Source organism: Podarcis erhardii (genome assembly GCF_964252035.2).
Source record: "Podarcis erhardii genome assembly, chromosome: 16".
NCBI lineage: Eukaryota > Metazoa > Chordata > Lepidosauria > Squamata > Lacertidae > Podarcis > Podarcis erhardii.
The window spans coordinates 22386896-23540328 of NC_138514.1; the positions used below are offsets into that span (position 1 = coordinate 22386896).

Consider the following 1153433-nt stretch of genomic DNA (forward strand, 5'->3'; position numbering starts at 1 on the left):
CAAATCCCTGCTCAGCCATGAAGCTCACTGGGTGACCTTGGGCCAGTCACTGCCTCTCAGTCTAACTTACCTCACAGGGTTTTTGTGAGGATAAAATGGGGAGGGGATAAATGTTAATGTGACGCTTGAGATCCTTAGATGAAAGGTGTGTCATAAATATTATAAATAACTTATTCACTGTGGTGGGGAAAGGGATGCTTGCTAGAAAATATGGGGGGGACTGGATATTTCCTGCACACTGTCAGACCGCGAGGGGGTCAGAGCACTTTTCTGAGAAAACAATGTGGTGAGTCATCCAAACCTATTTTGCTGGCACCTACAATCTTCAATTTCATCAAGGCTTTTCTGATATGTTATTGTCAGGGAACTGCCATCGGAGAGACAGGTGGTGGACAGGCTACAGGAGAATAGGAGAGAATCTGCAGTAGAAGAGGGAACCAGCAGGGGGAGTGCAGGAGTCACAGCGGAGGGGAGGCTCTGGGATGCTTCCAGTGAGAGTAGTGGAGAGGTAACGGGACCCCCGTTGGGAACGCCCACCCTTCGCCGGAAACTGTCACGCAGAGAGTCTCGAAAGCGCATGTCTGTCAAAGAGCTTTTATGTTGGCGTAAATTCCGTAGACGCCCACTGTCAGATTCTACCAGCGACTGACGGAGTCATGCTTTGGGGGCTCCGTTAGTGCATCGGTTTGGATGACCAGCCAAACCCCAGAGGGATCAAGCTTTTACGCACAAGCAGCTCACTATCCCATCACAGCAATCTGACAGTCTTTGAAAGCAGCTTGTGCAAGCAGAAGGCATCATGAGCGAACCATCCGGAACCGGAGGAGCAGGAGCGGGAGCTGGCGCAGATCCAAGCCTGGAACAAAGGTACAGGGCGTTGGAGGTCCAGCTGGCACTGCAAACGGCGAGGCTCGAGGAGAGGAGGGCTCAAGATGCAGATAAGGGGAAGACCACCCCACTTGCCAGACGGGTGCCTGGACTGGTGCAGAAATTTGGGGGGGATCCCCGGAACTATCAAGCCTTTAGGACAGAGATGCAATATGCTCTCAATCTACTGTTTGATGACTTCCCCGACGAGAACTCTAGAGTGGCGTACGTGATTGGCCATCTGGAGGGAGGGGCGAGGGACTGGGTTCGGCCCCTGATGGCAGCCAATAATGAAATCTTAAAGGACACAATGAAGTTTTTCCGCGCCATGGACTTGATGTTTTCCAGCGAGATCGAGCAGGGAGTGGTGCGCAGGCAGTTAATGGTGTGTAAACAGGGGAGCCGATCTGTACGTGAGTACTGGACTGAGTTCACCATGCTGATTCATAGACTTGGGTGGGACCTTGCTAGTGAACCTATTCAAATGCTGTTTGAAGAAGGTCTCTCTCCGGCAGTGAAAGATGAACTTTCCCGGGCGCCTAGGGCGGAGTCTATGGATCAGCTGACTAAACCAGCGCTGTCCATTGGGGCACGCCAGGAAGCTAGAGCTATGGAAAAGCGGGAAGGAAAGGGGGAACGTTGGAAGGACTTCCGCATTCCAGAGATTCCGGAGCAGCCTTTCCCGCCAGCAGAGCCGATGGAACTTGGAACAGCGCGCGCGCGCGCAGTTTCAAACACCAGTGAAGGGCGGAAGAAGGAGGGAAAGAGCGGCAAGAGATGCTATCTCTGCCAACAGCCAGGTCACTTTGCCAGAGTCTGTCCGCAAAGGAAGGAATGGCAAGGGATGGCGGGAACTGTTGGGGGGAAGGAGGAAGAAGAAATCACGGAGCCAGTAAAAGCCAACGCCTGGTTGCCAACATCAGGGCACAGCAGCCAGGCCAGGGAGTAATGAATGTGCCCACGCCGGAACCTCCAAGACCAGCGCTTGTGATAGAGGTGTTGCTGGAACTGGCAAACGGACACCCACTGAAGATAAAGGCGCTATTGGATTCAGGTAGCTCATGTAATTTCATGAGCAAAGAGTTTGCAGCTGCACACCAAATACAGACTATCCCATTGAGTAAGCCTTTGCAGGTTACCACGATTGATGGGAGGGAGCTGTTGGGAGGAGAAGTGAGCCAACAGACTGTACCAATGATAATGAGGGTGGCACGACACACCGAACTGATAGCGTTTAACGTAGCCACCTTGGGAGGAGCTCCTATTATCTTGGGTATGAGCTGGCTGGCGCTACACGATCCGCTAGTAGGCTGGCATCAGAGAGTGGTTTCCTTTGGATCAGCACATTGCCTAGAACACTGCAAGGAGGGAGAGGCTCAGGCAGGCGCCAGGGGCACTCTAGCAGGGATGGAAGTGATGGACAAAGGGAGGGTGCCACCACAATACGCTGACTTGCTTGACGTATTCAGCGAAAAAGAAGCAGATAAACTGCCCCCGCACAGACCCTTTGATTGTCAAATTACCTTACTCCCAGGAGCACAATTGCCAGTGGGCAAGCTGTATGCAATGTCAGACAGTGAGATGCAGGAGTTAAGGGAGTTCATTGACAAGAATCTCAAGCGAGGTTTCATCAGAGAGTCACGAGCGGTGGGGGGCAGCCCAGTGTTCTTTGTGGACAAAAAAAACACGGGCAAGCCCAGGCTTGTATGTGATTTCAGGGCCCTAAATGCAGTGTCAGAACCAGTGACTTTCCCTATGCCCAGAATTGATGACATTCTAACACGGGTGAGAAAAGGGAAAATTTTTACCAAGCTGGACCTTAGGGGGGCATATAACTTGATACGTGTGAGAAAGGGGGATGAGTGGAAGACCACTATGTTCACCCCCTTGGGGGCCTTTGAGTACACCGTTATGCCTTTCGGATTACAAGGGGGCTCCGCCTGTTTTCAATCATTCATGAATCACGTCCTGGGGCCACTGCTCTACAAGAACTGCGTAGCGTTCTTAGATGACGTTCTGGTGTACTCAGACAATGAGGAGCAGCATGTGCGAGATGTAAGAGAGGTACTGAGCAAGCTGCGAGAAAACCGGCTGTGGGTGAAACTGGAGAAGTGTCAGTTTCATACCAAGGAGGTGGAATTCCTGGGGTACCGGTTGTCTGACAAGGGATTGGCCATGGATCCCAGCAAGGTTCAAGCGGTACTGGAATGGAAAACACCAAAGACCAAGAAGGACGTGCAAAGGTTCCTGGGCTTCGGAAACTTCTATAGGAAGTTCATCAAAAACTTTGCCCATTTAACAGCGCCCATCACGGATTGTCTTAGTAGCAAAAAGAAATTTGTTTGGACGGGAGAAGCGCAACAAGCGTTCGAACGCTTAAAGCAGGCGTTTGCGTCGGAAGAGCAACTCTTGCACGTGGATCTACAACAACCAATGAGAGTGGAGACTGACGCGTCAGACCGAGCGGTGGGGGCCGTTCTTCTCCAGCCGGGAAAAGATACGTCTGAATGGAGACCGTGTGCATTCTTCTCGCGGAAGTTGAACAAATCAGAGAGGAACTACACAGTGTACGACCGAGAACTGCTCGCCATTCATGAAGCATTCCGGAAATGGCGGCACTTGCTGATTGGGGCGCAGCACAAGGTTCAAGTCCGAACTGACCACAAAAATCTGGAATACTGGAGAACAGCCCGAGTGCTGAACCAGAGACAAGTGAGATGGGCCCAGGAGTTCTCCAAATTCCACTTTGAGATTTGTTACGTGCCCGGCTCCGAGAACGTGAGGGCGGACGCTCTTTCCAGGAAACCTGAGTACTTAGAGGGGGAGGGAGCGCCTGAGGCAAGGCATGTAATCCCTGAAGACCGCTGGGTGTGTGGGGCGGCATTGGTGGGGCAGAGGGAACTGATAGAGGGTACGGAGAACGATGAATACGCCCAAGAGAAACTCAGAGAGCTCCGGAGGACAGAGGAGAACACAGGGGGGGTTCGAAGAAAAGAACGGGGCGTTGTATTACAAAAGGGCACTGTACATACCCGACGGGGAACTGAGGGGCAGAGTACTCAAGCAGTTGCATGACAGCCCCACAGCGGGACATTTTGGACAGCACAAAACCATGTGGTTGGTTACCAGGGAGTTTTGGTGGCCCAAGGTGAGGGAGGACGTACGGGAATATGTCAGGGGTTGCGACAGGTGCCAGCGAGCGAAAGGAGAGAGGGTGGCGCCAGCGGGGCTATTACAACCCTTACCCATGCCCGAAAGGCCATGGGAGGCAGTATCCATAGATTTTATGACGGACCTGCCAAAATCCAAAGGCAAAACAGCTGTCATGGTGGTGGTAGATCAATTAACCAAGATGTGTCATTTTATAGCTTGTTCACATGCAGTCACAGCGGAGGAAACCGCCAAGTTGTTTGTAGAACATATTTTCAAGTTGCATGGCGCCCCCTTGAGGGTGGTCAGCGACAGAGGGAAACAATTTACTTCCAGGTTCTGGAGGAAACTTATGAGCTTACTGCACGTAGAACTCAATTTCTCAACTGCCCGGCACCCAGAAACCAATGGGCAAGCGGAAAGGGCAAATGGGGTTTTACAACAATACCTGAGGTGTTATGTAAAAGACAGAGAAAATGATTGGGTGGATAAGTTACCTCTAGCAGAATTTGCCTACAACAACGCGGAGAACGTGTCCACAGGGATGAGTCCCTTCCTGGCAAATTATGGGTGTCACCCCCGGGCATTCCCAGGAGAGGGAGGGGAGAGGTGGAGCGTGCCGGCGGCGGAATATTTTTTTGAAGAGATGGAGGCGATCCACCGTCAGCTTCAACTTAACTTAGAGAAAGCCAAGGAAGAATATAAGAAGCAAGCAGACAGAAATAGGAGGGAAGGTGAAACTATAAGGGTGGGGGACCGGGTGTGGTTGTCCACCCAAGGGCTACCGTTCAAGGGCGGGAGTAAGAAATTGAGGCCCAAAAGATTGGGACCCTTTGAGGTCATACAGCAGGTCAACCCAGTGGCATTCAAACTCAGGCTGCCCAGTCACATGAAATTACACCCAGTATTTCACAGGTCATTACTGTCGCCGTACCGAGAGGGACGCGAGTGGGGGGAGCGTGAGAGAGAGGCCACCCAAACGCCCGTGATAGAAGAGAGAGAGCGCGACATGAACGTGGCAGGAATCATTGATTCCAGGTGGAAGGGGAATCAGGTGGAATATCTGGTAGAATGGGAGGGGGAAGCAGAGTCGGAAAACACTTGGGTACCAGCAGAGGTAGTCAATGACGAGGTTTTAATAGAAACATTTCATCAGCGTTTCCCAAGAAAACCGCAACCCGTGGCTCGATTTAGAAGGGAACACTTTGGGACCACCGATGAGGAAGGAGAGTTTGAAGGGTTCCCAGAGTCAGGGGTGGGTGAAGAAGCCGACTCCGACGAAGAAGAGGAAGACGGGGAGAGAGACGGTACGCCGTGGCTGGAAGTGTTAGAATCCTCGGACGACGAGGAGAGTTCCTTCAGGGGCTTTCCGCCCTCACCGCCAGTGGGAGAGGAGGCGGGAGGGGGTGAAGGGGGCCCTGGGGGGGAGGTGGATGTCAGGGAACTGCCATCGGAGAGACAGGTGGTGGACAGGCTACAGGAGAATAGGAGAGAATCTGCAGTAGAAGAGGGAACCAGCAGGGGGAGTGCAGGAGTCACAGCGGAGGGGAGGCTCTGGGATGCTTCCAGTGAGAGTAGTGGAGAGGTAACGGGACCCCCGTTGGGAATGCCCACCCTTCGCCGGAAACTGTCACGCAGAGAGTCTCGAAAGCGCATGTCTGTCAAAGAGCTTTTATGTTGGCGTAAATTCCGTAGACGCCCACTGTCAGATTCTACCAGCGACTGACGGAGTCATGCTTTGGGGGCTCCGTTAGTGCATCGGTTTGGATGACCAGCCAAACCCCAGAGGGATCAAGCTTTTACGCACAAGCAGCTCACTATCCCATCACAGTTATATTAAGTGATTAATGCATTAATACTCATCCTGATCCACACTCCCCACCTGTAGCACCTCAGAAGAGCACAGGGTTATCCCAGCGCCACATAAGGCTGTGACTAACCAGACTGTAGGCATGTCTCAAGAGGCACACGCACATCATGTGTACCAAGCCTGAAGATGCAGGGTTATACCTGGTGACGTAGACTATTATCATTTGAAAGCAAAGTTTTGCCATTGGCAAGAACCACAACAGATTCTGCATTACACAGAGCAATCAGTTAGGCATCTGACTCATTGACAATGCCAAATGATCAAGGAGGAAAAATGTAAGAAGAATCCTGCTGGGTCAGGCCAAAAGCAGACCCAGCACATCATTCTGCTCCCACAGTGTCAGACCAATAGTCCTAGGAAGGCTGTGAGGACATGAGCGCAAGTACCCCATTGCTCTCAATTAGGTATGTGAGAGAAACTTGATTCAGTTTGCATTTAGAGGAGAACTAAGTCACACTTTGCCAGGCTGTTTGAAAACCGAAGAAAGCCATCCTGTGAAATTCTCCACATTTTGCAATGCATTTCTCCAGCCAGGTAATGTGTTCAAAATTGTATATACTAGGCTGGAGCGCATATAACTGTGAAAATAACATAATGCTATGAGCAGTGGCGGAGGAACCCTCTCCGGCACCTGGGGTGGGATGCTGAGGGGTGGGGCGAATTGCCTGGCAGCACACACACAACATCAGTACGGACTGCGCACGCGTGGCAGCCCGTACAGTCACCATGCAAGAGGCAGCCCCTATGGAAGCTCTTATGGACAGCGCGTGAGAGCGGCAGCCCGTATGGATGCCACACAGGCGGTGCCCATACTAACTGTGCATGTGCCTTCAGCTGCTCTACAGCTGGGGGGGGGAGCCATCTTGTCACACCCCCCCGAGTGGTGCCTGGGGCATCACGCCCCCTCCCCCCCTTCGTACACCCCTGACTATGAGTTTTGGGGTGGGATGTCCTGTGCTCTTTCCAAACCTGTGATGGAGACATTGAATATATAAGAGCAAGCTGCCAAACTAGTTCCTTTGTCTAGGTAATGGTTTTGACTGGCTAGTTAAATACCACAATTTGCAAGTTCAAAGAGGTTGCCATAGAACAAATGGGTGCCCCCCCCCATCACAATAGGCAGAATTATTTCTTTGTGTGCGAGTAGAAGGAGTTCTATGTGAGAAGCTAGAGTCATAGAGACATGTTGTGCTCTCTGCTGAACTTTGAGGCTCCCCTGGAAACCTGAAGAGGAAGTAAGATCTATCTGGGTGTTAATGCTGTGAGCCCCTGTATCCTTTGCCCAGGCTAGGGACATGTATATGCAAGCAAAACCATACATCCTAAAGACACCACAGTCTCAAATGACCTTCATTCCAAGGAAATTGAACCCTGGGTAAGCACTTGGCTCCCCTGGAGTCTCTCACAACTTAGAGCCTGGGGTGACATGCAACAATATAAAAATGCATCATATTAGGAAAAATTGTACTGCAAAAATGTGTTAAGTTTGCTTACAATACTGAGAAAAAATTGGCACAAAAATGGAGCTGAATTTTCATGTGCACTTTTTTTTAAAAAATGCAAATAGATGTGGAAATATAGGATAACTTAAAATGTGGAAGAATGGGGAAAGGAAAGCAACCAAAATTGGCAGATTTGCCCATCCTTACTCTCAGCAACTCCCACCATCCGAATGGCTCCCTATCCAGTTTTCCAAAACCCCTTTCCCTCCCATGCAGCTCTCTCAGTTGCTTCCACCATCTGCACTTAACCCATTAACTAAACATTTCCATTTGTTCTCTACATAAGCCGTGCACTGCAATTTGTAGCAGGGACCGTATTGTGGCTTGCGCCATGCCATAACTCTGCAAAGCACTCTAAAGACTGCCAGCTCTATGAAAGGCATTATACAAAAACAGGCTTGTAGTGTATCGATTGTGCTGTTAGCAAGCATTCTCCGGTGCGATAGCCATGCACAAGCTGCTAAAAGCGATATTTCCAAATCAAGCCACTGGAAGAGAAAAAGGAACACAAAAGACTGAGATGCAGTGATCATATAACACCTATTTTGAAACATCTTCAACGGTTATCTTTCCACACACACACACCCAACCAAGCCAATTTAAAGGTGCTTGTTTCAACCTTCAGCTCTCTTAACATTCAAGCTCAATGCAATTGTAAATGTATTGTCACATTTAACTTACACTGCTCTTAAAAAGCAAGTGACAATGGGGCAGGGGGGTGGCGAGGCTGATCAGGATCATAGCAGGCCTGGAAGGTAGAATTTCTTTCCTGCCCTGACTAGATTGTTCTATGTTTAAATATACCAACAGCCTTAAAGCCAATATTCCATGAAACAAACAAACAAAAAAGTGCAGATTTGAAACCAGTGGCGAAAATCAGTGGAGTTCTGAAATGTTTAGTCTGCCATCTTGATTCAACATGGCATCCAACTGTAGCCAAGCACAGACAAAAACCAGCGCCTTGATCTCAGGAATGATCATGCAACATTTGGTTACAACATCTTAAGAGGTTTCCAAATGCATAGTGAACAGACAGCTTGTCGAGTCATATAGTTGATCAATGCTAGATAGCTAGATAGCTAGATAGCTAGATGGACTTGAGGAAAAACAGAAAATGTCACCCCTGCCTTTACTTCCTGTTCTTCAGCTGCCCCCTCCCCCCACGCTGAAGGCAATCAGAGAGTAGAAAGAGGCTAGAGAGGAGCAGGCAGTGGCAGCAGTGTGTGGTGAACTCCTCAGAGGCCAGATCTACTGCCTGATGCGACTGTCTCACTCCGCCTGGTGGGCTGGCCGGCCCTGGATTGAGGATAATCGGGTGGAGAAGATGCACTTCTGCCACTGACAATGGTGAGTCTTACCCGTGAGAAACTGCCACAGGATTGCTTTCTTCTTTAGAAATTTGGTGAAATTGTCCCCATCCCACCTCAATTTCTCTGCCCAGGGGCAGATTTTTGAGAGACCATTTGAACATAGCTCTATTACTTGTACAGTCATTTTGTGATGCTGATCTCATGCTTGGCCTTTGCATCTTTAAAAAAGGCCAGGTACCATTATCATGTGAACATCGCATGAGAGTGTGTTTTGCTATGTTTACATGGGGTTGGAAGCTGCCTTCAGTCAATGAGCCCCCTCTCCAGGATGGCATAGATTGATGCCATGACCTGTGTTGCCTTCATTGTGGTGTACAGTAAAATTTTAAAAAGCAGGGATGAAGACACAGGAGCCAGAATGACAAAAGAGAACTTGCAAGCAGTGGAAGTTAATATAGCTACATTCTCTGGGTCAGTGCAATTATACCTCATTAGCTGCATTGCTGTCTTTTGTATAAACATACTGTGTGGAAGAGGGAACCCGAGGCCAATCCTTAGTGGGTGTAAACCACCAGGCTGTGTGAAGAGTCAATGGGGTTAGGATGATTTATACCACCCGAGGAGCTGGCCCAGTGTTTTCAATATTACATTTTAAATATTAGATTAATGGAGTTATGACCCCAGAAGGGAGCTCAAAAAAGCTGAAAGCTGACAGCCGTTCGCATGTCAACTATGGTTTAATCAGATTTCCTTCTTCTGTTCTGCTTTCCCTGCTAAGGGACTCCGAAAACCATTTTTGTGGAAACTGGTTTTCAACCTCCCATGCACACAGCCACAACTCAAGGAGCCAAAAGCTGCGGCAAGGGCAATCCGCAGCCTTTGGCTAGGCTTGGTAGCCAACAAATTGTGTTCCCTTAGGGTGCATTCAGACATGGCAAATATTTTCATTGTTATTCTATGAGCACTACTGTCCCATTTTTTAACGTTCCTTCCACACTGCAGTAGCTCTTGTGTTATGGAACTGTGGCTTTTGGAGTGAAATACCGGCATGTCACAATAAATCTCATTCACACCGGTGGGCATGGTGTGACACAACAACGAACATCATTGGACAACATAGCTTTCCATACATGCTTGCTTCTGTTCCAAACCACCCCCCTCATGAAAATGGCAGGGAAAGATGGCGTCCCTGCATACTGCCCCACATTTTGTCTCTTCCACAATTTTTCTAGGTTAAGGGGACTTCAAAAAGATTTTATTTCTGGAATCAAACACTGGAATGAACACTCACACACTGCATTCCATTAGTTTTCCAGAAATGGCTTTTACAGTGTATGGAAGCTCAAATATAACACACATATTGATAGTTTGGAAAACATTGGGGAGGCGGAAGAAATGGCTGTGTGAATGCAGCCTCTATTGCCCTCTGCTTCTGTACCACAACACATCCCTGTCTGTGGGCAGGGCCATAGCTCAGTGGCATATGATTTGCATGCCTTGGGATCTGATTCCTGACATCTCAAGGTAGGGCTGGGAAAGGTCCCTGCCTGAATCTCAGTTACTTATTTTAGCAGTATTAAATTCACTTCTCCACATTTCCACAGAAATTTGTATTCTTAATAAAAAATAAAATAAAATAAAAATCCTTATGAAAATTCATTTCAGTATTAATTTCCTCTAATAAATGTGCTTTTCACAGTTTTGACAAATATACACATTTTGTTTGCAAACAATTCTCCCGAATAGAATGGATTTTTGTGTGTTATTTTAACTATTATATGCAAACAAAACATGAACTGAAGAACAGCCTTTGAAATTTGCACTTCTCCGAATTTTGCACTGTAATTCTCCAGCCAAGTAATGTGTACAAAAAATGCATATACTAGGATAAATTGTGCAAATAATATATACAAGCACATTATATAAGGGGAAATTGCTTTTCAAAAATTTGTAAATTACGGGGAAATGCTTTGCAAAAATGTATGTATATCCAGCAGAATGACATACAGAAATGTGTGTACTGTTTTAGGATAAAGTTCATATTACAATACCAGTGCAGTTTGATGAGGACTTTAAAACTTTGCAAGCTGATGTGTGGAACATTTGTGGAGGACTGAACTTAAGACTGGGAAAATGAGAAATTGAGAGATCTCGAAATAGATGAATTTGCCCATCCCTAGCCTACCCAATGCACAAGCAAAATCCCAAGCTGTACAAATAGGCATTTTCACTGTAAATCATCAACAGTTTTTCTCAGGCAGCATAAAAGGTCCAAGAAAAGGACAGCCACAGAGTACTATGAACCATTTTCTCCAATGGCCTTGTTATACCATTGTTATCATAAGAGCAAGGAAAGGTGGAGCAGAGGGAGACTGACATAACACTACAGGGAACCTAGATGCCTTATAATTCAAAAAGGTTGTCGAAAAGGGAAATATCTTCTTGCCAATGGGTGCAGGTGAGGGGACATTTGTGGCAGAACTTGCAGGGAATAGAAGGAGTAATAAATAATAATGTGGCTTATTTGAGGCTGTTCTCAGGAACATCAACAAGGACAGAATTGCAAATGCTGCAAAGGAGACAGGCTCAAAAGGCATTTAAGGTGGAAGAGTTGAATAATAGGAAGCTGGCAATGGCTAATGTTTACCAAGCCACAGAGCAATTCAGAAGAGCTTATTAAACATAGGAAGCTGCCTGCCATAGAGTCAGACTCGGTATCGTCTACCGAGAGCAGCAGCTCTCCAGGGTTTCAGGCATGAGTCTCTCCCAGCCTTACTGTGGTATGTCAAGGGTTGGACCTGGGACCTTCTGCATGCAAAGCAAATGCTCTCCTACTCGGCTAAAGCCATTTAGCGGAACAGTCCTATTTACTCCTTCTGAATTCAGGAGGAATGAAGCAAAGGGCTGAGCACAACAAAAGAATTCCTAAGGCAGAAATAACCTTGCGAGAAGCTGCCATGTATTGAGTCATAACACTGGTCCATCTAGCTCAGTACTGTCTGCACTGACTGGTAGCTGCACTTTGGGAATTCAGATGGCGGGGGTGGGGGGAGCATTCCCAGCCCAAGCTGGAGATGCCAGGGATTGGACCTGGAACCTTCTGCATGCAGAGCAGATGCCCTACACCTGAGCTACAGCCCTTCCCCTTATTAAGAAAAGTAGAAGTGGTTTTGTGAAAGAAAGAAAAGAGAGAAGCACTAGTTGGTGGGCAAACCTATATATCTGGTCATACGCCACTCAAAATTCATTTATTCTGCTCCCCGCCATCCCCATATTTGGAGTAAACTTACGAAGAATTGGAAAAAAAACAGGCTCCTGCTGTTAACTTGCAGTGTTTCTGGACAACTGCCTTCCACTAAAAAGGGGTAACAAAGATCATATTTTTTCTGTGTGCATGTCTGGCACATTCCTGGTTGTTACTTTTCACTCATGGCTATTATGGCTATTTAATTGCTTGCCATCCACACCAGTGAGTGAAGCTGGGCAGAATGTATCAGGTCTGTGCTTATAAGTAAATCCCTACCCCTCATTCACCCCAGCCTGGCTCTTCCAAGGCCCCACCCCAAAGTGATGCAACACTTTGGACCATGACCCTGTTCTGTTTGGTGTGTGTGCCTCATCTTGGAAGGGCTCACTCAGTCTGAACCCACGTGCTCACCTTGTTATTTGATTGAAGCCATTGCACAGATCTACCTTCCATTCTGGGTATGATATGGATATACATAGACATTTTTCTAAAAGGACCAGGGAGGGTGGATCCCAGGAACTGTGCAAGGGCAAACATTTGCAGACTTGTTGATCATCTTTCACAGTGGGCAAAATGGGGGCTTGCGTTTTTTGTGGGAGAAGATATCAGGTCAGAGCCCTACATGCATGCTAACTTCTTGGGTGTATCTGCACTAGAGGCTTAAACTGGTTTAACAATCATTCCAGAGTAGAATTTAGTTGGCTATAGCACCTTGACTCTGAACACATGAGTTTCTTTTTTCCTGAAAAAAACACACCCCTGTTTTATTGTGGGTGACAGACATTGATAGATCCATCCTACAAATTTGTCCAATTAATGCTGAAAGCCACGAAAGTTCCCAGTTATCACAACATCTTGTGGCAAGTGAATGTCAGTGATCCAATGAGCAAACACCAAATACTCTGCAGTCAGAGTTTGTGCGCGTGGAGAACAGAGGAAGTGTTATCTTGTCATTCATGGTAAATGGAGAAGAATGAAGAATGCTATTGATGTGGCTCAAACATGAGGAACCTCATTATGTGATGATCTGAGTCATACTGAATGACAATCAGTCCTAAACTGGCTTCCAGTTCATTTCCAGGCTCAGTTCAAGGTGCTTACATTAATGCCCAAAGCCCTAAATGGCTCAGGCCCCAAATATCTGTACCATTATCTACAGACCCTGCCAGGTTTCAAAATCAACAGAAGGGAGCCCTCTTGGTAGTTCCACCACCCTAAGGAGTTCAGGAGTGGTGGCGGCCAGGGAGAGGGCCTTCTCTGTGGCAGCCCCCAAGCTGTGGAACTCCCTACCCACAGAGGTACACCTAGCACCTTCACTATAAAGCTTACAGTGAGTGCTGAAGACGCTCCTCTTTGCCTTCGGCATCTGAGATGTGCCATTCAGGATGTAATGTATTCTTGTTAATGCAAAATATTTTAGCTGCTTTCAGTTCTGAATTTTAAATTGTTGTAACCCGCCCGGAAGCATGAAGCTGAAGGGCAGGAAATAAATGTAATACTATGATGACGACAACAATGACTACTAATATTCAACAGTCTTGCCACAGGCATGCTGGTCTCCTTGGCAAGTATGAGGTGGAATTACCATTAGACTCATTATTAGTGAGGTGAGTGTCACGTACACAAGAATATGACCTGACCACAAGAGTGGTAAGAACCAGTTAAAGAGGAAGTTAACACTGACTATTAAAGCAAAGAACAACAACAACAACTCCCTCCATATAAGATACAGGGAGGGTTCAGACACATTCAGTAAAAAAATGATTGAGTAGGGTTGCATTTCATGGACTGTGGCTGGATGAGAGGTGGTGAAGTTCTGGGGTGGTTGAAGATTATGTATAATTTGCCTATATATTGTGTGTCCTGATAGAAAGTTATCACAGACTCTTTGCTCTCTGCCTGGTAATGCATTACTGACTAAAGTCTGACTGACTGGGAATTGGGGGTGAGCCTCCATACTTGTAACCCCAAGGGGAATTCCCCCACAAATGCAACATACAGCTTGGCTTGCAGGGGCCTTGTAAGGAAAATGTCAGCCAAACTTAGTCTATTCCTTGCATTTTGTGCTATTCATGCTTCTATTCACATTCGCTCCTTCATAGGAAACATTTGGGTTAGCCAATGTGGTGACCTCCACCTGTTTTTGGACTACAACTCCCATCATTCCCAAGCACAATAAGCAACAGTCAGGGATTGATGGAAGCTGTAGTCCATAACTTCTGGAGGGGCACCACCATGGAGGCATTGAGTGGTGAGTCTTCCTGCTGCCCTCCACATGGCAAAAGCTATTGATGTAGATTGTTGATGAGGAATACCTCAGTGTGGTGCACCACATTGGCTACATTTGGTGATGGAAACGAAACATTGTCACTTAGCCAGTATTGGGAGGAAGATTTCCATTTGCAGTGTGCACTGAACACAGATTCTTTTATAACCTTTGCGCCTTCGCTATTGCTCACCCACTATAGCTAGAGGGAATGCCATTGCACTGCACTGATCAAAAGTCTATGACCTGCAATCAAGGACAAGATCAGGCAAGGAGGTTAACTGTCCCTTCTAGCACTAACATCTAAGCATCTATGGAGAGAAAGGACTGTAAAAAATACAATAAAATCCCAGTTGTAACCTTTATGTCTCTGTTTCCCAGACCTCATTACTTGCAATTCGCATCTTGCACTCCGTGGCATCCCTCCTGAAGGACACTCTTCTCTCCATTTAACTACTTCCCTACGTGATAAGCAGCAGTTCTTTCTTTTTGAGATGTCCCATGCAGCTTGTGGCCCACCAAATGCAGCTGATCGACACAGTGTATCATGGTCTGCTATGTGTGGTATCACCCATATGGTTGGTTTCGTAGCCCCAGGCCAGTAACCAAGGAAGGTGGTTTATTCAGGCTGTGGTGGGTGAACAAATAGGGCTGGCTGGTGGGCTGTGTCCATATTTGGAGGTCCTGGTCTAATCCAGGCCAGCAAATAAGAGGGCAGAATTACCATATTTTTCGCTCCATGGGACTCACTATTCCCCCTCCAAAAATTAAGGGGAAATGTGTGTGCATCCTATGGAGCGAATGCAGGCTCCTTGGCTTCAGCGATAGCAACGCAAAGCCTCCGAAGCACAGAGGGAGCGCTCCCTCCGCACTCCGGAGGCTTTGCGTTGCTTTCCCTGAAGCCTGGAGAGCGAGAGGGGTCGGTGCAAACCGACCCCTCTCGCTCTCCAGGCTTCAGGGATAGCCGCCTGAAGCCTTTGGAGAGCGGGAACTCGCACTGCACTCTGAAGGCTTCGGGTTCCTTTTGCTGAAGCCAGGCGAGCAAGACTCTTCTGGCTATCCCTGAAGCCTTTGGAGCACAGCAGGAACTCATGCTGCGCTCCGATGGCTTCGGGTTCCTTTTGCTGAAGCCGGGAGAGCAAGACTCTCTCGGCTTCAGCAGAGAGGGAGAGCTGCGCAGCGCCCCTTCAGCGAAGCAGGAGGAGAAATGGAAGGGCCTCTGTTTCTCCTGCCGCTTCTCTGAAGGGGCGCTGAGCAGAGAGGGGGATAATTTTTTTTTCTTGTTCTCCCCCTCTAAAACAAGGTGCGTCCTATGGTCAGGTGCATCCTATAGAGCGAAAAATACAGTACAATCATTTAGCCGTCCACATGGAACTGCTCTGATATCTTTTGATGAAGTACAGTGTATGTATGTATGTATAAGGCTGCAAAGGTTACAGAAGCTAACTAGTAGACAGGATGTTGCCTCTCGCTGGACCAAGATAGTCTTGTGAAGGAGAATGCGATCTATCAGACTTGCAGGCCTCTTGTAAGAAGGAAGACTTTGTGATCTTAAAATGATTGCTCGCTTTCTCCATCAGAACCCTGAACAAGAAAGAAAAAGGGAAAGGGAAAGAAAGAAGGCTTAGAACTGCCTCCCTCTGCATGTTATTCCTCAGAGGTTTTGGACTACAACTCCCATCTTCCTTGACTATTCACTATGATGACCAGGGATGATGGTAAATGTCATTTGGAACATCTGGAGGATAGTACAGGGTGAGTCTTTTAAAAGAGGCCCTGTGGAACATGTGCACTCTGTATCCATGGGGCCTCTTTTAAAGACTCACCATGTACTTGGTTAGGGAATGCTGGTCCAGAGTTTCTGATAACTAACTGATATGGGCATAGCCATTGCATGTACAACATCCATGTTGAGGCCAACGGTGAAGAGAAATCCAATATGAAAAGGTCTAGGTTAACCTTCTAGCTCAGGAAGCTGGAAGATCAGCCCAATGATAGATGAATGAGGAGTAAGGCTAGAGAAACAGAGGGCAAATATTCAAGGGAAGGGTGGTAGACAGGAGCCAAGGGGCATGAGATTCCCACCATGCAGCCAGTGCAAGCAAGGAAATCATGAATAACAAGGGGAAGAGGGATTAAGGAACCACAGGAGTCAAAAAAGCAGGAAAACAACATTGGGCTTGCTAGTTCAATAAGATATGTCATGTCACCTGCAGCGTGATTCTCATTTTTGTGGGACCATTTCATGAGACACCAACACACACACACACACACACAAATATACTGTTGAATATTAAAGTAACACTAACCCAAGTTGATTATCATATCCATTTATGTTCAGCCCAGTGGATTCAGAGATGTTTGGTTCCCCTCATTCCTGCCACATTGCATCAACATATCCTTTTCAATGCATTCTTTATCTACCATCAAGTTAATGGACACTGGGCAAAAAGACCCAACTAGGAACTCTTACTGAGACCTGCACACAGCAGGAGCAGCTAATTCGCTTGTGGTCTCCTACCCCAACCCCCTGCTAAGCTGGCATTGCACCCTGCCCTTCAAGATCTGTCCTATATCAGAGTTTAAGTTCAACATTTTATTGATGATTTGTTTTGCTGCATTAGCTATATATGCACATCTCTTCCACAACCAGCTTAATAATGAGGTATCACATCAGTCTGAAGAGGAACATGGAACATATTCTTTTTTCTTTTTAATGTAAAGTCAAATACAACCTCCACTTTTGACCTCCAAACAAATCAAGGACAAAGGAGGTCTCCATCTACTGAGCTATCCCCCAAAACCGTCTGTCATCAAGGTGCAACTCTCCAGTTCTATCCATTGAAAAGGAAAAGAGAGAACAAAACTGACGTGAGTCAATTTCTCTAGTAGACATGGGGTATGTGCATATGTGTGTGTTGGAGGGTTCTTTTTAAAAAGATGTACTATTCACTGAAACATCATTTATTTTTATTTTTCTCTATGTCCTTGTTGTGTTCCTATCCAAAGCTGTGTAGCACAGGGAAAATAAAGGTTGTGTGTTGGTTTTAATCACCACTGTTTTCCCCATTTATAGAAATCCAAATATGGAAAGAGACGCTGCAGAATTGTTATGTGTTTTTTCCATTCTTTCTTTTCTTTTTTCTTTTCTTTTTTTTTATATAAATGTCTTCAACATGTAAATAACCCACGGAAAGGCCGAAAAAGGAAAGAAAAAGAAAAAGAAAGAAAAACAAAAGAAAAAGCAGGAATTAATTACACAGTTACCAATAAAACTCTATCCTTGTGTCTGAAAAGACCAATACACAGCTAACTTCATATACAGCATGCAGTAATGTCAGCAGAAGGACCTGGCTGAGAAATAATGTGCTAGGATGCTAACAAAATAATAATTATTATAATATTTATATATATATGTATGTATATTTATATATACTATATATATATATATATATATATATATATATATATAGCTCATAAAAAGAATAAGCATATCCATCTAACTCAAGATACAGTGAGCATCAACCTTTGTACTTCCAAACAGTATGAAGACAGTGGAAAACCTTCTTGAGCTGAACACCAGAATAATGAATGAAAACTCGATAATGCTGGTGGAGGCATTACTTGCTTGTCCTCTCTCTCTCTCTCTCTCTTGCTTCTGCTGGACGGGTCAAATTGTATCCAGACCCATCTGATAAACAGCCAGACATTGACATTCCACCTCCTTGTAAGCCAGTTAATAATCCCATTAGCCAATTTAATAAACTTACTTTTCTCTCTCCCCCACCCCATTTTTCCTCCCTTTTTTTGTATTTTTGTGTTTTTGTTTTTTTTTATGAACTAACAGTTCTAGGCTCATATCAGAAAATATAATTAATAAAATTAATAATGACTCAGAATCCCTTATTATCCATGACATCCATGTCGTACAATGAATCAATGTCTTAACAATCATGTGATTTTGGGTCATCATCGTGTTTTCCCTTTTCCTTGAAGCTGCTTGTGGTGGCTGTTGCTTTATCAGAGTGGTTGTGGTCCTGTCATCATTTCGTCATAGTTTGCAATCAAAGAAGCAAACTGACAGCGCAGTCCGTGAAGAGGAGGGAAGAGGACCAGAGGTGTATGTGGGGTTGGGGGGGGGGCTGTGACGTATTTTGTGCACTGGGTAGTCGACACCATAATCCTCCAGAGTTGGGCAGATTTCAGAGAAAAGAAAAAACTGAGTCAGCTGCCTTGCTAGTGTGGGGATGGGCAGATGGGAATCAATGGTCACTCAGCCAAATGCACTGGTTGGTCTCCAACAGCTGCATTCCTTGTCCATGGTGAGGGAGGGAGTGGATGAGAAAAATAAAACCCAAAAGAAAGAAAACAAAACACTCAGTTGTGTTGAAACATCAGCAGAACAATTTGGACTCTTCTTCTTTTTTCAGATTCCCTTTCTCTCTCCCCAATATTTCCTCATAATATACTCTTACTATTATGATTATTTTTTAAAAAATTGTAATATTCTTCTTCTCTTCATCTTCTTTATCTTCTTCTTCTCCGTCGTCATCTTATCGCCATGGTTGACAGGGTCAAAACTTGGGCAGCAGTTGCAACAGAAGGAAGGGGAGCAGCCAGATGCAGCCAGCTCTTCTTGATCCGCCACTGTTCCCATCATGCACTGCTCCAGGGCCTGTGGAAAGACAGGAGGCACCATGTCAGTGAATGGAATAATAAGCAATGGAATGAAGAAGCAAACAGGCCAGAGGCTATTATCAGCTATGGCGAAACTATGGTTATTGCCACGGCTGGTTCCAAACTAACCCCTGTCTACCCTAGTCAAATTTATTTATTTATTATGTAGGAGCACAACAAGAAAACAAGGACAAATGCTTGGTGGGGATGTGGGAGAGTGCCATCTCAGTGGCTGTCCACAGACTTTGGAACTCCCTTCGTAGAGAAGCGGGCTCCCTCCTTGTTGTCTTTTCATTCACAGGTGAAGACTGTTTTATTCTGACAGGTTTCTGGGAACTAATTGTCTTTTTTTTTTTTTAAGGAAAGGACTTTAATAGTGCTGTGCTGTTTTTATTTTCTGTATTTTAATAGATTTGGGTTTTTTATGTTGCTTTAATTTGTATTACTTTCTAACAATTATCTTTTAAATGTTTTTAGCTTTCTGTGTTTTACCTATTTCATTTTAATCTGTGTAAGCTGCCTTGCATTCCAGTCTGGAGAAAAGGCAAGATGGTGATATCATCATCATCATCAACAGCAGCAAACAGGGAACCAAAGCAATGACATTTTCCAGAGACTGTCCCCTTTCTTCATCAGTAACCATAGCTGATCAGCCAGTCTTCACAACACCCATGTCATAACACCTGAACCAAAGCTTATTAATTATAAGATTTCTTACCCACCTTTCACCATAAGGTCCCAGAGAGGGTTACAACAAGTGGATATGCAATTATTTAAAGAATACACACACACAAAATGAAAATTCCGTAACCAAAACCATTCCAGAGTGAACCAAACACCACAAATTCAGCAAAGGAGATGCATCCCCAAAAACAAAACTCTTTAGCTGTCAAAAGCCAAAGGAAATAGGGGGATCTTCAGAGCTCAGCCACATCACTGCTTTTCCTGTGCCTAGAACAGAGGGGTCTGTGGTTTTCTGCCTGTCCTGTCTTTTCTAGGCACGGGGCTGAGCAGTTTTGCCTTTGCCCTGCTGCTTTCTCCCAGAAAACCTGTTATTTAGCACTGAATCAGAACAAACAGCAATCCATAGAAAACTCAATTGTCTTTCGTTCTGACTCAGCATGAAACTGTGGGTTTTCCTGGGGGAAAGTGGAAGGGCAAATGGAAATGTAGATGAGCCCTTGGTGAAAGCTGCACAGTGAAGGTGACTGACACACCTTGTTGGGGAGGAAGTTCCACAATTTAGAGGCTGCTCCATGGAAATCTCTCTACTGGCCTGCTATTCTCTGTGGTGGAGCTGCCAAGAGATTTCCCCTTAGCAGATCTTAACACATGAAGAAAGCAAAAGAGATGGGGATGGTCTTTTATATATTTGAGTCCTAAGTCATTTAGTGTTTCAACACTAATGCGAGTAATGCAGGCTGAGGTTCATTCCTGCTTGCTCTGAAGTCCCCATATTATTAGACCTGCCATAGCACAAGTAACATATTCTGTATACTATCAGTCCTTTGTCTTTACTTTTCATTGTGAAAAATCAGAGTGCTCCAGCTTACAAATAAGCAGTTAGAAACCCTTAAGGAACATATGAAGGAAGCTGGCTTATACTGAGCCAGGCAATCAATCCATTTGGCTCAGTATCATTGAGACATTGACTGGCAGCAGATGTCCAAGATTTCAGGAGGGAGGTCACCCAGCCCTATCTGCAGAAGCCATATATCAAACATGGGACCTTTTGCATGCATAGCATGCGCTGAAGCATCACTGAGGTACAACCCGCCAAGGAATAAGATCAAATTTTCATGGCACAGTGAACCCTTGGAGCATCATACACTGGAAAACTAATGGCCAAACCACACAAAAATAATACCATGGGTGGAGAGACCCAGGATGAAAAGAAAGTCTGCCAGTTCTGTTGAGTCAAATGCTTCTTCCCTTGTCAGTCTTGCAAAGATTACTTCAATCTCTTTTATCTACTATGAGACATTTTAAATCCCGTCACAACATGTTATGTAAGGTGAAACTGAATGCTCAGAGGTCTGGAGCGTCTTGATGTGTGCTTCCGAACATGTGATTCATATGTTTGAATTCATTCGTATTCATTCAAAGAACCGTCTGCTCCCACATAATCCTGTTTGTCTGCTGAGCATCTCCAGGGAGGCCCTATTCTTAATCCCATCACTGTCTGATGTGTCTCTGGTAACAGCACTTGGTATATCTGTCCCCTTCCTTGTTAACCTTTCAATCTCTGGTGAAGACCACCTTCTTTAAATGTACCCCAATGTGCCTTTTGTACTGGTCAGATGTCCACCACACATGGTGTGGTTTTTACATGACTGTCTCCTGTTTCCATTTCTTCATTGCTCTGCTTTTTGGCAAATGACCTTTAAGTAGCCACCGCAGAGAAGCAGATTTCAAAGGGAGACTGTGCCATGAAACCTGCTGACTATATCAAGACTTTTGGATTGAAGCAAGACAAAGGATTTCGAGCACATTGTATGCAATAATTGGCTTACCCATGCCAGGATGCCTGTGTCTTCAAAAATGGTTTTATGAGCTGCCACTGTTAAACACTAAATTATCACTTTCTGTTTTTTTCCTGCATTTGAGTTCCCTTTGTCCTTTTTTTATAACAACATCCTCCCAACCATGTATATATGTACTTTCAGATCAGGGTAACACTTCATGCATCTGATGAAGGAGACCACAGTCCACAAATGCTTATGCCCCAAGACTCTTTGTTGCTTTTTGCACCTGCCCCGTTTCTTGGTATAGCATAGTTTTCCTTGCATAAATCCCAACTTTGTAAATTACTATTAAATCTGTACTGATGATTAAACACCTCCACCACAAATGATTTCTATCTCCATTAAATCAACTGGCGTTATCACACTGGAGCTGGACCAGAAGCCCTAGAAAGCCTCAGCTACCAGTTTCTTGAAAGCGAAGTTGGATCCTTTGAAATTTCATAACAAGCATTCAAGGGAGCCAAGCACAGAGCTGCATGGAAGGAGATAATGGAGCTCTTGCTGCCAAAACAGCCATCAATGACGGCAGAGTCAACAAAGGAGCCGAAGTGGCCCAGCCTGGCCTTGGCAATGGCTTCTCTCCAACATTAATTCCTTAGCGCTCATTAAGGAGGCATGTGATGTTCCAAAGTGGCCAACAAACAGGCCCGGTGGTATCCTAGGGAAAAAGCTATTAAGCATCAATTATCCGCCGAGAGCATCTGAGAACAAAGAAACAAATCATCTGAGAATGATTGGCCTGGAATACCCTGCTGAGTTTTCCATCCAGGTGCCAACTTTGGAGTGTTAAGGCACGCAGAGGGATGTTATTGGTGGCTTCTCCACACTGATGAGGATCCCTTTCCCCAGGGACTTCCAAATTTCAAGGGAGAACGTCCGCAGGCAAAGTTTCAAGGCTGGCTTATAGCAACCAGGTCTAAGCTGGTGTATAAATCAAAAGTAGACAATGTTCAGGGTGTTTTGGACTACAGTTCCCATCAGCCCTAGCCAACATGGCTAATTGTCAGGAATGATGGAGTTGTAGTCCAGCAATATCTGGAGCACACCACATTGTCTATACCTGGTGTAAATACTTGTTGAAAAAAAGTTCCATCCTGAGGGACACTCTGAGCGGGGGAGATATAGATGTCATTTGGTCAGAAACATAAAGATATTCTATTAGCTTCTTCTACCTCTCAAAAGTGCACACCCTACTTCAGAGAACAGCTGAAATACCTCCATACCTTTGGCTTTGTGAACTACAACTAAGACAATAAAACTGCAGTGGACATTTTGATCAGGATTTAGCAAATGTGGAAATAACATTATTTGACTGCTCTTCAAACTCATTACTGTACATTTTAAGGCCAGTACCTGACTGTATAAATGACTCTTCTCTTCTAGACAGTATTGCATAAAATGATGTGAGAAGATAAGGGCATTTAGGTGCTGTAGCTGTTCAGGCCCACTCACACATGCAGCAAACCATGTTTTGATATCACTGTCAATGCATGATGAAAATGTATGTATAAACCAGGCCTGAGATTCTGAATAAAGGTAGACTGGAAAACCATTGCAATGCTTCTCAGGTCACAAATATATAGAATGTGTTTTGGGGGTTTGGGAGAAAAAGGGATTAGGAGAAGTGGCAAAGCAAGGATAGCGGGTCACACAGCAATGGAAGCAAAAGCTGTGTAAAGAAGATCTTGAAATTAAGCTGAAAGAAATGAGGACTAGCCGCATTATTCTGCAGTAAGGATGACTGGTGACAGGTGAAGTCTTGCTACAAAGCAGATTGTTTGAAAGCAAGTGGCAGAAAGCCTTCAGGTATTCAGCAAAAAGAGGCAGAGGGTTGGACACGAAAGCTGACAAAAGATTCAACACGGCCAATGATGGGCCGTTCGATCCATTGATGTTAGCTTAGCCACAGGGGAAGGGAGAAGAAACAGAGAAAGTCGGAGAGGGGTGGCTGAGGTTCAAGGTCAAAAGTTGGGGGAGCAGCAGCACGTTTGTGGGTTGCTGTTGTTGTTTTACTGACCTTTCCAGGGTGTCTGAAGTGTGGTTGTCTCTTCTACAAAATTAAAGAAGAAGTTATCAATAAAGCAAACAAAAGGCCCTCGAGGTGTTCCACCCTGCTCTGAGACACCTTCAACCTACTGGTTTGCACTGCTGTGATTTCTTGCAAACTTCTGCTAAGGCTGTCTCTTTTTTTTATCTCTAAGCTGGTTTTATGCTTTTCCAGTCACAGACAGTTTACAGAGGGTTAAAAGATGCCAAATAAAACGCTCCAGGCATTGCAATTTTCATCATGTTGCTCATAACCGAGGCTCATAATCACCGTCTCTAGAAGATTTCTGACTCATTGTCATCTTTGATCTTGGTGCAACTGCAAATCGTTTGTAAAGGATTCGTAAAATAGCTACACTTTCCCTCATGAAATCAAGTTATCAATATGCTACTGCTGCCTATGGAGATAGATAGATAGATAGATAGATAGATAGATAGATAGATAGATAGCTGGGAGTAGAGGTCAAACACAGTTCCTTGGCTTGTGTACCTGGGATGCTATGCAAATCTGTGTTTGCTATGCACAAACCTTGGGTTGGATGCAAATGTGACAAATACAGGGCAGAATGGAAAGCAATGCCTATTTACATCCCCACACCTGATTAACCTGTGTGTCATTTGTTCTTGAATACGGTACTTTGAACAGCTGTATATTAAAATACAGTGCCTATAGTATAAATTATCTTACAGAAACATGCCTTTCACATGGAGTGTTTGCTTTAACATCTGTATATTTTGATATTTGCATCAAATATATTTTTTAACCAAAAAAATTTGTACCCACTGCCTTGTGGGACATCTTTAGGTGAAGAAAAGGCTAAGGAGTGGCATCCCTAAGATTTTGTTCATTTCACATTTGAATGTGCATCCACCTAATTCATACTTCCTAAAACAGGAAGCAAACCAAAATGCAGCTATCCGTCAAAATCTGCACTTCTCTATTTTTATTTTTTAGCAATGCAGTTCTCCAACAACAACAACAAAATGTGTAAAAGAATGCATATATTGCAAGAAAGTTTAGTTGAGAATGCACTGATTCATGAACGTTAACAAACAAAATGTGTTATATTGGGGTAACTGCTTGCAAAAATAAGCATATTAGGCAAAATTGAATGCAAAAGATGTGTGTTAGGCAAAATGTGCACTGAAATGCTGATGTTTTGAAAGGGCTTTTTGAAAAATGCAACGTGGAGATGTTGTGAACTGTGCTTAATATTGGGAGGTGTGGGAGAGGAACACAGAGGAACCAAACCTTGCATATTAGTAGCCAGTGACACCAACAGTCATACTCTAAAGGATGGGAAAGTACAAAGTATGAGATCTGGACAAATAGATGGGTGCTGAAGAGATGAATCTGAGAAGCTGGTTTGCTGTAAAGAAAACTGATCACACTTCCACTTTTGTATTGCTTTGTGCTGATGTCACTTAGGAGAAGTAAGCAATCATGGTGGGGTGTAGGAAGCAACAAGATGCTTTGCAGGGACCATGAGCAATGGAGGAAATGCTGGCATCTGCTGCATCATACTTTCAGCTTGCTTCCATGGGACAAAATGTTTCCGGACACATTGAGATGACAGAAGACTCAGCTCTAATATCCACTGGCTTCCTCAATCTGGCAACTGAAGAAGCAACTCATGCCACAGACAACAATAAGATGGTCTAGGAACTTGCAAAGCCAGAGAGCTTAAAAGTTTGCCTCATGGGTAGAATCTGGTTAGGTGCTATATAAGTTTTGCAGCATGAGGTTTCTTTCTTTTTCTTTAAAAAGGAAAGTAGGTTTAACTTGTGGTTTTTGGCTGAAGAGAGAAACCTAAACCAATATGTAGAATAGGACACAAGTACAGACACATTCTCTGTGCACCCCTGGTTAAGGATGTTCTCACTCCAAATTCAGGTTAGAGAAGACTTTAGATCAGTTGTAAGGAGTAATGACTCATGGTACCCATGCTATGGGTTGACAGTGCACAGTCTGTATTATGAACTGTACACTACTCTTCAGTCTGTATGCAACAAACAAACAAACAAACAAACACACACACACACACACACACACACACACACACAAGCAGAGCTAAATAGGTGGTGCAGAAACACCTGGTCTGGGGGTGCCTAAGGAAACATAGGAGGAGTTCCCTGTTCAGTGTCACATGAACCACACGAAAGAGAAGAATGTAAAAGTTAAAATGGGGGGGGGGAGCAGGGGGCAAGGTTAAAATACTGTTCACTTAAACAAGGAAATCAATCCTTTGGCTCATAGCCAACACCAACTTTTTCTATTTGAAAAGATGAGATATTGTCATCCAAGTGCCCATGAACATACATACTCCACATGATCCAAATGATCCAGCTCATGTATCAAGGCCAAAGTGGTCTTTCAGGTAACCTAACCCTAGATCATTTATATCACATTAATATAGCTGGGTCATTTTCCAATTAGTTACAAAACCTCTTATGCCTACAGCTTCCAACCATTTCTGCTTTGGATCCTCCAAGTGATTCCCATAATGCTCCAGAAAATTAACTCCCATTTATCTTCTTAAAAACTATGCATAAACAAACAAACAAAAATGTACACACACCCCTTGCAAAGACCACCCTGTGCCCTGTTGCCCCACCCCGTAACACTCCTTTCATAGGAAAAATGCAAAATTGGCTAGAGCTGGTATATAAGCTTGTGGTACTTACATGGCAGAATGTAGGGAGGCATGAGGAGAAGACACACACAAGGAAGCCATGCAGGAAGAAGAAAAGAAAAAAAGAGAAAAAAAGGGGGAAATGGGGGGGAGAGAAAGAAAGAACAGATGAGTTAATAAATAAGTTTTGCTTCTTGGAATGTGGCAGCTACAAACCAGTGTTGATTCCGCAAGGTGGGAGGAAATGCAGATCGATAGAGACAAACCACATTCAAGTCCTAGTATCAGTGATGAAATCTAATGGAGGTCCGTGGACCAGGGACCAAAGTTAGCTCCATTCCTGGGATCATATCTCTCCAAATGAAGATGGGGAGGTAGGTTGGGGAGCTGGCCAAGCTAGGATTCTTCCCCCGCCTGCATTCTGTTAGCTGGTTTATTCCATCAGACCTATTTAAACACCTGGATTTGGGACATGCTTTCACCTCACAATCATTCCTCTTCATCTGCCAGATGGTGCAACTTGGGACCACTTTCTGCCAGTTCCACATCTCCTTCTGCTGAAATTCATCCCCCCCCCATGCCATCAATTAATTAACACTGCCGTTTCCTTGTTACATGTTATGCAGTGATTCCAAATGTACTGCCTTGTTTTGTTTTCGCTGCAAGAGTATCAATAAGGCAGCGGCTGATCATTTTGTCAGCCCAGTCGGCAGGCAGTGGCAAAAAGGACATTCATGCCATGCTACAGAATTATACAGAGATTAATTCCATGGCGGGGGAGCAGCTCTCTTGTGATCCTGCATTATATAGGACGGATTTGAGCCCTGATCAAGGATGGCCTACCCATACACTTTTAAGGGGAGCTGGGGGAACAGATCCCAACAATGAATCATAGATTTGGGAGGGACCCAAAAAGTTATCTGGTCCCATCACCTACAATGGATGCTTCTGCAAACCTCCACCATAACTATGGAACAGTGATGAAGGAGAGACTGGGCCCATTCTAATTCCATACACACAGTGGTGTAGCATGGGGAGGGGCAGTGACCCCTGGTGCAAAATTCTGAGGGGGTGCAATCAGGCACCCTGTTCTGCAGGGATCCCCACCCAAGCCCAGGTGGCAGAGCAACCCAGGCCAATGGTGAGTGGCTGCAGACAGAGGGAAGCTGGCAAACGGTGACCCCAGCACAGCATGACCCAGCGCTCCTCTCTGTGGGCATCAGGGAGATTTGGCCCCGCTTGGCTCTGTTGGGGAGGGAGCGCTCCAGTGCCTGCTGCAGACACACATCTACTCTGCAAACCTATATTGGTTTTATATTAATTTTCATTTTATGGCTCCTCAAAAGAATCCTGGGAAATGTAGTTTGGTGAGGGCACTCAGAATCATATGTTGCAGATCCCTGGCACCACCCATATAACTAGACCCACTTACTACAATTCCCATTAGCTCCAGTCAGCATGGCTAATACTCAGGGATGATGGCAGTAGTAGTTTAGCGACATCTGGAGGACAAAACAAGTTGGCAAACCATGACCTAGTGTGACACACTGAGTCCCAGATGTTGTTGAACTACAGCTCCTGTCAGCCCCAATCAGCATGCACAATGATGATAAGAGCTGGAGTCCAACAACATCTGGAAGGGTACCCTGCCATAGATTCTCTGTGAGGGACGTGAAATGCTCTGTTTGTTGGAGGGCTGGGAATTTTATTCTCTACCTCATTCTCCACCAGCAAAATTAAGGTCATTTTGCTAAATATTATCAAGGGTGATCCAAAATTCTCCAACCATTTCAGGACAGGAGGCTCTTAAAAAAATAAATACGTCCAGAACATTTCTCATAAAATTCTTGTTTTTAAGGATATTTGGCACTGCTCTAGTATAAGCCCTGAACTCAGAGACTTATGATGGGAATATTGAAGAGGTTATGTGCATTCTAGGTTTAAACTGATTTTAGGAAAGCTTGTGATCTGCACTTTTGTGAGTCGTTTCTTCAGATTATTATTCTCATGATTCTTTGGGTAGGAAAACTTGATGGTCAAAGTGGTTAGGGGATGGGGACAGGGATGGGGATGCTGTAGCCCTCCGTATGTTGAGTGGGCTACAACTCAAACCATCCTTGGCTCTCCAGATATTGAATGGGATGGAACTTCCATCACCCCTAACTCTCCATACATTGTTGGGCTAGAACTCCCACCATCCATAATTCTTGTCAGGATTGATGAGAGTCGTAGTTCAGCAAAAACTGGTGAGCCACAGGTTCCCCATCCCTGGTATAAAGGCAATATGAATGTTGCATGCAGATACACTTTTAGTTACTTGAGTCTAATCTGTGAGGGAGGAGAAGGAGATATGGAACTGGTTACTGAAGCTCTGAATCACTGAGTCAACAGATCAAACATGACATGATGGAGACAAGGAGACCAATCAGAGCCTGCAGTCTCTTGGGTGCTCATCAGGAAGTAGTACCGTCCTCCATGCAAATCGGACAAGGGAAACAGGCAATGTATAACGAAGGGTGGCGGCAGGTGGGGAGGTTGCAAATAAGGGAGCGGAAGGTGACATACAGCAAGAACAATACTGACCTTGGAACAAGGTTGAGCTTGTGGGCTCACTTATTTCTAAACCAGGTGAGGAAACAATGGAAGAGAAAAATGAAGATAAAATAAAAATAAATATATTGTTTCATAATTACCACTCCATGACCACAGCGCCGTGTAAATAAGAAATGGGATGGAGAAGGTGTGGGTAGCAGTGGGAGGGCTGTGAAGTAAATGGGCAAAACAGAGAACAGCAGACACTTTTTGAAAGTGAATGAAAGGAAGCATGAAGAAAAGGAGATGGAAAGGATGACATACTTTTTAATGCCAGCCTTGCAAAAGAGCCCATTTGGTCACCGGAGAGGCCGGGGATCACAACCTGTTCCTAGGCCTACACATCACTTTGTGCAATACAGTGCTACCTCAGGTAACATATGCTTCAGGTTACATATGCTTCAGGTTACAGACTCCGCTAACCCAGAAATAGTGCTTCAGGCTAAGAACTTTGCTTCAGGATGAGAACAGAAATCGTGCTCCGGCGGCATGGCAGCAGCAGGAGGCCCCATTAGCTAAAGTGGTGCTTCAGGTTAAGAACAGTTTCAGGTTAAGAACGGATCTCTGGAACGAATTAACTACTTAACCCGAGGTGCCACTGTACCTTGATTTCTTGATATTATTATCCCATATTATTGCCTGTTTTGAAGACTGCTACAGAAGAGGAGTATGTCCAGCCCATAAGACAGCTAACAATTTATCTTCAATGGTCAGGGAAGGGAATGTTTAACCCCATTTGTTGCTTTCCCTTTCCCACATCCCCTTAGCTGTATTTGTCAGCCAACTCCATGTTTCCTGTGTCACAAGGGAAAGTGCTAGGGCAAGGGCAAGGGTAGGAGAGTTTCAGGGAAGAAGTGATGGTTAGTTGATACCATGTCCACAAATTCTCTCCTGCAAATCACAGCCTCTTCTCACTACTTTACAGTTTTGGGTGGTCACTGACTGCCTTTTGTGGAGGGGAAGTTCTACTATGGAACCAAAAGGCAGATATTAAAAGCCTTAAATAAAATTAAAAACCAAGGAATAATTGGGCTTCCCAGTTTCCTAGTTCACACCTCACAGCTTTCAGCTCTCTGCCTGAGGGCCCCCTTTAATATAACAAACACAATAGGCAAACCCTGTAAAATCTCAGAGGATACTTTTCAATGGCCAAAGAGGTCAAATGGATGAGAGATATTCTCCTCAAACCACCCTACCTCTTCTTGAAAGTTCACTCATTAGATTCTTTTCCTGAAGAATTTGTGTGAGAAAACAGTTCCTTCACATCTCCATCCATGGAAGTGGATGGTAATAATCATTTGTGTGCTTAAATAGCACATCTCAAGTATTCAGAGCACTTTGCATAACTTATCTCAATCATCTTTACAATGGCCCTCGAAAGCAGCCCAGCATTTTATGTGGGTGTTGAGGCTGAGAGATTGGGGAATTAGGCAAAACTTGAATTAGGGCCTGCTCCGCACACAGCCTTCTCTCTTAGCTGCCAGCCTATACACCTCCTCTCACAACCACATTAGCTTGGCTGAGCTTATTCTTTTCTCCTTCAAATGTGGCACATCAGGTTGTTTATGGAGGAATGCATTGCCCTCCCTCTTCACCATTTAGGAGCACAACTGCTCTATCAATTAAGATTAATGAGGGAATCAGGATTCTGCACTTTTTGGTCAAAACTGCAGGTCACCTGTGATGGAATGACACCACAGGGACCTTGTCCTGCCTCTCCCCTATTGATTTTAGCGCAGCATACCCCCATATTCAAAACATGGAGTCTGCGGTTGCCCCTAACAACGGTTGGGCCTAGAATTCTGGCTCTCAACAGGAGACCTCTTATGAAATTAGCTTCCCACTAGATTAAGGCACTATGCGGAACCAAAGTGAAGTCCTGCAGAGTTTACAATGTAGTCACACAAAAGGTGTTGTGGGAGGGTGGTGCGGAGGGGAAGAAAGTGATTTGCTAAACTAAGATTAGTACAGGATGGTACAGTGGGACCCTGCTGTAGTTTAATTATCTGACGATCCCTCTGTGAACAGCAGACTGATTCTCTGCCCCTGCATTGAGCTCCTTTAAGGCTCTCTGTGGTTCGCGAGATGGTGGTTGTTCCTTTATTGCATCTTAGTGGTGGGGAAATTAAAACACCTGCCTCACCTAAGAAAGAATAACCACTCTACATCTTGGATTTGTTCAGGGAATAAATGTTCAACAAAGGGAAGAACGATTGCTGCTTTTGGCATGATTGTCTGAGAGTTAGTTTTTGCCAACTAGGGAGTCCAGTCTGACCAAGGCTGTGCACACACCATACATTTCAATCACATTTCAAGCACATGGCTTCCCCCAAATAATCCTGAGAACTGCAGCTGATGCCAACATAGCCGCAATTCCCATCCTCCTTAACAAACTACAGATTCCAGGATTCCCTTGAGGATGTTGTGCATTTTAAATATGCTTTAAATCATAGAATCATAGACACGTAGGGTTTGAAGAGACCCCCCCCCCCAAGGGTCATCTAGTCCAATCCCTTGCAATGCAGGTACCACATCTAAATAATCCATGACAGATGGCCATCCAAACTCTGTTTAAAAACCTTTAATAAAGGAGAGTCCCACCTTCCAAGGTAGCCTGTTCCACTGCTGAATAGCTCCTCCTGTTCTAAGCCATACAACAAAATTCAGTGGAATAAAACACCCACCACAATTTTGACATGGATTTCAGTGAAGAGCTGGGGCTCACTTATCAGAACCTTTCATAACGCCCATTGTACTAGGCTCCTCTAGAACTGTCCCAAGGTCTAGTGCAAGCCTGTGACAGCAGTGATGTGCACCAAAGCCTACAAAGGCTTCTGGGCCTGCTTCTACCTGCACGGTGCACATCTGAGGAACATACACGGAAGAGGACTGAAAGCCTTGGACACTGTTGTATTGCCTGTGGCATTGGGGAACTGTAATCAATGCAGTGCAGGCGACAGTAATCTCACAAGATCCCTGGGCTCAGATACTTATGCTTTTGGTGTGGCTTCTGGGGAGGCCTCATATCATCTGGAACAATGTGGGATCTGAGACACGTAGAACTCCCTGCCCTAAAATAGGTACTACCCATGCAAATTCACCACTGACCTCTGGTAGTCTCTAGAATTCAACTCCTAATACCAATTTAGGTCCAACTAAGAGCAAAACTACCTAATAATAATGCCAACTGCACCATAGTAGTCACTCCTTGTGGTATTTCCAACTACCAGTTTCACCTTGGGAAACTTGGGCTACGTAGAATGGGCTCAAGAGTACTCACAAGAAGAGCCTGTTGGATCAGGCCAATAGCCCCATCTAGTCCAGCATCCTGTGCTCATAGTGGCCAACCAGATGTCTGCAGGAAACCTTCCAACAGGACCCAAGTACAAGAACAATCAACCCACCCCACCCCCGTGGTTTCCAGCAACTGATATTCAGAATACTGCCTTAGACCATGGAGGCAGAGCACGACTAGCTGCCATTGATAGCCTTGTCCTCCATGAATTTGTCTCATCCTCTTTCAAAGCCATCTACGTTGGCGGTTATCACTGCCTCCTGCAGGAGTGAGTTCCAGAGTTTAACCATGTGCTGCATGAGGAAGTACTTTCTTTTCATCCACCCTGAATCATCCAACATTCAGCTTCATTGGCTGTCCACAAATTCTAGGGTTATGAGAAGGGGGTGGGGAATCTTCTCTACCTACTTGGCTGTGACATATAACTATGAAAGGCACAAACTAGCTTCATTTGACATTGAGTGTACATTTGGTAGCAGGTTTTTTTTTTGCAAGGCTGTATGACAGAACGTTGTGATGCATGTGATGGGAGAGATGTCATCAGGAATTAATCAATCAGCAGTATAAAACATTTTAGGCCCTGGTGTGGACACAAACACTTGCTGCCGCATTGCTTGGAAGGCTGCATGGGATCAGCCTCTCAAAGAGACTGCTTCTTCTCTTACACCCCCTCAAAATGCTTACCTCCCACCACATGAATCTCCCTTGTCTTTCTAGTTTCTTCATTGTATGACAGCAGCAATGACATTTATTCTGAGTGACAGGGATGGAAGGATCTGTCAATTTTTGTTCCCTTGGTTTCTCGTTTTGCCAGTCTTAACTTCCGTTTTCCACATTTTGCGGCAAGTCCCATTGTGTTTTTCTCCTAATTGACGCATATCGTTATGCAGTTTTGACTAATGCACACATTTTAGTTTTTAAAAAGAGTTGTTTATTTATTTAATCTATTTAACAGGGCTTATATGCCACGTAATCATCAAAAAACATTCAGGAAGTTTCCACAAAACAACATAAATTAGTCAATTAATAAAACTGATAAAATCAATGCTGAAGATAAGTGTTGAACTTCGATTCCTCTAAATTTAAGAAAAAGGAGCAGGTTTTTAAAAACGACATAATAAACTAAAATGACATGTTAAAACGGCATATCTGACTTTGCTTTCCTAAACATTTTTAAAAAGGAAATGCTGAAAACAGTATTCTCAGACCTGCTTAATATCAATAGGAAACAGTTCTAGAGTGTAGCTGCTGGCTAGTGTATGGGGTAGTACATGTGCTATCCCATTTGCAGCAGTTTCTAACATGCCATTTTATTTATTATTATTCAAATGGGGGGGAGGTGGGTTGTGCTTGTTTTTCAAGCCCTCTTGCCTATCCCAAGCCTTCAGGATGGGCTGGTGGAAATCTAACTCGATCAATCATTTAAATCATAAGTACTGTAACTAAAAGACTGGGACCCTAACTTCTCACCATCCCACTTGTGACATACACAGAGATAGGCAAGCTGAAGCCCATATAGGCAGGGATTCGGGTTTCTACATTTCTGTGACATCAGACTGCCACTTCAGATTTCAACAGGGCAAGAAAATGCTAATTCACTTGGGAGAGATTCTCAGCAGCATTTGAAGGCCCACTCTTAGCTAGATTAATTTTCCAAACATGCAAATCTACAGTTCTCCAGTGTCTGAAGAGAAATGAAAGGGAAGGGCTCCTTAACCATATTTCTGCTGAAATACAAAGTGGTGTATAAATTAGCTAAGCAAATAAAAATTCCACTTGAGCCATTTTCTCACTAAAAATAACCTTTCCCCAGTTGCTTTTCCACACAGAGAGAAAAGATGTGGGTAGCAGCAATGCTGTGCAGAGAGAGAAAGAGAAGGGTCAAGCAACTCCCTCCCCACTATCATATTTCCATTGAAACTCACAGCCTCCCACAGCTGCTTTTCATTTGAAACAAAGCAAAATAACACGGGTTTTTCAGGAGATGGCTACATGACTTACAGTACATCCTCTTGTTTGGCTATGAAGAATAATTATATGTGGTCTGAAACACTGGTGTTACCCCTGCCTGACATTTGGAGGGATTCCAGTGTGGACACCTAGAGATTCAGACAAAGGAATAAATTGAGATATTTAGCTTCTAATTCCAATCCAGTGGCCACTTTGACTTCCTCTGGGACTCAAGCAGTCCTAGGCTCCTATTTAATAGACTGAAGTAATATGGCACACAACACACAGGGGCAAAGGTTGCAACATGATGATCACCAGGCCAGGAGATGCCAGCCTCTCTTGTACTAACGGTAGGAGAATGCAAGAGCCCCAATTCTAGTGGATGAACTATGCATGTCTGTTGTGTCCAGAGGCCTAGGATTCTTTGATATAAGAACCTGGACTCAGGCTGTGCTTAGAAGATGAGCAGGTTTTGTTTTCAGTTTCTTGCTGACCCACAGATTAGCATTCTTCCTTCCATAATTCCCCTTCTGGTTACTATGGAAGTAATGGCAATGTATTTATGGGTACATCTTCAGGAAACCTACTGCTCTGTATTGGCCCTCCTGGCTTGCCATACAAGGGACTGCCTGAGTCATCTCTCAGAGACTGGGCTTTTGGGGCCACATCTGCACCACACATTTAAAGCAGTACTCAACCCGTTTAAGCAGTTGCTACTTCCTCCAGTTATCAAGGGAACTGTAGCTTGTGAAGGGGACAAAGAGCAGTTAGGAGACTCCTATTCCCATTACAGCTACAATTTCCAGAGTCGCTTGGGAAGAGCAATTGATAGTTAAATCACCCTAAGCATTGCAGCTTTGTTAGGGGAAGGGGTGTGTGTGTCTCCTAACAACTCTCATCACCCTTAACAAATGACAGCTCCTAGGATCCTTTGGGGGAAGCCATGACAGTTTAAAGCTGTGTCATAGTGCTTAAAATGGGTAGCGAGGATGTGATCTTAGCTCCTGTTCTGCATCAAAAGCAGTGGCTTCCTCCTACACAGACCATATTAATGTTGGTTTCATTGATGTACCCTCTGTGTGGCTTCCTCTTCATGTTGCTTTTCACCTACCTGTCTTGGGCTGGGTCACTCCATGCCCCATGGGACAGCACTTAAGCCATGGATAGGCAAACTAAGGCCCAGGGGCCAGATCCGGTTCAATCGCCTTCTAAATTTGGTCTGCAGACGGTCCGGGAATCAGCGTGTTTTCACATGAGTAGAATGTGGCTTTTATTTAAAATGCATCTCTGGGTTATTTGTGGGGCATAGGAATTCATTGATTTTTATTTTTATTTTCAAAATATAGTCCGGGCCCCCACAAGGTCTGAGGGACAGTGGACCAGTCCCCTGCTGAAAAAGTTTGCTGACCCCTGGCTTAAGCCCTCTTAAGAGTGTAGTATACAACAAGGAGGTTATGTTAAAATGCTTAATAGACATGGACTGGCATGGCTACTATCCCTACCACCCAGTAACAATCGGTTAAAGTGGGCATAGGAGGACAGGGAAAGTGGGGCACTCCAGGTTTTGCTCCTCACCTCAGCTCCCAACTGGCACAGAAAGGCAGCCAGAACAGCTCTGCCTGCCACAACGTTGGAGAAGCGTGACAAATAAGCCAAGCAATTACAGCTGTCCCTGGCTGTGAGTGGTGTCAGATGGATCCATCACTCTAATCAGAGCTCTGGCATGTGGAGAAAATAGCTTCCAGATAAGGGTACAGAGCTCTTCCCCGCCTCCCTTTGCGAAAGTCAATTTTTTATTTCATGTTGCAGTAATAGAAAATGCGACTTGGAAGCAAACCTGGGATCACCGAGCCGCTTGGGTTGTTTATTCTCAAAAGCCTCACCTAACAGACTGCACTCTGGGGTGGCGATGTCAGAGAAGGCTCTCTGAGATGGTGGTGGTGGTGGCTGTTTTGTATATGGAGAGGAAATTTGTCCTCACCACAACAAGTCCCCTCTCTGCTTGATTACTTGAAAGGTCAATACTCTGGAGGAGGAAATTTCTTAAGATGTATTTATAAAACATGAGTTGAGGAGGGGACCAATTATCTGATGGATCTACAGTGGGTATATCAAGACTTCCCCAAATGAGGATGTTGTAAAGGGGTTAGAAGTTGGTGTCCTATGGGGTTGGAATGGTTCCAGCTGCAAGTATTTAGTACTTCTTATCAGGCAACCATGGCACTTGAATGATCCCACCATGGGACTATTTGGCTTCTAAAAATCTCAGAGGGGGATTGTGTGTATTCACGTTGTTCAAGTGTGGGGTAGGGGAGCCTCTGGATAATTCAGCTTCTTGGATTTTTATATGTTCTGAAGAAAGAGCTGAAAGTCTAGAGCTACAGTAAATGTTTCCCTGATTTAAGGCAGGAAAGTGCTCTGTACTAGACAGTTCTGACAACACTTCTGGGAGACACTGAAACAGGTGTACGTCAGAACAGTTATGGGGAAAATTTCATCCCACACATTTCACTCAACTACAGCTCCCATCATCCCTGGGCATAGACCATGCTTTCTGGGGCTGATGGGAGTTGGACTCCAGCAAGACCTGGCAGGTCAATGGTTCCCCATACTGACTTCAGGTGGTGGAATGAAGAAGTTTGTTGGTGTAAGGTGCCAGAGAATCCCACAGAAAGCAGAATTCAAGGTGAATACTGGCATTCTTTTGGGGGGTGAAACTTCAATGCAGTTTCCAGGGAAGGTTATCTCAAGAAAAGTGGAATAGTGAAGCCCTTGCCCATTACAATTGAAGACAGCCGAAGTTGTAATGGAACCAGGAGAGTTGTAGAAAATCCTGGACTGACTTTTGCTTCATTAGGAAGTTATAACCTTCCCTAAGTGTCACCCAGGTGGCTTAGTCCACCTCATTTCTTGTCCCACACATTGAGAGTAGCATTTGACGGAAGCCCCACATCCTGAAAGCTGTTGACATCTGCAGATGCCAGGGAAAGATGTTCAGTGGTAGAGATACTGCATTGCAGGCAGAAGCTCCTGTGTTCAATCCCTGGCAAATTTGAGTAGGGCTAGTAATACCCCTTGTCTGAAGCCAAGGGAGAGCTGCTACCAGTCAACGTAGACATTTCTGAACCAGATGGACCAGTGATCTGACTCAGTAAAAGCTACTTCCTATGTTCCTAAACATTAGGAGTAAATATAATTTGTAAAGATTTGGTTGTCTGTCCAGTGGCATCCCGAGGATAAGAGGCTAAGGAGGGAGGCTAGTCTTTCATGACTCTAATAAATGTCATGGATGCAGCACTTGTTCAGCCCTTGTGGCAGAAAATATAAGAGCCCTGCTGGGTCAGACCAAAATCCACATTCACCCCATACATTTAAAGGTAAAGGGTAAAGGGACCCCTGACCATTAGGTCCAGTCGTGACCGACTCGGGTTGCGCGCTCATCTCGCTCTATAGGCCAAGGGAGCCAGCGTTTGTCCGCAGACAGCTTCTGAGTCATGTGGCCAGCATGACTAAGCCGCTTCTGGCGAACCAGAGCAGCACATGGAAATGTTGTTTACCTCCCTGCCAGAGTGGTACCTATTTATCTACTTGCACTTTGACATGCTTTCAAACTGCTAGGTGAGCAGGAGCAGGCACCGAGCAACGGGAGCTCACCCCGTCGCGGGGATTTGAACCGCCGACCTTCTGCTCGGCAAGTCCTAGGCTCTGTGGTTTAACCCACAGTGCCACCCGTGTCCCATACATTTAAAGCACCACAATACCACTTTAAAACAGTCCAGGCTTCCCCCAAAGAATTCTGGGACATGCAGTTTGTTAAGTTAAGGGTGCTGAGGGTTGTTACGAGACCCCTGTTCCAGAGCTACTATCCCCATAGATCCCTGGGAGGGGAAACAGATTGTTAAAACACTCTGGGCATTGCAGCTTTGGGGGTGGGGGATAGGGGTTGCCTGACAACTCTCAATGCTCTTAGTGAACTACAGCTCCCAGAATTATTTGGGGGAAGCCAGGACTCTTTAAAGTGGTTCCATGGTGCTTTAAATGTATGGGGTGTATGTTGCCCTAGTCTAGCAGTCTGTTACTACAGTGGCCAACTTGGTGCCAAAGGGAAGCCCATGTGTAGGACATGAGTCCAGTAGCCCCTCGCCCATCTTTCCCAGACTTGAAAAGAGAGGGTTTTTAAACTCACCTGTCCACCCCCCCCATCTCCTTGGCCATATACGATCCCACTGGAATACCAGGACATGCTTTACTTACCGTACAGAATGATGCTGGCGTTGGTGTTTCCTAGCTGGTTGTAGGCCACACAGGTATAGTTTCCATAGTCCTGCTCAGAGACATTGAAGAAAGTCAGGCGGGAGAAGAAGGCCTTGTTTTCCACTTTCAACCCTTTCTGTCCTTCAATGAGCCTGAAATAATAGGAGATAGCAAAGATAAAAAGAGGAAGACCAAGAAATGGTGACAAGTCCATGATGGAAGCTAACAGAGTTAGCTGGCATTGCTGCCTATAACTGACTGCATTCAAGCACCATAATTAGATCTGAGCATTCACCAGGGGCCAATGCTGATGCCATTTTTTGGGTCCACGTGATCCCTTCTATGGAGAGATTTCATCAAAAACATAAAATTGGAATGGGTTATCTAAGCCATTTATCTGGAGCTGAGAAGCACTTTCATGACGTGGGATCATTGGATTCAAGCATCCTTTCCTTCTCCACCTTGCAGATCCTGCCAGAACAAACAGCTCAAGGCAGAAGATTCATTTGCCAGCTGCCTTTTAAGGAGATTCCATTGATTTGTCCAGAGCACAGATAAACAATTCCAATGAAATGTGCACTGGCTCAGTGAATTCGAAAGGAGGAGACTGTGAATTCTAATGCTACACTAGAAAGGACCTTCAAATCAGATTGCAGTAGGAAGGGAGGGAAGAGGCCAGCGAGTTCCATAGTTTAACTATGTGCTGCATGAAGGACTTTCTTTAGTCTGACCTGGATCTTACAGGATTCAGCTTCCTTGAATGTCCATGTGTTCCAGTGTTATGAGAGAGGGAGAGAATCTTTTCTCTATCCACTCTCTCCATACCATGCCTTATTTTACACACAAGGAACAGACACTAGGCAAAGGAACAGGATGCAGCTGAAGAACTCTGCAAAGTGTCTGCTGGGGGAATGAAATGAGGTTGCTGAGCATATTTGGTAGATGTAAGACACTTTAGGTTTTTCCCCAAAGTTACGCCCCACCATAGCCTGTGTCTCCCCTCTTTGGTACCTCATTCCCCCACCCTGATACTCTTGTATGCTGCTTAAAAGAAAAAGACAATGTATGTGTCTCTTTGTTTGTGTGTGTGCTATGCTTAGCTACTCCCCCCCCCCCACAGCCTCTTGCTCTGTGTTATTGCCCTGGCTTTTGATCCTGACTGACAGCATATTGGAAGCTCACCATGCGATCCACAACTTAAAACAAATGCCTTAATCAAATGGACAATATCTCCAAATTTGTGTTTTCAATGGACCTCTGCACTGTGGAGATAATTAGCGGAGGAGAGCTCCAAGGTCTGGGGATTTCTGTGGGAATTACACAAGCAGAGAATGATTCTAATTTGATAAGTAAGTCTCACTCACAAACTGGGGTGGAATTGTTACAGTGGAGCTTTGCTGTACCAATGAACTTTGGCAATGAGGGCTGCTATTAAGCATAATTCCATGTTAGACATACAGATGAGGACATTGGGGTGAAGGGGCTGTGCCACATGCAGTAGATTACCACTTGCTTGCACTATTATTACTCTTAACTCAGTGCCATCAATCTACTTTGCTGAGCAGCGTGCAGGGAAAAGGTCCCTAACTTTAAGGAGCATACAATCTAAGACCCCATATGTGCCCTGCATTCCAGGCTTCCACCAAACATTCCAGGCTTCCACCAAAGAATCATGGGAACTGTAGTTTGTGAAGGGTGTTGAGAGTTGATATTCCCCTCTACATTACCCAGAGTTCCCTGGCAAGCGTGACTGATTGTTAAACCACTATGGAAACTGCAACTCTGCAAGGCAAATGGGACTCTTTTAACAATTGTCAGCACCCTTAAGAAACTATAGTTCCCATGATTCTTTGGGGAAGCTTTGACTGTTTAAAGTGGTACCATAGTGCTTTAAACATATAGTGCAGATGGTCTCAATGTTGACAATGGAGATAATAAGAAGTTGGGTGGAAGAAGCAAAAGTGGCAAGTGAGTGTAAAGACAGGAATTGAAGACAGCGGAGCTAAATGTAACATTGGACAAATGCTAGCAGATTCCCTTACAAGTTTGGAAGTTAATCACCCTGCTTTGAAACATAAATAGATGGTTGGGGGGGGGGTCATTCACTTTGCATTTCATTGTGATCCTGCTTAATTAACACTTTACAAACCAAAACATGAGCGAAACCTTCCAAAATGTGCCCTTTTTAAAATTTTGCACTGAAGTTCACTGAGAAAAGAGAGAGAGAGGAGAGAGAGAGAGAGAGTGTGTGTGTACAAAAGATATATAGTAGAGGAAATATATATAATAGTGACCATAGCCTCCCTGCCTCCAGGCACATATATGTTAACCGGAATTGCATTGAAAATACATACAGAAAGAGAAAAGAATACAGAAATGGGAATGGGTTTTGTTGTGCAAAGAGTTTTTTAGTAGAAAATATGTGCTACCATATTTATGGAAATGGGAGCAAACTGAATTTAATAAATTTGGGGAAATGAGAAACAGAGGAAAATTAAAAGTGAAATTCATCCTTCCATAGAATTAGCCCCAGTTCTTTATCCACACTCAGTCACTGAACGACTGCAGAGAAATGTGCTCATCTACCCCACCAGCACCATGCTGACTGTGCTTAGGGTGGAGCGGCTATCAGTTTTCTAAGAGAGCAAGTAAATTCTGATGCAGTGATGGTGAGGATAGGTCCTGCTGAAATATCCTAACATCAGTTACAACTAATCCTTCATGTACCTTTTGTCATCCTTGTACCACTGGAACTCGGCTGATGGAACTGCAGAGGCGTCACACTGGAGGATGCCTTTTTGTCCCACCGGCACCCCGGTGTTCTTAGTATCTGAGATGTATGGCGGATCTGTAGAGAAAGGGACAAATTGAGGGGTTGTTCTCTGTGGCTTTGGAAAATCACTTTGCTCTGCTGTTGCTTCAAGGTCCTTCCCCTCTCCAGAGTTTTGCTTGTGCCAAAAACAAACTGCCAACCGCAGAAGGTTCCTTGGCCAGATGCGCTTGAAGAGTCAGTGACCAGATCCTGGCAGTGAATACTCAAAGGCTATTTTACACGCATTCTCAAAGAAAACAGCTCCAAACTATCTCTTAGACACTACCACTGCCCACACAGTTCCACTTTCTAACTCCTGCCCACTTGATCAATGCATCCTCAACTCTCTGCCACTTTTCAAGTCCTGTTGGTGCAAGATGTGTGTTTTGAGAATGCTTGTGTGTGCAAATGCATGCGAGTCCATGCAGGAATGTGACAACAAACACATGTGTATGCCTAATTGACTATGGACTTACCTGTGTGTGAATGAGAAATGTGTGCACTTGTCTGAGTTCTGAAATGTGGGGTATGTGTGTAAATCAGTATGCAAGCATGCAGACAAGTGTGACGCATTCATTGGGTGAACTGGACATTTGGTCTAGGCAGCATCATTTCTGCTGGGATGTCACTAGAAAGAGATGCTCCCAATTTACCATGTTACTGTTCAGCCCCCTTTCGGAAGATTTACTGTGGTGCAACAAATGTCGGTTTGTAGCTCAAAGGCAAAGCATGCACTTTTCATGCAGGGCACCATATCCAACATTCTTTAGTGGATGGTTGAGTTTTAGTGTTCTGCAACAGAGGAATCCAACACAACCGTCGCACTAGCACAGGCATAGACAAACTCGGCCTTCCAGATGTTTTGAGACTACAATTCCCATCATCCCTGAGCACTGGTCCTGTTAGCTAGGGATGATGGGAGCTGTAGTCCCAAAACATCTGGAGGGCCGAGTTTGCCTATGCCTGCACTAGCAGAACTCATGCAACAGAATGGTCAATCCACAGCGCAATAAAGTGACCAGCAATCTGCTTATGCATTCTCATGCTCAATGACATTCTGCTAGCACAAAACCTTTTTTTTTTTTTTTTTTGCCAGTGAAACAAGTATACTGCTACATAACTTTAACTTAGCGCTACATTGGGTACGACTCAGAAGGTTTCAGGTTGGACCAGCTTCATGTAAGGTAGCTTCATATGTTCTTATTTTATCACTTGCAGGTATTTAATTTATCTCTTGCAGGTATTAAAAGGTGCAGAGAATATGCCAAGGAAACACAGAAAAGGCACCAAGAAAGACTGTGGAAATCCTTCCAGCAGCATCCCCCCCCCCCACTACTGCTAAGCTGCAGCAACCTACACCCTGCCCTGCAACAACCTACCCAATACTCACAGTTCACTGTGACTTTTACTCTCCGCACCACAGGAGTGGCAACATCGTTGGATGCACTGCATTCGTACTCTCCTGACTGCTCCCGAGTGATGCCGGTGATCTCCAAGTACTCGTCTTCGCTCATGAATCCCACAGCTGCAGAAGAAAGAAAAGGATCAACCTTGAGTATGCAGCAGGACAATGTGGCTGGTGAGATACCTAGAAACAGTGCACAACGTTCTCTGGGCATGCATCTTTCACCTGGCACTGCTGCTGTTGATGGGAGTTCTAGATACAGCCCTTAAAACGATCCTTTCCATTTGTTTGCCTGGGTATCTTGATGTGGAGGAAAGGAGCATTATATATAAATGAGGTGGTAGGCAGCCAAGCTTGGCAGGCTGCCATTGATAATCCATGTGTGGAAGACACCAAACCCGCTGCCTCCTTTGAAAATGTGTGTGGGGAGCAGGGAGTTCCCTTCACTGTCAAGAGGAGAAATCCCCGGTCCATGGCTTTCAAGCCGAATCAAAGTGCATACTTAGCCTCATTTAGCTTACGTTGATGACCCCCTTCAGCAGACTTGAGTCATGCATTTGTACACACATTACCAAAAGAAATAAGAGTGCTTTCCTGCAGTGGCGGGGGCAGTTGGTAAAAGGAGAGAGTCTCCATAGTACTAGAGATATGTTTAAGGTATAGACATAAACTGGTTTTGCCCCAGTTTCACTGCCATGGTTGCCACAGCCGCCTCAATAATATCAAGAACTGGAATGTCATGAAAGGGATAAGCAAAAAGGAATCCACCCCCTCCCCAATACAATTCCCAAGGCTCAAAGGTTGTGCACACAGCATACACTCAAAGCACATGGCTTTTTCCAAAGAATCCTGGGAACTGTAATTTACCCCCAAAGAGCTGCATTTCCCAGCACCCTTCACAGACTACAATTCCCTGCATTCTTTAGGGGAAGCTATGTGCTTTAAATGTATGGTGAGTATGCAGTCTTGGGATAAAGTAAAATGAGATAAATTAGTTTCAAACTGGATTGCATTTGCAGTTCAGACATTCCCTCAAAATGCAAAACCATTAGATTATATCAGCATTAAAATACCTTTGGTATAGTGAGTCATTTTTTTGCAAATTGGAAAGTTCAAGTTTGATTTTGAAATGTGGGGAAAGGAAGGAAGAAACTTTACCAATCCCTTTAAAGGATGGCAGAAGGGTGAGGAGGAAGAGAGACATAAATAGAGCTGTCTTATTTATTTCTCTTAAATCTCCCCATCTCCTTTTATCAAATCTTTTGCAGCCCGGGTATTGTAATTACTGAGCAGAGCATCTCTGAGACCGGTGTCACACTTAATATTCCTATTAATTTTAAATGTTAGTCCTTAGTACATATGTGTGGCAATTGGTGTCATATTTTAATTAGTCTTGCCCTACACCATCTGAAATTAATAATAGCTCGAATTACCAGTGTAATTTATAAATTAACATTGCTGCAGCATTAGGAAATAAATTAGCTGTGGACAGCTGTTTCTGGAACTGGACGACAATGGCAGTGAGAATGTTTTATTGGGGGGGGGGGGAGAGACACATTACACACATATAACGTGCCCCCCAAACAGGGACTGAGCTAGTTATACAGGAAGACAAAATGCCCTTCTGCGAATACCCAGGGGCATGCAAAATCTTGCAGTGAGAGCTGTACTTCTGCAGTCCTCTTGTAAATGACAGTACCCTTACAGCGCATGGGTGCATCTCAAATACATTCCTGGGAGGGTGCAGCAGTGTGAATGAGAGATAAGTATGCCAGCCAGGACACTACATAGGGACCATGATGGGAACTGAAATCCCTCTTTACCATTACATTCACCAGGGCCTTTCCATTACTGATTATTTCCTCCCCCTCACCCCAAACGGCAGACTGTACAGAGGCAGCTATGCCTTGAGGCTTCCTGGTTGCCACAAGAGCTCTGGGAACTCCTGCTACAGGCCAGCAGCACCCACTGGGGGCCTCCCCTCTGTTATCAGGGAAGGAGAGAGGGGGTCTGCAGTGCTCCCAGGGGAAAAAAGAAAACAGAAGCTGGAAATGTCAAGCAGTTACTGAACTATTTTCCCCCAAGTCCTTCCCCTGGAGAGACACAGAGCCAGCAGGAAGGAAAGTCCTCAGTGTCTCTGCTTTCCCTCCTTCCAAGGAAAACAAACTCTGGGAAAGTGCCTGGAACGCTTTGAATCTCTCATCACTCAGAAATTGGGGGGGTGGGGTGGCATGCAACAATACAAAAGCTGTCTTCCACATCTCTGATAAAGCAAAGGTTCCTACTGATCCCCAGAGGGTTGCTGCAACCCCAAATTATAACCTGTGCAAACATGTCTAGCAGTGCCTCTTTGACTCTATCTCTCCCATGGGGTGAGCCCCATGCACCAGACCACTCTCTCTTTCACACACGCCAGCAATATTATTAGAGCCCTTCTGTCAAAGAATGATGAATTTGGACAGGATTGCCAAGAAAACCACCTGTAGCCAATGGATGGCCCATGTTTATAACTGACAGGTCCTGATCTCCGACCCCTCCAAGTGTCCCTATTTTCCAGGGACAGTCCCAGATTTACAGAAGCCATTCCAGTTTCTGATTTGATTCTGGAATGCCCCACTTTTCCTTAGGACATCCCTATTTTCATTGGAGAAATGTTGGAGGGTATGGAGTTAAGTGACTCCTGAGCCAAGGAGGTAAGTAACTATACAACCTCCGGAAAACATCTGAAGGCATCTATTTAATGTTGTATTATATATATTGGAAGCTGCCCAGAGTAAATAGGCAACCCAGTCAGATGGGCAGGGTATTATTATTATTATTATTATTATTATTATTATTAACATCCCTATTTTCATCAGAAAAATGTTAGAGGGCTTGCGATCATATTTTCTCAAGGCTGCAGATTGAAAACAATGGTTTCTCAAGGCAACAGCCTACTATAAATGTGGGCAGCTTAAGCATGCTTTCTGAATATGTAGCTGTCCTTTACTAAACCCTCATGTCTTCCAAACATGATTTGTTCCTTACCTTGGAAGGAGAAAGGATTAAGAGCCCTTGTAACAGAAAGAGCCTTGCTTTGCTTTTCAGAGAATTGTTTTAAAAGAGGGTACTTAGTTAACTTCTCAGCCAAGTCTTTCACAGAAATGAATAAATTGGATGGAACTACTTAAGTCAGAAATAGTCGCTGCCCCCTGTGGCCTTCCATACAAAAACTCAGACCTTGTTCTTTTATTCCCTGCTAACCTTTGCTTAAAGTCAACTTTTTGGAATTTGGAAACTTTGGTGAAATTCTCATGGGTGAGTTTTCAGGGTTTTTGTTAAGACTGATTTACTTTTGAGGTGGCTGGTGGGTGTTTGTGGGTGTGTTTTCTTTAATGCTACCAATCATCTCCCCAGTGGCCTGCGCTCTGCAGCTTCCCTGGGTGTCCAGGCTTCAGTGAAAACGCAGAGAAAGGTATCATGAGGCAACTTCTCCCAAGAGGCTTTTTTTCAGATCAGGAAGCGCAAAAAGCCAGGGCACAAGAAGAGTCCCACTGGGTGAGGCCAAAGGCCTGTCAGTACTCCAGCATCCTGTTCTCGCAATGGCTAACCAGATGCCTGTGGGAAACATGCAAACAAGGCCTGAGGACAAGAGCATTCTCCCTGCCTCTGGTTTCCAGCAGCTGGCATTTAGAGGCATACTTCCTCTGACAGTGGAGGTAGAACATGGGGAGGCAAACTAAGACCCGGGGGCCAGATCCGGCCTAATTGCCTTCTAAATCTGGCCCATGGATGGTCCGGGAATCAGTGTGTTTTTACATGAGTAGAATGTGTCCTTTTATTTAAAATGCACCTCTGGATAATTTGTAGGGCATAGGAATTTGTTCATTTTTTTTCTTTCAAAATATAGTCCGGCCCCCGCACAAGGTCTGAGGGACAGTGGACCGGCCCCCTGCTGGAAAAGTTGCTGACCCCTGAGGTAGAACATAGCCATTGTGGCTAGTAGCCATTGATCACCTTTTCCTCCATGAATTTGCCTAATCTTTTTAACAACATCCAATTTGGGCAGCTTCTGGTGCAATGTTTCCTGGAAAGAGAGGAGAAAGCACACACCACCCTCAGGTTTTTTCGCCGCCACAAGGTAATTTCAAAACCACGCACCAAACTTCTGTGGAAATTATAACACACTCTGAGAACAAAGCAGAAAGATTGGAGCCTCTTTCACAGGGGAAGAACATTTTCAAGAAATTGGAAGGTGGGTTTGTTTTTTGTTTTTTTGACACAGCGTTCATTTTAATTCCTACTCAGGGGACTCACTCAATGAATTGAAAAGGAAGGTGGGGGTTGAAGTTCAAGGGGGGGGGGACAAGTCCAAGGAGTCCCACACATTCCAAATCTTCCACAAACACCCACACCTCCGCCTCAAAAATTCCTGAAGAGCAGCTGTGCTAGCTGGTTGTGGCAAAACAAAATGAGTCCTGTCACACCTTGAGGAATGACTAATAAATTGTGACAGCAGCTTTTGAAGGAAATAGCATATTTCCTCAGTCTGCCCCTCAGACTCTTCTACCTCACAGATGAACTTTTTAGAGCATCCCTTCCCAAGAAGCCTGAAAGGAGCTGAGACTTGTTGATGCATCATTATGCAACCTGTGCCTTCCCTATTGCCGCGATGATGAATTGTTAACATCCGGATGCCTCTGAGTTCCCAGTTCTGGGATTCCCTTAGCACCCTCCCTTAGCTTTGGGGGAGAAAATGCTGAGCTCATCAGTCTCCAGCATAACCGAAGGGCATGGTGTTGAAGGCATTATTCCAAAATCAATATCCTTTGGTTTGGGTGGAGGGGTTGCGGGTGGGAGAAAGGAAAAAAACACAACTGCAGTTTTGTGTTCCAAGAGCTGCCCTGAATACATTGAAATAAATACACATGAAAATGGGGGAAGGATCCCTTTATGGCTGACCTAGAATCAGCGTCCCAGTAGAACAGTGTGTTCTGCTGATAAAGTGCATATGCAGCCAAGAGCCTGAATACAGTCCATGCACAAATTTCACTTCTCTGTGTATTATATTATATATATATATATATATATATATATATATATATATATATGCAACAAAAAGCTTGCTGGCTTCCTAATTAACAAAGAACTGAATTTCTTCCCTCAAGTAGATGCAGGCCATTTAGTGAGCATAGCCCACACTGGGGCATGTGCCAAAAATCCCGAGCAGCTGGAAAAGCACCACACACCTCATTGCCGGTGTGTGGATTGCTCCTAATGTAAAAGGGAGTTGGGCATGATTTTGTCAACACACCACAGACTTCAAAGTAACTTTGTGAGCAGGGGTGGATAGATCACTCTGTTTCCAGCCTGTGTCACTTTTGCACAAGGACCTGCTGAAATTAATAAGACACAACCAGGCCTGGATTTAGGTTTGATGAGGTCCTAAGCTACTGAAGGTCATGGAGCCCTTTATATGTCCAGCTGTCCTTTGTCAACAACAAATAGTTGCTGTTTTTTTGTGTTGAATCTATGCTATATGGTAATTTATGGACCTAATAGGTATCTAAATCCCATAACAAAATATGTATTTTATCAAAGTAATTGTTGAACTGAAATACAATTAAGAAGAAGTATATTTGGGGGGCCCCCAAGAGAGTGGGGCCCTAAGCTATAGCTTGTTTAGCTATAAACACAACTAACTTAGGTCTGTTCATTTCCATGGGTCTACTCTAAGTAGAAGACAGCAGGATATGATTGTGCATGTACACACACGCACCAGTCATTGTTTTGGTTATTTTGGGAAACCTCTGGACAACTGTGTTCCAATTCCTACATTAGTTCAAGAGCAGGTCAGCTCATACTGGAATTCAAAAAGATGGAATCTGTCAAGCATCCCGATCATGTAGGTAATTAAAAAAAAAAAAAAATTCTCTGAATGTGAGGCAGGAAAATTCAGCACTAGAAGCTTCCCTTTTCTTTCTTTGTTCTTCCAGGATAGTGCAGATTAAGTTGAACATGGAATGAATGATGATCCCAGCAGGGAAAGCTAAAGGCACATGCTCAAGGTCACTTAAGATGGATTTGGTACCCTTTAGCACCCTTTAATCACTCTGCTGCGTTAGGAGTCAGGGTGGCTAAAGGGGGCAAAAGATGGATTGCCCACCACTATCACACTATCAATGAATGTTTATAGGTGAAGTAGGAAGCCGGATCCATGTTAATAGTTACATGAAGACAGAATGAACACCACATCATGTGCCAGCATCAAGAAAAGGCTAGTCTCCAGGTGTCCGGTTTCATGGCTTATGGAGAGTCAACTATCAGTCCAATGGGTAGTAGGACAGAGGTTAGAAGTGTTGTGATCTACTGTCAGTGATTCCATCCTATCTACAACAGAGGGTGTCCCCATTGGCTCAGCTGAGAGACCAGCAACTATTAGCTCCTCTCCTCCTTGAACTCTCTCCATTCCAGCTGTTCATTACTAAGAACTAGTGTATGAGCTTTCTTTTTTCTCTCCTCCTGCTTCCCCAGTCCATTTTCCTTTTGTGTCGTGTCATTTAGACTACAAGGCTGATGGCAAGGGCTGGCAGAACTGATATCTGGAAGCCACTCTGACACCCTTTCCATTTTCAGCTGAATAAATACTTTACTACAAATAGTTGAAAGGGACGTGGGTGGTGCTGTGGTCTAAACCACAGAGCCTAGGGCTTAACGATCCGAAGATTGGTGGTTCGAATCCCCACGACGGGGTGAGCTCCCATTGCTCGGTCCCTGCTCCTGCTAACCTAGCAGTTTGAAAGCATGTCAAAGTGCAAGTAGATAAATAGGTACCACTCCGGCGGGAAGGTAAATGGTTTTTCCATGCGCTGCTCTGGTTCGCCAGAAGCGGCTTAGTCATGCTGGCCACATGACCCGGAAGCTGTATGCCGGCTCCCTCGGCCAGTAAAGCGAGATGAGTGCCACAACCCCAGAGTGGGCCACGACTGGACCTAACAGTCAGGGGTACCTTTACCTTTACCAATAGTTGAAACAAAGCAAGAAACAATAACATTCTCCAGGTTATGCAGGGGTCACGTTGCAAAAGCAGCAAGTGAATGTCAGAATGGGGTAGAAGTGGAAATCAGAAGTCAAGGCAGATAGACAGGAAGATTGAGTTCTTCCCTTCTTCTATTTCTCCTTCTTCTGTTGCTGTCTGCACCTTCTTTCTTCTCTCCCCTATTTCTACTGCTGGATATGTACTGCTTGGCTCCTGCTTTCTCCCATGACACATGGTTAGTGGGCATACACAAACTCATTCTACCCTCCATGTTGCTGCCCTGGGCTGCTGTTGGCTTACTGGAAACCCAACAGGAGCAATGGCAGACTCTGGATGCACTGAAATGAGCACTGGGAAGCTGCTCACAGCAGGCCTCTGAACGCTTCCACAATTGGCCTCAGCATAAAGGGTGTTCACAAGTTACATTCAACAAGTGAACAATCTGTACACTCATTCAGCTGTACACTCATTCACTTATTCACAAGCAATGAGTGTATAGTCTGTGTACACCATAGTTGCACTGTACAAGAAGAGATGAAGGGTGCCATTGATTTCAATGCAGCGCCACTTCCATTCCGCTGCAGCTTGGCTTCTGACAAAAGCTCCGTTGTTCATCTCACTGTAGCAGAATTTTTACATACTTGATTATTTTATCCTTGTGGTATTCCACACCATTCATTTAAGTGCAGAGGAAGCACAAAGCAAATGGGGTTGGTGGTGATCAATTATGTAATGATTGCGTATAAACAAAAGCAACTGCATTGATTTCTGTTCCAGATATGGAGGGAATTAAAAGCACCAGCAATTTCCACTCTTTCAGTGTCCTTATCAAGTAGCATTCTGTCATCCACAAAAATACTTGCACAGTATTTGTGGAAAGACATCTTGTACATACCACCATTGTGTAGTGGTTAGAACTCTGGATGTAGACCTGGGAGACCAGGGTTCAAATCCTCTCTCAGCCATGAAATTAACAGGATAGCCTTGGACTAGTCACTACCTCTCAGCCTAACCAACCTCACAGGGTTGTTGTGAGAATGAAATGGAAAAGATGAGAACGATGGACAGTTCCTCGAGCTCCTTGGAGGAAAAGTGGAATATAAATGAGACAGATAAACAAACAGCATGCATCTAATTTTCCAAAACCATCTCTCTCTCTCTCTCTTTCTCTCTGGTATTCGTCTCCCCCCTCCTTTTATTATTATTATATTATGTATGTTGTGTTTTATGTGGTAAACTGGCCTGTGGTCTCTTGATGAATGGCAGAATATAAATTTAATAAATTCAAAAATGAAATTAAGACTCTCATCTGGGAAAAACCCTGTATGAAAGTACGTGGAATAGGGATTTCCTTACAAGTTTTGTGATGTTATTGTTCCATTAAATAAAATAAAATAAAAACCCAAAACACTTTAAAGTAAAGCTGTATTTTGATGGACACAAGAGCAGTAAATAAAATCTAAAGCCATAAAGCTTTTTAAAATCCCAATCCAGCTGAGACCATTTAAGTGCACCGCCTAGCAAATAAAACACAGATCCCGTTCCAAGCCGGATGTTTATTTGCCAGATTCCAGCCTGCGGAATACATTATTATCTTTTCCCAACACCTCTTTGCCCCTATAAAATGAGATTTAATATAGTCTTTTCTGCAGCATCCCCTGCTGGATGCTACCAGCCATTTTATCTCTCCACTGAGGAAGGCACAGATTGAGAGTAATTGCTGAACCACAACGCTCCATGAGCCCTGTCCCTTTACTTTCTTCTTTTTGCCTGTTTATAATGGGAAGCCTTGTTGAGAGACTCGGAGACAAATTTTGTGCATTAGCGACCACCAGGAATGGAGGAAACAAATAGACTGGACCCAGGGAGTGGGGCAGGGGTTAAGTCAACACAATCTGTAAATAACAGCATGCACTCTGGCAAAAAAGCAAGAGAACACAGAGGAGGTTATGGTTTCCAAGGTCCCAGGGCAGCTGGCACATAGAAGATGCATTTATTTATGGTACCTATAAGATAGAAGGGAGAGAGTTTGGGGAGGTAGCATAGGAGCATCTCAAGGTACTTGAAGACAGGGCCAGATTAAGACCTTTAGGGGGCCTAAGCACTTGAAAGATTTTGGGGCCCCCATAATTCAAAATATAAAAAACCAATAAACCGTATATCATTAATCTGTATTATTACGTTGTTGCTGTTGTTTGTGTGTGTGTGTGTGTGTGTGTGTGTGTGTGTGTGTGTGTACACACATGTATTCCCCCCCCCCCATTTATCCTGGGAGCATTTTTTATGCAACCTAGTTCAGCTGCACCATATGGTCCTGGTAAATCCGGCAATGGAAAATTTATGTCATGCCCTCCTTCCCTTGACACCCTAAGCATGTGCTTATTTTGCTTAATGGTTAATCCAGCCCTGCCTGCAGACATCCTGCTTATTCAGTGTTCATCCTGATTCACTTGCACAAAGCTTATGGGGTGCTTAGACTTTGTCTGGTCTTTACAGAATCATAGAAATGTATGGTTGGAACAGACCCTACAGGTCATCTGGTACAACACCCTGCTATGCAAGTATCACAACTGAATCATTTACATTGGGGATGGGGAATAATGTGGCCAGGTGAGCAGTGTGACTGCTTGCCTAGTCAGCTGCCTGCGTAGTAACAAAAAGAGCCCCATTTTTCCCCCTTCAAAGGGATCTTTTAAATTGGCTTTGGACTGAACCAGTAGAGGACGGTCTTCTGTGAAGGGTCATCTGGGTTAGGCACAATTCAGTTGCTCAGTCCCACTCATGTGTCTCAGAGAGTCAGCACTGATCTGTTTATGGGGGAGTAATATGACAGTGAGCACTCATCATCTCATTAATCCTTCATCCCATCCTTTTCACTGCATTTTCCCACCAGTTTGCAAACCATAAGGAAATCTGTTTCTTTGTTTATAATTTTAAAAAGTGGATTTGTTATGCTAGATCAGAAGAGTACTATAATCCACTTTAATTGGGTGAGTTTCAAGATGCTCTTGGATCCTTCCCACAAAACAGTGATGGTCTAGAAGTCTCCTTAGTATACACAGGCATACCTTGTATTACGAATAAAATTGGCAAGATTGCAATGCTGTTATACATAATGCTATCATACAAGCCTATGTACAGGTAGGTAGCGGTGTTGGTCTGCTGTAGTCAAAACAAAATAAAAAAAGTTCCTCCCAGTAGCACCTTAGAAACCAACTAAGTTTGTTATTGGTATGAGCTTTCGTGTCCATGCATACTTGGTATCTGAAGAAGTGTGCATGCACACAAAAGCTCATACCAATAACAAACTTAGTTGGTCTCTAAGGTGCTACTGGATTGAATTTTTAAATTTTGTTTCGCATACAAGCCTATGGTGTGACCACATCTGGAATACTCTATAGAGTTCTGGTTGCCTCACCTCAAAAAGGATATTGCAGAGTTGGAAACGGTCCAGGAAAGGGCCACCAAAATGTTCAAGGGGATGGAACAACTCCCCTATGAGGAATGGTTGCAGCATTTTTGACTTTTTAGATTATAAAAAAGTTGAGTGAGACGCATTGTGATAGAAGTTTTTTTTAAAAAAAAAATCTGCATGGCTTGGAGAAAGTGGATGGAGAAAAGTTTTCCTCACTCTCGTAATGCTGTAACTCATGAACATCCAATGAAGCTGAAAGTTGGGAGAGCAAGAACAGAGAAAAGAAAGCACTTCTTCAGACACTTCTTCACAGTGGACTTTGCTACCACAAGATGCAGCAATGGCTAAATGTAATCACGATCATCTTCAATACCTTTTGGCCTGTAAAAATAAACTTCATCCTTGCCTTAACAGATTGCCAGGGTGGATGAGTCACCGTCTCCGCTGGCCGCTTTACACACATCACTGTTATATATTAAGCACCAGAACATATGCCGGAAGCAGAGCCATATAGATATCAACTGGCATTCAAATACCACAAGCGCCCTGAGACATCGCTTTTAAATGCCCCAATACATTCAGGAAGCCTGCATCCACTAGACCTCCTGCCCGTTCCTCCTTGAGCCCACTCGACAACCTTTCCTATATGCAGCCAGGCTGTAATTTTGCTCTGCAGGCAGAAGGGAAAGGAGAGCATGAGAAATAAGAATGTAAGAAAAGCTTTGCTGGATCAAGTCTAGCAAACTGTTCTAAAGAAGGCAACCACAAGTCCATGGGACGCCCACAAGCAGGATCTGAACACAACAGCACTCTCCCCACTTGTGATCCCTTGAAGTATGCTGCCTTTGACAGTGGAGTCAGAGCATAGACAACATGGCTATTAGCCATTGGTAGCCTTATCCTATGCCTAGAATTTTAGCAGCTGTTGGATCTCCAGCTGTTTTTGGACTACAACTCCCATAATCCCTAGCTAGCAAGACCACTAGGCTGGGATGATGGGGATTGTAATCCAAAAGCAGCTGCAGACTCAAGTTTGGGAAACACTGATTTAAAGTTTGATAGTTGGGGGGTGAAGTGGGGAGAAAAGCAGCAAGGAACAAGAGTGAATAAGCATGATTTGGGTTTAATGCAAACAACATACAAACAAAAGAGTCCTTCTGGATCAGACCAGATTCCTGATCTTGCCCAGAATCCTACTTCCTGCAGTGGTCAGCCTCTGGGAAACCCACAGCCATCACTGAAAGACAAACAGCCTTTTCCTGTACTTGGGCCCCAGAGTAACTGGTGTTCATATTAGTGCAGGAATGGGAGAGAAGGGGAGGCAGTTGTAGGCTCCCTCGACATCTCAAAGGCTGTCACATGGAATATGAAACAACCTTGTTTTCTGCTCTTAATTCTGGGACTGTCCCTGGAAAACTGGGACACTTGGAAGATATATGATTTTGTTATTCTGAGCTTTGGAGTCTTTGCATGAGGCCATGGCAAGGCAATCCGTACTGTTCATTCCTTCAAATTCACATTTATTTTCAGTGCAAAATGTACATACACCACTTTCCTATATCCTTGAATCTAGCAAACTGCCGTTAAATGGTTCCAAAGACTCTTCTCTCTTACCACCGGAGGCAAAGCATTCTGTTGGAGACTTTAATAGCTGCAGCTCGCTAGACTCTCCTGAGAGCTCCCTGCTGTCATGATCAGGCCTCATTCAATTTCTCCTCGTTGAAACAGCTTTTGTGAACTTTTAAAAGGATCCCTCTAAAAGGGCACAATTAGGGGCTGAAATACAGCAGGCATTAATATTAAGATCACTCATTCCTCGGGGCTGTGAAGGCCAGCTCTGGCAGCTGATGTTATTATTACTATTAATAATAATAGTAGTATAATACAAGCTGGAAAATTGAACAGGCAAGAGCCAGTTTTCATCAAATACACATTCCCTATTCATAGGCTAATTGCACAAAAAGGACTATTGATTCACCCACAGGAATGAGATCCCACCTCTGCTCTGCTGCAGCTGATTTGGGTGGCTGGGTGTGCAGCTTGTTCTGATTGGCTTTGCAAAGAAGGAGAAGGCGCCAGACAAAAACGTTCCTTTTTACGCAGGCCTTTGGCTGATCATATTTGTTAAGTTGTGGGTGAACATATCAGACGACACAGTGATTCTTCAAACAGCTCTTGTTTATTCACAGGCCAGAACAGAACTGAACTGAAGGGTTCAGTCAGCCTGCTTATATAGAGCTCCGGTACAACGTAACTGTAACAATTTTCTAAAACTATCCAATCACTGAACATCACTTTCGATCCCTTATTTGCATAACTATCTACAGTATCCCCCTGCTGGCCCAGGGTGAGAACTTCAGTACATAACGGTATTGACATCCAGCACCCTTTTAGAATGTGGCTCTTTTTTGTTTTGTTTTTACTGGGTTATTGTTTTTGGTTTGATTTTATATGTTGTGGTTTTGTTTGTGAACCACCCTGGGACCTCTGGATATAGGGCGGTATATAAATTGAATAAATAAATAATAATAAATAAGTGGAAATGGTGCTTTGGGGCAGGGGTTATTCTTCTCAAGCAAAGCCCATATCACAGGTGCGGCTTTTGCTAGACTGAGCCATTTTGGACTGCTGAGGGCAGGGGTTGGGCTTGGCTTTGGGAAGTAGGTGAGAGGCTTTGGCAGGGTCCTAGAGCCCTCCTACTTCCTTCCTGAAGCCCAGTAAGTATTTGCCCAGCTTTGAGAAGGATGGTGGAGGACTCTAGGACCCTAGGACCCTGTTCGAGCCTTCATGCCCCTTTTCTGAATCTTTGAGAAAGTGTCCTTTTTGGTTGCATCCCCAGTCTGACCACACTGCTTGCAGTGCCCTAAATTTGCCCCTGCTGGGCAGGGCTTTTTTCCAGCTGGAATTTGCCAGAACTCAGTTCCGGCACCTCTCTGGTGGGCACCATTACCATTATAAGAAAACAAGGTGAGTTCCAGCACCCTTTTTTCTAGAAAAATGGCATTGCTGCTTTGGGTGTGGGTGGGTGTATCACATGTTTGAAGGTAACCCCATGTGTTTTTTTTTTAAAAAAATCTATCCACATGCAAAACCAGCCTGTCAGGAATTCCAATCCAGCAACCATGAACTGGGGGCGAAATTTGATTCAGTTTGCATGTAAATATGAACCTACCTGTTTTGCACTTTCTGAAACAATACCGGAAAAGCAACACTGACTACATATATCTTACTCTTTTCCTGTTTTATTACAGGGCTAAGCCAGAAATGTCACTGGCTGGCTAAGAAGTCAAATAATTGACAGGTGCTTCTGAAAGTTTTGGAACTTAAAATCCTAATTGAATCAACAAGGAATTTCTTACAAAGTGTATTACAAACTTGCATATAAATATGAATTTAGTCATTTTTATATGGCATACTATCGAATAGTAATAATGCATTACATGACACCAATGCTAAACATTTAATTACAGCCTAGTGAATACTCTTTATGCTGCTATATAGAAAATGTAAATTGGATCCATGGAACTAGAGGTGTTTGCTTTATTTATAACTGTCCACAACTATTTGCAGCCACCATTTTTCATATTAGGAAAATAGGAAGGTATCCAATGGAGCTTCTTGGGGTATCAGTTCTATGCACTGAGTTTCATGCTTTATCATGAAGTGCACCATTTAATTTGTTCTGAGCTGCTGCACTAACTATTCCCTTTCCTCTTTTGGATATGAATGCAGATTTAATCAATAAATGAATCACGTGATCAACTAGAACATGTGCAACTAATTTAGGCCTGCCATATTTTGAAGAGCAAAAAAGAGGACACATTTGCCGACTTCTACTTTTAACTATGGATCACTATGACGACTCTGCCCATGAAAAAGAGGGTGTGTCCTGGAAAAAGAGGCCATATGGCAACCCTACTATGGGTGCAGTCCTAAAGTTCTTGGGAGGATTTCCCAGGGGTCGCAGGATACATTGCTGCTTACTTCCGGAGATTGGAGACAAAGCTCTGATATCCAAGAGGGGGACGTGAAGTCGTATCCCCAGATCCTCTCCAGCACTGCAACAACTTCCACAACCTGGACCAACCAGGTTTGCAGCTCTGTTGTGAGTTGAGCCCCAAAGGTGACTTGTTAGGGCAGTGTGGAGGCATGCCAGGGAAGATGGGGAAATGGATTGGTTCTGAGCTCCTCCAAAGCCACACAAGCACCCCATTACACCTTCAAATGGGGGTGAAAATTAGACCAGCACAGGAACCGATCTAGCTCTCTTTCTCTTCTTTCACTCCCATTGTTTCCAATATAAGGGAAACCATTTTTTAAAAAAAGACTTCAGAACAAACAGAGGAGAGCAAGAGTACTCTGCCAACAGCACATCTGCCCTGTTGTTAGATGCCTTCAGGGCAGTGGATGGCATTGAGATTTTCTCCATACATCATTGTACCCTAAGATTTTTTTCTTTGGGCACCAGCCCTGAAAACTACTGTATTTTTCACCCCATAGGGCGCACCGGCCCATGGGACACACCTAGTTTTTTTGGGGGGGAAATAAAGAGAAAAAAATTATTTCCCCCCCAGGTGCGGGGCTGGGGGGGGGAGCCCGAGCTTCCCCCGACCCCCGACCCCAGCCCCCAGAACAGGCTGCTATCCGCAAGCCGTGGGAAAGCTATGCGACTTCGTGCAGCTCTCCCATGGCTAGCCGAGAGCTGCGCGAAGGCCGAAGCCTGGGGCGTGCTGAGCTCAGCGCACCCCAAGCTTCTGGGTGCAGGCAAGCTCTCCACTAGCCGTGGGAGAGCTGTGCGAAGTTGCGGCTTGCGGATAGCTTCCTGAAGCCTGCATTCACCCCATAGGATGCACAGACATTTCCCCTTCATTTTTGGAGGGGAAAAAGTGCGTCCTATAGGGCGAAAAATACGGTAACTTTGCAAGAATCACCCCCCAGCCTCAGAGGTAGTGTCTGGAAAAAACAACAACATACCTACATAAATCGCATTGGGTTTGCCACTCAACCAACACCCTCCCACTTTCGAGAATAATGAGATTTGCTTTGTGGTTGAACCTTAAACAAGTTCCTCTTTTTTTTTCTTCTTATGCCACACACTCTCTAGAGGCAATGCCAGGGAAATGCCCAGTGCTTCTCCATGGGGATTAATTTTGTAAATCACTCAGACCTTACCTAATTAAAAGCAGCTTCTGAAATCCACAAACAAAAGCACTTGTTAGCCGAGACAACAGAGTGAGGTGTAAGGTTAATGAGCTGGTTTACTCAGCTGTGCTAATTTGCCATGCTCCTCTGGCCCACAGCCTGCGTGGATTCCACATACAGGTTGCCTGCAATCAAAGCCTGTGTCAAACCTCAGACAAAACTGAAGTCTTCCTTTCCTGGGGACACTTCCTTATCTTAAACTCACAAGCACACCTTCCAGAACAGTCGTTTATCCCCAGGGAGTTCTAGGGTTCCTTAGAAACCTCTTATGGATTTCTCAGGGGGATCAGTGATGGAGGGCAACCTTCATTTAGAGGCTGATAGACCACCACCATCTATGGAAACTGAAGGCAGGAAACTCTGTATCATGCTTGGATTCATGTCCCCGCTCTCCCTCTTCACACACAAATTCAGCATTCACATTGCCTTGTAAAGGGGTACTTTCTGGAATGGTGTGGCATTGAACACCAGATACATTTGAGAACTGATCACTGAGATGTGGCATGACAGCCATCTTCAAATATCTGAAGGGCTGGCACATGGAAGGTGGACCAAGATCGTTTTCTGCTGCTCCCGAGGGGAGGACCTGAAACAATGGATTCAAGGGAGATTCTGACTAAACATCTGAAAGAACTTTCTGGCAGTAAGAGCTGTTTAACAGTGGAATGGACCATCTCGAAAGGTGGTGGGCTCTCCTTCTTTGGAGGTTTTTAAACAGAATTTGGAATGGACATCTGCCAAGGATTATTTAATTATGATTCCTGCATTGAAGGGAGTTGGACTAGATGACCCTCAGGCTCCCTTCCAACCCTACAATTCTATGATTCTACCTTCATCTTTTTCTCTTCTCTCTCACTGTCACCAGATGTGCACACCAATAAGCCCATCTTGCCCAGTTTCTGCATTAATCCACAGCTAATAGTGTTACAAAAGTTGGGCGCCCCCCCCCACTCACTGCTGAGCAGTAGCAGGATTCTAGGGGGGTTCTAGGCACTCACCAAGGGTCTGGGTCTGTTTGATAATCAAAATGCAGCAGAAACTGCTGTAGCTTTAAGGAATTTGGTTTTTTCATGTACTGTCATACTTTGTGTTATGTCCGCTTCATGTTATGTTCTTTCAGGATACGTCCCGTGGCAACCCATAAGTACTTGAAAAGGTTACTTCTGGGTTTCGCCACTCGCGGATTCGCAGACACGCAAAATGACATCACACACATGCGCAAAAGCGGTGAATCGTGACCTACGCACGCGCAGACGCGGGTTGCATTCTGCTCATGTTGCGAACGGAGCTCCGGAACGGATCCCATTCGCAACCAGAGGTACCACTGTATTTACACCTGAGTTTGGATGGAGGGAGTCCAGTTCTTACACCATGGTCATCTCAAGAAGACTTGTTCCCCACAACAGTACAGCACAGGAGCAAGGCATCTCTCCCAGCCTCCCTTCAGCCAGCCTGTCCAAGATGGATCTGTCTTTTGTTCTCCCCCTTCTACTTCCCAGCATGCCTTGCTAAAGACACTCTTTTCCTGTTACCTCTCTCACACACCCAGCACTTTGGCAACCTCCATCAGCTGAGGCCCAAGGATTCCTCTTAGATGGGTCATCAACCACCAACAAAGAACTCTGAGACTTGTGGCTCTGGGAGGCGAACAGGGGTCTGAGCACCCTTAATGAACTACAGCTCCCAGAATCCTTCAGGAGAAACCATTACTGTTCAGAGTTTTATCATAGCACTTAAAAGGACAGCTGTGTATGTGGCCTGGCAATACTTTGTGTATGACTAACATACAGCCTTATGTACATTGTCATTTAAACATATACAGTAGAGCCACAACTTAAATGGGATGCACTTATACTATTGCAGCTTTTGTGGGTGGCAGGAAAATAAATAAATAAATAAATAAATAAATAAATAAATAAATAAATAAATGGAGAGCGGGGGAAACACTCAAGAGGAGCCACCAAGAGACCTTGTGAGATCTCAAGAAGGCTCCACAAGATATCACACAATCTTCCCAGAGCCCAATAAAGTAGGGATAATCACACAAGGGCAGTTCTAGGGGGTCTTCTGGACTTTTTTGCCTTTGTGTGTCAATCCCCAGAACAGTACCACCTTCATAAGTTGTGAGTCTACTGCATGCTAAAACCTTTTCTCCAATATACATATTTTCTCCACATGTTTTCTTGCAAAGCATGCATTTTATCTTGTATTTTAATGCTTAAAAAAAAAAAAAAAAGTTGAGAACTCCATGTGAACTTATGGGAACTGTGAAATTTGGTGGGAAGCTATGTTCCAATCTGCAAATGAAGTAATGCGGTTTGGATCAGGTCAGTTCACAAAGGCATTTGCAAAGATCAAATTCCTCCAGCATCCCCTACTCTTCTGCTCAAAGAATGCTGGAGGCCCAACAACAGTGCCCTTCCTGAACTGTGTATATATCTGACAGCATTCTCCCATAATCCTCTGCAACATGCAGGGTTCCTTTAGCAGACATTCCAGTGGTTCCTCAGCAAAGACGTTAACGTGCGAAGAGTTCCCTAGGGGGTGGAGAGCTTGAAGAAAATCTCGCAAAGGAATAAAGCAGATCTGACAGCAAGCCTTTGCCCCGAGAGTTGCCCTGGTAGGCAGTTTTGCAACATAAAAAGGACTTCAACAAAACTCAGCAAAATTTAACAGCTCACACGGCTAAAGAATCAGCTCAGCTGCCCCCACCCGCTCCACTCCACTGGTGGTTCTGAGCTGACATGAGCAATCATCTTTTTAAAACCTCTCCAGCAAGTCCAGGATCTGTTCCTCCCCCACCTCCTACAGCCAGCCCAGCCCTCCACCTGTATAGCCCCGGGATGCTTTGCTTCCATCCATATTGCTAATGGCCTCCCTGAACGGAGGGGGATTGGCAGGTTCAGGAGACGGCTGCCCCAGTGCATTCTGGGGGAGGAGCGGCTGTAACCTGGCAGTGCACCATCAACAGCTGGTGAGAGCAGCCCAGCCTCTGAGAGAGCAGATGATAACTTGTGCTGTCAGGCGAAGAAGCCAAGCAGAACGCAAGTGACTGCAGCAGAGCAATTAGCAAGCAACTTAAGTAAATCAGCAAAAAGCTTGCTCCTGACCACCCCCTCCACCCCGCTCTGGTGCCCTTTTGACAGGAAACACATTCATTACAAAACCCTTTCTTTTATACACATGGAAATTCACTGAACATAAGAATACAAGAAGAGCCTGTTGGGTCAGGGCAGTGGCCCATCTAGTGCAGCATTGCATGGCCAAGCAGATGCCTGTAGGGAAACCATAAGCAGGATTCAAGTACAAGAGCCCTCACCCCTCCTGTGGTTTCCAGCAACTGGTATTCAGGAAGACTGCTGCCTCCAATTGTGGAGGTAGAGCAGAGCCATCATGGCTCATCACCATTGATAGCTTTCTCCTTCATGAATTTGAAATCCATCCAAGTTGGTAACCATCACTGCCTCCTATAGGAGTGAGTTCCATAGTTTAACTATGTATCATGTGAAGAAGTCCTTTCTTTTATCTGGCATTTAGACTCCTCCCGCCCTGCCTGCAACAACTGTGCCCTGCCTGAACCACGCTGAGCTCTTCACATGAAGGGTGGTATACAAAGAAGGAGGAGGAGGAGGAGAAGGAGAAGGAGAAGGAGTAGTCAATGCCTGCAAGAGTAACTTTGTGGCTATCAATGATAGATGATCCCATCCAACAGCATCCTCCCCACTGCATTGGGGCATCAACAGTCAATAAGGTACTTGTTCACCTGGAAATTTACCCAGAATTTAATCATGTATCACATCTCCAGATGTTGCTGGCGTACAGCTCATATCATCTCTGGAAACTGACCATGTTGGCTGAGGCTGATGGGAAACGAAGTCCAGCTACATCTGCTTCTATGTTTTCTCTTTGATTATGTTTCTAATACACTTATTTAATTTTATTAGTGTAATTTGTTTTTGGTGTACACCACTTCGGGATGTTTTGTTGTGGGAGGCTGTTCACAGATACAACCACTTATGCCGAACAAACTAACTCTACTGTACAAGCACCTGGTGCAGCCTCTGTGCTTCATCCATGGGCACCCCTGATGTGGATTAAAAACAACAACAACCTCATTATCAGTGAGGCCCATGTCATGTACACAAGAAGGCAACCTGACCACAAAACTGGTAAGGAGGAATCTAACAGCTGTATGTTAAAGTGAAAAACATATCCATATAAGGTACAAAAAGGATTCTATTGCATACAGTGAAAAATGGGTTGAATAAGGGTTTTCAGGGATTGTGGTTGGATGAGAGATGGTTGCGTGCTGGAATGGCAGAAGGTGGCTGAGTAGATGATGATCAGCTAAGATTATGTGTCCCAACAGAAGTGCTCTTGCAGAGTCTTTGAACTCTGTCCAGTGATGCATTACAAAATAAAGCATGACCAGTTGGGAATTTGGTGTAAGTCCCTGTACTTGAACCCCCAATGTGTATTTCTCCCACACACCCGCCAGACCTGTCCTAAATGAAAGAAGCAATGAGAAGAAGCAATGAAGGAATAGTGAAGCAGGGGAAATAAAATAAAAAGGGAAAAGTGGAGGTGCTTTGTGAGAATTGAAGAAGTAATCAAATGACTCTGTATTAAATATTAGGATAAGGTTATGAAGACTGAAAGGTATTTCATCTGCAGTATCTTCTTTCTGCCTTCTTTGTTTTCCCTCATCTCCTGTTAAACTCTGTACACCCAACTGCAGAAAAACTTTACGTCTCCACTACACAATTCTCCCCACTTCCTGCTGCACAGGCAGTGACTAGCCGCAGATTATAACAAACTCTGCCAGGAAATATCTGTAAACTGATCTGCGGAGGAAAAACAAGATACACTCAATAAATAATCGTCTGAACAACTAGGATACCTTCAAGGCAAAGCAGCAGCTGGTTCCTTCCTTCCAAAAGTCCCCTCAACAGAATTCTCGGCAGATCAATGCAATAATGTGGATTTTCATTTTTATTGTAGTTTTGTGTAGTTTAAAAATAAATAATCCAAGGTATCTGCCAGTCACCTTCATTTGCATTTCTCATACAGAAAGATACAGCTGAGGGCCCTGTGTACTTCAGTTCCCATCATCCTTCTGGGCTTGTCTACTGTCTCTCACTCCAAAGCACCGTACATAGTTTTGCATGCATAAATCCCTAGGTTCCCTTTCCAGCATCTCCAGTGAAGGGATCCCAGGGGTGCCAGAATCAAGAAGGGATAATGAGGCAGGCATGAGGCCGATATTACTAACACGACTCAAAGGAACCCAGCAGAGTTTGCTAGTAGCACTGGCATGTCAACAAGGTCCCCATGTCCTCTCTAGAGGCAGGCAAGAGGCGGTGGCGATGGCAGCATCCGCAGCAGCAGTGGGCCCGAAACAGAAAGGTATAAATAACAGAGTGATGTGTCTCCCGTGGAGCAGTGGAGATAAGCCAGAGCGGGTACATTAAAGAGATTGCCATCTACAAGCTGGAGGACAGTGTCTCGCTTTGTAAGGCCCCTGGCTGATGGGGACTCATCTGTCAGAACGGGGGAGGGGGGGGTGTCAGCAGGCCAGTCGGGAAATGGCAACACTCGAAGACAGGGTGCAGGAAGGGTAGGCTTGGCACAAAGGGGGGAAAGAGGTGAGAATGGGCAGACTCCCATTGCTACCTCAAGCAGGGAGGGAAGAGAGAGGGAGGGAAAGGATACAGCTCAGTTGCAGAGTGCCTGCAGTGCCTGCTGAAGGTCTCCATCACCTCTGGGTAAGGCTGGGAAAAGCCAAAGTCTGCAGAGCTGCAGGTCACTGGGTGACCTTGGGCCAAGCACTGTCCCTCTCAGCCTAGCCTATCTCACGTGGCTGTTGGGTGGATTAAATGAGGGGGGAAGCCAAGTATGCCACCTTGAGCTCTTCAGAGAGAAAAAAAAGGTGGAATATAAATGCAAAAAATAAGAAAAATAAAAAAAATCTACCTCTCCTTATAGGAACAGACCAGAGAGTTGTGGTCCGAGAAATGCTCTCCCCAGGGAGGCTTGCCTGGTGCCTTTTTTACACCTCTGTAGATTCCAGGCAAAAGCATTCCTCTTCTTCCATGCTTATGGCTAATTAAACAATCAATGGCCTTTTAAACTCTCTCTCTCTCTCTCTCTCTCTCTCTCTCTCTCTCTCTCTCTCTGTGTGTGTGTGTGTGTGTGTGAGAGAGAGAGAGAGAGAGAGAGAGAGAGAGAGAGAGAGGGATGGGTTTATTATTTATGTTTGCTACTATGTTATGTATTTTTGTGTCTTTATATTGTAAACCACTCTGTGATCCTTGGATGAAGGGTGGTGTTATAGAAAAACAAACAAACAAATGCCCACATCTTGCAGCTGTGGTGGGATCCTGGTTTTCTACCCCAGTGGTTCTGGGGTACAAAAAAGGCACCCAGAGCAGTAGGCTCATGGCAACTCTGAGTGTGACCAACACCCAACAGCTCTCCCGTGTGAATCAGGACTCAGACTAACAGTGGGCTTGCTTCAGAAGGAGAATATTTTATGGAGATAATTTTATTAAAATGTTTACAACAATACAGCCATTGGCATTCAGTTTTAATCAATAGCACAATTTATCGTCCTTCAAGGTGAACATTAAGGCAGGCTTCCCAATGGTCAATACTTACCCCTAAGGTCTATAAATCTTTACACTACCTCAGCTGAGGTTGACAGCGGCTGATTTGAGATAAGTAAAAGTAAGGGCATGAAAGATTGCTTCTTTTTTGGAGGCGAAAGACTAACTATTTAATTACAATCCCTACAGCAATTCAGAGCCAATTTACGGCTGCCTCCTGGTAATAAAAATTAACACTGCAAGAACTTGTTGCTCCGAGTGACATCCTAAAATGAAGGGTCATTCGTTTCACATGGCACTCTCCTTTTGCCCTCCGTCTAAATGTGAATCATAAATGTGGACATTAAACAACACTAATAAAGAGAAGATTGTAAACAGAAGCCAGGGGAAGGGGGAGAGAAAATGTGCTGCCAACAATCACTAATGGACCATATTGCAACAGTCCCTGATAGTAATTTGTTTTGCATGGAGTTATATAACTGCTTCCAGAGCACCCCAGAAACTCTAGCATACGCCCTAGTGGACATGGGGACTGGGGCAGCTGAATTATCATTCTGTTCCACTGCAGCATTTGCACCTAGACTGGAAAGAAGTGGTTGGGTTGGCTTTCTCTTAATAGTTCCCATGACTGGAAGATCTGAAAGCTTTATGGATGAAATCAGTACAGCATCCCAAAATGGGTCTACAGATCTGAAGCAGGAAAAGCACAACAGGGTGCTAAGATACATGGCTAGGATCAGGTACAAAGTTCATCCAACTCTTGACACCCCACCTGCACTTTCCTGTTCAAGAGTGGGGCAAGCACAACTTCTTTGCACAGATGATGTCCCAAGCCTTGGGACTGGGCAAACAAATCCAAACTCATTCGCAGAGGGTGGGCATGCACGGTCTGCTCACCCTGTCGCTTGTGGGCCCTTAGTGACAGATGTAGATTCAATGTAGTTGGCTTGCAGTTGGTCTTATTGCATTCAGACTAGGACCCGGGAGACCAGGGGGTTCAAATCCCCACTTGGCCATGAAGCTCAATGGGTGACTTTTGGGGCCAGTCACTGCCTCTCAGCCTTATCAACCCCACAGGGTTAACAAAGGAGACAGAGAACCATGTACACTACCTTGAGCTTCTTGGAGAAAGTGGGATTTCAATGCAATAAAGAAGCAAAGGAAGTGACGTTATGTGGATCAGCTCAGTTTGCATGCTGTACATGGGCCATAAAAAGGTAAAGGGACCCCTGACCATTAGGTCCAGTTGTGGCCGACTCTGGGGTTGTGGCGCTCATCTCACTTTATTGGCTGAGGGAGCCGGCATACAGCTTCCGGGTCATGTGGCCAGCATGACTAAGCTGCTTCTGGCGAACCAGAGCAGTGCATGGAAATGCCGTTTACCTTCCCGCCAGAGCGGTACCTATTTATCTACTTGCACTTTGACGTGCTTTCAAACTGCTAGGTTGGCAGGAGCAGGGACTGAACAATGGGAGCTCACCCCGTTGTGGGGATTCAAACTGCCAACCTTCTGATCGGCAAGTCCTAGGCTCTGTGGTTTAACCCAGAGCAAATGCATTTTTTCTTACCTCGGAAAATGGATCGTCTCATCACAGATTTGTATTGTATTTTTAATAGGGAGTGATGGAGTAAAAATGGCAGGCCAGTGACCATATGCTCATGACTTTAAAACAGTAACAGCATTGGGGTTTTATCACAGACTTTGTGAAGTCTATCATTCCCTCCCCCCCATACCCCCCCTCTCTTGCTTCCCCATGGCTGTGGGGCATTTCCTGTTGCATGGTTACAATCTATGCCTTCAAAGGTACTTGAAGGTCATTACCTTAAAACCAGCTATGAAATGAATTATGATTTTGTACCGGTAGCTGCCACATTACATTTGTTATTATTATGTGTGATTTATACATCATCAACTGTTTGCATGGCACTTTACAGAGAAACATGAACAGAAAATCCTGGCCTGAGGACCTTTGCAATCTAAATTATAAGCACTTGGAGTGGGAGAACAAGGGAGGGAGGGAGGGAGGGAGAATAGTAGGGCGTAGGAAGGAGGAACCTCCTTGCTTGACCTAAAGCTGGTGTTGCATCACTCCCTTTATTGCCAATGTCCAGACTGTGAGTGAAGTTGCTTTTGTAACCAAATGATGCCAGTCATGTATAGCGTATCAGCAGTTTGGGGGCGAGCATGAGGTTTGCAGAAATATCCCAAAATAAAATTTGGCCTCACAGGTCAAATTTGACCCTTCCACCCCCACAGTGGGCCAAGATTGGCCCACAGGCCAGAGGATTTCCACCCCTGGATGAGACAATAATAATTTATTAATAATAATCATTTATTATTTCTATTCCACCCATCTGGCTGGATTTCCCCAGCCACTCTGAGACAATGTTCTGTAAGGTCAGTTCCAATTGTTATTCGATGATTGTATAATTATGTAAGGGATACATCACTAAGGGGCTGTGTGGGCTCTTCCACACTTCCACTTGTTCCATGATTTCTATTTACAAGTCTGAAAATTTCTTTTTTTGTCCTGCTGTTTTCCCCAGGAAACCTCACTGTTTCCTGCTGAATCAGAATAAACATCAATCAGGTTGTCTGCTGATTGTCCTTTGTTCCAATTCAGCAGTAAGCAGTGCTCCCCCCCCCCCAAGTAATGTGGTGGGACAAAAAAGGAACCTCTTGGATTCACAACTAGAAATCATAGGACAGACGAAATCACAGGACAAAAAGACATGTGGATGAGCTCTGTGTGTATAGTCGTACCTCGGGTTAAGTACTTAATTCGTTTTGGAGGTCCGTTCTTAACCTGAAACTGTTCTTAACCTGAAGCACCACTTTAGCTAATGGGACCTCCCGCTGCTGCTGCACCGCGGGAGGACGATTTCTGTTCTCATCCTGAAGCAAAGTTCTTAACCCAAGGTACTATTTCTGGGTTAGCAGAGTCTGTAACTTGAAGCGTATGCAACCTGAAGCATCTGTAACCCGAGGTACCACTGTATATGTGTGTGCATATGAGGGAGGGAGGGGGAGAGAGAAGTCCTGCAGAAAGAGCAAGTTGGCACTGTGGTTGGCACAATGTGAAGATCCTGGTATTACAATCTAAATCTGGCAATTAGCTAAACAATATGATATTTCCAAATTCTCTCTCATTCTCATCCACCGGAGAGATACTTACACAGTCAGGTAAGGATAGAGGGTAGGATTTGAGGATTAGCCTTCAGGAACACAGGGCATTTGATATTCACTACTTATCCTAAATTCTTCTCTGCTCTGTCTGCCAATCATGGCTACTCGCTTGATTGATTGGAAACAATGTTCTCTCTTCCCTCTGTCCCTCCCTCCTTGCCTCACAAACACCCAGCCACTCATACAGTTCATTAAATTGGCTCGCCCTCCCTCCCTCCCTCCCTCTCTCTCCCCCTTCATTCCTTCTGATATTGCTCTCAGCTGTTTCATTAGAGTTTCCTCTCAAAGATTTCGGTATGGACAGTTCTTGGTCATATGTCCAAGACCCTTATATAAGGGTTCATAGGTGACATGTGCACCTCATAATCAATCACATCAGGTATATACCATGAAAAATTCTGGCTTTCCCCCATTACTCCTGTTTGAATAGATTTGTGGATATTTAAAACCCATTGCAGGGCCTGCACAGATCTCTCATAGAAAATGTTTCCTCCCTGTCTCATAGAATTATAGAGTTGGAAGGGACCCCCAGGATCATTTGGTCCAGCCTTCTGCAATGCAGGACTATGGAGCTGTCCCTTATGGGGATAAAACCTGCAACCTTGGTATTATTAGCACCATGCTCTAAACAACTGAGATATCCAGGCTAAAATAAAGAAACAAGCATAGAACCATAGTCCAGTTGCCTACAATGCAGGAATCCTGCTCACAGCTGTCCCTGGGTGGTCTCAAACTGGCAACCTTGGTGTTAATAGCCAGATGCACTGACCCATTGTGTCTACAACAGCCTTCCCTGACCTGATGTCCTCTGGGTGATTTGGACAACAACTGCAATCACCCCTGACCATCCTGGCATGGGCTGATGTGAGTTTTGATCCAGCTCCCCTATGAATGTATATATTGAGGGTAGACACACCAGACATCTGCTCAGGGCTATTCCATTTCTGACAGCAAGAGCACAGGGAGTCGCATGCTTGGTGATAGACTTCCACTTTCAGAACTCCTTCCTTCCTTTTGGAGGCTCACCAAAGTCAGAGCTTGAGGATTTTCTCCCCCAAAAGCATGGTTCACTAAGACCTCTGTCTTTGAACTGATTCTATGGGACCATGGTTACATGAACATAAGGAGTACCCTTCTGGATTAGGCCAATGAGCCACCTAGTTCAGCATCCTATTCTCACAGGGGCAAACCACATCATGTCTATCATGTCTTAAACTGCAGTTCTCTGCACGTTTATTCAATGCATACGATACTCAGTTTCAATAGTGTGTTCTGCAATTCTGTACACATTTGGAGCAAGTACCACCGAATGCACTTGGACTAACTTCTGAGTAGTTGTGCATAGGATTATGCTGCAACCGCAGCTCTGCTTGACACAGCATGCCACGTTGTTCCATTCTATTTATTCTCTCCGTTTATTGTTACCTGCTCAGAACCTTCAGGGTGTCTCTTGAATGCTGCAGGGTAAATTGCCCATTAATATTTTGGTGGTGTGAAGGTTGGTTTTCCCCCCACCTCTCTCTCTCCCTCTTTTTTGTAAACTTCAAAGTCCTTGGAAGTTTCCCGCTGTGCCTAGTCAAACAAGATATTTCTTTGCTTTATGTCTCGTCTCAGCTAAGAAATATTTATGCTCATTTCTCGTATTGAAATCCATCTGCTGCCTGTTCTGTTAGAACTGACTGATTGACAGCTCCCTTCCTTTTGCATCCTGCAGCTCATCTATTCTCTAGACAATGAGGTACAAGCTTGCTCTCTTTCCTTTGTCCTTCCCCAGTCTTTGGCTCTCAAATCTTCAATCACGTCAGAGAGATGCCTCCATCTGCAAACTAACCCTGCCTTGGCACTACCTGCTTTGGCGGGAGGCGCAGTGGTACAGCACAGCCTGGGCATGCAAAAGGTCCCAGTTTCAATCCTCAGCATCTCCAGGTAAGGCTAGCAAAAGCCACTTTCTGAAACCAGAGCTGATGCCAGCCAGAAAATGCTGAGGAAGGTGGACCATTGATCTGACTCTGTATAAAGGAGAATCCTAGCTTTGTTCTCCTTTTGGCCACACCAGCCTTTAACTCTGCATCTTTTATGTGTGCAGTGGGACTGCAGAAACCCCATCTCAGACCCCAGAGGCATTATTATTATTATTATTATTATTATTATTATTATTATTATTTCTGGGCAGAATTTGATACAGTTTGCAGGCATAGATATTTCTGAATGGTTGAACTCTCCCAAATTTCAGAATGATCACTGCAGCAGTTCTCCCACAAAGGCAGACTTTGCAAACTTTTGGGATGGGTAAAATAGGAACCACTTAAGCTTCCCAAGTGTTTTGCGGGCAACCGGTCTGTAAAGAGCAGGCATAAGAGAGGTGTCCCTGGGTGATAAGCCTGCCAAACTGCAGACCAATAGACCGATAGGGTTTTTTGTGCTAGGAAAATCAAAGGATATACCTTCCCCCTGTCTCTGTTTTTGCTTGTGGTTTCCCAGGGATGCTTCTTGTAAGCTTGGTTTCACTTTTTGCATTTTTAAAAAACTCTTCTGTATGGAGTATTTTGGTGTTTTCCTTATGACCAAGCCAACAGAGCGCTTCATGGCTTTTGGCAGGTATCCATTTGAATGTTTTTGTGTGGAGAGGTGTTCAACTCCTGTAGATCTCACCTAGTGCTGGGCAAGCCCCCAAACACCCCAAGGTGCCTCAGTTCAACCCAAGGGATTATACAAAGCTGCTGCAAACCTCTAGAAGAGATCATTGTCTTTTCTGAGGTTGGAATTTAGCTTTCCGTAGAAAGGTAAGAGGCACACCTGTTGCCTTGTCTGGATTCATCTCTGGTCACACCCACTACTGGCCTGCAGATTCTAGAAGATTGTTCATGAGTAAACATGCCCTTGGACTGGAAAGAGTTCTCCAAACCCTGCTCCGGGGCTTTCCCCCCCGCCAGAACTCATGGGAACTCAGTTCTGGTACCTCTCAAGTGGGCGCTGTTGCCATTATAAGAGAAGAAGGGAGGTGTTCATGGTGAGTTCCAGCACCTCTTTTTCTAGAAAAAAATGGCACTGCTCTGCTCCAACCATCAGACCACATTGGCTTATCACTGCCAATGTTCTCTTTGGAGAATCCCAAAGATGCTCTCAAGGAACCTCAATATTCTGCAGGACACTGAAGACTGTTGCTTAAAGAGATTAGGAATTGGGGAGTCAGTGATCTTGCTGGGAAGCAGATTTGGGAAGGCTGAGCTGGTGTATTATTATTATTATTATTATTATTATTATTATTATTATTACCCAAACTTCACCAGCAGGTTGCAAGGAGGGTTACAACAATTCAGAATTAAAATTCAGAATTAATTCAGAATTAAAAACAGTTTAAACTTATTAAATTCATGAGAATCGGGTGGCTCCTGAAAACACATGTCTCCATTGTTGAAGGCCAGGGTGAAGAGGTGCATCTTCAGATTTTGCCAAATGTTGTATTGTGATGAAGCCAGACATAGCTCTGAGAGAATTCCACAATTTAGGGGCTGCCACGGAGAAGGCCCTCTCCTGGAGCACACTTACAGCAAACTTTTTTTAGGTATTTCCAATCTCTCCAACATCTGATTTAATGGTTGGACGCATTGAGTTCATTGGTTATTACTCCAGAATCTCCAAAGATACAGAAATGAATCTTGATTCAGGTACCTTGGAACTTCAGCTCCAGATTGCCAAAACCACCACACCCCCCCCCCCAGGTTCACATTTTGGAGTGCTGCACTGCCACCAAGAGGAATCCCACTCCTATCACTGGTGCAACTGTAGCAAAACCAAACTGCCACAACACTTTAGTCACTATAGTTCCTATTTCCAGAGCAAGCTGACCTCTTGATTCCCACCACTCTGGGGAAAAAAAAAAAAAAAAAGATCAGGCTGGGATTTGTTCAAACATTTGCTAAAATGGTTCAACACTTTCCTAACTAGCACACAGAGCTGGTTGCTGTGGATGCCTACTTGACAACACAGCTTATTAATGGAAATTTGTGCAAAGGGATGCAGCTTGTTACAGTATGGAATTTCTCACTCACTTGTTAACAACTCTCTCCCCTCTCCCCCACTTCGCCCAGCAGCGTTTGGTTATTTGCATGTGTACACACACACACACACACACACACACACATACACACACATTCTGTTCAGAAATGCAAGGGCTGAACAAGAAGCTCGTGTTCACAAACTTCCTTTGCATGCATCTCTTATAAGCAAATTAATTGAATAAATTCTGACTATTTGGTTGTTTGTATTGTATGTTGTGCTTATTGTATTTCTGTATTGGAGGGGTGGGGAGGTTTATGTTATGTTGTAAATAAAATTTCCAATAAAAATTATTTTGTTTTTTAAAAAGGAATAAATTCTGGCTCTCTCCCTTTCTCTAAATGTAAGGGAGTGGATGGATTAAAGGAAGAATGCTGGCATTAGACTTTTCAGTCTGTGCTGCAGCAGGAGAGAGAAGCGAAAAGCCACAGCGAAAGGGCAACATCAATTCAGCATCCTGAAAACATATGAGATTGAGCTCCAGCCTCCAGGGAAAGATCTAGGCAGCCATCCTCTTGATCCCACTATGCAGCAAATCTATGAAGTGCAAGAGTGAGCTACACTACAGGAGAAAAGAAAGGACAGTGGCAGAGAAGATAACTTACTTAGGAGGGGGACCAGAGACTATAACAAAGGATGATAAAACGAATCAGCCAAAGAGAATGGCTTGCTCCAGAAGCATGGGTGGCCCAATAGTGGATGGTCCCCGTTGGGATTGGTAGGGCAGAAGCCAGGGAGACCAACAGCAGGGGGAGCCAGAGGCAATGGCTTCAGTGACAGGAGGAGCCAACTCATTTTTTCAATTTTAGATTTAGTTCTCCACATTTCTGCAACAATTTGAGATTAAAAAAAGAAGAAGAAAATCCTCAGGAAAATTTACCAACATTTTGGTGCAGATTTCTCCTAATATTTTTATACACATTTTTGATTAATGCACACATTTCCACAAGCAACTTCCCTAATATAATGCATTTTTGTAACTTTTTTAATGGACACGTCTTCCTAATATGTAAGTGATGGCTTGTTGGAGAACTGCAACACAAAATCTGGATAAGTGTGAATTTCGAAGGATGCCGGTGTTTTGCTTCTCGTATAGTTTCAGAAGGTGCAAATGTGATCGATTAAATGTGAACAAAATTGAATTTCTCCCCCATCCCTATCAGTGAGAGGGCAAATGGAAATACCGTATTTTTCTGTTTTTAGACTAGGTTTCCCCCCTAAAAAATAATGTTCAAAATTATACATGGATAGTGCCAAGGGTGGATTTTCTTAAATCTGAGTCCCCAAAAATAGGGGGTGTCTCATACGTGGGGGTGTCTTATAGACGAAAAAATACGGTAATTGGTCTATTGGCTACTAATGTCACAATTGCCCTAAACTTTGCATTGAGGGATCTTTTCTCTTACCACTGTTCGAGCGTAATTGAGGCTTTTGCAGAAGATTTCTCCATTAGATACAATTCCATATGTTGCTCAAACCCACCGTGCTACTTTCTTATTCCTCTCAGCATTCTGATGGTACCTCTCCCACCTGTGCCAATATCTCAATCCAAGAGAAGCAAGTTGGATGGACAGAACCACTTGCAGACCCAGTAAGTTATTACGGTGATTGCTATGCATTATTTACAAAATTGTGGCGTCTCATTTGCACTGTAAAGTACTCAATACAATGTACAAAATGGCAATAAATCCCCATTATGTGGCACATAAATGCCCTTTATTGCTTCAGCGTTCGGCTTGTTACTGAAGTGAAACCCCAGGAAAGGCAAGTTTGAACTCTGCACTGAACAAAGACAAGGGAGGGCTCCGATTTGTGAAGGTTACTGCTTGCCTGGTCCATTCTTAATGCCAGCTCCGTCATTAAAATTGTTCTAACTCCTGCTTAATGCTGTCCAAGTATTTTTAACAACATCGCTTTTGCTCCCTTCTTTCCCCCTTGCCCTGCTGTGATGACTCTCAGGCTTTCAAACCCTTTGCCGGGGATCAAATCTTATGCGCTATTAAATTGACTGGGAGGGAGGCATGGCAGCAAGTCAATTTCTGGCCCTACCGATATTCTGCAGCCAGTACCAGGAAGAGATAATGTTCCCTATGGAAGTCACAATACAGAGTTCAATGGCACCACACAATCTTCATTGGGCTCAGGCAGAGAATGACAGCAGCTACTTAATCTCCCATATAACTCCCCGGGTTTGTTAGCCGGTGAAGCTTGGAAGGACATGAACTTTTATCGGACAAGACAGGCACTGACTTTGCAAAGGGTTCGCTTGCGCTTTGAGACCGGCCTCTTGGGGATGTTCCCTGGATGGATTTTGCCTTTATGATCAAGGTTAAACCAGGGCTGAGCCTGCTCTATGCTACACAATTTAAATGGAAATTCAGCACCAAGGAAACCCACATTCTACACAAGGAATGGCCAGATCCTGAGATCCATGTACACTGTTCACACACTAGTCAGGTGTAGGGTATTCATGGCTAGGGATAGGGGAACGTGCTCATTTTGGCTTCTCGTTTTTCCAGTGTTAAGTTCAATTCTCCACATTTCCACATCACGTTGCTATTTATTTATTTTAAAAAGCTAAGCCTGTTGGATCGGGCCAATGGCCCATCTAGTCCAGCATCCCTCCCCTTCACAAGTGTTACTTCCTCTATGGAGGCAGAGCTCATCCATTATGGCTAGTATACACCAATCACCTTCTCCTCCATGATTTGTCTAATCCTCTTTTAAAGCCATCTACTGAAGGGACGCGGGTGGCGCTGTGGGTTAAATCACAGAGCCTAGGACTTGCTGATCAGAAAGTCGGCAGTTTGAATCCCCACGACGGGGTGAGCTCCCGTTGCTCGGTCCCTGCTCCTGCCAACCTAGCAGTTTGAAAGCACGTCAAAGTGCAAGTAGATAAATAGGGACCACTCCGGCGGGAAGGTAAGCGGCGTTTCCGTGCACTGCTCTGGTTCGCCAGAACTGGCTTAGTCATGCTGGCCACATGACCCGGAAGCTGTACGCCGTCTCCCTCGGCCAATAAAGCGAGATGAGCGCCACAACCCCAGAGTCGGTCACGACTGGACCTAATGGTCAGGGGTCCCTTTACCTTTACTTTACTGTAGGTTGGTGGCCATGACTGCTTCCTGAAGGCATAATTCCATAGCTTAATTATCCCACATTATATTGCTTATCCCCTGCTTTTGATTGGAAAATATGGTGGGCAATTAATCCCATCACGGCTGATCAAGATGTATACTATGTGAAACAAGTGTTACACAGCTCAGGACCTCAAAACCTTAAGGACTGCTTCTCCCCTTACAAATGAACCCAGACCCTGTGCTTGTCATCTGAGGCCCGTCTCTATGTCCCTCCATCCCTGAGAGGTTCAGGGGGTTACAACACAAGAATGGGCATTTTCTGTGGTGGCTCCCTGCCTGTGGAATGCTCTCTCTAAAGAAGCTCACCTTGTGCCATCATTACATATATTTAGGTGCCAGGTGCTTTACCCAAGACCTTCAACCCAAAAGTAATATATGGCCTGTGAAATGGGGGGGGGGGAGGGCTGTTATCAGGCTAATTTTATTATTATGCTGTGTATTATATTTTTTATTATGCTGAATAAATTATGTTCTTAATGTTGTATACTGCCCTGGGATATTTAGATATATAAATTGAATAAATAATAATAAGGTTGCTGTTGGGCATTATAAAAATAGTTTTCTTTTTCTTTCAGGTAAGAGTCCTGAGCATGCAATGGCAGTCAGTGGAAAGACAGAAGCTTCTGAGCAAATCAAGAGAGAGGTAGTGCACATTCTTCCCCTGGAGCGAAATGTGCAATCTGTGTGCTTCTAGCACATGGGTGTATCCCCCACATACACACTTCCATTGTGCCTCTCCTCTGCTTGCATCCAGTTAAAATCTAACACCAAAAGCTCTACTCCCTTACAGATTTGGGTAAGTATGGCTCAGCATCTGGCAAACACACACACACACACACACAAACACCCCCCCCTTGCAAATTGCTTCTCTTTCATTGGTTGCTCCGCTTAATTTACTTCCAAAAGCCTCTCCTCGGTCTAGTTCCCTGCTCGGAGCTCTCCTTGCATGCCTCTCCAAGCATGCTTAAACACTTCCTTCTCTTGCCCCTCGCTGCAGGGATGCAGGAGCATCGCGGAGATTAGAGTCCTCTCTCCCAATGAGGAGTTCTTGTACTTGCTCAGTTCCCCGCCCCACTCGCAAGGTGAGAGAGGACAGCATTGCTGGAATGAAAGATTCCCCTCCCTGCCCTCTCGCAGCAGCAGCCCTAATTCATTTTTCATGGCCCCCTCACAGTGACAAAAGCCGCTGCTCCTCTCTTGTAAGCCTGTGCCATGCAATAAGTCAAAGCTGATGTGCATTTCCCCCGCTCCAGGCGCCGGAGCAATGCTTTGATTTAATTTGTCCTGTTGTTTGGCTCGCAGGCCTTTGCTGGGGACTCTTCTCCACTGAGCCCAGGATGCAGGAACACCATCAGGATGGTGGGGAAATGTGTGTGTGTGTGTGTGTGTGTGTGTGTGTGTGTGTGTCGAGGGGAGGTGCCGGCAACAGATGGGGTTTGCCGGGCACCACTTAAATGCCTTGCTGCAACGTGAAGATGTTTGAGAGTGACAGATGATCCAGCAGAAAATTACTCAAATGCAGAGAGAGAGGGAGAGTCATGTTTGAAGGAGCCTCTGGTCCGAAGGTACACCCTTTTGCCATGTGGGTTTATTTCCCTGTCCATTTCCCAGTCTCCTTCTCCAACTTCCTTTTGCCAACCCCCCAAAAAAGCAAAGCAAAAAGCCTCCATGTGCATATGGGGCCGCGGCGGGCGGGGAAGAAAAGGCACTTGGAAGAACATCCATTATCTTTTAAGGCAGAGGCTCAGCTGTGCTTTTGGGTAATACAATCAGTCTGAAAGCTCTTGATCTTTCATTGCTAGGCATTTTGCAAACCACACATACCCACCAAAATAAAATCCCTACTCTTTGATTTGCCAGAAGAGAGCAGGAGCCTCATTGTGCTCTGCCTGAAATAGGCACAATGAGGCAAGCATCAGGGTGAGTCTATGGGCAAAGGCAAAGGGAGAACCTGGAGAATGTTCTCTCCAGCTGAAGCTTGCTGAGGGCCATCAGTTGCTGGAACTCAGGACTTCAGCTGTAAATAGAAAAGCTTTATCTGGAAGGGAAGAAGCACTGTTCCATTAAACAGCCAAACCTGTCTTCCAACCTATCAGAGATGCTGTAGCAGCAGATTTTCAGTATCATCTAGGTGCCTTCCAACTCTATGGTTCTTTCACAGTTGAAAATGGTGACTTTTCTAGGTGTGTGCAGGAATGAGGGAGAAATTCAATTCAGTTTGCATGTACAGTTCAGGTTACATATGCTTCAGGTTACACACTCCACTAACCCAGAAATAGTACCTCAGGTTAAGAACTTTGCTTCAGGATGAGAACAGAAATCGTGTTGGAGCGGCGCGGAGGCAGCAGGAGGCCCCATTAGCTAAAGTGGTGCTTCAGGTTAAGAACAGTTTCAGGTTAAGTACGGACCTCCGTAACGAATTAAGTACTTAACCTGAGGTACCACTGTAAAAGCAAGCCTACTTAACTTGCCCATCCCGAAACAACTCGTGAACCAAAACAAAGCCATCATTTGATATACGCACTTTTCTGAATTTTGCAATGCAGTTCTCCAGGCAAGTAATTTGTACATAAATCCAAATACAAGGGTAATGCGAGCATATAAATGCATATACAGTATTGGTGAAAATAACATGCAAAAATTGCATACAAAGTTGAGAAATTCACAAAAAAATGCAGATGAATTCCCATGTGAACTTTTTTCAAAAAAAAAAAAAGTGTATTCATGTAGAAACTTGGAAAAACACTACAACCTACCCTCCAATTGTATGATTCTATGAAAGCCTTGGACTATGTTGGGGGAATGCAGCGAGTGGGAAATAAGGTATCAGTTCATAGCTGGGAGCTGAGTGAGTGGCACACGGTGTCTTTCAGACCTACTTAGTGCTCGAGTAGAGAGCTTGTCAGCTTTATTTAGCAGCCCAACTCAGCTAGTGGTTTGCCAAGCAGCATCCATGTGTCTGGAAGGAGGATGAGAGAAGGAGGAAGCAAACCTGAGATAGAAGCATATGGTATTACATGCATGCAGTAAGGAGAGAGGGAGAGGGGCACAAAGGAGAGCTGCAAAATCAAGAGCATTTTCCAAGAGGCGCATCTCAGTGGTAGAGCCTCTGCTTTGCATGCAGATGTTCCCAGGTTTAATCCCCAATGCCATCCCCAGGGAGGTCTGGAAAAAGCCATTGTCTGAAACCTTGGAGATATGCTGCCAATAGGTGTAGAGTTTCACAAACTTTCCAGGGATGGAGAACTTGTGTGCTCTTAATGGGGAAGGATTTGGGGAAGAATTGTAGCCCAGTGGTGGAGCAAAAGGTCTGCATGCAAAAGGTCCTAGGTTCAAACCCTGGGGAGGTCTGCCTCTAAGGCAGTGTTTTTCAACCTGTGCGTCCCCAGATGTTGTTGGACTACAACTCCCATCTTTCCTAGCCAGCATGACCAGTGGTCAGGGATGATGGGAGTTGTAGTCCAACAACATCTGGGGACCCACAGGTTGAGAAACAGTGCTCTAAGGGAATGCAGCATGTGGGCTGAAAAACATTCCCCATGCTCTATGCTTGGCTTCCCTGTCCTCCCATTAAGAAGCCCCAAACTCTCATTACATGAAATTTCCATGCCTCCTAGAAACAATGGCAGGATGGACAATGCAAGGGGTTGTTCTTTAACAACAGCAGAAGGCAGGTGTTTTTATTCTTTCCTACCCACCTCCAGGGCGTTGGGGAATACAGAAGCAGGAGATAAATGGTAGCAGCACATTCCTGCTTCTTTTTTCGTTTTGCTCTCCCCTACCATTCTTTCTTCTCCCTTTTTCTTTTTGCCTGCAGGATATATCTGGCTCGTCAAATTAGGAATTTGCTACATGGCGGCTGTCAGAAATAAATGAGAAGAAGGGAGGGAAGGGGGGAAGGGGGGCAGCCGGCTGGGAGGCGAGCGGGGGACTGATGGTAGATAAATTTCCAATTTATCATAAGACAAGGAACAAATGTTAAAATAAAAAAGACAGGGGGGAAAGCCTTGATAAAGTGTGCTGGTGGAGTGACCTGCTGTGTCTCAGAGGGAAAGGGATAGGGCAGGCACAGGCAAATGGGGGCTGGGGAGAGAGAGACTCTCCAGGTTGCTGCCAGACCAGAGGATGATTCTTAAAGCACTCCTGGTGTATTTTTCAGTGATTCTTCTGGAGTCATTGGATAGTTAACACTACCAGAAGTCTGAGGGGATTTGGGACAGCAGTGTAGAGGTACAAGGCCACCTTCACACCATACGTTTAAAGGACTATGTCACTTTAAATTGTCTTCCCACAAAGAATCTTGGGAAGTGTAATTTGTTAAGGGTGATGAGGGTTAGGAGATCCCTTGTGGAGCTAAAGTTCTCTGAGTGGTTATTGTTAAAGTCCCTCTTCACAGGGAACTCTGGGAATTGTAGTTCTGCAAGGGGTATAGTGATCTCCTAAGAGCTCTCAGCACCCTTAACAAATAGCAGCTCCCAGGATTATTGGGGGGAAGCCATGATTGTTTAAAGTTGTAGAGCTTTAAATGTATGGCGCGATTGTGGCCAAAGACCCAAACATCACTAGGTAAAGGTAAAGGGACCCCTGACCATTAGGTCCAGTTGTGACCGACTCTGGGGTTGCGGCGCTCATCTTGCTTTATTGGCCGAGGGAGCCAGCGTATAGCTTCTGGGTCATGTGGCCAGCATAGAATAGAATCATAGAATCATAGAGTTGGAAGAGACCACAAGGAAAGCAGGAAACACCATCAGAGCACTCCTGACATATGGTTGTCAAGCCTCTGCTTAAAGACCTCCAAAGAAGGAGACTCCACCACACTCCTTGGCAGCAAATTCCACTGTTGAACAGCTCTTACTGTCAGGAAGTTCTTCCTAATGTTTAGGTGGAATCTTCTTTCTTGTAGTTTGAATCCATTGCTCCGTGTCCGCTTCTCTGGAGCAGCAGAAAACAACCTTTCTCCCTCCTCTATGTGACATCCTTTTATATATTTGAACATGGCTATCATATCATGACTAAGCCGCTTCTGGTGAACCAGAGCAGTGCATGGAAACGTCATTTACCTTCCCGCCGGAGCGGTACCTATTTATCTACTTGCACTTTGAGATGCTTTCGAACTGCTAGATTGGCAGGAGCAGGGACCGAGCAACGGGAGCTCACCCTGTTGCGGGGATTCGAACCGCTGACCTTCTGATTGGCAAGTCCTAGGCTCTGTGGTTTAACCCACACCGCCACCCGCATCCCAAACATCACTAGGTATGGCTGAATCTGCTCACCCCCCCTCCTTCTTTTGAAGCTTAAATTCTGTTTTCCACATTTGTGCAGCAGTTTGTGGTTTATTTTAAGATCCTTTAAGCAGCCTGTACAGTGAGGAGTGGGGCCTCCCTAGTGCCCTGTTGTACTGAAGTTTCATTTGTCCACAGCAGGGAGGGGCCAATTTGTATTTTTTCCCCTACACCCTGGTTTGGATTCTAGAACTTGGCTCCCTCTAGTTGCTGTTGGGAGTCCAACTTCTAAGATCCCTGGCCAGTGACCATTCTGCTTAAAAAGGTAAAGGTAAAGGACCCCTGACCGTTAAGTCCAGTTGCGGACGACTCTGGGGTTGCAGCACTCATCTCACTTTACTGGCCGAGGCAGCCGATGTTTGTCCACAGACAGTTTTTCTGGATCATGTGGCCGCTTCTGGCAAAACCAGAGCAGCACACGGAAACACCGTTTACCTTCCCACCAGAGCGGTACCAATTTATCTACTTGCACTTTGATGTGCTTTCAAACTGCTAGGTTGGCAGGAGCAGGGACCGAATAATGGGAGCTCACCCCATCGTGAGGATTCGAACCTCCAACCTTCCAATCAGCAAGCCCTAGGCTCAGTGGTTTAGTCCACAGCACCATCTGCGTCCCACTACCATTCTCCTTACAAAAACCAAATGTGTGTGTTATGACTTGGAAAGGCTCCCTGTCTGAAACCCTGGAGAGACACTGCTGGTCAGTGCAAGCAACACTGAGCTAAATGGACCATTGGCTCAGTATCTGGCAGATTCCTATGTCCCCCTTTCAGTCTACTTTGCTGCATTTACACAGCACTCGACAAATGATCGGAATTCAGGCTGGGCTGGCAGCGATGATCTATGCCATCTCTCCATCATGTTCAGCTTTATTTTCTTTCACCCCTCCAGACACGCTATTTTCTAGCCCAGCAGCTTTTGCTGTGCCTCTCAGGTTTCACAGTGCTGATATCTCCATTTCTGGGCAAAACATCGAGGTGGTTGTGCTGCACATATGGAGGAAAGTGATTGGAGGGACAGAAGAAGGGCAGGTGGAGGAGGGCGTAGAATGGCAGTGCACAGCTGACCTACATATGCAGCATGGGGCAGGGTGATGGGGGGAGTGGTGGACAAAACTGTCACTCTCCATGTCTTGTGAGTTTCTCATTTCCCCTAACATTAAGTTCAGTTTGTCACATTTCTTCAATGCTTTTTTTTTTCTTTTCTTTTAGAAAGATCGTAAAGTCCTCACACACAAAAATGAAAGCATTTTGGTAAACTCCCCCCCCCCTTTTGGTAAGTGGTTTGCCCAAATATAAATGCATTTCTGCACACATTTTTTGTTTGTTTGTTTAGAGACCCGCACTACAAAATCTGGAGATGTGGATTTTTCAAAGGATAGCTTTGTTTTAGGTCATGTATTGTTTGGGGAAGAACAAATTAGGCAGGTTTGTGTTATGCAGACTGAACCAATGTCTCTCCTGCCTATAAGCATGGATGGTGAGCCAGTGGTTGTATAGGGGTTAGAGTGTTGGACCAGGACCTGGGAGACCAGGGTTCAAATCCCCACTCAACCATGAAGCTCACTGAGGCGATGTTGGGCCAGTCACTGCCTCTCAGTCTAACCTACCTCACAGGGTTGTTGCAAGGACTAGATGAAGGGGGCGGATATTGGAACCTAATCCCTCACAGGTCCTAGTCCATCCAGCCACTATACCACCACTGGCTCTTTGTGTATACCGGTGACTGGGCTTCTGGTGGTGTCAGCCAGACACCAAGGACCTAACTCATCCCCTATACATGCTAATTTTTATTCTCTGTTCTCAGCCCCACCTCACTTTGCACAGCCGAGGGCTGCATCCTGCCAACATCAGAGCCTACTCAGCTTTCTGCATTCCCTGGTGATGCTCGGGGTTACTGAGCACCAAGCAGGATGGCCCCAGCAGCAGCCATAACTCACAGACCATCTGAATCTAGAACAAAAGACTCAGGTGTATTCCCTCCCTTGCCTGCACTTTTGCAGAAGACAAAAACCCCGAGGGCATCTGGATAAGAAAAAGAGACAGAGGACAGTAAAATGAGAGGCTGCTGCCCAGCTGTGGAGATAATTCCCCCGCTTGCTAGCTTTGAAGATATTTCTCTCGCCTGACTCTTTCCCTGCTGATGCACACGGAAATGGATTCCGCCAATGTCCCACACATAGGTAGAGAGGGGTGAGGGGGGGGGGGAGAGATCCCATTCTTTTCAAGTCTTGTCACCATTGAGTCGAGATAATAATAGTCTTTTTCTGATCCCCTGAACTTTCCCATCTGCTTGGAAAAACAACAGCAATTCTTCTTCCTCCTGCTCTCTCCCACTTTCTCTCCCCGTTCCTCTCTCTTATTTTCATCCTCCTACTCTGTAATTTAAAGCCATGGCAATGCAGTAGCCCCTGGGTCCCTTCCCTTCTCTCCCCCTCCCGCTCCCCCACAACCTTTTTAATACACTGCAGTTATTTCAAATGGCCTTTCTTCCAGGGCTGGCCTCCTTTTGCCTGATGCCCCAGAGAAGCAGGATAAAATATCTCTCGTCTAGACAGGGGAGGGACCTGTCCAGTGGGCCTGGCATTCCTTAGCTCAGGAACCTCCTGCTTTGTGTGTTTTGTGATGGCCACTAACCTATATGGCTTTAAAAGAGGCTTGGGGAAATTCACAGAGAAGAGGGCTACCTCTAGCTACCAGCCACAATTGCTTTGCTCTGCCTCCACAGTTGTATAAAGCAATGCTTCTGAATACCACTTGCTGGAAAGTTCAGGAGGAGGGAGTGCTCTTGTGCTCAATTTTTGCTTTCGGGCTTTCTATACTCCTCTGTCTGGCCCCTTTGAAAACAGGATGCTGGACTACAAGAGCCATTGGTACCACTCCCTTGTTCCACAAGACGTCTGAATGTATTCAGAGTTTTATTGAAATATTCAGGATATTGGTAGTTATGCCAAGACAGAGACTAGTTATAATTTTGTAAAATGTTATCTGCACATGTGCAGTCAAAAGGAAGCCCTCTTACTTTAGAATGGGTCTATGTCAGGGACTGGCTGGATGAGGAAGAGTCGTGGGTACCGCCTGCCCTACAGCCCCCAAGGGATGACACAGAAGACGACTTAGACGACTTAGCAGGAGTCTTGAGCAATCGAGGGGGGTCAGAAGAAGGAGGCCCTTCCAGGACAGGGTTAGAGGCTGAGAGTCACAGTGTCAGTGCAAACTCAGACACAGAGAGGTCAGAGATTGCCCCTGCTTCTGAACAACTGGACACTCCCAGTCCTGCTGGCTCTGTTCCCTTCTGACACCCAGGTGGAGGAGAGTCCTGGGCCAAGCAGGTTTAGAGGAGGAGCCCACCCCTTTGTCACAGTTTCCATCTGCTAGGAAGGGATCCAGAGTGAGAGGCTAAAGGGAAAGGGCAGGGCCTGTGGTCAGTTTCAGCAACGTCCGAAGCTGAATGAGTCAAGATAGAGTAAATCTGCTGTGTTGTTACTTTCTGTGAATAAAAGCTAATTGCATTTCATGCCTGAAGTTTTTTCCTGCCCTGTGGATGACCTGTAAGGATGGCCTGACAGCTCCTTGACAGTCTAACTCTTATTCCTCAGTTTTAAAAGTGATTCCCGCTCTCCTTGTGTGTTTGTATCCAAGAAGAAAGAACCAGGTGGACCCCCTCTCCCAGCCTTCAAAATCTAGGCAAATACCCTAGCTTATGCTGGGGCATATTCACAAGGCCTTAGAGTGGTCTTGACCCAGCTCACAGGCCTTGAGAATGGCACAACACACCTTGGGAGCGTCTCCTCCCCCATCGTTCTGCCCGGACACTGAGGTCCAGCTCTGAGGGCCTTCTGGCGGTTCCCTCACTGCGAGAGGCCAAGTTACAGGGAACCAGGCAGAGGGCCTTCTCGGTAGTGGCGCCCGCCCTGTGGAACGCCCTCCCATCAGATGTCAAAGCGATAAACATCTACCTGATTCAGAAGACATCTGAAGGCAGCCCTGTTCAGGGAAGTTTTTAATATGTGACATTTTAGTGTATCTTTCATCTTTGTTGGAAGCCGCCCAGAGTGGCTGGGGAAACCCAACCAGATGGGCGGGGTACAAATAATAAATTATTATTATTATAATTATGATTGGGCTTTATCATGTGAGAGGGACAGGCAGAAGTTGTGCAAGAGCAGCTATGCATTAAGGTCCTGATCCTAAGCCCACTGAAGTCAATAGAAAGACTCACATTGTCCTCGAGGGGCTTTGGTTTAGGACCTAAGCAGGGCGATGAACCAAAGAGTATAAAGCATTCACAGTGTTCAAATGTTCACCTGCTATTTTCCACCTGCTCTTCTACCTGCAGATTCTAATCTACAGTGTCCAAGCAGTAAAAATGACTGCTTTTTAAGCACACAAATTTATTTTTCTTGCTTCACCTTTTTTCTCTTGTTCAGAGAATTTGGGGGATTTATTTTTCTGGCAGGAAGGGCACATAATAGCTCTGCCACTAACCTGCCCCCCTCTTAGGTCATGCTATGAAAACTGCCACAGAATGTCCTCCCTTCTTTCTTGCCCCAATCATGCTTGAAGTGCCGAGCTCTTTGGAAGAGCTTGTGTTATAGCTCTCCTCCAAAGCAATGTTGCCCTGAGGTCATGCTGGCATGGAGAGGGTGGGAGAGTAGAGCGTAGAAACTGCCTTCCACAGAATTGGACCATTTGTCCATCTTGCTCAGTGCTGTCTGCTTTGATGAGTGGTGGTCCTCCAGGGTCACATGAGGGCTTTTCCTTTGGGTTACTACTGTAGCATACCAGTACATCCGCAGTTGATCTACAAGGGTTTCTGACTTTCACTTGTCCGACAATAGCAACAACAAACACAGTGGTTCCTAAAGTAGGCAGTGAACCATGCCCTGGGGTGGGTAGGATTATCTAGACGCAAGGGGACAGCAGGGTGTGTGTGATGGAGGTGTCATTGACTATCAGACTTTAAAAAGCTGGTATCAATGGATCAAGTTCATCTATTTCGTTGAGTTAATTAAACTAAATAGTTTTAACTGGGTTTTGAATAAATGTGCCATTAACTGCTACTATTCTGAATTTTATTGTGTTATTATCTTCCTTAGTAGCTTGTGCAAACTGCTATCCTGAATAATGCTTTCTATAGGGTAGGGAAGGGGCACAGGGGATGAGTTTATGGAACGAAAGAGATGATGGCTCTAAGAGGGTTGGGAACCACTGAACTGGCACATCCCACTCACAGGGCCATCAACAGGGGACACACCAGGGGTGCATATGCACTAGGCTCATAAGTCAGTAGGGACCCTGGACTTTTAGCTTTCACCCCCTTCCCCAAACATCTAGATTTGCCTTGCCGCAACCTCTCACCACAAGCATTGAACTGCTTCCCCCGCCTCTCCGACCTACTGCAGCTTCCTAGTGGACCCCAAAGAGCTCCTTCAAGTTTTGCAATTGGCTACTTTCATCCTCTAATGCTTTTTTCATCACAGGGGAAGTCCCAAGATGACATACAAATTAGCCACACACAGAACAAAGCCCTTGCATTTCAAAGCCAACCAACCTCCACTATTTTAGAGCAATACCACACAGGAAGTTGGAGAGAAGGGGAGGCAAATCTATGCAAGGCTGGAATCATGCCAGGACGCTCAAGTAACCTCAACACTTCTATAAATACTTTAGGATTAAGACCTTCCTTGCAAAGCTTCTTTGTTGAACATAAAACAGAAGCTCAGGACATGCTAACAGAGACAGCTATTCAGAGATAATCATATATACTAAAAGAGAACTCAATTCTTCTAGTGGCAGTCCTTATGGAGGCAAAAGGAATCATCAGCACAAAAGAAGGAGGTGGGACTCCAAAGTTCCCAGGACCACAAAACTTTAGGTGGGATACCTACGGGTGGAAAACCTCACCAACACAGCCCAATGGGGACAGGAGTGATAGCTTGCAAATATTTAAAGATGCTACCCCTTTGAAGGGAAAGTCCATGAAGTGCATTATTATACTCAAGTTGGAAGGTGCAAGGACATCCATCATGTCATGGCAAACAAATCCTTATATTCTGGTAAGAGCAGAAACCAACATAAAGGTGATGCTGGAATAAGGTGTATGTGGGTACACAAGTTCACTAGCTGTGGTAGATGGGCTGTTGGCCTGATCCAGTGAGGTTATTCTCCATGACCCCTTCCAACAGCCACCTGCCCCCAGATCTACTGGACTGCCCACTCTCAACTTTCTGTTTTAACTGCATTGAGCTCCACCAAATTTTATTGCACCTAATGACTTCCCACTGTTTCACAGGATGGTATGGTTGGAAATGGCCAAGGTGCCACATGGTTTAACATGCTGCCTCATCCTTCAGAAGGTCTATGTAAGTCTAACCACAATCCAGGCATATCCATCTATCTATCTATCATCTATCTATCTATCTATCTATCTATCTATCTATCTATCTATCTATCTATCTCTATCTATCATCTCAAGGGAAGCCCTTCCTCCACAAGGGGAACCCAAGGCAGTAGACAACAATACAACTACATGAAACAATTCACAACAACATTGTGCTATATTACATGTTTCTTGGATGCAAGCAAAGAGGAGGCCTGTCAGATTTGATTTCCCTTAGCATTTTCAGAAAGCACATGGCCTGTGCAAGGACACTTGAGGGTTTCCCATGGGCATCTGGTTGACCACTGTGAGAACAGGATGCTGGACTAGATGGGCCATTGGTTTGAACCAGCAAGGCTCTTATTATGCTCTTATGTTCTTCACGGTATCAAAGTAGTAAGTATTTGCTGATGCCTGACTCCATTGAGCTGGGCACACACTGCAGGTCTTTCAGGGATACTAACTGTAATGGGAATTATGGTTGCTTGTGCGTAAGTAGCAACTGCTCCGGACAGCGTTGTCCGGCTAACCTTTCCCTGGCTGCACAGCCCTTACTCCGTGGCTGTGTCAGTCGCTGGCAGAATCCGTCAGTGGGCGTTTCCTGAACTTGATCCAACATAAAAGCTCCTTGACACCAAGTCTCTGCCTGGCTTTCTGCGCAGAGTGGGCGTGCCTAGCGGAGGTCCTGCGCTCTCCCCGCTGGTCTCGGTGCAAGAGTCTCAGAGCCCTCCCTCCGAAGCCCTCTCATGCTCCCCTTTCTTCCTGGTGTCACGCTGATTTCCTTCCCCAGAGGAAGTGCTCTCTCTCTCTCTCTCTCCCTCTGCTGGGCCCTTCTCCAGCATCGCTGGGGAGCCTTACCTCTGCTCTTGGCTCCGATGGCAGTTCCCTGACACTAACCATTCTTGACTTAGAATAGGCTTCCCTAAACTGGTGCCCTGCAGATGTTTCAGACTAAACCCATCTCTGACTATTGGCCATGTTCTGTGGGCTGCATGGGAATTATAGTTCAAAACCTCTGGAAGGCACCAAGTTAAGGAAGGCTGATTGGGTGGGGTAGGGATACTTTCACAACACCCAGTAAGATTTTCAGATTCTGACTATAAGAAAAGCCCACCCCCACCACCAGTCAACCAAAAAAAATGCCTGAGATGTTATGTTGAGATCAATGATCATACAAAGAACAGAAAGCTATGCAGCGAGAGGCAGGTTTCTGAAATCAACACAAGCAGACAGTGACCTGAATGTGACCCTGCATTGTAAGCCAAGGGGGGGGCAGTTAAAACACCTTGAAAGTCTTCCCCGTGGAGAGACAAGATAAATGAAAAAGGAGGTTAATGGGGCTGCAAGTTTTTGAAAGAAAAGGATACTGAAAGCACAGCTGTAAAACATGCCTCGCAGGAAACCAAATGGACACAGAGGGATCTTTTTAATGATCCCAAAAAAACTAAAATGGAAACTTTATATGGCCAAAAAAAGGCAATGGGTTTAAATTTTGGGGAGGCAGATTTGGGTTAAGCACCAACAAGATCTAAACTGAGCACCTTAGCTATGGAATAAGCAGACCTGGAAGTGAGATAATCATTACAGATGCTGGCAAAGCTCTCTGTATCTGGGCCACACTATATGTATTTGTGCATGGAGATGAGCATTAGAAACCCCACAATGTGCTTCCCAAAGCTGGGGAAAAAATCATAGGGGAGCCAGGAGTCCTATTTTGACAGACTTCTATTTGAAAGGGCTGTCAGAGGTCAGCTCCCTGCTTGAAGGTGTCCTCTATGTGGCAGCTGTCCAGCCCAGGTCTGGTTTAACAATAAGGAACCAAAAGAAGGGTGAACATCGGCCCTGAAATTTGCCCATCAACAGCAGCATCTGGACAACAGATAGAGCAGGGACACAAGTCACCTGCTGTCTTCCCCACTGAGGTGAAATTTGTTGCATGACATATATATGCATCAATAATCACATGCAAATTTCATGCAAACTGTTGAGCTCTTTGTGTGTGATGCAAATCCTCATTTTTTGGCAACACAAAACTGGGCATCCTTACAAATTATGGGCTTATCAGTCCTCTTCCTTTCACTTAGTTCCTGATCTTCTGATCTCCTAATCTCCTAATCCTATGCCCTCTTTCCTTCCCGACTCCCCATCTTTGGTGCCTGCAGCATTGCAGGACACCAGGACAAAAGGCACCATTTCCATTGTGAAGTGTAATTTTCCTAAGACAGTAGATTTGTGGGAAATTGCATTTCCCATGAGCCACCGGGGCTTTTCATCCTGGTGACTGGCTTGGAAATGGCTTGGTCTATTGCCAAGCAAATTTGACATGTGCCTATCTTTAGTCCTCTCCCTCCTTTCTTGATTTTTTTCCAATAAAATCTGAGGCAGGCATCTGTTGCTGTGATGCTTCAGCATATCCTGCCTGACACCTAGATTTCGCACTGAAATTTGGCTCAAAGCAACATTCAAAGTATGTTTGTGGGGGGAGGCTGCTCCTTTAGTAAAACATCTGAAGGATTTTAAGCGAAGACAGGACTTAATACTCAGTGTATTGCTACTGAGCAGCTAAATAACTGTTCAAAATCACCATGTCTGCAGACGGGATGGACAACAAATGAATTCCTATATATCTGTACAGCAGGAGCAAACCTTGCATTTCCCAGCATCATGCAATTGCCCAATCTAAAGCAGTATTTGGGGAAAACTCTAAATTTGTTTGCATTGTTTGCATTGCAAGATACAAATGAACCGACATTTTGACTATATAATAAACTTGGTTGCTGTTGTTGATTACACTTTCTTCAACCATATTCCCCCCGGATGTTTTGGATGCCAACTTTCATTGACCCCTACAAGTATAGCCAAAGGCCAGGAAAAATAGTTGTGGTTCACAGTACAGTACGCAACACATTGGCTATGCTTGACATAAAGTAAAAGATAAAATTAGGTGGTGGTTGTTTTCCCCTGTTCATTCAAAATACCAGAAGAATGTCTACGATGACAGAGGGCCTTCACGGTAGTGGCACCCGCCCTGTGGAATGCCCTCCCACCAGATGTCAAAGAAATGAACAACTATCTGACTTTCAGAAGACATCTGAAGGCAGCCCTGTTTAGGGAATCTTTTCATATTTGATGAATTATTGTATTTTAATATTTTGCTGGAAGCCGCCCAGAACAGCTGGGGAAACCCAGCCAGAAGGGTGGGGCATAAATAAAAAATGATGATGATGATGATGATGATGATGATGATGATGAAAAAAACATAACATTGTCATTTAAAGACTAGCAACATTTATCAGGAGAATTTTACACATCTGTTCATAGCCAGCAATGTGGTGTAGTGGTTAGAATGTTGGACTAGGTAGGACATGGGAGATCAGGGTTCAAATCCCCATTAGGCCATGAAGCTCATTTGGTGACACTGCCTCTCAGAGTAACCTACCTCGCAGGGTTGTTGTGATTTAAATGAGGAAGGGCTCCTCAGAGAAAAAGCTGGGATATAAATGCAATTAAATTAATGTCCCACCTTTCTCTAAAAGGAGCCCAGGGTGGCAAATGGCACATGATAAAATACCTTAAAAACAATTCCACTACAGATGCGGACCAGGAAATATATTACGTGTTGTGCTTATGAAATGGACCATCATGGGAAACCTCCCTGTTCTGATTCCCTGCTGGTGGGGAAAACAAGGACTGTTGACTGAGGATAACAAACCTGAGAATCGATAACTTCTGAAACTCTGACAAGTCAATCTAATTATACAAGCCAGGGCTCTGTGGCCAAGCACTTGACCAAGATTAACCCTGCTTAGCTTATGAAGCTTCACACAGCCTGCTGTGGCCTGGAGAGCTCAGAGCCTTCCCCTTGTCTCCTCCAGCTGGTTTTCAAATGCCACAGCATGCTGCAGCATCTGGCTGGATTTTATTTTTTTTAAGGATGGCAAAAAGTTAGGCCAATGTGCCTGGTGTTAGAAAATAATAGGCAGAGTGGCAGAGCTCAAGAGACAGGGCTTGGGCATTGCCCTACCAACTGTTCTGGTTGGCTTCCACAAATCTTAATACAGGAAAGTAGTAAAGAAATAGTCTTCCCTTTCCAACAGATCTTTCCCTGCCAGATGCAAAAAAACAACAACAATTCCACCCCTAAAAACCCAGAAGCAGATTGCAATTTGCTCTAAATTAATCTTATCCAAAATGTTTGACAAGTCTCGTGGCACATCCAATGGAATCTATAGAACCTAGGAGCTGTTCATTGGTCTAGTGAGCCAATCAAGTAGAGGCATCACATGACATAGTTTCCCTCCCTGCTTCCTGATTCATGTTAACTTTGGGACAATTTCATAGAATCCCAGAATCGTAGAATTAGAGTTGGATGGCAGCCTAAGGCCATCTACTGAATCTTCGAACCTTCAGCTTCATTGGGTCTCTGTGAGTTGCAACATTATGAGAGAGCAAGAAAACTTCTCTCTGTCCACTTTTTCTATGTTATACATGTTTTTACTCGGCCACTGAACTTCCTTTACTCTTTTACTTTTTGCTCTTTTTTTACTCTGCCAAACCTACTTTCTTCCTCTCCTTCCCACCATGCCTCACTTTCCACCTGGGTCCACTGCAGGCCTTTCTATTCTGCTTCCCTTTATGGCCTTATCAGCTCCTCACTGCTGCCACCCACTCTTCCCACCAAGGCAATCTGCCCCCCCCCCCCAGATTCCCAACGTAGCCGGGATTCCTCCCAGGTTAATCCTGCAGAAACCTCTCCCAGCACACTTAATATTCACGGCAGCGAGAACATTTCATGGTGAATTGGATGCACACTCAACTGGAAATGGAAATTTTATGACTGTTCTCACTCAGCGCTGCAAGATTACACCAGCTGAGAAAACATGGAAGCAAATGAACAACCTGTGAACTGGAAAGTATATTAATAATGAAACTGCAGCCCGAGAAATGAAGGCTTTATTCTGTTTATATTCTGCTCCATTAATGGAAGGCATCCTTAGCTGGCTCCGCCCCATTAGCCAACAATCTGTGCAACGAAAAAGCTTAAGGGTGTTATGGCTTGGGCAAGCTGAGCATGGGGAGAGAAGGCGCAAGACAGAACCTTCGTCCCAAAAAACTATTGTTTTCTCTTTTTTTGACAAGCAAGCTTGTTTGATGTTTAACAGTCTTGGCTACAAAGCATAATATAATATAATATAATATAATATAATATAATATAATATAATATAATATAATAATATAATATAATATAATATAATATAATATAATATAATATAATATAATATAATATAATATAATATAATATAATATAATATAATATAATATAATATAATATAATATAATATAATATAATATATAATAATATAATAGTGGGTTGCTTTCGAACTGCCAGGGGGGCAGGAGCTGGGACTGAAAGATGGGAGCTCACCCCGCCGCGGGTATTCGAACCGCCGACCATGCGGTCGGCAAGTCCTAGGCACTGAGGTTTTACCCACAGCGCCACCCGCGTCCCTTTAATATAATATAATATATTATAATATAATATAATAATTATTAGTGGGGGATAGGTGATCTCAAAATAGTTGGTCACTGCCTAATGGGGACTCCTCTGGAACAGATTGCCAAACTTTAAGCAGCAGAAACATTGGAAGGATCTTGAATGGATGCACTAAGGGCTACAATGCAGACAAAACAGGCTCCCTTAGTTCAAACCAGAATATTTATTTCACCTGCAGGTCAAACACCAAATGGAAAGTCAATTTCTGAATAACCTGTTGCAAGTACACACATTATGCAAACACCATTTCATTGTTTGAGCTACTCAATCACATTTATTTGCTTTGTTAGAGTTAAACTCTGTTTGGCAGAAGCAACAGTGAATTGGAGAGGTGGTTTGCCTGCTGAATTGCACAACGAGGTAATGGGATTCATTGCCATTATTTCTGGAGTGTTTCGGAGGAAAGCCAGGAGGCCCTTGCAGCTCAGTCGGAGAGCATCTGGTCTGCATGGAGAAGGTCTCAGGTTCAACACCCAATATCTTTAGTTAAGATTGGAAGAGACCCCTGCCAGTGGCCCTGACTCTCAGCTTCCTTCTGCTTAGCCTCAGTTTTGCATTTGTAGAATTCAACAGGGAGGTGGGATGAGGACAAAACTAGAATTAGTTGGTTCTACCTTTCATTAACTTAGACTGCAATCACACGACAATTTATTCCCTTTCCCTGATGTTTCCCTAACTATTAATTTCTGCATTCTGATTGAGATTTTATACAAATTAATAGCCACTTCTGGAAAGCTAGCAAGAATCTGTTGGAAATTTAGCATTCATTTCTGCATTAATTGGTTCCAGAAATAATCTGTTTGCAAACCGCTTAACCCAGAAAATCATGGTGAAGAAATTTGGTGTGGTATACCACCATACAGTTATTACTTGCTGTGTGGGGTTTTTTTTTGGGGGGGGGGGTGACATGGGGGAGTAGAGATGTTGTTCATTGGCATTCATTGTTATGTCACGCCACTGATGCAAATAAAATTTAGTGTGACATGCTAGCATATCACATCCCCTCCAACATGTTGTAGCGGAAAAACGGGATGCCTGTCTTCTGGGGCTTCACTCCTGCACAAGTCACATGACCCATGAGAGAACATGGCTTCCAAACATGTGTTTCCAGGTGCTGTGCTCTTGTGCAAAATCACAATCTTTCAGGGCTGTCCTGTTGTGTGTTTCGGGGTGCAGTGAGCTCACACAGTGTCTCAGTTTTATCAGGACAGTTGCAGGGTGTGATTTCAGTCAAAGCCCACATTCACACCATTCTTTTAAAACACCATGAATAACCACTTTTAATACCCATGGCTTCCCCCAAAGCATTCTGGGAGCTGAAGTCCATTAAAGGTGCTGAGACTCATCAGGAGACCCCTGTTTCCCGCCCAGAGCTACAGTTCCCAGAGTTCCCTGGGAAGATTTGCATGAAAAGGGAAGGGTGGGGGAGCGAGGGAGAGGAGGGAACAAGCAAAATCAGAAAACATTAAAAAAAAAAAAATAGGACCCACCTTATTTTTGTGATTGTAAGTTGTTTTAAACTGGTTTCAATACTGTCTTGTAACCCACCCAGGGACCTTGAGGTTAGGGTGGGTAATAAATGATAATGATAATAATATTACAGGTTACAGATTATATGTCTGAAATTCCTTAGCCTGGGAATTAGAAAATTAAGCAGTCTAATTAAGTCTGAATAGAAAACAGTAGTGCAGATAGGAGAGAACATGGCAGCTCTCCATATAATGAAACTAATGTTTTTGTGTTGGAAGCTAGGGAAAAAGAAAGAAGAGAAAAGGGGTGATTTGTCTTCTTTGACCTTTAGAAATCTTATCCTGAAAACTTCCCTATTTTCTGGTCAAAGAGGCAATAGAAGATATGGTTTTCAATATTGTTGCGCCTCCCCAACAGGACTAGAAACTTTCTCTAAAATCAATAACTTAATATATTCAAAAATCTGTCAGATACCACAGGAAGTGTGCTAACAGCCAGATCCTAATAATGTACAATATGGGTAGGCAAACTAAGGCCCGCAGGCCCAATTGCCTTCTGGATCTGGCCCATGGATGGTCCGGGAATCTCCGCATGAATCACCAGCACGCGTGTTCTTTCCTTCTCCCTCCCTCTCCCTCACACGGCGCCTCCTCCCTCCTTCCTCCTGCCTTCTCCCTGCCCTGCCTAGAGGAAGAAGGGGGCTGGGCTTTGTTGGTGCCAGCAGCAGCAGTGCTTGAGTGGCTGCTATTTTAAGCAGCCCCTCTCCAGAGCCCTTTTGCACACCACTCATCATCCCGCCACAACCGCCACCACCGCCACCAGCCCCTGCCACTCGCAAGACACAGGTAAGCAGCCACCAGGGCTCTTGCATCATCTTTTTCCCTTCAAAATATATATGGCCCCCACAAGGTCTGAGGGACAGTGGACTGGCCCCCTGCTGACAAAATTTGCAGACCCCTGATGTACAGTGTGATCATGAACAGGCAGCAACCTAGAATTTGCCTAGGACCTCTTGATATAGTTATATATCAATATTGATAGATTGATGGTAGGTAGGTAGGTAGGTAGGTAGGTAGGTAGGTAGGTAGATATAGCCACCCGTTGCCTTAGTGGCTAGTGCTGTGAATTTGCCACATCTGCTTTGCATGCCTGCGCCCAGGGCTGGTGTGCCAAACAGTGACAGTGTCACAGTCAGCGAGCTCAAAACAGCCTGCAGCCCGAGGAGTTGACAAATTGTTCCAAGCACCAGGCTGTCCCTCCACAGCATGGCAGGGGTCCTTCCCATTTCTTCTGTCGCTCCCTCGCCCGCAATGATTTACCGACCTGCAATGTAATTAGTGACAATTGGAAAGGATGCCAGTATCTGGGAAGCCAATCGCGGGCACCCATGAGACGGGATGCCAGATGGCAAGGAGGAAAATGAAACGCAAAGCCCTCTGGTAAGGGGTAGGCTTGCTCACCGATGCTTCTCTCTAGGAACTCAGAACTCTCACACCTGTGAGCTTGAGCCTAGGTATGCAACAAAACTATTTATTATTTTTTAAAATGTATATGCTTTCCCCAACCCCCAAACAAGTAGAGACAGATAGAGATGGAAAGGAGAAAACTGCAAAATTAGAACTGAATGCTTAATCAAAAGACCAATAATTGGATATAGATCTTGGGCTCAGACCGGCAATTTAATAATTGGATATAGCTGTCTGCCCCCCTTCCCAGCATCCCAGTTGAATATTCTCTTTAGCCTTCCTGCTAAAATAAATGTATTTAGGAGGAAAATCAACTGCACAAATCAGGGATATCCAACATAGTGCCCTCACAACTCACCATCCCTGACCATTGGCCATGTTGGCTGAGGCAGGTGGGAGTTGGGGCCCGACAATATCTGGAGGGCAGCACCTCTGGTTACCACTGACATAAATGACATTTTCTCCTTGAACGTTTAACCCTGAATTAAATAGGATTTCATTCTAGCACCACTGAGTTAATCTCTCTCTCTCTCAATTATGTTTCTATCTGTGAAGTCCACCCATTCAAGGAATAAAGAAAGGGCCGAAACAGAAATTCTGAATGCATTTGATATATGGAAGTATTTGCACAGCTGATCCCATCCTCTATCTACCCCAGTCTTTCAAAATTAGCACATAATTGAATTTTCACCCAACCTTTTGCCAGTATTTCCTCTTATTAGTTTATCAAATAGATATTTCAAGCACTACTCTGGCATAAATGTATGAGCCCTATTGCTGAAAAAAAAAAGTTCCAAAGGAGAATATGGTATCAGGCCAGCAGTGGAAAAGGTCATTGACACCATGTCTGGTACATATATGTATATATATCAGAGGTGGCTCCCTATGCTGAACTACAACTCCCACTGAGGATAACTCACAATATGGAAAACTGTTGCCCTGCTGCTGCTGTTGGATTCCAGCTCTCATCTATGTTAGCCAGCCTGGCCAGTGGCCACAGCTGATGAGCACTGGATCCTAACAACAGGCTCCCCCAGCCCTCACTAGAGGATGATCTGCATTGCCACCAGAAAGGTGGGCATAGTTTGGGTGCTCTTTGGCTGTACACCACTAGCTAGCATGGTGTAGTGGTTAAAGTGTTAGATTAGGACCTGGGAGACCAGGATTCAAATCCCTACTTGTTCATGAAAGTCACTGGGTGACTGTGGCTCAATCACTGACTCTCAGCCTAAATAGGGTTGTTGTAGGGATTAAATGAGGGAGAGAACCATGTACACCACCTTGAGCTCCCTGGAGAAATAGGTGAAATATAAATGCAATCAATCATTATCTGTCTACTGGACCACTTAATGGAAAACCCTAATACCAAACTGCCTCTATCCAGTGTGCTATGAATTCACATAGCAGGGAGTATTAATGTACAATGCTTTCTGCTATGGGATGTGGGATGACAGCCCTAGTGTGCCTCAGTTGTAAAAGAGGAAAAGAAAGCCAAAAAATTGGAAAGATCTAGTGGCAGATGATGAGGGGAGGCCTCTTTGGGCCTGAAACCTTAGAGAGATGGAGTCAATCATAGTAGATGATGGTAGGGCAGATGGGCAAATAGCCTGAGAGCCAAAGTGGTGTAGTGGTTAGAGTGTCAGACTCACTGGGCAACCTCACTGGGCAACCTCGGACCAGTCACTGCCTCTTAGCCTAACCTGCCTCACAGGGTTGTCCTGAGGATAAAATGGGGAGGAGAGAACCATGCACATCAGCTTGAGCTACTTGAAGGAAAGGTGGGATACAGATGAAACAAACTGCAGCTGCTTTTAAAAAGTTTTTCATTGAACTGGAAACTGTAACTGTTTCCAAAATGCGTTAAGTGTTTTAAAACGCATTAGAAAACATCATGAATATGTTTGCCACCATGGTCTCCTTCAGGGGGGAAGGGAGGTATATAAATTTATATATATATATATATATATATATATATATATATATATACACACACACACACACACACACACACACACACACGAAGCAAGCCATTTGGTACATCATGGCTACTTCCCAAGAGCAGTTGCCTGAGTGAGTTGCCACACTGTGTCTAATGATAGGTTGAAGTGCCATACTGCAGGAAATGATTGTTACCTTGAGGAGAATGTGGTAGTATCCAGCAATTGCTCCTCATGTGCCCAAGAAATCCTGTGGACCTGAGAGCCTTTATGTGGCTGACTCTGTTTATTCCATAAGCTTGGTAGTTCCTTCACACTTAGTTAGGCTGAGATGGCTCTGTGTGGGAATCTTTATCTTTAAGAGAAGGCTTCTGCTGACACCTGCTCTAGGAAGTACAGGCCAGTCTTAAAGGCTATCCATGTTAACTTTCTGCCAAGTATTAGTTAGCCTTACAATTGTTTATTGTAATGGCTGATACTGAATTTCTGTCTAATTATTATTATTTGTTGGCTTTTAATTTTATTGTGTGTTACTGTATTATAATGGGTTATTGAATATTGCCTTATTGTTTGTTTTATAGTTATGTTTCTATGATTCTTTGTATTGGATCAAATTTCTATAATGTGTGTATATATTTTTTCCTGCTTGTAAATTGCCTTGTGTATAGTATATATAGAAAGATAGTATACAAATTAAAAGTGGGGGAGGGGAGGAAAGGAAGAAAGTAAGTCTTTCACTTTAGTGAGAAACTGGCATGTCATCCAAACAAAGATGCTGCTGATGTAACCGCCTAGAGCAGCCTTTCTCAACCTGTGGGTCCCCAGATGTTGTTGAACTACAACTCCCATCACTCCTAGCTAGCAAGGCCAGAGCTCAGGGATGATGGGAGTTGTAGTCCAACAACATTCTGGGGACCCAAAGGTTGAGAACCACTGCCCTAGAGTATGAAGTAGCCTTTTACACTGGTGGGAACCCCAATACCAGAATGGGTGGTTAATGCCTTAATTATATAAACATAACAAAAAACATATAAGGTAATTAGGCTGACCCAATGCTGGCATGAGGGTTGCATCTTGGCTGCCATGAGTCTGTACCTGTTGCCATATGTATGGAGTTCTCCAGGCAACACAAGGGGGAATGGCATCATTGGCCTATGTTCTTTAATAAAATCTGCTAAATTGCAGATTTGGTGTTATAGACTGCCTACCTGAATTCTAAAGTACCACCGCCCCTTTGGCAATACATAGAGCTGTCCCTGAAAGGATGAGAGAGAGGGAGAAAGAGAGAGAGAGAGAGAGAGAGAGAGAGAGAGAGAGAGAGAGAGGTGCCAAGGAGATAGAAGAGGGTGAGAGAGAGATAAGGGGATGTCAGGGACGGACAGGAGTCACAGAGCTGTAGAATTGGAAGGTCCCCCAAGGGTCATCTAGTCCAATCACATACAATGCAGGGATCTATTGCCCAATGTGGGGTTCAAACCTGTGACCCTGAGATTAAGAGTCTCATTTGCTACCAAGTTAGCTATCCCAGATCTGAGGGGTGGCAGAGTTAGAAAGAGAAAGAGAGAGGAGGGGAGAGGCAGATGATCCTTCCTATTTTTATTTCTGCCCCCACTCACAGCTGACTTCAGCACCACCAACCAGCCTGCAGCCCCATACAGATTGCCCTTAACAAAATGCATCCTCCGGGTGGGGGGAATCCCACCCCCTGATCTAAGGTTCTTAAGACCACAGCAAATTGTTGGATTGAAATGATCCATACAGCAAGCCAATGACAAGCCATTAAATGAAACTACAATTAAACTCCAGTCCCTTTTAAGTTAGCTATGCCTTTCAAAATGCAACCACCACAGCTTATGAAATGCGCACTCACTCACACACAAACATACACACATCACAGAACGCAAAAATGAGCCAGAGCACAGTTTTCTGCAGCTGAAGCATCCTAGCATTGACAGAATGAGGACGCGCTTCACTTCTCCAGCTCAGAATTTTATAATAATACCTCGGGGGAGTCGCCGGCAAAGTTTGGCCAAAATATAATTAGTTTGCACATCTATTAGAGCCCGATAAAAGGTTTTAATTTGTGTGGAGATCTCCTGAATCTCAGATACTCTGTCCCCGGCTCTTCCTCTGCTGCCTCAGAGGCGGGCAAGCCAGGCAGAGGTACAGCGGTTTCTGTCTTTGTAGAAGGAATAAGGTTATTGTCCTGCAGCCATCTTTATTGCTAAAAAAGAATATGACAATATGGAGAGACCAGGCTACTCCCATTCCTCCCTCCCTCTCATCTCAAAACACACTCATGAACACACATGCACACACACAACTTTTTTCATGCCAGGAAACATAGCCCAGCAAACTCCAGCAGATTCCACTTTGGAGACTAAATTAACATCTCAAGCACAGTTTCCAAGCAAAGGGTCCCTGAGCAGAGCAGATAGGTAGAAGCTTGGGAGTTGGAATTTTTCATTCCTTTTTGCTCAAGGCACATGCCTCCTTCAATTGTGGCTCTTTGTTGGGGTGTGCAATTATCCCCAAAACACGACAGCTCAAGGCAATCCAAGTCACAGTAATTCCTTGTTGCACCCAAAGGCATACCGTGGAAATGAAAGAGACAGCCCTTGCTTCAAAGGCTGTGTGGCCTGAATTATCTAGGTATCGTAGCTATTTAAATATTCTGTCTAACTGCTGGGCTTTTAAAACACCAGTCAGAAAACTCAGAAAGGATTGTGCTCATAAACTTGTCCTTATAAGTCCTCCCTGTGCTCCCCACCCAGTAAATAGTCCACAGATACATTGGAATCAGGTCCATTGAGCTTCTCCAGCATGCTGAGCCATGATGTCTTACAACATCATTGCTCCCACATCTTTCTCTTCTACTTGCAGTTGGTAGTTTTTGGGCACAGATAATGGGCATGCAGATGCACAGACATGTTTGGTATTGGAAGGAACAGGTGCGCAAGAGAGGAGACAGCTCTTGGAGGTTGTAACTCTGACTTAGTGGCTGCACTGGGGCACCCTACAATTGAGTCAAAATATACAGCAATCACCCTTGTTTCATCCCAAAGATGGTCATTCTCAGCTGTTAACGCTACATTACTTAATCTCTTGGGATCCAAAAGTGAGAGTTAATGCCACGGAAATTAGAGGTGCATTTTTTTCCCAGCGATGCTTTCAAGAACAGCATTTACAATAATGTTGCTCTGAAACACCGGAGAGGTTGTAGAGGCATGGGAATATACTTTCACATATGGTGGCAATGTAATGTCTTCAACAGGTTTAGGAAGCAACTCTTTGCTGAAATTAATGTAATCACACCTTGTAGTTTTGCACCTAGAACTAACTTAAGACTGTGAAGTACTTTTTGGAGAAGAACTTCAAGATATTGTGTACAAGTCTAGAAATGACACACCAGAAGAAGGGTCAGCAAGATTATGGTCTTTCATTTTTATAGACAAACTTGAGGGCAAAAATAACTTAAGTCCTGTTATGACAGGATGGGGAACATATGGCCCTTGAGAGATGGTTGGACTCCATCACTCATTCTAATGATAAACTGGCTCTGTGTCAGTCCGAACGAGTTTCAGTTGTTATATATATATTCCCCATGTGTTATTCTTTTTCTTTCCTATAAAAATATGTGTAAACCCATTATAATTTATTTGCTTGTCAGTGCTTGACTAACCATTGCCCAGAGATGGAGGACTATCTTGGCTTTCCCCTTTGATACCTGGTTTAAGAAGGTCTTATTTATTGCAATATCTGGAAAACTCACTAATTCTTTACGAGTTTCCAGGGGTAAAGCCAAACCGACGGTCTATGCAGCTACATGGTAACCATTCATGACTTATGTCAGAAGACAAACTTATGACTTGCAAAGTTTGATTTTATGTGGATCTGATTGCAGTCCAGGAATTATTATTGACCCCTCCATTGTCTGTCTGTGGAATCACGATCTTATTATTCGAAGCATTGTTATCTCTCAGCAACAACCATTTACCTGCTCTGCATCATTTTCTTTGTTAAGTTGGGACATCAAACAGAAAGCCGTCGTTCGTTTCTGCATCTTTCAAACATTTGTATTGTTATATGTAATGATAATGAAAAATTGCGTGGAATGTTTTCCTTTGCAATAAAAAGCATTATTTTTTTTTAAAGGAATATTTTAAACAGGCTTGATATGGGGTTTCACTTTGCATCTTGCTCCCTTTATCCCTGCCTCATTCCTTCTAATGTATTTTTCCTAAACTCACTTGCTGTTTGAATGCAATGCAACAAACTCAAAGCTCTTGAGAAGAAATGCTCCTGGGTTGCAAGGAGTGTGGAGCTCGATGCAAAGAATCCCCTTGACATTGCCTGTGAGCCTCTCGCCACAGCTGCTGCCATGGAGACAGAAGACCTAGGCTCAGAATGACCTTTCCATTCCCCCACTACCACCACCACAAAGGGTTTTTGCTTGCCCTCCCTGATTAAGTGCACATCAGAAACCATGGCAGATTTACAGGTTAAAGCATGATTTAGTGGAGTGCACTGCAGTCAAATTAATGCGGGCTATAATATAGTTTACCTCATTAAACAATGCATGCCAAGATCCCGTCTGCTGTAAAACAATTGGTCTCCGAAGTCTAGTGTTCATCTTCCAGGGTTGCTGGGAGATAATAAATGGGTAATATCCCAGTGATAATGGTAATGGAGTCACGGCTCAGAGCTAATATTATGGCAAAGCAGTAATTATTTCAACAGTAAACAAGGAAACAGTTCAGCTGCCGACAGGATTAGAGCCCGTTGAAATGCTTCAGTTAATTTAGCTGGATTCCAAGATGGTGGATTGGCTCTTCAAAGGAAGGTGAAGTTCTCATCTGCCGAGCAATGGAGCCAAGTCTCTCTGTCATTGGCTGGCTTCCATGGAGCCAAGGCCCATCCTTCCCACCCAGAATGCAATGGAACATCTTGGCATATGGGCCACACGCACCACAGAATGGGGAATGATACAACATTTATGGAGATCTCTTCAAAGAGACAGGAACACCATGTCACCTAGATCAGTGTTTCCCAACCTTTTTTGGGCAAAGGCACACTTGTTTCATGAAAAAAATCTTGAGGCACACCACCATTAGAAAATGTTTAAAAAATTAACTCTGTGCCTATATTGACTATATATAAAGTAACTCTCTTTAATAGGAATCAAATAAACACAAAGAAAGTATTTTATAATTACTTTATTATGAAATAGTAAGTACCGTATTTTTCGTCCCATAGGACGCTCCGTCCCATAGGACGCACCTACTTTTTTGAGGGGGGAAATAAAGGAAATTTTTTTCCCCCTTTATTTCCCCCCCAAAAAAACCAGGTCGGGGAACAGTGGGATGGCGGTGCTGCGCCTCCCCGCTGTCCCCCGAGCTTGTGGGGCTGGCCCATGTCTGCCTGGCGCGAGGGGCGCTCTGCTTCAGGGCGCCCCGCGCGACCGGCGGCAGGCTACAGTCCGCAGCATGGGGAACCCTCTGTTTCAGGGCGCCCCATGCGCCCCCCGGGTGCGCAAGGCTTGCCAACACGAGCGCGGAGCACGGGGCGTCCACCGAAGGGCGCCCCGTGCTCCGCGCTGCCAGCTGCCGCCCGCAAGCCTTGCGCTCCTGGGGGGAGATCCCCCGGGTGCGCAAGGCTGGCCAACACCAGCGCGGAGCATGGGGCGTCCTCCGAAGGGTGCCCCGTGCTCCGCGCTGCCAGCTGCCGCCCGCAAGCCTTGCGCTCCCGGGGGGAGATCCCCCGGGTGCGCAAGGCTGGCCAACACCAGCGCGGAGCACAGGGCGTCCTCTGGAGGGCGCCCCGTGCTCCGCGCTGCAGGCTGCTGCCCGCAAGCCTTGCGCTCCCGGGGGGAGATCCCCCGGTGCGCAAGACTTGCCAACACCAGCGCGGAGCACGGGGTGGCCTCCGAAGGGCGCCCCGTGCTCCGCGCTGCCAGCTGACGCCCGCAAGCCTTGCGCTCCCGGGGGGAGATCCCCCGGGTGCGCAAGGCTTGCGGACACCTGCGTGGAGCACGGGGCGTCCTCCGAAGGGCGCCCCGTGCTCCGCGCTGCCAGCTGCCGCCCGCAAGCCTTGCGCTCCTGGGGGGAGATCCCCCGGGTGCGCAAGGCTGGCCAACACCAGCGCGGAGCATGGGGCGTCCTCCGAAGGGTGCCCCGTGCTCCGCGCTGCCAGCTGCCGCCCGCAAGCCTTGCGCTCCCGGGGGGAGATCCCCCGGGTGCGCAAGGCTGGCCAACACCAGCGCGGAGCACAGGGCGTCCTCTGGAGGGCGCCCCGTGCTCCGCGCTGCAGGCTGCTGCCCGCAAGCCTTGCGCTCCCGGGGGGAGATCCCCCGGTGCGCAAGACTTGCCAACACCAGCGCGGAGCACGGGGTGGCCTCCGAAGGGCGCCCCGTGCTCCGCGCTGCCAGCTGACGCCCGCAAGCCTTGCGCTCCCGGGGGGAGATCCCCCGGGTGCGCAAGGCTTGCGGACACCTGCGTGGAGCACGGGGCGTCCTCCGAAGGGCGCCCCGTGCTCCGCGCTGCCAGCTGACGCCCGCAAGCCTTGCGCTCCCGGGGAGAGATCCCCCGGGTGCGCAAGTCTGGCCGACACCAGCACGGAGCACGGGGCGTCCTCCGAAGGGCGCCCCATGCTCCGCGCTGCCAGCTGACGCCCGCAAGCCTTGCGCTCCCGGGGGGAGATCCCCCGGGTGCGCAAGGCTTGCGGACACCAGCGCGGAGCACGGGGCGTCCTCTGGAGGGCGCCCCGTGCTCCGCGCTGCAGGCTGCTGCCCGCAAGCCTTGCGCTCCCGGGGGGAGATCCCCCGGGTGCGCAAGGCTTGCGGACACCAGCGCGGAGCACGGGGCGTCCTCTGGAGGGCGCCCCGTGCTCCGCGCTGCAGGCTGCTGCCCGCAAGCCTTGCGCTCCCGGGGGGAGATCCCCCGGGTGCGCAAGACTTGCGGACACCAGCGCGGAGCACGGGGCGTCCTCTGGAGGGCGCCCCGTGCTCCGCGCTGCAGGCTGCTGCCCGCAAGCCTTGCGCTCCCGGGGGGAGATCCCCCGGGTGCGCAAGGCTGGCCGACACCAGCGCGGAGCACGGGGCGTCCTCTGGAGGGCGCCCCGTGCTCCGCGCTGCAGGCTGCTGCCCGCAAGCCTTGCGCTCCCGGGGGGAGATCCCCCGGGTGCGCAAGGCTTGCGGACACCAGCGCGGAGCACGGGGCGTCCTCTGGAGGGCGCCCCGTGCTCCGCGCTGCAGGCTGCTGCCCGCAAGCCTTGCGCTCCCGGGGGGAGATCCCCCGGGTGCGCAAGGCTGGCCGACACCAGCGCGGAGCACGGGGCGTCCTCTGGAGGGCGCCCCGTGCTCCGCGCTGCAGGCTGCTGCCCGCAAGCCTTGCGCTCCCGGGGGGAGATCCCCCGGGTGCGCAAGGCTTGCGGACACCAGCGCGGAGCACGGGGCGTCCTCTGGAGGGCGCCCCGTGCTCCGCGCTGCAGACTGCTGCCCGCAAGCCTTGCGCTCCCGGGGGGAGATCCCCCGGGTGCGCAAGGCTTGTGGACACCAGCGCAGAGCACGGGGCGATGGGATGTGGGAGGGAGCTCGCTCCCCGCCCCGCGTGTGCTCGCCGCCGCCGCCCCGCCTCTCGCCGCCCAACTCGCCCGCCTCCCTCCCACGGCACACCAGCCGTCGTCCCGCGGCACACTAGTGTGCCGCGGAACACCGGTTGGGAAACACTGACCTAGATTAAAGGGCACCACAGAAGCTAGGTGGGATGAAATTGAAAACACACACACAATGAACAATGAATGTGGGAGGGATAGCAAATGTATAGCAGCCACAAAGTTTCACCTAAATTGAAATTAGAAGGTTCTTGCTCAGATGTGGTGGGCTGGGTGGGAGCAGTGGAATTCCGTGTGAGAAGAGGAGGGAGGAGCTTCATGGCCCTAGCATTTTTTTTCTCGCAACATGTAGCAAAGATAGGAGAGGTATACTAATAAAGTTAACAGCCACGTTTATTTTTCTATTCTGTAAAATGTACCATATATACCGCTTGACTGCAAAACAAACCTACAAACCTCAAAGCGGTTTACAGATTAAAGGAATGGCATTATCTCTGAAAATAAATAAATAAACCAGTTTAAAAAAACACAATTGGAAACCTACAAAAATGAATAATATCACTGATTTAAAAAAGCAGAATAAAACACATGCCAACATTTTGCGTGTCTGGATAGGCTTGCATACACAAAAATGCTTTTAGCAGGCACCAATAAAAACACACACAAAGGTGCCCGCCTAATGTCAATAGGCAGGGAGTTCCAAAGTTTGGGTGCCGCCGCACTAAAAGGTTGATTCCTTACAAAGGCAGAATGGGCAGAATGTGGCACCTGAAACAATGCCAGTTCCTGAGATTAAAGCAGTCAAATGAATATATATGGGCTAAGGTGATCTCACAGGTCTCATATGTTTGTGTGAATTATTTACTCTTGCATATATTTTTGTGTGAGAGAGAAACTTCTAAACCAGAATGAGCACTGAAACCCCATTTTTTTCACGGCTAATGTCTGACACCTAGATTTTGAAATTCCCCCCAAAAGCAAATTCTGTTCTATTTAAATGTGGCATATATAAAATGGGCACAGACCTGACAAGAGTAATAAAACTGTAAGTTATTAATACTACGGGAATGTTCTTCTTCAGATTAGGCAATTATGCAGCTTCCCTCTTTTCCCCCCTTCCAGTATATTGCAGCTCCTCACATTCAGTACCTCTCTATTGCTTTAACCAAAAATGAAATGAAAACCTCTCCGTATTATCCTGCCCATCAATAATCAGATCCATCTGCAGACAATTCCCTCCAATCTTTCGCTGTCTATTTCCATGACTGTCTCAACGGAGCTCGTCATGCAGAACAGAATCACTGAATGTACTTCATGTGACAGGGAGCAGGAAAACTGCTGACTGTCAAGATTTTCCACATTTAGAAATGGAGTTTCCTGCAAAACCAGCCTGTTCCAAAAACTGCACTTTAAAGACTCCAACAAACTGGACTCTGTTTATCTAATGGAACTGGGGTTGTGAAGAGGGGAGGTATTATGAGTCTCCATTTCTACCTACCACTAATATATTTATGCATGTGCAGTAATGGGCAGACATTTGGTCCGATCCAGAAATACCATATTTTTTTTGCTCTGTGACTCACTTTTCCCTCCTAAAAAGTAAGTGGAAATGTGTGTGCATCTTATGGAGTGAATGCAGGCTGCGCAGCTATCCCAGAAGCCAGAACAGCAAGAAGGATCGCTGCTTTCACTGCGCAGCGATCCCTCTTGCTGTTCTGGCTTCTGAGATTCAGAATATTTTTTTTTTCTTGTTTACCTCCTCCAAAAACTAGATGCGTCTTGTGGTCTGGTGCGTCTTATAGAGCAAAAAAGACGGTAGCTCTTCTTATGTGGCACCTCACACAAACAGCTTGGGAAATCTTAGCACCGTGATCCCTTCCACCTATAATTATGTTTGTAGAGGCAATTCTGGTTCTGAGATGAGGCTAAGTAGGAAGGGAATTCTAGACCTAAAGATGGTGGCTTTTAGTGCGTACAGGAGTGAGGGTGCACAATTGCATTGTTAGATATTTTGGGCTATGGCTCTGTTAAGGAACAGGTGGCTACTATTTATTCAGGGCAGCCTTTTGCTTCCTCAAAGTAACACACCCAGACAACTGCTTGATTCTCAGAAAGATAAGAGAATTTTGTCAATTTTGGCTTCTTTTGTTTTCTCATTTTTCCAGCCTCAAGTCCAGTTCTCCACACTTCTGCAACAGTTTACATTAAAAAAACAAAAAGTTTCTCGTGAAAATTTGCCAGCATTTTAGTGCAAATTTCTCTTAATACACAGGATTCTGGATGCGATTTAGTCTAATGTACACATTTTTGCAGAGAATGACTCCCAATATGGTGAATTTTAAATGTTCTTTCTTATCACAAATGCATGCATTTATATGCATCTTTTTCTCTTTGCAAGCATTAGGTACAAAAACGATAAATGCAAGTACCACATTCAGAGAAATCTGGAATTTGAAGGATACCTTCATTTCAGTTCACATATTGTTGCAAAATGATTTAGGTAGATTTAGGTAGGCATGCATTAAAATTCTGAACCAGATTTCTTCCTCCTCCCTATGTTGCTGCAAACAGCTCACGGGGACATTTTAACCAAGAGGCCTACACAAGGTCAATGGACATACACTTGCCAACACCACCATCACCTTGACAACACAGAAGATTCCAATGAAAGGGAAAGCAGTAACCATGGAAACAAGCGATTGCTTGTATCTGGATTTCCTTAACCAGACTCTAGTGACCTTATTCCTGTAACTACAGTCGATATTGCAGGGTCAGAGAGGATGCAATATGCCAAAAAAGGAAAAAAAAACTTTCCTTAAGATAGTCCAGTGACTGATAACATGCACACCTGGTGGACCCCAAGCAGGCTTAAGTCGTAGCACTTTATCAACAGTTGGTGAGGTCCCCTCCCTATGACTCTATCACACTTCCTGAACACTCACACCCATGCATAAGGGCTGGTAGTCTGGTAATAAGGAGGTAGTGAAGAAGTATTCCACAAACAGCTCAGAATGTACTTGAGCAACTTAGCTGCTAAAACAGAGGAGCCAGGGCAAAAACAACATCTTTACAGGACATTAGTAGTGGTATTAGTAGTAGTAGTATTAATAGAAGGAGGAAGAAGAATCATTCTTTTAAAAAAATAAGAATAGACTAGAATAGTTTCCAGGCTATTTACAATCAGAATAAATGTAAAAGATAAAAACATAGCAAGAATCAATATGCTAGCAGAACATCAACCTCAAGAATCACATCACAACAACACAAGCAACATACAGTCACAATAATCCATCACAACACAACCAATGCCTGGGGAAAGAAGGAGGTCTTAATCTAGCGCTTAAAAAAAGGTTAGGGTCAGCTCCAGGCAGGCCTCGCTGGGGAGAACTTTCCACAGCCTGGGACCTCAGCCAAAAAGGGCCTTCTCTCATGCTGTCACCCTCCTGTCTTCCCTTGGAGGGGCTCACAGAGAAGGACCTCAAGTGATGGATGTAAGGTTTGGATAGGCCATGCTTTGCACATCACAAATCATGCAACTCAAATAAAGCAGGCATCCTAATGCATTCCATGCATAAGCCCCTATTTTGCCAAAGTCCTTCCTTCCTTTCTTCTTTGCTTCCTTCCTCCCTTGTAATATTTCTGCCTCCCACTGTCCTATTTCACAAGGCAAACCATGTTTACACAGTTTGCATTAAGGAGGCCTAAAGCGGCAAATCCAAAGGATAAGTCAACAACACGGACACAGCAGCAGACTGGAGCTCCCGAATTTTGCCTCAGGCTCGGATGCTCTGGAGTGTTCCAGCCACACAAACATCCAGTTCGAGGTTGGTTTGGCTTGGAAACCACGGAAGCTGGAGAAACAGAGTTCAGGCTAGCAACTCTGTATACTCCTCCTTTACAGTGTGGCGAACTCTTCAGACCTCCTTTGTCATTAGTAGACTTGAAAGGTCTGTGGCTGAAACCAATTAATTATATAGCAGCTTTGAAACTGCTCTGAGCAAGTGTTGCTCACTGGGACTGGCACAACCTGTGTGTGTGTGTGCAAGAAGAGAGGAGAGAGGGTCAGTACACTGTGCAGAGAAATTGTGTGACTGCTTCCCACACACTGTTCTAATTCCTGGCCTTTGGCATGCCACTCTCCTTCTGCCCACTCAGCTGGCACTACAGCTGATGGGTCTCTTACCTGCCATTGGAATCATCTCAGCCCTACACAGGACTCCAAAAATACATGCCGGGCTCTCAGCTGCTGGGCTGAACCTGTCCCCGCCAGGTGCTAGCACAGCCCACCCCGGTACCCTCCATGCTTCGTAGCATTTGATGCCACAGCATCTGCCAGCTCTGGGGGCACACATTCTGTCAGCTGGAGCATTTGGGTCTGCAGTATCAATGAGTCAAAAACTTGCTTCTTGACTGAGTCACAACTGCACTGAAAACTAATCCTGTGGCTGCAACTTTACATTTGGGGACTATCAACTGTGTGCCAGGAGCTGGACAGAAAATAACTCCTGCCGCAAGAGGAGCATACAAAGGACAGGGAGACAGACAGAACCCAAGGAATCCACCCATGCCTATGCTTCTTCATAAGCATTTGTTATGGGTTTGGTGGTTTCTTCTCCCACTCTCTTCCCTACTTGAAATATGAGAGGTTGGGAGCCCTTCAATGAAAACGATCAACAGCAGGCACGGGACAGACAAAGGATGCACTTCTTTGTATAATGTGAAATTAACCTAGAAATGTGATTGCAACAGAATGCTGCCATGGCCATTAGCTTAAGTGGCTTTTTAAAAAGATCAGAACAATCCAACAAACCTATCATTTCCAGTGGAGAAATGAGAGAAGCATGGCAATGTTGTGGGGGTGGGTATATATTTTTCTCCCCCTCCTGTATGTTTTGGCACTCCCAATAGCCCTCCCCTGATCTGCTTTTCATCTCATAAACAGAAAAGATAAAGGCACCTAAACGTTTTCTCCATTAGAAGCTAAGTATGGAGAATTGGCTAGGGATTAGCTGGGTGTTTATGGGTTTGCTAGGCAGAGCATCTCAGATATTTCTCTGGGGAGAAGGAAAAGAGCCTAAAAGGGGGCTGGAAGTGTTTTAATGGTTTAGTAGGAGAAACAGTGGCATGTGGTGAATTTTTTCCATAAGGGAACAGTTAGGGCCAGAGGCGCCAGCTCGCAAGAGTGATGGGGGGATGCTGCATGCGTGAGTATCACACCTTCCTCTTAAGCTGGGCAGAAGCATTCTGGACTTTGGGAAGGAGCTGCCAGAGACTCAGCTATACAGCTGCAAGTAAAATGTTTCAAATGTGTTGTAAAGTGCAATATACAAACGTGGCACTAGATGACGAAAGTGAGCTCTGCAAAATTCAATGTATTTTTCAAAACGTTTTTTTAAAAAAGCATTTTCACAGCATTTTTTAATATGTGTGTAGATTCCACCCAGGCCTCTGACAGGATGCTGGAGATCCCCTGCCTCCTTCCCTAAGCTGTGTGGAAGGGCTCTTGGATCCTGTCAGAGCATTGTGCCCCCCTCCCGAAACTGGGCAGAAGCTTCCTGGGCTTTGGGAAGGAGGCACCAGGATTCAATACTTTGGTAATCTAATTTATCGGGAACAGTTACAGATAGGTAGCCGTGTTGGTCTGCCATGGTCAAAACAAAATAAAAAAAATCCTTCCAGTAGCACCTTAAAGACCAACTGAGTTAGTTCTAGGTATGAGCTTTCGTGTGCATGCACACTTCTTCAGATACACATTTAGGGAACATTTAGGGAACTAGCCTAGTCCCCCTAGTCCACTGGCCAGATGCCACCGAGGAGAAACAGCCATTCTAGGGGCTCATCCTTGCCCCACCGCTTTCCCCCAAGGTAACCCAATCTTTACCACTGAATTGGAACAAATATCAATTGGGTTTCCTCTAGACTGATATTTGCTCTGATTTATTGCTAAAGAGCAGGTCTTCCCAGGAAAATTGGCCAGGCAAGGACAAAGCTACTTGGACCTGTGCCTAGGAAGTGTGGGAGAAGTGGAAGTGAGGACAAGCCCTACAACCAATCAGTTTAGTTAGAAACAACCTTAAAGTGGAAGTTCTAAGTAACATTTTTAATTATTTCCATAAAGGGTTTCTGCCTGAAACATAGTATTGTGCCTAGTTGGAATAGCCATTAAGCTTTAACCCTAATCAGATGTCTTTAAATAAGATTCTCATTTTGCTTCTATTGTGCCTCATCCTTTTCAGGGCAGATGGGGCCTGAAACACATGCAGATAATACATTGTCAACAATGATTCAGGCATCGATTGCACTACTTTTTGCCCAAGTGTTGGTAACTTTTTTCAAGAGCTGAATTCCATTGTAGGGTAATCTGTCAGAGGCTGCATGACCACAGTAAGTGGGTCTGAACTCAGGGGCTAGAGCAAATGTCGTTGCAAGCCGCCTATCTCTCACTTTCTCTTTCTCTCTTCTTCCCCACTTAGCAAACTGCTGGGGGCAGGGAACAGATCACTCTTGCCAAAGGGAGTGCAGTTTGCCCTCATAGAAAATAGCATGCATGAAATGCAAAGCCATAGTTTGGAATCACACAGTGAAAAATCAAAGGTCCTTATTGTTCCTGCAACGGCCTGCATGTGAGAAGGCAGGTGTGTGGTAGGCAGGGTTGCAGTTGGGCACATCTCTGGGAAGCCAACCTTTAAAATAATCTTTCTGCATACAGCATTTCACATCCCAGGAACTAAGTGGTGCCTGAATATGGGATTGGCCACTGTGGTGATGATGGGATGGTGGGCAATTTATTTGGGTCCTGCAGTTTCGTCTCTACTGTTTCAGATGGAATTTGCTGGAGGAGGCAGTTTGTCTCCTGGGGACTGTAGGTTTTGCAGGACTCTGATGACAATTACATTGAATTGTTCAGCAAATGCATTGCAAAGGAAGGAAACATTTTGCCATTCTCCCGGATGCCACCTCTGGATCCGGCAGGCTGAGTGGGAAAAGAGAAGCCTGTGTCGACCGATCTTTGAGGGTGACCAGGCTGCTAATGCAGAGCATGTAATCTGGACATGAAATCTGGCGAAAGCTGCTCCAGTAAATTACCTAACCCTGCAGGTAATTTCTGATTAGCTTGCTCCTCTCCCCTTGATGCTTCGGCTGTTTCCATAGCAGCTAAATCCTAAGTAAAATGGAGACATCTGGTTCAAACTCAGGTAAAGCTCCCTTGGGGGGAAAAGGAACTGGCTGGTTGACAGCAGAGAAATAAAACATCCTTGCAGAAAAGTGAGCAGCAGCAGAAGCAACACCTGACAGCATCACAGGCCAGCTGGAGCGAAACCCCGTGGGTGGCAGACGGGGCCTTGAACTGTTGATGAGGGTGGCAGAGGTAACAGGAAGCAGGCAGAGGGCCTGATTGGAGTTAGATGGGTTGACACAACAATAAGATGGGTAGTAAGCATCCTGTAAAATTGCAACAGTCTAATCAAAACTCTTTGGGCTTCGGTGGTGGCTGGTGCCTGCTGGAATTGGTAGGGTGGAAGACAGGGAACCTGGCAGCAGGTGGCACCAGAGGCAATGGCAGGCACAGCCAGCTAATTCTAAATTTGTTCCCATCCTGCTGAATTTCACAACAACGAGATTGAGGAAGAGGAAGTTGGCAGGCAGCATCACACCCAGGACTTGTACGTAGGAATGCAGGCAAGCAGGGGTGATTGAGGTTGGGTGGGGTGCAGGGCTCCATTTACCCTAAATAGCCAAGCTGCAGTATTTGGCTCCCTCTGGAATCCATGATGATGCCTCATCCAAGGAAGAACCTCCAGATTCACTCTGAAATTGGAGTTTAGGCAAAGATTGGTGGCAATTGTGTTGAAATCTATGCTTGTGGGTTATGTTGTTCAGACTTTGACCCAACACAGCTTTCTTTGGTCTTTATCCCTCCCTTGTTTGTGGGCATGCCAAACATGCCAAGCAGTTGGGGCATGCCAAGAAGCCCTGCCAGGTGTCTGTACAGACACATCTACAGCAAGGGAAACCTCAGCATCAATACAACCCAGAACCATGACCACACATAGTTCCATGTTACATTGATGTATTTGCATGTCCCCCTGCATGCCACAGAACTGGCCCAGCCATTAGTTAGGGTGATGCCACTGCTGAATTAAGAATAGAGAAAACACAACTAAGAAGCTTAAATCATATATATGACTCACACCCTTCTTTGGAAATTAAGCCCATGTCCAAACTTTAACATTCAAAAACTTTACTTGCAGAAACTTATAGAGGAATTAAAACATATTTATGGCCACATGCTACTCCAAGTCTTACAGTCTCTTCTTCTAACTTCCAAACAACTGTATTTTCCTCTTTCCAGAGCTCAGCACTCAGCCTTCCGTATCTCAATTAGGCCATGCCTTGCAGCTCCTATAAGGGATTTTCACTTTTATCTTCTCCTGCAGTTTCGCTGTCTTTCTTTCAAGCAGAGAAGAAACACTCCAACATTCTATTCAACTTAGCAGCGTTCACAGTGGATTCTAAAACACAGTCAACTTGTTTCACATAAAATGGATTCTCTCCTTCACTAGATGCCTCTATGTGACCAACGTTAGCCAACCATGAGAACTACTAGAATTCGGTTACCAGCCAATCAAATTTAAACACATAGTAATGCATACAAGCACTTACAATTTCAGTGAATTAAATTACTAAACAGCCACGGCCTCACACAGCAGAAGCCTTTGAGGCAGCACCCTTGAGGGTGCCCTCCTGACCCACAACCTCTGCTAATAGAGAAGAGGCAAGATTGTGTCCATTATGGGTGAGATCTCGCCTGAAGTCAAGTGAGATTCGAGATCTCCTCCCAAATCAGTATGATCTTACCCAAAATGAGCACCAATGGTGGTGTGGCTTCTCTGGCGGGGCACGCAGCCACAGAGCAGGCAGTGGAGGAGAAGGTGGCAGTGGCAGCAGCAGCAGCAGCAGCAGGTATGGGGGCAGTGGTAGGACATGGCGGCACTTCCTGTTTTGCATCAAGCAGCGAAATGGGATGCGCTGCCCCCACTCCTTCACTACTGATGTTTACACTGCACATAGAGATGCCAGGGGTGGAGCTATACATTAAATCCCTGTAACCAGGCAGAGCAGCATGAGAGCTAGTATGACTTGTGTGAGAGTGTTTTTAATTCCTCCTTCCTGGACTCAGAACTGATTCAAACAAACAGCAATAGGAGATGATGCAGCCATTCTCACACTGTACCACTTCAGACTGGAAGTTGAGTGAATGCATGCATCAATATTCCTCAAGTTAAAACAAACAAAAACAAACAAACAAACCTCTTGTGTCTGGAAAGTGGGTGGATCAGAGAGAAGGCTAGGCTAAAATTCCCAACATTTTAACTTTCCATAGGCAGAAATGCCTTTTTCGTGGAGCAGAATTCAACCACATGATCCACCATAAGAAAACGGATGCTGTTCCTTCCACGTATTTGAATCAGACACATCGAGCCTTTGCACAGTGTGTGCCCTAGGCAACATTAATCCATGTGGACAGTAGCCATTTCCAGGTCAGAGTGACTGTTTGCAGTTTGTTCTCAATCATCATCATCATCAAACGCAGAGCACTACATGCAGTGCCAAATCTAAGATCCCCACCAAAGTATGACATGTCTGACAAGGGGAATTCCCATCATCTATAACAGGGAGATACATCTTCTTATAGTATCTTACCTTTGGGTGAGATATGTCTCCAAGTGATTGTAGGGTCCGGCCTGCCCATAGCTATGCAGGTGAGACTGACATTGCCACCTTCATTGATGGAGATGTCCGAAGAGATCTCAACAATTTTGGGAGGTACTGCAATGACAAACAAGAAGATATGAAAGTCAAGTCTCAGTTTCTGAAAGCTCTTACAAATGGACCATTCTTTGTGAGTCTCTGTACAACTAGGTTAAGGATGATCACCACCAATCTGTGAACCTGATCTGGCTTTCAAAACAATTTAACCGCCCCCTGGAGGCCTCACGAAATTTCAGCTGAGGTGCAATAACTTTTTTTTGGCTCAGGTTTTCACCCATAATTCTTTCCAAAACATGTAACAGATATTGTTATTATTTGTTATTTCAACTTTCTCTAAAGGTTGTATGCAATTTTCTGGCCATGCCCAGGCATATGTGCTCAAAAAAATTATGAAGCTGTTATGTTTGCAGTAAGGATGGGTTTTAGTGTGAACCTACTAAATCTACACTTTCTAAAACAATATGTGAACCAAAACACAGCTATCCTTCAAAATTTGCATTTCTCTGAATGTTGTGATGCAAATCTCCAGTAGTGTCCAGTTGCATGAGCATATTAGTGAAAGTAATATTAAAAATGCATTATATTGGGTCAATTTGTTTGCAAATTTGGGTATATTAGGCAAAATCACATAAAAAATATGCATATTGCAGAAAATGTGCAGTAAAATGCTGATGGGTTTTCATGAGAATTTTTTTTTTAAATAAAAAATAAAAACCATTGCAACTTGATGCAGCAATTTGGCAAATTCAATTTAAGATTGGAAAATTGAGAAACTAGCAGATACCAAAGTTGCACCATCCCTCCATCGCTAGGTGCCAGTGACTTTATGATGTAGTTGGACCATCCACATCCACAAGAGGACTTCCAGTCTCTTCCAGACAAAACCAGTGTCTATAGACGTTGGCAACAGGAGTCAGTGATGGCCACTAGATAGCTTTAAAAGAGGATGAGACAAATTCATGGAAGGATGAATGGCTAGTAACTGTGATGACTTTGCTCTGCCTCCTCAGTTGGAGGCAGCGTGGCTTCTGAATACCAGTTGCTGGAAACCACAGGAGGGGAGTGGGCTCTTGTGCTTGGGCCCTGCCTGCAGATTTCCCATTGGACCATCTGGTTGACCACTCTGAGAACAGGATGCTGGACTAGAGGGGTCATTGTCCTGATGCAGCAGCCTTCTTCTGTTCTGTTTTCCTCCTCTCCTTTGGTGACCTAAATTGCATTTCAGTGAAACTGATTTGGAACAGAATGCGATCAGACCCACGCGTCTTAAGAAAAGCATCCTACAGTGGTACCTCATGTTACAGACGTTTCAGGTTACAGACTCCACTAACCCAGAAATAGTACCTCAGGTTAAGAACTTTGCTTCAGGATGAGAACAGAAATTGTGCGGCGGCGGCGGGAGGCCCCATTAGTTAAAGTGGTACCTCAGGTTAAAAACAGTTTCAGGTTAAGAATAGACCTCCAGAACGAATTAAATTCTTAACCTGAGGTACCACTGTACTTTAGTTTATATGTGTATTAATTAAGACACAAACTCTCTGTATGATATTTGTGCACCCGTTGTTGCACATACACGGAAAAAGTCGTAGCCAAGCAAGGTTGCCAAGCAACAATCCGAAACAGCAATTGAAACATAGTATGCAAAACTATTGGCCAAATAACTAATTAATCAAAAGAGCACTGGGCAGAAACAAAGAATGGGAAACCAGCAAAGACATTCAATAAAAGGGGAACTCAGCATAAGAACCCAAAAGGAAAAGACACTCTGTTCTCAGAGAGTGCCAAAACTGTACTGCTTTTGTCTGGACACTGGAGTCTTGAGCACTATGGAAAAAGTGCCTGGAAAGAACTGCCCTCCTGTTCCCATTTAGTCTGGAGGACAGATGATTAAGAGGTGGTCCGATAGGCATCTTCACATATTTGAAGAGGAGTTACAGAAGTGACGGAGCAAATTTGCTTTTCGTGGCTCCAGGCAGTTAAGACCCTAAGCAACGGGTTCAACTAACAAGGGAAGAAAGAACTTAGACAACACATTATAAATAACTTCCTGATGGCACAAGGTGGCTGTCAGTGGAACAGACTGCACTGGAAAGTGGTGGGCTCTTTGTCACTGGAGGTTTTTAAGCAGAGCCTGGATGGCTACCTATCAGGGATGCTGCAGCAGTGGTCTGGATGACATTTGAAGCCCCTTAGAACTATAGGATTCAATGATCCCTTGTTATCTCAGACTTCCATGCCCAATTTCATATGTAGAAAGAAATCCTATGTAATCACAGGGTGGTGCTATTTCATATTTAATTTTATCTAACAAGATTTACATACCACTTACTTTTAAAAAAGTGATTGGCATATAATAATATGAAATATTCATAAGGAAATAGTGATAAAATTTACAGGCTTTAAAAACCAGGAGGTATCACAAACATGTCAAAATATATAGTACTTTTCCATCAATAAGATGGGGGGACTCAAAATTTTGGGGGACTCAAATTTCAGAAAATGGGGGGAGATGGCACAGAGTTGTTGAGCTTGGATTGCCCAGGGTTGTTGAGCTATTATTGGGGGGGGGGTTTGCTCACCTGCAAAATCCACCTCCTGTCTGTCCCATTGCCAGCAGAAGCTGCCAATCCCCCATTCAACTGCTGGAGCGTCAGCCAATCAACACCACCCATTGACACAGCAACCAATAACATGCACAATAGTCGCTGACAGCCTCGGCAGCAACCGATCAAAGATCCACCCTGTGCAATACCCATGTATAAGACCACCCCCACTTTTTAGCATGATTTTTAAAGGAAAAAAACATAGTATTATACACGGAAAAGTACAGTAAATAGAACCAACAGGTTCTAAACCACAATTTATACATTTGGGAAGGCCTTTCTAAAGAAACAACAGGTTTTTTAAAAAGTGTTGAAAATGGTCCAACAAAGGCACCTCCCAATATTAATCAGCACACTAAAAGGATCGATTCCCTGCAACTGTGAAGCAAATGTTATATGGCACTTGTAAGAGTGCAAGTTGCGCAGACCAAAGTGGTCAAGTGGGCACAAATGGGCTAAGGTGATCCATCAAGCAAACTGGTCTCAAGTTGCTGAGGACTTTATATAATAATAGCAACACCCTGAAATTGGCTGAGTAGCAAATCAGCAACCAGTACAGATTTCTGAGCGGGAGAAGGGGGTTCTGACAGAGCTTCACTCCTTTGAGGAATCATGCTGCAGCATTCTGCACTAACTGCATTTTCCGGAACAAATACAAGGGAAACCCCACTTTAGATTGTATTGCAGTACTCCAGTTCTGAAATCACCAGTGCTTAACTAAAATGGTTTATTGTTTTATTGCTTTATTTATTTATTTATGCATCTATATCCCACCTTTTTCTCCAAGGGTTCTCCACCTCCTCATTTAACCCCCATAAGAACCCTGTGAAGTAGGATAGGCTGAGAGGCAGGGACTGGTCCAAGGAGCATCATATCTGAGTGGGGATTCAAACCCAGGTCCTAGCGCAATATTCTAACCACTACGCCACATTGGTTCTCCTGGTCCAAGAATGGCTGCAACTGTCATCATACCAGGTGACTGGTGTGTCAAAACACTGTGTAGTCGCTTTCACAGTTATTTTGCAGAAGATGAATGGGGGCTTTGAGCTGATATGATCAGGGCACCCATGGCTTTGAAAGCCTCTGCATGATGGAGCAAAAAAATCCCTTTGCTGGTCCTGCTCTGAGATCCACCCCTCTTTCCTTAGATTCCTCCTCCTCTAGGATTCCCTCCACGGTGTCTGGCGCAGACTCCAGCCTTTCCAAGTGAGCCATCTGAGTGCAGAGGAACTGCAGTGGCCTTGCATACATTGCCTCTGACGTGCGTAGGTAGGTAATTTATTGATCCGTAAAGCACTTCGAGACGCTCAGGAAGGGATTATGTCATGCCAACGCTGCGCGATAAAATAAAAAATGATGGACTTTTTGTGAACACGGGGGTGATTTAGGGTTTGTAGCTGGAAGTGTAGTTAAAGTACATTTTAAGTGGAAATCAAGGTAGGTAATGAATTACACCGCGTCCGGAAGGGCTGCTGGGAGTTCATTTTCCTGGCTTCTGAATCAAGAGCTAATATTCTAACTGTACACTAGAGGACAACAGAGGATTGAACACAAGCTAATGGAACAGGCCTTTGGCATTGGGTGAGGCAGGGAATGGGGCTGAATTTTCATCCAGGCATGGAGTTGTCCCAATGGCATGTTAGCCAAAGTAAGTCACTGAAGAAGACAAGTAAACGATAAAGCCGTTGTCTGAGTATAGTATAAAGGAACAGGTGCCATCAAACCATACAGATGTCATTAGATTCACTAGGCAAAGAAGTGAGAGAAATCTGAACTGAAATGGTGCCTCAAGCGAAGTCTGCCAAGGCTGGTTCATGTGACAACCAAGTTATGTGGATCTAATGTCTGCATATCTTATTCCAAACCATCTGGGTGGATCCAGCCATGGGACGGATCTGACCCAGGTGGACTGATGAGCAGATGAATGGACAGACAGCTGTTGTCCTCTTGACTGTTTATGCCTGGATCTGTTTCCATTGAGCTCCTGCTCGATGTTACAATGAGATGTCAGCCAGTGTGGTGTAATGGTTAGAGCACTGGGCTACCTACCTCACAGGGATGTTGTAAGGATTAAATAAGAAGTGAGAGAACCATGTATGTCACCTTGAGCTCTTTGGAGAAAAAAAGGTGTATAAAGGAAACAAATACAATTAATAATTGTCATAATTAGAATCTGAAGGAAATGATAATTTTATCATACAGATATTTGTATTATTATTATTATTATTAGTAGTAGTAGTAGTAGTAATAAACACCCTATGATCCTTAGAGTCAAATGACACTTTGGAGATATGGGCCCAGGTGCAGTGTAATCTACTTCACCCTTCTCCAACCCCCCCCCCCATTCATGCTCTCAAAACCAATAGCAGTTGGCAGGGGTGGGGGCGGGGGATGACAACTTACTGTCACCTCCCATCACCACCATCCCTGTGGCATATTAGGAATGGGCAAGGGTGGGGCAGCAAGGTCAGCGTGGGTGCAAATGCACTGGCAGAGCCAATCCAGCAATTCTGGACAGTATGTTTGCACTGCACTGACTTCACTGCTGGCTCACCCTTCTCCCTGCCAGTAAGCTGTGTGGATGGATGGATGGCTGTGATGGAATGTCAAACCCTGATGAAAAATTCAGTTTCATTAGCTGTACCTGATTGGGAACTTCAGAATCCCAATCAGAAATTACTCAAATTACAGAAAACATTTTTGATTGACAAATATTATGAAATTGTGTAACTCGCGTGGCCTCGTTTTCAGGGAGGGACAGAGTTCTGGCCTCCGTGTGAGGTTCCATGACAGAAGTGCTTAACACCCATTTCTCTTCCCTTCCCCGATCTTTGCTTGAAAAGGTTCTTTGGAAATGTCAGCTGTGATAATCAATTAATTATTATGAACTGGCCATCAATGGGCTCCCATTTGCACCTATCTCTGAAATGCAAAACTTGAAAAGGTTTGCATCAATCAGTATCAGGTGCTGAGAAGCAGCGATGACAGCCCCAGCCGGCATGGGAAGGAAGCTGGAATGACAGAGGCAAAGCCTGCCGTTAGTTACCCTTTTAATTCAAGCCCGCAAAGCTCGGATTTAACACGACAGTTATTATATGCTAATTAAATGTTTGAATAATTAATCAAATGAATTATTTAAAGTGCCTTTTCCTGCGACATAACAGGTATAATGGGAAGATTTCCCCCTCTACGCCGGGGAACAAAGACTTAATAAATAAGTGATAATAAATATAAACCCGGTATTATTTAACATTCAACGGCAATCTCAGCTCAGCTATATCAAAATATTTTATTAAGATGTCAGCGTATCTGGGCAAAACAAAATAAAATAAAAAAGAGAGGTTTGAAAGGCAGGTGGTGCAAGCAAGATTTCTAAAGCCCTATCGGAAAATGCAGATGGAAGCCCCTCCTGGATGGGGTTGGAGGCAAATAAATATATAAGTCCCAGTCTCCCTGCTTGGTGCTCCTGCTTGCCTTGCGGTCCCTGTTCTTGCCATATTACTCTTGCTTGGAGGTGATTAAACATGGCAGCACCATTGCTGGCCGCTCCAGTGACACAAGCACAGATTTCCCCAGAGCTGGGTCGGTGCTTTCGCAGATCTCATTTGCTTTGCCGCGAAGATGATCTTATTTCAAAGAAGTGTTTGTGCTGTTGAGAGCAGATGTGCTCCTTTATGTGAAGTCCCCAGAACATCAGTCAACAGATCAGCCTAACTCAGGATTCCCCAACCTGGTGCCCCACACCCCTCACCAGACGTTGTCAGACTAACATAGATAAGTTTTAATAGATAAGTAAGTCTGCGACCCTATAACCCCACTTAACTGTGAGGAAGCCCTACTGAATTCTCTGAGCTGCATCCAGTGTTAACCCTATGCACAGTAGACCCATTGAAAGTAATGGACACGACTAGTTGAGGTCCAATGAATTCCATACAGTAGGTGTGTTCTAAGAATAACATAGTTGGATTCAACCCTATAAGGGCTGACATCTGGTAGATGTGGTTAGGATCACACTGTAAGTAAGTAAATGATGCTAACTGCTGCTGATGTTGACCACAAATAGGCAACTCACAGCACAGGCTTCATCATGATATTTCAGACTTATAATCCATTCTCTTCTCCTAGTAAATATTGCAGAGTTATCCCCAAGTGACCTTGTAGATCTCATATGAGGTGGTTTGAGGGCCTGTCATCTCTTGCTGTTTTTTTGGGGGTTTTTTTAAGTATAGTGGTACCTCGGGTTACAGACGCTTCAGGTTACATACGCTTCAGGTTACAGACTCCACTAACCCAGAAATAATACCTTGGGTTAAGAACTTTGCTTCAGGATGAGAACAGAAATCGCACTGCAGTGGCGTGGCAGCAGCGGGAGGCCCCATTAACTAAAGTGGTACCTCAGGTTAAGAACAGTTTCAGGTTAAGAACGGACCTCCAGAACGAATTAAGTTCCTAACCTGAGGTACCACTGTAGCTACAGATGCCCCTACGAGACTACCTAGTGCAGCTGCTCTATGAGATCTCAAGACAGGGAAGGGTAATTTTTCCCATCAGCTGATATCTGATCCTGGGGCGGGGGGGGGGGAGGTGGATATGCCACAGATAGAACCTGAGACCTTCTGCATGCATGCTTTGCGGCTGAGCTATGAAACTTTCCTTAAAGCACAGGTCTTTAACTGATGGGTCTGGACTCACTAGTGCATTGGGGCCTGATCCAAGGTCAGTCACAACCCAAAATGGATGGCAAAAGATTAAGAATTCGGTCCCAAAATGCATGTTTGGGTTAAAAAAAAAAAAGGATCTGAAAAAATTTAAGATACCTGATCTGGCACACCCAGTTCCTGGTGCCATTCATGCTGAACACAAAGCAAGTCTCAGTGTGAGTGATAGCTCTTGATGGTGTAATGACATTATTAGGGAAAATTGTATGTTAAAAAAAAATAGGCAAAAGATACAGTATGTAACAACCTCCCACATGTTTAATGTACAATTCTTATTGAGAGGTACAGCATGTCATCAAGATCTGTCACTCCCAAGGGGACTTTCTTCTCTTTGTTTTTGATTCATGCAATGGTACCAGAAGTCCCATGTTCTACTTAGTCATTGGACAATGCACTAGACTTGTAGACTGATAATGGGTGGCGTTATGCAAAGGTTCATTTGGGGTTGAGTCCCACCAGAGTTGTGTTTTGAGAACCATTGTGGTATAAGGGTGTTGGACTAGGACCTGGGAGACCAGGGTTCAAATCCCTACTCAGCCATGAAGCTCACTGGGTGACCAAAGGCCAGTCGCTGCCTCTTAACCTAACCCACCTTACAGGGTTGTTCTGGGGATTAAATGAAGAGGGGGGAAGCCATGCATGACACCCTGAGCTCCTTGGAGAAAAAGGAGCAATATAAATACAATAAATCAAATCAATAATTACTTTTAAAAAGTAAACAATAGAAGGCCGAAGAGTATCCCTCAGACCACCTTGTATGTTTCATTAAAAAAAAGACTTTTCAAAAATGTGGATTTTTTTCAGGTTTTGTATGTATTCCTCCTAAAATATTTGCACAAGATTGGGGGGGGGGGCTTTCCACCAGACTTGTGCAGAACTGGGTCCAGTCACATATTGGTCCTGGATCCATCCATATCTAAACCTGGACTATTGTTGAGCACTGCATCCTCAACCAGCTTGCCTGTACAACAACTTTCTCATCTGGTTGCTGGGTTATTCAGCTGTATCCCCTACAAACCCAGAGATAACATTTGCACCCCTGGTACCAGTACAGGACCCTTACCCCCGAACAGTGAGGATGTGGGGGGTGGTTGTTTTTGATAAGGAGCAGGAAATCACTGATGTTAGCAGCGTCATTCCTTATGGGTCAGTCGATGGGGTGGAGGCCCAGTTAAGCCTCTGTGCTACTTTGTCAAGATGGATAAAATAAGGGTTGGAGGTTGCAGCAAAAGAAATTGCATGGCAGTGGCACGAAGGTAGTGGCTGTGAGTCAATAACTCAGCACGCCTAGTCCAAACGCTATGCTGATGGTAACAAACAACCTTTATGAAAGAACGCCGCAATATCTTGCAGCAAGAGTCTATTAAACTGCTACTCAGACACTGCCGTGCTAGACTGTCATTGGAGAATACCACTGGGATGTATCCTACACAAAAGCAGCACAGAACATGCATATTTCTGCCTAGCCGAGTTCTGTGTCAGATTAAGGCAAACAACAAATATAAAGTCCCCAAAGAGAAAGAGAGAGGAGTGCATTAATACTTTGTGTCTGATGTTGGAGCCATGCTTGGCAGCTTCCTGGCTTCCCGCTCGAAAACAGTCACCAGGATGTAGTTTTTGTAATCTGTTGGCTGGGTAGAAGGTTTTTGTTTGTTTGTTTTTCAAATGAAGGTCGGATGCTCCATTGCCTCCAACCAATGAAGAAAGAAAGTAATGAAGAAAAGGGGGGAAATGGTAGAACTTTGTAGTTAAGGATTAAATGCATAGGATTTTTTTAAAAAAAACCACCACACCAAAACACAAGTTCTACTGTTTTAAAAGCTTTGTTTATATTTTTCCAGCTGTTGACTTACCAATATTGAGAGTAGCCAGTCAGGTATCTCTGGGGTGCCCCTAAGCAGGGTGTAAATTCAACAGGCCCTTCTGAATCTACAGAGACTGGTCTTCAGTGGCATGCAATGCTTACAAACCAAGAGGTTCAACACAGCAATCATGAGAACTAATCATGAGAACTGAGAGTGTCGCCTGTGTCTTTCTGCACTAGAGTTATTGTCAAAGATGAATCCCCACTTGTTGAAAATGTTCAGACAATTTTGAGAAAAGCAGATTTGGTGTTTTTTGTTTTTTGTTTTACAGGACTAGTGAAATTTCCCAGGGAAGTGTGGAGTGCAAGCCCTGTTGTACTCAATGGCGTTTACTTCTGAGTAGGATTTTCCAGTAAACTGCCTCTAAGTTTTGCTTAAGCAATATTTCAAGACAATTGAGAGGTCTCTCTTAAGGTGTAATGAACCTGGAAATCCAAGGGAAGCAAAAGAAGTTTTGATAAAATTATCAACCTGTGTGTGTGTGTTCTTACAAGCAAATGTTCTCATTTCACACTCTCTTTTTTCACCACTGCAGTACACTGGGGAATGCAAAGTAATTATGCTTGCCATCCAATTCACAGATCAGCTCAAGGGATGGGTGGATCAGTTTATTTCTGGTCCGCATCACTTTTGCACATTTTCAGTCATGAGCCCATTCCATGCCATTTCTGTATTAATCCTCATTTTAAACAAAACATGCAAAATGAACTTTGTTTTGGTCAATTGTTAAAGTGTGTATATAACAAAGGATGGATGAAGGGTGAGGGTGACATTTGCTTGGTTCGTATTCTTCTCTTACCACCGGAATGAAGTTGTGCAAAATTTAACTGCAGGCTGCCACGTACTGCCAAGCAAGCTGCTAAATAAGCTGATTTTTTAAAAAAGCAAACCTTTTTAAAAAGCAATAACGTGCTGATATATTCTTGCAACTTTCACAATTTTTCAGTGTCTTTAAGTGACTCACGTGCTTGTTATGCGCTAACTACTGTATAAATATTTTGTACTTTGTACCATGTTCAGAGCACCCGTGGCACAGATGTGCCTCTCCTGTTATGTGTATCAGAAATAAAGGAATGCTCCTGGCACTTGTTTCAAAAGATTATCTCATGGTCTGGTTTCAAAAACAGATACAACTCAATACATGCCTTCCTTAACATGCTTTCTCTCACAATATGCATTCCTAAAGGCACTTTATCCAAGAACACACTTTTAAAAATACTTTTTTTAAAAGATGGAAACTTCACTGCACAGTTTAGAGAAATATGAGAGTTAATTATGTTCTGATATGCACATTAGTTCAGGAGATGCAGATAGGTCTTTTTTATTGGAATTCAAAAAAAGTGAATCTCTCAAGCATCCATGCATAGCACTGGGCCCAGAAGAGCCATGTAAGAAACGTCATATGGCAGAGGGCCACTTTGATGGGTGAGTGGAGCCACTCACCTGTCAACCACCTGGTGTCACGTGAAATTGCCTAATTGCAATTTCAATCTACCACTACGAAGCTCTAAGTGCTTAGAGCATGCTCTAAGTGTACTCTTCTTCTTTTTTGGTAAATAATTTTTTATTACTTTTTCACAGTTACATTTTTGCAAATAAAGACAAATACCTTTTCACAAACCTTCCCTTTGAGATTCTTTAAATCTCTGGACTTCCCTCCATACCCCCTTCTGGTTCCTTATATTAACAAATTTCTTCTGCATATCCATCCTTAAACCTTTTCCATTATTATTTCCCTTTATTTTATCTAATTTACTACTAGTTGCAATCATTATTTAAAAGCCTGTCAATGTATCAACCTGTTTACAGTAATTTGCACATAAACAAGAAATGATTCCCACTCTTTTTTTAAAATTTCTCGTTATCATAGTCATTAATTTTGCCATTTCTGGATAGTCAATTAGCTTGATCTGCCATTTCTTCCTTCCATCTTTGGGCTAACAGTATTCAAGTGGCTGTTGTAGCATACATAAACATTTTCTTATGTTCTTTAGGTAGTTCAGTTCCTATCAATCCTAATAAGAAAGCTTCTGGTATTTTAACAAAAGTTGTTTTAAACATTTTCTTCAGCTCATTATAGCTCATTTCCCAGAAGCTTTTAATAACCTTCCATTCCCACCACATATGATGAAACATACCCTCCTTTTCTAAGTGTACTCTTAATCCTTTACAGCCCCAGAGTGAATTCAAGTTGCATCTTCCTTTGCAGCTGTGGCTTGAACTGCAAAGGGTCACTATTCCTATTTGAAGGCGACACAGTTCTAAAAGGAAGAATTAGGAACACAAAGTGCAGTTCTGATTCTTCCTTTGCAGTAGCTGTGGCTTGGACTTTCCTGACTCTGACCTCATATATGATGTCAGGTTGTGGGAAGGTTGAGTATGGCTCACCAATAATGGTTTGGAAAGCTGCCTACAATATGTTTGCAAGCAACCTAAGAGACCGAGCTAGTCTTTTTAGAAGTGTTGTGTACTGGATTTGGCCAAAGGCTGAATCCCAAATTGAATTGGGTCAATTCAGATTCCTGGGTCACCCCAGGTTAGGTTGAGCTACCTGGAGCATTCTGGGGCTGTCAGGAGATGGGGACTCAGACAGAAAGACGGATAGGAAGGCAACCTCAAGGCAGCCATACACAGCCCTATTAATTAGGTCTATGGGCTAGAGATGCCCCACCATTGTCACAGATACATGACACATTAGATTTATTAATTTATATTAAAATGGTAGGTTTTGTCCAATGTCAGTCATGCTCAGAGTAGACTCACTGAAAGCAATAGACATGGCAAACTTATTGTTAGGATATAGTTCCGTTCCACCTTTAGAACAGGCATGTGGAGTTGTTGTGTGTCACATGTCTGTTTACTTCCAGCACAGTCTGCTGGGAACTTCCGTTGTATATAGCTTTTGCCTATGCTGTTTGCTTGGACACGAAGGGAAGCAGACATGTTTTCCTTTATCCTGATACTGAATAAACACTTGTAAATATGCTTACATATGCCTCTGTCTGCTACTTCTGTTGCAAATAGTTCTTATCTCTGCTGGCTTGCGTGCTCAGTCTCTAAAGGTCTCTGAGGCTTGAGTCACAGTTTTGATGCTGTTACGAGAACCAGAGTTTGCCCAGCTGCCAGCCAGTGGGCTGGAGCCATCTGGGGGCCTGCCAATTGCCCCTGTCTCCCTGGACACATCCCAACACTTATATCCATTCATTTCCATTGACTACTCTAAGTAAAAGTGAGTTGGGAAAAGTGGACAGAGAACTGTTCTTCTTCATCCCCCATAACAGCAGAACTTGTGGACATTCAGTGAAGCCGGATGTTGGAAAATTCAGGACAGATGAAAGGAAGTCCTTCCTGCAGTACATTGTTAAGCTATGGAACTTGCTTCAGCATGAAGCAGTGATGGCCACCAACCTAGATCACTTTAAAAGAGGATTAGACAAATTCATGGTGGAGAGGGCTATTGGTGGCTATTTGCAAGGATGACTATGCACTGCCTCTACAGTTGGAGGCAGCAATGCTTCCAAATCCAAGTTGCTGGAAACCACGGGAGGGGCTCTTATGCTCAGGTCCTGCTTGCAGGTTTCCCACAGGCATCTGGTTGGTCCCTGGGAGAACAGGATGCTGGACTAGATAGGCCATTGCTCATGTTCTTATGAGACAAGCATTGTGCCCCTCCTTTCCCGTAAAAGCTCTCAAGAGGACTAGCAACAATGGTCATAGCTAGGCTTAAGAAGCATCATTCAGTGTAGAAATTTGAGCTGTTTTTGACCACATCAATACAAACCACAGAAATCTCACGAACCTCCTTTTAGAGGGAGTTCTATATGTGTCTTTACAGGCAGAGGGCCTTCTCGGTAGTGGCACCCGCTCTGTGGAACGCCCTCCCTTCTGATGTCAAGGAAATAAACAACACAACTATCTGATTTTTAGAAGACATCTGAAGGTAACCCTGTTTAGGGAAGTTTTTAAGGACTGGTGCTTTTATTATGTTTTTAGATATGTTGTAAGCCAGCCAGATGGGCAGGGAAGAAGAAGAAGAAGAAGAAGAAGAAGAAGAAGAAGAAGAAGAAGAAGAAGAAGAAGAAGAAGAAGAATTACAGCAAAGCTTACATCAAGGTAATTGGGCACAGGATTGCAGCCTTAACCCATACCCTCCAACATGTCTCCGATGGAAATAGGGACATCCTAAGGAAAAGTGGGACATTCTGGGATCAAATCAGAAACTGGGACAGCTTCTCTAAATCAGGGATGTCCCTGGAAAATAGGGACACTTGGAGGGTCTGTTAACTTGCTTTCAAACAGATCAATTATGACTTCAAGAGCAGGTGAGGTGGGGTCGATAACAGGATGCTTGAGGAATTGGATCTTTGTGAATTCCAACATGAGTTGACCTGCTCTGCACCTTCCAGACTCATGTGCTAATTGGGACTGCATTAGCCACCAGATTTTGCACTTCCCAAATCCTCCAATGCAGTCCTCATCTAATAGAAAATGCACCCAAATCCATTTGGAAATGCTCCTTTTGTTTAAAAAATATTTAAAATATACCAATATGCATATAAAGGAAGGGGTTTGGTGGGTGGTTAGATGATGCTTACAAATTAATGCAAAAAATAAAAGCATGTGAATGTGACTAAGACCAAAAGCAGGCTGATGTGTTTAAAGGTAAAGGGACCCCTGACCATTAGGTCCAGTTGTGGCCGACTCTGGGGTTGCAGCGCTCATCTCACTTTATTAGCTGAGGGAACCGGCGGACAGCTTCCGGGTCATGTGGCCAGCATAACTAAGCTGCTTCTGACGAACCAGAGCAGCGCATGGAAACGCCGTTTACCTTCCCGCCTGAGTGGTACCTATTTATCTACTTGCACTTTGACGTGCTTTCGAACTGCTAGGGTGGCAGGAGCAGGGACCAAGCAACGGGAGCTCACCCCGTCACGGGGATTCGAACCGCCAACCTTCTGATCAGCAAGTCCTAGGCTCTGTGGTTTAACCCACAGCTCCACCCGTGTTCCTGATGTGTTTAGCCCTTGTCAAAATAAGGGAAAAGAAGACTATTCCTCTTCATTTTTCATTGGTTTTTCATGCACTGAAATGATTATAAGGAAACAGGAAGCCTGGGATGAGTGCAGTCTCCATGCACAGCAGCTGCATGAGATAAATTATATTCCCTCGCCCACCAGGTGTTAGGGCAGGGTGTGTTCCAGCCCATCCTATAATTTAACTGAACAACACTGCACTAGATTTTGAGCTTTCTCTAGGTTCAGTTATGGCTTAAAATATTATCATATTTCACTGGGGGTTGGGACAGAGATTAATATCCTAACAGTATCTTTGCAACCCCCATCCTGCTTGACAAAAAGCATCTGTGAGATCTGAGCCCTATATGTGGAATTCAGAACCCATCTGCAGAAATGACTTGAGAATCCTGGAAATGAAGGGGACATATGACACAGACTTAATAGGCAATTAATAAATAACTAATAGAAATTGCTCTCTTCAAAATGAGGCCTAATGAGATGTGTCATATGTTGCAGAGATGCTTCTAAATGATTTCCCCCCAAAAAACAAATAGCCTCTCTTGTTGCGGCAACAGAGCTTTCCTCTCTGTGCTGGAGGACACAACATTATTTACATGCATCTCGACAGCATGTTATATGATAAAGCATCACCATAATTCATTGCTCCGTGAGAAGGGGAAATTTTTAATCATGCATTAGGAAAGTATTTGTAAAAAGTGCAGTGTGTAACCAGCTCAGCACTCTAGGCAATGTATTAACAAAGCTCCAAGCTGGGAGCTGACTCTGATCTCCCTTTCACCAATGTGGGTATTCCCATTTGCATCATCATATACAGTTCCAGCCTTAGAACATGCAAAGCTTTAAAATAAATTGTATAACAACAACAACAACAACAACAACAACAACAACAACAACAACAACCCACTTTAATTTATTTCTCTTTGATTTAGATTTTCTAAAACAATATTGTGGAAATATTTATGCTTATAATGGAATATGTTTTTGTGACTTGTGTTGTTGTTTAACTGTTCATTCTTTGCAGAGATTCCTTGGAAGGAAAGGTTGTTCAGGAGTTCTGCAAATAAATTCATAATACCCAAGCTTGGGACCATCCAACGAAGCGAAATGTTGGCGGACCCAGGAGAGACAAAGTAAAGTTATTCTTCACACAGTGCATAGTTGAACTGGAGAATTTGCTCCCACAAGATTCAATGATGGCTTTGGATGGCTTTAAACATGAACTAGACATTTCCATGAAGGACAAGGCTATAAAGGAAAAGGACCCCTGACAGTTAAGTCCAGTCACAGGCGACTCATCTTGCTTTACAGGCCGAGGGAGCTGGCGTTTGTCCACAGACAGTTTTTCCAGGTCATGTGGCCAGCATGACTAAGCCACTTCTGGCACAATGGAACACTGAAACCAGAGCAGCGCATGGAAATGCCATTTACCTTCCCACCGGAGTAGTACCTATTTATCTACATGCACTTTTGGGCATGCTTTCAAACTGCTAGGTTGGCAGGAGCTGGGAACAAGCAATGGGAGCTCACCCTGTCACTATAAGTAGCTGCTATTCATGATATCTGTTCTGCATCTTCTTGTTCACTGTTAGAGGCAATATGTCTCTGAGTGCTGGTTGATGGGAATCACAAATGGGGGAGATGGCTGTTGCTCTCAGGTCCTGCTTGATGGTTTTGCATAGCCATCTCCCTCTATGAGAATGGGATGCTGGGCTAGATGGTCCTCTGGCCTCATCCAGCAGGCCTCTTTTTAGGTTCTTATGTGGGTGGTCATTAAATAGCAGTGGAGAACAAACAAGGCCGAGGGCAAAGAAGAAAGAAAACAGTGGTGATTGGAATGGCGTCAAGACCTCATGTTTGCACCAAGCGCTGAAATTGCTGAAGATGGGAGGTGCTTTGCAACACTCATGGAAATGAACATGGAAATGCAGGGATAAGTTTTGTCTCATCCCCAACCACCATCTCTCCAGCAGTTTTCGTTGCGCTTTTTGCAAGCAAACCTCAAGTGCTGTTGACAGCCGTTTGGAGTCCTAGCCAAAGCAGCTCTCTCCCACTCCTGCTGGGGTTAGCGCAAGGGCGTGGCACTTCTTGGCTGTGTCTGTTTCATCCTACAAGTCCTCAGAGCTGACAGTGGCTCTGTTAATCCCCTTGTGAAATGTCACCGTGCGGGAACGAGTCAGGAAGGGTGAGAGCAAAAGAGAGGAAGTTTGAACATGACTTCTTGTTAATACAAAGCTTGTCAAACCAGTCACCTAGAAATGCTGAATGTCTTTATTAGATTCCTTTATCTCCCCCCGAGATTGGAGGGACAAGGCTGCCTGATTCTCTACGGAGATGTCATCATCCAGAAACTAATTAAGGGCTGAAGAGGAAGTGGGGCGTTGGGCACTCTAGAGAACAAAATGTATTAGCAACCGGAGTCAACGAAGATATTACAAGTGAACTTCAGATCGGAAAGGGCAAGCTGGGAATTTGACAATAACTCTCTGTTCCCCCACTCCTACCACTTGCTCCCCACAATCATCCCCCCCCTTCCCTTATGTCTTGTTTTGCCTGAGGCACAAGCAAGTCCAGAGGGATTTTGGTGATTTCCTGGCATTTCAGCAAACAGTTTGCAATCTTTTTGCGAGAAGGAAGAACAAGGGAACATTTGACCACCCCTTTTTCAGAGCAGCGCTGCCACACGATTGGCAAAAGCACATCACACAACTCTTGCCTGACTGCGCTGTTTCATATTGCAGGTTGAATGAATTGATAAAAGGAGATAAAAGGAAACCAAGTTGCTTCAAAGTTAGAGGGTCTGCCCACTCCTTTGTGAACCTCATGGTGAGAAAGGTATATACCATAGATCAGGGGTCAGCAAACTTTTTCAGCAGGGGGCCGGTCCACTGTCCCTCAGAGCTTGTGGGGGGCCGGACTATATTTTGGAGAGAGAAAAATGAATGAATTCCTATGCCCCACAAATAACCCAGAGATGCATTTCTACTCATTTTCACACATTCTACTCATGTAAAAACATGCTGATTCCTGGACCGTCCACGGGCCAGATTTAGAAGGACTGATCCAGCCCCCGGGCCTTAGTTTGCCTACCCATGCCATACTGTAGATGATCATATCAGTTTCTCCAGGAGAGTAAGAGGAAGTTTTCAAGTTGCTGGATATCATCATTAGGGCAGGATGATGTATCAATATATCGTCCAAATCTGGTTCGAAGTTCATATCGTGATGTCGGTTTAATCATATAGTGTGGATCATGATGTGTGTGTGTGCGTGTTCACACATGCACTATGCAAAAATCACAATGTGGGAAAAGCCATGGAGCCAGCCAATGTCTCTACATAGCTCCATCCTTATTTCAGACATTGTGATATATCGGTATATCATGATGTTTAGCTGGTGATATATCACAAAGATGAAAATCAGATATCACCCAGCCCTAATCATCATTCTAGCAGCTAACAGCAGAAACTCCTTGTGAGAGAGGCTAGGACTTGTGAAAATGTGCAGATTTAACAAGATAAGATGAACCTGCTGGATCAGACCAAAGGTCCATCTGGTTCAACCAGATGCCCAAGGGAATAACAGGTATGGGTTTCTTCCATCCGCAGCCAGCTCCACACATGGCTCCCTTCATGCACTGTTATCTCTGATAACAAAAGGTGCTAAAGAAACACAATATCAGATGCTTCCGGGCTGCCTGCATAGCTGTGGATGTTGTATTCACAGCAAAGCTGAGGAACATGGGGTCATTGTGGATGGTCAAGAAGATGCATCATTGAATGCTTCTTAATGAAGGTTCCTCCTTCCCTTTCTACTGTTAGCATCTTTCCCCCTACTCACTCTCTCTTGCATCCTGCAGGAGGGCAATGCTACATAGTGGTGGCACAATGGTTCATTACCCCCCAGGCAGACTTAGCGGAGGAAAACCAGAAGTCTGTGGCAACATAATGAGTCCTTCAATTGACAGAGAATGAATAGATTAATTTGAGGCTATTAGAGTCTTTTTCTGTCACTGTTCTTAAAATATGCAGCAACAACCTTTTACAAGGGAGCATAAGATGTGTCATAACAGCATCTGTGGTCACAGGATTTAAACAGAGAAAAAAAGGAACAAATAGAGGTCAGTGTAGATACATAGGAAGCTGCCTTGCACTGAGCCACAGCATTGGTGAACTTTGTTTAGCATTGTCTACACTGACTAGCAGCAGCTCTCTGGAGTTTCAGGATGCTTCTGGACCACCACTGTTTTCAAGGGCAATTCAATCACATACTGGCAAATTCAGATTGTACAATTTGATTTGATTTTGGAGGCGTTGAGGACTTCCGGAGGCGGCGCAAAACGGCAATGGCGGTCCTCTTTACTCTGTGAAGAGGGGCTCCGCGAAAAAGGGTCGTCCGCTGCGGCAAAGCGGAGACCCACCAAGAAAAACCACAGGCAGAGCGAGCCTGTGGCCGTGGGACTCGGCGGGCGCCAAAAGCCCCCCCAGAAACGAAGAAGGAACCTCGTAAGGGGCTCCAGAACGTGAAAGGGGGAGCGGCGCTGTGAGTTCATCGCTCTTTTCGTGGATGCAACGCCGCGCTGCTGCTGCCGATGAGCGCTGACCTTTCTTCTTGAAAACATCGAATTTGACAGCTACATACCCATGAGTAAGGGGTACTAAATTTCGGACTAAATTTGTGGATTTTGACTGAAAACGGGAGGCGAGTAACAGGAAGTCCGTCTTCCGATCCTGCTAACTAGATCAAAGCAAGGGCTCTGAAGAGTGCTGTAGCGTCCAAAAAGGATCGTAAAAGCAGAACAAAGGCGCATTGATAGACTTTGTTTTTAGAAGTCAAAAGGGAAATCTTTGTTAAACCTGTGGATTCTATTTTCGGAACTTTCTTCCTATTTTTGAGCTATACGGAGTTAAAAGGGACAACCTAGTCGTCGGGCTGCCAGAGCGTAATAGAGAACTGTCAAACTGCTGATACTGTTGCTGAAGTTTAAACTGTTACATAGACTGAGATACTAACGTTTAAACATTGTTGCTGGGACCATTCTTGACACCTTGTGGCCTTTATTCTAGAAATAGAAAGCCTTGGAAACCTTCCTTTTGTACTCCGGAATTACAAAGACTTAATACGGGGAATATAGGAACTTTAATGGCGGAAAAGAGTTTTTTCCTTCCTTGAAACTCTGAAATACTCCCCCTAGAGGATTGTGGAGACATAGAGGCCTGGGAACTGTACTTTATTGAGACTTCTTGTGGTTTAATTGTTTATATTTTGGAGTTGTCTCTCTTATGGAATAAAAGACAATTTGACCTTGAACTGAGGCAGGTGTGGAATGAGCGGCTCAGGGAAAACAAGAGCAGCCAAAGCTAAAGAAAAAGAAAAAGAAAAGAAATCTGTGCAACTTGTTCAAACAACTTTAACTCATCAACGTAGATCATCTGTCCCAACTGTGCTAAAAGCACAGGAGGTGGAAATTGAGCAGCCTGCTATAGAAGATATGGCAACTGGAGGATCTGAAACAGTCCTGAAACAAATTTTGGAGCAACTGGCAATTTTAAACCAAAAGGTGGACAATCAATCATCAAAAATTGACCAAGCTACATCCTCTATTAGTAAATTATCTGATCAGGTTTCCCAGCATACTCAGGCAATTGAGAATTTGCAAGGAGCTACGGCTGAAAATTATAAATTAGCTGTGGAAGCCAATCAAAAAGCAGAGCAGGCAAACAAAAAAGTTGATGAGATTAAGGGGGAAGTAAGGCCTCTGAAAAGACAGGTAGGGGAACAACAAGCCTACCTGTCACTGGTTGAATTGAAAAGTAAGGAAAATAATCTCAGGTTAAGGGCCATCCCAGAATTGGAGGTAGGTAATTTAGAGGGATTCCTGACACTTCTATTTTCCAAATTCTGGGGAATTGAGGAAGACAAAGATTTTAAAATCGTGACGGCCTTTAGACTGGGAAGATCGGTAAAGAAAGATAAGGCCAGAGACTGTTTGGTTATTTTGAGAACAAGAGAGGAAAGAGATAAGATATTAGGCCTACATTTTAAAAAATCTTTGGAGATAGAAGGTAAAAAGGCTGAAATCTACAGAGATATACCCAAACATCTATTGGATGTTAGGACCACTTACACAGACCTGACCAAATTGTTAAGACACAATGCAATTCCTTATAGGTGGGAGTTCCCACAAGGACTATCATTTACCTATAAAGGAAGGAAAGTAAGAATCAAAACACCTGAGGATCAGCAGAAGTTCCTACACGACCATGAGGAGGACCTCCAAAAAGGAGCTGCAGCTTCTTGGCCACCACCACCATCGGGACCACCACCAAAACCTACACCGTCTGGATCTGGACCAGCACCACCACCTCCGGGATCGGAGGAAAACCTAGACACCCCATTGTAAGACCCACCAATTAAACCAGGATGTCTCTGCAGCTTCTCAGCTGGAATATAAATGGCGGAAACTCTCCGGAAAAAAGAAGAAAAGTATTTCATATTTTGAAAAAAGAACAATTGGACATTATTTGCTTGCAAGAAACACATGTGACAAGGCTCCACAGAAAAGTGTTAATTAATAAAAGATTAGGCCAAGAATTTATTTCTTCGGATAAAGTCAAGAAAAGAGGAGTGGTGATATATGCAAAGGAGAGCCTGTCACCGAAATTTTTATTTAAAGATGAACATGGCAGAATTTTGGCGATTGAAATTCAGACACAAGGAGAAAAATTTTTGATATTAGGAATATATGCTCCAAATGAAGGAAAATCGGAATTCTTTAGGAAGCTGCATGAGATTATGCTGGACTACTTAGACTATAACAACATCATTATGTTGGGTGATATGAATGGGGTCGTATCTGTAAACATGGATAAGTCGCAAAGTGCTAACATAACAAAAGATGGCAGACTACCTAAAACTTTTTTTGAAATGACTGACAACATGGACTTAATTGACATATGGAGGGTTAAGAACCCCCTAGGAAAAGAAGGAACTTTCTTTTCTGAAGCTCATCTGACATGGACACGAATTGACCAAATATGGATAACTAGAGGACTGGCACCTAAGACTAGAAAAGTGGAAATCTGCCCAAAAACCTGCTCCGACCATAATGCATTGAAAGTGGAACTGAGACTAAACATAACCGGATCCTTTAGATGGAAAATGAATGACACCCTATTAAGGGATCAGGAGATTGTTAAGAAGGCCCAAAAAACTTTAAAGGACTATTTTGAGATAAATTTAAATACCACTGTGGAAAAAAGAACAATCTGGGACGCAAGTAAAGCAGTTATGAGAGGGTTTCTAATACAACAAAATACGATTAAGAAAAAGTTCTGGAATGAAAAGAAGGAGAAGATATTGGAGAAAATAAGAGAAGGAGAGAAAAAATTAAGATCTAGGCCCAAGTCGAAGGAAGTGCTGAGAGAAGTGAATTTTTTCCAGGCACAATATTCAAAATTGATAAATCAAGAGGTGGAATGGAAAATTAAACAAATGAAACAAAGATCCTTTGAATCAGCAAACAAGTGTGGGAAACTGCTAGCATGGCAGTTGAAAAAGAGACAAAAACTTAATACAGTTACAAATCTAGAGATTGAAGGGAGAATGGTTCAGAAACCCGAGGAAATTAGAAAGTGTTTCCAGAGATATTTCAAAGAACTTTATTCACAAGGGCCACAGAAAGACTTTGAGGTGGATCAATTCCTTAAAACTAATGGATTACAAAAAATAACTCAGGAAATGAGAACTACCCTGAATAGTAATATTACTCAGCAAGAAATTGAAAGTGCCATTCAGAACCTTCAATTAGGCAAATCACCAGGCCCTGATGGACTTACCTCCAAATACTATAAGGTTTTGAAGGACTATTTGATACAACCTCTGTTGGAGGTTTGCAATCAGATTATGGAGGGGAGGAAGGCACCGGAGACGTGGAAAGAAGCTTTCATCACATTGATACCTAAACAAGAAACTGAAAAGACCCAGCTTAAGAACTACCGCCCCATCTCACTCCTAAACGTGGATTACAAAATTTTTGCGGATATTTTGGCAAGTAGGTTTTAAAAAGTACTTAATGAAGTGATCCATAAGGACCAGGCTGGCTTTCTCCCCGGTAGGCATTTGTTTGATAATACAAGAAACACTATTGACATTTTGGAACTTCTACAAACAAATCTTAATACTAGAGCGGTTTTAATCTTTATTGATGCGGAGAAAGCTTTTGACAACATTTCTTGGATGTTCATGAAGAAAAATTTGGAAGGGATGGGAGTGGGGCGGGGGTTTGAAAATGGAATAGAGGCAATTTACTCAGAACAAAAAGCTAAGCTGATAGTAAACAATGTGGTGACAGAGGGGTTTAAAATTGAAAAAGGGACACGACAGGGGTGCCCCCTATCCCCACTATTGTTCATTTCAGTTCTGGAGGTGCTATTGAACATGATTAGAAAGGACCGGTCTGTACAAGGAATTGAGGTCGGAGTGAAACAATATAATCTGAAAGCTTTTGCAGACGACTTGGTATTAACATTACAGGAGCCAGTCTCTAGTACTAAAAGAGTGTTAGAATTAATTTCTGACTTTGGTCGGGTGGCGGGATTTAAGCTGAACAAGCAAAAAACTAAGGTTCTAGCAAAAAATTTGACAACTACAGAAACAGATGAGTTCCTGAAAGAAACAGAATTAAATGTGGTTTAAAAAGTAAAATACCTAGGGGTGAATCTGACCTCCAAAAATTTGAATTTGTTTAAAGATAATTATGAGAAATGTTGGTCAGAAATCAAAAGAGACTTGGAAATATGGTCAAGATTGAAACTTTCCTTGTTGGGCCGAATAGCAGCTATAAAGATGAATGTATTGCCGAAAATGTTATTTCTGTTCCAGGCCCTACAGATCGTGGACAAAGTGGAATGTTTTGGAAAGTGGCAGAAGGATATTTCCAAGTTTGTTTGGCAGGGCAAAAAGCCCCGAATAAAGTTTAAAATACTAACTGATGCGAAAGAAAGAGGGGGATTTGCCCTGCCAGACTTGAGGTTATATTATGAATCTGCAGCCTTCTGCTGGTTGAAAGATTGGATCTTATTGGAAAACACTGATGTCCTAGATCTGGAAGGGTTTGATAATGCTTTTGGGTGGCATGCATATTTGTGGTATGACAAGGTTAAAGTTCACAAATTGTTTAAAAACCATATTGTCAGAATAACAATTTTGATGGTCTGGACAAAATATAAGGACTTATTGGAGAGTAAGACTCCGAGGTGGCTCTCACCGGTGGAGGCCAAGGCACGTAAGAGACTTAACATGGAAGCCTACTGGCCTAAATATTGGGAAATAATTGAAAAAATTGGAGACAATTGGAGGTTGCTGAGCTTGGAAAAATTAAAAAACAAGGTGCGAGATTGGTTGCACTATGCTCAAATCCAGGAGGTTTTTAAAGTGGACAAAAAGGTTGGATTCCAGGTGGAAAAATCGAAATTAGAGACAGAACTGTTAGAGCCAAAAAATAAACTACTTTCGAGAATGTATAACTTGCTGCTTAAATGGAATACACAGGACGAGACAGTCAAATCCGCCATGATAAAATGGGCGCAGGACTTGGGGCACAACATTATGTTTGAAGACTGGGAAAGGTTATGGAACACCGGAATGAAATTTACGGCATGTAGTGCCTTGAAGGAAAATATTATGAAAATGATATACCGGTGGTACATGACCCCAGTCAAACTTGCTAAGATATATCACCTGTCTGACAATAAATGTTGGAAATGTAAAGAGGCGGAAGGGACATTCTTTCACCTCTGGTGGACTTGCCCGAAAGTGAAGGCCTTTTGGGAGATGATTCATAATGAACTAAAAAAGGTACTTAGATTTACCTTACCTAAGAAACCGGAGGCCTTTCTTCTGGGCATTGTGGACCAGAGAGTACTTAAGAAAGATAGAACTTTTTTTATGTATGCTACCACAGCAGCAAGGATCCTGATTGCTAAGCATTGGAAGACACAAGATTTACCCACGCTGGAGGAATGGCAGACGCAGTTGATGGACTACATGGAACTGGCCGAAATGACTGGCAGAATCCGAGACTTGGGAGAAGAAACAATCGAGGAAGACTGGGAAAATTTTAAAGACTATTTGAAAAAACATTATAAGTTGTATGAATGTTAAAAAATGCACTTTTTAGGAAACTCTAGCTTCAGCAATTGTAAATTAATGAAATGGAAATTAAGGTACAAGAAGTCAGAGGTGGAATAATGAAATAACTTTATTATGTTTAAGCTAAAACGTATAAGATGTGGGTTACAACACTTTGGAAACTAGATAACATGATAAAATGAAAGATACAATAAGTTTTGAAATAAGTTAACAAATTGCTGATGTTTTGTATCACAGAGAACGCAGGGTTAGGAAGATGCGGGGAAGTCCATTGGATTTGCTGAAAAAAAGGATCATGGAAATTTGCAACTTCTCTATTTTATTTTCTATATCTGTTTTTTATTCTTTTTTTCTGTATTTCATAAACTTAATAAAAATATTATTTAAAAAAATGGTTTTGGAGGCGTTGAGCAGCAAATCTGCTTTTCCAAAATATCATTTTTATTTTATTTTTTTGCAATAAAGAAACAGGTGGGAAAATGCACTGGGAAGTGTAGAATAACACTGGCTTACAGCAGCCCTGTGTAACCACCCTACAAGCACATTGAAATAAATGCTCAGTAAGCAGCTAATGTCTAAACTCCCTGGAAACTAATCAGGATGAAGGATAAATAAACAGATTGCCTGGAAGCAACTTCAGGTAGGGGACATACCCAGTCCTACAGCAAGGTGCCAGGGATGGACCCTGGGACCATTTGTATGCAAAGCAAATTGGGCCACACCCCCTTCTCTTGGTCAAATTTAGCATGGTCTGGGCAAGGTGTTTGTTCAGCATCACAGCCAAGAGTGGGGGGAAATGCACCAGAGAGGTGTTGCTAAATGCCTCTTGTGCACTGTTTGCATAAAAGGCACATGGGTCTGGTGTCAGATATATCCTAATGTGACAACATTTGTTCAATTTCCAAAGCAAAATTAGAAATGACAAGATGCTGTCTGGAGATGGTTGTCAGAAAAGCAAGATCTCCGTTTATGCTCATATAGGCTTATCAATGAAAAATGTGTGCCAACAGATGTCTGTGTCTGATAGGAAAATGCTGCAGTTTACAGTCCTGATCTTATTGGGGTTACTATCTTGTGATGGGGCTCAATGCACAGAAATTTCCACTAACTGAGTCTAGTCCATCCCTCTGGAGGAAGAGAGAACATTTGCTCCATTGTCTATAGGATAGCCCTATAGATATTTGAAGTTACTATCCTATCTCCCCTTAAACTTTTCTCTTCTCCACGCTAAGTGTACTCAGATCTTGGGACTATTCCTTATAGGGCTGTTTCCAAACCACTCACTATCCAATATATCCTTCATTGGACACTTCCCAGGTTGTCAATGCCCATCTTAAATCGTAGTGACAAGAACCAAATACAATACAGTGGTACCTCGCAAGACAAAATTAATTCGTTCTGCGAGGTTTTTTTGTCTGGCGATTTTTTCATCTTGCGAAGCACGGACTTTGGAAAAGCTTCAAAAATCACCAAAGTCTTCAAAAACGTCAAAAAAGGCTACCACACCGCGTGCTATGAGTTGCTCCTCGAAGCCAAGTTGCAACTGCACCCCCTGAATGCACGGTTTTAAGAAAAAGGAAACAAACTTGCAAGACAAAGGAAACAAACTTTGCCCTCTTAAAAGACAAAGTCCAGCAACTGGAAGAACGTGTGTCTACGCTCCAAAGAATTAGAGAGCTGGAGCTCTTCTTGGAAGCAACAGAGCACACCGTCTCCACCAAGGAGGAGACAGGGGACTCCCCTGAGAAGGAGGCTAGTTCACCAACACAGGAGCCAGATATATGGAGAAACGTGACTCAAAGAAGTAGGAGGCCCAGGGTTCGCTCTGATTGTTTAGAAATACACAATCGCTTTGAGGTCCTCTCCCCTAGAATGGAAGACGAAGAGCAGACTCCATTTGAGGATCTCTCCCTCGTTACAGTCGATCAGGTATATGAAGACGAGCAACAAAGTCAGTCCTCAGAGAATGTGCAGGCGACCTTGGAACGGACAGATCACGGAAGAACCCCGACCAAACCTAAGAGGAGGCGTGTAGTGGTGATAGGGGATTCCCTACTGAGGGGAACAGAAGCAGTGATCTGTGGGCCTGACAAGATGTCTCGGGAAGTGTGCTGTCTCCCTGGGGCTAAGATCCAAGATGTAACTGAATGACTGCAAGGAATCATAAAACCCACTGACAAATACCCCTTCCTCTTGGTTCATGTGGGAACCAATGACACTGCAAGCAATAGCCTCCAGAAGATCAAAAGAGACTATGAGGCTCTGGGCAGGAAATTGAAGCAATTAAATGCACAAATTGTCATCTCATCTGTCCTCCCAGTTGAACGACGTGGCCCAGGGAGAGAGAGAAAAATAGTGGAAGTGAACAGCTGGCTTCGCAAATGGTGTAAACAGGAACGGTTTGGATTCTTAGATCACGGACTGCAGTTTCTTGAAGATGGACTTCTGGCAAGAGATGGGCTGCACCTCACAAAGGTTGGGAGGAATGTTTTTGCCAAAAATCTCAGAAACCTCATCAGGAGGGCTTTAAACTGACTAATGTGGGGGAGGAAGACAGTGCTCCTGAAGGTAGGAGTCTATCAATTGATGAAGATGATCATCCAAATGTCATAGACCAAATGGAGCAAACAGCACACAGACCTAGTGGTGGGAGGAAAAAATCCTTAAATAAGAGACACGGGGGAATGATTAATGGACTTCAATGTCTGTACACTAATGCACAAAGCATGGGTAATAAACAAGATGAGCTTGAGCTCTTGGTACAGCAAACTAAATATGACATAATAGGCATCACTGAAACCTGGTGGGATAAGTCCCACGACTGGAATGTAATAATGGAGGGTTACAATCTATTTCAGAGAAACAGACCAGACAAGAAAGGAGGAGGAGTGGCGTTATATGTCAGGGATGTGTATACCTGTGAAGAGATCCAAGATTTAGAACCTCAAAGCCAAAGTGAGAGCATTTGGGTCAAAATTAAGGGAGAAAAGAATAACAGGGACCTCATTGTGGGAGTTTACTATAGATCCCCAAGCCAAACGGAGGACATAGATGATGCCTTCCTGGAACAGATGGCCAAGCATGCAAAAGGAAGGGAGATAGTAGTAATGGGGGACTTCAATTACCCGGATATTTGCTGGATGTCAAACTCAGCCAAGAGCATAAGGTCAAACAGATTCCTCACTGGCCTTGCAGACAACTTCATTGTCCAGAAAGTGGGAGAAGCAACAAGAGGAACAGCCATTTTAGATCTGGTCCTAACCAATGTTGATGACCTGGTTAGTGGGGTAGAAGTGGAAGGATCATTAGGCGCGAGTGATCATGCTCTTCTGAAGTTTACTATACAGCGGAAAGGAGCAGCCAAGCATACTAGGACTCAATTTCTTGACTTTAGGAAAGCCGACTTTATAAAACTTAGGGAAGTGCTGGGTGAGATCCCATGGACAGTAATATTAAAAGGAAAGGGAGTTCATGATGGCTGGGAGTTTGTTAAGAGGGAGATAGTAAAAGCACAACTTCAGGCAATACCAATGAGACGGAAACATGGAAGGTGCCTAAAGAAGCCAGGGTGGCTATCTAAAGAACTTTTAACTGAGTTAAGATTAAAAAAGGATGTGTACAAAAAATGGAAAAGGGGGGAAACCACCAAAGAGGAATTCAAACAAATAGCCAGCACGTGTAGACACAAAGTCAGAAAAGCTAAAGCACAGAATGAACACAGGCTTGCTAGAGAGGTTAAAAGCAACAAAAAAGGCTTTTATGGGTATGTTCGTAGCAAAAGGAAGAACAAAGAAACAGTGAGGTCACTCAGAGGAGAAGATGGTGTAATGCAAACAGGGGACACAGAAAGGGCTGAACTCCTCAATGCCTTCTTTGCCTCAGTCTTCTCCGATAAAGAAAACAATGCCTGACCTGAAGAATTTGGAACAAATGATTCAGCAGAGGAAACACAGCCCAGAATAACTAAGGAGATAGTACAAGAATACTTGGCTAGTTTAGATGTATTCAAGTCTCCAGGGCCAGATGAGCTGCATCCAAGAGTATTAAAAGAACTGGCAGATGTGATCTCAGAACCACTGGCAGTCATCTTCGAGAATTCCTGGAGAACAGGCGAAGTCCCGGCAGACTGGAGGAGGGCAAATGTTGTCCCTATTTTCAAAAAGGGGAAAAGAGAGGACCCAAATAATTACCGCCCAGTCAGTCTGACATCAATACCAGGGAAGATTCTGGAGCAGATCATTAAGCAAACAGTCTGTGAGCACCTAGAAAGGAATGCTGTGATCACCAATAGTCAGCATGGATTTCTGAAAAATAAGTCATGTCAGACTAACCTGATCTCGTTTTTTGACAGAATTACAAGCCTGGTAGATGAAGAGAACGCAGTGGATGTAGTCTACCTTGATTTCAGCAAGGCATTTGACAAGGTGCCCCATGATATTCTTGTAAAGAAGCTGGTAAAATGTGGTCTTGACTATGCTACCACTCAGTGGATTTGTAACTGGCTGACTGACCGAACCCAAAGGGTGCTCATCAATGGTTCCTCTTCATCCTGGAGAAGAGTGACTAGTGGGGTGCCACAGGGTTCTGTCTTGGGCCCAGTCTTATTCAACATCTTTATCAACGACTTGGATGATGGACTCAAGGGCATCCTGATCAAATTTGCAGATGACACCAAACTGGGAGGGGTGGCTAACACCCCAGAGGACAGGATCACACTTCAAAACGACCTTGACAGATTAGAGAACTGGGCCAAAACAAACAAGATGAATTTTAACAGGGAGAAATGTAAAGTATTGCACTTGGGCAAAAAAAATGAGAGGCACAAATACAAGATGGGTGACACCTGGCTTGAGAGCAGTACATGTGAAAAGGATCTAGGAGTCTTGGTTGACCACAAACTTGACATGAGCCAACAGTGTGACGCGGCAGCTAAAAAAGCCAATGCAATTCTGGGCTGCATCAATAGGAGTATAGCATCTAGATCAAGGGAAGTAATAGTGCAACTGTATTCTGCTCTGGTCAGACCTCACCTGGAGTACTGTGTCCAGTTCTGGGCACCACAGTTCAAGAAGGACACTGACAAACTGGAACGTGTCCAGAGGAGGGCAACCAAAATGGTCAAAGGCCTGGAAACGATGCCTTATGAAGAACGGCTAAGGGAGCTGGGCATGTTTAGCCTGGAGAAGAGGAGGTTAAGGGGTGATATGATAGCCATGTTCAAATATATAAAAGGATATCACATAGAGGAGGGAGAAAGGTTGTTTTCTGCTGCTCCAGAGAAGCGGACACGGAGCAATGGTTCCAAACTACAAGAAAAAAGATTCCACCTAAACATTAGGAAGAACTTCCTGACAGTAAGAGCTGTTCAACAGTGGAATTTGCTGCCAAGGAGTGTGGTGGAGTCTCCTTCTTTGGAGGTCTTTAAGCAGAGGCTTGACAACCATATGTCAGGAGTGCTCTGATGGTGTTTCCTGCTTGGCAGGGGGTTGGACTCGATGGCCCTTGTGGTCTCTTCCAACTCTATGATTCTATGATTCTATGATTCTAAGATGTTTCCGTCTTGTGAAGCAAGCCCATAGGGAAATTCGTCTTGCGAAGCAACTCAAAAAACGAAAAACTCTTTCATCTTGCAAGTTTTTCGTCTTACGAGGCATTCGTCTTGTGAGGTACCACTGTATTCCAGAGGAGTTGTGCTACTTTCTCCCCACTCAACTTGAAGTGAGGGAGACTAGGACTGCAACCTGCAGTAAAAATGAAGCTTACTGGGTGACCTTGGACCAGGCATTCTCCCCTCCATCCAATCTATCTCACAGGGAAGTTGTGAGGATAAAATGGGATGATCTTGTGTGAACAATGCAACTTTAAAAAAAAATAATACTGAATAGGTCACTCATCCATTGATGACCTCCCCCCCCCCCCCCTCTGCTAACCAAATCAAATAAAGAGCATTGCAATGAAGGCCAGGGCACAGATCTATTCATCTTTTTCTTGTTCTTCAAACAAGACAACTCCACTCAGATTTAAACCTTGTTTCATTTCTATCATTTCACACTGAGACCAGGTCATGAACCAGAGACCTTCTGGGTGTCAGGCATTGCCTTATGATAATGAGCATTGTTCTGGGACTGTAGAGGTCTGGTTGTGACTTCTGTTTTGGCAATGTTGACATTGTTGTAACTCTTGTGTTTTAACCTATAACATGAGTACAGAAACTTTTAACTCAAGGTCTGCATTCCCTACTGGGAAGCCTTCCTCGAGCATCCTGCCAGTTGATTGATTATTTAATTTCTATATTGCTTAATATAGTAAAAATATCTCTAAGCAGTGTGCAAGAACCTGAAGCAGCAGCAGACAACTTAAACAAAATATTAGCAAAATTCACAGTTACATATAAAAATGTGACATTATTACAAAGTTACTAATATATAAAAATCAATATCAGTGCATTTTCCTTCTGGCACAGCCTAGTGGGTGGAACCAGAGGCAAATGTGGGCAGAGCAATCAATGCATCACTGTATAGTAGGCTAGTTTCTATGCATAATTCTACACACCCTCTTGTCCTGTATCCAGAAAGCCAAAAAGCATGATCAGAACACATTTCAGGCAAAACACTCAAAGAGGGTGGAAAACAGGATCTGTTAGGAGTGTGGTCTATGGAAAGAGGCTGTGTGGCTGGGAAGGTGATATTGCCCAGGGGAGAGTCCCAAGTGCCAGACAAAGAGGCCAGAATGACTGCATTTAATCTTTGGGCTTGAGGTTCCCTAACCCTGGCCTAGAGGCTTATTGTAGGAGTTTATGGCATACTGCTCACCCATCAGATTCTGGATTTCTATGGATATATGTTGCAACTCAAAACAAACCAGCCTACAATCCCAATTTAGTGATATTTATTCATTTGCTTTCATTGTATTTATTTGCAGAACGTGGGTGTATGTTTTCATATGTTTTTACTTTATTCATACCCACTGCCTTGTGGGACATCTTTGGGAGAAGAAAAGGCTAAGGAGTAAGCCCTACATAAATCCAGAGTGGAGTCCCTAAGGCACTTGGATGGCGTCTGTATGCCTCCTTCCGGCAACTCCAGAAGCCCATCTTGTGCCAAATTTATTGCTCTTCTTTTCTTTGGACCACATCAGGGAGGCTGAGAAGGAGGCTTTGTCATCAGGGCAGCCCAGGACCTCCATACACACTGCCCAGGTTTGTGTCCCAGAGATGTCACTTCAGTGTTCTAGCAGAGCAAAAACAATGCAGGACACAACTGTTATGAGTTACTGGAACATAACTCTACTTCAACTGGCCATGTATTGTATAATGCAAGCTGTGCCCCAGCCATTGCTTTCTCCATCCACTAACAGCCCTTCAGTGAATATGTTACCTTTACATCAAAGATACACAGTGGTGTTCTAGGGACCTTGGGAATCACAGGATCTTTCTATAGGAGGCAGGGAGGACTCTTCTCTCCATTGTGCTATGCCCAGGTGCTTCGTGGTGCACCAGACACAATGTGCTGCTGACTGAAGGGGAAGGGAGAGAAGAAAAAGTGCTCAGACCTGGTACTTCTGACTCACTCCTGCAGAAGTATAAGAGCATAAAGAGAGCCCTGCTGGAGAGCCAAAGGATCATCTAGCTAGCCCAGCATACTGTCAGTGGCCAGTCAGAAGCCTATGGGAAGTCTGCAGACAGGACCTAAGAATATCAGTGCTCTCCCCATTTGTGATTCCCAGCAAGTGGCATTCAGATGCTTACTGTCTCTGACAGTAAGGAGAAACTAGGAGGGAGAACCTAGCCATCACAGCTAGTAGCTGCTGATAGCCTTGTGAAATGGATTTGTTGCTGTTTTACAGTTACAGTTTGATGCTTCCACATCTTTTATTGTTAGCACACCCCAGTTAAAATATTACTTAGGCAGGGGGATAGCCAATGCAATTGCAAGTAAATATTCATTGAAAGAATGTACTCATGTTCTTAAATCTTTACCCTTCTCCCACATGTCACCCTTGGTTTGGGAATGTTACTTTCTATCAGCTGTGACATCTCCTCTTTGTTTCCTGCTAGTTGTTTGGGGAAAAAATTCATGCTGGCCTCCTTCTTACTATTGATCCTCCTGATCATTATGAAGATTGTTTACAGTGGGTTTCTTTCTGTTTTATTCCCCCCTTTAAAAAAGAAAGAAAGAAAGAAACTATGGGGTGTATAAATCATTATTGTTTTAACTTAGTTCCTGTACTTTTAATTAAGTTACTTTTCCAATTTTTTTTTATCTAGTTCATTTGTCTCTGTTCTCTTTATCCATCCTTTCTTTCCCCCCTCCCTTTCGTTGCTCTCTTCCCCCCTCCTTCCCCCCCAAGGCAGACTTGGGTGTGAAATTATACATTTCCATCCAGCTAACGATCACTTTGAATTTTTAAATGTTATTAAATTGGATTGCACTGCGGTCACTGGACTATAGTCATCTTGCTGAGATATTTACTTGCAGTATTGAAAATGAAATTGGATTGAAAGCCGGGTGATGGGGAAGGGAGGTCGGGATAAGGAGGCTCTGCTGTCTGTGGTGCTGAAACTAAAGAGACTCCCTCGAGATTTTATAGTGAGCAAGTTCAAAGGAACATCTTATGTCAAGCCGTGCACGTATTGTAATATCTTTAATAAATCAATTACTTTTTGGCAGGGAAGTGTCACAGCATCTCAAAGCCTGGTAATCACTTTGCTGTTGCTGCGTCTTAAATGCTGAAAAGCTATGGGAGCAGGAGGGGTGGAAGGAGCCTGGCGGAAAAACAAAAGGACAGAACTCAAGTGCTTTGGCCTTAAAAGGCAGTGATAAATAAGTAAGCAAAAATCACCCACTCTGGGGTGCAATTACATTTCGATCCTGACCAAATCCATCAGTGGCCTGTGAACTAGAGAGATCTCCAGCCCAATTTATCTTTCTCATTTCTCTTTGGATTAGAGAAGGAAATCACAAACACAGTGATCCCCTGATGCTGAAAGCAATTTTTTGTTTCACTAAGAAGTTTTTTTTTTTAAGAGAATTAATATGATTTAGCATTGGTCATTTCTTCTGCATTTCATGACTTTATAATGTTATGATGGTTTACTGATTTCATTGTACACCACCCTGATCTTATTATTATTTTGAATGAGCTTGTGGCATATAAATGCTCTTATAAATAAGTGAATGGATGACTAAAATATGCCATAAAAACAGAATCAACAACTGAAAGGAACTCAGTCCTCTCACACTCCTCAGTCTTCCCACACCCTTGAAGGAGAGGCTCAAATGATCTTAGCTATAGATCAGTCTTTGGTCTTGCATCCTGGTTTTGGAGTGGTGTTCTTGGGCATGTGGGTTAAAAGAGTGCCCCTGGCCACATACAGAGAGTGAACCCATTGCCACTGAGTCCATAGCAGGCACCACAAGTAGGAGCTTGCAGTTCAGAGAGGATGGCTGGAAGGAAGAATTAAGGCTGGCACCACTTGTTTTAGAAATTCAGCACTATTAATAGCTTGTGGGATGGATTCCCCACCACCACACACCTCCAAAGCTATTAAAAAAAAACAAAAAACAAAAAACCCATAGTAGACTGAGTAGCTGCACTGAATATTTCCTCAATTACTTAATCACAAAATAATAATAATAAAAATGTGTGTGGAATGAATCTGAAGATATTGTGTCCTATAAATGCAGAATTTATTACACCCATTTTTGCAAAGAAAGAAAGAAAGAAAGAAAGAAAGAAAGAAAGAAAGACAACTTTTAAAGTATCTGTCCACAGAAAAGCTTTCAATTGATTTTTGTGTTGTGGATTGTACAACTCTTCACCTATTTTGGCGACTTGTGAAATTATTCAGATGTTTTGATTTCATTGTCAAGTCTCTGCATTTGTTGCAATTTTACTTTACCAGAGGTTTTCTATGGTAGCTCTAGCATATAGTGAGCTAACAGGGCATACCCAAGACATTTTGCTTCCTGTGGTAAAGGCCTATTTGGTGCTTGCACACACAACCCCAAATATCATGCTCAGAAGCCAACTAGACAGGCAGTTGAATTTTACTTCAACGTTGGCAATGGGACAGCATCCTCAACTATACCTGCAGACAGCAGTCTAATTTGAGAACACAGGGCAAGTCTATAGAAACAGCTCTGTCTTCCAGAGACATACTCCTACTCCCCACCTCCAGCTTCTCTTGCCTAAGGTTACTGCCTCACTCTGTGCAATGGTGGGGACAGCCCTGCCTAACATTAAGGCTGGCCCATCCCTCCTATCCATTACTCTTACTCTCCAGAGATCAGAGTGCAAATATTACCGCATTACCACCAGGGTGTCAGGAGAAAACTTCCCCAGCAATCCACCACACTGCAAGCAATTAGCAGAACAATCTCTGCCCCTGGGCAGAACCCAAGTTATGCAGAGCAGAATTCAACAGAGCAAAACAGAAAGGCTCCTTTACAGTGAAGTATTTGTTTCCAAGAGAACTATGCAGAATTCCAGTGATCTCTAGACCAGTTCAGTTCAAGCTTTTGCCTTCCCTTTCTCTCTGCATCTGACAATAGTCTCCTTTCTCCCGAATAGCCATAATTTGAGCACAAACAGGCATGAAGCTTTTCAAGAAGTAATGAACTCTGTGCTGGAACCGCAGCAAGGGAGGTTTTAATGCTAGGCTCCGAGACTGTGGCAAGGCCATCAATTACACAGCCCCACAGCTGAAGGAGCAAAATATAACATTTCAGACAGGTGCTGCCAAATGGAGGGGGGGGGGTGCCGTGAGCAAAATAAAATAAACTCAAAACACCTGCAAGCAAAAGAGAAGACTGAAGGGTCAGATCATCCAGATCAAATTAGAGGAAGGAGAGAGGGACAAGTTGAGTGTAATGAACTGGCAGGATGACAGGGAGGAGGAGGAAGAGGAAGAGGATCACAGCAAAGGGTTTACCTGGGACTGGGACACACCAGGGCAAGCTGGGGGTGGGGAAGGAGAGGTTGGTGTAGGAAATACTCATGGGGTGATTTAGGATGGTGAGGGGATAGGGGTCTGTGCACAGGAACTAGAGCAGCAGGACTCATCACCAGAGCCAGAGGGGCGCCTGTCTCAATGAACACGGCAGACTCTGAGGCGTAGGGAAAAGCAAGAGGGGTGCTCTGGGAGGCTGAGGCAGGCAAGAGCCCACAGCTCAGCTCACTAGGTGCCCATGTAGGGCTCAGCAGCTCTGGGAGGAGGTGTGTGATTTTTCAGCTGCAGTAGGCTCAGAACAGGTGAGGGTCACATGCCTCATCAAGCTCAGATGCTGAAAACAGCATGCAAACTATAAAGGAGAAGCAGAGCTGTGGTACTGTGTCTGTTCCAGCTTCCCATGTTGGTTGGAGCATGGCTTGGATGTTCTTCGGGACTTTCTGTGTGTGGGACTGACCTCTAGGTGCCCTGACCCTTGGATCGGCTGCAGAGGTGAAAACCTGTCCTGACTTTGGATTAGTTGGCCTGCCAGACTGCACACTAGCATCTGCCATTGGAACTCCAGCAGGACTTACTGCCAGGTACCCCATGGTTTAGGACATAGGGAGGAAGTAGACCAGAACTGTCATGCAACCCAAGCATGCGGGGGGGGGGGTACAACAGAAGACTCTGCAACTGCCTTACATCTCTCTTTAGCACTTTGGATAATGTACTATACCAATTACTTGCCTGAAGAACAACTATAAAAGCATGCATGTTTAAGGTAAGTCAGAGGACTCTTACAGCTTAGCAGCCACAAATAATGCATGTTACACTTACTCAACTTAGCCCACAGTATCTTTGTTTCGAAACAAGGAGTAGGAAGATGTCAGACCTTCGGGGATGAACAGAGTCCTCCCTGTTCCCACTCTGCATTGTCTTCCACATGCCCTGAGTTCCAGTGCAACTAGGAAAATCTCAACAACTAATTTTGAACTCAGAGCATGTATGATCTGGCACAACCTCTAGTTCCTCGGTGTCTCCCTAGCCCCTGCCCTCCCAACATAGAAATGTGCACTGATAAGAGATTGTAAGAAACAGACAAAAGCCAATCTGAATGTGACTGTATTCTCTGTTGTATCAAGATTCTGCAATGTACAAGAGTGCAACATGCAGTAAAACATGCAGAGGACAGACAGAGAAAGGTATGAGGTCTAGGCAGCCAGAAGTCCCAAGAACATTAGAAGAGCCTGCTGGACCAGGGCAATGACCCATCCTAGTCCAGCATCCTGTTCTCACAGTGGCTGAACAGTTGCCCATGGGAACCAGCAAGCAGGATTCAAGCACAAGAGTAGTCTCCTCCCTGTGGTTTCCAGCAACTGGTATTCAGAAGCATTTCTGCCTCTGTTTGTGGAGGCAGAGCATAGCCATAATGGCTAGTAGCCATCCATAGCCCTCTCCTCCACAAATTTGTCAAGGTTTGCCTTTCATCAGTCATTCAAAGGCAGCTTGCAAACTTCCCCTCTCCCCCCCCCTCCCCTGATCAACGCTGCCAGGCGGCCTCTTCCTTTCTCCCCCTTTTTATTATAAAAATGACTTTAATCTGTGTTCATGCTCTCAGTTTGGCTCTGGAAGCATGTTCAGGCACCTGGCTCCTGGCAGTGCCAGTCCTCAGTGCAGGGAGCACATATGCAGCTTTCAGATAGGAAAGGGAGAGCAATCACAGCCCAGCCGAGAGAGGTCAGCTCAATCCACCTTGACTATCGTCCACATACCAGTCTCCATGTGTTCAAACTCTCCTCTCTCCCAGCCAATGGCAGGCAGAGAGCCAGCCAGTCTGTGGCTTCTCGCAGTTTCTCCCCACCTCTATTCCTTTTTTTTTTTTTTTTTGGCAACTCCCGAGTCTTGGCTTATTTTGGAAAAGGGGGTTGGGTATTTAAAAGTGCCTGCCACACCTGGTGTAGTACCAAGAGAAGCATTTAAGAGAAAACATCAAAGGCTAATTCATGTCTCTCTCTCTCCCCCCCCCCACAGTACTGTCTCCTACATCCCTTAATGTCCTTGAAACAAATGCAATATGACAGCCTAAATGCCAAGCTGTGTATTCTGAGCTGCAGACTGTGTGATGTTAGCTTGATGGGCCTTCAGGACTGTAAAATGAACATGGGAACCTGCCTTGCACTGAATCAAACCACTGGACCATCTAGCTCTAGTGATCTACACACCAACTGGCAGCAGCTCTACAGGGCCCACCTGGAGATGCCAGTGACTGAATATGGCACCATCTGCATGAAAGGTACCACTGAGCTTTGGGCCTTCCCTAGCAGCAGCGGTGTGTGTGTGTGTGGGGGGGGTTAGATAGGGGAAGTTCCCAGCCCCACCTGGAAATTCCAGGGATTGAACAAGGAACCTTTTATATGTGAAACTGATGTTCTGCCATTGAGGTATGGTCCTTCTTCCAGTCAGCCCTTCCCCTTGTCTGGACAGGGCAATTTGCAGAGGAAAAGAGACAATGTAGAGTGCTGAACTCTTCCTCTGAAAGCCAGTTTCCCCCCTGAAACCTATTCCCCAATTGCTTTCTCCCCCAATAGTTTTCTATACCCTGGCTTGCCTAGAACATACATATCCAACCTTTCAGCCAGTGAACTCCATTTCCTCCAAAGTGGTGAACATGGTTTCTGCCCTCTTTCCCTCCATATTTTCACAACAACTCTGAAAGGTAGGTTAAGAAATAGTGACAGGTGCCATGTCATCCTGTAAGCTTCATGGCTGAATGGGGATTTGAACTCTGGCCTTCCAGGTTTCATTCTGGCAGTCTAACCACTACAGCAGACCACTTGCATTGTATTAATACACCACTTTGGTGTATTAAATGAAAGAGAGAACACTGGACACCTTGTAAACTGTAAGCATTAGTAAGCACAGTACACGCACAGTGAGATGTTCAGATACACCCCTCTGATCTTTAGGGGGTGGTATTCACCCCAGCCTTCCAAAAGTGTTGACTAGGCCACACCTTCTGCCAAGCCTGAATTAAAACCAACAGTGTTTTTTATAATGATGATGATGATGATGATGATGATGATGATGATGATGCTTGGAAATGGACTGGCAGCCAATGGTTTGATGAAACATGTTATGTTCAGCCTGTTCTAGTAAACCATTTGGCAGCAATTCTGTTTTGGTCCAATTGTCATTTCAGAGTAGTCTGCAAAGGCATAACAAATTAATTTGTGAAGTGAACATACATCCAGAAAACAAGATATGGATAAAGGGTAAGATTTTTCAAGGAAAGGGTGAATTTCGTGCTCTCCAAACAGAGCTGATCCAAGACATTTTGCTGCCTGAGGAGACTGATGGTGCTTCTACATGCAGAAACTGACTAATTGTGACACACACAACTCTGTCCTTCACTAAGAGGAGAATGCTGCCCCCCCTTCCCAGCATCTGTTGCTGAGAAAGTTGCCTCAGTCTGGGGCCAAACCTATCTCCAAAATACACTGAAATGAAGAGGGAGCTATATGTGAATTTGGTGTTATGGGTAGCTTGGCCTTAAGCTAGCTGGGGAATTTTATTTGCTCGGTAAACTTCCTGCTGTTATTATGAATAATATATTCCCCCACAATGGATGGAGATGATGTAGCAGTTACTGATGTGGCAACTTCCACTGAAGATCCTGCTTTGTGAAAGAGCATCTGCCCTTCCTGCCACCTAAGAACCCAACAGGGGAAAAGCATGGGGAAAGCACATCTAAAGACCAGTAAGGGCAAGAGGGACGGGAAAAGAAGAGACGGATTAAAATAAAAGATTAGATTTATGCTCAAGACTTAAGGTTTAATAATGCAACAGAAAATCAATATTTAATAAAGCAAATGATGGAGAAAAACATTGAACGGCAGATGAGGCTGGTGCACCGTTTTCAAACATGTCGCTCCCAGAGGAGACAGAGTTGGCAGCACAGATCCGATACCAGACGGTCCTGAAGGGCTGGCACACAGCAGGAATTTGGGTCTCATTGATTCCAATTTTGGGTATCCAGAGATTTTTTTAAATTAAAGAACAGGCAGAGAATTGCAATCACAGAGCTTCTTTAATAGAAAGCTTCTGGACACTGTAATCAGTAATGATGGGTGCCTAGGAGAGTCCCATGAGTGAAACAGCAGGTCAGGATCAGAAGGCAATGGCAGGGCTGCTTTGATAGCCAGCACCAACCAGGCAGAGGTGCTTTAGATTGGTAACTTCAAGTGGGGAGAGGTGTTGTGGTTCTCAGGTCCTGCTTGCTGGCTTCCCACAGGCATCTGGTTGAACACTGTGAGATGTGGATGCTGGACTTGATGAACCTTTGACCTGATCCAACAGGGCTCTTTGTATGTCCTTATAGCAGGAAATGTCAGAAGACTGGGGCAGTCAGTGGTCAGGAGTCATAGAACTGGAGGAATAGCAATGGCCATCCAGTCTACTCAGCAGGATCTGGTGCCTACCAAGCTCTCCATGGGTCAGTTATCCAACTCAGACTGCACTGTGTCTCAAACAAGCTAGGTCTGGAACTCCTTATTTGCCTTAGGCATGTGTTGATCTGGAATGTTTGCTGCCAGTTCACTAGCATCATTCTCAAGGCACAAGCACTCTGAGATGGAGGCGTAGCTCTGTTTCTGTTGCTGTTGCTGTCCCTTTTCCCTCTGAGAGGTGGTGGCCACAGCAGAAAGGTCTCCCCGATTTGAGCTGTCTTGGCCCAGTAGCCAATTGGCATCCAGTGCAATGCCTTTAAAAAGGGTTATGATTTCTTTGTGGTAGGGAGCTGCACCTAGCAACCTAACCATGGCACTCTGCACAAGCTGCAGCTTCACAGGCAGCCCCACACAGAACATAATACAGTAATCTATTCTCCATCCCCAGGGCACCTGAAGCAATCTGCTTCACCCTGTTGCACGACAGGGCTGGCCTCACTTAGCAAACTTTAAGGAGCTGCCCGAGGCTCTGACGCATCATCACAAACTTTTGGAAACTCTATTAATCCACCCTTTTTGACTCATCTAGCTCACCATTATCAGCTATGAGTAGCATTAGCTCTCCTAAGTATTAGGCAGGTCTCTCCCAGCCATGTTACCTGTGATTCCTTTGTTAACAATAAAATAAATGGAGATTTGAGGACTTTTTGCATGTCACCATTTGCACTACCACCAAGCTCCAAGCCATTTTTCCATGCTGTGCCTCACCTCATGCTCTGGCTATGATTGAAGAAGAAAATCAGCAAATACCAGCCAGTGACGGTTAATAAAGGAGAGCAATATATATACAAACACACACAGAGGAAAAAAAAAACCCAGATGCTGGTGAGAGATTAGCAGCAGCAACAACTCCCTCCCCTGGAGGCTGCTGCAAACTGCATTTGACAAGGAGAACGGATGCGACTCAGCACTGGCAGCAGCACCATTACCCTTTGCTGCCAAAGTCTCCTCCATCCCACTGGTTTGTTATGTGTGACAAACTGTATTATGCAAGCACAAGGGGAAAATTCAGTAGTTTATGATTAAGTGAGCTTCTTCTACAGCTCAAGTGAGATGGAGGCTTGCGATTTTGTGCAGCAAGTCATTCCTCTGGCTTCAGCACTGATTCAGCGCAGTCGTGTTTTAAAACTGTTATTACTCAAGCTGCATTGACGCAGGGCACATGACGCAGGGCAGGTCCAAGCACACCGATGCATCCCTCCATCTATCACAGTGCCCAGGAGGACTTCCATGTTGGAATGGTGCAATCTCGCTGAAAGCATTCCCTCCAACATTCCTCTGATGAAAATGGGGGCATTTCCTAAGGAAAAGGATCATTCCAGGATCAAATCAGATCATTCCAGGATCAAATCAGAAACCAGGATGGCATCTCTAAATCAGGGACATCCCTGGAAAATAGGGACACTGTGAAAGAAGTGTCACCCCCCCCCACATACATACATTCATTCTAATAATCAAGATAATAACCATCCATATTATATAGTAATATTGCACAAGTATATTAAGAAACATTATTTTGCAAAATAGTATCTGAGTTATTAAGGTGTGTGATTGTTGCACAGAGAGAGAAAGGAAGTTGGAGAAGGCATTGCAATCCACTGACCCAAAGGTGGCCTTCTGGGAGTGGTTTGGTGTAGGGATACCAAAGAAGGATGTCTAAACACTGGAGTGATCAATCTATAGCTTTATTATAAGGAGGAGCAAACTTACAGTAAGTTATCCTGCTGGATCCCACTGCTGTTACAGACATGGCATGGACACTACAACAGGGAGAGGTCGTCATGCTGAGCAAACATTTGCACATTCTTTATACACAGAGCAGCATAAATCAGTTGGGCCAGACTCCCATCAGTTCACCAGTTCATCAATTCAAAGCTTACAGATAGCTTCCCATTCTGGGCCAAGAGACCAGCATCCCAAGGTCCACAGATAAGTGCAGCATCAAAGCAAGTCAATTAGCATATATCAAAGCAAGTGAATATAAACGTATATGAGTTCATTCTTGTAAAAACTTCCAATTAGTTTTGGGAAAAGATGGCACTTGCAGGCCTGCCAGAACATTTCATCTTTGGTTCAACACAGCTGGACAAAATATCCCCTTGCTTGTAATGTTGGGAGATTTAGGGCAGATAAAACATCGTACTTCTTCACACATCACATGTTTATATGTATTAAATTTGTATAACACCCTACATCTCAAATGATGGAATTTAGAATCATAGCATTGTAGAGTTGGAAGGGACCCTGAGGATCATGTAATCCAATGCAGAAATCTCAGCTAAAGCATCCATGGCAGATGGCCACCCAACCTCTCCTTAAAAACCTCCAAGGAAGGAGAGTCCACAACTTCCCGAGGGAGACCATTCCACTGTCCAACGGCTCTCACAGAATGTAGTGATGGCCATCAACCTGTGTGACTTTAAGGGAGGACTGGACAAACTGACTATATTTTGCCTCCACAGTTGGGGTCAGCAATGCTTCTCAATGCTGGGAACTGCAGGAGAGACTCCTGTGCTGGGTCCTGGTTGCAGGCTTCCCAGTTGGACATCTGGCTGGCCACTGGCCTGATTTGGCAGGATCTTCTAGTGACACTGCTTTGTGTATCTTGTCACAGCCATCTCTTGTCAGCCATAAGCAGTGTAATAAACCCTGTATATAATCTCTCTCTCTCTCTCTCTCTCTCTCTCTCTCTCTCTCTCTCTCACACACACACACACACACACACACACACACAAATGTCTTATCAGTATTCCAGGCCAGGAACACCACAGAATGGCCATTGCCACCCCAGCTTTCTGTACTTTCTGTCTCCTCCCTTCCCCAACCTCAGGCTAGGTAATTGCTAATTAATAATAACACTTAGCACTTTCCATTTTCAAAGCACTTTGCAGATATTAGATAATTAAACCTGCTGTGAGTCGGGCCAAGATTATTATCGCCAATGCACAGATGTTGATTGCCAGAGTGTAAAAGTGACTTGGATGTGTGTGTGTGTGTGTGTGTGTGTGTGGAATGGAGGGTCAACATTGAAGGCTGCCTGTGATGTCTGACCACCTAGTCCTGGGCTGGTGCCATACCACTTAGGCAAATCTTAGCAAAAAATGCAAAGGAATTTTAATTGCAAAACTTACACCACCACTCCCTGGCTCTCCTGCAGATCTTTTTCTGTTGAAGATCCTTAGTTAGTCTTAAAATTGATCAGGAAGAAATTCTACCATGTAGGATGAACACAGGAAGTAACAACTGGGTCGTGCAATTTCATCAGGAATTTAACAAGAATATCATGACATGGATGTCCCATTTGATGTCATTCTATGTGTCACAACCAGTTCTTCAGCAGTGGATGGCATGGGGGGATGACAGTGATCACTTGATCTCTGAGGTCCAGCTCCAAGGGCCTTCTGGTACTTCCCTTACCATGAGAAGTTAAGTTACCAGGAACCAGGCAGAGGGCCTTCTTGGCAGTGGTGCCCTCCCATCAGATGTCAAGGAGATAAAGAACTACATAGCTTTTAGACGACATCTGAAGGCAGCCTTGTAAAGGGAAATTTTAAATGTTTGATGTTTTATTATGTTTTTATGTGTTGGAACACGGGTGGCACTGTGGGTAAAACCTCAGTGCCTAGGACTTGCCGATCGCATGGTCGGCGGTTTGAATCCCTTGCGGCGGAGTGAGCACCCGTTGTTCGTTCCCAGCTCCTGCCCACCTAGCAGTTCGAAAGCACAATTAAGTGCAAGTAGATAAATAGGTACCGCTTTCTAGCGGGAAGGTAAACAACGTTCCGTGTGCTGCTCTGGTGCCGGTTCGCCGGAGCAGTTTCGTCACGCTGGCCACGTGACCCAGAAGTGTCTGCGGACAGCGCTGGCTCCCGGCCTCTAGAGTGAGATGAGCGCACAACCCTAGAGTCTGTCAAGACTGGCCCGTACGGGCAGGGGTACCTTTACCTTTACCTTTATGTGTTGGAAGCTGCCCAGAGTGGCTGGGGCAGGATATAAATATTTATTTGTTGTTGTTGTTAATATACCTCAGTGCTGAAGGAATAGCCACTTAGAGTGGCACATGGTTCATGAGGGCTGATGTTGACCTTTCCCCCTGACCCCTTCCACTAGCTTGCCTTTCACAACACATGACACATATCTTGGAGTTGCACAGCCAGACACATACCACAAACCCGTTAAGATGAAAGAATGAACAGAACAACAGCTTATACTCTACTAAGAAGTGTGATGTGCAAATCCAACAGAGGCAGCGTTATCAAAAGAGGCACACCCTCAGGATGCGCTCTGTCCTGCTACTGCAGGAGAAGACTGCTTAAATGAAAGGTAGCAGTTTAGTCTCCAGGGAGATTCTCAAATGTGGCAGCACCAGCATCAATGTATGTTATGTGCAGTGGGTGGTTTGAACGCATACCTAACAGCTCAGTGCCTTACAAGAAGAGAGCACCCAAAAATTGTTTTGATGGAAGATTCAGAACAGGGAAAATAAAGCACTACTTTTCATTTGGACTTCAGCTGCGATTCCTGTACTGCAGACTACAGTTCAATGATTTGTTCAGTGTATAGTTAAACTCTGGAACTCACTCCCACAAGGGGCAGTGATGGCCACCAATTTGGATGGTTTAAAAAGACAATTAGACACATTCATGGAAAAATAAGGGCATCAATGGCTACTAGTCACTTTGTTCTGTCTCCATGCCTGTAATTACCAGTTGTTGGGAGTCACAAGTAAGGGGAGCATGGGGCCAGCTTGTGGGATTCCCAGAGGCATCTGCTTGGGCATGGTAAGAAAAGGATGGGGCCTTTAGCCTGATCCAGCAGCCTATGCTTTGGGTGATCCTGTTGCTTCTTTTTTGGGGGGGGGTTAATGCGGTACTACAATGGGGTGAGCTCCTGTTGCTCAGTCCCTGCTCCTGCCACCCTAGCAGTTCGAAAGCACATCAAAGTGCAAGTAGATAAATAGGTACGGTTCCGGCGGGAAGGTAAATGGTATTTCTGTGCGCTGCTCTGGTTTGCCAGAAGTGGCTTAGTCATGCTGGCCACATGCTGGCCACATGACCCGGAAGCTGTACGCCGACTCTCTCGGCCAATAAAGCGAGATGAGCGCCGCACTGGACTAATGGTCAGAGGTCCCTTTACCTTTACCTTATGCCCTATGGTCAAGCATGAAGCTTGGAAGAGTCCTAGCCACTCCACAGAATGGAGGTACTTGTTAGGGTGCAAGTTGGAAACAGAAATTGCAGATGAATGGAGGTTGGGGAGAGCTAAGGGCAAGAAGACATGGGGCAGGAAAGCAGACCAGGCAAAATAATAATGTAAGAATTGCTTTCTGGAACAGGCCGATCACCCATCTAGTTGAGCCTCCTATCCTCACAGTGGCCAACCAGATGTCTGTAGAAAAACTGCTAGCCAGACCTGAGCACAAGAGCGCTCTCCACTCCTGTGGTTTCCAGCAATGGATATTCAAAGACATAATAAAAGACCCCATATGTGACAGATACTTATTTCCCCTTTGGCTTCTGTCATGCTTTCAGGGAGAGCTGCTTGCAGCATCTCCTGTTCAATGGATGCAAATTTTTTGCCCTCCCTCCCTCTCCCCAGCTTTGTATAGAGACACAGAGGGGGCTTCAAATAGCAGGAACAGCAGCAGGGGCTCACAAAGACAGAAGGATGAAGTCAGCAACTGCCAGGGACCCAGAAATTACATAGGTTAAGCTGAAAAGATGGGAGGCAGCAGGTGAAGGTGGCGCTGCTCAACATGGGGACATCTGTGGGAAGTCATTCAGAAAACTGACTTAGACAGCTGATACCGAATCTCTCTCGGAAGTGCACAAGCAGCCATCAGATGAAGGCACTTGGTTGTTACAACAGATAGTGGATTCAAAGATGCAAAGTGAGGAGAGGGAAGACAGTGAGGGGATACCCATTGCTAATTTCTGCAAATAATTAAATAAATATCCAACTGCCTCAGCAGAATTCATGGCAAATTGAAGATTCCTACTTAGGCAGAGCATCAAAGGAATTCTGAGGGTTGCCAAATTATAATTATAATTATTTTGTTTTTTTTTAAAAACCCCAAACCCAATAACTTAAAATCTTCCAAAATGCCAAAACCATCACCTTAAATCAGAGAGGAAATCCAAAAACCATAGCAAGCCACAAAGCCCAACAAGTTCCACAAATTCAAACAATCACATTTAAAAACAGCATAATGCTGACGTTAAAAGCACCAGGTTAAAAAAAATTATTATCTTTACCTGGTGCTGAAAATGCACTCCGTAGGTGGGAGGTGAGACTCTTTGGGGTAAAGCTTCCCCAAGCAGCACATTCCTTCAAAACCATGGTTTGAAAATTTTGCATTTTGTGGGAAGGGTGAGTAGTCTGAAGCAATACAGTCCAACCCCCTACCCAATTCTGTCGCGTGAGTATAATGCTGCTTTCAGCCAAGTTACACCACTGGTCCTTTCATGACAGTATTGCCTACTTTTTCACTGGAGATACAGGGATTTGAACTCAGGACCTCCTACATCCATGTGCCACATGATGATCCCACAGGAGCAAAGCATCACAAATGTTACGAAATGAAAATATATATTTAAAATTAACAGAGGTAACGAAAAGAGAAATTGACTCATCGTGTGCACCACAAGAAATCTGAAATACCTACAGAGCACACACCATGCCAGGGGAAGCCCCTCAGAGATGTGCAGCTAACTCTACCCTTCAGCAGCTGTGTCTGCTGCGCTGCACACAAGATGGAGCCTGCCTCTCGCTTGCTTCTGCTTCATCCTATTTCAGCAAGTGGCTAAGATTTTAGAGTTTTGTCTCTTCACCTGAGCGGCACAGTTGTGCCACCAAAGCAGACAGGTAATTAACTATCAAACAATGGCCAGGATTTAGAGATTAACTCAGGGCACAGAAGGAGTGGGAAAACTCATTTGGAGGAAACAAAAGGGGCGGGGTGATTAGTTTCCTCGGCCACAAAGGAAAGATCCAGATAGGGTCAGGGCCAGGGAAACCGATAAGAAGCCAGAAAGCACAAATATCCTCCCAGGTTCTTTTCTCCTTTTTTATGCACCCCTCCTCTTACCAGCATCTCATGCTAGAATTCCACAATTTTCTATCATGCAAATTCACGTGTCTAAGTGAGATTAAACTCCAGGGGGTGCCCAGAGTCCTTCACAAAGTCCATTTCCAGCCCTGAGATAAGGCGGACTTCCTTTAATGCATCTCACAAGGCACCGAGAATGTGTTGGGGAGCATTACAAATACAAATACAATCGTTTCTCCTTTTGTTTCTATTCTATTGACCCTGGGAACAGCCTTCCATGCATCCTAAACATTCTGCAGGTGGAGGGTGTGGGGAAACTACCCAAGAAGAGCGCGTACGCCTTTTTCAAGCTCAGAATCCAGTAACTTTGGTGGATTTGGGGGGACTCTGTATTTTGCTTATTCTCTGCTTTCTGGGCATTGGTTGTCTCAGCTACATCAGGGAAGCAGGATCGGGTCTAAGGATGCCAACACAGGCAAACTGTCAATAAGCAAATGTGCAAGTCAAGGAGGAGCCAATCATCATAGGATTGTAGGGCTGGAAGGGACTCCAAGGGTCATCTAGCCCAACTGCTTGCAATGTAGGAATGACAGCTAAAACATCCCTGACAGGTGGTCATCCAATGTCAGTTTAAAAATCTCCAACAAAGGAGAGCTCACCCACCTTCCAAGGTAGTCCATTCCACTGTCAAACAGCTCTTACTCTTATAAAATTCGGAATTTCCTTGCTTGTAATTTGAATCGATTGGTTCATTGAATCCACTTAAACAACAATCACTGCTCCAAGCAGTTTGTTTTGTTGGAGACCCTATTTGTCTATCTCAATAGCATTTGTGCCCCATTGGTTTTCTATACAACTCCCTCTCTCCCTCCCTGACTTTTCCCCCCTCCAAAAATCCCTTGGCTGCTCACTCCGCCTTCCTGTCAAAAAAGTACTACTTCACCCGTACTTAGGTTCTGTGTGGCACTTTTGCAAGACAAATTGACCTCCACACCCTTTGCAAAAGTTCCACTCTTTCAGACTTACATATATTACTGATGCAATATCATGGGGTTGTTGTAAATATTATGTGACATCACACATGAAGCACAGCCAATGGCTGCAGGGCATAGCCAGTTGCTATCCCTGAAATGGAACAACCTAAAAGGCAGAGTGTGCCAGCATGGGAGGGGGGTGCTTTGAGGGTCACCAATGTGGGGAAGGTACCACCCCCTGAGACCTTGCTTATGCCCCAAGCCTGGATGAATGCATGTTGTTTGATGGGTGAATATGGAATGGTGGTTATTGGCTGCTGGTGCCCCTGATAATGGAGGGCACCAGGGCCCTTTGGATGACAGCCAGGGTCTGCACTAGCCCAGGTGAGAGGTGGGCTGGGGTTCTTGGATGCTAGAATATTAAGCCTGCGTTCAGACAGCATTTTGTTCCATTTCCCCAACATTTCCTTACCTGATAATTTCTGCATTTTATGTGATCTTTCACAAGATTTAAAAGTTACTCCTGGAAATCTAGCAGAATCTAGTTTAGTGCTCATTTCCATGTTAATTCCTTTTAGAAACCCTCAATAATCCAGAAAGCTGGGGGAATCTTTGTGCTATAATTTCCCCAACATTTTCATGAATCATGCCATGTGATGAAATTTGGTCTCAAGACATTTGGGATAAGAAACAGCTAACTGGCTGGAAAGAATTTTATTGATGTAATATAGAGCCTTTTATTCTTGGTACTCCTTGGTACAAATTATTGCAGGAATAAATAATAATAATAATCACAGATTAGTGTGGAACAGGGCAGATAAGACTTGTGGATAGACACATGCAAAACTGACATGGACCAGAAAGAGACAAAAACTTCCTTCTACCTGTGCCCCAAGGTAACTGGATACAGGATTGCTGCCTTAGTGTCTTATAAGAGTTGAAAGGGTAAAATCATGTGACATGTTCACCCAGCTACATGGGCAGAATTTCTATCAGTCCTGCCATCACTGGGACTCTAAAGAAAATAGGATGGATACATATACAGGGGAAGAACTCCCTGTCCTTGGAGCCTCATCCCCAGAGGAAATGCTGCAAGCCCCAGGGCAGAATTTAATTGCTTGTTGAGGGTCCCCCTCATTATCTCACTTGCAGGAATTTGCCCAAAGGCCCTTTCCTATCCCTGAGGGAAGGATGCTACGGAGAGCTCTGTGGAATGGATCCCCATTACCTTTCTGCCTTTTGCTTTAGGTGTGTGACCACCTGGGCCCATAATTTGCCTTCAATGGCTCCACATATTATGCTGGAAGTCAATTCCATACAGACAGGTGGTTAACCTCAGCACTTTGCCCACCCCTAACAAATAAAATAAAATAAAAAGGCAAGAGGCAATGCAGAGATGAAAAAGCATTTCAATGATCAAAATGAGCTTGTAGAAGGTGAACAAAGCCTTGAAAAAGACATGGGCTGGTTGGATGAAGAAATGGGTGGGAGCTGGCCACAGCCTCAACTCTCCAAAACCAGGTGAATTACATCATGGATGGCCATCTGTCATGGATGCTTTAGCTGAGATTCCTGCAATGCAGGGGGTTGGACTAGATGACCCTTGGGGTCCCAACTCTACAATTCTGTGATTCTATGATTCTGTAGGGTGCTGAATCATCCTTCAGATGTTTCAAAGCCACTGACTGCAATCTTTGAGAATTCTTGGAAAATGGGTGAGATGGCAGACAACTACAGATGGGAATTTTGCCCCAGTTTTTAGAAGAGGGCAAAAGGCAGATTTGGGCAATGACAAGCTTCTCAGTCTGATGCCAATGCTGGACAAAATTCTGGATGAGATTTTTAAGCAGATAATCTGTGTCAGGAGCAACCGTCAGGACCGGGTACCTCCATGCAGCTGGATTGCTGGCAGTGGAAACCCCTTATAGACTTTTTGCATGGAATAAATCAGCTGATGATATCTGGGCTTAAGGACTGAAGATAAAGTGGATTTGTTGGATACCATCTTGGAGTGGGTGCATTAAATAATTTTCTACATATAGCTGACAGATGAAGAATATCAAGTTCTCTTTTTCTCTGGCTTGCTTGCTTGCTTTTCCCTTTCTCTCTCTCTTTTTATATTTGTGTTTTTATTTAGATTAGTTTTTCATACATGATAAAAAATTGATAATCTTTATATTCTTTTTCAGACTTTAATAAAATCTATCTAAAAATGGATTGCTGGCAGGGGTGGTGCTGCTAGTTACTAGGAGGAGTGGGAAAAGTTGACAGTGTGTGGGTTCAGTCAAACCCACATTTCTACTAGTGCACCAGCAGAGTGCTGAGCTCCCTGCTTCCCTGCCCTCTACCTCCCAGTAAGCAGCAGTGATGCTGCTGCTGCCAAGAGCCCAGACACACTGAGTCACCTCTCCCCCTCCATCACTCCTGACCTGTAGGCAAATGGGCATCTAGAAAACAATGCCTTGATTACTACATGCCAGCAGGTGTTTATAATGCCAGGGCAACTTTATCTCCTATTTGGCAGTTACTAGCCTGGAAAAGGGACGCGAGTGGTGCTGTGGTCTAAACCACAGAGCCTAGGGCTTGCCGATCAGAAGGTTGGCGGTTCGAATCCCCGCAATGGGGTGAGCTCCCGTTGATCGGTACCTGCTCCTGCCAACCTAGCAATTCAAAAGCACGTCAGAGTGCAAGTAGATAAATAGGTACTACTCCGGCGGGAAGGTAAACGATGTTTCCGTGCTGCTCTGGTTCGCCAGAAGTGGCTTAGTCATGCTGCCCACATGACCTGGAAGCTGTACACTGCCTCCCTCAGCCAATAAAGCGAGATGAGCGCCACAACCCCAGAGTCGTCCATGACTGGACCTAATGGTCAGGGGTCCCTTTACCTTTAGCCTGGAAAAGTTAATGGTCCAGGTAGTCAGGAACTCCATATATCTATTATATCTCTGTTTCAGAAACACGTTTTATCAGGTCTCCCATGGCAACTTGGTTGACAAGATGGTAAAATGTGGGCTGGACAACACTATTGTTAGATGGTCGAGCAACCACATCCAACAAATGCATCTTAATGGCTCTGAGTCAAACTGGAAGAAGGTCTGCAGTGGAGTGGTTGCTTCTCAAATCTGCAGAAGACACAAAGTCGGGAGGCATATCTAACAGACTAAATGATGGAATCAATATTAAGAATAATCTTCATGGGCTGGAACACTGGATAAATGTAATGTTCTGCATTTAGAGACGGACACACACACACACATGCGTCAATGACACAGCAAAGCACAGGCAGTGGGAAATCTGGCTTGACATTAGCCCATGTGAGCAGACTCTAAGTGTGGATTGCAAGCTGTGAGCAGCCAGCATGAGTGTTGCTGAGTTCTGTGACACTTCTCAAAAACTCAGCTCATAGCTGCAAATAGCTGGAGTGTCTCCCAAATTTGAAGACTCACAAATGGGTCTGTGGAATTTGGCGGGGGGGGGGGGGCAGTGGTGGTGGTGAGAATTTCAGCTCAGCCATAAATGCCCGCTCATAGACATTAGAGAATCATGCGGTGCACAGCCTGTCATTTCCTACACTGCAGATGGAGAGGTATATATTTGGAAAAAGTGAAAGCATATTATCAGACAATTTTGTTTCTCTTCTAGTATATCTTTAACTAAAAAGAACAAACACCATTATTTAGAAGTGATTGCAGGACAGACTACTGAAAAGTATGTTGCATCCATTTACAAGAGAACCAGGATGATGGAGTGAGTGGTTTGAGTGTCAGATGAGGATCTGGGAGTCCGGAGTTCAAATCCCTTCCTGGACATGAAGCTCACTGGGTGATTTTGGAGGCCAATAACTGCCTCTCAGCTTAACCTACCTCAAAGTGTTTCTGGGAATTAAGAGAGGAAAGGGAGGAAGAAACATGTACGCTATCTTGAGCTCCATGGAGGAAAAGATCAAAGATAAGTTCAATTTTAGAAAAAGACACAGAGCAAAAACTTCAGCAATCCATAAGAGGAGGTGGATGTGCTAGGGGTGATTTTTGAAATGAACCCTGGAGTATTTTACAAGCATAGTCCTATTTTCCTTTGTGAACTGTTGCAGCATGTGCTTTCTTCCATACCTGCCCACAGGCCACTACTGTGGCATTATTATTATTATTATTATTATTATTATTATTATTATTATTATTATCAATTCATAGAGTAATAACTTATTGCCTTCTTCCATATCTCCCTCAATCTGCTCAAGAGATGATAACAGTTCATTGACCAGCCTTTAAACACCCACAAACACTTGCAGAACTGCAAATACTCCAAATTCCAAATATTCACTTCCAAGACAGTTAAGAGAGACTTCCAGGTTGGATAGCAGGACACATCATCTCTTAACATAGCAATATCCTGTAAAGCAGAAGAACCTCAGGTGTGAGGCATGAATGTGACCCTTCAAGTCTCTCTATCTGGCCTTCAAGATACTTCCTAGCCACCCTCTCTCCCCAGGCCACACAACTCACTGGTGCTTCTTCACAGCCTCCTTCCCAATCTTTGAGAGATTTTGGGTCCTTGAACTCTGATCATTTTTCTTACTTGCTTGGATGGAGGATAGAGACCAGACTCCCCGTAGGTCCCTATTTTCCAGGGACAGAAGATTTACAGAAGCCATCCTGGTTTCTGATTTGGTCCCAGAATGTCCTGCTATTACTTAGGACATCCCTATTTTCATTGGAGAAATGTTGGAGGGTATGGAGTTATGCGACCCCTGAGCCAAGGAGATAAGTAGCTATACAGCGGTACCTCAGGTTAATAATAATAATAATAATAATAATAATAATAATAATAATAATAATAATAATAATTTATTATTTGTACCCCGCCCATCTGGCTGGGCCTCCCCAGCTACTCTGGGCAGCTTCCAAGAAACCAAAAATACACTAAAATATCACACATTAAAAACTTCCCGGAACAGGGCTGCCTTAAGATGTCTTCTGAATGTCAGGTAGTTATTTATCGCTTTGACATCTGGTGGGAGGGCGTTCCACAGGGCGGGCACCACTACCGAGAAGGCCCTCTGCCTGGTTCCCTGTAGCTTTGTTACAGGGACTTTATTCGTTCTGGAGGTCTGTTCTTAACTTGAAACTGTTCTTAACCTGAAGCACCACTTTAGCTAATGGGTCCTCCCGCTGCTGCTGCACCGCCGGAGCACAATTTCTATTCTCATCCTGAAGCAAAGTTCTTAACCCGAGTGTCAGAGTCACCCGTGGTCCCAGCTCACAAGAGACCAAAGTCCAGTCCGGCTTATGTACAAAAGTTTTTATTGAAGAACATTCTTAACTTCACAGCCGAGCTCCGTGACTCTACGTCTGTTACGCTTAGACCGCTGAAGTCCCCTCTGAGTCAGTCCCGCCTCTACACCAGTTTAAGAGGCTTGTACTGGTCCACCTCTTCCTCTCTTTCCTTTTCCACAGGGTCTTTCTGCCCCCCTGTGTTCTCTCCCTTCGGGACTCTCCAGAGGCTGAATCCTCTGGCGCCTCCTCCCCCCTCCTTCGGGCTTTGGGACCAGGCTCCTCCCCAGGACTCTCTTCACTTCCGCGCGCCTCCCATTTTGAACTTGGCGCGCGTACGTTGCTCCTGACCTTCCCTTCGACAGTTACACTGCCCTCGATACTACTTTCCTCCCCTTCCGGCAGGACGTCTTGCCCTGATCTCCTTCCCCTCTCTGCTTCCTGTTCTGCTCTTTCTGACACACTGGTCACTCCACCCCCTTCACTCCGTTCCGGCGGAGCAGCCGGTCCCGATCTCCAACTCCCACTGGGGGTTCCCCCTTTGTTTCCCTGCTCCTGACTGCTTCCCCCTCTAGCTCCCCTTGGCTTGACCAGAGGGGCTCCCTTTTGGGAGTCCTCCGATTCACTGGACGGACTCATGGACAATCTTGGGTCATTGTCGTCCTCTTCCTCGTCACCCTGGAATCCTTCCCCCTCGCTCTCTGTCTCCTCCCTCATCTGCGCCTCTCTCCCTGAACCCCTGACACCGAGGTACTATTTCTGGGTTAGTGGAGTCTGTAACCTGAAGCATCTGTAACCTGAGGTACCACTGTACAACCTTTAGAAGACATCTGAAGGCAACCCTGCATAGGTAAGTTTTTTAAAAATGTTTTCTTATGTTTTTATATATGTTGGTAGCCACCCAGAGTGGCTGGGGCAACCCAGTCAGATGGGTGGGGTATAAATAATACAATTACTACTACTACTACTACTACTACTACTATGGAATAAGATGTCCCTGTTTTCACTGGAGAAAAGTTGGAGGGTATGTAGAGAGGGTCATGTGAATTTTTGTAGAAAATATCGAACTGTACAAAAATAATAGTTACGTTAGTTTCTCCACCCACTTTTGCCTCTGGCCCTGTCCATGACTGGCAGGTATCCCAGAGAAGGTTGCCCAGAAGCAATACAGCCAGCGAAAGCTTCCCCATGCGAGCTGCAAATCTTTAGCTGCCATTATGTATTCCCTTCTTGAGGAAACCAGATGTCTTCCTTCCAGAAAACAGGATGAAATTAAGAGAAAACAACCACTGCAAACAGGCAAGATTGATTTTAAATACCAGAAGATATCAAGGGCTGGGGTCAGGAAACAAGGCACCAGCTTGAGGATGGATCCAATATAATTACACCTCCTCAGCTGCTTGATTGCAGCTTCAACATTTTCCCCCCTCCATGTGATTGACTTTGATTTAAGAAATCTGGACAGGTAATAAAAGTTTGCAAGATAAACAGAAAATGCATCCCTCTCTTTGATTTTGGGTTGTTTCATGGGCAGTGGAGATGGCGAAGGGAGGGGAGCGCCAGCTCTATTTATTTTTCCTTGATTGCTTTAAGAGGAAGAAAAAGAAGAGAAAAAGAGTCCTGGAATTTATTCTTTATTTTTTTTTTATTTTTGGTCTCCTATTCATTAGTCTGTCAATAACGCTCAGCCCCAACATATCGACAGCGGATTAGCTCAGGTCGGCTTGGTGTACAAGACCAATGCCTTTCTTAACCCAGCTTGTTTCCAAATCAATACACCCATCAGCATTTGAAAATTAGCCCAAGATGAGATTCCAATAGTCAAGCTACTGTGTCATGCTAAGATGGCTTCCAGCCAAATCCTAGAGAGATGGCTGATGGCAAATGGATTAGAATCCCCCGCAACATTAATTCTTGCCCAGAAGCCCCACTAGTGCACTAAGAGTGCAGCAATTCACAGACATCACACGTCCCCCTCACTCCCCAGCAAGGATGGGGGAGAAATGCAATTGAGTTGCCATTTAAAGGCGAACCAACCTAATTCACACTTTCTGAATCAATAGGTGAATTGAAAACCAGCCGCCCTTCAAAATTTGCACTTCAACAGATTTTGGCAATGCAGCAAACATGCATATCCTAGGGTAAGATGCGCATGCATTAGTGCAAATAACACATCAAAATGCACAATAATGGGTGAAATTGCTTTGCAGAAATGTGCATATATTAGGCAAAATTGTGTACTATTAGGAGTACATCTTAGGAGAAATTCGCACCAAAATGCTAATGGATTTTCACAAGGATTTCTATTTTTTTAAAAAATCACCAACTGATGTGTTAATGTGGAGAACTGAACCTACAATGGGAGAATAAGAAACTAAAATGGACAGATCCCCACACCCCCCTCTCACACACGCACTTTTTTTTTTCAGCCTGCACAATCCAAGCCACCATGCCCTTCAACTAGGCAAACAACTTTATATTTTGCACAGTCAAAATTAAGAGCAGCAAAACTAAGGAGCAGGGAAGTAAAACATGAAGGCTTCTGTTCTGGAGCGAAGATATTACATGGGTTGATTATTCTTCATGATTTTTATGCTTTCGCACCTTCAAGAACATGAGGACTAGAAACTCACTTTTCGCACAAAACTCTCAGGCTTCCCTGAGCCCCTACCTTGCACGATGAGATGGACCCGCGAAGTCTTGGGGTGATTGTCCGTCTGCACGGAGCAGGTGTAGGGCCCCTCATCATACACGTCCACCTCGTTTATCCGGATGGCATAGTCAGTCTTGGTGTTGGCGATTAGCTCCACTCGCGGATCCAAACACCACTTGTCATTGCCAGCATAGAGAATGCTGCTGCGGTTGAGCCAGGCTACCCGGGTCACTCGGTTATCCACAATGCACCTGGATTCAGAAAGAGAAAGGGGCAGAGATGGTCATCACCAGCATGTGGGCCTTTTGAGAGGCTGTTTTATATGATTTCCGACACTGTGCCTTTCCCCCCCTTCCCTTTTCTCCTTTTTTTAGCTTTGCTGTGAGAAGCATTTTCTCAGAGCCAGCACCTCCATTCTCCCAAGAGGGAGATGTCAGCACTTTACTTGGATCCAAGGGCTGCACTCTGGACATCTTCCTCCATCTAAAAATTTTAACCTTAACCCTCAGATCCATTCTGGCACTCCTCCAAAGGAAAGAATATCAATTATTTCAGAAGCACACACCTTCAAGCTCTTGTTAAGCTGCCCCTTTGGTACCCAGAAACCATTTTCAAGGAAGATCGCCCACCCTTCCCTGGCCATCTCAAAGCCTCCAGCCCATTCCCTTAATTTTCCCCATGCATGGTCACTGCCAGCATCCGCCACTAACTTCTCTGCAGTTCTTGCTTCTTCGAAAGTTCATGCAACTTTCCCCTGAACTTTCTGTTCTGTACAAATTAGGCTCCAAACATCTGAAAGAAAACCTCCATCCCCACCAACCCTCTCTGGTGCTAAGATCAGAAGGGAGGAGGGGTGCAATCTTGGTTGTTCCACCACCCTCAGAAGTGCAGGGAATGGTGGGTTGGGAGAGGGCTTTCTCTGTGACAACCCTCCCCCCAATTGTGGAACCTCCTCCCCACAGAGGTGCACCCAGATACCTCATTGTACAGCTGTTTCTGTATGTTAAAGATGTACCTTGGAGAGTTCTGTGGAAGCTACCTCTCATATTGGCTTTATACTGTTCTGTTCTGGTTAGGATAATTTTACTTGTGTATGTACTATGTACAGCGAACCTGCAATTTATCTATGTGATAGCAACCTTAGATGCACAGCTAATAAATAAATAAATGGAAACTAGAGAAAGCCTGCTGCAGAAAGAGCTTTTTGAGCCCTCCACCTTGCTTACAGGACTCTGAGGAGGTCATGCCAGGGCTTTCACGCAACCTTCTCAGAGCCCAGTAAGTGAGACAGAGGGTATGTCCTGCCCTGGACAGGAAGGGATGGTCAAACGGGGTGGAGATTCAGGGGTTTTCCACATGTTATTCATTTTTGCTTTTGCATGTGGACCCCTGGATTTGAACTGTTGTATAAACTGAAGACTGACTGCATTTAAAACTGTGTATTGACATGGGTGGTGCTGTGGGTTAAACCACAGAGCCTAGGACTTGCTGATCAGAAGGTCGGCGGTTCAGATCCCCGCGACGGGGTGAGCTCCTGTTGCTCGGTCCCTGCTCCTGCCAACCTAGCAGTTCGAAAGCACATCAAAGTGCAAGTAGATAAATAGGTACTGCTCGGGTGGGAAGGTAAACAGCGTTCCTGTGCACTGCTCTGGTTCACCAGAAGCCTCTTAGTCATGCTGGCCACATGACCCGGAAGCTATACGCCGGCTCCCTCGGCCAATAAAGTGAGATGAGCACCGCAACCCCAGAGTCGGCCATGACTGGACCTCATGGTCAGGGGTCCCTGTTAGGAAATCTGCCATATCAGGAGAAACTGGCCACTCTCCAGGCACCCGGCACGATCTCCTGGTGACCTCCCTGTCTGCATTCCCCGGCAGATGCAGGCTAGGTCGCGATCGGCGATCCTCCTCAACGTGAGAAGAACACACCGCTCTTCCCCCCCCCTCCCAGGTAGGGGGAAAGAGAGAGAGACAGAAATGTATTTACATGCCTTTATTTCTGTCTTTGCAGCATTACAGAGAAAACACGTCTGCTCTCATCAGAGTCCATCAGAAGAGAGTGAAAACTCCACCTCCTGTACTTCCTGTACAGGTCATATTACACTCTGAGCTAATTCCGGTGCTTTGCACTGAAAATAGACCCTCCCTCTGTTCCCACGGAACAGTTCCAACATTCCCATTATGTTTTGCTTCCAAGCCACCTGCTGCTCGCGGTCGCGTTGCATCCATATCATAACAGTCCCTTTAGCTTTTATTATACTCTTGTAACCAGGGGCGGGTGAATCTGCCAATTTCGGTCCCTCTCAGTTTCTCATTTTTCCAGACTTAGTTCAGTTCTCCACATTTCCACATCAGTTTGTGATTTAAGACAAAAAAACCCACACAATTCCTCGTGAAAATTTATCAGCTTGGTAGTGTGAATTTATCCTCACCTACACATTCCTGAATGCAATGTTGCCTAACACATAATTCTTTGCAAAGGCATTTTGTTTGTTACGTTCACTTATATATGAATTCATATATCCATATGCACGCTTCAGCCTAAGCATTTCTGTACACATTACTTGGCTGGAGAACTGCACTGCAAAATTCAGAGAAATGTGAATTTTAAAGAATGGCTGGATTTTGGTTCGCATACCCTGCTGGATAGTACAAATTAGATAGGTGCACTTTCAGATGTGAGCTGAACTGAATTTCTCAGACCATCCTTTGTTGTAACTCACCCTTGTATCTTATGGATCTTATGGTGAAGGATAGGTAATAAATCTCATAAATAGTTCAAAAAAATCTTCTATATATATTTGAAAAGTTTTCAAAACAGGTCTGCATTCTAATTACAGAAATCTAGGAAGTTACCTTATACCAGATTAGACCATTGGTCCATCTAGCTGTCTGCTCTGACTGGCAGCACCTATCCAGATTTCAGACAGAGTGTCATTCTCAGGTTTATCTGGAGATAAACCAGGGATTGAAACTGAGACCACCTGAATTTAAAGGAGATGCCCCACCACTGAGCAATTTCCCTTACCCATAAATCCACACTTACTAGGGAGATACCCTGCTGAACTTTGTGGGTTGTGCAACACAATCCTAAGTATGCTGGGTAGCTAAGGCTGACAGTTCCTCAACAGCAGGGATGAGGAAGCTGTGGCCCATCAGATGGTGTTGGGTTCCAGTTCCCACCAGCCCCTGCCAACATGGCCAAAGCTCAGGAATGATATGAGTAGATTGGATAGAATAAAGACTTATTTGAAACCACCATCCTCCTTTCCTCTGGCACTGTTAGATTCAGTGCATATCGCGTCAACATAAAATATACAGAAATCTCATTTCCATACAATCCAATTAAACAACAACAATAATAAAACATCCAGGACGTCAACATTTCCAGTGACAGTTTATTTCACGTCACTCCAAAGCACCGAGATCTGAATTGGAACTTTCATGTTCCCAATCAGAGGTGGGACTGGGGGATTTTTTTTTGTCAATTTCCAGCTGTTTCCAGTCACATTCAATGTACTGCAATCCCCAGCACATTTTTTTTCCAGATTTCCTCACTTGCATATCAACCACTTTGCAACCTCATTTCATGAGCGCTTTATCTGACGCATTTTGGATTTCTCACTTGTCCTTGATCCCAAATCTTGAATGGCACTATTAAACGGAGGCAGCGCATGCCGCCAAGGCATCTCATTTTGACAGCACCACCAACCCCCCTCCAGCAAGAAAGCTGGCCGAGAAGAGGCTCCCTTTAAAGCATGCTTTATGTTTAACAGCCCTCATAACTCAGAGGAAGAGCGATGTTAAAAGGCCAATGATGGGGGATAATGTCCAAACGTAAAACCTGCTCACGCTAAAGACAGAGTGTTTGTATTCCGTCCACTGCTTACTCCATTACGTCGTCGTCGACATCTTCTTTTTTTAACAGTGGTTGTGATACAAGCTGATTCCTGGGTTCCCAACTGATGGATCACCAAATATTATACAGATGTCACCCAACACAAGTAGAGCTAATGGACCGCACATCAGATTGCTGCAGTCAATGAACCAAGGCAAGTCCCCCACCATTTAGGAAAGAGGCACATCAACATTTCCAGGATACTACAAGGCCTTGCTTAATAGCGGTGCTTAATTGAGACTCAGCCTTGCACAGTTCCCATTCTTTTCAATAGGAATGGCACAGCACAGTGTCCTGGAAGATCACGAACCATGAACACCAAGTATGTATAAACAATACACAGATGCACAACTACCATGGATAGGAAGAGTGTGCATACACACACACACACACACACACACACACACACACACACATATACACACACACTGCCCATTCGACTGCGTTGCCCCAGCCACTCCGGGTGGCTTGCAACAAATTAAACACAGTACAGTATATAAACTCAAACATCACAAACTTCCCTATACAGGGCTGCTGGGGACTTGGCTAAGCAGACTCAGTGATTTCAACACAAATCCAGGGAAATGAGTTCATGTGTGGGGAGCCTCTGGGGATACAAGGAGAATATCATAGAATCATAGAGTTGGAAGCGACCACAAGGGCCATCAAGTCCAACCCCCTGCCAAGCAGGAAAATATAGCAAGGAGGTGCCCTCTCAAAGTAGCAGTGATAGGATTTTTTTATATATATATATATATATATATCCTTAAAATGCTTCTGGAAATGAATTGACAGCTAGCGCAACAATTTAAGAACAGGGTTTGTAGAGATGGAGAGATATGTCGTTACGATATATTTCTGACTGTGAAAGGAAAGAGGTGGGAAGTTTCTCATGCCAGTGAGAAGGATTTAAGAAAAAAATCTCTTTCGAGTTCCCCTTCTCTCTCCCCTTCTCCTCATGCCTGACCTTTGTGAAATGCTGAGGTCTGGGGACCTGTGGACAATAATGGAGGCAGACAGTGTGTAATCCAACCATTCCCTCCATCAAATGGGCATTTAAGTGCTTTTGAAAGGCAGCGGGGCACAGGCAACGCATGACGATGCAGTGAAATAAGTGTTTTCACCCTTCACAGCGTCTGGTCACACAATCTCCCCTTATCACATGGAGATGCTCCTCAAGGCCCCAAGATGCACAGAGCCAGGATGCCCACCCCACACCGGTCACAATCTCTTCTTAAAGCTCCAGAGTTAAGCACCAACACAAGGGTTAGTTTTTACTGTCCCCAGAAGGATAGTAGCCCAAGGTTTCAGTCACAGGGATCCTCTATGCTTCACTTTGAGCAAAAGACATGATGCCCAGTTTAGTTTGAATGGGGACTGAGTTGCTTGATATGTTTTCATTGTTGTCTTCCTTTTCCATTTTTTGGCAAACCACATAGAAATCCTGGACAAACCAAAAACAGTATGTAAATGCTTAAATTTATTTTATTTACTTATTTCGTAAAATGTACACACTGTTTGGTTGTAAAACAACAACAACAACAACAACAACAACAACAACAACAACAACAACAACAACAACAACAACAAAAACCACACCTCAAAGAGGTTTACAAAAAGATAAAACAATCAAATTATCAATAAAACAATTTAAAGTTTCAAAACATTAAAATAGCAATAGACTAAAAGCGAATTAAAACCCACATCAACTTTCTCAACATCTGGGTAGGCTTGCCAAAACAAGGATGTTTTTAGAAGGTAGTGAAAAGAGTATAGTGAAGGCACATGCCTGATATCAAGAGGCAGGGAGTTCCAAAGTGTAGGTGCTGCCAAACTAAAAGATGGAGCTCTTGCAAACGTGGAAGGGTTATTAGGTGGTACCTGTAACAGTGCCAGTTCTGCCAATCGAAGCAAAGGTGAATGCATAAATACACAGGTGACAAAGAACATCATTTGATTGGCCATAACTTCCTCTTAAGTCCTGGTATATGGAGACTCTCTCCAACAATGAAGAAAATACACTTTTCATATGCTCAGAGGAACAGTCATACATTTGCACTGTTTCAGTCTTTAGTTTCTTGACACTGAAAATATGCTGCCAAAGAGAGGTACTGAACAGCCTTTGATGGGTGTGACAGGAGCCCTTTTCCACACAAAGTTGCCCTAGGTATGCTTTAGACTATGATGTTCTGTACCTTGGCTACAACCAGACTGCAGAATTAGGGTCCTTGCTAGTTAACGGATCCACCTGCATTCACAAGACGCAATCTTTTACATATGCAAACACTTCCAATCATCAATCTCCGGTTGTGGCAACTGGCCAAAAGGATAACATTCAGGAAAAGACTGGTTGGTTTGCAATCACTGCTGTTTAAAAAGGGACAGGCAGGAAATGCATCAAGAACCCTGACATGTCGCAAACCCTCCTTGAGAACAATCATGCCTAATTTCAAGGGGAGGTGTCTTTCTTTGCATTTTGTGTGCTCCAAGTGGGGCCACAACACCAAATCAACCAGCTACAGAAGGTTGCAGGGTCTGCTTCCTTCTCTTTCTCTCCCCCCCCCCGTTTCCTCACCTCCCCCTTTTATTTTTGGCTCACTCCTGCCGGCTCAAATCCTGCTGTCAGCTTCCATGCAGCATACAAATCCCATTTCTTCCAGCAGGACTTAGCTGTGCATTAAACTGGGTGCAGGATTCCAGCTCCCCTTAACCACCTTATGCGCGCAAATCTTTCCAAGAGCTCTGTTGGCGCACCCGCTTGCGTTCCTCCGCTTCAAGGCTACCGCCGCCTGATCCTTGCCTTTCCTGACAGGATGAGCTCAAAACAGCTCAGCGAGTACTGTGCCTCTCGCCTCGCTCCCCAATCCCCTAGACCTCACTGCCTTTGGCAGCTGTGACGATGCAAACAACAGCAAGCTTAGAATCGGCCCTTGTTATGCTGAACTCTAGGAATCTCGAAGTCTTTTTACACACACACACACAGGGGGAGGCACACACTCACATGCACAGACAAAGATAGAGGTACAATCATAAAAAAAAAACATCCTTCTGCAGAGCCATGGCAACGAGGAGAAAGCGAGAGAAAGGCCAACAAGTAGTGTTTTGCGTCGGGAAATAAAAGGAGAAAAGTCACTCGCAAGAGAGTCAAGTCAGTCCAGGAAGAGGAACAAAGTGTTACAGAAGACGACTCTAACAGGTCTTGCTCATTCTTTAGAAATTTCTATAGAAAGCTTCCCTAACTGAACAACGGTTTTTAAGAACGAAACAATATGGTGTTACATGCTGCCCCAAACTCCAAAAAGCAAGAGACTCCAGGGATTCCAAGTACTTGCACGGGTTCAGGCTCCTGGTGTCTTAAGGATATGTGGCTTTATTTTCACATGTATACAACCTGAGCATGGGATGGAGGAAGGCCTCACAGCATTAGGTCCCCAACAGATCTTGCTTCTCCATTAGTTGCAGCCTTGGATCCAGCACAGAGCAAGCAGGTCTCTGTGTATCCAGCTTCCATTCTGCTCCTTAGCTCAGCTCTCACACACTGCATTGGCTATTGTCCTTTTATCTACCAGCCAGGTGATGGGGGCACCCATTAGCCTGGAGGGCACTGTCACTTAACTGTAGCTCTCTCAACCTGACTCCCTCGTTTGGGATGCTGCTGAGGACACTTAACTGGCCAGGTATGGTCACTATCTGACCAGTTCAACAACTGAACCCTCCATTAGATCTGAACATTCACTGGGTACCAAATACCAAGAACTGGAAGGGACTCAGGGCATCATCCAGAATAACCCCCGGGGGAAAAAAACTACAACAATACTGAAAGGCTTTGGAGGTAGCCACTCAGTTTGATCAGCCAGTTTAGATATAGGTCATTTGTTCTCCCATTCCATTGTGCCATTCTCCTTCTGCATTTCAGTGGATCAGATGGAGACAGTAAATGCATTCTTTTCTGTTGCTCAGTGAAGGCAGATCTGGGAATTTAGTCTAACTGGTTGTGATATCCATGTATGGCCTTAGCTAACAGGATATCAAGTGAGGGGCTCCTGTCAATCTGGGTCCTGCTAGACCTACAGATCCATCACACTTAGCAACTTCCACGCAGGCAGCAGTGGACCAGTTGGTACAGAATCCTACGTGGAACTTACTTATGAGTAAACATAATAAGATTGCACTGCTTTAACAAACAGCATTCACATACATTGTCTCGCCCATTTTTACAACAGCCTTGCAGGGGCAGGCCAGTATTATTAACCCCATGTTGCAGAAGGAGGGAACCAGTCTGAGGAAGTGATGGACATATAATCCCGGTAAGATCATTTTGTTTATTTTCTTACAGTGTTTTTATTCTGCCATTCAACATGCTTATATTGCACGGTGGCAGACACATTCAAAATAAAATGAAATGTACCAAAATTACCAAGAAACATAAATGTCATAAAAGCCTGACATTTCTTAAAAGCAAAAGAGTAAGCAGCAGTAGCAGAACAATAAACCACTAAAAGCAATTTGAGAACAAAACAAAACAACCCACTTTTGAAATGAAGCGGGTCAAATGAAATGGTTGTAGGCTGGCACATAAATTCACAGGATGAGGCATCAGGCCGTCAAGCCTAGAGCTGCGATATCACTACTGAGAAGGCCTGATCCAAGGTCACTGCCCACAGAGCCCTGGTCAGAGCAAGGTGAATGAACCTGTCTGATTCAGTTTCCCTTTCTCACTTTTCCAAACTTAAATTCAGCTATCCCCATTTCCACACTGGTTCGTCTTAAATCCTTATGAACATTCACCAGCAGGTTGAAGTTCTCCAATATGTTCATCTTTTTGCAAAACAATTTCCTTCATTATAATGTGTTTGTGTATGTTATTTTCAGCAGTATATGCATTTCATACAGATTTCAGCCTAGTATATGCATTTTTGGGACACATTGCATGGTGGGAGAACTGTGTTGCAAAATTCGGAGAACAGCAAACTTCAAAGGATGACTGGGTTTCAGTTAACATCTTGTTTCAGAAAGTGCCAGTGTGGTAGGAGCATATAGCACAGAAGCAATCCCTGAAATACCCTGTTCCAGGGAGTGAATAATCTCAGGCCCAGATAATGACTTTTGCCTCTCAAGCTTCTCTCTCTGGTACGTGGGATTCTCTACAACACACACACACCATTTACCCAGGGTGCAACCACTACTGGTGCCACTCAGTTCCCTTGTGAGGATTTTTTCAGGGATTTCTGCCTGGCTGGAATGTGTCCTTGAACTCTGATATTGTCTCTTGCTTCTCTGGATAGAGGGGTATATAAGTGCCATTGGCTGTGTGCCTCTGAACTGAGTGTGGTTTTAAATCTGGAAAGGCGACATACAAAGAAAATGATTGATAATGATTGATTGAATGCCTGTTGCTGGGAATCCCAAGTGGGTAGCATTCACTCAGATCCTGCATGTGAGACCATCAACAACCTACCAACCATCTTGCCCCTTGCAATAGACAAGTGAGGTCTTGTTGTTGGTACCATCACTAGAAGGCTGCCCAGTTGGCACTGACCCATGACAGGGCCTTTTCTGTGTTGGTTCCCGAGTTGTGGAATGCCATTCCTAGTGAGGTGTGCCTGTCTCCATCATTATTAACCGCAAGGCAGAATATGAAAACAAGCTTATTTATCCAGACGTTTCGTGGCTCAATTACACTGTTCCATGCAACCCAGGGATCATCAGGTAGAAGAATGTTTTTAAACATAATTGCCTTTTGAATGTTTTTAACTGAAACCGCTTTTAGATGTTTTTGATTGTAATGGTTTTAGAATGTTTTAAATGTTTTAGAGTGCTTTTGCTTCTAGATTGTGTATCTGTTTGCCACTCTGGGCTCCTTAACAATAAATAATAAATAAGTGGTTGGCCACTGTGTGAACAGGATACTGGACTAGATGGGTCACTAGCCCAGTCCAGCAGGTTCTTCTTCTGTTTATTATTATTTATACTGCCTACAAGACCAGTTGGTTAGAGCGTGGTGCTGATAATGCCAAGACTGCAGGTTCAATCCCCAGATGGGACAGCTGCATTGCAGGAGATTAGACTAGATGGTCCTCTGAATCCTTTCTACTGCAATTCTATGATTCTAAGACACACTGGCCCAAGCCATACGCTGTTATTCCCTTCCTCACCTGAAGATGACCCTGAGCCCTGAGCACACCTCATCTCCCTTAAGAGACCAAGTCAAACTCCAGATGCAGAATATGATCACAAGGCTCCCAGCCAAGCCTTAGCGCCTTTGACACAGAGTTCCTCAGCTCCTTTCCCCTTCCTGCATACGCCCCAATTTCCCCACAAATGAATGAAGTGAGGGGGAGGGGAAAGGGTGGGGCACCAAATGATCAAAGTGCAAGAGATGCTTCCTCCTGGTGTGCTGTTGCCTCTTATGCAAATCACCTGCAGAAGTTGGGCTATGGAACATGTTTCAAACCCAGCAGGACACAGAGGGAATGAATAATATTAATCAGGCCCGGGGAAAGAGCAAAGCAAAATTAGCCCTCTGATTGCTGTTCTCATTGCAATTCAGGAGAGGAGGTCAAAATCTTTTTTGGAGGGTGGGTGGGGAGATGACAAGCTTTCTTCAAATTGCACCCAAAAAAATGCCCCCCCTTCCTGCATCAAGTCCACAAGGCCTTCACCAGAGGTGAAATCCCAGCCCAGTTCCCATCATGCAATGAAAGAGAAGTTAATACGAGGCACCATCACTTCTGGGTAGCGAGCTGGGTGTTGTTTGTGCATCAATGGCTTCACTGGAATCTACAGACAATACTGAGCTAGATGGACTAATGGTCTGACATGGGATAAGACAGCTTCCGATGTTCCACTGTGCTGAATTGTTCCATCCATTCCCTCAACACAGCCAAGGTCTCGCTGACAGGTTCTGACTTTGGTTAAGTTGCTGTAATAGCCTGCCTGCCATCTCACAGTAACCAAAGCCTTGAGAAACGAAACTGGCCCATGGGCACAGGTGAGGGGGGGAATAGAGTCACCTGGCAGGGTGGAAGTGATCTTGCCTTTGCCCTTCACACGTCTCCTTGGTGAAAAGCTCATGGGATCTTCAACACAGCTCCCTCCTCTCCCTCTCCTGTCGTTAGACACCTCAGCACTCCCCTTTGTCCTTGCTGCAAACTTGGAAATTTAGATGAAGCTGTAAAATCCACTGACAGCTCTGCGTTGGCAGAGGCAGACGGTCCTCCAGCTGATACCTGGGTGATATACAGTGATGACCCTCAGGAGCAGGTAACCGCTTCAACGCCACATGTACAAAATGAAATGCAAAAGTGGAGAGAAATGGCACAGGGGGAATAGGGGAGGAAATGATTCAAAAAGAAAAGAAAAAGATGAGAGTGACTTATGAGTTTCCATTGCCACCCAAAGCAAACTTACAGGCAATTTCAAAGTTTTCTGTTTGGAATAATAGTAATAATAATAAAAATTCTGAGGATTGCTGTGGGACACTAGCATTATTCAGAAATGTTTTTTGGGAAGAGAGTTCATGCACCCCATATCCTGCTTGAGTTGCTGCTCAATCATGAAAATATTCAAGGAAAGCTAAGTCAGTTCCCAAAGACCTAATGAAGTTCATTTAGCTAGTGTGTCTTCAGGTTCAAGAATACTCCAAGATCCCAAACCTACAGATGGGGTTTCCTTAGCTCAGTGGCAAACCATAACCCTGGATGCAAAAGGTCACGGGTTCAATCCCTGGTACCTCCAGCTCAGGGATAGAGATTTGTCAATTTCATTTTTTTTCTCAGTTTCCCAGTCACAAGTTCTGTTCACACAATAAATTTGCACATCAGTTTGCAAACCGTTTTTATAGAACGTCACTAAACACCAGCATATTCGAATATACACATTTTGCAAGCAATTTCCCCAATATAATGTATTTTTGCTTGTCGTTTTCAGCTATGGATGTATTTTTTTGCACACTTCCCCTTAATATACCCATTTTTTTGTACATTTCATGTAGAATGTATCACAACATTGGAAGAATCCCAAATTACAAAAAAAAGCTAAAGCCCAGGTTCTGCATTGTTTTGAGAAGTTCGAATTTAATAGGTTTGCAAATCCAACCCAAAATTTATCCAATATGGTATTTTAGTGGAAATAATCTCAGGCAGCGTGTTATATGGAAAACCTATTTGCCACAGGAACAAACTTCATGTCTTCTTAATCATGTTAAGGCACATAATATACAGAAGTATTCAAAATCTAAATAGTAAATACTAAATAGTAACCAAAATCAAGATTGGGACAGTGATGCATGGGAAGGATGGGGTTAACACGTTCCCCCTTGCCACAGTCCAAATGAAAATCCTGCTCCCAAAACCATTATCAGTCCCAGGAGAAATGTTTCCACTGGTGACAATGGAAGCTTCCCAATCAGATCTGATAGCAGCTTCAGGTGTGGGTTTGCGGTGGTCAGTGGGACGATGCCACAAGCTGGGCATTACAGTTGCCATCCTGATCAGCCCTGGAGCTCATCATTTATACCAGCCAGTCAGAACAAGCAATACCAGATGGACAAAGTGTCTGATCTCCTTTAATGCAGCTTCCTCGGCTCCTAGGATTCCTCCACAGCCCCTAACTGAAGCTCAGACATCCAGCTTGTAAGAACCAAATCTCAGGTTGCATTTTTTTTTAAATGCAAATGTCTCATGCTTAAGGCTGTAAGGATCATGTTGCTGTAAGAATCAAAAGGCAGGAATCCTGGGTTTTAACAGCAACAACCATTCCTTTTTCTTCCTGGGAAGTGAATGGATGAAAGGGCAAACTTGGGGTTCAGCATGCAGTGGTACAGGGGAAAGCCCCCTTCCTGTCCTTTGCTGAGCAACTGCACTGCCTGCCTGCCCTGGATTTGCTCGATGCAAAGCCTGTAAAGCAGAGAGATGGGCAAAGGCTTTTGGTGCCGCAGGCAGAGGGAGCCTGGGACACCCACTCCTTGTGCTTGCCTTCCCATATAGTGCATGCACGACTGTGTGCGCTTGTGCGACATGCGGCATTAGGAATCTAATTCTGAGCTGCTTCTTGACAGGCCCTGAAATTGGAGAGCTTCTGAGCAGTGGGAGATTAAGTCCTTTCAAAAGAAGCACTGGCTAAGGAGCTCAACATATTCTCAACCTTGATGGATGAGTCATGGGAATCGGTGGCGGGAAATCAGTCAGAAGAGGGAGGGGGTGAGGAAGGTGGCACAGCTGGGTCGTGAGGCAGGGATCAGCCCATCTGGGCCAAGGAAAGTCCTCTCTGCACAGGCTTTTCCAGCTTCCCCCTCCTCCAAGGCATGTGGGCTCATGTCACTCCTTTCCCAACTCCTAGGGCCCCTCTACAGTTCCCCCCTAGGTTTATTCTGCAATGTGTCATTGGCCGCATTCACACCATACATTTAAAGCACAACAATGCCACTTTAAACATGACTTCTTCCCCCAAAGGATGCTGGGGCTGCAGCTTGTTAAGGGTGCTGAGAGTCATTAGGAGACCCCCCCATTCCCTTCCCAGAGCTGCAATTCCCATAATTCTCTGTGAAGAAGGATTGATTGTTAAAGTGCTCTGGAACATTGCTTCTGGAAAGCATGTGCAGACAGTGAAGGAGGAGTAAAGTAAAAAGTTCCTCTCAATTTTAAAATAATAACTCAACACTCCTCCCCATCCTGTGTCAACATCAGTCTCTCCCACAGCTGCTATTTCTTTCTTCTTATTGGATTAGTCAGTTTAACCCATCCAATCAGGATAGCACCACAATTTTATTTGATGGGTAAAGGAGGGCACTGGAGGAGGAGGGCAAGGTAAACAAAGTGGTGTATTGTTTGGTTTTCTTGTTAAGATGCAAGTATATGGGAAGGCCACTGAAATGGGGAGGTAGTTTCTGGCACTGACAAAAATGGAGTTTCATTTCATTTCCCTCCCAAAAAGTTTTTTTTTTGGGGGGGATCTCTCTAAAATGAAGTATTTTGGCACTAACAAAAATGTTATCTCCCTCACACACAAGTACACACCATATGAGTCATTTTGGCTCGACTCTAATTCTTAGAATATGATTTATTGGGGTTTCCACAGAAATCTTCCTGCTCCCCTGAATTTAACATGTAAAATCATTTTGCAGAACTCAAAAGGCTATTTTAACATATTATTGCATTGCATATACTGTAGTACCTGATACACACCAGCTCTCATCAGCATAACCTCTGATATGTCAAGGTTGTTGGCAATAAATGCTCATGTTTCATTCCTCTTAGCAGAAGGTAATGGTCCGTCTCCCTTCATGCTTTGTTTTCTGCAACCAATGTTTCAATGAGTGCCAAATTCTTTTTCAACCATGAACTGGGTACCCAAATACTTTCCATTTTTGCTTTGTTAACACTTAACACTTAATGGTTTGCAAATGAAATCAACCCACCTTATCTCAGAACATCCAGGGGTGGAGACTGTTTTTACTAGATACAGAGCTTGGTAACTGCCATGCTCAAGAGTGATGCATCCAATTTATTACATAGTGGGAAATCACCAGCCCAAATGGTGGGATTTCCCCTCCCACTCCCCAATAAATAAATCCTGAATAGATTTATTCAGAGCCAGAAAAGTAAGAATTATTGTATGTAAGGCTGGAAGAGCACTTTCAGAGCAAGATAGAAAGAAGGTATGTGTCAGCTGCATTCAGAAAAAAAGAATATTAGTATAGTTGTAAATCACCTGATCTACCTCACAGGGTTGTTGTGAAGATCAAGGAGGAATCAGCATGCATTCTGAGCAGGGATTCAAAGCTCAGTGGTTCAGGTTCAGTGCTCTATCTGCTATACTCCATCGGCTGTCACTTTATGCTGTTGGAGTTAAGATCCTGGCCCTAGAGATACTGTAGATGCCATGGAGAATAAACTCTACACATGCTTTAAATCACAGAACTGTAGAGTTGGAAGGGACCCTGAGCATCACCTAGTCCAACCCCCTGCAATGCAGGAATCTCAACTACATCTTACATGACAGATAGCCATCCAAATTCTGTTTAAAAAGCTCAAGGAAGGAGAGTCCACCTTCTCTCATGACAATCTGTTCCTCTATCTACCAGCTCATGCTGTCAGAAAGTTATTCCTGATCTTCAGTTAGAATCTTATTTCTTGTAATGTGAATCCATTGGTTTATGCCTTACCCTCCAGAGCAGGAGAAAACAAGCATGCTCCCTCTTCCATGTGACAGCCCTTTAAATATTTGAAGAGGGCTCTCACGTCTCCTCTCATTCTCCTCTTTTCAAGGCTGAACATACACAACTCTCTCAACCATTCCTCATAAAGCTTGGTTTCCAAACCCTTTATCATCTTGGTCACCCTTCTTTGCTCATGTTTCAGCTTGTCAATATCCTTCTTAAACTGTGGCATCCTGAACTGGACACAGTATTTCAGGTGTGGTCTGACCAAGGCAGAACAAAGCAATACTATTAATTCCCTTGATTATATATTTCTGTTGATACAGCCTAGAATAGCATTAGCTTTCTCTCTCTTTCTTTCTCTTTTTCTGTTGCTGCTGCATCACATTTTTGGCCCATATTAAGCTTGTGGTCTACTAAGACCCAAGATCCTTTTCACATGTACTACAACCAAGCCAGGTGTCGTCCCCCCCCCCCAAAAAAAAATCTGGTTTGTCCCTACTGAAATTCATTTTGTTAGTTTTGGCCCAGTACTCCAATCTGTTAAGGTCATATTGAATCCTGATTCTGTCTTTGATGGCATTAGTTACTCATCCCAGTTTGGTGTCACCTGCAAATTGGATCAGCATCCCTTCAATTCCTTCATCCAAGTCATTTGTAAAGATGTTGAAGAGCCATGGGCCCAGGATAGAACCCTGCGGCACCCCACTTTTTCCCAGGATGATGAACTGGCAGATGTGATCTCAGAACCACTGGCAGTCATCTTTGAGAATTCCTGGAGAACAGGCGAAGTCCCGGCAGACTGGAGGAGGGCAAATGTTGTCCCTATTTTCAAAAAGGGGAAAAGAGAGGACCCAAATAATTACCGCCCAGTCAGTCTGACATCAATACCAGGGAAGATTCTGGAGCAGGTCATTAAGCAAACAGTCTGTGAGCACCTAGAAAGGAATGCTGTGATCACCAATAGTCAGCATGGATTTCTGAAAAATAAGTCATGTCAGACTAACCTGATCTCGTTTTTTGACAGAATTACAAGCCTGGTAGATGAAGGGAACACAGTGGATGTAGCCTACCTTGATTTCAGCAAGGCATTTGACAAGGTGCCCCATGATATTCTTGTAAAGAAGCTGGTAAAATGCAGTCGACTATGCTACCACTCAGTGGATTTGTAACTGGCTGACTGACCGAACCCAAAGGGTGCTCATCAATGGTTCCTCTTCATCCTGGAGAAGAGTGACTAGTGGGGTGCCACAGGGTTCTGTCTTGGGCCCGGTCTTATTCAACATCTTTATCAACAACTTGGATGATGGACTCAAGGGCATCCTGATCAAATTTGCAGATGACACCAAACTGGGAGGTGTGGCTAACACCCCAGAGGACAGGATCACACTTCAGAATGACCTTGACAGATTAGAGAACTGGGCCAAAACAAACAAGATGAATTTTAACAGGGAGAAATGTAAAGTATTGCACTTGGGCAAAAAAAATGAGAGGCACAAATACAAGATGGGTGACACCTGGCTTGAGAGCAGTACATGTGAAAAGGATCTAGGAGTCTTGGTTGACCACAAACTTGACATGAGCCAACAGTGTGACGCAGCAGCTAAAAAAGCCAATGCAATTCTGGGCTGCATCAATAGGAGTATAGCATCTAGATCAAGGGAAGTAATAGTGCCACTGTATTCTGCTCTGGTCAGACCTCACCTGGAGTACTGTGTCCAGTTCTGGGCACCACAGTTCAAGAAGGACACTGACAAACTGGAACGTGTCCAGAGGAGGGCAACCAGAATGGTCAAAGGCCTGGAAACGATGCCTTATGAGGAACGGCTAAGGGAGCTGGGCATGTTTAGCCTGGAGAAGAGGAGGTTAAGGGGTGATATGATAGCCATGTTCAAATATATAAAAGGATGTCACATAGAGGAGGGAGAAAGGTTGTTTTCTGCTGCTCCAGAGAAGCGGACACGGAGCAATGGATCCAAACTACAAGAAGATTCCACCTAAACATTAGGAAGAACTTCCTGACAGTAAGAGCTGTTTGACAGTGGAATTTGCTGCCAAGGAATGTGGTGGAGTCTCCTTCTTTGGAGGTCTTTAAGCAGAGGCTTGACAACCATATGTCAGGAGTGCCCTGATGGTGTTTCCTGCTTGGCAGGGGATTGGACTCGATGACCCTTGTGGTCTCTTCCAACTCTATGATTCTATGATTCTAGGAACCATTAGTGAGAGACACTCCCCTTTATTATCATTTCACTGTAACTGTAGATCTCTGGAGCTCAAATCAAATTTCTGGGGGCTCAAATGAAGAAAAATACAGAGGCAAGGGAAGGGGGATTGGGGGCTGTACCCAATTCTGACTATACTCAAAGTAGACCCATTGAAAGCAATGAACTTACTTGTGCCTTTTGATTTCAATGGGTCTAAGCTGAGTAGCCCTGGATGTAATCTATACTGTTAGGCAACCAAAGAGAAAATCCTCATTTTAAGAGCTGGATATAGCAGAGAATGACTAACATAATCTTAGTTTGCTATTGGGTATAAAAGAAATTAAAAGAAAATAAATCTGGGCCACCTGAGTCCTGCACACATTCAGCCACCTCCACAGCTGCCCCGTTGTTTGATTGACTTCCCTTTTTTAATCCACTTATTTTGGATTCATGGCTGTGTGGCTCTCCAGGGACAGCGGAGAAACATCCCTGGTATCGTGCTAACAAAAGTAGCCTCAGAGAGATCCACCCAGGGACCTGAGTCCAGGTTGCACGGTCCATTATCTCTTATCACACATGCAGCTGGAACTAGTCAACACATGCGCAGTGGGAGAACATCAGCACAAAGTGTGCAAACAAAGGGAGTTATTATTTAAATCAGCGGGGTCTGCATTAATACCAATCTCTGGCATCCAAAAGAGCAGAGGGATGTAGGGATTTGAGATATAGCAGAGAGATCAGGTAGCAGATGGCTGAGTGCCAGGGACATCCGTCCCCTCAGGTCCCTCCTGTTTGATTTTGACTCCCGTGGTATCTGCCTGCGCATGTCCCATTAGTACCGATAATATTTATCGTGTGTGTTCTACACCTGAGCCTCCTCCCCAGTCAATGCTGATACATTTCTCCTTCTCTCCTTTGCCTTCCTCCAAATATTTGCATGCATCGGTTAATTCAGTCTCACCTTGACCCCGCTGTGAGGCTTACGCTCACCTGAGTTGCAAAAAAGAAAAAGAATTTGTGTTTGTAAACGCAGCAACTAGAGACGCAGCCCAATTGTGCCTGAAAGGCAATCAAATTTGGATGTTCCTGCTTTGGGGGTGGAGGGGGGCGGACATTGATTGACCAACCACCATGGAAATTTGAGGGAAGCAAATATTAGTGCAGAAGTTTGCAGCAGGGTGATTAGCAATCCCTACTTGGGATTCAGAGAATGAAATGCATCAGTCAAGCAGTGGGTGCTGTCTACCTCACTGGCTCTTCTGCTGGAAGTCCAGAACTGGCAAACTCTCCATGCAAGAGGTTGGTAAGACTAGGGAGAGGGAGTTTTAACCTTCTTCTAAAGGCCCTTTCTTGATGACCCTTCCCAGAAGGTGGGCATTCATTTCATTAGAAGAACCACACACATACTAGGGTGATATGTGTAAGTTTGCCTTAAATGGAAGAGGAGGAAGAGGAGGAGGAGGAGTAGTTTGGATTTGATATCTGGCTTCATCACTACCTGAAGGAGTCTCAAAGTAGCTCACATTCTCCTTTCCCTTCCTCCCCCACAACAAACACTCTGTGAGGTGAGTGGGGCTGAGAGACTTCAGAGAAGTGTGACTAGCCCAAGGTCGCCCAGCAGCTGAATGTGGAGGAGCAGAGACGTGAACCTGGTTCCCCAGATTACGAGTCCACCGCTCTTAACCACTACACCACACTGGCTGTAGCCCAATGGTAGATCATCTGCCTTGGTGCAGAAGCTCCCAGGTTCAATCCCCATCATCTCCAGGTACACAACATCTCTCCTGTGCCAAATGGCCAGGAGAGTCTCCCCACATTCCTTTAGCACCTGATGAGAAGTCTGGAGAATCAGGCGAGTGATATGATTCTCCTCACCCACTTGGTAGGGTGATACAAGCAAGTGGTGTTATATGCATACCATGGGATGTTACCACTTGGCAAAGACTCATGTTCATTCAACCACAGCAAAGGAAGTTCTACAACAGAACAGGTGGAGCAGGACACCAGCGTATACCAGCTGTGATGGTCAAGGCAGATCAAAGATTCCTTGGTATTAGTTTAAGAGGTTTAAACTATGGAACTAACTCCCACAGGAGGCAGTGATGGGCACCATGTTGAATGGCTTTAAAAGAGGATTGGACAAATTCATGGGCTATGTTCTGCCTCCACGTTTCTAGAAATTGCAGGAGGAAACAGTGTTCTTGTGCTTGAATTTTGCTTGCAGGTTTCCCATTAGCATCTCATTGACCAGGGCAGGGGTCAGCAAGGTTTATCTTGCCTGGGCCAGATCAGTCCTGTGGAGATCCCTCTGTGGGCCAGATTGCGTGCACACACACAATTTTCGGTGACACAGAAGCAAGTCCCTGTGCCACACTGCGCTGGTTTAGCAGAGTGCACGAGCGGGCAACTTGGTTCGGGGAGGGAATTGTGGGCTGGTCAAAAGACCTCTGTGGGCTGCTTCAGGCCCATGGGTCTTAGGTTGGTGACCCCTGGACCAGGGTGAGAACAGGCTGCAATACTAGATGAGCTGTTGGCCTGAAGCAGCTGGCTCTTCTTAGGTTCTCTTAGGGCAGGCATGGCCATGTTTTGGGACTACAATTCCCATCATCCCTGATCACTGGTCCTGTTAGCTAGGGATGATGGGAGTTGTAGTCCCAAAACAGCTGGAGGGTCATGTTTGGCCATGCCTGTCTTAGGGGCTTTTGCTGGCCTGTCTTCTTCCCAGCTACCCCTTGTTTAGAAATCAGTGCTAACGAAAGGTGAAGGGAGGGGGAATCCTCCACCCTCTGACATCTCTCCCTCCCCTCTCCCCTTGAGGACATCATCCTCAAAATATATTTCATTTCACAGCTGCATTATGGTACCACAAAATCCTGTGAATCCAATTTAAGAACAGATTACCTCCTCACTTACTTCATTTGAAGCAATTACATGTTAATTTTCATTGAGACCAGCCTAATGCATACCAATCTGAGGCTGCAATCTCATTTGAATACTTGAGGGAACGTTCCTTGGGCTTTGGGCTCTCGAGGCTCCCAGCTTAAAGGGCCACTTCACATTTCTGCCTCCCTCTGTTCTTCTCTGTTCTCTTTTTTTTTTTAACTCTCTCACGTTATTTATGTTCTGTTCACCCCTTATGTTTCCCAGCATGGGACTCAATGCTTTTCTCCCAGCAGCATTTCTAACCAGCTGGTACCACTCATGAGATTGCAGAAAGCAAAGGGGAGAGAGGAAGGGTGGGGGCGGGGAAGTTTCACTAGCAAAAGTTCATACAACCTGATTAATTGAGCATGAAGTTGTCACAAACTCGGTTGAGTTAGCCGAGAGGAAGGAAGTCTGGAGATGTTTTGGGAAGGGCTGCACAGTTAATTTAAAGAAGCCGCTTGTCAGTTTTGCATTGCCTTCCTTTGGGGATTGGGAGGGGGGATAAGTACCTTCCATTTGCATTCTGTGCAAATCTACTTAATTTGCACCTCCTGAACCAAAAAGGTGAACCAAAACATAGCTAGCTCTTTTGTAATTTTTTGTAAATTTGGCGGTGCTGCTCTCCAACCAAAAGGTGTGCATGAAGGTACATACATTACTGAACATTATGCACAAAACAACATCATGTTAAGGGAAATGGTTTGCAAATAAACAAATAAATAATACATATACATATGGGAGAAATGTACACAATAGGCAGACAAATTTTCCTGCAGGCTTCTAATAGTAATAAATTGCAAAGGGATACAGAAATAGGGTGAGTAGATGTCAATGTTTAGGCGAGGAGCCAATACTGAGAAATTAATCCATCCCTACTTACTACACAGTGATTAAGGCAGTGTCTGTTATCCCAAGAACTGTACTCCAGAAGTTAAAGACTCAGGGGCGAAAGCCAGGAGTTCAGAGCCTGGGGGACCACACCAAAACACTCCAAGCCCCATCAGCATTATAAATTTAAAACAGTATCAAACCACTTTAAAAAGTTGTGGCTTCCCTCAAAGAAAAATGGGAAGTGTAGTTTATTAAAGGTGCTGAGTGTTAGGAGACTCCCTTTTCCCTTCGCCAGATCTACAGTTCTCAGGCTGCCTTAACAACCAGTCCCTCTTTCCCAGGGAACTGACAGAATTGTACCTCCGTGAGGGGTCTGCTAAAAACATTCAGCACCCTTAACAAACTGCATTTCCCAGGATGCTTTGGGGGTAATCCAAGGCTGCTTAAAGTGGTAGGGTACTACTTTAACTGAATAGTGCAGTTGCAGCCTCAAGAGGCAGAAAAATTACCCTAGCTCCTGAAAGGCCGCCCTGCTATTCGTCGTTTTTAACACTGCACACTACGGAGTCCCAAGCTTTGTAGGGGAGTTGGCACATCTGGACTGTTGAGAAAGTGCTGTGGGAACCAGTCACTAAAAGAGGTGTTTTTGGGTGTGTGGCATGACCCTAAATGGGTGCCACATCTAAACGAGGAGAAAGGGGCATGGACCTGACGTCAAACACGACCACACTTGCTTACAGAGAGATGATTTCAGAATGAAACACCATCATGTTTCAAGGGGTATTGTTTAATGTAGGAGAGACTGAGTTAGTACGGAAAGGTCTCTTGTGCATTGTGGTGTTTTGATAGGATATTCCCTGATGCCTTTTGCAGGGTTTATTGAAGGGGCAGGGTTGGTGATCCCTGCCATACATCATGTGACTTTTTAAAAATTCTACTAAACTGATGGCAAAGCAAATGTTATTGTAGTTCCCTCTAAAGAAGGACAATTGCAGTATTTGTTTTAAGCAGAACAATAATAACTCTGCTGTGGGAAGCAACAGGTTTCTACCATCTTGGGAGCATGTTGTCAAAAAGACTTTGGTGGTCCATCTTCCACTGAATCAACTCAGCCCTTTGAAAATGTATCCTTTATAGCTATGGCTTTGAAGCTGTGTCTATAGGACGATACGGTGCTACCTTTTCTTTCCATTTCCTCTTTCTTTGAAAGAGAAGATGCTGGGGTGGGAACTCTGATGTTCGTGATCATTAAAAGAGAGAGGTTTTAGTTACTCTAGTGTAATATTTGGAGGGAGAGGAGGGTTTTTTTTTTCAAAAGCTTGGCCTGATTTAATATTTTATCTGAGGATGAGAGAGCAAGATTTGTTGGTGATCAAATACATTCAAATACATTAAAGATACCTCCAGTGATCAGAAACTTGTTAAGGAATGACATGAAAGTGGTGAGGGAAAACCAGGGGAAGTTGAGTCACTGTGAAAGGTGCCATAACTTATCAAGAAAACAAAACACAATGAGACCTTTTTCAGCTGTGGGGCTCTGTTGAAAGGACTGGAAGGTGGAGCCAATCCAGGAAAACTTGACAGGAGAACTAAGGATCCAGAATTACAGTCACAACAGATTATGACTATCACTAAGCATACAGGAGGAAGAGCCATAGATCAAATCTAAAGCACCTGCTTTGTATGTAGATGGACCCAGGTTCAAACCTCAGCATCTCCAAGTCAGGCTCGGAAAGGGTCCTAGCTAAGACCCTGGATTGCGCCTGCCAGTCAGTGTAGACAATATTGAGCTAGAGCAACCTTCCCCAATCTCATGTCCTCCAGATGTTGCTGGACTACAGTTCCCATAATCCCTGGCCATTGGCCATACCATCAGCCATATTGTTGGTTCCAAGGGGTTGCCTGAAGGTGCATGAGATCACCACTCTGCTGGAGCTAAGCAGGCAATGGGTCTGAGCAGTGGCTGGATGGGTGACCTCTTGGGAACCAAATGTATGCCGTTTCAGGTTGGAAGAAAGGTGGGATATAAATGTTTCCAAAAATCCAGGAGTTAAATAAATAACTGGCTGGAGCTAATGGGACCTGGTGTCCAAAACTTTGGGGGAGGCGGAGTTAGATGGACCAAGGATCTATCTCAGCAAAAAGCAGTTCCTGCACCAAGAAATATGGTCTGCTAGATGGACAACAGCCATTCAGTACAAGCAGCTACATGTGACAAAATGCATATCACAGCTGTAGCATGCCATTAACCCCTACCTCAAATTCAATGTAATAACTAACACAATGTATTAATTCTCTGTTTAAAATACTAGCCATGAATGTTGGCAATTGGTATGCTGCCATCAATGGACAGTATCTATCTATAATCTACAGTATCTATCTATCTATCATCTATCATCTATCATCTATCATCTATCTATCTATCTATCTATCTATCTATCTATCTATCTAATCTATCATCTATCATCTAGATATCTATAACACTGGGGGAGAAAAGTTCTAGCCTAGCCTGGATCAAGTAGCTACCATAGGCAGGGTCTGCCTGTCTGCCCCAAGCAGGAAACAAATGAAAGAGGGGAAAGAAGTTAATTAAAGGTAAATGCAAAAAATGACGTTAAGGTGAATCACAAACACACTATCTGTTTCAGTCCCTGCTTCCCAAGCTCTTCCCTGAAATGAAGAGAGGGGGGAGGGACCATTAGGAAATCAGATCCTCGTGTTCCTGGATGGCAAACCAGCTGGATTATCTCTGGAATCCTTTAAAGAGGCAAGCAGAAGAGCCATTTGTTTCCATGCACAATCAGCACTGAGCAATGCCCGAGGCTCACATCTGATTAGCCGCCCGCTCCTCTGGAGTCACAGAAAACTTTGATCGTTTCATATGTATGCATCCGGACTGGAGCACAGAGATCTTTAAACTCCGGCAAATGTCTTATTACTGCAGCACATGCATCATGTCCAGGCCTTGCTCCTTCAGGCCCCTGGGATACAGTTGTGATTGGAGAGACAAGACATTGTCCTTCTCTCCCCATCTTGCAGCAACCGCTTGCCAGGACCAGACTCAATTTGCTCCTGTTTGTTTTCCTCACTGCATGGCTGGGTGAAATAGGAGTTCATTAGCTTTGTTGGCGAGACAAACCTCACCAATCCGTTTATTATTCCATGTCCAAGTAAGCTGTGTATGGTTGTTTGGGTGGAGAGTCCATAAATCGACAGCATTTTTTTCCCAAGTTGCCCTGTGCTGGCTTTAGAATTTAGGGGTCCAGCCTATGTGCTGTGCATACTCAGTCCCACCCCCTTTAATCCAGAGGAGGCAACTTATGCTAATGAAGAATGATTCCATGCAGAGTCTGACCTACTTGTACACCCAGTCCAAAGTCAGAAACTTTGTGGCAAAAATTATCATAGAGGAATAGCAGGGAACCTCAGGCCCCGGGGGGAATAAATGTGCCCCTCCAGGCCTCACTATTCAGCTCCCAGGTCTCTGCTGAAGCCGTGTGCTCCCTGGCTCTGCTTTGTACCACCCCCTGCCAGTGATTTTACCTGGCTGAAATGTGTGATTGAACTGAAATAAGGCATGCCACTTCTTCTGGATGGTGGCTGGAGAGTGCTGTATGTCCAGCCACACAAACCACTGCATATGACCCCTTGAAGATTACCAGTTAGACAGCGGCAGAGCAGGTTTTCATGGTGCCTGGAGCACATGCATGTGTGTGGTGGGGGGCAGGTCGCAGGACTCGGAGGGCAAATGGCGAAGGGAGCCTGCCAGATGCCAGCCCAGCCGCAGCAGCCAGAGTGACAGCAGCCCCAAGCTGCTTTGTGAGGCTGGAAGGATCCCAGCCCTGCAAAGTGGCACAGGGGAGGGTGGTGTGAGAAGGATGCCATGTGCCCTTTGATCCCAGCCTCACCCTTGTTTCCCTGCCCCTGTGTTAAGAGGTTTGAAAGAGGACAGGCCCAACCCAATCCATTTTGCCAGAGGCAAAGGACCAGATAGCATCCGCTCCCTAGTCTATGGGCAGAAATCAGTGCTGCCCACAGCTGGATCTGATTTTGACACTAGTGACGGGATTGCATCCTCCACTCTGCTGCATTCCCTTTGGGAGGTGGCAGCTTCAGTGGGTGGCTCTGCCTCCAGCAACAACACATCCTGAGCTGGCCCTGGATTCCGTCACACACAGGCAAATTCAGGCTGTACAATTTAAGTAGACTTGGACTTCTTGAGCAACAAACCCGCTCCCCGCCCCCAAAAAGAGAGAACCCATCTGGGCTTTCTGTGATAAGGACATTGGTTAGCAAACACACTGTGAAATATGGGGTATCACTGGCTTGACACAATGCCATATAAACTTGCTGCAAACAAATCAGGATGAATGCTCAATAAACAGGCTGTCTGCAAGCTCCCTAAATCTACCCAAATCATGGGTGCCTGCCACTCCAGTTGTCTCTTAGGATCCCGTGCAAGAGGCGGGAGCTAATAATATGAATGATTTCTAACACGTATGCCATGGATTAAAATGTTTGAAGCATTTGTGGCAAGCCTCTGAAGTAAATCAGTACATTTAATGCCATACTGTGGATGGAAAGCTGAGGCTAAGAGTGGTGGCTTAGCTACGGCAACCTCGCAAGTTCATGCCAGAGGTGTGATTTGGACCAAGGGCTCCTTTGGCTTACGCACGGTGCACCAGGCAGAAGAATTGGGTGAAAAGTGGTCCCAGTAGTAGCACCAGTGACAGGATTCTGTTCTAGCAGTGGGGTAGATTTTGCTGCTTGACCCCTTGAGCTGTTCTTGCAGCAAAGCAGTTCCTAGAATTGGGCTGTTTGATGTGAAAACAAAGAGCATTCAATCCTCTACTTCCCTAAAAAAATGTTTTTTCTAAAGAGCTGGATGACTACAGGGAGAAAAAGACTCTCCACCTCCGCCATCAAAAACCACGGGGTTCTGAGTCTTTAAAAAGAGCTTTCTTTCTTTATATATATGAGACATACTATGTGGAGGGAATAAAGAAAATGTACACAGTGGCTATCTAGCCTGCGGAAAGAAAAAAGCTTGCTACCACAGAAGATTACTGAGGCAACTAGCTTAGCAAATTTAAAGAAAAAAAGGATTTGGCATTTGTCGGAATAAAAACAGCACCTGGAGTTATTCTGCCCACAATAAACCCCTATGGAAAGGCCGATGGGATTTAAGAGGAAGTGATATCCTTTTACACAGAACTCCTCCATCTGAATCTGGCTGCAAAATGCCAATGCAGGGATGGTATTTGGAAATGAATTCTGTAGGTATTAAACAGGGATTTCCATATACACTGATTCTTAACTGCGTGGGATGAGGGCGGGTAAGGAAGGGGAGAATGGAATATGCAGGCAAGGCATATGACTGCTCACCTAGATTTGAAATCTTAGAAAATTTGCAAGGAGCCACAGTGAAAACCTCCTCCCGTAGGCATTCTAAGCATAAATTTAAACACAGAGAATAAATGCCCTGGTGCACCTGTAGCAGCAAAACTGGATGCTTTCATCTGCCCCACCTGCAATATAACATGTCTCTCCTGTATCAGTCTCTACAGCCACAGCAGGCACTGCAACTCTCCAATGGTTTGACTTTACCCCTGAAGGCACACTCTTCCACTGCTAACAGAAAAAACAAATACCATTCTGCCACAATCCTGGAACCCCTGAACAATTTCTTACTGAAATGTTGGGAGCTAGGAATGGAGGAGAATTTCATCTCCTCCATTAAGCAAACCAACTAAATGTGCACCTCCCAGGATAATACAGGGGATCAGAACACATAGCCTTTGGATGGAGCACTTATCTGCATTCTGTGATGCAGTTCTCATTTTTTAAACACACACACACACACACACACACACACACACACACACACAATATGTGCTTTTGGTGCAAATGCATACAAAACGTGCTTTGGATACATTGGAAAATCTATATGCAATGTATATTCAGGGGAAATATGCCTGGAATGTATGTATGTATGTATTTTATATAATAATAATAATAATAATAATAATAATAATAATTTATTTGTACCCCGCCCAAGAGTGGATCATTGGTAACAGTCAGACAGAAGACAGCAAACAGAAGTTGTGGAACAAACCAGTACTGGTAGCACTGAATGAATGAATCGAGATCAGAGAGCAAACCTAATGGACATGATCTAGGACTGGGATTGTGAATTTGTGGTCCTTAGATGTTGATGGACTACAACTCCCAGCATCCCTAGTCACTAAGCATGCTATCTGGAGCTCATGGCAGTTGGAATAAAAAAAAAATCTGGAGGTCTACAGGATGCCCACTGCTGGTCCAGGAGCAAAATGCAGGACAAACAAGGAGGCAGGATTTAGGGGAAAGCTAGGAACAAAAATGAACCCACCAGAGTCCAGGAAGACCTTGTTTCCAGATGATAAGGAAAATTCTGGGTTGAGAGACTACTCAACAGCCCAGCTCATGGGGTACAAGTCCCCTGTGGGTCCATGCGGTCAGTAAAAGAAGGAAATTCCAGCCAAGCAATTTGGAGCAAAACAGCAGTCAGTAGACTTAGATCCTTTATTGTTGCACAACAGGTTCAAACAGCAGTGAGTGAACCCTGAGCATGGGGCGACATTGACTTTTAAAACTTTCCTACCATATCCTAGAATACAGTTCGTACAGCATCATCGATACATCATTGCTACATCAATAAAACATCAGAAAGGGGAGGGTTATACAAGGCAAACATGTCAGGGCAAGACCCAAGTATAAGATTAACATAGGCAACACCCCTTAAGTGTCCACCATCCAAAATACAATAGAACTTCCTTAGCATGTCTGGACCCCAAGGCAAGGCCTGTGATGAGTTTTGGCTTCCCTTGGCAATTGTCACTTCTGGGCATTTCCTGGGATGGAAGGAGTGTATGTGTCTGAGGGATTATGGTGGGAAGTGGCAGGGAAAAGAGTCATTTTTCCAAGGGCAAAATGGCATTGGAATGGAGGAAATTGGCAAAGGGGTTGATTTCATATGATTTATAAAGCTAGGTATCTTCCATAAGCTGTCAAGTCAAAAAGATACATTCTGGCATAATATTTTTAACATTTAACAACTGTAAAGATGTGCCCACCCCCCATTATTTCCGTAACAGAGAGCAACGTTAAGTTGGAATCATAGAGTTGTAGAGTTGGAGAAAACTCAAGGGGTCATCTAGTGTGATGCCCTGCAATGAAGAACTACAACTAAAGATTCCCTGACAGATGGCTATCCAATCTCTGCTTTGAAAACTCCAGTCCACCACCTTCGTAGGGAGTCCATTCCACTGTTGAACAGCTCTTACCATCAAGAAGTTCTTCTTAATTTTTATGCTCCTTTCTGTCCAGGAAAGCAATGACCAGCCTGAGAAGCTGAAGTCAGTCCAGGGCCTGGAGATTTATCACTAAAAAGGCTTCCACCTGCAGTTCAGTGGTTCTCCACACAGGGGAGCAACAGAGAGCCAACAGCTCCACACAGGTACAAGTGTTCAAGGTGATATGCTTCCTGCGCCAAATTTCTATGCCAACATCTTTTCAGTGCTTCCCTGTCTCCAATGCCTGAGTAAATGTGAGCAGAGATGGACAGCTAGGCACACAAGCCATGTGGTCTGCCAAGGCCACTTTGGGAAAGCTGACCAACCTGGGTACCTTCTGTTAGGTACTTTTGTTTACTAATCTTCAGCTCCTCTGGAGCAAGCCAAGCTGCCCAACCATAGCGAGCCATCTAACGGCTGCCAAAAGGGAGCTTAACCCTATTTATCCAGATGGTGCGAGCCTCCCAAGTGCTTGGGGCTCCTGACGTTTTCCAGGATAATGCCCAGCGGTCTCATTATATCCAAAAACCCTCCTTTTTCTCCTTTCAGCCACACCAGCAAAAAAAATTTCCCTGGACTCTCATTGCCCCCCATCCACACTTGGCAGAAACAAAAGTAGAACAAAAGAGAGGGAGAAGGGAATTGGTTTCTATTGTGATGTTAAAAGAAAAACCAACACTCACACAACCTGGAATATGAATGTGTTTATTTATAAATCGAAATTCAAACTAATTATTAGCTGGAGGCTTTCAAGTAAAAATGTAGGTCATGCAATATTATGTGGGATAATGGCAATTGTTTCAAGCTTCAGGAAGCGCATAAGTAATGGGGAACCATTTGTTCTCCAGCTCAGTTCAACACAAAGTTCCCTCACGGTGCCAGATGACTATGGAAATGTGTGCGGCTCCATCCTAACCCATCCAAATGCCAATGTGGGCTCTTTTAGGTGATTGATTATTTCTACCACCATCATCACTGCCCTGTGTTATTACAGCTTTTGGAAACTTTCATTTGACCTCTGTTGTCAAGACCTAGGTTGCAGAGTTAGAAACGCCTTCATAGGAAGAAGAGTTCTGGGACATCAAGGGCTCTGATATCTTCTCCTTGGACTGCTAGAAAGATTATACTGAAGAGTTTGTAGCAGAGGAGAAGAGCTTCTCCATAGAACAGGGGAAGCCAGATGCTGTTAGACCACAGTCCACATAATCACCTACCATTGTTTGTACTGGCTGGGGCTGATGGCTTGTGGCATTCTTTAGGTTATTTTTTCGGGGGGGGGGGTGCTGCTCTTATTGATACTGATTTTTGTATCCTTATTTTTGTGTCTTATTAAGATTCACATGAAAAATTTTTCTTCGTGTAAAGCAGGTGTTCTGCCACTAAACTACAGTCCAATGCATTGATAAGCAACTCAGTGGCGTAGTGGCGTTGGCTGGTGCCCGGGGCATGTGGAGGGTGAACAGAGCCCACCATCCCAGCCCATCTCTCACCACCAATACCAGCAGAGTGCCCCCTCACTGAAGCCAAGTGGGGCTGCATGGGGCTGCCTACCCAGGGGGCAGCCTGCCCGGTCAATGAGGCCCTTGGTGGGTGAATCCCCCTGACATCCATGGAGAGGAGCGCCAGACCAGGCCATGCTGGGGTCACCCCTTGCCTGCCTCCCTCCATCCATGCCTGCTCACCATTCTGGGAGCGCGCCAAGCAAGGAGCAATACCTGGCTAGGTTGCCAGTCAGTCAAGAGGCCAGGGGCACAGTGGCATGGCCAGGCCATGTCAGGCTCCATGTCCCAGAGACCCCCGGTGGCAGGTAAGGAAGGATGGGGAGCTGGGGTTGGGGCCTGCCAGGATGTGTCTGGCAGGGATGGGGATTCCTGTGGGAGCCGGCACCTGTGTGAGGGTTCCTGGTTTGCACATCCTTAAAATTGTGCTCCTGGGGTCATGCCCCCCCCCCCAAGCTACACCCTGAAAGCAATCTTAATCTTCTGCAGCATCATGTTTACTTTTGTGCCATATGAGAGTTGACATGAGCACATTTTTTCCACGGTTGACCCCAGGGACTTCCCAAGTTTAGCACTCATATTCGCCTCACCCTTGTGCAGATGACTGCAGATTCCACACTAGGTAAAAGGTAAAGGGACCCCTGAGCATTAGGTCCAGTCATGGCCGATTCTGGGGTTGTGGCGCTCATCTCGCTTTATTGGCCGAGGGAGCTGGCGTACAGCTTCTGGGTCATGTGGCCAGCATGACTAAGCCGCTTCTGGCGAACCAGAGCAGCGCATGGAAACACCGTTTACCTTCCTGCTGGAGTGGTACCTATTTGTCTACTTGCACTTTGATGTGCTTTCAAAGTGCTAGGTTGGCAGGAGCAGGGACTGAGCAACAGAAGCTCACCCCATCGCGGGGATTCGAAATGCCAACTTTCTGATCAGCAAGTCCTAGGCTCTGTGGTTTAACCCACAGCGCCACCTGTGTCTCCCACAGCGCCACACTAGTGTGATGCAATTAAGAAAGTTCTTTGCTTCCTATGTCCTCTAGGCCATGTCCTCCCACCATCTGACACTGAATTCCATTTGGAGCAGAATCTGACTGCAACTCTCATCTGCTTCCAGTACTACTGACTCCATTCACAATAAAAACGAACAGGCAATCTGCTAGAGGGAGGGAGTTTCACAGTCACATTCAACATTCAAGCATCAACTTTCAGCAGAATGACTCTGATTTACATCACACATAGCCCACAGTCTGCATTATTTATACTTAACAAATGCTTCTTTCCCTACAAAATCTAAGGATGCTGATCTTTCTTAGAGAATGGCAGTCTTAGAACAAAATCGACATTATAGTCATCACCACACAGCCGAAAGCTTGTTGGCACATTCATTGTTCCATAGCTGCCACTGAACTTCTGATTGCTGTTAATATCCAGTGTATTCTTTAATAAGCACGGTAGTATTGGAATCCTACATCATAAACCACCTTTGCCTCGATAATAAGGAGTGACATTTCTTTCTTTCAGGACATGAATCATTGCACTCCAGGCCTCTGTTTCCAGGGGGTTGGGTGGGCATCTGTCAGAGATCATTCATCCCTTCCTAGCACTGCAGCAGTAAAACAGCTAGCACTTTTGCAAAGCTAATCAGTATGAGCTTGAATAGGAAGGGGGACCATGTGTTGAGATTCCTGCATGGCAGGGGGTTGGACTAAATGACCATTGGGCCCTTCCAGTTCTAAAATTCTGTGATTCTAGATGTAAAGCACCACAATGATGAGGAAGCAGGGAGTAACTAGCATCTTTGCAGCATAATCAATCACACCTAAACTAGGCATGCCTACAGTGATGTGAAGCAGTTGTGATGCGAGTTTGCACTGCGGAATTCCAGGACATATAACTAAACATAGGGTTGAAGCAATGAATGGAGCAGGGAGAAGGAGGGTGACCATCCCAGAGAGGCAGGGAAGTTCCACCCTTAGAGAGGGACTTCCTGGCAATGTTGCAAGAGAACACACTGGTCTGAGATACCCCTCTCCTTTTCCCCCCAGACTTAGATTCAGCCAACACAAGTCAGTGGCATGAAGTAAAGTCCATTGAGAAAAGGAATCTGTGAGTGATGGGTTAAATTGTCAGTTTGGATTTCTCTCCCTTGCTAATTTTTCCAGGCTTAGGTTCAGTTCTCCGCATTTCCTTGTGGAAATTCACCAGCATTTTAGTGTGAATTTATCCTGTTCTTTATATGCACACATATAGCCTAATTTGCACCTTTTTTGGCTAAGCAATTCTCCTAATATAATGCATCTGTGCATCTTATCTTCACTGCAACATATACGCATTGATATGCACACTTTATCCCAGCAAATGCCATTTTGTACACATTACCTAGCTGGAGAACTGCACTGCAAAATTCGGAGAAGTGAAAATTTAAAAGCACGGCTGTATTTCAGTTCTCACATCACTTCAGAAGGTGTGAATGAAGTAGATTCACGTTCACATGCTGGCTGAATGTAATTTCTCTCCTACCCCTACTTGTGATGAGCCCACTCACCCCCATCTGAATGAAAGGGCAGGGCATCTAGAGATCTGTGTGTCAGACCGGGGTGGTGCTTCCTGGTGCCTCCTACCAGACCTAATATAGCTCTAAAAATAACCTCCCTCCCCTTGTGGTGGGCTGAAGCTCAACGCTGATAGCTCTGCAGTGTACTTACCTGGGACTGCAGTTCAGGTGGCGGCCAGGTTGGGGCTACATGGCTGCAATGGTGGATGCACCAGATTGGCTCCACTTGTGAGTCCATACAGCCCTGACCTTGAGGTCACCCCCCCCCCGTGTAAATAACGTGCAGAGGTACTAATCTCATTGAATCTCTGCTCCATCACACAGATTGCAACTGAGTGTACATTCATGTTATTATTCCAAATACGTTCCTATAAATATTTGCTCTTTTTTCCGGTGGGGGGCAGATGGGTTTCAGTAGAGGGTTGTGGATATCCGTGCCAAAGAACCCAGGGAAATGCAAGGAACAAAGGGGTACAGAGTTCCCACAAGGAACTTTCTTAGATATTTCCTCCAGAAAGAAAGTTAGTCAATAATTTAACTCTGAAAGGAGCAGACAAATATCAATTTTCCTCTGTGCAGACATGGTGCCAAATCCGGAGACTGAATTCAATCATTAAAGTGTGAAGCTGGGGGATTTCAGCCCTGCTTTGAGCACAAATCTCAATAAAGCCTTAACTATGGAGCTGCTATCGGTGCCTTCAAAATAATTATCCATGTGAGGTTCAAGGTTAGCAGCTCCGCAGCTGCAAGCCGGAGCGGAGCTGTCGATATGAAATACCACCATCGTAGCAGAGGGAGATTGGGCTGCTCCAAGAATAATCCACAGCCTGGATCTAAACTTTATTCTGAGCCGCTGTGGACCCCACAGACCTGTGGCATGCCAGCTCCAAACTAGAAATGAGAAAGTGCCAGAGCAAACCCGCCTGTCAAAGCCATCAGCCAGAGGAGCTGAATCTGACGCTGGATGGTGGAAGGGGCAGCTTCCACATTTAGGTTTTTGGGGTCATCTATAGAAGCATCTGTTGCTGCTGTGCCACCAGGAGGAGAGGGAGAAAAGAGATAATTATATGAAAAATATAATAAAAAAAACCTCTGGCACTGGTGCCCCAGCCTATTCTTCTGCAAAGCCAATTTGCATTATATACAAGCTACCTGAGCCAAGAGGAATGTACAGCCTCCGCTGTCCAAATTGGCAATGCAGCATGGAGAAGGAATGTGGGGAGACCATATTTTAGTTTAACACACCAACACCTGCACATTGTATATCCAAGCACCCGTAACTGGGATGGAGGGGCATTCTGCCATGAACATGATGGCAGGGCTCATTCCCTTGTAAACCACAGGGAGCAAATGTCAGGGAACTGCCATCGGAGTCAGAGGGAGAGAGAGGGCTCCAGAGGGATTCCAGAGAGCGTCCCAGGAGGGAGAGAAGCAGCCCATCTTCTGGGGAAGGAAATCAGCGTAGCACTAGTGGAGAAGGGGGGCAGATGGGGGAATCGGCGAGGTGGCTCCATGACTCCTCGCCGGGGACCAGTGGGGAGAGCACGGGTCCTCCGCTGCCCACACCCTCCCTGCGCAGAAGGCTTCCACGCAGGGAGAGTAGGCGGAGACTAGGCGTCAAAGAGCTTCTTTGCTGGAAGAAGTTCAAGAAACGCCCACTGACGGATTCTGCCAGCGATTGAGACAGCCATGGGTGAGTGGCTGTCCGGACAGAAAGGGTTCACTCAGGCAACCCAGCCAGGTGTGGCGCCGATTTACGCACGAGCAACCCCATAGAACCATTACAGCAAAATTGAAGTCAAAGCTGGCTCTGGCCTAGCAAGCACTGTGCATATCCCAGTGCTGAGAAGGGTAGCTCTCATACTGGTTTATTGTGGCATTTCCCTTAAGTTGTAGACGCATAAACATAAGAACATAATATAGTTTTTGTAAACCACTTTGAGGAACAATCACAGAATCATAAAATCATAAACTTGGAAGGAACCCTGAGAATCATCTACGCCAACCCCCTACAATGAAGGAATATGTAGCTGTCTCATACCAGGATCGAACCTGCAACCTTAATGTCATCGGCACCATGCACTGACAAACTATGATATCCAGGCTAATCAAGTAGTGTATAAATTTTATGAAATAAAATATGGTAAGTAAAGAGTATGCTGGATCAGGCAAGTGGCCCATCTAGTTCAGCATCCCCTTCTCACAGTGCCCAACTGGATGCCTGTTGGAAATCCCCAAGCAGGAGCTGAGCACCCCTCCATTACTGTAGAGGCAGAGCATCAGCTGCATAACCATCAATAGTCCTCCATGAATTTGTCTAATCCTCTTTGTAAGCCATCCAAGTTGTCTAATCCTCTTTGTAAGCCATCCAAGTTGGTATCTCTCACTGCCTCCTTTGGGAGCAGGTTCCATAGTTTTACCTCTGAACTGAGTGAAACACCCCTTCCTTTTACAGGTAGGTAGCCATGTTGGTCTGCCGTAGTGGAAACAAAATAAAAAAATTCCTTCCAGTAGCACCTTAGAGACCAACTAAGTTTGTTACAGTGGTACCTCTGGTTACATACTTAATTCGTTCCGGAGGTCCGTTCTTAACCTGAAACTGTTCTTAACCTGAAGCACCACTTTAGCTAATGGGGCGTCCCGCTGCTGCCGCACCGCTGGAGCACAATTTCTGTTCTCATCCTGAAGCAAAGTTCTTAACCCGAAGTACTATTTCTGGGTTAGCAGAGTCTGTAACCTGAAGTGTATGTAACCTGAAGCGTCCGTAACACAAGGTACCACTGTATTTTGTTTCAACTCCTTCCTTTTGTCTCTCCAGGATCTTCCAACATTCCATTTCATTGGATATTCACAAGCTCTAATGTTATGTGCGGGGGGGGGGGGCTTTTCTCTATCCACTTTCTCCATGCCAAGCATAATTTTACAAAGTTTTATTTGTCCTGAGAATTCTATGCACAGATCTGAGAGGTTTTTTTTCTTTTGTCTCACCACTTTCCCCGGAAAAACCCAATGTTTACTGCTGAGTCAGAACAAACGTCAATGCAGAGAAAACCCGCTTGATGTATGAGTGCCCCACCCCATTACGTCCCCCCTGCCCCCCACCATGTCCCTATTCTCTCCTTTTAGTGATGCGTTTTGTTACATTTTTGGTCACTTCTTGGTTTGGCGCTGTGCGTGACTGTGCGACCACGCGTCTTCCGTTCACACGTTAATTGGTCGTTGCCTTTATAAACTATCCTACTTTTGCACTGTTTATTTATTTAAAAAGAAAACGTTTTTGTGCTCATTTCATGCTGTTAATCTGAGCAATGTGGATATGTAGCAGGAAGGTTTGCTAAACATTAAGATTATGGGCAACACGATTTCACTGAACACACACACAAAAGCAGCAGGCATGGACATTCACTTCAGTTGGCTTGTATCTATAATACCTAGTTTTACACCGCAGGTGATTTTGTGTGTCAAGAAATGTCTCCTACAAAAGCCTGGTGCTTGTTTGGGAATTCTGTGGGGGGCTGTGTTCTTTAGCAAATGGGTATGTGCAGGTTAAGTTGTATACTATTTATAGCACTGTGTAAGTGCCATATTTAAGGCATGCTGCATGCAGTTTCCCAAGAATGTCTTTGCTGCTCGCCTTAACAAAGAAACTTTCCAAAATGAAACAAAGCCAGATTTCCCAAACTCATGCTGGTTCACTAGCCCTGTGCATATGCAACCCTTCACACAAGCACATTCTGCCCAAATCTCCGCAATGTGTGAATCTACCAGGAGTCAGGAGCATAGCAAAAATAGATGCCCCAAGACATCACGCAGCAGCCAGACCTACACAGAAGAGCACGCATCCCATTGGCTAGCAGTGCCTCCTCAAAGTGAGAAGGCTATCATAGTGGGTTTGATATATTCTATTTTATTTTTTAAGTTTATGTACCACCTTTCTTCCAATGACCTCATTTTGCCCTCACAGCAACCCTGTGAGGAAGGTTAGGCTGAGAGGTAGTCACTGGCCTGAGGTCATCCGGTGAGCTTCAATGGCGGACTGGGGATTTGAACCTTGGTCTCCTAGGTCCTAGTCCAACACTCTTAACTGCTATACCACACCGGCTCACAGTGATCCCTCCCCTGCACAGCTATGGTCAGAAATGGCAACTAATGTCATTCCTTTTGGTTATGAGACCAAGCTGTAAGGACATTGTCAGGAGCAATGTAACTCCTATGGAGCAAGGGAAGAACTCCTTACATATCAGCCAAATACCACAGTTCTTGCAAGTAGTTCTTGCAAGGGAGCTCCGCCATAAAACATCGGCTGCATCTAAAGGGTTAAACACCCCCCCCCTTTTGTATTGGCATAATAAAGGCTGGCTGCAGAGTGGCATTTCTTGGCTGCCAGGGCCTGCTATGTTTGATATTTATTGCACATTAGTGGGTTGTTTTTTGTTTTTTGTTTCTAAGCCCCTCTGAGAGCCCCAGTGAAAGAGTGGCCAGTAAATAATTTCAATGCATCAAAAGATAATCAGCATTTTAATAACAAAGGGCTGTGTTCCAACTAACTTCTGCTCACAGTACAGTACCAGAACTGGATCTGAGGGAGCTTATGTCTAGCACTCAATACAGCCCATAGGCATCACATTTTATTTACTTATTTCATTAAAAAAAAATATACTGCCTGATTACAAAAAACAAACAAACCTAAAAGTGGTTTACAAAAAGAATAAAGCAACAACATTATTAGTAAGAATGAAGACTGTTGATTATGGTGGTTTGTTTTTTTTTTAGTTTATAGCTATATACATATTATTTATATACATTTTTTAATTTTTTTAATTAGAAATGGAATTCTGCATTGCAAGAAATTGTACTGGATGAACTTTTGGACCTCTCTCAACTCTAAAGTTCTCTGATTCTATGAAATAAAATAGTTCTTTTTAAAAAAATGCTTTTAACCAATCATTTTATCATCTTATTCTTTTGGTAAATCGCTTTGATGCTTCTTCTTCTTCTTCTTACAGTCAAGTGCTGCATAAATATTACAAAATAAATAAATTATGGGTTTATTTATTTATTTGAATCCTTATTTGGTGCTTCTTCTGTTTCTCAACCTTGGTGGTTGTCAGAAAGGGAAAGCAGAATAACTGCCACCACCGTACTATGGAGGGGCAGACCATTATCCATTTGACAATGCTTTTGAAGGAACAAAACGTGCTAATTATAATGTTAACATTTCCATCAGGAAAAATAAGAGAGAAAAAGCTGGATGTGACATGGAACTGGCATACAATGAAAGGTTTATGGTGGTTTTTTGTTTTTTATAAAAGAAAATGTTTCCTGAAAAGACTCGATATTTATTAAAATACTCTAGATACAAATGGATGTTCCTCTTTAAAAAAAATGTGATTGACTCACCTGCTTTCAACTATAGCACTTTGAGAGATGAATGGGGAAAGGTTGTCATATTTTTATTCTCTGCTTTCTCTAAGTGACTCAGTACATTTGGCTCCAAACGCCGCTTTGCAATAAAAAATCCCTGCAGCAAATTCCCTCTCATTTAGTCTCAGCAGAAACCCGGACACCTTCAAACATCATTTGCTGGAAACTAAGGAGGACAAATTATTTTCTGCATTTGGCAAGCAGTGAATGCATGACCCTGAACTGGGGCCAAATTCAAATGGTGTCAACCTCAACCCCAACAGTAGCTGCAGGATTTCAGGCAACAAACGAATACATAGTTGGAGAGGCAATGTGGTGTAGTGGTTAGCGTAATGGACCTAAACCTTGGAGATCAGGGTTCAAATGGTCACTTGGCTATGAAGCTCACTGGGTGCGCCCTTGGGGGCATTTAATGCATGCTTCTCTGTTCTCCATCCAGGCCACAAAAGGAGTTCAGGGATATATTTCCATCTAGGCATAAACATTCAAAAAGGGTGCAAGGCAGGGCTGGGGATGGCTTGTTTCTGAGGAGTGGCTGGCATAGGAGAATGGGGTGGAAGAGTCCCAAGGGCCAGCTAGAGATGCTTTAGAGGTCCACATTTGACCCCCAGGGTCTGAAACTCCCCATCCCTGGCTTGGAAGCTGCCTAGTTTTCCTTATCCTTAGGTGACTTCATTGCTTCTTGATTTCTTTGTCAGATGGACTGGCTGGATGCAGAGAAGTGGTAGGAGGCACCAGCTGGGGAATCCTCAGGGTAATCCCCAGGGGAAGAAGGCTCACAGCCAGGGGATTGATGGTGGGTGACAATGAGGGGTCAGAGGGAGAAGAGGGAGAAGACTCAGAGGAGAAGATGCTGGGAGGTGAAAAGGCAACAGGGTTTAGTGAGCAGGAATAAGCTCTGGCAGAGGGCAGTCCAGACTCAGAGGCAGGAGAGGAGGGGGTCCAGGAGACAAAGATGAGGCAGGCTGAGGAATTCCTCTCCTGCACTGACCAGCTCCCCTCCTCCTGGTATTCCAGAACATGCAGAAAAAAGAAGTGGAAGGAACACTGAGAGACAAGACAACAAATCCTTAGGCTGCTGGGGGAGGAACTGGGGGGGGGGGCTTAGATAGCGGTAGGCAGGCAGGGACCTGAACTCCTTGCAACTGCTACATTGGGAGCAAGACCTACCGGGAAGGTTGCTGTGACCACTAGACCTGTTCTGCCTTGGTTTCTTTGAATAAAGAGTTAACTTCACTGACATCAGGTGCTTTATTGTTTTATTGCTGACCTATGCCTGACTCCACCTCCTGACACCTGACCTCTGCCATCTCTACCCCCGGGGGCTTCTTGTGCTCGGGTCCTGCTTGTGGGTTTTTCACAGGCATCTGGTTGGCCAGTGTGAGAACAGGATTATGGACTAGGTAGGCCATGGGCCAGATCCAACAGGATCTTCTGATGTTCTTATGCTCCTGCATGGCCCTGCCCGCTCTGCAAGGGATGCCCTTTCACCAGCCACAAAGAAGGTTTTCCCTACAGGCCCTTCCACACGGCCCTCAAAGTCCACATCGGAAAATGAGAACAAGGGCTCAAAATCACTCATAGGACCAACTTATCTTCCTCCTTTCACCCCCCAGAACTAACAAAAAAGTATTTTCACTCTGTCTGGAGCTATGAGAGCTGTCTGTGTTCGCCTCTCTACAGAGCTGCCGGTGCTTTGTTGCTGAGGTCTCGTAATTCCGTTCCCCCTCCTTTTATATTCCACTTATTTATTTATTTGTTTGTTTCAGGTTCTTTTCCTGTTTTTCAAAAAAAAAAAAAATCTTCTTCTTTTCTTTTGCAACGTCTGTACAATTTCAGCCTCGATAACGCACAAGTTAATTAAGCCGTGATCTCCCAGAGACAGGTTGCTACAAGGAGATAAGCAACAAGCCTCTGTTCGCCGTAAACAGCTGTGGTCCTGACCAGCTTCAGGGGATTTGCTGCTTTTGTACAGGAGACAAAAAACAATCCTTGGCAATTAAACCTAGACATATTTCCGCCACAATCGGTGGGACTCCTGACGTCATTTGCTCGGTGCACCCTCTCAACGGGCTTTTAAGGAATTTAACAATGCTTTGTACAGCCCCTGGGAAGTTAAGTCCTGAGCTTGTGGAACAGCCAGTTAGATAAGGATGTCTAGTTAATAATCACTGCACTTTTGAAGTACAGGAGCAAAGGCCCATTTAAATGTGGGTCACAAGATGATTTCTCTGAGAAGAGAGAAAACGTTGGGCCCTGCCTTAAGCGTCAGTTTTGGGCTGAGAGCATTTGGGTGTGATGCTGGTTCTATGAACTGTTAATGCCACAGAATTGCCGAGCTGCAAGGGACCCCCAAGGGCCATCTAGTCCAGCCCCCATCAATGCAGGAGTTGCAGCTGAAGAATCCCTGACAGACAGCCATCCAACCTCTGTTTAAAAGCCCTGCAACGGAGGAACACCCACCACCTTCTTCTGAGGTGGTCCATTGCATTGTCAAACAGCTATGGTGCAACAAGTTTCCCTTTAGGAGTGACGTGTGTCCCCACGGTTTGCTCACGTGCGTTAAGAGCACTTAAAATGTACTTCTTCGCACAGCACAGAGTTAACAGATGGAATTCACTCCCATAGAACAGCATGGCTGGCACCAACCTGGATGGCTTTAAAGAAGGATTAGATAGTCATGGAGGATTAGGATATCAATGACTGCCAGCCATGATAGCTGTATTCTACTTCCACTGTCAGAGGCAATAATGTTTCTGAATACCAAATGCTGGGAACTGCAAGAGTGGAGAAGGCTGCCAGACTCAGGTCCTGTTTGCAGGCTTCCTACGGACATCTGGTTGGCCACTGGGAGAACAGGATACTGGACTGGATGGACCACTGGCCTGATGCAACAGGTTCTTCTTTGGCCAACCTTTTGTATAAGCCAACATCAGCAGGCATTGGGCCATATCCAACTAACCTCTATTCAGAGTAGAGCCACTGAAACCAATGAACCTAAGTTAGCCATATCTATTTATTTCAACAAGTCTGTTCTGAGTAGGACTACACATTGGATACAATCCAATTTCTTTCCTATAATGCTAGAATACACACATACACACCCCCACACCCCAACACTGTCTTTAAAGGATTTGATTTTATACTTTATTTTATTGTTAGCATATAACTTTGATGCTTTGTAAACAGAATACAAAGTAATAATCAAATACGGAAACTGACAAGGACTCTCCAAATGACCTTTAAGAAATCTTTTACAAGGCTTTAAAGGATTTTAAATCCATTGCCAGATTAAAAACTTTTTGCTGCTCTGCTCCATATCGGAAGTATGCTTTATAGGATATGTAATTTTCCCATTCCACTTATTATATTTCAAAATATTCAATAAAGGCAGTGGAGCTGCATGCAGTTCCATTGTTATTAAGACGTCCATATACTGTGGCTTTGCTTTCAACGTATGATTGCTACTTGTTCATATAATTGGAGGGTTAAGCGTGTGGCTGATTCACCATCACTCCTGCTAATGGCAAACTCAAGTGGCTGAGTGTCGATAAGACAGGAACCATACAGAACCACTGAGAAACAAGGGGGATGCATCAGCAGGCTCAGAAGAACCCCAAGCTTTAAAGAAGTACAAATGAACCTTAATAAAAAATAAAATAGGGATCCAATCCACTCAAGCAATCTCTGTGTCACTCAGCATTACTGACATGGACTGGCAGAGGCTTTCCAGGGTTTCAAGCAAGAGAGTCCTCCTGCTCTACTTGGAAATGCCAGGGAGCAAGCCTTGGACCTTCCATATACAAAGCAGATGCTCTATCACTGAGCCACAGCTCTTCTCCAAGGCATCTCATCATAGCGGGGAGGACTGTGACCACATGGTGTATGCACCTGCTCAGTCCACTATCTAGGTGCTGATAGCTATTGATGAGTGCCTCCAAGGCCCCTTCTGCTCTCCCTTATGATTTTGGCGCTTGGTCCTTCAAAGAGAAGAGTATCCTCTGAGAGACCTTCAAATAGACTCAAGGACTTCCCTATGTAGAGCAGGACATGTGACCACCATACTGGGAACTCCTGTAATGAGAAGAAGGAAGGCTTGGGCATATCGTGGGAGTCAAGACCTCACAGTGCTTACAGCTGCCTCTAGCAGCTTGTGGATTTTGTGGTTGCTCATCGAGTTAGAAATCCATCAGCTTGGTAGGACCTGAGTTATGGATTCAGGAGAAGACCCCCCTCACGGGACTGTGCCGCTTGAAACACAATTACTGGAATATAATAAGTCATACAGTGGGAGACTCTCATTAAATGCAAAGTGAATCACTCAGTCTTTGGGGGGCTAGGAAGGGAAAAAGGAGAAGGGGATGGGTGTCCATTTTTATTCCCCTTCCTGAATGTGGCTTTAATGATTTTTAAATCCCTTCAACCCAATTATAGCCCCAGATTCTGATTAGGGTCTCTGGGCTATTGTGTGCAGCAGCCATTATCCAGAGAGCCACAGAAAAATTAGTACCTGGAGAGACTGCATTGGAAAATAAATCTTTCCCTGACATTTCACAACCAATCCTTGGCCAATTAGGGCAAACTCTGCTATGCTGGTAATGCGCCTGCAAAATGCTCTCCATGCTGGAAAGGCCAAGGGGAGAACAAGTTATAGAACACATACACACTATGAACACACAAAGCAACACACATTTATTGGTTTAGGGTCAAAGGTAAGGGTACATTTGAGTAGTGAGCAGCAGCAGTGACACAAAGTCTTATGGCATCTTTTAAAAAACAACAACAACCATACAGAATTATTATGGTACAAGTTTTAATGAGACTACTCATGCCATGATAAATGCTTAGACTTTAAGATGACATAAGACTCTTTGTTATAGATATACTTTTTAAAGAAAGATTCATTTATTTATTTCAGCAAATTGTTGCCTATCCTAATAATGTGAGCACAGAGAGAGTTACAATTATAAACAAGCAACTGTTGTCAACTCCAGCTAAGGTAATCTCTTAACTTAAGGGCATTCCTCTCAGCCATCATTTCTAACCCCTTTTCAGCTCAAATTAGGAGACCTTACCTGGACCACATTTGCACCATGAATGTAAAGAACTGTGATACCAGTTTTAACTGACATGACTCCCCCCCCCCACCATGAATTCTGGGAACTGTAGTTTCTTAAGTATTGAGAGTTGCTAGAAGTCCCCTGGCTCCTTTCCCATCAAAACCCACTTTTTATTGGGTTTTCCCCACTAATTCTTATTGCCAGCTATGATCCACCTTTAATACATGTAAATGCACTTTGAAATATTATCCACTACTCTCATCTCTCACTATGTTCTTTTCTTAAAGAATCAGCTGTACAGTATGGTGTTGTGGTTAAGAGGGATGGACCTGGGAGACCGGAGGTCGAAGCCCCACTCTGCCATGAAGCTCACTGGGTGTCCTTGGACCAATCACTGCCTCTCAACCTAGCCTTCCTCAGGGTTGTTGTAGGGATTAAATGAGAAGGGGAGGACCCTGCATGCCACCTTGAGCTCCTTGAAGGAAAACGTGGAACCTAAATACAACAAATGCATAATCCTCAGGATTATGCAATGCCCCATGCATGCGTGGTAACAGCACTCTTTAAATAATAATGGCATGGGTCTTCAAGAGAGACGGCCAGTTTGTTCTCTATTGATGACAGCATAGAGGAATGGCCACCCAAGAGCATCAGCCTATGACCCAAGAAATCCACTGCTCAGATATCACCACCACTAAGTATGCAGTAAGAGGCCTTAGTGAAATTGGAAGCCAGGCCAGACCATTGGTGCATTAAAGTCTGCATTGGCTGTATTGCCTGTCAGCAGCTCTCCAGGGCTTAGGGTGGAAATCCAAACCCCCATTCTACAGGTCTGTAGGAGCTGTGATGAGGCAGAGGTGCTCCTCTGCCTAGTCCTCCCTTTTTAGCCAGCTGAAAATCTCCAAATCATGATGTTTCATGGTTGGGAGAGGGCAGAGCTGGGCTGGAAAACTACCCGCTGCATTCCTGCATTGCAGGGGGTTGGACTAGATGAACCTTGGTGTCCCTTCCAATTCCACCATTCTGTGATTCTGGCTGTACTGCTGTCGCATTACATCAAGTGGCCTGACCTGGGTCTCTTCACTGCACCAACCTGGGAGCCGGTACAGTGAATCAGTGTAGTTCGCCTGCCCCTGCCTGCATGAGCAGAAAGGCTCTGTCAAGCCCTATGCTGACAGTTTAGGGCTCAGATTGCTCTATAAGAAATGGATCTTTCTTGACTCTCCCAAGAGGTCCTGGGGATTGAACCTGGGACTTCCTGCATGCAGACAGATGTAGCTATCGCTGAGCTACATCTCTTTCGACAACAAGCCCCTCTCCCCTGGCTTCCCCCTCTTCTGCAACACAGTGGAAGTAATAATGGGCTAAATGGTTTGTTTGTTAAATTTCTATCCCACCTTCCCACCAAATGGTGCGCTAGGCAGCTTAAAAGCAAAAACAGAAATTCAAGGGCTGTTGTAAAGATTACTAATGCATGAGAACCACTTAGCAAAATTGCTATATAATGCTAAACATCGTTGCTGCCATCAACAACAACACATCATCCCCAACTATCCCAAGATGTACCATAGCCCAGCTGTATTCTAGAGCTACCCCTTGCCATCACCAACAAAGTAGCTGAAATTTGTCTCCAGCCTGTTCATCCATTGATGTGATGGGGCTGTCATTACAACAGCCCTCTAATTGCTCAAAGCTGTGCATTCCATCCAGCCTGGAACCTGCTTGTAGCAAATAACTGCAATGGAAATCTTTCCATCTTCCTTTGACCCAGCAACCTGCAGGAGTACCTGGGGTGGGAGGTGTTAGCTGACAACCACAATAATCATTCTGTGCAATAATCTTCAAGTGAACTGGGGGAGCGGGCAGTTGATGTGGCATATCTTTAAGCTGCCCTGGTGCTTCCATTTCTCCATCTTTCATAGTTTCCATAGCAACTTGTGGGGCGGTTGGGGGAGGGGGAGAGACAGAATAACCATACTAAAAGAGAGGTTCAGGAGGGGAACAAGCAACGAAGCCAAATAGCTAGTTTACTGCCAAAAGAAAAAGGCAGCATCTATATATGAACACCTGGAGCCTAATAGCTCTGTAGCATGCAGAATGGCTGCCTTCCTGTGCTGGCTCCCCCTTTGCTAGATAAGACAGGCACATGCATCACACCCACAGAGTGTATCAGAAAGCATAGAAGCTCAGGTGTCTGGACATTAACCGGATGCTAGGAAGACTGCAATGAAAACAAGGCAACTCAACATAGCATCATGCTTCCTTTACTTTGAGATCAAGCTCCATCACACCATCATTTTTGCATTACCAGGACTGAATGGCAGGGCTAGTCAATGTGTTACGCTCCAGATGTTTCTAGACTGCAGCGCTCATTATTCCTGACCACTGACCATGCTGGCTGAGACTGATGGGAACTGGAGTCCAACAACATATGGAGCTCACCACATTGGTTACCCCTGGTGCCACGAGAAACTAAAGTGGCACAATGGTTAGAGAACTGGAGTAGGGTCAAAGAGAGACAGGTTAAAGTCCACACTGGGTGAGCTGAGTACAATTTCCTTCTGTCTCTGTCTCTGTCTCTGTCTCTGTCTCTTCTTCTCCTTCTCTCTGTACATGATGTACATGGTTCTCTCTCTCCCCATTTTACTCTCACAACAACCCTGTGAGGTAGGTCAGGCTGAGACGCAGTGACTGGCCCAAGGTCACCCAGTGAGAATAGGGATTTGAGCCCTGGTCTCCAAGGTCCTAGCCTGACACTCTAACTACTGCACCACACTGGCTCAACAACATACAGAACCGACTAGAGATCAGAAATTTGCTTCAGATGTACAAAATTAGTGTGCCAGAAAAATCATTTGGTGGTCCTCAACTAAACAGATCCATTCCTATAATGATTTCTGCTTGTGCTTTCCCCTCTTCCTCCTCGTCCCACACATCCATGCACCCTCTCCAAATCTGTTCCAGAGTGTGGGAAGAAACCCAGAACCTATTTGTGTGGAACACACAGGTACCTGGAGAGAGCAGTATTTTTCCTAGGGGATCTATAGAGTTGGAAAGCAACCAGTGGGTAGAATCTGATGGCTAATGGATATTATTTAGATGAATCTTGCCAGGGGTTCATGGTTTTCACTCTGATCATGGTTCTTAGTTGGCTGGATGGAGGACAGTGTGAGTGCATGGAAGCTAGCCTACCATCCAAAGGTCAAATTTCTCATTTGTCACTCTGCCTTCTTTTGCCTCTAGTCCTGCCCATCATTGGCACATGGCCCCTTAAAGCTTGGGTAGGCAAAAAGCCTTCCACACTTGGTCTACTCTTTCTGGAAGGGGATCTCCAGGGCCTCAGGCAGAGAAAGCATATGGAGTTGTCATGAAACCTTCATCATGCATATAAAACACTCTACTGCTGAGGTGTGGCCTCTCCAAGGTTGCATGAAAGATAGTTTCAGGGTACAATGAGCAAAGAATAGAAAACTGGAACAGCAGTTATTTTAGACTATAATTGGAAGAGTTGCAGTGGGCAAGGAAATATATCTTGTTCCATGCTGGAGCCCTGTCTGAGTCAGCTTTGCCCGGTCAGGACCATGGACAGATCACTGAGAGACTGGTTGCAAAGTCAACAAATAGTTCCCAGCAAATATATTCAACATGCAAAGCAAACTTGGGTGGAAAATTAGGAAGTTCTACATCAAGACAAACATCCAAGGAACCTTCTGCAGAGCAAAATATGTTTCGATCAATATTTCTCAAGGACATTACATACATTCCTAGTTTTATATCTTTTGAGGTTCAAAAAGTGGAAAGTTGTGTCTCATCTACAGAAAAGACTGATAGAATTATCTGCTAATTAACACTGCTAATTGTCAAGAAATCATTAAACCAGCATAACTGATGACACAGATTAATTCAGAAGCATAAGACCTTGCCATCTGGCAGTGAAAGAGTGGCTGATAATATCCGTTCATTTACGTTGTGTTGGTCGTCCTCACTGTGTGAACCAAATGGTGGTGAAAGAGGATTTTGCTTATTAAATAAATCAGAGGGGAGCATCCTAAAGGCAGCAGTGCTATTTCCAATCTGTTAGAGGGTTATCCATCTTTGTGAACAAATAACACAAGGGTAGGCATGAAAATATGACGGTAAGCTACTCTGATGTTTCATGCCAGTCGGTTTAGCTGGTTAACTTTATCTACAGAATTAACTACCTGGTATTAAACAGAGTGGGGTTTGGATACAAGAGATTGTGGGGTGACCTTGGCTCTATGCTAGAATGAGAAAAATGAATATGGCTCCCAGATCTCAGAAAAATTGTGAACACTTGGCTGAGATTATGCTTTTAAGTTTTGATAAATAGTCAGAAAATTACAAGTTCAAACAGGGGCAAGTTTGCCAATCCTTATTTTTTTAGTGGGGGTGGGAATGGGGAAAGTCAACTCAGATGGAAGTTGAGCTAATTCAGACGGCCTATGAAAAGCTCTCATGCTGAGAAAGGATGTTTTTCAAAGTGCTGAATTGGGGCCTCAACTGAATTTTGTGGCTAGTACTGCATATCTATAGAAAACCCTGGGTTTAATCCCTGGCATCTTGTTGGTGCTTAGACTAGATGACCCTTGGTTTCCCTTCCAACTCTACAATTCTATGATTCAATTTGATGTTGGGAAAGACTGAATCCCTGGATAGGTGCCCCTGAGCAGACAATTCTGTGCTAGATGGAGAAGCATCCTGACTTGCTATAAGGTGTGCTGTTATTATTATTTATTAAATCTATAAGTCACTTCTTTGCCACAGCAACTCAAGGAAACTTATCAATTATTTAAAACAAATAAACACAAACATACATTAAATTAAGCATGAAAAATAAAACTCCAAAAGTCAATGAGAGAAGAAGGGGGAAACTGAAATGCATGGAGTGATGGTAGGAGAGAGCCCTCTGCAAGTGGTCAGTTCAGATCTCTCAGGGGCTGAAGGTTCTACATTGCCCCAATGTCTGCTGGGACAGGGCTCTGGAGGGATGTTGCCCCAGAGGAGGCCTGAAGGGATGTTGCCCTGACATGGCGTGGCCTGATGGGATACTGCCCCAGGATCCATAATGTTGGGCACAACTTGGCATCTGTGCCTCCAGTACTCCATTGACACTGTAGGAAGGGGGAAGGAGACAGGGAAAATGTGTGTGTGTGTGTGTGTGGAGAGAGAGAGAGAGAGAGAGAGAGAGAGAGAGAGAGAGAGAAGAGAGAGATGGTTGGCTTGCAGCTCTGGGGATACTCATCCCTTTCCCCCCCTCTCTCTCACAAACAGATTACCTCAGAGGGAATGTGGTCCTTGAGAGAAAAAGATTCCCCTCCACTGTGTTACAGAAACAACTAAATACCTCCCACTCTACCTCTTAAACATTCTCTGTTCTCTAAGTGGATGAGCATCATGCTAGGTTTAGAATAACAAACGAAAGAGATATTGTTCTTGGTTAAGCTTCAGCAAAAGGAAACAACAACACTAAGAGAGGGCAAAACAGATTTATAAATGTATCAACAGGGAGAGGGATTCTTTTTGTGTGTGTCTCTATCTCTTGCTCTCACACACTTTTCCCTCTCTTCCTTCCTTTTCTCATAAGAGAGCCAGTGGTGGTGTAGTGGTTAGAGTGTTGGACTAGGACCTGGGAGACCAGGATTCCAATCCTCACTCAGCTATTAAGCTCACTAGTCGACCTCTTACTGGTCACTATCTCTCAGCCTAACCTATCTCACAACATTGTTGAGAGCATAAAATGAAGAGGGGGAAAGTTTTGTACACCTCCTTTGAGCTCCTTGGAGAGAGAGAAAAGTGGGGTGTAAATTTAATAAATAAACAAAAATTAAAATGCAAGTTCATCCAACACACATATGACCAGCAATAGGTTTAGCAGGAGACAAAAGGAAGTATTGCCTAGCAGAACACACAGTTAACTTGTGAAACTCAAGGTTGGTGTTGGGGTGTGTGTGTGTGTGTGTGTGTGTGTGTGTGTGTGTCTATTATCTTACACAGGTAACTGAAACCTTCATTGGTAAAGGAAACAGCTTACAGAAGAGTTGAGCTTTGAGGGGGAAATCTGGCTTGATGAAGCATCCCATCTCTTGCAAAGCTCTTTCTAATCTCATCTGCATGAATGCTATTCTGAGAGCACCTGCCATCCATGCCCAACTGTTGCCAATCCCAAATTTATTCCAGGAGAGGAAGAGAAGGAAATGACTGTGTATTAGCATTGTTTCAGTACCGGGATAAAACAGTGCTGTGTTCCCTGCTGTCAGGACAGCAATCCAGCTGTGCAAGGGATATAAGCATTGCTGGCTGTAGTATGCTGCAGTAACTACATATCCAGTCATTCAGCAAATTAAAATCTGCCCTACATTGGCTTCAATTTCCTCCTCTCTCCAATCGACTGGTGGCACTAACGGGTGGTGAAGCTTCCTCTGTGATCATAAGGAGTAGTTAAAGCAATCTGGAGTGCAACCACCTGAGCAAAGGATGAGGGAGGCGGGTGATGACATAGAACAGATGCTGTAGGCTGAAATGAAGAGGACCTGTGTTGGATTTCTAGGCTTGGGAGATCCTAGCTTAGGGGACCTTTCCCTCTGTTTTTCACTTTCCTTGTCTGAAAAATGGGAGTGATTAGAACACCAACAAACTCCTGACGAGAATGACAGCTGCAGAAGAACATAGGAAAAACTCTGCAGCATTAGACTGATTTTCTGCCCAGTCCAGCATTGACCATCTAAGGTGCCTTCAAATTATGAAAGAGCATCACTAACCCATTGTGCTCTGATGTGGATTTGCAATGTTTGGGACTTTTTAGTTAGAGAAAAAGTGAATAAGAGGTGATGCAGGGAGTGGAGAAAGCAGATAGAGAACAGTGCCACTCAGGGACATCCAATGAAGCTGAACATTGGAAGATTCAAGACAGATAAAATAAAGTCCTTCATGCAGCACATGGTTAAATTATGGAACTCGCTCCCACTGAAGGCAGTGATGGCCACCAACCTAGATGGCTTTAAAAGAAGATTAGGCAAATTCACAGAGGAGAGGGCTATCAATGGCCTCTGAGGTGGGAGGCAGAAATGCTTCTGAATACCAGTTGCTGTAAACCATTGGAGAAGAGAGTGTTCTTGTGCTTGAGTCCTGCTTGTGGATTTCCCATAGGTTAGCCACTGTGAGAAGAGGATGCTGGAGTAATTGGCTGGCCATTAACCTAATCCAGCAGATTCTACTCAGGTTCTTATGCCTCACTGAACATGCAGCTGTACTGCAAGAATGAGGAAACTGCTTCAGGCGACAGATCTAGCTGGCTGGCAAATTGCCTCCCGCCCCAGTAGCTACCCACAAGGCTGCATTCTGATGCCACTGTACTGTGGCCATGCCACTCACCCACCACAGCTATTTTGAGCAGCAAGGAGGAATGCAGACCTGATCCAGAAACAGCACCTCCAATCTTGTCTTCATGATGCACCCTTAGGAACAGTGCTGGTGGATGTAGCATCTGTTGCAGATGTCCTGTTGCCCACTCATCCACCAACTCACTAGCTAGCCCACCATGGAGCACAGCTGCTGCTAAATGCAGCTAGAGGACTCTCTGGACCAGGAATCCCCAAACTCGGCCTTCCAGATGTTTTGAGACTACAACTCCCATCATCCCTAACTAACAGGACCAGTGGTCATGGATGATGGAAATTGTAGTCCCAAAACATCTGGAGGGCCAAGTTTGGGGATGCCTGCTCTGGCCCACCACACCTCACTCTAAAGAATAGGTCCTTTCTCCACCATCCCTGCCCAATTGTTTTCCAATGCTGGATGGACCAGCTGCTGTCACCTCGGCAGAGGGAAACCAGGGCCCTATTGGCCATCTAAGGTGGAATCATGGGTGGATAGCAATTCCAGCCTCTGTGATCAGCCCTGATTCTGGGTGGGTGGGGAGAAGAGGGGCTGCAACATTCATGCCAGAGCTGAATGGCTACTGAGAATCAATGGGGGAAGTGTGGCCCTCCAGATGTTGCTGAACTATTGTTGCCTCTTTCCTGACCATTGGTCATGCTGGCTGGAGCTGCTGGGAGTCAGTTTCCAGCAACAACTGAAAGGCACTTGATTCTCCCCGCCCCCCAAGTTCCTCCTTTTCACTGCGGGAAGTAACGTATATGCAGCATTCTCAGCCAAAACAGCTTGCAGATAAGGGAGCCGGAATACTCAAGACTGCTAGCTGAATTATCTTTCTATATGTACATCTTGTTAAAAGGGGGGAGGGGAGGGAAGACTAAAACTTATTGTCTTGATGTGCAATAATATTAAAGGGAGTTGAAGTTTTCTTTTATGCTTTCTGGTGCCTGCTTCATAATGTATAAACATTCCAGAATTGGAACTGGCATGCCTGTATGTTAAAACAGCACAAAATAATACGAACACATATTACAAACCCCTGTTGTGTGCCTGTTCGTCGTCAGAAATATGGGATCTATATTTGCAAAGTCTGCTGCGGGATTATGGGGGAAATAAACATGCTGGAGACAGGAGTGGAAATGGACAGAACTCAGAAAGAGGAGGAGGAAGAGTGGGTGGAAGAAAGCGCCAAACAATGGAAATGGGAGGTTTTGTGGGTGCAAGACAAGAAAAGAAATGACCAACTCCCATATATCCCCCTGCATTGCTGAAATTTTAATTCCTCTGTGCCACATGAGATATTTTTGCATATGAGCCTAGGAATCATGCTGCAAGATAGTTTAAGAATTATATGGTTGGGGAGATGAAAGCATGTCTGGATACAAGATTAATTCCTGCAGTTTCCAGTGCACAGGAGAGCTTCTCTATGGGAGTGTGCAGCCAGCGCCATGTAGTGTTTGGAGTGGTGGATGAAGACTGGTCAGACCCAGTTTCAAATCCTTACTCAGCCATGAAGCTCTCCAGGTGACCTTGGAACTATCTCTACATCCCAGCTTAACTCAAGTCCACAGAGCTGTTGTGAGGTTAAAGTGGTGGTGGTGGGGAACCCCATGTTTGCCCCTGGGAGCGAAAGCAGGATAGAAACATAATAAATAAAATAATGTGGCCAAGTGTTAAGGCTGTAGATGCCTGCAGGCAGGAGCCAAACAAGACCACTCTCCCCTTCTGTGGTTTCCAGCAACTAGCATTCATGACTGCCTCCAACTGTAGAGGTAGCATAGCTTCCATCATAGCCATTAGACATTGACAGCCTAATGTATCTAATCCTCTTTTAAAGGCATCCAAGATGGTAGCATCATTGCCTCCAGTGGGAGTGAGTTCCAGAGTTTAACTATGTGCTGAGTGAAAAAATCCTTCCTTTTGTCTGTCCTGAATCTCCCACCATTGGGTGTCCACAAGATCTAGTGCATGGGTAGGCAAACTAAGTCCCGGGGGCCGGATCCAGCCCAATTGCCTTCTAAATCCGGCTCGCAGACGGTCCACGAATCAGTGTGTTTTTACAGGAGTAGAATGTGTGTTTTTATTTAAAATGCACCTCTGGGTTATTTGTGGAGCATAGGAATTTGTTCATCCCTCCCCCCAAAAAATATAGTCCAGCCCCCCACAAGGTCTGAGGGATAGTGGACCGGGCCCCTGCTGAAAAGGTTTGCTAACCCTTGACTAGTGCTATGGGGGGGAGAGAGAGAGACTTTTCTCTATCTCCTTTCTCCATGCCATAGCATTCTCCCCACCTGCAATTCCCACCCAGCAACAGGCATTGAGAGCCTAGCTGTACCTGGGAGCTCCACTGCATACATCTCCTGCTTTCCAATGCCCACAGGCTACTCCTGTCAGGCATTTCACTACCACTTATATAATGAAGCGAGTCTGGTTTTGTAATGGAGTTTAAAATGTATTGCGGTTTTTGTGGTTCATAGTTCAGTCAATCCCAAAGACAACATCCTGCAGCAGGGTATAATGGCTCAGAGGAGAAGTAGATGGAGAAACCAGGGAGATAAAGTAAAAGCAGCCAGAAGCGTCTTCTGATCAAAATGGATTTGATATATGGCCAGGGGAGGCAGGAAGACAAAGAAATTGTGGAAAAAAATGGTATTTAAAAACATCGGTGTGTTTCTGAAATGAGATTAGAACAGCAACAGGTTTGCTCTGATGCCAGCTAAATCCCCATTAAATCAGATTAATGCAGATGGTCTTTATGTAACTGACCAGAAAGATCAATACTGTTGCTGCACTTGGAGAAGGGAAGAAGAGGAGGGAGGGGGGATCTTGTTGGGGGGAGATATTGACTGACTATAGCAACCTCAGTAAGGCGTAGCTAATTCAGGATTGCCTAAATCAGGGCCAAGTGGACGAACATGCAATGCCAGAGTTTCAGATTCAGTAATAGTTGGTTCTTAGACAATGTATTGTAACAGAAGTCGGTCAAAGTGGCTGCATTCCTTGAGCGCAGATAAAAGTGGGCCTCTTTCCAAGAGGGAGGAGGAAGAAATGAGCTGTTGCTCATTTGTACACATTAATTCATCACAGCGAATGCACATTTTACAGTTTTCCTTGTGCGTACCAATAAGGTGGATCTGAAACACAGCCAGATGACAATGCAAAACACAGTTGCCTCTCTGCAGTATTGGGAAAGGGATCACTTGCCTTGGAAACAAAGATGGGGTTGGGTTTCATATGGCCACAATGATGTGCTTACAGGAATACTGTGCACCTTAAGAGTTTTCAAATCACATCACTAGCTTCATCTCAATAATCCTTATTGAGATGCAAGGCAATGTAGCACATATATCCCTGTGTTGCACATGCAGAGGCAATACCAAGAAGAAGTGGCCTGGATAAGGCCACCTACATGAATCATGGCAGAAGCAGGATCTGCTGGTGCAGATGTCCCACTATGCTGCATAAACTCGCAGAACTGTGCAACTGGGCCTCCATGTTGCAAGCAGATAATGTGCTGATTTCACTACTACTTCCCACATTGGTACTGCAACTTCAACTGTGGCTACTGGCTCTGATGTCCCTCATGCAATATCCACATTGTCACCCCCAGTGCTCAGTCCACCCTAACCCCTTGGCTCCCTTTGACTCACTCTACAGGTGACCGTGCAACACCAGTAGGCTCTTAGAAGCACAGCAAAGCAAAGATCCTTGTTGATAGGAGACAACCTTGACTTCAGTGTCTGGGAGGAACAAGAGTTCTGGGTGTATGTTAATGCCTATCTCTGCATCATATCTCTTTGCCATTTTGCAACATGAGCATTCAGCCATCACTTTTTCCTCACCAGAACTAAACTCTGCTTCTGACAAGCATCACATCCATGGGCAACCAAATCAACAATCATCTACATCCTTTAAGAATAGGATCCTCCACCTGTTTTGCACAATTATCTCCAAGAGCATCCAGCTTTGCATCACTCAGCATACAAGGTCAAGGTCAGATTGGCTCATAATCATTGCCTCTGCCCACAAAGACTACTCTTTCTGTCATGGGGTGCAAAATGTGGGTTACCATACCTCTGGTTATTTAGCATCTCCACTGTTGTCTGGCTTTCCCCTCTTTCCTTCAGATTCTACCTGATCCCACCAACCCCTTTTGTCACAGGTAGCCCCTCTTCATAGTGAACAGAAGAGTTTGTCCTCAAGGGACCATGGTGGTCAGTCTTGTTTGATCTTCAAGGTCCTTGCCTCACTTAATTCTTCTGAAGCAGGCTCAGAACCCAAGGTGAACCCCAAAGCACATCTGACCTAATTGTGCTGTTATCCAAAGCCCACACATCAGAGTCTGAACTGACTCTTCCGCTCAGTACATACCCCACCAAGCCCTCTTCAGGCAAGAAGCATCTTACAGCCACACTTGCCATTTGACTGCTGGATGAATGACGCAAAGAGAAGAGTGTTTCCCCACCTGCCCTGGGTTGGGGGAAAGTAACTTAGGCTGGAACCCTGCACTCTTATAACGTGAGAAGAAGTCTAACTGAACTTGGTAGGGCTTAATTCTGAATAGAAGCATATAGGATCGCACTGTTCCTTTAGGCTTCAAGAATCAAGAAGAGCAAACAGAGGGGGGAAGAAAGAAAGCAGGAGGCAGATGGGGAAGCTAAAGTTGATGATCACCTGAGATTCCTTCCCTCTGCAAGCCATTATCCAGTAGCCCATGCTGGAGAAGTTGCTCAGAGATATAAATCTTACAGTGACATTTCAGGGCTGGTTCTTAGCCAATTAGGGCACCCTCTGTTACACTGATAAAGCATATCCCCGCGTGACAAAAGGCCAAGTCAAGTGGAAGTGAAGTTCACACACACACACTCCACACTCCTTCAGCACCACAGTCCTGTAAAGAGAGAGGGGGGACCGAGCAAGTCTGGCACTCGCTGACAGCACTGTCAGGGGATCTAGCCTGATGAGTTACTATGGGCTGTGCATGTTCCAGGCTCAGAGTATTCTTCGGGCACAAAAAAGGAATAGGTTCATGTGCAGCATCAGTCCCTATAGCTGTATAATCAGGGTCTGTCGATCCCTGCACAGAAACTGGTTCAAAGTGCCCCGGTGATTAATCAGTTAGTGGCATACAGAAATATCTAGCAATCCTTAGTAGCCTTGCAGGTTGCAGGCATTTAAAAGGATGGGTACCAGAGGCTCAAGAAAATTCCCGTTACTTCCTCTCTCTTTTTTCACATGTTTGAAAAGAAGTGCTTCCAAACAAGACACTGAATTCTCAGGATTTAATTTGCTACTTTCTTAGCCATCTCTGGAAATGGTGTTTTTTCTCTTCCCCCTGCCAGTTTCGTCCTTTCCCCCTTCGGCTAACATTGACTGTTTCCTCCTGAGTTTTTAATAGACTATACAGATCCCAGGCTTCTCATTCTTTTTCTTATGCCGAAGCAGTAGCGGGGATGGAGGAAACCTGGGTGGATGGGGGAGAGAAACGGTGCTGCAAATTACTGTAATGCACCCAGCAGGGGGTGCTGTGGAGCACTGCACATGGTTTCTGCTGTCCCTCATCTCCTGGGGAGATGCTGGCCTATTGATTAAGTGGTGTTTACTTCTCAGCTCCACCATGCCAGGTTTAAGTGACAGCCACAAAAAATGGAGCTGCATTTACACAGGAGACGTGTCAGAAATGCATGTGCACTGGCATAACCCACTTGCTAACAAGCCAGGTTGAAGGTCCTTATATTAATGTACTAAGCCCTGAACAACTTAGGTACAGACCTCAGGGATCACCTGAACCCCTTATATCCCAGCTCAGTCACTGAGACCATCTGCAGGAGTGTCGTTGGTCATTCCCCAACTTAGCGAGACCCATTTGACAACAAGGAACAGAGCCTTTAGTATCACTGGCCCAGTCCTGTGGAACTCTCTGCCACTGGAAATTAAGCAGGGGGCTTCTGGTCCAACTTTTAAATTCTGGCTGAAAACTTTCCTATTCCGCCAAGCTTACACAGGCAGTTAAGAATACACCCCTTCAAAATGGTTAATTGATGTTTGATTTTAACTTTTAATTGTTTCATTGTATGGTTTTATGTTTACGTTGCTGTAACTTACTTTGAAGTATTTTTCTGACACTGAAGTATACAAGCATTTTTTAATAAATAAAAATAAATGAAAGATATAGGAATGCCACATCTGAATTCATGGATGTAGACAAGGTCAATTCAGTTAGTGAAGAACAAGTGTGGCCAGACACTTGGGGCTAAGCTCAAATTGCAGCTCTGTATGTCATTTGCTCAGACCAGCTGGGTAGTCTGCAGGGAGTGGTTGAAGGAGAGATCGTACTACACTTGGAGCAAGTCAGACATGCAAAATCACCTCGCTGGGTCACCTTGCATGGTAACAGGGTGAGGGCTGTAATCCTGATCAGCTTGGAAGTACGTAAATCCCAATGGGGCTAGAATGGTAGTCTTAGTTACATTCAAGCTGAAGTATTGCAATGGAAAAATCTGCCACCCATATGTCTCTGGAAGCTTGGAAACTGGGCACAGAGGCAACCGCCTCCTCTGTTTTTATCCTTAGTGCCTCATATTCAGTTACTTACCTATAGGTTTGCCTTGCCCCACACATTCCCACTTGACAGCTTCAATCAGCAAAACTGGCCCTGTTACAGGTGCCACATAGTACCCGTTCTGCATTGGTAAGAATTCAATCAGTTACTGTGGCAGCACATACACTTTGGAACTCCCTGCCTACAGACATCCGGCAGGTGCCTTCACTGTACTCTTTTCGGCACCTGCTAAAACCATTTTACGTTTAGACAAGCCTACCGTGATATTTAGAAAGTTGATGCATTTAAAACTGATGTCATTTTAACTTTTTGAAAGTTTTGAGTTATTGTCAATTCTTATTCATCATTGTATTGTTTTATCCTTTTTTTTGCAAACTGCCTTGAAGTTTGCTTGGGGTTTTTTTTTTTTTAATAATCAAGCGGTGTATGCATTTTATGGGGAAAATATGAATAAATGTGTCTGAAGTTTTTATTATTATTATTAGTAGTAGTAGTAGTAGTAGTACACTGCCCTATACCTGCAGGTCTCAAATGGTTCACAATATAAAATCACAATATAAAAACATAAAATACATGATAAAATAAAAACAAGAACAACCCAATAAACTCAAGAATCCCCCATTCAGCCAGTATGCCTTGTAGCTGCTGACATACCTACCCACTACAAATTTCTCCACTACTTAAAAAAAAAGTCATTGCACTGCCTCACAGGAGCAAATTCTGCACTATTACTCAGAAGTAAGCCTTGCTGTACTCAGTAGGGGGTTTACTTAGAATTGCTGCCTTACATCTGTGTGTGAATGACTTCCCTCTTGTTTGTCCTGATCTGCTGCCAGTCAACTTCATTCTACTATTATGAGAAGGAAACCATGTAAGAGTGACCATCTTTTGTCTCTGAGAGGAGGCAGAAAGAAAGTGTTTGGGGGGGGGGACACACCAGAAGCTGGAATGAATGGATTCTCTGTGCTATAAAACCTGCTCTCCATTGTCTTGTTTTGTACAACAGGAACAGAGAAATATGTGCACATCTTCCAGAGCCGCTTTGCCAACAAACACTCACATTGACTCACTGCTTTGGCCCGGCGCTTTCAAACCAAGCACATAGGCGCGCACACACACACACAAACACATACAAAAAACACACACACACCAAAAAAAAAAACAAAAAAAAAACCACAAGTGTGTGGGTGAAGCACAGCACACAGTCTTCTGATTCTTCAAAGAGCAAAGCAGTGTTTCTGAAAGCAATGTGTTGGTAGGATAAAAAAAGAGAGGAGGGGGAATGCATGGCTTTGTCATCATGGCAAAATTTCAGTTGGAAATAGCTTGTTTTTGACTCTGCCTTCTATATGGGAGGGGGGGAATGAATGCTTTAGAGTTGGTATCTGGATTCCTCTGTGCTGTATTAGACCAGCCCTGTCAAATGTGCAGGAAATGAAGGCTGTAGATTCCGCCTTAAAGGCTGACAGGCAACCCCCTCCCCTAGAATAACAGATTCATAGTTAGGACTCCAATGGCCACATAGCCCAACTCATGAAATGCAGAAATCACAGCTAAAACATGCCTGACAGATAGCCATCCAACCTCTGCTTGAAAACCTCAAAGGAAGGAGAGTCCACCACCTTCCAAGGTTGTCTGTTCCATGGTTGGAGAGCTCTTACCATCAGAAAGTTGGCCCTAATGTTTAGTCAGAATCTTCTTTCTTCTTATTTGAGCCATTGGTTTGGGTCCTACCCTCTGGAGCAGGAGAAAGCAAGCTTGCTCCATCTTCCAGGTGACAGCCCATCAGATATTTGAAGATGGTTATCATCTCACCTCTCGGTCTTCTCTTCTTCACGCTAAGCATTCCCTATTCCTCCAACCGTTTCTCATGCTTTCCAGATTATTGATCATCTTGTCCAAATCTATTGTCCTGTTATCATACCCTGTGGCTGCTCCCTAATCAGCACATGAGGAATGAATCTCTGGGAACGCACTGGAAATCCAATTCATGTTTACTCCAACTGAGCAGTAAGCAGTGGGGTTTCCCAGGGAATGTGCCAAAAACAAAAAACCTTTCAGACCCATGCCTAGAAAGCAGGGGGCAAACGGAAGTGTGGGCTAGTTGGCTCTGCCTGTCATTGGTTCTGGCTCCCCTTACTGTTAAGTTCCCTGCCTTACAGCCTACCAGTCCCCAATGGGCACCAGCTACCACTGCTGTGTTTTATTGTGTGTTTTAATTATGGATGCTTATATTTTAATGCTTGTTCAAAAGGCTTGTATACATGTAAACTGCTTAGAAGCCTACTTTGGCATTCAGTGGTATGCAAATGTTAATAATCACAATAGCAACATTATGTTTCTTTATTCCCTTTTAGACCTATTCCTTTTCATGTCTATGGGATCTTCTTCTGTTTTTAAGTCACCAACTTTAGGGGCATGGCAGAAGCACGATGGAGCTTTCACAGCTCCTGTTGCAGTTCTCTCCTCCCAGAGGCTGTCTCAGAGCTCTAGTGCTTCTGCTGCCCTGCCAGATCTACGTGCAAAGTCAGTTGCTGTGTGTGTGTGTGTGTGTGTGTGTATGTAAAAAGAAAGGAAAAGTAAAAGGGTGACATAGGAGACTAGAAGCCATCATGTACAGTGGTACTTCGGGTTACATACGCTTCAGGTTACATACACTTCAGGTTACAGACCCCGCTAACTTAGGAATAGTACCTTGGGTTAAGAACTTTGCTTCAGGATCAGAAATCATGCTCCGGTGGCATGGCGACAGCAGGAGGCCCCATTAGCTAAAGTGGTGCTTCAGGTTAAGAACAGTTTCAGGTTAAGAACGGACCTCCGGAACTAATTAAGTACTTAACCCGAGGTACCACTGTACTGAGATTGAAAACCCTATCATTCCAGCCCAAAACTATTTCAGTGGTTGAATGGTGAACCCCTGAAACAAAACAAAAATGGATGCCCTGGGAATGGGATAACGACAAACAAGAGACAGCCATTTTTGCTAATTCTTAAATTTGCAGCTCAATTTTCAGCTAAAATAAAAAATAAAAATACATATTTTAAGACTGAATGTATTTAGACATGCGTTATTGTTCGGTGTTGTTTTGTTTCTGACAGGCTCAAAAACCGCAAGCAGGATGGAGCAGATTTACGATTGAACATATGTGGAAGTGATACAGAGTTGAAATAGGCCAATCTGTCCATCCCTGGGGAGAATGCTTGGTTTGTGGAGCCTGTTTCCCTGCCATGTTTCTTTTCCATGTTACCTGTGAGCCACAGTAGTCCAGCTACCATCTTTCAGTAGAGCAGGGTTAGGGGAACAAAATGAAGCAGAGAGACATGTGGATGCTACCTTGAGCCCCTTGGAGGAAAGGTGGGGTGAAATAAATAAATACATGAATATAACAGATTCCCATTTCTTCCAAATCACTGCAATCACTTGGATCCCTTCCCCCCTCAAAGTCTTATAGCGCTCAGAAGCATACAAAAAGCTCACATGAACACTCAACATAATACATTATAACATGGTAATTACTGTGTATACAGAAAGGGCTCAGCTTGCATTGACTTAACAAGACCACACCGACTCAGGCAACCCAAACAAATCAATGGCATATTTTAGACAAATAAAAAACCCCTCCTCGTGACACTGGCAGGCTGATGACTCAGAGATTCTGTTGCATTAACCAGAATTTTGAAGGATCCTTAAGTCAGTGGGACACCTTCAGAAGCAGCCTCCTTTGACGCCGCTTTGTTTTTGGAATTGTCGTATTGGCCTTTTAAATGCCGAATTATTCCTCTGCAGTTGCCCGAGTCCTTTTCTTCCAGCCCTCATGTGGCACAGATTGCCTCTTAAAATTCATTATTAGGTGTAGTCATTCAAAAATTTCCAGGCTCCATTCTCCACTGTTGTAGCAGCACCTAACAATTTAAAATACCAATAAAGCCAAAACAGCAAAATAGTTTAACACAGTAACAACAGTCATTAAAACAGCTACATTAAAAAAAAATAAAAAAATCCGTAATGATATCTGTAGCAGCCGAAGTAGCTGAAAATAAGCAAAATTCAATCCCCTTCAACCAACACTCAGCACCTCCCCAAAGAGGCAGATTTTAGCCAGCTACTGAAATACCAACAAAGAGATGGGATATAAGCCCTCTTCAGGCATTCTACTCAAGTGTAAAAGCAGCACGAGTGGGAAAAGCACAGTGTGCAAAGTCACACTCCCTGGTTGCCTGTCTCAGGCACCCTCCACTGTTACCCTAGAAAAAATGGTGTGTGTGTATAAAATTCTGAAGTAGGGAACCTCCTGAACAGTATTTTTCTGAGCATCTCTCCCAAAATAAATGTTCAATATTCACCTGAGGACCTCCCCCAGAAGCCTCTTCTGAGAGAGGTTTGGATGGTGGCAACAAGGAAAAGAGTGGCTGGGGAAACGCAGCCATATGGGCAGGGTAATAATAATAATAATAATAATAATAATAATAATAATAATAATAATAATAATTGTTATTAGGCCCTTCCAGTTGTGGCTGCCCAACTGTGGAATGCTCTCTCCATTGATGTCCACCTAGTATACAACTGAAACAAACCAATGGCTCATCTAGGCCAAAACTATCCCTGATTTGGAAAGCCCCCCCCCCATTTGTTTCTAGTTTCTAAGCTCATGCTTCTCTTGCTCATTCCTTGTTCCTTTTTCTTTGGGTGTCTCAGCAGCTAGTGGTTGGAATAGACTACAGTACTATGCCAACAGGGGGAGCAGCTCACAGGAAGTTGGTGGAGGAAGTATCACCACCAACCATAAGAAGACTGGCTGGTGTGGGGCAGGAAGACATAAGGAAACCTGACTTTTTCCACCAAGAAAATTACAAATTACACATCAAGAGATGTTTGGAATCAATATTTTCTTAAAATTAAACTCTGAGAAAGAAAGAAACAATCTGCAGGCTGGTGTCTTTTAAAAAACAATGGCAGATTCACACACTAAATCCCTCATGTTGCTTCTGCAACTCTGTCCAATTTGTTTCAGATTTGCCATAGAAACAGCTGAGACCCCCTCCCCTTTAGAAAAGACAATGACACTTCAGCACACTGAGAAGTCACAGCAAGCAAGGCAGTAACACTGCAATGGAAAAAGCTGCCATGCCCAGGAAAAAAATGTGAGCAAGGTTCTTCTAAAAAACATATATAGAGACTGGCCAATGCTCAATGCATCATTGTGGCAGCTGTTCGGCAGCCATTAACCACCTCCTTGTGCTTGACAGATGGACCCCTGGGACTGGTGTCTGGTCTCTGGCTTCCATTAAGGAAAGCACTTACATATGGGCTTCAAAACATATCTGCTTGGTCTGGTTTTAGGGTGTCAGTTGCACGCTGGGACAAAAACGTGTTAGCTGAGGGCTCTCCACAAATGTGTGCTCTAGAGGTGTCGTCTGCTTCTGCAAATAATTTTTTTTTGCAGCAAATCTGCAGCTCTGTCCATAGAAGAGCTTTGCCAGCGTGGAGTAGGAAACTCATGACACTCCAGAAGAGTGGGCTACATGGACATCCTGCATGGAAGTAGTGAACCGATTAAGGGTGGGTGTCATGGCAGCACTGGCACGTTGCACTGTTCAGCGTAGATCAGAAAAAGACAAGGCCACAGCAGCTAACTTGCAGTTAGTAGTTCCATTAAGGAATCAAACAGGAAACATAGGGAGACTCATGAGATATGCTCCCTCATAGTGCGCTGTTGCTCAGACTATCTTGCACCTCCCACTTCATTCTATTCCCTCTGTGTCAGGCCCCTCCCTCTGTCTACGGAGAGTCCCAAGGGACCCCCTCCATCTCTGCTTTGCTCTCTGCTCTGTTATGTGAAGTAAACACCTTGTTCTGGGAGTGGGAGGAGGAGCTGGCAGTTTGTCAACAGACACACCATCAAGAGGAGCTTGTGATGAAGCTGCTGACTCCTGCCTTTGCTCCATGCTGGGGCACCTGCTTGTTTCTGCCTTTTCCAGTACCTCCCAGCTCTTCCTCTCTTCTGACGTGTCAGGCATCGGGGAAACAGCTTTCTCCCCTCCCCCCTTGGCCGTGCATCACCAGAAAAAAGCAATTAGAGTCCCTTACCAGTTTAAGAGTGTTTAATGATCACAGAAAAAGAATAAAGCAGCCATTCTCGGAGTGAAGATGCTCCCAATTAAGTTTTCCTCCTACTTCCCCCTGAGTTATCTCCGTCACTTCCCATTCTTGCAACCAGATCCCGCAACCACAGAGCTTTCTGTGTAGCAACCTTATCAGCTCTCCTTGCTAATAATCCTCTGACATGGGATGTGTCCGGTTGTCCACCACCAAGAGCTCGGCTCCATATCTTCTTCCTCTACACCAGGCGTAGGCAACCTCGGCCCTCCAGATGTTTTTGGCCTACAACTCCCATGATCCCTAGCTAACAGGACCAGTGATCAGGGATGATGGGAATTGTAGTCCCCAAACATCTGGATGGCCGAGGTTGCCTATGCCTGCTCTATGCTTTCCCTGGGAGCAGTGGTGGAGGAAGGGGGCCCGGTGGGGGCGGTCCACCCCGGGTGTCACCACTGAGGGGGGTGACAAAATGCCTGGTGGGCGGTACTCACCACGGGACCTGCAGTGTGCCCGAGTCACGCATCTCTCCTGGGAGAGACATGCTGGCTTGGGCAAGCGCAGGCTCTGCTCTGCCCAAACGGTCTGCCTGCTGCCTTCCCCCCAGGTGTAGGGCGGCTGAGACAGAGGAGGCAGCCAGACTCTGGAGGCCCTGCGGTGCACCCCACCCTCGCCCCGCCTCTGGGTGTGCTGCCCCAGGTGCCCAAGCACCTTCCTCCGCTGCTGCCTGGGAGGCTCTTGGTCAGGTGGTTTCCACCATTCCTTCTCATCTAGCCAGTCCCTGACAGTGGGTTTTCCTGAAAATCTTGATGTCCAACATATCTGCACAAGTATTTTCTAATTCCTGTCTCACTCCTTTATCTCAAAGAAATGTGAGGGGTTGGTTTTTTTTAAAAAAAAAATGCTTCTGCTAAAAATACCAAACAGTCCATGCATACTGCATACATTATTAAACACACGATTGTACACAATATTAAACATGTCATGTTCTCTGTGTCTTCTATGCACGTGCATTCCAGGTTTCCTAAAGCAGTCAGCACAGAAACAGATACGCATAATGTTGCACCCAACTGTGTGAAAATAGTAATTATATATTGATACTTAGGAAATTGTGCTGCGGAAATATAGTACTGCATGGGGCTTCGAGTGTTTTGTATGTATTTTATGCATATAATTAGTTGGTTAAAAAGAAAGAAAGTACATGAGTGGCCCAAGGCAGGCAAATTTTGGTTGTATCACCATAAGCATCAAATTCCATGTATAAATATATTTAAAACAGATTCCCCCTTCATCCCTAGTGCTGGTATTATCATACTTCGTTTGGGGAAGAGGGCCCAGTGGGCAATGGGCAGCCGCGGTGCTCCAGAAGTCTGCCAAAACCAGCAGCACCAGTGAGAAAACAACAGATTTCCACTGAGTCCTGAGGCCAGGATTTAAGATCTGAAACCCATTCTGAAAGGGCATTGATTCAGCAACCCCCCTGATGAAAAATCCACTGGCCACCACCCCACTCTCCAGATTGGAATACTGTGATTCTACCAATTTCTTGTGGCATTTCTTTTTTTTTGGGGGGGGGGGTGTTGATGTATTTCTAAAGTTCTCTCTCCAGTGCTTAAAAGCAACATGGTTACACACCATAAACCTATTGGTATGCATGTTCTACCGTATTTTTTGCTCTATAAGACTCACTTTTTCCCTCCTAAAAAGTAAGGGGAAATGTGTGTGTGTCTTATGAAGCGAATGCAGGCTGCACAGCTATCCCAGAAGCCAGAACAGCAAGAGGGATTGCTGCTTTCACTGTGCAGCGATCCCTCTTGCTGTTCCAGCTTCTGAGATTCAGAATATTTTTTTTCTTGTTTACCTCCTCCAAAAACTAGGTGTGTCTTGTGGTCTGGTGCGTCTTATAGAGCGAAAAATACGGTAAATGGTGAGAAAGGCCAGCAATGAAAAACCAAGTATTGAAACAACAGCAACAACATTGGCACAAGTATATATTTTTTTACTTCTCAAGATTTATATGCCACTTGTGATATACAAATGCGCTTTACAAAAAGAAGAAAACAGTAACATTGTCAGCAAAAAAAACCCCACAACAATACCATTACAAATAGCAATTTAAAAAATAAAAAATAATTAAAAACAACAATAAGCTAAAAACCAGATTAAAACAGATGTCAATATTCTACATGTCTAGATTGGCTTGATTTGTATATTTTGAAGACCCATCTTATTATTATTTTTTTTTAATAATTATCAGTTGTTTTAAACTTTTTTAACATTATGTGTTAATGTTGCAACCCATCCTGGGTCCTTAAGAGTGAAAGGTGGGTAAATGATGATGGTGATTTCCACTGAGTCCTGCAGCCAGGTGCTGATAAGAGTGCAGTGAAGGAGTCTGCCTGCTTGATGTCAATAGGCAAGAAGTTCAAAGTGTGAGTGCCGCCATTGTCAAAGGTTGATTTCTTACTCAGTTTTAGTGCAAAAGCAAGAATAGGCGATAATTGCTTCAGTATATGCCTTCAGGAATAAAGGACAATTAGGTGTGGGGTGCAGGATCTTTAGAACTCCCTGAGCAGTTTTTTGTGTTCAAGAAGGGCACCTGGAACAACAACAGCAGCCATATGACAGGTGTATTTACCTGGCTCTCGCAGATTCTCTCCCTCCAGCTCCTTAACTCAGCCACCTCCCAGCCCCAAAGCCACAGTGCGCAGCCACAGGGTGTGATTATGGCTCTCTAAACCTCTCCAGGAGGAAGCAAGCGGGTTCATTAGCAGCAAATGCTGACTGAAGCTATAAGCCGCCAGCAAATCTGGTGCCATAGCAGCTTGCTGTCGGCAGGGGGGAACGCAGTGTGTGGCCCTGTCCGTATGCGGCGCGGTGCGAGAGGGCAGAAGAACACACTGTGCTCTGTAATGAGACTTCCTGCAAACACAATGATTCTTGGCCCGCTGCTCAGGGAAAAAAAAACAAAAGTAGTGCAACACATGGAAAATTGGTGGGGAAGAGAGATGGGTGGAGAGAGGGGGGGGGAGGATAGGATCAAACAGGAATGTGCACTTGGTAGTCAAAAGAGGGGAAACTTGTGCAACACCTTGAGGCTGCAAGGCTAACAATATGAGTGCCAGGCAGAAATTCAATCAGTAAAGCTCTCTGTCGTTGCATCTCTGTGCCTGGGAAGTGCTGGCCTCCTGAATTTCTGTCTATTGTGTTAAAGGGACAGGAATCCTACCAGGAAGTAAAAAGATGGTATTGCAGTGATAAATACTGAAATATAGCTCAGTTGGTAGAACACAGGGCTCTTAATTTCAGGGTTCTGAGTTTGAGCCCCACATTGGGTGAAAGATTCCTACATTGTAGGAGACTGGACTAGATAACTCTTGAGGCGCCTTCCAATTCTACAATTCCGTGATCCCTCTTTCTCTTATGGTGTGTTCCAGTGTTTTCTTGCTAGCTTGAAGCAATTGGGTGTGATTTGAAAGAGACTTTGTTCTCACAAGGACCCACATTATTTTTGTGATTGTAAGTTGCTTTTGTTTTTAATACAGTGGTACCTCTGGTTACGTACTTAATTCGTTCCGGAGGTCCATTCTTAATCTGAAACTGTTCTTAACCTGAAGCACCACTTTAGCTAATGGGGCCTACTGCTGTGCTGCCGGAGCACAATTTCTGTTCTCATCCTGAAGCAAAGTTCTTAACCTGAGGTACTATTTCTGGGTTAGCGGAGTCTGTAACCTGAAGCGTATGTAACCCAAAATGTATGTAACCCGAGGTACCACTGTAATGTATTTTAATGTTGTAACCTTCCCTGGGATCTTTGGGTGAAGGGAGGTATTATTATTATTATTAATGGTAAAACATTGTATTTTGTCCCACTCTAACCCCTTGGTGAAACAGGTTGGGTAGGCTTTTGAAACAATGCATAAACCTGCAAATCCCTCTTAGGTGAGGTAAAAATGAGTGGCTGCCAGTATTCACTGTTATCAGTGAGCCGCTTTCTTTTAAAACTGACTTCAGGCATTTACAAATGAACTATTCTCTTAAGCCTTAACCGCCAGAACCTCTTCTAAATTGAACCAAATGGCCAAAAGGATGCTAGCTCAGACAATGCAGAGGTTTGAAATTATTTAATGGTTTGTATGGAATATGCACACAGAGAAAAATCCGTCACGAATAGGACAGAAGGAAACACTTCCTCCAAGTTTCCTTTCCTTCCTGCATGCGAAATCATTTCGGAGGCCATTTGTTTGTGTGTTTGTTTTCCAGAGAAACGGCACACACTTTTGCTGCCTTCTCAAGTGATGCCTAAAGCAGCTAGGGTGAGCAAGTCACCTAGAAATGGTCCCACACACAGTGTATAATGAAATTTGGTGGTGTGGGATACTGGAAGATGCCACCTGCTCTCCAGGGGAAGGCATTTGTGATGGGAAAAAAGCCATCACTTGAAAGGGGATGTTTCTGGGGAAGGAATCAGAATGAGCTTCAAACAAGTCGTGCTGAGGGAATACTGGATGGCTGTGAGACAATGAAAACATAGCACATACAACACACTAAAACTCCACCTAGAATCCTACCTAGAATTGATTAAATCTCTGGAGTCTGGTGGGAATCTTAGCTCAGTGTTTGAGCATCTGCTTTGCATGTAGAAGGTCCCAAGTTCAATTGCTGGCACCTCCAAGTATGGATGGGACTGCCCCCTGCTTAAAACCCCCTAGAGCCATTGTTTGCTGGTGTACACAGTGCCAAGCTATGTGCAGCAATGGTCTGAGTCAACTCCATGTCAGACGGGTGGGACAGAAATAAAAACTTTATCATCATTATTGTGATTATTATCCTTTCATGGCCCATGCCATCCTCACCCTAGATTCTGCTCTTCAATGCAGTCCTGGGGGGGGGGGGATGACAGGGTTCCTCCCCCGAGCCCCAACTGCAGCATACATTTTCAACCTGCACATATTGGTTTTCTATCTGGCAACCTCTCTTGACTCTGCCCTTTAATTTACTCATTATCCATCCTGATTAATTGACCGATAAAGCTCTGTCCGGTTTTTAAAAGCAAATCCCCAACCCACTTGCTTTTAGTGGAGCTCTGAGTGGGCAGCTGGCTCCAATATGCTCATGACCAAGTCTTCCCCAGAGTGCAAGGCACTGCAAGTATTGTCTTCTTCACAACAACCTACACTAGCAACCTAGTGCATTGGCAAATTCAGAAGTGCAGGGTCCCTTTGTAATAGTCACAGCCACACCACCTCATAGCCACACCCCTCCTAAGATTACACAACCTTCTACAATTATACAATAATCTTATAATTATACAATAATAATCAGAGCCGGCTCTGCCATTAGACGGACTGAGACGGCTGCCTCAGGCGACCGAAGTCCCCAACACAGCAGCCCCACAGAAGCAAGCGCTGATTTCAGCCAAAATCACACATACATACATAGAGTAAACATACATAGGATAGGGCTGCAGATCTCTTTTCAATCAATAGGAGTTGCATTTCAGTAAGCGCTCATAGGATTGGACTGTAAGTTCCATTGAACTCCATAGTGATGCTTTTAGAAACAATGGCAGAAGTGGATCAGAATCCATGAGGGATTCTCATCTCTCTCTCTCTTTCCCATTATAGTCAGCAGGAAGCACAGAATATTTCACATACACTGAGCTGCACCGGTACGTGATGCTCTGGAATGCTGGTGGCAGCGGTCCACCCTTTAAAATAAGAAAAGGACATTCAGTAATTCCCTGCCTCTCTTGCCATTATCTTGGGAGCCTGGAAGGCCTGCCTAGTGAACCAGTTGCCAGTAATTAGCCCAGCATCGGTACGGAGCGTGAACACCTCTAAAACAACCCCGCTGCCTTCCATGCGGCAGAGATGGCAAACACAGAGATCAAGTGAGCACAGGCCGTCTGGCAGCGCTGCAGCTAATGGTGCACCGGGGAAGTTGTCACTGTCAATCAGCCCAGTCTGCATTGTCAGAGAGGATGCCGGATGCCGACTGTTTTGCACAGACAGCCTCACGTACCCAGTACCTGGCAGGCACCTTGATGAGCACAGGGCACCAGCCTCTCCGCTGACAAAGATTCACATCCCACAAGGTGGCAGAGCAATGTAATTCCCAAGCGTACCATTTCAGGTGTACCCAAAATGAGGCCCAAACAAAATGTGTTGCCATGCAGTGGCATCCTTCATTGAAATGCAGAGGCAGCTGCTGTCCCCATCAAAGTGATGCTTCCTCCTAGGTAATGTGATGCTGCAGGAACTTAAAACCTTCCTATTGATTTCCACAGCTGTTTCTGCCTTCCTGGATGCTGCCTGGCATCCTGTGCTTGGGACCCTTACCTGCTGGCATATAGTTTTCTTGCTAATGGGAATTATTACAAAGTTCCTAAATTGCTGTGATGTGTCCGCTATTGCACAGGGTGCCTGGTAACTGTGCACTGTTCCTTATTTAGAAGCACAGGCAAAAGCTATTGCTCCCCATTCAAAAGCTATTCTCATTTGTTTTTGGGGAGGTGGTGTAAGTTGGCTGTGAAACATCTTCCACGTCAGGTCACTTCTTTCCCCCTCAGTGATCTCAAAAACATATATTCAGATATGCCGTTTGTTGGCAACATCTATCTCTAGCAGCAAACAAAGATGCTTCCCCCCCCCTTTTGATTTGAATGTGGGGAATCACAGATTGTTGTAGCATCGGAGGGCAAATTAGCTGTAACTCTTTTTACAATCTTTCATGTAAACGGGATGCTTTGGGAGTCAGAAATCCAGGGCTGCATACGTATTCAAAGCAGATTACTTCCTGGGAAGTGCAGTTTGTTAATGGTGCTGGGATTTGTAGCTGTATGAGGTGCAAACTACAGTTCCCATGATTATTTTCAGGGAAAGCAATGTGCTTTAAATGCATGCTGCATATGCAGCCTGGATCTTGATCGGTGTGGAAGAAACGCAATGTGCTGGCCAGGATGATTCCCTTTCCGGCATGTGTGTGGGAACAAAAATCTGGTTATTCCTGTAGAAGGAAGTTGGAAAATAGAGCAAGAAAACAGCGTTTGCAAGAAGAACAAAAAGCAACCTCATAAAACCCGCTGGCTCCTACAAAGGAACACCCATCTGGCTTAAAGGAGGCTACTTGAACCATCTCACAGAAGTCCAATGAAAGAGAAAGAAAATGCTCAGAATGACAAATTTCCCTTTAATTCCTTTCCCGTCCCTTGTGGATACTACACAGCTTTGAGATTTCCCCCACTGCTGCCGTGCTGCGAGTCCTAATCAGGACCGGCGCCTTATTGTTGCCTTTGTTCCTTCGTCTCCTTCTCCTTCTTCCTTGGCCAGATCTTAAGGAGCCAAAGGTTCAAAACGTGCCCTTTTGTTTGATTTGCATCAGATATGAAGGCAACAATACACAAGGCTCTTTCTTTTTCCTCCACCCCAGCCCCCTGCTCAGCAACGTCCCTGCCAGAGCTAATCAAAATTCACAGCACCTGGCAACATGTAAATGGCATTTCAAACACTTCGAAATATGAATCCCATCCCTGGTTCCCCATGTCCTGTCATGCTTATCAGTGGTACGAGAGGAATGGGGAGAAGCTCCTAGCCCTTTTCATGCCAGAAGAGTGATAGATTTTTGGAACATTTTGGAAGAGAGAAGAGGCAGGGAGGGCTGAAGAGCAAGAAATAAGCTTCTGAGCGGAGGAGTCAATTGGTTGTTCACTCCAAGTTTTGCAGGCTAGGAGGGGACATTCCACTTGCTTTTTAAGAAGTTGTTTTCTCCACCTCCTCTTTCGCTGGAGAGCCACTCCAGCAGAATTAATTCTTCTCCCCACTCTTTCCACTGCCCACCCTCTTCTGCAGCAGGACTCCATAAGAAGTTCCTGGAAATGGCAGCTCTCCAGTTTGGGCTTATTTCCTTTTTTTTACCCAATCAACGTCATGGCCTCTATCTAGAAGCGTTTGGATTTGATATCCTGTTTTATCACTACCCAAAGGAGTCTCAAAGCGGCTAACATTCTCCTTTCCCTTTCTCCCCCACAACAAACACTCTGTGAGGTGAGTGGGGCTGAGAGACTTCAGAGAAGTGTGACTGGCCCAAGGTCACCCAGCAGCTGCATGTGGAGGAGCGGAGACGCAAACCCGGTTCACCAGATTACGGGTCTATCGCTCTTAACCATACACCACACTGGCTCTCTATCCATCTATCTATCTATTATCCATCTATCTATCCATTAGGTTGCTTCCCTCTCCCACCCAAAAGGTACAAAGCATCTTACAATAAAATAATCCAAGCATAAATGCAGCCGATATCAAAATACAGAAGAGAATATAGCATATACTTTGATTCACAAATGCGTACAGCAAGACAAAGTGAGCATCAAAATGCATATTTTAGTGAAAACAGATTGACCGCTTCAGTCTGCAGAATCGGCAGTCCTACAGGTGACAAATAATACTCATTCCACAGTTGTTAGAAACTGATCTTTCAGTGTGGGAGCACCCACACTTTGGAACTCCCTGCCTATTGAAATCAGGCAGGCACCTTTACAGAACACTTTTTTGGCGTGAGCTTAAAATGTATCTGTTTAGGCAAGCCTAAGCAGACATGTGGACACTGATGTGTTTTCATTTACTGTTAATTTTAATTATTTGAAAAAGTTTTTTAAATTGTTTTAAAATGTTTTTATTGGTAATTTTAATATTTCTTGCAAGCCACTTAGAGGTTTTACTGCAATAAAGTGGCACATACATTTTGTTAATTTTGTTTGCATTGAAATAAATAGAAATAATACAAACATGAATTATATTAGGGGAAATTGCTTTGCAATTATTAGGCAAAGTTACGTGCAAGAAAACATCTATATTAGGAGAAATGTGCACTAAATTGCCAACATAGTTCCATGACTTAAAATAAATAAATAAATAAATAAATAAATAAAGACTTTGCAAACTGATGTGGAACTGTGGAGAAGTGAACTTGGAAAACTGAGAAATGGCAAGAAACCAAAACTGACAGACTTGCCCCTCCTTACACAGCACCGGCCACCAGCTCCCAGACCAATGAGGTCATCAAAAAATGTATCCCATTAACATCAGTAAAAATTGACCTCAAGCATGAAGGAAGGAAGCAATAAAGATCTCCAGCAGTGCTGATAATTGCCAAGGTCACCAAATGAAAGACCACTGATTCTCCAAGTGTCTATACAAATTTTACAGAGTCTGCAAGCCTATCATCATCATCTTACTACAAAAGAATTTCAGAAATAGACTGGAAAGAATTTCAGAAATAGACTGGAAAGAGAAGTTGCCAAATTGCAACTTATTACCAAACTTATAACCATGGAGAGACCTGGTCTGAATAGAGACATTGGATTCTTATCTCATTATACATGATAAAGCTATTTTTAGCCTTCTCACCCCTTGCTTTTTCCTGTAAGACCAATTGCAGTCTTTAACAGTTATCAACAGGTTTACCACACCTATCAGCCAATCACCCATTCCCACCACCCTTCTGAGAAAAACCCCACCCTACCCTCTCACTATATATAAGGGTCTGGTGACTTCTGTTTCAGTGTATCTGAAGAATGTGCATGCACACGAAAGTTCATACAGTGGTACCTCGGGTTTCAGACGCTTCAGGTTTCAGACGCTTCAGGTTACAGACTCTGCTAACCCAGAAATAGTACCTCGGGTTAAGAACTTTGCTTCAGGGTGAGAACAGAAATTGCATGGCAGCGGTGCAGCGGCAACGAGAGGCCCCATTAGCTAAAGTGGTGCTTCAGGTTAAGAACAGTTTCAGGTTAAGAATGGACCTCTGGAACGAATTAAGCTCTTAACCCGAGGTACCACTGTACCGATAACTAACTTAGTTGGTCTCTAAGGTGCTACTGGAAGGAAAATTTTATTTTATTTTATTTTATTTATTTTATTTCAACAACGGCTTCAGGTTTCAGACGCTTCAGGTTACAGACTCTGCTAACCCAGAAATAGTACCTCGGGTTAAGAACTTTGCTTCAGGGTGAGAACAGAAATTGCATGGCAGCGGTGCAGCGGCAACGAGAGGCCCCATTAGCTAAAGTGGTGCTTCAGGTTAAGAACAGTTTCAGGTTAAGAATGGACCTCTGGAACGAATTAAGCTCTTAACCCGAGGTACCACTGTACCGATAACTAACTTAGTTGGTCTCTAAGGTGCTACTGGAAGGAAAATTTTATTTTATTTTATTTTATTTATTTTATTTCAACAACGGCTTCAGGTTTCAGACGCTTCAGGTTACAGACTCTGCTAACCCAGAAATAGTACCTCGGGTTAAGAACTTTGCTTCAGGGTGAGAACAGAAATTGCATGGCAGCGGTGCAGCGGCAACGAGAGGCCCCATTAGCTAAAGTGGTGCTTCAGGTTAAGAACAGTTTCAGGTTAAGAATGGACCTCTGGAACGAATTAAGCTCTTAACCCGAGGTACCACTGTACCGATAACTAACTTAGTTGGTCTCTAAGGTGCTACTGGAAGGAAAATTTTATTTTATTTTATTTTATTTTATTTTATTTATTTTATTTCAACAACGGCAGACCAACATGGCTACCTACCTGTAATTATCATCATCATCATCCCAAAGCTGACTGTACCTTGGATGCAGCTTTCCCCTCTTCCCCAACCTCCCTGTGCTTATTCCTGGGTTATAGGAGCGGGTTCCACCTTAAACTTGGAGGCTCAGGATGTCTCAGCAGAAGGGAAAACAAATTGTTCTGTTAAATCTCTGAAGGAACAGACTATCTTGCAGTCTCATTGCAACCACATGCAAGTAAGTGGAGAGATAAGGTCTGTCCTCCTTTCTGGCGTGATTGCTCAGGGCATATGGGAGGAAGGCAAAATTAACAATGCAACACATTTGCTGCCTCCCTGCCCTTCCTCCTGACAGTCTCTCGATTCTGAAGCCAGATGCCACCTGAACATCCGAAATCAGATTTGAGATACAGCCAGTTGGTCATCAGTATTTGATCACCAGCCTGTGACAATCTCCTTGCCTGCTATCATTTTTACATATATTATAATAATATAATTCTGTTAGAAGATTCAGAACAGATAAAAGAAAGTACTTCTTCATGCAGCACAGTTAAACTATGGAACCGCTCCCCTTTACGGAAGGCAGTGATGACCACCAACCTGGACAGCTTAAACAGACGATCACCAGGGTTTCCCAAATTTGGGTCTCTAGCTGTTGTTGGACTTCAACTCTCATCATCCCTAAGCTAGCAGGACAAGTGGTCAGGGATGATGGGAACTGTAGTCCTAAAACAGCTGGGGACCCAAGTTTGGGAAGCCCTGGATTAGACAAATAGGAGATGACTATTGATGGCTACTAGCAATAATGTCTATGTTCTTCCTCCATGATCAGAGGCAGCAATGTTTCTGAATACCAGTTGCTGGAAACCACAGGAGGGGAGAAAACTCTTGTGCTCAAATCCTGCTTGAAGAATTCCTATTGGCCTGACTCAGCCAGCTCATCGTATGTTCTTAGGCAATTAATTACTTTTCACTAAACAAAGTTGCAAGCCACCCAGAAGGTATATGTTTAGGGGGCGGTATACAAATACCACAAACATCAACATGTCATTACTATGTTCTAACGTAGGGTTAGGAAACATTTTTGACCTGAGGTCTGCATTACCTCCTGGGAAATGTTCTGCGGGCCACCTGTCAGTGGCGGGTGGGCTAGAAGCTGTTAAGGAAAAATCTAGGTGCGAGGCTGCTCAGTCACCCAGCTCGTCGGGCAGAGCCCGCAGGTCCCTGCAGAATAAAGGAAGGAGTCCCACCACCAACCGGAGCAAATAGCTGTAGACCAAAGTTTATTGCGCAACAGGTTCAAAGAGCAAATTTGAACCCCGAGGATGGGGTGACAAAAACTTTAAAAACTTTCCCACCATATCCCAGAATACAGTTCGTACAGCATCATTGCTACATCATTGCTACATCACTGACATGTCACAAAAGGGGAGGGGTTAACCTTGGCAAACAGGTCCAGACAAGTACTTGGTACAAGATTAGCATAAGCAGACATGGCAAGGCAAGACTCAGATATAAGATTAGCATAGACAAATATGTCTTAAGTACCCACCACCCAAAAGTACAATAGAAGTTCCTTTGCATGTCTGGAGCCTGAGGCGAGTCAGGTGATGAGATTTGGCTTCCTTTGGCTAACAATGAGCCCAGCAATTGTCACCTCTGGGAACTTCCTGGAGTCCCTTTTCAAGGGGAAAATAGCTTTGGAATGGAGGAAACTGGGAAAGGAGATGATTTTATATTATTTTAAAAGCTAGGTAACTTCCCTGAGCTGTCAAGTTGAAAGGATACATTCAGGTATAATATTTGTAATATTTAACTTTAAAGATGTGCCCCCCCCCCCGTAATTTCCATAACAAAGCAAAAGTGGGTGCATCAATAAATGCACATTTTTTTTACACTTTGTACAATAGACTAGTACAGTACACAGTACCTCTGTGTCATAGGCACTCACATACACATCTCTGTTCATCTAGACAAGCATTATTAAAGTTCATTGATGCTTTTCATCTAGGCTAAAGTGTTTATGCTGTGCATTGTTTTACAAACTTCTATCAAACTGCCTTTTCCCCAAACCAAAAAGTCCCCCAAACTGAAACTTGTTTTCATGGGGAATCGCTCCATCACCTTGATCTACTTGGTTGCCCTTTTCTGAAGCATTTCCAAATTCTACCATATCCTTTGTGAGGTGAGGTGACCAGAACTGTACACTGTATACCAAATGTGATCACGCCATAGATTTGTGTAATGGCATTATGGTATCATGCAATTCAGTTCAATCACATGTTATGACATTAGTGTAGGGGTTGGTCATTAAAATTCCTTCCAAACATATAAACACTGTGTCTCGGGTGAATGATGCAGGAAAGAGAGAGCGAGAGAGGGGAAGAACAACGCTGAATGGACTGTATCCCATTCCCTGAACACTTATGCTTAAAAATGTCTCCCCCTCATTTTCTGCCTTGCCTTCCTTCTCTCTTTGCCACCATGCTGTGGGAGGTGACAGGTCCCTTTATCTCATTTTCCTTCTGTTTTATAACCCCAGTTCTTGCAATGAATCCCATTTTGTTTCTCCCAGACACATTTTATCACAATAATACTTCACACTATGCAAGAAAACTTCAATTACCGGTCCCGGAAGTAATTCATATGAATTAAACCCCTGATTTCTCGCTGAAGCTATACGCACAAAATGGTGTGTAGAGAGAGGAACAGTCTCACACATTAGGATGAAAAAGAAAGAAAGAAAGAAGATGATGTGAGAACTGAGTTCCAGAGATGCCTGGGTTTGGCTGCTAAGTCCACAAAAGCACATGGCACATAAGAACATTTGTGGGCTGTCCTGCCTACATGCAATATATGGTTGTGAGACATTGGCAGCTCCCTAGAGGCCTAGGATGAAAAGAAAACTATTCACACAAATCTCCCAGACCAATACTATGTTAGAAGGGATGGAAAGAGGATCAATTTCAATGCATTTTCTTATTTGACATAAGCTGCCTTGGGGACCTTCCTGGATTGAAAAGTGGTTTGTGAATCAACATAAGTAAGAGAGAGGGGTGTGTGTGGAAATGCCCCACCAAAAGGGAGAAACACTGTTGAAGTATAACCTGCTGGGGTTTTTTATAAAAAAAACCTTGGTTCTTGAATGCCTTGGTACTTGAACATTTCAGCTTCCGAACGCCGAAAACCCAGAAGTAAGTCAAACCGATTATGTTCGAGAACCTAGGTTCCACTGTAATAATAATAATGTATTGAATTTATATACCACCCTATACCCGGAGGTCTCAGAGCGGTTCACAGAATAAAATCAAAATATAAAGCCACAAAGTATATAACCAAAATAAAAACAACAACCCAACAACCCCCATATTTTTTATATACATAGATAGATGATAGATCGATAGATAGATAGATAGATAGATAGATAGATAGATAGATAGATAGATAGTTTTGTAAACAACAACTAGATAATGGTTCCTACAATGTGCAACAAATAATGCATGGAGGTGCAAGGGTTATCGCTCACCTTGTTGAAACCTTTCATGTGCAAAGCCCTCCCATGTCAAAGAAGGGCATGAGGAAAAGGCAGAGGGCCAAACCACAAGAACAGCCACAGAGGAATTAGCAGCCTTGCCCTGGAGACAGGGGCAGTTGGCTTCTTTCATTGACTGGTTTTCTTGAACTGAAGAGAGGCCTGTTATTTATAAGCCGAAGAATGCTCTGGTGTAAGAGCCTGAAAAGCAGGCAGAGTGGAGGAGAAGCGGCCACCCCCAAGGAGCAGCCCCACATGACAAGCTGGCTCTGAGGGACAGGCAAAGGGCAGGGCCTTCCTGGGCAGGAAGAAAGAGGGGGCAGAGTGGAGCTCAAGGAGTCTTGGTTTTCTAGAAGAAGAAGAAGAAGAAGAAGAAGAAGAAGAAGAAGAAGAAGAGGAGGAGGCATGCTTTGTGTGTCCACATCTAATCTTGCCCCTTTCTAAAATTTATTTATTGGTGTGTCTTTTTCATTTTGCAAATCTACCAAAGAACAAAACAAAATAAAATCAGGATTAAGGGGTTTTCTCAGGATGGTGGAGGGCATGTGTGCTGTGTCCTGTTGATGGTGGAAGTCACACTTCTTCAGACAGGAAATATTCTGCAGGGCAGGGGGTGGGGCAAAAATCGGGGGCGAGGAGGGTCAGTTGGTGGAGAGTGGGAAATGTCCCTATTTTCACCTGAGGAATGTTAATATCATCATCATCATCATCATCATTTAACTATACCCCACCCATCTGGCCAGGCTTCCACAGCCACTCTGGGTGGCTTCCAAGAGGATATTAAGAACACAATAAAAGACCAAACATTAAAAACTTCCCTATACAGGGTTGCCTTCAGTTGTCTTCTAAAAGTCGGATAGTTGTTTATTTCCTTGACATCTGATGGGAGGGCATTCCACAGGGTGGGCACCACTACCAAGAAGGTCCACTGCCTGGTTCCCTGTAACCTCACTTCTCGCAGTGAGGGAACCACCAGAAGGCCCTCAGCACTGGACCTCAGTGTCCGGGCAGAACGATGGGAGTGGAAACACTCCTTCAGGTATACTGGGCCAAGGCTGTTTAGGGTTGGAGGGTATTTACTCATAAGCAAGAAAGCAGAGGCACGAAAGGAGTACAAGTGAAGAGCCTTGTGTGAAATAGAGGAACAAAGAGGAACAGTCTCTGTGGGTTTGCCAGGAATCCATAAAAAGAGAAGGTGCAGAGTAGGAGTAACACCCTTCCTTCTGCCTAAGGCCAAAAAGCCCTATGGTTTGTTATGCACCAACAAAGGAAGTTGCCTTATAGCAAGTCAGAACAACAGTCCATTTGGCCCAGTATTGTCTACAGTGACAGGCAGTGGCCTATCCAGGACCTCAGACAACAGAGATTCCCAGTCGTACCTGGAGATGCTGGGGATTGGGTGTGAGACCTTCTGCACACAAAGCAAGTGCTCTACCACTGAGCTGTAGATCGTCCTTCTACTGATATGATTTCTACTGCAAGTTCTTCCAAACTATCGCCATGTAATCTATGTAAATTAAAACATCACACACCCTCCCTCTTCTTAACATCCTTTCCAGAATCAGCATCTGCTGACATGGAGCCAAGCACATCTTGAGTTTGACTTCAAGAGAGACCAAAACATAATTGTATTGAAACCCCCTAAAACATAATGCATCTCTTTAAGCACCATTATCTTCAAATGGTCTCATAAATAACATGGAAAGAATAATTTAATTTGTGCCAAAAATAGATGCCTAAACACTTCACTAATCTTATCCAACCACTCGGGTTTCCAAGCAATCATCTAAGGTGACGAGAAGGATGCAAAGAGAAAAAATTGTTTTATTAAAGACCATTTGTTAAGCACGAGTGCTCCTTTGTTTGGGATATCTATTAACACCACAGTTGTCATTCACCCAGTGTGAAATCACCCAGATTAGTTTGACATCACTCAAAAATATTTGACTTCCCCCTAAATTCCTTGGATTTAAGGACAGCTCAGTCGGTAGAGCACAAGATTCTTAATCTCAGGGTTGTGGGTTTGAGCCCCACGGTGGGCAAAATATTCCTGCCTTGCAAGGAGACCATTAGATGACTTTTGTGGTCACTTCCAATTCTATAAACCTTTATTTATAGCCCCATTATTTCAGGCGATCACTTCAATACAGGAAGCTAGGCTGGCTTAATTACCTTTTAACACTTGCTGGGTAAAGGGATTAGAAGTGTAGCACACAGTTTAGCACCCCAAGCCTTGATTAAATTCTAACACTTACAGGATCCAGCAATTTAGAGAGGTCTAGCACCCACAAACTCATAACAATACTTTTAAAATAGCAGGAGCTGCTTAAGTTCCTCAGAGCTGATACAGACTGGATTTCCTATGTCGGACGAGCCTTACAAGGGAGAGGCCTGAACTAGCGTTATCTTGCGGCCTGATTTAAATCAGATGTTCACTGTTCCACTCAAACTTGGTGCTATTCAAATGCTAATTTAAAATGTGCTTGCATTGAAATGATTTGACATATGTAAATAAGCAATGGCCATTTTCTCCTCCCCAAAGGGGGCATTGCTTCACAATCTCTTAGCTTTGCAATAAGTAAGGGAAGCTATTTTAGCACATAATCTCTGTGCAGCATAATGGGGGGTACACTGTCTTCTAAATTTGATGCAAACTTTGATCTTGATGAATCATAGAACTGTAGAGTTGGAAGGGATCCCGAGGGTCATCTAGTCCAATCCCCCGCAACGCAGGAATCTCAACTAGATCATACATGACAGATGGCCATATCCAAACCCTCTTTAAAGTCCAGGAGGGAGGAAGAACACTGCTTAGTTTTGCAAACTCACAGGGGACATCTGGCGACCTACATTCTATTTCTATTGTGGCAGCAACTTTGATATTCCTTTGTATAAGTCATTAATCAGAGTCATATGAAAGGCTCACCCATTATTCAAAGTGGGTGGTCACATCATTATACACAGTGGAAGCAAGTACTAGACCCACAGCAGTAAGTTGCTTAAGTCCAACAGCTGCTCAGAGCACATCTTGGGTGCTCCTGCGTTGGTCATTTTGGCGACTGTGACTACCCAAAACTACAAGTCCAGTTTGGATTCTGGGGGGTCAGATTAAAATTACACAGCCCCTTCTACCCCCTCAGGGACTGTACCTCATTCAGCTGTGCTCTACAGGGCTAGGGTTTGTTGTCTATAGAATTAGCACCCAAACATATCAGATACTGTTAATCAGTAAAGCATTGATCCCATACTGATGTAAACCAGAATGCAGAAAGCTTTACATCAAGCACAATTCATGTTAAATTTTGAGCTCAGGGTGCTTTTGGGCCAGTGTGCTTCTGTATGCAGTCTGAGATTAACATACAATTCAGATGCCATCCTAAGGAGATGTATAAGCTCTGAGAAATGTCACCAATCTTATAGGAATTATCCCTGTGTGTCCCTGCAATCAGATAATGCTTCTCACAAGCAGGGACCTCCAAATTATTCAATGTGAAATTTCTTGGCAACTCACATTTAAGGTACTTCCTCAGAATTTCAAAAGGGCATTAAAGCTGGGGGCAGGGGGCGAAGCAACACCAACAGCATGTAGCTGAACTAACAAACCTGCACTAATGTTTTTGGTGGGTCCCAGGAAATGACTGCAAAGTGCAAACACATATATTTCACTAATCTTATCTAAATTCTTTTGACTTTCCTTACAAATCCTGGGAATGCACATATTTGTCAAGTTCAGTTTTTCCTACTTTCTCTCCCCCCCCAAAAAAAAAAAAAAATTCTGGGGAATTGAATTCTGCATCGGTTTTATTTTTATTTTCAACTCTTTTGGTTCAAATTGTCCTATAAATGGAAGTGTTTTGAATTTTACCTTCTCCTTGTTTTATCATTGCATATCTTATTGTCCTAATCTACACCGGTACCTTATGGCCAAGGGTGGGCAAGAACTCTAATAAGCAAACAAAGCCATGAAAATCCATACATGTACAAAATGTTCTCCTAATAGATTAAGCATTGCATGAAATTTGCCTCATTGACGCATTTTTTGAAAGCCCTTTCTTTCAATATAATGTTATTTTTTTTCCAATGGATAAATATTTTCTGCACAATTTTCTTTAATATACACTTCCTTGTTTTGGAAAACTACATCACAAAATGTGGTGACATGATACCCATGGATACCCATGTTTTGGTTCATGTATTGGTTTGGGAACTGCAAATATGGGGAAGGGCCGTAGCTCAGTGGTAGAGAACTTGGTTTGCATGCAGAGTCCCAGGTTCAATCCCCACATGACCTGGAAGCTGTACACCAGCTCCCTTGGCCAATAAAGCGAGAAGAGCACCGCAACCCAGAGTCGTCCGTGACTGGAACTAATGGTCAGGCGTCCCTTTACCTAATCCTGGAGAACTGCTGACCATCAGTGTAAACAACATCAAGCTAGGTGCACCAATGGTTTGACTCGGTATACAGCAACTTCCAATGTTCCTATGTAAGTTCACATGAACATATCACAAATTAACCCCCCCCCATCCTGACCAAACACAGCCGGACTTCTCTGCACTCCCTCAAAACCCTGCCACATTATCTCAGTTAAGTGAAATTCAGTGGTACCTCAACATTTGAACTGGCTCGTCATTCCTGCAGTTCTCTTTGCCCGTGAACAAAACATTGCATTTTCCACCTCACTGTGGTCTGCTATAACTTTCTAAATTTCAGGCTCTCTCGCTGTTTCCCACTTGCAAAACAACCTTTTAGACATCGGGTTTTCTGATTACCCTTCTTTGTGTGGCAGGAAATGTTTGTAGAGGAAGGAAAAAAAAAAAAAAACCAACACAAAAAAACCCCCAAACCAGGAGTCAGTACATTAATGCCCTGAGATGAAATATAGTTCTGTCTAAATATGCTCATGGTAATTCAGAATGCATTTGAAGTGATTTTAGATTCTAAAGCCTGCCGGGAGCTACATTTTGGGATGTGTCTATCAAGCGGGAGGTTCATCGCCCACTCGGCTTCTATTCCCCGCCCCCCCCTTCTCCTGATTACTGTTTCCAAGACATTCAATCAGAAGCAGAAGCAGAGAGAAAGTCAACCACAGCTGCAGAAGCCGGAAAGTCCAGAAAGTTGACACTGGAGCTCAAAGATGAAGGTTCGATAATGGTTGGAAAATCCTAGACATATATTTGAAGGAACAGGAGTGCCAACTTGAATAAAATAGGAGGCAGGTAAACCCCTCCTCACATAATTGATCACATGACACAGTGCACACACACCATTTGAATGGCAATGCCCATCAACATTGGGGGGCCCTCAAATATTTTAGGGAGGACGAAGACCACTTGGCCCTTAGGAGTTGGCTCCTATGTGTGTGTGGGGGGGGGGTCGCAGGCCGGATTTCAACGACAAGCAAAGCCCTCCTTCTGTGTTTCAAAATACCTACTGAATCTATTTGCTATTAAATACTTCGGGGCACCACAGCTGCCTGACCCATGTGCCACATTATGTGCCCCTGCCTGGCACTTTCTCACCCTGATACACAAAACCAGAAAGAGGCAAGCACTCACTTACCTGTGTTAGATCACAAGTGAGAGGACCTGCTCCCTTAGCTGCCTTAAACCAGTTCTCAGCACAAAAGGCAAGGAGAAGAAGAGTTTGGATTTGATATCCTGCTTTATCACTACCCAAAGGAGTCTCAAAGCGGCTAACAATCTCCTTTCCCTTCCTCCCCTACAACAAACACCCTGTGAGGTGAGTGGGGCTGAGAGACTTCAAAGAAGTGTGACTAGCCCAAGGTCACCCAGCAGCTGCATGTGGAGGAGCGGGGAAGTGAACCCGGTCCACCAGATTACGAGTCCACTGCTCTTAACCACTATACCACAAAGGCAAGGAAACATTTTCAGCCTGAGAGCTAGTTACAGGTAGGTAGCCGTGTTGGTCTGCCGTAGTCGAAACAAAATAATAATAATAATAAATCCTTCCAGTAGCACCTTAGAGACCAACTAAGTTTGTTATTGGTATGAGCTTTTGTGTGCATGCATCTGAAGAAGTGTGCATGCACATGAAAGCTCATGCCAATAACAAACTTAGTTGGTCTCTAAGGTGCTACTGGAAGGAATTTAGCCTGAGGGCTGTATTTCTTTGTGGAGGATCTTCCAGGATTCATGGGAGCAGTGGTGGGCAGAGCCAAAGGCAAAAATGGGAAGGACAATGGATATGGCTCTTACATCAAACTGGAAGAGGTGGAAGCAAGACTCATTCCATCACATTTGCTGGAGGTGCATTAGGTACCTCCTGCCCCTGAACTGTGACAGCTTGTCATTACAGAAGCTACTGTTTAGAAATTGGTACCTGATTTTTTGATTTCCCTCTTCCTTTCCTTTTCCCTTTGGGCTCATGTGACGGTTAGGCATTGGGATAGCAATGTGTGGGAGAGGGGAGGTGCGGCCATCACCTGCACCTCCATGCTTAAGGGTATTCTGTTAAAGGAATCTGGGGGTATGGATTTCGTCTGAAGCCCAGGGAGGGGCTAGGGCCATGCCAGACCCCAGTGGGAACTCAGGGGATGCTCGAGTTGATCCACATCGGCGGGGCTCCCTCTACTGGTGCTTCACCCTTACCAGACTCCCTGCAAGTGGGCAGGAGTCAGATATAGTCTGTTGATGCCAATGCCTAAGCCAATAATGCTCACATTCTGTAACCAATAAAGTTGTGGCCTAAATTTTGCCAATTAACATTAACCTAAAATTCTGTGTCCTTGTGTCTTTATTCTCATGGGGGTGCCTTGGGGGCTTTGACACTCAACCCTTTTTGTTGAAGAGTGTATTATAAAATAAAGGACCTGTTCATTCTGGAAGCCCAAGATTTCCCAGAACATGTTTCGCTGTTCTACCACATACTCAACTTTTTGGTTAAGCCAGCCCTATGGTGACTCATGCAAGTCTGCACACAAGCAAAGCATCTTGGTGGTAGACGTAAAGAAACAAACAATACACTCATTAAGCAGAAAACCACATGGGCAAGCTTTTACATGGTCACAAGGAACAGTCTATTAAGGCAGAGGAGGTTGAAGCATCCCTAAAATTGCCATTCCAAACTCTTATTATTAACTTCTTCAGTGATGCATCATAGAAGGAAAGGAAGCCTGAAGGATTACCCATTTGAGCAAACAATCTATCCTGGAAATGAAACATCAAGCAGACCTTTCTGTTAACATATTACACCACAGTGGCTCAGGGAAAAAAAAAAAAAAAAAAAAAGATATATAGGGTGGCGGACAAGCCAGGAGAGAAACATACAAGGGCAGAGTGGGTTCACTTCTTTGCTAAGCCTCACAAACAATGAATGGATGGTGTGATGTACGCAGAAACAGAAGAGGGCTGGCTTTTTAAAGCAGAAGGGAAGAATCACTTTCTTCATCCGGGGGGGGGGGGTCCTCTGCTGCCAAACTGCTTCAGGTCCATGTTTCCTAGGCATGATGTCTCCACAAAGGAGGTCCTGTGCCATCTCACTGCCCTATGGAAAATATTGTAAACTTGTTTTCTCCTGCTATGGAGGCTAGGACCCGAACCAATGGATTCAAGTTATAAGAAAGGAGATTCTGAGTAAACATCAGGAAGAACTTTCCAGTAGTGAGAGCTTTCCAACAGTGGAATGGACTCCCACGAGAGGTGGTGGACTCTCTTTCCTTGGACGTTTTAAAGCAGAGGTTGGATGGCCAACCGTCATGTATGATCTAGTTGAGATTCCTGCATTGCAGGAAATTGGACTAGAGGACCCTTGGGGCCCTTCCAACTCTACCATTCTATGATTCTTCATCATGTTCACTACAGTACAGGAGCTGAGATCACTCGCCTGAGCAATGCAGGCAGCAGGAGCAGCCAATTCCATCTAGAAAGGGTGGAGGAGGTGCTGAAGTCACAGCAGTGACAGGAAGCAGTGTCTGCTTCCGTCATAAAAAGGGACTGTCTCCATCACTGAAGACTTTTGGGGAACAACATTGCCCTTTCAAACTAACATTATGCTCAAAAAGCTGAAATTGGGAGGCTTTCTGGCACAGCTCAACATCTTCATCTATTAGTACAGCTCTATCTGCCTGGAGAGAAATAGCCAGCCATCATTAGGCCCAAATCCTTATGCTCAGATACTCCAAAGCCAAAGCTGACATCCTAAACTGATTAGATGGCATGATCTGTCTAACCTGGGGCAAAGTACTTTGGATCAGATGCGTTCGGGGTTCTTACCGATAAAACTGTGCTGATGTGCCTTTGTGAATTAGGCGGGCCCTTGTGATGTTCTTCTGAAGTGCAAGTTGTAAAAATGCACACAAAGAAATGCAATTTCTGGCTATATGGGCCCCATCTGTTCCCTTACCCCTGCATCTATTTCATCAATTAATGTATCTTTCTTAGGCTGATTCCATAAAGCCTCAAAAGAAAAGTCTTATCCTTGAACCATCCTCCCCTCTCATTCCCCATCTGTTTCCCGCAAACATCAATTATGGTTATGTTAGTCTTCTTAAAAACTCTGAGGGTTTTTCCTTTTTTCCACCTAAAAGAGACGAAATCTGCTGCTTCATTTCATGGATATAATTAATAATCACAATAATGGCTGCACTTTTGCGAGGCTCCTCCATCTGTGAACATGGTAAGTGTTTTACGGATATTTTCACAAAGGTAAACTCTGGGCTAATTTAGGATGAAATGGAGGCAAAAGGGGTAAGCAGGTGGCAGGCGGGGGGGGGGGTACAAGTTTGTGTGCATCCCCAACTGTGAGGCAAATTGGGGTCCCTTGCGGAAGGGTCTTGATGTGCCATTTCAGTTACACTTGTTATCAGTGAAGCCAATGCCACATATACAAATAATGCAACTTTACCTTAAATTGGTAAGAACCAGTTTAAGGTAAAGGGATGTCGGGAATCAAGCCTTATCAGGAGAAACTGGCAACTCTCCCAGGTACCCGGCATGATTCCCTGTTGACCTCCCTGGCTGCATTCCCCAGCAAGATCCAGGCGAGGTCTCGATAGGCGATCCTTCTCAGCGTGAGAAGAACACACCCCTCTTTCCTGCCCGCCCCCCCCGGGCAGGGGAAAGAGATAGACAGAAATGTATTTACATGCCTTTATTTCTGTCTTTGCAGAATTACAAAAACATGACTGCTCTCTTCAAGCTCCAGCAGTCTAGTGACAAACACGTCCTGGATAGGAATAAACGGAAGAGCTCATATTACACTCTGAGCTAATTCCGGTACTTCGCACTGTGAATAGACTGTCCCTCTGATTCCCACGGGCAGTCCCAACATTCCCATTATGTTTACTTTTCAAGCTAGCACTTTGCAGCTGCATTGCATCCATATCGTAACAAGGGAACCCTGACCATTAGGTCCAGTCGTGGCCGACTCTGGGGTTGCGGCACTCATCTTGCTTTATTGGCCGAGGGAGCCAGCGTACAGCTTCCGGGTCATGTAGCCAGCATGACCAAGCCACTTTTGGCGAACCAGAGCAGCGCATGGAAATGCCGTTTACCTTCCCACCAGAGTGGTACCATTTATCTACTTGCACTTTGACGTGCTTTTGAAATGCTAGGTTGGCAGGAGCAGGGACTGAGCAACGAGAGCTCACCCCATTGCGGGGATTCAAACCACCAACCTTCTGATTGGCAAGCCCTAGGCTCTGTGGTTTAACCCACAGCGCCACCCATGTCCTGAAGAACCAGTTTAGGAGGAACCTAATGACTGGATCTTAAACTGGAGGGGGGAAAGCTCCAGATACAAGGAAGTACAAGGAGGATTCTGATACATAGAGTGAAAAATGGGATGAGTAAGTGTTTTCAAGGACTGTGGTTTGATGAGAGATGGTGGGGTGCTGGGGTGGCAGAAGGAGATTGGATTAGGAGACAAACAACTAAGATGGTGTATATTTTCTTTAAACTCTCTCCAGTAATAATAATGGCTGATTAATGAGACATTATTTGGGGTGAGCCTCCATATTTGAACCACCCAATGGGTGAGAATAGGATGCTGGGCTGGATGGGCCATTGGCCTAATCCAGGAGGACTCACCTTATGTTCTTATTCAGGCATAGACAAACTCGGCCCTCCAGATGTTTTGGGACTACAACTCCCATCATCCCTAGCTAACAGGACCAATGGTCAGGGATGATGGGAATTGTACTCTCAAAACATCTGGAGGGCTGAGTTTGCCTATGCCTGTTCTTATTATTCAGCTTGTTCTAAAGGCAACAAGGTCTTCCCCCTAATGACACCAGAGCTAAGCCTCTATCTCTCCTAGCAAAACACACAGCATTAGAATAATGTGGCTCTTCAGAGAAAGAGGCCTCATATCTGAGAAAGAGGTGAGGAAAGGAGTTTTAGGGAGGATTTATTTCCTGACACAGCCTGACAGCCGTCTGCGGCATGATGAGCTTCTTCCGCACATTATTAAATGTTTCAATTTTCACCCGAGTACCTTTGGCTGTTATGAAGTTGTTCCTCCCCCTGGTTGCCCTCCCCCATCCCTCCCACCCTGCTATAATATTTAGTCTACGGCTCTGCTTATTTACATAGTTAATTTTGGTTCTGTATGCAAACACAAATTAGTTTTGTGCAATTACTTTCTGCACGGACACGGAGTTTATCCGCTTCGGTGGCTTTAACAGCATCGGAAGTGACTGCCGAGGACCATATGGCTCTCTCTACATATGATCACAATATTACCTGTACATATTAGTTACATAAGAGCTACCTTATAATTAGAGCGCGCCGGGAGATGGGAAGGGGGGGGGGCAGGCGGGTGGAGTTCAAAGCAGACGTGAGGGGAGAAACAAAGGAAGAGTAACAAATCAGAAAGGCATTAAGGCGATTCCAGCACATAATGGAATTAAATAATATGCTCACATGCACACCGAGGCAGAATCACAAGGACGGCGGCAGGTATTCGCTGTGGGGAGGGACCCTTCCATGCTTGTAAACTGCTTGTCCACAGACCTGCACACCCTGGCCCACGGCAGATTAACCCATCAGACAGCACCTGTGCTACTATTTCTTACTCATCTATATTGCATTTGTATCCAGCACAATTTTTTCTAGGAAAAGAGGTGCTGGAAATCACCATGAACACCTCCTCATAGAATGGCAACAGTGCCCACTTGAGAGGCACTGGAACAGAGTTCCGGTGAGTTCCAGCTGAAAAAAAGGACTGTAATTATATCCCACCCTTTTTCTCTAAGGGGCTTATGCTGGTATACATTGTTCTCACCACTCCTCAATGAATATCCACAGCACCAATCCTGTGAGGTAGGTTAAGGCTGGTATTTGTTTCTGCTTTTTTGTGGGGAGGGGGGCTTTAAATTGCTTTTAACAGTTTATGGCTTTACTGTCTAGTTTTATGTTTTTATATTGTCCGGGTCCAACTCTGATGCTCTCACCTCTGCTTGAAGAAGGAAGCCCACCTACCACAGAGGGAAAGCCGCTCCAATGGAAAGGGCAAAGACCCCCTCCCTGGCTATACAGAGCAGCCAGGAGTTTCCCAAGCAGCCATTAATTGCATCAGGCTCCAGCAGAAAGATTGGGAGAGAAGGGGAAATTGATTTGCAAAAAAAATTCAGAAATCCACACAAAAATGCTGACAAACCTTAGGAGTCTTTTTAAAAAATGATTTAGAGAACTGAATTTAATATTTTTTTGTGGGGGGAGGGGATGAGAATGTGAGAGAATTGAAATTGACAGAACCATCCATCCCGTAATGGACACCATGTAATTTCTGTTTCTGTACTCTATTTGTGAATCTGTAAGCTGCTTTCAGAGTCTCTAGGGGCTGTAAAGCATGATATTATAAATAAATAAATAAATAAATAAATAAATAAATAAATAAATAAATAGACAATTGTTTGGTCTGGTGTCAGTCAGCTTCCTAGATTCCACTTCTGGGACCAAACTATGAGTCAATTTGGGCGGGTGTGGGGTGGGGAGGAATCACTTTGATAAATGCATGTAAAAAATGAAACAAAACATGATAGCCAAGCTGAAGGTCATTGTCACCCAAAGAAAAAGCAAACTTTGGACAAACAAGCTTCTCGCTGATCTAGCTTGCAATTCTACAAGGTGATTTTGACACCCGGATACAGTGGCATCAGCTTGAGGAAACTGTGAAAACAATCTCTCCCCACTGCTACCAAGATAGTTTTATTTTTATAGCACGTTTTCACATGCAAGACATCTCCTAGAGCTTCACGCAAATATTAATTATAAAGCCCTAGGTGGTAAATTATAAATATCAGTTCTTGCAAATTTAAAAGAAGCGGGGGTGGGGAGACCAACAATGCCAGACAATCCTAAGAAGAATGTAGCACTTGAACAGATGACGGAAGACCTGCCTGCAAGTCAACGGGCAAATCATTTAACAGCAATGGACTCCTAAGTGATGAGTGCAAACAGAAGATAACTGGAGCTTATTAACAATTTCTCCAATGCTTTTAACATACATCACACTTGATAATCGTCACCCTGATCACAACAATGTGAGATCAGAAGCGGCTTGCTGGGTGGGGCGGAGACTCTGAGTCTGGTTTTCCAGCAGGTGAGTCACTGTTGCTTACCAAAAGAGACAGGGGCGAAACATTCTTGGTATGATTTAACATGATGCAAACACACCAGCAGAACCAATCAGGAACTTGTGCACCATGCTGTCCTCCCTGCTGCTTTGTCCCTACCTGAATCCTAAGACCATCTTCTGAGGCTCTTCATCATGTGCCTCTTCCATGACAGGTCCAGAGGGTGGCAACACAAGGGCAGGCCTTTTCCGCAGTGGCTCCCCATCTGTGGAATGGTCTCCCCAGGGAGGTTTGGCTGGTGCCTTCATTATACAGCTTTAGGTGCCGGGCAAAACATTCCTGAAGGCAGCCCTATTTAGGGAAGTTTTTAATGTTTGATGTTTTGTTGCTTTCTTCTTATTAATAATAATATTCTGTTGGGAGCTGCCCAGAGTGACGGGGGAACCCAGCCAGATGGGTGGGGCATTAACAATAACAAAAACTTACAGTGGTACCTCGGGTTAAGTACTTAATTTGTTCTGGAGGTCCGTTCTTAACCTGAAACTGTTCTTAACCTGAAGCACCACTTTAGCTAATGGGGCCTCCTGCTGCTGCCGCGCCACCGGAGCCCGATTTCTGTTCTTATCCTGAAGCAAAGTTCTTAACCCGAAGCACTATTTCTGGGTTAGCGGAGTGTGTAACCTGAAGCATATGTAACCCGAGGTACCACTGTATTATTATTATTATTATTATTATTATTATTATTATTATTATTCCTATTTAACCAGGTCTTGGGCTGATTGACATCTGATGCCCTTTTAAAATGTGTCATTGAAGGGGTGGTGGTAATTGGGTTATCTTTGTTTTTGTTTTGGTTATGTGTTTTGTGTTTTTTATATTGTGATTTTATATTGTGAACTGTCCTGAGATTTACGGGTATAGGGCAGTACGTGTACAAATTTAATATATAACAAAATAAAATATTAGTAACAGCAAACCACCTGCTGGGAAGTTAGCACTCCACCCAGCCAGACTCTTCCGACTGAGATCTGTGTCTCCATTGTTCCCATTTCATAAATAGGAAGAAAGGGTTGTGTCCATCTAACTTCTACTCAGTGTGGACCTATTGAAATAAATGGACCAAAGTCACCCAGCTCTAATGATCTCAATGGGACTACTCCAAAGATGGCTAGCATCAGATACAACTGTAGGAGCGAGAGGAAGTGACCTGCCCACATCCAACAGCTAAGTCCATAGTTGGCCAAGGACCTGAAGCAAGGTTTCCTGAAGCAATGCACAGTTAAACTGTGGAACTCACTCCCACAGGAGGCAGTGATGGTCATAACCTTGGATGGCTCTAAAAAAGGATTAGACAAATTCATGGAGAGGGCTCTCAAAGACTACTAGGCATGCTGGCTATCTTCTGCTTCAACTGTCAGAGGCTTTATGCCTCCCAATACCAGTTGCTGAAAGCTACAAGAGGGGGGAGAGTGCTGTTGTTCTCAGGTCAAGCTTGCAGGCTTCTCAGAGGCATCTGGTTGGCCACTGTGAGAACAGATGCTGGACTAGATGGGCCACCAGCCCTTATGCTCATATGTCATGTTCTTATGAGTGTAACACCTCTTTCTTTTTCTTAAAGAGTGTGTTGCCCTTGAGAAAGCAAGTGACAATGTGTGAGGGACACTCTCCAAGATGAGAGAAGTCCAGCAATGCTCAGCTCACAGTTGTGTTTACTGTGCCAGATGCCCATGTGTAGGGTGTCCATTGTTTGCATATGTGTTTGGTTCACTTTGTGCTGTAAGGACTACCAGCTTTTGAGACAGAGCCCAGACAGAGAGGCACTTAGTTTTCTCCACTGGTGATCCTTGCTGCAGAATCTCCAGTTTCAAGGGGAGCAGAGGTAAGTGACTGATGCCCTCTGGGGTTGCCACACACAGCTGATGGACTAAGAAAACAGTAGCTTCCTAGGAGGAATGCATAGACACCCCCGCCCCCCAAAAATCTATCAATCCTGATACAGTGGTACCTCTGGATGTGAACGGGATCTGTTCCGGAGCCCTGTTCGCATCCTGAGCAGAACGCAACCCGCACCTGCACATCTGTGCATGCACAGGTCATGATTCGCCACTTCTGTGCATGTGTGTGACGTAATTTTGAGGGTCTGCACATGCGCGAGTGGCGAAACCCAGAAGTAACCCATTCCGTTACTTCCGGCTCACTGCAGGATGCATCCTGAAAAGATTTAACCCAAAGCTACTTTAACCTGAGGTATGACTGTAAATAGGGACGCGGGTGGTGCTGTGGGTTACACCACAGAGCCTAGGACTTGCCAATCAGAAGGTCGGCGGTTTGAATCCCCGTGACAGGGTGAGCTCCTGTTGCTCGGTCCCTGCTCCTGCCAACCTAGCAGTTCGAAAGCACGCCAGTGCAAGTAGATAAATAGGTACCACTCCAGCAGGAAGGTAAACGGCATTTCCGTGCGCTGCTCTGGTTCACCAGAGGTGGCTTAGTCATGCTGGCCACATGACCTGGAAGCTGTACGCCAGCCTCCTCGGCCGATAAAGCGAGATGAGCGCAGCAACCCCAGAGTCAGCCACGATTGGACCTAATGGTCAGGGGTCCCTTTACTTTTACCTTATGACTGTAAATATGACAAGTCTAATTGAAACACTATTTTGCTCAAATCGGAACCTGCAAATTCACCTCAAAATTCCCACATAATTTTGGAGGAGGAGTAAGAAATAAGAAAAGCCTGCTGGATCAGCCTGATGACCCATCTGGTCCAGCATCCTGTTCTCACAGTGGCCACCGCAAGCAGGACCTAACTACAAGAGCAACACTCTCTCTCCTGTGGATTCCAGCAAGTGGTATTCAGAAACATATTGCCTCCAATTTAGTATTCTTCACTGCTTTTGTATATTATGGGATCGTAATGTATTTTTTTTGTAGGGGGAGGGTACATTTTATTTACAACTACCGTCATGATTTAACATTTTCATTTACTTATTGTGGAGCAGCTTCGAGAAAAGCAGAAATGGTTTTGTTGATGTTGATGATGAAAGTTATTATTTAATGATAGCAACAATTGTTAGTTCTGTTAATGCCAAAATATGCTTTGAATATCATTTCTTTTATGGGCAAGTAAGGGGGGGGAAATCTAAGAAATAATAATTTAATAATGGCAAATCAACAATGCTCTTTCCTAGGCCAGATATGTGGAAGAAAACACACGGGCACATTTTTCCCCCAAAAAATAAAAAAAATGACAAAGACATTCCAAGCCCTAAGTAGCCATTTAAAGCCTGGTAAAGCAGAGTGTTAAACTCAATGCAGTGAGTAACTATAAATGGCTAGAAATAATGACTTAAGTACCTCTGTGGTGGTGTGAGAAAGGAGCCTACCCTCGACTCTGATGAACACTCTAAGGACCATGGAGGAGCCAAGTGGGCAGGATGGAACGGCAGTGAATTGCTGCAATCAAGAGGCAGCCTCTACAAAAGCTTGGATCGAAGCCTCCAGGTGTGCAGTTGCAGAAAAGCAGGCCCAATTTCTGCAATATTCTTTAGGTGGTGAAAGGGGGCATTTTACAACAGATCTCCCTCGTTTCCGCAAGAAGTATAAAACACGAGAGAAAAAGCAAGCTCAAAGACTGTTCCCCTCTTGACTGCAGAGGCACACGCGCCCATTAAAGGAACAAAAGTTTAAGGGGTACTTTTACTTGACTTGGATAAAAAGCGAGGCAGCAGCAGAATAAGAGGAACATTATTTGCCCACTCCTATGGGTCACTTGGAGCAACTCTGTGTGTTTTCATGTAGATTTAATTGAAAGCAATTAATCGGCAGGAGGGTGCTTGGCAATTCTTACAATTACAGGACCCAGCTGCAATTCACAGGTGTGATAAGCGCCTGTGCTTTGTTCTGTAGTTACACAACAATTATACTTTGTTATTGAGTCACTAGGTGAATGCTCACAGGAGAGTTGGCTGGAGAAATGGGTGGGATGTTGTGGGCAGTGGCGTAGCGTGGGTTGTCAGCACCCAGGGCAAGGCAAGTAATTTGCGCCCCCTAACCCGTGGATTTGCGCCCCCTAACCCTAACCCCCAGATGTTGCGCCCGGTGCGGTTGGCCCCCCCTGCACCCCCCACGCTACGCCACTGGTTGTGGGTCCTCTATTCTTGGATAGGCCAAGAGAATGAATGGATGTGTGTGGTCAGAAAGGGCCCCAAGCTGAGCTCTCTTTTGGTACATCAGAAGATCCCTGCTGGATCAAGCCAGGGGCTCATCTAGTCCAGCATCCTGTTCTCACAGTGGCCAGTACTATTACTTCCCTTGATCAGGACTATGCATTTGCATGATATTGAACAAAAGAATCTGACCAGATTCAGGTTTAGACAGGTCATACTTGGATATGGCAAGGACTGAATCTGATACCTCCTCTGCCACTGAACTATGGCCCTTTCTCAACACCTGCACCCGCCTTGGCCAAGGGTGGAACTAAAGTACTCCTGCTTTTAGGCAGAAGTTTTTGCTAGTGTTACTTACAAATACCTAGGATTGGACATTGGACTTTCTGGATGCAAAGGATGTAGCTCCACCAACAAGCTAACACATTTCCCCATTGTATTTCTGTGTGTGTGTGTGTGTGTGTGTGTGTGTGTGTGTGTGTGTGTGTTCATACTGCCGATATCTGATTGTTTGCAACACCTGGCATGATGCTGGGTTTTGCTGTTTTGTTGTTTTTGTAAATTGCATGTACATTTTGGAAATGCCATTTTGCAAAGAAGGAATGACACACCAATGATGACTTTCTGAAATCCACAGAAGGACATGGAATTGCTCTGCAAATTAGGCCTCCATTTCCAATAGTTTGTGTGAGGGGCTAACAATGAACAAAAGCAGCTGGCTTTGGACATCTGGTCTGCTGAACACAGATCACGTACGTGCAGAAGCCTGATCAACACTCTGGGCAGTTAGAGGACTAATCTTGGACGTTCCAAGTGGGAGAAATCTGCATTCTGTACTGGGTCATTATGGCACTTAGCACAATTGCAACACGCAACTCTTAAAGATAGAGAGAATAGCAAGAGAAGAGGAGGCAACCTGGAATCAAGGCTACAGTGGGGCTGTCACCAGCTTTTGGGGGGCTCTTGGGTGCAGGCTATCTGAAGGACTGTTTTCTCCCATACAAAGGTTCTGAGATTATTATTTTTTTGTGGGGGAGGCCCTTCTCTCAATCCTGCTAGCCTCGCAGGTGTGCTTGCTGGGGAAACAGGACAGGACCTTCTCAGTGGTTGCTCCTCCTGAGATTGATGGGGCCCGGGGCCGTGCAAAGACAGCACATAACTTGAGGGGCATGGCCCTTTGATTTGAATTTTTTTGGGAGCCCAGTCCATACCCAAAGCCTCTATTAGACCCTGTGCCCTGCAGGAAGGTCTAAGGGGAGAGCTAGCATCCTTGCACCCCCTTTCTAAGCAACCAAAGTCAGGGTGGAAATGGAAGATTCCCCCCTCCAACCCGAGTTCCTAGCATGCAGCCCCTTCCCCGGTTTCTTCATCAGAGTCTGCCATCCCCAGCCTGATCCTGACCATACTGCAAAGGTCATTACAATAGAGCAACCCCCTAAAGTCAAAGGAAAAAACTGAACTTCAGTACTTCACCAGTCGCCTTTTAATTTGTTGTCCATAGAATATTTTAGAGTTCGCTTAATCTGCTCTCTTATGCATGCCTCCCTAAGGGTAAATTTCAGTGGGGCTTACATCTGACTAGAGATGCACATATGCTCACACTGTCAGAGGCAGATCTTGAGAAATATATAACTTACAGGTAAACAGACAACACACACCTCAAAAGTAAACCACCAGAATGAATTTGGCCTCCCTCTCCTGCAATTCAAAGTTTGGACTTCTTCGTAGGGGCTGCAAAGAAGAACAGTTACTTGTGGCTTCTTAAAGACCATCAGATGAACACTTTCTCTGTTACACCTTGTCCAGGAAACTTAGATGTCTCCTAAATTCTATGTCTGACAGCCCAGTCCTTTCAGGGTAGAATCTGCAGTCCCATACACTTCCTCATTTAACTCAATGGGGCTTAATTCTGAATACACAGGCTTGCACTTTATCAAGAGCGCAAACAAATACAGCCCTTTGCTTCCACTGTCTCATATTCAGTTTTGAATGCCTGAATTCTTATGTGAAGAGATGGTGAAGCAATCACCCTCCTAGCCCCATCAGTCAGGACCCCTCGCCATCTCTGCTTCCATGATGCAATACGTCTTGATCAGGGAAATATCATTGCAATCTACCCAAATCTCCTGCAAACATATAAAGGAACCAGCCATGTGAGTCAGTTCCGGACAGCTTGCTAAGCACCCATAGCATCAGTGATAGCCTATTATTATCCATCAAGCTTGAGTTCACACTTATTCCTGTGAAAGAGTAAATTCTCTGACTTGGCACTGCAAGATCCAGAGAAAGTGCCCCGATTGAACCATCAGAGCTATTTGTTGATTGAAAAATTAAACTTCCATGAATCAGGAGCTCTCATCTTCAGAGCAGAATCGGGAGGGGGTTATAATTGTCCAAATCATCAAAAGCAAGCATCGGCCGCCACGGCATCAGAATAAATTGTCACTTTTGCTATAGCCATAAATGTCTTCTTCTCTTTATCTTCCTCCCATCATTCAGGATGAAGAGTGTCAGATTCTTGGGCAATGAAGTATGTTGTCATAGGATCAATGTCTCCTGCTTTGAAAATAAGTATCTCTACTTTACTGGGTACTTATCTAGCAGCTGGAAATCGTTATCCTCTGATAACTTCCTACTCACCACTGATGTTATCTCTTAGGCAATGCTGCAGCAATCGGAGAGTCACAATGCCTACTGCATCCCAGGACTGTCATACAAAATGAGACATGTCATAGGGACACTCAGGAGGCTGCAATAGCTATATCCCAATATGTGATAGAATCACAGAACTGGAAAGTTTCCCCAGGGGTCATCTAATCCAACCCCCTGCAGTGAAGGAATCACATGCACCCGGTGTTTGGAGAAATTAGGAACATTGGTCTGTCTAGCTCAATCTTGTCTATACAGACTGGCAGCAGCTTTCCTGGGTCCCAGCCCTACCTGGAATCATAGAATTGTAGAGTTGGAAGGGATCCTGCGGGTCATCTAGTCCAACCCCTTGCAATGCAGGAATCTCAGCTAAAGCATCCATGACAGATGGCCACCCAACCTCTGCTTAAAAACCTCTAAGGAAAGAGAGTCAACCACATCTGGAGGATGACAAACCGCTCTTACTGTCACAAAGTTTTTCGACATGATTTAGTTGGAATCTCCTTTCTGGTAAATTGAAGCCATTGATTCAAGTCCTACCCTCTAGAGCAGGAGAAAAGAAGCTTGGAGATACCTGGGATTGAACCCGGGAATTTTGCATGCAAAGCAGATGTTCTATGACTGAACTCTTTGAGACTTGGTTAAGGGTGGAACTAAATTTGTGCTGTGTTGAACATTTCTTCCAATTTCTTTCTGTTGTTTTTGTTGTTTGTTTGTTTGTTTTACCATTTTCCATCAATTAATGAGAGAGTAAAAAAATGCATTTGAAAATAATCAAATGTTGGGGAAATTCTCATGGCTGAGGTTTGTCTCATGCGTACTCCATGACTGAGGTAGCTAATGAGTGTTTAGGTGTACCCTTTCTATTATTCTACAAGCCATTTCATCTCTTTTTCCCCCCCAGAAAGGAGTTACCATTCACCTTACAGGGTCTCACCAGGAAGTGCTTCCTAGAATTCAAGGCTGAGGGATGTGATGCAATGTCTTGGGGTGGTGTTCGTCCAACATGCTTCTGAGGTGGAGACACCTGATCCAGCATGTCAATACAAGGGGTCGCTCTGGAATCTATGCCCTGTAGATTCTCACTTGTATATAGATAGGTATTTGTGGTGGTCTGAGGTCTGCCTTTACTCCTTCTTTTAACAAAAGGAATTTTAGCTGCTAGTTGAGGGGAGGGCTCTTGCCACCAGGCACACTGAGTTGCATCCAGTGCTAGTCCCCCTCAGAGTAGATCCATTGAAATTAGCAGACATGGCTAACTTAGATCAATTCATTTCAGGGAGTCTGCTCTGAGTCAAAGCTTACGGGATGCATCCTGCCTGGAGAACGGGTCACGACAGTGTTTGCTGTTGCTCTCAGAGAGAACGTTTTATCTTTTAATCTACACTGTACCTAATTTGCATTCTATCCCCACCCCTAAAATGTAAAATGTGTAAGACTGAAAACAATGTAAATATTTTAAATATTTCAAGATGGTCCATATGTTTTTTTAACATTTTAAATATGTTTAATTTTATTAAGTTTTTCACTGTACTGTTCTGCTACTTTGTTGTTGTCCTCCTTTGGGAGGATGGCCAGGATAGAAATTAATTAATTAATTAATCAATCAATTAGTTAGTTAGTTAGTTAGTTAAGACAAGGCACACTTGAAATTCCTGCTGAGAATGACATCGTGTCATCAAGGCTCATTGCTCCTGGGACTTGCTACATTGATTCCAAAGTGCATGGTGGCAAGGACCACTTGCTTGCTCACTAGCCAGCTGCTCTTAGGTGCCGATTTATTTTTTAAAAAGCAATGACAGAAGACAGGCAGGCAACTTGTGGACTGTCTCACAATCACCCATAACTCAGACTACCTCTTACGTGTCTCGTTTGGCGTATGTTTTTATGTCAAGAAAAGAATTGTGTGCAGATTTATTTATTTATTACCCATAAAACTTCTTGAGACAAACACTTTGTAACAACCAAACCAAAGCTGGCATGGAATGTTACATTGACAAGAAGATAAAAAGCTGGTTATTCCAATATTTGCGATGAGATACAGTCAGGGAAGTGAAGAGTCCCATCTTAAGAAATGAGGGAATTGTGGTGCACATGATTTGCAAGGGATACATAAACCTATCACTGAAACCACAAGGAGTACCAAGAATAAAGGGTTCCATATTGCATATTTTTTTTCCAGACAATTAGATATTACTGATTCTGATTTTTTTTAGAGACTTGTGGAAGAGAGAAGTGGTTTTGTTTTGTTTTTAAATGTATTCAATAAAATCCCACCAGACAGAGAAAAAAGTTTTTTCAAAGCTCCACACAGGTTGGTCCACTCACATAGAACAGGAACAGAATTTTTATCCCTTGGCAGACTGGTTCAACACAGATTTTGCCACGGGCCCATCACTAGATGTTAGTCCCAAGCCAGTCCAGGAAGTCTGGCTGGTGGAAGCTGCAATGGTACCTTTGCACAGCTGTGACTTGTAGATTTCTGGGTTGTTGTTTTGTTGATGTTGTTGATGATTTTTTTTTAAAAAAGTTTTAGAAAGCAAGCCCTGGACAACCTAGGTCCAGGGCATGTCCAGGATCACCTGAACCCTGATACAGTATCCCTGCTTGATTACTGAGATCACCTGCAGGAGCATCACTGGTCATTCCCCTCTCTGGCAAGTCTTACTTGAGATCCATAGTTTAACTATGTGCTCCACAAAGAAGTGCTTTCATGTATTTGTCCAGAATCTACCAACATTCAGCTTCACTGGATGTTCATGAGCTCTAGTGTTATGAGGCTAGAGGTAGCTACTAGGAATTACTGCTGCTCCCAACTTCATGGAACATGAAGCTCACTTCCTGTAACTTTGAGATGCACTTGGTTGCATCCAACCCATGAGGTCTCACCAGCACAGTTTCCTTTCTGAGTGGTTTGGCGGGTCCTCGTTTGGAAAATTAGACCATTCTTGGACCCAAATCAATGCCCCGTTAAGAAGGACAATGCTGCCAGCCTCATTTATCCTCTTCCCTCCACCTCCATTAGGACGATGTGAGCAATGGCGAGCTTACTCCCCATTGTTTCCATTGGGAACTTCCGCCTCTGGTTTAAACCTCTCCGAGTTCAACTTCGTCATCAGTGCTGTGGCTGGTGAGAACCTACGGGTCTTTTTTTATTACTATTATTACTCTCTTGGTTGATGCTGGCAGGGTTCCCCCTTTTGTGTAGATCAAAGCAATCAGAGAAGAGCACAAACCCCTGACTTCCCAAAATGAAATAGGCAGGCAATCAAGGCTATTGGAAAAGGGCACACCAGGAAAGCAATGAAGAATAGAAATAACATTTACAAAACTGGGTCTCAGCATGACAGGGGTGCTTTGGCTGCCGTCCCTAGCAGCGGGCACCGTTCTCTTCCTGAAAGAACTTCCTTGCAGCAAAGTAAACAGCTGGCCTGTAACGGAGGGGGTCTAATGATAATAATGCTGATGGTGATGATGGTGATAATAGCAATAACCATCTCACATTTATATAGTGCCTTCCATTCAGATGGCTTCTCAAGGACTTTTCTATTTCTTGCAAACTTGGCAAAACTAATCTGTGGGATGTGACTCTGCCCAAACTCTAAGGGCAGATCTAAAATACAGGCATAGCTGAATATGTTATGCTTGCTGAACTGTTGTATCTCCCCACAAAGAATCCTGGGAGCTGTCACCGGGTAGAAGGGTGCAGATTTTGTTGGACTCCAACTCCCACCAGCCCCAGCTAGCATAAGGGATGACAGCACCAGATTTAGGGCCTCATGGAAGGTTCCCTCACACAGGGTGCTGAGCTGAGAAAGAAACTGAGAAGATCCATTTAGGGGCACCAAATTTGGGCTCTCACATGGTGCCTTATTATGAATGGCTGTCACATGGAAGCTTGTTGTTTGGTGCTGCTGAGGGGAGGGCACAAATCAATGGATTCAAATTTATCTGGGAAACTTTCTGATGTTAAGAACTGCTTGACAGTGGAAAGGACTACCTCGAAAGGTGGGGTACTATCCCTCATTACGGGTTTTTAAACAGAGGTTGGCTGGCCATCTGTCAGGGATTCTTTAGCTGTTATTCCTTTATTGCAGGGGGTTGGAATAGATGACCCTTTTGGTCCCTTCCAACTCTGCAATTCTGTGATTCTATGCTCCTGAATGGAAACTGTAGTTCAGGGAGGAAAAACCTATGGCCCTCCAAAAGCTGCCAGACTGCAAACTCCCATCAGTTCCAGCCAGCATGACTGGTGGACAGGGACAATAGAAGCTGTAGTCCATTATGATGGGTATTGGTTAGAGGATATATCAATTATATTTAATAATCTATAGACCCGTGTGTGTGTGTGTGTGTGTGTGTGTGTGTGTGTGTGTGTGTGTTAGCAAAATAAAGGAAAAACAGCTGTTGCCTGTTATTTTTTTCAAAAAAAAATAACGGGCTTACACATAAAGAGCCTCAGTAGCACAGTGTCACAATAGCAGAGTTTAAATCCAGTCATGAAGCTTATTTAGTGAAGCACAGAAATAGGCTTCTAAACCTTCTTTTAATATGTTCCGGGTACTTGAGACAGTTGCCCTCTTTTACCCACATGCAGAGAACCAAATCACACACTGAAGTAAGTTTAAAATATACTTTACTTACAGTCCTGAATTGTCCGAAGCAGCAATAAAATGCAGGGTCAAAAAATACAGTCAGGCAGTCTCAGACGTATGTCTGAGACAGAGATATATGTTGAGGGAGAGATAAATGAGTGGGAAACAAGCCTTGCTTCTTCCCTCTTAGGAGAAGAGGGCACAGAGCCTACTCTATCAATTTAGAACTCTGTGGCCCTCAACCCCTTCGCATACTAACTAGCAAATCTCCCACACATCAGTATCTGGTGGACACCAGGATCCCCAACTTAGCCACAAATCCTGATGTTTTGATCCACTAGCTGTAAAATGGGGGATTATGTTTTGAGGATGAGGTATCTAAGCTGCAGGCTTGCGCAATGTGCAAAATCCATACAATGCATCCAGTGTTCAGAAGCTGCCCCATAAGAAAATAGGAATTGGAGATGAGTCACACATCCAACTCCCTCTCAGAGCTGTTTCCTCTGAGGTTCTCCCTGCCTCACCCATCCACCCCAGAGTTTGCTCTTTCAGCCCCAGCTGTGCCTGAGAGGTCCAATTTCACAGCTGCTCAGTTCCAAATTGTACTTGTGCATCCCAGCTGTAGTTTGAATAGCCTGTATTTGTTTGCTATCAGTTTAATTAAGAGAGGTTTCATTAGCTGGCACAAACATGACACCTTTTTGCTCAAACTCCGCACCCCTCCAAGTCCTGTTTTGGGTTTAAAGGTGCACAACTGCATAAAGACAAAGGATGAGGAACTCTCTCTCTCTTGCTAGATTTAACGTAATTTTGAATAGGTGCATTTTCAGAGGAATTTGGGGTGGGAATGCACAGGGATTTCACATATAGCGTGTTCTCCTTCATGGAGAGCACGTGTTGCGGTGGGGTCTGCTGAGCCACCCCTCTGTTACCAGGCAGGGTCTCTAAAGATGGCCTGGGGAAGTGATTGGTTCACTGTGTTGCTGGGGTAAAAGTTATGTTGCAATTTTGGTGGGAGGGGTAAAATGTTTAAATACTCTGCATGCAGCCTGGAGCTTTCTCTTTGCTGCGTGCAACGGATCACCTGCCCACCCGCCCTTGAGTAAGGGGTTGTTGCATTGACCTTGCTATGCCTGTCATGGGGTTGTCTGCCGTTGGGGCAGGGGCCTGGTAGGAATTTTGTCCATCTGGCTGATTGGCTGGGCCATTTGGTTTTTGCCTACTGCGTAGCAAATCGTCACAACTTGTAAGGTTGTGGTTAGGCATTGGTTATAAATTGGTGGAGGAGGGGTTAGGATAGGCTGGGCCTGCCCCTCCATGGTTGCTGCGAAAAAGGAATTCCGTTAAAGGAATCCTGGGGCTTGCCATCTTTTTGTCCAATCCCTGGAATGGGACTAGAGCCGGCAAGCCTTCGGGGAGCATGCGGATGAGAATTGAGGGTCTGTGACTCAGCTCCATTTCTCCCCAACTTGCTTTCCCATGCACTGTCTTTCGGTGGTGCCCGGAAGTCAGTTCTGTCCCCAGGCGGGGGGACAGATAGTCTTAACCAATGCCTAAACTACCACTCGCGGTTTTGTATTTAAATAAAGTTGTGGCCAAAATTATGCCAAAAGCCTTAAACAAAAATTAAGTGTGCATTGTGAGTTATTTGGGGGGTGGCTTGGGGACCTCGACACGCAAGATATGACCCATGCTCGCCCAAACTAGAGCTTGAAGCTCCAGAACTCACTGAAGCACAAGGCCAGTTCCCTTGGGGAGAAAACAATTTCACCCTCTGATTTCCTCTGAATTTGGAGGCTCCTCCTCAGATGAGTCATCAGGCAACTTTTGTGAGAAGACAAAACAATTTATTTCTTCTGGGCAATGTTTATTTGGTGGTGGTGGTGGTGGTGTGTGTGTGTGTGTGTGTGTGGCTGTTCTGCATCCCATGGCAAACAGTGAGTGGAGAGACTGGAAAAGAAACCCTGGCAAGGTCAGGAGTTATTGACTCCTTCCTTCATTCATAAGGAGGCAATGCAAGGTGCTCTTATCCCTCTTCTCAGTTTCCTAGAGGTGCACAGCAAGTTGTGAGTGACCCAAGATAGTCAGCAATGGCAGTACTATGCTGAAGCCTGTCCTCCCATTTCTCAGATGCACAAATGTTCAGTACACATTTTAATGCAAGCCTAATTTGCACTTTCTGAAACAGTATGTGCAAACTGAACTACTGTTTGAAATTCTCACTTTTCAGAATTTTGTGGTGCAGGTATCTAGCCTTGTCTCAACCCCACACCCGCAATGACCAAAAATGTGTCTCCTAGAGGCACAGTTTCCTCTATTACATTTTCACATACTAGTTAAAATAACATACGAAACTGCATTGCAGTAGGGAAATTTGTTTGCAAAAATGTGTATATTTGGGTACAATTTGCACTAAACCACTGTGAGAGGAATCAATAAATTTGGTTTAGGATTAAGGGATTTAAGACAGGAACTCTGCCCTAGTTTAAAAAACAAAAAAAGAAGAAACAGAGTGACCAGAACTTGCTTGCAAGAGCAAACACTTTGCAAAAGTTGCTGTGCAAAGCTGTGACCAGTTTTATTTAGAAACATTGAAACATGACAAAACTTGCTTGTACTTTTCCTTTGTAAGTTTGTGGACGCAAATCTGTTGCTTTCGTTTCAAATCATACATAAATATTTGTTGGATCCTGCATGCTCTCAGAGTCCCAATGACCCTCATAAGGTCAGAAGAGTCTCCAAGCACTTGAATAAAAATAAGTTTTAGGGTAAATCTGAATGTGGGTATTGGTTTCCACAACACTGCTAATAAATTTTCGCAATGAAAAGTATAACACACACACACTGAAATTGCAAACTGATATGGAAATGTGGGGGCCTGAACTTCACATTTGAAATCTGAGAGTGTGAACAAAAATGAAATCAACAGATTTGCCCCTCCATACTCAAGACCAGGGGTTGGCAAACTATGCACTGCGGGCCAGATACAGCCCGAGGGGGTTGTTAAACCGGCCCCCAGCCCTTGTCGCCTGCTCGGTTAGTCCCCGCACAGGAGTGGAGGAAAAGCAGCTTTCGTAGCCATGGGGGGGGGGGGAGGTGTCTGCAGCCAATAGGAAGCGGTGACTATGTCCCAGAAGTCAGTCCCTGCGTGGAGCAACCAGCACAGCAATGGTTTCCTATTGGCTGCAGGATAGGAAGCCATTGCCACCTGCTCAGTCAGTCCCCACGCTGCACCAGTTGCTCCGCACGGGGACTGACTTCCAGGACGCAGCCACCAATAGGCAACTGCAGACCACCACCCCCTGCCCGCCATGGCTCCAAAAGCCAGCGGAGAAAGAGCAGTGCAGGTGATCCGGCACACCAGTGGAAAAGTTTACCGACATCTGCTCAAGACTGCCACCCATGCCCCAGCATGCAGAATCTAAGGCAATAAAAGAAATTCACAACCCTAACACAGCCATGAGAGCAATGCATGTCCAGAGCACCAATTTTTATTTTCTATTAAAAAAAATATCACTGCATTTCCCCCCTTTTCCAGCTCCCATGTCATTCATGTCACATGCATGAGGAAGGACAGTCCACCCTGAGCTCCATTCCACCACTGAACTGAACAAGTCAAAGCCAGTTCCAATCTGATTATCCAACATGGCCCGATCAGTTGAGACAGCGACATTTATCACATTAATGGAAATGATAGAAGAAAACTGGGATCCTGTCCAACGGGGGCACTTTTATCACATGTTGCACTGTCTTACAAATCCAATTATCGCCAGCTGAAGGTCTTAAGAGCACTTGAATTGCAACTTTGAAAATCATGAAAGGCCTGAGCCACACTTCCCCTGAATCCTGCTGCCATTGTCATCGGGAAAACGTGCATATTCCCCAGTGCTTTTGATCAGTGGGTTTTAGGAGCCTCGTAGCTGGGGCTAGACTCGGAAGCAGCAATTGTTGAACAAGAGAACAATTACTTTAGAGTCTGGGCTGCTCCTGCGCCATTGTACAATGTGAGCTCAGGACTATAGACTGAAAAGATCCATTCTCCTGCAGGCTTGGAGAGAAACACGGAATATTGCATTTAAGCACTTCTGCCATAAAGTCATGCAGCTGCATCTTAGAGGCTCTCTCACTGTTTCACCCCCTCAAATCACATCGGATGAAAAGACAGCTGTAAACTTCTCTCACCCAGTTCAACAAATGCAGCTTCTCCTCAGCCTGCTGACACAAAGTGCCCTAGAAAGAGCTTCACCTGTTGAACTCCTCCCACAGTGTGAAAACAGCAATTCTGCTGTGAGCAGGAGCCCCTGCACAGCCAGTGACTCAATGGTTGCAAAGGATAAATTGGGAAATAATCCTGGATCCAGAGCTCTGAGCACTATCTATTCCAGTAGGCAACTGGAGTACTGTTACATGTTAATCAGTCTTCCAGGAAATTAAGATTTAAAATGCAACATTTTCCAAGCCTGACATTAGGCATCTACTGTATGTACAAGTGCACAGAAGGATGGGTAAAGAACAATATCACTGACCTCAGGGCCGTGCTCAAAGCTTACCTCTCAAAATGTTATAAAAGCAGAGCTGAATGTCAGCCTTGAGACACATTTTCCAATGCTGGGTCTTAGCATTGTGGATTCATAGATCTGTATCTATATCAGAATCTATATCTATACAAAGTGGTATATAAATTTTACAAAATGAATAAAATAAAGCATGCAAGTAATGGGATGGGTGTGGCTTGTTAGAACAATATTTAGACATTCTGGATTGGATCAAAATTGAGGAGGGGATTTGCTGAAGATTCTTCATGACCCTCCAGAATTCTCCAAAACTTTTGAGGTTGAAAGACAACATTTTGCCTCCCTTGTCAGAGACAGCATGACTCTGCATATGATTTGCTGGGAAATACATACAGATGAGGAGGGTGCAGGACCCCCTTATGAACTTCTCATAGGCATCTGATTGGCTACTGTGAAAATAGGATGCTGGAGCAGATGGACAATTGGCCTGATCCAGCAGGCTCTTCTTATGGAAACCACAGGAAAGGGGAAGGCTCTTGTGCTCAGGTCCTGCTTGAGTTCCCATTAGGGCATCTGGTTGGCCAATGTGAGATCAGGATGTTGGATTTCTCAGTGCTTTTCTTCTCAGTGCTTTTTCCTTTCAGCTAAAGTTCACCTGGAATGACTCATGTTCCTTACACCTCTTGGTGGAGAAGGAGCAGGAGAAAAGTTTGTAAAACTTCTCTCTTCATTTGATGGAGCCACCAACCTGGTGGCAGGAGGGCTCCAGTGTGTCACTTTGAATCCACTGGAAGATCAGAGAGCTCTCAAGGACTGACAGCTTGCTGGAGACAAAATAGGACACCTGTCACTATCATCCAGTGACTCCGGATATTTTTTTTACAAGAGGACTTAACAATGCTGCTGATGGTTGTCACTCACTTCCAATACCATCCCCATGGAAACAGACAGCTTCAGAGAGAGTATGAGTGAGGGTACGTAGTCATTGTGATTCAGGTTCTGAAACTGATCAGGCATTAGAAAATACAAGCACAATTGTTAGGTGGAAACTTGCCATTTTGGGCAAACAAAAGATACCTGTTCCTGGCCTGATATTATATATGATATCTGCCATGGAGAAGTTCAGCCTATGGCTTAAAAATTCAAGCTGTGGCTAAAATGAAGAAGTCAGGTGCACACTCACATGTCACCCAGATTCTGCTTTTGAAGCCAAAAGTTGGCACTTTAAAATTTTTCGTGTCTTTTTCTGTTACCCAAAGTGCCCAGTTTTGTCTGCAAAGGAAGACTAAGGAGGCCATCCTTGGCTTGAATTCAAGGCATAGTGGCAAACCATTTTCCTTTGCACCCCCCCTTCAATTTCTTTTGAAGTCACCCCTGCAAAGAAGAACAGGAACAACTGGGAACTGACTTGGAATACACCTGTCCAATTCTGCCCAATTCTCCTTTCAGTTTCACTGGCAGCTGCTGCTATTTTTTGCATTGCTCTTTTAGTATTTTATTGACTGCTGGTTGAAACTCACTGTACTTTGATATTTCAGTGTTGTAAGCCACCCAGATAAGACTATTATTGGGAAGCATAAAAATACTATTAACTAACTAACTGACAAAGGGCATTTTGCATGTGCCATACTTCTTCTCAGTAGTAGGGTGAAGTTCATGCATCAATGATTTAATTTCCACTTCAGTATCCTAGCCTTAAGCAGAATCAGAGGGGGGGGGCACATTGTCTGCTTTTAACTATTCCTATTTATTTTGGCATTCCTTTAAAGCCATCAATGGCTTACTTCAATTAAAGGTCCTGGATATCTCAGCATATGCATATTTCCCTTTAGGTTGCACTGCATGATGGAGTTTGTAGTCTTGCAATTGCTTAAACAGTTCTACTGCTCTTGAGTGTACATCTTTTAATGCAGGTTTCACCTGATTTCATGAGGTCTGGTGGAATAGTTTGGAACACAGGAAGGATCATGAAAATGCCGCTGATCATGTTAATGTTATTGTACTAGGAGAATGCAGGCAGTGAAAGAATACCTTTCTGTGTGGCAGTGTGTGTGGCAGTGTGTGGCAGTGATCAAAAGCCCAGAAGAGAGAAACACTCCAATCTGTATAAGGTTTGTGCAGTAGCTTTGTGTCTCATCACACTGCCATTTCGGTTGAATGGACAGGGAAAGTAAGCACCCCCAACGCTTACAGTTCATTAAGGAGGTGCACAGCTTCGTAGCATCCTTCAGACTTGGAGCTACTTCATACACTAAAAAAGCTAAGAGGGTTACAGAGGCTCAACCAATTTACACCTTTGCTCCTTAACTCTGCTGGAAGACAGAGGGAGGTGTCTGGAGAACTTCCCCACAGAATATCATGATTACTACTGCCGTCAAAATTCACTTGAAGGTCTCTCTCCCTTGAACAGGAACCTCTAAATTCACCTTTAAACTTCCTGCTTCGGTGGAATGGACCCTAGAGGTGAAGACATAGACATATTGATCTCTGCCAGAGAGGGAACTAAAAAATCCAAAAGACACCACAGAGGAGATCCATGAATCTCTGCTCCTGCTGTAATTGGATCTGTACAAATCATGTTTCAGTTGTAAATAAATACAAAAAGAGCAGGAACACATGGGGAGAGAAATTGCTAATTATTCAAGAGAGAGAGAGAGAGAGAGAGAGAGAGAGAGCGCACCAATATACATTAGTCTCAGTTCAGAAGCCTTCTGCCAAATTAGAGACAGGCAAGTGGAAAGTGAGCCAATGTATTGGCTGCGCAAGGGGCTTAGAGGATGTGATGCTCTGCAAGGCTGCAGGTGAGCCATATAAATGAAATGACATTTATGGGGAGAGATGTGAGTAGGCATAAATCAGAGATACTCTACCAAGGAGCATTAACAGCATGGTCTCGCTTGCTTCTCTTTGATCTATATTTCCTTTTCGTCTGAGCCTCTCTGGCCGATCACCTTATGGCTTACGCTTAAATCTGTCTTGAAACAGTTTCCACCAGGAACACTCAGAATTATTCCAATCCGATAATCGGTCTGTACCAGAGCAGATTAGCAGCAGTTACTTACCGGTTATTGATTGTGCAAAAGAGGGGAAAGACAAAGTTGTGCCTGGAAGAAACATTAGCACCAAGGCAAGGAAGAATTTTTCCTCTCCCCCTGCAGGCTAAGTTAATGCCTCGGAGCATGAGATGATTCATGAACATTGGTCAAACAAGCACAAATGCTAATAGTTACCAAATTAACAAGCTCTCCTTCAAAAGACAGTCAGCTGCTCCAGTAGAACTAGGCCTCTTCAACATCACAGGCAAAGGGGTGGGAAACAGATGGGAGTGAGCTGACACTACGATACAGTGTCTTTCTAGCCATTTTCCTGTGACACCAACACAGTAAAGGTAAAGGGACCCCGGACCATTAGGTCCAGTCGTGGCCGACTCTGGGGTTGTGGCGCTCATCTCGCTTTATTGGCCAAGGGAGCCGGCGTACAGCTTCCAGGTCATGTGGCCAGCATGACTAAGCTGCTTCTGGCGAACCAGAGCAGCACACAGAAACGCCGCTTACCTTCCTGCTGGAGTGGTACCTATTTATCTACTTGCACTGGCATGCTTTCGAACTGCTAGGTTGGCAGGAGCAGGGACCGAGCAATGGAAGCTCACCCCATCCCGGGGATTCGAACTGCCGACCTTCTGATCGGGAAGTCCTAGGCTCTGTGGTTTAACCCACAGCGCCACCTGAGTCCCTTCACCAACACAGTAGATGGCTACTATTTCCAGGGTGGGATTCAGTCACATGCTGGATAAATCAGGTTGCACAATTGTAGTTGATGGAGAGGTATTGCTCAACAAACCTACTTGCTCTCCATAGCTCAGACTTTTTGTGATAAGGAAAATGAGAGGCAAATGCACTGGAAAATGTCAGGTAACTCTTGCTTTGACACATCACCTAACCTCCCTGTAAACAAATCAGAATGAATTCTTATTAAATAGCCTACAACGTTTGATCTCCCAGGAAACAAATAAGGATGAATGCTCAAGCATCCAGTTTTCCCTCTGCAAAATAGGCAGGCCTCTTTCCATCTCAACTGATTGTATTATTTCAGGGGGAGGCAGACATGCAAAAAGCTGTCTTATTTCCTTAATGCAGAAGCTTACAGGTTAACACAGGCAAAAGTGAGATAAATCAGAAACAGACCTATTTGTCCACCCCTTATATGTTCCCCTAGTATCTTACAGCTTCTTGCAGAATTGTTATGTTTTATGTGGCATATGGGAAGTATACTAGATGAAGGTCCCTTCTGAAAGCAGGTTAAAAATATACTGAGAAAAGGACCCCACTGCTTAGATTAGCTTTGGCCAGACTAGTGGCCTCCAGAAGTTTTGAACTATAACTCCCATCAGCCCCTGCTGGCATAGCTGTGGGAGTTGTTGTCCAAATCTCTGGAGGACACTAGGTAGAAAAGGCTGGCTTGGATCCTGTAGCAGAAAGTGTAGCTCTTAGGTTTCTACAATCCTTTCTGCAGTTTCTGCAAAGACACCCTCCGCGCACCCCAAAGGGTAAGAAACGTGACTGCATTCATCCTCGCCTCCTCCACCCGTCTCTGGCTAAGTGAAAATTCACAAAAGCCAGAGCTTCACAAGGTTTGAACTGCTATGATCTTTCCATATTCTCATTGATGCTCCCGCTGCTACAATACAATTTGCTTTCGAGCAGCGTCTTTCAGAAGAAAACAATAACTGAATGCCACCCAGCCGACTGCTATCAATTGTGACAAATGCATGTGTAGCTAGCATGGGATTTTGTGACAATGCACCATGGCTGGGGTGTGGGCATGGTGGTGCAGCAGGTGGGTTGTATTTCATTTGATGTTTCACCTTGGCTGTCCTCTTGCCAATCATTGTGAGCTGCCTTTACGTAATGGCTTCCTCTTTCAAGACCTCATCTCTTGGGTATCAAGGAATTTGTCGCTGCTTTTGTTTCTAATCCTTCAACAACCCCATATTCTATCTGTCTGTCTGTCTGTCTGTCTATCTATCTATCTATCTATCTATCTATCTATCTATCATCTATCTATCTATCTATCTATCTATCTATCTATCATCTATCATCATCATCTATCTATTTATCTGTCATCTATCATCTATCAATCTACCTATCACATTTTTATATTCTACTCTTCAGCAAAAAGTGCCCCCAGCGTGGCTTAGATACAGTAAAAATAAGACAATCATGGAATCACAGGCTTGCAATCTAAGAACTAAACATGACAGACAAGGGGAAAGAGAAAAGGAAGGGATGAAGGAAATCAAAATAAAACCTATCTATCTATATCTATCTATTTCCATTTCACAGTGACTATCCCATTGCACATCTTCAATGATGTATTTCTGCCATATGATGGGGTCTGGCTGAGACTGGATGGTACAGAACCAGAGAAGGGTGCTCTTGGCAATAGAAGAATCTGCAGAAGAGGCAGGAGGGTGGTGAGTAGGAAAGAGGCAAGATACAACGTGAAGCAGCCCAAGGCCTCAACTAATCTTCTTGCATCGTGGGAAATAGATACAAGATGGCAAATGCAACCTGAATCTTGACTGCCTGTGGGTCATAAATTCTGCTCTGAAGGCCGTCTCGTCCCAAATTAAAGAGAGAACTTGAAAGTAGCTGTGTAGCTACACCCTGCTTAAAATATACCGTGTATATAAAATACCCTCAACCGTGTTGCTAGCAGGGTTGCGGAGCAGAAAGATCGTTTTATCATTCGTCTGAAGATTAGCAGAATTACAAGACACCCTGTCAATCCTGATCCAAGATTGTCCTTGCCAGGTTTGTTTCCTGACGAGCTCAAAAAACATATTGCATAAAGATTTAATGCCATCATTTATTATCACAGCTCGACTGGAAATTGCCTGACAGTGAAAATGCAGGCCCATTTGGTTTAAATTCTTGGTGCCAGCATGTTTGGGAAATTGCCTCCATGGGGGGAAAAAGGGTTTTCAGTATAAAATGACTAAGCGGCCTTACCGGACAAGTGCTCTTCAAACAAAATGATTCTTATATATCACTTATAGGGAAGGGGAAGAAATTCAACTCAGTTCACATTTAGAGTTGAAGCTGTTTAATTCACACTTTCCCAAAAAATATGCAAACGGAAACAGCCATCCTTCAAAATTCGCACTTCTCTGAACTTTGCAGGGCATTTTCTCCAGTCAAGTAATGTGTACCGAAATGCCTAGATCTGCATATATTAAAGAAAATGTACAAAATTTGAGGAAATTAGGGGAACTCACTTTGCAGAGTGTGTATATAGGCAAAAATGCATACAGAGACATGTGTGTTAGGAGAAATCCATAGTATAGTAAAATGTTGGTTTTATACACACACAAACACACACACACACACACACACACACACACACAGTTGTACCTTGATTGCCGGCAGATTGAAAACTTGAAAACCGGAAGTGAGTGTTCAGGTTTTTGAACAATTTTCAAAAGCTGAATGTCCGGATGCTCCTGCAGCCAATCAAAAGCCGGGTTTTGGTTTGCAAACGTTTTGTAAGTCAAATGGACATCCAGAACGGATTACATTCGACTTCCAAGGTACGACTATGTGTATGTGTGCATGTGTGTGGAAGAGTGGAAGAGTGGGATAATATTATCCAACATCTTAATGAAGTTTGATGGCCCAGCCATGCAAGACATTCTGCACATGGTCAGAGACAATTTGTTTTTTTCACTTCACATCCTGTAAAGCTAAGCTCCGGCAATGAAAGCAGAAGGCAGGATTAAGGCTTTGTAAGGATTGTCCCACATGCTGGTGGCAGGTAAATAAGACACAGGTATAAATCCTGGATCGTCTGCATCTCCTGAACCACTGATTTAAAATGAACAAGCCAAAAGAGAAGAGAGAAAGATTAAGGCAGACGGGGAAGCAGATAGATGGAGTGCGAGAGATACATATACATGCCAGTTGCAACCTGTGAGAAGAAAGGTGGCGGGGATGAGAAGTCAAGTATGGATAGTCAAAAGAAAATGCCGTCTGATAAAAGGCAGGGAGGGGGGACCTTTTCAAATGGGTTGAAGGAGCAACAAAAAGGATAAAGAGGTAGTTTTCTCTTTTACAAATGCTTTGATCAGCCGTAGTTTATATAATTAGCATATGAAGCTGCAGGTAGACAAAAGGAGGATAACTACATCTGATGCACAATAATAATAAAAACCACAATATTGGTATTTTAAAGAAACAACAACACCCTGTAGCCAGCTGTGATAAGCTGATTCGAAAACTGGGTAATGAAAGAATTAGACATGCTGACCTCTCCCCCCCCCCACACAGATACACACTCTCTCTACCTGTACAGACCTCAATTCCCACAGTGCTTCTTTAGGTTGCAGAAATAACAGCTGTAGAAATGAGAGGTTCTGTGCAGGATTTGGCCAAGGAGGATTTCGGCACTGGCCAAATTAGGTTGAGGAAGCCACAGGGTTACTGCAACTTAGGTTGGACAGAGCAGTGAAATCTGGGACTGTTAGTGGGTGGGGCATCAGGCAGAAGGAGAGACAGGTGGGGAAACCCTAAAAAAGGCAAAGACCACATTTGTACTATGCATTTAGAGCACTATGATATAAAATTAAACAGGCATGGCTCCCTCCCCCCTGCCAAGGGAGCCGACTTGGGCCCTAGCTTATGGGTGCCCGGTGCCCGTGATTTCATGATGTCACATTGTGATGTGACATCATGGTGTTACACACACACCCTGGCCTCAAAACCTGACTTCCAGTGGTACCGGAAGTCGGGTTCCAAGGTCTTGCAATGCCTTGGACAGCATCTCTGAGGTCTTGCGAGGCCTCGGACATGACTTCCGGTGCTTCGTGAGGCACCGGATGTTGTGTCAGCGGCCCTGTGGTGTGCTCAAGCACCCAGAGCCCCCTGTAGTTGGTGCCCCTGCCCCCCGCAAAGATTCCTGTGAATTTTAATTAGTTAAGGATCCTGTTCCTTTTCCAGAGCTATAGTTTCCAGAGTGGTTTAACAATCAATCCTCCTTCCAAGGGTATTTTATGATATTTTTTGATATGGCAGTATAAAAACAGTGTTTATTTTAAAAAAAAAAAAAACACACACACACACAAAGCCAACTAGCACTCAAGCAGGCAATTTCTTCACCAACCCAGTGTGGTCTTCTCTGACTGGCAAAAATTTCCTGAGGTCATAGGCAGAGCAGGTGCTTCACATTCAGAAGCTCAAATCCCTGACATTTCTATGCAGGACTGGAAGACACCAAAATCCTGCAAAGTTGCTGCCAGCCAATGTGGACAATACCACACCCTCCAAGTGTCCCTTTTTCCCCAGGGACAGTTCTAGATTTACAGAAGCCATCCCAGTTTCTGATTTGATTTCGAAACGTCCTGCGTTTCCATAGGACATCCCTATTTTCATCAGGTAAATATTGGAGGGTAAGCAATACTGAGCCAGATGGACCAAATATCTGATTTATTCATTTATTTTGCATTGCTATCCCACCTTTCCCACAAAGGAGATTCAGGTGGCGTGAATGCTTCTCCCCTCTCTTCATTTAATCCTCACAACAACACTGTGAGGTAGGCTAGGATGAAAAGCAGGGATTGGCCTATTGTTACCAGGTGAACACCATGGCCAAGTGGCAATTTGAACCTGGCTCTATCCCAGACCCTAGTCCAACACTTTAAGCACAACAGCACACTGGCCCTTGTACTAAGGCCACTTAGGGTCTTTCCCAATCTTGTTAAGCTACATCCTTTAACTACTAAAGATGTCAGGGATTCAGTCTGTGGGCATTGCACATGCAAAACATACACTCTGCCTCTGAGCTGGGAGCCTTTCCCATGATGATTAAAAAAATAGTCGCCATCCCTTTAGGGTTGAGCTGAGGCTTCAATTAATCCTTGCTCCTCGGGGTTGCCTAGAGGGGAGGTGACCCTTTTGCAGGTGTCCTTGCAAGCTTCTGAGGAGGCCGAGGGGGGGTCATCCATGAGCCAGGGCACATGGGGGCACCGCAGGGGCAGAACGCTGCCTCCTCCCTCCCATCGCATGCAAAACTTCTGATATATTCGGACTAGAACAATTTGTCTGTGGCCGTAATTTTAACTACCTTCGCACCGACAGGCCAATCAGAAGCCACGCCTCGCTGAGGTTTTTACGAGCCCCCATAAAAGCTGCAAAATGAAAACTCAGGGGCCCTTAAAATATACTCCATGGCTATGTGTGGTGCAATTGGAGGCGTTTATGACTCCTGTCAGGGCGTTTATGACCCTGTAAAACTGTGCAGCAGCCTGGCCTGCAATGAAAGAGAGAGAAGGAGACAGAAACAGAGAGGGAGAGAGAGGACTAGTCCATATTAAAAGCCTAAATGGTCTTGCAGGTTTACAAGGCCTAGCGTAACAATGCGGTCAACTGCCTCCCCCCTCTTCACAGTCTGTCCCTGAGGGACCACCAATTCCATCCATGTTTATTGCTACTAATCCAGCAATGGGGTACAGGGGGAGAGACACATGATCAGTAGCTAGCATGGGGGGGGGCAGGGTTAGTGAAGTGATTTACAGGCCTATCATGCCTATGCAGGATTCTGACCCCATGACACAAGCACAATTCAAATGTGCTTAAAAGTTAGAGGCAGGCAGACACCTTTATTCATCCATATTCTTTTAGGCATTTCCTAAATAAAAACTAAATTCTACAGCCTGCCATGCATTTTATCACTCTTTATCCTCATGAGATGCATTTTTTAGGCTATGAAGAACTGAAAGGGGTGGCAATAGAGAAAAGAAGAGACAACGGCAGGGGGGTTCTGCATATAATCAGTACCGCAGTTGCAATAATCCATGATTAGAGCAGGCAGAATCCACACTCGCATCCAGGTTGCTGGATGGATGGATGGATGGATAAACAGAAACACACACACAAAATCTCTCCCTCTTTTTATTTAACAAAATGCACTTCCTTGAATTAATTTTCTGAATTAAAAATACTGATGGATCCTTTGGCATGTTTCCTCAGGCAGCAAAGACTAACCTATGCCTACGCACAGGTAGACTCTCTCTAGGTCAAAAGCAGGGTTATGTGAATCTGTTAATTGTAGTTTCAATTATTCTCATTATCATTTTTTAACAATCTTAAACCCAGTTATCCATATTTCCACATCAGTTTGTGTGTGTTTTCTTTGTTTTAAAAGTCGTGAAAATTCAGAAGCATTTTATTGCACATTTAACCTTATTTGTATGCAGTCTTGCCTAATACCCACATTTCTTTTGGCAAAATAATTTCCCCAAACATTTCCACATGCTATCTTTGCACATATATGCATTTGTGTAGAGACTGTACCCTAGTAGATGCCATTCTGTACATATTGCTTGGTGGAGGGTTGCATTGCAAAGTTCAGAGACATGTGAATGTCAAAGGATGGTTGTGTTTATTTCAGTTCACATAGCTTTTCGGAAAGTGTGAATTAGGTGGGACCACCTTTAAATGTGAACTGAGTCAAATTTCTCCCCCATCCCTGGTTGAGAGAGTTGCTTGGGCAGCAGAGGGGTGAGATTATGTCTAAAAGCAGGGGTGCTGAACCTATGGTCCTCAATATATTGTTGGACTCCAACTCCTATCAGCCTCAGCTAACATGGCCAGTGGTCTGAAGCAGTGGGAACTGAAGTCCAACAATGTCTAGAGAGCAAAAGGTTATCCAAACACTTTAAAGGAAGTGTTATTTATGAGCCAGATGGAAGAATGGAAGAATCCATAAAGCTTTATCAGTCAGAGCCATTGTTTTTCAAGGTTGTGTGTTTTTAAGGTTGTATTTATTTACATGAACATTAGCTTAATGTTACGTATGGGAATAAAACAGCCAACAAGGGCTGCATAGCCTCTGCATTTCTTACTACACAAAATGTACAGGTGGAGAGGGGGAAGAGGAGCTCAAAGGAACTCAAAGGGAGGAGCCTTTGTCCACAAAGTCACTTAAATAACACAGGTGGAGTCCAGGGAGAAAAAATGCCCGGTAACACTGAACAAACTGGAAAAATACCCCAGAAGACATATCCAGGGTATCATTTAAGGAGAAAGGAACAGAGAGGATTTGTCTTTCTTGGTTCTGGACTTGTACACACCAGGGAGACATTTAAACAAACCTACAGATGAAAACTCCCTCATAATTACACAGCTGACCAAGGCAAGGGCTACCTCAGCAAAAATCACACACAAACATTTTGCACAAAATGGTAGCTATGATTGGAGGGGGAGATCCAATAGTTGTTCTGGGTCACAAACTTTTTTTAAAAAATACAAGTTTTAAAAGTAAACAACAACAACAAAACTTATGGATACTATTGACCCCTTTATACCATCAGTTGTGATGCTAATGAAAGTGAATGATTTCTCTATTATGAAAAAAGGGAAAAAATGTATTTTCTTGCCCTCTGCCTTCTTTCTCAAATGAAATGGATGGTGGAGGACAAGCATCTGCAAACCTGACAAATAGCTAATAAGAGTCCTCTGGGCCAGATAGAGAGGTCTGGGGTGTGTTGTTTGGTTTCTGGGGTTCTCTTCTTCCTGATTATGGCCTCTGAGTCAGCCATATTGGGCAACAGGGGGAAATGGGGTAATTTTCCAGGTCCCACAGCATACCCTCTAAATGCCCCTGTTTTCCAGGACCAGTCCTGGATTTTAAAAAGCCATCTAGGTTTCTGATTTGATCCCAGAATGTCCCGCTTTTCCTTAGGACGTCCCTATTTTCATTGCAGAAATGTTGGAGGGTATGAAGTTTTGCAACCTCTGAGCCAAGGAGATAAGTAACTACACAAGCTTTAGAAGACACACGGAGGCTTCTCTGTATGGGGAAGTTTTTTAATGTTTAATGTTTTTATATGTGTTAGAAGCTGCTCAGAGTGGTTGGGGCAACCAGTCAGAAGGGCAGGATATAAATAAAGTTGTTGTTGTTGTTATAGTACGTCCCTATTTTCATTGAAGAGATGTTGGCAGCTATGCCACAGAAGAGAAGCAGTGTATTCATATTATGAAGGTGACACTCTCTTTGACCGGGGGGAGGGGGGTGTCAAAGGATCTATGGTAGCACTCCATACTCCTAGAAATGTTGTAACATTTATTAACCCTCCTTCACCAGCAGGTCCCAGAGCAGGTTACAGTAATTAAAAACTTAAAACAGTTAAAACATATTACAACCACAGAATAAAACCAGCCTTGAAAACACCCACCTCAAGTGTCAAAGGCTAGGGTAAAGAATTGTGTCTTCAGCATTTGCTGTAAGCTGTATGGCAAAGAAGCCAAACACACCTCTTTCGTTCAGGTAGACCCTGTCATCAAGCAGCATACTGCCAAAGTCCCTTTTCTGAAATATATTTGGATTACAGGCAGGAACCTAGTAGATGAAGTTCTTCCTAGCATGGAGGTGCAGTAAAAGGGTAAGCTTTAGCTCTTAAACTTCTGATTGTGAAAGAAATGCCCTCCCAAAATTCACCAACCTACCTCACAAAGCTTATAAGCATCTACAAACCTATCCCAAACTCTTCCATTATGAGGCTTATCTCAAAATACTGCAACTGTTAATCTTTGAAGAACTGTTTGGTGGCTTCCCCCACTCTCTCCCTAGACCTGGATGAATAATAGGGAAAATTTTCAGAGGATACTTGTTTGCTCTTTTAAAACAAATTTGCGTCAGCTGTGTTTCCCCCTTCTTTTCGTGTTTGCTTTCCATTAATATTTTAATGAATGAGTTTGTTGGCAAGAAATCTTTGTGGAAACAGCTAATTTTAGGCAAATACCAATGGGGTTTTTTTATTTAAAAAATCAGAGTTGTTATATTGGCGCTGGTAATACACAATCCTGAAAAAAACACAATATGTCATTCCACAACAGAATCCTAGGAAGCCACTTTATATTGAATCAGACCATTGATCCACCTCCCTCAGTAATGTCTACACCAGGGTTTCCCAAACTTGGGTCTTCAGCTGTTTTTGGACTACAGCTCCCATGATCCCTAGCTAGCAGGAACAGTAGTCAGGGATGATGGGAACTGCAGTCTAAAAACAACTGGAGACTGTTTCCAAAATTTGGGGATCCCTGATCTACATAGACCTGATGCTACATAGCAGCAGCTCTTCAGGGTTTCAGGTAGAAGACTCTCCCAGCTTACCTGGAAATGCTAGGGATTGAACCTAAGACCTTCTGCATGCTAGGGATTGAACCTAAGACCTTCTACCAGTGAGCTACAGGACTTCCACACACTGGCTGTGTTTGGATATCACACTAAACTATGGTTTTGAGAGATGTGAATGAACCTAGCCTCTTTCTGGGCTTCTCCACCTGCTTTCCTCCTTCTGCGCAGCTTTTTGCTTCCATTTCTTATTAACTGTGTTTTACCATGTCATCCCAACCTGTAGCCATAGTTAACAGTAAAATAGCCATATACCAGCTTCAGAAGCCACAATTTGAAGTTCACATTGTTTTAACTATAAATCACAAAGTTAGCCATAGAAAGCAGAACAAACCATGGTTGACTACATGTGGAAGTAGACGTTTCTGAATTTTCCCTCCCAGTCAACAAGGAGAAAGGAAAGGGTGGAGTGAGAGTCTAAGTCTGGGGGAAGGTTAGTCTTCCCAGACAGTAATTAAGCATGATGTCTGAATACAGTCACGGAGTAACATAAAGGAAAGAATTATATGTAAAATGTATTGGGGTAGGGAGGTGGCAGGGAAGGAGAAGCATATGAAGTAATAAACTTTGGGAAAACAATATTTTAAGAGAAGTCAAGATGATTTTGTTGTTCTGAAGATGCTGTACTTAGGGTTGAATCAACAACGTTTTACTTGGAAGAGACCATTGGAAATGAATGGGCCTAGGCGAGTCCTATTTATTAATTTTAATGGGTCTACTCTGAGTAGTGCTAGCTTTAGTGACAACCCCACATTACTAGGCTTACACAAAAATGTACACCTGCTGAACAATCAACTGTTTAGCAACCTGCAGCCAAACATGCAAACTTTTTTGCTACTTCATTTACATCAGTCAGTAGGAAATACATTGTTTTCTGCAGTGGTTATTCCATGGTAGCTGATTGACTCAGGCAAATATTAGGGATCCTGCTCACAACAGCTGTTGAGCATGTTGATGTGAATTAGCCCTCATCAGAATCCCTCTCCTCTGATCAACTAATCTGGACATCCAAGAGGCGCAAATCACTCCTTGCATCTTGCCATTATCAACAAGCAGCGCCCAAAATCAACCAATAAACAAACAATCCCATCAGGCCTCCAGTATACATTTGATCATTACCATAAGCAGGTTTATTTGCTTTAGCAAGGCAAAACCTTACAAATGTCAACTCAGCAGAAAAGGGCTCTCGGAGCAGTTCTATAATTCTGCTATCGGAACGAGAGCTTGAATGTACAATGTGCTAATATACCAGCAAAGCAATATTGCTAATTGGGCTGCTCAGGACAGACATGGCCATTAGCCATAGTTCCCTCTCGCTTTTTTTACAAACTGATTTCTGTCGTGCAGTTGAAACATGTCCTCCAGCTGTCTCCCACGTTAGACCAACAATGGAGAGACACAGCCTGTAGCAAACCATTTCCACGCAGACTCCGCTTCCCATTATTACTATAGCTGCAACTAAAAAAAGACAATCAAAATCAGAGGTAGTCAAGATGTGGCTCTCCAGATGTTATTGAATTCTGAATTTTGTTGTAGAGTAATCCAATCAAACCCAATGGTTCTTCCTTCTGGGTAGGCATGCATAGGTTAGAAAACTCCAATCTGAGGTGAAAACTGAAGCACAAAGGTGTTTATAATGGATTAGCTAATCAGGAACACTTATGTTTCTGGCTCCACCCATCATAGGCTGTGACTCCACCCACCGGTAACTTGGCAGAAGAAGAAGACACAAGCCACATTTACACTATACATTTAAAGTGATATGATACCACTTTAAACAGCCTTGGCTTCCCCAAAGAGCTACAGATTAAGGGTGCAGAGAGATGGTAGGTGGCCCCCTATTCCTCTCCCAGAGCTACAACTTCCCCAGTGGTTTAACAGTTAATCCCTTTAAAAAACTACAGCTTCCAGGATTCTTTGAACATAAAAAGCACCTGCTAGATCAGGCCAATGGCTCATCTAGTCCAGCAACCTGGCAGAGGTAGCCATCATGGCTATTGATCACCTTGTTCTCCACAAATTTGTCTAATCCTCTTTTAAAGTCACCTAGGTTGGTAGCCATCACTGCCTTCTGTGGGAGTCAGCTCCCTAGGTTAAATATGTGCTGCATGAGGAATACCTTCCAACATTTCTCTGATGGAAATAGGGACATCCTATTCAACAAAAGGGATGTAGATGGTGCTGTGGGTTAAACCACAGAGCCTAGGACTTGCCGATCAGAAGGTTGGCGGTTTGAATCCCCGCGACGGGGTGAGCTCCTGTTCCTCGGTCCCAGCTCCTGCCAACTTAGCAGTTCGAAAGCACATCAAAGTGCAAGTAGATAAATAGGTACCACTTCAGCAGGAAGGTAAACGGCATTTCCGTGTGCTGCTCTGGTTTGCCAGAAGCGGCTTAGTTATGCTGGCCACAACATGACCCGGAAGCTATACACCAGCTCCCTCGGCCAGTAAAGCGAGATGAGCGCTGCAACGCCAGAGTCGGCCACGACTGGACCTAATGGTCAGGGGTCCCTTTACCTTTACCAATTCAACAAAAACAACAATAATAATATCCCATCCATCTGACTGGGTTGACCCAGCCACTCTGGGCAGCTTCCAACATATATAAAAACAAAATTAAACATTAAACATTGAAAAACCCTATACAGAACTGCCTTCAGATGGCTCGAGGGGGTGATAACGCCATACTCTCCAACATTTCTGATGGATCAAACAGAAACCAGGACAGCTTCTGTAAATCAGGGACTGTCCCTGGAAAACAAGGAAACTTGGAGGATCTATCAGAAGTTCTTCCTTCCTTCCTTAGTATCATAATACTTTAAACGCAAGATATGAATGTGGCCCCAGTGCAATCGAGACAACTCGCTCAGCCAGAGCTCTTTATCATAAGCATATGATTGCAGGCCCATGTTTTTGGTCCCTGTTCCATCCACAGAGACCCTACAGGAATGTTTAATAATTGCAAACTGCTGCCCAGTTGGTTCCAGACATGTCCCGCTCAACTTGCTAACTCGTACTCTGCCCTATCAGCCAGGCGCCCCTGTTTCCAAAGCATTACCTGCTCCATGAAAGGAAGTAATCAGTTACACCATTTTAAAACAGAAGGTGGTGTCTCTCCCCCCCCACCCTTTGCAATAAATGAAACACAACAATTGTCTCCTTTTCCCTTTCTTTTTTTCTTTTTTTGTTCCTGAACAGAGCATGGATGTGGAAAATAGCCTATTGAGCTCACTTCCCCGCCTCACAGGAGCTGCAAATGTGATCCTTTGCAAGCTCAGACAAAAATCTGTCATGCTACATTAGGCTTGATAGCAAATTCAGTCCTTGCAAGCTTTTATCAAAACTGTGTATCTAAAATCTTCATAACACAGGAGGGAGGATGATTGTCCTCTGCCCTGTCCTCTTCCCTCGTTCTCTACCCTGCTTTCTACTCTCTAGAATTAACATTCTCACAATCAGCTTCCAGTTCAAGGCACTAGGGGAATAGAGAAGTGGGCCGCAGTGGTGGAATTGGCCAACCCATTTTCCTTGGTTAAAGAAAAACAAATCAAGCAACAGGAAAACACACACACAGGCAGGATCTGCATCTCACTCCCATTTTGTTTTGACAACTGAAGCATGTGTTGTTGAGAGAAGCAGGAATAGCTAGTGTGTAGACAGCAGTCCCAAGCTTGAATCTGCTTAGGCAAGAGGCAAGTAATTCATTCATTCATTGATTCATTCAGCCATTCATACATTCATACATACAAAATTTATAACACACACCCCTCCTCAAGGGGAGCCCAAGGTGGCTCACACTAATAAAATGACATAGAAACAATTTAAAATAACACTATTTCAGTGCCTTTTGGATAAAAAGTTACGTGCTGGGTCTCTTATCATGATAAAAATGGGTACCAGCAAACAATGGTTCCCCTGGGCAGCAAAAAATAGGTGTCAATACTCTGCACTGGTGAATACGATTCACACACAAAAAGCACCGCTGCCTGCATCTGAGGAGGCAGAGCATAATCTCCATCATGGTCAGTATCTATACAGTCCTCTCCTCCATGAAGTTGTCTAATCCTATTTTAAAAGTGATCCATGACATCACCTTGCCAACAAAGGTCCGTATAGTTAAAGCTATGGTTTTCCCAGTAGTGATGTATGGAAGTGAGAGCTGGACCATAAAGAAGGCTGATTGCCGAAGAATTGATGCTTTTGAATTATGGTGCTGGAGGAGACTCTTGAGAGTCCCATGGACAGCAAGAAGATCAAACCTATCCATTCTGAAGGAAATCAGCCCTGAGTGCTCACTGGAAGGAGAGATCGTGAAACTGAGGCTCCAATACTTTGGCCACCTCATGAGAAGAGATGACTCCCTGGAAAAGACCCTGATGTTGGGAAAGATGGAGGGCACAAGGAGAAAGGGACGACAGAGGACAAGATGGTTGGACAGTGTTCTTGAAGCTACCAGCATGAGTTTGACCAAACTGTGGGAGGCAGTGGAAGACAGGAGTGCCTGGCATGCTCTGGTCCATGGGGTCATGAAGAGTCAGACACGACTAAACAACAACAGCAACAACAACAATTTTAAAAGTATCCCAATTTGTGGCCATCCCTGCCTCCTGTGGGTATAGTTCATTATGTGCTGTGTAAAAAAGTTCTATATATGTGTGTGTGTGTGTGTGTGTGTGTGTGTGTGTGTGTGTCTGAAATCTCTTAAAAGTGAATTAACACAGGGTGTGTCTCTCCCCCCCCCCGGTGGGATTTCTTAAAAGCAGGAGTTGATTCTTGCCCCCCACTGACCCAGTTGCAAGGTATGTACAAGCACCCAGGTTTTATGAACAGGTGAAAAAACCACACTAACACCCGTGAAGGGCATCAGGCGTGCCAATATGTCATTTTCATAAAGCCATATGCACATTCCTGTCAACCTTGCAAAGCTAAAAAGAAAGCAAACAAAAAGGAGCCTGTGTCTCCAATCCTCCGGTGCCATCCGCTGGCACCTTATCCATTTTGTAAGTATTTGCACATTCACACATATAGAGTGATTATTTCCATAATAGCTGCAAGAAGCAGCCTCAAATTGACAATATGACATGACGTTACAGGTCTAATTCCAGGCAATCTGAGTAAGTGACTAGAAGCCAGAATGAAGCTGACAGAATCATGCAATTAGCTGAACCAGGTCCGGTGCAGAAGTACAACAGCACAGACCAACCACAAAGGGGGTGCTTATTACTTATTTGCATTTACATTCCCATTGTTTCTTTTCTTATGAGAAGAGTCACAATTCAAGACCCTCTTTTTGCCCAGGGCGATGTGAAACCTTTGCCACAACCTCTCCGAGAATCAAACTGTAGGCTGTGACTTGACTCCCTGCCATGACCAGGATGTTTGTTACAAAATCAGTTCTTTTGAAATCCAGATATAATCCCAGAAGTTTACTAGCAATTCTTACAAAACCTCACCGTGCCAGATTTTCCCCTGGACGCTGAGCTTCTGCTTGAACTTGTTATGCCAGAATCTTCCAGAGGTATCATATGCTGAAAAAAGGAGGGGAAAATGTTTTTGTTTCTGTTGTTGGGGAAATAAATCCCCTGCTTATTTCTTGTGGGTTTTTTTAAGGAGTGGAAATCAACAGGGGTTTTCTTTAATTTGGCAGCTGGAGCTGTTTCTTGGCATGAAGATAAATGATGGGAGGAAGCTTAATTTTTGTGTCCAGCTGCTATTAAAGACTCAGGTGCAGGGCTTGTAAAAATGATGGCAACCCTAACAGTGAGAAATGAACCACACGATATATGAAAGTGTATTGTAAATATATGTTATATCAAACAACTCCCATTTATTTTATTTTATTTTAACCCAGTAGGGTGTGGGGGTATTTTTGACTTGTTCATTTACATTGCCTTCACTTGCTCTCTCTCACTAAACCATAGAAGCATGGAATTGGAAGGGGCTCCAAAGACATCTGGTCTAATGCCCTGCAATGCAGGAATCACAGCTAAAGAGTTGCTGACAGATGGCCATCCAACCTCTGTTTAAAAGCCCAGAATGAAGGACACTACCCCACCCTTTGAAGTAGTCTGTTCCACTGTTGAACAGCTCTTACCATCAGAATGTTCTCCTCAGTGTTGTTGAGAATCATTAGGAGACCCCTATTTCCCTCCCACAGCTACAATTCCCACCTCAGGCCTGGAGGCCAAATGCAATCCTTGAGACCTCTCCATCCAGCTTGCAGAAGTCTGCCCAGACTGCATCCCCTCACCAGCTCCACTTAGTCTCCAGGAGCCATGAAGTTCACAGCAGCAGTCACTGGGCAGGAATGCAAGAGTGGCTTTGCCACAATGACTGCCCTGCACTGAGCTATCCCTGGTTTGTCCTTCCCTCTTGGTAAGCAGCAGGTGCACAGTGCTGCTCCGACTGCCCACCACCACCACAGAAAACAACAACCACAGCTGTCCCCAGTTCTCAGCTGGCCTAGGTCACAGGGGTGTCATGAGGAACAAATGGAAGGCAGGACACCAATGTCCACTGCTTTGAGCTTATTGGGAAATGATCTGCGTTGTCATCCTCATCTTCCTGACCCACCAATTCCATAATTTGAACTCCCCTTGGAAAGCAGGGTGGGGAGGACACAGTGGGGAGAAATTTGGGCCTTGCCCTTGAAAGCTACCTGACCTTGCTTCTGGCAAAGGGACACTGAGCATTCTCCACGGCCCACTTGCCTGTGAATGCCGAACAATAAGAAACATGGCTGTGATTTATCATTAGGGAACTTAATCCTAAGCATTTCTCTCTGTGTCTCTCATTCACTGGGCAGGCTTTATCCATTATGTTTATCTACTGATCTACCCTTCTCTTATCTTATCCCTCATTCCAGCAGCAGTCCCTTGAGCCCAGAAGGTGTTTCTCTCCCCCCCCCCGTTTCTTTTTTCTTTCTGCAAATAGCAGGGTGTAAATCCCCTACTTAACAGCAGAAAAGGAAGGGGTTCAGGCACCCTCTTTCGAGGATCCAGGAATAGGAAGAGGGGCACTCCCTCCCTGCTTGGAACCAATTCTGCAAGGGCTTCTTTCAGCAAACAGGGAGCCTAAGCTGGCTGATCCAGAGAATATTCCTTGTCGAAAGGTAAGCTCAGCTTCTCCTCTTGTTCTAAGACTCGCCTTGATTAATTTGGCTTCACACACACACACACACACACACACACACACACACACACCTGTAAGGTCTTCTTCTTTGATACTTCCTCCCAAACTCACCCCACTCTTCAGTGCTGTGTGAGTTTCTAGCAAGAAATGTGCCACTAGCAAGAAAAGATCTTTAACAAGCTCCTAATTTTTAAAGCTACTGGCAATGGCGATAAGATATCACCCTAACCCACATGTGCCCACATTCGACTGCTTTGATCGGTGGAAATGGCCTTGCTATAGGTGCCACATAATACCCATTCAACATTTGCAAAAACTTGAGCATTTACATATCTTCAACTGTCTTGTTTAAAATCAGGCCATCCCATTTTGGGGGACCATGCTCTCACAGGGGTCATGTGATTCATGCAGAAAAACAGCCCCAGAAGACGGGCATCACGGTTTTCTGCCACAACATGTTAGAGAATGTACATTTACATGGCAGCACCTACACTTTGGAGCTTCCTGACTATTGATATATGCTATTTTTTTATTTTTAAATAAGCCTGCTGATGTGAATTTTAATCTGTTTTAGTATTTTGACTTTTGAATACTGTCAAGTACAGCTCAATTCCCCCCCCTTTAAATTGTTTTATCTTTTTTTGTAAACTGTTTTGAGGGTTGTTGTTTTTTACAATCCAGTGGTGTTTAGATTTTATGAAATAAATAAGCTAACATGTGTGGGTGTGGGTGTGCACGTACGCACGCTATAAGGTGGGGTTTTGCATAACAACGAATGAAAGGGCCCAAATCGTTGGTATTTGTTATGTCACCCAGCTGCTAATTACATTATTTTGCTGCATCTTTTTTTATAACCAACACCACTCTCTGGTTTAATGTTTCCCTAACTCCACTTAACTCTGAGTGGTGCAACTGAAAGAGGCAGCTGTATGATATTACTGCTGGTGCCCCCCTCCCCTAGTCTCAGTAATGATACCTATTCCAGAAATAGGATTTCACTAAATCAGATCTGACACATTTCAAGACAAGCAATCAGAGAAGCATCTCTAGCCTATGACTTCCAGGCCAGTCTGGGCTGAGCTGGCTGCAACCCCAAATCAATACTTGGGCCGCTGCATTGCTCCCAACACATAGCCAAGTGTTATTGGACATTTAACAGCCCTACAAAATGCCCACAAATGGCAGTTAGTTTCTTATCCTTGGTCCCAAAGCCAGGGTGAAGAGTTTGGTGAATTCTGGGTGGGAGTGAGATTCCACGATGCCCAAGAAGATCCAATATCTGTCAACTCTCTTCCTTTAGGTGGAACATTCTGGATTTACAGAAGCCACCTCAGCTCCCAGAATGTCCCATTTTGGCTCCCACAAGAGTACAGCCCCCAAAGATGCATGTTTTGGGAGGCTGTGACTCATGTGGGACCAGAGCCCTGGAAGACATGCATCCCGATTTCACTTGGCAGCATCTTGGAGAGTATGAGATCCAACTCTCCTGGGCAAATCCTGACTCACACTGCCCCAGTTCTAACTACTAGGGTCATGCACAATATCAGGTCAATTTCTCTATCCTGAAACAAATCAGTCTAATTTGGGGTGACCTGGGATTTGGTAGGATCAGGTTGAGGTATCCCCAGATTGCCCAGGGTCTGATTCGGTCAACTCAGAGCTATCCAGTGTTGTCAAAAGGGGGACAGTCTGGTAATATGGGGGGGGGGACATTAAACCCTGAATATATGTGATCGAAGAGTATTTGTGAAGGAGCAGAAGTTTAATTTGGGTTTTAAACCTTTATCAGGCTATTTAATTATTTATTGCATTAATATCCCCCCTCCCCCCCCAGGACCCCAAGTGACACACAAGGTTCATCTCCTCATTTAATCCCCATATCAACCTTGCGAGGTAGGTTGCTGTTACAGGTGCGCCATGGCATTTCTTCACTCTGCGCTCCTCCCGGCGGTCATTCCTCCTCTGCACACTGCCTGCCATGGATACACAACCTGTCTCTCTCCAAGCAATGCAGTTGCCTGCAAGGGGTTCCTGCACAGCAGAGTTAATATTGCCAGCCTTCATGTCATGCTTGCAGACATCTTTGTAACACAGAGTTGGTTTGCCAACAGGCCTAGTGCCAGCTCCCCATAGAGCACATCCTTTGAGATCTGCAACCCTCTTCCAAGCCAGTCTGATGAGAGTGGAGCAGAGCTTACCCATCTCTGCTCAGCAACATCACACTAAAAACCAATGACTCTCCCTCTCCCCCCCCGGACCAAACTAGGATCAAGTCAGGCCATTGGTCTATCTAACTCAGTATTGTCTACCATGACTAGGAGGGTTTCAGGCAGGGTTTCAGGCAGGGAATGTGTCCCAGCCCTAACTGGATATGCCACTGGAGATTGAATTTCGGACCTTCTGCATGGAAGTAGGTGCCTTAAGGGACACGGGTGGTGCTGTGGGTTAAACCACAGACCTAGGACTTGCCGATGAGAAGGTCAGCGGTTCAAATCCCTGCGACGGGGTGAGCTCCTGTTACTCAGTCCCTGCTCCTGCCAACCTAGCAGTTCGAAAGCATGTCAAAGTGCAAGTAGATAAATAGGTACCGCTCCGGCGGGAAGGTAAATGGCGTTTCCGTGCGCTGCTCTGGTTCACCAGAAGTGGCTTAGTCATGCTGGCCACATGACCAGGAAGCTGTACACTGGCTCCCTCGGCCAATAAAGTGAGATGAGCGCCGCAACCCCAGAGTCAGCCATGACTGGACCTAATGGTCAGGGGTCCCTTTACCTTTACTTTAGGTGCCTTAATGTTGCTGAGCTATGGCCCTACCATTTTATTTTGCTTAGGGTGAAGTGGCTATATTCATCTTTCATCATGGAATGAGAATGCAGCTGAGCACACAGCTGCCAAAGGCCAGCATGGGTGGTAGAGGGGACACACCCAATACACAAAATTGCCATCTGAGAGCATGCGGGATGTTTCACTAATCCAACTTGGTATGGACAAAAGGCTTTAACGCACAAGAGCCTCTAAAAACCCATGGCAAAGGGTTGGAAATCAAGGCTCTGAATTTCTTCCCTTCCCTTCTCTTTTCCCCCATTAAAAGACAAAACAAAAAACCCTCCCATCATTTAACAAGGGCTGATTTTCCTCCAAGAGTTAGCACAGGGCAGGCTGAGTTACGGAGGCTGTGTAAATATTATTTTTATGATGCCGTTAATAATGGTGCTACTTTGCTCTTCTAAGGCATCTATTATCAAAGGATCGTCAAGTGTTTTACAAACATTAATTAAAGGCTCGCAACACTCATTTCTCCAAGGCAAGCTTTAGTTATTTCGTGTCTGCTACAAATGAATTAAACTCGTGGAAAGGGGAGTGATGTGATTCATCCACGTTGAAAGGAAGGATCAGCCTGGCAGGAATGGAACCAATCCCTGCTCCTTTGTTCCAGGACTGGGCAAGTGGTAGCCCATTGGCCACTTGGGCCAATTATAACAACAACAGCAGCAGCAACAACAACAATAACAAGCCCTATTTGCGTGTTGAGGTCCCCAAGCCACCCCCCAAATAACTCACAACTCACACTTAATTTTTGTTTAAGGTTTTTGGCATAATTTTGGCCACAACTTTATTTAAATACAAAACCGTGAGTGGTTGTTTAGGCATTGGTTAAGACTATCTGTCCCCCCGCCTGGGGACAGAACTGACTTCCGGGCACCACCGAAAGACAGTGCAGGAAAACAAGTCGGGGAGAAATGGAGCTGAGTCACAGACCCTCAATTTTCATCCGCATGCTCCCCGAAGGCTTGCCGGCCCTAGTCCCATTCCAGGGATTGGACGAAAAGATGGCAAGCCCCAGGATTCCTTTAACAGAATTCCCTTTCTGCAGCAACAATGGAGGGGCAGGCCCAGCCTATCCTAACCCCTCCTCCACCAATTTATAACCAATGCCTAACCGCAACCTTACAAGTTGTGATGATTTGCTACGCAGTAGGCAAAAACCAAATGGCCCAGCCGATCAGCCAGATGGACAAAATTCCTACCAGGCCCCTGCCCCAACAGCAGATGACCCCATGACAGGCATAGCAAGGTCAATGCAACAACCCCTTAAGGGCGGGTGGGCGGGTGATCCGTTGCACGCAGCAAAGAGAAAGCTCCAGGCTGCGTGCAGAGTATTTAAACATTTTAGAGACCCTGCCTGGTAACAGAGGGGTGGCTCAGCAGACCCCACCGCAACACGTGCTCTCCATGAAGGAGAACACGCTTTATCCCCCCCCCCCCCAGTGATCCTATAAAATGTAATCAAAATATGGTCTGATTCAGTGGGGGCTAAGGCCGAGCCACACAGGGATATTGAGTGGTGGTGGTGAGCACAACTTGTTGCCCCATGCCTCTTACACTAGAATTGGAAAACTTTTTGCATCACAAGACACACATTCCTTCCAGGGGCCACATGTCAGTGGGGAACATGGCCAGAGGCAAAAAAGTAGGCAGGACAACCAATATGAATTTTACCTTTGGAAAGCATGGTGTTTCCACATATGCTCCCACATGCTTCTTTACTTTCCCTCTGAGCAAACAAGAAGCATTATCGGAGTTCAAAAGCATATTAAAGGTAAAGGTAAAGGGACCCCTGACCATTAGGTCCAGTCGTGACCGACTCTGGGGTTGCGGCGCTCATCTTACTTTATTGGCCGAGGGAGCCGGTGTACAGCTTCCGGGTCATGAGGCCAGCATGACTAAGCCGCTTCTGGTGAACCAGAGCAGCACACGGAAACGCCGTTTACCTTCCCTACAGAGTGGTATCTATTTATCTACTTACACTTTGATGTGCTTTCGAACTGCTAGATTGGCAGGAGCAGGGACTAAACAACGGGAGCTCACCCCGTCGCGGGGATTCAAACCTTCTGATCAGCAAGTCCTAGGCTCTGTGGTTTAACCCACAGTGCCACCCGCGTCCCTCCAAAAACATATTGCAGCCAGGTAAAATTGATGAAGGAGGGTGTGTACCCTGGGGAAGAGTCCCAGAGAGTCCCAGAGAAGCCTGGAAGGCCACACCAGGCCCGCCGGCCTAAGATTCCCCACCCCTGCTTTGCGGTTCATGCCTGAACGTTTGCTCTCTGATGGAAGTGTGTATGTATTTGAGCGTGTTTGTGTGTGTGAGAGAGAGAGAGGTGAGAAGCAGCCCAGATCATATTTAGTTATCTACTTCCTCCTCCTATGATTGACGGCAAATGTCAGAACCGATTGCCTCTCATATATCAAATGCAACACCACACATATTATTCTAATGTTCCACATGTTTTGATATTGCCATCAGGGATATTTTTACAATTGCAATAAATCAAAAGCGCCTCCTGCATAGTGGGAATGGAATCCTAGCAATGGGAAAGACCTCTCTCCTCACCCTGTCTCTTCCTTGCATTCTTGGCCAACTCGCGGGTTCTTTTTCTTCCCCTGTGGTGTATTGTTCTGACAACAAATGCTGTAATTGGAGCATTGTTCTGACAAAGAATACTCTAATTCCTGTTCAGGCTGTAATTAAAGTCATCTTCCACTTACATACACTTTTCATTCTTAAGGGGTCCCCAAGCACATCTCGGGCTCTTGCACAAATGACTAACTGAATATCCAGCCCCTGAAACGTGGACGACCTCTAGGGAAAAACACTAGCCTGCTAAAACCTACACAAAGATGGAGCTGAGGTGGGTTTTACACAAAAGCTAGTGGCTTTCAGACTTTCTAACTTCAGGCAATACTATCCACATCAACACATTAGGGGTTTTGTGCATGTCTGCTAGGGATGGTTGAATCTGTCAATTTCATTTTCTCTGTTTCTCATTTCCCCCCAGATTTCAGTTCTCCACATTTGCACATTAGTTGTTGTTGTTGTTTTTTTTTTAAAAAAAAAAAAATCTCCTGAAAATTCACTTGCGTTTCAGTGTGAATTTTTCCTAATATACACATTTCCCCAAAGTAATTTCCCAATATAAAATATTGTTATATGCTAGCTTCACGGCGAGTTTCAAAGAACAACAATTTCAGTTTGTATGTTATTTCAGGAAGTGCACGTATTAAAATATGAATCACACCAAACTTCTCCTCCTTCCTTAATGTCTACTCCTCAAAATATAAATAACCTGTAAATCACTTCTGCGGTTTGGGCATTGTAGGATGGTTGAGAGATCTTAGATTATTATTTTTTCCTCTTAAGAGACCCCTGCCAAATTTACAGGACAACAATCTCCAAAATTTCAGGCTGGGGTGTGGTTGCACAGTTTGGCTCAGAATCTTTGTGCATATGTGTACATTGGGGTGGGGGCATGACTGGTTAAGGATACTGGTCTCCAAATGGTATCCTGTGATTGAGATCACACCTGATACTTTTCTGCAGGTGCACATTTCAGGAGAATACCAGAAATTATAGACCAATGGTTCAGGTAACTTCCTACCACCAGTAGCTGCCAAAGGGTACTTCCAGGCTGTTGCTAATTTGCAGGAGGGCTTTTAGTGCATCCTGGAACTTGGGGTTTGTGCAACTGAAGTGGATTAAATAACTTTTTTTTTAAGAAGCGGCCTTTGTACAATTTAGAAAATGGCAGGGGAATTCAATGCAAAGTGTCGGATGTCCGAATTACTAATGGGAAGAAGTATGAACATCCCACAAGCAAATCAGAATGAATGTAGGGTCACTGTCACAAAACCTTCCCACAAACAAATCATGCTCAAGAAAGGCAGGATGTAATCTAACCTCATCATAAGCTATGCGCAAGCAATGATCATCTGCAAGAGCTTTCAAAGTGGAAGAACTGCCCCTCCCCCAACTGTTTGTTTAGGCCTGGACTTGTTTCTACCCATCACAGAGCATTTGAGCATTTGAGCCAGCAGTGGGATGGTGAGGTTCATTTTCACCTGTTGTTTTCATGGTGAAGACAATAACACCTGCTTTGGGGGGAAAGTCTATGATTACTTGCTAGCACTCAGATGCTATCATTTAAATGGGGTGTTCAGAGATCTCTTTGAAGATTAAAGAGAAACTTTACAGAGAAATTGGAGGAGAGAGAGAAAGAGAATGAGGTGGGTCATGTGGATTGGCTTTCAAGTGAGAAGAACAATGTAGCGTCATCCGCTGCTCATTAATGTCGACTCTCACAGGATCAAAACTGTAGCAATTTCCTCAAATCAAAACTTGTGCTTATGCTTTGATTGAGGCTCAATGATGAACCGACTATTCAAAGGTGGGCTACAAGAACAGATAATTCTATAGTATAAAACCTTCCAAGAACCCATATTTAGAAATGAAATGTAGTGCAATGCTCCACGCAATCACTTCTTTGAACTTCCTTCCCCATCTCACCTCTGCACATAGAAAAATAACACAGCAGGCTATAGGCTAGCTTAATGACTTTTGTTGGCTTTTTCAAAAGCAACGCCTTTATGATATCATTCCCCCCCCTCTGCAGTGGCACAATCTTCACACTTCTTTGCACAGCACATAGTTAAACTATGGCATCTACTCCCACAAATGATAGCGATGGCTGCCAAATTGGATGTGGAAGTGAAGTGCATAGTTTAACATGTGGTACATAGTTAAACGAAGGGACGCGGGTGGCGCTGTGGGTTAAACCACAGAGCCTAGGACTTGCCGATCAGAAGGTTGGCGGTTCGAATCCCCGCGACGGGGCGAGCTCCTGTTGCTCAGTCCCTTCTCCTGCCAACCTAGCAGTTCGAAAGCACATCAAAGTGCAAGTAGATAAATAGGTACCGCACCGGCAGGAAGGTAAATGGTGTTTCTGTGTGCTGCTCTGGTTCACCAGAAGTGGCTTAGTCATGCTGGCCACATGATCTGGAAGCTGTACGCCGGCTGCCTCGGCCAATAAAGTGAGATGAGTGCCGCAACCCCAGAGTCGGCCAATACTGGACCTTACATAGTTAAACTATGGAACTTACTTCCACAGGAGGTGATGATGGGCATCAAGCTGGGTGGCTTAAAAAGGACTGGACAGATTAACGGAGGAGTAGTCTATCAATGGCTACAAGCCACAATAGCTATGCTCTGCCTCCACTATTGTACTCTGGTGCTTCGTGTGGACTTCTCAGAGGTATCTGGATTCCATGCCCCATACCAAGAACAAAACCTGCTCCATAAGGTGGTGGGATCCATGGATTGCCATGTTGGAAGTTTCAGGATGGATGAAAGGAAGGACTTCTTCATGTACCACATCATTAAACTATGGATCTCACTCTCACAAGAGGCAGTGTTAGCCACCAACTAGTATGGCTTTAAAAGGGGATTATATAAATCAATGGAGGAGAGGGCTATCAGTGGCTACTAGTCATGATAACTGTCCACAGGCAGTAATGCTCCTGAATACCAGTTTCTGAAAGCCACAGGAGGGACAATGGCAGACCTTGGGGGTCTTGAATTTTAGCAGCACCCTGTGCGACACCAAATTCAAAATAATAATTGTGGTATCCCCTGTGGTGCCCCTGAATCAGTCATACTCCCCTAAATCCGCCTCTGGAAGGGGAGAGTGCTCTTGTGCTAGAAACCTGGTTGTAGGCTTCCCACTGGGGCATCTGACCATTGTGAGAATGCAGGACTAGGTGGGCCTTTGGCCTGATCCTGCATTCTATATAACATACTCTCCAACATATTGTGGAAAGCCAGGCCACATGTCTCCCGGAGCCATGCGAGATCGTGAAAGACACACGTCTTTTGGGGTTGTGATCTCATGGCACCCCAAAACATAAGGGTTTTTTTTTTAATTGGGACAGTTGAGGGGTATTATAATGTGTGGATGTGCAGTCAGAAATCAGCAATTTCTCCTTGTGAAAATGCTTTAGGTACATGGAAGGGGTTCTTTGAATCCTGGCCAATATTTCTGAATGTGTAGTTTGGTTCTAATTTGGGACAAACAGCTGGAATGAGAGAGGAAGTCCTTTGATGCCCAGCATGCTGCAATCTCTCTCCTTTTAATGGACACTAAAGAAATGCAGGGTTTAGCAAAAGAAAAAAGAAAGAAAAAGATGGACTATCTTCTTTGATTTCACTTGCGTCTATAATGCCAAGTCAATACAGGTTAAAAGCAAAATTAAAAGGAATTCACTTAGAGTAAATCAAGTGCTTTTTTTTCCTCTCCAAAAGGCAGAGTTATCTGCTTTGATCAATGCCTAGGTAATATAGAAGCTGGACCAGTTTCCTAGCTCTCCGCATGTCTAAGTTGAGCAATTTTTTGAAAACATAGATTTTTTTAAGCTTTTCATTTAACTTCTTTTTTGGATTTCAAGTGCATCTATTTAAACCCACTTCATGCTGCATTTTTATTTTAAAGAAAAAATCCAAAGCAACTCACAATAAAAACAAATTGGGGGAGAATCGAAAGAAACAGACAGTGATAAAATGTATAATTAAATAAAAATGTTCCACATCTTAGAGAAGATTTTAAAGTATATTGCTATACGATACCATCAGCAGTAATAAAATCCACTGCTAAAGCCTTGAAGAACGGAAAGTTTGTTCTTAACTAGGCCAACGGAACAAAGGAAATGTTGCTGCCTTCTTCACCTGCAAAAGTAGCATCCTCCCGAATCAGGTCAAAGGCCCATCTAGTCCAGCATCCTGTTCTCACGGTGGCCAACCAGATACTCATGGGAAGCCCATAAGTACAACAGCAACTCCCCCTCTTTCATAACAGGCCAGAGGTGGATTTAGGGGAGCACAACCAGTTCGGTCGCACTGGGTGAGGAACCACTGGGCTCCACATGGGGTGCTGCAACTATTATTTAGAATGGACTGTGAGCACCAGGGAGTGCCAAATTCTGGTGTCATAAAGGGCACGCTGCTGAAATTTGAGATCCCAAGGTCCGCCACTGCTAGAGCTTGTGGAAGATTCAGGGTGCATAAAATAAATCCCTTCTTCACATAGCACAGAGTTCAACTGTGGAACTTGTTCCCAAGGGAGGCAGTGATGGCCACCAAACGTTATGGCTTTAAAAGAGGGTTAGACAAATGCATGAAAGAGAGGGCTATCAATGGCCACTAGCCATAATGACTATGTTCTACCTTCACAGTTGGAGGCAGCAATGTCTCTGAATACCAGTTGCTGGAAACCACAGCTCTTCTGCTCAATCCCTGCTTATGGGTTTTGCTTTGGGGCAACTGGTTGGCCACTGTGGGAAGAGGATGCTGGTCTTGATGGGCTATTGATCTGTTCCAGCAGGTTCTTCTTATGTTCGCAAGACCTGTGATCTCCAGCCAGGGCCTTGCAGAGCTAGGCAGAGGCCTGGGCCCGGTACGTAATGTGCCCCCCCTTTTTTTCACCCTGGGGGTAACTGAAGTCTTATAAATAAGTAAGTATATAACATAATTTTTTAATACAGTGGTACCTCGGGTTAAGTACTTAATTTGTTCCGGAGGTCCGTTCTTAACCTGAAACTGTTCTTAACCTGAAGCACCACTTTAGCTAATGGAGCCTCCTGCTGCCGCCGTGCTGCCTGAGCCCAATTTCTGTTCTCATCCTGAAGCAAAGTTCTTAATCTGAAACACTATTTCTGGGTTAGCGGAGTCTGTAACCTGAAGCGTATGTAACCCGAGGTACCACTGTAGTGTATTATAATTTTAAATACATTTTACAATAAATACATTATTCATTTTAAAATGTATTATACAATTTTAATAGTTCAATAATGTATTTAAAATCTATTTTTAAGTAGACAACTTTGACTATTATTTATAATTAAATTATAATTATAATTAAAACTTCTCCGACTTCTTATTCTACTCTTAAAAAAAGATGTATGCTTATGAGAAGGCCACTATTTCTCATAAGCCACTATTTCTTTAAAAAACATGGTTCCCACCAATTTTTATCCTCATTGAGCTATATGTACTCGGGCGTAAATAATATTCCTGGCCTAGTCAACAAAATTTTAAACAAATGGCCACATCTTCATCAATTTTTCATTATTATGTTTTTAAAAAATAGTGATAAGAAAGGCAACACACTTATCTTTAAGGTACGTGTGGTTTTAATTTTTGGCAAACAAGATTTCAAACTAAAGCTCACCAACTTTTAACAGCATGAAAACATGGTCCACCATCACATTTGCAGTGCCCTGGCTACTGGAGCCTTGGTTGCCTCCACCCACCCGGTGCCCTTTCCGCGCTCCTCTGCAGAGCCGATCGCAGGCCCCACCCTGGACGCCGGGGAAACTTTTCTCTCATGCTGCCAGCCATGGCCCCAGGGAATCCACCCACCACCGCCGCCTTTGTGCCTCCACGTTCGCCCCAGTGCATCCCCTGTGATTGTGAATATGGTGACCGAGGCCCCCTTTGGAATCGGAGGCCCGGGCCAAGTGGCCCATATGCCCTCCCCCCTGTCTGGGCCTGTCTTCAGCTGCTAATATTAAGAGGTACACTGCCTCCAGTGACAAAGGTACTGTAGCTCCCAGCCGTTATAATTAGTTGCCAGTGATAGCCTTTCTCCTCACTACTGGAATAAACACAGGAGTCATCAAATGGAAATAAGGGGGTCATTCAACATTAGAATAAAAATCACAGAATGCAAATAAACTAGAGTTTTCAGCAGAGCTCCAGAACTCCAAGGAGCCCTATGAAAGGACATTTCCCTTGGTCACCCGTGTGAATGAAATCATGAAACTTACAAATTAGCTGAAGGCATGGGACAGTAGGAATGCTGATCAGTGCAAAAATATCACTAAAAGTGGGATCCCTTATAAAGCCCTGATACCATCAAAGCACACGCTATCATGAGTGAACAACAAAACAAATGTCTGGAGGGACCCTGGGATACCTTTTATTACAGACCTCCCCACCCTGTTTTAAGGCATTAAGATTTCTAATTCCCTTTTCTGCTCTCCTTACTCCCAATTATAATTTAGCGTTCCTTTCTCTACCCCACCAGGGAATTCAGAAGTCAAAGCTACTGAAGACAAGTGTGACAAGTGCAGCTTTCTGCTTAAAGTAGTTGACCTATTTTCATTACCTCTTCACATGTCCCATGACATCCTTAATTCAGTGTCTTTCATCACTATAGTGGTTGAAGACCAGAGATTTTCTGTTTTGTTTCTTTAGGGTGGAGTAGAAAAGTCTTTAGCGTCTCATGGGAGCTATGTCTTGTCCTAATGGCTTTACATGTCTTCCTATAGCCTTAAATAATTCAAATGTCTTTTGCTGCTGAGATCGCAGCTAGCACAACCAAGACAGAGAGCATTAAGAGTCTGAAACCCCCTGAAGAAAAGAAGAAGAAGAAAGGCATAATTTGCCATTATGTCCTACAACCAAACTACCTTGTCTTTGGAAATTAGGCTTGAAGTCATTAGCAATATGTCTGGCCTACACTACGGGCTCATGTCCTGGTATACTTTCTAACAGCTTCAGAAATATTCCAGCCCACCTAATGATGGCCTAATGATGTCTTAAGTTTCCTCGTCAAGTCCTAAATAAAGGATGGGGGAAGACCTGTGATCCTCCAGACATTGCTAGCCTCCAAACCCCAACATCCACAATGGTCATAAGTGATGAGAGCTGGAATACAACAGCCAGAGGTTCCCCTTCTCTGATTTAGTATTTGATAAGGAAGCTTAAAACGTTATTAGGAGCATGGATGGAATTGGGTATTTCTGAAGCTGATAAAAAAGATGCCAGGACATGAGCTAAATTATTAAAACATAAATACCATGTATGCCAGATCAAACCAAGGGCAATTTTAGGCAAACATTTTGTTCCACATTCTGTGTATTCCACTTGCTGAAGCTTCTGAGCAGTCAACAAGGGCAGCCCAATGCACATTATGTTAGTAACCTGTTCACAAGGGCATGAAACTATGGCAACTAGGAATGAATCAGAGATCTATTTGGCATATGCTATTCTCATCCCACACACCCCTATATAATCCTGATCATCACTGTATGATGGAAGTGGGGTGTTATTGGTTTTGTTTGTTCTTGTTCTTGTTTTTATTATGTACTTTTTTGTTTTATTCTGTATTTTTATGCTTTGAGATCTTTGAATGGAGGGTTGTATACAACTAATAATAATAATAATAATAATAATAATAATAATAATAATTCACCAAGAAACAAACTACTGAAACTTTCCAGAGAATGGAAAACCATGGAGGTTTAGACTGAGTTGTTGACATAAATTAAAACACCTTATTTCAATGAAACCTTGTAACCCATTGCTACCCAGAGCAGTTCCAATAATACTTCAGACTAGGGATATCAGAGAATTCTCGTGAAAATATATAAGGAAGCAGAAATTGCTGCAATGCGTATGTTCGTGTGTAGTCAAGAACTTAAATCAGTCAGGCAAATGCAATGGGAATTCATTCACATGCTGCTTGTTGGTTCATCAAAGTCTGTAAACAATATGTCATCAATGACTTTTTAAATGTTTTGACATTTCTTTTACACTGAAATGAATGTATGTTATGTCAATAGCTACATAACTTGCATTAAGCAGCAGACAGTGAGACTAATGACTTTGCATTTGGTGGAAACTGAACTGCAGTGGAATGGAAAGGGTGCTGGTTATGATGAATATAGGTCGGAATGAAAAACGCTGCCTTCTTACAGTCCTAGCTATGGCCCTGCCTCAAGCAAGGAACTCTCTTTGCCAATGATTCAGCAGGAGGCGTTGTCTAGTTTCAGTGAACTGCAGCTGTGCATGTGAACTTAGATTTTCTCTACTAGTGACATGCTTCTGTGACCTCTGTTCAAATCAGATCATGCAGCATGGGAAGGGAGGAATGATGTCTTGCTGTTTATTCACAAGTGATCAATTTGTCACTTTGATGCATGTTACCAAGGAAGCCATTATGAACAGAGAACAGTGCTAAGCTGTCTCTTTTCCATGTTCGTTTTCTGCAAAACTAATTGGGTTTTTTCCACTGCGAGTGGAGTGGGAAAAGGCTGTGGGAGTGCTCAGGGTCAGCGCTTAATTTATGAAATGCAGTTTTAATAACCTTATCTGTTTACCTCCATTTCCCCCATGTCTGCTCTCTTCCTTCACCGCCCCCGCTGCAGAGACTCCCCAGTCCTTAACCATGCAAGGAGATTCAATCTAATTTAACTCTGTGTGGCACTACAGGGAATAGACTCTTGCCCCTCCCCTCTATCTCTCTGTGTCGTTCCAGTGGGAAAACCTCAAGAAGCCATCTCAATGTGACCCACGTCCTAGGCTTCTTAAGAGTGCTAAATTGGGTCAGATATGTGAGGAGTGAGGTGGGGGTGGGCGGGTGACATTGGCCTCATAAAATTTACTTGAGAGAGGGAGAAATCTCTGAACCATTAATGCTTCATAAAATTTTTACAAGGCTTTGGCTAAGAAAAAAAAGGGGGGGGAAACAAACAGAGACGGAGTCGGCGTTTGAGCGCTCTTTAAATCAAACATTCTCTCTCTAATGCATTTTTCCCCCCCCTTCCAATACCAATCAGGAAAGCAATCAAGCATGATGCCCCCGGCATCCCTGCTCTTCCATTTCCAGATTCTAATATCCTCCCAGATCAAGACACTCCCGGTTGACGAAGGGAAAGTTAGTTATAAACTCTGCACACTCTACCGGAGTCCTGGAGCAAGGTATTTCTGGCAGGCTGCCAATCACTGGACATTTGCTCCTCTTTTAATCAAAAACACTGATGGCAGCCTTGTAAAATGTGTTCGATTGACCTTGTAACCTGGAGAACGCTGGCAGGCCTTCTTGAAACTGGTGGTTCCTAAAGCGGGAGGTAGTGCCCCCTGGGTGTGAGGGGGTTACCTGGGGGTTCTAAGGGGCAAGGGGGTGGCAGGGGAGGCCCTTCAGGTGCAAATGACTATTAGACTTTGAAAAGCTGGTAGAACCAGTGCTTTTTTTCCTGAGGGGACGCAGGGGGATGCATACCCCTAAACATTTTGTGAATCTTTGTACTTTTGTCCATTTACTGTACAGTCATACCTCAGGTTACAGACGCTTCACGTTGTGTGTTTTCGGGTTGTGCAAACCCAGAAATATGAGAACGGGTCATTTCTGGATTCCAGCACTCGCGCATGCGCAGAAACACTAACTCGCTCTTTTCACATGCACAAATGCACCGAATCATGACCTGTGGGTGCATAGACATGGTGCTGCGGGTTGTGAACACTGTGGATTGTGAACATGCCTCCTGCATGGATCACGTTTGCAACCCGAGCATCCACTGTATTTATTTTTCACGATTTGAACTATAAAATGGTGATTTTCTTGAGTCAAAATGAGAGTATCCCTAAGCATTTTTAAAGAAAAAAAGCACTGGGTATAACCCAGACTTTTTTTTCCAGCTGGAACTCACTGGAATTCAGTTTTGGCACCTCTCAGGTAGGCTCCATTGCCATTATAAGAGAACCATGAGTTAGTTCATGGTGAGGTATGGCCTCGCTTTCCCTAGAAAAATATCACTGGGTATAATGACATCAAGTTCATCTATTTGGTCGAATAATTAAACTAAACGGTTTTAACTGGGTTTTGAATAAATGTGCACCACTCGGGAGTTTGGGTGGTGTCGGCAGCCCAGGAGAGGGTGTGCTCTGTGAATCTCCTGGGTTAATTCCCTCCCCACAGAGGTGCATTTGGAACCTTCATTCTATAGTGTTCACCATATGGTAGAGATGCGCCTCTTTACCCTCCTTTTTGACACCTGAGATATGTGCTTTCAGGACCCAGCCTATTCTTGTAACTGCAATCTGTTTTGATCATGTGCAATTTTCACACTGAATATTTTAATTGTTGTAACAATGGGACCTGATGGTGAAGCAGGTAATGAACTGAAATCACTAACAACTCAAGCCCCTACTCAAGTTTGGCTGTAATCATATATCAGGTGCGGCTATCTCTTATGCCAGGATAGCTCCCAGAAGGAGAAACTAATGCAGCTCAGGTGCCTATGAATTCCTACAGATTTCCAGAACCTGCCTCTTATGGTTTCCACCTCAGATTTTGACATTCCTTTTTACTGGATACAATTACTGGAGCAGAACTCAAAATGTCAGAATCTGCTACACTTCCAGAGATGTATATCTGGAATGAGGCAATCTGAGTCAATGGGGATTAATTATCTCCTTTCTGCAATTTTAAAGAAAAGGAAAACACTGAGAATACATTAACTGTTTAAAATGTGAGTTTTTAAAATTTTGGATCTGTTTGCCATCCCGGGCTCCTTTGAGAGCAAGTGTGGGATATAAATTCAATAAGTAAGCCTCATCATAGAATTGTAAAGGTGGAAGGGACCAAGAGGGTCATGTAGTCCAACCCCTTGCAATTCAGCAATCTTTTTGCCCAATGTGGGGCTAAAACTCACAACCTTGAGATTTAGTCTCAAGCTCTACTAACTGAGCTATCCCAGGCATGTTATGTGTGTTGTGCATGTGTTTGTTTGTTTGTATGTATGTATGTGTGTGTGTCCCTTTTATTTGTGTAGTTATGGAACTGTGCTATAAAGGATTGTACTTGATGGTTTTGTACATCTCTAGTTGGAATAATAATAATAATAATAATACCCTGTCCTTCTGACAGCCACTCTGGGCAGCTTCCAGCATATATAGAAACATAATTAAACATCAGATATAATAAATTCCCATATGCAGGGCTGCCTTCAGTTGTCTTTAAAGGGTTGTATAGTTACTTACCTCCTTAACATCTGATGGCAGGGCATTCCATAGGGCGGGCGCCACTACCGAGAAGGCCCTCTGCCTGGTTCCCTGTAACCTCACTTCTCGCAATGAGGGAACCACCAGAAGGCCCTCAGAGTTAGATCTCAGTATCCAGGCTGAATGACAGGGGTGGAGACACTCCCTCAAATACACAGGGCCGAGGCCCTTTAGGGCTTTAAAGGTCAGCATTGACACTTTGAATTGTGTCTGGAAACGTTCAGGGAGCCAATGTAGGTCTTTCAGGAGTGGTGTTATATGGTCCCAGTGGCCACTCTCAGTCACCAGTCTAGCTGCCACATTCTGGATTAGTTGTAGTTTTTGAGTCACCTTCAGAGGTAGTCCCATGTAGAGTGTGCTGCAGTAGTCCAAGCGTTAAAGAGTAGGACTGCATGGAATCTATTATCCCTTATGGACTTGATTGTTGTCCTGGGACAAAAGGGGCCAATGGGCATTCACCTGGCCCCCAAAATTCCCACCTAGCTCCTCATACTTGAGCAAGTTGTTTTCAGCATCAATATTAAGCTGCTATCACATTACTCACATGAGAGTATTGGCTTATCATTGTGTCCACTTCATATATGCTTTACTTTAGTTCCCATGGCCTGCCTCTCCAATGAGGACGTACTTCAGGGCTGGCCCCACCACCAGGGAGGTTCAGGCAGCTGCCCCAAGCAGCAGATTCAGGAAGTGGTGGCAATGTTGTGTATGTGTCACATGACCTGCCCTGCACCCTCTAACTAGCTTTAGGGCATCTGATTGGCCACTGTGAGAACATGATGGTGGACTTGATGGACTGCTAGTTTGTTCCAGTACCAGCAAACTCTTTTTATGCTCAGGTGTCCCACTGCCAGTGTGGAACAGCTTCTGCATGTGGAATGCAGAAGGAGTGCCATTTAGCCCCTTCGCTCAGGTAGCAAAACATTTTGGGCTAGCCCTGACGGTTTGCCTGCCTGAAAGATTCAGCCACAACTCCAGCCCTGACCACAGGCAGGCTCAAATGAGGTGTGGTGCTCCTCTCGATTAATAGCAATCACGTGGATTGCAGTGGTAGCCAACAGTCCCCTTTAGGTTGAAATTATGTCGATAAAAAAATAATAGGAATATTCCATCAGTGCATATTCAACTGTAGTGAATTAACTGAGGGTACAGCCTTTCATACATATGCATATGGTGCAGAATTATTCAGCATAACAATCCAAACATTTGTGGTGCCTGGATAAACAGTGGCATGACTGCGTTTGAGCTGTGGCTCACATATCATGCACTCTACTTTATGTTGATGTACAGCACGCCGGTAGCTTTAGATCTTCTCCAGCAGCTGCCACACTTGCACATATCCCTGTACTGAAAACCAGGCCAGCAGGTCAGCTTGGTGAGAATTAAACAGAATCCTGGCTAACCCTGAAATTTTCAATCATTAAAGCCTTAAGTGTCTGCTTACAGCTTGTAGCAGAGGTAGTGTCAGCTTCTAAGCACAGGACTTGGTAGCATCCCAAATCGCCATGGAAGGCGTCCAAGGGAAGTATATGCTGGTGATGTAACAAATGCATTCCCCATTAGAGATCCAGCATTTAACCTAGAGCAGCGAAAAGCTTCTCGGCTGGTTGCCGAGAGGGAGAAGGAAACAACCACGCACCTCTTTGCCATTCAATACCTGTGAGGGGTCTAAGACAATGCTTTTGCATGCAGAAGGTCCCAGGTTAAATTCCCGGAATTTCCCGGCAAGGATGGGGGAGACCCCACCCCACCCCAGCTGAAACCACAGAGAGCTGCTGCCAGTCATTATGTACCGTTGGTATGAAATTTGCAAACTGGTGTGGAAATGTAGAAAACTGAACTTAAGATTGGAAAAAATGAGAAACCGAATGTAATGGAAATGGACCAGAACACCCATTCTTGATTGAGACTAGGTGGCAATTTGAAAATAGACCTTCACAGTCTGGATCTGATATTCTAAGGCCAGGGTAGCGTATGTGGTACCCACGAGAACTGTTGTTGGATGGCAGTTCCCATTATCTGTGACCATTGGCCATGCTGGTTGGGGTTGATGGGCCCGGTATCTGGAGAGTATCGTTGGCTACCCCTGCTGCAAGCACCCAAATGCACCGATTCTCCCCAGGCCACATACCGTTCCTTGTGTCACCCCTTAATGGGACTGTTCTGTGCCCTCTTTGAGTAATTCTCCCAGCCTTTAATGCATCTTTGAACTGTGATAAGGCTAGTACAGATGTGTACTTAGAAACCTCTGATTTACAGTGGGCTACATTCCAACCATGCAAAAAGCTGCAACTGTTGCTCCACCCACTTTTGCCTCTGTCCCCACTCAACATTGGTATGGTGCCCCCAAAAGCTTGCCCATGAGACAATGTGGTCCAAAAGTTCCCTGCCCCTGACTGGGTAAGGTATGGGTGGCGCTGTGGGTTAAACCACAGAGCCTAGGACTTGCCAATCAGAAGGTTGGTGGTTCGAATCCCCGCGATGGAGTGAGCTCCCGTTGCTTGGTCCCAGCTCCCGCCAACCTAGCACTTTGAAAGCACATCAAAGTGCAAGTAGATAAATAGGTACCGCTCCAGCGGGAAGGTAAACGGTGTTTCTGTGTGCTGCACTGGTTCGCCAGAAGCAGCTTAGTCATGCTGGCCACATGACCCGGAAGCTGTACGCCGGCTCCCTCGGCCAATAAAGCGAGATGAGTGCAGCAACCCCAGAGTCAGACACGACTGGACCTAATGGTCAGGGGTCCCTTTACCTTTTAATGGTAAGGCAAACTATCACCAAAAGATATAGCAAGGTTCAGAAAAGGGCAAACAAAATGATTAAGGGGGGTGGAAGGAATCCCTGATGAAGAAAGGATACAGCGTTTGGGACTTTTTAGTTAAGAGAAAAAGCAAAAAGAGGCTATATGAAAGAATCTTATAAAATTATGCATGGCAAGTTGCTAGGGAAATGTTTTTTCTTCTTCTCACATAACATTAAAACTTGTGGGCTTCCAATGAAGCTGAATGTTGGGAGATTGGCCATTGGCCTGATCCAGCAAGTTCTTATTATGCCCTAAAGTTGAATGCACAATTCTTTAATAACTGGCATCAAATCCAAGGCCATGTGCTTTGGCTACTGAAGCTCACCTCTTCCCCCTCCCAGTCCTGTTCCCCAGTGCCTGGCTGGAGAAAGGAGTTGATATTTTGGACCAAGTGTGCATCCAGGACAGCAGAAGGGAGGTCAGAATGCCTAAATTGGAGCAGCAGGCCAGAATGGTGAGAAGAATCTGGACACCTTGCAAGGCTTCCTCCTGCGAAACTTTGGCATATTGTTCTATGAGAGTGTTCCAGGATGCAGCAATTCAGACGCCTGCAGAGCTCTAAGCATCTGCCCCTGGCATTTCTTCTCTCTACCCACCTGCTCCCTGGACACTCACTCGCTTTTGCCTTTTAAGTTCTCTATATAAGGAACTTTGGGAATTGGGCCTCCTGACTTCATTCGTCACAGTATTTCAAAAGAATGCACTTCACAGCTCTGAGATCTGACATGGCATTCCATATTCATTGGGTGCCTCCTTCTGGATGCAATCCAAGGCAGTGGCCAGGACTTATACAGTTCTAACACATACCTTGGTCTCTCTGCATATCTCTAGAGGCTGCTTGCTTGCTTCCCTATGTCTGATCTGAGGATGCTGACTGAATCTGCCTCTGCCAAAGTCTGACATAGATTCTGAGGTTCAGTTACACAGATACGTTTACTGGAGTGGAACTCAACATGTCAGGATAGAGGGCTTTTTTTGGTACATTCCTGGAATTTTGAAAGCCAATTTTTTTTGGGGGGGAGGTGCTGGTGGGGGTGAGGTTCCTGCTGTCTTTTTTGTCCCTTTCCAAGAAGAAGAAAAACACCAAAATATTTTTTTTTTTAATGAAGTATTCTTCCATCAGAATCATCCAGGTATTACTTTTATTTTTATAATTTTGCAATGGTGCTACTAGCATGTTGGGTTCTTTATACTTTTTAAAAATGGGAGTGATGTTCTTTTTCAATTCTTTTTGAGCACTCTCTTCTGACAGTCTCATTTATCCCCTCCATTCTGCTTTATCTCCGCCTTCACAAAGACTCCGCCTCGTTTTCTCTTCCCTAGTCTTACTGCCTTACATGTGAAGAGCAATGGTCAAATCAGTCAGTTTCAGTTTCCCTTATTTTTTCCAGTCAAGTTCAGTTCTTCATGCTTCCAAGTAATTTTTTAGATAAAAAACCCCACATGAAAATTCATCAACATTTTAGTGTGAATTTACACAATTTGTATGCAATTTTGCATGCACAATTTTGCAAAGCAAATTTCCAAACTTGAATCCAATTTTTGCAAGTTATTTTTACCAACGTATACATCTTTCTTCACACTTTAATCCCAATATCTGCATTTTTGCACATGCTACCTGGTGTGTGTGTGTTCTGCAATAAGAGTGCACCAGCTATGTATTTATATTGTAGCGTCCACACATCATTCTACTTTATTCATCGTTCTGCAATGCTGCCTCAGTTTTAGCGCACGTTTTCCAACTGGAGGGGCAACACTTGCACTATAACACAACAGAAGTGGTTCAAAAACAAGCACACACCTGGAACATTTGTGGTTAAAAATAAAGTTTCCATATTTCAGCAAGATGTTACAGGGCATGCACTGACCACAGTAAGATGTCCACCCCAAAACTTTTGCAAACAAGTTTTGAAAACGGCATGATGTATAGCCACCCCAATACCATCATTACTGCAAATCATCATGCAGGCACAACAAAAGATCATGGGGTGCAGGCAAACACTTGGCCCTAGAGCTGGCCTTGAAGCATCACCCAATATTTATAGTCTGCATACCCTACCATTGCTATGGAAGTGGCAGCAAGGAGACTCCCCAAAGGGAGGGGGCACTTTTGTCTCCTTTGCTATGTATACTTCCCTAGATCAGGCACTTGGCTGAGAACCTTCTGGCTATCTAAACTGGCTTAACCAAACAAGGGGCCTCCCAGATGATCAATACATTGATGGATGGCCTGTTTGCTCCACAAAGCCCTCATATCCCTTCCCTGCCTTGTCCTCCTGTATTTTACTACCCTCTCCCAAAACTAGCCAGCAGGTTTACTAGGTTCTGCCTGAAAATGAGATGCAGAAAGGGCATGGGTCAGGGGACAGAGCTGCAGAAACAGATGTGGCAGCAGGGGCAACAAAACCATCCCTGAATATCTTATTGACACTGTGGAGGTTAGATATGCTTGTGAAGTGCACCTCTGAAAACAGAGAGAGCAACAGGAGGCTCTCAAACAGCAGGGTAATGGAGACAGTGTACGCTACAGGGGTCAGCAATTTTTTTCAGCAGAGGGCCGATCTACTGTCCCTCAGACCTTGTGGGGGGCCAGACTATATTTTGGAGGGGGAAAATGAATGAATTCCTATGCCTCACAAATAACCCAGAGATGCTTTAAATAAAAGCACACATTCTACTCATGTAAAAACATGCTGATTCCCAGACAGTCTGCGAGCAGGATTTAGAAGGCAATTTGGCTGGATCCGGCCCCCAAGCCTTAGTTTGCCTATCCATGGTGTATGGGATCTGTTTGTACTGATAAGTTTATTGTTTTATTCTCTTTGTAAACTGCTTTGAAGTGTTTTGACATTTATAGTCAAGTGGTGTATAAATTTTAAAAGGTAAAGGTAAAGGGACCCCTGACCATTAGGTCCAGTCGTGGCCGACTCTGGGGTTGCGGTGCTCATCTCGCTTTATTGGCCGAGGGAGCCGGCATACAGCTTCCGGGTCATGTGGCCAGCATGACTAAGCCGCTTCTGGTGAACCAGAGCAGCACATGGAAACGCCGTTTACCTTCCCGCCAGAGCGGTACCTATTTATCTACCTGTACTTTGATGTGCTTTCAAACTGCTAGGTTGGCAGGAGCAGGGACCGAGCAATGGGAGCTCACCCCGCTGTGGGGATTCGAACTGCCAACCTTCTGATCGGCAAGTCCTAGGCTCTGTGGTTTAACCCACAGCGCCACCCGCATCCCTGTATAAATTTTATGAAACAATAAATAAACCGCATTCCTTCACCCCATTCATTTCAATGCAAAAGGGGGGGGGAATCAGTTGCATGTCATTTGTGGATTGTTCTTATTGCCCAGTATTGCCAGCTCTGACTTGCAGCTGCTCTCCAGGATCTACTTCAACCTGCTCATTAAAAAACAACAACCTGGAGATGCCAGTAATTTAACCTGGGGCTTTCTGTGGTCTACCACTGAGCATCAGTCTCTTTCTCCCACTAAAGTGATGGCAACCCCTTTTGCAATGGAAAAGAGCTGGCTGAGTTTGGACGATGCAGTCAGTGGGATGTGCTTACAACGACGACCCTCTTGTCTACTTGACCTTCTCCCCTCCTCTCTTTCCCCCGCACTCCAAGTAAACCTGCCCTAGCAAGTGTTATTGGGACCGGCAGGTCAAGTGCATGACTTTGCAGCCATTGTACTGCCAACTGCTCTATTTGCTGTCTCCAAGACAAGTCTGAAATGTCACAGACATTGGCAAAGGAGCTCTCCAGAGAACAGCTGCCCTTGCTCCTAAATTACTGGCGGTCGGTAAGTGCAAGCCAGCTGAGTGCCCTGCCATGTAAAAAGAGGTTGTTTGCAAAGGCTCCCAAGGCCTCCAAGCACCATTTCTCTCTCATACACAAGTGCAAGCAGAAGGAAAACAAATAGCACTTTCAGACTTTACTTCCAGACCAGAGAGAGAGAGAGAGAGAGAGAGAGAGAGAGAGAGAGAGAGAGAGAGAGAGAGAGAGAAGGAAAGAAAGAAAGAAGGAAAGGAAGGAAGGAAGGAAGGAAGGAAGGAAGGAAGGAAGGAAGGAAGGAAGGAAGAGAATAATTAGGGAATAGAGGAAGCAGAATTTTCATACGGTCAGAGATATCCCCCTCACCCATTTGCAGCTATGAAATACCCATTATAGATGGGCAAATTTGTCAATTTCAGTTTCTCATTTTTCTAATCTTTAATTCAGTTTGCTACATTTCCACATCAGTTTGCAATTAAACACACTAAACGTAGCTCCCCGTGAAAAGTCAGCAGCATTCTGGTGCAAATTTCTCCCAATACACACATATTTGCTCACACTGTTGCCCAATCTATTTCCTTATTTAAAAGCACTTAATGTTTCAAAAAAATCTCTACTACACTTTCTTCGCAAGGCATATTTGTTTGTTGTTTTCACTAACACAGGCATTTTATGCATGCTTTGCCCTAGTACCTGTATTTTAGACACATTATTTGGCTGGAGAACTACAGTGCAAAATTTGTAGAAATGCAAATTTGGAAGGTTGGCTGTGTTGGGATTCAATGACTTTTCAGCAAATGCTGGTTGGGTCATGAAAATGGCACTTTTGCCCAACAAAACTGTGTCTCCAAAGATCAGACTTTTTGCAGTAAGGAAATGAACAGGGAAATGCTCTGGAAAGTCTGAGAGACATTTGGTTGATGAAACATTGTCTAACCTCCCCACAAACAAATCAGAATGAATGTTCAATAAATAACATACACGGTCCAATCTCTCTGCAAGCAAATCATGATAAACAAACAAATCGCTTGATAAACATGTCATCTGGAAGTGGCCATTGTCTATTGCTGTGAAAACAAGGAAGATTCATTTATTTTAGCCCACAAGGATCTTTCTTGTTCTGGACAAGTTTCTTCAGTTTGCCTTCCAAACCATTCTGCAAATATTAAAGATCTGAGCTCTGTAAGTCAAGCCATTTCCTCATTACTGCTTTCAATAAATGCAACCAGAGACCTGGGCAATGAAATAACGTTGCCATAATGAGACCCAAGGAATTGAGCAAAGTGATCTGATGCTACAGTGATCAAGAAAAGAGCGATTAACTCAAGTAGTGCATAACTAGAGCCTAGTTAGCCATTATAAATGAGCCAATGTGGCAGAGGGGTTAGAGTGTCAGACTAGGACCTGGGAGACCAGAGTTCAAATCCTCACTCAACCATGAAGCTCAGAGGATCACTTATGAAAGCATCTGTGCAGTGCAATCCTAGACAGCCTTACTCAGACGTAAGTCCCATTGTGGCCAAGGGGGCCCTGCCAAACATCAATGCACATAGGATTGTGACCTTACAGGAGCCACAAAATACAGTGGTACTTCCGGGTGCAGATGGAATCCATTCTGGAGGTCTGGTCGGATCCCAAGGTTTCTGCAACCTGAGGACCGCTTCTGTGTATGTGTGCAAGGCGGTAGACTGCTTCTGCGCATATACGTGCAGTCAAACCCGGTCAAATACTTCTGGGTTTGCCGCTTTCGCATCCTGAAGTTTATGTAACCAGAGGGTTACGTAACCGGAGGTACTACTGCACTTCTTCTACATTTGTAAGAACAACACCCACACTTTGAAACTCCCTGCTTATTGACACCGGGAAGGTTCTTTACTGTACTCTTTTCAGTGCATGATAAAAGCATTTTGGTCTAGAAAAGCCACCCCTGACCTGTATTTTAATCAGGTTTTTAGATTACTTTTGATTTTAATTAATTTTGAATGTTTCAAATGGTTGTTTTTAACCAGTGGTTGCTGTTTTTCTTAAAAAAAATGTTTAGGGGTACTCTCATTTTGACTCAAGAAAACCACCATTTTATAGTTCAAACTGGGAAAAATAAATACAGTAAATGGACAAAAGTACATAGATTCACAAAATGTTTAGGAGTGTGCGTACCCCTGCACCCCCAAAAAGCACTGTTTTTAACTATCTTTTAACTGATAACTTTATTGTTTTGCTATTTTTGTAAACCGCACTGAGGTTTTCTTACAATCAAGTGGCATATAAAAGTTGTGAGATAGAAGTAAATAAATAATTTATGCCCCTAATCAGGAAGCACCCTTAACATCTCAATCCCCATAGGGAAGAAGAATATATTTTACTGGGTCAAGGAGAAAAGCTTGGGTTGATGAACTGAAGGAAACAAATTGGGTGTTGAGGGGAGAGAGGCAGGAGCGACTGTCAACTGTTTCCATCCATTCCAAGCTATTCCCTCTGCCGCTCGCTTCCATTAACATCCGATTTGGAAACAAGGCCACAGAACTAGCTCCGGGTGGTCACAGCATCCCCCAGCAGGTACAGCTGGGTTTTGCTGAGCAAGATGACTCATTTGGCATATATAAACCAGCTTGGACAAGAGTGCGGCTCTCGCTTGCTCTTTATCACCTCGCACAGTTGCATGGAAGAGGGGAATGAGACAGGAGAGGCAGAGAGAGAAAGAGGGAGAGTGGAGGAGATGTCAACAGATAAGATCTTCTGGGTTAAGACAATTTCTCTTCTCACCTCCAAAGAATGAAGTTGCCTCCCTCCTGCAAAAAAACAAAAACAAAACCCTGCAGCCGTCTCCCTTGTCAAAGAGGAGAAAAAGGCACACCCCCTCCCCCCCCCGCACTTTCAAGGCAAGGTTAACAGGGTAGAGAGGGAGCATCTGTTTATGAGGAGGGTTATCAAGTGAAAGGCAGTAACACAGCCTCCAAACCAGCTTTTCATAGCCTCTTACTTATTATTTAATTTGGCTCCAATACGTAAAATTAGGCTAATGGCTGTTAAGTGGTTAAGGCGCACACATTGTCCATCTGCCGAGAAGGCTCCAGGCCATTGTTCTGTTTCAAAGGCTAAGGAGGGGGAGAAAATAATAGGAGAGGCGCATGCTGTTAGCTTGAGAGCTAATGCATCCTCTCCTCGCTTGCTTGAGTTTCTTCTGGCACTGATGTTCTCTCTCTCTTTTGCTGGAAGTTTAAGAGAAAACTTTGGGAAAGTAGAATTTCATGAATTCAGAAGCCAGCCCAGTTGCACTCTCTCTTTATCTCTCTCCATTATCATCAAGGAATGGCTTTGATCTTCCAATATCTACCTAGCGAAGTGCTTGGTTGCTCTGACTTACATCAAGGTCAACAATAGCCCCCCAAAGCACAAGGCATATGCAGGTTTTGGCCTCTTCCTAAATGGGATCTCTCACTTGGCGCAATATCATCTGTCAGGGAACTGCCATCGGTTCAGGGGGGAGAGGGGAAAAGCCGGATGGATTACAGAGAGCCCCCAAAGATCGTGGGAAGCAGCTCCTCCTTAGTGGAGGAGAGTATCCACACCTCCAGTGGAGAGGAGCTTCAGAGCTCGGAGGAGGAGAGGCAGTGCCAGGACACCTTGCCTGGGCAAAGCGGGGAGGAGAGAGGTCCTCCGTTACCCACGCCCTCCTTGCGCAGTAAACTTTCGCGCCGAGAGGGGAGGCGCAGACTGGGCGTCAAGAAATTACTTTGCTGGGGAAGGTTTAAGGACCGCCCACTCACAGATTCTGCAAGTGAATGAGCCAGCCATGGGAGAGTGGCACTCTGGACAGATAAAGTTTATTTTGGCATCAAAAGCAAGGCTTCACAGCCGAGCAGGGAGGTATTTGCCTGCTTGCTCTCGAGCAACCCCTTGGAACCATAACATCATTGTATGTGCTCAACCCTTTTCTGGAGGAAGGGACACCAGGTGTGTAGCACCATACCCTGCCCTCCATAGATGGGGATCTGTTGGAGGTGGCCTCTAGGAACCCACCACAGACCCACCTAAAGCACAGTTACAAGGGGGAGCCCTCAGGACTTGGGGTGTAAGAAGCAATCATTTCCCATCCCATCCTAAATTCATTGCATGCAGCACCATTCCCATTGCGCTGCATGTCATCTCTTGCCAAAACCGACATTATTCGTCTAGCTGCCTGCTGTGGTGAAATTACATAAGTTACGTTTTTAATGATGTAATTAATTATGTAAATCATGTCATTACATTATGGCATAGTCCGTCCCCCCCCCCAATATATTCCACCCCATTCATTGCAATGCAAAGGAAACACAGTGCAACTAGAAGGAAAACAGAAATCAGTTAGGTACAGCTGCGTTATGCCAAGTCTGGCTAATATTCATTCTAGCCCAGTACTGTCTACACTGACTGGCAGCAGTTATCCAGGGTTTCAGACATGGGTTTCTCCTAGCCCTACCCTGAGATGCCAGTGGTTGAGCCTGCCCCTGAGCTATGGTCCTTCTCCATTGATTCTTGCTCAAGGTCAGCCTCAGGCCAAGCCCTGTTCAGTGTCTGCAAAGCTCTCAGTCTGGCTGGAACAGATGCACATCTCAAGTCAGGCTGGACATATCCATTTGCAATGCCTCCTGCCTCATAGGGCTATAATGTCGTGCAGCTTCTGGAAAATGGCATAGCACAGCTCACCATTCATGGGAGAGGGGAGATCCTGCTGGGCTATAGTGGAGCAGTGGCAGCACTGGGTCCCGTGGGCTTGATGTATCTGGGCTTTCCCTTTGCTTCTTGAGATTAGCTGGGGTAGTACTGATGATATATAAATATAGGGCATGAGGGGTGTTGGCTTGAGGATTTACTGGACTAAATTGTTATACCTGCAAGAGCCCTGATGATAGAGTAATTAAAAAGAAGGAGGGGTGAAAACATTTGCCAAAAAAAAATAGTCAATCCCCCCCCCCCAATCCCTACTGGATGACTGCATTGCTTCTCTGCTTCTCCACATCTATCTTTTGCAAAATCCATTGCCTCAGCCTGCACAAACTCCCCCATCCCTCGCTTTATCTGCATCCTGCATCTCTCTCAGGGCAACCTGCCTGAGTGACTCTGCCTCTTAACTGTATCCATCCCAATTCATTAGCTGTGTACAAGGTGTATATACACACACTCAGTCAATCTCCACCAGTTCCGACCTCAGGCGTGGACAGAATGCAAAGCGAGGCTGGGAGCCAAGCTCAGAGGAAGTTGGTTGTAATAGCCAAACAGATCCACCTGTCTCCTTGTATGTCCTCGCCTGCCTCTCTAAACTTCTTTGCAACAAGGGAAGTCTGGAGCAGTTATGGATTTTTAGAGGCTGGGGCAGAGCGAAAGGGGTCAGATGTATTCCGAAGGCGCACATCCATTTATGCTCAAAAGATCATTATGGGTGCAAGGCGCATCCCTTCAAAGTCATTAGCAAAAGTCTCTCTGATTTTAATTGATCTTGATTGCAACCCACAGCTGCTGAAATTGAAACACTGGAAAATGAAATGACATCTGTACATCAAAGTTACAATAATTTGGGTGGTAGACAGGCTCACCACATGAGGGGATGGGGTCACCCATCCTTTGCATCTGGTGATTTTGGGTGCTGCTGAACTGTACCAGATGTATGTCTCTTTGACATGACCCAAGCATAGGATCAATCAAAGCTGGGGGTGTTATAAGAATTTTGTTAGGCTGAAGGCACAATGGGTGAAGAGCTGTGGTGGTGTCATCTGACTAGCCTTCTGCCCTTGCCAAGCCTCCAAGCAATCAGGCTTTTCATTTGCCACCTTGAAAACATTATCAGTTATCCTTCCATGGTGAAAAGAAATATTGTGTCATTGCATGTGCACCTGACAATTCCAGCAGCCATTGGAAGCATTTCCTGCATATGAGTGCACTTCCTCTTTTTTAGTGCTCCATAACTGGCCACCCTATCTGTGCAGCTGCTCCTTTTGCTGAAACCAGGGCCTGGCTGAGGTTTGAAACCCAGCCAAAATACAACTTTGCCTTCCCTCATAGAAGCGCTATTGCTAACATTCCAAAAGCCTTTTACATCAAGAAACTGGAATGAACTTAACTGTTCCATGCCACCACAGTCTGTGCCAGAGGATTCACCAATAAAAGTGCAAAATAAGTCTCAATCCCTTCAAAGTCTGAACTAGGGTAGGAGATAAATTCAACTCAGTTCTCATTTAAAGGTGATTGTATTGAACTCATAACTTGTGATGCAAGTTAAAGTGGGACATCCCAGCTTCTGTTTGGATCTCAAGATGTCCCATTTTGGCTCCCACAACAGCAGAGTCCCCAAAGACACCTGTTTTGGGGGCCATGCTCTTGTGCAAGTCATCTGGCTCATTGGGCGCTGGTGTAATGTCAAGGAGCATGCTCTTGCCTGGGTACCACTGCTTGTTCTAAGCTTACTTCTGGGTTTCTTCAGTCAAGCGTCACTGACGGGGTTGTGACACTGAGCTGGTGAGAATCTCTCTCCTCTTATTCCCAACACCAACAGCCTTCTTGTCTGCCATTCACTTCAAGCCCTGTATATTCACTTCAAGGCATATTCATGGGGAAGGGTTAAGTTGTGTGTGGGGGGGTGTAAGTTGGGATGACAATTGTTTGGGGTGTGAAAAGAAGGAGGGGGGCATGTGAAGGTGCACAGAGGGGGGGAAGAAAGGAGGATAAAAGTGGGGTGTTGGCTAAGGAAATGGATGTCTTAGATCTAGGTCTTTATCTTTCTCTGCCACCCTTGAGTGCAACCTACAGCAGTCACTTTGTCACCCTTTAGCGTGGCCCCCAAATATGTGTGTTTTGGAGAGACATGTTCCTGCACGTCACATGATTATGATTTGCACAGCAATCCAATCACGAAAGATGTGCGTCCTGTTTTTCCTATGTGGAATTTTGGAGGATATTATACTGAGTTCAAAGGGTGCGTGGAAATGAATAAATCAGTGAAAAAAAATATTCCAAAATGCACAGTATTAGGAGAAATGGCTTGCAAAAAAAAAAAAAAAAGTTAAAAAGTGAACTAGTCAAAACTGCATGCACAAATGGGTTTATTTGAAGTATTTTGAACTAAAATGCTGATGAATTTTCATGAGGATGTTCCTTAAAAACAAACCACCTGCAAAATGCTGCAAAATGTAGAGAACTGAATTTAAGATTGGGAAAAAAAAGAGAAACCAAGAGAACCAAAGGGAAAGATGATCCAGGGTTTGTCCTAGCCAGTAACCACCAGCCATCCAGGCTCATTAAACTGAATGTTGTGGAGTCCTCCAAGCAACTCTGGTAACTCCAGCTGATCACCGCAGCTCCTTAACCAGCAGACAGGTTATGCAGAAGAAGACCTTGTCTCTTGATAGCACCCAACAGCAATACCATCAGCAGGACGAGCTTCTATGCATTAGGATCAGCCCCCTGGGCTTGTTCCCTGCTTCCTCTTTAGATTTTTCTGTGTGCGAGTTTCAAAATGAGCTCCTGATTCCCAGATAAAACATGGAGTTTCACTTAGCGCCCCTATTTATTTTCCACGGGAGGAAAACACAACCTTCACACCATCAGCCGCCATCAGCCACTACTGCAGTTCATTGGTCTCCATGTGTTTTCCCTGACAGCCCTGGGTCCAAGAGCCAACTGGCAGAGGGGGCCTGCATTTCCAGGGTAAACCATGTGGCGCTGCCAGTTTTCCGTGACAAAAGGAGTGTTTACAGCCGGCACGGTGACAGCTGTCCGAATGCCACATTTATTTACGAAACGTTAGTTAAATTACTGACAGTTGGCGCTGCAGAGGGAGAACTTAGTAGGAAAGGCTGACATCCCCCCTGTTTTGCTAACACAGCGGAGCCGACTCCTCTCCATAGATCACCCTCTTGCCTCCTCTGCTTTTGTTTGTTTTAAAGTTCCCCTTTAACAAATCTCTGCTTCTTGGATTGCATTTGCATTTCCACACCTGCAGGCCCTGAACCTACGACGGACGCTCTCCAAGGCTGCGCAGGGACGCCAAGCTTTAAAATGGAGTCAACACAGCACTTGTTAGAAGCTGTTCTGCAAGCTGTCACTCAATGCTAATCCGGAAGAGCTGTTTACACAGAGGTCTGCTGGCCATTGCTTGGCTCATCTGAGTGTATTCAAGCGCTGGGCTCCAGCAGAGACCCCAGAACAGGGGAGCTTCAGCTGTGATCGCATAAAAAGAAGTACAGCAACATCTGCACTTTTAACAAGATGTCTGAAAACTGGAAAAGGGCCAGAGAAGAAGATGGTCAGTGGTACAGAAAACAAGCGCTAGGAGCATGAATGTAAGGAGGCCTCATTCTCCATTCCATCATGTCTGATGCAACACTGTTTCCATTCTGCTGCAGTTCACCTTCTGCCCAAAAGTACATTATATGTCTTGCTGTCCATTGTTACAAAATGGCTTGATTTATCATTACAGTTGAACCTTGGAAGTCAAACATCTTAATTCCCGAATGTTTTAGCTCCAGAACATTGCAAACCCAGAAATGACTGTTCTGGTTTGCAAACTATTTTGGGAAGCCGAACATCCGATGGGGCTTCTGCGGCTTCCTGCAGCCAATCAGAAGCCACGCTTTGGTTTTCTAAAGTTTTGGAAGTCGAATGGACTTCCGGAACTGATTCCCTTCAACTTCCAAGGTACGACTGTATGTATAATCCATCTCATTCATTCCATTGCAAAATAATAATAAGCAAATGCCTATCAAATTCATGGGACTGATTTCCATTCCACACATGGGAGAAATAAGCTAATATTGGTAATCTCTTCTCCAACATCTCCACCTATGAGGAAAGGTTAAGGGACTTCAGGACCTTTAGCCTGGAGAAGACTGACAGGGGCATGATAACTGTCTTGATACCTGCGGGTATAGGGTGGTATACAAATTCATAAAAAAATAAAATAAAATAAATGCCTCTATTTACCTGAAGTGCTGCACCATTGAAAAGAACAAAGGCTTGTCCTCTGCTGCCCCTAGAAGGCAGGAGTAGATATAATGTGTCATGATTGAACCTCAAGTTCAAGCAACCAGAGCTTGGGGCAAAAGAGGTATTGTTAGAATTGAAGACCAGAATGACTCTGAATACATTCCAAACGTACAAATTTGTTTTCCTTTCCAGCACCAACTGAACTTCAGTCCTGGTCAGCTTTCTTTATTTCTTTATTTCCTCAGCCTAATTTAGGAGGGGAAAGTCATGTTTGTTGTTCCTATAGTTAGAATCTCCCAATCTACCTATCTAGATGCCAATCTACCTCAAAACACCCAGAGATCTTTCTAATAGTTCCTGATCCTTTTGCCCAACCCTGCCATAGGTAGGCATGGAAAGATCTGCCCATTTCAGTTCTCAGTTTCTCATTTTTGCAATTTAAGTTCAGTTGTCTACATTTTGCAGCAATTTGGAAACTTTTTTTTAAAAAAAATCATCAAATTCATCAGTTTTAGTCCATATTTCTCCCAATAAGCATATTTGTATATACAATTTTGATTAATGCACATATTTCTGCATGCAATTCTCCCTAACACGATGCATTTTTGTATGTCATTTTCACTGATATCTTCATTTTTAAGCACACTTCCCCCAAACACAAGCAATGGTTGAAACAATGGTTGGAAAACTGCAATGCAAAAATTGGATATGTGCAAATTTTAAAGGACAGCTGCATTTCAGTCTACATATTGTTTTGGAAAGCACAAGTCTGATAAATTTAATTCAGTACACATTTCAATCTATCTCCCATCTCTAACCACGGGGAGTCAGTTTAACAAAGCCAGCTCAATCCACCTACACAGACTGATTTTTTTAAAGGTTGAAAAATTGTGAATTTAAGTAACCAAGCGATAAATCTCGCCTACTTTCAAAGTATACCTTATGAACCCCCTTAGTGTTTCTTTCAGAAACCTAGCTTAGATCTTTACTCAGGACTTGTTTGTCTCAACATCAATGGAAGGTGTTTGTTTCTGCTGTTGTTGTTGTTGTTTTTTAAAGTGCATCAGGATTCATACCAAGAGCAATGCACGAAAAATCACAATTTACTAGCAATAGGTAGGACCACCGTGCCTTTACTTTGAGTGGCTTTCGGGTCATCTGCTTGCATCCCATGCCTAATTTGTAACATGAATGGATCTGCAGCCCCAGCTGGGAAGTCAAACCCTTTATTTAAAAGATACCTATGCTTCCCTTTCATCACAGATCCAGGAAGGTTTCAAGAGACAAGGTGGAATAACAAAAATGAAATAACGCAATATGTTCAAAGAGATATAAATGGAGCATAGCTCTGAGGGACAGAGCTTTTTTTGGGGGGGGGTTGGCATCTCAGTTATGGAATGAGAGCCAATGGGGGTATAGTGGTTGGGGTGACAGTCTAGGACCCTCGGACACTAGGGTTCGAATCCCCACATGGCCATGAAGCTCACTGAGTGACCTTGGGCTGCCGCTCAGCCTATCCTACCTCACAGGGTTGTTGTGAGGATTAAATGGGGAGTGGGAGAAAGGCATCTATGTCACCTTGAGCTCCTTGAAGGTGGGATATAAATCCAAACAAACAAACAAACAAATCACAGTTATGGAAACTCTCCCTGGAGAGGATGGTGCTTACAGTACTGTCCTTCAGACACCAAAGACTTTTAATATTACCGTATTGGCCTGAATATAAGCCTCACTCCCTCCCCCCCCCCCAAATTCTGACCGTGAAAAGTTAAAGTGTGGCTTCAATTCATGACCTTACAAAAATTGGCTTTTACGATATTGCTGCTGAAATAGACATACGGTAAAACGGAACGGGTGTGAATGCCTGCGGAATTTAAGGGAATGGCTTATATTCGGGTATTGTCTCTCTCTCCCCCCCCCCTTTGAATTTTAAAGATGTGGCTTTTTCAGGTACGGCTTATATTCGGGCCAATGCAACATTCTCTTAGGCCTTTGACCATCCTCTTAACATGTTTTTACATTAAATACATTAACTTATGTTAGCATCATTTCACATCATTCAAATGTTCGATCGTCTTCATTTTCTATGATAATTGTACTTAAACTCTTACAAGGTTTGTTTTGATTTCCTGGAGGAGGCCTGGTTGCTGGCATCATCCATAATCTCTGTTCCGATTCTGCTCAGTGTTTCACTGGCTTTTTATATTTTATTTGATTGTATTCTATAGATTTTACATTTTAAAGATTCTTTCAAATAGCTTAACGTCACCCAGAGGATCTAGGGTTATGGGGCAACAAGCAAATGCAATCAAGCAAGCAATCATTTTGGACTGTACCACTTCAGAATGCAGGTGGGAGGGGGGCACGTCACTATACAAAAACTCCCTGCATGAAGAAAGCTAGTATTTCTGCAGGGTGCCATAGCATGACTGTTGTTTCAGATAGGCTACTGGAGTGGCTCTCAAAGGGTGTGGCGTACCACACTGGCATGGCAGGAGAGGATAGGAAGTGTGGCGAGAAAATTCAAGGATATTCAAATAAGCATTTAAACATTTCAGTGCAGTATAGTATCAAAGTCTCTCTTTTTATTATTTGCAGAATATGGATAGAGATGTTTTCAAAATGAGAGCAATAGTATCAAGTGTGTAGCAATAATTCATGTCCTTCAGTAGCTGCATTGTTTTATACTTTCTGGATGTTCAATGATCATATTATAAAGTAGCTGTGGTCTGTGTTATAAATCAAGTACTGCTAGGAGTTGTTTCTTTTTGTTATTCAATCAATTTCTTATCAATATTTTTTATTCTAAAAGTTTGAGAACTGCTTGTGAGCGCCCGTTGCTCGGTCTCTGCTCCTGCCAACCTAGCAGTTTGAAAGCACGTCAAAGTGCAAGTAGATAAATAAGTACCACTCCGGCGGGAAGGTAAATGGCGTTTCCGTGTGCTGCTCTGGTTCGCCAGAAGCGGCTCAGTCATGCTGGCCACATGACCTGGAAGCTGTATGCCAGCTCCCTTGGCCAGTAAAGCGAGATGAGCACTGCAACCCCAGAGTCGTCTGCGACTGGACCTAATGATCAGGGGTCCCTTTACCTTTACCTTTACTAAATACATATCACATCAAATCCTCCAAGTGTCCCTATTTCCCAGGGACTGTCCGGGATTTACTGAGGTCATCCTGGTTTCTGATTTGATCCCAGAATGTCCGGCTTTTCCTTAGGATGTCCCTATTTTCATCAGATAAATATCAAAAGGTATGCAGTTATGCAACCCTTGAGTGCAGGAAATAAGTAACTATACAACCTTTAGAAGACATATGAAGGCAGCCCTGTATATGCAAGTTTTTATTAAAAAATATTAATGTTTTATTATGTTTTAGATATGCTGGAAGCCGCCCAGAGTGGCTTGGGCAACCCACCCAGGCAGATAGGCAGGATATAAATAATAAAATGATGATGATGATGATGATGATGATGATGATGATGATGATGATGATGGAACAAGATGTGCCTATTTTCATTGGAGAAACGTTGGAGGGTATGGAATTGTAGCAACTCCCGTTAGGCTACCAAACTGAATTCAAGATCCTTGATTTGGCATACAAAGCCCTAAGCAAGCTTAAGGGAGCCTTCTCTTGCTTCCCGACACCCAGATACTTTGGACTACAACTCCCATTAGCCCCAGCAAGCAGTGGAAGCTGTGGTCCAAAGTGCCCATGCTGGTTGAAACTGATGGAAGTTGCATCCCCAAATAGCTGGAGGGCACCAGGTTGGGAGAGGCTGGCTTCAACCTAGATAGTGTTGCCATGGACACCTGCCTGGGGATCTCCTGGGGGAGTATGCCCTCCTGATGGTTTTGCATCAGCCTGAAATGCAATGTGCAATGATGTGGGAGGGCTGCCTCAGTACAGGCACCCCAACCCCGGAATTCTCTCCCTTCCCAAATACATACAGTGCTGCCTCTTAGGAGCATCCAGCACCAATTAAAGACCTACTGATTTAGCCAGGCCTTGGGGTGAGCTATTGGTCTCCGAGTTTCCTATTATGATGATTAATTGTTTCTGTTAGTGTTTCATGGTCTGGCACTTTTATTATCTGATCGCTGTATTATGTATGTTTATTGCATTTGATTGCAACCCACTCTGGGATTGTTTTTAGCAGTGAAGTGTGAGCAAGAAATATTTTAAATATATAAATATCGGGGAGATGGCTATATTAAGCACATCACTCACAAATGGTAGTTTACTTACATGCAGGGATTTTTCACAGAGAGGAACAATGAAAAGCATAACCCTCCTCAACTTCAGCCCAGAATTCTACCTCTTCGGTCTACTCACTGTGTCATTCTGTGACTAAGAACCAGTTTCCCCTTCCTAGATTTATTATATTAGAGCTGGTTCGTAGTCACAGTTCCTATCTTCTACACCTAGCTATATTATATTAGAGGTTGCTTTGGATACCCAGTGATAGAGATTCTGTACATGTTTTGGGGTACTGTCTTCTCCAGAGTACAAGCAGAGGGGAACAGTCCCACCTAATGCATGCCATGGAAGGGTTGCGGCCCGGCCCTTGCTTCTCAACCATCGCACGTCCAGCTGATATTAAGCTTCAGAGCTCCTGGGGTTCTTCCAGACTGTCACTATTTTGGGGTGGGATTCAATAATGCACTGGCAAATTCAGGTTGCACAATGAATGTTGATTTCACACTCTTGCACATCAAACTCACTTCCCAGGGAAAGGACAGAATCAAATCAGCCTTTTTTGTCGTAAGGGAAAGTGACAGGAAATTGCATTGCAAGATGTATAAGACTGAGTCAGATAAGTGCTGGAGATGCAAAGAGGTGAAGGGAACGTTCTTTCATGTGTGGCGGACATGTAAAAGGGGTAAAAGAGTATTGGGAAATGATCCATAATGAATTGAAAAAAATGTTTAAAAGTACTTCCCCCAAAATAACCAGAGTCCTTTCCATTGGGGATAATTCAGACTGAAATTCCCAGGTGTCAAAAAAGGTTATTTATGTATGCTACTACTGCAGCCCACGTTTTGTTAGCCCCAAAATGGAAAATGAGCGAGGTCCCAACTAAAGAAGAATGGCCACTTAAATTGACAGACTATGCACAACTCGCAGAGTTAACATATAGAATAAGAGAACAAGAAGAACATATGTTTAAAGAAGACTGGAAAACATTTATTGAATATATGGGAAATAACTGTGTACAGCTGAAAACAACAGCAGCATTAAGACAAATTCAACAGTGTAAACAAGTTTTGGTGGATGCAATAATGGAATACTGAATGGTATAGTTTTTGTAAAATATGCAGGGATTTATGGTATGTAAAATGAACCATGGAAAGAGAAGAAGGGAAGTCACTGATTTAAATTGAGTATTTTAAATTGTAAAACAGAAAACTTAATAAAAATTATATACAAAAGAAAGAAAGAAAGAAAATGCATTACAACAGTGGTTCCCAATTAGCTAAGCACTGCAGACCCCCTATGTTTCAAAAGTCATGTCATGGACCCCCTACTACTGAAAATTTTGATATCTCTATTAGTTTTTGTTATGTGAATGGTGCCTTGGACCCCCTGGGTGGGTTGTGTGGACCCCCTGTGGTTTGTGGACCACCAACAGGGAACCATTGCATTCAAAAGTGTGAGATGACCATTTCTTGATGTGGCATTTTCTCACCACTCTGTAAACAAATCAGACTGAGTGCTCAGCAGTCACTCAGTAGTGTTTCTAACCTTCCCAAAAAAGGCTGTACAAACAAATCATGATGAATAAACTGCTCCCCTAGAAACCCATGATGGAGACCTGGCCACAAAAGCATTGTTTTTCCAAGGTAAAACAGCTTTGCAACAATTCTTACTGTAATCTTTACATGACAGCAGCACCAGCAATCAAAGCTAGCAACTAGGCCTAACTCAAACTAAACTCTATTTGTGTCTTTTTAAAAGGGGGGAGGGGAGGGGAGAACTAAGAAAGTAGTTCTATTAGAAGACTTTTAGCTGTGCAATCACACTTGCCCTCCTTCTCCCCCGGCACACCCGGCATTTATTCTGGGGAGATGTGCAGGGCTTACGGGAAGAGGAAAAGGTGGAGGACTCCCATTGAACAAGAGGAAATCCTTGCACTAGCTGAAGTACTTCATTGGATACCACTCAAAACCTCCTTGCTCCTAATTTATTATTGGGTCTCTGAATGATGAAACACTTCAGTTCTGAATTTGAGAAGTTGCTCTCGATTATCTGTGTTGTTTTCAGGTGGATTTCTTCCTCGTCACTGAAAACGAGAATTTATGCTGGAACAGAGGCAGCAATGCAGAACTTTCCTCAAAGCTATCAGGCCTAAAATGTCCTCAGCGAAGGATGCCCAGGCAGTCAGACAGGAGGGGGGAGCAAATGTTACACAAAACTACACTCCAAAATCCAAATGGATGAGTGTGTTTTTGGAGCCATCCTGGGCTCTGCATGTGCCTGATAAAAGAGACGCAGGTGTTCAGGCCGTTTATGGTTGGAAGCATAGATGAGCTGGTCAAAATCTCTTATTTTGAGGGTTGGGGTGGGATGTAATATTTCACCAGCTGCTCCTGCTGGAATCTATTTCTACCTGCATTTACTCTGTCCTTAGCCATGTGTGGAAATGGGCAACACTGTCTCCTCTTTGGCATCTTAGCCAACTGAGCACATCACAGCCACCAACCCAACAGGCTTGGCCCAGGCCTAAAATTGCTCTGAGCAACTTTTGTGGATTCTCGTTCATGCACACCTTATGCTTGCCCCAGAGTCATTGCCATCTGTTCCCATCCTGCAACACGCAGAGAGGCTGAATTATCTCTAGAAGATTCACATTGGATTATTTCTAATCGCTTCTTAGTGTCAATCAAGACATCGGGTTTAAGGTCTATCAAGTAACTTCCTCGTCTGTTACAGCACACCCTGCTTTTCTCAGATCCCTTAGGAACAGTGTTCCTTATTTGAGGCAGACATCATTACAGTCTTAAACATGCTTACTTCAAAAGAAGCCCCACCACATTCAATGGGGCTTATTCTTACAGAGTTGAGTGGGCTTGGGATAGCAGCCTCCCAGCCTAATCCTCACTAAGCACATTTTCTTGGAAGTCCATCCCACTGATTTAAATCAACTTACTTATAAGGATGAAAGCTTAGGCTAGGTTAACGTGTCAAGATCCATACCTTTCACATAACCTGAAGTGGGGGAGTGGGGTGGGGAGGCTTTCTAGATATCCAACTGATATTAAATACTTTCAGTCCTGCTCAATTAAGAGTAACAATGCCATCCGATAGATGTCTACTCAAGTCTAATTCTCTCAGACCCTCCAAGTGTCCCTATTTTCCAGGGACATCCCTGATTTAGAGAAGTCATCCCAGTTTCTGATTTGATTCCAGAATGTCCCGCTTTCCTTTGGGATGTCCCTATTTTCATTGGGCAAATGTTGGAGGGTATGGAGTTATCTGACTCCTGTCTGAAGGCAATCCTGTATAGGGAAGGTTTTTTAAAAAAGGTTTTATTATGTTATTATATATATATATATATATATATATATATATATATATATATATATGGTGATACCTCAGGTTAAGTACTTAATTCATTCCGGAGGTCCATTCTTAACCTGAAACCATTCTTAACCTGAAGCACCACTTTAGCTAATGGAGCCTCCTACTGCTGCCGCACCGCTGGAGCACAATTTCTGTTCTCATCCTGAAGCAAAGTTCTTAACCCGAGGTACTATTTCTGGGTTAGCGGAGTCTGTAACCTGAAGCGTCTGTAACCTGAAGCGTATGTATCCCGAGGTACCAGTGTGTGTGTGTGTGTGTGTGTATATATGTATGTTGGAAGCTGCCCAGAGTGGTTGGGGCAATCCAGTAAGATGTGTACGGTATAAATAGTAAAATTATCATTATGGAATGGGACATCCCTATTTTCAACACAGAAATGTTGGAAGGTATCTCTCTCTCTCTCTCTCTCTCTCTCTCTCTCTCTCTCAGCTTTATTGAGGTCCATAGACCCAAAATACAAGTCCAATTGAGTTTAATGGGGCTTTCAGACCCTCCAAGTGTCTCTATTTACCAGGGACCATCCCAGATTTTCAGAAGCTCCTAGTTTCTGATTTGATCCCAGAATGTACTGCTTTTCCTGAGGTCATCCCTATTTTCATTGGAGAAACTTTGGAGGGTATGGAGTTTTCCAACCCTTGAGCCATCTGAAAGCAGTTGGGCTTAGGGGTTGGATATATTTCCTGTATGTACAGGGAAGTTTTTTTTTATTAAATGTTTAATGTTTTGTTATGTTTTTATATGTGTTGGAAACCACCCAGAGTGGCTGGGGCAGCCCAGTCAGATAGGAGGGGTTTAAAAAGTATTTATTTATTTTATTATCATCATCATCATCATCATCATCATCATCATCACCATTATTTAGGACTGGAAAGATGTTGGAAGGCATGGGCTTACTTCTAGGTAAGTGGGCTGAGCATTGCTGCCTAAAGTACACACCTAGCTTGCTCCCACACTAAACTCAACAGAGCTTACATAAAGGTGCTTAACACTGGCTGGATAGCAGAAAGAAAATAGTTTGCATTGGGTATTCTGGGCAAGATCTTACAGTACAAGGCCAGGATAGTGGTGCCAAGGGCTATCAGTGTAACTAGATGGGCAATCCTTGGCCAACAACCCTCCCCTCCCCTCCTAGAAACACCTTCCTGTCCAACTCGGCTGTGTTGATTGTCAGGACAAGGCAATCCCTCAGTTGACTCAAAGGCCAAGTTGTAAATAATGACAACTGAGGCACCAGAGTTCTGCTGTAGACACCCACCAACAGCCAATGTGTTTCTAATTCCAGAAGCCTCCTACTTCTTCAATGACAGCCAAGAGAGAAGCAGAAGTTTTTTGTGCCTCAGAGAGAGAGGGTGCCCTTCCTCCACCTCCTTCATCTGCATCTACACAAATAGTTCAAAGACACAACAGTACCTATTCAAGATCGACACAGAATCCTGCCCTGGGTTCCCACCTCTTTCATTTAGCAGGGACTTGAAACAGAGACCATTCTGCATCAACCCATGCTTCTATCAGGAGAGCTATAAAGAGAAACATCTGACTGGCCCAGCTACAAGGGCCTGAGCTTTACACAGAGAGAAATTGCTTTATATAAAAAAAGAAATCCATGCATATCACAATCTTTTCTCTTCAGACCGGTTCCATCTCCGCCACTCTTTTCGCCCTCGCCTCTCAGTTCTGCTGACTTTCCACTTTAGCAATAAACTCTTCTCTCTCTCTCTTTTTTTGCAAGAAGTAGTAGTAAGAAAAGAAAGGAAAATGTGTGCTTCAGACAGACAGCGAACTGAGAGATTTGGAGCTGCTGCTGGCAATCTTCACTTGCACAATGCCCTCCACTAACTATGCCAGGTGCTCCCCGGACTCATTTGAAATGAGGACCTCAAAGTGAACTGGAAGCTCATCCAGTTTTAGTTCCAAAGAAGCAGGGAGCAAGAGGAGGTGAATTAACTCCATGCAGATGGGATGGCAAAGCACACTCCTGGAAAGATCCTTGAATACCAATAGTTCCTACCGCTAGCAATTATTGCCTTCTGTGGGGAGTCAGAGGAAGGTGGAACTCTTCCTGCATTGGATCCAGATTTAACTCCCAGTGGGAAGAAAAAAGAGGGATTTTGTGGGTTTCACTGATGCAGTAGCAGTGAATTAGTGGTGGATTTATTCTGGAGCAGCCACACAGCATTCTGTTTGATGAGTTCTTCTGCTGTGCTACCCGGGTGATTATATATTTAGCTATTTGTGTGCTTATTTATTTCATGACATTTATATATTGCTTGAATGTAAAAAAAGCAAAACAAAAAACAAAACCCATACAGTGGTACCTCGGGTTAAGTACTTAATTCATTCCAGAGGTCCTTTCTTAACCTGAAACTGTTCTTAACCTGAAGCACCACTTTAGCTAATGGGGCCTGCTGCGCCACCACCACGCAATTTCTGTTCTCATCCTGAAGCAAAGTTCTTAACCTGAGGTACTATTTCTGGGTTAGCAGAGTCTGTAACCTGAAGCATATGTAACCTGAAGCGTATGTAACCTGAGGTGCCACTGTACCTTAACACTGTTTACGAAAAGAAAGAAGCAATGAAATTATTAGCAAAACAAAAAAACAAAAACACTTGAATACATTCCAAAAAACTAAAATAAACCAGCAATAAACTAAAAACTTATCAGCATTCTAGATATCTGAGGAGGCTTTCCTAAACACAAATGTTTTTAGCAGGGCAGCCTGCCTGATATCAACCGGCAGGTAGTTCTGAACTGTACTATAGGTGTCACCACACTAAAAGATTGCTTTCTTATACATGCAGAATGCCCTTCCTACCATATTTATTTTTTTAGGGGGGAGAATTTGCCACACCCCTCCTCCCCTGGAAGAAGAGGTATCTCCCTCAGAGGAGGATATTATGGCCTGATGGGCGATTTCGCCCAATGGGAAGAGGTAGTGATTTAAGCTTGCTCTGCCCCACGTTCTTCTGAAGTGTAGATGCCACCACACTAAAAGACTGTTTTCTTATACATGCAGAATTAATATTATGTGGCATCTGTAACAGTTTCAGCTCTGAATTATTGTGCAAGAGTTGCCCAGCCAGATGACAAGAGAGCAACAAAACTGGACAACGAGATACATACCCTAGGACATTTATGGTATGAAAAGTTGCAGGATTCCAATAGGATTGGATGCAAAGTTCAGCCTGTAACTTTTGCAGGCACAAACAGTGCTGAAAGTGGGGTTGCATATAACTGCCCCAATACCACTGTGAGCACAAGCCATTGTGAATGTGCAATTAAAAGGAAGCCTGGGTAAATGGAAAGAAGCCAGACACTTTTCTGTTCAGATTGCGGATTCAACAGGCACAAGTTATTGCTCCACCTACTGTGTCCATTGACTCATAAGCCAGCAACTCAAAAGCATGTACACCAAGTCAGACAGGTAGCAAAGGGTCACACACAAAGTCCGAAACTAAATTAAAAGTTATCCTTGCCCCATATGCACCAAAAGCAGGAAGAGCAAGATCAGTATGTGGAATATCCCTCTCCTTCTCTCTCTGTGTTTGTCTCTTTAGGAATGTTTCCTTAGGGTTCTTTTTTGGTGGGGGCACTTTTGCAAACTTCAGGGCTTCCTCCCAAGTAAGTTGATGCATCCCTCTTCTTCATGGGTGGTGCCATTTTGCCTACATAAAAATAGGCACTCTGAGAATGAGTTTGCTATATTGGTATATATGATGGGCGGCTGCCAACAGGGTGTAACTCTATTCCCAAATCTCACTGGCAATTGATCTTCATGCACGAGCAATTAAAATGCCAGCCAGTTCACTTTAATAGTGGATGGGTCAATAAAGACTCAGCTGGGATCGTATCCTCTTGCGCATATCAAGGCACATCACAAACCAAGCGGTGCTGCAATGCTGCCAAATATCAAGCAGACCAGTCAACACAGAAGTTGAGCTTTAAAAAATAAAAAGCCTTAGACAAACCTTTCCAAATCTCCAGCCTCTACAACAGCTGCATAGAAAGGTGCCTCATTTCAAATGGATTCAGACATGAGGAATTCTGTGTTAGTGTTACTGATGCTACACGTCTGTCCTGTTTTCTGATGTTCTTTTCATGCTGCAGTACCTGTTGCATTATGAAACTGTGGCTTTTTGACTGCTATACCAACACATCACACTAATTCAGACCAGTGGGCATGGTATGACACAGCAATAAATGTCACCGCTATCACCCAACCCTTTCTGCACCTGCCTGCTTCTGTTTCCCCCACGATTTGAGGATACCACACCAATTTTTTACTCCCACGATTTTCAGTATTGATGGGGTTGCAAAGTGATTCTTTCTGGAACCAATCAAAACAGAAATGAACACTTCCCCTGGGTTTCCAGAAGTGGCTTTTGCATCACATGGAAGCTCAAATATAATACGGAAATTCACAGTTAGGGAAATGGAATAAATTAATGTGAGAATGCAGCCTAAGCCACCTTTAGAACTCTTCCTCCACCTCACCATTAGTCAGCATTTCCAAGGCTGCCAAATCAAGAGACTACGACTTTGGGGTCAGGAGAAGAGGTCAATAACCAGCACTCCTAATACATCTCAATGGCAGCATTCTCCAAGGTGACATCCCACATATAACTCCCATATAACATCACATATAACATCAGCCTGCTTTGCAAAGGGGACATAGAGGAGGTTGGAAGGCAGGGTTCCTAAGTTAGGATTTAAAGGCCCAATCGTTAATATACTCAAGATTAAGCTTTGAAAGCCCAATACTACTCTGTACTTGTGCAACCAACCAGGCTGTTATGCACAGAGTGTAATCTGTCCCCCACCCCAGCAAATAAAATTCTTATTAATTGATTGATTGATTGATTGATTGATTGCATTTTTCTCCAATATGCTCAAGGTAGCATACATGGTTTTCCCTCCCTCATTCACCCCTGCATCAACAACCCTGTGAGGTTGGTTAAGCTGAGATAATAATGTGCTTCCACTGGCCACAAAGTTACTGGTTAGACTGCTGCCTAAGGTCTCAATTGATTAGGTGATCACCAACATGCTGCTAGCTTGCAGACACAGCTCTGCATTTGCAACACAAGCCCAGTAATAATACTAGCCTTCCTTACAGGGTGGCTGTAAGAATTTCTGAGAAGACAGGTGTTCCATAGCATTGTAAAGTATTTTGCATTTAAGTAACAACCACAGCCATGGTGCCACTTTGGCCAGCCGACCTGCCGGTTCTTTCAGCTTTGAAAAAGGCAGAGTTTGTGCAGCTGGGTCACAGCCCTGCCCAGGATGAGACCCAGAATCTCTGGCCTGGGCATGATGTTCACTGGGTAGCCTTGGACCAATCCCCTCATCTCAGCCTAGGCTACCTCCCAGGATTGTTGAGAAGACGAGGAGGGCAATCTGTATTTATTTAATTATTGCATTTGTATCTCACCTTTCCTGCAATGAGCTCTCAATTTTATCTTCACCCCCCCCCCAGTGAAATAGGTAAGGCTGAGAGTGAATGACTCACCCAAGGACACCCAGTGAGCTTCATGGCCGAGTGGGAATTTGAACCCTGGCCTCCGAGGCCCTAGTCCGACACTAACTGCTGCACCATCACTGGTTCTCATAAATAACAATGCCAATTGCCTCCTTGTTTGGCAGGGAGAGAAGATGAGGGGAATTGCATCCATTCCCTGCTACACCTGCTTCTAAACCTATATTGGTAGCACACACCAAATAAGGAAGGTGGTAGGAGTTGGGCCTCCGCGGAAAAAGGTAGGCTGGGACTGGGAGAGCTGACGCTTCAGGAATTTGGCTCCCTAACCTTTATCTAGGCTCAGGCACAGACAAGTGTATTTCTCTGAAGACTGAAGCAACCAGAAAAAATTCTGACAGCTGGGTTTGGCACCAATCAAAGCTTCCAAGGCATCTCATGTATAATGTGTAACAGTAATCCAACTGGGATGTTGCCAAGGGCTACAACCATTTCACTGATAGACAATAGCTGGGGAGAGATGAGAAGATTGTCTACAGGGTGACAACCCCTAAGCCACTTCAAGTTGTCATGAGACAACCACAAGCATTGGCCTGGGATTCAGGCCACGTTTGTACCATCCATTTAAAGTGTTATGATGCCCCTTGCAACACCCAAAGAACTCTCAGTGCTTGTTAAAGGCACTGAGAGTTGTTAGGAGACCCCTATTCTCCTCACAGAGCTATGATTTCCAGAGTGGTTTAACAGTCCATTCTCCTTCACAAGAACTCTGAGAAGCACAGCTCTGTCAGTGGAAGAGGGGCTCCTCGCAGCTATCAGCACCCTTAACAACTCCCAGAGGTCTTTGGGGGAAGCCTAGTGGTACCATGGCTCTTTAAATGTATTGTGTGAAAGTGGACTGAGGCACACATTGACTGGACTCACATCCACACCACCCATTCAAAGCACATGGCTTCCAGCCAAAGAATCCTGGAGACTGTAATTTGCTAGGGGGTGCTGGGAATTGTAGCTCTGTTGCAGTGAGCTATAGTTCCCTGGATTTTTTTTGGGGGGGGAGTGGTGGCAAAGAGGTATAAATGTGTTTTAAATGTTGGGTGTGAAGGTGGACTGTTTGCAGCATGCCACAGAGGACAAATTTTGCTTCCAGCATATTTCCAGTGGCGCGCAAGCCCCCTGACTCCTGTACATGGTCTTGTGTGCACATGGGCGGTCTCTCATCAGAAAGCAAAGAACTCATCCACCGCGAGAAATGCCAGGCCTCTTCAAAATGCCGTAATCCCCAGGAAAGTTAAGGAGGGGGGAGAGGAGGAGGAGGGAAGCAGGTCAGAGTGATATTTTTATAGTCCAGAGCTCTGAAATAAATAATTTCAGAGGATGAAAAATATCAGGCACTGAACTTTACGAACATCAAAATGAGATGAATATTTCATAGGAGCCGCGAGCCACGAGCCTGAACCCTGGAAAGGAACATGAATACAGATCCGATAACAAGGATTCCGATGGTTGGACAAGAACACAGGGAATAAGTCAGGGCAGGGAAGGAAATGGGAATGCAGGAGTGAAAGGTAGGAAGAAACTAATCAGGAGATGTCCCCAAAGGGCTGCCTCATATTAGCAAATTATTCTGTGTTCGACCATATCCTATCCAGGCTAACACAGCAGCAGGGCCCCATCTGCACTATGCATTTAAAACACTGCCGTGCCACTTGGAACAGGCATGGCTTCCCCCAAGGAATCCTGGGAACTGTAGTTTGTTAAGGGCGCTGTTCTACTGTTGTGTTTTATCACCCTGATCTCTGCACTTCTGGGGGGTGGGCATGGATGGGAACGTGCTAGCTGTTATCTTCTTTTGCTGTATTCTTACCTGAAAGAAGTAAAAAGCATTTTATTATAAAAAGGGCATGTTGAGAGTTGTTAGGAGACCTCTAGTCTTCTCAGAGGGCAAGAATTCCCAGAGTGGTTTAACAGTCCATCCTTCCTCCTAGGGAACTCTGGGAACTGTAGCTGTGTGAGGGGAATGAGGTCTCCTGACAACTCTCAACACCTAGTTCCCAGGATTCCTTGGGGTAGCCAAGCTACAGCTCCTAGGATGCTTCAGGGGTAAGCCATGACTCTTCAAGCATATAGTGCAATTGGGGCCCAAGTCTCCAGTGGACTTCAGGAAACAGCCTTACACTGAGGCAGATGTAACTCTTGAACACAAAGGGTGATACTTCCAGAATTTCTGGAGGTCAACTTTCCAAGATCCATCTCTGAAACATAGGAAGCTCAGAGCTGCCTCGTGTTGCCTCAGACCATTGATCCACCTACTTAAGTGTTGTCTACAGACTGATGGCTCTCTGATGTCTCAGAAAAGATTCCTGACTTCCCCAGCTGTACTTGGAGATGCCAGGGACTGGACCTGCAACCCTTTATATGCAAAGGAGGTGTTCTGCCCAGAATGACAGCCTTTCTCAGAAGGCAAAGGGATGACTCCCAGTTTATAGAACTATGGTCACCATTACTACACGGGGATGTATGGCATGTTAGGGGAAGAGGAGTACTTCTGGTGTGTCACACGTCCTTCTGAGGTAGTTTGTCCACCTTTGACACCCAACCTGCACTCAGCTCTCACCACACCCTGGGAATGGCTCACTGATGCAGCCCTCCTAACTGCTTCCTTGATAAAGGGGAGGAGCTATGTGTGACAGCAGAATGCATATCTGCTTCTTGCACAGTGCATTGTGCATTCTGTGCTATGAATGCAGTAAAACCATGCACACATATGATATTTTGGTGCACAGGCATGAATGGCGTACAATATGACATCTCATGTCTGTGCACCAACCACAAAAATGGCTCAGTTAAATTCTGCCCCCTACCCCTGCCTGGCTTTTCATTCTCCAATTCTCGCAACAGGTGAGATATATAGAATTTCGGCCAGACAATATTACAACTGACTGGAACTATTCCTGGGACATCAACAGTAATGCACACTCCTGTGTGATATCTTTGTTCTTAAGGGAAACTGGCTGGTATAATAGAACTGCAGGGTTGGGAGAGATGTCAAGACTCTTGATCGTCTTGGGCACCCTCCTCTGCACACATTCCAACTTGTCAATATCTTTCTTAAACTATGGTGCCCAGAAATGAACAGAGGACTCCAGGTGGGGTCAGACTGAGGCCAAATGGAGACTTGTGTTCCTGCTAGGTACTAGGCAAACTTTGGAGGATTAAAACACAACTTGGTTATTCTGTGTGCACAGTAACCACAGTAAATCCAAGGTGGATGAAATGTCTTAAAGAGTATTTTGAATTAAAAAAAGCTATTGACAAAACTCAGAAGTGAGTCCAACCCCCTGAAATACAGGAATCTCAACTAAAGCATCCATAACAGATGGTCATCCAACCTCTACTTAAAAACTTCCAATGAAGGAGAGCCCATCAACTTCTGAGGTAGCCTAACTGAAATCAAGATACACTATGTCCACACCATTCCCCTGATCCACCAACTGGTAACCCTATCAAAAAAAGAAATGAGATTCGTCTGGCATGACTTGTTTTTGAGCACAGCTTTCAGCAATGGCTAACAGTGGAAGGAAAGGAGGCCAGGCAATGGTGTGGAAAAACAGAGGTGTCTTTCAGCAGGGAAACATTTACTTATAGAAAATCAGGAAAGGCTGCAACATTTGAGATTTTTATTTTATTTTTAGTTTGGAGAAAAGGCAAATAACAGGAGAGATGGTGAAAGGGTGTACCATTATGAATGGTATGGAAAAAGTGGGTTGAAAAGAGCTTTGCTTCCTGAATCATAATATTAGAGCTCTTGGGCATCCAAAAAAGCTGAATGTTGGAAGATTCAGGGGGGATAAAAAAAGCACTTCTTCACACAGCACATGGTTAAGCAATAGCTCCCACAAGAGGGGATGATGCCTACTAACTTGGATCACTTAAAAAGAGGATTCAACAAACTCGTAGAGCTCTGATTTGGAGTATATTCTTCTAAGAGGATTACACAAATTCATGGAGTATTAAGTCTAGTAAAGGCTACTAGCCATGATGACTATACTCTGCCTCCACTGTTGGAGTGGAGGGTATGGTGGGTTGCAGTAGATGGTATTGGAGGGTATTCCAGTGGGGAGGGTGCTGTTGCTTGCAGATTTATTTATTTACTCATTTTATATCTCACCTTCACCCCAGTGTACAACCCAAGGAAGCTCAAATCAGATACAACTATAAAAGCACACAATAAATGTAAATATTTTTTAAAGCAAGTAACCCTATTAAAAATAGCACTGAAAACACTAAAGACCATTTAAAAGGGCACAAACAAACACAAAGTATAACATCCACAGAAGCCCCTGCCACAACAGCCAGTTAGTGGCCAATGTCTATTGGAACAAAAAAGTCTTTACCTGCTGGAGAAGGGAAAGCACAGAGGGGTCCAGGCTGGCTTCCTGTGGAAGGGAAGTCCACAGTCTGAGAGCAGTCACTGAGAATGGCCTGCCCTCTCTTGTGTCCCCACCAAATGTGCCTGCAAAGGTGGTAGGACCCAAAGAAAGGCCTCTCCAGAAGACCTGAAAGCCCAAGCAGGCTCATATGTGGAGAAAATTGTGCTTCAGATAGCCTGGACACAAGCTATGTTTGGATTTGCAGGCCATAACTTTACACTTTGAATTGTGCCCAGAAACAGACCAGTAGCCAGAGGGGCTGTAGTCACAGGAAGTTCTCCCTGTAACTGGCTCCAGTAAGCAATCTGACTGCAGCAACTTGGACCTGCTGAAGTTTCCAAACACTTTCCAATGACAGTCCCACATAGAGCATGTTACAATAATCCAAACAGGGTGTACAACCAAGGCATGTCGCTCCATGGCTGGATCAGACACCTCCAAGAATTTGCACAGCTAGTGCCCTTGCTTCAAATGTACAAGCACACTCATGGCCACTGCCAAAACCTGGGCATCTAGACTGAACCGAGGAGTACGTCCAACTTGCAAACGTGAGTTTTCAGTGGAGTGCAACTCTATTCAGCACAGGCTGAATCCCTGGTTCCCTTATCTGACTTTTAACTGACCATACTGGTGACACTGAACTCCAAAACTCTTGACAGCATCTCCTAGCTGTTTCAGGTAAATGTTAAATAGAATTGGGGGATATGACAGAAACCCAATTGACACCATAGGCCAGTGGGATGGGGTGGAAAGGAGCACAGGGGCGGTTGCCACAGGTGCAAAATTGTTAAGGGGTGCAAAATTTCAACACCCGGTGCTGTCTCAATGTAGCTGTGCACTTCTGTCACTCCATTGAAAACGGCTTCTCCTCAAGAACCAGGAAGTGATCTATCCAGACAATGGAATGACTATTCTTTTCTTATCTCCATGACTGTGATCTCCTGCATAACACGGACACTGTTAGGCAGTTGGATGCACATGCATATTCCGTCTAAGTCTTTCTCACTTATCCACCTGCCTCCGCATGGCCCCGGGCACTGGCAACTCACGCTACATCACTGCCATAGGCCAATAGCATCAGTTCAGCTACGGTGAGAACAAGATGGTGGACTAGATGGGTCTTTGGGATGGTCCAGCAGAACTGTTCCTATGTTCTTAAAGGCTTCTAACCCATCTTTTAAGGCACATCGCCTTCTCGGGGCAACTTACATAAAGTTTTAGAACAACAAAAACAGTTATAATTTAACCATTAATTGAAGAAAAAAATTAAAATCAGCGGCAGCTAAAATTCTTCAAGCGTAGCAAAATAATTAATCATAGCAGGCTGGAATAAAAATGTCTCCAGAGTTTTCTTAAAAACCACCAGCCATATAGACATAGTTAATTTATGTATATATCACAGTTAACAGAAATGCCTCCATGCTCAACAGCAGTTCACATACAAAACAGCTCCAATTCAGTAGTACATGAAATAAGAATAGATTCAAGCAAGTAGCTGTGTTGGTCTGACCAAGTTGAAATACACATAAAAATAAATAACAAATTCTCCAGTAGCACCTTTTAGACCAACTAAGTTTGTTCTGGTATAAGCTTTCATGTGCATGCACACTTCTTCAGATACACTGAAGCAGAAGTCACCAGACCCTTATATATAGTGGGAGGGTGGGGTGGGGTATTTCTCAGAAGGGTGGTAGGAGATGGGTGATTGGCTCAATGGGTATGGTAAGCCTGTTGACGACTGTTAACGATCGTTAACGACTGCAATTAGTCCTGCAGGAAAAAGCAAGGGATAGTGTGCACATGACCAAAAATAGCTTTAGCATGTGTAATGAAACAAGAAATAACAATGTAGAACAAAAAATAACAATGTAGAACAAAAAGAGGAACAACATTGCAACATACTACTAAAAATAATAAATTGCAATTATCATTATATTTAACAAACATCACAATTTAAGTGGGAACCAAGTTGACCAATAGCTGCAATGATACCCAATAAGCCTGAAAGCTGATGATATTGATACTTAGCAAAAACAAGAACATATATTTTATGCCTCAACCCAAAAGTGCTCTTAAGGTTCTTCTGGAAGCAGATTCCTTATAAAAAGCTTGAGGGTGGAACAAGGGAGATGGAAATAAACACAAACCGGATGGCAAGCAGAAGTCACACCCACATCATATTTTTAAAGCACATTTAAAGCATGTGGCTTCCCCAGTGAATTCTGGGAGCTTTACGCCTCACAGAGGTACCATTCTCAGCAAACTTAACATACTAGAGTTCCCAGGATTCTTTGGGGCAAAGCCCTGTGATTTAAATGTATGGTGCAGATGTGACCAGAGTTTCTCTCCCCTGGGGATGTATTTGGTAGGGGATGGAGTTCCAAAAGGGCAGGGCCACCACTGAAAAGGCCCTGTCCTTGTTACATGCCATCTAACCCCTATCCAGATGCTGATCTCAATGCACAGGCAGGGCCATCTGGATGCTGGTGGTCTTTCAGCTAACCCAGTCCCAAGCTCCTTAGGGCATTAAAAGCTAAAACTAGCATCTTGAATTGGACATGGAGAAAACAGGCAGCCACTGTTACTGGTACAGTGAAATGTGTAACGGAATATGGAGGTACAATATCTCCAAGAGTTTTAGTAACCACATTCTGTATCAACTGCAGTTTCCAAATAATCTTCAAGAATAGCCACCTGTTGAACACACTGCAGCCATCTAACCAGGACATAACCAAAGAACATGTCACTGATGTTTCCTTATTTATTACATATTTATCCCACCCGTCCTCCAAGGAACTAAGGGAAATGTGTCCTCTCCTCTCCACATTCTTCTGCACAACAACCCTGCAAAGTAGATGAGTTTTGAGACTCAGCAGGGATTTGAACACAGGTTTTCCCAATACTAGTCAATATATCACACTAGTGCGCTTGCGCTTTCTCTCTCTCTCTCTCTCTCTCTCTCTCTCTCTGTGTGTGTGTGTTTTGACTCTCTCACATTGACTTCTGCAGCCCATTTGCTTGATTCAAAGTTGAGAGAACTGCAAATGTAAACCTAACCAGGGTATGGCTTTTTTCCTCAGAGCTCTGATTTGCCATTGGTTGACTGGGACCCACCAGCAGGACACCACAGCCTTGTGATCTCACCTTCATAAGGCTGATTTCTTTGCTACACCTCTCCATGATAGCCACATTCTGACCCCTGGTGCTTCCCAGCATATGTCTTCTTGCATAAATTCCACCTGGGATCATATGCCTGGGAGAAGTCAATGAGCCATCACACTCAACCATCAGACCAAAATAAGGAGAGGATAATGAGTTTGCAACCAAGGAAAGGAAAAGGGGGGGAAAGCTATATATATATATATATATATATATATATATATATATATATATATTGATGACGCAGTTAGATACAGTTAGATAGGGTGCAACTGCTGTGCCTCTTCTCACCCACCCCAGTCCTGCTGCAAACATTTTAATATTGCCCCACAGTTGATGTGGGGGGAGCCCAAGAAGCTGCAGTCCATTGTTCCATCTATCTCAGTATCTTTCGTGCATTGCAATGAAGTTGTGATTCTTGGTAAGAAACCGACAGAGTTTTCAACACCCTCATTACCCTAACAACCCCCCTCCCCTACACACACACAAACACACACACACATTGAGAAAGCTGTGAGAGTTGAAGCAGCATGATGTGGGATTGGTAGTGTGGGAATAGAGTTCCTTCCATATGTGCTATTGTGGAGCAATATTCTCAATTTGTGCATCAAGCTCCTCCACCTTCCGCTGTATAAGCACATCACACTGTCGACTCCACTCGGTTCACGAGAAGGAAAATGACACCAGATCTCAAAAGGGTTCAAAGCTGCAACATGGCTGTTCTTCCCCAACCTCTCTCCAAAGTGTTATTCCTCCCCATTATTGGAAAATATCACCCCTCCTGTCTCCCCATCCCACCGCATTTCATCACAAGAGTATTGTGGCATCACCACCAAGGGCTAAGCAGAGACCAGTAAGCTGCATAAGCAATAACTTTTTTATTTTGGTTTTCAAAAAGCATTGTTCTGAGACAGGCACAAACTCTTGCAAAACTAGATTAGGTTTTGGTGCACTGATCAGACTAAGCTGCCCCAGTAACACACATGCGACCCACCATCATTCCCCCCCCCAAAAAAAACCCCAAACAACAGCAGGGGGAGACCAAGCATAGCAGTGTCCCAACAGCCTTTAAAACATCACCACCTTTTAAGAAATTTCTTCAAGCCAAGGAGGGGCGACACACACACTGGAAAGCTAACCTTTGCCAGAGTGGCAAAGAGGCAAAAAACACAGAAACAGGGGGCATGTTTCTTTACAGCCATGAAACAGACTATCCATCCTATTTCTCCTAGAAGGAGCTTCCCCCTGCCAGCCACACCTCCTTCCTTCTATAGTGTAACCCTCTCAATGTGCAGTGTGCCAGGCATTTCTCCAGCCTCATCCACACCCACAGCTGCACACCAGTTCTCTTGATGCACAGAGCTGTCAGAGCCAGGGACTGAAACCAAAGTGCACCCCAAAATCCCATGCATCCTGGTGCGTCCACCAAGCCTCCCAGAATCTCAGCCAACACCCGAGCGTAAAACCTATAGCACATAAGCCGCTGACCACCTATTATCACCAGCTCTGTCCCGGAGTAAAAAAGAAGAAGAAGAAGAGTCTCTGCTCCTACCTGAGGGTGGCGCTCTCCCCTTGCCGGACGGTCACGTTGTCCATCGCCTTGGGGAAGGTGGTATCTCCGCTGCGCACTGGCACTCCTGCGGGCACAAGGAAGAGGAGCCTGAGACACAGGACGACCAGGCACCGCCAGGGCAGGACTAAGCACCCACCGACCCCCATCCTGGGCTTTCCTCAAGGCAAAGATATATATATATTTATTAAAACAACCAGAGAGATGGATGGAGATTGGTTTGACAGGGACACCTCGCGGTGCCAAGTGTGGGCACAGAAGGGGAGGAGAGAAAGTGACGATGAGGAGGGAGAGGGCGGCGGAGCCTTTAGAAATCCAGTTTTTGGGTTTGCAGCTTTAGAGATCCGAGCCTCCCGAAAGGCATCCAGCGGAGTCCCAGGGAGGAAGAAGAAGTGGCCCCCCCAAGGTGGCCAAGTTGCTGCGCGCCTCACAAACCAGAGCTTCCGATCAAGAGTTCGTGCATCTCACTTTGCTGGAGGAAGTGCGCTGCGCTCCGGCGCGGTAGGGCACAGCCGGCGCTCCGCAGCCGCGCAAGGCGACACGCTCCAGAGCGGCCCCTCCGGCCGGAGTTCCAAAAAATAAAACTCGCCGCAGAAGAACTCGGGGAATGGGTGGGGCGAAGAGGGGGGGGAGCACCCCCGGAGTAATCTCAGAGGGAGAAGCGAGAGGCCTCCTGCTCCAAAAGCTCCGACGGTGCCACAAGGCAGGATGGAAGGGAAGGTCCGGCCGCTGCCGCCCGGCGCTGCGGCTCGTGGTCGGGAGCGGATAAGAGCCTCTTTCCGGCTCAGCTGTGCTCCTCGCCGCCGCTCAGCGAAGGGAGGCTGCGAGGAAAGGCATGGCAAAGCTGGCGGTGCCGGCTGTTGCTGCTGCTGCTGCTGCCTGGACCAGGGCTAGGTTCAGCATCCCGGATGCGCTCTGCCTCCTGGCTGGGCGCATCTCCTTCTCTACCGAATCGCAGCCTCTCGCGCCGGCTCTCCGGAGCACACACACGCATCGGCTTGCAGGGGTTGTCATGGCAGCAACTCCATCATCGCTGACCAGCACTTGGGCTCCGCGGCACAGGCAGCGCCGCTCAGGAGCGCAGACTTAGCACATTAATCTCAGCCAAGGACACCGGGGATGGGGGGGACTCTCCTTGCTTTTAACCCTCGCGGCGCCGGCGGGTGCACCTTGGGACGCCGGAGGGGGGGGGGGCTTCTTAACCCTTGCGGGCCCGCTCCCAAACAACTAGCTCGCTGTGTGTGTGTGTGTGTGTGTGTGTGTGTGTGTGTGTGTAGTATTCGAGTCCTGCATTTTTCTTTACAGGCGGCCGCGGAGCTGTTGGCACTGCGACCTACTATCCCGAGGTCTGACGGGGGTGAGGGTGGAGGGTGAGTGAGTCCAGAGTGGCATCCAGCCAACTTGGTGGATTTTTATTTGAACCCTGGGCTTTCCTCCCTGACTGCCTCCATCCGCTCTCGAAGTGGATAATGCAGGGTGAGGATGGAGTGGCGCAGAGGCTAAAGTGCAGGGAGAGTGAGGTAGAAATCCTGTTTGGATGATAAACCTGCTGGAGGCAAGCCACTCTTTTTCTCAGGCCTCAGTTTGCCCAGCCTGAAGTATGGGAATAATGATGGCTAGTTATTCTAATAGTTGTTTTGCATATGATGTTATTTTATATCACACCCTGTGTTTCTCTACTAAAGGATAGCTGTCTAAAAGTCTTGAATAATAATAGTAATAATAATAATAATTCTACCTTACAGGTCTTCCCTATTCCTGTAACTTGTTTCAACCCCTTTAATGTTTAATTTTTCATTGTTGCAACCTGAACTGGGACCTGATGCTGAAGGATGGGTAATAAAGCAAATAAATATGTAAATTAATAATATGAAGATTACTGTTAATAGGAAAATGCCCAGAGCACTCAAAGAATCACTAGATACATTATGAGCATGATGGAAAGAAACACAGCTGAAACTGCCAGGCATTTTCTGTTCCATGCCAGATGCCTTGAAAAAGGTGTTGACGCTACACACCTTGCTTTTTGCTACTACCCTACAGCTGGGAAACTTATTTGCTACGTACATTGTATGGTCAGCCAACCACATATGTTCTCTGGGCATACCAGTGAAAAGAACAAAACTGCAATATTAAAAGTACAATACAGAGCAGCAGAAGCAGCATGGAAAACTTTTCGCTCTCCCTCAGATATACAACAAAATACAAACCACAGAATTGTGGAATTCTAGAGTTGGAAGGCACCCTGAGGATCATGTAGTCCAACCCCCAGCAACACACCTGGCCCATACAGGGATCAAACCAAAAACCTTGACATTGTCAGCATCACACTCTAACCAACTGAGAGGCCCAGTTAAAAGAAAACACAAAAGGGTTTGTTTTTTTTAATGACCTGGATGAAGAGAAAGGACATGTTCATCTAGAGCAAAAAAAGATTATATGGATGGTATCTCCTGGGCTGCTTTGGGGAGGCTATTCCATACCATAGATGCCACCACTGGGGTACGCCACCTACAAATACGTTTTTTAAACAGAGGTAGGACAGCCATCTTGCTAGGAATTTCTTTGGTGTGACTCCTACATTGCAGGTAGCTTGATAACCCTCCTTGTCCCTCTCAACTCTACATGGTCTCTTCCAATTCTACAATTCAATAATTCTATATTGCAGCTAGTTCACAGTTAGCAACATGTATGGGCAGACACAGCTCACATTGTTTACTCCACCTTGCCAGCAGATGATGATAGGCACCCCCCCTGCATTGCTATTCTGGCCACTTTACAGAGTGAGAAACTGAGGCATGATTCACAGCTAAGAAAGTCACTGGCTGCTGGAAGTCAACTCTTCTACAACAAGAGCTGGGTGCAATCATTTCCAGCACTGAGTGCTTCTAGGTGACCTGTTTACTGACCATTCATCTTGATATGTTTGCAGGAAGATAGACAGAGTCAGCTACTTTACTGACCATTCACTCTTATTTGTGCAGAGGTTAGACAATGTTGCATGGATTGAATATGATCTTTCCAGTGCATTTTCCCACCCCTTTCCTTACCACAAAAGTCTGATTTGGGGGAGTGGAGGGGAATTGGTGTTGTTGTACAAGAGTCCTGAATCAACCTTAATTGTTCAACCCAAAATTTCCACTTTGTGATTGAATCTCACCTGAAAATAGCAACAACCAATGAGTGTTTCGTTTCCCTCTTCCTAGCCTGCCTGCTGCCAAAGGCAGCCAGCTCAGTTAGAAGCTTTCCTATCTTACAACTCAACAGCATCCCATTTGTCTATAAGTAGCAACTCTTACACTCTCTGCTTCTTTGCTAACTGAATTATTATTTCTATATATAATCGCCTGCTGGTAGAAAGTGCAAGACATAAACAGTCCCGGGGGATTTGAGTCCTTTATCTTGAAGAGAGAGCGGCAAAGGCAAGCTTCAGGAGACAGCAGCCCCCTTGACTTACCCTTCCCTTGGCCCAGCCGCCAGAGCCATACATTTCACTCGTCTTTGGCAGCCTTTCCAGGTGCCACAAAATCAATCTAAGATGCTTTTCTCTCTCATACTAAATGCTCAGTCATTTGGCTCAGATCAGGATCAGCTCCCCCGTGAGTCCATCTAGGCTTCAGGCCACAATCACACCACACATTTAAATCACTGTGATGGTTACAATTCCTGAGGACTGTAGTTTGTTAAAGGGGCTGAGAGCTGTTAGGAGACCTCCTGTTCCCCTCCCAGAGCTACAAATCCTAGGGTTGTTAAACAATCCACCCCCCTTCTCATGAAACTGAGGGAACTGTAGTTCTGGGACAGATTCCAATCTCCACTCAGCCCTGAAGCTGGCTGGGTGACTGGCTTGGGCCAGTGGCAGTCTCTCATCCTTACCTACCTCACAGGGTTGTTGTGAAGATAAAACAGGGGAGGTGAGAACCATGTATAACCACTTAGAGCTCCTTGCATGAAAAGGTGTTATAATAAAGAAAATTAAAGAAGAGGAAATGCACCAGCAACCCAACATAATTTTTCATAAAATGTTCATGTCAATTTATATACATAGATGCATTTTAAAAAAATATAAATATAAATGCAACACGTGTCACTAAAGTTGGGATCACTGTGACCAGGTGAGCTCTGTGCTTGCATAATCTACTCTCGAGGTGCCACTCATGGGAAGCTTCAAGGGCCCTGTTCCCTCCCTACTTAGGGTTCTTTGGGTGGTATCCAACTAATGTGTTTCAGTACAAGGATTTCCACTGTTGCAATTAGGCTCCAGCCCTTTCCCTCCTCCTATGCACTCCCCATGCCCTCCTCAAATCTGCTCTGGAAGGTTTGGGGGGGGGGACTCCAAAACAGATGTGGGGTTGGGGCAGAGGCAGAAAGACTTGCACTGATGGGAAGCTTGCTTAGCACTACCATGGATGCAACCTATTATCTTTAACCTGAGCATACAGTCAATCTAGGCTGCGGAGAACGGCAAAGTTTACAGAATACTAAAAAAGGAAACTTCGTGTGTGTGTGTGTGTGTGTGTGTGTGTGTGTGTGTGTGTAGAAATCATTAAGGAAGCAATTCCCTTGATGAAAAAACACACACAGAAGATAGACCAGTGAGGAATGACCACAGAATGCAATGGAGTATCCTGGGGAGAGGATCCAGGTGCAGCTTGTCTAAAGTGGCATGATGTTCCCAACACTGGCCATCCATAAGAACAGCCTGCTGGCTCAGGCCAATGGCCCATCTACTCACAGAATTGTAGAGTTGGAAGGGACCACAATGCAGGAATCTTTCGCCCAACATGGGGCTCAACCCACAACCCTGAGATTGAGAGTCTCATGCTCTCCCAGCTGAGCTACCCAGCATCCTGTTCTCACAATGGCCAACCAGATGCCCACAGGAAATCTGCAAGTCGAACCTGAGCACAAGAGCAACTCTCCCCTTCTCCACTTTCCAGCAACTGGTATTCACTGCCCCCAACCAAAGAGATAGAACATAGCTATCCTGGTGAGATTCTCCTCAGAAGCTTACAGGCAGGGCATGAAGGCAAGGTTCCTTGACATCTTGTATGCACAGCAACACTGCCCCTGAACGTGGAGGTTCAATTTAGCTGATAGCCACTGAAAAGTATTCCTCAATTCTCTCAGTGTGTGGAAGGATGGAGGTAGGAATGAAAGCTGTTCACATTGTTGACAGCAGGCAAGGGGTACCTTTCTCAGCCTGAGGGCCACATTCTCTTGTAGGCAACATTCTGAGGGCCAAAGGAAAATGGTGGGCAGGACCAGACACAAAAGTGGGTGGGGCGCTGAATGCATGTTTTACAGTCTACACATACTCACACACAGAACCGTAGGTAGGTGATCTTGTGCCCCTGGCAGAACCTTCCAGATTGCGCCCCTAGCCATGGACTTATTATTTCTGCCTCTCCTCCAAACCCCACCCCCTCCACCCATTCAATTCACCCTCTATTTTCTTATGAGGCAATAATTGATATTTTTATTTATAGACATATTTATGGACATATTTTTAGTCAATTTTGTGCCCCCTCCTCACCTGCGCCCCTGGCGGGGGCTCACCTTACCACCCCCTAGCTATGGCCCTGCACACACACCCCTCTCCATCTTCTGTCCAGGCAAGCAAGGCAAAGGATCGGAATTCAAGGGCACATTCCAGCCAGACTAAAACTCTTGAGGTACAAAGCAGGGCCAGGGATGGGTGTAACCCAGGGAGAATTCTGAGGGCCAGTGAGAGAGGTCCAGAGGGCAGCATTTGCCTGAGGTTCCCACCCTAGGTTTACAGCAAGTAAAGGAACCCTACAGGGGGAAACAACAACAACAACCAAGGTCTTCTTTTGTTTCCTTTGCAGGTTAGTCCCTAACTCCCAGCCATTTCCATAGCTAAAAGGGAGGCTTTGGAAAATGCACCCACTCCTTTGCACCCAGGAGTCCGCAATTCCACGCACGTCGGGCACCTGCTGGCTATCAGCCATCTCCCACCTTATTAAAAATTGCAACCAACACGAGTTGGATTCCAAACTGGTGACCTAGATGTGAAAGGATCCATAGCCCCATTACTAATCCCCTGAGTCATCCAATACTCGGCAAACTATTATTTAATTCGCTAACTGTGCTATTTAATCTCAAGCATTCTGAGATACGCCAGGCAGAGAAGACACTCTATAAAATAATAAAGCTTTATTATTATTGCTTGTGCTGATGGGTCACAAGAGGAGGGGATTTCTTTCCAAGCCTGTTTATTTCCTCACTTTCCAATCTCTTTTTAAGATTACTGAGTGCGTGGCTTTAGCACTTGTGAAAGAATGTGGATTAAGAGCCTGGGAGAATAAAGCATGGAGAGGTTTTGTTTTGTCTTCTCATGGTCTAGTGGGCGAGGGGGGGAGAGAGAGAAGGGGGTTGGGAATCAACGTTGCACAGTCCAGTAGTTCTAAGCAGAGTTGTAAAGCAATCATTCCCATCTGGAAGCCAATATTTCATTCTAACAGGGGTGTAGAACATTTTGCAGCCTGAGGGGTCTGCAATCCTTCTGTGCAGGCTTCTGGGAGCTGCATGCCAGAAGAGGGCAGGGCCAGAGGCTAATGGGGATGGTGCAATTAATGCAAATTTTCTACCTCTGTGCAACAGGCAAGCAAGAAGCATTGCTAGACACATTCCAGCCAGGCAAAAACATTCAGGGAGGAAGTGCAGCAAGAGCAGTAAGGGGTGTGGCTGGGGAGGGAGGTGGTCTGGGCAGAGTCCTAAGGATCAAATGGAAACATGATTGTTCTTGTTACTATTATTTTATTTATACCTCACCCATCTGACCGGGTTGCCCCAGCCACTCTGGGTAGCTTCCAATATTTATAAAAACATAATAAAACATTAAACTTCAAAAACCTTCCCTATGCAGGACTGCCTTCAGGTGTCTTCTGAAGGCTTATAGTTACAGTGGTACCTCAGGTAAGAACTTAATTCATTCTGGAGGTCTGTTCTTAACCTGAAACTGTTCTTAACCTGAGGTACCACTTTAGCTAATGGGGCCTCCCACTGCCGCCTCACCACCGCCACATGATTTCTGTTCTCATCCTGAAGCAAAGTTCTTAACCCAAGGTACTATTTCTGGGTTAGCAGAGTCTATAACCTGAAGTGTCTGTAACCTGAGGTACCACTTACTTATTTCCTTGGCTCAAGAGTCGCATAATTCCATACCCTCCAACATTTTTCTGATGAAAATAGAGATGTCCTACAGAAAAGCAGGACATTCCAGGATCAAATCAGAAACCGGGACAGTTTCTGTAAATCTGAGACTGTCCCTGGAAAACAGGGACACTTGGAGGGTCTGCGACAGGTGCAGGACTTTGGGGCAAATGTCAATTTGAAGAATGGGCAAAAGGGGTCTCAAAGTCAGAAGTGCTAGCTTACTTTATTTTTTAAGTGAAGAAATATACATTATACCTCTAAAAATGACCTCCCACCTTGTCAGGCCATTAAATTCAGCATCTAGGCTGCTTATGCATTATAGATTTAAAGCACATGCCTTACCACAGAGAATGTGGGGAACTGTAATTTTTAAGGGGGCCAATAATGCTTAGTTGACTCTCTCGTAATCCATGGCATGCCCTGCACCCTTGTCAGCATCTGCCCCATACATTTAAAGAACATGGCTTCCCCCAAATAATCCTGCGAACTCTATTTTTTTAAGGGTGCTGGGATCATAGTCCTGCAAGGGATAAACTACAGTTCCCATGATTCTTTGAGGGAAGGCATATATGCTTTAAATGTATGGTGTGCATGCAGCCTTAAATGACTTAAGTGCATTACTGCAGAGAGGAAAATGTGCGGTCGGAATGCCCCTGTGCTCACAGCAAGGATAGCTATCTAAATCCACCGCCAACCTAGCATACACTTTTTATTACTCATTGCTTGCTGAAGAATTTTCTCTGCCAGCTGTTCATTTATTTTGCAATAGCCTGTTCAGCACTGTTTTCTAAACAGTAATCTAGCGGTAGATTCTGAAGTGCAGAAGCTCATCATGACAGCCTCATAGCTATTGTGGAGGAGAATCCATAGTCTCTCTCCCTCTCCCTCTCCCACACATTCACACCCCATCCAAAAATGCAAGCAGCATAGTTATCCCACCTCTTAAGGCCCATTGGTTCCTCATTTGTTGACCCCCACCCTGCCACTGTATGCCTACCATTATCTGCCCTGCCTCATGTCCCCAGTTACCAAGAGCTATCACTGTTTGCATGCATGCATGCATGCATGCATCAAGACGCAATTTGTAGATACACAGGAAGGGGCAGAAACTAGAATTATTGCTACCTCCCCAAGAAGCAAAATAGGGTCAAAGCGATAGGTAAGGAACTATCCTTGCAATATCAGGACCACTAGAGAGAATGCTATTTTCAATTGGCACTTTGGACGGTGAGTTTTCTTTTGTCAACAGAGTTTGGGGAGTTTTTCCAAATGGGCAGATTATAGCCTCCTTTGTTGAGAGACAAAGGAGTTTATCTCCAGGGGTGAAGTCAAACCACTGCTTAGCAGCACTGAAGTGACTCCTCCAGGGTTTAACATAAACCTGGGCAGTGTGTATGGCAGTGTGTGTACAAGACTTCCTTCTCAACCTTGCTGACGTGGTCCAAAGGAAAGAAGAACAATACATATGGCACCATCTTGGCAGCAGGAGCTGCCAGGAGGACTTTTATTCTCCTGAAGATGTCAAGGCAGCAGGTATGGCTTTTTCCTTGGGGTTTACTCCTGAAGCCTTTCTCATGAATGTGCATCACTGCAAGGCAGTGGAGGTTTAAGGCCAGAGTTTTCCTTCTCCTAGATGGGCTTCCTTCCCAGGTTGACGAGCCCCATCTGCCCTTCACTTCCCTCTACAATATGTGCAGAAAGCACCTTCTTGACATTGGACCCACTATTGGTCTTGTCCGCTCAATCCGCTGGAGTCTATCTTCACATGCGGGGGAAATCCCTAACCCACCAGGGGTTTGTGACTCATTGACTACCCTCACCTGGTTTAGCCAGCCAATAGAAGCCATTTCCTGGGGTGCTGCTATTGTCACATGCTGACAGATTCTAGGAGTCACAGGTGAGAGCTGAGTGCAGGGTAGGGACCAAAGGTGGACATACTACCCCAGAAGGAGCATGACCAGAGGCAATCCCCTTCCCTTAACACCCCATACTCCCCACCTGGCTTCATAGGACTTCCCCAATAGCCAGAACATTCTCTCCCCCCCCCCCCGGACTGGAAAAAATAAATAGATCCTCATTTTATGCTGATTTTGCTTGAGGGGCTCAATACAATTGAAGCTTTGCGTTGTGCAGCCAGGTGTGCAAAGCAGATTTGGGCATGGTGAGCAGGTGTGGGTTGGGAAGAAAGGAAGCATAAGCTGGAATTCAATCGAAAATGCTGTTGGTGCACTATTATAATTTTCTTATAGAACATTACAAGTTGAAACGAGGAAAAGGAGGAAGGGGAATTGAAGGACCTGTCTTTCATGTAACTGCCGCCCACTGAGTGGTCTTGACCATTGAACTTTATATCACACTTTCTCATCACCCCCACCTTGAAGATTAAGGTTTAGAGACTAGAGCGTGAATGAACAACTGCCAGAATAGGGTTATCAGACGTCCCCATTTCCCAGGGACATTCTCCAGATTTTGACAAATTCCATCCCCGGAATGTCCCCGGATTTCATCTAATGTCCCCGGGAAACACAGCAGCGGCAGTCTCAGCAGCCCGGAGCAGTTGGCTCTGGCTGGCTTCAGGGCCTGCTTGGAAGTCCCCATATGATGGCGGTGCAGGGACTCTAAGATGCAGCTTCAAGGCTGCCTCCACTTTCCCTCCGAAAGGCAGCGGGAAGCCTCGCTTCCCAGCTGAGGGATCCCCACCCCCTCCTGCTTGCACACAAGTAGGAATGGGATTGGGGCTGCTCCGATCGAAAGAGAAGAATTGCGCTGCCTGAGCCTCACTGCTGCCGCCGCTCTCAGCCCTCCTTCTCTGCCTTCCATGCTTGACCCACTGTGCACTGCTTCCCCACCACCACCAAAGAACCAACAACTCAGGAGCTCCCAGGTTCATGGAGAAAGAAGATAGAAGCCTCAGAGGAAGGGGAAACATGGTGGCTGAGGTCAAGGCAGCGGCTGCCCCTCTGCTACCATCATCGCTGCCCAAACAGGTAGTAATTAAAGTGCCCCCAGATTCATTGAAAAAAATCTGATAACCTTATGCCAGAAGGTAAATCAAGGCAACAGTATGTATGCACAGGTTATATTGTGGTGCAGCAGTGGTGGCTTGTGCCCTTTGGAACTGGCAGGGTGTACCTTAGGGAGGCTAACAGTAGGTGAAGCCAAAGGCAATGGCACTTTGAACCACATCCAATGACAGGCAGTGTCAACTAATATTAGTTTTGTTCCCATTGTCCTTCCTGTTTAATACTACAAGGGCAACACCAGAGCCTAGAGAAGAAGGAGCAAACTAACAAGTAGTATCACCCCCTGGGGCAGGTTCTAAGTAAGATGGCATGCAGGCAGGGGCTGACCGAGGTTGGTGGGGCAGTGTCCCACTGACCGTAATGGGTCAGTCTCCACTGGACAGGAAGGCTTCCTGATGGTGGCTTAATACCGTTAAGGGGCATTCAGAGGTGCTGGCATTTTGATGTATACCTATCTAGAAGCGCATATAGAAAGAGCTGACTGATGCCATCTGCTACTTCCAGCAAACATTGATTATTCAGCTAAGGCACCCCACTCCCATTCCCCCAGAAGCAGTAAAACAGGGAGGAGTCCAGGACTGGAAGCCGATGACATCAGTTCTGAAAGCGGCCACCAGGAGAATTCCCCTGTTTTGTCTGTTGGATCTTTGATTATAGCATTTTAAATGAGAAACCACCTTGAGGGTAATGTATAAAACTTAGTCCCAGACAGACAGACAGTGGATTTGGAAAGCTCTCTGATCTTCACAAAGCTTGAAACACAGCAAACATTTCCAGCATTTTTCTTCTTCAGCCAGGTGCTAGCTGTTAGCTAGGGATGTCTGTAATAAAGGAAAGGACAGCACCCCCTCTATTGGCCAGAACGCTGCAGTGTGCTCAGTTCAGCAACTAACAATCAGCTACGAGCCCAGACTGTCCATCTCACTTCTTCCAGTTTGCTAGTTGTCAGAAGCCACAGTAGGGGAGAGGGCTCTAGTGCTCAGGTCCTGTTAGTGGGTTTCCTACAGGCATCTGGTTGGTCACAGTGAGTACAGGATGCTGGACTAGGTGAGCCATTGGAGTCGACAGCGGAGAGTGCTTTAACTGCACCTAGTGGACGCACACACACACAGCTGGGGCGGGGGTGTGGAGGGCAAAAGCAGCCTGCTGCATGCTGGTGACACCAGCCCCAAGCCGCTTTGCGAAGGTGGACAGCTCCTCCCCAAGCCAGACCAGCTTTGCGAGGCTGGGGAGGGCAACATGAAAAGGACACAACAGCCATGTGCCCTTCAATCCCAGCCCCTCAGGGGCGAGGCTGCAATTGAAGGGTGCATGGCATCCTTCTCACACTGCCCTTCCCAAGCTGCTTTGAGAGCCTGGGATCTGAATGGCCTGACCACATGAAAGACAGGTTTGTGTGCAGCAAGTTGAAGCTGAAAGCTGAATGCTGGAAGATTGAAGACAAAAGAAAGCACTTTTTCACATAGTGCCTAGTTAATCTATGGACTCACTCCCACAAGAGACAGTGATGTCCACCAACCTAGGTGACTTTAAATACAAATTCATGGGGACTGGGAGCTATTGATGGCTACTAGACATGATGGCCGTCCTCTGCCTCCACAGCTGAGAGGCAGCAATGCTTCTGAATACCACATGTGGAAGCTGGCTCTTGTGCTCAAATCAGGCTTGCTGGTTTCCCACAGGCATCTAGCTAGCCATTGTGATGACAGGATGAGGGACTAGCTGGGTCCCCCTTAGGCATGATCCAGCAGGCTCCTCTTCATACGTTGGATCAATGTGTTGAAGAACCTGCCTTGGGGCATGCCGGCTTGTTGACAGTGTATAAAACTTTTGTGCTCTATCATTCAACATTAACACACACACTCATCTTGCCTACGTCTTCCCAGGACACGTGGTGCTCTGTTCCAGGTTACTGGAAGCTCTTTAAACCAACGGGAAGCGGTAATGAGGTACATAAAGTATGAGCTTTATTGATTGTGTCTGCAGTGCAGCACTCAGCAGACTCCGTAAGTCCCCCATCAGCACAACAGAGAGACGACAGCAGGTTCTCTTGTGCTCAGGTTTCTTGGTTGCCTCCGAACCCTGTTCTGATCCAGTGCGCAGAGATGAACCTTATGGATGTAGCACTAGCATTTAAAGAACTCTCATATAGGATTAGTTTTGAAATGAAGGCCTCATTTGGGAGATGCCCCCATTCAATGGGAGAACATCTGCCTTGCAGGCATGGAGCCCAAGGTTCAATCCCAACCATCTCCAGGCAGGATTCGGAGAGACTCCCTGTCTGCAGTTCTGATGAGTCACTGCCAGTCAGTGTAGACATGAATGAATTCACTAGACAATTGGTCTGATGCAGTATAAGGCAGCTTCTTATTTTGTGACATTCTATGCCAGGTGTAGGGAATCTTTGCATACCTTCTAACTTTTTCTGATGCAAAACTGGGATGTGCATTTTTTGAGATGAGCTCCCGGGGGAGTCACATGATCCACACCTTTCTCTAGCCCCCAGAAAGGTTCTTCGGGGGGGGGGGGGGTGAGAGTACAGCATGAGAGAAAGGGGGAAACCCAAAATCACAGCCAAGATCTGGTACAGGAAAACGGGATGTCCTGTTTTTTCCAAGTAACTTGGAAGGTATGTTTTTGGCCCTCCAAATGTTGCTGCACTACAACTCCCTAGCAAGCATGGCCAATGACTAGGGATGATAGGAGTTGTAGTTCAGCAACATTTGGAGGGCCAAAGGTTCCCCACACCTCTTCTGTGCCCTCTATTCTACTCTACTCCATCCTTAACTGAGGAGAGTAGAAGGGGGGGAAATGACACATTGATCTATATGTGATCACATCATGGGGAAATTACTTACTTACACATGTAACAATTCTCTAGTTGTTCTTAATTAAATTTATACACCACCTTTTCTCCAAGGAACTCAATGTCCTATATATTCTCAGTGTCCTGCGTAGGGATGGGAGAGCACTCTTGTGCTCAAATCTTGATTGCAGCTTTCCCAGAAGAGGCCTCTGCTTGGCCTCTGTGAGAATAGCTATTGGCTTAATCCAGCAGGGATCTTCTTTTTGTTCTTATGACAGAGAGTTTCTAGGCTACAAAACCAACTCGTAGCAAGAGTTCTATGCCACCTGGGTGGACACTTCCAGTTTTAACTAGTAAGGGCAAAGGCAAGCGACCAGTTGTCCAAATCCAGCCTAACATTTGTGGGCCAAATCATTTTTGAACTGCACCCTTCCTTTCACAGTGGAAGAGAAAACCCAAGCTCTCCTCTGGAAATCATACATGCTCTTTGATGGCTTGATGCAATTTAACGCACGTGCATTGCTGGAATGCTCCAAGACTCCGCCGGGCTCCCTGCTCTACTTCCTGGGCTCCCTCCCTCCTCCCTTCTACCTTCCCGTTTGCATCTGTACAATGTATACATAAATCAGCCTGTCACAGCTCGTCTTGTCCCTGACAGCTGTAATTGCTTCAGGTTTTAAAAATATCTATAGACAATAAACACAATAAACACGCGCGCGTGCATTTTTTTTTCAAAAAAAAAAAAAAGGAGAGAGAAAAAGAAATCACGGGGGGTTTAAATTATACAACAGCTTCAGGGGAGAAGCTGGCAGCTGAGTCCAGCTGTGAAGGTGCTGGGGTGCGGTGCATGTGTGAGAGAGAGTGGGGGTGGAGAGAGAACTTCTTATGTTGTCTGGCAGAAAAGCAGGAGAAAAGAAGGAAAAATATCAGCAACAAGGAAGGTTTCTGGCAGAGCAGGGGAGCGAGGCTCAGAGCCTGGCACCCGTTCCAAAAGAGGAAACAGTGTTTGTTCAAACTAACCCATTTACAAAAGAGCAAGTCACAGTACAGTGGTACCTCGGGTTAAGTACTTAATTCATTCCGGAGGTCTGTTCTTAACCTGAAACTGTTCTTAACCTAAAGCACCACTTTAGCTAATGGGGCCTCCTGCTGCCGCCGCACCACCGCTGCACCATTTCTGTTCTCATCCTGAAGCAAAGTTTTTAATCTGAAGCACTATTTCTGGGTTAGCGGAGTCTGTAACCTGAAGCCTATGTAACCCGAGGTACCACTGTAAATGAAAACCCTGACAGTCCTGGGCTATGCAGAGGACAGAGTAGCAGGCTTCAAAGAGCAAGTGAGCCATTTCCTGCTTTCTAACAAGGCTAAAGGACCCCCTTGCCTGGCAGGCAGCAAAAGTAGAGTGGCCAACCACAGGTAGGGTCTGATGCTACACAACATATGGCTGGAGGAAGCAAGCCTATGTATACAAGGTCAACATGGCCAGGTTTAAACATCTGGGTGTTCACAACAGGGTCCAAAGGTCTAGTCATCCTCTGCCTCTGGGTCCACATTATTCCTTCCTGTGCTTCATGGGTGAAAATAGGGACACACATTGATAGCATCCTTATTCTGATTGGGAGGGCCTGGGTTGAATTTTCTCAGGAAAGAACTCCCCACTTAAATGCTAGAGACTATGGGAGGACACTGGACCCTGCAGAATGCAACTCACACCAATGACCTAAGCAAACAAACACCAATTGATTCCCCATAGGAGAAAGATTAAGGATAAAATAGGGGAAGCAGTTGCTTGTCTCATTGGAACTGTTAGGGTGGATAGGAGGGAGACCAACAACAGGGGGAGCCTGAATCAATGACAGGCAGAGCCAACTTATTTTAGTTTTGTCTGCATCCTCCCCTCTGATGATTTCTACAAGAACAACATTGAGACTAAGGAGGAGGAAGTTGATGGGCAGAACCCCTCTTTGGACTGGTTATAAGGTAGGTAGATCAGGGGCTCACTGAGGGCAAACCAAGGTCACTGAGGCTGTGTCCCATACACTCTAATGGACCATCCCCCACTATTACTAATATGCAATTACAGTATAAAATTCCCACAATTTTCTGGGCTACATACAGATTCCCCTGTCCCACTGCCCCCCAGAAGCAAATAACACAGTAGTGATCACCAAACAGCTGCTAGATTTTCAGAAACGGCTGTAACTTTGTGTGAAAGATTACATAAAATGTGGAAGTTACCAGGTCAGGAAAATGGGATACAGTGCTGTCTGAATGAAGCCTAAGAAAACCCAGGAAGTTCCAGACAATTCAACAGAGGTCCAGAACATTCTGCTTCCTGTTCAAGCACTCCATTTCTCCCTTTTGTTGCCAACAACGAAAACAGCAAAATGATTGGCACATTAATGGGGTTTTGACATGCACAAGGCTCACTTTGTTGGATGGGGTTTTTTAACGGTATTAATGATATCACAATCACGCCATTTGTTGAATGGGCTCCAATGCCCTCCATTTATAATGAATGAGCTCATCTCACCTGCTGGCCTCTGTTCCCCCACCTCCCTTCTCTAAACAGTTCTCTGACAAAAGCAGCTATTTGCTGAGCAAAGGTGCGTATTGTTCAACTGCTGCCAATCCAACTGGGCATATGCCATGGAACGAAACCCAGAATTATAAGAAAGAAAACACTATGCATTCAGAGTGCCTAACTGCTTTGGTTCCCATTACCGCGGTGAGTAATAAGCAAAAGGCTCTTAGTAGGGAAAGTGTTAAATTCGTTACCCATGCAATAAAGAAAATGAGAGCAGAGCGCAGACGAAACCAGCCCCCAAATCGCTAGGCTTTAAAGGGCAAATTGAATGTTCATTTTTATGACTAGGCGCCCAGTATAAAGTACATGTGCGAGAGGGATCAGAAGCAGAGAAGTTCCAGTTAGGCTTTAGGGGAAGGTTCCCAAATGGACAGTTAATTTAAATTTAATGGGACACTTACTGTAAGTTTAAATAAATGCCCGTTAAATATTAACAGCGTCTTTATTGGGGGATTGACGGAGCTTCTTGCATTGTTTTTAAACTCCATAATTATGTGCACAATCAGCACTGTTTTTTCAGGGGAAACAATGGCAGAGGATACTTTGGGTACATCTAAAGTGTGTGTACGTAAAGTGTACCTATATTTAGGTAAAGATAAAGGACCCCTGGACAGTTAAGTCCAGTCAAAGGCGACTATGGGGTTTCTAACAGCTTTCCGGGTCTTGTGGCCAGCAGAACTAAACTGCTTCTGGCACAATGGAACACCATGGCGTAAGCCAGAGTGCACAGAAATGCTGTTTACCTTCCCACCGGAGCGGGAAGGTATCTACTTGCACTGGCGTGCTTTCGAACTGCAAGGTTGGCAGGAGCTGGGACAGAGCAACGGGAGCTCACTCTGTCGTGGGGGTTTGAACTGCTGACCTTCTGATCGGTAAGCCCAAGTGGCTCAGTGGTACAGACCACAGCACCTTACCATTACGTGTGTGTGGCAGATCATATATGACAGATCATTGGAATAAAATTTCCCATACAGCAAAGAGTAGCATTGGGAAGGTTGTGGATCTGGAAATCAGTCATTTGTTAGAAAATATTAAGCAGCTGTTAAAATCTACCAAGTGATCACAGGGGGATTCAACAGGGCTATGCATGGACCCCCCTGTCTCCCTGAAGACCCTGGATCAGGCCAGTTCACCCTCTGCTGCCCAAGTGACCACCTACCCCACCCTGGATCCATCTCCAAAACACTTTTTGGGGAAGGGCTACGTGATAAAGTGTTTTTAAATCCTATGTCAACATACAATTAAAATAGGATTTGGAAAAGGTTTTGGGGGGGCGGGGGGTGGATTACCAGCACCACACAGGATCACATCCTCCCACTGTTTAGTGGGAGGATCTGATCCTGCACAATGCAGGCTGCTGCTCCTTCACACATGGTTTGCTTCCACAGTTTCCAGCTTTTGGGAGCATTGGATGTAACCATTAGTCACAGGGTAGTTGCAAATCCCTCTAAAGTGGAGGTGGGAAAACATACAGTGCCGCACTGGTATTGGGCAGCTTCCAATGTTCCTGTGACATTAAACTAGAGCAAGGTCCCTTGCTCTTTTGCCATTACCTGACCAGGCTAATGGGAATTTCTATTTATTTTTTTTAATTTTTGTTTTGCAAGGAGTCCAACCACATCTAGGAGGGTACCACGTTGGCTACCCCAGAAATAGAGTGTCCTATCTTGAATAAGTGAGTGTCTCTATGCTGAAGCTGGTAAGTGAGAAGAGAACAGGAAAAGTGAGACGAGGGAGGACAATGTAGAAGTAAGACCAATGTTTACAAAGTCAGTAGTGTTACATTCAGACTAGGAAAAAGGCAAGTTTGACAATTTCAATCCCTTTCTGTTTCTCATTTTTCAAAACTTAAGTGCCATTCTACACATTTCCACATTGCTGAGCAGTTTTTTAACATCCCCAGAAAGTGCTCTGTTGCCCCCCAAGAGAAAACCTTACAGTTGCAACATTTGCTCTGGTGTGGCATTTTGCATTAACTGAAAAAAAAAAAAAATAACTTGTGTGTTGCCAAAGGATTGGAGGACCCTGAAATATTGTTTGCTGTTTGGTGGAATTTTGTTTTACATACAACACACACAGACACACACACAGCATTCTCTCGCCACAGTACAACATGAAATTTGGCTTTCCTAATGGTCTTACTCTACCATCCCCATTTTAAGTTTCTTCCTGATATCTTGAGATGCTTTTTTGTTATTTTTATTATATCACTTTGATTTACTTTGATAAAATCGTTTTTTAAAAAAAAGTCCTTATGAAGATTCAGCAGCATCTTAGTGTGAATCTCTAATAGGCAATTTATGTGTGTGCAATTTTGCCAAATAGGTGCATCACTGCAAATTTCCACAAGACTGCATTTTTCAAGTCATATTTACTGCTATATGCATTTTTATGCACATTTTGTCCCAGTGTATGCATTTTTGTACATGCTACTTGCCTGTATGCTTGCATTGCAAAATTCGTAGAACCATAAAATCTTAGAGCTGGAAGGGACCCAAGGGTCATCTAGTCCAACCCCCTGAAATGCAGGATTCTCAGCTAAAGCATCCAGGACAAATGGCCATCCAAGCTCTGCTTAAAAACCTCCAAGAAAGGAGAGTCCAGTTCCAAGAAACCTCCAAGGAAGGAGAAAAGTATGAGTTTCAAAGCATTATTGTGTTGCGGTTCACATATACAGTGTGGATTCAGTCGGTTTACCTTTAAATGTGAACAGATTCAAATCTCTTCCTCATCCCTAGACTTAGCCAGCCTGCTGAGTTCACAGGTGAAGTGAATTTTGCACTTCACAGCTCTCACGCACCACAAGGATACACTGGCTCTCAGCTGCAGGAGTGCCGCCCTCCCCTCTTGCCAATTGTTTCTCCAGTTTGGTCTAGTAGTTCACCCTAGCAAGGGAGGGGGGAAAGGGGGGAAGCAGCTGCTTTTTATTGCTAATAATGTTTCCAGGAAACCATAGCGCATGAAATAAACACTTTGTGTAGCACTTCAGTTTAGCGCTGACAGAACAAGAGCAAACTAGCAGAGTGTCTGTGGGGGAGAAAGGAGCTCTAATATCAAGCAGAGGAGAGAGAGTAGGCTGATAGACCTCCATGTCAGAAAATGTCATGAACCCTTCCACACACACAGGCTGTTTATGGCAAAACCACTGATCCAGCTGATGCTAACGAAACAAGGTGACAGTTCTCATCTCAGGTTCTGACTTCCGTTCGCCTAGATCAAAGTGCACAGCAAAATCTCTCCAACTAGAGGAGAGAACCATACAGAGCAGCAACTGAAATGAAATTGGGGGCGATGGCAGAGAGAGGCTAACATTAATGATATGCACCAGTTGAGCTTGGCGTTCGCTGAGCCATACCATTTCCCTCCCACCCACCACTCTCGAATAATATTGCCCCACATCTTTGTGAACCTGTCATCCCGTTTCCCTTCTCTGCCTTGCCACTGTGGGCAGGAAAGACACTGCTGGAAAGCGAAGAGGGAGGGGAAGATGACAGGCTGTGCATCTGGGAAACCTGCAATCTTTCAGCTAAACCCATGAAGCTGTCTTCTGGTTAGACCAGTGGTCCCTCCTAAGCCAGAATTATCTACTCAGAACTGGTGGCAGCTCTATAGGACTGCAGACAGGGATGGTTCCTACCTACCAGGCCTGCCTTTAGAGCAGGCATAGGCAAACTCGGCCCTCCAGAAGTTTTGGGACTACAACTCCCATCATCCCTAGCTAAGAGGACCAGTGGTCTGAGATGATGGGAGTTGTAGTCCCAAAACATCTGGAGGGCCGAGTTTGCCTATGCCTGTTTTAGGGACATTCTTATAGCTAGCACCTCATGGACAGGAAGCATCTAGTCTACTAGTGAGCTGCAGAGCCTCTCTGCTTGAAATAAAGCTCTCCTGGCTGCCCTTTCCTAGAATTGCAAAGTGTGCTGTTGTTGTATTAATTGTGGCAGATTGCAGCCAAACATAACTATGCATGGATGCTACTAAGTGCATGAAGGGGTTAAGACCACAGACGTAGATTCCTAGACTCAGCTAGGTCACGCACCCCCCCCCCCATGAGGGAGGAAGTGAAGCCTTCTCTTCTCTTCAGGGCATTAACGACAACAGAACCAACACTGTCGTCGTCTCAGAACTATTTGCATGAATGACAACCTCCATGAAAAGCTTCAAACACACTTACTTTTCAGTGCACATTGCACAGGGTAGTAGAACCTCCCCACAAACAAATCAGAACAAATGCTCAAGAAACATTGGCCATGGTGTAACCTCCATGCAAGCTTTGTGCAAGCAAATCAAGGCCATCTGCTGGAAGCCTAGTTCCCATTTTAGTTCTCCATTTACTACTTCTACTAAAGCAGGTCTTATGAGGAATGGTGGAGGGAGTTGGGAATGTTGATCATGAAGAAGAGAAAATTGAGAGGTGACATGATAGCCACCTTTAAATATCTGAAGGGCTGCCACATGAAAGAATGGGCAATCTTGTTTTCTGCTGCTTTAGAGGATAGGATCCAAACCAATGGATTTAAATTATAAGAGAGGAGATTCCAACTAAACATTAGGAAGAACTTTCTGGTGGGTTCTTCCTAAAAAAAGTTCAACAACATTTGGGGTGTCCTAGCCATTTTTTACTTTTTTGAAAGATGGCAACCCTAGGATAGCCATCTGTTAGGAATTATTTAGCTGTGATTCCTGCATTTCAGGAGGTTTATAGTAGATAACCCTAGGGGTCCCTACAGCGCTGCAATCAGATGATTTTATAAATGCATGCAACCTCTATAATGGCAAATGATCTCTCATGCACACACATGCACACACTTGGTGTGAATTTAGAATTGTTAATTAAGAAACTTCCATTGTTCAAATAGATGGCTCCTGCTCAGAAAGTGTCGTGCATGGCAAAAACCAAACACAACAATCTAGCACAGCATGTTCTCTATTCTCACCAGCCTCATTGGATGGCCATCTGTTAAGGATTCATTAGCTGTGATTTTTGCATTGCAAGGGGTTGGAGTAGATGACCCTTATGGTACCTTTCAACTCCACAATTCTATGATTCTACATCTTTTGCACTGAAGCCTCTCTCTCTCTCTTTTTTGCAAATCACATTTCAGTTCCTTATCAATAGCAGACTGGCACACAGGTGGGGGGCGAGGACGCTTTCATTTCTGTCCCAGTCTTTTAGGTATACTCTGCAAAGTCAACATAATTATCATGCACACAGTGCCACAGATGCGCATGGGGCTTAATCTTTAAATATTCATATATAGATTCAAAGGTGGGGTGGAAAGCAGATCCTGGGTGGCTCAGATGTCCCGAGTCACGCTGGCACAAGGGAAGTTATTAAACAGAATTGATCTTTGCTGTCCTTGGTTCAAATCAATATTACTTTAAAAGAGAGAGAGAGAGAGAGAGAGAGGAAGGAATCCAACAGAAATCTGTTGCACTGATTGTGAAGTGGCTTTGTTATGTTAACACTTTGAAAAATGAAACTCGCCCAGTCCACACCCCTGCACCACTCCCCCCCCCCCGATCTGCATTTGATCAGAATAAGGATAGCTGACGATGTCAGATAAAGGAAGGCTGTCCCATCAGTCATCTCTTAGCATTTCGTATGCATATTGCATTAACCTAAGGCTTTAACAATCAAATCCAGAATTCTAATAAGCATACATTTGTATAGAGGGAGGGAATAAAAAGTGACTTCGGTGAGCTGGTACAGAGCCAGACCACAACTTTTACCTAAAGTATTTTCAGGGGAGGCAGGTAAGGTGTTTGTGAAATGCTTGGATCAAGCTTGAAATGGAAAGGGGATGCTTCTTTTGGATCCTCTACAAGACATGCCACATATGATCAGAACCACAGATCCACTGGCTTTGAAAATGTAGGGAGGCTGGCGGCGGGGGGGGGGGGGGCACCATTCCCAGCCATCCATTGAGGGGGACTAAATTGTGCAACCAAGTGACTTCCAATCAGAGCAAAGGCTCTTTGTCGCCCTCCTGTTTTGATTGGTTCAGAATTCCATTTCCTCAAGCTTCCTTTACACCAGGGAAAGCCAAAGTGGTTTTCTGCAGTTCTTGCTGGACAACTCCCTTCTATGGGCCATGCTTACTGAGGCTGATGGGAGTTGTAGTCCACAAACTTCTGGAGGTCGCCATGTTGGTTGCCCTTGCATTTGAACAGGGATAGCCAATGTGACATCCCCCCAATATTGTCTGGCTACAACTCACACCATCCCTGACCATAGGCTACTCTGAAGTCCAAAAACCTCTGGGGGGCACCATATTGGCCACACCTGCTTTGTACCCACTCTTAAAGCATCCATTGAATGGGGGTTCAACTAACCCTGCATGTTTATGTGTCCTCTGAACTGCTTCTCTGCCTGCAGCTCTGTGCTCCTTCAAGATCTCTACAATTCAATTCTGATGATATTCTGTCTGCCTAGGACCTCAGTGCACATTTCTCACTTATTGACCAGTCTTGCCTGCCTGCCTTCAAAAACTAGTCACCAAGAATGCCAATGTGTGATGGATATTATGCATGACTGCTTTGAATAATAATTGAAAATCACATGGTCAATGAAAGATGGTTGCCTGAATGTACGCTGAGATATTCCTTCATATCAGCTGTCAAGACTGTTAGATGTTCATCTTTCAAGGTAAAGAATGATTTGATTCCATAGGACGAAGGGTTAACCAAAACACTCATTCTTAAGTAACTACAGTGAGCTGAACTACTCTATTAATGAATCCATTTTTGATTTGGTTGCCAGTCATACTGACCCTCACAGCATTCCCCCGACCAAGAATAATATTAATAGGAGCAGCACTATTAAGAGAGATGCTTGGCTTGAATCTGAAAATTTTGAGAAATGATCTCATAAATTAAATTCCCGGGGTACCATCCATCGCTGAGCGTTAACAGGCAGAGTTGCCTCTGAATTCTGGGAATTGAGCATAATTACATGGAAATTGACAAGGCACAAATGCCAAGAATTCTGTTAACCTTTAATATCTCAAAAAAACCCTCTCCCCTTGTAATTATCTCCTGCCTTTGTCTTAAATGTTACTGATGAATATTTAGTGGAAAAAGCAAATAAAAGAAGGCGAAAAGGTGCACAGAAACTGGAACCTTGCGGAGAGTGGCTCTACAAACTTTGCTGCAAGACAATTCATTCAACTTTCAAAAAAGGGGGAAAATACAACAAAACTCAACAGATGTGATCACTCATGATACCTACTAAGCCCTGTTCCTTTGTCCATGTATGAATTGATATGAATTATGAGATATAAGGACCCTGGGACTTTGCAGTCTTCAGTGGAGGACTTTAATGCAGGTGTGGCTCAGGGCAAGAACATAAGAAGAGCCTGCTGGATCAGGCCAATGGCCCATCTAGCTCAGGATCCTGTCCTTCTTGTGGAAAACCTGCAAGCAGGACCTGAGCACAGGAGCACTCTAACCTTCCTGTGGCTTCCTGTATCTGGTATTCGGAAACATTACTGACTCTGATCATGGAGGCAGAGTATAGCCTTCTTGGCTAGCAGCCTTCTCTCCTCCAGTGCCAACTCTTGGACTAGTTGTAAGTAAGAAGGCAGGGAAAGTGAGGGCTGGCTGAGGGTAGACCAAGGTTGGTGGGGCAGATCCCATTTGTCTTATGGTCTGGGCCTGTCTGCTAGACAGTCTGGTTTTCACAGTGGCCAACTGGATGCCTGTGGGGAACCCCCAAGCAGTCTTCATGCACAAGAACAACTCTTCCCTCCTGTGGTTTCCATCAACTGGTATTCAGCAGCCTTTCTGCCTGCAACTGTGGACACCATCAAGCTCTGCCACCATGGCCAGCAAAGGTCTGCAGATCACGCCACTGTTAAAAGTATAGCAGCAAAGGAGGGTTGGCACAGGAATTAATAACCACGATCACAGCTTGGTTTTCCTCTTTCCCCTTTCTTCTCATTCCTGAACAGCATCCTCCCGTTTGCAGCCTTCCAAACACAACCGAGCAGTGAAAGGAAGCCGCCTCCCTTAGGCTTGGAAATAGCATTGTCCCCCTGATTGCAAACAAAGGCTGATTGAAAAGAAACGATTCTCTCTTGAATCTCATTAATATTTGTCACCACATTGGCATTTCCCCTTGTAATGAGAAAAAATGCCTACAGAGACCAAGCCACTTCCCCCCCCCCATGCCCCTCCTCTCTCCAAAGCAGCGTGCAAAGCCGAGAAATCTCACTGTGCTTGAAAAGCTGAAAATGTTTTTACTGATGTTCACCTAGTTACAGCTTGGCAGAGTCAACAAGTGGGCATGCTCATTACAGGGAAGAACTCCCAGCCTAGTGAATGCTACCAGATACACACACACACACACACACACACACACACACACAGGGGGAGAGAGAGAGAGGGGGGGGGACATAATGCCAGAAATAAATCACGAGATAGCAAAGCCATTTTGATCAATCTTGCTTGGCCATCTACTTGCCAGTCAGGTGTGCCTGGAGTACAGTGCCAGTACTGGCCACATCATACATTTAAAGTACTATAATACAACTTCAAGCAGTCATTGCTTCCCCCGAAGAATCTTGGGAGCTGGAGTTTTTAAGGTGACTAGAAGACCTCCACGCCACTCACAGAACTCCAGTTCCTAGAATGGTTTAACAATCCTTTCCAGGGAACTCCAGAACTGTAGCTCTGGCTGGAAGAAAAAGGGTCTCCTAACAACCCCCAGCAGCCTTAGCAAACTACAGCTCCCAGAATTCTTTGGGGAAAGCCAGGGCTGTTTAAAGTTGTATCACAGTGTTTTCAATGTATGACGTGAATGGGGCCATCTTGTGGCCAACTTCTGTTTATGCTTTTCATCCCAGAAGGGCAGTCATATCTCAATATGCAGGCACAGGCTCAGCAGAGGAGCATGTGCTGTGCATGCAGAAAGAGCACAACAAGCTGCACTATACCAAGTCAGATTGCTGATCTGTTTAGCTCTGTATTCGCTACACTGATAGGCAGTTGCTCTCCAGGATTCTTGCATAAACGCCATATTAAAACAGCTGCACTTGTTGCTGGTTCGTTTCAATTCAAGGTGCTCACCTTAGGACGTGTACACAATCTCCTTGTCCCATGCCTAGAAAGCACCTCTGAACAGTTTTCTGATTGCTCTGCTGTTTTCTCCAGGAAAACCCTTTATATCTGAACTGGAGCAAACATCAGTCCATGGGAAACTCAATTGATATTTGCTCCAATTCAGCAGTAAGGAGGAGGTGGGGAAAGCAGAAATGTGGATGAACCCCTAGTGTTTAAAGCCCTATATGACTCTGGCCCCCAATACCTGAAAGTCTGCCTCCTTCCCTACATACCATCTCTGGTGCTATGACTGGTGGAGGATGCCCTCTTGGTAGTTCTTCTCCCGTCAGAAGCTTGTGTGGCAGGCAGGAGAAGGCCTTAACTGTGGTGGCCTCTAAGCTGTGAAACTCCCTCCCCACAGAGTTGCATCTGACACCTGGTCCTTTGACACCTGAGGTGTATGTTTTTAGGACTCACCTTATTTTTGTGATTGTAAGTTGTTTCACACCATTAAATGCTGTATTTTAATATTAATGACGTTTTTTAATTGTTGCAACACACCCTTAGGGTGAAGGGTGGGTAAAACATTATAATAATAAAATAAAATAATAATACCACTGCCCACCCTCCAGCAACTTGAAATCCGCCATTTCCCCCTTTCGTTCTGTTTAATGCATGGGAAGGCACTACATTTCTGGAGCTTGCAAAGCAGCCTAGCTGAAAATTACAAATTGGGGGGGTGGGTCTATTTCTTTCAAGCTGAATGACATTTCTTGTCTCCGAGCTGCTTTTATGCCCCCTGCAAAGTGTTATTACCATGTTCCCTACATGCTAATAAAGCACTATAAAAAGGGCATTTCCCTCCTCCCATGGCAAATACAGTTAACTTTCCTTTCTGCTAATGTGCTTCTTGACAGCAAAACCTCTGCTTTCCTCTAACACCCGAGAGTTCAAGTGACAATGCCCCCTTTTATACTCTCCATGAGGCTCAGGGTTTGAGTGACGTACCAGAAACCTCGCAAAGATGTAAAACAGAAAACAGAGATGGAAGAGTGATGGCGACCAACTTTGGTGGGGGGTGGGGAGAGGCTTAAAAGAAGATTAGACAAATTTATGAAGGAGATGGCTATCTGTGGCTACCAACTTCATCCAGAAGCTGCAGTTAGTGCATGGTTGCTGACAGCATACAACACTTCTGCTCAGAGATCTGCATTGGTTGCCGATTTGCTACCTGGCCAAGTTAAAAGTGTTATGATTAGTACATAACAACTTACAACCAGTTTACCTGTGTGATCACCTTAACCCTGTATTATGCCCACTTGACCACTTTAATCAGTGGAATCAGCACTGTTAGAAGTTTGAGATTGAGCAGAATGGGAAACTGTTAATATGGCAGTACCTACACTCTAGTGCTGTTTTGTTTAGGCAAGCCTATCCAGATGTTTAGAAAACTGATGGGAGCTTTAATCTGTTTTTAGTCTATTGCTATTTTAACTTTTTGAAAGTATTAAATTTGCTATTGTTCCCCCCCCCTTACTGATAATGCTATCGTTTTATCTGTGTTTTGTAAACCACTTTGAAGTTTTGTTTCGTTTTTACAATGTCTCAATGTATAAATATGATAAGAGAAATAGTTAACAAATATAACCTACCCCCACTCATTCAAAAGTGTAAAAAACCGCACATTTATTTCAAGTATATATTTCACATAAGGAAACATGTGCAACAAAAGTGCAGGTTTTATGCTGGCTTCTTTGCGCATTATTTCAGAAAGCCCATTCAATACAAGAAGGACAGGACCCAAGACTGAGCACCACAGAAACTGAAATGGGATAGATTTAGGCTTATTGACCATCCTTAACTGTATGATCAAATGAATCCTTGGTCGAAGCACAACGAGAGCAGAATGTCTCTGCCATCGTAACCATGTTTAACAAAGGGAAGCTGGTTACCATGTAAACATAAACGCTCCTGAAAAGGAGAGGACCATCACCAAAATAGCACCTTTCTATTAAGCTGCATAACAAGATGTTCTGTACTTGAAGAGAGCACTGAGTACCATCGAGAAAATCTTTCTCTAAGGGCTAGGGATAGGCTGGGGCAATCAGCAGCTCTACCTGAATCCAGGCCTTCTGTTGGAAGCTTGGGTGCAACTCAGCTTGCAAAAGAGGAGTCTTTCATGGGTTAAAAGAGTCAGGGACCTCCAGGTTCCCAGATTATCCCTGTATCTTTAACCTATCAGCTTACTTCTCTACCACTCTGATGTTAGACTGATATTCCCAGGTTGCCTCCTGCTTACAACTTCCTCCTCCTCCTCCTCCTCACACTAATCTCTCAAGCTGCAACATGAGAGGTCCTCTTTAACTATCCTAGAGAACAAAGGAGCAAGCATGGCTGCCTTGTTCTTCTCTAGGCTATTTACCGTATTTTTTGCTCTATAAGACTCACCTTTTCCCTCCTAAAAAGTAAGGGGAAATGTGTGTGCATCTTATGGAGCAAATGCAGGCTGCACAGTTATCACAGAAGCCAGAACAGCAAGAGGGATTGCTGCTTTCACTGTGCAGCAATCTCTCTTGCTGTTCTGGCTTCTGAGATTCAGATTTTTCTTCTTCTTGTTTTCCTCCTCCAAAAACTAGGTGCGCCTTATGGTCTGGTGCGTCTTATAGAGTGAAATATACGGTATTTTCTTAGTGTGTGTTTGCAAGTAGTAAAGTCTACTCTCTAACCAAGATCCACTAGCTTAGACACTGCTTGCTCTGCATACCAAAATGGTTTTGATAGGTAATTGGAACCTGCTGTCTCATTAGATCCTCAGCTGTCTGTTACTAGAAATGGATCCAGGGGTCAGAAGTACGGCAGGAAGGACATATTTCTGATTTGGCCAGGCTTAGTCAATTGGCATGACAGCTCAGTTGGTAGAGCAGAAGACTCTCTCCTGCTCAGGGTTGTGGGTTCCTGCCCTATGTTGAGTAAAAGATTCCTACATTGCAGGGGGTTGGACTAGAATGCTGTGATTCTATTATTCTATGGCCAGGTTCCTGGGCCAAGTCAAAGACTGAGATTGCCTCCAGGCTATCAGTATTTTGCAGTAGAGATTCAACCACATACCAGTTGAGCAACCATGGTGCAGTGGTTAGAATGTCAGACTAGAACCTGGTAGACCAGAGTTTAAATCTCCACTCAGCCATGAAGCCCACTGGGTGTCCTTGGCCCAGTCACTGTCTCTCAGCCTAACAGCCTTGCAAAGATTAAATGTGGAGAAGGAGAACCATATATGCCAACTTGTACTCCTTAGAGAAAAGGTGGGACATAAATGCAACCAAACAAAAAAAGGGGGTGAAAGCACTCTGCTACCAGAACGCAACAACAACAAATTAAGAAAAATACATTTTGCAGTTTGGAAAGTGATGGAGAAATGTATTTAAATGTGTTGTATGGGTGAATGATAGGGACGCGGGTGGCGCTGTGGGTTAAAGCACAGAGCCTAGGACTTGCTGATCAGAAGGTCGACGGTTCGAATCCCCACGATGGGGTGAGCTCCCATTGCTCAGTCCCTGCTCCTGCCAACCTAGCAGTTCGAAAGCACATCAAAGTGCAAATAGATAAATAGGTACCGCTCCAGCGGGAAGGTAAACGGTGTTTCCGTGCACAGCTCTGGTTCGCCAGAAGCGGCTTAGTCATGCTGGCCACATGACCCAGAAGCTGTACAGCTGTTCTCTCGGACATTAAAGCAAGATGAGTGCCACAACCCCAGAGTCGGCCACGACTGGACCTAATGGTCAGTGGTCCCTTTACCTTTATGGGTGAATGATTGACAAAAAGGCATGTAAACACCCCTCTAGGAAATCAGGATGAACTCAAGATGAGTGCTCATTGCCATATAACTATCCCAGAAATAAATCAGAACAGATGCTCATGAAAGACAGGACGCCATTTAACTTCTGTGAAAGCTTTGCACAAACAAATCAGGATGAATGTTCAATAAACAGGTGACCCAGAGTAGCCTTGACTCCCTTGCTATCAGTTGCCAGTCCTGGTGTAGCAAACTACATACCTTCTGTGTCTGAACTGGGTTATGTGCACACGAAAGCCCATGTTATAACAGAGAAATATCACAAAACTCACTGCATTACACCTGGTGGCAGCTGTTCCAGCAAGCTGAGAGAAACAACAAAAAGAACTTGTTCCATCAGGCTCCTCTTGTCCTGAAGTTGCTTCTTTCACTTCTGATCATACAAGAGCTACTCTTAAGAGCTGGTACTTGCATTTTATTTTTTCCTCTTCATTCCCTGTCCTTCTTTTCCTCTTTTGTCTACACTGCAAGCTTGCAAGCAGAGAGTGACTTGCTTTAATTGATTGCATGGGAGCCTTTTCTGGCCAAATGGCAGGGCACAGTTGATCTTAATCAATCAATCTATGTTGCAGAAGGCCCAGATTGACCTCATGAAATACTCTGCATGTCAACACCTGCTCTACATGTCAATAGCAGTACACATATTTTGTGGTGCCTCCTCACTTCATGCAGAAGGTGTCTGCCAGGTTAAAAACTTGGCTGGTCCACCTGCTACCAATCTGGTGCAGAAGAGCAAGGACCTTTTGGTGACCATCCTTGACACACCCCACTGAAACGTCTACCTTCTCTTATCCAGCCCTCGGTTACATATGCAGTTCAGTATTGTTATTATTTTAGCACCATGTGGGGAGCATCAAGCCAGGATTTCCTTGCCACAGAAGACATTTGCTAATTAACCCAGCTAATTAACACTGCTGGGCTAAATAATAACATAGCCAAGCGATCAGGCTGCCATTCCCAGAGCGCCAGTGGGTGAGGAGAAGAGGTGAGTGCCTTTGAATCCCACAAAGCTACAGCCTCTGAAATGAGGAAATTCCCATTCACAACTGCTTTCCAAGGAGGAAGGGTGTCTCCACTGAACTCCTATTAGCATCTTATAATCATCTTATATATTACCATGATTGATGGGTTGCTCGTTTCAGTGAGCAGGGATGCCTGAGCAAGATAGGAATGTGAACTATTGTAGGAAGCAACAGGAGGGCTGCAAAAGTATTATTGCTTCTCTATTTGCAGCATCACTGTACAGGGTGCTTTTACATAACAAAAAAGGCACTTCTTCTCCTGAGTAGGGAAGGGAGGGAAAAATTTGATTCCCTGCACATTTCAAGGTAAAACTGACCTAATTTGCACTTTCTCAAACAAAACACAAACTGAAATGCAACAACCCTTTGAAACTTTCTGCCAGTCAGATGGGAGGGTTCAAATAATAAAAATATTATTATCAGTGCTTTTTCTTCAAGGGATACTCAAGGGTACGCAGAACAGCACCTCTTTTTTTTTGTTGTCAAAAAGGGTGGCACTTCCTGTAACAACTTCATGGTCAGTACCAGCACTATTTTTCTAGAAAAAACAACAACACTGATTATTAGAAGTATTCCAGTCAATAAATGTGTTCCAAAAGTCATGGACTAGGGCAAAGTGTGCATAAAAATGCATATCTAAGTGATAATGCCAGACAAAAATGCATTGAATAATGGAAAATTGTTTTGGGAAAAAAATATATTAGGCAAAATTGCACACAAGCACTTTCATATTAGGAAAAAAAATACACTAAAAAACTGGTGAATTTTCATTAGGACTTCTTTAAAAATGCAAACTGATGTGCAGGTGTGGTAGGCGTGCCATATGTATGGACTTTCCTGGATATATCTGGAATACGGCAGTCAGTACCACTGGCATTTTTTAAAGAATAATTTTGCCCAAGAAGCGCAACAACTTTGCACAAAATTTAAATAGTTATCCTTTATTAGGCATAGCAAACCACACATTATCAAACAGACACCATATACAAATTGTGCAAAATACGAGCTTAACATAACAAGATTTGAAATTTGGACAAAACTTAAAAAATGCTCTCAACAACTTTTCTGTCTAGATTTTCACTGTTTGAAACAGAGCAACCCTAAGGTTTGGGAACTGAATTTAAGATTGGAACAATCTAATAGGTCCCATCTGTATTATATGTTTAAAGCACCCTCGTGCCACTTTCAACAGTCACACCTTCCCTCAGAGGATTGTTGGAACTGAAGCTTATTAAGAGTGCTGAGAGTTGTTAGGAGACCCCCTAGTCTCTGGCGAGAGCTCTAATTCCCAGAATGGTTTTAACCATTAGTCCCTCTTTCTGGATGTGTAGGAGAATGTGTGTTGGTTGTGGTAGACTTGCCACCATGATACCACTCCCCCAACCACTGCTAGTGTACATCCATGGTGTGCTAGAAGATAGTCTGAATAGTGCAGAGGATCTGAACTTGCCATGCTGGGAAAGACCCTGTTCCTTAGATCCTACAGAGTAGCTGGTACTGGACTGGCAGAATTGTCCAGCTTAGGGGTGGGGAATCTCTGACCATACAGATGTTGCCCAACCACAACTCCCATCATCCCTGACCATGGGTCATGCTGGATGGAGCTGATGGGGAGCTGAAGTTCAATGTCTAGTTCACTGAGATAGTTCCTTACAGTCCTTTCTTGTGGTCAGAGATGATGGAAATATTCAGAGAATCTGGAGGTCACCAGGTTCAAGAAGGGTGCTATGGTACACACCATCATGCACCCCTGTTAGTCCTGTTAGTGGCTCTTTGTAGAGTTTCCCAGGCTTTGAAAAGGAATCCAGGGGTTTGGGTGTGGCTTAAAGTCTGTGTCTTTTGGGCAAGGGTCTGAAGCTGTGATTTCCAGCACTGGGAGATGGACTCGAGCACAGCTTGCCCCCCCCCGGGTCTGTGTGATAAATGAATGCGCCACATACAAGGGCATCAAAGCTATGCAAAATGAGATGGAGGTTTCCTTATAATTAGGTTTCACTTTGAACCTATTGTGTGAAAAAGTTCAGTGAGAAATGTGTCAGTTTAAGTCAAGCAGTGTGCATACTGGAATAGAGGTCCTCAAGGTGAAGGGATGGGAAGGTAAGTGGCTGCGGTACTATAAAGACATCTAATAGTTTCTCTAAAGAAACCTTTCTCAACCTGTGGGTCCCCAGATGTTGTTGAACTACAACTCCCATCACCCCTAGCTAGCAAGGCCAGAACTCAGGGATGATGAGAGTTGTAGTCCAACAACATCTGGGGACCCACAGGTTGAGAACCGCTGCTCTAAAGGGACCCAGCATACTCTAATGACACTAGACACTAGGTTCCAGTTGTTGTAAACCACAGGAGGAGAGAATACTCTTGTGCTTGAATTCTGCTTACTGCATATCCTTTAACATGTTGAGTCCCAAAACTATGATGTGCATTTTTTTGTCCATGTCCTTGCATGAGTCGTGTATCCTGAGCGAGATCATGGCACCCCAAATGGCCGCCATGCTTTGCAGGAAAAAAACCAGATGTCCCACTTTTTCCAGGACACTTGTGGGGTATACTATTGGTTGGCCACTGTGAGAATGGATGTTGCCATTATATGGGCCCCTTTTGGCCTGACCTAGCAGGATCCACTTATGTTGCTAGAACTATAGGCTAAACTTAGCTCGGTGCTACAGATTATGCTTTCTCAATTTTGCATGGCCTCCAACTTTTAACAAACACCGAATCTCAGCACAAATTTGCAAGTTCTGGTGAGTTTTAAGGGAAGCTGAGTCTCTTGAAGTTTCTCAGGAGGGTCCCGCATGGCCCTACCTGGGTGTGGAAGTTAAATTGCAGGTGGACATCATCAGTCTCCCATCAGCACTGAATAATCAGGATCCGGTGCTGGCCCTACTAGTTGACCAACTGAGGCAAATGCCTCAGGCAGCAGGTGCTAGGAGGCGGCAGAGAGGTGTTGGAGAAAAAGGCTTTATGGACCACATGAGCTGCTCTACATTACCTGAAGCTCACCTGCTGCCCTAAGGCATGGTAGAGATCACTGCCCCATCCCCCATAGGGATGAGTGATAAATTTGATTCCACTGGTATCTATCAAATATGCACTTTCCTAAACAGTAGGAGGACCAAAACAGAACTAGACAGTGTTTATAAAAATGCATTCACTGGGGAACTGTGTGCATGAAATGGAATATATTAGTGAAAATAACTTACCAAAATGCATTATACTATGGGCAATTGCTTGCAAAAATGTGTGTGCTTGTCAAAACAGAACTGTGGCTCAGTGGTAGAGCACATGTCTTTTCATGCATAAGATCCCAGGTTCAATCCCCAACATCTTCTTCCAGGGTGAGAGAGATTCCATTCTTGAAACACCAGAGAGCTGCTACCAGTCAGTGTAAGCAATGCTGAGCTAGTTGGACTAATTGGTCTACTAATTGGTCTAATGTGGACCAAACCACATTAGGGTGTTTCTAATGTGGTTCCTGCATAAGAGAATTGCCTGAGTTTGACTAATATGAGTTTGGCTAAAAGTAAAGGTAAAGGGACCCCTGACCATTAGGTCCAGTCATGACCGACTCTGGGGTTGCGCACTCATCTTGCTCTGTAGGCCGAGGGAGCCAGCGTTTGTCCACAGACAGCTTCCGGGTCATGTGGCCAGCATGACTAAGCTGCTTCTGGCAAACCAGAGCAGCACACGGAAACACTGTTTACCTTCCCGCCGGAGCGGTCCCTATTTATCTACTTGCACTTTGACGTGCTTTCGAACTGCTAGGTTGGCAGGAGCAGGGGCTGAGCCACGGGAGCTCACCCCGTCATGGGGATATGAACAGCCGACCTTCTGATTGGCAAGTCCTAGGCTCTGTGGTATAACCCACAGCGCCACCCTAATGAGTTTGGCTAATACGAGCTAAATCTCTTGGGGGACAGGTGAGTTCTAAACACCCTAATTTCCATATTAACAGTCCTGGTTTCAGTTTTCAGCATGTTCACTTAAAGATTTCCAAGAAGCTATTCTTGGAAATATCTCCCTGTTACCCTAGAGAGTTGTTGCGAGCCAGTCATTGATTACACTTTAATGTTTTAATTAGAGGAAAAAACAAGCAGGACCCACAATAAAATGTGGTTGTGATTCCTCACCCCCTAACTGGAGTTCTCCGGTTCAGAGTTCCGGAGATTATAAGCTGTGAAGAGCTCAAGTGTGCTAATTTGCTCTCCTTGGTTGGTGTTCCATTTTTCTTTTTCACCAGACATTTGACATTCCATGAATATGGGGTTGTTTCTGATGGGTTTTTTAAAAATGGGTTTTAAAAAATGGATCGTACTTCTGCATACCTGAGGGTTCAGCAGAGTACGCAAATGCTTCCTTCCTATTTTTCAGGGGCCCATGTTTGGCTTTAAAACTAATTGATACACAAGCACTTGTGTTTGCTATTAGAAGGAATAATTATGACGGGTTAGTTGCTAGATGGAATTGAACCTTGCAATTGAACCAAAACAAAGCCACTCTTTGAAATTCACACTTTTCTGAATTTTGCAGAGCAGTTCATCCAAGTAATGTGTATAAATGTGTATACTGGGAGGAAGTGTGAATAAGAATGCATAGCTTAGTGAACAAAAGCAAACGGAAATGTACTACATTAGAGAAACTTGCTCTACAAAGTGTGTATATTGGGGAAAATTGCATAAAGAAATGTGACATTAGGAGACTTAGCTCTTAAATGCTGATGAAGTTTCACAAGGACATAAATAAATAAATAAATATGCACAAACTGATATGGAAATAACTGAACTTTAGATTGGAATAATGAGAAACTGAAGCCACATTCACAGCATACATTTAAAGTACAGTGGTACCTCAGGTTAAGTACTGAATTCGTTCTGGAAGTCCGTACTTAACCTGAAACTGTTCTTAACCTGAAGCACCACTTTAGCTAATGGGGCCTCCTGCTGCTGCCGCTCCGCCAAAGCCCGATTTCTGTTCTCATCCTGAAGCAACGATCTTAACCTGAAGCACTATTTCTGGGTTAGCACTGTACTGTGATACCACTTTGAGCAGCCATGGTTTTGCCCAAAGAATTCTGGGAAGTGTGGTTTGTTAAGGGTGCTGAGAGTTGTTAAGAGATCAGAGTGGTTTAGCAATAAATCCATCTTCGCAGAGAATTCTGGGAATTGCAGCTCTGTACACCCATAACAAACTACACTCCCCAGGATCACTGCTACTTAAAATGGTATCATAGGGCTTTAAATGTATAGTTTGAATGTGGCCTGAGAGAAACTGAAATTAATCCATTCCTCCATTCCTCTTATTAACACACACACACACACACACACACCTTCTTTGAGAGAGTGTCCTTTGGAAACGCCATACAAAAATTAAAATGGAAGTTTGGGCTGGGAGAGAATGACTGGCAAAAATCTGTGGTTAGGAAGATGAAAGGCAGGAAGCAGTCTTGGATGCAACTCACTTCAGAAAGATAAAGACAGTAATAGGGCAAGAAAAGGGAGGCACTCTTCAATTCTAACCTGTATCTGCCAAGCCTCAAAACATTTATTCCTCTTCTCACTGAGGCAAACAGAATTCTCTCTCTCAGCTACTGCTGCCTCTTCAGGAACCAAAGAGGTGGGGTGGAGAATAATGGAACTCAAAGATTTGAGCTCTCTTCTGTTATTTAAAAAAAACCCCACAGCCTATTCTAGGGGTCCAATGAAGCTGGATACAACATTATTTCACATCCAGTCATAAAAACAATCTTTCTCACAGGTAGTAATTTGTGAACAGGTACTACATACTATTGCAGTCAGTTACCATAGCATGTCAGCTACCCACTGTTAAGCAGCACCATATGCCAGGCATTATCAAATAGCAACTGTTGATGATCCAGTGTTGAAAATCAGACATCCTAGGATGCAAAGTATCACCTATTCAGCCGAGATACAAGCAGTTGCAGAATAGCTGGAGAATAAAGGTAAAGGTAAAGGGACCCCTGACCAATAGGTCCAGTCGTGACTGACTCTGGGGTTGTGGCGCTCATCTCGCTTTATTGGCCAAGGGAGCTGGCGTACAGCTTCCGGGTCATGTGGCCAGCATGACTAAGCAGCTTCTGGCAAACCAGAGCAGTGCATGGAAACACAGTTTACCTTCCCGCCAGAGCGGTACCTATTTATCTACTTGCACTTTGACGTGCTTTCAAACTGCTAGGTTGGCAGGAGCAGGGACCGAGCAATGGGAGCTCACCCTGTCGCGGGGATTCGAACTGCCGACCTTATGATCAACAAGTCCTAGGCTCTGTGGTTTAACCCACAGTGCCACCCGCATCCCACAAGCTGGAGAATACTGAGCATCAAACTTTGCAAAATAGGAATTAAGGATTTTTTGGGGGGGGCAAACCAATTCAGCTCTGTTCTAAAAATGTCAGCAGAAACAGAATCTTAGCAGAGGTGATCCCATATATCCACACATGGAGGCAGTTGCCTGGGGCGGCTTGTAAATCCCCCTTATGTTCTTTCAGAATTCACACTTCAGATGTTGTCCTCTGTAAGGAGTACATAGTTTTCGGGGCAAAACAGTTGCATGCAAATATATATGAGAGCATCCATGGAAGGCTGCAATCCTGCATGGGACATTTGCTGGAGCAGGGAGAAAAAGGCTGCTTCACTTCTCTCACCTGGGCGATTTTTTGCACTCAAGCTGCATTTCCACTGTAAGGGGAAAGATGCACACCCCCTGTACCTTTTCTCCTCCTTGGTAAGGATCAAGCAGCCATTTATCCAACACCAGTCCATTTGCTCAAGGTTGCAGCCTGCTTAGTAGGGTTATGAAATATAGTTGTGTCTGTGCTGTACCATTCAAAAGTGTTTATGGGAAGACACATTTGAATGTTCCTCTAACAACACAGGGGGAGAAATCATTGCATGCAGTGATGTAACGTGGGTTGCTGGAACCCAGGGCAAGGCAAGTGTTATGCCCCCCTGGCGGACTGGGCAGTTGGGGTGGAGGCGTGCATCCAAGACCTGAAGGCCTGGTCCTGGTGCAACTTGCCTCCTCACAGCTCCAAAAGGTGGCAGAAGCTCAGTTATGTGGCCTCAATGAGGGAGCCTGTCATGGGGGCACCTGGTTGTGCTCCTCTCAGAATTTTGTGCCTGGGGCCTCTGCCCCCCCCCCCCGGCTACACTACTAATTATATGTACAAACTATATGCCAGGGATCAGGCTAGCCTATGAACATACCTTCTCATCCATGTGGCTATTTTCTCTATGGAGGGAAGTGTTTGTGTGTGTTTGTATAGAACTCTACAAACTAACAGGTTCAGCCCAGGAACAGTTTGGGGACCTTGGTGCAAGCTAAGCCTAACTCTGGTCCAGGAACCCTGAAGTTTCTTGGCAGGCTGCTTGAATGAAGAAGAGAGGAGTTAAAAGTCATCCTTCTCCTGCAGAATTGGACTGTCAAAGCCTTTTGCCAGCATCCCACTTGCCAGCTTTCATGAACCCGTTCCACTGCCACTGGCACACAGTTAGCAAATGGAGCAGTCCAAAAGTCTCCCTGGTGTGTCTTAATTGAAGTCAATAGACTTACACCAGGGAGGTATGCGATCCAAGATCTCGGACTGGAGACCATGGCCAGTCCAGCTGGCAAGACAGAGACAATGATGATGGCTGCACAGATCCCAAGCTCAGAAAATGGCTTTGGGGCACTCGTTTGCCTATACAGAGTGTCAGTCCCAAGCCAGAGAATGAAACAGATTTGAAACAGATTAATACTACCAGCCGGCATGTAATTCTCACTTTAAACTCTCCAGTATATTGAACAAATAATTCCTCTCTCCACCTCCTCTCTGGTTTCAAATAAAATGACCAACAGTCCTTGTGTAAATATCATGTTGACAGTCTTGCTTTTAACCGATTAATTAGCAGATTAGAAAGAGAGAGACAACAGAATTTCGAACCAGGCACTGCTTTGGGGGGTATTTAATTAAGGTAGCTTGGGCAAATCATTTATCATTGTGGAAATCATTTTAAGCGCCGAATGAACATCCCAAGTGGAGAATCACAATAATAATCAAGTTACACTTCTTGACCCAAGTTGTACTGGATGAACAGTTCTGCACTATTACACAGTCACTCGCAGAGAGGTAGGGAACCTCAAGCCCAGGGGCCAAATGTCCCCACCCCTATCCTCCCTATCTGGCCTTCAAGTCCCCAGGTTCCTCAGTCCTTCTTCCACCTTGAATGCCTCCTCTGGGGAGAATGTGTGCTTAACAACTTGTGCCTTTTTAACTTGGATTCTGCAAAGATTGCCTGTTTCATTATATCCCTACCTGATCACCAATGTCCTGGGAGTGGGGTCACTGTTATTGGTCCCTCATGGCTCAAATGCACAGCTTGGATCCACCAGGAGTTGTACGTTCAGTATTGTGGGCCCAGTTTTACAGAACTCACATTTAGTTGAGGTCCAATGGGCCCCCTCACTATATAACATGTTGCACCTTCTAGAGACTTTTGCTTCCCACAGGCTGAATTAGTTAATTAATTACACATATCCAGTATCTCAGTGTTTCCTTTCAGAGACTCAAGGTTGTATGCATAAATTTCTTCCTCCCCATTTTCTCCTCACAACTCTGTGAGGTGGGTCAGACAGAAAGAAGGTGACTGGCCCTCAATGCTGCTCAGTGAGCTTAAGGGCTCACTGTGGTCTGATCTGTGGTCTCTCGGGTCCTTGTCTGACTCTCTAAATGAACATTTCCCAACCTTGGGTCTCCAACTGCTTTTGGACTACAGCTCCCATCATCCTTAGCTACCAGGACCAGTAGTCAGAGATGATGGGAGCTGTAGTCCAAAGCAGCTAGAAACTCAAATATGCTGTAAACCAATTTACTGCACTGACCGTATTGTATTGTATTGTATTGTATTGTATTGTATTGTATTGTATTGTATTGTATTGTATTGTATTGTATTGTATTGTATTGTATTGTATTGTATTGTATTGTATTGTATTGTCTGGGGTGTCCAGAACACTGTCTAATTATGTTGGGCTGGATGAGTTTCAGTAAGTAAAGCTGAAGAATGTGGACAAGGTGCTTGGACCCATCTGGAAACTTGTCCCTCTTGGTTGATAAAAACCAGCAGGGAGGAGGCAGCTGGATGGGCAAGGCAGGTAGTTAATGTTTCTTTATGAGGGGGGTGGGCCCTGCCTGCTTGAAGGGACTGGGGATGTTTGGCCTGGAGAAAAGAAGATTGAGGGGTCACATGATAGCCATCTTCAACTATCTGCAGGGCTGCTGTATGGAAGATGGAGCAAGCTTGTTTTCTGCTGCTCCCGATGGTAGGATTCATATTACAAGAAAGGAGATTCTGACTAAACATTAGGAATAACTTTCTGATAGCAAGTGCTGTTCAACATTGGAACGGACTACCTCAGGACGTGGTTTACTCTCCTTCGTTGGAGGTTTTCAAAAGGAGGTTGGATGGCTAGCTGTCAGAGAGCCTTTAGCTGTAAATCCTGCCTTGCAGGGGGTTGGACTAGATTGATCTTAGAGCCTTTTCCAACTCTACAATTCTACAAGTGCCCCTGGGAAAGTGTTGGGAAGGTTGGTGATATTCAGTCTAGTTCAAAACAAGCCTTTTGGTGCTAGCATCAAATCTGTAGAAGCCCCCACCCCCACCCCTTATTTTTTGGCCATTTTTTTTTCCAGTCTTCAGTTGCATTATATTATATTTTTATTTATTGTTTTCCTGGGGGAATAGACAGAGAGAAGTCAATAAACAGCCGATGTGTGTTTGCTCCTCATAATACAAAATACACTTTCAGGAAATAAAAATAAATAAAAAAAACAAATCTTGACTTGCTAAATGCCAGCGTGACATTTCGAGGAGGCTGGTGCATGGGGAATTTTCAAGTTTGCAAATAATGGCTGGTTCTTCCTACAAAGTCTATTATGTAAAGCAGGGGTTTTGGCCTGGTGGGGCCAGGTCTCTATCTTTCCTCACCTCGCCGGCCAGTATTGACAGGCGGGTGGTCCCATTCACCTGTCAAAGTTGGTCCATGGGGGTGATGAAGACAACAACCAAGCAGAATGAAACTTCCTATGTATCAGCTGCTGCCAAGCGAGTTTAATCCTGCTTTCTGTGGGGTTTGGGTGAGCCAGCAAGTCCCCCTACAGAAAGCAGGATCAAACTCCTCGCTCATCAGCTGATGATGTCAGTTGATGTCATAGCATGGTGTCAGCTGTGGGACAGGCAGACATGCTTTGGGGTTAAAGGCCTAGTAGGGCAAATGAGGAGCCTGGCAGGCAAATCTGGAGGTTCCTCATATCATAGTCATCTTCAGATATCTGAAGGGCTTTCACATTACAGGAGCAAGCTTGTTTTCTGCTGCTTCAGATGGTAAGACCCAAACCAATGGATTCAAATTGCAAGAAAGAAGATTCTGACTAAACAGTAGGAAGAACTTCCTGATACTAAGAGCTGTTTAACAATGGTCTGCACTTTCTTGGAAGGTAGTGGACTCTCCTTCATTGGAGGTTTCTAAAGTGAGGTTGGGTGGCCATCTGTCAGGGATTCCTGCATTGCAAGTGGTTGGACAAGATGGCCCTTGGGGGACCTTCCAACTCTACAGCTCTATGATACTATGATGCAAGGCAAGGTTGTTTCCCTTATCTATTTATTCAGAAATATTTACTTATTTCTGTGTCATTTTTTTCTACCAAGCACAAAGCGGTGTAAATAAAACCAACCACACAATTTAAACATCTCATGGTAAAGTGAATGTCAAACCACAAAGTCTTATTTAAGTCTCCCAGTAGCCACATAAGGCAGCATCCTAAACCACACCTGATGTCACAGTGTTACAATCACCATCCTCATAGAGCATCAAATGCTCATAGAGCAGTGATGGCCAAACTTGGCCCTCCAACTGTTTTGGAACTACAACTCCCATCATCCCTAGCTAACAGGACCAGTGGTCAGGGATGATGGGAATTGTAGTCCCAAAATAGCTGGAGGGCAGAGTTTGGCTGCCACTGTCATAGAGTAAACCACAAGTGTTGCTGGAGCCAATCAAACTAAATGGTAGAGCGGACAAATGAAGCCAAGGACAGTGACAGCAAATGAAGCCAAGGGCAATGAGGGCAGAAAGAAAGGAAAATGGCAGTGATAAGCAGAAGCAACCAATGGGGTAAAAGCACAGCAAGTGCAACGAGCATGAATTTAGCAAAGCACTTCCCTTCCCTGTTGTAAATTGTTTGGCTGAGTTCTTTTTTCTCTAAAGTGATCACACATGCTCCTATTATCCTGTAGACAGTCCCTGTTCTCTGGTATCTTTCCCTGGTAAATCACTGTCCCTGTTTTGTCCCCAGTTTTGGCATTGAGGGATGCCTTTTTTAAAATGTTGGTAGTATGGGCTGCCAGACTTGTTATTCTCCAGGTTCCTTGCCCTCCTCAGTGTCTGTAGAAGTTAATTTTTTTAAGCGGAGGATGGCTGCCTCTCATCTCCTATGCCCATGCATATGCATGAACATGAAAATGCTACACTTTGCACAGCCTGCTCTTTCGCCTCCTAGTGAGCCTCATTCCAAACTGTTGATAGAGGGATGTAGCTCAGTGCTGGGTAACATGTGTTGCAAGCAGAAGGTCCCCAGTTCAGTCCCTGAAATCTCCAGGTTTCGTCAGGAAACACACTTGCCTGGAACTGTGGAAAGCCACCACTAGTCAGTGTAGACCTGTGATAGGACACCTGTGGGACTCCAGATACTCCAGATTGTGGTCATATTTACGCCATGCCTTTAAAGCACTGTGATACCACTTTGAACCATCATGGCTTCCCCCAAAGAATTATGGGAGCTGTTGTTTCACCTGTTGTATCAGAAATGGTGAATTAGGTAGGTTCACCAGTCATTGTCAACTGAATCAAATCCCTCCTGCATACCCATCCATAACTGAGGCAACCTTCGCACCATACATTTAAAGTACTATGATGCCACATGGCACAGTCATGGCTCCCCCCAATGAATTCTGAGAGCTGAATTTGTTAAGGGTGCTGAGAGTCATAAGAAGATACTTGTTCCTCTCCTACAGCTACAATTCCCAGAATAGTTCAACAATCAACCTCTCTTTAAATGGAACCCTTGGGATTATAGTTTTGGGAGGGTGATAGCAGCTGGTATTCAGAGGCCTCCAGTCGTGGAGCTAGAACATAGCCATCAGGGTTGGTTGCCACTGTTAACCTCTTCCTCATCCATGAATTTATCTCATCCTCTTTCAAAACAGTCCACATTTGTGCCCATCTCTGCATTTTGTAGGAGCAAATCCATATGTATTCATATGAGAAAACAGACATCATTGTGTCTAGGAAATAGTGGAATATATTTGACTAATGAAATCAGAGTATCTGACATACCACTACTCCATCATAGCCGTTTCCAGGGACCTTATTAAACCGTGAGTTTCTTCTTTTCCTCTGACCTTGGTGCACGGACGTGGTTAGCCGAAGAGCCAAACCCCAACACACTATGACATTCATCTAGTCAGTCTCTAATTCAGTCAAGCTTCAGTACGGACAATTCCTTTCCCCCACTAATCCAATGAGAGGCCATTCCCCCTTGCACTGTAACAATGTTTGCTGCAAGGTGATAGGCATGCGTGCAAATGCAGTCTGATTAGAATAGAATTCTGCTATTCCCCATCAGCACCAACTTCTTTCCCTGCCATTGTCTCAGTTTAGACTAACAAATACATTGTGCTCAAATCAGGTGAAGCTGGAGGGTCTATTAACTTAAACTATCAGCAGGTGGGTGGAATCTTCATGAGAAGGCCACCAGTCTACTGGCATAAGTCACTTGGCCTGCCCTGAACACACTTACAGGAAGATTGGATGCCCAAGTTTGGAGAGGGAACAAGGAAGTGATGGTGGTTGGGTGCTCCCTCTAACCATCTTCTCATAGTCATAATCAGGCTGATTCAGGAACATCTGATCAAGAGGATTGCAGATGAACCCATGTAGGAGTCTTCTTTGTGGAGGAGCATTTTATCATGTGAACTTTCACTGCCTGCAGTCCGGTGGGATACAATTGAAATGCACATTTACTTACTAACTCGCCTTCCATCTGTGAGGAGACTGGCTTTGCTAACAAGCAATGCAAAGAGGCTGAACCATCCCCCCCCCCGGACATTTACAAGAAATGTTAACAGGGCTTTCCCTGTGGTGGCACCTCATGTATGGAACTCCCTTCCCTCAAATGTGCCTCAGACACACATTTCTGAAGACACACTGTAAAGACTCACCTCTTTGCTCAGTCTCTGAGCATAGGTAGCCACTGTGAAAATATGAACATTCATGCTGTTTCCTTGACAGCACTGGAGTTTTTAACTATGGGTTTTTTTAAAAGTCCTGTTTACAGTAATATGCTTTGTATTTTAACCTGCCCTGAGATCATATATGATTTAGGGCAAAATAGAAACTGAATGTATGAATGAATAAATATTTTATTTTATTTTTGAATGTCCAATGTGGCTTTGGAGTAAGGAGTAAGGAAACCATTCCTTAACAGCTATAGCAGATCCATAATCCATTGCATGTAACAGCTCCCAGACAAATATTGCCCAAAGTTTTTCAGTAGGATTGACCTTTGGCCCCATGTGGCTCCTCTCCAGATGTCCCTCTTTTCAAAGCTCACTCTTCAGAAGACATTGGGGGGCAGCCATCTCTCAGCCATTGTGGAAGCTTGCTGTTGAACTGCTAGTTCACGTTAAGAATCCATATCCTACCAGACGAGGCTGGCCTGCTGAGTATAATTAGCAAAACACAGGTTGCCAAACTGGATCAGACAAACCATCCATGTGGTCCAATATCCTGTCACCAACGGTGGCCTTGGCCAGCTGCTGCTTTGGAGCACACAAGGAGCTGGCAGATTCAGGGGCAACCTGCCCTCCGGAAAACTGTCTTTCCTAGCCACCAGTCGTTAGAGGTCAGTTCATTGCCCTGCGGCGAAAGAATTTCAATCCCTTCATTAAGAAGCTGCTGGATAACACATTGGAACATAAAATCAAGCCTTAAAGAATGTTAGGGAAAGCTGCTTGACAAAGGGCATTCAGTGGACCGTAACGTAAGCTCTTCCCAAGAGAATTCAGGACAGAGCTCCAATCGGTCTGAAGATGTCCAAAAATTAGACTGGATGCTTGACAAGAAGCAGTTGGGGGAATGATAATCACCTAGAAGTCATACCACTCTCCATCTCCATTGCTTTCTGCAGTATGATTGCAGTCTCTGAATTATCCTTCTCCAAAACAATCTGTGCACCATCTCTTTCTCTTGAGATGCAAAACATGAGAGCATTTTCAGGTGTCTCTGAGGCCAGCAGAAAGGGACAGCAATCTCTGAGAAGGAGAGTCAAGATTTTTGCTCTGATATTTCTTTCTTTCTTCTTGTTGTTTTTTAAATACAAGGTAATTGTCTTGTGTTTTCTTTTATACAGCTGCCATGTTGAGCAATAAAGTAAATTACGAAAAGCATAAACAACTCTGTGTCTTACTTGATTCTGCCATCTGGAAACTCTTTCAATATTTTTGAATCAATCAGCAAAGGGCGAATCTGTCAATTTTTGTTTCTCTCTGTTTCTTGTTTGTTTTTTCCAATCTCTGTATTTCCACATCAGTTTGCAGGTTATTATTATTATTTTTTAAGTTAAAAGTCCTGGAGAGCCAGTGTGGTGTAGTGGTTAAGAGCGGTAGTCTCGTAATCTGGGGAACCGGGTTCGCGTCTCCGCTCCTCCACATGCAGCTGCTGGGTGACCTTGGGCCAGTCACACTTCTTTGAAGTCTCTCAGCCCCACTCACCTCACAGAGGTGTTATGGGGGAGGAAGGGAAAGGAGAATGTTAGCCGCTTTGAGACTCCTTAAAAAGGGAGTGAAAGGCGGGATATCAAATCCAAACTCTTCTTCTTCTTCTTATGAGAATTCATCAGCAATTTAGTTCAAATTTCTCCTAATACAAACATTTTAGACAATTTTACCTATTACATTATTTTCATTATGTGTTGATTTGCACACTTCACCCCAGTATACTCATTTTTACACACTTTACTTGTCTGGAGAACTGCAAAATTCAGAGAAGTGCAAATCTTGAAGAATCAGTATGTTTCATTTTGTGTCTTGTTTCAAAAACTACAAATTAGGTGGGTTTCCCTTTAAATGTGAACTAAAACTTGTTTCTCCCCAATCCCTAGAGTCAATAGTTGCTCTTTTGTTTTGTTTTGTTTTGTTTTTTAAGTCCCACTTGGTAAGAGGACGATGTCTCCAGATTTATGCACAGGAGTTTTCATATTGCATTATCACAGAGAATGGTGGCAGCTTTTACACAATCAAAAAAGAGGAAACCCATCACAAAAGAGCACACAAAAGAAGCCACAGGTTTACTTAAAATTTACATATGCTAATTTACAGGACTAGATGCAGTTGTAAAAATAGTTACTTTAATTTATATAGAAATACTGTACAGCACATCTCACAATTGTTTCGGTAAAACTAGCAGCATTTTTCTGGGATGTTATTGGACTCCAACTCCCATCAGCCCCAGTCAGCACAGCCTGTGCTCAAGGAATATGGGAGTTGTTATCCCTGTTGTATAGCCGTGTTGTATAGAGATAATGTACCTCTTCACAAACAATGCTCAGTTTGGCCTGAACCATATTGGCTGCTGCTGCCAAGAAAATTATAGATGACAGATGCCCCTTTGTCTGATCTGGCAAGACCATTTTTATGCCCCAAATCCCCTTAAAACTCAGAGCTAAAATGAACCAGGTTATGTCTTAAATTAAAATAAGATATTGATGCTATTTTAATGCCGATAGCCGAGACTGAACCAAATGATGATGACTTGTCAGTAAGAATCATTTAATTTGTTTAAGATTTATTCCTGATTATGAATCTGTTGAACTACAGACAAGAAGTGAGTTTTCCTGGACAGTGCTCACAATCCAGGGAGAACGTTAGGCCTCTTTAAGACCCTACTGAAATCAAGGGCACTCGAGACTCGATGATTTCAATGGGACTCGAGAGCACCTCATCTTCTCTGGACAGTGCCCATTAAGTCCAGCCGCTAAGCGCCTGCTGTTAAACGGCTTAAGTAGAATTTATTGTAGAATCACACAGGCTGGAAAGCCAGGAAGGTGGGGGGAGGAAGTGGTTCAGGTCAGCGGGTTAACCTTCTGCATTTTGCAAAGATTATGCCATTCATCTTTTCTGCTAACATTCTGTTTAACACATTCCTGAACTCCTGACATTCCAAGTATCTCCTATGCATCCCTGGAGAGTCGAATCTGCTGCCCACTTTTTCTTACTGCTGAGAAGCATCCAAGTAAAAACTTTGCCATCCACACCTCTGAGCCATCGCTCCTTGTCCCAGCACCTTCTGAGAGGGCCAACAATTCCTTCATTTATAATGTTGCCTTGAAGGCATTTATAGGCTGCCATCAAAGCTCCCACGAGTCCTCTTTCCTTCTCTCTTTCCTTCAACTATAATTTTGCTTTAGTGCAAAGCAGAAGTGATCACAGCAAGCATGCACAGAAATTCCATGCCATGCTCTTTCTGGACTATCAGAGGATAACTTTGCCTCTTGCCACCTCTCACAGCCAACAGCTACTCAGGGCCAGACTAAGACCTTTAAAGTGCCCAGAGCACTTTGGTTCCCCCTCCATATGTCTAATTCAAAATATAAACAATAATAAACCATAAAATGAAATTTTATTTTTTGAAATGAAACAAAACCTACTACGCTGGAAAATAATGTTTACTTTTGTAAACTTCCACTTTATTCCTTGATACAAACAATTTGCTTGCTAATTTACAGCTGAATCTTGTGCCTTCATGCTTTAATATAGACAGATTTTGTCTTAGAATTTGCAAACTGAAAAGTGGAGTTGCTAGTCCAGCAATGGACAATTTCTGTGGTGCACCCCCTACCCTTGATTCCCTAAGAATGTGCTTATTTTGTTCAATGCTTAACCCAGCCCTGCATGTACTGCACTCTGTTCCAGATTGGACACTTTCAAACAGAGCAAAGGTGGATCTGAAAAGAAATATCACCAGGAATCTCATCTCACTATGTAGTCCAAATGGAGGAAGGAACCTTTCCAGTCAGGGAATCAGAAAATATAGAACCATTCACCTCACTCTTCTGCCTATAAGCCAGAAATCAACACTCACTCAATACATTTTTGTGCCTGAGACAAAGAAGAAGATGACATAAGAATAGAAAAACAAAACAAAAAATAGCCTGCTGGATCAGGCCAAAGGCACATCTAGTTCAGCCTCCTCTCATCGCAACTGAAGCCATATTGATAGCACAATTTCCCCATAAAAAATAGGTCAAAAACTGAATATATTTTTGCAAATTTGCCCAAAAAGCTCAACAACTCTGGGCAAAACTATAAAAAAGAGCTCAACAATATGTCCTTATTTTCACTGTTTCAAATATGGCAATCCTAAAATGCCCCAGTGGGAAACCCACAAGTAGAACTTGAGCCCAAGAGCCCTCTGCCCTCCTGCAGTTTCCAGCAACTGTTATTCAGAAGCTTTGCTGCCTCTTGGACAGCCATCATGGCTAGCAGCCATGAAGAGCCTTTATCCTCCATCAGCAGCATCGGCATGTAGCAGGCATGGTGACATAGTGCGCACATGCCAGAGTGTGTGATGATGTAGCGTGAATATGTCCTGTGGTATGCATGCATGGCCATGCCACACTTTGTGAGTGTCCGGCCTCCTCATGAAAAATGTTGTGGGAGCCATGGTATCCAGGGTCCCTGGGACTTGGCGCCTATGTCCTCCATGGTACCCTCCATGGCTCGTTGGAAGCTGACTAGACTTGGTGTTGAGTCCTATTTGAACACTCATGATGGGACGTCTCCACTATACCTTCCATTCTAATACTTTTCATCCCACACTGCAGGGGATGGACTGGATGTTGGTTGGAGCCCCAATGGTTCATACTCTTGTACAGCATGAGCTTTTCCATCTGGGATGCAGAAGAAGGGTGCAACTCACCGGCAGAGCACATGCTCTGCACACAGAATATCCCAGGTTCTGTGTGGCAGAGATGCCTGCCTAAAACCCAGGAGAGCTGCTGCCAGCTCGTGTTGACAATAGATGGACTGATCATATGGCAACGTCCTAAGCTGTGTGGCCATTCTCCTTCGTAACGCCCCCTCCCATTGCCAGCTCAGGTCCGGCTCCCCTGCCTTATCTCTTGTTTGGAACCACGCTGACCTGTCTCATATCCCGATTACCCTTCTCCTCACCTGGCTGCACTGCTGTTACCTGCCAAGGTGGATGGGTAGAACCTGTCAAAAAAAATGGGGAAAACAAGCAAAGAAAGAGTTCTGCTCAGACACACTGAAAAGGCTTCCAGGAATGGTTGCCAGCCCCAGACTCTGTTCTGGACATGCAAATTGGCCTCTCCTGTTCTTTTCAGTGTCCTCGTAACATGCTTTCTGCCACAGTTCAGTACATTCCAAGCTCCCTTGTTGCAGCCCGCAGCCTGCCTTGCTCTTCTGTGTGAGGTGGGGAGGGCTTCCGCTGCCACAGCCGCACAGGTGGCTGACATCTTGCCACAAGGCCCGTGATAGAACAGCAGGTGCTCACCGCCTCACTATTTCCTCATCAAGGTGACTGCCCGTCAGCCCTTTGATAGGGCAAGGCGTGCTTTGTGTTAGGGCAGAGGTGGCGTTTGTCAGCCGTTTTTGCAATGAGAGCTGGTTTCCTGATAAACGCCACATACTTTTTCAAGGGCTTTCATCTCTATTCATGCTCAAAAGGGAAGGGGGGAAAGGTGGGTAATGGGGGGAAAGAGGAGAAAGGTACATAATAGGCAATGATGCAGTGTTCAACAGGGTGGGCTTAATGAGCTTCTCTCTTTTTCTCTCTGATCCACGCTCTTTCACACACACAAACACAATTGTGCATCTAAAAGCTACTATATCCCTGCTCCCAACACCACCAATATCTGTCCATAAGTTTATAGAAGTTTATAAAGTTAGGCATGCATACCCTCCAAGTGTCCCGATTTTCCAGGTACAGTCCCAGAATTATAGAAGGCATACTGCTTTCTGATTTGATCCCGGAATGTTCCATTTCCCCCTTTTCCTCCCTTCCCTGTATCAGAGAACAATTAAAAGTGAGGTGTGTGTGTTTAGGTTAAAAAGCAGAGACCTGTTTATAGTGAAAATAAAATACCTGCACCAAATGAAGGAAATGGAAAAGCTGGCATACAAAGTCCTTCCTATAATTTTGAAGGAAAAGGTCACAACTCTGCTTTACATTCTTTAATTGCAATCCTTCCACAGCCAGCCACTTCCTAGGAAATGCGGGAAATGTTTATTCCTTTATTGTAAATGGAGCCTGACACTGTCTACTCAGAAGCAAGTCCTGCTGCATTCAGTGATGCCTACCAGTGGTGTAGCGTGGGTTGTCAGCACCCGGGGCAAGGCAAGTAATTTGCGCCCCTAACCCGTGGATTTGTGCCCCCCAACCCTAACCCCCAGATGTTGGGCCCGGTGCGCCCGGCCCCCCCTGCACCCCCCACGCTACGCCACTGATGCCTACTCCCAGGTAACTGGGTCAAGAGGGTGCCGCCTTACACTGTAATCCGAAACATTTTTATTCAGAAATGAGTCCCACTGAGTTCAACAGGATTTATTCTCTGGTATGTTCCTGATCATTTGTTGTTGTTGTTTCCCACCTTTTCCCCTGACAGGGACTCAAGGCAGCTTACAGCTACAATTTTATTTCAGGCCATTTATCTGTGGAAGGTGTTGCGCACACTCCCTTCCCTCACATCATTTTTCTTCCCATCAACCCTGTGAGGTAGGTGAGGCAGAGAGGTTGCAATGGGCTCAAGGTGACTAGTGTAAATATGTATGTCATCATCTTTGTGTGTGGGAGATCAAACACGGGCACAGCTTATTGATGTAGAAGAGGATGCCCCTAGTTTCACTGGAGAAATGTTGAAGGGTACATGCGCTGCATGGTATGGAGAAAGCAGATACTGTATAGCTTTTCTCCCTCTCTCATCACACTAGAGCTGATGGACATGCAATGAAACTTAATGTTAGAAGATTTAGGGTGGACAAAACATCCTAGACAGTAAGTGCCACTGTTTAAACATTGGGGGGGGGGCGATACTGCATGCCCTTGGGTATCCCCAGGGACTGCCCATCAGGGTACTGATCTGAGGGACTGTCCTGACTTTCTTGCTGTTATTCTTATTATGGCCATTGCCAAAATCACTGGGATCCTGGGGGGTGGCAGTGAAGTTTGTGGGGAATATGTGTGTCAGTGGTGGAGTTCTATTGCTCTTTTTAAAAGGACTCTCAGAGCACACAATTCATACATATTTCAGTAGCATTCAAACATGTGTTTAACCAGCACTTTTTTCTTTTAAAAGGGTGCCAGAAGTGCCCTCTCACCACCCCTCGCCCCCACAGCTCCCCCCCCCCCGACAGGAGTGGCAGTGGCAACTCAAGGCTCTCAGAATGGCCAACATGGCACTTGGGAAAGGGACAGACAGAGTTGGATTTTAGATAGATAGATGATAGATAGATAGATAGTGGGGGGGGGGGGGTGTTAAAAAAAGAAAAGGTACTGGAGCTAAGCTCCAGTGCAATCTGGCTCAAAAAAACCCACTGGTTTATCTCACAACACAAATTTAAATATGCCCAGTGTTCATTTTGAAGCATTCAAACTGCTGGGAACTGTGTCACGGAATCTGGTAGATAACTCATTCCCATCTGCCCCTTAGTCCAAGCAAGCAAGATCAGGCCGGCTCATCTCAGAATTTGCAATGATCACATTCCTCTAGCATCCCTGGAATAGAGAGGAAGGGTTTGGACTAAAGATGGGTGAAATCTGGCAGTTCTGGTTTCTCCTGGCTTATCATTTTTCCAATATTAAGCTCGTGAAAACTTATCAGCTCTTTCTTCCAATATACACAATTTTTTTTGTATGCAGTTTTGCTTAATAGAAACAATTTTGCAACACAATTTCCCTAAATATAATACAGTGTTTGCATTTTATTTTCACTAATACATGCATTTTTATGTATGCTTTACCATAGGTATGTGCATTTCTCTACATATTACTTGGTTTGAGAACTGCGCTGCAAAAACTGAAGACGTATAAATTTTGAAGCAGTGTTTCAGTTTGTGTCTTGCTTCAGAAACCACAAATTTGGTAGGCCCACTCTTACATGTGAACAGAATTAAATTTCTCCTCCATCACTACTTTAGACTTTCCTACTTAATTTTTTTTTTTAAATTTTCCTCCCTATACAGTAACTTGGATTACATTTTTAAGCACATACCGTTTGGATTCTGAATACTGCCTTGAGGAAATAAAACACAACTGTGCACGTTTTGAGTAAGAAAACAATTGATTCAGAAAGCCATCACAGTGTTTGGACTGGATTCTTGTGAACCCTACACAGATTAGCTCTTATGCACAGACCAAATTTCATTTCATTTCACTTTTAATTTGTATACCGCCTTTCTATATTACTATACAAATCTGCTTTCAGAACAAAGCAAGACCTTTTACCAGTTGATATGGAGGATGAAAAACCTCTCTAACATTCCATACCAGGGCATTAAAAGTGATGCAATAAAGCATACATGAGTTATTAAATATTGTCATCAAGACAAGCAATAAGTCAGGCTTTATGATTCCGGGTTATAAATTTGTCTGTAAAGTGTTTAAAGAGAGGCAAATGAAGAGACTCTGTAAAGGGTTGAAACCCAGTTATACTGCCAATGATTTCTCACTGTTGCTTTGGAGTGCTTAGAATTAATCAAAAAGTCACCTAGGGGCAAATCAAGTTGTGCTGTGAGAGAATCTATCCACCAGCTGAGCTGAATTTAGAAAACAGGTACAGTATCTGAAGTAGCATCATCCTCATCCACAGTAGTTCATGCACTGCTTACTTGAAGGCTGGATTACTGAAACGCGCTCCATGTGGGGCTTCCCTTGTGCTTGATCCGGAAACATTTCTCCAATAAAAATATGGACGTCCCATTTCATAATGATAATTTTACTATTTATACCCCATACATCTTATGGGGATGCCCCAGCCACTCTGGACGGCTTCCAACATATATGAAAACATAATAAAACATTATACTTCCCTATATAGAATTGCCTTCAGACGGCTCAGGGGTCGGATAACTCCATACCCTCCAACATTTTTCCAATGAAAATAGGGACATCCTAATCAAATCAGAAACTGGGATTAGGGGTGACCCTGGGAAATTGGGATGCTTGGAGGGTCAGGAATACTGCAGCATGATTGCTAATAGTGGTGAGACCTTGTCTGAATATAATACATGTGCTCAGAGCTCTGACCTGGTTGCTGATTTGCTACTGGGGCAAATTCAAGGTCTTACTATTACCATATAAAGCCCTTAACAACTTGGGACTAGTTTACCTGTGAGATCGCCTTGCCCCCTCTCCCCCCAACTGCCTCCATCTGCAGAACTGGCAAAGTTACAGGTACTACCTAAATATCCATTCCCCATTTGTAACAACTCAATCTTTTGGTGTGATAGCACCTATATTTTGGAACTCCCTCCCCCTTGATATTCACTGTACAGTCGTACCTGGTTGTCAGACAGAATGTGTTCCAGGAGTCCGTTTGACTCCTGGAACTGTTCAAAAACCAAGGCGCGACTTCTGATTGGCTGCAGGAGCATCCTGTAGCCAACTGGAAGTCGTGCTGGACATTCGGCTTCCGAAAATTGTTCAGAAACCGGAACACTCAAATCCAGGTTTCAATCATTCGGAAGCTGATTTGTTTGGGAGCATTTGAGATTTGAGGTACGACTGTACTCTTTTCATTAAAGTCCTGAGAACATTTTTCTTTAGGCAAGCCTGCTCAGATGCTTAGAACGTTGATGCACATTTTAATCTGTTTTTAGTCTAATGTTGATTTTGATTTTTTGAATGCTTAAAATGGTTACTTGATTTTTTATTGTTTTACCCTTTCTTCATAAACTGCATTGAGTTTTTGCTTTTTTTGTTTGTTTTACAATCAAGAGGTTGAAATAAAGAAAATAAATCCAGCATGGAAAATGTGCAAACTGCAGCATGGATATTCACATGCTCAAGGGCATGCAATTGTGCTTTTGGAGATGCATCACCATCCAAATTGTGATGCTCACCTGGGCTCTTTTGAATCAACTGAATACACCTTTGGGTGCACAGCATCCTCTGTGGCCAGGATTGGTTTCCTATGTTGTGCATAGCACAGAACTGGTGGATGCCACTCCCTACTTATTTTGGAAAGTGCCCTCTAACTTTGTGCAAAAAGCTGGAAGGAGACATATTTATTTCCTCTGCCTAGCAGCAAATGGTGGATACAGAAAGCAGGAATGTGTCGTAATAGCTAATATACACAGGAGTTACCATCCTGCTGGGAAGACCCAATTGACAAATTATGTTTGACAATTTATTTGAACTTTGGAGTTATTTCCAAGAAAGCCGTTTCTTTGACATTTTCTCTTGGCATTTGAAAGAGATGAGAACGAGAGAGTGATTTCTTTCTCTTTTTTTGTCGGGGGGGGGGAGTGGATTTCTCCCTCCTGACACAACCCACCACCTTCCCTGCCGTGATTTGCTTTATGGATGTCATTAGCTTGCTTTGGTTCATTTCTGAGAAGTGCGGAGCAATATAATTTAAGGGGAAAAAACACTTAAAAGCCATCTAATGGCAGGCAGAGGAGAAGGCGAGTCGTGTGTCACATGTGTTGCACAGAAAGCACTTCTGTTGAGAAATAACATGGGTTTATTTATTTTGCACATTTATACCCCACTTTTTTCTCCATGACACTCAAGGTGGCATACATATCCCCCCCCCCTATTTATTCCTCACAACAACCCTGTGAGGTAGGTTAGGCTGAGAGGCAGTGAGTGGCCCACAAGGTCACCCAGTGAGCTTCATGGCTGAGTGAGGGTTTGAACCTTGGTCTCCCAAGTTCTCTATTTCTATGGGCAGCTTTACAATTTTGCAGAGCCAAACCCACAGAGGGATGGCTTGTCCCATCCTCTCCCTGCTCCAACACTGCCTGTATACTGGCTGTATATCCATCAGAAGGTAAATAGTTTTGCTTGCCTTTGAGTTGAAGACATCAGACAAAGCCGAGCCATAAATCATGTTACCTGCCTTGCTCCTAGCACTATAGCCATCAAACTCCAGATTATTAATTGCCTGTTCTGCTCCCCTCCCCAATTATTTAAGGGTCCCTTAGATTTTTATAGTTATTGGGAGAAAGGGTGGGGGGTACGCTTTCCTACGCAGATTTTTCTCTTGCCAGAATGCTCAGCAAACCTGTGTTTCGCAGTCAAAGCTCCCATTCTTAAGTCTTTTGACAGGCTCCTTGATAAATGGTGTACGTTTAATAATATATCCTGAGTTTGAATCCACAATAGGATCTGCAAACATAGAGGGAGGCATAGAGGTAACTGTCAATCTTGGTTTTTTCCTTCTTCATTTTTATGATCTCAAGTTAAGTTTACAGGATTGAAATAATAAATTAAAAAATCCCTAAACAGAGGGGAATCTGCCTCAATGGAGTTGCCAATTGCTAGACAGATTCACATGTAAGTTAAATATGTACATTAGGATCCCAGCAAGTCTAAGGACAAGGCAGCTGCAGCAGAGTGCTGCAGCACAATTGCTGACAGGAGGGAGGCCTTGTTGGCATATAACACCCGTGCTCAAAGATCTGCACTAGTTGCTGATTTACTGCTGGTCCAAGTTCAAGGAGTTAGTATATAAAGCCCTTAATAGCTTGGGATAAGTTTGGCATCATCTTAGCCCATATATGCCCATGCAACCAGCAGAACAGGCATTATTACAGGAGCCACATAAAACCCATTCCACATTCACATTGCAGTGGTACCTCGGGTTACAGACGCTTCAGGTTACAGATGCTTCAGGTTACAGACTCCGCTAACCCAGAAATAGTACCTCGGGTTAAGAACTTTGCTTCAGGATGAGAACAGAAATCGTGCAGCGGTGGTGTGGTGGCAACGGGAGGCCCCATTAGATAAACTGGTGCTTCAGTTTAAGAACAGTTTCAGGTTAGGAACGGACCTCCAGAAGGAATTAACTTCTTAACCCGAGGTACCACTGTAACTCATTTGTTAAGGTGGCAGCACCTACACTTTGGAATGAGGCAGGCACATTCACTGCACTCTTTTCGGTGCCTGCTAAAAACATTTGTGTGTGTGAGTGAAAATAAGCCTGCTCTGATGTTTAGAAAGCTGTGGTGAGTTTTAATCTGTTTTTAGTCTGTTGTTAACTTTAACTTTTTGAAAGTCTTGAATGAATTGCTCTTACTGACAGTTTTATCATTTTACCTCTTTTGTAAACCACTTTGAGGGGTTTGTTTTTATATTTTACATATACCGGTACATTTTACAAAATAAGTAACGGACAGGGTAGGGCTTTCTCATGAAACCAGCACCCTTCTTTCAAGCCCCGCATTCTGCCCCATAGTGTTGCTTACACTGTCTCCTAAAATCACCACAAAATGTGCTTTTACTTCCGTCCCGGCAACCCCCACAGCGGGATGTGGAATCCCTGAGTTCCACTGCAGGACCTCAAGGTTCCCCATCATCAGGCAGAAAACATGTCGCCAACCAACTAGAAAATAAATAAATCCATAAATAAATAAATCAGGAAGGTTCTACTCAGCCTGCCCTTTCGATGAGGCCCAGAACCCACCAGGTCAGCACATGGTAGCCAGCCAGGAATCTTATCAGAACAGGACATATTTCCACCGCTGCCACCTCAGACGCAAGCCAAGCGCATTCAAGCCGCCAGCCAGGTTTTGTTCACACCAGGACTGTCACATCATCTGCACTGATTCACGGTCCTATTAAAGATCATTTAGACAGGGACAAACCCTCCACAAACGTGCCACAATAACCCAACCGCCTGGCCCTTAAAGCCTTGTCTCCCAGCCAGCAAGGGTGAATACAGGGCAATTCCTGTTTAATTATGGCTCGTAAAAAAAAATTCCTCTGGCCGTGTTGGGGACAGAAGCAAAGATGGCAGAGAGGCTGATCTGCTGCTGCCTCCATAAACAGAGCTAGGTTATGGCTTCAGCAGTTTCTGCAACCGGTTTTACGAACAGTGCATTAAAAAAGGAAAGGAGTTTGGGCACAGCAATATGTTATGGTCCAAGCACCTGGAACTGCTGAGTTGAGCATGAGGTTCTCATGAGGCAGAGCACCAGAGCCTACATATGGGTGACAAATACTACATTAGAAACAGAGGAACAGTGTAGGGAAATGGTTATAGAGTGACAGGCTAGAACTGGGGGTGGGGACACGACACACCTCAAAGTTCAGATCCCCACTCAGCCATAAAGGTGATTTAGCATGGGCCAGTCACACTCTTTCAACCAAACCTACCTCACAGGGTTGTTGTGAGATAACATATGGAGTGGGGGACTGGTGAGGTCCAGTGAAGAAAGGTGGGATATATTATTATTATGTATTGAATTTATATACCGCCCTATACCTAGGGGTCTCAGAGCAGTTCACAGAATAAAATCAAGACCACAAAATACCTAATAAAAATAAAAACAACAACCCATTAGGGGGCTGAAGCATTTTGTGTGTGTGTAACTTTTTATTGGATTTTTATAATGAAAGCATAGATAGAACAGATAAGACGAATAAACAGGCCATAACTGCCTTGTTTTATTCATACAAGGCAAGGTGTAACACAAAACATTTTTCAAAAAGAAAACCTTTGTTGCCATCTGTTTTTGCCAAGGAGGCTGGTATCAGGAAAGGGTCATAGATCAGTGATAGATCATCTGCTTTTGATGTAAAATTTATTTATGATTTTCAGTTTTATACATTTCAATAATTTTACGATCATTTTAACATTTCAAAACTCTACTTCCTCCCCCCTCTTTCTGCAGTTCCTTAATTTTTTTAAAAAAATATTCCCTGCATATTCCAAATTAACTTAATTTACACATTTATTCATCTGCTTTAAATATATACTCCTATAAGATTGCAGGTTATTACAAGATTCCTGTCGTAACATGACACTGATGCATGTCACGGCATTTAATCAGTGAGGATGGGACAAATGCATGCAATGTATTTGGGGTGGGTGCAAGAAAATATATGTGGTCTCGTCTTTTTAAGGTTTTTTTTTTTAGAAAACTTGTTTTGTTTTAAAAAAATAATTTTCTCAGAGGATAAGAAAGATAGAAAAGCAATAACAGATCGATGCCAGACATATGGATTCAAAGGAGACAAAGAAAGCAACGCAGCAGCCCTGCTGGCTTCAGTAAGGTAAGCAAACAGGAGACTGAGTTAACTTCAGAGCAAATTACAGGTATTAGGTGGTAAGTACATCTGAGCAAAACAGCATGTGGGGATTGATAATCAGTCTCGAGGAAGCGTCTGGATTTGAACATTTTTGGCTGCAGATCTCAAAAGGCCCTCTGCCAGGAATTTGATCTCTACAACATCATTGGGACAATGCAATGAAACTCAATGTTGGAAGATTCAGAACAGGTGAAACAGTTCTTCACAACATAAGAAGAGCTTGGCTAGATCAGGCCACTGACCCATCTAGTCCAGCATCCTGTTCTCACAGTGGCCAACCCTGGGAAACCAGCAAGCAGGATTCGAGCACAAGAGCCCTCTCTCCTCCTGTGATTGCCAGCAAGTGGTATTCAGAAGCATTGCTGCCTCCAGCTGTGAAGGCAGAACGTAGCCATCCTGGCTAGTAGCCATCAATAGCCTTCTCCTCCATGAAATTGTCTAATCCTCTTTTAAAGCCATCCAACTTTGTGGCCATCACTGCCTCTGGTGGGAGGGAGTTTCATAGTTTAACTATGCACTGCATGAAGAACAACTTCTTTTATCTGTCCTGAATCTTCCATGTATGTGAAAATAGCAGATAAAACATATTGTATTAGAGGGAATTGCTCTGCATGAATGTGCATATTGCATACATTGTGTGTATTCTGAGAAAACCATGCTAAAATGCTGATTAATTTTTATGAGGACTTAAAAAAATAATAATAAGGAAATTGAAGAGCTGAATTTAAGAGTTTAAAAAGGGGGGACTGGAATTGGCAGATTCCTGCACCCCCATTCATAGCTGTCAACATTTTCCTTTTTTTTAAGGGAAATTCCCTTATTCCAAATAGGATTCCTCGCAAGAAAAGGGAAAAGTTGACAGCTATGCCCCCAATCCTGGGTCTTCTAAGCCCATAGCTCCTTCTCTTAACCTTGATACTAAAATTGGCTCTTCAGAACCCTTTCTCGAAATGACGTCGCTAGTGCTGCAAAGCCACCAGCCACCATCCAGAGTTTCATTTAAAATCATACTCACTGAGGAATAGATCTGGCTGCCTCCAAAAGGGGAAAACTGATGAGGCAAGCTGTGCCCATTAAAAAGGTCAATTGCGGGGGTGTCTGGCAGTTTAAAACTGCTAGGAAAAAGTGTAACTAAAGAGGGACACCATGAAATTGACAGGGTCAGGGCCACCAGCAAAGGACATCAATATCCATCACTCAGCAAATAACCTTTCTGTAACTTCTGACCTGCCCAGAGGTCCTGATAAATGGCGGGTGGGTCGGGGTGGAATTAAAAGTAGTAATAAGCAGTATTCAGCCTTGGGAGAGAAACCCTGTCTGTTCAAATGACGCACAAGGGTGGGCCTTTAGTTTGGTGGGGAGATAAGGGTGATATGAGGCACTGGGCTGGACAGTCATAGAATTATAGGATTGCAGAGTTGGAAGGGACCCTAAGGGTCGTCTAATCTAATCCCTGCAATGCATAAATCACAACTAAAGGATCCCCGATTCATGGCTACCCAACCTCTGTTTACAGACTCCCATTTCGCCACAACCGCCACCACCCAAAAATGTGCAGAGAAGTTGGATCTCAAGGTCAAACAGTGTGTGTATGCTAGTTTGAACTGTGTGTGTGTCTTTCTCTGTGTGAATTCAAATGGTTCTAGGCACGAAGGGCAGCGGAGTCTAGAAACTGTAGCTGACAGCAGAGTGGTTGAAGAAGCCAACTTTTTGCTCCCAAGGGAGGCAGGAAGGACATGGCTGATGGAGCAGTCATGGACACAGGATAGGAGAAACTGCAGGCAGCAAGAGAGAGAGGCCAGGTTTAGGAATGGGAGCAGAAATTCAGATTGGTTCACCATTTAATGCACACCTACTTAATTGGAATTTGACATGAGGTCTTAAGAAGAGCCCTGCTGGATCAGACTAAAGTCTACTATCCTGTTTTCACAGTGGCAGATCAGATGCATACACAAACCTTGCAAGCAGAACCTGAACACAAGGGAATTCTCCCTACTTCTGTGGCTTGCAGCAACTGGCATTCAAAAGCATGACTGTCTCCAAAAGTGGAGCCAGAACATGGCCATGGTGTCACTGATAGCATTATTCTCCATAAATTTGTCCAATCCTCTGTTGAAGCCAAAGAAGCCTGTCTGTCTCCATCACTGCCTCTTAGTTTAACTATGTGCTGTGTGAATATGTCTTTTCTTTTGCCTGATCTTCCAACTCTCAGCTTCCTTGGATGTGCTTGAGTTTTTGATATTTGGAGGGAGAAAATGTTTCTCTATCCACTTTCTTTACACCATGCATAGTCTTATATGAACACCTCCTATTACTTGGCTCTAACTAAAAGCTTCTTACCACTCTATATGAACTGATACTTGACTGTCCTTCAAAATTTGCACTGGATGAACCAGATCCTTGCCATTGATTATGAATACACAATTGCCAGTTTTTCTGGGATAACAAAATTTATTCTGCATAAGCTTTCTCTGAATTCCAGGATACATGTAATGTTCCCATTTCTGAGGGTTGGACAGAGCACCTGGGCTCATTCTGAGCTCTTAAATTAGATTTCTTTTTTCAGCTGCCAAGTTCTCTGTGCAATTCATGCTTTCATCAATGGAAAACAATCTGAGCCTCATTCCTGGTAGCCTTGGAAGATCCCTCTGGAGCCGGTCACAGGATGCTGGAGGCCAAGTCACATGCTTTTCGGTGTCCCAGATAGCAGCAGTGATCACAGTTCCCATAAATCACAGTCAAGTCCTCCCATGCCCCAAGCCTTATGTCTGATCATTTAATATGAACCACTCCAAAATCATTCAGAGAATCCTTCAGTCTCCCAGTAATGTCCACCATGGTCAAGCCACTTGATTAGCCTCAAAGATTAATGGTTTGATTGGTAGATTAATCTTAAGAATGTCAGAACAGTCCTGCTGGATGAGGCCAGTGGCCCATCTAGTCCAACATCCTGTTCTCACAACGGTTGACCAGCTGTTTCCTGGAAGCCCACAAGCAGGACCTGAGTGCAAGAACACTTTGCCCACCTGCAGTTTCCAGCAACTGATATTCAGAAGCATAGGAACAGTGGAAGTGTAAATTTGCTGTCAATGCAAATGTTCCTGGGAGAAAGTCCCATTGAACACTGTAGGATTTACCTCTGAGTAAACACACCTATGTTTGTGTGCTGCAACAAAGCAGCAATCCCATGCACATTTACTTGGAAGTAAGTCTCAGTGGAACTTAAAAGGTAAAGATAAAGAACCCCTGACAGTTAAGTCCGGTTGTGGCGCTCATCTCGCTTTACTGGCCAAGGGAGCCAACGTTTTTCCGGATCGTGTGGCCAGCATGACTAAGCCGCTTCTGGCAAAACCAGAGCAGTGCACATAAACACCATTTACCTTCCCACCGGAGCAGTACCTATTTATCTACTTGCAGTTTGACGTGCTTTCAAACTGCTAGGTTGGCAGGAGCTGGGACTGAGCAACGGGAGCTCACCCCATTGCAGGGATTCGAACCGCTGACCTTCTGATCGGCAAGCCCTAGGCTCAGTGGTTTACTTCTGAGTAAATGTCTGTAAGATTAAGCTGTGAAGTAGGGGTATGATCTTAATTCTTTCCTTCTATCAGTAAGAATAATTCAATATCAGTAAGTCAAAGTGTTGGTGCTGGCCCAGTGTACCTGAAGGAGCGTCTCCACCCCCATCGTTCTGCCCAGACACTGAGGTTCAGCTCTGAGGGCCTTCTGGTGGTTCCCTCACTGTGAGAAGTGAAGTTACAGGGAACTAGGCAGAGTGGTGCCCGCCCTGTGGAATGCCCTCCCAACCAGATGTCAAAGAAATAAGCAACTATCTGACTTTTAAAAGACATCTGAAGGCAACCCTGTTTAGGGAAGTTTTTACTGTTTGATCTTTTACTGTGTTTTTAATATCCTGCTGGAAGCCGCCCAGAGTGGCTGGGGAAACCCAGCCAGATGGTCGGGGTATATATTTATATTTATATTTATATTTATATTTATATTTATATTTATATTTATATTTATATTTATATTTATATTTATATTTATATTTATATTTATATTTATATTTATATTTATATTTATATTTATATTTATATTTATATTATCTGGAGAACTGGAGCAAAGGCTTCTCTAGTTCAGCACCCTGTTTCCCACAGTGGCCAGTTAGATACTTTTAGGAAGTCCAAAAGCAGGAGAGGAGAGCAGCACTGCTCTCTCCCATTCATGTTCTCCAGCAAGTGGTATTTAGAGGGTGGTGCTTCTGATCCTGGAAGTAGCATACAGCTATCATGAGTAGTAGCCATTGATAGACTTAGGGCTCAGCTACATTAGTTTTTGAGGATTTTTTTAAGTGTTTAAAATGTGTATTAACACTGTGACACCAGATGGCACTGCAGAGTTCGATCCTCTGGCAACATGATTTCCCATTATGAGCTTTACAACGCATTTTCCTGACACTTTTTTTTTAAAAAAAAAAAAATGTGTCTAGATCCAGCCATAGTAATAGCCTTAGTAGCAAAATGTAAATTACTTTCTTTATTGCCACAAAAAGCTTTTCATGCTTTAGTACTTGAAAATCTATTTACCGTACATTTGATTCAGTGATTCTCAATTAGTCGCGAAAGGACAGGAGTTTAGCCAGCTAAATATTTTCAAACAGTGTGTGTGTGTGTAGGGGGGTGTCTTTCACATTTGTTTGATTCCAGCTCCCATCATCCCTGGTCACTGGCCATGCTGGCTTGGGCTGATGGGAGTTGTAGTCCAAAAACAGCTGGAGACCCAAGTTTGGGAAACACTGGTCTACACTGACCATCTGTGGGTCCCTGTGATTTCAGGCAGAAGTCTCACCCAACCCTACTTGGAGATGCTGCTGGGGTTGGAACCTGGCACCTTCCATTTGCAGAGCAGATGGTGTGGTCACTGAGCTACAGTCCCTCCCCATCTTTTCAGCCTCGCTGAGAATGCATCAACCAGACTGCAAGACTGGCATATGACAGAGGGAGAGGCCACGTGGCTCGGAATTTCAAGGGCTAATTTGCCAGTTAAATCACTGATATGCTAATAATTGATATCACAGCACCATACTGCACTAACCCAGACAAATCTGACTGTACGTGGATTTGGGGAGGGGAGAAAAGAGCCACCCTTGCCCAACTCACTTGGATATTCTCTGATGCCAGCCAAAGTCCTGCTCACCATCTGGGCAGCAGATGTGCCTGCTTTCACTCAGGCAGAATCAATGCAGGACGCAGCCTCAATTAGTGCACATTTCATTGGGCTTCCGAGTCACCTGCGGACCCATCGCTTGGCCCTCTGTCCTCTCTTTTGTTTGGTTCTCAATTACAATCTATTTAGTCATCGATAAAAAGTTTTGCCTGCTGCCAAAGGGACCCAGCTCCCTGCCAGAGAACATGCAGCCACCACTGAGGCTTGGCAAAAACGCCTATGGAAAGTGGCAACATCTTGTCCATTTGGGAAGCGAAGGAGGAGCACAGCACAGAGCCAATTCTTTAAAATCACGGCAGCAACCGCAACACGGAGCAAGCACGAATGCGTAAACATTGGAATCCCTTTGGGGAGATTCGGCACTTGATTTATTTCTCGCTAGCAACTTTGGACAATGCCTGGCACTGAGAGGCACCCCCGAAAAAATCTGTGCAGCTTTGAAATCAGTGGTTAAAATCAGAGCAGTTCTGAAATAATGAGTCTGCCATCTTGATTCAAAATGACATCCGATTGTATGCAAACATAGGCAAAAACCAGCTCCTTGATCTCTGGAACCATCATGCACAATTTGCCTTCAAATGAATAGTGAACAATTTTCCAAATTACCCAGCCAATTTACATATATTTCTGTCCACCTTTTCGGGATACAAACAGTGCTGAATGTCAGTGAGTTCCATCGCTGAGTCAACTGGGGAGGCCCTGCTGTTGGTGCCACCAATTGGGGTAACTTGGGGGCGGCAGTTCCATGAGACAGAAACTTCTCAGTGGTGTGACCCTCAGACTTTGGAAACCGCGTCTCCAAGGAAAGACAGTTGTGCCCTCCAATACTGATACTTTTAATGCTAGCTGAAGTCTTACTCATTTGTGGTTTTGGGAATTAATTGCTGAGTGACCTCATGTTCATACATGGGAGGTGAGGGGTTGCAGTGGTTCTAGAGGTTTAAATTGTGTTGTGAATTAATTTGTGTTGATGGCTTTAATCATATTGTTCATTGATTGGAGCTCCCAACCTGGAGGAAGAGCAGTAGAAAAAAAAAACCAGTTGTGGTGGGGGGGGGGGAGGGAAATGAATTTGTTCTGGTGGAACTAATCTGGTCCTCATTCCTTGATCCTCTTCAGTGCACAGCTCAGCACATGTCACAGGTCCATCGAGATGAAATTCTGCAAGAAGTTATTATCCAACCACAAAAGAGCACCGGTAACTATCAGGTCAGAAATAGTTGATTTTATTTATCAGCATTTCTTCAACAAAACGGCACCCAGCGTTTGACCAAAACTCCCTTAGAAATGAACTCTGGCTCATCTGCACCCACATGATGTGGTTCCAGGAACGTCACCCTTGTTAATGCAAAAAGGACCCTGGAGAGATCTTTCCCCATCAACTCACAGCAGGGTGCCTCTACAATTGGTTCCCATAAAGCTAAGGATGACAACCAGGCTTGTCTCTCAGCCATGACCCCTGCTGGCACCAGAGATGCGTGCGGCTGGAGAGCAGCCCAGCAGGGCATCCCTAATTCTGCTTTGTTGAGACCTGGGCTTTGCATCTCTTCTGTGAGCAGTAATTGGCTGCAAGAGGCAATCCGTAACTCCTTCCTCTCCATAACCTCTTCCTGAGCAAACAGTGTTTCACCTGCGTGTTCCATGTTGCATCTCCCTCCCTCCTGCATCCAATAACTGTCCTGGGCTGTCTTGGTGCCAGAAACCTTTCTTCCTTTCTTTTTTTCTTTTTACGTTTTGTCCCCCAGCAATCTCTAAGCCATATTCATTAGTGAAATATCAGGAACCTCTGGGGCGGCAGCTTGTGCTCCTAATTCATCTTCCAAATGTATAATGAGCCAGGAGTGGAATTTTTTAGGGTGAATTTAATTGACCTTTACAACAGCATCAGGCAGATTGGCTTAAATGTTATTAAAGCATAATATAACCCAGGGAGACCGTAAGGAAGGTTATCAGAAAATCTATCAAGTTGTTGGGTTGTTGTTTCATGGCGAACAAATTAAGGAGGAAAAGGGGAGGGGTAGGGAGAAAAACAAGAAGTGATGGAGACAGGTTGAAGAGGGCTGAAGTAATGAGCATGGAAGACTGGGAGCCAGAGACAGCTGTAGGCAGAGGAAGATCGGGGGGGGGGGTGTTTGCCATTCTGAGGTCCCAAAGGCTCCTGACTGCTGGGAGTGCATTTATTAGCCAGTTCATTTCTCCCACATCCTGAAATAGGGTGACTTGAAAGTCACAATGAATTATGAATGGAGGTTGGTTGGTTCTAAAAGAAGACTGGCAAATTCATTGAAGATACAATAAGGCTATCAATGGCTACTAGTGTCAGGGACCGTGCTGAGGAGAGCTGCACTGAGGAACAATGGTGGGAGCCACCCCCTCTTCCTGATCCTGATCCTGAATCTTCCCAGGAGCAGGAGGACAGTATAGATTTGGAATAGGAGTTTGCTGAGGGGCATAGTTCAGAAGGCAGAAGCTGGGAAATACTGGATGGGGAACAGCTAGGAGAAGAAACAGCGGAAGAGAGAGGGTTAACAGATTCACAGTCGTGGGACAACATTCATCCCCCCCTTCTCCAAAGACACAGAGAGCTCAGAAAGTATTAGAATAGAAAGCACAGAGAGTACAAACTCAGATTACAAGATGGAGGAGTGACGTGGATTAATAGTGATGGGGCGGAGGGAGGGAGCCTTAATTGGGAGCACCGCCATTTCTATGTAGACGTGTTATTTTATCTCTCACTGTGATTATTAAAGAATCTAACTGGTAAGACGTTCCTTTTGTTTGATCTCTTCTTATTTACTGCCACGGGGGAGGAAGCTGATTCCCCAAAGCCTGACAACTAGCCACAATGGCTAGGAGTTGATTCCATGGTTGCAGGAATACTTTGAATACCAGTTGTTGGAAATCACAGGGTGGGGGGGGGCTCCTGTGCTCAAGTCCAGCTTGTGGGTTCCACCTAATGCTAAGAAGTCACAACCCAACATGGATTATGATTTATTTATTATGATTATTTATTTCATTTATATCCCACCTAACCCCCGCCACAGGAGCTCAAGGTGGAATACATGGTTCTCCCCTTCCTTATTTAATCCTCACAGCAGCCCTGTGAGGTAGGTTAGGCTGAGAGGCAGTAACTGGCCCAAAATCACCCGGCAAAAGTTTTGTGGCCAAGTGGAACTTTGAATCCTGGTCTCCCAGGTCTTAGTCCAGAACTTCCACCACTACACCATGAATACTAACCATTTGCACAATTGATTCTGCACTTGCTAGTTATGGGGTGGGGCCTGGATCTATATGTGGAAGGAAAGACCATGCGGAACCTTATTCAGCCACTCCTCTGTACTTCATGTTTCTCACATGCATGGCTTTAAAGCATTTTCTCTACAGTCTTGAGGGCTAGAAACTGAATTTGATTAAAGTTAAGATCCACAGAGTTCTGATTCCTGCACCCAGTCCCATATTCTCTACTGCGTCTGTGTTCACTTAGAATCCCAGCATAAACATAACCCCATTATACTGTTCTACACACCAAGCAGTTTTGATATACAGAAAGTGGACTCTCCCATCTGTATTGGTGCTTACAATTTATACCAGGGCCGGGGAACTGTTTTCAGCCCAAGGACCACATTGCCTCCTGAGCAATGTGCAATCAGGGGGCCCGATTCAAGTGGTGGGAAAAGAGAGCAGAGGAATGGACATGACGTTTACCCTTTGTACATTAGTCTACATTCTAGCCACACAAAAGTCAGAGGTTTCTTGGCACACACATTTCCCCATCCTCCACCCAAGGAAGCAAGAGGACACATTCCAGCCAATCAAAAGCACTGGAGGGTGTGGAGCAGGGCCAGGGAGGGGTGTGGCCTTGGGAAAGGGGGCAGCAGCACAGTGGCAAATTCAGAAGTTCAGGGTCCTTTTGTGACATTCACAGCCACTTAGCATACAGAACAATTCATTGGTGTTCTTCCCATACACCTTCTCCAGAGTTGACCCTAGGAGCCAATCCTCAGAAGCTGCTTCACCTCTTTTCACTCTCATTGGCTCCAATCAGCACAAAGGGGGAGAAGACTTCTTCTCCATGGCTAGAAGGCTTCCTTTTCATGCCAACTGGAAGGTTTTAGGATGCTGGAGACAGGGACCCAGCTGAAGAAATATTAACAGGTCTTTGACGGCAACACCCCACCACAATCCCAAACCCCTACATCTCTGGGTTTGGGCAGCGGGTGAGACCTGGTGGGCAGTCCTGGAAGCCCACATGCTCCACAGCTCCAATTCGATCCATACCCATTTTGAAGATTATCCCATGAAGAACTCGCCGCCATTCATTCCCATCCACCCTGCTGGGAGAATGGCAGGGGGCTCGTGGAGTTCCCCGCACGCTTCAGCTCAGCTTACTTCCAAACTGTGCTTCCCTATTTTCCGCAGAGAGAATGTCACATAAAATAGCATTATAAAAGCATTTCAAAGAAGAAAAGATAACAAGAGTCACATTTCAACTGAAATGAGAAGTGGGGGGACGGGGCGTGTATTCATGGGTGAGAGTGCATTTTAAAGAGTTCAAAGTGTGCTAAAATGTGGACGGGGATGAAAGTCAACAGAATCAGCTTGGGCAAAACTGGGCTTGGGGGAGGGGGGAAGGGAAGAGTTAATGGTGATGTCAAGAGCAATTTTTAGTCCTGTTAGATATTCATTTTCCATAGATCATCTGCTTGTCCCCGCTTGTTTGAAATTCTCAAGGCTTCAAGCTTCAAAGCGCACCATGACTGCCTTTTGCACAGAGCTCATGGATCCGTAGGGAGCCACATCAGCAGGTTATAGCAGAGTGCGCGCCGAGGACTCCCGCTGGGACACTTGCTCCTTCTGCCAGCCGTCATCTCTGCGACAAGGGCATGGTGGCTTCCAGCCAGGAATAATGTAGCCGCTCCAAAGAATTTGGGTAGTGGGAAGAGAAATAGAAAATCTGCTGGACTGGCAGGGGGACAACGATGAATATTCTGTATCCCCCTCTTGTTTTCTGTGTTAGAGAACTCCAGATATTACCCTTTCATAGTACTTAATTGGATTAAGGACATAAGAAGAGCCAGCTGGATCAGGCCAATAGCTCGTCTAGTCCAGCATCCTGGTCTTACATTGGCTGACCAGATCCCCCAATAGGAAACCCACAAGCAGGAGGTTGGAGACAGCAATTGTTCTGACGATCAGTTGCTGGAAGCCACACAAGGGGACAGTGCTCTTGTGCTTGTGTCCTGCTTGTGGGTTTCCCATTGGGGCATGTGGTTGTCCACTGTGAGAACAGAATGCTGGACTAGCCAGCAGGCTTTTCTTATGTTCTTTTTGATAGCACTGAAAAATGCCTCTCTTTCTTTCAGCATTTCCACAAGCATTTAAAATGGAAGACATTATTTAGGACACTTTTAGCCTGAAGCATGGTGCCTGTAGTGTCATCCTCTCTCTCTCTCTCTCTCTCTCTCTCTCTCTCTCTCTCTCTCTTGTTTACTAGGTGCCAAGAACTAAGAGCCTAACAACTTGGTTTGATCAGTCAATTAATTCACACAGTTCGGCAACTGTCTATGCAAGCCATCCTCTCTTGGCTCGAAAGGCCACGTCCATTAAGTGCTCTTGAGCAAGTTGGCTGAAGAGCTCTTCTGTGAAGCATCAGCCCAGAGCTCTTGCCTCCTAAAGTTGTTCTCTTTCTCTCCAGAAGAAACTACAGAGGATGAAGGCAAGACAGGCATCAGTGAAGGAAGCAGCCTTTTCATCTGGAAGTAGGTGTGAAAAGCATGGCCTTGAAGGGAGAACACAAAGCTTCCCCCACTCGAAAACATTTGCTGTGAAATGAAGGCAACACAGCCATGATCCAAAGCCGACAATGATCCAAAGCCTGCAGAGAGGGGTAGATAGCGAGCAGCTGAGCAGAAAGGGCTCTGCTGTGTTTCTCCTCGCAATTTTGTTTCTTTTCTTTTCTTTTTCATCAAAGGGAGAAAGAAAAAGTAGTGTGGTTGAGGCTGAGGGGGAAGAAAACCCAGCCATGTGTCCCACTCTGTAGAGCACAGGAAGATACCTTACAGGTAAACCAGTGATGGCCAAACTTGGTCCTCCAGCTGTTTGGGGACTACAATTCCCATCATCCCTGACCACTGGTCCTGTTAGCTAGGGATGATGGGAGTTGTGGTCCCAAAACAGCTGCAGGGCCAAGTTTGGCCATCACTGATCTTAAACTGAATCAAAGCAATGGTATAATAGTATGGTCTACACTGAATGGCAGCAGCTCTCTGTTGTCACAGGAAGCAGTTTTACTCAGCAGTCCTACCAGAAGAAATGAATGCGTGAATCTGTCAATTCCAGTCTCTTGTTTTTTTTAAAAAAAAAATCTGTTCTCCACATTATCCCACTAGTTTGCAATTAAAAGGCGAGAGGGGAGAAAGAGAGACCTCTTGAAAATTTCATCAGCATTTGAGTGTGAATTTCTCCTGATACACACATGTACATATGCAATTTCTCCTAATAATGCAGATTTTCACAAAGCAATTTCCCCTAATACGATGCATTTGTATGTTGTTTCCACACGGCAAAGAAATTCAACACGTGATTGCTGCAGAAAACGACACCCGATGAATTTATCTGCTTTGAGGGTCATGACCCAAAACATGGGGGCGCTCCCACGAGAAAAGACCACAACCCCGCTTCTCTCCAAACAGCCTGGTTTGCATCGCCACCTGACCCTCCGCATTGTTGCCGCTCCCGGGAATAAAAATGCAAACCCATAAAGCGTAATGGGCTGTGGTGATTTATTAAGTATTAGTTTAGTCTTGGGGACCTTGTGACACCAGAGACCAAGGCAGCTCCACTCCTGGTTTTACGATGCTCCCAAGACCTCTCCGTGCAATTATTTCCTTGTCTCCCCACAGCCCATACATTATTCTCTATAATAATATGTTTTCTGAAACTCCTTTCCATAAACTACTGTAGCAGGCAGCAAGAAACCGTATTATTATTGATATCATGTCACATCAGTAGTAAAATGACTTATGGAAAATGGACTGTGAATAGAGACGGTTTCAATTTAAAACATTCTGACCTTTCAGATTATTAAAGAGGAGGGAAGGGGGAAACACACACACACCATACACACACACCACCAAACTAGTGTGCGGCAGCATCATACTCAAAAGGAGTGGGGGGGGGGTACCTATAACAACCTTGAACTGCAGACAAACTGAAGGCCTCTTCTTTCAGTCTAAGCTGTGGGGTTTTTAAGTGAAATCCAGGGAATCCTGGGATTTTGTGGAAGCTTATCCGGAAATTTTGTGGAAGCTTGGAAAAGAAAATAAGCCACAGCTGACAAGCTTCCCTCAAAGCTTGCAGTATAAAGGGCTATATCCAATGCTAGCCAGACTCAGAAATAGACCCCTTGAAATTACCAGACATGGCTAATTCAAGTCACAGCCACACCAAACATTTTCAAGCACTTTCATACCACATGGCTAGGCATTGCTCCCCACTTACCTCTACAAAGTATGCTGAGAACTGTAGTTTGTTAATGGTGCTGGGAAGAGCAGCTATGTAAGGTGTCTCCTAACCCTCACAACCCATTAAGCTACAGTTCCTGCAGTTCCCGGGGGGGGGGGGGAGGGGAGGAGCCATACTTCAAATATATGGTGTGGAGCTGGCCTTAGGTCAGGGGTCGGCAAGGTTTACCTCGCCTGGGCAGGTTCACTCCAGTGGAGATCCCTCCGTGGGCTGGATCATGGGCAACCACAATTTCTGGCATCTGCATCTGCGGAGACACAATTTCCAGCACCACGGAAAGGAGTCCCCGCACTGCGCTGTGCCGGTTTAGCACAGTGCACAGGGGCTCGCCGAGCAGGTGGCTCGGTTCAGGGGTGGGTCATGGGCCGGTTAAATTACCCCCATGGGCCACTTGTGGCCCATGGGCCTTAGGTTGCCCATCCCTTCCTTAGGTCCATTAATTAACCCGCTTCTCATTTTGAAGCACACTGAACTAATTCACCAGTCTTGGACTTCTATGTGGGCAAAATATGGAGCTATCAATTGGATTACGTGCTTCTCCAAATCTGGCTTCCAGTTTGCTTATTTCTTTGCAAGGGCATTTAACCTTAATGCATCAGCACCCAACTATAAGTGGAAGAAGAGCCCGGCTGCTGAATCACACCAGTGGGGGCCCATCTAGACCATCATCCTGTTCTCAAAGTGGCAAACCTACTATGGGAAGCCAGTGTGCAGCAGCACTCTCCCTAGTTGTGATTTTCCAGGTATGCAGCACCGTTCTTCACTGTGTACGTCCCCCAACTGCCTTGCATCTATGAATCTATATATACACACACACACGCACACACACACAAAAATAACAGTTTTGTGTAATTCAACTTTCCCCATCCACAATTTATTTGAACCTCATTTTAGTTCAACAACAGCACCACCCCTAATTTCTGGCCACTATTGCTCAGGTTAAAAACTGCAGTTTGAGAGCAAATTGCTAGAGAAGAATAGCCAGAAATGCAGGCTGCAATTTAGCACAGTGGTAGGAGATTGAGCTGTGAGGTTCACAATAAAATTGTAGCTTCATTCCCGAACTTGCTAGATTGCTGTAGTCAATTTGCCATCTCTCACCCTCAGCTACTGAGGGGATAAGAATACTGGCCTACCACAAAGGGCTGTTGTAAGGAACAGTGAGGCAATGTATGTTGAGATGTTTTCTGTGCTTAGAAAACACACAGAGGGAATACTGTCTTAACCCAGATGCATATTTACAGTTTTAACAAAGTTGCTGGTCCTAAGCACATTTACTAAGAAGTAAGTTCCACTGGGCATCACTGCCTGCTAAGTATGTTTAGGATTAAAGTTGTCATCTTAAAAATGCATGGCTGACTTTTCCCTCTTATCAGTAAATCCAGGATCAGCAACTTTCTTTTAATGGGGAGCGGGGAAGCAGGAAGCAAAGCATCAACAGAAAAAATATAATATTTTATTACTTTTTTTATTTAGGCAAAAGCAATAAAAATTGGACAAACTGCCCAAATCTCTTTTGGAAGCTTTCCGAGCTGTAAACTCACAAGCTCTGGACCACACTTAATCTCCCTGTGTGTTTATCTCAAAGTCTGTGCTGGGATGCTAACTGAAGGGCATATTTAATCAGGGATCAGATGTTATCTGGCCATTGGTCTGGGACCAATACTAGGAAGTGTTTATTGGTCCAGAAAACATCTCTACTGTTCCACCAACTGAACGCCTTTGCAACCGTCTTTTTCCACTTGATGCTAACATCTGATAGCTCATGGGCTGCTAGGAAGAGATTGATGGCCATGCTACATCTCTGCATTTCAGAGCTGAAATTTTAGCTCAGTGATATTGCAGTTGTTTCCAGATATATGATACCTGCTCCCAACAGCATCCAGAAGTATGTTGCTGGGATGGAAATGGCAACATTAGGAGTCAGGTAGCTCTTGATCTGAGGCTCAAGGGTATTGGGTTATTCATTCATAAAAATTAAAAAAAAACATTTATATATCGCTACTTCATAAAATATCAGGGTGGTGGGCAACAAGACATATACAACAAATCAGAATTAAAAGCAGTTCAAAGCAATCCTCAAAATGACTGGCAATTGTACAGGCTTGCTTTAAACAATGGTACAGGCTTGCTAGCATAAAATGGTCTTCAGTAGAAAATCTCTGTCAAATCTCTTTTGGAAGAGTATTCCACAGCATGGGACCAAGGACTCTAAGTGTTCAGCTTCTAGTTTAGGCCAGTCAGGCCTCTGAAACATGTAGGTCAGTCCCAGACCCAAGGTGTTCAGAACTTTATGAGTCAACACAAAAGCCTTGAACTGACACATTCATCCACCTTCTCATAAATTCAGTGGGGAATTACTGCAGTTTTCTGTGTATAAGACTATGTTGTTTTCTTGAAAAATCATGCTAAAAAGTAGGGGTTGTCTTATACATGGGTTGTGCATAGGGTGGACCTTTGATTGGTTGCTGGCGAGGCTGTCAGTGACTATTGTACATGTTACTGGTTGCTGCATAAATGGGTGGTGTTGACTGGCTGATGCTCCAGCAGTTGGGTGGGTGATTGGCAGCTTCTGCTGGCGATGGAACAGACAGGAGGCGAATTTAGCAACGAATGCAGGTGAGCGATTTTCGGCAATCCGCCCTTTAAAAAAAGCTCCACAACCCTGGGTAAGCTCAACAACTCTGTGCCATCTCTCTCTCCCCCCCCCCCATTTTCTTAAATTTGAGTCCCCAAAAATAGTGGTTGCCTTATACATGGGGGCGTCTTACAGATGGAAAAGTACAGTATTCTCCCTAATGTTTCATCTAGTCTCCCCCACCCTCTCACCTTCAAAACCAGATTCCCTTGCATGGAACCATTCCAACAAAGTTCATAGAAAGTACACCAGTCTGGTGTTCCAAATGGTCCAAAGTTTTCCCCGACCCTAGATTAAAGAGGAAACACTGGCAGGGATTATTTAGGCAGCAAATAAGAGATTGTACAGAACGAAAACTGCCAATTCCTCAGACTGTAATGACATGAACAAACATGCCTAGGGCAATTTATTGTGCTGATAGCTCCGTAAGCACAGTCCACAGAACAAAATGTAGCAAATATACTCATTTGTGTGTGACACAGGTGACCTGCAAAGGATATTAAATGCAGCTGATGAGGACACACTTAATGATATCTCTTCCCATAAAGTAAATGCATGCATTTGCAGCAATGATGAGCGGCTGGTACCAATGGGTGCTTGAGGCTCTCTCTTCCTGGTCCAAAACATTGTGTTCAAAATCATCGTGGAAGCTGCCAGATTCCATGAGCTCCATTGGAAATCCTATTGAACTCTACTGAGCAATGCATGGATTCCGGGAATCAGAACCAACGATTTCTGGATTTCTAGTCTACTTTGAGAACATGACCCCAGAGTTCAGCAGTAACCAGGATCCCAAGTCAGAGGCTACAGTGTCACTGGTTAAGGAGCCATGGTGGGTTCCTGGATCTGAGCATGATGCTGCTAATCAGGGGACCCATTGAGTTAGAGACTGGTGGGCAGGAATCCACTGAACCAGGTATCACAGAGTCTGTACAAGTGGAGCCAGGACTCTTTTAGGTGCCTTCACTGGGTCTTAGGAACTGAATGCCTCTCACATTACCTCACTGCACAGGGAGCAAACCAGGTGGGAGGCCAAGGAATGCAGGATAAATGCCCCCCTTCAAACCAGAGCATTGGCCCTTTAAGAGACTCTAGCTCTCACAAAGGGGGTGGTGGCAGAGGCACATGTGGCCTCAGTTTACTTCCAACTCTTGTAGAGAAAGCTGCTTCCTTGGTGCTGTCCATGGTGCTACAACAATCAACCAACCTTGCTCCATAGCCCATCTAGTCCAGTATCCTGTTCTCACAGGGACTTGAGTACAATATCACTTTCCCCTCCCTGGTATTCGGAAGCACACTGCCTCCAACTGTGAAGGTTGAGAGCAGCTTGCTAAGGAATTTATAGGCTGTTGCAAAACCACCTTTCCTAATCAGTTTTCAAACAAGTGTCATTGGGCTGTTCATATTTCTCTTTGCAGGCGGGAGGTCACGATTTTTGAAGATCAGAACTCCACTGTAGAATTTACAGGCGTTTACAAGCATGTCATGTTATCAATTAAAAGGAGGAATGGTTGGAAGCCAAGTATGTGTGCGTGCACATGTGTGCCTCGATAAAATAAATATATAAATAAAATCCAGTCTCCACTTCAAGGTACTATTTCCCACCCCCACCCCAATTCCTTTCCAGATGGCTGGGAGACTTTTTCCCAGGTGGTAAATATATTATTAAGAACTCATTTCACCGTGAAATTGACTATTCAAAACACAGACAGAAGTTAATATATTAGGACAACCTGTCTGAAAACCTGCATTAGGAGGAAATTTATTTTTGTTTAATATAAAGCCTTGTATTAAGCCCATGGCCATTCCCTTAAGCTGCATGCTGGCAATGCCCAAAGCCATCCCCTTGACATGTGCTTCTGTATCAGTTTGAAGGGCTGCTCGCATAAACTTTAGATCCTTGTTTGTGGGTCAGCTGCTGGCAGCCTGAAGGCCACATGTAGCACACACCCTCATTTTATGTGAGTGGCAAGGAGTGAGAAAGGAGAGAAAGGGGGTGGCAGGAAGAGAGATAGATTAGCAACAGGTTAGAGCAGGGATGAGCAACCCATGGCTTTCCAGAGGCTGTTCAACTCCAACTCCCACCAACCACGCAGCCAGTGCAACCTGTGGTTGGGGATGAGGTGAGATGTAGATCAACAATATCTGGAGTGTCATAGGTTCCCTATCCCTGGGTTAGAGCATGCCTCTAGACAAGTGGTTCCCAAAGTTTCCCCCGCTGAGGGTCTTGGTAGACCAGTTACAGTCTTTCTGCCCATTGTAGAAGTTGTAACACATTGAGCTAGGATCAGAATGGTTTTTAGTTGCAGTTTTACAGACACATCACAGACCACTCAAAAGAAGTTTGTGGATCACCAGAGGTCTGCAGAACACAGTTTGAGAACTCCTGTTCTAGACACTAAAGGGCTTGCACATCCTCAAGTAATTCCAACCTGGCTCTTATAAAACCAAGGAATTATGAGTAATGAGGACATCCTGTCCTGGTTGGACAAGGATAGTATTTCCTGATCCTTGGTACAATCTGATCCAAAAGCTCCAGATAGCTAAATTTCACTTTGTTTCAAGTTGCAGCTAACTTAAACACCTGGACTGGGCAATGTGTTTCAGCTCAAGGGTGACATCTTCTCTGCAACCTTCCAGGAGCCAGATGCTAGTGGCCAGAGGGACCAGAGGCAAAAGTAGGAAGAGCAACAAATACTTTAGCATGCACATACTCCTATATGTATCATGGTGCATTTAATATGAGAAAATTGTTCATAGTTTTAACAAGACTGAGGGGTGAGAAATCTCACTTCTCATCAAGATTAAGGAGTGAGATAGAAATCAGGAAGAAGAAAAAAAACCATGTAGGCAAACTCAGCATTGAGATCTTGAGAAAATTATGTCCCTACTCCAAACAGTTCACTTTGAGCCTCTTTAGATTTCAGCTGTAATTCTAAGCATCGTATCTGAAGTCCATCTTTGCTAATCATGCAATTAATTTATTAGGCAGCAGTTAATAAGAAATTATAGGACTCTGTCTAATTAATGAGTCCACTAAAGCATTTCGTCAATCAATTACTCTGTCTTTAAGCAATTATTTACTTTAAATAAGAAGTCGCTAGTGAAAGTCCTGAGTATTTTTTTAATATTTTTTTTTGCTACCACTTAGGAGTCATTTAGGAAATTAGAAATAAATTGACCCCAGGGAAGAAGCTGGGACAAATAGCTGACATGACAAGGTAAACAAGGCATCCTTTGCCTACAAATTCAGTTTCCTTGCACCCCAAAGCAAAATACGTACACAGAAAACAGGAATATTCTTAGGCAAAGCTATGGGGGGGGGGGGACACAGCTAGCACTCATAAGTAATATGCATATCCACATTTTTTTTTTAATACAAACACCTCCTGGTTTTGAAAGTTTAAGGATGGGGGAGCTGAGTTCTCAGCCAACTATATGTCCTTCCTTATGTTCTCTGCACATTCATAGAATTCTGGCACTATAGTGGCAGATTCTACTTCTAGAAAGGCAATGTCCCTGAGAGCCTGGGCAATCTCTACAATTTAATAAGGAACCAGTGTGTCTGTCTCAAAGCCACCCAGTGAAATTCACAGCTGAGCAGGGATAGGAGTAGCCTTGGGCAACTTGTTGGAAAGATGGGAAATAAATGTATTAAATGGGTGCATATTGCAGATAGAGGAGGGTGGTGAAGAAGAGAGGTGGTGGCTTGCGATTAGTTTGCGGCTGAGGTGGCCCGGGAACCTTTCTAGCTCATGGCTCATGTTCTCATCCAGTATGCTAAATTAGCTCTCATTATGAAGAAGAAGGGAGGTTTCACACTGGAGGAACGGTCAGAATTGTGTCAAATGAGTGTAAATTTAATTTCATGCTAAACTGAATGTGAGGCCCTCCACTTGCCGAGCTGTTCCCAGCCTAAAATATTATTGGTTTAATTGCATCTCTATGTGTGGGATGTATAATCCCCAAGTATGATAAATTATAGAATTATTCAGCCAAGTCAAAGTATTCAACTGCTCACTCCTCTCTCCCCCCACTGCATTTGTGGTCAATCTCCATGGAGGCATCTCAATATCTTAGAGAGTATTTGGAGCTGTGGAGAAGAAACCGTGACTTGTTTGAGAGTTTTAGCTTCAAAGTCCAAGCCGGCTATTTCATTCTTCATTCAGCTGTGCAAAGAGAAGCTTTGAATCCTCCTCTTGCCAAGGGAGAGTATGGGAGGCCAACACCCAGCAGCACATAGTTAAACCATAGTTAAACTATGGAACTTGTTCCCACGGTGATGGCCACTAACCTGGATGGCTTTTTAAAAGGATTACACAAATGCATGGAGGAGAAGGCTATTGATGGCTACTAGCCATTATGTCTATGCTCTGCCTCCACTGCTGGAGGCAGCAATGCTTCTGAATACCAGTTGCAGGAAACCACAAGAGGGGAGAGTGTTTGAATCCTGCTTGCTAGTTTCCCACAGGCATCTTGTTGGTCACTGCGAAAACAGAATGCTGGACTAGATGGGGCACTGGCTTGATCCAGCAGGGTCTTTCCTTTCCTTTCCTTTCCTTTCCTTTCCTTTCCTTTCCTTTCCTTTCCCTTTCCCTTTCCCTTTCCCTTTCCCTTTCCCTTTCCCTTTCCCTTTCCCTTCCCTTCCCTTCCCTTCCCTTTCCTTTTTCCTTTCCTTTCTTCTCTTTTCTTTTCTTTTCTTTTCTTTTCTTTTCGATAGTGCTGAAAAATGCCTCTACCTTTTCAGCATTTTTCCAAGCATTGAAAATACAGTGGTACCTCAGGTTACAGATGCTTCAGGTTACAGACTCCGCTAACCCACAAATAGTGCTTCAGGTTAAGAACTTTGCTTCAGGATGAGAACAGAAATCAGTTGACTGATACATTTTCATTTGAGCATATTTGAAAATATCCATTATTCTGTCCATTTTTTCAACTCCGTCCCTTCCAACCACCAGGAGGTGGCCCCTAGATGGTTGCCACATGAGGGAATGTGTCCCTCAGGCTAAAAAGGTTTCCTCACCCCCACTCCCTGGGGTTAAATTGTTCTTCCTAGACTGGCTCCCATCCATCCATCCAGCCCCCCCCCCCCCAGTAGCAAATAAATTCTCTGTGAGGGTTTCGTGGCTACATCCCTCCCGGTTTTCATTCTCCTCCATCTCCTTTTGCTCATGGAATAAGAGATCATTAATCTAGTCAGAGGAAATGAGACTTTCACTCACACAGAGGAACCCATCTGAAGTTCACACAAAAAGTAACACATTACCTTGATACCCTGACACTGTGAAAAACGGTTCTGGGGGGAGAGTGTCTTGCTTCTTTTTCTTTCCACCCCTCCCCCCATTCTTTTCCGTTATTCATTCAAGACTCCAACAAGGAAAAAAAGGGGGGGAAACCCAGCTGTTACAAGTAGCCAATATTTGCTTCACAAAAGAAGAAGAAAGGAGAGAGAGAGAGGAGGGTGAGGGAGAGAAGCCATCAGACATGGATTCCAGTTCTTTCTACAGATGCAAATGCTAATAGCATTTGACAAATCAGTAATTTGTGTTTTTTTCCCCCTCACACCATAATTCATTTAGTGTGGTGTGCTTTATTACTGTACATTTTACACATTGGTGCACAGAAGACGTTGCCAGCTCTTTCTTTCTTTATTAAACAATTTTATTCTTCTCTTTTAGCAATCATTCATTCATACGAGCGGCATAATAGCCTCGGGAGGGAGGGATGGAGAATAAAGAAACAGGCAGAGACAGAAGGCAGATAGATGTAGAAATCAAGATTAGAGAAACAGAAATCGAGGGCAGGGAGGCACTGGTCAGCCACAGGACGGATGTCCAGTGATTTAGGAGGACATCAAGGAACCTGGGTGAGTTGCCGTGGCAACAAGGCTCATGTCAAGGTGAAAGGTACTTCTAGACTGGAGAGGCCTATTTTCCCATGGTCCCTCTAGAACAGGCACCCCCAAACTCGGCCCTCCAGCTGTTTTGGGACTACAACTCCCATCATCCCTATCTAACAGGACCAGTGGTCAAGGATGATGGGAATCGCAGTCCCAAAACATCTGGAGGGCTGAGTTTGGGGATGCCTGCTCTTAAACTCTGACTGCCTCCTATTGGCTGACTGGAGGTATTACATGCCGTGACAGGAAAGGAGTGATTCTGGGAATAAGAAAACTGAGAATAAGAAAACCAAGGCCACATTCACACCGTACATTTAAAGCATTATAATGTCACTTGGAACGGCCATAGCTTCCCCCAAAGAATTCTGGGAGCTACAGTTTGTTAAGGGTGCTGAGAGTTGCTAGGAGACTCCCATTGCCCTCACAGAGCTGCAATTCTCAGTTCTTCCTGGGAAAAGAGGCTGGTTGTTAAACCACTCCAGAAACTGTAGCTCTCTGAGGGATCTCCTAAAAACTCCTGGCTTCCAACTATGCAATGAAATTCTAAACCAAATTCTGAGAGAAGGCAATGCTTCTTCCCCTCCCTCTGAGTGGACAAATATTTTTACCCTTCTTCACAACCTCCTTCCCACAGGTTTATTTGAAACAAAATAATAATACTGAAAATTGACATTTTTTGCAGCTGGAAAAAAGCTCCTGCACATAAACAAGCCCCTCCCTTTGGGCTCAGACCTATAAAGGACACATTTTGCTCCCAAGCTGATGCTTATGTTATTATATCTCTCAGCAGGCTTCAAGCCAACTTCAATTCCCTGTTAGTTAATAAGAAAAGTGAGTGATGCAACAGTTGCTTTGTCTTGGTTGCCTTGTAAAAGGCTTTGTCATTCAGGAACAGGAACAAAAAGATGGGACAGCTGACGCCCTCAGCCAGTAAGACAAGGACCAAGGAAGAGACAGAAATCAATTATCTGGGTGAAATTCAAAGGTAGCAAGAAAGACGCGGAAACAGTGTACATCAGCAAACAGTCCACATAATCCCATTAACACAGCTGCCGTCTCCCTCATGGGGTTGCTAGCCAAGGAAGGAAATGATAATTAAAAGACGCAAACAAAAATAGTCTTGGTGTCTTAGGGAAGTCTAAAGGCTGGTGATGTTCAAATGATACACAGGGAGAGACATGGTGCGCTGGATGTAGGGACTAAGAAAATAAGTGGTAATCAGCTGGTCTCCCAAGAGGACAGAGAAAGCTGCCCTATACTGAAACAGGTGATTCGTTCATCTAAGCCAGGCATGTCTGAAGTCCGTTTTGGGGGCCTAATCCGGCCCACCGATCAATTTAATCCGGCCCCTGTGGCAGTATATGTCTTTTAAAAAGCACAGCAACTTCAGTCCTAAAAGCTTCAATCTTAAAAAAAGCAAAAAGCTCAACAATTTTGGTTGGCCCTCACGCACATTCACTTCATCAAATCTGGCCCTCTTTGAAAAAGGTTTGATTCTAAGCAGTGTGGTGCAGTGGTTGGAACATTGGACTAGAACCTGGGAGACCAGGATTCAAATCCCCACTCGGCCATGAAGCTGACTGGGTGATGTTGAGCCAGTCACACCCAGCCTAACCTACCTCACATGGTTGTTGTGAGCATTACGTGAGGAGGGAGAGAACCACGTAAGCCGCTTTGAACTCCATGGAGAAAAAGACAGGCTATAAATGCAATGAAGGAATAAATAATAGCTCAGTATTGTCCACACAGGATTTGTCCTGTGTGTATGTGTCCCCCCCCCTCCATTCCATGGGGCTGGACTCTCTTGAAAAGAGAGAGAGGGACCTGGATCTCCATTAGGGTGAACACAGGCTTTTCCCCCCAAGGGATTAGGTAGTCACAACATATGAAAACTCACAGGCAAACACAAGTCGGTCAGTCCCTCTCCCAGGGAACTCTGGAAATTGTAGTTCTGTGAGGAGAATAGGGGCCTCCTAACAAATCTCAGCACCCTTAACAAACTACATTTCCCAGGATGCTCTAGGGAATGTCATGACTGTAAAAAGTATTATAAGAGTGTGGATATGCCCTACATTTCACTTCTTTTATATCAGGAATGTTCCACGCTGTAGCATTCGGTGCAACATTGCCAAATACGGAAAGATTGAGTGGTTTTTACTCTGGTTGAGAACTCAGCCTACTGTGACTATTAAATAAGTAAATCGGAGTTACTTGTCATCGTGCCACAATTCCCATTGCCTAGGGAAACCTCTCTGCACACAACACATAGTTATTAATTGTTGCAGGAAACTGAGATCCGTATATTCAGAGCAGAATCCATTTGAGAATGTCCTGGACTTTAAATAAATGCTTTTGTTTTGCAAATGGCGGCCTAGTAGTGTGTTTTTTCTGTGGTTCCTTGGGAGAGTAGGAGAAATTATTCAAGGAGATAAGTGATCATGGAATCATAGGACTGTAGTTAGAAAATACATCCAAGAGTCACCCAGTCCAACCAGTCCAATGTAAGAATCACAAGCATACCTTGCCAGATGGCCATTCCACTTCTACTTGAAAATCTCATCTCTAGAGTCACAAGGGAGTTTTGAGCATGTGCATTTCACATGGGGAAGCTGTGTTGCCAAGTATAAAATAAGTCTACACCTTAAAACGTGACCTTGAAACGTGACCTTGAAACGTATCATGGGCAGCAGATAGGAATTCCACTGTTGATTATTAAGGTTCCTCAGCAAGACAAGACAATGTGCAAAGTGTTCCTTAAAGCACAAAAGCCCTTCCAGGAGTTTATTTATTTTAGTTCTGTATGGCAAGGGTGGTGTGTGGCACCAAATTGATTAGCCCCACCTCTCCTTCCTCAACCTTCTTGCACAGAAGATTGGTGGGAGATCTGAAGCAGGACTCTAAGTGTGTTTGGCTGAACATGTCAATATGTCACCTTTAAGAAATTCCCATCCATTTTTTGACTTCCTTCTCTTTGAGTATTTCTGACCATGGGATCACACCCTGTACTGTAGTTCTTTATTTTCAAAATCAAAAGTCCAGAGTGCAAGTTCCAGAGTGCAAGTCTGACTTCACTCAGGTTTCCCTTACTACTGTATAATGAAACCTGGGGGGGGGGGGGAGAGAGATTAATTTCAGCTACATTTTTATGTGAACCTACCTAATTTATCTATTTTGTGAACCAATACACAGACCAAAATACAGCCTTCCTTCAAAATTCACATTTCTCCAATTTTTTTCATGTTTGTGTGCAGGGGTGCCAACTTGAATAAAATATTGGGGGGGGGCAAGTAACTCCACCCCACGTAATTGATTACATGATATAGCACACACACACCATCTGAATGGCAATGCCCATCAACATAGGGGGCAGTCCCCTCAAATTTTTTTTTGGGGGGGATAAAGGGACCTTGGCCCCTAGGCGTTGGCTCCTATATGTGTGTGTTTGTGTGCCATAGGTAAAGGTAAAGGGACCCCTGACTATTAGGTCTAGTTGTGGCCGACTCTGGGGTTGCTGTGCTCATCTCGCTTTATTGGCCAAGGGAGCCAGCGTACAGCTTCCGAGTCATGTGGCTATCATGATTAAGCTGCTTCTGGTGAACCAGAGCAGCACACAGAAATGCCATTTACCTTCCTGCCAGAGCGGTACCTAGTTATCTACTTGCAGTTTGATGTGCTTTTGAACTGCTGGGTTGGCAGGAGCAGGGACCGAGCAACGGGAGCTCACCCCGTCATGGGGATTCGAACCGCCGACCTTCTGATCAGCAAGTCCTAGGCTCTGTGGTTTAACACACAGCGCCACCCGCGTCCCATGTGTGTGCCATACATGGCCATAAACATTGCAAATATTATTTCAAAATACATTCTTTTCAGGGAAATGTCTTGCAAAAATAGGTATACCAAGCCCAATTACATGAAAGAAATGTGCACAAAAATGTTGACTTATGTTTGGCAAGCCTTAAAAAAATGCAAACTGATTCTGAAATGTAATGAACTGAAGTTCTGACAAAGAGAGAAAGAAATGGAGAGAAACTGAAATTGACAGAGCCATCCAACTCTATCCCAAACCATGTATGGGCTCAGCCATGCCTGAATTAGACATGAGAGGCATATCACTTAGTCTCTCCTGCCACAACAAAAATTGTGGTCACAGAACGTGCTCAAAAGAAGCCTCCCTTGACCTAGTGCACTCTAGATGCTGTCGGCCTTTCACTTCCCTCATCCTTGTTGGCAACGCTGGCTGGGAGCATGGGAGCTGTAGTCCAAAGTCAACTGTAAGGGAAGGCTGCTCCAAGAAATATACAGATTATCCTCATTACATCCCTACTGAAGCAAATACTCATCAGCATCACGGGATCTTGAATTAATTTGCAGCCATTATGTATTTGTATGCTATCCAACAAGCTGCGAGTTGGGTCATCAATCTAGGCGACACCCTGGCTGGATGGCTTTAAATGTTAGATTTGTATCTGGAGAGAAATGGGGAGGCTGGCGATTCAAACCTATTCCTAGAAGGCAAATCTTTGCCTCCCCCCCCCCCCCGGCCACACATTTCAAAGAGAGAGGAGCGGGAAGGAAGGAGGCTGCCAAATGCACGGAGGCAGGCTGCGTGCTGGAACCCTCAACACATCCCCACGAAGGCGGCAAGATTAAAATACAGCCACTTAATCCGCTGCAAAGCCTCTTAAGCATTTATATCAGGGTCAGCTCACTCAGTGCTTAGTCAACCTGCCTCTGAAAAATATCCCAATTTAGACCCTTCGGTTGACTGTCATGTCAGCTGAAATGAAGATGGGAATCGGCCGGGGGGGGGGGGCAAAAGGAGACAGCAAGCAAAGTCAACAGCATGTAAGTAAGCACCAGAAGGTAACAGGGGTTCCTTTAAAACCACCCTATCATTCCTGCATAGTCTTTTCTCTCCCTCCCTCTCTCTGTGTGTGCATCCATGCGGGGGGGGGGGAGTGGGTAGAAGAAAATACATTTTCTTTTCCTTCTCTAATCTCATTAAAACTTGCAGAGACGATAGCAGGCCAAGTGAGTGCATCAGTTTTTACCAGGGATAAATATATCACAGTGCTTTGTCAGATGGCAGGCAAAGACGATAATTATCAGCTGAGTTTGGTGGAGGGAGGGATTGGATAGTCTCGTAGCACTGAGGACCTGAAACTTTTGGAGAATGGCATACCCTCCAACATTTCTCTGATGAAAATAGGAATGTTCTATTCAACAACAACAGCAACAACAACATTATTTATACCTCACCCATCTGACTGGGTTGCCCCAACCACTCTGGACGGCTTCCAACATATATAAAAACACAATAAAACATTAAATATTATATATATATATTTCTCTGATGAAAATAGGGATGTCTAGACATTTGGGATCAAATCAGAAACTGGGATGGCTTCTGTAAATCCAGGACTGTCCCTGGAAAATAGTGAACCTTGGAGGATCTGGAATGAGCCTCGCCAGCTCAGCATTGTCCTGCTTTTTCTTCTTTGAAAGCAAATGGCGTTCAGAGAATGAAAGAACGATGCTGGTGAGAATTTATTATTTACACCAGGGCTGCGGCACTTGGGACCCTCTTGGCATTATTGGACTCCAACTGCCATCAGGTTTCAAAGAATGGCTGTGTTTTGGTAAGTTCACCTTTAACAGTGAACTGAATTGAATTCCTTCCCCATCCCTAATAGAATTTCAAAGTGCCTTATGCTGAGTCATTGTTCCATTGACTGAGTGTTGTCTCCTCAGATTGGGAGCAGATCTCAGGCAAAGGCCCGACTACCTGAGCATCTTTTAAGCAGAAACTGTAAGGGCTGCATCGGGGAACCTTCTGCACTCAATGCATGAGCTCTATCACTTCCCTGTATACAGGCTGTTTGCACACCAATGAGCTCGCACGCCGACAAAGCCAACTTTGGTAAGTCTACATGCTTTCCAAACTGCTGGGGATGAGATGCTCCCAAACTAGGAATGGGGCCAACCTCAGTGCATCTCCTCTTATCTCCCTTCCACATACCAGCACTGTCGGCGCCACTGGCAATTTTACATGTAAATGAGTCCATCCATCACTTGCCGGCTCTGCCGTGCCTCTCTTCTAAGCCGGCGATGGAGTTATGCCATTAAATCTCCCAACTACAATATACATCATGACATATTTGACATCCATCAGCTGTGTCAGTCTGCTCACTGTAAACCATAAAGTTGCTCTTCATTCCATCTCCCTGTGCAGTGATTAAAACCTTTGCGGGCAAGCTTTCTGATTACGGTGATGAACGGTGATTTGTCCCCTCCAAAAACTGATGCCCTGCCCATCTCCAGCCACCACCCCTATTTTAGAAACCCCTTTTATTCGGGTAAAGGCTGGACTAATCTGTCATTGCCACTGGTTCCACTGATCAGCTGTTTCGTATCCATTAGCCCATCGCTGAATTGTTCCCTCATAAGCAAGGATATTCTTGGCTAATAAAAGGAGATTGATAGACATGGGTGTTTGAAAGTTGCACAGAAAACCATCCTATTGTTCTCCTTCTCCCACTGCTACCACCTCTGATGTGTGTTTCTGGTCCTTGAAGAGTTGTAATCACACTTCTTGCTTCTATATAACATTTTCAAAAACCTGCAAGATGCTGGAGTGAGGGCAATAATTATTGTTGTCGCTGGCTTGAGATGTCACCATGTAACCAAATCGCATTGGCTATACGATGGCATCTCAATTGGATGGTCACACTTATGCATCACCAGAAAGAGATGCATACAGTGGAACCTTGAGTTGCAGATGTAATCTGTCCTGCAGGCACGTCCGCAACTCAAAGCGTTCGCATCCAGAAGTGCCACATCTGCACACGCAATGTGATTTAGCGCTTCTGTGCATGTGCGAAGTATGATTTAGCGCTTCTGCACATGAATGAGCAGCGAAACCCAGAAGTAACCAGTTCTAGTACTTCCAGGTTGCCACGGGATGTAACACAAAAAGACGCAACATGAAACGGACGCATCACAAGGTATGACTGTAATTTAAATAGAAATACAGAGCGCCTCACCATAGCAGGGAAGTCTGTGATCAGGAGACCTGGGTGGAATCTAGACCCTCTGTGTAAATGCACTTAAAACACACTTAAAACATTTTATTTGCAGCTGTATAGCTGAGTCCCTGCTCATCTGGCCCACTGTGGATGCTACTGTTTGAATAGTCACTCAACCCCTGCCCTTACATTTGTTACCCACAGGATGCCAGTGTGATGGCGGGACACATTGCCCTCATTCTAATTTTGTTTCATATATGTGTCCTATTTTGCAGTGTCCTAATTTACAGAGGGCAATCCTCTGTTTGAAGGCATCCTCTATCTGAAGGGCTGTCTAGCCTAAGGCTACTTTTGAAAACAAAGAACCCTAAGAAAGGAGAGCAGAGGGAACCTTGAAGTTGCCCCATCAACAATTAGCACCTGGACTTAGCTCCAGGAAATGGGTGGGGGGGTTATGTCATGATAGCATGTGTACCCCCCAATCCCCACCCCTTGACCTGATCTTTATTTTGCCCACTCTGTCCTGTATTTTGCCCAACCAAAGGTGGCAACTCTTCCCATAGGCTACGTAGGAGGTGACAGGTACTCATCATTGGACATCCACTTTTGCAGGTTGCCTTGCATTGATTTCATAATGATTAATCCACATCCTCAAATAACCAACCTTCTGGGGGCAGGTTTCACCAATCTGAGGTTTCAGACTATAGCTCCCACCAGCCTCAGCCAATTGTAGTCCAAAGATTATGGAGAGCTCCACTTGGGTGAAGCCTGTTCTAGAGCCATGGGGTCAACAACTGCACTGAGTCAGAGGCCAATGTGGGACAAGGGAGAGAGAAAATTGGAAAGAAGTAAGTTCTTCGCTTTCATTCTTGGGACATTCACACAGTTCTGTGCCTTTCCTTAACACAAGATGAATGGGCAGCTGTACAGGTTATGAGTGAGGTTTTATTGCGGATCTATAAATCTGTGTCTGAGACCCCATCTGGAAGGAGTTTTAATTTAAAGAAGAGCGATGAATGCAGAGAGACAATAAATCAACCAAAAATAAAAATAATAAAAGATTTGTGCATTCACACAAGCAATCTAAGCGAGGGGAAATTGTTTGGCCCTGAAACCGAGGTGATGGGTCTGTGGGTTCAGCCTGTACATTTGCCTTGCTATGTTTTAGTTCCAGTTATGGGTGGGGAATAGGGATATGATTTATTCCTCTGTCATGATCCAGAATCAGTATGTGTGGGTGGGAGGGCGGAAAAGCTGCTCCCCTCCCCTTAAGAATGTGTTTTCACACTAAATGCAAAAGCAACTCCAGTAATGATTCTCTGAAGTATTTCCTACCTCTGCTTGAAGTTCCAAATTCAGGAAGAGACTAGCATGGACATCATGATGCCATCACCTTTGAGAAACTGTCTGAACTCTTTTGAGCAACCTCTTCCAGCATGGTGGCTTTCAGATGTCACTGGACCACAACTCCCATCATCCCCGGACATTGGCCATGCTGGCTGGGACTGATGGGAATTGCCATCTTCACAACCATGTGGAGGATGCTAGGAGGGGCCAGGCTGGGGGAGGATGCTGAAGGGAGGTCAGACATCTGAAATGGGGCCATTTCTACTGCACACTCAACACTCAGGGCAAGCCACATTATAAAGAATGAGGGAACACCTCTCCAAATGTCTATTATGGGGCTTCAAAATCCCGACAGCTCAACCTTCTGCTTTTGCTTATAGGAAGGCTCCATACATCATTTCAGGAGAAGCATGGGAAGTGACATTATACAGGCAAGACTATCTGCCCACCCAACCCAGCATTTTCTTCTCTGGCTAGGAGGGTTCCGCCCCAGTATCTGCTCCTGGTTTCTTTCAACAACAGACCCAGGGATTGAACCCAGGATCTTCTGTGCTCAAAACATGTTCTCTGCCACTGAGCTCAAAGCTGCACCTCATCTATCACTTCTTAAACATCAGAAAACTGCTGGCTTCTCCTCTTGCTCCTTAGAGGGTTTTGGAGAGTTTCAGCTTATTTTTAAAGAGGCATCCCTTATCCTAGCACATCATAGCTCCACAGCACAGAATTCATTCATTCTTCATATGCAGTAACAACAAAGGGCTAAACTCAGTTGGTTGTATCCAGTGCCAGTCATACTCCAAGTAAAACTATTGAAATTAATGGGGATAGCTAACTGAGGTTCATTAATTTTAATAGGTCTACTCTGAGTAGATGTTTGTTGGATAAAGGCCATTGTTTAGCAGCAAACCCAGCTGGCTGCTCGGCATCTGAAGGCTAGCAAGAAAGGACACAATCTGTAGCAGAGACTCCCTTTTCAACACTGAGGAAGTTCTGTGGACAATACAATTCCATTAACTGTATACGCCAAACTTGCCTTTGTGCTAAAATGTGGCAGGCAGATCTGTAAAACTGCCTCCCATTCCTTTCCACCCATCACCAGAAAACCCTTGAAAAGCAGTAGTCAAAATATTGTGGCATCCAGGAGGTCCAGAGATTTGCAATCGCAGAGTGCCTTGCTCAGGTCCCAGTGGATTACCATGTAATTACATTTAGTGGATCCTAACTGTAATCCCAATGTCACCTGTGCCAGAGAGGATTTGTAAAGCAAAGTAATCATGTGTTATCCTTTAATGATAGAGCACCTTGTACAGGATAACATGATTATCAAAGGGCACGTACCATTTAGTTACAGCCAGCTGTTTTCATCACATTAAAGATGGAAAGGTGTGTAGGTGGGCGGCTGATTCCTAGGGATGGGTGTATCAGCCCATGACACTCTTGCAAGTCCTCACCCATAAGTTCATTATGCCCTGCTTCTGCGCTCCTCTGCACAATTTATTTTTAACATCCACAATGACATTTGCATTGCCGTATATATTTTAAACTACTCTTTTAAAAAAAACAACTCTCATCCTCTTGAACTATGCATTTCTAAATTTAATTTATCCAAGTGCTGCATTTTAACAGTGAAAAAGCCAATGGACAACTAAATTCTGATCCACCTTTTAGCCAGGGAATTCTCTATTTCAAGCAACAGCCTCAGGGCTTTTCTGACCCATGGAAAGAGCTCAAGTTTGGATAAAGACAGCAAGGGAAGGTACAATGAAGTCTAGGTCTAGGTTGAGGCGAGGTAAGGGTTTTAAGGTTCAATGGCACTCTGGACAGCTCTAAACAGGGATCAAACTGGAGACACATTAAAAGCAGAGCTCAGATGTTGTTTCAACAACAGCCAAGCTCAGGTTGAGCCTTAAATAGGAGCTGTCGCTCTATCTGAGTAACAAACTCCTCCTTCTGTGGGAGAAGCCTCATCACTGAAAAAAATAATGCACTCATACTCCCCAACAGAGGGTTCAACCACACTTGTCCCGAAATGAGCAGTTTCTTGCTTGTCACGTGATTTCTAGGCACAACCTGATTGGTTTCATCTTTGCCATGCTGCTCCCCCCCCCCCCCGATAACCTGCTCTTTAGTGCTAAATTGGAGCAGACATAAATCCAGAGAAACCTGATTTGGTCACTTTACACACACACACACACACACACACACACACACACACACACACACACAAAGTGACCCAAAGAAACTCACAAAGTCAAATAAACAAATATTAAAACCTAGTATAACAACCAGGGGGAAAAAAACCTAAAAATACATCTATAAACTCTATAAAAAGGCAGGTCTAAATTCAACTCTCCCCATTAGAAAGATGAGCAAAAAGTAGCCACAAATATGCCAAATTCTCTCCAGAATAAGGGACAAAAACCTGTGTAAATGATTCCTTAGGGTCAGTGGCTGACCCTAAGGGAAATTCCTTCTCCCACTCTGAACCCTCTCTCAATGATGGGAGACAAATTTGGGGTCATCATGACCAGGAGATGTGGCTCAAGCTATTTCATAACAGCACCTGCAAATTCCTCAAGCATCCTGACTAAAAAGAAGAAAGGAAGGAGGAGAAGTCATCCACAGCTATTGATATAATAGATCTAATATGGCCCCTTTTAAATAAATGTCCAAATTATGGACCTCTTTCTTTACTGACATTAAGGAAAAGGACAAACTATTGGAAAACTGTTGGTGTGAGAAAGTTTAGTGGATTTTAAAAATATATAAATATAAATATATGGTTTTATTATTAATTCAATCTGACCTGTGTAGCTGTTTAGCTAAATTTCATGAAGGATGCTACTCAGCATGGTGAGGTTGGTTGGGAGAAAAAAGGTTTATGGATCTCTCTCACACACCACAAGGCTTCAGCCTGCCTATTGCCCCTTTCCTCTGGAGTGGGGCTGTCTAAATCCTTTCAACTGACAGATATTTGAGATGCCATCATCCTGATTGAAATGAATGACAGACTGACAGATATGATAACAAAACGTAAAGTATGATGTGCAATCAATTTAGCATAATGAAATTAATGGGAGCAGCAAGAGGAGCCTCCTTTGTACTACAATGGGGGAAAAATGTCCCCTTTGTCTTTTATCTGCAATGTGGAAATCATTAATAATCCTTTTTCCATTGTTGACTTCTGTCTATTGCAGCTGTTAAAAGCTGCAAGAAACTGGTTGTGTATTGAAGTGCAGGCATTCTGCAGTAATTCAGAAAGCTGCAGCAATGCACATCTACATGATTATTACAATACATAGACATATATTGTTGTCACACATGGCTACCCTTTCTGGAATATATTATGACTGCCATTTTTATTGCTTCTAGTAGCAGTGTCCAAGGCAGCACGGCCAGTGATTAGGCATGATAGGAGTTGGAGTCCAATAACTTTCCTTGACTTACACAGCACTGTTATTATACAGTGAGTCCTCAACTTATGTGTATAGTCAAAACACATTGGATGCGGTGGTGGGTGAGATTGCCAAAGTCTTTCTTCCCAAATGCCCACCCCCAATAGGTAGAAAAGGCTGAGGGCAGCTCTCAAGGAGCTTAGAATATGAAATTCTGTACTGAACAAGACAACACAGTGAGGGAATGGAAGGAGAAGCCACAGGAATATGTCAGGTGGCTTGAAAGGGAGAAATCAAAACAAAAGTGATTTGTTGCTTGGTGTCAACATGCTATGGAGCTGTTAAAGCCATGGGTCCTCTGCTCTAAAGGCTGCAAGTCTGCCTACAAGACAGAGCATTTGGAAGGCAAATGTCTTGCCTATTCTATCCTACTTAGAGGTTGGAGGATGCTGCATCCTTCTGGCCCCCAGTGCTAATAGTTCCAGGCAAGACAATGAACAAACCATCCAGACAACTTATTACTCAGCCCTAAAATCTCCAAGTTTATTGCAATAAGCAACTAGGTTACCTCAGTCAGTAGAGCATGAGAATCTTAATTTCAGGGTTGTGGGTTTGAGCCCCACGCTGGGCCAAAGATTGCTGCACTGCAGAGGGTGGACCTGCTGATGCTTGTGGTGCCTTCCAACTCTACAATTCCATGATTCTGTGCTATGCTTGTGATTATGGATAAGTAGGATTGTAATTAAAAAGTATGACTTTGATTGGCCTTCCTGGTCCTTATTGCTAAATGACAGCGACCCATAAAATGACTTCACTTTTATGGCAAGATGCCTGCCTATAGCAACAGTTTTATAGATGAGAAAGTTAATTGTACATATAATGTGTGTGTAAACTATTCATAGGATATTCCTTGTGACAAGTGAATCTTTAGCAATGTTTCCCAAAGTTTCTATAAACTCATCCCCATGGCTCCCTACCCTACCCTGTAAAAAGCATTATTAAGAATGAAATGTGAAACAGTAACAACTGTTTCGCTAAATCTAAAGTTTCCTGATTTATTCAATGGTGGCAATCTAGCCTTTAATACATTGTATGTGTTTGTATTATTAATGTATTTGGATGACTTTGTATGATTTTAAGAAGAAGAAGAGTTTGGATTTGATATCCCGCTTTATCACTACCCTAAGGAGTCTCAAAGTGGCTAACAATCTCCTTTCCGTTCCTCCCCCACAACAAACACTCTGTGAGGTGAGTGGGGCTGAGAGACTTCAGAGAAGTGTGACTAGCCCAAGGTCACCCAGCAGCTGCAAGTGGAGGAGCGGGGAATCAAACCCAGTTCACCAGATTATGAGTCCACCGCTCTTAACCACTACATCACACTGGCTCTCTTTAAACTTATGCCAATAAAGGCCAGTAACAATAACAGTAACAACTGAATGCCCATTTATTCAAAATCCAATTAAAACAACTTAGTTTAATTCAATAAATTAGTTGAATTTGATCCAGTGATGCCAGCTTTTCGAAGTCTGATAGTGATTTACACCTCCAGCACCTCTGCTGCCATCCCCTTGCCTCTTAGCATCCACATAGGTAATCCCACCGTTCCACAGGGCAGTACCATCCACTTTGGGAACCTCTGATCTTTAGGATCTATTTTGACTTGCAGCCTTCCATAATGCTAGGATCCTGCTCTCTTCCTCTTCCAAAGGGGCAACTTGCTACCTGGGCTGAACAGCAGCCCTGAATTAGCCACTGAGTGCCAAAGTGCACCTCAGCTTCTCTACTTCCACCACGGTGCTATTCAGATGCTCACTGAAGTTCCAGAACTCTACTGCTTGGGAACTTCAAAGGCAATGAAAGCCTTTATTCTATGGTAAATAGCCACTGGATTCTTAGTGGCCATTTGTGGGTTCCAGTGTGAGAGGGAGCAGAGGCCACTGTTACATATTAAATTGTACAGCCCATTTCCTAACTTTCCACCGTGGCCTGTTTTGTTTGATGTCTCTGGAGGCTGATGTTGCCCTAATTCCACTCACCAGCTTGATGCTATGCACACATAAATCCTTCTCGGCATTATTATAAGGATGCATGGAAGCCAGGAGCAGATTGCTGGCAGCTGTCATAACAGGATGCAGAGGAAGGAAGATGCAGAGTTCAGGGGATGGTCCTCAGCAAGAACGCTTTAGAAATTCAATCCAAGTCAATTCCAAGTCAAAATGGCTGGAATCTTCTCTTCTCCCTGACCAATTTGCAAGTCAGAAGCTAATGTTCTACAGATTTTGCAGTTCTCTGAATGCAGTAATACCATTATAGGGCTTTTACACAGCTGTCTGAAGATGCTTTGCCTAAACAAAAATGTTTTGTTTTTGTTTAGCATGCAGTGAAAAGAGCACAGTTGAAGGCACACTAAAATATCAAATTCCTACAAATGTGGAGCAGGTATTTGGTGACACCTTTAACACTGCCAGTTTCACTGACGGAAGCAGCCAATGTTTCTCACTATGGAAAGGCTAAGAGGGGGGCAAATAGAATAGCTTAAATACGCAGGCCAGTTTAGATGCCAATTTAGCCAACATTTCTCATCTCTGTGAACTGTGCCATCGCAGACAATGAAAAGATAAAGGCACACAGGACCACAGGACCACCTGCTGTGCATCTCATCAGACAAGGTCCAAGCTGTGAGCAAAAACACTTTTATTGCATTGAAACTGCAATGGGAAAAAAGTTCTTCTTAGCCTCCCTTTTGCTTTCCATATCAGAAACCCTCTTAGAAGTTGGAAAAGGACTGAGTCAGCTTTGCACACAGATTATGGTTGAAACCCCTGCCACTTTCACACGTCTCTCAGTTCTTCTCTCATCCTCAAAGGCCCCGTCAACACACAAAGGCTAATGCGTATTTTGCATTTGAATGCTGCAGGATCCCATCAGGCAGAGTGGAAGGGGTGGCGGGGGAGGTCCATACACTCCAATTATGAGCCTCGGCTGAGTCATATCTGCTCAGAAACAACATGGCATCCCTGTGGCTTCCACATATGCAAAAATCATTCCTGCCCCTTTGTTCTCTCCATCACTGTTTCAAAGGTCACCCACATTGAGAGCATTCCCCAACCTGTTGTACTCACTCATCACACAGAGCCCTTTGGAGCAGATGTGATCAAGGACACAAAACGGTCTCAGAATCAGCCTGTTCCAGGTGAACTGAAGCCTGCCTCAACTGATAACAAAGTTTCTGATATCTCTAGCAACCCCATATGGAACAAGAGAACCTGCCTTATACTGAGCCAGACAGCCTTACCTGATCTCGCAGATATCTTTGGACTACAAATCCCACCACACTTGACTATTGGTAATGCTGGCTGGGGCTGATGGGAGTTGCAGTCCAGAACATATGGAGGACACTAGGGCAGAGAAGTGTGACATAAGACATGGTCTGGGGTGTCCACCAACTTGGGTGGATTTCACAAAGGGTTAGACAAGTTTCTGGAAGACAAAGCTATCAAGAGCTCCCAGCCATGATGGCTTTGTTCCACTTCCACTGTTGAAGGCAATGTGCCTCTGAATATTAGTTGTTGGGAGTCACAAGTGTACAGACTTCTGTTCTGTTCCTATCCTGCTTGCAGGGTTCCTACAGGCACCTGGTTGGCCACTATGAGAACAGGATGTTGGTGTAGATGAACCATCGGCCTGATTCAACAGGCTCGTCTGTCGTCTCATGCAGCCCTGTACTATCTCTTGGCACTGGCAATAGTGCTCTGCGGACTCAGATGGAGGCCCTTCATCACTTCCTACCTGATCCTACTAACTAGAGAGTCCTGGGGTTGAAGTTCTGTGTGGGCAGAGAATGACCATTCAAATGTTGACCTTAAAATTTTGGCAGGGCTCAGCTTTTGGTTGTTGTCAGAGGTGGGTCAGGAGCTAGGAATGAATAGTCTAGAGTTAAATGGAACCAAAGCTGATGAGTTGAGCCAGGAAAGCACCCATTCCAAAAAGGCTTTGTTTCTCCAGCAAGGATCCAGCCAAACCGGAAGTGATTTATTGGACTTGCTCTCTGGAAGGGTCTAATTCCTGGCTGGAGAGGTGGAATCTGGAGTCAACGACTACTTCAGTATTAGGAAGATGCTCTAAGCTGCATACATATGTTTGTGTGACTCACACATGGGGCATTTACACAGGGAGCAGGGCATTCCCAGATCTATTCTTCATGGCTTCTGATGAAAGTAAGCACTGACCAATGCTGGCAGATTTTCCAAGTCATCCACTGGGATACTTAGTTTCTTTCATCCACCCATCTGACCTGGTTCTGTCATTACGCCACTCTGGTCCAATTTACATGGTGGTTCCAGCTGCCAAAATCATCATCATTTGCTGTACCACCTTTTATCGACTGACAAAGCTTGAGTGTGACCTGCAACTTCATCCTCCTGGGGCTAGTAAGGAAAGCAAAAGGCTTCTCCTCCCTAATGAAAACCATACAGTTTGACAGAGAGCAGTGAGAGGAGCAAGGGCATTAACAGCTTTTGGGTTATCATTAAAAGGATCATGCGAAAAGAGGTCAGATAAATATCATTTAATACAGCTATTAATATCTGCTTTTAATTTCATTCCCATTTCACTACTGGCCTCCTTACCTCTCTTATGAGATTTAAAAAAACAAAAAACAAAAAACAAAAAAAACTGCCGCCACTACCTTTCCCTTTGTTGACTTCTCATGACATTGCTGATCCCTTTTAAAAAAGGTCAATTCATCTTGCAAGGGATCTGCCTCAAAGCAGCTCATCAACACATTTCATTCAAGGAGTTCAGGGTCAAGGAGGCTGTCTCTTCGGTTGCTAGCAACGCCAAGCTGCATTTCAGAGGAACTTGGGGAATGGAGATGGTGCTTATAGAACATTTTATAGCATAAGAACATAAGAAGAGCCTTTCTCATCAGGCCAGTGGATCATCTAGGCCAGCATCCTGTTCACACAGTGGAAAACCAGATGCCCCAATGGGAAGCCCATAAGCAGGACTCCAGCTCAAAAGCATGCTCCCCTGCTAAGGCTTCCATAAACTGGTATTCAGAATCATGCCACTGATTGTGAAGGTAGAGCACCGTCTGCATGTCTAGTAGTCATTGCTAACCCTCTCCTTCAAGAATTTTCCCAATCCTCTTTTACAGCCATCCAAGTTCATGGCCATGACTGCCTCCTGCAGTGATGTAGCACCTGCCAACTCTTTGCAATCTGTCTAGAAACCTGCAGCCAAAGCTGGCTGCTTCAAAAGGGAAGTTCAACTTTTCCTGCCTCTGAAGCTCTTTGCCCTGTCTCCCAGTTCCCCTGACATTCTGAGACCAACTTCAGACATAAAAATAAACCAGGTTGATCTGTCCTCCCCCAACCAATAAGACAAGCTTGGATGAAATAGGAAATGGCCTTCCTTTTCAGCGGGAATGAGGTAAGTGAGGAGCATGTCCATGGCTGAGACTTCTGCAGGCTCATATTTTGGTTTGCTCTTCCATCGGAATTAGGCTTCTGATTTAGCCTTCTATGCTCCTCCAGAACCACTCCCTTTTCTATTGGCACAAGTTCAAGTGACAGAAATTAGTTTGGGTGGCTTTAAACAAATTCATGGCAGAGAACAGATCTATCAAGGGCTATTAGCCATGACACCTGGATGTTCAGAGGTTGCATCCTGTTGAATTCCAATTGCTGGGTGGCAACAGTAGGTGAGGACAGTTGACTTTGAGTCCCTGCTGAATTATCTGGCTTACCACTGTGGGAAATAGAATGCTGCACTAGATGCAACTTAAATCTAACCCAGCAAGGTTTTTGTTATGATCTTGCACCATCCATCCACCTTCTCTTGACCTACTGCCTTCTCTAATGGCCTACTTTCCTAGGCTCCACTTCTTCCAGCTTTCATTTCCTAGGTCAGCTTTCCCCAACCCACTACTCTTCAGATCTTGTGGGTCTATGACTCTCATTGGTCATGCTGGCTGCAGCTGATAGGACCTGGAAGTTCATAACTCCTGGAGGGTGCCATGGTAAGGAAGCCTAACCCACCCCTTCTCTTAGCTTTCCCTATATTAGGGAATATAGGGAGCCCAGCTTCGGCTGGGGAGGGCGGGATATAAGTAAAATTTATTATTATTACTATTGTTATTATTATTATTATTATTATTATTATTAGGAGGCCCTGAGCCCGGCTTTGGCTGGGGAGGGCGGGATATAAATAAATAAATTTATTATTATTATTATTATTATTATTATTATTATTATTATTATTAGGCCTCAGAGCAACAGAAATGGTGGTGTATCAAGCAATTTGCTGAGAATTCAGCTTGCAGGACCAAGCAGAGAGAATTCAAAGCAGGTCACTTAGCCTGACATTTGCTTTGGCTTGTTGCTTGATATAAAAGGTGTTGTCATGATAACAAGAGCATACTTGAATGTCAGGGCAGGGCTAATTTTGAAGTGTGTGACCCCTCCTCCCCCTCCCCAACTGCCTTAAAAAAAACATAGTTAGTGTCTCTTAAGAGTATTGCCAGCCAGAAATTATGGCAATTTCCTGCCACTGGAATAAAGCGCCCAACTCTGCAATGCTCACAGCGGGCAAGGCCATTAATTCAACCGTTTGTGCTGGTAGATTATGGTGGGCAGCTGGGATTCCATTAGAGGGGCCAATTTCAACTCCATTTCCCTGATAAACAGACAGGAGTCTGCTCCTAAATGGGGCTTGATAGATTTGATTAGGACAGAGTTTTCACAGGTTGTGATTTCAGCAAGGAAAATTGCTGTTTGATGTGCGAGGGAAAATTGCACTTGAAATCCTCTTGTGACTGAGCAGGGGAGGGGACGATGATGGAGCACCTAGACATCCAGCCAATTACTATCATCCAGGCACCCGGGCCATCAAACTGTCGTGAGAAGAGGCTGGGTATACAGGGACATTGCTGAGCAGAAATGTGTTAGAGTGGTTTTAAAAATTAGGGCCTGGTGGATTGAAGCATTATTTAAACAAGGCATTTAAGAAGCCGAGTATCAACTCTGCCTGGCTGGAGAACAGGTTGCTCAAGATCTTACCGTTCTTACAGGATGTTCTCACAAACACACAGGAATCCTAAATATGCTTTTCCTCTCCCCCCCCAAAAATCTTAATACTTAATACTTATTCAAGTATTTTGAATGTAAAAATGCAGGTAGACTTAAATCATGCAAATTCTCCATGGCATAAACACCCGGTCTTATCAGTGGTTCCACAGATGAAAGGGAGACAGCAGGTACTACAAAAGGAAAAAAGAGAGAAACGAGAATAAAAGGTGACCCAACAACAAATGCACCCTAAATGTCTGTGTCATAAATGTATACATACTTAGAATGACTGTGGCAGAAGAGCTCACATTGAAATCTTTGAATTACAATGAATTCAGCTAAGGGGCGTTTCAAACACATGTGTAAGCCTGGCTGGCTACAAAGGCTCATGGGCTCTCCCTTGCTTTCCACAAGCCATGTGCTCTCTCCTTTTCCTAGAGGCAACCTACAGTTTGAAATTTTCAGCAGAAGCAGGATGGAATGGACTCATGAGTGAAGACATGAGAACAAAATGGCACCGTCTGGAAAGAGACTGCTATGCAAATGCTTAGCAGCTGCTGAGAGATGCTCCACTGCTGCTTTGTGGTGGTGGCGAAATAAAATTATATTGTTTTAGACAGATTTTTTTAAAAACAACAACAACAACCCACCTCTCTGCTGTCACTACAAAACAAAGTTTGTATCCCAGAATATCTGTCCCCACCATAAAAAAAACCCAAATTGTACCTTAGGTTTTGCAAAGGTTATGAATGTAGGGTAACTATTTTGGTCCAGCCCTGTTCTCAAATCTGGGAAGGAGGCAAGGGATTAACTTATTGAGTGGCCACAGCAGCAGCAGCAGCAGCAGCAGCAACCTGAGCTGTGTTCACCAGCTGGCTACATGGCTATATCAATCACTACCTCCCTTTCTATGGACAAAGAAGGCAGGAAAAGGAAGGAGGCTGCAGTAAAGATGGTAGCAATAACATGATGCGTCATCTTCTCCCCAGTGAACTAATATAATGATTTTTAATTCCCCTTCCCAATAAAAGAGTAAAATGCCTTCTGCAATACACCCCTTGCAAACATGTGACATACCGGTGAGAGCATTTGACAATAGCCCTAAACCCGCTATAAACTAGCCTAAGGTATTCTATCTAAGGCAGGATGGAGTTCAGGACCTTGGACAGCTCCGTGTGGGCCATTTACTTGAACAACAGGTGTAGTCAGGGAAGTCCTGACTCCAAAGCCATTCTTTGTGTGGCTATGTGGCTTGGATAGGCATGGAAGTAGCCTGTGTCTGGCAAGAAATGCCTCTAGGTGAATAAGGTAGGAAGTTTCTGCTTGGTGATGAGTTGATTCCCCCCCCCCCACCTTTCTTTCAGGTCATCAGTGAGCTACAACAGAAGATTAAAAACATACCAATATACAACCAAGCAACCTGGGGGGGGGGGATGTGGACTAGTAACTTGCATAGATTTACTGAAGGACTGACCTTCCAATCCACACTTGCCTCTTTGCTGGATATTGCTGAGACTCAATCCCAGCGGAATATAAATGGATATGATCTCCGGCTACAGAAAAACATATCTTTTTTTTTTTTTTTAAATGATCATTTAATAGTTAGCTCTTGTCATTTGTATATGAAAGGCAAATGGGTTCTCCTTGTTTACTGAAGGCTACTGCGGCAGATGCTTTAATGGGTTATAGTGAGGTCAAGGCCTGTTTTGCAAACTGCATTTATTAACTGTGATTGGGCATCTAAGTCACATGTTAGTTTCATCGTTTGTTTCTTTAACTGAGAAAAGCATCTCAAGGACAATCCGAGCATTATGTGGATGCTTCTTTCTGTTATAGTGCAATATATTACTGTAATCTGTTTTGTTAATCATACTTTTCTTCATTACTGTTGCCTTCCTTCATATTTTCCTCAAGCAGATAGAGATTAAACCTTCAGCTGCTGACAAAATAACAAAATTTCTGCATGTATTTGTGTGAGAAACATTAGATCACCCATGTGGCTGGAAGCAAGGGAAGAGGCATAATGATTGGGGCCAGAGTCACACCATGCATTTAAACAGTAAGACACCACTTTAAAAAGCTGTGGCTTCCCCCAAAGTATTTTGGGAACTGGAGTTAGTTAAGAATCCTGAGAGTTGTTAGGAGACCCCTACTCCCTCCCCAGAGCCACAATCCACAGAGTGGTTTAACAATCAATCCCTCTTCTCAGGGAATTCTGGGAACTGTAGCTCTGGGAGGGTGTCCTAGCATCCTTAACAAACTACAGCTCCCAGAATTCTTCCATTGCCAAGAAGCTGGGGAACAAAAGCAGCTGCACAATGCCCAACCTCGGCCCAGCTGATTGACTAGGAGCAACTGAGGGAGTGCACCAGTCAGCTGGGCAGCAGGTGGGGGCATGATGGGATCTCAGTGTGCCAGGTGAAGGGTGAAATCCTGCCCAGACGTGCAGAAGGATGCGTAGAAACAAGAGTATAAGTGTGTGAGTCAGCGAGTGAGTGAGAAAGTGAGTGAAGGGGAGTCTGTGTGTGAGGAAGTCTGGGACTGAGTGGGGAGAAGGCTGCTCACCCCTGCTCTCTCTGTGTGTATGTCTGAGAGGGGAAGACTGTATGTGTTTACAGTGGTACCTCGGGTTAAGAATTTAATTTGTTCTGGAGGTCCGTTCTTAACCTGAAACTGTTCTTAACCTGAAGAACCACTGCCGCCATGCCACCGGAGCACGATTTCTGTTCTCATCCTGAAGCAAAGTTCTTAACCCAGGGTACTATTTCTGGGTTAGTGGAGTCTGTAACCTGAAGCGTCTGTAACCCGAGGTACCACTGTATATGCTTGTAAGGGGACATGCAGGTCATGACCACCACCAGCAAGCAGCCCTTGAAGAAGAAACATTTCCCCAACATGGAACTCTAAAGAAATATCAATGACACTTTCCCCCTCCTCTTACAAGGTCTATCCATTAAAAAAAAAAAAAAATCTAATGTTTTGCACTCTTCAAATCACAGTGCCTAGCACGGAGGCATCAACAAAATTTTAAATTATCTTCTAGTCACAATTAGCAAGTTAAAAAAAGCAACCAGAAAGAATAATAATCAACATTTTAAAAGCTACTTTTCCCCCCACCACTCTGAGAAGATAAAAAAAAACCCATATAAAACACTTTCTCCCATCAAGAACCAATCTGAGTGCATTTTGTAAATTATAGATCAACCAGAAGCAATCTTTCAACAGTGAAGCTGGCACTGTGTTACAATTCCAGAAACGTTTTCGAGGGAGAGCACAGGGCAGAAGGTCACAGCGATCATAACAGTGTGTTCCCTTCTTATTGTTGTTATTTCTATATCAGAATAATAATGTTTCTTACAAAGGAAGACAAGCAGTGTGCAGTGTTATGTGTATGATGACAGGAGAGCAGGGAAACAGGATCAGCATCTTTGTTCAGTATGTGTATGTGATGGGGGACCTCAGGCCCAGGGCCAAATGTGGTCCCTCTTGGCCATCATTTACATTTGTAGCTCCTCCTTTTGCCTCAGGCTCCCCCCACCTCTGGCATGTGCCTCCTGGGTGTCCAGAAGCAAAGATGGCCCTTGGGCTAAAAAGGAAGTGCCATAACCCTGATACATGTTTCCCAGTACACAGTTAAAACACCATCTTAGAATCTTATGGTGATTGCCTTGATTCCTCCCACCAGGACTGGGCAATAGGTAAGCTGGTCAAAATGCATCAGGAGGCAAAAACCAGAAGCCAGGAATTGAGCCAAGGAGTCAGTATCATGGGTCTATGCAGTGTTCCAGAACTGAGGGGTAAGAAGCTGGAGTCATGAGAGAAGCAGGATCAAAGGCATGTCCCAAAATAAACATGGATTTGCCAGAACAAGGAAGGGATTTTTCCTTATGCAAGGTCTCGCTCAAGCAGGAAGCCCATACCAACAGTGATGAGCCAGTGGCCTGCTTGGGTGGGCAAAGCCATCTGGGACTTGAGGATACTTTATTAACTAGACTAGTGGGTGGGAGACTCTTAGAATCATAGAGTCATAGAATTGTAGAGTTGGAAGGGACCATGAGTCTGATTAATTGGGAATTGGGGCTCCATACTGAACCCCCAAAGGGAATTTTCCACAACCCAGGATGTTTTTGTCCAATTCTCACACACGCCACAGCCCAGTGTAAAGCGCGGGGGGGGGTGTTGGTTGGTTGATTCAGCCTGTGAATTAACTTATTAATTTATTTATTAATAGTAATTAATAATTTATAAATTTAGTTGATCATGCTATATCCAATCGTTCCAATTTTAGAAAGCAAGTAACGCAATACATTTGAATTTTATTGGAGAAGACGCTTGGGTGACAATATGATTAGTACATTGCCAGATAATAAGTTATTAATGATGGGATAAAATGGTTACGGCTTAATTTCTTTCCCCCAACCTTTCCTTATTATTCTCCTCCCCCCCCCCCACCTCCTGGTCCATTCTTTTTCCTTTGCTTTGTAATCTTGAAAATGCTAATTTTCCTTTCTATGAGGAGGTGGACTTAGTGCATTTTCTTGTGCTGCTGACAGATTGCATGGAAGACAAGCCCACAATTGCTGAGGGCACCCAGAAGGTGATTCCCTCTCTGCTTCCTCAGCAAAAGCTGCCAAGTCACATTCCCATGCCAGTGCCTGGGGAGGGCTTCTCTCTGCACCCTCTGTTTATTAGGGAAAGAGAGAGAGAGAGAGAGAGAGAGAGAGAGAGAGAGGGAGAGAACGAGAGAGGAAGAGACTGGGGAATGGGGAAGCCTTAGGGAAAATGCGATCAAAAGCTGAAATAAACACATCTGATGAGCGTAACCACCTCCTCCTAAGAGGAACAGACGGTTGCTGGCACTGTGCATTTGAGACGGAAGGCTTTGAGGGAAGCAAAGACATCACAGGAGAAGTGAGGCAGAGGAGAAGGGTGGTGGCAAGGAACTTCCTTTCTACTGCTCTCTTTGCTGCCTACAGAGATGTCAGCCCCATCATCCCTGATGCCGTTTGCTCAGTCCTCTGCTGGCATCTAATCCAACCAGCATCAGGAAGGGGCATGTGCTTCTTTTACTCTCTCTTGCACACCCCTCTCCTCCCAGATGGGGGGGGGGAATCGTGCCTTTTGCAATCTTTGCACAACGGATGAAAGATGTGCAGCCTCGGCTGAAAAGAACAGATGTCCTATATTTTATTAAAGGGACGTTGGCAGGTACTCCTCAGCATCTTGCGTTTGCTCAAGGATGGAACAGCAGGTGGTTCAGAAAGAAAGAAAGGGAAGGAAGATTGCAAAATGTGACATGTCCATCAAATGTAGGGAAGGAGGGCCTCTTGTAAGAACTTTCTTCACAGCCAACTCTCACACAAGCTATCAGCCTAAGAATGTAAGAGGAGCCCTGCTGGATCAGGCCAATGGCACATCTAGTCCAACACTCTGCTCTCACAGCAGCCAACCAGATGCCTATGGGAAACCTACAAGCAGGACCAAGAGCACTCTCCCATCCAGTGCTTTCCATCAACTGGTATTCAGAATCATTGCCCCCTCCAGCTGTGGGGGCACAGCATAGTCATCATGCCATCAGTGGTATTCCTCTCCTATCAGTGATTTCAGGGCTTGGACCAGGAAACTCATGAGCTAAGGCTGGGTCCCGAGGCTTGTGAGCTACCATGGATGGTATGTCCTCAACTCTTAAATACTTGTTCAGGTGCAAATGGCTAGAGATCTAGCAACACTGTTTGTGACAGGAGCAGTGACCTTCCAGATTAGTATAAATGCATGGCACTTCCAACCTTGCATCTTCACATAGCAGTACCTTCACCCTGTTCTGCTTCAGGCCTCAACACCAGTGTCTCTGGTCCGGAGGAAGAGTCCTGTGGGGAAGGCGGCAAATTTTATCAGATCAATACATTTCATTGATCAATGGGCTGGATGTCACATTTTGGGTAACTTAAAATGGCAGGACACCACTGGAGATGGGAGGTGAGCTTGGGTCCTGTTCAAAAGCAGCATGACCAGTGAAAAGCAAAATAGAATGGGATCCAAGAGCCAATGGAACCTTCTTGCTCATCTCCCTGGTATTTCTCACTCCAAATGAATCAAAGAATCATAGAATTGTAGAGTTGGAAGGGACCATGAGGACCATCATCTTGTCCAACCCCTGCAATGCAGGAATACATACAGGGATTGAACTTGCAACCTTGGGGTTATCAGCACTATGAGCTATACAGAATGTTGTGCTGGGGTTCATATAAACCTCAAATTCCAAAAGAAAGAAAGAAATCACAAGGCCTGAAAAGCAAACCAACCCCATTCTTTCCACCTTGACCGAAGGGACGTCCGCATTCTAATAAGATAATTTCCACCTCTGCCATTTCTTTTTCCTGTCCCATCACCATTGCTGTTCATTTGCCCTCTGTACACCAACATACACACACACCACTCATAACTCTTCCCTGAATTACAATGAGGCTTTCTAATTAGACTAATTAATTTTCTGCCCAAGTTAATAAGAACTGTCTACAGTTGAGAAATAATTGGACTTCCCAAACAGCAATTTTCTCCTCCCCTCCTCCCTTCTTCTCCTTTCCACAGAGAGCTGATGATGGGGCTCCTTAATAATTCAAAATTAGCTCCTGTTTTTCAGATGATGGCTTCCTGTTACAAGAATTATTTAGGTTTTTCATTAACACCTAGATGGCAGCCTCCCCCATTTCCCCATGACAGCAGAAAGCTGCCTGAGGATGGGCAAGGGAGGGGAAGCTGGCAACTCCACGTTAGTTGCACAAGTCAATAAATCCGTTCAGGGATCAGCATGCCACGGAACTCCCACGCTGAAGATGATCAGTTTTCCGGCATATTAATCTCCCTCATGTGCTCTGCTATTGCTAAGTGCCACCAAGGGAAAGCACATGTTTTATGGCCATATCATGCTGGTCTCTACGTGTGTTTTGAGGAGCAGGAAGCACAATGTCCCAGTTCTTGCCCTGTGATCAGGGCCAGGGTTGAGCCCCATTCCCTTCCCCATGTGTCAGCTGCCCCCTCAACATACACTCTGTACCCCCAACATTTGGGCCTCACCACTGGATGGAACTATTTAGGTTTGTTTCAGTTTCTCATTTATCCAGTCATCAGTGCTCCACCTTTCCGCAACTGTTTGCACTTAAATAAATAAATAAATGAATCAGTCCTCACGAAAACTTGTCAGCATCTCCTAGAATTCACTTTCTTGTATTCAATTTTGCCTAATACATTTCTTCTTCTTCTTTGCCATTTCCCCCTAATATAACACAGTTTTTGGTATGCTATTTTTACGAATGTATGCCATATATGTTCCATGATGCAGTGTGGGGAGAGGGAAATGTCTGCGAACATCATGAAGGATCAGGAACATGCAGAAAGCAGAGTATATCTCTGTGTACATCTTCTCCTCTGCCCCTCAAAACGCCAACTTTCACGGGGAAAATTAAACCTCATGAAAATGCAAACACGATGCTAGCAGGAAAACTCAGGTGGCTCCACAACTGGGGCATAGTGTATAATGGAAACACAGCACTGCAAGTTTTCAGCATGGCTGCCTTTGAGGTAGGAGAAAGATGACTCTGGAGGAGCCTGCTGACTTGGACCTTGCTTGCAACTCCTGGAGCAGATATATATAGATAGATGATAGATAGAAAGATAGATAGATAGATAGATAGATAGATAGATAGATAGATAGATAGATAGATGATAGATAGATAGAGCCCTTTTTCTTTACAAAGTAAAATATCAATGCCTACAATTATAATATTTGTAATATGGGAGGGCTAGTTCTTTCACAGGCTCTGAGAACCTGGTTTTTATAGGGTAGCACAGAAAAAGAGCAACCACCAACCTTTGGATTCCCCCAAGTCTGCTGACACCTGCTCCTTGTGCCTGGGTGCTGCTGTTTTGGCCACATTAAGCAATGTACATTGGAAGACTGCACACTGGAAATAGAGGGAGTAATGATTTGAAGCAGGAGTGGGGAAACTCAGGCCTGAGGGCCAAATGTGGGAAGTTTCAGGCCCTTGGGATGCTCCCCAGGCCACACTCCTCCCCGGCCTTACTTCACATCTCAAGTATTTTTGCCTGGCTGGAATGCATGCATGAACTTTAATAATGCCTCTTGTCTTCCTGGATGGACGATCTGGAGGGGTTCGTATGAAACTGTGAACAAAAACTAGCCTCCTGCAAAACTCATGTTCACTGCTTCACCCATGTTTGCCACCTACACCACTGGCATGTGGCCCTTGGAAGGCTGCCCAGAATGGCATGTGGCTCTTGGGTTGAAAAAGGTCCCTCACCCCCAATTTGGAGAATATCCATCAAATATCTGAAAAATTCAAAGGATGCCTGGATTCTATTTGCAATCCACTAAGGGACACTCAGAAGGGTGTTTTTGCTTCTGTTTCAGGAGCCATCTCAAGTGTAGCTGCCACTTTCTTTTTTCTTTTTTTTCTTTTTCATCTGTTTATTGATCACAAAAGAATAACTATAAATACACAACTTTACAATTACAAATCAACAGAATCAAATCCTGCGTACCTCAAAATAATAAAGACAATAATATACACCTGTGTGGCTTCCCTCCACCACAACTCGACTTCTTATAACTTAGTGTATGTTTTACATTGTGTCACTATCCTGTTCATTATCTATCCATTGTCAATCTTACTTCTAATTGGTTCATCTTTACAGATTTAGTCTACACATATCATCTTTGGACCAGTGTTTTTCCATAGCTGCCACTTTCTCTAAAGTCAAATGTCAAAGTAGCATTGAAGGTTCCTGCACAGGCAAAACATCAGAAGAACTTCAAGGGAAGTTGGACGTGATTTAGTAAGTCCTTTAAAAAAATCAAATTGCAAAGAGGGTCTTTATTATCACTGATGCTGGTGTTGGTTTCAGAGAATGATCACTTCCTGGGTAATCCTTGCCAAGGAACTGGGCTGCCTTTGTCCGGGGGCCATTTGGTCAGCCCCTGACTGAAACGCTGCCGGCTCCTCTCAGCAGAGTCCCAGCGGAGAGCTTCAGGGACATGGCTCTCCTCTTGCCTCCCTTGTAAAAGCTGACATGTTTGCTGGCTGTCACAGATAACTGGAAGAGACAGGTAGGCATCAGGGCGGGGGGCGGGACGGGAAGGGGCTCTCCAGGCTGTGTTGACAGAATGCAATTTCGTTCCACAGCTGCTTGCTCATGATGACATGGCAGAGTCTGGCTGGGCCTGTCATCATGGATATGCCTCGTCTTGGGAAGAGTTTTGCCGGCGTAAAATCTAGCAAAGAAGAAGCTAAGAGTGGGAGGACAGGATTGTGGGCTTGTGAGAGTGGGAAGGAAGAGAGGTATTGGAAAGAGCGCCATCTTATTAGAAAGTCTGTGAAAGACAACATAGGAATGGGCCTTTCGCATGTTGGCGTCTAAACTTTGGAACTCCCTGCCATTACAGGCAGGAACTTGCCTCTGCTGATTTCTGAGCACCTGCTGAAAATCTCCCTTTTTCAACAGTCTTCTTCTGTGGTGAATTTTTGTATATGGAATTGTTTTTATTGTTGATGTTCATTACTGCGAAATATTTTCTGGGAAGTAATTCATAAATGGAATCAAATAAGGTCAACAACATAGTTTGTCTGTCCATACACCTGTTCTTTATAGGTTCAGTTGCCTCTCAAGATATCATCACCAAATTCGATTCTGGGCACCATTTTGATTCAAGATGGAAGTCCAAAATATGACTTCGGCACTTTTTTTGGTGTGATGGGTCCAAACTCACAATAGTTACACTAGCCATTAAAAAACAACAACAAAACCCCCAGTATTTATTTTTTTCCTACAAATTCCTGGGCAACAACGGGTACTCCCTTTTGGTAAATAAATGAAAGAAGAAGGAAACAAGGAGCACTCCATAGGTGAGGAATGTGGGATCTGAAGCCAGACAGATCTTCTTGAGCTCCAGCTCCCATCATCCCTAACCATTGGCTGTACTGGCTAGGGATTACTGGAGTTAGCATCCAACAACATCTGGTAGGCCACAGGTTCCCCATCCCTTCCACTGGCCAAGGGAAAAAATGGGACAAGACTTGGGCTTTTATTATTTTGCTACCCATGTTAAACCTGTTTAGTGTTTCACTAAAATCAGGCATCCCCAACCGTCACTCCTCCAGATGTTTTGGATTACAATTCCCATCATCCCTGACCACTGGTCCTGTTAGCTAGGGATCATAGGAGTTGTAGGCCAAAACATCTGGAGGGCTGCAGGTTGGGGATGCCTGACTAAAATCCCTGCTATCAGATTACAGAGCTGCTTGTGTCATCACCAGGAGCCCAGTGTCACCTTCACTAGAGCTGTGATGAGGGTGCTAGGACTCAGGGGAACCATATCCTTATGAGGGATGGGTCTCCAGCAGATTAAGGGAAGAGTAGACGTTTCAGTTAAAGGACCTATAACTTGGTGCGGAGGAGGTGGGGGGGGAGAAGGAATGGCAAACAAATCACTTCTCTATCATGCAAGGTTTAGAGAACAGAGGAGTCAGCAAACTATGTAAACACTCCATTTTCCCTCTTCAACAAAAACAGAGAAATCTCTTTATTCCACTCACGCAAAGGATATGATTTGTTCACATGGCACTTTATTCCATTTCCGTGATGTTTCCCTAAACTGTTAATTTCCACATTGAATTTGAGCTTTTACATGATGTAAAAGCCACTTCCAAAAACTACAGTGCAAATTTGGCATTCATTTCCATATCATTTCTGAACCAATGTTTTCTGGAAGCAAAAATACAGAAGCAAGCACTGAACTTGCACTATGGTCTCATCGTCATCTCCTTTGGCCCTGCCATTTTCCCCCAGGAAAACCTTTATCAGTCTTTACCACTGAATCAGAATAAACTGCAATCAGGTTTTCTGTCGACTGCCATTCGCAGGTTCATTCAGAGGAAAGCTTTCCAGGGGGGAGTTGTGAGGCAAATGCAGAACTGCTCAGATCCACGCCTAGAAAATGTGAGACAAGTGGGAAACCACTCAGGCCCGTACTTTCTAGGCACAGGACAAGTGGGAGTGTGGCGAAGTCCTACATTTCTCTATAGTTCCAGAAATGGGTTTTATGCCATGTGAAAGCTACATGGCTCTTAACAGTAAAGGGAAAGTCATAAAAATGGAATTATGTGCCATGCGAAAACATCCTAAGTTTAATGCCATCTAGTGCTTAAACTATGTAATGACGCTATCTGCCCAAACATTCCTCAATAAAGCTATTTCTCCATTGGAAGGAGTTAATAGTCATTAGTATAGAAAGCTGCTGAGAGGTTGAGGAGAATTAACAGGGACACATTTTCTCAGGTTCCCTCCTGACAGAGGAGAGGCAACCAAAGCAGTTTCTGTGCCAAAACCTAACTGCCTGTTCTGTGTGCCCCTTACCCAGCCTCAGAAAGAACTTCTTGCTGGTAAGAACTGTTTGGATGCGAGACAGACTCAATCAGAAGGTGTTGGACTCTCCTTCACTGGAGGGTTTTAAGCAGAGCTTGGATGACCATGTGCCTTTGTAGGTGTTTGGACTAGATGATACTCAGAATCGCTTCCAACTGTACAATTCTATTACAGTGGTACTTTTGGAGCAGCTGGAAGGCGGACAAAGAGGGAGATCCCCGGCTGTGTCCTGCCTTTATGGGGCAGGCCACACCCCTGGACCAACCCTATTGGCCAGCTAGGGGAGTGACGCAACTGAGAATTCCCCAATTGCACAGGGCCAGCCTCCCACCTGGCACACATGAAGGGGCTGTGAAGCCCGCAACCCCACCTCCTCCTTAAGGCGGAAGTGGCTTTTCTAGAAGTAACAGCAATGGGTGGTCTCCAAGGAGCAGGGCTAGGGGCATGCCCAAAGTTGGTGCAGATACTTGCGGTGTGCCCCCTCCATGCCCAGTCATTGCATGGCTCTCCCATCACACGGATAATGCATGAAATGGTCTTCTGAGAATACAGATGTGCAAAGCATGCAGTTGTGCTGAGACAGCTCCATAGCTTTGCAACACAATCACTGCTACTTTTCACTCTCCACCCCCCTCCTTGCTCCCTCCTCTCTGCACCTGTTCTCCTGCATTTAAGTTGACGATAAACCTGCCTTGTTCCATCTATCTTGAGCTTGTTGTTCCCCCACCCCCACCCCTCCTTCTGCCCTGGTTTTTGCATTGCAAAGATGTGTATCTGTTTGCCTTATTGTCTGACTGCTGTCTGTGATTGCACATGATGCTCTCTTAATACTCCTCCACACACACACACACACCTCTGTTTATATTGCAAGATGGCATAAAAAGGCTCCGGCAGTTAACGCTGCTTCTGATTATTCTCTTACTTTTCACACACATCAACACACAGAGAGAGTTTCAAAATTCCTATCATTGTTATGATGTACGGTATGTGATGTGAGCAGACAGAGGCTCATGCGCTGCAAGGACCTAGAATGCCTGTGGTCCTTTTCTGTGACTGCGCACAATGACACACACTAGCCATACCTACACATTACATTTAAGGTAATATTATACTGCTTTAAACAGGCATTGCTTCCCCCAAAGAATCCTGGGAACTGGAGTTTGTTAAGGTGTTGAGAGTCATTAGGAGCCCCCACCCACACCTATCTCACAGAGTTACAATTCTTAGAGTGGCTTAATGGTCAATCGTTTTTCCCAGGGAACTGGCTTGCTCCCACGGGAGGCAGTGATGGCCACCAACTTGGATGGCTTTCAAAGAAGATTAGACAAATTAATGGAAGAGAAGAGGGCTATCAATGGCTATTAGCCATGGTGGTGATTTTCTGGAGACAGCAAGGTTTCTGAATACCAGTTGCTGGGAACCACAGGAGAAGAGAGGGATCTTGTGCTTGGCTCCTGCTTCCCACAGGCATCTGGTTGGCCACTGTGAGAACAGGATGCTGGCCTAGATGGGCCATTGGCCTGATCCAGCAGATTCTTCTTATGTTCTTATGAGAAGGTTTCAAGAATAGTGTTTCCCCCCTAATAGTGCTACAGATGACTAGAAAAGAAGAACCCTTTCTTTTAATTACCAACGAGGGAGCCAAGGGCTCAGCTTTACATGAATTATTCCCTTTCCCTTTCAGAAGTTATGTTTTTAAAAGTGTTCATATATTTATAAGGAACAACCCCACCACCACCCATAAATGTAAAAAATAACTATCCGTGAATTAATTAGCATTATATGACTAGTAGTTAGCTAGCAATGTAGCATACTCAGCTTTGCTATATATACTATTATGCAAAGGCTGGGCAGCATTCTTCACTGCTGTTAATAATTTAAACAATTAATTTTATTTAATTTTTTAATACACTTCCTCGCTTGGCGTTCTCTCCAGAGGGAACGTCTCTCTCTCCCCCTCCCTCTCCTCCACTTGCCAAAGACCATACATCATTTGGCAAGGTTACTGGCTTCAGGAGTTCCCCCCAATAATCTCTACTCATTTCCACCAAGAAATACCTACGGCAAGTACCTGTTCCAGAGAAGCTGTAATAAATCTGTAAAGGTGAAATGAAGTGCTTCCTCCTCACCCCCCCTCCCTTCCTGCCTTTAAGAAAAGAGAGAATATATCTAGCACATACAACTAAACCTCTGAGAGCCCAGATCTGTAACAGAGCATACCTGGAAAGTGAATTACAAATAAATTCATTTTTACTGTGGACTGGAAAGGTTATTTTTAGTTTTGCCTGTTGGGTTGTGAAGTTGGGCACCGATGAAATTGTGGGCAGCCACTGATCCACACCAAGAGATGCATTTCATACAGTGATTTACACTGCCATTGTATGCTGTCTCCAGGCCTTTTACACACACACACACACACAGAGAGAGAGAGAGAGAGAGAGAGAGAGAGAGAGAGAGAGAGAGAGAGAGACCTTTTCCACAGGTCTCTCTCACTCTCTCTCTCTCTCTCTCACACACACACACAGGCCTTTTCCACACACACATCATGCATAATGATACCATTCTGATAATTTGCTCCTCGTTCCTCCACCAGTGAGCTCAAGACTGGCATTTATCCTTGCAGATGGTGGCAGTGGTGGTGATTCCTGGAAATAGATTTTAACTGGAAGTGCAAAGAATACTGTGGACCTTTAAACTGCTAGGAAGGCCATCAAAGGGAAGAAGCACCCAGCCTTGACACATTCTCAAGCTTTCAATATGCTGTCACAAACAATAGCGAAACTTGAAATGTGTAGAGATCTGCATGAGTTCCCAGAGCCCAGGCCACACAGAGGGGGGGGGTGGAAGGGATGGAAACAGACAGAGTACGCATGCCCATTCAGCTGCCTAAGGTGTCCATATCACCCAGGAGGTAACAGACATAGAGATGAAAAGAAGAGTCAATCTGTTGTCTGGAGAGGTCACTTCCTGGTTGTAATGGAGAAGCTGTTTTCAACAGAGCCCAACAATAGAAGCGCATAGCTGTATTGTGGCAACACCTGGGTTTGAAATTTTGCGCCCCCAACAAATTTTGTGCCCGGGGCCACAGCCCATGTGACCCCCCCCCCCATGCTACACCACTGCATAGTCTTAGAAGGTTGCATCATCTTAGAAGGTTGTGTGGCTGTGAAGAGGCATGATTGTGATGGGCATGGAGTCGGCACTTCTGCATTTGCCACTACACTACTGTCTAAGATATATCATTTTTATCTGGGAAATTTCTTAAAGCATGCAGGGAACTAGTGAATGCTTGCATTCCACCTGGGCTTCAAATGTTTGGTTTCTCCTCCTCAGTCTAACTGCCCCCCAAAGGTCACAAAAACGATCAAAGATTATCAAACCTCCTTTGTGGCGATTAAGTTTTGCTAAGAGTTGTGCCTGCCCTCAGCTCCAGCTGCCACATCCAGGGTCAATAAACTATTATTCTAACAGCTTTTCACAGCCCACTGCTTTGAAATTGACTGCCCCAAGCTCTCTGCTACTTTATGGAGGACGAAGAAGAAGAAAAAAATAAAGTGAGAAAAGGGCCATGGGGGAAGAAATGAGTAGAAAAGGAGGTCTGCAGAGAAAAGAAGAGAAGGCTGTAGGAAGGCACACCTTTCCAAAGATTGATGGGTCATTGCTTGGTGGATTTGAGTGTTTCCTGTTCTGCTGGTATTTTTCTAGTTTGCAACACTGAACAGGCATGGGTGGTTTTTTTCCTTGATGAATATTTGTGACTCAGGACCATATCACACAAAGCACAACTATGTTAGATCATAAGAAGAGCCTGCTGGATCAGGCCAGTGGCCCATCTAGTCCAGCATCCTGCTCACACAGCCGTTAACCAGATGCCTACAGGAAGTCCACAAGCAGGACCTGAGCACAAGAGACCTCTCCCCTCCTGTGGCTTCCAGCAACTGGTATTCAGAAGCATCATTGCAGTGGCGTAGCGTGGGGGGTGCAGGGGGGGCCGGCCGCACCGGGCGCAACATCTGGGGTTAGGGCAAATCCACGGGTTAGGGGGCGCAAATCCACGGGTTGGGGGCGCAAATCCATGGGTTAGGGGGCGCAAATTACTTGCCTTGCCCCGGGTGCTGACAACCCACGCTACGCCACTGCATCATTGTCTCCAGCTGTGAAGGCAGAACATAGCCACCATGGCTAGTAGAGAGGGACAGCGCACTCTGTTTCGCTGTTTGTGGCAAAACAGGAAGTGCTGTCCTGCCCTGCTCCTGCCATCACTTCTGCTGCCACCCACCTTCTTCTGCCACTGCATGCCCTACCACTGCTGCATGCTCTGCTGCATCTGCCACTAGCAGAGAGGTGCCACCACCATCGGTGCCTATTTCAGGCAAGATTGTGCCGATCTTTTGTGATGTGGGGTGAGATCTTGCTCAAGATTGGTGCCAATGGCGGTGGTGCTTCTTCACCACTGGAGGAGGTGGCAGGGCTGGCAGGGCACCCACAGGCATGCTGTCTTCCAGGCTTCCGCTGCCTGAGGCACTGGCCTCACCCTGCGTAATGCCTAGGCCAGCTCTGCTAGTAGCCGTTGATGCAAATGTTTAATAACAGCCCTGGGCATATAATTTGTGAACTGCAACCATACAACAATTCCTTACAGGGTCGTGGCTGGCAGAGCACCCACAGGCATGCCGCCTAGTAGCCATTCTGCTACCAAACTATCATGAGCCATCACTTTGGGGTAGGCTGATATACATACACAAAAAGGACACTTATTTTTGTCATAGCATCGAAGCTTCTCTAATTTGCAACCTCATTTATCTTCCTGACACCACAAACCTCTTTGAGGTCCGTCATGCCCAATTTACCCCTGAAAAATGGGAACATGCAGAGGGTGAAAGACTTGCCACACAAAAAACTAGCCATATACCTCTCCTTTTCCATCACCACATTTTTTTCAGAAGTAGCAACAAATAAGACAAAGTAGGATTGACTTCCTCGGTGTTCTCATTTAATCTAAGTTTAAAGCTTCTCATCTTGAGATCAGGTCAGCCATTTTGTTTGTATCTAAACTTAAAGCCAGCAGAGAAAAGTCTGGCGATTTTCAAATCAACGTGCAAACTTCTGCTCTTTCAACTGTTCAGTCCTATGATCTTTCTATTTGGTGAAGCTTCTTACAAAACATTTACTATCTATAACTGCATACCACTCTATCATGAAAAGGAACTCACCCTTTGCTGGCCCTGCTGGCCCAAACAATTTTGCCTAACTGGAATGTATCCTTGAGTTCCGGTGATTTAATTTCATTTATTTCACAAAACATATACACCACTTGTCACAAAACCTCAAAGCAGTCTACAAAAATAATGGTTCTATCTTGTCAGGATAGGGTATAAAGAGGGGAGTGTGAGGATGTGTAAAACCAGCTTACTGTACAAAAGTGAAGTTTAAATCTGCGTCCCACTTGCCTTTGCCTCTTGCTCCACCCTCTACCGGCCTGTAGAGCTAGGAAGTAATACACCACTTGGGCCTTTCACTCCTAGTGAAAATGCCTTTCACTCCTAGTGTAATGCAACATCATATGACTGTACACTTGAAGAATGCAATGTGTGAACAGTCCTAAAAAGTGTAATCTAGCTGTTGTTGGTTTGGTAGGCCTCTGTTTCCCGATGCATTTCAGGACCATGTGTGAGAGAATTAAAACTGACAAACGTAGGACTGAGTTCAGATGCAGTGGGGGCAAGGAGGTGGTTCAAATGGATTATAATTAAAACTTAGCTGGAAGACAACATCTGCTGAGACCCTCACACTCATATATTTCTTTTCCATCAAGAAATTAATTTGGAGATCAAAAGGAAACCATTTAACAACAGAAAGTAAATAGGGTCGGGTCGGATGGGAAAGCGATGGAAAATCTTGCAGCCCCCAGGACTTGAGCGTGCCGGGAAGAGGATTAATATTTCTGACAGATATTTTTCACAAGCCATGGGGAACTTTCTTTGCAACATTAGAAAGCATTGAAAAGCACTTCCTGATTTGACTCCGAAAGGGGTAATGTTTTAAAGAGAGATGGACACACTTGCTCATTTGCCCGCACACACATATATACCCACACGAACTGAGCACCAGCACAAATCTATTAATCTTCTTCCTTCTTCTACAGGCTGGAACTAAAACAATGTTTGATTCTCTTTGGGGAGCTCTTGAGGCCAAATCAAATAAGGAGCAAAAAGAAAGCCTTTAACACCCGATACACTTTATAACACACAAAAAAGGGATGTCCAGAAAAAGGTTGAAGGGGGTGGCAGAGTGCAGGAAAGACAAGTGTTCATTCTCGGTTCCAGAGCAGACTAAAAACTGTGTGTGCTCGCACCTGGGAACCCTTTCTGTTTCAGGTACGAGAACTTTCCAGAGTTCCCAAAAACTTCTGGTGCCCTGTGCTGCAGCCATTTCGAAACCACTTGAGCTGCAGGTACATTTTATTCATAGAAAAGAAGAATCAGCAAACTGTGGGGCTGGGAGGGTCATCTAGTATAGCCCCCTACAATGCAGGAATCACAGCTAAATAATCTCTGAGAAACATCCATCCAACCTCAGCTTAAAAGCCTCTGGTGGAGGAGAGGCCACCATCTTCCAAGGTAGCCACTGTCAAACAACTCTTCCTGTCAGAAGGTTATTCCCACTGTTTCCCACTGGCTTGAGCCAGGGTGAAGCGACAGCGACATCACATTTATAACATGCCTTTCCTTCAGGTGTTGCAATGTAACACAGAGCAAAAGTATGCAATCGCTGGGCAAAGTGGCAGAGTGTTGCTGTAATAGTTAGACTTGGACCATGGCACCTCATTTTGGACCCCCACTCAGCTATGAATCTTCCTACATCAAAGCAAGATCTCTGGGAGGATGGGCAGGATGTAAACGTGCAAAATTAGAAGAAGAAGAAGAAGAAGAAGAAGAAGAAGGGGGGAAAATCACTGCAGGTATAAATGTAATAAGTCACAGCGAATATCATTACCACTGGATAGACTAAAAGCATTCATTCCCAGCCTGTTTCAAAGTCAATAAATTGATGCTTGAGAATGATAGCACTCACTGATTGGGTTCTAGTATTCCAAGGTGGTGGCAGAGATGTGGGAGGAAGCAGGGAGTGATTTGATTGATTGGAGAGAAGCAAAGCAGACACTCCAAAGCTCCTCTCAGGCTCATAAATCACATTTGCCTCAATGGGATTTATGATGCACTTGCTGATGGCTTCAAGAATGCTCTGCAGGCAACAAGATGCAAATTATCTCATCGGGAGTAATCCCATTGACTTCAAAGTCACTACTCCAGAGTAAAGACTAAAAAAAAAAAGAAAAAAAGATTTCCACCGCCTGCCAGTTCCACCCACCAACTTGGAGTAATTGCATTTATTGAGGCAGTTTAGATAACTTTCCATTCCTGGGTCGATTTGCTCACTCTGTTCTTCCTGTTGTTTTAAAACTGACTTTCACTGTGACACTTTAGCCTGCCTTGGCAGGAATGCAAATGACCATTTCCCAAGAGTGAATGGTGAGATGCAACTACACCAGCGGTCAGCTGCCTATGGTAGGGGAAGGAACCTGTAACCCTCCAGCTGCTGTTGAACTACAAGTCCAATCAGTCCTAGGCAGCATAGCTAGTGGTGAGGAATGATGGGAGTTGTAGCTCAAAAGCATGTAGCTACCCCTGGCTCGCAGCACATATAGATCTGCATTCTGAGACAGAGGCAAACAAACTGGGGTGGAGGGAAGGAATCCTTAGGGTAAGAGATGGCTGCTACAAATGAGACTCCTTAGTTTCACCAATAGCAGGTAAGAATGACTCCTCTCTAAGAAAAATGGGGAAAGGAAGATTAACAGAATATGAATAAGTGCAGCTATGCTTAGCCATTGTTTTTAATTGAAGAATGTGTCCTTGAAATGTGTGGAATATGTTCTTGGATTCTTTGTCTACCTTGCCTGGATTGGAAGAGAGAGATGAATATGTGTGTGGTCTCCTGTACTACGCTAACATTTACATGCTTGCCTACAGCCTCACCTACCACTGGCCTGTGGCCCTTTGAAGGTTGGTCCCCACCGTCAACAGGTAGGTAGAGTTAGTTAAAACTAAGCATATCAGAAATGTCCTGATGGATCAAGCAAATGGCCCATCTACTCCAGCATCCTGTTCTCACTGGGAAACCCATAAGCAGGACCTAAGCACAAGAGCACTCTCCTATGGTTTCCAGCAACTGGTATTCAGAAGCCTTGATGCCTCCAACTGTGGAGGCAGACCATAGCCATCATGGCTAGTAGCCTGAGGTCCTGCTCCTAGTTAGTGTGGACAATACTGAGGTAGACAGGCTAACAATTTGATTTCCTATAAGACAGCCTCCCCATTTTGATGGAAGACCTATGAATAAAATCAGAACCATTCTGTTTTATGGAAAGAAATCTAGGAAGTGGCAAGTTTCCACCTGACCTACGAAACCATGCTAATTGCCATCATTTTACTCGGAAAACAGCATCTCCCAAGGGCATCTTTTAGTAGCAAATATACTTTCATCATAAAAGCAAATGCTGGATTTCAACATCTGCCAAGTTATCAATGTTTGTTGGCTCACTGAGCAGGTCGCTGTTTAGGGGCGAAAGGAGGCCTCTTCCTTTTACGAATGTAATTTACGTTTCCCGCTATGCTCTTTCGTACTCGATATGCTGGTAGCCTGAACAATGTCATTGCATGGGGTGAATTAATGAGAGAGAAAGCCTCATTGGGGCCTTTAGTTCTAGTAGGGCAGTGATGTTCAGAAAGGCCAAATTGGAGGGTGGTTGACACCTCTGTTGTCGTTCTTTTGACATATTGAAAGTTCAGCAAGGCAATAAATCGAGGGAAGTTCAGACTCACATAGTTACAACTGCAACTTTAGCCCAATTCACAAATCGGTGGAGGCATCAAGCTCACACAAACTCTCTCCCCGTTCCTGAACTTCATGCATTCAGCTGAAGGTAAGACTAGAGCAGAGGTGGGGAATCTCAGGCCTTGGGGCCAAATGTGGTCCTCTAGGCTGCTCTCTCTGGCCCCCAGGCTAGACCATCTCCTCAAACCACACTCCTCAAGTCACTGCTCTAGGTTTTTTGTTTGTTGGTTTTGCCTCATGAACATTGGCTTTCACTGAGTGAGACCATTGGTCCATCCAGCTCACATGATCTACACTGACTGGCAGTGGCTCTCCAGGATTTCAGGTAGGAATCTCTCCCAGCCCTACCTGAAGATGCTGGGGAATTGAACCTGGGACCTTCTACATGCAAGGCAAGAGCTCTGCCACTGAGCTATGGCCATTCCCCTGGCATCAACATGCCCATGAACAGTAACAATGCTTGTTTGAATGGAGAAACTGCTGGTGTGTGTGTGGCTGCACAGGACCGTACAAAGATAACCATCAGATTCATTGCCTCACCCACCACTAGGATGTGACCCCCTCCCTCTGAAAAGAGGCCTGCTAGGGAATGCAGCCTTCAGGATGAAAATGTCCACTCCACCCTTAGAAGATAGCCTGTGCAGCTGCACGATCTAACTCTAGAGGATTTCTTAAGGCAACCAGATGTTCTGTTGTCCTACCAATGCTCATTCTCCAAACTGCCTCCTTACCTACAAATTGCAAAAGGTTGCACTGTGGTTGGAAATGTATAAGTGGCCACACTATTGAGGAACCCTCAAACTCACTTTAAATATTGCGGTTGTGTTATTAAAGTAATTCTGCAATAGGGAAACAACTTGGTATACCATCCTTCCATTATTCATTCTTACTTTTAAAAAAGGTTTCTTTCTTTCTTTCTTTCTTTCTTTCTTTCTTTCTTTCTTTCTTTCTTTCTTTCTTTCTTTTAAAAAAGGTATATTTCTTGCTTTTCTCACATATCAGAAGCAGTGCTGCAATAATATCCTGATCTAAGCGGATTGTGCTGAGCACCACACCTATTAAGATGGACATGCTCTGGGGCCAGGACATGTTCCACCATGACCAGATTCTCACCCTGAAATTTAAAACAAGGATAGCAATAGTGGTGATTTGCTGTAATAATAATAATGACTCTGATAATTGCAATAGTAGTAATTCATGGTCATAGCCATCAACACAATTAGTTAGTGTTGCTCATCACTGCTCTTATTAATTACTAGCAGAGATGTCCTCAAGGCAAAATACTTTCCATCCAATTTGCAATTTCCATGTGTCTGAGAACAGGCATAGAAAAGAGAGGTTATTCATCTAGAAGTGTAAATTTGATATTAGTTGATCTTGACTTGAGCAGTAGAAGAAGTCTGCAAAAATTAAGAGCTGACGAATATCTTATAGACTGAATCAATCAAAGTACAGTGTCTAGATCAAGGACCAGGTGTGGTCAGACCACACCTGGAGTCCTGTGTCCAGTTCTGGGCACAACCGTTTATGAAGGATATTGACAAGCCGGAACATGTGCACAGGAGGGCAACCAAGATGATCAAGGGTCTGGAAACCAAGCCTTATGAGGAATGGTTGAAGGAGCTGGACATGTTTAGCCTGGATAAGAGGAGACTGAGAGGCGATATGAGAGCCTTCTTCAAAGGCAGGCACATGAAAGATAGAGCCAGGGCCATCTTAGGCATATCTAGTGCCATGGTGCAAAGCTCCCTCCCCCCCCCCATTTCCCAGAGTTGTCAACCTCTTTTAGGGAGGACGGCGCTGCTGGCGGGGCTGGAGGAGGCGTGCAGCGGCTGGAGGGCAGCTCCTCCGGCAGGGAAGAAGCAGAGGCTGGATGTGGCACCTCCCAGCTCAGCTGGCTGCTTTGCGCCGCGGTGGCCATGGCAGACGGAGGTTCTGGGCACGGCGCTGCTTCGGGCATGGCGGAGGCGGGCAAGGGTGGTGACCTGATGCTGGGAGGTGCTGCGTCCAGCCTCCGCCTCTTCCCTGGCACCCTCCAGAACTTGGCACCCTGGCGCCAAGCACCATTAGTCTCTATGAGTAAGATGCCCCTGGGTAGAGCAAGCTTGTTTTATCCTGCTCCACAGGGTAGAATTGACTAAAAATCAGGAAGAATTTTCCACCAGTCAGAACTGTTCAACAGTGGAACGAATGGTCTTCCTCTGGAGGTGGTAGACTCTCCTTCATTGTATATTTTAAGCAGAGTTTGGATGACCATCTGTCATGGGTGCTTTAGCTGAGATTCCTGCATTGCAGGGGGTTGGACTAGATGACCCTTGGGGTACCCTCCAACTTCTGGATTCTGGAACATATGAAGTGCCTGCTGGACAAGGTCAATGAACCACCAAGTCCATCATTCAGTTCTCACAATGGCTGCCCAGATATTTTTGGGAAGCTGAGCACATGAGCACTTTTCCCTTCTGTGTTTTCAGCAACATGTATTCAGAGGCATAACACCTCCAACTCCTGGAGACAGAGCATAGTCATTCTTGCCAGTAGTCACTGAATGTGCATTGAGTACAAGATTGGATTTGGTCTTTGATTTGGCATTTTGGAGAACAGCCTGCCTCAGTCATAGGTGCTTCTTAAGCTGCTCATCCCCCATCGCCTTCAGTACTGGGGAAGGAAAAAAACAAACAATTTCCATCCTTATAATAGGAATAGATAAAATGTGCAGTCATAGTAACTGTTCTGGAATGGATAAATCCTAGCAAATTATAGGCAAATATTTTGAAAGGTATTTGAATTAGAGAACTCCAAAAAAAGGGAACAGTCTCTTTTTTATATTTGACCAGAATTGGACAAACTTTGCAGATGTGGTTGTCCCTTTTGCTGCCTAATTTCAGATGGATAGCTGCAGCTGTTTTTCTACAAGGGCAGCCATAAGAAATAATGATAATAATATATTTTTATTTATACCCCACCCGTCAGGCTGGGTTTCCCAAGCCATTCTGGGCAGCTTCCAACAAATTAAAACATCAAACACAGTAAAGCATCAAACATAAAAAAGCTTCCAGATGCCTTGCTGATGTCTTCTAAAAGTTGTGTAGTTCTTTATCTCCTTGACATCTGATGGAAGGGTGTTCCACAGGAAGGGCACCACTATCAAGAAGGCCCTCTGCCTGGTTCCCTGTAACCTCACCTCTTGCAGTAAGGGAACTGCCAGAAGGCCCTCAGAGCTTGACCTCAGTGTCTGGGCTGAACAATGGACAGAAGTGGATGAAATTTTCAGTCATGGTAGCCCATTCAATGCTGGTAAAATCTGTCAAATTATGGGTAAATGGTTCTTTTTATTTTGAGGCATGACTGGATGGAATCTGAAGGCAATGTTGCCCCTTAGTAGAGAATGAGTCTTGCCACATTTCACAATGACAGCTATAGTAGTTTTCCCACAGAAGTAGACATTACAATTTTGGGGTAATAAAAAAAGGAGCCACTTAATCTTCCAGAATGATTTGTGAGCAATTGGTCTGAAAATTGCAGGAATAAAAGAAGTGTTCCTTTGTAAGAAAGCTGCCAAAATTTAAAATTCAGGGGCAACCAAGAAGTAACTATAAACCTAGAGAGATCTCCATAAGAGATGGTTGCAAAACATTTACTCAGCAGAATTGAGACTGTTCAGAATCTGCAAGTCTTGCCTAGTCTGCTCCAGAAGTCACACCTTCTTGGGTACTCCAACCCAGAAAATACTGCCAAGATTCTAGTGACCCCTAATCCACTGGTGCCTCTTGATCTGTTAACCAGGTTCTACAGTTATGATCTTGGAAAACTGAAGAATGGACGGGGAGCTTGCCATCCTCTAGATGTTGAACGGCTAGTCCCATTAACCCAACCAGCACAGCCAATGATCAGGGACGAGTTGCTGTTCACAAGTTTCCCCACCCTTGGTGGATAAAAGGGGTACTGCACAAAATGTCATCACACCTGGGAGAGTTTTGCTGAACCATATTCAGGAAATCTCTCCTTTATGCATTGAATACACAACCAAAGAGGATACAGTAATACTACAGAAATCCAAACACCCACAGAGCCATGAGTTTATCTGTTTAGTGATGGTTTCTAATAGGATAAACTAAACAGGGTCAGCATGTAAAATACAGTTACTTTGGAGATCAATGGGGGGGGGTAGAGTGGAAGGGGAATGAGAGTGTAATCTGCAATGGTTTTTCACCTCCGGGGTCCTGAAAGCAGCTAAACTATATTTGCTTATTTAGCTGATCCAATTTTTAAAAAATAAGTATCTTAAATAAATGGGGGGAAATGCATTCATCTCGTAAACCCCAGCCAGAGAAAACGTTGCCTCTAGCAAGACTTGGGGGGGGGGGAGGGAGAGAAATATAAATCCCAAATCACAACAGTGGTTTGAAATGCAAACAGAGCTGCTGGCTATCAGATCCTTTTGACACAACTGTGGCTTTTGGTTAGCTCTGGGTTCCTCCCCAAGGCATCTCTCAGACATCGTGTTTACCACTTTGTAGAAGCTGTGAGTAAACCACCCCCTGGTGTTTCAACGATATCATCCATTTATCTGCAGCTGTCGTTCAGATGCCACTTTAATTTGATGAAAGTCATCACGGTGGTTTGGCTAATTTGATCCGCACACAGCTTCACAAACCACATCCTGAAACATACCCGGTGCCTGCATGAAAAAGCCCCCTCCCCAAGACCAACATTAAGAAAAGAGAGAGAAAGTGGTTAAAGCACTGTTTGACATCTCAATGACTACTTGGAAGAATAAATAGGGTCCTGTGATTAATAGACCTACATGTACACACAAACCGATCGCATGGGTCTGATAGACACATGGGGAAATGTGCTGTCTTCAGCTGAACTGTCACTTCAAGCAGGTGTTGCTAACCTAACATATTTATTAATTAGGGTTTTATACAGCTTTCTAACAGGGCTCCGAGCACAGGCCTGCAGCAAGATTTCTCTTACATCAAGAAAAGAGAGGGAATATCTGGGTGTTGGGGCAGTGAGCAATTAATTCATTGGAAGACAGCACAGGGAAGCCTTGCAGATACATTTGAATGGGAAGCCCACAGTGTAAAAACAAAGGAAAGCTGGGCTTTCTACCCAAAACCCAGAAAGCTGTCTTATACTGAGGGCTTATCCACACTTTTGCCCTGCTCTTTCCAGGCACAGCCCTGAATTTTAAGCTAAGTTGTTTAAGCTAAGTGTGGATAAGCCCTGAGTCAGACCATTGGTCTATGCAACACACAATTATTTGCACTGAACAGCTGCAGCTATTCAGGTTTACAGCCAAGAGTTAGTTCAAACCCTACCTAGATATGCCAGGTTCCTCTGCATGAAAAACAGGTACTCTGCCACTAAGCCACAGCTATTCTAATCTTTGCTTCTGTCCTCATATTGTTTTGGAAAAGTGCAAATTTGCTAAATTTGGCTTTAAATGAAAACTAAATTGAAATCATCCCCCAGCCCTACTTACAAGTCAGTTCACTATGCATCAGAATTTGCAGACATGAAATTTCTCAAGCATCCCCATTAGTTTTGATAAATACTTTTTTCATAGGATGTGTGTGTTGGTGGGGGAAGCTAGAATCCCATACATGCACAGCTTGCCTTGAGCATCCAAGATCACAGGGATAGCAGTGTGGAAACGTTTGTGAAAATCAAGGTGAAAGCTGTTCACATTCCTTATCTGGGGGTCAGGAGGGAAACTCAACTTTCCCTGCTTTCTGGGGGTCACTTTCATAAAGGCGATGATTCCCCTGTGCCACAGGGCCAATTCTCCTCCAGTTGCCTTTCCCAGATCAGAAAGAAAATGAAATAGATTGCAACGCACACATGAAACACATGTGCATGCACAGTGCACAAAAATTCTATGTGCAGGGGATGGGAACAATTGGTGCCTCTGGCAGTGATCTTTATTTTCCATTAACGGACCTAGGTGAATGTCGTCTGTGTTTGAAGCTGCATATAATGAACTGAAAATGAAAGGGATAAACAGTAGCAGTTAAGGACTGTCTTTTCTTTTTCTCCTGGAGGAATGCTGAGCTTATTCAAGTCATGCTGCTGGCACAGGGAGCTTTTAATGGTCCTGGATAAGGAACTCAAAACCACATCTTAGCCTTCAGCACCTATATATACAAACAATAAAAATGCAGCCCAACATTGTGATTCTCAGTGGTTCTGGGTACCAGGATTTGGAAGCTCAGGGCTTCCTAAAGGCATAGGTTCAAATGCTGCCAGAGATAGATAGATGATAGATGATAGATAGATACATGATAGATAGATAGATGATAGATAGATAGATAGATAGATAGATAGATAGATAGATAGATAGATGATAGATATATTATTAGCCTTGCATAGCAGACGAGCATAGGTCTGGCTTTTACTTCAGGGCTGGACTGCATTATGTGGGATTGGTTCTCTTGGTGTGCTTTTTTTAATGAGTTGCAGCCATGAAGATCACAAAATTAATTGGAGCAGGGACTATGGGGAGGGGTTATTTTAAACTTTCCCCTTTGTGTTGTTTCCCCAATCAAAATCCCAATACTCCCACCCCAGCCACAGTTTGCCCCATATGGGCAGGGGGGAAACTGCCCTATGACTAGGTTAGTAGATTGTTTTCATGAAAGTGATCAAAAAGACTGCAGTAGACAGGTGTGATTTCCCTCACTTCTGTCCCCCACTGAAGAACTATTTCCCAGACAAGAAAACAAAAACCCTAGGTATTTATTAGGAACACAGGAAAAATTCAGTGTCTGAAATAATGCAGTGTCCGAAATAATACACACACCAAAACACAGCCAGCCTTTGAAATCTACAGCTTTCTGAATTTTGCAAGGCAGTTCTCTGTCCACATAATGTGTACAAAGATGCATATACTGGGGTAACGTGTGCATTAAAAATCCATTCAGTTGTGAAGATAGCATACAAAAATGCATTATAGTAGAGAAAATTGCACGGCAGAAATATTCATAATGGGTAGAATGGCATGCAAATATGTGTATATTAGGAGAAAATTGAATGAAAATGCTGATTCCCCTCAAAAGAATAGCAAACTGATGTGGAAAGGTAGAGAACTGAACTTAAGGTTGGGGGCGGGGGGGGGGGGGAGGAACTGAGATAAACCAAAATTGTCAGATTTGTCTGTTGCTGGGATTTATACAATTGTTATCTATGTATGCATCGATCTATGCATTTGACTCCTACACCTGTTAGACTTCAGGTCTTTTGTCATGATATAGACCAAAAAGAAGTATGTAGTGCCATCTTCCCTTTGAGCACTGAGAGGTGACAGTGACATTTGGTATTTGCAAGGGGGGCTTGCAATCAAATGTTGGACTTATTCTGTTTGCTGGTCCATTCAGTGAGTTCTGCCCTCCTCCACGACAGTCTATTCTATTCTTTCACCCACCTGCTTTTTGCCCCCTCCCCCCCAAAACCACTCAGCTTTCAATGGCCAGCAATTACACTCAGTTCTCAAGTAACTCTTTTGAGTATTTGTCTCTGAAGATCTGTGGTGTGACCGCAAACCTTGGGAGCCCCCCAAGCCTGTAGTGGTGCCATTTTGGCTATGTGAACAGTTTTGAGGCACTCACACCTCAAAACTAGAGGCTATAGCATTTCACAACAATTTGAAATACAAGCAAAATCTGCCCATCTGCACACATGATTTTAAGGGGAGGAGGAAAAATTCAAAATGATATGATATGATATTGCCTTGATTAAAGACTCCTTGTCCCACGACCAAAACAATTTTATTGCTATTATCCAAGGAAGAGATATTTGTTATGAATAAGAGTTACCATGATTTGCAGTGGACATCCCAAAGTTGCAGAAAATGTTTCCTAAGATTAATTTAGGAGATTGTAGAGATGTTATATAACCTATTGATTACAATCTGCTCCTTTAAATCTGCAGGAAGAAAACATGTATTGATTTTAATTCTGTGAATCCCAGAGATGTTATATATACATTACTTGTCTCTAAAAAAGACCTCAAAGAAACATTGTTGATAATGTGATTTTATCCAGTTTGTATATAGTAGATGATTGTGGTAATGACCATAAAACCAATAAATATCCCTTAAATGCTGCTGTCCAATGTATATTATGCAAAGGTGCCTGAGATTGCCTTATTTTGTATAATATATATGGCTTTAAAGATTCAGGTCTCTGAATAGGAAAGTTGGTTGTCTGGAAATCAAGAATTACAATGCAACCCATCTTGCTCAGTCTCTCCCAGAGCACTCATAGCTGGCAAGTTGGGGAGCTCTGCAACTCAGCAGGAGAACATCTGCCTTGCACTCAGAAGGTCTCAGATTCTATTCCTGGTGGATCCAGGTTGGAGTGGGAGAGACCATAGCCTGAAATCCTCAAGAGTCACTGTCAATCAGTGTAGACAATACTGAGATAGATGGACCAATGTATTGATGCAATACAAGACCAGTGGTGTTCCTCCTAACTACCCAATTTTTTTTTTAGGTGCTGGACAGTAGGACATCAGGATCAGGTGTACCAATGTGGTGCTCTCCAGGTGTCAGTGCACTGCAGCATCTATCAGCTCCAACCAGCATGGTCAATGGTCAAGGATGATGGAGGTTGTAGTTCAAAATCATTGGGAGAGTGGGGTTGCCACATTGCCTGCTACTGTGGAAATTCTGTAAAACCCATTATCAGTAAGGCCAGTTTCACTTTGCGTGGCAAGTCCCCTCCCCCATGTGAAATGAAGACGCTGGACACATTATTTAAGGTTAATGGGCATAAAAAGGCCACAACTTTATTGATTACAGAATTGAAAGGTATTGGCCTTAGGCATTGGCTCCTATCGACTACATGGCATGGAGACCGGGAAGGGTTATCCGCAAGCCGTGGGAGTCCTGTTGAAGTACGCCAACTAGGATCCCACGGGTGTCACCGCTCGGGGGCGCGCCGGAGGCCCTTACCTCCCTAGGTTTCGGACAAGGCAACGCCCCCCAGAGTCCTCTACCGGACTACCCTTTTTCTTGGGGGAAGGTGATGGTGCTTCCTTCCCCCCATTCATTTGCATAACAATTAACCCCTGCCAATGCCTAACCGCCAATACCGCGGAAGTTGTGATGTTTGCTACGAGGTAGGCGAAAAAACCAAAAGGCTGAGAGTGCGCCAAATTGGAAAAATTCCTACCAGGCCCCTTGCGGCGACCAACCGGAGTCCATAGCAAGGTCATAGCTAGCTAAGCCTAAGGGTGGGTGGGATGGGAAAACCACTCAGCTGGAAAGGGGAAAGAGGGCGGTCCCTGGGCGTGCCTGGCCTTAAGTAGGCTAGGCCACGCCTCCCCAGCCCGCCGATTAGCGGGCCAGGTCGAAGGCATGCCCAGGGATTCCCTGGATCTCACAGGGGCAAAAGGCCAGCCCCCACGTGTGTGGGAGGGGGTAGCCTGCAACCCCCTCTCCTCCCAAGCTCGGAAATGGCTTTGTAAGACTGTGGCCTGATCATAAAACTTGTGAGAACCAGATAGGAGGAACCTAACTGAATATTAGAGTGGGGAGAAAATCCATATAAAGTACAAGCAGGGCTCTGCATGTACAGTAAAAATAATTGGGTGAGTATTTCCAAGGACTGTGGTTTGGATAAAGAGATAGTGGGGTGATGGGGAGATTGGGGAAGAACATAAAACAACCAAGATGGTGTATAGTTGTCCTATATAGTGTGTGTCATAATAGAAAGTTCTCACAGATTCTCTGGACTCTGCCCTGTATCACTTTACTGAATAAAGCCTGACTAACCAGAAACTTGTTGGGAGCCTCTGTAGTAACAGGCCCCAGGCAGGGCCTGAGAAACATCCCAAAGGCAGACAGAGGAGGAGCAATAATTATTTAGACTGGCATAGAAGCCAAGTAGAAAAGGTCAAGGCTGGCTGCCGAGACCAAGACCAAGTCCAGCTAGGAACCTTTCAGACCCTGACCAGGTCAGAAGAAGCTGTTGGGGAAAATATGGGGGTTCAATATGCAATACTTTATGGGTTCAAGCCTGGATGGCCAATAAGGTTCAGACTCCAGTTGCCAGTCAAATGGGATGTTTATTTATTAAAGCATTGCAATGTGTTCTAACTTACTCTCACCATGTGGATGATGCAAGTTAGACCCCAAGAGTTGAAACACACTGCTATTTCTACTTCACATTCACTGTGACGTAGCGCAAAGAGATACACATGGTGAGAGTAGAAATTTTTACACTTCGCAATAACAAGGCTGAGAAACAGGATCTTCTGTTCCTCCTTTTCTCCTCTCCCTTTCTTAGGAGATAAGCATGTCTTGAGATAAACTGCTAGAGGATACATGATCTTGACAGTGATGCCTGTGGTTATCAACATGTAGATCTTGCATTTCACTCAGCCCAGAGTTGCAGCCCCCACCTAATTTACAAACACATTTCTGGTTCTTAAATTCATTAATAGCTTCATAGTTTCAACCCCTGCCCCCCACAAAGCCAGTGGGCTGCCAAGGTGGGTGTAGTCACCCCAAAGCCAGAACTGCAGCACCAATTGCATATCCTCCAATATTTCTCTGATGAAAATAAGGATGTGCTAAATAATAATAATAATAATAATAATAATAATAATAATAATAATAATAATTGCAGCCCACCCATCTGACTGGGTTGCCTCAGCCACTCTATATATAAAAACTCTCTATATAAAAACATAATAAAACACTCTATATATAAAAACATAATAAAACATTAAAAAAACTTCAGATATCTTCTAAAGGTTGTATAATTATCTCCTTGGCTCAGGGGTTGCATAACTCCAACACCCTCCAGCATTTCTCAGATGAAAATAGGGACTTCCTAAGGGAAAACAGGACATTCCAGGATCAAATTGTGGTCCCTTCAAACTTTGCAATTCCATGATTCCATGAAATCAGAAACTGAAACGGCTTCTGTAAATGCAGGACTGTTCCTAGAAAATAGGGTCACTTGGAGGGTCTTCAATTGTCTAACCACTGGGGGCAGCAGAGCAGAGAGCTTAGCAGTCCTTCTATCGCCCCTATTTCTCACTTTCCACATATGCTTTGATTGTTATGTCTGACTAGCATTGCCAGGCATCTCTGCTTGTACATACGGAGGAAAAACAAAATGATGTGCTTTTTGTATACACTCTCTTAAATCCAGGCAGGCAGCCACAACAGGCTACCAGCTTCCCCACACACCCCAACACACACACAAACACAGAGAGAGACTTTTGCTGCCACAGACTCTGATGGCCCCGGCAATAAAGTTCTGATTTATAATTTATAGGGAGCCTTCTGCTGGGTCTTTAATGCTTTTTATTTCCTCAGGAAACACTGGCACACGGGCCTTAGTCAGCACATCAGAGGAGAAGTTGCAGGTGTTTCAAAGGCCCCTGACGCAAGGCTCGGCAGCCGACAATGGGCTAAGATAAGCAGTTTTTTAAGATTCCTGGCACACAGTGTGCCAGCTAACTCTTTAATACTTTAAATCAAGCCTTGTCAATCTCCCAGCTAGGCCTTTAATTTAAAATTAACAAGGTAGCTATTCCACCTTTAATAAATAACTATCGATCATTCCCCATCCCATCCCAGTGCTTCTTCTGGATTGAGGCTTCTGAGGCCATCTATGGTTGGTTACATGTCTCAAGATATACAACAGCTATTAAGTCCTTATTCAGCCCCCACAATCCAGGCATGGTTTCACCTGGGCATTGGTTCTTTAATTAACTGGTGTGGATGTGTTAGCTGGGTATATAAAAAGTATATGCAATTTCCTAGGGAGAGCACATCGCTTGCAAAAGATGCCAGGGAGAAAAAACTCTACGAAACAAACAAAGCTCTCCTTTACCCAAAAAACAAATGCAATAGAAGATGTGTAAGCTTTTGAGCAGTCTGTCTTGGGGGCATAGGCAGGCACAAAATTAAAAAACAAACAAACCTGAGTCTTGGCTACAGGGTGCCTCTATGACTCATACGTAGTCTATTCGTAAATACCAGGAATGTGGAAGCTCAGGCCAAGGGACCACATACAGGCCTCTGAAGCATCTCTATCTGGCCCTTGAGACTCTCTCCAGGCCGTGGTCCCACCAGCTCTTCTTTAAAGCCACTTTTGCATGGCTTGGATATGACCCTTAACTCTGATATTCCCTCTTGTTTCCCTAAAAGGAGGATAGAGAGCGTTGTGTGAGTGTGTAGAAATTAGCCAACTTCACAACGGCAAGATTTGCCTTTGTTTCTCTCCCCCCCCCAATATTTGCCTCTGGCCCTGCCCAGGACTTGAATGTCCCCCCCCCCCCAGAAGGTTGCCCAGAAGACAGTGTGGCCCTTGGACTGGGAAAATTTCCCCGCCTTTGGACATAGACTATTCAGATTTTCTCTATTGCAATGATACTAGAGTGTGCTAAGGTAGTCAGAGTGATGCAGCACTTAAAAATGTTGGATAGAAACCAGAGAAATTGGGGTTCATATCCCCCCACCCTGGTATGGAAAGAGGCACTTCCTTGGGTATGAATCAAATAAATAAAGCACAACTGGAGAAAGTTCTCAACTTCATTGTTAATATCTCTAGTTACAAAGATACAAAGATCTTGAGTAGCACTGAGAAGACCTCAAGCAGGGCATCTTTGCACCCATAAATCTTGCATGAAGATACATAATGGATTCTGCCACCACTTCGAGATTGAGACCAATTGTCTAAGACCATCTAGAATGCATCCATGGCAAAACCTGCATATCCAAGGCCACAAAGTCAATGTGATATTTCCCAAAGTAATGACCACAGCATCTCAAAGCATGTTTGTTTCCTTAAGATGCTTGTAGAATCATAGAATGGTAGAGTTGTTAGGGACCCTGAGGGTTATCTAGTCCAACTTCCTGAAATGCAGGAATCACAGCTAAAGAATGCCTGACAGATGACCATCCAACCTTTGATTAAAAAGCTCCAATGAAGGAGAAACCACCACCTTCCTGTGTAGTCCATTCCACTGTTAAGCAGCTCTCGCTATCAGAAAGTTCTTCCTAACATTTAGTCGGAATCTCATTTCTCATTTGAATCCATTATTTTGCATTATGTGCTTCACTCATAAGGGTCTCTGGCTACCATACGAAGCAACTGATATAATTTCAGTCAAAAACAAAGCAAACAGTGAACAACAAATGACAAAACCCCAAAGTCACAATGAGCAGTGAAAAAACTTAAGTATAATGCATGGGTAGATGCATGAGTAGATGGATAAGCTTTTGGTGAGGTCCACCCCATCCAAACAGTTGGCATAGGTCAAAAAAGTGTGTTCAATTCTCACAGGCCTCGTGCACCGCAAAGCCAGCTCAAGTTGGCCTCAGTTCAGCAAAGGTGCCATAGCCAACCCAATGGCTCCCCAACTGAGTCATCTCCTCTCTTTAGAACCTTGATGTCAATGTGCCGCTTCCGGGTGGAGGGGCACCAACCCAGCTGCCCCTGGCACCTCTGACGCACCCCGCCAGCTGCTACCTTTGCATCAAGCTTTCTTTGTGGGAAGGACAGCTGCTATCATTGATTTGTACAGACCAGCGCTTAAATGAACCTTTTTCATCTGTCACTTTATTAAAAATAAACGAAGGGAGCATTGGAGTCTTTTTTTAGATGCCTCTGCACCTGGCAATCACCAGCTCACATCGGAGGGACGTGGGGAGAGTAAAACAACTTTGATTGCTTTATGCTCCCATCTTTTGACGCACCCAGCAGCTTGTGGGTCCCTGCCCCCACTCTCCTTGCACTTCTCAATCAGCTACAAGGGGGAGCGTGACATGAGGAATTTAGGGAAGGAAAGTTTGATGAGTTTATAAGCCACTAGTCTTCAAAGATACGCAGTCAAGCTATCGGCCTTGTCTTCCCAAAGCACACATGCTCAGATTTCAAAGCAGTTTTCCGAGTAGGGACAGGGATTCATTCAGACTGTTTTTGCAGTGAACTGATCCAATCTGATACCCTTAAATTTTAGCCTGCTGACAAGAAAGCAACTCCCAGTTTATTGTTGTGGATCAATTTCATTTATTTATTTTCACATTTTTGCAGAGCAAGTTCCCCTCACATAATACATTTTCACAGGTTATTTTGGCTAACACGGGCATTTTGATGAACACTATACCCTAGTTACAGTGTTTCTCAACCTGTGTGTCCCCAGATGTTGTTGGACTACAACTCCCATCATTCCTAGCCAACATGATCAATGGTTAGGGATGATGGGAGTTGTAGTCCAACAACATCTGGGGACCCACAGGTTGAGAACCTGCATTGTTGCACACATACCCTGACTAGAGAACTGCATTACAAAATCTCAAATAATATGGGTTTAAAAGGGTGGCTGTTTCAGTTTCTGTGTGGTTTGGAAAGCAGAAATTAGGTGGGTTTCCCTTTAAATGCAAACTGATTGAGACTTCTCCCAATCCCTACCTAACAGTACTGATCCATCTTGCTTGGCAACAATTCCTGACCAGAAAATTGGGAGATGGCCTTGACCCAGAATTCCTTAGCCCTTATGAGAGGTTATATGATAGCCATCTTCAACTATCTGAAGGGCTGCCACATGGAACAAGCCTGCTTTCTGCTGAATCCAAACCAATGGATTCGAATAGCAAGAAAGGAGATTTCAAGTAAACATTAGGAATAACTCTGAGGGCAAGAGCTGATTGATAGTGGAATAGACTACCTTGGAAAGTGGTGGACTCTCCTTCATTGGATGGCCATCTGTGATTCCTGCACTGAGGGGGTTGAACTAGCTCACTCTTGAGGGCACCTTGCAACTCTACGATTCGATGATTCTATGAAATGGGGAATCTCAGAAGAACACACAGGGATTCTACTTCTATTGCACCAAACAGACTCAGGCTCCCTGCTGTCTCGGCATGTCCCAACTCCTGCGAGTTGATGGAGCGAGAACAAGGCCAGTCACGCAATATTAGACAGAGCGCTGATCCCAGGAGACCCGACTGGCTCACCATCAAATGAAGAAGATGCAGTGTGGGAATCTGAGGGTATAACGTAACGCTTTTATGTGATGGAGAAGAGGGGAAGAAAGGTACACCAGCGGAGGTTTGTGGAAGGGAATGTTAATAAGATCATGCCAACGGTGAAATCATCTGTCAGCAAGGGGAGGATAAAACTGAAGGCTGTCGGCAGAAATGGAAAATAACAGAGGGATAAATAAGAAAGTAGAAGTATCACAGTGACGTCGCAGATTTAAACTTTTAACTAATTTCAAAACTGAATGTCTAGCTGCCCCAGAAAAGTGGTGGAAGTACTAACACTCTCTTAGGCCATCTATCCCAAGGATGCCTTCCTCTAAGGTTCCTCTTCCCTCCCTCGGAGCAAGGCAAAACAGGGGGGCAAGGGGAGAGATATACTGATGTCACATTAGTGGCAACAAAATATTAAAAGTAATGGACGTGGGGGTGCTATTTCATTGACTCTGTACCCTCTCCACTGCTTGAAGATAGTACTCCCTCATGCAGCTGTGGAAATTGCTCCTACAAAGAAACAGGGGTGGCCACCAGTCGGGTGACTTTAAAAGAGGATTAGACAAATTCATGGAGGAGAGGGCTATCAGTAGGTCTGCTCACCTTCCTTGGTGGGCGGTGTTGTGGCCAGGCCTTGGACCACGTGAGTAATCTCAGAGGCTGCACTAAAAACAGGGGAGGAAGATGCATGGCCACATGCCATCGCCCTTCCCCATGGTGATGCTACCCTGCTTTTGCACCTTGCCCGGGGTGCTGGCAACCCATGCTATGTCACTACCTACCTAACACGGTTGTTGAACTTGTGTTTTTTATATTGCAGCCCACCCTGGGACCTTATGGTGAAGGGTGGGTATAGAATAATAAGAAGAAGAATACCAGGAAGATTCAAAGAAAGGAGGGCTATTTTGAAGAACCAAAAAGCATATGTAAAGTGAAATTTAGAGCAAAACACAGTAAAGAAATGGAACACATTTAAAGAGAGAGAGGAAGGGAGAAAAGGATGTGTGTGTGTGTTTAACCCATGCCTTCATAATTTTGTCTCCTGATCTCTCATGCAGTGTTAAGAGGCAAGTCTGCCAAAAAATAAAGGGTTGAGGGGGGGGGTGTGCATGAGAGACAGAAACACCACCGTGCAGAGGCTGCTGGGTTTCTGCAGGGAGACTCCTCAGATGGCATGATGAGAGGTGAGAAGAAGCTGCAACTGCCAAGCTCCCTTTCTCACACTGGCTGTGATTTTGCAGGCTGTCACCAGGGAAGTGGCAATGCTGTGGCAGCTGCAGCTGGGCTCCCCAACCCAATCACGGCTTCTCCTCCGCTGCTCTCTGCTCCTAATCAATTACAAAGGAAGCCACAGTAAGCCAGGGGGACAGGCAAGAACAACTGGGAAGGTGTGGGTGGGTGGGGGGGGGGGGGAGAGAGAGAGAGAGAGAGAGAGAGAGAGAGAGAGAGAGAGAGAGAGAGAGAAAGAGAGAGTGTCTGTTGGCAAACTCTTCCAGGAAGTAATTAAAAAACAGTTTCTCCTCACTCACTGTCTTTCCTTCCATCTGTCCAGCTAACAAGTGCCAAAATGCTGTGAATCATAGAAAATTACCCAAGGAAGGCCATGGAAGGGAGCACCCATGGTAAGGGAAGGAAAAGCAAGGCTACTAGCCATTCAAACTTGCATTACAGTGGTGCGTTAGGAAAGGACCATAGCTCAGTGATAGAACGTCTAAGTTCCAGGTTCAATCCCTGGTGTCTCCAGGTGGGGCTGGTAAAAGCTCCTGCCTAAAACTCTGGAGAACTGCTTCCAGTTAAATGTACACAATACTGGACTTGATGGACCCATGATTTGACTAAGTATAAAACAGCACCCTACTGCTTTTTTATTTTTTTTTCCTTTATTTGTTGGCCCTCCTAACACCAAATATTCCAAAACAGGACAGGCACTGTAGCTGGATTTCAACACCCATGAGCCCTTGTCAGCATGGCAAATGACCAGGAATGATGGGAGATGTAGTTCAGTAACATCTGGAGGACTATGAGTTCCCCATTCCTGATATAACCCAACTCTAATTGAAACAAAATATCACACAACTGGGCTACTGTGCCATCATCTCACACACATTCCCAAGCTGCAAAAGGATCCTCAAACAACAGCTGTCCTCTTTTGAACCCATCCTTCTCCCCTGATGGATGCCCCATATATCTATCTATCTATATCTCTATCTATCTATCTATCTATCTATCTATCTATCATCACCTTTATATATACACTTTTTAAAAGGTATTGGCTCCAGCTCTGAGAAGCCACGGGTTTCATTTTTATTATTGTCTCACTTTGCTTCCCCCTCCCTGCAAGGCTTCCAGCTGATATTTCACTCTGTCCCAGCTGAGGTTGCCATCTGCCAAGTGGTCACCCAGGCAGACACATTTGCTCAGCACTGGGATCAGCATGAGTATGAAGGTGACATTTTTCACAAGCGAAGGAGTTTTGTTTGTGTGAGATATTTGTTTTGCTTTTTGCTGTTGTTCCTCTTTCTTTTAATATATATATATTATTTTATTTTTTTTAAAAAAAAAGGTTTCTTGGAAAATTGGAGGAAGGCATCAGGAATGAAAACAAAACTGCAGGCAACTGCTCTGCCAAGGCCAAACTAGACATTTGCTACGCATGAAGCTACGCATCCTGCTATTGTGTTCCTCCATGAGAGGTATGCATGGGGGTGAATTCTTAAAGGGTGCACAGCATGCAAGGAAAGAGGACTTACCTCTTCCCTTCCCTGCAGAATCAGACCCAAACCCTCAAGCATAGTTAGAAGCCTTAGGGAACAATCCCTCTTGGCACCAATGGAGATTTCTTCCCTAAGGCTCATACAGGTTAGGGATGGTGGTTCTGATTGTAATGAGAAGGAGAGGTATGAGCCACCATTTTACATGAGCTATGCTCCCTGTAAGGACCACTGCCACCACCACCATGTGGCTGTAATTTAGAAAGAAAAACCAAGAGACTAAGAAACACTCTTCATGTCTAGAGAATGTTTAGTTTAGCCCTTAGGTTGCAAACGCAGTGTGCTGCAATGGTTAACAATGCAATCCTATTGTATTCAGCTTACCTCCTCCCGTGTAAGCATGTATAGGATTGGTCCATATTTTTCAAGATCAAGACATGGGACAAATTCAGTTCATGTCATATTTGAATGTGGACTTACTTGGTGCCTGCTTCCTAAAACAGCCAAATTAAAAACCATTATCCTTAAAAAATCATGCATCTCCAATTTTTGCAATGCAGGTTTCCACCCCGCCCCCACACAAATGTGCATAAAAATGCGTGTGTTCAGGGAAAGTATTTGTGAAAGCAACAAATGAAAACACCTTGTATGTAGGGGAAACTGCATGCAGATATGTGCATTTTAAGATAATTTCAAATTAAAATGCTGAGAATTTGTTTTCTAATTTGAAAATATATATATATCACAAACTGATGCAGAGTGTGATAAACAAAACTTAAGATGAAAAGAATGAGAAATGGAGAAAGCAGAACTGACAGTTTCATCTATTGATAGGTCAAGGTGAGTTGCTTATCTCCATTTCCTCTGTGATAGCTCACTCACATATGCAAGGCACTATTTCATGCTTTGATCATGAAGTGAACTTGCATATGCAAAGCAGCTTGTCTATTACAAGCACCTTGGCAACCAAAATATCTACTGTTTTCCCCTCCACCCACAAAGTTATTGCTACTGATCCTGAGCCAATATAATCTTTTATCTAATACAACAAACCTAAATACCTAAGAAAAATTGCACTGAAACCCTCTTTATGCCACAGCTGTCTACATCACTCCCCCCATTACAGTCCACCGACTGTAGGAACTGTGCTCTGCTCTTGCTGTCAGTGTCCCTCTAGTTTCCCAGCCACATGGGATCCTTTTAACCACACATGCCTGGAATTAAAACTGGGACTTTCTGTGTGCAAAGTGTTCGGGCAAGAGTACCTACCTGCTCACCTGGTCCACCAGTCCTGGGATATCTGGGAAGAATGCCGATACAGGTAACATTTCTGCTAGGATGAAGGATATCTAAAGTAGTTGTGGTCCTGTACTTAGCAGGCAAAGACAGCCCACCTGGACAAACCACCTTCTACTTGCCTCCTTCTAGTGTCCCAAGTTAAGTTACTGGCCCTAGGATCAGGGAACAGGAGAGGCAGCCCTAGTGCTTGCAACATCAAGGCAAGCAAAGGCTGTGCATGTGTCAGTGTTGCTCATGAGCCTTCATCCTACTTGATGAGTGAGCATACTACAGTACTTGAACTCTTTAGAGGTGTAAGAAGGCAGCCATTTTTGTTCCTACCTATGCCTGTTACAATCAGCAATGTTTCTGTTGTGCAGCAGTTTGGCTTCTGTCAAATGCAACACTATTAAACTCCCTGGACCCTGCACGCTGTTTAATGTGAGTGATAGAAGTTGCAATTCTGTTAAGTTACAAGTCTTACATCCATTTCAAAGCAAAGTAAACACCAAAGCACTGCAAAAAAGGTAACAGATTAAAACAACCAATACAGTGATGTGAAGAAACACCAGTTGCATCCACTTGACTGATCTCCATTTCAGTCGAATGGCAGCCATGACAACTTCCTTTCCCAGTTTTGCCATAATTATCTGACATTTTTAGCTCTCGTAACACCCCCTTCAAAAAAAAAAAAGTCCATACTCCACCATCGAGAACACATAAAAAGTGCCTGCTGGATCAGGCCAATGGCCCATCCAGTCCAGAACTCATCCTGTTCTTACAGTGGCCAACCGGATGCCTGTGGGAAACCCACACACAGGATCCAAGCAGTCTTCCCTCCTGCAGTTTCCAGAACTCATATTCCGAAGCATTGCTGCCTCCCACTGTGAAAGCAGAGTACAGTGGTACCTCAGGTTACATATGCTTCAGGTTACATAGGCTTCAGGTTACAGACTCCACTAACCCAGAAATAGTACCTTGGGTTAAGAACTTTGCTTCAAGATGAGAACAGAAATCATGGTCTGGCAGTGCGGTGGCAGCAGGAGGCCCCATTAGCTAAAGTGGTACTTCAGGTTAAGAACAGTTTCAGGTTAAATACGGACCTCCAGAACGAATTAAGTACTTAACCTGAGGTACAACTGTGTAGCCATTATGGCTAGGAGTCATCAATAGCCCTCTCTGGCCCCTCCTTGAATTGCCCCCCTGCTAATACTTCCTCTCCAGATTACAGATGTTGAAAGGGCTTTGCATGACCAGGAGCCAAGCATGGAAACAAGCGGGTGCCACTGCCATTGTGCTGAGTCACCATTTAGATGACATACCATTTGTTTCCTCTAATTACCAGCCAGGCTTCATCTTAAAGCTATTTACACTGATTGCCTCTCCGGCTGCCTTTGCTAGTCAGTGCTGCTACAGATTAACTAATCTGCCCTGTAGGAAGGCGGGTGGGTGGGTGGGATCCCACCCACCTGCTTTGCAGTGCCTCAGCTTCGATTGCTGCCCGCTCGTTCTCCTAATCTGACATGACTCAAAAAGGCTTCAACGGCAGCAATCTGCTCAGTTTCCTTCATAAATCTGCAAACCCTCAATGAGTCCCCTTGTTAATCTTCTCTTTGCTAATGATTAGAGACTGGTGTCCCTGACCCCTGCATAATGCAGCTGACAGCTTCCTAGATACCTACGTCCTCATTCAGGGCTGCCTATTACTGTGCCTTTAAGGCTACCTCTGTGCAGCCTGTTGAATTAAATATACAGAATAATGTACAGCGTATGTTAATGCAGTAGACCTTGAGCCTTTTATGCAAAGGAATCCACCATTTGTTTTGACTTTGCAGCTCCCCTCTTCCCATCACAGGGGACATGACAGGAACATCACTGACACACAACCCACCCACACTTATGTTGATTATCCATATTGATCATATTGGAATTCCTTTGCTTATTCATGTGCTGTATTTATTTGCAAAAAGGTCTATAAGAACCTGAGAAGAGTCCTGCTGGAGCCAATCTCGTCCGACATCTTTTTCTCACAGTGGCCAACCTGATATTTACAGGGAGCCTGCAAGCAAGACCTGAGTGCAACAACCATTCTCTCCACCTACAAATCCTTGAAATGGGTATTCAGAGGCCTGCTGTCTCCAACAGTGAAGGCAGAACATAACTATCATGGCTAGCAGCCACTGGTAGCTATATCTTCCATGAATTTGTCTAAAATTCTTTTCAAGGCCATCCAAATTGGAGGCCATCACTATATGGCCATACCCTCCAACATCCCTTATGCTCTGCTCTGCTCCCACTTTCTTCCCACCCAGGGCAGTCCTGCCTTCTGCTGCCCCTCAGAGCCGGTGTGTCACCCAGGCCTCAGTGGCCTCAGCCTCTCCTCCTCCTTGCCCACTTTCTAGCTGCCCAAAGGAGGAAGTCAACAGCAGCAGCCAGGGAGATGCCATGGACAGGCAACAGGGTGTTCTCTCACAGCTACATCTTGGGACAACCACCAGCTCATCCTCCTCCCAAAGCTCGTGGCGGCATTGGTGGGGAAATAGGGACAGAAGGCAGGATGGCTTTCATAATTCCAGGACTCTCTCCCTGGAAGATCGGGGCACTTGGAGGGTATGTATGTTGCGGGAGCAAACATCCATAGTTTAACTATGTGGTGTTTGAAAACCTTCCTCTTTTATTCCCTCTTGAATCTTCCAACATTCAGCTTTGCTGGCTGGCCCTGAGCTCCAGCATTATGAGAAAGGGAGGAAAAACTTCCCTCTGCCTGCTTTCTCCACATCACACGTAATTTTATATACTTCTATGCCCTCTGTCACTTGCCCTTTTTCTGAAGGCACATCAGTCTGTTTCCAGTTTACACATTCATTTGTAGGACTATTCCACTGCACCCCTCCATCATTCTGCTTAAACAAATAGAGAGACCCAAGGGGGACCCAATGTTTTATGCATTTTACCCTTGGATATGTAATTTTTTGTTGTTTAGCAAAAATGCTTATATTTATATATGTAGTTTGTCCTAAAATGTGCTTTTCTGTATGCGTTCCAAAGTAAACTACACATTTTTTATAGACAAGAAGATCCAAGAGCACATAACTCAAAGTGTGAAAGAACCAAATGCTGCGATTTAGGGAAGAGCGAATCAGTTCAGATCATTTAAAAACAGACCTAATGGCCTCTTTGAACATCCCTTCAGAGCAATTGGTAATCTACAGACTTCAGCTGTGAAGCAAGCCCAGGGGTCCCCCTCCAGTTTGAGATCCAGGTTCTACTCTCAAACACCCCCAAGAGTGGCCCTGACGTTTATCCTGAACTGCACCCGGAATAGTAGGAAGGAAGGACATGGTGGGTAGCAGAAACAGAGTTGGTGGTCCTAGCCTGAGGTTTGTTGGAAGCAGATAGGCTGAGTGAGTTGGAAAGTGTAATAGACTATGAATGGAGATGTGCCTGGCCTGAATGATGGATATCTGAGCAGACAAGCAATCCACACACGGCCCAGTCTCCCTGCAAGGGCATCTCTGATTATTCTCAAGCCTTCACTCTCCACGTTTCTGCTTCGGTGGCTCGCTGCGGTTCAGTGTGTAGCAAACTCCTCACTGACTTGGCACCAGGAGGATAAGCAGCTGCAGCAGAACCAGCCAACTTGAAGGTAGCAAAAGAGAAAGAAAGAGAAAAAGAGAGAGAGAGAAGGGAGGGGGCCAGGGGCTGGGGGAAGAAGGATGCCTGAGGTGCCAGCTGTAGATGGAGAAACTGTTTGAAAGAAGGTGCAACCCTAGTTTAACAGGTATGCAGATGCAGAAGCCAGGCAGAGAAAGGTGAGAAATAGCTAAGGGGCGAGGGAAGGAGAGGGACTTCTTACCTAGCCAAAGCCTTATCTTGTCCCAAAAGCTGCTATGGGTCAGTGGAATTGCCTAGGGGAGGGGGCTAAAAGGCAAAGGGGCAGCAGGGGAGGGCAGGAGGTGTAAATGACTATCGTATACTCATAGAATCATAAAATTGTGGAGCTGGAAAGGCTATATAGTCCAACCCCCTGCAATGAAGGAATCTTTTGCCCAATTTAAGTCTCAAACCCATGACCTTGAGATTAAGAGTCTCATGCTCTACTGGACATTGAAAAGCTCATCAGTTTTGTTGAATTAATTAAACCAAATAATTGTAGTTCATTTTTTCAATAAATGTGCAATGAATTGTTTCTGTTTTGAATTTGTGTTATTATCTTCTGTAATGGGTTGTGGAAACTGCTATCCCAGATAATGCTTTCTATAGGGTTGGGTAAGGGGCACTGGGGATGAGTTTATAGAGCTAAGGCGGGAGGGGGGGGACATTTGGGAACTACTGCTTTAGAAGTAAAATGTAAAGGGACCCCTGACCATTAGGTCCAGTCGTGGCAGACTCTAGGGTTGCAGCGCTCATCTCACTTTATTGGCCGAGGGAGCTGGCGTACAGCTTCCGGGTCATGTGGCCAGCATGACTAAGCCGCTTCTGGTGAACTAGACCAACACACGGAAACACCGTTTACCTTCCGGCTGGAGCAGTACCTATTTATCTACTTGAACTTTGGTGTGCTTTCAAACTGCTAGGTTGGCAGGAGCAGAAACCGAGTAACAGGAGCTCACCCTGTCACAGGGATTTGAACCACCAACCTTCTGTACGGCAACTCCTAGGCTCTGTGGTTTAACCCACAGCACCACCCGCGTCCCTGTTGCTTTAGAAGACACTTAGCAATTTTTTCTCTTTCTGTCAGCAAAAAGGACAGTGTCACTTTGCACAATCGACTTTGAATATTCTCCAGCATTTTTATTTTATTATTTGGCAGAAGTTGCCTGTAATGGTTCTAGTGGTTGCTTGTGCGTAAGTCGTCGCCACACCTGGCTGAGTTACCTGGGTGAATCCTTTCTGTCCAGAAAGCCACTCATCCGTGGCTGTCTCAATCGCTGGCAGAATCCGTCAGTGGGCGTTTCTTGAACTTCTTCCAGCAAAGAAGTTCTTTGACGCCTAGTCTCCTCCTACTCTCCCTGCGCGGAAGCCTTCTGCGCAAGGAGGGTGTGGGCAGTGAAGGACCCGTGCTCTCCCCGCTGGTCTCCGGCGAGGAGTCATGGAGCCTCCTCACCGATTCCCCTATCTGCCCCCCTTCTCCACTGGTGCTACGCTGATTTCCTTCCCCCGCAGATGGGCTGCCTCTCTCCCTCCTGGGACGCTCTCCAGCATCCCTCTGGAGCCCTCCCTCCTCCTCTGGCTCCGATGGCAGTTCCCTGACATTGCCATTCCTCTCCACCCATGGGGGACTCAGTTGCACAGTTGACACTGTCTCTATCTCTAAGGCAGGTGGTTTGGGGGGAAACAGCCTCATAAGCAAAACTGGGACCAGTGGTGGGCCAAGCCTGACCTGCAAGCCAAAGGTTCTTCACCCTCACAACTGAGAGATCCCCTGCTATAATAATAATAATACACCTTTTCCTACCTATATTTGATAGTGAGACTCGATAGCTCTTTCACACAAAAGCAATGCTCTGGCATTCTCTCCCCATGAGAATGAAAGCCTTGTGCATGGATGTGGGGAGAGTCTTCACAGTAATTCTGAACAGCACACATTCTCACAAGTGACAGGTTTCCAGGAACTGAAACAGGAGCAAGAAGGTCACATTGTTCACCTTGAAATTATAATGTTCTCTCCGGAGCTCTGCCATCACCTCAAATAAAACAAAAACGATGTTTTGCTTACCAGCTGGTATCGCCAGCGAATTATCCATGAGGTGTTGCTACCAGGCTTGTGTTAAGCTGGTATCCAGATGGGCCTCTTTAGCACAGCCTCAGCACTACACAATGAGCCATTTAAAAAGTACCTTTAAATTCGTAATATATGCAAATACATGTGTCTTTTTATACTCTGGGATGTGAACAGCAACAATATCCCTTGATATTTAAGTCTTTCAATCAAAATATGTCGGAAGCATCATCTCAAGAACTGCCGTCGGGGGGGGGGGTTGCTGGAGGGATAAGTGGATTGGTACAAATTCAAGTTTATCTCTGTGACTTCTTTTGTAAATCAACTCAAAATGCTCCCCACTGATCCTTTTCCTTCCAGATTGCATCATCAGGTGTGTCCCTGGATTTCTCAAACGAAATGTTCCTTTCCTGGAATGTCTTGGCGTACCAAATTCCAACGCTGCTTCAAGTTTTGAAACAATTTACTTTGAGCACACAGACAAATGTTCCCCAAAGCTTCAGTAGCAATTTTTGTTTCCAATTGTTTCCAATCCTGCCACTTTCTGATATACCATTCTTCCCCGCTAGCTGCATTTCCTTTTCTGCTACACCTACAGTCCCCAGCCCCAGCCTTCCTCTCGTCTCCATTCCCTCTTGCACATTCTTGCATATGTGTGTGTTTGAAACCTAAAGCTTCCTTCCCTGGGTGAGCGCTGAGAATTTTCACGATGAAGAGCTTTTGTGCCGTGCCACTGTGCAAAGACAAAGTAGGTTTCAGCTGGCACTTAATGGCCTGGAACGTTTACTCTCCAGTGCATAAGGATAAAGCTCTCATGCAATGTTCCCAGGCACTGTGCTGTAACTTTATTATTGGACAGTGAGGGAAAGAGAGAGAGAGAGAGAGAGAGAGACAGGCAGACAGGCAGACTCTGTGAAAGTTCATGCGTATCTATGCACACATTTAATATTAAAACAGCTGCCCCCTACAGGTTCGGGTGGCACACATATTTATGGTATGAGAAGGTTAAAGTACAATAAAGGATTCCTGAACCACATATTAAGAAAATCAATATATGAGGTATGGGATAGATACAAAAGTCTGCTGGAATGGAAAACACCCTGGTGGTTCTCACCCCTCGAAGCAACATCTCTTTAAAAAGCAAATATGAAAGGTACATGGGCCACATACAGGGAATTATTGATGGAGGTAGACGATCAATTAAAATTTTTAAAAATTGAAGAAGTAAAAGATGCAATGACAGATTGGTTACAGTACCATCAAGTTAATGATACTTTTAAACATAGATAAGAGAAAGGGTTTTGATACTAAAAGATCACAGTTTGAATATGATTTGTTAGACAATACAGTGGTATCTTGGGTTACATATGCTTCAGGTTACATACGCTTCAGGTTACAGACTCCGCTAACCCAGAAATAGTGCTTCAGGTTAAGAACTTTGCTTCAGGTTGAGAACAGAAATCGTGCTCCGGTGGCGCAGCGGCAGCGGGAGGCCCCATTAGCTAAAGTGGTGCTTCAGGTTAAGAACAGTTTCAGGTTAACTACGGACCTCAGGAACGAATTAAGTACTTAACCTGAGGTACCACTGTAATGTCAAATCGCTGTCAAAAAGGCATAAATTGTTGTTGGAACAGCATACAAAGGTTGAAGAAATAAAAGCGGTAATGATACACTGGGCGAGGGATTTTGGATATAGTATACAATTAAAAGATTGGGAGAAATTATGGAAAGAAGATATTAAATTTACTGCATGCTGTTCATTGAAATTATATGAAAATGATTTATCGTTGGTACTTAACACCAAGTAAAATGGCAAAGATGTACAAAACTAGTTCAAATGTTTGCTGGAAATGTAAAAAGAGGGAAGGTACTCTTTATCACATGTGGTGGGTATGTGATAAAGTAAAGGCTTTCTGGGAGATAATTTATAATGAATTAAAAAAAAATGTTTAAAAGTACATTTGTTAAAAAAGCAGAAGCCTTCCTGTTAGGTATAAAAGGTGTCAAGTTACCGAGAAAAAATAAACAAGTATTTATGTATTTATTATTTATGTGATTCCCAGCAATCATCCTCAGAGCCAGGCAGCCTCTGATCATGGAGGTAGAACATAGCCACAATTTATCACATTATCCAGTGCTTTTTTTAAAAAAATGGGGGGAGGTGCCGATACTCTCTATGAAGTTTTACAGTAAATGCCACACTTTTAACACTGATACTGTGTACCCTTGAGTTACCCCCCCCCCCAAAAAAAAGCACTGACATTATATTTTGTGAATCACAAATGCCTGGTTCACATAGGTGGGTCATTATTTTTCCAGTCTGAAGTTTGGTTCACTCCATTTCTACATCAGTTTGCAATTTATTTATTGTTCTAATAGAAGTCTCATGAAAAGCCTTCAGTTGGATGGGTCATCGCTTCCTTTCAGGCCTCAGAGACCTCTTATGATACTGCTGGGGAGAGGAGGTTGACACACTGGAGACTGAAACTGACAGCCAATATGAAGGCTCTCAATCATTCCAGGTCTTGCAAGAACACCCTAGGCTGGCCCTGTGCCCTAATATATAGAGGGAAGTCTCCTCTAGCTGAAAGAATCTTGTATTTGAAGTATTGTCTACACTGACCACCAGCAGCTCTCTGTGGGTTCAGGTTGGGGACATTGCTGGCCATACCTGGAGATGTTCTGGACTGAACCCAGGACTGTCTGTACCGATGAGCTACAGCCCTCCCTAGATAGGTCATATGGCATGTTGGTCCCAAGACAGCACCCTTGTGAGCAAGTTGGCCTATTATGCAATAAAATATAGACCTGACCTGCTCTGCCTTGGCACTGTGTGGAGTTTACTCTTGCAGACTGGTCCAGAATTCTACCACCGTTAAGGACCACAAAGAAATTCTGCATCCCTCCCCCCCCCCATCAGTTCCATGGACTCCAATCACCTTTCCACAGCAGCTATCTCCTCTTTACTAAGCAGGCCATACGAGTGTAGATGCGGAAGCCAGAGACAACCTCACGAGCTCATCCTGCATTTATGCTCTCAAAGCTATAGCATTAATGCATCAACACAGATAGGAAAGGGGAGAGAGGGAGTCTTGATGGAAGAGTGAGAGGCCCCAAATAAACCCATAATTCTGCCACTGCCGCGCATGCTGTCTCTTGGATTGAGGACAGCGAAGGTTAGAGGAAGAGTTAGTGCTCCACTCTGGAACTGCGCTCAAATAAATTTTGTTACCCCCAACTTATCTCTTTTGTTCTAAGTCCTTAGCAGCGATGATGATACGGGTAAGAGAGACGCTATGGAATGGAGGCCAAGGCTTTGTGCGGCTCTTTTCTGCCACCTAGTGCCTCTCCTACTCATAACTTGCCGCGTGCTAAATTTAAGATCTCTCCAGAGAAAGAGGGAAATTGGCAAGGGAAGATGGGCCCAGGTTTATTATGCAAGGAGGTATTAAAACTGACGGAGGCGGTATTAAATTGTGGAAATGCACACAGAGAAAAGAGGATGACTGACAGTGTGAATCATGCATTAGTGCAAGCCTGCTGGATCAAGCCAATGCCCAACTTGTCCAGCATACTGTTTTCGCAGCAGCCAACCAGATGGCTATCAGAGGTCAGCAGCAACAGTCTCCCCACTTGCGATTCCTAACAGCCTCTGGCTGATCCAGCAGAGCTCTTCTTAAGGTAGTAGAATGCATAGAAATGACAATGGTCATCTAGTCTATGTCCCAGCAAGGCAGGAATCTTTCACCCAACATGGGGCTCAAACCCACAACCCTGAGGTTAAGACTCAGACTTCACCAACTGAGCTATCTGTATGATTTGACAAATTCATAGAGAATAAAACCATTGCTAGTTGCTACCCACAATGTCTATATTCCATCTTCAGTGCTGGAGGTGGTGTGGTTGTGAAAGAACTAGCTTCATAAACCCATAGTAGTATGAATAAAAACTAAGTCCATCAAGGGCAGCAGTGGGGAACTTTAGTCTAGGGAGCTGAATATGGACCTTCAGACCTCTTTATCTGAGCCTTAGGATTTCCCCTGGGCCACAAACATCACCAGTGCTGCTTAGAACAGAGAAGACCATACTTTTACCATACAAAGGTAAAATTCACTTTTGGTGCTCTGCCCACTTTTGCCCATGGGTCCACCCCCCCCCCCATTAGCACGTGGCCACTGGAAGGCTGACTGGAAGGGAATGTGGGCCCAAATCAGGAAGGTTGTTGGTCAAATTTTCCAAGCCAATCCAAGGCTCAAAAAAACAAGTCACTTCTTCCAGTCAGCTCCTCCTATTGGACAACCGCCCCACTTTCCTTCCCATAGCTGGTAAGCTGCAGCGGAAGCAATTGTCATCGCAGAAGATGTGAAGAGGGAGGTTTGCTTTGTCTCTTTCTTCCATCCTTCTTCATTGCCTTGGCTCACTGAGTAGCAGCCTGCCAGGGTACATGAAGCCCGGTGTTCGTGTGTGAGGTGCGAGACATGGTTCTTCCAAGGGCTATTGCAAACTACATCTTCCATAGGCAGCCTGAATTGGTCATCGCAGACCTTGCTTTCAGGAATGGAAAGGGGCTATTTCCAAGACACGCACACACAGCACAGCACATATTTTCCAACTACTTCTCTGCAAATGCTGTATGAAGTGTCCCTAGATAGGTGTGAACATGTATTTAAAGGAGAGGGCTCCCTTCCCAGGTGAGCTTGGAATTGTGAAAAGATGACCTGATGGACTTCGTGAGACATCAAGAGCACTTCACATCATCAACTACTTAACAGCAGTCACTTTGGGCTCAGACTTAGGCTGCAACGGCATGTCCAGCCCCGTACTTCACTACTTCACCTGAACACTTCATGAATTAATGTTTGTATACCTTTCATAAATGTCAAGTGCTGCTCATGTATTAAGTATCTTTAAGTGAAAGGTTTTTGTTCAGTTTTTGTGTGTAGAGGGGTGGGTGCATTTCTTGCATTCTAATATTCCATTTTCTATGATGGGCAGAAACCAGAACAGATTGACTAATAGAAACCTCTGAAAATCCACATGGAGATCATGAAGGCGCCTCTGTTGCTTCATTTCTATGAAGGCACTTCCCCAACCTCCTAGTTCCTCTACAGCAGTGGACGTCAAGATGGCACCCTCCTAATGTTGTTGGACCACAACTCCCAGCAGCCCCAGCCAGCATGGCCAAAGATCAGGGGTGGTGGGAGCTGTAGGTCAACAACACATCATGCTGGCTGCCAATTACAAGAAAGGAGATTCTGACTAAACACTGGGAAGAACTTTCTGATGGGAAGACTAGTTTGACTCCCTCAGAAAGTGGTGGGTTCTCCTTTCCTGGAGGTTCTTAAACAGAGGTTGTCTGGCCATCTGTCAGGGATTCTTGAGCTATGATTCCTGCATTGCAGAGGGTTGCACTAGACCCTGGGATACCTTCTAACTCTACAATTTCTATTATACCTCTTTCTTACTGCAATTTAGCCTGTAGCTAATCCTAAATATGTGGAACTGAAACAATCCCACATTCTTTTTCTCATTTAACCCTGCCTCCACTTCCTTTGTCTTTCTCGGCTGCTTCCCCAGTGTCAGATCCTAGACTGTAAGCTACTCAAGCCTCTACTATATATTGTGAGAGCCAGCAGCAAAGTCAAAAGCCAGCAACTAAAAAGAGTGTGTTTCCCCAAATTAGGGGAGAAACTGCAAACTCTATGTGAAGAAATACCTTCTTCTTTTCTGTCCAGAACTGTCCAACATTCAGCTTCACTGGAGGACCCCAAGTTCTCGTATCACAAGAGAGTATTGTTGGTTTCGTTGAGGTATCCCTTATGACCCTGATATGTCTTTCTTGGTTAATCATTACCACTCTATACCTCATCAATATGCATCCATGGGGGAAAGTCTGTAGCTCAATGGGAGAACATGTGCTTGGCATGCAGAAGGTCCCAGTTTCAAGCTCTGGCATCTCCAGATCGGGTTGGGAAAAGGCTCCTGTCTGAAACCTTGGACAGTCACTACCAGTCAGTGGTCTGATTTAGTGTAAGACAAAAAAAGAGAGCCTCCTATGTTTCTATTTAGTACTCTTTGCCCATCAAAACCTGCCTAGGTCTATTGCAGCTTTCCCTTCTTTCATCCAGAGATGCTATTTTTGGCTTTTTCTAGGCCCTGCCCAACATGCTATAAAAACCTCCCAAAGCGTGGCTGGCTAGAAGGAAACAGAAAATCAGTGTTGCAGTATGTGTACCGCAGACAATGACAGCTCAGAAATACAGCGTCTAAGTCCCCAAAGAAAGTGACTATCTGCACACGGTCTCTGGAGCAATTCCTAAGCCTGAGGTTCCATTGCATTTGGTCTGCACCATCTCCTTTGCAAATGACAGCTAAACTTTTTAAGAAAGGAAAACAATGACATCTAGTGCCTCTGGATGTTCATTACAAGGAACTGATAAACCGTTTCTGGTGCTGATATTTTAAAATAATAACAATAAAGGAAATCATTTTGTTTGATAAAACTGGGATTAATTGCATGCTAATGGGCGGCCTGATGGAAACTGCTAAAGCCAAGTGTACCAGTCTCAGAAACCTCCCAGTTCCTATAGAAGTCTCTCATTGTTTGGCTTTTGTCAAGGAAACAGCCACTGTGAGTATTGAGTGGCTGGGATTTCCCACAAGTGTTGAGTTCCCATGAATTCCTGTGGAAGCGTCAGGGGCACAAGATCCCCTGATGGATGTACGTTGTGTGTCTCCTGATTGGGTGAGGCAACAGCTTGTCATATGGAGAACTGAATTTGAGACTAGAAAAACAAGAACCCGAGAGAAACCAATACGGATAGATTCACCCATGTCCCCCAGTGGTGCAGTGGGGTCAGTGCACCTGGCTATTAACCCATCCATAACTACAACTCCCATCATAGCTGACTATTGACCACGTTGACTGAAGTTGATGGGAGTTGGAGTCCAACAACATCTGGAGGGTCCCAGGTTCCCTATCCATGGTTTAACACATTATGTAGCTTCAGGATGTTTACATAGGACAAATGGCAATTTAAATATACATACAAGGACAAAATACATGTTAAGTTTTTTCATAGGAAGTTTTTCCCCCTGACTTCTGTCCTTTGGAAATGATCTGCATTAAAAAGAGAATTTCCCTTAATGGGGAAACATTCATTTGTAGCAAACTGTTTTGCCACTGATTTACTCAGTGCCCTGGAACTCAGCTCTTTAGGAGGCCTCCTAGGTATTCACTTTCTGAGGGATATTTGGCCTTCCGGGACCTGTAACAAGAGTCAGTGTAGAGAAGGAGGAGGAGAACACCTTCCATCCCTTTTATCTGGGGTTCAAAGAGCACAGCTGAGTACAGACTCATGCCAGGAGAGATGGATCAAACCATTGTTTCCACTGAGGCTAATGATGCCCTCTGGCTAATTAAAAATATGATTAAAACACCAAAATACCATGAGGAGCCAATTTATCTTTTCATCAGAGGAGCCCAATATGCCAATAAAAGTTTGAAATTCTGTTTGCTGGCTGCCTTTCAGCCTCTGGGCAACCCGGTGGGAGGCAAGCCTGCCAAAATGGACAGTGCTTATAAGCAAAAGAGGAGGAAATTGGGTCAGGACTCAGCATTTGGGAGCCCAGCAAGGGAGACCCCCCAAAAAAAACCTAAGCGTCCCAGGGTATTGTTGATGCAGTGATGAGAGGGGCATTTGTAGGCAAGAATCAGCAAAAGGAGACAGGGGCTGCTTAGCCCTTCCGGGACTCACTATTTCCCCCCTGCAATTACTACTGATGGTCCCACCACCACCACTACCTGAAGCTAGGCTTACTTTTGAGTCTAGATCCTGGCTTAGGACTTAGGTGTAGTGGTCAAGAGTGGTGGACTCGTAATCTGGTGAACCGGGTTCGCTTCCCTGCTCCTCCACATGCAGCTGCTGGGTGACCTTGGGCCAGTCACACTTCTCTGAAGTCTCTCAGCCTCACTCACCTCACAAAGTGTTTGTTGCAGGGGAGAAGGGAAAGAAGATTGTGAACCACTTTGAGACTCCTTAAGGGGAGTGAAAGGCGGGATATCAAGTTCAAACTCTTCTTCTTCTTATCCACACATACATTTTGCCCCACTCTTTCCAGGCACAAATCTGGGCTTCCCTGGTCTCTGTCCGAGAGCTCTTTGTTTTGCCCTGGAACTTTCCTCATGAATATGCACTTTTAAAAGCTGAAGTGCAAGAAACAGCAATTCAATCCCCCCCCCCATTGCCATTTGCTCCAATTCAACTTTAAAGAGTAGAAAAGCTCCAGAAAGCATGATGGGAAAGATAACTGTGGATAAGCCCATCCAAAGTTCAGGTGGGGCCCCCTAACTCTCTGTCCTGAATTTTGCATGTCTCAGCGGCTTGATGGATCCTTTTTGGAACTATTGATCTCACTGCAGAAATTGCTTTCTTCCATTTAGCAAGTGGGTCAGCCTGGGATGTTAGGTTGGCTCCATCCATTAGCACACCTAGCACACCTCCCGGGCGAAGACGTCTTTACCTTGCTTTAACTTCAGTACATCTCAAGATGGAATTAAGCGGCAGGAGATACTGCATCTCTGTCTCCAGCTGCTTCTTCCTCCCTTTTGGGAAGCTCACTGTATGCGTGTTCGTGTGCGTGTGTGTGCGTGATGGAGAGGAGCAGGATATTGCATCATTTACAATGACAGCATGTAGCGTCAGGCCACTCAACTTTCTTACACTCAGAAGATGAGACAAAATTAAAAAAAATCCTTCCAGTAGCACCTTAAAGACCAACTAAGTTAGTTCTAGGTATGAGCTTTCGTGTGCATGCACACTTCTTCAGATACAGATACTAAGTATGAGCTTTTGTGTGCATGCACACTTCCTCAGATACAGATACTAAGTATGAGCTTTCGTGTGCATGCACACTTCTTCAGATACTTCTTCAGATGTGTATCTGAAGAAGTGTGCATGCACACGAAAGCTCATACCTAGAACTAACTTAGTTGGTCTTTAAGGTGCTACTGGAAGGAATTTTTAAATTTTGTTTTGACTATGGCAGACCAACACGGCTACCTATCTGTAATCAGAAGATGAGGAGAAAACAACCTAGCAGTGAGTTTTCAAGCAAGCATGGAGGGAGGAGGGAGGAACCATCTTATCCTTCACCCCAGGCAGTAAAGCGTCTTGGGCCGCCCCTGATTGTAAAGGAAGATCAATAATGGCAGCTAAGCTGTCTTTTAGAGATGCTTGTCTGGTATTATTGATCTTTTCATTAAAGAACCCTTGAGAAGCTTCCAAGATTCCTGGGATTACCATTTGAACACTACTGAGCTAGTGAATCCCTCAACTTCCACACATCTACAAATATTTAAAACAGTGCATTACTTCAATGCTGTTACTGTTTATCGATGGTCATGTGATCAACACACAAGAGGAAATCCTGCTAAGTGCAGGGTTTCAAACGCCCAAACTGGCTGGGAGCGATAACATCCTCCTCCATGTCAAGTTAACCACAGTCCTCAGTGTCCTACTAGTCACTATAACCAAGGCTACCAAAAAATAAAATAAAAAATGATGCCCGTCTTGTGGCAGGAACAAAAAACTGGAAGGACCAGATTAACCTCTGGTGGGAGAGAATTCCACAACAGGGCTGTGGCCGTGGAAAAGGTCCCCTCGCACACATCTTCTTAGAAAAGCCTCTCACTCTTCTCTCTCATACAGAATGAAAAGCCTCTTCTGAGATGCAACATGCATTGATGCTCTCTTGTGTTCTACTGTACAGAGGACAGTCCTCTGCTTGAAGGCCTCTCCAGCCCAAGTCCATTTCAAAGATAAAGGACCATGCAGCAGAGGTCTTGATGTTTTCCATCAACAGTGAGCACCTGGTCAGCAGACTGAGCAAGCACCCAGGTCTTATTCCTCCAACATCATCATTTGTCAATTTGCATGCCACTTTCTGACAAAATTGCGCACGGCACAGCTCATGACATATCACATGAACAATAAGTGTGACAAATTATGGTGTGATGCATTTATGTTTAAATTGAAGTATTTCTGTGGTTACAGTAAACGTTTCTGCAATTGCATCGATGAACGTAAATTTGTGTTTGTAGAACTGGTGCACTCTTTGGGGTGATGTTATTCCTCTTTTTCTGACAATGCACAAATGGGAACCCTATGCAAGCAAGGAAGGAATGCTGCTTATCTTCAGAACTATTGCTGTATTCATATAGGCATATAATGACATTTGGGACGCGGGTGGCGTTGTGGGTTAAACCACAGAGCCTAGGACTTGCCAATCAGAAGGTCAGTGGTTCGAATCCCCACGGCGGGGTGAGCTCCTGTTGCTCGGTTCCTGCTCCTGCCAACCCAGCAGTTCGAAAGCACCCTTAACTGCAATTAGATAAATAGGTACCGCTTTATAGTGGGAAGGTAAAATGGCATTTCCATGTGCTGCGCTGGTGCTGGCTCGCCAGAGCAGCTTAGTCACGCTGGCCACGTGACCCGGAAGTGTCTCCGGACAGCGCTGACCCACGGCCTCTTAAGTGAGATGGGCGCACAACCCTAGAGTCGGACACGACTGGCCCGTACGGGCAGGGGTACCTTTACCTTTACCCCCCCAAAAAGGTGAGGGTTGGAGAACACTGAACAGGATAAGAGAATATGGTATTCATGATAGCATTTAAATAAACATACAAACACCTTGCAATATTTGATTTTCAGGAAAACAAAATACCAAGCATTTATCTGGAAGTAAAAAAACCCAGCACTGCGCAATGATTTATTCAGTCTATAATGGTGCTATAATTGAAAAGAGGTGTTTTTAAAGCACCAAACAGCCGTTTAGATGCTTCAGTCCTGCCTTTCAGGCCACTATCTGCTAGGAAATCTCAGGAGCATCTTGCTGTCAAGGAACATAAAGACATCATCCTATCCAGAAGAATCTGAGGTGGCCCTGGTCTGCTCTTCCTAGATGGCTCCAGGCACTTTAGTCTTGGCTGGGATATTGACACTGGATGTCCCTGATGCTTGAATAAACTACCTCTCTCTTGGGAGTCAGAAGGGGCCATTGCAATAGGAGGCAATTGTAAGGAGAGCAAGAATACAAGAAGGAGAAAACTAGTATTTGCACGATCTCTATAAGAAAGGACAGGGAAAAGATGTCAACACTAGAAAACAGTGTATTATGATCAAACAGCCCAAGTTTCCCCAACCTCCCCATATTTATGACTCAGTTTACCTGGACCCTGTTGAGATGCTCACCTTTAAGACACTTCATTACTATTAATTTTGAAAGATCCTTTCATGTCCACAGACAGAAATGTGGAGTATGGCTACCAGTGACATCTAGCAATAATGGCTATTCTCTACCTCCACAGCTGGAAACAGTAATTCTTCTGAATATCAGTTCGTGGGAATCACAATTGGTGAGTGCAGTTGTACTGAGGTTTGGCTTGTGGGCTTCCTATAGGCATCTGGTTGGCCATTGTGAGACCAGGATGCTGGATTAAGGTCGCATCACATGGCTTCCCCTAGAATCCAGGGAACTGTAGTTTGCTAAGGGCACTTGGAATTCTGTGAGCAGTAAACTACACTCCCCATAATTCTTTGGTAGAAGCCATGTGACCATGATGAGTCATTGGTCTTAATGAAAATTGTAAGTCATGCCAAGCCACTCTAATTTTCGAATCTTTGTTGCCAGTTGTTCCCATCCGTTTTTCTAATCTCCATCCTATTTCACAGGTATCTTCACTTGTTTCCAGAAAAATGCCCCAGGTTGAATATGACACCCAGATTTGGGGTGGCAAAGTATATACGATCACTTTCATGATTCCCGACCAATTTCTAAAGCAATTAAACCTAAATTTAAATTCACCTGGAAGCTTCTTGGAGCAATCCTGTGAACTTAAAAAAAAAAAAAATGTGCTGTGAATAGTGGCAAGCACTGTTGATATTGTACAAATAAAATCAAAGTGAGGTAGCTGTTATCATCATTATGATATAACCCAACCGTAATGTTAAAAGCTTTTAAAAACAACAACAACCTTTCCACCTGAGCATCATCCCTGTTCAAAGATGGCTTTGAAGACCTAGCATAGCCAAACTGGGGATCACTTCTATCCACAATGTTGATTTCTCCATCGCAAGACAAGCACACTGAAATTCTTCCCACCTGGGCTGACAGGGAAGCCTCTGCATCAGTGAGAGCTAATTAATTTATTATTCTAATTGAAATGACTTTGTCGAGTTAATAAATAAATAAAAATCAGAAGGTCACCGAGTTGTGCTTGGAGACCAGTCTATTAACATACATCTGCATACTCATTAAGAGGGGTGGCGGGGCGGGGAGCAATTGCAAAAAAAGAGAGCTGGCAGCACACATTTCCTGGAAAACTTCATTACCTTTAAAGAACGTTGCACGTTAAGCACTGATTCACACCCTTAACTACCCCAACACAGATGGCAAATAGGGGCTTTGGTCGATTTGCAGTGATAAAAGGGAAGGTGCCCTCTAGCTTTGGATGGAGGCAATTGGAAGCTCTTGCCAGGAACTCTCATTGGCTGCAGATTCACACACACACACACAAAGAACTTGGCACAGGAAATTTTCACCCAGAGGGATCCCCCCTCCCTGCTTTCACTCAAACTTTTTAAATTATCAGTTGCAAAAAAACCAGTCTTGGAAATCCCTGCTCATTGCTGTTCTGAACTTTCATGGGCAAAATGTTTTCAGTGTGAAAAGAGAATTCAAAATGTTCTCCAAAAGCCCCTCCGCCCTCCATGCTTTGGTGGACGTGGGGCACCATTTTGTTCCTGTTCCTGTTCAAAACTGTCCTCCTTGCTCTGAATGTGTTCCATCCATTCAGGGATCATGTGGCCAGTTTGATGCTATCACAGTGCTATGCAGCCAGGGCTCAGAAAGACTTGCTGACAAATTCATGGGAGGAGAGGACTATTGATGGCTACTAGTCATGATGGTTATGTTCTGCCTCCACTGTTGGAGGTAGCAGTGCTTCTGAATACCAGTTTCTGGAAACCACAGGAGCAGAGACGGCACTTGTGCTTGATTCCCGCTTGTGGGTTTCCCATTGGCCACTGTAAGAACAGGATGCTGGTCTTGATGGGCCACTGGCCTCATCCTATGTTCAAAGCAAAGCACAGCTAAGAAAGAAGTCCTCCATACTCCTTCCTGCCTAGAAGGACCCAAAGATTACCCCAAGTGGGTGGAGTCAGTCCAGAAAGTCCTGCCAACTGCAGTTCACGGATTCGCCACATGGGGCAGCCACACCCAGGTTCCAGCAGCTCCTGACAGCCACATTCTATACCAGCCAAGTTTTCTTTCAGTAACAATGGGCAGCGCATTAAACCTATCTGGCAGAAAAATTCACCCATAGCACCTAGTATTCATTTCACACCTGATTTGATCTACACTGTCAAGTGCTGATCGTGACAGTAAGTGAGTTAATGAGCAACTTGTCACCTTCCTCCTTATGATTATGGAAGTTGACAGTCAGCTCTATCCATCTAGCTAGGGAATCTTCAGTCAATGTAATAGCACAAAAGAACAAATTCAAGGCTAAATGGAAAACAATTTTTACAACTTCTGTTCCTCCTGTTATCTAATCTGATGCAGGATGGAACTGATTTGCCAAAGGAAACACAGAGAAAACAGCCTGGCTCGATGGTTTATCTAATTTCTGTGTTATCCCTAGAAATTGAATCATATTTTGTGGACAATCACAACATATCTTTACTAGGTCAGCTGATGAAGGAAATACCCCAAACAGCAAAGAGTTATATGCAGGTAATTACAGAGAGGAGTATGTAAGGAACATGGGAAGCTGCATTATCCATGGTTGCTCACACATTAAACCAGGCAAAGGTAGAAGTTGTCTCTACACACGTACAAGTGTTTGCAGAGGTCTTCACGCATTTCATTCAATGCATGTACAATGCATTGTATGCCTGTGCACACAAACGGTCGAGATGTACACTCGTCCAGTTGTTCCAATGTGACAATAACAAGTGTACAATCTGTGAACACAATAGCTGAGCTGTACGAATCAGCAAGGGTACGTGCTTTCACACAAACCTCTGTACATGTGAATCTGTTTCAGTGCAACTTGTGGAAGTCTTGTGAAAAAGGGTGTACCTACGTACACAGATGGGACATGTATTGCATGTTAAACATGAACATGTGAATGAGGGCACAGCTCAACTATTCAGCTCAGCTATTTGCAAACACAGTTGCACTGATTACATACTCCAGCATATGAACATTATCACTGATTCAGACCTTTGGTCCATCTAGCTCATTAGTGACTACACTGATGGCAGTGGCTCTCCAGGGTTGCAGGCACAAGTGTCTTCTAGTTCTTGCCTTACATGGGACCTTCTACATTCAAAACAGAAACATCTGCAGGCAGCCCTGTTTAAGGAAGTTTTTAATATTTGATGTTTTATTGTGTTTTTAATATTTTGTTGAGAGCCACCCAGAGTGGCTGGGGAGGCCTGGCATAAGTAAATAAGAATAAGAATAAGAATAAGAATAAGAATAAGAATAAGAATAAGAATAAGAATAATAGATCCTGATCTCCCAAGTCTGAGTTCAACAATCTAACCGCTACACCACACGAGTTTTCTGGTTACACCATTGCAAGTTACCTGATGTTCAACCTGGCTTCCTGCAAATCCCTGAAACTCTTCCTCCCTAAATTCACTGGCATCAGCAAAGAGGCAGGGAGGTGGAGAATGGTGCCCTCCCTGACTATTTTCAAAACCAAGCAGAAGCAAAGCTCAGAAATGAGAAACAGGAATGAGGGAGATTTTTGTGGAACTATTGGATATGCAAGAAAAGGAAGGAGGTGTGCATACTACATCCTTAAGCTTAATCACACTTACACCTACAGAGGTAGAATTGCCAGCACACAGAGGCGGCTTCCTCCTAGGGGACCATTTGGGAAGCAATTTGAATCACCAATTGCACATACAGTACTAGGAAGGATGCAGTTCCATCACGTGCCACCAGAGGCCGCAACAACCCCGATGTTCCCAACACTCACCCCCCCCTTTCCCATTTTTATGCAATTCCTAGTTTCTTTTGTGTTTGTTCTGTGTATATTTATTTTCAATGAGGTCATGAGTATCAAGGTGATAAAACAGATTTATTTTTTTAAAACAACTTATTTTCTTCCCAGATCTCATAGAAAGTGCTTCTGGGGACAAGCTTGTTTTCTCCTGCTCCGGAGGGCAGGACCCAAACCAATGGCTTCATGTTGCAAGGACGGAGATTCCATCTAAGCATCAGGAAAGACTTTCTGACAGTAAGAGCTCTTTAACAGGGGAGGCCGTGCTCTCTCTTTCACTGGAGGTTTTTAAGCAGAGGTTAGATGCCCATCTGTCATGGATGCTTTCCGTTGAGATTCCTGCATTGCAGAGGGTTGGACTAGATAACCCTCAGGGTCCCTTCCAACTTTAAAATTCTATGATTCTATTGTCTTCTAGAGATTGTTCCCACCCTCATCTGTTCTTCCTTTGACAACCCTTTTTCCCAACTCCCTCAGGCCACCTCTCCTGTTTTGCCTCTGGCACCAACAAGCTGAAAAAGCTGAAAAAGAATGGAAGAATAACATTCTCCTTCCTTGAAAATTCCCACCCCCACCGCCTGCTGACTGTGTCCAAGACACTTTCCTTGTTAGAGGTTGTGAAATCTCCGCATCAGCACATGGTTTTAAAATCGAGGACTTTTGATTCTCTCTCTCTTGGGCTTGCCCAACATACTAAACAGAGGTATATTTCTATATTGCGTGTTCAAACCTTTAAACCTCCCCCTTAAATAAACACAAGACTCAGGTGTTGGTTTGATTTTTGGCAGAATTTAGGCTACAACTTTGTTGATTACAGCAAGTGAGTGGTTGCATAGGCTCTGGTTCAACTAGCTCCCTGCACCATTGCAGGTAGCGCTGACCCAGGGCACCAGCATAGGTCAGCCTAGGGTGAACACCCAGATAGGCGGAAAGCTGGAAACAGGCTATATCCACCAACCAAATGCCCCCCCCCCCCGGACACAGGCATGGGCACAACCCCCTCACAGGGTTGACCAAACCATTGAGTCCCTGGATTCCTTTAATGGAATACCCTTCACATAGGGATGCTGAGAGCATTCTCCCATCCTATCCCTATCACCTGAACCAGAGCCTATCTGCAACCTTACAAGATGTGACGATTTGCTACGCGGCAGGCGAAACCCAAATGGCACCAGCCAATCAGCCAAGTGGGGGAAATTCCTGCCATGCCCCTGTCCCAACGACAGACGACACACGACGGCATAGCAAGGTCAAGCGCACAGCCCTAAAAGTAGGGAGAGGTGGGTGGTTGTTCCGATGCACACACCAAAATAGGAAGCTCTGGGTCACATGCAAAAGTATATATAGGTCCCTTGATCTATTTAGCCTGCATCCCATTGGCCTGATTAAACCCAGCAACGAGGGACCTACCAATCGGGTGTTGCGGCTATCAAATCATACCTACCCACAACTCAGGGTTTGGTTGCCAGGTCTCACCGCAACACATGCCCTCTTTAAGGGAGGACCCGATTTATCAGCCTCCACCTGCATAGGGTAAGCTAACATGGGTCTCTCCTTGCTGGCACACATAACCTGCTACAAGAGCTGGATAGTTCAACTTAATCATGAATCCCCACATCAGAATTGTAGAGTTGAAAGGGTCCCAGGGAGGGGGGGTGTCATCCAGTTCAACACCCTGCAATGCAGGAGCCATAGCAAAAAGTCCCTGGCAGACAGACATTCAACCCATTTAGAAACCTCCAATGAACCCTGGCAACTGAATGAACCTTACACTGATGATTTCTCATAATATGAAAGTTATTCAACGAATACATTCATAAGAAGGATAAATCTATGCCACGCTTCCTCAACCTTGGCCCTCCAGATGTTTTTGGCCTACAACTCCCATGATCCCTAGCTAGCAGGACCAGTGGTCAGGGATGATAGGAATTGCAGTCTCAAAACATCTGGAGGGCCGAGGTTGAGGAAGCCTGATCGATGCATTATAAAATTAAGAAGAGGCTGGATCTCCACCTCTCAGGGATGTTGTAGTAGTGAAGCTCCTGCATTCATCAGATAGTTGGACCAGATGGCCTCTGCAGTATCTTGAAACTATAAGTCTATTTAAGGACACCTCCCATAACTAGTTTAGGAGGACAGGCCCAGGCAAGAGGCAGGGCAAGAAGCAAAGTGGGAAAGGAGCTAGAATACCTGTTGTACAATCTATAATAAACAATTACTTTTCCAGCTCCTCTGACCTGCTCATCACTTAAACAGAGAACATTACACTATGCGTTTACGTAAGCATCATTCAGCATAATGTTCTGAAAGGCTTCTCCCAAGCTCGCCTCCAAAACTGTTCCACTTCTCAAGTATCCCTATAGACAGGTCAGAGGCAGTAATGCTTCTGAATACCTGTTTCTGGAAGCCACAAGAGGGGAGAGGGCTCATGTGCTCAGGTCCTGCCTGCAGGTTTCCCACAGGCATGTGAAATATACTCAGAGTAGAGTGTGGATTTCATGCTCTTTATTCAGCTCATAGTAGTGAGGAACGAAAGTTCCCCAAAATATCTGCTTTATATGCATTATTTACACAATGGGTCGCACGTGATTGGCTAATTCTGGGATTCTCCTGTAGGCCAATCAGGTTGCAGATTCACTTCCACCTGGAGCTGGATTGGGTGGCTCCTGCGGACCAATTAGACTGCTGCATTCTGGACCCTATTGTTCTAGGACCAATCAGACTGCTGCTTTTTGGATCCTACTCAACTCAGTACATAACACATCTGGTTGGCCACTGTGAGAGCAGAATGCTGGACTAGATGGGTCCTCTTTGGCCTGATCCAGCAGGCTCTTCTTATGTTCTTAATGCTCAAAAGACCTTGAAGTGAGTTTCAAGCATTGGATAACAGTTCTCCGTCAGACAAGTCTCCCTATCTCCAGTGTGTACCTTACCTTGGGGGGGGGGGGGCAGAGAATACCTACTGCTGTAGAGAAGAGGCCTTAATTGCTCTCTCCTTAGCCAGAAAGAACATACAGAGCACCATATGCTGCCTAAGGTTGATGTGCTTGTAGTTTGAAAAACCCATGAGAGACACGTGCAAGTGGCGTTTCAGTATAAATGCAAAGGGACCCAACAGCTAGATGACATCAAATGTTGGATTGTTCTTTGCAATGTAATTGTTCAAGCATTTAAAACAACAACAATAATTTATCTTCCAACTGAATGCTGACTTGCTCTATTCTCCAACATGAGTGCCTAGGGAAAATATGATATCATAGTATAAAATTTCGAATGTGGGGACCCCCCCCCCCACCACCACCATTGTACTCTTTGGATGATTATCATTGCAGAGCACAACATAAATTTAATGATATGATAGAGAGCTCATTACAGCTCCAGCAAACTGTGGAATCAGTGAAGATTAGAAATTATTCCTTATTAATTGTTTCTTGCTCTTTCTCTGCCCCCATCTTCCCCCTGTTAAGAGTGTGTCACTCAGAAAGGGGGAGGGGTTAATAAGTATGCAGAAGATGACAAACACGTGTGGCTCATATGCCTGAGTAAAACTTTCCCTGAAGAGATGTGCAAAAAAATACCTTCCCAATTATTTCTGTAGGTATTTCCATCTCTACAAAAATGCTACTACACTGCAAAAGCAGATTATATATGTATGTGTGTGTGTAATATATATTACACACACGCACACACACAAAAAATGTTTTTTTTATTAGCCAGCAGATATGCATAAGTGCACATCTTACTCTTTTCAAAGTGCTGATCAGTGGGGATGTTGGAGAATTCTAACACAATCATATATTACCCATGTTTGCTTATTCATCTTGTGCCTGGAACAGAAATCAGTCCAGTGAATACAATCATAGAATTGTAGAGTTGGAAGGGACCCTGAGGGTCATCTAGTCCAACCCCTTGCAATGCAGGAATCTCAACTGAAAGCATTCATGACAGATGGCCATCCAAGCTCTTCTTTAAAACCTGCAATAAAGGAGAGTCAACCACCTTCGGAGGGAGTCCATTCCACTGTCAAACACCTCTTACCATCAGAAAGTTTTTTTTCCTGATGTTTAGTCAGAATCACCTTTCCTATATTTTGAAGCCATTGGTTCAGGTTCTATCCTCTGGAGCAGAAGAAATCAAGCTCACTCCATCTTCCAGGTGACAGCTCCTTAGATATTTGAAGATGGCTATCATATCTCCTCTCAGTCTCCTCTTCTCCAGGCTAAACATACTCAACATCATCAACCGTTCCTCATAAGGCTTGGATCCCAGACCCTTTATCATCTTGGTCGCCATCCTCCGCACATGTTCCATCTTACCAATATTCTTCTTAAATTGTAAGGCCCAGAAATTGGCACAGTACTCCAAGTGTGGTCTGACAAAAGCAGAACAGAACAGCACTGCCATCAGAATTAGCAGTTGTTGTTGCTTCCAGTCCGCAAATGATTACATCCCACACATTTGCCTTGCAATAACGGGGTGGAATAATATAATGCCAATATAACTTACACACTTTATGTAATTTGCATAATCTATTGCATAAATTATATTAATTACATTTTTTTTTGCCCCATGGGACAGCAATATGAATAAGGTAGGTTTGGGTGAAAGTAAGACAGAAATGGTTTTGCATGCAGCAAATACAGGGTAGAATGGAAATTGTATGAAAAATGATAACCAGCTATTGCTTTACATGGCCCTGGGCTTCTGTTTATTGTTGTTCCTCCTGTAAGTTCTGACCAGTTTGCTTAGAATCTGAAGTGGCAGCCTGCCTGCTGCTTCTAATCATTGCTCCCCCACAATTGCTAACCACATTGCCCCTCTCAACTTCATTCCTCTAAAATTACAAATCAGCTTCCCACCACTTCTTGCCATTTCCCTTCACAGGCTGACTAGCCAGCTACAAAACTTCTCCTTTGTCCCCTCCCAAGCATTGATTGGTGTCCTGCCATTTCTCTCCATTTTCTATCCAGAATGCGGCAGCTAGACTGGTGACTGGGAGTGGCCAACCAAGACCACATAACACCGGTCCAGAGAGATCGTTTCTGGGCACAATTCAAAGTGTTGGTGCTGACCTTTGAAACCCTAAACAGCCATGGCCCAGTATCCCTGAAGGAGCATCTCCACCCCCATCATTCTGCCTGGACACTGAGGTCCAGCACTGAGCACTGAGGGCCTTCTGGTGGTTCCCTCACTGCGAGAAACCAAGTTACAGGGAACTAGGCAGAGGGCCTTCTCGGTGGTGGTGCCCACGCTGTGGAAATCCCTCCCATCAGATGTCAAAGAAATAAACAACTATCTGACTTTTAGAAGACATCTGAAGGCAGCCCTGTTTAAGGAAGCTTTTAATATTTGATGAATTGTTGTATTTAAATATTTTGCTGGAAGCCACACAGAGTGGGTGAGGTATAAATAAATTTATTATTATTATTGCTACTACTACTATTAGTAGTAGTACTACTACTACCCAAGGTTGATCTCAGTGTTGTTCACGCTGACTTGTAGTACCTCACCAGGATCGGACCCAGGATTCTCTCTCTCTCTCTCTCTCTCTCTCTCTCTCTCTCTGGCCCAGCTGAAGATGCTGTTGAAGACTAAATCTGGGGCCTTCTACATGCCAAGCAGATGCTCTGCCCCTGAGCTACGACCCCTTCCATGGCATCTCCAATGCTGTTAGATCCCTTGAGCAAAGGGACAGATAAAAGAAAGTGCTTATTCATCATTAAACTAAGGAATTCACTCCCCCGGGAAGCAGTGATGGCAAGCAACTAAGATGACTTTAAAAGAGAATTAGGCAAATTCATGGAGGAGAGGACTATTGATGACTTCTAGCCATGATGCTTAGCTCTGACTCCATGGCTGGAGAAAGTAACGCCTCTGAATTTCAGGTGCTTGAAACCACAGGAGGCGAGAGGTGTTTTTGTGCTCAGATCCTGTTTGTGACTTCCTTCAGGCATCTGGTTGACAATTGTGAGAGCAGGATGCTGGACTAGATGGGCCACTGGCCTGATCCAGCATGACTCTTCTTATGTTCTTGTGAACATTACAGTTGGAAAGGCAGGCTCTAAAATACATCATTCCCCCCAATGCAAATCCACCCAGTTGGTCTTTCCCTTTTTTCCCATTCCCTTTCTCCTCTGCACTTCTTAGCACCCACCCCACTTCCACAAGCATAGAAAGCATTTCCCCATATTGCTTGCATTTCTCTCTCACACGCACTCTTTTGCAAAAGGAAAAGTGAGGGAGGCACTGTGCCAAATAAAGGTGCATTGTAAAATAATTGTACCTGGAAGGCGGAGGAGCAGCTGTGACCAAGTACCACTCGTTGGCTCTTTGAAGCCGCCTGTTATAAGAAACAACAAAGGAGGAGAGAGGAAGAAACAGGGGCAGGCAGCCTTAATACGGTAGGCAGGGCACTGAAGCGAACTTGCCAGCTGGGAAGGGAGAGGAAGTGAGTGAGGGCTGCTTTTTATTACTCTCTCCATCCTGTTGAGTTTCCAGCTTTGCCCACTTCAGAGCGTCAGGGTCCCTTTCTAGACTTGTAGGGCTTTGACACTCATCCAACATACGTATTTGACTTGGCTCACATTGGCAGCAGTGTCAAATGGGTTCAGCGTAGTACAGCATGGGTGGAGAAGGTTTTTTTCCAGCTCATGGGCCACGTTTCCCATCAGGACAACCTTCTGAGGGCCATGTGATGGGGTGGGAGGAGCCAGGAGCAAAAGTGGGTGAGGCAAAACGTGTTACTTGACTCGCCCCTCTCTAGCCTCCATTCAGGCAAGCAAGAAGCACTATCAGACACAATCTAGACAGACAGAAACACCCAAGGAGGCCGTGAAGTGAGACTGATGAGGAGTGTGGCCCGGGGTTTGTTCCCAGGGCCAGAGAGAGAGGCCTGGAGGGCCACATGTGGCCCCTGGGACTGATTTTCCCTATCCCTGGAGCATGGCTTTGCTGCACTTAAGAGGTGACATTTAAATAAATGCATAGATGATTTGATTTAGGGTGCCGGAGGAATTCAATCTTTGCAAATCCCAGCTCAAATTGACTCAATCCATGCCTACGGGGCTAATGTGAGAATTAGACATCCACTGGTTTTCACACATCCTAAATATTCCAGTGCAGCCCTTGGCTCAGAAAACTATATATCAAAACACACTTAAAAATGAGTATTTGGGGAGAAAACACACTTGGATATGTATAGTTTAAATGCATATTTAAATACATATTTAAATGAGGGACCATGTGTCCCCTTTTCCCAGGACACATCCTCTTTTTCATGGGTATGTAAAACGAGAGTTGTCATAGCGATCCATAGTTAAAAGTAGAAGTCGGCAAATGTGTCCTCTTTTTTGCTCTTCAAAATATGGGAACCCTAACGCAAGGCTATGTTTGCAATGAATCTTGCAGATGAATGTGAAAATGGGAAGGAACGGATTATGGAGCCTGTCAAAGTGATAAGGATCAGAAATAGACTGCTTTGTCCATTCCTTGGGAATGTTTCCTTAACGTCTGATAATACCCCACTTGCTTGTCTGGATGGAAGATGGAGAGGGGTGTGTGAGTATTTTTAGAAACTAGCCTACTGCACAAGGGTAAAATGTGCATTCATAACTCCACCCATTTTTCTTCTGGTCCCGCCCACCATTGGCATGTGGCCCTTGGAAGCTTGCCTGGAAAGGAATGCGGTCCTCAGTCTGAAAAAGGTTCCGCCTTCCTGACCTATGGCTACTCCCTGTGTTCAACCAGCCCTGAACCTTGAACCAAACTGCAACGATTTGCACATCTTACCACTTCTAAGGTGGCTCCTATCCATGTAAGGATTATGGAGATTTGGGGTTTATGGGGGGAGGGGGGAATTGTGATGCATTTCTGCACCAGCTCCATAATTAATGTTTGCATCATTTATCTTTTGTGGAGAGATTATTCTGACTAACGAGGTTCTGGGCCACTAATTCATTACAGCGCCTTGTCACTTCCTGCTCCTTCTTATTACCCAGAAATAGACTCATTAGTCAGAGTTCAATGACAGGGAGAAATTGTGTTCATTAATTTAATTCCCTTCTCTCCTTTTCTGGGTCTGAGCTTGTCCAAAACCAAAGGTTTTCATATGGAGATGGAGGGATGGGGCTCGGCTCAGAACGCAAGTCTCGTTTTGTGCCATACTTGGCCACCTACTGGTGAGCAAGGGGACTGTGGAAGACAACGGAAGCCTTTCACTGTTCATACTCTGAGGTCTGAGCCATATCAATGCAGTAGAACATGGGTAGGCAAACTAAGGCCCGTGGGCTGGATCCGGCCCAATCGCCTTCTAAATCCGGCCCGTGGACGGTCCGGGAATCAACATGTTTTTACATGAGTAGAATGTGTACTTTTATTTAAAATGCATCTCTGGGTTATTTGTGGAGCCTGCCTTGTGTTTTTACATGAGTAGAATGTGTCCTTTTATTTAAAATGCATCTCGGGGTTATTTGTGGGGCATAGGAATTCATTCAATTATTTTTTTTTCAAAATATAGTCCGGCCCACCACATGGTCTGAGAGACAATGGACTGGCCCATGGCTGAAAAAGGTTGTTGACCCCTGATCTAGATCAATCCAGTGCTGTTTAAACAGGTGGTGGTGAATAAATCAAGTGGCAAGGAAGAGAGAAGAGGAGACAGTGCAAGCAGAGAATCTTACCCCCAACACTGCCTTCTCCCCTCCTCTCTGCCCATTCACATATTTAATCAGGGTTTGAAACCCTACATTCATTTATTTATTTATTGCATTTATATCACCTTTTTTTCCCTTGAGGGAGTTCAAGATGGCCTACAAGGTAGTTCTACCCCTCCCCAATGAATCCCCAAAACAAACCTTGTGAGGTAGGTTAGGCTGAGAGGCAATAACTCGCCCAAGGGTCATACAGTAGTAGCTGAGTGGGGATTTGAACCCTGGTCTGTCCCAGGACCTAGTCCAGCATTCTAACCATTCTAACCACACTCATTCTCACATGTAATCAGATGGTCCACAAGAAGGAAGGAAGGAAGAAGGAATAATGTAAGCATCTGCCCATTGTCTCTTTCCCTTAAACCACCTGGCCACATATTTAATTGGGGTTTACACTCCTGGTTAAGGCTGTGAAAAGCCCCTGAGTCCAAACAGGAGAGCCAAATTGGATCGTGAACTACCTTGGAAGTAATAAGCCCATTTGCTGCTTGGAGAGCAGCTATGCAGCTTTACGGACTGGCAGATCCATTGGTCCGCAGGGCTTCCCTTTCATAAATCTATGCAATTAGGATTTGCAAAACTCTCCCATCAATTTCTGTGGGCATTTGTGCCTCACCTGAAAGCATTGTTGCATGATGGGCTCTTATCTGCAAACGTGGATACCGCCTTTTCAAAAGGATGCAGCTTTCAAATTAGGCCTTTTGCTTATTATCCTTTTGGATGATTGACAGTTCAGTCATCACCATTTCCCATTCAGATTCCTGAGCAACCTGAATTGCACAAGTGTCAGCCTTTTTATGGAATCACAGAATTGCAGGAAGGGACACAAAGGGGCATCTAGTCCAACATCCTACAGTGCTCATCATTGTTTCTCATACTAACTCCTGAGCAAGTCAGTATTGGCTTGTTAATGGTGCACTGCACATTGCCATTTCCAATTCAGGTTGCAGCTTAGTATTTCACAAGGTCTCTTAGTATTCCACTGAATATTTTACCATACACTTTTCCATCCTGCACAATTGGCTTAACAGCATGACATCTTGCACAATTGGCCCCTGTTTTTGATTTCCTTTTGCAACTCTTCAGAAACCTGTCCGCATACGCAGGACACTTTCCCTCCGAGGCAAATACGCAATTGTCACTCCTGGGAATGCAAGTCATAGGTTGGCATTCAAAGAAAAGCTTTTTCAAAAATTAAAAGCATTAAGAGGGTTAACAAAGAGAGACCCATTTTTGAAATGGAATGGTTTTATGAGGTTCATCAATAATAATAATAATAATAATAACAACAACAAAAATCCTCCATCTCATTATTTCAGAATATGGAATTTGCGAAACTGTTGTCTGTCTAAACTCTGGCCATGTTTCAAATCTGTGTTCCCAACTTTTCACAATGACAAGTGTGATTTCCTTTGCTGGATGTTTCTATTGGATTGCTGTTATTTTAATTCACACACACACTTCCTTTACTGGTGCTCCGTTCATTGCAGGGGTTAGACTAGATGTCCTTAGGGGGTAGCTTCCAACTTTGCAAGTATATGATTCATATATTTGTCAGCTTACATTGCATAATTGATTATTCTTTGCAGTTCAAAGGACTTGGTTAATGAGCTGGTGATTACTGTCACTTTCAGTTTTCACAGACTCTTGGAAATTGTTTTTGGGGTGGTGTTGTTGTCTTCACAATCTTTGTATTTATCTTTGAAAATCCTAGTACTTTTTAGGGGATATTTATGAAGAACCACTACATTCCTACCTATAATATACAGCCAAGCCATATTCCTCCATGGGATTTATTCACTTGTCAGAACTCTGTGATGGAATCATGCCTCCACAGTTTATTCTTCATATATCCTTATGCAGTGCTTTGTCTGTTGTCCAACATGACCCTTTGCTTTACTGTCATCCCCACCCGTTTCAGTATTTTGCCGTCACTTACTGCCGCCCCACTAATGCTGATGTACAGGTCCATTGTGATGGAGGGAGCCCCAGACAATACAAATGTCTCCACCTCCTCCAAAATCAGCAATCACTCACAGGGCTGGAGCAGAAAGAAAATATGATTATGTTCAGGAGACAAATCCCACTCCTCCAAACAAGAGAAATTGATTCAGTATGTGCGTGGGATAATTAATGATTTCAAATCCAACTGGATGGCATCTGAAGGGCAGGCAAAGATCAGCAGATTGCCTCTGGATCGAAATGAAGAACTCCCTGTTCCCATCACCAGCCAGCCAAGATCCATCCATTATAAACAGACAGAGCTTGGAGTATCCATAGCTCGGTGCTTGGTCCCGGGTTCAATCCTGGGCAACTCCAGCCACAAGGTTTTCAAGCACCGGAATGAGGGAAGACTTGGTTGAAACTTGAGAGAGGCACTGTGCTCTAGGCAAAATGGATTGTGCTGGGCTGGAAGGATCAGTGGTCTCACTCAGTATAAAATAGTTTTTGTGTCATTATTGTTTCCAAAGCAATACAGCAGTGGGGAGGAACCTTTTTTTGCCCTGAGGGATGCATTCCCTTCTTGGCACCCTATCAAGAGCCAAATGGAAATTGCTGAATGCACAAAAGGTATACATTTCCTACAAGAGAGACACAAAACTTTTGATTCCTGAGTATGCAAAAGCTATTCAATATTAGCAATATTTTTTTTTTAATCGCAGGTTTTTTATGGGGTTGTCCTTTCTACACATTGTTTTACTCCTTCTTCGTATTCTTATGGGTGAAGCAATTACTGTGAAGTTTCCCTTTGTACAGTAGTCTCAAATAATGTTATGGGTTTGTGGGGAGGCAGATTCCCCATAATTCCTGGATATATTAAAAATTAGACTTAATCAAGGTTGGTTTGAACTTTGCCAAACATGGAAACCCCCTGAATTTAGTTATGCTAAAGAGCCAAGCCAGCTCTGCAGAGCTACCTGGATGGGCCATTAGCAAGGGGACAAAGGCTGGTGATAGCCCATCAAGAAAACTATCAGAGGGCAAGACTGCCAGGCAAGCAAGTGTGGGACCCCTTCTTTGTTGTGTTCTGGAGGGCAAAGGCAAAGTCCATGTTTAGAGTTTCAACTCTGAATGACCTAGAATGGGGGGAGGTCAATGGAGTTGGTTAGCAAGAAGGAAAAGATCTCCATGTGAGCTGGGGATGACAGGCTGGAACTAAGATAAACAAATAATGGTTTTATGCTGTCCTCTGAATCCAGTGGTGCCCTTAAGAGGGAAGCCAGACCCTCACAGGATATGACTGTTCTGCAATCCCTTAATCTAGGTGCAGGTTGTAGATGTGTGTAAATAAACCATATAGTATAAAGGCACCACAGTCTGCACTGTGCCTTATTACCCAAAAGAAACACAGGCCCTAAGTAAGTACCTGCAACCCCTGAAGTCTTGTGCACTGTTCAGGTGAAGATTGGGGTGGCATGGTCTAGCAGCAGATTAGTTTCTACCTGCACCACTTGGCATCAGGCAAGCAAGAGGCATTATCAGAGTCCAAAGGTACACACCAATCAGGTAAAAGCACTCTAGGAGGGTGTGAAAACCAAAGTCAGTGATTGTTGAGATCTGGGAAGAAGGGTGTGCGGCTTGGAGTTTTTCCTCCACAAAGGTCAAATAGAAAGGCACAGAGGGTCTCATTCAGCCCCCACATCCAAGGTCTTCCCCTCATGGCCTGCAATACTGCCATCTTAGAAGGGGGTACATTTTTGGCCAGTTCATCCCAGGGACACAAAAGAATATAAGTAGAGCTTGCTGGATCAGACCAATGGCCCATCGAGCTCAGCATCCTGTTTTCACAGTGGACAACCAGATGCCTCAATGGGAACCCCACAAGCGGGGCATGAGCACAAGAACACTCTTTCCTCCTGTGGTTTCCAGCAACTGGTTTTCAGAAGTTATCGGTGGTATTCAGAACTACTACTGCCTCCAACCATGGAGGCAGAGCGTTGCCATCATAGCTAGCAGCCACTGATAGCCTTATCCAGGGGTCGGCAAACCTTTTCAGCAGGGGGGCAGTCCACTGACCCTCCGACCTTGTAGGGGGCCGGATTATATATATATATATTTTTTGGGGGGGGGCGATGAACAAATTCCTATGCTCCACAAATAACCCAGAGATGCATTTTAAATAAAAAGACATATTCTACTCATGTAAAAACACGCCCATTCCCAGACCGTCCGCAGGCCAGATTTAGAAGGTGATTGGGCCGGATCCGGCCACCGGGCCTTAGTTTGCCTACCCATGTCCTTATCCCTCATGCATTTGTCTAATTATCTTTTCAAGCCATCCAAGCTGGTGGATAAGGCTGTTGGCAGCAGATACTAGCTGTAATGGCACTGCTTTACGTCCATGGTTAGAGGCAGTAATGCTTCTGAGATGCCTTCAGGTTTCCCACCGGCATCTCACACAAGGACTTGGAGGTCCTGCCACTACAACTCCAGAAGCCTTGTGATCCGAATCCAAAGTGGCTTCCATTGTTGATCAGGTATGTAGCAGTGGTCACATTCAGTTCTCATGTCCAGGAATTCCTGCAGTAACACACACTCAGGCCTCCATTTGGCTGCTTAGGAAGGGTACACATCAGTACAACGCTATGGACTCATCAAAGCACAGCTTCAGTTTGACATGTCCAAAGCCTTCCAAGCTATCCCTGTTTCTGCGGCTCCCACTCTCAGAGCCCTTGATATGAGACCTTTGTGTAACCGGGGCACTTCTGACCTTTCCTCCTTGACCCTTTGCCGTATCTGGCAACTGAAAGATGAAGCTGATTCCTCATCAACAGTAGTAGTTACCTAGCTCAGAGGCATCTCCATCCCTAAAGGGCTACTTAACCTTCATGGCACGTGACCCCCAAGGTCAGCTTTTCCTCTCCTATACATAGTCTGAGCGACGTCCATATAGGCTTTCATGGCATAATGCATGGAGATCCAACCCAAAGGCGAACCAAAGCAAAAACATTCACAAAAGCAAACAGAGTTGATCCCCTTGCGAGGTCGGCATTTTAAGCAGGTCGGAGCTAGTAAATCCATATGTAAAGGGCTGTGTCTCCCAGGTGGGTCTACTGCAAGCTCAAGCAGAATTAAACATTACAGGAACACACCAGTGCAAGCAGTAATGCTAAGCAGGGCTTGCTGGCATCCACAGTCACAGTACAAAGATCGTTTAGAAACACAGATACAACTCATTTGCAGGGTCTCAGTGGGAAGGGAAAAATGTGCAGCTCGTTTCCATTGGGTCTTATTATCATGCATTATGTGCAGGCTAGCATATGAATTTGCCCAGTGTGTGACGCTATAATGGCACAGCCTGCTGTGGTGCACAGGTGAACGGAAAAGGAGAGTTTGAAGCAAAAGTAATAACAGAAAAGAACCTCAACCCAACTCTGCTATGAGTGAAGAATGAAGAGGAAGGGGAAGTGGGGCTGGAAGAAGTATATATGACTGCTATTGAATAATGAATTTGAGGCTCAACTGTGGCAAAAGTATTCCCCCAAGGAATCTGAGTCACTGCATTTCCTGGCCAGTGTACATCAGAACTACCTAGGAGCTGGTGGAGCTCCCAAATCAGATCCAAACACAGATCCGTCGAAGGATTTAAGGTGGAGAGGAAACAGGCTGCAGCTGCTGGAGTTGCCATGACAATTTCACCTGGATTGAATGTGGGGGATTCTCCCCAGGTGGAAAAGTGGAGATATTTCAAAGGAAACCAAAACTCTTTCAATAAGATGAGCTCCGATGGTTTTCCCTCCCATCTCCAGGCTGTCGCTGGATTTCATCTAATGCAAAATTTGAAATTAATTTGTTCTGAAGCAGAACCATGAATGAATTGCAAGGGGAGACCAAAAAGGGTTATGGGAAGATTAGCAAAATGGAAGTGATCTGTACGTTTGTGTGGGAAGCACTGATCTGTCAATGTCCTGACCAGCCCAGGCAAAATCTGCATGCCACTAACAGTGACTTCCTTGAAGTCCTTAGTGATTGGGCAGGGATATAAGGAATTGGGCAATCCTTGAAGCATCCTGGAGGGAAATTGTTGAGGGCCTCATAAACTGAGTTCCGTGTTGGCCCCATCAACTGTATATCCACAGCACGTTGCACAGTTGAAGTAAAGCCTGAAGGCACTTGATGCAAGAACCTTCCTGAAGCTAAGCATATCTCAATCTAGTTACTTCCTGGATAAGAGACACTGGGCAACCCTATGGGCATCACAAGGTACTTCATGGGGCAAAAGGTAGGAGATGAAAAATTATAAATAAGTGTTCAAACTTAAGCAGGGAAATCCAAACCTGAACATGCCTTTTCAAGCCTCTGAATAGGCTGTGATAAAAAACCGAAGGTGGGTTTCAGAAAGAAAGGAACCCAGAATGCATTTGAATAAAGATAAATGTGAAACATTCATGCATAGTGGTGGTGGGTCTAACTACCTGAGGAGACAAAGTCAGAAACCGACTTTGGAGAATTAAATGCTTTTAAATTACACTGATTACTGCTTTTGGTTGGGACAATGCTATTGGCCTCCATAATGTAATTACAATAATCATATATTGCGATGGCTTGACAGGAGGGCAGAAAGAGGTAGGCGGGAATGGCCAGGAAACAAAGACAAGGGTAATTAGGGAAGGAAATGTAAAAATAAAACCTATATTTCTACTTTGGGCACATTCTCCAGGGAGGAATAAAGTACTGGTTTGTTTTTTTTAAAATACAAAAAATAAAATAAAAAATCCCCTACAGAAAGATCATTATATCACTTTTATTTATTTTTTATTTCGTAAAAAAGAACATTAACGGTCTTTATTCTGAAATGTGTTATGCAAAGGAGTTTTTCTGTCAGCTTTCTTTCAGCTTCCCCTCCATCTGCATTTTAAACCCATATCCCCCAGGTTCCCCCATGTCCCAGGGATGCCACCTTTCCCATGACTCCCAGTTTTTCTGGGATGTAATCTTTCCGTGGCTCCCAGTATCTCAGGGATGCTACAGTTCCCAGTGACCCCCAGCGATCCTAGATGATGCAGCAAACATTTGTTGCCACCCTGTGCTTTGGGGAGGAGAAATAGTGGGGTATCACTTGATATTGCTCAGTCCTTGCACACACATTCCTAGGAGTCTTGCTTGGTACATCTTTCACACTGTGAAGCATGAAGGATAATGTAAAGTGCTCCTAGGTACTCTTGCCTCTAGACATTGGTGCGCAGCAATGACATCATCACTACAAGGGAGAAATGAGAGCTCCAGCCTCCTCCAAACCTTCACACTTGGAGTGGGAAGCAACCACCTCTGGGGTATCTAAAACTGAGAAGAACCTGCTGGCAAAGGACGCCTGACTGCTGTGTTTTTGAGTGAAGTGCTCATGAGAGTGTGCATCCTGGATGGAAGGAGTTAAACCCTGAGTAGCAACAGAGAGGCAACAGGCAACCTCCTCCGAGGAAGAGATAGTGATTCTTCAGCATCAAAATTTCAGGGGAGATTGAAGGCTGATGAGAGTCAAGGTGAGAGGCCTGAATCATGCAAAGGCAGGCATACTTTAGATAAGTTGGGCACATGAAGTGCTATTCATACAAATAGGACTTTTCAGTGGTGGCCCCCCAGTTATGGAATGCCCTCTTCAGAGTGGATTGTCTGACACCTACTGCTACTGATAACAACAACAACAATTTCATTACTTATATGCCGCCCATCTGACTGGGTTGCCCCAGCCACTCTTGGCAGCCACAGCCTGCTCTCCAATCAGGCTGGGGTTACAACAATTAAAACATAATGTTAAAAGTCAGTGTTAAAACCAGATTAAAACCATTTACAGAAATTGGTGGATCCTAAACAATATACATCCCAGGCATCAAAAGCCAGGGTAGAGAGCTATGACTTTTCATCACTAGACAAAGACCCACTTTGTTTTTTTAATTTTATTTTCTCACACTTAAAAAAATATTTTAGTATTTCCAGCCTCTGCCTTTCACTTTGGTCTGAGAATAATGCCTTTTGTGTTGTTTTGTTTTTAGCTCTGCAAGGATTGTTTTTGTGCCTTCCTCTGCTAAATGAATGCTGCTGAAGCTGTGTTAGCCTCTCCCTTTGATAGGACACCTTGTTTTGTGCTGTGTTCGCACTCTTGATGACTGCTGTTTTAAATGGTGATTTTAATGGGTTCTAAAAAGCTCAAATGCTTGCACAACATTTTGCAGCATTCAGGATGGTGTTGCTTTGGAATTCAGAGCCTTTTCCTTTTCCTTTGCAGCCTCTGTTTTTAAAAATATGGACAGCACAAAGCAAATGTATAAATACCAGGGGCTGTTGCCCCTGCTCACGCTGCATGCCAACCTCACCTACCCTCTCCTCACTAGAACCCCTGGTGTTGTTTCAACCAGTAAATAATTGCTGTTTACCGCGGGTGGTGCTGCAGGTTAAACCACAGAGCCTAGGACTTTCCGATCAGAAGGTCGGTGGTTCGAATCCCCGTGACGGGGTGAGCTCCCATTGCTCGGTCCCTGCTCCTGCCAACCTAGCAGTTCGAAAGCATGTCAAAGTGCAAGTAGATAAATAGGTACCGCTCCGGCGGGAAGGTAAACGGCGTTTCCATGCACTGCTCTGGTTTGCCAGAAGCGGCTTAGTCATGCTGGCCACATGACCCGGAAGCTGCATGCCAGCTCCCTCGGCCAATAAAGCGAGATGAGCGCCGCAACCCCAGAGTCGGCCACGACTGGACCTAATGGTCAGGGGTCCTTTACCTTACCGTGTCACCTCTGCAAATGTTTCCTGACCTAACAAATACTATACCCCACCCCTGTTGCCAACCCCAACCCTTCCCTTTACACTTCACCCAAGCCTCCCATCTCTTCACAGCTCCTTCATAGTATCTGCCATTTTAAAACCTGCTTTCTTATTTACTCTTCTCCCTCACTATAACATCTTGCAAAGCCAGGGTTAGGATGAGGCACTGCAGATCCTCCAATGAGGGCTGCGTGATGACAGCCTTACAATTAGATATAGAGATAGAGATAGAGATAGAGATAGAGATAGCGATAGAGATAGAGATAGAGATAGAGATAGAGATAGAGATAGAGATAGAGATAGAGATAGAGATAGAGATAGAGATAGAGATAGAGATTATAGATATAGATATAGATATAGATATAGATATAGATATAGATATAGATATAGATATAGATATAGATATAGATATAGATATAGATATAGATAGGGCCTTCTCAGTAGTGGCACCCACCCTGTGGAACACCCTCCCACCAGATGTCAAAGAGAAAAACAACTAACAGACTTTTAGAAGACATCTGAAGGCGTCCCTGTTTTGGCATTTGCATGGCTGGAGTGCAGCCTTAGTGTAAAAAAGGTAAGAGTCACATCCCTTGCTTTATGGCCCCGGGAAGGGTGATCTCTAGGAAATGGAGCCCCCTGGTAGAGGCACAGCCAGCTTCAGCCAATGTGTGGAGCAGAGTAGACTTGCAACTCTAGGGGCAGGACCAGGAAAAGTCCTACTTCATTTGGAGACCAGGATTCAACATCCCCAGTTGGCCATGGAGCTCATGGGTGACCTTGGGCTGGTTCCAGGTTCTCAGCCTGATCTACCTTACAAAGTTGTTGTGAGGATAAAATGGGGAGGAAGAGAGCTACATACACCCTGTTGAGCTCCCTGGAGGAAAGATCAGATGGAAATGCTATAATCAATAAACAAATACCGAAAAGGGACTACAGTGATCCTTTAGTTACTTATTTCTTGCAGCACCCTAGCTGTTAGTTCACAGCACATGGTTTAGGGGAATTGCTGTTTCTGAAAAAAATGCATCTCTTTGTATGTGTGTCTGTGTTTATATATTTTATAGCAAAGCACAACACAGAGGGTTTAGGAAACATAAAGGTTTCCAACTGAGTGAACACCAAATGGAAGATTAAAGTCTCGTTTGCAAAGGATTCGTCATTGACCCAAATTAAACCAGTCATCTCCCCTTCCATAGCAAACAGGACTGCCTGTTGAGCTAATTGGAAGCTCCTCCTTTGTTAGGATAATCTGATTTGGAGACCTTGTGTTTCCTTGCAGAGATCTGTCATCCAGGTATTGTATCTCCCGTGCCCCTTACAGCGCATGAACAGGAATCTAACACTTTACCAGAAACTTGTATCTCATTTCTCCAGTTATGGTTAGATTTGGCTCAGGCAAATCTTGCCATCTAGGAACTGTATTTCCCAACACACAGTTTCGACTAGTGTACTTTTTTAAAAAAATGTATGCAGTTCTGACTAATCTACACATTTTTGAAAAGCATCTTCCCCATATATGATGCATAGTTGTATGTTGATTTCCTGAATGTATGAATTATTACCAGTTTTCTTGTTGGATTGCCTTACCCCATACATGCCCACTCAACTGCTTTGATAACTGGAAATGGCACTGTTACAGTCACCACACAAAACCTGTCCAAACTTGCAGTGAATGTGTCTCTTAGTGTGGCAGCACTTGCACATTGGAACTCCCTGCCTATTGATACCAGGGTATCACATTTGCTGCCATCTTTCCAGTGTCTGGTTAAAACACGATTATTTAGGCAAGCCAGCCACATTGATGCTGATTTTAATTGTTCTTTCAAACGCTCCAACTACTTGTTATTATTGTTCATTCAAATTACTTGTAAACCGCTTAGAGGATTTGTTGTAATCAAGCAGTATATAAATTTTGATAAATTATAATAATAAAAATATATAAATTGCATGCATTTCTGCGCATGTTACGTGGCTGGAGGATTGAATGGAAATTTTCAGAGAAGTATGGTTTTTAGAATGGCTGTGGCTTGGTTCACATATTGTTGGGGAACTGCAGATTATGTAGGCTGGCCTTTAAATGGGAACAGAATCAAATTTCTCCTCTATCCCTATCAAAAAGGATGCAATGGGCAAAGTCTCTAAAGTGTATGTGATGTTCCTAAGGGGAAAGAGCGAGATTCTGAAAATCACACACGCACACAGTCCCTCCTCTCAAGCATGTATTTGTAGGAAGCCCCCCCTCCCCCATGGGGGCAGTTCAGAATGTCAGTCTCCCCTCTCTAATCAGTACATGGCAGCAACATCTTGTAACACGGCTTCTCCCCAATGGTATCTGCTATTAACAGCTGACACTTCATTTCAACAGAGCCTCGGGACTGTCTAAATATTTGCCACAAATACGTGCCGTTCTTTCGTCTTGCGATGCGGCTCAGCTGCCCCCCTCTGGGGTGGTGGTTTTGACTTTGATTTCTTTACACACTGCAAACACAACACCTGCTTAAGTGAGAGCCTTTGCCAAGCAAGATTCAGCTCAGGATGCAGGGAGGATTTTGACCGGAAGGAGAAGGAGAAAGGAAAAGTTTTGCCAGAGGAGTTTGTCACTGTGACTGCAAACACTTAGAATCCTAGAATTGGAGAATTGTAGAGTAGGGAGGAGACCATGAGGATCATCTAGTCCAACTCCTAGGTGGCTGTCCCATACTGGGATCAAACCTCCAACCTTGGCATTATCAGCACCATGCTTTAACCAACTGAGCTATCCAGGCTGACCAGAAGCACTGAGGCAAGAGGCCACAGGCTGAAAAGCTGGCAAAGATGCATGTCTTTTAGGAAATGGAAAAATTCTAGGAGCATTCTGGGGAATGGAAATGTCAAGGGGATGTTCAGTCAAGAAAGCCAAACGAAGCCAGCCATAACCTGTATGCAACTGCACATTTCCCAGTTTGGGATGCCCCAAACCCATGCAAAATCTATCAAAATCAACCTTACTTCCTTGGTGTTATGCATTCTGGAGCAAAATTTAGGGAGCACGCTTTGCTTTTTTGTACAACATCCCTCAGTGGTGAGATGTAGGGCTGGTTTTCAACATTGCAACATATCACCACTTAAACATCACAATCTACCGATATATCACGATGTCTGAAATAAAGATGGAGCTATGTAGAGGCATTGGCTGGCTTAATGGTATTCCCCGCATCCCGCTTTTTGCATAGTGCATGAGCCCATGCACACACACACACATAATTCACAATATATTGCCAGGTCATATATTATGAAACCGGTCTCACAATATGGACTTCAAACTGGTTTTGGACGGTATATCGATATATCATCCAGCCCTAGTGAGATGGGGATCCCATTGCTCTTAATATATTGTAGGACTCCATCAGTCCAACCAGCGTGCCAATGGTCAGGGATTATAGGAGTTACAGTTAAGTGGCATTGCCATCACCACCACCATTGTTATTTTCATTCTACTTCATATAGCAACATATTGCAGTGGTTTATATGAAAACATCTCAGGAGTCTCAACAACAAGGGTGGTTGAATGTCCTACTTTACAGAGTACACTCCTCTAGTGGAAGAAGTCACCCATTTGAAGGGCTGCCCAGTCCAAGTCTGGCTTAAAGATAAAATGGGATGAACGGAAGAGGGACCCTGAAGTTGCCCAGCCATAGCAGACTGTGCCAGGCACAGGTCACTGCCTCTTGCCCTATGGCAAGAGGTCTCTCCCCCCCCCCCATCTGAATACTTCTGATTTTAATGTTCAAAACATATATCAAGGTGGCTGGCAACAAAGCTACAGTAAAATCAATCAATCAATATCTGTAAAACACAAATAGAAACATAAAAAAACCACAATAGATACCGGTTGGCTAAAGAGAACTTGACATGAGCCAACAGTGTAACGCGGCAGCTAAAAAAGCCAATGCAATTCTGGGCTGCATCAATAGGAGTATAGCATCTAGATCAAGGGAAGTAATAGTGCCACTGTATTCTGCTCTGGTCAGACCTCACCTGGAGTACTGTGTCCAGTTCTGGGCACCACAGTTCAAGAAGGACACTGACAAACTGGAACCTGTCCAGAGGAGGGCAACCAAAATGGTCAAAGGCCTGGAAACGATGCCTTATGAGAAACGGCTAAGGGAGCTGGGCATGTCTAGCCTGGAGAAGAGGAGGTTAAGGGGTGATATGATAGCCATGTTCAAATATATAAAAGGATGTCACATAGAGGAGGGAGAAAGGTTGTTTTCTGCTGCTCCAGAGAAGTGGACACGGAGCAATGGCTCCAAACTACAAGAAAGAAGATTCCACCTAAACATTAGGAAGAACTTCCTGACAGTAAGAGCTGTTCGACAGTGGAATTTGCTGCCAAGGAGTGTGGTGGAGTCTCCTTCTTTGGAGGTCTTTAAGCAGAGGCTTGACAACCATATGTCAGGAGTGCTCTGACGGTGTTTCCTGCTTGGCAGGGGGTTGGACTCGATGGCCCTTGTGGTCTTTTCCAACTCTATGATTCTATGAGAAAGAAAACTCATATTGTAAAGGCCTGTCTAAAAGGTACCATTTTAAAGAGGTGCTTGAAAGTTGTCAGGTTTGGTTCCTGCCAAATCTCTACAAGCAGGAAGTTTCACAGGTCACTCAAGCGAAAGCCTCAGTCCCTAATGAAGAGCACCTGAACCTGCAGCGTGTGGGGAACCAACAGATGTACCCCATCAGAGGATCAAGGTGATCGAGGTAGAGTATTAGGGATCAGGTGGTCCTTGAGGGACTTTGGGTCCAAGCTGTTTGGCGCTTTAGGAATTAACACAAGAATCTTGAACCTGGCCAAGCAGCAAATTGGTATTGAGAGGTGTTGTGTTTCTAAATTTGCACCTGTGCCTACAATTTAGCACATGCATCTTTTATATAAACCTGCACCATCTATATCTCCTCTTTTCGGCAATGCACCCCCCCCCCTTTTTGGACAATGCTTTAAGGGCATGGAATTAAGTACTCACTGCCCCCACTCAACAGCCCCATTGCCCAGACATAAAGAGGCTGTTCCCCTATCCCAGCAGGGTTTATTTATTTATTTACTTCATCCGTTTAAGGCTGCATCAAATGCTCATCCCACTCAGAGCAGATGCATCAGAGTTCATGGGCTTGAACTTAGTTACATTCATTCTAATGGGTTTGCTGTGAGTGATTGTTAGTTGGATTGTTAGCTGGATGCAAACCCATCATTTCCCACCTTTTAGAACCTTTTAGAACATTTCTCACAAGGTAGCGAAGAATAGAAAATTAGACGTATCACTATAATCCATAAAACCTTCCAATAATACTTCAAGCAACACCCGAGCAACAGCAGGTCCCTGCAAATCTCCAGTCCTTATCATTTTATTTATTTGAAAACAAACAGAATGAAAATCTGGAAGTAAGGGCCTGGTCTCTCTTCTCAACAAGCAAACACTCCAGCCCCATCTGCATCCATGGAGAATTAAAGTGCTTGTTTGTTTTTGGTTGTAATGGTCAGCAGAATGGCTGTGTATAAACTTGATGTCTTGAGGGCCCCTGCCACAGGCTCTCTTTTGGATTTCAAATAAAAATGACAGACCTCGTTCGTCCCCAGTCAATGCCACACCTGGCACCAAAGTCTGGAAAAATCCATCCCTGGGCTTCATTCCACTTGCCCACCAGCGATTACCAGAATGACAATTTATTTTATGACAATTGGGGGTGGGGGGCATGATCGACAGAGAGGGGACCAGATTGCAAATGAGACATCCTTGTTGCATGAGGGTTTGCCCACCTCAGTTGTTATTTGACTTCCCATCCATTGTGTGAGAAGTTAAACTATGTTCAGCTGCAGAATTAAAGCTGCCTGTTAGCAATGGCCCGGGTTTTTGGTGGAGATAGAACTGAATAAACATAGCAGAAGGTAGTGAGATAGGATAATTAACCAGTGTGCTAAGGAACTTTCCTTCTGCTTTGACAGTGCAACATTAAGCTGAAGTTTAGGGTCACAAAATGGACAAAACTGAAAAGGATGCTAAATGCATGGGCTAACCCTGAAACTCCCTAGTTCTTTATTATTTCCCAGAACATCTTATTGAAATTCTCTTTGTCTTGATGCCGTTCCTGTGGGAGCACTGGATTGGCTCCTTGTTTATTCTGCCCTCAGTTAATTCCTACCATTATACATACCCTGTTTCATGGGTGAAGTGCATTATTTATTGCCTCTTAGATCCTACACAGTTTGCAAGGATATCAACAGCTTGTTGTTTCAGTGCAATGGCATAGAAAAGGAACAACTTTTTGTGACAACAAATATTGTGATAGTGAACAGCGGTTGCTGCAGCTAACAAACATGTTGCAAAACAGAACAAGAACCCATCGCCGTGGTCAAAAACGCTGATCACCAAATTACCTTTTCAAGCTCTCTTGAATTCTGGAATGTTACCCATTTTTACCATCCCACTCTCACCATTCATAAATGTGACTATTGCACGAATAGCTACATAAAATCTGTTAACAGCTTTCATTTATTGTGGTCATTTGAGTGTGATGCTCATAAACTCTTGTAAGGAAATCATTGCCATTACATTGCCATTTCAGCAGGTAAAACACACACCCACACACACCAATGAGCGCAGTTACAAAAAGTCCTTAGAGGTATGGAAAGAAAAGATCCAGTGTATTAGCAAACATTAACAACATGGGCGCAAATATATTCCTCCAAAAATGCTGAGCAAGAAGCACATCACAAAGACCTGGGATGAGCCTTTGCAAACTTGGTGTCCTCCCGATGTTTGGGGACTACAACTCCCATCATCCCCAGGCAGCATGACTGTGATGGCTGGGGGCCAATGGGAATCGTCATCCAAAATGTCTGCAAGGCACTGAGTTGGTGAAGGCTTCCTTGAACAATGGCCATTCATTCCTCTATCGGAGCTACAGAACAACTCAACACTCAAGTCCCATCCACCTGCTCTGTCTCTGCTTCGCAGAACAGAGCATCCAAAACAACTGGGATATCCGTTTCAAACACCTCTCCTTGAACCCCTCCTCAAATTTTTAATAAAAAAAAAAACGAGTAACACTAACCGTAAAGAAAGGCACTTTCCACCAGTTCTAGGAACATCTCCTTCAAAAGTCCTTCCTCAAAGGAACCACAACAACAGTGAAATCTCTTGTTAAGGTGATGCCTACCTGAGCCATCCTTTGTGGATCCACCTCTTTCCTCCTGATCGTCCTCTCTGCTTTGCTTTGCTTTCTCACAGCAAATGTTTCATTCTAAGTTTTTATTTTTGCCACTTTAAGAAGAAAAATATGGATAACCTGCGCAGAACTCTGCCGTAGGGATGAGCAGAATAAAATGTCACTTACCTGAAAGAGAGAAAAGGGGAGGGGGGGAGAGGAAAGCAAAGCATTAACACGAGTTCCTTTGAAATCAGGTCAACATCAAGCTTTGAAATTGCAACAATGACGACAATTTTCCCTGCATCCCCGTCACTTTTTGATGAAATCCTTTACTCTTCAAAACTCATTTCCCAAGGCCAAACATTCCCTTCATTATCCCTCTTTTTTGTTTCCATTATACCGACACCCTTCTTGTTCATCCCTGGAGAGAGGAGGTCAAGAGAGTGGGGCAGAGAAAAGTACATCAGAGAGACTCAAAAACAAAAAACAAAGGGAACTGCCAGGTGTTCGCTGTATGGAGGACACAAATGAAGATGAGCCATCATTGTTTTGGGGGAATTAGAATGGAGACTTCTCTTACACACATCTCAGGGTGAGTAAAGAACAGCAAAAGGTCTTTGCCTTTGGTTGCTTGGGGTGAAAACAGGGCAAAGGGGGTTTGGGCCGAAGGAGATCAAAGCTGGGACACAGGATCAGCTAGGACTGGGGGATCTGCAGTCCTCGAGATGTTGTTAGACTCCAGCTCCCAGAATTCTTGATGACTGGTCATGCTGGCTGGGGCTGATGGGAGTTGGTGTCTAACAACATCTGGAGGGCCACGCACACTTCATCCCTGAGCTAGGACAACTGTAAACAGCCAAGATGGGTGCAGAAGATCACTGAAATGAGCCACCTTCTTGGTGGTGCACAAGCAGAAGTCTTCAGGTAGAGGCTAGGCAACTCTCTGTAGGGATGGTCTCACTTGGCATTTCTCCCTATCAGATAGGGAACCAGCTGGATTCAAAATTCTCCCATATGCATGTCACATGACTCAGGTAAATTCAAGCTGGACTGTAAAGGAAGAAAGAATTGGGAGTGCACTTGCTTTCTCACTCCTAATCTTCCCTTTTCTGTTAAGCCCTGAAGGTTTATCTGACCCACAGCTGATGCCATATGATGTAAGAAGCGTGCTGTTGGGTTCATGTCCTGCTTTGGGCTTTCCATTGTCATCCAATTGGCCACTGTGAGAACAGGAGACTGACCTAGATGAGCCATTGGTCTGATCCAGCAGGCTCTTCCTTTTTAGGGGGTTAGTTTGGCCCAAATCACGGCACAGGCCAAATGAGAATATTTAGTGGTTAGAATGTCAGGTATGACCTGGAAGACCAGGGTTCAAATCCCCACTCGGCCATTATGCTCCCTGGGTGTGACTTCGGGCCAGTCACTGCCTCTTACCCTAACCTAACGTGCAGGGTTGTTGTAAGGATTAAATGAGGAGGGGAGAACCATGTATCCCCCCCCCAAGCTCCTTGGAGAAAAAGGTGATATATACATGCAATAAATAAAATAAAATATATTGGAGAGGCAATCCAATCGGAGTCTTCTTCTCATTACCCTGCTTTTCCTTTTTTTGCAAAAGAGAGCTTTAAATTTTCAACCCGTGAGGTGTCAGTGGTCGTTAGGGGGAAATCCAGTCCCCTTCTGCAGAAAAAATGAAGCCCACGCACTAGAGCTGCATTTAGCAATTTGCTCAAGGCCACAGAGGAAATCTGCACTTGGTATATAGACACTGGCGGAGATAATATCAAGTTCAGCAGAGTAGCTTACAGACAAGGTTATGCAGCATTATTAGTACCTTTCCGCCACGCGAGCATGCAGACTTCAGCTAATTCAAAGCACATTGCCACAGAGCTAGGTCCAGTCCAGTTGCAGTGAATTAAAATGATGGACAAGATTTCCCCAAAGAGACTATCTGGAAGATTAAAATGTACTTTTTGCACAGGAGTGTTTCCTGCCATGCCTTCTCACCTTCCCCAAAAGCAGGCCATTGCCCAACTTCAGAGAGTCGGAAAGGCCTACACATTATTGCCTGCTCAGGAACCAGATTAACAACCACAGCTCTTCAGAGAGATTGTTGGGATGTTCTTCTGTCCCTCATACACGTGCTGGCTAGGCCAGAGCTACTCTCTGTTAGGGGTGGCTGGATCAGCCAATTTCAGTTCTGTGTCAGTTTCACATGAGAGTCTGTTCCATCCCATTGGTTCATCCTGGATAGCTCTGTTGGTTAGAGCATGGCGCTGATAATGACAAGATTGCAAGTTTGATCCCCGTATGGAACAGCTGCATACTCTTGCATTGCAGGGGGTTGGACCAGATGTTCCTCAGGGTCCCTTCCGACTCTATGATTCTGTGACCCACACTTTCTTGCACTTTCTTTCTTTTATCCTTTTTTTTCGCTCTATAAGACACACTTTTTCCCTCCTAAAAAGTAAGGGGAAATGTGTGTGCTTCTTATGGAGTGAATGCAGGCTACACAGCTATCCCAGAAGCCCGAACAGCAAGAGGGATCACTGCGCTTCCTCTCGCTGTTCTAGCTTTTGGCTTAGCCATGCTCTGTCCCTTCCCCCACCTCCCAGAAAAGCCCCCAAGAGCAGCGCGGAGTGTGTGTGTGGCTCTTGGGGGCTTTTCCCTGAGGAGGGAGAAGGGCAACGGCTGCCCTTCTCCCTCCTTGGGGAAAAGCCCGCAAATGCCGCACACATGCTCCACGCGGCTCATGAAAGGGAGCCTGGGATGCATACAGGCTCTGCTCAGCGCTCCTTTTAAATAATATTTCTTTTCTTGCATCCCCCTTCTAAAAAATAGGTGCGTCTTATGGTCAGGTGTGTCTTATGGAGCGAAAAATACGGTACTAAAGGAACATTGGGAGGAATTCAAGGCCACACTGTTACAAACCTTCTGTCTGTAAAAGCACCTCTCCTTGCTCGATGAAACGGTCTCTCTCCTCTCCTCTCCCTGTGCATTGTTCTGGGGGCAGTGGCGGAGCTTCATGCTCCAGCACCAGGGGGCAGAGAGCAGGCAGGGGCAGGGTTGGTGGGCGTCCCAGGGGCGTGGCACACATCCTGGGCGCATGGCATGCTGCCTGTGGGGGCGTGGCACCCAGCACGGGGTGGGGCAGCTGCGATGGCACCCCACCGGGGGCAGTGCGCTCCCCACACACTCCTCTTCCTCCACCAGTGTCTGGTGGTTCTTCAGAACATCCCCATACATCCTGAGCTCATTTGGGGGTGCAGGTTGGGAAAAGCCCCATTCCACTAACAGAAGTCATTGCACAGGCTTTCACTAGCAGGGCCAGTTAGTAGAATCTGGCCCAATGTTTAAATTGTATTCATTTTCCCCTGCAGTATATATTTTGTACACATTCTTCGCTTAAAATATCCATTCCTATATGCTTTCCCGCAGTGCTTTTTTCTAGAAAAATTGGTGCTAGTACATTCCATCAATTTGGAATTTACGTATAAGCTAAACAAGCTATAGCTTAGGGCTCCACTGTCTTGCCCCCCTCCCCCCAAAAGGGGAAAAAACTGGATTTATATTTCCAAAATATAAGATAAAAAACAAATAAAATAAAACCTACATACTGCAACAGTATTTTGTATTGTGTAGGCTCCTAAGATGTAAGTAATGGGCCCCGCCTGCTAGCCTTCTCCCTAGAATATCACTGGTTTGCTCATTTCTCTATGCAATGGTACCTTGGTTCTCAAACTTAATCCATTCCGGAAGTCTGTTGGACATATAAAGGGCCCAGTTACCTTCAGTAGCTTAGAGCCTCATCAAATCTAAATCCAACCCATGAAGTTGTTACAGTAAGTGCCACACTCTTTAACAACAACAAACAAAGAGGTGCTTGTACTGCATACCCTTGAGTACCCCTAAAAAAAAAAGAGCACTGCTTTCCCTTACTTTTTTCTGGGAATGTGCACCTTGGGGTGTATTTTTTGAACCAAAACTGCATTTTTAAAACAATAAGTCCATAGTAATTAGATATGCAAATGATTAAGCCGCGTATACATGCCTTAAATGCATAAATAACCTGCCTTCCAATCTACATCTAAGTCTAGGACCGGCAAGTTAGGATGGTTAACGTTAAAATGCAGGAGAATTTCTCCTCCGCCGCTAACACTGCAATCTGGCTGGTTGGACACAAGTCCCCAAATCTCTCATACCTTGGAAAGGGAAGGACCCAAGCACAGAAACTTAATGGAAGAGTCTCCTATTTGATATGCAACCCTAGTTCATAGCAGTGCAAAACCAAAGTCTGTTTCAATGAATTACCGGCTGCTCTTTATAGGACTATCATAAAATCAAGACTGGTGACAGCTCAACTGCTCCTAATCAGTTTCAACTGAAGAGGTTCTCTCGCCCTCAATTTTTTAATAATAACAGAAGCAATTTTTAAGGAGATTAACCCTTTGCTTCCTATTTTTATGCAAGGCTTTGGAACTGCCAGAGCTGGAAAAGTATTGTAGCTGGCAGGCAGATCAGTTTTTTAATGCACAAGGGTGGTTGCACCTTTAAGAGTCTCTTGGAATGGGAACTCTGAAAGTGAAGCTTCTTACAGAAATGTAAAACTATGGCGGTGGAAGGTGCATTGGGCCAAATTTTCTTTTTTACACAGAAATCTATTGTGGTTTTCTTTCATTAGGGGGTTATTTTACTTTGACTAGATCCATGCTGCTATTCCCAAGTTTCAATTTCTGGATAAAACTGGGCAATTTCAGCAGAGTAGAAATACCCTCCCCCCCAAAAAAGGTATTTGCTTCTTACAAGCTGTTTAAGATGGTTGTTTACTCTGGCTTCTGGTCCTTCCTCTGATTTCCTGGATTAATTGCACGGGTGATGATAATCAATCAGGGATCCCGCAAAGAACTATATGACATCACAGTGCTACATAGTAAATCAGACTTGACTTCCCAAAGATGCAACTGGGGGTAACTGAGGGCAACTGAGAGTAAGAATAAGTTGCACTTCTTTGAAAACACAGCCATGAAGGCTATATCGAATATATCACCTCTAGGAACAGAGCCATTATGCCTCTGACTACCCATCGCCAGGGAGCAACAGCAGGAAATGGCTATTGCCCTCATATTTTCTCTCTTTCTCATTGGCATCTGATTGGCCACTGTGGGAGACAGGATGTTGGGCAGTTTGAGCCTTTGGTCTGATCCAGCAGGGCTCTTCTTGTGTTTGTTTTCCTTTCTGGTTTTCTCAAGCTTTATGGGTTTCAACAATAACATTTGATTGAGCTGAGAATAAGTGCAATTCGAAGGAGTACTGGAGAGTTTCCAAAAAGAGGCATGTTGGAATCACTGTGAAAATGTCAGCAATAACAGTGTGTCGTTTTGCTTCAAATTCCTAACACCTCCCCCCCCCCCAAATGTTTATTTAGTAATAAACTGGATCTCTTCGTTGCTTTATATCCAAACATTTCAAAGCAACATACAAAAAAAAAAAAAAAGTAATTCAGGCAACAACAAAAACATTATAATCTTGCAAACCTTGAAAAAATTCTTAAATATTATTAATCTAAGGGGTTTGGGGGGGGGATTATTTTACAGCACAGTTATATGCTTAGAACTCATTGGGCCTTCCATCCAGGCAATAGGTTTAGGATTGCTGCATTAAACAATTATTGCACCTGCCTGAATAACCAGTTTGCCAGATGCAGTCAATGTGATTCCCTCCAGATGTTTTGGACTACAATTCCCATCATCCCTGAGCACTGGCCCAGCTGGCTAGAGCTGATGGAATTTATAATCAAAAACATCAGAAGGGTATCATGTTGGCACTCCATAACACTAAACCCTAACACTTCACACTAACCCCTTTTTCCTCCTGCAAGATGGAATCAGGGTCTTAAGAAGCCAGTAGCTGCCCCTCAATGCTCTTTGTTCTGCTACACCTGACACAGACTTAGTTCCACAGGAAAATTCTTTTTTTTTTTTTAATCACCATTTTCTCAGACCTCCATTTCAAACCATTATCCCCTAGAGGAGTGCTTTTACTTTCCCCTCATTGCCTCATATTGAGTTTTTCTGTGTATTAGATTTGTTCCCCCCACCTCCTTTTTGCAGTGAGCATATTTATTGATTTTCACATTGGGCAAAGCAGCGCGTTATGCACCTGTGGGGAATCTCCATCGCTAAAAGCCAGAAGGCTCTCGCCAGCCCATTGTGCAAAAGAATCGAGAATTAAAGACGGGAAGAAAAGAAGCAGCGGGCCTCCAAAACATCTCCAACCAGGCAGAGGGACACAAACCCAATTGACAAGGCGGCACGACATTCCTTTCTGCTCACCACCAATGTGTTATTTGAAACCACAGACACAGCTATTTAAGTAGACAAACAAACCCAGGCTTGCCAGCAAACCCTGGCCAGATTCAGCTAACACTGCAGTGCTGGTATTTCCAGCTTAGAAGGATAAACAGGACATGTGCTCTGCTGGTATTGTTTCAACCTTTTTACATGCACACAAACATGCACAATGAGATGCTGACACTCAACAATGGCTTAATCTAGACATAGGGAACCTGGAACCCTTCCGTATGTTATCGGACTACAACTCCCATCACCCCCAAACAACATGGCCAATGGCCAGGGACAATGAAAGTTGTAGTCCAGACACATAGTAGGGTCACAGGTTTCTCCATTCCCGATTTAGAGCAGTAGTATTCAAATGTCCCATGCTGCTCAGGGAACACATCCTGTATCACATACCCTCCAATATTTTTCTGATGAAAACAGAGATGTCCTATTCAATAGTATCCATCTGACTCATTTGCCCCAGCGACTCTGGGTGAATTCATATATATATATATACATACACACACACACACACACACACAATAAAACATTAAACATTTCAAAACTTCCCTATACAGGGCTGCCTTCAGATGTCATCCAAAGATTGTATACTTATCGCCTTGGATCCAACATTTCTCCCATGAAAATAGGAATGTCCTAAGGAAAAGTGGGACATTTTGGGATCAAATCAGAAACCAGAATGGCTTCTGTAAATCCAGGGCTGTCCCTAGAAAATAGGGACACTTGGATGATCTGGTATCAGAACTAGTGCCTGTAGTCTCCGTGGACCAGGCAAGGACGGAATTCCAAGTTCCTAGGAGTTACACCAAATCTGATCGATCTGGAAGGTTCCTACTGCCTGCCAGTCACACAAGCAGATATTTCATTCCATTATTCCATTCTTGTTCCCAAAGAACGCTCCGAGACCCAAGTATGCACAGCCAGGCACAGCTCTGGCTTTTATTTTAAAGGAAGTTTGGGTTGCCGCTCTGACCCAGGGCCTTCCCCCAGCATTTGGTGGAGGTTACAGCCTATTTCAGGACCAGGTTTCCAGGCCTTTGCATGGTTCTAATTTGTTCAGCTTGCAGAATCACTGGATGCAACAAGGTAAGAAAACACCCACGCAGCTGCTTTGAAATGACAAGGAAATTGCAAACCCCGGTAATTAACTGTTCCTGCATATTAACTTTGGAACGGTTTCGGATGTTGCTGGATAAATGCTCAATAGAATTCTCTGAATGATCTTGGGGGCTTGGAGATAGAAACTCCCCAACTTTTTAAAAAAAACAAAAAACACTTTTTGGCTAATCACATCTTCTCATAGCAAGGAGGAATAATTCCTTCAATTATTGGCTGCAGGGCCACAGGTGGAAACTCAGCATAGTGAAGAGAGACCAGATCCTTCCCTCCTTAGACAACTTCCTTGCACAGACTAACTTTTCACTCAGGTGATTATGAGTATTTAGTTGTTTGCAGATCTTCTATGCTGTTACATTTGAATAAACACAACCCTTTTCATGAGCTATGGTTTATTGAGTCTTTTTAAAGAGTGTAACCAAATTTTGCCAGAACAAGGAGTGTCCGATGCATAGAGGACAGACAAACAACCTTCCAAAGAATTATAGTAGTTGATCAAAGGGTGGATGTAAATTCTCATCAAAGGGAAGGTGTCATGCAGCCAGTAGCAGTGCTAGAGAAATTTATACGTGTCCATTCATGAAAAGCATTTTAGAACCCCAGTCTCGATATATATTTTATTCCTCAAACAGTAAACAAGGCAGGGCAGCAAATGACCAGACCAAGGCCATGCCATGCATCAGTGGCAAATACAGGAATAGCTCAAGCCAATCTCCTGCCTGCAGACTTGTCTGCCATGCATGTTCTCTCGCTCCACTGTCCTTCCTTGCACTGATTGATGCTGCAGGCTCCACACCCACCTCCATTAAGGCATTCAAACTTTTGGCCTCTTGCTCAATGACCTGACTTGATGATACTTAAAAGTGGCAACTGAATGGATCGCCTCCTTTCAGAGCTTTACAGCCTGTCATTTCACAGTCATTACATACTTATCACATGCGGCCTCTCGTAAAACAGGATGCTAAGGACCAACTAGTAGCATCTCCTTCCCCCCTTTAAAATATATCGAGTGACTTCTGGAGGTCCTACGATATTGGGGTTGACTGCCATTTCCAATTGAGGCAAGGGAGTGTTCCAGGTATGCGAGCAGGAGACAAAAAGGGATTTTTGACAAGCTCAGAAAAGTAGGAAGAAGGGTTGATGTTGGTGTAACAACTGCAAAGCAAGGACATAGATGCCCAAGATCCCCTTACTGCATAGGGAAGCACCAGTAGCCATAGCATGGCTTTTGGATGTCTTAGCTGAGATGGCAGTTGCAAAGGAACAGGATTAAACAATAAGCACATAGTTCCGTGGCAAAGGTTTTCTGTTTGTGACTATTATACAGCATTTTTATAGAGGCATTTCTTTGGCTCCTCTCAAAGCTTAGCCCAAGGAGGAACCACTCGTTTACATTGCTGAGATACTGTGGAAATGCTACACTGAACACATTTTCTATCTCTGGTCCAGAGGAAACAACCAGTGATGCAATCTATATCTTCCAGATTAGGGAGTGAGAAATTGCAAGCTCAGGCATGGAGCCGTCTGCTTCCAAGAGGCAATGGCAGCAGCAGAAAGAAACAAGCTTTCTTACTTCACCACTTCTCATTTGGCCTTCCTGCAAACCTCCTGCAGAACACAATGACCCTTCAAAAGAATCCCAGAATTGCTGACATTTCACAAAGATTCCTCGGGGTTTGGCGGGACGTTTCTCTACCCTTGCACCCTTCATCTCCCCTTCCGTCCCCATCACTATTGTGCTCAGCTAGGGAGGTGTGAAGTGCTGCAGACCTGCACATACAGCCTGTACTTACAGCATGCTAACAATCATTAATTTTTTACAGATCACTAAATGAAGAAAAACCGCAGATGCTATCAGAACTGACAGCCCCCCGCCTGGCTGCTTGAGAAAGCCTGATCTGGGGAGCAAGGCAGTCTTGGGAGCTGAAGGCAGATTGACTTTTATATGCCTGGGATTCATCCACGTACCTCTGGCAAGAGAGAATGAAATTGCTTTCTGGTAAGTGCTCTCCTGCAGCTATAGTTAAATGTGGGGATCCTGCTGGCCAGGGTAATATTAGCGAAAGCGAGAATGGAGTGTGGAAGCTATACCCGCTGGCAAACATGCCTACGTTCCAACAAATAAAGGCAAAACAGAGGGTGCTTGGTGCACATTCTCTCTCTCACACACCCCCTAAATATACACACTCAGGCATTCCTTGAGAAGTACAGCATGTGTGAATAGACCTTTTGCAAAGAAAAGGCATTCCAGCTCAGGAGCATAGCGTGGGTTGCCAGTGCCCAGGGTAGCATGCAGGGGGTGGGTGGGAGGGAAATGGATGGAATACACATGCACATTCAACTGCCTAACAGCATCTGCGTCACTCAGGTGATCACATCTGCAGAAATAGGAAAAGAAGAGTCATTCCGTTGTCTGGAGAGGTCACTTCCTGGTTCTCATGGAGAAGCCATTTTTAATGGAGCTCAGGGAAAGAAGCACCGTATTTAGGTTTGATGGGGCCCTCAGCTACTGAAGGTAATTGGGTCCTTTATATGTCCAGCTGTCCTTTGTCAACAACAAATTGTCACGGTTTTTGTGTGTTAAATATATGCTATATGTTAATTTATGGACCTAATAGGTATCTAAAGCCATTTGCACATAACAAAATATGTATTTTATCAAAGCAATTGTTGAACTTATATTTTGGAAATGTACATCCAGGATTTTTTTCCCCTTTGATTTTTTTTTGGGGGGCCCCCAAGAGAGTCGGGCCCTAAGCTATAGCTTGATTGGCTTCTACGTAAATCCGGCACTGAGCACCGAGTGTTGAAATTTTGCGTTCCTAACAATTTTGCACCCGTGCCCCCCATGCTATGCCATTGTTCTAGCTGTGCTGTAGTTCTTTTCACAGAGCATAGTTAAACTATGGAACTCACCCCCATGGGAGGCAGTGATGATCACCAACTTGGGTGCTTTTAAAAGAGGATTAGACAAATTCATGGAGGTGAGGGTTATCAGTGGCTACCAGCTATGGTGGCAATGCTCTGCATCCATGGCTGGAATGTTCCCTGAATTTGCAGAGTTATGTGCCCTAGTTATTTTATTGGGTTATTTTCTATGAGCTTTACATGTTGCTTTTAATGAATTAATATTGGTTGTGTTTTCTCGTTGTCTATTATGTTTGAACTTACATTTTGGTATTAGATATTGCACTAGCCACTCTGCAGAACCTCTGCTTGGGTCAAGAAAATATAAATTTTTAAATAAATATTTAGGTGCTGAATATTTTTGCTCCCATACACTCCAAATTACATCCCCTCTAACATTGGCTGGAAAATGAGCTGGTTATTTAAACGCAGAACTACAGCAAGATCCATATTTATATTGGATGTTAGTATAATCCTTAGGATTAAGATATCAGAAGCAGGTTATTGGATCAGCTCCCAACTGAGGACAGATCTAGAATATATATATATATTGTTAGGACTTGGTGAAATGGAATTGGATTTAGGAGATGTGAAAGGTTTTACTGCTGCTATGATTAATAGTTTTCTTTAATATTTTATATGGTTTCAAATTGTTCTTAAATGTTTTAAACCACTGTGGAAAGATAGCATATTTTGAATGATAGAATATAAATTAATTAAAGAAAAAATAAAATAGGCAATGAAAATTGGACAGCTGGCATTTAGTTTGAACTGTAAGTGAACCATTTTGCAGTACCAGTGGGTTTATTGAGCCTCTTTCTGATTTTGTCCCTAACTCATCATAATTCTACTTCTGCCCTCTAGAGATGGATGTATCTGTCAATTTCAGTTTTTCTCAGTTTCTTCCCCCCCACCCCAATCTCACGTTTAGTTGGCCCCTTTCCTCGTGTGTTTGCAATAATATTTTTTGCAATAATTCCCCCCTAACACAATTCATTTATGCGTGTTATTTTTTCTCTAATGCCTGCACTATTATGCACACTTTACCCCAATACATACATTTTTGTACCCAGTTTTTGATTCAAAAACTTAATCGCAAAATTCAAAGATGAGCGAATTACAAAGCATAGCTGCCTTTCCAAGGAAGCTGCCCTACACTGAGTCAGACTTCTAGTCTCATAATTGCCAGCACTGACTGGCAGCAGCTTGCCTTGGGTTCCAGGCTGAAGTCTTTGCCTTCCCTACCTGGAGATGCCAGAAAGTGAACCTGAGACCTCCAGCATTCAAAGTATATGCTCAACTGCTAAGCTATACCCCTCCCAGCTCTCCAGAGTTTCAGGCAGAAGTCCTTCCCATCCCTACCTGAGATTGAACCAGAGACCTTATTAATATAAAACATGTGCTCTACCATTGAGCTATGACTGATTCATGCATTGTTTTGAGAATTGAAACTTGGGTATATATTTGCATTAAAATGCAAACCAACCTGAATTGCTCTCCCATCCCTACAGCCCCCATCCAAAAGGTCTACATTTTTCAAACTGGGAGTTGGCAATCCATCAAGATCTTCTTCCTTTCTCCATCAGCACCAGCTGCAGACCTGGGAGCTGAACAAATGAGACCAGAGCAGCCCCTACTCTCCATTGCTTCCACCGAATGAGGTGATTAGCTCCCTGACCTGCACAGCTTTAAAGCGACCTCTGAGAATAGATAGAATCTTGTTATCTTGTAATGAGTTTTATGGCTTATTTCAGTATATTTCAGCCTTGTTTCTCCAGTGATTAGGTGGCAATTATCAGCCCCCACATTGCAGGATTATGAATTATGGAGCTCTCAAGATCTTGTAAGGAAAAAGAGACAGAGAGAGAGAAATGCTATCCCACAAGGAAGGAAGATTGATCATATCCTGAGAGCCCCTCTATGGTCCCATCACCAAAGTAAGTGCTTTTGTGAACTTACTTAGCTGTGGAGGTTGCAGGGAAATGATAGTGGGGGGCAAATAACAGAATTCGGCACTTGGCACCCATCAGTGATTTGTAAAATGAGTATGGCAATTTTTAACATGGGCATATCCAAACTGGCATGTGTGTTTCTTTTGGTGGGGACTGCAGAAGCAAATTATGGTCACAATCACAATGAGGTGTGACTGCTCCATGCTCTAAAGCAGGCATGGCCAAACTTGGCCCTCCAGCTGTTTTAGGACTACAACACCCATCATCCCTAGCTAACAGGAGCAGTGGTCAGGGATGATGGGAATTGTAGTCCCAAAGTGGCGTGGCTGGGGGGCCAACTTTGGCCATGCCTGCTCTAAAGAGTCCTGATCCTACCAAATTCTTCTGAAATAAATGTATCAACATATTCAACTTTAGCCAGCATGCTGAATCAGCCTCAATAACCCACCCATCTGACTGGGTTGCCCCAGTTACTCTGGGCGGCTTCGTTTAATAAAAACAGTGAAATGTCAAACATAAAAAACTTCCCAATACAGAGCTGCCTTCAGAAGTCTTGGGAAAGTTGTGTAGTTGTTTATCTGTTTGACATCTGATCAGAGGACATTCCACAGGGCATACACCACTACTGAGAAGGTCCTCTGCCTGTTTCCCTGTAACTTCACTTCTCACTGTGAGGGAACCACCAAAAGGCCATCAGAGCTGGATGCTATCCCACAAGGAAAGAAGATTGATCATATCCTGGGCTAAACAATGGGGGTAGTGGTGCTCCTTCAGGGATACAGGGCTGGGGCTGTTTGGGGCTTTAAACACTTTGAAATGTGCTCAGAAACATACCAGGAGCCAATGTAGATAAAGAGATCGATTGCACAACATGCTGTGCTTCACACGAACATCTCACCTATCACATTGCTTGGCTCCTATTCTCCATTGCCACACCATTGCATGACAGCTGGGATATTTGAGCTCCCACATCTCAGGACTGTGCATATTTGATCTCTTTATCTGTCATGGACATGGGCCGGTTGAGACTGCTTTGGGCCAATTCTCTCCCCCGTCCCTCCGCACCCTCTGGGCTGCCTTTGAAAATAGAACTGCTGGACCAGAGTGAAGCTAATGATGCTACAAATCGAACAGTCAAGTGCAAAAGCAATAAAGGTTTCCATCTGGATTAGAGATGAAAGACCGAACCTCAAGTAGCTCTGTGTTAACCTCAGAGTTTTCAGATCAAAACGTATACAGAAATAACAATGATATTCTCACCACTATGATTTGTGGGGTAAGGGATGTCTGTTCATATATTGTGTCCCTGCATAGCAACTAAACTTTAATATGGCCCAGATTTTTGATGAGCAGTGGTTGATGGATGTTTGGGCTCCTCCCACTGACTCATTCCCACAAAAGCCGAGGCGGTGGCAAAGGGCTTCAAACTCTCCTTTCAGGTCATAGCTGTCTCTGCTCTTCTGGGATGTCCCCATTCAACATCAAGAAGGGTTATTTTTGGCTTCCCAATCAGGCTTAATCCATCCTATTTGTGGCCCACCCATCTGAGCTGCTGCTGATTTTGTGCACACACGTAAAGCCACTTACTGGCTTAGCTCTTAACACATGGCAGGAACCGCCCCTAAGGTGAACTGGGAGTTTCTGGGTGAGCGTGTCCAGCTCATCAGATAAAGCCTCTCCCTAGCAAAATCCAGCATTGCATAACTTCCCCTGGTAGCCTGGCATTGAGGAAACATTTGCCCTTCATTCAGACCACCCAGAGAACACATGGGTGATTAAGAGCCCCATGCAAACAGTGTGACGCAAGCAGAGTTTAATCACAGATTTAAGCAGGTTCAGTGCTCACAGAGTTTGGCTTGCTCGAGATCTCCCTGCAATTTCCCTTCAACTGTAATTAATCACAAATTTAAGGTCAGCTTTTGTTACTTAGATCGTAGCTCAGAGCAATGGGCTTAAAGGGTGTCATCAACCTTGTATAGAGCACTCTCTCTCTCTCTCTCTCTCTCTCTCTCTCTCTCTCTGTCTCTCTCTCTGTGTGTGTGTGTGTGTGTGTGTGTGTGTGTGTATCTACGTAAAAGAGATACTGGCTGATCACCCTGTGTTTAGATTCAGAGCATGATGACCTGGCTCAAAACACAAGAGTGTGGTAGTGATGGGGGGAGTGCGGGAGTCCAACATGCAATTTCTTCCAAATTGTCTATTCCTTGTGACAACAGAATGATTCGAATTCATATTCCAAGAGACGGAAAAAAGGTTTACAGCTGCAATCTCCTTTCAGTTTAATCACCAAATTAATCAACTGGAGTTTAGTTGATTAATCAGTGAGGTGAGATTTTAATCAGCAAACTGCATGCTTATTTTCTGAAACTATGTTGACCCTGGTAGGGAATGAGAAAGAAGTTGAAGAATAGCCTTTCATGGTTATAGTTGTTGCAATTTGATGCAGAGGTAAGCACTCTCAAACTTATTGGCTATTGTCACTGACGGTTAACTTTTTAAAAATTAAACTGTAATTTGTTTTAGTTACAGATAGGTAGCCGTGTTGGTCTGCCATGGTCAAAACAAAATAAAAAAATTCCTTCCAGTAGCACCTTAAAGACCAACTGAGTTAGAACTAACTCAGTTGGTCTTTAAGGTGCTACTGGAAGGAATTTTTTTATTTTGTAATTTGTTTTAGCATCCCTTTCCTGTCTCAAAAATATCTCTGATTTGGAGGCCTCTGTCACATGCAGTTTCATTTACTGCTTCCTCCTGCATCAATCACCTCCTGTATTAGGATTAGTAGGAAAGGCCCTGCTGATAGTCTTGCCACCATGTGAAGGACAGGGGTGCTTGAGAGAATCTTCTTGGTGAGCACTTTTTCTGCACTGACACTGAATGGCAAAATATGAAGAAGTGTGTAATTCAGCTGGGAGTTGCATTCTGATCCATGAGGATATATAGAGCGCTTCTAAAAGTTTTTTTGCCAATAAATTTATTGTTTTATTATTTTTGTAAACTGCTTTGCAAGGTTTTTTTCTTATTACAATCAAGCAGTATATATATATATATATATTTGTCATGAACTGGCAGGACTTCGAAGAGGAGGAAGAGACGAGGGGTGCAGCTGGAAGTGGGTCACACGGGAACAAGCTGGGGGTGGGGAGCCACTGGTTCGTGTAGATAATACTCACAGGGTGACAGAGGATGATGAGGGGACAGGAGCTAGTGCACAGGAAGTCAAGCAGCAGGACCCATCGCCAGAGCCAGAGAGGCCCCCATTGCCATGAACACAGCGGGTCCTAAGACATAAGAAGAAGCAGGCAGGGAACTCCAGGAAGCAGAGGCAGGCCAGGGCCTGCAGCCTAGTTCACAAGCTGGCCAGGTAGGGAAGGAGGCAAGTGATTCCTCAGCTGGGGCAAACTGAGAACAGGTGAAGGTCACATGCCTCATCAAACCCAGGTGATGCAGTCAGAAGACACAGTATAAGGCAGCAGCAGAGCTGAGGTGCTGTGTCTGCTCAACTGCCCATGTTGAGGGACTTCACATGGGATTCTCCTTGGACCGTCATGGGTTTCTACTTTGAGATTGACTCTGGACCGTATCCTGACTGCTGAACTCCTATCTTGGCATACTTGGACTCACTGGCAGAGGAAAGGCGTGCGGATGGTGCAGTCCACCCTGGGTGTCATCCCTGAGGGGGGTGATATTGCCGCCCCACCCCATGGGATGCTTGCCTCACCCCCAGGTGCACAGCATGTGTGCCATTCCGGGTGCCAGAGCAGCTAGCTCTGCCTCTGCTTACACTGACACTGGACTGTGTTTCCTGATTTTTTGACTTTGCTTGTGTAGATTGGCTTCTGGACTTAGAACTTTGTCTTGGCACACTGTCTGTCTGCCAGGTAGGCTAGGGGATCAGGACAATTTCGTGAAATACAGTGGTACCTCAGGTTACAGACTCTTCAGGTTAAAGACTCCGCTAACCCAGAAATAGTACCTCAGGTTAAGAACTTTGCTTCAGGATAAAAACAAATTGTGCAGTGGTGGCAGTGGAAGGCCCCATTAGCTAAAGTGGTACCTCAGGTTAAGAACAGTTTCAGGTTAAGAACGGGCCTCCAAAACAAATTAAGTTCTTAACCCGAGGTACTACTGTAAAACAAATAAATAATAATTGGACACAACAAATTCTCCCCCTATCCCTAGCAGTGCTGCAATTCCATTCATTTCTCTCAATACACCAGCTGCCTGCATCCAGGGTCCTTATGCTTGCAGCATCAACAGGCTGGTGGCTCATTTTGCACACAACCTCATTTGCTTGAGGCATTTGTGTTTATCCCATTTAGCTTGCTGCTTGACCTCTGACCACCTGCAACACAGTGCACCCTGGTTCTCCCTTGGACTGTGCCTGAGATGCTCCGCATAATCTGGATAACTGTAGGCGGTGTTCTTTCATATGAGCTAATCTGTTAGGAATGTGTCAGGCACGATTGTTCCTTGGGCAGGGCAGGGTGTCTATGTGTCTGTGCAGGAATGTGCAAGGAAGAGAAGGGTGACCTTCATATTGCCTCCATCTTCACAGTTTAACGATTTACGTACAGAAATGAACTGTCTCAGTGTATTCCAAATCCCTGCAGCCCATTGGCAGTTCAGTCTCAGATGCCATGTATCAACTTGGGTAAAAGATTCTTAAATCAGAGAGGGGGGAACCAGGCCAGGTCCTTTTTTCATTTACATGCACTTCTAGAGATCATCTTTCACCAAGTTCATCTTGCCATGTCTGATTTCCCAGATGTAGCTCTTATAAGGCACACTATGCACCAGAAGTTACATTTAAAAATGATCTCTTAACTCAAAGCTGTTAGTGCTTTCTTTAGCCTTTTCTCATTTCTCTTCTCTCCATTCCTTATCCTATCTGGCACTGCCTTGAGGTTAGAGAGGTTATCAAGGATTGCTTTACTGGGCTCGGGAGTATGCATTTCAGGAGCTCTTAATGTTTGCTTCATATATAGGGTAAATATTATGATCCCAAAATTCTTCCATGGCTTGGATTTTAATCTAAACCAGAGAATAATTTTGCTTCTTGTCCTCTTCCAGACAGCTAGTCCCTAAACAACATTGCTCTTGAGGTCAATTTGCTCTCGACATGATAGGCAGGGGCTCTTGGGCAAATGCTGTAATGCTGAGCTAACCTGAAGAGGAGCTGTCCAGAAGACTCTCAGGCTAAGAGCAGGTGTGTGGAGTTTTAGGAAGCAGCTTCCAGGCAGCAACTAAGAATTTACATAACCAGCCTGGCTGAGTCATCTCTCAAGGAGTACTAGTAGAGTTTTGAGTAGAACTCTTGAGTTAACTTACAAAGCCCTGGGCAACTTAGGTGCAAGGTATCTCAAGGATCACTTGAACCCTTATAACATCCCAGCTCATCACTGAGGTGACCTGCAGGAGCAGCATTTGTTTTTCCCTGAGTTGGTGAGACTCATTTGACAACAAGAAACTGAGCCTTTAGTGCAATTGGCTCAGTCCTGTGGAATGCTCTGCCAATAAGCCTCCCTCCTGTTAGAGGGTTTTTGTTTTGTTTTTTGTTCTAATATTTGAGGTTTTTTGTGTTTTTATATTTTGTTGGATGCTACCCAGAGTGGCTGGGGCAACCCAGTCAGAAGGGCGGAATTTAATAATAAATATGACGACAACAACAATAAATTACGACTATTATTACCACTATTATTAAGCAGCTGCCTTCCATGCCAGCTTTTAAAGACCTGCTGAAAACGTTTCTATTCCACCAAACCTACACATGTAATTAAGAATGCATCTTTCCACAATGGTTATTTGATGTCTGTTTTTTTAACTTTTAATATGGTTTACATTGTATTTTTTTGTATTATTGCTGTAAACTGCTCTAAATAAACTCAGTCTTGTGCTACCATGTGAGCACTGCAGCATTGACACTGAACTTTAATTTGCTGCTGTCACTGTCACTGAGACCACAGCAGCCATTGTGGGTGTGTTCAGAGCCAAGGAGTGATACCAGCTGGGGAATACTAAGGGTCTGGGGTCTATGGCCTTGAGGTATAATATCAGGGGTTTGATTCCGGCTGCTCCTGGGTTCATGATGAGGTCCTCCTCTGATGAGGTCACATCCCATTCCATCTCCAAGACCTAGAGCTATCATAATGGGGTGTGCATTTTAAGCAGCTCCAGATTTAAACTGTGGGCCCTTTGCCCTGATTTGGGGAATGTGTAAACATAGGTGCATGGTAGGAAGGACAGTGAATAATAAGTCTTGTTACCCAACAGCTGTCTCCCTTCCTTGGTATGTCCCAGAAGACAAGCCACACACACTATAAAAGGTCAGTACATCTAATTTACATGCACAGGCATTAAACCTTCAAACTAAAACTGAACAATTTTTGTTCATGGGTTTCTGATATGTATGTGAAATTATAGGAGCTGGATCTGACTCAGGTATAATGCATGGCACATGATGAATGGCTACGCGATTCTGTAAATTTATTTCTGTGAAAGGTGCAGCTAGATAAGTTATCCATATGTGGTCAATATTTTGGGGGGCTCCCATTCTCTTTAGATAGAACCAAGGTAAGTGAGTTACCTGGCCCTGCATCTGCTTACAGGCTCTCCTTACCACAAATGATCAGGCTATGGTTGTGGTCCTAAAATAAATGTGACCCTTGAAGCCTCTCTAATTGGTCCTCAGGGCTCTCCCCAGTCCACATGCTCCTTGAGGTTAGTATGTGTGTAGAAATGTCTGGCTTTAGCATGGCTGGGATGTAATTTACTGTACAAAGGTGACATTTCTCTGCCCGCTTTTGCATCTAACCCTTACCACCAGTGGTATGTGGCCCCTAGCACTGAACTGGTAAGTTTAAGAGCAGCTTGGGGCTCTTGGCAAAAAGGCTTCTAAACAGCCCCCCCCCCCCGCACTTTGAAGCCCCAACCTCTGGCACTTCAAAGCACAGGGCAGGGCTTTGAAGTCCCATAATTCAGGGCTTCAAAGCATAGTGTCATTTGATGTCGTAAGGACCCTCCAGGTGTGGAGAAATAAGGATCTGACCTGCTGGCCAGAAAAGGTTACTCACCTATGCTGTAGTAAGGACATTGGTCTTCTGCCCTTGCAGTGTCAACAATGGAGTACCTCTGCCTGGTATTGTTTAGGCACCAGCTTAAGCCTCCACATCCAGTTCCATTCCCTAACATCAGAGACCTAGGATGATGTATCAGCCTATTTCCATTCCCTATCAGTTTTACATGCACTCAAACTTCTTTCCTTGTTTAAAATGCACGCACACTCAAAAAGCTATACACATTTTGCATCCATTCTTCCCCCGAAATCCACATTTGTGTAGGCTTTTCAGTGCATTTCCCCCTAAAGTATTATATTTATTACTTATATTTCCATTTATATGCTACTTATAATCTAAAAGGTTTTGAAGTGGTTTACAAAAGGTAAACACTTATGCAGAAGTACAAACATGATCATGTCAAAATTCATGAACGATATCCATATCCATAAAACACATAAAACCAGATAGCATTAGAAAGGAGTCAAACAACACAACATTCATACAGTTATTCATCCAATCCCACTTACCTTCCATTTCATATGGCCACCCACAGCCATTCAATGCTTGAAGCATTACTTTTACCAAGCACTCATGCAAAAACCACTCACACTCAATAATATTCTATACCCTGGAGTGTATAGAACTACTATGATTCACTCACTCCCAAGATTAGAATCATAACATACAAGATACAGCAAAACCTCCAAACCTGATAAAGGAACACTCAGCACTGGTACCAGACATATTTCCCCCTAAAAATATGCATTTTATGTGTATTTTTCTAGCAATTCGCACATTTCTCTGTGTATTGTTTTTAACTGAAACTGGACTGCAAAAGTAGGAGAAGTGATTGACAGGTGCATTCCAATCAGACCTATAGATGTATTAGATCAGGGCACTTTAAAATGCAGACCTTACAAATTTATCCTCCATCCCTACAGGGACCCTGGGATTCCCTGGCCCAAATCCAACCCACTATCTGCAACACCTCCCTGGCTCAGTTCCACCTTCCCCACTCTCAAAGCAGTTTTTATGCATGGAATGCTCATTCTGTATCATAAACCTTCGTGGCATTGAGTACAGACCCAAAGAGAAGTAGCAATCATGGATTAATGAATCAGGATTTTTAAAACATATTTTTCAAAGGAGTGTATCATGGTTGTGTACGTGTCCTGACGCGCAAGTTGGAAGAGACCCATTGTGCTGACATAATCATCTTCTCTTAATTTGGCCTCAACAGCACTGTTTTAATTATATTGATTCATGCCTTCTTTTCTGCCGAACAAGCACTGGAAATTGAGTACCGATCGCTGAAACTACCGACGACAGCAAGAGGGCTTCCTTAATGGGAGCAGAGATACGACCCTGGTCCCATCCGTCTCCCTGTTGTCTGTTATTATTTCTAAGTGCAAAATATTAATTCTGCATAGAAATAAAATTGAACTCTGGAAATGGGTTCCAGGAAATAAAACTGTCACTTGGCTTAATTAAGAAGCCATTATGTTTCAAAAGCCTGCCGCAATAAGAGTTTCTTATAGCAGACTGGTCTGAGCTGCCAGTCTTCACAGTCCTGCTCATGGGAAATGGGATTTAAGGAATTGGTTCCTCCAGTACACTCGAGGGAGCATACAGAGTTTTTCTTCTGGTAACAATCCTGTGTGGTAGGCCACACTGAGGCTGAGAGGTACTGACCGTCCCAGATTCACACAGTGAGTTTTGCAGCTATGTGAAGATTTGAACTGGGGTCATCTGAATCTTAGCCCTGACATCCTAATCGCGGCACCAGGGATAGCCATTTTGATGCCCTTTGGACTACAGTTCCCATCAACCCCTGCCAGAATGGCCAGCGGTATGGAATTGTGGGTGTTGTAAGGTGACGGATACAGCATTAACTACACCCTTGAGCAAGAGTCATCCATCGTGAACATTTGGGAAAGTATGCGACCAAATTTAGCTTTAACCATCGTGAACTTTTTTTGGGTGGCGGGAAACTGCCTGAGATTATTGTTGCTGTATTGATCCTAAAATAAGACAATGCGAGAGGCAATAGCAAGGGCGTGGGGGGGTATCAGGTACGATTATAGCTCACGTTTTGCATATATGAAAGGTTTCCAGTTAAGGATTATTCAGAAGGTGGAGCATGTGTACAGTGCACACACACAAGGGGCAGGGGGGGTTGCATCAGAAAATCACAGTATCTCAACCATGCATTTGGCAACTACTATTCTTTCCCAGCGGGTGGCGCTGTGGGTTAAACCACAGAGCCTAGGACTTGCCAATCAGAAGGTCGGAGGTTCGAATCCCCGCGACGGTGTGAGCTCCTGTTGCTTGGTCCCTGCTCCTGCCAACCTAGCAGTTTGAAAGCACATCAAATTGCAAGTAGATAAATAGGTACTGCTCCGGCGGGAAGGTAAACGGCGTTTCCGTGCGCTGCTCTGGTTCACCAGAAGTGGCTTAGTCATGCTGGCCACATGACCCGGAAGCTGTATGCTGGCTCCCTCGGCCAATAAAGCGAGATGAGCGCTGCAACCCCAGAGTCGGTCACGACTGGACCTAATGGTCAGGGGTCCCTTTACCTTTACCTTTATTCTTTCCCAGCAGTGATCTAATCCAGGGAACAGGGTTCATATCTGCATGCAGAATCTGGGGACCCCAGCTGAGGTACAGTATTTTATGGGAAGGATTAAAGTTTCCTATCCATTTTCTTCAGGCCACGTGTAGTTATAGAAACCTCTATCGTGTACACACACAGAGGTCAGTTATGAGTGCTCCCACATTCTTAATAGGCCATAGACTGCAACTAGCAGGGTTGCTAACTATAGGGGGTGGAAAGGGCTTTGGCCCCCTTAATATTTGTGGGCAGGGGATTGAATCCCCCCCCCCCAGTATTGGTGTGTTGGGCAGTGAGAGACAGGTCACATGACACTGGGCCCCCTCAATGTGTGGGGGGCAAGTCAGTGCTCCTGGCAACCAGTCAGAGAGCTTTCACCACTGTGAGTCTAGCTCTTTGGGACTCACTTGCTAAAGGAGTCTTGGCTGGTTCCTTCCCTGCCTTGGTTCAGGCAAATGATTAAGACTTTCCTATTTAATAATGCTTTTATGACCCATTTTCATGGCATCTGATCAGTTTTATGCTTCATGCTGATTTTTCTTTATCTCTGAGTTTTGTTTCTCGCTTTATTGTTCCTTTTTATAACAACAAAAAACCAACCAACAAACAAACAAGCATGTATTTTCTATACCTCTTTTTAAGCCACTCGGGGGAAGTACACTTCCTTGCCCAGCAAGAAAATCAATGAGTGGTGTATAAATTAAAGTGAAAGTAAACAAAGGAAGTAAAAGTGGCAGCTTTATTCCAGCCTTCTCTGTGCCAAAATGGATTCAGTGAAAGTTGAAGCATATAATTAAAACCTCACAAACCCAAATTAAAGCTGACTGCAGTCTGTCTGCAGCATAAACAAACATGATGGGAACCAACAAGGGCAATAAAAGCTCCCAAAATTCTATGTCACCAACAAGCCTGCCAACCAGGCTGCCTGTGGCATGGAGTTCCCAGTGCAACCTTGCAGCACAGTTTGGGGAGATTTTCATTCAAAAAAAAAAAAAAAAAAGGAGGGGTGAGGCAAGTCTCAGCACTTGATCTCAAAACCAAGTGCAATCTAAGAACACGAGAACCTCGGAAGATCCTGCGGGATCAGGAAAATAGTCCAGCATCCTGTTCTCACAGTGACCAAGCAAGATGCTTATAGGAAATCTGCAGACAGGATTCAAGCCCTTCTCCAAATTTTGCAATGCTGTTCTCAGATGAACAAACATACAAAAATCCATTATTTGCATAGCTGTCATCTTTTCCCTTTTCTTGCGATGAATCCTATTCAGAATAAGGGAATTTTCCTTAAAAAAAGGGAAAAGTTGACAGCTATGATTATTTGGGGAGGGGACATTCCTTTGCAAAAATGTGCATATGACGTAAAATTGGAGGCCAGCCTGTGCACATTAGAGGATAAATTTGCACTATGCTGATGCTTTGGGCTTTTTAATTCCACCACCCCTCCCTGTAAGCTGATGTGAAAATGTGAGGAACTGAACTTAAAAGGGGAGGGGGCGCGAATGAGAAACCGAGAGAAATCAAAATGGACAGATTCACCCATCCCTAGCTCCTACACAGTCCTCTGTGCATGTATAACACAGCCTGGCTAGAGCCTCTCATCTCTCTGCTGTTCCAATCTTCCTCAATCCCTTTCCCCCTCCAAGCTGCCTATCGCCTTTCCCACTTGCACTAACGCCTCTCCATTGCATCCGCTTGCAGCAGCCCCTGCCCTTTCCAGTTCATCTCTGCTAACAGGCCTGTGTAATAGGCTGTCTGAAGGGATCTGCTCATCTTAAGTTCACCTCTGAGCTTGATACTGCTGGTTAGCCGGTTAATATCACGAGAGAGAGAGAGAGAGAGAGAGAGAGCAAGCATTAGATGAGAACGGAATATGCAAGAAAATGTTGGGCTCCTTCAGCCTTTCACAGGATGACAGCTATGATACCCCCCCATTCCCAGTTACGAGAGGAAGGTAATTTGACATAACAGCTGTTCTGACACTTTCTCCCTGCAGATGATGCCAGGCAATAAGAATGCAAATAAGGAGGCTTGACGCTCGACTCCTGCTTTCACCTGCAGAGCCCAAAACTGCTTTCAAAACATGGGCTAATTAAGTCTCACTTCCCCTGCTGTGGAGGCAGCATCATTAGACCCATTTCCCTTGCAGTTAGAAAGGCAGAGGAGGAAGAAAGCCAATCAGAAGCTGGGAGTTCCATATCAGTTGTAGAAAGAGGCATACTTAGGCTCCCTGGTGCCCATGGTAAGGACCTGTATCAGTGTCCCCTTCACTCCGGCCCTTGGCAAAGAGATGTATCGGTGCCTCCAAAGTGGACAGAGACCATGGACCAGAAACTCAAAAAGCTTGCTTTTTCTTGCCACCAGTGACTTCCTCCAGGGCCACTGGGGTCAGGTCTGCTCTACTCCACCTCCTCTCCACCTCTCCTCCTCCTCTGTTGGTCCATCTGCCTGCCTTCCGCCTTCCTCTCTCTATATTCTACTTTTCCTTCTGCCTCCTTCCTCACTCCCTTCCTTTTTCCTCCTCCTGCCACTCTTGCCTCTTTCTTGCCTCCAAGCTCCACTGGCCAGTCCTCTTCTAATTGTGCCACCGGCTGACTGTGGAGGGGTCATGCCTGTAACCAGATTCCTCTGCTGAGACACCCAGAGGAGTTTGCCATCAGACAAAATGACCCCAAATGGAGACAGTGGTAATGTATTATTATTACTACAACTGATATAGCCACCCATCAATAAACAAAGTATTACAACAAAATATTTAAAAATACAATATAGAATACAGTGGTATCTTGGGTTACAGATGCTTCAGGTTACAGACTCCGCTAACCGAGAAAAAGTAACTCGAGTTAATAACTTTGCTTCAAGATGAGAACAGAAATCGTGTGGCGGTGGCACAGCAGCAGGAGGAGGCCCCATTAGCTAAAGTGGTACCTCAGGTTAAGAACAGTTTCAGGTTAAGAACGGACGTCCAAAACGAATTACGTTCTTAACCCAAGGTACCACCGTAATAAGAAACAAAGATAAATGGGGGGGGGGCAATGGAGACCACATTTAAAACACAAAACTATAATAGTAGAATAGGATTGCAGGCCTCTCTCTGCATCAGCTCGAGACACCAACAAATGTTGGCTACCTCTGTTCTTTTACTCTTCCAAATCCAACTAGTCATTGTAAGAATATTGGAACTAAGAACCAAGGCTAGTGTTAGCCTTTTCCCCTCCTCCCTCCACATCCCCTTTCCTTTCATGCCATGTCTTTTAGATCATAAGCCTGAGGCCAGGGCCCATCTATTAATGACATTTTAAAAGAGCTCTGGGATTCCCCCCCCCCCCAGCCAAAGAGCAGGATTAAAAGAAATGAACAACAAACCCTTAAATAAATGACAGATACGTGTAACAATCCCTCTCCCTCTTCCAAATTATTTCCGAGTCTGGGCACACAAGAGGCTGTGTGGCAAAGTGCAGACATCTGTTGGGTAGTGTCTCCTGAGAATATAGATCTTTGGCCACCCGTACTTTAAATCTATGCTCATCATATATAATGAATTCCATGGCTGAGAGCAAGGTGTAAGGGTCAGCTGTATGCAGGCCTCAAGGGGTTTGGAGAAGGCAGAGAAAGAACCTTGAAGCTGGATGTCATCTGCATTTTTAGTGCCTGCCAAGAGCTCTTCTGCCTAATGTAGGCAATGAAGCTGTTCAGGATGAGACTGAGGAGAGGGTGCACCTGCCAGCAACTATCTTCAAGGCTGTGGAACCTGTGAGCTTCCAAAAATTGCTGGACACACAGCTCCCATCATCTTCCGAACCCAAGAACACCAGGCCAGTGGCCCATCTAGTTCAGAATCCTGCTCTCACCTTAAGAGAGAATATTATGAAAATGATTTATAGGTGGTACATGACCCCAGTCAAGCTTGCAAAAATCTATCATTTGCCTGACAATAAATGTTGGAAATGTAAAGAGACTGAAGGTACATTCTTTCACCTTTGGTGGACGTGCCCAAGGATTAAGGCTTTCTGGGAAATGATTTATAATGAAATGAAAAAGGTATTTAAGTATACCTTCTTGAAGAAACCAGAGGCCTTTCTCCTGGGCATGGTCGGCCAATTGGTGCCAAAGAAGGATAGAACCGTCTTTATGTATGCAACAACAGCAGCAAGAATGCTCATCGCAAAATATTGGAAGACACAAGATCTACCCACTTTGGAAGAATGGCAGATGAAGATGATTGATTACATGGGATTGGCAGAAATGACCGGCAGAATCTGAGAACAGGGAAAAGAGTCGGTGGAAGAAGACTGGAAGAAGTTTAAAGACTATTTGCAGAAACACTGTAAAATTAAGGAATGCTAGAGTGATGTTGGATAGCAACTAAGTGGTTTTCAGCTGTAATGCTTAAGAGATAGAAAATAAGGATTTGAAATAAGTAAAAGACTTAATGGTGAGGATTTGCTGAACAAACAATTTGAATTGAAATATAAGAAAGGGTGGTATGAGGTGGTCTGGAAAGTAAGGTAAAAAAAAATATGTAAATGGAATTTATACGTGTTCTTTTTTGTTTTTCCTTGTTTTTAAATTGTTTTTATTTTTTGTATTTTTGTATCTCTGGTTTTTTTTCTTTTTTTCTGTTACAATGTATTAATCTTGAAAACTTTAATAAATATTTTTTTTAAAAAAACAAACAAACACAGAATCCTGCTCTCACACTGGCCAACCAGATGGCCAAGAGAAGCCTGCAAGCAGGATTTGAGCACAAGAACTTCCTCCTGGCACTTAGTCACACGTTTCAGATAAAATACAGATATTTTTCCCCCGGCTTGCATTAACATTCTGAAATTTTGCAATCTCCATGTTTTATTTACTGCCCTATTCTGTAGAAAATCACTATAGTAATTAAATACATGGGTCATCAGAGGCACACTTGCTTAGGAGCAATCCTGACTGACACCAGTGGGTTTACTCCTGGGAAAAATTATTCAAGATACCCTAAGTATGCAGAGGGCCAGTCCCATTGAATTCCTGGGGGCTTCCTTTTGAGTCCAGGCAGCAACTGTTTTTGGCATGTCCAAATGATGTGCTGTCCCTGACGTGTGGGTTCTTTTGGATCTGGAAGAAGAAAGAATGGGGTAGTGGTGTGGCGTAATGATAGGTAAAGGTAAAAGGACCCCTGACCATTAGGTCTAGTCGTGGCCGACTCTGGGGTTGCAGCGCTCATCTCGCTTTATTGGCCGAGGGAGCCAGCATACAGCTTCCGGGTCATGTGGCCAGCATGACTAAGCCACTTCTGGTGAACCAGAGCAGCACACAGAAACGCCGTTTACCTTCCGCCGGAACGGTACCTATTTACCTACTTGCACTTTGGCGTGCTTTTGAACTGCTAGGTTGGCAGAAGCAGGGACTGAGCAATGGGAGCTCACCCCGTCGCGGGGATTTGAACCACTGACCTTCTGATCGGCAAGTCCTAGGCTCTGTGGTTTAACCCACAGCGCCACCCACATCCCACTGGCGTAATGATACCCCCACCCAAAATGGTCACTGCCTGTAGGCATCTTTAATGATGAAGGGTTGACCATGACACACATTTCATTTTTAAAACTGCTGTGATTTAATGGCACACTACACTGTGGTCCCCATTAGCTAAGCTGAGCCCCAGGGATCTGGAGCATCATCATTAACAGAAATTAGATCCCACATTTTACCTATAGGGGTGCACTTAAAGGAAAGAACTGTAGCTTAGCAGTAGAGCATCTACTTTGCATGCAGGAGGTCTCAAGTTCCATCAATCCCTAGGATTTCCAGGAATGCCCCTGCCTGAAAACATGTAGAGCAGCTACCAATCAGTGTCAACAACGCTGAACTAGAAGGACCAAGAATCTGACTCAGTGTAAGACAGCTTCCTATGTAAAAAAACAGATAAAAGTGTGCTCTGTAACTCTCTCTCTCAGATATTTCCATTGAAGAGGCAGGAAGAATTCTTGGAGCTAAGATGCCTAGACTGTCTCCATGACAGAGCTGGTCCTAATCATAGAGAGTGACGGATGGCGAATCAGAACTCAAGCGAACACATGCAATGTCCTGTTGCTTCCTGTGTGGCAGCTACTAATTATCCATTGAAATTTATAGGCTCCTGGGATGTAAGCAGATGGGTATTTAAGTTAACTGCAGACTTGAATTGTCTTCCATTAGTTCCAGAAACATACCTGGTTTCATCTGAGCTCTGTGTGTTCCAGATTAACTACCCGTTGAGTAACAGTGAGTAAGCCAGTTATTAACACAACAATGGCACCATTAACTACATCCCTCATTTTCCCTACAAAGGAAAGCTGGGTGTGGCTGAGTTAGGGATGGACAATTTAGTTTCCCCTGTTTCTCTCTTTTTCAAAAGTTGTCACTTTCCCACATTTCTGCATCAGTTTTGTTTCTTTGTTGTTGTTGTTTTAAAAGTCTTCGTGAAAATTCACCAGCAGTTTAATGCAATCTTTTCATATGTGGATTTGTGGCTGGTTGACTGGCAGAGGTGATCTGGAAACCAAGACTTATGCAGAAAAGTTGAGGGAGTTGAGCATGTTTAGTCTGGAAAAGAGGAGCCTGAGATAGTATATGAGAGCCATCTTCAAATATCTAAACTGCTGTAGCACATGGAAGACGAAACAAGCTTTTTTCTCCTGCTCTGAAGGGTAGGACCCAAAACCATTAGCTTCAAGTTACAAGGAAAGAAATTCCAACTAAACACCAGGAAGAACTTTCTAATGACAAGGACTGTTTAACAGTGGAATAGACTCCCTCAGAAGGTGGTGGACTGCTTGATCATCCTTGGATATTTTAATTTCTTCTGTGTTTGCTATCGTTTCCACTCTTTTTTGATATGTTGCTTTATTTCTCACTTTATTATGAATGTGAATTGTCTTGTGGGTGCTGATTTAGGACAGGAAGGCTGTTCTAATTTACCAGTTACAGGAAGTCACAGGAGGGGAGAGTATTCTTGTGCTCAGGTCTTGCTTGAACGTTGGCCAACTTGAGAACAGGACACTGGACTAGATGGGCCATTGGCCTGATCCAGCAGGCTCTTCTTAGGTTCCAATAGCAAGACACCAAATTTTAATAAATCAGTATATTCTGTTGTATATGCCCATATTTTTATCAAATATGCAACTCTCTTTCCTTCCAAAAATAATGGGAGAGGGAGCAGCCTGACTTTTGTTGCTAATACTGCTTCAGGTATAAGGAAGGAGATCCATGTTTTTGCAATTTAATATTGATTGTAGCCAAGAGCAGGCCTTTAAACCTTGCTGTGACTCTTGCCCCAGTTGCTATGCTGAAATCTGAGTTCCCCAAATGCTGTATTTCATATTTCATAGTGCTATGCATGTGAATCTACTGGCATCCTAAGAATTAGCACCCAATAACAAAATTTTATAGTACAATTTTATGTATTCCCATAGAGCAATATTATGCAATGCGATGTGAATCCCATTGTATTTAAGGGAAGATTTCTAGATAAGCATGCATGGGATTGCAGCTATGCAGCACAGTTCTATGAATGCATTGTTTAAAGTGCATCCCGCATAGTTCAATTGTTTTACTGACAACTAAGTAAGGATAGGAAGACAGTCTTAACTGTGCAGTCATACACTGTTAATTGATTAATCTTATGGGTTTCAGGCAGCAATCCTAAACATACTTACTAGGAAGAAAGCCTAATTGAACAGAAGTGGGACATACTTCTGAATAAACATGTTGTTAGATAGTTGATTGATTAATTAATTGGTTAAACTTGCAGCATCAATTTGCAGTTGAGTAAACAGAGGCGTTCTGAAGCAAAAAGCAGAATTTCTTAATTCTGAAGTGATGTGTCATAACAGGCATAAATTTAGATGTTGGCCATCAGCAGTTTTTTCTTCTCTCTCTCTCTCTCTCTCTCTCTCTCTCTCTCACACACACACACACACACACACACACACACACCATCTGTACATACACATTACCCTGCAATTTGCATTGCAAAGAGAGAGAGAGAAAACTTCCATTCACTGCAATGGAACTTTCCCCAACCCCAATACAAATGGCACAAACAGAGCCTCCCATCAGGATTGGGATCCAGACATAGAGGGCAAGGGCTTTAACCCTTTGTCACAGTAATAGCCTGCAAGCCAGCACAGGGTGGGGACTGCACTGCTGACCTAGCTTCTGAGCACAGCACATCACTGCTGGTTACCAATAGGGGCAGGTGGAAGAGCAAGGCAGCAGAGACCTTGGTGCAGTGTGAGTGCAGGGGTATCCAAATGCTGTATCTGTGCCATACCAAACTCCCCAGCGCCTTCTCTCTCTTCTTCTTGGTAACCAGAAGAGTTGTCCTGTATTCAGAAGATTGGCCAACAACACAGTCCTGTCCCGCCTCGCTGGCTGCTACTGGTTTGCCAAATAATTTGGCAACTGCAGTCCAAATAATTTTATATAGATATATTCTTTAGTTATGGTTTCTATTTGCAGAGGGTTGGACTAGATTGCCCTTTTGGTCCCATCCAACTCTACATTTCTATTATTCTCTATAGACAGATGGCAGACAGACAGATAGTTACTGTACATAGATATGAAACCTGTTGTCCAATAATTGGTGGCCCTTCTTTGTTTAGATTTATTTCCTAAAATTTCCTTTAAAAAGTTATTAAAATCAACAATAAGCTAAAAAAAAAAAAAAGCCCATACCAGATTAAAACACATGTCAACATTCTGCATGTCTGGGTCGGCTTGCCTAAACAAACAAAAACTATTTTTAGCATGTGCTGAAAAGAGTATGGTGAAGGTGCCAGCCCAATGTCAACATAGTCAGCCAAAAGGTTTTAAGTTGGCAGATCTAAATGATTAATTTGAAGTTTACAGCCTTAAAAGCTAGCATATGATTATTTTTAGCAGACAAGAAAACAGGGCTTGTCCAGACTTTCTTTTGTGGCATGTTTCTAGGCATAGCTCCTCAGTTTAAAGTGCTGTGTCTGAGTGCTCTCTGACTTACTTAAGGACTCTTATAAATCCAGATACAGTGGTACCTTGGGTTAAGAACTTAATTCATTCTGGAGGTCCATTCTTAACCTGAAACTGTTCTTAACCTGAAGCACCACTTTAGCTAATGGGGCCTCCCGCTGCTACCACGACGCCAGAGCAACGATTTCTGTTCTCATCCTGAAGCAAAGTTCTTAACCCGAAGTACTATTTCTGGGTTAGCGGAGTCTGTAACCTGAAGCGTCTGTAACCTGAAATGTCTGTAACCTGAGGTACCACTGTAGTTCCAACCCTTGCATAGCAAAATCAGGTCTATCGGTACTGACTTGGAACCCTTGTATAATTCAAGTGAGCAATATATTTATTGCAAAATTCAAACCAGATTAAGGGACACTAAAAACAAAACATCAAGCCAGCTGTAAATAAAATTTGTTTCCCCAAGTTCTATGGTTTGAATACAACAGATGACAGAGTCACTTATACTGTATCTCAAAATTATTGAATTGAATTTACTTTATTACGGTCACAGACCAGCATAAGCAAAACATCTAAATAAATAGCATAACAATATCTCTAAGCGGATAATTATTAAATTAACTGGGAACAAGAACCAAACATAGATTAAAACATAGACATAGAATACTTGATTAAGCGTAGGTAATGAATGAATAATAACCAATAAGGAAAATTTAAAGGAGATCAGTTAAAAAAGAACAGCTGTATGGGGTGGGGCTTCAGAAGTATGGATCTAACAATATGGACCTTCTATTTAGGACTGATTTGTAGCATAGATCATCTTTCTATCTACCATGGCAGCGCAAAATCTGGCGACTGAATATGTGACTTCTGGGCTTTCGTCCTGTAGTAATAGGGAGATGTAGTGTTGTTCTGAATGCCCAGGGAACTTATATAGGATGGCCTGGATAAACCTGGCTCAAATGTCTATGTAATACTAGCAGTGAAGATGGGCATGCTCCATTGTTTCCTGCTGCCCAGAGCCACATGGACATTTCCTCTCCTCATATGGTATCTTCCTATACAGTGGTACCTCGGGTTACATACGCTTCAGGTTACAGACTCCGCTAACCCAGAAATAGTGCTTCAGGTTAAGAACTTTGCTTCAGGATGAGAACAGAAATCATGCTCTGGTGGCGCGGCAGCAACAGGAGGCCCCATTAGCTAAAGTGGTGCTTCAGGTTAAGAACAGTTTCAGGTTAAGTACGGACTTCTGGAACGAATTAAGTACTTAACCCGAGGTACCACTGTAATGGCCTTCCTGAACTGCTGAAGGGAGGGCCTGATAATGGGCCTAGGTGAAAGCCCTTCGTTGTTTTGGTATTTCAAGAGTAGCTATGTATGGCATTTGGGAAGTCAAGTATCTTCAAGTTTCACTAACTAAAAATTTCGGGGACCTGGCTAGGTCTGCCTGTTGTTCTATGTCTACTACACACTGTTTAATAATGTTTTTGGCTTGTTTGTTCCCCATGTTAAGTAAGAACTGTGGATTGAATCCTAGAATTGTTATTATATTATCCACTGCTCATTTCCATATCGATTGGAAATCGTCTTTGGTAGTCAAGGAAGGAAGGCTGTTCAGAAGAGAGGCTAGTCTCAGCCAAAAATTAAGAGTTGCGAGCCGCACTCTGGCCTCGATTCTTATGAATCCAGTTTCGAGGCGTATTGTAGCATTGGAGACATATTTAAGTACTTGTACTCGCTTTGGCAGCACATATACTATCTCAAAATTAATAATTCCAGTCCAACGTAGGGCCTTTATGTCAGCCCAACTGAACATTCCCCCCTCAGCTTTTGTCAAGGGCAGATATTTAAACAGCCCCAGAAATGATAGACATTGCAGATGTTCTTTAAATGTGCCAGACGCAGTAGAACATATCCTTTTCTACTTTTCATTGTACAACCAGCTACGCAAATGTGTGCTATCCCCTTTTTTGGCTATTCTCACATCATGACACAATTAAAATATCAGATTCCATCAACCCGGAAGTAACTGCAAAGGAGCTGAGTGGTGAATGGCACTATTTAGCGGAACACGGCTGTTTATTTCTATATACCGTATTTTTTGCTCTATAAAACTCACTTTTTCCCTCCTAAAAAGTAAGGGGAAATGTGTGTGCATCTTATGGAGTGAATGCAGGCTGTGCAGCTATCCCAGAAGCCAGAACAGGAAGAGGGATCACTGCTTTTGCTGTGCAGCAATCCCTCTTGCTGTTCTGGCTTCTGAGATTCGGAATTTTTTTTCTCTTGTTTTCCTCCTCCAAAAACTAGGTGCGTCTTATGGTCTGGTGCGTCTTATAGTGTGAAAAATATGGTGTTGTAATTCTTTTTATATGGATGTTTTATGATGGCCTATACTTGTACAGTCATACCTTGGGTTAAAGTAGCTTCGGGATGAGTATTTTCAGGTTGCGCACTGCGGCAACCCAGAAGTAATGGAGCACGTTACTTCTGGGTTTTGCCGCTCGCACATGCACAGACGGTCAAAATAACATCACATGCATGTGCAGAAGTGGCAAATCGTGACCCACAGACGCGCAGACATGGGTTGTGTTCACTTCAGGATGCAAACAGGGCTCTGGAACAGATCCCGTTCACATCCAGAGGTACCACTGTAATGCCTAATAAAGGTTTGGCAAAATAAGTAAGAGTGCTACCCCCTCCAGTGCTTTCCCCATGAAAACCCACTCTTTACTGCTGAATCAGAACAAATGATGATCTGCTCAAAACCTGAATTGTCTTTTGTTCTGCTTCAGAGTTAAAGACAGAGTTTTCACAGGGAAAGCACCGGGGCAAACAAAATAAAATAAAAAACTGCTCGGATACAGCACTTTAAAACACGAACCTATGCTTAGAAAGTGTGGGGAAAAGGTAAGTGTGAATGAGTCCATAAGTAATCTGTAGTACTAGCATGTATTTCTCCCTTTCCCTCTCTGCAATTTTGGGAAGCGTTTGGCCTCCACTTTGTTTTATACTAGCAAGCTCTGCAGGTTAGGGCTCCAATGTGGATTTTAAAAATGCATTCCCTTTCAGTGGTTAAAAATTTGCCTTTTCATTCTGCTGGTGTCTTCCCCCTGTCATCATCCCACCTCTCTCCACCTTGTGCTTAGATCATGGGAGAATAAAGCAAGATCTTCTCCTTTTTTGCTCGTTCAGCAGTCTCTACCAGGAATATGAAGAATGGGCCACAAATGCTCCTCAAAAGAGCTGAAATATTCAGCAAACAAGACCCCAATCTCTCTGGCTGCCTCCTTGGGAAAACAATGCAATAATTCTCTCCTGATCCAAGGTATGCATCTTATCTGTTTCCAGGGCTGTCTGCTGATACTTGGCTCCAGTTCAGGGGAAATGATGGCTCAGAACAAGGGAAGGAAGGGAAGGGAGGGGGGGGAGGGATGCAATGAACACACAAACTCTGACAGTCAGCAGGAGATGCAAGACAAGAGCATCAATTGCATGCTTCTACCAGACCTGTTGATGGAGCAAAAAAAATGAATTCAGAATTGCAAAAGGTAAATGCCACCATAGGAAGAAGAGGTTTGCACAGTGGGATGGAAGTTAGCTAGGTTGGTATGAAATGTTTATTCTAGAGCAGGGATGGGGAGCCACCCAAGCCAATGGTCAGGGATGATAGGAATTGTATTCCAGCAAAATCTGGTTCTCCATCCTTGTTCTGTTATTATAATTAATAACCTGCCCTTCACTGTAAGGGCCAGATGCGCCAGTTCCAAGAGGCCGAGCATTTTTAACCCCCTACCCAATGTTTCCTACTGTCAGGGGCGGAGGAGGCTGAGCGCGGAGCTCAGCATGGCTTGAGTGGCTGGTTCCTCCTCACCCTTGCCAAGCACAAGAGAGGAAGAGCTGCAAGCCACTGTGTTCAGCTTTGTTCCCTGGCTCCTCCTGAAGTGTAACTCAAGGTCACACGTGCAACCCGTTCCCCTCAATCTTCAGTGCTTGTTGGCATCTCTGGTAAGGGCTGTCAATGGCCAAGACTGCTATGCTCTGGCTCCACAGTCAGAGGAAGCAATGCTTCTGAAAACCAATTGCTGGAAGCCAGAGGTGGGGAAGGTCCTCTAGCGCTCAAATCTTGCTTGTGGGTTTCGCACTGGAGTACCTGGTAGGCCATTGTGAGAGCAGGATGCTGGACTAGATGGGCCACTGGCTTGATCCTTCAGAGTTGTTCTTACGTTCTAAGGTCCCAGGGTGGGTTACAACATTAAAACACAATATTAATAACAGTTTAAAGGAACTTACAACTTTTAGAGTGATGCTGATAATTTCTATTTTGGCCACACACTGGAAGTTTGGGGGCAAGCTTAAACTTTCCTGAAAAAATTAAGCTCTCCTGAAAAATCATGGCAGAAAGAAATTTCTCTGATTTTTTTTGGAGAGGGTTACCTTATTTAGGGACGTGGGTGGTGCTGTGGGTAAAACCTCAGCGCCTAGGACTTGCCGATCGCATGGTCGGCGGTTCGAATCCCCACGGCGGGGTGAGCTCCCGTCTTTCGGTCCCAGCTCCTGCCCACCTAGCAGTTTGAAAGCACTCTTAAATGCAAGTAGATAAATAGGTACCGCTTTACAGTGGGAAGGTAAACGGCGTTTCCGTGTGCTGCTCTGGTGCCGGTTCGCCGGAGCAGCTTCGTCACGCTGGCCACATGACCCGGAAGTGTCTGCGGACAGCGCTGGCTCCTGGCCTCTAGAGTGAGATGAGCGCACAACCCTAGAGTCTGTCAAGACTGGCCCGTACGGGCAGGGGTACCTTTACCTTACCTTATTTAATCTCATGAGATGGCCAAGGTCGTCCCCCCCCCATTCCTCCTTGCTATTTTAACTTGTAAATAAAAATCACATTCATTGTAGCACAGATTTCTCTGTACTTTCCTGTTACCCACACTTCCTGGAATGCCCTGAGGGTGCTGCAGTGTCATGTCACACTGTACCCAAGGCATTATGGGAACTGTGGGTGGCAGGAAGTGGACTATGGCTCCCTCTCACAACTTCCTGCTAGCTAGACTTCATGGTGAGAGCCAGGAATGGAAGCATCAATCTCCTCAGAAAAGTAAGGATCAACCCCCGCCTGAAAAGTTTCCGAGATGCTTCTGCCCCACCACCAGGAAAGTGGCAGAAAATTGGTTTCTGTTGTCAAAAGGGAAGAATATTTGTGGGGAAAGTGGAGGAACTACAACTCTTATTCCTCTTAGGTCACCTTCACACCATATATTTAAAGCACAATGATACCACTTTGAACAGTCAAAGTTTCTCCCAAAGAATTCTGGGAGCCAAGAGACCCCTGTTCCCCTCCCAGACCTACAATTCCCAGAATTCCCTGGGAACCCACCAGGGTTTTCCTCATCAAGGATGGAGAGAGGGAGAGAACAGGAGCTCGCAAGCTCACTGAGTCAGCTTCCGTTCAGAACATGTCATGCTGTGTTCTGCTTTATGAGCCCCTTTCCCATTGCTACTCTATGCATAAGGGAAACTCACGGGGGTGGGGGAATAAAGGGTGTAGAGGAAGGAGGTTGTATTAGTAAGTCCTCTTGGCAGCTCTTTTCAAGAGGAGTTATTAGAATTTATTTTCAATTATACACTAGAATAAGCCGTCTGCAGTATAGTTAACTTTCAATTTCAACCAATTTTCGACGCAATCATAGATGCCTCAGTGATTAAGAATCTATGTTGCAAAACAATTCCCACTTTGCAACACAATGCAATCAAACAGATCTACAACACATAACCCATTATCCAATACTTTTGCAGCTCACTGGCGAAGTGAAATAGGATTTGCCAAGCATCCACTTTTATACCCAGAGAGCTCCCAGCCTCATTTGCAAACAGATCTGCAAACTCAAAAACAGCACACAAGAGGGGTGGTGGGTTTTTTTTTTGCTTTTGGTCTCACTGTTTCTTTGCAAAGCCACAAATCTGATCACACATTTAAAAGGCCACTTTTGTTACACTTGACTTTGAATGGTTCTGTTTTGTATCTTGCCCATCAGCCTCCTTCCCTCACACTGCCCCCCCCTGCAGCAGATATGGCATGGGATTTAAATCAGTCTCAGGAACACAGGACAGCAACTCATTTAGATGCATAGAATATTTCAGGTTTATTAGTCTGAAAACCTGTAAAAAAAAAAAAAATCATCTCACTTATCCAGATTAAGGAACTGCAGTACGGAATGAAGAATTCAGCCACCCTAGCATACCATCTGGTTAAACACTTTGTGGGTCTCATTTACAGATGACAGGGTTTGTGATGCAACAGGCAGCTCCTGCCTACCTCAGCCCCACAAGGGATTCCAGTCAACCAGGGATCACATAATGAAGCAGCCATTGTTCCCATAGCCGAGCAGCCTTGACTACATGATGCAGAGGGAACCTGAGTGAAGTCATATTGGTGATCCCAACCAATCAGGGATCATGAAGGATGACATTATGCCTACCAGATTTCACTACATGATGAAATAGCTACAACTACGTGAGGGAGCAAGTCAAAGCTACAGAAACCAACACAGGAAGCTGCCTTATACGGTCAGAGCCTTCATCCATATACCTATTTATTTACTTTTTTATTATATTTTTATACCACCTTTTCCTTGCAGGAGCTCAAGGTGCCGTTCATGGTTCTTCTTCCTCTCTGTCTTATCCTCAGAACAATCCTGTGAGGTAGGCTAGGCTGAGGGTGGCTGGTCTGAGGTCACCCAGTGGGCTTCGTGGCTGAGTGAGGATTTGAACACTGGTCTCCCAGATCTTAAGGCAGGACTCTAACCACTACACGACATTGTCTGCACTGACTGGTAGCAGTTCTACAGAACTCCAGGTCTTTCTCAGCCCTACCTGGAGATGACAGTGATTGCAAATGGGATATTTTGTGTGCAAAGCACATGCTGTACAGCGCTCTTCCTTATAGACCAGCATCCCCCCCCAAAAAAAAAATAACTAACAATAAGCTTCTCCTCCTCCTTTTTTTGGACAGCTTCAGTCACTTTCACAAAGAACAGTGAGTGGGCTCAATGTATGCAATTCGTGGAGCCCACTGCATTGGCATAAAGAATAGTTTCATATTATCCGCAACATGCATGCAGTTACAGAACTGGTGATACCGAAAGCAGATAAAGGCACCCTTTTTTTTTGTTTTCATTTCAAGGGTCTCCATTTCCAGAAGTTGCCAAGTACAATGCACAGAGAAGGCAAGTGCAACCTGTCATCCCAGCCCTTGCATGGCGAAACCTGCCTTGTGCCTCTCCTATTCCCCTAGTAAGACCTTTTGCAGCCGCGTAGCCTTTCCTTTCAAACACAACGAGATGCCGGGGAAGAAATGAAGCTCCCTTTATGCACTGCTAGATGGAGCAAACAGAATGCAAATCATGCCTCTGTATTGCAAGCACGCTGTGGCCACTCCACAGGGGCAGCGCCTCAGAATGCAAGCCACTTCCTCTCTTGGGCTCCTGTTGGCAAGAGCAATTTTAAACAGATAAATATGATTTAAGGCGTCAGAGACTCTCGTCACAATTCCCCAACGAGAAGAGAAAGCAATTATTCATGTGCCTTCTGGATGCCTGGGTGCGCAACTTCGATTTAGTGCGCGCGCGCGCACACACACACACACACACACACACACCCAACATTATTACCCAGGATTTTGTCAGGGCTATCTGCTAGAAGAGAAGCTCTCTCTTCTCCTCCTGCCCACCTGAGAGGCTGAAATCAATGCCATCAGGGTGGTTTTAGGGAGAGTCAGTTGGTTCTCCAATTGGCACAGGCTTTCATATGCTTCTTTCCATATCACCTCCCCAGAAGGGCTTACCTGTGTCCTCCCACTGTTCTTGGTCTCCAGTTCCATCAGCCCTGGCCAGCATGGCCAAAAGACAGGGATGATTTTTCAAACAAAAACAAGGGAGTAATGAGTATTATGCGTGCAATAGTGTTTAACATGTATAGAATCTTTCAAGGAGTTGGAGATGGTGTTTATAAGTGGTCCATGTTTCACAAGCATATATGCACAGTCACTTAAGGACTCATTGTTAAAACCGTGTCTATGGAAGACAATCTTACTCGGCTATGAGTGATTGCCAAAGAAGAAGAGAAAGAAGAAGAAGAAGAACATGTATGCATGTGTTCAATGACGGCAGTGTGTCATAAAACCATTTTGAAAATCCTATCATGATCCTATCATGAAAAGTCTATCTATGCTTTTGTTTTTACTCCTGCTCATGTGTTATACATGGGAAGGTAAAAATATATTGAGGCAGAAATGGGGGCATGCTCCACCTCTAGCATCACATCTATTGCTGTTGTTTTCATTCATAGAATTGTAGGGTTGTAAAGTTAGGAAGAGCCCCAAGAGTCCAGTCCAACCCTCTGCAATGCAGAAATCACAACTAAAGATTCCCTGACAGATGGCCATTCAACTTCTGTTTGAAAACCTCCAATGAAGAAGACTCCATGACCTTCTGAAGTAGTCCATTCCAATATTGAAGAGTTCTTCCCACCAGAAAGTTATTCTTGTCAGGGTGCTGTCAGCAGCTCCCGGCTGGTTGCCCAGAAAAGTATAAAGACAAGGAAAAGTTTATTTACAGAGAGAGGCTATAGAACCCAGTATATGTCCCAAGTAAATCTCCACCTTCTCTCGCACCTCCTCACTTGTCATCAGCATCAGCATCTCTACGGGTGCTGCTACATGCCCTCTGTCTTTGAGCTCTTTGCTCTCCTACTTTTAAGGATCGCCGGGTTCTGGGAGGTGGTGGGTCTGGAATGCTTTCTAGTGACAATGTTAAAGCCAGCTACTGCTTTGGCTCTGCCTGCTCCTCTCCCATTATTTCCCAACTTTTCCCCTCATCTGCCTCTGAGCTGTGATCTCCTGCAAACCACTGTTGTAAATCTATACTGTCTTCCTCCTCCTCCCTGGAAAGGTCAGGATAGGGATGAGGTCTCCACCACTCCTCCTCCTCTTCCCAACCCCTGACATCTAATATTTAGTTGGAATCTCTTTTCTTGTAATGTGAATCCATTGCTTTGGGTCCTGCTCCAGAGCAGCAGACAGCAAGCTTTTCCCATCTTCCACATGTCAGTCCTTTAGGTATTCAAAGATGGCTACAATGTCACCTCTCAGAAATGCATTGCTGGGGGCAGGACTTAAACCACTGCTCCACTCCTTTCTGCATAGTTTTGCCCTAAGGAGGAGTAACATGTGATCAAGGACGATACATGCCTTGTACATGTGATGACACAAGGTGGCATACTAACAGATTCAACTATGAACATTACACATACCCCTAGAATTTTCTCTCTTTGGCAGTCTCAATACTAAGATGTGGGGTGTTTTAAATCTGCACTCCTTTAAATATCATAGGAACATAAGAGCCCTGCTGGATCAGACAAAAGACCCATCTAGTCCAATAACTGATTCTTACAGTGGCCAGTAGTGGATCTACATTTTTGGGACCCTGGAGCTTTAATTGTCATGGGGGGTCCTTTGCAACCAGCAATGAGGTCTGGGTAACCACTGTTATATTCTTCAGTGGGGATGATCCATGACAGATCATCATACTTTTACAACATCCGTGCTACTGACTCTCCAGTTTTGGGGTTGTTGAAATATATACAACAACAAAATAATCAATTTGAGTTGAGTGACTCAAATTGGGTCTACTAGACCCCCCAAAATTAAGCAATGTAAACCAAAGACTCAGGAATTGGGGGCCCTGAAGTTTAAGCTTCATTAGTTTCATATTAGATTTGCCCCTGACAGTGGCCAATCAGATGTCCATGGGAAGCCCACAAATGGAACCTGAATGCCACAGAACTCTCCCCACTTTTGGTTCCTACCAACTGGTATTCAGGGGCATATTACCTCCAACATTGGAGGTAAAACATAGCCATCATGGTAAGTTACAAAGATAGCATTGATGTTTAAGGGGTCTCAAGATAGTTTGCATTCTGAAGAAGAGCCCTGCTTCATCAGACCAGTGGCCCATCTAGTCCAGCATCCTGTTCTCACAGTGGTCAACCAAATGCCCGTGGGAAGCCTACAAAGAGGACCTGAGCACAGCAGCACTCATCTCGCTTCCAAATCCCAACAACCAGTACTCAGAGGCATACTGACTACATTCTTGGATACACAAATAGGAAATGGAGAGCCTGAGATTCTGGGGAAGGCAGTACCCGAATTTGACCAGGTTCAAACAAGCAGGAGCATAAAACTGGCAATGGGAGTGTTCAAGGCTGAAAGTTGAGCTATGTAGCTTCCTTGGGACAAGGTCACCGTAGTGAGCAACAGGTTTTCAACCCAACCAAAAGATTTGTTTTCGAACTAAAAGCATTTGGTTCCACAGGCTCCTGGCTCTTTGTCAATTTCCAAAGAGAAAGAAAATGCAGAGGAAAATATAGCCTACACATCTGAGACTTAGATTTTTAAGGGCAGATAAAGAGCTTGGGCACAATATAATGAAAGAGGATTGCCTGGGGTCATAAAGCATGTCTGAAAATCTGACCTCTATTTATATATAACTCTGTATATTGGCTTTCCAGTAAGGATTCAGCTCGCGTTGCCCTTGCTTAGAGCCCTTTCCTGAAAGAGAAGGGAAGTCTAAGGCTTAGAAGCTGAACATAGGCTGCAATTGTGGGTGATCTCTATTTACTTCTGTATCTTGGCAACCTACAAGGGAGATGTTGACCTAAACTAGGACTGGATCTCACATTGGTTGGTTGCACTACTCTTGATAGCCACATTTAACAACAGCAGCAACAACAACAGGCTGGATTCAACTAATTGGTCCTACTAGTGGAAGACCGCATAAGGACTTCTGCTTGTGCAAGGTGTACCCACCTCTTCCTCCCCCCCCCCCACATATACTCCAAATTGGCTCAGTAGCTTGTGGAACCCCCAGAGCAGCAGGCAGGGAGAGGAGAGGGGAGATAACTCCATCAGGCAAGCAGACATTTAAACTACAGTGCAAGGGAAGAATCAAATCAGAGGAGAGTTTACGTCCTGCTTTCCAGCAGGCGACACCAGGGTGAGGGCAATAAGTGGTACAGTGGTACCTCAGGTTACAGACTCTTCAGGTTACAGACTCCACTAACCCAGAAATAGTACCTCGGGTTAAGAACTTTGCTTCAGGATGTGAACAGAAATCGTGTGGCGGCAGCACGGCAGCAGCAGGGGGCCCCATTAGCTAAAGTGGTACCTCAGGTTAAGAACAGTTTCAGGTTAAGAATGGACCTCTGGAATGAATTAAGTTCTTAACCCAAGGTACCACTGGACTTCCTCCCTCTGCTTCCTGGTTTCAGGATGGCACAAGCAGAGCAAAAGCAGAAGCAGGAAATGCTCGGAGCAGGAAGGAACTTCAACGAAGAAGAGAAAATTAGTACCCCTTAGGTGCGATTGCTGTGGACAGGTTCACAGATATAGGTGACAGTAGAGAAAGGTAAATGAGTGGAGGAAACAAGGTGTTGGGAATCCTTCAGCTCAAGGCAAAAAAAATTATTAAAGAACCTTCAGTTCAGATCTCAATAGAACCAATTTTAAGACGAAAACTCACCTCTGCTGTATTGATCTTGCTAAGATTCTACTCTCTTGAATAAATCTCCTTCTAAAATGTCTTCTGCCCCAGACTGATGGAGCATTTCCGCTCTAGTCTGGTGTCTGGCGACCAGCACAAGGAATGCTGGAATGAAACTGGGGCAAATGAGCCAGTCCTATGCAGTGAATGCTTTTGTTCAACAAGAGAGGTTAACGTTCTCAGAGTCCCCCTCATTAATCTGGTCTCATCTCAGCAACGCACACTTTAAAGCCAAAATAGTAGCCTATTAACCCATCATGAAATCTCAGCTCAATTTTTCATGAGACCCTTTGGTCCTGCAACTTGTTCAAATTCCTTCATCTGAAATAGCTTCTGATCTATTCATTGACTTGCAAGGCGCAACATGCAGACTGTCTTCCAAGGTCTAGGGTTAGTCGGGTTGGCTAAGAAAGGCATTTTTTTTTTTTTTAAGCAATATGGTCCTCACCATAAAGTATCGCTCAGGACATGCTACCTTTGTTCTGAAGCTTCTTAGAGCTCAAAAAGTTTGGGTGTGGCTTATCCGTCTAGCACTTCTAGGAGAAAGTTTCTATTTTCAGTTAATCACACAGATTCAAAAGCAACCATGTGCAGCAACCCAGCATTGTGTACTTTTAGTTATCTGTATCAATGCAACACTTCAAAAATGCAATCTTGAAGCCTTGCAGTTGGCTGCAGCTTGATAGTGTGTGGTATTTTATCATTGCATGGGAACTGCAGGACACTGCATAAGAAGAGTCTCAAACCATGAATGAACTATTTTAAAATGAACTTTTACAATGTGTGTGTGTGTGTGTCTTCTCAGTGGAAACCTGTGCACTTTTAATGTGCACAAGTGAGCAGAAGGAAGTAAAAGCTGTAGCCCAGTGCACATGTGTTGATTCCAAATTTGTGAATGTTCTGGTTAATACAGGGAGTTGGGGATCATCTAGACTTCCTTTTGTGCTATGTTTCTAGGCACAAGTCCATGCTTTAAAGCAGCAATTCTCCCACAAAACCCCCCTGCTCTTTACTGCTGAATCAGAACAAACAGCAATTCGCTGAAAAACCGAATTGCTGTTTGCTTGATTTAGCTTTAAAGAGCAAGTTTTCATGGAGAAAGTGCTGCTTTAAAGTGTGGACTTGTGCCTAGAAAGTGTGGGGCAAAAGGTAAATGTGGATATGAGCCCTTAGGGAAGTGGGACCCAAGGCTGAGCTCAATAAAGCAACAGCATCAGAGAAGTCCACCCTCTTCTTCCTTAGCTTTCTTCAGATACCTGAAGGACTGCCAAACAGAAGAGGTGAAATGTTCTCTGCTGCTCCCAGGAAGGCAGGACCAGATCCGATGGGATTGTGTTAAAAGGTAAAGGGACCCCTGACGATTAGGTCCAGTCGTGACCGACTCTGGGGTTGTGGTGCTCATCTCACTTTACTGGCCGAGGGAGCTGGCATACAGCTTCTGGATCATGTGGCCAGCATGACTAAGCCACTTCTGGTGAACCAGAGCAGCACACAGAAATGCCATTTACCTTCCCGCCAGAGCGGTACCTATTTATCTACTTGCACTTTGATGTGCTTTTGAACTACTAGGTTGGCAGGAGCAGGGACCGAGCAACGGGAGCTCACCCCGTTGCAGGGATTCGAACCACCGACCTTCTGATCGACAAGTCCTAGGCTCTGTGGTTTAACCCACAGCGCCACCTGTGTCCCATTGGGATTATGTTACTCGAGGGTAAATCTTGATTGACTGTTAGGAGAAACAACTTGATGGTAAACAACTGGATGTTCTTTGGGTGGGCGTCCTCTAGCAAAGACTAGATAACAGTCTTTAGCTGTTGTTCCTGCACTGCAGGAGGTTGCATTGCAGGATTGCCAACTCTGCAATCCTGTGTTTCTATGATCTGTTCAGGAGGCTCTAGCTCTGCAGTTTCTCCATTGAGCAAAACATCCTACAAGGCTTCCAACTATTTGATTTCATAGTTTGAATGCCCCCACCCCTCTTACTGTAAAAACTAGAAGATCAGAAATAAGACCAAACTGAAACAATGCTTCCCCCCCCCCGACATACTACTTAACAGCTGTGAATCCACAGGTGGTTTTGACATCATCATGGCTGCCTCCACTCTGATGTGGTACCAGCCGGGAGAATAGCATCTTACGCCTTTTTGTGACTAGGTAGATCAACCCTCCAAAGTCTCTCCCAGTTCACATCACCTAGACACTTGTTTCTCTTAAGAGGGTGGATGTATCACTGGGGATCATTCCAATCAATGTTAGCAAATAATTTCAAACGAATCAGATTTCTTTTTAGGCTTGGGTTGGGGGTGAAAGAGTAGCTGAAAGACACCTGGAAGTGACAAGGCGGTTGTGCTACAAGATAATTAGAGATTATTATAATCGAGATTTCATTGCCACATCAAGCGCTGTCTTTTAGCATTAATTAATCTCCGCTCTCAGCTTCGGAGAACTCTGGGGCTCTCTCCCGCTGTAGGACAGCAGCTTGTCAACACACTGAACATTCACATCTCGTTATCTTATCAGAAGGGAAAGCGGGAATTAGGAAAGCACAAACAGATGACTTGAGTTTTCAAAGATGCATTGATGGGAAGAGTCATCTGTATTTTCAGAGAGTGATTTGCAAACTTGAGGAAGCAGACATGTGGCTGTTGAAGTGAGGAACAAGATGTTCCTCTTTTTCCCCACAACACTTCCTCTGCACAATTAGCCTGTAAAGATATTTTGCACAAAACTCTCTGGGTGACCTTGGGCCAGCAATACTCTCTCAGCATAACCTACTTTGCAGGGTTGTTGTGAGGACAAAATGGGGAAGGGAAAAACTGTGTGTGCTGCCTTAAACTCCTTGGAGGAAACTGGGATGTAAATGTAATATTTTGTTTATTTATTGTTGTATTTATATCCCACCGTTTTTCCAAAGAGCTCAAGATGGTGGCGCGCACACCCCTCTCCAATTTTATCCTCACAACAGCCCTGTGAGGTAGGTTATGCTGGGGGAATGTGACTGGGCCATGGTCACCCAGTGAGCTCCAGGCTGAATGGGGATTTGAACCTGGGTCTTTCAGGTCCTAGTCTGACACTCTAACCACTACACTGCATTGGCTCTCACAAAAAACGATAACCTCCTCAACCTTTCGAAGGGGCAAACTGGTAATGCATAACAGTCTCCCAAGCTTTTTGTGAATGAAAAGCACCCCTAGGAGACTGAGAGCAGGAATAAATTCCTCCATCTATTTCTTGTCTGTGGCACTTTTGTATGGGACAGAAGGACTGTGGCTCAGTGCTAAAACATCTGTTTTACATGATAAACATCCCAGGTGCAAGCAAGAGCAGCTCAAGCTAAGGATGGGAGAGATCCACTCTGAAATCCTGAACAGCAGCTGCAAATCGGTGTAGACAACACAGAGCAAGATGGACCAGTGGCCTGACTCAGTTAAAGACAGCTTCCTGTGTCTTCATCCACTTGCATATTCCCAATAATTTCTGCATTGATGTTTGTTTTTTAACAAAACCATATGGAAATGTGCATAACAATACACAATTAAATGTGCATTTTTAAATGGATCTCATCGAAAAAAATGTTTTTCTAAAAAAAATGTTTTCCCAAAATCTGCACATCCAAATTTATTTATATTTTACAGTTATTTATATCCTGCCTTTCAGAATGACCATCTTTCCAAAGCAGCTTAATGAGAAACCTCAGGCTGTATCAAATACAACTCATACTCAGAGTAGACCCATTAAGAACATAAGAGCCTGCTGGATCAGGCCAATGGACCATCTTGTTCTCACAGTGGCCAACCAGATGTCTGTGGGAAACCCACAAGCACAACTCAAGCACAATAACACTCTCCTCTCCCGCAGTTTCCAGCAGCTGCCTCTGTCTGTGGAGGCAGAGCATAGACATCAAAGCTTAGTAGCTTTCTCCTCCATTAATATGTCCATCCTCTCTTAAGGCCATCCATTGCTGCCTCCTATGGAAGCGAGTTTAAATATGCACTGGGAATGAATTTATTTTATCTATCCGGAATCTTCCAAAAATTCAGTTTCATTGGGTGTCTGTGTTTGAACGTTATGAGAGAAGTGGGGTGAGAATCTTCACTCCCTTTCTCTATGTCATGCATAATTTTATAAACTTCCATTATATCCCCTTTCATTCACATTTTCTCTAATCTAAAAAGCCCCAAATGCTTCCCTCTTAGGGGAGTTGTTCCATCACCTTGAACATTTGGGTTTCACCTTTCTGGACTTTTTCCAACTCTACAATATTCTTTTTGAGTTGAGACACCAGAATACTGAAATCAGTAAAAATTGAGAACTTGGCGGGGGGGGGGGGCATTAATTGCAGTGGGTCTTCTCTGAGTAGAATTTTGTTGAATACCACCCATTAAAACCACATTTTAAAAAAGCACACAATTAATAATATTAACATAATCAAAGCCATCATAATCCTTCCCCCAAGGCAGCTGATTGTGGAATAGCCCTGTGTTTGGGAGGGATAGGTCAAATGGAGAGCCTCCACGCACCCATTTCTCCTGAAATCCTCCCCACAATTTAAACACGTGCAAACAGAAGTTTAGAAACATGTATTCCGATATAAAATATAGCCAGAAATGCATATTTTAAAACACATATTTTAATGCAGAGAAATGCATTTTGATACTCAAGCCGAGACCTGTTGGAATATTTGAAGAAATGCAAAATCTGAAGGGTAGCTGCATCCTGATTTGCACCTCTGTCTGGGAGGCGAGATCAAGTGAGTTCCTTTTAGAGCTCACAAATACAAAATTCCTCAACCAACCATACAGGTGGGGAAAGTTGACTAAACTCTGTTTTCTATACAAACTTTGCATCTGGTCATCTTTCTTGGATGGGGGAAAAATACATAGGGCCAGTAAAGATTGTTCCTGGCTGGTTCTCCATCTCCTCTGTGTGACATCCCCCATGCCTTGCTGCAGTTTCCCTGCTAACTTGCTACCCGTTATGGATTATTTTTCCCCCTCCTGGAGGAAGGCTTTAATTTATTCTCTGTGCAATATCTTCACGCCACTTTTTTCTGTAACTTACACCATATATTATCCGCCGTCTTGTATCATTTAACTCTGGAAAGTGTTTGGAGATACCATTTACTTGAAAGATGCCCTACCATCAATCCTTATTCTGCAGTCCTGCCTCTTGCACTAGCTCCGTTGGCAATTTTCCCAGTGGGAACATCAAGCTGGATTTGTATCATGCCTGGACAGGAAAGAGGGAAGACAGCTTTATGGGGTCCTTCTCTTGCCCCTGCTTGGAAAGAAATCTCTCGGGGGTGGGGAAGAAAAAGTAACATATGCTGGTTTATGTACATATAGACATTTGGGATTTGGTCAGAACTGGCTCTGCCAGCAATACTTGGGTGAATTTGGCATCACTTTTTTTTAAAAAATGTAACCAGGTACCTTGTTGGGCTGCTAAGGCAATCTGTGATGCCACTGTGAAATTATGGGTTTCATGCAATTCTGGTTGTATTCAGAGTACCAGTTAACATTAATGGACATTACTCACATTCATTCATTAATTACAGTGGGTCTACCTTGAGTAGAACTTAGTTGGAAACATCCCTATATTTTCTGTGTTCTTTTTGTGGCCTCCTTTAGTACTATGTCTTGTCTGTTACTTATTTGATGCTTTTATTCATTTTAATGTGAAAGTCATTCTGAGCTGTTTATCATTATTTGCTACTGCTACTCAGGAGCCCAGTGCTGAGGAGCCTCCAGCCCAATTAAAACCTCAGCTTCAGAGTGTGCTCCCGATTCCTCTGTTGCAGCAATGGTCAGAAATGTATTGAACCTGACCTAAATATGGTGCCAGATGACTGAATTGTGGGTTGCCCCACCCACCTGCTAGAGTGGCCCAAACTCTGACCACTACACAACCAACCAATGGCTCCTACACTGAATGAAGGCTGGAGTCCATTGCCCTAACCCCCTCCAGCATGGTGGATCATAGGGTGCCAAAATATTGTGGGTGCCCAGGGAAGCCCTGCATCATCGATCACATGATGCAGTGCACACACATGATTTGAAACGGAATGCCAATCAACTTTGTGGGTGCCAGGCCCCCTCAAATATTTTATTGTGGGGGCCGAAGCCCCCATAGACCCTAGGAGTTAGCTCCTATGGTGGATCAGGAGGTCAGATTCCTCTATAAACCTGGTAACTCTGCCCCAAGAGCTTCTCACCACTAGTAAAACTGGGGAGCATTTAGCAATTCAGTACTTTTAGGTGGAACTCCTGTGGACATGTTGGAAGCTTAAGAGGGGTCTCTGTCAAAGTCCATTGCCATCAGCCATTCAGAAAACATTCCAAACAATTCCCTTAACAAAGGCTACCTGTCTGCCTTGAGACTCAACTTAGAGGAGGGACTTTCTAGCACAAAGACAGGTCCTAATTCGAAAAAGCTAGCTGAATCTTTAGTTGCAGCTTGCCAGTACTTAGTATTTTGATTTTTATCCTGAATTTGCAGGGTGGATTAGCATCGGATCATCCCCACTTGGTTCCTGAGCCTCTTGCAGACAGTATTAGAAGTGATTTTCCATGATCACATGGCTTAGAAACTTGCCTAAGAAATTGCAACTGCTATGCCAGGGGATTTCCGATTCAGCCTCATCTCTCCAAAGAGCAGAATCACACAGCCTTAATTTTGCAGTTTCACAAACTTAATTCCCTGCTAGTTCCTTTGACAACACACAGCAAACTTGAAATTGTACCTTTGCACCCTGCTGCATAACTCATCACATGCCATTGCTTCTGCTCGGTGACATCTTAAAGCTTTCTTTCTAAATTAGGCCAGTGAATGAAATACAAGCTGCATCTCTAGATGACATCTTTACTCATAGAAATGTGTCTCAAAATAGATGCAAACGAAGAGATATCCCTGTGGCGATCCAGTATCTAAGCTATAATAAATAATTAGGGATGAGTCAACACTACTCACTGTTTTTCAGGAATGTCCAAAAAATGTCCCCTTCTATTTAATTATCTCTCTCCCCACTAAAAGGTAAAGGTAAAAGGGGCCCTGATCATTGCGTCCAGTCACAGACGACTCTGGGGTTACGGCGCTCATCTTGCCTTACTGGTCGAGGGAGCAGGCGTACAGCTTCCGGGTCATGTAGCCAGCATGACTAGGCTGCTTCTGGTGAACCAGAGCAGTGCACGGAAACACTGTTTACCTTCCCACCAGAGCGGTATCTATTTATCTACTTGCAGTTTGGCATGCTTTTGAACTGCTAGATTGGCAGGAGCAAGGACCAAGCAATGGGAGCTCACCCCATCGCAGGGATTCGAACCGCCAACCTTCTGATCAGCAAGCCCTAGGCTCAGTGATTTAGACCACAGCGCTACACGTGTCCCCTCTCCCCGCTACTGTGCGCAAAAAAGGGTTCACCTAAAAGGGTCTTCTCTTGTTCTCTCTCTCCGTCCCCTTCATGTGTCCTCCATGACATCATCATCACATATCCAAGTCTGATTGGCTAATTACCATAGTGACTCAATCTTGTTCATAAGAGCCTTGCTGAATCAGGCTAAAAATCCCATCACCCAGCATTCTGTACCCACAATCACTAACCAGATGTTTAAGTGGGGAATGAACACAATAGTCCTCCTGCTCATAGTCTCCAGCAGTGGTGGCTGGTCCATTAGGGCAAATGATGCACTGCCCCACCAACCCTCATCTGTTCTCAGCCAGCCACCATCAGCTTGATCTTCCTACCTACAACCAGCTGAGGAGGTTGGCCCTGGCTTCCCACTTTCTCCTTTGTAGTCTCAGTGTTGCCCCTTATAGAACTCAGCAGAGAGGAGGAAGAGGGTAGGGACAAAACTAGAAATAGTCGACCCTCCCTGCCATTCGCTCTGACACCACCTACTGTTGGGCTCACTGCTTTCCACCTTACCAAGCTCAATGGGTACCAACCATCACTGTTCTCCAGCAACTAGTATTTAGAGGCATACCAGCTCAACTGTATCATATCCAGGAAGCAGGAAGGAGCGATAACCTATGGGTATGTGTGAGTGAGAGTGTATCAGGGCTTGGCCATGGTCAACCTTCTGGAGACAGCCAGGAGCTGGAAAGCAGGTCCCAAGGCCAATCAGCATCAAAGGAGGCTATGCTGAACCCCTGGCATACCTGGTGACAAGTTAGTATGTCAAGTCCCCAGTCCAGGGTCAATCCAAAGTCCAAAGCACAGTCCCATAAAGATCCTGGAGCATCCAAGCTGAGGTCCATCAACATGGGCAGTTGAGCAGACACAGTACCTCAGCTCTGCTGCGCTTTTCTATATTGCATGCTGATTGCAGCATCTGGGCTTGATGAGGCATGTGACCCTGACCTGTTCCAAGCCTACTCCAGTTGGGCACCTCTTCCCAGAGCTAGTGAGCCCCACCTGGCCAGTTACAAAACTGGACTGTGGGCCCTTCCCTGCCTCAGTCTCCTGGAGCACCCCACCCATTGCTCCCTACGCCTCAGAGCCCACCGTGCTCATGGAGACAGGGGCCCCTCTGGCTCTGGTGATGGGTCCTGCTACTCTGGTTCCTGTGCACTGACCCCCAGCCCCTCATCATCCACTGTCACCCTATGAGCACTTCCAACACCAACCTCTCCTTCCCCATCCCCAGCTTGCCCCAATGTGTCCCAGTCCCAGCTACACCCTTCACTGGGATCCTCCTCCCCGTAGTTCTGCCAGTTCATTTCAGCTGCAGGGTCAGAGAATGAGCAAGGAGTCAAGACTGGAGAACATTCATAATAAGAGGACAAAGCCTACCTAGGAGTCAGGAGCAAGGCTCAAAACCAAAAACCCAAGAGCTCAGGTAGATTTTGTTTTGCAAGCCCTTCCTGCCAAAGAGAAGCCCATGATCAGTCTGATCAGGAGGAGCCAGGGTCTAATCTGGGAGGAAAATCAACAGGAGGCTGCAGGTACATGGTTCATCACTGGCCAGAAATTACTGGCAAAGGGTGGTGGTGATAAAATAGCAGCTTTGGTTGGACAGTTCCGTTGAACAGGATACACAAAAGCTGAACAACTAAAGTGCTTTTCAGAAAATATTTCTACTCCCTCCATCTGTGTTTACCACCCCAAAATGCAAATGGGAAATTATCCAGCACAACCCTTTTTTAAAAAGCCTACCATTATAACATTGGCAGCACAAGTGACTTGTACTTTTCTCTCATTTTCAAAAACTATTAACAAACTCACATTTTCACATTATTGTTTGAGGACAGAGAACTCCCAGTAATGGAAATACAGCTGTCTCGGAAACCGGAAAGGTCCTATATCTCATTTGCAACTTTCCCAAGCCCCCCTCATGCACCCGTTGGTATAGGTGACCTCTCGCCAAGACAAATATAAAGGCTGGGTGGTACACATGAATGTTTGTGTATATTCCTAATGCCGTAATTTAAAAGACCAAAGCATTAACAAGAGGCATGGGGGCATGAAGCGACAGACAGCCGTCTTGGTGGAAAATGCAAAATTACCATTTTAATGGATGGTGTGTTGACTTGCCACTACTCCCTGGGGGAGCCTGTTTGATTTCATTTGCTTGTTAGCGTAAGGATTTGACATAGGCGATTAATGCAGAGTTCATTAAGGTGGTTTTTTTTCCCTACTGGATTAGAAAAAAAGACACACAAAGAAAGCAAAATTACATTAACTAAGAGATGGAGGTTTAACATGCCCTCTATTACAAGCACCTAGGCCTCATCATAAAGGCACCAGGAGTCTATCAAAAGAGCATCAAAGCTTTTCTAAGGGGGAGGGAAAAAAGCACAATGAACTTGATATGCAATAAAGAAATCACTAATTAGATGTGACCTCTTCTGTACCCTCAAAAGAGGGGGGGGGGGGAAGCAGGGAAACAGTTGCTAAAAAAATTAAGCAAGCTTTGTCCAGCATCTACAGAGATCTGGGGATTAACTCTCACATCACCAGAAGCATTTAAATGGCAAGTAGAGGGAGATCAATCCACATGAAGTGGGTTACACTACGAGACTGTAAGCAATCAGGGCCAACAATGGTAAGGGGGAGACCAATACAAATTACTGGGACTCGTCAATCAGGGAGAGGGCCCAGGGCTCAACTGTTTTGCATGTTTTATGCAATTATTAAGAAAATATAGATTTCATACTCAATGCACAAATGATTCTGAATAACCGCTTGCAAACTAGTGCCACAAACCCAAGTATTTCTGAGCATTTCCAACTGTATATGAACTTTCATGTCTGTGCTTTGATAGTATGACAGCATAGCCTCACCTTTTTCTGCATTTGTACATTTTTGTAAGTGAACGCCAGGTAACTGCAACCAAGTTCAGGTGCAATATACACTGTGTTGTATTGCACATACAAGGTTAACATTTAAAGCATATGGCTAGTTCAGCAATAATTGTAGGGGTGCTTATATTACTGATATTACATTGATATATACATTACATATTACATATTACATTGATATTACATTGATATATTACATTGATATATTATATTGATATATTACATTGATATATACATTGATATATACATTGATATATATATACATTGATATATATATACATTGATATATATTGATATATACATTGAGAGCCAGTGTGGTGTACTGTAGTGGTTAAGAGCGGTAGTCTCGTAATCTGGGGAACCGGGTTCGAGTCTCCGCTCCTCCACATGCAGCTGCTGGGTGACCTTGGGCCAGTCACACTTCTCTGAAGTCTCTCAGCCCCACTCACCTCACAGAGTGTTTGTTGTGGGGGAGGAAGGGAAAGGAGATTGTTAGCCGCTTTGAGACTCCTTAGGGTAGTGATAAAGCGGGATATCAAATCCAAACTCCTCCTCCACTCCTCCTCCTATTAGTAATTAGAATATTAATATTCTGAATAGGTACAAATATACATTTCCTAAAAAATAGTTTTTTATTAAAGATTTTCTTGAGTTACAAAACAGACAAATGAGGGAAAGTGCATGTCATTTCCACTTTCAATTCATAGCCTTTTCCACAGTTCTTTTACATGTAGTGAGAGACACTTTTATCATAGACATCTTGCAGTTGAGGGGAAAGAGAGGATTGTGAGAGGGAGGGAGGGAGATGGGGTGTTGTTGTTCTTTTGTTCTGTTGCATAGTGTTAGTGTAGGGAGGGGTTTGTGTAAGCTAAAAAGGAGCTCACATATTTATTTTATAACCCATGGTAAAAAAAAAAAAAAAACTAGTCTGCCCTGACTGGGAAGGCCAACATCTCCCCACCCCCAAGTCTGACCCAAACCAGCACTTTGTAGCTCTGCAGGAAATTAACCCTTTTAAGTCTGGCCCAAAGATAGAACAGGCCTGAATAAGTGGTACAGGCCTGAATAAGTCAAGCAGACTGTACCAGTTCAGAATGTAGAAAGGGCAAGGTGGATCTTTTTTATAGGATAAATTATACAAGGGTGGGGAGGATAGCTGCAGCTGCTGAAATTCCACTTTTATACTGACTTTTTGTTATGGGCACAGGATCCCCATATCCTTTTGGATTTGGTCACCCAAAGATGCTTTTCCATTTCAAGCATCACCTCAGTAGAACCAGCCAGGGAAGTCCAAAACCATCACAGAAGGAAAGACCAGAGAGATAAGCCAAATAATAATAATAAAGGCAGTCTGTTCATATATATTATATCTCCCAATTTTCAGAGCTAAATGACCCTCTGCAAAACCAACGAAGGAAGCACTCAAGCCTGAAATGGTGCTCAAATTGCTACATTGACTGCACCAGTATTGGATGACTGACCAGGAAGCAGACTGACCAGCTGATGGATTCAGGGCTGGCACCAGTGGTCTTTAATGTCAGGCATCTGTGCCCCAGCAGAGGGCTCACTGACAAAGAGCAGCAGTTAGCAATAACAGCAGTAAAAAGGCAGAGTGACTGAAAAATGGGCTCCCACAGTGGGTGTACTACCAAAGAGCCATCTCAAGCTTGGAGCCAACATTGGAGAATGCAATCCAGATAATGGAATCAAATCCATCTTACACCCTTAACTGTCTTTCCTGCTTCTCAGCAGGGTGGATTAGAAGCAAAATTGGTTGTCTTCAACCAATTAGAGCAGGCCCGCTGAAATCCATGAACCTAAGCTAGCCATGACAATTAACTTCTATGGGTGGGTCTATGCTGAGTAAAGCTATGGCCCCCAGACCCCCACAGTGAAGCAAGGTGTGTTTGTGAACGAACAAAGCATTGGTATGTGTGCTTGAGTTGCACCATCTCATATACCCCATATCACTAAACTTACCCTCCAGATGTTGTTGGACTCCAACTCCCATGAGCCTCAGCCAATGTGGCCAATGTTCAGGGATGATGGGATTTGCAGGTCAACATCTTTGGGAGGGACACAGGTTCCATACCACTGGTCTAAAATGGCCGGTATCTGCTATCCAGGGTTTCAAGGAAGAGATATTCCTATCTACAGATACCTAGGATTCAACTTGGCAAAGCATGAGCTCTACCACTAAGCCACAACCAGTGGTGGCTGATGCACATTGGAAGTGGAAGAGTCGAAGGAAGGGAGACCAAACAGTAAGTGGCATCAGAATCAATACCAGGTAGAATTAACTAATTCTAGTTTTGCCTCCACCCTTCTCCCTTCTGATTTCTACAAGGGCAACACTTGTGACTGATGTTGACAGCCAGTGCCATCTCCTGGTCTACTTGAGAGGTAGGCAAGCTGGCCTAAAGTTGGTGGGGCAATGACCTATTCACCCTAATGGGCCAGCCTTCCCTGGCTACAACCCTTGAGCTCGTTCTCAGTGGAGAGACCACAGAATTGTTCATGGCTCACCCAGAGCCTATAATTCATTAACTAAGTTATTGTATCATGCTAGCTCTTTTCTTGTTCTTGAGAATTACTTGCTTGTCTACCTGGCCACCTTCCCTCATTCCTTCCATTATGAGCCCTGAGAAGAATGGACTGTGTGTCTGCCTCTATGATAGAGATACAAGAAGGCATCATCTCCTGTTCTGCATGCAGCACTGTTTCTTTTCCACTGCTGCTCATCTTCAGCGAAAAAACCAACATTATTCAGCTCACTCATCTTTGGCTACTTACGACTATTGCATTGTCATGATGTGATTCTGCCCCACTGATTTCAATGCAAAGGAAATGCAATGCAAATAGGGCTGGAGCGTAATCAATTACACATCATTTCCAGACAGAAAGCAGAAGCTGCAGAGAATTCCGATTGTATTCGCTGGATTGATTTCCATTCCCGACATAGGGGGAATAAGCAAATATTGGCAATTTCCACTCCTGTTCCTGCCAGAATTCTCCAACATCCTTAGTGTGTGTGTTTCAAGTGTGTGGTTTTTTTGCTCTTCTAAAATGAGCAATGTGTTTTCACATGTACACAGGCTAGAATGATAGGAGTTTGGGGGGTGTGGGGAATGCAGATCCTGGAACTTATTTCAAGGTCAATTTGTTTCAAAATCAAAAGCCATTTGCTGTTACACAGGGAAACATCGGGGGAGAGGGTGGAAACGTGGTCGAGAGCACGGAAATACACCAATTGCCCTTTTTGAATCATTAAAAAAGAAAAAGAAAAACCTGGTCTTTCTATTTTCCTACCACCTCCTCTGGATTTTATGCTAAGCCTACCTCCCTTAGCATTTTCATTTTTTATCACCTGGACAGACAGGCTGCCAAGAGACCTCCTGGGCACAGTTGTCTATTCAGCTGCTTCATTGCAAGCTATCAGGCCATTACTAAACTCCTGCCAGCTCCTTATGGGCTTGTTTTTACCCACTGCTCACACAATCAGTTTTGCCAAGTTCCCAAAGGGGAGCCTGGATGTCAGGGACAAGAGCAATTGCTACCTCCTCCTCAAATTGTTCTCTCAGATATTACAGATATCATTTGATTAGAGATCAGCTTTGGAGAGCACAATTAGCATTTATATTGCCTCGCATGTTCTAGGCGGGGCTGCCGGCTTGATAACAGAAGCCCATCAGCACAATTATGAGGCAAGGCCCCCGGGAAGGGACGCACGGATACCTCTGTGGAAAGCACAGGTGTGGGGAGTTTCAGAAAGTGGTTTGATAGTCTATCTGCATTGTCCTCCAAAGCAGATTAGGGACCTCCAACAGATTACAGGACTTTAGGCACAGGAGAAGGATGAAGAGCACTTCGCTGGCAGATAAACTAAGACCAAGAAGCTTCTAGAACTGCAATCCTGTGCGTGTTTACTTGGAAGCAAGTCCCACTACATTCAGCAGGGCTTAAGTGTACCCATAGCCTCCAATATTTCTCCGATGAAAATAGGAACATTCTAGGAAAAAATGGGACATTCCAGGATCAGATAAGAAACTAGGATGGCTTCTGTTAATCTGGGACTGTCCCAGGGAAATAGGGACACTTGGAGGGTATGATGTACTTAGGGATGGAGTTCCTCATTTCATTCCAATCTTAAATATTCAGTATATTTTCTTTTAATTGTTGAATGATTCTGTGTACATTGTGGCAGCCTTTGGCTATGTGCAATAAAACTGATTGGCTGATTAAATATGTCTCACCACATTTTTGCATGATTGTGATTTTTTAAGAGCAGTTCTCACAAAAAAATTGTCAGAATTTAAGGGCACTCTTCTCCTAATATATACATTTTCAAATGTAACCACTTTGTGGTTGGTTGGTTGGCTTTACAATCAAGTGGTATAAAAATTTTGTGAAAAAAATTAATTGTGAAATGATTTTTGCCTCCTCTAATATATACATTCTTGTATTTTATTTTCATTAATATATGTCTTGCTATGCACATCCCCCCCCCCATATACACTTTTTAAAAATAAACCATTTGCAGCTGTGCTTTAACAACAGCAACAACAAAAGCTATCCAGAACTTTCAAAGGGCTTTGGGGGCAACACTTTTGAGAGCCTCAGTTCTTGAAAGCCCACAGACCTAAAGTAACATAGATATATAAAGGGAATAGACGCAAAAGAAGAAGGAAGAAGAAGAAGAAGACTGAAAGAGAGAAACTTCATGGGGTTCCCAATTGGACTCAGGGATTATTAACAATGTGCTTTAACTCCCCGCAATTTGCCTCATTATTTGGCCAATGCACAGAATATAAGAACATAAAAAGAGTCTACCGGATCAGGTCAATGGCCCTTCTAGTCCAGCATCCTGTTCTCCCAGTGACCAACCAGATCGGTGACCAGCCAACAGCATTTGAGCACAAGAGCCCTCTCCTCACCTGTGGTTTCCAGCAACTGGTATTCAGAAGCATTGATGCTTCCAGCTGTGGATGCAGAACACAGTTATCATCGCTAGCAGCCATCAATAGTCCTCTCCACAAATTTGTCTAATTCTCTTTTAAACCCCTCTAGGTTGGTGGCCATTGCTGTGGGAGCAAATCCCATGGTTTAACTAGATGACACAGCTTTGACAGCACACTCTGAGGAAGCTCTACAGAGACTCATCAACTGTTTTGCCCAAGCCTGCAAGGAGTTCCCAACAGCCTGATGAAGACCAACATCCTGGGTCAGGATGTCACCAGCACGCCATGTATCAGCACTGCTGACCACACGCTTGAGGTTGTAGGCAATTTTGTCTCCCTGGCTTCCACCATAACCAGCAATCTCTCCACCAATGCTGTGCTGGACAAGTGTATTGGCAAGGCAGCTACGGCAGTGGCTCACCTCTCCAAAAGGGCATGGGAAAATGTGATGCTAACGTCCAATACCAAGATGAAGGTCTACCAGGCTTGAGTGTTGTGCATGCTGCTTTATGGAAGTGAGTCATGGGCAACTTACAACTGTCAGGAGCTGTGCCTTCCATATGGGATGTGTCAGGAGGATTTGGGGTATCACATGGCAGGGTATAATTTCAATCAAATGTGTGTTGTCCCAAGCCCACATTCCCAACGTGTTTGCACGGTGAGGGGAATATAAGGCTCTCCAAGCAACTCTCTGCACTTTGAACAAGCTACAGCTCCTAGGATTATTGGAGGAAAGCTCTGGCTGTCTACAGCAGAGCTTTCCAAACTGTTAGCAGATAGGCTGCAGTGTGTAGGTGTGTCGTGCAAATGCCCCCCCTCCTCCTAGGGCTGGAAAGGGGTGAGTTTAACCTCTGGCTTGCTAATAAAACTGAACTACTGCATCGCAAAATGATGCATGTCTGAAAAGTGTGTCACCGACATGAAAAGTTCGGAAAGCTCTAGTCTGGACTGCTATCACAACACTTTAAATGTATTGTGTGAATGTGACTCTGGTCCAGCAACATCCAGAGGGGACCCTTTTGGCTATCCTTGTATTAGGCCAGGCATCTGACCTCCAGATGTTTTTGGCCTAAAACTCCCATCATCCCTAGCTAACAGGACCAGTGGTCAGGGATCATGGGAGTTGTAGTCCCCAAACATCTGGAGGGCCGAGTTTGCCTATGCCTGTATTAGGCGGATCAGCAAGTATGCTTACCCAGTACCAAACTGCATCCTAATCTTGCGAGTGCAGCACTAAGCTTGCCCGTTATTCCACAGTAATCGACACAACACCCAACATGCCCACTATTCCATGGTAATTTACACCCAGGGTAGGTAGCGTCCTGTAACGTTGGTGCTATATTCTGTAAGGCATGCAGAGCAAAACCACGCTGGAAACCGTTCTTGTTAACAGCTGGGGAGGGACTATCACAGTGCCGACACCCTCCATAAAACAGAGACCATTATAAATGTTATAACACATAACTGGCAGCCAGAAAAGAACAGTGGCAGCAGTAGCTGCCAAGTGTACTGGAAAGATATAGCAACAATTAGCCATACAAAGAAGGGGAGAGAATGCTTTGCTCTCCCTGTTGGTCAGGAGGTGCCACGGGGAGCACGTGCCAGTGGCTGAAAGGCCTTCTTAGCCGCTCTCGAGAGTAATTCCACTCGTAACCTCATAAAGCTTCCTCAGGCTGCCAGGCTTTGATCAGCAGCTCCTGCAGGGACTCGCCGCGACCAGCATCCTCTATGAGGCTGAGTACGGAGAGCCGTTTCGGCTGTTCAAAAGCTCTCCAAAGTTTTGTACAAGGACAGAGTATGCAGCATTCAGGGCATCAAAGGGGGATTATTGGGGAAATGATAAGAGATTTTAATTTAGATCCTACAGGATGGGTACCAGGGGCAGGTGGGGAGGGTGTGTGTGTGATGCAGGCAGGGAGGAGAAAGCTGGCTTAGCATTGTACTGGAAAGAAAAGGGAAAGGAGAGAATTTAGAAGCTGTGTCCAGCCTTTTATTATTCCAAGCATGGACTGTGAGTCTGCCTTGAATTTTGCCCTCAGCACAGAACAGTTTTGTTTTTGTTTTTTTGTTCTGCATGCCACACATATCTGTGTATAAGACAAGCTGGCTGGTGTTGTTTCTCATGCATTCAATATTCCATCACATTCTGCTGTGGCCACAAAACAGGATCCAGAATAGGACTGCTCACAGGCAGGAGCAAGCATGGTTGTTAGTGGCTGGTGTTGCTAGAGGCCGGGAACAGCTTAGCTCTCTTTTACACACACATACCCCCACCTGGATTTTACAGCTTTCCCATCTCACCTATAAATGGATGATACACATTTGTGGGGAGAACTTGGACTGCACTGGAGAGGCAGATTTAGGGCATTGTAACTGGTTCCCCCACACTGGGCACCAAGCCTAGAGGGTGCCACAGGGAGTCAAAACTATGACAAAATGAATTGAGGAGAAGAGAAAGCAAGAGGTGGGGGAGGGGGTGTGCCAACTTTTGGTCATACACAGGGTGCTACTGAGATTTTAAAGACCAAAGTCTACCCCTGCTCACAGATTCATTCTGATTGTGACTCCACGATATTGACCATCAGGAGCAGCCCAGACCCTGGGATTTCAGGGCCCACACCTGAGACCTGGGGGCAGCCTCTGGTGTTGTCCTAGGGGTGGGCCTTGGTGATGTCACAGTTGAAGGGGAACCGATGTCATCAGGCAGGTCCTGATGATGTGATTAAGCATGGCACATTAAGCAGCAACCACAGCATGCCATTCAAATAAGAAGCACAAAGCTTCACAAATCAGCAAATGTGTCACTGCTTGGAAATTAAGATAGAAACCTTAGCGCACACAAGGGGGTGCTCCCAGGTCCAGGTGAAGTGACAAGATTTCTCCTCATCTGCATAGGGAGCCTGGGTAGGGAAGGTACCTTTGCCCACCCGAGAGTGAAGCCCTCCCCCTGCCACCTGACAGTGGGCAGGCAGACTTGGGAACTTTGCACCAATCCTGGGTGTTTTACAACCCTAGACCGCACAGAGTGCCAACACGCTTGTGACTTCTCTAAGGAGCAGCAGCTCCACAGACAAGAGACCACAAGAGACCATACTGCTGCCATGGATCCTACAGGAGATGGATCTCTCAGGGGTCTGTGAAAGACATAAACCTGGGTCCCGGAGTTGGCATCATCAGGCATTTGGCAATGTTGGCACACTTCTAATGAGAGCCCATTGCTGATCATGTGAGGCCTCTGATTCCCAAAGCTGCTTCTGGTCTTCCTCATTGCCATTGGTCTTCACTGCATTCCTGTGTCCCAGAAGGAGAACAATGATGAGCAAGCAACAACTTGGAGTTGTTGGGGATTGAATCTGGGAGCTTCTGCATACTCTACCCTTAAACTGCAACCTTTCACTATAAATTGCAAGTGGTTACATGGTCAAGGCAATGTATTCTGCAGTCAGGACTGATACCTCCATAGAAATATATGGGCAATGGTTGCTCAAATTCTTTCCACATATCATCCTTCCTGTGGTCACCACTGAATGTGTCAACTATCTTAAACTTGCTTCCTCCTCCTCCTCCTGCTTCCTTTAGACACATCTAACAAACAACATGACCAGGCCAGTGTCCACTGTCATCAGTACAGCCATATTCAGATTAGCCCTGAAAGAACCTATTAATTGGCATCACTCATTGATTAATTCATTAAGCACAGATGTTGAAATGCAGATTTTTAATTGGATTTTAATCAGAGCTGGTCTCTTTCAAAGGGTGATGAGTGCTTATTGCAATCTTATTTTTTCCGCTTTTTTTTTTCAAAGCCCACGTATATCTGTCCAGCCCTCTATACAAATCTTTCCCTGTTCCACCAAAAACAGGCAAACCCTTTCCACTTTATACATACTAAAAATAATAATACTTGTGCCTCAGCATGGCAGAGAAATTCAGTTTGATGCATGTCTAATTTGCACTACCTGGCAAAATATGTGATTTGAAATTGGCACGTCTCCAAATTGGCACGTCTCCAAATTTTTCAGTGCAGTTCTCCAACCAAGATGTGTGTACAAAAAGCATGTAGAAAATGAACAAGATGCATATATCTGCATGCATCATATTAGGGAGAATTCTTGCAAAAAAATGGTGTATTAGAAAATGAATTTCCATTACTTAAAAAAAAAATCAAAGCGTAAATCAATCGTAAACTGATGCAGAAATATGAGAAACTGAGCATAAGATTGTAAAAATGAGACTGGCAGGGCAGATGCAGGGGGTCAGGGACTGATCCAGGAGGGTGGACTAGTGATTTATGGGGTTAGGTGATATTGCAAGGAAGGAGCCAGGGAGGGGAAAACAAGAAGGGTCGGAGCAGCCAGAGGCGGAGAGGCAAGCACAGGATGTGTTAGAAGCAGAGGAAGAGGGAGAGCCAGAAATCTTTTTGTCTTCTTCATTTTCTTTTCTTTCTCTCTCTCTCTTTCTCTTTCCCTTCCTTACCCTCTTTTCCTTTTTTTTTCTGTTTCTGTTCCTTTCAGGAGTGCAGTGTGGGAGGGCATAGTCCCAGGCACATGATTTTGATGGGGTGTGTGACAGGTATCCCCATGCAGGGATCCTCACCAGGGGTCTCTGGGCCCTGAAGCCCAACCTGGCCTTGCCGTCGCACCCCCAGCCCCCACACTGAATGGCCACCCAACCATCATTGGGGGGATGTGCCTGCCTTGAGCTGTGTCAGGTGGCCAGGCTCCCCCCGTGCAGTCAGGAGGTCAGCACAGCACTTCCACGTGAACTCTCCATACCCTGCACCAGCCCAGTGGTGGCGGAGAGGGTTGGGCCAGCGTGGCAGGTTTTGCTTACCCTCCACACTCAGTGAAGGAAGAGGAGAAGGAAGCAAGATTAAGAGAGTTGACATCCAATTTATAGTGGACAGAGCATGCACCTATACATGTGCATGTGCCCCGGGCACCAGTGAAGGACGCAACACCACTGGTTCCTTTTTAGATTAGATTTTTAAAACATTCTTTTCATTCTGGTATACAGTGGTACCTCAGGTTAAGAACTTAATTCGTTCTGGAGGTCCGTTCTTAACCTGAAGCACCACTTTAGCTAAATGGGGCCTCCTGCTGCTGCCGCACCACCAGAGCATGATTTCTGCTCTCATCCTGAAGCAAAGTTCTTAACCCGATGTACTATTTCTGGGTTAGCAGAATCTGTAACCTGAAGCGTCTGTAACCTGAAGCGTCTGTAACTCAAAGTACCACTCTATTATTAAAAGGTACTTTGTATTGGGTATGAACTTTTGTATATCCTTCGACAAGGATCAATAAAAAATAGATTTTAAAAAGAAGCGGAAGAGGAAGAGGCTATCCAGGCAAGGGGTGTGTGACCTGAATCCCCACCACCACCTCAGCCTGCTGTCTCCTAGAACCAGGACGGGATTGGAAAGGAAAGAGCAGCTGTTCTAGTGGGGCATCCTGTTTTTTCACACGTAAACACTTCTTTCGGGGCCACGATCCCATGCGGGTCACGTGACTTGCTTTGGAGCGCATCCCAGGAAGATGTGCATTCTGATTTTTCACCTCGATGTGTTGGAGGTTATGGCATAAGGCTAACATAACTACTGCTGATGATGACAGGTATGTTACCTCTAGTTATCAACAGCAGAATGCCTCTAAATACAACATGCTGGGGATCGCAAGCAAGAGAGGTCTGTTGCGCACATGCCCTACCTCTGGGCTTCCCACAGCCATCTGCATGGCTGTTATGACAACAGGATGCTGGATTAGATAGGCCTTGGGTAGAGCTCTTCCATGCGCAACGCCCAGCACCCTTATCCCCCAACACCTTTGTTTTCTTGAATGTCGGCTTTGTACATCAAGTTGCTTTCTCTGTACCAAAGTGCTGCATAAAAGGCAAAGAGAGTGTTTTACTGCATTTTCCCAGCAACAGTCATGGAAACAACAAGCAAGGGAATGAGTGAACATTGCTTCTGGGAGGCAGGGGGCCGTAATTAAAATCTCTCTTTCTCGTTTTATTTCCAAATGGCCGATTAAAATGCTTGAACACAAAAGCACCCGCAAGGAGGCCCCTTACCCTATCCCGCCCCTATTTTCTGTTGTTTTTGCTTCTAAATGGAATGAAATGGATTATCTCACACCCCGAAACACCTACTCCTTCCCAAATACCATACTGGTTCCCACTCAATAATACATTGGCTACAGAAAAGGCAAATAATATATATTTTAATCACTTTTCCACCAGAAAATACAGACTGTATAGGAGTCGCCCTTCTCTGTGCCTCAAAATTATGAATTTTTCAATAACCCTTTTCTATTATTCATCTCGTGTTATTCCGTTAACATTTTCTGCATGAGGAATGCTCTTGCCAGACATTTTATGAAGCTTTTCTATAATTTATTAAACAGCAAGGTGTCTCCCCGTACAACCCACCCACCCCGACACAACTGCACTTCCAACCTGCTCCGTTCCCAGGAAAGCGTGCTGAAGATACCATATAAGAAAGGAGGGGAGGGATGTACAGTTCTCGGGAGGCTTATTAATAATTTCCAGTAAGTAAGAGAGATGCTGAGTCATTCCTGTGACTCAACAAGCTCAATGGCTAGGCTTATTGCTTTAACTGTGTTCTGAAAGCGGCAGGAGTTTAAAGAAGAGGAGAGCTGGGACAGGCCAGAGAAAATATTTTTAACAGGTAAGGCTGGCCTTAGACATTCATTCACGCCATACATTTCAAACACTATGATACCACTTTAGACAGTCATGGCTCCTCCCAAGGAATTATGGGAGCTTTAGTTTATTAAAAGTGGTGAGAGTTGTTAGAAGACACCTATTCCCTCCCAGAGCGACAATCCAAAGAGGAGTTTTACAACCAATTCCTCTTCACTGGGAACTTTGAATATTTTCAAGTGGGTCAGAACAGAACAGAACAGAACAGAAAGTGCATATAGCAGACCCTCCAACTGTCCCTATTTTCCAGGGACAGTCCTAGATTTACAGAAGCTTTCCCGATTTCTGATTTGATCTTGGAATGTTCCGCTTTTTCTTATGGTGTCCCTATTTTCATCTGAGAAATATTGGAGGGTATGCTATAGCCAGTGGGTGGTTAAGTTCTGATCCACACCTTGGTTCCGGAGGTTTAGATTGTGTCCATCTGTATCAGAATTTGTAAAGATCAAATACCCTGGGGAATTCAACCATCCCTAGTTTTACTGCAGCCGATCTTTAAAAAATAATGCGGTGCCTATTTATCATCTGCAAGAGCAAAGTGCAAATCTATACTGGTTTGAGAGTCTTTGGACTCTAAAGGAGGACATTAAATTTTCACACTAAATATTAAACTGGCAACAAGAAACAACCAGGCAACCTTTATTGCCAGCCTGAATTTGCTGCTGCAGGTGGTTGGTTATAGCTAGGCTGCTTTTTAAGCAACATGAAGGCAAGTGGGCGGAAGGAGAGGGTAGCGCACACAAGGCAGGCCCATAAATCAGCTCTCTGCAGTTTCATGGCTTGAAGAGCCACTCAAGCAATTCACCTCTTGCCAAAGTGTTTGACATTCCTCTCCCCTCAATACATCAATTTGTCAGACAGGAGAGTTTTCACCTGACAGGTCTGAACCACCATCCAAATATGTTGGAGTATAGATTATAGCAGAATCGGAGTTGGGAAGGTCAAAAATCCAGCCGCCCTTCTATTGTGCAGAAGAACATACCTCAAATGGTCCATGGTCTACATCAGGAGTGAGGTACCTCAAGCCATCCAGGCACCTCTCTGGCACTTGGAGTTTTTTCCCCTCTCTCACTAAAACTCATGGACATCCAATGAAGCTGAGTGTTGGAAGAATTGGGACAGATAAAAGAAAGGACTTCTTCATGCAGAACATAGTTAAACTATGGATCTTGCTCCCACAGGAGGCAGTGATGGCAACCAATTCGGGTTAGACATGGAGGAGTGGTCTGTCAATGACTTCTAGCCATGATGTTATGCTCTGTCTCCACAGTCACAGGCTGTAATGTTTCTGAATACCAGTTGCTGGAAACTGCAATTACCAGTTGCTGGGAGAATATACTCATTCTTGAATCCTGCTTGTGGGTTTTCCACAGCCATCTGGCTGGCCACTATGAGAACAGGATGATGGACTAGATGGGCCATTGGCTTGGTCCACCAGGCTCTTATTATGTTCTTATTGTGGGATAACCTGTCTCATATAAGAAACTTGCTTATGTCCAAATAATGCATGAGGGAGTTAATACCATAGAGTAAGCTGTCCTGCCTGGCTTAGCTGTGTCCACTTCCCTTACCTTAGAAGGAAATGAAAAATCAAGCCTATTGTTCCCCCTTTTAGTCTACTTGATGAACTCTATACCAATAATTGTGTCCCTACACCAATAATTTAGGAACTTTCACCACTTTGTAATTAAACCAGATTTTACTGCCTGTTGTATGGAAAAACACATGAACCAATCCTTTGAAGAGTTTGTAAGTCATAGAGTCATAGAACTGTACGAAACTGAAACGTGTGGTCTTTTTCCTATGCTGGGGGAAGATGGGACTATTTTGGAACTCACTTGGAAAGACATATTTTAAAGGTCTAACAGCCTATATTTCCATGCTTTACTTTGTTGCATATTTTGTGATTTCAAATCTCTGCTGAGATTCCTTCACCAAAGAGTACTTGCCCCCATTTTGGATTTTGGCATCGTGGAATTCTCCTTTCTATTACACCCTTTTTTCCCCCTTGGACCAACCCTTAGGAGGAAAAGGAGGAGGAGAAGCATTTGTTTACCCTGAAGCTCCTCTTATATGCCTTGGTCTGGCAGCTGCAGTTCTATTGTCCTGAAGAAGAGCCCATCTAAATCTCGAAAGCCCCCTAGGAAATCACTTCTGGAAATAACACCCCCACCACCACTTTGTATATCCTCTGCAAGTGTGATGCTTTTTTTTTTTTTTTCTCATTGTGGGAGTTTCAGAAGTTGCTTGCAGTCTCGTGGAGAAGGGAGGGATTAGTTTTACTCAAGCTGCCATTTCCTGTGGCTCCAAAAGCAATTTCTCCTCCTGCCAATTTGCTCTGAAAGCAGACACTTATTCTGTCTCCTCCTGCCCCACTGCCTCTTCAGAGTCAGTGAATTTGGGTTTTATAAACCAATTACAAGCTATTTGCAGACAATCACTTTGCCCAACAACCCAAAGTACCAAAGCACAAATGGTACGAAAACACGGCAGTGAGAATCCACTACAGTTTGGAAGGGGTTTGAGGGAGAGCGAGGCATGAATGAAAGAGGTTTCAATCAGTTGTAATGATCAGGAGAGAGCAAAAGGAAATTGCTCTATATGTGGGGGGGGGGGACTTAAGCTTGGAATTGTATATTTGAGGTTCAAAACTCTATTCTTCTGTGGAATTCCTAAAGTCTAGCCTGCACACCTTTCAATGCATAAGTCATGCATTGTGGCCTGCCAGGTGTATGAAAGTTCTCCCCATCCAGGGCTGGCTCTAACATGAGGTACAATGAGGCAGCTGCCTCAATAATCAAATGTCAAGGGGTACAAAGTGCACAAAGATATTCTGACCAAGGCAGAATAGAGTGGTACTATGACTCCCCTTGATCTGGACACTATACTTCTGCTGATGCAGCCTGGAATAGTATTAGCTTTTTTTCTTTTTGCTGCTGCATCACACTGTTGACTCATGTTAAACTTGTGGTCCATGAAGACCCTTAGATCCTTTTCACGTGTTCTGCTAGTAAGCCAGGTGTCCCCCACCTTATATCTGTGCATCTGGTTCTTCCTGCCTAAGTGCAGAAGCTTACATTTGTCCATATTGAAATTCATTTTCTTAGATTGGGCCCATTTCTTCAGTCTATTCAGGGCATTTTTAATTCTGTCTTCTTCGGCATTAGCTACTCCTCCCAGTTTGATGTCATCTGCAGATTTGATGAACATCCCCTCAATTCCTTCATCCAAGTCAGTTATAAAGGCTTTTTAAGAACATAAAAAAGTCTGCTGGGTCAGGTCTAGCATCATGTTCTCACAGGGGTCAATCAGATGCTGAAGGGGAGCCCACAGGCAGGACCTGAGGGCAACAGCAGCCCTCTCCACTCTTGTGTGGACCAAACTATTTACTCCTCCATCCCAAAGGTCAGACTGCTTGTCCATCTTAGCCCCACACTGTCCACTCACAGTAACTCTCCAGGTTTCACTCCTCCTTCTGCTTCCTGATCCTTTCAACTGGGAGTAATGCCAAGGATTAAACTTGTTATGTTATGCATGCAAAAACATTGGGCACTCCCCCCCACGTCACAAAAGCTGAACAACTCTGGGCACTCCCCCCTTAAAAAAGCTCTACAATTCTGGGCAATGCTCCCCCAAAAAAGCTCGACAACTCTTGCCAATGAGCAGATCACTGCCAGGTTTTTTTATACTGGGAGTAGATCGCAGTCTCTTGGGAGTTGGACATGCCTGCTCTAAAGCATGACTTTATCCAGCCCTGAAAAGATGCTCTTCTCCCCATCATTTGATTGACATTCATTCCCAGACATTGAGAAAAGGGCAGTGCCAATTAAATGGAGGTACAACAACTTGAACCAAGTAATGATGACTTGATTGATGGAGTTAATTGAAAAGGTGCAACATGCCAAATTCTTAACACAATGTCAGAGGCACACAAGGGTGACATCATCTGATGGGCTTTGATGCTGGGAACACAGCACAAATAATATCATTTGGACCATGCTCAAAAAAGTGTGAAAGAGATCTATATGATTAACAGAGGAGGAAGGGTTTGTAGGATACATTCCAGATAATTGAAGCGACAGTGCTTAATTGTTATCAATCAGCCTATGACCACATAGAAACTTGTCAGACCCAATATTCAGGAAAGTGGGACCCATCACCCTAGTGGACATCTGCCATCAATAAATAAGACAAGTTAAGTAGACAGCCGGAAACTCAAAAGGATCAATATTCAAATGGATTTGACCAAGAGAAGGCTTAAATCAAACCAAATCACAGGGTATTCAGGAAGAGCCAGAGGAAAATGACCACATGCAGACTTTGCTTTATGTGTATCCTGGGAGAGGCATGACGGAATCTGGCAGAGCACGAAAAGGACTCAAGAATTGGGAATTGACTGACTTTTCACAACCAGAATTGGAACACTGTTTTACTAATGGATGCACATAACTGTCCCTGATGAACTTATCTAGTTATAGTGAAACTGTTCTTGTACTCTTCAAGATTCCTGAGATGTTTGATTCCCAGATAGAACCTCCAGATTCTGTAGCAAGGGAATCAATCATAACCTGTCTGAGTTATTTTGCTGTCTGAAACAGCTTCCATGAATGGTTTCAGGTGTGTGTCTCAGGTTCTTCAGCCTTGCAGAATAGGATGGTGGGGTACTATCCTTGTATTAGTGGCCCTCTGTGGCTCAGCCACACAGATTGCATCCTCTGGGAGCTGTGCATTCAGTTCTGTGGGCCCAACTCTTTGGCATCGTCATTATCAGGAGGTGGTGCCAGAGTCAATGCAAATTTTATTTATCTTACTTAGTGGGTCACACAAACCACCATTCTGAACAATGCTTTTATGCAGTAGAATAGGGCACTGGAGATGAGTTTATGGAACCATGTGGGTAGTGGCCCAAAAATGGTTTGGGGACCATTGATGCCTTAACCTGCAATGTTTCTCTCCAATTCCTATCAGGTGCACAGAATGGTAACAGGCTCAAATCCCATCTGTACTTCTGTACGATTGTTGGCATCTGTCTGCCTCTGGAGAAAATGGAGGAGAGTGCCTATGTGGTGTTCTGCACCAGATAATAATAATAATAATAATAATAATAATACTGTGTCTCATTATTGCTTTTCATACCCTACACATGTATGGAAGAACCCATTACAGCAAGCATAGAAGTCTCTTGATTTCCTCATTAGGGGGGATTCATATTTCACGTCCAGCACATGCTATTTTTAAACATTTAAATATAACAATGCCAAAAAGAAAGTCAGGGAGAGGAAGGAGCAGAGTCACCCCCAGCAGAGGAACCACTGCAATGCATGGAGCCTTTGTGGCAGTGGAAGCGAGATGCAAAAGAGGATATCAAGCCCGATCTTGCCTGTTGCTGCTCAGTCTTCCACACAGCGGAGGAGGAGGAGGAATGGTGGGGGGGGGCAAAGGGCAAAAGCTATCTGGGCTTTTTCTTTTTCTACTCAGTGGAGGGGCACACTTCCTGCCAAAAGTGCTGCTTGCAAGGGCAGCTGCCTGACACCTAGGGGAGCACAGGCGCCGGCAAAACAGGACGAGATAAAATCACAAGTGACAGCTGAGCCTATGTCTGCAATTACAATGCATTGTAAACAAGGGGACTCGCAATTCCAGCTGCCAGCCCAGGTCAGTGATTGACAGTGCAGAAGATGTGTGCGCAGGGCGCAGGGAAGAGAGTTGAGGACGCTGCTCCTCACTCATCTTCCGCATCCAGCTGAGGAAGGTGGCAATAGGAAGGCAGGGGAGAGGGAAAGAGGAGTTATTTGCAGGGCTGATTGGCGGAGAGCGCTCTTGTTCTAAAGGTCCCCTTGCAGGTTTCCCACATCTAGTCCAACTTGATGAGAGGGTGTTGGACTAGATGGGCCATTGGCCTTACCCAGCATGCTACATTTTTTGTTCCCATGTGGGAATTCTAAAGAAACAAATGAGAGGACAAAACAATAAGAGGTCTGGAGGGTGGCAACAAGAGAACAGGCCTTTTCTGCAGTGGCTCCCCTTTTGTGGAATGCTCTCCACGGGGAGGCTCCCCGGCACCTTCATTACAAATCTTTAGGCGCCAGGAGAAAACGATTCTCTTCAGCCAGGTATCAGGCTGATTATAATTCTGTGGCTTTTAAAATGTGTTTTTGGGTTATTGGTTTGTTCTTGTTATTATGTGTTTTGTATTCTCATTTTGTCTTTTTTTCTGATGTGAACTGCCCATGGATCTATGGATGGAGGGTGGTATACAAATTTAATAAATAATAATAAAGTCTGGGAGCAGCCACTGAGGAAACCTTCTCCTGCGTCCCCATCAAGCATGCCAGTGAAGATTGGCAGAACTGAGAGAGTAAGGTAAATGTAAAGGGACCCCTGACCATTAGGTCCAGTCGTGGCCGACTCTGGGGTTGCGGCGCTCATCTCACTTTATTGGCTGAGGGAGCCAGTGTACAGCTTCCGGGTCAAGTGGCCAGCATGACTAAGCTGCTTCTGGTGAACCAGAGCAGTGCACGGAAACGCCATTTACCTTCCCGCTGGAGTAGTACCTATTTATCTACTTGCACTTTGATGTGCTTTCGAACTGCTAGGTTGGCAGGAGCAGTGGGAGCTCACCCCATTGTGGGGATTCGAACTGCCGACCTTCTGATTGGCAAGCGCTGGGCTCTGTGGTTTAGACCACAGTGCCAGTATCCTCCCCTAAAGATCTCAGAGCCTGGGCAGGTTTGTACATATGGGACGATACAGTCTTCCAGGCCCCTTCCTTCTGGAAAATATTCAATTTTATACAGAATTACCAAATATATATGGAAGGGAAATATTCCATGAAAAAGTAGATCTAGACAAATGTGGCCCATATAGATACAGATATATATATATATTTAAAGAGTTAACTCCTCTCACTGGAACACACAGGCAGCCAACTTACTCTGCAAATCTCATCGTAATGAGTTTGTGGGGACTGCAGTCTTTTGGAATACTTGATGCTCATCTGCTAACCATCAGCAATGTGGACAACTTAATAGCAACCAGCATGTTGTTTTCATATTAAAATGAGAGAGGAAAAACATGACCAGAATATTTACCTGGATAAACTAATTGCAACTGCTTGTTGGATAACTTAAGCTGCAATAAAATCCTGCACTTACATGATATAATTACAGTAGCTTTTATTTTTTCCCAGGGAAAAAAATCATTAAGATGGAAGTTAAAGGAGTAAACAGGCCATTAATTCACAATAGTGTTATCAGATGAGCTACAGATATTTGAAAAAAGAGCAAACATCTGGAAACCCGCACATTTTATGGGTTTTTGGGTGGTTGTTTTGTTTCTTGAGAGAGGCAATTTAAACAGTGATGTTCCAGGCCAAACATATACCATGGAAATAATCTGATCACAAATTGAGTCAAAGGGGGATTTAGAAATAAGTATAAATTGAATCTGTGATCAGGACTGACTCCAGGTTTTTATGAGTTCTTGGTTCTGAGACATCCGGTGATCTTGACACCTGGTACACAGCCTGGATAGTACGAGGATCCTCATTTCGGCAACAGGTAATTGTACCATCCCCACTGGTCTGTAGAGAACTTGGAGTAAAAGGAGAGAATGGATTAAGGCTCTCACTCAGTCCAAGGCATAGCTTCATGGATTCTTCAAGCACTGTTGGGTTCCAGGAAGCTGCTTCACTGTTGTCACCTGGGAGCACTGGCCATGCCTATGATTTCTAACTACTGGTCAGGAATAAGGATGGATGAAGATGTCCACCCTTAATTGGAAGTTTGTAAGGAGAGGTTGGATGGTCATCTGTCATGGATGCTTTAGTTGAGATCCGTGCATTGCAGGGGGTTGGACTAGATGACCCTTACGGTCCCTTCCAACTCTACAATTCTATGATTCCATGGTTATTCCAGTTTCCAAACTTCATGCTCCACTATTTCTGCAACAGTTTGCCATTTTTCCTTTTAAAAGGCTACAATAAATTTTGTATGCATCTTTGTATATTTTTCTCCTAATGTAAGTTTATTTGTAAGCATTTTTCCCCAATGTACACATTTTTGCAAGTAATTTCCCCTTACCTGTTACTTTAAATGTTCTTTTCACTAACATTAGCTTTTTTGTGCATGTTTCTTTCAGTTTGGAAATTGCATCACAAAATTCGGGGAAATGCAAATTTTGAAGGAGGGCCGTTTTGTCGGAAAGGTGAATTAGGTAGGTTTACATCTTGAACTGAGCAGATTTCTTCTCCATTCATAAGCAGGAATCACGGGCTCACAAAATACTAGGTTGCCAGTTTGCATGGGCTGCTGAAAATTGGATCCTGGCCCCTAAGCATTTGCAGAGGAGAAAGACTATGCTATATGCACGTCAGCAATCAGAGAACGAGACTGCAAATCTAGACACAACAACTCACTCAAATCACACACAAAAATGCAAGTTGTCGACAACAAATCAAAGTGAAACCAACAACCAGGCACATACACCTCACATCATTATAACAGATTGCATATAACGTACGTCGTTAAATTTCCAGAGCTTAACACCCGTAATGCACGGGGAAAAGAAAAATACTGCACTTCACCACGCAAGTCCTTGATTTGTCTTCTAATTATAAAACAAAGGGGAGCTTGTTGAGAGTGTCTCCTGATTGCTGACAATCAGAAGATCAGCAGGCTGCTGGTCTCCCTCTAAGAACCTAAGAAGAGCCCAGATGGATCATGTCATTTAGCACATCATCCCCTTCTCACAATGGCCAACCACATGCCATGGGGAAGCAGGACATGTGCTCAACCGTTCTCTGCCCACTTGTCATTCACTCCAACTGGTATTCAGAGGCATACTGTGGAGATGGAATATTGGAATATAGCCTCATGCCCTGTGACTTTGTCTAATCAATTTCATGATTTTTGCCTATCCATTTCAATTTGAAATATGTTTTGTATATCCGCATAGGGCTGTCTCCAAAACAAGGAGATTGACTTAATAGCTTGAAATGTCATGCGTCACACTCCCAGCTCTGGTCTGAGTTTAACCATGATTTTTCATTCAAGTACAGGTCTCCTTCCACTCCTTCCACATGCCCCAGCAATAGAAAATGCATACAACCATTTCCTACCAGATCTCTAGGCTTCCATAGCAAAACCATTCTTCACTCAGGACTAGGGCTTAGCTGAAATGGTTTCTTGTTCCTCCTCCTGCACTGCCCCCCCCCCATTCTCCATCAATTAATGAGATAAAACAGGATAGGATAAAATGTTACCCCAAGGGCTATTGGTGTGTAGGGTAAGCTTCTGCCTCTTCTCTTCCCAATGGATTGTGGGGATTCAGTTGAGATTTGGTCATTGAATTGCACAGGGGAAAGCATAGATTCATGTACAGTGGTGGACTTGGGTATATTGGTGCCATATGTGAGCCCAAAATTTGGTGCCCCCAGCCCCAGCCCTCACACTGGCTTCCCAAAAGTGGGGAAGGAGGCACCTGGCTTAGGGAAGGAGGTGTATGGGCTCTGAAGGAGTGTCTCCACCTCCATTGTTCTGCCCGGACACTGAGGTCCAGTGCCGAGGGCCTTCTGGCAGTTCCCTCACTGCAAGAAGCCAAGTTACAGGGAACCAGGCAGAGGGCCTTCTCAGTAGTGGCACCTGCCCTGTGGAACACCCTCCCACCAGATGTCAAAGAGAAAAATAATTACCAAACTTTTAGAAGACATCTGAAGGCAGCCCTGTTTAGGGAAGCTTTTAATGTTTAATAGGTTATTGTATTTTAGTGTTTTGTTGGAAGCCACCCAGAGTGGCTGGGGAAACCCAGCCAGATGGACGGGGTATAAATAAATTATTATTATTATTATTATTATTATTATTATTATTATTATTATTATTATTATTATTAGGGAAGGTGGAAGGGGGACTCTAGGGGCCTATCAGAGCTTTGCACCTTCTTCCCAGAGCTCAGCACCTCTCTTACCGGGCTTTGAGATGGCACCTGCTCAGCTGTGAATGCCCAGGGCATGCACATTCTTCACACAGCCATAAATCTGCCCCTGGCATGTGGTAAACAGTTTTTAATCGTTTCCCCTAAATCAATGTGATTGGAGCAGTCTGGGAAAATAATCCACTGATTAAAAGCTAGATTAGCCCATCAAAATAAAAGATACACACACACACTCCTTCCCCCTCCCCTCTCAAGCTCTGGGCATTTCTCCAGTCGGCTTGTTGTTGTTGCTTTATTTTTTGATTTGGACAAACTTCGTTGAAAAATGTAAACAGATAACAAGCATAATCTGTAGTCTTCCAAGACAGATACAGGTATATGTATTGAATATTGAATACAGTTAGCCTCATGATGTGAAAACAGACTTGAAAATAATATGTTACAAGACCACATCTACAGCTTGGTTTTGTTTTGGGGTGGGGGAATAGCTGATTGTGTGTTTTATATTGGGGGGGCAGCCAAGGCCGCAGAGCCACTCAAAATCTTAGGCCGTTCCTTTCCTGACTTGAAATCTGACTTGGAAACCTTCCCCGAATCACCCCAATTCCTTTCCCAGAGCTGATGCACACCCCTTTTCTATACATATGAAATCTCTCCTCCTGTTCAAAGTCCTGATTGCCATCTTCTTCCCAATGATGCCAATTGGAGAAATGATTAAGGATATTTTGAAAGAGACCCCACTTTTGAAAGAGACAACTCTTGGGTGGAGAGAAGGAACTTCGATGTGGCCTTTTTCCTAGTTAGGTTGCTGGATGATGGCTCTTCCTCAAGGGCTGGTTTTTATTCTGAGCAAGTCCACCCCCTCATTCATCAGCTGAAGGGTTCCGACTGATCTATCCCCCTCCTTCCAAAAAAAAAGAAGCTGAGCCTTTTCTTTCCCACTGATTGGGCTCTGCAAATTCTCTCTGAGAGCACTTCCTTGATCACATGAACCTTCCTGGCTGTACTCTACCAAATTAGAAGGAATTTGAGGGTGTCATGCGCAGCCGCTTCAAAGCTTTTGAAAAACCAACTTTATAATCTGAAATGAGATTTGCCTGTTCTTTAAATATTAAAAAAGTTCTATCTTTCAAACAAGACTTCAGGATCTTGGCTAACAGAATACGGCTGATACACTCATGCTTAAACATCATTTGATGCCTTCTCTCTTCCAAGTTACTCCATCACTGGGATCTGAAGGTGTGGACTGACTCCAGTGAAAAGCATTGTGCTTGAAATGAGGAGGTTAATGGTGATGGCAAAGATACATCATACAAATAAATTGATGATGCTGTTGCTGATTACCTAGCAGTGTTTAGTCTGAAGTCTTAGAGTGTTGATGCCTCATTCACACTTGCAAGCCATCCCTTGAGGCTGCAGTTATTGTTATTATATTTTATAATAATAATAATAATAATAATAATAATAATAATAATAATAATAATTTATTTATACCCCGCCCATCTGGCTGAGTTTCCCCAGCCACTCTGGGCGGCTCCCAATCAGTATTAAAAACAATACAGCATTACATATTAAAAACATCCCTGAACAGGGCTGCCTTAAGATGTCTTCTGAACATCAGGTAATTCTTTATCTCTTTGACATCTGATGGGAGGGCGTTCCACAGGGCGGGCGCCACTACCGAGAAGGCCCTCTGTCTGGTTCCCTGTAGCCTCACTTCTCGCAATGAGGGAACCGCCAGAAGGCCCTCGGCGCTGGATCTCAGTGTCCGGGCTGAACGATGGGGGTGGAGACGCTCCTTCAGGTATACAGGACCGAGGCCGTTTAGGGCTTTAAAGGTCAGCACCAACATTTTAAACATTTTAGTTGATTCTTTGCCATAGCATTAAAAAAATAAAGCTAAAAAGACAATTTAAAAAACAACAACATTAAAACATCCCACCCATGAAAAAAGGACATAGATAATTAAAATCCAAAGGCCTGACCTGACAAAAAAATAAATATTTTTGCCTGGCACCTAAAGCTATGCAACAATAGGGGCAGGTTAGCCTCCCCGGCAAGAGTGTTCCATGAGCAGACAGCTACTGCTTGAACTTGATTGTGCTGCCACTCCCCGAATCTACCATGGAGGGGGCAGATGAAGAAGGGCCTCAGATGATAATTGCAAGATCTTGGTTGGTTCATATTGGGAGAGGAGGTCCTTGTGGGGTCCTGAGCTACATAAGACTTTATAGGTCAAAACAAACATGTTGAAGTGAGCCTGGAAACAAATTAGCAGCCAGTGCAGTTGGGGCAGGATTACTGTAATGTGCTCAGACCATCTTTCCCCAGTGAGCAACTTGGCCCCAGCTGCAATTTCTGAACTGTCTTCAAAGGCAGCCCCATGTATAACACATTACATTAATCTAACCTAGTGGTTACCAGATCATAGACAACAGAATTCACACTACCCCTGTCAAAGCTGAGCAGCTGAAGCTGTTGGAAGACACTCTGTGCCACTGAGGCCAGTTTAGCCTTATTTGACAGGTATCAAATGATCGCCCATAGATGGGAGACCTGAGCTACCACTGGCTTTCTGGTCCTGGACCTCCTAACGACACTTGGAATATATTGTTCTATATCAGGCATGTCCAACTCCCAAGAGACTGCGATCTACTCCCAGTATTAAAAAAAAACTGGCAGCGATCTACCAACAGCTGTTCTGCTTCTTTTAGGGGGAGAGGCCAGAGTTTCAGAGCTTTTTTTAGGGGGGGAGACAAGAGCTGTTGAGCTTTTTCTAGGGGGAAAGGCCAGAGTGCAGCACTAAAGCCAACTAATGTATCCACAACATACGAGAACATACGAGTCAGCAACATACGAGAAAATAGTGCACAAATTACTCAACGGAAGGACAGAGCGAGGGGGCGGGGGACAGAGACATTCATTCAACAGTTTTTATAATTCAGAGATCAAAAAGTATCCTGCAATCAACTGTGATCTCCAGGGAATGTACCTGTCAATCGTCGTCGACCGGTTGGACATCACTGTTCTATATGATTGTTGACCCAGCCTACCACATGTAATCTATCATATACTGCATCTGAGGCTCAACTGTGTGGAGCCCCTCCCCCCATGCATCTCTGGTTGCCCCTCCATGCTGCTCTGATCTCTCCACTTCCCTTTCACTTTCACCAATTAGGAGCCCATTGTGGAAGCAGCTCATTCTTGAATACTGTCCTTGAGTGCCCATTGCACCAAAAGCCCAACCCAGCATGGCTTTGCCGAGGGACTGTGCTGACTTCTAAAGTCTCTTCTGAGCAAAAGCTGAACTACCTGGCAGTACTTCTAATCCAGAGGCAATTGATATTCTGCGGAGCATCTTTAGAAAATAATCCGCAAACAAGGAGCCGCAGGCTGTAAAAGCCTCTCCTTCATCTTTGCTTTAGATCGCGGCTTAAATAAAAACAAAACACAGGCAAAAGGAGAGGCAGCCGGAGATCTTTGCCTAGCTGTTTCATCCCAAAAGGGATGCATTAATCAATTTTTAAAGTGATCCAGCAATTTTAACAGGGTGTGAAAAGGGGGGAGGGGGGTATCCTCCAAGATCCCTTTGTATCAGGCTTTGGCATCAAAGAGCTCAATTAGCAGAACAGGCAGGGAAGAAAAGCTTGCTCTTAGAGAACACTTGGATCCACACTGTGCCCACAATAAAGATCAATACAAAGAGCCATTTTGGCTACTCCCGTGCAAGCAGCCAGCAGAGGTCCTGCACCCCAAGGAGTGTGAACCTTTTCACTCACTTCAACTCACATGAAGTTGGGAAAACATTCAAGACTTTCAGAAGCCTGGCTCCAGAGTCAGACACTTCCAGGTGGAAAGTGGATCCTGTGTCACAAGAAATTTCTCCTCCTATTTTTTAAAAAAACCAAAGTCACATAGGATATTTTGCACAATATCCCCCCATTCAGAGACCCTCAACACCCTATCATAAGAACATAAGAACATGTTCCTGGGTCAAGCCAATGGCCCATCTAGTTCAGCATCCTGTCACCAAGTCACCAAGTCACTCGCTGTGTAATGAAGTAACCAGACCAGACACAGCAGCATGCCACAACTTTTTTGGATGTGGGTATTGGGCATAGGCATTGGGTGAAGCCATTTATTTAACTCCCACCCATCTGCTGGGACTGTATCTAAGGGTAAACCACACCTTGGGGACGGGGGCTATGACCCAGATCAAATACGGGTACCCACAAGGGGTCACTGCTTGAGGAGTGTTATGGCCCTAGCCCCCATCTGGGTGTCGGACAGAAGCAAATCCTCACAGATCTGACAAAAAACTCTCTTTTTAAGGAGAGGTTGGATGGCCATATCTTGGGAATTATTAGGCTGTGTTTCCCTGCATTGCAGGGGGTTGGATGACCCTCGGTGTCCCTTTCAGCCCCACAATTCCACAATTCTAGGTATGTGGCACAGTCAAGTTCAATCAGTTCCCATATCACTGGGGTGACGTAAGCCTTTGCCCTCCAGCCTGTCCATAGGTTAGGCTGTCTTTCAAACAGTGCCTCCTAGGGTCAAAGCAAATGTTCCCTAGACACTGCACAGCACTGCCCTGCTGCCATCACCCAAATCCATGCCATTCAAGGGAGCAAGAGAGCAGGAAGTTACTGCTACCATGCTTTTGCCTCATCACGGCTGCTCTGGAAACACCCAAGTATGTTGTCTTTTCTGGAAGCTGTTGAAGCTGGTTCTTTTCATAGTCAATTAACCCCATTTGAAAGTGGATTCTTCTAAAACCTTGGCATCAGGCCCCAACCATCAGGCCTACCTTGGCATGCAGGAGATCCAAGCATTTAGCCCCCCACTCCCTCCTTCTCTGTTTCTGTCTCTCCCTAGCTTGCAGCACTAAAGGTGCTGTCACATATATTGCTCGGAGTTGCTAGCCCTTGGCAATCACAGCTCAATCATTCTTAAATGCCACTGCTATTTATTGTTGTCACATGAGGTCCTGTAAAGCCCAGATAGTTTCTACTGAGGGAAGGAAAACAAGATGTCTGGCACGACAGTTGGGTTCAGAGATTTCCCAGGATCTTTACAGGAGGCATAATAGAACAGCTCCAAATTCAGGATCCTCAGGCACTGACAATTTGTAACACCCACCATTCTCTTTGGGAAGCTGGCAGCAAGCGGGCAAGAATCCACATGGGACACCAGCCTTTCCCAGCAGGCAGTCTTTTATAGTGCCTAAAAACAATAGCATTAAAAAAAAATGAGGGAGCAGATAGCCATCAACTTTTCACCTCTTCACCAACTCAGAGTCCTAAATAACTAAGAATTCTTAAGCCAGGGGAGTAGCTGGGGGGCGGGGAGCTGCCGGGGCAATGGCCTGAGGCACATTTTTCGGGGTGTGGGTGTGTGCTGCTTATGCTGCCCTGCCAGCCCCATGCCATTTTGAGAGGCTGGGATCTGATCTGAATGATTTGCCAGGTGAATCATCCAAATAAGGTCCCAGCCTCGCAAAGCAGCAGAGGGCTAGCGTCGCTCCAGTGGTATTGGCGGCAAAGGCTGGACTGGGGTGGTGGGCTCCATTTATCCTCTGTACCCCACCCCTTACAATGTGCCTGCCCAGCCCGGGCACTGGCAAACCACTCTACGCCACTGTCTTAACTAATAAGAGCACAGGGACCTGGCTTATATCAAGTCATAGAATCATAGAATTGTAGAGTTGGAAGGGGCCACCAGGGATCTAGTCCAATCCCCTGCAATGCAGGAATCTTTTGCTCAACACAGGGCTCAAACCCGTGACCCTAAAATTAAGAGTCACGTGCGGTACCAGCTCAGCTATGAGCAGAGTCAGACCAATGGTCCACATAGCTCAGTTCCATCTATGCTGACTGGCAGCAGCTCTCCAGGGTTTCAGACAGGAGACATTCCCAGTGCTATCTGGAGTCGTCAAGGACGAAACCTGGGACCTCCTACACTGCAAAGCAGTTGCTCTACGCTTCCCTTTCTCCACAGTCATTGGGTAAGATTAGATCACAAGCAGGAGAGCAGGAGAGATATGGGGCTGCAGTGTTTTCCTCTGGCAGAAGTGGTCCCTGTAAAGGTTCTCTGCTGCAAGCCCTCGTAGCACACACAAGCTGGGTCAGTCCAAATGTAACACCAACCCATGGTTTGGCATTATATGATAGTGAGTGAAGCCCACATGCTCTGTCCTCTGTCCTTCCAGCTCTCATCACTTAATTAGGCACTCCCTAGTTTGCAGCAAACCATAGTTTGCTGTTACATTCAAAGCAGGAAACAACGGTTTGGGCTTGCACTCTGAATTAGGATTGCTGACCAGCTACAACCAGTTTGGAAAATGGCATGCTTGAGCATACTCAGGTGCATCCGGACCACTTAAGAAGAGGCTACAAAACCTCTCTTGTCACCAGCAAACCCATTCCCTTAAGAGGGAGATTGATTCCCTTAAGAGGAAGGCTGAGTTGTGAGCTCCTCTGTGCTTTTGGAAGAGCACCCTGAACTTTCTCCAGGCATTCTACCAGATAGCTTGAGAAAAGGAAACAGAAAGCAGGGAGGGAGGGGGCCATACCCATTATAGTCAGAAGTTATCCATGCTTCAGCCTGTGGTCACTTCACACATAATGTGTTGGGAACAGCAGGCCTGACACAAGGTTGTGTGCAGTCAACTGGAAGCCACAGTCAACCATGGGTTCCTGACGAATGCATGCATAAAATACCCATGCAGGCAAACACAAATGCTTCATAGTCACACTTTACATATTTAAGTGTGCACTGCAGAAACAGTACAGTGTGAAGCAGCCTCTGATTCACCCTCTCACCATTTCACTGCTGTTGTGATGATCTACTAATGCCTCAAGGCAAATTCATACCAGAACCTTGTGCGATAAAACACAGAGATTCTCTGTGACAAACTGCAGTTCTAATGTGATTGTTTGGGGAGACCCATCTTACTGAGTCCACTTTAATAGATTGTTCTTTATTATCTCGTTCAACCCTTGCCCTCTCTCCCCCTCCCTCCCTCCTTTAGTGATGAGCTGGTCTGATAAGAACAATCCATGATTTTGTAGCCATGATATGGGCTTCCCAACAGGAGATCACAAGATACCTTCAGTTTATCGCAAGAAAAACTGTTCAGTTTTAACACATTAACTAAAACTCGGAAGGGGAATAAAATTTCCTGGCATCAAGGCAAGGACTCTTTATGCTCCAGAAACATAGGCAGTTGCCTTGCACCATCAGACAGTTGGCCTATGTAGCTCATTACTGTCTACACTGATTGTTAGTGTCATTCCCAGTCCTACCTGGAGATGCCAGGGATTGAATTTGGGATTTTCTGCATGCAAATCAGATGTTCTAACATGGAGCCCACATGGAATTTGGTAAGAAATAAAGTTTTACACATACAGATTTGTATCTGAAAACTGAAACAGACACATTCTGTGTGATGCTTCCAGAAAGATTATTCTTCTTACTTCTTCAGGGCATGGCTCAGACACACGTTTGAGTCTGAATAATTTCAAAGAAAGAATCACGCACGTGCTGAAATCTATTGCACTGAAATCAATGAGACTTAAAATGCTCCACTTTGACTGAATTATGGGCGGAGTGTTTTACAATCCTCTGCTCATTCATTCTCACAACCCACCCTGTGAAGTACGACTTTGCTATTCCCTTCTGACACCAAGGGAACAGACTGGGATGCAGAAACCTACCCCAAGCCAAGGCAGCAAATCCATGGCTGAGCAAAAAGTTGATCTCCAGTCCCTACATATATTCAGGTCCAACATGCCACTGGCCAGATTGAACAGGCTTTCAGAAGACTTGAAACTATATTGCTGTGCATAAAAAGCATTCCCATTTCACCAATGACATGACAAATCTGGGAGGCTTAGGCTGATTTCGCATGGCAGTTTATTCCATTGCTTGGACATTTCCCTAACGGTTAATTTCCACAATATATTTGAGCATTCACATTATGTAAAAGTCACTTACAGAAAACTGATGGAATATAGTGCATGTTTAACACTCATTTCCATGTTATTAGATTTTGTAAAACTCCATTTGCAGTGCCCATAATCCAGAAAATCATGGCAGCAAAGTGACACAATTTGAGTTGGTATACCAGCATACAGTTTTTCCTGACATTTTTATGGGGGAACAGAAGCACAGATGTGTGGAAGGAGGGGGGGAGTAGCCACATTGCCCAATGTTGTTCCTTGTTGTGTCATACCTTATCCACTGGCATGAATGAAATTTAATACAACATGCCAGTATGTGGATCAAAAAGCCACCATTCCATGATGCAACAGGTATTGTGGCACAAAAGAAACCTTACAGAATAGGACAGAAGCATTTGCATTATAATCAGAAAAACAAATTCCCCACATCTGAATAAACCTTTGAGTGTGTGTGTGTGTCAAAGGGAATATGCAGTTTGTGCACTGACCAGATGTTCACATTTTCTGGCCCATCATTGCACATTAGTGTGGTACAGCAAATTGCACAGAATCAAGGCAAAAACATTTTGCTACCTGAAGCAAAGGATGAGGTCATGCCCTCCCATATACAGAAGCCATGGGATGGGTAGGCTAACTAAGGCCCGGGCACCAGATCTGGCCCAATTGCCTTCTAAATCTGGCCTGTGGACGGTCCGGGAATCAGCATGTTTTTACATGAGTAGAATGTGTGCTTTTATTTAAAATGCATCTCTGGTTATTTGTGGGGCATAGGAATTTGTTCATTATTTTTTCTTCAAAATATAGTCCGGCCCCCCACAAGGTCTGAGGGACAGTGGACCAGCCCCCTGCTGAAAAACTTTGCTGACCCCTGCCAAGGGAACTAAGGTCTCAGCTACATTAGTAAAGAAAAAGCGCTTTATATGTGTTATAACACTGTGACACTAGATGGTGATGTGGAGTCCCAGCTTTCACCAACATGATGTCCCTTTATAAAGATTACAACACATTTCCCAGAAAAGTTTTTTTTTTAATGTTTCTAGATCCAGCTTAAGGGTTTGATCTTACTTTGACAGTGGGGATGGGACAGCATCCTGCACCACACCTTAAAGGAGGCAGGGCAGGCTGCATATAAGTAGTAGCAGTAGAAGAAGCAGCAGCAGCAACATTTAATTTCATTATGAATTGCTCCCCATGAGACATGCCAAAACAATTTGCAATATATGGCATCGTGTCTCTGTCCCATCTAATTCCTCATATTTGCTGCCTGCCTCCCAGGCAGCCACCCCATTCTTCCTAATTGTAGGGCCAGCCCTACACATCCTTCTCATTCAAAGGCAGTTTTTCACAACTCCAAATCACTGTTTCACTTTGCTCAGCTGAGCACTGTTTTGGTAATTGAATCACTGGACCCCCCCCCCACATGCCAATTTACATAAAATCACGGGACTGGTTTTCAAATGTTGCACATTTGGAGATGAGGGCTTAATTGTGCATTCCCTCAGACCCCATTCAATGCCAGTACGAAAGTTGGTGCACTGTTTGTGAAATGACACAGACTGCACAGCTTGCAGAAGTAGTCCCCGCTTCTTCTTCCTTTCATTGATCCAAGAGCATTGTTCATGAACCTGTTGCTTGTTCATAAGCCCGTCCCTATTTTAGGTAATAGCTTCTTCATAAATGGCCACTTAAGGCAAACCAAACACCTTTTGGGTTTTGAGTGAAAAGTGCAGCAAAAGAACAGCTGCAGTGCCATCGATTTTAGGTGTGCTTGAGTGAAGATGTCAGAGCAGCCAGCTCTGATTTTTTTTTTTCCTTTTTAAAAAATGAAGCAAGGCTGCAATCTTATACATACTTACCTGATAGTAAGACCCACAGAAGGTACTGGGACTTAGACACACATAGATATAGTAGATGCTGGTTCATTAGAGCAAATGAGGCATAGCCCCACCAACCAGCAGGTAGTCAGAGCAGCTCCTATTTGAGGGGGCGGTGGAAGGACCCAAAGAGTCCTTTTTGCATCACCTGTATTTTCCTGAGTCTCTTAGCATTTTCAGAAGCAGAAGCCTCTCCCACCCCCATGCCTCCCTCACCCTATCTAATAAAGTGGTACATGACATTTGAAGGAACAGAGCAGCTAAGAGATGCTTTGTAAAGATGGAGCACAGTGGTGTGCAAAAAAACACCCCCAAACAAAACAAGGAAAAAATGCCACCTTTCCATCACCTTGAAAATGACACCGTCAGGTGCTTTTTCCTTCGTCCAGCCTCTCCACGGGCTAATGAGAAGGATTGCACTTCCTGCCAATATTTCGCAGGCAGTCTTGCACATCTGCTATGCAAAGCCCTTTGTACACTTTCTCTTTATATGACGCCTGCCGGAGAAAAGATTTTCTCGAAGATGCAACAAAATCCAGCCGTTTCCCATTCTTCTCTCACTCCATGGCTGGTTTAACAGCTGACAAATACTACCAGTTAATGTGCATATATATATATATATATATATATAGAGAGAGAGAGAGAGAGAGAGAGAGAGAAACAGACCCTCTCCTCACCACCACCCACTTTTCCTCCAATCTCTGGCATTGCTGACATTTTGCCATTTCCCCCTGAGATTATACTGCACATAATGAATTTTTTCCCCATCTCTTCCCTGGTTGCTTCTCTGCTTTGCTTCCCCTCTCTAAGCTCCACTGTCTTTCTGAGTGAACCCAGCGCAAAGATGAATTGTCCTGAGACACTAGATGCATCCTTCTTTACACTTCACCTCCCTCTGCCATGGATGAGAAATAGGCCCTTCTCTCATCCATCATAAGTCAGGATGACAAGGCCTGTCGTTCCCAGCCGCAAGTGTGCTGTATCATTCCTTCCCGGTGCCCTGCATCACTGAACGGCCTTGTTTTCAGGGGAGCATCAGAGACCATTCTAAAGGGCTTGGCTCATGGGGAGGATGCAGGCAAACTCATTTACTGAGACAGGTGTGCCAATATTGTTATTCAGATTCCTTTTTCACTACAAATAACCACAATCTCCAGCCCGTGCCAGCCATCCCCTGACCCATTGAAACTTTGAAAGTTTTGCTCTGCTCCATGAGTTCAGTTATCAGACCCTCCAAGTGTCCCTATTTTACAGGGACAGTCCTGGATTTACAGAAGCCGTCCTGGTTTCCAATTTGATCCTAGAATGTCCTGCTTTTCCTTAAAAAGGTAAAGGGACCCCTGACCATTAGGTCCAGTCATGGCCGACTCTGGGGTTGCTGCACTCATCTCACTTTATTGGCCAACTGAGCTGGTGTACAGCTTCTGGGTCATGTGGCCAGCATGACTAAGCTGCTTCTGGCAAACCAGAGCAGCGCACGGAAACATCGTTTACCTTCCCACCAGAGCGGTACCTATTTATCTACTTGCACTTTGACGTGCTTTCAAACTGCTAGGTTGGCAGGAGCTGGGACAGAGCAATGGGAGCTCACCCCGTCGCGGGGATTCGAACCGCTGACCTTCTGATTGGCAAGTCCTAGGTTCTGTGGTTTAACCCACAGCACCACCTGTGTCCCCTGCTTTTTCTTAGGGCATCCCTATTTCCATCAGAGAAATGTTGGAGGGTATGGAATAGGACATGCCTATTTTTGTCAGATAAATGTTTGAGGGTATGCAGTTTGACTGCATTGCAGGGGGTTGGGCTGGCTGCCCTTTTAGGTCCCTTACAATGCTACAATTCCATGATTCTTTGACTGGTAGGGGTCTCAGACTCCTGGTGTTTATGGACCTTTCTGTTCTGCAGGGGCAGAATAACCATTAAACTAAGTACACCATAGGGAAAGTGTGCAGTCAGAACAGCGAACTGAATCAGGCCCATGGTCCATCTAGTCCAGCATCCTGTTCTCTCAGGGACCACCCAGAAGCCTGTGGGAAGCCCACTAGCAGGGTCTGAGGGCACCAGCTCTCTCCTCTCCTGCATTTCTCCATCCCACCATATTATTTAAAGCCCCCCATATACCTCTTCCAATCCTGCTCTTTTATGACTCTCCCTTTTCACTTTCTCAGACCCCTACTTCTCCCTTTAGAACATTCTGTCTCACTCAGTGATCATAACAGCTTAGCCCACAACAGAGACCCTTGCATTTGTCCCTGTCCTCTGTGATATCCAAGCAGTTCAGCCAATCACTATCAGATGCTTCATTGCCATCCTGACCACAAAATTCTTTAGTGCACCTCTCCTCCAAGGAACCAGCCTGCCAACATAGCAGAAGCCAAAGTACAGATTGCACAAAAGTTTCAGCTATGGAACTTCCTCTGTCACATGTTTTAATAACCACCAAACAGACTCAGAGATGGTGGATTCCCAGTGGCAGCTAGGTGTGTTTCTCTGTAGTTATTTGAAGTGTTGTATACCTTTCCTATTCCCAGCAAACATGCCACCTTCTACTCAGTTCAGCTTCGCTAAGAGAAATGAAAAGGCTTCACAGGAGGCTGGGCTGATTTATGATTGTGGAAAGGAGTCGTAACAAATTCAAGGCCACACTAGGCTGGACATGAAACCATGCAGATCAAAACAGAGGCAAATCTGTTTACACAAAGGAAGACATCCAGGCTTTGGGCAGCTCCAAGAAACAGAAAATGGATATTATGATGACACCCATCAAGGCAAGTCGGAGAAAGCGGCCGACTCCAAGCTTCATGCAACCAACCAATAACTAGAGTTGGCGCTGAAAGTTCATAGCAAATTGGGCTGTGCTTCCTAAGAGAGATGAGTAACTGCAAAGTTCATCAAAATAATCTCAGTAAGATTAGCAACATATCTCAGGTGGGTTCTGATATACTGGAGGAAATTGAGAGCAGCACTCAGGACAAGATGGGGTAGAAGTTAACCTTCCACGTCCTTAGTGAGCCCATCAACTAAAAATCAAGCCCACTGCTGTCTCCATAGGTTTCATTCACACCATATGTGCAAAACACATTTAAGGCACATGTTCAGCCCCAAATAATATTGGGAACTGTAGTTTGCTAAGAGTTCTAGCTCTGTGAGGGGTAAACTACAGCTACAGTGGTACCTTTAGATACAAACAGGATCCGTTCTGGAGCCCTGTTTGCATCTAGAAGCAAATGTAACTAGCGACGGCACATCTGCGCACGCGCACGTCGCTTTTATCTGCTTCTGCGCATGCACGTGACACCATTTTGAGTGTCTGCGCATGCACAATCAGCAAAACCTGGAAGTAACATGCTCCGTTACTTCCGGGTTGCCACGGAGCGCAACTCGAACGTGCTCAACCCGAAGCGCATTGAACCCGAGGTATGACTGTATTGGGATTCTTTTGGGTATGGCTGTTACCATGGGTCCACCCCAGGTTAGGTTCTTAGTTGGAGTTAGAGAAAATATTAGGGAACTAGCTTATCGTTCCTGTTACGAATGTTGTTTGGGAATGAGTGCCAAACATTTTGTAAGCAAAATGCCACCACCCGTCCATAAAAGGGAGGTCTTGGTGAACCTGGGTGAAAACCAAGGTTTGCAGAATCACATTAAAAAATAAAAATAAAATAAAAAACTATTATCCCTAGGCACAGGAAATTTGAAATCTGTTGGGGAGGGAAAGAGATAACTGTGGACATAACATAATGATGGCTGACTGGGAACAGTTATGGACCACAGGTATGAAATTTACGCCATGTAATGCCCTAAGAGAAAACTTAATGAAAATGATTTACAGGTGGTACATGACACCAGTCAAGCTTGCAAAAATTTACCATTTGCCCGATAATAAATGTTGGAAATGTAATGAGATTGAAGGTACATTCTTTCACCTTTGGTGGACATGCCCAAGTATTAAGACATTCTGGGAGATGATTTATAAAGAAATGAAATAGGTATTTAAATATACCTTCCTGAAGAAACCAGAGGCCTTTTTCCTGGGCATCGTCGGGCAACTGGTGCCAAAGAAGGATAGAACATTTTTTACGTATGCAACAACAGCAGCAAGAATACTCATCGCAAAATATTGGAAGACACAAGATCTACCCACCTGGGAAGAATGGCAGATGAAGTTGATGGACTACATGGAATTGGCGGAAATGACTGGCAGAATCCGAGACCAGGGAGAAGAGTCGGTGGAAGAAGACTGGAAAAAGTTTAAAGACTATTTACGGAAATACTGTAAAATTAATGAATGTTAGAAAAATGTTGGAATGAAGTTATATGGCTTTAGTAGAAATGTTATAAGGAATTAAGGGTAAATAGATTAATAGAGTATTAAAGGGAAAATAAGCTTAGAATGTGTTAAGATAATTATAGGATTAAAAATAGAGGAAGATGGAAAGGAATTGCTGAAAAAATTAATAGAAGTGGAATACAAAAAGGGAGGTGTGAGGAGGTCGCGGAAATAAGGGAATGAAAGATAAGATATTGAAATTATTTGATGTGTTTTAAATTGTGTTTGGTTTGTTTTGTTAGTTTAATGTTAGTGTTTTGTTAGTGTAATGTATAGGTTTTTTTGTATTGTATTGTATTGTATTGTATTGTATTGTATTGTATTGTATTGTGTTGTGTTGTGTTGTGTTGTGTTGTGTTGTGTTGTGTTGTGTTGTGTTGTGTTGTGTTGTATTGTATTGTATTGTACTGTATTGTATTGTATGGTTTTTATTTTTTGTAGTGTTTAAATTGTTGGAAAAGGTAATAAATATTATTATTATTATTTTTTAAAAAAAGAGATAACTGGGGTGGGGCAATATAATGGAGTATTGCTAGAGGTAATAGCTGGTTGGAACTCTTGACGAGAGCAAGTCCTACTGCACTGTTTTAGTGCAGGTCCCACTTGTCTACGCGTATACCCCATAGGATCATCAGAGCCACATTTTCCTGTGAAAGCTCATTACAGGTGCTTCAATTCTGGATAATGAGGGTAGACATTTCAGAACTGTCTAGTAATTGACTAACAACTGATCCTTAGAGGAATATGCCAATGCACTCCCCGATTAGAGGAAATGGCATGAATCAAAGCTGGCCAGACTAAATCATCCATTCAAAACTCATATGATGCAGGCTTCTAAATGCCTATTTTATCTCCTTTCTCTCTCTCTCTCTCTCTCTCTCTCTCTCTCTCTCTCTCTCTGTGTGTGTGTGTGTTTTAACAATGAATCCCTCCTCCCATGGAACTCTGGGAACATGGGGGCTTCTAAAAAACTCTCAGCATCTTTAACAGCTTCCAGAATTCTTTAGGGGAAGCCATAGCTGTTTAAAAAGGCAATATAGTGCTTTAAATGCATAACTGGGACCTTTTGTTTTCCTGAGCCTTTTTTGAATGATGTCATTGTATTTTATACTGCTTTTCCTCTCAGAATAATCTACCTCATAGGGTTGTTTTTTTGGGGGGTGAGGGGTTAAATGAGGAGGAAGAGGAGAACTGTGTATGCCACCTGGAGCTCCTCGGAGGAAAAAAAGTCAGATTCAAGTGATGATGATGATGAGATGATAAGCAACCCACAAGAAAATCAGGATGAATGTACGATGCAAGCTTTTTGTTGTATAACCTCCCTGCAAACATATCAGAATGAATACTCAGGAAAGACCAGATATAATCTAACTGCTGCATAAGCTTTGTGCAAGCAAATCAGGACAAATGGTCAACAAACCAGACATGTGGAGGAGCTCCCATTAACAACTGGAACCTCTCCAATCTGTATAACTCCATCCCTTCATCAGCATAGCCCCACCCTAGGTTTTAGCTATTCACCAATCTAGCGTGAGGCAGAGGTGGAATATTGGGGAGTGATTATTACATAGGGAAGCCTGTGACGCTCCGAATGTTGCTGGACTATAACTCCCATCATCCTTGATGACCGGCCATGCTGGTAGAGCTGGTGGGAGTCCTTTCCCCGAGTCTAGCCCTATAGGCAGTTGTAACTTTCAAGAGCAACCTAAGTTATAAAGGTGACTAAATGCAACTTGGAGACCTTCGACCAGGAGCACCTTCCAAACAACGCAACACAGAGAGCTAAAGTTTCCAGAAGTTCCATACATCAAGTGCTTAGCAGAGGAAAAGATTTAAGCCCCCATCCAGGAGGAGGGAAGGAAAGCCCATTCTGCATGGAATACCCCAGCCATAAGCTGTCCTTTCATTCCCAAGATAAGTGGCTCAGCGAGGGAGATAACATTTAACTATGTTTGCTTCAAAACTCTCGGAATGAGCTTCTGCCTGCCTGCCAAGAGAGATTGATTTCCTAAATAAGTTATAAATCGCTCGAAATTTCCCTTGGCACACGTGGAAAAATAAAGGTACTGAGGTGTGGGGGCAGGTGGAATGCTGGAAAAAGCAGCAAATGAGTTATTCCATTAGGGCTTGTGTACCAAGGCAGTAGTAGTGTCTTTAGGCAGGCTATTTATCCAGAGTATTTCTTAAATATAATATTTTTGGGGGGAGGGGGTTAAATTTAATACCCAGTTAATGATTTCCCTCACCCCCATTTTGCTGCGTCGCCCTTTTGTGACAATTGATTCCTTGACTGATGCGCACATCATACTTGCTCTCTGCTCTCCCACTGGAAATGGCTGAAGAGGCAGAATATGGTTATGAGAACGTAGTGTGATTATGGCTGAGCTCCTGGGATCGGTTCTCACTTTTGACAATTAAATCCCCACTGCTGGAGAACGAGATTGTGGGGGGGATGGATTGATGCTAAAGCATTAGGGTTTTTTCCCCCTCTTCAAAAAACAGTCTTCATGGAGGGAAGGAACTCAAGCCATGAGCCTCACTTGCATGGGTATCATTGAATTTAAGCTGCGGAGTGGGGGTGGGGTGTTATAGTTTGCTGCAATCGAACAGTTTACTTATTAAAGGTGCCTGAGAAAGCACTTTTTCACGCAGTGCACAGTTAAACTATGGAACTCTCCCACAGGAGGCAGTGATGGCCACCAACCAAGATGACTTTTAAAAAGGATTAGACAAATTCGTGGAGGAGAGGGCTGTTGATGGCTACTAGCCATGACGGCTGTGTTCTGCCTCCACAGTCAGGATTGTTTCTGATTACCAGTTGCTGGAAACCAAGGTAGGGACAGTGCACTAAGGCCCAGGGGCCGGATCCAGCCCAATCACCTTCTAAATCCAGCCCACAGATGGTCTGGGAATCAGCGTGTTTTTACACGGGTAGAATGTGCCCTTTTATTTAAAATGCATCTCTGGGTTATTTGTGGGGCATAGGAATTCGTTCATTTTTATTATTTTTTAAAATATAGTCCGGCCCCCCACAAGGTCTGAGGGACAGTGAACCGCCCCCCTGCTGAAAAAGTTTGCTGACCCCTGGACAGTGCTCTTGTGCTTGAATCCTGCTTGTGGGTTTCCCACAGGTATCTGGTTAGCCACTGTGGAACAGGATGCTCAACGAGATGGGCCATATTATATTCTTATGAACTTGCTCTGCCAAACCTTCTCATGGCCCCCAGACATTGATGCACATCCAGGGCTGGCCTAGGATATTTTACTACAAAAGATGGCACCTCATCATCATGAGGAGTAGAACAGACTTCAGCACTGGAAAGTGGACATTGTTTCCAGCACACCTGAGAGCAGAAGCCTAGGACAGCAACCTAGCTTATGAGATGCACACACAGTTCTGTTCTCCAGAGGAGGAAAGAATGACTAGGGCAGGGATGAGGAACCTTGGGCCTGGGGGGGCACACACAGTTATCCACCCTCTCCATGTGGACCTCAGAACTCTCCACAGACCACATACCCTCGTAAGCCCTACATACACCTCATTGGATCTGCTGTGCATCCTCTTTTCTCCTGGCTGGAATGTGTCCTTCAATTCTGCTGAGCATGCTCCTTACTTGGTTGGATGCAGAACAGAGAGCATTGTGGGAGAGTGTGTGCACAAGCAATCCACTGTGCAAAAGCAAAACGTATGTTCCTTGCTCCACCTACCTTTGGCTCTAGACCCACCCACTACACCACTCCCCAAATAAGGTTGCCCAGAAGGGAATGTGGACCATGGACTGAAAATGTTCCCTGTCCCTGGACCAGAGGTTCAGAAGGAATGGCCAAGGGGGAAGCTGCCACCATTGCCCCAATATCTGATGCTTGGGCAGCTAGCTCATTCTGTCTATTAGTAGGGCCGGCCCTACACACATCAATCTATCCTGTTCTTCATCCACCTTGGATAGGTCCCAGGGTTGCCTCCAAATCAATATGGGCCTTCTGGCAACAGACTCTCAAGGGCCCTTGCTCCATCATTTCCCATTGCCTGCTTCATTCCCATTTTACAGTGATCACCTTTCACACCCGCACCAGCCAAAGGTGAGACAAATGTACTGTGCCTAACTAGTTAAAGGTAGATAGCCATGGTGGTCTGCCGTAGTCAAAACAAAATAAAAAAATTCCTTCCAGTAGCACCTTAGAGACCAACTAAGTTTGTTATGAGCTTTCGTGTGCATGCACACTTCTTCAGATACCTAATTCAGATACACAATTGTGCCTAACTAGATAAGCTAAGGCTATCTGTTCACAGTTCCCATAACATCTGGGTGCAGAAAGAAAGGAGCCCCAATATGAAAAGCAAGCAACATAGGGAACATGGGGTTCTGGAGGAGGCAGCAGGAGGAGTTGAGATGGAGGCATACATTTGTTTCAGTTCAGATTTCAGAGAAGGAGCATACCTAATTCACACTTTCCAAACAATAAATGAACCAAAGCACAGCTGTCCTTCAAAATCTTCATATCTCTGAATGTTGCCAAGTTGTTGTTTTTTTTTTTTTTTAAAAAGCATATACTAGGATAACGGGTGCAAGTAAGGGCATGCTTTGAGAACTTTTGCCTCCATGTCCTGCCCTGATGGCACCTCTGGTTCCAGATCATGGAGGAACCCAGATCTGGGGCATCACCCAGGATGTGGCATGAACTGCCCCAGTATTTGCCCGGACAAGTCCAGAGAGAGAGAAAACAAAGCAGCATGTTTTTTGTCTGTGCATTTCAATGCATGCACAGGGGAAAGAAAGGGAGGGAAGAGACAGTGAGGCAGAGGGAGCTTTCTGTCTTGGGTGCCCAGTTGCCTTCTAGCAATTTGCACAGCTGTCTGGATGTAGGATACACTCCGCCCAATTAGCTAATCAACCTCCACCTCCTTTGTCACTTGCAGTAATTGAGAACCTAATTTCCCTCTCTCAAAGGCCAGTGATGGAGAGATGGCACAGCCCTGAGAGCAAAGTGATAAACAGCTGTAGACTGGGCGAGAGATGGGGAGGGGAGAGAAGGGGAGAGAGAGGCTGATAAAGCAGGCACATCCAACAGGTAGATCACTAGACGTCTGTGGTAGATCACTGGCTCCGCCCAAAGAAGCTCAACAAGTTTGGTTCCCCTAAAAAAGCTCAATATTTTTTGGTGAGGATTTGCTGAATTAATAATTTGAATTGGAATATAAGAAAGGGAGGTATGAGGAGGTCCGGAAAATAAGTTAAAAGAAAATAAGTAAAGGGAAATTCTATGTGTTTTTAGTTTTTTTATTTTTCTTTGTTGTATTTTTGTTGTTGTTTTTTCTTTTTGTTATACAATGTATTATTCAGGAAAATTTTAATAAATATTTTTTTAAAAAAATATTTTTGCCCTGCACCGCAAAAGGGCCTTCCTCCTTCCTAAAAAAAGCCCAACAACTTTGAACTGGACCTCCCAAAAGGGGGTAGATCACTACCAGTCTTTAACTCTGTGAGTAGATCACAGTCTCTTGGGAGTTGGCCACCCCTGCTGTAAAGGAAAGGGTTAGAAGTTCCTGCTACTGTGTTAACAACTCTTGAGGGCAAATTGAACTTTCATCCCACCTCAATCCCCCAACCTGGTGGAAGGAAACTGAGTGAGATCAATGATCAGAATAGACAACTTTGTTTCCCAGAGTGATGCTATGCCCTACAGCTTGGAACCACATAGTGGAAACCCAGCATGGGGAGGTATAAACATACCATCCTCTAATCTAACTACAACAACATTTTGCTTCACCCCACTGGAAACATTTCCTGCTCTGCTCTTCCTACACAAATCCACATGTTATTATTTCAGGGGTGGGTGGTGTAGTTTACCATTGAGCAGGGGGCTGCATATTGAATTCTCTTCCCGGAACAAAGATGTCCAAACATTACCAACTGAGGGCATTATGGTCAATCAGGAATCTTATGGATATACAGTAGTGGGCTTCAGTCCACCTCCCAACCTCACAGGGTTATCATAAAGGGGGGTTAACACATTATATTCAATGAGTGTACAATCTGTTTGACTGTGTATACAATCTGTACACATATAGTTATTCACAAGTAATGCTCAGTTAATTTAGAGTCTGTGTACACAATAGTTCAGCTACAAATCAATGAATTTACACCCTTTCACACCAACGATGCAGCAAGCTTGTTTTCTCCCGCTCTGGGGGGTAGGACCCGTACCAATGGATTCAAGTTACAAGAAAGATTGTGCATCAAAGAATTTTCTGCCATTTGGGGCAGTATTCATGCATCTGCTACAGTATGCAAATCCACCTACAGTCTTTTGGGATTGTTTTTAGATGCGCGGTGAGGATAAATCGGTTTGGCGCCTGTCAGTGTCACTGTTATCTTAGTTTTTAAAAATTGAGCAGTGATGTCTCTATGAGAAGCTTCCGAAGTCCCACACAGATGACATTTGTTGAGAAAGTCACTGTAGAGGATGCTAGCAGAAACGATCTCTGGCAGAGAGACTTTCAAATGACGTGAATGGGATCCGAGTGGGATGCTAAATTTGTTCTTTGCCGGAGCGTCGGCAAGCGGCCACCATTGTCAAGTTAGGACCTCAGTCGCGCTCCAAGTGCCAATTTTAGAAAGGCATTTATATTGCCACAATTTGGGCTTCCTGGAAGAAGGCTGGTCCTGGACTATTCCAGACTGCTCGCCTCATCAGAGTTACTGTTTGGGATAATGAGGAAGCAGGAGAATTGATTTGAAGCTTAATGAATAATCAGCTGCCATCAATAATTGTAATCACTAATCTGGTGCAATTAGAGGCAATTATAATAAATGCAATTTCCTCCTGAGCTGCTAACGAACTGCAGAAATATGAATTGACTTAGAGGCTGGATGGTGGTGATTTATGCAACTGGGTGATCAAAGATCCTATTATCATGGTGAACGTGCTTAACAAATGAGGGTTTGCCTTGGTGAGCTGCTTTCTCCGCCAGCCCCTCTGCATGGCAATTCCCTAATGCAGGCATCCTCAAACTCGGCCCTCCAGCAGTTTTGGGACTACAATTCCCATCATCCCTGACCACTGGTCCTGTTAGCTAGGGATGATGGGAGTTGTAGTCCCAAAAGAGCTGGAGGGCTGAGTTTGGGGATGCCTGCCCAAATGTGAGAACCCAGAACCTTGCGCACCTATGGAATCACATCTCCTCCCAGCCCCTTTGAGTCCTGCAGCTCCAGAAATCTCAGCAGTGCTGATGTATCCCAGGAACGCAGCTCTTCACCCTCATCCAAAAGACTTGCCCATTTCCCAGCTCAGCTAACCAATTCCTGTACTCGTAGGTTGAATCTAGACAAGGCCCTTCTTCAAGAAGGACCCTCCACGTTCCAAGAATGCATGAATGAGGGAGTATGGTGCCACAGAAACCCACTCCATGCATTGTTTGATCCAGCTGCTGCTGGTCTCCCTGTCTAGCCAGGTAAGACCCGGTGCTCCATTTCAAAATGGGACTAAACAAAGCTTTATGTAACCAAATCATTCTGAAGAACCATTGCCTCATTTAACATCCAAGCCAATACAAAATGCCATCCTATTTATGCTTTTGCTCTCTCTCTCTCAAAGCATTTTCTTCTTTTTAAATGCTATAGACATTTTAATTCCTTAAGATACATTCCATTTCGCCATATAATTATAGCCATGCATCTTCTGTCTTTTGCTCACTGCCCACCCACATTTCCCCTGGCTACAAGCTGTTACCATTTTGCTCCCCATATAGTATTGGGGGTACTTTTTCCATTCAGAGAGTCAAGGTTGTTGTGGCTGCCTAATGATGAGCTAGATGGCAGCAGCCTACAAAGTTTATCCTACATTTCAGGCTCAAGATTGCTGCCAAGGCTAGTCCTATTCAGAGTAGACCCACTGAATTTAATGTGCATGCCTAACTTATTTTCATTATTTTCAATTAATTTCAATAGGTCTACACTGAGTATCCACCAACAGCTGCCGCCTTCTTGAATTTGTTTAATCCTCTTTTAAAGCCATCCAAGTTGGTGGCCATCACTGCCTCCTGTGGAAGTGAGTTCCATAGGTTAACTCAGTGTTGTGTGAAGAAGTCGTTCCTTTTATCTGTCCTGAACCTTCCAACATTCAGCTTCATTGGAAGCCCACCAGCTTTAGTGTTACAAGAGAGGGAGAAAAGGACAGTTCCCTGTGTTCCTAAAGCCATCCAAACAGGTGGCCATTATTACACATTGTGAGAATGAATTTGATCATTTTACTACATGCACGGGAACAATGGCATGTTTGAAAATGGTTGGAAAATCCATAGTGAAGACCTACCCTTGGTTTCATGTCTGCCCCAGTGCTGCTACCATGCACTGCTTTTTCTCTGGGGTTCATTGAGCTGACAATTTGAAAATGGAGCAGCACACACACACACACACACACACACACACTCCTCTTCAATTACCTGCCAACAAACGATAGCAGCCTTCTAAAGATGCACAAATAGCTTATGGTGCATCCCTTAAAAACTCGCATCCACCCAGCTTAGGCCTTCTAACTGCAAAACGTTTTGCCCACCCCCACGCCCTCCGGCAGAAAACAGGTAATAAATATGGAAATCCAGAAAGCCATGGAAAGGGGGGCGGGAGAGAGACTCCACTGTCTCTTGCCAACAGAAAGTGCACAGCAGCCTCAAATGGCAATGAGCGGCTTTCCGTCCTCCGCTGCCTTCATGAATTCCTTATGGCCTCCGTGTTACTGCCGGCCCATCAAAGCGACAGGTGTCTTTCTTCCTCCGGCAAAATAGCCTGCTGTTTACGGACTATCAAGCAGCCACGCTCACGGCCTCCGCTCCCCTGCCAGGAACCCAATTGCGGCGCCACTGTTCCCTTTACCAAAGCGGCTGAAAACCCAATGTAAATTCATCACTAGGAAAATCTACACAGAATATAGATGCAATTGACTGAGTTGAGAGAAAGAGAGAAACAAAGTCTTCGGGGGGAGGGAGGCGATCAAGACCAAGATGCTACTGCAGCTGGATGCCTCAGAACACACTATTTAAAAGGAAGAGCATTCTTCCTCTTTTGCTCTGGGGTGGGTTTTGTTTTTGTTTTTTTGGTGGGGAGGAGGCGTTGCAGAAGCTACTCTGATAATTAGCCTGTGGATTCCAAGCCTTTTTTATTTTCCAAATTGAAAGTCTTTTCAAATCGAAGGATTTGGCTGCAAGCACCACACGCTGGTGCGGAACATGTCTCTCAAAAGGCTTCGCTTAAGTAAGACCTTGGCAGGGCGGTTTTTAAGGGAGATGAGCTTTGACGTGGCAATGGGAGCAGTGGCTCATCCTGATGATCCGTCTCTGTTGACAGCGGCTGGCATTTTGGATTTTGGAGAGAAACAAATGGAATTATTTGACTGGCAAGGAAGGGGAAAGGACTACTTAACAGGGATAGAGTAGTACACTGTTTGCCAGCCTGAGACTAGATTAGGGTTACCAGACATCCTTGTTTCCTGGGGACAGTCGCTGGATTTACAAATAAGTCCCCGGACAAATTTCATCCCCAGAATGTCCCTGGATTTTGTCTAATGTCCCCAGGAAATGCATCAGTGGCAGTCTCTCAGCAGCCCGGAGCAGTTGGCCCTGGCTGGCTTCAGGAGCTGCTTAGAAGTAGGATGGTGGTGCAGGGGCTCTAAGATGCAGCTTCCGGGCTGCTTCCAGCTTCCCTGACCCCAGCAACTAAACTGTGAAGGGAGGCTTCATGCTGCCTATCAGAGCTTGTGTGCAAGCAGGAGGGGGCAGGGATCTCTCAGTTAGGCAACGGGAAGCCTCTCTTACCAGCTGAGGGATCCCCGCCCTCTCCTGCTTGCACGCAAGTAGGAATGCAATTGGGGCTGCTCCGATGGGAAGGGAGGCATCATGCTGCCTGAGCCTCGCTGCCGTCACTGCCACTCTTGGCCCTCCTTCTCCGCCTTCCATGCCTGACCCAACGTGCACCGCTTCCCCACCACCACCACCACTACCGAAGAACCAACAACTCAGGGGCTGCCCAGGCTCATGGAAAAAGGAGATAGAAGACTCAGAAGAAGGGGAAACATGGCAGTTGAGGTCAAGGTGGCGGCCGCCCCTCTGCCACCACCATCGCTGCAGCTTCAATGTCTCGAACATGTAGTTATTTATTTATGAATTGTACTGTACTGTACTGTATTGTATCCCCGGATTCTGGTAACCTTAGACTAGATTAGCCATTGCAAGGTTCGGAGATTTATTTCTGAAGGAAGAAATCAGACCAAAGGTATCTTTAGCACAGCACTCTGTTATCACAACACTGGCACCAACTTCAGGGGGTCCTGGGTGCCCGGGCTCCCACACATTTTTTTTGGGTGGGTGCTCGGTCTCTGCACCCTCCCCTGCTGCTACCCTGCCTCCCACCACCACCACCACTGCTGCTGCCCGGCCTTCACCCCCTGCCGTCATAGCTGCATTTCTTTAAGTAGGCTGGGGTAAAGTTATGGACTCTGTGGTGTGCAGTGGCCTACAGAGATCCACAGCATGACACATTCACATTAGATATTTGTGGCATTTTGACAGCATGAAAGGGGGAGAGAGAGGAGAAATAAAACATTCCTGTCTATGAAGCCTTCCTTCCCTGCTCACTTGGCAGTGGCTCTTGCTCACCATAGGCGAGCGATTATCCTCCAATCTGAAACGACCCAGTAAAAACAAATACAAAGGATTATGGTCTACAAAAACGGAAGAATCACAGTCTACAAAAACAAGGAGCAACAGTGATGCTGTAAAAGGAAACGAGCAAGTGAAGTGTGTGCTTTCAAGCCTAGCAGAAGGGTAGGCACCTGTGCAAATACATTTTAAGTCAATAAATTTGCCAAGGTGAGGCGAGAAAGAAAGAAAAAACTTTACCTTCCGTGCAATGTTGAGAGTTGTTCAGAGCCACCTGCCTCTAAACTGCCTATTACTATTAGAAATTACAGCGCAGGGTTTCATGGTACCGGGAAGCGAGAGCCTGTGTCAAAGGATGCACTTAAGAACCATTGTGACGGAGCCATAGATGTTATTGACACGCCATTTGGTTTCTGCTGCCAGATGTACCCTATAGTTAGCGTCAACAGTGAACATTTTCTCTCCCCACCACTGAGCCATAGAATTTTTAAAAAAATGCAGTGTGGTGTTTGCTTCCAATTCCCCGGAATCTCAGACGCAGCACAAAAGCAGAAGCAATTCTGGTGGCGGCAAGGCTAATCTATTCAGTTTTGCATCTCCTAGAAGTCTCTGTGCCCCTCATTTTTTATTTTATTTTTATAATAAAAGCTACTCGATTGTCCTTCATTTATGGCAAGTGTTCTCTATTTTTATTTTTGGAGGCATTTCCCAGGGCTCTGTGTATGGAGGGCAAGTGCCTTAAAATGGAAGAGAAATCACTTGGCAATGAACAGCTGTCGGTCCCCCCTCCATAGGCTCGCACCGTTTAAGGGGCTCCAGCATAGTGTTTTGACAACACAACATACAGAATGAGGAATAAAGCTGAGAGTGGAAAGAATTTGCCTTGTTTTTGTGCTGGTGTTTGAAGAACGCCTCTGATTCAGGCTGGTTTTCAGCACTGTGGCTGACACACCTGCGCCAATGTAATGCCCTTCTCCTCGTCTCCAATTTCCTCCCTCTTCCTTTGCTTGCTTGCCCATACCTCCATTTTGGCTTCACTTGCCCACACTTCTGAGTAATCCTGTTGACCGCAGTGGCCCACATGTGCCTGGTGAATGACATCACATGGCATGCTGTCTGATGATGTCACAGATGCTCATCAGCAAAGTCATCCAAGCCATTTGGTTTAATTGGCAGCTGGGGCACATGTGGTCAAGGATGTGGAGGACAAAGACAAAGGGGAGATATGACAGTGCTGGGACAAAGCCTGTCCTCCAGTCCCCCCCCCCAAATACTTCCCCTGTAAAAGAGGCTTCCATTTTTCTGCCTCATTCTCAGGGCATGAGAATTTCTTACTGGTTTCAGTGGGTGTGGGGCAGCTCAATCAGATATCTGCCTATTCCAAATTTGCTCATCTTGGCAGATATTGGGTTTGGATTAAGCTGCAAGATAGCATTCTCCTTTGCCCTAGTATTTTTTTTTTTATATCTTTTCTTCCCCTTAAAAAGGAAGGAAGGAAGCCCCACTAAGGCTGAATACACACTATAAATCTAAAGCACATTCGAAGCATATTCTTTGCCACAAAGAATTCTGTGAAATGTATTTTATCATTCACATAGTTACAATTCCTTGCAACACTTAACATACTACAGGGCCCAGCAGAGGTGCCATCTTGTACCCAAGATGGGGGGGGGGGGAGACAGGAGCATGTCACATATGTGTGATGTCATGCACCCAGTGCACGTGATGTCCCACAATCGGGAGGAGGCCAAGCATTGAGCCCAGAGCATGGCTTCCTTTCTCACACTAAGGAGGAGCCAGCCACTGAACTACTCCATGCTCAGTCTCTGCCCCCTCAACATTTAAGGGGCCCAGCCCTATGCCAGCAGCTTTGGGGGTGGGAATGTGCTTTGAATGTGCTTTAAATGTAGTGTGTGTGTGCAGCCTTAAACTGCATAACCACCAAGCTTGTTTTGAAGGGACAAGGGAGCTTTTCACTTAAAAATAAAAAGTGGAGGACTGCATAAATTTGCAGGCAGGTGTGTGTGTGTGTGCATGCGTGCGTGCATGCCTAAAACACCTTCTCTGTGTCCATTTCCCCTTCACTGTCTTGCACACTCCCCCAATTGCTTACACAATTCTTTCCTCCCTGGCTGTGTCTCTCTCTAAGGAGCAGTGAGTGTTCAAAGCACTCAGAGAAGGGGCAAAAGCAGTCAGGGAGATGAGGAGCCAGGAAATCTTTTTTCCCCCTTCACCTTGGTATTTATTGCCTGATTGGTTCCAGCCCGATGCTCCTTCCCCAAGGCTCATCTGCAGTCTGTGGCAGTTCCTCACTGTCAGCTCACTGCTTTGCTTCTCCAACACTTTCATTCCCAAGTTCTCCTCTTCTAAGGAAGAGCCGTTTCTAAGCAGGGGCTGTGTGTTCCTCATTGGATTGTCGAGACATCATGTTTGCTCCCTGTGTTACTTCTGCATACTGTGGCCCAGCGATAGGCTCATCCCAAGTTGGATTTGCCTAAAAGGTCACACTCCCACTGGAGATTCAATGGCAGCTGCCTTTTGTTGATTGTAGGGGAAAGGAGAGCTGCAACAACCCATTTCTGCTGCCTCAACATCTCAGAGCAAAAACTGCATCTTCACAGCAACAAAGCGGTACCCCCAATAAAGCTACAAAGGATGGGCAGATCTTTCCATTTCATTTTCTCTCAATTTCCCATTTTTCAAATCTTCAGTTCTCCACACTCCCACATCAGTTTGCAATTTAGGGGGGAGGGGAATTCTTATGAAATTCATCAGCGTTTTAGTGCAATTTTCTCCTAATAAACACACTTGTATGTAATTTTGTCTAATATACACACTTTAGTAAAGCCATTTCCCCTCATGTAATACATTTTTTTGTATGTTGTTTTCAATTTTCACTAATATATGCATTTTTGCACACTTTACATGAGTATGAGCATTTTTGTAGACATTATTTGGCCAGAGAAGTGCGCTGCAAAATTTGGAGAAGGGCAAATTTAACAGAACGCCTGTGTTTTGGTTCGTCTTGGTAAGTGCAAGTTTGGGAAGATCACATTTAAATGATAATGGAGGCAAATTTCTCCACTATTCATAAAAGCCCTAAAAGTTTATGTAATATGAGAGTTGGAAGACAATGTGTTTTGCAGAAAAGGAAAGGCAGCAGTGGCATGAGATCAGTCAGTGGACTGGGGGAATAGGCTAGTCCCTAAATGTCCCTGGTAAATTTGAGTACAGTGGTACCTTGGTTCTCAAACTTGATTTGTTCCGGAAGTCCATTCCAAAACCAAAGCATTCCAAAACCAAGGCGTGCTTTCCCATAGAAAGTAATGCAAAATGGATTAATCTGTTCCAGGCTGTTGAAAAACTACCTCTCAAACGTTTCTCCCCACGGCCCCAATCAGCACAATCTCTCTCTCTCCCCCCCCCCTCTAAAAACGGAAGAGCAACATTAAAAATGAAAGCTCAGAACACTTTCAACTTCCAATTTTTTTAAAAAAACCTGATACGTTCACTTCCAGGTTTACGACATTCAGGTTCTAAGCAGTTCATGAACTAGGCTGTTTTAGAACCAAGGTACCACTGTATTAAAGAATTAAAACCTGGCGCCTCCTTCCCAAAGCCCAGGAAACTTCTGCCCAGCTTAGGGATGTGTTAGCAGCCAGCAGTGGCCTAGTAAAAATGGAGTTTGAAATTATTCAACTCAAGAAATTCCACACACAGAATTTCAGGAGAAAAGTTTGAAATTTGAGCTAAAATGTCTACTTTTTCAAGGGAAAAGAAACTTCTTGTTGCATCCATCCAGATGTGTATTTAATCTATTTGGAGGCATTTTACCAATTATCCCAATGCCTTCTGCACGACCCATTACCTTGTAAGATGTTCCTAAGTGCTACATAAACAACCCTCTCTACTGAGAGGCTGACACTTAAATGCACACCCGTTAAGTCCATTAAACAGGGCAGCAAATGGAAGCACCAATTTGGCAGCCAATATTTAGCTGTACATTTGGGGCTGTGACTCTGACAGCGTAACTCAGCATTCCTTAAACTTTGCAGAACTGAGGACAACCGTTTAAGTTTGTCCCTCGTGGGTCACCTAAGGAAATGCAAAATTTCTAACTTTATTCCCAATGATATCTCTGCCTTCATGTACGTTGGGATGCCTGCACTGTATCAAACATCATGGGCTTCCTAGTAGACCCAGATACCAGAAAGTCTTAACAGGCACTAGGATGCAGAATATTTCATGGGGATATAGAAAGTTGTATTATACTGAGGGTGCATTTAGAGATAGGGAATATTAGTTTTCCTGATTATAATGCTAGTGCTCCTGTCCTGTTTTCTAACATTTCTTGCACACTGCAGTACCTGTTGAGTCATAGAACTGTGGCTTTTCAATTGATATACCAGCACAACCTGCTAATTTTCATTCACAACAGTGGACATGGTGTGACACAACACACACACATCCATTTTCCACAAATTACATACATGATACATTGTGCATCACATATCACTTCCCTTAGGACTTCCCAGTCCATCTCTCCATGGTCTTTAATATTAATAATAATAATAATAATAATAATAATAATAATAATAATAATAATAATAAATTATTTGTACCCCGCCCATCTGGCTGGGTTTCCCCAGCCACTCTGGGCGGCTTCCAACAAAGATGAAAAATACACTAAAATGTCACATATTAAAAACTTCCCTGAACAGGGCTTCCTTCAGCTGTCTTCTGAATGTCAGGTAGTTGTTTATCGCTTTGACATCTGATGGGAGGGCGTTCCACAGGGTGGGCGCCACTACCGAGAAGGCCCTCTGCCTGGTTCCCTGTAACTTGGCCTCTCGCAGTGAGGGAACCGCCAGAAGGCCCTTGGCAGAACGATGGGGGAGGAGACGCTCCTTCAGATATACTGGACCGAGGCCGTTTAGGGCAGTGTTTCCCAACCTTGTGCCTCCAGCTGTTTTTGGACTACAATTCCCATCATCCCTTGCCACTGGTCTTGTTAGTCAGGGATGATGGGAGTTGTAGTTCAAAAACAGCTGGAGGCACAAGGTTGGGAAACACTGGTTTAGGGCTTTAAAGGTCAGCACCAACACTTTGAATTGTGCTCGGAAACGTACTGGGGGCCAATGTAGGTCTTTCAAGACCGGTGTTATGTGGTCTCGGCAGCTGCTCCCAGTCACCAGTCTAGCTGCCGCATTCTGGATTAGTTGTAGTTTCCGGGTCACCTTCAAAGGTAGCCCCACGTAGAGCGCATTGCAGTAGTCCAAGCGGGATATAACCAGAGCATACACCACTCTGGCGAGACAGTCCGCGGGCAGGTAGGGTCTCAGCCTACGTACCAGATGGAGCTGGTAAACAGCTGCCCTGGATACAGATTTGACCTGTGCCTCCATGGACAGCTGTGAGTCCAAAATGACTCCCAGGCTGTGCACCTGGTCCTTCAGGGGCACAGTTACCCCATTCAGGACCAGGGAATCCTCCACACCTTCCCGCCTCCTGTCCCCCAAAAACAGTACTTCTGTCTTGTCAGGATTCAACTTCAATCTGTTAGCCGCCATCCATCCTCCAATCGCCTCCAGACACTCACACAGGACCTTCACCGCCTTCACTGGTTCTGATTTAAAAGAGAGGTAGAGCTGGGTATCATCCGCATACTGATGAACACCCAGCCCAAACCTCCTGATGATCTCTCCCAGCGGCTGCATGTAAATGTTGAAAAGCATGGGGGAGAGGACAGAACCCTGAGGCACCCCACAAGTGAAAGCCCAGGGGTCTGAACACTAATCCCCCACCACCACTTTCTGAACACAGCCCAGGAGGAAGGAGCGGAACCACTGTATGACAGTGCCCCCAGCTCCCAGCCCCTCAAGACGGTCCAGAAGGATGTTATGGTTGATGAGAGATCCAGCAGAACTAGCAAACAGCTCTCACCTTTGTCCCTAGCCCGCCGGAGATCATCAACCAGTGCGACCAAGGCAGTTTCAGTCCCATGATGAGGCCTGAATCCTGACTGGATGCAAACCTTATTCCGCTTCATATCCTGTTATACTTCCCTGTTATACTATCTCATGTGTTTCCTTTATTTAAGACTAACTGCTGCTCATATGGTTACCCCTACTTGCAGGTTAAATTGCGTGTTATAATCTCCTGAGATATTCTCCAAAAGACTTCCACTCTTCTCTTACCTGTGTTTCATCTTCGTTTCTTGTTTTCTCCGTCGTCATTGCTAATTCTGTATATTCGGTCAATTTACTCTGCCATATTTCTTTCGTTGGTATTTCTTTGTCTTTCCATGTTTCCGCATAAACTATTCTAGCTGCAGCAGTTGGGTATATGAAGAGGTTGAGTGCCTTCTTTGGGATATCATTGCTTATTATCCCTAGTAGGAAGGCCACAGGTCTTTTGGGAAATGTAAAGGTAAAGATCTTTTTCAATTCTATATGAATCATTTCCCAGTGCTCTCTAGCATATTTTCATGGTCACCACATATGCATCAGAGTTCCTTCTACAGTGGTACCTTGGGTTAAGAACTTAATTTGTTCTGGAGGTCCGTTCTTAACCTGAAACTGTTCTTAACCTGAGGTCCCACTTTAGCTAATGGGGCCTCCCTCTGCCACCGTGCTGCCGCCATGTGATTTCTGTTCTCATCCTTAAGCAAAGTTCTTAACCCAAGGTACTATTTCTGGGTTAGCAGAGTCTGTAACCTGAAGTGTCTGTAACCCGAGGTACCACTGTACCTCTTGACATTTCCTGAATAACTTGGACCCTTTTAAATAATTTTTTACCAGTTTGCAGGGTGTCAAGTACCACCTGTACATTGTCTTTTGTAAGTTTTCCTTGATAAGACAACAGGCTGAGAACAACAAACGTCATTGGACAAGGTTGCTAATCCCCCACCCTCTTCGCACATGCCTGCTTCTGTTCACCCACAATTCCCCCATGAAAGCAGCAGGAACGAATTGTATGCCAGTACACTGCCCCAAATTTCATCACTTTACTTCTGTGATTTTCTGGGTTAATGGGGCTGCAAATGGACTTTTTCTGGAAGCAATGAACACAGAAATCATCACTAAACTTATACCAGATTTCTGGTAGGGGCTTTTACATTGTATGAAGGCTCAAATTTAATGCCAAAAAAATAAGTTAGGGTAACATTAGGCAAATGGAACATACTGCCATGTGAACACAGCCTGCATGAGACCTTTGGCCCATCTAGTTCTGATCGGCCATAGCTCTCCAAGGTTTCAGGCAAGGTTCTTTCCTGGGTGTTCCAGGGATTGAATTTAGGACCTTCTGCACACAAAGAAAATCCTCTCTCAATTAGTTACAGCCATTTTCTAAAACAGTCCTATTTATTACCTTCTAACTAGCTGCCCCCTGCAGTGAGTTCTGTCCTAAAATTATCACTATTAAACAGTGAGACTCGAACAAGTCTGCATTTTTGTGCAGATTAAAATCATAAACCTGTGTGCATGTGGAGGGGGGGGGAACTCTTTTTAAAAAAGGCAACTAGGTGTACAATTGCACATGGATTTGCAGCCTCATTGAGCTCCATCTCTTAGAAGTACAAAGCCCCCTGGAAAAGACAGATACATGTAGCAATCCAAAACTAACTTAAAGCTTCGTGATGATCTCCACTCGGAAACACTGTGCTGTCTTGATCTAAAAATCTGCAGAGCTGGAAAACGACCTGTTCTCGGCAATTTCCCGTAGCGGCTCCTTTGTGAAATTAATGATGGCTCTGGGTCATCTTTTAGGGCCGTGTGCCTGAAACTGGTGCCTTCCAGATGTTTTGGACTACAATTCCCATCAGCTTCAGGCAGCAGAACTGTGCTGTTTGGGGCTGATAAGAGTTGTAGTCCAAAAACAGCTGGAGGGCACTGCAGGGGAGAGGAGGTTTCACAGCCCTCACTGCAGTCATTGGAAGGAAAAGAAAGAATACAATTAAAGCACATAATATGTCTATTTGCTGGATAAAGTTTTGCCAATTTGCCCCCCCCCTCCCCAGATCAGATAGAAAAGTGGGGGCACTGAATATAATCACAAGAACACAGGGCTTGAAATTGCTTTTGCAAGTGGGCTGGCTGGATACGATTAACAAATACATATAACATCAGATTCTAATTGTGTTCCTTTTAGAAAATAACTGAGTTAAAATCAAAGCTGAATTTAACAGAAACAAACATGCCGAAGTCTATCCTAGCAATCTCTTAACACTTAACCAACGTCATCTATCAAACATATGTTAAAGGCCGCTTTTCTATGAGCAAGAAAGCTGATATTGAAGCTGACCATTATAAATGACACCAGAGTTTTGTGGCTGTAGGTGAGCTGTCACAAGATTTTGCTGTGTGTTGAGGTGGGTATCTTCCTCCCCACCCCCACCCTCACCCCCATTTACAGGAATCCTGCTTAGCACACTGCAGTTATGACATCTGGGAAAGCTGTTAAGTTGACAATTATGTCATATGCAGCCAATAATAATAATAATAATAATAATAATAATAATAATAATAATAATTTTTTATTTATACCCCACCTTCCCCAGAGCGGCTTACAAGCAATAATAAAACCAAGTTAAATTATTACAACTTAAAAACAAAATTAAAAAAATACAACATTAAAATAATGAAACATTAAAATATTAAAATGTAGCCTCATCGCAGAAGAAGAAGGAAAAGAAAAAAGATAGAGAGGGAGGGAATCAAATTGGCTCCAAGCCAAAGGCCAGGCAGAACAACTCTGTCTTACAGGCCCTGCAGAAAGAAATCAGATCCTGCAGGGCCCTGGTCTCGTGAGGCAGAGCGTCCCACCAGACCGGAGCCAGAGTTGAAAAGGCCCTGGCTCTGGTTGAAGCCAATCTAACTTCCTTAGGGCCCGGGACCACAAGGGTATTGCTATTTATGGACCTTGAGGCTCTCCGTGGGGCATACCGGGAGAGGCGGTCCCGTAGGTACGAGGGTCCTAGGGCGTGAAGGGCTTTAAAGGTCAAAAGCAGCACCTTAAATCTGATCCTGTACTCCACCGGGAGCCAGTGCAGCTTGAAAAGCACTGGGTGAATATGCTCCCATGGCAGAGGCCCCGTGAGGAGTCTCGCTGCAGCATTCTGCACCCGCTGGAGTTTCTGGGACAGCTTCAAGGGCAGCCCCGCGTAGAGCGAATTACAGTAGTCAAGCCTGGAGATGACCGTCACATGGATCACTGTGGCCAGGTCGGGGCGGGAAAGGTAAGGGACCAACTGCTTGATGCGGCGAAGGTGGAAAAATGTCGCATTATAAGCTAATTTAATAAAATCATTGTGGCGAGGACTAATTAATAAATAGGTGACAACATACACCAGGCCTTTGTCATTGTTGTGGAATTGATTCTCGTGGACCTAGGGTCTAAAAGATAGCATCCAGGAGCTGTCACCCAGGAACATATTTCTTTGCAATTTGGTAGCCTTTATTGATTCTGGTAAGCCTGCAAATTCTGGTAAGCTGGGGGGGGGGCCCTCAAATTTTGACCTTGCTCCTACGGGTTTCATTTCAAAGTATTCTTGCAGACCACTTGTTATGAAAAGTTGGGCCACCCTGGTCTGAATGATGCCCTGAACCCCTTCTAGCACTTGGGGTCTTGTGCCCACTGAGGGTTGGAATCAAATGGAGGAGGTTTCTGAACTGGTCAGACAAGTTTCTTTGTAACACTATGACCTAAGTTGGCCTAATAATAATAATAATAATTTATACCCCGCCCATCTGGCCTCCCCAGCCACTCTGTGCGGCTTCCAACAAAATATTAAAATACAGCAATGCATCAAACATTAAAAGCTTCCCTAAACATTCCCTAAACATTTAAGTGTCCTCATCAGCATCCTCAAAAACGAGTGAGGTCACATGAGCTACAATGGTGTGATTGTGTCTCCCAGGTTAATAGGTGGGTCTTTCCTCCAACTCCCCTTACCTTGCTGCTAGAACAATAGCCAGAGAGGTGCATGGAAGCTGGGACTCAGCTACATTAGTCAAAATACAGCATTATAACTGGGTTATAACACTGTGACACCAGATGGCACTGTAAAGCTGAAATCACAACTCAATGATATTATGAGCTTTGCAACTGGGTTGTTGTTTTTTTTGCAGAGTATTTTCAAAGCAATATATATATATATATATATATATATATATATATATATATATCTGTGTAGATCTAGCCTTGCAAACAGTTTGGAAGGTGGAGAAACAGTGACATGTTTGTTCTGTGCTGGATCCAAAGCTGTGACTAATGGAGAAGCAGAATCTTTTCAGGTGCTGATGCTTCGATTTCATCCATTTTATGTTAAGGTTGTGCATATGTGTAAATAAAACCGTATATACTGAAGACACAACAATCTCTGCTGACCTTCATTCTAAGGGAAGCAAACTCTGCGTAAGCGCCTGGGAGCCCTGGAGTCTCTTGGAGTTTGGAGCTTGGGGTGGCATATAAGAATGCCATTTGTGAACCATGTTTATATGCATATGAGTGTATGGAGAAATACAAAGGTGTACTTCCAGATGCAAATGGATGTCCCTCTCAACTTGTACACAAATAATTGTACTTGCAGAGTAGCCCTGCTCACTGAGGAGAGGCGAGTCCTTCAATCACAACACAAACCAAAAGGAATTGGGTAGTACAATTGCTGTCACTTGTCTAAGAATCTCCTGAGCTCGATTCTTTGTTCCTTTAGGTCTGAAGGAACTGACACACCATGTGAAGAAAACAAGACTAGTTTATTTTACATTAGGACTGGGATGATAAGAACTCAACATGCACTTTCAAGGAACAGGGACTTCTTAATACGTTCATACTATTAACAGTCTATTAGAAATGTGACAGTAACCTGGGGAGGTTTACATTAGATATTTGTTATTCATCAGAACATAAGAAGAGCTCTGCTGGATCGTTGCTGTTTCCAGCAGTGACCAGCCACAGGCTTTGCAGAATTCAGTGTGTCTAAAATGGATTTATTCATGATTTAGTTAACATGTTTGCAATGTGTTAATACTAAAAAGAGGGAGCTAGAAGAGCCCTCGCCCATATGGGCTCCCTAGTGATTGAAACAAACACTACTAATTTGAATATCTAGGAGAGAGAGAGAGAGAGAGAGAGAGAGAGAGAGAGAGAGAGGAAGGAAGGAAGGAAGGAAGGAAGGAAGGAAGGAAGGAAGGAAGGAAGGAAGGAAAGATCCATTATAAGCTTGTCGATGAAACTGAATGTTGAAAGATTCAAGACGGATACAAATACAGTGGTACCTCGCGTTACATTCGCTTCAGGTTACATACGCTTCAGGTTACAGACTCCACTAACCCAGAAATAGTACCTCGGGTTAAGAACTTTGCTTCAGGATGAGAACAGAAATTGTGCTCTGGCGGCGTGGCAGCAGCAGGAGGCCCCATTAGCTAAAGTGGTACCTTAGGTTAAGAACAGTTTCAGGTTAAGAACGGACCTCCAGAATGAATTAAGTATGTAACCAGAGGTACCACTATAAGCACACAGTGCATAGTTAAACTATGGAACTCACTGTTACAGGAGGCATCATTGGCCAACTTGGATATTTTTAAAAGAGGATTAGACAAATTCATGGAGGATAAAACTATTGATGGCTACTAGCCATGACGTCTATGCTCTGCCTCCACAGTCAGAAGCAGAAAGCTTCTGAATATCAGTTGCTGGAAACCACAGGAGGGAAGGGGGTTCTTGTGTTCAGAGCCTACAGGGCTTCCCAGAGGTACTGTGAGAACAGAATGCTGGACTAGGTGGTTCATTGGCCTGATACAGCAGGCTCTTATGTTCTTAAGCCCTGCTTGCAGAGCAGGAGCACACTGCAACACCTGTCATTGACAGCTGTGGCTGTATCAGCCCCACATATAAGTCAGGCATAGATGGGGATGGAAGGGGAATTTGCTTTTGTTTGCATTGTGATGAGAAACTGCCTAAGGCACAATGTTTGGTCCAACATGTGAACCAATACAGAGCTACCCATTTAAATCTACACTTCCATAGCGTTGTTTTTTTCCGATTCAGTTCCACAACGAAACAATACTTACAAAAATGTATACGTTAAGGAAAATGGTTCATGAAAACACATATATCAGTGAACATAGCATACAGCAGTGGATTATATCAGGGGAAATTGCTTGCAAAAGAATGTGTGCATTAGTCCCAATTGCAAAGAGATGTTTTTAAAAGGCGAAAAAGGAACACACAAATGGTGATGAATTTTCATGAGGATTTTATTTCATTTCTATATATATTCTTAAAAAGAAATCCACGTATTGCTGCGCAAATGCAAAGAGCTGAATATAAGATGCTGTGTGAGTGTGTGAAATGAGAAACCAAACCTAACAACTGAATGTTGGAAAATTCAGGACAGATAAAATAAAGAACTTCATACAGCACGGTTAAACTGTGGAACTCTCTCCCACAAGACAGTGATGGCCACCAACCTAGATGGCTTTAAAAGAGGTTCAGACAATAATGCAGCAGCTAGACTGGTGACTGAGAGTGGCTGCTGAGACCACATAACACCGGTCCTGAAAGAACTACATTGGCTCCCAGTATGTTTCCGAGCACAATTCAAAGTGTTGGTGCTGACATTTAAAGCCCTAAACGGCCTCGGTCCTGTATACCTGAAGGAGCGTCTCCACCCCAATCATTCAGCCTGGACACTGAGGTCCACTGCCAAGGGCCTTCTGGTGGTTCCCTCATTGTGAGAAATGAGGTTACAGGGAACCAGGCAGAGGGCCTTCTCGGTAGTGGCACCCACCCTGTGGAACTCCCTCCCATCAGATGTCAAGGAAATAAACAACTATCCGACTTTTAGAAGACATCTGAAGGCAGCCCTGTTTAGGGAGGTTTTTAATGTTTGATGTTTTATTGTATTTTTAATATTTTGTTGGAAGTTGCCCAGAGTGGCTGGGCGGGCAAACAAACAAATATTATTATTATTATTATTATTATTCATGGGGGAGAAGGCTATTGGTGGTCGATAGCCATAATGGACATGCTCTACTTCCACAGCTGAGGTCAGCAATGCTTCTGAATGCCAGGTGATGGAAAGCACAAGAAAGAAGTGTTCTCCTGTGCTTATGTCTTGTTTGCAGGTTTTCCACAGAAGGCATCTGGTTGGCCACTGTGAGAACAGGATGCTGGAGAAGAAAGGCCACTGAACTGGTCCAGCAGGGCTCTTTTGTGTACTTAGGTTCTTATGACAGATCTATCCATCCCAAGGTCTTGGGGGAAATGGTCTTTCAGACACATTGGGAATTCCAAGTGGACCTCAAAAGTGAAAAGGTTTGATTCCCTATTAAATGGAAGTGAAGTTCTTGCAATCATCTGCAGTGCCAGTCCATCTGTCAGGAAGTAGCTCAATGAACAAGGTGGGAAGCCTACCTGGGAATACAAACACACTGCCAGCCTCTCCACCCAGGCCGTTCTGCATTGCTTTTTTCTTTTTTTTTAAGAAACAACAGGCTCTTAATTAAAAAGCTGGAAATCAATTGCCCTCATCTTCCTCATTCCAAGGCTCCTGTGCACACGAGGATTAGAGCCTGCCTCTGTGTTAAGTCAATTAGAGATAAGGCGGGTTATAGAAATGTCAGCTTCCGCTTATCGGCCTGCTTGAAAATGACGCAGATTGAAATGTAAAAAGATTATTTCCTCAGCTCTCTCCCACCCACTCACCCCACCCCACTCTACTTCTAAGAAGGAGGGAGGGGAATTGTTAAGCAAGAAATCTGACAACCCATCGCAGATAGTTTCGGGTAGCCTCCTGTGGTAAAGAGATATTATGAATTCCTCCACACACCTGAAGTGCAGCCTGCAAAGGTGGGCAGGAGATGAATACCTGCAGGAGCTCAGTTGCTGTCGCCTCTGATCTCTCACATGGTTTACCAGGAAGGGTGGGCACAGAATCTTCAATTTGCATGAATCAACCTCACTGCCCTACCCCTGGCAAAGATGTACAGAGATACAAAGCCACTATCAAAAATCTCAGATGTAAAAGCATTCATCAAATGGTCATCAAAGGAACTAAAAAAATAAAATAGAATAACCATGCAGGGAAAAGGAGGAGAACCATTTTTCTTCCCAAAGAATACACTCCTTAGGAACTGCATGCCAATAGGTTACATTCTGTCTTTGCACTAAGCTTACCGTTAATTCTTCATCCAAGAGAGATGAAATTTTTATTTGACAGTTCTCTGGGCAGACTGACCTGGACCCCATAGTAATCACCTAGGACCTGGACACAGAAGAATTCACACTCTCCTAGCACTAATCACTTATTGGCCACCATCTAATATAAAATGCAGTTGTTGCTTTGATTTCACAAGCCGGCCAGTATTATTCAAAATCACCACTTAAGAATAGAGGAGAAACAAAGCAAAAGTGAAACAATGGGAATGTTTCCTCTTATTGAAATGTAGAGCTTCCTCAAGTCTCAGGATAGAATCACAGAGCTGGAATTGATTGTGGAACCCAGTCCTTGTGTTAAAACAGGATTCCTTCTGCCTATAATTGCCTGATCCCATTTCACCCCATCACAGGGCAGCTTTTAAAACTTCCTGCCTTAATTCAAAGTGATGGGATGCCTGTTGTGTAATGACTCCCCATCTGCTTCTTGCTCAATCACGTACCTTCTGTTGCTAAAAACGGTACTGAATGGCTTCTGTATGTACCAGAATTGGGAGCTGGTTATGTGTTGTGTGAGTGAAAGTCCAAACACACACACAACTAGGTTGAAAGCCACTGTAACGCAAGGAACAGCAAAGGATGACTATAGGAGAAAGATGAAGTGATTTTCTCTTATTCCAACCAGCTGTGTAAGTCTGCCTTGGCTTTCTTTGAAAATTTTCAGACATTTAATCTCACACCAACCCTCCAGATTCTCTTTAAATCCCCTGTGAGTCAGAGGCTCTTTTCTGGAGAATATATGTAAATACTACCAGTTGCTGGCTGCCCAGTGATGAAGTTCCAAAACATAGATCTTTGCTCAGTTGTAAGAACATAAGAAGAACCCTGCTGGAACCAACCCAAAGGTCAATTTGGTCTAGCATTCTGTTCTCTCATTGACCATTGCCTGTAGGAAGTCCATAAGCAGGACATGAGTACAGCAGCTCTCTCCAGTCTTGGGGAAGACAGGAGACTGGCCTGGAGGGTGACCAAGCCCCATGCTCCTGCCATTTGCAAATTCCTCCACCTCTTGGAGTGAATGGAAACAGGCAAGAGGGTAGGGAAGCTACAGGAATGGCCCTCATTTGCAGAAGTTTAATTTACTTTGCAATGGCTTTTTAAAGTCTCTTTCATCTACGTGTTTGTTGAAAGCAGTGTCTCTCTCTCTGTGTGTGTGTGTCTGTGTGTTCCTGATAATGTTTGAGATAAAATAAGAAACAAACTAGTCTACAGAACAATAATATTTTTTGAAAACAAACAAACCCAAAGATGAAAAAACAAGAGAGAAAAAACAAAAAAAGAGAGAAGGGGGGGGGGAAATACCTGTAGGGCCCTTTACCATATTTATATCATAGATATCTTGTCATTTATCCACATACTCTCCCATCTCCCACCTGGGAGCCTACTTCTTCTCCCAGTCTCTCACCCTGGGAGACCTTGTTGAAAGCAAAGATTGAGGGACCCAGTTCAATCTGTGGGCCACCAACCCTTGTGGGCAAAATTCCAGAGGCAACAATAGGAGGAGCACCAGATGTGGTTCTTGGTTTTGTCTGGTAGGCTACATAGCAGGCTTGCAAAAGAAGAGATTTATAAACACACACAAACAACACACACCCTTCCATCCAAGCAGGCAAGCAAGCAAGCAAGAGACATTGCCAGATATCAAAGCCACATCCCAGCCAATGTTTAAAACCATTGCAGGAGGGTGTGGAGGTGGGCCAGTGTGGGATGCTGCCTGGGGAAAAGGAGGGCTAGCCTGAGCATGTGATGTAGTCTGAGCAGAACTCCCAGCGCTGAATAGGCAAGCCCAGAGGCAGCCAAATCTGAGCCCTATGTCAGAAGTTCCCGCCCCGATTGAAAGCCACATGCCAAATCGAAATGGAAGTTAGGGTTTCCCAACCAGCACTGCCTCTGGGAGCATCATTCACACAACACTGGTTAATAGCATTAGCAGAATAAAATGCTTACAACGAACACACGTCTTCTGCATGGCTTTAATGGAGTCCATCCGCTGCCACTGTTTCACTTCCAAAAGGCCACAGAGACCACCCATAATTGCCCAATGGAGTACTCCATCCATAGCTGGCTCTCTCACACACATGGCAAATAGCATAAGGAGTGTTGTGGGAGGACTAGGAGAGTGTTGATTTGGATGTTGTCTTTTCAAAAATGCAGGCAGTGTGGATTACACTAAGTGCCATCACATTTATAGGACTGTTAAGTATCTAGCTAGCAGGTTGACTTGCTGATGTGTTAGGAAAATACGGTCTACAGTGAGAAAGTGTAGGATGTTGCACCACAAAATAATGTGGTTGTTTTGCTCCCTAAGCAAAATAAGAATAAGAATAATAAAGAATTAATGCTTTTGCAGATGAGCATCCACAGGTTTCAGATCATCAGATGCAAAAAAATAAAATAAAATAAATGTGAACGGGTTCAGACTCTTTCCTTCCTGCACTTGAAATGATGTGTGGGGGTGTCACTGTCTCTCAGACTGACCTACCTCACAGGGTTGTAGAGAAGATTGAGTGAGGAAGGGGAGAACCATGCATGCAACCTTGAGCTCCTTGGAGGAAAAGGTGGGATATAAATGCAATTAATCATAATCACAATAATAAAAGTTGCTAATAATATACATGTAATGCTTAACTAGAGTAGCATCACGTTTAATTCTCACTTCACTTTCAACTCTTTCAAAAGAGGACAACCATTTGCCAGATAAGAATCCTCCTTTGTTAAAATAACAATTATAACCATTACATTCTGATGTATTTGGTGCATCTTCAACAGAGAGCTTCCCACAATATGCTAGGTTTTTCTCCACGCTCCCTTGACGTCCCATGCTTTTTAATCATGAGATTTATGAGTCTACACACAGTCAGCACGAAGCAAAATATAGTAAACAGTGTGATGTTAAGATTTGTCCACATAATGAATCTGCAGGGCATGCCATTGTCTTACTTAATTATTATTTTTTTCCAGAAGGAAAATAGATATGAGACCAGGAAAATTTCCCCAAGCTATTAAGTCAGGATATGGCTTTCCTGTTCAATTGACTTGACATTTATAATATTGAAGATCTCAATCTTGTTCAGTTTGGTGAAGTACCAATGAACGCTCACACATATGAAATATTATCTTATTACTTCAAACACCAGCTCTGAGTTAAAGGGGGTGAATGTTTTCTTCTTTTTCACCTTTTTTCTAAAAAAATAAAATGAGATTATGTCCCACGGGGAGATCCACCCCCCAACTAGATTTTCCTTGCTGACAAAAACCATCATTTTTCACCTAAATGGCTCAGAAATTCAACTTGTATTAAACAACAATTAAGAGGCAGCTTCTAATGGAGTCATTCACTTAATTTTCAGAACAGCTTTACTTTAAAAAGATGTAGTCTTAATTTATCTGATGGGTGCAGTGACTGGCAGAGGAAGAAAGCTGCCTCGGTTATTGGGGAAAGGGTTTGCATTCTACAGCGTTTAGTACTTTTTCACACAGCACATAGTTAATCTATGGAACTCCCTCCCACAGGAGGCGGTGATGGCTACCAACCTAAATGGCTTTTAAAAAGGATTAGGCAATGGTTATGCTCTGCTTCCATAGTTGCAGGCAGTAATGCTTCTGAAACACATGAGCTGTTGGAAACCACAGGAGGGGAGAGGGATCTTGTGCTCAAATCCTGCATGCTGCTCTCCCTCAGGGATCTGGTTGGCCACTGTGAGAACAGGATGATGGGTCATTGGCTTGATCCAGCAGGCTCTTCTAAGGTTTTTACATTTACCAGGAGACATTTTTCTGATTACCATACTTTTCCATGTACAGTGGTACCTCGGGTTACAGACGCTTCAGGTTACAGACTCCGCTAACCCAGAAATAGTACCTCAGGTTAAGAACTTTGCTTCACGATGAGAACAGAAATTGTGCGGCGGCTGCGGGAGGTCCCATTAGCTAAAGTGGTGCTTCAGGTTAAGAACAGTTTCAGGTTAAGACTGGACCTCCGGAACGAATTAGGTTCTTAACCTGAGGTACCACTGTATAAGACTTGTCCCCCCCACCCTTGGTTGCTGCTGCGGCTGTCAGCAGCTCTTGCGTATGTTATTGGTTGGTGCGTAAATGTGTGGTGTTGATTGGCTGATGCTGCGGCAATTGGGCGGGCCATTGGCAGCTTCAGGTGGTGAGGGGACAGATGGGAGGCGGATTTTGCGACGTGTGAGGGTAAGCAATTTTTATCATTTCCCCTTAAAAAAGCTCAAAACAACCCTTGGTAATCCCTCCCCCCAAAAAAGCTCAACAATTTTTTGCCATCTCCCCCCATTTTCTGAAATTTAAGTCCCCAATACATGGGGGTGTGTTATACACAGAAAAGTACGGTACATTCCTGATAGCTTTCTCCCCTCTCACAGAAAAAAGACAGCTTTGCACATTTTTCTCTGAATGTTCACCACCACTTCCTCCCCCCTACACACAGAGGCAGCCATTTTACTCACTATGAGTGATATCTTTTCAAAGTCCGCATCAATGGATCAGCATATTGTTCATCGCATAAACACCCAAAAGATATGCTTTGGCAAGGACAAACCTAACCAACTCCTTTTTAATGCTAGAACAAAGACGATGGAAAGAAATGGAAAGACAGCACTTTTGAGGCCAATACAATGAGTTTCCCTTTCATACACAACACATAATTAACCTTGCCACCACTAGATATCATTGAGACCAAGAGCTTAGCAGAATTCAAAGAAAGGATTAGGCATTTATATAGCTAATGAGAACATTGATAATTACATTACATAGGATAACGGGGGGAAATGTCAGAAGAGCTATAAACCATCATGCTTCAGTGCCTTGGCCAATGAGTAATTGATGGAAGTCAGGAAGAAAAATCTTTTGTAGGAAGGATGATCTCTAGCAACCCTTAATGGCGTTTTTGAAACGGCTTGCTGCCAAGACCTTAGATAAAAAGCCAATGGGTCATTGGCCTAATCTTTGGTGGTATTGGTTTTGTTCCTAAGCAAGCAAAACGATGGCGCGTGTGCAGAAAATAAGCATCTAATTATTCTTGACAAAATCACTAGCAACTTTCCTCTTCATTGTCTCTTTATAATCCTATATGCTATTAGCAAAGTCTGTTCTTTGTCTAAAGCATGTGGATCTTTATTTGGTTATACCATTCCTGTCCACACACAAGAGGAAGACATCAGGCAGGCTTCGGAGACAATCTTCTTCATCATACAATTTCTTATTCACTTCCAATTGAACTTTCGGAAGAGATTCATACCCGCTGACTGTAAGGAGCAGGTTTAAGCTAAATATGCCACTGCAAAGTTCTCCGCTTTGTTGACATCTCATAGGACTTCCATCAGTGTTACAAAATTTCTCCATGTTTCCCAGTTAATACATTGCCCATTCAGGCCTATGGAATCAGGGTTCTCACTTTCTTGAGCTTCTGGTCATCTGAGCTTTTAGAATTTAATAGGTCTGAAAAAAATATTTATAATAATAATAATAATAATAATAATAATAATAATAATAATAGTAATAATTTACTTGGTCTGAAGGGTTCAGAGGAATCTAAGGGGGGTGTTTATTTAATGGAACATGAATTCAGTAGGGGAAGAAAAGCAACTACAACAAGAGTGAGAAAAAAGGACTAGTTTGGAGGGGTACCAAACATGTTATCCTTTAGATGTTATTGGACCAATCAGCATAGTCAATGGTAAGGGATTATGAGAACTGCAGCCCACAACATTCTAGAGATTGTCTATCTCTGGTGCAATGTGTGTGCAGGAGTGTGCATGTATACATGCACAGAAACACACACTACACATGATTAGGTTGAAACTAGGGAGGAAATGCATATATTTAGAGTATTTGGTGTCCCCTGCTCTCTCTAAGGCCCCGTTGGCATTAGCAGTATCCCACTACTTCAAACAACCATGGCTTCTCCCAAAGAATTCTGGGAACTGCAGTTTGTTCAGGGTGCTGAGAGTTGTTACTATTCCCCTCCCAGAGCTGCAATTCCCAGAGTTCCCTGGAAAGAAGGACTGGCTGCTAAACCACTCTCAGAAGTTTAGCTCTGCAATGGGAATTGTGGTCTCTTAACAATCGGTGACTCAGCCACTCTTTGCATTAGGCTGTGCTGAACTGCACACCTTTTTCGACGGATGTTTAGAGGGAAAGAAACCTGAGTAAGCAAATGGATTTGTTGTTGTTGCTGCTGCTGCTATTAATAATTGTTCTGGCTCCCACAGCAGCAAACGTGAGAGCAGTGGCTCTTCCTGAGGAGTAAGAGAAGACCTTTATTAAAGCAGAGTACGATACAGAGGGCAAGAGCTAACTCAGCCTCAAAGATCCTACAAATATGGTGGAGGAGCGAACCAGGATAGGAGCAAGGCCATAATCCAATGTTCAAGATCAGGGCATCAAGTTCAAAACAAGGTGCGAGTCATTAAGTTCTCATGCCCACCAAGCAAGCTTTATAGCCAAAGTAGGCCACATGTCTGACTTATCACAGTTAGCCTTGCAAGATCACCTAATCTGCAGAAGCACACTCTGTCAGGGTGGGTGTGTCTGTTCCCACTGGAGAAAGCATTGCCTAGGTCTAGGAGACAACAACAGACCCATCTCCTTGCCTGAATCCTGATCAGTGCCACCCATCCACAGCTCTGAGCTCTCTCCAGCCTCTGACAGACCACCTTTCCCAACAGGGCGGGAAGAAGATGCTGGGACTTCTGTTCCAATATGGCCATCTGACGGGGAAGGGCTTTCCTCAGACAGGCTTCCCTCTGCTGTCTCAGCCTCCTCTCCCCATTCCACCCCATCTGCCTCACCATCTTCCTCCAGAGTCTGCTGTCCCAGGTCTGTGCCCAAAGGCGCTGAGAGACAGTAATCATCATTTGGTGAGTTGCTGTGCTGTTTATTTTAAAGACTGTGCTTGTTAAAGAATAGATTTTATGCATTCGTTTTATGCTGTTTTGTTTCATCGTAAAAAGTCTGTTGCAAAAGCCTGTGGCTTGCGCAAAGGGTGGTAGATAAATAAATACATGTCTAAAGGTTTTGTTTTTTTGGCTTTTTTTTTACTATTTTATTTATTTATTCCATTTGTATCCCATTTTTTTCTTCCAAGAAGTTCAAGGTGGCATAAATGGTTCCCCTGCCATACTTATGTAATACCAACAACCCTGTGAGGTAGGATAGGCTGAGAGACAGTTCCCAACAGAATGGCTCAATTGGTTAGAGCGTGGTGCTGGCAACAGCAAGGTTGCAGGTTCGATCCCCATAAGGGACAGCTGCATATTCCTGCATTGCAGGGGGTTGGACTAGATGATCCTCAGGGTCCCTTCCAACTCTATGATTCTATTCTATTCTATTCTATTCTATTCTATTCTATTCTATTCTATTCTATTCTATTCTAACAGTGACTGGCCTAAGTTCACCAAATGGGCTTCTGCGCCAAGTGGGAATTTGAACCCTGGTCTCCCAGGTCCTAGTCCAACATTCCAACCACTATACCACATTGGCTCTCTATTGAGGAGAGGGCTGAAGTGAATATGTTTGTATAAATGAGAGGGAGGTAGAACTTCACAGGATGGGAGCTATGTTTACCTTATGAACAGAATGAAATGGCTAAGGAATATCCCAGCTACAGCCTGCCCAAACCTCCCTGCTCAGCAGTCATGTTTTATAAAGGTCATGTGTGCATTCATACTGGCACAGAGCTCCATGCATACCTGCTTCCAGCTTTCCTGGTATGACATTTCAATCACACAACTTCACGTGGTCACTCTGGGTTGGCCACTGTGAGTGAGCACAGGGCTTTCAGAAATCACAGTTGCGCTTATTAAAAAGTAACAACCCCCAAATCAAAACCAGGTCCCTCTGCAACCTTCTTGAGTTTATTAGGTATGCACAACGCTGCCTTATCCGACAAAATTTCTTGCAAATTTCTCCCTCTCCCTGTGAAGGTGGCAAGAAAGAAAATAGGCCTCTTTTGTAGTGGGCAGGATTCAGCAATGCACTAATTTGCACAGATTGGACCTCTGATTCAGAGGTGTGGTGCTCCCACACTCTGTTGATGGTAGTCAGAGCTTGCTTAGCACTACTTATGATGTGAGGAAGGTTCAAAACCCTGTGGTTTACCTCAGTTTTGAAAACTCTCCCACTAACCAGTGTAATCTGCTCCTGCTCTGAAAGGCCTGCTGCAAAGATGACCCATTGACCTGTTTTCCAAGCCCAGACACCAGCATTCTCCACATCAAGAGCACCTGCAACCATATTTATGGAGGTTGCTTTTCCTGCAAGATCAGCCAAGCCTGAAATTCAATCTAAAGTGAACCTACCTACCTTTAGAAAAACACTCAATAAAAGGGACAGAGTGCTGGGAAAAGCTAATGGAGAAACCAATTTCTCCCTGACTCCAGGTGGGACCTACCAGGGCCCAGAAACAAGTGAAGCTGAACAAACAATTAACCATAAATTGTTTAGCTGACTGATTTAACTCCCTCTCCGCTCCCAGAATATCCAGAAACAGGTCATGATTCTGAAAATGATCTGCAAGATGTGTGACTAAAATGCTAAGTGATAACCTTTTTTAAAGGATCTGTCAGCGATGTACACATCACACCGGCAAATAGCAGGCCAGCTAGCCAAGTTGCCTTTCTTGCAGAAACTGATGAAATGGTGAAGCTGAGAACCGCTTCAGTATTAAGGATATACAGTGCAGAGAAAGAGTCAACATCGCTTCTGCAAAGAGGCTCTTTCGGCCTGGTTCAGATATGGTCATGGCAAGCCTAAGGCTCGCATGCTCCCCTGTGCAAGAGGAAGCCATCAGAAGATTTTAAGCAAGCCACAGTTGTCAGTCACATTTGAACTCCAAGAACTGTGGTTTGTGTAAACTCTAGTTCATGTATAAAGAACCCCTGGCCCTTTTTTCTGGACTCCAGTTCCCATCAGCCCCAGCCAAGATGACCAATGGTCTGGGATGATGGGAGTTGCAGTCTAGCAACAGCTTCCCCACTCCCATAGGCACCAACTCATAGGGTCCCAGGTCCCTTCAGCCCCCATAATAAAATATGTTTTTATGTTGCAGTATCCACAAACACGTCAGTAGGGGTGATACAGAGGACACTGTGCATCTTGATGGCCAGAGTCCATTGCCAAAGTCTTCTAATGAAATGTGACAGTTTCAGGAGAAGAGCAAAGTTCAACTTATGGACCAGTAAATGATTAAAAGAGAGGAGTTAATTGTTCTCTAGCTGAGAGTGAATGGCAGATGGACTTACAGGGTAGGGCTGAACTCCTATGCTAGCCAGCTGACTGGGGGTGCTGCTGGTGATTAATGGGAAGGGTGAAGCAGTGGGAAGGTAGGTGAGGTGCATGGCACCAGCAGAGCAGTGCTCCTGCTGGTGCATTTGCACTGCACCAACGTGCCTGCCACCTCGCTCCTCTTGGTATGCAGCAGTGACCCACCTGCCAGGGAGGTAGCATAGCTGCTCCACCCCACCCAGTGAGCCGAACCTGCTAGTCACCTTCAGTTAAATAACAATTAGCTCCAATGCAGATCCTTGGAGGGCACGGGCCATTCCAGATATTCTCCTCTTCTCCTTAGCTGTGATTTGCTTAAGACTCAACAGTTGCCAGGCACTGATGCTAACTGGGGCTAATATTCGTACTATCATTTAGCATTAACTTCGAGCCAACAGCAAGCTATTCCCTGTCTCAATGCTAATGTGAAAGGTCTTGAACAAGAGACCCGGTAGATTATTTCCAAACTCATCATATGATTTAACTCCTCTGTCTTAAAAAAATAAAATAAAATATTGTAAAATAACGGAAAGCGGAAAAGAACCAGGCTTCAATAATTTCTCTGCAAACCTTTTTTGTCATTTCAATACCCTCCTCCAACAACTGACAAGCCAAATTGGCTACGGAAGGAGGCATAGAGGGAAAACTTGGATCCAGGGCCATAACTCTAAGTTCATTAACTCTGAATTATTATTTGAGCCAGCCTCAATTTTTTCCGAGAGCAGAATTATACATTCTTAAAATAATGTCCCTGACACAGGCAGAAAAGAGGCTTTACGGCGCTCACCTTGAACTCCATCAGAACTCCTACCTCATCTGTTATCCTTCTTTGGATAGGAAGCCCAGCGCAGCCACTGCCGTTTCACCTTTAATTATGCTGGGCATTTAAGAGCTAATGTTCATAGAAGAGGAGTATACGAGGCCATAAATGGCTTTTGCAGGTGATTAAATGCCCAAGCAGAGCAGAGGCACTCGATAAGGCGCAAAGGCCATTTGTTCACTTATAATCCCAATGCCACGAACTTTTTTCCCTCTCCTGTTACATGACAAGGCAGGAGAATATTCAACGAGGCTCCGCTAGAAAAAGGGACAAGGTATTAATTTCTCTCCTTCCCTAGGGTGCTTCCTGACGGTTGTTACCTTCAGGTGGGATGCAACCACACACCTGCAAATTCAGATGGTGCAATTACAGTTGATTTGGTGCTCTTGCACAATGCACAAACCCCGTGACTTTTTTGCAATAAGGAAAATGATATGAAAACGCACTGGAAAGTGTGGGATAACAGCACGAATGAATAATATCCATTGTAGTCCCTGGACCAATTTCCCTTCCTGACCACAGACAAATATGCAACTTGCAGCAACTTTTGCCCCAACCCTAATAAAACTGTTGTTGAATTTTCCTCCCCCTGGATAAATTTAGTGACACACTCCTTAATTTCTCTGACTACAAACAGAGTAGTGAATTTTGCACAAGCTCTATCCAAAAGAGAAATAACACAGAAAGTTATGATTTAAGTGAGAGTGTTTGCACTTATTTATTTGTTGCAACATTCTGTGCATCTATAAAAATAAGCTCCATTTTGGAGTTGTCTCTTTAGGATGCCCATTCAATTTGAAAGAGGATCTGAACTGGAACCAAGTTATTCCCAGAAGCCCATTGGGCAGCAGAGCCTGGCAGCTGCTCTCAGTGTCCTTGCTGGTGGCAGGGCATCCGGGCAAGCCAGGCATCCTGGGAGATCATATGTTGAGGGCCTTCATTTGCAAAGCAAATACGTGAATCTGAACTAATAGGATTTCATCTTTCCCCTATTTCCATATAGACGATTGCATTATGCATGTTAAAGAGGGCACTGTTCCCTGTTCAAAGGCATAGACCTGGGCTACTGTCCATAATTCCCTTGCTCAAAAGCAGAAGACCATCATCATGCAGGTTTTGAAACACTGCAATACACACAACAGTTTGTGCAATGACTTGCAGTGTTTCACCATAGATCAAACCATACTACTGGCAACCTTACTGGCTGTCTGAATGTCTTACTACATATGTGAATACGTGATTCACATGCAGTTCATTATTAGTGGTAAATGTATAAGCTCTTGAATCATGAATTGGTTTAAACAAAAGCAAAGATGAAACAGGATACAACAGAGTACACAAATAACACACCACCACCTGATCAGGAGCCCTTGTGATTATGTTTAGATTAAGTATGAGTAATAGTCATTTTCCCTCTTTATGTTACCAGTGAAACAATATAAAGTATTGGTCTATTGATAAACGTGGGAGGAGTGTTCAAAGTGAAGATAATAATTTACATTTACACTTACATTTAAATCAACCGGATTGAGCCAAATGTTGATTGATTGTTCATTTTCTGGAATACTGGCATATGTTAAGAAATTATACCACACTAGGGTAAAGCCATCTTTCTTGATCTGTCCACATGTCAGCCATAGTTTATTTGTCAATCTCTCAAGGGGAGCTGTTATGTATCAATTGCCTATCACGGGTGCCGGAAAAGGTCTTTCCACTGTCTAGTTATGTTGCATCTCACATCTTGTATTAAATGGCTTATTAATTCTTTATTATGTAAATCCAGGTTGTTGTCTTGAAATATATTTAATAAATCTAATTCTGGGTTGTCTTCCAATTGTTGTTTTGTGGTTTTATTTCTTGAAATATCAGATTCCAGAAAGGCTGGATTCTTGCACATTCCCACCACATGAAGTGATATGTACTGAGTGGGACAGCCCCTCCAGCAAGATGGTGAGGTGCCAGTATGAATCACTACCAGCTTCCTGTTTGCATACTCCCAACCTCCATCAGAAAGTTCGGTGTGTTCTTCCTCCGTTGCCTCCTTGCTGCCATTCCAGAGGCAGGTTGATTCTGAGAGTGTTGAGAGGATCTGTTGCTTCCAGTCTGTTGCTGTGAACCGGGTTGATCCTCTCATGACAATAGACGGAAGGGGAAGCCTCAGTGATATTTAATTCCAGCATTTTGCAGTTTAATCATACAAGCACGCAGATTCCTTCCCCCTTTTTAAAAGTGTTTCAGAAGCCAGATCCTGTATCACCATAACAGGGCTGTTTTTAAATAACTTGTGGATATTAGGTTCCTCAGTTTGTTCCACACCATTATATAATGGTGAGACAGAGCTCCCTCCTGCAGTCTGGGCTCAAGTGCTCTGTGTCCATTCAAAATTATCAGCAGAGATTATGAGGACTGGAAGCAGTGATCCAAGCCATGAAGCAATGAGTTGCTCAAGATCATTCTCTTCCACTCCCTCTCCATAAAAACAAAAAAGCAAAACAAAAATAAATTATCTTACTTCCATTTTCTGTATCATCAAGACTGTTGCATATATCTACATATTTTTTTTAATCTTTTTGTCATGGATTTGTCTTAATTCTTTTGTGGCTGTAGCTATTTCTATTAAAGCATCAAGCCTTGAGTTAAGTTCTGTCAGTTTTGTTCCCATTGGAAGTATTCATGGCTTCTTGATCTGCTGAAAATTCTTCTCTTAATATGTTGTTACCATTTGCTTTCTCCAACAAGGAAGAGGTCTCTTTTGAAGGTGGGACCATCTGGGCTGCAGTCTGCATTAGTGTCCTTATTGAAGTGAGATCTTTTATTTTCATTTTTCCCCTGAATCCTTCTGCATTCCCATCTCCTTTCTTCAATGTGTTTTTTCTTTTCTTTTCCCCTAGACAGCAGGGGCTTTTGCTACAAGCTGTTTTTCTGGGCCTTGGAGCAGAAAATTGTAGGGACATATATGATCAATCCAAAGGATATTGCTACCACAGTTCTTGCTCCCTGACAATGGGCAAACCCTGAAACACTCAAGCTAACTTCAGTTGTTGGCTTAAGGGGGGGAGGAAATCCCTCAGCGTTGTGTGAAAAAAGATAGGCTGCCTGAAGAAGGCTATAAATTTGAGTGATATAATATCTCCTAAAAGCATCAGGAAAGAGAGCAAAGCTTTGTGTGGTAAATAAAAAGAGCGTGGAGGGAAGTAAATTTAAGCAGAGTTGGAGCAGCAAATAAGTGTTGCCCAAGAGGGCTGCTCAACAAAGTACTCTTTTATTGGGATAATTTCGTGGCACAGGCAGCTCACCTGTTCAGTGGAAGATTGGCTTCAGTATAGGATTGTATATGCCTGAAAACACATCTGAGTTTGTTGGTGGAACGATATAGGATGAGACATGGAAACAGCATCTCTGAATGCAGAGTAGAGTCACTAGGGTGCGGCAATAAGGGCATCTGATTTTTGATACGGTTGCGATGTTCACAGTGGTAGAAAATGACCCTATAGCAGGTTATATAATATTATTAAGGTAACATCTGAAAACTATTCCATGTTCTGTGTCTCACCTTTGGGCAATTATTCCTAGTTTCAATGCATGGGTGAAAATCCACCTGTTTGCTCAAAGGGTTGGTGAAGACCACAGGACAGGGAGACGCTTGAAGCATTTGATCAGCCTTGTGGCTGCTTCCTAACACAGGGAAGTACAATAGGATGAAATCTGAAATGTGGGGATAATATGACTGATGATATTAAAATGACAGAGAATACTGTACACTAAGATTTTTGAGCAATTAGGAGGAAATGCCCAGAAATCCATGTGAGTGGGATTGCATGTTTCTAATGACAGAGTGCTATACATTTCATACACACTAACATTGCAAGGGAAGAAAGGTTGCCCTGCCTTTTGTAGCCAAATGCAAAATATGGTCACTAGCATCTTCCCCAAATGCTGTAACACAGGAATGGCTAAGCGATGGCCCTCCAAGGGTCATCATCTCCCATTTCACCATTGGCCAGGCTGGCAGAGTCTAACAACATCAGGCAGGCCACAGGTTAATGACCTAACCTGTGGTCCTTGGCAGATACAGAAGACTTAACAGGAGTGGATGGACCAGACTCTTTGTCTTCATGATTTGGAGAGTCTCTGAAGTAACAGGTGTAACCTCAGTACATCAGGGATGAGCAGACTTTCCTCATTCCGTTCAATTATTATTTCCAGTGTGGTAGAGCCAGTGTGGTGTAGTGGTTAAGAGCGGGAGACACGTAATCTGGGGAACCGGGTATGCATCTCCGCTCCTCCACATGCAGCTGCTGGGTGACCTTGGGCCAGTCACACTTCTCTGAAGTCTCTCAGCCCCACTCACCTCACAGAGTGTTTGTTGTGGGGGAGGAAGGGAAAGGAGAATGTTAGCCGCTTTGAGACTTCTGAAGGGGAGTGAAAGGCGGGATATCAAATCCAAACTCCTCCTCCTCTTCTTCTTCTTCTTCTTCTTCTTCTTCTTCTTCTTCTTCTTCTTCTTCTTCTTCCATGACTTCATTCTGCTTCACACTCAGTCCCACCTACCTTTGGGGTTAATATGGGGAACTTCTAAAATTAACTTTGGAATTGCAATGAAGACAACTTGCTGCAATCTTCCACCCCCCTATATGTATTACATGCAAATTGCAGGTGCACACTGATGTGCATATGGGTGCTGATTAAATCAGCCTAAAAAGGAATCTTGATGTGATTGCATGATCACATCAGGATTCTGCCTCCTCCTGTGATTTACTCTTCCAGTGCTCAAACTCATGTAACATGGATGTGTGGAGGACATTTCAACTTCTCCTTCTTTCATCCTGCCTGCATCCAAAGTGGTAAAAATGAAGCATAAGTGTGTGATTATTTTCCTGCCCTTTCAGTGCATGCTTTGAGCAAAAGGCGAACTGCAATGGGAATCAGTAGTGACCATAATTCTAGATTAATTGGTGCATGGTAATATAAGGTTAAGTTTTGTGCAGCAAGGGATGCACTTCTGACCTACAAATTCATTGGCTCCTGTCCATTCATAAGTGGCTGAGCAACCCAGACTTTTTTCCTCCTTACGAGCTGCTGTGCTGCTGAGAATTGTCCCTCGATGACAGGTGATTAAATATACATTGGTCTGTGCCTCACAATGTTAGCACTTGGTGGTTCCTGTCTCTGAAAGTAGAGTTAGCACTGCCCCCCTCCCCGCCCAATGCAACCAGGGACCCTTTGAGAAACACCAGAAAGCTGGAACTCCCATCACTCCGAGTCCTGGATCCAACACTCTGTCTGCCCCAAGCACAGAAGGGCTGTACTGGAATAGGGGTGGCTGTAAAGAGCCAAGAAATAGCCTGGGGCTTTGAGAAAGACATCAAGGATCTTTTCCACACTGTAAGCTCTTGCCATTTAGCAGTTCCCCATGGGCATCCCTTGTTAATGCAGTAGATACAGACACTGAAATCAAGTAGGAAAGGGAGCATTTGGTTACAGATTCTGATAGCACCATGATTGGAAGGACTAGCAGCAATCTGACTACTCTACAATTGCCATGTACTGATTAAAAAAATAAATCATGGGGGCTTGAGACATGAACGGAGGAGGAGGAGGGAAAAGAGTGTCCTTTCCTTAAAAAAAAGAAAAAAGCTCAGATCTCAGGTCCTACCTTTTATTTTCCAAACAATTCCATGAAGTAAGTTAGGTTGAGGGAGTGTGAGGTCACTGATGAGATTTGTGATTGAGCATGTATTTGAACCTGTTCTCCTTGGCGCTCTATTACCCAGGGAAGGCTAACTTGCAAACTGTGGACCCAATCTGGCTTGCCTGACCTCTTCATAAAGGCCCCAGCGCTCCCCTGAAGCCATGCCCTCCTCTTCCAAGCCACGCCCTACCCCAATTTTCATCCTCACCCCCACATGAAATGATTGAGGAGTGGGAGGTCCCCTACAGCAGAACAGAAAGTTTTCCTTCCCTCTCATGGCAGAGATTAGCCGCTGTTCAACATTGGCTCAGTGAAGCGGGTTACAGATGGAGCCTGGAAGAATCTGGCTTATTTACTGGCTTTTCAAACCAGAATACCAATTATTTGGCACACATGCTGTCCATTCTTCTAAAATAATGCATGGTTGGCAACCTTCGATAACTTGTTCTCCAGCCTTTGTCTCATCACGGCATTCTCTATAGGTGAGATGGTGGGCACAATTGGCAACTGTGGCCCATTCTACTGTGTACACTCTTTTGTCTTCATTTTGCTACTATCTCTTGGCAATAAGGGATGAATTTTTTTTGGGGGGGAGAGGTACCCTTAAACTTTGCAAAACATATGAAGAGCAACAGTAGAATAATGAAGCATGTACAGCAGGCAGTTATGGCTCTATTAGAGTAATTGCAGCTCTCAGGGAGGTGAGTTCATACTTTCTACAACTGATTCTGCTTGCTCCTGATATGCCTATAGCCTCATTTCTCTCCTCCTTTTTGGACCCCCCCCCCCGCCTTAGCAAAGCATTCCCGTTTCTGCAACGATGCAATCAAATCTCTGTACAATACTTTTGTTCACTACATCAAAGTTAGTCTTCCGTGAGTTTTGCTCTGAATCTGTGTGTGAGAGTGCATAGCCCTGAGTATAATTTAGTAACCTTGCAGTGCGAGAAGCAGACTTATGTAAAAGGTCCCATGGGGCCAAACCCAGATCTCTCAAGTGCCATTCAAGTGCACCTTGCATAATAGTGAAATCCAGGCAGCATCCCTCCATAGCTGTGGCTGTTTCAGAATATTCCAATTCATCTGGGGTTGCTACTTGAGCTTGGAAATCACTTCTTGGAACTACTGCCTCCGAACATACATAAACAAGCACGCACACACAATGCACCACACACTCAGAGTTTTGACAAAGGGAATGTCCTCCAAGAGGGCAGCAGTGGACAGAACCATTAAGCATTGCAAGAGAGGAGAAAGAAATCTGAAGCAATGAGGAATTTCGCAACGTGCCGGCAAGAATGTCACTCGCCCCAAAATGGAAAGAAGCAGAAGTCCCAGCAAAGGAAGAATGGATAGAAAAACTTATGGAATGTGCAGAAATGGCAAAACTTACCGGAAGAATAAGAAATCAAGATAACAAACTTTTCATAAAAGAATGGAGGTGGTTTATTCAATATTTACAGACAAATTGCAAACAGATAAGAACATTGGCAGGATTATTGTAATAACCTGCAGTTTTGTAAGAGTATACATTTAAAGTAGATGAATAAATGAGTAAATTATGTTAATTCGGACATGCAGAAGGTATTAAAAATAAATTTAAGGAACTGCAGAAAGAGGGGGAAGGAAGTCAAGTTTTGAAGTGTTAAAATGATTGTAAAATTAGGGAAATGCATAAACCTGAAAAGCAGGAATATTTTTTAAAAAGGAATTTCACAACATGCTGAGGTTCCTTTGCATTAATCCATTAAGGGAGGAGCAATACTGAGCTCCAGGTGCCAGCTCCTTTCAGCCAAGTTGCCCATTAGCTCAGGTGTTTAGATTTTGATTTAATTTGGAGCCTCGGCAAAGACTGTTGTTTATGTTCTCAAAACCAGGCGACTGAGGCCTCTGGGATGGGAGTGACTTTCCAAGAAGGAGGCATTTAGAAGCCTAAACAGCTTCTGACAGGTGGTGAGGGCCAAATGAATGCCAGGTGCAGAAAGCCAATGTGTCTGCTGGAGTGAAAATGCTGAGGAAATGCCATATACATACATTTCTTCTAAAGTGCTTTGCTGGAGGAAGGGTGATATTGCCTCTCTTCATTTTGAGCCTGGTGCTGATTCCAGATTCCAAAATTCGAAAAACGCTCAAGCCAGAACTGGCAAGCATTTGCTTAGCTAGACGTCTGCAGTGGACCCCGCAAATAACAAACCACATTGCCTTGGGCCAGGCTTCTGAGTGGGAGAGGAGCTCTCTGGAGGATCACTAGGCTAGGAGTATGTCTATGGTGGTTGATGTACCAGGCAGCAACTAAGGGTTTCAGAGATGGAGACCTATGCTATTGTTTTTATTTGGGAAAAACTGTAGCCAGTAATTAGAATGATTGTTCTCTGTTGCCTTTAAAGGGATTATTTTAATGTTGCTACACCGATCTGATGTTTTGCAAGAGGGAGGTGTATAAAAACTTTTCAAAATCAATCACTCTGTCAATATAAGATGGGTAAGTCACTGTTGAGTATATCCAGAGAGGGATAGAGATACTTGAGAAATTCGATCTTTGTCAACTCTGATAGGAATTGACCTCATTCATACCTTCCAGAGTAATGTGAAGTTTAGGGCTCACTTAACAACTTGCAGTTTCTGCTCAATGAATGCTCAGAATAGGATGGAAAGACCAGCCCATTTCCAGTGTGTCTCTATTTCCCACATGCTCATTAATAAATTCATTCCAGTCCATGTCAGCTTCACGTGTGTTCATTCACAAGTCCATTCCATCCTATTTATGGACCTATATTTCAATATGTTTTTTATCCCAAAATAACTGTGTGTATTTTATCTCAGTGTACACACTCTAAATGTATTTCATCTCACTATAACATTTTTATGCCTTTAAGCCCAAAAATACATGGAAAAATTGGGAGAAGAGCAAAATCTAAAATATAAATATGCTCCAATCAATGTATTAGAACTTGGGTTAAGCTCTCTGTGCACTGAATGAAATTCTCCTCCACCCCTAGTTCTGACACAGTCATAAGATGATAAAAAAGAATAGCTTAAATGTATGTATTTTGAGAGAAAATGGGTTTAAAGATAAAATGCAAAATAATATGGAAATGGAATGGCACAGACTTATGGATGAACAGAGGTAAAAGTGACACACTGGCTATAGATGTGCACTGGATTACTCTGTCGGCAGAGAGATTATTCAATGTCACAACCAAAAGTACTCTCTCTCCAGCAGCCAACCACCTCACCTCAAAAAATGGGACACTCAAATTTGGGCCTCTACCGAGTTTCTTAACATGTAGTTAGGTTCACATAACTAATAAGAGAAGGATGTCCTTTGAGGAGCCCAAGCCTAGGTTGTTCAGGGCAGACAACTGAGTTGGGGGGCACAATACTACAGCCAGAAATTGCTTAGAGTGAATGCATTCCAGCAGTGGGTGGAGCCAGATTCAAAGTGTTTGGGGGGGGCAGGTACACACACAATCACAAACCCTTAACAAACACAGGAGCATACACAGAAATAGATGCAGATATTTACTTCTTAATAACTCCCCTCAAATTTCACCTTCCATTTTCTCCATAAACTTTCTTTGTCTTTGCACATTTTGAAGGAGACGGAAAGGATCTTCCGACCAACGCCCTTACCTGTTCTGACTGCGCAAACAGCAAAAGCGCTCAGTAATGACAACAGAAGAATGCAAATAAAAGACTGATGCACAGCTGAACAGCAAGTCCTGCCTCGCAGTTGCTCAAACCTTTAACTTCAAATTGCTATTGAATCCCCCCAAAATTGCATCCATGCAATTGCAAAAGGCATGATACATTTGTGAGGAATGCAAAACACAAATCTGCTCAGAAGTTTTCCTCTCTGCTTTGATCTTTTTTTGCAGAGTCAGAAGCTGCAATTGCACTTTGCACAACATTATGGCCCTTTCCGTTCAACCACCAATGGTTGGGAGGGTACCACCTCCCCTAACCCACAAGCCAAATCCCTTTAAGAAGTTTTGCTGTGGGCATCATCAGGCCAGCAGCCTGTGTGTGCCTTATCCCTGGTTTAGGACTTTAAAGATAAAAACTAGATCTTTAAGCACTAGTGAGTTTCAATCAACTCTATGAACTTAGCTACCTGGTCTCTGCATTCTGAACACTTCCCCCTCCATCCCTTTCTCTGCCAGTCAAACCTGATGGGCCCTTACCTAGCACAAGTTCCATAAGGATCTATAGAGGAGTCAGCCCTCCCACAAGACCTAAGGACACTTTAGACTGGGAGCCTCCAATTCATCCTCTCAAACTGTTTTCTGTACCATATCAATTTACAGGTGAGCACAATAAAAAAAAGCAAGCCCACAGATGTCCCACTGCTTGCAAAATGGAACTGGGAGCTGTCTATTTGCCAGCATGTGGAAGCAGCTGGAAGGAATTGCTGGGCAGTGATTGCTCCGAACAATAATCCTATCATTCGGGCTTACTGTGATCAGGCTTGGAGAAAAATCAATCCAAAACTGAGATTGGATACAGCAATACAATATTTATGGCTTGAGCAGTTGAGTCAGGTGCTAACCAAGTAAAGTGAGGCTGAAGTTTTTTCCCCTCCTCCCCACTTGTGGAAGGTTTGACTGCTTCTGCCCTCAAGTCACAAGAAGTTTTACTTGTGGATGTTACATTTTACCAATCAGGGGCTAGAGAACAGCATCATAAGGTCTTTGTTAGTGCTGTTTTCAGTTTGCCAGAGGAATGCTGATTTATTGTCAGTTGCACTGCAGCCAAGAGAGCACAAAAACTCAAGTCTCTGGGAGCCTAGTTTTGATGTTATTTCTCCATGAAAGCAAAACAGTGCATTAAGAATGGGGACAACTCTTGGGCCCAAGAATTATCCCTCCATGCTCCTCCTGTATTGTGCATAGGACATACCATTCACTTGGAGCTGTACCTGTTTCATTGTACACAGGATCTTCCTGACCCCACAACCCACACATGCACCCCATTTCAAACCCTGGAAATGTCAGGGCTGGGAGCAGGGTGGTAAGTAGCCAGGGAGCCTGTCAAGCAGGTGAGCAGGCCTGAACTCAGGAAGACAGGGCAAAAATTAACAGGTATACATAAGCTATTGGAAGCCCAATGGCGCTTACTACCTTTTGGCTATCTTCACAACTGGCAACAAGTGCAATGATGATCTCACAGCAGCACAAAGAGTGAGGCTCTTGGGTTCTGCTGCTGCAGTCACTGGTTTGAGACAGTGACTGGCTTGAGACAGTGACTGGCTTGAGACAGTGACACATTGGACACAAGAGAAAGATTTGAAAGATCTCACAGGGAAATGAAGGATGGAGGAAAATTACTTTCATTCCTCATTCTCTATCTATCCAACCTAATTTGAACCTCCTGGATTAAGACACAGATCAGAACATAATTAATTATCCTTTGGATTTAGTACCTTTTAGTACCTTTCAGAATGTTGCAGTGCAATTCCAAGCTCCATCCCAACTCCAATGTACCAAAATATTTTTAAAGCATATTTTAGGATAGAATATATTTAGATAGGCGATTGATTCTATTTAAATGCCTATTTTGTAATTATTTTTTTTAAAATAAGATTTTGTTTTAGAATCATAGAATTGCAGAATTCAAAGGGACCCTGAGGGTCATCCAGTCTTTATTTATTTACATGTTTGTTTGTTTGTTTGTTTGTTTGTTTGTTTATTGGCATATTTTTTAACAGAGGAACAAATCAGATTAATGCCAAAACAGAATGGGATGTACTTAGGAATGAACACATGTGAAATGTGCATGGACCAAAAGCAAAATGACTAGATGATCCTTGACGTCCCCTCCAACTCTACAATTCTATGTTTCTATGGCTTGCTCATACCTAACAGAATTAAACATCTTAAAATCTGGCATTCCACATGTGCTGTGGCAATGGAAGTGAGTCAGCTTCAGACTGCCTCCTCCTAAATTTCAATAGGAAAAGTAACCTACCCTGTTGTTTGAGTCACATCATCACAGCCCAGCTACACTGAAGTTACCACAATTTGCCATTGGGGTGGTGTTTCACAAACCGTGTTTTGTTCCTATATAAGAATGTAAGAAGAAAATGCTGGATCAAGCCAATGGCCCATCTAGACCAGCATTCTGCTCTCAAATTGGCCAACCAGATGCCTATGAGAAGCGCATAAGCAGGACCTGAATGCAGAAGCATTCTGACAACCTTTGAATCTCAGCAACTGGTATTCAGAGGCATACGCCCTCTCTTAGCAGAGGAAGAACATGGCCATTGTGGCTCAGAGCTGTTGGCAGCCTACGAATTTGTCTAACGCTCTTTTAAAGCCATTGGGGTTGGTGGCCACCACTACCCCACCACAGGAAATTCTGTAGTTTACAGATGTGATGTGTGAAGCTTTCTTCTGTCCCAAAATATTCAACAAAATGTGGTCTTACCTGGGAACAATTTGCATTCCTTCAAGCCCACCATTTTTGAAACTCTTCTTGACCCCTCCAGTCTTGCAGATCAGGTGGACTGGAAATTCAAATTAATGCCCTTTGAAAGGTCAGCGCACCTCCATGTAAGAGGCTCCCTGGGATTTTGCTTGCTCACTGCTTTACAAGGTACCTCTCACTTAATGTAAAGCCAGGGAATCTATTTTCCTCTGTCAAGTAGCGGAGAATGTATATCCCCACTTCAGCATCAGAAAGACAGTTTCACCATATCAGCATCTCTGCTACTTGCTGCACCGCAAAGTGAGTCTCTCCACGCTGAACTCAGGTGCACAGTGCCCTTCAGTTTGACATTTAGCATTTCATAAGCTTCTGCTTTAGGCAAAGGAACAAAGGACGGATGATACAAAAGCTGGAAGGAGTGGGCTTCTCTCGTAGCATTTCATCCACAGCACACTGCCTAGCAACCAACTCACCAACGCCTCATGCAAAAGAAGCCATACAAGGAGAAGTAGCCGGTGGGGCAGCCATGCTGACCTGATCTCCCATTGCCAGCATCACTATGAATTAACAGGAAGGAGAGCGAGAGGGGCAACGTGGCGAGGAGGTTGATGTGGTGCACCTGCAGAACCAATCCAGTGCTCCCCTGCAGAACCAATCCAGTGCTCCCCATGGTGCATTTGCTGCCACCTTGATCCTCCCACTTTTCCTCCCAGTAATTTGCAGTGATGCTGCCGATAGGAGACCCAGTAAGTACTGCTGCTCCACCCTCCCAACTCCTACTGCATACAAATCTGTCTCTGAGATCAGCACCAGAAGCCCTTCTCTAACTTCCTCTGTTATCAGAGGTTAGATGGACAGAGGGCCTTCTCTGTAGTGGCACCTTAGCTTTGCAAGTCTTTCCCCAGAGGAGGTAGCAACTAATCTGTAAATTTTTGTTTCTTGTGTTTTTCAATATTAAGCTTAGATTGCCTCATCTCTGCAAATGTATGAAGATGATGGTGATTTATTTTTTAAATAAAAAGAAAAGAGCCACATGGGAATTTGTAGAAATTTCCAGGCAAATCCCTCCGAATATACATAACTTTATATGCAATTTTGTTCAGCATATGGATTATTGAAAGCAATGTTCACTAATTATGCACATGTTGCTATGCATTCTTTATGGTGAAACTCAGAGCAGGGCAAATTTAGAAAGAGAGGAAAGTTTCAGTTTGCATATTGGATCAGGAAATGATGCAAATTTAGTAGATTCACATTAAAATTTAAAGTGAACACATTTCTCCCCCATCTCTATCCTATGGAAGATTACCTGGTGCCATCACTACTGTCACTTCAGCTTTGCCCTGAGGCCACCCTACATTTCTAAGCTCACCATTGAAAGAATGATGGCTTTTATGCTGGCATTTTTCTGTGATGCTGCTTTATTCTTCCATTTATTGGTTCATTGTTATTTTAAACTTATGGATCCGTAAGCCACTTGCGTTTAAAATGGAAAGATAACCCAGGGAAAAGGGTCCAAACAAATGGACACAATTCAATGTAATTATAGAACTACACAATGCTACTAAGCCATGATGGCTATGGTCTGCTTTGACAATTGGAGGCAGAAATGTTTTTGAAAGCAGTTGCTGGAAATCACAGGAATCACTGAATCATAGAATTGTAGAGTTAGGAGGGTCATCTGGCCCAACCCCCTGCAATGCAGGTATATCAGCTAAAGCATCCGTGAAGAATAGCCATCCACAGAAGCATAGAATTCTATGGAATAGGAGCAGAGAGTCCTGTTTGACTCAGGTCCTGCTTGCAGGTTTCCCATAGGCAACTGGTTGACCAATGAGAGAACAGGGTGTTGGACTAGATGGGCCATTGCCCCAATCCAGCAGGTTCTTCTTATGTTCTTAGGAGAGAGCAATCACTCATTTTTTCAGAAGATTTATACCTCAAATTTCAATTGAATGATTCCCAATATGACTTTCAATGGGATTGGATAATACAACTACACCCATTACACAAAAGTCAGTGGCTCGTAGCTTGGAATAGGGAAGAAATTCAGTTCAATTCGCCTTTAAAAGCAAACCTACTTAATTCACTGGCTGAATCAGTAGGCAAAGCGAAATCTGATCATCCTTTGAAATTCACACATCTGTGAATTTTGTAATGCAGTTCTACAGTCAAGTAGCATACGTAGAATCAAAGACCTGGGGAGTTGGAAGGGACCATAAGGGTCACCCAGCCCAAGCCCCTGCAATGCAGGGATCTTTCACCCAAAGTGGGGCCCAAACCCCCAACCCTGAAATTAAGAGTCTCATGCTCTACCAACTGAGTTATATGACTTAACTAAGCATGTACGCAACAACGGCAGCAAGGATACTCATCGCAAAAAACTGGAAAACTCAAGATCTACCCACACTGGAAGAGTGGCAGATGCAGCTGATGGACTATATGCAACTGGCCGAGATGACTGGCAGAATCCGAGACCTGGGAGAAGAGAAGATGGAGGAAGACTGGAAGAAATTTAAGATGTATCTACAAAAATATTGTAATTTGGCTGAATGTTAAGAAGGATGCTAGATTATAAAAAATCGGCCACCACTAAATTAGAATTAAAATTTGATGATAAGTGAGATTAAAGAAAATATAAAATTTTTTGGAAGAATTGCTAGATCATAATTGAATGACTGGACATGAGATTTGTAAACAAGTTGATAATTTGTTTGGGAAAAACTTTTAACGATGTAAATGGGAGCGGGAGACGTGAGGGAGTCCAAAGAAGTGATGAAACTATGTTTGTGATAGAAGTAAGATTGTTTATTATTTGTGCATTTATATTTAAAAACTTTAATAAATATTTTTTTAAAAAAATAAAAAATATATGACTTAACTAAGCAATCCCATGTGCACATACACATACACAAACACCAGGGTGAAACATATCATCTGTGTAAGCATGATGCAAAATGCATTCCATTAGAGGAAAATGCTTGCAAAAACTTGTATTTTAGGCAAAAAATGAATATAAAAATGTGGCTATCAGGAGAAATTTGTGCGGGAAAACTGATTATGTGGAAATGTAGAGAACTGAACTTATGATAGGTAAAATGATAAGCAGAGATAATTTGAAATTGGCATGTTTGCCCAGTCCTAGTCTTGGTTTATGGATGTGGAACATGTTACAGATGTGGGTTCTAATGATATAAGCTATGCCTTCCAACGTGTTGGCTGTTGTGTCGTAGCAAGGAGACTTGTTTTTTTCTGTGTTGTGGCCACTCTTAGTCCCCTGTACTTTCTCCTAAGTGCATTAGAGGTGGAAAGGGGCACCAGGTCCCCAGAGAGACTGAGAAAGGAACCCCCAATGCAGCCATGCCGCTCCCCACAGCCCATGATAAAGCAGGCAACCCAGATAACATCACTAATACCCATCGTCTCAAAGGCAAGTGATTGAAGTCTTTCTTTCTAGGGCATCAATGTGTCTTCCTCATAGCACCAGACACTTAATGTTTCTCCATTTTCCATGTCATCTCTTCGCTTTCAGTCCCCCCCTCCCCCGGTTCGATCTCTGGGGAGCGGGCCGGTTGGATTTATAGGGTTGTCCCAGTGACACACCGTCTCAGTAACTGCAGAATGGCAGTTGTAAAAAATCCCATTTGCCAACCTATTAGAATCCTATTAGTACTCCCGGCAGAGGAATAACCTGGGTCCTCTCCGTGGAATTAGAGAGGCTCATGGGTACTGGCGCCGCAGCTTTATGGCCCTCCCCCCCACACAACTCAAGAGATCAAACTGCTAGATATAAAGCCTTAGGCAATGAGTGTCCTTGGTCCATAAGCCCCATGACAAAATACTTTTGAAAAGAACAGGTTGGACTGACAGCGCAGCGGCGAAGCGACTTGAACACAGCTGTGCTGAGGGAATTAAACAGGCGGCTGGAGAGTTTGTTTGAGGCGCATTTCCAGAGGCAATGGAAAATCCAGCTCGGTTTTTGGGTACTCGTTGTTGCTGCTGTTTCCTTTCAGTCAAATGAGGAAGATCTGCACCTTGCAATTTACAGAATCAAAGCCTCGGTATATTTAATCCAATTCTTCACCCTCTGTGTTTGTTGACCCAAGCCAAAAAAAATAATGTAAAAGAAGAAAAAAGGAGCCGGTCCTATCCAGGGGTTGTTCAAAACTAATTTCCTAGGTACATGGGGAAAGCATTTTCAAACACAAAAGCCTTCGCTTCCGTGGATTTGTCCAATCTTCTTTGAAAGCAAATCCAAATTTGTGGTCCTTGTTGCCTCCTGTGGGAGCGAGTTCCCTAGTTTAACTACATGCTGTGTGAGGAAGGGCTTTTCTCCTGGCCCTGAATTTTGCTGCCTGGCAAAGCTGGGCCCCATCCTGCCCATGCATACTCAGTTCCCTCATCTATCAAACAGGTGCTTGGTGGGTAGAAGGAGAGAATGCTTGGTGGGTAGAAGGAGACAGGGGAGAGCTATCCCTTCTGTCAGTGTTTGTAAAAAAGAAAGAAAGGGTTCTGACCTCCATTTGTTGCCTCAGCCTGGTCCTCAGACCCTTGTCGGCATAAAAGAGTCCACGAGAAAAGTATCCTTGCAGAGTACTTTCTGCTTTTATTCTTAAAAGTCTTTCTGCAAAAGTGACTGACCAACTGTACATACATCAACACTACCAGCTTTCACTAACCAACCAACCAACCCAACCTAACATTTCTCACTCTATATATACAACCCAGTGCAGGCTGCTGACTCATGCTGACCCAGCTTTTTTAAGCATTAAAGAAACAGTGACCATTTTAGCTGTGACACCTTCACACTGTCTTGCCCACACTCCTCTCAGCCTGTGCAAGAGCTGTTCGGCTGCCTGGGAGGTGCTTGGTTTAAATGGGCAGGAAGGAACAAGGAGAAGAGAGGTGTAGCCATGTTTGTGTGTGCGAGAGAGAGAAAATGAGTGTGCATGAATAAATGCATGTGTGGATGCTCCCACTCACCACCAGCCCAGTCCCTGCCATCCATTATTTACTACAGAGACAGCTTTATCCCCTATACACCTGTAGATCACTCTATTCTGTGGGAAAGTCTCTCCTGCAAGTTCCAAATATCTCAGAAGCCCTCTCTGCAGTTAGTCAGAGCAGAGCTTTTCGTGTGGCTGTCCCTATTCTGTGGAGATAGACACACATCTGCATTCTCTGGCAACTCTTGAAGTCATTTCTGTTCTGGGAGGCTTTCCCACCTAGCAGTATGTGGGATTGTCTTGGTGTGGTGTTTTTTAAAGGTGATTAATATGTACAATGCAGCAGTAATAATAGAAATAGTTGTCCTATGAACTGGTATGGCCCCTGACTGCCCATCTACTGCCAAATAAGTCTCTCAGGGGCAAAAGGTTGCCCATTCTTATTGTGCACTTACTTGGAAGTATGCTCCATTAAACTCAGTGCTTCCTTCTGAGTAGACACACCAAAGATTACACTGTCAGACAAAGATCTTTTAGATCAAGCTCTGGAGTCCCTCACCCCATCTTTCAATAACCCCACAAAGAAGTATTTGGATATGGGACTCTTGTCCTTGAAAAATAGATGGGACCTATGGCCCTACAGATGTTGTAAGGCTCCCATCATCCCTGACCACTTGTCAAGATGGCTGGGGCTAATGATTAGTTTGGATCCCAGTGACACCTACTGAGCCACAGGTCCTCTAACCTCTGCTCTGGAACCAAGACCCCAGGAGTTTCTCACAAGTTTTTGTCTTTGGAGTTCACAAAAGGCAAACTAAGAGGACAGTGGAGGAATTGATATATAATGGCGGATGGCTTACTCAGCACTGCTGTAAATAGTTCATGAGCTCACCGAGATTTATTGCCTCCTGTGCTAACGAGTTTGCCTCCTCCGTCTGGGGATTAAAGGCACTGCTGAGTGGACGTGCAGAAATGGCTTTAAATTACCAATCCCAGCTGGACCTCTTTGCGGTGAGGGATGAGTCAGGCCATTTTACTGGGAAAACCCATAACTATTTATTATTATTATCTCATGACCAGGAAAGACCATACATATGGTTAGAGCCCAACAAAGGGCAGGGAAAGTCCCAGATCAATTTTAGTGATGCTCCCATAAGTCCTTCAGAAACTAGGGTAGAATTGGAGTTTTGGCATTCCATCCCTTTGTCACACTCTGGTGTGACCAAGGTGGACAATCCAGGGCTTAATTTTAAATAGCCATAATAATATGCATGAACATAGTACAAGGCCCGAATTCCAGATGCCCCAATCACATTCTATGAAACCAAGTAAACGGGTAGGAATTATCAAGACTGTTGACCCAATGGCAAAACCCGTTCTACCCCATAAACTTTGCAAGTTTATCCCTCATTCCCAAAAGTGTGTTTAGTACATTTCTTTACTTTGCCCCATACACATGCAATGGCTACCATCCAGTTTTCTGGGGGTGGGCATAATGCTGTTTGTGGGTAGATGCTAAGCTGAGCTGAAATTTACTGGATGTTATTTTGCTGGCCAAATGTCATCACCCTGAGCACCCTCAGTTACACTGAAACAGAACACTCAGTTCTTCTAATGTCCAGCAGGCCTCATTGCTCGTGATGTATAATGGACCAATGTCTTCTCAGCGGCCTTTGGATCTCTTTGGATATATTGTGCATCTCTTGGTTCTATTTTTGGGTGGTGGTTTTATCCTTAGAATCTCTGTGGAATTAATTTCAAAAGATCTTTTAAAACTTCCTAAGTCATTGCAATGTTGCTATAATTTGAAATGAAGTTGTAAGCCACTTTTTTGAAAAAAGGGGGGAAATGGAGCACTTTGCAGAAATTTCTCAGAACATCTTCCATCTGGCCACCCCCACAAAATGTCCTTGGGTGACGCTAGTCCCAGAGCACTGTGCGGGTTGGAGGAGAGGGCTTGTGATGGCCTGGGATTCCGATTCAGAGGATGAACCAGAGGAATCCCAGCCTGCACAGGAGTCCCCGCCTCCAGGGCCGGCTGAACTGGGGCAAGGCCTAGATGCTGAAGAGCCTGCACCTGTGACAGAGCATCAGGAGCTGGCCCCAGGTGAAGCCCTTCTGGCCCCAGAGGGGCTTGACGACTCAGTGGCCACAGGTGAGCCTCCTCCAGGGCCCAGTAACCCTTCGGCCTCTCCTGATCTGCAGAGGCTTAGGGCAGAGAGGCGAAGGGAACTGGTTGCCCCCAGGAGGAGTGCTCGCCTTAAGGCCAGAGGAGGCGGGGCTCCTGGGGGTCGGGACCGCCCCCGGCCTTAGAAGAGGATAAAAGCCCAGTCAGCCTGGCCCCAGGTTGCGGGAGCAACGTCGTTGTTGGCTTTGGACCTTCCTGTGTTCCTGATCCCTGCTTGGCCTCCTGTTCCTGACTATCCGGTGTTCCAGTTCCCAGCTCGGCCTCCTGTTCCAGCGTACCTGTTCCCCGCCCGGCTCCCCGTCTTGGACCTCGCCCCTCTTCGTGTGGACTCTGCTTACACCCACGGTACCTTCCCCCGGGACCAGCACAGTTTGCTCCCGCCACACCCGCACTCCCCCTTCGTTGGGGTGCGTTCGGGAAGAGCCAGAGGCCATGGCTGACCAGGCGGCTGCGCTGGTGGCATTGGCCCAGGAAAACCAGGCCTTGACCCACACCGTTCAGCAGCTAAGCGATGTGGTTGCGGCGCTTCAGCAGCGGTTGGAAGCCTTTCCAGATCCTGGGGCCGACGCCCTAGCTCCAGGCAAGTACCCAGTGGCCTTGCCAGAGAAATTTGATGGGACCCAGGCCAGTTTTCCCATGTTCCTCGCCCAGGCCAAGTTGTACATTCAGGGGCGAGCCCGGAACTTCCCTGACGACCGCACCAAGGTGCATTTTTTAATCAGTTTGTTAAAGGACCAGGCGGCCAAGTGGGCTTTGCCACTGCTCCGGCAAGACTCTCCTTTGCTAACGGACTATGTGGGGTTTTGTAACCACTTAGAGACTGCGTTTGGTAACCCACTGAAGGAGAGCCAAGCCAATCGGGCGATTCGTCGGTTGAGACAGGACAAGTCCACAGCCGCCGCCTACGCCACAGAATTTCGGCTGTTGGCACAAGACTTGTCTTGGAATGACTCTGCACTACGGGACCAGTATCTTGAGGGACTGTCGGACGAGATACTGGACCAGTTGGCCATGATGGATCGTCCCACCACACTGGATACCCTCATTCAGCGGAGCCTGCAGATAGACGATCGGTTGGAGGACCGTCGCCAGACCCGGGACCGCCAGCACTCCCGACTCCTGGCGCCAGTCCTTCCCAGCAGGTCCACGCCCACAGCCGAGTTGCCAGTCGAGCCAACGCCGCTCGGGGCTGCGCGACCTCGGCTCTCCCCCTCGGAGAAGTCGCGGCGTCGGGAGGGGAACCTGTGCCTTTACTGCGGTGGGGGTGGACATTACGCCCGTTCCTGTCCTGAGAAGCTACCAGTCACAGGGAAACCGCCAACCTCGGTAGCCGAAGGCCCTAGCAATGTGGGGTCCCAAACCATGCAAGAAGGGCCCTCACCAGTAGAATTGCGACATCTCATGGTACCGGTGCGTCTCTACCCTCCAGGTGGGCCCTGGATTCTTACCCACGCTTTGGTAGATTCGGGGGCAACCCGCTCCTATATGGACGCTGCCTTTGCCGCGCATCATCAGGTGCCACTTCAGAACAAACCAGAACCGGTACAGGTGGAGGCAATTGACGGACGGCTCCTGCGTTCGGGTGCCGTCACTCGGGAGACCCAGCCCTTGGTCCTGTGTCTCCAGCAGCACCGGGAGATGCGAACCTTGGACATTGCCTCCATGCCCCGGTTCCCCCTGGTGCTCGGAATGGACTGGCTAGAGGCTCACAACGTTCAGATTGACTGGGTCAAACGGACCGTACACTTCCCAGATCCATGTTCCCATGCTCAGTCGCAGATGCTAGCGGCCGCACCCACGGAGGAGGCAGCACCCACGCTCCCAGCCGTGTACCGGGACTACCAAGACGTGTTCGAGGAACGGGGGGCAGACCAGCTGCCGCCGCATCGGTCTTTTGACTGCGGCATAGACCTCCAGCCCGGAGCGCCCCTACCGGTGAGTCGCTTATACTCTCTAACAGAGCCAGAGCGCGAGGCTTTGCAGGACTTCTTGCGCAAGAACCTGGAGCGTGGGTTCATTAGGCCTTCCACCTCGCCTACTGCGGCACCAGTGCTCTTTGTTAAGAAGAAATGTGGGGAACTCCGTCCTTGCCATGATTACCGAGCCCTGAACAAAATCACCATCCCAGACCGGTACCCCTTGCCCCTTATTTCGGAGTTGCTGGAGCGGGTGCAAGGGGCACAGGTGTTCACCAAGCTGGACCTCCGGGGGGCCTACAACTTGATTCGGATCCGAGCCGGGGATGAGTGGAAGACAGCGTTTGGGACCCGGTACGGGCAGTTCGAATACTTGGTTATGCCTTTTGGTTTATGCAACGCGCCTGCTGTGTTCCAACGCTACATCAACCACGTGTTCCAGGATTTGTTAGACAAGTACGTGGTGGTGTACTTGGATGACATACTGGTTTACTCCCGTGACCCGGCTCGCCATGAGGGACATGTCCGGACCGTGCTGCAGCGCTTGCGTGAGCACCGTTTGTACGCAAAGCTCAGCAAGTGCGAGTTCCATCAGCGGACTGTGGACTTCCTTGGTCACCGGCTCTCTCCAGATGGGGTGTAGATGGACCCTGGGAAGGTGGCAGCGGTTCGAGAATGGGCGGCACCCCGGAACCGCAAGGACCTACAGCGTTTCCTGGGGTTCGCCAACTACTACCGGACCTTCATCGCAGATTATGCTCATCGCACCACCCCGTTGACCCGGCTACTGCGCCCAAAGACGCCGTTTTCCTGGGACGAGGAGGCAGAGGAGGCGTTCCAGGGGTTGAAGGCCTGTTTCCAGAGGGCGCCGATCTTACAACATCCTGACCCCTCTCGACCCTTTGTGGTGGAGACCGACGCCTCCAGTACGGCTCTCGGTGCCGTCTTGTCTCAACAGAATGGACCTGAAGCGCCACTCTTGCCCTGTGCCTTCTATTCCCGCCAGCTCCTACCAGCGGAGCGTAACTATACTGTGTGGGAGCGGGAACTACTGGCCATCAAGGTGGCCTTTGAGGTCTGGCGCCACCATCTTGAGGGGGCACGACATCCGGTGGAGGTGAGAACCGACCACCGGAATCTGGAGTACCTCCAGACCACCCGCAAGCTGAACCAAAGACAGATCCGGTGGGCGTTGTTCTTTTCCCGGTTCCAGTTCCGGATCCGCTATATCCCTAGCTCTCAGAACCAGAAGGCAGATGCCCTGTCCCGGAAACCTGAAGACAACGCAGACACGGTACAGCAAGCAGAACCCACCACGATCCTACCTCCAGCTGCGTTCCTGGCCACCCAGGAGGCGGAACCACTGCAGGCTCGGGTGCGGGAACAGCAGCGGGTCGACGCTTGGGCCCAGGAACGACTCCGGGAGCTGGCTGAAGGGTCCAGCCCACAGTATCCGGGGCTGGTCCTGCATCAGGGCCTTCTGCTGCACCACGGCCGTCTGTACATCCCGCCAGGGCCACTGCGGCTGGAGGTTCTCCGGATGGCCCATGATGCCCCAGCAGCGGGGCACTTTGGACGGTATCGGACCACCCATCTGGTCAGTCGTGAGTTTTGGTGGCCCCGCCTGAAGGCCGACGTGGCTCGCTACGTTGCTGGTTGTGATGTCTGCCGGCGCGCCAAGGGTCCTACCGGGCGACCCCCCGGCCTACTTCAGCCATTGCCAGTTCCACCGCGCCCTTGGCACACGGTTTCGTTGGACTTTGTAGTGGACTTACCCCCGTCTCGTGGCTGTACCTGCCTTCTAGTGTTCTCCGACCATTTCACCAAGATGGTGCACTGCACCCCCTGCCCATCTGTACCCACAGCCAAGGAAACCGCTCAGCTGTACCTTCAGCATGTCTTCCGCCTGCATGGCCTACCAGAGCGCGTGGTGTCCGACCGGGGCGTTCAGTTCACATCCCGGTTCTGGCGAGCATTACACCAGACCCTCGGGACAGAGGTCTGCCTCTCGTCAGCCTACCACCCACAGACCGATGGCCAGACGGAACGGGCGAACGCGGTGCTGGAGCAGTACCTCCGGTGTTACTGCAGCTACCAGCAGGATGACTGGGTCGACCACCTGGCATTGGCGGAGTTCGCCTACAACAACGCGGTGAATGCATCCACCCAGCAGACCCCGTTCCAGGCCAGTTACGGTTATCATCCACGGCTGTTTCCAGATGTGCTGCCGACATCCGCGGTCCCGGCGGTGACGGAGTGGCTTCAAGAGCTCCAGTCCCAGCAACAGCTTTTGGTGGAGCAACTGCACCAGGCCAAGGAAGCGTACAAAGCCCAGGCCGACCGCCACCGCCAGGTGGGGCCGGAACTTCGCGTCGGTGACCTGGTTTGGCTCTCCACTCGCCACCTCCACCCCTCTCGACCTTCGCGGAAGTTGGACGCCCGCTTCACCGGCCCGTTCCCTATCGTGGACCAAGTCTCTCCTGTAGCATTCCGTCTCCGGTTACCCGCAACCCTGAAGGTTCACCCGGTCTTCCACAGGTCCCTGCTGAGTCCGGTGGCCCCACCCGACGAGTTCCACCCGAACCGTCCCCGTCCGCAGCCAATGTTGGTTCAGGGAGAGCCTGAGTATGAGGTGGAACGCATCCTGGACTCCCGATACCGCAGGGGAAAGCTGCAGTATCTCATTGACTGGAAGGGGTATGGACCGGAGGACCGTTCCTGGGAACCAGCGGCCAACGTCCACGCACCTGCCTGCCTCCGAGAGTTCCATGCGACGTACCCCGGCAAGCCGGGTCCGGACCCTCGGTTGAGGGGGGGGCCTGGGAGGGGGGATGGGGGGATGGCCTGGGATTCCGATTCAGAGGATGAACCAGAGGAATCCCAGCCTGCACAGGAGTCCCCGCCTCCAGGGCCGGCTGAACTGGGGCAAGGCCTAGATGCTGAAGAGCCTGCACCTGTGACAGAGCATCAGGAGCTGGCCCCAGGTGAAGCCCTTCTGGCCCCAGAGGGGCTTGACGACTCAGTGGCCACAGGTGAGCCTCCTCCAGGGCCCAGTAACCCTTCGGCCTCTCCTGATCTGCAGAGGCTTAGGGCAGAGAGGCGAAGGGAACTGGTTGCCCCCAGGAGGAGTGCTCGCCTTAAGGCCAGAGGAGGCGGGGCTCCTGGGGGTCGGGACCGCCCCCGGCCTTAGAAGAGGATAAAAGCCCAGTCAGCCTGGCCCCAGGTTGCGGGAGCAACGTCGTTGTTGGCTTTGGACCTTCCTGTGTTCCTGATCCCTGCTTGGCCTCCTGTTCCTGACTATCCGGTGTTCCAGTTCCCAGCTCGGCCTCCTGTTCCAGCGTACCTGTTCCCCGCCCGGCTCCCCGTCTTGGACCTCGCCCCTCTTCGTGTGGACTCTGCTTACACCCACGGTACCTTCCCCCGGGACCAGCACAGGGCTATTGATGGCTACTAGGCATTGCTCTGCCTCCACAGCTGGAGGCAGAAATGCTTCTGAATACCAGTTGCTGGAAACCACAGGAGGGGAGAGGGCTCTTGTGCTTGAATCCTGCTTGTGGGTTTCACACAGGCATCTGCTTGGCTACAGTGAGAACAGCATGCTGGATCAGAAGGGCCATTGGCCTGACCCAGCAATGCTTTTATTATGTTCTTATGCAAAATGTTGACCAGTTCTGCTTACTCTTGCCATTTTCAGTGACCAATAAAATGCTAGGGGACAGAGAATGAAAGGATATGTACTAATTGTGGGCACCACCCCTGAGAAATCTCTGAGGTACTTATACTCCCCTTGGAGAATTTTTTGGGAAATTACACCCCCTATTTATCTACCCACAAAGGTTGGAGAAATTCAAGAGTCTATTTACACACAGCTCGGTGGGGTGTAGGGGCACTGCTGCATGGATGGGAACTTATCCTTTCTCTGCCTCCTGACAGCGAGTGACCCAGTTTTGACTAAGAATTCCTCAAATGAGCACAATGCCCCTCTCTGTTTAGAGCACACATTGGAACCTATTGCACAGACCCAGGGTCCCTGCAAAGTCTATGTCTCCCCCTCTCCCTAAGGAACAATGGTGGGCATCTCACCGACGGCAATCACCAGAGCAGATCCCTGCCACCCTCACTAAAGGTTACCCAGCTATAAAAAGTGCAATACATTCCATACACAATTCACAATCCCCCGAGCCACTGAGCTTTATTATCTGCCTTCACTTTTTCATAGGGTGATATTTCCACCTGTAGGAACCATCAAGTCCAGCAGCCTACAGTAATATATGGAGTAATAGAGTCTGGGCACTGCAAACTTAATCTTGTTTTCCTGAAGCCCCGGGTGTCCTCAGCAAAGCCAAGTTTGTCATTAGGAATTCCTTTCGCCTGATGGTAAGCTAGTTTTGTTTAGGGTTGTTATTATTATCCTCCCCTCCAAAGGGAACAGAAGCTCTTGAGATTGATTTATGACTTCCTTGATTCTTTTATGCAAACTGGCAAACCTTCAACAGAATAAGTGAATGAAAGGGAGGAGGAGGAGAATAATAATTATTAGCGCTGACCAGCAAAACTTTGTCACTGTTCCCTACACTGATCTTCCAAAGCAAAGGTGGCCTGGCCGGGTGATGGGTGGGGGCAGGGGCAGAGACAGCTTGATGTGAGGGTGTCCCAGGAATCCAGGATCTGACCATAGCAGGTCACAGCCCAGAGGTTCCAGTGCAAATGAGGCTTGCTTGGACTTCATTTTTCAAACTCTGTTATTTAGTTGTCAAGCAATGCCAGGGAAATAGAGCTTGTGGCCCTATAGCGGGTGCCTCCACTATGGTGCCCTCTGGGTGTTATTGGACTACAACTCCCATCATCCCTCACTGCTAGCTGTGATGGCTGAGAATGATAGGAGTTGGGAGTCCAATGGCATTTGAAATGCACCACATTGGCTATTCCTGCATTATAGAGATATGTGGGGTAGAGCAACTCTGCCCCACCTGTGTCATGCCACCCAAGTGGCAGGTTCAGTTTGGTACCCAAAGCCCAGAGCTGTGCGGCACACTCATCTCTTAGCTTCAGCGCTCACAGCATCAGGATGCAGAAGAGATAAACATCAGAGAGGCTAGGTGCTGATGCTTCCACAATGCCTTAATCTGTTTGGAGCTATTTGACATTTTCCAGTTGGAATCTCGGGCTTTATCAAACCTGTGACAGCCTGGTGACTTGCCAGAGAACAATGGCAAGGAGTTCCTCTTGCTGCATAGATTGCTCAGACGCCTCACCCCTAGCAGAGCTCAGAGCTCAATTGGCCTCTTGGAGATACCTTGTGGTTTTCAATTTCGGAAAAGCCAATGAGAGGCGATCTGAGGGGGCATTTCATTTGATCACGCAGCTCTCTCTGTGGCAGGGTAGGTGCACATTATGGATATTGCTTTTCACTTGGGGGCTAGAACATCCCTTAAGGGGGCTGGGGAGGGTGGATAATGGAAGCAAACAAAAGGTTCCCTGTTCATCCATGTCCTCCCATCCAGACACGCACCCGCTGTGGCTGCTTCACAGAGCTGCCTTTCTGACACCCAGGCAGATTTGCTCACAGTGTGTCCGGAGGCAGCACCAGCAGAATACGAATGAGCGGAGGAGGAGGCCCATGAATATGCAAACACAAGGAAAGCTTCCAGCCTGGCGGAATTAACATTGCTAATGAAATAATCACATGGGCAAGATGTTCAATCGCTGGCCATTTTGTGGCATCTCTGGAAGACCCCGATAATGCAGAATGAGAGGAGAAATATTTCCTCAAAGGTCTGCAAAGAATCTTCACACAGGCCCTGCCCTCCCCACATCTTTTTGTTCATGGTCCCCTTCTCGAGTTTTAAATCTCCTTCCTGGGCAACCACTGGCAGTCACTCTCTTGCCTCTGAACATGGGGTGGGGGGTGGGGAAGTCATCAGTAAATCTAGCTCCTCTTAATGGTAATGCTGAGTCAGAGGGATTGTGACTGCGTTTTGATGCTAAGTCAGCAATGGGGGAGCCAAACCTGCCTCTGTGCAAAGGTCCAACATAACAGCTCTCACACAGAGGAACTATGTCAGGAGCCCCTTTCTAAAGGGATAGTTCTGCTTTCAAGCACCCATGCAAATAAGTTCTTAAAAGTTACGTGCTGTCAGGCTCCCATCCCAAAACACCACAACACCAGCTCTTACTTAAGAGCACGGAAGAACAAGAGGGGGAAATTGAACTTCTCCAAATTTTGTGATACAGTTCTCCAACCAAATATTATGTATACAAATGTGTTTGCTAGGGACATAAAAATGCACCTGTTTGTGAAAATAGCATGCAAAATTGCATTGTATTGTGAAATTATTGTATTGCCCCCCCAATATATATATATATATATGGTAAAGGTGTGACAAAGCAAAGCAGTATTGGTAAATGTGGTTGAAATAATAAGATAATGTTTGCAAGTTGAAATTCCACTAGACCCTTTGATCTGCTTACTAAGCTATGCTAAGAGTTGAATCCTGCAACCACACAAGATCCCGATTCTAGATCTCTTAAACACTGCAAGGCTATTATATGCCAGAGTATAGAAAAATACCCACAGACCTACTAAACAAGATATCGTTAGAAAGATTTGTGAACAGTTAAGCCTGATTAAATGAGCAGCAATGCTAAAGAATAGAGATAACGATCAAAGGGAATTAGTAAGTGGAGTCTGATGGCAATTTATGTGAAAAGTGAACTACAAATATCAGGTGCTGGTGTAGATTATGTATTTTAACAAAGGGCAAATGTATAGACTGTCCCCAGTTGTGCAAACAATTAAGAGATTATCAATTATGTTTGAGCATATGCCTCTCTAAATATTGGTTTATACTTTGTGTTATTGCTCAGCTTCAGGGGACAAGGATCCCAGGAGTCAGAGTGCATTTGCAAGGTGAGTTTTTGGGCTTACTTCATCTGGCAATGGTAAATAAAGGAAGGGGGGTGGGAGAGTAAAAAAAAAGTTGGCTGATGTCTGCATCTAGTTATAGAGCTGTAGCCAAATTTCTCTGTCCACACAAGCAACAGGTATTGCGCTAGTGGACAGGTGAGTTTTAATGTCGCACAATGAAACTGTTGCACTAGTGGAAACCCATTGTTCAACAGTGGTTTGTACCTACCATATTCAGTACAAACCATAGTCTTGAGATGCAGTATGGTGGAGGTAGCATTCTAATGAGGCTATTTTAGGTGCTATCCAGGCTGCAGGCTTCAGCCAGAACTGACATCCAGCTATAATCTGAGTAAATGTCATTTTTGTTATTGTTCTTTTCTCCCCCTTAACAAACCACATGTGAAAAAGGTAGATGGACCTGTCCATGCCAACCTGTACTGAGAAACCATCCATGCCTAGGACCTGGTTGCACTGTCTCTCTTTCATCAAAACCCACCAGTCATTGCAATTGCAGGACCATTAAGAAGCTACCTTATAGTGAGAAAGACTGTTTGTTCATTTAGCTCAGTGCTGTCTACACCAGGCATAGGCAAACTCGGCCCTCCAGATGTTTTGGGGCTACAGCTCCCATCATGCCTGACCACTGGTCCTGTTAGCTAGGGATGATGGGAGTTGTAGTCTCAAAACATCTGGAGGGCTGAGTTTGCCTATGCCTGGTCTACACTGACTAGCAGCACCTATCCAGGATTTCAGGCAGGATCTTCTCTCAGCTCTACCTGGAGATTGGACCTGAGGCCTTCTGCATTAATCACCCAGCCACAGAATTTCAGCCTGTGCACACCAGAAGTCCTGCAAGCAGGGGGTCCCACAGGGGGTGCTGTCATTCCATATTGTGCCCCCTATTGGGACATATTATGCAAAAGCACCAGTTGCTTTGTAAGAGTTAGGAGGTGATCAGAGCCATGATAATTCAGGAAAGGGGGAAGGAGCCAAGTAATATTTCCCCCCTCTGCTCCCCTTTGTCAAATTTACTGCAGTGGAATAATGTTTTCAGAAGAGATTTGTCATTGTTTGTGGCGTCTTGGAAAGCTCCTAAATATGCTCGATGCAATCGCGGATGTAAATTGCAGAGAAGAAAAAAGCAATTTGCAAGACATTAAAACCCCTGCACAGGTTTCTTCAAAATGATCAATGCATGTAAACTGCAACGTTATCTAGATAGGCAGAGGCTAGAGATGCCTACTGAAAGCAGGTCACATACATGCCGGGGTCTCCTCTCTCTCTCTCTCGCTCTCGCTCTCGCTCTCGCTCTCCTCTCTGTCTCTCTCTGTTTTACAGGGGATGGCCTTCAATTCCTGATATTTGCCCAGGGAAACCCAGATCTCAGTTGGCGGGGGCGGGGGCAGGGGGGGATTTTGCTGTTGTCCAACCTTCCGCCCCCTTGCCCCAAGACAGTGAAACCTCCAAGCAGCATGGAGATGTTCTGTCCCAGCCGTACCCCAAATAAATGCACGTGAATGTACAAAGGTATCTTGTGGTAGACAATTTGCCACTGCGCAGCCACTGCAGCCACCAAGGCTCATTTTGAAACAAAATTGTCCTGAGAGGAATCGTTAACCAGAAGTAACACTCACACAGATGCTCTTTGCTTTTAAATCAGTGCAAGACAGGCTACTGCAGAATCAATGCATCCAGCAGGTTCCCAGCAACATGAAATAGTGCACGGGTGGGGTGTGTTGGGATGTGCATGGTTCTGACCCACGCAATAAACCAGGGGTGAGCAACCTGCAGGACTCAGCCTTCTGCAAAGTCAGACCTCTGGCAAGAGCAAACTACACTTCATCTTGGGAAGGAGAAGGAGAGAGAAGGAGTGGCAGAAAGGGAGAGGGGGAAATAATGGAAGAAGGAGGGTTAGTGGAGGAAGAAGGGGGTTGGCTCCACACACATTTGGCTCTGACCCTACCCAAAATTGCCTTCCTGTGCCAATGAACCTTGGTGTGAACATATCAGGTAATTGTAGAGTTGGAAGGGACCCTGAGGATCATCTAGTCCAACTCCCTGCAATGCAGGGATATGTAGCTGTCCCATATGGAGATCAAACCTGCAACCTTGGCATTATCAGCACCACGCTCTAACCAAGTGGGCTGCATATTACTAGTCTACAATTCCATCCTTGTTTCCTTCTGTGAATTGCTGGCAGCCATGGCATTGACTAGCAGGTTCCTGTAGAACTTTTCTCGGTCCCACCAACATTGGAGACACGGGTTGGTGGCATGCCCTCCAACATCCCCCAGGTGAAAATAGAGACATTTCTCACTTTCCCCAACTGACCCTCCTTGACCCCCCCCCATGTTATGCCCCCTGCCCCCCTCAGAGAATTCCACAACCACTACACCAACGGGAAACAAAGCACACATCCTCCGCTGTCCTGAGAAAACTCCTTAATCCCGATTTGATTTTTCTGGTAGATTTGCAAAAAGAAAAAGAAAAAACACCAGTAAATCAATTTTAGAAAGGGGCAAGATTAGACACGGACTCACAAAGCATTTCTTTTTTAAAGCAAAAAAAAAAAAAAGAAAAGACTCCTTTCATTCTATTCTGTTCCCCCTTTCTTCCTGCCCAGGGTGGCCCTGCGCTCCCCATGCCCATCAGAGCCCAATTTGTCACACAGAGCAGGGCCTCAGCAGTGGCAGCCTCTTCTCCTCCTCCTCACCCGCCCTCCAGCAGCTGCTATGAAGTGTCCAAGGGAGGAGACTGGCAGCAGCAGCCATGGAGAGGCCACAGAGAGGCAATAGGATGCTCTGTCAACTTAGCTTCCTTCCTTAGCTTGACGGTGACAGCACTGTTAGGAGCATTCCGGGATCAAAACAGGAGCTGGAATAGCTTTTGTACTTCTCAGACACTTGGAGGGTATGTGGTGGTGACATGAGATTGAGTCTTTTGATTGGCTGCTCCCAGATTGTGGAATTCCCTCCCAGGAGAGGTCAAACTGGCTCCCTCTTTGCTATCTTTCTGCTGGCAGGCTAAGACAGGCCTTATTCAGAAAGGCCTTTGAAGCTAAAGTGCAAATGATGCTGATCACTGGACTGCTGTCAGGGCAAACTGTATTTTAATTCCTGGTTTAAAATGGGTTTTTTGATGTATTTTAAAGCCAGTGGATCAAGGGGGATGTGGGCCACAGGGTGAGATTCTTAGATTTAGTTTAGGGTTGTTGTTGTTGTTGTTGTTTTTTAAAGACTTTTCCCATTAATTCTCTTTGATTTTGATCAAAAGGTCTCTTTTGTGAACTTACATTCTAAGAAAGGGAGGAGGAAGGACGGAGAGAGAAAGAGGCAAGATTAGAAGGGTTAAACGCATCTCTCCCCCAGCTCCATTGCAGGCAAAATTTCTGTCTCTCAATCAGTAATAGATTGCAATCAGATGAAAAGGTGCTGCTTGCATTAAACAGATCAGATGGAAGCAGGCGGCAGGAGAAGAAAGCAGGGGGAGCAGGATGCTCAATCTCGAAAATTTATGTCCGAGATCACAAAACAAAAATAAAAAGCCACTTCCTTTCACCTTGCAGTTACCTCTCCAAAGAGCACCATGCCCAGTGGCTCCCAAACTCCTGCTATCAGAAGAACTCTTTAAAAAGTTAGAAACGGAGGCATATGCCACCCACCCATTGAACCTTGTCTATGTTAAGAATGGGCACTGGGAAGAACTGGCAGGTTGCAGAACAGTCCAGCCACTCTGTGCCTGGAGAAGCATGCCTCTTCACGGAAAAGAGGCAAGCCCAGAACAGGACACATGCAGAAGGACAATGGAGCAGCCTCCTCTCAGGGTGGTGAATTCTGCTGCCTCCCTGCAACCAGAACGACTGAATGAAACAATCACATCTGATGCGACAACACAGCAAAATGATCCAGTAGTCCTGGTGGCTCATTAGGAGAACAGTGAATCAATCAGAGCTGCAGTGGGCAGCCTCAGATGTGATTGCTTCCTTGGACTCTTGTGGCAGGGATCCATTCCCAAGGCTAAAAGATAAGGCGAAGAACAGGGGCAGATGCATTTACCTATGCTCAAATTGTTGCAGACAGAATAAAGGCAGAACAGTGAGTAAGAATTAATGAGGCCCTTCACACAGGGCTGGATTGAGGTTTGATGAGGCCTTAAGCTACTGAAGGTAATGGGGCCCTCTATATGTCCAGCTGTGCTTTGTCAACAACAAATTGTCACAAAATATATTGACCCCTGTCAATATATACTAGATGGTAATTTATGGATATGTATCTAAAGCCATTTCCACATAACAAAATATGTATTTTATCAAAGTAATTGTTGAACTGAAATACAATTAAGAAGAAGTATATTAATAGTGAAATTTTGGGTGGGGCCCTAAGCTATAGCTTGTTTAGCTTATATGTCAGTCCGGCACTGCCTTCACACATCCTTTGTGTATGTGTTTTCACATGAGCACCAAGGTGGAAGCCAGTGTCAAATACACAATAATATGATCTGACTACAACACTGGGAAGCACCAGTTAAAGCGGAAATTAATGGCTGACTGCTGAAGTGAAAAATAAATCCATATAAGGTACAAGGAGGGTTCTGCGTGTACAGTAAAAAAGGGGGTTGTGTAAGTTGGATTTTATGGACTGTGATTGATTGTGAGGTGGTGGGGTGATGGGGTGGCAGAACGTGGTTGGTTAAAAGATGTAGAGCAAACATGACATACGTTTTGCCTAATGGAAATGCCCTCACAGAGTCTTGGAACTTTTTCCTGTGACACATTACTGGCTGGGAATTTGGTCTGAGTCTTCATACTTGAACCCCCAAGGGGAATTTCTTCCACAGCACCAGACCATTCACCCATCTTCTCTACCAACCAGTCTTGGTCTCCTCGCCCGCCTTAGCAAGTCTCTCAATCACTATTTTTTTAAAAAAGGATACTAATTTTCTCGTGTGCCCCCCCCCTAAATTTAATTCTCCACTTCTTTCAAACACCATCCAATGAAGCATCTAAATTACATCCAAATACCCTTTAAAAATGTTGAATTATGCAATTAAGAGCAGCGTGCTACAATAATAATGAGAAAAGGGAAGGGGGAGAGCCATTTACCCAGAACACACTGTGGACTGAAGCAAGAGCTCTTAGGTATTCTCCAGGAAAAAAGAAAAGGAATAAAACTTTACACCTAATTTGAGCTCTCTCTCCTCTTTGCATCAAAGCAGACCCTCAAAACCACTTTGTTGCAACCATTCTGGGGCCTGCAGAGGAAAATGAGCTTCAACATAATCCCCCCCCCCAGATCAGTCAAGCTTTCCTCCTCACTCAAAGCTGTTTCACGCTTTAAATGCCATCAACTGTAAACTGTAATTGTGAGATGTTTGCTTTGTGCATTTTTAATATTGGTGCATTTCATGATTTGATGAGTATTTTAGGATTTGCTGTTTCCAGGGTTGTGCGTAACTCAGAGTATCATGCTGCAAAAAAGGGGGGGAAGGGTATACATACAGGCTATTTTTATTTATTTCTAAGAAGAACTGCAAATGGCAACAGGACACAGGAACACGGAAAACTGCCTTAAACTGAGTCAGACCATCAGCACATTGTCTCCACAGACTGACAGTGGCTCCCTGGGTTTTCTCACAAATATGGAAAATTCACCCTTGGATCATTCACTATCCTTGTGAACTACAGCCCTTCCCAAAGGAGAATTTTCACATATATTACCCTCACTTGATGACTGCAGCATCAGGTGCTAACTTGCAAGGTAGAACAACCCATCCCAAATCAGCCACCACCAACAGAACCTTGGTGTCACCTCATTTCCACTGAACCCTCAACACATTTCCAAGGAATCATATTCACATATTCAGTTGTGAATTGTCACATGTTGAGTCAAATCAAAGTGTGACGAATTAGTACATAGGAAACATTCATTCGTGAACTGGTCTATTTTAGACTTACAGTGATCTGACATTCGCCAGTGTCCAACCCTGATCTTTCCACCACTGTGCGCATTTCCATTACAGTGGTACCTCTGGTTACATACTTAATTCGTTCTGGAGGTCCATTCTTAACCTGAAACTGTTCTTAACCTGAAGCACCAGTTTAGCTAATGGGGCCTCCAGCTGCTGCCACTCCCCCCCCCCCACGATTTATGTTCTCATCCTGAAACAAAGTTCTTAATCCAAGGTACGGTACTATTTCTGGGTTAGCGGAGTCTGTAACCTGAAGTGTATGTAACCTGAAGCGTATATAACCTGAGGTACCACTGTATATAGCAGTTCCAATGTGTTAAGACATTTGAATCTGGAACCATCTTGTGGCAATGAGTTCCACAAACTTAAATGTGCATCGCTTTAAACTTTAATGTGCATCACTTCAATTAAGAGCTTTCCAAGTCAGGACAGACAGACTAAGTCTGAGATTCGTCTTTTCCATGCCATTCATTATATCTGTCCTATCAGTCTAGCAAAAAAACACCTTGTACCAAAGTTCAATGGCAAATGGATGAAAAGCAACCATTTCACCCCGACTTTTGCTTTGAGGCTTTGGCTTGCTTTGAACACAGAGCTCAAAGTGATGTTGCTCAGTCACACTTTGATGGCCACGTAGGTGGAAGCTGAACAAAAAAGCTCCCAGGAGACTCAATGAACTCAAAGCCCCCTGCAGCTTTGGCATCATTTCGTCTTTGCCCCATATGCCATAGCCAAGGGCTCGCTGATATAACTGTGCTCTCGAAAAAGAGCCATAGCTCAGTGGGAGAGCATCTGCTGTGCATGCAGAAGGTCCCATGTTCAATCCCCAGCAACATTTCCAGGTAGGGATGTGCAAAGATCTGTGCCTGAAACCCTGGACCAAAAACCTGACTCAGTATGAAGTAGCTTCCAAACAGGGCATCTGGCACAGAATCCAATAGCATGGGCAAGATCCCGAGAACTCTTGCTTTCATTTAAAATAGAACAAAAATGGTTCTAGTTCATATGACAAAATAAGTGAAATGGCTTAAGCCAGTGATGGCCAAACTTGGCCTTCCAGCTGTTTGGGGACTACAATTCCCATCATCCCTGACCACTGGGGTGATGGGAGTTGTAGTCCCAAAACAGCTGGAGGGCCAAGTTTGGCCATCACTGGCTTAAGCTGTTTGCAAGCCAATTAACAAGAATATATCCTGCCACAGAGCTGCCATCACGCAGACATCAGGCTCAATGGGAAGCATTGTCTCCTAATCATCATGACTGCTGCTAAACTAGGGGTGCAGCCAGGGGTACATGAAGAGGAGAAGGACCAGAGCTGAGTGGAAGGGTGTGTGTGATGCATGCTTTGCATAAAGGAGTTCCCAGGTGCAGTCCTTTGCACCTCTGATTTTTTTTTTTTTTTAAAGCAGCAATTGGGTAGAATATGGTGGGAAAGACTGACAGTCAAAGTGGACAGGAGCAGACCCTCCAAGTGTCCCTATTTTCCAGGAAAAAGCCCTGGATTTACAGAAGTTTTGATGATTTGATTTTGGAATGTACCGCTTTTCCTTAGGACACCCCTATTTTAATTGGAGAAATGTTGGAGGGAATGCAGTACTGAGCTAGGGCTAGATCAGGGGAAGGGGAAGGTGAGGCAACAGTGACAAAGGTGTTGATGCTGGGAACACCCACCTCCCAGTTACAGCACAGGTTACAAGAAAACCCTGAGCTGTAGTGAGTGTTGGCTTTGCACTATGACAGGGATGGGAAATCTCAGGCCTTCCAGATACTGTTGGACTCCTGTCCCCATCATCCAGTGTAGCCAACTGTCAGGAGTGATGGGAGTTGTAGTCCAGCACTGTATGGAGAGCTACAGATGCCACCTCATTGCACTAGCAGAAAATGTCTGTGTCCATACACAGCACAGCATCCCATTTTCATTTAACTGTAGCCCTCTGCACTCAGGAACATCTTTTGGGGGCACTCAGCAGCAGTTGGACTCTCTAGTAGGGACCAGCAAATATTGGGTGCCTGACTCAGCAGCAGGGGTGCCACCCTGCATAATTGATCACATTCACAGCATTTGAATGGCAATGCCCATCAACCGGTGTGTGTGTGTGTGTGCTGGACCCATCAAATATTTTTGGGGGAGCAAAGGGATCTCAACCCCTAGGAATTGGTTCCTATGCTCAGCAGTGGCTGGTTCCCATTGGGACTGGTAGGGAGTCCAACAGTAGGTGGCGCCAGAGCCAATGACAGGCCGAGCCACCTGATGCTTGTTTTTCCCTCTGCTGAATTCTACAAGGACCAGACACTGAAACTACGGAGGAGGAAGTTGACAGGCAGGGCTGCCCCCTGAACTGGCTATAAGCAAAAAGACAGACAGGCAGGAGCTGGTTGAGGGCAGAATGAGGTTTATGGGGCAGTGCCTCAATAGCCTCAATAGCCCTAATGGGCCATCCCCCACTGCCTTGACTTGCACAAGAGTAAGCTTCTTCTGTCAGTGCAGTCACCATTGGATACAAGCGTAAAACAATGCCCAATGGGCCTGTTAGCTGGGTGTGCATTCAGAGAAAGGATCATGCATTGCTGAGAATAACAAGAGGCCGTTTTTATTTATTTCTGCTAGTCTGAATAAAGAAGGTGCTGAAACGAGGAAGACAAATAGAATATTGTGTTACAGAGAGAGATTCCATTTGGAAGAAGCGAGGACGGCCGGCTTCACCTATTCTTCCTATGAAATATATAGCCTCCCTGTTGCTGCTGTCTCCTTTATCTGTCCTCCCAACAGGGCAGAGCAAGAAAATAAATGGTTGTCTGTGCAATTTTCTTTCCAAACAAGAGATATTTACTCATGCCCACTTTTATGCAAGAAATCAGTGGTGCGGAAGCTGACAGAAGGCCCTTGTGTAATCTGAAAGGAGTTCAGCTAGGTCTGACTAGTTTTGGTTAAACTGTCATGCAGTTGGACCCTGTGATTAGGGATGTCTAAGGAATGTGATCTTTGCAAAGTCTGCTATGAACTGACTTGATCCACACCATCCACACATACGTGTGGCTCGAGATGTAGCTGTGCATTCGATTATGCCCTTCCTAAGGGAATCCATAATGGACGTAGGTGGCACTGTGGGTTAAACCACAGAGCCTAGGACTTGGCGATCAGAAGGTTGGCAGTTTAAATCCCCGTGACGGGGTGAGCTCCCATTGCTCGGTCCCTGCTCCTGCCAACCTAGCAGTTTGAAAGCACATCAAAGTGCAAGTAGATAAATAGGTACTGCTCCAGCGGGAAGGTAAGCGGCATTTTCGTGCACTGCTCTAGTTCGCCAGAAGCGGCTTAGTCATGCTGGCCACATGACCCGGAAGTTGTATGCCCACTCCCTCGGCCAATAAAGCGAGATGAGCGCCACAACCCCAGAGTCGGTCACGACTGGACCTAATGGTCAGGGGTCCATTTACCTTTAAGGGAATCCATAAGTAGGACTTTAGTCAAACAGCCTTCTCTCTCTCTCCCAAGTTGTGCTCCACAGCAACTGGTACTCAGAGACATGCTATCTCTGCTTCATGGCTAGTAGCCACTGATAGCCTTACAATCCTCTGTGAATTTATTTAACCCCATTGGAAGACAGGCAAGGCAAGATGGTGGCTGTCACTTCATTTCATGGCAGCAAATTCCAAAGATTATTTTCCCCAATTCAGTGAGTTTCTGTATGCAACTTTGTACATCATTTTCATGAAACCATGCATTTTATGCACACTTCCCCCTAATATAATAATGTGATACGAAACAACGTGATACAATGCAATAAAATACAATACAATTTGTACACACCTGGGGCTGGCTGATGGCAGACTGAGGTGGATGGGGCATCTCCCTACTTTCTGGTGTCAAGAGCTGTTCAACAGTGGAACAGAGTACCTCATAAGGTGATAGAATCTCCTCCATCAGAGGTTTTTCAACCAATGTTGGATGGCCATCTGTCAGGAATTCTTTACTGTGATTTCTGCATTGCAGGGGGTTGGACTAGATGACCCATGGGGTCCCTTCCCATTCTATGATTCTATAGCCACTCTAATGGGATTAGTCTCCATTGCTTGCAACATTCTCCTGAAACAGCAGGAGGAGCAACTCACTTCTAAGAAATGGCTTTGGCCAGATGCTGACAGCCTGAAAAGCCTTCTGGAAGAGGATGCAGTGGGCCAAGCCAGTCAACGCCTAACGGAGGAAAAACTGCCAGAATTTAAGGAGATAAGAAGAGTCCTGCTGGATTAGGCCAGTAGTCCATCTAATCCGCCACCCTCTTCTTCTCACAGGGACCAAGCAGATGTCTGTGGGGAAGCCCGCAAGCAGAACCAGAATGCAACAGTGCTCTCCTCACTTGCAGTTTTCAGCATATAGGCATATAGACTCAGGCAATGGAGGTAGAACATAGCCATTGTGGCTAGTAGCCATTGATATCACAGCTGGATAAAGAGCAGCATTAAGTGCACCATCTTTCTCGTGGTGGGAGGTGGCATGGGCAGGATCAATGCGTCCAACAGAGAGGAGAATGCAGGACAGGGGGGAGGGAATAATCAGCACTCTGTTCCTGTTTGCAGTGCCAGTTCTCATCTATGTTTAACACACCACTGCTGTCTCTGCTAGTGACCGGCTTTGTGCAGAAGTAAATTGCTTATCTCTGCCCGTTGTCGGCTGCCACCTGCATTTCTAATACAGCAGTCCTCGGAGCAAAATCCATTCCACCACGATCTCCCCCATTAAACTGCAAGGGTCTAAAGCTGGGAGATTTTCAAGAGGCACTTCTTGTCGTTTTAAAGGGTACACCTACGGACCACTCAGCACTTTGCCACTGTGAAAGGGGGGGGGGGAGGAAATGCCGACTGATCAAAAACCCTTGGCACTCCGCTGGACATTCTGCAGTCATTTACTCCGAGGAGGACTATTCAGGTTCATCTTGATATTTCGACTTAAGCAACTTTCAGAGGGCAAGTCTGGTCTTACCAATTTTGCCTGCTGTGTGGGAGAGGTCATTTGCCTGCTCTCAATTCCCAGTAAGACATCCTGTGCAGGTGAGAGGCAGTGGCACCTGCAGGGCACTTTGGATAACTTTACGGAACATCTGTGTTCAAACACAGTAGCACACCTGTTACTGGGGAGCAAAAGTGAATATGACTACTGTTGCCCTCCTACTCTGCTTCTGGGCTCATGCTCTTTAAGTCTCATTGCCCCCACTCATATTTTTGTACTTCTGCAAACCTTGAGGGTTCCACGACTTCCACTAACATCTCCATCTTCTGTGTGGAAAGTGATATAAGGATTGGCCACTGGAAAATGGGTTTGTTATTCGGGATGGACTAGTAGTTGACAGTGTGATGAGGCAAAGGCGCTTTCCTGACCTCCCAGCAACTGAGTGGCTGATGTAAGCATGGGTGAAGAGGTGAGGAGGTGGCAAGGAGGGTGGCACAGTGCAAACACACCACCAAGAGCATCAAACTGCCTCTGCTATTATGTTGGCAACACATGGCCTGTCTGCTGCCTCCCCTTCCCTCTCTCCTAGGAAGCAGCAATGACTCACCAGCTAGGAGGCAATAGGGACTAGCAGGGCTCTGATGACTGTGTGGCGGAGGCAGCAGGGCAGAGGCTGACCCAGCGATTTATGGAGGTTTGTGGCACCTACGAGGCAGGAGCCAGGGCTGGTGGAAGCAGAAGAGTTGGAACAGTCAGAAGTTGTGGAAGCAGAGGAAGAGGCTGCTTAGGTGTGGGGCTTACTGTAATTCCCTGCTGCCCCGTGCCCCACCATTTCCTAAATCCAGGAGTGGCTTGAAGAGGCAAGTGCAGAGGCAACTTCCATGTAGGAAAAGTCATTGGTTGCTTGCCCACATTCCATCAAACAAGGCTACTTAAGCCCGGGAGGGGTGTGTGGTCCCACTGCTGCTTCAACTGTCCAGCCAGGGCACAAGCTTGGAACGTTCATGCCAGCTATGTAGCTGCTAGAAGCATAGGTGCATGTTGTATTCAGTGCACCTTAGGAGCTGCTTTAAGTGTGTGCTGTTACAATAAAGAATTGAAGCACAGGCCGTTTGTCCTCCTTCATGGGGTGTGTGCAGGGCAGGAGGTCTGGTAAAGATGTCCACCCCACCACACTGCCCACTACTGAGATGGAACACTCTATTACAGTTGCTCATTTCCCCAGACTTGAGTTTATTTTGCAACATTTCCACATCTATTTGCTGAGACCGCACCAAAAATGTGTATGCATTTTCACACACATTTCCCCTTGGTTTTTGGTTTGCAGTGTTGCCCAATATATGCATTCCTACAAGCAGCCCCCACCTCCGCCCCAATAGAATGCATTTTTTTGCACACTATTTTCACAAATACACCCAGTCTTTATATGCATTTGTGTGTGAGTGTGACTGAAGAACTCCATTGCGAAAACCTGGAGCGGCATGGATTTCAAAGGACAGCTGTGCTTTGGTTCCTGTGTTGGCCAGGAAATGTGAATTAGGGAGGTTCACATTAAAATGCAAACCAGAAAGGCTTTTCTCATTCGTTACTATTTGCTATTAGTATATAGGATCCTGGCACTTAGCATCTCAAGGATGCAAGCTTGTTAAAAACCAAAAAGGAGGGGAGAGAAACACTAAAATGAACAAAAGCAGCCACCACACACAAACAAAACAGGGTGATTTTGTGTGTGCCATCCCTGCTCTTCATTAGCAAAGAGGACACTTATCGGAACACAGGCAGCAAATTAGGCTTGCATCACCACCTCCTTTCCTTTGCATCCCAGTTTTTAAAGTACATTTAAAAGCCCAGTGAGCCTCCCTCTACCCAGACAGCCCTGAGGGAGCAGAGAAGGAGCGGGAATAGGAATCTGTCTCTCCTGTTTATTCCACAGGCAGAGGGTTGCCTCAGATCAGGAGAGTTAGGGAGCTGTGTCGTCTCCCGTGCAGCCAGCTTCATGTTCACAGAGGAAATTGATATTTGCTGCAAATTATTTTGGATGATTTACTGGAATGAATTAACTCCCCGGAACGTGGGGGGAATTTGAATGATGGCATCTCCCCCACTCCCCAATCCTGTATTTACATGGCCAGCCTTCTGCATGGGTGGGTGTCATGAACTGAGCATCCAGTCATGGGAGACGGTTAAGGAAGAAGCAGAAGAAAAGACCCAATGAACTGTGCCTCAGTGTCCCTTTGTGTACCAGTGATTATAATATTTCTACCAGTCACGGTAAGAAGCTGTTAGCATGATCATTGGGAGAATTGCATGTCATTATGAGGGTATCTGTGACTTTGCTCTGTCAGCTTCATGAAACAAAACCACAGAGCTGGGTGGAACACTTCTTTCTCAAGTTTTGCAGGAAAAATTGTCTAGGTCAAGTCAAGTGTAGCTTAAGAAAGTAGGGTGGATCGACACCTGCAGCAGAATGATGGGATAAGAGTCCTAAGATGAATAATGAATGGTACCACTTCAGGTTGCCGGGGGCGGATGAGAGGATACAGTTTTTGGATGCTTCTCCACCTTTAGGGGGGAAAAAATCAATGCAAATAGAAAACAAATACAGCAGGGAAAACTGGTTAGAGCCTCTCTCTTTGCTTGTTTTTTATCTGTGGAGAAGGTGGTGAACTCTCCTTCCAACTCTCCTCAGAAGGCGGTGGGGATGGAAGATGCAGCCAATTTGTTTTCTGCTCTCCCAGAGCAGAAGACCCAAACAGATGGATTCAAATTACAAGAAAGGAGAATCTGACTAAACATTAAACAAAACATTCTGATTGTTAAGAGCCAGAGGCACCAGCTTGTGAAAGTGATGGGGGTGGGGGCAACGTTGAAACGTGTTATGTCCTGATGTCCCGACATCACGTGTGTGACGTCAGGATGTCAGGAGGAGCTGGGGGTGGAGCTGATCACACAGCCATGAGGCTCAGTAGCTGGAGACTCGTCCTTTGCCTCCTCTTGGCACCAACACCAGCAGGAGGCTGCTTCGACCTTCCTTCCCCTCTACGGCAGGATGAGAAGGAGAAGCCGGCTGCTGAAGGCACATTGTGCTCTGCTCCACACTAGGACCACCACTTGCCAATGGCCCATCCACCCCGGCAACCTCTTATCACAGTGGCCAACCAGAAGCCTGTGGGAAACACACAAGCAGAAGCTCTCTCACCCCTTGGGCTTCCAGCAGCTGGTAATCAGAAGCATTGCTGCCTCCAGCAATGGAGGCAGAAGAGCACAACAACCATCATGCCTATTAGTCACTGACAGCCATCCCTTCCATGAATTCCTCTTTGAAATCCTCTTTTAAAACCATCCAGAGGAAAGAACCCTGGTTTTGGGCTCCATTCTTCCTCCCAAAAGCGTTTGCCTCATGGCTTAGAGAGGAACCCTCCTAGATGAGGTCAAGAGCTCCATCTCAGCTGCTATCTTGTTCCTGATAGTGGCCAAAAGCAGAGTGTCAAGGCAATATGCTCCTGTGGCAGGAGAAAGATGCAGATTGGTCCCATTTCGGGGGGATTTCACACCCAGACACTCTCCTTGTAAAACAAAGGCATTGCATATTCACTCAGGATGTTTAAGTGCAGGCAAGCAGGAAGTGGTTCCAGGTTCTTAATTGCCCATCGTTCTGCATTTAAAAGCACCTTCAATTATCATTTGATTACCTTGTAAAAGTAGATCTTTGTTGCTCAATTTGCATTTTGCTAGCAGAAATAAGGCAGCTCACCCAAAGGAACTCTTTAAGTGGAGTAACTCCTCCCTGCCCATTCCAGGGATGCCTTGGCATTCAGTGTTTTCCTCCACTTGCCTTCTAGTGCTGGTGAGGAACTGAGGTTCTAACTCAGTAGCAGATTACCTGCATTGCAGGCAGAAGGTCTCAGATTCAATCCTTTGCATCTCCAGGGAGGGTCATGCCTGCCTGAAATCCCCTGCTGGTCAGTGTGGACAGTACTGACCTAGGTGGACCACTACTCTGACATGATGAAATGTAGCTTCAACTGTTCTTATACTTGCACTTTAATTTATGGAGAGACTTTGTGCGCCTCTCTGTTCCCACAATATGTTTTCATCTTCTGAAGCCTGCGCAAACCTCTGATCATGAGCAAAGTTGTTGTCTCAGGACCTTGAGGGACAAAAAATGGATAGCCTTGTTGTTTATTTCAGGACTGAGGGGAAGGGGAGGGGCATGTGCCTCCATGCATTTGGAGAGAGAAAACTGCAGTTCCAGCAGGGGTCTTGTGCCCATGAAGAATGTGAAGGCATTCTTACGACTCCCGGCAAAACATAAGCAGAGGGAAAGCTCCCTTTATATAACAATTACACACATATATTATATATCAGCGACCTCAGACCAAACCTGAAGCATTAAGGTCTGGCTTAATTGTTCATTGTTCCCCATTAAACAGATCTATAAATCTTTTGATGTGTGTGTTTTTCCTGGGGGAGGAGCGGGGGGAGGGAGGATGTCAGAGGTAATGTAAGGACAGGTAGAAAAATGGCCAAAGAACTGAGCAGCAGAAATCTTTTGAATGCCATTGTGGTTCCAGCAGCTGCAAGGAAGCACACACACATCCTGCAGACCTCCAATTCCTTAAACTTCTCCCCAATGGTTGTGCCCAATCCCTGTCACTACTCAGACCCATTGAAATGAATAGACATTGCTAAATTTGGTTCATTAATATCTATGGGTCTACACCAAGTAGAACTTAGTTTATATGACGCAGAGGATTTTATTTTTTAGACTGCCCATACATATGCAAACACTGCAGTTTTCCCAGTGAGTATAGTAAGCCATGGATACTCATTTCCCTCCTACTCAGTATCTAGTATTCATTCATTCATTCATTCATTCATTCATTCATTCATAGAACCATAGAGTTGGAAGGGACCCTGAAGATCATCTAGTCCAACCACCTGCAATTCAGGAATATGCAGCTGCCCCATTCAGGGATCAAACCTGTAACCTTGGCATTATCAGCACCACACTCTAACCAACTAAGCTGTCTGGTTCATTCATTCATTTATATCCTACTCTTCTTCCAAGTCACCAAAGGTAGAATATAATGTTCTCCCCCTCTCCATTTTTCCCCTCACAACAACCCTGTGAGGTAGGTTAGCCTGAAAAGGGATTTGAACTCTGGTATCTCAGGTTCTAGCCAAACACTCCAGCTACTAAACTGCAGATAGACTCCCTGTGACTATTGTTGTTTCATTTAACCAGTCTGGCTAATATTGATAGCTCTACAGTGGTACCTCGGGTTACATATGCTTCAGGTTACAGACTCCGCTAACCCAGAAATATTACCTCGGGTTAAGAACTTTGCTTCAGGATGAGAACAGAAATCGTACTCCGGTGGCATGGCAGCAGCAGGAGGCCCCATTAGCTAAAGTGGTGCTTCAGGTTAAGAACAGTTTCAGGTTAAGAATGGACCTCCGGTGTGAATTAAGTACTTAACCCGAGGTACCACTGTATTAACCTTGAATTTTAACAACAGCAATACCCAGATTCCTTTCTAGAAGGACAGCAAAGCCTAAGGCTTGTATCCAACATAGTGCTAAGTATATGTCCCATCAGTGCAAGGATTTAAGCCTGTGCAATGAGATTCCCCCCTTTCTTCCCCTGTGCACCCCCCAATGTGTTCTTGGATCTTCTCAGTGGCGTAGCAAGGTCAGGTGGTACCCAGTGTGGAAAATTTCTTGTCACCCCCACCACATTGAAATCTAGTTGGACTTCCAAGAGACTGAGATCTACTTGCAGTATAAAAAGACTGGCTGTGATCTACGCATTTTCATTGCCAAGAGTTGTTGAGATTTTTTAGGGGAGGGTTGGCAAAAGTTGTTTAGCTTTTCGGGGGGTTACAGGGTTTGGGTCCTGAGTTGAGGGAGCTCCTGCTTCTCTCCTTCCCTCCACCTTCCTTTGCTTACCTTCCTTCTTCCTGTCTTCTCCCTCCCTGCATGCCTCCCCCAGCAGCCCGGGAGCACGGGGCTGTCAAAACGAAGGGGGAAGGCCACCGGAAAAGTGGCGCAGCTCCCTCCCTTCCCCCAATGGCTCAGGGTAGGTGGGCGTTGTGGGTGGACAGTGCGCTGAATGTCACCCCCATCGGAAATGCTCCGCCCCCACCTTGCTCCGCCCCCTGGATCTTCTCCAACCCTCTGAAGCAGACTTGGAGAGAGAAAAGTGGGTGGACATTCCATCAAGCAAGCATAAATTACAGTGGTACCTCAGGTTACATACTCTTCAGGTTACATACGCTTCAGGTTACACACTCTGCTAACCCAGAAATAGTGCTTCAGGTTAAGAACTTTGCTTCAGGATAAGAACAGAAATTGGGCTCCGGTGGTGTAGCAGCAGGAGGAGGCCCCATTAGCTAAAGTGGTGCTTCAGGTTAAGAACAGTTTCAGGTTAAGTACGGACCTCCAGAACGAATTAAGTACTTAACCCGAGGTACCACTGTATTGCACTGATGGGACACACCCCCAGTGCTACATTGGATAAAAAAGATCTGAACTCATGACTCTATCACAGGGCTAGAAGCCAAAGAACCACACACAGGTCAAGTCAGGACCGCAGCCTGTCTCATGAGACTAGGCCTCGCTCATGATACCACCACCACACACACACCCCTGAGACAGCTCACGGCATGTTTGGCTCCACAGGTTGCCAAAGCAAATCAAGTGTACCCTACGATGTGGCAAATCTCTCCTGGGGCCTTGCAAGTGCGGAGACCCAGTCCCCTAACACACTGCACATTAGTATTATGTGACAAGGATCTGACAGGAGGCATAATGCCTTGTGGGGAGATAAGGAGGGGAGGGGGCAATCTCAGCCCCCAGGAACCCTCTCCCACACTGTGCAAAGGCAGGCACAGCAGGCAGAGATGCTTAACAGCCGCTGGCGTAAGGCAAGGGGAAGCGTGACTTCTGTCCTTTCCAGATTATTACACAAACGATGACATTTATCAGGAAGGAACATTGGGCACCAGGCATCCAGTCGTGCAGATTGTTTGTGCAAAGAGTTGACAGGGGAGAGCGGTGGATCAGGGCTAGATCACCTGCTTTGCGGAAGGTCTCATCCCCAACATCTCCAGGTAGGGCAGCAAGAAAACTCTGTCTCTGCAGAGCTGCTGCCAGTTGGTATACTGAGTTAGGGGAACCCACGGCCTGGACTATGTATAAAGCAGCGTCCTGGGTTCCTAACCAATGTCCCCTAGTGTCCCCTGTTGCATAAGGGAAATGCTACCAAAGCACATTTTGCAAATTCCTTAATGATGATGAAGCAAGACCTAAGGGCAGTGGAATATGTGACCCTGTAGGCACTGTTGAGTTCCCACTTTATTCCACTCCTGGCCATTGGCCATGATGGCTGGGGCTGATGGGAGCTAGAGTCCAACTACACTCGGGAGGATCAATTCTATAATTCACTGCAGCCCACCAACTGCAATTTAATGTAATTTAAATCTTTGTTGGAAGCCGCCCAGACTGCCTCGGAAAACCCAGCCTGGGAAAACCCAGCCAAATAATAAATTTATTATTCTTATTCTTATTATCCAACTGCACACCTTTCAAGTGTCCCTATTTTCCAAGAACAGCCCTGGATTTACAGAAGATATCCTGGCTTCTGATTTGATCCTGGAATGTCCTGCTTTTCCATAGGACGTCCTTATTTCCATTGGCGAAATGTTGGAGGGTATGAAGTTATGGGATCCCTGAGCCAAGGAGATAAGTGACTATACAACCTTCAGAAGACATCTGAAGGCAGCCCTGTACAGGGAAGGGTTTTTAATAATAATAATAATAATAATAATAATGTTTTACTATGTTCTTATATATGTTGCAAGCTGGCCAGAGTGGCTGGGGCAATCCAGTCAGATGGGTGGGGAATAAATAATAAAATGATAATGATGAAGATGAAGATGGAATAGGACGTCCCTATTTCATCAGAGAAATGTTGGAGGGTATGCAACTGAGGTGGTAATGGCCTAAAAAAAGAAAAGATTAGGCCAGAATCATTGCCTTGTATCAACTCAGACCATTTGTCCATCTAGCTCTGCATTTTCTGCACAGATTGGCAGTGATTCTCCAGGATTTCAGGCAGGGAGAAACTCAGAGCTCTACTGGGAGAACGTGGGGACTGAACCTGGGATTGTCTGCATGCAAAGCAGCTCTTTTCCAATTCATGGGAGGAAAGTTTTATTGATGTCCAATAGCAATGAATGTAGCATCCATGCATGGAAGGGTACCTAAGTCTCATATGACAGGGATGAATATCCACAGAAGGCCCTCTCTTCCCATCCAGGACAGACCTTGTTTGAGAGCCCCTCAGAGGCATCTAGCCAGCTGGCTGATTTTGAAAACAGGGTCCTGGAGTATACTACCTACAGCACTACTCTGACTGAATTCAACCATTCTTACATTCTATAGTTTTGCACTGCAGAAAACAAAACAAAACCACTAGTTGGTGCAATGGTTGGGTGATGATAGATATGCTGTTGTGCTTTAATTTTACCCTTGAGGGGCTGTATGAATTCACTCAACTCTCATAGAATGTGAAGGAAGCCAAAGATAACCACTTAAACATGCATGCAAAGGAGCTCAGCGAAGACAGTGCAGGTATGATTTGGACGTGTCTCAGTAGAGCTGTAAATGTACAACCCAGGGCTGAAGAGGCCCTGTTTCATAACCTTACTCAAGCGCAAAGCTCACTGGCTGACCTGGGGCTAGTCACTGTCTCTCAACCTAACCTACCCCATAGGGTTGTTGCAAAGATGTTTTTTTTTTTGGGGGGGGATTATTTACAACACTGTGAGCTTCATGGAGGAAAGGCAGAATGCAAAGTAATGTGATTTAATCTGCTATATTGATGGCTATTGTTTTGGCCCCATAAGAAAGGTTCTGCAGACCTTTCTCCCTTCTGAGTGTCTCAGTGGCCTTTTTGATAGGAGCGTAAAGCACTCCATGCGAGCTAGTGGCAGACAGCTACTCTGATTTACACTTGTGCCTGCAGGACAGTCAGGCATGGCCTACTCGATTCTCTTGCGGTTTGGTTTATGTGTAGCCCATACATAACTGTCTAGGTGCTGCAAACACTTCTGAAATAAGCATGAAAATTGGTTTCCAGGCTCCAGCAGTTTCTAAATAATGGATGTTTAAGATAATAAAAAAGTAGTGACACAAAGTGGGTTCGAGGAGGATGGAATGGTGTCTGTATAAACCTTGGAGATGGAGTCTGGGGGAAATCAAATCCACACAGGGCAACAGGGCATCAATAAAAATGGAATTGGACCATTCGGGGGGGGGGGGGGAGATGACGAAAGGGAAATAAAGGCATTGTTTGAAGCCTAGCTTCCTCTTTCCTTCTCCATTCTGCAGGAAGCTTCACTTCTCTTTCTAGTTCATCTGATGGCTAGGGATGGGGGAAGAAATCCAATCTTGTCTGCATTTTAGCAAGAAATTACCTAATCCACGCTTGTGAAACTAATGAAATCAAAACACAATTATCCTGCAAAATTCACATGTCTCCGAATCTTGCAATTCAGTTCTCCAACCAACCAATGTGTACACAGACGCACATGTTAGGAGCAAGCGTACATGAAAAAAAAATGCACATCTTGAAAACAGCATATAAAAACACATCGTATGAGAGGAAGTTGTTTGTAACAATGTGAACTTTGAAGAGACTGCATACCAGAATGTGTAGATTTGCTCTAAAATGGTGATGAATGAAGAACCAAATTTAAGACTAGAAATGTCAGAAGCTGAAATTGACTGATTTTTTCATCCCCCACCTGATGAAGATGCAGTACCTTCCAACAGGAAAAAACTGGACATGAAGCATGGACTAGACTTTGGAGACATCCATGCACAGACCAGTGTGGTGTAGTAGTTAGAGTATTGGACTAGAACCGGTGAGACCAGAGTTCAAACCCCCATTCAAGCCATGAAGCTTGACCCTTGGGCCAGTCACTGCCGCTCAGCCTAACCTACTTCACATATATGCTGCTATCAAGATGTGCATTTCACAGGGTTGTTGTGGGAATTAAAGGGGGGGGGGAGAAACAATGTATACCACATTGAGCTCCTTGCAGAAAGAGGTGGGATATAAACACAGCTTATAACAACAAACAACAACAACAACTGAGATGGAGCAGGAGCTACAAGCCAGCCTCACCAGGTGGTCCTTGCCAGGTGGATGTGAAGCATCTTATTCTGTAAACCCCATTGCTAGACAACTACCAAGAGCAAGAACAAGCAAAATAGCACGCGTGAAGCTGGAATTGGGCCCTTTATTGTTGCCATTAACTTCTGCAAGGAATTTGCTAGTGAATTATCAAACCATAATCATGTATATGTTGGCATCAGCTAGAACATGCTGTGCCGGGGGGGGGGGGGAGAGAAAAGATGGAGGACGTTAATAATCCCTACCATTGAGGAATGGGAAAGTAAAGTTGATGATTGCACAGTTATGTCTAAATTAACCAATTATGTGATAATATGAGGAGGAAGATAGCGAGAAAAACACATTTCTGAGTGGATGGGAACTGTTGAATGCTGGCAGAACAGAGTGCATATTTCCACAGACGCAACACATTTATCTGGTTTATTACATTTAATTTACTGATATTGTTAGGTTGTTGTTTTTCTCCTGTGCATCTATATAATTATGTTTGTGAAACCGTTATGTATAAGACAAAGTTTGAGAAATCTTTTCTTTTGATCAGGTCATCTTGCAGGCAGGGTGCCTAGTTGTCTCTTGTCACACATGCTGGTGGTACATTAACACCAAAATGCAAGGAGACATCAAAATATCACCTCACTGGACCAGACTGAAGAGCCATCTCTTCTAGCATTCTGACAAACAAGATGCCTCTGGGAAAAATCAAAAGCCAGGCATGAAGGAGATCAGACAGCCTCTCTTATTGTTTTTGTCTCAAATATTTAAAAAGTCAGAGGTAGACTGCCATGGCAAATGAACTGTCTGTTCTTAGGGAAGTGGTGCGTGTTTGGTAAAAGCACAGAGCGGCCTGGTTTGAACATCATAGTAAGGCAAACTATGACATACTGAGACCATGCAAATAGCCTGATTCCCAGAGAGGAACCCTGCCTCCCCCTGGGGCTGGGAATAGGTGCAACATAATATTTTGTGGGGAGGGGCATGCCTGCTGTTGGTGACACTAACCAGCAAACCAACCCACCTGGCCAATCCTTTGACCTACCATCAGTTTGATTAGACTCGTCACCTCCTTCCTTCCTAGAGCAAGAGAGGGAGGCAGAGACCCATACCAGCACTGGGGTGGCTGGGTGCATATGGGTTCCCTTTGGGTCCAACCTGATTCACCTCTGATGCTGGGCGGGGATGTGATTGAAGAAAGCCTTCCATATAGCCTGGATAGCTCAGTTGGTTAGAGAATGGTGCTAATAACACAAAGGTTACAGGTTTGATCACTGCATGGGATGCTAGATGCAATTCCCCCCCCCCCCTTCAGCTCTCCTAAATGAGTTTTTCTGGGGTAAGTGGCAGGGGGAAAGAAAAGGAAAAGCACACGGACTGAAAGCATGGGGGGAAAGTAAGTGTGGCTGAGCCCTATTCTGCCTTCCCAAGTTTGTTGCACCCAAATACTGCTAATGTTTGAAATGTACAGTATTCCCCAATCTCGCCACTTGAATTCTAAACAGGACCTTGTTAAAGAAGCCTTAGTCAATTACTCACAAGAGAGTCATAGCCAATGGATTGATCAGTCAATAGGCAAATGTATGCCGATTTAATATCCAAGTAAAGACAATAGTTTTGAAGCATGCTGAAATATAACAAAAAATTACACACTGCAGGAACCATCTTAGAGGAGACAGAAGGGGCAACTGCTCCTGTCTCCTGCAGTTATTTTGAAGGAAAGTATTTTTATTTCTCCTTTCTTTCTTTTTTTAAAGGAAATCTTCTGATCAGCTAATCAAGGACAGGTTTTGATACGATTTGTTGACGTTTCATCTAACTAACTGACAAAACACTGCCGCACCGGTTATTTTGCATGTGACATTTCAAACTCAAAAATATCATTCTAAATGTAAATTTGAATTTTATCGCAAAATTTCAAGTCCAAATTTGAAGGCAGCTCTTGATTGTTTTGACAGGCATTGATTATGAAAAGTTATAATCTGTTTGCTGTCAAATACTCCTTCACAAACTAAAACACCATTACATGACGAGTATCACATTCTGATAAATATCAGGTGCACAAAATGTGTAGGAGTGAAAATGTCACAGGGCAGAGAACGGAAATGAGGCCAAATCCACCACCCCGACCCCATCCCACAGGATTTTCCATCTAGCTCTCAACTTGTCCCTGTTCCAGAGACCACCTGTACAAAATTAGCATCTTATCCAATTCTCCCACCCTGAGATTTGGGCCAGAGGCTCAATGTGTGGAGCATAGGTTAGTGTTTGCTGGTACATCTCTGAATGATACGCAGGATACAAATGGCTGGTATCCAACTAAGGAAACTACTTCTTCAAACAGTGAATAGTTAAGCTATGGAATTCTCTCACACAGGTGGCAATGATAGCCACCAACCTAGATGGCTTTCAAAGAGGATTAGACAAATTCATGGAGAAAAGGGCTATAAATGGTTACTAGCCATTACAGCTATTTTCTAGAGGCAGCGATGCTTCTGAATGCCAGTTTTTGGCAACCAAAGGGAGGGGGAGTGCTCTTGTGCTCAAATCCTGTTTGTGGGTTTCCTATTTGGGGCATCTGGTTGGCCACTGTGAGAACAGGATGTTGGACTGGCCTGATCCAGCAAACGCCTCTTATGCTCTTAACATGTTGTGTCAGCATAAAGATTTTCGTGTACACAGTGGAACTCCCCTCCCCTCCCCCCTGCACCCTCCCAAAATCTGACCTGGAGGGTTGGAGGAATTTCTAGAACATATTTAGGGGGTGTAAGGTGGGAGTGAGTAGTCTCCTTGAACTGATGGGATGCATTTGTTGAATGCATGCAATACAACGAAAAATCCCCCCCCCCCAGTAGCCAAGATGATAAAGGGTCTGGAGACCAATCCTTATGAGGAGTGGTTGAGGGAGCTGAGTATGTTTAGGCTAGGAAAGAGAAGACTGAGAGGAGATACAACAGCCATCTTCTGATATCTAAAGCTCTGTCACATTAAGGATGGACCAAGCTTGTTTTTTCTTGCTGCAGGGACTAGGGCTTTAAGCAATGGATTAAAGTGACTGGACATCGGAGGAGGAATGGTGGAGGGCAGAGGAGAGGAGGGCAGTATAGAATTACAAAGATGGCTTGCAGAAGGTCATGACTCTGAGACAGAAGAAAGGCAAAGCTGGGAGGTAATGGAAGAGGAGGAGGGGGAAGCAGCAGAGCTGGAGCAGCTGGCTGACATGTTATCATTAGACAGCATTCCTGACCCCCCTTCTCCTAGAAGCTGGCGTGCGTTGAAAGTAGCAGAACAGAAAGCTCAGAGGCAGAGAGCACAGATCAGCCGGTGCAGGGATGATGTAGAATAGGAGAGAGAGAGAGAGGATGGGACTTTACTGGGAGCAACACCATTATTTAAGAGAGGTGACATTGCTATGTCTTTGTGAATCTTGAATAAAAGACTTGGTAGGAACTCTTCTTTTTTATCTGTTTCTTAGCTGCCACCATGGGAAGGATCAAATTTATAAGCTATAAGAAAGAAGATTCTGACTAAACATCAGGAAGAACTTTCTGACAGTAAGAGCTGTTTGACAGTGGAATGGACTCGCACAAGATTTCTGCAGCATAGTGGACCCTGACATTGGACCATATAACAATCATAACTAGCAGGTATTAACAGACCATGTGCCTGAGATGTTCCCTGCTTGAAGTCTTATCAGCCCCAAAGATCCCCCTCTCTCACACAAACAAATGTCAAATGTTTGGGGTTGTTTCCAGTGCTATTTCTATCCAAGAGTAGACCCACTGAAGTTGGTAGATATTACTAATTTAGGCTTGTTAATTTCAAGGGAACGACTCTGGAGCAAAACTTAATTGAATACTCACCTTGGTGAATATTCACCCAGATGATGTGAGTGATGAGAGAAGAGCTGGAGAGATTTCCGGCACGAAATAAATGCCCACAGCAGATAATTTTTCGAGAGCCAATTTTGTCTCAGCTCTGGAGAGCGGCAATTTCTCCCAGCCCCTTTTGGAGTCCTTTCCCTGTGACAGTCCCACAAAAGGGACCAACAAAAGCTCAAAGCAAAAACACACACTTTTAATTATAAGAAGTGGGCTGCCTCCACATGTCACCCAAATTATATACACGTGTCGTAATTCACTCAGCGGGGCTTTTTGCCAATGTCAGCAAAATGAAAAGAGTTTCAATTACAGCCTTTGAATCGGAGGACTGCGTATTGTTATTTATAATACAATGCATCCTGACGGCCGGGGAAAGAAAAGGAAGAGAGATGTACAGATGCCCGGGGGGGGGGGAATACCGTCCATCTTGGCAGTTAATTGAAATGCCTGCGCCTTCCTGAGATTGCTTCTTCTGGCCTCCATGACATTGGCTGGCGGGACATACCTGTTGTGTAGCGGGAGAGGGAGAATGAACACCTGTGGAAGGAATAGACTTGTCAACGGAAGACAGCTTCCATCCCCTGCAGATCAAATAGCCCAGTAGCGGCACAATACTGCCTTTGAAATGAACCTCGGGTGGACGCCATCCAGACTGAGTTGTGAGGTTCTGATTGTTTCCTGAAGTGCTATCAGGGGCCTCAAGACTCCCATTGGCTTGAAGTCACTCTTCACCCAAACTCCACACTACAAATTTCTCCCTGGTGAAGTGCTTGAACCAGGTCCTACTTTCCACACCAGTAAGCAGGGTGAAACAACCTAATTTCCTCTTATTTCTGTGATCAATTCCACTCTGTTGATGTGCAGGATCACACACGCACGGCATTTATCTCCCAAAGCAAATGTGTGTTTTTTGCAACAGCAGAACTTTCCAAGCGGTGCTGACATTTTAGTATGAATGGACCAGTATGGATGGAGCAGACAGCCTCATTGGCTACTCATTTAGGTGGAAAGGGCATAATGGAGCTAAAATTAGAGCCAGGCTGAGGTGGGGTTTCTGTTTTTAATTACGGCAACCTACACTGTTGCCTGTTATTTAATAGTGTAAGAAAAGCTTGCTGGGCCAAGCCAGCTTCCTGTTCCCACAGTAGTCAATCAGATGCCCATGGGAAACCTGCAAGCGGGATTAGAGCACAAAAGCACTCTACCCTTATGTGGTTTCTGGCAACTGGTATTCAGAAGTATTGCTACTTGCAACGGTGGAGGCAGAGTGTAGTCACTGCAGCTAGTAGCTATCGAGAACCCTCTCCTCCATGAATTGGTCTTTGACTCTTTAGGTAAAGGTAAAGGGACCCCTGACCATTAGGTCCAGTTGCGGTGGACTCTGGGGTTGCGGCGCTCATCTCGCTTTATTGGCCGAGGGAGCCGGCGTACAGCTTCCAGGTCATGTGGCCAGCATGACTAAGCAGCTTCTGGCGAACCAGAGCAGCACACGGAAACGCCGTTTACCTTCCCGCTGGAGCGGTACCTATTTAGCTACTTGCACTCTGACGTGCTTTCGAACTGCTAGGTTGGCAGGAGCAGGGACCGAACAATGGGAGCTCACCCCGTCATGGGGATTCGAACCGCTGACCTTCTGATCGGCAAGTCCTAGGCTCAGTGGTTTAACCCACATCGCCACCTGTGTCCCCCTTTGACTCTTTGAAAGCCATCAAATTGGTGACCATCACTGCCTCTTGTGGGAGCCAGTTTCACAATGTAACTATGCATGGCATGAAGAGGTCCTTCCTTTTATCTGTCCTGCATCCTCCAACATTCTGCTTCATTAGATGCCCACAAGTTCTAGTGTTACGAGAGAGGTAGAAAAGCTTTTTTCTATCCACTTTCTCCATGCCATACATGATTTTATTAACTTCTTTCATGTGACCTCTTGCTTGCATTTTCTCTAAACCGAAAAGTTGTTCCACCGCCTCGATCAATTTGGTTGCAGTTTTCTGCCTCTTTTCTAACTCTACAATATCCTTCTTGAGGTGAGGTGATCAAAATTCTAGTACAGTGGTACCTCGGGTTACATACGCTTCAGGTTACAGACTCTGCTAACCCACAAATATTACCTCGGGTTAAGAACTTTGCTTCAGGATGAGAACAGAAATCGTGTTCCGGTGGCGTGGCGGCAGCAGGAGGCCCCATTAGCTAAAGTGGTGCTTCAGGTTAAGAACAGTTTCAGGTTAAGTACGGACCTCCGGAACTAATTACTAAGTACTTAACCCGAGGTACCACTGTATTCCAAATGTGATCACATACATTTGTATACTAGCATTGTATGCCACTATCAGGAATTTTATTTTCCTATCCTAGCAGTGCCTTTTTCACTGTTGCTACACACTGAATCCACTACTATGATGAAGGGTCTCATTCCTGGTCCAGCCATGCCAGTTCAGACCCTGTGAGCAAATATGTGAAATTAAGAGAGAAAAATTACGCCAATATGCATCACTTTACGCTTGTTTACACTGAATTGCCTTTGCCATTTTACTGCCCATTCTTTCAATTTGGAGAGGTCCTTTTGGAGCTCTTCATAATCTCTTTTTGTTTCAATGATCCTGAATTTAAGCACTGACAAGGGCCCAGTGTTTTACGCAGAAAGTGATGACTAGCTTGCTGTAGCTCATGGTGATGCGCTGTTCCTTACCACTGGTCCTTGTTTAAGAGGCTGATGGACTTGCTGTTGCTCATTTTCATTTCCTTAGGTACCAACCAGCTTGCTAAAGAGCATCAACTCAGGCTGTTGTTCCAAGGACTATTGCATATTTATTCTCCATTCTGTGGAACTGGGTTGCTTGTAAAATGCATTGCCTACAATGCTGTAAGAGGTCCCCCCTCCTTTTTCTCTCAAGCTTCTATTCAGAAACTTGCTGCTCTAGTCAGGAGGATGCTGTTGCACAGTTAAAATCAATGATTTTATTGGGGGGTAGGAGTGGGGTTTTCCATGAAATATCTACAGTCAATATCCCTATCATTCAATAAAATGTAAGTGTCTGAAAAGAAGAATTCATTGGCTGGTGGTACAAAGCAATTTAGAAACAAACTACATTGTGAAGAACAAGCCCTAATGCAGCTCTCAAGTGATGATTAAACCTTGAAAATAAGTTAGATTTGAATTTTGAATAGTGATGGGCAACATCTTCTCAGATAAATCTTGCAATTAGCTCAGGTTTTCTGAGCTCTCTCAGAGAACTCTTGAGAAGTGGGCAGCTTGGCATGCAAAGCTGGGAGAGTTCTACACTAAACTTCTACCCAACTCTAGTCCTGGTCATGTTCTGTGCCTAGTGATGGACAACCCATTCCCAGACCAGTTCTTATTGATTTGTCTCTGTATAAACTGAGTTATTCTCCCAATCCAGGAAATAAATTGACCTGGAACAACCTAATGTGACCCAAACTGGTGTGGGTGGGTGTTATGATGTGGAGGACAACCATTGTTAAAACATCAACAAGACAAGTGGGGTTGGGGAATGGGTTGGAAATGGATAGCAAGCAGAGTAAGGAGCCGAATTCAAAGTGCATTAAAATCTAAGTGACAGAAGCAATAATGGAGTCATGGTTGTCACCATGCACTTCAGGCAAGCATAATGACCTGTTGAGTTTCATCCTCCAAACCAAGAGATTACGAAGTCCAGCAATAACTGTATGTCACCCCAGCCATTCATAAGCTACCTCTGGACATCATGCTGTTCCTCCTTCATATAAATGGCCAAGGTGGTGCTGTTCCCACCGAAACACAGATAGATCTCTCTGAGGGGTGTGGGGGGGGGGAGGAAGTAATCTAGATGTAGCACTCAAAGGATGCAGTGGGGGCTGCATCATGGAATAGTCTCTGGAGTTCAAAGCCAAATCTATACACTTTCTCTCAATTGCCTCCTCCGCCAGCCGAAATAGCCGTGTGTGTATTCATAAGTAGACAGGCATCTTGTATCTATTTGCTAAATAAGCCTATCCATTCATTCACAGGAGTGAATTTGTAGCTATTATGATTCAAATGGCATGACATGCTTTATTTTTCTGCTATCGAGTTAAAAGAAGCAACAACCTGAAAATTGCAAAACCAAAGCAATTTGCTTTGCATAGGGACGTCTGGCAAATAAATTCTCTTTATGTGGATCAATAAATTCCCCCATCCGCTGCCTCCTCCTTCCCCCTGGGACAAAACAAAGCATGGGCACTCTAAAGAATATAGAGAGGGTTCCCTGACCCATTTCTGAGTATGGCATGCATTTTTTAAAAGATGACATGCTGTATTCATTACCTATTGATTTTAATCTCTCCCTCATCAACATTAACTGCTACCAGGAATTTGTACCAAGCCAGATCTTTGGGATGTCAATCAATTCATTAAATGTTAGTTTAGTGTGTCATGAGCATCACTATCTCTCATTAACCCACTATGCCAAAAATCAATCAATCAAATTGGGGGAAAGAGGAAAATATAGCAGAAGGTTAAGCTCCATCATAGGATATGGGAAGTAAGAACCAGAAAAAGACTGTGTATGGTGATCAGAACAAGGCAAGATCCATTCTACCCCACTTGCCATGGCTCCAACTACTGACATTCTTCCACACCTAAATTCTTGTCCATCTCACTGGTTCTACTGAATGCACAAGGTGACTATTTTGGTTGACCTTTTCTGGCATTCAGTCTAGGGCTGGTTGACAGGCATGTACAATTCCCATAGGGGGTTTAACTGACAATCCCTCTGCCTGGGTAGCTTTGGAAATTGTAGCCCTGGGTCTCCTAACAACCCCCAGCACCCTTAACAACTAACAGCTCTCAGAATACTTTGGGGAAAGCCATGTCTGATTAAAGTGCTACCCTAGAGCTGTAATGTGTAGTGTGAATGTTGCCTCAGTGTTGCCTTTGTAGAAATCAGCAGGGCGGAGGATGGGACAAGTCCAGAGTTAGCTGGTTCTACCTGCCACTGGCCATGGCACCACTTGCTGTTGGTCTGCCTGCCTTCTGCCCTGCCAATCCCAATGGGCACCAGCCATGGATGGACCTCAATGCATGCAACTCCATGCATGGTGAACACTCTATAGCATTCTAAATATGGCAGGTTGGCTGAAGCAAAGCCTGCTTCTTCAGTGCTGCCCATTGTTCAAATTAATTACCCCATATTGGGAATCTAAGGTGAGACACCCACTTAACAGAAGTTGCTCCCAGTTCCAATCACCCCACAGAGGAAGTTTAAGGTCCAAATAGCTTGCTGCTGCAGAAGATTAGGTTTCAGTAATACAGTTCCAGATACTGATATATACATACAGCTTGTAGACATTGCAGATACAGATATGGATATATATGTGTCAAAATATCTCTGTTGCTCCAGCAATTCAAGATGCAGCACTGACTACTGAGCTGACATGCCTTCATTACTTATATAGTCAGCATTGGGCCACTACCATAGCAACTGACTTGGATGACCCTGCACCTGTTGCTTATCTCATCCATGGGGTGATTTGTGTCCATGAAAGAAATCAACCTCTTCCTCCAGTCCAGTTCCTTCAACACCCCGCACTGAACATTGGGAATGAGATTATAATTAAACATGCCTGTGTGCTGGTTTTGCAACATTAGATGCATAGTTCCTTGTGTTTGAAAAGAGAGAAGTGTGACAGATTGTTCTGTGTTGATCATGTTGCTTTGTTAAGAGATATTAACAACCAACAGGGACAAATAGTTCTACAATGCATCAACATCTCTTATTCTCTTTTTGTCACAGTTTAATCTGGAACACACACAAAAAAGTGAGCATCAAACCTTGCTGAGAATTTCTTTTTTCTATGAAATGACACCTGTGCAAACAGCGCAGAGAGTTGGTTTCTCATTTATGCCAGCCACAGAAAAGCCAGCAAAAATAGTTTCTACACGGCAGCTTCTCCATAGTGAGCGTGGAGCACGCAGCTCAAATCAATGCAATGGACCCAGACACACAACAAGGGTTTCCAACACAGTGTCCGTGGGCACCAGTGTGCTCATGAGTAACTCCTAGGGTGCTTAGAAAAGGTCTCGGTAAATAGCTCTTCAAAAATCCATAATGCAGCTGAGATTGATTGCTTTTCCTGCTCAATTCCTGTTTGCACTTGCTCAGCCTCTCCAATATTAACCATGCCCTGCTTTAACATGCCCACATTTCATTGGATGTCAGGATTGCATGCTGACCCCCACTCCTGTCCTTTCTGAACCAAGGGGAGGTACAAAGAGCTTCTCTCTCAGAGCAAGGGCAGTGATTGTTCATGCAGGTACCTTTCCCCCCCATTTCTGAGGCAGCAGATCAGGGGAGCGGATGCCCCCATACCAATATGTAGTCCTTTGTTTCCTTCCACTCTTTTAGATGTGGCAGTCATTTCTCGTGCCCCCAAGGTAGCCATTTTCTACTAGGCCCCATGGCAGCCATTTTGTGTTATGCTACAAGCACACTGGCAGCCATTTTGTGACTGGCACCTCAAACACCTTCTCCAAATGCCACATAGTTCTAGTGCCCCAACAAGGTTGGAGACCTCAGGTTGTGGCTATTGCAATCCTTAAGCCTTTTTGAGAACTACAATTTTTCTCTCATTTCTCCAATACAACTCATGACAACATGACCACCTTAAACTCCAGATGGATGATTGTCACAGGATTTAATGTATTTAAACAAAGCCATCTAGTTTCCATGTGTATTTTCTTTTATAGTGGGGAAGCAGGCTTACAACCCCTGCTCCCAGCAATTTGAGGCAAGGCAGATATTGAACAAGATATTTACCATGTGATGATTGGGTCCAGAGCCTGGCCTGGCAAGCCCCGAGGACAAAAATAGCTCCAGGGGATTTTGTAGCTTAGGCTAAAACTGTGGCTAATTTGCCTCCAGTCAGGATGAACCCATCTGAGCTAAAAACATTGCTGGCTTTCCCTGTCCTTCATGACACCAACCTGGTTCCATTTCGCACCATCAAATGTCTCCATGCAAGTTGGTACACAGATACACAACTGGATGGAGACAGAGTCACAAGCGCCACTAAACCCCACATGCAGTGGGTCGGTAGCTGTCCCTGAGATCACAGCACTGCCTTCCTCAAAGATCTGGAATCTCTAGAAATTGGCTTACTGTTCACAGCTACCTCTGCCACCTTAGACTGTTTCCAACCTGCTTTATCAGATCTGTGTTGGGAAATAGCAGCCCAAGAGGGTCTAAGATCTAGCACAGGCATCGAGAACCACTGACTCTCCAAATGTTGTTGAAGTATAATCAGGGATGCCATCTCATGGGGGCCAAGCTATGTTGGCCCCCAATAATTTTTTTGAGGGGCTGCCCCCCTCAATGTTCCAAATGATCAGGGGGTGGAATAGGTCGAGCACAGAGCTGAGCTCGGTGTGGCTTCTGTGGCCAGCTCCTCCTCCTCCTGCTGCTGTAGAAGGAAGCCCCAGCTGCTCCTGAAGTTGCAATGTGAATTTGCACATGTGAAGTAACTCTTAACCACCACTGCTCCCACATCTGCAGCATAACTTGGTGCTTCTGAATACAACTCCCATCAGCCCAAGCCATTGACCATGCTTGTTGGGTCTGGTAGGAGTTGTACCACTGGAGGGCGAAAAGTTCCCCATCCCTGATCTATCGGGTCTTTATCTAATTCTCTTTTGGAGTGAGCGAGAGATCTAGGCATCACCCCAAAATATAGGGCTGTCATTGATAAACACCAGTGCCCTTTGCTGTTGTCATGGGGAATTTCTTTACGTTTCCTTGATCCTTGCTCCATATTCTTGATAACAAAGGATTTTTAGGAGGGATGTCACATTACATCACTAGCTTCATATCCAAAAGTAGGAGTGGTATCAGAGAGCAGCCCCAGCCCCACGTCTGAGGAAACATCTACCTCAAACATCCACCTTCCAGATGCACCACGATCAGCCCCAGTCATCACAGTCAACAGTGAGGGATGATGGGGACTGTATCCCAACAAGGCTGAAGGAAGTTAATCTAGTTCCAAGCTCAGACTTCACTCCAAGACAGTGTTTCCCAAACTTGGGTCTCCAGCTGTTTTTGGACTACAACTCCCATTATCCTTAGTTAAAAGGAAGAGTGGTCAGGGATGATGGGAACTGTAGTCCAAAAATACTTGGAGACCCAAGTTTGGGAAACACTGGTGTAGACAATATAAAACTAGATGTATCAATAGAATGACTTGGTATAAGGCAGTTTCATGTGCTCCTGTGCACAAGTCTGATCAGCTACACTACATGGGATTTGGGGTGGGGCATGAATTGGTGCCATTTTGTCCTTATCATTTTCAGTCCCAGGGCCGCTTTCCTTTCTGGGCAACCTCCCAGGCTGCTGAAGAATGTGGCCTGGAGACAAGAGAGCATGATCTGGGGAGTGTTGTAGCCTGGGGAGGGTCCCAAGGCCACGCAAACAGCTCTGGGGGCACATTTGACCTCCATGCCACAGGGTCATTGTTTTTAGGCCTATTTATCACCACTCATGGAGCTGAACATCTTCAGTTTGCAAAATTTCTCTGAAAGGTAGACAGGGGGGAGTAGGAGGAGAAGGGGGGATATCCACAGGAGAGTAAACCACATGAATGGCGTTTAAAAACTGAAAGCTGCTACTTTAATTATGGGCTTTCCATTTTATCACCGATAGCATTTTCTCACACATTCATCAGTAGACCTGGTGATAAATCAATTGTGGCTAGCCAGAAGCTGCAGTCTGGCTCCATCCACTTCTCCTCCCTGAGAGCTCTGGAGCGATTAGTATGCAGCTCAGCACTAACAGACTGTGCATTTCGCATCAGCTTTGGACAAAGCTGGTATCAAGCAGATGCCCCCAGCACCGATTCTAGGCTGCTGGGTTTGGCTGCAGGGGAAAGAGGTGTGGGAAGGGGAAAGACAGATGAGGAAATGGAGAGAACCGACTATCTTAATGCTTTTAAGATGTGGCAACACAATCTCAAAGGTAAGGGGAAAGAAAGAAAGGACATTAAAGTGGGCGTTTTAGAGAAATTCTCGTGGGTATCTTTGGCTGCCTCAATAGTAATAATTGCAAGTGGCTGCTGTGGTGCTTGTGTTCTCCTCCCTAGGGGATTGCAAAATCTCCCTATGATTATTCCTCTGCCACAAACTCATCAGATGCCGTCAGGGAAACCATTGCTTTTCAGACATGTGGGGTGGACGGAATCTGCTATATGGAGATTATAATAAAGGGTTATTATAGCCTGGTTTGCATGGAGCATTAAACCAGGGTTTCCCCAAACATGGGTCTTCAAGCTGTTTTTTGGACTACAACTCCCATCATCCCTAGCTAGCAGAACCAATGGTCAGGGATGGTGGGAACTGTAGTCAAAAAAGAGCTGGAGACCCAAGTTTAAGGAAGCACTGCATTAAATCATGGCTAAGAGAGGCTGAAATTTATAAACCAGCAATAAACTATGGCTTGCAAGTGGTGTTTGTTCCATGGTGATCAAATGGTTTGGGCCAGGTGATCAAATTTAAACATAGTTTACTTAACCACAGGTTATAAATCACAGGTTAGTGTTGCATGGGAATCAGGCTGACAAGGGTTTGATGGGATAACTTTGGAATGCTGGGAATCATCACCATCATATATACTGCATTGCCTGAGACAGACAGAGATGTGTATCCATAGCAGTGACCAGAGGAGGAATGACTGCTGGGAGGACTGCAGAAAGAAGAAATGCCATGTTGGAAGGTATCCCCACCTGCAATAAAACCTGTCTCTCCTGTATTGGTCTCTACAGCCACAGCAGGCACTGTAAATCTCCTATAGTTTGACTTTATCCCTGAAGGTGCATATTTCCATGGTCTCCAGCGATTGTTTCATTGCCCTCAGATACCTGGAAAACCACAGGGCTGTCTGGGCTCCATGCAGTTGGAGAGGGTGCGTCAGAGCCAAACAGTCAATAGCCCTGGTTAACTCCACATTCCAGCGGGCCAGGGGGGAATCAGCTAAAAGGCCATCAACATGGGATAAAACATCCCCTACCGCTCTCTGGAAATCATTTGGACCCATTAAGTGACGGGGGCGGACCATCTGAATTGATCCCACCTCTCTGAAGAGGGGAAGGGTCGCGGAGAAGTCCAGTTGCGTGGCAAGTCCCCTCCCCCCCATGTGAAATCAAAACACTGGACACATTATTTAAGGTTAATGGGCGTAAAAGGCCACAACTTTATTGATTACAGGAATTGGAAGGTATCGGTCTTAGGCATTGGCTCCTATCGACTACCCGGCATGGAGACCGGGAAGGGTTATCCACCAGTCGTGGGAGTCCTGTTGAAGTACACCAACTAGGATCCCAAAGGTGTCACTGCTCGGGGGCATGCCGGAGGCCCTCACCTCCCTAGGTTTCCGACATGGCAATGCCCCCCGGAGTCCTTTACCGGACTACCCTTTTTCATTGGGGGAAGGTGATGGCATTCTTTCCCCTTCATTTGCATAACAATTACCCCTGCCAATGCCTAACCGCCAATACCGCGGAAGTTGTGACGTTTTGCTACCAAATGGCTGGAAGTGCGCCAAGTGGAAAAATTCCTACCAGGCCCCTTGCGGTGACCAACCAAAGTCCATAGCAAGGTCAAAGCTAGCTAAGCCTAAAGGGTGGGTGGGATGGGAAAACCGGGCAGCTGAATGGGGCAAAGAGGGCGGTCCCCGGGTGCGCCTGGCCTTAAATGGGCTAGGCCATGCCTCCCCAGCCCGCCGGTTGGCGGGCAGGGTCGCAGTCATGCCCGGGGATTCCTTCGTTCTCGCGGGGGCTAAAGGCCAGCCCCCGCGGGTGTGGGAGGGGGTGGCCCTGCAACCCCACCTCCTCCCAAGCTCGGAAGTGGCTTTGCATGGCAAGTCCCTTCCCCCCATGTGAAATAAAAACACCAGACACATTATTTAAGGTTAATGGGCGTAAAAGGCCACAACTTTATTGATTACAGGAATTGGAAGGTATTGGCCTTAGGCATTGGCTCCTATCGACTACCCGTCATGGAGCCCAGGAAGGGTTATCCACCAGCCGTGGGAGTCCTGTTGAAGTATGCCAACTAGGATCCCATGGGTGTCACCGCTCGAGGGCATGCCAGAGGCCCTCACCTCGGACAAGGCAACGCCCCCCGGAGTCCTTTACCGGACTACCCTTTTTCATTGGGAGAAGGTGATGACGTTCTTTCCCCCTTCATTTGCATAACAATTACCCCTGCCTTCATTTGCATAACAATTACCCCTGCCAATGCCTAACCGCTAATCAAGCAAAGCTAGATTTAGAGTAGAAATAAAGAGGCTGGAGAAATAAAGAGGCTGGGGGGGGGGAATACTCCAAGCTACGTGATCACAAAGGCAGCCTCCCCACTGACGAATTCACCCTTATTGAGGACCTTCCCCACACCCGGACAAGGTCCTAGCAGATGCGTAATGAGCAGGGACGCTGCACGCACGGCTTAAAGCAGGGACCGATTTAAACCTCCCTGCCTGGAAAATTAGTCTAGCAAGATCCACAGCCCCGCAGATACCCGGCTCGCAAAAGGGGGATTGCCTGATTAAATTACAAAAACCACCCCCCCACACCAAAGTACTTAGCCAGCCGCCGGACGATCAGGTGAGATTGCCTGGACGTCCCAGCAACTCCGATGTAGCTTGGGAGCAAAACACCAATGCAGAGACGCTCCCCAAAGGTGGTGCTGTAAAAGGAACTGAGGGCAGAAAAGCCGACAGACAAAAAACCGGGTCAAAAAACTGGGCAGCTGAACGGGGCAAAGAGCGCGGTCCTCAGGCGCGCCTGGCCTTAAATGGGCTAGGCCACACCTCCCCAGCCTGCCGATTGGCGGGCAGGGTCGCAGTTACGCCCGGGGATTCCCTCGTTCTCGCGGGGGCTAAAGGCCAGCCCCTGCGGGTGTGGGAGGGGGTGGGCCCGCAACCCCACCTCCTCCCAAGCTCGGAAGTGGCTTTGTACCAGGAAGTGATATCTTATATTTGCATGCATGTGTTATATTTTTTTAAAAAAATGCAAGGGGGGGCATAATTGCAGTGCATGTGGGCCCTTTGACTAAAGGTTGTTCCAAAACTAAGCACTTGTACACTTATGAAATTAATGCACACAAGTTAATCATGTCAACAGTTTCAATGGGCCTATTCTGCGCTGGATGCACTTTGAATACAATCTATAACGTTGCATGGATTGCTTCCTATTCAGGACCCTAGCCACTTCCATCACCATCATCCTTGCTGGTTTTTGAAGCAACAGTTAGTGGTTCATGGCCACTGAATATCATTGGGATGTTCTGGGGGTCCCCTTCAGGGTTTTGACCCCTAACACGCACACATTCCCGGTCTGCTAATAGCTTCCTCTGAGTGGTTCCAATTGTGGCTACATATACAAAGCCCTCACAGGCTGAACATCAGAAAGAAAGAGGATGGTTAGGTTAGAACCCTGATATGCTATTCAGGAAGCTTCTGCCTATTCCCTCCCACTTCCTTTCCATATACAATAACTTGTCATCCTCCATCTGTGGTCCAAAAACCACACAACTCAGCAAAAGTGGCTCAATGTGATTCGGCAGATCGTGAAGCTCAGCTCTCGGTTAATAGGAGCCCCTTGATTGCTAATTGAGGAGACACAACCTTTTCATACATTCATGGCTCTTGTTTGCAGGTGAAAGCCTTTGTTCGAGTGTGCAAAGGCAACAAGGCAGCCTGCAAGACTGTTCCGTTCCTAGAAAGCAGAAGCCCATTAAACTCTTCCTGCTGCGGCAGCACTGACCCTTCCATCTGCACCCCCAGGCGCTATTGAGCAACACACTTCTCGCTCGCTCCACAGCCTGTCACCCACTAAACATTACACTGCCTCTTGATCATTCACTTTTAGGTGCAGGCACCCGACAGGAGAGCCAGGGCATGCGAATCATTTACTTCTTAATGTGAATGGCAATCCCAAAAGGGAGAGATGAGCAGAGGCTAGAGAAGAGCAGAAGAAACTCCATGATGTGTGCAGAGGGACGCAGTAGCCTTAAGCTCTCAGATCTACTTCTACTGTCAGAGACCCACTGCTGGGAATTGCAGGTGGGGAACATCCTGATGTATTCAGGCTCTGCTTGCAGGTTTCCACAGGCATCTGGTTGCAACTGTGGGAACAGAATGCTGGTCCAGATGATGCAGCAAAGCTCCTCTGCAGCGGCAGGGGAAGCCTCTCAGGCATCTGGGGCAAACCACCCATAGGGGCGGGATGCAATTGGTGCCCAGGGGGGCGATCGGCACCCATTGGGAGTGATTGGCGTGGTGATTGGCACCCAGGGGGAGGCGCGGCAATCCACCCAGGGGGGATTTTGTCACACCCCCCAAGGATGACACCTGGGGTGGACTGCCCCCACTGCCTCCCTTCCTATACCTCCTGCTCCTCTGATGTTCTTTTCTCCAACTTCCAAGGTGCACCACTGATAGGGAAGCAGATGGTCCTGTTAGCCTCGTATTGAAGACCAATCCGCCACCCAGCTTTCCCAAATGCTCTTTATGGCTGCAGAAAAGGTGTGTTTCTCGGTCTGACATTAATTAGGAGGCTTCGGCATCCAGCCTTCTGGCGCTCTGGCCAGCTGAGCCCCTGCCACGCTGAGCCTTTTTATCTCTTGCTGAGCCTGGGAGATGGAACTGTCGCCCTCCTCTGCAGATGTTGTGAGAGACTCCGAGAGGCTGCAAGGAACTGTTGCTATAATGACTCTTCTGCTCCAGAAGGCAGGTGGATTGGACACAGAAACAAGGAGGGAGGACAGGGCTAAATGCTCCTTTCTCTTTAATGGGATTCTCTCTCATAGATATATAGATATATAGAAACACACACATACTGATTGCAACTCTAGCACTTTCTAATGCTCTTCTCAAACTGCAGTACCAGTTGCATTAAGGAACTGTGGCTTTTTGACTGAGGCTAACCTACCTCACAGGGTTGTTGTGGGGATTAAACAAGGGGAAGGAGAGAACTATGTACATCTCCTTGAGCCCCTTGAGGGAAAAGGTTGGATATCAATTCAATAAACAAACAAACTCTTGTGGAGCGTAACTCCACTCCCCATGCCACGCTTTCTTCTCACTGCCCTCTGTCACTTCCAAGCCTTCTTCCACTGGGATTTATCACAAAGAAGCATTATGTTTTGCAGGCTAATAAGGATCCCATTAAGCAATATTTGTAACCAAGGTTCAATGGGGTGTGGTCGTGGTAGGAGGAGTCAGAAACTGTTGCAATCAACAGTCAAATTTCCAGGAGTCTAGCAATACATTTTCCCTTAGGGGAGCAGAGACCAACAATGAGGAGACAGGACAGTTAGGAGGTCACCATAAAGGAGGTTTCCAGGGGAAATTTTGGGAGAAGTTGCCAACAGAGATAAGCCTCCATTTCTGCATTTTTAATTAGCCACTATGACCTGTGAAGTAAACAAGACAGCAAATCAATTTGAAATGCAATGTTTTCCACAACTGTGAGAGTCCTCTGGAGGCAACTGCTTCTCACAGCCAGAGAGCTGCCCTGGCGCCAACCCTTTGCCAGGTCAGAAGTTCCATTTCAAAATTAAATTAATAGCTATAAACATCACTTTGCGCAAGCAAATGCTTGACAGTGGGTCACGTAGAAAACGATGCATCCTACAATTAACTGTGCACGCGCGCGCGCGCACACACACAAGTCAGTTTCATGGAAAGGCTTCTGATTGGCTCCACCAGAAAATCTCACAGACCCTATTTTGATATTACATAAGTTTGCATGAGAAATTCACAGTGATCACTGTGATTTGCACAGTGGGATGGAATTTCAAAACTTTTGCAGCAAGTTTTTAACTTTTTTACAGTGTTATTGTATGGTTTTATTGCTGTAAACTGCACATATATACTCAAATACTTTTATAAATAAATAAATGGCTCACCGGGCAGGATGCAGTCGCTATGCTAGGATCCCAGCTGATGGGGTGCTATTGCTGACAGGAAGTGGGAAGGGAGAAGGGAATGGGGATGTCAGTGTTGTGCAAACACACTGGTGGGGAGGCTTGCATTGTGTTTGCACCATGCCAATCTGCCTAATCCCTTGCTCCTCCCTCTCTTCCTCCAGGCAAGCAAGAGCAATCCATCTGCCCAGAAGCCATTGGAGTGCTTCTGCTCTACCTAGTGAGCCACTTCTGGTTACAACTTCTGGCCACCCTACAGTCCTCAAAACTGCTTCAAAAGGGAACAAAGCTTGAAACAGTTCTGGAAAGAGGAGCTAATTTGAGAGAGGGCAAGGGGTTTTCTGCACCAGTTCAGCAATTTTCCAGAATTCAAACTGAAGTTTGAAAGCTCAGTAAGTTTCCAGAATTCTTTCAAAACTATTTTTCTGTAGAGAAAATACAAGAATGCAGAACTGTGCCACTTTTGGTTTCTTATTTATACCATCTTCAGTTCTGTTTGCCACATTTCTTATATCCCTTCAGGAAGTGTGGATTTGTGAGGTTTGCATTAAAATGCAAACCAAATCAAATTCATCTCCCATCCCAAAGTCTGTGTGTCAGCAATAAGTGCTAGGAAACATGAATGCAGAATTTTAAAGAGAGAGAATAAATGCTGCATTAGTATTTAACAATTACATAATTCATTTATACTATTTTAATTATACAATCGGAGGCACACAAAGATGCAACCGAATCAATTTTAAAGGGGAGTCATAGAATCGTAAAGGGACACAAAGGGTCATCTAGTCCAACCCCCTGCAATGCAGGAATCACAGCTAAATAATCCTTGACTGATGGCCATTCAAGCTCCACTTAAAAACCTCCAATAAAGGTGAGTCCTTCTGAGGGAGTCTAATCCGCATGAAGTAGGGAGTGGGTGCCATCTTGTTTTTTGCCTTGGGCAGCAAAATGTCCTGGGCTAGCACTGGCCTACATGCTTTAGTTCCCCCCTTTTTATGATCTTAAAACTAGAAACATTCTTTTTTTAAGAAAAGGTCAGATTTCCACGATGCTCAATGCTTCATCCAGTACTCCATCTCAATGGATTCTGCTCAACACCTGTCATGCTCACCAGACCCACTGGAATCAAATGGCATGGCTAACTCTATTCTATTAATCTCAATGGGTCTACTCTGAGTAGAGGTGAGCTGGATACAGCCCACAACTTGCATATTACCAGACTTTCTTACTTCACTCCCAAAGGTGCATTCCTCCATTGTCTCCTGAGACAGACGGATCCCAAACTTCAGTAGTACGTACTGATGGTTTTACAGTGCATCTGTGAATTGACTGTTTGTTTGGTTTTTTGCTGTTGCTTAGAGATTTCTATATATATTAAGTGGCACAGAAATTGCCTTGGATAATTAAAAAAAAGCATTTTTTTAAAAAAATCACAAGCACAGCTTGGCTTGCAACCTGTTTTGATGACAGATTAATTCCTTGTCAACTGCAAACTCGCAACAACGCCTCGCAGTACGGAACCATTTCGTGTCAAATGGAACAGGGGGGACCCAAAGTCTGCCTGAAGAACGGTTCATTCCAGTTCCCATCCTCTCTTCTTCGCACACATGTCGGCCTGCCTTGGAATGGCTGTGGTGGTAGGGGGAGACCTCGTCACTGCAGTAAACAGCCAAGATTCTGAAGCTGCCCAGGAAGCAATGTAGGCCATTAAAGCCGGGGCTGCTTCCTTGGAGGACTCAAGTCTCTAACTGCTCTTTAATTATTCAATGGCTATAAAAAACACCTTGAGATCAACCATTAATGGGACAGGGGAAGCTTACGACTTGAAGTAGCTCTTGCTACATCTTTATCTCCTGCCGCTCTATCTCAGGGATGAAAGGATCTCTCGATTAGGCAAAGCATTGGTATTATTAGATTTCCTTAGAGCCCTAACACAGAGATATTAGATTATTACTGCAGATACATTTCTAAGGCACTCATCACTGGAGTATCTGGGTACCAATTACAGAGATTTAGAGATCTTTCGTCTCTTTTTCACTAGAGATGGGGAGGGAGACACACTTTCTCTCTTCCCCTTCTCAACTCAGTCCAACTCTTTCCAGCTACCCTTTCCACTCATAATTATAATAAATTGTCTATTAACACAGCACCATAGAGTTAATGGACCTCTGCAGGAGTAACATCAGCAAGGAGAGGTTCCTGGCCACAAAGAGCTTGAAAATGAAAGTTTTAACTAGAGGGGATACAAAAGAGGGAGGGGAAAGAGACTAGGGTAGCCTAGGAAAACAGAGAAAAGGCAGTTGCACACACATAGGCTTGGTTAATAAATAATAATAATAATAATAATAATAATAATAGGGTACAGTTGGGCAAATGTGATAGGGTTAAGCCAACGCATTCACAGAGCAGGTGAGGGGTGGTTTTTTTGGGGGGGGGTATCTGAGAAGTGATTGGGTGAGCAGAGTACCAGGCAAAAGGAGGGGGTAAAGAGAACAAGTGCAGAGCATGAAAGCTTTGGGCAGCTGAGAATCTTGGCGTTGCAAGGACAAGGCTATTTGAAGAGTACAAAAACAGGAATCTGGCTATCCACAGTGAGAAAAGATGCTGTATTAGAAGGACCATTGGCCTGGTCCATCAGGTTCTTCTCAAGTTCTTAAGAAGTAAGAGGAGAAAGGAAGAAATGCTTGGGAAGAGCCAACACCCCAGAGTTTGTACTGAATATCAAGACAGATGGAAAACAGAAGATCACATGGCATCAGGATAGGGATATGCCAAAGTGCCTATTTTCAGCCCGTGACAAGCTTTCCAAACTTCACTTACGAGCACCTGCTCTGCCACCTGAGGAGAAATGGGAATGTGTTGCTTCGTGTCCCCACCTCCAGTGTGTGCCAGAACGTCGTCATCCCCAACCACCTCTTCACCAAACTCAACAAGAGGGGGAATGTTCCACAATGCTTTCATGCTTGTCTTTTCTGCCTCAGGGGTGGGTAAGATGAGCAAGAGAGGGGCATTCCACAAGATGGCACTTGTCTTCTCTGCCACAGGAGCAGGGAAGGCAAACGGCAGTGCCATGTGCTGGAATGCTCCCAGCGAGAGGGGGCATTCTGATGGCAGTGGAAATGGTGGGGCAGGCGGAGCGCCCCACTTGAACTTTTGCCGCCTGAGGCAGCTGCTTCATTCCGGCTCATGGGCGGGCAGCTATGCTTATGAGTCTGCTCTGAATCATAACCATCATAAAAATTCTGAATTGCCTTTTATTTATTATTTATTTCACAAAATCTAAATGCATCTTGATTGGAAAACAAACAAACAAAAAAAAAAAACAGCTCTCAAAGTAGTTTCACATGTGTGCCAAGGCAATTTACAAATATACCACAGAACAGCATGTCAAATAGTTTTCCAAACTGTACAAAAGCAGCAGCAACAACAACTGAAGACAGGTTTTAAAACTGTATTGTTTTAACAGAAGATCTAAGTCAGGTAACTCCATGAAAATTTGCAGTTCTATTTGCCTTTCATCTCAGTGTCTGAATGCATTTTGTACTAAAACGCACACCCACACCTTTGGGACAGTTTTGGAGCTGGGAACTGCATTGCAAAATTTGGGAAAGTGCAAAAAAATCCAAACAGCAACATTCTGATCTGCATACAATTTGGTGAGGTGAGTATTCGGTCAGTTTGCTTGAAAATTCAGACTGAATGACATTCATCTTCTTCCTCCCTGTTTGAGCACAGAGAAAGAATGGTTTAAGTATGCCTAGAGGTGAGAGGACAGATGATCGCAGAAGGCCTGAGGTAATAACCGGATATGTTTCAGCTGGTGAACTACTCCTCTGTTTTAAAAGCAACACATCCAGCGCAGCACAGAGAGTTGATGGGAACCAAGAGGAAGGAAGTTTGGATGTGCAAATGAATGCGATAACATGCTTGAAGTGGGACTCCACAAAATGTAGGACTTATCAGAAGAGAAAGACTTGTTATTTAGGGAACAGATCTTTGACCTAGATTCTTTTTCATAAGTAAAGTTACTGTTATTAAGGGCTGCAAGCCTCAGATCCACTGACCTCCAAAATATTGTGACTGCCATTAATATACCTTCTTGCAAAGGAGACAAAGCTTTCAACCCACCAAGACATTCACACAAGATTCATGTTTCCCAATTGTTGGAATAAGGGTTGCATAGGACAGAACATAACCACTATACAAATATGACTTATGCTAAGTGTTTTTCAAGCTGTATAGGGCAATATAACAATCCTTCCATCCCATGATACTATGCCATGCCTTCCTCTGTGGCAATATCTTGCAGAGGATGCGTTATTGGGCTTCATCCAAACACCCTTCACATACCCTTTATTCCTTTACTTATAGAGACTCTACACACACACACAGTGCTAATCTTGCCCATGAACTGCTACAGAGCAACTCTAATACTACCATCGCTGGCTGAGCCGATGAGAAAAAATAAAAATTTAAGCACATAATCTGTTGGCGCAGATGTATAAGCACAGAGACAACAATTTCCCCAAATATTCCAGGGCGCAATTGTTTCCTGCTCTCCTCTCCATTCTCAAGCACCTCTCAGCTTGACACACTCTGAATCCCAAAAGGCAATGTGCCTTGAATTCCATTTTGTTCCTTTGGTTTATTTATTATCCTTTCTGTTTGAACTTCCACCTCCTTCTGCAGAGGGAGCAAGAGAAGAGATAAAAACAGCAGCAGCCTCAAAAAGGTACAAGGGCAGAGACAAACCTAATAATACGTGACAAAGAAAAGGGCATTTTCTCAAAGATACTTAAATCCAACATGGATTGAGATAAACTTTGAACTAACTGGTTGAACACAGCAGCACAAGGGTGGGATACAGAAGGGCTGAGTTAGCCCTAAAACAACCCATGCAATTGTGCCTGCTTCAAAAGACTGCATAGTGGGAAAGGGTATGGAAACCAAGCCTTATGACTGACTTTCTATAACTGTGTCAACCTCAACCCAACTTGCTTGGACCTAGAGATGGGTATCCAGTCAAACCTTGGTTGTTGAAAGCAATCTGTTCTGGAAGACTGTTCAACTTCTGAAACGTTCAGCAATGGAGGTGCGGCTTCCAATTGGTTGCAAGAACTTCTTGCACTCAAGCAGAAGCCACGTCAGACCTTTGGGTTCTGAGAAACGTTCGAAAACCGGAGCATTTACTTCCAGGTTTTTGGCATTCGAGAGCCAAAACGTATGATAACAGAGGCATTCGGGAACTGAGATTTGACTGTATGTCAATTCTGGTTGCTCTCAGTTTTGTATTATTCTTTTCTCAATCTTAAGTGCAGTTCCTCACATTTGTACATCAGTCTGTATTAAAAGAAATTAAAAAGTCACTGTGAAAACTCTTCATTTGAGTGCAAATTTACCCCATTATACATACTTTTCTATGCAGTTTTGCCTTACATACTTTTTGCAAAACAATTTGCCCTACTATAAATAACTTTTGTGTGTTGTTTTCACCAATATATGCACACTTTACCCTACTATGTATGCATTTTTGCATACAAGACATGGCTGGAGAGCTGCATTGCAAAATTCAGATGTCTGACTTTCAAAGGATTGCTGCGTTTCAGTTCATGCATTGTTTCAGAAAGTGCAAATTAGATGGGCTTGCCTTTAAATGCTAACTGAATTTATTTTCTCATCCAACCCTACTTGGACCTGACCTATCTGACTAGACCTGACTTTTCATAACACAGGAAGGCAATTCCCATATCATCTCAGTAGGTATATTAATTGAATTCTATGAATTGATGAAATTAGTTGTTACTCCACAGGGAGAAAAGATAATATAAACCAGCAAGGATGGTGACTGTATGAGTTGCTAATCGCTCTCTTCCCCCAGCCCTCCATTTCAGGCAATGCTAGAGTTCCTTGGAAGCTTCCCGGGGATAATGCAATGAGAAAGAGCTTTGCCTGCGGCTATCAACATACCACTATAATGTGCAACCAGGACAAAGTGTCTACATTCACACCATACATTTAAAGCACAGTGATGGCACTTTAAACAGTCATGGCTCCCCCAAAGAATTTTGGGAGCTGTTGTAGGACTACAAGAAGTTTTGTAAGGAGAACTATATGAAATATTGCAGAAAAGATTTATGAGAATGGATTTTGAGTTATGGATTATAAAAAAGTAATAGTTAGGATAACAAATGTAAGATTAAGAGATGAGGTTTGAAAATCATTAGATATGGCTGATGGAAGTCTCAAGCTTAAATACCCAAAATGTTGTATAAGATGAGATGAGATGAGATGTTCTGTTTGGAAAATATATGTTAAAACTAATAAAAATGTATATTAAAAAATACAAAGAATTTTGGGAGCTGTAGTTCATTAAAGGTGCTGTGAGTTGTCAGGAGACGCCTATTTCCCTCCCAGAGCTAAAATTCCCTGAGTTCCCTGGGAAGAGAGAACTGCCAAACCACTCCAGGAGCTATAGCTCTGGGACAGGAATAGAGGGTCTCCTAAGAACTCACAGCACCATTAACAAACCACAGCTCTCAAGATTCTTGGGAGAAGCCACAATGGCTTAAAGGGGTATCATGGTTTTAAAGGTATGGTGTGAATGTGGCCAGTGTTGGGCATAATCTTGAGGGGGGTGAGGAATTCTGAGCTCAGAAGGAGCAAATAGGCCGAGTCACTGTGGCCAGCATCCTATAATAAAGGAATGTCCATCCTAGAAGATCAGACCCTCCAAGTATCCCTATTTTCCAGGGAAAGTCCCAGATTTACAACAGCCATCTGCTGTTTCTGATTTGATCCCAGAATGTCCTGCTTTTCCTTAGGCTGTACCTTTTTTCATCGGAGAAATGTTGGAGGGTATGGAGTTATGAAACCTCTGAGCCAAGGAAATAAGTAAATATGCAACATTTAGAAGACATCTGATGACATTCTTGTACAGTCATACCTTGGTTCTCGAATGCCTTGTGACTCAAACGTTTTGGCTCCTGAACGCCAAAAACCCAGAAGTGTTCCTGTTTGAGAATTTTTTTTCTGATGCAGCTTCCGATTGAGTGCAAGGCAGGAAGCTCCTGCAGGCAATTGGAAGCAGTTCATTGGTTTTTGAACATTTTTGGAAGTTGAATGGATTTCCAGAAAAGATTCCATCCGAGAACCAAGTTATGACTATATAGGAAACTTTTTAAATATTTAATTGTTGTGGCAAACCAGTCAGAGGAGTGAGGCATCAATAATAAAATTATTAATATCATTATTATGGAGTTGGACGTCCCTATTTTCATTGGAGAAATGTTGGGAGATGCCCCTGCTTATATTCTGCAAGCAAGATGGCACATCTGCAGAGCTCCCTCAACAAATGTGTTGGTTTAAAAGCATTTCCCCCCCTTCTCTCTCTCTCTCTCTCTCTCTCTCTCTCTCTCTCTCTCTCATGACAAGATAGTTTAGAAAGCCCTGCCCTGGCAAAACGAGATCCTCTAGTCCATCATTCCTACATCACCTTCTGGCCTTCAATTCACTTAAACCTAGAACAGTCGTGTTTGAGCAGGGAGTCATCTCTGCCACATTCCTTCACCTCCCTTTCCAAGCACACAGTCAGACTGCAAGGATATTAACATGGATGGCAGAGCCTGTCAGGCAGCCTGACAACAGCGAGATTTCATTAGCGTCAAAAGGAGGAGCGGAAAGTGGGGAGCGGGGTGGGGTGGGGAGAAAAACACCTCCTGGAGCCCCCCTGAGGAACTCCCCTCCAGTTCATTCATATTCTACAAGTCTCACACAACCTTCAGTGGATGCCAGGTGCAATAAAGGAGAGTTTGCCACTGAGCCTGATGGCAGAACAGCCCCCGAGGCCCTCCTCACACTGCCTCCAGGCACAGAGTAACTCTGGCTGGCTTTGGCGAACCAGGTCCTCACCTCCTGGCAGGCAAGAAAGCACACTCAGATCCTTTCTTCCTCATCGCCTGGGGCTGGAGGCGGCTGGAAGAAAAAGGGAGAGGAATGAAAGGGAGAAGGACAGGGGCAGGCAGCGAGAACCACATTCCAGTAATCCATAGCTGCTAATTGATTCGGAGTTTCGTTTTCTTCCTTCGTCTTCTCTGAGTCGACCCTTTGCGTGTCACGCCTCGGGACGTCCTTCCCCCCTTTCCCGTCAGTGCAACAGAGGAAGGCACTGCCAGCCTCAGAGAAGCCCTTAGCCGATTAAGAGAGTCCCCACTTGGCATTCCGCGTACACAAATGCTCAATCTGCACGCGGCGGCGAAGAGTATTTCTGCTTCCTTCTCTTTTCACAGCGTCTGTGCCTTCCCCTTGAATAAATCAATATGAACGTAGCCCCAAGCCTCAAACAGAGAAAGAGATTGCTTTCACCTTCAGCCGGAGACCCCAGGGTGAAGGGGCTGGTGGAAATGTGTGGAGGCAGCCTGAATAAACCCAGCCAAAATTAAAAGGAACCTGTGCGGGTTCCTTTTACTTATTTATTACTTATCTGCTGCTTACAGGAACACAAAGCAAATAGAGAGATACTCTGGACTGGCACGTGGGAGACAGGCTGCAACAGTTCTGTTTGCTTCTCCGGAGCTGCAACACTACCTGCATGCTGCGTGGACCAGAGCTCCATGAGATTAATGCATTAGTTAGTGCACCTTCTTTAATAGATCTTTGTCTTCTGTACCACAATTTCAAAGCTGCTTAGAATGATTCCAGAACATGAAAAGAAGATTCCTGGGTTCTTGTAGCCCTTTAACATTGAGACTGTCTTCATCCTACAGATTACTTTTAGCCTCCTTTTCAAAGAATTTCAAATTATTTAAAGCTTAGCAGTCTGACACAAAGTGTAAAGCAATGACAACCACAAAAGGTTATAAACTCCAAGCTAGCCAAAAGAGAGCAATAAGAAGGTTCAGGGCAGCCTGATTACAAACATTTCAAAAACTGCCCTTGTTGGGAGTCAAAGGCCTGGAAAAAAATGGAGTCCTGGGTGTCCACTTAAACATGGGATAATTCTTGGCCTCGAAGACCTTTCCAAAGATCATATTCCACTTTTTGTGCCTCCACTGATAAGGCTCCAAATCCCCACAACGCTAGCCGGGTGGCCCTTCAACAATGTGGCCATGGTTGCAGTGGCAAGGCCAGGCTGGGCTCTGGGGCTCAGAGACCCCCAGTGGCAGGCAGGACAGGACAGGGATCCCTGCATGGGGGTGCCTAATTCGCTCCCCCTCAAAATTGTGCACCCAGGGCTACAGCCCCCTTTTCCCCCTCACACTACACCTCTGCAAGTGCAGGACCCCAAAGAGAGAAACACTCTTGCTCTTACACATATGCACACATGCACACATGCACAAACACCCATCTACCTCTGTTCATACTTCTCTAAATGGTCTCCACTTAGATTTAGAGGAGACCATTAGGATGGTGCAAAACCTGTCCCCTCATCATGCATTTTTCCACCTTCTACCTATTTGGAGCATTTATCCTGCCGATGCTGCATTTTTAGGACCACAAAAGCAGGCAAGATTCCTCCTCTTCTTCTTCTTCTTCTTCTTCTTCTTCTTCTTCTTCTTCTTCTTTTGCAGAGTGGATCCAAAACACTGTATACATATTATGTACAATTGTACATTATATCCACCCCTGCAAATAGAGGCTCAGAGCTCCTGCTTCCTTTCTCAGTGTCAGGAAGATAACTCTCTTTTTTCTCTGGTGCCTGTAATACTGCTAATGTCAGATGTCAGGGAAAACTACATGCCCTAGGCTCCTGGCACTTGTAATATGACATAAATGCATTGCAGACACCAAGGAAGCAGAGAGAATCCTCCAAGGCTTCCCATACCTTTCAATGACGAAAGCTGTTCCAGTACCAGCTGCCAGCAGCCAAGAAGTTTGGGAGGCTCATAGACTGGGCCAGTACGTACGTGTCTTTAAAAAAGGGAGTGACCTTCTACACTTCTACTTATAATTGCTGGCACCCACTCAGAATGAAACCCTTTATTAGCCAGAGTACTAGCATAACACATACGCTATTGACTTAACTCTGCACTGCCCATGAACCTAGGGAGTCAAATACTTGGTCCACCTAGCTCAGTATTAGCAGGGGCGGAGGAAGGGGGATGCAGTAGGTGCAAGCCACCCCCGGTGTCACCACTGAGGAGGGGTGACAAAATGCAGGGCAGCACTCACCACGGGGCCTGCAGCGCGCCCAAGCCACGCGTCTCTCCTGAGAGACAGGCTGCCCACTGTCTCCCACCCCCCCCAGCTGTAGGGTGGCTGAGTGGGAGGAGGTAGACAGACTCTGGAGGCCCCGCGGTGTGCCCCACCCTCAGTTCGCGTCGCCCCAGGTGCCCGTGCGCCTTCCTCCGCCATTGAGTATTAGGACTATTTTTTAAGCCGGAACTCACCAGAATTGAGTTACTCCTAGGTGGGCACCATTGCCATCATAAGAGAACAAGGGAAGTGTTTATGGTGAGTTCCAGCACCTCCTTTTTTCCAGAAAAATAGCACCGCTCAGTATTGCCCACACCAAGAGGCAGCAATTCCCGCCTGACAGGGAGACGTTGAAGATTGAAACTGGGCCCTTCTGCATGCAGAGCTGAGGCCCCACCACTGAACTATAGTGTGCTCCTCATTGTCCATTGTGCAGATGATCCATCCAATTTGACCATGGAGTCAGCAACAACATCCACAAGCCAGCCGCCTTATCGGGACACTTATCCCCAGCTGGAAATGTGTGCTATTTGCAAGAAATTATGGATACTCACTGCTTCTCATCCAACACATGGTGCAAAGTCTGATACAGACATCTGCCAAGAAACACCTTGTCTTCTCCAGGCAAATCTAAAAATAGAGCAGCTCCCCTCCTCCCATCCCTACCTTCTCCCACCCAATTATAAAGTTTGACACTATCTGTTAGCGTTCTTTTCTGTTGGCATAAACCCAGGCACAAACACAGAGAAATTAATAATAATTGTTGTGTCGAAAAGAAAAGGGATAAAAAAAGAGGATGCAATCAGGACGCAGAACAGAAAGCAACACAAACAAATGGTATTTATCCTCCCATACGATCCTCTCTCTTTCCTCCCCCGTTCCCAAGGGACAGCGATGATAATGCTGGTGAAACAGATGAATCAGGGCTAATGTGAGGATTAGGAATGGATTCCAAAGCCCCAGCCCAGCTTGGAAGAGAAAGCGGACTCTTAATTGAAATCAGAGCTGGGATTTTGAAGCCTCTACAGAGTTGGGTTAAGTCCACCGGGACCATGCAGACAGAGAGAATATGAATGGCGTCTCTTTTCAGGAGGGCCCAAGAAGGGGATGGGGAAAGCTTTTTTAAAACATCCATTTGCACAGAAGTACACTTGACTGGGGGACAGACAATAGCTGGGGAAGGAACCGTAATACTTATCTTTGCTCAAAATGTGCATTGGCAGGGGTGTGGAACTGGATCTAGAGAAGGCAAGCTCCTTGTCTCCCCCACCAGCCATGGACAAAGGATAACAGGTGGATGGGACCATCCACCTGTCAATCACCTGATGCCATGGTGAACGCTGGGGCTCACAACCTTCTCTTTTTGAAGTCAGGTTTGAGGCAGATGGGCATGGTTCGGCCAAAACAGCTTCACAATCCCATGGGGAGGCCTGTTGGGCTCCCCACCCTGATGTACACAGTCATTTCTTTTAACCTGCTCTTGTTTCTAATCAAAAAAAACTTCTGAAACACCATAAAATCTGGCAGAACTTGAATAAATCATTGGGATGTGGAAGTGACTGGGTACACCATGTATGACAACGGTTCTGCCACCACAGCCTGTGTGGCCAAAACAATAGGGCATTCTGCAAGCCACATATGGCTGTCCATTGGAAGCTCCTGCTTTTGCCACCTACCTCAGCCTGCAAGAGAGAAAGAGAAAAGGTGGGGCAGTAGCTAGCTGCATTTAACTCCTTGACAACCAATAGGAGATGCCATGGCAAATCTCTGCCCATGTTTTACAGCTAATTATACCCTAACCCAGGAGTTTGTGGCCCTCCACATGTACTTGGATTGCCATTCCCACAATGCCTGGCCACTGGCCATGCTAGCTGGGGCTGCTGGCAGCTGGAGTCCCAAAACTTCTGGAAGCTCTCATTTTTACCAATGAGCTAAACTTTATGCACAGCTGAGTACTCTAAGCTTTCTACCTCTGAATGTTAAGCCCCACTGTGTCCAAAATGGGGCTTCTTCCAAGGTAAATTCATATAGGACTTTGGCCTTAACGGATTAATCCACTTATTAAAGCTTTGAGCTCTACTTTTTACTGCTATAATGATTTGCTGCACTATCCTTCTCCCACTCTCTCTTAATCCTGTTATTTTATTATGGTATTTGACAGATCTACATTTGAATAAACAAATGGAAATCATATTAAATTTCTCCTGTGCCACAATATTTTATATCACACAGTACTGGTAGAATCCAGAGTTATTTTCAATTAAATTCTGTCATTACAGGTCGAGAGAACAGAGAAGTTGAAGATGATAAGAAGGGAGAATTTCCTCATTGGAGTTATGACAAGACTCAGAAAAATTTGCATGATTTTAAAAGATGAAATATGATGATTGGTCAACAAATTTAATAAAGCATTTGCCATTATTTGATTGGGTCTGGTCTTGTACAGGCTGCATTTGTCTTTATGGATTGCTTCTGCCTGCTCTTTTATGAGAATTATTCTATTATCTCCACTCTTGTTTATTTTCCTGTAATTATACTGAAGGAAATCAATTAATATATTTTTTTAGTTCATCAAAACTGCCAACCATCCTTCCAAAGGTTTTTACTCCCACATTTTTTTTTTAAGGAAATGCAACTTTACAGTAAAACAACTTGTATTCCAACTTGTATGTCCACACTGTTTAGAAATATTGTTGTCATGATTTTCTTGGTTGTACTTGAAAATAATTTAAAAACAACAAGAGTGGAGTGAAATAGCATGGGGGAAAGATAATAAAAAATGGGGGAGTGACTGTTTCTTACCCACCCAATATCCAACATGGTGTAAGGAAGAATTGGGGGTAGAGGTGATCAGAGTGACCATATTCTGCTTCTTCCATGCAAGCTGGATTTCTTCTCATATAAAACTACTTCTTGCACATATAAAACAAAGGGAAGGCGCATTGTAGTGACTAATACTGTGATCCAGGAGGGAGTCTCAGGTTGAAATCTCACCCCAGCTCTCTAAGTGACCTTATATACTTCAGGTTCTCCAGTGGGGACCAATAAGAAAGAGGAATCCAAATAAGCTTTAATATAGGAATAGGAAACATATGCTCCTCCATAAGAACATAAAAAGAGCCACGTTAGATCAGGTCAATGAACCATCTAGTGTAGCATCCTGTTCTCACAATAGCCCACCAGATACCTATAGAAAACTCACAAGGAGACCTGAGCACAACAGTAATCTCCCCTCCAGTGGGTTCCAGCAACTGGTATTCAGAAGCATTATTGTCTCCAGTGCTGGAGACAGAGCATATCATGGCTACCAACCATTGATGGTCTCCTCCTCCTTGCGTTTGTCCAGTCCTCTTTTAAAGCTAGGAATCTGTCCAATCCTCTCTTAAAGTTTGATTTAGGTTAGTCAGGTTGGGTATATGGTTATTAACTACTGGAAGAAGAGCAAGTTATACTGGGAGAGAGTGGAATTTGCAAGATGCCATCTACAAGAATCAATCAGGGCACTGTAGCTTAACGATGGGGGGTTAAAACTACATGACTGGCTACCGACGAAAGAGGAGTGGCAGATGAAATTAATGGACTATGCAGTACTGGATAAGATGACAGGGAGAATTTGAAACCGGCAGGACCAGAAATTCTTGAAAGATTGGAGTAAATATGTGAACTATTTGAAAAACAATTGTAATCAATTGACTACGCTTGTAGGATTATAAGAAATTCTGTAAGGAGAACTATATGAAATATTGCAGGGAAATTTATGAGAATGGATTTTAAGTTATGGACTCTTAAAATAGTGAAAATAATGAAAGGCAAGGCTAAGTGATGAAGGTTGAAAATCATTAGACGTGGTTGATGGAAGTCCTAGGCTTATAGCCAAAATGTTGTATAAGATGAGAGGAGATGTTATGTTTTGTTTGGAAAATATATATAAAAACTAATAAAAATATATTTAAAAACAACAACTACAATACTGGCACTTGAGCCAGCTCTTATGGATTCAGTTACATTTTCAGATCCAAGCATCATTTGTGTGGGGTGTTTGCGGCTGATACTATGAAACCCACTGGTTAAGTTCAGAAGAATACCATTTGCAAGGAATTGCAGGTTGGAAGAATGCTGTTCACATCCTACCTGTTGGCCACTGTGATAACAGAGTGCTGGATTGGATGCACCTTGGTCCTGATCCAGCAGGGGTCTTCCTATAGTCTTGTGTTGTTAAAATAAGCAAGTTAAATAACATTTGGTAGCACTGGTTGAGTGTGGTCCAAGACATTTTGCTGCCTAAGGCAAAAGATAAGTTGGTGCCCTTCCTGTTTCATGTAGAGAAACTGTCCAGATTGACAGCTGAATCATATTTCAACACTGGTCACTGGACATGATCCCCAACCATATCTGAGAGCAGCAGGCCGGTTTAAGGGACATGAGGCAGGCTGTGCATCATGCACAGGTTTGTGTGTGCTGCACAGCCACCCCCTGCACTTTAGCATTTTCTGTTGATGGCACCTGTCTCATTTTGCCTAACTGCAGAGCCGGCCCCAGGTTTTAAAGGATGACAAACTGCTATTCTGTGCAGATTCACTCTGAAATGTAACAAAGGCACATTTGAGGTTAAAATGAAACCAGAAGGCTCAAGAACATAGAAATAACCTTTTGAGACTTTAGCAGATTAAGCAGCACAGATTTATTTCAGCCTTAATTGTCACCAAAAGCATAGTAATTAGTTGTCACCTTAGCAATGGTTGCCTTAGAAATAGCCAATAAACAGGTAGATCTTGTTTGAAGCCACAGAGTTAAGTTACACTTTTACATGAAAAGGGAGGGACCCTGATCATCGTTTCGCTCTTCTCCAGAGAAGAACAGAAAATAAAGAGACATATCCCAATCTCCAGGCTATCAAGTTATGGCCTTTACTTTAGTAGGCAATTGTACAACTGCATACATTTTCCTATACCAAGTTCTAACTGACCTATTTCTTTTTCATTTAAGAATAATTTAAAATGATATACAAAACTATGCAAAAACCATATCCTTAGAATGAATAGGGATAATCCATATAAAAAGCTATTTCATATTATTTTCTACAGTAGATTCTTAGCCATGGGAGAAAGCTCTCCCCCACAGCATGCACATTGACAAGGCAGCTATAGCAATAGATAACCTTTCCTAAAGGGTTTGGAAGAATATGATGTTGCGTGCTGAGGTCCCCAAGACACCCCTACCCAATAACTCACACATCACACATTAATTTTGTTTAAGGTTTTTGGCATAATTTTGGCCACAACTTTATTATCATACAAATTGTAAGTGGTTGTTTAGGCATTGGTTATGACTAGCTGTCCCCCCCGCCTTGGGGGACAGCACTGACTCCCTAGTCAGTGCGGAGGAACAAGATCAGGGTCAACTGGAGCTGCGACACAGACCCTCAGCTAATCCCCGCATGTCCCTTGGAACTTACACGGCCCGCACCCTGCCCTCAGGGTTTGGATGAAGGGGATGGTAAGCTCCAGAATTCCTTTAACGGAATACCCGTTCAGCAGCAGCAGCATTGGAGGGGCAGGCACAGCCAATCCATACCCCTCCACCAACCAATTTTAACCAATGCCTAACCGCCAACCTTACAAGTTGTGACGATTTGCTACGCAGTAGGCAAAACCCAATTGGCACACACTAATCAGCCAAAAGGAAAAATTCCTACCAGGCCCCCGCACCAATGCGGACGACCCCATGACAGGCATAGCAAGGTCAGAGCAAAGCCCAATCAAGGGAGGGAGGGCGGGCGGGAGATCCGGTGTCCACAGCGAAAGAGAAAGTACAAGCTGTGGACCTTGCTTAAATAACCTCTAATCCCACCCCTAAATTGGCAACATCAATTTTACCCCAGTAACACCATCCACCAATCTGTATCCAAGCCCTTGATTCTAAGCTGCCTAGCTACCCTGAGGTGTCTTGTTTGGCCCCATCCGCAACCCGTGCTCTCCTTTAATGAGAACACGCTTTAACGTCCAATACCAAGATGAAGGTCTTCCAGGCTTGCATGCTGAGCATGCTGCTTTATGGAAGTGAGTCATGGGCAACCTACAACTGCCAGGAGTGATGATGCCTCAGTGTCTTCCGCATGCACTGCATCAGGAAGATTTGGGACATCACATGGCAGGACAGAGTGTCACACCAAGATGTACTCTCCCAAGCCAACATTGAATCCCATATTTGTGACTGCACACATTAGGGGAAGGGCAGGAGCACAGTAGTACAGCATCTGCTTTGCATGAAGAAGGACCCCAGTTCAATCCCTGGTGTCTCCAGGTAGGGCTGGGAATGATCCCTGCCTGACACCTTGGAGAGTCAGTGCATACAGTTCTGAGCTTGACAGACCAGTCATCTGCCTCAGTGTAAGGCAGCTTCCTATGTTGCCATATTATTTCAGCCCCATCATATCCTGGTGGTCCTGCCCCAAATGCTCATGCTGGCTCTAAACCCGAAAGAGATTTTACAGGAGGTCTAAACACAGGAGGCTTTTATGGCTCACCAGAAAGGAAGCCAGGCAGGAAACTTTACTGATTCAGGACAGATAAAATTCTTTTTCACACAGAACATGGCTAAACTATGGAACTCCCACAGGAGGCAGTGATGGCCACCAACTTAGATGGTTGCAAAGGTAGATTAGATAAATTTATGGTGTGGAGGACTATTGATGGCTTCTGGACAAGATGGCTTTGCTCTGTTTCCACAGTTGGAGGCAGTAATGCTTCTGAGTACCAGTTGCTGGAAACTACACGAAGGGAGCATGCTCTTGTGGTCAAACCCTGGTTGTGGGCTCCCACAGGCACCTGGTTGGCACCAGGTTGTAAGATCTGGTTGCTGGACTAGATGGGCCATTGGCATGATCCAGCAGACTCTTGTTATGTTCTTATGCAGAAAAAGTGATGCCCTCCAGATATTCTGGACAATTCTTCCCATCATTTCTAGCTATTTACCTTGCTAGCTGGGGCTCACGGAAATTGCATTCCGCATCTTCTGGAGGGTGCCATGTGGCTCTCTCTCTCTCTCTCTCTCTCTCTTTCTTTGTCTCTTCTCATAAAGAAAGGAGCAACAAGAAATTCCTGATGCCAATCAGCTACAATTAAGTCCAGTGCCACCTAGTGAGTGAACTAGATAATGGCATGATCCACATGCCCACACACAAATTCAACAGCATTTCCCAGTCATTCTCTTTTACACTCACACAACCCCACATTCCCCAGCCAACCAAATGATCACCATTGATGGCGTTGTCCCCTCACTTCTCTTCTCCCCTTCCTACAAACACCCATTCCAACCAACGCCCCCATCTGTCCCTAACAAGCATAGTAACAGGTGCTTGAACTGTTCCAAATGTTCAGAATTTTTTTCCACTGGTGTTCTATTGCATCTCAGCAGCTGAGCCAGCATGGGTGTGCATGTGTGCATCTGTGGGAGGCCTTTTAATCAACCAAAACCAGAACTCTCTCTGGGGGAAAACCCATGGTTGAGTTTGAACCCTGCAGCCTACGTGCTTTCCTTCACATTTTTATTTTTGTCTTCTGCATCAGAATAGGGGACCAACTCCTAAAGTGATTATTTCCTGCAACTTTACATGCTGTGTGCTTTAATTTGGTACCTCATTTGTGTCTCTATGGAGAGAAACACGTTCAACCTGATGGGTTCGAAGCTGCCATTGGCTACAAAAATCAAAACTGCAAAAATAAAAATAAAACCCTTTGCTGCTACTACAGACCATGCAACGTAGTCTTGCGGTGAGAGGGGAAGGATGTACTAGGCTGCTGCAAATCCCTGCAAAGTTCTGCTCCAGACTCCCATTGCCCACTTTTATCTGCTTGGCTCCTCTTACTTCTGCTTCCCCGTGAGGCTGCTGTCGCTGTCACTCAGCCTCAGGCAGGAAGCCCTTCAGGCTACAACAATGGCTGATGGCAGCGTGGAACCAACCAAATGCCATTTAACAGAGCAACAACCATTTCCATGAACTGTAACACTGGTGGCTCCAGTTTTAGGCCACTTCCACACCAGCTAGCCATTTAACACAGAGCCGGCACAGCCAGTAGGAAGGGTGAGACCACTGCCTCAGGTAGCAGAAGCCCCCACGGGTGGTGTGCCTAGGGGTCCCATGCCTGCCTGCCACCTCCACAATTGGCAGAGAAGCGCCACTGTCACCAACACTGATTGTAGGCAAGATTGTGTCCATGGGGGGGGGGGAGAGATCTTGCCTGAATTTGGCACTGATGAAGGTGCTGCTTCTCCACCAGTGGTGGAGGTGGCAAGGTGCATAGTGGCTGCAGAGCAGGCAATGACGGTAGGAGTTGATAGGTGATGGTGGGAGCAGCAGCAGGGCAAGGCAGAACTTCCTGATGCGCTGTTGCTGATTGAGCACACACCCTCCAACATTTATCCCTTGAAAATAGAGATGCTGCCTCTAATATTTCTCTGACAAAAATAGGGACATCCTATTCCATACACTCTTGAGAGGCTCTTGAGGGTCCCATGGACTGCAAGGCGATCAAACCTATCCATTCTTAAGGAAATAAGCCCTGAGTGCTCACTGGAAGGACAGATCCTGAAGCTGAGGCTCCAATACTTTGGCCACCTCATGAGAAGAGAAGCCTCCCTGGAAAAGACCCTGATGTTGGGAAAGATGGAGGGCACAAGGAGAAGGGGACGCCAGAGGACGAGATGGTTGGACAGTGTTCTTGAAGCTACCAGCATGAGTTTGACCAAACTGCGGGAGACAGTGGAAGACAGGAGTACCTGGCGTGCTCTGGTCCATGGGGTCACAAAGAGTTGGACACGACTAAACAACTAAGCAACAACAAAATTCCATACACTCAACATTTCTCCAATGAAAATAGGGACATCCTAAGAAAAACTGGGACATTCCAGGAACAATCAGAATCTGCAACAGCTTCTATAAATCCAGGACTGTCCCTGGAAAATAGGGACACTTGGAGGGTCAGTGAGCACACATCCTGATTTGTTTGAACAAATTCTGTGGGGAGGCTTAGATAATGCTACTGCTTACTAAGGCTGTGCGTGTATGCTGCCTTGTGAAGCCTTTGCCTCAAAAAGCTTCATATAAGTCCAGTCAATCAATCAATGCTCTTTCAGGATGACAGCAGCCATTCTCTTCTGAGAAGTTCCTCAAGCCAACAGATATCCATAAACCAGTCCAAAAAACTTGGTCAATGCTGACCCACAGGGGCAAGTGAAATGATACTCTTTTCCTACCCCCTCCCCCTGCTTCATATGATGGTGTGGATGTCTTCTTAAGCAGAGGGAAAGGATTGACACACCCCTGTGCAGCATAACATTGTATTGGCTGTTTTGGAATTTCCTTGGCACCACAAGCTGTTCCTCTGTCACTCCAGCCCTTATTGAATTTAGGGAGACGGGTGGGATGGGGGAGAGGAGAGAAAGGAACCAGTCCTCGCTCTCTCCGTATGTTGCTTTGGTTAAGAAGCAAAGCTCACAAAATGTTATGGAATATGTAGGGAGAGGGCCAGGGGGGTTGGGGGTGGATGGGGAGGGAGAAAAGGAGATAAATCCATCAACTAACAAGATAAGTGCCTTGTTCCTCCATCTGTTACTGCTGGGTTCTTATCTGGGATTGGAGCGTGGCAGGAGCGGTACATCTTGTGTCAGGCATTATATCCCAAACTCATATGAATGCATTTTCATGCTTGCAGCAATCTGTGATCCGGGCACCGGCTTTCACAACACTTGTCCTCAGGCACTCCCCACCTCTTTGCATTGCAAAGCGAATTTGGAAATTGATGGCGCAGGAAAGGCAGTTGGAGTATGCAAGCTCCCAGAGAGTAGCTGCAGAGCTGCATTTGTGCTAAGTAAATATTTCTGTACCCTGCAAATATATACACATCCACAAATATCCTTTATTTTTTAAAAATGGACACATAATATGGATCACACTCTGCGATTGCTGTGGCCCATGCCTTATCTAGAATTGTTATCTGCTTAAGTGGAAGAAACTCAGTTCAAGTGTCATAACTTATTTGTTGCTGTTGGGGGGGGGTGTCCAGCCACTTTCAAGGGAAATAAAAGAGCTTATATAATAATGCAAGGTGGCAAAGTGTTGCCCCATTTCACACACACACACCTTTTTTGCCACTTCCAAGTACGGTACCACCTGCAGTCCATTGCTGTGCTAGTAAACCATCCTGACTCAGGGAAGGAGGGGTACAGTACAGCAACTAACTGGGTTCTCAACTGTTAAAAAGTAATAATAATGTTGAGCTTTTGTCAAAGATTTGATAGGGAGATTTGATGATGATGGGGGTGGGGGGTGGATCTTGCTTGACTTCAGAGAAGGCATTGCACTACAAATCAGCAATGCAATATGCACATCTATGTATCTCTCTATTTATATTTATGTACACACACACACACACACACACACACACACACACATTTATATCCGGACCACCTTAGAAAATGTACAGAGAAAGCAGCTAGGAAGCACATAGATACCTAGCAGGTGACACTAGTTCTAAAGGAGCTGTACCAGACTTCACCCCCCCCCCCCCCGGCAAAAAGAAGCAATAGGCTGCCTATATAGCTGCACTGGGTATAGTTTCTCATCAGCCAGCTTCAAAAGTCCTTCCCTCTCCTCTCTCCAAACTCAAGTCTGTCTCCTGCACCTTCCCTGTTTCCAAGCACATGCAGGCTCCCCAAGCAAGGAAACTGAGCGCAACTCCAACCTGGCTGGCAATCCAGAGAGCTTGAAAGAGCCAATTGCCAATTTAATGAGCCACTGATGGGAATCCAGTCTGCAAAAACAAAAAAAGGTGTGCAGGTCCTCATGATTTCAGAGTGTCTGCATGTTCAAAGCTAGGCTCCTACTGATTCATTCTCAGGACCAATACACTTTTCCCATCTGTGGATGAGGACAAAATGGCACCAATTCACGCCCCACCCCAAATCCCATGTACTGTAGCTGACCAGACTTGTACACAGGAGCACAAGAAACTGCCTTATACCAAGTCATTCTATTGATACATCTAGTTTTGTATTGTCTACACCAGTGTTTCCCAAACTTGGGTCTCCAGCTGCTTTTGGAGTACAACTCCCATCATCATTAACCACTGGTCCTGCTAGCTAGGGATGATGGGAGTTGTAGTCCACAAACAGCTGGAGACCCAAGTTTGGGAAACACTGGCCTACACTGACTGGCAGTAGCCCTCTAGAGTTTCAGGCAGAGAGTGTCCTCCAGCCCTACCTGGAATTACCACTGAAGATAGAAAGCAGATGGAAAGCAGATGCTCTACCACTCAGGTACAGCTTCAAGGGAGGTGGCAATGGGACAGCATGCTGCACTGCACCTGGGGGGAGCAGACTAACTTAGGTGGTGCAAGGAAGGCAGTGTGGCACACACAGGCAGTAAGCTCACTGTGCCTAATGGTAGGGCTGGCGCCTTCCCAGACACCATCGATGGGCCCTCCGGTGGAAAATCCAAGCTAACTGAAGCTTCTCTTGCAATGCAGACTTCCAATACACTGAATCCCTATAGGCCTACTGACAGCACTAACTGAAACCTACTTGCCCCAAGTAACCACCTTAGAGGCTGCTATCTGCCAATCATCAAAGCAGCAGACACTTCCTTAGAGAAACGCAAAGGCAAAGGAGACCTCATTTTGTATCACCAGGCATCCCGCTGTGCCTACATTTTGGTATGAAAAATAAAAAAGGGCTCTTGCCATCTCCTCGCTCCCTTTCCGCCCCACCACACAAGAGGTTAAAGTGGTAAAGAACAACCTGGAGGCAGATAACAGAATGACAAGCACTCAATAAAAGGGAAACAGAAGCTGTGTAGGAAACTGGCAGAGAAGGTGTTGGGGATTTCTAGGGCAGCCACAGGAAGCGACAATGACCCCCCATGAACTCAATTTGCTCCACATCTCTAAACCTACCCCAAAATAAAATAAAACAAAACAAATTCCTTCCAGTAGCACCTTAAAGACCAACTAAGTCAGTTCTTGGTATGAGCTTTCGTGTGCATGCACACTTCTTCAGATACACTGAAACAGAAGTTTCCAGACCCTTCTATAGGGTCTTCTGTTTCAGTGTATCTGAAGAAGTGTGCATGCACACGAAAGCTCATACCAAGAACTGACTTAGTTGGTCTTTAAGGTGCTACTGGAAGGAATTTGTTTTGTTTTGACTATGGCAGACCAACACGGCTACCTATCTGTAACCAAAATAAAATGAAATAATAGTATTGTGGGACTCCTCTTCTGGCTTGCAAAGGCTTTGCTGAAGACTCTCTGACAAAGGTTGCCCACAGTTTCTGTCAAAAGTGTCAGATTGAGAAGCCTTCGACATATTATAAAGAAATAGGCTGCAGAATGATGGCTGGATAGCTTTCAAATTGGGGGGGGGTGAGGGTATTTTTTTTATTGCATTGATTGCTATTCCCTTCTTCCCCTCCAAGGAGCTCAAGGTGGATCCCTCCTCAATTAATCCCCACAACAACCCCTGTGAGGTAGGTTAGGCTGACAGGCTGTAACAAGCCTAGGTCAACCAGTGAGCTTCACAGCTGGGTGGGAACTGGAACCTTGGTCCCCCAGGTCCTAGTCTTAAACTTTTTGATCCTATTTTTTTCCAAATCCTCCACACACACAAAGTTCAATGCAGGTTTCCTACAAGACTACTTTCTCATGAGAGAGAGAGAGAGAGAGAGAGAGCGCGCGCGAGCGCATTTATTCGTTGCATTTAGAGCAGATGACTTGGGTGGGGCTTCTGGGAGTGTCATACTGGAGGTGAGTGGGGCCAGAGGCAAGAGTGAAATGAACAACAGACATGACCCATACCTCTGCATTCCAGTCATACAGAAATCAGGGTCTCCTACACCTCTCCATCCCTGATCTAGGAAAGCAAAAAATCATTAACCTGCTTCAAGAACATCCCAACCAGGCATGAGACACCTTTGAGCTGGACAAGGAGAAGTTTGGAGGGTCCCATTTGGTCCACTGGCTGAAGTTTCCACATGTCCCCATTTAGATCCTGCCTTGAATGCTGTGCTGGTAGGATTCTCAGGAACGTCCCCATCCAGGCATAGATCAATTATCTTCAGCTGCACTCCCTGCAGCCCTGTGCAACACTCACAGAATCACAGACATCCTTATTATATGTTTTTTTCTTAGGAAAACTAGAATGGGGAGAGCCAAGCAAGGCAGAGTCAAAATCCTTGCAGCGAGGGCCTCTGTCTCCCACACAGGCAAGGCAGCTGCCTGCACATCTTACTGAGTGCTGGCCCAAACCCCATGCCTGCTTGCCTGGCTGCCTTCCCTTTAATGAGTAGAAATCCTTCCTACTACGCATTAGCGCCCAATGTAATGATGCAATGAGTTTGCCATTTATCATCATAATGCCAGTCAAACGAACCCCCTAATCACATAGACACAAGGAGGAAAAACGATTAGAGTTTATTTGCAGAGCAGCTTTGAACTCACTTCTGCTGCTCCGGCTGCGTAAGTAAAGGAGACGAGTTCTCAGCCTGGCCTCTGGGTTCACTCCGTGGATGGCCAGGAGTTCCCGGGGGGGGGGGGGGGAGAGGAACCCACCTACAGGCTTCTGCATATGACTGAGCTGCTGACGCTCACTGTAGTGTGGGTAGGTTTTTTATTTCTCCTTATGAGTGTAGAGCATCTTTGGAGATAGACTCAAGGGCCAATTGCCTGTGGCTCACCCAAATGTCTGGCTTGCTGTCCTGGTCCAGGATGTTTGGAGAGTTCTCACAGAACATACAGGAGCACTGTCTCATCAGATGTCAGGTTTTAAAATGCCGCAGGGTCTCAAGCAGCAAGATGGGTTGCTAGAAAGAACAGGGATCTGACAATGTGGGGAGAAACCAATAGGTAAGAGAACCCCTATTCTTCTGTGTGAATACCAGGAAGTGGCACAGAGCATGCAGGTGCAGTGGCGTAGCGTGGGGGGGGCAGAGGGGCAGTGGCTCTGGGTGCAAAATTCTGAGAGGGGCGCAACCAGACAGCCCCACGACACACTCCCTCATTGAGGCTGTTTGGCTGAGCTCCTGCCACCTTCTGGAGCTGAGGTGAGGCAAGCTGTACCTGGGCTGGACATTCAGGGCTGGAGCAGCACCTATTTCTTCTCATGGCTGGTGAAGGAACATCTATGCACCCTGCTCCTGGGCTGGTGGAGCTGGGAAGCCAAGAAGTCGCACAGCCACTGGCAGTGGCAGAGCCAACAGCCATGGACCTCCCAAGCTCCCAGCATGCGTCTCCACCCCAGCTGTGGGGTGCAGTCCACCAGTGGGACGCAACTCTTGCCCTGCCCTGGGAGCTGGCAACCGATGCTACGCCACAATGCAGGTATAATCAGAACCTAAGAAGAACCTGCTGCATCAAGCCAATGTCCCATCCAGTTCACCATCCTGTTCTGATGGTGGCCAACCAAAGATCATTGATGGAAACAAGCATGTAGGGTTCAAGCACAAGAGCAATATCCCCTCCTGTGCTATTCAAAAGCATCACTGCCTCCAACTGTCGAGGCAGAGCACAGACAACCTGGCTAGTACTCATCAATAGCCCTCTCCCTCATGACTTGGTCCAATCCTCTTCTAAAGCCATCCAGGTTGGTGGCCACCACTGCCTTCTGTGGGAGAGAGTTCCATTGTACACTGTGTAAAGAAGTACTTGATTTTATCCACCCTGAATCTTCCAACACTGCAATGATTGCAATTGCTGACTAGGTAGGTACCCTTGCAAGTGGCCAGTCTCTTCAAAATGGTTTGCCATGAGTCGGAAAAATATCGTGTAAATGATAAGAGAAGGTGATAGATGTTACTGCTGCGACTCTTGAAGAAGTGGTCAATTGGTCACACCCAGCCTTCCCTACAAACAGATCTCAAGTGGTGCGGTGCAGAGGAGGAGGCAATCATTTGAGCAAGCTTGGCATATGGGGAAAAAGTAGAGACCAGGCTATTTATGGTGTGGGCATTGCTAGGTGCTCTTGGGGAGAGGGGAAGCAGAGTAGGAATTGCTTTTGGAGGGGAACCTCCCGATTGGCCTTCGGAGGCAGCAACACTTCTGAATACCAGTTGCTGGAAACCACAGGAAGGGAGAATGCTCTTGTGCTCAAATCCTGCTTGTTGGTTTTCCACAGGCTTTTATAGTTGGCTGCTCATGAGAGCCACACAGGACACATACACCCCCGCCACCGCCTTTATATTTACCTCTCTCTCTTTTGCTCATGTCATCACCTGCTACCCTTCAGCAATCCCAGGGCTACCTTGTCATGTTCCACGAAAGCTGAAGGCACCCCAATGCCCTATGCAACTCATTCTAATTGCAATCTGTAGCTTTCCTCCCCTTGCAATCCTGGATCTGTCTCGCAAGTCAGTTGAAGTGTGTTTATTGCACAATAATTTCCTCATTAAGTCTAAATTAAATGCATATTTCAGAACCTCAGAGCAAGAGCAAATTGTTACGTCTAGTGCTCAGATGTGAGCGGGTGAACAAACGGATAGATCTTCGGAAAGGACATTGACTTTGAGCCAAATTACCACCCCGCTGATAGGACCGTGCAAATCCCAGTGGCCTCATAAAGTCACATCAGATGCTGAGGAATGTGAGAGAGGCTACAGAGGGAAGGAGAACACGTCCGGCTTGATGCATGAGCTCACCCATTAAACTTAAGAAGCCCATATAATCTTCCAAGCAACACAAGCCTGCTTGGAAGAAAGCTGGGTCACCCTGGATTTTTTCCAATCCATCTGCATGTTGGGCACCAGGATGGGTCTCATTTTTGCCGCATTAATAGGTGCTTATAGGAGATAATTTTGGGTAGGGCACCTCTTCACAGAGGAAAGAGAAAACCTGTGGCTGTCCAAAGACTCCATGAAAAAGACAGGACCCCTATCCTGCTTCACATCTGGTTATCAAAGTTAAGGGACAATTGTCTATTTTAGGGTGTGGAGAGCTGTCTGTATTAGGAGTTTTTGGGGGGAGCCCTGATTTTTATTTTCTGCCTACATCACACTGTTTTGGTGTTCACAGTGGGAAGAGACATTTTGCAATTTTGGCTCAACTGGCATTGGGTTCAGGCAGGTGAGAGAATTTAAACACCTAAGGTATTACTGGGTTACAAGTTCTCTTGGGTCACCTTCCACTGACTTGGCAATGTCTTTTAGACTAGGCATGTCCACCGTGGTGAATGTTGACCAGGAGGACCACAGTGGACACCTCAGGTTCACATCCTCAAGGTACACATAAGCAAGCCTAACTGCTTCCTACAGACTCCACAGTGAGCACAAACTTACAGCAGAACTGGACAGAGACTGGGAGAATTCCAGGACACCCACACAGCTCACAGGACAAGCTAGCACCATCCATGAACCTTCTATGTGTTAAAATGCAGGTCCCAGACTATCTAGCTATGGTGCAGGTGCTCAGGTTTTTTTCAAGAGGCATCAATGCAAGAAAGCATCCCTCGAAGAGAAGACATTTGAGAACTGCTGCCAGAGTAGCAGCATAAAAGATCACCCCCATCTCATTGGCACCCTGAGCAAACATCCTTGAAGGCAGATGTGCAGGAGCATCGGGACTGGGGTGAGGGAAGCTCAATGAAGCCCAGCAAGGTACCCCAAGTTGTCTTTAAGGGGAGAGAGAGACTGAGAAGGAGCGTTTAATAGGCTGATGAAAGGGATGACAACACAGGGAGAGGGAAAGATTAATGAGGATTTCACAAATATGATAATTTCCGGACACCACGGCTTTATATTTAACTATGTCTTGGTCTGCTGCGGAGTGGAGGAGATGCAATGCCAGCTAAGCTGCTTGTGTGAGCCAACGAGAGTCTCTATATTTGCAAAGCTGCCCACTTTGAGAGAGTTTCACGCTCCTTTGCTGCACTCATCCGATGCTCCATTGCATTTTGATGCGGTGCTTTATACGGCTGTGCAAAATGACTCAACACTTTAGTTGAGTTTAATAACTAGAAGGTGTTTTTTAAAAACAAATGGCTTTCAGCAACCATGACATGAGCATCAACAGCTAGTGGTTTCTAAAGACCGGATGCCCCCGACGTACTTGGAAGTTGATAGGAAACTGTCTAGCAGGTGGAATCTTAACCGGGAGAAGTCCGCAGATTTGTGGTGGGGTGGTCTCCCTCCCTCACATTTTGCCCTGCGGTGTCTTCAGACCTGCTCTGATGAAGCAGCTTCATTCAATTAGACTGAAGAATGGCAGTAACCCTCAGGAGAGCTGAAAATTACCATGGTCCCCCGCACACTGTCACTGAATATGATTGAAAGAGGGATGGAGAGTGGAGGGGGGGACACAACCCGACCTGTCATTTCCTTAAATGCTTCTGCAACTTCCAAGGAAAGGGCAGTGGCGTTGGTAAGGAGGGTCACTGTGTCTGGGGGTTGGCTGTTTCTCTGGCAGAGACCAAATAACAAAGAGGAACTCAAAGCAGGTAAAGGTAAAAGACCCCGGGCCGGTTAAGTCCAGTCAAAGGTGACTATGGGGTTGTGGCGCTCATCTCGATTCAGGCCAAGGGTGCCGGCATTTGTCTACAGACAGCTTTCCGGGTCATGTGGCCAGCATGAATAAACTGCTTCTGGCGCAACAGAACACTGTGACAGAAACCAAAACGCACAGAAATGCCTTCCCGCCGCCGTTTACCTTCCCGCCGCAGCAGTACCTATTTATCTACTTGCACTGGTATGCTTTTGACCTGCTAGGTTGACAGAAGCTGGGACGGAGCAACAGGAGCTCACCCTGTTGCGGGGATTCAAACCGCCGACCTTCCAGTCGACAAGCCCAAGAGGCTCAGTGGTTTAGGGGAGGGGAACCTGCGGGACTCTAGGCCATGAGAAGAGCCTACTGATTCCAGCTGATGGCCCACCCAGTTCAGAACCCTGTTCTCACAGGGGCCAAGCAGATGCCTGTGGGAAACCAGCAAGTGGGACTCAAGCACAACCCTCCCTCCTGTGATTTCCAGCAAGTGGTAATGAAAAGTTCCTACCATGGAGGCCAAACATAACCAACAGGTCTAGCAGTCACAGATAGTCTTCTCCTCCATGGATTTCTCCAATCATCTTTTAGAGCCATCCAAGTTGGTAGCTATCACTGTAGATGCTGCTGGACCAGCTCCTACAATCCTTGGCCTTTGGTCACACTGGCTGGGATTGATGGCAGTTGGAATCCAACAACCTCCAAAGAGACTCCCTTTTTCCACGAGTGCAGAGTTGCCAAGCAACAGCCACTCAAGACCCTGGGAGGGTGTGGCCAGCTTCTTTTCAACCTCAGCGGCATCTCCTCCTTGCTTTACCCCCGCCCCACACACAGTGGTGGTGACAGTATGCAGGTGTATCCCTTGCTAGAGGCATTCAAGAAGTCTCTTTTCATTTTCACTGCAGGTCTGCATCCTCATCTCCTTCCCCCTGTGGTTCTGTGGAAGGCTACGTTAAGGATTCCAAACAAGTTACTCCCGAGGTACAGAAATGCATGAGTAATTACGGAGCTGCCACTCTCACACCTTGTTTTATAGACTGGAGAGCAAACTCTTTCCAAAGCATGCCCCCCACCCCCACCCTGAAGGGAGGGAAAATCACTCAGCCCCTCTTGTTAGCCCCGCTAGAGGCTGGCTAGAGGTTTTCTGTTATTCCTTTTGTCCAGCTCCAGAGCCATTGTGTTTGCTCCCCATTAAGCTTTTGTATGCCATAGAAGAATTGCTTTATTGACATTTAAAGGTCTCCGTCAATCCGGTCCCACAAATCTTCATTATTTTCTGCCTCAAGATAAGCTTGCCAGGTCAGTCTGAGAGACAGAAGGAGCCGCCAAGCCCATCACCCGGAACCTGACCTTCCAACGTAAATCGCTCGCTGGACTATTTTTTTTTATTTTTTTAAAGCAAAAGGATGCTTGTTATGAGTTTGGCTTATTAATGATTTAAGAAGGCAGCGAGCGCAGCGTTTGAAATCAGCAGAGTGGGCTGCTGTCACATCTATGGATAGTCATTTGCAGGTCAGAGAACATAAGAAGAGGCTGCTGGATCAAGCCCATCTAGTCCTGTGGGAAACCTGCAAGCAAGACCTGAGCATAGCTGTCAACGTTTCCCTTTTTTAAAAAAGGGAAATTCCCATATTCTGAATAGGATTTCTCGCAAGAAAAGGGAAAAGTTGACAGCTATGGACCTGAGCACAAGAGCATATTCCCCTCTGTGGCTTCCAGCAACTGGTATCCTGTCACTTCCAGAAACTTATATGCAGAAGCATTACTGCCTAGCCCTCTCGTCCATGAATTTGTCTAATTCTCTTTTAAATCAATCCAAATTGGGGGCCATCACTGCCTCCTGCAGGAGCAAATTCCATAGTTTAATGATGCATGGCATTAAGAAGTCCTCTGTTTTCTCTGTCCTGAATCTTCCAACATTCAGCTTCACTGGATGTCCAGGAGCTCTATGGTTATGGAGATGTGCTTTCCTCCATCCCCTTTTTCCATACTATGCATAATTTCATACACTTCTACCAGGTTGCCTCTTACTTGCTTTTCCTCAAAACTTAAGACACCGAAACGCTGCAACCTTTCTTCATAGGGGAGTTGCTCCAAGCCCTTAACCAATTTTCTGAACCTCTACCAACTCTGCAAGATCCTTTTTGAGGTGAGGCAACCAGAACCCCACACAAATGCATTACATTCCTTAAGAACAATCTTACACCAAAGTTAGGCTGTTGGTCCACCCAGTCTAGTAATTCTCAAAGCAACTGTGATGCAGAGGTCTTTTCCACCACCTGCTACCTGAGCCTTTTAGCTGGAGATGCTAGGGGTTAAGTCGGAGAACATAGGCAGGAAAGGCATTTGCTGTATAACTGAGCCATCACCCCTATTTCTGAAAATTAGATGCAACTAGTATCTGAAATCTGGAAGAAGAAAAAATCAAGCTCACTGAGATTAACATACACACACAGAGAGAGAGAGCACTACCTCATAAATTCAAGACTATTCAGAGAGCTGCATTTTGAGGGGACAATCTACAAACACCGGCCAAAACAGCCCTAATCAGTGTGCAAGATTTCAAAAGCAAAACAAGGACCATTTTATCCCCCCTGGGGATAAGCATAAACAGCAGATCCTGGTAGAAAGCTATAGGGAGCCATAAGCCTCTAAGACTGGAATGTAGCCATAAATCACTGAAATAAAATGTTAAAATGGGTTTAAAATGCAATACATAAGATTAGTTGGCAATCCAACACAGAACAGTGTTCCCCTGGGCACAGTGATGTACCGAGTGGGAAGAAGTATGCAGGAAAGGCCCTTCAAAGTGGTAATTCCACCGTTACCAGGTAATTCCTGCTTTCAACTCCACTTCTGAACTTGCAGTCAGATCCTGGGTATATTTACTTGGAAGCAAGTCTTACTCCCAAGAAAGGGTACATAGGATGTATCCTTCAAGCACCTTCTGGAATTCGGCTTTCACATTAATAGGAACACATTAAGAACATTTACAGTTAAATGTCATTCTTGCTTTGCCAGAAGTAAATTCCCAGGCATGTATGTTAAATGACCCAGGGTTAAGATCTGCAGGGTTGGGCCCAATTTGATGGGTTTTAGCCCCTGATCAGACCAAACAAGAAGATAAAAAGTGTTCAGATGAGAACTGTTTTCTCACAATTAAAACTCTTCCCTACTTATGCTTATGGAATACTTTGTACCAATATACACAGTCACAACCAGAGAAGCAATTTCATACAGGAATCCAGGAGGATCAAAACACAAAGTTAAACTATGGAACTCACTCCCACAGGAGGCAGTGTTGACCACCACCTTGGATGGCTTTAAAAAGGATTACAGTGGTACCTTGGCTCCCAAATGCCTTGGTACTAAAACAACTTGGAACCCAAACACTGCAAACCCGGAAGTAAGTGTTCCAGTTTGCGAACTTTCTGCGGAAGCCGAACGTGCTCCGTTTTGAGTGTTATGCTTCCAGTTTGAGTGCCATACTTCCGTTTTGAGTGTTACGCTGAGGTCTGTCTGTTTTTGCTATTTATTTTGTGTTTTTGTGGCTCTTTTTGTTTTGTTTTTGTGACTGTGTGGAACCCAGTTCAGCAACTGATTGATTGATTGATTGATTGATTGTGTGACTGCAGTACTTTCATTATTGCTCTCATTTTATGGATCAATGGTCTCGTTAGATAGTAAAATTCATGTTAAATTGCTGTTTTAGGGGCTGTTTTTAAAAGTCCGGAATGAATTAATCCGTTTTGCATTACTTTCTATGGGAAAGCGCGCCTTGGTTTTGGAACGCGTTGATTTTGGAACAGACTTCCAGAATGGATTAAGTTTGAGAACCAAACCACCACTGTAGATAAATTCATGGAGGTGGGTGTTGTCGGAGGCTACTACTTACAATGGCTATGCTCTGCCTCTGCAGTTGGAGGCAGCAATTCTTCTGAATACCAGTTGCCAGAAACCAAAGGACAGGATGGTTTGTGCTTGAATCCTGCTTGTGGGTTTCCCACAGGCAACTGTTCAGCCACTGTGAGAACAGGACACTGGACTAGATGGTTCATTGGGCCTGATCCAACAGGCTCCTCTTATGCTCTTAGGCTCTTCTTAAATTTCTTGGCCAACCCCACTTACTACAAGGCAAAATGGGTCATGGGGGCCAGGCAAGCCTAGATGGATGCAGTTTTGTCCATGCTGCTAAACTGAACAGAAAGGAGAACATGCATCCATGCAACCTTATCTCACGTTCAGACCATCACGAGGAGGATGGCTCTTCATAACTAAGAACAGTTGGATTTCAAAATAAGTAAGTGGGGCAGCACATTGTAAAAGCAGAAGACAATTGTGGAAGGGTACATCTGGACATGGAATTATAGAATCATTTTTAATATATTTTTTAGAATGAGGAGGAGCCCCAAGGATCATTTATTTCAACCCCAGAAACAAAGGAATAACAACTAAACATCCCCTTCTAGGTGACCATCCAACCTCTGTTTGAAAATCTCCAACGAAGGAGTGTTCACCCACCTTCTAAGATGGTCCATTCCAATGTCAAACAGCTCCGACTGCCAGAAAGTTCCCCCTAATGTTTAGCTGAACTCTCCTTTCTTGTCATTTGTATCAATTGGTTTGAGTTCTCCCCTCTGGAGCAGCAGAAACCAAACTTGCTCTATCTTCCATAGAGAGAAGCAGCTTCCATTTCACTGAATTGTCAAGGGGAAATGGGGGGAGGGGGAGCCAGCAGCAAAATAAACTTAAACTGATTAGACTGGAGGGAAGGAGATGAATAATGAGGTGGTTGTGCAATGGAGGGAAGCACTGTTCCTTCTTTCAAAGGATTCCTTTGCCGCTTACTCAGCACTTCTCAAAAAGACAGAACCAAAAAAAAAAAGGGGGGGGGGAGAATGCAAGTAAGTAGGACATCTTTGGTAGAACAGGATTTTTTTTTTTAAAAAAAATCCACCTTCTCTCAACTCTGCTATATTAGCTTCCTGGCCTTCTATAGTCTTCAGATTCACCTGTATGGTGGATGATAGCCAATGTGGCGCAGTGGTCAGAGTAATGATTGGGACCTGGGAGACCAGGGTTCAAATCCCCCTTGGCCATGAAGCTCAGTTCACTGCCTCTCAGCCTAACCTATCTCACAGCGTTGTGTGGTGGGGATTAAATGAGGAGGCGGGAACCATGTATCTGTCATATTCATTGAACAGCTTTCAGCAAATGCTGGATCCACACCTCTTTACCAGGCTTTTGACACCTGAAATGTGTCTATAAGGACCCACCCACCCTGTTTTTGTGATTGTAAGTTGTTTTTAACATTGTGTCTTAATTGTTGTGACCTGCCCCGGGGACCTTAGGGTAGCAACAACAAAACATATGGTGTGATTTGCCCAGAGTGACTTAAGCTGCATCAGGAATACTGGACAGAGTGCAACGAAGGTCAACCTTGATTGCAGCATTAGAAAGGCGGAGAAGGTGGCAGGAAGGAACTTTAAAGCTTCAGGGTGCAAGATTGGGTCCCTTAAAACATTTCTATAAATTTAAACCCTAAGCTACCCAACTCTCTGTAATACTCTTACATTAAAGGTCATCTGTAAACAAACAAAAAGTTGGCTCTTCACTTCCTTAGAGAGCTATAAATATTACTCTCTGGCTGTTTTGCACTTTTTCATAGGAAAAAGAGATCAACCAAGATTAGGACACTGACCAGGGCATAAGACATGGATGATACTTCTCTGGCTAAGACAACTTAGCTACGTCTTACAGTCTTTTGTCAAGTGTTTGGTCTGGACTCTGCATGGCTTCTTCAGAGTTTCATGCCACTGTCCAGCTCGAGTTTGCAGACATGCCTTCAGAATCTAATCCACAGAAGAATTTGTAGGATTGTGAAGCTAGTATTTATCCTAGGCCCAGTCAAATCAGAGGCTTCCTGGTGCCCTGCTGATTGAGGGGTCCAGGGCTGCACAACACTCATCCCTTTTGAGCCTGAAGCAAGCTCTGAGGCTCTGCTACATATGTGTACACACAGAGAGTAGTCCAGTAGGCTAGCTTCTATCTTCAAACTCTAAGGTTTATGGTACAACCCTGTAAGTCCCTCAGAAAACCACATGCTGGGAGAGAGACTGATTTTTCCTCAGCATCCCCATGGCAACGGCAATGCAAGCTCTTGCCCTTGGCCCAGAGGCCGTCTAATCTAACCACTAGACAAGACATCCCCACTCTGTAAAATCGGCTCAGACTATTCATAAATCCTACGTGCCCAGCTTTGAAATGTACCGTCCCTGCAGCTCCTTGCTACGGAGAGGTCTCTCTTCCCTCAATTCGATCAGGGAGACTGAAAGCAGAAGTGTATAATCCTCTTGCAAATTAAAGTCCTTCATTCAAGCTATTTGACGTGGCTTATTTTCTTTAACTCTCTATTCAATCCCATCCCCACCCCCACCTCCGCAAAAACAATATATCAGCTGCAATAAGGGCGAAAAGGAAAAAAGGAAAAACAGGACAGAGAAGAGTGAGCATCTGGGTGGTTGGCATCTCCTCTTACCAGACCAGACTCATCTCCTTGACCTCTTCTAGTGCACCCAATCTAGGTTTGATCCCGTTTTTTATTTGCACTTTGATCAAGGTGTGGAAGAAGATATTAAAAGGAAAAGGGCTTGGGTGATCTGGGTTTACTCAGGTCTTTGAAGATGTTGAGCAATGCTGGCCGGCCAGCCTCTGTCAAAATGACTAGGTGGGGGGGGGGATTAGATGCTGTAGCTCTTGTCAAATGACACCTCTCCAGCACTCCACCTAACCTGGAAAACAAGCAACGTCTTCAGCAGAATACAAGGAGGAAGTCAGGTAAGGATATCTTAGAGATGGGAACCGTGGTACAAATGTAGCCCAGTTGTTTTTATTTTATTTTTTATCTCTTTGTCCCTGGGGACTCGTCCCAGGCCAGATCCCTTGCCAGCCCTGCTTTTCACCCTCTTTGAGTGTTTGTGACTGGCAGGAAAACATCTAATAATGTGTTTGTTTGCTTGGATGGCACTGAGGGAGTGGAGAGAGAGAGAGAGAGAGAGAGAGAGAGAGAGAGAGAGAGAGAGAAGAAAGAACTTCTTTACACAGCACGTAGTTAAACTATGGAACTCATTCCCACATGAGACGGCCACCAACCTAGATGGCTGTAAGAAAGGATTAGAGTTCATGGAGGAGAAGGCTATTGATGGCTACTAGACATGATTTCTATGCTCTGCCTCCACAGTTGGAAGCAGTAATGCTTCTGAATAGCAGTTGCTGTAAGCCGCAGGAGGCAAGAAAGCTCTTGTGCTTGGGTCCTGCTTGCAGATTTCCCATTGGGGCATCTGATTGGCCACTGTGAGAACAGGATGGCCATTGGCCTGATCTAGCAGACTCTTCTGACGTTCTAATGAAAACAACCTACCATTTTCACATTCATTGCTCTGCCCACTTTTGACTCCAGCTTTGCCCAATGCTTTGCTATGGCTCCCAGGAAGTTGCCCAGAGTGGAATGCGGTCATTGGATTGAAAAAGTTTCCCCAGCCATCCCACAGTATTGGGGAGAGACTGAAATATATAGAGTATCTGAAAAGATGCTCCAGAGCATAAAGGAAGTGAAGCAATCCCCTCATGAGATACTAATCAGTAGGCCTTACACAAAATTGTATGAAGCCACTGGTCAGCTGCCTGGACAAACCTGCTCATCACCACAAGCCTTAGACTGGATTCCATGGTGGCATCTTTCCACATCAGAACCAACTCTCTCTGAAACCGCAGGGAGGGAATGGTCCATGCCATGCAGCTCCTCTTTCTAGATTCTACCAAAGTGCTGTGGGACTTGGTAACATCAAAGCAGCTCAGACATCATCACTTCGATAACAGATGGCATTCCACTGGAGGACTCTGAAAGCAGCTTCTGCCTGACTCGCAATCAGCACTAGAGGATACTTGAAACGGCATACATGTTAACGCTTCTCAACAGGATCAGGTTGATGAAGTCTTTGCTCCACCAGTCCAAGCAGCATAACCAAACACCAGTGTATCAACAGCAGATATTGTCTACAGAGCACTGATGATGCTTTATATGCTGTCTCCAGCAGATTCATGTTGTTAGCAGCTCTATATGTTAGGGCCATGCATGGCTATTTATCAGTCTCAACCAGGCGTGTGCACTAGTAAGGTAGCGGCCGCAGAGATCAGTGGCTGGAGAGGAGGGTTTAAGCTGGAGTCAGGGTGGTGGCTTGAACACCACCAAAATGAAAAAGAAAAATCTGAAACAAAATGATGGAACAGATCTGCATAAGGTTTACACATGCTAATTGGTATATAGATGCATATTGCAAAATAGCTGCTGTAGCTTCAACAGAAATACGTCACATTCTACACCATTCTAGGGAAGCCTCAGAGCAGACTACCTGTGCAGGCCTGCTCAGTCTGCTGTTCTGATGCTACTACTAGGTGAGCAACTCAAGGCTCCTCCTCCTGTTCCCCTCCTTATGTTGCTCTGTTTTTAAACTGCACTTTGGTTGGCCCTCCAAAAGCAGGAATGAGCAGCAGGACCATGGCCAACCTAACTGGAGCTTTGAGAATCCAGCAGGTTCTGCTGAGATAGCAAAAGCAGGCCACGTCCCTACTAGTATTTAATCTTGATCCAGCCAAACCTGGAGGCTTCATTCTGCCTGTCAATTGTTACTCTGCATAACTAGGGACAGATGACTCTGTCAATTTCCATTGCTCATTTCTCCAACCTTAAGAACGTAAGAATGAAGAAAAGCCTGCTGGATCAGGCCAACAACCAACCTTGGTCAGCAATCTGAGCTCACTGTGGCTGTGTGAGGAAGTGCTTTCTTTTATCTGTCCTGAGTCTTCCAACATTCAGCTTCATTGCAAACCTTACACACAGTCCCCCCTATTTCCATATCAGTTATTTTCTTTTAAAAACTTTGGCTCCCCCCTGCCCCGCTGTATTGCAGGGCAGGGCGGTATAATCCTCTTAGTGCATTTTCCTCCCAAGCATATTTCCACCTTGGACTGGGGGGGGGGGCAACTACAAAAGCTAAGACTGCTGCTTAAGAGGCCAGAGATCATCTTTGCTATGAGTCCTGCAGGACCCACTGCTCATAAACTTTTGGGGTGAAGTGTTGTTTAGGGGAGTTTTTTGGCTTCATTTTTGCTGTTCTTGGTATTAATTTTTTGTATCTTCATGGTCAGACCTTATGATTTATGCAAGATTGGTTTAATTTTATTGCATATTCACTGAGATGTTTTCATTACTTGCCTATGGCTATTTTTCTTATAGTTTTCTAATTCTGTAAACCTTTTCATCCTGTAAGCAGCCTAAAGTTTGGTGTAAACCTGGAAAGGCAGCATACAAAGAAGGAATGGTTATGATGATAATAATGTATGCATTTTCACAAGCAATTTCCCCACCCAAAATGGAGCTTTATATATGTTATTTTCACCAATATACACATTTTCTCTGCCTGCTTTTTGGGTCAAAGAATTGCACCACAAAATTCAGAGGAGTGCAGCTTTCGAAGGATGACTCTCCTTCAGTTTGGTACAGGAAATGCAGAATTAGGTAGGGGTGCATTAAAATGCAGCTGGGTAAATCACATTCCCACACATGACACCCCACTTTTGAGTTCCAAATTCTCCCTTCACCTCCCCCCACCCACCCATGTGCACAATAAGAAGGTAAACTCACTAGGCAGAGTCATTATCAAGAAAAATGAACGACTAAAGGTACAACTGCACATATTACAATCTGGATGGAAACGGTGTCCCTACCTCACCAAGGAAAAGCTAGCAGTGGCTCATGAATATGATAGAGGTCATGCCTCAGATGGAGTCTGCCTCTCAGTAGTACTCCTTGACCTATTTTATCTCCACTTTCCAGGGACTCCCACTGTCCTATTTCTCTGTCTCACTTCAAGTTGCTGCTTTCCTCACTCCTTCTTAAAACTGCATGCTCTCACCCTGCTTCCACTCTTCTGTCCCCCCCCCCCGCACAAACAAACACCGCCAGCCTCCTCTTCATCACCCACCTGCCTTCTCTCCTTCTCCTTGAGCCACTTAACATCCCTTGACCCTCTTTCACCATCAAGCAGATTTGCAGCTGCCGGGACCATATAACACCGGTCTTAAAGGACCTACGCTGGCTTGCAGTATGTTTCCGAGCACAATTCAAAGCTGGTGTTCACCTTCGAAGCCCTAAATGGTCTCATCCCTGGAGGTTCCCTCATTGTGAGACATGAAGCTACAGGAAACCAGGCACAGGGCCTACTTAGCAGTGGCACCCACCCTGTGGAATGCCCTCCCATCAGATGTCCAACAGATAAACAGGTATTTGACTTTTAGAAGGCATCTAAAGGCAGCCCTATTCAGGTAAGTTTTTAATGGTTGATGCATTACTGTGTTTTTAATATTTTGTTGGGAGCTGCCCAGTCAGATGGGTGTCATATAAATAATAAAGTTTTTGTTGGGGGGGGGGCTCCCTGGCAAAGGATTGTATGATGGGTTCCCCAATGCCTTCGCCCCTCAGTATAAGCTGAGGCAGGTGTACCAGAGGCTGAAGGCTGCAACAGTGTCCCAATCTGCAGCAGGTGGCTGCAAACTTCTGCCACTTCAAAATTTCTCATTTTGCCCCAAGTTGGCTTCACTTAAAAAGGACAATTGAAAATGGCGGGTGACAGACAGCCACCCACTGCCAAACAAAATCTGAGTTGGAATGTGCTCCATCTGGAGAACCCATGGGTCCTTGGCAGCATCCCATAAATTCTTTGTATAGTGTGGGAAAGATGGGGAGTGTGTTATCTAGGAATGGTGGTGGAAAGGAATTTACTCAGTTCTCATTCCAATGCTAATTTGCACTTCCGGAATTAAGGAGTGAATCAAAAGACTGGTCACAATTTTGTTATGCAGTCCTACAGTGAAAAACTACGGATCAAGAATGCACACGTTAGTGTAGATAACACGTAAAGTTACATTGCACTCTGGGAAAATTGCTTGCAAGATTCACAGAACTGTAGAGATGGAAGGGACCAGATACGTCATCTAGTCCAACCCCTGCAATGCAGGAATCTTTTGCCCAACACGGGGCTCGTACCCAGGACCCTGAGATTAAGAGTCTCAAGCTACCCCAGCTATCCCTGAAATGAGTACCTTCAGGGGAAAAAACTGGCATACAAAAATGCCATCATTTGGAGAAGCAGGCCCCCAAATGGATACAGATCTGCAGACTTGTAAAATATAATTTTGCAAATGGGTGTAGAAATGCAGCAAACTGAAAAGAGAAAAACTGAAAGTCACTGCACTCAAATAATGCCCAGAACAAGGCCCACTGTACATGTTGAACTGGTGTGTGTGTGTATTTCTTGCATGCAAAAGGCCCCAGGTTCAATCGCTGTACCATCTCCAGGTAGGTTTGGGAGAGACTCCCTGCCTGAAACCCTGGAGAGTCGCTGCTTCCAGTCAGTGTAGACGGTACTGAGTTAGGTGGATCAATGGGTTGACTTGGTGGAAGGGAGCTTCCTCTCTTCCTAAGAGGCTCCAGTTTCTTTGCTCCTCCGCCTCGGCTAGAGGCAAGCTTGCTCCCTCCTCGGGTAGAACAGGCTCATTTTATATTCATCATAAGGAAGAGCGAGAGAGAAGGAGGGAGAGCTTTGTAAACAGTATTATTTTTAATAAAATCCCAGTTTGGCAGCCCAGCTGTTTGAGTGTCTGTCTTAATTTAATCAGAATATCTGTTCTCTCCTAGCAGCGACCAGGCATGAAAAGCATTAGGAAGAAATCAAGACAGTGGCAGAGGGAGGAGAAATGAAGTTATTTTTATCAAGTACTTTTTTGAGGGAGCAGAATCAGAATGACAAAGAGGACCCAATGAACCCATTTAACTTTCTCTGGCCACCTTATCATCTCCCTAATTGGACAATGGATGTTGCGGCTCTTCCTTTTTTTGTTCATCCCCCCCCCCTGCACATCCTCAGTTCTTTTATACCATTATTTACTGCCTTTGAAGCTCTCACCTCAGGAGGAAGGAGCCTCCCTGCAAAACTCAGCCAGCCAGTCTTGCAACCTGAACACAATGCTCAGGAATTAGTCCATGCTACACAGCAATTGTTTTAATTTGCCTGGTCCTTTTTTAATAAGGTATGTTGTTAAGTGAGGATTTGCATACCATGCAGAGGAAAAGACCCACATGCATACCTCTTCCGAAATTGTGCAGTTTTATACATAAGTTGAATAATTATGGCACAGGACTTCTGGACTGGGCAATGGGATTTGGGATGGAGAGACAAGGGAAGGAATCGTGCCTGGCATTCAGCGGGCAAGCTGAAATGAGGGAGTCATCACATTTATAAACCACCCTTTGACTGATTAGGGCAGTGATGGGCCACCCCAGCCTTGTTTGTGGGGAGAATTCAGTCCACTGTATCTGATTTTGAGACTCTGCTCAAGCCACAGCCATCACACTGCGCCTTCTCAGAGTAGTTTAACAGTCCTGCAGTCACGAAACTGTAGAGTTGGAAAGGAACCACAAGGGCCATCTTTTTCAACCTCCTGCAATGCAGGAATCCATCCAACTTCTGCATAAAAATATTCAGTGAAGAAGAGTCTACCACCATCCAAGGTAAGCCGTTCCACTGAGGAACAACACCTACCGACAACAAGTTCTTTCTAATGTTTAGTCGGAATTTCCTTTCTTGTACAGTGGTGCCTTGGTTCTTGAACTTAATCCATTCTGGGAGTCCATCTCCCAAAACCATTTGAAAACCAAGGTGCAGCTTCTGATTGGCTGCAGGAGCTTCCTGCATTCAAGCAAAAGCTGCGTCGGACGTTTGGCTTTTGAAAAACGTTTGCATACAGGAACACTTACTTCCAGGTTTGCAGCGTTCGGAAGCCAATTTGTTCAGCAACTAAGCCATTCGAGAACCAAGGTACCACTGTAATTTGACAGTGGTATCCTCTGGAACAGCAGAAAACAAGCTTGCTCCATCATCCATGCGGCAGTCCTTTAGATATTTGAAGATGGCGCTCATATTTCCTCTCATTCTCCTCTTTTCCAGGCTAAACACACCCATTGCTGAAGGCGATCTCAAATGACATCTCTTACAGTGCAAAATTCAGAACCTCCCCGCCCTGCTCATCACTTCCACTCCACCCAGTCCATAGAGCTTATAGCGGGGTGGGGAAATGTTTATCAAAAATAAATACAGTATTAATAAACCGCCAATTAGCATGGAAAGGCAAACAAATCAACCACTATTTGTTCATGTTTACTAAAGGTTAGGAAAATCTCAGCAAGAATCACTTACTGCATTTCAATATTTTCAAACTATGCATTAGGTAGCAGTCATAAATGCCACCAGTAAAGCAAATATGCAGCTCAGCAGTGTGAAGGAATTAATTAGTATTTAATTGCTTTAAAAATTGCTGGAAGTTCTTTTGCTATCATTAATCACTTTTAATGACTGCTGTAATTACAAGTCATCTTTTCTCTTTGGGTGGTCGCTGCTGGGACTTGAACCACTGTCCCCTCCACATCTGCAAAGAAGGGATCTACTCAGTGAGTAAGGGGAAAACAGCTTGTTTTGAGTTCTTCTAGTTAGAGCACTGTGAATTACATTGCCAGCGGAGGTTTTGGACTTTTGATGGGAGGATACAGAAGGGAAAGGTGTGGATCTAAGCTATTTAGAAGGCTACAACATTATTCAAACTGTGAGCTAAGCCACAACCACACATAGATTTTCACAAGCCTTTGTCATAGCTGAAAATGAAGGCATTTTACACTTTTTAAAGAATTGTTTTTGCTCTGTTTTTTTATTTGAGGGTAAGTGAAAGCAACATCACTTTCAAGTTTTTCCATCAATATCTCTGCTTGGATGGCTTCAGTGACGTGCCCTAAGCCAGGAAGACTTGTCATCACTCACCATTTACCTTCAAGGACATCATGGTGCCAGCTCTGATTGGCTGTATAGTGCCATGACTCCGTTCATGTCACTACATGCTCCCTAATTGGTTGGGATCAGAAAAGAGAAACCATATTCAGGGGGAAATGGTAGCAAAGGAGCAGCAGGTAAGGGGATCAATTGTACAAAGTAATTTTGGAGAACCTCCCTCACCCCCAAACCACTATTTTCATATCAAAGATCACAGTGCTTCCAATTAGATGAAGTAGCTAATGCCTTGTACAGACTTTCAGTGCTGCTATGAGGTGCATCTAATGAGCACTTAATCTTCACCATCAGAACAGAAATTCTCGGAATTTGGTTTGGTTTGACTGGCACAAGTCTAAAGTGATGTTGCATCAAAAACCTGACCACCAATTACGGAATATTTCTCTTCTCTGTCTTTTTTTAAAGAAGGCAGGCATTTCACTGGGGGTCATGGTGTTGGAGAATTTCTGTGACATTCTCAGGAGGCCATTTGGTGCTTCCTTTAATGGATTCTATGGACATACTCAATGGACACACGTGTGCTCTTTTTTTACATTTCCTCCCAAGGTTCCTGGAAAGCTTCACTAAGAAGCTAAAGATCACTCCAGGTTTGACCAAGAAGCTACAATGGCTGAAAAGCACCCACAGTGTGGCACAGGAATTTTAGAAAGGGCCCCTCCCTATGGCCATATTGGGTTGGATCCAAAGTAGCACAAGATGCATGATCCAACGGGGCACAGATTTCTCTTGTGCACATGTACCCGCTTAACCTGGGGGGGGGTGTCCCCAATCCTCTGCAGCAGATTTGGGGAAGGTGTGGGTCATACATGGGGAGGGAGCTCCCATTGTGCAAGCAGAAACACTTGTGCTGACAGGCTGCGATAGCTGAATACAGTGGTACCTTGGGTTACATACGCTTCAGGTTACATATGCTTCAGGTTACAGACTCCGCTAACCCAGAAATATTGCTTCAGGTTAAGAATTTTGCTTCAGGATAAGAACAGAAATCGTGCTCTGGCGGTGCAGCAGCAGCAGGAGGCCCTATTAGCTAAAGTGGTGCTTTAGGTTAAGAACAGTTTCAGGTTAAGTACGGACCTCTGGAACGAATTAAGTACTTAACCCGAGGTACCACTGTATAACAATAGTCCCTTTGTTATTGAGGTTGAGTGGCATACATCTGCATCTACAAGACCTTCACTGAAATTCTCTCCTTCCTCTTTCCAAAGTTTTTTTTTTGGGGGGGGGGGCAAAGGTCTCTGTCTCTTCCCTCCTCCCAATAGGCAGCTGGAAGGCAAAGTGCAGCCCAAGTTGCTGGCAAAGTTTAAAGAGACAATAGTGTGACGTTGTAGCACTCCACCATGAATAATACAAAGAAAACAGAAATGGCCAACTGGAAGGCCCAGAGGCCAGATCAAACCCTGTCCCTCAAATCTATTTCAACCTTCTCTAGGCAGGTCACTATATATACAGGCATGAGTCCAAAGTATATGTCATGTTCTAGTAGTGGCTCTGTGTCCATCTTTTGCACTGCGCTAGTCTGACCTCCTGTTTTCCAGAACTGTCAAGCCCAACAAAATAATCCAATTTAGTTCTTGAAGCTTTGCCATTTCCTTTGGCTTACCAAAATAAAAAATCCAATAGAAACAGGTGTTGTTTCTATGAAAACCCACAAACCATCACTTCCCTCTTTAAGAGTGCCCTTATCCAAGGTAAGAAGGCCATGCTGGATGGAAGCCAGATCTGGCACATCAAAGGAGTTGTTGGGCAAGGAGAAGAAGAGAGGGGGGGGGACAGGAAGGAAATGATAACAGCCAGCCAATCTCACACCCAACTGGCAAAGAAATGAAAAGAACTTGGTTTTTTTAGAACTAAGAGAGAGATCTGGCTAATGAGTATACAATGCATTTCTCAATAGCCTCTGCCTTTTCCAGACGATGGAACCAAAAGAGGAACCATTTTGTTTCTAAACAGGGAAAATGCTTTTTTTAGCTTGTTAGCACCGTGGAGGTCAAGAAGCTCTTGAAAAGCTTTTGGAACTCCATAAACAGCATCCCTTACCCAACAGATGCTGTCAAGTGGCACATCTCAACTCCAGCACACGATCAACCTTTATGCAACAAGAGGTTTGCATCCTGCCTCTCTCTCTCTCTCTCTCTCTCTCTCTCTCTCTCTCTCTCTCTCTCTGCTTTAGGACCAGTTACCAGAGAAAGCCAGAAGCCAGACCAAATTTCTCCTAGTTTCATCTTTTTGGTGCTGGGCTCCACCACTGAACTAACCCCCTAGACCAGGGCCAATGTGCTACAGTGGTTAGAGTGTTGGAATAAGTCCTAGAAAACCAGGGTTCAAATTGCTATACGGCAATGTTAAGCTCACATAGTGACCTTGGGCAAGTCACTGCTGCTCAGCCTCACCTACCTCATAGGGTGATTGTGGCGATTAAATGAGGAGGACTGAACCACAAATACCACCTTGAGCTCCTTGGAAAAAAGGTGGGATATAAATAGCCCTATTCTGTGGTCCACCTCCTGACAGAGATACCAACATTTTTCTTTTCTTTTAAGAACTGGCCAGCCTTTGTATCTGGTTATGACACCACTAATATGGTGTAGTAGTCTGAGCATCAGACTAAGACCTGGGAGTAAAGGTAAAGGTAAAAGTACCCCTGACTGTTAGGTCCAGTCGTGGCCCACTCTGGGGTTGCGGCACTCATCTCGCTTCACTGGCCGAGGGAGCTGGCGTTTGTCCACAGACAGCTTCCAGGTCATGTGGCCAGCATGACTTAGCCACTTCTGGCAAACCAGAGCAGCGCATGGAAATGCCGTTTACCTTCCCGACGGAGTGGTACCTATTCATCTACTTGCACTTTGAGATGCTTTCGAACTGTTAGGTTGGCAGGAGCAGGGACTGAGCAATGGGAGCACACCCCATAGCGGGGATTCGAACCACCAGCCTTCTGATCAGCAAGCCCTAGGCTCTGTGGTTTAGACCACAGCACCACCCCGCATCCTTAGGACCTGTGAGACCAGGGTTCAAATCCCCACTTACGCATGAAGTGCACTAGGTGACTTTGGAGGCCAGTCACTGCCTCTCAGCCTAGCCTACCTCACAGGGTTTTGGGGATTCAGGAGGAAGAGAACCGTGTGCACCACCTCAAGTGCCTTGGAGGAAAAGGTGGGATATAAATGCAGAACAAACAAACAAACAAAAAACAATGTAAAATGAAGGTCCGCGATTGGTTGAGCTGGCAGCAGAAAATGAAGATTGTGAGTGTGGAAGGAGGAATTTGGGGGGAGGAGGATTCTAAGAGGAAAATGAAAATGTATGGACAAGTCATAGGGAGGTGCTATTTTCCTTCCAGAGCCCCAGCCATCATGTTCCGCTGCTCCCATTTCCTTCCCCCTGCTGCAGCTGCTTCTACTTGCCCCTCCTGTCTTCCCTGTAACAGCCAGGCAGCTCCACCAATGGCATCAAGATACCCTTCAATCCTGGGCTCCTTTGGGAGGAAGAACAGGACAAGGTAAGAGAAGATGATAAGGTAAGATACAACAATACCGGTATAACAAATGGGCAGCTCAGCCAACTGCAGCTCTTCACTTTGCACCTATCAGCTATTTCATTACTCCCTATCCAACCGAAATGGTTAGAAACTCCCTTTATAACAAGTATTTGCAATGGGGTTGTTTATTGGTTGTTTTTCGCTTCTTAAGAGGTGAACAATGAGCCAAGAAGGGCAAAAAAACAAAAGGGGGAGCTGGCTTTTCATCAAAGCTTTAGTTCTGTTCTATTATAGGACATGTTTCTTTATAAGCACTGAGAAACAGCCTGAAGATTCATTCTGGTGGCATCCTCCAGAATGGACTACAGTTCCCATGATCCTTGGCCATTGGCCATGCTGACTGGAGCTAATGAGAGTCTGATGCCAACAGCATTTTGAGGGCACTCTGTTGGCTATCCTGGTTGAGCAGCTCAAGAATCCCAGATTTCATTTTTACGCATATTAAAAAGAGAGCCAGAATGAATCAAGTTTCTCATCTCGACGGCTACCGGGGGGGGGGGGGGGAGAGAACAAATTTTGTTGGCAAAAGTGTGAAAGGGATAGAAGCAAAACAACCCAATAAACAGAAGCCCACATGTTTATTCTCCAGCTCCCATAATTTCAGAGATTTTTTTATTTTTGCAAGCTTTCATGTTTTTCACATTTCAGAATAAAAATATTGTAGAATAAGCACAACATGTCCACCAACTGGAGCTTGGCACCTGCCATGTTCCTGTAAAATATATGCAAATGGCGCTACTTACAGGGAAATAAATAATGAAAATTGTATGCAGCTCTCTTGCATCAGGCTACATTCCCAATGTGGCCTTCAGTGTTGACTTGAGGTCGGAATTCTAGCCTAGGCAATATACTTTATGAGCAGACAAGCGTAGGATGGCACAGTAAGTGACCTTGAATAGGAAGCACATGGTTAAACTACGGAACTCCCTCCCACAGGAGGCAGTGATAGCCCCCAACTTAGATGGCTTTGAAAGAGGATCAGACAAATTCATGGATGAGGGTAAGGCTATCAAGGACTACTAGCCATGACAGCTATGATCTGCCTCCACTGTGGGAGACAGTAATGATTCTGAATACCAGTTGCTGCAAATCACAGGAAGGGAGAGGGCTCTTGTGCTTGGGTCCTGCTTGTGAGTTTCCCAGTAGCATTTGGCCAGCCACTTTGACAACAAGATGCTAGACTAGATAGGTCATTGGCCTGACCCAGCAAGCTCCTCTTAAGTTCTATGACATAAAGTAATCAACATCCCCTCCCCAATTACTTGGACAACAGTATTTACATCTAGATCCAGGATTGATGTCTCACTGATGAGCACCTCTTGTTGTCAAGATCCAAGGCCAATAGCTTCTTGAGGAGGACCCCAAGTTGAGCTTCAGGCCTACCTGCCATTCCCCTCATGTTGAGCTTCTTCTAATTAGCAGGTGATGTTTCTGCTTTCCTTCTGGTGTGGGATTGAGTCCTCCCATTTCTCGTTTATTCTGTTCTGCGAACTAATTGCAAAGTGCCTGCACCCTGGGTGTCTGGTGCTGTTGGAGAAGATTAGTATTTTTAGACATGGGGCTGGGGGGGAGGAAGAGGAAAGAGATAACACAATCTCCTTCCCCCCCCCCACAAGCAGATGAAAGGAGAGCCCAAAGAGATGTGTATTTGACTCTCAAACGTGTTCCTTCAAGTCTCCCTCTGCAGCACTTAAAGGCATTTCCAAAGCAAGACTTTATGAATGCTAAATGAACACCGGGCCTTGTTCCTTCACCACGAGAAAGGGAGGGGGGAAACTCTTATCTTTTATATACAATATTTCCTTTATGGCTGACACTGTGCATCACACATTGCTCCTATCAGCCTTGCTTCAGACACAAATACTGACCTTCACAAAGTCACAGTGAAAGCTCTGCCACATCAGAGCTGGGAAGCATCTCTTACCAAGGGAGGATGTGGACACAAGCTCAGATGGGCCAGGAATCAGAATGTGGCTTTAATACAGGGAACGTTAAATCTTTTCTAATACAGAAAGAGAAGCCAGGCGGAACTCAACCTAGGCCCTCACCCCAAAGCTGAAACTATTTCTGCAATAAGAACATAAGAAGAGCCTGCTGGATCAGGCCAATGGCCAACTTACTCCAACCATCTGTTATCATAGTGGCCAACCTGTGGTTCCCAGCAAGTGGTCTTCAGAAGCATTGTTGTCTCCAGCTGTGGAGGCAGAGCATAGCCATCATGGCTAATAGCCGTTCATAGCCGTCTCCTCCAGGAATTTGCCTAATCCTCCTTTAAAGTCACCTCAGTTGGTGGCCATCTCTGCCTCCTGTGGGAGCAAGATCCCACTATGTACTTCATAAAGAAGTATTTCCTTTTATGTGTCCTGAACCTTCCAACACTCAACTTCATTGGATGTTCTAGTATTAACCTCTATGGAAGAAGCACACAACGAAAGGAAGCAATCCTTTGCACTTCAGCCATGGGACCTCCACCCATGGGAACCTCAGGCCCCCATGGACACCACTGGATCCTTGTTATCCCTGATGGGAGCTAAAATTTCATGGATTCTCCATATCAGAACCTACTGAGATTCTGTATTCTACAGCATACTGGTCACCACTGCATAATAGTCACACACCTCTTTTACGGATCCTGAAATTGGTCCAAGAGCATTCCCCGCATAATGGTTGCAAGGGTAATTCTGAGGCGAGCTGGGGGTCGGCACAGGGGGCTGCTGATGGCTCCAGAAGTGGGAGTCCAGGCCCTCATTGGTTTGCCAGCCCCAAGTGGAGATACGGTAGCTGGAGGAGGCCAGGCAAGGCCAGGCAAGGCCAGGCCTCCACATGCTCTGGCCTCAGCTCAAACCCAGTCAAGAAGCCCTGATCATGCACACCCGCCCAAGCAGAGGTAGATGGAGGAGGTGAGGCGAGTCGAAGTGGCTAATACTGCTGCTGCCGCTGTTGCCACTCACCTTGCACTCGCACTCCAGGACCCAACCAAGAAGGGGAAGCAGTGGGTGAGCAGCCACCTCTGCCACCTATCCTTCCTCTGCCTCATAATTCACCACACAATAGTTGTGTGCCCCTTTTTGGAAAGGAAAAATTGGCACACAAAAATGTGACCATTATGCGGTGAAATACAATGTATTCAAGGTGCTGGTGTTGGGGTATAATGCCCTATATACCTTGGGGCCAAGATACCTAAAAGATTGTCCCACCCAGCTGTGGGTGCATTCTGCAGGAGAGAGTATTGTCCAGATGCCATCGTATCAGAAGGTCTATTCCATACGATGTGGGAATCAGGTCTTTAGTGTGGCAAAGCCTACCCTTTGGAAACTCCCAAACAGCCATCTTCACTATTGTCTTTTCAGCACCTGCTGAACAGAGGTGCCAGATTGCATTGGCGATTTGGGTGTGTTGTGCATGTGACGTCAGGACATCAGAATGAGCTGGGGGTGGAGCTGAATGCAGTGGCCGCACAGCTTCAATTGGCAGTGGTGCCTCCTTTTGACTCCACCACTAGAGAGATGATGCTTCAACCCTCCTTCCCCTCTATGGCAGGAAGGGGAGCAGGAGGAGGTGGCCAGTGAAGCCATGTTGTGCTCAGCTCCACACTTTGCCTCCATGGTTTTTAGACATTGGAGGGCCACTCCCTCCACCCCCAAAAATATTGAGGGGGCCCGAAAGGGTTTGACTCCCAAGAGCTGGTGCCGCTGCTGCTAAAGACATTTCTCTTTCAATAAACCTTCTAAATGGAGAACCTTATCCCAAGGTGTGTTACTTATGTGCTATGGTTGTGTGTTTTAACACACTGAGTTTTAAATCACTTTGGGATGCCTCATGGGAAGCAATTCATAAATTAAAGGAAGAACAAGAGTAATCATATTAACTTTTAGACAGGCAGGTACTACTTCCATCATTCCACACAACAGGAGGTTGAGCGGATGGGGAGATTCATACAGAGAATTGCATGGCAAATACAAGGCCACCCCAGATAAAACATAAGGGTGCTGCAAGGCCTAATTAGTAAGAGTATGCAACAGTACTTAAGAGCCTGCGAGCGCATAATTGCTAAATATCACCATGATTACCTCGGAAAGTACAAGGTGTTTGTAACAGTGAGGAGAATGAGTGACATGGCCCTCCTGCCTTCCGGGCAATCAGCATGACCTGTAAACACTTGCTGATGAACTAATGCACTGTTGCAACTCAAGCCTGCACTGGCAGAATTCATGGTAGCATCCTGATTTTCTGAACGGAGAGACTTGCTGCTTTCTCTTCTTTGCATTTAACGTGGAAGCTTCATGCCATTGGGACTAATAAACTTATCTAAGATCTCTGCTCCATGGGTCTGTCAAATCTTGCTTTAAAGTCATTTAAGCCAGCAGCCACCATCTAATGGCAGTGAATCCCAAAGTTCCCTAAACTGTAGTCTCTCATATATGCCAGAAAGAGAGAGAGAAATCTCCATCAATTCCTGCTGAAAAAGCCAGGAAGACATAAAGGATGCATTGGTCCCACCCCTGCAATTCCATCTAATCACACAACTGTCCTGGGAGACGCACAATATAGACAGAAAGGCTTCATAAAGTAGCCCATCATAAACCAATGCTGTTCTGTTCAACAAATAGAGACAGGAAATGGAGGCACACAGTGTATCAAAACTGGGGAGCTACAGATGTTGTTGGACTCCCCAGCTCCCATCAATCCCCAAAAGCATGTGAATGGTCAGAAATCATAGGAACTGTAGTCCAAGAATATCTGGGGAGCCAGTGGTTTCCTCCTATTGTCTCCCTGCCAATCAGATCTTGATTCAGCTCCATCAAGGTAACCAGTAAATTCACAGCCTAAAAGTTCAAATGTTCTGTCCAACCATGGCTGGGAATTGAAGGGAGCTAACTCTCAATTGGATGTATGGGGTGTTAGGGGATGCATAGTACCTCTGGTAGGGAAGATGTCATGCTTCTTCTGGGGTTGTTTGTCCACCTTTGGTCCCCGCACCCTGTGCTCAGCTCTCACCAGGGGCTGCTGGAAGCCATAAGTATGTGACAGTGGCCACACCCCAGGAACAGCTTTGTTGTGAGAACAGCATGCTAGACTGGATGGGCCCCCTCTGGCCTGATCCAGCTGCCTCTTATGTCCTTACCAGCCAGCATGGCAGCAATGAAGGTGGAGGGAGACAGCTGTGAGCAACTCTTGGGTTTTGTCTGCTCTAAAATAGGAGCATATCCCAGATATTTAAAAAGTCATTATTTATGATGATGATGATGATGATGATTGTTGTTGTTGTTGTTATTTCTTGTGTCGGCGCTAAGGGAGCTTTCCCCAGCCCACTCTCTGCTGGCCAGAAGAAGTATAAAATTCAAGGGCTCCACACAAACAAAACATTACCCAACTTGAAAAATCTACTCCAGCAGCAAAATGACCAGCGGGCCACCAAAATAATTAATTGGAGATCATCAGTTTGGGATTGGCCTCTAAATCCTCATTAAGTTGGGTGTTGAGGCATTGCACATTAATCCCAAACATTTCGCCTTCAGCCCAAACAAACAACTGTCGTTTTCATTCTGCAAGGAGGTGTGGGTGTTTGTGGAGTGGGAGGGGGGGAAAGACAAAGGATTCACACTTCTTTTTCTTTTTCTTTTTTAAGTGAGTGAGTAAAATCATCTGCCTACAAATCTTATTAGGCCAGTTTTAAAGCCTTGACAATTTAACAACACATCAGTGGGCGATAAGTCATTTATTAAAAGTCACAGTTCATTAAAGCAAACATGCCACATGCTATTTATTTACCCAAGCTGAGAGGAAGAGTTGAGATTCTGAGAATCAGAAGGGAACCTTAAAATGCAGGCAACAGTTGGGAGTTCCCAATCCCTTCCTCACTTATTTAGAAAGGGAGGCTCAGCACCAGGACTGGGGAATCTTTGGTTCTCCAGATGTTGCTGTTGGACTGTAGCTTTCATCATCCTTGACCATTGGCCATGTTGGCAAGCAATCATAGGCACTGGTGTCCAGTAATATCTGGACGTGCCACGGGCCCCCACCCCAATCTGCCTGCAGCCTTGCGTGCATACAATTGATGTGAAAGCACATCTGTCTTGCAAGATTAATCTAAGGACCCATGAAGAAGACCCTATCCTTGTCACTAAGAACTTGGCTAGCTGCCAGTTTGCTTCCAAGCAACTTCCCAAGTACCTTCAGAGTACCTGCACCTTCTGAGGAGCAGCAGAGTTAGAATTTACACCCACAACATGCATTTAAAACACTTTATACCACTTTAACTATCATGGCGTCCCCGACAGAAGCATGGGAACTGTAGTTCATCAATGCTGCTGGGAATTGCAGCCCCATGAAGGGTCTCCTAACCACTGTCAGTATCCTTTAAAAAACTACTGTTCCAAGATTATTTGGGGGTAGCCATGGCTGTTTAAAGTGGTATACCAATGCTTTAAATCAGGCATAGGCAAACTCGGCCCTCCAGATGCTTTGAGACTACAATCCCCATCAGTCCTGACCACTGGTCCTGTTAGCTAGGGATGATGGGAGTTGTAGTGCCAAAACATCTGGAGGGCCGAGTTTGCTTATGCCTGCTTTAAATAGCTGGTGTGGCAGAGACTCAATTCCTTCTCAGATAATAGCACCTCATCTTTGAAGAGACACCCTGGTACCCATTACATCTGTGTTTAGTTAACAGCTGAATACCTCTTTCTTATCTCTAGCATAGAAAGAAATCTGATTTAAATGTTACTGCTTACCGCATCCCATTGTTTGTATTTTATTTATTTTTAAAAAATCATTTTAAATATATAATCTAATTCTTTTTCTCTCTCTTGTTTTAGAAATGTTGTTAGCCACCTTATGAGGCTCTCTGGCTGAGAACAAAGATAAAAATAAAATGAAACAAACTGAATGGATGCAGCTTCTGATGCAATGTTCAGTGAATCTATATGACCAATATTTCAATATATTTTATAAGAATTTTCAGGGTCATGCTAGGCAAGAAGGCTCCCTCCAACACTGAAGGCAGTACATCTCTGCCTATCAGCTGCTGGTGGAGACTGTGGAGAATTGCTGTTGCACTTGGCTTCTGCTTGCAGGCTTCACATTGACGCATTGTCCTGATCCAGCAGGGCTCTAATTTCATTTATATACCACCTTTTTCTCCAAGGAGCTGAAGGTGTGCATGTGGTTCTCACCTACCCATTTTATCCCCACAACAACCCTATGAGATAGTAAGAGACAGTGATGGGCCCAAGGTCACCCAATGAGCTTCATGGGTGAGTGGGGATTTGAACCCTGCTCTCCCGGGTTATAGTCCAACACTCTAACCATCACACCATGCTAACTCTCTTCTGGTGTTCTTACAATCCAATACTGTCCTGAAATGAGTCTCAATAATTCTATCCCACTTCCACTCCTGTTGGGAAAGAAAATCACTAAAATGTTTTCCCACTCCAGACCATACAATTGGGGGTGGTCAAACTGGAGAGGAAAGGATTTCATCTGAACTCTCTCCTTTTACAGGGATTCAGTACCATTCTTCAGCTCCACGTCAGGTTCTCAAAGTTAAGTAAAACTAAACAGCACCTGCACCTACAATTTTGGAAAGATACAGAACAGGTACAATGAACTCTGGACACGGGAAGAGCCCCAGCCCCATTTCCCACCTCTTAAAAATACAATGGCTAACTGAGCAAATTCTTAGTGTCACAATGTGAGGTTCATCGCCAGAAAGGCATACAGTAAAGGGGTCCAACCACAGCTTCCTTTGGGGGGGTGGATCTTCCCGATGCTCTCTAGATTCAGAGTAGATTCACATCTCACCTGGTGGGGTAAGAATCCTAATTAGAAAATGATTCATCATTATCAAGTTGGTCTGGCAAGATCTGGGCCGTGTTATTTATTGTCTCAGATTAAAAAAGGAATCTGGATCCTAAATACATAGATGTGTCCTTGGAAACCTGGCTCCCACTCCTCAATTTTGGAAGCGTTAAGAAAAATCTGTACGATATAACATCCCACCTGAAATCTATTCTTGATTTGCCCTAGAAAGTTTCTGAAAGATTTCAAAATGGGATGCTTCTGATTCAGGAGAAGGGTTAAGGTTATCACAGACACCCTGGGGTGGGGTGGGTCTTGAGGCATGATGTGTCCATGCTAAGCAAACACATGAGGAAGGGGAGAGGGAGTCAAGCATCACCAGAAGGCCATCTTTGGAATGGGGGTGCCTCCTATACCCATAAAGGCTCCCACATGTTTCTGAACCTTGATTTTCCAAGGTTTGAAAAATCATACAAGAAGTCTCATTGGTCCCAGAAGGGGTGGACCTTGGTAATATGCTGCCCTGTGCAAGGCCAACTGACACCCTCCCCTCAGCCCTCTGCTCTGGCTGGCTTTGGGAAGTAGATGTGAGGCTCTGACAGGGTCCTAGAGACCTCCCATCTCCTTCCCAAAGTCTGGTGAGTGGTTGGCCAGCAATGGGAAGGAGGCAGGAAGGTTCTAGCACCCTGTCAGAGCCCTCACGCCTCCTTCCCCAAGCTGGGCAAGTGCTTACCAGGCTTTAAGGAGGTGCCCTCCTCAGCTGTATGCCCACTGCAACTGGACCACTCGCCTTGTCTTGAGTCTGCCTCTGGTATCAGAAGCTGGCTGCTTCAGATCACCACCTTCCAACTTGTGGGAGGCAATTGGAACAGCAAAGGCAGCTATCATGATAATCTGCCCCATGTGGTTATTTAACACAGGGTTGAGTATCTGGAGGGAGTCTGTGTACTACTGCAGGTGATGGCCATCTGCCTGTTTTATAATGGGCTGTGTGACTTTTTTTTTTTAGCTGCAGAAGGTCCATATTCCCATCTACTGTAAGGAGCCTTCTGAGGGCCACATGACAATGGCAAAACCAGAGGCAAAAGCTGTGCCTGTGAATACTTTCTTTATCCTGAGCAAACCATTTTGTATGATTGGCTTTTTGGACTGATGAAGCATGTAGCGAAACCTGTAATATATCCAGAGAACAGGACTCCTTTTGCCCCACTTGTGTTATTCTCACCAGGGTGGTGGCTTTGATTTGCCTTCCTGTGATTGATCCATGCATATGGCTTTGTGTTTCCAACTCAAGACCCATTGAAGAACATCTCATCCAGTTTATTCTTTGAAAAACAGCTTTGAAAACTTTTTCATATTCTCCAGTGTGCTACCCTTACCGTTGTGGCAGCACGGGGTTGCCGTTCTGTGATTGGACTTATGCTACTTGTTGAACGGTTCATTTATCCAGTCTGTATAACATTTACTGCACATGTAACTTGTTAAGATAGAGTTGTACATTTATCCACTCTATGGTTACAGTATCTCCAGGCTTTGTCTTGCACATGGCACCTTAGTATGTTTGTTGCTTGAATGGTTACAAGTCTATCTCTATTCTAGCTATTATTCTAGTAAATTTGGTTTTATACTTATAAGCCAGTTTGTGGTGGTGTTGTTTTGTTGTATTATTATTACTGTCACCACATTTGATACTTTGTGTATATACAGAGGCAAAAGCAGGCAGAGCAATGGACAGCATCCATGTCTCTGCCCCCTGCTCAACACACCCTTCCCAATTCCTTGGTCACCTTGGTCATCAAGAACCATAATTAAAGCCTCCTTTAGTAAGCACCTTTCTGTGTCAAGGACCAATGAAAACAGCATCTTAAAAGAATCTCAAGCCGAGCTAGCCTCCATTTCCCTCACACTGAGCTTCTTCTATTAGCTGGAGACATTTCTGCTTTCCTCCCCATACAAAACCAAATCCTCCTATTTCTCATTTATTGTGAAATACTTGCAGAAGGGACGCGGGTGGCGCTGTGGGTAAAACCTCAGTGCCTAGGACTTGCTGATCGTAAGGTTGGCGGTTCGAATCCCCGCGACGGGGTGAGCTCCCATCGTTCGGTCCCAGCTCCTGCCCACCTAGCAGTTCGAAAGCACCCCTAAGTGCAAGTAGATAAATAGGTACCACTTTATAGCGGGAAGGTAAACGGCATTTCCGTGTGCCGCGCTGGTGCTGGCTCACCAGCTGCAGCTTCGTCACCCTGGCCATGTGACCCGGAAGTGTCTTCAGACGGTGCCGGCTCACGGCCTCTTGAGTGAGATGAGCACGCAACCCTAGAGTCGGTCATGACTGGCCCGTACGGGCAGGGGTACCTTTACCTTTTACCTTTTACTTGCAGAAGAGTCTGCGCCCGGGGTGTCTGCTGCTGTTGGAGAAGATTAGTATTTCTAGAAGTAGGGGGTGGGAAGGAGAGGAGGAAGTATAGTAAGCTAGTTTCTGCACACAGGCATGCACACATCCCTCTCTGTGTCCTCCGCCCTGGCCAACAGGAGGCATCATCAGAAGGCAAAGACTCTTTCCAAGGAAGAACTCTTGAGGTGAGAGGCAAAGCCAGTGAGAAGAAGAAGAAGAAGAAGAAGAAGAAGAAGAAGAAGAGTAGTAGTAGTAGTTTGGATTTGATATCCTGCTTTATCACTACCCGAAGGAGTCTCAAAGCGGCTAACATTCGCCTTTCCCCCACAACAAACACTCCATGAGGTGAGTGGGGCTGAGAGACTTCAGAGAAGTGTGACTAGCCCAAGGTCACCCAGCAGCTGCATGTGGAGGAGCGGAGACGCAAACCCGGTTCACCAGATTACGAATCTACTGCTCTTAACCACTACACCACACTGGCAATGGGAGTGTGGCCAGGGAGAGAGTATGGAAGCCCAAGGGGAAAAGCCTGAGGTTCCCCACCTCTGATCTAACATGGATACAACATGTCGGAAGAGGGAAGAAGCGCACAGGCTTCTGTTCTGAACCAGCTGCATCCTCTTGTCCCAATCTTGGATCTTGGCATTCAGGAAATTCTCCTTCTTTTGCACCAACAGAGGGTGCACAGTGCTCTACACAAACATTTACATCGTGCTCCTTTAAGTTGGCTTCCCACCCCAAATATTTGAATGGCTGACTGAATTTGGAGAACGGGCCCCATTTTTATGCAGTATAGATCAATATTCTACAAAGTATCAAAGACTCATAGACAACATGCCATTGAAAACATAAGGGCTTTAAAAAAAGTAAATATTATTGATAATGTCTACAGTATAATCACTTTTTACAAAACAGAACCACCATTCAATATTATCATCCATCTCATTAAATAACTCCTGACCAACTAAATGTTTTTTTCCCATAAATATTCTTTCTCATATAATGTTCAACACAACTGCCAGACAACTTCAAAAAATGTGCTATTAGATTACATCCTCCATTGTCTTTTATTTCAAAAAACAACTATTAACCATGATTTATTGATCCACTGATGGACTGAAGGCAGTTCATTAGATTTCCATTGCTACAGTATTAAGGGCAGCAAAAAAATCTTTTTTAATTTACTTTTTTCCATGTGGTTTCCTCATTCTTTCCTCCAAACTCAAATAGACCTCAGTATTACAGTGGGTAGTATTACTGACTTCCAAATTAATCTCAAACTCACTGACTGGAATTTACTCATAATTGCCAGTGCTGCCATCACATTCACAACTGTGTTCCTGCAGCTTGGGATGGAGGAATCTTGTCAGTTTCACATTGATTGGTAGGATAACTGCATTGAAAAATTCAGAGGAAAGCAAATTTCGTAAGATCGCCGTGTTTCGGTTCATTATTGGTTTGAGAAGTACATTGGTACCTAAGACCCGAAAAAGACCCAATATGGAGGCCAAATGGCCAAAATATTGGGAAATATTAGAAAAAGATGGAGACAATTGGAAATTGCAGAGTTTGGAGAAAATGAAGGATAAGGTGCGAGACTGGTTACACTACGCTCAGATTAAAGAAGTTTTTAAAAATGACAAAAAGTTAGGGTTCCAGGTGGAGAAATCGAAGTTAGAAACAGAATTGTTAGAACCAAAGACTAAGGTATTATCTAGAATGTATAACTTGCTGTTAGAATGGAATACACAAGACGAAATGGTTAAATCAGCTATGATAAAGTGGGCACAGGACATTGGGCGTAACATTATGTTTGAGGACTGGGAAAGGTTGTGGACCACTGGGCTGAACTTCACTGCATGTAATGCTCTGAAGGAAAATGTAATGAAAATGATATATAGATGGTATATATATATAGATGCCGACACGACCTTACAAGGGGCCGCTCGGGACTTCGTGGAAAGCATGGCCTCCATGGGGCTGTCCCTGAATAAGTCAGGCCCAACCCATAGCCGCGGACATGCCTTGGACCTGGTGTTTACCTCTACGGATGTTGGTGATCTGACACTAAGTAAAAGCGAAACGAAAGAAGTGCCATGGTCAGACCACTTCCTGGTGCAACTGGACTTCTCTGCGACCCATCCCCTCTGCAGGGAGGTGGGACCGATTCGGATGGTCCGCCCCCGCCACTTAATGGATCCAAATGGTTTCCAGAGAGTGGTTGGGGATGCTTTATCCCATGTTGATGGCCTTTCAGCCGATTCCCTGGTGGCCTGCTGGAATGTGGAGTTAACCAGGGCTATTGACTGTTTGGCTCCGAAGCGCCCTCTCCGATTACATGAAGCCCAGAGAGCCCCGTGGTTTTCCACAGATCTGAGGGCAATGAAACAATCGTTGAGACGGCTAGAGCGCCGGTGGCGGATAACTCATTCTGAATCTGACCGGACACAGGTTAGAGCTCAACGTCGAGCCTACCAAGTGGCGATAGCGACGGCGAAGAAGACTTTCTTCACCGCCTCTATTGCATCTGCAGAAAACAGCAGCAGGAGACTCTTTCAGGTGGTTCGCAATTTAGCGGAACCACCTGTAACATCGGGGCCCAGTACGGGCCACATGTTCTCCTGCAATGATTTTGCAAATTTTTTTGCAGATAAAATCGCTCAGATTCGGGAAGAAGTAGACTCCACCGTGGGAGCAGGGCCGGGGCGGGAGAGTGCTAGAGTCCTGTCTGGTCAAGTTGTGTGGGATCAATTTCAATCTGTTACCTCCGAGGATGTGGACAGGCTGCTTGGACGAGTGAAGCCAACCACCTGTCTCCTGGATCCTTGCCCATCCTGGCTTATAAAAGCTAGCCGGGAAGGACTGAGCGATGGGCTTCGTGGGGTGGTGAATGCTTCCCTCCGTGAGGGAGCCTTCCCAGACCCGCTGAAAGAGGCGGTTATTAAACCGCTTCTTAAAAAACCATCTTTAGATGCGGCCACGATGGCCAATTATCGCCCAGTCTCAAACCTTCCATTCTTGGGCAAGGTGATTGAGCGAGTGGTTGCTGAACAACTCCAGGCACGCCTGGAAGAAGCGGACCATTTGGATCCCTTCCAGTCGGGATTCAGGCCTCATCATGGGACTGAAACTGCCTTGGTCGCACTGGTTGATGATCTCCGGCGGGCTAGGGACAAAGGTGAGAGCTGTTTCCTAGTTCTGCTGGATCTCTCAGCGGCGTTTGATACCATCGACCATGACATCCTTCTGGACCGTCTTGAGGGGCTGGGAGCTGGGGGCACTGTCATACAGTGGTTCCGCTTCTTCCTCCTGGGCCGTGTTCAGAAAGTGGTGGTGGGGGATGAGTGTTCAGACCCCTGGCCGCTCACTTGTGGGGTGCCTCAGGGTTCTGTCCTCTCCCCCATGCTTTTCAACATCTACATGCAGCCGCTGGGAGGGATCATCAGGAGGTTTGGGCTGGGTGTTCATCAGTATGCAGATGATACCCAGCTCTACCTCTCTTTTAAATCAGAACCAGTGAAGGCAGTAAAGGTCCTGTGTGAGTGTCTGGAAGCGGTTGGAGAATGGATGGCGGCTAACAGATTGAGGCTGAATCCTGACAAGACAGAAGTACTGTTTTGGGGGGACAAGAGGCGGGCAGGTGTGGAGGATTCCCTGGTCCTGAATGGGGTAACTGTGCCCCTGAAGGACCAGGTGTGCAGCCTGGGAGTCATTTTGGACTCACAGCTGTCCATGGAGGCACAGGTCAAATCTGTATCCAGGGCAGCTGTTTACCAGCTCCATCTGGTACGTAGGCTGAGACCCTATCTGCCTGCGGTCTGTCTCACCAGAGTGGTACATGCTCTGGTTATCTCCCGCTTGGACTACTGCAATGCGCTCTACGTGGGGCTACCTTTGAAGGTGACCCAGAAACTACAACTAATCCAGAATGCGGCAGCTAGACTGGTGACTGGGAGCGGCCGCCGAGACCATATAACACCGGTCTTGAAAGACCTACATTGGCTCCCAGTATGTTTCCGAGCACAATTCAAAGTGTTGGTGCTGACCTTTAAAGCCCTAAATGGCCTCGGTCCAGTATATCTGAAGGAGCGTCTCCTCCCCCATCGTTCTGCCCGGACACTGAGGTCCAGCTCCGAGGGCCTTCTGGCGGTTCCCTCACTGCGAGAGGCCAAGTTGCAGGGAACCAGGCAGAGGGCCTTCTCAGTGGTGGCGCCCGCCCTGTGGAATGCCCTCCCATCGGATGTCAAGGCGATGGACAACTACCTGACATTCAGAAGACATCTGAAGGCAGCCCTGTTCAGGGAAGTTTTTAATATGTGACATTTTAGTGTATTTTTTATCTCTGTTGGAGGCCGCCCAGAGTGGCTGGGGAGGCCCAGCCAGATGGGCGGGGTACAAATAAATTATTATTATTATTATTATTATTATTATTATTATTATTATTATTATGGTACATGACCCCAGTTAAACTCGCCAAAATGTACCATTCGTCTGATAATAAATGTTGGAAATGTAAAGAAAATGAAGGAACATTCTTTCACCTCTGGTGGACATGCCCTAGGGTAAAGGTCTTCTGGGAAATGATATATAATGAGCTGAAAAAGGTATTTAAATATACCTTCACTAAGAAACCTTCCTTCTGGGTATTGTCGACCAGAAGGTGTTAAAGAAGGACCGAACATTCTTTATGTATGCAACAACGGCAGCAAGGATACTCATCGCAAAAAACTGGAAAACTCAAGATCTACCCACACTGGAAGAGTGGCAGATGCAGCTGATGGACTATATGCAACTGGCCGAGATGACTGGCAGAATCCGTGATCTGGGAGAAGAGAAGATGGAGGAAGACTGGAAGAAATTCAAGATGTATCTACAAAAACATTGTAATTTGGCTGAATGTTAAGAAGGATGCTAGATTATAAAAAATTGGCCACCACTAAATTAGATTTAAATTTGATGATAAGTGAGATTAAAGAAAATATAAAATTTTTTGGAAGAAGTGCTAGATTATATTTGAATGAGTGGACATGAGATTGTAAACAAGTTGATAATTTGTCTGGAAAAAACTTTTAACGATGTAAATGGGAGCGGGAGATGTGAGGGAGTCTAAAGAAGTGATGAAATTATGTTTGTGACAGAAGTAAGACTGTTTATTATTTGTGCATTGATATTTAAAAACTTTAATAAATATTTATAAAAAAAAAGAGAGAGAAGTACATTGGTACCGCGGGTTACAGACGCTTCAGGTTACAGACTCCGCTAACCCAAAAATAGTACCTCAGGTTAAGAAGTTTGTTTCAGGATGAGAACAGAAATCATGCTCCAGCAGTGCAGCAGCAGCGGGAGGCCCCATTAGCTAAAGTGGTGCTTCAGGTTAAGAACAGTTTCAGGTTAAGAATGGATCTCTGGAACGAATTAAGTACTTAACCCAAGGTACCACTGTACATATATTCGGCACTTCCTCATTAAAAGGAAAACAAAATTTATTTTCTCCCCATCTATACTGTCATTTAATGGTTAGAGTGTTGGACTAGGACAGGCATCCCCAAAATCGGCCCTCCAGATGTTTGGGACTACAACTCCCATCATCCCTAGCTAACAGGACCAGTGGTCAGGGATGATGGGAATTGTAGTCCCAAAACAGCTGGAGGGCCGAGTTTGGGGATGACTGGACTAGAACCTGGGAGACCAGGGTTTGAACCCCCAGTCAGCCGTGAAATTCACTGGATCACCTTGGCTCAGTCACTGCCACTCAGCTTAACCTACATCATGGGGTTACTGCTGTGAAAATTAAATGAGGACAGGGAAACCATGTAAACCACCTTGAGCTCCATGGAGAAAAGGGTGGGGTATAAATGCAAAAATATATAAATAAATATGTCCCCCTTACAGAAAAAGAAGGAAGTGTCCTATGGCCACCGCTAAAGTGGAGCCCCCACCACCACCACCAAAAATAAATAAATAGATAATTTCTTCTCTCCTTGTAAAAATCTGGTTAATTGTCCACCTGATTTCTCCACACATAAACAGGGTGGAGAATTTCAAGAAACCATCTGCACACACATCTAGGCTGCATTTATACACACACCGTTAGGACAAGGGAAAAGGCATGACAACAGCATCAGTACACTCAGCGGCCAGTGTTGTTGTTTAGTCGTTTAGTCATGTCCGACTCTTCGTGACCCCATGGACCAGAGCATGCCAGGCATTCCTGTCTTCCACCCAGGAATTCCTGTCTTCCATGACAGCGGCCAGTAGATGGCAGTAAAGGCACCAGACTCCTCCCACTTCCTGTCTGTACACACCATTGTTCTATTTCAGCTGGAAGATATCCTGGAGACTTTATGACATGCCATCACACTCAAGGGTCTTGTAACATCACTTACGCTTTTACTGCCCAGAATATCTGTATTGTCCCTTTTTTACAGTCAGAGCTTAAGGAGACAAATTAACATTTTAAAAGCATGTAAATGTTCTGAATGGCAATTAATGGGGAGGACATAATCTGCCAGTGTCATTAAATGGATTGGAAGGTCTCTAAGCATTCACGATAAAATGACCATACTTGTTTGACTACAGCACATGATAAATCCAAGCCACAAGTACGTTCCCCCAGTGAGAGAGAAATTAGATTCAGTTCACATTTGAATGAAAAGCTACCTAATTCACAGTTTCCAAAATTATATGAGAATTGAAGTACAGCCGCCTTATGAAAGTCATTGTTCCCTGATTTCTGAAATGCAATTCTCCAGCCAAGGCATATGTACAAAAAAGCATATGTAAAAATATGCATACAAGGGAAAGCAACATATAAAAATGCAGAAAGTGCCTACAAAAAATAAAAATATATGCACATTAAGATAAATTTACAGATGAATTTAAACATTAATCTCCCTCCTCAACACAGAAATGTGGAGAACTGAAGACTGGAAAAATGAGTAAGTGAGGAAAAACTGACAGCTTTTCAGATGCAGATCTCAGGAAACAGAATCTGTACTCAGACACATTCTAAGAGGCTCCTTGTGTAGAGCAGGCCCATATCTAGTCCTGTTCACACAGTGGCCAACCAGATGCCTTTGGAAAACCCACCTGAGCACTGTAACACTCATGTCCTGTGTTTTCCAGTAGCTGCTTTTCAGAAGCATCACAACTTATAATTGTGGAGGCAGAGCATAGCTATTGTGCCTGGTAGCCATGGGTAGCATTTTCTCTCCATGAATTTCTGCAATCGCCTTTTAAAACCATCCAAGTTGGCTGCCGTTACTGCTTCCTGTGGGAGTGAGTTCCAAAGTTTGATTATGTCAGACCTCTCCAAGTGCCCCTGTTTTCCAGGGACAGTCCTGGATTTACAGAAGCCGTCCCAGTTTCTGATTTGATCCTGAAATGTCCTGCTTTTCCATAAAGGTAAAAGGTAAAGGGACCCCTGACCATTAGGTCCAGTCATGGCCGACTCTGGGGTTGTGGAGCTCATCTTGCTTTATTGGCTGAGGGAGCTGGCGTACAGCTTCTGGGTCATGTGGCCAGCATGACTAAGCCGCTTCTGGCGAACCAGAGCAGCGCACAGAAACACTGTTTACCTTCCCGCCTATTTATCTACTTGCACTTTGACATGCTTTCGAACTGCTAGGTTGGCAGGAGCTGGGACCGAGCAACGGGAGCTCACCCCATTGTGGGGATTCGAACCGCCGACCTTCTGATTGGCAAGTCCTAGGCTCTGTGGTTTAACCCACAGCGCCACCCACTTTTCCTTAGGATGTCCCTATTTTCATTGGAGAAATGCTGGAGGATATGGTAGGACTTCCTTCTTTTAATCACAGAAATGTTGGGAGGTATGTTGCGTGCTATGTGTAGCAGCTTCCTATGTCCCTAAGCCAGGCAGTGGCATCTAGTGCTCCTCCTTCTCACCAGCCAGCCTAGAGCAAAAGACAGAATAACTCAGCAAATGCCCAACCATGTTCACCTTTGATGCCCACCCAAACAGAGAGGGCAGGTGGATGGGCCAGGAATCCTGAGCAGGCCTACCAGCAACTTCTCCACCTATTTCATCCTCATCCTTTTAAAGGCCATTATGTATCTCTATCCCATTGGAGTAAAAAAAAGAGGTGGCATGGGATAAGTGATGAATTAGACCCTGCCAGTCAACCGCGCTTTCCTTCCCCCCCCCTTCCCCCCGCCACACACCCTAAAAAAAAATGCTTTATATCCCCAAAGCTATAAAAGCAATATTCCTTTCAAGCCTTATTGGAGCCATTTCTATAAGGCAATCAGATCCGTTTCCTTGGGGATTTGAGTTGAAATGTGCAACGGTTTGCTTTGCCACTTTTCTAATATCCACTTGTGCGCCCCTCTCGTAAGCGGAGGGTCAGAGCACGCATACTAATAGGAGGAAACAGTCCTTCCAGGCCAAGGGCTAGCCAGGGTGGGCACCCCCCAGGGGTGGAGAAAGGGGCTCAAACAATCGTCATATCCCACCTGCCCATCCTGGGTTTTTCCTAGGCAGCATAATAAGTGCTGCAATAGCAGAAAGCCTGCTCAGACTTTCCACATTAGGCATCAGTTTATTGGGACCCGTTTAATGGGATCATTTAGGAACGATTTACCTGCAAAATCACCTTACTTCATATACACCCTCCCAACCGATCTATGGAACTGGCACTGTTACAGATGCCACATCATACCTGTAAGAAATCAATTTTTAATGTAGCCATGCCTACACTCTGGAACTACCTGCTACTTGACATCAGGCTGGTTCCTTCACTGTCCTCTTTTTGGCACCTTTTTTTAATTCAGGCAAGCGTACCCAGACATGCAAAATGCTGACATATGTTTTAATCTGGTTTTAGTTTATTGCTGGATTTATCTTTCAGATGTTTGAAAGTCTTGTTTTTACTGATAATTTTATTGTTTTATTCACTTTGTAAAGTGTGTGTGTGTGTGTGTGTGTGTGTGTGTGTGTGTGTGTGGGAGAGAGGGAGAGATTAACTACTCACTTTCATGCAGAAGCCAAAATATCCTGCACTCCCTTTGGGAGGAAGGGCAGATACACATTTACTAAATGAATAGCTAATAACTAGCAGGGAGCTTCTGCGATATAATAAGGTGAAAGCTCAGCTCCCCTTGTTATTCCTGAGTGTACAGAAATGGGGAAGTTAAGAAGTGAACTACATCTAAAGGTGGGGGAAACTATCGGTTTCAGTTTTTCTCAGCTTCTCGTTTTTCCAAGTTTCAGTCCAGTTCTCCACATTCCCACATCAGCTTGCATTTTTAAAAAGAAGTTCTCATGCAAATTCACCAGCATTTTAGTGGGAATTTATCCTAAGGCACACATCTCTGCGTACAGACAGATCTGCCTGATGCACACTTCTGTCGCAAAGCAATTCCCCCTAATACAATGCATTTTGGTATGTTATTTTCAACAATGTATGCATAGTTAAGTGCACGATCCGCGCGTGTGCAATTGTAGTATGCATGACTTGGCTGTAGAAATGGATGCCAAAATTCAGAGGAGTGCGCATTTCAAAAGATAGCTGTGTTTTGGTTGCGTATTGTTCTGGGAAGTGGGAATTAGGTAAGTTTCCGTACGAACAGAATCAAATTTCTGTCTCTGCACTTATCTTCCGGCTTGGTAGAGAACAGCTGTGTTCGTGTGTGTGTGTGTGTGTGTGTGTGTGTGTGTGTGCGCTATTGGCTTTGGAGAGGGGAGCTGTGAGAGAGAAGCAGCTTGCAAGATACTTTGTAGTAGCAGCTGACCACCATTCCCCCCTATAATGCCCTGAAGGCAGGGCTGCCATGTCCCATTTCACCAATCAAGTCAAAATGGATAGTGCTGCCCTGCCCCCATTCCTTGCCTAGCTGTGCAACAGTGCAAAGCAGCAAAGATGGCAGCATGTTCTCGTGAGATTTTGGGGAGATCTTGCAAAATCTCAACAGAAATTAGCACCGGAAAACACACTCTTTACTGCTGAATGCTAACAGCAATCTGTGGGAAAACCCAATTGCTGTTTGGTCCAATTTGGTTGTAAACTGTGGGTTTTCATCCAGGGGGAAGTGGCAAGGCAAAGGGAAGTGTGGGCCAGCCTTGTATTTCCAAATTTAAATATGAAAGCACTGCCCGTCTAACTTATTGGTAGCAATTTTCTCCTTCTTCCTGCCACTAGTGCAACTTGGCTATCTTGCTTGAGTCACCTGGAACCAGCCAGCTGATCCAACCCTTCCCTTCCCATCTGCAACATGGAAAATTAGACAATTGCCTGTCCCATCTGAATTAGACAGTCCCAGGATTGTTTTTCCTCCCTTATTAAGTGCCTTAGCGTCACCAGGCCTTTTCCAAAGGAAGTCATTATTTCAGTTGATTGGAGAGTGCTGCTGAAAAGCCTCGCTTCTCCAGTACAATTTTCTTCATATCCTATTAGACGCAATACAATTACAGTGAATACATCAATTCCAGGGGGCTGGCAGCTCCTGGAAGCAGCCACCTTAAAAAAAAAAAGCTGGCTTATTAATGGAATTGTACATCCTAGGATTAATCAGCTTGCGCCGGCCATTCATATTTCTCATTCCACCAGCCCTTTTGTGTGCTTAATAAGCTAAAGTAGCTTGAAAGTGACACAACTTAAACATATTTTTGTTAAAGGGGGAAAACATTCTTCAACTATCCATTGTGGTATGGATTGCTGCTAAATTTCATGCCATCCTGCCCCCCCCCCCTTTTCCATTCACAGAGGTTGGCTTTTGGGGGGTGGGGGGCAGAATCTGCCATAGGACATTGGGTGAGAATGCATGGCAGAACCACTGAGCAGAGGAAGATGGAGCCATCGGACAGCTGGAGCACAGATGGACACACTGCAGGTAGTGGAGGAGTGGGCAGCTGGGTCAGAAAGAGGCCATGTCCCTGTGAAATGGTGAGCGATTAGTCTCCATCCTTTATGAGTAATTAGAAGGGCTAGCTTGGAGGAGCTGATCAAGTCAGGAATCCCCACCCCCTTTTAAAAATTAGTAACTAACAGAAACCAAAGGGGAGGAAAGCATAAATAAATTAATTTCAATAGGGACAAATGTATGGTTCCACACTTAGGCAGGAATAACCAACTGCACAAATATAGGATGGGAGAATATCTGACTTGCCAGTAGTACATGTGAAAAGGATCTAGGGGTCTTAGTAGACCACAAGCTTAACATGAATCCACAAGGTAAGGCAGCAACAAAAAATGCTAACACTATTCTAGGCTGCATCAACAGAAGTCTAGTGTCCAGGTCAGGTCATAGTACCACTCTATTTGGGCTTGGTCAGACCCCACCTATCCAGTTCTTAGGATCTTGACAATATGGAACGTGTGCAGAGGAGGGTGACCAAGATGATCAAGGGTCTGGAGACCAAGCATTATGAGGAACAGTTGAAGGGGCTGGGCATCTTCAGCCTGCAGAAGAGAAGACTGAGATGTGATATAATAGCCATCTCCAAATACAGTGGTACCTCGGGTTAAGAACTTAAGTCGTTCCGGAGATCTGTTCTTAACCTGAGGTACCACTTTAGCTAATGGGGCCTCCCACCACCGCTGCACGATTTCTGTTCTCATCCTGAAGCAAAGTTCTTAACCCGAGGTACTATTTCTGGGTTAGCGGAGTCTGTAACCTGAAGCATCTGTAACCTGAGGTACCACTGTATCTGAAGGGCTGTCACAGTCACATTGAAGATGGAGCAAGTTTGTTTTCCCCTGCTTTTGAGGGAGGACCTGTAATTACAGTCACAAGAAAGGAGATTCCAACTATAATTCAGGAAGAACTTTCTGACAGTAAGCACTATGTGACAATGGAATGGACTCCCTTGGAAAGTGGTGGACTCTCCTTTGAAGGTTTTTAAGCAGAGGTTGGATGATAATCTGTCATGGATGCGCTGAGATTCCTGCAATGTAGGCAGCTGGCCTATATGACCCTTCCACCTCTTCCACTGTAGCAGACAATGTCCCCACCATACATTTAAAGCAGTATCCTACCACTTTAAGCAGCCATAGCTTCCCCCAAAGAATCCTGGGAACTGTAGTTTGTGAAGGCTGCTGAGAGTTCTAAGGAGGCCCTTAGACCTCTTCACAGAGCTACATTTTCCAGAGTGGTTTAACAATCAGCCTCTCTTTCTTAGGGAATTCAAGGAACTGTAGAGGAATGGAAGTCTCCTGTCAGCACCCTGAACAACTACAGCTTCCCAAGGATCCTCAATTCCTCTCGCAGAGCTACAGTTGCTAGAGTAGTTTAACAGTCGGTGCATCTTCCCTGGGAATAGACCCCAGCAGAATGCTAAACCTCCTCATTTCCCCCGGGCTTTCCATCTAGAGTCCAGTGGTTAAGTGGTGGGTCAGTCTCTCCAAATGCTGATATTACTGCAACTGCCAAGTTGGTCTGCATTGAAATTCTGTAATAGAGTATGACTTTTCCCTGTAATGGAATTTTTCTAAACCACTAGGAAGGCAGAGAGAGAGAGAGAGAGAGAGAGACTGAGACTGAAACTCTATTAACCATACTACAAAGGCACCTACTTATTAGTATTTTACAACTGTGGCAAAAAAAAAAAAAATCATTCCTTGAATCTAATTATTGCTGACAAATATGAAAATTGAAATCAAAGTTAAATTTTCAGCTACAGTGCCTCGTAGTATAGCAGCTCGCCAGCTTTCGAACTATTGCATCAACTCATTTATTCCGCCGATAGGCGCCACACAAGATTGGATATTTTGCTTGCCTCTCCACCCCTATAGGTTTTGAAGCATTAACTTTGACATATTCATCTCAACTGCTGGCTCTGGGTAACTAACTCGATATGTTTACCAGTCACATACACTTGATGAAGCCAGGCAAAATAAGGAGGAGGGATCAAGATGGTTGCTTCTGAAAAACCGTGACTAAACTCTTTCCTTCTCTGAGCTCAGTTCACAAACCTCCCATTTGGGGGGTTTGGGGTCAACTCCTCTCGAGGCTGATTCCCCCCCCCACCAGACCATTGCCCTCACTTGACCACACTGCCTTTTAAAGCTATTGGTTGCTGTGTTTCATGTTTCCATTCCCCCAATGACATCACAGCACTGCAGGTCACATGATGGTAACATGGACACTCCAGGAAAGATCACACAGGTTGCTAGAGTCATAGGATCGCATGGCAGGGAACAAGGGCAAGTGAGGGCAGAGGGCAGTGACCAGGAAACTGGGTCAAGCAGCTACCACAAGGGGAAACCAAAACGCATTCAAACATTGTCAAACACATGAGTATCACCCAAAGTGATTATTGTTTTAGTCTTCCTGCTTTCCTGATCCCAAACACCACCGTCATTTGATGGATTTCAAAATTCCTTTCTATTATTAGGAATCTGAAAAGACTCTTGTCAACACATTTCCTTTCCCTTTTCCCCCCTATTAAGCATACTATTAAAATCAATCCCTTTTGTCATCTAGCTCTTGCTTCCACGGATGTTTAATGGATGTCGAGGGAACTAATGAGAGCTGCTAGAAAATTCATTTTAGATTTGCTATTTATAAAGTGCTCTGTGCTCAGGTGGGAAATTATTGCAAGGAACGGAGGAAGGATGACAAAAAGGGAGCAAAACGCAGCCTCACAATGGAGCTGTAGGAACTGGCGGCTGATGGGAAGATGGCGGTTTTTGAAGCCAGTTAAGGCTGTTCTCCTTTGGAGGGAACAAGCTGTCCTTGTGAAAAGTTAGGAGGAGCATATAACTCAGCCAAGATTTAACAGCCAAGAACTGGGAAGGAGAGAGGAAATGAGGGAGCAACGGGCACAGAAATGCACTCTGCATGTGTTCAGAGGAACCTATCTGGAGCTTATTTATTTTATTTATATTCCACCTTACCTCCATTGAGCTCAAAGTGGCATACACGGTTCTCCTCTCTTCCCCATTTTATCCTCACAACAACCCTGCGAGGCAGGTTAGGCGAAGAGGCAGACACGCCAGATAACCTGGGCTCTCCTCCTTTTGAGCTTTCTAGACAGAGGCTGGATGTCCATCTTGCACAGATTATTTAGCTGTGATTCCTGCATTGCAACGTGTTGGATTAAATGACCCTTGGGGTCCCTTCCAACCCCATGATTTTGTGGCTGGCCCAAGGTCACCCAATGAGCTTTGTGGCTGAGTGGGGACTCCTTGCCTAGCACCACACTGGCTCTCAGTTTGCACATATTAGACAAAAAAAAATTAACAATCCTTCATGTGCACTCTTCAACCATTTATCCAACCACCCCTACTAATGTTCATCAGCAAAAATAGCGGCTTCTAAAAAAGCACAACTTCTCAAGATAGAGCTTTTCTCAAGGGTTCCATACGCTTTGCACAGATTATCTATGCAATCCTTATAATCGCCCTATTAAAAGGTAAGAATAAAATACAGGTTATGCTAAGTGAGCAGCTGTCACACAGAGCAGGAGCGCCTTGTCTACCTCCCCCTCTCATAAAATATCTAACCATGCCTTTGGAAACTCTGCACCATCAGTAACAGAGAAATGCATGCCACGGCTTCAGCTCAACAGACAAGCCATACTAGACCAGAGGTGAGGAGCCGCAGACCTGCAAGCCAAATGCCCCAGCCCCAGGCCTAATCCAGCCTTCAGAACATAACCCAGGACACATTTATTCAAACTTATGGCTCAGAACCCCCAATACCTCAAGGACTGCCTCTCTCCCACATGAACTGGCACAAACCCTTCTTTGTGTGCCCCCTCCTTGGATGGTCCAGAGGGTCACAACATGAGAAAGGGCCTTTTCAGTGGTGGCTCCCTGCTTGTGGATTGCTCTGCCTAGGGAAGCTCACCTGGTACCATCATGATATGGCACCAGGCAAAAACCTTCCTTTTTAACCAGGCCTGTAGAAGGGGTGGGTTATTTTAACGTATCCCCGCCCAGCCCAGTCCCGCCCTCATTTTAATGTATGTGGGGGTTTTCTGTAAGCCATTTTGTAAGTTACTTTGAGTTGCCATGGCAAAAAGCTAACAACAACAACAACAACAACAACGTGACTCATGCTACTGGGAGCCCAGAAGCCTCTGTCTAGTCTCCCATGGATAGATGCACATATAGTAGCTGCAGAAGAGGAAAGGCAGCTCCACTAAATTTTCTGGTAAGCAGGAGACCTACCAAGGTGACCAGATGGTAGAACAGCAGTGGTGGAACACAACAATTTCAAGGTATACAGGTAGGTGGGGAGATAGACACCTCCAACACGCAGAGAGAACAGTGGCACTTCCCTATGAGTTGCATCCACTTTGAGAACTATCTTTAAATATCCTAGATATGAAAGAAAAAGCACTGTAGACCAGGGATAGGGAACCCTTTTCCGTAGGGAAGCATCATTCCTTTCTGGGCAACTTTCTGGGGGCCATAGGCCAGTGGGGGGCTGACAAAGGAAAACATGAGCGGAGCAATGAATGGAAACATTTATATTTGCACAGTAGGCACCCCTCCTTACCCTCCATCCAGGGAAGCAAGAGGCATTATCAGCCAGAGAAAGACACTCAAGGAGACAGGACCAGTAGGAAGTTTGCCTGGGAAGCAGACATGGCTCGGGGAGGGGTCCTGGGGGCCAGACAGAGAGACCTCACAAGCCACATTTGACCCCTGGGCACAGGGCTAACCCAGGGGTCAGCAAACTTTTTCAGCAGGTGGCCGGTCCACTGTCCATCAGACCTTGTTGGGCCAGACTAAATTGGGGTTGGGATGAACGAATTCCTATGCCCCACAAATAACCCAGAGATGCATTTTAAATAAAAGGACACATTTTACTCATGTAAAAACATGCTGATTCCTGGACCGTCCGCGGGCTGGATTTAGAAGGCGATTGGGCCAGATCTAGCCCCTGTGCCTTAGTTTGTCTACCCATGGGCTAATCCATTATATTTTGTTGCCTGAGGTGGAGGGCAAGATGGCGCCCCCTGCCCACATAAAAGCTGGCTGGACTGGTGGCTGAAGATGCCTTCAAGACTGGTGGTGGGACAGGGTCCCCCACTGCATCTTTAATAATAATTTATGATAATTTATACTCCACCCATGTGGCTGGGTTTCCCCAGCCACTCTGAAGCAATGGGCTAGTTTAGGACCTCAGGTCAGATTGTGTGGCAAGCACAGCTCTGTCCTCCAACAGGAGCCAGTCAGGGAGCTACTTCTGCATCTGGCGCCTGAGGCAGATACCTCTCTCTGCCTAATGGTGGGGCCAGCCCTGCATGAGCCTGAAGTTCTCCAACCCTGCTGTAGACCCTTAAGAGCTTTCCCCACCCCCATTTAACCCCTTTGACCACCACCACCATCAATCCTTCCTTCCATTTCTTCCATCCTTCCTGCAGCTCATGCTGCGAAGCTTCCCGCTATTATATCTGGATTAGCCACAAATCTCCCTCGATTACACAGCTCCTATCAAAACAGACAACCTGTTGGCAGATGTTTGATTACGCTGTCCCGGGGGAGCTCCCCACACCCGGATTGCAGCAGAGCCAAAGCCAGTTCTGTTGGACTCCCAACACCCGGTGTCATCAAGTTGCTAATTCATCGCCTCAGAAGTTGCTCTGCAGTTTGATTTCTCAATAATAGGCTTCGTACGAAGCCCTTAAGCTCCTGAAAGCAATCCGAAAACCGCTTTTCCCTTCCATTTACATAAACACAAGTGGATCAGAAGGAATAATCATAGTTTATGCATTATTTGGGGGCTTTGGAGCCAGCTGCTAATGCGATGTCAGCGTTTGAAGCCTCGAAATTGTACAATAGGAAAATGTTGACACGCAAGAAAAGCTGTGCTAAAGTAAACAATAAATAATACAATATCAAATGTGGGATTCGGTGACAAGGCGCCTTGGCTCACTGAATTCAGCAGGCGCTAACAAATCAGGCTCACAGTCAGCGCCGCGCCTAAGTAGACCTCATTAGACGGGATGTCACTCAAAGCCGAGTTGCCTCTATGCCAAACCACACGGAGGTTATCCCGTGATTTGGCTAATAACCGGGAGGAGCTGTGCTGGCTCAAGAGGAGAACGTAGCGGCTGTTTTCACGCTGCAAAATGGAGCCATGAACAAAATTATCTGTGCTAAAAACAACAAGAACCAGGCTCACAAACCAATATGCAAACATGAGAATGTGCAGAAAACATGTTGCAGGCTTCACACATCCTGGAAACAGCAGGCATGAACTTCTACTCCCATCACAAGCTTTCTCCTGAGTGTGTCCACTTACAGGGTTAGCAAATTGGTTCCATTTTCTTGCGCTCTGGCTTCCGTCACGGTGCTTTGTTGCACCAGAAGCGGTTTAGTCATGCTGACCGCATGACCCGGAAAGCCATCTGTGGACAAATGCCAGCACCCTTGGCCTGAATCAAGATGAGTGCCGTACCTTACCTCCTTTTTTAGGGGGGGTGTGCACTGCCTTGATTCCAAAAACTCATCTGCAGTGTCCCCTAGCCCACCCTATAAAAAGCATTACTCAGAATAGTGGTCTGCAAGACCCACCAAGGAAGACAGTAACAATTAATTGCACATTTATTCAAAACCCAGTTAAAACTATTTAGCTGATTTAATTCAACAAAACTGAGGAATTTGATCCAGTGGTACCCATTTTCAAAGGCCAATAGACCTTAACATCTCCAGAGGTCCCCACCTCTCAGCACCCACCTAGGTAACCCCTCTGCCCCCCCCCCAGGTTGCTATTGCCCTCTTGGGGAACTTGCATGGCTGAAGCTCAGCCGGCTGTCCAAAGTCAAGCATTTCACTCACACACAATATGCACCCATGTAGCAGCTTTCTTTAGAAAGGAAATATATATATATATTTCCAGGAACACCTAGTGCTCCCAGAAAGTCTGGTGGCAAGAGACCATTTGATTTGGCAGCAGCACATGTGGATTTAACATTATGCAGCATGTAACAGAGCCTCCAGTCTCATTTCCTAGGGAACAGAAAAGCAGTGTTGTTAATGTCACTCTGCAAGCGCCGGGTGTCTTTAAAGGGAGGAATATCTCAAACACCATTCAGATCAGGGCACTGGGACTCTGGCTTCCGTGTATGGGTGCTACTGGGGATGCCCAAATTATCACCATCATTATCCCAAGGTGGGTTACAACATTAAAGCCCAACATTCACCTGCCAAAATTTTTTTTAAAAAAAAATTCATGAAAATTCACCGGTGTTTTAGTGCCACATTCTCTCAATATGCAGAATTTTTTTGCAATGCTATTTTACCTAATTTAACATGTTTGCACATTATTTTCACTGCTATATGCACACTTTACCCTAGTACGCATTTCTGCAGAGGGTGTACCTGCTACATGGCTAGAGAATTGCACGGCAAAATTCAGAAAAGTGCAAATTTCAAAGAATGTCTTTTGTTCCAGTTCACCTACTATTTTGGAAACCCAGATGATCAGGGTTGCCATATGTCCTCTTTTTCCAGGACACGTCCTCTTTTTTTTCATGGGTATGTAAAAGGAGAGTCGTCACAGCAATCCATAAGTGTCCTCTCTTTTGCTCTTCAAAATATAGCACCCCTAAGATGCTATGGGGCAGCCAGATGCCTGTGGGAAACACAAAGGAAAGCCGGGCACAACCACACTCACCCCCCCTGCAGTTTCCAGCAACTGGTATTCAGAAGCATCACTACCTCTAACTTTGGAGGCAGAGAATAGTTATCATGGCTAGTAGCCTTTGATAGCCCTCATCCTCTTTTAGAACCACCTAGGTTGGTAGCCATCACTGCCTCCTGTAGCAGGGAGTTCCATAGTTTAACTATGTGCTGCATGTGGAAGTACTTCCTGGTATCTGTGCTGAGTCTGCCAACATTCAGCTTCATGGATTGCCCAGGAATTCTAGTGTCACGTGAGAGAGAGAGAGAATAACTTTTCTCTATCCTCTTTGTCCATGCATTTTATTTTATACACCTCACCTTGTCTCTCAACTCAAAAGCCCCAGCCATCACCTGCATCCCCAGCTAGTGGAGGCAGCGCCCACTTCTCCCTTGTCTGACCACCAGTTCTTACAGACTGAGCCTCACTGAAGAGCATCTTCACACTTAGCAAGCAGTGCCTGAATGAAGGTGCAATGGAGAGCAGGACAAGAAACAAGGAGGATGAACAGTCAATAGGTGAAAGGAGTGTGTGTGTATGGAGAAATGGTCAAAGGGCCAATTAATTTACAAGCGTTTTCTGAGTTGGACATATTTAACCATAAGCACATTTAAAAAAACCCACTGTATCCTTGGCAGGAGATGAGAGCAGTGCAGTGCAGTGACGGCATCATCTCTGATTTATTATTAAGAAAGTGAAAGGTGTAGACCTGGGGGATGGGAAGTGAAGAGGAAAGAGGCTCTGAGTTGCCTGCCCTGCTGATAGATCTGTAGCTCTGCTAGTGATTCTAGCATAAGCCACACATCAGCTTGCTCAGAGGAAAGTCTGTGTAGTCATAGGAAGGAAGAGGTTCTGTGTTGCTCATACTGGAGTCAGTCCCAGCGAGCCGACATCGTGTGTTGGATATTGGGCTAGACTAGGACCTGGGAGATCAAGGTTCGAAACTGGACACATCCATGAGATGTGTTGGGTGACCTTGGAAAAATCACCGTCTCTCAGCCTAACCTGATTGTTGTGGGGATTAATTGAGGAGGGGGACACCTTGAGCTCCTTTGTGGGGGGTGGGGAGAAGCATGAAAACCACATGGAGCTCCTTGGAGGAAAGATGGGACTACTCCACACACTCCTAAATATAGGTTGTGGTGAGGGACATGCAGGCCATAACTCTGAGGAAGAACATCCACTTTGCAAGCAGAAAGCACCCTGCTTGAAACACAGCCGGTCAGTACAGACAACACTGAGCTTGACAGGGTACAGCCTGACTTCACCAGAGAGAGCACTCATCACCTCACAAGATGCTGACAGTCTTGCTTTCTAGGAAAGAACGAAGCTTCTGAAATTCGCTCTGTTCCTTCCAGGTGCATCAAGAATCTCAGCATGTCTTTACCAAGGAGAGGACTAATAAGTCATTCCCCAGATATCGGGGAGGTGCTCTGACAATATTGCTGCTTGCCTTTACCTACTTGTACATTTGAATATAATTAGAATATGCTGTAAGCTTTCAGTGATCTCTCCCCACAAAAGGGGAAATCAAAGCTACAAGCAGAGCCAACATTTATCAGGATACAATACCCACTCCACCCCGCCCAAGGTCTATCCCTATAGAAAATGGGCACCTTTTGCACAAATGTGTCTGATATTCTCCACCACATTTTTGCAATGGTGTCATTCTCCAATCAGCCCAGAGCAATTTCCCCACTATCCTAAGTGCCCCAATTTTACTCCTGTTCCCCTCACAGAACTACAAGTCCCATAGCTCCCTGGGAAGGAGGGTTTGATTCTTAAATCCCTTTTCAACATTGTGGTTCTGTGAGGCAAATGGAGGTCTCCTATAATCTCTCAGCACCCTTAACAAATGACAGCTCCTATGATTCATCTGGGGGGAAGGCACGACTGTCAAAGCGGTATAGCGGGGCTTTTTAAATGTGTAGCAGGAATGCAGCCTAGCTGAAAATGACAGGAAAATAATAGTTGATTTAGCCAACATTGCAGTGCATTTTTTCCTCCCAGGTCCTTGCTTACTCTCCTGGCTCACGAACATGTTCCTAGCTGAGACAAATCCATGCCACCATGCTACTACTAAGCAGTGCTAAGAGCCTGCAAGAAAAAATCGCCCGCAGCAAACCCCTAGCCATTTGGCAACTAAAAAAAAAATCAGAAACACCAAAAATAGTTGTGCTGAAGTGCTCCCCTCTGTGGCTTGACCTCAGGGCCCCCATCTCCAGCTTATCACATTTTATTGCATCCCCTCTCCCACCTCCGGTTGGCAACAGACGGCAGAGTGCCAGGCCTCGCCTTGGGATCTTGGGAATTAGGTTGATCTACTTTTCTCTCCCTGCTTTTTTAAAGGCAAGTCAGCATGGAACACGGCAGACCCTGCTGGTTTTGACCTAGATCTGTCAAGTTGTCATTCCCACCCCCCGTCCTCAAAACAAGAAAATAACATACAATAAAAAAAGTTTTTGTGGGCAAAGGTTGTTTTTAGAAGCCAACGCAGACAAGGGGGTTGAAGAGGTGGGCAGAACCCCAGGCCAGCTGCTTAGAAGCCTTGGCTCACCAATAATCAAAAGCACCACGCAACTCCCTGGAAAATGCAAGGCGACACACACACACCCCAAAAATGAGACACAAGCAAGAGATGCCAGGATCCGAGAGAGACGCAGAGGAGGAATCAAAGGGAATGTTGCTTCCATGGGACACGGTGTTACCATCAGGGACTGTGGCAGGCTCGCTTCTCAAGAAGCTACTCCAGTCAACCAATGCCATGGAGAAACACAAACTTGGCTGATGCAGAGACATATTTAGGGAATGTTTCCAATGACAACAGCAAAAGCCTCCTTTGAGTCCTATGCACATGGCTGAAAAATAAGTATGCAGATAATATGAATGCAAGACAAGAGTGCCGTTTTAACTGGAATGTACATGCCACTCAGTATAAACCAGGAAAGGGGAAACCAGATAATTGCTGGGCTATGACTCTGACTGTTTTCAATGCTGTTGGGAGTTGGGAGTCCAACAATATATAGAGATCCCCACCCCACCCCACCCCACCAGATGTAGAAATGCCTGCACACCTAACAACAACTCCACCACTGTGTTTTGTATCTTTGCAGTCATAAGGACTAGAAGCTTGCGGTTTCTCTGTTTAAAACACAAAAAGTCAGGCCGGGATTCTCAGCAAGCTGAACTGTGCACTCTGTGTATAGCATTCCACATATTTCCCTGTACTCAAATACAATTGTGTGCCCTCTCTCTCTCTCTCTCTCGCTCTCTGTGTGTGTGCGTGCACATAGCTACATGTAGGCCTCAATTCACTAGTCTTCACAGGGTATGAACATAGGCCTCAGCTCCTTCACAAGAATCCTGAGCTACAGGTTGCCCTCATCTCAAATTTTAACTAGCTGAGAGCTGCGACTCAGCTACATTGGCAAAGAAAAAAACACTTTATATGCATTGTTTATGCATTCCAACACTGTAACACTAGATGGTGCTGTGGAGTTCCATTTTTCCTAACCTGATTTCTCATGCAAAGGTTGCAACGCATTTAACTGAAACGTTTCATTGAAGTGTCTAGATCAGGCATAGGCAAACTCCGGCCCACCAGATGTTTGGGACTACAATTCCCACCATACCTAGCTAACAGGACCAGTGGTCAGGGATGATGGGAATAGTAGTCCCAAGCATCTCTAGGGCTGGAGTTTGCCTATGCATGGTCTAGATCCAGCCCTAGTGTGGTATAGTGGTTAGAGTGTCAGGCTAGGACCTGGGAGATCAGAGTTCAAATCCCCACTCAGCCATGAAGCTCCCTGGGTGATCTTGGGCCAGTCACCATCTGTAACCTACCTCAAGGCAAAATGGAGAGGTTTTTTTTTGGGGGGGGACCATGTGCACTACCTGAAGCACCTTGGTGGAAAGGTGAGATAGAACTGTGTAATTTTTATTTAATTTTTAATTTTTTTAACGAATAGTTCCACCTTTCATTGCAAGAAGCATCAGGCAAGGTGGTTGGGGTAAAAGATACAGTTCAGGAAAACCAGAACAAGGCTTGATGAAACTTGCCATGTATATCCCTGGATCAGGGCAATAAAGCAAGCAGAATGCACCAGGCATGCAGACAATGTAATTGGGATGTCTAAGATTGTAAACATCAGTTATAACTATTATTATTTATTAGGCACCGATTGGCGGCTGCCGAGGTGAATAATAACGATTTTATCGAGCCTAGTAGTAAATATTGACCCCACTGAAGTCAAGGCTATTATTATTTTCTGCAAGGGACAATAAATCTTGATATTAGCAGAAATAAGTCAATATATTTGTTTAAATACACATTCATCGGTGCCATCATCTACACACCAAGGAGAAGCCAAAGGGAGCTCATTCTCTTCTCTCCCTCCGCCCTCTCCAAATCTCACCCAAGACAATAATTTTAACACAACACACCACCACATGCTGGGGAAAATGGGATTGAACTACTGCAGCAATTTGTTTAGAATGTGTCTTTTCCGAGAGATGGAACTTGGCAAGCCTGTGGCATTCAACTGCTCTGCACGCCTGAAAGCGTGCAAACTCTCATCCACACACACACCGCAGCCTCTTCGGAAAACACTATGTGCCTTTTGACGGTTCTCACTCTGTGTTAACAAGCTGTAATCAGATCCCATTTGTCTCGCCGAAGGCCAATGGAGAGATGCGACTCATGGGCCTGATTGTAAACCAGAATATGCCCCCATTTAGCAGGGCTGGTGCCTACTAGAACTTGTAGGGAGGAAGGCAGGGAGGTCCAACACTAGGTGGCGCCAGAGCCACTGACTTGTGAAGCCAACTCATTCTAGCTTTCCCCCTATCCTCCTCCCTGAAGAGTTCTTACAAGGGCAACGCTGAGACTAAGGCCACATTCAGATCATACACTTAAGGCAATCCGAGACCACTTAAAAACAGCCATGGCTTCCCCCAAAGAATCCTGGGAGCCGTAGTTCATTGAGGATGCCGAGAGCTGTTAGGAGACCACTCACAGAGCTGCAGTTCCCAGAGAAGAGTAATAATCAATCCCCCTTTCACAGGAAACTCTGAAAACTGTAGCTCAGGGAAGGGAATAGGAGTCTCTGGAAGACAGGAGTGCCTGGCATGCTCTGGTCCATGGGGTCATGAAGAGTCGGACATGACTAAACAACAACAACACCTCCCAGCACCTACAATGAAATACACTTCCCAGGATTCCTTGAGGGAAAGCCTTGACTGGTAAAGGTGGTGCCATAGTGCTTTAAGATTATGCTGAGAATGTGGCCTAAGGTGGTGTTGGTGGAGCTAATAGCCAATGCCACACCAAGGACTGATTGTAAGTAGGCAGACAGGTGGGGGCTCTGAGGGCTGGTAGAGGTTGGTGGAGCAGTTCCCCACTCATAGGGTTGCCATATTTCAAAAATTCCTGATGGGGGGTGGGGGAGAAACCCAAATTGTTGAGCTTTTTGGAGAAGACCTCCCTACTCCACCCCCAATAGCAATTTTAAGCTTTCGGAGCTGTTTCCGCTGCTTTTTCCATCGTGTGGCCATATAGAGGGATTTTCCCAGACTTTTGTGATTCGGAAAAATTCCCCCGGCACCATTTTTACACCCAAAAACCAGGACATGTCAGGAATTTTCCTGACCTACGGGAAGCCTACCCATTTGCCCTAATTGACCGCCCTCAACTGATTTCATCTCTCATCTACAAACAGAAAGCACATCATGACTTTCCATCAGTTCTGTCACTCAAATTTAGGTTCTCCCCACCCTGCCCCAGTGAGAGTGGGATCTAATGGTTAGAGCAACCAGGTACTGGGGAGAAATTTATCATGTTTGCATTTTAATGCAAACCTACCTAATTTTCACTTTCTAAACCAGTATGTAAAACCCCAAATGTATTTACCCTTCAAAGTTTAAAATTGCACACACATTGGGGGGGGGGGGCAGCGCTCACAGAAGCAAATGATTATAAACCACTCACTGATATAGAAGTGAAGGGGGTAACTTCAGGGACACCCCTGGAATGGGAGGAGGGTGAACTTGCCCCCTGTTCTGTTGACTTCAGACATTAAGATCCAAGATCCTACCCTTATCAACATTCCTGTATTGCAGGGGGTTGGAATAGGTGGTCCTTGAGAATTCCATAGAATTCTATGATTCTATGCCATATCCTGGGCATCTGGGCCACATGAAGATATGTCAAAATGTCAAAATATGTAATATAAGAAATGCAAACAGAAGTCAGAAAGGAATTCTTACAAGCCATAAAGCACTACGGGAACAGCGCATCAATTTGTTTTCAAAAGCAAACAGAAAGTATTGGTCACAAAGGCAGATGCTCAATATTGTAAGAGTAGTGGCCAGAGCAAGCCATCAGTAAAGATGCAAATATGCCAATAAGGACACAGATAGATGCCTAGGCAGCAGACGACTGGGAGGATTGTTACCTCGTTTGTGCAAAGTCAAGCCAACCAAATATTTATTCTATTTTATCTGCTTTAAGTTTCTATCCCACTTTTCTTCCCATAGGTGCCTAGAGTGACAAAACACAAAGCAGCAAATAGTACATTTTTTAAAAAATCTAAAACATTTAGAACAGCCACATATCTTCAGAGCTAATAAATACAAGGTTGTCAGGAACAACATATTTCTACCATTGAATTAAAAACTGTTTTTTTTTTTTAATAGGGATCTATTTCTTCCATTGTACAAGTCAACCCAGAACTCCCCTCCCCCACCACACACACATGCACACCATGAAATGAGGCTGTGTGCAAGATTCAACTAAGCTGTGGTGTGCATGGAATGAGTTCTGCCCATGCAACAGGACCTCCTTCATTCTTCCCTCACCACATCTCCTAAATATGCTCTGGGCAAGGGCAAACCCAGAACAGATCTAGGGAGTGCACAGGAGGAGGCGAGGGTGGATGAGCTTCATTGCAAGAGTGGATCTCGTTCCCTGTGCGTGTACTTAGCAACTTAGTCCTAAGTTGGATTCTACCCTACATATCTAAAATATGTGGGGAGCGGGTAGTGGAAGAGGCCCATCCCTCAGCAATCACCCTTGAGGTAACAGGGCCCATGCTGGGAATGGCATTTTGCTCCTGACCCCCTTCCCCCATGAGTACTATTGCATCAATATACCTGAAGGAGCGTCTCCACCCCCATCACTCAGGCCGGACACTGAGGTCCTCCTCCAAGTGCCTTCTACTAGTTTCCTCACTGCAAGAAGCGAAGTTACAGGGAACCAGGTGGAGCGCCTTCTTGGTGGTGGCACCCTCCCTGTGGAACGCCTTACCTTCAGATGTCAGGGAGATAAAGGATTACAAAACTTTCAGAAGACATCTGAAGGCAGCCCTATATTGGGAGGCTTTTAATGCTTTTGTTATGTTTTTATATATGTTCTAAGCTGCTCAGAGTGGCTGGAGGTGGGCAGGGTATAAATAGTAAAATTATCATCATCATCAATGCCAAAATGGTAATATTCATCTTTCAGGGAAAACCACTGCAGCAACCTGGCAGTGTTCAAACACTCAGAAGGGGTGACCATCCCTGCAAAGTGCATCTAATTCTGACAGGCAATGATAAAGTGCTAGGCTTTCTTTTTAAAAGCGTATCATTTAGTTAGTTAGCTATTTCATAAAATTTATAAACCACTTGATTGCAACCCCCCCCTAAAAGCTGTCCACAAAAAGATAAAACAGTAAAATCAAGAAAAAATTACAACCCTGCTTGAAAACATGCAAAAGTTAAGATACTAAAACAGACTGAAATTACCTCAGCTTTCTAAGCATCTGGGTAGGCTTACCTAGCAGGCACTGAAATGAGTACAGAGAAGGCATTTGCTTGATCTCAACAGGCAGGGAGTTCCAAAGTGCAGGAACTCCCTGCACTAAATGAATCCATACAAATGCAGAGAGGCTACTACCTATACAGTGGTACCTCGGGTTACATATGCTTCAGATTACATACGCTTCAGGTTACACACTCCGCTAATCTAGAAATAGTGCTTCAGGTTAAGAACTTTGCTTCAGGATAAGAACAGAAATCAGGCTCTGGCGCTGCGGCGGCAGCAGAAGGCCCCATTAGCTAAAGTGGTGCTTCAGGTTAAGAACAGTTTCAGGTTAAGTACAGACCTCCGGAACTAATTAACCTGAGGGACCACTGTAGTAGTTCCAATTCTGCCAATCAAAGTGATCCAGTGGGCACATGTAGGGTAAGGTGAACTCATAGGTAAACTGATCCCAAGCTTTATATACTAATATTAAAAACCCTGAACTTGGCCCATAAGCAAACTGGCAACCAGTGTAGACAACTAAGCACAGGTGTTAAATGCCAGCAAGGCCTCACTCCTGTGAGCAGCTGTGCTGCAGCAAACTTTAAGGGTGCCTTGCATGAAAAGTGGTCACCAAGTTCAGCTTCTCCATTACAGTGAAAGGGGGCAGAACTTCAATTTGTACAAAGTGGCTAAGAACCCCTTTAGTACAGAGTGACATGGAGGGAGTACAGAGTGATTCATCCACAGATATAAGGTTGTTTTTTTAAATGCCACAGATACAAGATTCTGTGGACAACCCTAGCACGTCCCACAACACTGTGTGAAGTCAGTAAGAAATAAAAACATTGCTAATTCGCACCATTTTTAAAAAAAACAAAACTTGACGATTTCATATGTGTGATCATAGCTTGTAATTTTTTTAAAAAATGTCAAATTTGATCTATGATCTGATCTCAACTGAAAAAAAAAAAAAATCTCTTGACAGGGTGCAAAGTTATGCCACTGCTCCGGTGGGTGGAAGAGCAGAAGGGGAGAGGATAAAATTTGGGAGATGCAATCTGCTCCTGTTTTGCTATTCGCATGGGCTCTCTGCCTGCGAAACAAAAAGAAGTTGCTCTCTCAAAAAAATCAGATGCCGCAAGATACTCAAATTGGCAACGGAAAAGAGAGTGAGCTTTGCCTGCTGCGCCGTGTCTTAAATTGTCAGGCTGACTACATGAGGCACCAGCAGCAAAGTCATCCCCTCGCTTCCCCCTTTTCAAGAAACTTTGCTTTATGCTAGGAGAGAAAGAGCGAGCGAGTGAGCAGGGAGATTACCAGAAGCAGTAAATGAGATACCAGGCAGAGGAACAAAAGGCTATAGCCAAACAAAACTGATCAGAAAGCATTAAAAGGGAACAAATCCTGCTAAGAGGTGGCAAAATGATTGCTGGTGGGGAGGGGGGAGAGGAATGTGAAAATAACAGCCAATGCATTCCCTGTGAAGTTTGGGACAGGAAGGTCTGACTCCCTGCACCCCTCCCTATCAGGATCTGTTATAAGTAAACACCTGCTTGCTGGGTGACCAATGCCCTCTGGAACTCATCCCATGCCTCCCATCAAAGCACTCGAACATGGAGAATTCTCTGTCTTGCAGTGGTAGAGAACCTGGTTTGCATACAGAAAGTCCCAGGTTTAGTCCCTGGAATCTCCAGGGAGGGCTGGGAGATACCACTGTGCCTTGAACCCTGGAGAGCTGCTGCAAGTCCGTGTGGAAATGCAGGGGGTGCCCATTGAGCAGAAGACAGGCAAGGCAACAGCAGGTGGTGCCAGACCCAATGGCAGGCAGAGGCAACTGATTCTAATTTTGCCCCCATCCTCCTGGCTGCCAAGTTCTACAAGGGCAGTCCTGAGACTAAGGAAGAGGAAGCTGACAGGCAATGCCCACTAAAAGGGGGGGAGGGACAGGGAGATTGGGGGTAGCTGAGGGCAGACTGATATTTGCCCTTATGGACCAGCCTCCACTGCCTCCAAGTTCTTCGTAACCAGGACTAAGAGTATTTGAAAGTCATCATTAAAAAGCCTTGTTGCTAAGCAGGCAAATTGCAGCTTCGTTAAATTATTTGCTTGGAAGTTCTTTCTTGTAACATTCGGCTAATCCAGATGGCCCATGTCTAGTTGTCTGATTCCATGGATGTAAAAAAACTTTTGAAGTTCTTATCTGCATTCACTAAAGGGGAAAGACAACTAAGTGCCTTTGTACACTGTTATGGCTGAGCTGCACAGAAAGGGCACCATCCTGCTCAAGCTAAATTAAGACACAGAAGGAGCAAATTCAGACGTTAAGGTAGTGGAATGCAAGGCTAGAGACCAGTTGCAGATCTTTTTTTAAAAAAAAGACGACTATGGGGCTGTATTCAACCAAGTCTCATGCAGCATAGACCCAGTAAAATGAATGAACCCAAGTTAGACATGCCCATTAATTGCACTGGGTCTTCTCTGATTAGGGTTAGCAATGAATAGCACTCACTCTTTGCAAAAGGAGGAGATAACCCTAACTGTTCCATTCCCTAAATAATGGTGTATTGTCTTTTAGATCCTGCATCCATGACATGAAGTGGTCAGAGTTAAGGCCAGTTTTCATCAAACCTACTTTTCGTCAAAGGGTATGAGGAAGGAACACAAGCAGCTGCCATACAGAGTCAGGCCACTGGTCTAGCTCATTATTGTCTAGATCTGGGATGGATAAAAGGTAAATCGGGATCTTGTGGTAGATCACTGGGTGACTCTTGTATATCCACAAGAGATCCTGCCTCTGTATTGCTTATCAAACAGCAGTAGCTACCACACACACACACACACACACTAGTTTGCTGGGAAAGAAAATTACTTTAAAGGAGAAAGCGTTCTCGCTACTTCTGCAAAAGGAGTTTGTGTATGAAAGGACTTGCAAGAGCTTAGTTGTGATACTAATAATGAATTCCTGGGCCCAAGGCACTCTTAATTCTTATGAGTATGTCCACCTGGCTTAGAAATTATTTTGCAGCTGGCTGCTAGATATTATTGTTCTAGGGGAGGAAAATATGAAGAAATTCATGCAAGCCTGAAACCTGCCCACCCCTGGTTTTGAACTGACTGACAGAAGGTCTCCAGACAGGGGTCTTTTCCCCACCTGCAGAGGTCAGGGATTGAAATGGGGACTTTTTAGCATGTGTTCTGCTGCTAAGCTACAACATTTCCTAGAATGTCTGCATTTCCCAGATGCTTATCCAAGATTACTGAATGAGAGCATCAAGGATAGCAAGCAAGCTTCCTTGAAAGACAGATTGCCTATTGCTAAGCCTTCCTTTGCTGTAAGGCACCAAAGAGACCCAATAGGTGCAGTGAATTCTCCGTGTAATCAGAGTGTGCAGGCTCAAAGGACCCCCACTACACAAGACATATGGATTGTCCAGAATCAAAGGACAAAGCCATAGGAGAAACGAGATGGTTGAAGTCATCTTTGTACTCCCTACCCTCTTTCAAAAATATATAGACAAAGGGATTCAAAGGGACTTAAAGGAGCCCATACTTTTTTGAAGGGGGATGGGTCAGTTCTGAAGTGGCAAAAATTTCATGGACAAAGTTTCACAGGCTGCATTTGAAGAGGAAAGACTGTCAGAACACAAAAAGGTGATCACAAAGTCATGGCAAATGTCTAAAACCAGTTCAACTTTTGGAGGTATCTGTGGCATATACTGTACTTTTCCGTGTATAAAACTATGGTTTTTTCTTTAAAAATCATGCTAAAAAGTGGGGGTCATCTTATACATGGATAGTGCATAGGATGGGCGTTTAATTGGTTGCTGCCGTGACTGTCAGCTACTACTGTGAGTGTTATTTGTTGTTGCGTCAATGGTAGGTGTTGATTAAATGATGCTGCAGCAGTTGGGCGGGTGACTGGCAGCTTCTGCCAGTAGTGGGACAGGCGGGAGGCGAATATTTGACATGTACTGGTGAGTGATTTTCAGCCATCGCCCCTTTATAAATAATAATAAAAATAAATAATCCTGGTTAAGTAAAGGTAAAGGTAAAGGGACCCTTGACCGTTAGGTCCAGTCATGGCCGACTCTGGGGTTGCGGCGCTCATCTCGGTTTACTGGTCGAGGGAGCCGGCGTACAGCTTCTGGGTCATGTGGCCAGCATAACTAAACTGCTTCTGGCAAACCAGAGCAGCGCACGGAAATGCCATTTATCTTCCTGCCGGAGCAGTACCTATTTATCTACTTGCACTTTGACGTGCTTTCAAACTGCTAGGTTGGCAGAAGCAGGGACCGAGCAACGGGAGCTCACCCCGTCGCGGGGATTCAAACTGCCGACATTCTGATCGGCAAGTCCTAGGCTCTGTGGTTCAACCCACAGCGCCACCCACGTCCCAATCCTGGTTAATTCCCCCCCCCCCAAAAAAAAAGCTCAACAACTCTGTGCCATCTTCCCCCATTTTCTTAAATTTGAGTCCCCCAAAATACATGGGGGCGTCGTATACACAGAAAAGTATGGGATATGTACCATAAGCCAGCTACCCAACTACCATCAGCGTAGATCAGAATTTAGAACCCCTGAACTTCAGCTGGGGGCTGTCCTGAGGAGTGTGCCTCCTTTGTGGCTGCAGGGGGCAGAACATTTGCAGTGGAGTAGAAACCGCTAGGAAGAATTCCCACAAAAAAATAAGTTGACACATCATGGCAGGTAATGAACAAGGACTCTGGTGTGCCCAGAAAAGGCCTAATGACATTAAGGGTGAAGGGAAGGAGAGGAAAGTTGAAGAAAGCGCAAAACTTGATAAGCCACTGAACTTGGAGAATGAGGTTGCAATTGTATGGGCAGTTCCACTCCGGAAGTCTTGAACCTTAAACTCCCTGCTTGTAAAAAGCCAGCACATCAAGGAGAAAAAAAGAGAAGCTACCCTAAACCTTTCTCCTAGATGTGCTGGCTTTCGGCCTACAGGGAGCCTTTTACACAAGTGAACATTCAAGAGAGTAACTGCACTGTGATAGTACAGTCCAAGCCAGAAGACATTTTGGCTGAGGAAAAAAATGTGATTTGCCCACCACATCCGCACTCCCTAGAAAAAGACCAACTTATATATGTGTTTGTTATCAGTCACTCACTTTTCCTACAATGCCCCAGAATCACACTAGATCAGGGCAGTTTTGGAAAATGCCAAATGATGGCAGGTAGGCAACACTGCTGTGGCTTGCAGTGATGGGTAGATGACACTTATGGGGTGGGGAAAACTGCTAGTGTTAAGCCCCACTCCACAGAAACTGTTGGAGAAGCTCTCTTCCCCCTGGAGAAATTCAGCAAAACAGCTGCTGTCCCCCCAACCCAGCTTCCCTGCCAGAATTTCAAGAAGCCATTTGTGCACATAACTCCAGTGCAAACATCTATCGTCTCATGGTGATGGGGGTGAGTTTGGGTTGCCAGGCTGAGAAACTCAGAAAAAGAAAGTGGGAGGGCTGCAGCTCAATAGTATAGCTTCTGCTTGACAGGCTGTCCCTTGCCTCTGAGTGCCAGTTCCTGGAAATCAAGAGCAGGCAGAATGCTGTTGCTCTTGAGTCCTGCCTGGGAATTTTCCATAAGCTTCTAGTTGCCTACTAGATATAATCCCCAGCATCTTCAAGAAGGCGTGGGAATGTCTTAATTCTGAAACCCTGGAGCGCTACTGCCAGGCAGTGTAGACAAAACCAAGTTGCTTGAAGCTATGTTATGATTCAGTACTAGGCAGATTCCTGTGCTCCTATGTGGGGATAAGTGTGCACACATGAACTTTTAGATACATGGAAGTGAAATACTAAAATAAGCACCTGTCTTTATAAACCACATGGGAAGCTGCCTTATAGTCAATCAGACCATTGGTCCGTCTAACTCAGTATTGTTAACACTAGCTGGCAGCGTTCAGGGCTTCAGAACAGAGGCTCTTGCAATCCTAACCTGAAGATACCAGGGATCGAACCTGCAACCTTCTGCATGGAAAGCAGCTGCCCTAGCACCAAGCTACAGAGGGGGGATGTCCAAAGCCCCTTTCAACCACTCTGCTAGACCAATGTATTGTGTGCAATTCTTGCAACAGCTTTCCCAGGGTACAAGTCCCAGGCAAGAACAAGAGGGCGAACAGTTCTGTGATTCAAGAAACCTTTCTGGCCCGGGAGTAAGCTCCACTTCAACACAAGGCAGACACTTTCTGACCACCGAGGATCATGCCCCAGATGATCTGCAGAAATGCAACACCTTTCTTCTAAAAGCCCAAGCCTCTTGTGGAAAGAACAGCTTGTGCCGGCATCTCCAGATGGTTGTGCAGAAACAAACACAAACTGACATCTTTGCAAGGCAGAAACATGGGTCCGTCCATCCATCCTCCCTCCACCAATGAAATGCACAGACATGCCCCAGCTCTGTGCACATCTGTCTCCCTGCCTCCCATACCCAGCTGCCAGCCCATCCCTGTGGAGTTGCCTCATGTGTCATCACCCTGCTTTCCTCGAAGCCACGTCTCTCCCCACTAGCACCCTTCTATCCCGGGGGTCTCTGGCTGGCTCCAAACGGAAGTGAATTAAGTCTCCATCAAGTCTATTGACCTCAGCTGGAGGGGTCAGGGAAGATTACGAGGAAAGTATTTAATCAAGTTTATGGAAAGGCCTCAGCCGGCGGAAGGAGGCTGAAAGCCTCTTGGAGGGGCAGAGAAGCATCAAGGGACATCTCTCAAGCCTACCCTTGATCCCCTACCAAGCCTGGCTTTTTGCAGCCCATTTAAGCAACTAGAGAGACAGTTCTGTTTGCAAGTCCAGCCAAATATGACAGGGCATCTGGGGGTGTTTCGTATCTTGGAGGCGAACCGACCAGTGTTTAGGGTGCCGCCACCAGCCACTGAAGTGGACATGGCTTCTTTAGCAGCTGTGTTCAAGAGAGGATTTAGGCCGGTATACCTTGCGTGACACAGCCCCGGCTGCCCAAAAAACTCCCCTCTTTGACCTGCCTATTAAAGATGCAGGAGGCTCTTCAGCATCTGGTGGCTGAACAAGAGGGGGGTAGAGAGAGAGAGAGAGAGAGAGAGAGGAGCACTCTCTGTAGTAAATGCCTTTCAGTCTACACCTCAGAAGCCCCCCCCCCCCCATCTTCCTTAAAAGCAGAAGGGCGCGCGATGAAACACGCATTGCTAAAGGGGCGATCCTACTCAGCAGCAACAAAGTCTCACCATCTTAACAGTAGTGGAGAGAAATCAAAGCCAAAACAAGGAGACGCTAAAAGGGAAATCAACAGCAGCTGGAGAAGGCTTGGCTCCCTCACAAGAACACTTCCTCAACCCTCCATAGAGACAGGGTTGGGCGTGCGTTCCCTGTATCCATCCTTCTCACTGTAGCTTTGGCAACCCAATAAAACAGAGAAAAGAAGTTTATCTCTCTTATTACGGTGCTCCTGAATGCTTAGCAACACCCGCCATAAAAGCTTGCACACCCCATTACTACTGAAGTTATTTGTCCCCCTCTCTTCTACCCACCCCAAATATCCACCATTTGCTTTACACAGAACGGCGGCAGCTTTTGAGAAGGTTTTTGGAAGGAAAGGCAGCGATCCAGAAGTAAGGGGGGGGGGATATAATTCTGGCCATTTCTCAGCCCTGGCTTTACCCGTCTCCCTCCCTTAACAACCCCTTCCTCTTCCACTTAGTAACCGCAGAAGTTTGTCCGCTGAAGTTTCTCATCCCTTCCGTCTCTTAAAGAAGATCCCATCCAGAAGAGGAGGGAGAAGACCAATGGGCGTCTCGAGAGCTTGCTCAAATTGACAACTCGATCACATGCCTTTTTTAAACATTTGTTTGCCTCGTACCGGCGCCGATCTCTATCGGAGAAACGCGGCGGGGGTAGGGGTGATGGGGAGGTTCGGAGAATGGGAGAGTAAGAGAGGGAGCCTCACATGCTCCGGAATCACGACTAATCCAAACGCACAAGCAAATTAAGCCATCAACACACAAGCCACAAATTGCGCACCCGGCGCGGCTCCGCCAGCAGCTGCGAGAATCGGATCGATAATCTATTTTGCAAAACCGGGAAGGGGGGGGGGTTGAAGAGAATAAGAAGAAAAAGGGGGAGAGAAAGCATCTGTAGGAAAGGAGGGGGGTGGTCTTCCAAACCTCCCTGCTTCTTCTCACTTGCAGCAGAAGGAAGCCAGCCAAGGGGAGGCGAGAACCAGAATTCGAACCCGCGGTGCAAAAATCTGGAGTCGTCTCCTTACCTTGGAAGAAGAACAGCGAGGCCATCCCGGCCAAGACCGCCCAAAAGAGAGGGGTGTGCATTTTCGCCAGAAGTCCAGTCATGCTCGGGGACCGAGGTTTTGTAAGAGCTATCGCGCTCCGGGCTTGTCGATTTCAGCTGCTTCTTTTTTTCCCCCTCCCCTGTCCGATCCCCTCTCGAGCTTGCGGAGAGAGAGAGAGAGAGACAGACAGACCCGAGCTTGCTTCTGCGACGATGATTATTACGGGTGGAATGGAGAGGCGCAGGGGAGAGAAAGCCACACAATCCAGCGCCTGCCTGCCTGCCTGCCTGCCTGCTTGCTTGCAGCCCAAAGCGGAGCGAGAGCGAGACTCCTTCCCAATAATTATCTCCACTCGTGGTCTGGCACCGAGACCCGCTCCAAGATAGGGGATTGCGGACAGCCCTCCTACGCGGCGCACTCATTGGTTCGCATCCAGGGATTGACAAAGCGGCAGCCCCGCAACCTCGCGCGCCGCTGCCAGGAGTGTTAAAGAGCCCACGAGGCGCGCGCGCGGGGTGCGGGGGCTGGGCGTTTGATTCAGAGCGGCGGCAGCAGCAGCAGCAGGAGTGACTCCGGATTAAGGAGACTCCGGAATGGTCGCCAGACAGATTTAATTTTTGGATTTGATTTATTTATTGCAAGACTGTAACTCTTATCCTCCATACAATGTATGGGATCAATCCTGGCTGGCTCCCAACTTGCTTTGGGGTCCAGGCGTACACTAAGTGGAGAGGGTGGTTGTTCAGTGACAAAGCATCTGCTTTGAGTGCAGAAGGTCCTTGGTATCTTCTGGAAGGCCTGGGATTGCCCCACCCGTCTGAAACCCAGGAGAGCAGCTGCCTGCCCATGTAGACAATACTGAACTAGACGGGCCCATGATCCTGACTTCGTATAAGCGCTTGTGGCTCCTGCTTTTTTAATCTATCACTGCTGGTGTAAACGATCATCATGCTAATTTTATATTCACTTTGCCTGAGTTGCCATTAGCCATAATATATTTTAAGCATTGTTTCGGCCTCTGGCCACATTGCTTTCTAATCCCTTACCGCCATATATTAATCTATATCTTGAAACAGAGGGTTGCATTCCATGCATCTGATGAACTGGGCCCAACTTGTCCACAAATGCAAGAAGAGGGAATGTTAGCAGGTGTTGCTTGTCTCCTTAAACACTGGTTTGTTTATATGTAATGCTCAAAGCCACCCCAGGTTTCAAAAGCAGTTAGACTTCCTTTGGAGTCAACACAAATAGAACCAGGCTGTACAGCTGCTGACTTTTGCAGACATTAATCAGGTGAAGCTTCCACCATCCTTTTGTCTCCTGGTCAAAGCTCTCTTAAAGGCACAGCAGTGGGGCCATTTCTTTTTAATTTTATTTTTTAAGGCTGTAAGACACCCTGATTTAGGAAAAACCATGCTGCAGTCAAGGGGCATTAAAGAGAGTGGCCATCTGATTATACAATTTTAAAACACATTTGTATATTTTAATTTAAACTTGTTTTTTTTAAAAAAAAAACCACAATAATCAACAAATTACCATACAGATGCCAAGTTTTTCAAGAAAAACCCTCCTCCTTTAACCACCGTATCCATCTAGCTACTCAATGCAAAACAAAATAGTTGAGTTTTGCAAACCCTCTAGAAGGAACAACTTACCTTTAACCCTCCAGCTGTTAATGGGCTACAACTCCCATCACCCCTAAACATTGGCCATGCTAGTTGATGGGGCTGATGGGAGTTGGAGTCCCACAACAATACCTGAGGAGGGGAAACCCCTGCCCTCTCGTATGCACAAGGAACACATGATTTCTGAGAGTAAGGGGCAGTAACATTGCTTGTGGGGTACAGAGGCGGTTGCCCTGGGCTCAAAATTGATAGTGGTGGGGAGGGGGGATTAAATATCCAGCATGCTTTTAAAATCAAGCATCTCCCACCATCTCATCAAGGTGCTTTCCAGAGTGGTTGGATGCTTGTTACACCTGCCTGCTAAAAAATACATGAAATTTCCGCACCTGCCCAGCTATTACTGGTGTACAAGCCCCAACCGTTTTTGCATCTGCCCATCCAAGCACCAAGAATTAATACAGGGCTAAGACAGCTGACTATGGGGGAGACAGGGTTCCTGTGAGCCACAGTAGTATTCATCAAATGCTATTTTAGCACTTTCCCTGTCACTACGGTTTATTTATTCTGGTCATTTATAAAGCACTAATCGTATGAAATATCATAGCAGCCTACAGGTAAAAATTCAATAAAACAGAGCAAATACGGTTTCCATTAAAAACATCAAAATGCTGTTGTCGCCATACAGGCAATGAGAGGTTCACCTATCTGGAAAAACCTGTAAGAAACGAAAGCTTTTAAGCATCCGAGAATACTTACAGACTGTCAGAGCCTGTAATCTCAGATGGTAATGTGCTTCACAAGGCTGGTGCTATTGCTCTAAAGGGCCTGGACCAGGTTGCAGGAGAACGAGTCTGTAGTGAATGGAATACAAAAAAGCTCTGCAGCTGACCACAGAAATCAGGCATCCCTTCCATTTCAAGAGTCGCTACCTGATGAATATCTGGCTGAGATGCAGCTGCTATGGACACAGAGGAGAAGTCATGCTATGGGGGACGGGGACCCTAACCCACCTCATGACTTAGCTCAGGACTGGGAAATTTGTGGTCTCCTATCATCTCTGGTCACTGGTCATGCTGGCTGAGGTTGATTGGAGATTGAGTCCAACTGCATTTGGAGAGCTGCAGGTTCCCCAGCCCTGGTTTAGGAAAGTCTCTGTGTCTCTTTTTGGGGGGCGGCAGAATAGATAGAAAAATGGTGTCATGGGAATACAGGAAGCTGCCTTATTGACAGATCATTGGTCCATCTAGCTCAAGACTGGCAGAAGTTTTCTAAGGTTTCAGAAAGGCATGCTCCCAGCCCTACAAGGGGCTGAATTTAGGACCACCTGTAAGCAAATTGGATGTTCTTCCACTAAGGTAAAAACCCTTCTCCTTCACAGAATAATAAAACTGAAGAGCTGGAAGGGACCCTAAGAATCAGAGAATATGCAGCTGTCTCATATGGGATCAAATATGCAGCCTTGGCATTATCAGCATCCTGCACTAACCAACTGAGCAATCCAGGCATGGTGCTGCTGGTATAGATTGCCCTCAGTGATGTATGATCCATCAGCTGAAGACCAACAGCATTTTGGATCAGGGTTCTGACTCTGTCCCCTCACCGCTAAGCTTAGTGCACTGCCAACTTTGGTGAGCGCTAAAACAACCGTGGTACAAGCACCATGGGAAATGAGCAATTTCCTGTTATCTGCAGGTTTAAAACCAGCAAAGTCCTATCATGTAAACAATACAGCTAGGAAAGCTAAAATCAGCCGACAAGTGTATGTAGTTCCTCCTGTATCAGATGGGGAGAGCAAGGCTCGCTAAAGGAATATGAATGAACAGAAGGCATAAGATAACAGGGGATTGCTTTATTTTGTGCCCTCTTGCCTAGATCTGCTGCTCCTCCGCAACATATAAATGACATCCATTTGGGAACCTAATAAGATAGGAGAAAGGGCTATCGTTTCTTCCCGAAATTTAGCACTCAGAGATCAAGAACAGCTCGTGATATCCTCAGTCACTGCTTCTGCATGATGCCCAAATGAAGAGATATGGGTCTTGGGTCAGTTTATATAGTCAGTAGGAGCTTGTGGCTGTTTGTTTCCCGGACTGCATCATTTTATCCTGTCTCAAGCATGCCCAAGGCGGGATAGGTTCTACAGCAGAGTTGAGAAGCAGTCCAAAGCCTGGGCAAATAGAGAGCAACAGTGCAGGCAGGTGCAAAAGCAGTCCAAATGTTGCTCAGAAGGCATCCCAAGACAAACACAAGACTGCATTGGTGTAAGCAAGAACACCCAGTGTTCAGCTGCAGCTCCTTAGAGGCTTCTGGAAGATGTCCTTATGTGAGGAGGGCCCTACGCACAGGGTGCACTTTACTCATGAGGAATCCTTTTTCTACTTACTTTGCCAAACCTTTATTAGGCAGTACAAGTACAGGCTATCATAAAACATCCCTATACACACACACACACACACACACACACACACACAAATAAACAGCCATGTAAAATATGTGATAACGAGAATTTTCACTTGAATTTCTTCCTGCTAATAGTGCCGTTCGCCACTCTAAGAGATACCGTTGACAAGAACCTCAGCCACCCTTGCAGTTACTTCTGGGTTAATGTCGACAGATAGAATCTGATAATTTAATTGTCTTGTTGTCTGCAAATAGGCACATCTCCTGAGCGTGAGGGTCCTGGCCTGCCTTTTAAGTCACCATTATGCCCAGTGGGTTCAGGGGTGGTTGTGACTCCTCAAGAGGATGAGCTCCCCTCTTTCACTGAGGTACCCCAGATAGCCTCCCCTAAGTTCCCTGGCTTCTCCTTGATAATTGGCATGGACCGCTCCTGGACGCCACTGGTTTTGGGGGGCTCCAGATCCTCCTTGCAGGAGGCATCCTCTACAGGGGCATGGCATACTTGGGAATGCAGGTAGGAGGCTTGTATTTGTGAATACACCCCATGAAAAAGCATGTGATGGACCCAAAGGTCCAAAATAGTAGGAGGGGGATTCTCAAGCACCTGGCAGGATGGTCTGGATTAAATTTAATGGTTCACAAGTTGTGTAAGTCTGAAGCACTTGACTTTGTTTTGATTAGGCTGGTTTGCTTTAAAAAAAAATACTCACCATGTCCTGCAAAAACCAATCATTTATTTTTATGCTGCCTTTCCAAAGTTCAAATGATGTGCAAGGTGGCTGACAACCTGTAAAAATTACATAACTACAAACCTAACAAAACTAGTCATAAACAATAGACAAAACATCAAAAAGTATGCAACCAAATTGAAAAATCATAAGATCCATATGTAAAATTAACATCAATTACAGCAACAACATCCCAGCTCTGCCAGCCTGTTCATTTACATTGTCTTCACTTGCTCTCAATTGGGTTCACTTTCCCGCAATGATGTCACCACATAGGCAGATCTAATTGGCTATGTAGCATTGTAATCTCATACCCTTGACTGTATGATCCCTGGTTGGCTGGGACCAAACCGTGACTAACTCTGAGAAGCATTTCATATATTTTCATTTGCCCTCATTTCCCCATTTTTATTATTATTATCAGGCAGTGAAACTGGAAGGGTTCCCCACTTCCCCAAGTGATGAGAAGTTCAGGAGCGGCGCTGCAGGGTTTAATTTCTTTAGGATGTGATCACTTGAGAGCAAACTGTGGTGTCTTTGTAATATTTCTTTTATTTGAGAGCATACATGCAAAACACAATGAAAACAAATAACAGACAGAACAATCAAAGCACAATTGCTAATTCTGCTTCAGATCCCCCAAAGCAACAATATGGTCCCCCACAGACTCTTCAGTCTGCTTCCTAACCAGCAAATCTAGTGAAGCACTCAGCAAATTCTGCCTCTGTGTTCAAATCCAAGGCTACAAATTTTCTCTCTGTCACTCCCAAATAGGATGGGTGTCACATCCTCGGGGCAGTAGAGAGATTCATGCAAGACTATGTGCATCATTTCTTATGCTTGTCTAACTGTCTTTCAGTTGAGCTTACTCCCAAATAAATATGATTTAAAACTCTCTTTGTTACATCCATCCACTGGCAGAGGAAGAGGGGAGCAGGGGGAGCACACCGCCCCCAGCACCACAATCCCGGTGGGGTGCCATCGTGGCTGCCCCCCCCATGCTGGGGACCACGCCCCCGCAGGCGATATGCCACGCCCCCAGGATGCGTGCCTCGCCCCCACCTGCTCTCAGTCCCCAGTGCCAGAGAATGAAGCTCCGCCTCTGCATCCATCCATAAATTTGTCCACCAAAATGGAGGCTTGCTTCCATATGTGGTGGGACTGCCTATGCACTGATCCATTTTGGAAGAAGATTTTTGAAGAAGCCAGTGCAATAATAAATCAGTAGATTACACCAAACCCCCCAAATGCCACTATTTTTCCATGTTGAGTGAAGAAAACCTTGGTCTATTGTAGAAAGGTTTACTTATATTTATTTTATATAAAACTGTTTTCTCTAAAACAAAGCTGCCCAGGTTATGAGATCTTTGGGGGAGGCCCTTCTCTCAGTTCCACCCACCACTACCACCACCACCGGCTTGGTAGATCTTCTCAGTGGCTGCTCCCAGACTTTGGAACTCCCTCCCTAAAGAAGTTAGATTGGCTCCCTCCTTGTTGTCCTTCCTCTGGCAGGTGCAAATTACCTTGTTACAACAGGCTTTGGGGAAGTGACAGAAATCAATGAAAGGGCTGGTGCTGTGCTTCTTTTTATTGTAATTATTTATATGATTTTAATAGAGCTTTCTCTCTCTCTCTCTCTCTCTCTCGCGCGCACACACACAGAGTTTTAATTCTATCAATGTTTAATTGCTTTTTAATGATAGTTGTTCCTCTATGCTTTTAGCTGTTCATATCTTTATACACAGGCCACCTTGAGTCCCTTTCAGGGAAAAAGGTAAAGATAAAGGTACCCCTGACCGTTAGGTCCAGTCGCAGACGACTCTGGGGTTGCGGCGCTCATCTCGCTCTATAGGCCAAGGGAGCTGGCGTTTGTCTGCAGACAGTTTCCGGGTCATGTGGCCAGCATGACTAAGCCACTTCTGGTGAACCAGAGCAGTGCACGGAAATGCCGTTTACCTTCCTGCCAGAGTGGTACCTATTTATCTATTTGCACTTTGACGTGCTTTCGAACTGCTAGGTTGGCAGGAGCAGGGACTGAGCAACAGGAGCTCACCCCGTTGCGGGGATTCGAACCGCTGACCTTCTGATTGGCAAGACCTAGACTCTGTGTTTTAGACCATAGCTCCATCCGCGTCCCTTTCAGGGAAAAAGGTGAGGTATAAATAAATATGTAATAATAATGATAATTTTGGGGTGTTGAAAATATTTGGAAAGGCCTTGTTTCTAATATGTTTGAAACTTAGTGCCAACAACTATGGATTATTTCTCTGATGGATTGACTGACTGCATGAAGCCACGTATAAATACTAATCAAACTGATAGCCTTGATAGGGACTGGTATAGATTTATGATATCTTCTGCAATGAAGGAACATAATTACAAACTGCCTGCTACACAGAGATCACTCCGGAAAGATAATCTGGATTAACAAATCTTTTTTTTTTTTTTATAAATATTTATTAAGGTTTTTTTTTTTTAAAATATAAATGCACACATAAAACAATCTTACTTTTATAACAACAAATTCTTCACTTCTTTGGACTCCCTCACGTCCCCCTCTCCCATTTACATCATTAAAAAAAAATTTTTCCAAACAAATTATCAACTTGTTTACAATCTCATGTCCACACATTCCAATATGATTTAACACTTTTTCCAATAAAATTTTTATATTTTCTTTAGTCTCACTTATCATCAAATTTAAATCTAGTTTAGTGGTGGCCAGTTTTTTATAATCTAGCATCCTTCTTAACATTCAAACAAATTACAATGTTTTTGTAGATACATCTTGAATTTCTCCCAGTCTTCCTCCATCTTTTCTTCTCCCAGGTCTCGGATTCTGCCAGTCATCTCGGCCAGTTGCATATAGTCCATCAGCTGCATCTGCCACTCTTCCAGTGTGGGTAAATCTTGAGTTTTCCAATTTTTTGCGATGAGAATCCTTGCTGCCGTTGTTGCATACATGAAAAATGTTCGATCCTTCTTTAACACCTTCTGGCCGACAATACCCAGAAGGAAGGCCTCTGGTTTCTTAGTGAAGGTATACTTAAATACCTTTTTCAGCTCATTGTATATCATTTCCCAGAAGGCCTTCACCTTAGGGCATGTCCACCAGAGGTGGAAGAATGTTCCTTCATTTTCTTTACATTTCCAACATTTATTGTCAGACGAATGGTATATTTTGGCAAGTTTAACTGGGGTCATGTACCATCTATATATCATTTTCATAACATTTTCCTTCAGAGCATTACATGCAGTGAAGTTCAACCCAGTGGTCCACAACCTTTCCCAGTCCTCAAACATAATGTTATGCCCAATATCCTGTGCCCATTTTATCATAGCCGATTTAACCATTTCGTCTTGTGTGTTCCATTTTAGCAGCAAGTTATACATTCTAGATAGTACCTTGGTTTTGGGTTCTAACAATTCTGTTTCTAACTTCGATTTCTCCACCTGAAACCCTAACTTTTTGTCATTTTTAAAAACTTCTTTAATCTGAGCATAATGTAACCAGTCTCGCACCTTATCCTTCATTTTCTCCAAACTCTGCAATTTCCAATTGTCTCCATCTTTTTCTAATAGTTCCCAATATTTTGGCCATTTGGCCTCCATATTGGGTCTTTTTCGGGCCTTAGCCTCCAGAGGTGAGAGCCACCTTGGAGTTTTGTTTTCCAATAAGTCTTTATATTTCGTCCAGACATTGAACAGTGCTTTCCTGACAATATGGTTCTTAAAGGCCTTATTGATCTTAACTTTGTCATACCATAAGTATGCATGCCAACCAAAAGCATTGTTAAAACCTTCCAAATCCAGCACGTCAGTGTCTTCGAGAAGTAGCCAATCTTTTAGCCAGCAGAAAGCTGCGGCTTCATAGTACAACTTTAAGTCTGGCAGGGCAAAGCCACCTCTTTCTTTCGCATCTGTTAATATCTTAAACTTAATTCTGGGCTTTTTGCCCTGCCAGACAAATTTAGATATATCTTTCTGCCACTTCCGGAAGCACTCCGTTTTGTCCACAATCTGTAATGTTTGAAACAAAAACAACATTTTTGGCAATACATTCATCTTAATAGCAGCAATTCGGCCTAACAAAGAAAGCTTCAATTTTGTCCAACTATCCAAGTCTCTCTTAATTTCAGACCAACATTTTTCATAATTGTCCTTAAATAGACTCAGGTTTTTTGCTGTTATGTTTACCCCTAGGTATTTTACTTTTTTAACCATAGTTAGTTCTGTTTCTCTCTGAAACCTTTCCGACTCTGTATCTGTCAAATTTTTTCCCAACACTTTAGTTTTCTGTTTATTTAATTTAAATCCTGCCACCCGACCAAAATCCTGTATCAGTTGTAATACTCTTTTCGTACTAGATTCTGGCTCCTGCAGAGTCAAAACTAGGTCATCTGCAAAAGCTTTCAATTTGTATTGTTTCGCTCCGACCTGAATCCCTTCCACCAACCGGTCCCCTCTGATCAAGTTCAAGAGCACCTCCAGAACCGAAATGAATAACAAAGGGGAAATCGGGCAGCCTTGTCGTGTTCCTTTTTCAATTTTGAACTCTTCTGTAACCACATTGTTAACTATCAGTTTGGCCTTTTGTTCTGAATATATTGCGTCAATCCCATTCTCAAACCCCCGTCCCACTCCCATTTCATTCAAATTTCCCTTCATAAATTTCCAAGAAATATTGTCAAAGGCCTTCTCCGCATCTATGAAAATTAACACTGCTTTTGTATTTATGTCTGTTTGCAGAAGTTCCAAAACGTCAATAATGTTCCTAGTATTTGCAAACATATGTCTACCTGGGAGAAAGCCTGCCTGGTCTTTATGAATTACTTCATTAAGCACTCTTTTGAATCTACTTGCCAAAATGTCTGCAAATATTTTGTAATCCACATTCAAAAGGGAGATGGGACGATAGTTTTTGAGTTGTGTCTTTTCAGCTTCAGATTTTGGTATCAATGTGATAAAGGCTTCCTTCCACGATTCCGGCGCCTTCTTCCCTTCCATAATTTCATTACAGACCTCCATCATTGGTTGGGTCAGATAGTCTTTTAATATCTTGTAATACTTGGAGGTCAAACCGTCTGGCCCTGGAGATTTGCCCAGTTGCATGTTCTGAATAGCTTGTTCAATCTCTTGTTGTGTTATTTTGTTGTTCAGGATTAATCTGTTTTTTTGTGACAACTTTGTTAATCCATTTCTTTCCAGAAATTGTTTAATCTCAACCTCATCTTGCGGCCCTTGAGTGTATAATTTTTTAAAGTATCTCTGGAAGCACTTTCTAATTTCCATGGGGTTCTGGATATTTCTTCCTTCAATTTCTAGGTTTGTAACTGTATTTAATTTCTATCTCTTCTTCAACTGCCAAGCTAGCAGTTTTCCACATTTATTTGCCGATTCAAAAGTTTTTTGTTTCATTAATTTAATCTTCCATTCTATTTCTTGGTTTATCAATTTAGAATATTGGGCTTGGTATAGTTTAATTTCTCTCAGAATCGGCTGTGACTTCGGGTTTGATCTTAATTTCTTCTCCAATTCTTTAATTTTCTGCAAAATCTTATCTTTCCTTTCATTTTGTGTTCTTTTCTTTACAGTGTTCTGTTGTATCAAGAACCCCCTCATCACAGCTTTGCTTGCGTCCCAGATAGTTCTTTTTTCCACCGTAGTGTTCATATTTATTTCAAAATAATCCTTCAAGGTTTTTTGGGCCTTCTTGACAATCTCCTGATCTCTAAACAAGCTATCATTCATCTTCCATCTAAAGGAGCCGGTTGGCAATAGTGTCATATCCATCTTCAGCGCATTATGGTCGGAGCAGGTCTTTGGGCAGATTTCCACTTTTCTGACCTTGGGTGCCAGACCTCTAGATATCCATATTTGGTCGATTCTTGTCCAAGTCAGTTGGGCTTCAGAGAAGAATGTTCCCTCTCTTCCCAGGGGGTTCTTAGTTCTCCAAATATCAATCCAGTCCATATTGTCAGCCATTTCAAAAAAGGTCTTTGGTAGTCTGCCGTCTTTTGTAACGTTTTGATTTTGTGACTTATCCATGTTTGTCGATACGACCCCATTCATATCTCCCATCATAATGATGTTGTTGTAGTCCAGATAGTCCAGCATAGTCTCATGCAACTTCTTGTAAAATTCCGATTTCCCGTCATTTGGTGCGTAGATTCCTAATATCAGAATCTTTTCTCCTTGATGTTGTATCTCAATTCCTAATATTCTTCCATGTTCATCTTTGAATAAGAATTTAGGTGACAGGCTCTCTTTTGCATATATCACCACTCCTCGCTTCTTTACTCTGTCCGAAGATATAAATTCTTGGCCAAGTCTTTTGTTTATTAACACCTTTCTATGGAGCCTAGTCACATGTGTTTCTTGTAAGCAGATAATATCCAATTGTTCTTTTTTTAGTATATGAAAAATTTTCCTCCTTTTTTCCGGGATATTGCAGCCATTAATGTTCCAACTCAAAAGTTGCAGAGACATCCTGAATAAATCTGGTTATTTTTCAAGGGGTGGTATCTTGTTCAGAGAATCTTCAGAGTCCAAGGGTGCAGATGCCTCTGGTGTTTCAGGCCCTGGAAGTTGGTCAATTCCTTTGTGAAGGTCCTCTCCGTATACGTTCAGAAATTTATCTCTGTCTTCCGATGTTCTGATTTTGATCTTCTTCCCTCTAAAGGTAAAAGATAGTCCTTGAGGAAATTCCCACCTAAAGATGATTGAATTCTTCCTTAGTAGTCTTGTCAACTCCAAATAGTCAGATCTAAGATCTAGCAGTTGTTTAGGAATATCCTTGTAGATCTCAATTCTTTTGTCCAAAATGTCCAGTGACTTTCCGTAGTGTAGGCCCAAAATCTTATCCCTTTCCTCCTTTGACCTCAATATTATCAAACAGTCTCTGGGCTTCTCTTTCTTTAGAAGTCTTCCGAGCCTAAAAGCTGAAACAATTTTAAAGTCCTTTTCCTCTAAACTCCAAAATTTGGAGAATTCTTTAGTCAGAAACTCAGCTAGGTTGCCTTCTTCCACTTCTGGTATTGCTCTTATCCTTAAATTGCTCTCCCTGTTCCGCAGTTCAAGCATGGACAAATAGGTCTGATGTTCGCCTACTTGCTTGCAGAGTGGTCTTACCTCTTGTTCTAAATTTTCAAGTTTTTGGCTGGTATCTTCAGCCAATTTCCGATTTTCCCCTGCAGCCTCCTTCAATTCTCCGATTGCTTGAGTATTCTGTGCAACTTGTCCAGATAATTTATTTAAACATTCTATGTTCTGCTCAATTTTATATGTTTGCTCATCAGCTTTCTTGTCCAAAGATTCTACTTTCTTATCCAAAGATTCTAATTTTTCAAAAATTTTCTCTAAAATAGTAGTGCTTGCCCCTGAGGCCATATCTTCCAGTTGTAATTCCTCAGTTTCTCCCTCCCCTGCCCGTGGCAGAGAAACAGTTTCGACCTCAGAGGGCAAAGTAGGCACAGATGATCTACGTGCCTGTGAGGCTGCGGTTAAAGTTGTCAAAGTTGTTTGTTTAGTTCTTCCTCTCCTTCTTGTACCACTCATTCCAAAGTTATCTAAAATTCAAGGTCAAGCTGAGTTGTTCCCATGAGAAAGCCCCGGCACAGATGGTCACAGTCAATAAGGGGCCGGGAAAAAGAAAGTAAAGTAAAAGTCACTGTTATGAGTCCCAAATCCTCTAGGGGGAGTTTAAAATATTTCAGGGAAGAAATCAATTTCAGTTAAAATAAAGTCAAATTTCTAAGTCCAAGAACCTTCAATAAAAAGATTTTTCAGCAGAGTTAAGGTTTAGTACAACAACAGTATTTCTGATGGTGTAAGCTGGTAATCCAAATGCTTCAAAGTAACAAGTTCAGACTCTCTCAGATTGTTTCAAAGTTCAGATTCAAAGTATCCAAGCTGCAAACTGCAAGCTGACAGCTCAGTTTCTCAGGCAGTTCCAGCGCCTGGGGTTTTTAGTTAAAATGTAGCTCCAAAGGGAGAAAGATTAAAATATAACTAAAATTCATAAGAGTCCAGCACATGAGGTTATTTATTCCACTTAAAATAAAGTTCAATGGGTGCTCAGATCAAATAGTTTAAAAGGTCTCTCTTTGCCTCCACTCCTCCACGCTCTTTGCGTTCAAGTTCAATGGGAGCGGAAGACGGACTTCCTGTTTTTCGTCAATCCGCTTTCAGCCAAATTTAATGTTTTAAAGTCCCGAATTACATACAGTCAGTTGTTTACTCACGGGTTGTTGTTTTTAAAGCATAAATTTCAGGAAGAAAGGTCAGCGCTCACTGGCAACAGCTACGCGGCTTCACTCCGCCGATTGCGGAACGACCCACAGCGCCGCAGCCTCCTCCGCGATCCGGAGCCCCTTACGAGGCTCCCTCAACGTTTCGGTGGCCGCTTCTGGCGCCCGCCGGGTCCCGGGACCGCAGGCTTCTGCTGCCTGCGGTTTTCCGTTTTTGGGTCTCCGCTGCGCCGTAGCGGACGACCCTTTCTCGTGCGGAGCTTCCCTTCCCGTTAGGAAAGGGCAGCCATTACCCTTCGCGCCGCCTCCGGAAGTCCAACAAATCTTTTATATAAATGATGAACTCATGAACTTTGCCTCAGTGGGATTTGAGTGTTATTTATGTATTGTTATGTTTGTTTTATACAAAACCAATAAAACATATATTGTATATTTATATATACAATGAGACTGATTCATTCTGATCGAGACAGCAGTTTTACATCTTCATCCCATTCACTATGTTGCCCTGAATGGTCTAGGACCATGCCTATGACTAATCCAGAGAGAGGGAGAAGAGAAACTCAGCAACAAGGGCACACATCAGTGCCAAACAAGCTGATGTGGGTGGCAGAATGGTGAATAATTGTATGTTTTGAGGAAATGTTTCTACAGCTCCAAAACAGCTTTTTTTAAAAGCAAAAAGCAAAAGCAAAATATATAAATGGAAACTGGAGAGCGCAGCTTTAGTCTTGTTTTTATTTTTCTGTTAGTATGGCTGTTGAGCACCATCGTTTATCTATTGCTGTGATCCAACCAGTGCATTTCCCGCCCTTTGACTGGAATGCAGCACCCACTAGGCGTGGTAGCCAGTGCCCATGTGGCAGCTACAAGCAAAAGAAGAAGAAGATGTCCTTTGTCCCAAAGAGCAGGAATGATTTGTAACAATGGACAGGTTGCTCTCAGCCTCTTTTCCCAAGGTTCTGTGTTGCGTATTGTTAATTTGCCCAGCCCTCTTTCTAAGCACGTAATGTTGCCTGCTGTCCCGGAACAGTTCTTTTGGAGCCTTCCGCTCGTGGCTTTGTGGAACATCAACTTTTCATGTTGAACAGCAGGTGGTGTTCAACAGAACACCTCGCAGTAAATGCCTAATATCTGTTCCGCACGTACAGACCTGTGTGCCTTTGCTGATAGGAATGTGCAGATTGAAGGGCTGCATGCAGGAGATATGGAGGCACCAGAGAGAAGGAGTTTGTGACAAATATTGTCACATGTGCCTCATCCTGGTTTGTAGCAACAGCAGATGCAAAACCAGGAGGGTATCTCAGAATCGCAGCACAGCCATAACCGCACATAGAACTTAATGTAGTTTGGTAGCTTACTCAGAGTAAGGAAAAGATCTTCCTTCCTTCCTTCCTTCCTTCCTTCCTTCCTTCCTTCCTTCCTTCCTTCCTTCCTTTTCCGCTCCTCAAGCTCCTTCCACTTCTCCTCCTGAACTGGACCACTCCCTCCAGGACACCTCTGCAGGGTCCATGTGTGTGAGAGAGAGACACACACACACACACAGAGAGAGAGAGAGAGAGAGAGTGCAAATGTGAATGTGTGTGTGTGAGAGAGAGAGAGAGAGAGAGAGAGAGAGAGCGCGCGCAAATCAGTGGTGTAGCATGGGGGACACAGGGGTGGTTGCCCCGGGCACAAAATTATTAGGGGCACAAACTTTCAACGCCCAGTGCCACCTCAGTATAGCTGCATGCTTCCTTCGCTGGCTTCATTGAAAACAGCTTCTCCATATGAACCAGGAAGTGACCTTTTCATAGAATGGAATTATTCTTCTTATCGCTGCAGCTGTGGTTTCCTAGGTGATGCAGATGCCGTTAGGCAGTTGAATACACAGCTCTGGGCACTGGCAACCCACGCTATGCCACTGTCCCAAACTTGTCTATCTGGCCCTCAGCTATCTTCCTGGACCATAGCCCCACCCCCCAGGAACACCCCTTTCCCCCAGACCACACCTCTCACCTTCCCTGCTTTGCATCCTCCTCGTGTGTTTTTGCCTTGCTGGAAGGCATCCTTGAACTCTGATAATGCTTTTTGCTTACTTGGACAGAGGCTAGAGAGTGATGTGCGACTAAATCAGCATTTGTTGCTCCACCCACATTCTGGCTCTGCCCACTGCAGCATGTGGCCTCCTGGGAGGTTGCCTAGAAGGGCATGTAGCCCTTGGGTTGAAAAAGAATTTCCTCACCTCAGTCACAGATAGCCTTAAAAGGCATGAAGGCGCATATCCATCATTTATAATGTTTTTGTTGGTTATCATTCTGGAAGCTGGCTGGTCCTTTCCACTTTGCATGCAGAAGATTCCAGCCAAGCAGAAGCTCATCTACCTCAATTAACAGCAAGGCAAGCAGAAGCTGGCAAGCGCCAGGCATAGATTTTCAGTGCAGAAATTCTCAATCAAAGCAGCTGCCCTGCTGGTGAGGGATGTCTCTTAACTGCTAGCACCTGGGGAAGTTTGCAGCCTCCGTTTCAGCATCACCTCGGCTCACTCATTGTGGCACCTTCCCACTCAGAGCAGCCAGTCAGTGTTCAAAGGATGTTCCCTAGTGATGGAATGTGTTCAAAATCTAAATAACAAATGCATGATAAAAAGAGGCGATTTGCAGCTCCGTACTCCAAGCTCACGCAGTCTTCACCCCAATGAAACCACGGCAACTGCATTAGCTCATGGTCATTCCCATTGGGTTGCAGGGAAGCCGTGAATCAAGACACTTGCTTGAAGGGTTGTGGCTCTCTGAGGCCCAGTGTCTGGGGGCCGGCCCTATCATTAGACAGAGTGTGACAAGCAGCCGATGTTGGGAGAAGTGGGAAATGGTGGTGGTTTGCTGGAGAATCCTGCATCCCTGAAGCTTGCTTGTTGCTTTCAGGAACAGGGAAAGAATCATAGAATTGCAGAGCTGGAAGGGACCAGAAGAGTCATCTAGTCCAACCTCTTGCAATGCAGGAATCTTTTTGCTTAATGTAGAGCTTGAACCCACAACCCTGAGAATAAGAGTCTCATGTTCTACCAACTGAGCTATCCAGGAAGCTCAGGTTGTCCTGGGTTCAGCATCAGAGGAAGATTGACGTGTGAGTCCAGTGGGCTTTGATATGTGGATGGTGCTGTCTATCAGCATGGGGCAGCAAAATATCTTAGACCAACTGCTTGCTCATTTGCCTCCAGAGCTGGATCCTGGTGGTGGGTGCTCCCATGCGGAGGTCCCTCAAAGTTGGTTTAGTGGGGAATGGCCAGCTCAAGCATTAAAAAAAATGTAAGCCGACCAGCTGCAGACCACTGGCCACACCCACCCAAGTTTAGCTGGCCTGTTAGCATGTATCATTTAGTTAGTTCATAAAATGTATATACCGCTTGGCGCTATATATATATACCCTCAACAACCTAAAAGTGGTTTAGAATAAGAATAAAGCAAAATTATCACTTAAAAGCAATTATTTTAAATACTTCGAAAATAAGTAAAAGTGATAGGCTAAAAATAGATAAAAACACATGCCAATGTTCCATACGTCTAGACACAACTTGCTTAAACAAAAAGGCTCAAAGAAGGTGCCAAAAAGATAACACTGAAGTACCCTGATTTCAGTAGGAAGGGAGTACCAAGTTTGGGTGCTGCCACACTAAAAGATTTCTTGAAAATGCAAAATAGGTATTATGTGCAACCTATAACAGTGCCAGTTCCTTAGATGGACGTTTTTGAGTGGTCATATACAGGCTAAGGTGATGTCACAGGTAAACTGGTCCCAAGCTGTTAAGGGATTTATATACTAGCAATAACACCTTGAACTAATATAACATCCATGTTAGTCTCAGTTAAGAATGCTAGAAATATTTTTTAGGGGTGAGGGAGAGCATGGCAGGTCAGATGTTGGGAAGCATATTAGCTTTTCTCCTGATGGTGGACATCTTGACTTGCAGGAGTTTGTGCCTGTGGCCTTCCAGATGTTTGACTTCAACTTCCACCTGCCCCAGCCAGTATGGTCAGGAATGATGGAATTGGTAGTCCAATAATATCTGGAGGGCCACAGGTCTCCCATTCCTGGTGTAAATGTTGTGAGTGCCAGTGTTGCATAGAGCAGGGTTTCCCAAACTTGGGTCTCCAGCTGGTTTTGGACTACAGTTCCCATCATCCCTGACCACTGGTCCTGCTAGCTAGGGATGGTGGGAGTTGTAGTCCAATTGGAAAACCAAGTTTGGGAAACCCTGGACTAAAGCGTTGGACTGTGACCTGGGTTCAAATCCCTATGCAGCCACAAAACTTACCAGGTGGCGATGGGCCCACCTCTGCATTCTTGCTTTGCAGGGGGTTGAACTAGATGACCCTTAGGGTAACCTTACAAGTCTACAATTCTATGATTCACTGTCTCCCAGCTTCAGCTACCTCCCAGGGTTACTCTGGGGATAAAATGGTGAGGTGGAAAACCACGTCCTCCACCCTTGAGCTCCTTTGAGGAACGGTGGGATATAAATGCAACAAAGATAGATGGGTTAGATGTTTAGGCGTGTGCAAGATCTCAGATTCAAATGCACAGAGCATCCCGGGTATAATAAGACATACCTCTTCTCTCGCTCTCTCATGCATGCGCACACACCATTCCTTCTCCTCTCTGAGGAGCCCTGCTCACTGTACACAGATGCTGGCTTTTGTTCTTTTAATTACACCTCCTGCCGATCAGAAAGATAAGCCCAAATGGAGTGACTGCATGAAGCGAAGGAGCCTATAAGTTATTCATAAGTTCAAGCTTGAGCTCTTCTCTTACCTTCACTGCATGACACCTTCAAAACATATTATTCATCTGTCTCTCCCCCCCTCCCTGCCACCCCCCACTCCTTTGGGAAGAGAGCAGGTAATTGTAGTAAATACATCACTGCCAAGGCAACTTCATTGCTGCAGAGCCCACACTGTCCTATAGGTGGGAAATGAATGCAAGCGACTCTCTCTCTCTCTCTCTCTCTCTCTCTCTCTCTCTCTTGCATGGGGCAGGGTGGTGGAATGGCACAGATGGCTTCCAAAAGAAATATTCAGCCTCAATTACACCTCTGACAACAGAGATGCAGACACAAGGCAGGAAGCTGGAGGATTCATGGCAAAATGGGCTGTGATGGCCAATATGTGGACCTAACAGAATTGTCAAGGCTGCAGGGCGGTAGCAAGGATTGGACAAGCACACGAGTGCTGGTCTGCCCCATCTAAGAAGCTTCCAAGTACAAGCAGGAGTGGCTACTAGGCATAATGGTGATGCTTTGTCCCCAACAATGCTTCTAATAACAGTTGCTGGAAACTGCAGTTGGGGAAAGTAGTCTTGTGTTCAGATCCTGATTGTGAGTTCCTCACAGGCATCTGGTTGGCCACGGTGAGAACAGGATGCTGGACTCGATAGGTCACTGGCCTGATCCATCACAGGCTTTTTTTCATGTTATTGGGGATGTGGGCTCTTTTTTTCTGTCGAGAACTGCATTTCCTTGTGGGGCAATCTGTAGGGAAGATGCATGCCAATGAGAGGACTGTGCCCAAAGTAGTTGGAGCAAGCCCTTTTACCTCTCTCCGCTTTGGTGACAGCTTTTTCTCTGTCTCTTTCCTTTCTTTTTCCTTTCCCACCTGCTCTGTGATATTAAGGGCCCCCAGATGCCCACCTCCAGTCAAAAGAATAAGAGCATGTGTTTGGTTTTTAGAACAGGAAATATTCTTGATAGAATAGCAAAGTAGGGGACTGAAAAATGCAAGGTTTGAAGCAGGTGCCCTACAGGTCAGACACTGATTCATTTCACTGCCACATTTAAAAGGGGCAGACCCATCTGGTGTGGAAGGTTGGCTGAAGTTCTGCTAGGGTGGGGCTTTATAAGGGCTTGCATGAAAGAGGCCTTTTTGATACTGCTGCCATGGCTTCCTTTATGCTTAAAGGAAGATGGTGGGGGAGATTGGTGAGGTATAAAGGGAAGGGGTTGGTCAGGGAGGAGCATTTGGCAAAAGTGTAGGTGGGGTTTGCAAGTGGGGCAAGCCAGGGCATCGGCCCCTAGTAAATTCATATGAACACATGAAACCGTTGCATGTACGTTCTCAAGCCCAGCACTCTTAACTTTGTCTGGTAGCCGATTTCCAAGATTTCAGACCAATGTCCTTCCCAGCTCTGGGTCCTGCAGTCTTCATTCTGTAGGGGCCATGGATGGAGCTATAAGTTTTCTCCAAAAGAGGCTATCTGCTGGATATGAGATTATATTATGAAGCATCTTGTCTTTGTTGGTTGAAGGAATGGATCACATTGGAGAATCCACATATCCACATATCTTAGATTTAGAAAGTCATCTTAGATTTAGAAAGTCATGGTACACCTATTTGGTGAAAGTACACAAAGGATTTACAAATCACATAATTAGGAAACAATTGTATAGAATATGGGATAAATACAACAACTTATTGGAGACAAAAACACCACTTTAGATCTCACCTTTGGAAGCCATAGCGGCAAAGAAAAAGAATATGATAGAAGGTTGTACAACTTATAGAAATTTATTAAAACAAGAGGGAGGAGAATTTAAATTAAGAGAATTTAAGGAATTATCAGGAAAGTTAACAAGGGTACAATATCATCATTTGAATGAAGTATTTAAGAAAGATAAGAAACAAGGGTTTGGGGAACAAATATCACAAATGGAGAGAGACTGTTGGAATGTAAAGTTAAAGTTCTGTCTAAAATATATAGGATATTATTGAATTGGAAGACAAAGGATGAGCAAGTAAAATCTTCAATGACACACTGGGCAATAGATGTTGATTATAATATACAGGTAGATACAGAAGTGTGGAATGATTGTGGAATACAGAAATAAAATTTACAGCATGCTATTGTTTAAGAGAAAACTATATGAAAATGTTATATAGATGGTATCTAAAACTGAGTAAACTGGCAAAACTGTATAAATCAAAATCGAATAAGTGTTGGAAAAGCAAAGAGAAAGAAGGTACAATTCTATGCAACTTACTTGGTAGTAGGTTTGGAGGAGAAATTCAATTTTGCTTGCATTTTAATGAGAAACTACCCACGTTTTGCACTTCCTGAAAGAATATGTGAACTGAAACATGCGATCCTTCAAAAACCTGCAGTTCTCTGAATGGTCATTCTCCATCCAAACAATATGTACAAAAATGCATATTTGAAGGGGAGATACACAAGGAGCATATATTACTGAAAACAACATGTGAAGGGGCATTGTATTAAAGGAAATGGATTGTGAAATGTGTTTATTAATCAAAACTTCATACAAGGAGTAAGGGAAATTTGCACAAGAATGCCGATGAATTTTCATGAGGATTTAAAAAAAATAAAAATAAATCACAAATTGATACAGAAATGCAAAGAACTGAAGTGAAGATTGGGAGAACAAGAAACCAAGAGAACTGAAACGAACTGCTTTGTCCATTGCTGCTTGGAAGTAGGTCCCACTGAACTACGTGAGACTTCGTTTTCATTAAACACCCGCACACAGCCTTGTGCCGTCGGGCAGCAATTGCTTTGCAAATTCTGCCATTCCATCCAGTTATGAGCAAAGCTGTAACAGAAGGCTCTGGAAGGGGCACTAGGGAGAAGAGAAAAGAAGCGGAGGTGGGATTAGGAACATGCGTTTCGCTTGCCCTTAATTTTTTGCGAGGTCATTCATGGGCCACTTGTGACACTTTCCCAGCTCTTTCCATCATGTCTAATTTTCTCTGTGACTTTGTATAATCTCGTCTCCTCTGCGCCAGCAATTGCTTCCCCAAAAGTGAACTCAGCAAGTTCATTTCTGTTTACAGAGCGATTACAGCTGAGCCCATTAAGCACAATAGCTGCCGTGTCAAGAAAGAGTGCCGGGTCATTCGCCCCGGCGCTGGAGATTGTTCAATACTTTGTCGGAATGGCTCTTGTGCCGTCTTTAACACACGTGCCTGCCAATGCATTATGCATGCAGGGCTTGGGCTTCCCACGCTCCTAAGAAGGAGCCCCAGTGGAACGGCCTGTAAGGAACGCTTCAGAGATAAAAACCCCAGCAACCAGCAACTCTGGCACTGAGCACATATCATTGTTTTCCATTAAAATTTAACTGATGGTGAATTAAGTGCTCAGGGACTATTTGATCTTTGAAGCACCGGAGGGCAAGATAGAGGGCACAGGAAAGTGGAATCTGAGTAGCCATAGGCGCTTGGCTCTGGGGCTAGAAAAGCCACATTCTGTAACCACAAAATCCAACCTACTTGGAATAAATTATACAACATGGGGGAGGGTGGGAGATGCATGTGTTTGTTTGACTTGCATGGCAGGGGAACTGCTCTTGTTCTCAGAATTCAGAAGGTGTGTTTATATATCAAGATTCCTAACCTGCTTTCAAATTTCCATGGCAAATGGAAGAATTAAGAAGAAAAGGAAATAAAACGGGGGGGGGGGGAGGTTATCAGGGATCTGCTTAAATGTGAAATTCCTTGTTTGATAGTGATTTTTGTCTCTGGGAACAAGATCATGGGAAGCAGAATATAATGAAAGGTGTGTGTGTGCAAGCGCTATTCATCCTACACAAAAGTGTGCAACCTTGCCCCTTGCTCCGAGAGGTTCTTCCAGTCTTTTCAAATCTCTTTTGCCTCCCTTCACAATTCCTCACTCTGCCTTATGAAAGGGCCAGCCCCACCATTAGGCAGGGGAAGATGGGGAGTGGGGAGTGGTGGCAAGGAGCTAAAAGGGCAGAGCTGCGTGCACCAGACAGCCTCCCTTAAAACCTCCAAGCTAGCATCCTGTCCTCAGGGGCAGGGGAGGACTGTGTATTATCACCAGCATCAATGTCGACCCAAAGCATCTTTCTGCCCGAGGCTGAGCAGGCAGTGGCAGCTGGTGCCCATTGGGACTGGTAGGGCTGGTGACAAGGAGACCAACAATAGGAGTAGGTGAAGACAAGGAGAGAGATGGAGCCACTTGATTCTAGTTTGAGTTCTACTGGCATTCCTCAAGGGCAACACTGAGACTAAGGAGGTGGAAGCTGACAGACAGGGCAGGTGGAGGGGGTGAGAGGGTGGCTGAAGGCAGCCTGAGGTTCAATAGGCAGTGCACCATTTTCCTAATGGACCAGCATGGGACAATGTTTCCCCCACAGTCAGAACAGAATTGGCTTTGAAGGAACCTTTTCTGATAGACCAAACACACCCTACACCACCATGCAACCTGTCTCCTGTTCCTATAGGGCCAAAGATACAAGACCCTGAAACCCAAAGAACCAAGGGAGAGCCAGAGCTCAATATAAGTCACACCTGTTTTGTTCCACCCCACCCACTTCTTTTGCTGTACAGGGAATCACTTGTGCGGCCTGATCTATTCATGATGTGGACGCTCCGGGTGCATGGCCAGGGGAGAGGAGCAGCCACTGCCCTGCAGCATCTGCCACCCAAGGCCTCCTCCTCACTTTTCCCCATGCCATGGCTGGCCCCATCTAATGCTCAGCTGATTCATCTTCCTGTCCAGCTGGCTTTAGGACATGGAATGAGGAAGACACACCATCTCATCCTTCACTTCGGGAGCCAAATGGCTTGCAGAACACCCCCAAAAAATGAATGTGTAAGATAAAGCAATCTAGGGGGATGGGAAATGTTGTTAACTTGAAAAGGTAAAGGTAAAGGACCCCTGACAGTTAAGTCCAGTAGCGAACGACTCTGGGTTTGCGGCACTCATCTCACTTTACTGGCCGAGGGAGCCAGCATTTTTCCACAGACAGTTTTTCCTGGTCATGTGGCCAGCATGTGACTAAGCCGCTTCTGGTGAAACCAGAGCAGCGCATGGAAACACCATTTACCTTCCCGCCAGAGCGGTACCTATTTATCTGCTTGCACTTTGTTTCGAACTGCTAGGTTGGCAGGAGCAGGGACCGAGCAACGGGAGCTCACCCCATCGTGGGGATTCAAACTGCCGACATTCCGATCAGCAAGCCAAGAGGCTCCGTGGTTTAGACCACAGCGCCACCCACGTTACTTAAGACCAGTTAGAAATATGAATTGTTGATGCCAATATATGCAGCACCTCTGGGTTCAGCAATCAAAAGTGTTTTAACTTCATGTGAAATTCCTCCCACCTATCAGTTGCAGAAGAGACCCCCAAGTTCACTTTGCATGCCACTTTAGAAGAAATGTGGGTCCATTTATATTTATTATTCATCAGCAGTAGTACCTTATTTGCATAACACCATTAATGTGTTTGCTATATATATTCCCTTGCATAGACCTTCCCTCCTGCAACTCTACCACCCTGAAACAAGGGAAAATATGCTGCTCTCTTAAATGACTCCACTTACTCTGCCTGTATTGACTGTGTGCTACTTCCAGGACCAGAGGCAATATATGCCTCTGAATGCCAGCTGCTGGGAATCACAAGTATGGAGAGTGCTGTTGCCTTCAGGTTCTGCCTTGGGCTTCCCACAGGCATCTGGTTAAGCTGCTGTGAGCACAGGATGCTGGGTGAGATGGGCATCTGGCCTGATCTAGCAGGGCTCTGCTTATGTCTTTATCACCAGGGCTGCAATGAGAAGTATACTGCCCACTTGACCGACAGGGTGGGGAAGAGTGGCAATTCCTACATCGATCAACATCTGTCTATAATTCCTGCAACTGTCTGCTTAACTTGGAAGATCTTCTTGGGCTGATGCGCCATGCAGCAACACTGGAGAAGTAATCATATTTTCCAGGAGTTAAATCCAAACGTTGTTTGCTCTGTTGACTGCTGCGTCATTCTTTCTCCCTTACATCAAATGATTGTGTTTGTATTTACTCATGGATTACAAAAAAAGGGGGGGGGACGAGACCACCAAGGGAAGGGATGAGCAAAGCGGGAGATGTTCATTGGGCCAACAACGGTGTCTAGACAGAGGGGTTTAGCATCTATAGGGCGATTTATCATTTTATGCTCTGATGTGTGGCAATATCAGGTCTTTGAACTGTAGGGCCAGAAGATATCCAAGCAGGCAATAGTGGGAGCAAGCAAAGAGCATTTGCCACTCCAGGCTGCAACAGGATTTTGGATTAGGGATTGGGGGAGAATTTTGGTTCAGTTAACATTTAAAGGCCAACCTATCTAATCTGCATTTTCTAAAACAATATGCAGGTGCATTTTGAAATTTTTGCAATGGAGTTCTCTAGTCCTGTGATGTGTGCACAAGCACATATCATGGGGTAAAATGTGCACAGAAATGCATATATTCATGAAGATAACATACAAAATGCATTCTATTAGGAGAAATTGCATTCTATTAGGTTTGCATGCAAAGATGTGTATATCTGAAGAAATTCAAACTAAAATCCTGAAGATGGTTCCCCCCCCCCCCCTTTGGGGTGGGAGGAAGCAAACCGAAGTGGAAATGTGGAGAACGAAACTCAAGACTAAGAAGTGAGAAAGTGGGAGAAAATGAAATTGACAGGTTTGCCCATCCCTGTACGCCCTACGTTGCAATGAAACAGGAAGAGCTGTTGCTTCACTTCACCCTACACATTTTTCTGGAAGGTTCCACCTGTTTCCAGGCTGTATGACACTTATATTGGCCTAATGGAAATGAATATACAAAGAAGTGTGTGCATATGGAGGAATCGGATGCACAGGAGGATAGGGCTCCTGTAACTTTAATAACTGTATGGAAGAGAGAACTTCTTTTTCCAGGCTCTCTCCCCTTTTTACTTAGGCTGCAGTCCCATTACTCACCCTGTCCTGGAAATAAGACCCATTGAATTGATTGGGGTTTACTTCTCAGTAAACCTGCATAGCAGGGATGAGGAATATCATTATTATCATTATTATCATTATTATATTCCATTTATACCCCGCCTGTCTGGCTGGGTTGCCCAAGCCACACTGGGTGGCTTTCAAGACATAAAAACATAATAAAACACCAAACATTAATAGTAACAATCTGATCCCATGTAAAAGTCACAGTAACTTTAAAATAAACAACTTATATCAAACAAAGCAACATTCAACAATCCACCAGAATCTAATAATAAACAGTAAAATTAAACATCAGCAAATAATAATTAAACAGTTCAACCACAATAAAGAATTACCTATCTCTAATGAATAATAATAATAATAATAATAATAATAATAATAATAATTTATTTATACCCCGCCCATCTGGCTGAGTTTCCCCAGCCACTCTGGGTGGCTTCCAATCATATGTTAAAAACAATACAGCATCAAGTATTAAAAACTTCCCTAAAAAAAAGTAAAAGTAACAGCAAATCACAATGCTTAAAATACCACAAAACATACAAAACTATGTATAAGGATCAAATTGAGTAACAAAGAAGCACAACTTTTAAAAGTTTTTTGTTTGTTTTTTTAATATCCCTTCCCAGCTGTTGCTGCTGCTGTTGCTGCTGTTCTTAAAGTCCTAGTCTGGGAAAGGCTAAGTGGGGCAACACCATTGCCTGATAAGGAACAGAAAGTCTCTCTTCCCTCCTGAAGCGGCTAGACCAGGGGTCAGCAAACTTTTCCAGCAGGGGGCCAGTCCACTGTCCCTCAGACTTTGTGGGGGGCTGGACAATATTTTGGAGGGGGGGGAAATTATGAATGAATTCCTATGCCCCACAAAAAATCCAGAGATGCATTTTAAATAAAAGCATACATTCTACTCATGGAAAAACACCAGAGAGGCCCCACAAATAACCCGGAGATACATTTGAAATAAAAGGATACATTCTACTCATGTAAAAACACGCTGATTCCTGGACTGTCTGCAGGCCGGATTTAGAAGGCGATTGTGTCGGATCCGGCCCCCAGGCCTTAGTTTGCCTACCCATGTGCTAGACTTTCCAGCTCCTACCAGCTCCAACAAAGCCAATGGCAAGGGATAATGCAGTTGGAGCTCAAGAGCATCCCAAGGTTCATAGGCTCTCTATCCCTAATGTATAGGATTGTGCTGCTGGTCTTCCTCTGCCTCTCCTGCCTCCTCCCCCCCCAAGTCACGTTCACACCATACTTTCCAAACTGTGTGTCATGACACTGTTGGTATGTTGGCTGCTGTGCAAAGGTGTTGCGTGGACGCTCCTCACACTCTTCCCACAGCTAGAAAGTTTAACCTCTAGTTTGCTAGTAAAACTGAATTACTGTGTCGCGAAATGATGCATATCTAAAAAGTGTGTCACCAACATGAAAAGTTTGGAAAGCTCTGCCATACATTTAAAGAAATAGGATGCCACTTTGAACAGCCATGGTATTGCCCCCAAAGAATCCTGGGACCTTTTGTTCCCTTGTACTGTAGTTTGTTCAGGGCACTGAGAGTTCTGAGGAGATCCCTATTCCCCTAAAAGGGGAAGATAAGTTGAAAAGAAGAACGCTCTCAGCAAACCACAGCTCCCAGAATTCTTTTGGGGGTAAGCCATGACTGTTTAGAGTGGTCTCACAGTGCTTTAAATGCATGGTGCAAATGAGAGCAGAGAGAGAAAGGCAAAACAGTACAATCCTAAACTTCCCAACCAATCACTGCACTCTGCAGGAGAGGAAATCCTGCAGTTTCCATTTCATTAGGAGGTCTGTTCCCTACAATGCAGGAATTTGGCCTTCAGTGCATTTGACGACTACCCTTTGCATCTCCCTCTTATTACAAGGCAGGCAGGTGCCATTCTGCTATCTTTTCAGCTCCTATTGAAAACCTTATTCCCCCCCCCAAAAAAAAACCTTTTGAGATTTCCCCCCAGTCTGTACATGTATTGGATTTGAAACTGTTTTCACGCATACTTTTACTGATTTATTTATTCTCGGGCTGGATGTTCACTAATATGTGGATGGTAGCCATCTCTACTTCTCATTTAAATCAGAACCACTGCAGGCAGTGAATGTCCTGTGTGAGTATCTGGAGGCGGTTGGAGGATGGATGGTGGTTAATGGATTGAGTCTGAATCCTAAAAAGACAGAAGTACTATTTCTGGGGGACAGAGGGAGGACAGGTGTGGGGAACTGCCTGGTCCTTAATGGGATAACTATGCCCTGAAAGACCAGGTGCACAGCCTGGGAGTCATTTTGGACTTACAGCTGTCTATGGAAGTGCAGGTTAATTCTGTGTCCAAGGCAGCTGTCTACCAGCTCCATCTGAGCCGTAACTGATTCAGCAAATGTTAGAGCAGGATGGGGAGGGGATTGCCTTTGATTTGACTTGCCATTGCGAGGAGATTTGTGCACACAATGAAGAAAAAGATGTAGACATTTCAGAGTGAAGTTGTGGCCCAGGAAGATGTAGCTTGGGAACGCTTTGGGGTTTGATCTGCTCTGATCAGCTTCACCCAAAGCGTTACAAAAGTATTGATTTCTTTGCTGAGGCCTCCTAAACCTTATTGGCAATTTGAATAAGCTAGATAAGCTTTATAACAGCTGAGCTGCTGGACCGAAACAGAGTTCCCTGTAAGAGTTCAGTCCTTCTATTGATTAATTAACAACTTCTGCATACTAATTACCTCTTACAAATACAGATGAACAAACAGAGCAAAAAAAAAAAAAGGTTACAGGTATTTCTGACTTTCTGTTAGAGGTGGGTTGGAGGCTAGAACTCCTCCATTGGGTAATGGGCTTTAATTAACCTCTTAAAATTCAACCATTGGCAAAGACAGATCTATGTGGAAAGCCAGAGTGGTGATATGTGTTGGTCACTATCCACAGGAGAGTCATACTTTAAACTGGACAGCCTATAATAGCAGTAGCACCAACATCTGAAGAAAAGGAGGATGAAGATGAAGAGAAAAAGGAAGATGGAAAGAGGGAGAGAGAAGGACAGAGGGAGAATCAGGAAGAGAAAAAATTGGAAGGTACAATAAAAGAAAGCCCAGTGTGTTGTCTCAAGGCAGGCTAAGATAGAAGTTTTTAAATAGAAGTTAGATCCATGACAGAGATTCTTTAGGTATGATTCCTCCATTGCAGTGGGTTGGACTAGCTGACCCTGGGATCCCTTCCAAATCTACAATTTTGTGAGTCTGATCTTTCTACGGAGGTGACCCCACTCATTAGTTAGAATAAGGGGACAACCACAGCCAACAAAGCTCACTGGGAGCTTTCCATGGTCCTGAAAAGGTCTGCCTGGATATAGACCTATCTCACCATTTCCAAGTAAGTACATTCTACACATTCTTATGGCACTGCAGGGATGGGGAATCTCAGGCTCAGGAGCCATATGCAGCCCTCTAGGCATCTCTATCTGGCCCTTGGGACTCTTCACAGGCCACATCTCCTTAGCCACACCTCCTACTAGCCCTGCTTCACACCCTCCTTAAGTGTTTTTGCCAGGCTGGAAAGTGTCATTGAACTCTGATAATGCCATTTATATGCCTTGATAGGAGACCTAGATGGGTGTGCAAGTGTGTGTAAGAACTAGTCTATGGTTTTGTGTCCAATGCTACTCCGACTTTTGATTGTACCCTTTCTGTCACTGGTATGTGGTTCTCAAAATGTTGTCCACAATGGAAATTGGACCTTTGGCTAGAAAAAGATTCCTCATGCATTCTGATACCCAGAGGTACATTTCCTCCGTATAGTCATAATAGTTGATAGCAGGACTGGGCTGAAATAGAGGGGTACTTTTTGAGAACCACTGACTGTAAAACATGACTTCCTTTTGGTGATCTTTTGCAAGGCACTGCAGAATAGGATGATTATGTTTGCTCATTATGCAGGAGCATATGTCAAGATTGGTGGGATGACTGTCACCTCTCTCTTTCTTGCTGTACGACACCAGGAGACAATGCAAATGCCACCATAGCACAACAAGTCAGAGAGCATCTGCTCAGATGACTTTGCAACAGGGATGCATTCCCACATGCTCCTGCTCTTCAGAGTGACAGCAGTGTAAGAGCTTCATTTCTGGATGAAACATCGGTAGGTTTCTGGAAGAAACATCGGCTCTGGATCCATTCCAGTCTGGCTTCCGTGCTGGTCATGGGACCGAGACGGCTCTGGTCGCCCTAACAGATGATCTCCGCAGGCAGCTGGATCGAGGCGGGTCGGGGCTGCTGATTCTTCTAGACCTGTCAGCAGCCTTCAACATGGTCGATCACGAACTCCTGGACCACCGCCTTGCTGACGTAGGGATCCAGGGCACAGTCCTTCAATGGCTGCGCTCGTTTCTCTCTGGTCGGGGACAGAGGGTGGCGCTTGGGGGGGGGAATTGTCATCCCGCCACTCCTTGGTGTGTGGAGTGCCCCAGGGTGTGATACTCTCCCCGATGCTTTTTAACATCTTTATGCGCCCCCTCGCCCAGCTTGTCTGGAGTTTTGGGCTGGGCTGCCATCAGTATGCTGATGACACCCAACTCTATCTGTTGATGGACGGCCACCCTGACTCGGCCCCAGACACACTGACCAGATGCTTGGAAGCTGTGGCTGGATGGTTACGTGGGAGCCAGTTGAAGTTAAATCCTTCAAAGACAGAGGTCCTCTGGCTGGGACGGAACGATATGGGATTGAGGGGGCAACTCCCATCTCTTGCGGGGGTGCAATTAGTGCCAGCACCGTCCGTTAAGAGTTTGGGTGTAATCTTTGATACCTCCCTCTCCATGGAGGTGCAGATTGCAGCTAAAACAAAGGCAGCATTTTTTCATCTCCGCCAAGCTAAGCAATTGGCTTCTTACCTCTCTCTCCCTGACCTAGCCACTGTGATCCATGTGACGGTCACCTCCAGACTGGATTATTGTAACTCGCTCTACGTGGGACTGCCCTTGAGACTGACCCAGAAACTCCAGCGGGTGCAGAATGCCGCGGCGAGACTCCTTACGGGGTCTTCGCTGCAAGATCACATTCATCCGGTGCTATACCAGCTGCACTGGCTCCCGGTGGAGTACAGGATCAGGTTTAAGGTGCTAGTTTTAACCTTCAAAGCCCTATACGGCCTAGGACCCTCATACCTACGGGACTGCCTCTCCTGGTATGCCCCACAGAGGAACTTACGGTCTTCAAATAAAAACATCTTGAAGGTCCCAGGCCACAGAGAGGTTAGGCTGGCCTCAGCTAGAGCCAGGGCTTTTTCGGCTGCGGCTCCAACCTGGTGGAACGCTCTGTCACAAGAGACAAGGGCCCTGCAGGACTTGACATCTTTCCGCAGGGCCTGCAAGACAGAGCTGTTCCACCAGGCCTTTGGTCAGGGCGCAGCCTGACCCCCTCCTTTGGCAATCTTTACAAAACTTTAGTTTATGGTTGCCATCAGTTTGGATTTTAATTAACTTTTATAATGTTTTTATAATGTTGCACTGTTTTGGTGTTGTTAGCCGCCCTGAGCCCGGCTTCGACTGGGGAGGGCGGGATATAAATAAAATTTATTATTATTATTATTATTATTTGCCCCCGGCCATGTCTCCATGCAACCAAATATGGTTCTATGACATCACCAATCTGACCAAATGATCTTTGATTTTATGGGAACTTACAGCCCACAAAATGAAGCACAATGAATGAGCCATCATGCCAAATGAATCACCTACTAACAAGGGCAGAGAACAGCAGCTAACATGAGCACAAAAACGATAAATGGGAAAAGCCACCTCTTTACATGAAAAGCATTCTACCCTAACTGACCAACCTAAATTCTATGAATATATCTAATCCTTTTTTAAAAAGATGCATAAGCTTCTGGAATAATACAGGGCCAGTGTAACATTTACCGTATTTTTCGTCCCATAGGACGCACCTACTTTTTGGAGGGGGAAATAAAGGGAAAAAATTTCCTTTATTTCCCCCCAAAAAACCAGGTCGGGCAACAGTGGGATGGCGGTGCTGCACCTCCCCGCTGTCCCCCGAGCTTGTGGGGCTGGCCGATGTCTGCCTGGCGCGAAGAGCGCTCTGCTTCAGGCCGCCCCGTGCGTCGGGCGGCAGGCTACTGTCCGCAGCATGGGGACCCCTCAGTTTCAGGGCGCCCCACACGCCCCCCCGGTGCGCAAGGCTTGCGGGCACCTGCGCGAAGCATGGGGCATCCTCTGGAGGGCGCCCCATGCTCCGCGCTGCAGGCTGCCACCCGCAAGCCTTGCGCTCCCAGGGGGAGATCCCCCGGGGACGCAAGGCTTGCTGACAACAGTGCGGAGCACGGGGCGTCCTCCGAAGGGCGCCCTGTGCTCCGCGCTGCCGGCTGCCGCCCACAAGCCTTGTGCTCCTGGAGGGAGATCCCCCGAGTGCGCAAGGCTTGCCGACACCAGTGCGGAGCACGGGGCGTCCTCCGAAGGGCGCCCCGTGCTCCGCGCTGCTGGCTGCCGCCCGCAAGCCTTGCGCGCCCAGGGGGAAATTCCCCGGGCGCGCAAGGCTTGCCGACACCAGCGCGGAGCACGGGGCGTCCTCCGAAGGGCGCCCCGTGCTCCGCACTGCTGGCTGCCGCCCGCAAGCCTTGCGCGCCCGGGGGAACTCCCCCCGGGCGTGTAAGGCTTGCGGATAGCTTCCTGGAGCCTGGAGAGCGAGAGACGTCGGTGCGCACCGACGCCTCTCGCTCTCCAGGCTTCAGCGAAAGCCTGCATTCGCCCCATAGGACGCACACACATTTCCCCTTCATTTTTGGAGGGGAAAAAGTGTGTCCTATAGGGCGAAAAATACGGTACTTCTCTCCCAGGAGAATCAGAATAAAACTTTATTTGCGTCAGCCATCGACCATAGCAAGAGAAGAACATTGCGATAAACACAAAACAAAATAAAAAGTCGATTATATAAAACACAGTTTAGGGTCCTGAATTCAGCAGTCAAATAGTGGACCTTATTCTGATAGCCCCAGCTAAAAACCTTGCAACCTTTGCTGTCATCTGCTCCTCTTGATCTGCCAGGAGAAAAGACACTGTGACACTGGGCGACCCAGAATGGACAATAAAACAGGGCTGATAATCTCGTTCCTCAGGTCTTTATAAAGAGTGCAAGCCAGGAGGGCATGCACCACTGATTCGGTGCTGCCATCTCCACAGGGACATAAGTGTTTTTTGTGTGGAGCCTGAATACAGTTGCACCAGGTTTTCTTTGATTGCTTCACAATTCATCCACCACCTGGATTGTTAAACTTTCCTAAAAAGAGAGGGGTTTTGAGTTTTTTTAAAGAAAAGTCTGAAGCTGGCAGCTCCTTTGCTAGTTGCTTGTTGCTGGGACAGGGAATGGCCCAGTGGAATCTGGAAATACATTGTCCACTTCTAAGAACAGAAGATTTTGTAGCACACTGAGAACCAACTTTCTACTGCAAGTTCTTAAAAAAAGAATACCCAGCACTGGCTTTATAGCACACATGAAACAGAATGGGACTGAAACTGCCTTGGTCACGCTGGTCAATGATCTTCGGTGGGCCAGGGGCAAAGGTGAAAGCTGTTTCCTAGTTCTGCTGGATCTCTCAGTGGCCTTTGATACCATCAACCATAACATCCTTCTGGACTGTCAAGGTGAGCTGGGAGCTGGAGAAACTGTTATACAGTGGCTCCGCTCTTTCCTCCTGGGCAGTGTCCAGAAAGTGGTGATGGGGGGTGAGTGTTAAGACCCCTGGGCTTTCACTTGTGACGTGCCTCAGGGTTCAGTCCTCTCCCCCATGCTTTTTAACATCTATATGAAGCCACTATGAGAGATCATCAGGGGGTTTGGGTTGGGTGTTCATCAGTATGCTGATGATACCCAGTTCTACCTTACTTTTAAATCAGAACGACTGAAGGCGGTGAAGGTCCTGTGTGAGTGTCTGGAAGAAGTTGGAGGATGGATGGCAGCTAACAGACTGAGGTTGAATCCTGACAAGACAGAAGTACTGTTTTGTTGGGACAGGGGGCAGGCTGGTGTGGAGGACTCCCTGGTCCTGAATGGGGTAACTGTGCCCCTGAAGGACAAGGTGCACAGCCTGGGAGTCATTTTGGACTCACAGCTGTCCATGGAGGTGTAGGTTAATTCTGTGTCCAGGACAGCTGTCTACCAGCTCCATCTGGTACGCAGGCTGAGACCCTACCTGCCCGCAAACTGTCACGCCAGATGGGTGCACACTCTAGTTATCTCCTGCTTGGACAACTCAATGCACTCTATGTGGGGCTACCTTTGAAGGTGACCCAGAAATTACAACTAATCCAGAATGTGGCAGTGAGAATGGTGACGGGGAGTGGCTGCCAAGACCATATAACACCTGTCCTGAAAGACCTACATTGGCTCCCAGTACCTTTCTGAGCACAATTCAAAGTGTTGGTGCTGACCTTTAATGGCCTTGGCTCAGTAAACCTGAAGGAGCGTCTCCACCTCCATCATTCAGCCTGGACACTGAGTGGTTCCCTCACTGTGAGAAATGAGGTTACAGGGAACCAGACAGAGGGCCTTCTTGGTAGCGGCGCCTGCCCTGTGGAATGGCCTCCCATCAGATGTCAAGGAAATAAGCAGCTATCTGGCTTTTAGAAGACATCTGAAGGCAGTCCTGTTTAGGGATGTTTTTAATGTTTGATTCTATTTTTAATACTCTGTTTGGAGCCACCCAGAGTAGGCAGAGTATAAATTATTATTATTATTATTATTATTATTATTATTATTATTATTATTAGATGATGATGATGATGATGATGATGATGGTAACAAGCAAAATACTGGTTGTTCTGACAAGGGAAGTATTTAATGCATGTCTTATATCCTGCAAGGAAGAGCAGTGCTTCTCTGCAGATACTGAATGAAGAATTACATCCTGCTGTTGGGGGGTTGCAAGGTCAGGAGTCCAAACTAGAGACCTAGGTAAGGCCCTCTGGTGATGTCATGGTGCGAGGTGAATCCCAGTGATGTCACAGGGGCAGATCCTGGTGATGTCTTTAAACATGAGATATTAAGCATTAACTACAGCCGCCAAGAGCATGTCATTCAAATAAAAAACACAAATGTGCAAATATGTCACCAGTTGGAAACGAAGACAGAAACTTTAGCTAAAGTGTGTGTACCAAAGTCCAGGTGAAGCAAGGGAATCATTCCTTCTCACCTGCTTAGGGATCTTGGATTGGAAAGGGGCTTTCACCCACCTGGATTTCAAGTGCTCCCCCTACCACCTGTGGGGGGAGGCATACCTGAAGACCAGCGGGTTTGACAACCCTATTGCTGTGGGACACTTCTTAGTGTTGGACCACTAGATAATGGAGGAGTGGTCTGGGAGAAGGCATAGAAATTGCATAGTTTAATGATTTTTTGTGCATTTCTTAAATCCATGAAAAGCAGGCCAGAACAGGTGTATGACTGAGTACATAGGAATATGACAAGGAACTGACATAGCTGGATCTATCGTGCTCTGCATTTCATGCCCACTGATTATTGGCTTGTTTTGAGGGGTACACCCTGAGAGATCTTTTTTCTCTGAAAGATTTGGGGTTCCCCTGAGTCTACTGATTCTTCCCTCTTGTGCATGGGGCATGGGCAGTGTTACTTTGGTTACAGAACTACCTGTAGTTGGAGAATTGAGATTGTGTGTGTGTTTGTGTGTGTGTAATCCACTTTTGACCAGTGTACTAGATCAAGATGTAGTCATCCCTGTGCGGGTGAATCTTCACAGGTGGGCTGGATCAACACTTGGCCAGCCCTGTCAACCACTGATGTGAAATGACCTCAGGTGAACCTGATTCCACTGGGCAACAGCAGGGTTTTCATTAGGTGGAGAATTTAAACAGTGCCAATGCAAGACCCATTCCAAAGGAACAATTGGGGAGTGCATGCTAAGCTGTGCATTTAGGATTCTTGGAAGCTGCCGAGTGGAACTGATCCCAATGAGGCTCACTTTCAGTGGGAAGCAGCTTCACTTGGCAGCTCTGATCAGGAGTTCAAGTGGAACTGATCCCAACAAATCTTGCATTGGGGGCTGAATTTAATTTCAGCACTGGGTGTCATCACCACAGCTTTGGGCATGGATTGACTCCACTCAGGTATTTACCTTGAGATCTCCCAAGTAAAGCCAAGCCAGCTGGGTTGGATTGGATGCAAAATTTAAAGAGCGCTGAATGCAAAGGAATGATTGAGAGCACACTCTAAGGCTCCAATAGTTCCTTTGCAGCTATGGCTTGACTCAGGTAACAGCTCCACTCCACTCTGCTTTGGTCCCCGCCTGGGGTCATGTGTCCAGTTCTAGTCACCACAGTTTAAGATTATTGACAAGCTGGAATGTGTGCAGAGGAGGGTGACCAAGATGATCAAGGGTCTGGAAACCAAGCATGATGAGGAATGCTTGAGGAAACTGGGTATGTTTAAACCGCAGAAGTGAAGACTGAGAGGTGATATGATACCTGAAGGGCTGCTCCATGGAAGATGGAGCAAGTTTGTTTTCTACTGCTCCGGAGGATAGGACCCAAACCAATGGATTCAAATTACAAGGAAAGAGATTGTGACTAGGCATTAAGAAGAACATTCTGATTAGTAAGAATTGGTTGTAAGTGGAGAGCACGACTTGCGTGGCGAGTTCCCGCCCCCCACCAGGGTAAATAAAGACACGAGACACCATAATTTAAGGTTAATTGGGCGAATTAGGCCACAACTTTATTGAATTCAGGAATGAGAGGCATTGGCTTAGGCATTGGTCCTAACGACTATCCGGCTCCAGCCCGTTTGCTGGAGACACGGGGAAGGGATAACCTTATATCGGGGGAGTCTCCTGCCGAGGCACGTCGACTAGGAGCTCCCCCGGGTCACCGCTCTGGGGCGTGCCTTTGGCCCTCACCTCCATAGGCTTCGGACAGGGCCACGCCCCCCGGAGTCCTTTAACGGACCACCCTTCGCTCGCTGGGGGGAGGTGATGGTGTTCCTCCCCCCCCCACATCCTCTTAACCCCTTCTTACCAATGCCTACCGCCAATGCCGAGAAGTTGTGACGAGTTGCTACGAGGTAGGTGAAAAACCAAAAGGCCAGAAATCGCCAATTGGGAAAAATTCCTACCATGCCCCTTGCGGTGACAGACCGAAGTCCATAGCAAAGTCCAAGACCTACCTAACCCTAGTTAAAGGGAGGGAGGGTGGGAAAACGTGGGGGCGAGCCGGCGCAAAGAGGGCGAGCCCCCTCTGCGCTGGCCCTAAATAGGGCAGGCCATGCCCCCCAGCCAGCCAGCTGATTGGCTGGCTGGGGGGGGGGCAGACCCGACCGGGATTCCCCTGCTCTCGCGGGGGCTGAAACCAGCCCCTGCTCATGTGGGGTGGGCGTGAAGCCCGCAACCCCACCTCCTGGGGCAGGCCGGAAGTGGCTTTGGGAAGGGAGCAGACTCTCCTTCATTGGAGATTTTTCACCACACATCGAATGGCCATCTGTTTGATTCCTTAGCTGTGATTGCTGCATTGCAGGAAGTTGGACTAGTTGAGCATCAGCGTACCTTCTGATGCTATGATTATGTGATTCAACATAAGACAGCTTCCTATGTCACGATATTCTTAAACTAGCATGTATCTGCATAGTCCCACCTCAAGATCTGCTTCTTAATCCCCTCTCGGAGCATTGTGCTCTCATTTTTGCAATGTCATGCAATGAAGTAGAGGCTAACCTTCCCTGACCATCCACCCAAATGAGATATGCTTATCAGCTCTGTATGGCTAATTGGGTGGCTAAAGTTGAGAAAGTGGCTTGCCTTAAAACCAGCTAGTGGGTTTCGAGGTCGTGGTGAGATTCATCTTGTACCAGAAGCTTCCCAGTTGCCACTCTTGATTGCTCTGCTGCATCGGCCATTGAATCCAGCCCTGCGTCTGATGATCAGTGACTCTGTAATGAATTCTGGAGGATTCCTAGCACTTTGTAGGAAGCCAGAGTGCACTAACTTACAAAGCACTTTCTGTGCTGAAGAAGCAATTTGTGGCCTTGCTGTGTGTTGAAAGATTTTCGCTCTCTCTTTAGTTTTAATACACATCTCTCAGACTTTAGCTGGGAAGGAATGTGAGAGAGAGAGAGAGAGAGAGAGAGAGAGAGAGAGAGAGAGAGAGAGACTCTGACCCTTCTTTCGCAGAAAAAGAAAAATCCAATACTTTGGATAGATTTATGCAATATTTTCCTCCTTCCGTTGTCTCCTTGTCACAAACTAATTGTATTCCTTGCATGATCCCATTCATCCCGCCAGGGTCGGTCTCTCTCTCTCTCTCTCCCTCTCCCCTCTATCTCCAGGTCTTGTAGCTTTATACAGCAAGCTCAAAGCACGGCAGAGATTGGCTTGATAATCTGCCCACAGAAGTCAAGAGAAAATTGAATGCCGCACAAGGGGAGGGAGAAAGAGAGAGGGTGGAAGGCAGTGGGGAGAGAGAAAGCAGCTCTTGTCAAGAACACGGAATCTAGAAGGAAGTAATTTTTCTCCCTTGGTTCTGGTTGGATGTTGTTTAGGTTTTCAACGAGACGCAAAATCATTTCTTTTCCCCTGCAGCTGGATCAGCAGCAAACTGGGAGAGGAAAGAATGGCAATGGAGGTTTGAGAGGGGGAGAGAAGATGGAAAGCAATCACCTGTTGAATGTTTGGTAGGGTGGCAAAATATTTAGTGGTGGAGATGTTAACTGGCATTTCTAAACAATTACTCTCTGTGTGTGAAAGAGAGAGGGGGGAGGGAGGGGTCACATTCACACAATACATTTAAGGTACCATGATACAACTTTAAACAGTCATGGCTTCCCCCAAAGCATTTGGGGTACTGTAGTTCAAAACTGGTTCAAAATTGGGAAAGGAGTATGACAAGGCTGTATATTGTCTCCCTGTTTATTTAACTTATATGCAGAATTCATCATGCGAAAGGCTGGGCTGGATGAATCCCAAGCCGGAATTAAGATTGCAGGAAGAAATATCAACAACCTCAGATATACAGATGACACAACCTTGATGGCAGAAAGTGAGGAGGAATTAAAGAACCTTTTAATGAGTGTGAAAGAGGAGAGTGCAAAATATGGTCTGAAGCTCAACATAAAAAAAGTAAGATCATAGCCACTGCTCCCATCACCTCCTGGCAAATAGAAGGGGAAGAAACAGAGGCAATGAGAGATTTTACTTTCTTGGATTCCATGATCACTTCAGATGGTGATCGCCAAAGAATTGATGCTTTTGAATTATGGTGCTGGAGGAGACTCTTGAGAGTCCCATGGACTGCAAGAAGATCAAACCTATCCATTCTTAAGGAAATCAGCCCTGAGTGCTCACTGGAAGGACAGATCCTGAAGCTGAGGCTCCAATACTTTGGCTACCACTTGAGAAGAGACGACTCCCTGGAAAAGACCCTGATGTTGGGAAAGATTGAGGGCACAAGGAGAAGGGGACGACAGAGGACAAGATGGTTGGACAGTGTTCTCGAAGCTACAAACATGAGTTTGACCAAGCTGTGGGAGGCAGTGGAAGACAGGAGTGCCTAGTGACCTCTGGTCCATGGGGTCACGAAGAGTCGGACACGACTAAACAACAAGTTCATTAAAGGTACTGAGAGTTGTCAGGAGACCCCTCAATAAGCTGCAGTAACCAGAGTGATTAACAGCCGATCCATCTTTCCATATCTATGAGATGAGGAGGGCACTGATTGGAGCAGGTTCAAGCTCCCTTTCTCATTTGTAATCTCCATCTCTGCTTGGTTGGAGAAGTTTATTTGTTTGCTTTTGGTGAACTCTGATCCTGAGATGTCTGAACTTCTTACAATAGAATTTGACATGGCAAGAAAGCCACTGAATGAATAAGGATGGCTGTGATTGGCAGATGTGTGCAGATGTTCAGCAAATTGCATAAAAGTCAGGTGCAGCAATACAGCCGACATGAGTCTGTTCCTCCACCTTCACGCGCTTGTTGAAATGGAAGACTAGGATCTGAATCGACAGGGCAATTTTTCAAATTTCCTGTTCTCTTTTGGTGACATATTTTGGTCTTTCATCACCAGTTGGTCCCTTTTCCTATAGCAAAGCTATCCTGCTCTGTTACTGATCTGTAGGCTTTCAGATATTCACACTACTCCATACATTTACACTGACATAGCAGACATATAGGTGTTAGTGCTCTGTGGTGTTTCATTGACTGTTTCTATAGCAATTAGTATCAAAATGTGAAGCTATGTGGGATTATCAGATCCTGCTAGCCAGTAGGATCTGCTTTCTGTATTTGTGTTTCATGCTGTTCAACTGCCACACAAAATAGCAGAGTGAAATCACCTGGTGAATTGGGGGGGGTAGTGGGGAGAGTGAGGTATCAGCCACGATCTTTATTGTATTCAAGAAGAAGAAGAAGAAGAAGAAGAGGAGGAGGAGGAGTTTGGATTTGATATCCCGCCTTTCACTCCCTTTAAGGAGTCTCAAAGCGGCTAACATTCTCCTTTCCCTTCCTCCCTATGCTGGTCCAGGGGGGAGGTTACTGTGGGGCGAGGTCCAGGACCTGAGTTGAGGGTTGGCAGACAGTCCTCCACGGGCGAAGCGGGGTCCACAGCGAGAAGCCGGGCAAGGACAGGAACTCTGGGGGAACAGGACTGTATGCTGGCCAAAACAGCTCTTCAACGACGTTGCTCCCACAACCTGGGATCGGGCTGACTGGCCTTTATCTTCTCTGAGGCCAGGGGCGGTCCCGGCCCCCAGGAGACCCACCTCTCCTGGCCTTAAGGCGAGCACTCCTCCTGGGAGAAACCAGTTCCCTTCGCCTCTCTGCCCTGAGCCTCTGCAGTTCAGGAGAGGCTGAAGGGTTACTGGACCCAGGGGGAGACTCACCTGTAGGCACTGAGTCCTCAACCACCTCCGGAGCCAGAGTGGATTCACCTGGTGCCTGCTCCTGAGGATCTGGCACAGGTGCAGGCGCTTCAGAATCAAGGCCCTGCCCCAGCTCAGCCGGCCCTGGAGGCGGGGACTCCTGTGCAGGCTAGGATTCCTCCGGTTCAGCCTCTGAATCAGATTCCCAGGCCATCACACTCCCCCACAACAAACACTCTGTGAGGTGAGTGGGGCTGAGCGACTTCAAAGAAGTGTGACTAGTCCAAGGTCACCCAGCAGCTGCATGTGGAGGAGCGGGGAAGTGAACCCGGTTCACCAGATTACGAGTCTATCGCTCTTAACTACTAAACCACAGTGGTTCAAGTAATGGCAGTGGATTCTCTGAACAAGTGCCTGGAATTAGCAGTGGGCTGGATGGGGGCAAATAAACTGTTATCTCAATCTACTCAAGATGGAGATGTTGATGGCGGGGAAAGCAGTGGACCAGGAAGTTTGGGTTTGCTTTTTGTCCCAGGGCTGCCTTTTCTCTTAAACACTGGATACACTAAAAACAAAATCCTGCTCTTGTCCTTTAAAGCCTTATGTCAGTGGTGGGAAACCTGAGTTCTGGAGGCCAAATGTGACCTCCAGTTCTCTTCATCTGGTCCTCTATCAATAGCGCTGCTGTGCACCTTGACTTTCCTTGTCTGCCTGGAATGTGCCCTGGAACTCTGATAATGCTTCTCGCTTGTATGGAGGGTAGAAAGTTGTGCAGAAGCCAGCCTACTGCACAAAGGTAGCATTTGCATTTGTTGCTCCATCTAAGCGTGTCTCTGCCCCTGCCTATTGCTGTCATGTGGCCCTTAGAAGATTGCCTAGCAGGGAATGTGGCCCTCAGGCTGAAAAAAACTTCCCTGCTTATATCATATATACCAGGGTTTCCCAGACTCAGCCCTCCAGCTGTCTATAGACTACAGCTCCCATCATTCCTAGCTGGCAGGACCAGTAGTCAGGGATGATGGGAACTGTAGTCCAAAAACAGGTTTTGGGAAACTCTGATATATACTAACAAAAAACTCAATCGTCCAAATGCTCCTCCTGGTGTTGCCAAAATAGCACCATCCTTGCCCCTAGGGGAGGCATCACCAGAAGCTGATTTATATTTATTTTTTAAATGTCAGGCTGTCGAGTTGCTTTACAGATCCAGCTTAGATGGACAGGCTGAGTAGAAATGGATGAAGTGATTAATTACACCCATATCCATGTATCCAGAAATCTAAAGGTCCCTGCACTACACAGGTTCTCCATCAGAAATCTGGGGATTTTGCTGAAGTTGTTTGAAAAGTCATGAAGCAGAGCGGGGTGGGGGTGAGTAGCCATGTGTGGGTGAACAATATGCTTTCCTTCGCCTCTTTGAACCTTAAGGACACAGGGTTACTCTGGCAACCCAGACAAAACCATCGATCGGCCTGGAGATCCAAGCAAACTGACCCAGAATTTGAAGAAAGAACAAGACATTTGCTGAACAGAGGGATATGACAGTTTATTGACTTCCCTGCTGCTGTTTTAATTACAAATTTCAAATGCGCTCACCGCTGCCGAGGCAGTGCTGGAGAAAGGTGTCAGGTTCAGACCTCAAGAGATTAATGCCTCTGTCCAGAGAGGTTAGAAGTGGCGTGGGAGCAAGGCACTCTCATTATCTGTGCACTCCTAATGCACCTTGGTGCCGTGGGCTGGCCCAGTCAGGAGGACGCAGGTGGAGGGTTGGCCAAGGACTCGGGAGGGGGCTCCAGTAAGATATGGCGGCCTCCACTGGGAGTGGGGAAATCTGCTAGTGAGGATCGGAAGGGGGCCTTCTTCAACCTGTCCTCTCACCTCATCCATCCCTGCAGCAGGAGCCAAGAGCTCTGCCCCTCCATCTCCGCCTTTCTCTCTCGACTCACTGACACACCCACTCCAGCACTGTTGGATATGGGGAGTAGCTTCATCTGCCAAGAAAAGGATGTTTCATGGGCTCCAGCTGCCTCACAGAAGCCAGACACACACACACACACACACACACACAGAGAGAGAGAGAGAGAGAGAGAGAGAGAGAGAGAGAGAGAGACCTATTGCCTAGGTCTAGGAGGAGTTAGACCACCAGGAGGAGCAAGAGGTTGCAGAAACGCTCACAGGTGTAGGAAAAAACCCACCCCATCCCTATATAACAAATAAGCAGGAAGTTTGCTGGCATCAGATCAACTTCTAGGGCTTCTGGCCAGCTTTGTGTAGTTGTGTATAGGATTAGCTGTATGAGAGTGGGTGTTGTATGAGCTTTGTTTGCATTTATTTATCAAGCTGTGATTTATTTACATTCACAGCCTTCTACCTGGCATTGCTTGGAAATGCTAAGAAACCAGAAAATCAGTGCAGTCTCGAAAGACTCTGACCACCATCTTCATTCAAAATGGTTTCCAAGTACAGTGGTACCTCGGGTTACATACGCTTCAGGTTACATACGCTTCAGGTTACAGACTCCGCTAACCCAGAAATAGTACCTCACGTTAAGAACTTTGCTTCAGGATGAGAGCAGAAATCGTGCTCCGGCAGTGCAGCAGCAGCAGCGGGAGGCCCCATTAGCTACAGTGGTGCTTCAGGTTAAGAACAGTTTCAGGTTAAGAACAGACCTCCGGAACGAATTAAGTACTTAACCCGAGGTACCACTGTACATGCACACATAGAAGAAAACGTGCCCCTCAATCTCATTAAAAAGTTGGTTACGGCATCACTGGATGATTTTAATGTATCCATTCCTTTAACTTTTTGTATTTTATTTTTTAAAACCTTTTGTATATTATTATTGTTGTTGTTAGTTGTTGTTAGTTGTTGTTGTTGTTAGCCACCCAGAAAACTTTCTATGTTATGGAGTAGAATACAAATGCCAAAAGCAAACTAGTAAATAGTCCAAGATGTTTTTACATGCAGTGAGGTGTTTTTCATGCATGAGCTTTCCCTCCCCAAGACTGTATTTTTAATTTCCCCTTTAAAGCTAATTTCCAGCTATTCAAACCATCTCAGTTTCAAATGTATATCCCCTGGAATTGTGCATATTAACAGCACCGCTAAAATAATTCAGAGCCATCTGTGCTTTATATATATTCAAGTACAGCAAAAGGGTGGGGGGAGGGGGGAAACCTCTTTTTTCCACCCTTCAAAAATAAAAGAACCCTCCATGACAAGTTGCTGCTTCTTCTCTGACATATTCCAAGGTGTTACTTAAATAGTGAGAGGCCAAGGCACATAAAGGCATGGAACCTCAACCTTCTGTTCTGAAAAAGGATTGCCAGGTCCTCAAGAGCACAAAGAACTGAGATAATCACCTCTTTGACTTTACCTGCCCTGTTGAGAAAGAGCGTTGACTCAGCCCTCTGACTGGGCTGTTCTCCATCTCTTCCTTCCCATCTCAGAGCAGAGGGTTTCTCTTCATTATTTGGTGTGGATCAGTTCTTGTGTTTGCTGGGGAAAGAAGAGGGGTGCTTATCTCTCAGTTGAGCAAATCTTTCAAGGCATCAAGGTGGCCCGCGAGCAGGGGAGGAGGAGGAGGAATCTGGTTCAGGTCATATTTTAATGCAAACCCTCTGAATTGATTTGCAATTCAGGAAACAGTGAGTAATATCCACTTTGTCCCATCGCTGCAACGATTTCCATTTGTGCATTCCCCCCTTCTCTCCCCTTGCACCTTCTCCAAATATGCTCTGAAGGATTGAGAAAACCCATAGAACAGATTGAGGGAACATATGTAGGAAGAATCCCATTCCACCAACATAATTTGTCACCCTGATGGGATGAGTTACTCAGCGCTACTACTTTGGTACAACCCAGTATGCAAACAGCTCTATATCCATTTGGAACTGATAGTTCTCTGTATGGTGCAGTTCTCCAACCAAATAACCGCACAGGAAAAAGTATGTATTAGTGAAAATAGCATGCAAATAGGCACTGTGTTAGAATGAATTGCTTGCAAAAATGTGTAGGAAAAGTGTGCTCTAAAACACTGATGGATTTTTGTATGGACTTTTTTTGTCTTTGTTTTTTAAAAATGCAAACTGATGCAGGGATGTGGAGAACTGAATTTAAGAGCAACTGGAATCGGCGGATTCATCCACCCCTAGCCAAATGCACATAAAAATGAAGTCCAGCATTGTTTGGGTTTGTAACAATCCATTATATATTGGGAGCCTCTGGAATCAGGTACAGTGGTACCTCTGGTTGTGGATGGGATCCGTTCTTGAGGCCCGTTCGCAACATGGAAAGAGCGCAACCCGCAGCAGTGTGTCTGCGCATGCACAGGTTGTGATTCGCCGCTTCTGCACATGCGTATGTCGTCATTTTGCACTTCTGCGCATGCGCGAGCGGCAAAGCCCGGGAGTAACCCTTTCTGGTACTTCCGGGTCACTGTGGGACGTAACCTGATAGAATGTAACATGAAGCGAATGTAACATGAGGTATGACTGTACAGTGAACAGTAATGTCTACATCCTATACTTGACCAGGCTTTGCACTGACTACGCTAGGAATGGGAATCAAAGGACTAGGAAGGGTAGGAGATCTCCATTATAAGGATCTCCTGCTTTTGGACAAAACTATTTACCTTCTTCCTTTATACAAACAATAGTATCAGGAGGAGAAGTTCAAGTGACTCCTTGCCAAGGCTGAGCTCTGGGCAGTTTTCTTCAGTGAGCCAGGAACTATGGAGAAAGTCAGGAGTTAGAGCTGAGCTGTAAGTTAGAAGTGAAGATCAATGAGAATGCCAGAAATCAAGGCAGAAGAACCACCAAGTATATAGAGTCCCAGGGCACTTTGGAAGACCTTGCTGGTCAAACAAGGCTCTCATACTCTTTCTCATCTTGGAGGATCCCATGACCAACCTTGGTGAGGGGAGATGCCCTCTATGTAGCATGGGCTACATTCCTGAAAAGCTACCACTGGCAGTTCCGTGCTTATCACAGGCTAAGGAGGCAGATGCACCTGATCTCAGCTACTTCTGACACCTCCTCTCAAGCACAGTCCAAAAATGCAGGCAACTATGTGTACCCATTATGTTACACACACACACACACACACACAGAGAGAGAGAGAGAGAGAGAGAGAGAGAGAGTAAGTACATAGGAGGGTGTGCATTAGGTGAGCACTGACTAAGATTTGGTTTCATCTCCAAATGAGGGCTTCAGGAAACAGCCTCCCTTGCTCTGAGATGCTATGTAGGTTGCCTCATTTGGCTCAGGCTCCATCCAAGGTGGCCTCATTTCTTTCCCCTGCTCCATTCGCTATTGGGAACTCTCTTTTTTATGGATGAGGTTCAGACGTCTCAGGTTCTGGTGGTCTTTGGTTGCTGGACTCAAGCTCAAAGTCAGGTCCCAGATTCAGTGTTTCTTTGAGTGGTGCTACTGATATAGATGACCCCTCTTCCTCCAAGTCACTGCCCAAGACATTACTGGTAGTTTGGGTCATGACACACTCTCATTGCAGGAAAATACTGTTAAAATGCAGTGGTACCTCAGGTTAAGAACTTAATTCATTCTGGAGGTTCATTCTTAACCTGAAACTGTTCCTAAACTGAAGCACCACTTTAGCTAATGGGGCCTCCTGCTGCTGCTGCGCCACCAGAGCATGATTTCTGTTCTCATCCTGAAGCAAAGTTCTTAACCTGAGATACTATTTCTGGGTTAGCGGAGACTGTAACCTGAAGCGTATGTAACCTGAAGTGTATGTAACCTGAGGTATTACTGTACTAGTTAAAATACTGTTAACTAGGGATGAAAAGGTCTCCATTTCCCCCTTCCAAATTTGTTTCATTATTTGCATGTTGAATTTGATTGCTATAATGAGTATCACAGTGAAATCTCCATGGTATGTATGTGTGTGTGGATCTTCTATCTATCTATCTATTTATCTACCTACCTATCAATATATTGGCATCTGTTAACAATTCACCATTGTTGAAATGCTGGCCAGGAGACCAGGGTTCTTGTTGCTACAGAAACTGGTGGAAACAATAGAATCTCTAACGTCAAATAATTCCACTCCCACCTTTTGCTGATCTCCTCTAATGTGATAACACTCATGATAAATAAAAACTGAGTTTTTAAATAAAAGATTTGGACCCAGGTGTTCAGACTGGAGAGAGCACTTTAATTGGGTGACACATTGATTAGACAAAAATGGAATTGGAAAACCTATTAGATTAAAATCAGTGCATCTCATTTTCTTTCTGGCCTGTTTTCAGCCTTCCTTGGTATCTCTATAGCTTAGAAAGGAGAAAAAGTCTTGGAGAAGGTCAGGGATGTCTCTCCCCCCTTTGATCACCTCTAATTCTTAAGCTGATGGTAGGGCACGTATTCCTTCATAAAAGCTCTCATCATTTTTTAATGGCAGTAGAGCTTGTGGGAATGTTCTGGGGTGCAGGAGAGGATATATTGACTAATTATATCCTTATCCAACTTGTACTAACAAGTTCCCAAAATATCAGCAGAGTTTATAGACATTCCCCTTTAAGTTCGCAACGGTAACGCTTGCACAGGTTCGCTAGAACCTCTATAATAATTACTCTGGTAATTTCCCCTTTGTTCCCTCTTAAAATACAAGACACGACACAGTCTTTATAAAAGTATAAAAGAGTTTACTCACGTTCTGTTCACAATATGATCCCAGAAGGTAGGCAGGCTTAAAAAGGTTACATGCACTTAGAAACATGCACTTATAGGAAGATAGTACTGTCCTCTCTTGGCTGAGAGCCAAGAGGGCATCCTTAGATGTTTCCTCATCGAAGGAAGATGGCAGAGAGAGAGGCAAGAGGCAAGAGGCAAGAGAGTGGCTGCCTGCCCTGTGCTTTTATCATTACCTGCACAGGTGAGGCCACACCCACCTCTGGTCACATGCGGAGGAAGTCCGTCCCCAGGAAGTTTACCTGCTTGCTGGACAGACATCCCTCCCCATGTTCTAACATGTACACTCTAGGAATGTTGTCATTGACTGCTCCTGTGTTTACATCCCACATACCCCTTCTCAGGCAATACAACATACACAAAACATAAACAACTTTATTCAACCACCCAGAGTCCCAGCTTGACACGTAGATTCTGGAAACTCTCTCTTGGTAGGGGTTTCGTCAGGATGTCAGCAGTCATCTCTTGGGTGCTGCAGTAGGATAGTTCCACAAGTCCATCCTGGATCATCTGGCGTATGTAGTGGTATTTAACCCCAATGTGTTTTGTTCTGGCCAGGAACTTCTCACTCTGCGTCAGCTTCAGGCAACTTTGATTGTCCTCTAGCAAGCTGACAGGCCCTTTTCTCACCAACCCAAAGTCCTTTATGAGTTGATCAAGCCAGGCGATCTCTCTGCAGGCTTCTGTTGCTGCAACGTATTCTGATTCTGTGGAAGATAATGCTACACAGCTCTGTTTATAACTGCCCCATGAAACAGGTCCATCACCAAACATGAAAACATGACCACTTGTTGATTTATAATCAGCATTATCCCCAGCCCAATCCGCATCAGTATACCCAACCAACTTAGGGTCTCTGACGGCTGGTAACCTTAATTTACAATTCATGGTACCCTTCAAATATCGCACCACCCTCTTTACACCTGCCCAATCATGCTCAGTGGGAGAATTCACTTTTCTGCTAAGAATCCCCACAGCATTTGCTAAGTCAGGTCTACATGTGGTAACTAAATACAAAAGTTTACCAATCGCCGACCTGTAGTCATTGTTGTCTGGCAACTGCTTCGAATCCTGCTGATTCTTCAGGAAGTCAGTAGCCATCGGTGTAGCAACTGGATGTGCGTCTTGCATCTGCATGTGCTCAATTAGCTCGTGGATCTTCTGTCTTTGGCTGAGAAGAAATGAGCCGTCCTCTTCTCTTTCCACCTGGATCCCGAGGTAGTACTGGACATCTCCTAGCTCCTTGACCTCCACCTCTTTGCTAAGGTGTTTTACTATCTGTGTATAGTCTTTCTCACTTGCTGTGGCAATAATCAGGTCATCGACAAAAGCTAAGATATATGAGAATTGTCCATTATTTGACTTACTGTACAAGCACTTGTCAGCGTCGCCTTGCTTGTACCCAAGTTGCGTCAGCATTTTATGCAACTTCTGGTTCCAGGCTCTAGCAGCCTGTTTAAGTCCATAAAGTCCTTTCTGCAGTTTGCACACTAAATGTGCCTCATGTGGTTTCACAAAACCTTTGGGCTGTTTCATATAGATTTCTTCAGAAATCTGCCCATGTAGAAAAGCGGTAGCAATGTCTATGTGTTTCACTCTCATTTTCTTGGAGGCTGCAATGCTTAGAAGCATTCTTACGCTGCTGTACCTCACAGTTGGTGCAAAAACTTCATCATAATCTTCACCAAAACGCTGTGAAAATCCCTGTGCTACAAGTCTAGCTTTGTAGCGCTGCACTTCTCCTTCTGACCCCTTCTTAACCTTGAAAACCCATTTACTGCCAATGGCCTTCTTACCGGGAGGCAGCTCAGTGAGTGTCCAGGTCTTGTTCTGATGCAGTGCATCCATCTCCTCCTGCGCGGCCTTCCTCCAGAGACTGGCTTCTGCAGCTGGCATCTCCTGTATCTCTTCCCAAGTGGAAGGTTCTTGTGGAAACGCCGACCCTGCAAAGTAGGACAACCGTAATGGTGGGACACCTTTGTTGGTTCTGGACGAGCGCCTGACCTCTGGTTCTGCGACCGCATCAGCTTCCTCATCCTCCTCCAACGCAGGCATGTCCCCATCTGAGTCCTCATCTTCGTCTCTGGTGCCGCCAGGGTTCTGGTCCTCTGTGTCGCCTGTAGGGGGTGCTGTAACACTCGAAGGCAGATTAGTACTTTGTGGAGTCTCAAAAGGGAAATATACAAGTTCTTGAGTCCTTTCTGACTCATCAGAAGAATCCACAACAGTGTTCTTAGTGTCTACTTTTCCATATTCATCAAAATAAACCGCATGGTATGCATTTGTCTTACCAGTTTGTAAGTCCATAATTCTATATCCTTTGCCTCCAGAGGCGTATCCCACCAGGATACCTGCTTTTGCCCTGGAGTCAAGCTTGTGTCTGTGTTCCTTGGGCACGTGGAAGTAACACGGACTTCCAAACACACGTATGTGCGACAGATTGGGAGCTTTCCCATGCCAAAGTTCAAATGGTGTGCGCTCTGCACCTTTAGTTGGCAGTCTATTCTGCAAATAGACCGATGTGTACACTCCTTCGGCCCACAGCTTCTGTGGCAAACATGCATCCTTTAGCATGCACCTTGTCATGTCCATAATGGACCTAAACTTTCTCTCAGCTATGGCATTCTGCTGTGGTGTGTAAGGAATTGTGGTTACGTGTGCAATTCCTTCCTTGGCCAGGAGAGCCTGCATTTCATTTGAGCAGTACTCACCTCCATTGTCGCTCATTAACACAGTTGGAGCTCTCTGGAATTTGTTCTTGACCATGGCAATGTATTCCTGGAGCTTGTCCACTGTCTCACTCTTCTCTTTGAGGAAATATACAACACAAAATCTTGAAAAGTCATCCAGAAATATTAAAATATATCTATTCTTTCCCAGTGAGGGAACATTCATGGGTCCACATATGTCAGTGTGCACTATGTCAAGCACTTTGTTGCTTCTTTGTTCTGCACAACGTGGAAATGAAGGTTTTACAGCCTTCTCAGTAATACAGCTTATGCACTTTGCTGGAGCTTTGTTGCTCTGCTTTACCTGCAAGCCTCTTACAAGATCTCTTTTCTGTAGATCCAGAATGACGTTGGTGTCTCTATGTCCAAGCCTTCTGTGCCACAGGTCCAGATCTGCTTCATCCTTCTGGCTGGAATGTGCCACCTTTGCAGACTGATTCTCTGAAAAATCAAGCTCATATACACCATTGATTAGCTCTGCTTGAGCAAACACTTTGCCATTTCTAGTCACCTTGCATTCTCCATTTCCAAATGTGATCTGGAAACCTTTCTTGTCCAGTGTGGACACGCTGATTAAATTGCAGCTCAGCTCTGGTACATACAAAACTCTAGAGATTGTGTTCTCAATGCATTCATTGTTTATATTGCATTTCAGACTCATGGAACCTGCACCTTTTGCTTTAACAATGTTCCCATCTGCAATTTCAATTTCAGATCCTTCTTCATCATTTATCTCATTAAAATAGTCCTTTTTATATGAAAAATGTGAGCTGGCACCTGAATCAATTATCCATTTATTACGTCTATTTTCACGATTCTGGACAGCTAAATTCCTTTCTTGCAGTAGCCATGTGCATTCACGTTTCCCCTTCTTTTCCCCTTTTGGCTGAAAGGGGTGGGGTTTCTTGGCTTTAGGAGCCCTGCAATTCTTTGCAATGTGTCCTTCTTTGTTACAATTGAAACAAATCACTTTCTTAGGCATCTCTTTGGACTTTGTAAATTGCCTAGATGCATAACTACTGTCTTTGCTTCTAGCATTTCTCACTGGAGATTCAGCTCTATCTCTGCATTCTTCTTTTAAATAACCAATCAAGTCTTTAAAAGTCAGACCTTGTCTATGATCCATCAAACTTACAAATGCGCTAAAGCGTGGTCCAAGTGATGACAACAAAAATGCTATCTTTGTATCTTCATCAAAAGCTTTGGGAGTCAAATCAATTCTCTGAATAATCTCAGTAAACTTGTTGATGTGCTCTGTGAATTCCTCTTTTGAATTCATCCTCACTCTGGTTAATTTACACACCAGGTTTCTGAAGCAGTTTATGCTAGATTCTCCATACACGCGCTCGATATCTCTTAAGATTTGAGATGCATCATCTGTACTATTTATTAATGATAGCTGCTCATCACGAAGTCCACTCAAAATTATGTGTCTAGCTTCGCTGTTCATGCGTTTCCAAGCATTTATCTTGGCTAAATCCTCCTCAGACGATCCTGTAGGCTGAGGGTTTAAAGCTTCCAAAATGTGCTTATAATCTAAACATGCTATCAAGCGCTGCTTCCAGTGTATGAAATTGTGTTCATTCAGCACAGGCATTCCTAGCTTTGCATCACTATCAAAAGCTGCTCTAGCCATCTTAAAATCCAAAAATTTGAAAATTCTTCAAAATTTCTCAAAATTTTAAAATCAAAATCTCAAAAATCTCAAAATTCAAAACAATTCTTCACTGCCTTGGGTCACTGTGAACTCTGAGGGAAGGGGGGGGGGTGCTTAATCCCCACTGCACAATGGAACAAAGGACCATGTGCTTACCAGGAAGTTAACTCAGAAAAATACTACTCAACTCAAAATCACAATCCAATGCAATCCTTCAAAAATACGCAGAAATATGCAATACTGGGGCCAATAACCCTTTGTGGGAATGTTCTGGGGTGCAGGAGAGGATATATTGACTAATTATATCCTTATCCAACTTGTACTAACAAGTTCCCAAAATATCAGCAGAGTTTATAGACATTCCCCTTTAAGTTCGCAACGGTAACGCTTGCACAGGTTCGCTAGAACCTCTATAATAATTACTCTGGTAATTTCCCCTTTGTTCCCTCTTAAAATACAAGACACGACACAGTCTTTATAAAAGTATAAAAGAGTTTACTCACGTTCTGTTCACAATATGATCCCAGAAGGTAGGCAGGCTTAAAAAGGTTACATGCACTTAGAAACATGCACTTATAGGAAGATAGTACTGTCCTCTCTTGGCTGAGAGCCAAGAGGGCATCCTTAGATGTTTCCTCATCGAAGGAAGATGGCAGAGAGAGAGGCAAGAGGCAAGAGGCAAGAGAGTGGCTGCCTGCCCTGTGCTTTTATCATTACCTGCACAGGTGAGGCCACACCCACCTCTGGTCACATGCGGAGGAAGTCCGTCCCCAGGAAGTTTACCTGCTTGCTGGACAGACATCCCTCCCCATGTTCTAACATGTACACTCTAGGAATGTTGTCATTGACTGCTCCTGTGTTTACATCCCACAGAGCTGAGATGCAAAATTGTTCAGATAACCGTTTAATATATTCAGATTCAAACAGTAAAAAACTATATAAAAAGTTAAAATCAGAAACCAGCTAACTATTTTGGTAGGGTATATTCTTAATTGCCTGCATAGACCTGGTGGAATCAGCAGGTGTTTAAAAGTTGGAACAGAAGGCACTTGCTGAATTTTCAGTGGCAGAGAGTTTCACAGGCCAGGGCTGATGAAACTAAAGGTTCAGTTCATTCTTGATGTCTCATGAACTCAGGGGATGACCAAGGATGTTCCTGCAGATCAATCAATCAATCAATCAATCAACCTTTTTATTCGACCGTCAGTCAGAAAAAAGAAATAAAAATACAAATACATTTGTCAATACACAGTTAAAACATCCAGGAAGATTTTAGAGCTTAGCCAACACTAAAAGGGCTAAACAGATAGCCCCATGTCAATACAGTCAGTTATGGTCTTGCGACACTTAAAGGCTAAAAAAAGAAATTTGGCCACCAAGAAAGGTATAGCTCTAGTGACATTATTCAGCAAGTGTAAAACCTGGTTTTCTCCGGGTACGAAGCTAAGTTGACATAGGAGTGGGTCTATAAAGTTTTGTCTAAGCTCTGCATAAGAAGAGCAAGTCAAGAGAATGTGTTCGGTGGACTCAACCACACCGATAGCACAATGACAGGTTCTCTGGGATGTTCCTGCAGATGATCTCAGTGATTGAGAGCTGGGATATAATAATAATAATAATAATAATAATAATAATAATAATAATAATAATAATAAAATTTTATTTATACCCCACCCTCCCCTGCCAAGACCGGGCTCAGGGAAGCTAACATTAGGTTTAAAGACAATTGATTAAAATACAACTTAAAAACAGTATTAGAATACAACTTAAAATGCAGCCTCATTTCAGTGGAAGTCCAGATCAAAAACTGTTTGGGGGGGAAAAATGTCAAATCTTCACCAAGGCCAACTATCCAAACTGGTCCTACATGGGCCAGAAAAAAGCCAGGGAAGTCCCCAAATAGTGGTTCCATCACAGAAGGAAAAGGAAAGAGGAGGAGAGGATCAGGCTGATTCCAAGCCAAAGGCCAGGTGGAACAATTCTGTCTTACAGGCCCTGGTGGAAGAAATCAGATCCTGCAGGGCCCTGGTCTCATGAGGCAGAGCGTTCCACCAGGCTGGAGCCAGTGTTGAAAAGGCTCTGGCCCTGGTTGTGGCTAATCTGACTTCCTTAGGGCCTGGGACCTCTAGAGTGTTGCTATTTATGGACCTTAAGGTTCTCCGTGGGGCATACCAGGAGAGGCGGTCCCGAAGAGGGTCCTCGGCTGCAAAGGGCTTTAAAGGTCAAAACCAGCACCTTAAACCTGACCCTATACTCCACCGGGAGCCAGTGCAGCTGGAAAAGCACTGGGTGAATGTAGTCCCATGGTGAGGACCCTGTAAGGAGCCTCGACACGGCATTCTGCACCTGCTGGAGTTTCTGGGACAACTTCAAGGGCAGCCCCGTGTAGAGCGAGTTACAGTAGTCAAGCCTGGAGGTGACCATCACATGGATCACTATGGCCAGATCAGGGTGGGAAAGGTAAGGGACCAACTGTTTGATACGGTGGAGATGGAAAAATGCTGCCTTTGCAGTGGCTGCAACCTACACCTCCATGGAGAGGGATGAGTCAAAGGTTACACCCAAACTCTTGACAGAAGGCACTGGCACAAATTGAGCCCCCGCAAGAGATGGGAGTTGGTCCCCCAACCCCATGCCATCCCGACCCAGCCAGAGGACCTCTGTCTTTGAAGGGTTTAACTTCAACCGGCTCCCATGCAGCCATCCAGCCACAGCTTCCAGACATCTGGTCAGTGTGTCCGGGACCGACTCAGGATGGCCGTCCATCAACAGATAGAGCTGGGTATCATTAGTATATTGGTGACAACCCAGCCCGAAACTCCAGACAAACTGGGCAAGTGGGCGCATAAAGATGTTAAAAAGCATCAGGGAAAGGATTGCGCCCCACAGCACTCCACACACCAAGGGGTGCCGCGACGACATCTCCTTCCCTAGTGCCACCATCTGTCCCTGACCTGAGATAAAGGAATGCAGCCATTGTTGGACTGTGCCCTGAATCCCCATGTCAGCAAGGTGGTGGTCCAAAAGATCGTGATCAACCATGTTGAACGCTGCTGACAAGTCTAAAAGAATCAGCAGTCCTGACCCGCCTTGGTCCAGTTGTCTACGGAGATCATCTGTTAGGGCTACCAGAGCCATCTCGGTCCCATAACCAGGGCGAAAGCCAGACTGGAATGGATCCAAAGCCAATGTTTCCTCCAGAAACCGACCAAGCTGTTCAGCAAACACTCTCTCAGTTACCTTACCCAGGTACGAAAGATTCGAAACCAGGCAGTAATTGGATAGATCTAAAGGATTTAACAATGTTTTCTTTAAGAGCGGACACACCACTGCTTCCTTCAGCTCCCTGGGGAATGTCTCTGTGCCAAGGAACAAGTTGATGATCTCACCCAGGGGGACCCGCATCTCATCTGGGCACACTCTAATCAAGAAGAGTTTTGGCAATCCCTGAGGTACCTGGACCTAAGTTGTTCAAGACTTCGTAAATTAATACACAAACTATGAACATGGCTTGATATAGCTGTTTTAACAATGGTCTCACCCAGAAGCTCTCCTCAAGCAATCTGGCCTCTGCATTCTGCACCAGCTGGATCTTCCAAACCAGACCCAAGGGCACACATAAGGTACCTTCCTATGTTCCTGGGCCATAACCATTGTCACACTTCTATCTTTTAGGCCACTTAAATACAGGCCCATCATCAAGAACACTCACCAGATGAAGACAGGTTAAGTATCATTTCTTGCAGCAAATCAACCCAGCCTCTCTCACTGAGCCGCTGTGTATTTCAGACTCCGAAGGCTGCACTCCTTCTTGGAAAGGGAGAGAGAGTGTGATGTACCATGAAAAAGAGGCAGGCTGGTGTGTGGGGTTCCCCCCCCCCCTTTGGCTGTTGATTCTGTTGCCTGCCAAATGATGAAGTTTGTTATTGTGGGCCGGCAGGCCCAATGGAGATAATTACCACCCGACAAGATCTGGAAATGGTATCTGCTTGTGCACTGGTGGCTGCTGTTGCTGCTCCTCAATCCTCTCTCCCCCTCCCTCTGCTCCTGAACAGAATTCAGAAAGACCATGGGCTTTCTCAATGGCTTGGCAAGAGCTTGGCGTTTTGTCTCGATGTTATCTTGCCAGCCTAGGCAGGGGGCAGAGCTGGTTGTTGTGCCATGTTCCACACGTCACAGCCACAGTTCGTAACTGGGGAGGGAGAGGGAGAGGGAGGGAATGCCACTGGAATTGGACAACGGGGCCCACACTGAAGCCTCATCCTATTGCTTGGCAACCACCTTGCAAAGAGGGACAAAACAGAACGGATCCTAGCAAGGCTCCTCCCAACTGATCGCTTAGAATTGTGAAGGGGTAAATTAAATGCATTCATCTCCATGTATGTTGAAATTGAGCGTTTTCACTCTGTGACAATCAGGCTAATTTACTTTAATAATAAATGGAAAGTAACTCTTTTTCTTTGCTTTTCTTTTTGCTGAATGGCAATCAGAGGTGGACCAAGGCTCCACAGATTTCACCGTCTCTAATTCCTTTTAAAAATAAAGCACTGCAATTCATCATACTAATGGAGGAGAGGGGTGGAGAAGCAGGAAGACCGTGTGGGACCTTGGAAACCCATGGAACCTGTTGCTTAAGGTTTTTCCATGGTCCCAGTTCCATTTGTTGGTCACACTAGCATGTGACAGAATGTGCAAAAAGCCAGAGCCAATAATAGGCAGAGCTAATGAGGGCAGGTTACAGCAACATAAAAAGACAATATTCAGATCAATTGAAACAATTTACAATTACAAGAAGAGGGTGGGTCCTGAACACATGTATTTCAGGTGTCTCTTAATAAACACATGTTTTGCATGCCATTTTAACTAACATGCCCATTTCTGCAAGCAATGTTTTAAATAAAATGCATCTTTGTACATTATTCCCGCTCACAAATGCATTTTTGGACACACTGGTTGGAGAACTGCATTGCAAAATCCCAAGAAGTCTGAATTTCGAAGAGCAATCTCTGGTTCCAAATACATTTACCAATCCCTCGTGGATCATTTCCTCTAAATCTATTGCTGAGTGATGGTGCAAACCATCTGAAGGAGGTTTCTGTTCTGTCCAAGTTGTTGAGGTGTGTGTGTGTGTGTGTGTTATTCTTTCTCACATCATATTCCTGGATAGCGACTGCTTCTAATGAGATTTCTGTACACGGTGAAGCATTCTCCCTCCTCCTGCCCCAAGGTACATTGGATAGATTTCAGGATGTCTCTTGAGGCTCATAGGGGATGAATCCAGCTTGTTGCTGGTGTGCTTTTGTTAATCACAGCTATTTCGGATGGATGGTGGAGGTGTTTTTATTCTTGTTGCTTTGTTTTAGCAGCAGGTGAGTCCCTTTTCTCTGGTGCTATTATCGTTATATATTTATTTATACCCCACCTTTTTCCTTGACACGGTATATGCACAGCATGTTCTCTAAGCTATGCCTATGAGCCTGTAATAGATAGCTCATTAAAAGAAGGAAGTTGTGGGATCAGAGAAGGCCCCCCCCCCTTTCCCTCTCTGCCTTGAGTGGGCAACCATTTTGCCCCTAAGAATTACATCCAGCTGTGAATGGGCAGTCTGGAGCCACATGGCAGTGGGTGTAGCCTGACCAGAGGGGGGCATGTACACACACACAAATAAACAGTGTGTTGGCCATGTAAGGGTAATTCTCTTTGGGGGATCAATATGGAGGGTCACACCCAATTCCCAATTGGCCCGACTTTATTCAGTAAAGCATTACAGGACTAATGTAATTAGTCTAAGGGATCTGTGAGACATTAGGACACACTTCATATAGGAAAGGTATCTTAGCTGTTCATCCTCTGGCCAACCACCTCCTCTCACACTCCATCACTTCACCATCTCTTCATCCAGACACAATCCTTGTAGATCTGGAAGGGAGCATCTAGTCCAAACTCCTGCAATGCAGGAATCTCAGCTAAAGCATCCATGACAGATGGCCATCCAACCTTTGAGGAGGGCAACCAAGATGATCAAGGGTCTAGAGACCAAGCCTTATGAGGAGTGGTTGAAGGAACTGGGGAAAGAGGACCCTGAGGGGAGATATGATACCCATCTTCATAGGCAACTTTACTCAACTCATTTTCACTTGCCTACCAGAACCCTCCCTGTACATAAAAATGGAGTTGTTTTGCACTCTAACAGCCAACTGTTAGGTTCCCCCACAACTGGTTCTTATCAACTTTGTAGTCAGGCCGCACCCTTGAGTACGTGTCACTGGTCTCACCAATACAGCGGTACCTCCCGTTACAGACAGTTCAGGTTACAGACTCCGCTAACCCAGAAATAGTACCTCAGGTTAAGAACTTTGCTTCAGGATGAGAACAGAAATCGTGCTCCGGCGGTGCGGCAGCAGGAGGCCCCATTAGCTAAAGTGGTACCTCAGGTTAAGTACAGTTTCAGGTTAACTTCTTAACCAGAGGTACCACTGTAATGAGGTTCACAGAAATGGCACATCAACTGTGCTGGACCCGGGGGAAAGGTACCTTGAGCGTAGTCTGAGTCCACACGAAGAGGGGCGAGGTCCGAGGCGGAGAGCCGGGCGGGGAACAGGAACGCTGGAACAGGAGGCCGAGCAGGGTACAGGAACACTGGATGGTCAGGAACAGGAGGCCGAGCAGGGAACAGGAGCACCGGATGGTCAGGAACAGGAGGCCAAGCAGGGATCAAGAACACAGGAAGGTCCAAAGCCAACAACGACGTTGCTCCCGCAACCTGGGACCGGGCTGACTGGGCTTTTATCCTCTTCTAAGGCCAGGGGCGGTCCCGGCCCCCATGAGCCCCGCCTCCTCTGGCCTTAAGGCGAGCACTCCTCCTGGGAGCAACCAGTTCCCTTCGCCTCTCTGCCCTAAGCCTCTGCAGATCAGGAGAGGCCGAAGGGTTACTGGGCCCTGGAGGAGGCTCACCTGTAGCCACTGAGTCCTCAAGCCCCTCTGGGGCCTGAAGGGTTTCACCTGGGGCCAGCTCCTGGTGCTCTGCCACAGGTGCAGGCTCTTCAGCATCTAGGCCTTGCCCCAGTTCAGCCGGCCCTGGAGGCGGGGACGCCTGTGCAGGCTGGGATTCCTCTGGTTCATCCTCTGAATCGGAATCCCAGGCCATCACACCATCCCCCCTCCCAGGCCCCCCCCTCAACCGAGGGTCCGGACCCGGCTTGCCGGGGTACGTCGCATGGAACTCTCGGAGGCAGGCAGGTGCGTGGACGTTGGCCGCTGGTTCCCAGGAACGGTCCTCCGGTCCGTACCCCTTCCAGTCAATGAGATACTGCAGCTTTCCCCTGCGGTATCGGGAGTCTAGGATGCGTTCCACCTCGTACTCAGGCTCTCCCTGAACCAACACTGGCTGCGGTCGGGGACGGTTTGGGTGGAACTCGTCGGGTGGGGCCACTGGACTCAGAAGGGACCTGTGGAAGACCGGGTGAACCTTCAGGGTTGCGGGTAACCGGAGACGGAATGCCACAGGAGAGACTTGGTCCACGATAGGGAACGGGCCGGTGAATCGGGCGTCCAACTTCCGCGAAGGTCGAGAAGGGTGGAGGTGGCGAGTGGAGAGCCAAACCAGGTCACCGACGCGAAGTTCCGGCCCCACCTGGCGGTGGCGGTCGGCCTGGGCTTTGTACGCTTCCTTGGCCTGGTGCAGTTGCTCCACCAAAAGCTGTTGCTGGGACTGGAGCTCTTGAAGCCACTCCGTCACCGCCGGGACCGCGGATGCCGGCAGCACATCTGGAAACAGCCGTGGATGATAACCGTAACTGGCCTGGAACGGGGTCTGCTGGGTGGACGCATTCACCGCGTTGTTGTAGGCAAACTCCGCCAATGCCAGGTGGTCGACCCAGTCATCCTGCTGGTAGCTGCAGTAACACCGGAGGTACTGCTCCAGCACCGCGTTCACCCGTTCCGTCTGGCCATCGGTCTGTGGGTGGTAGGCTGACGAGAGGCAGACCTCTGTCCCGAGGGTCTGGTGTAATGCTCGCCAGAACCGGGATGTGAACTGAACGCCCCGGTCGGACACCACGCGCTCAGGTAGGCCATGCAGGCGGAAGACATGCTGAAGGTACAGCTGAGCGGTTTCCTTGGCTGTGGGTACAGATGGGCAGGGGGCGCAGTGCACCATCTTGGTGAAATGGTCGGAGAAAACTAGGAGGCAGGTACAACCACGAGACGGGGGTAAGTCCACTACAAAGTCCAACGAAACCGTGTGCCAAGGGCGCGGTGGAACTGGCAATGGCTGAAGTAGGCCGAGGGGTCGCCCGGTAGGGCCCTTGGCGCGCCGGCAGACATCACAACCAGCAACGTATCGAGCCACGTCAGCCTTCAGGCGGGGCCACCAAAACTCACGACTGACCAGATGGGTGGTCCGATACCGTCCAAAGTGCCCCGCTGCTGGGGCATCATGGGCCATCCGGAGAACCTCCAGCCGCAGTGGCCCTGGCGGGATGTACAGACGACCGTGGTGCAGCAGAAGGCCCTGATGCAGGACCAGCCCCGGATACTGTGGGCTGGACCCTTCAGCCAGCTCCTGGAGTCGTTCCTGGGCCCAAGCGTCGACCCGCTGCTGTTTCCACACCCGAGCCTGCAGTGGCTCCGCCTCCTGGGTGGCCAGGAATGCAGCTGGAGGTAGGATCGTGGTGGGTTCTGCTTGCTGTACCGTGTCTGAGTTGTCTTCAGGTTTCCGGGACAGGGCATCCGCCTTCTGGTTCTGAGAGCTAGGGATGTAGTGGATCCAGAACTGGAACCGGGAAAAGAACAACGCCCACCGGATCTGTCTTTGGTTCAGCTTGCGGGTGGTCTGGAGGTACTCCAGGTTCCGGTGGTCGGTTCTCACCTCCACCGGATGTCGTGCCCCCTCAAGATGGTGGCGCCAGACCTCAAAGGCCACCTTGATGGCCAGTAGTTCCCGCTCCCACACAGTATAGTTATGCTCCGCTGGTAGGAGCTGGCGGGAATAGAAGGCACAGGGTAAGAGTGGCGCTTCAGGTCCATTCTGTTGAGACAAGACGGCACTGAGAGCCGTACTGGAGGCGTCGGTCTCCACCACAAAGGGTCGAGAGGGGTCAGGATGTTGTAAGATTGGCGCCCTCTGGAAACAGGCCTTCAACCCCTGAAACGCCTCCTCTGCCTCCTTGTCCCAGGAAAACGGCGTCTTTGGGCGCAGTAGCCGGGTCAACGGGGTGGTGCGATGAGCATAATCTGCGATGAAGGTCCGGTAGTAGTTGGCGAACCCCAGGAAACGCTGTAGGTCCTTGCGGTTCCGGGGTGCCGCCCATTCTCGAACCGCTGCCACCTTCCCAGGGTCCATCTGCACCCCATCTGGAGAGAGCCGGTGTCCAAGGAAGTCCACAGTCCGCTGATGGAACTCGCACTTGCTGAGCTTTGCGTACAAACGGTGCTCACGCAAGCGCTGCAGCACGGTCCGGACATGTCCCTCATGGCGAGCCGGGTCACGGGAGTAAACCAGTATGTCATCCAAGTACACCACCACGTACTTGTCTAACAAGTCCTGGAACACGTGGTTGATGTAGCGTTGGAACACAGCAGGCGCGTTGCACAAACCGAAAGGCATAACCAAGTATTCGAACTGCCCGTACCGGGTCCCAAATGCTGTCTTCCACTCATCCCCGGCTCGGATCCGAATCAAGTTGTAGGCCCCCCGGAGGTCCAGCTTGGTGAACACCTGTGCCCCTTGCACCCGCTCCAGCAACTCCGAGATAAGGGGCAAGGGGTACCGGTCTGGGATGGTAATTTTGTTCAGGGCTCGGTAATCATGGCAAGGGCGAAGTTCCCCACATTTCTTCTTAACAAAGAGCACTGGTGCCGCGGTAGGCGAGGTGGAAGGCCTAATGAACCCACGCTCCAGGTTCTTGCGCAAGAAGTCCTGCAAAGCCTCGCGCTCTGGCTCTGTTAGAGAATATAAGCGACTCACTGGTAAGGGCGCTCCGGGCTGGAGGTCTATGCCGCAGTCAAAAGGCCGATGCGGCGGCAGCTGGTCTGCCCCCCATTCCTCGAACACGTCCTGGTAGTCCTGGTACACGGCTGGGAGCGTGGGTGCTGCCTCCTCCGTGGGCGCGGCCGCCAGCGTCTCGGATTGAGCATGGGAACATGGGTCTGGGAAGTGCACAGTCCGTTTGACCCAGTCAATCTGAACGTTGTGAGCTTCCAGCCAGTCCATCCCGAGCACGAGGGGGAACCGGGGCATAGAGGCAATGTCCAAAGTTCGCAACTCCCGGTGCTGCTGGAGACACAGGACCAGGGGCTGGGTCTCCTGAGTAACGGCTCCTGAACGTAGAAGCCGTCCGTCAATTGCTTCCATCTGGACCGGTTCTGGCTTGTTCCGAAGTGGCACCTGATGATGGGCAGCAAAAGCAGCGTCCATATAAGAACGGGTTGCTCCTGAATCCACCAAAGCATGGGTAAGAATCCAGGGCCCACCTGGAGGGTATAAACGTACCGGAACCATAAGATGTTGCAAGTCCATTGGTGTGGGCCCATTCTGCGCTGTTTGGGACCCCCGGTAGCTAGGGCCATCAGCTACTGGGGGTTGGCGGTTTCCCTGCGGCTGGCGTTTCTCAGGGCAGGACCGAGCGTAGTGTCCACTTCCGCCACAGTAGAGACATAGATTCCCCTCCCGACGCCGCACCTTCTCTGCGGGGGAAAGGCGTGGCCGCACTGCCCCGAGCTGCATAGGCTCCTCCGATAACTCAGTTGTGACCGTGGGGCTGCCGGAAGAAACTGGTGCCGAGAACTGGAGGTGTCGTCGGCCCCGGGCCTGGCGACGATCCTCCAGCCGGTCGTCTATCTGTAGACTCCGTTGAATGAGAGTGTCTAGCGTGGTGGGGCGTTCCATTGTGGCCAGCTGGTCCAGTATCTCGTCCGAAAGCCCTTCGAGATACTGGTCCCGCAATGCCGAGTCGTTCCAGGTCAAGTCCTGTGCCAACAGCCGAAACTCCGTGGTATATGCGGCCACCGTGGACTCGCCCTGTTTCAACTGCCGAATCGCCCGGTTGGCTTGACTCCCTTTCTGGGGGTTGCCGAACGCGGCCTCCAAAAGATTGCAAAACCCCGTATAGTCTGCCAGCAAGGGGGAGTCTTGCCTGAGTAGCGGCAACGCCCACTTGGCCGCCTGGTCCTTTAACAAACTAATCAAAAAGTGCACCTTGGTGCGGTCGTCAGGGAAGTTCCGGGCTCGCCCCTGAATATACAGCTTGGCTTGGGCGAGGAACATGGGAAAGCTGGCCGGGGCTCCATCAAATTTCTCGGGCAAAGCCACTGGGTACTTGCCAGGAGCCGGGGCGTCGGCCCCAGGAGCCGGTAGGGCTTCCAAGCGCTGCTGAAGTGCCGTAACCGCGTCGCTGAGCTGCTGCACGGTGTGAGTCAAGGCCTGGTTCTTCTGGGCCAAAGCCACCAGCGCAGCCACCTGGTCAGCCATGGCCTCTGGCTCTTCCCGAACGCACCCCAACGAAGGGGGAGTGCGGGTGTGGCGGGAGCAAACTGTGCTGGACCCGGGGGAAAGGTACCTTGAGCGTAGTCTGAGTCCACACGAAGAGGGGCGAGGTCCGAGGCGGAGAGCCGGGCGGGGAACAGGAACGCTGGAACAGGAGGCCGAGCAGGGTACAGGAACACCGGATGGTCAGGAACAGGAGGCCGAGCAGGGAACAGGAGCACCGGATGGTCAGGAACAGGAGGCCAAGCAGGGATCAAGAACACAGGAAGGTCCAAAGCCAACAACGACGTTGCTCCCGCAACCTGGGACCGGGCTGACTGGGCTTTTATCCTCTTCTAAGGCCAGGGGCGGTCCCGGCCCCCATGAGCCCCGCCTCCTCTGGCCTTAAGGCGAGCACTCCTCCTGGGAGCAACCAGTTCCCTTCGCCTCTCTGCCCTAAGCCTCTGCAGATCAGGAGAGGCCGAAGGGTTACTGGGCCCTGGAGGAGGCTCACCTGTAGCCACTGAGTCCTCAAGCCCCTCTGGGGCCTGAAGGGTTTCACCTGGGGCCAGCTCCTGGTGCTCTGCCACAGGTGCAGGCTCTTCAGCATCTAGGCCTTGCCCCAGTTCAGCCGGCCCTGGAGGCGGGGACTCCTGTGCAGGCTGGGATTCCTCTGGTTCATCCTCTGAATCGGAATCCCAGGCCATCACATCAACACTGGAATTACTTACAAGAGTTCTCCATAGTCTGATCATGCTGAGTCTTAGTCAACGTGGAAGAGTGACTAAACCCATAAAGAAACACCTGCCCTGCCCTCTACTCCAGCCCTAGGAGCCTTCACAAAGGGAGCTGCTTAATGGATGACTTTGACTTGACCTATTTGTAAGCTGTATGCTTACATGAATGTTTATATATGTTAAACGAACTGTTAATTGTTGCTCATTAATGTTTTTAGTGTTATGGCGCAGTGATATTATATGCCTAATTGTTTGTCGTTATTGTATTGCTGTATTTAGACTTTCATTTTTGTGTTAACCGCTTCACAGATTTACTTGGGGAAAATGTGGTATATAAACAAGTGAATAAAGACCCCCTCACACACATCCATCCAAATGCACAAACATACATACCCATAGAGAGCATATAAATGAGGAAGGTGGTTCCTGGGTCTGGACTTGTGGTGCATCTACCTGAAAGAGCACCTCTCTCTTTACTGACCAGCCCATGATTTGATATCCACTAGGGAGGTTCTCTTGGTTGTTATGCTGTTAATGGAGGTCTGCTTGGCTGGAACCCAGAACACGGCCTCCTCAGCACTGGCCCCCTGGCTCTGGAACACTCTCCCCCATGAAATCAAGGATGCCTCCGTGGGAAGCAAGCTCTGTCATCCAGTATTTCTTTATTTCATCAGACTTTTGAACATCAACAGTGACTTACAATATGGATTCTCCTCAGATAAAGGATGTGCTTATAATTTTCATTGAGATTTCATTGATTTGTGTAATTTCTGCTGCATATTTTTGCGTGTTGTAACTTCCCCTGACAACATGAGATGAAGGGCAGGATGTCCATTTTAAAGAAATAAAGGAATAAAAGCTCAGAAGGGATTTCATTCCTCTTTTTAGGTATCATGGTCAGGTTGACACCTGGGCAGGTGAGATGTTTTCAAGGAAAGCTGCTTTGATAAAGGTCTGGGTCAAATATTTCCCCCTCCCACATTCCCAGGATTCCTGAGGAAGAGGTACTGACTGTGATTCCACTGTGTGAACTGTAGCTCTGTGAGGGGAATAGAGGTGTCTCCTAGCAACTCGCAGCACCCTTAATTTCATTTCATTTCACTTTTAATTTGTATACCACTTTTCTGTATTACTATACACAAGGCAGTTTACAAGCTGAAGAATCAACAAAGATCAGGCACACCTTATAACAATCTGATCCAATCCAAACATGTCAGCATAAAAGCAGAACTTTAAAATAAACAACTTCTATCAAATAAGTAATATCCAATCATCCATTAGAATATAATAAGTACACATTAAAATTAAATATCAGCAAATAATAATTCAACAGAAATTTGTTCTTAACAAGTATAATAAATAATTTCTAAACTATAATCAGTATAAACAGGCAGCCCTGTTTAGGGAAGTTTTTAATATTTAATGCTGTATTGTTTTTAACACTAGATTGGAAGCCGCCCAGAGTTGCTGGGGAAACTCAGCCAGATGGGTGGGATATAAATATTAAATTATTATTATTATTATTAGTTAAAAAACAGAAAGCCACAGTGCCTAAAATAACACAATACAAATTAAGAAGCAAAGAGACACAACTTCATATATATATTCCCAGCTTAATGGACCACAGTTCCCACAATTCTTTGTGGGGAGCCATGACTCTTTAAAGGGGTAGGGGTAAAGGTAAATGGATCCCTGACCATTAGGTCCAGTCATGACCGACTCTGGGGTTGCGGCGCTCATCTCGCTTTATTGGCCGAGGGACCCAGCGTACAGCTTCCTGATCATGTGGCCAGCATGACTAAGCCGCTTCTGGCGAACCAGAGCAGTGCACAGAAACGCCGTTGGCAGGAGCAGGGACCGTGCAACGGGAGCTCACCCCATCACAGGGATTCAAACCACCGACCTTCTGATCGGCAAGTCCTAGGATCTGTGGTTTAACCCACAGTGCCACCTGTGTCCTTTAAAGGGGTATGATACTGCTTTAAAGGAAAGGTGCAGATGTGGTCACAGTGAGTGGGATGGTGTCACAGTGCCAATGGCAACGGAGAGCAACAAAAATGAATAGGCAAATATTTTCACAGAGAATGCCCTAGCTGAGAATGATCCCACCCCCACCGGCATTGCCAAAAATATTAGTGGGAAACTGCAAGTCACTTTGGCTCGGCTCCATAGACTGTTCTGTCTGCTGCCTCAGGGCAGGAGGGTGCACCAGAAGACACAATGTGGGTCTCTTACAACTCTGTGGTTGCATGAATCAAAGGCTGCCTTTAATGTTCATTTCATTCTTCTCTAGCACTACTGTTATCTCCCTTAGAGGAGATGGGGGAGTTTGGGACTGTAGAGCAGAGGTCTTTTTAAAAAAGAAAGAAAGAAAAGAATAACAACCCTCACAACATAAAATGAAACATTTTGGTCCTGAAGCAATAAACTGGCAGTGGATGGAAAGAATCTCCCCCATCAAAAGAGCCTTGGCTTGGGAGAGGTTGGTTTCAATATGGTGCCTTTCTGGTTCCAAGAACCCAGCCGCTTCCAAGCTGTCCCTTGTCAATGGTGACCAAAAACGTGTGCCAGAGGCTGGCTGAGTGGTGGCTTGTGTAAACTGCTTTATTAGAGCCACTTCTGCTCCCATTTGAACAGGTATCCATGTATCATGAAGGCCAGCTGTCCAGCTGGCAGGTGGTGCCAGCAGGCAGAGAACAGAGGGCAAGGGTGATTGACTGGCTCTTTCAACCCCATATGTGTGGTCCCTCCAGAGAGGCCCAGTGAGGAAGTTGTGTAGTGGGCTAAGAGAAATGGAAGGGAAAATGTAGCTTGGCTTATACTGAATACCACAGATGTGAATTCAGATTAAAAAACAAAAACTAAACCCAACAACAGTGGTACCTCTGATTTCAGATGCTTCACGTTACAGACGCTTCAGGTTACAGACTCCGCTAACCCAGAAATAGTACCTCGGGTTAACAACTTTGCTTCAGGATGAGAACAGAAATCGCGTGGTGGTGGTGCGGTGGCAGATGGAGGCCCCATTAGCTAAAGTAGTACCTCAGGTTAATAACAGTTTCAGGTTAAGAATGGACCTCCAGAACAAATTAAGTTCTTAACCTGAGGTACCACTGTACTTTTCTTCCTTAAGTAACACAGAGCTGCCATTTGATCGGTGGGGTGTTTTGTTTTATTGTAATCAGATGCACAATAGTCATCCTATAGTTTTTGCTAGTCATCACTTCTGTGTAACCTTTGCAGACATCAATGGTTTGAATGGGCAGTGGACCTCCTGTGGACCTCCTTAGAGCTCCCATTCATCCCAGGCACCATGGCCGATAGTCAGGGAAGGTGGGAGTTGTAGTTCGGCACCATCCAGAGCACAACAGATTCCGCACCTCAGGTTTAAAAACTAGCACAATGTAAGGAGTGTCAGATGAAGTGGGGAGGGAGATGCCCGCTTTGCGTGAATTAGGAATGTAGAATGCACACTTTAAATTTGCACTTTCCATTTGGAAAAGTGGTTACATGAAATGCTGAGGTAAATGTATCCCCCTTTAAAAAAGGGGAGGATTGATGGGCAAAGTGCAAGGTAAGAAGGTGAAGCGCTTTCTCTAGGGACAGGGATTCTCATGAGTAGTTGGGCATTCCCTTAAAAGCTTGGCTGGTAGTCAGGGCAACTTGTTGGAACAACTTCACAGCTCCTTGTTACAAAACTTGGACACCAGGACTTTCGCTCTGATCCTAGACAGGACTTACTGTTGCTATCCTTTTGCCATATAGCGTGTCCTCCCTAAAAGAGGGCATGTATTGTGGTGAGACCTGGAGACTGACCTCCTGGTTGTGGGTGGGTATATTGGACAGCCACAACACCTGATTGGTATGTCCCTTGTTGCTGAGTTTGATCTGGCCAATGGGGAGCTGTTTAAATGGATCGAGGGACCTATATATACCTATGGACGTGACCCAGAGCTTCCTCTTTCAGCTCGTGCATCGGAATACCCACCCACCTCTCCTTATATTTAGGGCATTTTGTGATTGACCTTGCCATGCTGTCGTGTGTCATCTGTCGTTGGGACAGGGGCACGGCAGGAATTTTCCCCACTTGGCTGATTGGCTGTTGCCATTTGGGTTTCGCCTGCCACATAGCAAATTGTCACAACTTGTAAGGTTGCAGATAGGCACTGGTTCAGGTGATAGGGATGGGAGAATGGTCTTGCCATCCCTATGTGAAGGGTATTTAGTTAAAGGAATCCAGGGACTTAACTTGGTTTGGTCAACCCCCGAGAGGGGGTTGTGCCCATGCCTGAGTCCAGGGGAGCATCTGGGGAGTGGACATAGTCCGTTCCTGGGCTTTCCACCTACCTCAGGTGTTCACCCTTGGCTGACCTATGATAGAGCTCTGGGTCAGGGCTACCTGCAAGGGTGCAGGGAGCTAGTCGAACCAGAGCCTATGCAACCAATCACTTTCTGTAGTCAATAAAGTTGTGGCCTAAATTCTGCCAAAAACCAAAACTAAAATTTGAGTCAAATGTGTGTTTATTTAGGGGGGAGGTCTCTGGGTCTGAACATGCAAAAGAGCACCAGGTCTATATTCTGTTATTTCCTTGATGCTGAGTTGGTACCATTGGCCTGCTATAATAAATGTTCACTTCCTTACTTACAATAAAGTGTGACCATTGCCACTTTGGGGGCAGAAGCTAAGACAGGCGGTCCTTCATCACACCATCTGGTGCCACTTATGATAATTTGATGGAGACAGAGATGGCAATCTGTCCTAGATTTTAAAGCAATGAATGAGAGCTATGGCATTTATACTTTTTGGGTTTCGATGTTCATTTCCACCCCAGCTCCATTCCAGGAACTACATTCCAGTGGGACCTCGGTATGGGGTTGCCCATGGGCCCCCATCCAATGCTGATCTGGACTTTGAATGGTAGTGAACTCTCCTTAATTGCAGTTTTTGAACAGACGTTGTGTGGCCATCTGCCAGGGATTCTTTAGCTGTGAACCCTCCATTGCAGGGGATTGGACTAGATGACACTGGGGCTCTACAGTTCTATGATTATGTGTGCCACTGAACATTTCCTCTGGCTCAATAGGATCAGGAGAGTGGTTGCACGGCTTCTTCCCCCCACAAGGGCTGCTGTAGCATTTTCATGCATATTTCTTCCAATATATGCTCTCTCTCTCTTTTTTTTTTCTTACACAACATTGCCAAATATGCAACTTTTTTGCAAGGAATTTCCCTGAATATAATCCAAATGCACTGGCAGAGCAAATACTGCACTGCCCTCCCCACTCCCAGTGACTCACCTTCTGGGAAGCTAGCATAGGGCTTCCTACCCAGACAGCAAGCTGCTTCCATGGAAATGCAGGCACAGTTGTGTGTGTGGATTATTATTATTATTTAATAGCAAACTAATGCAGAAATGGGTGAACTGAAAATGGCAAAAATGAGAAATGGGGAGGCACGAGTATCGACAGATTCACCCATCCCTACAAAGTCATTGAGCATCTTGACTGGGTAGCTATGTACACTTCCGCTAGGATGCAAACTAACCGACCAGAAAATCCTTTCCTTGTGAAAAGCACATCTCTGTTTTTGCCAGTAAACTAAACAAGTGATGTCACTTTTAAGCACACTGGAAGCATCCCCAGGAAGGAAAGGCTCGCCTCCATTGTGGACAGAGCAAAATCCAACTGTCCAGTCTCTCTCTCTTGCTTCAGTGGTCATCAGGGAGCTCTCCTGCCTTGTAGGCAGAGGCCAGATGGAAACTCCAGGGAAGGCTAAGGAGGTGGACAGGATATGGCAGGTGAATAATCCAGGCATCACAGGAGAATGGGTTATTCTCTTCCGAGAACAAGATCTGGATGTGCTTTTTTATTCAGAATCTTTTATAAGTTGCTTTCAGGTTCTCTTGGGCCTATGAATTAGGGTGTCAGTTTTCTAAATACTTAGGATTAAAAACAAGCATTTAGAACGTTTTAATGGGATTGTTTTATCTTGTATTTTAATAATGGGATTTTTAAAGAAATATTGTGTAGTTTTAACAATGTTGTGTAATTGCTTTTTATATTTGGTAAACCACTTAGGAACCTTATGTTTGGCATTAATTGTTATTATTACTATTATGATTATCATTACCCATTTTATAGCCCCAGGAGACATGTAACAAAGGGCAAGAAAATGCTGATCCATGGGTACTCTTAAGAATACTGTGAAAAGTTTGATGGATGAATAGGCACATTCTGCCTGAATAGCAGTAGTATTCCTTGTTACTTTTATTCTCTTTCCTTTCAATATTATTGTTAATAAGAAACAGCAAGCTATGTTAATGTTACTGTCTTCTTTGCTTCTGTTTGTTATTATATCCAATATGCTTTGTTGATACACATGCAAATTTAAAAATAAGTAAAGCCAAGAGAGAAGGCTTTGCACCTCCCAGCAGAGCTCTGGCTTCTATCCCAAAGGTTTCAGTTCTCTGACAGATCCTTGTGTCCTCTTCTCAGCTTTTTCCTCTTTCTGCCTCTCCTTTCCCCACCTCTCTCCCTTCCTCTGGTCCTCCCACCACCTTCCCTGTCTTACTACCACCATGCACAGGATGCCTCAAGCTAATCAATGCTTTAGAACTGTAACTCAGCCATTGATCGGCATTTGTGGGCTTCCGTAAACTTTTGCCTGTAAAGGTTTTTACGAGCATGCCTCACAGTCATTACGTCAAGTAATGGGAAACGTCCATCTTCTTCTTCTGCCCCTCTCTGGCAGTCAGTGGGAAGATTGGTTTGAAAGGCATTCAGGGAGCTATAGAAATGATTGGCCCCCTTGTTTCCTTACGAGTAGGCTGCTCTTCCACATTGGCTAAGTCTCAGGGCTTGCAAGCATGGTCAGAAGGCAAGTGATACTTGTAAGTGATGCTGACCACTGACATGCAATATCTGTAAACCATCAGTGGGACCAGTGTTGCGTACACAAGAATGTGGTCTGCTGACAGTTAGAGTGAAATACAACTTCATATAAGGCACAGGGAGGGTTCTGATAGGCACATGGAAAATGGGTTGAGTAAAGTTGTATTTTGAGGGCTGTGATTGGATGAAGAGATGGTGAAGCAGTGGAGTGGCAGAAGGGAGCTGGCCAGAGGATGAAACAAAATTCTATCTGGAGTGTTTCCTGGAGTGTTTGCTGATTCTTTGGAAAGTGACAAATTCCCTTTCATTGGAGGTTTTTAAGCAGAGGATGGGAGGCCATCTATCATGGATGCTTTAGTTGAGATTCCTGCTTTGCAGAATACTTGGGTCAGAAAATAAAAAAAAACAACAACAACAAAAATTCCATTTATACCCTGCCCTCCCCAGCCAGAGCCGGGCTCAGGGCAGCTAACACCAATAAAATCACAATAAAAACGTAATAAGGGAAAAAGAGAAGGGGAAAAAAACCAATTTTAAAAACAGGTTAAAATGCAATTTAAAATGCAGCCTCATTTTAAAGTAACCGATAAATCAAGACCGTAAGGGGAGGGAAACACAAGAGTGAGACCGAGTCCAAACCAAAGGCCAGGCGGAACAGCTCTGTCTTGCAGGCCCTGCGGAAAGATGTCAAGTCCCTTGTGACAGAGCGTTCCACCACGTCGGGGCCAGTGCTGAAAAGGCCCTGGCCCTAGTTGAAACCAATCTAACCTCCTTGAGGCTTGGGACCTCCGAAGTGTTGTTATTTGTGGACCTTAAGGTCCTCTGCGGGGCATACCAGGAGACGCAGTCCCGTAGGTACATGGTGTTCCCTTGGTGTTCCTTCCAACTCTATGATTCTACAATTCTTCCCCATAATGCATTACTGAATAAAATCTGATCTTTTGGGAATTTGGTTTGAGCCTCCATATTTGGACCCCAAGGAGAATTTCTCCCACAATGTCCATGTTCATTGATCACCCATGGACAACAGTGAATGTATTGTTGGCAAGGATCACTGCTGTAGTGCCATTTTCTGCCGTGACCCCAGCCCTCAAAAGCATCCAGGGCTCTGGCACAGAAGGGGAAGACACACATTCGGGGTACTGATATTCTGGCTAAATTGGTGAGGGAAGAAGCAGGGCATGGGGGGCTAGTGGGGTGGGCAAAGCTGGAATTCAACTGCCCAGTGGAAAAAAGGGGGAGACAAATACCCAATAATGAATGATATCTTTCTGTTTAATTGACAACTCTATTAATGCTGCTGAAAAAGCAGCTAAATTCCTTCAATCTTCAGTACAAATTGGGAAGCCGATTGTAATGTAAGAACTTCCTTTTCAGTCCGTCTGTAAATTTATCTGTCTTCTTTCTTTTTAAAAAATGTATTTTATGCTTTTTATCTATCTTTTTTTATTGGTCTCCAACCATAATAAATGTATTCATTCATTCCATTACCCAATAATGTGATTTTAATGCCCAATAGCTCACTGTGGGCTGGGGGGAAGAAAAGAAAAGCTGCTGGCAGCTGCTTTTTGCCTCTATTTTATGTTTAAGGGTCCATTTGCAGCCCTGAAATTAGATTCCAAGTTTTCGTGGGGTTGCCACTCCAAAGCAGTGCCCAGCTGGAATGCTGTTAAAAGTGGGAATGGTCCTTCTCAGGCCACACTCACACCATACATTTAAAGCACTGTGACAGTTATGGCTTCCCCTAAAGAATTCTGGGAGTTGTAGTTTGTTAAGGTGGCTTGGAGTTGTTAGGAGCCCCGACTCCCATTCCCCTTAACACAGCTACAATTCCCAGATTTCCTGTAGAAGTGGAATTGACTGTTCAGCCACTCTGGATGTTGTCTTCTGGACCCATTCCTGCAGATAAGGTATTTCCAGAATGCCAAGGCTTAATTGGAAGAGGTGGGATGCATGGCAGAGTAAAAGAATGAGGGAGGTCCTTCCAGTCATTCATTTATTTAAATGTTTATGTGCCTCTATGAGAGCCAGTGTGGTGTAGTGGTTGAGAGCAGTAGACTCGTAATCTAGGGAACCAGGTTTGCTTCCCCGCTCCTCCACATGCAGCTGCTGGGTGACCTTGGGCTAGTCACACTTCTCTGAAGTCTCTCAGCCTCACTCACCTCACAGTGTTTGTTGTGGGGGAGGAAGGGAAAGGATAATTTAGCCACTTTGAGACTCCTTTGGGTAGTGATGAAGTGGGATATCAAATCCAAACTACTACTACTACTACTACTACTACTCTTCCTCTTCTTCTTCTTCTTCTCCTTCTCCTCTGTGTGTGAGTGTGTGCTGTTTCCAACAATAAAAACTTAAATCCATACAATAAAACTGCATAGGCCAGGTGGAATAGAAACGTTTTTTCAGCAGGCATTAAAAAGTTCTCCCAGAAGGCACCTGATTAATCTCTTGTGGCAGAGAGTTCCACGGGACTCTACTCAAAGCTCAGCTTCTTGTTGTTGCCAAATGAGCCTTGCCAACTGGGAGAATAGTCCTGCAGAGGATCTTAGTGACTGAGTTGGGAAATAAGAGTTCCAGCAATCCCTGAGGTACCCTGGACCTCAGTTGCTTCGGGCTTTGTAAATTAATACAATAGAAGCAGCAGCCTTTGCTTCCCTCCCCTTGACTCAAAGCTGCTTCTTCTGAAGATCTGAGTATCTCCTGAAACAAAATTCTTCAAGGGGGGGGGGCTTCCCAAGTACAGTGGTACCTCGGGTTACAAACGCTTCAGGTTACATACGCTTCAGGTTACAGACTCCGCCAACCCAGAAATAGTGCTTTAGGTTAAGAACTTTGCTTCAGGATGAGAACAGAAATCATGCTCTGGCGGCACGGCAGCAGCGGGAGGCCCCATTAGCTAAAGTGGTGCTTCAGGTTAAGAACAGTTTCAGGTTAAGTATGGACCTCCGGAACGAATTAAGTACTTAACCCAAGGTACCACTGTAGCTTAATGCTCCTCCTTTGCAATCTCCCTCATTTTTCTCCTTCACCACTGAAGCAAGGAATAGATCACAGAGCATTGCCTGGCCACAAGCTAACACAAGGGGACGGACTCCTGTGTGACCTAATGAGATCAGCTGGCACACGCATTGCCTATGTGGAATGCCAAGGAGCAAGACAGGGGCACATTGACAACCTCACCTCCTGCTCATCACTCCCAGGGCAGTTGGAAGCAGCGCATCACCTGGACCCTCCCTCTTGCTAATTAATGGCCTGGGTAATAAATAGCATCCCTTTTATTCATGGGCAGGTGTGCATCTTTGTCAGAGGTTTCCACTTAAATCATCCTCTCCGCCTCCCATTGCAATGTGAGCAGCTCGCAGAGCTGGCTCTGGGCTGTAAAACATATTTCCCTGATGTTTGCTCAATATTTCCATGAGAATTAAACACATCTATTACAGGCTGCGGGATGCTAACAGGCCCCAGGAGCAGACACCAAGCTGTAACTCATCAGAAGGGCTTTGCCAGGACCACAGATGGTGGCACTGAGGCAGAGCTGGAGCCCAGGGAGAGAGGGAGAGAGAGAGAGAAAAGCATAACCTTCTGTTGGTGGCAAAGCTGGTGATGGTGCAGTTGGCAGCCATGCGGGGAGAGGAACAGATGTCTCCATAAGTCTTTGCAGGCTCAGAACTCTTCAAGACTAGCAGGAAACGACCACATGGAGATATCTAGCCCCTTCACCTAGCCTAGAGTCTTCATTATACATCTTTTGTTGTTGTTGTTTAGTCATTTAGTCATGTTCGACTCTTCGTGACCCCATGGACCAGAGCACACCAGGCACTCCTGTCTTCCACTGCCTCCTGCAGTTTGGTCAAGCTCATGCTGGTAGCTTCGAGAACACTATCCAACCATCTTGTCCTCTGTCGTCCCCTTCTCCTTGTGCCCTCCATCTTTCCCAACATCAGGGTCTTTTCCAGGGAGTCTTCTCTTCTCATGAGGTGGCCAAAGTATTGGAGCCTCAGCATCAGGATCTGTCCTTCCAGTGAGCACTCAGGGCTGATTTCCTTCAGAATGGATAGGTTTGATCTTCTTGCAGTCCATGGGACTCTCAAGAGTCTCCTCCAGCACCATAATTCAAAAGCATCAGTTCTTCGGCGATCAGCCTTCTTTATGGTCCAGCTCTCACTTCCATACATCACTACTAGGAAAACCATAGCTTTAACTATACTATACATCTTTAGGTGCCAGGCAAAAACGTACCTCTTCAACCAGGCCTTGGGCTGATTAGCATTCTACAGCCTTTTAAATGTGTCTGTGGGAAGTTGATGGAGTATTGTTTGGCTGTTTTGTTTTATTTATTTTCATGTTTTTGTCCTTTATTTTATTCTGTGAACCGCCCTGAGAACTTATGGCAAAGGGCAGCATATAAATCAAATCCATCAATGGATATTAAGGGGTGGTCCATGCAACCAGCAAACAAGCCGATAAAATACTTTTCAACAACAGTTCTCAACCACTGAGACAGGACCTGGTACCATATTGATGATATTTAACATTTTTAGAGCATCCCAGAGTTTTCAAAATAGTGTTAGCCAACGTCTTCTGAGTTTGACTCAGAGTCAGCTGGTTGATTCTACATTATTGGCTAAGGTTTAGAGCACGGATGAAAAACCTCAGGGCCAGGGGCCAAATGTGGACCTCTAGGCCTCTTTACCTGGCCCCAGGGACTATCCCCAGGCCACACCCCTGTCTGAGCCCCACCCCTCACTGGCCTTGCTGCACACCCTTCTTGTGTGTGTTTTGCCTGGCTGTAGGGACGCAGGTGGCGCTGTGGGTTAAACCACAGAGCCTAGGGCTTGCCGATCAGAAGGTTGGTGGTTCGAATCCCCACAACAGGGTGAGCCCCTGTTGTTCGGTCCCAGCTCCTGCCCAAAAGCACGCCAGTGCAAGCAGATAAATAGGTACGGCTCTGGCGGGAAGGTAAACGGTGTTTCCGTGCACTGCTCTGGTTCACCAGAAGTGGCTTAGTCATGCTGGCCACATGACCCGGAAGCTGTACGCTGGCTCCCTCGGCCAATAAAGCGAGATGAGCGCCGCAACCCCAGAGTCAGTCACGACTGGACCTAATGATCAGGGTCCCTTTACCTTTAATGTCTCCCTGAACTCCAATGAAGAAACTAGCCTACTGTACTAAACATTCATTGCTCTGTCCATCACTGGTATGTGGCCCCCAGAAGGCTCCATAGAAAGGGATGTGGCCTCAGGCTTACTCAGTGCACCTCTTATTGCAATATACTGAATTCTTTATTTTATTTTATTTATTTATTTAAAAAAGACATTTCACAAACCAACGGAATTGCCAATATTTTTAATCAGCTGGCTTTACCAGCAGCCAAATCAACAGGCATTTAATGGTGATCATTTATTTCTTCATTTTATCTCCATACTGTGAAAAGATTCATCAGATGATTTCCACGTCTCAGTGGCTGTGAATCAGATAAGAGAGAGCTGGGGTTTTTTTTGGGGGGGGGTGTTTCCTGGTCAGTTGGCAATCCCACCAGCCTTACTACATGCCAACAGCTCTCATGAGATAGCAGCTCCTCCTGCCAGTGCCCCACCCCTTCCCTGACTTCTGGAAGTTTTAAAAATATTGTTTTTAGCAAAATATTTATTCCGCTAATGAAGCAGAGCCTCCGAAGGTCAAAGCTGAGATTGTTGCAATCAGCTCCCTTCTTGGCGCTCCAATGAAAGGGGTGCTGATTGCAGGTGCCAATCAAAGTTCTTAGCATCACCCGCCTATTAACAAAAGTGTATAAAAACACTTCTTCCCGGCAGCCAAATTAGGGGAGATTTGAAATTCAGGCCTTTGGCAAGCACAAGGCCAGATAGGAGGGTCAAGAGGACACAGATTTGAAAAAGGAAGGAAGCAAGAGCCTTAGCTGAATCAGAAGACCACCAAGCAGGGCTAATTCTGTCCTTCTGAAAAGCTGATTATAGCAGCAGCTATCCTATTTCAGAGTCTGCAAGTCTGTTCATCTATCCCTGCCCTCTGCCCTGCACAGGAGTCAGTCTTGATTAGCAATCGCCTTTATTGTTTCCTCTAATTCCCAATGTTCAGACTGCACTTTCTGATGCTTACAAAGCTGGCACACTACTTCTTTATTTCATAAAAAATTATAAGCCGCTTGTTTGCAAAACAAAAATACTCAAAGCGGTTTTCAAAAAAGGTAAAACATGAAAATCAAGGGGGAAATACTATAGTTTTATTCATACGATAAAGTGAAAATAGTAAAACCGGTTAAAATGCACAATAACTTTCTCAGCATCTAGGCAGGCTCGTCTAAACAAGAATGTTTTCAGCAGGCACCAAAAAGAACACAGTGAAGGAGCCAGCATGGTATCAATAGGCAGGGAGTTCCAAAGTATACACTAAGCAATCAAGTTCTTACAAGTGTGAAATGGGTATTATGTGGCACCTGTAGAAGAGCTGATTCCACCAACTGAAGAGGTTGAGTTGGCACATGAGGGGTAAGAAGAAGAAGAAGAAGAAGAAGAAGAAGAAGAAGAAGAAGAAGAAGAAGAATAGTAGTTTGGATTTGATATCCCACTTTATCACTACCCGAAGGAGTCTCAAAGTGGCTAACATTCTCTTTTCCCTTCCTCCCCCACAACAAACACTCTGTGAAGTGAGTGGGGCTGAGAGACTTCAAGAAGCGTGACTAGCCCAAGGTCACCCAGCAGCTGCATGTGGAGGAGCGGAGACGTGAACCCGGTTCCCCAGATTACGAGTCTACTACTCTTAACCACTACACTACACTGGATAAGGCGTTCTTGTAGGTAAAATGGTCCCAAGTTGTCACTGGTCCCTTGAATTCGGCTTAGCAGTAAATCAGGCAACCAGTGCAAATCTCTGAGCACTGACAAGGCCCCGTGCCTGCAGCATTCTGCACTAACTGCAGCTTCCGGATCAAGCCCGAAGGAAGCTCCAGAGAACAGTACCATCCATGCACCAGGACGGAGGCAGAAAGACACACACACACACAAATGAGGGCATTCCCTGGTGGGAAACAGCGAAAGAGAACTGAGCATGATCAGTAGCCTCAGAAAGCTGATTGACTATTGGAAGGGAAAACAACAAGGGGAAAAATGGGAGACAGGGAGAATGGAATGGAGTGTCGTAAGTAAAGGAGTGGTTCAAACCCTGAGTTTATAATGCAACATTTTGCTGCAAGGAGGGATGTCAGATAATCTCAATGGAAGTAGGAGTGGAGATTTCCAGCATTCGCCTATTTCTCCCATGTCTAGTGCAGAAATCAATCCGGTGAATATTATCAGTATTTGCTTTCAGTCCACTGCTTTTGGTTTGAGGCCTTTTCTCTTCCTGTCTCATTTAGGTTTTAACTGAGATGGCTTGTTTTATTTATTTTATTGTTATACCTCATATTTATATCGATGTGGATACATTCTTTTGGGGAGGTAAGGCACTATAGAAACAGCTTAAACAGACAGACAAGTTGGTGAATTCAGATATGAACTGACTCTACATCTACATCTCCCCCATCAGGAAAGTATGCAACATTCCTTTGCTATCCGTGAGCTTCACACTTTGCAAATGTTCTCACCCATTTCTCAGCTCCAAAACATAACTATTCTTTTTTTAAAAATAATAATAATAATAATTTGAGATAAAATGCATTAGGAAATCCATGTTTAAGTACATATTTAAACATGTGCAGATTAATGCAGAAATGCGCTGAAACAGACCTATGAGTAAATATGACTGAGGAGCTGATCAGGTCAGTTCCTTCCATGCTAATACAAAGATAAGGTGTGATCCTTTGGCTTTGGCTTTTCTTAATATTCTACAGTGCAATTCTTGACTCATAAAATTGTACCAGTACACATCTAAAAATGCATGTTTTGAGATGATGATACATTTATTTATAACCTACCATTTTCCTTACAGGACCTCAAAGAGGCTTACAGATAAAAATAAGAACAGCTAAATTATAGAAAAAAGTAAATAAGATACAACGAAACACTGGCAGAATTGAAACTATATCTATCTGTGTATACATAAGAAATCTATTAAAACCGTACAAATAAAACCCTGTGCACAGCAAAGAGAGAATGTTGCATACAAAGAAGGCATTGGACAGAAGGGCAGAAATCCAACAGGTGTCACCATACCCAACAATGTTTTACCTGTTGAATTTCTTCCTGCTACATGGCCCTTAAAGGTTCAGGAGCGGGGGGAGGGTGTAGCAATGCTATTCCCCAAATGTGACTGCACACAAAAACTTTGTGACAGCGAAGGAGGGGGAGACCCTCTTTGCCTTCTATTTAACAGCTTCCTCTTTGCTAGGCAGCCAGCTATTGTTAGAAAGCTGGTTATGCAACACTCTACACTGAAAGCTTCTATTTAAAGCTGTTCTTTGGTGACAGCAAGAATGACAGACATTTCAATCCGCTGTGTGAGCAACCCTAACACATCTCTTTCTCATTCATCTCCCTTGCCTGTAATCCGCCGGAGTATTCAAGAACTACCAGCTGTTGTCTCTGGATGGCATACATTCCTCACAGGAGAACCTACAGAATTCACATACATGCATTGGAGGCAACCATTCTCTCCATACAATTAGATGATGGATCAGAGGGAAAGGTGTGTGTGTGTAGGTAGGTAGCAGAGAGCAGGATTAGGATCTGTGTGTTTTAAGAGAGATAGCATAAATCTAGATCAGCAAGTTAGCTTGAGTTGGTCCTAACTGTGGCATCACCTGGAAGGAAAAGGACCTGCTCTGCATTATGGCCCTCCCTGCTGGCTTGCTATTGACACTTGCATCTGTTTCCATTTTCCTTGGTGGGAGATTGAAGATGACTCTGGAGTGTCTCCTGCCTCTAGCAATCTGCATGGGAGTGCATGTCTCTGTGTGTGCGTGTGCTGAGCGCTGAGGCCGACTGCCCCTCTGAGGAGAAACCTTCCCCCGGCATTCATTGTTTTAATTAGCTGCGCTTTGCCCTGAATCTCAATGTGAAATTAAACCACACGGAGAGCCACACTGGGAAGCACAAGCATCCTGGCTTGTTGGGGAAATGTGCAGAGCTGCCTGTGAAATTATTAGAAATATTATGTGCCCCCTCCTTATTCACCCCACCCCTCCAGCTCAATGCACACATATTCCCCAATCCGCACACATCTGTCAGGGGGCAATAAAAGAAAGCAACATTTTACTACAGGGAACATTTTCACCTCGAGGGGCCAGATGCCTTCATTGGAAATCTCCTGGGGGCCACATGTCACTGATGGGTGGTCTCACACTCCACCTCCACACCCCTCCCTCATCCCATGTCACAAAGAGTCCAAGCAGAAGGCCAGATCTGAAGAGTACATGTGTGGTGGTACAAGGCCTTCCTTATTTCTGACCCAGGAGAACAGAGGAAAAACTCCAGAGCAGGGCCTTACTGATGCCTCAGTTAAGGGTGAGGCAGCAGGGCCAGGATAAGACCACCCACCACTTGTCTGGCTGTTGCTAATACAACACCTCATTCAGTTCTTCTGAGGCTGAGCTGGACAGCTCCCCTCATGCTTCAGTATTCCTTGCCTAAGCCTGCTGTTCCCCTGCTGGACAGCTCCCAAAACTCATTGGTGGAGTAAAGAATCCAGCCTCACCATTCAGGGTTCAAGAGAATAAGGGCTCTCACACACTTCCGTTTCTCCCCTGATTTCTAGTCAACGGTCTGCGGGGTTCTTTTTCATTTCTTTTTTTTGTCTCACTGCTTTCCCTAGGAAAACCCCCTGTTTAATGCTGAATTGGAACAAATGTCAATCTGCAGAAAAACCCACAGCAGGAAATAGCAGATTTTCCCAGGGAAAGTGGTGCAACAAAAAAACAAAACAAAAACCCTCTCACATGGGACAAACAGAATTGTGGATGAGCCCTAAGTCAAGCACATAATTTAATGAACAAGGTTTTGAACCCACATCTCCCTGTTCCAAGTCCAACTAATTATGCCAGAGGTAGTCAATGTAGTGCCCTCCAGATCAGAGGTGGCCTGTTCCCCACCCACACACTGCCCCACCATGCCTTCTTGCTGCCAACCCAACCCACTACTTCCACCGCCCCCAGAATGAGTTCAGCAAGAGGGAGGCATTCTGCAAGGCTTTGGTGTCCATCTTCTTTGTCGCAGGGGTGGGGAAGGCGAGTGGCAATCCCACACACCAGAAAGTGACCCTCTTGCTGAACTCGGAGTCAGGGTCATTCTGTACAACCTTGACACTCATCTTCTCCACTGCAGTGGTGAAGAAGTTGAGTGACCACACTGCCCCTTGGCAAAACTCCGTGAGAAGGGGGCATTATCTGGCATTGATGGTGGGTGGGACAACCAGCTCCTGTGCTTCCACCACCTGAGGCGGCTGCTTCACCCTACCTCATGGGTGGGCCAGCTCTGCTCCAGATGCTAATGGTGCTCCAGCAATATCTGGAGCACCCTATGTCATCTGGCTATGTAATAAAATCAAGAGATATCTCCAACTTTGGGTTTCTGATTCAATATCCATTCCAAATTCTGCTTATGCTATACACCTCACATCAACAACTTTACTGGTACTCTTTGGGGAACTTCTTATCTGCTGGAGCTAAAATATTTTATTTATCACATGCTTGCATCCTAGTGTTCCTCAGAGCACAGCATGGCATATATAGGGACTATTCCAATTCATTCTCAAAATAATCTTATGAGACATGGACTGAGCAAACATTGAACTCAACCAAGGGGACCTGGAAGCAAAGCCCAGGCATATTCTACTCTCTGAACCACTGGGGTCGCTTGCAGGTGTGGAAATGTCTGGCCTGATTCTTGGTGCTCCACAGTGGCACCTCAGTAATGACGGTTATCAATGATGCCTATGCTCTGTCTCCACAGTTGGAGGCATTTATGAGGTGCCAGTTGCTGGAAACCACAGGAGCGGTGAGTTCTCGTGCTTGGGTCCTGCTTGTGGCCACTTTGAGAACAGGATTCTGGGCTAGATGAGCCATTGGCCTGATCTGACAGGCTCTTCTTAAGTTCTTATGTGTGATGGCCTGGGACTTGAGCTCAGACTCAGAACCAGGGGAGACTCAGTCTGCACTTGATCCATTGCCTCAGGCATCATCTGAACCAAGTCTGGGGCCTGATCCTGAAGAGTCCCAGTCTGCACAGGTTCCCTTGCAACAAACACCAGCTGGGCTGAGTCAGGGGCCTGAGCCTGCCCTAGCTCCAGATGCGGGGATTACCTCATTGCCTTCAGCTGGGCCATCACTTACAGCTGCTCCACTGCCAGTTTGGTCAGGGGAGGCTGAGGCGGCCCCTGGGTCTAGTAACCCACCGAAATCTCCCGAGCTGCAGAGACTGAGGTCTGAGAGAAGGAGAGACTTGAGTACTCGCAGGAGGAGTGCTCACCTTCAGGCGAAACAGGGAGGTGAGTCGCCAGGGATCAGGACTGGCTGCTACCCCAACAAAGATAAAAGGCTGTCGGACCCCACCCCAGGTTGCCGGAGCAACATTGCTGTATGCTAGATCCTGCCTGAGATCCTGTACCTGTCCTTGCCTGGTTTCCTGCCTTGTGTCCTGCCTTGGCCCTGTCAGACTGACTCCCAGTGGAACCTTCGGATACTGGACTAGTCCTGGACCGTATTTCATGGGTTACCCCCGGGCCCAGCACATTATGGGAAGCTGTACAGCAGAGGTCATCTCATTGTAGCTGTATCTGGAGTCAATATGGGCCTTACTGGCCTTGTATAATTTCTATCTCAGACTGGGCTCCACAATCTGAACAATGTATCATCTATGGTGCTTGCTGTACAGTATGGGAAATCTGTAGCTCAGGGGTTTTGGTGGACTACAAACTCTTATGAGTCCAAGCCAATCACCATGCTGGATAGGGCTGATAGGTGTTGGGAGTCTCATCCAACATCACCCAAAGAGCTCCAAGTCACAGGATGGGCCAGGAGGAAAACCACCAGTTTTCTTTCAGCAACACATCCCATGTTATAATGCAGGGAACAGTGTGGTTCACACATTCAGAGGCAATAGCAGCCTGTTTCCACATCATCTCATAAATGTTTAACTCAAAGCATTTTGTAAAAGAAGAATGTTATTAAGGGGCTTGTCATCTATGGGGGCTGAACGTGGTCGTACGTCAAGACAGTGCCACTGCCTGGTGTCTGTGTGTGTTTGTGTGTCCCTCTCATATCTGTTTGTGGAAAATGAGTTTCTTTTTGCAAGAGGGAAAAGGACAAAATGAAATGCAGACTCCCCGAGGAACACCCGGGTGGCATTTGAGAGATGTTCTCCCAATAGATCGCGCCACTGCAATCTTCTGATGCTGAAATTCAAATAGCTAAGGAAGAAAAAAAAGAGTAGAAACCAATAAAAGAGAATGGGTAAGATGAGAAACCATCCCTAGCAGCACTGTTGGCTGCAAAAATACTCATTTGTAAGAGCAAAATCCCTTTTCTGTAATAGCAAATTAATTTTTTATTGCTACGGAAAATGCAGTAATAATATTTATCCCAAAAATTCATGTCAGTTTAGGAAAGGTTTGGGCTTTAGGAGTGGGTAATGCCCTCCCCCCTTTAGATCTTGTTCACAGGGTTGCATATTTTAATTGGCAGATTAATCAACTACAGGACAATCTAAACCATGTATATATAAAAACATAATAAGAGCCTGCTGTGTCAGGCCAGTGCCCCATCTAGTCCAGCATCCTGCTCTCACAGTGGCCAATCAGATGCCAGTGGGAAATCCATAAGCAGGATCCAAGCACATGAGCTCTCTCCACTCCTGTGGTTTCCAGCAACTGGTATACTCAGAGGTGTGTTCTATTGAATTCATTGAAGATTACTCCAGCAGATAGACATGGCTAGAATGCAGCCTAAAGCTTTAGCTGACTATTTATATGGGGCAGCATTAATTGTGAAAGAAAGGTTTAATGCCTAGGGCTGTGAGACTGGCTGATTTTTTTAGGACTTCTTAATGCTGGTATGTTATCACCAGAGGGAGTCAAAAAGATGGTGTATTCAGATCAGGCACAGGCAAAGTCGGCCCTCCAGATGTTTTGGGACTACAACTCCCATCATCCCTAGCCAACAGAACAAGTGGTCAGGGATGATGGGAGTTGTAGTCTCAAAACATCTGGAGGGCCGAGTTTGCCTATGCCTGATTAAGATGGTGCTTCCAGTTTGCAATGAGTGGCAATGTACAAGTAAATAATCAAAGGCTACTTTACACTTCTTGCAACATCTCCATATCCTGGTTTTTCCAGGGTTCCCAATGGGGCTATGAAGCAGATTTGGCTGAACCAAACTGGGCTGATTCAGGGTTGGGGCTGATTCAAACTGGTTGAGGATCCATGCTTAAGGACATAAGAAGAGCCTTCTGGATCAGGCCAATGGCCCATCTAGTCCAGCATCTTGCTCTTATAGTGGCCAAACAGATATATTTGAAAAACCCGCAAGCAGGACCCAGGCACAAGCGTACTCTCCCTACCAGAAATGCATTGCTGCCTCCCACTATGGAAGCAGAACACAGCCATTGTTGCTAGTAGCTGTCAACAGCCCTTTCCTCCTCCATGAATTTGACTACTACTTTGTAAAAGCCATCTAAGTGGCCATCAGTGTTGCCTGTGGGAGTGAGTTCCGTAGTCTAACCATGTGTTGTGTGAAGAAGTCCCTTCTTCTTGCTTGGGCCAAGTCAGGTTGAGACAGCCTGAGATCACCCCATGGCCTTTGAGTGTGCTTATTTTCCTCTTCCCTCCCTCTCCCTCTTTCCTTGTGTATTATTTTGATATTCAATTGTATGGCACAAGTGTAAACCTGCAAACTTTCCTGAAGCACATCGACATATTGCATTGCGTATCAGGCAGCAACGCTTGGTGCATTTTACCAGGAGCAAGCCCTATTGAAGACAGCAGGATTTACTTCTGAGGAAATGGGTTGGGTGACATGTAATCAAGAGAATAACATTGCCATGTGACCCATTCCCTCTGTGGCTTGATTCTTGGCTTGGTCCGCTCCCCCCTTCCCCCTAGTTGAGATGCAGCACCCTGGACCGCCTCCCTCCTGCCAGTTTTTGCATCCTTTACAGTTGCCACCACACGCCACGCTTGCTTAGGGAGTGCGCCAGCTCCGGCAGTCATTAGGAGCTGTCTGAGTCCTGCAGCCAGCTGTGCGTGTTGCTGCCGACAAGACTTAATCAGACAGTGTATCAAATGCAAGCGGAGCGGAGGAGGTAAGTGAGGATGTCATCAATACCCTCTCCTGCCTTGTACCTCTTTCATGGTTTGTTATTTGGTCGGCTTTCCCAAAGGCAACCAGGCTTGATCTCCCCTCCATTGCTTCCCAAGGAACCACAGGTATCCAAGCAGAGATTCTCCTCCCGTGAATATGGGTTTCCCCCCTCTAAATCTCCACCTTTCAGATGACTATAAAATTCCTTCCTGCCCATAGAACATGCTGACTGATTGATTAATTGCTTGGTTATTTATTTACTTATTACCCTTCCATCACCTGGAGATCATGGGATCTATTGCAGCATTAAAACACAACATTAAAAACAGGGTTGTTTTTGTTGCTGGTTTTTTTTAAAAAAAAAAACATTGCAATCAGGCAAATAAAGTGGGTCCTAAAGGCATACACCTCAAGTGTCAAAAGCCACCGCAAAAAGTTGTGTCTTCAGCATGCCCTAGAAGTTGTACAATGAAGGTGCTGTGCCTGATGCACTTCTGTGGGGAGGGGGAGGGGATCCACAGCTTAGGGACCACCACAGAGAAGACCGTCTCCTGGGCTGCCAATCATTTAATGTGTGAGGGCAGAGAAACTACCAAGAGGGCCCCCTCTGCCGATTTCAGCACTTGGGAGGGGCTGTAAGGCAGGAGGTGGTGGTCTTTTGAGGGGACTGAGTCATTTAGGGTTTAAACAACTTGAATTGGCCCCAGAAATGAACTGGCAATCAGTGCAGCTGTTTTAAAACAGGGGTTATATGAGGTCCAAATGAAACCCCAGCCAGTAATCTAGCTGCTGCATTTTAGACCAAGTCAAGTTTTTGAGTTAGCACCATTCAGAAACACACACACACGTGTGTGCACGTGTGCATGCACACACATTCTGCAAGCAAAATTGTCCTGAGCGTAATTGCTTCTGGATGCTTCTCTCTCTCTCTCTCTCTCTCTCTCTCTCTCTCTCTCTCTGTAACGGGCAGAGAAAGGAGAGAGAGAAATCCCTACCTAGTATAATGGAGAAAACAAATTCCCTCTAGATGGAATTGAGGCTATTGCTGTCACTGCAGTAAAGCAAATTGCGGTCTCATTACTCTCTGCTGCTGGGCCTGGGCTGGGGTTACCAAGTGACAGGGAGGCGGATGGACTAGCATGACCTGTTCTTGTGCCTTTTAACAGCTGCTTTCAGAAATCACTCGGTGAAGGTTTGCATTGCATGGAGGCTCTCTGTTAGCCTTTGCAGATCAAGCTCCCATTACAGACACAAGAGCAAGAGCTAGAAAAAGGATTTGGCAACAAAATGCATATGTGTTTTGGAGTCCTCAAGTCATTCCTTATTTTGGCTCCAGGCAAGGTGGTGGAAACCTTTGCACAGGGGTTAAATGTCCCACACTGTCAACTCCCCCTGGTGTGTATGCAACTTAAGTGAACTGAAACCCTGTTGATGTGAAGAGTTGGGAAGGGGGAGAGCTGTGAAGGACATGGGGGGGGGCAACTTCATGGTGCTCTGAGGTAGTAATGAGAACACATCCCAGTAGTGACACTTCAGGATTTTAGACAGAGGACGTCCCCGGAACTAACTGGGAATTCCAGAGATCCAAGGCCGGCCCACCATGAGGCAAGTTGAGGCAAGCGCCTCAGGCAACACAATCCCTAGGGACAGCACATCCCAATGTAGATCTTTACTCCCACCCCTGTTCCTGGTGTAGATCTTCACTCACCCCTTCTTCCCTGGTGAGGAGGGGGTAACCTTTTTTGTGGTTTGCCTCAGGCGGCAAAATGTGTTGCACCAGCCCTGCAGAGGTTGAAGCTGGGTCCCTCTGTATGCAAAACAGACGCTCTAGCCCTGGGCTCTAAATCCCTCCCACATTAGAAGTCAGAGACATAAAAACTGCAAGATGAGCCAGATAAACTACCACATTAATAAAAAAGCACACATTAATAAAAGCAGAGGCTTAGATTCCAATAAATAAGCAATGGCAGGAAAACATTGTTAAGGCAGCTCAATCACTCGAAACAGCAGGGAGAAAAGCAATAACTTTTTTTTTTTAAAGGGAAAAAGAAAACCTCCCCAAAACCTTTATCTCGAAGCAGAGACAGCCCCATCCTGTAAAGCTGAGACAAATCATTATGTTTAAATCCAAACAATGCTGCCCCTCTTTTGCTGTGATTTAATTCCCAAGACTGCGTCCCCTGGCAGTCTCACGAAGCCGGTCATGTGACTCAGACAAGGAGTGACAAGATGTAGAATAAAATGTTTATTACTGTTTCAGATCGTGTCCCCTGGCTACCCAGAAACAGCCGTCTGTCTCCCAGTAATAAGCAAGGCATTTGTGAAAGAATGTTGGGGGAGCATTTCGAAGTACCTTGCTGGGAGAGAGGCAGGACCTGACGCTCATGGAAAGGATCCCGGGTTCGAATCTCGACAACGCAAGTGTGTGTAAATATAGATATATTGAAGGTTTGCTGTTATTCTTTTTTAAAAAAATGTATACTGCTAAACTGTAAATAAAGCCTTACCGCAGTTTCCAATACATACATACAGATATAGATATAGATATAGATATAGATATAGATAAAAGTCAAGGTTAAAAACAAGCTGTATAAAATAATATGTTGTTGCTTTTTTTAGTCTGAGTAGACTTGCCTGAACAAAAAAAAGTTTTAAGCAGCTGCTGAAAAGGTACAAAGGTACAAAGGTACCTACCTACATGATGTCAACAGGCAGGGAGTTCCAGACATTAAGAGCTGCCACTCTAAATGTTCTTATGGACCTTATTCAACAAAATCCTTCTTACAGTCTTAAGATCATAGTGGCTATTTTCTGAGCCCATTGCAATTTCCACACACTCTCCAAAACGTAGCCTATGGAGACCTCGTTGCGAGCAGAAGATATGAGAAGACCTGACCTAGTTGAGCAACCCTTCTCTGGAAAGCATGTGGCACTATAGGTCAGTGTGTCTGGCTATTAACCAGAAGGCTGGTGGTTTGAGCCCACCCAGGAATGGTTGCAGACAGGAACGCCCTCCCATCAGATGTCAAGGAGATAAACAACTACAGTGGTAACTCTAGTTAAGTACTTAATTCGTTCCGGAGGTCCGTTCTTAACCTGAAACTGTTCTTAACCTGAAGCATGACTTTAGCTAATGGGGCCTCCTGCTGCTGCCATGCCACTGGAGCACGATTTCTGTTTTCATCCTGAAGCAAAGTTCTTAACCTGAAGAACTATTTCTGGGTTAGCGGAGTCTGTAACCTGAAGCATATGTAACCTGAAGCATATGTAACCTGAGGTACCACGGTACCTGACATTTAGAAGACATTTGAAAGCAGCCCTGTTCAGGGAAGTTTTTAATGTGTGACATTTTAATGTATTTTTAATCTTTGTTGGAAGCCACCCAGAGTGGCTGGGGAAACCCAGCCAGATGGTTGGGCTACAAATAAATTATTATTATTATTATTATTATTATTATTATTATTATTATTATTCCTGCATTTGCAGGGGGTTGGACTAGATGACCCTTGAGATCCCTTTCAATTCTACAATTCTATGCTTTTATAAAGGGAGGAGATGGCAGGGAAGTTTTGGGTTTTGGTTTTTGACAGAACACACTATTTGGGAATGTGAGCTATTTAGAATTTAAACTTGGAGTGACTGACAAAAATAAAAAGCAGTCTCGTTTATTTTTATTTTATTTATTTTATTTTTGGCATGGTTTGAGATCTTTTCTCCCCCCTCGCCTTCACTTTTGTATCAATAGGACCCTTTTGTCTCGAGAAGCTATTTTTGAGACTGAAATATCTGCAAATTACTTCCCAAACCTCTATGTGAGCGGATCACACAGAGAAAATAAGCTGTGCAGGAATGTGGTAAATTGTTTCTTTCTCACGAGGCAAAGTAGACCACAGAAAAGTGCTACAGATGAGTCATTAGGAATATATATATATATATATATATATATATATATATATAACACACACACACACACACAATGGAATTCATCCCCAGTGCCTTCTACCCTATCAAAAGCAGTATTCAGAATAATGGTTTGCACAATCCACTAAGGAAGATAATAATATAATCAAATTCTGAGAGTTTGAACAAGTACTATGTACAAATACTATATAATATTCTAAAGCATACCTGTAGATTTGTCTCTTTTAGCTTAATTCTTCATAGACAACTTTATACACTTCTATTTATTCCAAATCCAATTAATACTATTTGGCTTAATGAATTCTACAAAACCGATGAACTTGATCCACTGATACCATCTTTTCAAAGCCCGAGTCATTTGCACTTCCAGCGCCCCCTGCTGTCCCCTTGCATCTTAGCACCCCCTAGGTAACTCCAACAGCTTCCAGGGGGTGCTATTCAACCAGTTGAGAACCGCTCTTTTAAACAGCTCCCTGGCACAGGATCCTAGCACAGACTTGCAGCAGAGTCTTTCCTTGGTCCAAGACACACATGGAGGGATAAGGAGAAACTGATGGCGATAGGGAGTGATTCAGGGAAGATAAGGTTACTACTACTAGTCATGATGCCTATCATTCAAGGTGTGGATAGGCCCAAAGATTCTCCTTTAATCACTATCTGTGTGTTTTTAAAAGTTTCAATCTGTTTCAGAAATTAGGGGTTTCATTGTGGGGGCAGGGGTTAAAAGAGGTTCACTTTCTTTGTGAATCTGGAGGGGATGGTTATAGTATGCTTTTTCTTATCTTGAAATAATTAAGAGGTGGCTGAATTGTGTGCATTCCTGTGTGTATAATAATGGCAGCCTCACACTGTCCTTTCCTTTTCTTTGGTTGTTTGGGTAGCAATGGCCCCATGAAGGGTCTTCTCCCATACAAGACCTTCTGATGTGTTCCTGCTCCAAGTTGCATCTCATATGGAGACAAGATTTGTCTCTCTCTGGAGCGGAGCCTTCTCATCAGCAGCTCCAATTTCCTGGGGAACTCCTCCAAGGAAGATCTCCAAAGCCACCTTCTTTCAAAAAGACATCAAAACTCTTTTCTTAAAAAACATGCTTTTGCTAACTGTTGGTTAAAATTTGTTAACTGGTGATCCTTGTGTCTGGCCGTATTGCTCTCTCTCTGTGATTTGGACTTGCACAGGGAGCAAACCGTGACTGCTGGTCTTCTTGCATATTCTCCACTGATCTCACACGAACTGCAACACACATCACAAGGACATAGGAAGCTGCCTTAATTAGAGTCAGAGTATCTGTCCACCTAGCTCAATAACGTCTACATGGGCAGCTTTCTAGGATTTCAGAGAGGAGTGTTATCCCCAGCTCTACGTACGTGGAGATACCAGGGATTAAACCTGATGCAGGACTGAAGCTCTAAGACTGAGCTATGGTGCATCCCAAAGGACATGCACACACACACACACATCCTGCACGAGGGTCTACAACTGTGTTTTGTTACCAGAAGAGAGAAAGAGAGAGAGCAGTTTTATACCCCAACAAAGGGAGCAATTTTACTCAATAGCCATTCATCCTTCTCTCACATCCGGCCTGCTGCTTTCTTGTAAACAGTACATTTCCAGCACCTAAAATGCCTTGTTTACCTACATCAAGCCATTACTAGCCTGCATGTGCTAGGCTATGCGCCTGTGTTGCTTTTGTTACGGAGGCAAGAAGGGAAGAAGGGAGGGGGAAATCTATTTCCAGCATGCCAGGTAATGATTCATCCGCCCTCCCTTTGCACACAATGCTCTGTGGCAAAAGCTGAGGCAAATTGTTAAGTGTTCCCTAATGTGCGGTAATTGATTTCCGTGTGTGTGGTAATGGATTTGGTCACATTGTGCAGCAATGGATTTGACATGGGCACTGGCTGATATTATTAACATGGTTAAATTATTAGTCTAGTATGCGAGAATGAGCCAGTTTGTTGCAAGAGCCTCTGCAACCTGCCCTGGCTGACCAGTCTGAGGTAGAAAAGGGGAAAGTGGTGTTTGCAGGACCAATCTAAAACCCTAAATCATAGGCTTGTTTTTAATCAAGGGGATGGTGTAGCAGTTAGAAATAACTTCTCTGGGCACAGGTAAAAATGAAATTAGAATTTCACAACAGTTGCCACTTGGCATTTCCCACAATGCAAAATATCAATGGCCCATTTCCCCATAATGCAACCAAACTCGGCTCAGCAGGGTTACTGTGATACAGTAGTGTGATGCATGAATGAGAGCCACTGAAGGCTACAGGAATGTGGATAATGGAATCCTACAATAAAGTCAGCGGTGTGTGCTAAGGGCCAAGGTAGATGTGTGACACAGAGCTCTCATTGCACTGTGATGTCATTGCATTGCATGTCTGCCTGCTAATGATGTCAGATGAGGCCAGGAAACACAAAACACAGAGGTCTTTGTCTGAGAAGTTGAGAGAGAGAGAGAATAAAGAGGCCCAGACTACCAGCAGCTCCTACCCTGTGATAAAGTCATGTTAGTCCTTTGGTTGCAGGTTGAATATGCTCCAATATAAAGTATCCCAAGAAAACTAATAGAATTATAGAGCTGTAGAACTGGAAAGACCCCAAGGGTTCAAAGCCCTGCAATGCAGGAATCACAGCTAAAGAATCTCTGACAGAAGGCCACCCAGAACCTACTTAACAGCCTCCAATGAAGGAGAACCCACCATCTTCTGAGGTAGTCCCCTCCACTGTTGAATTGCTGGTACTGCTTAGAAGTGCTTTTCAAGCAAACCTGTGCAGAACCCCCCTTCAGACCTTCATGCTAAGTGACGAAGGCATTCCCTGCAATATTAGGGGTGGCCCTTTGTCCCTCATGACACACTTTTGACCTAATGTCTCCAGCTGACGTCTTCAAAAGAGCTTCCATCTTCCACAATTTCTTCCTTTTAAGTCAAAACTGCAGGCAAGATTTTTTTTAAAAGGTCCGTCTCCCCCAAATGATGAGTTGATGATTTGACTTTTAACTGATTAACGAATTGCTTGGAATTTAAACCAATGTGCACGTTATGAAATCCCAGTACCATTTCTCTTTTTTAGACACTGAAGAAAGTGTGAAATAATTGGCCATTTAATAATCAAAGGCTATCGCTTTGCCATAGAAGGAACTGACAACTTTGATATTTTCTTTTCTGTTATGAATATGTGGATTTGCACCCAAGTTTGCAAAGATACATTGAGACATGTTGACATATGACATAAATGTTAATGTTGGTAAAATATAATAACTAGACAAATAGTTGCCAAAATCAGTAGGGAATGGGGAAAGGGCAGATGACGATCCCAAAATGTGGGCTTTCCAGATACATGGAAAAGCATACAAAATGTGCATTTGGGAATTGTGGGGAATGCATACAGAGTAGTATTTTAAGGGAAGGAAAATTAAACATGTATAAAATTAAAATGCAAATTGTGTGTGTGTGTGTGTGTGTGTAGGAAATTAGACAGAACAGGCTTATAATTCAGTGCAGGTGAAACCCATCCTTTGCCAGCAGAAAAGGGTTGGGTCAGTAGCTCCTGGGGACTAACACCAGATGGATGAGTCCATGACATCATTTTCCCCTTCTCCCTTTAGAGAGCAGGGAAGGGCAACTTGTGGCCTTCTGAAGCCAAGTTTGCTGTTCTGGTCAGGATGCAACATAAAACAGCCAAGCTGCACACGGCTTGCTCCCTGCATTGTAAATATTAGCAGGGCAAGTCTATTACCTCCTTCACTGCAGGGCAATGCCAAAGCCCGGCAGCCCTTTCCATCAAAGGTGGACTTCCTACTAGGGCGAATGTTTTCTCCTTGAGTACTTACAAGCATTGCAGTGGTGTTAAAAATCTATTTTCACTCTATCTGCGCTTGACTGGCTACCTTCTGTCAGAGAGCGAATTGTGTTCCTGTCTATCAGGGAGGCTGAATGACTGCAATGAGAAAATTGCCTCGAGCAACAGGGTTTGCGAAGGGGGTGCTCTCCCTGAAAACAGCACTCTAATTAAGTAATTAGAAAGGATGTGCATTTAATTCATTGGGCAGTGGGGAGAGTCACCGGTTGCCTCACCTTCCTCATCCCTCCTTCTTCAAAAACGAGAGAAAGAGAGAGAGAGAGAGAGAGAGAAGTTCCACTGACAAGAAATGCTAGGGGTGCATTTCCTTGAATTGGCACTAATTGGGAATCTGGAAAGAGAATGAGCCTTAAATCAGCCCAAGGGCCATATTCCCTCTTAGACAGCCATCAGAGGGCCACATGTCAGTTGTTAAACTACTCTGGCCCAGACTAAAGATGCTTCAAGAATGTGTCTTTGGGAATTCCATTACAGACTGACCTGAGCTGCATGTCTAGGGCAATGAGAGAGCAGGGCCTTTTCTGTCACTGCTCCTTATCTATGGAATGCTCTCCCCAGAGTAGCCTGCCCGGCACCAGCCTTCTCATTATTTCAGTGCCAAAGACACTTCTGTTTTCCCTAGTTTTTTGGCAGCACCAAATATTCATTGCCATTAGTTTTTAATAATACTTGCGTGATTTTATTAGTGTGTGTGTGTATTAAAAAGTTGGTTTCAAATCACTTTGGGAATCTTTTTAGTGGGAAGTGATGCAGAATTTTAATAAACCTAATGCTAAACTTAATGTGCAGATCAAAACTTAGTTGTTCAGTGGCTATCACACAGCTTGAATATGCAGTCCTTTTTTAAAGTATCAAAATGCATTTGAAAATGTGTCTTTTGAGAGAAAATATGCTTAGAAAGGTTTGTTTGGGGAGAATATACACTTAAGAACTCATATTGAAATACTATTTAGATGCAAATTTTCAGATTTACCTGGGAATGTGACGGAATGGACTTGTGGGTGAACGCATACAAAAGAGAGACGGCCTTGGAAATAGATTTATTTCTCCATCCCTAGCTCAGACTGGGAAGCAGGTTCTGAGATCAGGGCTTCATAGAGCTTGGTGGATCATGACTGGCCATTGACTAATCATCCTCATGCAGTCTGGAACTGCAGCCTAGATTCTGTCCTTGGGCTGCAGAACTCGGTCTATCAGACTTGTAATCTGGCAGTATATTTTTGTTATTATTACCTACTCTAGAAAGCCTTTTTATACACACACACACACTCCCTCACTGCTGTCTTACACCCAAGTTAGATGGGCTATAAGCATCTCGCCTTAGGCCAGTGATTGCCAAACTTGGCCCTCCAGCTGTTTTGGGACTACAACTCCCATCATCCCTAGCTAATAGGACCAGTGGTCTGGGATGGTGGGAATTGTAGTCCCAAAACAGCTGGAGGGCCAAGTTTGGCCATCTCTGCCCTAGGCTCACACATTACACTCATCGTATAAGTTTCTCTACACATGAACAAGTGTTTGTGCAGAAGAGTGTACACACTTCTTTATTTGTACAGCTCACCTATCATTCAAACTGTTCAGAAACTGTACACTTGTGGTGTGGTGTGGTGTGGTGTAGTGATTCATGTGTAGACTAGGATCCAGGAGACCAGGGTTCAAATCTCCACTCTGCCATGAAGCTCACTAGATGACCTTGGGCCAGTCGCAGTCTCTCTCAGCCTAACCTGCCTCACAGGGTTTTTAAGCTGATTAAATGAGAAGGGAAAGAGAAAAATGAGATATAAATGCAACAAAGAAACAAACATTAGTGGTGAATAACTGTATTCGTGTGCAACTCAAGTCTTTTCATGCACAGGTTACACAGATTGTACACTCATTAGATGTGATGTTCTCACATTCTTCTCTGACATCCAGAGGAGGTTCCTACACCACCCTAGACATGCATGCTTCAGTTGTCCATAAGGCACAGATTATTAAAGGGGGGAAAATCTGTTGGTGTGTCTTTGGATCTTGGAAAAAGTGACAAACCATTAACTAATGGCTGTTTTCATGGCAAGCTGATGTACTTCACAGCATGGGGTGGATTTAACAGAAATGCTTAAAAAAATCTGTGCATGGAAAAAGTGGTGTGGTAGGGGAATATAAGAAGAGCCAGTGGCCTATCTAATCCAGCATCCTTTTCTCAGTGGCCAAGCAGATGCCAGTGGAAAGCCTGCAAACAGGACCTTAGCATAAGAGCACACACTCCCCACTTGTGATTCCTAGCAGACAGCATTCAGCAACACATTGCTTCTGACAGCGGAAGGAAAACATGCTCATTGTGGCTAGTAGCCTTATCACAGGGACGCAGGTGGCACTGTGGTCTGAACCACTGAACCTCTTGGCTCAGATCAGAAGGTTGGCGGTTCAAATACCTGTGATGGGGTGAGCTCCCATTGCTCTGTCCCAGCCAGCTTTGTCTTTAGCATATGTGCCGCCAGGGTGCAAATATCCGCCTAGCGCCCCCAAATTTACTTTAGCCCCCAAATTAACTTTTATTATGCTTATGTCAAACAGCATGCTTACACCTTATCTCTTGTTGATGAAAGAAAAGGGAGGAAAAAGAAACAAACTTTTTTATTTGCTCATTTATTTACAACACACTTATACTTAAGTATACAACACCACCGCACTTAAATTTATAAGTATTGTTTAGGCACCTACTTAGGAGAAACATCAGTTGTGTCAAAGGTGCCGCTGACCTCGTTGCTGCATAGCAGCTCAATACAATACATAACATAATATATTGACAGAAGAGTTAATTTTGCGTGCACAGCGCCACTGAGAATGACAAGCGGTGTTGTTGAGTCTGACAAGTGCTGCCGCAGATGCGTACACAAAGTTGAAAGTCCTTTAGTGAAACAGTAGGTATACATTTTGGTAATACCTACTGGTAGGTATATATGTATTTTGTTTTTCTAGCTTGACCAAAATTATTTATTATTTCATAACAGGTAGATAGTTAAGAGCTTAGGTGGCTTCAGTGGCAGCACCCTCCAGAATTCAGCGCCCAGGTGCCCCACACCCCTTGCACCCCCGGGTAAAGACGATCCTAGTCCCAGCTCTTGGCAACCTAGCAATTTGAAAGCACGCCTGTGCAAGTAGTTAAATAGGTACTGCTGTGGTGAGAAGGTAAATGGCGTTTCTGTGCGCTCTGGTTTCCGCCACAGTGTCCTGTTGTGCCAGAAGTGGTTTAGTCCTGCTGGCCGCATGACCCAGAAAGCTGTCTGTGGACAAACGCCAGCTCCCTTGGCCTGAAAGCAAGATGAGCACCACAACCCCATAGTCGCCTTTGACTGGACTTAACCGTCCATGGGTCCTTTACCTTTACCTTTTACCTATCAGCCTTATCCTTCATGAATTTGTCTGGCCCTATGAGAAGATAAGAAGAGTCCTGCCAGATTGGCCAATAACCCATCCAATCCAGTATCCCATTCTCACAGTGGCCAACCAGATGTCTGTAGGAAACCAGCAAGCAGCACCTGAGCACCAGAGAACTCTCCCCTCCTGTGGTTTGCAGCAACTAGTATTCAGAAGCATTGCTGCCTCCAGCAGTGGAGGTAGACCATATCTGAAATGCTCCAATATGCTCCTTGACAGGAGGAGGAAGCACAATGCTTTTTCTTGGGACAACTGTTGCCCCCAGAACCAGATCCAAAAATCCACCACCCCACCTGCACCACCCCCAGAGGCAGAAACGACAAAAGTGGGTTCACATTAAAATGGTGGCTTTTCAGATCCTGCTGCCCTGCTCTTACTGGAAGGCTTGGGCACACATAAGCAACGTGTCCTGCAAAACCACTATGGCTCCAATAGCTGCTAGAGAATGGCCCATGGTGACACTTGGCCCAGGTCCTATTGGTCAATGCCTACCCAGTGGCCAACCCTTTGACGTTATCCCACGTGCACAGGAGCAGAAGGAATTTGCATGAACGAAAGACACTTTGCAGAAAATTATAACTTTCCCCATTTAAATTAATCATGATGTAGGGACATAAATGTTTAAAGAGTGAGGGTTTTTTCTCCTCCCCAAAATGTAAAAAAAATTTATATATATATATTCAAATCTAAGTAAAAAGGGAGAAAGAAAGAGAAAGAAAGAGAGAAACTTCATAAATATAACATGAGCATGTCATCTTTAGGCTTGCATGCCTGCATTTTGCAGAAAAAAAACCATCTTCATTTCAAACCTTTCTCCCACTTAGAAGATATGTGTGTGAATATATATATATCTATGCATACACACACACACACACACACACACACACACACACACTATAAATATATGCTCTGTGTGTGTCTATTAGATATTCTGTTTCATATGAAACCTTTCTTTAAAAAGGGAGGGGGAGATTAAACTCCCCCCCATGATACAGAAATATTTTTCCTGATCTTTTTCGTTTCTGTTTTTCTAGTCCCCCCCCCCCCACCTCTGCTTTTTCAGGAAGAAAGAGGAAGGGTGGTGCTGAAGAAGAAAATGAAATAGGAAGAATCTGGCCCAGGCCTGCTTTGTGCAGCAAGGGGCTTTGCTGAGAACATTCCCATCCGCCAGACTCCTATTCCATCTCAGTCATCTTCCCCTTCAGGGCTGGTTTGCGTTTCATTACAGATTAACACGCTGCCTCTTTGCTTGGATCGAGCTCACTGGAGATCACTTGATCCATAAAAAGGCATCTGGAAAGCGAGTGCAGACGCCGTGCTGAGGTCTAATTCCTGGCTCCCTGCTTGATGACTAATGTACTCCTGGCCCCCAGGAGGGTAACTGAGTGTGTGAGCCACTTCTTCCCTTTATGAGAAATTCATTAGCCAAGAGACTTCCCCAGCTTTTTTGGATGTGCTCGGAGATAGGAAGAGCAGATTGTCAAGGGCATCGATCCTTGGCATGAAGGATACGGCATACCCTCCAACATTCCTTAGATGAAAATAGGGACATTTCTCGCTCCCCCCCAAACTGACCCTCCTCAACTCCCCCCCCCCATTTTCCACCCCCTGCAGAGCATTTACGCCACCACTACACCAATGGGGCACAGAACACATGCCCTCCACCATCTTGAGAAACCTCTTGATCCCTGTTCTGTTCTTTTCTATTCATTCTTTGGTAGATTTACAAAAAGGAAAACACACGCCAATAAATAAATTGTAGGCAGGGGCAATATTAGACACGGATGCAGAATACATACATTCATAGAAACACACAAAATCAAGACTACCTAATAATAATAATAATAATAAAATTGTATTTATATCCTGCCCTCCCCAGCCGAAGCTGGGCTCAGAGCGGCTAACAACAATAAAAGTAACACAGCATTCTAAAATCAATTCAAAATCAAATTAATGGCAACCATTGGGCTAGAGTTCTGTGAGGATTACTAAAGGAGGGGGTCAGATGTGCCTTGGCCAAAGGCCTGGTGGAACAGCTTTGTCTTGCAGGCACTGCGGAAAGATGTCAAATTCTGCAGGGCCCTAGTCTCTTGTGACAGAGCGTTCCACCAGATTGGAGCCACAGCTGAAAAAGCCCTGGCTCTGGTTGAGGCCAGCCTAACCTCCCTGTGGCCTGGGACCTTCAAGATGCTTTTGTTTGAAGACCATAAGGTCCTCTGTGGGACATACCAGGAGAGGCGGTCCCGTAGGTACGAGGGTCCTAGGCCGTATAGGGCTTACTTGCGCTCCGCTCCCCCTTTTTCCCACCCAGGGCCGCCCTGCCTCTGCCTGCCCCTCGGAGCCAGTGTGTCATGCAGGGCTGGGCCTCGGCGGTGGCTGCCTTTCCTCCTCACCCTTCCAGCAACCACTACAAGCTGCCCAAGGAGGCTGGCAGTGGCAGCCATGGAGAGGCTATGGAGAGGCAACAGAATGCTCTCTTGCAGCCACGACTGCTGCTCAGGAGAAACACTGGCTCATCCTCCTACCTGAGCACTTGTGGCACCAGTGGGGGAAATAGGGACATTCCAGGATCAAATCAGAAGCCAGGCTGGCTTTCATAATTCCAGGACTGTCCCTGGAAAATAGGGACACTTGGAAGTATGATACTGGGATGTCTGTACCTCAGCAAATAGCCAGCACCGACCTCACAGGTCTTGGGCTACCTTTGTTTTACAGGAGGGGAGAACCTTAGTCAGCCCAAAGGCTGATTTCCCTCCTAGGAGCACATGTTGTAAGGCATTCAAATGGGCAGAGAAATGAATGCAAATGAATGCATTTTTGGGAGCCGGAAGCCAGGGCAATCCATACCCTCCAAATATTTCTCCAAATAAAATAGGGACGCCCTATTTCATAATAGTAATAGTAATAGTAATAATACCCCGCCCATCTGACTGGGTTGCCCAGCCACTCTGGGCAGCTTCCAACATATGAAAAAACATAATAAAACATTAAATATTTTTTTAAAAAACAACCCCTTCCCTTGAGATGTCTTCTAAAAGTTGTATAGTTACTTATCTCCTTGGCTCGGGGGCTGCATAACTCCATAACCTCCAATATTTCTCCCCTGAAAAAGGGACATCCTAAGGAAAAGCAGGACATTTTGGTATCAAATCAGAAACCAAGATGGCTTCTGTAAATCTGGCACTTTTCATAGAAAATAAGGACACTTAGAGGGTCTGGCAGTCCTGACTCGGCCTGCCCATGACATGCTGCTTGCCAAGGAACAGTCAGGAGCACACTTGCACACTTCCTCAAAGTTCCAGAAGTTCCCAGATCTGTACATGGGAGCATTCACAGTGAGGTGTGTGGACTGCATTTTTGATGCATGGCTGCAAGAAAGAAAAGCTCATCCCATCCAAGCTCTCTTTGCTCATGTCTAAGAAGCAGTGGCTAAGTGCCATTTCTCCCAATGTGGCGCTGAAGCCCCTGCACTGAACTGGACAATTAACAAGATTCACAATCAATCTGTCAGCTTGTCTGATGATATGGGCCTTCCCCCCCCCCCCGCGCTGCCGCCGTTGCCCTTTGTCAATCTGGTAACTGCTCGGCGGTTTCCCTGCTGCTATAATCTTCCCAGGTTTGCTCTGCCATCATTGCATGTATCTCTCCATATTGATTAAATAATGTCACCGCAAGGCTTCTTTTTTTAGATGAAGTAGGTTTATGGAGAGCAAAGCGATGGGTATATATACACACTCCTGGCTATTATTGTGTTTTCCTTGAAAAAAAAGGCTGGGGAGCGGTTTTTAAAAAATGGACAGTAAGATGAACATCCTTTCTCTTTTGCCACTTCAGAAACCACAACTGAAGATCTCTTCGGTCAGGCGGCTTTCGGAGTAACCGTGGAAAATGGATTCTGCTTGCAGAGTGATGTCTGCAGGCTTCAGTTTAGGCTCGATCATGTGAGACTCTCTCAAAAAATGTAGTATAAACACCGACAGCTGGGAAACACTGACCTGCAAGCGCTCCAGTTGGAGAACAGCCTTTACCAAAGGTGTCATGGACTTTGAAGACACTCAAACTCAGGACAAAAGGAAGAAATGTGCTAAGAGGAAGGCACGTTTGGCAAACTCTCACCGTGATCAACTCCTGCCTAGAAACCTATGTCCCCACTGTGGAAGGATGTGTGGATCCAGAATGGGCCTCCACAATCACTTACAGACTCACTGTTAAGACCGTGTTCATGGAAAGCAATCTTACTCAGCTACGAGTGATCACTGAAGAAGGAGGAGGAGGAGGAGGAGGAGAGGGGGGTACTGCTTGTCACTGGCTCTGGCACCATCTACTGTTGGGCTCTTGGTTTCCACCTCACCAGTCCCAATGGACACCACCTCCCATCGTTCAGTATTAACCTGACTTCTTCCCACTTAGGAGCCCCATGTGACAGCCTTTGTGTTGTGTTGTGGCATAGCTCTATCTCTTCCCCTCCACATGAGATTTCGTGTCCATCTTAATCTACTTGCAGCAGCTGAACTCTTGCTAATTGCATACTTCTCAGCAAAATTCACACAGCGAGGTGCTGAAATCTTACAAGAAGTGCTTCTTGAAAGACCTTAGCATCTGGTTATGTAAATTAATTTTGCTGAGCAGGATGCACTTTGCAAGAGCTCAGCTGCAAGTCAGTTAATGTGAAAATGTACAGTCAATGGAGGTGAGCTGTGAAGTATTTGATTTGTGTGGATGTGCTCCTTGTTTCCTTTACCAAAAAGCAGGTAAGGGGAGTCTTGATCTGGTTGTGGCGCAATTCAGGCACACGCTTGCAGAAAAGTTTGCCAACCTGCCCACCCACCCCTATCTATATACAGTTGCCATTTGTGGCACACAAGCGGCCAACTCATTTCTGGTTTATGGAACAGTCTCTGCTTTGACGCCTAGGAGCAATTTGCACGTGCCGTTGGCTGTTTGGCTTCCAGAAAGCTCATCATGGGGAAAAGAGCACTTTCAAGTCACAGTGCGCTCATTCCTTTGATGCTTTCTGCCCCAGAGAATCCCCAGGCAAAGCTCAGAGACTCAAAAGTGTTCTGAAATGCCCACTGGCAGATCTCTTGCTTGTGCAAATAATTCAGGGCTGGTAGATGCAAAGCGTCATATATGTTATTCCAAAGAGAATTAGCAACAAGTTTAATACAGAATTGAAAGTATCTAAATGTGAGATGAATTGCACAAATAACATCATTATTCATCTTTGACCAATGGTCACCCAGTGAACTTCATGGCTGAGTGGAGATTCAAACCCTGGTCTCTCCCAAGTCCTAGACCAACACACTAACCACTACACCAACTTAGCTCTCTGTGATTCCATAGGGAAGGTCTGACTCAGGGTTTTGCAAATCTCCTCCATCTGTGGTGGTGGATCTCAGGTGGCCTATTAATTCACACATGGAAGATGGCAACCAGGGCCACCTCCTAGATTTGTTGGAAGGAAGGAAGTAGGCAGCTGTCTGGGGACAGACTAAGTTTGGTAGGACACTGCCCCAACTTCCTGTAATATTTATTATTATTCATTTAATTTATTTATTTTATATTCCTCCTTCCTTCCTCCAAGGAACTCAAACTGGGATACATACCTCTCCTCTGTATTTATCTCCACAATGACCCTGTGAGGTAGGTTAGGCTGAGAGTGAATGACTCACCCAAGGTCACCCAGTGAGTTTCATGGCCAAGTGGGGAACTGAACCCTGGTGTCCTAGGTTCTAGTCCATCCCTCTAGCCACTATACCACACTGCTTTTACCACTATTGCCCATCCCTGCTGTAGAAGAACCGAGCAGGCCAGAACTCAGCATGTCCCTTTGAAGATGGTGCCCGCACCTGATCTGCAGCATTTCCTCCCCCCTTTGCAAGCAGAAATCTAGCTCAGTGGCTGTGAAATCTTTGACAAAGAAGACACAGTTTCCCCCTCTCATGGAAAAGTTGAAAGATAAATAGCAGACGATTCAGTAAATAATTCAGCATATGACCTTGATGCTTATTGATTCCTCAAGCTGTTTATCTTTCTCATGTTCTCCCCAGCAAAAACAATTATCACTTAATTATAAAATAGCTTGGCTTGAGGGAGCCCTTCCAATTGGCTGGCAAGCATTCCAAAGGGGGTGAGTTAATCTATGGAAAGCAAGGAGCCCTGACAGAATACACTGCTTAAGATTCTGAGCCACAAACTTCATTATTTTTTTTTCCCTGACACATTTTTTTCCCCATCCCTCATTTTAAAATCACTTAAGGATATTTAGCCAATCAGAGCTTTTGACTGGCTAAGCATTCTTACCCCTACAGTATTACATTTAGCTAGATAACAGCAGGTGCTGCAATGCAGAAGACATCAAATGCTTGCCATGGAAAATGATGGACTCCTGTCAATCAAAGCACTACAGCCAAGTGGAGCCGAGCGCTAAGCAGCAGCCTGAAGGACCTGGGTTCTGATTCTGATGCAGAGCCAATCTACACTTTATGCAGTGCCATGGACTCCCCCCCCCCCCCACAGCAGAGGAACTAATTACCTGGACAGAATTTGCTCCCCAAAATTCTCCTCTGTAAATTTGAATTTCTCTGCTGTGTATACAGCCATTATGATTTGGGGCTGATAGTAGTATCTCTAGAGGGAGACAGTCCCCCCCCTTAAACCCCCCCCACTATTCTTCAATTTCCATATAGTCAGCATTCCCAAAACCCTTCTGCATTTGCCCTCCCCAGCTTCTGAAACTTTGATGCAATTTTTGTGGTTAGGGCTTCTTCTTAGCGTGGCCCCCAAACAATCAGGAAGCCAGTAGTGAAAGTGATGTCACAACCCTTCCAGGCCAATTAGATATGGCTTGATGCTCATATTACCGAGAGCAAACAAACTGAAGGAGGAATGAAAGCAAAGTTCCCTGACCCCAACTGGTCATGTGGACAATTGTAGCCAATCAGGGATCACATAGTGAACTGCTTATTTTTCTGCAGGCAAATGGAGCCTGGATGGATAAACCTTTGCAGCATTTTAACTACTTCCCACAAATCATTGTTGCAAACTGAGTGTCCCTTTTTATGAGAACAGAAATGTTCATGGAAATGCTCCCTATTGTCTCAAGCATATTGTGATGCTGACTATTCACCAAATAACTGAAATCTACAGCGGCTATACAGTGGCATTTTTGATATGACAGCTGCCAGCAGATGAGATCTCATATAGGATACCTGCCAAAACAGTTGAGAGATGCCAACTAGCCTAAAGCATAGTAATCTGGAATTCAGGGCTAAAGAATACGGTGGCCACTGTGGCTTGCTTGTGAAGCATTTGGAGCAGTGGTTCCCAATTGATGGTCTGAAGACCCCAGAGGGTTCCCATAACCTACCCAGGGGGTCCATGGCACCATTAGCATAATAGGGCTGCCATACGTCGGGTTTTCCCAGACATTACCGGGATTTCAAAGGCAGAATTGACATCAGGGGGGATTTCTGAAAGGCGATGCTTTGTCCTGGATCTTAGGCATGTCCTTTTAGAAAACTATGGGGGTTTTTTTTGGCATTTTAGGCAAACCTAAAGGGACGCGGGTGGCACTGTGGGTTAAACCACAGAGCCTAGGACTTGCTGATCAGAAGGTCGGCGGTTTGAATCCCCGTGACGGGGTGAGCTCCCGTTTCTCGGTCCCTGCTCCTGCCAACCTAGCAGTTTGAAAGCACCTCAAAGTGCAAGTAGATAAATAGGTACCGCTCCGGCGGGAAGGTAAACGGCATTTCCGCTGTTCTGGTTCACCAGAAGCGGCTTAGTCATGCTGGCCACATGACCCAGAAGATGTATGCTGGCTCCCTCGGCCAATAAAGCAAGATGAGCGTCGCAACCCCAGAGTCGGCCACGACTGCACCTAATGGTCAGGGGTCTTTTTACTTTTACCTTTATTTTTATTTATTTTTAAATAATATTTATTAGAATTTCAAATAGTACAAAAAAACAAAGAAAAAATAAAACAAAGAAAAAGAAAAATTCAACATTTGCAATCCATATTTTCAATACCTTTTTTCCACAACTTCCCCTCGCCTCCCCTTCTTGTATTCCCTGTCCAAAAATTTGTTCAACAAGTTCTTCTCCCTAAATTTTTAACATTAATTTGTTGTTATATTAAATTCAATTTATATATCAACTTTTAGCATATATACATCAATCATTATACTTGAAAACTTTTTCTAAGATCGACCCAATTTCCCTTCCACGAATTCCCCATTTTAATACTAATAACAACACAAAAAGAAAAAAAGATAGAATAAATCAGAATATTTTTGTACACCCTTTGGATTTCCAAACCCCACCCTCCCTTCCCCGGTTTCGATCCCCAAACCATTGTCCATTAGTCCATCTATTATCAGCCTGGCAGCCTCACATCTGAGGCCCTTAAATCTCTCTCAATCCCTCTCTGCCAGTTTCTTTGAAAGTCTTTTATGTTGAACACCAAGTCTCGGAGGGGCACTATCCCTATAATGTCCATGATCCTTCCAGCCGGATCTCCATATTTAAAGGTTGAGCTCAAGTCTTGATTCTCAATCCTTCTAAGTCCAAATAGCCGGAAGGTTCCAACTTCCACCTTGATCAGATTTATAGACCATAGATCTTCAGGTCTCCACAAAAGGAGATCCTTCCATTTCTCATTTTCCAGTTCAAAACCAGTTTTTATCCTCCAGTTCTTATTTTCTTTTATGTCCATCTTGACAAGCCTCCGGCTCTCCTTTGCCTTCTGCAACTTTGCAGCCCCTCCTTCCTGCTCCTCCTTTTCAGTTTTCTCAAGTTTCTTTTCTTGTTCAGCTGCCTGGGTTTTGTACATCAAATCCTTTTCCAGCTCAGTAGATTCCTTTACTGTTGACTTCAAAGTTATAGCACTTGTAGATAAAACATGACCTTGCTCTTGCAGCTTGCATAACTTTCTCACGAGAAAACTAACCTCATCCAGGTCAGCTAGTATTTTTCGACCTATTTCCATTTTTGTAATGTCCCTGAACCCCCACTAGAGGGATTCTGGTTATTCAGTATTCCTTTCACTTCCAACCCAAAAGCCAAGTTAATTTGTTTCAATTCTTCTTTATTTTCAACAATTTGTAACTATATTGTATCTAATGTAACCAGCAAGAACATCAGAAACAAAGTTCTCTATTTTTCCCGACTTTGACAGCTAATTTGACAGCTGTCAAAATCTTCTATATCTCCTCAGCAGGCTCCTCTCGCAGATCGCTCCCGGTCCTGGGATGGGTGGCACTTTAACTCAAAAAATTAACTCTCCTCCTCCAGCACAGTTACTTATGCTATCAATCCGTGGAATTAATAACTTTTATCAGATAAAGAAAAGGCTCTTCTCTCGACCTTAATTGTCAAATCCTTGCTTTAAATTATATACAATAGGGGGGAGACGGACTTCCTTTTTGCACCTCCCCCGCTCGTACCGAATCCAAGAAAGTTTTTAGTCCACTTTCCAAATTACTCACAGGTTGTTGTTTTTAGATTTAGTCCAAATTTTCAAAAGAAGAGGTCAGCGCTCTCCGTCGAATGGCACGCGGCTTCGCTCGGCAGGGGAAGCAGAGGACTCACAGCACCGCGCCGCTCCCCGTCCCCCGCTCCGCAGCCTTTAAAAAGGCTCCTTCGCAGGTCGGGGGGCGCAAACGGTGCCTGCCGAGTCACCAGGTCCACGGGCTTCCGCGCCCATGGTTTTTAAGGGTCCCCGCATCGCCGGCGCGGCAGGACCCGACCCCTGTCGAGCAGATTCCCTCCGGAGCTCGGAGGAAATCCGCCATTCGGCTACAGCGCCAACCCGGAAGTCCCCTTTTTACTTTTACCTTTAGGCAAACCTAACAAAAACTGCAATAGAGACATCAATTTTTTTTCAGAAATAGGGAGTCCAAGGCTTGGCTTTTGAAAAACAGGATACAAATACTTGCATCCACTGGGACTTTAGCTCTGTTGAATCTCAAGAGGCATCTAGAGCACTGTCTAGTCCTGTTGCACTGAATGAGTTTCAGTTAATGCACCTCAGGGATGTAGCCAAGGTCCTGGGATTGGTTCAGGCAGCCAGTACTGCTCTCAACCCTTTCCTTAATGGCTGATAGAGATTCAAACAAGGATGGGTCAGGAGGCTGAGCCAGGGCAGTGATCAATGCCTCCAGGTGAGAGGAGGTGGCCCGTGTGTGCCTAAGAGAAGCAATGGTAAGTCCACTAGCCTGTTTTTGGCATGGAAACTTCCTCAGTTCCCCAATATAATGACATTTTTTTGGGACAAAGATGAGGGAGTTCGGCAGGAAACTGGACAATCTTATTTGTCTCTGGGTGGAGCACTAATCCAGAAAAAAAGGACTATAGCTGGATCTGAGGAGCAGAACTGTGCAAGGACTGTGTTCGGATTTCATTTTACTTGCCACTCATAATTTAGTGTTATTGTGATAAATCACAAAGAAATGCATTCATTTACTTCTTTCAATCAAGTAAACAAATTTTAACGAACATAAGACATCCCACCCACTCTTCAGTTTAGAGCAGTTTGATCCCTCTCAGATTATTTGGGTGTAATGCACCCTACACCATTTGCCTCGTGCTTCTTCTGTGTCAAAAATACTGTTTTTTTCCTGTTTTTGCTAATCTGAAATCTAAGCTGAAAATCTTGCAGAGGAGCTTAGATGATCCAAAGGGGTCCTGGCCCTTCCAGGCTCCTCAGCTCCTGGTCCTCAAAGACAGCTTAATGCCAGGCACTCCAGAGTCCAAAGGTATTCGCTTTCTCATTCTGAGCACATACAAAGAAATTGTTAATACTTCTCCCTTTCCTATCAGAAGCTGCTGCTCCAAGCAAAGGCTAAAAAAGTTCAGACAGAGGGGCAGGCAGGCTTCCTGACATTTTGAAACAGCCAGAAAAAGGGCCTCCCTCCCATTCCCCCCACCATTTCTTGGCTAAGCTTTCCCAAACCACTTCTGATGTGCGAAGGGAAGAGGGAGAAAAAATGGACGAGAGTATATAGGCAGATATGTGAGAAGCATACAGAAGCAACACTGTTTTGTAAGAGACAGACAACGTAATTGCCTTCCGTGTTTCTTGCATCTCTACAGCAGGGGATGGGGAGATATTCGATCCAGGCCTCATTTGAAGCCGAATCTGTCTTATACTTTCCAAAACAGTATAAGAACCGAAACGCAACCACCCTTCAATATTTGCATTGATCCAAATTTCGCCAACCAAGCAATGCTCACCAATACCCATGTATTAAGGGAAAGTGTGCATAAGAATGAATATATCAGTGAAAACAGCACGCACAAACAAAATATGCATTATATTTAGGGAAATGGATTTGCAGAAATGTGTACATTAGTCAAAAGGACATGGAAAACATGTCTGTTAGGAGAAATTAATGCAAAAAGGATGGTGAACTTCCGTGGAAATTGCAGCTTGCTGTAAAATGTGGAGAATTTAAGATTGGGGAAATGAGATACTGGGAGATCAAAAAATGACAGATTCACTCATCCCTACTCTACAGTGCTGTCACATTCGTATTCAAAGTGAGATCATGGACAACATATTTTAAAGTTTATATCCAGTATTTACTTTTGTTTATACATCTTGCACCTGGCTGTCTTGATGAATGCGAATGAGCATCTTGTTACAATTTCCCCTAAAGAAAGTAGTAGTAGTAATCATAATAATTTATTACTTGTACCCCACCCATCTGGCTATGTTACCCCAGCTACTCTGGGCAGCTTCCAACAGATAGGTAGCATTTGCTCTAAATAGGGGTCCCAGGTGTCAAAATTATTTTGCTCCTTGCACCTCTGGGCAAAAGCAGTCCCCCCCCCTTATTCTGCAGGAGAGGAGCAGCCTGGTTCCCTGCCCTTGGTGCTGTAAAACTACTTACTTAGCCACCAATAGAGTGTGCAGGGTTCATCTATCACTTCTTCAGGATCCAAGACACTGGGATATTATGGTGCAGAACACAAACATCCACGCATTTCAAGATGTTCCTAGGACCAAATTAACCCAAGCAAGGGTTTCCACCCCAAAAGGAGTTGCTAGAGGGCAAGACCAGCTCATATGCATTGATGCTCCCCATGAAATAAATAAGCGTTCCTTGAAAAGGTAGCAAGCCTAAATATACAGAACACAATCTTTAAGGTGATAAGCTGGAATGCTGGAAGCCACAGAGTGCAGGGAGAGTGTAGGGTTTTGCTTTGTTTTTAAAGAAGCAAGAGAAGTGTTGGAGATAAGAATGCTGAGAATGGGATAGGGGTCCCCTGAGGATCTGTGGGCTTGATAAGAATTATGGTTCAAGGTGCACAGCTCAGGTGCGTAGCCAGTGTTTCCACCAGATGGCAGCGGTGGTGGTTTAGTTTAATTTTTTAAAGGTAGAGTTCCAGCCAACTGCTCCCAAAGAAATTCCCTTCCATCCATTTTGATGGCAATTGTTATCCAAGCATGCCTCTGTGAATATTTCCATTTTTCATCCAAAGATCTTGCAGCAGTAATCAACATTTGACAAAATAAGCTGGTTGCTCACGGTCAATTTGATTTAAAAAATGCATCCTTTCATCCATGCCTTAACCCAGCCTTTCCCAAGATGATGCCCTCCAGATGCCTTAGACTCCAATCAATAACCATTCTAGGTGGGAGTTGGAGTCCAACAATACCAGTACCAATGTCTGAAGGTGCATATGGCCCTCAGGATACAAACCTGCTGCAGCTTAGTTCCTGGATGGGTGACCTGCTTGGGAACCACATAGACATCACCTTGGGTTTCATAGAAAGGTGGACTATAAATGACAGAAAATGAATTAATGAACTCCTGAATAGCACCAGGCTGAGGAAGGCAGTTGTATATTAATTACACTCCTACAACCCAAAAATCAAATATTGAGGGCGGATTTCAGCTCACAAGTCAAATATTGACACCCCAAATGCAAAATCTGACAATTCATCAATAGTAGCTCTAATAACAAGAACTCTGCCAGTTAACATGGTTTCCCATTGAGTGCTTATGTGGCTGTTTTTGGATTCTATGCTGACCCATCCCACTTCACCTTAAGGTTTTTGGGGTTTTTTGTTTGCTTTTTTGTTTTTGCTATAGGCTCTTGCCTTAATTGTTGGCCACCTGGATTCTGTACAAAGATGAGCTGCTGATATACCTGATAGTATAGCTTCTGAAAAATATCGTTCTGCACAATTTCCAAAACTTTAATGGAGTTTGAATCAGAGCCCCAGATTTCAGTGCCATAGAGAAGGCTCAATCAGCTGCCTTTCCTTATTGTGACAGAACTACATCAATGCCTCTGTGGGTTTCCATGCCTTTACTTTCACTGCCTCAAAGGAGTTCATGGTGGTGGTTCTACCCCTCCTCAATTAATCCCCACAACAACTCTGTGATGTAGGTTAGACTGAGAGGCAGTGATGGGCCTAAGGTCACACTCAGTGAGTTTCATAGCCAAGTGTGGGGATTTGAACCTTGGTGTCTCAAGTCCTTGTCCAACACTCTAACCAGCACACCAGCACTGGCACCACAGAGAAGTTACCAAGTCACAAAGCTTTGGGTGTCCAGCCACACAGCCACGGGCAGCAGGCATTCCTGTGGTGTGGCAGTGAGTGGCAAAGTGGTGTGCTCCTTCTTGCAGCCCAGAAGGGGCTATGGCAGGCGGCAGGGGCAAAGGGCTCATTCCACTACCCCTTACCCAACCTGCCACCTGAGACGCATGGCTCAGTGTGGCTCATGACAGGGCCACACCCGATTTGTCTGATGCTGCAAAGCTGGGGTCTTTGCATATCCACATACCATTTGAATGAACTCACAAGCTGCAGTGCATGAAATGAGTGCTCATTTGCTGATTTGTTCCAAGGAAGGCATACATTAATAGCGGCACTTGGCAGTCACCAGCAGGTATTCCTAATAATCGCCCTTCCGCAGTCTCAGTGGAACAGCAAAACCCAGCTGCAGATTAAAGACACTTCCATGCAGGCCAAAAGACACACTATCATATTGGCCTCATTTCCTGATTCTGGGCAGATTGAAAACCTTCCTCTTTTCCTCTTACTCTTTGTTGTGGGCAGTGGGAGGAATTGAGGCCCCAAAGCCATTTAAAGTCAGCCTAAAATTCTCAGGCAGCGCCGGCTGCTGTGTATGTCTTTTTGCCCTATTGCAGGTTATTACAGGATCCACTTGTGAAATAGAGGGTCAAACAGCTTTCCAAACACAGTTTCCTATTGCCTATAATGATGACAGCAAACTGATCTCTAACCTGCCATTAACCAGGCAGGGACTTTGAGAGATCGTTTGCAATAGACAGGGTTGTTGTTGTTTTTCAAAGGACTCACATACACACTGAAATATATTTCTCAAGCATCCACCCCCTTGGAGTTATAGTTATCTTAAATTAATGTGTGATGTGCAGGTAAGTGTCTGCCAGGAGCTGCCATATATGTTTCCTACAAATAAATCAACATTTCACCTCCATCTGATCCGAAATGTTTCCTTAGAGAGATGGCATATAATTTACATGTATGGGAGTAACTTGTGCAGTCCCCATGAGCTCCTGAACAGTTATGGGCCTTGTATATCATGAAAGTAGAGAAGCAGTCTATGGACAGTCTCCTTCCACTAGGAGGTGTCACATTTAAGAAACTCTAAATGTTTAAAGCACTTTCCCCTCCCTCCATTTAAACCCTTCTGCAGGGCTGGTGTTTCTCTTCTTTTTTCAAAGGGCTCAGATTTATTATTTCACCAGGAGATCAGAGTGGGGAGGTTTGTACGAGATCAAACAAATGTGAATCTATCAGGAGAGACAGTAGGCGAGGCAGGCTAAATTGTCAGATTAAATCAAAGGGCGGCGGGGAAGGTTCACAGCGCTCTAGAGCTGATTTAGCCTGGCATCTATGGAGACTGTATCTCTGAAGCTGCTGCCTTATGAGAGCCATTGTCCCATCTCATCCAGGTGTTGGTGCCTCCAACAAGTGGAAGGCCAAACACTCCAGGCAACAAGAGCCCTGCAAGGGAAGTTATAATGTGGCGTGCCAATGAGTTTGGGAGGGCCATAGCTCAATGAGAGCGCAGCGACTTTTCATGAAGAAGGTCCCAAGCTCAGTCCTCCATGCATGCCTCAAGACTACCATACTGAGTTAGATGGACCAATATAAGAGAGTTTACTATGTTTGGTTGCAGAGTTGGTGAAGATTAAGCAGAACTTTGGCAGTGATTGGCTAATATCATAGCAGGATGGGCCTGGTAGAGGAGTCACTTGCTTTCCTTGGAAAGGCTGCTCATGTTATATAGAGCCTAGAGAAGAGAATAGCTGGTCTAGCGAAAGCCCTAGCTATGCAAGGCACCTCTGATTTGGTGGGTACACATTCCATGCCAACTATCTGCTCATCATTTCCAGCTCATCCACCTGTGTGGATGAGACCAGCTTCCCCCACCCTTCCTGCTTCCCCACACTGACACTGTAAGTGGCTCAGAATGGGAGCCTCATTACCGTCGAACACTTTTCCAAGATAGCTGAGAGACACACTGGAATGCACAATTTTCTGTTGCATCCACCCTGCCCACCCTGCCAGCGACACCTTTCAGACCCTCCCATTTCCACATATTCCTGTTTCCTCAGCAATGGAAAGTTCTGTGCTTCTTCTGCAGGCATTGTAATCATCAATTCATTTACAAACATATCACCAAAGAACTCCTGCGCTTGTAGGAATCAAGCACAGAACTCAATATCAGATCTACTGAAATATTACAATATAAGATTTTTGTAAGGAAAACAATCACCAAGCTCTAATTTGCTTGCCTGCCACTAGGCAGCCACTCAAACTGCACCATGAAAGCAGCAGGTGGAGTAAGTAAGTAAAACAAGCAGGCCAGAGGAGTGAGCGAGCAGGCTGGCCGAGTTCCTTGTGTCACCACTGCTACTACCCAACAACTTGCCCGCTTGCAAGCATGCACAGCAGGGCAAGGGAAGCTCAAGGTCCAAGCAAGAAGGCAGCCCAGCTGAGTGAGTGCCAACCAGAGGAAGTCAGCAAGTGGGTAACTGGCTGGCTAGTTCACCAAGGCAAACCTGAAGGCATTCCCCATTGTCACTCCTGCTGCCAGTTCATCCCAAACGCCTCCATCCCTTGCACTCACCCCAGTCCCAAGATTCTGCTGTTTCTGCTACTCACAGGAGAGACTCTCTCCACTGTGCCTCATGCCACCACTCACTTCCTTCTGTCGGTAGCACCGAGTGAAGGAGAGAAAAAGACTTTCTCCTCTTCATTACCTTCTCCTCTGTGAGTGGCAGTGGCAATGGGATATTGGGATTGGAGCAATCTGGGAGGGGGAGGGGAGAGGGAGTTTGGGATGAAGTGTAGGGAATGGGAGAGTTTTTGGTGAAGTGTGCGTGATGGGGAGTTCTGGATGAACTGTGGGGTGGTGGAGATTGACAACGGGGCAGCAGGTAGACAGAGATGTGGGGTTGAAGGAATTGTGTGGGGATGGGGCAACACCAATGGCCTATGTAGTCCAACATCCTGTACTCACAGTGACCAATGAGATGCCTATAGGAAGCCTTTGCACACAGAACCTGAATGCAACGTGCCCTCCTGTGATTCCTGACATCTGATATATAGAAGCATTCCTGCCTCTGACAGTGCAGGTAGGACACAGCCATTGTGGCTACTACCCATTGAATTTGTCTCATAAATCCAGTCTCACTACACTGTCACCCCCTTCAAAGTGCCATTCCCTGCCTTCTAGATCTAAACTGATGCTGCTTTTTTCCAGCTTTCTCCCCCCCCACCCCCGTTTCTCTCTACTGCCCACTTTCTGCTACACCAAGCACAATCTGCTTCCAACCTCCACCCAGCCAGCAGGGTGTGACTTGCATTCCAGGTGCTTGGAACACCAGCTGCTCATCAGTGCCCGCTTAGCACACACCTAGTGTTCATCATCAAGGAGCAAGCTGGATACAGGAACCAAAAGAGAGCCATTTGGCACCAACAGAGCGGCAGGGCTGTAACATGCTCTGGTGTTTCTCAGTGGCTCGGCAACAAGCAATCTGCATCCTCGTAGCAATAAGAGGCGTGCAAGAGGGATGGACTGCTTATGCAGCTTTGAAGTGGCAATGTCTCCCCTTCCAGCTGGCTAGTAGTGGCAAAGGCAGTGGTACATATTATAGATGTGCATTGGCTCTGTGTCTACCCCAAATGATTATCCAGACCGGAGTGATCTGAGGTTGCCTTTCACATGATGTAGTCAGACCACATCATTAACAAAGCATGCCACAGGAGCTCTGTTGCTTCAGGTAAAATTAAAAGCAAGGCAGTTTTGTGGATCATAGAAGAATAGAACTGGAAGGCATCCCAAGGGTTATCTAGTCCAACGCCCTGCACTGCAGGAATCACAATTAAACAATCCTTGACCAATGACCATCCAACCTCTGCTTGAAAACCTCCAAGGAAGGAGAGTCTGCCACTTTCTGAGAGAGTCCGTTCCACTATCAAACAGCTCTTGCCCTCAGAAAGTTCTTCCTAATGTTTATTTAGTCGCAATCTCCTTTCTTGTCATTTGAATCCAAATACTCCAGTCCAGCCCTGTGGAATAGCAGGGAAAAAAGCTTCATCTTCCCTGTGACAGCCTTCAGGTATTTGAAGATGGCTATTATGCCACCTCTCAGTCTTCTCTTCTCGGAGCTAAACATACTGTTATAGATTTGGGATAAACACTAGAAATTAATAAATGATAGGGATATGGATGAAAGTGCAGAACTGTGCCCAGGGAATTCTGGGTTGGCTTATGGAAACCAACCTGGTCAGGCTATGGCTAACAAGAGTACAATAGAGGCCATTAACAATACAAAGGAACTTCCCCCCTTGGCTCCAGGTGTGAACAGAGACTGAGGATTTGGGAGGCTGCCAGGGTAACTGCTCTGGGGGGGCAGCAAGGAGTTTTCTGGGAGGAAGAAGGAGGAAGAAGGGGCTGAGATCCATCTTGGGAGAGGCTGGCTAAAAGGTAAGGTAAGGTAAAGGACCCCTGGACAGTTAAGTCCAGTCAATGGTGACTATGGGGTGCGGTGCTCATCTCGCTTCAGATCGAGGGAGCCAGCATTTGTCCACAGACAGCTTTCCGGGTCATGTGGCCAGCATGACTAAACCGCTACTGGTGCAACGGAACACCATGACAGAAGCCAGAGTGCACAGAAATGCTGTCTACCTTCCCGCCGCAGTGGTACCTATTTATCTACTTGTACTTTTGTGCTTTTGAACTGGTTGGCAGAAGCTGGGACAGAGCAATAGGAGCTCACCCCGTCATGTAGGTTCAAACCACTGACCTTCTGATCAGCAAGCCCAAGAGGCTCAGTGGTTTAGATCACAGCGCCACCTGCTCCCTTTGATGGCAAGGAGTTTTCTGGAAGGAAGAAGGAGGAAGAAGGGTTGAGATCCATCTTGGGAGAGGCTGGCTACAGGTAGCTTACGCTGCTGCATCTGGGAATGACTATGCCATAAGATCTGGACTCCCTCCATGCAGACTGAAGGTGTAAATAGGTGAATAAGCCATATTTCTTAAAGCACGACAGTCTCTGCTGTGTCTTCCATTCTCCAAAGGGACACAGACCCTGTGTGCGTGTGCCTGTGACCCCCATGGGCTCTTGCCACCACTTGGCTGAGAGAGGGGCACGCACTTAGCTTATGTAACAATACTCAACTCCCTCAACCATACCACATGAGATTTGGTTTCCAGACCCTTGATCATCTTGGTCACACAAGCACACCCATTTTAGTTTACAAGAAGCAAAACCCAGATCTCAAGAGGAACAGGGGTCAAGAGAAGAAGGGAAAATGTGAAGAGATAGGGGGGCCCTTTTGAAGGACAGCTCTAACTTTTTATCACAAGGAATTATTTTCCTAGTGCATTCCGATTACAGCAATTTGTGAGAAGAGGAAAAGCAAATCTTCAGTTCATCCTTCTCCCCCAAGTTTTGGCTGGGACGGAAGGGTGTAAGTGGTGGAGTTGGAATATTGGGGTGGTCTGCTTCACTCTCAATTGTTCTGTTTCTTAACAAGCAATTAAAAATGATAGCAAACTCTCTCCCCCCCCCCAGCTAGGATACTTCCAGGAAGGGTGGGGCACAGTAAGGAGGAACCTGTGACTTTTCTCAATTTTTAAAAATGTGGCAACTGCTCCATAGAGAGTGAATCTGCGAATAGCTGCCTAAATGTCAGATCAGTGTGCATACGTAGGTCTCCAGAGCTGTAGAAGCAACTGTAAGTGTTATCTTTGACAATAAGTAGTTAACTCTCTGCTGTGTGCATTCTTTTGACTGGCAAGCAAGCTTGACATTATATCTTATCTGTGCAAGATTCCCCTGGATTGTTCCTCCTGAATATTGGGATGCTTAATGGGGCTCCTTTGTCTGCAAACTTCATCCACTTATGTGAAAAGAAAAGAAAAAGTTAGGGTCATTTTTAGATTCCCCATTATACTCAATGGGGGCAAGACAGCTTTGGGTTTAACCAATCAGATTTGGACCCCAGAAAATGACTGAAATCAGAATGACATAGGGCAGGTCTGAAGATCAGGGTTCTTCAGAATGCTACAGATACAAATACAAGGTAAAATGTGGTTCCTGAACACCCTGAGCAGATAGATAGTATTGACAAACAGGTAGCTCAGCTATGGAATTTATTTTGACTGACTGGTTGATTGATTTCATACCATTTGTACGCTGCTTGATTGTAAAAACAAAAACAGTTTAGAAGGGGATAGAAAAATAGAATTATCAGCAGAATCAACTATTTAAAACATTCAAAAACAAATTAAAATCAGCAATAAACAAAAAACAGATTCAGACACATGTTAATATTCTAGACTCATCTAAACATTTGTGTTTTTAGCAGGTGCCAAAAGAAGCACAGTGAAGGCATCCGCCTGATGCCTTTAGTTGACTGGTCCCTGATGTGTTGTTGGCCACTGAAGGGGATCAGACAAATCTGTGGAGGGAGCCAGATCTATCAGCGGCTATCAGGCATAGCATCTAAATGGAACCCCATGTTCAGAGGCAGTACATCACTGGATACCAGTTGCTAGGGGAGGGCTATTGACTTCATGCTCTACTAGGAAGCTTTGTGGAAGCATCTGGATTCCAGAACACTGGGATGCAGAGTGACACAGAGTCTTTTGGTCTGATATGGCAGGGTTGATTTCTTCTGGGAGAAATGAGAACAGCCATAGTAACATGAGATGAGAGGATAAGCTGCATTTCCATAGGCTCTGTTTGTTTTGGGGAGTGCCGAGGACTAAGAGACAAAGACTTCATGGTGGAGATGGGCTGCAAAATGGGACTTGGATCCCAAACCATCTTCCCAGGCTTTGTGAGGTGTGGTAATTGGCATGTGGTTAAAGAGACAAATGTAATAAGAGTAAAGGAAGGCATGTTGAGGGTGGGGTTGTAGCTCTCCTTAAACTTGACTAACTCATGAGATGCTCTGCTTCCACTTTTAAGACATGTGCACACACAGCCACATTGCTAATCTATCACTCCTGCGCCTCTTTCCTGAGCTATTAAAGCTCAACAAGACTCGGAACCTTCTGTTCCTGTTCCCCTGCCGGCACCTTTCATCTGCTCCACAACTGTCGGCAAAAAGCCATTTTCTGCTTTGGAGAACAGTGGGAGGATGCCAGTCTTATTTATGCACACAATGAAAGCAGAGAATGTCAGGCTCACGTCCACACCCTCAGTCATTCAAGAGCTGGCAGGAAACGAGCCCCAGGAGACTGCAGACTTGCTTTGCCTGTTCCCCAATTCACCCAGGTAAATGTCACCTTCCATAGGTCAACCTGCCCAAGCCCTGTTTGCTGTTTGTTTGTAAGTGAGCGGCAGTGATGGAGAAAGCAGCCTGTGGACAAAATGCAGCTTTGGACCTCAAGTGGGGAACATGCATTCAGCTAGTCCAGCCTACATGGGTAGTCACTGCAGTAGGGCTAGCACTACTTGGAGCTCTCAAGACACCGTGGAACACCCATCAGCCCCAGACAGCATGGCACCCCCATCTTTCTGCCCAGATGCTGAGGTCCAGTGCTGAGGGCCTTCTGGCAGTTCCCTCACTGCGAGAAATGAGGTTTCAGGGAACCAGGCAGAGGGCCTTGTCAGCAGTGGCGCCCGTCCCGTGGAACGCCCTCCCATAAGTTGTCAAGGAAATAAACAACTATCTGACTTTTAGAAGACATCTGAAGGCAGCCCTTCAGGGGAAGGGAAGTTTTTAATGTTTGATGTTTTATTGTGTTTTTAATATTCTGTTGGAAGTCTCCCAGAGTGACTGGGGAGGCCTGGCCAGATGTGTGGGGTATAAGTAATAAATTACTATTATTATTATTATTATTATTATTATTATTATTATTATTATTAAGCTGTTAAGAGAAGGGCCATAGCTCAGTGGTGGAGGTTCCGCATTGCATGAAGGGGGTCTCAGTTCAATCCCTGGCACCCGCCAGTAGGGCTTTCAATCCTGGGGAGCTGTTGCCAGTTGCCAGTCAATACTGAACTGGATGGGCCAGTGGTCTAACTCACGCTGGTTACCCCTGCTCTGCAGTATCTACGCATTAAGCCTGGATGCCTGAGGAATTGGCTATTTGGAAATTGCAAGACACACTGATCGGATCCACACCTCTCAGATTAATTGTGGATGGAATAGTATCTGCCCATCAGATTTGCATTCTTTCAAATGTTGGGATGCATTTCTCAGCTCAGAAAAGAGATCCAAAGTATGCAGCTTGAAATAAAATGTTTATAAATAGTTACTTTGAGATGAATAGTATTTATCTCCAGGCAGAGGGCACCAGGCAGAGGGCCTTCTCAGTAGTGGCGTCCGCCCTGTGGAACACCTTCCCATCAGATGTCAAGGAAATAAACAACAATCTGACTTTTAGAAGACATCTGAAGGCAGAATATTAATAATATTCTGTTGGGAACCACCCAGAGTGGCTGGGGAAACACAGCCAGATGGGCAGGAATGCAGAAATGCAATGGAAGAGGCTTTTTACACCCAAACACACACATATAATGCATGCAAAATTGTTTAGCATAGCAAAGCAGGGCTTTCTACCCTCCCGGTTTGCAATGGTGTTACTCAACTCTCAGCTATATCACTGTTTTATTATTAGAAAAATCCCCACCAGGTGACAAGGTGTATATAACTGGCTGTTTTATTCCTCTGGCTCCCCATATTCATTTTCTGACCTTTTGCCTTCAGGCCTGTTAAACTGTGCCACTCCTTGCTGCTTTCCTCATTGTTGGGAGCCAGCTGCTAGCCATGAAAGCCGGTCTCGGAAGGGGGTGAGGATTGGTGCAGCAGATGCCGGAAAAGGACTCGAAGCCAGTGATTATGCCAGATACTATTTCCAGACTCAAAACTTTGATGTGAGCATTAAAACACACATACACAAAAAGAACAACAACTCCTATCTGAGTCTTGAGTGAACTATTTTCACTGCCATCTCTAGTATCCAGTGACCAAACATTAATTATGCGCTGGCTGCAGGCACCTGATGTCTGGCTTTTCATCTACCCTCTTGAAAACTGTTTTATGAATCCACACTGAAAAGAAAGCATTAGGCAATGTAACATTATTTTACTGCCAACATTCCCTTTGATGCCTGTGTTCTGCCCAAAGACCTGTGACCCTAATGCCCCACACCTTTCTTACATCACTGTGGCTTCATCCTGTGGCTTCACTAGCATTAATTTACAGAAATGCCGCTGGAAGAGAGCAGCTATCGTTGCTGGTCAATAAGAGCCAGTTACTGAAGTCTGCAAACTGGAATCCATCACACACTTATCAGCAGCAAAAAGAACCATGCATTTTCCCGTGTAAATCATTTCTATTGCTGCATTTCAGAAGGAATCCAAGGGCAATTCCAAAGGACCTGTTTACTAGGCATTCGTTCTGATTTGTTTGCAGGGAGATTAGACTGCACTGACTACTTAATGAGCATTTCTTCTGATTGTTTGCGAGGAGGTTGGATGACACTGTGTCAAAGAAAGGCTCTATCCCACACTTCCCAGTGCATTCCCCTCACTGTTTTCCTTTAATGCAAAAAGTCTGGTCTTTGGGGGAAGTGGGCTTCTTACGCAGAAGCACTAATCAGCTTTGATTGTACAACCTGAACTTGCTGCGATGCAATTGAATCCCATCTGAAAATAGCGGCAGTCTGGAGGTGCTGTAAACCACCTGATTTTCTTTAAATATGGAGCAACTTCCCACGGTCTCATCTGTTTCCAGAATGTACTGTCAGATCCACAGCCACCATGGAAGGAAGATGCACATGGAGAGAAATAGTTTTACTCCATGCTGAAATGTGAATTCAACATCTGTTTTCCCCTGCTCCCAGAAATAAATATATATATATATATATATATATATATATATATATATATATATATGCCACCTTCGTCACTTGAGAGCATCCATGGTAAGCCCATGCAAACAAAGAAATCGATGCCTATCGATCCCCATGCCAGGAATTCATAAACTCCTCGAAAGGTCAAGGATTGATTTTTTCCCCTCCCTTCACTTTCTGTAAAAGAAAACATACACACACAAAACACTTTCCTAAACCTTCCATCTCTCACATACTTTCCCTGCAGACAGAAATGCCATGTGGCATGTGCAGGCTCCTTAGAAACACAACTTAGGGGCAGGAGAAGAGTATATACAAATGATCCGTACATGAAGCCAGACAGATTCAAGGAAGATGGATGAACGAGGCCTGTCTGCTCGTTGGAGCTGTTCCTGCACTTCTTTGCCGCTCAGAAGTGGCATCGAAATGAGATGGAGATAAGAGACTCTCTTAAACTCACGGACATACCAACACCTGGTTCAAACTTCAATCTGGTTCAAATTGACTCATGGCCAATGCACAAGCTTCTGACATGGTGAGATGCTTCCTATGGATCATGTTTGTAGAAACATGGTTCCCCCAGAGACCTGTTTTGTTCTCTTCATAGTAACAGTTTACAGGTGGAAAATGATGGATATTTTGCCATGGCCTGCCCTAACATTAGAAATGACTTCAGATGGCCCATGGAGGCAGAAGATGCCAGAAACCTTCCCTGAATTCCTCCTGAGCTTTGTAGGCTTGTCTGCTGGCCTCGGGTGCAATGGAGGAGACCACCAGTGTTGCAGTAAGATTCAACTGCCAGTGAAGTCAGATTGTGTATATAGAAGGGGGAGCCATCATCTCAGGCAGCTTGCTATGGATGAAAACGTCTTGCGAGTCTTGCGAGTTTTGCGAGTTTTTTCCTCCCCCCCTTTTTCTAAGCCGCTAAGCCGCTAATAGCCGCTAAGACGCTAATAGCCGCTAAGCCGTTAATAGTGTTAATCTGCTAAGCCGCTAATAGGGGTGCTTCGCAAGATGAAAAAACCGCAAGACGAAGAGACTCACGGAACGAATTAATTTCGTCTTGCGAGGCACCACTGTACCCCTGCCTTCTCTTGGAGCCAGAGCTGACCCATCATCTCAGAGGAGGTGTTTGCATTGCTATTAATATGTGAGGGGACTGGCTCCCTGCTGCCCAAGTAAAAACATCTGAGCCCAATCAGAGTACAGCTTTCCGCTGACCAATGAGATGCAGGATAGGACCAGGGGGAAATGGCTCATTGGCAGCAACTGTTTGTGCAACCATTTTAGCAGTTGGTATTGACAAGCTTAGGGCCTAGCCAAGAAAAGAATTAGTTATGATGCAATGAAAAAGAACTGAAGACCCATCTAAGGCAAGAACGAGGGACAATTTTCAGCCTGAGGACCACATGCCCTCCTGGGCATCCTTCCAGAGACCACATGCCAGTGGTGTGTAGGGCCCTGCTGAGAGTCTGAGGACCCACTCCTGCCTCTTCCCACCTGGCCCAGCCTGACGGGCTTCAAAAGGACTGCTGCTGCCTTTAACTGCTTTTAACCTACATCCTATGCCCTTTTGGGGATGTGGGTGGCGCTGTAGGTTAAACCACAGAGCCTAGGGCTTGCCGATCAGAAGGTCAGCGGTTCGAATCCCCGTGACAGGATGAGCTCCCATTGCTCGGCCCCTGCTCCTGCCAACCTAGCAGTTGGAAAGCATGTCAAAGTGCAAGTAGATAAATAGGTACCGCTCCGGTGGGAAGGTAAACACCGTTTCCGTGCACTGCTCTGGTTCGCCAGAAGCAGCTTAGTCATGCTGGCCACATGACCCGGAAGCTGTCTGCAGACAAACGCCGGCTCCCTCGGCCAATAAAGCAAGATGAGCGCTGCGCAACCCCAGAATTGGTCATGACTGGACCTAATGGTCAGGGGTCCCTTTACCTTTGCCTTATGCCCTTTTAAAATATGTTGGGGATGTTACTGAGTTGTTGCTGTTTTTATTTTGATTATGTATTTTGTGGTTTTATATTCTGATTTTATCCTGTGAACCGCCCTGAGACCTGCGACTATAGGGTGGTATATAAATTCAATTGATGATGATGATGATGATGATGATGATGACAACGATGTAAAAGTGGGTCAACTTTTGTAAATTTTACTGTTGTCCAGTAGGCTAGTTTCTACACCCATTCACAATCCCCTCTCTGTCCTCCATCCCAAGAAGCAATAGGCATTATCAGAGTCTAAGGACACATCCCAGCCAAGCAAAAACATACAAGGTGGGTGCAAAGCAGGAAAGATTGTAGAGGCTCCAAGGGCCAGATAGAGGGGCTTGGAGGGCCACTTTCAGCTACCAGAGCTGAGTTTCCCCAAACCTGGTCTAAAGGCTCTCAACCAAATGTGCAATTTGTCTCCATTGAGAAACATACTGTGTGTTCCAAACATTCTGTCTCTGGCACTTAGCCGACGGTGGCTCATTTGCCAGGCACATTGGTGCTTGAGGCTACTGTCAACCTGTGCTATGAGCAGCTATGTATGAATCAGCTTTTGCACTGCAGAATGAGATTGCTTCCTTAATTGCACCATCCCATGCTCTTTCACTTGGTGGGCCCTTTCAGATGCACCCTTGGAAGAACTTCCCATTCAGGGCTGAAGGACTGGGGCTGCTGCATCTCCCTTTTAGCACTTGAATTTAAACATCCACCCACAAAATGAAAACCAGCTAGCAATGCTTCTCCACCCCAACATTTCCTGTTTGGTTCTAGCATCTAGTTTTCTACCACCGTCATGGCTTCCTCCCCAAAGGATTCTGGGAGTTCTAATGTCAGATAATTCTGTAAGAGATACACACACACAAACACACATCCTAAAATCCCCAGGATTCTCAAAAACTTTAAAACCAGCTTTGCTCTCTCATGCAAGTGTGCCCCATGTACTTCAAAGGAGGTCAAACCAACCGTTCTGGTTCTGGTAATGGACTTATAAAACAGCCTCAGCAGACATCTCTGCCCCAGTGAAGGGCGACTTGTCAGCCTCCTCCTGCCTGCATGCACTCCATCCGTTCCAGAGAACCTGGGTGCTTATCCTGCCTGGGCCTCTGCTCTGCTTCTGGCTCTCCTCCAACATCAGCAGCAGGCACTAACAGCTAATTGCTGCAAAATAGCTAGTCTCTGTTTCAGGGCACCGCTTTTCTTTTGCTTTAGGAGCTGGCAAATGGATCCTCGGAGGGATTATAACAACTCTGTCCTGGCCCTGTGCCCTGAGTTTTTCGAGCCCTTGTCTCTGGCATTTTTCCTGCCAGGACTGAGAAATTCTTTTTTGTCTTTATCCCCTTGAAGTCTCCATCTCCGTCTCCACCTCCCTCCGCCCCCTGCCTCACCGTATGCCCCACTCCATCCAGTCCTCTTCAAGGCTGCCTGGCTCTAGGCCAACTCAAAACACATGGCACCATTTACCCTGTAGTGTCAGTGTGAGAGCTGGGTCCAGAAGTCTTCAATCTTTCGCATCCTGCCATCCCCTGACATTCTCATTCTGCTAGGGTAGGAATGCAAGGGGAGGGGGTTCTGTTGCCAAGGCCACATTCTCACCATGCACTTAAAGCACAGTGATACGACTTTAAACAGCCACTCCCAAATAATTCTAGAAACTGTAGCTTGTTCAGAGAGTTGTTAGGAGGCCCCTCCCAGAACTACAATTCTCTGGGATGAGGTATTGATTGTTAAACCACTCTGGGTATTGTAACTGTTACCTCCTGACTGATCTCATCCTTCCCACCTCTTCAGAACTGCCAAGTTCACCTCCAGGAGCAGAGGCATTGGTGGGTCCAGCTGGAAACACAGTGCTCATCTGACAGCACGAGGACAATTGTTATTGAGAAGATTCTTGATGTTTCAGGTGCTTCAGATCAGGGACTCACTGACAGGCATGGAAGCAGTTGAGCAGCACCAATGATTAGAGAGCTGCTCAGTTGCTGAAACAGCATCTAATCTTGCCAGTGCTCCCTGTTGGACAGCTCCTCTGATACTTTGAATCTCCTGAAGTTTGACTGACCGGACGGCTCTGAGTTAGGCAGGATATTTAGCCACACAACAAGGAGGACAGCAGCAGATTGTGAAGGCTACTGAAATACCATATTCCCTCATACCAACTTGGGTTCTGAGATCCTCAGAGGAGGCCCTTCTCTCGGTTCTGCCACACTCACAGGCAGGCTTGGTAGGGATGCAGGAGATGAACTATTGCTGGCTGCTCCCAGACTTTGGAATTCCCTTCCTATATAAATTAAAATCATTGAGTTGGAAGGGACCCTGCGGATCATCTAGTCCAACCCCCTGCAATGCAGAAATATGCAGTTGTCCCATATGGGGATCAAACCTGCAACCTTGGCATTGTCAGTACCATGCTCTAACCAACTGAGCTATTAGACTGGCTCCCTCCTTGTTGTCCTTCTGGCAGCAGGTGAATGCTTTATTGTTACAACATGCTTTTGAGAACAGACTGTTTTTATTGCAATGATCTGAATGTTGTAATAGATCGTGTGTGTGTGTGTCTGTGTGTGTTTGTATGCATTAATTCTATTATTGTTTAATTGGTTGTTTTAATGACTGCTTTTTCTATGTTTTTAACTGTATCTATTTTGGCTGCAATCCACCTTGACACCCTGTCAAGGAAAAAGCTGGAATATAAATATAATAATAATAGGAAGCAAGCCCCATTGAAAACAATGGATTGTATTTCTGAGTAGGCATGCATAAGATTGCTCAGAAAGTTGTCACCCATATAGGGCAAGATATAAATGACACAAAAAATAAATGCTTTAACATTCACTAAATTATTAAATATTAAGAGACTTGTACATGAAATCTTGAAGAGTGAAATGACCAGGAACCAATCAAGTGAAAGAAATAGTGTAAAAAAGCAACACCCATCTCCGATTTCCCTTTTATCTCTGTGACATATAAATCACACAGCAGAACTATAAGGCAGGAGATTCTGCCTTTGACTAATACCTTTGAGCAATCCCAGGAGATGAATGGTTTGACCTCAGGATGTCAGCATTAAATAAGACAAAGCCACTGTTGATGCTTGCTCCTTTCATCATAACTGTTGTCGCAGTATTTCAGCTATTATAAACAAAGTGCCACCATCTGCAGAGGCAGGGTTCCCAAGGGAGCTTATTTGCTGTAGGACACCTATAAACTTCCCCCCTGAACAGATGCAGGCACTGCTGGAAGCTTCCGGTGTGCATGCTAAGCTATCGGCAGAAGGTATCAGCTCCCAGATGTCCACCTATCACTTTGTCAAAAACTCCAAGTTGCTTCCTTTGGAAATCAATAGCTGGGGAGAGGGCGGGTGGGAGGAATTCTGCCTGCCCTTGAGATCAGCACATGGGAGAAAGGTACAAGTGCCTTGGCATCAGGTGAAGCTTTGTGAAAGTCACACCGAGAAGTATGAAGGTTTCCTTTGCAGCAGGTTTAGTATATGTTGTATTCACTTCACTGACATCTTTCCATCATGGAAAACACTTCTGTCACCATGCAAGAAAAAGCATGCACATAAGAAGATAAGAAGAGCCTGCTGGATCAGTTCAGTGGCCCATCTAGTCCACCATCCTGTTCTCATGGTGGCCAACTAAATGCCCCTTATGGGAAACCTGCAAGTCAGAAAACCACTCTCCCCTCCCACAGTTTCCAGCAACTGGTAATCAGAAGCATTGCTGCCTCCAACTGTGGAGGCATAATATAGCCACCATATCATACATTTGTTGCAGTAATGTCTAACTCAGTCTATTTATTCAGTATCCTGCCTTTCCACTAAATTGGCTTACCTAAAGAGCTAAAATCAAATGAAATACATGAGATCTGGTAGCTCGCTGCAAGAACAGGATACTGGACCGGATGGGCCATTGTTCTCTTCTGCAGGGCTCTTATTCTGTTCTTGAAAGAGAGAAAGAGAGAAAGGTCAGGAGGCAACAGATAAAAAGAAATCAGAGAGTAGGGAGTGTGAAATGCCCCGTTTCAAAAAGAGAAATAACTTTGTGAGCCAAGACAAGACCATCAGGGATGGATCTAGGCAGGCTTCCCACAGGTGGGAGTTCTGCAAGCTAGTCATGAAGGCAGAGAAAACTTTCTTCCACACCTCGCCCAAACATTTTGGCAAAACACGGAAAATAGCCTCTGTGGCACATCTTAGCGAACAGACGGGCTAATCTACTCAATTCCAGGTTTTCTTGGATGAGGCTGATCATTTGGATTTATTTACTGATTTGGGTTAATTGATTTTAAACGCTTATGTTCTGCCCCACAAAAAGGAACGCAAGGTGATCTGTGGCAATATTTTAAGGCCTGCAACCTTTGGTGCTGTCTTCCCAACAACATTCAACATCACAGGCCCCTGCTCTGTGTCCCACCTGCTTCAGGTCACATCTGCACCATACATTGCAAGCACTCTATTAAACTGTTATAAAAGCAGTGGCTTCCTTTATAGGAATTGGGAACTGGGGTTGGTTGAAGGCGCTGATTTCATAGGTCTGCAATTCCCAGCATTCCCCACATCTGTTAAAGTGGTATAAGAACACTTTAAGTGTATGGTGTTGATGAGGCCTCAGAGGTACAGCCAGATGTGACATGAGACAGCTCATTCTGTGCTACAACGAACAAATTTCGGGACCCAGAGCTCCCTCTCTAAAAAAGCTTGATTGGTTCTCTCCTTTAAGCTTTGGGCATTTGGTAAAACACCTTCTTATTTCACCTTGCTTTTGATCTGTATGATATCTGTTCTTGATGATTTTGACTGCAATTCCTAGCCCCCAAATACCTGTGTGTAGGCCCCATTGAATTCAATAGGACCTACTAAAGATTGTGGCCTTTGTTAACATTTCATTCTATTCTCAATTTTTTTCTATTTTAATTAGCATTCATTAAACTGTATTTTACTATGAACCCTAGGGTGGGTGGGTGGAATTTTAGGGTCAAAATATGACACATAAAGGACTTCATAAACAAAGCAAGCAAGGAGGCACCCATAATGCCAATGGGAGCTACAACAAGGTAAAAAGTAGCTCAGGATATGTTGAAACCCTGTCTGCCATATAGGGCATATACCACACTGGGTGGAAACCCTCTTGCTTATTTGAAATATCCCTTTGCCCCTTTCCTTATCTTTTTGAAATTCCCAAGATGTTTCACCCAAGCAGAAGCCTCCAAGTTTGCCTCAAATTTTGTTTTAGGATTAATCTGATGACAACTCTCAGTGGAACGAAGAGGAGATTAACAAGTTGAAATGTGTGCAAAGGGGGCTGACCAAGATGATCAAGGGTGTGAAAACCAAGCCTTATGTGGAACAGTTGAGGGGGCTGTGCGTGCTTAGCTTGGAGAAGACTGTGAGATGACATGATAGCACCTTCAAACATCTGAAGGGCTGTTGCAAAGTCCACATAACAATGGAATACCCAAGCCAATGGATTCAAAGGATGAGAAAGCAGGTTCCAAGTCAACTCTAGGAAGGATTTATTGATGGCAAGAGTGGTGTGAAAGTGGGGCAGAGAACCTTGGAAGGTGGTGGACTCTCCTTCACTGGAGGTTTATAAACAGAAGTTGGGTGGTCATCTGTCAGGGATTCTTTAACTGTGTATAGCAGGAGGTTGAACTACATGATCTTTGGGGTCTTTCCAACTCTATTGTTATCATTTATTAAATTTGTATACCCCACAGGTCTCAGGGCAGTTCACAGGATAAAATAACAATATAAAAACACAACATACATAATCAAAACAAAAACAAAAACAACCCAATAAGACACGCCCCCAATACATTTTAAAAGGGAAATGGAGGACATTCAACCAAAGGCCTGGTTAAAGAAGAAGGTTTTTGCCTGGCTCCTAAAGGTGTAAAATGGAGGTGCCAAGCGAACCTCTATAGTTCTATGATTCTATAAGTAGGAGTAAAATAGATAAATAGACAGATAGATAGATCTCCTGCTTCTTATGCTTTAGATGCCCTGCATACGTGATAATAACAGCTCACTTTCCCCCTGTCCTAAGCCAGAATGTCCCAGCATTCAAGGGCCATTCCACTTACCTAGGTGAGCACTGTGTGCTCAGCTATGAGCACAGCCAGGCACTGAGTCTTCTAAAGCAGCTTACCTTTCGCCTCCCGTTCTCCCCACTTGCTGTGAACCAGCAGCATCACTCAAGGAGAACCAAGGAGACTCCTGGTGCGGAGATAAAGGCAGTAAACAATGAGCAGTCATTTCTGGAGGCAGGGATGGGCACTCCGAGTCCAGTAGAACATCACTCAGCATGAGAAATCTCTTTGCCGGAGCTTTTTTATGGGTTTCTTGCAGCCAAGATAAGCGGGAGATCCATCCCAGGAATAAATGAGAGGCTGCAGCATTGATCGGAAGCAGGAACGGCAGGTGGCCGGCTGTAGCAGGGACCTCTATGCCGGCAACAAGGAGATGCCTCCCTGTGAAACCCCAGGGTTTCCCAACTCTTTTTCTTCCCCATGCCCATCCTTTTAGGAGATGCTCACACTGTGAACAGTGTGGCATGCAGACACAACTCGTGTGCCACAAGAAATATGTCAATTTGTTCAATGATTCTGAATACAAGTTTACTGGAAACTGCAGAGAGAGAGGGTGCTTTTTTGCTCAGATCTTGCTTGCTGGCTTCCCACTGTGAGAAGAGGTTACCCGGGCTAGTTAGGCCTCTTCTTATGTTCTGTTCTTCTCTCATGAATGTTGTAGGGAAGCTCATTCAGAATCATTTCTGTCCCCTGAATTGGAGAAACACAGCGCCTGGGGAAATGATTGCCTTTGAGCAGAGGCAGTGCAATCCTGAGATGTACAGGAAAAGCTGAGGGCAGCCCTAAGGCATTCTGTCACCCAAGGTGAAATCAATCCCTGCTCTCCCTCCGCAAAGGCAGCCCTCCTGAAATTTCCAGCTTCCGCCGTGGCCCAGCCACTTTCACCCTAATAAATTAAGGACTGCGCCACTTCCTCACTGCCGCAGCAAATCAAAACTATTTGTGCAACCTGGAAAGCATTAAAATAATATCACAGTAGCAGAACTTTTGAACCGTCATCCAGGTGGGAGATCAAGCGTGGAACATCTTACCAGCGTCGCAGGGCCCCTGAGGAGAGTGGAGAAAAAAGGCAACTCAATGACTCCGGCAATTAACTCCTTTCATCTTTTTAACCCAGCCTTTTAAAAAGGTAGATTTGCCTGCATTAATGGCAAATGATGTTTGCGTTTTTCATCACCTGCCAAGTCATTAAAGGCAAGGAAGGGGGAGGGAATTGGCTCTTGTTTCTTCCTTCTTTTGCATTCACCCAACTTAATTGCGACGGCACCTCGGAGCATGGTGCGTTCCTGCAGAGTGCAATTTCAGATGTCAGGAGCATATTCACGGCTTCTTTTCAGAGCCTCCCTCCTCAACCCCCCCATCCCAATATTTATGCCTTTAATTCCTCAGTGCAGATTTTTGTTCTGTCATGCGGTGACATATGAATTGCTACTCATTTGATCCTGTATTTCCACATCACTGATGTTTTATGACGGAACAGCTTATAGCTCACCTTCACCGTCCTGGTAATTGCTCCCCAGACTGCCCCACACACTCTTGAAAAGGGCAGAAGGTCTGAAAGGCATGAACGCTCCATCTCCTACAGCCAGATCTTTCTTGTTCTGGTTAAAGTTTCTGCATTATTCACTCCTCAGTATGGCAGTCAATGAGACTTTTGGGGACAAAGCACCATAGGCTCAAGGGACACCCTGAGAGGGGGTGCAGTGCAATGATAGGAAAAAGGAACAGAGGAATCAATTAGGGCTTCTCATTTTTCTAATCTTGAATTCAGTTCACTCACAGGGCAACTGTTAAGCCTTAGAATCCAATCCTGTGTGGTGTTCTTGCACCCCAGGCCAACCATATTTTGGAACCCTATTTTAACTGTGTGTTAAAATTAGTTTTTAAAAACTATTTAAAGCCCTTAGCCCTGTCCCTAAAATTGTTTCAGGGATGGATCCAGGGTGAGATGGGTGGCCTCAGGACAGCAGAGGGTAAAGTGACCCAATTTGGGGGCCGCAGACAGGGCTGCAGGGCAAATCAAGGAAGTCTTACTGGATGCAACACTTTGTAGGCAAGTTTGCATAATATACACATGTTTTTGAACAATATAATGCATTTGGGGTGTGTGTTTTTCCACTAACATACACATTTCTATGCATACTTGTCAGAGCTGCCTCTAGGTCCCAGCTCACAGAGGACCAACGCCAGGCTGATGTTATGTACAAAAGTCTTTATTGAAGTTTAATTTCCATTTCAAAGCCAGAGCGTGCAGCCCTACGTCTAGACTCTAGATCGGCGAAGTCCCGTCTGAGTCTCCGCCCCTTCCACACCAGTTTAAGATCCTAGCCCTGCTCCACCTCCTGCGCTGCTCTCTCCTCCTCTGGGTCCTCCTGCCCGCTGGGGCATTGCCCTTTCTGGACTCTTCCGACGCTGAGTCGCTTAGCTCCTCCCCCTGCCTCCGGCGTGCTTTAGGACCCGGTTCCCAATCCTCACTCTCTGCTGTCCCGCGCTCCTGTACATTTGAACTTGCTTCTCGCGCCAACCCAGTGACCTTTCTCCTAACCGTTACACTACTTCTATCACTGCTTCCCCCTTCCGTGACACTGGCCGGATCTGACCTCCCTTCCGTTGTCCGACTCTCCGAGGGAGGCATGGTAGACTCTGCCTCGTCTCCTCTCCCTGGTGGGGAAAGCACTGGCCCTGATGCCTGGGACTCTTCCCCCCCACTCTGCTCTGGTGGGGAAGCTGGTCCTGATTTCCAACTACTGCTCTGGGAGTCCCTGCTGCCCCCTTGCTCCTGGGGCGTTCCCCTTGGGACCCCCCTGCCCCTGGCCACTGGCGCTCCCTTCTGTGAATCTTCCGATTCGCTGGAGAGGCTCATGGAATCCCTTGGACCACTGTCCCCTCCTACGCTCCCTTCGGATTCCTCCCCCTCGCTCTCCATCTCCCATCTTCCCTGTGCCTCAGCTCCTGAGCCCCTGACAATACTTTTCAGTTGGAGGACTGCAAAATTCAATGAAGTTTTAACTTTGAAGGACAGCTGCATTTTGGTCTATCTATTGTGCCGGAAATTTCAAAGTAGGTGTATGTACATTAAAATACAAACGGGGATTGTACAGATAGCAGCATGACCTGAGATATTATCCTCTTCCATAAGACCACATGATATCCTTCTGCAAGCCGCTAAAAAAAGAGTGATGGAAGGAAGCACCATAATGGTCATTGAAGTGGGACGTGATCAACCTCCGTATTCTGCATCTGCATCTCTCCATCCAGTCATATATCTCCAGTCACCTCTCTGAACATCCTTTCAGTAAGACTGCAAGAGCTATTTGAGAGTGGAACAGGCTAATAATAATAATAATAAATTTTATTTATATCCCGCCCTCCCCAGCCGAAGCCGGGCTCAGGGCGGCTAACAACAATCAAAGGCTACCTTGGAAAGTGGTGGGCTCTTCTTTATCAGAGATTTTCCAACAGAGGTTGGGTGGCTATTTGTCAGGGATTCTTTAGCTACAATACCTGCATTGCAGAGTTGGAATAGATTACCCTTGGGATCCATTCCTGTGGGAGTCATAAAGCCATGACAGAGGCTTGTATTGTGCCTGCTGACCTATTGACCAGCACTCTGTGCCTGGCAGTGTCTAGAATGTATTGACCTTATAGGGAGTGGTGTTTCCTCTGGGCAGTGATTACCTTATATGGTGATGGGAGTGTAAAGCTATTACCAGGATGTAACATGAGACATTAGCACATGGCCATGCAGGCTGAGAGAGACAAAGCATAATAAAAGTTACCGGAGAAGAGGGAAGTCGAAGGAGCTGCCCCTCCATCCTGAAAATACTTGCTGCCTCTTTGTGTCTTTTTTCTACGCTATGCTAAGCACCATCTCATGACGGCTGGACTTCCGTCACATTCCAACCCTACAATTTTATGACTCAATATGGCCAGGACAAAACTTCTCACCTTTCATTCAAAGGTCTCATCTTCTCATCCCCTCACCTTATCTATTGGCAGTATATAACACACACACACACACACACACACACACACACATCCATCCATCCACCCCACTTACAGCACAAAGCCTTGATTTTGTCTTATTCTCCTCTCCTCTTTGTCCCCCAGATTCAGTTCATTGCAAAAACACATCATTTCTCCCTTTACAACACCCCAGAAAAAAACCTTCCTTTTTTCACTTCAAAGAAAACTCTTATTCATAGAATGATAGAGTTGGAAGAGACCCCCGGGTCATCTAGTCTGACCCCTTGCAATGCAGAAATCTCAGCTAAAGCATCTATGACAGATGGCCAGCCTATGTCTGCTTTAAAACCTCCAAGGAAGGAGAGTTCACCACCTTCTGAGGGAGTTGATTCCATTGTGGTTATATCTTGCCCTGACTATTGCACTCTTCCTCTCTGGTCATTCCATCATCTCACCTTTGTCCACTCACATCTGTCCAGTACTCTTCTGCCAACATTATTTATCTCTCTCATCACTCTGACCACGTGCCATCCCTCCTCAAATCTCTTACCAGGGATCTGGTAGCCTATGAATGTTGTGAGACTCAAACTCCCATCATCTCTGGCTGGGACAGATGAGAGCTGTAGTCCAAGAACTTCTGCAGGGCATGAGATTAGGAGCAGACCTTTTCAGAAACAGGAATCATTTCAGAAAGTGTGGGTCCATGCCCCTGTTTGACAATGCACATTAGTAGTTAGTTTGATGTTTGAAAAAGTTTTAAGCTAAAACATCCCTATTTGGCTAGGACAGACTGAAAGTGCTAGAGAAATTATAACTAACTGGCAATGGAGCCAGGAAGTTCTAAATCAAGATAGACTTCTTGATTATTTATTAACTCAGCACTGGCTACATAATTAGCTCTTAACAGTCCCCCCCCCCTCCCCAGTCACCATAGTAACTCAGCACCTTGCAGGTTTTAACAGATTGGTCTTCACAGCAGCCCTGTGAAGTGGCCTAATGAGGCAGAGATTAAGGGCCAATTCTTTTATCTATGATATACACATGTTATAATGAGCGGAGGGGGGCCTTTGGACTTTTGCAGCTGCTTGGCTGCCTAGCCCCAAGAAGAGCCATCCCTGTGACTATTCCCAAATCTCCCAAGAATGTAGAGAGCCACTTTCTCTGGACCTTCCTGTGGTTCTAATCAGCACTGTTCCCCCCTGGACAGCTCCAGATCTATGCAGAAAAGGTGAGTTGGGTGACCAGATGTAGGGAAGGTACCTCCTGCATCTTTAACAAGGGCTACAGCTCACTCGGGTGGCGCTGTGGGTAAAACCTCAGCGCCTAGGACTTGCCGATCACATGGTCGGCGGTTTGAATCCCTGCGGTGGGATGCGCTCCCGTCGTTCGGTCCCAGCGCCTCCCAACCTAGCAGTTCGAAAGCACCCTCAGGTGTAAGTAGATAAATAGGGACCACTTACCAGTGGGAAGATAAACGGCATTCCGTGTGCTGCGCTGGCTCTCCAGATGCAGCTTGTCACGCTGGCCACGTGACCCGGAAGTGTCTTCGGACAGCGCTGGCTCCCGGCCTATAGAGTGAGATGAGCGCACAACCCTAGAGTCTGGCAAGACTGGCCCGTACGGGCAGGGGTACCGTTACCTTTACAGCTCACTCAGTCAGTGTAGGCACTATTGAGCTAGATGTACTAATGGTCTTTTATAAGGCACTTTGCTATGTTCTTAAAGATCACGCAAAAGACATACACTTCAACCACCCTCTTAACCAGGGACATTCTGTATTCCCCAGGGCTGTGCATCAGATCCAGAAAACTGTGGATCCCAAACCAAAGTGGATCCCAAACCAAAGTGAGCCATTTCAGGATTCAAGGCAACTCTGGGTTGCCCCAGGCTGGATCAGGTCCACCCAGAGCAATTCAAGGCTGGCAACAAGGAGAGGGAGGAGAAGGAGATGATCAGGTATCTTCAAAGGGCCACCTTCCCCACCCTCCTCCCAACCACATGTTTAATTAGGTTTCAAAACCCAGAAAAGAACACCAGCTGAACCTGTTGGATCGGGTCAACAGCCCTTCTAGTCCAGCATCCTGTTCTCACAGTGGCCAACCAGATGCCTGTGGGAAACCCGCAAATAGGACCTGAGCACAAGAGCCCTCTACCCACTTGTGATTCTGAACATCTGGTATTCAGAGGCATACTGGCTCCAACACCAGAGAGATAACATAGCCATTGAGGCTAGTAAGCGTTGACAGCCTTATCTACCAAAATTTTGTTTGATCCTCTTTTGTTGTTGTTGTTGTTGTTTAGTCGTTTAGTCGTGTCCGACTCTTTGTGACCCCATGGACCAGAGCACGCCAGGCACTCCTGTCTTCCACTGCCTCCCACAGTTTGGTCAAACTCATGCTGGTAGCTTTGAGAACACTGTCCAACCATCTTGTCCTCTGTCAGCCCCTTCTCCTTGTGCCCTCCATCTTTCCCAACATCAGGGTCTTTTCCAGGGAGTCTTCTCTTCTCATGAGGTGGTCAAAGTACTGGAGCCTCAGCTTCAGGATCTGTCCTTCCAGTGAGCACTCAGGGCTGATTTCCTTCAGAATGGATAGGTTAGGTTTGATCTTCTTGCAGTCCATGGGATTCTCAAGAGTCTCCTCCAGCACCAGAATTCATAAGCATAAATTCTTCGGCGATCAACCTTCTTTATGGTCCAGCTCTCACTTCCATACATCACTAATGGGAAAACCATAGCTTTTGGACTTCCGGGTTAGCGCCTCCGGCAATGGCAGAATTCCTCTGATCGGGAGGAACTTGCTCCGTGGAATTCAGGGTCTGGCCACCACAGCGAAGGCGGAGACCCACTAAAAATCGCAGGCGAGAGAAGCCTATGAACGTGGGATTCGGCTGGCACCTTTTGCGCCTCCCCTACTCACCGGGAGACCCTGTTTCGGGGATCCGGAGCGATGTGGGGTGAGTGGCGCGGTGCTTTGAATTGACTGCTTCTCTCATGGAGTGAAGCCGCATTGCTGTTGCCGGAGAGCGCTGACTTTTTCCTGTGGACAGTTTGATTCTAAACAACTACCCATGAGTAGAACGGAAAATTGGATTTTTAAACGTCTTAATTTGGCACCAAAACGGGGAGGTTTCAAACAGGAAGTCCACCTTCCCCTTTTGTAAATAGATTGAAGCAAAGAATTTGCAAGCTAAAGTCTTGGAAAGTCCTATGTAAAGGATTAAACTTCCATCAGCTAAAATCATTAAACCCCCCTTGGAGGCAGGAGAAGAGGGGGGACATTTTGGATCACGTAAGCCTGCAGGAGAGAGTGAAGAAAGTTGGATCACCACCGCTCTGAACCTGGAAATGGACTGCTAGTAAGACTGACGTTTTTGGGAAAGTTCATTGACTGTGACAGTTAGTTAAATAAGAGAAATACATTGCTTTCATTGTCTCCTTCTGCGTTTAAAAAGGAGTAAAAGTAGCTGAAAATTGAAACTAATTTTACTGCTTGAACTGTGCTTAAAAGGATTGATACAAACAGAAATTGTTTCCCTCTAGAGGGAGCCTTTGAAATTGTTACAAGAGTTGGGCTGGTGGAATCTCCAGCTGCAAGAGAAAACCGTGAGATTGACCTTGGATTGCTTGAGAATGTTGATAGAAGAAGCCTTAGTGATTGCACTATGCAAGATAAGTGAGTCATTGGAACAGCTCCACAAGAAGACGGATGTGATGAATATTAAAATTGATATTTTGGGACAAAAGGTGACTAATTTGGGACATAGTGAACATCTACACAGAAACTATTCAGGAACTGATACAGGAATCTACTTTGACATGCCAAATGGTGGAGAAAGCGAGGGAGAGAGTTGTGGTTGTTGAACCTAAAGTAATACAAGTGGAGAGGGAGAGAGCCCCAGCCTTACAGAGGCAATTTGATGATTACAAGTTGTTGCCCTCTATGATTGAATTCAGAGAAAGTCAGATTGGAACCCTGCTTGGACTGGAGAAGGAAAGTTGGATAGATCACCTCATGCAGGGATTTACTGACCTTTGGGATCTGGACCTGGGTCAGGAGGAAATTGGAGTTGTGGGGTCCTGCAGATCTGGAGGGACTTTGAAACACATCCTGAAATATCTTTTGGATTTTAGTTTTAACCACGGAGATGTGGATGACATGTCGAGAAGGAATAAAAACATTGTTAGGTTGGAGCTCCCCCGAGACCTACTCTTCAGCACATCAAAGAAGGGAAATTAAGAACAAGATCAGCAGAAGACAAAGTAAAATGTATGTATAAATACGAAGAAGATTTGCAGAAGGGACCTGGAAAAGAGTTAAGAGCCTTGGACAGAAGATCCCCAGGTTGATGGACTATATGGAATTGACGGAAATGACTGGCAGAATCCGAGACCATGGAGAAGAGATGGTGGAAGAAGATTGGAAAAAGTTTAAAGTTTATTTATAGAAATAGGGTAAAATTAATGAGTGTTAGAAAAATGTTGGAATGAAATTATATGGCCTTAGTAGAAGTGTTATAAGGAAAAACAAAATAAAAAAATTCCTTCCAGTAGCACCTTAAAGACCAACTAAGTTAGTTCTAAGTTAGTTCTGCCAATCACCCATTCCCACCACCCTTCTGAGTAATACCCCTCCCCACCCTCTCTCTATATAGAAGGGCCTGGTGACTTCTGTTTCAGTGTATCTGAAGAAGTGTGCGTGCACACGAAAGCTCATACCAAGAACTAACTTAGTTGGTCTTTAAGGTGCTACTGGAAGGAATTTTTTTATTTTGTTTTGACTATGGCAGACCAACACGGCTACCTATGTGTTATAAGGAGTTAAGCATAAATAAGTATTATAGTATTAATGGAAATAAGGTTAAAATAAGTTAAGATATTTATATGACAGAAAATAGTGAAAGATGGAAAGGATTTGCTGAAACAATTAATAGAAGTGGAATACAAAAAGGGAGGTGAGAGGAAGTCGATGAAACAAGGGAATGAAAGATAAGGCATTGAAATGGTATGATGTATGTTTTTAAATTGTTTTTGTTCTGTTTTGTTTAGTTTAATGCATTAATGTTGTGTGGTGTATTGTTTACCGGTATATATTGTATTGCATTGTTTTTTCTTTCTTTTGTTTTTTTCTTCTTTTTCTCCTTTTCTTTCTCTTCTTGTTTGTAAGGTTTAAAAGTAATAAATATTATTTTTTAAAAAAACCAAAAACCATAGCTTTAACTATACGGACCTTTGTTGGCAAGGTGATGTCTCTGCTTTCTCTTTTAATAACATCCAAATTGATGGCTATGACAACGTCGTGTGGAAGCGAATCCCACACTGTAACTATACTCCTGGAGGAGAACTCCTTGCTTTTGTCTGTCCTGATAAGGATTTATTCTTGATAGTGATTTCAAAAGAACCGTTTTCACATTCCACCTGCTTTCATGAGGATGAGCCAGAATTACATTGCACCGGCTGTGAACAAGAGTTGCCAACTTATTTTACCAGCCTTTGCTCTTGTGGTTTTTATAGCTGCTGCAGGCCTCAACAGGTGGCAGTGCTCATCTCCATACCCCCCAGAAGTGCCACCAACTGATTTCTGCAAGTTCAACTAGCTTTAATGCCACAGGAGCATGACATGTCATTTTTGCTAGCCAGCTGGCATGCCTAGCATGAGCAAATACTTTTAGCACTGTAGCTACAATCTGAGGGCTTCCCTTCCCCCATCCTAACCTTTCCCGTTCTTACATTGTCATTAACTTCCCTCTTGCTAAGAAGGTAGGATATTCTTCTGGGCCTGGGTTATTAATTTAAAAAGCCAGTTGTGCTAATTCTACTGCCAACTTTAGAGCACCTTATAGCATTTCATTCAAGTAATTGCCACTTGTAAAGGGGTATAAATTGATGTCTATTAGACAACGCAGCGTGCAAGAACTTATAATAGCCAAAATCAAAGCCTTTTATTATCCACACTCATTCCAGACACTGCCAGCTCCTACATCTCTCTGAGCCAAGGAGCGTATTGCCCTTTGGACTAAACAACATTGTAGGAGAAGACTCTGTAACTACAGGATGTAAGGTGTGGGGAGGAAACCTCATTAAAACAACTAGTATCTAGTGTTTTACAGAGTGGACAGTGGGCTGGAGCAAATCAGAAGCAGTCGAAGAGCAAAGAGGAGGAGATGTGCAAACCAGGACCAGATTACAAGACACACCAGAGCTCACACATCATGGCACCAGGACAGCTTGTTAGAAAGGTGGTTGCAGGAGCCTATAAGGACAACACAGGTGGCAGCAAAGGAAAGGGGTGATGGTATTCTGGATCCCTTCCAACTCTACAGTTCTATGATCCTAGAAGAAAGTGAGCTGGAGTAGTTTCAAAGGGACATCTGCATGCTCCTTAACCCTCCATTTTCAACCACAATCCTCATTTGCAGATGCACAGTCCACTGTAGCTGTAGCTCAGTAATTCAGTCCCCACCTTCATATTCCTAGCTGAAGTACTGAATTAGAAACCAGGCCTGCAATTGTTTGCAAAGGCCCTTTTCTCTGCAGTGCAGAAAAGGCCCTTTTCTCTGCCCTACAAAGAGCTGTGGCAGTGAAGAAGAAGAAGAGTTTGGATTTGATATCCCGCTTTATCACTACCCGAAGGAGTCTCAAAGCAGCTAACATTCTCCTTTCCCTTCCTCCCTCACAACAAACACTCTGTGAGGTGAGTGGGGCTGAGAGACTTCAGAGAAGTGTGATTAGTCCAAGGTCACCCAGCAGCTGCATGTGGAGGAGCAGAGACGCGAACCCGGTTCCCCAGATTATGAATCTACTGCTCTTAACCACTACACCACACTGGCTACTCAGTGGTGAGTAGCAGGAACATGGCCTTCTCAGTGGTAGGCACATGAGTTCGAAGTGCCCTCTCCTGGACAGTACATCTGGTTCCAGGATTGCTGGATTTGAAGAAAACTCTGAGAGACATTTTCATTCCAATCTGTGTTCAGTTAAGTATTTTGCTCTGCTTAAACAAACAAAATAATTTTTGCTGCTGCTGCTGATAATTTTAATGTATTATTATTATTATTATTATTATTATTATTATTATTATTATTAAGCATTGTGTTATTTTATTGTAATTATTGCTAAAATTTGTGGGGGTTTTTTGAAAACATTTATGGAAACTTCCCCTTGTGAGGGCAGCGAGCCCTGGTAAGGGGGTTATAAATCTTTGACTCAATAAAAGATTTAAATAAATGTCTGTCCATACAACTTGGGGGGGGGGTGCAGTGTTTCCTGCCCCATACACACAAACATGTTTCCTTTCCCCCTGTTCCTGAGGTCTGAAGAGGGTTAGAGAATCTTGCCAAGGAGAATTCAAGCTGTTTCCTCCAACCACAGTCCAACCTTTGAAATATGAGACTTGCTTTAACTATCATTCCGAGAGCTCTTGACGTTTTATTTATTTTAGATTGACAAGTGGAAACCTATTTGTGAGCGCGATAGGGTAGGAGAGATATCAGCAAGCTCTCTCTTCCCCTAAATGCACTGGGTTTATAATGAATTTTGTCCCCATCTCCTTGGTAAAACCTGGCTCTTGAGATTTGATAGGGATCGTGTACAAGCAGAGAGGCACTGCAAGGCCATTATTTATCTTCTACTCTTTATTCAGTCTTCATTATATATTAATATAGAGCCACCAATGTAAATGGGGCTTTGCAGGGTAATGTCATCGTAAAAGAGGGACGGTGGGAGAGGGAGAGAGAAAGGTCTTTGCTTCCAATCTATATTAAACAGCTGGGGAGACAAGGAGGGGGAATTGGAGAAAAGGAATCAAAAACAGGAAGAGGTGATGAATGGGATTCCCAAAAGCACTTCGACCCAAACAGCTCCATTGGCTACCAGTCTGTTTCTGGGCACAATATGAAGTGCTGGTTATTATGTATAAAGCCCTATATGGCTTAGGTCCAGGCTATTTGGATGACAGTATTGTCCCATATGAACCTGCCTGGACTCTGAGATCTTTCGGGGAGGCCCTTCTCAGTCCCGCCACCCTCGCAGGCACACTTGGTGGGAATGCGGGAGAGGGCCTTTTTGGTGGCTGCTCCCAGGCTTTGGAACTCCCTTCCTAGAGAAGCTGGACTGGCTCCCTCCTTGCTGTCCTTTCAGCAGCAGGTGAAGACTGTCTCCAAGTGCCCCTATTTTCTAGGGACAGTCCCAGATTTACAGAAGCCATCCTGGTTTCTGATTTGATCCTGGAATGTCCCGCTTTTCCTTAAGAGGTCCCTATTTTCATCAGAGAAATGTTGGAGGGCATGGAGTTATGCGACCCCCGAGCCAAGGAGATAAGTAACTACACAACCTTTAGAAGACATCTTAAACCAGCCCAGTTTCCTTAATGTTTAATGTTTTATTATGTTTTTTTATGTATGTTGGAAGCCTCCCAGAGTGGCTGGGCAACCCAGTCAGATGGGTGGGGTATAAATAAAATTATTGTTGTTTTAATTTGTGTAAGTCACCCTGAGTCTCAGTTTGGTGAAAGGATGGGGTATGTATGTATGTGTATGCATGTATGTATTGAAGTGAAGGCATGAGGCAGGAGTTGGTAATGCAGGTGAGCTGTGCATAAGCAAGCAGCCAGCTAGCTCTGTGGAGGCTCTTTTTATAAGCACAATATGCAAAACCAATCAGATACATTTTGGACTGTGACCTTTACACATCTTCCAATCCCGAGATCGAGGGGTGGTGCAAGGTTATTTTGGCACCTGTTTCCACCGTGTCACTTTCCCCTTGAACAATGTATGACGAAGGAAACAAAGGGCACAGACAGGGCACAGCAGACCACTAAGAGAACAAAGATTAGATAGAGGGCATGATGTTCAGACAGCTGTGGCTTTGTCTGTGGGTAGAAGTGTGCTCCACACCCAAAGGTCACACATTCAGACAGCCTGAGGCTTGTCTGCGGGTGGAAGTGTGCTCCACACCCGGCAGTCATTCTTTCAATGTATGTATGTATGTATGTATGTATGTTTGAATGAATGAATGAATGAAGTGCAAAGGGGGTCTGGGTGTATTGCCCTGCCCCCTTTGCAGGGTGGCCAGTTATGCATTGCCAAAAATGAACATGGGCACGAGCCATCACTAAAGGAGGACACAGATTTGCATGAAATTTGCATATGTTGATTTATATCTACATGCACATTTAGAAATAATTCCAGTCATTTAACTAGAAACATGATGCATCTCACCATAGCAGGCATCAGGGGGAATGGTCCAAGGGACTTGCATGTATGCCCGCTCAGTCTGCTCTCCAGGTGCTAACCATGGATGGGCAAACTTCAAGGGCCCTCCTTGTTGTTGTTTAGTCATTTAGTCATGTCCGACTCTTCGTGACCCCATGGACCAGAGCACGCCAGGCGCTTCTGTCTTCCACTGCCTCCCGCAGTTTGGTCAAACTCATGCTGGTAGCTTCGAGAACACTGTCCAACCATCTTGTCCTCTGTCGTCCCCTTCTCCTTGTGCCCTCCATCTTTCCCAACATCAGGGTCTTTTCCAGGGAGTCTTCTCTTCTCATGAGGTGGCCAAAGTATTGGAGCCTCAGCTTCAGGATCTGTCCTTCCAGTGAACACTCAGGGCTGATTTCCTTAAGAATGGAGAGGTTTGATCTTCTTGCAGTCCATGGGATTCTCAAGAGTCTCCTCCAGCACCATAATTCAAAAGCATTAATTCTTCGGCGATCAGCCTTCTTTATGGTCCAGCTTTCACTTTCATACATCACTACTGGGAAAACCTTTGTTGGCAAGGTGATGTCTCTGCTTTTTAAGACGCTGTCTAGGTTTGCCATCACCTTCCTCCCAAGGAGCAGGCATCTTTTAATTTCGTGGCTGCTGTCACCACCTGCAGTGATCATGGAGCCCAAGAAAGTAAAATCTCTCACTGCCTCCATTTCTTCCCCTTCTATTTGCCAGGAGGTGATGGGACCAGTGGTTTTTTTGATGTTGAGCTTCTTTAATTCCTCCTCACTTTCTGCCATCAAGGTTGTGTCATCTGCATATCTGAGGTTGTTGATATTTCTTCCGGCAATCTTAATTCTGGCTAGGGATTCATCCAGCCCAGCCTTTCGCATGATGAATTCTGCATATAAGTTAAATAAGCAGGGAGACAATATACAGCCTTGCCGTACTCCTTTCCCAATTTTGAACCAATCAGTTGTTCCATATCCAGTTCTAACTGTAGCTTCTTGTCCCACATAGAGATTTCTCAGGAGACAGATGAGGTGATCAGGCACTCCCATTTCTTTAAGAACTTGCCATAGTTTGCTGTGGTTGACACAGTCAAAGGCTTTTGCGTAGTCAATGAAGCAGAAGTAGATGTCTTTCTGGAACTCTCTAGCTTTCTCCATAATCCAGCGCATGTTTGCAATTTGGTCTCTGGTTCCTCTGCCCCTTCGAAATCCAGCTTGCACTTCTGGGAGTTCTCGGTCCACATACTGCTTGAGCCTTCCTTGTAGAATTTTTAGCATAACCTTGCTAGCGTGTGAAATGAGTGCAATTGTGCGGTAGTTGGAGCATTCTTTGGCACTGCCCTTCTTTGGGATTGGGATGTAGACTGATCTTCTCCAATCCTCTGGCCACTGCTGAGTTTTCCAAACTTGCTGGCATATTGAGTGTAGCACCTTAACAGCATCATCTTTTAAAATTTTAAATAGTTCAGCTGGAATACCATCACTTCCACTGGCCTTGTTATTTGCAGTGCTTTCTAAGGGCCCTCCTACTCCCCCATTTTGGGCTATTTATCTTTAAACCAGACTTAGGCTGGGCAGCCCTTCAAATGGAAGACTGCCCTCTGACAGCTCTTCAAAGGGAAGAGTGCCCTCTGTCAAGTAGGACACAGACGCCCAAACATGATGACCCCCAAGCCAAGGAGATAAGTAACTACACAACCTTTAGAAGACATCTTAAGCCAGCCTTGGTCCTGCCTGTCCCCAAGTTTGTGCAGCTCCCCCTGGGAAAGAACCATAGCTTGGTGGTAGAGCATCTGGGTTCTCAGATTCAATCCCCGGCATCTCCAGGTAGTGACTTCTGCTTGAAACCCTGGAAATCCACTGTTGGTGTAATTCTGAGTTAGATGGACTAACGTGCCTGATTCGAAATAAGGCAGCTTCCTCTACCATCACATGAGAGCATAAGAAGAGGCTGCTGGGTCAGGCCAATGACCATCTGGTCTAGCATCCTGTTCTCACAGTGGCCAACTAGATGCCTCAATGAGGACCTGAGCACAACTCTCCTCCTGTGGTTTACAACAACTGGGATTCAGAAGCATTGCTGCCTCCAACCATGGAGGCAGAACATAGCCATCATGTCTAGTAGCCATCAAAAGCCCCCCATCACTATACTGGGCATAATGTTTGGAGCAGGGAGCCTGGAAGATCAGGTTTTACAACTGCAGAGGGAATAAACCGTGTTGAATGACTGGGAAAGTGGTCCAGAAGGACATTAATAAAACAGAATAAAGTGAAGCCAATTTCCCTCTCCCTTCACTTGTTTTCTGAGTGACTTTTTGAAATGCAAGAATGAATGCCATTCCTTTAGCAGGCCAAACACACACACACACAAATATACTGACACATAAGCACATGCAGAGGAGTCTTTGAGCAAGCTGCCAAGGCCCTGACGAGTGCCTGGCGGGGGTATTGAATGCGCCACGTGAGAGGCTTTCAGTCGATTGGGAGGCGGAGAGGCTGCCAAAAGAGTGGCCGGCAGGTGAAAGGCAGCCCAGCATGGACCTGGAGCTTTGTCAGGTGGAGAAATAAATGGTGTCCTTAGCAACTTGATAGTAGGTTCTGAGAGCAATCATTCAATTGCCAGCAAGCCTCTGCATAAATTCCATGCTGGACTCTTGTTATGTTCCAAGCTTGCAGTTGCTCGCCAGGCTACTATACTTGATAGCGGAGTGCTAAACACTGCACTTTTATTTCTCTTAAACTAGGTCAGGCTAGGGAGAGAGCTATGCATTCTGGGGTTGTTCTTTTTAAATGCAGAAAGAGCTTGACTAGGGGCTAGGTTAAAAAAAGGTAAAGGACCCCTGGACAGTTAAGTCCAGTCAAAGGGGTTGTGGCGTTCATCTCACTTTCAGGCTGAAGGAGCTGGTGTTTGTCCACAGACAGCTTTCTGGGTTATGTGGCCAGCATGACTAATTTGTTTCTGGTGCAACAGGACAACGTGACGGAAATCAGAGCACACAGAAATGCCATTTACCTTTCCACCGCGGTGGTACTTACTTATCTACTTGCACTGGCGTGCTTTCGAACTGCTAGGTTGGCAGGAGCTGGGACAAAGCAACAGGAGCTCACCCCATGGTGAGGATTCAAACCTTCCAATTGGCAAGCCCAAGAGGCTCAGTGGTTTAAACCACAGAGCCACCCCTAGTTTGTATTGTATTGTTGCATTGATATCCCACCTTCTCCAAGAAGCCTAAGGGGGTGTACCTGCTTCTCCCAGCCCATTTAATCCCCACAACAACAACCCTGTGCAGTGCATCAGGCTGAGAGGCAGTGGCTGGCCCAAAGCCACCCAGTGAACTTCATGGCCGAGTGGAGATTCAATACCCTTAATACATCAACACTGGGAACAAATCTCATCTAGAAGTAGCAGAATTTACTGGGAAGAGGGATTGGTTGTTAAAACACTCTTGGAAGAGGGTCTGGGAAAGGGTCAATGAACAACTCTCAGTACCCTTAACACCTCCCAGAATTCTTGGGGGGGGGAGAGCCATGAGGTGATAACGATACTGCTTTAAATGGGGCCAGAATGTGGATTTGGTCCACCATGTTTCCCAGTTCCATAGTGCCATCATCATGCATTTGCATTTGGCCACTATACTTTAGGATTGTAGTCACAAAGACATAGGCCCAAGAATCTCAAACAGGGCTGGCTGCAGGCATTTGAGGGCCCTTGAACAAATGACCACCTGGAAGGGGCCATCACTCAGTAAAGTTGTGCATGTTCTGCACTCATGGTGTCCCTGGTTCAATCCTTGGTATCTCTGGTATTAAAAAGAGCTGTAGGTCGCAGGGCTTGGGAAATAGCTTTGCTTGAGGTTCTGGAGTCAGATTAAAATGGTGGACCATTTGATGGACCATTGGTCTATTTCAGCATTAAGTTCTTTGCATGTTCCCTGGGCCACTTTATCCACTGCCAGACAGAGCAGGCAAGATACATATACTGCTGCATCCTTTGCTGGGCAAAGCTTTAGCAAAGAGCCCTTTGTGGAGTCCCAACAATCACCTATGAAGCCAGATGATTGGCAGGTGAGTATGGCTTGTCCATAATGGCCCTGTGGGCCAAATGAGGAGGGATGATGGGCCAAATTAAGCCAATGCATCTGGTTGTTCTCCACCCCTCCAGTGCACAGATAAGCAAGCAAGCAAGCCAAGTCACATAACCCAGTTGTGATATTGGCCATAATGTTTATCACTTTGATTTCAATTTAAACAGCCATGGCTTACCCTAAAGAATTCTGGGAGCTATAATTTGTTAAGGCCTCCCAGAACTACAATTCCCAGAATTCCCTGTGAAGAGGAATTTACAGTGGTACCTCAGGTTACATACGCTTCAGGTTACAGACTCCGCTAACCCAGAAATAGTACCTCGGTTTAAGAACTTTGCTTCAGGATGAGAACAGAACCGGCGGCGTGGTGGCAGCAGGAGGTCCCATTAGCTAAAGTGGTGCTTCAGGTTAAGAACAGTTTCAGGTTAAGAACGGACCTCCGGAACGAATTAAGTACTTAACCCGAGGTACCACTGTATTGTTAACTTGCTCTGTGAAATGAATGGTGGAATCCTCAACTCTTAGCACCCTTAACAAACTACACTTCCCAGAATTCTTTGGGGAAAGCCATAGCGGTATCACAATGCTTTCAATGTATGGTATTAATATGGTTGTTGTTCTGGAGGTTAATGTACAAATTTTGCTTCCATTTGTTTTCAGTTGAAGGCCATAACAAGCCAGAAGATTTAAGAGAAAGAAAAAACAAGGGGGGGGGGCTTTGAAGGGTCTGTTCTTTCTCCTCAGGCCTCACCACTGCTGCAGCATCTGCTCCACTTGGCAACTTCCAGAACAGGTCAGGCAGCATAAAAAGGAGAGGTTGGGGGCAGCCATACAGTCCTGGTTGTGAACTTACTGCCAATATGTTCCCCGTCATTGATTCTGATTTACAATGAAAACCTTCACTGCATGCCAAAGCTCCTTATAAATAAGCACTTCAAAACATGCTAGGGGTGAAAGCTGAATGCGGGGGGAGAAACCCTGAAATAGTATTAGGGAGTAACTCAACCAGAGTAAGCAATTGGGAAAAGCCCCGCAAGGAACGTTTTTCAGAAAGCTCAATGCTGTTAGCAGGACAGGATTCAATAAGTGCTCAAGTGTTAGAGCGTTTACTCAGGGCCTTCCAATAATAGTCATGAATGTTCAGAAGCTTTAGGTTTTAGCTGCTCGGATTCCACTCAGCCAGGCATCTTTTAAAACTGCTGTCGTAAATATGGAGGGAATGGACAAAACTAACTCAAAGAGCTTCCTGCTGGCAGCCATTTTGTTTTTGCTTTCTCATCAAGAATTCAGGCCCAAATACCTCTGAAGTGTTGCTGGAGGTGGAAGCAACATTAGTCCCCCACAAGAAGCCCTCCTAGTTTGGTCAGAATTGAGTATGTACAGGTACTTCCAGAGTTAATGCTAAACACATTACTTCTGGTAAATGAGCCAGCATAGCCACTAGAGGGCCATGGAAATTTGTGTCCCAGGCTTTTTAGTCTCATCTACCCATGTACTATCTGAAACCAAAGGGGCACATTGGTTGCCAGATGTGAAATATATTTGCATTATTTTCAGCTCTCCTACCCCACTAATCTGGCCCCCTTTATTTGCAGTACTAATTACAGTTTTACATATTATTTTTTATTCAATTTTTCCAATACAAAATTTATACAATTCATACATCTTTTTTATATCCATTCTCTTTTTTACTTCCCTCAACTTGACTGATACTCCTTCGCTTCTTAATTTCTTCTAAAACCTTACTTCCATTATTTTTATAAGTTAAGTCTTATTTTGCTCACATTCTAGCATTTCTTCTTACAGAGCTTCATTAAAACTCACAAGCGTTATTTGATTATCACTTAATTTATGCATATACTCTGTAAACTTTTCCCAATCTTCTATAAATCTCTGATCTCGTCAATTTCGGATCCTTCCCGTCAGTCTATCAAGTTCTGCGTAGTCCGTCATCTTCATTCTCCATTTGTCTAGTGTAGGTAGCTCCTCTTGCTTCCATTTCTGTGCCATCAATATTCTTGCTGCAGTCACTGCATATAAAAATAACTTCCTTTCTTTCTTATTTATCTCATTCCCTGTAATACCAAGTAGGAACGCTTCTGGTTTCTTAACAAAAGTGTATTTGAACATTTTCTTCAATTCATTATATATCATTTCCCAAAAGCTTCTTACTTTCTTACATTCCCACCACATATGATAGAATGTACCCTCTTTTTCTTTACATTTCCAACATTTGTTACATCCTTTATACATCCTTGCTAACTTTACTGGTGTTACATACCATTGATACATCATTTTCATCACATTTTCTTTTATTGTTGTACATGCAGTGAATATTAAACCTTCTTTCCATAATTTCTCCCAATCCTCCATCTGTATGTTATATCCAAAATCTTTGGCCCAGTCAATCATAACCAATTTTACCTCTTCATCCTTTGTATGCCATTCTAATAATATCTTATACATTTTAGCCAAAACTTTAAAATCACTATTTAATATTTCTTTCTGGAATTTCGACTCTTTATCCTCAAAGCCTCTTAATCTCAGATCTTTTTTAAACATTTCATTGATTTGAAAATAATGCAGCCAATCATTAATATATTCCTTAACTACCTCAAACGACTTCAATTTCCATTAACCTTCTGTTTTTGTTATTAGATTCTGATATGTTGCCCATCCCCCTTTCATATTGATTTTTTTCACACTCAACGCCTCTAATGGTGACAACCAATACTGAGTTTTTGCTTCCAACAGGTTTTTATACCTTTCCCAAACCTCTATCAAAGACCTTCTTATGGTGTGGTTTTCGAAACCCTTATGTACTGTACTCGCTTTTTATCATACCATAAATAAGCATGCCACCCAAATCTATTGTCAAAACCTTCTAAATCTAGCAAATCAGTGATCAGTGATTTCTAATTTCACCCATTCCTTCAACCAGCAGAGGCAAGATGTTTCATAATATAATTTCAGGTCTGGCAGGGAGAAGCCTCCTCTTTCTTTCGCATCGTTCAGTAGCTTAAACTTTATTCTCAGCTTCTTACCTTGCCATATAAACCTTGGAATTTCTCTTTGCCAATTTTTAAAGATAGCTGCCCCCCTGATTACTGGAACAGTTTGAAATAGAAATAGCATCTTTGGTAGCACGTTCATCTTTATTATTGCAATTCTTCCCCAAAATAAGAATTTCATTCTTCCCCACACCTCTAAGTCTTTTTTGATCTTACTCCAAGTTGGTATATAATTGTTCTGATACAAATCAATACTTCTGGGGGTTAGCCAGACTCCTAAATATTTAACTTTCTTTACCACTTCTATTTCTAGTTGTTGCTGCACTTTGTTGATAGTTTCACTGTACTAATTACAGTTGCAATGTATTAGTTAAGTCAGTACAAGGTGTGGTTATTTTTTTTAAAAAATGTATACATTGCAAGCATTGGATGGTGGTAGAGGAGGAGATAATTGCTTTAAAAATAAATTCTAAGTTCCAAGCTTGGCCAAAAGCCATATTTAGAGTCTAAGGAGCGGAGTCTAAGGAGAAAACTGTTGACTGGTTTGACCTCTGGTTTCTCCTGGGGGTTATTTGGTTTCTCCATTTGTCCAGGAATATGCCTGCATAGTGGCCTTTGCCAAAGGGCAACAGCCAGAGGTTCTTGGTCTCAGGCTTACTGCAGGGTGAGCCTGACACAATTAAGTACACCATGTGAGGAAATGAGGAGCCATCTCCTTGGGACTCTTTGCCAATTCCTCTTTTAGTGACAAATTAAGCCAAGTTAGGAAACCTCACTTCAAATCCCAAAGGCATTCTTCCTATCTTTCCATGCACTAAATTTTCCTGGAAAGAAATCTGTTGTACAAAAAAACTAGGCCCTCTTAAAGACAAATTAATCAGCAGAAATAGAACCGCAGACATTTTTTGGCAGAAAAAAACTATTTGCAACAGTGGGAGAAGGTATGGATTGTGTTTTTCTAAGTGTTGCGTGGCAAAAGCAGTTTGCCAAGGAGAGCACCAGGGTTGAAGGCAGCCCCAAGCAAAGTGTCTTCTGATGGCCCATTGCTCTGTTGGTGGGAAGTTAAATGGGGAGTCAGATCCAGCCACCTGGAAATGTTGGGCTCTTCAAAAAAATTAAAGGGGGGAGGGAGCTGGGGCAGGCATCAGCAGTGGCCCCTGATCCAAGGATGCCAGATGGTCATGCTGGTTAGACAACCTGTACATGCCCAGAAGCACTCATCCAAATCTTCACAAATCCCATGGTGAAGAATTTGGCATTGCAAAGTTTTTGGGTGAGGTTTTTCTACCTGATACGCACATCTGCATGTTTCCGCTTTCCCCTGCAGCACAAAAAAGTGGTCAGTGTTGCACACAATTGTTAAACACACACACAGAGAGAGAGAGACCTGAAACAAAGTGATTTATTGAATAAATTGGTTATTTAAAAAATTAATGGCTCTAAAAAAGAGAAGAATGTGCATTTTGCATCAGCTTGCTGCTTCCTGAGCTGATAAATTTACAGTGGAGAAAAAGCATGGGAGGGGGCTATCCAAGTGGATTCTCCTCTATGGATGTTTAAGACCTATTACCAAAATAGCCGTGCAACATGGCCATTATAAATGTCATCCTTAACATCTTTTGATGCCTCTCTTTTATATATATTTACTCTGAAGTGGCCAACCTATCATAGAACAAAGAGAGGGCACATTTTCAATCTCGTTTGGGTTGGCTCCTTGCTTGATGAACATTTTTCCCTCTGATGCTTGGTTCCACATATAAAACCCAGCTTGCCTTGGCACTGTAAATCTGTTTTACATTCATCTTTATGGCAACCTGAACTGAGTCTCCAGCCAAATTAGCAATGTGTTAGTTAGACTGCAATGCTAGATGCAGTTACATGGAAACACACTGAGCAGTCAGCTAAGTTTTACTCAGAGGAGACCTACTGAAATTAATGGACCTAACATAGTTACAATCATTCATTTGAATATGCCTATGCTGGCAGGATCTATACGCTGAATGAGAGGTCCTGGGAGTTTCTTCTCCACTACTTTTTCTAGACGAGGACTCCCCAGAGGCAGAGTCTTTTGGCAACTGAAACTCTGAGGAGAAGACTGATCCGTTCCTTGGTCTTCCCCAGGTGGGACTGTAGACAGCAGCAACTGCATCCCCTTCTCTACGTCCCAAGGAAGAACCTCTGTTACTCAACACTAATGGTCCACAGATGCCTTAGAGCAGTGTTTCCCAATCTTGGGTCTTCAGCTGCTGTTGGACTACAACTCCCATCATCCCTGATCATTGGTCTTGCTAGCAAGGGATGGTGGGAGTTGTAGTCCAAAAACAGCTGGAGACCCAAGGTTGGGAAACACTGCCTAAGAGGACAAAGAGAGTGCTGAGGAAGAGATCTGCATAGCTGGAAATCCTGTTACCCTGAAATATTCAACAGCTGCAGGAGAAATAACTTAGGAAGAATTTCTGATGGTAAAAACTATTTGACAGAGGAATGGACTGTCTAGGAAAGTGGTGGATTCTCCTTCATAAGTTTTCAAATAGAGGTTGGATGGCCGTCTGTCAAGGATTCTTTAGCTGTGATTCCTGCATTGCAGGTGGCCCTTGGGGTCCCAACTCTGTGATTCAGAAAACACCAGCTCCTTAACTTCCCAGGAGGCAGCACTCAGGGCATGGGACATCTAGTCAATAACTATCTTGCCCTGATATCTTGAATTTAGCCAGATGCTCCAGTACAGGCATAGGCAAACTCGCCCTCCAGATGTTTTGAGACTACAATTCCCATCATCCCTGACCACTGGTCCTGTTAGCTAGGGATGATGGGAGTTGTAGTCCCAAAACATCTGAAGGGCCATGTTTGCCTATGCCTGCTCCAGTACCTTACAAAGACAGCTTGCATGGCTGGTTACAGGTGCCCTGTCCATGGTACTGATCCCTCTGCTCTTGATCTCTCTCCAAGGTGCTGGCTTGGCCTGGCTGTTCTACCTGTGTTGGAAACCAGAATCTACCTCCTCCCCTTTCCTTGGGCCATCATCCCTCCTTGGGGATGGGTGTCCCCGCAGTTCATGACATTCCCACCACCCCTTTTCTATGAGGAAAAAAATTAATGCTTCCAGAAGCAGCTCAGTTAGCTGCACAGTAGACCAGCAACATTCCCTCACAGAATGCTCCATAGGAACAAAGACAATGCTATGTCAATTTATATTCAGCTTCATGAAATGCTGAAGGAAGCTGAACTGGATACACACGTGTGATGTCTGACTTCATCTTTCATCCCCATCCTTGACCCACAGGAGGCAGTGATGGCCACAGATTCAGATGGTTTTAAAATAAATTCAGATAAATTCATGGAAGAGAGGGGGTATCAATGGCTACTAGCCATGATGCCTATGTTCTGCCTTCACAGTCAGAGGCAGCAATTCTTCTGAACACCATTTGAATGAAACCACAGGAGGAGAAAGTGCTCTTGTGTCTGAATCCTGCTTACTGGTTTTCCACAGGCATCTGGTCAGAACAGGATGCTGTTCTGCACTGGGCCATTGGCCTAATTCAGCAGGCTCTTCTTATATTCTTATGTTCTTACCTCTGGTCCTAAATAAGGATGTGATGAAATTTCACCCATGAGGATATTTAAGCTGCAAGTGGGGTGGGGATGTTGTAGAACTCCCATGCATCCTCAGAACCACCCAATGTATCTTTGTATCTCCTGGGGATGACATCCCAGCCATGAAGTCCCTTGCCTCCTCCTGCATTGCAGCACAATGTTGTTAGCTGAAAAGAGGCATCCAGTTGTCTAGGTAACATGGGAGCTTTCCCTGGCTTCTCTCATGAATACTGGAGCCCAGTTCTGGGAGGCAGGGAAGCATCCCCATGTTTCCTAGGCAACCAGGTGATTCTTTTTTCCTCTCCCAGTGCTCTGCAGCAGTAGCTGAGCTCTGGAAGATAAGGAACCATTGTCCACTCAAAGAATGGATTTTTTTTCGCCTTAGAACATGGGTGAAAAGTTTCGGGGTTGGTTTTGGGCCTGTCCTCCAAAGCAAATCTGTCTTGTCCTAGCTGTTCCCTACTTACATGTGAGGAAATGGGAGGAATATCTGCAGTGAGGAGGACCAGATTAACCCCTGACTAAGAGCAGTGGGGCGGGGACCTTTCTCAATCCAAGGGTCTCATTCCCTTCTAGGCAACATTCCTGAGGCCACCTACCGGGGTGGGCAGCACCAGAGGTGAAAGTTCGGCAGAGCAGGGACTTCCGGGTTAGCGCCATAGGTAATGGCGGAATCCCTCTGACTAGGAGGGATTTGCTTCGTGGGAATCGGGTCTGTCCGCCACGGCGAAGGCGGAGACCCTTTAAAAATCACAGGTGGGTGAAACCTGTGAACGTGGGATTCGGCGGGCACCCTTTGCGCCGCCCCCCCATCTCGCGGGGGAACCCGACTACGGGCTCCGGAGTGAAGCGGGGTGAGCGGCGCGGTGCTGTGAATCGACTGCTTTTTCCACGGAGCGAAGCTGCACAGCCGTTACCAGAGAGCGCTGGCTTTTTCCTGTGACAATTCGACTTCAAAAGCAACTACCCGTGAGTAGGATAAATCGGAAAAAAGGAGAGAGAAAAAAGACTTAATTTGACACCGAAGCGGGGAGGCTTAAACAGGAAGTCCGCCTTCCGCTTTTGTAAATAGACTGAAGCAAAGACGTTACAAGCTAAAGTCTTTGAAAGTTTTTTGATAAAGGATTAAATCTCCATTGGTTAAAAAAAAAAACCCCTTGGAAGCAGGTGAAGGGGGGGAAATTTGGAATTTTGAACTTAGTAAGCCTGCAGGAGTGAGGGGAAGATCAAATTATGTCAGCTCTGAACTTGGGAACGGGCTGCCAGATGACGCTTGGGGAAAGCTTATTGACAGAATGGATTTGACAGCTAGCTAAAATAAGAGCAAGATACTGTTTCCATTGTCCTCTTCTGCATTTAAGATGGAGGGAAAAGTAACTGAAAATCAAAAACTATGTTTAATGCCTGAGTTGTGCTTGAAAGAACTGATACAAGTGGAGACTGTTTCCCTCTAGAGGGAGCCTTTGAAATTGTTATAGGAGTGTAACTGGGAGGTCTCCAGCTGCAAGATAAGCATTCTGAGAACCAGAGATTGACCTTGGACTATTCAAAATGTAGATAGGAGAAGTTATTTTGACTGCATTATGTAAGACAAACTATTTGCTGGAAGAGATTCATAAAAAGATGGATGACAAGACTTTTAAAACTGATAATTTGGAACAGAAAGTGACTAATATGAGACAAAAAGCGAGCTCCAACACAGAAATAATTCAGGACCTGGCACAGGAACCTACCTTGGCAGAACAAATGGTGGAGGAAAAGGAGAAAGTCGTTGTTTTTGAACCTAAAATAACACAAGCGGGACCCTTAGTTCTACAGAAGCAAATTGAGGACTATAAATTGAGGCCTTTTATGATTGAATCTAGAAAAAGCCAGATTTTGAGGATTGGATCCCAGCTTGGACTGAAGAAGGATAGTTGGAAAGATCTCTTTATCCAGGGATTAATTGACTTTTGGGACATGGACTTGGATTTGAAGGAGACTGAAGTTTTGGGGGCCTTTGGATTTGGAGGAACCTTGAAATACGCTCTGAAACACTGTATAGACTCTAGCTTTAACTATGGAAATCCGGTTGAACTGTCTAGAAGGAATAAAAGTAATGTTAGGATGGAGTTCTCTCGAGATTTGCTCTCTAGCATTAAAGAATATGAGGAAGATCTGCAAAAGGGACCTGGAAAAGAGTTAAGAGCCTCGGACATAAGATCTCCAGGTTGATGGACTATATGGAATTGACGGAAAGGACTGGCAGAATCCGAAACCAGGGAGAGGAGTTGATGGAAGAAGATTGGAAAATTTAAAGTTTATATATAGAAATACCGCAAAATTAATGAGTGATAGAAAAATGGTGGATCGATATTTTATGGATTTAGCAGAAATGTTATAAGGAGTTTAAGCATATATAAGTATTTTAGTTTTAATGTTAAAATAAGGTTAAAAAAATTGGTGGAAGGAGGGAAAGTAAAGTTACATTATATTGAGATAAAATACAGAACAAAAATTGGAAAAGATGGAAAGGATTTGCTGAAATAGTTAATCGAATTAGAATACAAAAAAAGGAGGTGGGAGGAGGTCAAGGAAACAAGCAAATGAAAGATAAGTTGGGAAGATTAGTTGTGTTTTTTGTTTTTGCTTTTGTGTGTGTTCTTTCTCTCTGTCTCTCTCTTTTTTCTTTTTCTTTTTTTCTTATTGTGATGTGTTGTTTTGTTTTTGTTTAATATGGTGTTATTACTTTTACTTTTGTTTTTTGTAACCCTTAAAAATCTTAATAAATATTATTATTATTTTTAAAAAAAGAAAGTTGGCAGAGCAATGGGTGCAAAATTTACCTGGTTTCTACACACATTCACACACCTGTCTCCAGTCTCCATCCAGCAACCAAGAGTCATTTTCAGGCAATAAACACCGGTGCAAAGCAACAGTGGTAAGAGGCCTGGAAGGAGGTGGTGTGGCTTGGAAGGGTGTGTGGTCTAGGCAGAGTCCTAAGGGCCAGTTAAAGAGACCCAGAGGGCCACATTTGACCCCCAGAACTGAGATTTCCCTCCCACAATATAGAACAAGGATCCAGCCCTATTAAGGACTTCTGCTTTGGTGGAATTATTTGGGCATTACTAATCTCCCATCTCCTTGAATCAGGGGCAGCAACGCTTCTCTGCAGCTGATAACTCCTTTATCATTCAAAGAAGATGGCTAAATTCCCTCTGTGTGGACAGAAAGGGTAGAAGTTTCCACCTTGCATGATTTTTTCAGACGCTGCTTAATTGCTGTAAAATCGCCCTTCAGCCGCAATGGAAGGAAAGCAAATGGAATGCGTCTCCCTAATCCATAACCCTTGTACCCCTATGCTGCAGCCAGCACCGGGATTAATCCCCTACCAATCGGTGTGATTTTGTTTTTGGCTCGAAGAGAGTTTTACTGCCTTTTCCCTCCCCCCTGTCCTCCTCTCCTAATAATCAATATTGATTTTACTGCCCATGTTATTATCCCAAGCTTGGAGATTTATTTTCTTGCTCTGCTTCTCATGGAGATTGCGCTCTGGCTGCCTCCTTACTTTATTCCTTTGCAGGATAATTATCTTGGCCCATTGGCAAATCATGGTGTTTAGATTATATTGAAAAATAATCATTGGCTTCCACCACCGCCACCTCTTCACGGTCAAGTGGCTTGCTTTATTATTACACAGCGAAGCGAGGAGACGGCCAGTGGCTCAGAGGCAGGCAAAATCAACTGCCTGGAGAGGCAGGGAGGGGCATCCATGTCCCCCTCCAGCATCTGCTAACTAGAGAAGGAGGACTGGCTGTCACTCTAGTCCTCATGAAAATTGGGAGAGCTGCCTTCAGACTAAAGGCTAGAAGAAAAGGCGGGGAGACTAAAAAAATGTATTATTCTCTGCTCCTCTGTTCAGATTCGAGTAATTAACCAATTGAATGGCTTATGTTCCAGACTTAAAAATAGGGATTGCAGTAGAAAGTGCCTAAAATAGCTGGGTGCTGTACAATGTGTGTGCGAACAAACCAATTTTGTGATTAGCCACTGGAAATTCTTTTGCTTTTCTTCAATTTTTCAGCACCAAAAAGATTTTTAAAAATCAAAAGTACCTTTCATCAAAAGTGTAGGAATTTGTTTTCCCTCCTCCTAACTAGTTTAGTATATTAGTCATTTGTGGATGAAACAAAAGGAGGATCCAAGTTTTTATCAAGCTGTAAATGTGCTTCTGAGAGGTAGCCTGATGTTCTAGATATTGGGTTGCATTCAGTGCTAGTCCTATTCAGAGTAGACTCACTGAAGTTAATAAATATTACTAACTTAGGTTCATTAATTTCAATAGGGCTACCTTAGACAGATGCAACCCAAATGTCTTGGGCTAGGATGAGGTGGCAAAGGTTTAAATCCTCACTCTTTCATGAAGATCAGTGAACGAACTTGGGCTAGTTGTTCCCACTCAGGCTAATCTATCTCACAGGGCAATTGTGAGGCTAAAACTGAGAGGAGACCATAGATGCCAACCAGAGCTCCCTGGTGGAATTTTAAATCATTATCATGGTACTGTAAAGCCCTACCTGGATCCTCCAAAATCTGTGCCTTGTTTTGCTCTAGATTTCCCAAGTGGTAAAGGGCCACATTCCCATCTAGGCAACCTTTTGAGGGCCGTGTGTCAGTAGTGGGCAGAGCCAGAAGCAAAACTGGATGGATTATAAAAAGAATAATCACAGAAGCTAAAAGAGGGTGGAATGGACTTATGAATGCACAGGTGTAAAACTGGGACTGATCCACCCCTGGAGTCATGCATGGCTACAGCAGGCCCAGACAGTTCTGCCCAGTTTAAAAGCTGACATACTCCCTGCCACAACATGCATTGGTCAAATGTGGAATTGCAGGGATGCCTGTCTTGTTTTCCATCACCTAGGCACAGCAAAACACACAGTTTGTGTGTGTGTGTGTGTGTGTGTGTGTGTGTGTGTGTGTCTGACACACACAAACACATTTGCATCCAGTCTCTGCAAAACCATTACATTCCACGTTGCTAGCTATTCCAATGAATTTCAGTGGTTCATAGAAACACTGGAAGCTGCCTTATACAAAGTTTATGAAATTATGCATGGCACAAAGAAAGTTGAAAGAGGAAAGAGAAATTTTCTTCTCCCTCTCTCATAACACTAGAACCCATGTTTGTCCAATTCAGGACAGATAAAAGAAAGGACTTCTTCATGCAGCACATCATTAAACTATGGAACTCACTCCCATGAGATACAGTGATGGCCACCAACCTGGAAGGCTTTAAAAGAGATAAGGTCATGAAGGAGAAGACTATTGTGATGGCTCTGCTCTGCCTCCACAGTTGGAGGCAACAATGCTTCTGAATACCAGTTGCTGGGAACCACAGGAGGGGAGAGGGCTCTTGTACTTGAATCTGCTTGCGGGTTTCCGCAGTCATCTTGTTGGCCACTGTGAGAACAGGATGCTGAACTAAGATGGGCCTTTGGCCTAATCCAAGAGGTTCTTGGACTCTACATAGCTCAGCATTGACCGCACTGTCTGACGGCAGCTTTCCGGGGTTCCAAAAATGAGTTTCTCCCAGGGATTAAACCTGGGACATTTGGAATGCAAAGCAGATTCTCCACCACTTCTGACTAATGCCCCCTCTTGTCCTCTTTCTCCTTGAAAGACATGCCTCAATGATTGCCAGCCTTCTCTCGATCTTCACCTCTCGAGTATTGATATAAGGTCTATAGACTGATCATGGCTGCTGAAGACCCAATGGAGGGTGGCCTGCTGTGAAGTGGGGTCCATCACCCCTGCCCTCTCATTAGCAGAGCAGATGGCATGCAACACGCTCCCAGACCCTGATATGATTGAACATTAACAACCAGTCTTTCAAATATTTATGACAATGGCTGTTTTAAGTAAATAATGCATGAAGGACCATTTCCTTCACCCACCCACCCTCGCTGGCTTAATTCGCCTTAACGAGGATGGAAATCGTTCTGATAGATTGCCTCGTCGTGAATGCAAAAAGGTGAGCGAAGCATTCCCTTAGAAAATCTGTCCTCGGGTAGCCAAGAATTGGCTGCAATCTTCTCCAAGTGGGTTTCAAGATACATACTTCACACTATAATGGAAAGACATGAGCAGACAGATCTTGTTAGTCAGTGCATCTTCTGCTGAGAGTCCCCAGATACAGTGTAGTCAAATAGGTGACAGCAGCCAGCCGAGGTTCTCGGGCTTTCCTGCTCAGTCTGTTGCAATGTATTAGTAGGATGAGCCAAATCTCAGCAGTAGAGCATCACCTTTACAGACAAAAGGAAACTAAAAGACTCAAGTATTGCAGTGTGCTATCTTGGTCTGGAGGCTCCAGCTGGTGCCAAACACCACGGCTAGACCATTGGCAGGGACATACTATTGCCAGCACATCACCCTGGTGCTCAAAAGTCTTTGCTGGATGCCCACATGCTACCATGCCAGGTTGAAGGTTCTTGTATTCATTTACAAGGCTCTTAACAGCTTGGGTCCAGGATACCTCAGGATCCCCCAGATCCCCTATATCTTTGCCCAATCATTGAGGCCTTTGGGTGAGTTAATGTTAGTGGTCCCCCATGGCTCATATACACAGTTCATCTCCACCAGGAGCCATGTCATGCTTAGTATATGGGACCCAGTTTTATTGAGCTCACTTCCAGTTGAGGTCAGACAGTCCTCCTTCCCTACTGATCTTTTGGCATCTATTAGAGAATTTATTATTATTACAGGCAACTCTCCAATTATGCATGGGTTGCATTCCAAGGCACCGCATGTTTAAGTGAAATCGCAAATATTTTAAATACCATTGGAAACCATCTGCCAACACCTTCTGGGAACCACTGAAAAACCCTTAAAAAAAACCAACCAGCCGCACTTACCAGATGCCAAACTCCATCACAATCTCTCCCTCCAAACCTCCTTGCTCCAATTCCAACTCTCCACAGGCCACAGTCTTGGGATTACACTTGCAAAGGCTGGTGGGATTGTGTCAGGGACTCCACAGAGGAGGAGTGGTGGAGAACACCTCCCCAGCCTGAAACCTCCAGAGAAGAGGAAGACAGTATAGATTTACAGCAGTGGTTTGTGGGAGGTCATAGCTCAGAGGCAGATGAAGGGCAAAGTTGGAAAATAATGGGAGAGGAGGAGGAGGCAGAGCCAGAGCAGATGGCTGACACATTATCACTAGAAAGGATTCCAGACCCTCCTTCTCCCAGAACCTCACGGGCATTGAAAGTAGGAGAGCTAAGGGCTCAGAGACAAATGACCCTAAGCGGCCACCATAAGGTGGGTGGTGCTGTTGACGATTGAGGAAGTGGAGAGCAGGTGGGATGGAGAATTACTCGGAGCAACACCATTACTCCAAGAGGCTGCATTTCTAAGCCTCTCTCTGTGGATATTGAATAAAAGACATTGGTAAGAATTTCCCCTGTCTTATCTATTCCTGGCAGCCTACCGTGGAGGGATCAGATTCCCTGACACCTGATTGATTGCAAGGCACTGTTTCTGTGCCTTTTGCCCTTCGTGGGCTCTTCTAGGGCTACTTTTGCCATTTTTAAAGTTGCTTCCAGGTTTGGCTCAATGTGCACACATGGTGTCGCGCATCAACTGGACACGCATAAATTGGTTGTTGCCTATATTAATATTCCATCTAATTTTATAGTTTAAACCATGGGGTTTTTTTGTTTTGGCTTTTTTTTTCATATTGCATCTTTGTAAACTCCGTAGAGACGGCTGTACTTAAGCGCTTTATAAATTAAAGAAATAAAAGGTCCCATGTTCAACCTCTGACATATTCAGGTAGCGCTGGAACCCTGCTTGAAATCATGGAGAGCTGCTGCCAGTCAATTGGGCCACCAAGCACACCCAATCCTCATTGGTCTAATTTGGGGTCCCCTCCCCTAAAATGTGTGATTCTTCAATTTGTGGTCCTCTGCTGATACCTGTCTCATATCTGCAGACAGTGGGTTTTTTGGCTGCCACTCAGAAAGGATTTTGCTATTTAGCATCTAGGATGGAAGCACTGGTCGGTATGTTTTGTTTCTAAATTCTGCCCCCCTCCCCTTGCGCACACACTCCTTGATGCTGCTTTTACCCCCATATGTGGAACCGCAGTTTGTTCTCAGAAACTTGTAGTCTGCTCGACAAACAGCAAGCGGGTTCTTTTACAGTCTTTTCATAGTTGCGCTTTGTGCAGACATGGGAGACAATTAGAGGCTGTATAATCAGAAGCGCCAGGGGCAGGCCTTTCATGTCTGCTGTGCTTGGGGACTCTCAGGAGGGGTTATTACCATATTAAGCATCCTTCACACATCTGAAAAACACAGTCCCTGACTGCCGCCGCCACCCGCTCCCCACCAAAAAACAGGCAAGAAATCCAACAGGGAGCTCCAACAAAAGAGGCTGGAGAGACAGAACCTCACTTTGTTTTCCCCATTATTTTAAAAGTTCATTTGATGATTAAATGTTTTGCCTCCATTTAATATATATTTTTAAGCAATTGTGTGCTGGTTTTTGTTTCTGTTTTTTTTTTGGGGGGGGGGGTTGGTGCACAACGCAGCTTACTAGCCTTCTGGACAGAACAGTTTTTCACAATAAGAAGAGCCTTCTAGATCAGGCCAATGGCCCATCTAGTCCAGCATCCTGTTCTCACAGTGGCCAACCAGATCCCTGTGGGAAACCTACAAGCAGATTCAAGTGCAAGAGCACTCACCGTTCCTGTGGTTTCCAGCAAATGGTATTCAGAAGCATTGCTGCCTCCAACTCTGGAGGCCGAGCATACCCAACATAGCTAATAGCCACTGGTAGCTCTCTCCCTTTCCATGAATTTGTCTAATCCCCTTTTAAAGCCATCCAAGTTGGTGGCCATGACTGGCTCCTGTGGGAGTGAGTTCGATAGTTTAACTATGCACTAGGCCTTTGGTTAATTAAACAATCTAAGGCCCTTTAAACTGTGGGGGCTACTGTTTATTATTTGTTAGGCATTTTTGTGTTTTATATTGTAAACTGCCTTGTGATCCTTGGATGAAGAGCAATTTAGAAATAATGATTTCTTCTTCTTCTTCTTCTTCTTCTTCTTCTTCTTCTTCTTCTTCTTCTTCTTCTTCTCCTCCTCCTCCTCCTCCTCCTCCTCCTCCTCCTTTGGCGATCATTTGTAGCCGAGTAAGATTGTCTTCCATAAACAAGGTTTCAACAATGAGTCTGTAAGTGACTGTAGAGGCCAATTCTGGATCACACTTCCTTCCACAGTGGGGACATTGGTTTCCAGGCGGGAGTTGATCACGGTGTGGATTTGCCAAGCGTGGCTTCCTCTTAGCACATTTCTCCCTTGCGTCCTGAGTTTGAGTGTCTTCAAAGCCCATGACATCTTTGATAAAGGCTGTTCTCCAACTGGAGCACTTGCAGGCCAGTGTTTCCCAGTTGTCAGTGTTTATACAACATTTTTGCCTTGAGACAGTCTTTGAACCTCTTTTGTTGGCCACCAGCATTACGCTTTCCATTTTTAAGTTCGGAATAAAATAGTTGCTTTGGGAGACGATAATCAGGCATCAGCACAACATGACCAGTCCAACGAAGATGATGTTTGAAGAATCATTGCTTCAACACTGGTGGTGCACTATAGGGAGGTGGGAAGAGATAGCTTAGTGGTGCATGCAGATGCCCCTAGATTCAATTCTCAAATAGATCTGGGGAGGACAGAAAGTCCCTTGTCCCAGGTCTCCAGAAGTTTTGTCTCTTAGTGGCAAATTCAGTGAGGTGTGAATGCTGAAGGGTTGGCATGGTTGGGGAGCAATGTGAGCTGGCATGGCAGCCCATAGAAAGGGTGCCAACTTGGAGAAAACATTGGGTGGGGACCAGATAAGCCCTACTCCACATAATCGATCACAAGATGCAACACATGCAGACCATTTGAATGGCAATGCCCATCAACTTGAGGGTAGCGAGCCCCTTAGATATTTTATTAAGACCTCAGCTCCTAGGAATTGCCTCCTATAGCCCTTAGTAAGAGCATAAGATTGTAAGAGCCCCGCTGGGTCAGAGGAAGGGCCCATCTTGTCCAGAATACTGCTATCAAGGAACCCAACCAGATGCTTATAGGAATCCTGCAAGCTGAAGCAGAGCACCACTGGGCTCTCCCCACCTGTGGTTCCCAGCAGCTGGTTTTCAAAGGCATGCAGCCTCTGACAGTGGATGTAGAACACGAAGGGTCCTTGCTTAGTGGTGAAGCAGAGGTTTTGCAAACACAGAGTCTCTGGTTCAACCTCTAGCATGTCCTGTTATAAAGGAGCTCCAAGTTACTGACAAGCTACTGTGGTGCTAATTAGAACAGACAGAACTGGGCTGGGTGGTATAAGGCAGTTGGCAGCGCACATACAATGATTGCTAAAAGGGGTATTGGAACAGGTCTGTACCCACAGCAGGGAGAACTTGTACCGCCGTTGAGACTGGAATTTCAGCCTAAAGTTGTCAGCGCTGTTGACTTCAAAAGCTGACACTGACAGCCAGAGGGATTTTTTTAAAAAGGTACTATATAAGGACACACACAAAGAACAGACTGTAGGCAATGGAATATTAATTGATATAATAAAGACACAGGTGTAGAGGCTGACATTTCTGCTTGTGTAGGGTGGGGAGATCTGGCAGAGGCCATGGCAGTGAATGGGATGCTTTACAGCCTATGGACAAGGATAATAGGACTTGTGGTTGTGCAATATCTGCAGAGCCTTAGGCTCCTGTTTTATAAAGGCAGGTGTGGCTCATAGTGCAATCCTATGTTGCATTTATACCTCCTGGAAACTGTTAGGTTACCAAATTTCGAATCTTGAAGAGATGCTTCATCAGGGAGTCTACATGAGCTCTCACCACCAGGGCAATGGCCCCTGCAGAAGGGCCCCAAATCATGGGATCATAAAATTGTAGAGTTGGAAGGGACCCCAAAGGTTTATCTAGTCCAACCCCCTGCAATGCAATTCTTGTAAGCTATGGTATACTTGTGTTGGCATTAGGGATTGCGTGGGGATGCAACTTGGTTCTCATTTAAATGAAACCTACCTAATTCATACTTTTCAAAACCATACATACATAAACCGAAAAACACAGCCATCCTTCAAAATCCATGTTTCTCTGAATTTTGCAGTGCAGTTCTCCGGCAATGTAATGAGTGCAAAAAAGCATACATTGTAGGATGAAGTGTGCATAAAATACTTGTATTCATGAAAACAGCATGCAAAAATGTATTACATATGAGGAAATTGCTTTGCAAAAAAAAATGTGTATATACTGAGAAACATAGGCACTAAAATGCTGCTGAATTTCCATGAGGATGTAAAACAAAACAAACAAAATGCAAACTGATGTAGAAATATTATATTTTTCTGTCTATAAGACATCCCCATGTATAAGACGCCCCTATTTGGGGAGACTTAGATTTAAGAAAATGGGGGGAGATGGCCCAAGGTATAAGATGCCCCCTAATTTTTGACATTATTTTTAGGGGGGGAAACCTAATCTTATACACAGAAAAATACGGTATCATGAGCTGAAAATAAGAGTGGAATAATGATAAACTAAACTGACAGATTTTCCCATCCCTTGTTGCTGGGCTAAATCTTTAACATGTGGGGTGGGATAGGCTGATATGATTTTGGCTTCCTGTTTCGTTCCCCCCACTTGCATGTAATGGTTCCTTCCATATATGGCTACCATGAATGGCATCATCAGCACGCTACTCTGTGATTGGTGTATGCCACTAGTGTTGCCATTGTTGTCAGAGTCTTTGCATTGTCTTTTGCCCAGAGTGATGTCATTTTCTTCTCAACCTCATCACTGGGATTGCACAGGTTCTCAGCTAAGCTGCTCCAAAATTCTGCCAGCACCAGCTGAGCACCATCACTGTGGGCAGTGGAGGAGCTTCATGCTCCAGCACTGGGGGGTGGAGAGCAGGTGGGGGCGGGGCTTGCATGTGTCCCAGGGATGTGGTGCACCACCTGCGGGGGCGTGGTGCTCAGCGCGGGCGGGGGGGGCAGCAACCATGGCACCCCACCAGGATCACACTGCCAGGGGTGGTGCGCTCCCCTCGCACTCCTCTTCCTCAGCCAGTGACTGTGGGATCACTGGCAAACCGCAAAGACATTCAGAAAGGTTGTTACATTTCAGGAGTCCATGAACTCCACATCTGTATTCATTCCATTATCTTTTGTATTGAGCAACCACAACTCAAAATTGAACTGAATTCCCAGGCAAGTCTTTTAATGATGCTGTACAGATTTTCTTTATGGACAAGGGCTGAGAGGTCAGGGGAGAGAGAGAGAAATACAAGGAGGTTCACCCGGAATTGACAAACTGGCTCTTGACCCAATCGTATTTTTATGTAAGTTTAGTTAAGATCTCAGGGATCTTCAAAAGAAAGAGAGGCTGACATACGTACAAGAAACACACACACACACACACACACACACACACAGAGGAGCACTGCAAATCAATATGTTCTCCCTATTGATTCTTGAAGGGTAACAGAATGTCCGGGGTCAAATGGCACTCCTTAGGTAGAATGCAATCATGACACGCATAGGTGACAAGTTTCTTAGGGATGTGAATAGGGCATGATTTTAACAAATGGCCTCTTTGCTGTTGCAAAACATCAATGTAAGGGGCAAACTTTATCCCAGAGAATGAACAGTGAGAAAGGGATGTTTAACCTTGTCCTTGAAGAGAGAGAAAAAGACAAAACAGCAGCAACAACCACAACATACAAACTATGAAAATCCCTCTACCTCTGTAGAGGGATATGTAAGGTGGATGTGACAAAGGCCACACTCACCTTACATTTAAAACACAGTGATACCACTTTAAAACATGGCTTCCCATTAAGAATTCTGGAAGCTGTAGTTTATTAAAGGTGCTGAGAGTTGTTAGAAGGCCCCATATCCCCCTCATAGGGGTACGGTTAGCAGAGTACCATGGAAGAGAGATTGACTGTTCAATCACTCTGAGAATCGTAGCTCGCCTAACAACGTCTAGTGAACTACACCTCCCAGAATTCTTTGGGTGAAGCCATGGCAGTTTAAAAAGCTGTGCCTAAAATGTATGGTGGGAATGTGTCCAAAGACAAGAGTCTGGGATCCTGTAAAGGTAAAAATAGGTCTGGGGATTTTTCAGGAGGGAAAAATTGGGGAGGGAAATTCTCAGCCTTTCCCTGGGGCAAAGTAACTTTTCCTGAAGATCATTTGCAAAGGGCTACTGCTGCTTTGTTATATGGAGCTATAGTGCAATGTAATCTGCACTTTTTACACCATAATTGCATTACAGTTATACAGCTGCATTATTGTTATGTTGTTGTTGTTATTGTTACACCTTCTCCCCAGACCATGGCTTGAGGTACCTTACACAAATTAAAACAACACAAATAAACTACAAAAAGCTATTAACATATAAAGGATATTTGTTAAAAAGTAATTAAACTCTCATAGAATTAAATCGGTATAAAAAACAAATATATTAAAATACAGATAATAAAAAACAGCACAGAACTATTAAAATCCCCTTTAAAAACAGCCTGTTCCCAAAGCCTGTCACAATAAAGCTGTATTCACCTGCCACTGGAAGGACAAGGAGGGAGCCCCAAAAGAATTCCAAAGCCTGGGAGCAACCACCAAGAAGGCTGTCTCCCATGCCCCCCCTCAAGTGTGAGGGTGGTGGGTCAGAGACAAGGGCCTCCCCAAAGATCTCAGAGCCTGGGCAGGTTCTGATGAGGGCATACAGCTTTTCAGATAGCCTGGACCTAAGCTCCTGACCTAAGAACCATTTTAGCACATAAGTGCTTGAGGTGGGGAAGGGGGCAACAGATATAACCTCTCCATATTTTTTTATATACATGCACCAAATATTGGAATGGGGTGCATAAGACTTAGAGGCATGACCCTAAATTAGAAAGTTTGTATCCTGCAACATTTGGGGAACATGTGGCAGATTCCATTATCCATCATTCCTGACCAGTAGCCATGCTGGCTGGGGCTGATGGAAACTGGAATCCAACAACATCGGGGGGGGGGGCAGGTTTCTCTCACCGCTTCTGCTAATCCACAGCTCCCAATCCTTCTCTTTCCCTGTTCACAAGTATGACTGTAGGTTAGAGAGTTTTCTCTTTGACTTATCCGCATGCAGTGACAGAGTGCAGGAGAAGACCCTTTACTTTAATGCCTGATTATGACTTTTTTTAAAAGGCAGGGGCTAAATACAGTGGTACCTTGGGTTAAGAACTTAATTCATTCTGGAGGTCCGTTCTTAACCTGAAACTGTTCTTAACCTGAAACTGTTCTTAACCTGAGGTACCACTTTAGCTAATGGGGCCTCCCACTGCCACGGCGCGATTTCTGTTCTCATCCTGAAGCAAAGTTCTTAACCCGAGGTACTATTTCTGGGTTAGCATAGTTTGTAACCTGAAGTGTCTGTAACCTGAAGCATCTGTAACCCGAGGTACCACTGTACTATTTTTTAAGGCAGAGGTTAAATACTTGCTGTGTCCTTCTGGAACTGTGAAATCCAAAAGCCAAAGAGAAATCGCCAAGAAAACAAACCTTCCGGAGCTAATCTCCTGGCTGCATTTTGCTTCAGCACTTTCTGCTGAGAACAGCAAGTATCTCATTATCCTCCTTCGACTCTTAAATTGGACTGGGCAGATAGTGGAATATATAGTGTGTTATCTAACAGCACACATCCAGAAAGAAGCTACAGTCCTGTCTCAAGCGGGGCAAAACCAGAAGCGCCTAGTCTCTAGCCAAGGAGCCTCATGACTGAAATGCAGATCTTGCAATTCCTAGTCCAACATTCAAATACAGGGCTCACCAACCTTTTGTGGGCCAATGGCCACAGCTGGAATTCTGAGAAAGGTCTGTGGGGTCCCTTCAAAAAAGGACTTCTGGGGTAGCATAGTACATACTATCACAGCTTGTTGGCTCTTCGGGCCATAGCATAACACAAAATGGTCATCTCATCTAAAGGAGAAGAAAAAGAGCCCCAAAATGTGGTGGCCATCCCCCCCCAGCAGATTAAATAGCACCTATACCACCCACTTGCACATTACCCACAGTGAGAAACTCTTTGCACCTCTCCTCTGTTCAAGACAGATGAGAAAGAAACACTAGAACTCATGGAATAATAGTAGAATACATGTGCATCCAATGGATATGTTGGAAGATTCAAGAAAGATATGCATTGCATAGTTAAACTATGGAGATCACTTCCATGGGAGGCAGTGATGAACACTTACTTGGATGGCTTTAATAGTAGGTTGAATAAATTCATAGGGAAGGGCACTATCAAAGGTGACTAGCCACGATGGATTCAACATATGTTTCTGAATACCAGTTGCTGGAAGTCACAGAGGAGGGTGTGCTCTTGCAGGGGTGCAGTACAGGTAGGTTCTCAGCACCTTGGGAATGCTTGTGTGTGCTGGGCGCATGTGGAGGGAGCGGAGGGTGGCCGTGCCAACCCAAGCCCTCACCACCAACTGAGCTGAGGCAGTCTGAGCGAGTGTCAGGGAATGGTCCAGACAGGAGGATTGGGAAATGTATCCTCAGTCAGATCAGCTTCTTTCTGAAGAGGAGAAGGGGGGGGGAGAGATATTGGGCACCCTTCTCCCCAGCTGTTTCAACAGGAGAGAGAGAGAGGAGAATGCTGCACATTACTGAGCTATGAGTTAGTGGAAGAAGAAGGGGAAGGGAGAGAATAGCCAACAGAAACATCCCTAGAGAGCCTGTGTGACACACCCCTCCCCTCCGGCTCTTAAAGTTAAAGGGTAAAGGGACCCCTGACCATTAGGTGCAGTCGTAGCTGACTTTGGGGTTGTGGCACTCATCTCGCTTTATTGGCTGAGGGAGCCAGTGTACAGCTTCCAGGTCATGTGGCCAGCAGAACTAAGCTGCTTCTGGTGAACCAGAGCAGCACACGGAAACGCGGTTTACCTTCCCGCCGGAGCGGTACCTATTTATCTACTTGCACTTTGACATGCTTTCGAACTGCTAGGTTGGCAGGAGCAGGGACCGAGCAACGGGAGCTCACCCCATTGCAGGGATTCGAACCACCGACCTTCTGATCGGCAAGTCCTCAGCTCTGTGGTTTAACCCACAGCGGCACCCGCATCCCGGCTCTTAGGTCTCTCTATATTAGAGAACAGAGAGTGCAGAGAACTTCCCGTTGCCGCCCAAGGTGTTGTTGGGGATGGAAGGGGAAGAGCTCAGAGTAGCCAACACCTCTCTTTGTTGAGAGATGGATTCTTGCTTTGCAACCAGATGACTGAATAAAAAAGACTATATAATACAAACTGCTTGAGATTCTTGCCTATGAAGTTATCGGACGAGGAGAGGACTCTCCACACATGATGGCAAGGCGAGCAGAGGGGAGGAAGAAAGAGGCCCAAAGCTGCCCCACAATGAGGGCAGACCTGAGGGCTGTGACGCCCCAATCGCAAAGGAGCAGGTAGCTGCCAGAGTCTCTCCTCTCCTCTATGGGCAGTGGTTGCACCCTCTCCTTCCCTCCCTCTCGGCTGGCCCAGGGTTAGGGCACATGTGGGAGTCCCTTCACGGCCATGAGGAGAAGGAGGTAGCACCGCTGCCCCAGTCTTGAAGGCCAGGCCAGGCCAGGCCGCAGCTTGGTGAGTGACAGAGCCTGTCATAGGGGCACCTGGTTGTGCCCCCTTGCACCTGTTCAAAAAATTGTGCCCAGGCCTCCCCATGCTATGTCCCCGGTTTCTTTTCCTTGGGTCCTGCTTACAGGTTTCCCACATGCATCTGTGAGATGGGCCACTGGCCTGATCCAGCAGGCTCTTCTTATCTTCTTATGAGGGTCAGCATCCAATCCTGGCACCTAGAGGAATGTGGCGTCTTCAAGGGGTGGGAGGTTTAATGGAGAAGATGCTGAGCCAGGGGAGGGGGGGCGTCGCCAGCTGGTGCATCTCATCCTGTCCATGACATGCACAATATCATCTAAAGAGGGAGGTCCCCACAAGACCATTAAATTCATTGTCTAAAAGAGTGTTTCTCAAACTTTTCTAGGTCACCGCCCTCTTGGTTCCATAGACTCATCCCGGGTGCATGATTACCCTATAAAAAGTATTATTCAGAATAGCAGTTTGCACAAGCTACTGGGGAAGATAATAACACAGTAACAATTAGTAACAATTACTTGCACATTGGTTCAAAATCTTATTAAAACTATTTAGTTTATTTAATTCAACGAAATTGCTGATCTCAATCCAGTGATAGCAGCTTTTCAAGGTCTGATTTTCAAGCACCCTCTTGCTGCCCCCTTGCCCATAGCTGTCAACTTTTCCCTTTACTTGTGAGGAATCCTATTCGGAATAAGGGAATTTACCTTTAAAAAAGGGAAACGTTGACAGCTATGCCCTTGCCTCTTAGCAATCCCCAGTAACCCCACTGCCCCCAAGGGCAATTCGGGAACCACCGGTCTAAAATTACCATGGTGGCTAAGGTGCCAGGATGGTGACCCTTGCAATCTAACAATTTCACTGTCCTGACACTCTTTTATTCTCCTCATGCTGCTTTGTTCTCCTTATTTTGTATTTCATGGTGGAGTCACATACTTATGATGCTTTATAAATGTATATAATTAAGCCACCTTGAGAGAGCTGTTTGCAGAAAGGCAGCATATAGGTTTTTAAGAATTAATTAGCTAGCTAGTTAGCAAATGGGGTATTCAGGTCTCCCTTTCCTCCAGCAATGTTAATGCTCAGCATACTTGGATAGCCCGTTAGGCAATTGCAACATGGAAATGGTGGAACAGAAGTCACCCGCACCTGCTTTCCCGGACTCCCCTCCTCTCTCCTCCCTCCCCTCCCCAGCTGTAGAGCAGAGCCTTGAAGCTCTGGCATTTCTCCCACTTAAGGGTTCACAATGGGTCACCTTGAAGCGAACAGGAAGGGGCCAGCCCTGACATATTTTTGCAGCCAGGGACATGATTGAAATTTTCTGCCTGTGAAGCAAATAATTACTTTACAAGACACATGCTTATACGGACGGGGGGGGGGGGCAATGTGTCGCTGGTGTGTGTGTCTGTGTGTGTGTCTGTGTGTGTGTGTGTGTGTGTGTGTGTGCATGTGAGAGACGGCAGCCTGGGAAGAGGCATGCTGATGCTTCATTTTATGAACTGCCTCTGGAATCTAGGAGTATACAGTGTATGTGTTAACACTGATGTAATTTGAACAGTTAATGTGCATAGCATACGGCCATTGTGCACAGTTACCGGGATTCACAGAGAATGTGCACAGGATCTAACCATGAAGAGGGAATTGTGCACATTTCCCAGTCAATATATGAAGCAGCATGGGAGAGAGGGGAAAGAGGCATGTGGAGTCTATGGGCTCTATCCTGTATCATCACAGGAGGAACATCCCCTACCCTGTTATCTTCAATCAATGAAGGAAGCCAGAAGGCATGGCCATGTGTTATCCATGCCTATTGAAGACAGTCCTGTCCCACCAAGAATTTTAGCAAGGGATTTCTGGAGGGGGGATATATTTCACTGGCTCTGCTCCAGGCATGCATTGCCACCAAAGGAAACACATCAAAGGGTTTCTTCCCTTTGGATTACCACCTAATAGAAGCACCTGAAGCTACCTTATACTGAGTCAGGCCATCTGAATACCCAGCTCTGTGGGTACACTGACTGGCAATAGCTCTGTAGTAAGTCAGGCAGGAGTCTTTCCCAACTACAGCTGGAGAAGCAAGAGATTCAACCTAAGACTTTTGGCATGCAAAACATGTGTTCTACAGCTGAGCTACAGCCCTTCCTTGGGGAGTAGCAAGGTCAAAGGCCATCCTCTGAGCTGGAATTTTGTTTGCTCCCCAACCCCAATCCCCCTTCCTCAAAGGTGCTTAGCAATATCAAACAGAGTGTTTTTGCTCTACCTGGAATACTTCATTTCCAGCGTTGCGTATTGATTGCGGGATATATATTATTAATTTATTGGGGTTTTTTTCTGTTTTGATTTGTAAGCTACCTTGGGACTTTTACATTCGAAAAGGCTGGATAAAAACATTTTTAAATGTTAGCGCGGTGAATAAGCCTTCCGTTGTGAGTGTTTACCTCCGTGTTTTCCTGCTGCTCCCACAAGGCTTAACTCCTTCGAACGTGGACATCCCCCAGATCCAACAACTCTTTTCAACACCACAGCAGAACCTTTCCCCCTACCTCCACCGCCTCCCTGTCTTCCCCATCTAGCCGAGGGCACACCAAGAGTCCTCTTCCCATTCCCGACACTCATTATGTTTGTATTGATGGCCTTCCACCTCCCCGTTCTGCCAGAAGATTCAAAGGCACAGACCTTTGCGGCGTGAGTGAATGGTTTTTGTCAGTATTCAGTGTGTTACAGGAGAAAGCATAATACATTCTGGCACTCAATTGAATATGACATGATAATGAATGTTAACATCATGTGCGCCCCTTTGCCAACAGAGGGGAAAGTCATGTTAGATTACAGCTAAACACGGCAGCAGGGTGAATTCCATTTGCCTGCTTCTCTGTCTCTCTCTCGCCTCCTTCCCTGCACTCAATCTCAGCCCGAGAGATACCATTACTGCTGTCTGGCAATCACAGAGATGGCCACTGATCCATACAGGAGCTCAGCTGCTCTGCTCCTTTGAATTAGGGCTTGTGCGCATGTCTCCCCATGTCCCTTCACTCTTCTTCAAGGCTGGGCACATGGCTTGTCTAGGAACCCACGAGGTTAACCAGAAGGCAGGCTGCTGTTGAGATGGCATTTTGGCAGGTGCAGCTTTTTTCAGCTCTATATTTTGGGGGGGACACTTGCCCCCACATGGCCTCTTCTCCATAACTATGAAAGATACCTGTTTGGGAGGGGCCATCTCTATGGATGTGTACACAGAAGGTTCCAGGTTCAATCTTCAGTAAAAAGGATCTCAGGTGCTGGAGAAAGCCTTAGTCTGAGATCTTGGAGGGCTATAATGTGTAGGGTAAGCACAGTAGGGGGAGAGGGTTATTGTGCTTGGGTCGTGCTTGAGGGTTTCCCAAAAGGGGCACTTGGTTGGCCACTGTGAGAACAGGATGCTGGACTAGATAGGGCATTGGCCTGATCCAGCAGAGCTTTTCTTATGGTCTTATGATTTATTGATGCAAATATAGAAGAAGAAGAGTTTGGATTTGATATCCCGCTTTATCACTACCCGAAGGAGTCTCAAAGCGGCCAACATTCTCCTTTCCCTTCCTCCCCCACAACACACACTCTGTGAGGTGAGTGAGGCTGAGAGACTTCAAAGAAGTGTGACTAGCCCAAGGTCACCCAGCAGCTGCATGTGGAGGAGCGGGGAAGCGAAGCCGGTTCACCAGATTATGAGTCTACCGCTCTTAACCACTACACCACACTGGCTCTCCAGATATAACACCCTCCCAAAGGAGCCATGGATGGAAGCCGCTTTGTCCTTCAGGGCAGACGGTTTTGAGCATGATGGGCCAATGGCTTGACTGAGTCATTAGGCAAGGATGGGGAACCTGTGTAACCCCGACTCCATATATCATCCCAGCTCCCATCAGCCCCAGACAGGGTGGTCAATGGTCAGGGGAGATGGGCGTTGTGATCCAGCAACATCTAGAGAGTACCATATCGATTACATCTGAATTAAGCAATAGGCTGTGGTTCTCAAACTCCTTCTTTTCTCTGGGCCACACATTTAGAATAAACATTTGCTCACACCATACCCAATTTTTTATTGGGAAGAAAAACACTGGAAACAAAAAAAGAAACACCTAACAGTGTTTGATTTAGAACATAGAACACAACTACTTTATAATATGATCATGGGATGTCCAGAAAGTATAAAACAATGCAGCTACCTAATAATATGAATCCATCTCAAATATAATATTGATTGCCCTTGATTCCTCCTGTCACACTTGTCATTCTCTCCTGCCACACCAGTGTGACACACCACACCCTTGGAGGGCCACTGCTTTGGAGCAATAGGGTCTGACTTAATTCTGAGTTAAGCAACAATGTGTTTCTCTTTTTTAAATGCCACTTTGAAACTCTCCTGCTTCCCGCAATACCACCCTACTCTTTTTATTTTTCTCCCACTCTGGGAAGCACGCATCAACTTTTGCATTTGTGATACTCTCTCTCTCCATATATATATAACAACTCAAGACAATTTACAAAAAAGGTAAAACAGTAAAACTGTGAATTAGAAAAACTAACAACAATAATGTAAGTTTTCTGGAAAGTTATAATAGCAATAGAATAAAAAATAGATTTGCAGCCACTTTCTAAACATCTGGATAGGCTTTTCTAAACAAACCTTTTTTCTTTCTTTTTTTGCAGGCACAGAAAACAGTACTGTGAAGATGCCTGCCTAAAATCAATAGGCAGGGAGTTCCAAAATGTGGGTGCTAGCACACTAAAATATCAAGTCCCCCCCCCAATATATGTACCTTATTGATGTTTTGAATAAACATGGAAAGGTGAATTCCAACCACTGGTTAGTTGTCAGCTGTGAAACTGTTGATCTAAGCCCCATTTTCAGTTGTGGCTGGGTGGGGAGGGGAATAGCTTGAATGACACCTTGTAAAAATAAAAGCTGCTAAGCACAAGTATATGTTTGTTTTCCCCATGTCAACAATCTGCAAACACACATGGCACAGCAGACAGGCTAAAGATAAGCAGGTCTGAGTCTGACTGATGATGGCATGTGAGATCTCCTGGGGACCTCACATGCTTTGCTTTGAGATCCGAGACAGAAGAAAATTAAGGTACTGATGCAATAAAATTGATATTTTTGAAATTTGGGTATTATTGTTTAGGGGTGCTAGGTGAGGGGTAGTGCCTCTGGTGGGGGGGACACATCATGCTTCATGTTTGGTCTCCACCCTGCACTCAACTCTCACCTGTGGCTCCTGGAAGCATGAGACAGTAGCCACAACCCAGGAATGGCTTCGACTGGCTGGCTAAACCAGCTCAGGGTAGCTGATGGGTCTCAAATCCTTGGTGAGTTAGGGACTTCCCCACATGTGAAGATAAGCTCCAGCAGATTGAGCAGACGAGACCAATAGCTGGCCCAACAGTCAAGAAGACGGTTTCTGCACATGCGCTAAAGAGATGTGAGGAGCAGGCGGGGCTCATCAACCTTCAAAGGTAGCCCATCTAGGGGAAGAAAACTCTGATCCTAAACCTCTGCTGTCATGTGGGACATCTTTAGGAGAAGAAAAGGCTAATAATAATAATAATAATAAATTTTATTTATACCCCACCCTCCCCAGCCAGAGCCGGGCTCAGGGCGGCTAACACCAGTAAAATTACAATAAAAACATAATAGGGGGGGACCAATTTAAAATACAGGTTAAAATGCAGGTTAATGAGTAAATCCTACACAAATCTGGAGTGGAGTCCCTAAGGTGGTTGGATGGTGCCTTCCAACCAATGAGCCAGTGTGGTGTAGTGGTTTAGAGCGGTAGACTCGTAATCTGGTGAACCGGGTTCGATTCCCTGCTCTTCCACATGCAGCTGCTGGGTGACCTTGGGCCAGTCACACTTCTCTGAAGTCTCTCAGCCTCACTCACCTCACAGAGTGTCTGTTGTGGGGGAGGAAGGGAAAGGAGATTGTTAGCCGTTCTGAGACTCCTTCGGGTAGTGATAAAGTGGGATATCAAATCCAAACTCTTCTTCTTCTCCTCCTTATACACCTCCTTCTGGCTACTCCTGTTAGCCAAGCTGGTGCCAGACATACTGCTCTGCTTTCCTTTGGACTACAACAATGATGCTGAGAGGGGGGTCTTGTAGTCTGGGCAGCCTAGGTCCCCCAGGGATGTCACTTCAGTGCTGCTAATGCAGTGATTTGACTTCACCCCCAGAGGTGCACTCCATTGTCTCTCGAGGCAGACGGGTGCCAGCAAAAGAAAATGTATGTATTTTTTTCTTATTTTATAAATGTTTTAATGATAAATAAATTATTGTGGCTGCATTCACACCCAAGATTTAAAGCACATTTAATGCACATGGATGCCTGCAAAGAATCCTGGGAACTACAGTTTCCCCTTCAAAGAGCTACAACTCTCAGCACTCTTAACAGGCCACAGTTGCCAGGGCAGTCATGTCTTTTAAATGCATTTTGAATGTATGGCACGTCGATGCAGCCCTGGACTTCTGTTTGGACTTTGCCACCCAGTGGTAAGCAAGGAGCATTGCAATTCTTGCCTACCTCACCTGCACAGCCCCACCTTCTTAATTCGGGCAGTTTAGAGGCTATTGCCTAGAATGAAATGATGGGAGGAGTAAACCTATTGCACAACTACATTCATTGCATTGACAGGATGCAAAGCCCCCCTCATACCCCTGCGAAACTCACCTGGAGCCAGCATAGGTTGAGCAGCAGAGGAAGCTCCCTTAGATCCATTGATCCATCTAGCTAGCATTGCTTCCATTGACTGAGAGTGCCTCTCCAGGGTTTCAGCCATGAGTCTTTCCCAGCCTTACCAGAGAGGTTTGGGACCTTTTGGAAGCAGAACATGTGCTTTGCCAGGCCCTGGCAACTGGGAAAGAGCCACTTTCTCCCAAGCTAAAACACAGGCAGAAGACTCTCTAACCCACGAGCCCTAGGTCCCTGCTTTCCCCTTACGACACAACTCAGCAGTGTTGGATAAAGAAAAGTTTCCTCCCTCTTTGATCACACTAGAACTCATGGACGTCCAATGAAGCTGAGGGTTGGGAAATCCAGGAGGGATAATAAAAAGTCCAGTTAAACTATGGAACTCACTCATGCAGCAGGAAGCAGCAATGGCCACCAACCTAGATGGCTTTAAAAGAGGTTTAGACAAATTCATGGACTATTGATCTTGCTAGCTGTGATGGCTGTGCTCTACCTCTTAGTTGGAGGCAGCAGTGCTTCTGAATACCACATGTAGAAGCTACAGGAGGGGAGAGGGCTCTTGTGTTTGAATCCTGCTTGCTGGCTTCCCATGGACAACTGATGAGAACAGGATGCTGGACTAAATGGGCCATTGGCCTGATCCAGCAGGCTCTTCTCATGTTCTTTTGTTCTTTCACATGCCCAAACCATCTTGATCACTGCCAGCACCGCCAATTCTATAGCACTTTACAATATTCACCCAGGGGCTTAGAAGCCTAAACTGCTACTCCGTTCATAAGAACACAGAAGAAGCCCTTGTCGCCAACTTTCAAATGCCAGCTGAAAACTTTTCTGTTCTGCGCAGGAAATCCATAATGCATCCTTCCAAAGTGGTTATACAAGGTCTGCTTTAAATTTTTTTAATAGGGTTCTATTGTATAGTTTGCATGCTTTTATTGCTGGGGAAAAAAACAGCTTTGATATATCTTTAGTAAAGGTAAAGGGACCCCTGACCATTAGGTCCAGTCGTGACCGACTCTGGGGTTGCGGCGCTCATCTTGCTTTATTGGCCAAGGGAGCCGGCGTTTGTCCGCAGACAGCTTCCGGGTCATGTGGCCAGCATGACTAAGTGGCTTCTGGCAAACCAGAGCAGCACACGGAAATGCCGTTTACCTTTCCGCCGGAGCGGTACCTATTTATCTACTTGCACTTGACATGCTTTCGAACTGCTAGGTTGGCAGGAGCAGGGACCGAGCAACAGGAGCTCACCCCGTCGCAGGGATTCAAACCGCCAACCTTCTGATCGGCAAGTCCTAGGCTCTGTGGTTTAACTCACAGCGCCAGCTGTGTCCCTTGATATATCTTTAGGACACAGCAATATATAAAATTTTTAATATGAACATAAACCCAGGGAGGGGTCTCATATCAAGTCAGACCTATTAGCCGAGCAAGCTCAATATTGTATATATGGGCTGGCACAACTCTCCAGGATTCCCAGACAAACCTGGAGATAAGAACATACAAAGATCTTGCTGGATCAGGCCAATGAACCATCTAGTCCAGCATCCTCTTCTCAAGGGGTCCACCCGGATGCCCCAGTGGGAATCCCCCAAGTGGGATCCAAACACAAGAGGAATGCTTTCTCCTCCTGGGGTTTCCAGCAGCTGGTGTTCAGAAGAATTACTGCCTCCAACTGTGGAGGCAGAAAACAGCCATTGTGGCTAGTAGCCACTGATAGCCATCTCCTCCATACCTAATCCTTTTTAAAAAAGCCATCTTAGTTGGTGGCCAACACTACTTCCTGTGGTTGGGAGTTCCATAGTTGAATTCTGTGTTGCAATATCCACCCTGAATTTTCCAACATTCAGCTTCATTGGATGCCCATGAGTAATAATAATAATAATAATAATAATAATAATAATAATAATAAAATTTTATTTATACCCCGCCCTTCCCGGTTCAAAAAAACAGGCTCAGGGCAGCTAACAACAAATTTAAAACACTTAATTCATGCAACAAAAAACAGCATAAAATACAGTATAAAATGTGAATAACAATAAATTCAGAATTTAAAAATCCATTTAGGGGGAGTTCTAGTGTTAAGAGAGAGAGAACCTTTTTTTCCTGCACAATTTCTCCATGCCATACATAAACTTCTATTATATCACACCTCTTTGGGTTTGAATCAGGGACCCTTTTGTGTGCAAAGCATGTGCTTTACCAATGATTCATTAAATATCCCCATTGATGGGACTGGAAAAATGCAAGTGGGGGGGGGGGAGATAAGATAATGGCCCCTTCACTGCAATGGGGCAGCAAATCTTAGCTCTGCTGCAGATTTTCTCCACACCCGTAGGATTGCTCAGTGATAAAACTTACATCCTACAAAATATCAAATGCTCCATGTGGCATAGATATGCATCTTTTAGATATGTGGCTTGAAACCAGTGTTGCTAAATTATGTATCCCTCAATCCTCTGGAGCATGCCTTATAAAATTTGATGTCTCCATTCCCTCTACATGTCATATATTTAACAAATTTTTGCCTTCCATCCTGGCTGCAAATTTATATCCCAAATGCCCAGGAAAAAAATTATTTTTGTCACTATCAGCAGATTCATTATAAATGACAAGCATATGAAACTGTCATATACCGAGTCAGACAATTGACCCATCTGTCCCAGTTGTGTCTGGTCTGAATGGTAGTGGCTCTCCAGGGTCTCACGCAGAAGTCTTTCCCAGCCTCTCTCCAAGAAAGGTTTTGGGATGAACATAGCAGGAATTGAACCTGCAACCCAGCGTGGACTCTGTCCACTGAGCTACGGTTACGGCCCCACCTTTAGATTCATACCGTATCCCTATAATATTTCTTCCAGGTCTTTTCTAAGTCCAAATAAAGAAGATCAATTGCAGGAATTATGGCACCACCACAAGTTGTTATCTTGGGATACTTGCAAGATGTAGGCTCCAAGCAAGTAATTGAAGTGGTGTATCATTTGTTAATGGCTGCCAGGGTTTTCATAGCACAGGGCTGGAAGGAAGCAGAAGTTCCACCTGTTGCATTATGGGAAATTCAGGCAGTAGTCCTAGAGACACTTGCATGGGAGTAGAGATGTGGGAGAATTTTCATTCAGCTCACATTTAAAGGCAAATCTATCACATTTTCAGTTTCTGAAACAGTGAGAACCAAAACACACTAGTCCTTGGGAATCCCTGCTTATCCATTTTTTTTGATGCAGTTCTCCAACTAACCAGCATTTACAAAAAGAAAAAGAAAGCATATATTACGAGAAAGTGTCCATAAAATAAGATAGAAAAACACATTATATTGGGGAGGGGGGGGCGGGAATGTGTGCACATGCAAAATGTCTTAGGAGAAATTTGCACTTGGGATGAATTTTTATGAAGGTTTTATTTTAAAAACAAAACAAAGAAAGCAATTGCAGAATGCTGCAGAAATGGGGAGAACAGGATTTAAGGTTAGAAGAAAAAGGAACTGAGAGACCCAAACCTGAGCATATGTTTCCATCCCTGCCAAGGAGCAACTCCCATTTAATTCAATGGTGCTTTGATTCTGAATAAACCAGAATAGGATTAGGCTGTTAATGCAACATTTCAAACCTACATTTGAAAGGCTCAAAATTAGTATCTAGGAAACATGGAACACACTAATAATTTTTCTCAATATTAGAATAAACACAACCAAGTGAGAGTTAATAGCTGGGTCAATTTCTTTGAATAATCAAGAATATTCTAGGAGAGAAAGAGAGCATTTAGTATTTCAGTAGTTGTGAACAGGCGTGTGTGTGTGTGTGTGTGAGAGAGAGAGAGAGAGAGAGAGAGAGAGAGAGAGACCAACTCTATGGGGCCAAAGGCACCTCGGCCCCATCAATATTTGCTTTAATGGGGCTGGGGCACTTCAATCTTCAAGTGCCCCTCTGCACTTTGCACACGCAAAGCAAACTGTACACCGCAGGTCCAATGGCTGGCTCCTGCAGAGTGCTTGGCCTCCTGCGTCATGCACACAAGTGACATTGTGCATGCGCAGTGAGCATTGGAGGGCCCCAATCTTGGGGGAAAGCCAGTGCTTCAGGGGGGGTGGGAGAGAGGGGGGGTTGTACATTTTTAACTTTTTAATATATATATATTTTAAAATTCCAAAATCTCTTAGAACACTACATGCAACATTTTGGGGCCACATTCCTCTGTGGAGAACCTTCTGGGTGCCAGACATTTCTGTGGTATGTGGGACCAGTGGCAAAATACGGAGTTTATTCTATAAACAGAAGCCTGGATGCAGTAAGGCAGTTGCCAAGATATGGAAAAGAATTCTGGGATCCTGTTGGAGTGCAAATCAAGGGCTCTATTGGTCAGCTGGTTAGAGTGTGATGCTGATAACACCAAGGCTGCAGGTTCAATTCCCGTATGGGACAGCTGCATAGGGGGTTGTGCTGGGTGATCCTTGGGGTCCCTTCCAATTCTGTGATTCTAGAACTGTTTTCCCATTGGGGCATCTGGTTAGCCAATGTGGGAACAGAATCCTGGACCAGCTGGGCAGTTTGCCCTGATCCAGCAGGACACTTCCTGTATTCTTATGTAGATTTTCCACTTATCGAAACTCACATGGTTTCTCAGGGATCTCTTTTAAAAATGAGTGTGTGGCATGGGGAACGACTTCTTTGGACTTCAACTAGAAAAGAATGCAGATGACTAATTGGAACAATTGTGCAATATGCCTTTTCTTGTCTGTGCTCTTACTATCTTGCAATATGTCTCTCCCACCCCGCTTTTCCAGTCTCCTTGGTGAAACCCAGTATCCCATCCAGCCTCTTCTCTATCACCCTTAAGGTTGGCTTTTGCACCTGGGCATCCTATTCATCTGTGTCTCCTGGCCCCTGAACTACTTGGCTGGCTCCACACACCATTGCGGAGGGCCTGGAAAGTTAGGGGAGAGAGAGAGGCCAGAGCTTCTGCACCAGCTGCCCAGATACACCTGTGCTTGCTATATTTATCACTGTCTCATTCGGGGCTCCTGCAGTTATATTTAGGAGACGGTAGAGAAGCAGCAGAGACAGTAAAACAAACAGCAGCAATCAAGAGGCTGCAATGCGGCTCCGTTTGCCAGCTCCGAGCTGATGAGGTTCAGCACTTAATCACAGGTAGGGGGTGGCTTGAAAAGATAACGGGCCTGTAATCATGACACCATGAACTGGGGTGGGCGGTGGAGGGTAATCTTTTGCACTAGGTGCAGATGGAGAAAGTGGAGCAGTTCCAGCAGAAATGGAAAATACTAGAGAGGGACAATAGAAGAGCAAGGTTGGGTAGGCTGCATTTCAAAGCTGCTGTCCAAAGCGGAAGTGTAACAAACATCAATAGGGTAGCCAGGTTCAAAAAAAACCACAGGGCTCATGCACCTTTAATACTTGGGAATTTTGGTATGGGCAACTTGTCTTGCAGCAATTAAAGGTACAGGAGCGCTGCCCTCTTTTGCACCTAGGCAGCCAACACGGAAAACTGCAGGATCTGGTATCAATTGCATGTCTTCCAACATTTCACAGGTGCCAATAGGGACACACATCTGGTGTGTTGTGCTCCTGTTCTCATACAGTGCTACCTCAGGTTACATACGCTTCAGGTTACAGACTCTGCTAACCCAGAAATAGTGCTTCAGGTTAAGAACTTTGCTTCAGGATGAGAACAGAAATTGTGCTCCGGCAGCACTGTGGCAGCAGGAGGCCCCATTAGCTAAAATGGTGCTTCAGGTTAAGAACAGTTTCGGGTTAGGGGAGCCATTAGGGGCGCATTGGAAGATGGCCGACAATACCATCTCTCCGACCCACACGGGGTAATTAAGAGGCTGTTATGGGAGTAGGCAGCCTCCCTTGTTGCCCCAAGGAAATGGGGAACACTGCCTTTGCCTGCTGTGCCCATAAATCACCCCCTAATTTGAAAGAAGGGGGTGAGGGCCCTAGGCAGAATGCCCCCGTGTGGACCTCGGCTCTCCTGGACGCTGTCTCTGATTGTGCACTAGCTGCAGCAATTTGGAATAATTAATTACAAAAGAAGCAAATGCACATATTTCAAGTGAAGAAGGGGAGTGAAGTCTGCTAATTTAAGTGACCTCTGTGAAAGAAGACGATGGGTTGGAGAAACAGGAATATTTTACAATGAAGATACACCAAAGGCTGGGTATGTTGACAACGGGGCTGAATGGGGGGGGGGACCTTTTTTACTTTCCTTCTATGTGATTTACAAGAACCCCTCCTCATTTGAATCGTCGGTTGAACTGACCCAAGCAGGATGATTAAGGTCTGTGTGGAGATAAACTTTAACCAAAAGTATGCTTTATGGAGATCGAGAAGCAATAAGAGCTTTTGGAATGGCGCAGCAATTAATTCGGAGTCGCCATCTTGCCAAGGGATTTATAGCCGGGAGGAGGAATGGACTTGTTTTCAGACTGCATTCCTGGTGAATCTCCTCAGAGGTTTTGAGAAAGGAGGCAGATTGGTGAAGATTAATGACACTAAGACTGTTTTGATGTATGGAAGTGATGTTATATGGAAAACGTCTGGATATGGCTACTGGATAAAAAAAAAAATATCCACGCAGGATTACAAACTGTTCTAACCAGCTTGCGGAGACTGTCAGAGGTCACAAAGAGAAAGGAAAAATATATGAAAATAACAACAAGAGATGTGGAAAAACAATAAGAAAGGACTGGATAGTACTGTGAACATCATAAGGTTAGATTTGTGGACATTAAAACAGCAGTAAGAAGCAAGAAGTTGATTGGATCCCCTTCGGAACTTGAAATATGGGTACCCCCAACAAAAAATTAAAATTCGGCTGTGTAATTTGGAATTTATGTAATTTGGTTTGATTTGATGTGATTGGTCGGTTAATAAAAAAATATTCTTAAAAAAAAAAGAACAGTTTCGGGTTAAGAACAGACCTCCGGAACAAATTAAGTACTTAACCCAAGGTACCACTGTACTGAGGATAACTGCTAGGGAAACTCGCCATCCAATGAAGTTGAAGGTTGGAAGACACAAGAGAGATAAAAGAAAGTACACTTCACACAGCTCATAGTTTCCTAGGGAACTTGCTCGCACAGGAGGCAGTAATGGCCACCAACTTGGATGGCTTGAAAAGAGTTTTAGGCAAATCCAAGTAGAATAAGGCTATTGATTGCTACTAGTCACCCAAGGAGAGTGCAAAGCACGCCTGGCGATGGGTGTGATTCAGTAGGGTGTGCGGCTAGGGAGAGTCCCAAGGGCCAGACAGAGAGACCTGTAGGGCCACATTTGCCCCCTTGGGCATGAGGGTCCCCACCCCTGGCTTCTGAAGCATGCAGTGCAACTGTTAATTATGCATCATATTCTCAGAGTAACCATTGCACCCCAGTTTTTTTGGCAAATCCAGCACTCTCTTTCTGGCTTCTTCTGGCTTTGTGCAAATTCAAGCAGCAACTGCTATTTCTTTACCCCTCCCACTAACTGAAGATGGTGGCATTCCAAAGGCTAGAGAGAGTGACCGTGAGAAATGCTCAACCACAAATTTTGCCCTTTCCTGAAACCCCTGATCTTGTGCATGGTTGAATGGAATCTTATTTCAACTAATCAAGACAGGGAAGGGGGCAGGGAAACTATTAACAATACTGAGCATGGCTATAAAGGCATGAAGCATTGCCAATGTTTTTACCTGCTCCTGCATTTTTAAGAACTGCAGACACAAGTGATAAGGCTGGATTTGATGCTGCAAAAAGCCTCGCCTGCTGATTTGGGCAACTCAGGCTGCTGCAAGGGGCACGAGAGCAGGCCAGATCTGTTGGCAACCCCAGAGGCAAGGGCTTAGCCATGGGATGATGCTTCTCTTCTCCTCACCCTCCTGACTAGGGAGGTGGTTCTGCCAGGCCTTCAGAGCAGCTGGTCCTTCCTTCCCAAAGCAGCTCAGCGGCATTAAGGGACAGTCTGAGCCAGGTGTGCCATTGAGCCGCAGCTGACGCTCTGCCAACCCTCATTGCTGCATTATCTTCATTCCTAAACAAACACGAATGAGGGAGGGGGGGTGCAGGTGGTCCTGAAGCCAGTCCCTCCAGCAGAAAATAAATATGAGAGGCGGCTCCTGGTGTGAGCCTCCTGGGTCTGCTGGAAGGGCAGCTCAGTGACCTCTTCCCATCCATCACCCATCTTACCAGGGCTGTTATAGACCTCTCTTCCTGCTCCTCCCCCTCCCCCCCCCCCGCTGGCTCGTAATCGCGCCAGAAGGAAAGAGAGGCGCTCTGCTTTCCCTGCAGCCACATTGACTGCCTTGCAGTCACATTACAGAGGCTCACTGCTCACATTGCAGAGGCATCGATCACCCCAGTCCAAGTGGAGGGAGAAAGAGAGAGAGAGTTTGCTGATATCACATCAGATCAGAAGGGAAGTGGCTTACACTACAAGGGCATGTTGCTCCTGAGAAGGAAAGGCTGTGATATTCCAGTTACCTGCCATTGCAGTGCAGGGTGGTGCTGCAATGGGAGATCCACGATGCATCTTTCAACTCCCAGCTGCATCAAAGAGATGGCTCAGAATGAGCCCCCCCCCCCTGCAGCTGCTCCCACTCCCCACTGCCAAGCTCCTCTGCTGAGTGGCACCTCTGGAGCAATGGAGAAAAGGGCTGCGGAAGGAGTGGGGGCAAGGAGCCAAGACTGCTTCATGCCTCAGTGCAGCATAGAATTCAGAAGTACAGGGTGGAGATCATAAAACATAAAAAGTGACTGCTGGATCAGGCCAATGGCCCTTCTGGTCCAGCATCCTGTTCTCACAGTAGCCAGCCAGATGCAGGATCCGAGCAAAAGTTTATTCTCCCTTCTTGTGATTCCCAGCAACAGATGCATTGCTGACTTCAACTGCAGAGGCAGAGCAGAGCCATCATGGCGAGTAGCAATCAAGAGCTCTCTCCTCCATGAATTCGTTTAATTGTCTTTTAAAGCCATCCCGGTTGGTGACCTTCCGTAGGAGAAAGTTTCACCGTTTAACTATGTGCTCTGTGTGAAGAAGGACTTCCCTTGATCTGTCCTGAATCCCTGTCCAAGATGCAAAGTGGGCATTGCTCCTCAGCCCCTTGATTCCTGGGTCCAATGCCATGGACTCAGAGTGGACCTTTGCAATGCACACACCAAGAGGAGCAGTTCAGTGAGGATGAAGGGCAGAAGGAAATGTTACTGCTGGCCTTGGATCTGGGATGCAAATGGGTATTTCCAAGGCAATGGGGTCAAAATGAGCCTCTTCCTGGCAGTAGACAGGAGCTCCCTAATCAAACTCAGCCCAGGGCATAACTGTGAGCAATCTTCCACCCAATCATATACATAATTTGCTTTCAGGAACAGGAGTTCATAATGCATAGTGGACATCTGCAGGTTGATATAGAGATGAACTCGGTGTTGCCTTAGTAGAGTGATTAGCTACCATGTCTAGGTGTTGTTTTTTTTAAAAAAAAAATAATCAAATGTGCCTCATGGGGTGATTTTTAACCCTTCCATTCCCAAGCATGATCTTGGCAACAACAGCAACAAATCTGCTCCTGTCCCAATCTGCAGGCAGTTTCTCTTAGTGGGGAAATTTCTCATTGGCACTACCCCTCCATCCCTGCATGAAAGGAAGTTCCCATCAGGATCATGCCAGAGAGAGGAGGGTTTAAATCTCATCTACTCACAACACTGCAATCCCACTATAAATCACCCGAGCCTGAAATTTATTTTATGTTTACTTTTAAAAAAGCAGATGTGGTTGCTAATCATGCTATTAAAGTAACATCTGGTTTGGCCCTGAGAACCAAGCTATCTGTTTACTTAATACATAGTGTGCAACTATTATTCTTGTTTTCCCTTAAGTAATTACAGATGTGGGGTAATTCTTACTGGGAAGGCATCGCATAGTGAGAAGAGCTTCTCCCTTCCCTTCACCACTGCAACTGGGGCAGAAATCGCCTCCCCTGGCACATCTAGTACCCCAGCCACACGAAGAGGGTGTGTGATCTGTGCTTTGATCATCGTGGGGGAACAAAGAAATAAGCCTCCCCTCCTTGTACACTGTCTTCCCAGTTAGATTCCCCGGCTACACACCCACACACCGCCACATTGCACCTGTAATTGTTTAAGATAAAATATTAGGTATCTAGATGCTTCATATGAAATGTGCATCTGAGATGGCCTGAGTCACTGTAGGTGGAGAACCTGCAGCCCTTGGATTGGCCTTGCTGGCTGGGGCCAATGGGAGTTAAATAACATCAAGAGAGTCACAGGAAATGTTTGGCTAGAGCTGTAGGAATTTGGATAGCTCCGAGTGGACAACCCAGTCCTTTGGCCCTTCATTGTATCTCTCAGGAGCTGGAATGAGGAGTAGGTCAGGAAGAAAACAATAAAGCACTTGGTATCAGTAAGTTTAACTCTTTATTCAAAGAAACAAAACAGCTTAGTCCTTGTGGTCACAGCAGGTCTTGCCAAAGGAAGCAGTTATAAGGTCTGAAGGTCCTTGCCTTCCTACTGCTCTCCTGGTTCCTTTTCCAGCACCCTAATCCTTGGGGGTTGCCTACCACTCCTTTGCATCCAGCCAATCCATAACTGCATCCAGTTCATTTGTGTCTTCCTGAACTTTAGGAGTGTGCAGCAATGTGGTTGTGAACAACAGTGGCAGAGCAATCTTGGTGGGATCATATGCACTGCAGTGTCAATATTCTTTATCTGCAGTGCTTTACAAACGTGTGTGCGTACTTGCAGGTGAAGATAAAACAGAACCCCAAAAAAATAATATTCACCATGAATGCCATCATACACACATTCAATTGGTGCCAACCCTGCTTTTGTTTTAGATGCCATATGAAAGCATATATCTTTCATCAGGCTTTTGATGCATAGGATAGCCTGGAGCACAGAATGTAGGGAACTGATGGTTTCCTTGAACCGATTTTAATATTTGATTGTTACTACTAGTGTTCTAACCTGCCCTGAAGTCTATGGACGAAGGGTGGGATATAAATGATGGAAGTAAATATATAAAATAAAAGATGGTTGTATCGGGATTTGTTTATGCTTAATGTTGCACTGTATGTTTCCTTTTGGCAGGAGCATGAAAGTGAAACATCACATAAATGGAAAATCTTGTTGCAATCATACATCCATCAAAACTTCCTCCAGGAGGCACATTAGAGCTCTGGGCACAACTCTCCCCACAAAGAGGAGTGGGGAAAGGTAAGACGGATGCAATGGCAATGGTGGCGTCATGAACCATGGCCCTGATCATTTCCTCACATGATGGGAAGCACATGTGGACTGAGGACCCAAAGAGGGCTGTCATTAGGAGGAGAATGCATTGGTTTTTCAATATACCCAAAACAGCAAGATGAACTAGGTTGGTTTGGATGTGGAATTCCTGGTGCCCATTATCAGTGAGGCCTGAGTCACATCTGCAAGGGTGCGACCTGATCACAAAACTGGTAAGAACCAGTTGAAGGGGAACTTAACAGATGAATGCTAAAGCGGGAAACAGCTCCTGATACATATAGTGGTACCTTGGTTCCCGAACAGCTTGGCTCCTGAACAAATCGGCTCTCAAACACCGCAAACCCAGAAGTAGGTCTTCCGGTTTGCAAACGTTTTTTGGAAACCAAATGTCTGACATGGCTTCCGCAGCTTCCGATTGAGTGCGGGAAGTTCCTACAGCCAATCGGAAGCCACGCCTTGGTTGTTCGAACAATTTCGAGAGTCAAACAGACTCCCAGAACAGATTAAGTTCAAGAACCAAGGTTCCACTGTATAGTAGAAATGGGTGGAGTAAGTTACATATCCAAAGACTGTGGTTAAACAAGAGAGTGTGAGTTTTAAACAGAGGGTGAATGGTCATCTGTGAGGGATTCTTTAGCTGTGATTATTGCATTGCAAGCAGTTGGATTAAATGACCCTGGGGTCCCTTCCAATTCTACAATTCTATGATTCCGTGACCCTCCCCTTGACACCAGTCCCAGTCAAGAGGCTCCTAGTCTGAGCCCTGCTACTCCTGCAGTTATTGATCAATCAACAGATTGATTGATTGCAGTTATATCCTACCTTTTCTCCAAGGGGCTCAAGATGGTGCCCATGGTTCTCCCCCTCATCCTTTAATCCCTACAACGACCCTGTGAGGTAGGCTAGGCAGTGACTGGCCTCCAAGGTCATCTTCATGGCTGGGTGAGGGAATTGGACCCCTGTCTCCCAGCTCCTAATGCAACATTCTAACCACGGCACTGCACTTTCTCATTGCAACACCTCGCTTCACCAAATGTTTGTGCACACTCCTGTCGCCAAGCACGCTCCATCCTCCCAGGGCTGCAGACTCTGTATTTTCTCTCCATGCACAACTGTTGGCCCATCACAGCCACAGGCCTGCTCCGAATGAGCAGAAAAAGATTTAAAACCAAACAAAAATCCCTACTCAGCTATGCTCAGAGCTGCTGTCAGATGACGTTGGCTTGACAGCTCCCCGCCTCCTTTTCCCAGCCCAGTGAAGGAATCCACCTGTGGTGGCTGGCTCAGTGGGCGTGAAAAGGGGCCATGTGGAATATAAATGGACTCCCTCACTTAGCGGGAGGCAGGTAATTTCTTTTGTCCCCACTGATGCATTATTGATTGTGATGAATGTCAGCGCGGGAGCCTGTTCCAAAAGCCATTAAACAATAATTTCATCTCCGGAGGGTAATTGATTGTCAGTGGGAGCAGGATTGCCTGGCTCGGGGTGGTGGTAATGGAGGATGTTTATATTTGGGCAAGGGTAGGGGAAGCGGCTCTGGCAACTTCATGGTTTTTTAATCACCTGGCTTTAAGGATAAATGGGGAGGCAGGATTAGGCTGACCTTCACACAGCACAGACATTGGGTAGAACAGAGGAGATGGAAAGGTCACGCAGAACCAGGCCAGGGTTGAGGCAAGGGGGTTGACGCTGGTTTCTCAGAAGCTCTCTTGCTCATAAGGCTAGGAACTGGTGGGCACCCACCAGTCCATCGTTGAACTATGGGACTTATTCCACAGGGTGGCCACCAAACTAGATGGCTTTAAAAGATTGGGCAAATTCATGGAGGAGAAGGCTTTTGATAGCTATGCTTTGCCTCCAAAGTCAAAGGCAGCAAGGATTTCAAATGCCAGTCACTGCAAACCACAGGAGGGGAGAGTGCTCTTCTGCTCTGGTCCTGTTTGAGAGTTTCCCACAGGCCTCCGTATCCTCCAACATTCTCCAGTGATAATAGGGATGTCCTATTCCACTTGCCTGCGAGCGCTCCAATTGGAGAACAGCCTTTACCAATGGTGTCATGGGCTTTGAAGACATTCAGACTCAGGATTCCAGGGGAGAAACATGCTAAGAGGAAGGCACACTTGGCAAATCCACACCAGGATCAACACCCACCCGGAAACCAATGTCCCCACTGTGGAAGGATGTGTGAATCCAGAATTGGCCTCCACAGTCACTTATGGACTCATTGTTAAAATTGTGTTTATGGAAAACAATCTTACTCGGCTACGAGTGATTGCCAAAGAAGAAGAGACTACTATTATTATTATTATTATTATTATTATTACTCCACCCATCTGACTGGGTTGCCCCAGTCACTCTGGGTGGCTTCCAACATATATAAAAACAGTGTTGTTTTCTGGGGGGATGCAGGGGGGCGAATACCCCTAAACATTTTGTGAATCTTTGTACTTTTGTCCATTTACTGTATTTATTTTTCCCAATTTCAACTATAAAATGGTGATTTTCTTGAGTCAAAATGAGAGCACCCTTAAACATTTTTTTTAGAAAAAAAGCACTGTATAAAAACATAATAAAACATGAAACATTTTTTAAAAGCTTCCCTATACAGGGCTGCCTTCAGACGTCTTCTAAAGGTTGTATAGTTTACTTATCTCCTTGACTTAGGTTACTCCATGCCCTCCAACAATTCTCTGATGGAAATACAGACGTCCTAAGTAAAAGCGAGACATTCTGGGCTCAAATCAGAAACTTGGGGTGGCTTCTGTAAATTCAGAACCGTCCCTGGAAAATAAGGGCACTTGGAGGGTTTGGGACTCTGGTTGGCCACAGGATGCCAAGAACAGGATGCTGAGCTAGATGGGTCCTTGGGCTGATGCAGCAGGCTCTTGTGTTCATTTCATTGTCTCAGTTAATGCAGTGTAATTTGAAAGCATTGTTTCCTTTGAATAATGGCATGTGCCTCCTTTCCGGCATGAGTTACATATCTTTACCATATTCCATGACTGAACACACAGAACCTAGAACAGAGACTTATACAGGGGCTTTGGGGGAAACAAGCAAACAAACATCTGCTTCACTGAACCTGGCAATGGGAGGTTGGGGGGGGGGAACCATTCTGGTGCCTAAAGGGGGAAAATGGAGTTTATCTGTCTCTCTCAGCACAGTGTGAAAGGTGGATCCATCATGGCTTTCTCTCGCTCTCCCTTTCTTGTATTGGCAGTTCATTATCTTGTCAGCTGGCACCGTCTGGCTCCTCCAAATTCTCCATCATTCTGCTGTTGCATGTGGAGATGCTCTCTCTCTTTCTCTCTCTCTAGCTTGGAGAAGATACAGACGAGCCCCATTTCATAACAAGATGAGAACAGCCTGCTGGATCAGGCCAATGGCCCATCCAGTCCAGCATCCTGTTCCCACAGTGGCCTATAGGAAACCTGCAAGCAGGATTCGAGCACAAGAGGCCTCTCCCCTCTTGCAGTTTCCAGCAGCTGGTATTCAGAAGCATTGCTGCCTCCTACTGTGAAGGCACAGCTTCTTTGGTGATCACTTGTAGCCGAGTAAGATTGTCTTCCATAAACACGGTTTCAACAATGAGTTTGTAAGTGACTGTGGAAGCCAATTCTGGATCCACACATCCTTCCACAGTGGAGACATAGGTTTCTGGGAAGGAGTTAATCATGGTGTGGATTTGCCAAGCGTGCCTTCTTCTTAGCACATTTCTCCCTTCCATCCTGAGTTCAAGTGTCTTCAAAGCCCATGACACCTTCGGTAAAGGCTGTTCTCCAACTGGAGCACTTGCAGGCCAGTGTTTCCCAGTTGTCAGTGTTTATAGTACTTTTTTTTTTTTTTTTTTAGATTTGCCTTGAGACAGACTTTGAACCTCTTTTGTTGACCACCAGCATTACACTTTCCATTTTTAAGTTCAAAATAGAGTAGGTGCTTTGGAAGACCATCATCAGGCATCCGCACAACACAACCAGTCCAACAAAGTTGATGTTGAATAATCATTGCTTCGACACTGGTGATCTTTGCTTGTTCCAGTACACTGGTATTAGTTCGTCTGTCTTCCCAAGTGACGTGTAAAAATTTTCAGAGACACCATTGAGGGAATCTTTCGAGGAGTTGGAGATGGCATTTACAGAATAAGTGGTCCATGTTTCACAAGCATACAGTAAAGTTGGTAGTACAATAGCTTTGTAAACAAGCATAGCCATCATGGCAAGTAATCATTGATAGCCTTCTGTCCCTCGAATTTGTCCAATCCTCTGGTGACCATTTCTGCCTCCTGCATTTACCTTCCCACCAAAGTGGTACCTATTTATCTACTTGCACTTTGACGTGCTTTCAAACTGCTAGGTTGGCAGGAGCAGGGACCGAGCAACGGGAGCTCACCCCGTCACAGGGATTCAAACCGCCGACCTTCTGATTGGCAAGTCCTGGGCTCTGTGGTTTAACTCACAGCGCCTTAGAGACCAACTTAGTTAGTTATTGGTATGAGCTTTTGTGTGCATGCACGCTTCTTCAGATGAAAGTGTGTTTAACATTTAGATTAGCTCTCAGTCTTTTCCCCCCTTCTACAAGTGGCTTCTCAGCTGGCAATTGCTAGCTTTCAAATCAGCACTCTGATAGTGTAGTTAGTGCAGCAAAGACCTTCCGCAACATTTTTCTCTCCCGCCCCCACAACAGGTTAATATTTCGAACATTTTTTCAAGGAATCAATCTCAGTATTTGAATAAGAGACACCCAAGAAAAGTGCAAGGCATAGTGTTGCTTGCCGTGCCTGTAACTCAAGTGACTGAATGCAACACTGTGTGTTCTAAAGCCAAGACAATCTGTAACAGTAGAGTCTTAAAGGGAGCAAAAGGCTTTTGAAGTCTTCATACAACATTTTTATACAAAAGCTACGCTAAATTGTGCTCTTTAATGGTTACTGGAATGTATAAAGTAAAAAGAAAAAAAGGAAGGAATCTGGAAGGAACTTCAGGCTTCCTTTCCTTCCTGTCATTGATAGCATTTGAGGTTCAGGATGGACTGATTCTAATTGCATCCCATTTCAGCTTTGTGGGTCTGTTCAGACCTGTTTTGTGCAGGTTTTTTTAAAGTTCGCATCAAAACTCCATTTTAAAAAAATTGTATGCACTTTTTAATGCATGTTTTATATCAAATATGTACTTTTAAGGAAAAATACATATTTTAAAAGCGTTTCAGCACATTTTATTTAAAATATGCATTTTGCACATAAAATACACACTTTTGTGCACAGACTCTGCACACCAAAACCCACATTGCGGAATCCAAAGAAGTGCATACTCTGACTAGGAGTGGCGTTCTGGTCTGCAACAAAATTTGAGAGTGCCAGATCAGGCTGGTACACCATGAAAAACAGACCAAATTCCTTCTGCAACCCTATTTGAAGTCACAGGAAATTGATGTGTATAGGAGCTGAGGCGGATTTTGGGCAGTGCAACTGGTGTCACCACACTGGGTGCTGTCACTAGAGGGCGCTGCAGGGCTTCTCTAATGTAGTGAATTGAGCAGAACAGGAGGTGAGAGGCAAGTCCATCACTGACAAGAGTTGGTACAGGCGGCGTGATTATGTGTCCAAATGACCGCAGGATAGAATTTCATGTTGTTTTGACTCAGTGATGTGTCTTACAAACTTACTGGAGGTTTGAAGTTATATCTTGATTTATTCCATATATGTTTATTGGCCTTATTTAAATTTACTCTCACCTTCATTAGCAGTTATTTTTCCTAGTTTTCCTACCCTGAGATGCCTCGGATGTTTCTTTATCGCAGAAGTCACTTTTAGGCCAGAAACCAAAGTGAGGATACTGATATGTTAGTTTTCTCTATTCAAGGATATACACACATGCACACATGCACGGGGGAAGGGTCACACATATAATCTACCCTTGACTAAAAGTGGTACAGCCATAAAGGTGAACATTCTGCAAACCACCCCGAGAGCTCTGGGCATAGGGCGGTATATAAATTCAATAAATAAAATAAATGTTCTATGAGGCTTCTGATCATACCTCCTAGCTCTCAGCTATGGCATTAAACTCTCCATTTGCAGGCATGGTTTGAACCCAAGCCACAACTGCAAATGGACTTTAAAGGCATGCTGTTGGGCAAGAGCTTTGGAAGCCCCAACCATCAGCCCTTGGAAAGGCACAGGGCTGTCAACTGATTGGCAGTGCCTATAACCCCTTCTTTGCTGCAACTTTACCTGCCCCATTCTGGTGTGGTCATGTGGGCATGGCTCAGCAAAAACAGCCTTTCAGGCCAAATTTGACCCACAAGCCAAAGATTTCCCACTACTCTGCCAGAGAGTGGGAAGGACTGTACCCAAGCCAGTGATGATGTGTCGTTAAAAGTTAGACTAATACCTGTGCATGCTCCATTCAAGGCTCATGTCTGCTGTGCTCTTGCATATGCTTCCTTCAGGACACAGGAACACTACCTGTGGGATTTTTGCATGGGTAACTCTGATAATCTTCCTCATCTTTCACTAGGCTCAGTGATATGCAGAACCATATGCCCTGCCCCAAGAAATGCCACTGGTTCTATCAAAACTAGGGTTTTTCCACCTGTCACAAAATTATTCAGAATCCCCTGCCCCAAACTCATCTCAAATTGTCATTTTGCACAAAAGGTTCTCTTTGGATGAAATCTGGCAGCTTGATCAGTTCTACTTGATTATCCTTTTTTCTGCTGGCAATGTTTCCCTTTAAATGACTGAAGATCTGGGGGGGGGGGGAGGGGATGCAACCAGGAGTTTCTCCCTTCTAAAAGATGGAGAGAGAAATTCCAGCTGACGTCTGGCGCTATCCACATTTTATAAGCTATGAAATCCAGTTAGTTATCCAATATTTTACTTAGCCTCATTTTAGATTTAAAAACTTGACCTTTTCTATTATGTGCGCCTTGTGCTACATTTTATCCCATGGTACAGAGAATGGCAAGGACTGGGCTGATTTATTGCTCCAGATTATTATTATTATTATTATTATTATTATTATTATTATTATTACTATCATCATCATCATCATACTGTGGTTTGCTCATTTATACTATTTAAAAGCAAGACATGCAAAACCCAGCCAGGAAGATGTGTTAAAGAGAGGCTTAGGGGATCAGCTTGCTGTGAGAGAGGCACATAGCAATTCCCCTAAACAAAACAATTACGTAAGCTGGGGGAGCGAGACATAGAGGGACAGATCCAGCCCTTCAGCTAAAAATCTCTATTTCAAAACTACAGGATGTTAATCACTGTCAGTCTTCCTGTAAAGACCAAAACTGAGCTCTAGACTTTTTCTGAAAAGGACTCCATTCTCTCTACTTAGCAAGTTGGAACAGCATGGGAGAAGCTCTATTTAGCTGTGGGGCCAGTACAGTAATGAACCAAGTCTCATTAGCCAGGTGTAGGGATAAGGGACACGGGTGGCGCTGTGGGTTAAACCACAGAGCCTAGGACTTACCGATCAGAAGGTCGGCGGTTCGAATCCCCATGACGGGGTGAGCTCCCGTTGCTCGGTCCCTGCTCCTGCCAACCTAGCAGTTCGACAGCACGTCATGTGCAAGTAGATAAATAGGTACCGCTCCAGCGGGAAGGTAAACGGTGTTTCCGTGCGCTGCTCTGGTTCACCAGAAGCGGCTTAGTCATGCTGGCCACATGACTGTCTGCGGACAAACCCCGGCTCCCTCGGCCAGTGAAGCGAGATGAGCACGCAACCCCAGAGCCAGGCACGACTGGACCTAATGGTCAGGGGTCCCTTTACCTTTACCTTTAGGGATAAGGAGGAGAAATTAAATTCAGTTCTCATCTGAAGGCAAACTTTGCACTCTGCAAAACAATACACAGACCACGGGACAGTTCTCTTTCAAAATCAGCACTTCTCCAAATTTGGCATCATAGCATCAGAAATTTATTTACAGAAGTGTGCGTATTAGGCAGAATGGCCAAAATAATTAAAACAAAATGTGAGTTAAAATAACATATGAAAATGCATTACATATGGGGAAATGGCTTATTAAAAAAAAGTGTATACTAGACAAAATGGTGTTCAAAAATGTGCATCTTAGGACAGATTTGCAACCAAATGCTGATGAATTTTCATAAGGACTTTTTTTAAAACAACAACAAAATCACAAACTGATGTAGAAATGTGGAGAACTGAATTTCAGACTGGGGAAAAACAAGAAACTTTGAGAAACCGATATGAGCAGATTCACAAGGAATCTTTGCTGCTCCTTTGACAGTCTGCCTTTATCTTCGTTCCCACATTTCAAAGGATTTGGCTCTAAGAGCAAATCACATGTCCTATTTCAATCTCACTATTTGAACTCTGTTGTCTGTCTCTGTGAGAAGAGGATTCTAGACTAGATGGGCCTTTGGCTGGGTTTTTCTTACGCTCTTGTCTTTATGAAAAGTTAAAGGGGCCCCTGCCCATTAGGTCCAGTTGTGGCCGACTGGGGTTGCGGCACTCATCTCGCTTTATTGGCTGAGGGAGCCGGCGTACAGCTTCCGGGTCATGTGGCCAGCATGACTAAGCCCCTCCTGGCGAACCAGAGCAGCACACGGAAACGCCGTTTACCTTCCCACCGGAGCAGTACCTATTTATCTACTTGCACTTTGATGTACTGTCGAACTGCTAGGTTGGCAGGAGCTGGGACCAAGTAATGGGAGCTCACCCCATTGCAGGGATTTGAACCGCCAACCTTCTGATTGGCAAGTCCTAGGCTCTGTGGTTTAACCCACAGCACCACCCACGTCCCCCCTTGTCTTTATAGTAATATATAAAAGTCTGGGCTTGATTTCCTGCCCTAAAAGTCTTGCAGTCTGAAAAGAAAAACACATGAACCCAAATTCTACACTGGTTGTGCAAATCAAACTCACTATCCAAATTAGGGATGCATTTGCTTTGATTCCTTTAACTCCTGTTGCAAGTTTTATGGTGTGATAAAGTGAGAGACTTTCTGTAGCAATCTCCTGCTGTTTTCTTATAAATAGGATACTTTGTGATGTGTGTCGCATATGGTATGAGTGCAGGGACAATGAGATTAGAAGAAAGCTGGAAGAAATGCCAGGAGATTTTTATAGGAGAGGTTGTTCTTTGTGCTGAAGTACTGTATATTTTTTTTATTTAAAAAAATCCATGTTTGTGGAATACTAGAAGCAATTAAAATTACCTGGAATATCGGGAAAAGGCAATTAAGATATTGACAATTATAAAAATGGTGTTGGTCACTTAAAGAGCAACAAGCAACAAAGTCAGAAATTAGGAATTGAAGTGTAGGTGGGTTCCCACGAGGCAAGACACAGTGATAACAACAAGAACCTTTTTGAACTAATGGAACTGGACAACAGGAGCAAAGCAAATGCTTATATACATTTCTGAAGGCATGAGCCACTCCCACTCCCAACGTGATTGGCTGTCTAAACTTCCAAGCTGCGAATTGAAACTCAGAGTTTAAGGGCCAATGGCAGAGGCCCAAATCCTGAAATGCTCTGTGATTGGATGTCATGTATCGAATCAGAACACGGGAGCTCAGATTCCTTAGTCCAGACTCAAACTCAGGCAAACACAAACCACTGAATACATAACAGGAATGGCCCAGCTATGGTCACATGAGACATTTGTCTGAAGGAACTACGCCTGCACTGATTGTTGACATACCCTCCAACATTCCTCAGATGAAAAAAGGGTGAACACTCTGATGAACACACACCCAACTGACCCTCCTCACCCCCCATTTTTTGTCTCATCCTGCCCCCCATCAAGCATTTCCTGTCAGAAGACCAATGGGACACAGCACACTCATCTTCCAGCATCCTGAGAAAACCCTGGTTTTGTTTTATTATTTGGTAGATTGACAAAAAGAAAAACATAAATAAATTTTAGAAAGGAGTAAAAATAGATGTGAAAGCACTTAATTTTTTTTTTAAAAAAAAACAACAACCAAGAGTTCTTGTGCTCTGCTCCCTCTTTCTTTCCACCCAGGGTGGCCTCTGCCTTCTGCCTGCCCTTCAGAGCTGGCACATCACATGGGGCTGGGCGTTGGCTTCAGCAGCTTCTTCTCTTTCTGATCTGCTTTCCAGCAGCTGCTACGAGGGAGGAGACCAGAAGCAGAAGCAGCCATGGGGAGGCAACAAGATGTTCCCTCACCACTGCCACTCGGGACAAGCAGAAGCGCATCCTCCTCTCTGAGCTCAGCAGCAGCACTGGCAGGGAAAATAGGGACATTCCAGGATCAAATCAGAAGCTGGGATGGCTTTTATAATTCTGGGACTGTCCCTGGAAAACTGGGACACTTGGAGGGTATGTTGTTGATCATCTAGTAGCTTCCAGGTACCCACAACTGTCCCTTTTCACAGCTTCAGCTCTATTTGGACATTTTTACTCCTAGGATGGAGAGGCCGGAGTTGCTGTTGCTAGGCAACCACAGGACCCATTCCAAACCACCTTTAGTTCTATCCTATAGGAAGTCATAGCAGGCTGGGGGAGCTGTTGTGGGAACAGAGGACCTGTTTGTGAGTCTAATGATGTTGGTTTTTAACTTTAATGCACCACATACAACATGAGTTTGATATGCGCCATTGCTTCCTTTCTCTCTCACCTGCCCAGCTGATAGCTGTTCTGTCTTTCGGTTCCACAACAGCACAGCTAAGAATTTCAGTAAAATCATTAAATGTGATTAAACATCGTAACAATTTAAAACAAACAAAAAGAACAGAAAAAACAAGCAAGCATAAAACAATACCAAAACAAAATGTATAAAATCAGGAAGAGCACTGTGTGTGTGTACAACCACAAAATTTGTATCTGTCGTTTTTGGAAACAGACTGATCTGTATCATATCATATCAACTCTGCGTCATTCTGATTCAATCTGCTATTTGGGTCCAAATCTGGCTTTTAAATCCAAAGTTATGTTTATCCCTCATTTACTATATTGAGGGATCTAAAAATAGCTATATCCTCTATGTCCTTTTCACAAAGTGGGTGGAATTTGCAGGCAAAGGATTCCGTCTGCCAAACTTCAGGCAGACCCATCCAAGGGTTTTTTTTTTTTTTTTAATAGAAGGAATTTATAGATGTGATTTGATTTTTCAGAATGAATAAATAAAACGTCTCTAACTTTTTAATTATACTGCAGCAGCCTGATTCCCCACAAAACTGACTCAATGGCTTTGGGGTGGGGAAGTCGAAATTATGTTCCCTCACCTAAGTCTTTGTTGGGCAATCAATCTGAAAACTGGAGATATGAGGGAGGTGTTCCTGGGTAGGAAACCTGCCAAAGTTCAGACAAATAGGTCCAGGGGCTGTCACACTAGGTGATTTTAACTTCTTTATTTTTAAAAAAAGTAACCTGGAAAAGCCCTTTTTTCCCTTCACTGCTGTTCTCCTTGATGTGCCCTCTACTAAGAAAAGAGAGAGTGAGAGCTATAGTTTTTAATAGTTTTTTTTTGGGGGGGGGGAGTGTTATGTACTGAAGTTCTCACCCTGGGCCAGCAGGGGGATACTGTAGATGCAAATAAGGGATCAAAAGTGACGTTCAGTGATTGGATAGTTTTAGAAAATTGTTACAGTTACATTGTACTGGAGCTCTATATATGCAGGCTGACTGAACCCTTCAGTTCTGTCCTGGCCTGTGAATAAACAAGAGCTGTTGAAGAATCACTGTGTTGTCTGATATGTTCACCCACTACTTAACTGGGAGTATGATTGAGAAAGAATTAGGCACACCAATTCCACAGCCAAAACTCTGAGAAGCATGTCAACCCATTCAAAGAACAACCAGGTCTATGCACTTCAGCATCCCGCCCCCAAATCACCGTGATTGATGCGGCCTCAGAAAACATTTCACTCTGATTCAAGACTAGGCCTGTCTGTCAAAGCAAGTGATCATTTGCCACCTCTCATCTCTCATCTCCCTCCCTGTTGAGCTCTGGGGATTTCCCCAGTCAGCATGCTTTCATTTCTCAGGAAATATTTTTACAAAAATAAGGTTGTGCATTAAACTTCTTTGGAAAAACTGAGGCCTTAGAAATTTAGGGGGACCCTGATCCACCTCAAGACCCTTTGTTAATGGCGTGACCCAATTTGGGAATGAGACACCATGGCCCAAATTACTCTGGTTCTCAATAGAACCAGAACACAACAGCTAGACTTTAAAGACAAAGATAGCTTTAAATTAAACAAATTCATGGAAGATAATGCTATTGATGGCTACCAGCAATTATGGCTTTGTTCTGCCTCCTCTGCAAGAGGCAATATGCCTCTGAGTACCAGCAGCTGGGAATCAGAAACACTGAGAGTGCTGTTGTGGTCAGGACCCTCTTTCAGGCTTCTCATAGGCATCAGGTTGGTCACTGTGAGGAGGAGGAGGAGTTTGGAGTTTGGAGTTTGGATTTGATATCCCACTTTATCACTCCCTTTAAGGAGTCTCAAAGTGGCTATCATTCTCCTTTCCCTTCCTCCCCCACAACAAACACTCTGTGAGGTGAGTGGGGCTAATAGACTTCAAAGAAGTGTGACTAGCCCAAGGTCGCCCAGCAGCTGCATGTGGAGGAGCAGGGAAGCGAACCCACTTCACCAGATTACGAGTCTACCGCTCTCACACTGGTGAGAACAAGATGCTATGCTAGATGGGTCATTGGTCTGATTCTGCTGGCCCTTCTTGCATATATCAACTGGAGACAGAGCTATGGCAACATTTTCAGTTCAAGTTCTGTCCAATCTGCTGTGGCATCACTACTGAGCCCAGTATTACTTTGCTTCAAAAACAAACTGTGGACTTTAAGCCTCATACAAAAAGCCCTGCTAGATCCCACCAAAGGCCTTTTCCGTTATCCCACAATGAAGATCCAAGAGGTGTCCTCTTGGAAGTTCTCAAGGAGATCCTCTGGTTTTTGTGGATACTGCCTATGAACATGAAAGTTTGATCCTTCGCTACTGTGGCTATTTTCTTCATTTTTTTTCTAAATTTATTTACAGCAAGTCATCTGGACATTATTATTTTTTTTTAAAAAAAAGTCTTCTAACCTCCTTTGATCTGCTATCCTTCTGCTATCCTTCTGATTCTCTACCTCCATACTTGGGAGTCAGACAACATGTAGCTCTGAGCTTGAAGGAACATCCTTCTCCTGCTCAGAAAGTTCTTTCTACCCTGCAGCTTGCAAGCCCAAGGAAGAGGCCTAGAGGCATTTTAAGCAGCAAGCATTGTCACTGCACCCTGGAGTTCCATCTGAAATAGTGCACACAAGATAACGTTCCGGGGTCATCATGCACTAAGATCACAGCAGGACACAAAGCCACAAACAGCTCAGAGCTTCTGGGTTGTGACTCTTCTTTTTGGCACTATAAAGTTGCTAATTAATGCAGCAAAGCAGTTCAATGGCTGTATGACACCTCCCTCCCACTAATTAGATTTTCTGCTTCCTTCTGTTTTCACATTCTCTCTCTAGTTTCTCTCTCTCTCTCTCTCTCTCTCTCTCTCTCTCTCTCTCATCTCCCAGGGAAGTCACAAATAGTTATTTGAAAAATAATTTTAAACCTTGCAAAATGTTACTTAAAAATGGTGATACAGTTCCCTCCTTAATTCTCCACTACTTTATTTGGAACACACACTTGCCAAGGCAATGCAAAGTTCCAAGCACAAACGTTGGAGCATTCCCCAAGGCTTCAAGATCTCTGTCCCTTCTTGATTTGTTTACAACCTCCTGTCAATCTGTGGTGCATAACAAACTTTTCCTATTATCCATGCTTAAGTGAAGCAATTGCCTGAGCTCTCCTCCTGCCCTCCCTAGTCAGCCTTCTCCTAAAGGAGTAATAGACGGAGTGATTGTGTTTTAATAAAGAAAATTGATTTGCTTCGCTTTTCCCCCCCACCTTGCTCTTTAACAAACACAAACATCCTGTAGATCTCCAATGATTTATGTCCACAATTTACAAAAAATTATTTCTCTATTGATTTGTGCACATTTGCTTGCTTTTCACACAGTTTACTCAATTAGAGAGAAGATCACATGGGTGGGCACACAAATTGCTCTCCCAAGAAAGTCCTTCTTTAAGCAGCATGGAGTTAAACTATGGAACTCGCTCCCACAGGAGGCAGTGATGGCCAACAACCTAGATGGCTTAAAAAGAAGATTAGACAAATTCATGGAGGAGAAAGCTATCAATGTCAACTAGCCATGATGCCTATGTTCTGCCTCCATGGTCGAAGGCAGCAATGCTACTGAATACCAGTTTCCAGAAGCCACAGAAAGGGAAAGGGCTCTTGTGTCTGAATCCAGCTTGCAGGTTTCCCACAGGGATCTGGTTGGCCACTGTGAGAAGAGGATGCTGGACAGACTAGATGAGCCATTGGCCTGATCCAGCCGGCTCTTCTTATGTTCTTATGTTCCTCTGAGTAGATCCTGTGGAAAGGGAGTGGGGTTCTCGAAAAAATATTAAAGGCTCAGAAAGTGAAGATGAGTTATGACCACTTCCAACTAATGACCCCTCAGTATGGAGCCTCATGCACAAGACAACCATGTGTCAGGTGTGCGTGTGGGAGCCAGGCCCTGTGACCAATAGGACTTTGTAGGACTGGGGCCTTCCTAAGTTTGTTCTGAAGAGGCAAGGCACGGCGATTGGTAACTTACAGCACCTGGTGGCAAAAGCTGGGAAGGTATATAAGGTCAGCATTTCCCTTTGCTACAGCAACACGCTTCCTGCCTTGCTGCGTTTGGCTTCTTGCTTCCTGATCTTTGAACCTCAGCTTCTTGACTTCCTGCTTCTTGATCCATGGACCCCGGCTTCATGACTCCTTGCTTCCCGATCCTCAGACCCTTGGCTTCTTGACTCCTGGCTCTCTGACCCTCGGACTCTTGGCTCCTAATTCCTGCCTTCTGGACCCCTGTTCCTGTTCCCACCCTGCCATCTTGTCCCCGGTCCCAACACCCCCTGCCGGGACTTCAATCACCCGTGAACTGGGCCGTGACACCATGACTCCAACACTCATTTCTGAATCTTGCTCTATGGCACAACAGGGTGTTGCAAGGGGACTCTGCCTTCCATCTCCCCAGCTTCTCGATGCTAAGTTGCTTTCTTCCATTGGTATTCCACTCTGCAACTTTGATGCCAAGGTGGGAGAAGGACCATAGTCCAACAATAGAGCATTTGCTTTGCAGGTTTAAAGCTCAGTGGCATCTCCGGGTAGGACTGGGAATATCCCTTGTCCCATGGAGCCACTGCCACTCAAGTGTGGTCAATACAGAACGAGGTGGGCCAACGACCTGACTCAGGAGAGAGCAACTTCCTACATTCCTATATGCATCTAGGACTTATCTCTATCATATGAGATGATAAATGTGCACACGTGGATTTTATGGCAGTTCCTCCACACTTGTTGAATGGGCCCAAGTGAAATAAAGAAGTTGTCCTGTCATCTGGCCATCCTAGGAAAGGGAGTCATGGAAGAAGCCCTTACTTTGAAGATGAAGACCTGAACTAGCAGCTGGAAATTTCAGGAGGCTGAGGAGTCACCATCAATGACCTCCTCTTCATTTTCCTTTTGCTGTTGTTAGTCTACTCCAGAGAAGATATATTGGAGCCAGCTGTCAATTATCTAGCCTAGGGTTAAAGACCCCGCTTCCCTCTCCCACTGAACTGTATTTAATCCAGGTGGCTAAGTATAATAAGACCTGATACGTGACTGTTTAACTTCTGTTAGAAAACCTCCAATGAAGGCGAATCCACCACCTTCTGAAGGAGTCTGTTCTACTGTTGAACAGCTATTACCATCAGAAAGTTCTTCCTGATGTTTGGTCAAAATCTCCTTTCTTGCCATTTAAACATATTGGTTCTGGTCCTACCCTCTGGAGCCACATAAAAACAAGCTTCTTTCCATATGGCAGCACTTAGATTTTTAAAGATGGCTCTCATCTTTCCTCTCTGTCTTCTCTTCTCTAGGCTCAACACACCCAGCTCCAGACCCTTTGTCATCTTGGTCAACCTCCTCTGAACCCCTTCCAATGTCTTTCTTAAATTGTGGCACCCAGAACTGGACACAGTGCTCCAGATGTAATCTTACCAGGGCAGAATAGAGTGGTACTATTACTTTCTTTGATCTGGGCACTATGCTTCTGTGAACGTAGCCTAGAATTGCATTAGCCTTTTTTTCTGTTGCATCATACTCTTGAATAATGCTAACCTTGTGATTCTTCTGAGAATCATGCCAGCCTTGTGGTCTGATAATATGTGGGTGTCTGTGGTAAGCTGCTTTGTGCACAGCCCACTGTGGAAAGGAAGCATATTGATATATTTCATCACCCAATCGCGAGCACTGAAGTTAAGAGTCAACTGTCCATCCAGTAAAATTCTGGATGTGGAATTAAGGGAAGGGGTGTCATCTTGTCCTTCACTTGCATGTGTGAAGCAAGCAATCTCTCCCCACCCTTTTTCCCATTCTCCAAAATGGGAGGGGGAACTGTGCCTCACTTTGCAGAGACTTCAAGAGGACATACCAGATCCTAAGCTGAATTCAAGCCATTATCTTTTTTCAAAGCTGTAATAAAAACTAGGTTGTGAGATATTGAACACCAAGAACTAACAGTAGCAGCAGAGAAAACATGTTCCCCTCTTTATTTTCAACTTTCTTGGGCGCATGAAACTAACCACAATTACCTTGAATTTCTGCTTAACCCTCAAGAAAGAAGGGCATTTTCGCTGCCCAGGTTTAATTCAAATCCATCAAACCTCCTTTGAGGAAGGTTCTCAGGCAGGGTGGAAGGAGAAAGAACTTGCCTATGTGAAGACCACCTGGTGGAAACCCTTACACATATGGGTTAATTGTAAACTATATGCTGATCTCCACCAGCAATTTCTAGATCAACTTTCCATCCCCAAATGGAAACCAGAGTTGGAGGTCATACATTTTCTATTACTGGGGAAATATCAGGAGCTCGCCAAGTTGGTGGCTAAATATCTCTATTTGGTTTTTTTGTCATCGAAATACACTGCAGACGTCTGATCTCCCTGGAGACCTAGAGATGTGACGATAGACTGCTCTGCCTCCTTTCTTTTAGCAAATGTTTTGTGCCACTGGGAAAGTGGTAATTCTGTATTGATTTGTTTTGGATGTTTGTATGTGATGCCAATAAAAGGTTTGTAATATAATGATGAGGGATGCAGGTGGCGCTGTGGGTTAAACCACAGAGCCTAGGGCTTGCCGATCAGAAGGTCGGCGGTTCAAATCCCCGTGATGGGGTGAGTTCCCGTTGCTCAGTCCCTGCTCCTGCCAACCTAGCAGTTCGAAAGCACGAAGTGCAAGTAGATAAATAGGTAGTTCTGGTAGGAAGGTAAATGGCGTTTCCATGCACTGCTCTGGTTCTCCAGAAGCGGCTTAGTCATGCTGGCCACATGACCACAGAAGCTGTACGCCGGCTCCCTCAGCCAGTAAAGTGAGATAAGCGCCGCAACCCCAGAGTCGTCCGCAACTGGACCTAATGGTCGGGGTCCCTTTACCTTTAATATAATGATGACGTCATTTCAGAGCTTGGATCTTGAGAGAACCCTGGCTAGATGTTAGCAACATGTAGCCATTGAACGATCCCAGCGAAATGTTGACACACACACACACACACTTGCACTTTAATGCATGAGATATGTACATCTCAATGTGCTGTTCAATTACAAAGCCAATAACAGGATGGCTTTTATTTAAGAGCCAAACAGTAGCTGGTGTTTCGGAGGAGATACCAAGCTCAATGGACCGTCGGCCCATTCCGCTCTAGCAATTCCTATCTAACCCGTAGGAATCTGAGAAATTGGATTGGTAATGGGATTGGGAGCCTTTCACCTCCAGACCAAACAACTAAAAAAAAACAACAAAAAAAAAACCTACCACCCAGCACATGTGGGCAAAGGAAAGTCATTACCAACTCAATGCTGCTCCCGGAAGCTGCACATGTGGGATGAGTTAGTGGGTCTGCAGCACAGGAGCTGGAGGTGAGGGTCAGGTTTGCAGAGGTCTATCAGGATCTATCAGAGTCAGGGACAGTGGGGGATGCCTAAGGCCAAGAGGCTCAGAGCATAACAAGCAAGAGGTGAATGATGGTAGAGAATGGGCCAACCCTCATACCAGATGAGAACAGCCTGGGCTGGAGCTAGGAATGGAGGATGAGTTTCCTCAGTTCATGGTTTATGATGATGATGATGATGATATTTATACCCACCCATCTGGCTCAATTTCCCCAGCCATTCTGGGCGGCTTCCAACAGGATTTTAAAAAGGTAAAGGTACCCCTGCCCGTACAGGCCAGTCTAGACAGACTCTAGGGTTGTGCGCTCATCTCACTCTAGAGGCCGGGAGCCAGCGCTGTCCGCAGACACTTCCGGGTCACGTGGCCAGCGTGACGAAGCTACTCTGGCAAGCCAGAGCCGCACACGGAGATGCTGTTTACCTTCCCACTAGTAAGCGGTCCCTATTTATCTACTTGCACCCGAGGGTGCTTTCTTTTTCTTTTCTTTTTCTTTTTTTTTGAGCGCACCCCACCGTGGGGTTTCGAACCTGCCGACCATACGATCGGCAAGTCCTAGGCGCTGAGGTTTTACCCACAGCGCCTCCCGCATCCCCTAAACAGGATATTAAAACAGGATATTAAAAACACAATAAAAGGTAAACTTTAAAAACTTCCCTAAACAGGGCTGCCTTCAGATGTCTTCGAAAAGTCAGAGAGTTGTTTATTTTTTTGACATCTGATGGCAGGGCATTCCACAGGGCGGGCACCACTACAGAGAAGGCCCTTTGTCTGGTTCTCTGTAACCTCACCTCTCACAGCAAGGGAACTGCCAGAAGGCCCTCGGCGCTGGACCTCAGTTTTAATGCCACCCTACCAAATTTGCACTACCCAATCTTAAAAACACATGCTGAAGTGCAGCTATCTCCTTAATGTACAAAGATAATATTTGTATTTGTTGCTCTGCCAGCTGTTGCCTCTGGCCCCACCCAGCACTGCCATGTGGGCCCCAGAAAGTTGCCCAGAAGGAAATGCAACCCTTTAGCTGAAAAACACTCCCCACCCCTGCCTTAGAACAGGGGATTTCAATGGCACCCGTTGGTATGTCTCAAGAAGGGTGCAAAGGGAGGCTTGAGCATCAGTGGTTAAGTGAGCGTACCTGAGCATCTCTTCTGATATACTTCACCCAATATGTGCATTGTCTGGAGAACGTTTATTGTTCCCCTGCACCCCACACTAATGTGCACGCCTCCTGTTACGGTACTTCACTCTGCCGCGCATTACCTACAATCTGTCGGGCTAATTTGCTCAACAGCTTTGTTCTCCCTTGGGAACAGAGGTTGTTGGTCACAGAAGATTGAGTAAGCTCCTGGTGAATCAACATTAATGAAAATCAACAACGCCTAATGAGTGTTTTTTTGTGTGGCAGCTTCCGTAAAGAAGACAGTAAACAAAAGTCAGACAACAACACGGGTTGACCTTTCCACCCTCTCCTCCCTTCTGTCTCTTCCTCTTCCTTTTAGGAAGGGAGGTTGTTGAAGGAACTTCAGGAGCTAATTCAGCAGCTGGACCTGTGTAAGGTAGATTTATTTATTTATTTATTTATTTCGAAAAAATTGACTGTTTTGGAATTTCTGCCTTCATGGAGAAGAAGGATGTCATTGTTCTACCTCCACTGTTGGAGGCAGTATGCTTCTGAACAGAAGTTGCTGGAGATCCCAAGTGGGGAAAGTGTTGCTGCCCTCAGGCCCTGCTGGTGGGCTTCCCACCGGTTGCTGTGAGACAAGTGTGCTGGTCAAAAATGTTTCCGTTCAGTTGGAAAAGGTTCAGAAAAGGTCAACAGAAATGATCAAGGGGATGGAGTAATTCCCCTATGAGGAAAGGCTAGAGCATTTGGGACTTTTAGAGAATAGGCAAGTGAGAGGAGAAATGATAGATGGTTTATAAAAGTATGAGTGGCATGGAGAAAGTGGATAGAGAAATGCTTCCACTCTCAGAACACTAGAACTCGTGGACTTGCAATGAAGCTGAATGCTGGAGGATTCAGGACGGAGAAAAAAAAGTCCTTCATGTAGTTGGACGAGGGTTTCCCAAACTTGGGTCTTCAGATGTTGTTGGACTACAACTCCCATCATCCCTAGCTAGCAGGACCAGTGGTCAGGCATGATGGGAATTGTAGTCCAAAAGTAGCTGGAGACCCAAGTTTGGGAAACCCTGAGTTAGACTACTCAGGGTTCCCATGGGAGGCAGGGATGGCCACCAACTTGGTTGGCTTTACAAGAGGATTGGCAAATTCAGGGTTGAGGCTCTCCAGGGCTACTAGACATGATGCTCTTCTGCCTCCATGGTAGGCAGTAACTTGAGCACGACAAAAACTGGCATTCAGAGACATACTGCTTCTGACAGTGGAAGTAGACCATAGCCATCATGGCTAGTAGGGATGCCAGAGAATTCCAACTAAAAATGGAAACTGCAGTAGAAATTGCCAGCATCTGCATATTCATCCCATGTCCAGAATGCACTTACAAAAATTGCACTTATCATAGAGTTTGAAGGGACCCTGAGGATCATCGAGTCCAACCCCCTGCAATGCAGGAATCTGCTGCTGTCCCTTACGGGGATTGAACCTGCAGCCTTGGCGTTATCAACACCATGCTCTAACCAACTGAGGAAGTCAATCCAGTGAATCCAACCGGTATCCACTGTTCTTGCTGCTTTCAGTCCACAAATAGGAAATGGGTTGTTCCTACCCCCTGTTTGAATAGCATTTCCTGTGCTCTGAAACGAATGGCATGGAAATAGCATAATGCCAATATCACTTACATAATTCATTGCACATATTGCATAAGCTAAACAAGCTGAGTAATTTTTGCAGACAGTGAGACAAATGCCATAGCTTTTGGTGGAAGATGAAATGTTGCAGAATGGAAACAGTGCTGCCTGCAATGAATACAGGATGGAATGGAAACTGGTGCCTTCGTCCATCCCTGATGGCTGGGAACCATTGATAGCCTTGTCTTCCACAATTTTCTCTGATCCTTTTTTAAAGCCATCCAAGTTGGGGGCCATGAAAACCAGCCACTACTATCTTCCTGTACATTTTCTTCTTCTTCTGGCTCAAATAAGCATGTTCTCCCTGGGCTAATATTACATGGAGATGACTCCTCCAGAAGCCTCTGATTTTGTGCAAGGTGCCCCTTGGCCCCCTCTGATCTTGCCACCCACTGTAGTACTCACATGAGATCCCCTTTTATGGATACCACTCATTCCAGGGACGGTAAAGGCTCTTGGATCTTTAGCTGCAGAAATGAAATATTCATACCTTGCCTTGTTCCCATACAAGCAAGGAAAAAACTAGATAAAGATTAATTCAGGGTGAAATAAACAGGATCCTTCTTTTATTCTCCACCACCACCCCCCACCACTGCCGCCCTTTTCCTCCTTAAATGACTTGAATATATTGAAAGGATGGGTTTTCTACACAGGAAGGATGTATATAACTGTTGATGGAGTTCCTGCCTCTCCCCTACCCTCAATATTGCCACCCTTTGCTCTCAATCCATTAGACTATCTCGTCTCCTTAATGCTACTGCCATGCTACCTTTTCAGAGGCCTGAAATACACACTATTGTGTTTTGCCTTTAGTTTTTTTTGTGTGTGCAGAAAATTCCTTTCATGTGCCTCCTTCTGTAACATTCTTTTCTTCTTTGCAGTCAAGTGCACGGATGTTTGCTGCCAGGAGACTATTGCCGCTATTGTGCGAGGTGTATTATAACAGCCTCTCTTTTCTCCCTCCCCCTTATTGTTCCGCATTGTCTGTGAGATGTTGTGATGGCTGGCTGGCATAACGGGCTTTTCTCTTTCCCCTCTTGCAGATTCGACCACCCTGTCTATAATTATGCCCTCTTACTCCTCAAGGGAAACGAGGGGCAAGATTACATCCACATTTCTGCCATCCAGAGAAACAAGGAAAGAGTCGCAATTGCCTGTGCTTGCAAAAACAGAAACGGGAGCAGAAATTGCTGGTGTTTGGTTATACCTCCCGTATCCAGAACAGAAATCAATCCAGCGAATCAATCCCTGTTGTCACTTCCAGTCTGCAATTGATATGTCATTGATTATGTTACCTCACCCCCACCCAACTTGATTTGTGTTTCCTTTGCACTGAAATGAATAGAGTGGTCTAACATAATGATACCATACTTTATGCAATTTACATAATTAACTATGTAGGGTGGTGTTCAGCTCAGCCTTACTCAGCGCAGACCCATTGAAATGAACGAACATGACGAAGTTAGGTCCATTAATTTTAACAGGCCTACCCTGAGTAAAATTTAGTTGAATATGATCCATAAATTACTTAAGTTGCGTAATTTTGGCACGGTGCAAAGTGAAAAAAAGAGGAAAGTGTGGGAGATGAACTGCAGTGGAGTGAAAACAGTGCTGCACACAACAGATACAGGATGAAATGACGAAAGGGGCCTCCTCACATCCCTACTAAGTCTCATGGTGTTCAATGAGGTTTATTCCCAGGTAAGTGTGCATGGGACATCGGCCTTAGGCATCACATATTTGGATGGGAAGGTTTAGGGCATTTAATTCAGCCTTGGGTCCCTAGATATTGTTGGACCTCCATCATTCCAGACCATAGGCTAAGTTGCTTGGGGGTCATGGGAGCCAAAGTCCATCAACAACTTGGGGCCCAAGGTAGAGAAGAACTGTGATCTAGTCTAAGCAAGAAATCCATAAGTAGAGCATCACCAACAAACTTGAAGACCACAAGTGGGCACATCCCATAATATATTCTGTTTGATCTGAAGTTGCTGCCATATCAATTTTGTACTGGTGAAATGCTTGCTATTTGCAGATGCTCATGTATTTTTAAATTCTATTCCCTTAGTATAGGGATTAACAGCAGAGCAAGAAAAGTGGATTTTGAGAGACCTTGTGGTCGCTAAGAGACTTAAACTTCAAGCCTGGAAGGATAAACACCACCGCCTATCACATAATGGCCTTGAGACCATTTCTTATAGATACCAATTTCATGTGGATTCCTATTGGAGGGTTAAGGTGGTTATTTCTTTCTTTAATATATTTTTAAAAAATATATAATTATGGCAGCTCAGTTGGAAGAGCATGAGGCTCTTAATCTCATGGCCATGGGTTTGAGCCCCACATTGGCAAAAGATTCCTGCATTGAGGGGGTTGGACTAGATGACCCTCATGGCCCCTTCCAACTCTACATTTCTATGACTCTATTATTATTATTTTCCTTTTGTTCCACCTTCATTAATTTTTTTAACAAATTAACTAGACCACCAGTAAAGAAAACTCTGCCACTTCTCTGGATAATCACCTGTCATCTTGTTTTATGGATCTTCTGGTGTCCATGCAAAACTCTCTTGCTGCTTAAGCCTGTTATATATCTAGTCTTGCCTTCTGGAACCAAGCACAGAACCAATCTGGCTATCACTGACCATCTCCTGACTAACCCCAGAGCTGGGCTGAACCTGGAACCATTGGATTGGTAACTATGATGAGTCTGTGTCCACTTTTAATATACTCTAGGACTTGCTCCAAATCAGCTGGCAAAGGACCATGGTTAGTCTGAAGCTCTTCCTGAGGAGTCCTTAGAAGACAGCCACCACCTTCTGGGGTTATCTCTGTAGCATGGATGTGGAAGCTGCGGCCTTCTAGAGATTGTTGGACTTTAGCTTCCATCTGTGCCAGCAAACATAGGGTGATGGAAGCAAGGGTTCAACACTATTTGGATGGCCACCATTTCTTCAACCCTGCTCTGCAGGCTAAGGAAGTAGACTCTCTCTTGCCCATTAGGCCAGAGCACAAGCATCAAAACAAGATGAGTATAGTCTACCCTAAAAGGCAAGACCGTTCAAAAGGGAGGTTTGCGTGGCCTCATGAATTGTCAGCTACATGTCTTGTGCAACAGGCTTAAGAACTGTGCAGCCAAGCTGGTCAGAGGCTGGCTGAGTTTGCTGCAGGGATCTTTCCCTTTGTGGGGTGGGGGTGGGGGGCTACTTCTGGAAGAGTCTGGTGATCTGACACTAAGTAAAAGCAAAACGAAAGAAGTGCCATGGTCAGATCACTTCCTGGTGCAACTGGACTTCTCTGCGACCCATCCCCTCTGCAGGGAGGTGGGACCATTTGGACCAATCCAAATGGTTTCCAGAGAGTGGTAGGGGATGCTTTATCCCATGTTGATGGCCTTTCAGCTGATTCCCTGGTGGCCCGCTGGAATGTGGAGTTAACCAGGGCTATTGACTGTTTGGCTCCGAAGCGCCCTCTCCGATTGCATGGAGCCCGGACAGCCCCATGGTTTTCCATGGATCTGAGGGCAATGAAACAATCGTTGAGACGGCTAGAGCGCCGGTGACGGATAACTCACTCCGAATCTGACCGGACACAGGTTAGAGCTCAACGTCGAGCCTACCAAGTGGCGATAGCGACAGCAAAGAATTTCTTCACCGCCTCTATTGCATCTGCAGAAAACAGCAGCAGGAGACTTTTTCAGGTGGTTCACAATTTAGCGGAACCACCTGCAACATCAGGGCCCAGTATGGGCCACATGTTCTCCTGCAATGATTTTGCAAAGTTTTTTGCAGATAAAATCGCTCAGATTCGGGAAGAAGTAGATTCCACCATGGGAGCAGTGCCGGGGCGGGAGAGTGCTAGAGTTCTGTCTAGTCAAGTTGAGTGGGATCAGTTCCAATCTGTTACCTCTGAGGATGTGGACAGGCTGCTTGGACGAGTGAAACCAACCACCTGTTTCCTGGATCCTTGCCCATCCTGGCTTATAAAAGCTAGCCGGGAAGGACTGGGCGATGGGCTTCGTGGGGTGGTGAATGCTTCCCTCCGTGAGGGAGCCTTCCCAGACCCGCTGAAAGAGGTGGTTATTAAACCGCTTCTTAAAAAACCATCTTTAGATGCGGCCACAATGGCCAACTATCGCCCAGTCTCAAATCTTCCATTCTTGGGCAAGGTGATTGAGCGAGCGGTTGCCGAACAACTCCAGGCACGCCTGGAAGAAGCGGACCATTTGGATCCCTTCCAGTCGGGATTCAGGCCTCATCATGGGACTGAAACTGCCTTGGTCGCACTGGTTGATGATCTCCGGCGGGCTAGGGACAAAGGTGAGAGCTGTTTCCTAGTTCTGCTGGATCTCTCAGCGGCATTTGATACCATCGACCATAACATCCTTCTGGACCGTCTTGAAGGGGTGGGAGCTGGGCGCACTGTCATACAGTGGTTCCGCTCCTTCCTCCTGGGCCGTGTTCAGAAAGTGGTGGTGGGGGATGAGTGTTCAGACCCCTGGGCTCTCACTTGTGGGGTGCCTCAGGGTTCTGTCCTCTCCCCCATGCTTTTCAACATTTACATGCAGCCTCTGGGAGAGATCATCAGGAGGTTTGGGCTGGGTGTTCATCAGTATGCGGATGATACCCAGCTCTACCTCTCTTTTAAATCAGAACCAGTGAAGGCAGTGAAGGTCCTGTGTGAGTGTCTGGAGGCGGTTGGAGAATGGATGGCGGCTAACAGATTGAGGTTGAATCCTGACAAGACAGAAGTACTGTTTTTGGGGGACAGGAGGCGGGCAGGTGTGGAGGATTCCCTGGTCCTGAATGGGGTAACTGTGCCCCTGAAGGACCAGGTGCACAGCCTGGGAGTCATTTTGGACTCACAGCTGTCCATGGAGGCACAGGTCAAATCTGTGTCCAGGGCAGCTGTTTACCAGCTCCATCTGGTATGTAGGCTGAGACCCTATGTGCCTGCGGATTGTCTTGCCAGAGTGGTGCATGCTCTGGTTATCTCCCGCTTGGACTACTGCAATGCACTCTACGTGGGGCTACCTTTGAAGGTGACTCGGAAACTACAACTAATCCAGAATGCGGCAGCTAGACTGGTGACTGGGGGCGGCCGCCGAGACCATATAACACCGGTCTTGAAAGACCTACATTGGCTCCCAGTACATTTCCGAGCACAATTCAAAGTGTTGGTGCTGACCTTTAAAGCCCTAAACGGCCTCGGTCCAGTATACCTGAAGGAGCCTCTCCACCCCCATCATTCTGCCTGGACGCTGAGGTCCATCGCCGAGGGCCATCTGGCGGTTCCCTCATTGCGAGAAGCAAAGCTACAGGGAACCAGGCAGAGGGCCTTCTCGGTAGTGGCGCCCGCCCTGTGGAATGCCCTTCCAGCAGATGTCAAAGCGATAAACAACTACCTGACATTCAGAAGACATCTTAAGGCAGCCCTGTTCAGGGAAGTTTTTAATGTGTGATATTTTACTGTATTTTTGGTTTTTATGGAAGCCGCCCAGAGTGGCTGGGGAGGCCCAGCCAGATGGGCAGGGTATAAATAAATTATTATTATTATTATTATTATTATTATTATTATTCTCTATTTTGCCTTCCATTCCACAAACTATAAGCCCATTCTGGTCCATAAAGAACCAGAGTTCTGGATTTGAACTCAAATTATGGCAGAATAAATGGGAATTGCAATTCAATGTAACTGAGTGGAGTGTTGCTGTTTTAGAATTCAGTGCTGCTGTTCTAAACCATTTCATTCTATCCCATTTCCGTTTTCTGTTTTTTTGTTGTTGTTTTTCACATGGGGGCAAAACAATAAGGCAGCATTCTACATCAACTGAGAACACTCAGTTGCTCTCAGTTTATCGTGTCCGTCCCCACCCCTGCCCCCCAAAGGATAATTTATACATTTGCAATTCTTGGAGTTACCACTAGCTTCCCAAAGCCTCTCATGCAAAGGTGGTGACACTTGGGCTTCATAAGCAATGGCACTCACACCCTGAGCATCAGAAATAGCGTGGCTGATTTGTGAAAATTGCTTTTGTGCCTTTTATTTGTAATTCTAATTGTTCTTATTTGCCAAGGGCAGTGCCTTTTCACTGGAACTGGTCCAAGGGAAATCTCTGTCTCTGTTATGTGTGAATTGCTATACTTATTTTGGCATCCTGAGTATATAGACATGCGAAGATGCATCTCATTCGCATGAGCTGCTACAGTTGTCTTTTTGAGATCTAATTCTTCCCCAGGCTCCCTTAGAAGCGACATCGCTGTGTCTGCATCTTGCCTGCAAAGCACATGCACGTAAACACATACACACTAAGGTGCCATGTAAATTTGCACAACCTGCTGCAAGATGTGACTGTGAAGGTCATTTTCAATGGGTGATGGTAGGAAATGATGTTTTGTCCAGCCTATGCTTAGCTCAAAGAGCACCAGCTTGCTCCACCTTTTAGAATAGTGCAGGGTGGCTTATTGAGGAATGCATGAATGCAGCAAACAGCAGAAAGAGGAGAGCCTTCAGCAATGTGTGGGGGAGTTCAAGTAATGATCCTTGATATGAGAATAGAAAAGGGACATGCTTGTAAACATCTTTAATCTGCCAGACGTTGGAGGCTATGTACTTTGGACTAGACAGTGCAGGGAGAGGAAGAAACATTAAGGAGAAAAGATCCACACGTGTGTGTGTATACAGTGGTACCTCGGGTTACATACACTTCAGGTTACATACGCTTCAGGTTAGACTCCGCTAACCCAGAAATAGTACTTCAGGTTAAGAACTTTGCTTCAGGATGAGAAAAGAAATTGTGCTCCGGTGGTGCGGCGGCAGCGGGAGGCCCCATTAGCTAAAGTGGTGCTTCAGGTTAAGAACAGTTTCAGGTTAAGTACGGACCTCCAGAACGAATTAAGTACTTAACCTGAGGTACCACTGTATATGGGTTGTAGCCAATGCTAGTTCTTCCCACTGAAGTTAATGGACATAGAATCATAGCTTTAGATTTTACTTAGAGTCTTTCTACATGTACCATTCATAGTGGTGGTGCCGCTGTTTGATCCAACATTTTTGACAGTGACTTTGTAGATGATTGCCCACGCCTTTGTACACATGTCACACTTATTAGAGATGGGATTTTCCTTTCCATGTTAATATGAGGTTGCCACCAAATTGAAGAAAAGGACCCATGTCTGTTGTCACACCCCTGGTGTACCCTTGACTTCCTCCAGCCAGTGAATGTCAAGAGTTATGGATAGCCCTTTCATGGCTTAAATCTTTTTTTAAAAAAAAATAACTCCTAGTTATATCTTGTTGGAATATAGATTAGAATCATACAATTGTAGAGTTGGAAGAGATCCCAAGGAACCAACCCCCTGCGAGGCAGGAATCCCAGCTAAAGCATCCCTGACACATGGCCACCCAACCTCTGTTTAAAAACCTCCGTTGAAGGAGAGTCCACCACCTCCCAAGGGAATCCATTCCAATAGAACAGCTCTTGCTGTCAGAAGGTTTTTCTCCCCTAATGTTTAGTTGGAACCTCCTTTCTTCTCATTTGAATGCATTGGTTAGGGTCCCACCCTCTGGAGCAGCAGAAAACAAGCTGACTCCATCTTCTATGCAACAGCACTTAAGATATTTAGATATCTGAATAGGAACTACATATCTATCCAGAGTTGCCTGGGAAGAAGGATTTCCTGTTCAGCCACTCTGTGAACTGTTGCTCTATGGGTCTTCTAACAACTCTTGCCACCCTTAACAAACCACATCTCCCAGGATTCTCTCAGGGAACTCATGACTGGTTAAAGTGGAATGATGCTGCTTTAAATGTATAGCACAGATGGGTACTTAGTCAGGGATGGGGGAACATGTGGCCTTCCAGGCATTGTTAGGCTACAACTCCCATCATTGCTGGCCATTGGCCACGCTTGCTGGGGGCTGGGGCTGATGGGTGTTGGAGTCCAATAATATTGGGGGGTGGCACAGGTTTCCCCATCCCTGATCTAAATTGTAATTATTATTTTTAAAAACATACCAGTGGAGGAGCTTTCCTTAACAACAATTCTGTTTCCAGTCATATGAAGAAACCTTCAAACAAACTGGCTAGGCAGGATTGGTTGTCAGCCCTACCAGTTTTCTTCTGTGACACATGGACTGAACAAAAGTGCCCCCTGGAGAAAGTCCAAAGGAAGTTATTTAGATCCCCAAAATGGGTTAATAGCGCAGACCTTGAGGTGAGGAGGCTAACTAAAACTGCTTGCCTGTGCACGCCTTTGAACTGATTAGACAGCCCAATGGAAAGCAAACTTTCCACCTCTTGATACAATGTCAGGCTAAAGTCAACCCATTTCTTGACTCCAGAAATGAATCCTTCTGTCCGAGGGCACAGGATTTATTGCAACATGAGACCTGACATCCCTTGACCCTGCCTGAGCAGGCCATGGACAAGTGGTAATAATTATTAACTCCCCCCACTAAAAAAAGTACTATGGATTGGAGACACAGCAGTAGCTTAACAGATGAAGAATTTATTTCAATTCATGAGTGTTGTTTTGTTAGTGTGCATGACATTTAACAGTTTCATGAACAAAAGAAAAGGATGGTCTCTGCCCACACAGAGCTAACAAATTGCAATTGTAGAGAAGTCCAAGGGAGGTTGTTGGCTACATTGGCCTCAAGGGAACAATTATAACTGACTATAGTTTACTGTTTAGCTGTAACACTAAACCATGGTTAATCAAAACTGGAGGTGAAAGTTTCCTATCATATAGCTGCTGTAGAATGCAGCAGTAAATTAGGATCCCTTCAGAGAAATAAGTCTACTCAAGTTTACAGAGGAGACTTGGTGAGTCTCTTACACCTTTGTTAAAGGAGGTCTGAATCTCTTCTCATCACACAGCTTCCTGCAAGACTCAATGGTACAGGTTTAACTACTGTAATTCATTTTACATATCCATTTCCCTCCACCCAAGGCCTTTCCACTGTCCAGGACTCTGCTGTTACTTCCCAGACTATCCTCTGTTTCTAGCCCCCTCTACACAGGGATGTGACATTGGGAGATGCAGTGATGCTTGGAGACAGCAGTGCTATGAACGCCAGTTGCTGGAAACCACAGGAGGGGGAAAGCACTCTTGTCCTCAGATCCTGCTTGCAGGTTTCCCACAGTTGGCCACTGTGAGAACAGGATGCTGGACCAGATGGGTCTATGGCCAGAACCAGCAAGGTGGTTCTTAGGTTCTTATGCATTTGAGCAAATGCAATTACGTGAATTGAGTCCTGGTTAGGGGCGAGTTAAAAGGCATGTGTGCATTGAGCTGGCTCCAGGTTTGATGCCCTTTGATGTGCCCAGAGATGTGCAAATCCATCATTTTTGGTTCATCTCAGCTCGTCATTTTTTTCCATTCTTAATCTCAGTTATCCACATTGCCAGAACAGATTGAGATAAAAAAAAGGGGGGCATATTGAAAATTCATCAGCATCTAATCTTGGTCATTAATTTCAGTGGGTATACTCTGAGTGTAACTGAGCTGAATGGCATCCTAAAGTACTTTGGGGATCTTGAGGCCTTTGACTTAAAACCTCAACTTATCATTAATGGAGGCCGGGGGGCGGGGACCTGTGGCCCTCCAAATGTTGCTGGACTACAACTCCGATCATCAGTGACCATAGGCTGTGCTGGCTAGGGCTGATGGAAATTGGAGTCCATCAAACTATGGAGGGCCACCAGTTCCACACCTCTGATATAGGCAATCATTCCTGTAGGTAGGTAAACAGCAGTAGTAACAAATCTTGTGGATGTCCCCCCCCCCCATCTGAGACACCTGAAATCACTTCTGCAGTATGCTCCCTAGGAGTGTTTCTGAAACAAAACAAAACAAAATTTCCAAAATCATTTCCTTTTTTATTATTTTCATTTGTTATTTGGGGCTCCTTTTCCCTTCCCTCTTTGACTAATTACACTTTGTTAGTTGTTATAGCAACTATGGATTGCTCAAGGCATCCAACTCTAGTGATTGGGCTGCAGACGGAGATGTCGGGAGAATACAAATGGGCTTTCTTGGGTTATTTAAATCTCTTCCTGCCTCTCCTCGCCGCTGCCACCCCCTGCACCGTCAAACCCCCCAAGAGCCATGCGGGTGGGTTATTGATGCCCTTGCTCTTATCTGAGCCAGGACCAAACAAGGAATCTTCTACCTGAGGCTGTCACAAACCTTTTCCTTCCAGCCCGAGGTGCTGTGTGGCATTAGGGGATCTGCTGCATTTCTCGGCAACCTGACAGGCCCCCAGAAAGATGACTCTTGTGAGTGACAAGCCAGTAATGGCTGGATCCTATTATTAAAGCTGCATCTTCCTGGCTGGCATTTAGCATACGCTGGGTATACATCATAGATGGATAAAGAGTCACTCTAGCTCTGGCACCGTTGCATTGTAACCTCAGCCTATCAACTGATATTGGACAAGATTTAATGTCATTGTTCAATACCGGACAGTCCGAGGAAGCAATGCTTCTGAATACCAGTTGCTGGAAGCCACTGCGGAAGGGGAGAGCTGCTCTTGTGCTCAGATCTTGGGCTTCCCATTAGGGCATCTGGTTGGCCACTGAGAGAACAGGATGCTGGACTAGATGGGCCATTGGCCTGATCCAGCCCAGGCTCTTCTGGTGTTTTTGGGAACAGACAGACATGGACTGCTACAGGTCAGGCTGGATTGCCCAGACTGATCTGCAACTGTCTGGGTTCAAGGTGTCAGGCATGAAGGAAAGAAAGACGGACACTGAGCAGGAAAACCCTGCAGAACGGCTGAGACCTATCCTGACCTGGCACTTGGGTCTTCTCAGGAGAAGGTAGGGGGAGCCTGTCATCTGTATGAAGAGGAGTGGTAGGAGGTACCAACTGGGGATCCCCCAAAGGAAGAAGGAAGGCTCAGAGCCTGGGGATTGGTGGTGGGATGACTATGAGTGGTCAGAGGGAGGAGAGGGCACAGACTGGGAGGAGGTGTCAGAAGCTGAAGAGGCAGCAGGGTTTAGTGAGCAGGGAAGCATGTGGCAGAGAGCAGTTCAGACTCAGAGGCAGGAGACGAGAGAGGCCAGGAGACAGAGATGAGGCAGGCTGCTAAAGAAACCAGGGAGTCTCCCTCTCCTGCTGTGACCCCTCCCACAGGTCTCCCAGAACCCGTAGATAAATGAAGAGGGTGGAGCAATGAGAGACTAGATGAAGGAGCCTGAGATTGCTTGGGAAGGACCCGAGGAGGAGTCTAATGGAAAGGCAGTCATTGCAACTGCCTCACTGGGGCAATACTTACAGGACAGGGATGACTTGCTGTGATCACTAGGCCTGCGCTGTTGTGGTTTCTTTGCATACAGAATTAACTTCACTGAGACTGGTATTTATATTGCAGATCTACATACTCCTGACTCTGGCTCCTGACAGCTGAGCAGAGGAGCCAAATTGCTTCAGAAATTGAGGGGTCCCGGCATCACTTGTGGCATCACACTTACAACGTTGCATCATCAGGAGGAGGCCAAGCACGAAGCTGAACTTGGCACGGCTTCAATGGCTGGTGGCTCCTCCTCTCTCAGCTCAGCCTCCTTCCACAGCAGCAGCAGCAGGAGGAGAAGCTCAGCCTCTTTCACCCCATCCACATTGGAGGGGGGCTGGTCCCCTCTGAAAGGATACTGGGGGAGGCCAAAACAGCTCAGTCCCCAAGAGCTGATGCCCCTGCAGCTGAGCATGCTGAAGGAACTGGAGGTCCTGGAAACTGAATGGGACCTGCTCCCAGAATCAATTTTCTAAATTATCCTCGTTAACCTAGAATTCAGGACGAGCAGGACTCGGGTGGCCACTTTATGTGCCACCAAAGCAGAGGAAATGCATCACCAAGAAAAGAGGGCAGAGATTTGCATAGAATTTGCACCTGCTAATTTAAATGCACAGGTGCCAAATTAAACCAAATTGCCACAATTTATGAACAGGACTCCAAACACATCTCAGCATAGTGGCGGAGACTGTAGCCAGGCGACCTGCGTGCCTCCTCAGTCTACTCTCCAGCTGCCGTTAACTGTGGATATGCAACTTCAAGATCCTTTTCTTATTTTGGTTCTTTATGTTTCATCTAGACTAAAACTGGACAGCAGTTCAAACAGAGGATTCCTTCTAAGACTAAGCAGAAAGCAGGACAGATGAAAGCAGAGAAACAACATAGTCAGGGGAGAACCCTCTCTTCCCTTGCAAAGTCAGGGATGCGTCCTTCAGTCTTGAGTTCCCAGATGTGGTTAGACTACAACTCCCTTCCACTTCCATTGATTAAGTCAGTTGGGCATTGCAGTCCGACATCCGGGGAGCCACTGTCGCAGGGCATTGCCTCAGGAGCCCAAAAGGCAGAGCTCCGTTCAGCTGGGTGGCTTCCTCGTGAGTAGTACGGGGTCTGCTTCCGATCTCTCCCGAGACACCCCAGTGCAGCGCTTGAACGGCGCTTGAAGCCATGCAAATGGAGGCTCGTGTTCGCTAGGTCTCGTCCCTCCTCAGGAAAATAGAGTCCTCCATCTCTCGGAGGTTGTTGCGGCGTGATCTGTAACACCTCTAGGCAAGCCTGCAGCTTTGTTATAAATGAGCAGAGGCAGCGAAATTTCCCAGGGGAAGGCTTTCTCGCTGCGCGCAAGGGCGTTTTCGCCATCATTAGCTGTCTAATTGCGTGCCACGCAGCACAGAGCTATTTAGATGTGTGACTGGCGATGATTTATTGATTACCGCTCCTTTTGTAAAGCTTTGTTTTCCCATTTCTGACAAATCCGGCGACTGGTGGTGGAGTTTGATTCCCCCCCCCCATTTTTTTTTTAATGAAAAATTGCTTTGAACGCTTGTCTGATATTTCCTGTGCATTAATTTTTTAATGGAGCTCAAACACACAAAGCAAAGAACCACCCACGCACCTTACAGGAACAAAACACACGCACCGGGGGGGTGGGGGGTGATGACAGAGCGACATGGAAGAACGTGGCTTTAGCAGCTCCCCGGACCCACTCTCCGTCTTGAGGCACGGACCTGGGACAGAGGCGGGGCTAATTCCAATGCCAATCATGGCAAGCGCTCCAGCTCCTCCTATCTGCCTATTTCATGGTACCAGTCCCTGGCAAATCAGGGGCAGAGAACTTCAGGTCAGAGGCAGATTTAGGGAAGAGCGAGCCTCAGGGGTGCCGCAGGGGACACCGCAACTATATAAAATGAAGCAAGAGAAGCAGAGGGCCCCAAAACTGGCATTGCAGAGGGCCACCCAAACTGGCATTGCACCCCAAGGTTCAGGGGCCAAATGTGGCCCTGTGTACCTCTCTGCCTGGCCCCCGGGACTCTCCCAAGGCCACACCCCCTCCTGAGCAACACCCCTCACCTGCCTTGTTTTTCTCTCTCTTTGAGTGTTTTGTCCTGGATCTGCTCTTGAGCTCTGACAGTGCATCTTGCTTGCTTGCTTGGATGGGGGATATAGAGAAGGGCATGTGTAGAGGTAGCTCCGTAAGTAAAGCTTGCAACTCTTAATCTCAGAGTCGTGGGGTCAAGCCCATGGCTGGGCAAAAAGATTCCTGCATTGCAGGGGGTTGGACTAGATGACCCTCATGGCCCCTTCCAACTCCACAATTCTATGATTTTATCATTATTAACCCTGTGTTTTGTCATTTTGCAATCCTCGCCTCAAATATACTCGGAGTCAAGAGTGGATTTCATGCTATTTATTCAGCTCATAGTGGTGAGGAGCAATGGAAGTTCCCCCACAATATCTGCTTTATATACAAAATTAAAAAATTCCTTCCAGTAGCACCTTAAAGACCAACTAAGTTAGTTCTAGGTATGAGCTTTCATGTGCATGCACACTTCTTCAGAAGTGTGCATCTGAAGTGTGTATCTGAAGAAGTGTGTATCTGAAGTGTGTATCTGAAGAAGTGTGCATCTGAAGAAGTGTGCATGCACACGAAAGCTCATACCTAGAACTAACTTAGTTGGTCTTTAAGGTGCTACTGGAAGGAATTTTTTAATTTTGTTTTGACTACGGCAGACCAACATGGCTACCTATCTGCAACTGCTTTATATACATTATTTACACAATGGGTTGCACATGATTGGCTAATTCGGGGATTCTCCTGTAAGCTAATCAGGTTGTGGATTCACTTCCACCTGGAGCTGGATTGGGTGGCTCCTGCGGACCAATCATACTGCTGCATTGTTCTGGGGCCAATCTAGGACTGCTGCATTCTGAATCCTATTGTTCTAGGACCAATCAGACTGCTGCATTCTGAATCCTATTGTTCTAGGACCAATCAGACTGCTGCATTTTGGATCCTATTCAACTCAATACATAACACTGCCCTTTCCGGTTAGAACAGGAGGAGGTTTTTTTCTTCCAGCCTGGTGGGGCTGCCTTTCCTGCTGGGCAAACGTTCATGGGGAGGGGGAACATAGCATTGATGGGCAGAGGCAGAGGCAAAAAGGGGCAGAGCGACAAATGTGAATGTTACCTTTTGCACAGCAGTATCTTCACACTCAAAATATTCATCTCTATCCAGGGTTTTGAAAATATTTGAGGAGGGTGCAAGGCAAGGCTGAGGAGCAGTGTTATCCTGATCCAGGAGGGCGAGTGGCCTGAGAGAGTCCCAGATGCCAGAGACATCTACCCTCTGGTAGTTTTCCAGGAAGTGGCATTCAGAAACATTGCTGCCTCCAACTGCGGAGACAGAGCAGAGCAGAGCTGGCTAGTAGCCATTGATAGCTCTCTCCTCCTCCATGAATTTGCCTAATCCTTTTTTAAAAAAGCCATCTTAGTCGGTGGCCAACACTACTTCCTGTGGTTAGGAGTTCCATAGTTCAACTCTGTGTTGCAATATCCATCCTGAATCTTCCAACATTCGGCTTCATTGGATGCCCATGAGTTCTAGTGTTACTTTTCCTGCACAGTTTCTCCATGCCATACATAAACTTCTACCATATCACACCTCTTTGGGTTTGAATCTGGGATCTTTTTGTGTTCCATGCATGTGCTTTACCAGTGATTCATTAAAAATCCCCACTGACCGGACTGGAAAAATGCAAGTGGTGGGGGAGATAACATAATGTCCCCTTCTGGTGGGAGGGAGTTCCATAGTTTAGTTCTGCTCTGTGTGAAGAAGTCCTTTCTTTCATTTCTCCTGAATCTTCCCACATTCAGCCCACAAATTCTAGTGTTAGAAGAGAGCAGTGCTTTTTTTTTCTGGGGGGGGGATGCAGAGGGGCACATACCCCTAAATATTTTGTGAATCTTTGTACTTTTGTCCATTTACGGTATTTATTTTTCCTGATTTGAACTATAAAATGGTGGTTTTCTTGAGTCAAAATGAGAGTACCCCTAAACATTTTTTTAGGGGAAAAAAGCACTGGATGAGAGGGAGAAAAACTTTTCTCTGTTCGCTATATCCATGCCATGCGTTTATAAATTTCTATCGTGTTGCCTCTTTCTTGCCTTTTCTCTAAATTAAAAAAGCCCCAAATGCTGCAATCCTCCTTCCTGGGAGGGTCACTCACTCTATCCCCTTGACCATCTTGGTTTCCCTTTCCTGACTCTTTTCCAACTCTACAATATCCTTTTTGAGGTCAGGCATCCGAATCTGGTGCACAGCTCTGCTGCACACGCTCCTTGAGTGTTTTTTGCCTGGCTGGAATGTGTCCTTGAACTCCCACAATGCCTCTTGCCTTCCTGGATGAAGAACAGAAAATAGTGAGCACAGAAACTAGTGTACCACCAAGCCCAATTTTACCTCTGGCCCCACCCAGGACTGGTATGTGGCCGTCATGAGGCTGCTTGGAAGGGAATATGACCCTTAAGGTGACAATGCCTCTGCCTCCTGAGATCAGGAGATATCACCACTCCAGACTCTTTCAAGCTATGGCTGGCTACATGAATTTAACAAAACAAAAAAAAATATTCATGCAGTTAAGCAGTTCCATTTGGACACAAGCCAGGCCTTCCTTCCTTGATTGCAAGATTATGGATACAAAACAGCAAGTGCAATGCAAAATCGTTGAGTGAGTGCAGGAGACCTGTCCGAGCCTACAACCGTATGAAAATCGGAATGAAAAACTGTGTTAATCCAGACTCTGCCGTATCTATGGCAGCATCAATGGCCGGCTGTCTACATTTGCCTAGGAAACGTTCGCCATCTAGTGGTCGAAGAATTACATGAAACCATGTATATCCCCCACAGGGCATTCTGATTCCTGCCACTGGCAGCATCAAATACACTACATTTTCATTTTGAATGGGGTTTAGGTTCCTTCTGGAAGATGCTTCCTATGTCTACGTTATCTACTTTAGCATCACTTTCTCCTAGCTTCTGCTTCTTCCTTTTTCCTGGATCCTTAAGGGATCCCGGTCAGTGAAGGATCACATAGTTAATGGGATGACATCCTGATGCTATGTAGCCAATCCAATTTGGCTACATGATTCAATTAATGATGGCAAGAGAGGGCAAGGGTGACTAAGGGCAAATGAGGGTAATTGACAGAAATAAGCTTTCTCTTTTTTTCCTCGAAAGGATTGCAACACTGCAAAAACAAAAAAAGGGTTTGTGACAATTAGTGGATAATTACCCCTTATAAAATGCAGGATAAAGTGTGGAAGAGCACAATCTGTCAAACTGAATGTGTGTTTCACCCAATGTAAGTATTACATCTGAATGACAGAAGCTGGAAAATTCAGTGGCCAGTTTAAGAGCCATGTGTGAAAATGACCTCTGGGGTTCTTTTCCTGCCCAATTAAAAGGAAATGGCAGTCAGGGGCCTGTGACCATTAACAGTGCAATCCTAGCCACGTCTGCTCACACCCAGGTTCAATAGGTCCAGGAATTGCAGCATCTGTTTCCTAGGCAGAGAGTAGCCCTATTTATTCATCCATTGCTATTATTAAAAACTTTGTAGGAAAGACATGCACCATGACATCTCCTCCCTTTCCAGCATCTCCTCCCTTTCCTGCTCCAACCCGGCCTTCTCAGGAAAACTCTGAAGAGAGAGTCTAAAAATGCATTCAGGTGTGTATGCTGAGTGGGAATCTCACACTTCACAGGCTTCTCCATCACTGAATGGCTTCTAATGGCACTTCCAGATTGTCTCTATTTTCAGGTGAGGTTCACTCACATGCTGGCAAATGGTGCAGTTCTAATTGTTTCAGGGGTCTTGTGCAAGAAACACTCTTCCCTGGAGATCAGGCTTTTTGCAATAAGAGAAGTGACAGGGGAAAGTGAAGGGTTTTGTACTGGGCTTGGTGTTGTTCAAAATCTTTAAAAATGTCTTTGGATGAAGGAATAGAGGGTACACTCATGAAATCTGCAGATGACACTAAACAGGGAAGAGTAGCTAATACCTCAGAAGACTGAATCAGGATTCAAGACGGCCTTAACAGATTGGAGAACTGGGCCCAAGCCAGCAAAATGAATTTCAATAGGGACAAACGTAAGGTTCTGCACTTAGGCAGGAAGAACCAGATGCAAAAGTATAGGATGGGGGACACCTGGCTTACTAGCGGGGCATGCGAAAAGGCATGCGAAAAGGATCTAGGGGTCTTGGTGGACCACAAGCTTAACATGAGTCAACCATGTGATGCAGCTGCAAAAAAAAAAAAAAAGCTAGGCTGCATCAAGAGATTATTATGTCCAGATCAAGAAAAGTAATAGTCCCACTCTACTCTGCCTTAGACCTGGAGTCCTGTGTCTAGTTCTGGTTTAAGTAATATATCGACAAGCTGGAATGTGTGCAGGGAAAGTGACCAAGAGGTTAGGAAGCCAAGTCTTCTGAGAAACAGTTGAGGGAGTTCACTATGTTTAGCCTAGAGAAGAGGCGGCTGAGAGGTGCGATGATAGCCATCTTTAAATATCTGAAAGGCTGTCACATGGAAGATGAAGCAAGCTTGTTTTCTCCTGCTCTGGAGGGTAATAATAATAATAATAATAATAATTTTTATTTATAAAAAATTGGTAGAACCCAAACCAATGACTTCATGTTACAAGAAAGGAGATTCTGCGTAAACACCAGGAAGAACGTTCTGATGTTAACAGCTGTTCGACAGCAGAACAAACTGCCTCGGGAGGTGGTGGGCCTTCCTTCATTGGGAGTTTTTAAACAGAGGTTGGGTGACCATCTGCCAGGATTTCTTTAGCTGTGACTCCTATCATTCAGGGGGTTGGAATAGATGACCTTTGGGTACCTTCCAACCCTATAATGCTATGATTCTACAAAATGCATTGGAAAGTGTGGGATAATAGCACTTGCTTTGACACAACATGTCACCTGCCTGCAAGCAAATCTGAATGACTCCTTCTTAAATCGACAGTGCCATTGACTCTCCTTACAAACAAATCAGGATGAACATTCAATAAGCAGGTCATCTGGAAGTGATCGAAGAGTGTTCAATGGAACTCGTTTAGAAGCCCACTTCAGACCTTTGAACTGATTGCATGAAGCTTAGAAGTCCTCCTGGAAGGAATTTGCTTTCAGAGAAGCAACCTATAAACATTTTAAATACAAAAATACATTAAAAGTATATATTTAATAGTATGCCCCATATATGAGTTGTTTAAATGTGAGTTGCTTAAATATACATTCAGCAGCATTATAGTGTGTGTTCAAAACCACTTCCATCCAAATTACTTCCAAATAAACATGCATTAGGCTGTCCTGTAACAAGTCCCATTGTGTTCTTACTTTCTCCCAAATAAGTGTGTGTAAGAGTGTCACTTTAGAAGAGATGTCTTTTTTCATCATAACATGGCATCTTTGCCAGCCACACCTGTATTTACTGCTGCAAAGCAGGTTCCAGTTAATTTAATTGCCTAAAATGCTCCAAACATTCAAGAAGTCATTGTTCGATACCAGCCTAGAACAGAATGATGGGATGTTCATTCCATGAAAAACCTGTGAGCTCCCTTCCTCAGAAAAAAAAACTCCCAGCAGCTTGTTTCAGTTGCTTTGTCAGGGACTCAGGCAGGTCACTTCCATGCTGCTCACACGGCAAATTGGCTTCACCCCCAGAGGCATACTCCATTGTCTCTCGAGACAGACAAATGCCAACAGTTGTTGTTTTGCTGCATATTTATATATGGGCGGTTATATTTTCATGTTCACACTACTAGCTTTAAACTTTGCAAACTGCTTAGAAGCCCATTTTTGGAATTCAGTGGTTTATAAAAGAATAAATAGGTAAAGGTAAAGGTACCCCTGACCATTAGGTCCAGTCGCAGACGACTCTGAGGTTGCGCGCTTATCTCGCTCTATAGGCCGAGGGAGCAAGCATTTGTCTGCAGACAGCTTCCGGGTCATGTGGCCAGCATGACTAAGCCATTTCTGGTGAACCAAAGCAACACACGGAAACACCGTTTACCTTCCCGTTGGAGCAGTACCTATTTATCTACTTGTACTTTGACCTGCTTTCAAACTGCTAGGTGGGCAGGAGCTGGGACCAGACAATGGGAGCTCACCCCGTTGCAGGGATTCAAACTGCCAACCTTCTGATCTGCAAGTCCTAGGCTCTGTGGTTTAGACCACAGCGCCACCCACGTCCCTTAAAATAATAAATAAGAACAATCTAAATTATGTCTATGTAAGCCTGTTGTTTTTTTTAAAGGGATGCAGGTGGCGCTGTGGGTTAAACCACAAAGGCCAGGACTTGCTGATCAGAAGGTCGGCGGTTCAAATCCCCGCGATGGGGTGAGCTCCCATTGCTCGGTCCCTGCTCCTGCCAACCTAGCAGTTCGAAAGCATGTCAAAGTGCAAGTAGATAAATAGGTACCGCTCCGGCGGGAGGGTAAACGGCATTTCCATGCGCTGCTCTGGTTCGCCAGAAGCGGCTTAGTCATGCTGGCCACATGACCCGGAAGCTGTACGCCGGCTCCCTCGGCCAATAAAGCGAGATGAGCGCCGCAACCCCAGAGTCGGTCACGACTGGACCTAACAGTCAGGGGTCCCTTTACCTTTTTAAGCCTGTTTTTACCAATGCAGCAATGGTAGTTGTGTGTGTGTGTGTTTGTGTTGAGGTCAGCCCTGGTCTGTGCTGCTGGGGTGGTTCTTTGCATGATACTGTAGTCATTACACATGTCACTCTAGCAATGAACTGGCTGTTTGTTTGAGGGAGGCCACTGCGCTGTATAAAAAAAAAACCCTCCTACCCAAAACCTGGATTCCACTGGCTGTACAATTTAGACTGGAGTTGGTGCAGAACAGGCTCTTTATCGAACTGCTCCAGCCCTCCTGGGCTCCCCGGTTAATCCCTCAAACACCCTTTCAAAGCTGTAGATAAACACAATCAGAGGCATCTCATCTCCCTTGACTCACACATCTTTTCGCCAGGCAAACAGATAACATTTAATACAGATTGAGACAGTTTAAGTAAAGGTTACAGACTAACCTTTCTGGGAATGGCTGTCGCTCCAGAGCACAGCATTTTCAGGGAATTGCTGTTCATTTCCATTCCTTTATTCTGGGGTGGGGTGGAGGGAGGGGGAGCCCTGAAAACACACACCAATCACGGTGATGGTAACCGTGATAACAACGCAGGGACCGAGAGGTGCGAGGAGAGAAACTTCCAATCTCGCAAAAGTGCAGGCACACACCAGACATTACACACAGGGAGATGTTTTCATGCAATATATTTTCTGGCATAAAACCCGTCAATTGCAATTTGTCCACAACTGTCATCGAAAGCCATTAGTGTCTACAGCAACAGCAGATACATACACATATCTGTGTGTATTACACATATATTTATATCCACACAGACGCTGACTATCTACAGCACTCGGGGTTTGTCATTTGCAAGGATATTTTTTTGAAGGAAGCGCAAGGGCGTGTGGCGTCATGTGTGCTTCTAGTGCCTCACTTGCGCTGTGGGGGGAGCTCTCTCTTCTCTTTGGTCTCTATCAAATGGTCCCTTTTAAAATGTGTGGGGGAAGCATCCAGCTTATGTGCATAGGACTGGTGTAGACCTGCCCTGTTTTCCCAGTCCATGGCAGCACATGAGGAACCTCTTCTAACTCTACAATTCTATGATTCTATGAATCCCTTCTATGCTGTTAAGTTGAAATCCTGGCAGGTTAGGGGTGCATAAACTCAGACATGGAGGGCAAATGTGGCCCCCAATTCCCCATTTGTGGCCCTTGGAATTCTCCTAAAGCCACACACCCCTACTTTGCACCCCAAGGATTTTTGGATGGCTAGAATATGTCCTTGAACTCTGATCTTTCCTCCTGCCAGCCTGGATGGAGGATAGAGAAGGGCGTGTGAGTGCATGTAGAAAGCTCTGCACAAAAGTAATAAATTTGCATGCATGGCTCCACCTGCTTTCACCCCTGGGCCCACCCACCACAGGCGTGTGGCCCCTAGAAGGTTCCCCAGAAGAGAATGTGGCCCCCAAGCTGGAAACTGTCCTCCATCCCTCTTGCAGGGTAAAGCATTGAGTTCGGTCCAGAAAGAATTCATCCCCAAACTGAGGAGCTCCTCAGATCTAACTGAGGTTCTGGCTGAAGAAGGAATCCAGCAATATCTCTAATTTAAGGCTCTGTTTCTGATACTATCAGCTAGCATAAGTCACCCACCCTGAGCCATGATCTCCACAGAGTCCCAGATTTTAAAATACAGTGGTACCTCGGGTTAAGTACTTAATTCGTTCCAGAGGCCCGTTCTTAACCTGAAACTGTTCTTAACCTGAAGCACCACTTTAGCTAATGGGGCCTCCCGCTGCCGCCGCACCACTGGAGCACAATTTCTTTTCTCATCCTGAAGCAAAGTTCTTAACCTGAAGCAATATTTCTGGGTTAGCGGAGTCTGTAACCTGAAGCGTATGTAACCTGAAGCGTCTGTAACCACTGTAATAAATTCTTAGCACTTGTAGAACCTGAGATATAAGTCAAAGAAGGCAGGCACTCACCTTCCTTTTCTGTTGCGAGAAACTAGCCTACTCCCACATTTCAGCATTTTGAGCCTACAAATGAAGTTATGGCAATTACTGGCATTTAGGCAAGCAACTGATCTGACATTTAGATGAATTGTTTTTATTTAGTGTGGCAGCACTTACACACTGGAACTCTTTACCTGTTGATATCAGTCCTTCACTGTACTCCTTTCGGAGCCTGCTAAAAACATGTTTGTTCAGGCAAGCCTACCCACACACGCACAATGTTGATGGGTGTTTTAATCTGCTTTTAGTTTATTTCTACTTTTACCTTTTGAACGTTTTAAGGAGTTGTTTTTACTGTTTTCGCTGATAGCTTTTATTGTTTTATTCTCTTTGAAAAACTACTTTGAAGGTTTCTTTTAGATTCAATTGGCGTATAAGTTTGATGAAACTTATGGTTGTAAACTGTTTTAAAATGATTCTAATATTGTTTCTAATGCTGCAACCTGGTGGGTAATAAGTTAATTAATAAGGATAATAAGAGCAGATAACCAGATCTAGCCAATCAGGCAAAGAGAAAGCCTGAACATCTTTACTCTGAAGAAGGAATATTTTGGATAGCTTTTAAGCCTTTCCTGCTCGTCTTCTTTGGTGGACAAGCAATTGCTGCCCCCCCCCCCCCCACAGTAGAATACAATTCAGATATCCAAGATTTTCATGTTGCTGTGATTCTGAAGTGTCTGTCACTGTCAGTCTAGAAATGAAAAAGGTAGCAGCAGAGACAGGAGCTCCTGAGCTTTCTAACCCAGGTGTTATTTCATAGGAAAATATGTGGACTAAAAAAAAAAAATCAGTGTAGGTAATTTTTTTAAAATTACTCTGCCAGTGTAAGAATGGGTTAAGTCCATCATTATTAGACCCAATCTGCAGGGGGTGGGGGGCTTGGGGGGCCTCCAGGCACTTTGTTTATTGAGCGTTCATCCTGATTTGCTTGCACAAAGCTTATGCAGAGGTTAAATTGTGTCCGGTCTTTCTTGAGCATCTGTTCTGATTTGTTCATGGACTTGTTATATGACAATGACCATCCATTCTAGTTTGTTCGTAGGGCACTTACACTTCTGCCCATTCATCATCTGTTCATTCCACACTTTTAGTGTGTTTCCTTGTCACTTTCTGAACTGTAATATGTCTGTGGGGTTGTGTTTTCTGTGTGTGTCTTTAGTACATTTGTTGCAGCAGGACAGCAGGCCACCAAACTCATCCCCAATGCCCCCAACTCTATAAAAAGAATTTCTCAGAATAGCTATTTGCATAACCCACTAAGGAAGGCAGTAGCACAACAGAATTCATAACAGTAACAATTAATTGCACATTTATTCAAAATCCAATTAAAACTATTTAGGTTAATGAAGGTAACAAAACTGATGAACTTGATCCAGCAATTCCTACTTATCAAAATTGGATACAGTGGTACCTCAGGTTAAGAACTTAATTTATTCTGGAGGTCTGTTCTTAACCTGAAACTGTTCTTAACCTGAAGCACCACTTTAGCTAATGGGGCCTCCCGCTGCTGCCGCACCACCGGAGCACGATTTCTGTTCTCATCCTGAAGCAAAGTTCTTAACCTGAGGTACTATTTCTGGGTTAGCGGAGTCTGTAACCTGAAGCGTATGTAACCCGAGGTACCACTGTAGTCATTTGCACCTCCAGTGCCCCCCTGATGCCCTCTTGCCACTTAGTACACCCCTAGGTAAGCCCACCACCCCCAGGGGGTGTCAACACCCACTTTGGGAAACCACTGCATCAGGGCAACAGAGGCTGGATCTAGACACATCAAAGAAGAGTTTCAGGTTGCGGGTGGCGCTGTGGTCTAAACCACTGAGCCTCTTGGGCTTGCCGATCGGAAGGTTGGCGGTTCGAATCCCCGCAATGGGGTGAGCTCCCATTGCTCTGTCCCAGTTCCTGCCCACCTAGCAGTTCGAAAACACACCAGTACAAGTAGATATATAGGTACCGCTGCAGGGGGAAGGTAAACACTGTTTCTGTGTGCTCTGGCTTCTGTCACGGTCCTCCGTTGCACCAGTAGTGGTTTAGTCATGCTGGCCACATGACCCGGAAAGCTGTCTGTGGACAAATGCCGGCTCCCTTGGCCTGAAAGCGAGATGAGCACCACAACCCCATAGTCGCCTTTGACTGGACCTAACTGTCCAGGGTTCCTTTACCTTTACCTTTTACATCAAAGAAGCATTTCAGGAAAACGCCTTGAGAAATTGCATTAGCAAAAATGGAACTCTGCAGCGCCATCTGGTGTCACAGTGTTATAATGCATATGCAATGCATATAAAACATTCTTTCTTTACCAATCTAGCTGAGTCCAGAGACCAGTAGTCCTCTTTGCAAGAAAGTCCCGGGAATGTGCCTGAATCCCACCCACCAGTTACTGACAGTCTGGGGGTGATCTGCTTGAGAGTGTGTGGTGATGTGTCAGCCCTACAAAGTCAACAAGACCCTGTCTGGACTGTGCATTTAAAGCAGCATCATGCTACTTCAAACAGTGATGGCTTCTGCCAAAGAATCCTGCGCAGTGTAGTTTGCTCAGCAGACACTCACAGATTCTCTATGATTCTCAAAGTTCTCTGGGAAGAGGGATGGACCATCAAACTTTTCTGGGAACTGTAGTTCTGCGAGGTGAATAGGAGGGTCTACCCTTCTCATATTAGTGGCATCCGGGAACAAAAGATTGGCTATGTCAAGCGTTGCTGCTCAGGGTTCCAGACAGCCCCATCTTGGCTGCAAACAGGCTTATTGGCACTTGCCACTTGAGCTCACTATTAGAGGGAGTGAAACTGGAGGGAAGAATAGTTGTGTATGGTGGAAAATCATGCTCTCCCACAGTCCTCTTATTATTATTATTATTACTGACTCCCGGACTCCCCCTTTGCCCCTCACATTCATCATGCATCTTGGCAGCTCATCAATAAAAGTGGGGAATGTCTCAAAAACCTGTAGCTGCCAAGGGTGGGGGGGACGGAATGCTGGCAAATGACAGGGCCCTTATCTTAATTACTGGCTTATTTGCATTTAAATGAAGGTTATTCTATAATTACCAGCAAATGTTTTGTGTTGGAGCTGAAATACTTCTCCATAGGCTGTCAAGCTTCTTTCCATTCCCATTTTCTCTCCTCCCATTCTTCTGCTTTGTAATCAGTCGGTGCACACTGAGAAAGGCATTTTCTCTCGTTCTCTGCTGCCTTCCTTTCCTTCACCACAGACAGAGCTTGGTTAATCACTTTCAGACGGAAGGTCCTGCCGTTCCCCTCAAGCCTTTGCAGCTTTTGCGGGTGCATAGGAAGGGCTTTCATGATGATGGAGAGCAGTGGGATCATTGGCTGTGCCCGGCTCGGTTTTGTACATTCCGACAGGTGTGAGATGCACTTAAGATTTTCAGGATGCTCGTGGCAGGGTCAGGCCTCCTGCCGCCTCCACGGTGTGACGCAGAGGATGGCTCAATCAAGCCCACTTCGAAATGGCAAAATGAATCTTGCAGCCCTGGAGGCAGCCGGGAACTGGCAGCAATCCAGGCACCAGGATGTGACTTCAGTGTTCATCCCAACATTAGCATGGCTATACTGCAACTTGTGCAGATGTTGGGAACCTCGGGTTGGGGGTGAGGAAACTGTGGCCCTCCAGATGTTGCTCAGTCACCCCCAAATTCTACAGACCTATGGCCTCACTCAGAATGCAGCAGCTTCCTATGTTGACTCAGCCCAATTGCAAACAAATCAAAATCAAAGAACACAGCATGGCTCTATCTAGAGTGGCCACCAAGTTTCAGCTGTAACATAAATATGGTGTGTCCTCTGCTTGGTGTCCAGTCTTCTGGATCAGGCCAATGGCCCATCTAGTCTAGCATCTTGTTCTCAATGTGGCCAATGAGCATAGCTGTCAACTTTTCCCTTTTCTTGCAAGGAATCCTATTCGGAATAAGGGAATTTCCCTTTAAAAAAGGGAAACGTTGACAGCTATGCCAATGAGATTCTCCAAAGGGAAGCCTGCAAGCAGGACCGGAGCACAAGAACCTTTTCCCCTCCTGTAGTTTCCAGCAACTGGGATTCCAAGGCATTGCTGCCTCTGGCTAGGAGAGCAGAGCAGAGCCATCGTGGCTAGTAGCTATCAATAGCCCTCTCCTCCATGAATTTGTCTCATGCTCTTTTAAAGCCATTCAAACTGATGGTCGTTACTGCCTCCTGTAGGAGGGAGTTCCATAGTTTAACTACATGCTCCATGAAGAAGGACTTCATTTTATCCATCCTGAATCCTCAAACATTCCTTAAATGTCCCTGAGTTTTAGTGTGGTGAGGCAGGGAGAACAACTTTTCTCTATCCACTTTTTCCATGCCATGCATCATTTTGCAAACTCTTACTCTCCTTTTCTCTAAACCAGCCTTTCTCAACCTGTGGGCCCCCAGATATTGTTGAACTACAACTGCCATCACCCCTAGCTAGCAAGGCCAGAGCTCAGGGATGATGGGAGTTGCAGTCCAACAACATCTGGGGACCCACAGGTTGAGAACAGCTGCAAAGTCCAAAACGCTGCAACCTTTTTTCATAGGGGAGTAGTTCTGCCCCCCCCCCCCCCGATCATTTTGCATGCTCAGATGTTGTTGCAGGACTCTTTCATGCAGCTAATGAAATGCTGGAGTCCTGGCTGTCCCTGGCTGAATCTACACAGATATAAAAGAGGCTGTAAAAAGGCTTTATATAAATAAAAAAAAGCTGTAAAGCATATATGGAATTTGCCATTAGCTCATCATCACCATCTAGTGTTACATTTGTATAATGCACTTAAAACGTTATATCTTCAGCTGTATAGCTGAGTCGCATGACGCTTGGAGCTAGATCTAAGAGCATAGGAAGAATGGGTGACTTTGCCCAGATCCCAAAGTAGCGCTCTTCATTTACACAATGACTTTGGAAAGTCCTGCTACGTGAGCACATGTCTATAAAAATGGGATGTTGAAATACGATGGCCATTTAATTTTTCTAGGGTTCTGAGCAGAATCCCAGACTTGTACAAGCGTGAAATGTCACATCGGATTGCCAGCTTTAATTGATGTTGCTCTGCTCAGCTACTTCTGAGTGTTTCTGACTGCTGGGTAGACTGGCCCTGCAGCAAAAGGCCAAGCTCACTTGAATAAATCGCACTCACAAAGCATGAAAATGGGGTCAAGGTAATGCACGGGCCAGAAACTTAATGCATGCACATATTGAAATAAGTTATCAGCAGCTGTGTCCTGCAAAAATATATGAAATATGAAAATAACCATGAAATATCTGAAGGACCATATCTCCCTTTAGGGACTTGCCTCGGTTTTGAGATCTTCAGGGGAGATCTTTCTCTTGGTCCCACTACCCACACAGCTCCATTTGCTGAGGACACAAGACAGGGCCTTCTCAGCGGCTGCCCCCAGATTGTGAAACTCCCTCCTACAGGCAGCTCGGTTGGCCCCCTCTCTGTTTTCCTTGGGCCAACTGGCAAAGACCTCTTTGCTCCAACAGGCCTTTGGCCACTAACTGGCTCTTGTGGCAGGGTCATGGGGGGGTATAGATTTCCTTCTCCGTTTGTTGTGCTTTTAAACGGTTTACAGCTGTTTGGGCTGAGTGCTGTTTTCAATATGGTCAGTAATTTAATTATTACAAACGATTTATAATTGATTGTGTGGGTTTTGTTGTTGTTGTTTTAAAAAAAGCTGTATCTGTTTTTTAATTCATGTTGTGAGCCTCGATGGGATAAAGGCAGGATATTAGTGAAAGCAATTAATCAATGCTGAAATGCATCTGTACAATCTTATTGCTTTACTCCTTTTGAAAACAGTTTTGAGGTTTTTGAGGTTTTGGGGGTTTTTTTACAATCAAGCAGTGTATAATTTTTTGAAATAAATATGTGCCTGCAATTGCTGCCATTAGGAAGAGTGAGGCAACAGAACAGCTATGTGTGTCTTGTGGCTGTCCTTCACTCGCTTAACTTGCCTGCTGCCCTCAGGGCCAATGGCGGACACTATCACATTGCTAATATTTAAATACGATTCAGCTGTCAGACCAGTCAGTTTCTGTGCATGGAAAAGAGGGGGCACCATTTTGGCGACCTCCAGCTGATTGCCAACCTTGCCTTCCAGGCAGCCAATGAAAGTGGGCTAGAGGATTCCTTTGTTAGCTTTGCATTCAGGAAACATAACAGAAACATCCCTGCTTCTCCTTAGGGGATGAGCGAATCGGTAATTTTTGGCTTCCTCTCCATTTCTCATGTTTTCCAGTCATAAGTTCAGCTGTCCACATTTCCACATTGGCTTGTGGTTTATTTACTTTTAAACAGTACTGGTGAAATTTTTTGAGCATTTTAGGGCAGATTTCTCTTAACATACACATCTTAGTACGCAGCTTTGCCTCATATGTGTATTTTCAGTCATTTCCCCTAACATAAGGCATCTTTCTCTGTGATCGTCATGAACAGATGCCTATCTGAGCACATATTAATTTAATATGCGTTTTTGTACACATTCCTTGGCCAGAGAACTGCACTGCAAAATTCAGAGACGCCCGGATTTCAAAGAACAGCTGTGTTTCTGTTTGTGTATGGTTTCGGAAAGGGTAGATTAGGTAGGTTCACCTTTAAACGCAAACGGAACCGGCTTTCTCCCTCATCCCCTGCTCCTCCTTAAATGAAACATCAGAGAAACATTTCAACAAAAACAGGAAAACTCTCTTGAGATCTTCTCCACATCTTGAGGCAGGTTGCACCCAAATTGCAGAACTGTAGAGTTGGAAGGGACAGAGGCGTAGGAGGGGGGTGCGGTCTGCCCTGGGTGTCCTGACTGAGGGGGGGTGACAAAATGGCAGGCAAGTGAGTGGCACACCTCGTGCCCAATGGCAGCAGCTCTTCTGACCCGGCTGCAGAGAGCAGGAGAGTGAGCAGCAGCTTCCCTGCCCCTCTTCTACCCTGAACAGTGGAATGTGGGAGGGCACCCTCCACACCCCACCCCCTCGGGAGTGCGTCCCACACCCCACACCCCCTCCTGGGCAGCGCAGGCATATGCTCTGCCGCTGGGAAGGGACCCAAAGGGTCATCAACTCCTTGCAAAGCAGGAATGAAATGAGAATCCAAAATGAATTTGGACATACCTCTTCAAGCCAAAAAACTTTCAACACAACTACCAAAATTCTGTAGGCCAATGTTTGCACACTCCTTTTAACACAACCAGTCTTTCACTGGTGCAATATAATAATAATACAGTGGTACCTCGGGTTACAGATGCTTCAGGTTACAGACGGTTCAGGTTACAGACTCCACTAACCCAGAAATAAAACCTCGGGTTAAGAACTTTGCTTCAGGATGAGAACAGAAATCGTGCTCTGGCAGCGTGGCAGCAGCGGGAGGCCCCATTAGCTAAAGTGGTGCTTCAGGTTAAGAACAGTTTCAGGTTAAGAACGGACCTCCAGAACAAATTAAGTTCTTAACCCGAGGTACCACTGTAATAGAATAATTACTCAGCTGCTATGCTAATGGTGAAGCTCCTCTCAGTTAAGAGATACACTATTAGTATCATTATTATTTATTAATTTTGTGTACCGCCCTTCACCCATAGATCTCAGGGCCGTTTACAACATAAAAATGCAAGAGAGAGGAAAACTGGGCAAGCGCCTATCTGTCTGTTCTCTGCCACCCAGGGTGTCGTGCAGATAGACCTGTGTGTACGGACTAGATGTGCTATGCGGTTGACAGCTCCGTCTTTTCTCCCTTGGATGTTAAGATGAGTCCAGGGCACTGCCTGCCATGATGCTCCACCGGGGAGAGGCAGCCCTTCTCTGACATGAGCCACAGCGCTAACTTCGCCAGCTCAATGGGCGTGAGGACTTGAGCTTCACGGCAATGCCAGCGGATGTTTCATTTAATAACTGCCTGGGATGCAGACCCAGCCCAAAGGGATCAGTGTCTTAATTAAGTAATAACATTCCCCTGGCAGAGTGTGGCCTTGGCAAGCCTGGAAGCTGAAATGCGACTGACCCGGCATTAAGCAGAAAGCGTGCTAATGGAGCCCATACCGGGGGTGTTTGTGGGAGGCAGGGCCCGCTTCAGGCGATGTTATTGAAATGAGGAGAGTGCCGTGCAATCGAAATGAGATTAATTCTCCTTCCCTCACCGGGCAGCGTCTACAACAGTCCCTGGGTGCAGAACAGCAAACCCCAGAGCCCACTGTTGGCTCCCTGACTAATTGCTGCTAATTGGAAAAGGAACATGGGAAGAAGGCAGGTCCCTGGGAAATGCTGGCGGAGCTCCAGACCCGCTTCTCCTGGAATGGCCGTGTTTGACGACACTGCAGTATTTAAGGGCGATAATTAATATCATAAGGAGGGGGAAGAGAAAGGAGAGAAAATCGGCCTTCCAACTTTCCTGCTCCCTCCTGTCCCATCATCTGTTCTATAGAGATAATGCCAAGCCACAAAAGATTGGATGTGGTTTGCCAGAATCGAGGGCAGCCAGATGCAAAACATGGTAGAGCAGCAAGACCAGCATTCCTTCTCTCTCCCTCACAAGTGGCACTAGTGAAAAATGGCCCTCTGCTGCTCAACTGCTGAAGGTACAGGAGACTTCCTCTCCTTTGCTGCCACCTAATGGCAGCTCCATGCTTTGTGCAGCCATTTGATACACCAATGAGCCTTGTGCAAGGCGGACGTCTATAAAGTGCCCGGATGCACCTTCCTGAGTGTGGGTCACAGGAAGGTATTTATTTCATGGCATTTATGCACTGCTTCATTGCAAAAGAAACTCCTCAAAGTGATTTGCAAGAAAAGACGAAACATTAAAATTGCCTCTAAATTATTTTTTAAGAACAGTAATTTTAAGATTATTCAAAAAATTAAAATGATAACAGATTAAAAACCATGCCAGCTTTCCATACGTATGGACAGACTTGTCTAAACAAAAATGTTTCAAGCAGGTGCCAAGAAGAGTACAGTGAAGGCACCCGCCTAATATCAATAGGCAGGGAGTTCCATAGTGTAGGAAGCAGCCTTACACCCTGGGATATAAGATTTCTGTTCCACCCTGTTTCTGTCCCATGCAATGCTGTTTCTGCTCTGCTTCTGTTCAGCTTTCAAAAATGACATTCTTCAAAAATGACACTGTCCGCTGTGATAGAATTTTACACAATTCGGAGACTGCAAGACAGTATCCACAGCGTGTTTCTTATGTTTTACCTGAGTTTGGATTTTGTTCTCCGATTCTTTTTGCGGCTTACCGCCATGTCATCCATAGACCTGGATTTGCTTCCTACAGCTGTCTGTCTCTTTAAAAACACTCCAAGTCTGATGCCTGATGATTAAGTCTATTAGATGTCTGAGGGGCTCGGCACTCAAGGTTTCTCCAGCGATGCGCTTTTTTTTTCCTTTTGCAAAGGCTCTCCCCATAAAAGTGAACTCTCTAGTGTGTTTTCAGCTTGTTAAAATCCATTCAGGCTTTTCCAGCCATTGAAGAAAGCTTTCCCCCCCTTCAGCTTCAACCCCACAGCGCACACACACACAGTTTTCCTTCAAGTATTTGTTTGATTGCCATTACAAGGTTTGTATTCAAAGAATGTCTTCCTTAGTTAAAAAGGGTGTGTGTGTGCCAGATTCATGGAACATCATTCGTAAAAGCAAGATGTGGAATAAATTATCACTTTAAAGCAAAGGTTGTGAGCAAAGGTTCTGTCTTCGTTGGTTCCAGTCTTTGTTTGCAGATGTGGTAGCCTGGCTCTGCAACAGAGCTGGGAGATATTTTTCAGCTAAAGGGGCGCCTTTCCTTTATGGGGAAGTTTCTGGGGGTTGCATGCCAATGGTAAGTAGCAGGGTTGGGCATGGGGCTACCAGGGAACTATTGGGCAGATAATAGTTCCTCATCAGGTATCCTCAAATATATCTGAAGGACTGTTGCATGGAAAATGAAGCCAACTTGTTTTATGCTGCTCTGGAGGACCCAAACCAACCAATTCAAGTGGCAAGAAAGGAGATTCTGATCAAACGTTAGGAAGAACTTTCTGGCAGTAAGTCATTAGACAGTGAAACGGACAACCTAGGAAGGTGGTTGTTCTCCTTCCTTGGAGCCTTTTAAACAGAGGTCAGATGGCCATCCATTAGGGATTGCTTAGCTGTGGTTCCTGCATTGCATGGAATTGGACTAGATGAGCCAGGTGTGCCATCTATGTGGGGCTGTGGGGGCTGAGCCCACCACCCCGAAAAAAATTCAGTGAAGGGCCCTGGCCCCCTCAATATTCTGTGGCTGTGGCAGCCCCATTGGGCCTTTCAGAGGGCACACCAGGCTCTGTCAGACCTCCTCCCGCCATGTGACATCACAAGCGCAGCACGTGTGACATCACCACACATGCCAGGCCCCCTCAGTGTTGGGTAGAACAACCTTGCATGGAGCAACAGCAAAGCCCCCAAAAGAATTGGCCAGTTATGGAGCTCCAATCAGAGCCAATCAGGTTGGCCACAGGGAGAACAGGATGCTGGACTCAATGGGTCATTGGCCTGAACCAGCAGCCTCTACTTAGGTTCTTACAGCTTGAGGTTCCACAGAGGTGGGCCGCTGCTCTGTCATCCAGATCTCCACCTCCCAATCCTCTGGGACCTTCCCTGGGGTCAGAATTCTCTTGGGGTCCCAGGCCCCCTCATTGAATCCCTCAACCCTGGGTGGGTCTCTCCCAATTCTCTGATCTCATCCTATTCCTCCTCGCCATCTGACCAACTCTCTATGATGCCTCCATGGGATTCGTGGCACCACTAAGGGAGATGTGTTGCATTTCTGTTTAAACTGGAATTATAACTTCTAAGGTGGCATCTAGACACCAGGGGTGAACGAAGTCGTTGTGACACCCGGGGGGGGGGCGTTGCTACGTAGGGTGCATGTGCGATGTTGCTATGTATGATGCATGCACTGTATGCAGTGACACCACACATGTGCTGTACTTAGCTGTTTGCCGGCGCCACTGCTCCAGTGCCATACGGGTGGTGCCAGGATCCTCTGCTCGTGGCTGCAGTCGCGAACGGAGGATCCTCCACATGCGGCTGTGGCAGCACAATGGCTGCTTGTGCCACTGCAAGCCCCTGCGGGGTGCCTTCTTGTCACCCCCGCAGATACAGCACCCAGGGCAAAATGCCCCCCCCCCCCATTGCGACTCCACTGCTAGACACATAAATTAGCACATGCTCATCCCTGGCAATGAAATGCAAGTGGAATGCGGAAAGGCTTTCCTGGTGTTAGAAAAGTGTTGTTGTTTTTTTAAAGAAGAAGAAGGCCGCGATCAAATAATACACAGTCAAACGAACCCATCACCCAACCCAAGTTGATGGATTCGGCGCTGGTGCCAAGTTCTCTGAAGTGCAACAGCAAACAAGCCCACTCATTGTAAATAAATCAGCCACACTTCCTCCAGGGTAGGGCATTACGGGAGAGGGAGAGAGAGAGCAGCTTAATGGCAGCACGGTGGCTGAGAGGAGAATTCCAATGAAGTTTTGAAAAACTCTTTTGACATTTGAGAAAAGAAATTGTCAAGCATCTAAAGCGGCGAAGAGAGCACGGGCCTCACCGGATGAATGTCACATTTCAGCCTGGAAAGATAGCAGCTGTTTTATCTCTGGGAACAGGTGGCTCAAAGCTACAAAAAAGATACATTGGGCACGATTCGGTCACCATTTGCACCACTCTGGAGAAGACAAAATGGGCCCTGATCCAGGAGAGTTTGCTGGGATTTACACCGTTGAGAGGGAAGGAGAGCAAATTCAGCGTGGGTGCTCAGGAAGAGCATAATGGGCCTCAGAGACAGGGAAAATTCAGGGGCCCATTTGAGAAGAAGACTTTCCTTCACAATTAAACATTATATATACAATGCTATGTATTTGATTCCATTTACGAATTGCTTCCCATAATATAACCCCAAAGTGTTTTGGCAGGGAAAACATCAACCGTTCAAAACAAATCTATATACAAAAGCAATTAAAAAGGATTCCATGATGCAAAGACAATTTCAAATCCAATTGAGATAAAGACTGGTACAAATATATCCACTTAAAGGGCTCATTGAAAAGGGGAAGGCCCTCAACTGAGGCTGGAAAGATGATAAGCAGCTGTCTGTTACCTGAAGCAAGCCTTTCTGCTGTCCTTCCAAAAGCCATGCCTTGTTGAACCCCAGTTGGCGTCTGCTCAGACCTTCTCCTCAGGCTGACCAAGTGAGCCATGGGCCACATCCACAGCATACATTTAAAGCAGGATCATCCTACCAATTTTAAACAGTCGTGGCTCCCTACTCCCACCCCAAGGATTCTGACAGCTGTAGTTACTTATGTTTGCTGAGAGTTGTTAGGAGACCCCCTTTATTTCCCTCACAGAGCTACAGTTCCCAGAGTTGATAAACGACTCTGAGAGGCAGGAACTGGCCCAAGGGCACCCAGTGAGCTTCTTGGCGAAGTGGGGATTGGAACTTCAAATCTCTAACCACTAAAGTTCACTGCCTCTCAATTGTAGCTGTAGAAGCTGAATAGGGGGTTTCCTAAAAAATTATTCGCACTCTTAACAAACCTCAGTGGTACCTCGGGTTACAGATGCTTCAGGTTACAGACGCTTCATGTTACAGACTCCACTAACCCAGAAATAGTACCTCAGGTTAAGAAGTTTGCTTCAGGATGAGAACAGAAATTGTGCGGCAACAGCGGGAGGCCCCATTAGCTAAAGTGGTGCTTCAGGTTAAGAACAGTTTCAGGTTAAGAACGGACCTCCAGAACAAATTAAGTTCTTAACCCAAGGTACCACTGTACAGCTTCCAGAATTCTTTAGGAGGAGGAGCCATGACTGTTTAAAGTGGCATTGTATTATTGTTCTGTGTTGGGGGGGCCGGTTATGCTATATGTGGAAACCCTTCTAACCCCTGGATCCAGCAAGTGTTAAAACAAGCAAATTCCTGGAATAGCCAGGCTACCTTCCTAGGGTAGCAATAGCCTAGGTGATGGGCCATTAAGGGAACAAAGGAAGTGGACTGGCACTGGCTGGTAGATCGAAAGACAAAGGCCAGAGTGAAAAGTTGAGTGGTGTGAGCTGGGAGCTGGAAGCAACAGGCTGGGAAGCCAGAGAGGGAGAGGGATGCTTGATTTCTGTTTCAATCCAAGGCTGTAGTTATTAGAACCTTTTGGGGTGCTAATGCTGTGAACCCCTCCATCGCAGGCTCAGGTTTTTATATGTGTAAATAAACCGGATATCAGAAATACATCACAGCCTCTGTTGTGCCTCATTCCAAAGGAAACACAAACCCTGGTAAGTGTCTGGAATCCCTGATATCTTGTACAACTCGGAGATGGGGGTGGCACCAATCCACTATCTTTGTTCCCTTAATGGCCTATTACCTAGGCTATCACCTCACTAGGGAGGTAACCTAGCTATTCCAGGAAATTATATTTTAACACTTTCTAGATCCAGGGGTTAGAAGGGTCTCGGCATACAGCCTACCTTCTCCCTTGTTCTCATTTGGGACGGTTCTTCTTACACACTTATTTCCCCCAGTGATATATAGGCTGGTTCCCCTGTCAATAGAAAACTCTGCAGCCATTGAAGTTAATGGGTCTGCACCCTTTATAAAAGGTGAGGCCCGATTAAGCACACAGAGCCACATTCAAACGCCACTTGAAGCGTTTGGAATCTGCACTTGGCTGTCATTTTATTGCATGATCATTTCCCATTATCTCGACGGCTTTATGTAAACTGCTGTTGGAAGCCAATGTAATTAAAGACCCAGCAATGCCATAATGATAATTCCTGTGAATAGGAAGGCTTCCCTTTACCCCCTCCAAATCCACTTTAAATGAGCAATTTCTTTTGACCATCATAAAGGCGGACCTGACTCGACTTCAAGGTCTCCCTTCCCCACCTCCCACTGACTCTCTTTTTGATCATGTTTGTAATGGCAAAAGTATTAAAATAATGATGACAGTCCATTAGGAAGCATGGGGTGGTTTTTTTAGGGGGGGGGGATGACACGGAAATATGGAGAGTTGTAATTAAAATGACCAAGAGGACTCAAGTCTACCTGATGACTTTTCTTGAGGATTCCAAACACCTCGCCCTCTCTCTGTTTGACAGCTCCTTAATTGAAGAAAGTGTGTGGCTCCCCCCACTCTTAAATGAACCACCAGCTTAATGTAAAGCGTTAGCCAAAGTATTTGAAGAACTGAAGCTTAAAGGTCTTACGGAAAAGTTCACTAGATGATCTTGAACCAAGTCAACTTTCCTGTGCCTTAGCAATGGGACACAAAAAGGGTGACAGAGGTCACAAGGGGCAGTAGCTCAAGCAGTAGAGCATCTGCAATGCATGAAGAAGGTCCCAGATCCAACTCCCTACATCTGGGACCCCCTCTGAAATCCTGGAGAGCTGCTGCCAGTCAGTGTAGACCAGGGTTTCCCAAACTCAGGTCTCTAGCTGTCCTATCCCACCATCCCTGACCACTGGTCCTGTTGGCTAGGGATGATGGGAGTTGTAGTCGAACAACAGCTGGAGACCCGAGTTTGGGAAACTCTGGTTGTAGACAATACTGGGCAAGATGTGCCAATGGCCCATCAGAACAGGGACAGGGGACTAGTAGATGTTGTTAGACTACAACTCTCATCTTCTGCAACCATTGGCCATGCTGTCTGGGGCTGGTGGGAGTTGGGCGGAGGCCAGCAACATCCAGAGGGCCACAGCTTCCCCATCCTTGACTCATTGTGCAGTCACTTATTGGTTTGATGGTGGTGGTCAATCAGAAGAGCACCTTCACCATTACCTCCTGACCCAAGAATCTGCAGTCTGTGGGAGAAGCCCTCCTCCTAGTCCCATCAGTAGATATACAGTGGTACCTTGGGTTAAGTACTTAATTCGTTCCGGAGGGACGTACTTAACCTGAAACTGTTCTTAACCTGAAGCACCACTTTAGCTATTGGGGCTTCCCGCTGCTGCCGCGCCGCCAGAGCGCGATTTCTGCTCTTATCCTGAAGCAATGTTCTTAACCTGAAGTGCTATTTCTGGGTTAGCGGAGTCTGTAACCTGAAGTGTATGTAACCTGAAGCGTATGTAACCCGAGGTACCACTGTAGTATGGAGAATGGGGACTTCTTAGTGGCAGCACTTAGAACTCCCAAGGGAAACCAGGCATTCTCCTTTTTTACCTGCTTTCAGGAAACATATACAGACTTCCTTTTTCTCATCCAGGCTTTTCGTTTCATGAAGGTTTCACACTGCTGGTTCTAACTGCTGCCTGCGATAAGTCATAGTGCTGTTTGAAATGGCTTTTTATGTTGAAATATTGTTGTGAGCCTCAAACTTTGGGAAGCAAGTTTGAGTTCTGCATATGAAACATTATTGTTAACAATAATGCAAAATGGTGGCTGCAATTCTGTACACATCAATATAGCCCACAGCAATCAACTGCTGCACAGACCACCATGGAAGCAAAGGAAGCTGCCTTATACTGGACCAGACCATTGCTCTACCTAGCGGCAGTAAAGGCTCTCCAGGGTTTTCAGGCCTACCTGCAGATGATAGGGATTGAACCTGCAGCCTTCTGCATGCAATGCAGAGGCTCCTACCCAGAGCCACAGCCCTCACCAGTCCCTGGCTCTGCATAGCACACTTGGGAGGACTCTCTTCCAAAAGCCAAGCTGTCAAAAACAAACAAACACAGAGAAGCGGCATTTGTGGACCATGCCACCCCCTTTCTCTTTTTGGTCCTCTCTTGCCCATCTGAACCACATCCTACCTCGCTGCAGCCGCAGCCAAACTCTGCAGCCCTGCTCGGTAATGTGGTTTCATATTCAGAATCCTGCTCAAATGTGATTTACAGCAAAGAGGCGGCTGGTAAATGGCCGGCTTTATTTTCGGCACGCCAGTTTCATATTTGCTTTTATTGTTTGCAGTAAAAACCTTTTATTCTTTCCATTTTCCACCCGCTGTGCCTGCTGCCCGCGTGCTCCCTGGTCTCCCTTCATTTGTCATTTCCCATTTAATCTGCTCCAGTTTGCCTCTCTCCCCCCCCAACCCCCTCCAGCCTGTCCCTCCTCTGTAGCTGTCAGATTCTCCTCCACCCCCACCCCTGCCAATGTCATTGCTGCAGAAGAAAAATTGGATCATATTTAACTTGATATCAAATCCAAACTCTTGATGACTTTTTGAAGGGCGTTGGAGCACGAGGGACAGAGCACCGATTTGGAGGGTGGGGGGCAAGCAACTGCACGCTATACTAGGTTTGGCATGGACCGCAGCCTAGGTATTGTTTTGAAATACTCAGGGCTCCCCGGGCACCATGCCCAGTCCTAAAGACTGCCCTGCATTCTCATGAAATATGAGCAAGCCAGGAAGGCACCTGAATTTGGTGTTTAAACTAAGTCAACGGGGCCTGCACTATCCATATTGTTGTGGGGTTTCGGAGTCCGCCTGGATGATACCCCGAGTCCCTTCCCAGCCTTGGGGACCTGTACCCAGGGAGGGTTAAAAATCTAATGGAGGAAATTTCTAAACAAGTCAGACAAGTTTATTGGTAAGACAAAGATTTTGGCTGGCACGTTAGTGCTCTCATCTGCATCCTGAATGAATGAGCAATGTAGTCTTGGAAGCAGGCTGGAAGCTGGAGACACAGAGGCATGCTTACTCTGTGCAGGATCCAAAGCTAGAGAAGCAGGATCTGCTGAGGTGTCCCTCCATCTTATGCTCAGGTTGCATATATGTGTAAATAAAACCATAGATCCTAAAGACACCACAGTCTCCTTTATTCCAAGGAAACTGAACCCTGGGTAAGAGCTTGGAACCCCTGGAGCAGGGGTCAGCAACCTTTTTCAGCTGTGGGCTGGACTATATTTTTTTGGGGGGGGGGATGAATGCATTCCTATGCCCCACAAATAACCCAGAGATGCATTTTAAATAAAAGCACACATTCTACTCATGTAAAAACACGCTGATTCCCGGACCGTCCGTGGGCCGGATTGAGAAGGCAAATGGGCCGCATCCAGCCCCCGGGCCTTAGGTTGCCTACCCCTGCCCTGGAGTCTCTCAGCCCATGGAAATTGAGGTTGCATGTAACTCCATTTTGTACCAGTTTTCGGACTTCCCAAGCTGGTGCATGTGATCTTTGGGACCCGGGGCCCAATCCCGTCTCCTCAGCAGTAAACGTCCCACTGACTTTTAAAGGGAGCTCGCTTCTGTCTTAGTACACTGAGGGTCACAAGTTTTGATCGCCAGACCTTCTTCCGATTTGCATATAGATTACACACACATATGTATGTATATCTCAAGGATTCACGTTGCACACTCTTAATGCTGGGCTATATATTTGTCTCTGTTGATAGACAAGCAAAACGGCCGCAGCATGGCAAATCAGTATTCCGCGTCGGGTCTGGGGATCATCGCAGGCTGTATTGTCACTAAAGCTCAGCAAGTGTGAAGCTGATCGGTGCCTGGTTGGGAAAATACCAAGCACTCCACAGGAGCTTTTTAAAGGAAGCATAATCAAGCTCTGTTTTATACACTCATAACCGTAAACACTTTCTCCCAGTGTGGATATTAATGTAGCCCAAACGGTGGCACCCATTCACTGGCAGAGGGCACCAGCAGTCTGGAGGCAAACCCAACATTTTGCAGAAGTACACAAGAATCTTGGGGTGCGGAGCATAAAACCCTAAGGGAGGGGGGGCCAAAACAGTTCAATAAGGACTGGGCATGCTCCATGGGAACAGCATGCTAGCTTATCTCTTGAGAGGATGGAAAGCCTGAGGGCTCCTGGATGGCTCAGTTGGTTAGAGTATGGTGCTGGTAATGCCCAAGATTCAGGTTCGATCCCCATATGCAACAGCTGCATAGTCCCTGTTTGATTATTGAAATATACTCGGAGTCGAGTGTGGATTTCATGCTCTTTATTCAGCTCATAGTAGTGAGGAATGAATGTTTCCCCAAAATATCTGCTTTAGATACATTATTTACACAATGGGCCGCACGTGATTGGCTAATTCTGGGATTCTCCCATGGGCCAATCAGGTTGCGTATTCACTTCCACCTGGAGCTGGATAGGGTTGCTCCTGTGGACCAGTCAGACTGCTGCATTATTCTAGGACCAATCAGACTGCTGCATTCTGAATCCTATTCTTCTAGGACCAATCAGACTGCTGCCTTTTGGATCCTATTCAACTCAGTACATAACAATGATCAATTACTCATTTTGGGGAGCAGCCACAAAACGTGGGGTTTGCGGCACAAAACCTTGGCACTTATTTGTAGTCAATTGGACAAGGTAGGATTTTTTGGCATTAACCTGTGACCCCGATTAGCTGTGTCCATTGCTCGGTTTGGGGGGGGGCATGAAACGTTGGGGTCGCAGCACAAAACAGCATTGAACTAGCACTAAACTTTGGCATCAGTTTTGGGGTGGTGATCCAGAATTTCAGGCTCACACATTAATGAAGGTCCAGTTAGGGAAGCTGCTGGTCCCTCTGACACTCTCCGATGGCCCCTTTGCCTTTGCGTCTGAAAATTATGATTGCTGCAGGACAGGCTTCCTCAAACTCGACCCTCCAGATGTTTTTGGTCTACAACTCCCATGATCCCTAGCTAGCAGACCAGTGGTCAGGGATGATGGGAATTGTAGTCTCAAAACATCTGGAGAGCCGAGTTTGAATAAGCCTGCTGTAGGGTGCCAGGAAGAGACCTCGCTTCTCCCAAACAGCCAGCCCTGTACCTTAAAAGGCTAAGGCCAGCTACCCCACTTTTAGCTGTTGCTTGCTGATGTGCTGCAACAAAACTGTCAGGTCCGGGATGTGTGTGGAAAGCCTCCCTGTGGCCTACAGCTGGCAGCTGGCCCCCTCGAAACTGATTGAAAGTCTGACTGACTCAGCACACACCGGCATGCATTCCTGCTGCTCGGGCACGAAAACCCAGCATCTGTTCTCCAAGCTGCCACAGAAAGCAAGGGCTGGGATGTTGCCATGCAAATGGAATGACATGAGGCTCTCGGCGGAAAGGCCACCTGCCCCATCAGAGGAGGCACCTTGGAAATGCAGTCATAAAGAAACCAGGCTGGCAGGACTGGGGAAGGAGAGAGGAGGTTGCCTTCCTTTATTCCAGTGCTCCTTTATTCCACGGAGCACAAATTTGGAGCTTCAGACAGATGCAGTAAGAAGGTGCCTTATAATGAGTTGAACCATTGGTCCATCAAGCTCAGTGTAGATGTCAGTGGAGTCACTTCACAGTAACACAGATGGAGTCCAGGGAGGAGAAAAAAAAAGATAATACTTTACTGGGTAAACTGTACAAAAACAGTATATAATTCGAGGGTTTTGTCTTTTAGGGCTGGCATTGTTTGTAGCAGGAAGATATTCAGCAACACATACAGGGGGAAACGACCTGAAAAACAGCCAGTCATGGAGGGAATTACCTTGCCAAGGATCATGCCAGCCTGACTAGTTGCTAGGTAACAACTCCTCTACTACTTGGCTGTCTAGATAGATAGATAGATAGATAGATAGATAGATAGATAGATAGATGATAGATGATAGATGATAGATAGATAGATAGAGATAGATGATAGATAGATAGATAGATAGATAGATAGATAGATAGATAGATGATAGATAGATAGATAGATAGATAGATAGATAGATAGATAGATGATAGATAGATAGATAGATGATAGATAGATAGATAGATAGATAGATAGATAGATAGATAGATAGATGATAGATAGATAGATAGATAGATGATAGATATAGATTTGGGAATCTAGGCCAGGATAGTCTTGCAAAGAAGAACTATGGAGAAAAATACTCTAGGAATGACACCCCTTTACACACACACACACACACACACACACACTTCATTGAATGACAAATTATAGCAAAAACAGATATTATCACATTGATGCAAAGAATGATCTCCATTATATTGATGCGTCAATCTGCATTATACTGATGTGTCAATCCAACTAGACCCATTCAATCCCTGCATTTCATTATCAAGATAATAAAAACAACAATTAATTACAATTTCAAAATGTTGCTCTCAATCTACTGGAATGCTCCATTGTTCTCTTCAAAGTGTTAATATTTCCAAAGGTACCTTTGTGATTAAATTTGAGAAGGCTGTGAATCAGTTCCAATTTTCATAATATGTTCTTAGCTTATTTAGGCTTTCCCTTCCTTTGTGAAATCATCTTACCAAACGAATAAGCTATACCATATTAGGAGGGTTCCAGGAGGCTGCCACATAGAAGATGGAGCAAGCTTGTTTGGGGCTGCACCAGAGGGGAGGACTCAAACTAATGGAATCAAATGACAAGGAGATTCCAACTCAACATTAGGAAGAACTTTCTGACGGTAACAGCTGTTTGACAGAGGCAACGGACTCCACTGAAAGATGATGGGACTCGCCTTCCTTGGAGGTTAGATGGCCATCTGCCATGGATGCTTTGGTAGTTATTCCTGCCTTGCAGGGCATTGGAATAGATGACTCTCTGGGGTCTCTTCCAACTCTAAAATTCTATGATTCTATGAGATATGGTTTTATTTACACATTTATATACAGGCTGAGGCTAAAATGAGAGGACTCACAGCATTAACACTCCAACAGACCTCGTTCCTCCATTAGCTTTGTAGGGTCAAAACCATAGCCTTGCATTCAGTACAAGTCAGGCTAGGGACGTGGGTGGCACTGTGGTCTAAACCACTGAGCCTCTTGGGGTTGCTGATCAGGAGGTTGGCGGTTCGAATCCCCATGTTGGGGTGAGCTCTTATTGCTGTTACCCAGCTTCTGCCAACCTAGAAGTTCAAAAGCACACTAGTGCAAGTAGATAAACAAGTACCACTGTGGTGGGAAGGGAAAAGCTGTTTCAGTGTGCTCTGGCTTCTGTCATGGTCCTCCATGCACCAGTAGTGGTTTAGTCATGCTGGCTACATGACCCAGAAAGCTGTCTGTAGACAAACGCCGGCTCCCTCGACCTGAAAAGCAAGATGAGTGCAACAACCCCATAGTCGCCTTTGACTGGACTTAACCGTCCAGGGGTCCTTTACCTTTTACCTTACCTTACAAGCCAAGCTTCTTTGGCTCTTCTCAGCCCCCTGATCTACTGCTCTTTTACACTCATATTTACGCTTCCAGTCAAGGGAAGGCGGAAAACCTTCCCCCTTTCGCCTAAGTTAGCTGGCTCCAGCTTGTACTTTCTGGAGCAATCCATCACCTGCACAGTCATGCAAAGAGATGCTTAACACACCTTTGGCTGGAGACACTAACTTAACAAGGAGATGAGTCTGACTACTTTTGCAGACTCTTTCTCAACAGACTCTCATCTTACTGATATGAAATCAAATGCATGGAAGGGACCCGAAAAAGGTCAAGAATGCTACCCTTTAACCATATAAGAATATTATTGGATGAGCCAAAACCCACCCCCACCCCAATTCTATGGGCTGTGGAAGTTCATAGAATTGTAGAGTTGAAGGGGACCACGGGGGTCATCTAGTTCAACCCCCTGCAATGAAGGAATCATTTCCCCAAAGTGGGGCTCGAACCCCCAACCCTGAGATTAAGAGTCTCATGCTCTACCGACTGAGCTAAGTGGGACCAGGGAATTTTCCTTAAGCTTTTTGCTTATGTATTTCATACCATTTCCAGACAAATTGATTCCCAACTTACATCTAAAATACACACTAGGGTTGATATTGGTGATCCTGGGCTCCCGGCTCCAGACGGTGGGGGCACAGAGAGAAAGCTGCAGATGGACCCAGGGTGATGGTTGATGGGTTAAGGTGCCCACCGACCCACAAAACCACCCCATTCATTGATCTGAGGACCCATCATTCTTTTTTTTAAAAAAATATTTTTTACTAACTGGCCAATCACATCAAATTAAATCACATCACATAAATTCCAAATTACAAAGCCAAATTTTTAAATTTTGTTGGGGGAACCCATACTTCAAGATCCAAAGGGGGATTCAAATCATCTTCTTATTACTGCGTTAATGTCCAAATCAGTCCCAATCAGTCCAGACAAAGTTCATAATTCTATCCAGTCTTATCTTGGTGTTTCTACATCATATCTTGTTCATATAATTTCTCTTTTTCTTTTACGAACTCTTCTGTTAGTCTCCTTAAGCCGATAAGCAAATATAATAATCCTGTGTGAATTTCCCGTTCTTCCAATCTAAGTCCAGATGGTTTCCATATATCTCCTTCGTAGATAACATCGCTCTTTCCATCATAAATTAGGGCATTTGTCACTCTTAAGTCCCACTGAGGAGTTAATCCATGATATGTAAACAGCTCTATTTCTCTCTTTCTCCTCCCAGACTCAAGAGCTCCAACAATGCCTCCCAAAATGGCGACGGCATTTTTAACTGCGCCATTCCAAAACTCTTAACTTTCCAGCTTCGTCTTGAAACATTGCTTTGGTTCGAAAGTTTATCTCCACACAGCCTTAAATCCACAGCTTAAGTCCTTAAAATGACATTTCTGACTCGTTAGGGGAGGGGATTCTTGTTTAATCACATAAGAAAAGAGGAAAGTTTATTTTCCCCTCCCCCCTCAGTCATTTGCTGTACCGTATCTTGACGTATCTTCTCATATTTTATTCTTGTCTTGTTATCAAAGATCTCTTCTGTCAGCAGTCTTTACTCCCCCTCCTTCCTTGAAGTATGTGCAATTCTTCTCGTCCAAATTGTTTCTTTTGAAAATTCTTGCAACTAGAGGCGCGGATCAGAGACGGCGTCCAGGAGTGCCGGAATCCCACAGGAGGGCTTTGTGCCTAGTGCCCCCACCCCCACAAATTCGGGGGTGGTATAGGGCACAGCAGGCAAGGGCCGTCCCCCCCACAATCCTGGGGGGGGGGTTAAGGAGGCTAATTACCCCATCATAGCCTCCAAATTACCTTGTGTGGGTCAGGGAGATGTTCTTGTCAGCCATCTTCCGATGCACCACCTAGTGCCCCCCCCCCATCATTCTTTAGACTTCACCCTTTGAGGCTGGGATGGTTGCATCCTTAACGAGACGCTAACCCAGCTTCACTTGGGCTCTGAAGTTAACGCAAGCTGTCAAACAAATTCTTCTCGGAGCCATTTCAGTTTATAGCGGCACGAATGCAGGCGGGTGATGGAAGCCCTCCATCGCTCTTCCACGACAGCACCCATTTCCCCCCACATCACGAAGATCTTAATACAATTAGTGCATCCATTTTCAATTAGGAGGCCATAATGCAGCTCATCTCCATCTATTTGATGCATGGTAATGCAGATTCTCGAGAGACAATGCCGCCACTTTACGGAGTGCCTGCGAATGAAAAGGGAACATTAATTGAATATTCTGTTGAAACCACCTTCAATTAGTGCCTCGGAATTTTTGCGCGACACATTCATCATTGCGGCAATTCCAGACCTGCACGCAGTATGTTTTGGGGGCTCTGCGGTGTGCACACATCCCATTCGCACGCATCATTACTCTGAATGCAGCAAATTTATTTGCTAATGAGGCATTAGCATTGTTCAAGGAACCGAGATCTGCAAAGATGGGCCATAGAATTACAATGCAAAAACAGGGGAGTGAGTGAGGCACTGTGGTCTGATTTCCCCTTTATCAATAAAAAATAAAAAATCTGGAAGACTAGCAGTGATAATAATCATAGCTTGGTGACATGTGATGCAGAAGGGCCCTGTTTCAAGTACCAGCACTACCTAATAATAATAATAATAATAATAATAATAATAATAATAATGGAGCTTAGGCTGTTTCATGCAGACAGGTGAACAATACATTTGTTTATTTATTTATTCAGTTTGTGTCTCACCTTTCCCCCAAGGAGCTTAAGGTGCTGTACATAGTTTCCCTCCTCTCCATTTTATCCACACAACAACCCTGTTAAGTAGGCTAGGCTGAGTGGGTGACTGACTTGCCCAGTGAGTTTCCTGGCTGAGTAGGGATTTGAACCCTGGTCTCCCAAGTCCTAGTCCAACACTCTAACCACTACCCCACATTTCCACTTTGTGGCAATGGAAAGTTTCCCAGGAAAGGACTGGTCTCTCTTCTGCATGTGGGCTACGGTGAATTGAAATGCAGTTGGTGGGTCTTTGTTGTTGTTGTCGTTTTAAAAAAAGAACACCACCTAAACAAAACGATGCTTGCAGTTCTATTTCCTCTCTGTTGTGCCTCAATTGCTTTTTAACCTAGCAGGCCTCCACTCTTGGAGGCTCACGCCACAGTTTATTAAACCATAAACCCTTCACGAGAGGGGATTAGCAGCGCAGGATCTGATCAACGAAATGTGGTTGTGCCCCTGCTGCTATTATGATCTGCATAATTCTCCATTCACCGGGCTAATGAATTGCAAGTGGGTGCATTGCTGGCAAACTTGAACACTGAGGAGCTCTCCAGAAGCCAAAATCTGACACAGAGGCTGCCATTACTATTCATTGCTTTTGTTATTGATTGCGTGGGAAGAGAGATGCATATAAACACACACACGCACCAGCACAAAAACAGAATATGGCATAACACCATTATGAGATTAGGGGAATTACTCTGAATAAAAACCCTGGCCTGTTGTGCAGGCTGTAACAGATGCGTACATGGGGGTTTCTGTTTGCAAATAACATCTAAGGAACACACTCCTAATCCCCAGCTCAGGGTTATCAATGGGGCTGAATTGCCTCTCAGCTAGTCAGCTGGGGAACATCCTCTGCACCCCCAGAATCCACAGGGGTGGATTTCACTTCCCATCCTGGTTAAGATTGCTTTGTAAATTAACCATTTTCAGAGCAGTAGGGATGCTAGTCTCTTTGCTGCAAGAAGCGACCAAGAGTCTTGTAAGGTGGAATGTTTAGCCTGGAGAAGAGAAGACTAAGAGGTGATAGGATATCTGTTAAGTTGTGGGCGTACATATCAGACGACACAGCGATTCTTCAAACAGCTCTTGTTTATTCACAGGCCAGAACAGAACTGGGCTGAAGGGTTCAGCCAACCTGCTTATATAGAGCTCAACTACAAGCAGCAGTCACAACTTTCTGTAACTATCCAATCACTGAACGTCACTTTCAATTCCTCATTTGCATATGTGGACCTGAGTGAAAACTATCTACAGTATCCCCTTGCTGGCCCAGGGTGAGAACTTCAGTACATAACAATATCCATCTTCAAATACTCAAAGGGCTGCCACATGGAAGACAGAGCAAGCTTGTTTTCTGCTGCTTCAGAGAGGAGGATCCAAGGCAACAGATTAAAATTACAAGAAAGGAGATTCCAACTAAACTTTAGGAAGAACTTCCAACTGACTCCCCGCACCCCCAATTGAGTGCAAGCCTGCAGGCATGAAAGCTGTGCCCTTAAAGATCTCCATCCATCACTGGGGGCAGGGAGAATCTGGGATATGAGGGCTCAGTCCTGCTCCAGGCATTAATCATAGTATCATAGAACTGTAGAGTTCGGAGGGACCTCAGGGGTCATCTAGTGCAACCCCCTGCAATGTAGGAATCAATGATGGAACAAGCTGGGTCCAATTGTTCTAGGGGGAGGGTTGTAGCTCAGTAGCAGAGCTTCTGCTTTGCATCCAAAAGGCCCCAAGTTTGATTCCAGCCATCTCCAGTTAGGGATAAAGGGGGGGGGTGACGTTAACATATGAGAGTGCTGGAGGTGAAATAGTTAAACAGGTTACCCAATCAGAACCCAGGGGGGTGGAGTCAGAAGGACTATAAAACCAGCTCTGGGAGGGGCGGAGGAGAAAGTTCGTTGTGAGGTTGGTTGAAGTTAGTGTAGCGAAATAAGCTGAGTCAGGAACAGTTAGGGGCTAGGAAAACAAGTAAATATATGAGAGGTGGTTTAGTGAGTGAGAGCAGGCAGCAGAAGTTATAGGTCTGGATAGGCAACCTATGATTGTATTGGACAGATACCATTTATGAAACCACACACTTGTTAAACTGCAATAAATAAACATAAGTTTATGTTCCAATTCAACCCTGACTGGACTCAGTATTGTACCAGGTAGGGCCTGGGTGGTGGCAGTGAGAAATAAAGTGGTGGCACAGGGATCAATAGACGGTGAAATGTCTGGGGACCCTGTGTGATCGCCACAGGGGGCTCCCATCTAAAATCCTGGAGATGCTGCCCTTAAATATAGACCGGGGATGAGGAACCTTTTGAGCAAGGAGAGGGGTGTCCACATTTCCTTTTGGGCAACTTTCTGGGTCCACATGCCAGTGATGAGTAGGGCTTGAAGCAAAAGTGGGAGGAGCAAAAAAAAAAAGTGAATGTTACCATTGGATAGTAGTTTCTACATAATACTCCTCTCTAACCTCCACCCAGGAAAGCAGGAAGCAAGTTCAGGATCATATCCCAGATAAGCAGAAACTCTCAAGGAGGGTGCAAAGCAGGCTTGGTGAAGGGTGTGGCCTAGGGGGAGTCTCAAGGGCCAAAAAGACAGGCCTGAAGCACCACATTTACCTCCCAGCTGTGGATCTGTCCCAATTCACTATTCCTGTTGCTTTCAGTCTGCAAATGATACCCAACTGCTTTGCGTTTCCTTTGCATCAAAATGAATAGCCTTTGCTTTGCAGTGAACAGGGCGGAATGACAACCTAATGTAATTAATTGTACAAAATTTTGCTACAGCGCAAAGCAAGACACAGTGAAGGATTTTGTGTGTGCGGAAAATGAACTGCAGTAGAATGGAAACAGCACTGCATGTGATGTGGGGTTTAATTAAGTGTGGGGTTTCCCCCCACCTTCATTTACCGAAAGCAAAGTTTCCATCAAACTTCCCGCAGAGTTCTCCTTTCTATTTGTTTCCTTTCCTTTTTGCCAGACTCCGTTCTGCAGCCCAGCAGACATAGTTGTGCTTAACTAAGGATGATGTCAATATTTAAATAGCCCATTAATTCCTACATCCAATGCTGATTGCCAGTTCCCATTCACTATTTAGCATGTCTGGGATTCACAAGTTTGCTTTTTCATCTTGCGGCGAGTTGCTGTGATTTGAGCCCCAGTTCCCACTCGCTTTGCTTAACTGTCTCCCCAGTGCTCCATAAAGAAGTCTCTTTTCATTAATACCCAAGCTCACCGCATCATCGTTATTATTTTTAATCAGAGCCCCATCTCTGGGGAGTGTGATTTGTCAGCATGGAGCCTGCGGCTTTGGCAAGCAGCCTGTCATCTTCGTTTGATAAGCCAACTTCTGGAAATCAATCAGTGCTCATTTGGAAACTGGGGAAAAAACACTTTCCATGGAATCCAAAAGGGTAGCAACAAGCCAGCTGGTACCTAAGGCAGAAGCAGCCCAAGTGGTTCCCTCTAGAAGTTGTTGGACCACAACTCCAATCAGTCCAAGCCAATATGACCAGTCACCAGGGCTGAAGGAAGTCACTGTCCAAGAAAACCTGGAGTGCACCACACTGGCTGACATAAGATTAGAAGCTGGCAACCCAGAAGCACAAATTCTCCTTCAGGATCATCTCATGCTGCCTGCAGCACTCTCCCCAACTTCAAGGTCCCTCCTTACCCCAGTGAACTTCTTGGTCGCTTTGTCCCCTGTGAATTCAGGCAGAGGATAAGCCCCCTTTGAGACCCACCCTGGTGTAGTGGTGGCAGCAGCAGCAGAAGTGGGGAACCTGTAACCCTCTAAATGCTGGAACTCTTAACTCCCATCACCACTGAACACAGGGTCATGATGACTGTGCCTTCGTGGTCCTGATGAGGCCAATAACACATCCCTGGAGAGAGAGTTGCGTAAGCAAGTGGTGGCCATTGACAAGGCCTGACAACCTAACTGATCTTAAGGGCATGCAAACAAGCAGATGCAATCCAAGCACTGTTGCCAAGCTTAAGGAGCTCAAGCTGATGTGTATGGTAAGCAGCGGCGTAGCGTGGGTTATCAGCACCCGGGGCAAGGCAAGTAATTTGCGCCCCCCAACCCGGGGCAAGGCAAATAATTTGCGCCCCCTAACCCGGGGCAAGGCAAGTACAGTAATTTACTCTCCCAAGCAGCAGCAGCAGCGAGGCTTCTCTCCTTAATTGATTCCCCCTCCACACCGCGTCGTTTCCTGGCTGCTCCCCCCCCCCCTTCCCCTCTCTCTCCTCCTCGCTCTGCTTGCCTTGCCCTGCCCTGCCTGAGGGCACCCTGAGGAGACTCCGCTCTCCTTTTTGACCAGGCGAGGTGGGAAAAAGGGGGGAAAGTCTCTTCCCGCCCCCTCGCCAGACTCCCTGCTCCGCTCGGCTCACTACCCAGGCGGCCAGTGGAAAGAGAGACGCAATTACCTCTCCCTCCGCTTCGCCAAGCTGTCAAAGCCCGGCAGCAGCGGCAACGGCAGCAGCAGGCGCAGCCAGACCCCCGCGAGCCAGCCAGCCCGCCCGCCCGCCCGGCTTCCTCTCCTTTTTTTGCCAGCGGCAGAAGGCTTTGCTCTCCCCCTTCTGCGACCTCCTCGCCAAGCCGAGCGAGCGCGGGCTCCCTAACCAGTGGATTTTAGTAGGGGCAGAGAGCTGCTAGTGCGAGTGCGCCCCTGCCCAAGTTGCGCCCGGTGCGGCCGGCACCCCTGGCACCCCCCACGCTACGCCACTGATGGTAAGTTCCCAACTCATTTTTCCTCACAGATGTTAGATGTGCTGCAGCACGGATCATTCCGTTTGTAACCAACGGAGCCAGTTCTGTTCCCAGGGTATTCAGCCACCCAAAAGATGGTTGGTAGAGGTGTTGCTGAACTCAGAATGGCATGATCTTTGCTGAGGTAGCATGTGGTCTGATTGGCTGTATAGTTCTGATGGAAATTTTCTATCTACAGTGGTGCCTCGCAAGACAAAATTAATCCGTTCCGTGAGGCTCTTCATATAGCGGTTTTTTCGTCTTGCGAAGCAAGCCCATTGACAGCTTAGCGGATTAGCGCTATTAGCGGTTTAGCGGCTTTTAGCGGATCAGCTGATAAGCGGCTTATCAGCGGATCAGCTGATAAGTGGCTTAGGGCTTAGGAAAAGAGTTGGGAAGGGAAAAAAACCCCGCAGGAACTCACAAGACCATAGGGAAATTCGTTTTGTGAACCGCCTCCAAAACGGAAAACCCTTTCATCTAGCGGGTTTTCCGTCTTGCGAGGCGTTCGTCTTGTGGGGCACCACTGTATATATCTTTGGTTGAAGGTCTTGCTGCTGCGTACAAAGCTTGGCCTAAGAAAGACAAACACTTCTCCGTTCCTTTCTCCTCAGCTTATGAGGAGAAATTTGCTTAGTAGCAGGTTTATTTTCCCTTTGGACGTCCTCTGTGTTATTTAAGTGACTTTGCTAACAACAACCCAGTGAGGTAGATTAGGCCGAAAGGTAGTGGCTGGCCCAAGCTCACCCACTGACCTTCTTATCTGAACTCTTGTCTCCCAGGTCCTAATTGAACACTCTAACCACTAAACAATGCTGCCTCTTAAATTGGCCTGATAGTGGCTATATATGCCGTATCTCGCCTGTGCCAGTAAACCAGGTGTTCCTCAGCTGACATGGCACTCTCAACACAGAACAGCTCCCCGCTTATTAATTCATAACCAGATGTCAAACTTTGTGGTTTGCCATGGTTACATATTAATCTCTCTTTAATTGGCCTGATTTCCAGACACTTGTACAACTGATGGCTCCCAGCAGGTTTTTGAAACTTCATTCTGGCATGGGGGTGGGGGGAGAAACAAAGTCGCCTTGCGATTAACTAATCCGCCATCTTCCTCCACTCCTTCCTCTTCTCTCTCATCCAGCAGTTAAAAACATTTGAGCCTCCTCCTGAGTACAAAAATGAAGTCATTTGTCAGTTCAGGTGTCAAGAGCAAAATGACTTTTCAAATCTCTTGGCATTTGATTCCACGTCCTTCTGTTCTCTCTGGCTGAAATAACTTTTAACATGAGAAACGGCTGCTCAGTCAATGTATTAAAAAAACAACCCGAGACATGCAGAAGCTCACCTCTCCTTGCAAGAGACATTTCTTTTAAAATAAAATAGCTCCGGGGAGAATGATGGTTGAGACATGCCATCCATCGAGGATCCCTTGTGGCGCTCCAATCCACTCCGAAGAGCTTCTGGTGGTGTCAGATTCCCTCTCTCTGAGATATATAGCTCTGGCACCACAACTCCCCCCCCGTCCCCGCCTCCCGTACTTTTCCGTAATCTTTGGGGTAATCGCTGCAGAGTCTCCGAAAACATTTTGCACCCCTCCTCTGGATCCCATTGACAAGGCAGTTAAACACCCAGGCAGTTCCATTCATTACTGCCAAGATATCCCCAGCTTCCCACCTAGGTGCAAGCAGAACTGAATGCTGCCCTCTGTGTACTCCTTCCCTCCAAATCTAGTAATTTTGAGGTCCACAGGCGCTGGAACCACTTGGCATTTCAGCTTTCTTGAAAAGGATGAGCCGCCAGGCCAAATGATGATGATATTAATAATAATAGGCTAATAATAATAATAATAATAATAATAATAATAATTAATAAATAAATAATTTATTTGTACGCCACCCATCTGGCCGGGCCTTCCCAGCCACTCTGGGCAGCTTCCAGCAAAGATTAAAAATACATTAAAATGTCACACATTAAAAACTTCCCTGAACAGGGCTGCCTTCAGCTGTCTTCTAAATGTCAGTTAGTTGTTTATCTCTTTGACATCTGATGGGAGGGCGTTCCACAGGGCGGGCGCCACTACCGATAAGGCCCTCTGACTGGTTCCCTGTAGCTTTGCTTCTCGCAATGACGGAATTGCCAGAAGGCCCTCGGTGCTGGACCTCAGTGTCTGGGCAGAACGATGGAGGTGGAGACCTCAAGAAAACCTCAAGAAAACCTCAAGGCTCTGTGGGCTAAAGGCGGCCCCCAAAGCCTCTTCATCTGGCCCTCAGGACTGTTCCCCCAGGCCACTCATCCTCCCTAGCCATATCCATCCCCAACCCTGCTTTGCAGCCTCATTGAGTGCTTTTGCTTGGCTGGGATGTGTGCTTTAACTCCTGACCTACACGTAAGAACATGAGAAGAACCTCCTGGATTGATCAGGCCAACCAGATAGCCTTTATAGCAACCCACAAACAGGAATGGAGCAACTCTCCCCTTCTGCGGTTTTCAGCAACGGGCATTTCCAATGGATGGTTGAGCCTCGCAATATGAACAGCATTAAGAGGCATTTAGAGATTTATAGTGGCACTAAAACTTGCCCACAAGTCTCAAGAGGAGACTTGATGCTGTTCTGTGTTACCTCCGCCATCAAGACAGCATCTCTGTATTCATAAACCTTTTTTCAAAGTACACAGGGAAATGTGACATTTTCAAACCTTATCCATTGTTGTTCATCTTTGTCCTTTGACTGGCCTGATCCATTAATCATAATAATAATAACAGTTTATTATTTATTCCCCAGCCACTCTGGGCAGCTCCCAACAGAATATTAAAAAAAAACAAAAAAACATCAAACATTAAAAACTTCCCTAAACAGGGCTGCCTTCAGATGTCTTCTAAATGTCAGGTAGTTGTTTATTTCCTTGACATCTAATGGGAGCACAGGGCGGGCGCCACCACCGAGAAGGCCCTTTGTCTGGTTCCCTGTAGCTTCATTTCTCACAGTGAAGGAACCGCCAGAAGGTCCTTGGAGCTGGACCTCAGTGTCCGGGCTTAACGATGGGGGTGGAGATGCTCCTTCAGTAAAACCAAGCCAAACCATGGCTTAATGCTAAGTCAAACCAAAAGTTGTGCCTGCTTTACTCCTGCTTCTGTCCTGTTTATGCTGCACTGCCCGCAGCTAAAGCTATGTTTTGGTGTGATGTTGCCTCCGAACCTGGGATCATGGTTTGTCTCACTCCAGAGAGAAACCATGTGCTATTAAGGCATCTAATCATAAGCCTGCATTTTTATCAAAGCTTCTATATTTTGATCAGGGCCTGAATTTTAAAATGAGCTTAAAGATTTTCAAATGTTTCATGCCAGGCAGAAGACTAAAAAACCTTGGCAATGTTTTTTCTCCTAGACAAGGGGGCCCCCTGATTTATAGCAGAAAACAATTCTCAAAGTCGTAAAAAAGGGAATTACAGGCTGAGAGCGAGGACACTGACCTTGCATGTTACAGAAGATAAAAAAAGCTGAGAAAACATAAAATTAAGAATGGGTAAATAGAAAAATAATACCATGTGCCTCCCAGTAAAATGAGCCATATCTTCTTCCTAAGGTTAAAAGGCCAAGAGCAAATGGAAAAGAAAAGCAACTGGTCTGGCTGGAAGAAAGAGAGCATTTTTGGGAAAGTCTTTTCTAAAGCTGTTTCTTTCTTAAACTGAGATCCTTTTAAGATTTCTTTTCCTTTTAAAAGGCTACCTATGATAATGTATGAAATATATTAGCTTAAATGTAATTATGCAAAGGATTTAAGAAATGCTAGATTCTTATTTCATAGAGTCATATTGCAATAGGAGACCAGAAGGGCAAATGAGCTGGCGATAGCGTATGGGTGAAAGAGTGGAAACGCGATCCACTTGCACCTAAGTGGCGTGGACCTTACACCGTCTTGCTCTCTACTCCAACAGCGGTGAAGGTAGCTGAGGTGACCCCCTGGATTCATCACTCCCGTTTGAAGAAGTCTGAAGGCAGTTGGACGTGCAAAGGTAACCCCTCTAATCCTTTAAAACTGACTCTCTCCAAAAACCCCTGTATCTAGCCCTACCGGGAACGGGCTAGGTCACGGGCAACATTTAGACGACCGGCCTGCTGCAGCCACAACCTAGAAGCTGGCTGACCTGCGCACGCCTGAAGCTTGAGGAGCGTCTGAACCAGCGACTGTGAACGGGAAGATTCTCTTATACAATTGATTGACTGCCCCCTTGTGGAACAATTATAAGGGATATTACTCATTGGGGATCCTCGGGATATATGTTTTGGTCTTGGTGGTTCCCCATTTCTGTCACTGGGGGAATTATATTGGGGCTAATATTTATTTGCTATCACAATAAGGTAATCTTTTGTGGAAGGAATGCATATGCTAGGCATCAACATGATTTTATTATTAATCCTGATCCCTTGGGAAGGGGAAGGGTCCTTGAATCTGACCAAATTTGCTAAATATGGATTCCGCCATGACCACAATATGTGGGTAGGCTTAGCTGAGATGGTAGCCAATGTTGCAAATAGGACTAATTGCCTTGTTTGCTCTCTTGGGCCAGGTGATTCAGAGGGAGGTATGCCCTTATTACCAATACCATTAAGTGCCATTGGTATGGTAAGCGAAATGCCACACCAAACAGAAGTACAGAATTTCCCCGGATGGAACTCAACTAAACCAATACGAGTTATACCTGTGCAAGGGGAAATCTGTGTGCATAAATCATCAGATGCAGCTGATCCTACCATGATAGGCTCTTCTCATTGTCACTATACTTGGGATTATATTAAGAATAGTCAAACCTGGGCAAACGGTACTACCTATCGAACTCGGAATACCTTGCCCTGTGCACCTCCTTTTATTCATGCATGGAAAGTGGTATGGAACATAACTGTGACAGAAAAAGGCAATCTAACATACTGCACTGTGAACTCTCTACCCCTTTTGATATTTCGCCTTTTGCACTCCACGTACCAAAAACCTCAGACCCGATGGTTGTGGTGGATATGTGGAGAATGGGCATACAAGAAACTCCCTTCCAAATGGAGTGGGACTTGTTTCTTGGGATGGGTATTACCACCAATGTGGATTATGCCCACTAGTTCGGCCAAGCGTACACGAAGAAACGCTGATATTTCTCATATAGCAGGAGGAAGTACCCAAAGTTGGAGCGGTACTGATGATTGGCCACCAGAGCGCATTATAGCCTATTATGATCCTGCCTCCTGGAATCCTGGTGAGCTCATACAAGGGGCACGGGATCCTATTTATAATCTAAACAGAATAATTCGATTGCAAGCAGTAGTGGAACTTGTAACCAATGCAACGGCCCAGAGTTTGAGACTTATTGCACAACAGTTGGATGAAAGTAGAGCCGCCATTTTGCAGCTAAAAATGGGAATGGATTATGTACTTGCCAGGCAGGGAGGCCTATGTGGAGTCTTGAACTTGACAGGGAATGCCTGTTGCTTTAACATTTCTGATAATGGTGAGGCAATCCGTGTGTTGGCCACAAAGATGGAGAATATAGCACATGTCCCAGTACAAACATGGGAAGGATGGGATATGGGATGGCTCACCAATTGGTTACCTAATGTCGCAGGACTCAAAGGGATACTATTGTCTTGCTTGTTTTTCTTGACAGTAGTAGTAATGGTTTTATGTATGATGCCATGTATCATTTCGTGTTTTAGAAGTACAATTAGCAAGATGATTTCAAATGAAACTTTACCTCATATCATGGCCCTATACAGAGCTTTACCTCAGGAATATGATGAAGGTCAAGCTATCAAGGACACTTGGGATGAAGGTCCTTGAGCTTGAAAGGGGGGAATGAGGCATCTAATCATAAGCCTGCATTTTTATCAAAGCTTCTATATTTTGATCAGGGCCTGAATTTTAAAATGAGCTTAAAGATTTTCAAATGTTTCATGCCAGGCAGAAGACTAAAAAAACCTTGGCAATGTTTTTTCTCCTAGACAAGGGGGCCCCCTGATTTATAGCAGAAAACAATTCTCAAAGTCGTAAAAAAGGGAATTACAGGCTGAGAGCGAGGACACTGACCTTGCATGTTACAGAAGATAAAAAAGGCTGAGAAAACATAAAATTAAGAATGGGTAAATAGAAAAATAATACCATGTGCCTCCCAGTAAAATGAGCCATATCTTCTTCCTAAGGTTAAAAGGCCAAGAGCAAATGGAAAAGAAAAGCAACTGGTCTGGCTGGAAGAAAGAGAGCATTTTTGGGAAAGTCTTTTCTAAAGCTGTTTCTTTCTTAAACTGAGATCCTTTTAAGATTTCTTTTCCTTTTAAAAGGCTACCTATGATAATGTATGAAATATATTAGCTTAAATGTAATTATGCAAAGGATTTAAGAAATGCTAGATTCTTATTTCATAGAGTCATATTGCAATAGGAGACCAGAAGGGCAAATGAGCCCAGCCTCCTGCCAGACAGGAGACGCCATCGGGCGCTCCTGATATATGGTTGTCAGGCCTTTTTGTTTAGAAACCTTCAAATGAAGGAGATCTTTCAATGTTGATGTGAACTCAAGATCCTTGACATCTGTTTAAGATAAAAGTTCAAGATAAAAATTTAAGATTAACCATTTGTTTTGGAAGGCAATAGGGCAAGGAGGGCAAGAGGTGAGCTGGTAATTAAGATTCCTTGTTGAGACACATGTAAGATATATTATTACTTATTTGTCATTTATAGATAGCTCTTTGTGTCCCATAAAAGGGCGAAAGGAAATGGGTGTATCTTTTGTGATTGGTTCTAGCAAACAGCCAATAGGAATTTCAACTAGGCTGATTGGACAGAGGCAGCCAAAGGAGGAGCAAGGGGGCTGGATTAAGGAAATATAAGTGCTGGCCAGAATGGCAGGAGGCCAGGCCAGAGCTTGGTAACCATGTACCACTGTGCCTCTCATTTATTTGTCTGACAAATAAATTACTATTTTAATTTCTCTATTGCTGCGTTGAATATTTCATTCCAGCTAAGCGTTAACCACAAGCAGGGTGCTACACTATAGCCAGGGTTCGTTCTTGGTTTAACACTCATGGGTTAACACTCAACTAAAGAATCATGGCAAGAAAAATTGATGGACTATGCAGAACTGGCAAAACTGACATACAAGCTACGGGACAAGGATAACTGTGACTTTAAAGATGAATGGGAACCCTTTACAAAGTATTTGAAGACACAACAAAGTGAACTGGACTCTTTGGCTGGTTTTGAATAAACATTCACAAACTTTTTATTGATAATAATCAGCTAAATAGTTTGAGGATTTATACAACTGTGTAACATGCAGAAAACAGCATTTTTAGAGAAATCAAAGACTGGAACTGAGGGAAGTCGGGGGGGTGGGGTGGGGTTCTGTGGGGGGAGGGAGGGGAGGGAGGAAAAATGGGGGGAAATAAGGATGATATGTTTCTGGATAAAATGTTTTGTTTTAATTTTGAATAAAAAGTTATTTTTTAAAAAACAACACTCATGGGATGTTGGTGGGGCAGATACTATGCAAACTGGGCCACCAGGTTTGTTGTTGTACAGATAAAACAGAGAGGGGGAGAACCACGTATGGCACCTCTTCGGAGGAAAGGAACAATAGAACTGTAATAAATAAACCGGGTGAAAAATTCTGTGCTGGACACAAGCTTGAAAGTGCCACGCATTTTGTACAGTACTTGCCTTGTAGAGATTCTTCCAAGCCATCTTTGCTCAGAGCAAAGGGCAGCTGCTGTCTTTCAGGAAGTGTAAATGCTACCAGGAGAGGAGCTATATCACATCTCAAACTCCCAACATAAGTAGCATTAACACCTCCTGGGAAGAAGAGAGGACCTTTCCCTCCTTTGTTCCCTTGGGCCTCGCAGAGGTTTAGAGTAGGAAACAACTTTGCGTCTTTATTTCGATGGCACAGCAAACATTCCTGGAGTCAGTCAGTGTTGACAGAAATGGATAAATCTGGGTTTCCCCAGTGCTTTTTTTTCTAAAAAAAAATGTTTAGGGTACTCTCATTTTGACTCAAGAAAACCACCATTTCATAGTTCAAATTGGGGAAAATAAATACAGTAAATGGACAAAAGTACAAAGATTCACAAAATGATTAGGGGTATGTGTCCCCCTGAATCCCCCCCAGAAAAAAGCACTGGGTTTCCCTCATTGTATTGGTTCCCCTCCCCCCCCCCACATATTAAGTGCAGTTCTCCACATTTTCTTAAGTTCTCCACATCAGTTAGTGATTTATTTTTAAAAGACCTCATGAAAACTGTTTAGCATTTCAGCACAGATTTCTCCTACTACACGGATTTGGGGGGGGGGGAATTTTGCCTAATATACCCATTTCTGCAAAGCCATTTCACCATATACGGTGTAATTTTAAAGGCTGTTTTAATAAATTTATAGGTATACATTTATAGACACACTTTAACCTCATGCGTACATAATCTTGGCTGCAGGACCGCATTGCAATATCTGGAGAAGTACAAAATGCTAAAGGACGACTGTGCTTCGGTTTTGTTTGCGAGTTGCATTGGAAAGCGCAAATCAGGTTCAGGTTGCCTTTTGACATGAACTGAATCACATCCCTAAGTGCAAACAATACCAAGCTGTATGGACTACAGTGGTACCTCGGGTTAAGTACTTAATTCCTTCTGGAGGTCCGTTCTTAACCTGAAACTGTGCTTAACCTGAAGCACCACATTAGCTAATGGGGCCTCCCGCTGCTGCTGCACCACTGGAGCACAATTTCTGTTCTCATCCTGAAGCAAAGTTCTTAACCCGAGGTACTATTTCGGGGTTAGCGGAGTCTGTAACCTGAAGCATATGTAACCCGAGGTACCACTGTAGTGGTCTAACTTAGAATAAGGCCTTCGTTCTTATGCTCGAAAGGCAAATTCCTTCTCTTTAACAGCAGGGGAAGCTGCCTAGCCTGAGTCAGGTTGTTGATCCAGCTCAGGACTGCCTACACGGACTGGCAGCAAAGGCAATCCAGGGTTTCAGGCAATGGATATTATCAACTCTACCTGGGGATGCCTGTTGGGATGTGAATAGAGGAGAGGATATCTATCTTTATTAGATACTAGCCTTTGTGAGTTCAGCAGAGTGCTATCCCTTTGCAGCTTAAAAGGGAAGCTTAGATAGACTGGTTTTAGCCTTTTATTTTCTGTAATCCAGGATGCTTTAAGGCAGACTGAATTCGCCTGTTATTTCCCCCTTTAAACCATAATCACACAAACAGTCTTGTAAAAGGTAAAAAAGATAGCATTTACACACTCAGAATACTTGTGGAAGAGTAACAGATGCAGCAGCTTTGTTCAGGCAGGCTTAAAAGGAGGAGGAGGAGGAGAAGAAGAAGAAGAAGAAGAAGAAGAAGAAGAAGAAGAAGAAGAAGAAGAAGACGAGGAGGAGGAGGAGGAGGAGGAGGAATTAATTCTACCCCACCCACCTGGCTGGGTTTTAAAATGGTAATTCAGTTACAAATACATACTTAAATCTAGTTTAAGATGGAACGGCTGTCCTACCTCACAGGGTCGGTGCTGTCCCAGGAACCTCCTGACTCGGTGCAGAGTTGGAAAGCCATAATGGTGGGATGCTTATGTTGGTTCTGGGTGGGCATCTGACCTGTGCTTCTGGAACCGCATCAGCTTCCTCAGTGCCAGGGACGGAACCTGCAACCTTCTGCATGCAAAGCCAATGCGCTCCCACCGAGCTGTGGCCCATTCCCAAGAAAACATACAGTACCTTTTCCCAGGCAGAACAGCACAGGTCCTTGTTCCTTCTGTCCCCAGTCTAATAGTGCTGAGGTGAGTTTTCCTGATGTTCTTTTGGTGCTTAGAACCCTTCCTGGGACTGTCTGTCGGTGTGCTGCATACAGCGATGTGGAAACCCTGAGACAGCTTTAATAGGTGCAAACCATTAAAAAAAAATCCCCTGGAAATCCCCTTCTTGCCCCTGAGTAACAAAAGTGCCCAATTTAACTCCATCCCTCTACCCCACGCGAATTCCAGCGTTCTTTCCTAAAATTCACAGGTAGTTTTCCAGCAAAAGGAAAGGGCTTTTTTCCTCCTGGCTAGGAATAGCCTCCCTTGGGGGAGGATGAGGCTGGGGGATTTTCACACTTGATGTGCTCTGGCACTGACTTTCCAGGGAGTTTCCGCAAAAGATTGTATAACACGTTCAGCTGAATTGCTGTTGCTAGCCCCCACCCCCCGGCCACCCAAAAATAAAATAAAATAATCATCTTAACAAGCTCCTAGGAGGCAGTGGCGGTCTGTGCAACAGCTTGGAGCAGTAGTGATCAGTCTGGAAGTCCCCAGTCTCAAATCTCACCCCAGCTGCATCACTAAAGGGCCTTAAGGAAGTTTGCGGCAGGTGCAACTTCTCATGCGCAGCCAAGCGAGATTTGCTCTTGCTGGATCTGCAACTTGCAAAGAAGCCGGCATTTGGGCAGGAAGCTGTGTCCTCGTGTCCCAAGGCACAATAAGTCAAAGGCTGTGGCTGCTCATGGGAGAAGGCACTCTGTACATGCTCAAGGGCGCTTTTATAAATCAACGCTTCCTCATTTATAAGGACTGAACTCTGCAACTCAAAATGGGCTGGGACACGACCAGATAAGATGGTGGGAAGGCCTGGGTTTTCTAAGGGGATAAAGGCAAGGGCTGTCCTCCGCTTTAGATCAGCACTGCTGTGTTCAAGGACAAAGGGCAGTGAGACAACCAGAAGACCACCAAATCTAGCATTGGCCAAAGACACCAGGTGTTTGGAAGGTCCCCTCACTGCCCTGACCATTCACTGCCAGGCCTCCCTCCAGATGCTTTTCATGTCTGACTCATTTAAGACTCTATAGAATCTTTATTCCCAATACAGTGGTATCTTGGGTTACATGCGCTTCAGGTTACAGACTCCGCTAACCCAGAAATAGTACCTCGGGTTAAGAACTTTGCTTCAGGATGAGAACAGAAATCGGGCTCCAGCGGCGCGGCGGGAGCAGGAGGCCCCATTAGCTAAAGTGGTACTTCAGGTTAAGAACAGTTTCAGGTTAAGAACGGACCTCCAGAACGAATTAAGTTCTTAACCCGAGGTACCACTGTACTGATGATGGGACTCATTGATTGGAGAATACTTTTTTAAAAAAAGTCTTTATTATTTGTAAAAGGAAGCTTTGTATGAATTAATACTATATTATCCCTCTGTAGCTGTGCTGTATCTTCGTACTTTGGTCCGTCCAGGCTGTTACACTTTTTAACATTTTTTTATTAGTTGTTTCCTTTCTTTTGTTACGTCTGCACTTTATTGTTGATGTTAGCAAATCAATAAAATACTTCCAGGCTGTGATGCTGTATGGTTTAATTTTTTAATTCTTTGTTTTTTTTATGTTTGCACGTTTTGTTCCTTTGTTAACAAATCAGTAAAAGGTGGGTGCTTTTATTGTAATGATCTCTGTGTTTTAATAGATCGCACCCACCCACCCACTCACTCCCATTGCTTTAATTCCTATTAATGTTTTTTAAAGTTACACACACACACACACCCCTCAATGTTTTTCTATCTTATATGTGAGCTGCATTGAGTCTGTCAAGGGAAAAAGTGTGATATATGCATGGATGAGGCCAGGATTTATGGGGGGGGGGGCAGGCATTATGTTGAGGGGGAGGCAGAACCGAGTTATCTGCAACACAATTGGTCAGTTAGTTAAGTATTTTTTATTTACTTGATGGGGGGGGGAGCCCCTGCCTACACACATATCCCACCTGGGATAGCTCACTCTGTAGAGCATGAGATTCTTAATCTCAGGGTTGCAGGTTTGAGCCCCTCTTGGGGGTGAACGATTCCTGCACCGCAGGGAGTGAATTAGATGACCCTCTACAATTCTAGCAGTTTAGTCATGCTGGCCACATGACCCGGGAAGCTGTCTGTAGACAAACGCCGGCTCCTCGGCCTGAAAAGCAAGATGAGTGCCGCAATCCCATAGTCACCTTTGACTGGACTTAACCATCCAGGGGTCCTTTACCTTTTACCTTACCTTACAAGCCAAGCTTCTTTGCCTCTTCCCAGCCCCAGCTAAGAGGACCCCTGTTCTATTGCTCTTTTACACTCATATTTACATGCACCTCCAGTCAAGGGAGGGCGGAAAACCTGCCCCCTTTCGCCTAACTTAGTACTCCAGTTAGTACTTTCTGGGGCAATCCGTCACCTGCACAGTCATGCAAAGAGATGCTTAACAAACCTTGGGCTGGAGACACTAACTTAACAAGGAGATGAGTCTGACTACTTTTGCAGGCTCTTTCTCAACAGAATCTCATCTTACCGATATGAAATTAAATGCATATAATATTATATATGCAATTTTACAATTCACACACGCACGCACACACACAAATCAAATTTCTTCTATTCTTTTTTCTTTTCTCCCCCCCCCCCCCCGGCCCCTCTTCTATTCTATTCTAAGCCGAAGGACAGGTCTCCTCCAAACCATCCATATATATGGGGACACACACACACACACACACACACACACACACACACACACACGTACAGTATTTGAATGAAAAATGTGGCTCGTTTGGAGCGGAGCTTCCCAGCGTCGGGCGTCGGTCGCCAGATGGCACTGCTGCCGCCTCCGCCGTGGCTCTGCCGCTCCGCCTCGCTGTCCGGACGCCTCTTTAGCAGCGAGACCCAGGAAGCGCCCGGAAGCCCGGCCGGGACTCGGAGCCTTCCTGCGCCGCCCTGCCTACGCCGCTTTGACCCGGGCGGGCCGGCGCGGCGAGAAGCTGGGCGCGCGCTTTGGGGAGCCCCCGGGACTGGCCTGCCGCGCGCCAGGGACAGGCTCTGCGCGCTGCAAAGCGAAGCGGGAGAGGCGGCGTTGAACGTCTAGCTGCGCAGGAAGGCAGCCTCGTCGGTCTTCGCGAAAACCAGCAGCCCTCCCATCGCCACCTTCCCCGGGGTTGCTTCAAGGGGGGAAGAAGTTCGGGGAGTTCTTTCTACGAGAGCCGTTTGCTACCTCGCAAATACCGAGCGCGGGAGAGGACGCTTTGCATTTGCAGCTTGCGTGCTTCTTCTTGTTGTCCTTTTTCTTTGCCTTGCAACTTTCCCCCGTGCTCCGCTTTGTCTTGTCAGCCTTTCCAGGCAGCTTAAATACAGTAAAGCTTTGCCCTGAAGCCAGATGGTACTTGCAGGCTCCCTGCTGCTTTAAATCTATTAGCGAATATAACAATAATAATAATCGAAAGAAATGCTTCTTTAAATCCAGCTTGGGTGAGCTTTCTTTGATAGCAATGCTTTATTCACTGGAAAGAAGTGGCTGAACTAATAAGCCTTTGCTCTGGCAATCGCAGCATCCGCGCTGCCATAAATATGTGAGCACTAATGCTGAAAATAATAAACATGCCTATTTCAATCCAAGCCTTCGCTAGCCAAGGGAGAGCCATGCTATTTTATTAAATAGGAAGAAGTTGGGGGGTGAGACAGAAAATGCTAAGGATCCGGGATCCGGGTGCTGGCTTGGGCGACATGACGGGCAGCCGGAAGCTGCTAGCTGTGGGGGCTGTGCTGGGATGGCTGCTAGTTGTCCACTTGCTGGTCAATGTCTGGTTGCTTTGTATCCTCTCGGGGCTGCTGGCGGTACTGGGTGGCTGGCTGGGCTCCCAGGCAGTGATTGGGACCAGCAGCAGAGTCCACCTGGAGAGGTTCCTCCTCCTCGAGAGCAGCCCTCCGAACCCTGACGCGGAGCAGCAGCTGGACAAGGAGATCGAGGGCATGATCGGGAAGATTGTTCGGGATTTCGTGTCCTCCTGGTATCGGTCGGTGAGCAGCGAGCGGGGCTTCGAGGACGAGGTGAAAAAGGCCATGATGGGCCTGGCTGTGGAGCTCAAGAGGCGTATGGCTTTGATAGACAAACAGGCTCTGACCCAGAAGCTGCTCCTGCTTGGAGGTTGCCACCTTCAAACTTACAAGAAAGCCCAGGAGAAAGCGGAGATGGGGCAGAGCTCTGGAGACCCTGCCCAGAGGGCCGATCACCTATGGCGAGCGTACTCAGAACTGTCAGAGCCCCACGTGGCCGTCCAGAGCCCCGCCAGCGAGGTGGATTATTCTCGGCGCATTGTGGACTTGCTCCTGCGCGTTCTGGTGCCTGAGCCACACCTGGAGACCAGGACTGGGCGCTTTGTGGTGGTGGAGCTGGTGACTTGCAACGTGCTGCTGCCCATGATCAACAAAATGGCGGATCCCGACTGGCTCAACCTGCTGCTGATTGGGATTTTCTCCAAGATCAAAGCCGCTGGAGGGAATGAGAAGCCAGAGACGGCGCCAGCCCTTTCTCCATGCCAGCCTGCGGTACCCAGTTCATTGCCGCTGGCCTTTCTGTCGGAAGCCGCCCCGGAGAACAGGGCAGTTTACCCAGGGAATTCCGAGCCGTCGATCGGAGATGCGCTTGACGGCTTGGAGTGGAGGGAGCCGTTCAGCAGAGAGCTGAGTGCTGACTTGGATAGTAGGAGAGTTAGCACCTCTTCCGTGCCCTGCCTCCAGTCTGATACCCTGGAGTCCTTCTTCCCCTGCGAAGACCTGGAAGTTGAGTCTCCAGTGTCCGAAGTAGAAAAGGACTCTTCAGGGCTCATGCCCCGGGAGGAATTCCTTGTGGAGTCCCTCGCCGCCCTGGAGGGACCTGAGAGCTTGTTTCAGGAGGATGGCCTGAGTGCCAAGGGCAGGTACTCGGAGTATGCTGCCGGCTCCGGCTCCGAAATGAGACCCCGAATCCCCTCCTTGAGCCCCTGCCCCGACATCCAGATCGAGGCTGCCGAGGAGAAGGAGGAGACCTTGGCTTCGCTGACGGCTCTTTTGGAGGACTCGGAAAAGACCTTCCTCAGGCGGCCGTCCTACCTGGACAAGGAGCTGGTGGCTTCCGAAAGCCTGGCCCACAGCCCTCAAGACCTTGCCCAGCTGCCGGGGCTGCTGTCTTCGTCCCCCACTGCCCCCTTGGGCACTTTCAGCTTTGAGCCGCTCAGCAGCCCTGATGGGCCTGTTGTCATCCAAAACCTGCGCATAACTGGCACCATCACCACCCGAGAGCACAGCGGGACAGGATTCCACCCCTACACCTTGTATACTGTGAAGGTAACTCAGTCGTTCCTCTCTTCTGGGTATCGTAAAATCCTAAGAGTTGGAAGGGAACCACGAGGGTCCTCTAGTCCAACCCGCTGCAGTGCAGGAATCTTTGGGCCAACCTGGGGGTGTGGAACCCACAACCTTGAGATTAAGGGTCTCATGGTGTACTGACTGACCTGTCTCACTGAGTCAGTAAGCGGAATCTGATGCACAAGCATTTTTCTAATGTTTTTGTAAGTCTTGAAAGGTCAGTTCTCTAGAGCAGGCCTTGGGTTCCCTGATGTTGTTGGGCTCATAGCTCCCATTGTCCATGCCGCCTGGGAATGGTAGAGGTTGTAAAAAAGAACATATGGGGAATCAAGATTGGAGAGAGCTGAAAGAGGAAAAGTTGCTTTATCCAGGGACATTGGTAGGCCTCTTCCTACCTCTTTTTTCTCAACGGTGACACAGACCATTCATAACTCTGAGCAGGGCAGTGGGGTGGGGTAAGTGAAGACAAGCTGCAACAATTAATTATAGCGTTCTTCGCTGCCCCTCTAAGGAGCCATTTGGGGTGTAGCTTACATATTTGAGTTTCTAACACTTATGGGGAGTTGGGAATACAGATTCAGTTGTCTGGATCCAGCTCGCCACCCCTGCTTCTGGACCCTCATGTCTCCTGTGTTTTCATGTAGAAAGTATCCAGTGGCATGAAAATTCTTTCACCTAGTCTCTGGCTACATGTGGTTTCCTTTGATGACGTGTGGTCTTCTCTTTCCCCCCACAGTATGAGACAACTTTGGACAGTGAAAATGCCAGCGGCCTCCAGCAGGTAGCTTACCACACCGTGAACCGGAGATATCGAGAGTTCTTGAACCTGCAAACGAGGCTGGAGGAGAAGCCAGACCTGCGGAAGTTCATTAAAAGTTAGTGCTGAGTCTTGCTTTCTGCAGAAGCTCTTTCATAGGGTGGCCCTAGGCAAGTCTCCTATTTAATTTCAATTGAGTGCATATAACATTGCGGCCTTGACCTGCACCTCCATGGACAGCTGTGAGTCCAAAATGACTCCTAAGCTCCTAATGAAGACCCACCAACATTTTCTTCTGGTCACTGAAACATTCTTATTTCTGCTTTGTGCTTTATGACCAGCAGGGATTGGTACCCCACTCCTGTACCAATCTGGTACTCAAAGGCATGCACAAAGTGTTATTGCTGACCGTGCTTTTACTTAGGAAACTGTCCTATGCTGAGTCCATCTAGCTCAATAATCTTTTGCAATTCTCTTCTCCTGGAGACTCTCCAGAGCCTGATTCTGTGTATTCCAGAAGGCAGTATAGCACCTAAAAATAACAATCAAGCTGTCTCATGGTAACAAGGGATAAAGTAGTACAATTAGCATCATGTTATCCACCCAAGGTGTTGAAATGTGGCAGGATACAAGTTCAAATGGAGAAAATAAATTCTGCACTTCTGCAAAATCTCATGTCACGGACTGAGAGTGATGGATAATGTTAATTAACCACCAAAGATGGAATTTGAACTCTCGCCCGCAAAACTCACACATACCAGTTGCCTGCCACACCTCTCTTCCTCTCCTCACTGCCCCCCCCCAAAGAAAATAACCAGCTTCTTTATTTATCTTTACTATTAGTAATCAGAGCTGTAAGGCCTTTGCTTGATAAAACTTCTTTTGATATCGATTTTTTACCCCCTGGCTGTTCCTCTGTTGTGTTTGAGTTACGTTCTTTAAAATCTTCAGTTGCGTTTTTGTTGTTGTAAATTGCTTTTCCTTGGAAAAGCGGCGCATAAATATTTAAATAAATAAATAAATGCAACAAATAAGCTAATAGGATTAATGATGCATTGCAATAAGGTGTTTTTTCCCCTTCTTTGTTTTTTTCTAACCTCCAGATATTAAAGGTCCAAAGAAGATCTTTCCCGACCTTCCTTTTGGTAACATGGACACAGATAAAGTAGAAGCCAGGAAAAGCCTCTTGGAGTCATTCTTGAAGGTGAAGGCTCTTCTCTCCTGCCACGTAATTTCTCTTAGCAGGTTTATTTTATTTTTTAAATAAACCTTGCCAAAGAGACTTGGTAGGGTCACGGTTCAGCCATTTTAAACCAGGGGTCAGCAACCTTTTTCAGCCATGGGTTGGTCCACCGTCCCTCAGACCATGTGGTGGGCCGGACTATATTTTGAAGAAAAAAATGAATGAATTCCTGTGCCCCACAAATAACCCAGAGATGCATTTTAAATAAAAGCACACATTCTACTCATGTAAAACACACTGATTCCTGGACCGTCCGCGGGCCAGATTGAGAAGGCGATTAGGCCATATCCGGCCCACTGGCCTTAGATTGCCTACCCCTGTTTTAAACAGTGGGGTTTCCAGATAGTTGCTTGGTTCCCACAACATGGTAAGGCAAACCATGGTTTACTGGGGGCCACTCATAGGGGAACCAAGGTTTGCTCTTCCCCACATCTCATGGTTAGTGAGGAGAGTACTTAGCCACAAGCCTGTATCTGATCCAAACCTTGGCTTAGCTCAGTGTGGCACAGCAGCAAAACTACTAAGGAGGAGCAAAGTGGCCATGATCTCCCTGGGAGCTTGTTCTAACCTATGGATTGGCTTACTGTATTGTGCAAACCAGATCATTAAACCAAGGGTGGGGGGTGGAGTGAGCCCTGCCGCTGTAGTAAGGCTAGGAGAGACCTATGACTGCGGCTGCTTTCACATGGCAGTTTATTCAATTTCCCCAACATTTCCCAAACTTTCCGCATTATATTATATCCACACGGCATAAAACCCACTTACGAAAACCTAATGGGACATAGCGCATGTTAATGGCTCATTTCCATGTTGTCGGATTCCAGAAAAAAAATCTGTTCACAGCCCCCTTAGCCTGGAAAACCACAGCAAAGTTTCAGAGTTTGGGGTTGTACACCAGCGTGCAGTTATTTCCTGTTCTTTTCATGGGGTCATCATGGTGGAAAAACAAGCAGGCATTTGTGAAAAGGGTGAGGGGGGGCAGTGACGTGGTCTGTTGGCGTTCGTTGTTGTGTTGCACCACTCCCACTGGTGTAAATGAAATTTAGCACAGTATACTAGTATATCGGTGAAAAAGCCACAATTCCAAGATGCAAGAGGTCCTGCAGTGGCATGTTTTCAAACAGAGGTTGGATGGCCATCTGCCAGGGATTCTTCAGCCATGATTTCTGCATTTGCAGGGGATCAGACTAGATGACCTGTGGGGGTACCTTCCATCTCTACAATTCTATGGAAAGAGCATTAGGAAATGGGATAGAAGCCCACTAGCATTACAGTCAGGAAAGCTAGTGCAATATTCCCACATGTAAACCAGTTGGGCAGGGGTGAGGCACCACTGGCTGTTTTACATTACATTTACAATAGACCAGTGTTTAGGGACCTTCTACTTGTTTCCAGTGCTGGTTGTGGCTGTGGCTAACCCTGGTTAAAGTCTGCCCAAACGTGCTCCTAAACTGACCACAATAGCATTCGTCTTCTCCTTCTTCCAGCAACTGTGCGCTATTCCCGAGATTGCCAACAGCGAGGAGATGCAAGAATTCCTGGCCCTGAACACAGACGCCAGGATCGCCTTCGTCAAAAAGCCCTTTGTGGTCTCCAGGATTGACAAGGTAAGGGTGCTCAGAGCACAAAAGCAAAACATTAAAAAGAGCAATAAATCCCGTTCAAATAACCCAAGATCGGCTCCATACGTTTAAACCAGGGGTCAGCAAACTTTTTCAGCTGGGGGCTGGTCCACGGTCCCTCAGACCTTGTGGGGGGCCGGACTATATTTTGAAAAAAAAAATATGAACGAATTCCTATGCCCCACAAATAACCCAGAGATGCATTTTAAATAAAAGGACACATTCTACTGATGTAAAAACATGCTGATTCCTGGACCATCCGTGGGCCAGATTTAGAAGGCGATTGGGCCGGATCCGGCCCCCAGGCCTTAATTTGCCTACCCATTTGGTGTGAAAATGGGGAGAGCAGAACTTTGGCCCTGGCAATGTCAAAAGGTCTCCTGCAATCCCTATTTTAGCTGAATGCCCCTCTCCTCTTTTCCCCATCCTTCTTGCAGATTGTGATGAACGCCATTGTGGACACTTTGAAAACGGCCTTCCCCCGGTCTGAGCCGCAGAGCCCGACGGAAGAGCTCAGTGAGGCAGAGGTGGACGGGAAGCCCCAGAACGAAGGGAAGAAGGCTAGCAAGTAAGGGTGCCGCCGGGGCCCAATCCTCCCATTAGCTTTGAACATTGACCTTCTTTCTGAGTGGATAGTCCTTTAGTTGCTCCTTTAGATGTCACTAGATAAGCACGACCAAGAGAGTTTGTGTGAGAAAACCGCTAAGCATTTCAAGTTCATCGCTAGTTTTAACACTTCAGACTACAGAGGTATGGGGTGGAATTGCCTGCGTGGGAACTCAAGGAGAAGGTAGGCCCCAGAGATGAGATGATGCACCCAGAATTTCTGGCCTGGTTCACACATACTGAGCTAAACCATGATTTAGGGGGGGATTGCAGCCAGTTTGCTCCTCTGCGGCCTTTGTGCTGCTTTGCCACCCGGCAGTCGCGCATGTGCAGAAGCGCTAAATCGTGCTATGTGCAGAAGTGCCAAATCGCAACCTGCGCATGCGCAGACACGCCGCTGCAGGTTGTGAATGCTGTGGGTTGCGAATGTGCATCCCGCATGGATCACGCTCGCAACCCAAGTGTCCACTGTCCAAAGCTGGGAAAGTGCTCACTAGGCTTTGGGAAGAAGGCTGGAGGACTCTGGGACCCTTTTACAGGCCTCACACTTCCTTCCCAAATCTTAGCACCTCCTTATCCAGCTTTAGGAAGACAGTGGGAGGGCTGGGGGGGGGGGGGCGTCAAATGTTGCCCAAGGCCACTAGAAAGACACTGAGGGCCGCATATAGCCCTTGGGCCATGCATTGGACCACCCTGCATCCAGGAATGTCTTTAGGGCTTGACTTGGCTGAATGATTAAACTGGCACTCGTTGAGTGCAGAAACCAAGCTGTGCAAGGTTATATTTTTGGCCACACAAAAGGATCCTATCCTGAGTTTTCCACCGAGCGCCACATGTTGTTCGGAGGCGACCAGTCATGAAAGCCAGTGGACCCTCGGCTCCTTTATCTGGAGGAGTAGCTGGCTAGTTGGCAGTCAGTGTTTGCCATTACTGAACACGTGCAGGTCGATTGAGGCCGTCGCTGAGTCTTTGCTGGAATTAGGATTGTTGTCATCCCTGTGCTGGTATCTGTAGCATTTTATTTTTTTTCTTCCTGGAAAGAGATTTCGCTTCAGGAAAGCAATCCAACGGGGAGAATTGCATTCTTCCAAAACTAGAGAAATCTTGGCAGGAAAGGACATTCCTTAGCAATCAACAGACTTCTTGCTTTCTCTAGGAAGCCAATAGACCCCTTCCAAATAAATCGTGTCTCCTGACAGCCATAGACTTGACAGCGGATTTTGCAGTTATCAGATGTGTGTCTGGGTGCTTGGGAATCCTGCTTTTAAATTGCCCTTCCAAAAGCTGTGCGGTGTGTACTATTCAGTGTCCTTGGGAAGGAGCCCCCAGCTGTATATCTGCTGTATTTTGAATGAAGCTCTGGACACCCCCATACCAGAAAGCATATTTCTCAGATGGAAACAGGTGCAGAAAATGCAAAATTAATAAATCAGTGGGCTGAAACTGCTTCCTTGCAGATTGCAGTGTAAGCTAGGCTGGTTCTGGGTCCACACAAAAGCCTTATGTTTGAAGGCAGCACCTGTTTCAAAATCTTTCCAGTTTAGTTTAAAGATAACCCTGAAAACAGAGAGTTTTCAAGAATGGTTATGATAGTGTGCTGAGTTCCGTTTTCTATCTTTTAAACTATTGGGGCTATTTTGGGGTCTGCTAAATTAAATCTATCATAGTTGGGAATTTGCTCATCAGGTGCTAGTACCTGAACAGCAGATTGAGCAAGCAGGTTGTGGGTCATGCAAAACACTATTTTGAATAATGCTTTTTATAAGGTAGGGTAGGAGGCACTGGGAATGAGTTTATGGAACCAAAGGGCCCTGGAAAAAGCACTGATTTATATTATAGTAAAGATTTCAGCTACATTTTCCTCTGTACATATCAATCAGTGTCCTATTGCTTGTTTGTTTGGGTGGTGTTTGTTTGTTTGTTTGTTTGTTTGTTTTGGTGACCACCCTACATGATGCCACAACTGGGAATAGACCCTATTTTTCTGGCCTTTGGTCACTACCCCCAGCTTGTTCCTGTTGCTGCCTTTTGCAGGTGCCTCGTTAACATTTCGTTAGCAAGATTTTTCTATGATTCTTGAAGGTTCAACTCAATAGTAACGAGGTGTATGTACCTTTTCTCTAAAGCACATCAATGTAAGTGCACACAGATGAATGCTCACTTTGCCAATCTTGCAGTTGTGTCCTTATAAAACGCATAAAAATCTTTAGGCACTGTACACAGATTTTTTTTAAAAAACCAAATCAGTCTTTGTTTTTGGACCTACAATCTAGGAGACATAATCAAATCACAGAATTGTAGAGTTGGAAGGGATGCCAAGGATACCTAGTCCAACCCCCTGCAATGCAGGAATACGCAGCTGTCCCATAGGGGGATCGAACCCGCAACCTTGGCATTATCAGCACCACACTCTAACCAGCTAAACTATCCAGGCCGTACTAGAACTTGGGATTGCCCAATGAAATTAATTGCTAGGAGATTCAGGACAGGCAAAGCATTCCTTCACTCAGGGCATGTGGAAATATTTGTGTGAGAGTGAATGTTGTTGGTCACTGGGTTAAATGACTTGAAAAGGGGACTAGGTGCATTGGAATATATTTTATGCTAGTCATTCTTTTTTAAAGCTTTATTATTATTATCTTGTATTTTTGCACCTCTTTCCTTTATGACGTTATGTAAAATAACTTTGGGTACAGTGGAGTTCACCCATTCAGCTACCAATAGTTAAGTCAAGGAACCTGCCTGTGTGAGCAGCCTTGAGCAGCTCTTTGGAGGAAAAACGGGTTATAACAGGTAAATAACAATTTGGGGGTTTTCTCTTTTGCAGGCCGAGGCTGAGATTTGCATCCAGCAAAATTGCTCCGGTCCTGAACGTGCCTGGAGCGCAGGAGAAGATTGCATATTCTTTCAAGGAAGGCACCGCTGTAAGTGTGCACACCTGCCCAAGAAAATCTGAATCATAGAAGGGTAGAGTTTAGAAGGGACCCTGGGGATCATCCAATTCAACCCCTTGCAATGCAGGAATATGCAGTTGTCCCTTACGCAGATCGAACCTGCGACCTTGGCGTTATCAGTATCATGTTGTAACCAACTGAGCTATCCATGAATCCCTGCTCCCCACAGGAGCCACCCCACTGAGTTGCTTCAACAGGCAGCCCAGGACTGAGTTGTCTCCATTGTTCTTCATTTGATTTATTTCTATTAATTCAATTTCAGTTTTTGGTAATAATATTTATTGAGTTTTCCATTTTAATAATCCAATAAGAACCACATTAAAACATTCCAAATTACAATTAAAAAACCAAATATATTGCCAAATTATATATCTTTGGGTGACTTCCCATGCTCTGAATTTTGCGGAGTGCTAATCATCTAAGATCACATTGCATTTCTTAATTAGTCAATAAACCATTCCGATGTTAATCCTTCACTTAATTTTCATTTATGTTTACAACCACTGGTCTGTTCAAACTTTCGTCTTCATAGTTCTGTGTGAAATATTTCCCCCTGTTGCTATCCACATTCCAGCAATTTCATTTTCGATTTCTATCCTGCCCTGACTCTCAAAGGAGCCCCATAGTTATGATTTGCTACATTTCTATCCTGCCTTCCCCCTAAGAAGCTCCAAGTGGGGCATGTGGTTAACTCCTTCCTGCGTTTATCCTCACAACAACCCTGAGAGGTAGGCTGAGAGGCAGTGACTGTGGCAGTGACCAGCTCCATCTTCTCTCAGGTCTCAGAGTTCCTGTCTCTGGCAAGAATGGAGTCCTTCATCCAGAAGCAGGAGAAGCTGATGGAGGCCGTGTTTGACGAGAGCCCAGAGGGCGAGGGAGACAGAGATCCTAATGCCTTTAGACGTGCATCCAGTTTGGACATCAGGAAGCCCATGAAGGCACCACAGCAGCCAGCAGAGGGCAGCAGCAATCCTGGTAAAAATTCTAACCTGTGCGCTATTCCTGTTTCGCCTCTTACTATTGTTAACTGGCCACCCCAACCCCCACCAAGCCATGCATGGCATTCCAGGCATCTTGACCCTCCGCCAAGGTCTGTGCTCCTTTGCAGAACTGAAGACGCGGTGAAGACTGTTGTAGCTTTAAGAAATGTGATTTATTCACCTATTTACACCTTCAGTCTGCATGGAGTGTGCACGGCAGTGCAGCTGGACTGGGAGTCCAAGGCATCACAAACACCCTGCCTTCAGCCATCCTCCCCAAGATGGATCTCAGTCTTTTTTCCTCTCCCCTCTTCTTCCCAGCACAACTTGCTAAAGAATCTCTTTTCCTGTTGCTTCACATCCAGTTACCCTGGTAACCTTCTGTCTGCCCAGGCCCAAGAATTCCTCTCAGATGGAGAGGACCAACACCTTTCGTCATTTTAATGCCTCTATTCCAGGTGAGGCCCAGGCTTGGAAAAGAAATTTAGCCTGTCTTTTTCCACTGGGCTGTAATCTTCCTTTCAATACTCCAGTTAATCAAAATCCTACCATTTAATAATTTCTAGGGTTTAGAGGATTCCTCCCCACCCCCCTTAGAACACTATTATTACTGAATTGCTTTCCAGGCAATGTACAAATTACAAAACAAAAAAACAAAAAACAAAACAGCTTTAACTCTGTTAAAAACAACACAGAAAATGACAACAGATACATTTAAAAACCATGCGAAGCGGACACCCATGGCAGAGACCCATTCATCTGGCTGGGAAAGCCTGTCAGAACAAAAATGTCCTCAGTTGTTTGCAGAAGCAATGGAGAGCAGGCACCTGTTGTATATCTCAACAGGGATGCTGTTCCGCAGAACAGAGGCAGCCACATTAAAGGCCCTGCTCTCCTGAGTTAACTGTGGAGCATGTAAGAATCATAAAATTGTAGAGTTGGAAGGGACCCTGAGAGTCATATAGTCCAGCCCCTTACATTGCAAGAATCTCAACTAAAGCACCTGGGACACATAGCCATCCAAGCTCTGCTTAAAAACCTACAAGGAAGGAGAGTCCACAACATTCCAAGGGAGTCCGTTCCCCTGTCAAACAGGTCATCAGGGTTAGAATATTCTGGAGGGGGAGGCTCTTCTGGAGAAATGCCTGGGATGTGGTTTTCCAGAGATGTCCGGAATGTGAACCTGTTCTCTTCTGCTGACCTTTTGGAGTGGCCTAGCGGGCAGGGGAGAGGAGAGACAAAGCGGGGTAATTGAAGCCAAAACGTAGAGACGGATCCCAGTTGGACGCTGCTTCTCAGGAGGCCTGGCCTTCTGTTCCTCTAACATTCAACCCTTTCCCCGTATCCCTTCCCATCCTGAAATTGACTTATGCTGTGATGAGCAACAGAGTCATTAAAACAGAGCTGTTTGCTCTGTGAATGATGGTCTCCGCTGCTGAGTCAGGATGCTACCACAAGGTGGCAGCGGACCACCATGAATTAAAGGAACAGAGGCAATGGGGAATAGGCAGCCATAGCAAATTAATGGCATAGTTTGAACACTGACTTAAGGCTGCTCAATAGCCGGTCCCTCTGTCCCTCCAAGAAATGCTGTGAGCTGTAGTCATGCTCCTCATTGGCCCTGCTCCATATCCTCCTCCTGACTGGCTGGAATGTGCCCTTGAGCTGTGATGGGGCTGCTTGCTGGAGTGGATGGATGGAGAAGGGAAATTTCTTTCATTTGCATGGTTGCAATGGATAGATAAGCGCTGGATCTGTTGCGCCGCTCAGGTTTGCTTCTGGGTCCACCCGCTGCTGTCAGGTGACTCACAATGGCCTGAGAGCTGGTACAGAGCTGTCCTGATGGTGGCTTACTTGGAGTCAGGCCATTGGTCCATCTAGCTCAATATTGTTTGCACTGGCTGGCAGCCCCCAGAAGGTTGCCCCTGAGAGGTGTATACACACACACACGCGCGCGCACCTCGCCTGTGAGAAGGGGAACACAAAGATGCATATCCTTGGTTGGGCTCGATTAAAAAATGCTTCTCTACTCCTGCACTGAAGCATAATTTAGCTTGATGAGAGCAAGTTGGTGTGAGCTGCGTTCTCCCCATGGTTATAGCTGCAAGTGGTTCGGAAGCTTTCGCTTGCAGTTTCAGCTAGCCATGGTTTACTGTGTTGTCCAAATCCTGAAAGGTACTGAAGGTTAACTATGGTTTGTCGAAACAAGCTGGGTTCATATCAACTAGGTTGACTTGTTTCGGGCATAGTTAATTCAGGTTTGGACAACACAAAAGCTGGCCTTAACTCAAACTGGAAGTTTATGAAGTTCCCCCAGCTGACCAGAAGTGAGGGGAAGGAAGTGTTAAAGCTGGACACTTGCTGCAGCTGATTCTTGTCACAGTAAACTGTGGTTTAGCACAGGGATGGGGAACCTATGGCCCTCTAGATGTTGTTGGACTCCCAGCTCCCAACAAGTCCCACTAGCTTGGCCATTGGTTGGGGATGATGGGAGTTGTAGCCCTGCAGTACCTGCAGGGCCACAGGTTTCCCAATCCCTAGTCTGGATGGGTGGACAAACAGCCTCACCTGGTGCAAGGCAGTTTCCTTACCTTACTTTTGTGTCACCTTGATTTTGGCAGAGTCAGAGACATTACTGGCGGATGTTGCCTTAGACCTCCTCCGCCTGGTTATGGTGGATCACTGGAGCTGGCTGTGCACGGAGAACATGCAGAAGGTCCTGCAACTGCTCTTTGGGAGCCTGATCCAGAGGTAAGTCATGCAACTGGAGGAAGAGGATTTGAACTCGGTGCTGAGAGTGGTCAGGCCATTCAGCTCTCTGTAGGCTTTGCCTGTAGAGCAGGAGTGGGGCTCCCATCATCCCTGATGGCTGGAGGGGCAGAAGGTTCTCCACCCCTTGCCTACATGTTTCTGCATTATATAGTAGAGTCCTCTCCACAAAGTCAGCTATTTCGACCCGGTATATGGAACCCAGGCCCTTCCAGGTGTTACTGGTTTACAGCTCTGACTGGTGGCCATGCTAGTTGGATCTGGCAAGAGCCCAGCATTAACCAAAAGGCCACAGGTTGCCCATCCCTGCTGATGAGAGTCAGATGCGCACTCCATCCAGGAGTAATCATCGCTTTATGAAAGAGATTTCAGCCTGGCCTACTTCACAGGGTTGTTGTGAGGAGAATACAGACAGGGAAGAGAAGCACGTATGCCACCTTGAGCTCTAGAGGAAAGGAGAAATAAAAATGTAAGGAATAATAAAAGAGACTGATGTTTAAGAAAAACCTTTCTCGGTTGTTAAAGTTCTTGAATTATAACCAACAACACCTTCTCCCGATGCTGAAAAGATCTGAGTTTAGAGGCCCTTGGGAGAGAATTCCAACCAATTGAGAGACCCTACAGAGAAGGCCTTTTCCCCAGATGAAACATCCCTGCCCTAAGGTATCTGACCTAGCTAGGGATGATGGGAGTTGTAGTCCAAAAGCAGCTGGAGACCCACATTTGGGAAACACTGGTGCCGGCAGTACTGAGCTGGACAGACGGATGGTCTGGCGCAGGAACATAAGCTGCATTTTCCTGTGTGCTTCACTGGCTCAATCAACACAAGCTTTAGTTGATTCGCCTACTGTTTGGGCCTTGGGCGATGGACCTTCTCTGGTGCTCAGTGACCCATCAGCCCTCCTCCTGCAGCAGACAGCCCCAGAGGACAACCGTCTGGGGTAGACGAAGGACAGCGTGTTAGCGGTCTGGCTTATTTGAGCTCCTTTGAGGCGTAGGTTGCCAAGAACCGCAGAGGTCAAGGGGATGCTGACAGGTGCTGGAATGCCCGTTTTCTTTTTAAAGCAAATCGGGTCAGGAAGAGTGAGTCGCATCTCCTAAATGGGCTTCTTAAAAGTAGATGGACCAGGCTGGAAACTGATACCCAGAGAGAGACGAGGCACAAGGGCTTTGAGAGGAATGTCATTGCCTGCTAATACGCTGGGCCCTGGTAGCCTGGGGCTCAGGTCATGCGGACTTGGTATTTATTTATTTTTTAAGAGAGAAGGAGTCACACGCTAAGTTCCTGCCTCGGCTTGGAATCCCAAGGGGGGCTCAGCAGAGAAAATGTCCCTTGCGAGGCCGTATTAGGCAAGGAACTGCAAAGCCAGCAACCTTTGGTTTCTGCAGCTGCGAAACGGGTCGGGAGCAGGGTGGCACTTTTCCCAGCATGGTTTGGGTGCTTTTTTGCAGCATGCTTTGGGTGCCCCCCTGCACCCATGCTTTTCATCTGCAACATGGAACTTGAATGAGAGAAGGGTTGCAGAGGGAAAGGTGTGTGTGAAAAGGCAGGGATGGAATTTTGCCGCAGTTCCCACCTGTTGCTTATAGAATCTTCCAGGCTCTGTCCACAAGAAAGTTTTGAACAGGTGAGACGCTCTGTTCACAGTCTGAAGAGGAGAAGGTGTCAGGATGCTGGGAGGGGGCTTTGATGCAGAGAGATGTTCAGAACAGGCTCAGGTGAGAAGGGCAGCTTGGCAAGCGTTGCGCATGAATCAAGGCAGGAAGATTGCTGCGGCTTCTCTCAGGAACTTGCTGCAACTTGGAGACCTTTCGAACTGAGCTGTAATTTTTTTTTAAGCCTTCAATGATAACCTCTCTACCCGAAAGCTGCAGCTGCTGCCTCATACAACAGTACAGTCATACCTCGGGTTGAATGTGCTTCAGGTTGAGCGCTTTCAGGTTGCGCTCTGCGGCAACCCAGAAATAACGGAGCGTGTTACTTCCAGGTTTCGCCGCTTGTGCATGCGCAGACGCTCAAAATGATGTCACCCACATGCGTGGAAGCGGCAAAATGCGACCCGTGCATGTGCAGATGTGCCGTCGCATCTTATTTTCTATTCAGGATGCGAACGGGGCTCCGGAATGGATCCCATTCGCATCCCAAGGTACCACTGTATATAAATGAAGAAATAACAGAACAAAAACCCACAATAGGCCCTGGCACTGAATGACAACACCCTCTTGCCCTGCAGGAAACATTTTCTATCCTACATTTTTTCTCCCTCCAAGGAACTCAAGGTGGCGTATGTGGTTCCCTATCTCATCATTTAATCCCCACAACAACCCTGTGAGGTAGGCTAAGCCAGGAAGCAGCGACTGGACACCCCCCCCCCAAGGTCACGCCCAGTGAGCTTCGTGGCTGAGTGGGGGGTTTCAACTCCCAGGTCCTAGTCCTCATTTAACCCCCACAACAACCCTGTGAGGTAGGCTAGGCTGGGAGGTAGGCTAGGCTGGGAGGCAGTGACTGGCCCCTCCAGGTCACAACAGTGAGCTTCGCAGCCGAGTGGGGGATTCGAACACAGGTCCTAGTCTGGCACCCCTAACCCACTGCACCACCTCCACCGTCTCTCTCGCCTCTCACTTTTGCCTTCCTTCCCATGGTTGGGAAGGGAATCTTGCCTTCTAAATTTCTCCCGGTGATTAGTTTTGTGTCGGTGGCTGAGGGAGAAGAAAACCAGATGCCCGAAAAAGGTATTGCTCAGGAAGGCAAGCAGCCCCCACCCCCACCCCTTGCCCAAAGTGTGTGTTAGGCCGATCCAATTATGCAACGGTGGAACAAGCCTTTTTTTGGTGGCTGGACGGGGAGATCGGGGGGGGGGGTCGGGGGTCGGCCAAGAGATGAGATCATCCGGAGCCGAGAAAAGATTCCCCACTTGGGTGGTCTCTTAAACCCAGCCCGTAAACAAATCCCTTCGGGACCAATGCAGGCATTTCAGTACTACGGCTAGCAAAGCATGTTTGTGTAAGAATCTGCTGTAAGAAGAGCAGCCGAGGGGGGTGGGAGCAAAGCAAGCTTGGAATCAGAGAATTGTCGAGCGGGAAGGGACCCCAGAGGGTCACCCAGAGCAGCCCCTTGCAATGCAGGAATTGCACCTTCAGAACTCCTGTGGGGTCCCCTCCCCACACAACACTTTGCCCCTTTTTCTTTGTTCCTCGAAGTCAGTGGCAGCTATGGATGTGCTAGCAAGACACCATTGGGGTGCATGATTGGGCTAAGCCTCCTGAATAGCTCAGTTGGTTAGAGCCTGGTGCTGATATCTCCAGGGCTGCAGGTTCTGTCCCTGTATGGGGCAGCTGCATATTCCTGCATTGCAACAGGTTGCACTTGATCAGTGTTTTCCTAACTTGGGTCTCCAGCTGTTTTTGAACTACAATTCCCATCATTCCTTACGGCTAGTCCTGTGAGCTAGGGATGATGGGAGGTGTAGTCCCAAAACAGCTGGAGACCCATGTTTGGGGAACACTGTGGTGGCAGTTTGGAAAACACCAGAGTAGATGATCTTCAGGGTTCCTTCCAACTCTACAATCCTATGATCCTGACTGCTAAGATGCAAGCGCTCTTTTCATGGCACAGCCCCTTCATCTGCATAACCCCGCCCCTCAATCTGCATATCTTTTACCCTGGGTTCCACGTCTGGGATGCAGTGTTGGGAATGCATGTGATGCACATGCTCCCAGTGGCAGCCAGCGTTGCATTCCCCACAAATGTTTTTGGACTCCCAATATGCGTCAGTCCCAGCCAGCATGACTATAGGAACATAAGGAGCCTGGCTGCTGGATCAGACCAGTGGCCCATTGGCCCAGCATCCTGCTCTCACAGCGGCCGACCAGATGCCCACTGGGGTGGCAGAGTATAGCCATTGTGGCTAGTAGCCATCAATAGCCTTAACCTCCAGGCCCAGGGTTTGAATGTGCCCCCAAACCTCCCTATCTGGTCCTTGGGATTCTCCCTTGCTTGGCCCTGCTTCATGTCCTCCTTAAGTGTTTCTGCCTGCCTGAAATGTGTCCTTGGAGTCCAGTAAGGTTTCTTGCTTCTATGGATTAGAGCAATGTTTCCCAAACTTGGGTCTCCAGCTGTTGTTGGACTACAACTCCCACTTGTCTCTAGCTAGCAGGGCCAGTGGTCAGGGATGATGGGAACTGTAGTCCCAAAAGAGCTGGAGACCCAAGATTGGGAAACACTGGATTATAGAAGGTAGAGAGGCGTGTAGCAGTGTCTGTAAAAACGTGACTATTGTACAGAGGTAGAATTGGCACAGGATGCGGGTGGCGCTGTGGGTAAAACCTCAGTGCCTAGGACTTGCTGATCGTATGGTCGGCGGTTCGAATCCCCATGGCAGGGTGAGCTCCCATCTTTCGGTCCCAGCTCCTGCCCACCTAGCAGTTTGAAAACACCCCTAAATGCAAGTAGATAAATAGCGGGAAGGTAAACGGTGTTTCCGTGTGCTGCGCTGGTGCTGGCTCGCCAGGGCAGCTTCATCACGCTGGCCACGTGACCCGGAAGTGTCTCCGGACAGCGCTGGCTCCCGGCCTCTTAAGTGAGATGAGCGCACAACCCTAGAGTCGGACACAACTGGCCCATACGGGCAGGGGTACCTTAGAATTGGCACAGTTGCCCCAGCCACCTTTGCCTCTGGGCCCAATCCACCACCGGTAAGTGGCCCTCGGAAGATTGCCCTGAGAGGAGTGCGGCCCTCTGGTTGACAAAAGGTTCCCTCTCCCTGGTACAGAAAGTGAAAGCATTATTCTTCTCCACTATCATTTTGTAGGATATTCTTCTCTTTGCATTGGCGAAAGGACTAATAGTTTTGGGAAGGGCGGGGGGCTGAAATTCAAGGACTTTGAGAGAGAGCTGCCTGCGAAGGAGGAACGAGCAACAGCGTGTCCTGGCTATTAATGGCTTTTGGTGTCATTAGGTGAGAGGACAGTGAGCATCCCAGCTATCTTGATCCCTTTCTTTGATCCTGTGAGTCAGCGGTGGGATAAAAATACAGCGCGAGACATCTGTACCCTGCCCTCAGGCTGTCCTCTTTGGCACGGGATGCTAGTGTGTCAGAGGGACAGGTAATGCTAGCCCATCGGTTGGTGTCGAGCACCGAGACAAAATGATGTTTTTGGCCCACCTGGCTTCTGCCAAAGCAGACCTGTTGGGATGCACAGAATCACAGACTTGCAGAGAGGATCGTCTAGTCCAAACTCCCTGCAATGCAGGAATCTTTTTCCCAATGTGGGGCTCGAACCCTTGACCCTGAGATTAAGAATCTCAGGCTCTACCTACTGAGCTGCCCCACCTTTCATTGAGGTGGGATATGGATGAATCCAGACCCATAGAATGCAGCCCTGTGGAACTCGAGGGGCAGCCCACAGAAGCCCAACTGATAAAGCAGACCGAGACGTGATTTGGAGAGGCAGGAGGGATCATGGGTGGGGATATGTGTAAGTCTGCGAGGAACACGACACCAATTGGCAGGTCTCTTTGAAGGCCAGAGATAGGGCTTTGGAGCTGAGGGCACGGCTCGGCCGCATCCCTTGGCACAATGCCTCTGCAGTCCTGCGAGGCGACTGCTCTTGAGAACTAGCCACTTTAAATAGGCTTCCCGGAAGAATAAACATTCCTGACAGGCTGTGGGGGAAAGGCACTAATCCCATTTTTGGAGAATCTTGCTTGTGACTATCAGTTACATTTGCGCAGTCTGGAGGAGAAGGGAGCGTAGCTCAGTGAGAGAGCATGCATCTGGCCTGCAAAAGGGAGCCAGGTCCAGCCGCTGCCTTTTCCAATTTAAAAAAAAAAAACCACGTAGCAGGAGATGAGGAAGAGCATCTCCCAAAGACGATGGGGAGCCCTTGCCGATCAGAGCAGACATTACTAGACCAGGTGGACAAAAAGCATCACCTGGTAGAAATCACCTTCTTAGATTCCATAGAATTGTAGACTTGGAAGGGACCCAAAGGGTCATCTTGAGTAGAAAGGGGGGAAACCCCCGAGTGCATTGATTGATTGCCAGTTTCCAAGCTTTGCTGGATGCCCATCAAACCCTGGACCAAAGATAGCAAGGAAGATGTAGAATTGTAGAGATGGAAGTGATCCTGAGGATGATCTAGCCCATGGGTAGGCAAACTAAGGCCCAGGGGCCGGATGCGGCCCAATCGCCTTCTAAATCTGGCCCGCGGACGGTCCGGGAATCAGGGTTTTTTTACATGAGTAGAATGTGTCCTTTTATTTAAAATGCATCTCTGCATTATTTGTGGGGCCTGCCTGGTGTTTTACATGAGTAGAGTATGTGCTTTTATTTAAAATGCACCTCTGGGTTATCTGTGAGGCCTGCCTGGTGTTTTTACATGAATAGAATGTGTGCTTTTATTTAAAATGCATCTCTGGGTTATTTGTGGGGCATAGGAATTCATTCATCCCCCCCCCAAAAAAATATATAGTCTGGCCCCTCACAAGGTCTGAGGGACAGTGGACTGGCCCCCTGCTGAAAAAGTTTGCTGACCCCTGATCTAGCCCAACCCCCTGCAGTGCCATCTGTCATGGATGCTTTAGTTGAGATTGTCACGTTGGAGGATGTTCGACCAGATAAGCCTTGGAGATCTTTAGATTCCATGATTCTAAGGCAGGGATATGCAGCTGTCCCATATAGGGATCGAACCTTCAACCGTTTAACTGCACTCCAGCTGCCATCAGCCCCAGCCAACATGGTCAGGGGCGATGACAGTTGTACTTCAGCCACATCGGGAAGGCACCATATTGGATACCCCAACTTAGGAGGTAAGAAGAACTCCATCAGTGGGCAGCCAATGGGAAGCACCCAAGCAGGAGCTGAGTGCCAGACCACTCTTCATCAGCAGCTGGTACTCAGAGGCATATTACTATCATGGCTAGTATTTGCAGATATGCATTTGTCTGATCCCCTTTGAAGGCCATCAAAGTTCGTGGCCATTACCACATAGCCTAGCAACAAATTCCACAGTTCTACTTGCTCCATGAAAGAACCAGGAGCCCCACTAAACTCTGTTCCCATAGTATGGAACAGTATATACACAAAGTATCAAATGTGGTGACAGTAATAATAATACAACAAAACAACAACACCACAAACTGGCTTATAAGTATAAAACCAAATTTACTAGAATAATTGCTAGAATAGAGATAAACTTGTAACCATTCAAACAACAAACATACTAAGATGCCATGTGCAAAACAAAGCCTGGAGATACTGTAACCATGGAGTGGATAAACGTACAACTCTATCTTAACAAGTTACATATGCAGGAAATGTTATACAGACTGGATAAATGAACCGTTCAACAAGTAGCATAAGTCCAATCACAGAACAGCAACCCTGTATAATGTTTACTGCGCATGTAACTTGTTAAGATAGAGTACAATTATCCACTCCATGTTTACAGTATCTCCAGGCTTTGTTTTGCACATGGCACCTGAGTATGTTTGTTGTTTGAATGGTTACAAGTCTATCTCTATTCTAGCTATTATTCTAGTAAATTTGGTTTTATAAGCCAGTTTGTGGTGGTGTTGTTTTGTTGTCATAGTAGGGAATAGCCACAAAGACTTCTAGAGCCCTGGCATTGCCTTCTGTTGCAGTAGAAAGTTATGCTTTCATTGGAAGTATAATGAAAGTCCCCTGGGAATTTCTGTGGTGTTGTTGTTGTTTTTCTGTTTCTCACAAATGAATTGCTTTATTTCCATTTTTGCTGGAAATTCTTTTTTGAGACCAAGAGCCTTTAAAGATGTTCCTGAGCAGGGTGGCAGCTGCATAGGTGGAGTGGGGTGTCTGGAATTTAGCCCAAATAAATATAGGTGGGGGGCGTGGAGAGAAATACCACCTTTTATCATCCACAGGCTGCTTTTATGAGATCCCACCTGGGATCTCATAAAGCTCTGCTTCTGCTGTTTGCAAGAGCTCCTTCAAGAGAGGCTGTGCCCTTTTTTGCAAGTCAACCTCCCCAGTATTATTTGAGACCCACGCTCTGTGCAAACTGTTAATCCAAAGATAAAGAGAGCGCCTCTCATCGCATCCTGGCTGTCTGCGCTTTGGAAACCCGAGCCGGGCTCGAGTGGGGTGGCTTCTGGGACTGGGTGGGGGAGGGCTCGGAGGAGCACCATGCGCTCTAAAGGCACATTTAGGCACATGCACCAAGCGAGGTTGGTGTTGCATTCCAGAGTGGGAGTTAAAATAAATTAGAAGCATCCTCAACTTGGTCACTGGCAAGTTGAGCATCACCTGGCCCTGCCCTGACTCCCTTCCCAAATTCCCACCCTTTGATCCTTTGGTGTGGCACAGGGCAGTATGCAGCCTTGGCACAGAATGCTGCAAAGGACTTGCCTCTGCGCCTCTGCAGCTGTGGCACACAGACGTAAAACAGGCCTGGGTACCGCAGAGCTATCCTTTCCCCACTTCCAGCAAGGTTTTGTCTTCCTCAGCGGCCATGGTAGAAATCAGCACTTCACACCCACAAAACAGGGCTCAGTGTCCATCTCTACGATTCTATTTTGGCCAGGGCTCGTTCTCACAAAGTAGCAGGTGGGGAAGAAAATAGAGTTTCTCCGCTGCAGTCAGTGCTGGAGAAGTCCCACATCAGGCAGACTCTCTTTTTCTGATCCGATTGATAGGGTTTTCTACTCTCCTACGCAGCAAACTTAACAGCTTTTATGGAGGTGGCAGAGTTTATCACAAACTGGTTAATAAGAGACCTCAAGAAACTAGCTTTGCAGGAGAAATGGGGGAACAGAATTGCTGGTTAAAAACCTCAAATGTCGCATATTTCCTTCACCTTTTCGCCTTTTCTCCTACCTTCATGCTGACTCTCTTTCCCCCACTGTAAGGGAGACTGGGCCTTAAGATAGAAACAGGCTCAGGCCTTGAATAATCCAAGGCCCTTACAGACCCCAAACCCATGCATTCTCTTTCCACACAGATGAAATAGTAAAGTTTCATTTCCCCACTCTACTGCTTCAGATGTGTCAAGGAAGTGTTGTCAACGTGCAGGCTGAAACTTAGCAGCCTTTGCACCTTGGGTGTCAAGAGGGTGTGATTTCCAGATCAGTGGATGCAGTATCCAGACAACTTCTCATTTTATCATTGATATTCTTATTATTTTTTTACGTTCAAGGAGCTCTAGGGAGGATTCATGCTTCTCCCTCTGCCTATTTTATCTTCGACCCTGAGAGGTAGGCTAGGCTGAGCGATGGGGACTGGATCCAAGGTCACCCAAATGACCTTCACAGCTGAACAGCGATCTGAGCCAGGGTATCCCAGGTCCTAATCTGACGTTTTAACCCCTGCACTGTGCTGGCTCACATTTTGGCCAATTTGAATTCTGCGTTTCACAGAAGAAAAGGATTCTGGCAGGCAGGCATGTGCTTTTTATGTATTTATTGCATTTTTTATTCCACCTCTCCCTGCAGGGTTCTCTCCCCTCATTTACACACACAACAGCAACCATGTAAGGTACAGTAGGCCAAGAGGCAGTGACCAGCTCAAGTGTGGGATTTGAACCCTGGTCTCTCTCCCAGGCCCTACTCTTGACACTTTAACCCAGTGCTTCTGAAACTTTGGAGTCCCCAGCTGTTGCTGGACTACAACTCCCATCATTCCTGCCCACTGGTCCTGCTAGCTAGTGATGATGAGGGTGGTAGTCCAGCAACAGCTGGGGACCCAAGTTTCAGAAGCGCTGCTCTAACTACTACACTGCCACTGACTGTCTTAAAGGGGAGATACGTGCCCCTTTTTACTGACATGAAAATTCCCACTTCTAGGCACAAGAGGGCGCTGCTGGCTACCTTTTCTCCTTCCTCCTCCTCTTCCTCCAGCCGCTGGTTCTAGTTCAGAACAAGGAGATATACCAGCGATGCAGCTCAGAGCATCAGAACTGAGGTGCAACCGGAGGCTTTGGAAAGAGGCTGCCGGCATGTTTCGCCAGCCGACTCTGGGAAGGAGCGAGCGGACGCTGCTCCCCTTCCAGTTCACCCAATGGTTGGGCTTGGCTTAGTCTTGCTCACTTTGTCTTGGAAGTGGATCAAGCCAGCCCTGGGAGCTGCTTTTACTGCTTAAGAGATGTTGCTTTGGATCCTACAGGCTTTGTAGGATACAGGAATGCCCCACCCCACCCCTTTTCTTCTCCTTTTGCATCAACACTGGCTTGAGAAATAAGGGTCAAGGCCGTTTCCACCCCAAGCAGCTGCTCTGCATAAGAACGGCGTGCTGGATTGGGCCAATGGGCCTTCTAGTCCAGCTTCGTGTCCTGAGAGGGGCCACTGAGATGCCTGTGGAAAACCTGCAACATGAAATTGCCTAATCCTCTTTTGAAGCCTTCCAAGTTGGTGGCCATCACTGCCTCCCGAGGAAGCGAGTTCCATAGTTTAACTCTGCATGGAGAAGAAGTAGACTCATAGAATTTTACGGCTGGAAGGGAACCCTGAGAGTCATCTAGTCCAGCCCCTTGCAATGCAGGAATCTCAGCTGAAGCATCCAAGACGGATGGGCCACTCAACCTCTGCTTAAAAGCCTCCAGTGAAGGGAGAGCCCATCACCTCCCAAGGGAGACCATTCCACTGCCTAACACAATTGTCAGAAAGTTCTTCCTGATGTTTAGTTGGAATCTCCTTTCTTGTAACTTGAATCATCTGCCTTGAAATCTTCCGGCATTGGAAGATGCATCCAAACCGAGCTGCTTTTACTCAGCTCCTTTTCAAATCCTCGCGAAAGGTTAATTGTGACTCAGTCGCACCCTTGAGTTTGGCAGGAACTGAGTCCAGTTTGTTGAATTCTGGGTCCAGCCCTATCTGCCATGCCACTCTAAGGTTCAGGGAAGTTTGTTCCAATTCTGAGACTTTTCCGAAGGCAAACGCAAAAGGGGAAATGATACCAAACACAGCCCACTAACAGAAATAGGGTGTTTCCTCCACCCAAATACACCCGCTATCTTCAAGTTGCAACCTAAAATCCCAAGACTCGGAGAGGCAGCACGTTCCCTGCAGGTGGAAAAGGTTATGCAAACGGTTTTGATTTATGGAGCCCAATTTACTGGCTTACAATCATTAAGTGCATTGTTAGGGGCAGCGTCCATTGTTACTTTGTCATTTTATAGGGCAATTTTATTAAGACTGCGGACACAGGCTCTGCAGGAACTTGGCAGTGGAGCAAGAACCGGTTGTTCAAGTCCACCACCAATGCTGGGACAGATGTTGCGTCCAAAATACAGAATAGCACAGCGTTGGAACTGTCAGAAGGGGGGACGAAAAGAATGAGATTAAGGGGGAATAGGGGTTGTAGCCACCCCCCACCCCACCCCCATTTTTTAACCCTTCCCATATATACGCTTTATGTATGCCCTCTCCTGGTCTGCCCATAGTTGGGCCCAAGTGTGGCTGGGAGGGCAGAGAGGCACTTGAATTGCAGTGGGTTAGACCCCTTGGGTCCCTTCCAACTTGGTGATTTGAAGACTCTCACCCTCAAGCACAGGGACATTGTAGCTGTCAGGACTCGAGCCTATAGTACACTCCCATCAGCCCCAGCCAGCATGGTCAATAGTCAGGGACAATGTGAGACGTAGTCCAAAAATGCCATCAGGTTGGAGAAGGCTGCTGTACCTGGTCTTGAACTCATGGGGATGGGCTACAGCACAGTGGTAGAACATCTGCTTTGCATGCAGAAGGTCCCAGGTTCAGTCTCCAGTAGCAGCTGCAGGTAGGGCTGGAAGAGACTCCCTACCTGAAACCCTAGAGAGCTGTTGCCAGTCTGTGTGGACAATACTGAGCTAAATGGATCAATAGGTTGATCCATTTATTATGTTCCTGCAAGGATTTCGCCTGTGTTCCACCATATATTTAAACCCTTGTGATACCACTTTAAACAGTCATGTCTTCCCCCAGAGAATTCTGGGAACCTTTGTTTAAGGGTGCTCACAGTTGTTAGGAGAACTCTTTCTTCTCACCCCAGAGCTACAATTCCCACTGTGGTTTAACCGTCAATCCCTCCTCCCAGGGAACTCTGGGAATGGTAACTCTTGAGGGGGGAACAGGGGCCTCCTAACAACTCTCAGCACCCTTAAGAAACTCATTCTCCTAAGATTATTTTGGGAAAGCCCTGACATCAAACACACACTTGTGAATGTGGCCTTACTGGTGATTCCAGCCTACTCATTTCTCCAACCAAGGTGCCTTTGCAGAGCTAGGATTGGCACATATCATTCTGAAGTCAAAGCTGCATCTAGAAGACTCTGGGATTCTCAGTGGCCCCGGGGTCAGTGGGAGAGGGAAGTAAGTCGTCCTGCTCCACTCCTCCACCCCAGTTCCCCCCCCCCGACCGATTTCCGCTGCTACCTCCGTTCATTCCCAGCCCCTCTGTAATCCGCCCTTTGGCCGGGCCTTGATGGAGGTCGCTCCCCACAGAGGTGAAGTCACAGCGGACAATGAGGCTCTCAGTCGCCACGACAACCATCAAATTGCCGTAGCTGCTTCTTCACCCTGTCAGATTTCACACCCTGCGCTCCTTGCCGTGCGGCCGATTGCTCCAGGGGGAGGAGACAGGTGCGAGGGGGAGTCACTATTATTTTTTTAAGCCACCCTGTGTGGCCAGTTTAATTAGCTCCCAACACAGGGACTCCGTAGTGGGGCAGGCTGTTTTGCTGACCCGCTGGTAGATGTCGGATGAGAACAGGAGCAGGAAGCCATTCGCACCAGAATGAGACATTGGGGAGAAAAGGGGGGGCAGTTCCTCCACACTAACTAGTGCAATGACATCACTGCCTTCAGTCATATCATTATTATCACATAATCTTATCATTGATTTGGTTTATAGCCCCCCCCCTGCCTCCCCAAAGGAGGGAACTGACAAGTTTAAGTGAGTGGTGCATATGGGGGGGGGGGCACAAGAATATTAATTTTCCACCAAAGCTCATGAGATCGGAGCTGGAGGTGTTGGGCCAGAGTCATAGTAGATAGCGCAATGGTGATGTCATCTCAAAGGGACAATGGAGTGCACTTCTGGGGGTGAAGCCAAACTGCTGCATGAGCAGCACCCAAGAGACCTCCCTGGGGTGCAAGCCAGGGCAATGTGTATGGGGGTCCTGGGCTGCCCAGATGACAAGGCCACCCCACTCCTTGACCTCACCAATGTGGTCCAAAAGAAAGCAGAGCAATGCGTTTGGTGCCAGCTTGGCTGCAGGAGTTTCCAGAAGGAGGCATGCCGTCTTACCGACTCCACTCCAGATTTGTGTAGGGTTCGCTCTTCAGCCTTTTCTTCTCCTGAAGATTCACTTCAAGGCAGCGGAGGCTTAGGACCAGAGTTTTCCTTCTCCTAGATAGGCTACCTTGCCGGGTGGACGAGCCCCATCTGCCCCTCACTTCCCTCTATGGCACATGGAAGAACCACCTTCTTGACCATTGGACCCACTATTGATTTCATCCGCTCCCATCAGCCGGAACCCGTCTTCGCATGCAGGGAAAGTCCCTAACTACCAAGGGTTCGAGACCCATCGGTTACCCTGACCTGGTTTAGCTGTCATTAATGAGTCAATAATGAGTCAGGAAAGTCAGTGAATCCGACCTGTCCTTCAGAAGAGAAGATCTGATGGCAGCCCTACGAGGTGATTCAGGAGCGACTGTGCCTTGGAGAGCAGCCTTAGCCCTGTGGTTGGATTGTCTCTTTCCCTCTCTTTCCTTGGGTGGGGTGGAGGAAAGCACAAATTGAAAAAGCTGCCATGGACGCAGCCAAGCCACTAGGCCCCTCTGCAATTCCAAGCACCGCTTGCAGAGTTTGTGTGCCAGAGAAGCTGGCGAAAATAAAAGACTTTGGCAAGGCCCGAGTTCCTCGCATGCTTTTTTATTATTATTACAAAGTGCCACAAGTCTGAAACGCTGCCTGGGGTGCCTCTGAGCCACCCGCCTGGGAGCGTGTCCATGCAGCTGGGCCAGAGCTAGGCTCTTTCCCAAGGCACCTGCTCCCACCAGCCCTGTGACTGCCGAGAACAGATGCCTGGGGCAGGTGAGTCAGCCGTCCTTCTGCCAGGGCCATCTGGGGAGCTCAGCATCCTGCTAGGGAGATTGGACTTGGGCTCCATTTACCTGTCTGCCCATCCTCCTTTCAGGTGACTCCTTCTGGTCAGTAGCTACAGTCACAGAATCATAGAATTGTAGAAAAAAGGGACCCAAAGGACCATCGAGTCCAACGCCTGGCAATGCAGTCTAAAGTCATGTTTCCAACCCACCAAACCACGGTTTGGAGGATCAAGAAACAATCTATATGTTTGTGCCCTCCCCTGCCCTATTCCCTCTTTCAGTGCTTGAGCTCTGGGAAGAGGGGCTGACCTTACCTTTCGCGATGCCCACCCAGCTACTGCTTTTAAAATGAGAGTAACACGTAGTTTGACAAAAGTTGGGATGGAGTTAGGGTGGGGCTTAAGGATTTCATTAACCCCTCCCCCCAGTGCACCCTTCACACACACACACACACACACACACACACACACACACACGATGTGCTCATCTTTACATTGTGTGGCTAAGCCACAGTTTGCTGGACTAAGTTGGACTAAACTGGCAAACCATGGTTTGAGCAGTCCTTTAAAAACCAGTTTGGTCCTGGTTTCCAATCCTGGTTTGGATGGATTCCTCAAACCTGCTCTTGAATAGAATGGGGCACACTTCCAAGTAGCTTGGGGTCACTTCCTATCCTACAAGTCTTTGATTCGGAGATTCTGTGAAACATGCAGGGGACTTACTTTCTGCCTCCAGACATCAGCTCTCCTCAGGATCAGAGGAAGGCAGAAGGAGGCGAAGCATATTGAAATCTGGCCTTCGGACACCCCACGTTTCGGTTGCTATGGTGCCTCCGAAATGCCTGGCAGGATCTTCCAGCAGCCAGAAGCCAAGGACGTCAGTGCTCCTTTAAACGAGCCTGGCTCCTGTGCAGTGGCAGATGTAACCCATCAGCTATCACAGCCAGGTTCTTTTTTATTACAGAAGCTATAATGTTCTGGGCAAGGAGGGCTTCTCGCCACTAAGTACGAGAGCAGCTGCCTGGCTGCCCTCCTTCCAATTCAGTGCTGTTCCGGTCGTGCTGTGTTATTCACATTGGCTGCTTGGTGGCTTGCGGTGGCCAGAGGTGTGCCTGCTTGCCAGGGGGTGGGGACCATGGTGCCCATTTATGAAACACGAGGGAGAGCTTTACTTAAGACAGACTAGTAGCAGGACACATGAATGGCTCCTTGGGCTTAAGCATTTGCTGTAACTAATTTCTACAGCTGATTTACAGCTCATGACCCCAAAGCCAGGTCCTCCCCTTCCCTTGAGGGAACATCAATTGACCCACTTCCATGGGCCAGCTCAGAAGCAAGAGAAATAAGAGAGATAATAAATGGGGAGGGTGTGGTGGAATTAGTCCATGGATGCAGGACAAAAAAGAGCCCACTGGATTAAAAATCCAGCACGAGCACATTTTTCATTGTGCAGTTAAGTTTAAAGAAAATGCGGTTAAACAAACCTTTAACTAATGCATGGCTAATGTTCAGGAAAGGGGTTTTGTTTTGTTTTTTTGCTCTTATATAAAAAATGCAAGCAGAAGAGGAAAGCCCTGGACCATCTCCCTCCATTGCAATTTCAAGGTGACATTGGAATAAAGTAGAGTTGGTTAACCTTCAGCCCTTTAGATGCTGCTGGAATGCAGCTCCCATCATTTCCGATTATAGGCCATGTTTGCTAGGACTGATGGGAGTTGGAGTCTGACAACATCTGGAGGATCACAGTGTAGCCACCTTCCCCAATATAAAGTGATTTGAGTATTTGCATTCATAGAGTGCCCTGCAGCAGCGATCTCACAACAACCCTATGTGATTGGCCTTTATTCCACCCTGCCTTCTATAAATGAAACGGCAGAGCCATCCAGCAACTCAATGGCTGGCTAGGTTTTGAACAACAGCCTTCCCAGGCAGACCCAGTGACTCCTTAGTAAAGTTGCACAAAGTGTTCTGCAAGACTTTTGAACTGAATTCAGTGCATTGGCCTTTGGTTTGTTCAAAGCTCATCCTAAGAATCTTTCCCAGCGGCGGGTGGGGGGCAGGAATGAGCTTGTAATTGTTTATCTATTTGAAGAAGCCTCAGTAATCATAAAACAGCAAAAAAAACAACAACAACAGCCCCTCAATTAAAATGCAACATCAACTTTCAACTTTGGCTGAAATAAGAGGATAAAGAGAGGCCCTGCTAAAAATACATATTTCTTATCAGGAAGTCACTCGAAGCCATTTTAGTGGCTTTCAAGCACTTTCCCAAAATATGTAAGCGTGCTTTGGCAGGCCTCTTCTGGCAGCATTTTTGGTTAGGCAGGGGGGGTCACAAACAAGAAGGCTTTGCTGCATTCCCCAGTCCTCACATGCGTCCTTATCTTGTTTGCTCAGTGTGGAGAGAAGGAATGTTAAGCAGAGCATGTTCTGATCTTAACAGGGGCTGGACTCTTGAGCAAGTTTCTTATTCGTTTGTCTATTTTCTACTATTTTGAATTAGGAACATACACTGAGTCAGTCTAGCTCAGCGTTGCCTACACTGACTGGCAGCAGCTCTCTCCAGGGTTTCAGGCAGGGAGCCTGCCCCCTGCCCCACCTGGAGACGCTGCTGTGGATTGAGGCTGGGACCTTCTGCATTCAAAGCAGGTGCTCTGCCGCTGAACTAGGACTGTTCCTCCCCCATTCTGAGATATACTGCCTTGGACCGCTGAGGCTCCCTCTGTCTCCAGATGTTCACCGCCTTAAGGGGAAGCTGGGCCTCGGCTTGAGACGTTTGCTCCTTCTACCAAACACATCTGGGAGCCTGCTTCACTCCTCTCCCATCCCTCCAGGGTCAGGAAGGATCACTGCTCTGCTAAACAAACACTTCATCAAACTGTCCTCCGGCCAGGGGTACAGAACACATTGTTCACGGTTTATACCGTTGTAAACTTTTACAGGGTAGGCGCGGAGAACATTTCCAGTAAAATACCGAGCCACTCTCTTCTATTCTTGGCTGGCCCTTAAAAAGGGCTCTTGAGTGCTTTGTAGCCGCTGATTTACTGGCGATTTCAGGTTTTTTGTTCTCTTCCTTGCACACTATTTAGCAACTTGCTCGACGTAGATCAGTCTGGTCCGCAGCGGTGACTGGATCCCAAGTTTTCCAGCATAAGAGGAAAGGCAGGAATTGTAGCAAGCGGGGACTATTGCAGCACTGGCAGATGACTGAGAGGAGATGTTGCAGAGGTGAAACGACTACCTTTGCAGAAACCGGGGTAATCACCACAAAAAAATAGGGTGGCCCTTCTGAACTTTATTTCTCTCTCTTTTTGTGGATTCCTTGAGAATTGCTGGCGAGTCCTGGTGAATGCTTAATAAACTTCCTTTTCCAGAACCCTCAGTGTGGTGTAGTGGTTAGAGTGTTGGACTAGGACCTGGGAGAGATCAGGGTTCAAATTCCCACTTGGGCCATGAAGCTCACTGGGTGTGATGTTGGGCGCCAGTTGCACTGCCTCTCAGCCTCTCCTATCTCAACAGGGTGGTTGTGGGGATTAATTTCTGGTCTGTGACTGTAATAAATCCATTCATTCATTCATTTGTTGCAGTGATTAAATGAGGGTGAGGGAGCCATGTACATCACTGTTTGGCCAAAAGTTTTGTCAGTCCATCTGCTGGTGGTGATAATGGGATGTGGAAGGTGTGGAGATCTAGGAGCCTCCTTTTTCTGTGAGTCTTGTGTTTCCTGTTGCTGTCCTCTCAGGGTTGGCTCCAATAGGGACTACCTCCTTGCCTTGTGGACTTTTGCGCTACACCCAGTCCACACCACTGCCCAAAAGAAGAGGAAAGCAGGTGGAGGTTTCTGCAACTCCATGCTCAGCGCTTGGACATGTCATCATAAGAAGAGTCCAGTTGGATCAGGCCAATGGCCCACCTTGTCCAGCATCCTGTTCTCACAGTGGCCAACCAGATTTCCTGTGGGAAACCCGCAAGCAAGACCCAAGCGCAAGAGCCCTCTCCCCTCCTGTAGCTTCTGGCAGCTGCTGATTCAGAAGCACTGCTGCCTCCAGCTGTGGAAGCAGAGCATAGCCAACATAGCTAGTAGCCATGAAGGCAGCAACAGCAAATATGGGCCACAGAGACGAGGGGTCTGCGGTTGGCACCCTGCCAGGGTGTGGCCCCCAGCAGTTGCCTAACAACACCAAATGCCTGGCACTGGCCCTGCCTCCCATCACCATGAGCCCTGGTCTTAAAGCAGCTCTCCCTTTAGCAACGGGCTCATCCTCCGTCCGTGTCTGTTTCAAATGCAGAACCCATGACGGCATGCACAAGTTATGTGTCTCCAAACGGGAAGCCGACACCCCTTGCCTTTGCTATCTCCATCTCTTTTTTTATACTGTCTGGCTCAAAGCTGCTCTGGTCCGGCACGGTCCGTTTCTCTTTTGAAGTACAGGTCATGCCTCAGTCATGGGCTGGCTATCTTTTTATATTCACAATCGAGATATCTTTGCACAAAATCCTGGCGCAGAAATCCTTTCTCGAGCACCCCGGATGAAAAAACTCCTCTGTTTGGGTCTGCCGGCGTCTTTATTTTTAGCCCATTTGCTGTCTGTGTGGTGTTCCTATTGTGAAGCATCAGGTTTTTAAAATAGCAGCAAAAGCACCAGCATAGTAAACTTTCTCCCCAATCTCTTCTTTTCTTTCTTTTTTTCCTGGTTACAGGTGGTTGGAAGTTCAGGTGGACAATCTGACCTGCACTCAGCGCTGGGTGCAGTACCTTAGGTTGCTCCAGGAATCAATATGGCCTGGTGGGGTCTTGCCTGCAGCCCCCAAACCACTCAGAACAGAGGAACAGAAGGCTGCAGCAGAAAGGCAGGCCTTACAGATTCTCATGGGGATTCTGCCTGGTGAGTGAGTTGATTTCCCCCCAACCCTCTTTGCGGGTGAAACAAGAGTCTTAAGAGTCTGGGTCAAGATGATCAAGGGTCTGGAAACCAAGCCTTATAGGAACGGTTGAGAGAGCTGGGTATGTTTGGCCTGGAGAAGAGGAGACTGAGAGGTGATGTGATAGCCATCTTCAGATATCTGAAGGGCTTCCACATAGAAGTTGGAGCAAGCTTGTTTCCTGCTGCTCCCATGAACCAATGGATTCGAGTTACAAGAAAGGAGATGATAAGAGATGTTCAGTGATGGAACAGACTCCATCGGAAGGTGCTGAATCCTCCTTCATTGGAGGATTTTCAACAGAGCTTGGGTGGCCACCTGTTGGGGATTCTTAAGCTGTGATTCCTGCCTTGCAGGGGGCTGGACCACATGAACCTTGCGGTCCCTTCCAGTTCTGTGATTCTATAATGAACTGGTGTTGCAAGCATGGTGGTGTAGAACTCCCAAGCCCATCTTAGGCTAGGGTTTCCTTTGCTTTATGTATTGAGCATGATGGAATAGGTCTGTTGGATCCAGAGGTACTGGGTGGATACCAGTTTTCACCTGGCCATCATGGGTGGGTCCAATTTTCACCTTGCTGCATCAGAGGGAGAGTTGAGACAGCAAGGCTCTCTTCACCAACCTGGCTAAGTCTCATGGCCTGGGGGTTCCTTCTTTGTCAGAATTGCCTCTTTCAGCAGCCATTCCATCTGGCTTCATCCGAGGGAGGGGCAAGGCAACAAAAAGGTAAAAAAGGTAAAGGAACCCTGGACGGTTCAGTCAAAGGCAACTATGGGGTGCAGCACTCATCTCGCTTTTCAGGCCAAGGGAGCTGGCGTTTGTCCACAGACAGCTTTCCAAGTCATGTGGCCAGCATGACTAAACCACTTCTGGCGCAACGGGACATGTGACAAGTGCTAGAGTGCATGGAAACACCGTTTACCTTCCCACCACAGCAGTACCTATTTATCTACTCGCACAGGCGTGATTTCGAACTGCTAGGTTGGCAGGAGCTAAGACAGAGCAACAGGAGCTCACCCCATCACACAGATTCAAACCACCAACCTTCCTATCAGCAAGCCCAAGAGGCTCAGTGGTTTAGACCACAGCGCCACCCGCTCCCTAGTGCAAGACAACAAAGCCCCTCATGTCAGACGAGACCAATTGCTATTTGGCTTCTGACTTCTCAGAACTTCCTCTTCCAATGACCATTTCACATGGTCATTGCTTAACTTCATTATGCAACAGCGTGAAAGAGTTGAATTTATCTGAATTTGCTTTCCCCCAACCCTGTTCTTTTCTTCCACCTCAATATCATATATTTTTGATGGCAAGTCCCCTTTAGTGCAACCATGACTCTAAAACCCTGATCTGATCTTTGATCTAGGGACATTAGACAGTGCTTCATCCAACCTCAACTGGGTCCCTCCAGGTTTTTTGAACTAAACTTGCATCATCCCTGACCATTGGCCATATTGTCTGGGGCTGATGGGAAATGTAATCCAAAGCAGAAAGCCAATGGTGGTGTAACAGGACCTGGAAGCCAGTGTAGGATCTGGAAAAGACCAGGGTTAAAATCCCCCCACTCAACCATGAAGCTCAGTGGGTTACCTTCCACCTGTCACTGCCTCCCAGCCTAACATCACAGGGTTGTTGATTTGGGGATTAAATGAGGAGGAAGAGAACCATGTATGCCACCTTGGGCTCCTTGGAGGAAAAGCTAAGATATAAATGCAATAAATAAATCAGCAGTAGAACATCTGGAAGGTATCTGGTTGGAGAAAGCTGGTATAGTCATTCAAGAGGCATTTGTCCCCTGGTGATATTTATTCAGTTCTAAACATATTTTTGGTATCCAAAGAATTAATTCTCGCTGCATACTCCTCCATGTATTGCACCTTGTATTGTACTGCAAGATCCACATTGTACTTGGGAATTCATGCCAACCTCTGATGTCAACAGAATTAATCCTGGAAATCCTTGGGACCAGTAAATGTCGACAGAGTTGGAGCCTAGTCCTGGAGTCCATGCAACATCCTATCATAAACAGGTAACCTTGGCAACATGGCATCATTGCAGACGAATAAAGACATGTGTACAGTGGGTAGCTTAAGAAAAACCAAAAACCTTGGATCAAATTGCCCAGGGATCATATGGAATGCTTTGCTTTAGCAATACTCTGAGATGCGCCAAGCTGACCCCTGGTGCATTTTAGGTGCTGGTGGGGAGACAATCAGATTAATCTAACAAAAGAACAAAAAAAGAGCTTGCTGGATCAAACCAATGGCCCATCTAATCCAGCATCCTCTTATCACAGGGTCAAATCCGGTGGCCCTTTGGGAAACCCTCAAACAGGACATAAGTGCAACAGAATATTTGAGAGAGAAAAGGAACGTGTGTGAGTGCCTTTTTGCTATGTATTGTGGGCACTAAACTTAGCTATCCTCCACGCTCTCTGGATCATCCATAGCTACCATAGGTAAACTTTTCTGTATTGTTGCAATAGCTAAGCATCTCAGGTTTTCCCCAAAACAAAAACAAAAGCTGCAATTTATAGGGTTCTGCCAAGTTGATTTGTAGATCAGACCAAGGGAGCTGGGATATCACCTCTCTCCTAGGAAGGAGCTAGTGCTGTTTGAGTTGGGAACTGCTTTCTTCTTTATAAGCCCTGGGGGAGATGGGGAGGGGGTTCCTTTCTCCACAAGACCTCACCTTATGGACAGCACTTCTCCATAGCTCCTCTGTATGCACTGCTGTACTTGGCAGCTCATTGATAGGGCATACAGATAGGAAGAAGGGGGAAATAGCCCTTCTAGGTCTTACTTTAGGGCAAAGAAGGACTTGGCTATTGGCCCACCTAGCTCAGTACTGTCTACACTGATTGACAGCAGCCCTCCAGGGTTCCAAACAATGCTGTTCTTATCAGTCCTACCTGCCAAAGATTGAACCAAGGACATTTTGCAGGCGACACGTGTGCTCTCGTGCTCAATGGTGGCCATTCCCCAAGCCAGCTGATTCAGCAGTATCTATCACTAGGGCACAAGTCATCCAGTATTTCCCCCTCTTCATTGTAGTCTATATTGAGCTCAGGCTGTTGCCTTTTCACCAACACAGGCCTTCATGCGTGGAATATCCCATAGGCTTTCCAAGTCCCCTTAAAGCCCTGTGTTATTTCTTTCAGGCACATGGTTTACTGCCTCGCAGACATCCTCCTGGAATTTTTGATCCCCGATTCCCAAGTGGATGAATCCAAAACAACATCCACCATAGGCATGCCTGCCTGTGGAGTGACTGAGAGAGCGGGTCCTTCAACACACTAACTCAGAATGGCTTTGCTAGCAGTGGAGGAGAAGATTGTGTGTGTGTGTGTGTGTGTGTGTAGAGGTGAATCCCTAGGCATCAGTTCTTGACATTTCATTTCTGTTGGACTGAGCCATGGGCCTCTGCTGATGAAGGTGCACAAGACTGGCTGCTGAAACTAAGTTGAGTGGTCCAAAGGTGTTTACTTGTACTGTAAAAATAGTGTCTATCCCATAACTCACGAGAGCTCAGGAGCAGCTCTTGATTAGAAGGTATCCTCTTCTCATAGAGGTGAATAAGCTTGAGAATAGGACAAGACCTCACTGGCATTCCTGGATAGATGTGATTTCACTTCTTGCATGTTGTTCTTTTAAGCTACGTTCAAGCTAGTAAGCTTCGACACTCCCAAGACTACATGCAGATATATGGGCATTCCATTTCATGATCTCTCCCCATTTTCCTTTACACAACATTATGCTCAAGAGTCAGAAATCAAATGTTTAGTAAATAAAATAAAACTATCCTTCCTTTATTTGGTGTCTATTGTCCTTGAGATTCATGTTGTATCCTAAAGCACAAAACTACCCAAGGAAAAGTTATTTTTCTGTCCGGAATGGTTGGAATCAACTTGAATCAATGGTTTCTGCCGGGCAGCTTTCAAAATTCAGGGAGAAGCTGGAACATGGGTAGGCAAACTAAGGCCTGGGGGCTGGATTCAGCCCAATCGTCTTCTAAATCCAGCCCATGGACGGTCCGGGAATCAACATGTTTTTACATGAATAGAATGTGTCCTTTTATTTAAAATGCATCTCTGGGTTATTTGTGGGGCCTGCCTGGTGTTTTTACATGAGTAGAATGTGTGCTTTTATTTAAAATGCATCTGTGGGTTATTTGTGGGGCATAGGAATTCATTCATTTTCTCTCTTTTTTTCAAAATATAGTCCAGCCCCCCACAAGGTCTGAGGGACAGTGGACCAGCCCCCTGCTGAAAAAGTTTGCTGACCCCGAGCTAGAACTTTGGCTAAATTCTTGACTCTGTCACTGGCTTGCTTGAAACAAGATGCCATTCCTTTCATAGCTAATTGAGATGGTTCTTCCTACTTTCCTGTGAAGGTCTGCTGCAGGGCTGGGATCAAAGCTGTTGTTGTTTTATTTATACCCCGCCCACCTGTCTGGGTTTCCGCAGCCACTCTGGGGTGCTATGGGTCTGGATCCGTCATACACAGGTGTACCCAAGCAAGCCTGGGAATGAGTCCCAATACCTCCCTATACAGTGGTACCTCGGGTTACATACGTTTCAGGTTACATACGCTTCAGGTTACAGACTCCGCTAACCAAGAAATAGTACCTTGGGTTAAGAACTTTGCTTCAAGATGAGAACAGAAATTGTGCTCCCGCAGCGCGGCAGCAGCGGGAGGCCCCATTAGCTAAAGTGGTGCTTCAGGTTAAGAACAGTTTTAGGTTAAGAACAGACCTCTGGAACAAGTTAAGTTCTTACCTGAGGTACCACTGTACACAGATTCTTAAGTGTGATGCAGGCCATCTTGTTCCAGTCTGTACCGACCAAGTAAATTCAAGCACACTTGTGATGGAATGACAGTCTGAACTGAATGTAAGCAGTATCCTGGGGGAAACGGGCGTTGGTGTGTACCGAAGGACTGTGCGAATTGTTGGATTGTTAAACAGCTGGTCAACACCAAGGAGGCCCTGTCACAAGTCACCACCTACTGGCCAACCCCTACTGGCATCACCGCCAACAGAGCCTCCTGCCAATCATAGAGCTCAAGATGTTTGATACTGGGGAAGGTGCTGTTTTGGGTACAAATTGCAGCTGCAGGGGCCCAGTCAGGACCAGGCCAAGCAGTTAAAGCTCCCAACCCCTGATGGGGCCATGACGCCTGCACCTGCAATGTACATTTTAGAAACCGTGTAGGTGATGACTAATGTGTTGCCTAGTGATTGACAGGAGTCAGGCTTGTGTTCTAGGCCAGCTAGAGCTTCTGACTAATCTTCAAGGCAGAACCACATAAAGCACATTGCAATAACCCAGCCTGTGGCCAGGGTTTGATCACTGGGGGAGGACTGGCTAGGTAGCGCAATGCAAGAGGGGCTGCATTTTATTTGAGAAAGTTTGAGCCAAGAATTAAAACAATATTAATTTTATTTTAAATTGAGGGGGAACCTGATACGGCAAAGTGCTTGGGTCATATATTATTCCAGATTAGACATGCCACAGAAAGATCCCAGATGCTGTCGGAAATCCATTACCTGCAACTAAAGTGAACATTTGCGCAACATATGATGTGGTATTAGCTGTGAAGGCCAAGTTCCCTTCACTAATATCCACCCCAGGCTAGACTGGGCCGTTTCCAGTGTCAACAGCTCTAAGATTAAGCACTTATCCATGCACAGAATGCCATGTAATTAGTACCAGAGCAAACTGGGAATTTTGCACCAAAGAGGGGAATTGGCACCACTGCTGTGTCTCTGAGATATATATATATATATTATAGATCCTGTGTAGGCCTAATAAGATTTCCCAACATCTCCATACCGCTTTGCTAAGATAAATGAACACTGCAATCAATGATACAGTAAAATAGCACCTACATTTTAATTGTACCTCTGTGCTGCCCATCTTGTTCTTGAGGTTGCTAGTTTGCAGTCCAAAGACTGTGGGTTGGTTCACAGTGTACAGCTTGCATGCAACAGATGAACAAGAACACATTCTCCTGTCCACAGGGAATGACAGCAACCAGACCTACATGACCATCATGCAATAATAGTTACCTATGACCTATACATGGGAAGTCTATATTTTATTATATTTTTATCTTACCCTTCCTCCAAGGAGGTTAGATGAGTACATACCCTCCAAGTGTCACTATTTTCCAGGGACAGTCCTGGATTTGCAGAAGCTGTCCCGGTTTCTGATTGGATCCTGGAATGTCCCACTTTTCCTTAAGACGTCCTTATTTCCATTGGACAAATGTTGGAGGGAATGGAGTTATGCGACCCCTGAGCCAAGGAGACACAACCTTTAGAAGACGTCTGAAGGCAGCTCTGTATAGGGAAGTTTTTATATGTTTAATGTTTTTATATATGTTGGAAGCTGCCCAGACTGGCTGAGACAACCCAGTCAGATGGGCGGGGTATAAATGTTGTTATTGAATAGAACGTCCTTATTTTCATCGGAGAAATGTTGAAGGGTATATGTGAGTGTACAGAACCTCTGCCCCCTGCATACATCCCACCAACAATCTCTGAGATGGGTTAGAGAGAGCGTGCAACATGCAAGGACACCCAGTGAGTTTTGGGGCTAAGCAGAGATCTCACTCCAAGCCCAGTTACATGCACAATGATGGTAGCCAATACACAATGATGGTATTGGCTCCAAGTGTCCCATTCTTTTTGCTGAGGGTGCAGTCCCATATCAGATGCATTTTCCATGTGTAAGAGTGGCCATTGGGTAGGCCTGGAGAAGGTCTCCTGTGGTTTTGGTATTCATAAGTACTGTATTCCTGCTCCCAACCATGGAGGCAGAGTATAGCTATCACGGCTAGTAGCCATTGATAGCCCTCCCATCCATGAAATCGTCCAATCCTCTCTCAAAGTCATGCAAGGTAGTGCCCATCACTGCCTCCTGTGGTAGTAGCTGGGACTACTTCCTTTTATCTGTCCTGAATCTTCCAATCTTCATTGGATGTCCACAAATTCTAGTGTTATAAGAAGAGGCAGAAAAAGCTTTCTCCCTCCACTTTTTCCATGCCCAGTATAATTTTATAAACTTCTAGCATGTCACCACTTTCTGTCAGATTCCTTCTATCCCCATCTCATTTCACGGCAAAAGAGCCGTCAAGTATCACTTGGCCAAATCCATCTTCCTTCCTGTTCCCAAGGCTCTCTTGGGTTGAACGGAAAAGAGGGGCACTCGACACCTGTTCTTGAAGAGGGCGAAAGTGGTGAGGATCAAAGACCATAAACTTCTTTATTTAAAACCCCTTTTTAGCAAAGCGTGCATATTTTCTCTCAAGTGCCGTGGCTCTTATAGAACCTCCTTGGCCATCCTTCAGCTTTCAAAATCAACAGAACTTAGCGAAGGAGACTACCTTGACCAAAGATGGCAGAAGGAATTGGGTGGGTGTTTAGCAGAAAGGATAAAAGTCAAAGCTGTTTGCTCTCCAAGGCTACTTTTCAATGCAAACCACTTCAGATTTCATACAAGACAAGCTGCGGCTCTCAAAACCTCAGCACTCTATTTGGGGGCTTTTAACTCTCCACGCCCATACACAGTCCCTATTCTTTCCACCTCTAGATTGCACACATGCCCCCTTCTCCTAAAAATAATAATAATAATGTGCACCTGTGAGAAAGTTGTTTTAATCCCCTTGTATTGCAGACTGTCCATTATAGCTGCCCACCCCACCCCAAAACGGACATTTTCTCAAGGGAAGTTCACAGCCAGAAACTTTCAAGTAGTTTCCAAGGTCTCTGTTCCTGCTTTTATTTGCTGAATGCTAAATGTCCACATGGGATCACTTCCCTCCCCAAGGGTGTGTGGAAGCTGACCATGTAGAATCTGTGGTGGACCTACATTTGGGGGGCCCTGAATCTTGCACTGTCACGGGTGGCCCTTAGCAGTCAGCAACCGAGGTCTGAGTAACCACTGTTACCTTCTTCACTGGGGTTGTTCCATGACAGATCACCATACCTTTACAACACCTGTGCTACTAAAACTATGGAATTGTTGAAATACAACAAGAAATTAATCAATTTAAGACATGTGACTCAAATTGGGTGTACTAGACCAAACATTTTTAAGCAATGTGGACTAAAGTCCTCTGGTATTAGAGAACCTGAGGCTTAAGCTTCATTAGTTTCATAGTAGATCCACTCCTGTGTAGGATCACCTATAGGAAGAATCTTAAGAACATAAGAAGAGCCCATGGAATCTGGCCAATGGCCCATCTAGTCCAACATCCTGTTCTTGCAGTGGCCAACCAGATAGCTGTCAGAAACCCACAAGCAGGACCTGAGTGCAAGAGCACTCTCCCCTAACGTGGCTCCCAGCAACTGAAAGCTTGTGAAATGTAACTCTTAAGCCATAGGCTATTAAAACCAGGCGAAAATGAACAAGACAAAGGGGTGGGGTGGGGAGAGAAATGGGCTAAATCCTACAATTAGTGCCTAGGGTCTGAATCCCAAAATTCTAGGATCCAGATTTGATGAGAGTTTGCATTTGTAAGAGCCATGGAAGATGTTTCAATCCAACAGCTAGTTCAGCTACTGCTGAAATGCAAAGTCTTGGTGTATGCTTGATCTTTTTGGTAGTCCAGTACCAAGGATTCCTAGCAATGCCCTTGATTTTCTTCGTATGACTGTCTATAGAATCTGGAGGGCCGTTTTCACTCCTCATTTGAGAATATCAAGAATGAAAGCAATGACCTTTCCCAGTTGTTCTCCTCCCCACTGCTTCCCACATGGACAACACATTGGGGGTGAGGGAGGGGAGTTCTCCCAACCCCATCTTTTCCATATGAAGCTTGTGATGGCAGTAAGGAGATGTCTAATGTTCTCAGTGAATCAAGGTCTCAGTAGGAGGGCAAGTTCCCACTGAGCACCATGCTTTGGATCCTCAGCTGAATGGAAAGGAGCACACAAGGGTTGCTTTTCAGATTACTGAGTTGTCCATACAGCATAGTCGTGTCCAATATATATATGAATAATTTTTAAAAACATCAGTTCCTTTTCTCTCTTTTTTAAAAAAAATCTCATTAGCATTATTTTTTGAAAATACATACAATCTAACAAACAATTTCCATATAACCTCACTCCCAAGAAACTTTCCATGCATATACTACATAAATAATATACAGTCAAACTTCAAGTTTGTAAATAGTTGAGAGTTGGTCGCATAAGGAGCTTCTGCTCTCCATCTTAACAGATTGTCCTAGACTGAGCCATGGGTAGTTGACAGAATATGTGCAGCTTGCAGACTTAACATATAGAATAAGAGAACAAGAAGAGCAAACGTTTAGAGAAGATTGGAAAACGTTTATTGAATATATGGGAAATAACTGTGTACAGCTGAAAACGCTGGCAGCATTAATATAAATTCAACAGTGTAAACAAGTTTTCCTGGATGTAATAATGGAATACTGAATGTATAGTTTTTGTAAAATATGCAGGGATTTATGATATGTAAAATGAACCATGGGAAGAAGGGAAGTCATTGATATCTGAAGGATGTAAAATGAGTATTTTAAAATGTAAAACAGAAAACATAATAAAAATTATATACAAAAAGAGAGTTGGTTGCATAAGGTGTCTTCTACTCTCCATCTTAACAGACTGTCCTAGAATGAGCAACATTGTCCAACATGTGCCATAACACAGTTTTGAAATCGCCTTTGGGCTCCTCCATTACTTTCTCCATAATGGCTATATTCCATGTTTACTCTATCCCACCATGCCTCTGGAGCTAAAGAAACCGGGTTTCTCGTGACCATTGGTTCCCCAGCTCGTGAGGCCTTTCGTTCTCATTGTGTGGGCCGAAGCCACCCCTCCTTCCCGCTGCCCTCCGCTCCTCTCCCCACGTTCGCATTATGAGGGAGGATGTTTATAATGAAAAATAAGTAGAACACAAAAGCAGGCTAAGGGGCAGGCCCCTCCGGTGGGGGATATTAGAAGCGTTAGGCTCCGACCTCCATTTAGGTCTAGTGTCTGAAGAAAGGCAGCCATTGAAGCCACACGGAGGGCTGGTTTCATAGATACAGCAGGGCCTCCGTCAAACTTGTGACTGTATGAAGGGCCAGTCTCCCCAGCAACCATGCCTCTAATGAGTTTTGAGGCTCGCTGTCTAATCTGAAGTAAAAATGTCACCACAATTTGGCCCCGGGCTGGCAGCTTCCAGCTATGGCCTATCTAGAAACCACATATCCAACTCACGCCTTCTGGTTGCTGGGGTGAAAAGGCCTCTTTATTCTCCACAGGGAGAGGTAGATGAGGGTTTGAGCTCAAACAAGGGGCTTGCCTTTTTTTGTATGTATGTCTTCCCCCCTGCCCGAAGCTACGTTTCCCTCCTCTTGTTAAAGGACCCCTTTATTATGACTTTAATCTTGGAAGTTGGAGGGAGCAATAAGCCCAGAGAAATTGGAAAAAAAGACCCCTCTCAGTGGGGAAAGGCCCCAGTCAATGGTGTGTGAAAAGAGAAGGCAGCAAAGGGGATTAGAAATGTCAGCTTCATGGGAAATACTTGATATTTAATAGCGTTAATTGATTAGCGCAAAGTCACTGACATCCACATCCTCCACGGGGCAAGCGGAGCCCCATCCAGCACGCTTGTTGCATGGAATTATTGGGCCTTGTTAGAGCACAGGTCTATTCAGAGCTACATGAAAAAATCTTGCATATGGCGGTGGTTGAAGTTCTCCAAAATGTACTCGTTGGCAAAAGTGGCATCACTAGAGATAGCAGGGTTGACATCTCTCCAGGGATGAGAGGGCAAGCAACCAACAGGGACCAGCATGCCTTAACACATTAAATATACTGTATATACAGGATCTCTTAAATTTGCTCAGAAATTGTAGCCTTATGAGGCTTTGCCCTTGGGTGGGAAAAATATTGCGCCTGGGAAAGGGAAGTGGGAGTCAACAGACACTCAAGGAATAGTTTCGGAGAAAAGGCTTTTATTTCTACCATCCATGAACTGGTAGAAGGAGCAAGTGTGATAAGTCACAAAAAGCATGCACGAAATTCACAGTCATGTGCACAAGCATATATACCCCTTTCCAGTTCCCTCCTCCTTTCTCCTCCCTCAGGAGTCCTCTGAGCATGAACAGAAAGCTGTCTTGGGACTATTGGGACTCTTGGCACCCTTCCCAGGAAAGGGGTTTCAGAGTGTTCAGATATGTTTCAATCTCTTGTTCTGGCATGGTTCCCGGACAGAAAGTAAGTTGCAATGTGGTTCTTTAGCAAGGCCAGAAGGCATCAGAAAGGCCTGAGAAACAATGGACTGTGTTCCCTACCTTTGTTGCAATCTTTTTAGTTACAGCAAGCAGAATGTTTCTGATGCTTAGCTAATGCCTTTTAGCTGCTGAGAAAAATGATTTTGAAAAGCTCTGAGAAGCTTTGAGCCTGCTTTGGTGGAGGGTGACTTCAGGCCTAGGTGAGGTCACCTGTCCTCACCTTCCTTCAAAGTTACTGGCATTGAGGTTGATGGATGCCCTTAGTCCAGTGTTTCTTCCCAAGGTGTCTGGCTGTTTTTGGACTACAATTTCCATTATCCCTGACCACTGCTCCTGCTAGCTAGGGATGATGGGAGTTGTAGTCCAAAAACAGCTGGAAAACCCAAGTTTGGGGAACACTGCCCTAGCTGAAGGAAGCACCTGTATTTCGTATGATGTCCTGGGTGCAGCCTAGTGCCCATAAACCAAGGGCAGAGAACCTTTTCCTGCCCTAGGGCCACATTTCATTCTGGATAACCTTTCAAGGGCCACATGCCAGTGGTGGGTGGGTCCAGAGGCAAATGTAGGCATGGCAATTAATAGAAATGTGATCTTCGTATGGTAGGCTTGCTTCTATGCATACATACTTGTTGTTGCTGTGTCGTTTAGTCGTGTCTGACTCTTCGTGACCCCATGGACCAGAGCACGCCAGGCACTCCTGTCTTCCACTGCCTCCCGCAATTTGGTCGAACTCATGCTGGTAGCTTCGAGAACACTATCCAACCATCTCGTCCTCTGTCATCCCCTTCTCCTTGTGCCCTCCTTGTGCATACATACAGATCCCTCTTTATCCTGCATATAGACAAGCAAGAGGCATTCTTAGTTCAAGGGCAAGTTCAAGCCAGGGAATAAAACCCCAGGATGCAAAGGAAGGCCAGGGATAGGTGTGGCCTGGGGAGAGTTCTAGGGGCCAGCTAGAGAGGCCCAAAGGGCCACATTTGACCTCCAGGCCTGAGGTTCCCCACCCCTATCATAACCAATAGTCTGATGAGGTGGTAAAACTTTATGCAGTAAACCATCATAAACTAACCGACAGACAACATGGCTTCAGCTTCATATATTCCTCCATGTAGAAAATAAGATGTCCAGAGGAAGAGGCTAGCTTAGTCTTTTCCCTGCAACTTGGGCAAATCAAACCCGTAATGCTTTTTATTATTATTATTCTGCTGTACCTGCTCCATTCTACAGGAATTTGAAATAAATTGTTTCCCCAGTTATAGCCCTCTAAAATGGCAATTTTCTAAAAGGGTTTCAGAATATAGCTTCCAAAGATGGTTACATTTGATTAAAAATCCTGAGAGAACAATATGTGCTGAATGAAGTTGCTGGGAAATAGTTTTAGCTTATCTTTATCAAATGTCAACAGGTTAACTGTGTTGATCTGTTGCAGAAAACAGTTCAGTGGTACCTTAAAGATTTATTGGGGCAAAAGCTATCATAACAAGAGCCCACACTGTCAGATGCATGAAGCAGATATGCATGAGTATAAAGTAATAATAATAATAATAATAATAATAATAATAATAATAATAGCAAGCAAAAGGGCTGTAAAAATTTTCCACCATCGCTTCACAACTCTGACTAAATTTGATTCTTAGAACTACTTCATGAGACAGTTTTGCAATCAGCTGAACATTTTAGGAGGTTCACTGTAACATAATGGGCAAAAAATGGGGAAACTGAAAAAAAAAATCACACAGAAGGGCAGAGGCTAAGAAATGGAAATATTAGGTGTAGACCTCCTTCATGGAACAATAATGGGATAGCCGTGCTTTTGAGGTGCAAAGTTCTCACTAAGTTATCCCGGGGGTAGAAAACTCTGTTCTAAAATAATCAAATAAAATAACATTATGTTAGACTACATAGAACTCTGGCTTGATCCAGATGGGCTCTTCTTATGTACTTATGAGGGGGCATTTTAGCTTTTTTTTAGTGAGCATTCAGTTCATTATTACATTTTTATCCTGCCCTTCCTCAACAGAGCCCAAGGCAGCATACATGGTCTCCTGCCACCCATTTTATCCTCAGTACAAGAACCCTGTGAGGTAAGCTAGTCTGAAAGTTGGTGTCCAACCCAGAGATTCATGGCTGAGCAGGGTTTCGAACCACATGCTAGAAATGGAATCCTACACTTGCAGGGGAAAAAAGGTTAAGAATTGACTACAAAGAAACGTCATATTTCCACCGAATAAATTGTCTGCTTTTGTTCACTGCTTAAGTAACTGCGGGCTGCAGAGATGCATTTTCTCCTCTTGGTAGGCTTGGGCCCTCATGCTAAAGATGTTTGCAGGAAGGTAGAATGAAACAAATGTTTGAATGAGAACCATTTTCATTTAGCCTGCATCACTTCTGCACTCCGAGTCACTCTCAGTGTGAACCGCTAGAGGGGTCTGTCTGCCTCCTCATTGAAAATGCAGTAGGCAGTGTGAAGGACACTTGGTGGTGCTGTTGCCTCAGTCATCGCAACAGCCACCCAATTTTGTCATATCCAGAAGTTATCAGGGCTATAAACAGCAAATACGCCTCATGTTAGTGGGGCAAAAGACTGATTGTTATGCTTAGCTTTGAATATATATTCTAGAACCTTCCAAAGAAATCAGGCAAAGAATGGTGAAGGTACTTGTGAATTAAGAAGTACCTTAAGAATTAAGGTACTTTTGACACTTAATGCTGTTATTGATAGTTATTTTTGGGTTTTTTATATTTTAAACAGCCCTGTTTTCTTCGGATGAAGGATAGTGTCAGGGGCTCAGGAGCAGAAGCGCAGGGAAGGGAGGAAATGGAGAGCGAAGGGGAAGAATCTGAGGGCAGCGTAGGAGAAGATGACAGTGGCCCGAAAGATTCCATGAGCCTCTCCAGCGAATCGGAAGATTCACAGAAGGGGGCGCCGGTGGCCAGGGCAAGGGGGGTCCCAAGGGGGACACTCCAGAAGCAAGGGGCCAGCGGGGACTCCCAGAGCAGCAGTTGGAGATCAGGACCAGCTTCCCCACCAGAGCGCAGTGGGGGGGAAGAGTCCCAGGTATCGGGGCCCGCGTCTCCCCCAGCAGGGAGAGAAGATGAGTCAGGGCTGACCACGCCTCCATCGGAGAGTCAGGCAACGGAGGGGAGGTCAGGTCCAGCTAGCATCCCGGAAGAGGGAAGCAGTGACAGAAGCAGTGTAACGGTCAGGAGGAAGGTCACTGGGTTGGCGCGAGAGCCAAGTTCAAATGTGCAGGCGCGCGGGACAGCAGGGAACGAGGATTGGGAACCAGGTCCTAAAGCCCGTCGGAGGCAGGGGGAGGAGTCAGGGGACTCAGCGTCAGAAGAGTCCAGAAAGGGGAATGCCCCAGCGGACAGGAGGACCCAGAGGAGGAGAGAGCAGAGGAAGAGGTGGAGCAGGGCTAGAGTCTTAAACTGGTGTCAGGGGGGAGGAGATTCAGACGGAACTTCGGCGGTCTAGGGTTTAAGACGTAGAGCTGCGCGCTGCGGCTTTGAAATGGAAACTGAACTTCAATAAAGACTTTTGCATATAACGACGACCTGGCGTTGGTCCTCTGTGAGCTGGGACCTTGGGCAGCTTTGACAGATAGTATAAAAATTCTAATGATAATAAATATAAACAAATATATCACCATCAATAATAATAAATGAATGGCCATCAATGCCAATCCACATATCTCTGCCCTGAGCCCGAAAAGCTTGCAATCAAAATCATACTTTCCACCCCAAGGGCCCACTTGAGATGGCTAAAAATTGAGAGAGATATACTAATCACAAAATAGCAGTGCAAAGGGGGGCGGGCAGTAATAAAATGAAGGGTGATGGAAGTGGTAGAGTGACGCAGCCTCCCTTTTTAGGCAGAATTTGGAGATTCAGAAACTAAGAAGTCTTTTAAAAAGTTTTGATTCCATATATTTCATACCTGTCCCATAACATATTTTTTTTAGCCATCTCTTGTCATTTCCTCTCCCCTTTGCCTTTCACCTGCATCCTCACAACAACAAAAGCAACACCAAACCAATGGGAGCACAAAAATCTATTTCTAATTTTTTCACCTATGTCTGTTTTAAAAAACTTAATGATTTTATTATTTTTAATGGTGCTGGTTCTGTGTATATTTGCTTTAATTGGAGTGTGGTTTTAGCTGCGTTCTAGCTCCAAATTTATTCGTAAAAGCTCTTGGAGAGCTATTTTGATAATACGGTCATTAATCGAAATAAACAAATAATACTTTTAAAGACTGTGAAGTAGACCTAATAATGCGGGATGCATTTTGGATTGCTTTCTCAGATATATCAACCTTCCCTTCCATCTACCCTTTGGCAGGAGGACCTTCACTTGCCACATCTCCTGTTGAGGAAGACAACTGTGGCATGGGTTTTAACAATGTTAAAACCTCATCTTCATGCACCCATTTTCGTGTTCTATTTCTTGATGCTGGCTGTGGCCCTCCTCACACTCCCTCTCATACACATAAGAACACACACAGCTCCCCCCCCCAACTCTCACACAAACACAGTGCTGTAAGAAAAATATTAAGTTTAAGGTGAGCCCACATTCTGTTTTCATTGCCATTTTCACCGATGCTAAGGGCAGTTTGAGTATTATTGGTATGCCGCCATTTTGATTACTGTGGCTGCAGGCTTTCAATGGCTTAAACTGGTCAATCAGTTGCCAGGACCAGTTTTAACTCCTGGGGCTGAAAGTTAAAGAACACCCCTATTGTTTATTGGAGGTTCACGTTTGTTGCAGCAAGGGGTGTGTGGATTAACAAGGTGACCTATCTCTTACTGTTACCTTTGCAAATTCTCCGTTTCCTTGCAATATTTTTTTAAAAAGGAATCTATATTAAGGCTTTAGTGATATATGAATATATATGCAATTCACGAACCAAGAGGTAGATAAAAGGCAGAGAATTAGTCAACTGAAAATCCATTAATTGGTTGAAAGCCCTCTTGATTAGTCAGCATGGAGTCTCTTCAAATTATGCAGCATGCCGGAAGCTGCCATTGCGATCTGTACAGCCAGAGGGCACAAGTGGTCAGCAAAGGAATGAAGGTGAGGACTGAAGATGAAGTCAGTGCATTTGATGCGCTTTCCAGAAGGAAGGCTGAACAGAAAATGCAGGAGTTTAATTGAATTGTGTGATGGGAAGTTATAAAGGCAACCCTTCAGTCCACCTGCATTTTGTTGTGGAGGACTGCACCAGGTGTTTTTCTTTTTCTGAATGCCGCAACCCCAGAGTCGGCCACAACTGGACCTAATGGTCAGGGGTCCCTTTACCTTTATATATATAGCCAAAAATGATGACTGGTCCACACATGGATGTGTATTGCATTATATTCATGGTGTTGCCAGTTACATGACAATATGCTGTTGAATGTGGGCAGGTATCACAGATCAGATGCATAACACAGAATTTGCAGGCAAGAGGCTCAAGGTTAAATCCTGGCATCTCCAGTTCAAGGATCAGATAGCAGGTGCCTGAAAAGATCTCTGCCTGGAGAGCTGCTGTCTGTTAGAGTAAACAACGTTGAGCTAGATGGAGAAACAGTTTGACCTGGCTTGAAGCTGCTTCCTATGAGTGAATCGTTTTTGCTGAGAAGGTCTGAGTGAGACAAGGTGAGATAATAATAGGAAAACTCCTCAGATTGTATAATGGCAAGCAAAGCCACCCCACTGCCAAGAGAGCATCTCCATCAGGTTTCTCCCCTCCCTTAACTGCCCCCTGGCAGCAACCATTCCATCAGGCTGCAGAAAAGGGAGAGAAGAGGGAAGCAGGGCCACACCATTAGTCGTTTGAAGGACCAGCTCCATCAAACGCCTCTTTCTCTCAACTGTCCCCTGGCAGAAGCCATTCCGTCAGGCCGCAGAAGAGACCCAGCAGGGTCCACTTCCAGATTGTCACCCTGCAGGCAGGCATTGTCTTCTTTCTCCTGATCTTACATGAGCAGCACTGGGAGCCCTTTTGGCAAAAGATGCTTTAAATAACTAAACAAATACGGATGTAGCACTGCAAATGCAGCCACCGAGTTATGACTGCGTGCACAAGCGACAGTGTCAACTTCCTTCCTGTCGACTAAAGAGCTTATATTCCTGCATGCTGTGAATGTTCGATTTACTCTCTCACCATAGCTGTCAACGTTTCCCTTTTTTAAAGGGAAATTACCTTATTCCAAATAGGATTCCTCGCAAGAAAAGGGAAAAGTTGACAGCTATGCTCTCTCACAGATACCCCATTTCATTTCGTGCCTCGTGTTCTTTGGGATTGACACATAGCAGCCATTATCCATCTCAGATGCAGCCTTGTAAGTGTGGAAGCTACACCTGCTGCCAGCTGTTGACAGTTTCCTCTGATTGCTGCTTGTTCCCTCTTTCTTGTCTAATCAAGCCTCAAGGGATGGGCTGCACATCACTGATGTCAGTGCTAGACCTCACACATTGCCTCTTTCTTGGTGCATTAGCATCAGTTGGGTTCACATCTTTGTAGACTCTGAGCACACATTTGCAGCGCCATCATAAAACACCCTTATTTAAAAACATGCCCTTTTAACTCTCAAGGGTGAACCTTTGGGTGTGATCCGGCGAGGCTTCGCTTATGGCTTCAGTGGCACTTTCTTCCCTGGCGGTGCAGCCGAGGCAAGAGACAGGATCATGTGTTATACATAAAGGTAAAGGGCCCCCTGACCATTAGGTCCAGTTGTGGCCGACTCTGGTGTTGCGGCGCTCATCTCACTTTATTGGCCGAGGGAGCCGGCGTACAGCTTCCGGGTCATGTGGCCAGCATGACTAAGCTGCTTCTGGCGAACCAGAGCAGTGCACGGAAACGCCGTTTACCTTCCCGCCGGAGCGGTACCTATTTATCTACTTGCACTATGACATGCTTTCGAACTGCTAGGTTGGCAGCTGCTTGGTTTAACCCACAGCGCCACCCGCGTCCCTGACTCAGGTTATACATGCTGCTCTGTAAATATGGGTTACAGTGCTTGGGACTCTAGTTTAGAGAAAAGGCCAGTAAGAGGCAGCATGACAGAAGTTTATAAAATTATTCATGGCCCTGGAGAAAGTGAACAGAGGATCATTTTTATCTCCCTCTCTCACAAGAACTCGTAGTCATCCAATGAATCTGAATGTGGGAATATTCAGGACAGATAAAAGAAAGTCCTTCACACAGAGCAGAGCTAAACTATGGAACTCGCTTCCACCAGAGGCAGAGATGACCACCAACTCTTATGTCTATAAAAGAGGATTAGACAAATTCACGGAGGAGAGGGCTATTGATGGCTACTAGCCAGGATGGCTATGCTGCCTCCTCAGTTGGTTGCTTCTGAATACCAGTTGCTGCAGACAACAGGAGGGGAGAGGGCTCTTGTGCTCGAATCCTGCTTGCAAGTTTCCCACAGGCATCTGGTTGGCCACTGTGAGAACAGGATGCTGGACTGGCACTGCCTTACACTGAGTCAGACCCATGGTCTACGTAGCTCAGTATTGCCTACACTGGCTGACAGTAGCTTTACAGGTTTCAGGCTGGGGGCATTCCCAGCCCTATTTGGAGAAGCCATCAGGGACTGAAACTGGAACCTTCCACTTGCAGGGCAGAGGCTCTACTGCTGCACTAGGGCCCTTCCTAATGGCCACATAAACTCAGTTTGATGGCAGCCATTTTCCTCGACTCTAATGCTATTTAACAGAGCTCGTGCTAAACCACATCACCCCTTAATTAGCCACTCCTTGTTGGTTTGACGGCTTCCTTGCCTTTGTCCTGGATATTTGCAGGGCTGCCTGTCTCGCCAGCGGAGCACAGCCGCTCCCTCGGAGGGTCTTGCAATCTCGGCTGTTATGTCTGGAAGGCTGCTCTGGGTTTTGGCTCCGGGGTCCCAGCCCTTTGGATCTGCATAGGCTTGTATGGGAATCTGAGTCCCCTTTTGACTCTTGTTTCCTTAAAGCTTAAATTACCCGCTGAGTTGTGGGCTCAAAAAATCCTCTGGCTGAACATCTTTCAGTGCCAAAGAAGATTAGCTGAGCGATTAGTTCCACACACCTCTCGGACCGGTTCCTGTTTCTTTTCTCTGCTTTCAAATGTAGTTTTGCATAATATACATAAAGGCTTGCAGTAGATGGCTGGAGGCGGGTTGGGGGTGGGGAGGAAAAAGAACATCCTGATAGGGCTTTGTTTTGCTTTGGATTATCTTACACGGGGTGAAACCAGAGAGGCCTTGCTATTAATTTTCATGCTTTAGGGCATCACTTAATCTCTGCAGTGGTTAGGAAGGAATCTTATCCCTTCCAAAAGAGCACTTTCAGGTGTCATTTTACTGAGGCCAGCCCACCTACTGGACAGGTGGGACTTGATCCAGAATGCTGAGCCCTGCAAGGGAAGATTTGCGAGACAGTTTGCAAACTCTGCCCCTGAGCAGCACCTTCAGTCTTCCCGTCTTGGACAGCAGAGCAGTTCACTAGTCTAACGGGGCAAGCCAGGCCCTCTGGAAATGATGGGGATATTGTAATGGGTGGAGAAGGGGTTTAGATAACACCCTGAAAGTGGATTCTGTCATTTACTCAGTGAAGGCTGGTCCATATGGGCAAATGGGACACTCTTTCACTCAGTTCAGTCTTCCCTCAATCAGCCCCCACCTAAGAACAAACGAAGAGCCTGCTGGATCAGATCAATGGCTCATCTAGCCCAGCATCCTGTTCTCACAGTGTCCAACCTGTGGGAAACTTGAAAGAAGGACTAGCGCACAAAAGCCCTCTCCTCTCCTCTGGTTTCCAGCAACTGGTATTCAGAAGCATTTTTTATTTTTAGGGAAGTGCACACTGTTTGGGTCTAGATTGAACACGCTGGCCCATGGCCCCACCTATCCCCCCCCCCCCCGCAGTCAAATTCTACATAGTTAGTGCAACAAGCAGATTTTAGATATAGTGGTACCTCGGGTTAAGTACTTAATTCGTTCCGGAGGTCCGTTCTTAACCTGAAACTTTTCTTAACCTGAAGCACCACTTTAGCTAATGGGGCCTCCTGCTGCCGTCGCACGATTTCTGTTCTCATCCTGAAGCAAAGTTCTTAACCTGAAGCACTGTTTCTGGGTTACCGGAGTCTGTAACCTGAAGTGTATGTAACCCGAGGTACCACTGTATTATGAAGAGGCAGAATTGCTTAACTGTACACCCGCAAGTCAGACTGAGGAAAACACTGGTTGTAGTAGAACGAAAGAGGGTGATACTAAATGAGAAAGTGCAGAAAAGAAGAGAAATGTAACTCACTTGTACGGATTACTGTCTAGGAATGGAAAAATTGGATATATATATATATATATATATATATATATATATATAGTATGTCCTCTTGAAGCTTATCCAGCAATCAAAACAAATTTCCCCAAATCAGTAGCATGCACATGCTCTACCCATGAAGACACGCACCATTTAAATGTTCTCATACTTGTTGCAAGTGTTTACATATTTCATTGCACATGCAGGAAGATACAGAAGTCCTGTCATTGCCCATGTTCTAAGCATACATGTGGTCTGAATCATCTCTCTTCGGGATATACATCCATTTCCTTTTTCGTACATATCCGTATCCTGACTTGAGTATCGCTTCTTGCCTTATCTGATAATTTTCAGAGAATTTGTAACATGAGTTCCGTAAGTGGGGTCTGGTTGGCCTGATGCAGTTTCCAGTTTCTTTTATTCATTTACACCCCTCTCCTCCTCCATATCACTTAATAAACTCCCCAACCCCCAACCCCCAAAGCATGTGATTGCATGTAAATTCTGTGTGAGAGCAGTGTTTTATTGAAGTTCTAATGAAATGAGCGTGCACTCCTGGCACAACATTTCCCCTTCAGGTATTTCAGAACTTAGAGATTCAGCAGAGAACTTGGATGGTGGAGGTGGGATTTTGGAAACATCTTTCTGGTGCACTGTATCCACTTATGGACAACACAGTTTAAGATATATATTGACAAGATGGAACATGTGTAGGAGGGCTGCCAAAATGATAAAGGGACTGGAAACCAATCCTGATGAGGAACAGTTGAGGGAGCTGGGTATGTTTAGACTGAGACGTGATAGAATAGCCATCTTTAAATATTTGAAGGGCTGTCACCTGGAAGGTGGCGAAAGCTTGCTTTCTGTTGCTCCAGAGGGTAGGACTCAAAATGATAGATGCAAATTGCAAGAAAGGAGATTCTGTTTAAATATTAGGAAGAACTTTCTGACAGTAAAAGCCATTTGATGGTGGAATGGGCTTCCTGAGAAGGTGGTGGGTAGACTCTCCTTCACTAGAAGTTTTTATGCACAGCTGTAAGTCAGAGCACTAGCCCATTAAGATCCCTGCAGTCCCTTGCAGGTCAGAGTTCTTGACATCATTAGGTCCTGCCTGGATATGTAAGAGCTCAGTGGAATCTTGTTGGAGCAACATCTACTTCCCCACAAGAGCTGTCCAAGGTCCTGTAGAACTCGCTCCTGTTATCTTGAACTTATTGCCCAAAACAATGCTTCTCATGAGGGATGATTCCCTGCTCAAGTCCCAGGATTTGTTTCGTCTCCATTGAACAGCAAAGCCTTGTCAACCAAATCTTAATCACCAGAAACTTCTGTGAAACTCCTAGGAGAGTGTCCAACATTAAAAAAATTAATTACAGGTAGCTGGATTGATCTGTTAGAGAAAAGTGACCCTAATCCAGATTAGGAGCCCCACAGCTCCTTTTTGCACACAAAAAGACATGACAAATCTAAGTACATTTCTAAGCCATGTGCTTAAATTTTTCAAGTAGTTTAACCCTTGTACTCCAGAAGTAATACTTCCTAGTTAAGTATGCTTGGGGCTGCAGCTTTAGAGCAGTTTCACACATGAGGCTTTCATATATGTAAACCTCTCTCACTTTAAAAGTTACATGAACTTTAAGTGTTGCTAATGTTTGAGATGTTTGTTAAGATGACACCCCTCATCTAAAAATAAAACCAGCTGGGGATAACCTGCAATTCTTCTTACTTTTGTATGATGGGTGCTTTTGTGTTTCAAAGGAAGCCACTGGCCCTCATGTGGAGTCCAGCTCTTAGCCTCTCGTCTTGCTCCACAATGGGGCCTCTGTTATTTCCCTGCGCTCTTGGGAGACAGTGTGGGACTGCTTGAAATGGTAGCTATCCATTCAGCTTGTGGGGTGGAGCTTGGCTTCAATCACTTCATTATCAGATTGCAAGCCTCTGTGGGCTGAAATTAGCTTTGAAAGTGTGACCCAAGCAGAGAAGTTGGCATGAGGGGGCTGCACTCCAGTCTTCCTCCAAGGCTTTCTAGGCAGTGCCAAGGAGTGTCCACCACATTTCCCCCCGCCATTTCAACTTTAACACTGTTGGGAAAGATGAGTGGGATCCTAGGAGACAGAGAAACGCTTAGCAAGGTCCAGGCAGTATACTAATAACTAACCCGTTCCTTGCTCTAAAATAAAATAAGATAAAATAAAATAAAATATGGAAATAAGATTGCAAAATTCTGGAGAATGAGCAATATGTGAACATTTGTTTGTTTTTTTAAGACACATATTGCACAGAGTTGGTTCCAATTCACAGCCTCTGTTTACATTGCAAAGACTCCTACACTTTGCCCTAGTTATGAAACTATGGAAAAGATTTTCCTTTCCTCTGTGGCCCCTTTAAAGCCTCATGCAGGGCCCAGTGGAAAACAGACATGCAGCTGGTGGAATTTAACAACAACCCACGTTTATTTGTCAGAGGGCCTTTCTGGGCTGGTGTGTTAAGGTCTGAAAAAATATCTTTAAATAAAACCCCAAGGTTATTAGCTAATCTTTAGCTTTCAATTTTACTATACCATTGTGAGTGATTTCCTATTTGATTGTTGGTTTTAAAACAGTTTGGTCGAACAGTATTTTCAGTTCAAAGCTATAAGGAGGGAACGGGTTTCTGAGAACGGCTGGCAAAAAATCTAAAAGTGTGAGCAGGAAGAGACAGGAGGAACACATTTTTCTGCCATTATTATTATTTCTTACCTGCCCTTCATCATAAGATCGCAGGTACTGAATAAACACACACACACACACACACAGAGAGAGAGAGAGAGAGAGAGAGAGAGTGTTAGGGTTAGGGTTGTGTTTTTTTTCCCCTGGGGGGGATGCAGGGGTATGCATACACCTAAACATTTTGTGAATCGAAGTTTGGCCTCATTGAGGGGCACTATTTCAAGGGACGCGGGTGGCGCTGTGGGTAAAACCTCAGCGCCTAGGACTTGCCGATCGCATGGTCGGCGGTTCGAATCCCCACGGCGGGGTGCGCTCCCGTCGTTCGGTCCCAGCGCCTGCCAACCTAGCAGTTCGAAAGCACCTCCGGGTGCAAGTAGATAAATAGGGACCGCTTACCAGCGGGAAGGTAAATGGCGTTCTGTGTGCTGCGCTGGCTCGCCAGATGCAGCTTGTCACGCTGGCCACGTGACCCGGAAGTATCTGCGGACAGCGCTGGCTGCCGGCCTATAGAGTGAGGTGAGCGCACAACCCTAGAGTCTGTCAAGACTGGTCCGTACGGGCAGGGGTACCTTTACCTTTACCTTTTATTTCAATATGAGTAGGAAAATGAAGGTACCCCTAAACATTTTTTTAATAAAAAAAGCACTGCATGTATCTTACCAGGTAAACAGTCATGGCTCCCCTTCCCAAAGAACCCTGCGAACTTTACTTTTTGCTTGAGTTTCAGTACAAGCAGAATTTAGTACAAACATGGGCTTGACTCTTTTATATTTATTATATGTATTTTTTGTGTATAATTTTGCTTACGAATAATCAGGCTTTTTTTTTTTTTTTAAAAAAAAGGCAATTTATTAGTAGCTCAGACATAAGCAAGCACATGGTACAAAAGGTGGTCTAATGCCAGCACATTCTGATTGGATCAAAACCACCATATTCTGCGTATGAATTGGTTCAAAGCAAATTCCTCCTCCCTCCATAGTCAGTTTCCATTCAGCCCTCTGACTTTCTGCTGGAAACTAACTAACTTTGTATCAAGACCATCCCATTGGATCAGGACCATCCCATTGGAGTGAAGCCCCATCAATTTCATGGGAACATACTTTCAGTGACGTCCACTTCTGAGCAGATCCTTTCCAAATCGAAGAGCCGTTATCCCACATATATTTTCCTAACAGGATCCCAACAGATGTAATTCAGGGTTTTTCTTTTCTTTTCATTAGGGTCTTCTTCTTTTTTTAAAAAAAGTCTCATTTTCAAATGTCTGTTCGGTTTTGCCCAAGAAACAAATGTCCCCCCTCCCGGCAAAAAATGCCCTGTTGCAACGAGACCTGGGGCTGAATGGGATGTCATCATACCCCACATTTGTCAGCCTCAAACAGATGTACATTGCAAAAGAAAAGCAAGGGGAAAGAAAGTGTTGGCCCTCAACAGCTGTCTTGCACTTATCACAGCCCAGATATCTGTTGGCTAAGCAGACTGCAAGGATCCCGTGCAGCCAAAATAAATATAATACAAGGGGAAGGAGGAGGATTGGAGCACAAATATGCATGACTGCCTGGGGTTTTGTTAGGATGTTTGTGTCTGTCTGTGAACTTCTTAGGACAGGTTCACTTACCAAGGTGGATAGGTACATTGACAAAACACAACCAAAAAAAAATCATAGTATTGATAGTGACTAACAAGACAGCATCTTAAAAAGCAGAGACATCACCTTGCCAACAAAGGTCCGTATGGTTAAAGTCATGGTTTTCCCAGTAGTGATGTATGGAAGTGGGAGCTGGACCATAAAGAAGGCTGATCGCCGAAGAATTGATGCTTTTGTTTTTTTTTTTTATAAATATTTATTAAAGTTTTTAAATATAAATGCACAAATAATAAACAGTCTTACTTCTATCACAGACATAATTTCATCACTTCTTTGGACTTCCTCACGTCTCCCGCTCCCATTTACATCGTTAAAAGTTTTTTCCAAACAAATTATCAACTTGTTTACAATCTCATGTCCACTCATTCAAATATAATCTAGCACTTCTTCCAAAAAATTTTATATTTTCTTTAGTCTCACTTATCATCAAATTTCAAATCTAATTTAGTGGTGGCCAGTTTTTTATAATCTAGCATCCTTCTTAGCATTCAACCAAATTACAATGTTTTTGTAGATACTTCTTGAATTTCTCCCAGTCTTCCTCCATCTTCTCTTCTCCCAGGTTACGGATTCTGCCTGTCATCTCGGCCAGTTGCATATAGTCCATCAGTTGCATCTGCCACTCTTCCAGTGTGGGTAGATCTTGAGTTTTCCAGTTTTTTGCGATGAGTATCCTTGCTGCCGTTGTTGCATACATAAAGAATGTTCGGTCCTTCTTTAACACCTTCTGGCCGACAATACCCAGAAGGAAGGCCTCTGGTTTCTTAGTGAAGGTATACTTAAATACCTTTTTCAGCTCATTATATATCATTTCCCAGAAGACCTTCACCTTAGGGCATGTCCACCAGAGGTGAAAGAATGTTCCTTCGTTTTCTTTACATTTCCAACATTTATTATCAGACGAATGGTATATTTTGGCAAGTTTAACTGGGGTCATGTACCATCTATATATCATTTTCATTACATTTTCCTTCAGAGCATTACATGCGGTGAAGTTCAGCCCAGTGGTCCACAACCTTTCCCAGTCCTCAAACATAATGTTATGCCCAATGTCCTGTGCCCATTTTATCATAACCGATTTAACCATTTCGTCTTGTGTATTCCATTTTAACAGCAAGTTATACATTCTAGATAATACCTTAGTCTTTGGTTCTAACAATTCAGTTTCTAACTTCGATTTCTCCACCTGGAACCCTAACTTTTTATCATTTTTAAAAACTTCTTTAATCTGAGCATAATGTAACCAGTCTCGCACCTTATCCTTCATTTTCTCTAAACTCTGCAATTTCCAATTGTCTCCATCTTTTTCTAATATTTCCCAATATTTTGGCCATTTAGCCTCCATATTGGGTCTTTTTAGGGCCTTAGCCTCCAGAGGTGAGAGCCACCTTGGAGTTTTATTTTCCAGTAAGTCTTTGTATTTTGTCCAGACATTAAACACTGCTTTTCTGACAATATGGTTCTTAAAGGCCTTATTGATCTTAACTTTGTCATACCATAGGTATGCATGCCAACCAAAAGCATTGTTAATACCTTCCAAGTCCAACACGTCAGTGTCTTCGAGAAGTAGCCAGTCTTTTAGCCAGCAAAAAGCTGCGGCTTCATAGTACAACTTTAAGTCTGGCAGGGCAAAGCCCCCGAATTGATGCTTTTGAATTATGGTGCTGGAGGAGACTCTTGAGAGTCTCATGGACTGCAAGAAGATCAAACCTCTCCATTCTTAAGGAAATCAGCCCTGAGTGCTCACTGGAACGACAGATCATGAAGCTGAGGCTCCAATACTTTGGCCACCTCATGAGAAGAGAAGACTCCCTGGAAAAGACCCTGATGTTGGGAAAGATGGAGGGCACAAGGAGAAGGGGACGACAGAGGATGAGATGGTTGGACAGTGTTCTCGAAGCTACAAACATGAGTCTGACCAAAATGTGGGAGGCAGTGGAAGACAGAAGTGCCTGGTGTGCTCTGGTCCATGGGGTCACGAAGAGTCGGACACGACTAAATGACTAAACAACAACAACAACAACAACAAGAAAGAAAATTTAAATTTATATAGCAAAACATTTTGGCCCTCACCTTCATTTGTTAGGAATCTAACGTTAGCAGTCATGGACATCCAGCGAAGCTGAATCTTGGAAGGTTCTGGACAGATAAAACAAAGTCCTTCATGCAGTGCATAGTTAAACTATGGAACTCGCTGTCACAAGAGGCAGTGGTGGCCACCAATTTGGATGGCGTCAAAAGGGGATTAGACAAATTCATTGAGGACAAACATGTCATCAGCTACTAGCCATGATGCCTATGCTACACCTCCACCAACAGAGGCTTTATAGCTCTGAATTAGGGTTGCCACACGTCTGGAATTTCCTGGACAAAGCCAGTATTTGGCCCTCTTAAAACAGCGTCCGGATGGAAATCGCTGAAATGTCTGGACATATGGCAGCCCATGCCGGAAGTATAGATTTTGGTGGATTTCATTAAAAATAGCTCAAAAACTTTTCCAAAAAAAAAAAAAAGCTTATTTGTCTGGATTTTCACTTTGTGATATGGCAACCCTATTGGAATATCAGTTGCTGGGAATCACAGGTAGGCAGAGTGTTGTTGGGCTCATGTCCAGGTGCCCATCGGCTTCTGGCTGGCCACTGTGAGAAGAGGATGTTGGACTAGATGGGCCATGGCCTGATCCAACAGGTCTCTTCTTATGTCCCCATGTTTCTAGTGTACAGTGTAAAAGCTTAAGAAAGCTAGATATAAGAGGGCATGGCACATATCAAGGAGTGACCACCAGATATTGCCTGAAACAAAATTTCAAAGAAAATTTGGAGGTCATTCTTAAGTGCAACATCATGAGAATTGGGAAAGAATATCGAAAATTTCAGGTAAGACTAGGAATTTGGGTAAATGGGTCGAAGGCAGTAAATCCTCATGCATAGGGAGGGACAAATTCATCAGTTTTGTTTTTTCTCAGTTTCCCCATTTTAAATTCATTTCTTCATATCTCCATATAAGTTTGATAATCACTATATATATGGTCTTCATGGAAATTGATCAGCATTTTAGTGCAAACTTATTATAACATGCACATTTTTTAATCCAATTTTGCCTAGCATACACATTTTTGCAAAGCACTTTTCCTTAATTTTTATATGACATTTTCATTAACCTTTGCATTTATATTGTTGTGACTGAATGGGGGCAGGGGATGTTAGCCTTCATGAGGCCTGAGTCCCCTGCAATTCTTGGTGTCCTGGATCGAGCAAGGGTTAACATCTAATGGATGAGTCCATTGTTGAAGTAGCTAAACCAGCTTCTTGGTGGGTTAATGAGACTAAGCATGGGCATTAATCTGAAAAAGGAATTTGCTTTTTGCCAGAGGGCAAATTGGTGGGCCTCCTCTCTCACCTGGCTGGTGATGTGTGTGAGCTGTGAGCAGGAAGAAGCCAGAGAGTGAGAGCAATTATTATTATTATTATTATTATTATTATTATTATTATTATTATTATACCACCCTATATCAGCTATGTTTGATTTCTGCTTGACTATGGAAGAAGCAATACCTTCTGGGGCATTAATGCTGTGAGCCCCTCCATCTTAGGCTCAGGTTGTATACTGGTGTAAATAAACCATATATTATAAATACACCACAGCATCCTCTGTCCCTCATTCCAAGGAAACTGGAGCCTGAGCAAGTACCTCTCACTGCTCAGAGATAGGGGTGGCATGCAGCAACATAGTATATGCATTTTTGTATACATTACTTGGCTAGGGAATTACATTTCAAAATTCAAATTTCAAATAAGATGGCTGCCTTTTGGGTTTGTATATTGTTCTGCAAAATGCAAAACAGGTACGTAGGCTTACCTTTAAATGCAAACCACATCAAATTTCTCCATGCAGCAGTTTAGAATTCATAATTCACCCCAAATTCACCAATGAGTATGAACTAGAAGCACAAGGCCATTTATTCTGCCTTTTTTACTGTCTTTCTCCAGGCAAAAAGGTTTTTGTTTTGTTTTTTTTAAGAGGTAGCTCTTGCAGAATCCCATTAGATAAATATAATTGCCTGCAACAGCATGCTATCAGCACTGAAAATATCTCTTCGGAGCAGTGTTGAGATGTATGGCAGGCTGTGCCATGCATGCTAAATGAGGATGCATTTATAAATGTGCAGTGGAAATCGGAGCCAAAAATCACACACAAACACATACATATAGCTAGGCATCTCCCAAAGGCAGAAACAGAGGCAGTGATTTATCAGGACAGGTAGCAAAAGGAAAAAAAGAAGGATATTTCTCTGGCAAAGAGGTCCAACTGGAGCATTTCTCTGCCTTCGTTTTTGGCACTTGGAAAATGATCAGGTTCCTGGTGCTCTTTCTGATTATCATCACCTACGAGTATCCTTTCCCTCAATTTGTTTCTAACAAGAGCTTTCATCAGGTGCTAGGAGGAGAGGAAAGAGATGGGAGGCAGTAATGTTGCATCGCCATGGAAACAGAGATTATATTGTCCAGGGCAGCAGCAAAACAAAGGGGAAAGGGGGGGCGAATAATCTTAAAAGACCTAGTGCACAAGTGGAACAATAATATTATCCCCAAATGATGTGTCCAAATTGAAATCAGCTGCAGGCCTTTGACTCAGCAGTCCCAAACAGGCGGAGGAGCTACAAGAATGAGAAGACTGGATGTTGTGGAAGAGCCGAAAGGTGATACCCTGAGAAGAAATTAACTTCTTAGCCAGGTGGCCCCCTCAAATCCCCAAACCATTGTCATCAGTTTTGTTACTGCACCTCTGGGACTTCCAGCTCACACAATATTAGTCGGGGCTAACAAGAGGCAAGGACAACACACTCTGTACATGCTTAGAGGCAATTATTTCAATAGATCATCACTCCTATGGCACAGTACAAAATAAAACTCAATAGCTTCCAGAGCCTCCTTTAGGTAATGGCAAAGTGCTAGGCTTTTGAATACAAGGTATTAAAAAATTAAAAATCAGGGTTTAGTAAAGGAATGGGGAACCTGTAGCCTTACACATGTTGTTGGGACTCCTATCAGTCACAGCTAGCATGGCCAATGGTTGGGGATGATGGGAGCTGGGATTCAGCAACATCTGGAGGGCACCAGCTTAAGGAAGGCTGCCCTGTATGTTTGTATAACCTTCAAAATAGAATTGGAGGACTTTAAAAAAAAAAAGATTGGGCAAATTCATGGAGGAGAAGGCTATAAATGGCTGCTAGCCACAATGGCTATGCTCTGCCTACATGGTTGGAGGCAGCAACGCTCCTGAATATCAGTTGCTGGAAAACACAGGAGGGTCCTGTTTGCAGGCTTCCCACAAGCATCTGGGTAGCCACTGTAAGAAGAATAGGATGCTGGTCCAGATCAGACTCTTCTTATGCTCTTACATTCTTCATTGCAGCTACCTTGCTAGACAGAGATTTTGTGTGTGCTATGCAAATGGACATCAACTGGGGAAGCTGTTCTCATTTTCTGTCTCTAGGCTAAGCACATATATCCCTTTTGTATGTAACTGTGAGGTCACTGGTCGTGGGCAACGGAACTCCTTCATTATTTATTTTGATTCTTACCCCCACCCTGCTGCCAAGCACAGAGGTGCCTATACACTCCCCTAAAACAATCCTACTAAAAACATTCTTATTTAGACAAGCCTACCCAGGTGCTTAGAAAGTTGGCATGAATTTTAGCCTGTTTGGGTATTTCAACTTGTATGTTTATAACTGTGCCTGCAGATTTCCCTTGATATTGTGGAGTTTTCTTTGTAAATCACTTTGAAGTTTTTTTCCTACAGTCAAGAGGTGTATACATTTAAATAACTAAATAGGGAGTGGAGAACCTGGGCTTCTCCAGATGTTTTTGGACCCCAACTCCCATCAGTCTCAGCCAGCATGGCCAACAGATAAGAATGATGGAAGCTGGAGTTCAACAGCATTTGGAGTAGAGCGGTCCAATGTGCAGCCCAAGAGCTGCATGCAGCCCTTGAGACCTTTCTTGGTGGCCCTTGGCAACATTTTATGACCCCCTGCCCAGCCCTCACAATGCTTTCGCAAAGCTGCATAAGAGAGGCACCAGACTTTGGGAAGGAGGCATTAGGGCTCTGACATGGTCCTAGAGTCTGCCCACCTCCTTCCCAAAGCCTAGTTAGCACTTTCCTAGCTTTGGGAAGGAGATGGGAGGGCTCTAGGACCTGCCAGAGCCTTGTGCCTCCTTCTCAATCCTGACCGCTTGCTTAGCTGGCACTGGGAAGGCAGTGCAAGGACTGGAGGGGGCTGTCAAATTTTGGCCTCACAACAAGCCAGTGTGCGGCTGGTGTCGAAAGTACTCTTGCCGCCCACTTGGTATGAAAAGTTGGAATGCCCTGATCTAGAGAGGTCCCCTGCCTTTGCATTATCAGCAATATAAATGCTCTGCCTCGTTATTACAAAATGACAGCGGAAAGGAGGTAATGTCTGGCATCCCTCATGTCCAGAAGGGAGTCTGCCAAAGGTGGAGTGGAGCGAGACAGGAAGGGAGAGCCAGGGAACCTGGGAGAGACTCGCTTCAGCTGTGAACAGATAGCAGTCAGAAGCTCTGGAGGACACTGGATTGTTGCAACATTTCCTATTCCCGTTGAAAAGTCTTTGATCTGTCTCTCTCACACACGCACACACATAGCTGCCAGATTGCAGCTGTCTAGCAAAATCCAGGAAAGGTCACTGGACAGCAAACAGGGATGGGCAACCACATCAATTTCGGTTTCTCACACTTTTCTATTTTTCTAGTATTTTCAGTTCAGCCACAACAGTTTCAATTCTTCTTTTATTTATTTATTTTTTATATATAAATATTTATTAAGGTTTTTAAATATAAATGCACACATAATAAACAATCTTATTTCTGTCATAACAATTTCATCACTTCTTTGGACTCCCTCACGTCTCCCGCTCCCATTTGCATCGTTAAAAATTTTTCCACACAAATTATCAACTTGTTTTCAATCTCATGTCCATTCATTCAAATATAATCTAGCACTTCTTCCAAAAAATTCTATATTTTCTTTAGTCTCACTTATCATCAAATTTAAATCTAATTTAGTGGTGAGCGGTTTTTTATAATCCAGCATCCTTCTTAAGATTCAACCAAATTACAATGTTTTTGTAAATACATTTTGAATTTCTCCCAGTCTTCCTCCATCTTCTCTTCTCCCAGATCACGGATTCTGCCGGTCATCTCGGCCAGTTGCATATAGTCCATCAGCTGCATCTGCCACTCTTCCAGTGTGGGTAGATCTTGAGTTTTCCAGTTTTTTGCGATAAGAATCCTTGCTGCCGTTGTTGCATACATGAAAAATGTTCGATCCTTCTTTAACACCTTCTGGCCGACAATACCCAGGAGGAAGGCCTCTGGTTTCTTTGTGAAGGTATACTTAAATACCTTTTTCAGTTCATTATATATCATTTCCCAGAAGACCTTCACCTTAGGGCATGTCCACCAGAGGTGAAAGAATGTTCCTTCATTTTCTTTACATTTCCAACGTTTATTATCAGACGAATGGTATATTTTAGCAAGTTTAACTGGGGTCATGTACCATCTATATATCATTTTCATAACATTTTCCTTCAGAGCATTACATGCGGTGAAGTTCAGCCCAGTGGTCCACAACCTTTCCCAGTCCTCAAACATAATGTTATGCCCAATGTCCTGTGCCCATTTTATCATAGCCGATTTAACCATTTCGTCTTGTGTATTCCATTTTAACAGCAAGTTATACATTCTAGATAGTACCTTAGTCTTTGGTTCTAACAATTCAGTTTCTAACTTCGATTTCTCCACCTGGAACCCTAACTTTTTATCATTTTTAAAAACTTCTTTAATCTGAGCATAATGTAACCAGTCTCGCACCTTATCCTTCATTTTCTCCAAACTCTGCAATTTCCAATTGTCTCCATCTTTTTCTAATATTTCCCAATATTTTGGCCATTTGGCCTCCATATTGGGTCTTTTTAGGGCCTTAGCCTCCAGAGGTGAAAGCCACCTTGGAGTTTTATTTTCCAGTAAGTCTTTATATTTTGTCCAGACATTAAACACTGCTTTCCTGACAATATGGTTCTTAAAGGCCTTATTGATCTTAACTTTATCATACCAAGTATGCATGCCAACCAAAAGCATTGTTAAAACCTTCCAGGTCCAGCACGTCAGTGTCTTCGAGAAGTAGCCAGTCTTTTAGCCAGCAAAAAGCTGCGGCTTCATAGTACAACTTTAAGTCTGGCAGGGCAAAGCCCCCTCTTTCTTTCGCATCTGTTAATATCTTAAACTTAATTCTGGGCTTTTTGCCCTGCCAGACAAATTTGGATATATCTTTCTGCCACTTCCGGAAGCACTCCGTTTTGTCCACAATCTGCAATGTTTGAAACAAAAACAACATTTTTGGCAATACATTCATCTTAATAGCAGCAATTCGGCCTAACAAAGAAAGCTTCAATTTTGTCCAACTATCCAAGTCTCTCTTAATTTCAGACCAGCCTTTTTCATAGTTATCCTTGAATAGACTCAGGTTTTTTGCTGTTATGTTTACCCCTAGGTACTTTACCTTTTTAACCATAGTTAATTCAATTCTTCTTTTAAAGTCCCCTTGAAAATCCACCAGGATCTTAATGTGCATTTTTCCTACCATGCACATATTTTTCTATGCAGTTTTGCCTAATGTGACATGTTTTGGGAATGCAGTTTCCCCAAATAGAACTCATTTTTTTGTATACTGTTTGCAAATATCCATGGATTTATATGCACGCTTTACCCCAGGACATGCATTTTTGTACACGTTATTTGGCTGGAGAACTGCACAGAAAAGTCTGGAGAAGGGCAAATCTTGGAGGACAGCTGTTGCATTGTTATGGAAAGAACACATTTGATAAATAAGCCTTTAAATGTGAACTGAATCAAATGTCTCCTCCATCCCTACTGGTCAGTGATAGAATATACCGGTATTCTTCTCATGCATGAGTCCCCATGTTCAGTCTCCAGGACTGCAGAGAGCTGCCTTACACCATGTCAGTTTATTTGTCCATCATTGTTGCATACTTTGACTGGCAGCCACTCCCCATGGTTGCAGGTAGTGATCTTTCCTATTGCTTGCAACCTGATTCTTTTAGCTGGAGATGTAAAGGTTTGAACCTGGGGCCTTCTGCCCACAAAGTGGAGGCTGGACAATGACAATGAACCTGTTCCTTTCACAATTCCTGAGTTCAGTTCACCCCATTTGCATGTTAGTTGGCCAAGCAGAAGAAAATGTCTACAGATTTACTGTAATCACAGAATCATAGAATTGTACAGTTGGAAGAGATCCCGTGGGCCATCTGGTCCAACTCATTGCAATACAGGGGTCTCAACTAAAGCATCCATGACAGATGGCCATCCAAGCTCTGCTTAAAAGCCTTCAATGAAGAAGAAGAAGAGTTTGGATTTGATATCCCGCTTTATCACTACCCGAAGGAGTCTCAAAGCGGCTAACGTTCTCCTTTCCCTTCCTCCCCCACAACAAACACTCTGTGGGGTGAGTGGGGCTTAGAGACTTCAAAGAAGTGTGACTAGCCCAAGGTCACCCAGCAGCTGCATGTGGAAGAGCGGAGACACGAACCCGCTTCCCCAGATTACGAGACTACCACTCTTAATCACTACACCACACTAGAGTCCACTACCCCCTGAGGGCAACTGTTCCACCGTTGAACAGCTCTTACCATCCTGGTGTATAGTCGGGGTCTCTTAATGTGTGAGAGGAAGGGTGAAAGCTGTGTGGTAGAACATCTGGGGAACATCTGTGTTAGAACATCTGTAGGTTCAACCCCTGGCATCTCCAGGTAAGGGCTGGAAGAAACCCCTGCCTGAAATCTTGGAAAGCAGTTGCTGGTTGGTGTGGACAATATTGAGTTATTTCTGCAAATGGAACTTGCTCCCACAGGGGCTGTAATGGCCTTAAAAGAGGATTGGACAAATTCATGGAGGAGAGGGCTGCCGATGGCTGCTAACCTTGATGGCTATGTTCTGCCTTCCCAGTCGAAGGCAGTAAGGCTTCTGAATAACAGTTGCTGGAAACCACAGGTAGGGAGAAGGCTGTTGTGCTTGAATCCTACTTGCAGGTTTTCCATAATGAACATCTGGTTGGCCACTGTAAAAACAGGATGCTGGACTAGTTGGGCCATTGGCCTGATCCAGCAGGCTCTTCTTCTGCTCTTAGGCATGCTGTAATCAGTGTGAGCTCCCTGCACCAACAAATTCCTCTGCTTCCCCCAAACACCAACCAAGTCACTTAAAAACCTATTATGTTCTCATCATCTACAATTGTTGCAAATGTTCTGCTCAGTTGGTTGAAAGAGCGTCGCTGGGAACCGTGACGAAGAGGCCGAAGGAGTGGAGCAAAGGCCTTTCCATCACTCCACCTCTTCCTTCATCTTAGCTTTAATTGTTTTCGGCCCTGAGATGATGTCGAACAGCTGGCCCAACCAGCGCCCCGATCATGTTGCTCCGAGCTGCTTTGGCTCTCAGCAAGTCGACAGGGAGGGGCTGGAAGGGAGGACTTGGCAAGCCGGCAGCTGCTCTGGACTCCGACCCATGAATGAGCTCAGAGAAGCGGGAGAGAGAGGACGGGAGGCATGGAGGGCCTTGGAAAGGATCAATTCTGTTTATTTATTTTTCCGAACTGAGAAAGGCTTTAAGCTGTTGACTAGAACCAGGCCTAGGAGGAGCAGGTGCTGAGCAGGTCGGAGACAAATCTCTCAATAAACGTCTTGCACACACCTTGCAGGGCATCCTGAGAGATGCTGTTTATGTCCCTTAGCAGTAGGGGAGAGGGGACCTTTTTGTTCTCGGTTGAGGGCTGCCAGGTGGGGAAACATTTCTAGCCTGAGGGCCACATTCCCTTCTGGACAAGCTTGAAGGGGGTAAATTCCAGGGGGGGGGGGAGAGACCAAATGTAAAATGGGCAGAGCAAAGAACAGACCTTGGTGTAGTGGCCTGTTCCTACACAGGTTCACACACCACTTTTTAATCATCCATCCAGACAAGCAAATGCTTTTTCCAGTAATGTCAGTAGATTCTTCAAGCTTGAATGGCAAATGTAGAATTCTTCATACTTTCGGAAACATGCTTTTCAATATTAGCTGACATATTAACTATTCTTCTGCAAATTGGGCCTGCTCCTGGTATGGAATTGAACGAGTCTTCTCTAGGACTCTGTTTGAGTGGTGATTCTGGATCACAACTAGGATTGTTCTCAGTATCGCTTGATGCTCTTGCTCTCCTTTTGAAAGGATACCTATCCATAATCTGCAAATTAAAATATATATATATTGATATGATACAATACAGTACTACGTTATGCTATGCTATTCTACACTGAAATGTTCAATTGTTTCTTTGATTGTCCTTGAATCTTCCTGCCACACTTGCCATTCTCTCTCCCCACACCAGTGTGGCATGCCACACCCTTTAAAAACCACTGGGCCATAGGTGCCAACTCCCTGGGGCCCTGGGTGCTGGAGCACCCACAAAATTCCCCATAAAGGGGCCGGGCACCCAGAAATTTCAGTGCCAGGGCCATGCACACTGCATGGCACCCACGTCCCCAGGCACCCATGGATGTGGGGCCAAGCTGGCACTCCTGCACTGGGCTATGAACTCTCTTTGGAGCCATGGCTATGGACTTTCTTTGGGGGTCATGGCTGTGGACTCTCCTTGGTGGGCAAGGCTTTGAGGCTGATATGATGAGCTTCTGCACTTCAAAAACATAGCATCCCACCGCTGTTCTACACACAGTTAAATGTTGTTGCTTTTTAGTTGTGCATGCCAGAGGCCCCAAAAAATCCCTTGGCATAAAATGTGTTTTTGACTTGATTTATCTGGATAATGCTGCTAGCTATTAATATGTAGTAAGAAGCAACCACAGCTCGTGTTCTTAAAATACACTGCCATTTCTTGCAGTTTTTACTTGAACATATCCAGCATGGGGTCTTTAAACTTTGTTGAGAATCCTACCTTCTCCCCCAACCCTAAGTCTCTCCCTAAATGAATGCACACTGAAATCTATAACCCCCAAAATTTACCCTCCCACTCATCTTTTACTGCAGCAAAACGTGAAATGTCATGGTGGGGGTGTCTGGGAAATTCAGACGACTCTGCCCTGCTTGCACAGAGAGAAGGTTGCTCTGCAGACTTTTCCTTGGATAGCGGCAAATAAAGCAGGCTATAGGATTTGACCACATCACATGGATGAATTTGTACCATATTCCTTGGAGGTATTGCAAAAGCAAATGACTCCATAATAGACTTTAAGTCTCAGTCCACGTGGCGAGTGACATCTGGCAGTTTCTTATGTGCACTGATGTATCATTCCTGGAAATTATGTTGTCATGCTACGTAGCGAATGGTTCATGCCACCACAATTTGGGGCTTGATGCCAATTTTTATTTTTTTTAGTGCATGTGACCAGGGTTGTGGGGGCGGGGGAGAGGTAAAATGTAAACTGTGGGCTGGGACGAGTTGTCCTTGGCAGAGAAAAAAAAGTCCTGAGTCATTGTTATGCTAGGCTGTGCGCGCGCGCACACACACACACACACAAGCATTCCAGAGTAGGGACAACAGATGGGATCTCTGAAAACCACCTGGATTTGTTCTGCTAATGCAGGGGTCAGCAAACTTTTTCAGCAGGGGGCCGGTCCACTGTCCCTCAGACCTTGTGGGGGGTCGGACTATTGGGGGGGGGGAGATGCAAGAGCACCACAAGCCCAGTGGCTGTTTACCTGTGTCTTGCGAGCAGCAGGGGAAGGCGGTGGTGGCGAAGGGATGATGAGTGGCACGCGAAAGGGCTCTGGAGAGGGGCTGCTTAAAATGTTGGCCGCTTGAGTGCTGCTGCTGCTGCTGCTGCTGGCACTAACAAAGTTCAGCCCCCTTCCTCCTCTTGGCAGGGCGGGAAGAAGCCAGGAGGAGGGAGGGAGGAGGCGC

The 1153433-nt window shown here is 45.1% G+C and overlaps 2 protein-coding genes and 4 long non-coding RNA genes across 13 annotated transcripts; 5 read left to right on the plus strand and 1 right to left on the minus strand.

Annotated features, from left to right (window-relative positions):
- Positions 1–16526: 16526 nt before the first annotated feature.
- Positions 16527–814394, minus strand: LOC309331117 (protein CEPU-1). 8 transcript variants are annotated; one of them, XM_081843161.1, is made up of 10 exons: positions 813887–814394; positions 350446–350530; positions 170275–170507; positions 114434–114559; positions 42387–42521; positions 40912–41032; positions 38185–38336; positions 28677–28712; positions 23432–23461; positions 16527–18887 (listed from the first exon to the last, which is right to left on the minus strand). In XM_081843161.1, exons 1-10 carry the CDS (start codon positions 813966–813968, stop codon positions 18787–18789), a joined length of 1101 nt encoding a protein of 366 aa, XP_081699287.1. In that variant the 5' UTR covers positions 813969–814394; the 3' UTR covers positions 16527–18786. The 8 variants fall into 8 exon arrangements, with proteins under 8 accessions (XP_081699287.1, XP_081699286.1, XP_081699290.1 ...); XM_081843160.1 differs by having other exon boundaries at positions 23432–23464; XM_081843164.1 differs by lacking the exon at positions 28677–28712 and having other exon boundaries at positions 813887–814393.
- LOC309331336 lies at positions 541474–566505 on the plus strand. Its single transcript, XR_014151830.1, has 3 exons — positions 541474–541717; positions 542087–542233; positions 566406–566505. It is a non-coding gene; the product is annotated as an uncharacterized lncRNA (long non-coding RNA).
- Positions 568270–571407, plus strand: LOC309331468. Its single transcript, XR_014151870.1, has 2 exons — positions 568270–568308; positions 569488–571407. It is a non-coding gene; the product is annotated as an uncharacterized lncRNA (long non-coding RNA).
- Positions 735701–736481, plus strand: LOC309331644. The gene is made up of 2 exons (XR_014151925.1): positions 735701–735759; positions 736335–736481. It is a non-coding gene; the product is annotated as an uncharacterized lncRNA (long non-coding RNA).
- Positions 814395–1052403: 238009 nt separating the features above from the next.
- LOC309331921 lies at positions 1052404–1053774 on the plus strand. The gene is made up of 2 exons (XR_014152016.1): positions 1052404–1052466; positions 1053426–1053774. It is a non-coding gene; the product is annotated as an uncharacterized lncRNA (long non-coding RNA).
- Positions 1053775–1083191: 29417 nt separating this feature from the next.
- Positions 1083192–1119365, plus strand: SNX19 (sorting nexin 19). The gene is made up of 11 exons (XM_081843081.1): positions 1083192–1085618; positions 1086376–1086514; positions 1087500–1087600; positions 1089127–1089246; positions 1089699–1089829; positions 1092695–1092791; positions 1093601–1093796; positions 1096423–1096552; positions 1115333–1115517; positions 1117496–1117583; positions 1118715–1119365. Exons 1-11 carry the CDS (start codon positions 1083981–1083983, stop codon positions 1118851–1118853), a joined length of 2964 nt encoding a protein of 987 aa, XP_081699207.1. The 5' UTR covers positions 1083192–1083980; the 3' UTR covers positions 1118854–1119365.
- Positions 1119366–1153433: the final 34068 nt, after the last annotated feature.

Excerpts from the sequence above, each read along its gene's own strand:
- LOC309331117 (XM_081843160.1), bottom strand. The coding sequence starts at position 813,968 with ATGACTGGACTTCTGGCGAAAATGCACACCCCTCTCTTTTGGGCGGTC. Across the intron at positions 114,560-170,274 it reads GGTCCATCTCATCGTGCAAG|TACCTCCCAAAATTGTTGAG; the intron begins GTAGGGGCTCAG and ends TTGTCATTGCAG. Across the intron at positions 42,522-114,433 it reads GAGACATATCTCACCCAAAG|CTGTGGGATTCATGAGCGAA; the intron begins GTAAGATACTAT and ends TTTCTTCTGCAG.
- SNX19 (XM_081843081.1), top strand. The coding sequence starts at position 1,083,981 with ATGCTAAGGATCCGGGATCCGGGTGCTGGCTTGGGCGACATGACGGGC. Across the intron at positions 1,089,830-1,092,694 it reads GAAGGGAAGAAGGCTAGCAA|GCCGAGGCTGAGATTTGCAT; the intron begins GTAAGGGTGCCG and ends TCTCTTTTGCAG. Across the intron at positions 1,117,584-1,118,714 it reads CAACATCCTATCATAAACAG|GCACATGGTTTACTGCCTCG; the intron begins GTAACCTTGGCA and ends TATTTCTTTCAG.